Genomic DNA, 1,088,696 nt, shown 5'->3' on the forward strand with positions numbered 1-1,088,696 from the left:
TAGAACACTTACTCGTAGAGTGTAGTTATTATTATAGATTTTATAGACTAGCACATAATATAAACAATAACCTGAAGCAGATACTCAGTTCGCCCAATGTGTATAGTGCTATAATAATTGACTGTTTAAAAGATTGCACTTGCAGATTATAATTATCATCTTATGTAACAAATATTGTAATAGATTATAGTGATTTGTGATGTGAAAGACTGAATTTAAATAATTCTATGTGACTTACTGTTTTGTGTAACTTAAATGTAATACAACAAACGTTTTTGTACCCGTGTGAATGGCCGTAGTTGTCGAGACACATTAATTTTAATAATAAAAAAACTTAATAATATAATGCTAGAGCAATTTTGATGATGGATATTTCATTCAGGCGATAAAAAAATTGAGAATCCTTATTAAAAACGAGTTAGTTCTTTCGATTCTTAAACTTAGATATAGTAGGGCGTGGGAGATGGTTAGTAGGTACACGCTAAATTCAGATTGTTAAGGATTTGGAACCATTAAATAAATATAAACCATAAAACACCAGTAGAGAAATAGTTTATTAGCAGATACGTACAATAGAAATACCATGATATCAAAATGGAAAAATAATACATTCATATTATATACGAAGGTATATTAATTCAAAAATTAAGTACATTTTATTTGTATTGGATTAAATTAGAATTTTTTTAATGTGTAGGCAAACAATACGGCTAATATCTAGGCAGCAAGTAAGATATATGAAGTTTCCATCGAATTGCTTTGTTCTTTTCCTGATGTACAATTTGCTCCACGATGATATTAAACCAGAGAGGTAATAAATGAGTAGACAAAAAGCTGTTGCAAACAAACAAAAGGCGAGCTACAATATTTTCTAATTAATCAACAGTCTACATTAAATGACGCTGTAAGGTGAGTCAATTTAAAAAATAATGTTTAGTTTTTCCTTAATACCAAATTGCAATCACTTGTGTAATTCAACTGAGGTTAGGCTATAGCTGTAAAAACCGGTAACTGTACGTGTTCAATTTGTATATATATATATATATATATATATATATATATATATATATATATATATATATATATATATATATATATATATATATATATATCCAATATATATATATATATATATATATATATATATATATTGGATTCTTCAGCAGGGTAAGCTAAGATTACATTTACGCATTTACAGATTTTAAAGAAATGCTTCAGAATTGGGAGGACTGCAGAACAGAAAAGTAGAATGTTTGTAGTGTCCTCGCAGCCTATAATAATAATACTGTATGTATCGACTATATGGGGACAAGCACAAAAAATAAAGAACACTTCAATATTCACTGAAAGCAGTTTAGTTATCTTTAGAGTAATCCTAATGAAGCTAATGGTTTGGGAAAGAAGAGAAACCAAGGGAAAAATAAAACAGAAAAAGAGCAAATTAGAGACATTACAACTAAACAGATGACAAGAACAATGACAGAAGAGTGAAGTGCGTGCGTGAATTCATAGTTATACATAATATTAAAAACTGGATTAAGAGTGAGTTAAGTGTAATATCCTCCACCATCTAACCCAATTTCTACCTGGCCACGGATGTTTCATGGACTATTATTACAAAATAAAACTAAGAGAAAGCAAGAATTGTGTGTACTGTGAGATGCTTGATATGTTGGAGCACACTGTTTTTTTATTGCAAAGAGTGGGAAAACGCTAGACAATAACTGGAAAGAAAAATATGAAGAATCTTAACAAAAAACAATATATTAGAATGTATGCTAAAACATAAAGACAAACGGATTCAAATTTCAAAAACAATAGGTGAAATATTGCAAAATAAAGAGTTAGAGATGAGGAGACGAAAAGCTCTAGTGGTGTAGACAATTAAGCCAGGACATGGCAAAGTGATGTCATACGACGGTTCCTGCATATCTGGATTACCTTATAGTGGTCCTTATATGTTGCGTCATTTGGTGTCTTATTGAAGAGGCTTTTTTTACTATTCGGAAATACTATAATGCAGATATTTTGATTCTATTTTCAGTTCTTAACAGTTTAAAAAATTAGTTTATTTTGACAACACGAAGCCATTTTGTCAGACAAATCTTTGTGTTGGTGATGATTTACAGTTTTCACACATGAGGTACTACTTATATAATTTATCTAGAGAGAGAGAGAGAGAGAGAGAGAGAGAGTACTTTATCTGAAGAAAATCAGGCTATAGCTTCCAGGCCCATTTTTGGATCCCATCTTTTTGACTCTGAATAATAAAACTTCGCAAAAACCAAAAATTGAATAGTTTGGTAGAGAGAGTACTTTATCCGAAGAAAATCAAGCTATAGCTTGCAGGCCAATTTTGGATCCCAGCTCTTTGACTCTGAACATTAATTTTTCGCAAAAACAAAAAAAATTACATTTTGTTAGTGAGAGTCTTTTATTGTCGAAGAATACCAGGCTATAATTTCCAGGCCCAAATCGTGTTGACTCATTAATAATAATTCTTCGCAAAAAGAAAAAATTCAATAATTTGGTAGAGAGACTACTTTATCCGAAGAAAATTAGGCTATAGTTTTCAGGCCAATTTTTGGATCCCAGCCTTGTAACTCTGAATTCTACATTTTGTTGGAGAGAGTACTTTTCCGAAAAAAAATCAGATATATCTTCCAATTGTTCACTAGCTTTTTAAGGAAAAACAGAATTAAAAAAAGATAAAACAATGAGAACATTATCATGATAATCTGCAACAGGTCTAATTTCTCTATATACGAAAGATATCACTCAAAGCAGGAATATTTTCAAAACAAAAATCTAAAGATGTTGGTTCAAAATGTTATGCCAATTCCAGAATAGGACACCAACTTTGTTAGCACCTGGCGACTATTTTTTTTATAAAAACAACATTTTCAATGACTGTTCAAATATAAAAAAAATAGAGTGAAAGAAATAGTCACGAGAAATAAGTCTTTTTGAACGACCGGATCAAAGGGTCTGGACCAGTTAAAATACCCGGATCTAGGATCAGTTGGATCTTAACAATCTTTACTCGTGGAACCTTCTTAAAAATACAAACTTAATTCCCAATGGCAAAATAGATATTGGGAGGCTACCACTCATATCGTCACTATCTATAACGGATATTTAATTAGATAAAAAGAGTAATAAAAATATATTTTTTAGATATATCGTATACAAAAATGGTTAATTTAAATATATTATTATTCTGCTAAGGCCGATGATAGATGCGGTCCTTGGATCACATTCCCGGTTGTAACAAATTTAAGAACCGATTTTTACCCGTTCGTGTAAGATCCGGATCAGTCGTGTATGACTTACCTCTAGAAAAAAATTGTACGCTTCGCTTTGATGAAAAAAGTACCAAATTGTTCAAAAGGATAAATTTGTCTTCCACTCACTAATAAGAAATAGTTATAGAGCACGGCCTAAAAAGCTCGAAAACAATGTATTATAAAACATGAAAAACTGTTAGGGGCCACTCCTTGAATTAAAGACAGTTTTTACAGTGTGAGTAAATTGTGTATAAGCCATTGCATTGATGGCGAACCTTTTGAGCTTGGTGTGTCAAAAATCGAAACATAATTTTTGTGGCGTTTCACACATCACAAAAGTAAAGACTAAAAAATATCAATATTTATAATTTTTTAAGTTAATTATTTGTTTAATACCATATAAAACACAAAAATCAAAATTTTGAAATCAACGATTTACATTTTGAGACTTGTTTTACATATTAGTTAGTTAGTCTGATTTGTTTCAAAATACCTCTATATTTTGAAAAATATTTGAATTATAAAATTTTTGATCTTTGAAGATGCGTGTCACCAAAAATGAGCTTGCATGCCAGCACTGACACGCGTGTTATAGGTTCGCCATCACTTAACATGATTATTACTTTGACGAGAATTCCGATGGATTAAGAACTGGAATCAACCAGAAAATTTTTACCAATAATACCTTTCGTTATAAATGTATTTTTAGATGGAGAATACCAAATAGGTTTATGGACAATTTGATCAAAGCATATTGAAAAGAGTTTACATGAATGTATTGAAGATAACATGTTTTTCCATTGTACAGTAAGACCTTACATACTTTACAGACTTTAGGAATAAGGTAAAAAATGTGTACATGACCGATTTCACAAAGATCTGTAATTGCACACCTAACACATTTACATTTGTTTGCTATTTACATAATTTTTCTTTCTTTCTTTTAGAAAGTGTCTATTGAAAACTTAAAATTTAAAATTATTTGCTTTCTGACACACTGTTTCACAGTGAACCAGATTATAACTATAAACAAAATTGATTATACATGCCATTCACTAAAAACATCTTGAGATTTTGTGGTCAAGAATATTTTGTAAAACCAATACTCTGTTTACTATAATATAAAATGGGAACAACTCAAATATATTCTGGTCAATATTACAAGGGAAGATATTCCAAAAACACGATTAAGGACACGAAAAGATTAGATGAGATCACACATTTTACATATGATGGATGAAAGAAAATATAAAAATAGGAACACAATCGAATACGAACGTTTGAATAAAGAAATACGATTGAAAGTAAAAGAAAATAGAAGAAAGCAAAGAAATAGAAGAATTAGAAAATGCATGATTCTTTTAATATGTACAAGAAAGTTAAAGCATTTTTATATATCAATAAATACAACGAACAAACCAAATATAAAATACAAGAATAGGAAAAATGTATAGACCAGCTGTTACGGGATGAAAGAATGGACATTACGATAAATAATGCAACTGAAATCCCACCAATTCTAAAAGTCGAGGTCGATCCAAGTGACATGCAACCAATTTGGATTCAGAGCCGTAATGAGGACAAGAGAGGCTTTGTCTTCTTTAAAAGTACTACTTGCAAACTGCCAAAATTAGGATCGACGCCAGATCAAACAGCCAGAAATATTAATACAAGTAAAGGAGTAATGCAGGGTTGTGTATTGTCCCCTAGGCTGTTTAGTCTTTACTCGGAACTGCTATACAAGAAAGCCTTTGAAAACCTCTTTGCAGGAATAAAAATTAATGGAGAAGAAATTTTTAATATACGATAGCAGATGATACTGTCTTACTGATACAGACACGAACTTACAGAAAGTCTTAGATTAACTTAATGATCCTTGTCGATAGTTTGGAATGAAGAGAAAAACCCAAGATAATGGTAATCCAAAAGAGGCAGAACATCCCATTACCTATAATGATAAATAGGAAGATATTAAAACAGATAAACTATTACAAATACGTTGGCTGCTTTAGTAACTACAAACTTGACCCTGAACAAGATAATGAAAGCGAGAATTGCACAAGCTAGAGATAGTTTCTTCAAACTATCTCTGCGGTACATATATCGGTATCAACTAAGATTGAAGCTTGTAAAATGTTTTGATTGGTCTGTTTTTCTCTATGGAACCGGAACTTGAACTCTAAAGATAAAAAATCTGAATACATTGGAGGCATTTGAAATGTGGGTGTACTCATACAAAGTTCTAAATAGGCTAAATATGGAAAAACAACCACTGAGAACGATTAAAATAAGAAAAACCAGTTATTTGAGTCATTTGCTACGTAACGAAAAGTACTACATTCCTCAATTGATCATTAAGGGTAAAATAGAGGGGAAACGTGGTATTGGAATAAAAAATTGTCTGACTACATAATATCAGAAACTCGAACAGACTAGACTTTGAAGAACTTAGGCGTATAGCTAAAGGCAAAGAAATGTTTGTCAATAGAACCGATTCTAGTGATAGAAAGGGCACTTAATGAAGACGATACTTTATTTCTTTTTAAAATCCGTCACACAGAAGTAAATAATTTCAGTTGTAGTTGACATTATTTTTTTAGATTTATTGGATTTTAGTTTAAAGATAATAACGATAATAAAGATAATAATAAAGATAAACTCAAATAAGGTGATAAGGTAAAAATGTGAGCATACCACTGAGTATAAAGATGGAAAAAATGTGTCTATGACTATTATATGTACTGTTGCTGAAAATATATGGAGACAAAAAATTTACAGAGGACATGATTTTACAGAATATTAATATTACACAAAAATCAAAAATTTGGAAGGAAATTCGAAATACCAATCTTCAAAAAAATCAAAGGGAATAATAATTTATTTGATATTCCCGATTATTAATTCGAATAATATGATCAAACCTGCAATATAAAATACTTTTCAATAACTCTCTTCTTCAAAGTTTAACTATTTGTAAACCACTTAATAGTTACATTATTATCTAGTAGATCTTTGTGAAACCTGACATTAAAGACTATACTACTACAATTATATATATATTATACAGACATGTCAATATGATATTCGATTTTTCAGTAAAAAATATTTACACACATTCTATATAGCTAATTGTCAAATAATTCATAACATGTACAGCTTGTCAAACATAGGAACAAGTCTGAATCTCTGAAATTAGAAATGCCTTTAAAGCCAGTGAGAAAAATTGTTTTACTTTTATCAAGCACCTCATACTGTGACTTTCTTTATTTTCAAATTTAAACGAAATTGCTACGAAAATGTTTCATATCAAATGAGTGAGAAATTAGAAAAATGTAAATAATATATATTTCTTATTGAGCGTTTCCACGCTTATTCGATAGGGATCTATGGAAGAGTATCACCGAGCCGCAAGTCCTCAGCTCTTGCTGTAGTGCTTTGTTATAGGTCGATCAGACACAGTGTATTCTAGTCTAAGTAGCAGATTCATTTGGATCTTTAAACTACTACTTAGGCCTTTTTGTTTTTCTGGCCAGAGCCTGAACCATCGTCCGCTAAACCATTTGACAGTGAAGGAAATACGAGTCGGCCGCCTGTCCTGCTTGGATATCGCTAATAAAAAGATAACGAACCAGCAGGTGTGTGTTTCAGCCATATACATGTTCCCATACACTTCGTGACAGGCATACAAAGAATTGTAGAAGAATGTTGTCTGACTGTATCATCCGAATTTTTAAGACAAGAAATGATGAATATGGGTTTTAATTTCCATGTAATATAAAAAATACCGTGATGAAGGACAAAAAATAAAACAAAATGAAAAATTCAGTTAAAAATGTAGATTTGGCCATTGAGGTTAAATTATCTTTCAAATTATAAATAAAACAAAACAAAAATGAAAATATTCGTAAAAACTTACAATTCACGTCTTTATATTTCTTGATCTTAATACAACAGAGTTTTCTTATATACCATCTGCCTAAGACAAATCACCATAAGTTTATGTTCTGTGGAATGATATAATGGTTATATTTTCAATACAATGCGTATTTAACATTATGGATTGAATAAGACATGAAATGAATGTGGAAATATACGCCTGCTTTATAGACGACCGCAAAGATTTTGATTGAATACTAGAAACTAGCAGAAATACGCAGAGCTACGGGTATAGATGAGGGTGACTTTGTGACTTACGTCAGATAATGAATATGGAGAGCAACATGTCGTAGAAGACAGTCATGAGAAAAGGTATACAACAGGGATGTATATTATCCTCACTTCTCTTTAATCTATTCTCGCAGAGGCTCTTAAAGATAACATTGCAGGAATCATAATCAACAAAATTATTAATATAAAATAGGTCAAGGATATAGTCGTCCTTGCCAGCAGCCTGCCGGAACTACAGAAACTTATAGACAACATAGTAGAATATAGTTAGTGTTACGGCCTATATATGAACGTCACCAAAAGGAAACCTATGGTTTTTTACAAATTATGAACACAAGCTGTTCTCCGAACAAATGACAGAATCGCTAAACAGGTATCATCCGTAACGATTCGATGAAAGGATTGAATGGACTAAGAAGACGTTTATCGGAATAAAAAATTTCATCAGGCGGAATCTAAAGATGGACTTCGAATCCGAATGCTGGGCTGTTATGTATTCCCAATTCTTCTTTATGGCTGTGAGAGCTGAAATCGTAACCCTTCACTAGAAAAACGCATCGAAGCTTTTGAAATGTACCTTTATAGGAGAATACTACGTATTTCCTGGCCAAAATACAACAAACATCGAAGTTCTTAACAGAATGCTGAAGAACAAGGAACTGATGCCAACGATCAAAGAGCGTAAATTAACATACATCGGACATATAATAAGGAAAGAAAGATACAAAATAGTTTGGCTGATCACTGAAGGAAACATTCAGGGGAAAAGGTTAATACAAAGAACTGCGACGTGGTCTTGGCAAAAAATCGAGCTGAGTAGCGGTTGCGCGCGTAGCTTTATCCAATTGGATCGCCAACCTTCGAAGGGAGACGGCGCAGTAAGAAGAAGATTAAATAAGGCTTTTTGAAGTCATCAAAAGAAAAAATGAAAATATTAGTACTGACAGCAGTGATACAATACCAATTATGGTGGTCACATCAACCTTTATTAATAATTTACTAGTAACTAAATATTAGAAGCAACTTGTATAAACTTATACAGACATCTTCAAATTGGTCCTCCGTCTATTTTACAATATATGAGTGCTTGATTAAAACTTGTTTCTCTGTTTGACGATCTGTATATCTATATATTAAACACACACATTGACATTAATCACTTTTATTAAACTGATCAGTCTCGAGAATATACAATAGCCGTAAGAATCATATATCAATCCTTGGCCTATATTGTAATATCAGGGGAGGATTCTGAAACCGCCACCTCGTCACATAGACAAACTTCAAAGTGTGATCTTTGCCTAACAGTTCATCGTTACACAGTATATCAATATCCCTATACTTATCTATTCCGTCTAGAACCTTTTTAGCTACAAACTTTTTTAAATGTGAAATCGTCGCTTGAGCAGAACATCGAATGAATCTCCTTTTCAGCGATTTCAAATTTGAACTAATACATTCCAAACATAAATTCACTTGTTCATCTTGCCTGTGGTAATCATTTTCAGCGTGGCTAGCATCAGCATGATTATCATCACCATTAACGTCACCGTTTGTTAGGGGTATATCTTTGGGATAAGGTAAACCTCTTTGCCTGTAGAATTCCTTCTCTCGATTAGTTTCATCTTTTTGCAAATCTGGTACTAATTTATATACAATATCCTGCATAGTCCTATCAAAGCTTATGTATTGGAGGGCATGGGACTGATGTATCACTATAGAACATGTTGGACAAGTATTATTTTCCTCTAAGTGTTTTACTAGACAAGTCTTGCAAAAAGTATGCAGACATTCGGTAACTGTTGTGGCATCTATGAGATATCCCCTACATATTTTGCATGTTATGTGACTATTCAAGGTTTTTAATTTGATTTTCCTTTCCATTATCATACTATATACATAATTCTATAAAAAATAATTCTAACCCTAATTGATACCCAAACAACTCTCGAAGGCAGTAAAAAGACTATGTTATAAAAATGTATAAACGTCCTATTTCAACTGGTATTTATTTCACAACACTCAATTTGTAAATTTAGGAGTTTTGCTCCAAAAATGCTCCACAAGCTCTTAGGCACTGCTGATAACATTTCTCAAATCCTTCAGAACCATCATCCTGAAAAAAAAAATTGATTTACAAAGTCCAAAGGATATTGATCATAAATACTAACATAATATGGATCCCTAATAATTCTTTCGCCTTGTGGGTCGAACTCTCCAAGAAGCAAAAGTTTAGCCTTACTTCCCTTTGGAGCTCGTGTTTCTAGATCTGACATATTGTCTTCATCCATACCAAAAATGTAGTCAAACTCATTGAAGTCATTTTTCTGGATCTAAAAATGTCAATTATTATCTTAAAATCAGAAGTAATACATATTTTATTAGTATACAGGGTGTTCCAAGATGTTTTTAAGAGCCTATAATTCAGGAAATAATGAATATTTTTATTTGAAAATTGGGAAATGTGAATTGGACCTACACTACTATCAATTGATGTATACATGAGATCTGTGATTTAATCACGGGTGCTGTGACGTCATTACAATGGAAAAATTTAAATGGATCATGGGGGTTAAGGTTGCGTCAAGCGAAAGACTTTTTATCCTAAATTCAACGGTGTACCACAAGGAGGGTATTAATGTTAATAAAAGCGCTAAATTTTCAATTTAATGGCGCATTTATCATCTCCAGCTTAACATGAAACTAGCATATTTTTTATAGTTTTTACAAATTCACAAGAAAAGCAAATTGTCCTTGAGATTTTATTTAAATCGTTTTTTCACGACTCCAAATACTAACAGCTAATGTCACTTCTTCTGTTCACTCACTAATACGTTCATTGTATTTTTAAAACAGAATTTTGAAATATTGTGATTTTATACAGTAGTAAAAATGCCTTTCCTATTCACACCTAATGAATACGTAGATATGTTGTTGATTTATGGTGAATGTAGGGAAAATTCTCGAAATGCTCAAGACTTATACACGGAACACTGCCGAAAGAAGGAAAACGTCTTATGTAACTTTGGCTATGGTTGAGGAGAAGATGCGGCAAGGTTCATTTACGAACGGTAAACATAGAGATCATGTCAAACGAATACAAACCAAACAAAACTTGGTGAATGTTTTAGCATAAGTAAAGATTAATCACATGTGTCCATTGCTGCAGCAATGGACCTTATTTTTTGAAGAATGTTTATATGGTCACAGATATGTGAATTTTTTGAAATATGAGCTACCTTTGTTACTGGAGAATATTACTTTACGCGAAAGAGGAGTTATAGTGTAGCAACAAGATGGCGCACCCCTACATGACAGCGGTATTGTAATCAATTACCTTAATGCCACATTTCCAAACAGACGGATTGGAACTAACGGACCCAATCGATGGCCTCCAAGTTCGCCAGTGCTATCACCCTTAGATTTTTTATATATAGCTATTTAAAATAAATCATGTATAACAAAAAACCTACAGATATAGACGATTTTAAAACTAAAATTAGACAAGCGTGTACGCTGATTAGCCAAAACAGATGATGCATGCCGCATGTACACGTAAATTACTTAGATGGTTTAACACTTGTGTTAAAGCAGAAGGAGGTCATTTTGAACACCTCCTATAAAATTATTTCACATTTTGAATGTTATTGAATATTGTTTGCTAAAATATGCTAAAAATATTGTATTGCTAAATACCCTCATTGTAGTACAACGTTTTAGGGATAAAAAAAAACCCTTTCATCTGAACTAACCTACATATTAATACCGGGTGAGATAAAACACATACTTTTTATCTAGCATCGTTGTCTTCCACGCATGAAACTAATGACAAATCAGCTACCGCCTGTTATTAAGTAAAGACATGTTATTTTTATGGCCGCTCTAGACTCAGTACATCGAAAAGAGATAGGTACAAAAAGGACGCTTGGGGACGTTTTCAGATTTTAAGTACAATTTGTGACGTTTCTGGTTTTTCTACATGTGGCTGTCAGTTTGTTCGATTTTTTGCTGTTTTTTTTTCTCCTGTTTTTGCATTTAGAAATTATTTATATTACACAAACAATTGTTTTTATAACTTATTTTGTAGTAGAGTTCGAAATTTTATGGTAAGTGTATTTTGCCATTAATTTACATACAAAGTTAACCTCATTCACACAGTTAAGGAATGGTTTTGTTTAAGTTTCCGCTAAAGTGAAAGAAATGACACAAAAAAATATTTTATTGAATTTTTTTAGTTCATGCCTGGAAAAACTCTTACCTCACAATCACAAGAACTCGTTTTAAATTTAATCGAGTACTTTGAATTAAAAAAAGGAGTGGGAAACCGTTGGAACTGTTGTCATCTGTTCAAAAGGTACAAAAAGTACAATTTTCAAATGTGCCCTAGTATAAAGCTTTAATGATCACGTAAGATGAATGAAATAAAAAGAATGCCGAGACACAAGTTGTAGAATGGCAGCTCCGAGGAAAACATAAACCTGGAAGACCAATGTTAGGCTGTAGAGAAGATATTAAAAAGGGAATAAACGAACGGGAACCGGGATGATAGATGGAATTATATAATACGATGGAGACTGGAATTCAATACTAGATGAGTTTTCCGTTGAACATGTTTAGTACATCAATTATTTTGCAGTACAAGCCACCATGTAACACATCTATGCACCACTATTTATTTGGTAAGATTGCAAAAATGTGCAGTAAATTGCCATACGAACGAGGGGTAACTTTTATGATATCAGTTGAATAAGAAAGAAGTAGTTAAAAGTAAAGACCCTGTGACTATGACAAAATTGACATGACAAACTCTTGATTATCAGAGAAAAATAGAAGAAAAATCAACTTTTTGACTTGCGACATCCAACAGAATTTTACATACTATAAGTGCGTCTATGAAGTAAAGCATTATTCATTATTAACTAAATAAACATTATTAGAAATTACCAAAACAGGTCGATTTTTGATTTTAATTTACTATTTTTTCAAATTATAATCTAATATACAGGGTGAAACACCTTCCTATGATGAAGTTTATTGATTTCCTTGCTGAGCTGATTCCAAAAATGTACAACACGTTGCTTTAAATTGGTACAGGGTGGCAAAAATGCAAAAATTCGCAATGGAACCCAAACTTTTTTTCAGTTTATAGATTTCCCTTGCTGAGCTGATTCCAAAAACACGTTGCGTTCAAATTGGTAAAGGGTGGCAAAAATGCAAAAATTCCAACTTACTTAAAAAATAATAAATGAATAATAAACGAATTAAATACATTAAATCACATTTCATATTGTTATACAACTATTTTAATAAACTATTAAAAACACCTTGCATTATTTGTAACATTGTATTTAACAGCTTTTATTAGTGATACTGTAACCGTTTCAAAAGATTTAAAAGAAAATCATTATAGATTTCGATTATTTTTTTTTTTTAATAAAACTACTAACCCCATCTATCTGTCAAGTACCTGTAGCCGACTTAAGGATTCTTCTGTAATTCCCAAATATATCCGGTAAATGAGCCCATTCATCAACTTGTCACTCACGCCCAATTTCAGAGAGCGCAAGAATAGCGTCCCCCTCTTTTCTGTTAAGAACGTCCAACCGTTAAAACGTGTTTCCGAAGTGGGTCTCATTTAGAGGTGAGCTAAGAAATCCTTTTCTTGTCCATATTTCAGATAGATATTTATTTTTAGACCCTTATTGGAGAGGCTATAATGCTGATATATTTCTAATACATGTCGCAAGATAATATTGGTATGGAGTTATTCCAGATCATGGCCCAGTAGCGGTATCTTTTTATGGAATACCTAACCCCTCTTATCTAGGATGGTGGTGGATTGATATAGGATGTGGCCGAATCAATGGTTTCTTTGGTTGACTGATTAAATAAGGAAAGAAACAGAGCAGATTCAGGTTGTACCAATTTTTATTATACCTACTTTCAAGAAAACGGGAAATGATTATGAACTCAAAGAATGAAAATATAGTGAAGTGTTTTAATTTTATTTAAAGGTTTAATTTCTCTATTATTCCTAGTTGATAAATAACTATATTATTTTCAATGTAAACAAATTTCGAAATTTGGGGTTAATATATATATTCATTTTCTTTATAACTAATTCTTAATTTAATACGATACAAAGCTTTTTTGTTTATGATAATGTAAACATAAAATGGTATTTTGGTATCCCTTTGGGATGACATAACTTTTAATGTTTTCTTTTTGTTCATTACTAAGAAATAATAAAGTATAGTTTTCTTGTAAACCTTCGATAAATCTTATTTTTTTTGCTCGCCCCTTCGAGGATAAACCAGGGGTGGCGTCCAATAATAAATTATAATTTCATATTATCTAATTGTGCTTGGATTTAAGATACGATATAGTTTCTATATGTTTAAAAAACCCCGCCCAACACTCTTCGACAACGAGCGATTCTGTCCTTGCATATATCATTGTAGTACGCAGTGCTACAATACAAGCGCCTGAACCATAAAAATATTTTTAATGTTTTACAGTATTTTTTATTTGACGTTAAAAACTGTCAGAAATATTAAAGTACAAATCTGTATTGTTAAAGCTTTACGTTTAGAAGTTACGTTTACCTTTAGAAGGTACGTTTACGTGAAACCTATTTAAGCAATTTATCGTTTGCAACTTTTTTTTACAAAATGCCTTTAACCAAAAGTGATAGGATTGAAATATTAATGATGATTGGTATTGGCGATAAGATGTGGACTCAACAAGAAGTATGCCAATTTTTTCATGAAAGGTACCCAGATCGTGAACCTATTTCACGATCTACGGTAAGCAGAATAGAGCGAAAATACAAAGTATGGCCACGTGAGGGATGCAGCAAAGCAAGGTAGACCAAAAATTAATGAAAATATTACAAGATATAATTTTGGCCGCAGTAGAAAATCCACACTGTACAGTGCGAAAATTATCTAGGGATTTTGGTGTTGGAAAGTCTTCAGTATCAAACGTTTTTAAAAAGGTAAAATACCATCCTTATAAAGTATGTCTTACCCATAAATTGGCTGAAGACGACTTTGACCGAAGAACTGAATTCTGCGAGTATATAATGAACCAACCTAACAATTTCATTGATAACGTTTTATTTTCAGAGGAGGCAACGTTTCATTTGGATGTGGATCAAAACCCACACTAGATGAATGTGTCCCATACGCCAAGATCACAAAAAAAGAACGTATGGGCTGGTATTGTGAGAAATACAATTATTGGTCCATATTTTTTTGATGAAAATTTATCAGGAGCATTATTTCTGGATTTCCTACAAAATATATTAGTTCCTGATCTGATCGATCTTTTTCCTGCCACCGCCACATTTTGCAGTAAGTAACTGTACGCGATTTTTTAAACAGAACTTTTCCACAACAGTAGATATGAAGAAGAGGACCAGTGGAATGGTCCCCTAGACCACCTGATTTGAACCCATTAGATTTCTTTTTATGACATTATTAACATACCTGATAATATCGGTCAACTACAAGACAGAATTAGACAAGAAATAAAGAACATAACACCAGCTATGCCACAGAATGCTAAAGACGAAAGTTATGGCCGGCTCAGTCATTGTCTCACGATCAATGGAGAACAATTTGAACATTTACTGTAAATTTTCATTTGTTTATTTTTGATAACATATCACAGTAATTGCATAATAGTAAAGTAGTTGCATAACAATATGTAAATCCATTTAATAGATTTATTATGTTTATCCTTCATTTATTATTTTGTAAGTAACTTGCATTTTTTGCATTTTTGCCACTATGTATCATTTGAAGCTACGTGTTATACATTTTTGGAATCAACTCAGCAAGAGAAATTTATAAATTGAAAAAAATTGGGGTTCCATTAAAAAAAATGGTGATGACGTCATCATACGAAGCTATTTCACCCTGTATATTAGATTATAATTTGAAAAAATAGTAAATTAAAATTAAAAATCGACCTGTTTCGGTAATTTCTAATAATGTTGTTTATTTAGCTAATAATGGATTTATGCGTTACTTTATCGACACACTGTATTTAGACAAATAGACAAAATTTCTAATGCGTCGTTGAAACCAGGTGTAAAAATAAAGCTGTTAACAGCAGAGTTAGAAAAAATGAAATCCAAGGAAGATAAACAAAAAAGAAAGCCATGATAAATAACAATAAAAGGAATAAACAAAGATTTAATTAAAAAAAATCACAGCAAATAATATAATTTAATTACCAAACTGCATAAATAGTTCAAATATGTTCTGGGAAACGCTATCAAAATTTAATTATTATTGAACAATACCAAAACATAAACATATAGTTATCAAAATTTAATTATTAATGAACAATACTCAAATCTAAATGTATGACATTTTTAGTTGCTCTAGTTTAAACTGCTTATTGAACAGAATTTGATTCATGGACAATACAAAAGTTGCAAAATTCTTCTTGCGTTTCAACAAGCACCATCAGCAATTATCATATTTTTATTGCTATTAAATGCTTACATAATAAATAAGTTTAATAAAATTTTTACAATAGGATAATATACAGAGTGTTTCACACACAGAGCAAATTAGACTTATCTCTGACAATAATATAAAAAATCTGAAAATTTGCACTTGGAACGACATGAAATTGTTCGGCGACCATGTCTAGGTCTAATGTATGCCTTATCGCCCCTCTTTGACCATGCCTAAACAATATTCCAGGTCTGCTTGATATGCTTCCCAGTTTGTTTTATCAGCATTACGATAAGTTTCTTTGATAGGCTCATTGCATGTCATTTCAAAACAAATGTGTCGATGGTCTGACAAATACCAGTTTTTAACAGTTCTAGCCACGTGAGTCGTTTCCACTGATATATCAACTACTTCCTTTCATTCTAAAATTACGAAAGTTGGCTTGTTTCCTACGTTTAGTATGTCTAAATCATGTTCCATAACAAACTGTAGTAATGACTCTCCTTTTTCATTAGTATTTGTACTGCCTCAGGTCAGACGGTGCGCATTCACATCATAGATCATCAATTGCAGTCCATTTTTTTGCAATCTCTTACTAGCCGTTCCAACTCCCTTGATGGTGATTGTTTGGGATCATCATATGGGAGGTATGCTGATCCGAGAATTAGCTCCTTCATATGCCTTCTCTCTACGATCTTCATTTTTACTGTCATTAAATCTCTGGAACAAAGATTCATCAACGGCAGTGTTTTGATATGGCGTTGACTATTATGCAGGTCCTTCGGCAGATCGGCTATATAACCAATACGATCAAACCGAAGGAATTATTGGCCGTAGCATATAGGAAACTTCCCTAGCGCCCAACGGCAAACAAGCGTAGAAATCCACGATCTGAGCAATCAAGACATGATGCCTATTCTTTCCCAATATCCCAAGTAAATACTTTTTCAGTTAATTGTGGTTTAAAGTTATTGATTAGTTCTATTAAAGTATCCAAGTATTTTCTTAGACATTTGCTGACCAAGAAACATCTGGAATGGAGTACAGTGACAACTTTATTAAAGAACTACATAACTTATAGTTCATTTAAACCAACAATTTCTAAAAGCCAGCCTGTTAGTTATTTATGCCCTATGCAGAGATGATGTACCAATTCCAAAAAGTCTCCAAATGAATAAGCGAAAGCTCTCCACAGTTTATAGCATAGTATGAAAGAAAATGGCTTTACTTCAAACTGAGAGTCTTGCGAGTTGCCTTTTTAACAGTTGTAATTATTTTATTAAAGCCTGATGAAACCAAATTTTCAATAAACAGTGTATAGCCTGCAGCCTGGGTTGTGTATTTCCTCTGCCCCTCCTGTGATCAGATATCCTGGAAAGGTACATTAGTCCTGTACCATTTTTTTTCTCTCTGAGGGTGGAAATTTCTAAAAACTGTACCAGGTTAACCCATCGCTAGGGATGGCTGGCGTGTGTTGGATTCAGGGTAGAGGAATACATCCATTTCCCCTTAGAAGAAGGATGTCTTGTAATCAGATGCCTTCCTGTTATCCTGCCTACCATCTAAAACCACCCTCTCCTACTTGTGAGCAGTTGACTGTCGCATGAACCATACTCCGAAAGTGGGATGGCCCCTGTAAGGCTGACAACACTTTCAGAGCATTACCTTTTCTGTATCTATATCTTATCTCTGTCGTTGGTTCGGCTGGTGTTTCTCTTCTTTCTTTTTAATTACTGTTCGAATGTAATTATGTACAATATTCCATCCCTCCTTACTTTCCGTCATCTTCACAATCATCTCTCTCACAGTAACAGAGTTCATACCTATTTCTCTAAACTGTTTCTCTCCGCTGTCCATCTATTACACTCCAGCATTGTGTGAGTAACAGTGTCAGAGTATTCACAGTATAGGCATTTTTCTGTATCTGTCTTTCTAAATCTATGAATATATGTCCTAAAACACCCATGTCCTGTGAGCACTTGCGTCAGGAAGTAATCCAGTCGCCTGTGACCACAGTCCCTTAAACTCGGTAGTGGCATCTTGGTCCACTGAGCAACATCTTCCGTGTTGTTTCACTCTTGTCATCTTTCTATTGATCTTTCTCTTTCTTCTTTTTTTATGGCTGCTGTCAAATATTCTCTTCTCTCATAGAGATGTCCCCTTTCTACTACTAACACATGCAGAGGAACACAACCTGTGATAGTCCACAAGGTCGCCGTAGATACAGCGCATCCTGTAGACGCATGCTACTCGCAACAGACTTGTTTTGTCTACTCGTATCATGAGCCCTTTGTAGGTCGGTCTATCGCCTCACTCCAAACTGGTGCCGCATAAAGGATGATTGACTGCACAACACTGTGTAAGGCCCTCCTCCTTTATGAATTGGGTCATCGCCTCCCCATCGCAGCCGCACTCTTCTCTGCCTTCTGGGCTACCATCCGTATATGCTCCCCCCATCCGCCAAATTAGTTTAGTGTCACTCCCAGATATTTGAAGCATTTCTTTGATGTTAGTTCCTGCACATAGGAGTTCCATCTCTTGTCTTTTCTGTTTACCCTTTAGCGTCTTCTCTGCTGCGAGTTCTAGTCCATAATCTGTTATCCAGTCCTTCACGACGTTGTCCGTATGGCTTACCCGAAATCGAATATCCGGCTTGTCCCGCGCTACTATCAGCACAGCGAGATCATCAGCAAAAGCGAAGGGGGTTATACATTCCCCATATTCGCAGTTCATGACCCCGTCATATACCAGGTTCCATAGCGTCGGACCCAAGAACGATCCCTGTGGAACTCCAACCGTTACGTCAACGAGCGTGCCCTTCTCAACCATGATCTTTCTCTCAGAAAGATATTCCTATATAGATATTCCGTTAGGATACTCCCTCTCTTTTATTTATTTTTATTTTGCCCGCATCACCTCTTTCCACTGCAGAGTGTTGAATGCATTTCTAACATTGAAGAGCAGCAGAGCCACCCAGTGCTGTTCGTCCGCAATGTTGTGCAAGGCCTCGATTACACTTAAAATTGCGTCAACTGTGCTCTTCCCTTTGTAGAATTCAAATTGTCTCGGGGATAGACCTTCTGATCTCTCAATCGTGTCGTCGATCCGTCCTCGCAGCATCCTCTCCTACAACTTTCTGACGCATGGTAGGAGGCATATGGAGCGATATTTCTCCCCAGTTTTGTGAAGCAGTACCAACATTGATGTCCTCCAAGCTTCAGGAAATGTCAGTGCTTCGAGCAATGCAGTCATATGCTCCAAAAGCCACCCAGGTTCCGCGCGTCCTAGACCCTTTACTGCTTCGGGCAATATCTGGTCTAGTCCAGGGAACTATGTGTCTTGAGTGCATCCCTGCTCTTCCCCTTGCCCTCATTATCCTTCTCCTCATGGCTATGCAATGATCTCTGAGTTCTTTAATGTCTGCACCCCACCAGTATGGCATCCTGCTCACCTCTCGACGACCTGTTATACTGCCTTCTACAGCTTATTTATAACTCATCCCAGGTTTTCTACCGTTAGCGTTTGACCCTGTATCATACCTACTCCCAATTTAATGAGTTCCTCATGTCTTTCAGTCATACCTATTGGGGCATCTGATTCTGGACATTCCGGAGAACCTTGTTATTAGTTCCTGCTCTGGTTATCAAGAATCCGATGTATCGATGTTCCGTTCTGGTATAGTCTGGCAAGACTGACCAATCATTTGTTTTTGCTGCTACTCCCTTTGTAGCCATGGTAACATCGATGTATATACCTAGGTAGGTATGTATCTAGGTACTGTGTATTCAGATGACATCCATACAGTACTGTAATTTCATTTATAATGCTACTGTGGCTGATATTGGCATAAGTCACTTTTTTGCTGCATATTTGGCCAGCATACAACTGATGCATATGTTATTGTCAATTTTACCACCATGTTATAAATACAATGTAACATGTGTGGTTTGAAACTCCACATTTTTCCATTACTGCCTCTGGCTACCGTTAAGGTAGTCAGTGCTCTCTTGATTATTATGTAATATTATCTCACGGTACTTTACATTACTCACCAGATGTAAATTTTAAACCATTCAGTTTCAGAGGACCTAATACTTTCAAATTCCTCCTTCTTGTAAATTTCATGATTTTGCAGATCTGGGATATTATGTTAAGCCCTATATTTGAAATTCATATACCATACATTCATCCTTTCCATATGGTCAGAGCTTGTTACATTACTTATATCTCTGAGTGTGCTATTAAATTTGCTGGCCTAAGATGACCATCAACCCATCCATGACCAGATTCCATAATGAGATAATACTCCACCCTTTGAACACCTCTGGCTACTGTACTACTGGCTACAGTAAAAATGTGTATAGTTTCGTTCATAGTATCAGTACTGAACACATTCAGGATCCATTCAGAATCCTCTTAGTAATCAGGTTGTATGCAAGTGCAGTTCATAATGAGTTCAGGAGTGATTTACATGGTAAACGAATTTTGAACAACCACAACCCTCAGTTCATTTACAACATGAACAAATTTGATTTATTTATTTATATGTCAACGAGCAACTGCCCAATTTAAATACAAATATTACAATATTATAACACTAAAACATAAAATTTTAAGACCCTAATTTATTACATATCATAAAATTTAAAACTGACATTACACTTTAAAGATACTTTGCTTTTCAAAACAACCCAACTTATCTGTATATTGATTTGCAAACCTAGATAAAGATAAGAATTATATCCATAGTTTGTTCGACAGTGGGTAATTAGGAAAGGATTGATAAGCCTGGTTTGCCTAAAAGGGACATGGAGATTAATTTTTTCTAACAGTTGCGGACTCAAACTATGGGAGTGTAATAGATTGTACAGCATAGTTAGATCCTTGTGCATGCATCTGACCTGAAGAATTGTGATGTTGAGAGAACTTTCAATGTTAGAGTAATTGTTTTGGTCAGCTGTATGGCGATCCTTAAATGAAATAAATCTTGAACCCTCTCAATAGCCTGGATATGAACATTATAGTGGGGAGACCAGACACATGAGTAGTAATCCAAGTGAGGTCTCACTAGTCAACAGTCTAATAATTTAATGGAAAGGATATTAATAAAATCCTTAGCAGAGTGTTTAATAAACCCCAGCATTTGAAGTGACTGAAATTGAAATGAAATTTTGAACAACCTTCAATTCAGTTCAGTCTTCAATGTCTGGTTTATTTTATTTTACAGCCTGATTTGTTGAAGCAAAGCTTTTTTGTAGATACTTATTTTTATTTTTGGATATATTTACATCCTATGAAATCGTTAAGTTCCAGCTTGTTGCGTAAAGGTTGTTCTCTATCTGATGTAAAAAAGATTTATGAAATAAATTAAAAACTAATAAACTTCTACACTTAAACAATAAAGTATGCAAATTAAACAGGTATATGTGCCAACACTAACAAATCAGCTGTTTAAAACACAGAGCACAGAATATATATAATTGTTTGGAAGAATTTTGAAACTCCTATTGTGCATGTACAAACTCTAAATTCTCTTCAGTTCCCAAGGATCAGTTGAATTGGTTCTGAACTACAGACTACAGAACTTGTCACTGCAAATGCTCATTTTTACACTGCACATGCACAGTAATCCTGAACACATACAGTACTTGTACTGAGAACAAAACTTATATCACATGACTCATCATAATGCAGTCTACCCACTTGCAGTCTATTTTGTCTATTTTTAAAACTTTTGTCTCTTCACCATTATGAGTATATTCACCTAATAAGTCCTTTTTAAGTGAAAGGAGTTAACACCCAATGCACCCTGAGGGTCCTTAGAGTGACTGGTATGGGTTTAAGATAATATATACATCTCTAAAATTTAGTGAAATCAGCTGAAAATCACAAGTGTTAAAAGAAATCTACCTGTGAAAACGCTAGAAAGAGTATTAGTTGACTAAATTGATGAATGAGAAAACAATAAAAACTAAACAAAACTAATAAACTATTGCACACATATTAATTATTAAAAATATTTACTAAAAATTATTTCAAAAGTACATTAATTGTACACCATAATTTCACACCTAAAAACACTGTTTAAAATATACCATGTTTTAAAACAAAATCAAAAATTATGGTTAATGGTTACAGAAATAACTTTTCATTAATTACTAAGGAAGAATGAAATCTACTGAATAGTAAATATAAATTAAAGCATTAAATAGAATACAAAATATTCTTGTTTGAAATGCTGTAAAACATTTAAATAAATTATGATGAATATTTGAAACATATTTAAACTTCAGTTGCTGTATTTTGACAACAATAATTCTTTATCTAAAAGTCAAAAGATCAAATAAAGAATTTATTTTTTTTTTTCAATTAGTGAGATTATTCCTCAATGATCGGTAAAACTGATATGCAAAGGTTAATAACTTATGAATACTTTTTTGGAAAAAATGTTAAGACAATCTTTTGAACATAAAGCTATGAACTAATCTCCGAAGTATATGATATATTACGCGAGCATAAATGATTTTGATCCCGTTTTATTCAAAATCTGAATTATTGACAATAATCGGTGATGGTGAATTTATGTTAGGAGTTAATGTATTTTAATTACTTGTCTAGCTCTGCCATTGTACTGCACTTTATGATTCTGTAAAATCTGTCTAGCTCTTGAATCAGGTTGTTTTCCAATATGCCAAGAACCTATAGCAGCACTATCTATAATCCAATCTTTTGCAATACCTTTTTCATTAACTAGATGTTGAAATACTGCCTCTGCAATGGGAGACCTACAAATGTTACCTAAAATTATATCAGATAATTATTTAAACACTTCGCAATGCTGATGTACGCCACCTAAACATATAAACAGAACTTTTTGAACCATTTGGATTTGATATAACTTTGTACAAAAATGTTTAAAATTAATAAGGTCTGCATAAGTTAATTTCAGCTACTGATGGAGTAAATACACCGACAGTGACAAGTTGACAAGTACACAATTTGACACATCAGACAATGTCAAACTCTTCTTCAACTTGATATTTCTCTGTACACTAAAAAGTCACGCTTGGATAAATACACATTCATAACAGAGCTCTACACATGGAACTCATAATTAAAGTTGTTCTGTGTTTTAATTTTTTTTGAAATAACAAAATGAATAATTTTATATTCTATGTAATGAATAATTTTAGATTTTCCATGTATATAAATTAAATGTCCCTAATTTCCATTAAAGTCTATAATATACTGCCAAATGTCACTCACACTGATGTGATATATAAAAGAAGTGCGCAATATTTCAAAATTGTGAATAATAGTTAATATAATTGCCAAAATTCCAGTTATACATTTTTTTTGAGCTATAAATAATTCCTAAATTTAGCTAGAGATTTTTAAAAATAAGAAAAATAATTAATTTATTTGTTAAAGTTATAAAACGCAGTGAGCTTTCTTTTATTTTGACATTGTATTGACTAGTGAGCAGTTGAGTCATATCATCGATTATTTTGTTAGACAACAAGAAAAAGGAAAACCAAGAAGACACCACGTAGATTTGTTGCTAATCGAAGTCGTGTTTTGTAAATTTCAGTATTTAAATAAGTGCGATGAAGTTTCAATATAAAGAAGAACATCCTTTTGAAAAGAGGAAGTCTGAGGGAGAGAAAATCAGGAGAAAATATCCAGACAGAGTCCCTGTAAGTATATCAAAAACATTAATTTTGACATTTGTCATGGAAAAAATTAGTTTATTCAATAATATACTGATGGAAACTATAAATAATATTGTCTCTCGTTAAAGTATTTTTAGATTTATTAATTATTAGTTTTCAAGGATTTTTTGTAAGGCATTAGTAATTTTTGGCAAGAGAAAATATGTATTTACGTTCTTTAAAAATATGGCGTTCCAAGGTCATTTGATTTCTTTGTGTATATTTTTATTATTTTTGCGTAATTCGAAAATATTTAAGTATACGTAAACCAGAGAAACGCAATTTCTCGATTAGAGAAACACCAAATTATTATTTTTCAAATCGCAACATCTAACATTAAATGATTTATTTTACTGTTCATGTGCAGATATTATGTTTCTGAAGGATCAGAATTAAAATATTGATGAAATATTTGTCAACTTTAGTAGTTTGATTTAAGTGTTGACAAATGAATTCTTCTGTATGGTGTATGATTTTTTAAATTTTATAATGTATGTTTTTTTTTAAATGGGATGTAATTTTAGTATTTTAATTATTATTTTAGTAATATGGAGACATGTATAACATCATATTATACATCACTTGCATATTTAAAATTGCTTAATGGTTTAAAAAAATCGTTTTTGCTTCGTTATAAGTTATCCAGTTTCTGTATAGTTAAAAGTGTTATTGCATTTTTTATTTGTGTTTAGAAAATGTTACTTTCACTTAAATGTCCCCAATAAATGTGATGTGTTCTGAATAATAATTAGACAAAGATGTTCTATGCTCTTAAGTTGTCCTATCGTTTAGCTGCCCCTATGAGCCTTACCAAGAAGCATGTCAGTAGAGGAGAATTTATTTTTTATTTAGTGTATGGCATATCAAGAACACATAATTAAAAGCAATATTATAAAAAAACGTTAAATGGAGTATTACAAACGAACATCTTATATGTCAATATAATCTAAAACATTTTCAGTCACATTCAAGAATTCCATCTTCTTAGTTTTTCTTGCTGTTCTGTCAATATTTTACCCTCCTTATCTCTCCACTTCTTCTGTTTGAATATGTTTCTTTATTTGTTCAGTTTGTGGTAAAATTTTCTTGTGCTTATTGACTTACTTAGTTCTTGAAGTTCTTTGTTCATATTTTCTCTCTCTTTCTGCAGTGAATTTTCTTTTCGTCTTTATATAGTTATTTATATTCATCCTTTGCTTTATTTATTTATTAACAGATAACCCCAATAACAGTAAAATACAATAATTCAGAAATAATAAACTTATGAAAGTACAAGATACCTCTTAAATTTACTTAAACTGGTGTTAAATACATCTACATACATCCTAGTTATTCAACAATCTCATATATATGTGTAATGAATTGTTACTACCATATGATGTTCAATGAAGGGGATATTAAAAGTAGTTATATGGCGCAAACACAAATATGGAACATTAAATCTGATTTCATTCTGCAGGTAAGGGCAGCATTTATAATTTTAAAAATAACAGCAGCACCTGAAATATCCCACCTAATACTAAGAGGTGGTAACCCTAGTAGTTGCTTGATATTAGTATAATCATGATTAACAGCTGCTTGTCAGCTTCTGTGCCCCTGTTACATCAGTAAATGTGTTCTGTTTTTTCTTTCTGTTATAATCTGCACCATCATTATATTTCTGCACCCTTCCCACTCTTCATTTAGTTGTTTTCATATTTTAGTCTGTTCTAGTTTGATGTTTATATTTTGTTTATGCTCCCTATTTTTGTTCATATTTTTGAGTCCTTCTACATATTATATATATTCTAGTATGTTATTAGAGGTCTGATGAATTTAATTGCAAGCAAATATTCTACAGTGACAATAGAGTCTACAGGAACATGATCTATCATATTTACTGTAAGTCTGTCTGGATGATTTCCAGGTGTCTTTGTGTATATATTTCCTAGCAAAGTTAAAATTATACAATCAATTAAAAAACTGCTATGAAAAAAGATATTTTTGAAATCACATCAAAAATATTTGAAATTCATTATTTCCCAAGCACCTAGTCTCTAAGAGTCCATTTACAAAATTATAAAAATACCTAACACCATTTCAGTATTTACAGATACGCACAAAGTTGTTTAATATCACTTTTAAAGTTTCTGATATATGAAGTCCATTCTTATTTCTTTTTTGTTTGCAAAGTTTTCAATGACTTTATTATTAATATTATCAATGCCATTTACAAAATTGTTTGTAAGATAGCAGATAGCATACCTAAAACGCTAAATCGTTCTTCATTCATGGTATTTCTAAGGAATGTTTTAATTCATTTTAGCATCAAAAACAGTGTTCTGCTTCAGATGTTGACATAGGAATGGTAATTTAAATACTTAAAAGTTTAATAGTTTCTGCAAATGTATATTATGTACAAATGTCCATAACTGCAATGAGGTCTTATCTATTTTCATAAACAGTATGAACATCCCATGACTGAAAATACTGTTTGAGAAGATTTTGGCAACTTGCGATTAACTACCTCATCCAAAAATTTGTTCTTTGAGGAGACATAGAAAATAATGAGCAAAAACCAGATAAATTAGAAAAAACTATTCTAACCTGCTTATTAATACAACATGCACTTGTGATAATTAAATTCATTTGGTGTGCATAGCAATGAACATAATTTGCAAGAGGATATGTTTCCTTAATAATTTTTTGCACACCATTTAATCCACCACTCATAACAGTTGAGCCATCATAACTTTCAGCAATTAATTTGTTTGGAGTATTTTTTAATAAGGGATTTAAAATGCATTTAGGGGTTGATTTGGCATCATGTGCATCCAGCACGTAAATCACCAAAATCTCTCAGCTGGTCGTCCTTTACACAAATATTGGAAAACTATATCTAACTGTAATTCACCAGCAACATCTGTAGTTTCATCGGCCATCACTGTAACACAAAACGGATTTTCAATTTCTTTCCAATTTCCTCGTGGTAAACATCTAATATTCAAATCATGAATGTGTTGCTTGTGTGAGTCCATTTCAAATAGATAAAAGAAATAATTAGACTTACAATCAATTTAATTTTACTACCAGAAAACGACAAAATTTGCAAAGCATCTTCAGGTCAAATGTTACAAAGTAAATTAAATGATGCCAGTACAAGAATTTTTAAATAATGATTCGTGATACATAGTTCCAACTATCCTGTATTGCTGATAATGGGTGATCTTCAGTCAATGTTGTAACTGTCTGACAAGTTTCTTGAGGGGAGAGATGTTAACAAATGAAATAGAAGTAAGGTATATGTGATTGTTTGTTAAATGAAAGAGTGATGTTTTATATTATTTAAATTATTAAAGTTATTTATATTTATTCAAGAGATACATTTTAGAAATGTGTGTTAATTTATTGAAATTTTTACAGAAAGAGGACAGTTATATGAATCTTTTACCTATCTAATATTCACTCAATGAGTTCATTTGGGTTGTTTTTGAGGTGTACCTTTAAAACATTTGGAACTTTCAATATGAATGTTTAAGTTATTGTCTAATTTGGTGTTAAAATTGACCAGCTCCTTAAATATGCCACTATTTTCTGAATCTTCCTTTTCGTCGTGCCTCTTAAAGCTAACTCAAAAGCTCTACAAAACCTTATACAATTTATAGTTTGGTTCAAAACATATCGATTCATATTGATTCTTATCTACTTGTTCATTGTGTTTAGAGTATCACGATACGCTGAATTTAACTGGATTTTTATATTGTTTAAATTACCAAGCATTGAAAAGCTAAAAACATTATTTATGTGCACTTTAGATTTTTCATGTGATTTTATTTTATCCCATATATGAACAAGATCATCAGTGCCTTTGTTTGACCAAGTCCCGTTACCTCCAAACAAAGCACATACAAAACAAAACAGTTTATTACTTTGTTCGCAAACACACAACCACCTATTGTTATCAAAAATAGTTTTATTAAATTTATGACAGCGAAGTTTTTCTCCACTTCCACTTTCTTTTTCAATTTTTAAATCGGGTATAGGCTGACCTAGTTCTTTAAGTTGTAGTTTTTTTTTTCTAACTAAAAACCACGAAACGAGTTTTTTAAGATACTAATTTGACTCATTGTCAATTAATAATTGAAGCCTACGAAATAATCAAAATATTATCTATATACTAGGTATATTCACCCACCACCACGACGCACTAAAAGTTTAACTATAAATACAAAAACTTAGTAATAGATAATAGACATATTAAAAACGACAAGGGAGCGAGTAAAGAAATTCGAAATAAATGGATACTATCTTACGATCTAGTAGTATATCTTCCTTTTTGAGCTCAGCACAAAGATTCTCATTTAATGTATTATTAAAAGTTCAATATAGCTCTGTCTGTGTCGCCTACATATAATACTCGTAAAATCTTTCTCTTTTCCAGTATGATAATGGCTCAAGATTATCCCATCGAATAACCTCCGCTGTGGGTGACGGACACAAAGAAATCACACAAAAAAATTAATAGGCATTTTAAAGATAAAAAATTATGTTTCTGCCTAAAAATAAGGTAGTGCCATGGCTCTATGACACCACCTTACGGGCCGCCAGTGTCACCAAATTATGGTTCCTTTAAATTATGAAGTCATGTATTTTGTAATAATATCCTCAAAAAGTTTTAGAATGCAACTAAAGTTACATATGGGTATTTAATTACATATATCAGCTCTGTTACTAGAGTTATAAATTGGTGGCAAGTCATATATCTTCCAGTCAGGAAAACACCTGATTTAAGAGACTCGTTAAACATTTTGTTTAGTGGTCTGGCAATTTCAAAACTAACATTTTAAAATAATTGGAGGTATAGTATCTGGACCAGGTGCATTAAAAAAATTAAGTTTCAAATTTCTTCAAACATACTGCATATTGAAATATAAAACTCACTAATACAAATATTATTACAAGAAATCCTAGCAGGGTTATTACATTATTTAATAGAATAAACTGTTTGAAAATACTGAGCAAACAAATTTGGAAGATTATTGCCCAAGGAACAGTGTTTATCACCATAAAACGTATTTGGTGATAAGCTGTTATCTTTACATTTAGAATTTATGAAATTAGAGAATTATTGTTTGACATTATTATCAACAAGTTGAGAACGCTGAGAACATTGCACACAATCATTCTAAAAAAATTTTAAATAAGTTTTTGAATACAATCTATTAAAATTAATACAATAACTCCTGCTGCCAGAATTTTTAAATTTCTTATGGAATTTAAGAAACAGATCATTTTCAGTAAATTGTATTTCAGTCGAAATATTTTTCGCTCAAGCAGAGGCCCAAGGCTTCAATGGTGTTCTTCAATTTCTTTCTATCATGTTCTAGGTTTTCCCGTTTTGTACTTCTAACAATCCCAAGTCTTCTTTTACTGATTCCATCCATTTTCTTCATGGTTTTCCTCGATAATTTCCGGTTATTTTACTGCGCATCAAAGTTGTTCCTACATAAGTTTGACAAAATGTAAGAGTGTCTTCGATCTTAATACGTTTTTCTAGAGAAACCAATTTACCTTTAGACTCAGAAGAAATTTTTTGAACTTCAACTTCCAACTTTTTTACATTGTTCTAAGGAAGTAATTTTACTTGTTAACCCGTCGGTCAATAAGTCCCGGGCCCAACTAGTAAAACAACATTTTTTTGTAAAAGTACACACTCCAGTCATTCTGCTTGCTTTTTAACACCACTGGAATAACCAATGACGTATAATATATAGACTAAGCAGTCCCTTATTCTCCCTGTATAATCGGGTGTCCTAAAGATCTCCGCTCAAGGTATGTTTACCAGAACAGCGGCGTGCTCATTTCTATTTTAATGACAATAATTATTTTTTTAATTAAAATTAAATATTTATGATTTTTTTGTGTTCTCGTCTATAAGAGAAAAAATTATTTTTATAATGTTTGTAAAGTACATTACCTGAATTTTAATCATTTTACCAACAGGAAATATTGAAGTTTTGCCTAAAGATTAAAAATTATCATTTTTTAAATTGTATTAAGGACTATTGATTTATTATTTATTTATTTATTTATTTATTTATTTCAACGGTAGAACCATTTACAATAAAATACAACAAATAGTAAAAAGTAAAGATCAAACAATAACAAAGAAACAAGTAAACAGTTAAAATTTGTACATTAAAACAGTATATCAAATCACAAAAGTTAATATATATATATATATATATATATATAAAATATCACATATCTAGATTGATAATTAGATTCTTAAGTTGCCTTTTGAAAGCGTTAATGTTTGTACAGAAAGGATCCAATAGGAGGTCATTGCAAGAGCTCAGCATTCTCGACAAGGGAAAATGACGAGCATAATCAGTCCTATGAAAAGGAATATAAAAGAGTGCAGTGTGTCGAGTTCTATGTATTGTGTTTAAGTGTACATTGGCTAATAACGAAGGACAATTAATAAAGTTGTTTATAATTTTAAACAAAAATATCATATCAGCTCTCAACCTGCGGTTCTTCAATGTAGCAATGTTAAATTGAGACATTATTATAGAATAATATATGAAATAATTATCAGTATTTTTTATATTAATATTTGCTTTAAAAGCTAAAGATCTTAGAAACTTCCTCTGAACGCTCTCCAATCCATCAATGTATACTTGATGAAATGGGGACCAAACAACAGAGCAGTATTCAAGACCTGAGCGTACCAGAGAGCAATACAATAATTTAAATACAATAGGTGAGAGATCATGACCATAAAATATATAAAATAAAATAAAACCAAGATTACGAAATCCTGTTTCCTTAATTTTAAGAAAATGGCTTCTAAATGTCAATGCACAATCCAATAATACACCCAAATCTCTTATCTCAGTAACTGAATCCAACAGTACATCATTAAGAACATATCTATTAGCTATTAGATTATTTATACGACCAAATGAAATACAAGAACATTTAGTTGGATTTAAGCTTAAACCATTTTGTTTTGACCATAAAAATATATTATTTACATCATCTTGCAGGAGATCTCTATCCGATTTATTATGTATACAACGAAATAGCTTAAGATCATCAGCAAATAGCAGAAAGTGTGAGTTTTTGATAGCCTTACCAATATCGTTAATGAACAAGTTAAAAAACAAAGGACCACAGTGAGACCCTTGTGGTACACCAGAATAACAATGGAATTCTTTTGAAATATAATGTGTGTACGTCCCATCAGAAAACTTTTAATCCAATTAACAATGAGGTCACCAAAGCCAGATGCATGAAGTTTGTGGACCAAAAGATTATGATTAACCTGGTCAAAGGCCTTTGAGAAATCAGTGTAAACGCTGTCGACCTGAATTTTATTCTCAAATGCACCCAACAAGTATTGTTGGTAATTGACAAGGTTTGTTACTGTTGACTTCCCGTTAGAAAATCCATGTTGTTCATCAATAATTATGTTTCTGCAAGCCCAGGTGAGATTTATCGATACCAATTTATCAAGAAGTTTCGGGATTGCTGATTGAATACTTATACCTCTATAATTGTTAACACTCTCGCGATTGCCAGATTTATAGATAGGTGTAAGAAAACTATTTTTCCAATATTTTTCCAATATTGTGGAAATACATTGTACAATACAATAATTTAGTGTGAAGGAAATTTTGATAAATAAATCTAATCAGGTTTGCATTTTTATTAAGTGCTGCGAGTCTATTTAGAGAGTCGAAAGATTGCTAGAAGTCTATAAATAGTAAGTGAAAATTTATATCACGTTCATGTCACTTTTCAATCAGCTGTGTTGGCATCTATGGTTGATTTTCTTTTTCTGAAGCCTGGCGGATATTTTGCCCTAGTGTATTTTCGGATATTTATCTAGTTCCCAATGTACTTGACAATATTTTGTATGTGGTGTTCAGTAACATGATTCCTCTGTAGTTACTGATATCCTTAGGTCTCCTTTTTTAATATCGTTATTAGATGACCCTTTCCCCACTACATCAGTATACTTTCTGAGTTCCCTGTATTTTTTATTAGTTTAAGAATCCACTGCATCAAATTGTCTTCTTAATTTTTTATTAATTCATTTTTTATCATTTCCTGGTGGTTTTCACTGTTGCAATAATTTCCTTGTATAAAGCAACTTTTGAAGTTTATATTAAGGAATTAGGAAGAAAATTAATAGGTTACTTGAGTGCAAACAAACAACAAACTTTTGAATTCTAATTTCGTGTTTTGTTGTAATGAATTAAAAACAAACAAAAAAAAACATCAAATCATTTTGCAACATAATTAGTAATTTAATTAACGCATTAATGCACACAACGTAATAAATACAGTTTCAATTATTTTCTAAGACAAACAATATGTTATATATAAAGATACAATATGTTATAATAATAAATAAGTTGTATACCAAAGACTTTTATAATTGTAATGGTGGTGTGAATATACAAAATAGGACAAGATAATGCCCTGCCTAAATCGCACAGGCCAATCAGTCTTACATCATTTTTGTTGAAGGCAACAGAAAAAATTCTTGATAGACATATTAAGGGAAGACCTTTGAGGGATCATTCTCTCAATGGCAACCAGCATGCATATCAAGAAGGAAATCAACAGAAACAACAGTGGACAAAGTAGTTCAGAAAATCAGTCACTCAATTAATAATGGAGAGAATATTTAGAAGGCACATTTAATAATGCCCTATCAAATAGGTCCACTATCAATGTGTGTTACTATGTGTAACTGGATCAAAGCAATGCTGGAAAATATATTGTTGAGTGAATAGAAGATGCACAAAGGTGCAAGGAGAGATTTTGGCCAAAACTGCTAAGGGTGTCCACAGGGGGGAGTGTTTTCTCCCCTCCTCTGGTCACTCCTGGTGGATCACTTGATGTCACTTCTTGACGTACACGGGGGAAGAAGTACATGCCTATAGGGATGATCTAATAATTATGGTAAGAGGAAAATATGGTAATTTTCTTTCCAGCACACTCCAAAGAACATTAAATATCCTTAGTAGGTAGTATGACATGGAAAAATTCTCTATCAATCTTAGTAAAACATGTAGGAGTAATATTAGATAAGCAGCTTACATGTAACACCCAGTTGGAAAGAATAACCTACAAAGCAAAGGTTTCCCTCTCTACATAAAGAGTATGTGGGAAAATTTGGGGTTTGAAACCCAAACCGATGTACTGGCTATATATGACTAGTCAGATCTATGATTACGTATGGCGCACTTATATGGTAGTTTAAATAACAACAAAAGACCACTTAATAGAAGCTGAATAAGCTTCAAAGACAAGCATGCTTAATCATAACACGAGCAATGTTGACTACCCTAACTGCCTCATGGAGGTCATGCTTGATCTCTCTTCATTACATATATGGATGGAGAAGGATGTGAAGATAGGAGCATACAGAAGGTGGATAAGATGTCAGGAAGCAGGGCAAAAGGATACCTGGATCAAATCTGGAGAGATAATTAAAAATTACCTAGATTTGGAAATAGTACCAGATGCAATGCAACCTAAATATAATTTTAAAAAGTCGTTTACCATCCTCTTTATAGGAAGGTACAAATAGGAGTTAAATAAAATCAATGCATTGGCCATTGATAAATTGTTGGCAGCACCATCAAAAGTTAATGAATAGACTTTTATGCCTGAATCATAAATAAAATTTAAGCAAAGATTTACTAAGGATGCTTTTTGTTATCCACAAAAACTCTCAATTAAAAAATATGCAACTGGCACTTTAAAGTTGTCATTTAAGGCTACTAACATAAACACCAGTGCCTCTCATGCTTCTGGTATATTATCAGATTCTATATCTGTACCAAAATCTACAGAACCAATAAATTTTTTCCCATCCCATTTTACTAGCTTACGAATAGACATTTCGTTCAGCACTAAATTACACACAAGTGTTACAAGTGTTTTATTTTGCTTCCCTGCTTCTTCAACTTTGTTTTTCAAAGCATTTAAAGCTTCTTTGGAAAATCCGGGTGCGCCATCAAAAGTTTGGTACCATTTTGTTATGGTTGATGGGTGTGGTAATGAATTATTAAAAGCTCTTTTTAAAAAATCATAGGCTTTTGCTGAATACAATTTAAAGCCAGTGCAAATGACCTTAATTCTGGAGAATATTTGGCACATTTGGCACCCTTTAAAAATCGTTGAAACAATGCTTTGGCTGATTCTGGTAAAGAGGCCTAAAACAATAAAAAATACAAAAATAAAAGAATATAATAATTTAATTTTGTTCTTTATGGAATATGTGAAAGAAAACTTACCAACAACACAGATTCAGCATTTTCTGTAACATACAGTTTTTCTTTTAATGATTGTACCAATGCGTTTAATGTTTTTTCTTTTGTCGTTTTCATCTTTTAGTAGATTTTCTTAGGGTGTCAATTTGTTTCTTTGTTTTTTGCTATATACATGTTTACTGATTCCATGTATCTTTTTCTTTTTCTTGGGCAGTCTAAGTCCGACATGGAAAAATCCCCCACATAATGTTTCCTAAAAATAAAAAGATATAATGAAAGAAAAATTGCTTATTCAAGGATATAATAATGCAAATGAAAAATTAAATGAATATTGCCTCGTGTTATTTTTTTTAGCTATTAATTCTCTATCTGCAACATGCCCTTCAATATTTTCCTTGCCTAAGAATTTCTCAGTTTCTGAGGCAGACAAAGTTAGTTCACTGCTAGCAGTTCGAAATTTCGAGTAGTGCGGTATTGCAGTACAATATTGAGTTTACAGTTTAAATGATAGTTAATTGATACACTTATATATGAATTCTTACATTCAAATTGGCTGGGACAGTGCCATTGATGATCTTCTTTTATGGCACTATAGCCCTGGCGTGCTCAAGAAGTTTCTTCCATTCTCCTCCATTCGGAGACGTCGTCTCCACGTGACAACGCCTGTTTCGCAAGTGTTCTTCGATGTCAAATACATAGTGTTAGGTACACTTGTTGGAACTGTTTCTTCCATCCGCATTACATGGTTAAACCTTCTTCTCCAGTCACAATCATTTAACCCATCCAATATAGTATGCAATACCTTTTTTTTTCAAAGTGTCCTACAATTTTCTCATGTTTTTTTATTGTATTGTCCTTATTGGATATCTGTTGGATACTAATATTCATCTTTTAATTTCAGAAGCATTATCATGTTTTTCTTTTATCTAGACCTAATGTTATATGTTAATATGGTTGCCGCAGTGTGCCTGTCAATCATTTTATTGTATTATTGATGATACCGATGTAAATAAGACACTTAAGTACTTAATATATTTTTATAAATTTTGGATTTCTGTATTAATCTATTTGTTCCCAAACGTAACTGCAAAAACTTAAATTTTTTTAAATGATGTCTAATCGTTTAAAACAATTATTTCAGAATAAGATTGCTCATAGAAGATACAAAATGACAGCATCTCGACATGATTTTGTTTTTTTTTTAAATTGCGTCAAGATTGTAGGGATTATTAGAGATAGTGCAAGCACTCCTGACCAGGGTGCAGTAGACGAAATTTGGTTTAGTCCCCACTTCCATGCGAAACGTATTGTACTATGCACTGTATAATTCCACTTACAATAGAACCTTTCTGCCTTTACGTGAATTTGACTCCGCCTTCGCGCAGCTCAATGGTCAGGAGTGTTTGAACTATCTTTATACAATTTCTTATCGGAGCCATCTAAATAATGTTCAAGCTATTTGTATGCTAATTTTTCTTGGAATTATGTAATTAAAAAACGGAAATGTTTTTATCTTATCAAACACAATGAAATATGAGCATACAACTTCTGGCAATTCCCAAAATGTAAGAAACTTTTGTATTTTCTAGTTTAACCTTTGCTACTAGTAATATATATTACTTGAGTGACATTTTAAGAAACGTCATGACGGGCACCTGGACGAGAAGCGAGTGACGCAGTTTTTTCCTTTCCATTATAAGTCTCGTATTTTACGATATATTTTAGCGACTGGCTAAGTGACCAAGTGTTCAAACAAAAAAAAATTGACAATGGTCTCTGTTGTGATATTACTGTTACAAAAAAGTTGATATTTGTCTCCTGTTCTTTTAATGGACTACCAAGTCTGACCTCACAACAGGCGGGGCTTAGAAAACCTTTCCAAACAATTCTATTTTATGTGTATTTGTCCCATAGGAAGTTGGAAATATTGTTTTTTTTAATTGTTTGAAAAGTAAATAAGGACTTTTAGTTATGAACATTCATTCTGTGCGATTGGTATTATTTTTTGTTCGTGAATATCAAATTATTTATCAAGATATTTACTCTTAATGTTCATGTTTTAAGGTTATGTTATTGATTGATTAAAACTTTAATTATTTTTTTACTGTATTTTTAGGTATTTTTTTGTTTTTTTTTTTATTAGGGGCATTTCAAAATAAATCAATAAATCGTTAAAATTATTTACGAAATTAAAAAATATTTAAATTAATGTTTTATTCTTTTTTTCGTTGCCAGTAATTGTTATCCTGTAAAAGACTAATGATATTCGTTTTCTCGTAGTTTAAGTTGTACTATAACATTCTCTGGAAACCTTCCTGTCAAATTGCCATAATGAGTCTAAAAAAATGTTTTTGAATGTTGTGTTAAAGATATCTAGTATTACTTAATTTTTCAGTAATGACAACAAAACTACTATTAACTGTTTAAACTACGAGAAAATGAATATATTTAGTCTTTGATGTGATAAAAGCATTAGCACATAAAAAAAATAAAACATCAATTGAAATATTTTTTCACTTCGTAAATAAATTCAATAATTTATTCATTCATTTTTAAATAACCCCGATAAAAACAACAACAAAATACCTTGAAATACAGAAAAAAATTATTAAAGTTTTAATCAAACAATAACATAACCTTAAAATATGAACATTCATAGTAAATATCTTACTACTTTGATATGCTTACCTCACAAATTCACGAACAACAAATAATACCAATCGCTCAGAATTAATGTTAATAACCAAAAGTCTTTATTTATTCTTCAAACAATTAAAAAAAAACCAATATTTTCAACTTCTTATGGGACAAATACTCACAAATTAGAAATGTTTGGAAAAGTTTTTAAAATCCCAGCCCATTGTCACGTCAAAGCTTAGGTAGTCAATTGGTTTTGTAAATGATATTAAACGTTGTTTTTATCATTATAACTAATAGCCATATTCTTCTCTATGTTGATGCACACTCAAGCAACATGTGTGTGACGTATCACGTACGGTTTCTTAAAGGAGATTTTTAATCTGGATACACAAATTTTCCGTTTGTAAATAAAAGATGAGTAAATGAGTAAAAGAGATGAGAAGAGAAGAGTAAATAAGAGTTATATGGGAGTGGGTGGGAGATATGTCGTATAAAATTTAAATTCCAACAAAGAAGCTGCATAAAGCAAAGAAGCTGAAGATATTCTGACTAACGATCTAGAAGTAATGGAAAATGGAGACTTTAATCTAACTCCTCCAAAAGCGAAGTATCCTGTTTTTACTTAAATAACAATTTGGCTCAGAGCACACTTTGAAAACACGCAACTCAACCATAATAAATATCCAAAATACTTAGACGGGACTAAATAGAACATTAAACTTTAAGCAGCATTTAATCAGAGTTGCTGAAAAAGTAAGATCCCGAAACATCATCATCCAGAAGTACTGTGGCTCGACATAGGGAGCATCGGCGTCATCAGTCAGCGTCTTCAGCCTTAGCTCTTTTGAGATGCGCATCAGTATGGCTTAGTCATGCGCTAATGTAGAAAAGATTTATGCCCGACTGAATAACCACGTAAATGATAATATTTTTAAGTGATCTAATAGTAATTAAATATATTTCAACATAATGGCTTTCAGCGCTAAGCGACATTCGACAACCACATTTTCTTGGACTAAAAACGTTAACAAACTAAAACGAAAACAAAAATCGACAATGCAAAAAATGTCGTATAAAAATAGTATAAACGTCTACAACTATAGAATTCAACACAACCAACAAATGGATCCATGATTGGTCTGAAGTCCAACCCAACAGTATTATACCTGCATCACAAACAGCCCTGGACTTGACTTACCACTCAAAACTGAATGAGTGATAAGTATATTTAAATTATATAAATAATCTCGGTGTTTGTTTCTAAATTTGATTAGAAGATTGGTTTATAAAGATTAAATTTTAATTTTTCACATTTTTTATACTTTTGAATGTGTAGACATGCGATACGCTAAATAAAATGGATAAAACAATAAATTTTAATATATTTAAAAGTCCTCAATAATATTTACTAAATAACATTTATCTTTACAGGTGATTGTTGAAAAGGCCCCCAAAGCAAGAATTGGTGATGTTGACAAAAAGAAGTATTTAGTACCTTCTGATCTAACAGTAGGTCAATTTTATTTTCTTATTAGGAAAAGGATACATTTGAGACCCGAAGATGCACTTTTCTTCTTTGTGAATAATGTCATTCCACCAACATCTGCTACTATGGGATCCCTTTACCAGGTAAAACAAAAAGTTTTTTTTTAATCTTATCCTTTCCACCCATTGCGGTAACCAATGTATTTCTTTTAAAATACGTCATTAGAAATGAGTAAATTTCGAATTGATTTTCTGATACTTTATAATTTCATTTGATTTTTCATTATATTCTTTAAAAATAAAATTTTAAAGTTTTTATTCTTAGATTGTGGTCATACATAAAGTAGAAGCGAAATACGTTTGTGCTGTACCTTTTGCGTTTTTATAAAATAACAATATTTAAAAAAAAAAACAAAATTCTAAGATCTTTTTTTATAACAACAAATTTTTCCATAACCTTTACATCGAAATTATTTAGCTTATAGAGGATAGTTTCTGTTTATTGACAACATAACTAGACCATTTAGTCATCTCGCGGATTGTTTTGTTCTGATTCTCGTGTGGCTATTGGAGTCCGCACAATGATTTTTAACAATTTTATAGCTTCCACAAATATTTCGCAAATATTTTTTATCAAACAAAAGATAGTAAATTCACAATTTTCTTAAATTTTGCCTGAGTGTAATTTCATTTTCAGTCTGATTTTACACAACAGGATAAGATGTAGCTACACACGGCATTCATCAGAAGGAATATATCCTAATTAAATTCTTTATTAAACAATGCTGCCAGCTGTAAATGATCTCTAAGAGAAAACTTTTCTTTTTGTTGCATTGCCTTGTAATTATGCCGCACACTTATTTGGCAATGGCTCTGTATATTGTCAGCAATTCTTTTATTAAATTATATTAAGATTTCTTCTTTTAGTGCCGACTCCACTATAACCATTGCACATTCGTCTCTTATATCTGCTTTTCTTAAAACCGTCTGTCTGTTTAACCCGGTCCAGTCGCAAATGTTTTTCAGCCAGGATATTTTTCGTCTACTAGGACCTCTTTTTCCTTTAATTTTACTCTTCATAATCAGCTGTAACCACTCGCACTTCTCATTTGTAAGTATGTGCCCCAAATATGCTGTCTTTCTTCTTTTAATGGGGGTCAAAAGCTCTCTGTCTCTTCCCATTCTTTGCAACACTATTTCGTTCGTAATATGATCGGCCCATGGTATTTTCAAAATTCTTCTAAAAAGGCACATCTCCAACTTTCTCATCAAGTCAACATTAACCCATTAATTACCAAGGTATGAAAAAATAAGAAAAATAAGAATTTTTTTTATAACTTTTATTATAATGTAATTAAACCAAACAATCAAGAAAAAAAAACAGGTGTGGCAGTCCAGTGGGACTGCCGGTGGAAGTTACACTTCTATACACGCATTCGCCGTTACAAATTTATTTGGGAGTCAATCTGCACAATCATTACATATGTAATTTTATAGGTAAGACATAGCAGAAAGAGAAACAGAATTAATAACAACTTACTAACAATGAAGGATTGAATCAATATTTTGATGAAAATGTATATTTTTATTTTCATATATGTATGAAAGGAGTTGAATGCAAAATTTTTTTACACATACTCTGCAGTAAAGTTCATTGTTTATTTTGTTATTAATATAATAATACAATACAAATTAAACTGCAATATTCATAAGTATTTAAAAATGACAATAATATACATAAAAAATACACTGCAATACAGTGCAACATAATTCCATATATAATAATACAATACAAATTAAAATGCAATATCCATAAGTATTTAAAAATGACAATAATGTAATAACATTAATAAAAAAGTCCTCCCCGACTGGGAATCGAACCCCTATCTCCCGCGTGACGGGCGGGGATACTGACTACTACACTACCGAGGACATAACACAAATATATTTCAAAATTGACAGTTCTGGATCATACAGTGATTTATTGAGATTATTATTTTGAAATACAAAAGAATAATATAATTATGAACATTTAATAAATAATACAAAACATATCACATAAATAATAATATTAATAAATATTTTATTATATGTATAATATATGTATATATATCTTTATATAATATGTATAATATTAAATTATATATACAAAAGGAACATTTTTATATTCGAGAGAGGAAGAGAGAGAAAATATATCTTCTGTCTCTCTCTTACTCATTATCTTACATATGTAATGGTTTCACAGATTCACTCCCATACAAATTTCCAACGTGGAGCGCGCGTATAGAAGTATAACTTCAAAAATTAAAACATATGTTTTTTTTTTGCAAAAAACTGGGTGTTGCGTCAACGCATCACCGGTCAATGCCGTGTACTATGCGTAAGTTAGTATTTCTGAAAGCAGCCAATATGAAGGTAGACGTTACATTTTTTGCAGGTATAAATTGTCTGACTGTGACAAATTTGACATCTTCTTTGTACTTTTGTCTTCTGTGGCGTGTGAGTACTATTTTGGCATATTTGGATTTCACGCGGTCGATTTGTTGATGGATTTGCTATTTTTTTTTCTTGGTGAAATTTCCATTTTTAGTAGACACATAACAATGTAAGATCTAAAATCCAGCTTCGATATCTTTTTTTTATGTGTAGTGTTATAAATTTTCCATGAATTTACCAGAATATTATCTGGTAACCAGAATAATATAATGGTATTTGTGAACAAGGGCCACCACTATTTTTTTCCTGTGATATTTATTCGATAATTGGCTACTCCATGATCGTAAAGGTCAACACCTCCCGTATATTTGTTGTACTTGAACACAACATAAGGTTGTGGTACTTCAAAAACTTTTTTTGTTGTCTACTATACTTCACACTATAACAACGTCGACATCAAAAAAAGCAGCAGGTCTGACTTTGACTGGCAACTTGACTCATCGTATTTGTGGTGGATACACCACGTGCAACTAGCAAAAACGGACAGTAAGAGTATTTCATTTATGGCGGTAAATACCAACCAGAACATAACAGATTTGCAGATCAGGCCTTAAAACTTTCTTTCTCGCTTATATTACTATTTGACCGGTGATGCGTTTACGCAACACATAAATTTGAAGTAGAAGAAAAGTTATTTCTTGTATATACTTATTTATATGAAACACATCACTTTTAACATCTTGTCGAGTAAATAAAAGCAAAAAAAAATACTTTTTTATTTTACAGAATAAATTACGTTTATTTGAATTTCACATGTTCAAAAGTTCAAATTATTCCCATTTTTATGAAAGTATATTCTATACAAATTTTAAAAAAATTATAAATTTTATTCGTTTTTTAGTAAATGGTAAACCTTAATTTTGTGAAAACTACTTACATTATCCTCATAAGTGGGTTATGCCAAGTAAAAAAAATATTATTTAAGGTGTTGCGTAAACGCATCACCGGCACAAAATGGGTTAACAGTGTAAGCTTCGGCACCATAAAGAAGAATAGAATGGATATAACATTTTACCATACGGTATGGGATTTGCAGATTGTGACTTTGGTTACTTTCCTCATCTTCAAAAAAGCTGCTCTTGATTGCTCTTTTGTTGATCGAATTTCGGATTTAGATCTTCAGTAATCTAGACTCCTAGGTACTTCATTTTGTCCACTTGATCAATACCTTCATTTTTTATCCGGATCCTTTTTATGCCTTTACCCCTTTTACTTATAACCATGGTTTTTGTTTTCTTTTTGTTTATTGTTAAACCAAACTGTTCCCCAGTATCATCAATTGTGTTTAGAGTAGCATTTGCAGGTCTTTATCGCTTTCAGCGATAATGACTATCTTTTGCATAACGAATGTATATTTTACCAATTATTTTGATTCCTTCTGTACAGTTTTTAAGTGCTTGTGTAAATAACTCTTCGGGGTATATATTAAATAGTAATGGTGAAAGTACACAGTCTTGTCTCACACCTCTACTTACCTGTTGCGCATCGCTGCTATCCCCATCTAATGTTACAACAGCCTGTTGGTTCCAATAGTGATTTCTCACTATTTTAATTGTCGAAAGCTTTCTGATAGTCTATAAATGCGACGAAAAGATCTTTTTGTTCGTCTCGACATTTTTGAGCAAAAGTTGTGAAATTATTACCTACATTACATTGTGTTATTAGAATTAGTATTCATCATAAGTGGCTTGACAATTCGTTGTGGATCTTGGCCTGCTCACAAAGAAGTTGCCACTCCTGTCGATTCCTGGCATTTTCCCTCCATCTTCTAACCCTTAGAATCTGTAGGTCTTCTTCCACATCATCAATCCATCTCATTCGTGGTCGTCCTCTGCTTCTTATGCCATCTGGTTTTGAAAATGTTAATCTCTTCGTGTATTCGTGATCTGACATCGTAGCAATGTGTCCAGCCCATCCAAGTCTCTGCATTTTAACGAATTTCACTATTTTCATTTGGATCGGTGTATAACTGATATAGGTCAAAGTTGTATCTTTGACGCCATAGCCCATCTTCATTTACGGCCCCAAAAATCTTTCTAAGAATTTTTCTCTCAAAAATACTAAGAAGTCTTTCATCATTTTGAGATAAGGTCCACGTTTCAGCCCCATATATCAAAACCTGTCTTATTAAGGTCTTGTGTGTATTGAGCCTTACTGCACGTTTTATATTTTTATTTTTTAAATGTTTCTGGAGACCGTGAACAGTTCTGTTTGTTATTGCTATGCGTCTTTTTATTTCGTCGCTTGTCGTATTTGTTGCGAAGATATGTGAATTCTTTGGCTTGCTCAAAAATATGGTTGTTAATTTGAATTCTCTGTTGGATATTTCCATGTTGGATATTGTTTACAAGTCCTAATTCACTTGCCGCGTCCGCAAGCCTTGTAAAACACTGCATCATGTGTCTCATACTTCTGCCCACTATAACTGTATCGTCAGCGAATGCGAGAATTTGCGTCGATATATTAAAAATAGTTGCATTTATTCTAATATTTAATTGTCTGATTGGCTTTTTCAAGACAATATTAAAGAGGAGACACGCCAGCGCGTCCCCCTGTTTTAAACCATTATTAATGTCAAAGAACGTAGAGTTTTCTCCTTCAATTCTAACGCATGAGCTTACGTTTTGCATTGTTAGTTGGGTCAACTTAACTAACTTAGGTGGGATCCCAAAGTCTAACATTGCATTATATAATGCAGTTCTTTTCACACTGCCATAGGCTGCTTTGAAGTCGACGAAGAGATGGTGTTATATTCTAGTGACTTTTCTAGAATCCGCCTATGTGATTGAATTGGATGTGTAGTTGACTTTCCAGCAGTAAATCCGCATTGATATTGACCAACAATATCTTTTGTAAAATGTTGTCTTTCAACCAATACATTGCCGAAGATTTTATACGCAGATGCTAACAGAGTAATGCCTCTATAGTTCTTACTCTCCAGTTGATCACCCTTTTTATGCAACGGATATATTATTCCCTTTATCCACTCTTCTGGTACCAATTCATTCTGTCATATAAGTACTATTAGTTTATGGATTGCTGCAAAAAGTTGATCACCACCTTTTTTTTACATTTCCGAACAGATTTAGTCGATTCTGGGGCTTTATTGTCCTTGAGTTTTAGGATGGCATTTGATACTTCTTCTCTTGTTGGGTCTTCACTGTGTAGTTGACGTTTTATATTTTGTTGATTGTCTATGTTGTAACCTCCTTCAATATCGTTTATATTTAGATGTTCGCTGAAATGTTGTGCCCATCTGTTAAGAACTGAGTTTTTATCATGTAGAATTTCACCGTTAGTGTCTTCACAAATTTTTAATCGTGGTTTAAGTTCTCGACGGCTATTATTTGTACTATTTCCTTGTTTCATTTTTATCGAATAAAGTTTTTATCTCATTGAGAGTGTTCTGTTCGTATTCCTTCGTATTACTTCGATGGATACGTTTTTCCTCTCTTCTAAGACTTCTATACCTTTCTTTTTTTCTCCGTGTACAACCTGCCATTTCGCACTCATGATCAAACCAATGATTTCTTTTTTCTGACCTGGGTTTGCCCAATATTTCAACCGATTTCTTTAACACAATATCTCGTATATTTGCCCATAGTTGGTTTTGTCTTCTTCTTCTGTCCTTATTGGATCTTCTATTTGCTGTCTGTATACATTTGCAATGTCGGGATCTTTTAGTTTATTAATGTCGATTTTTTCTCTCCTTTTCCTTTTGATCTCCTTTTTTAAATTGAATATTCTCTCTTTAAATCATGCTTTAACTAAATAGTGATCACTATCTATGTTTTCTCCTCTAAAAGACCTAACATCTAATAAGTTAGAGCAGTATCTTGCATCGATGATTACATGATCTATTTGGTTAATCGTTTCATTATCAGGGGATTTCCAAGTTCCCTTATGTATATCTTTATGGGGAAATCGTGTCCCAACAATTACCAGAATTTTTATTAGAATTCTTCATTTTCTAATGCTCTTCTCAAATTTGAAACTTCATTTAAAGTAACAGCCCGATCACACGTTTTTTCGTTGTGTCAAACATGTCTATGAGTATTTCATGATGTTCAAAAATAAGACGTGCTAATTTACGTATTTATAATTTCTTACAAAATATTTATCGATGGGTAGAGTAAAAAAATAGTGATACGGCTTATAATCTTAAATGTTTGGAACAAAAAAATAAATATTGGAATATCTGGATAGGCCAAACTGACTTACGTATAATGAAAATAATTAAAGAAATATGCCACATTTTCTTACCAACCTCTCTTACTAATCACTATTTAAACTAAATTTGAATCATTATTTAAATTGTTTATTTAATTTATTTGTAGTCTCCAACATATGCATTTAAGATAACCAAAAGCAAAACATTAAAATAAATGCTAAATCAAAATGTTGCAACTTCCTTAAAACATTTTAATCTGCAATATTTGTCTTCCATAATTTGAGTTCTAGTTTAGATTAAATTATCAGCTATATATAGTTTATACAACCTTGCATAACTTGCAAATACCATGTATATTGCATATGTTTGAACCTTTGAATCAATTAAATTTAAAACTACAAAGGAATATGAATTAAAATGTCACAAGCTTTCCCGAAAATTTCTCCAAAACCCGAATCCATAAAGTAATCAGAAATTCGTTTATAATTCATTTTAATAAGTGCTTAAAACGATGTAAATAGAAAAGTTGGGGATAAAAGAATGATACAACAAGATATATTTTTAGTCACATAGTTTTTTTTTAATGGCATTAGTCATTCAGCCCGTTGCAATAGATTCTCTAATCAGACAAATACACAATCCAATAGTCACATAGTTGGGAATAAAAACAAAACAAAGAAGCATACTGCAGGTTGAAAATGATCTGTGGTTTGTACCTATTGGTATGAAGCTGAGGGTTTCAATGTGAATAAAGTACTATTTGTATCCAATTTTGTATAGTTTACTCTGCAAATAAAATAATAATTAAGTCAGTTGAGAGGGCGTCTCTGGCTAAATGTTGGAAGTCTATGGATTATGATAGCTAAAAGACTTCGAAGATGCCGTAATCTGTGTACAGATTATAATATCGCTAAATTAACTGTGATTACTGATTGCTCTTGAAAAATTCCCAAGTATAGGATCCACTATTTCTGTTTACAACATAATACAAAGGTAGAACGTATAACAGCAATATAATTAATATTAAAAATTGTACCTTACTTTTGCGTTTTGTGTTTTTAAAGTTCAAAACAGGTCAATCATGAGCTTATCTAAAAATATCTCTATTTATTATTTTATCAAAATTTATTCAGATTATAAGTGTGTAAACAATTTTATTTTTATTTATTTTTATCTTGAATTGTTTTGATGAACTTGGTGTATTTTATTTACATTCTTGCAGTTGTTTCCTATTTAGTAATAACTGATAGTAAATCATGAAATAGTAAAAAGTTGATTCATAATTTTTATACAATACAATACCGAAAACCAATTTTAGTTGCCGAAAATGGTCGTCTCTTAATTGTAGGTGTTAGTTCTCTATAGATAGCTACAATGACAAGGTTCCTTTTTCATCCAATTTTATAATATATTTTTTTAATTGTATGTATATTTTGTGGATATTTCAGCTGGCTCATATATGGTTAGTATCTTTTTTAAGCTTATCATCATGATTGGCTCGACAATCCTTTGTGGATATTGGCCCGCTCGCAGACAAGTCGCTCCATCGATTTCTAGCTACTTTCTTCAATTTTCTGATCCTTAGAATCTCAAGGTCTTCTTCAATCCATCTTCTATACGGTATACGGCTTCTTCTGCCCTCTGACATCCTAGGAATATGACCAGCTCATCTTAGCCTTTGAATTTTAATAAATTTTACAATATCTGGATCTGTGTATAGCTAGTATAATTCAAACTTTGACGTCATTATGCAGAACGAATAATTGGAAAATTCCAGGCTGGTTTCAGAGGTAAATCGACAATTCGTCAGATTATAACCCTGAGACAAATTTAAAAAAAAACACTGGAATATGGCATAGATACTTATCACATATTTGTAGACTACAAAGCAGCCTACGACTCTGTAAATAGAAGAGAAATGTTCAAAGCAATAAAAGAGTTGGGAATACCAAATCAGTTGATAAATTTAACAAAACTAACACTTGAAAAAGTTGAAGAATGTGAGTACGAATCTAGGGGGAACTATCTGAATCTTTTAAAACAAATAACGAGCTGCACCAGGGATACCCTCTCTCCTGTATACTGTTCAATCTGGCTCTGGAGAATGTTTCAATATATAATAAATCAGTGCAAATCTTTGCATGCTGATATCAATATTGTTGGAGAACGGAAAACGCTGTACGAGAGGCGTATGTAGCACAAAAATGGGTTTAATAATAAACACCAAAAAACGAAATTAATGAAAACAAGCACGCAACCACAAATCCTACGCTAACTTGTTATAGAAACCGAAGTCATCGAAACAGTGAACGAATTTATATACCAGCAAGCGCTCGTTAACACTGAAAATAATACTATCGCCGAGATAAACCGCATATACATTATATGTACTAAACGTCACACGTCGTTTGATTTGATGTGTCATAAGCTAGCATTAGGCTAGTTGTTTATTTTGTAATCAGTCAGAGGCCTTCTTCAGGTCAATAAAGCAAATTTACCTTATATTTACTTTATGCTTTATATATAAAGCAAATTTTTGTATTATCATCCATAGTGTCATGTGATATGTCGTATGTCGCTATACGTTCATTAATAATGAAGATACTGTGTAGTGCCCTTTTGGTAGTCGCCTTGTTTGTTTTTTCTTACTTAATATATTCGTTATTTCCTCCGCTTTCATTTGCTATGTCGTATGTTAGGATTTGTTCGGTTGTTTATTTTATACTCAGCCAGAGGTCTTCTTTTAGTCAATAAATCAAAATTTGTATTTTAGTTAAACTATTTTTATCTGTAGTGCCCAATGACATCTCGTATGTAACTATACGTTCATTAATAATGAAGAAACTGTGTAGTGCCCTTTTGGTAGTCGCCTTGTGTGTTTTTCTGGATCAACATATTCGCTATCTCTCCTTTCCAATTATGTATCATACGTAACGATCCAACGAACTATTCTACCCCCACCGCAAAACGCAAAAAAATGAGCAGGATGAACGTTAGCATTTTCTTATGGGATTTTACATGAGTAATGAAGCAGAAACGGTATAGCATCCTTTTTCCAGGTATAGCTTTTACTTAATTTTATTAAATTTTATTTAATTGTTATTTAATTTTACATAATTCTGTTTAACTTAATTTAATTTTATTTACCTTTATTTAGTTTTAATTTTATTTTATTTTGGTAAAAAGTTGACGTTTGTTAAACGTTATTTTATTTTTATAGTAAGTGTATGTCTATCTTACTCAATGACGTATAATAAATATATATATTACACGTCATTGATCTTACCTTAAAATAATTACAGTAACCTATATTTTTAGCCATTTTGCGAAAAAATTAATTACTGTGAAGTAGTAAAATTTACGATTAACAATATTTGAATCATCAATTTGTAGAATGAATTAACAATAAATCATCCGTATCATCTCAAGAACAAAATATAATTGAAATGTCAGATGTTGGTAGTTCAGATATATTTCCTAGGTGGCTTATCTTAGTTGGCTTACAGTGTGACATCCTAGCCTTTTATATAGATAGATAATTGTTCTTATCCCATGAATAATTTTAATAATGTAATGGCAATATGTGCTTTATCGCTTTAGTTCCCCATATTTAGAATTGTAGTTTCTCTGTATATTCCATTACTCTAAAAGATGTAAAGTAATACTATCAAACGAATAGTTATATCCACCCTATTCTTCTTTATAGCGCCGAAGCTTACTGTTAGTTTTGACGTAATAAGAAAGTTGGAAGCTTTTTAGGAGACTTTTAAAAATCTATGGACAGATCATATTACGAATGAAATGGTGTTGCACATAATGGGAAGAGGCGGAGAACTTTTGATCACTATTAAAAGGAGAAAGAAATCATATTTGTGGTTCATACTTAGAAATGATAAGTACGAGTTGTTGCAGCTGATTATGAAGGGTAAAATCGAAGGAAAACGAGGTAGACGACAAATATCTTGATTGAAAAACATTCGCGACTGGTGCGTGTTAAACACACACTTTTAAGAAAAGCCTAAAATAGAGATGAATTTGCAATGGTTATAGCCAACCTTCATTAGTGGAGTCGGCCACTATTTATTAAATAACTATTTTTGGAATTATGTTATCATTTTTATAACGCAACTCAAAGCAAATTTTTTAACAAATAATATACGAAAAGAAATAATCACATCCCGTCAAACCTGTCATTCTGTGACACGTATTTCGCTATTTTTAGCTCTTCAGTCAAACCTGTTGGTAAGACGGAATGAAGAACATTTCCCTTCGTATGTGCTTCAAGTTTAACTTAATTATTCAGATTCTTCTTTTTCGGTAAAAGATAATGACTCAAAAATAAATAATTTTAATATACTATTTATTATAATAACAAAAGGAAGTATATTATTGTTTTTAAACTCACGTTATGAAAATAATATTTTCTTTATCATGGCGATATGTGAATTATCTGTGATTCACCTTTAAAGACATGTTAATTAAAATTTCATAAACATAATAACTAGATTAGTCAGGGCTTAAATATAAATATGCATTTTTTAAATCTTGTTTCACTATTGTCATAAAATAAGTTTAATCTGTTTGATAGAGTCTTTTAGAAAATAGAAGTTTTTTCTTTATTTTTCATTAAAATTCTAAGGCGGTGGTCTCCAATAAACGCTGTACGCCGCGTATAGCGTTACGCCATACGTCGCGTCTATATTATGCTTGTGCAGCAGTTGCACGCTGCGGTCAGCGTACAATAAGACACCGCATCCATTATTTTATTATATAAAGCATACATACTCGACATAATATGGTTTAACGCTGCCACCATACACTTTATTGAAGACCACCGCCTTTAAGTATTTTGATGGAGCGAGCAAAAGGTTTTATAACCGCGTTTGACGTGGAATGTTCCTAGTACTTAGACATTTTTTTTTTTTGGTATACCTACCGCATAAAAGTTCCCAGCCGATAAAATAGATATACCTCATTTAGCAAGACTATCAGAAATCTAGTTACCGCAATTTCTTTATGTCCTGGCATCCATAGCAAAAGTTAAAGCAACGATACATTGATTGATTAATAGTTTCACATACCGATATAAAGTTATGTTACATTATTTATATTAAAAATGGAAAAAATGTGTTTATTTTATTTATTTATATATATTTTATTTTTATTATAAGTTTTTAACAATTTTTTTTGTTTCAGGAACATCACGAGGAAGATTTCTTTTTATATATTGCTTATTCCGATGAGAATGTCTACGGAGATGACCTGTAAAAACATCCCTTTGAATGATTAATCAATCTTTTATGGTTCAGCAATCTGATTTTTAATGTATAACTGAAATTTATTAAATAGTTAACAACTTTGTGATTATTAAAATTTTCAAGTTTTTCTTTTGGGTTACTGACATTTATTATTAGTTATGGTGATTATGATTTTTTTATTTAAGGAATAAGTACGTATGTGCACATATTTAATCTTAAGAGAGCTACAGCTAGATATTAGATCTTATCCACCTGATTTGATGGATTTAATGTATTTAGATATTGTGATTAAAATTAGTTAAGTTCCAAAAAAATAATAAAATGTTTATTTAACATTTAGTATTTGTTCTAACATCAAATACCTTTTAGCCCTTACTATATATCCTCCTCCTTTGTACTATCTTATCTGCTCATGTACTATCAGTGGCGGCTGGTGTGGTAAAACTTTGGGTAGGCCAAGCCAGCAAATTACATATAGCTATGTGTAATCAGTGGCGGATCCAGAGGGAGGTGTCGTGGAGTCAGGACCATCCCCCCTCCCCCCGATAAAAATGTTTGAAAACCCACTTATCCTATTGGTGGTAAGACTTAAAGTGACCTTGCATCAGAGAAAAGTAATCACCCTCAAGATCCATGACCTCCCCAAAAAAATTTTTGTAGCGGCCAGTGTGTGTAATACATATTTCCTTTTTGAAGTTATACTTCTATACGCGCGCTCCACGTTGGAAATTTGTATGGGAGTGAAATCATTACATATGTAAGATAATGAGTAAGAGAGAGACAGAAGATATATTTTCTCTCTCTTCCTCTCTCGAATATAAAAATGTTCCTTTTGTATATATATTTAATATATATATATATATATATATATATATATATATATATATATACATATAACATTATATATATAATAAAATATTTATTAATATTATTATTTATATGATATGTTTTGTATTATTTATTAAATGTTCATAATTATATTAGTCTTTTGTATTTCAAAATAATAATCTCAATAAATCATTGTATGACCCAGAACTGTCAATTTTGAAATACGTTTGTGTCATGTCCTCGGTAGTATAGTAGTCAGTATCCCAGCCTGTCACGCGGGAGACCGGGGTTCGATTCCCAGTCGGGGAGGACTTTTTATTAATATTATTACATGGTAAATTAAACATATGCGTAAGTAGAAAAGTTATGTATATTATTGTCATTTTTAAATACTTATGAATATTGCATTTTAATTTGTATTGTATTATTATATTGAATTATGTTGCACTGTATTCAAGTGTATTTTTTTTATGTATATTATTGTCATTTTTAAATACTTATTATTGCATTTTAATTTGTATTGTATTATTATATTGAATTATGTTGCAGTGTATTGTATTGTATTTTTATTTTATTAATAACAAAATAAACAATGAATTTTACTGCAGAGTATGTGTAAAAAAAATTTTGCAGTCAACTTCTTTCATACATATATGAAAATAAAAATATACATTTTCATCAAAATATTGATTCAATCCTTCATTTACTATACTCCTATTACACGTCAAATGTTGTTTATTAATTGTTAGTAAGTTGTTATTAATTCTGTTTCTCTTTCTGCTATTTCTTACCTATAGCATTACATATGTAATGATTGTGCAGATTGACTCCCAAATAAATTTGTAACGGCGAATGCGTGTACAGAAGTGTAACTTCTACCGGCAGTCCCACTGGACTGCCACATCCGCTGTTTTTTGTGTGGGAGTTGCAATTGTGTTGTTTGTTTCTAAGGTTTGTTTAAAAATATGTTACAATTATAGATTATGTTACAAATTTTTTTATCATAATTTAAAAGAAAATTTATATTACAATTCGATAATTACGTTACAAGTGACAACGATGGTCGGCGTATGCCCGATCGTCTGGTGCCTAAACAGCAAGCATAAACACGACAATATAAATCGTTGTCCGGCAAGCTACTTAACTTCAAACGCTTTTTGTACGGGGATCTTATGTGAGCTGGGTCGGCCAGTTCCGATCGGGCCTATTAATGATATTTAAAATGCCTGAATACGATTCGATGCTTTCTGTGGTAATATAATAACATAGTTATTCTAACGGACGCTACTGTATTGAGTGATTTAGAACATTTAAAAGTTATTTACATGCATTAACATAATTTTTGAATTTGTTTTTCAATTTTAAAGCTCTTAAAACAATTGGGTAGGCCCGGCCTATCCTGCCTACCCCCAAAAGCCGCCACTGTGTACTATCATAGACATAATAAGAATAGGCAAGGCATAGTGATAGTGAGCAAAATAGTGTAACGCGGGGCACTCTTTCGTAGAAATTTTATACCCAACAAATTTTATTTGTAGCAGTTAAATAGTGTTCGATAGTAAGCAAAATGGGCATCAGTCGCCGCACCTGCGGCATCATATAAGCATGAGTTAGATGTAACGTCATCTGAAAGACATAAAAAAATTGTATTAACCGCTTGCCTTACGAATTAATTTGAAAAAATCTGTGAAAATGTAACAATTTTTTTATTGGCATATTTTAATATATAAAAGTAATGCAAAATGTAAATTAACAAAAAAATATAAAATAAGACATATTAAAGAAAAAATGAACCCTTTAAAAAAACCAAAATTATTATCACGAGATATCTCGTCACAGGAAAATTAAGTGCTAAAAACGTTGTTTGCCAATAAAAGCATAGGTATATTTTATATATTTGATTTAGTGTGATAGTCTTTGAAGCATGGCACAACACATAATGGCACTTGACAGTTAGGACACATATCTCGTTTCTTTTCGAACTCTTTTTCTGCTACACATTGCACATTGACGTGTCAAATTATTTTTCTTCTGCGTTGGAGGAACAAATTCTGGGAAATGTCTATTAGATAAACGAAGAGGCGCTACATTCGGTCTAGCGCGACCAGTTTTTGGCACGATTATACTGGAGTGATGGGTTTTAAATATCGTTTTCAATCACATTCATGCGAAATTGTAATGGTGTGTATTGTCTTCCATTTTTCTTGTATAACAAATAAGAGTTCCAAAGACATAACTCTATCAGATGGTAGAATATTTTCTTGTAGTATACCTTTCCACGTTTTCTGGTTATAGGGTAATCGCTGATATGCTGGTCAACTCCTCCGATTGTTGAATTATTGTAGTCATTGACTACTATTGGTTTTACCCATTCTTCGTTTCGTTTTTTTTAAACTATAGTATCTGTGTTATGGACAGTGGAAAGCATAATTTTATCTCGCCATCGTAATGCTAATAATTTTCCACGTTGATAACCAATGATATTTCCTTTTGGGACTTTTTTTGTGTGCATGAGTGGTGGCATTTCTTTTATTATTAGCTTTTGCGCTTTTATATAAGTGTCGGTTTTTTTTTTGTAATCAGATAGTTGAGGAGAAGAATAAAAGATGTCAGTTATAAAGGTAATGGTCTAAGTCGAATAGCGGCTCCATAAGAGATAGTACAATTTGCGATGTAAATCCGTACGTTGTATAATTTTGGTTGATAACAGTTCCTTTGCCGGTACCTATATATTAATAAATGATCAAACATAACCGCTTTTAGACTAACACTACATATAACTTTTTATGCCCAATCGAGCTCTCTTGAGCGGAATGTATTGTTTTCATCCAAGTCGTCCTTTGTATAATTTCGTTTATTGTAACGTCACGATCGAGAGAATATCACTTCCTAAATTTTTTTGAAAAGTTTTCATAAATAGGTAAAATTTTATTTAGTTTAGGATTTTGATGCTCGTTTGGTTTATATTCTTCGGTATTAGAAAAATGTAAATATTTTTTTATTTCTTCTCTGAAAAATAGAGTTGATATTGTGGATTGTTTTGACCAATACAGTTGTTGATCCGGCTTTTTTATGATGCTCTGTAGAATTACTAAACCAAGGAAAACACGTATTTCAGCATCTGTAGTTTCCCTCCAATGTAATCCTTTCGACGTAGCTGGAGCATTTCTAGTTATTTGTTCCGCATACCGATTGGTTTCGTTGGTAATGTGAGCAATAATACTATCCTTAACGAATTTATTGAAGAATTGTAAGACGTTGTTTGACTCAGGAATTTCAAATTTTATAGAAGATTTCCCATGAAACGGAAATCTAGTTGGTGGCGGCGGTGGCGATAAAATATTTATTTCACACAATTCACGTGTAAAAAGGTTAAAGAAATGGCAGGATTGCAAAAAAGAAACCACAACACAACTCTTTTAGATAAAAATGGAAATACTATGATAACGACCGACGAAAAACTAAAACGATGGGAAGTGTATATGGAAGAGCTCTTCGACGACGAAAGAGGAAACCCACAAGACTTGACTTTTGAGGACAGAGAAACAAGTGTAGAAATTACAAAGGAAGAAATACTGTATGCACTAAAGAACACCAGAAACGGAAAAAGCCCGGGGGCAGATCAACTGCCTATTGATATCTTTAAAATAATAGAAAATGAGTACATTGATGTCCTCTTAAAGCTTTTTAAGAAAATTTATCAATCGGGTGACATACCCAACGAATGGTTGACCTCAACATTCATCTGTCTCCCAAAAAAGAAAAATGCTAGAGAATGCACCGACCACTGTACCATAAGCCTGATGTCTCACACACTTAAATTGTTTTTAAAGATCATTCATAAACGCATTTACAAAACACTTGATATGGATATTGAAGAAACTCAATTTGGATTCCGTAATGGCGTAGGTTCCCGTGAAGCTCTATTTGCATTCAACGTACTAATCCAGAGATGCTTGGATGTGAACCAAGATATGTACGTCTGTTTCATAGACTACAACAAAGCTTTCGACAAAGTCCGCCACAAAGAGCTAATGGACATCCTCAAAGCAAAACAACTACAACACAATGACCTTCGAATTATAACAAATCTATATTATAAACAGCAGGCACACGTACGCATTAATGAACACACATCAGAAGAGTTCGAAGTTAAAAGAGGAGTGCGACAGGGGTGTGTATTGTCACCACTACTATTCAATGCATACTCTGAAGAAATTATGAAAAGAGCTCTTGAGGGAGAAACAGCAGGAATCAAGGTCAATGGAACACCAACAACATTAGATATGCGGACGATACTATCATAATAACGGACAACCTGCAAGACCTCCAAAAGCTAATGAACAAGATAGTTGAGTATGGAGAAGAATATGGACTATCAATAAACACCAAGAAAACCAAATTTATGAGGATATCAAAAACCCAAAATAATGGTGAAAGCCTGACAATTAACGGTACTGCTTTAGAACAAGTTGAAAACTACCACTATCTTATCACAATAATTAATCACACAAACGATTACTCCAAAGAAATCAAAGTTCGAATAGAGAAAGCACGTACAACCTTCAATAAAATGAGAAAGGTACTTTGTGCAAGAGAACTAAAATTGGACTTGAGAGTTATATGGCTGGCAAGGTGTTATATTTTCTCGACTCTGCTTTATGGGATAGAAGCATGGATACTTAACGCGTCGACTGCTAAAAAGTTGGAAGCATTTGAAATGTGGGTGTATAGAAGAATCCTGAAGATATCATGGACCGAGCATGTAACAAACGACGAAGTCATGAGAAGAATCAACAAAAGAATGGAAGTATTGGAAACCATCAAGGCACGAAAGCTGCAATACCTGGGGCATGTTATGCTAAATGAGAGATACAACCTACTTCAATTGATTATACAAGGGAAAATCCAGGGCAAGAGAAGTGTAGGAAGAAGAATCTCATGGTTGCGTAACTTGAGGGAATAGTACGAATGCACATCAATTGAACTATTCAGAGCAGCAGCATCTAAGATCAGAATAGCCATGATGATTGCCAACCTCCTTCGCGGAGATGGCACGTGAAGAAGAAGATTCACGTGCTGCTGTTCAGTATCACTATCATGAACGGCTTATATTATATTCGGATCCACTACTTTCGTACTGATAATATTCGTCTTCACTATCACCCTCCATGAATGCCTCACAGTATTCGTAAATAAAAGAAACAAACTGCGATACACCCTTTTTCAATGATCAGACATATACTAAATAGTTACCGTTAGCTATCCGTACCACTGCGCTCAGCGTGGTCGGTGGTGGCTTGGCACAGCAAGTTTCCCCACCATCGGGTATAATGCAGCGACAACAAAATAGACGAGTTAGAGTTAACACGTTTTAAAATATTTTTTTGCCACTATTTAAAACGGTTTGCTACTGTTCAGTCAACATTCAGCGCGAGATGTCTCAGGTCAATAAATTTTTGTTAAAAATTGTTTGGTCGAGCATACTCGGGATAAAGTGTTAAGCAGTTAATGGTCCAGTCGTGTTGGCATTTGACCTTGTATGGCAGTCTACCTCAAATTTTATTATTATAACCCTTAGGGAGGATTAATGGTAGTGTAAATTAAACGAAAACAACTATCATTTTCTGTCCTTTTGAGCTGTACGAAATTAGCCGCCATCTTGAGTTTAAACGAGAACCGTTTTTGCTCAATATCTTCGCCATCTTTAACTTTTCGACAAAAATTACAACTTAACAAATTACAAAACACAACCCTACGTCCCGTACTATATTTTCACCGGCTATTTCACGTTTTCTACCGCTAGAGTCAAGTCAGTCGAATATTAGTTGTCGTCTCCGGTGTAATTAATAAACGTATGAAAAACTGATTGCAACTTGGTGCAAGTTCCCATGTTTATTAATTCGTCCAACTATTGCGCAATATGGTGTTATATTGCGTAGTTGGCCGGTACGCTCTTATTGTGGCATTATCTTGAAGAGACAATGCCATTGTGGTTTTATTAGGTGGTGGAAATAAAACACATTCTTTCTAAGAAGAAAAAAACTCAGTTTCAGAGTCTTAGAAAGATTCAGAGCCCTTCGAGCAAAGTGCTCTAGGGAGCTACCCTACACGGGTAAAACACACACTGACTGAGATCCGAAAAATGTCCCATATTTAAAGATAAATTAACTTTTATATGAAACTTTTTCATTTCTCGACCAATTAAATTTAATTATTTGTTCCAGAAGGAAGGGCGATGCACATCGAGATGCGTGATTGGTGGCATCTGATGACATAGTCATATACATAGTAAGATTTTTATAATGTCTATGATTTTGATATAAGTTTTCTAGATCAGGCGCGTATGACAGAAAGACAAAGAGGGCCAGGTCACTCAAACTGATCATCGGCCTTACACCTGTAGTCACGGAGCGACCCATACCTTACCCATAGACGTATATGTTAACATAAACCGAGCATATCGGCCGCGCATATTGACGACAAGATCTCTTGCGGTTGTTCGATCTGTCCCTCTCTAGCGCATTACATCTGCTCACTCTCTCACCCTGCGAAAAAGAGACGCTGATATGCTTACTTAATGTAAGATGGAGAAACAATGAAAACAAGGATTGTTAATATAATATGACCTTACCTAATTTATTCTTATTATATTATATCGTATGATCTCTATTGAGGTTGACGACCAGTATTGCAAGTCTTGTGTCAGTGACCTGTATGAAGATAGTTTTGACCTAGAGCTGAAATTGAATCGGACTTGGTGTATTAGAGCGTTTCTTTTAGTTCTGGTACACGTATCTTGTATTCCTGATATTCCTGAGCCACGATTTCTTCTAGGTTTTCCTAAATTTGATGATCTTCAACAGATGTGGGTTAGTATTCATCCTTAATAAATGTTCTACGTTGGTTGTTTTTGTCGACCAACTTATTCTATTAACCAATAAGATTCAGTCTTATTAATATGGCCAATTTTGGTTTGCAAAGTAGTTTCTCATGGTCATAAATCCAGCTCTGGCGAATTTAATTTTTATCTATATTTTCTTTGAGACTAATATTCCGGGTTGAACTGCGTCGATTACCATGCGCCAAACTTTCGACATCGTCTTTGATGTCTTTTTCAGGGCTTCCGAGTTCTCAGTCTCCCGAGCCCCCCGACACTACTGCACTTATCACTAATCAATGCACTATTGCTACTAAAAACAGCGTACGGTCATTTATACCGTCGATGGTGACGTGGTTTGGGTGGAGGTTGGCGCGAACATTTCTGACAGCAAGATTTTGATTGGAGGGTGGAGCCGCCGATATTTTCTTTATTAGAGGTCTCCATGTCGAAGGTAACCCGATGCCATCATCTCTTTTATTGAAACAATTTCCCTTTTTTGCAATTTCTATGGCTTCTCGGATAATTCTTGGTTTATAGAAGCGGCTGGGGGCTATGGTTCTGGAGTTTTCAAAATCAATTTTGTGACCTGTATGAAGATAGTTTTGACCTAGAGCTGAAATTGAATCGGAATTGTGAACAGAAATGGAATGCTCATAAATCCTATTTTGGACTCTACGATTTGTTTGGTCTATATAAGATCTGGGGCAGTCTGCACAAGGGATTTTATAAACTCCGTATTGTTCATTTGGAATGTTGTCTTTGATTAATCGGACAAGAGATAAAAGTTTTTGTAGGGGAGAAATATTGTCTTTACTTCTCTTGATTTAAGAATTTTGTCAGTGACATCTTTGATGTAAGGAAGAAAAGCTTTCGTATGATGTTATTAGTGGTCTGTGCTGGACTCACTAACAGACCACTGTGATTGTGGAGATCAGTTTAAATCAGGTAAATTTAACAAAACTAACTCTTGAAAAAGTTGAATGTAAAGTACGAATTCAGGGGGAACTGTCTGAACCTTTTAAAACAAATAACGGGATGCGTTAGGGAGACCCTCTCTCCTGTATACTGTTAAATCTGGCTCGGGAAAAAGTAATACTTATGTCACAAAACGCAACCACTCTTTCAATATGTAAAAAATCAGTGCAAATCCTGGCCTATGCTGATGATATCAATATTGTTGGGAGAATGGAAAACGCTGTACGAGAGGCGTATGTACCATTAAAAGAATCATCTACACAAATGGTTTAATAATAAACACCAACAAAACGAAGTATATATAAGCACGCAACCACAAATCCTACGAGAAGTACAAAAATAAAACTCTACAAAACAATAATACGCCCAGTCCTAACATATGGTTCAGAGACCTGGACTCTAACAAAAAATAATGAAAACATGTTAGGATATTTCAAAAAGAAAACTACTAGGGCGAATCTATGGAGCACTGAATGACAATGGAGTGTGGAGAAGAGACGATACAACTTCGAACTTTATAGAATCTACCAGGAACCTGATATCGTAAAACATATTAAGATAAGACGTCTGAGGTGGATAGGGCATGTAATGCGAAAGGAACAGAATGACCCAGCTTGAAAAACGCTCCTTGATAGACCCATTGGCCAGAGAAGAAGAGGAAAACCCAGAACAAGGTTCCTTGATAACATCGAAGACATGAGAAATATGGGAATATGTGCTTGGCGGAGAAAGGCGATGGATAGGGACGACTGGAGAGAAATTCTTGAGGAGGCTAGGACCCGCGCAGGGTTGTAAAGCCAGAATGATGATGATGAACTGTGGGGTGTGGCTCGGAATCTAACATTGCGATCATCCAAATGTGCCAATCCAAGATACTATGACAAATTGTAGATGCTCCCAGGTATGAAACAAACCACACACTGCATACAGACCTCCACGGATGGACAGTACAAGAAGAAATCCACAAAAAACCCTTAAACATCGTGACACCGCAGAAATCCATTCCAACCCGTTATGGGACTAATTGCACAAGTAATTAACAAAATACTCAAAAAGTTGTGACCAATTGAACTAGTTTAAACCATCCACTAACTCTAAGTAATTTAAATGTAAATAGTTAAATTAAGTTGCAACAAATGGTATTGATCTATGTTATTTAATCACTTAGTAATCAACAGATCTTTAGCTTATAGAAATGAATATACCTTTCTTATTGCTGGATACATTTAAAAAAAAAAATACAATCAACTGTGTTTATCTTCTGAGCCGCACAACCTTGATATTTGATGTATAAAAAAGAAGATATATTTTATAATTTGACAACTTGCGATGTGCCCAAATTTTATAACTTTCAAAATTTGAGTTTTGATTTTTACTTCAAAAATATAACTACATATTAGAAAAAAATTGTGTTAAATTTTTTCATGTTTATTTAATTCGCATTAGTTCTTTCTCTGAAAGTTTGATCAATAAGCGAAAACATGGAATCTGATTCGGAAGCTAGATCGCTGAATGCAAGCTTAATGGAATCAAAGTCGAAAACAAATACAATGCCTACATCTGAGATTTCTATTAAAGAATTTTTAAACTTCCTAAGAACTGCTTATCAAGTAAGTTTTTTTAAATAATTTAATTATAAAGTTTGTTAATACACACAGTAAAAAAGCAAATAAGATACGTTATAATATTATACATCGAGGGACAGAATAATATTTATATGTTTTTATTGTGATAAAAGTAATTATAATTAAAGTCTACTCCATGAATATGACTGTTTTGAATTCGGTATGAAAGTATCGATTTAAATTATAGTCGAATGTGCTGAATTGTACAATGGTAAATTCTCCCAATTTTTAAAATACGGTTATGTGATAAAATTGTGTACATTTATTTAGTAGAATATTTAATTAGTACAAAATAAAACAAAATTAGGAATTTGCCTATTCTCCTAAACCTATTTTCCACCATCAGATTCACAGTCATAATCAGCGTCGTCGCTATCCTCATTCTGATAGTAAATTATAACAGAATTAACTGCTTCGATGAGACCTTCACAAATCCACTATTCTTCACTTAAGTTTTCACATTTTTTACACTTTTTTCCCAAATTTCAGGACTAGCAGTATCCAATACTTGTTACCGTGTTTCCAAGACTGCATCGTCACTGAGATGGTCCAAGCGTTTGTTGGTTGCTTTTTTAAAATTTCTGAATGGTACGGAGTACTATCCAATACTATACGAGATGGTTCATGTAAACTTGGCCACAGTTTTTCTTTCAACTAGTTCACTACCTCCATATTTATATTGTCATGATAGTGGACCGATTTTGATTTTGATGAAAAGACAAGATCGGCTCCATCAATAAAACCAGATTTTCCACCTGCATGCACTATAATATGTCTCTTTTCCTCGGTATCGATGTGTTTTATGGATCTTATCCTCTCGTCCTGCCAAATTCCAATTTATTTTTTAAATTTGTTATAATTTCTTAAAAATTCTATTCCTTTGTGAACGACAAAGCTAGCTCTTTCACACAAAGTCTTTCTATTGTCTTCCTTTTTAAACTTAAACACAATCTGTCTCAAAACTCTCCAGAGAGTTAATCTGGAAATTTCAAATACATTTCTTTCTTTTAATTCCTGAAACACTGAATCTAAAGAAACGTGTTCTTTCTTTTCACGCATTTTATATAATATAGTCTCACAGATTTGAAATTTGCAACCTTCGGGAAGATCTATAGTCTTTGGGTGTCGGCGAAGTTTGTATTGTGCGACATTTTGTTCACTTTGTCCACTTTTTGCCTTTTGCAAAACTTACTTGTTTTGCTAGTTAGCTAGTTTTGTTTCACTAGTACACAGTGCATCACACACACGCTTATGAACAAATAGAACTGCTAGCAAAGGGCCCCCATTGGTTTTCTCAGCAGTAGAATAAGCATGTAGATTAAATAAGTATAAAATTATCCACATCTAAAAGACGTCTCTGCATTTTTGTCTTCAATACATAAACACACTCTTTAAAATTACAATTAGTACTAAATTATGTCAAACTGACACTAGATCCTTTTTATTGGAATAATTATTAGAGCAATTTACTTCCGTACTTCTTATGTTGCACACTGCACAATAAAATATTAGTTGTCGCGATAATCCAAAACAGTCGTAAATGCGTGGAATAGACTGTTTATATAATAACCTGTAATTATACCATAATTACCACTAAATTTCACAAAATAGTCACGGAACTAGCGCCACAAGATAGCTTCGTGACGGGTAGCGTCGTAGAATAGTGGTTCTTGACATCGATTCATTACTCTCGATTAATTTGTTTCTAGTTATCATATATTTACTCTAAGCAGGTTAAAATTAAAAACTGCATAAAAAATAACTAACAAAATATTATTAAATATAAAATAAAAAATTAAAAGAATATCTGTCATTAAAAGATTCAATTCTTTTCGGGTTCTCCGGGTCTCCTCCATACACGTTCGCATCCGTCTGGAGATCGTAAGCAAAAACGGGACTCATTAGAAAACATTACCACACTCCATTGCAGTCCAGTCTCTGTGATCATTTATAAATTTCATCCTGTTGTCTCGATAAGCTGCTGTTAATGTAGCCTACATTATGTAGGGCATGCTACTGGCCTACGAGAACGTAAACCACTTTCATGCAGTTCTTCTAACAGTTCGTGAAGAAATATGAGTTTCTTGAGCTTCCAACAAACTACTAGAGAGAACATTTGACGTTAAAGAGCGGTTCCGTAATCCGAAAATTTTTAGAAAAACGTTCATCACGTTGATATCTGCACCTTTTCCTGACTGATCCTGGTTTTCTAGTGTATTTTCCAGTCTGACGATATTTCGTAAGAGCATAATGGCCTTTGGCAATATTGAACTAGCACAATTGAAGCACTAGTGAACAGTGATCTGAATTTATCAGTATAAACGTGCAAACTATCGTAAATGCAATAAAAAACGCAACAAAACTGTTGCAAGTAAACAAAATAAAGTATAATTTTTTGTCAAATGTCAAAATTTTGTTTCTATGGTGACGCGATGATTTAAAAACATTAAAAGAACCGTTTTTATTCTTATGAATGGACATGGATTTAAATCCTAACCTAACCAATGATTTTAGCTATACACAATTCAGTGTACTCTCCAAGATCAAGAAACATGAAAGTTTCTGAATCACTATCTTCACTTGATAAGTCATTATTCTGATATTATTACCGGTGACACTTTATTACCAACATCCCAAATTCCATGTTTTCTTCTTCTTTCTTCTTGGTCATATGTGATAGGGAGCTTTCTAAAACTGCTTGTATATCTTTTAATGTAAATATTGCATTATGTCGAGCTATATTTATCTTTAACAATTAAAATACTTTGGACATGATATGAGAGCAGACACAGAAAACATGGAAAGACTTGGACTTACATCCAAGGAAAGGTAGAAAACCGAAGATCACGAGGAATATTCCCAACAAGATGGAACGATTAAATTACAGACATGTGCAAAAGACCTACGCATGAGTTACAAGAAATGACCATTGACAGAGACGAACAATACACGACATCACGATGACCTCTACACTCCGTCCGGGGAGTCAGGATTGAAGAGTGACATATTTATCTTTTAACTTGTGTCCATATCAGTTCAATAGGATTTAGTTGGTAGTGGTAGGGTGGAAGAAGCACAAAATCAATAGATATCATGTGTTTTTGCAAGTTCATCTACTGCATAATGGAGTCCTCTCTTACTCAAGGCGTCGTCTACTTCGTTCCTTCAGGATTTTCGGGGTCGTCCTCTTTTCCTCCTTCCTATGGGGCTCCATTCGGTTATTCTCTTTATCCATCTGCTGCCGCTAGTTCTTCTTACATGTCCATACCACTTTAGTCTTTTTTGTTCTATATATGTTAGTATATCTGTTTCTATTGATGTTCTTTGCTTTATTTCGTCATTACTTCTCCTATCCATTCTTGTTACTCTGCAGCATCTTCGCAGGCATTCCATCTCTGTTGCTACTATCTTACTGCTGTTTTTCTTGTTTATGATCCAATTTTCAGCCCCATGTGTCATAATACTTTCGCACTAATGTTTTATAAATCTGCGTTTTTGTCTTCATATTTAGGTGTCTATCCCACCATACTGAGTTAAGTTGTCGGATTGCTGTTCTTATTTGTCCTAATCTTTGTGTAATTTCTTCCTCTGTTGTTGCCTTTTTCGTGATTATAAACCCCAGGTATTTGAATTTATCCTTTCCTTTGATTGTTACGTTGTCATCAATCTGTAGATCTTCTATGTCTTCTTCACTTGTAGATAGGTACTCTGTTTTCGCGAGGTTAATATCTAGGCCAGCCTTGATATATTCTTCTTGTAGTTTCTTCATCATGTTGTACCAAAATACTGGGGTGTGTAGGAGGAGAGAGGTATAAGAAGAGTGGTCTATATATATGGGATAAAATAGATAACAATTAAGTAAAGAAGTATGAAAAAAAAATATTGAACGGAATGTGGCTAGGCTAGCAATGTAGGCAAGAGAATGACCACTAGAAACTCAAGGATGGATACGGCCAATTTGCATGCCTTTTAAAGACAGTAAATCAGGAAAATATGTATGATGGATAGAAAAGAAGATATGAAAAATAAATAGATATAATGAAAATTAACAAAGAAAACAAATTGAGGGCGCCAGAAGAGGGATAATACTCTAAAAAGAGTAACAGTCACTCTTCCAGGTATCGTATACTGCTAATATTAATTAAAGTTGATTTAATAAACAAAAATGCTGTAAATGTAAAAAGGTAAGGAAATATTAATAAAAAAAATTATATGCAAAACAAATTCAAGTTTATTAAATATAACTTCTTAGATTCTGACAATCTCTAAGTTACCAAAAAGTATATGAAAATTTCACAATATAATATTTTAAAAAAAAAAGGTTGAAAACAACTATAATAAAAAGTTGAAAAATAGACAGAATAACTCTGATATAGAGTGTACAACCTACATCTAGGTTAAAAACAACCTTAAACAAAATAATGCTAACGTTGGGATAACGTATAGCCAAGTAACTATATCATACTAACCTACAATATGACCAACAATATTGTTAAACAACTCTAAATGCACATACAAACAAAAATAATATATATAAATGGGAACAAGCCAAGTTAAACAATTGAAACGGTATATTATCCTGAAGGGATAATAACCGGAGTTAATAACGCAAGATGAAATATAAAAAATTAGTTAACTAAACAAATAATAAAATAATTAAAGTTAATAATGAAATAAATGGTTAATACAAAAAAACAATGGAAGATAATCTCTGGGCAGAATTTGAGCTCAAACTTACCGATACCTTACACCAAGGGGAGTTATATTAATTAATATATATATATGTTATAAAAAAAACTAGAACTGGTGAAACAAGATATATATATATATATATATATATATAGTTCTGAATTAAAAACCAACTGTCCTCCTACAGCTGTCTGGAAGGATACTCCCGAATGGTTTCGGTGTCCCAGCGAAGTCCTCCTTGAGGTCCGAAATTAGCACGAAGCTGGTGCTAATTGGCTTAGTTCGATGATGGCTGTCCTGCCCTACCTCTAGGTGCAGGCTGGAGAAAAAATGAGGGTGGAGTAGACAATACTCCCTGGCTTGTCCCAATGACCCTGATTCTAATAGAGTTGAAGTGGTACTCTCCCTCGGATGTTCTGAGGGAAATTTATAATTCCATGGTAGGTGGCTGAAAACAATTCCCCGTTACTTCTAATCTCAATATTGATAAAAAGAAATCAAAGAAGAAGTGAGGAAAGTTTCTTTCAGCATAAGAAACCGGAGCAAAAAGATAATTATGGTAGATAAAAAAAACCCATCCAATCGGATGTAGCGTGACCTTGCTTCACATAGAGTAAAAATATAATGGCCTTGGACAAAATACTATATTAAAATATGAAATAATGAATCTGAATAATAGGATATAGATAAAATACTCTAATGTTTATAATATAAAAAATTATTATTTACCAGATAGCTAATCAATTCCGTGCTAGAAATCTCACTTCACCTCCCGAGTTTGCGAAAATACCGTCAATTAAATTGGTTACGGTTATACTTAGAATATTTAACTTCTTGAAGTGAAGGAAATTCTATGCATTAATTGGATTTTCTTTCGCTAACTGCCACCTGTGTATGTACCACTTCAAACTATAGATCAAAAGTGAATTTTAATTCACAGTTAATTAACCAAGAAGAGCCAATTTCCACCTCCCTTAATCTCCTGTCATCTCTTTTGGTTCGCAATGGTACCAAATTAGAACAGAGTGACAACTTAAATTATTAACAATACACACTTAATGGGCAAATGAACACTTAAAGTTAGGCAACCCATACTACATCTCTGAAATTATTTTCATATAAATTGTTTATTATTTAAATACAAATTGTAATAAAAGTAACGACTGTTACATTCCCCTACTAGTCGGGAAAAAAAAATTTTAGTCAAAATTTTTTTCCATAAAATTAAAGTATCAATAACTAAGTGTACTGGCCTAACATTCCACGTTGATCCGTAAGTTTACACAAAAAAAATAACCACGAACTAAAGATCACGGGAAAAAAAAAAGAATGGTCATGGCGCCAGACACCACAAACTCAGACGACTCAAAGTAAAAATCAAAGTCTCAATCGACAATATGCTTAAAAGCCAAATATTAACTAAATATACCAACTAAATTCTTGCTGACAAATAAATGTCGAATTGGGCACTAAATCCAAAATTGAACTATCCATGGACATCAGATTTATAAGACTAAGTATATCCAAGGACGAACAACCAGGCAAATGTATGAGCCAATTCAAACAATATCTCACCCGGAGATATACTAACTAAGATCAAAGAAATCATAAACTAAATAGGTTAAGAACTGAACACTTAATCCAAAATTGAACTAACAATGGACACCAGATTCATAGTAATATATCCAGAGAAGAACAATCAGGAAGATTTATGGAGCAATTCTCACCAAACCAAATAACACAAATAGTAATCTAAATCGTAAACATACCAAAGTATATCAAAGACGTAATAATCAACATAAATGTGAAATAGGACGCTTAATCCAAAGTCAGACTATCAATGGACACCAGATTCATAAAAGCATATCCAAAGAAGAACGACCAGGAAGATTTATGGACCCATTCACACCAATACTAAATCTCAAAACTAAATGAGGTCTACGTACACCCACATCTGGTGATACGAACCTACATAACCAAATAAACCAAATAAGTGAGGAATCAGACACTGAATCCAAAATCGGACTATCGATGGACACCAGATTTATAAATAGAGCATATCCAAAGAAGAACGATCAGGAAAGGGCCAATTCTCACTAATGCTAATAACTAAATTAGCTCTTACCCTCATCCGGTAATATGAGCCAATGCCAACTAAGTAATTACAATAAAGCAAAATTTCCTAAAGTGTGAAGCAGCATCGTCACACTTATTCAGACTAAGTAATGTAATATGTAACTGAACTAAACCAAAGATAAAGATAAATACCTAAAGTCTAAAATCTAAAATGGACTAAAGGAATTCAGAGGCTAAATAAATTTTGAGTGTGCTGGTATTCGCTAACTATAGCATGTGGCTACAACAGATGTATGAGAATAACCAGACACCGATAAAATTCCAATAGAAATCCTAAGAAAATATAAGTGGTGGACTTTTCCTATAATACCATTACTAACGATAGAAAAAAAATATGTCGAGAACAAGCAACCAATTTTGAACAAAACTGTGGATTTATAACAAGTTCTCGCAGCATGGAATTATCCGGGAATAGTCCTACATCTAAACAGCAATTTATGCCTAAGGGAAGAAGTGGGATTACACTAAGAGGACAACTCATTTGTCTAAACTCTTAAATAATGAAAATGACTAACTTGAAATGTGTAGGGATAGTTAAAGAAAAAAAACATAACCTGAAGTAAGATAACTAATATGAACTAATTAAACTTCCCTATCAAGTTGTGAAAAGGTAACTGGAATATTTGGACAATCACACAAGAATGGTTAGGACATGTCGCGAGCATTTCCTGACCAGAAATATTATGAGGCATAAACATCTGCCTACTCTGCAATAAACACATATAGTACGAACCTAATTGAGCAGCAGTGATCAGTTGCTGAGCAACAATCTCGAACCCACGTATTCACTAAAGCTGAGTATTGACAGATTCATTGACAGAAAATTCAGAAGAATAAATAAGAAGAAATAAGAAGGACGCCGGCCATCCTTACCTACTTCAAAATTCCAAACTAATTCCAGAACCATCCTGTATATGGAATCAGGACATAAATTATTGTAGAGTATTTAAGATTTTCGTGACAAGTGAGAATAAAGCAGACCAAAGATAAAAAAAATCACAACATCTTTCCAAATTGGCAAATATTGAACAAATATATCAAAACAAATACTAAGGAATCAAATATCAAAGATATAACACACAATATATGATCCAGTAGTGTAACAACATAGTTCCATAGTTCCTTATCAGTAATAGGATTAACTATAAGTATAAATCTAAATATGTAAATATATACTAAACAACCCTAGTATCATAAGAGGTTAAAAGGAGTATTTCTCCTGGGAAAATTAGTACTTAAGAATATTAATTCATTATAAAGGGCATCATTTATAATACAAAAAAATGGATACGTCATACATACTAATTATCTAATAAGTTATAGAAGTCATTAACCAATGCCAAAAGATACAAAAAATAGCGGTGTACCTACGTTATCTGGTGATTAAGAAAATCTTAGACTAAAATGCAAAATATAATCAAAATAAGCTAAAGACAAACAGAGAAAGAGATTAGCTTAAACGAAAGTGTTAAGTTAGTCTTCTTCTGAGGATGAAGAACTAACCTCGTCGATGGTGTTATCAGGCAGTAAATCCTTTACATGAAATTGACCAATTCGTTTGTTATACGAATTGTCCCTTAATTCATGTACCAAAGGAGATATTACCCTTACAACCGTACACGGAATGTATTTCTGGCAAAATTTTGCCGAAATAGCATCCTCTTTACTTGATTTTACAAAGTTTCTCTTTAAAACTCTATCGCCAACAAAGAATCGCAAATCTAAAGTATTTGATTGGTTATAAATATTATATGGTACAACCATAGACATATCATCATCATCAACAAACCTAAAAGTTGATACTGATAATGGAACTATTTCACTACTGTAATCATTAGAATTGTGTTTAACGCTACTGGGTAAAGAAGAATTGGTAGTTGACCATCTGTGATCACTTAAAACAGGCGGATTAAACGTTTCATGATTAGTAGTTAATTTCGGGACAGATTTGTGAAAAAAAAATGTGGCCAAGTTATTAGCAACACACCACCAAGATCAAAATAGCCAGCAAAAATAATATATATATAATCAAATAAACACCTTAGTTATCTTACTAAAATACTCAAAATAATTTCTAGTTATATGTAAATTATAACTATTCTAAACCAAATATTAATATATATGCAACAATTAATAGTACCTATAAGTATAATACTGTTGGCTGTAGGAATAAAAGTTTATATAATATACGATATAAGTATGTGTAGGTAAGTAAGTAAATATAAGTTCTCAATAAAAATACAAAATTCAACCTAGAATGTAAGTTGTACTACTATAACCTATCACTGAGGTCTCAAAATATTAATAACTAATAAATCTAATAAATAAAACTAATAAATCAATACAGCAGTATAAGTATACCTGTTTAGTATTAATAAAAAATTTAAAGATAGAATAAATCAGCAATAATATGAGTAAAAAAAAAAAAGAAAAAAGCAAAAATACAAAAATTCAAGTAAGGAAAAAAAAATCAGCTAAAAGCTACTGTCTTAAAACCAAAAACTTAGAAAAGGCACCGCGTTGGGACGCCGATGTACCAAAATACTGGGGTGTGTAGGAGGAGAGAGGTATAAGAAGAGTGGTCTATATATATGGGATAAAATAGATAACAATTAAGTAAAGAAGTATGAAAAAAAAATATTGAACGGAATGTGGCTAGGCTAGCAATGTAGGCAAGAGAATGACCACTAGAAACTCAAGGATGGATACGGCCAATTTGCATGCCTTTTAAAGACAGTAAATCAGGAAAATATGTATGATGGATAGAAAAGAAGATATGAAAAATAAATAGATATAATGAAAATTAACAAAGAAAACAAATTGAGGGCGCCAGAAGAGGGATAATACTCTAAAAAGAGTAACAGTCACTCTTCCAGGTATCGTATACTGCTAATATTAATTAAAGTTGATTTAATAAACAAAAACGCTGTAAATGTAAAAAGGTAAGGAAATATTAATAAAAAAAATTATATGCAAAACAAATTCAAGTTTATTAAATATAACTTCTTAGATTCTGACAATCTCTAAGTTACCAAAAAGTATATGAAAATTTCACAATATAATATTTTAAAAAAAAAAGGTTGAAAACAACTATAATAAAAAGTTGAAAACTAGACAGAATAACTCTGATATAGAGTGTACAACCTACATCTAGGTTAAAAACAACCTTAAACAAAATAATGCTAACGTTGGGATAACGTATAGCCAAGTAACTATATCATACTAACCTACAATATGACCAACAATATTGTTAAACAACTCTAAATGCACATACAAACAAAAATAATATATATAAATGGGAACAAGCCAAGTTAAACAATTGAAACGGTATATTATCCTGAAGGGATAATAACCGGAGTTAATAACGCAAGATGAAATATAAAAAATTAGTTAACTAAACAAATAATAAAATAATTAAAGTTAATAATGAAATAAATGGTTAATACAAAAAAACAATGGAAGATAATCTCTGGGCAGAATTTGAGCTCAAACTTACCGATACCTTACACCAAGGGGAGTTATATTAATTAATATATATATATGTTATAAAAAAAAACTAGAACTGGTGAAACAAGATATATATATATATATATATATATATATATATATATATATATATATATATATATATATATATATATATATATATATATAGTTCTGAATTAAAAACCAACTGTCCTCCTACAGCTGTCTGGAAGGATACTCCCGAATGGTTTCGGTGTCCCAGCGAAGTCCTCCTTGAGGTCCGAAATTAGCACGGAGCTGGTGCTAATTGGCTTAGTTCGATGATGGCTGTCCTGCCCTACCTCTAGGTGCAGGCTGGAGAAAAAATGAGGGTGGAGTAGACAATACTCCCTGGCTTGTCCCAATGACCCTGATTCTAATAGAGTTGAAGTGGTACTCTCCCTCGGATGTTCTGAGGGAAATTTATAATTCCATGGTAGGTGGCTGAAAACAATTCCCCGTTACTTCTAATCTCAATATTGATAAAAAGAAATCAAAGAAGAAGTGAGGAAAGTTTCTTTCAGCATAAGAAACCGGAGCAAAAAGATAATTATGGTAGATAAAAAAAACCCATCCAATCGGATGTAGCGTGACCTTGCTTCACATAGAGTAAAAATATAATGGCCTTGGACAAAATACTATATTAAAATATGAAATAATGAATCTGAATAATAGGATATAGATAAAATACTCTAATGTTTATAATATAAAAAATTATTATTTACCAGATAGCTAATCAATTCCGTGCTAGAAATCTCACTTCACCTCCCGAGTTTGCGAAAATACCGTCAATTAAATTGGTTACGGTTATACTTAGAATATTTAACTTCTTGAAGTGAAGGAAATTCTATGCATTAATTGGATTTTCTTTCGCTAACTGCCACCTGTGTATGTACCACTTCAAACTATAGATCAAAAGTGAATTTTAATTCACAGTTAATTAACCAAGAAGAGCCAATTTCCACCTCCCTTAATCTCCTGTCATCTCTTTTGGTTCGCAATGGTACCAAATTAGAACAGAGTGACAACTTAAATTATTAACAATACACACTTAATGGGCAAATGAACACTTAAAGTTAGGCAACCCATACTACATCTCTGAAATTATTTTCATATAAATTGTTTATTATTTAAATACAAATTGTAATAAAAGTAACGACTGTTACAATGTAGCTGATGAATTAATTTTTCAATTTGTAGTAATTCAATTTTTACGTATTTTTATGGAAAACTAATGTTTCTCTCTGTTAGCCAATTAAATATGTCCTCTTTATTCCAAGACAGGTTTGGCAGACGTTCAATTTCACGGGAATAATAACTGGCGTTATCCAATATTTACAACCGAACCTTTTGGTAACAGTTCTATCATCTGCTGAAAATATTTTTCAAAAAAATTACTGTTCATATCTTCATGGTCGTATCCTGTTTTTTAGAGATTACATTGAATCATTAAAATAATAAAGAACCACCTTCTAGAAACCTGTTGTCACTTCCAATATGTGTTATTATTAGGAATCCTTACCGATAGGAACCTTTTTATAGGTATAATTCTGTAGATAATCATTACAAAAAGCCTACCGTGAAGATTAGGTAAACGTTTGTAGCCTATCACATTTAGCCCACTGTGTAATTCTCATTCACATAAGTTTTGTCTTAACAAAATATTGGTGTACCTTCTAACACAAATAACACGTAATTTAAAAATGGTTATGAGATATCTCTGTATCCAACAAACAATTTATTCAGTATCAATAAGAGTTGCTTTTCTATCATGAACTTCACGTTGGTCACTTGAGGGATTACTTAAGAGTGTTTTGGTACAATGTTCTGAATAATGTATGACTTCTAGTTCGGTTTTGAATTTACTAGCATTTGTTCGTCCGTGCCTCAGGGCTATGTGCTTCAGGAATCCATCGACGTTGATTATCCTGGAAAAGTATAGTAAGATAGATTTTCCTTTACTTTCTACATAATTTTCTGTTGAAGTTTTCTTACTTAGCTTTAGCTACATATATTGTCCGCCTTGCATTTCCCAGAGTTCACCAGACAGACTTGGAAGTAGTAGTCTAAGTGTGTGCTCATAACGGGGTGTCGACCCTCGCTCGGACCATTCATAGGATAGTATCATATTATCATCGCCAGGTAAAATAAATGCATTATTTTAAAAATGCCAGCGTTCACTGTCAAAGCGCCAGTCTCGAGCCATGTATCGGATAATAGACTTAGACCATAGTATTCCCGCTTAGTATTTTTTCGACCCTCGACCCTAGTACTCTACGATCGAGACTACGAAGCGCCGACAACCGACCCTCGCCCCGACCATCGTATCGATCGCCAGGTAAAATAAATGCATTTTATTTTAAATGCGAGCGATCACTGTCAGTGCTATGATCTAGGCAAGGATACGATGCGATAGTCTCCGTTATGAACGTGCCCTAAGATGCCACTACAGGATCACTACATTCATAACGTAGTTAATCAAACTCACATTTTTACATACATTTAAAATTAGGAGTCTCTACTGCTCATGCCATATCTGCACGTTTTTTTTTTATATCCAATTAAAGCTAATTTTTTTCTTAATATGATGAAATAAGGTTGCCTAAGAAAAAATAGTCGCAAATAAGGGTTGCCAGCTTAAAACGCGAGGTATCAAGGATAAAATAAAAGATAACTAGCGCACAACGCTACTGGTTTAAAGTGTCAGTTGTGCGAGATTCTAAAGCATGCGTCGATAGATATATAATAATATGTATACATATTATCACCTGTCAAACCAGTCTCGTTGCGCGCGAACTCTATTTTACTTTATCTTTAATAGTTCGAGTTTTTAACAGCTGGCAATCCTAATTTGCGACCATTTTTTCTCAGACAATCTTAAATCATCATATTAAGAAAAATTTAGCTTTAATTTGATATAAAAAACATGCATATACGTCATAAGCAGCGTATTATATTTAAAAAATAAATGAACGAAATAAAATTTTTGTTAAAAAATTAATTAGGTAGAGTATGTTTCAAATGTAGTGGCGGAAATTTCTAGGAACAGTAAAGCCTCACCAAACAAAGCAGTGGCGTTCCAAAAAATACTTATAATTTAAATCAAATTGTTAAAGATAGGTACACACAATTTATTAAACAATGATATTAGATTATATTTTTGACAATATTGTACTACATTTTAATACATATTATTATAATATATCACATACATATATTGTCTGTATGTGAAATCATAGATACATATTACAGATTACAGTATTAATAAATATTAATTAATAGAAAGATTGTTTTAACTTTAAAATCTTTATTATTTATATTATTACTCACTTAAACGTCACAAAGTTAAATAGAAGAATATACGAAATGATTGTAATAGAGTAAAAAAATAATATATACATACAGGACAGTTTGGAAAACTTATATTCACATAGATTACATAGGTACATCGTAATGTTAAATTATATTATTCACTTTCATAATCAGATGCACTGTCGTCGTCACTAGAATCATTTAAATCAACCCTTAATTCTTCAGTAATTATATCTAGGCTACGTTCACTTTCCAAATACTTCAACCTTGACAACATGATCACACACTTTCTTCCAGTTATTTACAGTTACTCTAGCAAATTCCTGTTCCACCAACACTTTTACGTCTTCTAACTTAAAATAAACGTTTTGTTTTGCAACTTCATTTTTTATTTGCGCCCAAACCATTTCTATAGGGTTCAAGTCTAGATGATATGCCGGTAGTTTGAAAGAAACATGTCCACATTCTTGCAGCTCTTTGTCAAATTTATATTGAATATGATCTTGTTTGTGTCGTTTGATGATTTCATACAATTGCGGTTTTAACATTGACGTTACAAATGGTAAATTTTTTTCTGTCAACCAAGATATCATATCCATTTTTTTAGAATTACTGGTGGGTGTTTTATTAATTTGTACATTATGATATGACGCATTATCAGTAACAACAACAGATCCAACAGGAAAATTAGGGATTAACTGTTCTTTCATTCATTTTTCATAATTTTCTGAATTCATATCATCATCATAATCTCCTGTCTTAGCTCCTGACTTGAAAATCAAAAGGGCATTCTGTATGAAATCCATCTCCCCACCACCATGTACGATAACCAACCTACTTCCTTTTGAAATGTTTTTGAACAATCCTTTGCCACTGTCATCTGTCCAGCTATTTGGCGTAGTGTGTCCTGCATGTACATAGGTTTCATCAACTTATATACAATTAACTTACCTTCGCTTCTGTAATATTTAATGTTGTCCAAATATTTAATGCGTAGAGCAAGAATATCATTCCGTTCAATTATTAAACGTCGACTATCTTTCGTTTTCTTTCATTTAAATCCCAAATATTTCACAATTCTATAGAGAGAACTCACACTTCCAGTCCACTCGTACAACTCTTCAAGCCTTTTCTGCAAAAGCTTCAATGATACACGACAACGTTCAGTCTCATTAAAACGATGAATGGTATTTCTAATGAACTGTTTGTTATACTCCCTCAAGTCTGTCACGGTTGCTTTCCTTTTAGCAAGTGTTGTAGCTGGAAATTTTAGTGTATTATTTGATTCTGCGTTTATTAACATACTCGCTTGTTGAATGATCCTTTTTACTGTACGTAAAGATACTCCAGTAGCTTCTGTTTACTCTGTTTGCTCGTACTACACTTAACCATCTCCATTCTACAAAATAGTTCTAATACGCGTGGTAGCACCTTTATTGTTGAGACTCAACAACATTAATGAGACTAAATTACGAACTCGTTTGAAATCCAGTGACTAGAAATTCTCGGAAATAATTCTTATCAGTTCTTTGTATGTCCTTAACGAGTCGTTAAGGAGTCATTAATAATGACTTTATAATTACGGTTTTAAGATTACTGATACTAAATTAGAAATTAACTTTTACCAAATTTTATAGAGTATCAATTATTAAAAATGGTATTATAACAAACAAAAAGTTTGGTATCTATAAAACAATCTGTGTACAATTAAACCCCATTTATTATTTAAGTGAGTAATAATTTTGTAATTAGTGCGATTTCAAATAATTTAATTTGTTTAATATTGCAATGCCACTGCATGGGTCTGATCATAAATATTCTATTGTCTGCGCGATTAACTATTTCGTGGAAAGGCTCGCCACTCGATTTGAAATAAGCTGTACTATTAATTGAATTATATTTTCGACCACTTTTTGACTGGCAACCTATTATCAATATATTCTCCAAATTTTAAATATATGTACAAATGTGAGTTTGATTAACTATGTTATGTACGTAGTGATCCTGCAGTTGGATCTTAGATTTATAACTATATAGCCAATATTAAATACAGAGAAATATTTCAAACGAAACAGTATAAAATATAAAGTGCATCTGCGGCTTTGAAATGTGTGTGAGTTAATCCAGTCAGCCAATGGAGTAATAATATCGTGAGAAATAAGATGTCGTGGTTCGGTGACGCTTAAGTAATCAAATCAAACTTATATTAAAATTTTAGGTTCAAGATAGCATTGAAAATATTTTGACTGCAAATGGCATGTCAGACGCAGTGGAATGGTTAAAAAGAAAAGAGACTCTAATGTTACTTAACCAAAATAGTATTAGCTGCCAAACAGTTGTAGATGCCACTATGCCAGATGACAAAAAAGGTGATTTTTTTTATAATTTTCAAAAGAAATATATTTTATCTTCTCTACTCTGTTTTTTATTTTGAGAAAATTATTTTATTAAGTATTTATTTTTTACCGATAAAAGTGCACATCCTTCTTCATTTAACAATTCATTACTAATATGATAGCCGTTATAAAGGTTGTAACACTTAGTATAATAGTTTTCATCCTAAAATTTGCACACCGAAACATGTGTAATTTACTACACTGGCAATCAAAAAATAGTTCTGTTGTATGAGATTTTGTAACTAATTTGGGTATCGACTGAACGAGATGAAGATCAGTGTCATTGTATATAGGTGTCCCTCGACTGGTGCATGTCCAGTGAGGAAGCCTCTTAGGAGTCTGGGCTGATTCTTACTTATTTTCCGCAGCACTTCAGCCATATTAGCACATGTCCGTCCAACATAAATTTTACCATATGCGTGACCGGATATATATTCAGAATGAAAGTTATGTTGACTTCGGATCCAGCCTTTTTTCCGGTTGCGGACGATGCTTTTTAGCACTCACACTCTGGACCGAAATATTTGTAGCTAATGCTCTTCTGGCAAGTGTATCGGATCTGTCATTGCCGTATATTCCTCGGTAACCTGGAACGCATACCAGTCTGTCGAATTATTCTCCGGAAATCAGTTTCCAAAAAGATTATTTTAAAATAATGCAACTAGTAAATAAAAAAACAATAAGAATTTGATATTATCAGGCACAAACATCACCCTCAGAATTTTCAACTACAAGCATGAATTTCAAGTCACGGAGGCGCCCGTCAATTTCTTCTTCTTTTTTAAGTGCCATCTCCGCGGGGGAAGTCGGCAATCATCATAGCTATTCGGACTTTTGAGACGGCTGCTCTGAAAAGTTCATTTGATGTACATCCGTACCACTCTCTCAGGTTGCGCAACCATGACATTATACCCCTCCCTATGCTTCTCTTTTTAGATGAAAAAATTGTTTACATACTTGAAAAATACTTTTTTTCCATTTTTGAATATTATATAAGCTCAAGTAACAAATGTTATTGGTACTAGCGCACCCAGTGTTCTTTCAAACTTTCTAAGTCGAGATACAAGTATGTACTTGTAAGACACTACGAGAGCTTCTAGTGTCTTCTTCAAACATCATTTATCGACCCTGTTTTGATGTTGTGCTGGCACACCAAGATTTTCTTTAAAATATTCAAGGCTTTCACGAGAGATGAGAAATTTGTCTCATCTACGTCGACCATTTTTCTACTGTTCTCGTTGTCGTTGTTAAAACTTATAAATGAAACAAACCAGTTGAGTATACAGTTAAGACTAACTTTATTTTGTTCCAAAAATAAACTAATATCTAAATTTTGTTTAGTTGACATCAATGTTTTAACAGGTATGTCTTACGTGTGCACCGAGATTTTATTTAAAACTTTCTAATCTTACACGAGAGATAAGAAGCTACAAGAACTTGTATCTTCTACGACAACCATTTTTCGACTATTTCACTGTTGTGTTTTTACGTGACTTAAAAAGCATAGAAACAATCTTTTCAATAGATAAGTATTTAATGACTATTTTTGTGAGAATTTCAAACAGAAAACAAAAATCCTTTGAGACCAATATCAAAAATATTCAAGCATATAATAATTGGATACAAAAATAAAAATAAATGTTAATTGTACTGAAGTAATAATGTAAAGTAGACTTAAGTAATAATTTATTTTTAGAAATATGTAGAAGAAAAAGTACCACTTCTTTAAGTGCCGGAGATTGCGAACCTCTGAAAAGAAAACTGAGCGAAGTTGTTTCCGAAGGACTTCTGGACTCGGTACTTCCATATTTAGTTCAACAAAACAATTCAAAAAAGAGTTTGGTCTCCATAAAGCTTAACGACAAGGGTGATAGACCTGTAACTTCTCACTCTTCCACTACTACCATACCCCCCAATGAAAAAAACATGGCAAGAAGAAGATCTAGTGATACTATTATTAAATCGCTTCCCGTTATTAAACCCGACTCGGAAGTTGAAATCCATGTGTGCGACGAGCTAAAATCAGCCAAAAAGACATTTTACTGCAATCAAAATTTGCTAATTTCCAAAATGGGTTATTTCGCATCAGTAACCCAAGGTCAGCGTTTGGAAGATATGGATATATCTGTCCACTGCGATATTGGTATTTTTGAATGGCTTATGCAGTGGATCAAGAAAGATACTCTGCCGGAATCGGAATGGCCACAGCTGGAATCTAATTATGTTATTCCTATACTAGTATCAGCAGCTTTTCTTGAAATGGAATCTTTATTAGAAGACTGTTTGTTATTTTGTCATGAACACATGAATGATATTTTAAAAACCAATACAAATCTATCGTGTCTAAATGAATCTGTACTTATCAGGTACGTATTAGATTGTAGTAAACGTTGTTAGTTCTAGGCTTGATCTAATTTCCTTTATTTTTGAAATTGCCAAAAAATATTGCTGTTGGCTGTAAATCCCGACTTTCAAATATATCTAGTAGTTAAGGTTTTGTCTGTTTTTCAATGTGCTTCCAGTAAGTTGTCGTTCCATCGTTGATCGTCTTCCTATTGGCGAAACGTCTCTAGCCGTCCTTACTACTCTATTTGTTGTCTTTTGGCTTATATGATCGTTCCATTCTACTCTTCTGTTTTTTACCCAGTCCTTGGTGTTCTCTATCGTGCATTTCCGATGTATATCTGTACTTATAGCTCTGCCCCATAGTGTCTTACCGTCGATTTTTCCAAGGGTTACGAGCTTTCCGTGGCTAGATAATGTGATGCCTAGATATTTAAACTCCACATGTTCTATTGTCTGACCTTCCAGCTCCAATTTACATCTTAGTAAATTTGCTGTCGTAACCATGCATTTTGTCTTTTTTGGGAAAATTAACATGTTAAATTTTCTGGCGGTTATATTAAATTGATGTAGCATACGTTGTAAATCGTTTTCACTTTGAGAGAGTAGTATTGCGTCGTCTGCATAGCAGATTATTTTAAGTTGCTTTTTTTCCATTTGGTGTCCTTTTTTAGTTCTTACTTTTTTTATTATTTCATCCATAATCAGGTTGAACAATAGAGAACTCAGGGAATCTCCCTGTCTTATCCCATTGCCAGCTTCAATAGGGTCGGTTAGTTCTTCTTCTACCTATACTTTTATTGTGTTGTTTTGGTAGATATTTTCGATCGTTTTGATTATTCCTAGAGGTATCTCTCTTGCGTACAGTAAGTGGATAATGTCTTTTAATTTGACCCGATCAAATGCCTTCGTAAGGTCCACGAAACATAGATATGTCGGTTTGTTGTATTCTAATGATTTCACTTGCACTTGACTTATTATAAATATAGCGTCGGTGCATGATCCTCCCGACCTAAAACCTTGTTGTTCTTCTGTTAGTGTTTTAATTTCATTCAGTTTATTTGTTATCACTTTGGTTGTTAATTTTAGTGTTGTGTATAATAAATTAATTTCTCTGTAATTTTCCGGGTCCGATTTGTCTCCATTTTTGAAGAGAGGTATTAGGATACTTGATCTCCATTCTTGAGGAATTCTGTTTTGTTCTATTATTTTTTGGATTAGTTTTAATAGTTGTTTGGGCAGATCTGGGCATCCGTACTTTAGGAGTTCGTTCGGTATCCTGTCCTCTCCTGGTAATTTTCTATTTTTTAATTTCCTTAATGCTTCCTTTACCTCTTCCTCCTCAATATTTATTTTTTCGTTTGTCGTCACCTCTAGTGTTGGTGGTTCATTATCGTCACCTTTAGCAAATAGAAATCGAAAGTAGTCTACCCGTGTTTCCTTCTGAATGTGTTTCGTTTTTATTAGTTCGTTCATTTCTTTTCTTTGTCCTCTGATCATTCTCCATATTTCTTTTTGTGTTCCGTAGAAATCGTGTTCCATCTGTTTTGAGAAACTCTGCCAGTGTTCCTTTTTTATTTGTCTAACTAAAGTATTCGTTTCATTTCTGATTCGTTTATAGTGGTATGCCTGTTGTGCTTGTTGTGTTCTGTATTGTAAAAAGGCTTTCTTCTTTTCTTCGCATTTTGTCTTCACTTCGTCTCTAAACCATGGTGTTTTCTTTTATGATATGTTAGTGTTCGTTACTTTCCTCTCTCCAAGTGATTCTGTTGCTACGTTAATTATGTTATGTGGATTCCGTATTTAGTCCTTCGACTTTGATTTTTGTTTGTGTTGGCGCCGCTTTCTTGGGTGGGAAGTATTTCAGGATGATTCTTATTTTACATAATACTATGCTATGGTCGCTACCTACATCTACTGAGTTGAGGTATCTTACGTCGATTATTTTCGATGGATGTATATATCTTTTGGTTATAACATAATCTATCATAGATCTTTGTCCACGGGTGATATTAAATGTATATTTGTGTTGGTCTTTGTGGTCAAAAAATGTGTTGTTTATTCTTAGTTCGTTATTCGTGCAGAAGTTGATCATCAGTTCTCTATTTTCGTTTTTAACATTCTCGTTGTGTTTTTGTTTAATGCCGAGTATTACTTGATTGCCTATTCGAGCGTTAAAATCCCCCAATATTATCATCTTCCCTCTGACTTGATCTACTAATTTGGTTCCCTTACCGTTAATTACTTCTTCCCCACTATTACATCGTTATTATATGTAAAGGTTTAATTTTATGAATAAATCTCTCACTTATTAGTTCTCATGATGTTATTTATGTGTCTTCTCAACATTTTACGCATAAAAATGGGTACTTTTTTTCGATCTTTTTTTTCTGGAACTCTAGTTTACAAAACTGTAATATAACTTTGCACTTTGTAGCGAAGATTCAATATCGTAATTAATTTTCATATTTTCAGATAAGCAATAGAATATGTGTTTATTTTATTTTTATGTGGTTACCTTTCAGACTAGCTGCAATGTATACCAATGTCGAAGTGGAAGCTATTAAAGACAAGAAAGATAAGATACAGGCTCGACTGTTTACAAAATTAATACAGTCTCTAGCGGAACCAGAACCCGAAAGTGTTAGGGGACACTGGTGTTCTCTGGCAAAAGTGTTTCGTTGTGAAAAATGTCAGCTGCTAATTACACCAGATGTGGCATCCAAAATTCCATGCGTTCCACCTTGCATGCGACTTCAACCAGATGGGAGTATTATTAGTTTACATATAAGGTAAACAAAATTTACTTATCCATAGTTGAGACATTATTCTTTAGACAGACTATTTTTTTTAATCCGTATCTATATTATTTATGCATAATACGAGTATGTTGAAACTTCTGATCTAGTTCTATAATGAATTTACTAGCATATTCCTGAGACTCCGAGTTAGTAAACATTGCTATAATTATATATATATATATATATATATATATATATATATATATATATATATATATATATATATATATATATATATAAGATATATATACACACTCCGCCAAAAAAGTATCGCATCAACTATGAAACTGCAAATTTTGTATTAAAAATAATTTAAAACATGGATTTTTTACTGTTGTTTTTTTTGTCTTTTAATTACGTAACAAGTATTAAAAGAAAAATGCAGAATGTACAAAAAACAAAGGTTTTATTTAATTTTTTTCATAAGTAAGCGCACAAACAGCATTGAATAAAAAAAATATCAAAATCAAAAGTAATGATAATTTAGTAAGACGTATTGCCTCCTCTAGCTCTTATAACATCTAGATGTTATAACAATGTTGTGGCATAAGTACTTCCAATTAAGGGAACGACGGGTAATTACGAACACTTAAGGAAAATAATTGTTTATTTGAAATATAAAAATGTTGAAAACTCGGAAACCACTACAAAGTGGCTAACAGTAATACAGCTGTTAATTTTTGTTATTGGATAGTCAAAAATAAAAATTTTAATAATAAAAAAACTCAATTAAAAATTTTCACGAAATGTTCGCTGTTACCCGGGTAATAATAAACATGAGAAGGGTAATGAATAACAGTATTACCTATTAACAAAAATCACATTTATAGTTGTCCGGTGTGTCCGAGCCGCTGCATAATTTATGCACCCATCCACCACATATAATGCAACGGAACCAAAGTTCGCTTTTCCCAAACTCACCATAAATTAAACAAGATTCTCCTTCATTACAATCGTCGGTATTAATATCGTCATTGTCATCAGATTCATCATCTTTATATGATGTCGAATCTTCCTCTTCGCTTGAAGATTGTAGTACTTTTCTCTTTGCAGTTTTATTTTTCTTTTTTAAAAATTTTTGTTTTTCAATTTCTTTTTCCATTTTTTGTTTCCTTCTAAGCTCCTTTTGTTCGAGTTCTAATTTCAAACGCGTTGAGGTTAATATTTCGGATCATTGTTTTTTTCTTCCACCCTTCTTCGGAACAGATATCTTTTGTTTTTCTTTCGGTAAAGGCAAGATATCGCTGAATGAAACATTTTCGGTATTTTCACATATCTGGTTTTCTTTGGAAGGGCCTGGTTGGGGTTCCAGTAAATCTTCTTGAATAGTTTGTGAAAGACCTTCTTGGCTATTATTTTGTTGAGTTTGATTATCGTTTGAACTGTAAAAGTCTTCTTCATTAAATGTATTTCGGTTGAATGGAAAAATTCCGGTCTTCTCAAAACCGTTTGCAGCTTTGTCTATGCTTGCAACTCTAGTATACGCCTTTGAGAATAAAGTGCTTATGTGGCACATTTCAATTTTCTCATAGGGTTGAGATTTTAAAAACGAATCACATTCAACGTCATATGCTCGCTTCAATGATGAGAAAAAGCTAACGTCTAGTGGTTGCAGACGATACGAGGTATGTGGAGGTATTGACAGCATAATGATACCATTTTCTTTGCAAAAATTATAAATTGCAATAGAGCAATGACTGGAGTGATTGTCTAGCACCAGTAAAATGGGATCATCTCTTGTAGGTTTATTGGTTTTCGCAAAATGTTGAATCCAAAACAGGAACACTTCTTCGTTCATCCAACCGCTTTTTGAACAGGAGTACAAAGAACCTGGAGGCCCATCCTTTTCTAAAGCAGGATTTCTTCTCAGTCTTGGATAAATGAATAGTGGAGGTGTAAAAGATCCGCTGGCACTCATACAACAGCATACCGTCACGTTCTTGCCTCTTTCTCCACTTGTAACGGCTCCAACTTGTTTTTGGCCTCTAGGTCCAATGATCCGATTAGGTCTATTTAAGTTTGTAATGCCAGTCTCATCGACATTAAATATTCGAGTAGGTGGAAACTTGTATTCATCGTACAGCTTACCCAAATTGTCATAAAACCTTGAGACTTGATCCTTATTGAAACCTTAAATGCGATTAAGACTTGTTGCTTCAGGTTTACGGAAACAACTCAGGATGCCTTGACATGAATCCATATAACCAGTTTTTACCTGCTTCTTGTTTTTCTCTGTTGAAACTATGTTTTAAGTTTAATTTCTCTGCATAGGCGAAGGCCTCTTTTCGCAACTGAATTGGGGTTAATCCATAAAATATTTTAGATAACGTTAGTAAATGACGACTCATTTCTTCTTCCTGTTCATTTGAAAAGAGAGTGTTTGCACCCAGCCTGCCTTTGTAAAAGCCTCTAGAGACTCTGTTTTGTAATGTTGTAACAGGTATATTAAATTGGCGTGCAGCTTCCCTTAGGCCATAACGTCTTTCTTCAATTGCCTTTAGAGCAGCTTTCATTTGATCATCAGTCCATGAAAATTTGTTGATACTTCGTTTCCCTTTAAAAGGCATCTGAAAAAGATACAAATTGTTAAATAAGCAAAAGAAAAGCAAAAATGTAAAGAATCTAAGCCAAATTATTAAAGGAGTAAACGCGAACACTTGGCGGGTAATCGCGAACATCTGTTCGTGATTACCCGATTTGGAAATGAATATGAAGAAACGAAACAATCATATATAAATGCATTTAACTTCTCCGTAATAGGACAATTTTATAGGTTAAATAATAGTAAGTTAACTAACTCTAACAATTTAAATGAAACCATGTGTGTTTAGGTACATACCTTATTTTCTGAATTGCTAAAATTGTAGTGCAAGCACCAAAAACAAATCAATCGCTGTAAAAAAAATCACAAATACGGGGCAACTGTGTATCTATGCCACCACGTGCAGACTAGTAGGAAGCACGAAATGAAGTTTACAACGGAATGATACAGATGACGTACGCATGTATTCTGTGATGTTCGCAATCACCCGCTGTTCGCTATTACCCGTCGTTCCCCTAATCTTCTTAGATAATCTTGATCCATATTATCCCATTCTACGGTTAACAACCGTTGCAGGTCCTGAAGATTAACTGGCGTCACATTACCAGATCTCACCCTTCTGTAAAGATGTTTCCAAACATGTTCTATTGGATTTAAGTTGTAGTATTTGCATTTTCCTTGATATATATTTTGAAATCCCCTCGTATGTGTATTAAATTGAAATCCCCTCATATATGTATTAAAATAACGAAGAATGTTTTCCATGTTTCTCTGTTCCTATCGTACGAGATAAAACTCAAATAGTATTTCGTTCTTTTTACGTCGCCGAGTAAAATAAACCATTTTTAGAGTTGTTTATATTTCCTTGGTATTTTCTTTGATTAAAACCGCTCGAAATATGCGTTTCAAATAAACATCCATTTAGATCGCTGAGAAGTTTTTGCCGGAAATATAATTGTTGACTCTCGGTAAGACCGGCCGCTGATTAAGGCGTGTTTAGTTTTATTGGAGTCGGAATTTTCCTTCTAATTCGTAATGGTTTTTCCTTAGTTTTTTTTTGTTATCAGAGATAGGTAAGTTTAGTAGTATTGTGGCAGTTAATAGTGCAGTTCCAGTTTTAAGTGAGGTTGAAAGATTTGGTGAAAGGGAACAGTCGTTATGTAGTTTTGTGAAAAGCCGGCAAATTATTCGAAAAAGTGATTTTTACTCAAAGTAAAGTGTCAACTCTGAACGAGTAATCACTGTTTTTTTTGTTGTGTGTTATATCTCATATGAGAGATTTGAAATGGCGTTTTACAACAGTTTTTGAAGATAACCTCATGTTGCCATTGTGCTGTACCTGTTCAAGTCTTTAAAGGAGACCAGTTTTCAAGGTTTGTGTTCCAGCCAGTGCTAGCTTCCACCCTCATCTTCTTATCCCTGGTCGTCATCCCTGATCTACCTCCAGAAATTTTAATAGATCCAGTTTCCGACCTCAGAAAATATGTTAAGTAAAGAAATTTAGTGCAACCAAGGTAACTTTTTTGTTTTAAACTTTCAAAAAAAATAAATAAACATTAAAATAATAATTGCTTTCATAATTTAAATAATAAATAATATAAATAAAAGGTTTTGATATTTAATATTGTAAATCTTAGGGTGTTGCTATGCTGTCATTTTAATTGTTCTCTGTTATAAAATTCGATGTTGACATGACAGCTAGATTCATATTTTTGTGACATTAGCTTGTTTTGTTTTTAGAAAAGGTTAATCATTATGAATAGTTTTATTTAAAAAGACAATTTTTACTTGTAATAATTTTTTATTAGCCACAGTTTATAGCCCAGTGGCATTTGTTAGTTTTGTAACAACAGAGTTTGTAAACGAATAGGACAATTATGTAACTTTTTTCTTCTTTATTATTTTGGTATGAATCTCTGTAACTATTAATATAGTGTTTTTTGTGCCATCTGTATTTTTGTAACTGTTTGTGGTGACACAACAATAAATGTTTGATTTATTTCTCTAAATCATTTTTGTCTTTTTATTTTAGAAAAGTCTCCTAACCATTTTTGTATTTCTAATAATTATTTCAATAGTTACAACTACTTGTTGTAATCGTTATAATTTGGCACTTCGAAGCGGCGTCCATTTTAAATTGCTAGAGGTCCTTCCTGTTGTTTTGTTTGTCCATTTGTTCCAGGAGATTTATGTAAGTACTTCTTTGTTTCATTTTTGTAGTTGCCCCAATCCGACCCCTTGCCATTCAACTTATCCACGACCCCAGCTCTCCAAACAAATCCTGAGTGCCGTTCGCACAGTATCGTTTATTTTGCTTGCCCTATATCCACCCCAGTAACTTCTGTCCCAATTTTCAAACCTCTATAATTATACCCTATGTGGTAGGCTAAATATCTACGTTACAAAGTCCGGGCTGTGCGCTGGCCAATTCAAAACTTGTAAATTTACCTCTTGAAGGTACTCGGTAACGATTCTTGCGACGTGTGGGCGTGCATTGTCATGCATTAAAACAAAGTCATTACCAATAAATGGGGCGTAAAGAACAACATGCATCTACAAAATTTCTCTAATGTACCTATCAGCAGTTAAGGATCCTCCATCTAGCTGTACCAATTCGGTTTGACCCCTAAGAGATATTCTGCCACAGAGCATAATAGATCCTCCTCCAAAGTTTGTCGCCGGTCTTAGGTTGCATTGAAAATAACGCTCGCCATCTCGTCTACAAACTGGTATTCTTCGATCCGAAGTGTATAAACAAAATCTTGACTCATCCGTAAAGAGTATGTTACCCCAGTCGTCGATATTCCAGTTTACATGCACTCTTGCAAATGTTAGACGTGCTATACGGTGTTCCCTTGTAAGTCTCGGGGCAGTGGCAAGTGGCAGCTACTCTTGCCCTAATTCCAGACTGTCTTAAGATATGCCTAAGAGTATCTGAAGACACACGTACATTTCGAGTCTCGACTAAGTCATGTTGAAGTTGACTTGCAGTCACATGTCTTCGACGCAAAAAGCCTGAAGGACTAAAAATCTATTGTCCACATGCGTAGTTGCTCTTGGCCGACCTGTTACAGCTCGTCTTTCAGACGAGTCTCATAAGTAAGATAAAGACTGATAATATAAAAACCAGACAAAATAGCAATTAACATTTTTTTTCTTAAACAGTAAGCTGTATTTACAAATTTCTTTTTAATATTTATTCTAGCCTTAATATTCTTAAGGACCAGAAAGAAATAATTTAAATTAACCAAATGCTGTCAGAAATATTTGTAATTTTATAAGTTATGCGATACTTTTTTGGCGGAGTATATATATATATATATATATATATATATATATATATATATATATATATATAAATTAAACTTAAAAAACTAAGATTGATATTACAAAAACAATATTAAACTCACCAGGCTTGCGGGTTGAACCGCGTCGATTTTCACAGGGCCGAGCATTCGACATCCTCTCTAATGTCTTCTTTAGGGATTTCAGGGTCTCAGTCTCGTAGCCCTCAGACACTACACTGTTCACTGCACGACACTGTATAGCGACTACAATCGACCTAATTTTCGTTTCCATCCTGATTTGCAGATTGGTAGCTCTTCCCAAGTCCGCTAAGCATTATTCTTGAGAATAATTTTGTTAATTTTTAGGCAGCTCTTGAAGTTTCCCTTTTATTTGGTCTATTCTAATCCCATAAGTATAGGAAAATAATGGTCCATGCCTACAGAGCTTCTAATGTACATATAAGGCCTAACATGAAAGAATGTGTAGTCTGATACATCCAGAAGACTGTTTGTGACAGTTATTTTTAGACACGCAACTACTGTGCAAGTTTGTGTACTCTAAAATATGCCCTTACTTCCGTATTGTTATTTTCTTGAGCCTGCCCGGCTCAAGGTCTATCACCACGTTAAGATGAAACAGCACGATAAGGCAACAATTTATTATTTTTAGATAGTTTAAAATTTTTCTGATAAGAAATAAATTTAATATGCTTTCAGAGATCCAAATTGGGATATCAACACTTACATAATTAGACTATTTAAGACTTTAAAATCATGGCGGAGAGTCTATTGGAGATTATGGGGTGATGCGCATTTTCTTTTCTGCTCTACTTGCCAACGCTATTTCCCGTCAAATCAGATTGGCTGGTGTCGCTATCATCCAGATACTCCACAGTTCTTTACTCTAGATGCACAAAGAGCTCCGCTGCCCATAGGACGATTTCCTTGTTGCGGAGAAAGGGCGTACAGATTTCAGCTGCTCGAAAACTTCAACGGATGTCACTTTAGACAACATACAGTGAGGAATCTTTTCATAAAAAATCAACTGATCCAATGTACTAAAAATTATTTTAAAAACTTTATTTTAGGTTCTTGCAGAAGATGTCAAAGACGCATCAATATTTTCTATGTTAGAAACGTATAGGCACTTAATTGAAGAAGAACCACCCCAGCTGCTATTTCCTGAAAAATTGACTAGACTTGTAGCAAGAGGTAAGTTTTTTTTATTACTATCTATAGTCCAGTCGTCAGAGATTTGACTCCTAAAAATCATACGAACAAGCTGAATTTTGCGGAGAATATAAATTTTGGGACTCTAAAAAAGATGCAAAAAAGTTTAGCACTTTTATCCCTGGGCTTCCCCTTAAAACCCTCCTCATAGAGGAAGAAAATCTCAAAAAAATCGATTTACCAAGAACCTGTAGGCCGTAGAAAAAAATGTTTCAAATAAAAAATGTAGCTGAGATAATTTTAAACAAGAATGTTTATTAGCATTTTTTATGTAGAATGAACCGTTCTCTTAGAAACAACGATTGAAGCGACTGGCGATTTTGAATGTTGGCTGCGAGCGCGAAATCAATGTAGAGTAAAACGTGTATTAAGTGCATTAAAAATTCGATATCTTTTGATCAGAGTGTCCTATCGACAAAAATCAAAATGCGTTTCAAAGGTGAAGTGTGCAGTTTTCTTCTGAAATTTTTGTATTTTGCCGCAACTGAAGTTAGTTGCTATAAATTCGTTCAATATACAAACGTTGCGCGATTTTTGGTATTTTTTACAATTCTCGTGAGATCAATAATATTTATCACTTTAATTGACCGGTCATAGTGAAATTTCGATTATTAAAGAGAAATATTCAAAGCCTATATCATGAAATTTGAATTTTGAGTTGTGGCAACAAATATGAGGCATTTGAAATATGACTAAAAACGCAGAATTTAAACTTTTACATTACAAACGATCGCACGTCACGGGAAATGCCTTCAAGAAGATACTTTTGAGTGTAATTTGTAGCAGAAATTAGTAGTTTTGAAAAACTTACTTCAAATGGCCCACATTTGCTGCCAAAACTCAAAACTAAAATTTTATGTTATAGGTTTTAAAGATTAGGCTCTAGTTATTGGGTACAAAAGCTACACTCTTTACCTTTAAAAATGCATCTTGATTTTTGTCGATGAGACGCTCGGATCAAAAGATATCGAATTTTTACCGTTGAGCTGATACAAATTTTATTGAACATGGATTTCGCGCGTAACTGACATTAAAAATTGACGATCGCTTCAAGCGTTGTTTCTGAGAGAACGGTTCATTCTACCCAAAAAATGCTATAAACATTTTTGTTCAAAATTATCTTAGCTAAAGTTTTTATTAAAAATATTTTTTCCTATGGCGTACAGATTTTTGGTAAATTGATTTATATCCGTTATTCTTCCCCCTCTACTACATTTTCACGTTAAGTTACATCTATATCTATACAGGGTATACAATGTTCTTCAAGAATTAAAATAATATCTACAAATAACTCTTAAGAGAAATAATGAAACAACTTAATGAAATACCATGACTGCAACATCGATTTTATTCAAATATTTTTATCAAAAAACAGTTATCTTATAAGTATATTTTTGTAAATTTATTTAGAGAAATTTATTCAAAAATTACTTGCTTGAAAGAGATATTAGATATATTTATTTACAATTTTTTTTTTAAAGCTAGAGTTAAATTTCATCAAATCATCACTCTATATAAAATAATGTAAATATCCCTTTATTTCCCGCTTTAGTCTTGAGGGAGTGTATTGATCTTCGTGATATTGTGTGTGGTCCATTTCCATAGATCTTTGTCTCTCGTAATTCCTTTTAATTCAGAATCTTATGATTTGATCAATCCTTCTTGTTGGAAAACTTTGTCGTGCTTTTTAGCTTTCTGATTTTCCTTGAATGATGAATCTCTCCATATTATATGTGTCTGATCTCATATGTCCAAAGTATGTTAATTATTGTAGTTGAACGTTGCTGAGGAGTCTTTCACTGATTTTTACTCCTCGTTGTAGGTCGGTCCACAGAATTCGTAACATTTTTCTCCAACAGAACATTTCAGTGCCATCTATCTTTCTTCTTTTCGATTGTCTCAGTGTCCAAGATTCGCATCTGTATGTTTTTATTGGGAATATTAAAGAGTTGACCAATCTCATTTTCAGGGTTATTGAAACTTGTCACTTATGGACACTCCTGTGTCCTTGTGTTTTTTATAAATGGTCCCAGATACAAGTAGGAGTTTACACAGAAAACCGGTCAATGGTGGTTATATGTGGATGGTTGTTAAATTCCCTATCGACATTGACGATGCAGAGCTTAACATAAAAATCATCCTAACCAATACGGCATACTTTGCTATGAGCCCGATATTTAAATAAAGAGACGTACATTAAAGAAGTAAGATACGAATCTACAAGATCATAATCCGACCTATAGTAAGCTATGCTATGTAAAACTTGGGTGTTGACTCAAAAATCCGTAAACCGCATAGACATCTTTGAAAGAAACGCACTGAGACAAATACTAGGCCCTATAAATGAGAACAGCAGGTGGCGAATCAGATACAATTATGAAATATATATATAATATATATATATATATATATATATATATATATATATATATATATATATATATAGAAATGTTTCTTCAACGTCGATATTCCCAAAAAAAAATCTTTATTTCGAAAATAAAAAGTTACAATTTTTGAGAAATTCTACAAACTACTACATTTAATGATTTTAAACTTGACTATTGAAACATAATTACAATAATAATAAAAATATTGATTTCTTCCTATTTATAACGTCGGATATCGGAATCTGCTGATTCTTAATAGTAAGGGAGCTTATGGCTACATTTCTCCTCCCTCCATTGGTTGGGACTTCGTCCTCGAAGTTTTGGTTACTTCGGCTATCAGCTCGTCTAGTATCTGGATCTGGGCAGGATGCAATTTTTCTCCAAATAGGATTTTGGAAATTCGTTTTCTTTTCCTAATTAGGAAGATTATTAGGAAAGCTAAAATAGTTAAAAATATTATAACAGAAGTGGTGCTCAGTCCTATGGATAATCGGGGTAGTACTTCTATGGTATCTATTGGTTGAATTTGGCCATGTGTCTCTGGGATTGTTAATTTTTCGATTTTCATCTCATGGTTTGGTATTAATTTTATTGGAACAATTTTTGGAATGGAAATGTCTTGAGACGTCTTTTTATTAAATTGGATACCTTCAATCATTATTGGTACATCTGTCGTCAAGAGGCTGGTTGAATTAATTTCTATCTGCTGGATTCTCATTGGGTGAACTATTCCTAGCAATATGACTTTGCTGGTTTCTTGGAAAAAGTTCTCTGTGATTAATGTTTTTGTGCAATTATCTACATTGGGTATGTTACATTTGGATTGTACATAGTTGGAACAAACTATGTTATCGCCTTGTCCTATACAAGTGTTGAACCATTTATTATTTGTATAGTAGCTTGCAGGTGGCAGAATCATAACATGATCTTTGTTTGGAATGGGATAGATTTTATAGGTAGTGTAAGGAGTTTCATGGAGTATAGGGATTTTAATTATTATGAGCATTGTATTTGAAGTTACACAAACTAAAGTTTTTGTTGACTCTATAAGTTCGTAAGGGTGTTCATTACTATTGGGAATTGAATTTCTGGGATAAATTTTGAGAAGGTTCTCTTTAAGGTCTATTATTTCCTTTAAAGTGAATAATTCTATATTAGAGATATTAAGTTCAGATAAAGTAATGGTTCTTATAAGTTTCATTAGAAATTCGTTTATATTTTGGAGATTTATTATCTCATTGTGTAGAATGATATAGCTGTCAAAATCAGCTGATAATTTGTTGAGTGCAGATATGAGAATTGAATTATCAGAATTCAGTTTTTCTAAAAGTTTATCGAATCTCGTGTTAAAAGAGTTTCCATAAGATATTTGGTTATTAAATTTTTTTATGATTTCGTTTTGTTTATTTTCTAAAGAGATTATGTGTGATTTTAACAAGTCTAAGTCAGAGTCGTCTGGATTTCCAGTCACGTATTTGATGGCTGTACCTAGAAAATTAAAAAGTCCGCGTTTCTGTTTTCGCGTAATCTTGTGTAGATCGTCTTTTGTTTGTTCTTGTATGTGGGTGTATTGGGAGTACAGTAGCGAGAGAGGTGCATTTTTGAAGTGATCTTTGAAATAGCTTGTCGGACTAGCGTCAATACTGTCGGATAATTTGTCTAGTGGAATGTGAAGAAAATGTCTGTGATAGTGGGAGATTTCTCTTGATTTGCCTATCTCTTCAGCATAGTAACCATTATTCGGAATCTCCTGAATATTGAGTGGATGGACCAGGGCGAGGATTGTCCTGTGAAAAATTTGGGTCTTGAGTAGGTTTATCTACATGTTTTCGTATTCGTTTTACATATTTAAGGTGAGTGCTTGTTAAATTTTGTTTATCTGTTTTACCGATTATTTTTGTTTTGTCTTGCGTTTCTGGATGAATAGTGGAGAAAGGGGCTTGTAATTTGGACTTCTGTTTTTTCTTAGAAACATATAGGGATTTTGTAAGGTCTATTTCCGGAATATCTTCGGCATTTTCGTTTTGTCTATCTAAAAGTTGTTGTCTTTTTTGTTTTTGTTTATTATATAGTTCTGCAATAAAGGGTTGGAGTTCTTCTTTATGTCTTTGATTATATGTTTCGTATATCGGAAGATCAAAGTCGAAATGTATTTCTTCTGCATAGGGTCCGTACAGAATTGAGAACGGGGAATAATCTGTGGAACTGTGGATTGATTGGTTGTAAATAAGAATGGCGTGTGTTAGAATGTCATCTAACGAATCATTTGGATTTTGGGCTTGTAAGGTCCTAAGTTTTTCAATAAGAGTTGAATGAAAGCGCTCTACAGGAGAGTTTGAGGAAGAATTGTTTACTGTTGTAAAATGTATTTCGATTTTGTGGATATTTAGGAATTCTTTAATGACTGCGGAATTAAATTCGGTGCCGCTGTCGCATACAATCTTTTTTGGATAATTGTGGTGCGAAAAGTAGTGTCTTAATTTATTTAGTATGGAAATGGAGGTTTTGTCGGTGAGCTTATAGCATTGACCGTATTTGGAAAAAGAATCTATTATTGTGAGATACAGGTTTTTATTGCAGTGGAATAGATCGATATGTAATATATCAAAAGGTTTTTGACCTAACAACGGTCCTAATTGGGGAAGTTTATAAGGGCGTCGTTCGTATTTATTTTTTAGGCAAATTTCGCATTTATTGATAAAATTAGAAATAGTTGTCTGCATTGAGGGCCAGTAAAATTTTTGTTTTAAATGTTTGTAGGTTTCAATTATTCCGTTGTGATTTTCTACGTGATATTTCTTTATGCATTCTATTTGTTGGTTTTCTTCTTCTATGTCCTGAAGTAGTATATTGCAAAATATTGCTTTGACTGTGGAATTTATTTTTTCTTTAAAATAGTTACAGATAAAAGGTCTAAATTCGTGGGGGATTGTTATTGCAAATTTTTGATTTGGTCTAAGGATATTTTGGAAGGTATTTGCTATTTCTGTTTTCCAATTATTTGTCAAAGTGACAGTGTAACGGTGTTTGTTAAAAATTCTTTTGTATTTAATTTCAAAATTATTTGACTCTGGTTTAAAAATAATTTGGTTTGAGGATAAATTAATTGGTTCAGGTGAAATCTCTATTCCAGTGATAGGGTTCTCAGCTGATGTATGTTGTGTGTTAGTACTGTTTTGTAAGTTGTCAAAATCGGCAAGGAAATCGTCTATGTCGAAATTGTCGGGTGGTTCAGCACATTCTGAATTCGGGGGTTCAGCACATTCTGAACTCGAGCTTAGGGCATTTATTTGGACTCGGCTAAGAGCATCAGCGACTTGATTCTCTTTGCCTTTTTTATATTTAACTTCAAAATCATATTCTTCTAGTTTAAGTCTCCATCGGGCTAATCTAGAAGTGGGGTCTTTAATTTTGTAGATCCATACGAGAGGATTGTGATCTGTTTCTACAGTGAATTTTTGGTTGTATAAATACATACGGAAGTGTTTACAAGAATCTAGTATGGCTAAAAGTTCTTTTTCAATAGTGGAGTAGTTTCGTTCTGCGGAATTTAGAGTTCGAGAATAGTAGGCAATATGGTGATTATTTTGAGATAATACTTATCCTATAGCTATATTAGAGGCGTCTGTAGTCAGTACAAAAGGCTTTTCGAAGTCTGGATATTGTAGGACTGGAGAATTAGTTAACAATTGTTTGCATTTTGCAAAACATTCTAAATAATTTGGATTTGTGGGGTCGATAGTTGCTCCTTTTCGAGTACATCTCGAAAATGGGGATGTTATTTTTGCAAAGTTGGGTATGAATCTTCGGTAGTAACCGATTAAACCAAGAAATGATTTAATTTATTTTACTGTTTTTGGTAGAGGATATTTTTGTATAGCTTCGATTTTTTGCTGGGTTAGGTTTGATTCCTTCGGTTGTCACTACGTGACCGAAGAAAGAAACTTCTTTCGTGAGAAACTCGGATTTGTCTAACTGAATTTTTAAATTATTTTTCCTGAAAGTGTCAAAAATAGTCGCAATATGAACTAAGTGTTCTTGCAGTGACTTGGAAAAAATAATGACATCGTCCATGTAGACGTAGCAAAACTTATGAATAAAGGGCCTAAGAATATTGTCCATTAACCTTTCGAATGTTGCTGGGCTATTCTTTAAACCAAAGGGCATACGTAAAAATTCAAAGTGACCATGCGGAACTGAAAAGGCTGTTTTCCGAATAGAATCCGGATGAACTTCAATCTGATGGTAACCTTGAGCTAAATCTAATGTTGTGAAATAACTGGCTTTTCCTAAGTTATTCAGTATCTCATCTATCTATTATTATTATTATTATTATCTTATCCCAAACATAAGAGATTGGGTGGACTGTGGCCACAGGCGACTGGATTATTTCCTGACGCAGGTGCTCACAGGACACGGGTGTTTTAGGGCCTACCTCTATAGGATCGGAAAGGCTGATACAGATGAATGCCTATACTGTGGATACTCGGACACTGTGACACATACGATGTTAGATTGCAGCAGATGGATAGTGGAAAGGAACAGAATGGAGAGAGAGACAGGTGTGAATTTTGTTACAGTGAGAGAAATGATTGAGAGAATGATTGAAAATAAATTAGTTTGGACTAATATACACAGCTATATCCGTGCAGTAATCAAGAAAAAGGAAGAGGAAGAAAGACTGCTAAACCAACGCTAAAGGTAAGAGTGAATGATGCTGAAAGGTGAAGCTAGAAAAGTGGGTCACACTGTGTGAGTTGGAATGCGTGAGTCAGACTGTGGGGAAGGAGGAAATGCCCATCTGGAAATAATGCCGAACTAGGAGCGATGAGTGTCTTCTACGCGCTACCTGGAACGAGACAGGGAACCTCCTTGCTGATGAATAGAGTGTGGATGTGTATGAATGGAGAATGAATGAATAAAGGTAGTGAATCGGAAGTGATGCCGGCCTTACAGCGGCCATTCCGCTTCCGGATCGCTGGATGACAGAGGAGGGTCTGGTTTAGCAGGTAGGCGTTCGGCGTAGACTCGGCGACGAGAGGGCATTTTAAAGTACCTCGGGAACTATCGCCGGGAGTACGAAGAACGAATCCTGCACTAAAGTTAGTCAGGCGGCGCCCTGGACTAAGATGTCTTTTGAAGATTCCAGACCCCCCCTCTATAAAGACGAAAAAAAAAAAAAAAAAAAAGTATCTCATCTATCTGAGGAAGTGGGTAGCGATCACTTTCAGTATGATCATTAAGCTTCCTGTAATCAATTACTAATCTAAATTTTTTCTGACCTGAGGCATCAGCTTTTTTTGGTACTATCCAAACTGGAGCTGAGTACGGTGAAATTGACGGTCGAATTATCTTATTATCTAATAAATTATTTATTTGTTTTTTTATTTCTTCCTGCATTGCTTTGGGATGCCGAAATCCCTTTACATAAATTGGATTTTCATCCTTCGTTTTAATTTCGTGTCTAACAGCTGACGTGAAAGTTAAATTTTTGTTTTCGTCGTAAAATACGTCTTTAAATTTTTTGCAAAGATTTATAATTTTATATTTTTCTTCGTTATTTAAGTGCGAAGTACGGATTTTATTTTCATTAAAATGCGTCGTTGGAATTTTTACTATATTATAATTACAAAAGTTCTCAACTTCAATTCTCTTATTAAATTTCATAGGCATAGGTAAGTCGATAGTGTCTATAAAGCCGTTTTTTGCAACGTGAATAGAATGGGGAATTTTGATACCTTGAAAGTGTCTTTCGCGCAATAAAACTTCGCCATTATGAACGCTTACTGGAATTTTTTGGTATAAAGTTTCAAATGGAATGCTAACGTGAGGATTCTCAAAGGTTAAAGTATGAGTTGCGTAGCTAATTGTGGCGTGGAATCTTTTCAGATCGTAAGTTCCAAGGAGGATATCAAAGTGCTGACTAAAGTCGGCGACTTTTACGTCGAATGTTTGTGGAATTCCATATTCTAGGAATAGTGGCGTCTTAATATTTAAGTCGTGCTTGGAAGTAATTTTCATTGACGTTAGCGAAAAAGGTTTTCGATAAATATGATTTTTATCAAATAGTTTGAGAGCTCGCGGATTTAAAATTGAATGGGAACCGCCGGTATCGATTAAAACGCGTAGATGTGTTTTGGGTGTAACGAAGCAGGGTAACCCAGGGGAACTTTCGATATTATTTAGGTTTATACAGGGGGTGGATGATCGTTTAACGGGATGGCTTGAAAATCCTGATGATTTTCATCATGCAAATCGGGCTCTTGTTCGGATTCGTAATTTTCGAAATCATTTTCGAAATATTGGGTATCATTTGAGTCTATGTGAAAATTGTGGCTTCTATTAGTTGTAATTGTCATGGGCTGATGGTTTCTGGTTGTGGTAGTTTGAACACCGCTCATTGGAGTAGCAAAATTTGGTTGGGGTCGAGGAGCTTTATATTTATTTAATCTTTGTTGGTTGTTTTTCGGAACATTGTTTCGTTGGAAGGATTGATTTTGTTCGTGAGAACTGAAATTTTGTCTCTGAGGAAAATTATAGTTCTGTTGTGGAGTGAAGTTAAAATTGGGCTCTGTGTTGTGAGTTGAAGGTCTCACATAATTTGAATGCGTGGGTTGGAAGTTTGAGTATGTGGGTTGGAAGTTTGTGGATCTTTGATTATTCGAAGATTGATAGGGTTTATTTTTGAGTGGGGCCTTTTTGTTTTGTTGGCTCTTAAGGAAGTTCATGTATTATTGTTGATTTTTGTGGTTATCGTAGGCAATACACTTTTGAAGGGCTTCTTCTAGGGAATTTAATTCAAAATGCGATAAGTATTCGCAATAAGGCTCGTTGATTCCGGTACAGAAAGTTTTGAGGGCAATGTTTTTGAAGTATGGAGTTTTAAAAGTGACTGTCGCGGGATTATCGTTTAGGGTGATGTGTTGGAGTAAATCGTTCAGATTTGTAGTTATTCTCTGATGATAATTTTCGTAGGATTCACTATGTTTTTGGACGGTAGTGGATAGTTGTGTTACTAATATGTCTTCGGAACGTCTGTCTCCGTATTTAGTTAATAACGCTGGACGAATTTCTGTCCAATTGGTTTTATTAGAATAGTTTAAGAAATTTCTAGGTTCTCCTTTAATTCGAGATACGATATGGGAATTTAAGATAAATTCTTGGGACGGATTTAAATCTTGGGTGCCTAAGAAAACTATTAAATTATCTACTGCTTTGATAAAGGTGGAGAGGTTGTCTCCAGAAGAGAATTCGGGCAGAGTTGAGCAAAGGCTAGCAATATCGCTATTGGTCATCGGCATTTTGGAACGTAATTTAGATGCAGGCTTAGATTTAGAGGTTTGTAGATTTCTTTTTATTTTTAAATTTAAATTGTCGAATAGTAAACTTAAATTTTCGATACTATTTTGGGAAATATCATTCAATGTACTCATAAAATATATGCAAAAATATAAATGCAAGTATATATAAAAATTCGTTGAAGTAAAATGTTATAAATAATATAAATTCAATAAACAATAAATAATAAATTCAATGTAAATGTTTAAGAATTCAATTAAAATAAATGCTCATAAACAATGGTAAAGAAAGGAAAAACTTACGCAAGGATGATCGTGTTTGATTTCCAATACATTTTTCTCTTTTACCAGGTTCTTCAGGATTTCATTAAACTAATGTAGACCAGGAAACGACTATGTTTCTGTATGAAATATCCTGTGGTTCGCAGCGCCAGAAATGTTTCTTCAACGTCGATATTCCCAAAAAAAAATTCTACAAACTACTACATTTAATGATTTTAAACTTGACTATTGAAACATAATTACAATAATAATAAAAATATTGATTTCTTCCTATTTATAACGTCGGATATCGGAATCTGCTGATTCTTAATAGTAAGGGAGCTTATGGCTACATTTCTATATATATATATATATATATATATATATATATATATATATATATATATATATATATATATATATATATATATATATATATATATATATATATATATATATATATAAAGAACCACCTTTATCTCAGTATGTTCACCTACAATATCTTCAATGGGCAGGTCATGTATATAGGATGGAAGAAAATAGGCTTCGAACAAAACTGGTGAATGTAAGAATGCAGGAGAAGAGACCTATTGGAAGACTCAGAAAGCGATGGGAGGATGATATGGATGAGGACGTCAGAAATCTCCTTGGAGGAGAATGGCTACAGGCCGTAACGGATGGACAGGTTTGATGAGGGAGGCCAGGGCTCGAATTGGGCTGTAGAGCCATAGAATGGATGGATGGAACCTAAGAACCTCAGTTGCTGAGTATTTTGTTACTCTCTAAACTCTTTGGTAGTAATCATCTTTTCGGAATTGCTTAGCATACGTGATACGAGCCAGACTAAGTTTGAATGACACCAAAAAGCATTAGAATTTCTCAAACCCACTAAAAATTATAAAAAGGCAGAAAACAAAAAACACTCAATAATGGAAATAATATTCCGCAACTTTTATTACACATACATGGTAAAAACTTCATAGGAAAACATTTCACAAAGCTATTACTTTTTTTAGCCCTCGTCCATCCACTATCGGGGAAAACCTGTATATATATATATATATATATATATATATACAGGGTGTCCCCGAAAATAGTGCGTTCCTTAAAGGTAGACGGCACCATGTAGAACAAAAAAGTCTTATAACATTATTTTCTAAATTACATTTTGGTATGCAAAAAGAAATGTGTTAACTACGTGCAGTACGAAACGTAGACCGTCACAACTTTAGCAAACAGATATCCTGTCCAAATTTATGTCGGGAATTTATGAATATTGGAATGCCAAAAAACGTTGTTCATGGAACATTTATGGAAAAACTTCTACATCCATACCACTATCAAAGAGTACAAGATTTACAACAAGGTGATTTTCCTCTAAAATTAACATTTTGTAGGTGGTTTCAAGATACACTCTTCAGACAACCTTTATCCATCTAAAGTGTTAAGTGTGGATAAAGCATGTTTCACGAGAAACGGTGTGTATAATTTTCATAATTGCCACATATATGGTGCCGAGAATCATTATTTAATACGTAGGACAAATCTTCAACGAAAATTTAGCATATATTTAAGGGCTGGAATAATTAACAATCGTTTGATAGGGCCATATGAATTACCCAAAATACTAAATGGAGAGGCCTACTATAATCTCTTACAATATGTTTGCCAATACTTCTTGTAGACGTGCCTTTGTAAACACGCCGTGAAAAATCTTCTTGATACCACTTATCCTCGTCGTTGAATTGGTAGGAATGGACACATTTCAGAATGCACACTAATAAAGTTATCCACACATTCATAGGGTACTTTGTAAATACAATTCTTTGTTCAATCTTGTTAATTGCTAGATTTAGTTTTAAATAAAATAGATCTCAATGTGTTTAGTGTTTTGAAGCTTGTTGAAATTTGGAATTTATTTCCTATCATTTTAAGTTTTTCCTATAATCGTTTTTTGTATGGTTTTGTTATTTTCCAGAATTATTTCTTGCGAATGTTATAGGATACCGTTCCAAGTTGTTCTGTTCCGTTCGATCTATTCTTGAAAATTCCTTATTTAAATACCATAAAAAATTATAGTTATTCTATTCGTTTACAAGCAAAAAAACGTGACTTTGCTTAATGATTTTAATTTAAATATAATAAAATCTTTGCAAAAATAATTTGTTTTTTTACTTTTCTTTATAGTTTTAATATTTCAGAATCCATGCTCTTTGTGAAATAACTGTAAAGGGATACGGTAAGCAGCAATAAATTTTTAAACTTTTAAATAATATTTAACAAATAACTAAAACTCGTTATAATAACTAACAAACCCATGTATTTGAAATTCTGCACACTTACATAAATGTCTGTATAAAGACACATAATACCCTTGTTATCAAGGTGTTATGTACTTACGTTAAAATATTATTGCAACATGTATTAACATTAACATGAGTTTTTGCAACTATGTCGACAAATTATTAATGATTTGAACTTGTATTTGTAACATAATAGCTTCTAAATATAAAAATTTCTTTTAATAAAATCAAAGAATGCTACAGGTAAAAATCTACATTTTCGGTCTTTGGCCTTTGTTTATAAAAAATAGGGGCCGATCTGACAGTACTTCGATACTTATTTTTCATTAACTATATCCTCCTTATTATTTAATTATTTAAAGCTATCAGATACCTGCAATATTTTTTTTACCTTTTTTCGTTTTCTAGGCTGGGGTAATGGGTACAATTTTTTGTGACGCTATACTATCATTAATAAAATTCTTCGCTTTTAATATTTAATTGTTAACAATATATAAACAAAGTTGGCGCTTAATATAAGAATGATACATTTATCTAAAAATTCAACAAATACTCAACTAAGAGTGATTTACAGAAGATCAAAACTAAACAAAGCAGGAATTATTTGTTTAAATCAATATTAAATACTATCTTTTTATTTCAATAAATACATACATATCATATTTAAAGCTTATACATTAATTTTAAAGGTGAATTTTATTACTTTTTCCTTAAACATAAAATTTGAGTTTTCATCCTCACTTTACATTGTTTCAGAATATCTTCAACTAACAACTTATCAGATTTGTTTAACTCTGGAACATGTGCCAAAGCTTCCTTAAAATAACTTTTCGCATTTTCGGACAAGTAGTTCGTAAATATCCACTGGAGGCATTCGATATCTACAACAGCTTGCTGAGCACCTTCCTTACTAAACTTCTGGGCACATGACATAAGCCTATATAGTTCTTCAGCGATTGTTTCAACAATTTTGACCAAAATACTGTCTAGAAGATTAACTGAAATGTTATTTATTTCAGAATGTACACTAATAAGGTTATTCACACATTCTTTGGCGTAAGGGCGAATGTCTGTAGGAGGCACGTTGATATCCCAATCAAACCGACCCAAATACATAGAAGGTTCTATGGTACCAACAAGAGGATCACTCTTTTGCTCCAAATATTTATCTAAAATTGATTTTTCTAAGGAATCATATTTATTTTTATTCGTCTTGATAGGGCCATCTATGGAGGAGAATCCTGTTTCTCTGAACTTTTTAGAAATTTCATCAAGTATAGTAATTTTTGTAAATATACAATTCGATAAGGTTATCAGCAACCGATTCTCCCAAGTCGGGATATCATGCGGTGCTCCTGTTTTATGAGGACCTACAGGTGTTCCTATTAACTGAGAAACCACTGGTGAATTATCATCACAATAATCATAATCTTCAGTCGATGAAAGATTATTGAGGACATCATAAAAAGAACCTAAAATATTGTCGACTTGCTTTTCGAGTTCCTTTTGTGCAGAAGAACTATCTAAAAGAGATGTTTCTCTTTGTTCGACCGATAAAGCAGATTCTTTAACAATTTGTATAACATCTTCAATTAACCTTAAAAACTTCAAAGGTAGTTCGGTAACACCCGTATATTTTCCGCTAAAACTTATTTTCCAATTTTCTGATAGTTGCTTAATTTGTTCGGCTGTTTGTTGGAATAAGGTGCTCATGCAGTAAATTCGCATATCTATAAGCAAAGCAGATACTATATCTAAAGCTTCATTGGGTAGATCTAGTTGAATTAGTGTGGAGTATGTAGAGCGCACTGAGCGTAGTAATTCTGGAAGGTACAGCGCTACTTCGTCACGGTCCAAAGTGGTTAAAGAACCGTACTGGACACGATCAGATTTATCTAGAGTATTTGGAATGATGCTAACTCGTACGTATTTAGAAAACGATTCAATGGCAGTTAGAACCATATGTTTGTATTCGACCTAAAATTGAAAAAATCAGGTAATAAAAATAATGTAAAAATACATAAATATAAATAGTTATAAAGAAAATAAATTAGATCGTAATATGCAAAGATCTACGAGGCTAAATAACTCATTTCTCTACAATTTAGATGATACAAGAAAGAACCATAAATAAATTAAATAACATTACCTAATATACTAACATCGGAAATAAAACCACTATTTTAAAACATAAAGCTACTGGCACAATTCAAAGACACGGAGGAATGTTAAAATGAATTAAATTAACTTAACCTACAGACCAAAATTTCAAATAATCAGGTATACCTTAAACATCTTAACTCTTAACCCTGGCTAGGGCTATGCTTAATCTTAAGCATAGCCCTAGCCAGTTGGACTAGAACTATGTCTGACAGATGGCTGTATTAAACGCAAACAGCTAATAGACAATTTATCATCATCAACAACTATTCCATCCATCGTCGAATGTCCATCCAATCATTTTTATTTCTTGTTTTTTGCATCCATTCGAGACCAGCCATTCACTTGATGATGAGATCTGCCTATTCTCTTATTTGCTCTTGGTCATTATTCAAAAATTTGCCTCGTTCAATGGTTGTCTTCCATTCTTCCTTATCTATCCTGATCAGTTCCATTTTAACTGGCAATCTTTTGGATTACACCTGTTACTTTTGATCATCTCCTTATATCTTCATTGAATTTGCAATCGCTAATGTTTATGTTGAGCATTCTCCGTTCCTCTGAATCACTTGAGCATTCTCTGAGTCACTTGAAGTTTGTGGACTACGTATTTGTTAAAAGCCTGTGTTTACATACTGATCAAAAGGTTTTGCCTTTTAAAGTATTTGGTAAGTTTAATTTAAATACTGTTTGTAATCTTCCAAATGCTGCTAACCATGTTAAGGAATATCTTCTATTTAGATCAGCCTTTAGGTTAACCTTGGATAGTTCGATTTTTGGTCCTAAGTATATATACGACTCAACCTTTTCTATATTATTATTTTCCAGAGTTTTATTCTCAGTTATATCTAGAGATTCGTTTGTTAGATATTTAGTTTGCGCTAGATTTATTTTTAATCATATTTCTTTTCATTTTGTATATATGTCTAATAACTGCAATTTCCTGTAATTATTCTTCGTCTTTTACTATTAAAGCAACATCATCGGCAAATCTCAGATGGTTCAGGTTTTCGCCGTCTATTGTCACTCCTTTATTTGTTAATTCTAAACTTCTAAACATATCTTCTAGAGCTAAAGTAACTAAATTGGATGATATTTTTTTAAGCCCTTCTCTCTATTTGGATTACCTAATATAGGCCTCTCCTAATTCTCGCCATTCATCTCTCTTGTTTGTGAGACGTTTACACATTGTTCCTGCAGCTCTTTTAATATCGTCGCTCTATCGCATTTGCGGTCTTCCTCGTGGTCTTTTGGCTTTATATGGCCGCCAATTCCCGATTTCTTTATTCCATCGGCCATCCTTAAGACGTTCGTTATGTCCAGCCCATTTCAGTTTAGCTGCCTGTTCGACAGCATCTTTTACTTTTGTTCTATTACGAATGTCTTCATTGGTTTTATGGTCTTTGAGTGAGATACCCAGCATCTGTCGTTCAATAGCTCTCTGAGGTTTTCTGATCTTCTCCATGTTTATTTTAGTGAATGTCCAGGTTTAAGCTCCATATGTAAGTACAGGTAGGATACAGTAATTGAACACTTTGGTTCGCAGTCTTTGAGGTATATTTTTATTTTTAAGTACATATGAGAGTCTTCCGAATGCTGCCCATCCCATTTTTACACGTCTGCTTATTTCGGTAGTCTGATTTTCTTTGCTTACCTTGACATTTTGATCCAAATATGTATATTCATCTACGTGTTCTATCTCGGTCCCTTGGATGTTTATCATAGGTTTGTCATCTTTGTTTGACATTAGTTTAGTTTTGCTGAAATTCATTTTCAGTCCTTTTTTAGGGATTCTGTGTGTAGCTCTTCAATCATCGTATTCAGTGCATTCCACGTGTCGGCTACTAGTACTACATCATCTGCGTATCTAAGATGGTTCAAGTATCTTCCGTTAATAGGGATTCCCTTATTGTCCCAGTCTATTGACTTAAAGATATCTTCTAGGGCAGCTGTAAATAATTTTGGAGATATTGTGTCTCCTTGTCTTACGCCTCGGTTGATTTTTACTGGTCTTGTTTCGATTCCATTACCCAACGTCACTATCATTTCAGCTTGTTCGTAAATATTATGTATTAATATTCTGTACCTGGAGTCGATCCGGTTGTTGACTAATGCTTCTTCTATTGTCCACAGTTCTACACTATCAAAAGCTTTTTCATAATCTATAAAAGCCAGACATAATGGGAGAATAACATAGTATTCGTTAGTCTTTTCTATTAGGATTTTCAAAGTATATAGATGGTCACAGGTGCTGTACCCTTTTCTAAATCCGGCTTGTTCTACTGGTTGATATCCGTCAAATTTAATTGTTAACCTGTTTGTAATAATCTTTATAAAGGTTTTGTAAAGTTGTGAAAGAAGTGAAATTGGTCGATAATTTTTCAGGTCTGTGGTGTCTCCCTTTTTGTGTATTAGTATTGTTTTAGCAGTATTCCATTGTTTCAGGTATGTTGCCTTCGAATAGACATTTATTAAATAGTATTTTTAGATATGTGATGGCTTCTTCTCCGCCTTCCTTCAGCATTTCTGCTAGGATTCCATCGCTTCCAGTAGCTTTATTCCTTTTTATTTCTTTTACTGCCCTTTCTATTTTTGCGTGGCTTATTTCGGGCATCACTTCTGAGTTGACATTTGTTATCTGCCTTTTCAAGTTCTGCTTTGAGGAGTTAGGAGGATTGTTTCTGGAACGATACAGATCGGCGTAGAACTTTTCAATTGAGTTTGCTATATCAGATTTACTTTTTTCTAGTTGTCCTTGTTCATTTTTAATGGTTATTATGTTTTCTTTCCTAATTTCGGTTTGGTGCGTTCGGTTTTTCTCTATGACTTGTTCTATACGGTCTTCTTGATGTCTTTTAATGTCCTCTTTTATCTGTTTTCTTATTACCCGATCAAGTTCCTTAAATTCTGCAGTATCTTTTTTGTTTTGTCTCAGAAGATCTTTTCTTTGTTTCAGCATGTTTTGTGATTCTACACTTATTTTGGATTTTCGTTTACTGTCAGCGGTTGCCACTTCTGAGATTGCATTTTTTTTGTATTTGAAAAAAAAAATAGAAAAACTTGGAATATAGACACAGATACACTAAAATCTAATACAGAACAATATAAAAGCAAGTTAAAACCCGCGAAAGTATTAAATCTAGATGAATTTAGCTTAAATAGTCATAACAAAAGAACTATTAAATGCAAATTGGATAAGATAGAATCTAAAAAAAATTAAAAGGGAAAATCCCTGGCCGTATACCATAGTTTGAAAAAAACTACAAAATGGTGCAATCCATTTAAAAATTATCACATTGTTGACAATAACCCACTTTCTGCTACGCGTTACATTACAAAGGGCACGAAAATATTTTGATATGCGAGTAAAGAAGAATGTCGATCGACTATCCCCGAATTAGAAAGCGATCTTAGAATTTCGAAGACTTGCGTTTCGAGAAATCTAATCGAAACTATTGGAATGGCTCGTATTTGTGCCAAATTTATTACAAAATTACTCACGACATAGCAGGAAGATAATAACTTAGAAGTCGTCGTGGATAATCGAAATATGACAATTCTAAATGATCGTTATGAAAAGAAAATGTGTTTAAAACGATCATTATCGTGAAGAGTCGTGGATTTGTGTTTATGATCTGGAAGTAACATCAGTCTTCACAATGGAAGTTTACATCGTAGAACATCTGTCAGACAGTCAACAAATAATTAACGTTCAAGTTTTTAAAACATTGCGTGATGTAATAAGAAGAAAACGGTCTCATTTTTGGATTTCGTAGAAATAGGTCAACTCTGGATAATTTGATAGATTTAGAGCCAGAAAAGTTTTTCTACTGGACGAGAATATCTTGCTGTATTTTTTTGACATAACAAAAGCATTCGAAATGGCTTGGGAATTTACAGTCCGTATCAATGGTCTCTACCGCAACTTTTCAAAGCGAAATTATTATTTACGGATGATCTGGTACTATATTTAAAATGAAAAAATATCGTCTCAATACAAAACACTATGGGCATACAATTTTGTACAATGAAAACAAAATGTATAATATTCTCAAAACAGCGGCATGCTACATATCCAGATCTGCTGATTTATGGAAACAGTTTAGAATATGTCGACCATATAAAGTTTGTACAAACATTTTTTGATAAATAACTATCTAGGAAGATGCACATTATACACATTAAGATATCCTACCAAACTGGGCTTAATTTAATGAGAACTTTGTATAGCAACAATTGGTGATCAGATTTTAAAAGATTTAAACACATTTACAAACCACTTAAACGATGCAAACCTGATTATGGTCAATAATTTACTCTTCTATCAAGAAGGCAGTACTAGCTTAACTCGAAATTATGTACAATAGAGCATTAAGAATAGCTACAGAGGCTTTTCGCACCAGCCCTATTGAAAGTTTACAATGTTTAACCAGCTTCAAATTTCGACAGCTTATGCAGCAAACATTCAAGTGAAAGTCGCATCCATCTCTCAGTGCTCACTGTAGCTCTCAATGCTCACCGTAGCATTGGTGAGCGTTTAAAGAAATTTATATTTAACAAAATCGAACAGAACTAGACCTTTCAGCTAACAGAGAATTAGAAGGTATTTATCATCTGATAGTATTCAATTCCAAAATCTTTGATGAGTCAACTACACTTATATTTCCATCCTGGACATTACCCTCTGTACAATGTAATCTAACTCTCACCAATCTCTTCACCATAGCATGAGTGAGTTTTAAAGAAATTTATATTAACAAAAACGAACAGACTCCATTTAACAGAGAATTAGAAGGTATTCTAATTCTCTGTTCTAACACTTTCTCGATCTAGTCTCCCATTTTTCATTGTGTGGGAGTAAAGGTATTTAAATTCTCCTACTCGTGCTAATTTTTTCCTAAGCAATTCGATATTTCCAATCCTTCCTGTTCCTCCCAATCACATATTTTCTCCACTCCATTTTCGACCTGCTAACCTTAAGGCTTCAATAGCCTTTCTCCAACTCACCAACTTCTTCTTTAGCCTTACATACTTCTCAGGAACACATTTCTCTCTCAAACTGGGAACTGTATCGTACACCTTCTCTAGATCTATAAATACCAAATGTAGCTCTCTTTTCTTCCAGCCGTGTTTCTCTATCAACTGTCTCAAAGCAAACAAGACATCTGTTATCTTCCTTCCTGGCATAAACCCAAACTGTTCTATCAATGTCTGTCTACTTAACCTTTGCTCTACAATTTTCTCCCAAATTTTCATTGTGTGCGACATTAACTTTATCCCTCTATAGTTCTTACAGTCCTTAATGTCCCCTTTATCTTTATACAGTGGTAACATCACACTCTCCCTCCGTACATTGCGCATACTTTCTTCCTCATAAATATATCCTACTCATCAGTTACCACAACACATCAATGCCCTCCTAATGTCTTCCAAACCTCCACAGGTATTCCATCAGGTCATACTGTCTTCCATTCTATATCTTATATAAAGCCTCGACAATCGCATCTCTCGTTATCCCTGGTATCTCTGGTGTTTTTCATTTAGCAACTTTCTAAAGTACTCAGTACACATAACACCTTTGTTTTATTTCAACATTGAATTAACACTCTTAATCTGCCGCACGTGAGTCAAGTCTTTTGATGACTTGTCTCTTGCTATGCAGACGATCTTTCCTTAGCAGTAGCTAGAACGCGCTTTGCTTCCCTCTTTGCTATCTAATATTTATCCTTATCTTCATCTCTTTTGGGCCTATCATACCTCTTTCTAGACTCTTTCTTCTTCCTAATCTTCTGTTGCACAGGCCCTTTACTAGATTTTTTTCCTAGCACTTCATCTCCTACTAGTTGAATACATAACTTTGTTGTTGGCTTCCCATCAGTCATTTATTGTATCTTTTTCTTCAAATTGTTCCAGCACTCTACTCTTGACGACTTTCGTCAAATTCTTATCCTTTAACTTCCACCACTTTACTTTCTGATGTCCTACTTGTTTTTCTTTCCGTCTCACCTTTATCTCCATATCCACCATCTCGGTCGGTGTTGACTAACTGCACACTCACCCTTATCACTTTACAAATAGTTACCTCTTTTAGTAGTACAAGATTCCACTGCAGGATCACTTCGTTCATACGTAGTTCAAAAATTAAAAGAATACATTGATAATAGGTTGCCAGTCAAAAAGTTGGCGCAAATATTTTTAATTCAATTATATAATTCAAAATAAAAAAAATATATATTGTTACCTGTCTTCCCGCTTCAATTTTCACCTGCAACTCTCCAGAAAAGTATGCTTGACCAATTTTCCACAAATCTGGAAATATTTCTGAGGTAACCACACATATTTCATCTGTAAAATTGACACAAGCTGGTACTATGTTCACTTCGATTTGTGATTTTGAGTATTTTGACGAAGAATTCTGCTTTTTTGAAGCTTCGGATTTGTCCGTAGATTTATGGAAAGTGTATATTTCCTTAAACTTTTGATTTATGTACTCCCATCTACTTTTAATGGCGTCCCAAGCAGCATCGAAGGGACATTCTAAATTAACCAAATAGCGAATAAGACGCTTCTGTTGTTCTACGGTAATAGGCATTGTCTGTAAGTCTTTGTGTAATTTGGTTTGTAGCTCTACAATACGCTTTTCAACTTCATTTAGGGCTTCCCTAAATATAGGCACTTCTGTTTTATCAAATAAATTTTTTACTCGCATATAATCATTTATAACTATGTCATAATCTCCCTTTTTTACGTTTCTTTCTATAACACACGGAAGGCAAAACAAAAATTTGTATCTTTGTAAAACATTCAATGCGTTTCTTGTCTTTTCAGCTCTGTCTTTTCTCGCTAAAACATCATCGAATAGTTTTCTGGCTTCTCGTTCAGACTCCTTGATGGCTCTTTCCAATTTAATTGTTGGTGTACTTCCAAATACTGAAGATTCTTTTTCGTATTTTTCACGTAAGTTCATTAAAGTGTCGATTTGATCCATGACACTATTCAAATTTGCCTTCAAGAAAGAAAGTTGGCCTTCTTTTTGACTTTGCACTTTTCTAGTTAGATGGTTTAGACCAGCTTTTAAATCGTTGAAACTTGTTGTTTGATGATTTTCTAAAAGGAACCACGCAGGTGAAAAATGCTGACTACCAATGTCTCCACATTTACCTGAAAACAGGTAACAGTAAGTATACAGAGATATTTAGAAATATTGAAATCAAAAGCCACGTAAGCAATCAGGTAAGTACAATTTGATTTTAATGTGGGTATAACAATTAATACTAGCAAACAAAAAAAATAGAATTGTATATAAAAACAGCTATAAATTTCTCTTCTCCTTACTATGCTCCACACAACAAAATAACATTTCAAAAATTATATTTTCTTTATACTGATAGCTTATGTTTTGACACTGGTCAAAATCAGTCTATTCTCTGTCAACAATAATGATAATGTGGTGACATCACACTGAGATGCTCTGTTATTTGAAGTCAAATTAAATAAACAATTCAAAATTTCTAAATTGTTTTATTATATTATGTGTGGTCGACAGACTAAAGCAGACAAGTCAATTTTTAAGAAAAAAATTTTATTTATTAAAAACGTCTAAAAAAATATATTTAGGCAAGTCAAATGTTATATTTAGAGATGAAGTCAGCCAGGCAAGACCTTTTATCTGATTTAGATCGGCTTGTAAAGATAGTGCAAACACTCCTGACCATGGAGCTGCGTGAAGGGGGAGTCAAAATTCATGTAAAGGCAGAAATGTTCTATTGTAAACCAAATTTCGTCTACTGCGCCGTGGTCAGTAGTGTTTGCACTATCTCTACCTAACCAACACGTTTGACTTAACTGATTAGGTGAATTTGTCCAGTTATCAGTGGAATGCTCACTAGCAAAAAAGATTGAGGGAGTCATGAGAAAAGGATATTATGTAAACAATGTTTTTATTTAATTGGTAATGGGAGTATTCATTACATTGTGTTTTTCATGTTTCATATTTCTTTCTAATGTTTTAGTTATTAAAAAATTTTCCAATAAAATCCTTTATAAAAAGGTATATAAAAAACCCAGTCGGGCTATGTTAAAAAGACAAAACGTTTTCGGAATAAGTATTCCATCATCAGTGTCAATATATTACATGAATGTAGCCACTAAATATGAGGGTAAAAACCCTTTAAAAATTAATATATGAAGTTTAGTTTACATTATGTCGTGTTTACAAATAGGATGGTAAAGTTACCGTTGGATTGGTAACATGGCGACATATGACTCTACATTAAGTTGCAAGTCCTGAGACGGTATGTCTACGAGGACTTTATTAAAGCAACTGGTGTTTACCATCCTATTTGTAAACACGACATAATGTAAACTAAACTTCATATATTAATTTTTAAAGGGTTTTTACCCTCATATTTAGTGGCTACATTCATGTAATATATTGACACTGATGATGGAATACTTATTCCGAAAACGTTTTGTCTTTTTAACATAGCCCGACTGGGTTTTTTATATACCTTTTTATAAAGGATTTTATTGGAAAAATTTTTATTATATGGTATACAGCCAACTACAGGAACTTAGTTTCCTTGTGGGTTTTAGTTATTGGTATAACCTGTGACATGTATAGTATGTACATTTCATCAAAATCTACACTCAAAGCTAAATACATACATAAAATGACTAGCTATTCTGAGTTTGAAAGTAACTGATTAAAAAAAAAGAAACCAGGTAGTAAACAATGTGTAGACCTCTCAAAAAAATGATTTTAGAGGAAGGTGAGTGATATTTTTTCATACTTAAAGAGCACAACATACATGGCATCTATTATTCAAGTGAAACGAACTACTTCACGTCGCTCAAGAACTTTGGTTTATTCTCTTTTATATACGACAAAAATGAACCTATCTATGGCTGTCTTCTTAACGTTTTTGAAGAAAGCAAAAACTTCATTTTAACTATCGCCAGTAAGATACAATCTACCGTCATAGGTACTAATGTAACAGATAAGAGAGAAAAGACTATGAAAAAAGAAAATTAGTGAAGAGAAACAAATAGAAATAAAAAAAACATATACTTTCACTTCCACTGTATCAAAGTCACTATTTACAAAGGCACACTTCGAAAAAGTACTTGCTGTCTCACATAACTTTACAAAAAATTCAGGTCCTTGCAAATAGGAACTGATCAAATGTATGATGAAAAAAAGAAAACTGTCACAACTGTTCCAAATTTAAGTACATATACTTTCGACCTACAAAAGTGCTTCAACTCCAGATTTAAAATCATTGGTTGCATTTTATAAGAGACAGCTGTGGACATTTTTAATTTGACTGTTCATGATAACAGCACAGGTAAAGCTGGTTGTTACTTGTGGTATTAATCTATTGCAAGTAAAGGAGCAAATCAGACAGCCAGCTAGTCTGTACAAACATCTGCAAATGATCATACCACCTGAGACAGAACATATAATTTATTATTTACACATGTCGTGGATAAAATAATAACTCTCATCCTCTTCGAATATTAAGGTGAGAGATCATAATGTACCGAACATGCTTATTTCGACTTAGCCCATAAAACGGTTGCATCTCCAGACGACATTTATCTGTGTTCGGTAACCTTCCAGATGTATCGACCGGAGAAGACCAACTTAAAACTGTTGATTTCAACAGAAGAGGGGGCGAACTACCTTTGTAAGTTCCTATTATAACAAATCAGCCAGTTCCTGTTTCTAGAGAGAAAAAACAGACCTTATCTCGCTACTGCCTTAAACTCCTACTTTCTTTTATAATTTTTATCAAGGCTTACATATGAATGCTACAGCTCAAAATATGCACCCCAATTTTGTAAGTGATGATGAAGAAATACATTAATTAAAATTTTATGCTTTTGCTGTTTTATCAGTTTGATCCTTAATTTTTATTTCATAAATAATATTTATGTTTTTTTTTAATTTAGAATGATAATATTTGTTTTTTTGTTAAGTTAAAATGTGCATTTGTGCCTTATATGTTAAGTTAATAAAGAAAGATCTAACTGGACAGTCAATCAAAATCCAAAATATTTACAATTTATGTTTTTTTCATTTTGTATTGTATTAAATGTACCTTATATACATAACTGTAATTAATATAAGCTACTTTTACTTAGGCGGTTAATTGTCAAATGGTTTTTTTCACTTACTGAAAAAACTCAAATTTTGATTTATCTGTTTTCTTTAGCAAACCACACATATATTCTTCTACTTTTAAGAGCACACACCTAAAACTTATGAAATATCTAATGACTACCAAAGTAAACATAAGAAAGAAGAATCTGGTGCAGTTTTAATAACTTTTTTTGGTTTTAATCTAATATTTTAAATACTTCTTTATAATTTATACATATGCTATACCGCCATAATTCACAAATTTATGTGTATGCAAGGTTAACCTAAAAGGGGTGGTAGTCCTGAAGGATTAGTTGTTTTAATCCCTGCATGTGTAGATAATTACCACATAATAGACCAAGAGATCAGGGTACGAATAGAAATGGCAAGGGCAGCGTTCTTAAAATTCAAGCAATTGTTCTGTGACAAAAATCTGAATATTGCACTGAGACTTTGGTTTGTGGAATGTTACGTCTGGTCGCAACTATTGTACGGGGTAGAAACATGGACATTAAAAGCGCTAATAGTTAAGAAGCTTGAAGCCTTTGAAATTTGGATATACCGGAGAATGTTGACAATTCCATGGGCTGCCAGGATCACCAATGAGGAACTGCTGAGAAGGATGGGTCGAGACAAAAAATTGTTGAGAACAATGAAAGTATGCAAGACTGCATACCTTGGACACATACTGAGAAATGATAAATATAGTTTTCTGCAGGTCATCATGCAGGGTAGAGTCGATGGCAAAAAGGGAATAGGTAGAAAGAGGAAGTCATGGCTGCGAAATATTCGAGACTGGACAAACATGACTGTAGACGAATTATTCTACGTTTCAAAAGACAGAGAAGCTTTTAAAAATGTGGTCGCCAACCTCTGTTAATGGGGACGTCATAAGAAGAAGAAGAATCCGACATTTATTTACATTTAACTTACATGCATTTGGTAATTCATACTTATCCATTAATGACTCCTACTATCAAACCTACATAGATCTTTCTGGTGCTGCCTCACCTCAATGTTTATATTTATCCATTACTCTTTCATATTCTCAATATGCAATACACATTAATAATTACTGTCAATACTTTATATAGTATTCCTATGTGGATAATACCTTTGATTTTATACTAAACATGTGGAGTAGGTGTCCAGTAGGAGATAATTCCAAAATAATAATAGATAATTAATACTATTACAATGAATATTTGTAAAGTACATATAAAACATACCAGGAAAATATCCTAAGAGTTCCTCTTCACTAATTTTGTTCTCTGCCTCTTCTACAGACAAGCCTAGAGGATCTTCTTGTTGAAAACTACTTGGACTTAAAGAATGTCTACCCCAAGAATATATGGGAGTTTCTTCTACCCAAACTGCACTCTCCTTTAAAGGTCCAATTGTAGCTAAATGGTATCCCCTGAAGGTAACATTACATGTACCTGTTCCACCATATTTTGTGGTTACTATGACATCTCCTTTACCTTTTATTGGACCTAAACATGTCAAAGGAATTAGAGTATACTTAACATTGACTAAAAAATAAAATGAAACACAAAATTATGTAAATAATCACTTCAAAACTGTTCTGAAGCCATAAAGTTTCAGTGTTAATTAGTCTTTTAAAGCTATGTTATACAGTATACTCCCTCTATAATGAACACAGTCATTACGAGGTTTCGCTTATGAGATACATTAGATGTCCTGTGAATTTTTTATTGAAATATAACTCTATATAGGGAGGCAAATTTGGTTATAACCAGAAAATAATAAGATCCAAAAACGTGTTTTTTACGTTTTTGACCCGGCAGTGGCTATAAATAAATACCTTTTGAAATGGCCCCTCAATAAATTTAACTGCCGCCTGCAATAAACTTCTTTACAATGAATAAATACAACTGTTTCACATCTTTAGAAAATATGATAGATAGAATGATACTGGACAATTTAAAGCAATCAAAAATGACAGAGTTCTTAAAATTGCAGAAGCAATAGTTTATGTTATCCTTGAAACTACGCTTTATACATTATGTAGTTGGAAAAAAATGTAAGTACAGATTTTTTGTTCATATCTCATTGACAATAAAAGTAAAGAACTCTTTTTTGTTGTAATGTATTTCATTGACAATAAAAGTAAATAACTTTTCTTCAAAAACGCCATTCAAACAATATTTATTAGCATCTTATATTGCTCCGAATGGCTTCACTATAGGAAGTTAATGGTTTAGAAAACTACATATTCATATGTATGCGCAGTATTATTGTTGTCTGATATAACGAGATCGGCTTATGACCAGTTAATTAGTCTGCTATTTCAGTTCTCGTTATAGAGGGAATCTACTGTATTAACTTTATGCAATAAATACAAACTGAATAAAATTGTATAAAAAATAATTAAACTGAATGCTGAAACAAACATAATGTGAATTCTGAGAGTTAAACATATAATACGAAATATATCTAAGACAGTTACTTAATAACTAGTTCTTGTAGACTGTAACTTGGTAATGCAGATTACCTGAAATAGCTATAATCTTATTAGGAGATTTCCACTCGGCTGTTAAAAGACAATCCATTCCACATATTGTAAGACCTATTAAATCCGATGGTTGACTACCGAAATTTTCACCTCGAATTTTGATTCTCGTGCCTGGTGGTCCTTCATTTGGCGAAAGACCTGTGACTATTGGGGGCGGTGCCATACTTATATGATTCTAGTTGCCTCTAAACAAAAGCATTGGGAAAATTATATCATTGCTTATAATGAAAATTTATAATTTTCAATTTATTTTAAATTAATAACAATAGGGTTATCGAAAATTAAAAAAATAAAAACTAGAATAATAATAATATAACCCTAATTTTTGACGTTGTTGTCACTGTCAGTTGTGTTTCTGTCAATATCAATTGAAGTTATCAGTAGATGAATAACCAAAGAGTAATAAATTTCCGAAATAAAACACAACTTGTCACAACTTCAACACCTAAAATACCTAACCTAACCTAAAAACGTAAGTAAACCATACATCATACATAACACATGTAATTTGATTGAAAAACATTTTTCAGAATGGGTGCAACAAAACCTATCTTTCGTGATCTTAATCCAGATGATCCCGAACCTGAAGCAACGGAAATTGAATCACTTTGCATGAATTGTCATGAAGATGGCATAACAAGATTACTTTTAACAAAAATTCCTTTCTTTAAGGAATTGGTGCTGATGTCCTTTACTTGTGAACACTGTGGTTATCAGAATAATGAAATTCAATCTGGCGCGCCTGTTGCCGAGAAAGGAGTGCGAATAACTTTAATCGTATCAACAAAAAGAGATCTAAACAGACAAGTGGTAAAAAGTGATTATACCAGTGTAAAATTACTAGAGTTAGATTTCGAAATCCCTGCAAAAAGCCAAAAGGGAGAGGTAACTACTGTTGAAGGTGTTATCAATAGGAGTATAGCAGGATTGGAGCAAGATCAACCTGTTAGGAAAATTCAACATCCAGAAGCAGCAAAGCAAATTGAAGAATTTATAAATAAATTACAAGAATTGAAAGAAGTAAAAACTTCATTTACACTAATATTAGAAGATATTTCTGGGAACAGTTTTATAGAGAATCCAAATGCTCCCAGGATTGATAACTCCTGTATAACTACACATTTTATCAGAAACAAAGAGCAAGACCATCAATTGGGCCTTTTTAGTCAAAGTGAAATAACAGGTGAGGAGGAAAGTGCTATACTGCATCCTATTTCTGAAGGTGAATTTACATTAGAAGATTTAGAAGGGGAAGTATTACAATTTCCAACAAATTGCCATTTTTGTAATTCTCCTTGTCAAACCAATATGAAAATGACAAATATTCCGCACTTTAAAGAAGTAGTGATTATGGCAACTACATGTGATGCATGTGGACATAAAACAAATGAAGTTAAATCAGGAAGTGGAATAGAACCAAGAGGTCTTAAAATTGAAGTAGATGTCAAAAGTAAGGAAGATTTTTCTAGAGATTTACTGAAATCTGAAACATGTTCCCTTGGCATACCCCAATTAGATCTTGAGGTGGGTCCTCATGCATTAGGAGGTAGATTTACTACTGTAGAAGGCATTATACTAGCTATTAAAGATCAACTGAGTGATCCAAAACAACATATTTTTGGTGATTCAGTAGATCCTAAATCAAAACAAGAATTTGAAGCATTCTTTAACAAGTTTGAAGATATTCTTTCTGGAAAATTATTTGTTACATTGGTATTGGATGATCCAGCTGGTAATAGTTACATTCAAACAATGAGGGATGATAATCAGCCTGACGAGGGTCTAAGGATTATACATTATGAAAGAACATTTGAACAAAATGAAGAGTTGGGACTTAATGATATAAATACAGAAAATTATTAATTTTATTTACTGATATGTATATAATGTGGACCTGTTGATATTTTTGTATAAGTATTGTAAATAAATTATTTACTACTGCTTTTATATAATTTCTCTTCAGTATTAACTTTCAAAATAGTAGTTTTAATATTAATGGAATACTAATACTAAATTATTAATGCTAAAATAAGTAGTAATTATAAACAAATTTTACAAACTACCACCTAAAAGATTATATACCTGAAAATCATTTCAACACACATGATTCTGTAATTGAAAAATTCTGTGGAAAAAAAAAATCCATAGCAGCATTCAGGCTACCCTTAAATGAATAAAGAAGTCCCAGAAATATTTATATAAAATTAAATGAAAAAAACTAAATCTATAAGTCAAGGAAATAAATGTAATACAGAATAAATAGACCTAACAGTGTAGACAACAGAACATAATAGTAAAGATAGAGGCAAAACTAAAGAATAGGAAGTTTCTGATGCATAGGTCTTTATTGATCTTATACTGGCTTTATATGTTCTTGATTTCATCTCACAGTTAATGTGTCGGTTATACCATATTTATAGTGTTAGCAAATCTATTTGCTCTTTGATCTCTTACTTCTTTTTCAATGTCTCCATAGCTGGACAGCATACTGCTTAGGTATTTTATTTCTATAACTTTTTCAATTCTAACTCCATCGATTACTATTTTACATCTGATTGGTTCTTTACTGATCACTACTGTTCTAGTTTTCTGAGTTAAAATCATCATGTTAAATTCTTTTCTTCTTATATTAAATCTGTGAACTAGCCTTTGAAGGTTATCTTTATTTTAGCTATCAATATTGCATCATCTGACTAACAGAGATTTTTAATTTCATTGTTCCCCATTCTGTATCCTTTTCCTTTATTGCCGCTCTTTATGACTTCATTCTTCTTTTTCAGTGCCTTATCCGGTCTGGATGTTGGCGATCATCAAATCTATCATGGTTTTGTTGCGAAACAGCTCCGCGGAGGTCATCCCAAACCATTGTCGGAGGTTTTTTAACCACGATATACGACGGCGTCCCGGTCCTCTCCTGCCAAATACTTTACCCTACATAATGAGTTAAAGGATTCGATATTTTTCTTCATTCCGCATCACGTGCCTGAGGTACTCAAGCTTATGTTGTTTCACTATATTAAGCACTTCCTTTTCTTTTCTCATGCACTGTAGGACCTCAACATTGGTGACATGGTCCATACATGATATTTTTAGTATCCTCCTGTAGATCCACATCTCGAAGGCTTCAATCTGCTTTTCTGTGGCGTGTGTCCAGGCTTCAACTCCATATAGTAACACTGGAAGAATGTAGCACCTCACTATCCTCACAGTTCATTCTGATTAAAAATTGACTGAATAGCATAGGGCTTAGGGTTTCCCCTGTCGTATTCTAATGCCTGTAGGTTCCATAATTTGTCATCTTATCTGACTATCATATTATTGTTTTGATATATGATTTCAATTGTTTTTATAATATCCAGAGGATTGAGCAAGCCCAATTTAATAAAAAGAGCAAATACATTTTTTACAATAGAGTAGAAATACAAGTAGCTAATTACAATAGCAGTACAAGCAATCAAACATAATATTAAATTAAAATATCAAACAAGACAAAAACATTGCAAAATAGCAAAATGTAATTATTTAAATAACAATATGAGTCCAATTTAATAAAAACCAAAATAATTACATGTTTCATTTAAATATTAAGCCTACCAGTTGCTTTTAAAACGACTGGTGGAGTTGCCCAAACAGATGTAAATCATAAAGGGAGTTAGCTAGCCTCAAAACTCTAGGTTTGAATGAAAAGAGTGCATAATTGAATCTCTGAAACAATACATGAAATAATCACACTTATCTAGTCGAGTGAGATGGTAGAAACAATCTGATCTTATTCAGAAGTTGGGAACAATAATTGCATATACCCTTTATAGTCGAGGCGAGATCTGTTTTGAATTGAACATTTTCCATAGGAGTCTATTTTTTGCTGGAATCACTTCAGGATTTACCTACCTTGTATCAATAATCACGATATGCGCCAGTTGCAAAAATTGTGCTTAATTTTTTATTTAACAAAATCTGAAAAACGAAATTTTTTGCTTTTTGCGCCCATTTCGCCTAAAACTCACTGACATATTACTCCCACAAAAAAATTATAAAAGGTAAATGTTTTGATTTTTAATTTTAGATAATATTTGGCTAGCGAGAAATTGAAAATTTAATGTTTATTGCTTAACAAAAAAAGAAATTATTGGGCAAATAAATGCATATCTCTTTCGACTCCCAAACATCACTTACATTCTTCTACTGAAACATTTGCTAAATTTAGTGAGGGTGGGTCCAACAGTTTTTGCATAATAACCTTGCAATCTAATGCAAAAAATTGCAAATTTGCATGGAAAAAAATATCGACCCGTTTCAACATTTTTACAAAATCTAAGAAATATTGTGAAATATCAGGGTAAAGTATTTTTAGTAGCCTCTACATAAAACATCAGTTACAGTTCATTGTTATTAGTTTTAATTATCATTGCATCCAGTAAAAATTTTTCTTATTTGAAATACACAATAAAAATTTGTGCATAATTTGATTTTGTTGTAATCTAAATTCTATCTACACCTAATGTTATATATTGTTCCCCAGTTAATTTATTACAATTACCATTGGTCATCTCAATGGTAATTAGGAGTTCGCAGTTAATTATATAAATACTTTATTCTACAGTAAGAATTAATAATTAATTAATTAAAACTAAACACTAAACATATTTCATATTTATTTACATTATTGATGAAATAATATTACAAGTGACAGTTGACGATTTGACAACCGGCATCACTACTAAAATTGTGAACCAGTGTTGCCAAGTACAAAATTCCAATAGAAATAGAAACATGTAATGTAATATTTTACATTTTACGATAATATTACATATTATGAAACCTATAAATAAGTAAGTTGCATTTTTCTTTGAATGTTTGCAGATCCAAACATTTCCGATAAAAAATTTGTATGTAAAGAAGTGTTCTGGTGGGATGGATTTGAAATAATGCCTCCACGTCCTAAACTGGGACTTCTTACAAATTTTGCAAACCGTGAAGAAGAACACCAGGAGACCGAAGAAAGCTCTGGAGAGTGTACAGAAGAAGAATCTACAACTTCCGTTTCTTCTGATACTGAAGGGAGTGCGGAGAGTAATCCTAGGCCCTGTATGAAGGTAGGTTGTAAAATGTCACATACCTATTGACTTCACCAATTATATAAATCCAAATACAATACTGTCTCAATATCCTTTTGTCACTGTATTTTTGTAGCCATGCTGTAATTTTTACTAGAGATAATAGCTAAATAGTGATAATTGAAGGAAGAAATGAGTTTGTTTGAATATGTTTTATACATATATTACAATAAATAATTTCAATAGTCGATATTATAAACTTAACTGTAGAAAACGAAATTTTAAACGTAAACTGGAATCCATTCTAGCGACCAAATTTATCAGTGAGGTCTAATCAAGATATTCACAGAGCTTATGAAGAAAAAACGATCAGAGATAACAGAGTTTTTGAATCGTTTAAGTCATGCCGGAATAATATGGTCTCATTCTATTTGTAGCAGATGGATATGTGGCACGTACTGCACCAATAGCAGTTCTCGGTTGAGCTCCATGATAAGATAGCTGTCTTCCTGCCATCGTATAGTCGGCATACATATACATATTGTGCATGTGACTATTAGTGGCCTTTGCTTGTGTTGCTAGCTTTGGAGATGGTAAAGGCTGTATATTAGGAGGCACAGTAGGTTGCAGAGTCCACTGAATAGTGTTATGTGGAAGATTAGATGTTTTACTAATAAGAAATTTTGACTCTAGATTCTTCTTAGGCCAGTAATCCTCAAATATAGTTTCCTGAGGGAAATAGTTCTTAATATCATTTAAGCTAATCACTGAACAAGTTTCATGAGCAAACAACTCATTCCTTATTCCCTGCACTATACAACAGAATTTCAGGTAGGCTAAATCCCATCCTTCCAATGTATCTGCTATTTGGCGAAGGTTGTCAGTTTCGCCTTCGAAATAGAAGAGTGGTATATATTTTAGTTCATTGTGTAAGGTATATGGTACCACTGATTCTTTATTAATGCGAATGAAACCACAACGGCCCAAGTTCTTCACTTTCTCAGTGTAACAATTATTGCTTAACTTTGCATAACAATGTCCTAAAAACTGATAAAGCTCGCTTCCGTCCACTAATCGAACTATAAGGTCCCGGGATGTAAACTGTTCACGACCGAACTGGTAGTCACAATGTTTTAAGTTTATTTCATTTAACAAACGAGCCTCAGCTTCTGTTATATAATAACTTCGAATATTTACACAGTTGTATAAGTCTTGATGTAAAAAATTTAACAGTTTATTTAACACGTTCATTTCTAGCATTCTCACTGCACAATATTTCTCTCCAGATCTTAGAATATATGGAATATGGATTTTACCCATCATAGTCCATCCAAATCTACCCTTTACGGACTCTTCATCAATGTTTTTGGTATCAGCTCTGGTTGTACCAGCATTGTTTTTAGGTATAGATTTCTCACCCCCACTTAAACTATTTAAAACCTTTTTTACCTTGTTGGCCTCCATAAGTTTAGTAGCCAATTCTGTAATCTCAGCTTCATCCTGTCGTTCTTGTTTCACATTCATGATAGATTGAAAAAAGTACAGATATTAAAAACTAAAAGATATGTGTCTAGCAAGTTCTGTCAAAACCTTTCTTTTAATACTTATTCAGGATTTAAATTTACATTTGATAAATAGTGGTTATTTTCATTGTTTACACTTTAAAAACAGTATATTTTTAAATCTGAAGAAGTTTATGAAATTTTGTTTACAAAAGCACAAATGAGGAAGGATTATTTGTCTCCTATTTTAGCGGCCATAATCAAACGAAAAGAAACTGTATTCTTGCTAGTTCTGGTAAACTTTAAAAACTAACCAAACTATCTTCAACTGACACTAAAGTTCACTCGATTTTCGAATTTTTGGGTATATTTCAAATAAATTGTGTTTTACAAGCTTTATTTAGAAAGTTACTGACACCATCATACGACTCCGTGTACGCGAATACTAAAAAAATGTTCGTTGTTACACTAGAAGCAGTGTTGGCTGTATTGGTGACGGCGTGACGGGCTAATGCTAACCTCAGTTCAAGGCGCGAAATATATAATGGCTGCGGAATATCCTTGGCTGTACTACCAATCGCCGCACTTTATGTGGTGATTAGATTCACGTGGCGTCAGAATGTTCATGACGTCACAAGAACTAAATAGAGGCTAAGTACAGTGTTTCCAAGGTTTTCTATAAAACTGTATTTCAAGGATATTGTTTTTAATAAAATTTTCTTTTACAATGTAAGGACTACACAGTATACACAATTATATTTTAAACGATCTTTTTACAATTATGTCCCAAGTACTCATAATATACCTACCAATACAAATACGAAACGTTGTAAAACTGTATTCATGTAATAGTGACTATTTTTTCTGCGTTTAGTCGAAAGTAGACCTTATGTTAAGAATTCATAGAGAAAAATGACATTTCCTATCCCGCTATTATTACGACCAATAGGTTAATTAAAGGTCAAATTTTCTTTGTGTACCTAATATTATTTTCGGCCTTCACAAAAAGAGACTAACTTACTCACAATAACATATTAAAAATTGATATAATCAGGAATAGTGGTAGAAAAAAAAATATCCATATTTTATAAATACCTAATCACTTTATAACATGAGCGCTGCGTTTGCGCGTTTTTTGAGAATGAGAATAATTGCTTGTGAGTTAATAACTTAGGTATTCTAATTTCCGAACCTTTTTTTATTGAGTAATTTATTTCCACTATATTATTTCCATATGCCTTTTGTATTTAAGAAAATCTCAAATGTTAATTTTTAAATATAATTAAAGCCTATCCTTTCCCCATTGTGAAAGTAAGTAGGTACTAGGTATTAGATTAGTATTAGATGTAAATAAGGAGCAAGTAAACTCCTTGACTCAAAGTAGACGGGAAAGAAAACTCTTACTCCGTTAAATTTTTACTATGTGTTAAAATTTCACTCTCTTTACTTTATCCTATGTTAAAAAATTGAAATCTAATGAGTATTTTTGTCTTGTTGGTTGTGATTTTCTTAAATTCACTAAATGTTTTGTTAACTAATTCTGGATACTAAAACTAATAAACAAAATCAAGTTATCGAGCTTTGCATGGATGTTATATATTTAATAGCATAAATGTATATTTATTATAGTAACAATACTTAAATAAGACACACGTGGATTCAACTAACTTGTTTATTGGCAGAACTATGACTGACTGATTGACATAAAACAGAGTATATAAAACATTCTAACTTGATGCATGGTCTCTTTAACTAAATGTACTTGCATAACAAGCTTCCCCGCTTAAAAAAGGTAAAAAAATATTTAAATAAAGAAATCTTAATAAAATTCTAATTTGGTAGGAACTTTAATTAACTCTACCTGAACGAGTAGCAATAACTTTTGGAGTAGTAGAAATTCTGACCTGTTTTATCAAAAATCCTTTCAGTGTTTTTATTAAAATCATTGGATTCATTTTTATTATTACTAATAGGACTATCTACTGCTTCATTTGTTATTGATACTTTTCATTATTAGGGTTTACATAGGTAACTGATTCTTGCCCAGAATCATTTACAACTTTTCAGTAGGTAGGTAGTAGAAACTATCGGTTTTTGTTCGTTATAGGTACCTATCTTTCTCAAATTTACATTTAGGAATATCACTCACATGTAAATGCAAAATTTATGTTTTCCCCTATTTGTACTAAATAATGTTGACGCTCTTACAACTCGTACTACGTTTCCTCTAGACCATAATTGTTTAATTTATTCTTTAAATATACAACTTTGTTATATGTTTGTTTTATAACACTGGACGAATTTGATTCTGCAATACCAGTTTTGATTATTAGGTTTAATTGAATCAAATCGCGTTCTAAGCTTAACTTTAAATAAATTCTCCGATGGACTAATGCCTGTAACCGTTGATGGTGTATTTCTGTAGGGGAAATATCTGGAAATATGCCTATGATGGCATGCTGCCTTTCATGCATCGAGTTATGCTTTTATGGCATACCACGTGTATTTGTAAATTGTTTCCTGTCGAACGATATCGGCTGCATAGGCGTGCACATAAACAGTGTTTATTTGTAACGGTAAAGTTACAAACACTTATTAGTTCCACAGATAAGTCTGTAACGGAAAGTGTGATTTATTGAATGTTGAACTATTATAATGCACGTTAACACAAACAGTTTTTTGCCGCTTCTCGTCTGAAGTTAAAATATCCAAAGTAAGTATGCAATTTTGATTAGTATTAAGCTTCAGTAGGCAATGCATTGTAACTTCTGCCATTGTGGTGCTAGAAGATTACGCTCTGCTTTAAATCTGATGCGTACTTGCCTATGACGGCATAGCAGATGTGTTCCAATGATGGCACAGTATGCCATCATATGCACATATTATATGCCATCAAAGGAAAATGAATAATAAATGCAAACATTTCAAAAACTCAAATTTTTACTTATATTAAGGTAAAAGTAGATAAACAATACCATTTTGTAGGGTTTTTTAAACAAATTTGGAGGTTTCAAATCGCATAAAATCTTCAATAGTAAATTTAAGTGTAGGTATATCTGAAATATCCTTGCCTTGAAAGAAAAGAAGATGGGATGGCTGTTGGCTTCCAAAACTTAATGTTCCGGCTACGACACTCCGTAGACGTTTTGCAAACAACTCCGGTGGAAAAAAAGGAGATTTGGGTGGCCGAAGAATTACACTACCTCCTCATCTTGAGCAAGAGTTAGCTACTAATATGATTGATATGGAAACAAGATTTTTTGGTCTCACAACGCTAAATTTAAGACGATTAGTTTTCGAACTTGCTGAGAGAAATAACATCAAACAAAAATTCAACAAAATGACTCGTCTTGCTGGATGGAAGTGGGTGAGGGTTTTTTTAAAAAGAAATAGTACCATTTCACTCAGAACACCAGAAAATACATCTCTCGCGCGAGTACAAGCATTTAATAAGAACAATATTAAAGCATATTTTATCTCTTTGGCAAAAGTTTTAGATTTTCACAAGAAAATATATTCAACGTTGATGAATCAGGTCTTAGTACTGTTCAAACAAGGCCCCAAAAAGTGTTTGCAACCAAGGGACGGAAACAAGTTGGAGCACTGAGCAGTGCGGAACGAGGTCAGCATTTAACAGTTGTATGTTCAATGAATGCAATTGGTACTTTTGTACCACCTGCATTTATTTTTCCCAGAAAAAGGTTCAAAACTTAATTAATGGACGCTGCCCCAACGGGAACTGTTGCTTTTTGCCAGGAGAAAGGGTGGATGTCTTCATACATTTTTGTTCAATGGCTTAAACATTTTATTCACTATACCAAAGCTTCAAATGAGAACAAAATATTATTATTGTTAGATGGTCACAGTAGTCATAAGGGACTGGAAGTCTTACAAGTTGCAAAAGAGAATGGTATTGTACTTTTCTGCTTTCCACCACACTGTTCCCACCAGGTGCAGCCACTCGACGTGGGCTTTTTTAGTCCTCTATAACCAAGAAATTCAAAATTGGTTAAAACGAAATCCTGGAAGACTCGTTACGCACTTTCAAGTTGCTGGGTTGTTTAAAACAGCTTAAAAGTGTTATTCATGCTAACGCCATAAAGACCTTTGCCAAAACAGGGATTCAACCTTTTAATCCATATATTTTTGAGGAATGGATGTACGCTCCATCATTGGTTACAGATAAACCTATAGAGTGCAATCAAGATCGAACTCAAAACATCCATCTAAACAATCCAGATTATAATCTAAAAGAAAACCTAGAAAGTGGACAAAATCACCCACCTAAAGACTGCCAACGGGTCCTTCTAAAAAATGCTCAACCTGATGCTCTTCACATAACAATCCAAGATTTATCAACCATTCCAAGTGTTTCGCAGTCAAACACAAAAAAACAAAAGAAGCGTGAAAAAAAGTGGTAATAAATTCAACCCCTGAAATTCAAGAATTGAAAGATAAGGTTGTTGAAAAAGAAAATGTAGAACGAAGAAAACTGGCAAACAAAGTTAAACGACAAATAAAACAGAAGATAAAACCTAAAGGAAAAGCAGTGGAAAAGCAAATACAACAATGGATTAGAACGGAAATCTGTGGATGACACTTTTCCTGAAAAACGAACATTATACCGAATGACAAAAGAAGGGATAGAGAGAAATGATGAGAAGGAACAGGAATCCGCGAGCGATAACGAAAATTTTGAAGATGATGATTCCGACGTCGCTTGCTTGTATTGTAATGGCCTGTATTTCCTCTCAAAGTCGAAAGAATGCTGGATTAAATGTCAGGTGTGTCACTCTGAATGCGCTGGGATCGATAAAAAATGATATTTTATTGTGATTTATGTTTGTAACGATGCTATGATCGTTTAACAGTTCGAACCGTGGGAGTGTCAATATTTGCGCATCCACTTCTACAACGTGAAGTCATAGTGGGATTCAGGACGGCTATTTAAGGCGTGTGAATAGCGGAATTAGACAGTCTTGCAGCTAGCGCTCTAGGCTCCCTGACTCGCCGGTGTACTGAACCAGCGAGACATTCTGGACAGAGATAGTTCCGTATTGAGGATCATACTCTGTCCCTAACCAAGCGGAACCCATCGGTATTGCGTATTGAGCATTACCGTGGATCTGCACAGAACCAACCGGGACAGAGATTTCCGTATTGAGGTCATACTCTGTCCTTAGCCAAGCGGAACCCGTCGGCATTGTGTATTGAACATTGCCGTGGGTCTGCACAGCTAAATATTTTGTTTGCGAGCATATACGGAGCTTTCTCTGAATTGAAGCGAAAGCGAGTATATTAGTAGTACTAATTAGTTTCTTTTCTTTTATAGACGTTTGCCGGGGAATATTCATTCATCGCGGGACCCAGACGGAAACGTAGAATTCATTTTATTTTTGTTTTATAAGTATACAACGTAGAATTCCTTTTTTTTTAGTTTTTATTTATTGTATATATATACTTAATAGATTTATTTTTATTTCAAACCTGTGTTTTACTGAGTCTGTCGCCCCGAAAGAGCTACCCATCACAAACTGGCGCCCGAGCAGGGACCATACATAGTAACGTCAGTAATATCACCAGTAATAGTAAAACTGAAATTGGCCGATAGTAGTAGCCGCAAGCAGATGACGGCGCATGTAAAAGATTTAAAACCGTGGGTAGGAAGATTGTAATAAAGATACCGAGAGGGATAGATGGCATCACGAGGCTGTAGACACCATCTACACAAAAAAAAGGTATGTTACTTTTTTTTTTCAAAGAGAAGGGGGTGTAACGATGCTATGATCGTTTAACAGTTCGAACCGTGGGAGTGTCAATATTTGCGCATCCACTTCTACAACGTGAAGTCATAGTGGGATTCAGGACGGCTATTTAAGGCGTGTGAATAGCGGAATTAGACAGTCTTGCAGCTAGCGCTCTAGGCTCCCTGACTCGCCGGTGTACTGAACCAGCGAGACATTCTGGACAGAGATAGTTCCGTATTGAGGATCATACTCTGTCCCTAACCAAGCGGAACCCATCGGTATTGCGTATTGAGCATTACCGTGGATCTGCACAGAACCAACCGGGACAGAGATTTCCGTATTGAGGTCATACTCTGTCCTTAGCCAAGCGGAACCCGTCGGCATTGTGTATTGAACATTGCCGTGGGTCTGCACAGCTAAATATTTTGTTTGCGAGCATATACGGAGCTTTCTCTGAATTGAAGCGAAAGCGAGTATATTAGTAGTACTAATTAGTTTCTTTTCTTTTATAGACGTTTGCCGGGGAATATTCATTCATCGCGGGACCCAGACGGAAACGTAGAATTCATTTTATTTTTGTTTTATAAGTATACAACGTTGAATTCCTTTTTTTTTAGTTTTTATTTATTGTATATATATACTTAATAGATTTATTTTTATTTCAAACCTGTGTTTTACTGAGTCTGTCGCCCCGAAAGAGCTACCCATCACATGTTCTTAATTATTTTAATGTGTGTTACTTTTTTATTTGTTGTATTATTGTTCTCTTTGAATAAAATGCGAAAATTCCACTAAAACATATTTTTTTCTATTATACTGTGCAGCCATGCCATCATATACAAGGAATGTGCCTATGATGGCACACTTGACATTTCTGATATTTCAATTTTTTAATATAAAAATCCACATTCCCTTTGACCTTTATATGTCCAGCTTAATTGGTACATTCAACTGAACTAGAAAAAAATTGTAACAAATATGATCATGTATTTTAATAAAAAAAAAAACCATATCTGTCTAACCAATCATCTGTCTTGTTATTAGAACACTTCTTCCGAAATTTAATGTTTTATCCAATCCCTTTTTAATTGTTTGAACTGCCCTCTCCGCAATGCCATGGCTTTGCGGGTGATAGGGTGGTGCCTTTATTAGTATGATCCTATTGGCATGGCAAAACTGGACAAATTCACTATTTTAGAACTTAAAAGTGGTCCAATATCTGAAACCAATTCAACCGGTAACCCAAACACAGCAAATACTTCTTTTAATTTAATAATTGTTTCAGAAGCATTTGTACCCCTGTCCATCACTTTATCATCTATCCATGTAGATTTATTGTCTACTACTATTAAAAAAGTGTGATTATGCATATGAAAGAAATCTATACTGGCTCTATAAAAATTATTATAAGCGTTTGACCAAGGCAAAAAATAGCATTTTTGTTCGTACTACTCCTAAACGCTGTTCATGAAATAGGGATAAGATATTATCACGCAAAGAACTGGGAATCACTACTTTGTTTCCTCCTAATAAGCAAAGATTTTCAACCGATAATTCATGTTTCCTTTTAAAAAAGGTTTAAATGACAAATCTGGTACCGACTCAGGCAACCCAGATAACGTAAAATATATTATTTTCAATATTAGCAAATCTTTCTTGGTAGCATTCATAATATCTTCAAAATTTAACGGAATACTATTAATTAAACTGAAATAAAGAGAACTTAGATTTCTGTTCCTGACGTCAACGGAAGCCTTGATAGACCATCGGCATTCGCAATTATCTTTCCCTTATTGTACTGTATTTCATAATCGTAAGCAGATAGGATAATAGCCACTTGAGCGATTCTAGGTGCTGCAGCCACTGGAAAACATTTATTCTTTCTGAAAATGAATTGTAAAGGTTGACGGTCAGTAAACAACACAAACTTACTCGTATATATACTTATGGAAACGTTTTAAGGCAGATATAGCTAAAATCTCCCTTTCCAAATTAGAATACTTTTTTTAATCAGCTGCTGATTGTAGGTACTAGATGCAAACATTACCCCAACTCCACACCCACCAACATCACAAGTAATAACGATTGGAAGGCGAGGGTCAATATGGGTTAATACATCATTTGACATTTGTAACTTTTTACTCTGCTGAAAAGTTTGTTCATCTTCCTCAATCCATTCAAATTTCGTGTTTGCTTTGCATAAATCATATTGGTTTACGGTTTGTAGACAACATACTAATAAATTTTCCATAGAAATTTAAAAGACCTAAATATGATTTCGGGGTAGCGGGTGGATACTTCTCTGCGATCCCGGCAGGGGATAGATCTACTTTAGGAATAGCACATCTTCCCACGCGAGCTCATGGATTTCCCCAGACTCCCATCCCCGGGGAAACCATGTCCAAACCCAAAGCATTCCCATCTACACCCTTTCCTTCCCCACTTAAAAACCAACTCGCCAACACGCACAAGCCAAGCGTGGCGTTTTAATGTCTTAAAACCCCAAAAGTTATTTTTCCATGAAAGACGAAACTACTAAACGGCCCTCAGTCTCCAACACCCCAACACCCCCAACCAAGGTAGTGGTTGGAACAGGTTTAGAGCAGAGGGTGCTAACAATCTTCGGAAAAAATCAGGCTACTACAAAGAGCGACAAATTCATATTACTTCATACAATGTTAGAACTCTTATATCAGACCAGAAGATGATGGAACTGGAGGAAGAGCTAAAAAACATAAAATGGGACATCATCGGCCTCAGTGAAATAAGACGAAGAGGAGAAGCCCAAATTACTCTTAAATCAGGACACGTATTTCATTTTAGAGGTGAAGAAGACACTTCAAATGGTGGAGTAGGATTCATTATACATAGAAATCACACACAAAATGTAGTTGAAATTATCAGCATAAGCCCCAGGATTGTATATCTCATCTTCAAACTAAATGCAAGATATAGCCTTAAGGTAATCCAGACATATGCTCCAACGACTACCTACTCGGATGAAGAAATTGAAAAATTTTATGAGGACCTAGAAACAGCGTTACATGCCACACCAGAATATTACACAATAATTATGGGTGACTTTAATGCGAAAATGGGATTTAAACAAGATGATGCAGAAGTAGCAATGGGTAAGTATAGCGATGGCGAAAGAAATGTGCGAGGGCAAAAATTGCTGAACTTCTTACACCAGGAAAATTTATTCATGATAAACTATTTTTTCTATAAAAAGCCTCAGCGTAAATGAACATGGATCAGCCCAGATGGCAGTGTCAAAAATGAAATAGATTGTATCATAACAAACAGAACAGAAATATTCAAAGACATCGAAGTACTCAACAAATTTTCAATAGGAAGCGACCACCGATTAATCCGAGCTAAGATACTATTAAATGTCAAATTGGAAAGAACAAAGATAATCCTAAAAACAAGAAAAAAGAAATGGATTCCCCCAGAAAACAATGACCTGTATGAAGATACACTAACAAGACATATAGAACACTTGCAAGATGAAATAGAAGAAATAGTAGATCAAGCAAATGATGGCATAATGAAGGATCTAAAAGAAACGGAAAGGAAGTGCTGAAAATACCTGGAGCTGAGCTTACCCCATAAGTAAGTCTGTTATATCTAAACGAACCCAAGTGGGTGTTACTAGTAAAATATTCTTTCGATTCTTCCCCTATTTCAAGTTCAACACTGTGCCAAAAGCCTCAGCGTAAATGAACATGGATCAGCCCAGATGGCAGTGTCAAAAATGAAATAGATTGTATCATAACAAACAGAAAAGAAATATTCAAAGACATCGAAGTACTCAACAAATTTTCAATAGGAAGCGACCACCGATTAATCCGAGCTAAGATACTATTAAATGTCAAATTGGAAAGAACAAAGATAATCCTAAAAACAAGAAAAAAGAAATGGATTCCTCCAAAAAACAATGACCTGTATGAAGATACACTAACAAGACATATAGAACACTTGCAAGATGAAATAGAAGAAATAGTAGATCAAGCAAATGATGGCATAATGAAGGATCTAAAAGAAACGGAAAGGAAGTGCTGCCCGACCGTTCTGATCCATAAAGAAAAACTAAGCCAAAATACCAAAGAGCTAATAGGTAAAAGAAGACAGCTGATGGAAAAATACGGCTCTAACTACACAACAATGAAGAAATTAAATAAAGATAACCACCGGTCAATCCGAAAAGACGTAGGAGAAAAGAATACAAGAGAAATAACTAAAATAATTCAAGGAAACAAAAGTTTAAAAGTTTTGAGGTGAAATACGAACAAAATAGGCAACAAAAATATGTACAAAATAAAAAACAAAGATGGAAACATTATAGAACCAAAAACCTTGAGGTTGTCGAATCCTTTTTTGTCTCGAATGTATGAGAGCACCGATGAAAGGTTAGATCAGCCCCCGCCCAAAATCACAAACCAGGGATCAGAATTAATGCCAGAAATAACTCCATACGAAATCAAAAAGGCACTTTTAGAAATGAAAGTAACAAATCCCCTAGCGATGGCTTTTGCAAAGCTTTTCACCGAATGCATCTACCAAGGAAAAACCCCTTCTCAATGGAATAATGCAGTTATTATTTTATTGCACAAGCAAGGAGACATAACAGTTCTAAAAAACTACCTTCCTATCAGTTTGCTTTCACACATATATAAACTTTTCACAAAAAATTATCAAAAAAAGACTGGATGCTACATTAGACTTCTATCAGCCTAGAGAACAAGCTGGATTTAGATCGGGATACTGCACTAACGACCACTTACTAGTGATAAAGAACCTGAAAGAGAAGTCTGCAGAATACAACAAACCATTGGCACTGATATTTGTCGACTACGAGAAAGCATTAGATATCATAAGCCATCAGAAAATGTTAAAAGCATTGACAGAATGCCGAATAGACCATCGCTACACTAACTTAATCAAATATATCTACCAAAATGCCACATCTAGCGTATGACTATTTGAACAAGAAACAAATAAATTCTGTATACAGCGAGGAGTACAGCAAGGAGACACAGTCTCTCCAAAGTTATTCACGACGCTTTTAGAACATAGGTACTTGTAAGAAGGCACATCTGAACGAGCATGGTATCAACATAGATGGAGAGAAGCTCAGTCATTTGAAATTTGCAGATGACATCGTCCTTATAGCCGATCGTATGGATGATGTAATAATAATGTTTGAAAAATTATATCAGACATATGCCTCAAAAGGAAAATCTTTGACCAATGTGTGTTACTTGTACTCACTTATGGAGCGGAAACATTAACACTCACAAAAAAGGTAGTTAATAAGATTCGCGGGACTCAAGATGGCTATGAAGCGCCAGATGTTGGGTGTCTCACTGAGAGACCGAATCCCAAACGAAGAAATATGTCGTAGAACAAAAACAACAGACGCTATCGAAAAAATCGCGTCGTTAAAATGGAATTGGACAGGACACATCAGATTATCAGACAATCGATGGACAAAACGTATTTTAGAGTGGAGACCAAGGCAAGAAGCAATGCGGAACACAGGACGCCCAACAACTAGATGGACTGATGACCTGAAGCGTGTTAGCAATAACTGGATGCAAGCCGCATAGGACAGAGACGGATGAAAAGATCTGAGGGAGACCTATGTCCAGCAGTGGATGCATACAGGTTGATGATGATGAAATATGATTTAAACTACATTACATTTGTAACGTAGTTACATGCCCAAAAAACTATACACTTGCTTTATAAAATTTACGTTTATTATCGTTTATTTTTTTGTTGTACTCCTCTAATTTTTTAAAAATATTAATTACGTTTACATGACATTCATCTAAAGCGTTTCTAAAGTCTTACCACGAATTAAAATATCGTCTAAATAACATTTAGTCTTTGGAAGGTTCGCCAGCACTGTATCCATTATGATTTGGAAAATACCTGGAGCTGAGCTTACGCCATAAGTAAGTCTGTTATATCTAAACGAACCCAAGTGGGTGTTACTAGTAAAATATTCTTTCAGTCATCTCTCAGTTTTATATGCACTTAAAATCTTTAATAAAAGATATGACTTCTTCCTTGAAATTTTTGTTGAATTTTGCTTTAACTTGCTCTACTAAAACCTCTACTTTATTGCTATCATTTTTAATTTGATGTTCACTACTTATTGAATCTAACCTTTCATTATTGCTGTCGTTTATATTTTTATATTAAAACTTTTTTCCCAATTTGGCAAAATAACACTTAACCAGATACGTCCAAGTAGAGGTAAGAATGTATGATTGCAACTTATAACTACTGAACTATTTTTGTAAATTTAATTTATTGACTTTATTTATTATAAAATGTTCTACACGTTACAACACGTTAACGTAACTTACGTGTAACGTAACGTTACACGCAACTTCATGAGTTTATTTACATACATTTATTTATTTAATATACATAGAAAACACTTCAATATTAATTTATTTACACTTATATAATTTATTTAAAACGTTCACACCGGTTACAATTTAAATAGCCGCACGAACAATTTATTAATCGACACTTGTTTTCGACTGTCCTTTTAAATCTCAAATCGTCCGTTTTATACCTGATTGTTTATCTAGAAATATCCTCCGGCTTCTTTAATCTTCGGTCGGGACCTAACGATATTATTCGATCCTCATCTCGAAAATTCCAATAGCAGGTATAAGCGGGGAACCGGTACGACTCAACATTTATCGTAACACTACCAAAGGTAAGCAAAATTTCTACTATTAACCCTAACATTTACTTCAATTTCTCCTACGATTTCTACATTCTGCCCGGAAACAACCTTTTAACTTATACCTTACAGGATACATTTCTAAAAATGACAACTCTTTTTCATAATTTTACATGATCGTTAACATCTTTAACTCTTTTACATACTCTGGAATGTACTTCAAAATTTAAAAGCTTATCTTTTATATCAAACGTGACTTTACGTGGTTTCTCATGCTCTTGTTTTACCTTACCAATAAAATCTAATTCTAAGGAATTTTTCTCACGCTCACTATGATCATATTGCATTGTGTCCACTGTTTTTTTTTCCCGCATGCACGACGGGTGTGACCTTTTTATGGTAATCGTAACACTCCCAATTCTGTGCAGAATAACTTCTCTGGATTATGATTCCTTTTACACCGATAACATGGTTTTACTGCCACTTTTTTGTTTGACGATTGTTTTGCTAAACTTTTGCTGTTTGTTGCACCCAATTTTGATAGCTCTGTATCTGACTCCAAAACTCTAGATTCATCTTCCAGCGCCGCCATACTTCGAGCTTTTTGAATAGCGCTTTCACGTTAAATTACTTTCAGTCAGTAATTTTCTTCTTATTGTATCCGATTTCAATCCACAAACGAACTTATCTTATAAGGCCTCATTTAAGAAGTTACCAAATTGACTGTGTTTGGAAAGATTTTTCAACCTTTGAGCTTAATCACTTAATGGTTCATTTGGCTCCTGTTTGCTTAAATAAAAGCTATACCTCCCTACAATAACTAATCGTTTTGTACTATAGTGCAGAACAAGAACATATTTCAATTGCCGATATGTTTTCATCCGTGGTAACTCTGGTGCTAACAAATCCTTTAATACCCCAAACGCTTCCTCTCCCATCAAAGGAAAGAACATCGAAACTTTTTGATTATCTTCCTCCATATTCCATATTTACACACTCAAAAAGTTCTTCCATGTGCTCAATATATGATGTTATGTTAGAACTTTTAGGGCTAAACTGCTTAATATTACCAATTAAAGCCACAATTTTAACGGCACGTAGATCCGACTGTTGTACTCTTCGCCAAATATGTTATACTTATATTTAATAGTATAAATTACTGTATATTAATTAGTACTAATAAATAAGACACACGTGGATTCAACTAATTTGTTTATTGACAGAACTGTGACTGACTGACATAAGGCAGAGTATCTAAAACATAAGTGGTCTTTTGAACTAAGGGTACTTTCATAACAATGGAATGTATCAATTTTTAAATACCGCATTGCAGGAATATAATGGTTCAAAAAGACAAAAATTATAAAATAGCTCCTTTCTTACAGGTTATTATGAATTAAAATGCCTAACAACGTATTCATTACGTGTTTATGTGTTATAATACAACTCATTATCTGTCACAACATATTTCTTGCACTGGATAAATTTACTTTAAACTGAAATTTTAACGGAGTAAAAATTTAACATTACACCGGGTTGCCAACAGCCATAAAATATGACGTGAAGGTGAGGAGAGGACTGAAATTTATTATATCAAGAATGTTACTAGGCTGTTGTGTTCACCTTTTTTTATACTGAGTACTATAACGACTAACTTCGGCACCTTTCGTTGGTTCCTTCTTTCCCCAGCGTTGAACCGTTTGGATGAAAGTTTGACTTCTCGCCCTGTAGATGGAATATGCATTTTATCGAGTTATTATCCTATAATTTAAATACAAATTTTGCAAACCGTGAAAAAGAACAGCTGGATACCGAACAAAGTTCTGGTGAGTACCTAGAAGGAGAATCCATAACTTCCGTTTCTTTTGATACTGAAGGGAGTACGGAGAGTAATCCCAGGCCCTGTATGAAGGTAGGTTTTTAAAATATTACAAATCGACCGCACCGGTTTACTGCCTCAACGTCCTTTTGTCACTGTATTTTGAAAGCCATACTGTAATTTTTTCTGCAACCGACAATATCTAATATAATTATTGTTACGAACATGCATTCGGCGTGGTCCATTTAACGGTTGCATCTCGAAAGAGACGAGAAGCTTCCAGATGAATCGAGCGCGGGAGAGATCGACCCGTCAAAAAAAACGAATTAGAGGTGGATTACTCCAGAATATTCTAGTACATAATAACTTGTATATATATAAGTAACGATGATTGAAGAGTTTAGTTAATAAGATATTTTTGTGCTGTAAACTTATAAATAAATATATTTATATAAATTAAGAATCGCTCGTTTTATTTAAAAACGGTACATTATAATAATAAAATCTTAAATGAAGAAGTGATAATAGCTAAATGATGATAGTTGAAAGAAAAAATAAGTTCGTTTGAATCTGTTTTATGTATATTTATAACAATTAATTTCAATATTCAATTTTATAAACTTCTGCTCTTTTTGTAGCCTGTTAAAAGAAGAAATTTGAAACGTAAACTGGAATCCACTCTATGGCAACCAAATCTATCAGCGAGAAGTAATCAAGATATTCAAAGAGCTTATGAAGAAAAAACGATCAAAGAGATAACAGAGTTTTTAAATCGTAACGTCATTATAGACAGTCTGACTAAGCGCGGTTCGTCCAAAACTTCAACTCCCGTGGGTATGGACTAACTGTTATGATTTTTTTTTCAGTATCATCGCAAGTATTTAGACTTTGAGTCTCATCACGCGCGACCGGTATGCTCGGTCTATGTTAATATATACGTTTTAAGAGTTTTAGTTCCAAGAGGGGACGTGCACTCAGGTGTATCCTTTTATTCTGAATCCAATACACGTCTTTAGAAGATTTAACATCCTCACAAAAAACTGGCCGTCGTGATATTTTTAATGCAGCAGCTACTATCTTAAATAAAGAATTGTTCAATGATAAGTTTTTTGATAAACGAACATATTTCAATTATTATCTTAGCAAATAAAATTACGCCAAAGGTGCTCCATTCATTTTTTTTTAATTCGAAATACTCATAATACACATTAAATAATTTAATTACACGTTTAATACACATTAAACACAAGTTGTTGTGTTTGAGAATTTAATGGTATACCAAGTATCATACTCTAAAAATATAAACGCTAAAAAAATATTTCATATCACTCCGTTGATATTGTTTTGAAACTAATTTTTTATGGTATCTTAATAAGTACAATTTAAACTTATACGAATGACTCTGGAGGGTTCCGAAGTTATGGTCAGAATAGATGGAGAACACTTTTTAATCTAACTTTAGAGGCTGTTGTTAGAAAACTGGATATAAACGGCTGTATTACTGCAAGATCAATGCAAATATGCGCATATGCGGATGATGTTGCCATAATAAGCCGCAACAAAAGGGTATTAAGCGAAAAAGTTATAGAACTGAAACGAGAAGCTGCTACGTTTGGTCTATATATAAATGAAAGCAAAACAAAATATATGGAGTGCACAAAATCGAATGAACATGAGAATCTGAAGGTAGACAACCATACCTACAAATATGCCTCCACTTTTCCCTACCTAGGCTCAATAATAAATGACGACAACAACAACATCAGTCAAGAAATACAAGCACGGATTCTTAGCGGTAATAAGTACTTTTATGCATACAAAGACTTAATGAAAAGTAAGTTACTGAATCGTGAGTCTAAGCTGAGAATCTACAAAACAGTAATTAGACCAGTGGTCACATATGGATGTGAAACGTGGACCCTCTCAACCACTCATGAAAATCAACTGAGAATATTTGAGCGCAAAATACTAAGGAAGATATTTGGACCAACCCAATGCAGCGATGGTTCGTGGAGAATTAAAATGAACCACGAGCTGGATGAACTAATGCAGAGCGCAGATATTGTCAGATTTGTAAAGTCACAAAGACTAAACTGGCTTGGTCACCTAGAAAGAATGCCAGATAATCGAGCTGTAAAAGTAGTCCAGACATGGAAGCCCCAAGGAAACAGAACAAGAGGAAGGCCCCGTAAAAGATGGATAGGCGACGTAGAGAGGGATCTTAAAACCATGAACATCAGGCAGTGGCGAAGGAAAGTATCCGACAGGGCAGAATGGAAGAACATTGTTAAGCAGGCCAAGACTCACAAAGGGTTGTAGCGCCATTAGAAGAAGAAGAAGATCTTAATACAATTTACTATTTTTACTGGAAATAAGATAATAAGTATTTAAGAATACAACTACAAGTAAATAATGCTCCAATCGATCAAGTGAAAACATTTAAATACTTGGGAATGATGATAAATGACCAATGGGATCCTCAACAAGAAATAAAATGCCGTACCGAAGAAGCAAGATAAGCTTTTATCAAATTTAAACCGCTACTATGTAACCGAAATCTTTCCTTAAATCTCCTGTATGGACCATCTATGTATGGTCCATATTGTTATACGGCATGGAAACATGGACTTTAAGAGTACCTTCCATTAATAAGTTGGAGGCCTTCGAAAGAATGTTCCGCATACCATGGACAGTTAGGGTGAGAAACGAGGAAGTCTTAAGAAAGGCAAATACTGAGAGAAAACTACTCAATTTGATGAAGTTACGAAAAATTGGATACGTCGGCCATATTCTGAGAGGAAACAAATACGCAATCCCTCAACTAATCATCCAGGGAAATATTGAAGGCAAGAGAGGAGTAGGTCGCAAGCAAATGTCGTGGCTACGGAACATAAAGAACTGGACAGGTATAAATAACACCGGCGATCTTTTGCATGCCGCAAAAGACAGACGTCTGGCCTTAAGATAATTCACCAACGCACTATAGGTGCACGGCACTATAAGAAGAAGAACTGGGAATAAGCCACAATTTTACTTAAAAAAACTTTTTTTGACGTTTAGATTTCCACTTCAGAAATCGTTCTCAAAATACAAAACTTTAATATTAAATTAAACACTTCGTTGACGTAGTTTTCGCCCGATTTAAATAACTAAATGTCAATTCAGAGGACAAAATCTCAAACCGTTTTCCTCAAAAAGATAATTTTCTCCTCTGTTCCATTTTTTGTTCCAAATACTTAGGAGTGGCGAACTGCTAACTGAGTTGACTGGTAACTTTGGCTGGATCCAGATATGACCGTCATTTTCGAGAGCTCAGTTTGTTGCCTTTTGGTTAAAAATCCCATAATTATTGTTATTGACCTTATGTCGTAACCTTTTATAAGGTAATGACGCCAAATAAGGCCAGTGTCTTAATAAGGCCAATTGTAAATATTTTCTTAAATATAGATATATATACTAGATATCACTGTAAATCGCTTTCCCAGTCAAAATGGTAGTGACGCCAAATAAGGCCAGTGTCTTAATAAGACCAATTGTAAATATTTTCTTAAATATAGATATTATATACTAGATATCACTGTAAATCGCTTTCCCAGTCAAAATTATTGTCTCCGTCATTCAGTCGGTACGTCGGTAGTATCAAACAGCAGCGCGAAGTAAGACACGTGTTTACTACGGTGCCAAAGTTCAGTTATAAATTTTAGGTAAGTTATAAAATCACTATAAAGTTACTTAAATAATATATACCAAATATTATTTCCTTGTAAAGCAATAGAAAATTAATACTCTATTAGGAAGTGATACTGTTTTTTCGCTATATTGCTTTTTATTATTGTTCTTTTATGTTAAATAGAAAAGTAGACAGTGCCCTAATAAGGCCAATTGATTGGCCTTATTAGGAGCGGGTTGATATTATAAACAATTTGTTTACATAATCATTTAAAATATTTTTTCTTTGCAGATATGTACACTAGGAAAAGGGCACAGTGGACCGAAGAGGCCATTGAAGCTGCAGTGAATGCCGTACGAAATGGCATGGCTGTTCATAAGGCAGCACTTATAATTAATATTCCTCGGCGTACGTTACGTAACCATCTAGCTAGTGGTAATTCACAAAAACGACTTGGGCGGCCTCCAGTACTTACAAAACCTCAGGAAGATGAATTGGTTAGGCGTATAGGAAGATTGTGTGACGTAGGTATGCCATTAACCCCCAAAATATTACGAAAAAACGTGTATGTTTTTGTCAAAGAGACAGGAATAAGGCATCCATTCTCGGTTAAAAAGGAGATAGCTGGAAAACAATTGATTTTTCAATTGTTTTTTCTAGGCATCCTGACATTGCAAAGCGTCGGGCTCAAAACTCAATTTGGCCAGAGCCCAAAAATTTAATCGTACAGTTATTAGTGACTATTTCGAGAAACTTCGACAGATTTTATATGAGAAAGGCTTCGCAGGGAAACCTGCTCAAATTTACAACATGGACGAAAAAGGATGCCAGCTTACACTGCATCACCAACAAACTGTATTGGCTAGTAAAGGTGCTACAAGGGTGCATATTGTGGTTAGATCACTTCTGCCGATTCAAAAATCCTGGACCAGCCCTTTAAATTTTTGATGGATCTCATTTAGACATTAGAATTGTAGAAGCTGCAATAAAAAAAGATGTAACTCTGTCCGTACCGTACCTGTACCGTCCAACACCAGCCATGAGCTTCAACCACTCGATAAAGCAGTCTTCAGGAGTTTTGAATCTTGAGGTGTTCAATTTTGGGGTGAACCATAATAACGAACGTACCACCAACTGAGCAAGATTTGGGCAAATATTTACGCCGGTTTGGAAAAACGCAATGACGCAAAAAAATATTTGTTCTAGATTTGAAGCAACTGGAATATGGCCATTCAATCCAAATGCTATTCCGGATGCTGCCTTTGCACCTACGTAGTTGTCTGACACAACGAGAGATTGAAACAATCGCCGAAGATTTTCAAGAAAATCCTACAACCGAACCAGAAATTGAAACAACTGGCAAAGAGAATACAAATTTCGAAGAACAGCTATCCTGCAGCGGTGTGAACAAAAATAATAAAAGCAAATCATTCTCGAGTAGTGAGAAAAGGAAAATTACCAAAAAAAAAAGAACTGACCAAAGTTTTTTAAACTTACATCTCAGATGAAGACAGTGACTCATCTGGGTCTTACACAAGTGGTACAACTTCCAGCGAGGATTATAGTGATGCAGTTTACACGTCAAATAAATATGATAAAAATAAGGTTGCAAAAATAAGTGAGACAGAGCCATGTGAAGAACTAAATGCAAGTTTTAGTTCCAGTGGTTTGCTGATTACACCGGAGTTAAAAGTATCAACAAAAAAACGTCGACAGGCCATTAATGCGAAAGCACAAGAAGTTACTAGAGATTTATTTAGTGCACAATCTCATAGCTCAGCAAAACCAAAATCAAATTTAAAAAAAGATTTATGGTAATGTTTCTTGTATGATGAGGATAGAGTGGCTGATATGCGCAAGTGTGTTTGTTGTAATAAGTATATCCACGAGGAATGTATAGGATTAACAAAAGACGGCAAGGATATATTTGTATGTCCTCGATGTGTGTAAATGTGCGATATATGTACTTAATGTATTGACAAATTTTTGTTTTTAATATGAATAAAAGTTTCTTTCATTAAACTTTGTGTTTATTCTTTAATTCTTAGGTTTAAAATTTATTATCCACGTAAATTTCTTTAAAAAATGAAACTGACCTTATTAAGTTAAATGTTAAATGTTAAAATTTTATATTTCTTTATTTATTTATTAAGTATTGTATCGAGAAACTCGATAGCTAAAATGTTAGGCCATACGTATAAAAGACTTTTCTCCCCATATTTTTACTGAATAAAATATTACAGACATTTAAACCTTAACGTGGCCTTAATTGGCGTCCTTACCTTAAGTGGTACTGCATTAGAGGTTTCACACTTTGTTGTAAATTTTTTGATTTGTCCACTTTTGTATGTGATAAGTTGACTTTCTCATTTGAAAGAATGCGAATGAAAGAATGCAATTGAACAATTGATATATATATATATATATATATATATATATATATATATATATATATATATATATATATATATATATGTATATATATATATATATACAGTGTGACCCATTTAGATTGGAAACACCTCTATAAAATTTGAAGTTGTTAACCGATTTTAACCAAACTTTTTTTTAATGTCATGTAATAAAAGGTCTATTGCAGGACAAAATATAAAATGTTTAGTTAAATGTTCAGGGTATTCTACGATACTTTTTCTTCGTCGAAAATGGAGAATTTGTATTAGCGATTTTTTTATGAAAAAAATTTCTACGCCACTGGATTTAGAGTGGCTTCAAATAGCTATGACAAAAATTTCATTAAGATTTATTCATTAATAACAAACTTATGACAACTTAAAATTTTAAAACTCACTAAGCAAAAAAACTCTGTATTAACGTTAAAAAAAAACACTCTGTATTTACAGAAATATGGAAACATAATTTTAGTTTAAATCCTAGTTGCCTCTACCAATCCACCATCTAATTGGATACATTTGTCGTAGCGTTTATAAATATTTCTAATTACATTTCTTAGTTGTTGGGCAGTAATTTCTGCACATGCCTGTCGAATTCTTGCACGAAGTTCGTTTACGTCTCTTGCACGGGTTTGGTAACTCCCTAAAGAAAGAAGTCTAAAATTGTGAGATCTGGAGATCTGGGTGGCTAATCTATCAACGGACTACCCCGGCCTATCCAACGGTTCGGAAAATTTTCATTTAGCCATTGCTTCACGGTTCTGGCGTAATGAACAGAACACCCATCTAACTGGATATACAAATTCGTTCATTAATTGGGAGCTCATGAATAGCATCCCACAAGTCGGTGTTTAAAAATTCTAAAAAGTTCTGTGTGTTCAAGTTTTCTTCAAAAAAGAAAGGACCAATAACTCGCTGATTCAGTATACCACACCAGACATTGATTTTTTGAGAATACTGGCTTTTAAAGTTTATTACCCAATGGGGATTATCTACTATCCAATAGCGACAATTCTGTGATGATACTACTCCATTTGTAGTGAAAGTGGCTTCGTCGGTAAACAACACGTTTTTTAGAAAATTTATATTGTTTAAATATTCCCCTTGGGCCCATAAACAATATTCTAAACGTTTTGCTTCGTCGCCTTCTTGTAATGTGTGTAATAATTTTGGTTTGAAAGGTTTAATATTATTTACCTTAAGACATCGCCGAATACTCTCTCGAGGCACATTCAAATATAAACTGGCATTCCTTAAACTGGTATTAGGGTTATTTCTGAATTGATCTAAAATGATTTGATTGTTTCCTCTTCTTCTTTGTAACGGGTTATTTTTTAAAATTAGTTTTGATACTGCACCATATTCATTAAAGATTCTATTTATTTTGTTTACCGTACCTCAGCTAATATTAGGACGATCCACATGTCTGTCATTAAATATTGTACAAACTTCCCTGGCATTTCTATCGTTATCTCCCAAAAGACGTATAATTTCAATTTTTTCTCTCAAACTTAATCTTGCAGCCATGACACAAAATAATATTAAAATAATTTGAAGTAAATATTGCTGCAGATATTATGCATAAATTTATGCTAGCACTGAAATTTGTATGACACAAATAATGTCAAACAGTAATATCGTTATCACGGAAACTGAGATTTAAGTTGTATCATGTAAAGTTAATAATGTAAGTGCGTTACTTGCATATTATTAAACTGTTTATTATTAAAATTATTTGAAAAATAATTAGTTTTATGGTTATCTGTTGATACAGGGTGTTCTTTTTTGACTCGTAGCTTAGTGAGTTTTAAAATTTTAAGTTGTCATAACTTCGTTATTAATAAATATATTTTATTGAAATTTTTGTCATAGCTATTTGAAGCCACTCTAAATCCAGTGGCGCAGAATTTTTTTTAATAAAAAAATCGCTAATAGAAATTTTCCATTTTCGACGAAGAAAAAGTATCGTAGACTGCTCTGAAAATTTAACTAAATATTTCATATTTTGTCCCGCAATCGACCTTTTATTACATGACATTAAAAAAAAATTTGGTTAAAATCGGTTAACAACTTCAAATTTTATAGAGGTGTTTCCAATCTAAATGGGTCACACTGTATATATATATATATAATGCTTTCGCTAATTCCAGTATATCATGTCAGTTCTTTTTTGATATTTGTTTGGTTATGTACTTAAGGTGATCACTTAACACTACATAGACATATATCTAATTGAAAACCAAGGTATTTGATACAGTTGACAAATTCAATTCTGTCACAGTGAATAAAAAGATTTAAAGTTATTCAGATTTAGATTTTTGTATTTGTACCTGATGGTAACTATGATAACTTTATCTTAATTATATTCAATTAAATTTTATTTGATTTAAAATACTAATTAACTGATCTAAGTATTACATTCATTCTAATACAAATAGCAACATTTATATCACAAAAGTCACAATCAATGAATAAATTTAAATCATTTAAATAAAGTATAAAGAGAAGTGGGCTAAGCACACTTCCCCGAGGAACACCAATATTACACTATATTTCATCTGACATAACATCTCTTGTTTTGACCCTTTGTTTACGTTCATATAAATAGTCTGCTATTGATATCCAAGCCTGCACTAGACCACCAAATCCATACCTATCCCATTAATTTAGTAAGTAAGATATTTCCGTCAATGTTTTTAAATGCTCTTTTTAAGTCAAGAAATACTGCTTCTACATATTTATCTCGGTCGACCTCGGGATTAAAACTGCTTATGGTTAATTGCAATGCTGTCTCACATGAATAATTTCTACGAAAACCTGACTGATTGTTATATATAAAATGTGAATTCTGGTAATTACAAAATAAACCGGACAATGATGATAAATGTTTAGTTTTAAGTAGTAATAGGAATAGGATTAGAAATGTAAATGATAAGTATGCCATTAGAAATATGACTTGTGATAGGAGTATGGGTATTAGGCTAACTAACAGTAGTGATAATATTATAGTTAGGGGGAATATCAAAAATGGGCAGAGCATTAGTAATGAAGGTAGGGAAAAATTAAATATTAGCATTAGAAATAAAAACGGTAATAAAATAAATAATGGATATAATGTTAATACAAAAACCAGGGAGCATGAAATCAACGTTAACACCAATAATGGAGAAGAAGAATACAGTAATAAGGAAATACATCTTAACAAGACAAATCATATAGGAATAGCGACATGGAATGTGATATCTCTGACCGGAAAGGAAATAGAAGCTACGGAAGAAATGGAAAAAATGAACGTACAAATAATGGGAATAAGCGAAACAAAAAAGATAGGGAAAGGACACATCAATATCAATGAGAAATATAGTCTATATTATTCCGGAGTACCACAGGGTCACAGAGCAAAAGAAGGAGTCGGTATAATAGTTAATAAAAGAATAGAATCAAGAATAACAAACTACGAAGCAGTATCATCTAGAATAATCACAGCCCAAATAGAACTCAAAGACAAGATAGGAATAATACAAATATACGGACCAACAGAAGGTAATGAAGAAGAGATAATGATAGAATTCTACAACGAACTCCAAAACGCATTAGACAAATTAAGAGAGACAAGAGAAAAAATAGTAATCTTAGGCGATTGGAATTCAAGAGTAGGTAAGGATATTAACAGGGGATTAGGATGCATTGGACAATATGGGGAAGAAACATTAAATAGAAATGGAATTAAAATGCTGGAATTCTGCCAAACCAATGACCTGATAATAGGAAACACATTCAGTGAACAAACCATTAACGACAAATATACATTTGTGGCTGAAGAGAGAAATGCGAAAAGCTTAATCGACTATATAGTCTATACGAGAAACCTAGAACAAAATATAAAAAACATCTTAACGGAAAAGGAACCCGAACTGTCTACACAACACAGGATGGTCACTGCAAAACTGGAGGATGAAAAAATGGAGGAAGTAGAAAGAAAAGAGTACAAGAAAGTAAATGTAAACAAACTAAAGATAAAAAGTGTGCGAGAATTTTACACGGAGGAAACTAACAAAAGACTGAGACAAATAGAGCGCCAAAAAGAAACATGGACAATGGAAGAAAGATGGAATACATACAGTGAAGTATTAAAGACAACAGCAACTGAAGTGTGTGGAATCAAAAAATATAATAAACAGTTAAAAAGGACAAGGTGGTGGAATAAAGAAGTGAAGACAGAAATAAAAAAGAAGAAAATAGCATGGAAAAAATACCTCAAAACGGGATTAGAAGAAGATAAAGAAAAATACTATAGGCAGAGACGATTGGCAAAAAAGACAGTCACACAAGCAAAAACAAAAACATGGAAAGAATTTGGAGAAGAACTTCAGGAAGAATATATAACAAATAATAGCAACTTTTGGACGACAATACGACACATAAGGCAGGGAAAACGAAAGGAAATAAACGCAGTAAGAGATACTTCAAACCAAATACAAATAAGCCCAGAACAAATAGCTAGGGTATGGAAAGAATATTATGAGAAAAAATTTGATACCGAAGTGATAAAGGAAGACAATATAATCAATGAAGGCGAAGAAAACACAGAGCCAGAGCAAATAAGTAGAGAAGAAGTAATAGAAGGATTATCAAATATAAAAATAGGCAAGGCAGGTGGAGATGATGAAATTGAACCGGAAATGGTAAAATACATGGGAGAAGAAGGAATAAACTGGCTATGGAAAATATATAAAGAGGCGCAGAACAATATCATCGTGCCAATATACAAAAAAGGAGAACATGTAAACTGCGACAACTATAGGGCAATATGTCTGTCATCGGTGTGCTTTAAAATATATACGAAAATAATAGAGAAGAAACTGAGTCAAGAAGTAGAAATGGTATTGGGAGAAGAACAAATGGCATTTAGACCGGGAAGACAGACAAATGATAACATATATATCATTAGAAACTTAATAGAAAGAAGCATAGATACGGGGAAAAAACTAGTATTAGCATTCATAGACCTAAGAGCAGCATTTGACACGATAGTAAGACATATTATAGGGAAATGCTTGAGGAAAATTAACGTACCTAATGCATTGATAAAAATTATAGAAAGTACTTACAAAGAGGTAAAAGGAAGGGTACAAATAACAGGGGAAAGATCGGAAGCATTTAATTGGAAGAGAGGTATTAAACAAGGAGATAGTCTCAGCCCTTTGCTATTCATAATAGTAATGAACGAATTGATAAGAAACACTAGAGTCAGAACTAATCAACTACAGACAATAATAGGTTACCGCAGATTACAACCGGTAACAATAGAGTCCTTAATGTTTGCAGACGACATAGTACTAATAGCAGATTCCGAGAATAAAATGCAGAAACTAATGGATATATGGGTAGAACAAATAGAAGAACTTAAAATGGAGATAAACGAGGATAAAAGTAAGATAATGATAATCAGCGGCAAAGGAGATAAGGAAGATAATCAAATAAAGATAAAATGTAAAAACTCAGAATTGGAAATAGTAACAACTTACGAATACCTGGGAAGTATAATAACTAATGATGGAAAAATAGACTGGGAAATAACAAATAGAGCAAAGAAATCAAACAAGTTATATTATGCGTTAGCCCCAATAATGGGAAAAAGAGAACTTGCACGAGAAACAAGAATAAAAATATATAACACAATAGTGATACCGACTGTGCTCTATGCAAGTGAAAACTGGACAATTCTGGAAAAACAGAAGGATAGTTGGAAAGACAAAATGGGATAGATTAAGCAACGAGACTATTAGGAAAATGGCCAATCAGGAACCGATAATGAACAAAATAGCAAAGAGACAAATGAACTGGTATGGGCATCTGATGAGGATGCAATCCAATAGAATAACAAGAAAAATTTATGAAGCAAAAAACATCGGAAAAAGAAAAAGAGGCAGACCAAGAAAAAAATGGATACAGCAAGTAGTAGAGGCGGGAAAACTTAAACAAAAATCACTCGAGGAATTGAAAATAATGGCAGGAAACAGAAAAGAATGGAAGAGGTGGGTAAATGGAAATTAAAATAGCTAGCCCAAATCCGACACCCTGTTGGGGTAAAAGGAAGGGGAGAAAGAAAGAAAGAAAGAATTCTGGTAATATGTTCTAATAATAATTCTTTGATGATGATGAAGAGTACACTCAACTCAATTACCTCCTTTTTCCATTTGGGATAAAGTATTAATAGGTCAAGTTCATTAGCTTTGATAGTATTTGTTACCTTAGGAATGGGAACTACAATCAGGAAATTTACCGGTCTATAGTGAAATTAACAAAGTTTAAAATGACATGACCTATCATTAATTTTTCAAATGCTATTCACAATACAATGTCTATTCATCATCATCGTCATTCTGGCTTTACAACCCTGAATGAGTCCTAGCCTCCTCAAGAATTTCTCTCTAGTAGTCCCTATCCATCGCCTTTCTCCGCCAAGCACATATTCCCATATTTCTCATGTCTTCATCGATGTTATCAAGGAACCTTGTTCTGAGTTTTCGTCTTCTTCTCTGACCAATGGGTCTATCAAGGAGAGTTTTTCTATCTGTCATTTTGTTCCATTCGCATGGTCCTGGTATATTCTATAAAGTTCGAAGTTGTATCGTCTTCTCCACACTCCATTGTCATTCACTGCTCCATAGATTCGCCTTAGTACTTTTCTTTCGAAACATCTTAACATGTTTTCAATTATTTTTTGTTAGAGACCAGGTCTCTGAACCATATGTCAGGACTGGGCGTGTTATTGTTTTGTAGTTTTATTTTTGTATTTCTCAATATAATTGTGGATTTAAGGAGACTGTGTTAAAGTGTTTCCCAAGGTATACAAATTCGTTCACAGCTTCGATGACGTCGTTTTCTATAACGAGTGTTCGTAGGATTTGTGGTTGTGGGCTTATTTTCATATACTTCATTTTGTTGGTGTTTATTATTAAACCCATTTTTGTAGCTGATTCTTTTAAGGCTACATACGCCTCCCGTACAGTGTTTTCCGTTCTCCCATCAATATTGATGTCATCAGCATAGGCCAGGATTTGCACTGAATTATTATATATTGAACCAGTGGTTGTGATTTGTGACATACATATTACTTTTTCCAGAACCAGATTGAACAGTATACAGGAGAGGGTCTCCCTGGCGCAGCCCATTATTTGTTTTAAATGGTTCAGACAATTCCCTCTGAATTCATACTCTACATTCAACTTTTTCAAGAGTTAGTTTTGTTAAATTTACAAACTGATTTGGTATTCCTAGTTCTTTCATTGCTGTGAAAATTTCTCTTCTATTCACAGAGTTGTTGCTTTGTAGTCTATAAATATGTGATGAGTATCAATGCCATATTCCAGTGTTTTTTCCAAAATTTGTTTCAGGGTTGCAATCTGATGAATTGTAGATTTACCACCTCTGAAACCAGCCTGGTATTTTCCTACTATCCGTTCTGCATATGGTGCCACAGTACTGTGGAGAATATGTTATACACTGCATTTAGAAGCGTAATTCCTCTGTGATTAGAGCATTCAAAGATATCTGCTTTTTTGCGTATGGTGCAAAGTATTCCAATCATTGGGGAGGGATTTCTGTGTCCATATTTCTTTTATAAGCTGCACAATGTTTATTAGTAAACACTAATAATCATAAAAACTTGAATAAGCTTTTTCGTGAACTGATGTTTCATGGTCAATGTGAATAAAATTTAAATATGTTCTTACTTTAATTAATTGCAAGTGCACTATTAAAAACAGCACCCAACAAAATTTAATCAAGGAAAACTTGCTCTATCATTTAATATAATTTTCAACTTTAATACACATTTAGTACTGTTAACTTTTGTGGACTAAATAATAGACTAATTTATAATAAAATAATAAATGCGGACTGTACTTGGCAAGTACAATCTTTATACCTTTGTACAATCTTTAACGTCGATATTAATACTGCTATTATTAAGGAAACAATGTCATTTTTAGGAGGTATATGGGTGAGATTGGAACAAGAATGGAGGGAAAACTCACAAAAAAATGGTAGAACAGCTGTGGCTACAATTCAGGGCAAGAATAATAGATTTAGGGGAAAATAAAAAAAAGAAAATGTTCTAAACAAAAAACTAGTATCGTGTAGTAAATAAAAATGTTACACAATTTTTAGATCTATTTTATTTATGTAGTAATTAAAAATACAACAATACCCATGACTGATGAAATTAGGGCTAATAAACAAAAATTTTCAGTATATAAAAAAAATCTGGTGGTGTAATGAAAAGTTCTCATCTTTCTCTCTGCTGATTGATGGAATCAAGTACAAATAAATATACAAAGTTATCCTAACATTTATGTAGATTCAGCTAATTTTTCTGCCTTTTGGACCACCTCTTCAATGGGTCCGACCATGTAGAAGGCTACTTCTGGTAAGTGGTCTAATTCACCAGCAAGAATCTTTTGGAATCCCTATAAAAGAAAAATCATATTATTTAAAAGTTCTACACACTATTAACTCAATAACACAATTTTTTTTAAATATTAGTATGCCATGACTAATCTATCTCTTCGTTACATTTTAATTCTGTAAGCATTATATTTTTGTTTGTTTTAACAAAATTTTATTCCTTTAGTAACACTACTTTTTATTTGAAGCACTTTCAAATTTTGAATGTATTAGTTTAAATCATGATCATAATTTCAAATAAAACTAGTATTTAATTACCTTAATGGTTTCTTCAAGAGGAACAAGTTTTCCAGCATGACCAGTGAAGACCTCAGCAACTTGGAAAGGTTGTGAAAGGAAACGTTGGATCTTTCTAGCACGAGATACAGTAAGTTTGTCATCTTCAGACAATTCATCCATACCCAAGATGGCAATAATATCCTGAAAAGGTAAGCATATATAAAAGTGTTCTCTAGAAAAATGGTGTATTTAAACAACTTTTTTTTGTCATGTTACTAACCTGAAGTGATTTATAATCTTGCAATATCTTCTGTACATCACGAGCAACTTTGTAATGTTCAGCTCCAATAATATTGGGGTCCATGATACGTGAGGTAGAATCCAAAGGATCTACAGCTGGGTAGATACCCAATTCAGCAATAGCACGGGACAATACAGTGGTAGCGTCCAAGTGAGCGAAAGTGGTGGCTGGAGCAGGATCTGTCAAGTCATCAGCAGGTACATAGATAGCCTGTACTGATGTAATGGAACCCTTCTTGGTGGTGGTAATACGTTCCTGCATGCTACCCATGTCAGTGGCCAAAGTAGGCTGGTAACCTACAGCAGAGGGGATACGACCCAACAAGGCAGATACCTCTGAACCAGCTTGAGTAAATCTGAAATCAATAAAAATAGAAGACTAGTACTATATATTGTAAAAGTTAAAATTAATAAGACTAGGAATCGTGACCATTTATTACTACAACTGTAATACTGATAAGAAATTTGTTTATTTACATCATCATCTATTGAATGATTTAACCCTTAGTTGACAGATGGTACTTTAAAGTGCCACTTATTGTCTTTATATTTACCTTGATTTTTTCATCTAGAAGTACAGTTTAGAGAATAATATAATTTCAAACATTAATTTCAAACTGGCAACATTGTTTTAGTGCAAAAACAATTACAATATTAGTGCATAACCTAACTGTGGCAGTGTGATTTGTTGTCTGTAATATGTGTTCCCATTAATTAAAAATTATCATCAAATTTCAGTATAAATTGTTATAATATAATAAACATTTGACTATAAACTTAAGTATTTACTTTTGACAAATAATAAATGGTTTTTGAAAAAAAAAGTTGAACCTTTCATTATGGACTTAACATCAGACATTTGGAAGTAAAAAATTTGTTTTGTGACTATCGCTTCTTGTTATATTCTAACCCCTTTCTTCTTTTAGATGGAAAAAACGATAGACTGGACTAGCAAAAAACCTCTACGAGCTCCATCCCATATCAGTTGGCCCACCTAAGGAATTTGCAGTTCCATAAACAAATTATACTCTGCATGTTTTTGTAAGTTCCCATATTAATTAACATGGCATTTTTATTAATATTTATTAAAAACATTACCTTTATGGTTTTTTATCTATTTTCAACAATAAAAAAAATTTCACTAAACCCTGGCTATGCATTCACTTATGTCAACATATGTTGATTTTTTCATAATTACGTTAAATCCTGAGGTAGCTAGGAAAAATTACATCAAAACAATAAGGTGTCAGGTAATGTCAAATATATTTTGTAGTATTGTAAAGTTATCAATGAAACGGAATATGGAGATCCAGGTATAACCATGAACTCTACCAACTGTTCAATGAGACGCCGATCTCAGAATTTGTTAAACTTCAGAGACTTCGCTGGGCTGGTCATGTAGTGAGAATGGAAAAGAGCCCTAGATAGTAAAATGCAGGGCGCAATACCAAAAGGAAGGCCACGGAAAAGATGGGAGGATGAAGTGGCAGCGGACGCGCCAAATTTGCTAGACGTGAGAACCTGGAGAAGATCGGCGCGGGACCGACAAGGTTGGACGCATAGTTTGGAGGAGGCCAAGGCCCGATTTGGGTTGTAGCTTGTAGCGCCATTGGAGAGAGAGAAAGTTATCAATGAGAAAATTTGTTCAATCATTATTAGATTTTTTAATTCTGGAAAATCCAATTTGGAAATCGCAAATATGTTGCAATTGTCACGCTATAGTGTAAGAAATATAGTTCGAAAATACAAAACTACAGATTCGGTCGTTACAAAACCTAGAAATGTATGAAAAAGTAAAATAACCGAAGCAGCTCGAAAGGCATTAAGAAGCATTATAGTGAAAAATCGACGAGAAAATTATATTTTAGGATTTGGTACTTTTATTTTGTAGCTTAGTAGCGCACCGAACCAACAAGGTCTTACGGGGCTAGTAGTGTATGACGACTGGATCCCGTTCGGAAGATGTGCTGCTCTTTTATACACATCGTGTTTGAGAATTTTCAGCACACTTCCGCCGAGAGGCCAATGACAGCGCAGTTAATAACGAGCGCTGTGGTTGGCCGGTACTTTTGGTACTTTACTATAATTGTTTTTAATAAATTTCATTTTATTTTAGGCTAAGGAAAAGCCACTTTTAACATTACAACAAAAGAAAAATAGACTGAGATGGTCAAAAGAGCATAAAGATTGGACTCAGTCACAATGGAATTCAATACAATGGAGTGATGAGTCCAGATTTGAAGTATGTATTGGAGACAGTAAGAGTCGCGTCATTCGCCGGAAAAATGGAGCTTTCCATCCCGACTGTCTTAAGAGAAAAGTCAAATTTCCTGCATCTGTCATGATCTGGTGCAGCATGTCATCTAAAGGTGTGGGAAAGTTACATTTTATCGATTGGGTTGTAAACACGGACAAATATAAATATTTAAAAAAAATCTCTTTTACCGATTATGAAACACTGTTTAACATCAGCGGAAGATTTTGTCTTCCAACAGGACGGCGCAGGTTGTCATACCTCAAAAAAGAGTTTAACATGGATTGAAGACATACCACTTCTGAAATGGGTTTCTAACAGTCCCGACTTGTCCCCGATAGAGACTTTGTGGCACAAAATGAAAAAATCATTGAGAAAACATCCTGCGAAGTCTTTCAATGAATTGAAGGAAAAATTGCAAGAAATATGAGATTCATTTACAGTAGAATTTTGTTAGAACTTAGTAAAAACTATGCCTCGAAGAATTCTGGATGTCATTAAATATAAAAGGGATGTAAACCACATTTTTTTGTTGTTAATATTATATATTCTATACGTTTTTTTTTATTTATTATTCTGTTTAATCAATAGTTTTCATTACGTTATAAAATATTTTCTATAATTAGGAAATTCAAAAATGTTGTTCAATGCATTAAAACTTCTAAAATTTATACTGCGCTTTTATTTTTGGTCTCTAAAATTTAATTTTCTTATCAATCTAACGTTGGGCCAACTGATATAGGAAGGGGCTCGTAAGTGATGCAGAATTATTAAATATTGTTGATAATTTTCGTATTTGAGGATGTATGGGATGATCCAAGTTTCCAAACTGACGAAGAGTCTGATAATAATGATGAGGTGTTAAATAATTCTAGCAATGCTGTTCCACAAAATTCAAGTGGACTATAAGCAGATGTGGCTCAGTCCATAGAAAATGGTATACAAGATATCGAGATAAATTCAATAAATGAAATTAACTTGAGTCATCAAGTTAATTTCAGAGACAATCTCAATTTCAAGAATGAGACAATTGTAGACAGAAAGTGGCATAAAAGAGAAATAACTACTGTAGCTCCAGAATACATGTACCCAACACATACAATAGGGGATAATTTTGCTGGTTGCGAAACTGGAACTGACATCTTTATTAGCCTTTTAGGTGCCACAACTATGATATAGTTTATCAAAGTAACTTATATGCTGTCCACAGGAATAAGATTCTGAATCTAGAAAAATACGAGTTGATAGCATTTTTGGGAATTAATAGGTTCATGGGGTACCACAAGTTACCAAATTGCAGGCATTATTGGTCTAACAGTGACGACTTAAAACAGTGATTGTTCCAGCTGCAATGAGCAGAGACAGATTTGATGCTATATTGAACAATCTTCATATAAATGACAATACTAACATTGACACTCAAACTAATCATGGTGTTGAATGTTGATGTATGTTTTTACAAATAAATTGATAAAAATTTCCATATTTTTGATTAGGTACATAACTTACTACCTACACTATATTTATTCTACACAGCCTGATGGTGCTTTAAAGTACCACATCTACTTTTTTGTTAAAGTTTTGATAAAAATTATACTTTTTTGAATGTACTTTTAAAGAAATTTCATGAAAAAAATTTTTTGTATTATTTTTATGATCTGGCAACTAATGGTTAAAATCTATTCAAGTTAAAGCATGGAGAAGAGTTGCCAGAGACAGGGACAAATAGAGGATTATTCTACTTTGGGTCATAATGAGCTGTGATGCCACTGATGATAATGACATCATCATTAATTATGCTACAACTCTTTGTGAGATGTCTTGTGAGTCTTCATCACATTTACTATTGCCTTCCATGTTTGTTGATCCTGTGTTGTATTTGCCATTGTCTCACTCTCATTTTCTCCTGATCCTGTCTGACTGAGTGTTTCCACCTTTTTTTAGGCCTTAAATAGGTATTTTGTATTAAGGCAATACAAAGTATTTACAAAGTTACAAGAGCATGTGACAATTAATTGCATGTCATATTAAGTAACAGGTATCACCTATTCTTGATGGATCAAAGACATGGATTACTAATATCTACATACTATGATGATATATTTTGTAATTAATATGGACTGCAGTAAAAGAATTATGAAGATAAAATTATAATTTTTAACATTTCTATTTATTTTATCACTAATTTTACCTGAAAATGTTGTCAATGAAAAGCAGTACATCTTGTCCTTCTTGATCACGGAAATATTCAGCAACAGTTAATCCAGTCAAAGCTACACGAGCACGAGCACCTGGTGGTTCATTCATTTGTCCATAGACCAAGGCTACTTTGGAGGTCTTATCTTTTAAGGAGATTACTCCAGATTCAATCATTTCATGGTATAAATCATTACCTAGAATAAAGTATAAAAATAGTCTTGCAAGAATAAATTTAATGAAAGATCAAATTACCTTCACGGGTACGTTCTCCTACACCAGCAAATACTGAGTAACCACCATGAGCTTTAGCTACGTTGTTAATAAGTTCCATAATCAGTACAGTTTTTCCTACTCCAGCACCTCCAAAGAGACCAATCTTACCACCCTTAGCATAAGGGGCCAAAAGGTCTACTACCTGAAATAATAAGATAAAATTTGTGTCAATAAATGTTAGATAAGTTAAAGGCTATCAAAATACATACCTTAATACCAGTTACCAAAATTTCTTGCTCAACACTCATATCAACGAATTCAGGGGCTTCAGCATGAATGGAAGCTCTCTTGTCTGTTTCAATAGGACCCCTTTCATCAATAGGTTCTCCAATGACATTCATGATACGACCCAAAGTTGCTTCACCAACAGGAATACGGATTGGATATCCTGTGTCATTAACTTGTTGACCACGGACAATACCTTCAGTACCATCCATAGCAATAGTACGTACTGTGTTCTCTCCCAAGTGCTGGGCAACCTAAAATAAAACAATAGTTAGTATCAACTTACTTTTAATATATTGATAAAATAATTATTTTAGTTTATATATTTTGTTCAAATTTATAGTCTATATATAGTAATTTTATTTTTAAATTACATTAGACACTTTTTTTGATGATGATAGAAATAGTTTTCAGCAATATTTTAACTTCTATAAAAATTGTATTAGTACAGGTAATTTATAGCAGTACATACTAATATTTCTCTACACATTAGTTGCATCTCAAATTTATTCAGTTAAAAATTTCCAAGAAAATCTCAATATAAGTTAAAATGGTTATTACTGAGCCCTGAATACATTAATTATTTTACATTAAACCTAAATCTGTAGGCTTACTCTGTAGGTATTCACAACGATACATATTAAAGAATACAAGATAGAAAATTATATTTTTGGCATTATGATTCACTCCTTTAGAACTTTGACATAAAAAATACAAATCCCATAAAGGTAGACTGAGTTCAAAATCTTGTGAACCTCATGCACTCATTTGGTGACATCAATCTACAAACAAAATGATAAAATCACACATTGCTGCAAATATTTAATTCTCAGTACATTCTCATAGCAAGACAGAGTCAAACTAGCTTTTGCATTAGTAAAATAGGTGAGTATTTATTATTTTTCTTTGAATAGTCATTTTTAATAGTTTGTATTGAATCTAGTATGATATTAAAAGAGATAATGTTTTTAAGATTAATTTTTTTTGAGCATATTTCCAAGGTACTTGAGGTTTTGAAATATGTCTACCTACAGTCAACATTTTCAGTTTCTCGTTTAAATTAAACATTGAAAATATTTAGTATGTCTCATTATTTTAGATATTTCCTTAAAATGAAGTCTTATGAAGCTTGGATTTACTTTTGATTTTAAATCTTAAAACAGGGTAGGACATAGGTTTCCATTTTCTAGAAGAAAGTCACTCATCTGATCTCATTCCAGTTTCTAGAAGAAACTTGGTATCTATGTTCTTGGTCTTAAATTCATAATTCTTTAGAGTCCTTCCATACTCTGTTAAATATTTATTAGTTTAGTTGTTATTTGTAGCATTTTCTGTCCTTTATCATTGGCAGAATTAGATCCTCATATAACATCATATGTGTATTTTGTAATATTCTGGACATTATATTTTTATTTGAATACTCTTTCCTGTGACATTAAAGTAAATATTATACTGTTTTGTGGTGTTATGTATTATGTTATTACAAATATGATACTGCTAGTGCTAGGTATATATGATATTGATTATGTAAGAAAAATATCATCTTAGAAATAAATATGGTAGGTCAATAAAAAAAAAGAAAATATGTTCCATTACATAATTCCACAAAGAAAAATCATAATATTTTGAGTACTAATTTACTTATATGAAACTTAGTACTTTAAAAGTAGAATCTACAACATGTGAGACACAACAGAATATTACAAAATACAAAAATTGATTAATTGAATTATGTACTTACTTCAAGGACCAGCCTAGGTTGGCGGTTTTGGACTTCCAATGCATTTAGAATCGGGGGTAGTTCTTCATCAAATTGTACGTCGACGACGGCACCAATGACCGCTACAACTTTTCCTTGTGCCTTACCGGCAGCAGCTTTGGCAGCGAAATCTCTTTCTAAAATAAATCAAATAAAAAGATAACCTCTTAATATCCAATCACTTTACACTTTACGTAAGTTTCAAAATGGCGATCACTTGATATGTATGTAGGTAGTTATGTAATCAAAGAAAAAAATCATTGAAACCCCAATTTATTTAAATTGTACCCTAAAAGAATACTCCCTCCTTTGATGATTGATCTTCTGCTTGATACGTGAAATAGTACATATAAAATGTAGTTTTGAAAAAGAGATTATGGACTTCGACACACAACCCGGTAAACACTTCCCTTGCATGAGAAAAAAAATTATATACTACTTACTTTGAACATTGTACGAAGAGACAATTTTGAGGGATTCAGAACTAACTTTTTCGATGGTTTTTCCAGCCAAAAGGCTGGACGTTGCTCTTGCCACAGCACCCAACATGATCCAACTTCGACAAGAAGGCAGACTGCAGAATGAAGTTTAGATAATTCGTTTCGTCTCCGCTAGTAGGCACTTCCTTTGTGCGCAATCGTGTGATTTTCGACTTTGCGCAATGAAAAAATTGACCTTTGAAGGTTATCAGTGCTCTGCAGTGACTTCTTCTTCTTCTTTACGTGTCACCTCTCGCCAGAGGTTGGCAACCACATGGCTGATCTTACATGCGATGCGATTGACCTGAAAAGTTCGACAGATGAGCATCTATAATGATTATAAAATACCACAATTAATACCATTCCTGCAGTGCAAGTTGCGCGACCATGAGATTCTTCTCCTTTCCTAAGTTTTTCTTTGCATAACTAATTGAAGCACGTAAAATACATATTTCGCCACGCATAACCATCGAGCAAAAAGACAAAAGAGGGAATGTAAAGGTAGTGGGGGCAAAAATATTGTTAGGCAGGAAATGCCATCTTGAGAGGCCACATTAAACAAGGAAAGAGAGACTCTTTCCTTGTTTAAGAAATCAAATTTAGTTGGGTTATGTTATTGCTGATGTTATTGGGCGCGTTCAGCAGACGGAGCTGCTCCACAACCACAGACCGAGGTTAGGTGATCTGTGTCCACAACTACTGTTGAGTAAAAGTCTGCAAAATCAAACCGCTACCGATACGCTACTTCCGGAGCGGCCTGTCAAATTTGGTAGCGTAAAAATGTATCGCTCGCATCGAGTTAGAATCTAGATTCTAAAGCTGGATTTATAGTTTGACGGACTGTAGACGTAGACGCACTGCAGACGTAACAAACGGACTGTAAAGATTATTTCAATTTATAAATCGACGGAGTGGAATTTTTTCGCATGAGTAGAAACAGTGGCTAGAGTGGCTGACCATGATACTATAATATCCTTTTATTATTTATTATTATTTTATAAATTATTAACGTTCATTGTAACAAATAATCAACAAAATCAAAATTCGATTATATTGATAAACAACTTTACAAAATGGTGGGCGTGCCAGACAGTTCACTTTGGTTGACAGCACAAAATTCTTCCTTTTGATTGGCCAGACGCAAGTAACGCACTGTAAAAGATGAAAGTTGGCGAACTCTTCCGTTGCAGTGCGTTTCACTTACGTTCCGTCATGCGTTTGCGTTCATTTATAAATAAGAGTACACAAAATTCTATGTTGATCTTTTTCCAGTGCGTCTACGTTTACAGTCCGTCAAACTATAAATCCAGCTTGACTCGATGATCGCTCGCTACCTCCATGACCTCCATCCAACATGTTGAGAGAAATGTCATTCATGAATGACATTTCTGTACTAAAATTGAGGGTTAGGTGTTTGTTTGTTTTGTTTTTACGTTTTTACTTCCAGCGATATATTACTTTATTATATGGACATATCCATTGAATTTATTTAACTTGTTTAGAGGTATTTCTTGATTGGATTTCTAATTCCTTTCCAGCTGTTTCCTAATAACAAAAAGGTGATCCATTATTTATCTTTACAATTTAATGACTGTTTGGTTCCATTCCTTCATGTTTTGTTCATACTTTCTTTTCACTTCATATATTAGCTATTAAAAATGTTTACGTCGAAATTGATCATTACTTATAGTTAATGTTATCTAAAAAGAAAACTCTGAAAACTTTTGTTTTCTACATCTCTATAACTTTTATTATAATTTCTTTCCACTACAGCTATTTCAGCATTTTGTCTTTCTCAATTGACAAACAAATGTCTGCTTTACACTTTATAGTCTCTGAACAAATAAAGGAGGGGAAAGCTGTATGTCTCAAATTGGTCATTCAGAATTATATCTGTATATTTTAATACATCTCACTGCCATGAGAAGCATAATGTGATACACGGGTAATACGATTTTACAGCCGCGAGAATCAAATATCGAATACACACGCATTTGTAATGCTCACACATCACAAATTATGAAAGCTCTGAGAAGCAATTGTGGTCTCTCATATCAAAGTACATATCATTAATGCAGTTTAAACGTAGTCGGCTGTAAGCAACAGAAACTATATTTGGCCTCTGAAATATGTGAACCAATGTTTGATTCTCACAGCCTGAAAAGTGGGTTACTGATAAAAACTACTTAAGTCAACTATTATATATTTATTTTTTAACGAAAACTATTATTTAAATACATTGTTATTTTAATAAGAAATTAACAAAAACTTTATATATTAAAAAAATATTGTTTTCATTACACTATTTAGTTTCTCTTGTTTTTTTTTAAACTCATTTTCACAGTATAAAGAATTGCACAGAGTACACAGTGAAATCAACAAACACCTACGGGCTAACAGTTGGAAATAAATACTATTCATTTAGAGCAAAATTGTATTTTTCTGTAAAATGGCCTATATTGTGGAAATGGACATATAATTGTAATAAACGATATTACATTGATAAACACGGTCGCATGAATCATATGGACTTGTTTTTGTGTGAATCGGCATGTGATGCACACTGCTGTAATATACGATATCAGTCAACAAGGCTGCGTGAATCATATAGTGATTCTCACCTCTAACTAACACAAATTAAGGTTTTTTTTTAAAGAAATGTGTAGATATATACTTAGATTTTAATTTTGTGTGTATATAGAGTTAAAAAGATATACAGCCAGAAGGGTCCTTTTTTTTCACTATGGTGCAGTGTGAGGGTTCATAAATTTCTTAATTTAAGGATTTGAAATTGTTTACTAAACGAATTATTATGATATAAAAGGTGAAGTGTGCATGTAGACTCTGTTTTTTGTTGTTGAAAGCTCTTTTGTGTTCTGGTATACATTTGTTTAAGGTTCTACCGGTTTAACAGATGTAATATTGTATGTTGGGTTTTTGATTAAGTTTGTTATACCCCACTGTATAAATGTTTTTTTATGTTGGCTCTGGTGCTTATTATATTTGCTTAAGTAATTGTTTGTTCTGAAAGCTGGTGTTATTCCTCTCTGTTTCTGGTTTTTTAGTTCTGTTGTTATCATGCCTATAGATGTAATTATTGTTTCAATTCGTTGATGGTTTTATTACTTACATATCAAAGTCTTTCTTTCAGGCACTATATAGCTTTCCTTATTTAGATGATAATTGTGTGTAATGTTTAATCTAATTGTCAACTATCTAATATGTTGTTTCCAAGTAAGTGAAAATTTACTATATATTTACTGACGATTTAAAATGCTTTAAAATAAACAAATGCCAGGCCGAAGTCTGCAAAAGGATATTGATCGCCTCTAAGTGGAGCACACAAAATGGTATTTGGATGCGTCAAAATGTCATAGTTTTCATTTGCACCTTCCTCGTCCCCCAATAATATTCGAATATAGTAAACACAATTTAACCATATATTCTACTTTTGAAACCAAGGATCTAGGTGTGAACCTTGACTCTAACTATAAATCACACATTTCCACAACAATACAGAAATCTATGAAGCTACTTGGATTTGTGAAGAGAACCATCAAAGATTTTTCTTACATCTCTGCTATTTGATCTCCTTCTCCATGGTTAGATCCCTTTTCATTTACTGTTCTACAGTTTTGTCCCCCTATTACATTGCATCTAAACTGAAACTTAAGACTGTCCAATTTTCTGTCATGCCATTGTATGGATGCATGTATACTGTGAATATGTTGCATTAGAATGTATACTGAACTTCTCTTGAGGTATATAGAAATCAAAGAGACTTAATAGTTCTATTTAAAATTATCAACAGCCTGTGCACCTGCTTCAAACTTCTCTCCAAAATATTTGTTTATTATTCTCCAATATTGCAACTAGGTATGTGCAGACTTTTTATATTCTTTTCATAGATTCAATTACTCTTATAACAGCTTTACTCCCAGAACTCTTCTATTAGCTAACTCTTCAAAGAAGCTCCAAATTTTTAATCTATCAGTTTTCCCCTTCAAAAGTGATAATTCTGATCCAACTTTGTAATACTTTCGACTTCAGCTTTTGTATTGTGTTTAGTGTTACATTATCTGCATGCATTAGATAACTTAATACCATTATACCTTGTGACTTTTTCTGAATTGATTTGTTATCTTATTTTGTGACTGTATATGTTATTTTTTTTTTGTAATCATACTATTCATATATTCTTCTTCCAAATCAGTTTATTGTATTAACTACATTTATAGCACTGTAAATAAAACTTGTAAAATGTTGTAAATAAAATGATATATTTTTAGTAGCTTTTGTTTTATTAAAATTAATTATTTTACAGAGGAAAGTGTGTTTATAAGCCAAATAAGAAAAGTTTGTAAATATAACATAAATATTAATGAACCAAAATATATACAAGTATCATCATTCTATTTGCCTTTTCGCCACATTAATAGATGTTCCACTTTTTATCTAAAGGAATTGTAGGGTATTGAATTGAAATGGGTATAACTCCTAAATTTCCTAGTTGCTGAGTAATTACCTAAAATATTTATATGTAGTTTTCAAAGAACTAATAATCTTTACTAAAACCTACTTCATCACATTCCCTACTCATGCGAAAATGCTTTACAAAAAGATCTCCCATATATTATTGGTGAATGGTTTCCTCATAAAAATTTTGATTGGGAGGCACTTGAGCTCTCTCAACATTATTTAGCTCCAATTCTTCATTTTGTGTCAACTGATCCACAACATTTCCAATTAGCTGGATATTATTTTCCTCGTCCGCAAGTTCTTCCACTAATACTCTAATTATGTCATTCCTTTCTATATTCCTATTATATGAATGTGACGTAAAGTTAAATAATATTTAAAAGTCAAGCTAAATTGGCAATCTACTGACAAAGACAAACGTAAACAAAGAACAAAAATATTTAATTTTTAAAATGACAAATTATTTGACATTGACAGATAAGGTAGCGGTAGCGCATCGAGTTAGCGGAATCCAGCAGGTTTTGACTTATGACATTTGGTCCAGCGCTAACCGATGGATTCGGAAGTAGCGGAGCGGTAGCTGCTCCGTCTGCTGAACGCGCCCATTGTTTGTCCCAACTGTCACACGAAAGATTATTTGTATTTTCTACATCGAGCAAAAAAACAAAAGAGGGAATGTAAAGGTAGTGGGGGCAAAAATATTGTTAGACAGGAAGTGCCATCTTGAGAGGCCAAATTAAACAAGGAAAGAGAGTCTTTCCTTGTTTAAGAAATCAAATTTAGTTGGGTTATGTTATTATTTGTCCCAACTGTCACATGAAATCTTATTTATATTGAAGTTTTTTAACAATTGTTTCACATTTTAGACTGTTATCGTTAATATTTAATTAAAATTTTCTCGTCTAAGACACATTCTGAAAACTATTTTATAGCTACTGTTAATAAGTGTCGGAAAATTTAAATTTGGCGCATTCGCATTTCCGGATATGTCCGCCATCAGAGGCCACTTTTTTGGTCGCCTTTTCATAACGATTAGATTCCCTCTTTTGTCTTTTTACTCGATGATTTTCTATTGAAGTTTTTTAACAATTGTTTCACATTTTAGACTATTATTGTTATTATTTAATTTAAACTTTATTATGTTCTAGTGTTAAAAAAAGTGTATTATGTATTAATATTATGTAATATAACAAATAAATAGATAAATTAAAACCCCTACACCACTGTATGATTATTGTGAAGTGTCATGAAATTTAAATTTGGCGCATTCGCATTTCCGGATATGTCCGCCATCAGAGGCCACTTTTTTGGTCTCCTTTTCATAACGATTAGATTCCTTCTTTTGTCTTTTTGCTCGATGCGCATAACATACCCCAGGCACAGAATACATAACAATCAGAATGCCCACTCTCAGATGCCGCCTTTGAAGTTTGTCAGCACCCGATCGCCATATTTTAAACGGAAACATAGACTCGGATTGAGAAATTTGTGATAAGCTACGACAGAACTGTAATTTAAATTTTTAGAGATTAATAATTTCATACATTTGAAATAATTTAATCTATTCTTTAACTAAAAGTACGAATGAAATAGTCCATATTATGTCTATAGTTGCCGTAAATAAATTAAACCGGGTTCATTTTTCTATGCATCAGATAAAATGTCACTGAACAGCACTGGTTCCGTTTAAAATATGGCTGATTCCGTCTGCGCGAACGAGATGCACGTACTTATTTTTTCAAGCAGAGTGGGCATTCTGATTGTTTATTATTCTGTGCCTGTATACTTTATACTATAAATCTCCCTGTATACCCAGAATTCAAATGCTTTTGCAGCGACTGCATTTGTCAAATTCACAAAATACTAAAAAATTGAGCGTTTGTAGGTTATGGGTCATACGCATATAGATGCATCTATATTATCGAATTAGATTCTTACTCGATGATCTATATTCTTTGCAACGATGCTAGGCTCATAGAGCTAATTTCTGGAAAACCAGAGCTATACAATCCAGCACATAATGGTTATAGGGATGTTGCCAAGTAATTAAGACCAAGAAACGAGTACAATAGGAAACTTGGCGTGTGAGGAATTAACATCATTTCCATTTCTGGAAGATGATAAACTAAAAGAAGAAAATATTTCTGCTATGGATGAAACCACACGACCAGACGTATGTATTAACATAGACTGAGTATGACATGACTTAATACTCTAGAAAAACTGCTCGTAGGCATCTTAGGGATGGTGTATTGGTTGTCCGATACATCAGTGACAATATCGAACAAAACTCTACAGAAACAGCATTGCACCATCTCGTACAGAGGGTGGAGTACGTTCTCGAAAACCAAGAGGTGATGTTAGATGCATTTGTCGATATAGAGGGAGTATTCGACAACACTTCCTAAGAAGCAATCAGAAGGGCGATTAGTCTAAAAGGAATAGATGAAACAAGTTGCAGATAGATAGACTGCATGCTAGGAACCATGTGATATATGCAACATTACCGAGGGAAACATTATCAGCAGAAGTAGCTAGAGGCTGTTCACAGAGGGGAGTTTCATCTCTCCTCTTGTGGAATCTGGCCATGGATTGATTGACTGACATATCAGCATCTGGATGGGCCGATAGTTAGACTAAGCAACGATGGGCATCATGTACTGGGCTATGTGGATGACCTGTCATCTCATGGAAAAATGTGGGGGTTTAAAACCAGACATGTTATATTGGATTTATATCATGGTGGTTAAACCAACAATTACCTATGCATCAGTAGTAATAAATCTAAATGCAGTGTTCTGCACTAGTTGTATATTAGCCTAAGATATCACCGCAGAATCACTACGTTGATAAATCAAACTCACATTTTAACATAGATACATTTAAAATTAATTTTTGACAAAAATTTTATTTTGTTCATTTACTTTTTAAATAAAATACCCTGCTCATGAGGTATATGCAGGTTTTTATATCAAATTAAAGTTATATTTTTTAATATGATGCTATAAGTTTGCCTGAGAAAAAATGGTCGAAAATTAGGGTTGCCAGCTGTTAAAAACGCGAGGTATCAAAGATAAAATAAAAGACAGCTAGCACACAACGCTACTGGTTTGATAGATATATAATAAAATACATGTTTTCACTTGTTCATTCAGTGTCGTTGCGCCCTAATTCTATTTTACTTTATCTTTGATACCTCAAGTTTTTACAGCTGGCAACTCTAATTTTCGATAATTTCGACAACTTTATATTATCATATTAAGAAAAAATTAGTTTTAATTTGATATAAAAACATGCATATATACGTCATGAGCAACGTATTTTATTTAAAAAATAAATGAACGAAATAAAATATTTGTCAAAAACTAGTTACTATTAATTGAATTAAAAATATTTGCGGCCACTTTTTGACTGGCAACCTATTATCAATGTATTCTAATTTGACATATATGTAAAAATTTGAGTTTGATGAACTACGTTATAAACGTAGTGATCCTACAGTGGGATCTTTTACTATATGTATAGCATTTTTCATATAAAAATGCTTGCACGTCATTAAAGATTTACGACGTCAGAACCCCACAGCGTTGCCAAAACATCAGAATAGTTAGTAAGTGAGGAATTTTAAAATGTCAACCTTTTGTCAAAGTATTATATTAACAGTAAATACACTTAGTTTTAAGACTACTGCAACACAGTAAAATACATAAAAAACATTTTAATACTAAATTATATAATCTACATTTTAAACTTACCTCTTTTAGGGCTTTAATAGTAAAAATGTCCCGCCATTATTTCTTGTTCAAAATAATATATCTTATATGAAAGCTTATCAACTTTCTACATACTATTTATTTGGTTTTGCATAGCACAATTACAATACACAACAATAATTAGTGTTTAAAGCTATTAATCTAAATTTAATATGTATTTATAAATACAACTTATTAATATATATTATATTTTGATCAAATTGTGTAAGAAATCAAAACATAAACAAAATTCTTACTCTAAAAAAGTGGCAACACTTTATACACTACTCTTTTGCCACACGCTGAACTGTCAATAAAATTTGAAGTATTCCCATATCAGTTGCGTACAATTGTCTAATATATTTAATTAAAACTATTATTTTGTGGAATATTAGACTTAAAGAGTTATTTCATAAAATTTATATTATTAATAATAACAAATGTTTTTGGTTATTTAATCAATATATTTCTAAAATTTACAATATAATGATGATTACATTTTTCTGATTATTACACCATGTTGACGCCTATGAAAGATCGGGCAGTTCCGTATGGGTTTCGTATTATTGGCTGTCTTAGGAAAATTTGAACTCTAAGGTTGATGTTCTGGAAATTTTAAATACAAGTGACGTTACTTTGTATAAATCGTGACGTGCAAGTGTTTTACTTTGAAAAATGGTATACAGTCTCATTCTGCACACCTTCTTGTTTTAACATTTTAATTTCTTTTAGTATTGAATAATTTCATTATAAGGAAATTTAGTCTTATTCCTGTTCAAGTGTCACATATGTTGCCATTTTGTTTTCCTTCATAAGGGAATATATCACTTCCTGTTCTAATATGTTTACGCTCTAATATCTGTTGTCGTTGTAAAAAATGTTGTCGTGATTCACTTACCAACATACAATGGTCATCTCTTTTTCTCTTTGAATTACGTCCGTGCAAACAGTTTTGGTATAAGATGAGAGTATTTTTTTTATGAGTTTTGTAACGGAAATGACAAGGCTGTCAGTGGAGTTTAAAAACGATTTCCAAAACGACGAAATTTTTACTAAATCAAAATCCGAACGAGCATTAGATCATTTACAAGCAGATTATATCCTTAATGCAGTCGAAGCAGATCATAAAATAACTCTCAGGCAAGTAAGCAATTAAGCGTTACTTAATCAAAAGTTGACAGAGTATTAAGAGAAAATAATTTATACGTTAACAAGTCCAACGATTACACGAATGATGATCGCTTATTGCACATGACCCTATTTACTGACTAAGCCTAATTTACGAGGTATGGAATAAATAGCATCTTACGAAAATACAATAGGTGGATACGATGCGGGGGGCTCATGCATTGCTACTTAGATCATCTCATTTTAACCCTGTGGACTATTCCATATAGGGTTGGTTGAAAGACATGGTTTATCGAGAAAATATAAATACACGAAAAAACTAAATTGACAAAATTAATTATATCTAACATTATTAGAAACGATCCCTTAACTCTCCGGCAACTAATTAGACATTTGATGGTCCGACAAAGATGTTGCATAGAAAGTGAATTTCATTTCAAAAATATGCAATAAATCTCAACAATTTTACCTTCGGTTTTCGTTACATCTTGTTTGTTTTATTTTGCTTCTTGAGTTCTTGTACCCTCTTTAATGACAGAATAGAGGTTACACAAAGAACGGTACTAGGCTCGAGCTTTAGTCTGGTAGATGTCTCTTGGTCGGGGCTCTTATTACAGCTCAAATACAAAAAATCAGTTAGAGAAGTACTGAAGATAAAGAGAAGAGAAGTTAGAAGCTAAAGAGAAAGGAAATTATTGGGCACCACCTTTTTTTTAGAGGAACAGGGAAATCTACGACATATAAAATAAGATAGCGAGAAAGATAAGGTACGGTTAAGATAATCACGCGAGAACAAATTAAACCGTGAGAGAAAAGTTATTATGATTGTGTGGTACACAATTAATATTTCGACACATATACACTGTTTATATGATAAGTCAAATAGTAGAATATAAATCAATAACAATATCTGAAAGAGATACATACAGAGAGGACTTCGTGTCCTCGAATTGGAAGACATCGCCGTTTGATGAAGACAAACCGCTTGCCACAGGAACCCACTCGGAAATGAACTCGAATTCTGATCTTAGACAAACTAAGGATAAAAAAGAGTGGGAGTATTGGCCGAAGAGTGCCATGCGAAAATGATACTTAAATGACAGGTCTAGTGTAGTCGTATTTGTAACCTAACCACTTTCTCTCGACAGGAAAGATTATTTCATCGAAAACCAACATCTCCGTTTTTCTTAGAAGGTAAGCCTGGTACTCGACAATAGAAACTAATTTCTTTGTTAATAGGAGGGGTTTCTATTTAACAAATGAACGATAAAAAAGCAGGGAACATTTGGCGAACTACTTCGTTGTTAAAAAAAGGCATGACAAATCGCTCGTTGCTTTTGGTGGCATAGGTGGCGTGAAAGTAATTTTCTAAGGGGAATAATTTAAAGAAATTTTAAACATGCTTTATTCTTTTATTTAATAGTATACAATTCCTGTCTCTTCTTAAAAATGTAAATAAATTCGTTTATTTTTAATGTTCTTTTTTAGTATTATTCAAAACAACTTTTACCTTTTGAAATTCTAGAAATTCAGATGTGGTTCAATTTGCCAAACTTTTAATTCATATTCAAATTCGATTTTTTTAATTAAAAGTCAAGTCATCGTATGGGGAAAAATAAATATGCCATTTTAATTGCCTATTGAGTTTTAAAAAACCGTATAGGGGAGACAAGGGAGGAATGAGACCCTACATTTATTTCCTAAAATCGGGTAAACAAAGCCATCTGTTGGTTACTGGTTCATAACTTGAGTCAAGTCTCTCACTGAACGTTGTTGTTAGTACACGTGCAGAAGTTACGCCGAAAGTAAATCTTAATCTTGTGATATCGTTGTAGTTTGTAGCAAGGTTAAGTGAAAATTCGAGTGGATTCTTAAGGTACTATGACCTCAGGTATGTTTTGAATTATTTGTTTAATTATCTGATAAATTAGAAGTTTAACAAGAAAGTTACCAAGTTTTTCAATAATTTAGAATAGGTACTAAACCGCGAAAAGTTTGAACCTCATCAGATCTGGAACATTGATGTGACAGGGCTTACAACGGTACATGAACCAACCAAAGTTCAGGCAGCGAGGGGTGTTAAACAAATTGGAAACGTCTCGTCTGCTGAATGAGGGACATTAGTAACTGCCTGTTGTGGTATTAGTGCTGGAGGGAGATTTATTCCACCATTTTTCATTTTTCCAAGAGTAAATTTTAAGGACTGTATGTTAAGTGGTGGTTTTCCAGGAAGTGCTGGTGTTGTTCATCCCAGTGGATGAATGTCTTCCAAAAACTTTGTTATTTTGAATGAATATTGTATTCGGTTTTTCGGCGACCGGCATTTACCCTTTCAATCGTCATGCGTTTACTGAGATTGATTTAATGTCTAGCGCAGTTACCGATCGACCACTGGAAATACCCAAGTACAATTCTAGAAGATCAATACAATCTTTACCGAAAACCGGCATGTAAGAGGAAATTTCGAAGTCTGTGAACATTCTAGAGTGTAAAGCCTCAACGCCAAACGCAAACGTACAAGAGCATAATATCAGCACTAAATAAAATTGTGTTAGTCCAGAAATTTTGCAACCGCTTCCGAAGGCAGGTCCATGAAGCGTATTACAAAGCGAAAATGGGGTTCTTGAAGGATTCTTACTGACACGCCAGAAAAAGACTCTATAGAGGCTGAAGCAAATTGAATGCTTGAAAGTTAAAAAAGCTTGTTCCATTGAAGCATGAAAATATTTTTTTTTAAACAAACAGAATCTTCACAAAAACTTGCAAGTCCACCAGAATCTTCTTCGAGTGATGAAGAGGAACGCAAAGATATAGGCGAAAGCTGCGAAGATATTTCAGATGTTGAAAGCTACGAAAGAGAAATGCTTCAAATTAAAGCTCTCGAGGATGTTAAGACCCTCCAAGTGGGAGACTTCGTTTAGTTAAATTTGACATAAAGACTTCAACTGTGCATTATGCGGGTTTGGTACGAACAAAGGCAGATGATGAATATGAAATTAAATTTTTACGTCGTCACAAAGTAACCTGGAAATTTATTTATTCACCAATGGAAGGTATTTGGATATTTCTTCATTTCGAGAACGAAATAACCGTATCCAAAAAATGTAGGTGGAACAGAAAGTGTTAAATCTATACTGAAATTTGGCTTGGACTTCCGTTATTATTAAAGTGTTCGTTAATTTTTGCATTTTTTTAATAATTAATATACAGTTTCCATTGTTGATTAATAATTAATGAAGATTTTACGTTGTAAAGTTTGTTTATGTTTTTATTTTTTCAATAATTAATAAACATTTCGCAAAAGTTTACAATGTCTCAATACTCACTATAACCTGTCTCAACCTCAACGCTCTCTTACCTAGGGAGCGGTGAGACACTTTACACCATTTCATTTAAATACATCTAAACATTTTAAGTATTATTTTGGAAGCATAAAAAAGTATGGCAAGATTTGCTAAATGACCCACAATTCACTTGCACTATATATTATCTTTATATAAATAATTATCTTATAAAAAATAAAATTCATTTTTTGTCTCAAGTCTCCCCTACAGGGTAAAATTTTTACTCTTTTTTAAAACTTGACCTGATTTTTTCTAGTGTGAATAAATCAGTTGATTAGGTGGTAGTAGCAATAGTAGTGTAACATTTGACCAAAACATGAGATACATCGAATTTACTATTTACCAAAAGTTATCAAGAAATAGAAATTTTAGTATATTATATGCGCATATCATCTGAAAGCATGAGGATATAAGATTAGATTAATGGACTAGATACCAAATAAGAGATCTCTATAAAATACAGGGGAAAATTGTACAATGGAAAAGAAGGGAATGGAACCAGCATGTTACAAAATGGATATGGACAGACTAGCCCGAATAGTAACAGAAATAAGATCAACAGAAAGACCTTTTAAAATAAGGCGAGATAACTGGCAATCAGTGACACAAATACAACTAGTCTTAAAATCGGAGAAGAATAGCGTCAAAAATACACCTTGAGATCAATTGCTCTGAGATACATATTGTATAATGGGGAAGACAGGAATGGATCTAAGCATATCACACGAATGGATACTGAGAGACCAGCTAGATTAGCATGAGATCTAACATACACCAGACCAACAGGAAGTCCCCTTGGCAGATGCTGAATTAGCTGGCAGTCAATTTAACAAATGTGACCTTAAAATTTGACAAGAACTGGTCTAATATATTATATTCACTAAAAGTAGATACCTAAAAACTATAATATATATAGGTACATATGGAAAAATAAACTAATAACACAGTGCAACTGGTTTATATGACTTGAATCTACAGTAGAATATTACAGAAGTATGAAACAGCCCCTAACGTGGATATTTAGAAGTGAAGTGTATTAAAATAACTCACAAAAGATTTACAAATTATATATAAAACATGAAAGAAATGTACACCACTAGCAAAGGTACTAGTTTTACTGGGAAATCAAAACACTATAAAATTCAATACAATATTCTAGAAGTGGAAGAATAAAAGGGTTAAAAGACACTCACAGAAATCAAAATCTCCAAATGTTGGACACAAGATGTTCCAAATTTACAAATATGATAAACATCATGGCAAGGTTTTACAAATTTAAACTAATATTAACTTTTCAATAGGTATTGAAATATTTCTAATAAACAATAATAAGGTATAAGTGATAGGATATTTAAAATAAAAGTACTTCAATAAATTATAATTTATTTATTGAAAATATAAAAATGTGCTTAATTTCAACAATATTATTTTCCTCCTCTTAAACGAAGTACCAAATGAAGGGTAGACTCTTTTTGAATGTTGTAGTCTGAGAGAGTACGGCCATCTTCCAACTGCTTTCCAGCAAAGATTAATCGTTGTTGATCTGGAGGAATGCCTTCTTTGTCTTGAATTTTAGCTTTGACGTTTTCAATAGTGTCTGAAGGTTCTACTTCAAGGGTAATGGTCTTTCCAGTTAAAGTTTTAACAAAAATTTGCATACCTCCTCTAAGACGAAGTACCAAATGGAGGGTAGATTCTTTTTGAATGTTGTAGTCTGAGAGAGTACGCCCATCTTCCAACTGTTTGCCAGCAAAAATTAATCTTTGTTGATCTGGTGGTATACCTTCTTTGTCTTGAATTTTGGCTTTGACATTTTCGATAGTATCTGAAGGTTCTACTTCTAGGGTAATGGTCTTTCCAGTTAAAGTTTTAACAAAAATTTGCATACCTCCTCTAAGACGAAGTACCAAATGGAGGGTAGATTCTTTTTGAATATTGTAGTCTGAGAGAGTACGGCCATCTTCCAACTGCTTTCCAGCAAAAATTAATCTTTGTTGATCTGGTGGTATACCTTCTTTGTCTTGAATTTTGGCTTTGACATTTTCGATAGTATCTGAAGGTTCTACTTCTAGGGTAATGGTCTTTCCAGTTAAAGTTTTAACAAAAATTTGCATACCTCCTCTAAGACGAAGTACCAAATGGAGGGTAGACTCTTTTTGAATATTGTAGTCTGAGAGAGTACGGCCATCTTCCAACTGCTTGCCAGCAAAAATTAATCTTTGTTGATCTGGCGGTATACCTTCTTTGTCTTGAATTTTGGCTTTGACATTTTCGATAGTATCTGAAGGTTCTACTTCTAGGGTAATGGTCTTTCCAGTTAAAGTTTTAACAAAAATTTGCATACCTCCTCTAAGACGAAGTACCAAATGGAGGGTAGATTCTTTTTGAATGTTGTAGTCTGAGAGAGTACGCCCATCTTCCAACTGTTTGCCAGCAAAAATTAATCTTTGTTGATCTGGTGGTATACCTTCTTTGTCTTGAATTTTGGCTTTGACATTTTCGATAGTATCTGAAGGTTCTACTTCTAGGGTAATGGTCTTTCCAGTTAAAGTTTTAACAAAAATTTGCATACCTCCTCTAAGACGAAGTACCAAATGGAGGGTAGATTCTTTTTGAATATTGTAGTCTGAGAGAGTACGCCCATCTTCCAATTGTTTGCCAGCAAAAATTAATCTTTGTTGATCTGGTGGTATACCTTCTTTGTCTTGAATTTTGGCTTTGACATTTTCGATAGTATCTGAAGGTTCTACTTCTAGGGTAATGGTCTTTCCAGTTAAAGTTTTAACAAAAATTTGCATACCTCCTCTAAGACGAAGTACCAAATGGAGGGTAGATTCTTTTTGAATATTGTAGTCTGAGAGAGTCCGCCCATCTTCCAACTGTTTGCCAGCAAAAATTAATCTTTGTTGATCTGGTGGTATACCTTCTTTGTCTTGAATTTTGGCTTTGACATTTTCGATAGTATCTGAAGGTTCTACTTCTAGGGTAATGGTCTTTCCAGTTAAAGTTTTAACAAAAATTTGCATACCTCCTCTAAGACGAAGTACCAAATGGAGGGTAGATTCTTTTTGAATATTGTAGTCTGAGAGAGTACGGCCATCTTCCAACTGCTTTCCAGCAAAAATTAATCTTTGTTGATCTGGTGGTATACCTTCTTTGTCTTGAATTTTGGCTTTGACATTTTCGATAGTATCTGAAGGTTCTACTTCTAGGGTAATGGTCTTTCCAGTTAAAGTTTTAACAAAAATTTGCATACCTCCTCTAAGACGAAGTACCAAATGGAGGGTAGATTCTTTTTGAATATTGTAGTCTGAGAGAGTACGGCCATCTTCCAACTGCTTTCCAGCAAAAATTAATCTTTGTTGATCTGGTGGTATACCTTCTTTGTCTTGAATTTTAGCTTTGACATTTTCGATAGTATCTGAAGGTTCTACTTCTAGGGTAATGGTCTTTCCAGTTAAAGTTTTAACAAAAATTTGCATACCTCCTCTAAGACGTAATACCAGATGGAGAGTAGATTCTTTTTGAATGTTGTAATCTGAGAGAGTACGGCCATCTTCCAACTGCTTTCCAGCAAAAATTAATCTTTGTTGATCTGGTGGAATACCTTCTTTATCTTGAATTTTAGCTTTGACATTCTCGATAGTATCTGATGGTTCAACCTCGAGGGTGATGGTTTTACCAGTGAGTGTTTTTACAAAGATCTGCATTCTGAAACAAAGAAAATTTTAATTAGATATCATTAATTCAATAGTGACCTATATTTTGGTTAATGATTACAAGTTTTGGGAAAGCTTTTAATGAAATCATCTAAAACCTCATCTTAGTAAGTTCTTTAGACTTCCAAATAAACATATATTTTGGTAATTTGCTACATTTATTATAACATAAATCAAATATAATTTTGGAAAGCTTTGTTGACGTACATGCAGATGATTCAGCAAAATGGCAGTTTTAAAATATTACAAGGAAATGTTTTTCTTTAAAACAAAATATTACTTTGGATACACAAAAATTACTCATGATATAAAAATTACTTACATTTTACTTGTAGCAGCTTTCAATAACACAAAGGAAAAAATTTAATCTGTATTTCTAGATCTAGAACACTTTACTTCTTGATATATACTTATTAAACGCTGGGCAAATATGAAATAACAAAATGGCGAAATAAATTACAGCTTTTATACTTCAAATGACGTCATAAAATACTCCGCCAATCAATAATTTCTAGAATATACTAGATTGATGTTTTACTTACGTGGTTTTTCTATTGATTGATATGGGGATTTTTTTAAAGTAAAAACCGAATAAAACCTTTGTTATACTTGTGACGAAAAAACTGATTTAAATATAAAACTGATTATTGATTTTAATTTTTATTATTTTCAGTTATTATGCAACACTCATTTCTTTGTATATTTTATTTTTAGATAGTGATGCATTTTATAGTTTATTTGCTAAATTAATGGAAAAACTTCTTAATCATTTCATTACCACTGCCAAGTGGAGTATGCTGTGATCATTACTAATGTTTTTGATCTATTATTAGATACGTATAAACATTTCGTAAAAATATATAAGCACTTATAATAATTTCCAAAATATACACTTTTCAAGAATTTTATGCATATTTGTAAATACACATTTAAGCATAGCTTTATATATATATATATATATATATATATATATATATATATATATATATATATATATATATATATACCTAATCTTCTAATGTTATAATGTTCAATGTTACTATGGGCTATTAGATTAACAAGAGTTAAATCGAAGGTATTTGCCCCGTTTTTTGGCACTGAATACCTAGACTACCTACCTAAAAATAATATGATTGTTAAATTCGTTAAAATGGTATTAAAAAAGTATGAAAACATAATAGGCAAAAATTAAAGGTAGTACCTATTATCTTGGACAGCGTATTGAATCAAATATTTATCTTAATCCTATGTATATCACCTCAATTTATTATCATTCTTTTAACTTAAAAAAACATCTCGTATCAATATCTTAATTTATTGATAGTAAAAATATTTTACTGAAATTTTATATTCTGCTGGGTTACCAAAATAGTTTTATAAAGTTCTCATTTTTGACTTGCTGTTGCTCCATATACATAGGTAATGAGTGTAACGCCTGTTAACACTTATTTCGTCTCTTAGTCTCTTGCCATGTTTTGTTTATGTGAGGATGGTAGGCATAGATAAATAATATAGTATAGGTATATGGTTGGTAGGTACAACTTTCTTATCGATAATGGCCCAGAAATTTTACCAAAATGTCAACGTATTCCAGATTTATTTAACAACTAAACACATCAAAAATTTCTACGTAACACAAAAGTTTTTTTTTCTCATATATACATCAACTTTAATTGGATTTTAAAAAGTTACATACCGTTATAATGCCTGATTAGTCAGCAATGAACTCATCTTAATTTCAGTGTAATATGATTTCTCGATGAAATAATCAAATAAAAATTAAGGAATGCAATAATTTAATGGACATTTTTAATATAAAAGTCAATATAAAACGTAAAAATCTAACAATAATTGTGTTTAATAGTCTGTGTTTCCTCCAGCAGCATTAATTACAGCTTGACATCGCATTTGTATGCTTAAAATTAAATTATCAATTTCGTTTTGAGGCAGTAATCCACTCCTGTGTAAGAAGATCTTAAAGACCTTGTCTAGTATGACCATTGTGCAGATGAGGAGCAATCCGTTCCTGAAAGAAATCTGATACATGCTCGATGGGATTAAGATCTGGCTATTGTGCTGGCCACGGTAAAAGTGTAATATCCTCATTTTGAAATCAATCTCTTACTGTTGCTGCAGTAGGTATATGGTCTTGCATTATACTGCATGTAACGCAAATCAGAACCTACAGCAGTGGCAAATGAAAGGACTGCAGGTTCTAAGATATGATCAATATATTGATATTGATCCAAAATGCCTTCCACAAAAACGAGAAGAGTTCGATGATAAAAAATTATTCCAGCTTACTTTATAACTTGTAGACCACTATATGGACGACCACCCTGTACATGCATGAGTCCCTCTTGTTGGCCAGGTCGTCTCCAAACACGTAGGGTAGATCGGGGCTAGTTGTGACAGGGGCATGTTGTGACAAATAGTTTTATAGACTAACCATAGGTAGCAGCGTCGCCCGGTTACCCAGAATTCCACGTCCGCATGTCCTCAGTCTGTTTGTGTAGTTTGGTTGTGATGCTATGCGTTTCTGCCGCTTTATAAAATTATATGTCATTTCGTTGTAACGAAGTAAAATTTTGCTGTTGTCTTTGAATTGTTATTTCACTTTCAAACCACAAGGTAAGAAACTTATTCTAGTTGTAGTAGATAGTTTGTTTATTTCTCTCTAGTAAGACACAGTTTGGTTTCTATACGACGTGTCAAGGTCTGTGCAAGTGGCTTTATGTAAAATGGCGTACGGTGGGGCTAGTTGTGACGAAAGGCTTGGGGCAGATTGTGACAGTGTCACAACATGCCCCTACTAATTTTAATGCATGTTTATGGGTTTGTTACAGATAATGGTGAGAAATTATAAAAGGAAAACGGAACGTGGTCGGAGTAATATAAACAGTTACGAGTCGGCTTCGTTAGATGTTAAGTCTGGATCGTGTAGTTTAAGGCAAGCAGCTGAAAAATATGGCGTTAACCGGATGTCCTTACTTAGATATATAAAAAAACAACAAACCAATCCAGATGGAGTGGTAGAAATGGGTTACAAAAGACCTCGAATGATATTTTCACAACAACAAGAAGAAGAGCTCTGTGAATATGCTGTTCAGGCAGCGAAAATATTTTATGGTATTAGCCCAAAAGAAATGAAAAGTTTAGCTTTTGAATTTGCTATAGCGAACAAAGTTCTTGTGCCTGAGAATTGGGTAGCAACAAAACACGCCAGTAATGATTGGTTTACAAAGTTCATGCAAAGTAACAATAATGTGTCTATTCGTGTTCCTGAGGCTACCAGCTTAAGTCGGAGTACAAGTTTCAACAAGCACAATGTCGGACTCTTTTTTGATAACCTCGAATTAGTATTAAGTCAAAACCATTTTACAGCTAATGATATTTGGAATATAGACGAGACAGGGACTGGGACTGTCCAAAAACCGGTAAAAATCATAGCGAAGAAAGGCGAGAAAAGAGTTGGTGGTGTCACTTCAGCTGAGAGGGGGACCAATGTTACTATGGTTCTTGCTATTAACGCAGAGGGTAACTCAGTTTTTCCTATGTTCGTTTTTCCACATAAGTTTTACAAGGAGCATTTTGTACGTGATGGGCCAGTAGGTTGTTGTGCTACTGCTAACCCAAGTGGCTGGATAACAGGCCCGGACTTTTTGTTTTTTATGAAGCATTTTGTAAAAAAAGTAAGGTGCTCAAAGAAATCACCGGTTTTAGTTCTGTTAGACAACCACAGTGCTCACCTATATATCGAAGTCCTTGACTATTGTACAGAGCACGGTATTACTCTCTTATCGTTCCCTCCCCATACAACAAATAGACTTCAACCACTGGATGTTTCCGTTTTTGGTCCATTTAAGAAGTTTTTAAACGACGCCATGTGTGGATGGATGAAATCTCATCCTGGAAACACAGTCTCAATTTATGACATCCCAAGTATAGTGAAAACAGCATTACCTAAAGCTGTAACACCAACAAATGTTCAGGCAGGATTTCGTTCTACAGGAATATGGGAATTCAATAGAAACATTTTTAATGAAGAAGACTTTCTGTGTTCTTCGGTGACCGACCGACCTTTGAATAGGCCTATTGACATCGTAGATGGTAATGAGGAAGCCAGTGCTGGGCAGCTTAAAGAGTTTTAGCATCTCGATGAACCTGAACCGTCGTCATATTATGCTAACCAGCCAGGACCCTCCCATACCTATCAACCAGGACCATATCAACAAGGATCATCGCAGGCCAACCTACCAGGATCATTCCATGCCGAAGTTCTGCCTGTCAGCCCTATGGATATAAGACCTCTGCCAAAAGCTGGTCCTCGAAAAAATAAAAAACGCAAGAGCTTAACATCTGCAATTTTGACTAGCACACCTGTCAAGGAGACAATTCGCAGTGAAGAGTTAAAGAGGAAGGAAACAATAAAGTGCAAAGAGGATAAAATAAAGAAAAAATTATTTGACTCAAAACAACTGTTGCCTAAGAAAAAAGCAGCGCCAAAGAAAGAGACCGCAACAAGAAAAAGAGAAGACAGCTCAGAAGAAGAGGAAGAAGATTACTTTTGCTTAGTTTGTATGGGACCATATAAAAAGTCTAGGTTAGGAGAAGACTGGGTGCAATGTATGGAATGCAAGAGGTGGGCTCATGTAAAGTGCACAAAAGATGATCTTTATTATGTTTGTATAAACTGCCACTCTTCAGAACTACAAGTAGAATCAGCACAAATTGACGATAGCGATTAAGTTTTTTATTTTACTTTAAATTCACTAGATGTTTTTCTACACATTTGTTTCTTACATAAACATTTATCAAACATTTATGTATCTATACTTAACTATAAAATAAATTTATTATGGAAACTTTGTTATTATTCTCCAACTAAAGTTTATTATATTTAAAAATATTTACTGTCACAACCTGCCCCAAGTTCGTCACAACTTACCCCATATTGGGGCAAATTGTGACAATATGTGCATTTTGTAAAACTATTTACATACTGTAAGGTATTGCTTAAAAATTGCTGATGTTCCCAAATAATGATTCCCAATTAAAAATAGTACCTCATTAAAGTAATCTAACAGCCCTAAAAATTACGAAAAAAATGTTAAAAATTATTTTGTCCAAAGTGGCACAACTAGCCCCAGTCTACCCTACTCCCCTTTTATCAGGATAGGGACAAAATCTAGCTTCATCTGTGAATATCACCTTAATCTGAGTCCACGATTTCCATAACGTAACATGGAAACTCTCAATGGACGTCTGGCGTGCAAACCAGCTTCATGTAATCTATTCCTCAAAGTTTGGTCACATCAAGTAATGTTGTTGGTATTTTCTAAGGCCATATAGAGTTCACGTGCAGTTATATGTACATTTCGACGAGCTAATCCTACCATATACCGATCTTGTCGAGGAGTAGTTGCACGTTGAAGACCTCCATGTCTTTCAGCGATATTACCAAATTGGTCATATCGACGACACAATTGCAAAATCACGCTCCGAGACACGTCAAAATGACGTGCGACATCAGTTTGTGAAAGACCAGCATCAATCATATTCACAGCACTTACCAATTAATCATGTGTTAAATGCCGACTCTCCATGAGTGTTGTTTAAAATCTTGTTTTAATAAAATGTTCAAGCTAATACGGGCTATGTTTAAAATTTGAAGCATTTATCTATACAATCTGAAGCATTTAATCGTATGAATTTAAGGCGCTGTCACTTTTGCCTTTATAAATAGTACAACTGACTGATTAATTTTCATAGCATACCTTGATAGACGAGACGTGCTTTGCATATTGTAGAAAGCGAAACCGGTCGTCTGGATAGTTAAATTAAATTGATTGTGAGTAAGTCTAATTTATTATTTCTTTTACCTTTATTCCTCCATTTATTTGCTTGCCATAAGCTCACAAATTTGTAATTTCCTTCAGCTATACCATGCAATACAAATTGAAAAATATTGCTTATAATTATTGTAATATAAAAATCCTGATTGTAGGGCAATTAATTCAAATATAATGATATATGGTTGATTGCTCGAATAAATGAACTTTAATCAAATAAAAAACAGATATCGAGCACAGTTTTTTTATTAAATCTTGCCCAAGTACTTTCGCTCCTAGAGCATCTTCAGGGGCATTTCGTCAAAATTAGGCTATCCAACAATTTGATGAATGTCATAAACATTAAATATAATACATTTACCCAACACGAAACAAAGGACAAACAGTTTAAAATTCTTTATAAATTTGAAGAAGCTACATAGTGGGTGTCAGCAGGAGAGAGAAATGAGCATTTTACGATAACGAGTATATTAATTAAGATAAAAAAGAAACAAGGCGACTACCAAAAGACCTTATTTTCGTTATTAATGAACGTATAGGGACATACGAGATATCACTTGACAGTATAGATGATCATAGACACACTATAAAGTAAATTTGCTTTATTTACCCAAAGAAGGCCTCTGGCTGAGTACAAAATAAACAATTGATCAAATCCTTACATGCGACATAGCAAATGAAAGGTGAGGAAATAACGAAAATATTAAAATAGAAAAAAATCAATCAGTTTTTAGTTTTTACCGCCCGTGGACTCACGATAACGACTATTTGACCGAAGTCTGGTTGTTACTAAGTAGCGAACCGATACTATAGCTTATTTGTAGCGTATCGTTTTCTGCGTCTTAAAACGTTTTATTTTGAATTTTTATGTTTATTTATAATATCAAAACAAATCTGCATAGAATATTTTTGGTGTGACAAAACAAAAGCATTTTAGTAGCTGCATCAAAAACTGCAACCTTGTGGAATTAAAAGGGGGAATGCAGACAATCCCCAAATGATTGGACCCAGGTGTTTCAATCAGGTTAAGATTTCTTGTATCGCTGTAGTGTCTATTTAAAACAAGTACTACAAGATCATCTTCGGTTGGTTTCAAATCCAAAAAAATGTTTAATCCACTGTATGAATATATGTAGTTGAATCAACCCTGATGGATGACATGCTGCTATAGGTCCGGGAGGATCACCATCTAACAACTCAGATTTCATGTCTTTTCGTGGGAACACTAACAAAGATGAGAGAAATCCACAAATTGCGCTCATACAAAACACCACAGTGACTAGTGAACCTCGCTCAGCAACAGTACACTGATCAATATTCACTTCACACTCAGTAGTGAATTTGGGTTAAATTTGGGTGAATAGTTGGCTTGGTGTATTCTGTGGTTTGACTATGACATGACAATGGCAATTGATTTGATATCATCATTTTGCCACACTTGTTCATCTTCGAAAAGATGCTTTCAAGTTTCATCTTGTTGATAAAAATTATATTTTTACTTTTAGCAAACTTATATCATCGTGGTAACTAGAATAATAAAACAATTGTAACGAATTAGCTAGAAATAAAATATTTTTACACTTTACCTTACTGAGATATTTTGGACATATAACTAGAAGAAGAGAAGGCATGGAGCGAATGATAGTTGAAGGTAATGTAGCGGGTAAAAGATCCAGAGAAAGATCTCCATTACGATTGTCGGACCAAACAAAGATGACAGGTTACTCATTCTCCGAAGCAAAACAACACGCATAGAAGAGAGATAATTGGATAGAAATAGTCAAACAAATTACATGACGCTACTATATACTTACGAAGGAGAAAAGATTGAGGAGGACACTTTACCTAAAAACAAAAACATGTTTCGGATATATTAAACTATACAATTTTTATATTAATTATAATAATAATTTTCTATTCTATTGAAATATTTGGTATTTGATCCCATAATTGGTAAATTGACATAAAGAAGACAAAGTGGATGCTGATAAGCAGGAAGCAACAGCCTGCTCGACAGTTACGGATAAGTAACATACTAATTGACCATGTAGAATCTTATGTGTACCTTGGCACCAACGTAAATGCAAAATGGGAACAGGCCACAGAAATTAAAGCGAGAATAGAACGAGCTAGAGCAGCATTTAGCAATGTGAAAAAGCTCCTCATAAGCAGGGATTTGTCTCTTCCCCTAAAACTACGTCTAGTTAAATGCTACATTTTTCCGATCTTACTGTATGGTGTGGAGGCCTGGACGCTGACGGAGACGCTCACGAGAAAACTAGAAGCATTCGAAATGTGGGTGTACCGACGCATTCTTCGTATATCCTGGACCGAACATGTCACCAACACAGAGGTAATCCAAAGAATCGGAAAGGAGAAAGAAATCGTGAATACAATTAAACAAAGAAAGCTTGAATATCTAGGCCACATATTGAGACACGATAAGTACCGTCTACTGCAATTGATTGTCCAGGGAAAAATAGACAGTAAGCGCGGGCCAGGCAGGAGAAGACACTCGTGGCTCCAAAATCTGAGGAAGTGGTTCGGGCTCACATCGGTCGAACTATTCAGAAGCGCCGCAAATAAGATCAGAATTGCCATGTTAATAGCCAACGTTCGCAACGGACAGGGCACTTGAAGAAGAATTGGTAAATGTCGGACGTCCAGAAAACGTCCGAGTACGGACGTCCAGGGAACGTCCGTAAATTAAAAAGAGGAATGCAGACAATCCCCAAATGATTGGACCCAGGTGTTTCAATCAGCTTAAGATTTCTTGTATCGCTGTAGTGTCTATCCAAAACAAGCACTACAGAATCATCTTCGGTTGATTTAAAATGCAAAAAAAATGTTTAATCCACTGTATGAATATAATATGTTGTTGAATCAAACCTGATAGATAACATGCTGCTATAGGTCCGGGAGGATCACAATCTAACAACTCAGCTTTCATGTTTTTTCGTGGGAACACGGACAAAAGTAAGACAAGTCCACCAATTGCGCTCATACAAAACACCACAGTGACTAGTGAACCTCTCTCAGCAGCAGTAACTTACCTTTAGGGAAATAACGCGAGGGTGTTTCGTATGCACTGTTGTTATTCCCATTTCATCAAGGTTGTAGAGTCTCGCTGGATTAAATTTGATTTTCTCCTGAGCTATTTCAAGCAAACTAAAGAAACTTGTTACGTTTTCTTCCGTGAAGCTTTTTTTCTTGCGTTGGAGAGACCCTGAGGCTTGTGTAGACTTAAGTTCGAATCGAAAAAAAGATTTTTTTTTAATTTGAAAGAACTTAAATATGTGGTGTTATTATAAAAATATAAACAATTCAATAATAAGCAAGCATATAATTTCATTAACCCACATAAACATTAATATATAATTTTTTTATTAAATAAGATTTACTTATTTTTATTTTACAACAATTGTTAAAATTGGATTAATAATGAACTTTTTATATTGAATTTCTGTATCAATTTTTTACTTGTTAATGTTTAACATCGCATTTGAAGAAAAAGTAACTGTAAAGCCTCATTTTTTGCCTTTGATTTTCTTCTTTTAGTTACTTTGATTTTTACCTTTTTACACACTGATGAATGACTGATGACTGTTGACATTGACAACATTGCTAAGGTTTCGCTTTATGATAAAGTTCAAATTAAATTTTAATAAAAAAGTGTTTTATTATTTGTTGTTAAGTTTTTTAGTATTTAGTGGATCAAAATGAGTGAAAAAATCGATTGGGCAAAATACGCTGCTGAAAACGAAAAAAAGGTAAATTATATCTTAGTAATACATATTTGTCGGCGAATCAACATGCACTGTTTATAATATTTTTAACTTCTACAGTGATAAAGTATCTTACAATTACTGTAGTTTAGGTTAGCATTATACTGTATCATATTTTTAATACTGATTATCCTTAACAATCCTAGTACAATTGCTTATAAAGTTTTTAAAGCTTTTATAACAGAAGAAACAAATCAATAAAAATTATGAGTATATATTTCAGAAAATATTTGTGTGCACCTAATTTTCATATAACTGATTTAGTATAAAGATAACCATACTTTTTAACGAATCGGCTTTAAAATAAACATATTGACCATATCCAAAACAACCTGTTATCTTTGGATAACAATTATTTCAATGCATAATTTAGAATTAGAATAACAGTAGACTAGATAGGTCAACTCAAAAATCCCGAGATAAAAGTCAAGCTTACAAAAAGCAATAATAATGTAGCCCTAATAGCCACTACCAATTATATCGAAAGGAACTGGATCAACTTAAGAGACACTATATGCAACAGTGGTGAAAGAAGTGATTGGTTACTCTGAACGGAAGAAGAATAATGAGTGGATCACAGATGCAATATTACACATTATGGACAGGAGAGAAAATAAGAATAATCCTGGTGTTATGAAGAACTAGATAGAGCTGTCAGAAGAAGGAAAAAGAGGCTAAAGAGAAGTGGTTACAAGAAAAATGTTAGGAGATAGAAGAGATATAACAAAGACACAATAGCTTTAACATGCATAAAAAAAATCAAAAAGTTTACTTATACTTACAAGGAAAGGCAGTTTGGTAGGTTAATAGACCAGAACAACAAAGGGGCAATTCGCATTTTAGTGCACTCTAACCTAACCAAATATATTTCCTCAAGGCACCGCATCACAGTGTTGCCGTATTTATTTTAGTAAAATATGTATATGAATGTTACAAATATAAAGTTACTTTTACGAAATAATAATTTGTGTTATGAGAAGCTACAAATTTTAAATAAGTATAAAACTTGCCATATTTTTTTGTAAAATGTATACGAAGGTTTAAAATATACGGTAATTTAATTAATACTATTAATTTTTTATATCATTGTAATCAATTTTATTGTATATGCATTTGATTATCTTTAATTTAACTAAAATCTATGAATTTTTATATAATTTCAATGCATTTCTGTTATATACGGTAATTTAATTAATACTATTAATTTTTTATATCATTGTAATCAATTTTATTGTATATTCATTTGATTATCTTTAATTTAACTAAAATCTATGAATTTTTATATAATTTCAATGCATTTCTATTATATACGGTAATTTAATTAATACTATTAATTTTTTATATCATTTTAATAAATTTTATTGTATATGCATTTGATTATCTTTAATTAACTAAAATCTATTAATTTTTATATGCATTTCTATATTATTTTCTATTATATTATGTGAGAGTATGAAAAAACTGGAGACTTGGCAACTCTGACACCATTTAAGAGTATGTTAACTGTCATATAAGAGCTTGGTTAGGTTAGAGTGCACTAAAATGCGAATTGCCCCAACAAAGTTATTGTAGCCAAAGAAGAACAGTTACAGACTTGGAAAATTTATGTCAAAAATGTATGTATGGATTATCATCATGTAACGAACACTCTTGACCTAGTGGACCAAAGAGATTGTAAAGTGAGCTGATAAAAGCTGTAGATCAAACAAAAGATGGGAAAGCAACAGGATGCAATGAAATACCAGTTGAATTTTTAAAATTTTTTAATGAGAACAACCTGAATGTAATGTTGAAACTATTTAATAAGATATATGATACTGGTCAAATTCCATCACATTGGTTGAAGTCTACATTTGTGACTATTCCCAAGATGTCAAATTCTATGTGTTCTTTCTTATTATCCATTCCTTAATACAAACAAAATTAGAACAAAGCATGAGTAAAACACAGTTCAGCTTTAGATGCAGTTTTGGAAGGCAAGAGTCCCTCTTTGCAATGCAAGTCTTAGTTCAAAATGCCTGGATCAACAAAAATATGTTTACATTTGCTTTATCGACTATGAGAAAGTGTTTCACACTCTAGAACATGATAAACTCATAGAACTATTACATCTTTAAGGACTTGACACTAGGGACATCCAGATTATTAAAAATCTGTATTTGAATCAAGCAGCCCACATAAAGTATGGACATATGGTGAGTCAAAACATAACCATTCTTAAAGGGGTTAGACAGGGCTGCATTCTTTGTTAAGGCACTGTTGTGAAGGCATCAAAATTAACCGCATATGAATAAGTAATTTTCGATATCTAGATGATACTGTTATACTGGCCGATAACATCACAGATTTACAGATGATGTTCAATAGAGCAAATACTACAGGCAACCAATTTGGCCTAAATATCATCAGAAAGAAAACTAAATTTATGGTAATTCACTAAAAAGAACATTCAAAATATCGACCTGTATATTGAAACAAAACATATTGAAAGATTCCACTGATCAAATGTCTTGGATATACAGTAAAGATAAGTGGGATACAGATATAGAGATTAAGATCCGAATTGAAATAGCAAGATCTAGATTCATAAAAAAAGGAAGCTCTTAAGCAACCACAACCTAAGTGTTAGCATCTGATGGCACTCCACAAAATGTTATGTACTCTCTACACTACTTTACAGAGTAGAAGAGTGTATGTTAACAGCAGCAACTGTAAAAAAGTTAGAGGCTTTAGAAATGGAGCTATATTGACACATTCTGAGAATAACTTGGACAGACAGAGTGACCAATACAGAAGTATTGAGATAAATGGGTAAAGAGATGGAATTATTAACAACTGTAAAAAGGAAGAAAGTATCATATCTAGGCAATGTGTTCCGTAATGATAATTATAGTCTGCTACAGGATATAGTGGAAGGCAAGCTTGAAAAAAAGAAGAGGTTTGGGCAGAAAGAAAAATCCTGGCTGAGAAACTTATGATAATCATTTTTTAAAACAAAAAGAAAACATACAAGGGCTATATAAACACTATATGAGCTTGCTCAATGGACACTAAGATAAAACTATGGATCTATAAATTTCACAAATACAATACAATAGAAGTTGATCCACCTAAAGCACCTTTACAACTTTTTTGACAAGAGAGCAATCAAGTGCTGCCAAGGACATTTTTATTATATCTTTTAATAAAGGGAATGCTTCTGTTGCATTAAAAACAGGCTTATAACAATAAAATGCAGCAACCACACTACTGTGAAACATAACTCTACTTGAACTCCACTTCTACATCTATTGGACAAAAAATTAACAATATAATGTAAAACAGGCATCACCTCCGAGACTGTATGGCCCTGTTAAAATTAACAATGAAAATGTTTATATAAGACCAATTACCCCTTGTACATAAGATGTCACATATTATCTAACAACTTCATTAGAACCATCTCTTGGCTTTTCTAAAACATACAAATGGCATGCTTCATTCTTTATTGAGAAAATAAAAGATATCACACTAAAACTGAATGATCCCATTTCCACATAAGAGCTATGAGACCTTCTTTTGGTGGAGATGCACATCTTACTAGGCCATGGTCTTTAGTTCTGTGAGATGAGCACAACTGACTTTAAGCTAAGGATGGCTCAAATCAGGGTATTAGGCCACACTCAGATTTCATTAGACTTCTCCCAGCTTGTGGATCTATGCTGTGATCTTTAGCTTCTTAAATTAAATAAAATTAAAAAGAAAGGACAGTTAAGATTTGATTTCATGTATAGTGCCCTTGTATATTCGCTTATATGTATTTCATCCTAGCAGGAATCATCAGAGCCATTGATACGGAAGCCCTAAACATAAAAACAAATCTTTTCCTTCAAAAGAAGCAACAATAAAATAGCTTCGATTTGGACGCTATAGCGACACCTGATAATAAATCTCGAAAGTAGAAATCAGAAGATTTCTAATGACGAAACCAAAATTCAGATTTTTGCTTTAATCTGTGCCTTCGATAAATTTGCAAGGCAAAACAGATGATGTTAAAGATGTAATAGCATACACAACATATCTCCTCATCTAAGCAAAAATCCTTGGCAAATTGATTTCTTGTACTCATAAAGAGTATACCGAAATAAAAAGAAAGGACAGTATAACCTTATAACTTGGGGTTATAAGGTTATTTTTTTTTTAATAAAGATAAAAGACTGGATTGGCGAAAGAAAAGAAAAAAAGAAAGAAAGAGAAATAAAAGCCAGGCTTAACAATTGGATCAAACGAGAGATAAATAAATGGGGAGAAATTAGAGGCAAGTGATATTAATGGAAGGGAATTTAAGTGAGTGGATGGTCAAGCTGGTTAACTAAAATTTGGTGAGTGAGAGAGAGATAGAGAACAATAAGAGGATGAGACGTAAATATTCAGGGAATGGAGATCAGCTGGCTTTTCGTGCCTTGTTAGAAGAAAATAGATGATGATAAAGAAACAACAGATAAAAACCGAAGATCGCAGAAGAGGAAAGGAGTTGATAATCAAAAGAAGGATGGGCGCCAGGAGTAAAGGTCTGTTGGAACTTCTACTCCGTTGATATTACAGTGGGAGTGCTACAAAGTATAGTGATAAACGATAAAAGTATGATTTAATCCTAAAAACTTTAATAAAATACAGACATAAAATTTTGAGTGCTATTATAGTGACTGAGTGCATACATGGTTGTACCATGAAAAATTATAGTTATAACAACACTTAATTAGCTTAATAAAAGTTTTTTATCTAAACACCAATACTTAGATTGATAAGTACTTATACCCTTTTACATGCATTCGGTGATGCAAGAGAATATCGTGTAGTAAAAGTAAAATTCAAAGATAACGTTGATTTAGTTAAATATTTATGATTGAAGCGAACTAAAGAAGAAACATTTAAAACTTCAAATAGATTAGTTACTAACACTGACGTTAAAGTATTTACATTGTTTAACCAAAAGTACAGTACATAAGAATGAATTAGAGACAGTTATCTTAATGCAACTCCAGACGAGGAATACTTGCTACACAGTTTAATAACGACCATAAGCAATTAACTGCTCCAAATCGATGGTAGTTTGTAGAAATCTTATTGATACTTACATCAATAAGATTTCCTTATGAAAATGGGTGATCGGTAAGATTTACCTTCCAATTTCCTTATTTTTTGTTGTTCCTGAGGTTTATTTTATATAGGCTTACTTGTGTTTTTTCTATTTACTAAGTATGGCTAAAAAGAAGATCGTATCTAGAAATTTTTTCCGTGGATACAAGGTAAGACAGATCGGTTTATCAAGACACTGAACGGTATTCTTCCACACATAAATATGGAATAATCACCTCACACAATAAAATCGAAAATAATATGTGAGTAATATATTTCTAGCATTAGCTTCACTAAATTTGAATTATTATCGAATAAAATAAATCATTTATCTACATGTGGTTCCTACATATTTAAACTGTACAAAAATTTACTCACCAGACGACTGTTTTAATAGTTTTAGTTATCTGAATTCTCATTTAAATATTTCCACATCCTTATTTAATTCATTTTATTAATCGTGCCTCTCGTCTGCCGGTTTTATTTTCTATTTAATATTGTTTGTGTTTATTCTCATCTAGTTCTGCTTTAAATCGCTTGCCAACTAGCACTGATTTTCAAACAAGGCGTTCAGTTCAATACTTAGTCTGTATAATTAGAGTTCTTTTTTTTTGCTTGATACATTAATTGATAGGGAAATGGCTAAGGCTACGGTAGCGTAGTGCTACAACAGTTAAGATTTGATTGCATATAGTGCCTCTGTATATTCGCTTATATGTTTTTCAAATAAAATTACATTATTAAGCCAGATCAAATGTATTGGCATTCTTAAGAATCTTTGTAATCAGAGGGAAAAAGCTGTAATTGGTTGAATGAAAGCTATTTTAAAGACTTGACGAAAGGAAAAACTAGACAGAATCATGTAAGAAATGAAGATATCACCTAAAAATGTGAGGTTTAAGATGTAGTGATATAGGGAAGAGAAATAAGAAGACATTTGAATCAACATGTAACGAGAATGGGAGGAGATAGAATACAAAAATGGTAAAAGATGGGAAACCAAATGGAAGAAGACTCCCAGGAGAACCACTAAAGAGATGGCAAGACAGCTGGATTCACAAACCTTCTTCTTATACTACTTATTGTAGATCTGAAGATCTGTTAATTTCATTGTTGAAGTCTTGAGAAGTAGATTGCCAGCTCCCTCCCCATCTGTTTGGTGGTCTCCCTGATTGTCATTTGGAGTCGCTTTTCCTTCTAGTGCAATTCTTGGTAGCCTGTGCTCCTGCATCCTTTTTACATGATTGTACCATTCATTTAGATTCCAAACTAAATTTTTGCGCTCATTTTGATTATGTGAATAACCAGGCATTTAAAATGTTAGGCTTCATTATTAGAACCTCTAGATGTTTGCATAACATTAATTCCATCAGACTGATTTACATTTCCCTAGTTAGATCTGTTCTTGAGTATTGCTCAGTCGTTTGGTCACCCACTTATGAAGTCCATATAGACAAGCTTGAAAAAGTCCAAAATAAATTCATTAGGTACTTAAGTTTTAAATTACACAAACCTTTAAGCGACCATTCCTACTCAGAAATTAGAAATACATTAAACCTTCCTAGGCTATCTTCCAGACGGATGTATGCTGATGTTTTGTTTCTTCATAAACTACTGAATTCAAAAATGAATTGCAATGATCTACTGTCTCTAATTGACTTTAATGTTCCCTCTAGAGTTACTAGAACATCTCATAATTTTGCAATTAAATTTCATCGCTCTAACTTTGGTAGGCATTCTCCACTGAGTAGAATCATTCTAAATGGAAATAGAATAGACTTTGATTTGTTGCTGTGCGCTTCGGAAAATGTCTGTAGAATGTGTTAAAAAAAAATTTGTAATTTTATGTGATTTATATTTGCTATGTGCTTTATATAATTTTAATATTTGTTTTTTTTTTCTATATAGCTGCATCGCCAATTCTTTTCATACATATTTACTATATCTTTATAATTATTGTATCACTAGATAATACTTGTAATACTTTGTGTATATATTAAATTGAGTGGTATCCCGTTAATAAATAAATAAATAAATTCTCTTCGTCTTTGCCTACCCAATCTCACTACATCTTGTATGCATCATTGTTCCCTGATGATGTTTCTTATTCTATCCCTTCTTGTTTTCCCTGATATTGCATTTAGTATCTCCATTTTGGTAGTACTTAGCATACTTTTGGTTTTATTGGCGTCTTTCCATGTTTCTATTATATAGGTCATTAAAGGTCTAATACAGATTTTATAAATTTTAACTATTGTTCTGAAGATATTTTTGTGGCAATGTAATTACTATTTTTATTGGGAATAAGCCACAATTTAAGTTTAAAATAAGTTTTTTTCGACATTTAAATTTCCACTTCATTCTCAAAATATTGAACTATTTTTATAAGTCTAATTTATTAACTTTATTTATTATTATGTTCTAATACTTAGTTTATTAAAGTCTTTATTTAATTTATATATACAATATTACACTTATCACTAAAAACTAGAGTAACTACTTTAATTTATATTATTTATTTACAATATTTATTTTCAGACTATTCACACTAATCTATTTCCGCGTTACAATTCGACGACTCGATACCATTATTCAGACTAACTGTTTTCAATAAAAAGATCCTCTATATATATTAAATAGCCGTTATTCCAGAGTTCCCTCGAACCGGATTGTGACCTGTGTTGACCCTTCTCGAACAGCATGGAAAGATGACAGGTTTTTATCGTAATGGAAACTACTAGAAAAATACTTATTAGAAAAACATATTTACAGTTTAGACATGAGTCATATTTATCGTAACAATATCATTCTTAAAATACAAAACATCAATAAATTACAAAGGACAATTTTCGAATCTTAAACTTACTTTAAATTTAAATTGTGGCTTATTCCCAATAAAAATAGTAATTTAACTTTACTGCCCATTCGCATGCATGGGTTATTCCAGACAAAATCTAAACATCCAGATATGACTGGCCCTATTTATATACTCTCTTTAGTCTCGCAGCTGTTCTAAGAGTTTGTTTTCCAGTACAAGCTTTCATCTGATTCGATCTGTAGCTATAGTAATTTATTTATTTATTTATTTATTTATTTATTTTCAATGCTCAACAGGGTTTGAAGACTTAGGGCTAAAATACAATTAATATAACCAATATAATACTTCTATATTACAAAACATCAACTGGGGTGGCTTCTTGTTGTATATCTCTAAATAGTTTTGTATTTTTGTTAATATTAAAATCAGTCAAAATATTAATTACCACCTGTTTGTTCTCTGCATTACGTTCCGATTGATAATTTTTAACTTCTTCTTTAAGTGCCCTCTCCGCTACGGAGTTTGGCAATCATCATTGCTATTCGTATCTTTGAAGTTGTTGCTCTAAATAATTGGTTAGATGTGCACTGGAACCAGTCTCTTAAATTGCGCAGCCAAGATATACGTCGTCTCCCCACGCTTCGTTTGCCCTGAATCTTTCCTTGGATAATTAACTGGAGCAATCGGTACTTCTTCCCTCTCATCACATGACCAAGATATTCCAACTTTCTTCTCTTGATGGCGATCAGCAGGTCCCGTTCTTTGTTCATTCTTCGAAGAACTACACTATTTGTTATTTTGTCTGTCCAAGGTATTGCTCTTGTTTAAAGTCCAAGTCTCTACTCCGTATAGCAGTATCGAGAAGATGTAGCATCTAACCAATCTCATTTTCAGGTTTAAGTTAATGTCATGACTTCCCAGAATGTCCTTCATATTAAAAAAACCAGCTCGAGCCGTTCCAGTTCTAGTTTTTATTTCTTCTGTGATGTCATTGTTGTTATTCACGCTTGTTCCCAAATATTTATATTTGTGCACCCGTACGATTTCGTTATTGTGAATGTACAGGTTTGCAATCTTTTTTTTTTGAAATAATCATGAATTTCGTCTTCTTGACGTTCAGTGTTAACCCTTTCTCTTCACTAGCTGTGACTACCTTGTTTAAAATGGCTTGCAGTTCTTCTACTGTCTCCGCCATTAAAACCGTATCATCTGCGTATCTAATATTATTAATTGGTTGACCGTTAACTTGTATCCCAATCTCTTCTTCCTCCAATGCTTTCTTCATAATTTCTTCCGAATAGAGATTAAATAGCATTGGTGACAGCACACATCCTTGTCTAACTCCTTTTTTAATTTGAATTTCATTTGTTGTGCTATTTTTGATGCGTGCGACTGCCTTCTGATTATAATACAGAATAGATATTATTCTTATATCGCGAGTGTCTAACTGTTTAGCTTCCAAGATCTCTAAAAGTTGGCCATGCTTGACGTTATCAAACGCCTTGTAATCAATGAAACAAGCAAATACATCTTGATTCACATCCAAACACCTCTGTGTCAAGATGTTAAAGGCAAATAATGCTTCGCGAGTTCCATACCCCTCCCGGAATCCAAACTGAGTTTCTCCGATATCTTCTTCCAATTTTCTGTAAATTCTATTGTGAATAATTATTTTGAGGAATATTTTTAAGGTATGGCTCATCAGACTGATCGTGCGATGATCACTGCACTGCTTAGCATGTGCCTTCTTGGGAAGAGGGACAAAGGTTGATCTTAGCCATTCTTCAGGAATTATACTGTTTTCATAAATCTTGTCAAATAAGTCTACTAACAAATGGATTCGATCTTCGTCTATCAACTTTAGTATATCCGCTGGTAGCTCGTCTGGTCCTGGAGCTTTGCTATTCTTTGATGACTTCACCGCTTGCATTACTTCTTCTTTGCTTATTTCTGGACCTGTCTCCTCTGGAAAATTATCACAAGGAAGCTGCCTTTAATCGTCAAACAGTTCTTCTATGTATGTCTGCCAATGTTTTAGTTTCTCCTCTGTTTCCATTATCATGTTCTCTTGTTGGTCTATAAGTACTGTCTGCTTCCTGTTTCTATTGTTGATCATTTCTTTAACTTTCTTGTGAAGATAGGACGAATCATATTTAGCTTCCAAGTTTTCAATCTCCTTACATTTGTCTTGTAACCATTGTTATTTAGCGTCGCAGATTTTTCTTTTGATCTCTGTGTTAATTTGCTTATACTGTTCTTCATTTTTGCCTTTCTATAGTCTTCGAGAATTCATCAATAACAAAATTTCGTCACTCATCCATTTTTTCTGTTTCTTTGGTTTTTCTCTCTTCAGAATATTTTTAGCGGGCTCCAGCACGTTCTTTTTAATAATGGCCCAGTGTTTATTAATGTCTAGTTCTGGTATCTTCTCTGTCTTTTCAAGTTTTTCAAGATTTGTCTGAATGCTTGTTTCTACCTGATGTTTAATTGTTTCATCACTTAAACGATTGATTTTGTTTGGGCTCTTTTCTTCACTAGCACGTGCATTGGAATACACCCGGTAATAACTCCCAACGCCTCGGCAGAGACTGTTCTGTATGCACATGCCACCCTCAATACACTCTTCCTATCTGCTCGGGTGAGCTGCTTTCTGTACGCCTTTGTTAAAACTGCATTACTCCAGACAGGCGCAGCGTAGAGGACGATCGATTGCACAACAGAATGAAGGGTCCTCCTTCTCTCAGTTTTGGGCCCTCGTATGTTGGGCATGATCCCCCCAATACGGACTCTCCCCCCACTTTTCGTTTTGATTCAGAGCCACCCCTAAATACCTCATGCATTTCTTTGAAACCACTCTCTTTCCTGCACATTCGAATGTTATCCCGTCCCTTTTCCTTGATCCCTTAAGAACTATAGACTCGGACTTACCCGCAGCCAGTTCTAGCTCACGCATTTTCATCCATTCCTCGACTTGGTTGCATGTACGCTGTACATAAAAGAAGGTCCTCCCTATCCCGCGCCACTACCAGCATAGCGAGGTCTTCCTCCCAGTCCTTATAAACACTTCGTCTAAGGACTAGCAACCTCAGTGGAGTCTTACGTTGCCATGTAATCAATTCCTATTGTAACTTAAACATACTAAATTTTAATTATCAGAAATGTAACTCAAAATTAATCATATAACATTTAAAGGGTTTTTACCCATGTATTTAGTGGCTCTAAACATGTACATTCAGATAGCACCGGAATAGTTGTTCCGAAAACGTTCTGTGATGTAGCCCGATAGGGATTTTTTTTATTATTATACCTTTTACAAAAGATTTTTAAATACATTTTTTATGATACATGGTATACAGCCAACTACATGACTTTAGTTTCCTTGTTGATTCATTAACATTAAATATAATTATATTGAATGCCCTATTTTGCCTCTCCAGTATTGTGGAAATAATATCTGTTATAATTTAAGTTAGGTGAAGTCCTCCTTCTAGTTTGAAGACATCAAGAGACAAGGAAATATATACTTTAGGAATAACTCTACTTTAAGAATTTACTCTACGATTCTTCTTTCAGATGGAATCCATATCCTAAAACCATCCCTATCATTCACATAACCAAATAAATAACCATGTATCGCCTTGTCATCAAATTTACTGCGAAGATTCTTGTTAACGTGAACATAACATTCAGTGCCAAATATTCTTAAATGTTTTAAACTTTCAATTGGCTTTCCATACTAGCTAGCTTCATTTAAAAATTGTTCTAAGAAAGTGCATACCTCACTTTTGTGTTTCATAAAGAAAACTTTCCGAAACTTACTAAAGTTATCTTTAAAACATACGTAATAACGTGCTTTTCCTAGTGATTCTATAGACATGGGCCCATTCACATCTGCATGGATCTGCTCACCAGTGACTTGTGGTCGATTGATCCTAGATTTGAATGGCAATCTACGCATTTTTCCAATTGCACATCCATCGCAAAAGCTTTCTTTGCACCCATCAATGCCTATATTCATTTTCTTCCATACCTTCTTTACATGTTGCTTATGCTGATGACCAAATCTTTCATGGTACACTTGCAACATATCTGTTGACTCTGCTAAGTTTACTTGAACCGGATTTGTCGGTTTCATAACACGTATATCAAGTGCATACAGGCCATTACTGAAGTACCCAGTCATTACAGATTCACAAGTGTTTTTATCATATATATTTACACCTTTTTGATCAAGTACTGTAATAAAACCCCTATGTGCAGCAGCTTTCACAGAAAACAAATGAGTTCTTGCTTCAGGAACATGAAAAACATTCTTCAAGTCAGCACCTTTTCATTTATTATTCAGATGCGTTTGAATTTTCACTGTTCCTTGTCCATGGGCTAACATACATACATCCTTCTTACCAAGTGATATACTTTCTGGTTCAGCAAATTCTGTATAAGATGAGAAATATTGCTTATCTGTAGTGATATGATTTGTGGCTCCACTGTCACAATACCATTTTCCAGCTTCAATACAATTGTTAGATGAGGCACTTAAAACAACAGACAAAAAAGCAGTATCATTACTTTTATTCTTACCTAAATTCTCAGCTGATTTTTTCAACGGACACTCTTTCGCCCAATGGCCTAATTTCTTGCATTTATGACATGGAAATTTTTCTTTTGCACGATGTACATTTTTCTTTGACTTCATACTTTGGTTCTGATTGTATTTTTCTGTCGGGCTATTGCGTGCAATAAACGCAAAAGATTCTACAGTACTTTGGTCACGTAATTCAATGGTACACAATTTCTCATCAGTAAATTCAAAGTTTGATTCTTTGATGGTATCGTGTCCCACAAATCTTTGAAATTATCAAAGTCCTTACCCAAAGTTGATAAGATCCGACCATTTAACATTCTTTCGGATAAAACATTTTCATCATGCTTCTGCAGTTCATCATTTAAATGTACAAACAGTTTCTGCAACTTCGCAACATGTGTACTAATATCTTCTTTTTCATCACGTTGGACTCTAAAATAGGCTTCAATTAACATGTTTAACCGTTGCGTACTGCTACGTTCAAATCTCGCACGCAATTTGTCCCATATTTCACTAGCGTGAGTACATGTCAACACGAGCTCGGCAACAGTTTTTCCTAGCGTAGCTGCTAACAAACTTGCCGCTTTCGCATCGTCTTTTAACCATTGCTGATGCTTCTGTATTTCCGCTGAAGTTGAATCTTCACTAACCTCAGGACACTTACACATACCGTTTACAATGTCTTCAAGTGCATACGAACGTAATAACATCGAAACGTGCCATTTCCACTTTGCCCAGTCTTCAGGACCCTCGAGTTTGTCAACTTGAATTTTATAATCGTTATTGCTCGTCGCCATATTTTATTCACCGACAATAACAACAAACAAAACTGAATGAAGTACGAACCTAACCTGTTCACAGTTCACACGTAGATTGGGCCCAAAACCTGTTATAATTTAAGGTAGGTGAAGTCGTCCTTGTAGTTTGAAGACATCAAGATACAAGGAAATATATACTTTAGGAAATATGCACCAATAAACGTCTGGCCATCAACAATTATACTTTATTCGTTCTTACATACAGAACAATACAAAACTTGACTGACAGTAGTTTATGACCTATTTTTGACATTACTCATTGAACTGTCAACTATGTCACTTCATATAGAACAACTATAGGACAACATCCACTTTTTATGTTGGGTATTCTAACAATATCCTCCATATCTGGTGCAACAGATGAGACATTTTCCTTGTTTAGAATTTTATTTATACTCTCCTTAAGCTTACTTACTTCTTTTAACAGAGCGGTACCTTCTGAAATCCCACGTCACACTGTTCACAGAAAAACTTCAGTTTACGTTTTGTTTTCAACTGCATGCATTTAACTTCAGATGCTGTTTGATTACCACATTCAATACAAAGAATTGTATCTATCACAAGAAAAAACTTGGCTTAAGTCAAATTGGTTATCACACTCGGCGCATGTATCCATTTTATCTATTAAAATATAGAACAAATTTAGAAAATTTCCTGGACTATAATCACAATCTCGGAACCACTTAGCCTTATCAGCGCATTAAGTTGTCACTATTTCATTTTATTTATCAACTTTTTGTAGTAAAGAAAGGATTCAACACCAAAGTTATTCAATCAAACAGCTAGTTACACTTAAAATTTTCTAGAATCTTCAGTTTAAATTCTTTTCAAGGATTATGAATAACTGGCCCTCTTAACTCAGTGAGATACATTACGTCATGTAATTACAAGATCTCTATCTCGCCAGTCCTATTACGATAAAAAAGGAAGACCACAAAGTTTCATTGCAAAAGAAGAAAAATTATAAAAATTAATGTCAATAGTCTGTCAAATCCATATTTATATATTCAGTTTTTAATTTTATATGTTTTTACACTATACATATATATTCAATTTTTAATGAATTCCAGTATTGATTTAAGGAAAGTTATCGTTGCAGCTTTAAAAACTGATGTCGAATTATTAAGAAAAGATGTGACATCTTACATAAATGAGTTAAATAATTTACTCTTAAAGACACAAGCAATCTTAAAAACCAAAATAAAGGTACATATTATATATTATTATTTCTAATATATTTTAAATTTATTTGACTAACTAAATGATGTTTTAGCTAATCCAATACCTATCTTTATTTATGCCTTCTCTACAGCCTTTTCTTGACTTGTATGTCTTACTCTATTATGTCGACTATAAAATTCATATATTTACAATTATGTATGCAACCTGCACTAAGGGAAAGGCGGGAAAACGGGGTAGCTGCCTAAAAAACGGGGTACCCCTTTTTTCAATATGACTTGCTACATACTATACGTCTTGACGTTAATGAAATTATGTTATAAACGCCTGTTTACGACTTGTCATAAAGCAAATATCATTAGTTGTTAGTCGATTGTTATGAACATGTATGTGCGTTTTCAGTTAAACATTATTTCCACCTAACATTGAATGTGTTCTAGAGAATATCTTTGTCATTCTGTTAAAAAATAAATACTTGTAATGATTTAAACAGGTCATAATCTCAAAATCTGCTCTTTGGACAAAAAGGGGTACCAATAGGCAAGTTAAAAAGGTTATCTCGATTTACCTTATCTATTGGTACCCCGTTTTACTCCACGGGTATATGTTAACATTATGATGTATTTATTTTATTATAAAACTAATATCTTATTTTATGCAAGTTTACAAAAAAAATGTTAGGTTTTGTTCCAGATCGTGTTTATCTACAAAAGGAAAACTGATCGTCAAAACTGGTCAACAGAAAACATGCAACAGACTGTAAATGCTATAGTAACTGGTGAGATGGGTTACTACCGAGCATCAGTTGCATTTGCTGTTCCTCAGACAACTTTATGAAGAATTTTTAGAATAATTCGAAAAAAAATAACCGAAGCAAAAGAGAAATGGCTGGAAACAAAATGCGTGGAAATAGAAGAACTACAACAAAGGCACGATTTTTTTAATTTACATAAAAAGGTAAAAGAGTTTACATCGACTACCAAGAGAACGACTTTTCACACCATGCTGAACACGGATGGCAAACTGCTAGAATCAACGGAAGACAAACTGAAAGAATGGGAAAACTATATTAAAATTCTTTTTCACGACATACGAGAAGAACCAAGATTGGAAAATAACAACGAAGGGCTAACAATTCTGAAATCTGAAATCATAAATGCAATTAATCATCTTAAAACAAATAAAAGCCCAGGTCCAGACGGAATATACCCAGAAACGTTAAAATTAATCAGCGAAGAAAATATCGAAATATTTGTCCTTTTATTCAATCGCATTTATGATACAGGTAAAATACCCCAAGATTGGCTGGAGTCAATATTCATCCCACTACCAAAAAAGCCAAACCCACAACACTGCAATGAGTTCCGTCTTATAAGCCTTATGAGTCATGCAGTAAAAGTCCTACTAAAAATCGTACATAATCGTATCTATAGAAAGTGCGAAACAATTATCGGAGACGATCAGTTTGGATTCAGAGCCGGCATGGGAACGAGAGAAGCCCTGTTCAGTTTACTAGTTCTCTCCCAAAAATGCTACGACCAACAGAAAGATATATTTATATGCTTTATAGACTTCGAAAAAGCATTTGATAGAGTAAGACACGACCCACTATTAGAACGTTTGCAAGAAGTCGGTTTAGATGGAAAAGACATCAAATTCTTAAAAAACTTGTACTGGAACCAAAACGCCAGAGTTAGGATCGAAGGTTCCAGATCCGCAGAAGTAGAAATTAGGAGGGGAGTTAGACAAGGATGTGTTCTGTCGCCTCTGCTGTTTAATCTTTACTCTGAGTTTCTATTTAAAGAAGCATTGGAGGATTCCAAGGATGGAGTCAAGGTGAATAGCGTAAATATCAACAGTATCAGATACGCCGATGATACAGTGTTAATTGTGGATTCCGACGTAGGTCTACAACGACTCATTGACAAGACCAACTCGACCTGTGAGCAATTTGGTATGAAAATAAACATTAAAAAACCAAAGTGATGTCAATTCGAAAAAACCAAAACGTACCTCAACCTTGCACAATAAATGGGCACATTTTAGAACAGGTCAATAGATTTAAGTACCTGGGATGTTGGATCGATAGCAGCCTAAATCCTGATTTAGAAATAAGATCGAGAATAGAACAGGCCAGAAAATCTTTCGAAAAAATAAAAAAAACTGCGTTGTGATTCTCGAATAAAACTCGAAATTCGACTACGTTTATCAAAATGCTACGTCTGGTCGACTCTTCTATATGCAGTTGAAACGTGGACCCTAAAAACATCAACCGTAAATAAATTGGAGGCCTTTGAAATGTGGATCTACCGGAGAATGCTCAAAATTTCATGGACATCGCATACCTCAAACGAAGAAGTGCTGCATAGAATAGGCAAGGAAAGAGAACTTTTTAACACAGTAAAAGTTAGAAAAACATCATACCTAGGCCACATACTGAGAAATAATAAGTACCAATATGCCCAACTTATAGTGAAAGGAAAAATCGAGGGAAAGAGAGGCCTAGGAAGGAAAAGACTATCGTGGCTCAGAAACATCCGACAATGGACAGGGCTAAATTTTGAACAGCTAATAAGAACAGCTGAAGATAGAGAAGATTTTAAAATTGTAGTAGCCAACCTCCATTGAGGAGAGGGCACTTTAAGAAGAAGAAGACAACTTTAGAATGTCATGTCAAAAAACAATGAAATAATGCAAGTTATTCTGTTAAAACAGTTTTAGGCGCTAAAGACCTGTTTTCACTCCCCAATAAGAAGTAGAACTGGTTGCTTATCTTAGAGATATGGAATCAAGATTGTTCGGCTTGACCATTAAAGAATATTGGTAACTTGCCTTTGACCTTGCTGATACAGATAGGGTTGAGCACCCCTTTAACAAAAATCGTACGTCAGGTGTGATGGGATTTAACAAAGTGGCTATTCAACAATTCTTTAAACTGTTGTAAGAAACTGTCCAAAAATATAAATTAACAGCAGAAAACATTTGCAACGTAAACGAAACAGGAGTTATGGTCAATCCAAAGGGGGTTTTTAAAATCATAGCTTCAAGCGATAAGTTGGCGCGCTTGCATCCGCTGAGATGCGTGAAACTATAACTGCAGAAATTTGTTTCCCTGTCTCAGGAGCCTATATGCCTCCCATGCTAATATTTCCCCGAAAGCTAATGCAACAGGGGTTTTTGGATGGCCTCGTGCCTGGTGGATGGGTTGAGTTTAATGAAAAAGGGTGGAGAGATACAGTATTGTTTTTTCATGGTTTAAGGATGTTATCGAGTATTCTAGAGCTTCAAAGGATTCCCCGGGTCTGATTCTGCTAGATGGTTATTCATCACATACGAAAAATCTAAACATAATTAATTATGCGAGGGAAAATGGGGTGAAAATTCTATGTTTTCCACCTCATTACACGCATCTTCTAAAGGCCTTAGATGTTGCATTTATAAAGCCATTAAGTGCATATTATAATGACGAAGTAAGGAAATTGCTTAGAATACATCCCGGAAGATTAATAACATTTCAGCAAATTTCGTCCTTATTCAGTGCCGCATATTTAAGAGCAATTACAATGGCTACTGCGATAAATGGTTTTAAAGCAACGGGCGTGTGGCCTGTGGATATGGCCGTTTTTTCCAAAGCAGGTTTTTTGTAATCAGCTACAACTGATATAGAAAATCAAGTAGATCGTGTTGTACAGTCCAGTAGAGGGAAAAGCCTTAACTATATCACAATACCAGAATTGTAGAATGTGACTCATATGTTCAATGTAGACCTTTCCGGGTTTGAAGGAAAGGAAATTGACGAGTCACAGGCGTGCGGTTTTTATTAAAAAAATAATAAGGATTTTAGAACGAATTAATTGCCATAAAAATTATTTATATATGCCATAGTGTAGCTTGACAGTTGAAGTTTCTATTTCGAAGTCGATTACTATTTCGGGATTTGTTTCTCCTAGAATGTTGGGACACATAATCTTTGCGAAGAGTATTTCTTTATCCAGTTTCTGCATTCACTTAAAAAGTCATCACAAAATTTTGTTTTTACTTCCACGGTATATTTATCTTTATTTATCACGTTGCCTAACACAATTTAACATACTGGGTCAATACGCTTTAAAACGGATTTTATAGTTTCAGTATATTCCGTCTACAATAATAACTATAATAACATACGACAAAAACACGCGGCCTCGCGATAGTAGGTACGATACAGGTACCGCCAAATTTGCTTACACCTCCTTCATGTATGCATGGGTGCCGAAATCAAGAAGCGTTTGTAGCGTAATAGCGTGTATCAAAGGCTCATTGATTTCAGCACCCTGGTGCCGACGTATAGGAGCATGTGTAAATACGATTTCCGTAATATTGGTGGTCCGGTATCCTCTGTGGTTGCTAATGACAGTTCTTCTCTTTCATAATTAAATAGTGTTATATGTTATAGGTTTAAATTCCAACTATATGCCCTAATTTTCTGGGGGACTCTGCGAAAGAACATGTGTTTTGTTTTTCACGTTTCTTTTTAGAATGACAGATATAATGTCGGTAAATGTGTCGTGTGGTCAGGAGATTCTAAGACTATCTGACTGACAATCTGTGCTAGGCCATTTAATGCTAGTCAGAGTGCACGTGTATTATGTTACTTAGTGTTGCCCAAAATCGGTCTTGGTCTTGCAGTCTTGGTCTTGTTCTTGCGTTTTTGCAAGACCAAGACCAAGACCGCCTAATTTTAGCAAGACCAAGACCAAGACTGACCATGCAAGATTTAAGCAAGAACAAGACTAAGCCTGCGAGACTCTTGCGTCTTGCAGTTAGAACTGAGTGTGGTTTTAGCGAGTATAGTAGTTCGGGTATATGCTTAAAGACTCTATAAGATGCAAAAAAATATGCAATAAAATTTGAAAAACTGGACTTATGCGAATTACAAACAATACCATAAACATACATACCGAATTAAAATATTCATTAAAAAAACACATTTGACACGTGCTCAGAGATCATAATTACAATGTAAAAATAAAATATTTTGTACATTTTCCAGCAGACTTCTTCTCTCTGAAATTAATTGTACATATTTTGAGAATAGCCGCTCTCTAATCATAAAAATAATCTTCTTGCATTGCGACGCCGACACTCGACAGTAATATCGTATCGATATTTTTTAAAATTAGCTAGTCAGGAGTAATTTAAATAAACAAATCTTATCGGCCTAAGGCTATAAATTGTTTCTGCTGAGTGTGCAATGAGATCATTTGGTTAAAGAAAATTTGCTGAAAGAGTCAAAAGTAACGAGACAAATTAATAACAGATAATGTCGCCTACCATGTAAACAAAATACCGAAGTAACGATATATTATAATTCTCGGTTTGTTATTAGATACTTAGGGTATTGGATAGTAACGAACATAAATTATAGTAGTATAGTAGTTACTTTTTCGACATCACTTAACTTTATTCCCAATTGAGCTTTCCTCTGAGTCTAATGTAATAATTGTTTTTCATCTAATCCTTGTTGTTCCCGGAGTGACAAGTTTACAATTTGACATGAGGGACAAAGATTCAAATAGTTCTAGTCGGAGTAATGAGCGTTGGAGTTATAGATCTAAAAGCCCTAAAAGCAAATTTGATGAGTTTTTCGAAATAATTTATGCATCCCAAATTGTTTTGTGTAAATTGTGCCTACATAGGAAGGTTGAAATGAAAATGAACACCAGAATCACGTCAGGTTTAAGGAAGCATCTAATATCTTTTCACAAAAAGGAATTACAAATATTTCTTCCTGAAAAACCAAAATTCGGTGGAGATATTACAAGCTTTTTAATAACCGCTAGAAAAAGTGGAGATGTAAAAAATATACTTATTACCTTATTACCAATTACATATATTATCTACCTACTATTTTAGTTTGGTAAATTAATGTATTTATTAAGTAGGTATCTCCTTAATTTAAAACAACTTCTTTTGATTATCATTGCTCTTTTACCTTTTCTTTATTTTTTCTTTATTCTTTATTTTTATTTAACTATAAGTTAGTTTTTTATATAAAAGTAGAAATAAGATTGGTAAAAACATTTATTTTGCTTTACTAAGTGAATTATAGTTTGTTATCTGATCACCTAAAAAATCTGTGCCCTTGATACATGTATGTGGATTTTTTGCCCATCATGTCCATCAATCCCTTTCTACTTTAAAGTACAGGCATGCTGATGTCATTAATTTGTTTTTTTTTTGTGTTTTAACTGCGTTTTAGCACATGTAAGCGTAGTAAATGCAAACGTTTATTAAGAAACAGATTGACTTCCGTGGGGCATGGTAGATAGATGAGTTAATTAGAGCATAGGCACAGATCGCTTAGATCGTGGCTTCAAACCCCACCCGAAGTCAGTTGTTTAGACATTTATTAATTTGGTTGGTCTTTATTATTATTCTTCTTCTTCTTCTTCATGTGCCGAGCTCGATTGTCGAGCGTTGGCTATCAAATTGCCTATAGTAATTTTGTTGACGGCAGCTCGGAAAAGAGATGCAGAGGATCTGTTAAACCAATCTCTCAGATTTCTAAGCCATGACGTTCTTCTTCGACCTTTATTATAACTTTATTATGGCTATGTTAATTCAAGCTTAAAATGTACTTACTGTGTTACGTTGTTCTAAGATCTAAAGTAACGTTTAATAAATAGTAATAGGCTAATAGGTAACTGCAAGACTTGCAAGACTCTTGCTGCAAGACCAAGACCAAGACCGGAAGTGCAATACCAAGACCAAGACCAAGACCAGGTGCATTGCCGCAAGACCAAGACTGTCTAAGTCTCGTCTTGTTCTTGCATTTGGGCAACACTAATGTTACTATGGAAGCAAATAGTTTTACTTCACTTATTTGGGCAATTTCACGTTTAACATTGGACGTTTTTAACGTTAGATTCTTGGATTTTTAGTGGTTTAACATGTCCAAGTTCTTAAAAAAAATTGACATTTTTCCATCAGACTTATTAATTCGATGAGTTTATCTTAGATTTCAAATTACAAAATATTTCACTACATGTTTTAGACGAGATCAGGCAGGTGTCGTACTACGAACAAGTATAAAAATGCAGATAATTTTGAACATATACGCCAAATAAAACGAAAAGAAGCATAATTTTACAAAATAATCATTTTATTTCATAAAAGTAATATTCACATTATATCATACGTGTTGAACATATTATTAACAACGATATTTTTAGTTAAAGGATATTGAAATAACAAAGCCTGATGAAGATGAACCGAAAAAAGAAGAGAGCAAAGAAGAAGATGATAAAATTGATCCTGCAGAAGCTAGTCTGTTAGCTAAAATAATTAGAAAAGGTTTAGTAGAGAATAAAAACGACATAGAAGTCCAAAGAAAAGACCCTCGATCACCATTGTACTCAGTAAAAACTTTTGAAGCGCTTAATCTAAATCCAAATCTACTTAAAGGAGTATACGAGATGGGATTTAATGCTCCGTCCAAGATTCAAGAGACCGCTTTACCTGCACTTCTGGCAGATCCTCCTCAAAATTTGATTGCTCAGTCCCAGTCAGGAACAGGAAAAACAGCTGCTTTTGTTCTTGCAATGCTGAGCAGAGTTGATCCTTCTAAGAAGTATCCCCAAGTATTGTGTTTGTCACCAACCTATGAATTGGCAATTCAGACTGGAGAGGTAAGCAAGCATATACCTACATAAAAGTATAACCTTTATATAAACTGTAAAGTTACTAAATGAATAGTTATAACGTGTTTTCTGAAAGCTATATGTTAACATCGTTCTGCAGAAGACATGGATACAATATTTTATAGAAAATGATATTAGTAGAAATATTCAAATGCAGAAATCCGAAATGTAAAGACTGAAAGGTTTGTAGAAAATACATCTAAAAAATATTTTACAATATATAAGTTTAATTCAACAAATTTTAGGTAATTAATAAAAAAAGAAAATTTTACGTTTCTAATAAATGAATAAGAGTTCTCGACTGTACCCTTCATTCTGAATTCTTTTATTTAAAAACATGTAACTAGGTAAACGCATGGAAGTTACTGGCATGCCAATGACTCGCAAATGTGTTTTGTGAATACCAGTTACTGGCTTATGCCACTGGTATGCAAGTGGTATGCAAGTTACATTCCTATTTTACAGGCATGTGTATCTCCGGCTTTAACTTCCACCACTTTAATTTTTGGTGTCCTACTCTCCTTCCCTTCGGCCTCAACTTTATCTCCGTATCCACTATCACTTGTCGGTGGTGACTAGCTATACAGTCACCCTTTATTACTTTACAGTTGGTAACCTCTTTTAGCTGACTTCTTTTACACAGTACAAAATCTATCAGACTTTCCTTTCCCCCGCTACTATAGGTAACATACTGGTATTCAGTCATTATAAAAAGCATTAATCACAGACAAATCCCATGCCACTGCAAAGTCAATAACATCATTTCTTATTCCCATCCTCAAACCTTCATGAACTCTTTCTATTCCCGCTCTTTCTCGATCAATATGTATATTCATATCATCTCCAATAAAACACTTTTCGTCTACAGGAAACTCAAGCATTTCTCAATCAAGGGCACTCCAAAATGTTCCCTTTTCCTGTTCTTCACACCTTTTATGTGGAGCGTAGGCACATATGAGGAGGTAATTTTCATAACCCCACATGTCCAAAAATACTTTTTTTAAATAAGTGATGTTTCTAATTCGTCATTTTGAAATGCATTGCCTGTCATGTTTATTGCCGATCAAAAACCCACATTTCCAGTTGTAATATTAATTTAAAAGTAGGTGTTTAAAGCAAAACCCCACATCTGATGTGTGACGGTTATAGCAAAACCCCACATTTTCTATTCAGCCATAGAGGAGTAAGTATTCCAATCACGTGACTTAAATACGTGGTTTTGATTTGATTGTTATTGTTGACAGTACACAATTTTAACAGATTAGTTTCAGAGGAAAATTATAATTTAATGTTGGTTTGTGCTTAATTGAGTGACATTATGAGTTTAAATGAAGGTAATTTAGATAGTGAATTAGTATTAGTTGGAAGAATAAGTTCTGGATCACAAAAAAGACAAAAGACAGTTACAAAGCGTCAACTTCTTAAAAAAAAGAGATACGCTGCTCCTGCTGGTGGTTGTGTGTTCGTAGGTTGCTTACATAAAGGTAAAGCTGTTAAATGTTTAAATTAGTTGGGAGGTTCATAATAACAAAAAACGTTCAACGTCGGATGTCCCGACAATCTTGCTTAGGCCTAGGTTTACAACAAGCAAAATCCAAACCAAAATCGACTTCCATTACCTACCGATTTCCTCTTACTTCTGGGGGTAGCATAATTGTGTGTAAATCTTTCTTTTTGCACCTTACTCAGTTTACATCAGAAATAGTTCGACGACTTGTATCAAAACTAAAAACTAACCAAGGACTAGAAGACAACAAATGAGGTGATAGAATAAGCCAAAGATCACTGGTTAAGAAGGAGGCGGTTCGCCAGTTTATTGGAAATTTAAAAGGTACTGAAAGTTACTACAATCGCAACAAATCAAAAAGAGTATATTTAAGTAGTGATCAGAAAATCCCCAACTCCAAGTAAAGTTATCAATGTTTCGTAAAATATTCTGCGGATAGTTCAATGTTGGTTTCAAATCTCCGGCATCTGCCGTCTGTGGGTACTGTGCCATGATGGACTATAAAATTAAAAATGCTACAGGAACTTAAAAGCAGATACTTTTTACTTAAAAAAGGATACACAAGAAAAGCGCTTTCTATGACCTAATGAAATAAACCAAAGAAAAAGAGAAAACTTTTTGCTTTAACATGCAGCAGGTGCAACCACTTCCTCGAAAGCCTATTTAACAGGCTTTTTATGCCAGACAATTAAGTACTTACAATGTTTGTGTAACAGATATTAAAAATGACAACACCCCATACTTTTATATCTGGACCGAAGAGCAAGCAGGGCGCGGTTCAACCAAAGTAGCTTCTGCTCTTCTTAGTTATCTTCAATCAGATGATTTTACAAATGTGACCCACCTGAGATTGTTTTGTTATGGATGTACAGGTAAGATCAAAAACAATCATGTGCTGTATACTTCAATGTATTTTTTAGCAGCCCACGAAGGCACCTTGACACATATTACTATTAATTTCCCTGTCAAGGGCCATTCTTTTTTACCAGCCGATAGGGTTTTTGGAAGAACAGAGAAATTGTTGCGGAAGAAACCTACTCTTATTGATAAAGAAGAGTATTTTGAAGAATATAAAAAAGTTGGAACTGTGAAGGTACTCGGAACAGATTGGTCTCTGAATGATGTAAAGTCACTTGCTAATAATTATTTAAAACACTTACCTAAAATCAGTGACACAAAAAGAATTTTCATTGAGAAGGTTGTGACAAAGAAAAAATTACAGGTATGGGTTAAAGGCAATGAATTCAATCGGTTTGAACCAGAGCTACACAAATACAGCCTTCTAAAGCAACACACGACTTGGAAAAAAATACTGGAAAATCCTCTTGAAGAAATTCATTTAGTTCATCCCGTAAGCGCAGCAAAAAAGAAAGATGTGAACGAACTGTTAACTATTCTTTTTGATGCAAACTAGCAAGACATTGAAAGCCTTCTTTGGTACAAAAACATTATTGTTGCTCCAAATGTAGATGGACCTGAAGAAGAGGAGGAAGTTGTTTGTGACTGTTTAGAAGAAGACTGTGCCCATCACTTGTAATAACTAGACTATTATCTAAAGGTTTCACTCTATATGTTTCACTATAACATAAGGTTTTACTGTAATATTGTGAAAAACGGTAACTATTTTATTATAATAAATAAAATTTTATTTTTCATATTGTGAAGAACATATTTTTTACTTTGCTTACTAGTTTGTCCAATACTGAGTCCAACCCTACACTAAAGTAAATAATCTTATGCTAAACTATAGTAAATTGATTTGATCAAAACACCACATATCCAAACCTGTTATGTTCATAACCCCACATGTGACATGTGTTTCATGCATAACCCCACATCTAACAACTTTTATATTATTATTATATTTTTAATTTGTTATACCACTTTGTACACAAGTAAGTAGTTTTCTTAGCTCATAAACCAATACTGAACTATAACTATATTATATAAAATATGTTTTGATGAAATAATGTAGATGAATCGGTTTTTTTACTCTCCTGAAAAAATAGCCAATGTGAACATGTGAGGTTATGAAAATTACCTCCTCATATGATTTTCACGTTGGTATTGCCTGTATTCAGTTGGACACGCATTCTATCAGTTCTTCTGGTTACCCTTACAAGATGTTCCTTCCACTCGTTGTTCAAAATAATACCGACTCCATTTCTGCCATATCTGTTAGCACTACTATATATTAACTTGCATCCATCTCCAAGATCTCTAGATTTATTACCTTTCCAACGAGTTTCCTCCACACAAAGTACACCAATCCTTCGCCTCTGCATGCAATCGGCGAGCTCTCTTCCTTTATTTGTCATACACACAACCAAACTTATATGGAATCACCATATATTTCAAACTAATATTTATTTCTTTTGAAAAAACTTATTATTGTTGCGAAGAATAAAGGTTTTTATTGAAAATAAACAGACCAATAAAACAATCAGTAACACTGCCCGGCACGGCATAGATTATTTGTTTTAGTTGTAAATTGAACGAAAATAAATAAACTAACTTTCGCTTTCAAAAAGGAAAATATGCCTTATGTCGGGTTAACGGATGTGTAAAGGAGAAAGCTTATTGGTCTTGTGGAGCAATGAATGTCTCAGAGGGACATAGCTACAGTGGTAGCCGTATCACAGGGCGTTGTGTCGAAAACCTACGCTAGGTATCAGGAGTTATAAATGCTTAGGAATATACCAAGATAAAGTCGCCAAAAAGTAACAACGGCTCCAAAAGCAGCATTTTGAAGGTACAGGTGTGACGGTTTCAGTTGAAATGATAAGAAGAAGATTTCGTGCCCAAGGACTATACAGCAGTAGACAGTTACGGATTCCCGAGTTAACCAGGCAGCACAAGATTGATTGCCTAAATTGGTGTTTTCAATACCAAAACTGGAACAATGAAAATTGGTAAAATTTGCTATTTTCAGACGACACCAGGATTTGTGTAAAATCATATGACTGATGACTTCGTGTACTTAGAGGGCAAGGAAGACAAGCAAGAACGGAAACAGATAGACCTGTTCACATACCTAAAGGAGGAAGTGTTATGTTCTGGAGAAGTACTATGGTTGGTGAAAAAACTTCTTTAATTTCCATTCAATCAACTTTAATACCTCGAAGGTATGTTGATTTGGTTCTGGAACCTCCAGTTATACTATGAAAAAGTGCAGTATGAGAAAATTTCATTTTCATGCATGATAATGCACCTCCAAATACCAGCAGAGTCACTACATTCTTCCTTGAAGCAGAAGATATCGCTATTCTGTAGTGACCTGCTTGCTCACCCGAACTTAACCCTATAGAGCCTTTGTGGGATATGCTTAAAAAAGAATTAAACCTTTCTTCAAGAGCAACTTGTACTAGCTGTATAGTATTTTCAGTAACTGCGCGTCGCTTATTGGGAACGGCTTAGCCCCTAAATTGTTTTTCGTATTCCTTCCTTCCATCGTTTTAGCAAAATTCTTTATCCGGACTTGGGACCAGCACTGAGCTACGCAATCCACCCAGCCACTCTCAGAGGTGGACTTTCATGCTCGACTCCAACAATGCATAAATATTAACTGAAATTATTTGGCGAGTTTGGCGAAATAATTATGTTTGCATTGAAATTCAAATGGCTATTCTCGTACTTCCTATTAATGTATTAAAAGTTTAATACCTTTTCAATCATTCTTTATGTATTATTTCTTAACTTGAACTAAAATTCTGTGAATGACGTCAAGATATATGATACTACATAAGAAGTGTTCCCGGCACCGAATAATAATCCACTTTTTGACTTGGAAATATTTTATCCTATTTATCTCATATATATTCCTTTTTTCATATACATATATTATCTTTACGTTATTAACTGTATCGGTAATATTGACTTCAATTTAAGGTTTCAGCACATTTGGCGAAGTTCTGCCCGGAAATTGAACTGAAATATGCAGTAAGTGGAGAACAAGTAGCAAGAAATACCCAAATCACTGAACATGTACTTATTGGAATGCCAGGAAAAGTTTTAGAATGGGCTATAAAATATAAAGTCTTTGATCTGAAGAAAATTCATGTCTTTGTAATAGATCAAGTCGATGAAATGATAGCTTCGCAAGGACACCTGGATCAGTGTATTAGAATACACAAGGTTTTAGATGCCAGTAAATGTCAAATGATGTTTTTTTCTACCACTTATGATCAAGACGCGATGGAGTTTTTCGAACATATAGTTAAAAACCCAATAATAATAAGACTCAAAAGAGAAGAAGAATGCTTACATAATATTTTACAATACTGTGTTAGGTTAGGATCGAGTATTTTTTTTTACTTTTTTTTTACGTTTCCAAAAAATATTCAGACATTAATTCAGTTTTATTACAATATCTTAACACTAATGAACTAAAAATGGTCACACTATGTAAACTTACATTAGAGGAAGCAGATTTAATAAATTGTTTACAAGAGATTTTAATATTTGAAATAAATAAATATTTGAAATTTATATTTATTATATATCAAAATCGCGGGTCTCGACTCTACAAATAAAAGTCATCAATCGAGCACTTCGCCGCTCGTCAAAAACTTTCTCATAACCATTAACGAAATGTGTATATGAAGCAGGCAAATAATTGATGATCGGCGCCTCTATGGACCGGCTCACAAACTTTGTTTAATTTACATTCCAGCACCGAGCTCCGTCTGAATCGACTTGTTTGTTAATTATTTATATTCTATAAGCGTCAATATTCGTTGGTAATACCCACGTAAGAAGACATGAGTATTATCTGTGTGGTTGTTTGTGAAACGTTTTCTAAACATTGAACTTGTATTTAGGCTGAGTATATTTCGGCAGCGGCTCTTATTCGTGCAGATAGGCCGAAATCTGTAACACAATGTTGTCATGCGATTTCTCTGCAATTGCCCGGATTCTATGAATCTCCATCTGGTGATGGTGACAAAGTTAAATTTTCCCGGCGCTGATGTATGGATATGTATTTTTAATATTCTTAACTTCACTAAAATTCTTTAAATAACGTCAAGATATATGATATTACTCAAAAAGTTTTGCCAGTGCTGGATAATAGTCAACTTTTTGAATATCTCTATTTTATCCTATTTACCTTATATATGTTCCTTTTTTTTTAATTATCTTTACGTTATTAGCTGTATCGGTAATATTGACTTCAATTTAAGGTTGCAGCTCATATGGCAAAATTCTGCCCGGAAATTGAACTGAAATATGCAGTAAGTGGAGAACAAGTAGCAAGAAATACCCAAATCACCGAACACATACTTATTGGAACACCAGGAAAAGTTTTAGATTGGGCTATAAAATATAAAGTCTTTGATCTGAAGAAAATTCATGTATTTGTATTAGATGAAGCCGATGTAATGATAGCTACGCAAGGACACCAGGATCAGTGTATTAGAATACACAAGGTTTTAGATGCCAGTAAATGTCAAATGATGTTTTTTTCTGCCACGTATGAACAAGAAGTTATGGAGTTTGCCGAACATATAGTTAAAAATCCAATAATAATAAGACTTAAAAGAGAAGAAGAGAGTTTAGATAATATTTCTCAATATTATGTTAGGTAAGTGATAAATACATTTTTGTAGAAAATCTCTTTTCACTTAAGAATTTTGTGAAAAAATCTTTTTTGAAAGTAAAAGAAATCATTTGGTTTAAGATATGAACTGTAGAAAGGATAATTGATACTCAAATTCGTGTAAAATCCAATTCGTAAGTGGAAGTAAGGTGCCGCATATTATTAACCTTCGGAGTACGAAGTCTAGGTCAAGACTGACCAGAAATTCACTTATTTCTTAATATTTTATGAAATATTTTTTTTACAAATCCGATTGATCGTAAGTTCTCCTTATTTGTTTCAATCTACTTTTTTTTGTATCATTCGTGAACATGCAAATTACAGTTTTTCCTCTACATAACATCTATGATGCTGGGTCAGCCCTGACCCGGTTTTCGGATTTCGAATAATATTTTCAATATGTTTGAAGGTACACGTAAAACGCAGCCGTCTCTGTTTACCAGTATACACATTCAAGACCAAATGATTATATTTGTAGAAATATTAGTAGCTAGAAGTTAACCATCGGAGTAAATGTAGTGTTTAAGGCATATTCTAGAACGTCCGAGACTTCTACTTCGGTGTAAAGTGGTATTTCACATTTGTTTATTAATTTAATTTATGCATCGATCTTGAAGTATGCAGTATTATATCGAAATGTGGAAAAGTAATAATCCTTTGAGTGAAGCTGAGTTGTATGCCTTACTCCTATCAGATACTGAAGAAGATGACGAAGGTAATTTATCAATTACCGAACTCGAGAATGAGGAAGTTTTAGCGACAACTTCTGAAAATACAGATAGTGAACGATCTAATATGTCTGATGTTATGTGCGAAGGACGAACATGGTGTTATTTAGCTCCAAAAAAGGGTAAGACATTGACATGTAATTTAGTACAGAAAAACATAGGTCTCACTACGAAAAGTCAAAATATTGAGACGTGCATGGATGCCTTCAATTTATGTTTTTTTCTGATGGTATAATGTCAATGATTCTTGAGTATGCCAATAAGAGAGTTATGTCTATTTATAAAGCTTCTCTAAGTCGGGATAGATTTAGAAATATTTTGAAGTATATTCGCTTTGATAATTTGGATACGAGAGAAGAAAGGAAAGAACGAGATAGATTAGATTAAGAGAGGTGGCCTTTCGGCCTATTCCACAGCGACCTTTTTAGATGTATTGTGGTCCTCTAGTCCTAGATAACATTTTCTTGCCTGACCCTTTTTATAAAGTCTAGTAGCTTCGAGACTGTACCTTCCATGTAGCTATTTGCCGGTAGATTTTCTTCTCCTAATGCAAAGAACCGCACATTTGCCAGACAGTCACACTGACATTAAATGTGCTCTGCTGTTTCTTCTTCGAGGTGACAGAATCTGCACAGGTCATCATCTGATAATCCCATCAGCTTCAAGTGCATATTCAGCGTACAGTGCCCTGTTAGAAGACCTACTATGGCCTTGACTGTTTTCCTGTCTTTGCTTATTAGGTTTGCCGTAAATTTTGGCAAATGTTCTCTAATGAACTGTTTCGCCTGTCTTTGTCCTGGTGAATTACTCCACAATTCCAGAGATTTGTGAGCTACCCACTTCCTTGTAGCCGTTCTTGTTACTGATTTTGCAACTCCGCAGAAGGGTTCCGGTCCAATGAATGGCAATGATGAGCCTTGTTTGGCCATTTCATCTGCTTTTTCATTGCCCTTATGACCCTCGTGCCCCGGTACCTAGGCTACCGTAACCTTGCTACGGTCTCCTAGTTTATTTAGGGCACACACGCAATCCCATACTAGCTTAGAATTGACCTCTACAGAATTGAGTGCCTTAAGCGCTGCCTGACTATCTGTGAAGATGGCAACTGAACAGAACGTTCTTTCCTGCCTTTCTATTTCTTCCACGCAGCTATGGATTGCAGTTATTTCCGCCTGGAGAAAACATCACATCCTTAGATAGACTTACCGGGAAATGTATCCCTTGATTTGTCCCTACTATGCCGGCTCCCACACCCTCCGATGTTTTTGAGCCATCCGTGTACCAGGTAACAGTAGCTTGTATGGGTATACCTTTATTCCAGTCTTCCCTGTCTGGTATCTTCATTGTGAATTTATTGTTAAAGCTATATCTCGTAACTGTTGCATCGATAAGTTTCCCCATCACAATATCGGCTTTTAGCTCCTCGATTAGCTTTCTGTTGTCAGTACCATGCAACTGGCTTATATGTCGCCGACTATGGATTAATCTGTGCATCACTGATCTGGCTTCGACCTGTATAAAGATATGAAGTGGTGGTAGATTCAACAGGACTTCCAACGATGCAGTAGGAGTTGGTTTTAAGGCCCCCGTAATACACAAGCATGCTAGCCTTTGTGTATTACCTAGCAGCCTTATTGCTCCCACTTGCTGCGTCTTTGTTCACCACGTCACCGAGCCATAGGTTATCATGGGTCTAATAACCCTTGTGTATAACCATAGAGTCATTTTGGGGTTAAGTCCCCAATTCTTACCGCACATTCTTCTACATCTGCCCAGGAACATAGTAGCTTTCTGTGTGGTTTTTTGAATGTGAGTATTCCATGTAAGCCTATGAACAAAATATACCCCAAGGTATTTTGTTTCTTTGGCAAATGAAATCCCTGTTCTTCCCAGCACCGGTGGTTTTAGGCCTCGTAGTGCTGTTTTTTTGGTGAAGTTGACGATTTGTGTTTTCTGAGCATTGACTCTCAGTCTCTCTTGTTTACACCAGTCGTCAACTATATTTAGGGCTGCTTGCATTCTCTCAGACACTACCTGAGCAAACCTGCCCCTGACAACGATTGCTATATCGTCAGCATATCCTATACAATAAAAGCCTTCTGAGGAGATCATCTACCAAGGTTGCCCAAAGTATAGGGGACAGAACTCGTCCTTGTGGACAGCCTCCACCTACTTTTGCTTTGATGGTTGCCTTACCCAGAGTGGACATTACTGTCCTATTCTCCAGGGATGCCCTTATCCATCTGCATATTACCGCAGGTGCGCCTCCTTTTACTCATAGCCCCTATCAAAGAGCTGGTGGTAACATTATTAAATGCCCCTTCTATATCTCAAAAAGCGGCCATTGCTATCTCTTTGTCTTCCATTGACTTTGAGAACGAGATAAATTTGATCCTATTTAAGAAATCGCTGACGTATTTGCCCAAAATTGGGGGAATCATATGAACTATCTGCTTTTACTACTATCGACGAGCAACTGATAGATTTTAGGGGACGTTGTTCATTTCTGATTTATATGCCTAGTAAATAGAAGAATTACGATATAAAGGCTTGGACCCTATGTGACACTGAAAATTTTTATGGCTGCAACTTTGAGATATATACTGAAAAGATTGGTGATCAATCTGAACGTAACCAAGGCCCAAGAGTTGTCGAAACACTTGCAGAACATTTGTATAGGTCTGGTCGAAATATTACAACTGGAAATTTTTTTACTTACATTGCTTTATCTGAAGAATTCTTATCCAAAAATTTAACTCTTTTGGGTACTATTAGAAAAAATAGGAAAGGTTTGCCCAAATCATTGCTTCAAATAACAGATCGTTCACTGTATTCTTCAAAATTTTTGTTCACTAGAAACATTACTTTAGTTCATATATAACCAAGCCTAACAAATTTGTCGTATTATTATCGACCTTACACAATGAACATGAAATTTCTGGCGAAGACCAAAAGTTTAAACCAAATATTATTTTTGATTACAACAAAACCAAAATTGGAGTTGATATTTTAGATAAATTGATCCGAGAATACACGTGCAAAAGAGAAACAAGAAGATGACCCTTGCGTATTTTTTTTTAAATTTTTGGATATTGCATGCTACAATGCTTTCGTTTTATGGAAATGAAAAATCCTGAAAGGCACACCCAAGTAAACATAAAACATCTCTAGAGGAGCTTGGAAAATAATTAACCTCATCCAATATAAAAAGAAGAGCTGAAGCAATACAAGAAGAACCCACCGGGTACCATAAATCTGTAATCGTTGCAGTAGATATCACGGGTATTAGTTTAAAGAAGCAAACAGAAGTGCCGGAATCTGCAACAATGTTATTCTTGCAGGGGTAGTGACAATAAATGTTCAAAGAGGTGTGACTGTTGTAAAAGATTTGTTTGTAATACTCATTCAACACGCGAAGAAGTCCATATTGTCAAAATTAAATGCAACTATTGCCAAAAAGACGATGATGAGGAACCATCTTAAAAATTAAAACAAATACAATAATTTAGGATTACAATTGTCATGTTTCTTTGTTTTTTGTTAAATTAAAGGTACTCTTTAATAATATAATCTCCGTACTCCGAAGGTTAATGTTATAGAATATCATGCATGTTAAAATTGAGATGTTATAGATTAAGGAAAATACTTGTCAGAATATCAATCTAGAGAAATATGTTTTGATTTTCTCACACCTCTTCCATTTTTACGTAAGTCGAATTACGAATGTTTATTAAACGAGTTTTCCGTGAGCATCTAATACTACTGCTCGTCTAGATATATCTCAATAACCTTTTTACTCTCTTTTTGTTCTCATCTTGCTCTTTTGTCCGCTTAACTGTTTTGTGCAACAGTTTTTTTTTACGTTTTCCCATTATTTTGGTATCTTCGGCTTATTTGTTGGTCCATTAACGTTTTTTTGTTACTAATACATTCTTAGTTCCATTTTTATTATACTGATTGCGTCAGTCGTTAGTTAGTTAAGGATGTGCAATTATTTGACAAAAATAATAAAAATAAAAAAAGTGGTTAATTTTTTGTTATAAACGAAATTATGAGAAACCCAACAGGAAACTGCCCGGGTTAAAAAGAAAATGTAAGAAAGGGTAGTAACGGAAAAAGGTTACAGGATGTTTAAATAATACTGTGGTTCAAAGATGTATCAAGAAAAAGAAAACACCTCCTCTTTAATCTAATCTTTAAAAGTATCGTACTGTATGGATGCGAAGCAAATCAGTAGATCGTCGCTTATTGTGCTTCGAAATGTACTTCTGGTGAATATCTGCAAGAAATTCAAGATTAAAAAAATACTCAACGACCAAATAAAACAAAATATAAGAATCTGAACAACTATTATTGATGAAATTGAACGCACACCACTTATTTGGTATGGCTGTGTCCAAAGAATGGATAATAGACAGCTTATTAAGAAAATTATAAAATAGGTACCAGTTGAAAGAAGGAAAAGAGAAAGACCAAAACAGACATGATTATGATGCAAATTCCACTTCTACTATGTTCTTTTTCATTTTTGTACCAGCAATGATAGAGAAATTAAAGAAAAAAACGGGTGTGGCAGTCCAGTGGGACTGCCGGTGGAAGTTATACTTCTATACACGCGTTCGTTGTTACAAATTTATATGGGAGTCAATCTGCACAATCATTACATATGTAATGCTATAGGTAAGAGAGAGCAGAAAGAGAAAAAGAATTAGGTATACAGGTATATGGTGCATCGTTTGCTGTATATAAACATTTGACCTGTAATAGGAGTATAATAAGTAAATGAAGGATTGGTGTTAAGGATTTTGTTAATAATATAAAAATACAATACAATATACTGCCAGATAATTCAATATTATAATACAATACAAATTAAAATGCAATATTCATAACTATTTAAAAATGAAAATATACATAACTTACGAATATGTGTAATTTACCATGATAATAATATTAATAAAAAAATAATAATATTAATAAATATTAAATATGTTTACAAAAGGAACATTTTTATTCTCGAGAGAGAAAGAGAGAGAAAATATATCTTCTGTCTCTCTCTTACTCATATCTTACATATGTAATGATTTCACCGATTCACTCCCGTGCAAATTTCCAACGTCGACCGCGCGTATAGAAGTATAACTTCAAAAAAATCTGCCAACTCCCCACTCTTATTTGTAAACTTCCAAGATTCCAAGACCCCATCCCCGTTGTTTTTTAACTTGTAATGGTGTTGCTGAAATAGTTCTCGCTCGGAAATCTGAACGAACGATCTGCTTGCTTTTGCAACATTTTAATAAATATAAGTGTATTAAATCTGCTTCGGCTAATATAAGTTTATATATAATATAACTGAATGTATTGAGCAATTTTTTTGCGCCCTTGACAATATTGGCTATGTGATTATTGAAGCGAGTTGTTTGGCTTGGTAAAATTAAATAATTTCACTAAGCCATAAATAGATTAATAAAGCAACGAATATCGATTCCATCATAAACAACTAAATCTTTATTTTAAATGAATTTGTATGAAATCACTAAAAGAAAATATCACTGTCAGTATTTATATTGAGAGTTTATATTGTAAATGCTCGTACACACTTTGTCTCAGGACCAGCAATCTCATGTAGAGTCTTACGTTGCCATGTTATCAATTCCACTGGTAAGTTTAACTTAAATCACATTCTTCTTAACTATTATTTAAAATTTTTGTCTATGCTGCCGTGTGAACTAGGCCCTTTGTACAAGTTATGTGAGTCAAATGTTATTTTTGTATGGTCAACGGATTGTCAGAAGGTTTTTGACAGTAGTAAGGAACTGCTTTTGTCAAATCGACCTTATAAAACCATTTACTTCCAATATATGTCACTTGTGACAGTAATGGTTTTGGAGTAGGAGCTGTACATCATCGGCGGAACTAAAGTATTCAAATATAGAGAGGGAAGCGTTAGCTATAATGTTTTTCTTCATAAGTTTCATAAATATTTTTATGGTCGAAAGTTCACCCCTGTCAGTGATCATCAAGCTTTGCAGTACATTTTCGGAGCTAAGAGAGGTATTCCAGTAATGGTCGCGTCGGGAATAACTAGATGGCCCTTACATGGTCAGCATATGATTATACCACAGAATATAAGAAGGGAAGTTCATGTACAGGGAGATGACTTAAAAAAATATTTTAAACTTAGAAATAACTATTCGGTTGAACGGGATTGTTTGGTTTTAGGCACTAAAGTAGTAATTCTATTCACACTCAGGGTTAGAGTACTTAATTTGTTCCATGAACAACATAGTAAAACTAAAAATATTAATGCGATCCTATTGCTGGTGGCCTGGTGGCTGGTATTATTGGTGGTGGAATGAATGAAAGTATAGGGAAATTTTTTCAGTCGTGTACTATTTATCAGTCTACTCAGAATTTTGCTAATAGGTCAAATGGCATACCATGGCCATTAGCACCCCGTAATTTCTATATGGTAAATGTTGATTTTTTCCAAAATCAAAATTTTACCTTCTTTATTTTAGTAGATAATAAGTCTAAATGGATAGAAGTTAGGTTAATGGAAAATGCTACAGTAGCTAGGGAAGTCATAACAGTACTAAAAGATGTTTTCGCCATTTTTGGATTACCTGTAGAACTAGTTTCTGATAATGGGCCTCCTTTCAGTTCAGCAGAGTTTGTTTCCTTCTGTCAGAGTAATGGTATATAAACCAATTAAATCCCTACCATATCATCCACAATCAAATGGACTAGCAGAGAGAGGGGTCCAAACAGTGAAGAAAGCGTTAGTGCGCAATTTATTTTCATGTTCAGAAAATATAACATTAACCGTTGTGAAAATTAAGTTGACTAATTTCCTCTTCACCTACCGCAATATTTCTTCTACTATAAAAGGCATTTCTCCAGCCCATAAAATAAATAAGATAAAAATAGACCTCGAACCAGGTATGATTTATTGAGACCATCTGAAAATGGTAATTTTGTTAACTCTGAACAACCAATTCGAAATATCAAATTGTATAAATAATCAAGTGCATGTCAAAAATAGTCCTACCCATGTATGGGACATGGGAAATGTAGTTAAAGTTATTGGACATACCTTGTGCATTTTTGTTTGTTTACATTCCGAGATCGTCTGAATCGAGGGATACTTTTTTGTTAAATATTGGCTTTGTACTAGCGTCTATATTCGTTGGTTGTACTATCGTCATCAGAAATAGTATTTGATAATACCAAACTTAAATTGTGTTCAGTGTACTCGGTGTTTTTGATTTTTTAAGTTTTTAATTGAAAATCCATCTTTATTTATCTGAATTCTAGATTTGTTACTCATCTGGGAATCATTTTCGGATATATAAAGCGCTACGGTTGATTCAAGTGACTTACGTTTTCCATCAACCCAGTTAACATAACAATTGGACCTACTTTTGGCGTACTTGCTTCTGGAGCAGTTACTTTTAGTGGAGTTGTTATTCCAATACAGCTGGACGATTTGAATTTATCCTTACTTTAAGCAATTTTAGTTCTTTCACAGCTATTTGAGGTTACAATTACTACAAATCAATAAGATAGTTGAGATATCATCAAAACTTACTGTTATTAAGCGTGGTTTCGATGTCGTCTTGATTATACCATGGCCAACTGATATATTTATCGGGTCTTGGCAGCGAGCTTAGATACATCAGGTTTTCTCGAAATTTCGAGTACTTTTTTTTTAATAGTTAATGGAAGATATACAGTAAGCCAATTGGTTGCAGTACTACAGGCATAGAACTAGAAGCTTAAAAAAATAAATTCCAAATATATGGAACATGTTTGGACATAGGCCTCCCATTCATTTTTCGAGAGTTCCCTATATTGCTCTTTTTGCATCCATCTCAGCCTAGCATGTTTTTTATGTCATCTGGCCATCTAATTTGTGGTTTATGATTCCAAGGTTTCCAATGTATATTTATTTTGTTCCATCGGTCATCCTTGTTTTAGTGTTTTCATTTAAGTTTTACTACTTTTAAGTTTTACCTTAAGTCGAGACGTCTTTTACTTTTGTTCTACTACGAATCCAACTGTTTCTTTTAGTATCCGACAGCCTAATGTTTACAATATATATCGTAATAAGACTAATATATTTGTTGTCCAAATTAGAAAACTTAAAAAAGCTTTTACTAATTATTGTTTTTATTTTTAGATGCAAGAATCAGAACGACAAGTATAACGCTATCACCAATATATATGGTACCGTTGGAATTGGTCAAGCTATAATATTTTGTCACACCAGGAAAACAGCAGCATGGTTGTCAGAACAAATGTCAAAGGATGGTCACGCTGTAGCAGTACTGTCCGGGGATCTAACAGTAGAACAACGTATAAACGTATTAGACAGGTTTAGAGAGGGAAAAGAAAAAGTTCTGATTACTACGAATGTTTTAGCTAGAGGAATAGACGTGGAGCAAGTGACTATTGTCGTTAATTTTGATCTGCCTGTTGATATGCGTGGAAGAGCAGATTGTGAGACTTATTTACATAGGATTGGAAGAACAGGAAGATTTGGTAAACGCGGTATTGCAATCAATCTTGTTGATTCCGAAGAGTCTATGAACGTGTGTAAAGCTATTGAGAGGCATTTTGAACGGAAAATTCAGTACTTAAATATTGAAGATTCTGATGAAGTTGAGAAGATCGGAAGTTAGATTTTTAGGTGAAAACTAAATATGTTTAAATAATACAGTAATTTGCTTTATGCTTTGTACAATCGAGTTCTTTTGTGATTCAGAAATATAACATTTTTTTATTATTTGTATTGAGTATTTATGTTTGATCACACTAATTGGGATGAAGTTCGGTAATCGACGAATTAAGTTGCGAGAAATAGTTGTGGCTAAAGTGATTTCACAATTCCCGTCCTCTATCTTTGTTTTACTTACTAATTTATCACCCACATTGTTCTATATGGGATTAAGGAAAGGATTTCATTAAAATTTAAGGTTAGAAAATGTGTTATTTTGTCCTAAGATTTTTTAATCTTCTTCACGGCTTTTAGTTGTTATTTGCATAGTCACGTATAAAAGAAATCCCAAAAAGTCCACCCTGGGGTGTTGTGGAGTGGTTGGATTGCAGCATATGTAGAGGCCTATATAGTTAGTAAGATAATGTAAACATTACCTGACACTTAACACTTTATAAAATTATCTAAAATATAGCTTTTCTGAATTTTTGTAAGAATTTCATTTGCAGTTGACTAGAATAATGATTTTACTTGACTTCGAGACTTTTCAATCAAAATATTTCCAATCCAGAAGTAATTATTAATACTTTTTTGTTGTTTTTCGTTTGAAAGGAGTATAGTTACGATCATATTTCCAAGAATAGACCAGGGCGGATTTGTTTTGAGGTGGATGTAAGAGGTGGTATTTTTGCAGAAACCGTTTTGTGAAAACTTCAGTAATAATTCGCTTATCGTCCCTCTTAGGTCGAGTATATTAATAAAAAAATTAATATATTTAAAAATTACTAAAAACATCGATTTTTTTCCTTTCTAACTTACTTTTTTTTCTACTACTGAAATAAAATAGCAATAATTGAATTTTCTATAAGATACAACAGTTTTAATTTATTACCATTGCTGCAAAATAGCAATAAATACAAAAAAAAGCGGGAAACAAACCTTTTTTTATTTAATGTTTTTAACCACTTAGATTGGCCTTCATCATTCGCCACAAAATCTTTATAACATAATAAAACAACCAACTAAATTTCATTAAAATCGATTTAATAGATTTTGCATAATAATTTTGCAATCTATTCTTTAAATCAAAAAATCAAAATTCTTTAAAATCATTCACAACAAAAACTATTTTTTAAAATTTATAAATTTTTTAATTAACACGTTCACTGCCGGTGTAAAATCTGAATGGACCCTCAGGTGCCGTTAGCATATTTTTAGTATTTAAGCTTCTTTTGAATAATAGTTTTTTAATTGAGTAGTATCTAGTTGATAATTGAGGTATAACTATCAAATTACGTCATCACGCATACGTGGCGTGGTCGGTACCGAACAAAGAATTGCATGTTAGGTGCCGGCTACGCCACAGTGGTGTTTTAGTTACTTCTGCTGTATTTTAGGGTAGAATAATTCAAGTCAGATAGAAATGTTTAATTAAAAATAAAACAGTTACAAAACAAAATTTGAACATAAAAACTAAATTGTACATAAAATAAAATCAAAAATATAAAATATAAGATTATTTTGAATGCCACATTCTAAAACAAGGGTTTAAACATAATCCTGGTTGACCAACGCATAGATTACAAAAGTAATGAGTCATCTGTCTCTTGTTTTGAGTTTTACACACTCTACAGTCTTTTCTTCGAGCCCGTTTATGGTCATCCGTTCGTTCAAATTTTGACGGCAAATGGTGTGATTCGGTTGCTTTTATAGTTTTTTTGGGACAATTTTTAGTTTGGGCTCCCTCCAAAAGTTCCTCAATAATGGCCAAACGAAAATCATATAAATTTTTTCTTTGACCAGAATACGCATTGAATAAAAAATGAGAATTTATGAGCATTACTTGAAAAAAGTGGATAAATATTTTTTTGTACCACCTTAAGCTTTTACGCTCACATGGGTTGTAAGCCAACATTTGATCTTTACGATCTACACCCGACATATTTTTATTATATTGTGCAATGGCCTCAAGCTTTTCTTTTTCAATGCCTCTTCTGTTCGAAACCGTCACGAAATCACCAGAATAATCTGTAGTAATAAATGAAACATCCCTTTTATCACGCCACTTTCCCATAAGAACACCAGAATTGTTATTACACTTTAGAATTATTTCACCTCTCTTGAGTTTAGAACTTACAACTTCATGAGAATTTCCTTTACGATTCAGTCGTAATGTGCCTGTGCAATAAGTCTTCCGCTCGAGAAGGGCAACCAACAATGTGTAACTATTGTAGAAATTGTCCATGAATAAAGAATGACCTTTTATCCAGGTATGTCTCCATTAGCTGAAAAACAACGTCTGAGGTATGCCCCTTTTCACTAGATTGAACTTTTGCTCCAGTATACACAGCTATTTTTAGAGTAAGTCCGTTAGGTTCAGCCAGAACATAAAGTTTCACCCCGTACTTATGACGTTTGCTTTTTATATACTGCCTGAACTGCAGTCGGCCTCTCCACAAAACCATTGATTCATCAATGCATACATTTTTAGACGGATAATATATTTGAGACATTTTTTGGTTGAAGTAATCGACAATCGGTCTCAATTTATATAATCGATCTTGAGGAAATGTATCTCCAATACCTGGATTTTTTACAAAATGTAGGCAACGTAAGATTAACAGGAAACGATTTCTTCCCATATAGTTACTGAAGCAAGTAAGATTGAACAATTTGTGTTTCTTCCAGTAATCATTTATTCGGTTAATTTTAATTGTTCCCATATGTAAAACCAAACCAAAAAATATACGCAATTCCCCTATAGTAATTGGTTTCCACTCCGTTATTCTAGATTTCTCTTTTCCAGCAGAATTTAAGAAAATTTCTTCAGCATACCTATTTGTTACATCAACGACAAGTTGAAAAAATGTGTCATCTGCTAAAAGATTAAAATAATCTATCGGATTATTGCCTTAAGGTTGAACTAATAATCCACAATTTTCCGTAAAAATGATATTTTGTTTGATCATAGGTGGATCGTCCCATATATAATTATTTTGATTAGTAAATATCGGTACCTGTACCTCAGCAGCGATGCCAGTATCTTCATGGTTAGAATGCTGTGATTCACAATCCGAATCCGTCAAATCTATTAAATCTTCATCGTCGGCGTATTCGCTTCCACTCGACTCATAATCATCAAAACTGTCATCATCGGATTCTTCCAGTATTTGTCGTAATTCTTCATCCGTTAAAGGCTTCTTCAATTCGAATTCTGTTCTTCTTTTTTTAACGCCAGACGAACCAGGGTTATTTCCAGAAGCCATAATCAAACACTTTTAACCCATTGACGGACACCGCACTTTGTTAATGGGTACTGTGAGTGACAGCAACGTCTATGGACATTCGGGATATTGTGCGTGATATGACAACATTATTTTGCGACGTCCTGAGACGTTCTAAAATAAACTCGTTTTCTGTGACCACTACGTTCCCGGACGTCGAACTAACGTGCAACTTTGTTGATGTGTCATATCAAACACACGATAATTATTATTAGATTCCTTACCCTCACTCCCACGCCGTTCTAAGGGGAATCCCAGACTAAGAGGTACATAAATGTATGTACTAATGGTTTTCGTGTTACTTTAGCTAAATTGCTTGAAAAAGTAGTGTGCATTTTGTGTTTGCTTATTTGGCTACGCATAACTTGTTTATAAATTGAGGTAAGTATATTTAATTTTTAAACATAATACGGGGGGTGATAAAATAAATGATAATGAAAAATATTTCAATTATCAATTTAATTTATTTTGTCATTACTAAGATTTGGGAATTATATTATGTGTTATTTTTAATTGCAGATTGTTTAATAATACAAGGTGTAATAAAATAAACGACAATGTGATAAGTTTCAATTTTGTTTATTTTGCAATTACTTTTATACCAACAAAGTTTGTGTCTATGAGTGTTATTTTCACTTGCAGATTTAATAATGGATCCTGCTGAAGAACAAAAGTTATTGCATTGGTTTGACGAAATTGACGATGATGTAAATGAAGATACATCAGAATCTGAACCCTACAGTGATGATGGAGAATGTAGTAATGATGAAAATTATGTGCCCGATTCATCCAATTCATCCTATTCATTAAATGAGAGTGTGTCTGGAAGTGATGAGATCCTAGAAGATGAAGACGAAAACCCTGAAGACAATGGTGAGCAAATCTTAAATTTCACAAAAAATTTTGCGGACGGAGAAACCCCTGGAAGCAGAGGTGAGAAAAACATTAATTTCACAAAAAAACTTGCGACTGAAGACACTTGGGAGGAGGTGCAATCCGAAGTTCCCAATTTTAATTTTGATATCAGTCAAAGCGGCATTAAAATTATTGAAATAGAGAGTATGTCACCCATAGAAGTTTTCCGAAAAATATGGAATGATGATGTTACGAATTTTTTAATTACAAGTACGAACAGTTACGGTGAAAAACCTGTAGCAATAAATCGCCCCAAAACTAGAAGTAGCCGATCGCGGAGCTTTCATCCAGTTACAGAAACTGAAATGAATAAATTTATTGGATTGTGTCTTTTGCAAGGTGTTGTGAAAATACCAGTTATAAGAAAGTTGTTTACCTACTCTTCTTTATATTATCACCCAGTGTTCTTACATACGTTAAGTGGGCGTAGATTTGAACAAATACTTCGATGTTTCAATGCTACGCCTGAGGTATATGATGCAAAAGATCGACTTCATAAAGTAAGAACGCTATTGGATATGGTGATAAAAAATAGTAATTCTGTCTATTCGCCATGTGAAACATTAGCGCTGGATGAGTCAATGTTGCTATTTAAAGGCAGACTCATTTTTAACCAGTATATCAAAAACAAAAAGGCAAAGTACGGGATAAAGTTCTATGAACTTACTACCCATGACGGTTATATTTTAAATACAGAAGTTTATCAGGGTCGTGACCGTAATTCACCGAGGGGAAAGAAAAAATCATGCGAGAATTCCAAAACTGAACAGCTTGTTTTACGATTACTGGAACCCTACCTCAACAAGGGTCATCATGTCTTTATGGATAATTTTTACAATAGTGTAACATTGTCATCTAAATTATTAATACACAAAACCCACTCAACTGGGACACTAAGGTCTAATAGAGTAGGCAACCCTGCAGTTGTTGTAAAGAAAAAACTTAGAAAAGGTGAACATATCTGGCGAAAAAAGAAGAATGTTAGCTTATATGTTAGCAAGTGGCAAGACAAACGAGATGTGTATATGATAACTACAGCGTACAAGCCAAGAATGATTACTGTTAAAAATAGGCATGGTATCGAAAAACAAAAACCATGCGAGATAGATGGATATAATAAGCACATGTCGGGGATCGATAAAAGCGATCAAATGATATCATATTATAGTTGTCCTCGTAAAACAATCCGTTGGTATAAGAAAGTCTTATTCCATCTTTTAGATATAGCGGTGTGGAACTCCTTCGTTCTCTATAAAAAAGCTAAAGATGAAAGGAAGGAGATGAAACTAGCTGATTTTAGAGAAGCTATAATAAGGTCTCTTATACAAATTGAATCGGATGTTGATGGAAGACTTCTTGTAAAACCAGTAAAACAGGCACCAAAAACAGCAATTACAGAACAACATTATTTAGAAGAGATACCTTTACCTGAAAAGTATCACAAAGCTCATTTATTCTTGAAATGTAGATACTGTACAAAAGAGAAGAAACGAAAAGAAACTAGGTATAGGTGTGAAGTATGTGTAGATAAGCCTCCACTATGTCCGGCACCATGTTTTAAACTTTGGCATACTTGATTAATCTGTAAACCATCTATAGTTGTTGCTATAAATAAATGTGTTTTTTAAATAATATGAAGACGTCTATGTCATAAACTGTCTAAAATATGTAAAATAATGTTTCCAATGTGACAGTGACGTCCATAGACGTTGTCTTATTTTCTTTTATTTTTCATCTGGTTACGTCTTCCTGAACCCACAGGTATAACTTTTTTTTATATGTGTGAAGTATTAATGAAAATACACATGGGCCGTATCACATCCACCATTTTCATGAGGGTCACTAAACAATGGTTAATTACTTACAAAACAAAATCCTGACTTTCGAACCGATATGAAATTTGAGACACAATAAACCTTCTCGAAGTGCCGATGAAGTCTGATAGCTATAAAGCAAGTGCCGACTACTTAAAAACTTTGTTATTAGCAGACATGTACACCACGCACCTATGGCGTGGTCGGCACAGGGCGCATATAGCCGAGCACGCCACAGTGGCGTGACCGGCAGTGAATGAGTTAATAAAAAGCATCGAATTGAATCTGATTATTTGGGCGACCTCAGGAATGTTTTAAATGTATAAACAATTTTTTGGCTTATAAACAAATATAATATCTCGATAACTGTTAGTTTAAATTCAGAAGACGGCATTGGAAGATATTTGGTTGGCAAGACGCTTTTTCTTTTAATTTGCGACGAAGTTATAAACAATAGGATGATAATCTTTGAACTATTACCTTTTTCTTTCGGAGCTCTTTGGATAAAAAGTTTCATATTTTTAAGATATTTATAACATATCGTTGCGCGTGTAATATCTGCTATGTGCTGAACCCCAAATTTTACAGGAGAGGGAAAAATGTTCAACTTTTTATTCAAACCCCTTAGTTCGTATTTTATTTCCTGTTCATACTATTTGCATATGTTTATACAATGTGGGTATCGTAAATAATAGTTTTAAAATAATTTTAGCTAAAAATAGTTTAATTTGACACATGGCAGGTGTTAATAGTTCAAATAATGCAACATGACAGATATTAGTCAAACATAAAAGCGTCGATCTATGCAGATTTAAAGAGTTTGGAAACTGTCGATGATAAATTTAGCCCATTTACAAAAGTTATTGTTTGATGCAGAATTAGATAATTATAGTTATTAAACACATCTCGATCGTTCGGAAGAAAAGGGTTACATCTCAAAAATGTTCATTTTTCAATTTATTTCATTAAACTAACTAAAAAGGTGCCTACTATTAGGAACGCATGAAGTTAAGAGAGAATCTTTACTACCAGCCAAAAGATGTCCGCATGTAACACGGGGATTTTTGCATTTTTCGCAGAATATTTTGTACAAGATCGTTGTATCTCAGTTTGTCACCGTTAGTGTTGTGTAGTGTTTCAAATATTTAGGAGAAAGAAGATACATTCGATTTTATTGCAAAAAGTAAGTAGTAAATGCATGTAAATTTTACAACGAAACAGATACATCTCAGAATGTTACATTCTTGGATTAAATTAACTATTTCGCGTTTGTAACAAAGCCGCAACATTTTGTTTTGTAACTGTTTTGAACCAATTTTTTCAGTTAATTTATTCACATACTATGTTTTATGTCAAAATGTAGCGCTTTTCTTGATTGATTTTTAAATAGTTACTGTAAAATTAAGACATGTTACACTTTTGACTCAACTTTTTTGATAAGTTTATTCACAGTCTTTGGGTTATGTTAAAATATATCACTTTTCTTAATACTTTTTGTAATTTTTTACGATAATATTTTAGACCTTCAACTATTTTCGTGCATGAAAAAAATATTAAATACCTAGGCTTTTGTTGAAAATCCAGATATAAAATGATTTAATTTTTTTGTGTATCTTTATTAAAAGTTTGTTTAATTATAAAAAAATATTTTGATAGTTTTTCAACAAAAATAACCAGTTTAGTTAACAAAGGTGTTTTGTTTGCAATTTAAAAATTCCTCTATTATTGAACAGCAAAATATTTTAGAAAAATATCAGAAACATTTGAAAGAAAAGGATTTAAGTCGCAAAGAAAAAGATAATGACAGAAATACTACATAAAATACTAAAGTAATTGTTTTTGATCTGCAGGCAGTTTTGACTTGTCCTGTAGGAGATAGTGCAGCTTTCTATTATGTTTCAAAGCTTAATGTACTAAATTTTACTTTGTATGATATTAAAAACCACCAAGGTACTTGCTTCATGTGGCATGAGGGTGAGGCACAAAGGGGAGCGAATGAAATAGGTTCCTGTCTTTTTAAATTTTTAGAAAATATGAGCAATCAAAATGAAGAAGATTTAAATGTAATACTTTATTCTGACAACTGTACAGGCCAAAACAAAAACAAATTCATAATAGCTCTTTATATTTATGCAATACTAAAATTAAATATAAGTTCAATCACCCATAAATTTCTTGTTTCCAGCCATAGCCAAAATGAAGTTGATAGTGTACACGCGACAATAGAAAAGGCAATAAAACTATACAGAAAATCAAGCCCTATTTACGCTCCTGATCAGTATGCTTGTATTATGAGATCAGCAAAAAAAACTTTTGTTTTAAGGATTTTATGGATTTAAAAAAATTAACTTCTGACTTGTTTGTGAATATCAATAAAAATGTAAAAACTTCGTCATTTAGGGAAATCAAATTAGAAAAAAAAAACAATCCAAATACATTATTTTATAAAAATTCTTTTGAAGATACAGATTTCTGCCAAGCGGAAATTATTAGTTCGAGAAAAACTGTTAGTATAGAACGAATCAAAATAAAAAACGCATATTCCACGAAACCTGGTATATCAGAGGCAAAAAAACAGGTTTGATATCATTAGTAGAAAAGAAAAAATACGTACCGCCATATTATTTTGATTTTTACAATAATTTGTAATGCTTTAATCTAATTCTTTTAACGATTTTAGGTATGTATTGAATAATTATAAATTAAGTTAACATTGTTACAACTTGTAAACATTTACTAATTTTTAATTCAAAACTGTTGCATGTATTTTTTTATAACAATAAATAAACAGTTTGAAAAATCACAATTATGTCATTTAATTAAACCCAACTTAGCCTACTTATTTAAATAAAAATCACAAAGTTTTATTAATTAATGATCAGGTAATAAAAAAAAAACTCCGAAAAAAATCTTAAAACTCTTCTCCTGCAAAAGTAGTTTTTTCGAGTTGTAACCCTTTTCTTCCGAACGATCGATCTAAGGATTTTATTAGCCTGAGTAAATACAAATTGATAAAATTAAAGGTATAAAACAGTATTACAAACAAAGAAAAAAATCTACAGATTATGTTTTAGTTTTTTTTCCCTTTATCCGGTACGTACGGTAACTCGCCGTAAAACGCGTTGTGATCTGTTCTATCACTGACTTCAAGTCCATGAGATGATCGTATTTAGTTTTTGCGATAGGACGTGGGGAGGAATACAATGATTTTGGATTTTCATTGCCACATTTTCGTCTATGAGGTAAGCTATCCCATGGTTCATTATGGCGGAGTTGAAACTGTATCTCTCCATTAGGCAAGTATTTTAGGCCACGAATATCGGTGACAACAGGGTCTCCTACCTTTTTACCGGGTCTGAGTGAAGGTAGTGTACTTGGACGTGCGTCATAATTGAAGAAAAAAGTATAATCCAACAGAATAACATGGTATGGTTTCTTTGGCCTTGCTGCTCTCATGCGATATGTAATCCGCTGGTGAGTTAATGGGAAGCTGAAAGTAGTGTTCAAGAGTGGAATGAGCAGAATCCGCTTGCATCATAGTTTGCCCCTTTTCCAGGTATAATTGTTCAATAATAATATTCCTAGATTTTGCAGTATCACTTAAGACAGAATCTAAAAGTTTATTTCGGTTTTGATAATTACAACTATTTGAAATAAAGGTTACATGTTTATAGCCTTTATCTAAGTTTGAGATTAAATGATTTATGCAAGAAGTGAATTCATTACTGGTTCTTCTTCTTCTTCTTTCAGTACCCTGTCCGATTATCGAACGTTGGCGATCATATTGGCAATAATAACTTTGTTTACGGCGGCTCTAAATAAATTAGCGGTGGTCTCTTAATACCATTCTCGGAGATTTCGGAGCCAGGATGTTCTTCGCCGGCCTGGGCCTCTCCTTCCGGCGATCTCACCCTGTATTATGAGGTGTAGAAGGTTATACCTCTAATGGTATAACCTATGGCGGTGTAACCATTACTGGTTACGCCACCATTAACCTCATATCATACATACAGGGTAACATTACTATCATTTATTTCGTAGATGGTAATATTATGGATTTGTAACTTTTGCTTATAGTACATCTTAGATGCCAGAGTTTTTGGACTGAGAAGTACACTCTGCATATCCATCGCGAGCACCAGTTTCTGATGGTTAGCACTTTCTTCAGCTTCACGCTTGGCAGCTCTAGCTTCACCTTTCATTTTAATATACTTTTGAAATGTATTTTCATCTACAAGACCTAGCTTTGACCGCAGCATAGATCACACTGATCTTTCCTGGGCTTATGATTTGCGATGTTTTCCTCTTTCAAAACACCAGTGAAAAGCTTTCTAGACCCAGGCTTAAATTCGTTCTCTTTGCACCATTCTTCATAAACAGAGTACCTACATATGGCATATATACCTAAAAGTAGATTCCACATAAGTCTTTGTGGAGGAGGACCTGCAGTAATGGCTGGGAACTTTTGGTAAAAAGCTTAGCCATTCTCTAATCTTGTCATGCACAATAGATTTTTTCTTTCGTTTAGCAGATGGTAGATCTATCTGATTAAGTTCATCTTCTGAGTCTTCAACATTGTCATTCGTGTTCATGGGAAGGATACTTGAAATCTGATTCTATCTATTAAACGTATCACGACCCAAATCCAGGGTATTCAACAAAAACTTTGTGCAAACTCTGACTTTTTGGCCATCGTTGCTTGGCAAATAAATGTCATGACCTGCATTCTTCTTTGTTTTATTATCTACCTGTTTCGTTCTTCTTTTAATACCTCTAGTAACTATTAGGCCTTTCACGTAAGCCTGTTTTCCCCCCATGTATTGAAGTTCCAAAATTGTTGAAAAAATTTTCTACGATCATCGTCAGAAATTTCACTACATCGAAAAATTCTCTTAATGTACTTGCTTTTGTGATTTTCCCCGGTAACGTTATGAGTGCAGTGTTCTTTAATTTGTCTTGAAGTTCTAGTAGTATTATGAGACACTTTTCCTTCGCGCGTTCTTTTGTAACCAACATAGCTGAGGCCAGTTCTTCTGCTTAAACAACTACGTTTTCTTGAATTGCGACTTCCAGTTTCATTCAGTCTGTTGACGTTAGCAATTTCACACTGATTGCTATTTTCAATGTAATTTTCTTCTTCATTTTCTTCTCCATTATAATCCTTGTCGTCGCTGTTTTCAATAATCTCATTTTGGATCATTTCATCAATGGTAAGAGTGGCAATGTTTCTGTTTTGTGTATCTTCGGGACGTTCAATTTCAGCAACATCATTATAATTAAAGTTATTACTATTTAAATGGAAATAAGCCACAATTAAAGGTTAAAGTACGTTTATTGACGTTTCAATTTCCACTTCGTAAATCGTTCTCAAAATACAAACATTAGTAATTACAAATATTTTATTAGTAATTATAAATAATTAATGTTTGTATTGAATTGTTCATTTGGTGACTTATCTCGTGCTATTCGTACTATCCTATCCTCTGCCATTCTACTCATGTGTTCGTTCCACTTCTGTTTCCGTTTTGTCACCCATCCATTTATGTCTTCTATATTGTATGCTCTTCTTATATTTTCGCTTCTCTCTATCTTCTCTTCCTATCTAACAGACTTTTCCCTGATATTCGTCTGAGTATTTTCATCTCTGTTGTTTCTAGTAGTCGTCTAGTATTAGATGTGTCAGGTCTTGTCTCCGCCGTGTATGTTAATATAGGTCTAATTGTTACTTTATAGATTCTTGTTTTTGTGTCTTGTCTTAGGTGTTTGTTCTTCCAGATTGTGTCATTAAGAGATCCCGCCGCTTTACTTGCTTTTAAGCTCCAACACCAATGAGAATAAATTCCCGCCGCTTTACTTGCTTTTAAGCTCCAACACCAATCAGAATAAATAAGGACTAAGCACCGAGCTTTGGTGCAATCCTACTTCCACATGAAATTTATCAGTCTCCCACACATGTGCTAATAATAGTTGTTATTCCCTTATACATGTCTCTCACAATCTTTATATATTATCCGGGAACTTCTTTCTTATTGAGTCTCCACCACTAGTTGTTACTCCCTCATACATGTCTCTCACAATCTTTATATATTATCCGGAGACTTCTTTCTTCTTGAGTCTCCACCACAGAATCTCTCGGGGAACTCCTTTCTCAAGATCAATATGAGCGTTTTTCTGTATTCCTATTTTTCCATCAACTGCCTAATAACTAAAATTACATCTACTGTTGGTCTGCCTTGCGTAAGGCCAAACTGATTATCTAATATATCGGTTTCTACACAAATCCATCTACCCATTACTCTATCCCACATTTTTATGGTGTGGCTAAGTAATTTTATATCCCTGTAGTTTGTAAACAGGTACTAATATCCTGTTCTTCATTTTTCTGGCATTTGTCCCACTTCCACAATTCTATTAAATAAACCTGTTAAAAAAATCAATAAACAGCAAATACTACTATTAGTAAGTCAATAACATATCGAGGATACATAATTTATGTTTTAAAATAACATACATATAAAATCAGAGTTTGGTGTTTATTAATAGTAAACTAAATGTAAGACCAAATACTACGTCGGGATAGGTTTTTTTTTCATCATGATCTACTGTGGAATCACTAACAGGAGAATTTTACTGTCATCATTGAATGCGGTTGTCTTTTTAAAGAGGAATCACATGCTATGATTATTTCTGACGGATATTCTTAAGTTAAAGTTGATTTCATGTTATCGAATAAACTATCGTACAATAAAGTCGTCTCAGGAACGCAACTCGACAATATTTTAAAGTGGTCTACTTTAAAATGTGTAATATATGTATGTATGGTCAATATAAATGAGTCAGATAAAATTAAATTGTAATAAGAATTTTTCACCAAGTAACAAAAAACAAAATTTATGAACTTTTGTATTTTGAGAACGATTTCCGAAGTGGAAATCGAAACGTCAAAAATAACTTATTTTAAACTTAAATTGTGGTTTATTCCCAAAAAAATAGACAACGTGGTGGTCCGAAGAAATAAAAAAGCAAGTAAAAGTGAAGAAAAATGCATGGAAAAAATGTATGAAAGACAAAACTAACGGGAATTATAATAAATATAAAATGAAAGAAAAAAGGTAAAAAATTCGTAACAGCAGCAAAGAGAGACAATTGGAAAAAATTCGGAGAGAAAATGGAAGAAGATAGCAAAAGTAACCAACAAAAAAAAAAACATGAAATATACAGCGTTAAAAATAAAAATGAAGAATTAATAACAAACAAAAGAAATAGTTAAAAGATGGAAACAACACTTCGAAGAACTGCTAACGGTTATAAACCAAGACGACATTAATGAAGGACAAAATAATATATTGAAAAATAACACAAAAAACTCAATAAACGAGGAAGAATTAGAAGAAACAATAAAAACGTTGAAGTATGGGAAATATGTATATCGACTCGTCCAACGAAGACTGTACTAACGCAATTTTTGGCGTTTTTGAGTTACACCCCCGAAGAAGTAGATTACCGTGATATCTTTCAACGAATAAAGTTCTAAGTTAATTTGACCATGTTTAGGCAACCAATTTTGCACTTCAATATTGTACTAACTTGTATATCTATACATTTTCCGACGAAAACTATCCTATCTTAAGTTAGTATAGTCTTCCTCGGCATTCCGAACGGAAGCGCCGTTGACTAGTGAGTTAATACAGTTTTCGCGTTTTGAGATTAAGTAAAGTACGCCGGTGGTACGCCTACATGACCAACGGTGTTTACGTATAAAAGTTGTACAGTGTATAAATTGCTATCAAAAATAATACGTTTGAATAGAGTGTACATTTTTATAAATTTAAATAAGTATCCAAGATGTATTCGGGGAGTCAATTCATGGTAAATTTAGTAAGGACAACTAACAAGCGAGAAACAGATTCTCGACAGACGCATTGTTCAAGAGGTCAGTATATTTTTAATATGTATAGAAACATGAATTATTTATACCGTTTTTAGAAACAATTTGTGATAACCCGGACCTAAATACGACCAAAGAAGTTATATCTACTAATATCGAAGCATCTATAGGTTTGTTTTAATTTAAACAAATAAAGATTTATAATGTAACATGCATCGTCTTTTGTTTTCAGAAACAGAACGAACGAATACAGTTAACGAATATTTTGAAGTTGATACTGAAGACCCTTTTCATGCAAGCTCAGATAGTGACCCAGATTATTTACCTTCAGAAAATGATAATAAAAAAATTCCATATGATGATACGAAGGAAAGTGAGGAACAAATAAGTAAGTGTAAAAAGAACAGGAAAACTAATACTAGAATTAAAGTGTGTAGAAAACGAGAAAAGAAAGAAGAAGAATGGATTGATGTAAAATCTAAAACTGGTCTAGATCGTGGGTTGGAACATACAAATCGACAGGGAAAACTGGTTAAGGCAAGAAAAATAGGCGAACCTTGCCAACAAACATGCAGACTTAAGTGTAACACAAAAATGAATCAAGAAATGAGACAGAAGATTTTTAAAGACTTTTGGAACTTTAAGATCTTCAAGAACAAGATCATCAAGGCAATGGGACTTTATTGTACAGCATGTGACACAGATAGAGAAAAAACAAAGTACTATTTCTGCTGGTGTACACTCTCGTAGGAATTTTTCTCGGCAATATAATTTTTAGCTCGGCGGTGAACAAAACCAAATTTGTAAAAATATGTTTTTAAAAACTCTTGGTATTTCACAAACATGGGTAAATACAGCATTTACTAAAAGAAAGGAAACTGGAGTTTTACAAGCAGATCAACGTGGAAAACATAAAGTTCGACCACATAGACTTACTCCAGATATTGCAGAAAGATTACATTGATAAGAATGGCCAAAACTGTGGGAAAAGTATATAATGTAACAGAAATGTCACAAGAAGACTTCCTAGATTTCAAAAGCCTTGTTGGCAACAAAAATTGGAAAACTGACAATGGAAAAGGAATGATCAAAATCAGTCAAATAAAGGAAATCAGTACTTCATATAACACACCAAATGTTATTTTTTTAAGTATGATTTAAGTTCCGAATCTATCAGGTGTGATCTAACAAAAGCAAAAAGGAAACGTCCATCTCGTATTGATCAATTTCCATCTAAAGTATACACAAATCTTTTGCCAATAGATAAGAAGTTAACTGGCTTATTATGGCTTTGTGATACTGGAAAAATTCCTACTATGTATCATGGCTTCTATAGAAGTCTACATTCTGATACATCAGAAAAGTATGAAATCACTGCTAGCAGTGACGACGAAGAACTGCAATAACGTTTGTTTATAATATTTTGTAATTTAACTTCGATGTAGACTTTAATTATAAATACAATTTCACAGAACGATGGTATGCATTATTTATATTCCCGATTTTTTTCCAGCGAATAATGTACTAACTCATTCAAAATCCAGATAAAGAAACAAAATTGACAAGTTTAAAAGAACAAATGGAACAATACGGTAAACACAATGGATAAATATAAAAAGAATTTAATAAATAAGAACCCCTGATTTTTTGCGCTAATCAAGACTTTATCTTGCTTTATTCGAAAACTTCAAAAAATGAGTTAGTACAGTCTTCGCTGGATGAGTCGATATATAGTCCGTTATCGCATTGTTTAGCTCTCGCTATGATTTTTACCAAGAAGCGTGTCAGTATACATTTAGTTTTCTCAGAGTTATGAGTACATTGTGTGTTAGAAGTACACAGGTGCCTTAGTGTTTAACGATATACCTAGTGCTTTTATTAAATATTGTTTAATTCAATAAAAAGTGGAAGAACCTAGTACTAGCAGGGAGAGTATAAATGTGAAAAGTTCCCGCAAACAGTTAAAAAACAGGACTTAAAGCTAAAAAATAGTGTCTAATGTGTATGAGTATGTGAGAAAAATATTGTCTCAGGCGGAGGCAATAAGTCGTTGTGAAAGTATGACAGGAATATCGTCATATACATTATGTAATATTTTGACAAAAGTTTCCGAAGCTAGTGTGTACAGAGTAATTAAAACATACGATGAAACAAACTATAATAATACTTTGAAGGTTGAGACAAGATCCAGTAAAATTGTATGATACAACCAAACAGGCGATTCGTCGTGCAGTAAACAAATAACAGAATTTCGAAGATATAGAAAAAAACATAAACAAAAAAAAACAACGACAAGCTTTCCTTACTGGTTTGTCGACAGGTTTAAAAGCTCCACCCGGAAAGGGAAAACGCCTTATTATTAGCCATATTGGTAGCGACTCAGGATTTGTTGAAGGAAGTTTAAATGCATTTGTTTCTAAAAAGACTGGAGATTACCATGAGCAAATGAATGCAGATCATTATGAAAAATGGGTTTCAGATATTCTGTTAAAAATCGAACCAGGATCTGCTTTTGTTATGGATAACGCTCCATATCACTGCCGGCGTGTAGAACAGTTATCAACCACTAAATGAAAAAAAGCCAAAAGCCGTGTGTTGGCTTACTAAAAAACATATTAAATTCGATGAAAAAATTTTGAAAATCGAGTTACTAAACTTAGCACGGCGTCATTAAGATGAATATATTAAATATGTAGTAGATGAAATGGCGCGAGAACGAGGCGTAATTGTAGTTTGATTTCTGCCAGACCATTGTGAATTAAACCCGATAGAACGTATGTGGGCTCAAATAATAATGAAGTATCAAGGAACAATGTTACTTTGAAATTCAATAATGTAAAAAATCTGTTTAATAGTGTCTTCAGCAATGTGATCTTATAGTCGTGAATAAAATGTATCGAGCATCTGGTGAAAGAAAAGCAGAATATGTGGAACCTTGATAACTTATTGAAATTACCATGGAACCAGTAGTTGTGGATCTAGGCGAAGATATTACTGATGACTCTAACGATGGCATAGATGGCTTAGAAAAGATTATGTACCTAAAATATATTCGTTTACCAAATTCCCATCAGTAAACATGAGCACGTGTTGATATTCGCCGTCTCATTCGTCAAGAGGCAATAAAATATAATTTATTACCGTAAGCGAGACAGATTCTCATGTTACAGATCCCAACTTGTGATTATTTTAAATTCTAATTGTATCGTGTTGATTTTTAAGTTATTATATTGTGTTATATTTATGTTATAGTTATTGTTAAGTTATTTACTGGTCGTGTTATTTTTTAGAGTTTAGTTTAATTGTGATATAATGATTAAATTTCAAGAAATTCTTACACTAACAGTTTCAAAAGTAAATATTTTTAAAAATCATATGATACATAGGTCGTACATCAGTACGACCCTGTTTGGCTTACACGTGGTTCTGTTGACGACTGGGAATTTGTAGAATGAATAGGGTTTATAATGTTAGTTTTTATTTGAACATATTTTTTATATTTTACGGAAATAAATATTCAGTTAAGGTGACCCATTTATTACTATTAGTACGGTTTCGTACCAAGAATTGTTTAAGTACTTAAGTTTCAGTTTTACCTGTGCTAAAAGTTACTAGACGACCCTTTTTTTAATCCCATGTCATTAAATCTCATTTGACAATAGGAATTAAATTTAATCCATGAATCAGTCGTAAGTATATTATTTTAAACGGATAAAAGATTTTCCCAAAAAAATACTGATTATTTTTTTTAATAAAAACCGCACGCACTTGACTCGTCGATTTTCTTTCCCCTCAAACCCGCAAAGGTCTACATTGAAAAGATGAGTCAGTTTCTACAATTTCGGTACTGTGCTGTAACTAGGCTATTTTGACACTCAAGTGAATTAAAATTTTCACAGAAATAAACTTGAGTCTTGATAATTGGCTTTCGATTGGTTTACTACTGAATACGTATAATAGGATTAATTGCTGGGGTGATTGTATTTGTAACAATATGATTTATGTAGGTAATGCATGACTCGATGTATACCTTCTTCCAAATAAACACGTTTTGGCATTATTTTAGAAGTCATTATCAACATATAGGCCAAAGAAGCACCTGCGGTTGCTAGTAGGTACTCTTTGTATTGACAGACTAAATAATTGAATATTCTTCTGAAGTAAAAAAACATACTAATTTGAGTATTTTTTACATCTTTAGGTATATTGTCGACTCCCGCTCATCCGCGAGCCGATTATCCGAGACTCTACAGAAGTCATTTTTGATATGAATAAAAACTTATTCTATAAACTAGATCTATTGTATCTATTATTTTTATTATTATAAGTAGAAATATAATATTTCATTTTTACAATGTAAAGTTACCAGCAAGGAATCAAACAAAATTTCCGAGAATTCATGATTGGCAACGTGATTCCGGCTACTTTTGATCAGTTACGATGCGTGACTTTGGATGACTAATTTCATTTTTTGTTTGCTAGACTTAGTATATTACATCGTTGGCTAGACTATATAAATTATTTTTCACAAATAGAAAGTCTTTAATTTTCTTCTTCTTTTTTTACTGAAAGAAGTCTGTAGCAATAAGTCCATTTGAGCTAATAATAGTAAAGGGTAGAAATTTTTGTGTTGTATTTCGTTAAATATTTGTGAATATTTGTGTTGTATTCCTCAAATCGTTTATAAGGCCATTAAACACAAATTTGGCCAATTTCAGAATAGCAAAAGACCAGTATTCTTCATTTTTCTTAACCTGCAAAATTAAACTGTCAACAAGTTGTTTTGAAAAGTTATTTTTGTTTTTGCAAAAACATTTACAGCAGAGTTAAGAAGTGTAATTATAAGATGTTTGAAAGTGGAACAAGTTTTGGTGATGTAAGTATAAAATAGAGTACTTTTAAGCCTTTTGTGAATACGCTAATGAATATTTACAGGATGATTTAGAACTGGAGACATCATTTACACCAATTTTTAGTAGTACACAAAATAAATTAAATGAAAAGCGTAAAAATGAAATCCTTGCAGAAGAAAATTCTAAGAAAATTAAAACATACCACAACACATCAGCTTTATTTATTAAAAATCCAATATTGGAAAAGGTAACCAAAGAAAATTCATTTTCACCTAATAAAGTTGTAAAAAGAATGTTTCCTGGTCCAGCTGGACTTTTGCCTGATGATATAGGGAAGAAAACCATGATAACTTCTCATAGTTCAAATGATGATTCTGAGGTAAATAATTTATATAATTTATGTCAAAAGAAACTTTTGTTTCTAACAGGTCCATGGACTTTTTATACATTCCATAACAACAGTTTAAACATACATAGTACATCTTGTGTGTAAGCAGTGGGTCATTTTTAAATCACAAATTCTCATATACTAACATTTAACTTAATTACCGTTCCGAAGCTATTTTTATTTATATTTCTAGTCTAATCTCTCTGAAAATGTACACCTTCAACTAGTACTTTTATATCTTTATTTTATGTTTAATTTTTAAAGTACACTTTTATATTCATGAGCAAAATCTATTTAATTTTCTAAAAAGATTTTTCATTATTATAGGTTTCATATATTCAATACAATTCTCTTTCTGGTATTTTCCATTTTTTTGTCCTTTTCACTAGCTTTTTTAACAGTTTTCATGATTTATTACCACAATAGGATAACTGTTTCATTTAGTTTTTCTAAACATTTTCTAGTTACATAAAATAAACTCTAGTTACATAGATAGTAATCTTGCAAACTGTTTTGTATTATTGCCTTATATAAGAAAGAGTGATAATTTAATTTTGGCTACGGATTCTGGAAGTCCTAATTTCACCTGTTAAAATTTATTTGTTTATATAAGTAGTACAGTAAAAACTCTGTTAACAGAAATAATTGGGTGGAGGGGTATTTGGATAACAAGAATTTCGGTTAAAAATAACACTGTTTTTTGTATTCTTCTTGGATAAAATTACAATTACATAGTATTCTTGGTCTAAGTTGGTATTAAAAAATACTATGAGGTGATTTCATATATCTCTTCATCGTTTCATTTGCAGAATGTCACGAGTTTTTGCCTCATTCAATTGTTTGATGAAACGTAAAGCAATCTGAAAAGGACAAAACTTTATGCAATGACAACAAAAATTAAGAACCTAGTCGTGTCCCTAACTAATTAGGCCCACTGTATAAAATAATTACTTCTAAGGCATTGAAAATCTCATTGGCAGTCTCGTTCTGCCTGTTGTCTGTTGGGTCGTCATCTTCGTCGTCTGATACGCTCAGGTTGTCTGGATTAAGAACCATATCAATGATGTCCTGGTCGATGATCCTTCTTGGTTGATTTCGCCACATCCTGGCAAATTTTTTAATAAACGTTCAATTTCTTCTGTAATTTCTTCAACATTTTCTTCTTCAGGATCGTCAATCAAAATCCTATCAAAAAGTTTGTTCCAGCATTTATCCAAAGTTGAAGATTTGATCTTGGCCCATGACTTATCACACCAATAAATAACATGTTTCATTGTTAAAGATTTGAGAATTTCGGGAACACTTTTGGATTCATTCGTCTCCTGTAATACTCCCTGGTCTAACGGCTGAATTAAGCTTGTTACATTCGGTGGCATAAATCTGACAATTATGTCACCATTTTGTAGATTTTGAGGGTGAGTTGGCGCATTGTCAACAAGCAACATTGCTTTGATGGGAAGATTTTTTGATTTTAACAAGGATTTTACACTTGGGATGAATTCATTTTCGAACCATTCTAAAAATAAAGTGGTAGACATCCATGAGCTTTTTCGGCTTCTATAAGAATCTGGAAGTGCTTTTTCAGAAAAATCTTTTAGAGCTCTTGGTTTTTTTGATTTCCCATCACACATAGGCCTCAATCAGTGAGTTCCTGCTGCATTGCTACAAAATAGAACTGTTATTTGTTCTTTATTCATTTTTAGGCCTGATGCACTGTGTTTATGTTTTGATGCAAGTGATTTTTTGGGCAGCATTTTGAAATATAATTCGGTCTCATCTGCATTGTAAATTTAATCTTTAGTGTAGTTAAATAACAATAGTCCAATAACTCATCCATTTCAGTTTTAAAAATGTTTACTCCATCGTGGTCAGCAGATAGCTTTTCTCCACATAAATGAACTTGATGAATAGCATACCTATTTTTCCATTTGTCTAGCCAACCTGAACTTGCCTTAAATCCTTCACCTTCATCGCCCATCATCCCAGTTAACTTTTTTGCCTTCTCTTGAATTATTGGTCCAGATAATGCTATTCATTTGGATCTTTGTTGTGTGAACCACAAATAGACAGCTTCATTTAAATCATCATCATTCGGAAACTGTTAAAACACCAACCCCAAAATCTGCTGCAACTGTCCATAATATCCATTTTGAAGCCTTCAGATAGCCTCTAATTTCTGTTCAATCGCAATCACAACATGTTTCCGTTTGTTTGACATTTTCACACAACAGGTGATTTAATGAAATTAAAATACATATAAAAAAATAAAATAATATGCACAAACAAATACGTCACCCTGCGGCACCAAAGAACAGACTTAAGAATGAGATACAGTCACCTGCACGAAATGTGTCATAACAGGGAGTCATCGATAACGAGAAATAAACAAACAGCAGTGCTCAGGCGATTTGCGCTGTCAAAGCGTTTTTAATATTTTATTTTAACATACTACATAGTACATATTATACAAACATATTAAATAACTACAGTAATAAAAAACATTGTGTTGAGTATTTAATTGCATTCTTTAGTTGTGTGAAAGCAACCTTGACGATGTTGACAAATGAATGGAATTGTTTACGTTTTGCTATCAAAATTTACTTTTTATTGACGAAATTATTGAAACTCTCAGCCTAAACGATGTTTCGGTTAAAAAGGTTTCGATTAAGAGAGGTTTTACTGTACTATGAAGAATAGAATACTATTATGGTCAAAATTATAATATATTTAACATATTCCAAAAACCTTTTAGGAGTTTTTCTTCTGTTCTCAAAGATCAGTATCAACTTTTACAGAGGGCCCATGGAAACTAATGACAGAAGATTTCTCTAGTAGCAATGATGAGCAGCTTTATAATAAGTTTACTATTAGTTGGATAAAAAAAAAGTATTGTCAGAAACGAGTTTTAGACAATTATAAAGCCCCATTTTTAGCTGCTATTATTCAAAATTTAGAAATTGTTGATGGTAAAATTCCATCAGTACACATAACTTTAAAGGATACTACAGGTAAGTAAAAAAAAGTTTCATACATTTACCACAAAATGAATTGCATAATTTTTAAAACAGAAAAGTTTAAATGAAAATATCAATTAAAGTAGTTCATTTTGGTATATTTGTTACAATAGTCAAAGTAAACATTTTTTTGTCTGCAGTGTTCTGTCTACAAGTAAAAAATTAGTAATTTAATATGAGAACAAGAAGTTAAAATCTCAGCCTTACTTATAGATTTAAATAACAACAATGTGCTTCTGAAGTTGTGAGAATTAACCAATTCATCTGTTCTAGAATTTAAGAGTTATTGGTTAAAAAGAAATATAAGAGATGTCACACACATTGATATAATAAATGTACAAATAATAAAAGTACACATGAACGCTTTGGGTTGAAGACTTGCATAATCATATATGCCCTTAAAATTACCAACCTAAATAAAGGAAGAATTTTGATGAAAGAAGAGTTATCAACAAAACAGGAAATGACTGAGAGAAAATACTGCTAGGTGATTTTAATAGCTGGATTGGTAAAAAGATTATATGAAACCTTATTGAAAGCTTGTGCAGTAACTTTTGTGGACATTTGATTAATTTGTTTTGTTCACTACTCCATGTATCTGGTTGATTGTGGTATGCTTCCTTCTGAAGCCTAATTAGTATTCAGAAACTTCTGAACTTCAGAATTTCACTAGAAATTAGGCACTTTTCTTCAGTTATATGATTCAGTTAAGTTATAAGCAGTTTTTCTAACATATTCTTAAGGATTCGTACCAGACTAATAAGTTTGTATGAAATTACTTAATTTCGAGGTTTTCCAAGAAAGTATAAGCTGGGGAACTTTTCACTGGGCAAAGAAGATCTTATTATAGTCTTAGTATTGCATTGAATATTACTATTATTAGTACAATTAATTTTCTTGAACATTACTGAATGAGTTGGCTTTTATCAGGACAAATTTGGGACCTTATTTGAATTTAAATTACTTGTGATTGCTGGATCTCTTGATCTTGAACTGTTTTGGTGTTTGGGACATTTCATATGGAACTTCAAAAATTTCTTTTTCACATCAGTCCCTGCTCAAGATTATTCACTTTTTTTTAGTCTTCTATTATAAACTTGAGACACTGTAGCCAATTAGCTTATTGTATATCTTGATACCTATTCCATAATTTTGGAACCCAGTACCAGGTTGTATAGATGTAGGGGATGAGTACCATAAATTTTTGGAGTCAGGTAGCGTTAGTCTTTGTAGGGTCCAAAAAGTGTTTGCTGCCTAAAATCTAGTACTTTACAGTCTCGTAGGAGTTGGTTAATTGTTTCAAGTTTTTCTAATACAGAGCTTACAGCTTGAGTCTGCATGAAATAGCCCTATTATATGCAGGTGTTCATTGATTGGCCCATATCCAGTAGGGAAGCCGGTTACGATTCTGAACTGATGTTTGCTTGTTTTCTATAGTACATCATCCGCATTAGAACATGTCTGTCCAATATGTGATTGACCAGGTATATTTTCCCAGTAAGAGTTATATTCTCCATAAGGAAATTGAATTCCTGTGGTTGGCTGTATACCATAAATCACAAAAATTTTTATTTAAAAAATTCATTTCTAAAAGGTATATTAGTATAAAACTTATGACGACAGAAATGGATTATCTGAGACGAAGCTGCGGTAGATCGAAACTGGAGAGAGTTATAAACGAACAAATAAGAAACGAAATGAAAATGGAGAGAAATATCAATGATGACATAGAAAGAAAACAATTAATCTGGTTCGGACATGTTAAAAGAATGCCAGAGTACAGATGGCCTAGGAGAGTACTGGAATGGATCCCTCCTGAAAGAAGAAAGAGAGGACGACCACGGAGAAGTTGGCGCAACGATATTGATGAAGCAATGGCGGCAAGAGACTTAGAGGATGCATATGACAGAAAAAGATGGAAATTGGGGGCGGAGAAGCGGCGACAGCCGTAATAAATCCGTTATTATATATATATATATATATATATATATATATATATATATATATATATATATATATATATATATATATTAGTATAAAAAACTGTATCAGGCTACATCACAGAACATTTTCGGAATAACTATTCCATCATCAGTGCTATCTGGATTTACATGTTAAGAGCCACTAAATATAGGGTAAAAACACTTTAAATGTAGTTGGATTAATTTTAGATTACTCAAAGATGTAATCTAAATCCGTATGAAGTTGTCTGTCTCCCATCGGACGCATCCCCAGGACCGGCGGGTAGGTGGGAAATAAAATACAACCCGCGAACTAAAACAGACTCTGGTATGGTAACCCTAACAGAAGAATCCCTGGGCCTACGAGTCTGGGGGTTGGGGGTAGGGCTAACGACCCTATCCTGAAAAAAAAAGCATTGTTACGAGAACTGAAAAAACACGCCGGACGGACCATATGTAGACGATCTGGCAAACAGAAAAAGGATACTTGATTTGGATCATGGAACGTGAGAACATTGTACTCTGCTGGAGCGATGAGATGCCTCTTAGATACTCTTAACAAATATAATAAGGACATAACAGCTATACAGGAGGTACGGTGGAAAATGACCAGTACTATCCAGAAGAATTTGTATACAATATACTATAGCTGCCATCAAATGTTACATATCTTTAATGTAGGCTTTGTAGTTAGCAAAAATGTTAGTAATCTAATAATAGTTTTTAACGCTATAGATTGTAGAATATGTGTTTTACGAATACGTGAAACATTCTTTAACTACAGTCTCATAAATGCACATGTTCCCACCGAGGATAAAAAGACAGAAAAAGAAGAATGCTATGAGAAATTAGAAAAAACAAAGACAATGTCACAATAACGACGTTAAGTTTATTGACCCCACAAACTATTAATACAGGTATGACACGAACGCGCTTTACCAGAAGATTAGAATATTGGAATTATATGCCCTATACACAAAAAAGGAAACGTGCTTACTGTTCCAACTTTAAAGGGATTTCCCTTCTTAATATGGCATACAAAATTTTGTCCCTGGTACTTAACAAACGATTGGCACAGTGTACTGACAATATAATAAGATCATACCAAAGAGGCTTTTTGAAAAACAGATCTACCATTGATAACATATCATCCATTAGACAAATAGAAAAAACGAGGGAGTACGACTTACATCTTCGTAGATTTTAAGGCAGCGTACGATAATGTTGACACATTCCAATTATATTCGGCTGTGCTCGAATTTGGAATACGAAAAGGATTGGTAGAATTAATTAAAATGACAATAAGAAAAGTTGAATGTAAAGTGCGAGTATAAGGGGATCTTTCAGAACCATTTACAACTAACAAAGGACTGCGGAATAAACTTAACGGGAACGATAATATATACCCGTAGTATACAAATAATGGCATATGCTGATTATATCGTGATCCTTGGAAGAACCCAAAATGAAGCAGTTGAAGCTTCCACACGTATTAAAAACGCCGCAGAAAATATCGGACTTTTTAACTTAATATACTTAATTATACTTAAGCGGATATACTTAATTATACTTTCCAGGATATACTTAGTTATACCTCTCTCGTTCAAGATCTAGAGATACAATATGGCCAGCAGTATCTAAAGCAGGTTTTCCAAAGTTAGCTGAAAGTTCGATATCAAAAACATGACGAAAACCTGCAAGAATTGGAGGCGGATATTAAGAGATTATTGCATTTGGCATACCGTCAGGCACCAAAAGATTTTCTGCAACAAATTAGTGTACAGGCATTCATAGATGGACTACAGGATGTTGAAATGCAACAGGCTCTCCGATTACAACATGACAAAACGCTAAATTGAGTGCTAATCTCAGCCCAGAAATATGAAGCGGCGAAAAGTATTTCCAGATATTGCCCCAAATTCAAAGAAATAAGATTTCGAGAAAACGAGGAAGCTACTACTGAAGATACCCCACAACCTATTTTATTCCAAATTTTAAGCATTCTGCAAAATCTTCAACAAAAATGTCAAAATGAAAACCGAAGATATTTTAATTGCGGATGTGGGGTATTAACAAACAAATGTACTATTACAAATTAATAGTACTTAATTAACAGAACTATTCCTTCGATAACTCTGGCGAGAAAAATGGACTTTTCCTCATTGGTGCAAATAATTATTAAAATTTAAATGGTTGCAATAAACAATCAAAGACACTTTATAGGTTTAGGTAAAACTAGGTAAAAACTTACCGCTGGGTCTAATTACCAGGGTTTGCACTACAAAACAACGAAAGTAATCAATTCACTATGCGTGCATGGATTCACGTGCCGGGTTGCGTCTTTTCTTTTCAACGACTGGTGCTCTTCTCTCGATATGTATTTCCGAGCCCTCAGCGGTACTATTAGGATCGGATGAATACAGGGGAGGAAAAATGTAATGATTAATTTATACAACCATATTTGAATTTAAACATTCTCCCCCCTTTAAAGACCATAAGGTCTTTAAAAAACAAAACGAATTCTAAATACTATCATTACTTAAACAACTAAAACGATAATTAATACAAACAATTCCTATACAAATCTTAAACAAATATTCAAAACTTAAACTAACATAAAAAAATTAAAATTAAAATGGTGGTTTCATCGTGATTGTATTGATAAAAGCCGACCAAAACAAAATCAGTAAAAAGGCTGACCATCTAATGTTCATCTATCGGCAAGGGACAGATTCGAACAAGAGGCCGTTTTAAGGTTCCGGTGATCGTACGCACGGTAGCCACTCGCGAAGGCGCATCAGCTGCATTATTTCGAGATTCGATATAATGCCAAGAATAATTTTGACTATGGGACTGGATATACGAAATGCGATTTGCGACGAAAGTTTTGGATCTCGAGTGGGAGCTTTTAATCCAGTGCAATACGATGTGAGAATCTAACCAAGCATACACATTTTGAAATATTATATGCTTCCACGACTCTAACACAAACGACATAAGTTTTACCAAATGAGCTAACAATTCTAATCGAGGTATAGTAATCTGTTTTATAGGAGCTACTTTCGATTTGGCACACAGTAAATTAACTTGAACTAGGTTACGAGTATCAATACTACGAATATAAACGACACAAGCATATCCCTTTTCACTAGCATCGGCAAATCCATGAAGCTCCAAGATGGGACATGAGGAAATATTCAAAAAACGAGGAATTTTGAACTGTGAAATAAATGATAGTTCGCTCTTGTATTGCTCCCATACACGAATTATTTCCGAAGGAGGGCGATCATCCCATTTAAGACCGGTTGCCCAAAGTTGTTGGATTAAATGTTTAATAAAAAAGTTAATAGGTGTTAAGTAACCACAAGGATCATAAATTCGAGCTAATTCGGACAAAAACGATCTTTTGGTACAAGGGACGTCTTGCAATTTGAATGAAAATTGAAAGACGTCGGACTGTGCAATCCACTTCAAACCAAGGATTTTTAATGAAGGACCATTTGCTTCTGGATCAAAATTAATGGAGTGAGGATTAATATGGGATTCAGGAAACTGCGACAACAATTTGGGTTCATTCGAACACCATTTCCGTAACTCAAAGCCTCCTAACTTTAACAAAGCGACTAATTCGTCAACTAAAGTTTGTGCTTCTTCGAGAGTCGAAGCACCAAAAACAAAATCATCAATATACGAAGCATGACGAATAAGCGAGACGGCTTTAGGAAAACGAGAGCCTTCGTCTAATGCTAATTGTTGGAGAGTTCTTAAAGCGAGATACGGCGAAGATACTATTCCAAAAGTAACGGTTAATAAACGATATTCCTGAATTTCCTCAGCGCTAGAAAATCTCCATAACACGCGTTGATAATCCGTGTGTTCAGGAGCGACTAAAATATTACGATACATCTGACGAATGTCCGCACACAGCGCAAAACGATTAAGTCTAAAATTCAACAACAGCGAGACTATGTTCTGTTGCAGCTTAGGACTGACCAGTAAATAGTCGTTTAAAGATTTACCGCGACTGGGACTTTTCTGAGACGCATTATATACAACTCGAATTTTACTTGAAACACTATCTGGTTTCACAACGCAATGATGTGGAATATAATACTTTCCCCTTTTCTTTTCGGCATTAGAGACTAACTGCATATGACCTAAATCAAGATACTCCTGCATATGAAAAGAATATTCTTTTTTCAAACTTGGTTGACGAGATAAGCGTCGTTCTAATGATAGCAATCTATTTAAAGCAATATCATAGCTATCTTGCAAACAAGGCGGCGATTCACGAAAAGGCAAAGATACAACATATTTACCCGAGACGTCCCGATTATGCGTTTCCAGATAAATGTTCTCACACAGAACGTCTTCTGGTTCTGAAACTGGCTTTTCCGGTACGTTTTCCAGTTCCCAAAATTTCGTTAACGAAGAATTTAGTGGGTCTTCAATATTTGAAAGACAAACAAGCGAAGTCGACGAAAGGTTAGGTGTGCTAGTAGGTCCTAACAAAATATAACCAAAAACGGTATTTAGGGCATCTGGTTGTCCCGCTTTACCTTCAATTTTACCTTCTAACAACACCTTCGAAAATATGCTACAACCAATTAACAAATCTATAGATTGACTACAGTTAAATTCGGGATCGGCTAACTTCAAATTTTTAATATAATTCCACGTCGATATGTCAATTTTGGTGCTCGGCAAATCCGAGCAAACCCGATCTGTAATAATAGCCTCCAAGTGAAACACCGGTGACTCCTGATGACGAGGTTGGATAGAAAAACTTATTTGACCTTGATTCAGTTTCGTTTGCATCGAATTGAGTCCGTTAACTTCAAATGAACAAGGAGTTTTAGGCCAACCTAATCTACTGGCATCTTTACGACTAATGAACGAACTCATTGAACCTGAATCTAGCAGACATCTCAAGGGCTGTTTACACCCCTTACTATCAATCGCGTGAACTAAAACGGTACCGAGCAAAATTTCCTTTTTTGTCTCGTTTTTCTTCCCTATAAAACTAGCAGCACAATGTGATATTTCAGGCGAATTTTGTTCGACTCCCGATGCCCCTGGATTATTAGTATTTTCTATGGACGACTGACTATTGGAACGATTTCTATCAAAGTGCAACAAACTATTATGAAGGTGACTATTACATTTACTACATTTAAAGGCCTTTGGACACGACTTGACAGAATGATTAGCCTGATTAAGACACCTAAAACACGAGGAAGATTCTTTACAAAATTGGTATCTTTCTTTTGGAGATTTTTTCAAAAACAACGAGCAATGGTTAAGAAAATGACTTTGTTTACATAAAGCACAACATATTGACGACGAATTTGTAACAAAGGATGAACTACTATTATGCCTTGACTCATTGGAATGTTTATAATTACACTTTGGCTCCGTATAAGTTGGAGCCCTCGACGATTTCTTAGATTCACTTAAGCTACTATTCAAATTATCGTAAGCAATGTACTGAGTTTCAATAAACTCTACCAATTTTTGAAATGACGGGATTTTATTCGATTTATTTTCTAACTCAAATAACTTTACTGAATCCGCGTCTAATTTCGGCAAAAGTAAATTAAACATAATAAAATCCCAATGTTCTGTCGGAAGACCTAATGTTTTCAATGCGGCTAAATTTTCTAAAAACGTATCTACTAATTTAGCCAGATTTTTCGAATTAACTACCGATATTTTCTGTACGCCTAAGATCGCATCCCAATGCGCGGTCGCACAACGACGAACATTTGTGTAGCGTTTAACAATTAGATCGTAAGCAATTTGATAATTATCGCTATTTATTGACAAATTACGAATCAAACTAAGTGGAGTCCCTTCTAAACATCCTTTCAAATACTTAAACTTTTCTACGTCTGCTAGGCCTGCGTTATTATGTACAACCGAATTATATAAGTCTAAAAACGAACTAAACTCCTTAAAATCACCCTTAAATTTAGGCAGCTCTATTTTAGGCAAGCGAATATTAGATTGTGGAACTACTACTGATCTAAACGGTTCTGGAGTTTCAAATTGTGGCTCAAATAATTCCGCACTAAATAGTTTTATTTTATAAAATTGTTCCAAAAATAATTCCCGAACATTTTCTTCAACCCTCGTATCCGCGTCTGGTACAGAAAGAATATTACTAATAATATTAGTGTGATGTTTTAAGAACTCTTCGCGAATCGAATCTAAATCCTCTAGTCTAATTTTAAATAAAGGGCGAATAGAAACGTCTGAAAGGGCCTTAAAACCTAAATCGAAAATTAACTGAATATCATTTAAAGCAGTTTTTCTTAAAAATTTGAGCTTCCTATTCTTTTCTCCAAGTTTTTCCATTTTAAATTTTTAACAAGTTCCAATAATATTACACAAACGAAAGTGTACAAAAATGTGGTCTAAAACCCCGAAATTACCGATTTGTAATTCGATACTTTATTAAAACGACGATAATCCCCTTTTAAAAAGTCCCATATGGTCGACTTTACAAAAAGGTCATAAATTATTCTCGAGCCACGACAAGAGAGGCAAACTTAAGATAAGAACCCTCAAAACGATAAAAAATACGACATTCGACGAAACCAACCATTAAAATTTAAATAAAACAAAATATTTTTTCAACAAATGAGTTCAAATCCGGCTAGATAGGCCAATGTGGGGTATTAACAAACAAATGTACTATTACAAATTAATAGTACTTAATTAACAGAACTATTCCTTCGATAACTCTGGCGAGAAAAATGGACTTTTCCTCATTGGTGCAAATAATTATTAAAATTTAAATGGTTGCAATAAACAATCAAAGACACTTTATAGGTTTAGGTAAAACTAGGTAAAAACTTACCGCTGGGTCTAATTACCAGGGTTTGCACTACAAAACAACGAACGAAATCAATTCACTATGCGTGCATGGATTCACGTGCCGGGTTGCGTCTTTTCTTTTCAACGACTGGTGCTCTTCTCTCGATATGTATTTCCAAGCCCTCAGCGGTACTATTAGGATCGGATGAATACAGGGGAGGAAAAATGTAATGATTAATTTATACAACCATATTTGAATTTAAACAGCGGAAGAATAGGAAATTTAAAAATAAAGTGATAAGGTGGAATGCTCGAATAAATGAATTTTAATCAAATAAAAGGCAGATATCGAGTACAGTTTGTTATTAAATCTTGCCCAAGTACTTTCGCTCCCAGATGATCTTCAGGAGCATCTGAAATAAGCCAAGAAACGTTTTTTCAACTGAAGAAAAATTAATTAATTTCGAAAAAACTCGAAGTTGATGGTTGTTAAAATTGTTTATGTAATATAACGTTTTAGACTTACTTTGTCAAAATTAGGCTATCCAACAATAATATGGTAAATTTCATAAATATTAACTGACACATTTACACAACACGAGACAAAGGACAAACAGTTTAAAAATTATTATAAAATTCGAAGAAGCTACATATTGGGTGACATCAGGAGAGAGAATGGCTCCTGGTCTTAACGGAAAAATTTATTTGAAAAATAATTGCAGAAGCCGATCCTAGGCAGGAAAAGACGAATCAAAGAATGAGGCCAGAAGGTCGCCTACATCGACGTCGAGAAGCCCGCCACAGAGTCACACTAGAAATAATAGTAGATATAGGTGTCTTAGAAATAGATATCTCACCGATGTCACCAATATTACACTTATTTTTAATCACTGTAACAATATGTATTAATATATAATGTGAAGGTATTAGTAGTTTTTTTACATATCAAATTGTTTTAGGTACCATCGATGGTGTAATACTTCACAGATTCTATAAAGACCAATCAAAATATTTTACCACAGGCTCAGTAGTGGTTCTAAAACAGTTTGGTGTTTTAAACTCCAACGAGGGACACTGCATTACCATAACTTCAAAAAATGTGCTTGTTATTTACCATATACGAGATCCAAATAAGAAAGATGCTGATAATACAGAGATAAAAGAGCCTTTTGAAAAAGTCGTACTGCAACATTATAATATTGAAGATATTTGGAAAGAAGCAAATTCAAATATCGCCAAAGTATCAAAACATAATAAAACTCTTTTAAAAAATATAAATAACACACCTTATGGTAAGAATAACAGTATTAGCAATTTTAACAATACTTCGAGAGGTAGGAATATTTCTTCTCAAAACAATGCCTCACTATCAAATCTAAGGCTTAATAATCAGCAGTCCAGCTGTAGCAACTTTTTGTTGCCAAAGATAAATCATATATCTACATATAACCAAAATGTGAATAACATACCAGAACATTTCAATTTAGAGAAAGGCATAGTTCAAAACGAATCTAAGAAAAAGTTTGATTTTAAAAAAGTTGCCATTGATATAAGCACAACTAAACCGACTGATGCCGAAAATGTAGTGATAAGTTGTAGTGAGATGTCCGTTACAGCCGATAAAAAGGATAGTGAAATATGGAAATCCGTATTGGAAGATGTTGATTCTGAGTCACTGTTTGGTGATTTTTAACTTTTTGTTTAATTATTATGTAAATATTTGTATGGAGGCAAATTTATATACATTGTTATCGTTTTATTTTGCTTGTTATTGTTTATACACAATAAGCACACTTACATTTTTGTATGTTAAAATATCAAAGAAAAAACAAACAATTTACAGGATAAATAAAACAAACAATTTATACTATGCAATAAATAAAACTGTTGTAGTCAATAAAAGGAATAGACCTGAAGACTAAAATCAGACTTTACAAAGAGACAGAATAGACAAAAGAAGAAATAGAAGACGAAAAAGCTGGCAAACTAGAAGAAAAAAACTGTGAACAAAAATAAATAACAGTTTGGAAAAATTAAATGTTTGGCGAAGGATTGTAAAGGATGCAGAAAGTAGATTAACCCTTTCAGGACGGTACCCATTTTCCATTGCAGTGCCACACAGACGGCAGATTTTAGCGTGCCTTGTGGACGGATGGCACATATATCAGTCAGAATAAAAAAATTAAGGAATTGTTTAATAAATATTTATTCAGTAGACATACAATTTTTTTTTTGAAAGAATATTTTATACATGTCTTTTTTTGAACAACTTTGAAAAAAACAGTTTTCTCAAAATTTATTGGTTGAAGAACACATTTTTTTTAAAAAAGTTTCTTTAGTATATTTCTCGAAGCATGGAACCATACTGTACTGTACTGTATTACAGTACACTACAGTAAAGGGTTACAGTACAGCGGATCATCTTCTTACAGTTAGAACGCTAATAGAAAAAGCCAATAAATATCACTTGGACTTATTACAATTTATACAATATATAATATACATTGGCTTCGTTGATTATGAAAAGGCATTCGACTTCATAGAACTTTGGGCAATAGAGAGAGCTATGAACAACTGCAGGATAGACTCCCGATATAGAATGCCCATACTTAATATTTACAAGAAAGCTACAATGAAAATACAAATAGATGCGAAAACCAAAGCTATACCAATCAACAGAGGAGTTCGCCAGGGAGATGTTATCTCACAAAAGCTATTCACACTTGGACTGGAAGACGTGTTCAAAGACATTAACTGGGCAGATAAAGGAATAAATGTTAATGGAAGGAAACTGAGTCATTTGAGATACGCCGATGACATTGTAATATTCGCTACAAGTTTCGAAGAACTACAGACCATAATGACGCAACTATTTCAAGCTTCGCAAAAAGTAGGCCTTAAGATGAACTTGGAAAAAACAAAAATAATGACATATACACCGAACATTAGAGAAATAACGTTGAACGAGATACATTTAGAAACAGTAAGCGAATCTACCTGGGACAGATAATGAAAGTGAAAGTTAACAAAGAAAATCAAACTGCCGAAATTACCAGAAGAATAAGGTTAGCATGGGCAGGATTTGGAAAGCTGAGTTGGATCTTGAAAAGTACTAAAATAGAACAATATTTGAAAACCAGAATTTACGATCAGTGTATCCTCCCTATACTCACGTATGGTTCACAGACGTGGACACTCACCAAGTCCAATATGGATAAAATAGTAAAGGCACAAAGAGCGATGGAAAGATTAATGCTTGGGGTGAGACTTATAGACAAAAAAACAAACAAATGGATTAGAAGCAAAACCAATAATAGAGTTATAAAGGTAGGCCAGAAAAACGATCAAACTGCAATAATAAATCAATGCATAATTCCTCATAATTGTAATGTCCGGAAAAATCAGTGCAATAACAGAGCTAAGAGTATTAAACATGTCCGTCATCATCAGTTGACCACTGAAAGCACATCGGAGAATTTACGCTAGAAAGCAAAGTACAACAAATAAGGCTGAAACAGAAAGGGGCCACAATGGTGACAAAAAGAGTGAATGTACTGCAGAGACTGGTAAACAGGATAAAACAAATAAAAATATGAATAAGTGCCACAGAAAGAAGAAAAATAAGAAAAGTGAAACAATTTTAGTTGGAACGTAGAATATAAGAACATTAGAACTACAAAACCTTATTGCTCAAATAAAAATTACAGAAAAAAATATTTTAGCATTGCAAGAAATGAGATGGAAGAACGCAGAATACCGAAAATATCTAATATGTCACGGTAATTCACGAGGTGGACAAGGGGGATGGGTTTCATAATAAGTGAAAGATACAGGTACGCGGTAAAAAGTTTTACTAACATTAACGAAAGGATAGCTATTCTGAAAATGAACGTTCTTTGAAGCAGAAGAAAAGGAAAATTTGTATGCCAGATTAGACCAATAAGTGTCAAAGATAAACAATTATAGAAAATAATTTTAGGATATTTAAACACAAAAATAGGAAGAGAGGAATTATATATGGGAACAAGAGGTATACATATCTCGCATGAAATAAGTAACGACAACGGGCAAAGAATTATAGATTTCGCAGTAGACAAAAAAATGGTGATAAGTAGTACAAAATTTCCACAAAGAAACATGGGTTTCTCCAGACATGAAAACAAGAAATCAGATCGACCACGTCTTAATAGAAGCAAGACATGCTTCAGACATTTCCGATTTGAGAAGACACAGAGTGGCAAATAACAATTCCGATCTGCACCTTGTTGTAATTAAATATAAACAAAAAAGTAAAGCCAAGGAAACGAGAAAGATGAAAACAGATCAAATATGTTTCAGATATATTGGCCTCTAATGATGAAAAACGAGCAAGATATGAAACGAAAATAGAAAACGAAATTGAACAATGTAATAAAGTAAATGAAAATCAGATCAGAAACATCGAAGATAAGTGGAGTGTTTTAAAAGAAGCAGTTATGACAACTGCAAAAGAAGTAGTGGGGGAAACCGAAGAACCTAGCTAAAAAAGATGGTATGACAAAGTCTGAGGGAGGCTAATGTAACAAAAAAATCAAGCTAGGTTTAAAATGCAAATCAACAGTGCAGAAGAAACCAAAGAGGAATATATTGCAAGTAGACGACAATTAATAAAAGATCTAATATTTAGAAAGAGAAAACAAAATAAAAAAAAGATTGAAAGGCTAGAAGACTATGAAGAGAAAAATGATATAAAACAGTTTTATAAGGAAATAAAATTTGGGAAAAAAAAAGGTTTCCAACCAAGAACAAAATTAGGCAAAGACAAAAATGGTGAGCTAATAGCAGACGAAAAAGCAGTGCCAAAAGGGTGGAGAGAATATTTCGAAATATTGTTAAATAAACCAAATCCACGTTACGAAATAGAAGAGCTAACTAAGATTGGTCGGATAGGCTGATGCAGACCAATATGCACCAACAGAAGACAAAATAAAAGATGTAATAAAAAAAAAAATAACAAGGCCCCAGGATGCGATACAATAACCGTAGAAATGTTAAAATATGAAGAACATAATTACAGAGTGAAATATCAAAGTTAATACTAGATATATGGAATACAGAAATAATGCCGGAAAATGGAAAATAGCAGTGGTATGCCCCATACATAAGAAGCAGATAATTTAGACTGCAATAATCAAATAATAATAATTTAGCCTTTAATAATAATCAAATATAATAATTATATTTGAATACCGAGGTGCTATGTTTTTTCGACTTTATTTTATGGAATGGAATCCTGGACCTTGAATGAGACATCAATGAAAAAACTGGAATCATTCGAGCTGTCTGTGTATAGAAGAATTCTGAAAATATCGTGGACAGAACACGTCACAAACAAAGAGGTTCTGAGAAGGATGAATAAAGAAATAGAAATTTTAAATATAATTAAAACAAGAAAATTGGAATATCTCGGACATATTACACGTGGAGAGAAATACACATTGCTCCAACTGATTGTGCAGGGAAAGATCCAAGGAAAGAGAAGCATAGGGAGGCGTAGAATGTCATAGCTGCGCAACCTAAGAGAGTGGTACGGATGTAAATCAAATGAACTTTTCAGAGCAGCCGTCTCAAAAGTCCGAATAGCTATGATGATTGCCGACCTCCGCTGCGGAGATGGCACTTGAAGAAGAAGAAGAATCACCAGGGAATATCACTACTAAACGTTGGATACAAAATATTTAGCAAAATATTAGAAGGAAGGCTAGACAATATAATGGAACAAACAACAAGGATTATCAAGGAGGATTCAGAAAAGTAGATCAACTATAGACCAAATATTTACATAAGGCAACCGCTGGAAAAATTCTACAAACGGAATACCGAACTGTATCATCTTTTTGTAGATTTCAAACAAGCGTATGACTCAATAGTTTGAGAGGAATTATATAACGCAATGCGAGAGTTAAATATGCCAAAAAACAAATCAGATTAGTAAAACTATACCTAACCAACACCAAAGCAAAAGTAAGAATCCAGAAGCAACTGTCCGATAAATTTATTATCAACCAAGGTCTAACACAAAGAGATGTGTTGGACCTTCCAACAAAAGCTGGGCATTAAAACACCTAGAAAAGATGTATACATATTGTAAAGAAGCGGTACATAATATGGATCTAGAAGTTAATGTTTCAACGACAAAGTACATGAAAACAACTCGGGAAAAAGTACAAATGAAAGGCAATCATATATTATTAAGCAGGCAACAATTTGAAAGAGTAGAGAAATATTTAGGGTCAATAGTTACAGAAGTAATGAGGTATCAGCGAGAATTTAACTTGGAAACAAATGCTTCTACAACCTACAGAATATTATAAAGTCAAAATTAGTATCTATTAACTCAAAAATAAAAATATATACAAAAGTTATGAAACCCGTAGTAACGTATGCATCGGAAACATGGATTTTGACTAGTGAACAAGAAGAAAAACTTCTTGGATGGGAAAAATTTAAGGGAAATATATGGACATATAAAGGAGAATGGGGAATTGCGTATAAGAATGAACCACGAAATAAATAAAATATTTAATAGACCAACTATCACAAAAGAAATACGAAGTAAACGATTGAGTTGGTTGGGACACGTAGAAAGGATGGATGATAAGACAAATACAAAAACAGTACTTAAAAAAGAATTAAAGATTATGCCCAGAAAGAAGAAGAGAGAAAGAGATGGATTGATGGTATTAACCAGGATTTAAAAGAATTAGGAATACGAGAATAGGAAAAAACAAGTAAAGGAAAGAAAAACATGGTCTATAGTGACTTATAGGCTATAGTGACTTACTCTATAGGAAAAAGTATAGTGAAGAAAGCAAAATATACGTGATACTGAAATGATCTGCTCAAAGAAGACAAACTAGAAAGTAACGATTTTGGATATTTGGATATATTGGATATATTTGGATAAAACGCTGGACTTTTTGAGAAGCTACGCGCGTGTGTGGCTGGCCTCTACACCATGTAAAACTTTAGAGCCTAGAAACCCCAACGGGCGACCATGGCCCTCCATGAGCTGTCAGTGGTCACAGATGATGATGATAATGATAGTAAAGGTTGTTATTAAAAAAAAAACATATTTTTTTTTCTTTTGAAATAGGGATGCGACATCGGTAAAAAACATCGATGTTGAGCATCGATGGCAACATCGAACCTGAACATCGATAGTAACGATATATCGAAAAGAAAACATCGATGTTATAGAAACATCGATGTTTTTACAAATGTTAAATGCGAAAATAATAAATTCAATATGTATTATATAAACATGATTTAATTGCTGAAAACCATATACGTATATATTAACATAGACCGAGTATACCGTCCGCGCGTACTGACGACAAGATCTCTCGCGGTTGTTCGATCTGTCCCCCTCTAGCATATTGCAACTCTTTACTATCTCTCTTTCTCATCAAAAGAGACGCTGCTGTAATTACTTGATGTAACAACGAACAATAAAAAAAGATGGTGTCGTCATTTAGCTCTACAGACTGCGAGTCTATGTTAATATATATGTATATGTGAAAAACGTGGTGTAACTGTGCAACTTTAACCTAATATTAAAGAATTAAACATTATCTCTCGATAGATATCTTAAACACAAACAAATTATCAGACAAAAAAACAAGTAAGTAATATATTAAAATTATAAGTCCCAATAATGCTTATCAATATTTTGTAAAAATAACAGTTTTGATAGCAGCTTTCTTTATATCCTGTTTCGTTTCTGGGAGTTACCAGCCAGTGAAAGCAGTAATCTATACTTAAATGATGTTCGATGTTTTCATTTGACATCGATGTTACCACTACGTAGGGACATTGGTCAAATCATCGAATATGTTCGAGGAATAACAATTAGAAAAGTAATCAGAAGAGCTGAAGAAATAATGCTAATCACAGCAAAACACAATATGATCCAGAAAACAACACAGCACAACAGTGCCTGGATACATTAAAACAAAAACTTTTACGTTTACTCAGGCCGCCTAAGGATATACAAAATCAGTAACAAACGAAAATCCGACAATATGCTTTTTGGGAATGCCGAGAAGGCGTTCTTTTGGAAACTCAATTCTACTGCAGAAAGTGCCAATAAATCGTAACCAAGCCAAGAAGAAATTTATGAGTTTTGGGGAAATCAGCTTTTTACATCAGCTGCTCGAGATGTGTTCGAAAATTTTTGGGAGATACTTCAGCGTACCAAGTCACCTAGGGCTCGATAACACGGAAAGAGTCCCACCAGAGCTTAATCCTTTTCGATGCAAAACACCTGACATGGTGTAAATCTGTTTTGCATATCGAAAAGATGTTTTACTAAAATTTTATCATCTTCACTAAAAACAGGCTTAAAACTGCCCCGTGAGGGCCCCTGAATGAAACCGTTGCCAACCTTTACTAATTTTAAGCGTCGTATCAAGCAAGTTTTTGGAATCTTAAATTTTTTCTCATGCCATCCTGAACAGCGATGGTAGCCTCATTTGCTGAGCTTTGTTCCATTTGGACAAAGCCTTTTTTTGTAATTCCGCATCTGAAAAGATATCATACACTAAGCAATTTTGTTAAATGTACAGGGTCATATAGGACCAGCTGTCTTATATGTCCTAACGTAGGTGGTCCGCATTGCCCCGTTTCACGCGAAAAACATTATTAAGCAAAACCTCACAAAAAGTTGTGTACGTGCACACATTTAACAGTAGCGGGATTTTGCATACTGTGTTTTCTAATAAAATATCATAAAACTGTAGTAAAAATTAGAAAACTTTCACTGTTTCCTGTTTCCACTTGTGTGGAAAAATTCCAGTCACAAGTGGCTGATGAAGCGACATGCAAATGGGTTTACTCAAAGTATAAACACATCTTTTGAGAAAATGAGAAGGGATCTTATCAGGGACCTAACTGAAGTTATTTTAAACTTTGAATACCTGAGAATTCCTCTGCAAGATTGATTATATTATAGACAGGAATGTTACAGGAAATTAACATGTTCTAATCTCATCCTGTCTCCATACAAGCACACACACACGCACACACATATCTTTGTGATCACATGTAATACAATTTAATAAAAAACACATTTAGTTAAAAAATTATTTATTCACAAAAATGAAAGTTACAATTTTGGTGAGAGCGTTTTTGTCAGTTTAAGATTTGGCGAGAGCGCAAGTATTTATCTTTTTAAACTTTATTAATTAGATGTCGTCACTAAAGTTAGTGTATTACTATTGCATAGCTAACTGGAACTGGGATGTATTGATATGTAATGTTAAACCATTTTCCAAGTGTAAAAAGTTTCAAAAAATAAATATTATTTATAAATAAATACTAAGCCTCGTATTTGAAATTATTTATATTCTAATTTCACAGAATATTTAAGACATAAAAATTTAATAACTTAGTCGTGACATCTATACATCTATGACTAAACTAGTACCTACATTAATTTTTTTAAGTGTTGTAAGTTTAGACATAACTCACTAGATGTCATCCAAATGTAGCATATATAACTGGTTGCCTATTTATTTGTATTCATTGCAACAAAATTTAGAAATCAGTTCATTAAATAAATATAACTAAAACGAAATCATACTTTATTAAACAAAATTTTAAGTTTTTTGAAGTCCATATAATAATTTTCCTGTTTCTTTATACAAAAATGATTTATTAAGTTTTTTAGCGACATATTGACCAAATTGGTAGATATTCGCATTCGCCAAAATTTACACTGTCAAAAAAAGCTAACGCCAAAATTTTAGGTGTCATTTTTGTAAAATGGACAAAATTTACTTTTTATACTCGATTAACTGATACCATCCCAAGTGTATAGTAAATTTAGTAATTTCTTTTTTGTTATATTGGGCAAATTTTGATTTCGAATGCAATTGGCTGGCAGTTACTATATAACCAATCACATGAGCTCAAAGACACCTAATTTTAAATCAAAGAATTATTCACACGTAGTTTTTGCGAACAAAATTAACCTGGATTACTTAAAACAACGATTTAAATGTTTTTTCTTGAATTTTTAGTCACCTATAGATTATTATTTACAAGTAGAAAGAAAGTTTTTAATCAAAATTAATAAATATACAATAATCATTATTCACGACTAGTGATTTTTCCCGTCCCCATGCGGTGTTCCAATCAATTACGATCTATAGTCACTCCATTCAACTTTTTCTGACTTCCTCATATTTAAGGCGTAAACGTAAACAAAATGATAATTTAGTCTTTTGTACAACTTTTGTAACAAATAAGTCATTTTTGGAGAATCGCTAAACTTTTGCGTAAAGTTGTCTTATGAAATCGATCTACGTATAAAACCAGCGTAATGCTAATTTGGCAATTCATTTGTTGGGAAAGCTCGAGTTTAGTATTGGGTATATTTTTTACTGATCACCAAATTCGCAGCTAATCTTTTAGGATCAACTTTCAAAAGAATTGAAAATTAAATTTTTAAAATAATAAACTTCTTGCATGAAGGGGCCGGTCTTTTTCTCCAGATAAATATTGTCCTTTTGAATCTTTTCAACTTTACAGCCAGTTTCATTGGATAAAATAGTACCTAAACCTTTCTCTTTCGTACATAAAAAGTTCTGTTACATATCTAGTGTCAATATGGAAATTATAGAAATTTTCTTCATGGATTGTTTAGTGTACTCTTAAAGATGGCTTCACTGTATAATCAGAATCTCCAAGTAAGAACCCATCTATTATCTCAATTTAAACTTCTTATTAAGAATACAGAATTATTTATAGCTATATATTTTTTATTTTGGAATCCTATACTGCTATTATTTAATCAATAGCACCAATATTTCTTGGAAAACGTTACTTAATCCAACTTTATAATTATCAAGATTATGAAAACATTGAATGCCTAAACCAAGTGAAGAAAAAGAGGTAGAATACCTACTTTTATAATCTTTTATTAGCAACTATTCTTCTTCTAAATGTGCCTATCTTCTAGATATGTTGGCGACTACATTGACCTATCTTATTCTATTCACAGCAGTTCGAAATAGATCAGTTGACGTTAGACCAGTCCATTTCCTAAGATTGGCCAGCCAGGATATACGTCTACGTCCAGGGCCTCTCTTACCCTCAATCTTTCCCTGTAGAATCAACTGTAGAAGTCGGTATTTATCATTACGCATGATGTGGCCGAAGTAGGTAAGCCAATTTTCTGTTTTTTATGGTGTTAATAATTTCTTTTTCTTTTCTTAGCCTCTGGAGAATATTTATGTTATTTGTGTGGTGTATATATGAGACTCTCAACATACGTCGGTAGCACAACATTTCAAATGCCTCCAATCGTTTTATGGCATCTTCTGTAAGGCTCCAGCTTTCTACTTCATAGAGGAGGACACTAAAGACTAAACATCTAAAAATTCTTATGCGTACATTGATACTTTAAGTTACAGAGAATCTTCCTAAGGCTGTTGAAAAAGCTTCTGGCTTTTCAATACGAGTTTTTATTTCGTACCTGTGATCCCAAGTAGCCTTAATATTGCAGCCTAAATATATTTTTTCCACTCTTCCTAACGGTGCATCGCCTATTATAATTTGGGAGTTTATGTTGGTGCTCTTACTAATGATCATTATTTTTGTCTTCTTGCAATTTAGTTTTAGGCCGTATTTGTTACATGCTTCTACAACGTTATCCATCATCCTTTGGAGCCCCTGCGCAGTATCTGCCAGCAACACTGTATCGTCTGCATATCTAATATTGTTTATAAGTTGGCCATTTACAGCAATCCCATCTTCTGATTCGTCCAAGGCCTCTGTAAAGATGTTTTCAGAGTATATGTTAAACAGTGCCAGTGACAATATGCAACCCTGTCTAACTCTTTTTTCGACTGCGAAAATCTCGGACAGTTCATTTTCTAATCGCACTGTTGCTTTTTTTGGAGATATAAGATTGAGATCAGTCTTATATCTTTACCATCGAGTCCTGATGTTTTTAGGATATCGATTAGTTGTCCATGTTGGAGTTTATCAAATGCCTTCTCGAAATCAATGAAACATGCATACACATCACAGTTGACATACCTGGCTCTTTGTATCAGAACTTGCAAACTAAAAATTGCTTCTCTCGTTCCGCGTCCTGCACTGAATCCAAATTGAACTTCACTCAGGTGTTGTTCTAATTTGGTGTATATGCGCGAGTGAATGATAGTAAGGAGTACTTTGAGTACATGGCTCATTAAACTAATTAATCTATGTCCTTCACATTTTCTAGCGTTGGCTTTTTTAGGAAGTGGAATATTGAATGGATATTGATAGTAGCTAGTCTTTTGGTAAGTAACCAGTCTCGTAGATGTTGTTGAATTGTCACAGCTCTTATGAGCTGTGATTTGGTGTGCCTCTAATAGCTTTAAAATTTACATAGGGATTGTTTATTTTAGTCGCACTTCGTGCTGCATCTTAAATAATAATTCTTGCATATATTCTTTCCATCTTCGTAATTTATCTTCAATGGTAGTCAAAATCTGGCCTTCAATGTCTACAACTATGCCTGTATTGCGTTGTTTTCTGTTGTTCTGTACCTATTTAATTTTTTTGTGCATATGGAAATCTTCATGCTTCGTTTGCTTCTTTTATCTTCTTTAGTATAGTCTTATGCAACTTTTTGTATTCGTTGTCATTTCTACATTTTAATTTTCTTCGCTCTTCCCTCATCTGCAATATTTTATCTGTTATCCATTCTTGCTTCTTTTCTCAATTTGATTTTAGATATTCATGCGAAATTGTGGTAATAGATGTGTTTATTTCGTTTCACTGTTCTTCTATGCATCTAGTAGTGTCTTCGACTATTTTCGCAAAATTTTTATTAATCTCTGTTTTAACTTTTTTCTGGATGTCATTTTCTTTTAGTAGTCTTATATCTATCTTGGGCCTCATTTTCTTATGAATTATTTTGAGTCGTATGTTGATATTTGCAACCAATAGACTATGATCTGAGAATACATCTGCGCCTGGATATGTTTTTGTTGAGGTGATAGAATTTCTAAACCTTTTGTTTATGTTGATAAAATTAATTTGGTTTCTTATGATTTTCCCTGGGGTATCATCGGGTGCTTTCCATGTATAAAGCCTTCTTGGGTGTGATTTAAAAAGTGCATTCGTTACAATCATATTCGTCTCTTGACAGAATTGGATCAGTCTTTCTCCTCTTTCGTTTCTTATGCCAAGACCATATGACCCCACGACATTCTCGACTGTACCTTGTCCTATTTTTTCATTGAAATCGACCATGATAATAAAAAATTCTTATTTTTTGGTCAGTTTTAGAGAGTCTTCTAGAGTCTGATAGAAATTTTTTATTTCTTCTTCAGCGGATTATGATGTCGGTGCGTAGACCTGAATAATGTTTATATTAGAGGGACTTGAGTTAATTTTCAATAGCACAATTTTGTCTGATATTGGCGTAAATCCTATTACTGCTTTAGTTATTTCCCTTTTTACTATTATCGCTACACCATTTCTGTAATAATTTAAAACTAACATAAAGCTTTAAATTATTTTATTTATTAAACCTTATCTGGCGTAGGCTTAGGTGGCGTAGTTACTCTACTGGACAAACAGTGTGACTTGTCGTGCTGGCCTTTTATATAGATAGATTATTCTTCTTTTTTAACTTAAGATGTTTATAACAGTGTGCAACCCGTTTATTAGACGTATACGTTCATATTGTAGGAACCTATGGAGTGAGTCACACCGTACCGTAAATCATCATCTCTTGTCGTACTGTTCATCCATAGGTCAATCTGACACATAAATCTATTTAGAACATTACACTATTACGTTAGCCTTTTTGTTTTCTGGCTAGGGTTCGAACCATCGTCCGTAAAAACATTTGACAGTGAAATGAATGCGAGTCGGTCGCCTGGCTCGCTTGGCTATCCGACCGACATTTGCGTTTTTTGATTTTTCTTTAATTTTGTTATTATAGTAGAAAGTGATTACTACCTATTTTGGTCCACACCCGACTTTTGTGTCCAGTATTGTTTTTTTATTGCTTTTTTTCACCAATATATCTTCTTCTTCTTACGGTGCCTATCCGTTCCATATTGGATGTTGGCGATCAGCCTAGCTATCCTAACTTTACTTGCAGCTATTCGGAATAGTTCGGTTGTAGACATATTGAACCACTTCCTTAGGTTTTGAAACCAAGATATTCTTCTTCTCCTTCGTCCTCGCTTTCCAAATACCTTGCCCTGAAGAATGAGTTGAAATAAGCCATATCTGTGTTCATTTCTCATAACATGGCCAAGATATTCTAATTTGCACTCTTTGATTGTGTTAGTGATCTCGCATTCTTTACCCATAATAATGGCTGTTGGTGTACCAAAAGATGTGTATTTAATATTTCGCGCTTACTAACTACCATGTACTTGTGTTTTACTACCATGTGTTTTGTTCGTATTGAGATCCAGCCCATATTCTCGACTTATATGCGCGACATTATTGCTTGTAAACCATCTAGGCTATCTGCAAAAACTACTGCGTCGTCAGCATATCTAATGTTGTTTAGACGCACTTTGTTAACTAAGATGCCTTCCTGTAGTTGTCCCAGTGCTTGCTCGAAGATACGCTCCGAGTACATGTTAAATAGCACTGGAGGCAGAATGCATCCTTGTCACACTCCTCTATCTATGTAGATTGTCTCTGTCAACTGGTCATCCACTTTAATGTTGTCAGTTTGGTTGTAATATAAATTATATATAATTCGCAGGTCTCTATCATCCAAGCTTGCTTCTTTCAAGATGGCTATGAGCTTGTCATGTTTTACTCTATCAAATGCTTTTTTGTAGTCGATAAAACAAATATATACATCACAGTTGACATCCCTGCACCTCTGGATAAGCACTTGTATAGCGAATAGAGCTTCTCGGGTGCCTAAGGTATCGCGGAATCCAAATTGTGTCCATGACACTTGTTCTTCACATTTTTGATATATTCTGTTATGTATCACTTTTAAAAACGTTTTAAGTAAGTGGGTCATTAGGCTAATTATTCGGTAGTTTTCGCATGTTTTTGCATTTAATTTTTTTGTTATAGTTACGAAGGTCGACTTTAATCAGCTTTGGGGAATATTTCCAGTTATATATATTTTCTTAAATATAGTAGTTATCCATTTTATTCCTTGTTCGTCTATTAGTTTCAGGAATTCTGTATAAAATTTGTGAGGCCCTACAGCTTTACCATCTTTAGTTTTTCTAATAGCTGTCGTGACTTCTTTAATTGTAATCGGGGGTCCTGTTTGGCATTCTATGTCTTCAATGGCAATCTAAGATTGCCAGATTAATATATAGTCAAAATTATTGATCTTACATCTTATGAAATATTAATATTTAAATATTAAAAGACTACCAGGTATTTATTCCTGTACTGGGTATCTATAGACTTTTCCGAGAACAGCATTGTGTTCCTTATTTTAATTTCGTCATTCAAAAATCCAGAATTCATCATAAAAATCCATAAATAAGTAGACAAATGAAAAGATAAAAATAAAACTAGTTAGATACCCTTCCACATTTTATTTTAAACAACATTAAATAAATATATTACGTTCCATCAATAAAAAATAACATCTCTTTATTGTCACAATTTGTCTAAATCTAAATGCCCTATAGCAATTACCATCTTTCTTAAAATTAGTATAATATATAATGTACAGTACTGACAAAATCAGAGATCCAAAAGAATGATACAAAGGACACTACTTACATGCTAAATCTATTCTATATACTGGCCCCTAGTACTGGCAAAAAAATTAATTTATAATAAATAAAAAAAGAATCTGACTCAATTTTTACGGTAATAATATTAATAATGTATATAATGTATATAATATTAAATATATAATATTCTTACAGCACCGTTCCTTTGTATTTAACGAGAAAAAGATAAAACTAAACACTTCAATTTTTTGCTTAATTATTGTTAAATGGATATTTTATTATTCAGAAAATTACGGCCAAGTACGTACGAAGTAAGCGAATTTTATAAATAATATGAGAACAAGCGAGTTGTGACTATATTTTTCAAGGATTATTTAATTTAATATAGTTGATAAATAACATATTATGGAACAATTATCTTTTTTATATCAACAAAAGAAAATTGTTACTTTTACGGTTTATGTTCAACAGAGGACTAAATAGACAAGATAACGATGATGATGGTTATGTATAAAGTAGAAGAAAACATAACCAATACAAATTACAAATGTTCTGCTTACCGTATAGTGTTTTAAACATGTTAAGCTTGCCGAAAATGTTATGGACAAATTAAGAGTACGTAGGAAAAACGATCTAAGTCACATTATACCCGAATTTAAGTTATACATCATTTCTTATAGTTTCGTATTTGCTCTTTTACCCTGCGCACTTGAAATTAACAAAAAACCGATCTAATTCACTAAAAACCTCGAATAAAAATAAGTACTGTACAATTTCAATTTAATGTGCGACAGAAATGAACAAAACCATCATTTATGTGGCCTTATGCACCTGAAGCATCAGCAAATTTGCAAGACAACGCTTTTAAGTACAAAGTAAGGCTTTTTGACAAGAAAGAACAGCAGTTTAAGGTAATGCAAGTATGTCAAACAGCTTTTATTAATTTACAAATCGAAAACTGATAACCCTCAAAAAATATCTCAAAGATAAAGGAGATGTATGTCATGATAAAAGGGGAAAGTACACAAACCGTCCTCACAATGATACTGAAGAAATTTTGGGCAAAATCCATAGTCGTATCTCCACCTTTGAAGGGCGAAAGTCACATTACAGTCTAAGAAATACGAGAAGAGTATATCTTCCAGAAACACTTAACATTACAAAAATGTATAAGATGTTTGTACATGAGAATCTTCCACATAAAACAGTGAGCTATGAAACTTACAGAAATATTTTTCTCAAAGATTTTAATATTGGTTTTAGATACCCACGATCTGATACATGTAGCACATGTGATGCAGCAAAAGTAAAAATTGAATCTTTGGAATCTCAATTAATATCATCACGTAGAACAGAACAGAAAGGTAAATTATTATTAGAAATGAAAAAAATAGAAACTGTTGATAAGTTACATAAGCTAAGAGCACAAGCTTTTTACAATATAAAACGGACAGAAAAGAAAACAGCGAGAAAATTACTATAGATTTTACAAAAAACTTACCAACGCCTAACATATCAACTAGTGATGTGTATTATAAGAAACAGCTTACTTTCGTGAGTTTTTACGTACATGTATTATCTACGAATCGAACTGTTTTTTACACATACCCACAAACCATTGCAAGGAAAGGTGCTGATGATGTTATGTCTATGCTATATCATTTTTTTAACAAAAATTCTCAGTCTACAAGACACCTTCGCATATTTTGCGACTCATGCGCTGGTCAAAATAAAAATTATACATTAATTAGATTCTTACACCACTTAATTCATGTAAAGAAACGGTATGACTCTATCCGTGTCGTATTTTCAATATGAGGGCACTCATACTTCGAATGCGACAAAGATTTTGGATTGATTAATCAAAAAGATAGAGTAGAAGTTCCTGAGCAGTCGAATAACGTGTTTAAAGCGGCAAGATCAAAACCAACACCTTTTGATGTAATTGGTGCACCACCAATTACACAAGTAAAAACCAACACCTTCTTGCAATCAAGAAATCTTCTTTGCTTGGAAAAAATTTCTCTCCAAATTCTATAAGAAAACTTGCCCCTTTCCAACTAGACAAGTCCGAGAGCTACAGTAGGTTAGGTTAGGTTAGGTTAGGTACTCTATAAACCATCCTCGTATGGTTGCAGTAAAACATATTGCCTACAATACTGCATCAACACATTTTGTTCTAGTACCTACAAACTCAAACATTTTTCAAATGTTGAGCCTGAACAACTTTACAGTGGATTATTACCAATACCCTATTTTAAAGTATAAGCAGCTCCAGGAACTTAAAGGATTCATTTCAGAGGAATTACAATCATTTTATGATAATTTCATGAATTTAATGTAAGTATAACTTGCAGATGGCGAAGGGTTATAATTCTTCCAAATTTCAAGGGAGTAAATAAAAATCTGTGTACTGCAAAATTACATGTGTGTTTTATAGTACACTAACTCTTCTTTTATTTGCAGACACTTTAACCATAACTAGACTTAGATCGTTTCCCACACATTTGCAGGCACTTTAGCCAGAACTGGACTTAGATAGGTTTTTCCACACATTTTTATTAATTTTTCTTTGGTGTAATTTAGCATTCAGTGTAATCACCACTCCTTTACAACGTTTTTAATTTTTAATTAGGAATATCTCAAAACTATTTAAATGTGACTTAGATCGTTTTTCCCCTGTAGTCATCAAATACTTTTCGGCACTTAAGGACCTTTTTTTATTATGACAAAGATGGTGAGGTAACAAGAGTGTTAGGACGGGTGTATGAGAGAATGAAATTTATAAAATTATGATATGGATGAGCACTCAGTAATAAGCTATTCTTAATAATACTGCATCAGATAATAGATAATTTCAAGGTGATAGACGTCAGACGTCTCATGATGTTTATTGACTGTTGAAGATGTAGTGTTAGTAGGAAAATCTGAAAGATAATTAATGCAAAAGTTGGAACAGAAGAGACAGAGTCTTGAAAAAAAGATCTAACACTTGATCAGACAAAACAGAATATTTTACTGTTTACCTGAAGGTAAAGTTGTTCATAGGTGGTAACTTTGGATAATGTTAATAAATAGAACAGTAGTAAATATTAAATCCAGGAAGCAGAAATTAAAAAAAATTGTAATAGCCAGAGATTAGAAAGGGAGATACATATTCAGCTTTCTTATTTAATCTTGCCTTCAAATACGTAGTCAGAAAAATCAACAAATGGGCATCTACAATGAGAGAAGAACAAGTAATAGCATATGTCAATGATATACTGCTTAAACCAAAGAAACAACAATGAAAATTTGTTCAAATTTTAGGATAAGATAGTTACGTTACGCCGGGATGATATTCAGGTAACGCAAAAAATTGCTTCGTGTTAAGTTCCTGAAAAGAGTTCAAGAGGAATATCAAAGAAGATATGGTGAGATACAAATAAAATGTTCAAAATATGTTCAACACGTTAAAATATAACCTAAACTAGTTATAAGGGTTGTAGAAATTACAGAAATTAGGCTTCCTAGCACTACATATTTTTAACTTTTTTATTTTTCAACTTGTCTCTACTCGTACCAATATGTCTATTACTCTTGTGAATATATTTTAATTTATAAATGTATTAATGATATATATATATATATATATATATATATATATATATATATATATATATATATATATATATATATATATATATTGATTATAATTGATTTCCCAAAACGCTTCTCACGCCCTAGCCGTTTCTTGAATTTTAATGTTCATTTTATATAATCGGGCTCATGCCTGTAAGATTAACGAGGAAAAGAACTTTTGCATGAATACGTGATCACTTTTACTCAGAAAATACTCTTCATACGCTTTTGTCAAAATTGAGATTAATTTGTTCGTAATTTAATTTCCTCGTGCTCGTACAAAAAGGAACATGGCTGCATAACTGAACATTCTTCTCGAAAAACATTTGTAAGCAATTTAGAACTAATGTAGGTATTAGAATCTAAATAATCCTGTAACTAAAAAATATCTGATAATACAAAAAGTGTCTTTCGAGGCAGAATTGGATATTTTATAGTATATAAAGCTATTACAATAATATATCTATATAAACTTAACAAAACATTATACAATGAACTATAAAAATATTAATTACTATCTACCTCTCATAAGAGGTAAGTGTTTTATTACTAAGAAGGGGTTTTTAGCATTAAAAAAATACTAAAATGTGATCCGTACACAGATATGCTATACATTTAATTAGTTTATAACGCTCTTAATGGTTAGTGATGGTAATTTAAATTTTTTTATATTCCTTTAATAATTTTTACCCAGTCTACAATGTTTTACAAACGTATTTATACTATATACGTTTATTTCTTGAAATACAACGTTAAGTAGATATATAAAATCTGTTTTGGAAACCGATGGAAAAATAAGTACACTAGCCCAAGACCAAGACAGTGAGCAGACGCATGTTTTGAGTGTGCAGTGGTAAAATTTTAAAAAGTGGGGAAAGTTTCATTTAATTTTGTCAGTTGCTTTTGTGTAGTGTTGTAACGTTGTGATATAAATATGGAAAATGTAGGAAAACGACAGGTTTTAAATCATCAAACGCAAATAGTAATTTATAATGTTTTAAAATTTACAAAAAGATAATTGCAATGTTAGGTATTTATGTAGGTACCACTGAATAATAATTATTTTTAACCTAATCTAATTTTAAGGTACATATAATGATAAAACGTCCAGAAGGCCTTCCGGCAGGTCAAAATGTCTTATTTTATGCTGCCTTCTGGCAGGACGCCTTATAAAAGTATGTATATCATATATATGATGCTTGTCAACGACAAAATTCGTACCACTGGATTCGTCAAGAAATTTTGTCTATCTAATATGCAAGTCTCGACTTTCTAGTATCTGTATTAACGAAGTTATGGCAGTTGACGTATTTTAGAGCATTTATCATAGGTGTAACCACTTAGAGTAAGCGTAGTAGTTTAGCGGAAACATGAATTTTAAGATCGGTGACCGTGTTTTTGCCAAAGCCACGTTATTTGATAAAAAGAGTAGCAATAACTCATGGAGTATTGCTGTTTTTGGACTGAAATTCAATTCTGCAGTATGCCATGGCACTATATCATGGCAAGTCCATTTTAGATGACACTGCAATTGTTTTATGGGATGTAGATAACAGTGAAATGATAATTAAACTAAATTTGTCAAAGAAAAATAAAGGTAAGTAATATGATTTTCTAAAATTTCATTGGATTAGCTTTATTATTAACTTTTTTCGTACATTCTTGTAGATTAGAAAGGGAAAAGAAAACGAATAGATGTTCCTAAACGTAATACAAAAAAATCAACAAACAACGATGTTTTCATCTTCATCAAGCGATAGTGAAGATACAAGTTCAAGTGGCGTTAATAGAGCACAACATGTGACTCAAGGTTACAATGATTTTGACAACATCAAAGGATCTGCGCACGATAGGTACATCTTCGAATTTGTGGAATGAAATAAAAAACAGATCAGTATAATACTAAATACAAACCAAAACTAAATATTGGCAAACAAGTTCAGAACATGACAGAATTAGTTTTTTCCTATAGAAAATATGTCCGAAATATTGGAAGCGACAAATAAAAATTTAGATCCAACCAAAAAGCAATGTACACTTCCCGTCATATAAAACTGGTACACTTTTTTTTCCCAATGTAAACCTGTGTTCAGACTGGACACAATGGTTCGTGAATCAATTCGTTGTTGCCATCACAGATAACGGAATTGCACTAAATCTGAATAAAAAAAAATAACGTTCAAAAATGTATTATTGTAATTGTATTGTAATGTGGATAAGTATTATTTTATCATTAACAACAAAAAACCGTATCTAATTAATTTAATAACCAGAGATAGGGTTGAGTTAATATCCAAAATGTTTGAAGGATCTGTATTGGCACAGGGAACATTGGAATGCGTCTACTGTAATTTTATACTTCAATTGCCTACCGAACACGAACTGTATTTTGTGTTAATAAGTTTAGTAACAGGCAAGCTACCAAAATTAATTGATTATTTAGTATAAGAACGATAAATGTGAAAAAAAATATTATACTTTATCCTACGTATTATAAACTATAAAATATCCGGGGCGAAAAAACGCTTTTCAAAACGTGACAGTTACAATCTAATATCCGACTGTAATGTTTTATTATAATAATTTAAAGTTATGTCTAGATTAATTATCTATCATTATTTTTGAATCGAAATATTTTCATAAATTATAATAAGACACAAATCAATGTATGGGTACTTAATTGAGATGATGGAAAATTACAAAATTAATATGGGAATTTTTTAGGATGCATGTTTAAACAAATTTAATGTGATTGACTGATCGAGAATGCTGGATGTTTTAGTTTTTAGTACACTCAAAACTGGCGGTCTGTCGCACAGCCCTGCTTTTAGCTGGTTTCATATAATATTTTCGTTGAACTGGCAACGGTGCCCTAGAAATTAGAATGACACATGTGACAAGATCAACGTACACAACTTAAAAAACACGATTTTTGGTTATAAGAGTTGTACCAGTTTTTTATGACGCGAACGGTACAAAAAGTGAATTTTTAAAAATGATCGGAATAAGTTACGCTATGAGTACTAATATACTACATAGCAGAAGAGAATACTGGTCTTTGAAAGATGAGGAACTATTCCGTGCTCCAGCCTTTGGCAAAAGATTTGATATGGGTTACCATAGGTTTGAAGAAATTTTACAAGCCTTAGGATTTTCTGTAGAAAATATTGAAAATGAGGACAAGTGGAATCCTATCAAATATTTTGTGGACATGGTTTATATAAACTGAAATGATATATTTAACCCTGGGTATAAATTATGTGTAGACGAATGAATGTTCTGCTGGTATGGAAGGGTTAATTATGATTCTGATAAAATGCCAGCTTTTATTAAGATAAGAAGAAAGTCTAAAGGTGTAGGTTGTGAATGTTTAACTCTTGCTGATACTCAGTCCCATATTATGCTGCGTCTTGAAATTAACGAAGGTAAAGTGGCAAAGAACATATGGCTAAAAATAAATGGCAAAAAGAATTATGTAGTGGTGTAACTACATAAACGAGGTATGTATTTTTTGGATATTGTAAAAACAGCTACCAAGCAATATCCGTTAAATACTATAAAGGAAAAATGCCCTGAAAATGTCGGGGCATTGTTTATGCAACGCGGGGCAACAGTTAATAATGTGAATTTAGTTAGTATAGGGTGAAGATACTAACGAAGTTAGTAATCTAGAGAGGAAAAAATCCATACTTTTATTGGGATGTGTAGTATCACAATTGAAGGCAAACATGCCAAGAAAAAACGCATTAATAATGAAAATGGAATTCCTTACGTAAAAGAAGTACCCAGGATTAAATTAGTCGAAGAGTATTTTGATGGCGCTCTAGCTATTGATATCCACAACCACATAAGACAGTCAGATTTAGCATTGGAACAAGTTTGAAACACACAGAATTGGAAACACCGAATGTACGCCTCACTGCTTGGTATTCTAATTCTTTCTTAGCCTGTAAATACCTAGGTAAAAAAGACTTGGTCTCGCATGAGTATTTTAAAACGAAATTAGGATTAAACCTAATAAAAAATGCGTGGCCAGACGATCAAGAAATGCAAATGATTTTATACGAAAGACCTACTCCAATACCTAATAACAATGAAAATCGCCTTAACCATGTATTGAAAGCATTGAGGAGCGAAAGTGATAAACAAAGAGTACAAAGAAAATGTGTATTTTGTTCCCAAATTAATTATAAACAACAAAAATCAAGCTTTTTTTTGTGAAAACTGTGCAATGTGCTTCAACGACAGGTCGCAATTGTTTCGCATACCATATTTTACATGGAATTCCATCCAAAAGAAAGAGTTAAGTTTTCATTATAAAAGAAGTTCAGTCCATAGTATTCGCAATATTTTGTCTACTCAATAACTTTTTCGTTTATTTAAATTTTCATTTTATTTCCGAATTTTTTTTTTAACTGAAACATTTTGTCGGACATCAAGTCTACCTTTTATTTTTTAAATATATTTTACATGATTTAGTAAATGTTTATGTTCCTAAAAAACCTCAAAGGTTGCGTTAAAACCGATATGGACGCAACTGATAAACGCCTTTGTACTGCCGGAATCTTTTAAATTTTTCTGGAAGGGCAGATTATATAAAAATCGTTGTTCTTCTGGCAGGACATAACCATGGTCCTTTGCCCAACTGTCCTGCCGGAAGAGGCCTCTGGCAGGAAAAACCACTGGATGTTCTATCATTGCGTCTCTCAACTATAAAAAGAATTTCGAAAAAGAAACGGTACTTAATGCAGAAATTGTATTAATATTGTTAATAAAATAGTTATAACCCCTCGCAGCTCTTCGTTATCTCGGGATAGTATATTTAAAAATAGAAATCAAATATTTAATTTTCTTGTTAATGAAATCAAGTCTTTAATTTTCCTGAGTCTTTCATATTTCACAAATATCTTGTAAGCTTCTCTCCTCCATAAATGTTATTTCTTACCACACTTTATTGCATATTTCCGTTTTAAAATGTACTTAGTGATATATTTTATGACTATGACTGAGTTTTAATCAGTTCTATAAACTATAGCTAAAAACGCGAATACAAGAACAGTTTATTTTATCCAAATTGAATGCAATAAAATATATAGAAACATATTACGAGTATTATAATATAACGTTGGCAAAAGCCTTATATAAAAACCACACAGATCACATTTTGAGTATTTTCTTTTTATTTGGATTTCAAATTCAGCTTTGACCTTTCTACTGGCACCTGTTCCAAAAATGTCCTTAAAATCTACAATAGGAATGCACATATATCTTGTAAAATTTTATATACAACAATTAGTGTAAAAAAGTTTTCCAAAATATCGATATTAAACTTTTTTTATATACAAAGGTGGAAATACTCTTACATAGATTTTTATATAAATTCGGATAATTTCTTAAACATATTTACAAGAAAATAATAAATAAAATTAGAGGTAACGATACATTTTAGTAATTTTAAGTTTTTATTCGCTATAGTATCGACAGCATAAAATTTATTTCTTATTATTGCACTTTTAAAATCCTTAAACAAAATTTAAAAATATAAAGAAACTGAAATTTATTGTATAAAATTATAAATTCTACATTTTCAGCAGTAAATTTTCAATTTTATTAAAAAAGTATATATGCGTAATAATCTATAAATGTCAAAGTTCAAGCAATAATACGCTCAGTCCTATAATTTTTTCATTTATTAAATGTTTAAAACATGTTGGGGTGTTTTGAGAATAAAGTACAGATAGTTTTACGGTGTGTGGTGAATGACAATTAACGAGTAGGCAAAAAGGTCGGATTCGTTCGAAAAAATATTTTTCCATGAGATATTTTTGCATAATCTCTTTCGTAGGACAACCCAGAATAAGGTTCAAGAAGTTGCCCATGCGACAAGTCAAGACATTCTGAACAGAAAAGGTCTCTTGTATTTTTTTTCTAAAAATGATCGTTTTCAAGTTCAATAAACAATTTAAAACTGAAAATGACAGTTTTCGGAATTCTCAAACACACAATGAAAAAAATTTTTGAAATCATCAAGTGCCTAAATTCAAGTTTAAACCTTCTTCTATTAGTTCCAGATGAAAATGTTTGGCTTTTTTTTAAACATTGTTTTTTAATTGTTTAAACATAAATCTTAAATATATCCTTATAAAGGCACCACATAACTTAATGCATTATATTCTACTGTTATCCTGTATATGCATTCATTAATTTTAATTGAGGCCACAACAATACAGAAAATGTTACCCCTCACAAAATATTACTGAACTTAAGATTAGTTCTGTTGTAATGCACGTAAATTTATGTAAAATATCAGAATGCATTTATACGTTTCCTAACATGGTATTTGCTGCTTTTAGATCCAAACCATTCACTTGTTAAAAGCGTCAATCTGCAACACTGATATACACGTCAATGAAAGATACATATCAAAATCTTGCATTATTTTTCCTCTATACATTCTGCCACGGTTTGATATTAACGTGATATCATTGTTTAAATAGGACTAGTTAGCCAACGCAATGTATAAATTTGTTTGATTCTAATTGAGACAGTCACTAGATGTCACCACTCTTTCTGTCTCAATAGATTTTAATATACCATTGTTTGTTTGATATACATTATACTAGATGGTGTTATGTGAAAAAGTTAAGGACTAAACTAAACGTCCATTTTTGATCCACTGAAATAAATTCACCAGCGTTGCAATATTTCACTGACATAGTAGCGACAGGTTTATTTACATATAAAAATGATACAAAAACAGAACATGAATCACAGGTATTCATTTAAAATAGAGTTATTACTATCAACTACATAGTAAATATCGTGTCAACTAAAATTGTACCTACATAAACGTGCTGTGACTTCTAAATTTTCCTATATCTAAATAAGTTTAAAGAATTTAAATATCTTATTTTATTTGGAAGTGTATTACAAAAATTTGGTCCGAGGTAAGTAGAACATTTTAATTCTATGTGTTTAAAACAAAAAACATTTGTATGAGAAATGAACAAATTAGGTATTTAGAAATAAATTTTACCGGATAATACATACATTCGATAATATTTGAAAAAAGTGATTTTAAATTAAAGTAATGTTACTTCCATAATAAATAAATGGTTTTTTACAGATGGCTGGAAATATTTGTTGTTATTACAAATGTGGTTTTTCACCATACAAAATTCATAGATTAAAAATGTTCAGATTTCCGACAAAAAATCCTTCGGCTTGTCAAACATGGATATTACACTCTGGTAAGTAAATAGAAACTTTTTTTATATTCTTTTATTTTACACCGTTTCCGTTACGCAATTAACTTGAAAAAATGTTTATTTTTTTTTCATTCATCATTTTTTATTATCGCCAGGGTGCACGCGTCATATTCGAGATGCATTAATTTGAATTTTACGTTTTCGTTGGTATTATAATTATGATATAATAAACTTCGGAAAAACAAATTAGTGAATAAATATCAAATTAATAAACATAAACAAAGTATTAGATATTAAAATATGTATTTCTGTAGCTATTTTTAGTTATTGTATTGAAAAGTAGAAATAAGTTCATCTTTATCGGAGAACTAATTTATACAAAGGTCCATCTGGAAAAAATTATTGGTTTCACGTAAAAATTTTATACTGATATTTGAAGATTCTAAAAGATATATGAGGGTTAGTTAATAATAAATCTGTAAAGACATACAGGTGATTTTGGCTATAAACGTTTTTTATCCAGTTTAGAGAAAAATAGTTAAAATAAAAATTGTAGATTCAAAAAGTTCTTTCATTTGTGAGTTTCTAAATTAAAATATATAAAGAATTCACCAAAATAGTTGCAAAAAACCCTTGATTTTGCAGAAATTTATAAATTTTAATAACTTTGTTTTTGCATAATGGTATGTAATGTAACTAATAAAAATAGTGACGATTTGTTTATCGTAGAAAGCGATTATGTAAACAACTTTTTGTTGAGCTATCCCAGTTTGAAAAAAAAATTATGTTTTACGTGCCACAGAAGCCAAGATATTGCAAATTTTGCAATCACCCTTCATTTTGAAAAAGTTCAAATCTAAAAAAAACCGAGCTCAAATGGTTCTCCATTCTACTTTCCGAAGCGGTATTTTAAGAATACCATCATTTTAACGGGTTATAAATTTTTACTTCTTTACCGCATATGCCATATTGTAAGTTGGAACGCACAATTCAGATCTTCATTTAGTGTCCCTTCAATTTTCAGCTCTTACTGTTGATAGACAATGGAAGTATGATTTTAAGAATATAAATATAAAATGCTCTCTTGCCTAGTAATGGTCATAGAAGATTCTATTTTTTTTTTAGAAAGTGTGTTTTTCACCAGTTTTTCATAAGCATCTAAATAAGTTTGTGGCATAAACGATATCAACGTTATTTTAAATGTTTATAAACAGAATAAATAACCTATAAACTATTTGCTCTGATTGATATTTAGCGCACTTTAATAACTTATTCATTTCCATAATTTCCAGGAGCTATGTTACATGTCTTTGGGCAAAAAAGGAGTTATTATAATTTATAAATAACTGCAAAAATAAGGTTTTTTTGCAACTATTTTGGTTAATAGTTTCATGTATTTTAATTTGGATACTCTCAAAAATTACATAACTTTTTATGATCTACAACTCTAATAAAAGGTGAAAAAATCTTAAACAGATATTTAAAGTCTCTAAAAGGTATATGAGGGGTAGCTGATGACAATTATGTGAAGACTACAGCTAATTTTGCTTTGATTTTTTATTAAACAATCGTAAAAAGTGAAAAAAGTGTATGCGCATAAAACGTTTCTTATTCATGTTAGAGATATATGATTAAAATAAAAGTTATAGATCATAAAATGTTCTCTAATATTGAGATTTTTATAATTAAAATACATAAAGAATTGACCGAGATAATTTAAAAACCCTTATTTTTGTAAAATTTATAAATGTTAATATAAATATAAATAATATACATATAAATAACTTTCTTTTTTGCATAACGATATGTAATACAACTATTTAAAATTATAGCAGTTAATGAGTTTTTAAAGGGTGCTAAATATCATACAGAACGACCATACAGTTTATGAGTTATTCAACTTGTTTATCCAGGAGTCCGATTATTTAAAAAACTGTACTTATCCAAACAGTCACTCTAGGGTTATTTTGTAAATAGAAATCGATTTTTATGGCTTCGTTTTAAATTATTAAAAACAAACATCAAGATTATATTAAATTTGTGTTTAAATATCAGTTTGAAGAATAACAAATTTTTAGCATATAAAAATTTCTAATAACTTTGACTTTTTTATGTGTTACACTTGTATCTAGGCTCAATATAAAGCTAAACATTTAAAAAAAAACCAAAACCTTCTATTGCCCAGAGGAAATCAAATAGCATTTTTTTTTTCTTGTTTAAGAAATTGCAAATATTTTCATTGTTTATTAACATTAAGGCTGAAAATTGAACACATTGTAAAAGAATATCTAAATTTTATAATTCGATTTATAAATGGCATACACAGTGAAAAAGTAAATTAGTTTTGAAACATTAAAATAATGGTAATCGTAAAATATCGCCACAGAAAAATGCAAGGGAGATCTGTCCGCTGCAATATCTCAGCTTGTTTCTTGTTATTGGTTATGGAAATTTCTGTTTTTTTTAATTGTGCTTTTACACCAGCTTTTCATTGAGCCTACGTACAGCCGTATGACATGAAAAATATTAAAAGTAGTATAAATGTTTAGAAGCTAAAAAGCACTTTTTCAAACTGTTTTTTTAATAAAATGTTGAAGTTTACAAATAAAGCTTCAAATAATCGATTCAAAAAACCTCAAATAACTGTCAAAGGTTAAACACCCTTTTTAAAGTTCCTCACGGATTTTAAAGATTTAAACAGTGTTAAACAGATAAAGTAATTCAACGACGAGTTAACAATACGAAGCGAAGTTCTTTAATCACAATGTGATAAGAAAACAAGTATCAAATTTGGTTTTATATTTCAATAGTCGAATTTAATTGCGGCTATATTGGTGTAATTAAAGAAAACCAGTGAAAATCCCAAGAAATAGGTGAGATCCTTTTTTCTTTCTTTCCAGTTTGGGAGAGGGTCCATTAGGTACTCACATTTAGGTATTGTGTTACGGTCTGGGTAACCAGGACAACACATCATGAACAGCAATTAAATATTTACATTTACACAAAACAGCTTCAATTCCAACCCAAAATCATATGTCGTTGCCGCAGTCTCTAGACCTCCTCCCCGTTCGTTTCCTAAAAGGGAACAAGTTATTGTCATGCACTCCATTTTGAATACTGTTTTATTTAAATATATTATAGAAATTGGTGAAATGGTTTATCCAAAAAATATTACTTTTACATCTCGCATTTCGAATAATCGAATCCGCATTTTCCTCACTTCTACCGACATCGTTGATCAACTAATACACCGAAAGTCATAATTAATTTCACCGTCATCTTTATCTGCAGGCTTCTTTCTGCGACCAAAAGAATCCTTATTTCAAATGTATCTCCTTCCATTCCGCATTCACTAATCGAGACGTCCCTAAAAAATACGGAACATCAGATGATCAATAGGCATATTATCAGGAGTTTTCATTCATTCAGGAGTCATTTGTAATCCCTGACAAGGTGAACTTCGAAGTGCAATCTTCTCTGTTAATTAACCATGAAAATACATCCTTTAAAATATTTTTATTCTCTGACAGACCGTAGTGTTTTCTTTGTAAGCTTACGGGTCGTACCGTGGGGTATGATTGCAAAGTCTCCAGTTGACCAGATCACACACTCATTGCAGCTAATGCTCCTCCCTCTTTTTCATTTTCAGCTGACTCTAAGGAGTCCTTAATCCTAAATCCTTAACTTCATCAAAAGAATTTCTATCTTCGGAAATTGAGTCCATCTCCGTTAACTACATACCCATCCTGGCTGCCATTATGGATTTATCCATCCCTCGTCGTACTAATTCAAAGCCCATGTTGGCAGTAGGACAAAAAAAGGGGACACTTCAATGACAGTCCTCCTGATACTCCTACCATTCTATCTTCATCCGGTATTCTTGCTCTATTAAGTTCTTTTCCTCCTTCGGCATTTTCGATACCACCCAAAGTGGTGGTATCGAAATTATATAATCGGATATTATATTTCCGCTATAAAAATGATTTACAAAGATAATCCGACTAATTTTACACTCAATTCCATGCAACTTATTACATTTCTTGAGAACTCTTTTGTATGTATCACCCCACTACAAGAAGCTTAAAAATCCTCCAACATAGATGGTATTCAAAAGGACTTATTGCAGCTCTACATAGGTACAAGGAAAAGATTAATAAAAACCGTATTACTTGAATCTTAAAAAAGTTAAAAGAACAGCCTACCTCCGACTTACAAGAGTATATATAAGTGCATCCTCTGATAAATCTGATGTCAAATCTAATCACAGCATACATGATGAATAGAATTTCTCTATTTCTCTCGCATTTATTCATTTTTTTCTGCTCTCTGTATATTTTTACTTCATCTTTTGCCAAATTTAGACACGATATTTAATTAAGTAAGAAAACTTTATGTACTTCAAATACTAGCCCAGTGTGGAAAAAAAATTGTTAATAAAAAATAACCTTAAAATCTCCAATCTCTTTTTTAATCGAAAGGTTATCCTTGACAATTAAGAGACAGCCAAGATTCTGGCAGAAAATTTAAAAGAAAAGTTTTGCAACAAATCTGAACCTAACCATATATACTCTTTTCTTCCTTCGCCCTTTCATTATTCATCCTCAGTTTCACAAGATACCAATTATCCGAACTCTCGTATAAACTATTTCGAACTAAAAGCTGCACTCAAATCCTATAAAAACACAAAAATTAGGGTTTTCTAGAATAATCTTGAAAAATTTCTCTAAAATTCCTTAGGCACCAACGACCCTCTAAATGAAGCCAGTAAATTTACCACTGACATACCGCTGACAATCGTTAATGAAAGATCTTGCCCTAATCTATACTAAGATAAAAGAAAGATCATTACAAAGAACAAACGAACACAAACGGGTTATGTCATGAAGACAAATCGTTTTTGTCGTCATGACATGTCATTTTTTCGCTGTATTACTAGCTACCATTCTACCACAATTTTACAATTATTTCCCGTTCTCCAACCCTTCCTACTCACATTTTAACCCCACTCCATTAGAAATACAGACAGTTGTACACTTGACTGCTGACTGTTGCTAGAAACAGTCGTCCTCTCTTTCGTCTGCTGAGTCTTATTAGGCAGACGTATAATCTCTCTATCGCTATCTATCGCTTGGTACAGACTTACCGCGCTTTTTCTCCACTCTAACTCTCTCGCATGTAGTTACGCGAAAAATACCGAAAATACTATTTTAATCGTGTACAGACGAAAAATGTGCTCTATATCGTGATCTAAGTGTTAGTACCGCGAAACACGTCTTCAGAAACCGGTAACCGGACAGTTTCCCCGTATGAAGAACAACCGCGACTGAAAGCCTCTAAATACCGCGAGTGTGTATATGTGCACCAGAAGAATTAGTAAGACTTTATATAAAATTAATTTGATATAGTCTGTATAACCTTTTGCCACATATCCTAATTTATTTGAACCAGCCCTATGTAATACAGTCCTCATACACCGAAATTATATTCATAATTTCACATATGTACACCCTTTTAGTACACACACATTTCTTAAGCAATCTATAATCAACAAGATGTCGTAGCAACTGTACTTAACATTGAAGGGGCATTTTATTTAATCTCCAGAAAAGCAATCATTGACAAAATCTCCAACTATAATTTAAATGGTAATATTTTCTCATTTGTAAAAAAATATCTAATTGAAAGAATCTTTAAAGTCCTTGCCAAGGGTAAACTTTTTCAATCTCTTCCTCAAAATTAAGGTGTCCCTTTAAAATCTGTATTAAGTTTAACTTTATTCATTCTTGCCATCAACGAAATTTGCCTCCCATCAAATATGTTCAATACGCTGATGACCTAATCATTTACTGCCATGTTAAATCTGTCTCAACCTCATATTAACTTATACAAAGTGTAGTAAATCTAACGAACTAAGATTATCACTCTCTGAGAGCAAAACCAAATTAATAAAATTTTCCATAGGGATTTCCACTCCCTTACCCCAAATTTTATTTACCAATTCTCTACTTTCTGTTGTTAATTATTGTAAAATTCTCGGTTTTATGTTTGACTCCAGATTAAATTGAAAACATCAAATCTCTGAACTTAAAATCAATTGTTTTAAAAGGTTGAACATTTTTAAAACCCTCAGTCATCTTCAATGGGGTGCCAATAAAACTACTTCTGAGCGCTTTTCGCTTTAGTCCTATTGAGAGTGTATACCGTGAATCTAATGAACTTTCTCCTACCCAAGACGATAATCACTTCTACTTTCGTATGCTGCATCAACATCCGCAAATCCATTTAATCCCGTTCATTCCCTAATTGCCACAGTGCCGTCTTCTTCCACTAACAATAACCAACACCTTATCATAAAACCTATACCTCAATTAATTTGTCCACTACTTAAAAATATTGACCTTTTTCTGACTAGTTTATTTCCTCTACCTTTACTTCCCCTCTGGGCTAAAGATCTCCCTTCAATATATACCTCACTCACTATTTTTAACAAACTTGAATCTTCTAACCTTTGTTCTAAACTATTTGTTCAGATTAACTTTCATATATCCATTTAGTCAATACAATTTTCACTGAGCACCTATTAGTTCAAAACATTCATGACATAATACCAAAATCTCTCTGCTTACGATGTAACAGTCTCTGTCATATGGCTGCCTTCTCACACCGGAATTACTGGTAATAAAACAGCAGATCATTGTGCCAAAGAAGCTATCAACCATGCCAATTCAACTAGCTAACGAATCTCGAAATTCGTTTTAAAAAAGTCGGTAGAGGATACTTGACAAAACTTAGAACAAAAGAGCAAAACAACTTTTCATAAACTTCAATCTTTTATTGGTCATCTCTCCCTACACTTCATAACTATAAGAGAAGCATCGACTATTACAAGACTACGAATCAACCATACCAAACTTACCAACTGCAAACAATTCACCAGCCTGTATAAAGCACTGGACTTGAAACCTACTCTAAGGAACTAGAGAATTGTCTATCTCTTCCTCAACTGTAAATTATATATGTTGATTATGATACTTGAAAATGTTGACTATTTCAATAATTTTGTGTTTAGGAAGTGCCTGTTTAGGAAGTGCCAAAACTAAATCATCTACATATCTTTAAAAAAAAGGAATGAAAAATGTGCAATTGTTGATACAATCACAATCACTGATAACATCATCCATGACATAGCTACTTAGAATGGGTGAAAGACTAGATCCCATAGGACTAGTTTCTGATAGTCCTATGGGATCTTTTTTTTCCTATCTAAAAAATTTCTTTTTTCTTACTCTTATATATATATATATATATATATATATATATATATATATATATATATATATATATAAACATATATTGGCACAACTGCGAAGTTATTTATATTTTGAATACAGAACTTAAATTGTTTTTTACTTTATTGTGCAGAAAGTTGCTTTTTTTAAGTTGTGTTAATAATAATATTGTTGTAGGTAATGCTGCATTGGAAAGTCTGGAGCTACCCGATTTAAAAAAAAAATTCCTTGCAGTAAGCATTTTGTCCAAAAAACAACCTCAACCAGTGCCAATAGTGTTTCGCAATACATACATTGCTTATTTTAGGTCATGAAAACAATGTTACAATCAATTTCTATATCTATTAATGTAAACAATTTTGTTTTGTTTTTTTTTATCTTGAATTATTATTTCGTTAATATTGTCTATGTGTAGATATTAGAATTTTGATAAGTGGTATATAACTTAAAATAATGCGAATTTAATTTTTGCAATATCTATCACTTTGTAATTTAAAATTATTTCATTAATAAACAGCTCAAATCGGGCGAGTTGATTGAAAAAAACATTCTCATTTATGTAAACAGAAATACAAAAATGGTGTTTATATCATAAAATACATAAATAAATAAAATAAAGGATACTATTTATTAAAGTGTTGTTTTATTATTCCTTTTATCCCAACACATAGATTAATTTTTCCCTAAATATGTGTTGCCTCTTGTTGTGGCATATCGATGTGTTTATTTGTTTCAAAAACATTATCAAAAAACCATACCTATAAATTTACTATATTTTCAAACGTCATTTTAAAGATTAAAAGATTGAAAATTTAATTTTCTCAAAACATACATAAAACCATTGTTTAAAAAGATTTTCTTTTTTAAACAATGATAAAACTTAAGTCTTGACTAAAAAATAAACCTCTGCATTAGTGTTCTAAGACGATAGCAATCGAGTATATTTCAATTAAATATTTAATCCTTTTCTAGCAAATCATATAACCAAATTAAATATCTGGTAAACTAATAAAAATTTAAAAAAGGTAGCATTTACCTACTTCATATAAATAGATTACTAACCGATTTAGATTTAGCAAGTCTCAAAGTATAAAAACAGTTTGAAATATTCGCTCGAAATAGTCAAGTTATCTTTCACTAGACGCATACAACGATAATAACAATAAGCATTTTATTAAAGTTTTATATTTTCTTCACAATCTGGCATCCGTGTACAGGTTTGCCTTAGTTAGGAGACAGGCAAATATATACTCGAATAGAATCCTGCGGAGAATTAAGTTTCTGTTAATAGTTTTTTAAATTTATGACTAGAGGCCGCCATGTGACGGCAGAATAAGAGTCAAACGTTTGTTCCATAAGGATTGTCTAACTAGTCCTATTTAAACAATGGTGATATACATTATGCAAACAACATTTTTTCTTAAGAAACAGATACGTTTTTCTTATGAACTAGATGTGACAGACATGACTTTATACATGATTGAGTTGAGTTAAGCGCTGGATTTTCAAACACCATGAGAAAACTGTTATTTATTTATCGACATACCAAAAGAAACTTTAATACATTGTATTACCTGTATTATTGAGAATTAACAACTGAAAACTTACAAAAAATAAGTATTGTGGAAAATGAATTATTGAAAGTATAAAAAATTTTCACTTTAGATAATAATGATTTGTCACACGAGGATTATAATATAAAAACATCAGAAAGAAGGATAAAGTATGGGATGAAATTGGTCAAGAGATGAAAAAATCCCGTAAGTATTTTTAATTAGTTTTTATTCACTTTAATTATTTTTTTAAATAATTATTTTTATATATTCACTTTAATTATTAATAATTAAAGTTTTTATTTACATTTTAAGTATTAAAATAGTTAAACAAATTTTTCTCTAGTTGAAAATGCTAAATTTTGCACGCCTTGGGTCTCTTTCAATATTAATAAAAGTTCTGTCTAAGTTTTCTTGAGTTTATGTGCGTAAAAAATTATGCACAATGCAACGAATTTCAACAATTGAAATTGTCTTTTCAACTTTTGTCTCAATTAGCCTACAAAAATACTCGCCATTTTTGAGCTTAAATGCCAAACGCATTTTCGACCACACGTCTAGCTAAGCATAAACTAGTACTATAATTTTCTTTTTGTCTGTCGTTTCTAGATTGTTTGTAGGGAAAAGGTCATATTAAAAAAGATATCAAAGCAAAAGCCTCATCTCCAATCAAAACGTGTGAACAAGGTCTACTTGCCCAGGAAGATTCTTATCTTTAGGAAAATTTATTAAACCTGCCTCAAATCTCTGGCCCATATTTGAATTTTCAAATAAGCCTCCGTCGCTAGTTTTCCCTTAACCTCCTACATCAATTCATATAAATTTGTAATTGGCATCAGCAATAGCCATCAGTAGGTACTATTGAGACTTGTGCTAATGTCACCACCCCTATTGTAGAACCAGAACCAAAAAACGAAAAGTGAGAAATGTACAAAATACGAAACCAACAACTTCAGTTGACTCTATTATTAGTTATTTTGAAAGCAGAAAAAAAAACAGAAAAAGACTCAACAGAATTATTCTTTCATATGCAGGCGCGATAAAACAATTTTCTGGAAAACTCTAGGCTGAAACCAGCAAGATCAAATCTTCCTACAATTCTGAAGAATCCATTCCAGACTATGCTGTAGTCGTCAGTTCAATGTGATCAATGAGATAAAATACGTCGTTGTCACAGCGACTTATCACAGCATTGTGTTCATGACATGAAGACATGCTGTCGCTTATATTGCGAGATAAATCATGTCGTAGATGCACCGATTAAATCGCAGTAAACTCTTCATTCCTTAAGAAAAATTCACGTGGCACTTAGTGTGTCACATACTTTTCGCGCGGGCAGTAAATGTGTTAAAGGATGAGGTACACGAAGATAAGAAAAGAAAAGCAATCTGCAATAATACATGCTGATAACAAGTTATTAAATGTTTTGTTCGGTATATACTGCTATATGGTACAGAAACCTTGTTAGTAAAGTTTAAAATATTAAACTGAACTGAAGCTTTAGAGACGTGGATCCTCTGAAGGTTACAAATGTGTTTATGCACTTTAACGATGAAATAACATCTCTATATTGGTAGATGAAGAAGGTTAATGGTTGACACCAATCTATTAGAAGTAGACAGGATTAGAAAAAACCAATACCAGATACGAGCGATTGTTGCAAATAAAAAATAAATAGTAAATATTATAAAAATTACATAAAAATGGTTAGAGATAACTAGTACATCTGATATCAGCTAATAAATAATAAGTAAAATAAAGCTTTCAATATCTAGAAAGGCATTTGGCGTAATTATTGAACAATGATTTTAGTTAATATTGAATGATTTTTTTGCTGCTGTCAAATACTTTTAAACAAAAACTTATGACATAATTATTAAAGCACCACTTCCGAAATCAGTTTTAGCACCAATGATACAAAAGGTAAATTTTATGTAACAATATATCACACAATGATATTGGAACAACTTATGCACATATTTATCCTATATATTACAATAGAAGACAAAGATCAGTAACATGTTCACTAGAGTTATTATGATTTATTTTTTGATATAGTGATACAAGTAGTTTTCAATGTAAATTTGTCAGTTAAAAACTAATCGAGCGAAAATCTTAATGAAATTTTGTACCGATTCTTTTTCAAAAATAAAATTAATACTTTAAACTTTAATTCTGGTATCTTTTTACACCATTAAAATTTTAAAATTTTTTAATTACTCTTCTAAATAGCCTATAGAGTATGCAAGTAAAAATAACAAACTATCATTTCAATAACACTATGTAACAGCAATATTAGGTTGGTATGGAGTACAAGATTCAAAATAAGCATCGAGATATATGTTTTGTTTTTAACTAAATACAGTACATGATCAAATTATTAGGACCACCTGGTAAAATTCAACTTTATTACAAAAGGGTTACCTATATATGTAACATATTCCTGCGTTTCCATTTTATCATGTTGTAATATCCCCTTTACATGCAGCCATTGCTGCTGCTACTCGCGTTGCCCACTGCCCTGCCCGAAATAATTCCTCGGCAGCGTTTAAGGCAAGTGACTGTTTACATACAGCTACGACAGTGCTGCATCAGTGTACCATTAGCAATGGAGGGCATAGAAATTACTGCGGCAACAGCTCTGTGTGTTTTAAGTTTACAAAATTAGCCTAACGTTTTAAAAATAAATAAGGTAGAAAAAAAACGTCGATGTCGAAAAAGTCTTTTATTTGGATAATAATCTGAAAATGACTTCAAAGATTTTTTACAGAGGAAGTATGACAAACTTTTTCAATGAACTGACTTGTGAGGAATCTAAAATTTTTTTTAACTTTTGCAAAATGTCACGCATAGATTTTGAATTTTTTCTTCAGACAATTGAGCCCATGATTTATTTAAAGTATCATTACCAGCAATTCTGCTGATTGTGCAGGAAGTTTGTAAAGCAATTAATATCGTGTTAAAGGACAAACCGCATCGGGTACTTTGTGCTTTTTTGTGGTCGTTATTTGAAGAATCCCACAACAATCTTTCGCTAGCATATAGCTCTAAAAACTTCAGCACTAGGTCAATTGTTCCACTCAACCATAGTTAACGAAAAATTGACGAAACAATAAACAAATAAGTCCGTGCACCGACAAGACAGCGAGCAGCATGTAAACAGTCACTGTCACTCGCACTGCAAGTCCTTTGACTTCCATTAAAAAAACCGCCAACGAAGGGAGCGTACGACAGCAGCTGTGGCTTTTACATACTCAAGCTGCCAACTTCCCTGCTCAATTCTCTGCTCACTGCCGCGGAAGTGAGCTGCATGCAAAGGGGGTATATCACTTTATGGAATTGCAATAAGTCTGGCAAGTGGCAACATACCTGGCGTGACAATACGTGACTCAGACGCCATTTTATGTCAGTGCTGTGAAGCGCCCACATTTTAGTGTTTATTCTTAGTGATAAATTTGTTAAGGTTATTATAAATAGTTTTTCATTGCCCTCTCTTGTTATTGTGCCTATCATATACTATTTTTTTGTGAATTTAGTACACATTGCATGTTCGTTATACCAGTTGTACCAGAACTCTAACTTTCTCATCATAGGTAAAGCCCAAGACATCTCACCAAGTAAAAAAGAAAAAATAAAAACTTTATTTTTGAACACCAATCACTTAAATAGAAATATAGCATAAATGTCTAAAGTTTTAACGGCAACTGTGCAACTGTGCAACTGTGCAACTTGATAAAAATTTGGATTTGGACTCACGGTGGAAACAAAAACTTGCAAACAGGAAAGAAAAATTCGCGATATTGTTATGGCAAACAGAAAAGAACATCGCAGGATTTTAACGACAATAATGCAGTAGTTTGGTTTAACATTTCACCAATGAAGTTCATTAGTGAATACATGATCTGGTATTCTCCACCTGAAAAAAAGGTCTCACATCATCCATGAAGAAAAAAGGCTTCAATGAGCAAAGATCACAAAGATTAGACCATTGATGAGTAGAAGCAGATAATTAACATTACTTAATATTGTTTTTATTTTATGTAGTTTACAATTGATCAATTTGTTAAGGATTCCATATCCGTTTTTCGAAAGAATCTATGGTGCAGATATCTGCACCATATTTGATATCTGAAAGAATCTATGTACGTTATTCCCCATTCTTTTTTAATATTTGTAAACTTTATATGTTTATATATATTATATATATATATTATATATATTTTATATATTATTATATGTTTTATAGCTCACGTACATACCATTATTAAACAAAAAGTTAAATTTTACGGGGAGGCTCTAATAATTTGATGACCCACTATAGCTGTAAAATTGTTCAATTATGAATAAATACTTTTTTTCTCCGTATGTACCTAATTTTAACATAAGAAACAATTTTTGTTGGTGTATCTCTCTTTACCTACAACAAGAAATTTCTTTTAGACCTTCATGCAAAATATTTAAATTCATAAAGTCAGTAAACTCTGCGAAAAAGCACTAAACCTGACCCGACTTAGTTAAATTAAATTTTATTAAATTATTTTTATTATTTTTTATTAAATTTTATTAAAATTAAGTTAAATTTTACGGGGAGGCTCTAATAATTTGATGACCCACTATAGTTGTAAAAATGACCACTTGTACAACAAGAAATTTCTTTTAGACTATTCATGCAAAATATTTAAATTCATAAAGTCAGTAAACTCTGCGAAAAAACACTAAACCTGACCCGACTTTCAATTATCCAGACTGAAAAAGTAATTACGATTTTAAGGAAAAATAACGACCACATGTATTGCAGCAGGCATTTTGTGAACATTAAGATTGTAGTTATGTCAAGGAAGAAACAATCCCAGGTTTGTAATACACATTGCCGTCACATATTAATTTACTATAAATCTCTACAGCACAATAAATCTACTAAGGACTCTGGTATTACCGTACCATTCACAGCGACTGTTGTAATCTTATGTTGCACATTTTAATTCCAATGAATATTGCTTCTCTTGAATATTTATTTAAATTATTTAGGCATTTCTGGTTATTTAATAACAATATTTTAGTTGATTTATTTTTAATATATTCTATTTATTTCATTCTTGATCTATAGAAAAATTCTGTACATTGACTAGTTGCAGTAATAAAAACTATGGAAAATAGATACTTCTAAAATTAATTGCAAACAAAAATAAATGTAAATCTGGTAAGTTATGCCAGTCTAAATTAGTGTAAGACAAGGATGTTGTTATAATAATTACCAAAAAAAAAAAAAAATAATAATACGAAAGGTCAAGCTGGTAGGGTGAGTAATAAAGACAAGCCAAACCAGGCATTTACTAAAGGTAGTAGACGGGGCCCAATACTAGACGGAAAAGCCGTAAATAGTCGGAAAAGAATTCAAAAATTAAAATAAGTGTACTTTCTTCAAAATAAAACGGCTGGCGTCGAAGGTTATATTAAGAGTGGGAGGAATTAATGACTACAGTCCGCTATATCACTGCGACAGGTAATTATATTCAAACTAGTCTTATCTTTTCATGTAAAACGTACAAATCAATTGGAACACGAAGCTATTAGATATTTTAAGAGTATTATCCAATTCAGGTTTCATAAATTAAGAACTGTTTTTTATTTTATTATAATTCGCAAAATATATTCATCCATTTCCAGAAAAAAATTGCTGCTACTTGACAATCATAATTATATTAAGTACATTGTACTTTATCAGATACCAAATACTGCCGAGGTAAAGACATAATTTTTCGCCTTCACCTTCTCATAGTCAGAAAATAAAACGCTTTGATGTGTAATTTCTTGGCTATTGAAAAAAATTCTATTGGAAGAATATTCCCGGTGAACTATAGAAAACCGAAATTGATATATTATAATGTAAAAGGTGAGAGTTTTTTCTGTACCTACTCCAAGACTATTCCTACAGAAAAAGTTGTTAAGCCGTTTCAATACACTATAGGTTTTCCAAAAATACTTCATTTTATACTTGACTCTACTTCGTGCCCACAACAGACATCCAGAGGAGTTTAGTAGTTTCTAGTCTGTCAGTAGTAGTCTGTCAGTGTCCCTTTAAGATCTAGAGAAAAAAACAGGTTCGTCTAGAAAGTCAGTAGCTATCAAATACTTTGTAAAAATAAGAGAAACGAAGGACTTCAAAGTACATGTATGTCAAAATGCATTTAGAGATATTCTTTAAGTTTTCAAGGATCGCATTGAAAGAATTGGTTGCATTTTTTTACAAAACGGCTTACCCCCGAAAGATAATCGCGATGGTTCAAAATAAAAACTTCTTAATGCTCAAAAGAAACAGACAGTCAAAATGTTTCTTGAAAAATTGCAATGTTCTGAAGTTCACCATTGTAGAGAAAAACGTAACCTACAGTATTTGGCTTGTGATTTACCTATTAATAAATTACTCACAATTTATATTTACCAAGTACCTGAAAACAATTTGAAAGTTAAAAAAACTTGTTTTAGAAATATATTTTGCCTAGAATATAACAATGGCTTCGGTTCGCCAGCATCTGATATATGCTTCCGGTGCAGTTCTTTAACTGAGAAAATAAAACAAAAAAAAAAAGGATTCATTAAAGGCAAAGCATTTTTTCTAGGTTGAGAAAATCAAAGCCAAATATCATCGTTTTATCTTTTGACCGTCAAAAATCTTATCAAGTCTTGATTTATCTACTTACAATAAGATAATATTATGTGCGGATGGCTGCGGAGTGCAAAACAGAAACTCACCTATGGTCGATGTGTATTTATTTTCTAGTTCAAAACGCACCACAACACATTGAAGAAATTGAACTGGTATTTCTCATTAGAGGACATTCGTTTCTACCATGCGACCTGGTTTTTGGTATCATAGAAGAGAAATTAAGGAATAGTTAATTAAGTAAAAATTGATATTTTTATGGAAAGGGAAACCATTACTAAATAGACAGATTGTGGAGTAAGTGATAAAAGGAAGTGGCAAAGCAATACTTGAAAGGTATTCAGTCTTGACATTTCAAGTTTTCAACTGCCAAAAGAATTATAATTGAAAAAAATTAAAAATTAGAGTTGAGGAAAACTACAACAGCGATATAGCAGAGGCAAAAACAATTTTTAAACGTGGGAAACGTTGGAAACAGATGGAAGTTTAGATTCAGAAAGGTGTGGCAGTAAATAAAAAGAAAGTTAAGGACTTCAAGAAGTCACTTTAGAGAGCATTGGGCAGAGCAAGAAGATTTTTGCCAAAAACAAGCCAAATTATTCAAAGATTAGATGAAGATACCGAAACGAATGAGTTTTGCGAAAGGGGCCTTGAGGAGGACATTTTGCCAAGAATTTAGAATATCCCAATAAACCATATTTCCTTACTATAAAACCAATGTTTTAAAATTAATAAAAATATAATATATTAAATGATTGTCTTATCCAAGTAGTCATGCCAAAACTTGTCTTGTCCATCTTTAGTGAATTTCGTAGAAATGGATTAAATATGATTTAAATTACGTCTGAATTACTACTGCCAATGTTCTAATATAATCCACTACCGTATTATCAGGTTGTCTAATTTCCGTAGTTCTAGTAAAATGTTTTTCGCGAAGTGTGAAATATTACTTAAAGTGAACAAGGCGAGTTTTGGAATGTAACTCCTCAAATATTGTTTCATTACCTTAGAAACTTACTATGGTAATTTCTGAAAGTTAAATTTGTGTTGAAATTTGAGAAATGTTCATATACATGAAACACGAGTACTCTTAGGCGGTCTTACTCCATCAAGATTTATTTAAGAATTTATTTATTATGATTTATTAGATTAGTATAATACATATATACTACTAATTCAATTAAATTTTAATTAACATATTATGTAAATGCAACTAGTTGTATCACTTCTGGTTAAAACAATCGTAATATAATATTGAAAAAAAACTACTAGTTGAATAATGTTTTTTAACAAGTCGTATAATCAAAAAAATATATGCAGGGACATTTCCTAAAAAATTTTTACCAAATTTGGCAGAATGTGAGCTAAACTGCTATGTGAAAGTAACTTATGAAATAATGTACCAACCACAAATTATTAATATAAAAAGGTGATATCAAACATTAAGTTAAAATAATGAATGACAATGACAAGGTTATTAGCCGAAAGTCATAAATTTATTCGCATCAGTTAGATGCAATATCAACTTTTATACTTTATTTCACTCAAATTTTAGATAGTCTGTCCATTGGATCTTTGCACAAGTATGACATTGACGAAATATTATTCTATTACATCTCTTTTATACCAACAAAACCTAAAACCACGCAGTTAAGTTATTTTCCCTATATAACAGAATAAATTAAAAATACTCCAATATGTAGAAGAACGGTGATTGATTCATTAACTGTGAATGTCAAGGTTTGCATCTGACATATTTGCAAGTGATTTTCGAATTATTTAAATTTTTAATCCGATATAGTGCCTTTAATTTATAATTAAAAAAAGCTATGCTAAATGCTAGGTATTACGTTAGTATTCGATTTTTTGGGGTAACTATAGGGGAGAACGGGGAATTCCGCGCAGTTGGTAAATCCGCGCAAAAAAGTATCTAGTAAACTTTTACATATTACGATAAACTGTGCAAGCCTATATCTACTAAACATCACTTCCCACTGTTTTTGTGTGGCTCTAGAACGCTGCATTCAACATTTAGTTATGAATTTGCAAAGAGTGCGGTGTACTTTTATAGATAAACATGCGACTTCAATTATTTGACGTCAGTTGCAAATTTTATAGTAGTATGTAGTACGTTATTTTCTCTAAAATATACATAGTTTTTACATCATTTACGTATAATTTCGATTGGTGCATCTTTAATAAACATCAAGTACTTAACTAGGAACGACACAAATACGTTTTGGACAATTTCGCGCAATCGGAGTGGGGTAATTTCACGCAGCACGGATTTACACCATATGAAATGTACAGTAGGATTTTATATTTTAGATGCCTAATGGTTACCATAGAAGAAGCAATAAATCCAGCTATGAAGAATGTCAATTAATAGCTGCAATGGAAGCTGTGCGATCTGAACGAAAAATAAAATAAGTTGGTCGAAGTTTTGGTATACCAGAGTCGAAATTACAAGATATAATGGAAGTAGCTAATAGCAGACTCAAAAAAAAGGACAGTTTGGCCTAAACTCTGTATTTTCTGAAAAACATAAAGCACGAATTGACGGAGTACATTTTAAAATTATCCAAAATGTTTTTATTGTTAAAAAATTAACTGTTTTAAAAAATGAAAATATACAAAGTAAAGGAACTTCAAAAAAGAAAAATTATATGTACAAAAAGTAAAATTTGATGAGAGTTCAACTACGGAAGAGGATTGGATAAAGATAAAAATTTGCGACGATGATGAGCTTGATGATGTAGATGTCAATTCTACGAAAAACATTTGTGTAATGGGGGGATTTGGTAAAGACAATGAACTAGAGTACCGATGCACGTGGATGGGCATATGCCGACTGCTCCGATGTAGATGGAATTAAAGATTATATTTGTAACAATTGTAAAAATTAATTTTGGCTTTGTTTAAAGTTTTATAAAAAAATAAACCTTTGTAGCGTTTTTATAAGCTAATGATGACAAAGAATATTTTCTAGACTCTAAATTGACATTTCATTACTTGAAATTTTCTAATTCTAACATTGACTGACTACTTCTAATTCGTTTAAATACGAATGGGAACGTTTGTGCAAAGATCTAGTGGTCCAAACATATGCGTAGTTTTTCAGACAACTTCGCCGCACTATTAGAGCCCCAGAAAATATATTATTTTTATGGAGCTCTAATGGTGTTGAACTAGGTTGACTTCATTCTAATTAATGGAATTATCGGAAGAATATGTATCAAGATGAGAAAATTGGAATATTTCGGCCATGTTATGGAAAACCAAAAACACGAAATATTACAATTATGATCAAAATAAAAATTAAAGACAAACACAGTCGGAACAGAAGAAAAATTTCGTCACTAAGGAAGGTACATCAGTTCGTTTTTCTGAATAAAATTTCTGAGCAGCAGCAGATAAAATGAAGATCATACAATTTACTTTCGACATCTAAGAAAACATAATGCTTCAAGGGGACAAATACTTTCTGCCAAAATTAGTAAAAATATGTTTGGTTTTACAAAACACATCCTTATCAAGTTATTAACGTGGTACCGAACTACCAAAACAAAGAGTACCGATATTTAGTAAGATGTCATTTTTCCGATTTGTTATATCTTTTTGTTATATTTGTGATATTACGGAAGTAATATAAGTATTATGGAAGTCTATACTAGTCTCATATTACCGGCGACAAGAATTAAGACACTATTACTTATCATTGACTGACAAAACGATGTTTTATAATGGTTAGCGGTGAATTTGTAGGTTTTTTAGAAGATATTTGAATCCAAGTAAGCATATTGCGGGCTTAGTGCAATTTTGAGTTAATATTTTCTAATTATAACAAACCACAGTCATAAAATGCAAAAACTCACTAAGTCATATATTTAATTTTGTGTGACAACATGCTGTACAAAAATGATTTTTTCAGATTTTATTATTTATAATGGTTTTTTTAAACATAAAAATTGTCTAGTTTGGCGTTAAAGCACATAGCTTTCATTCTGTATAGACTTTTTCGAGTGACAAGAGAATATAATAAAAACTAGTTGATTATGGCGTATTTTAATCGATGTAATAAAATACTTGAGTTAGCATTTATTGCTAAGGAATCAAGGGTTAACTAAAATATTTACGATTTTCAGAATCTTAATTTAAGAACGTGGATCACTGCAGGGTTACTACGTTGGCAACGTAGGTTATTAAACTTTAATTTTTACATACATTTAAAATTAGGAGAATATTGATAATAGGTTGCCAGTAAAAAAGTAGTCGCAAATATTTTTAATTCAAAAAGGAAAAGACAGTCAAGATTTGATTTCAAGTACAAGGCGCCTGCGCATCCGCTTATATGTATTTCGGCCTAATAGGCCTCTTCAGAACGGCTTTCACAGTGACTCTGAACGTGAAAATAAATCTTTTCTGTCTTAGGAAGCAACTCTAACATGGCTTCGTATAGACGCAAATAGCGACATCTGATATTAAAATGAAATCTGAATTTGGTTTCGAAAATTAGTTTACGGATTTTTAATTCAATTAACAGTAATTAGTTTTTGACAAATAAATATAATAAATAAATAAAATACGGATCAAAAAAATTACACCGGATGATAAAATGGATATTTCAGAAAGCCATAAATGGAGAACAGCTCCCAAAGGAATGGACGGCGGCATATATGACATCTATATTTAAGAAAGAAAATAGAAAACGATGCGAAAACTACAGAGGAATAAGCGTAATATCATCAATAGGAAGATTATATGGGAAGATACTGCGAGAAAAGATAGAGCAAGCGATAAAAGGCAAAATCGGGGAGGATCAGGCAGGCTTCACGGCAGGAAGATCATGCATAGACCACATATACACACTGGAACAACTGTTGGAAAAGAAAAAAGCAAAAAATAGAGATATACACTTGGCATTTGTGGATCTGAGAAAGGCGTATGACTCTGTACCAAGGTCAGAACTATGGGAGGCAATGTACAAATTAGAAATACAGACGGAACTCATAGAAGCTACAAAAGCTCTGTATAAAGAAAATAAAGTGTCCATTAAAATGGGAACAAGAATCATAGGAGACTTCACCACAACAAAAGGGCTCCTGCAGGGTTGTTCCACATCTCCAACCCTATTCAAAATATACTTAGAGAAAGCCTTGACTACATGGAAAAGAAAATGCGAAGGCATGGGAGTACCGGTACGGAACGAATACCTATATACGTTAAGTTTTGCAGACGATCAAGTAGTGATTGCACAAGACCAAGACGACCTCAGCTACATGATGAAGAAACTACAAGAAGAATATACCAAGGCTGGCCTAGATATTAACCTCGCGAAAACAGAGTACCTATCTACAAGTGAAGAAGACATAGAAGATCTACAGATTGATGACAACGTAACAATCAAAGGAAAGGATAAATTCAAATACCTGGGGTTTATAATCACGAAAAAGGCAACAACAGAGGAAGAAATTACACAAAGATTAGGACAAACAAGAACAGCAATCCGACAACTTAACTCAGTATGGTGGGATAGACACCTAAATATGAAGACAAAAACGCAGATTTATAAAACATTAGTACGAAGTATTATGACATATGGGGCCGAAAATTGGATCATAAACAAGAAAAACAGCAGTAAGATAATAGCAACAGAGATGGAATGCCTGCGAAGATGCTGCAGAGTAACAAGAATGGATAGGAGAAGTAATGACGAAATAAAGCAAAGAACATCAATAGAAACATACATACTAACATATATAGAACAAAAAAGACTAAAGTGGTATGGACATGTAAGAAGAGCTAGCGACAGCAGATGGATAAAAAGAATAACCGAATGGAGCCCCATAGGAAGGAGGAAAAGAGGACGACCCCGAAAATCCTGGAGGAACGAAGTAGACGACGCCATGAGTAAGAGAGGACTAAACGATGGAGAATGGAACAACAGAGAGAGATGGAAACGGTTGAGCGAGGGAAGGCAGTGAATACTGTAGAATCCCTAAATATATATATAGTTTTTGATAAACATTTTATTTCGTTCATTTATTTTTTAAATAAAATACGCTGCTCATGGCTTATATGCATGTTTTTTATATAAAATTAAAGACATTTCTTTCTTAATATTATGGTATAAGATAGTTAAATATGATTTGAAAATAAAATGCATTTAATTACATTAAATGTCCACACTACTTTCACGCATGTGCCTATTGTATGATAATTGTCACGATTCTATATTTTTATGATTATTGTTATTGTATGACGTGTGTAATATTGTAACTCAAATGTGTCACCTTTCGCCTCTTTTTTCTAAGACGATTATATTGGCGCCTGTTTTTTTTTTAAATTTTTAAATGAATTACATATACACATTAAAAAAGTAAAATTAATATTATTTTCGTTATCGGTACTATTTATTTTGGAAAATAGGAAAATGAGTGATATATATCTCTATTTAAATACATGCTACGTACTTATTGATACAAGTGTTGATCTTTAAACTCAACTCGAATTTTCTACTTACCGCATATCTATTGAATCACCTTCTTGTTACGAAAAGTCAACCGTGAAAAAGAATTTGAACGAAAAAAATTAGCTAAAAAATTATTCTACATAATGAGTAATGAAAATTTCCGTTAGTGTCTTTTCATGTGCAAAGACAGATGATCGGACCTGCTGAAAGATCTTTGACACAAGTTACAGCTGAACGGTTTCTGACCCGTGTGCTTTCTGTAGTGCCTGGTCAATTCGTCGGATCTGGCGAATTTCCAAGTGCAACCCTCCCATGAACACTGATATGGTTTCTCTCCTGAAAAGATATAATAATTCATTAAAGGAAAAATAATTTGATAGCATTTTTTCATTTGTAGTTTGTAATATTTTTCTATTCACATTTATAATTATTTGTACTTCAGGTGAAGTATATCACTATTAAATATTACTTAAAATTTTAACATTTTTTAAGACAGCTAAAAGATGAGCCCAGGAACAATTTTTATAAAAGGTATTTTTTAAAATATACAGATTTAAAACAGAAAATTTAGATATGAATATACACTAAGTTCATTTAAAAAGGATCCATTCCCAATATTTCAGAAATTTTGTTTTAATTATTTAGGATAATAGCAACTATGATGACGTCCCCATGACGTGATGATGTCATTAATTTGTTTTTTTAAATATAACTATTGCCCTAAAGTTAGTAATTTTAAATATACAGCAGTTTCAACAGTGAACAGTTTCAAAAAACTATGTTTACATTTTAACAGCAGCAAAAGTCCCTATCGGCTATTTAAATAAAAAATAGTTTAACCCTCTAACCGTTATAACCGTCTGTAGACGGTGTTTAATTTTGTCTAGTTAGATTGATTGTAGATTGGTAGATTGTAGAATCTGATGAGCATTTTCATATAACAAAAAAAGTGGTTTCTAATTTCTACATTTAACTGAAAAATTTACAGTAAGTACGTGGGGTAGGGTCGCCTATATTGAACCGGCTCCTAAACTAGACCTTTGCAGGTTTGAGCGAACAGACAACAGAAACCTGTTAAAGTTTCAACACGTGTGCAGCTGTAAACAACGGTTAAGAAAATATTAGTGTTTTCGTGCTTATTTAATTTCCGATACAAAGATACTACTACTTACCGTTCAAGTAAGTAATCACAACATTTATAATATCTTTATTTCTTAAGATTCATTAAAAGAGACCACAGTTTAGGGACTATTTTCGTGACCTAACCTCCAAATTGGTAAAATCCGTTGTGTCAAGTCAAGAGGAGCACAAAAGATTTAAGAAGAGCTATTTACGTTTTTCGTAATGGTTCTTATGGAATTAATGAGTGTGTAAGGTTGTTTAAAGTACCTAAGCTACACTAAAAAGACAAAAGAAGAGAAAAACAAACGGGCAAATAATTCAATTTAAAAAATGGGCAGGTTTATTGTATTTAATGAACAAGTTAAAGCTGAATAGGCTAAGCATATTTTGATTTTCGAAGAGCGAATGTTCGGGATGGGCACACGAGACGTTTGCAATCTGGCATTTGAATTGGCAACAAGAAACAATTTGAAACACTATTTCAACACAGATAAACGTATGACAGACAAGAAGTGGTATTATGGTTTCATGTCAAGACATCAATGGCAAGGGCTGCAGAATTTAGAAAAGCACGAGTTGATAAATTCTACGAACATTTAGAAAGAATTTGTGAAGAGGAAAAATTAACCTCCCCACGCATATTCAACGTCGATGAGACAGGCTGCACAACCGTACAACGGCAATGTCAGAAAATATTAGCCAAGAAGGGAAAACATAAAATGGGGAGCATTTCTAGCGAAGAGAGGGGGTAAATATTACTGTGATTTGTTGTGCTAGTGCAGCAGAGCAGTTTGTATCACCCATGATAATTTTTAAAAGAAAATACTTTCAAGAGGATCTTTCATTAGGTGCTCCGCTTGGCAGCATTGTCACTATTAGCGATACTGGATATATCAGTAGCGATCTTTTTGTGACATGGCAGTCATTTCATTGAAACAGTTAAGTTAAGCCCCGAGGCCACTGTTTTGTTAGTGTTGGGCCACAGTGTGACTTTGGCAAATATCCTTTCCAACTTATGTAATTAATATTATTACAATCAATATGGAATATCAAGTGCGTGAGGTACATATTCCTAAATCCGTCCCTGATGTCGAATAAAATTTTTTTAACGTTTGCCCGCAGCTAGAAAAAAATAAAAGAAAGGATAGGATAACTTAATCACAAACCTTGAAAGTAGCATGTTAGCAACACCTAAGAACATACGAGTCGGTATTAAATTAATGAGCCGACATAAAAACGTAATGAAATAATAGTGAAAAATTTGTAAATTAATTGGTGTGTCTAAAGCATTTATATGTTGTTAGCCGAAAACTGGGCGAATTTGAATAAATTTCAAGTTAACGTTAATTGATAAACGTGTGGGAAAGTACTGTCGGTAGATATCCACTAAATGAACCGATATTTTAAAATACCTACTTAATGGAGTGAAACTAGAAACGGATTGATTTGATAAATGCAACAAATTGCTACTAAATATGATGATCAAATACTTGGTAGTGCTAGATAGAGGCTTTTATATAAATGGTTCTATAACTGTTTCAAAGATGCATACGTAACTGGTACCAAAAGAATGGAGGTTATTACTACCATCGTCATAATGACAGATATCAACTTGTTTAAATCATTTAAATACTAACTATTTTTATTGGGAATAAGCAAGAATTTAAGTTTAAAATAAGTTTATTTTTGACATTTTGATTTCCACTTGAGTATCTTTGCAGCTGAAAATGACTTAATCGTGCTAAACACATTTTACAAACTATCACCTAGACGCCTGTATACGTGGAAATCACCTAAAGACAACGGAGAAGACGTTATTATAAGAAACCAAATAGACTATTATACTTGTTAACAAAAGATATCGAAATAGTTTCAACAATTTTAAAACGTACCCAGGCGCTGATATTCAATCTAACCACAATCCTTTAGTGGGCGTGTATAGAACCAAGTTAAAGAAAACTGTAGTAGTAGGAAAAACTGTAAAAAAACATGACATGAGAAAACTGAAATGTAGTGAGTAAAAGAAATAGTCAGCAAAACAATAAATAGAAAATTCAAAGAAATCGACAATACAACGAAAAGCACAGAAGAGAAGATCTAATCCCTTAATAAAACGAAAGACGACATTAAAGACAGTTTTATGAAGAACGAAGAAAGTAAGAATAAAACATAGATGAAGACAGAGATTCTGCAACGGATGGAAGAAAGAAGGAAAAACAAGAACAATAACTCTATGTATAAAACATTACAACGAGATATACCAAGAAAGATCAGAGAAGCCAAACAGAAAAAAACTGGAGAAAAAATGCCAAGAAATCGAAATTCTACAAAATAAATACGACGATTTCAACGTGCATAAAAAGGTAAGAGAAATTACAGGCAAATGTAAAAACAGAAGAGTAAGTAAATTTGTTAATAACAACGGAGAAGTAATCGTGGACAAAGAAAGTATTGATAATACCTGGAAAAATTACATAAGAAATTTCTTTTTTGATGAGAGGGAGAACCATTCCCCAATACCTACGGAAACAGGACCACCTATACTAGTGGCAGAAATAAGAGCATACATAATATCACTAAAAGAAGGGAGAGCTTCAGGACCAGACGGAGTACAGTCTGAATTTCTTAAACTTCTTGATGATGAATCTTTAAGAATACTATGTAAAATCTTCAATAATATCTATGACACAGGCAATATTCCAAAAGATTGGCTAGTTTCAGAATGTATTACGTTACCAAAGAAAAAGGGAGCGAAATAGTGCGGATAATATAGGCTAATAAGTTTAATGAGCCATACACTAAAACTTTTTCTTAATATTATACATCGCAGAATATACAAGCTATGCGAAGAGAGAACACAAGACACACAGTTTGGGTTCATGAAAGGCGTAGGTACGAGAGATCCACTGTTTAGTCTACAGGAATTATTCCAAAGATGCAGAGATATGACTTGCGATATATACACCTGCTTTGTGGACTACCAAAAAGCATTTGACACAGTTCAACATCGAAAAATGATGGATGTTCTAACAAAAGCCCAAATATATGATAAAGACCGGCGTATAACACAAAACTTCTTGGAGATAAACCGACAGAAGCGAACCAGATTCTGCGAGGCGTTAGACAAGAATGTATACTTTCACCTATATTATTCAACCTATATTCAAAGGAAATATTTAGTGAAGCCTTGGAAAATTACGAACATTGTATCTTTTTAACTGGAGAACGCCTAAACAACATCCGCTATGCAGAAGACACCGTTATTTTTGCAGACAGTTTAAACAGTTTACATCAACTATTAAACAAAGTTAATGAAGTAAGTGAAAGCTTTGGACTACAACTAAACATATCAAAAACTAAATTTATGGTCATCAGCAAAAATAAAATTAGAGACGTCCAACTGCTTATCAAGAATACACCAGTGGACCGAGTAAAACAGTTTAATAATCTTGGAACAATAGTAAACGAACAATGGGATCACTCACAAGAAGTAAAACATAATAGAGAAGGCTAGGAGTGCATTCAAAAACATGGCCAAACTCTTTAAAAGCTACAACCTTAATCTGGAGATAAAAGTAAGGCTACTACGATGTTATATCTTCTCGATATTATACTACGGAGTTGAATCCTGGACACTCAGAAGCCTTCGAGATGTGGCTATACAGAAGAATCCCAGGGATATCATGGATGGACAACCAACGAGACTGTACCACAAAGAATGGGAAAAGAAAGAGGTGATGTATACCAATAAAAGGAGAAAGTTATAATTTCTCGGACATATAATGAGAAACGACACTAAATACAGATTACTGAAAATAATCCTTCAAGGCAAAGTATTCGGAAAGAGAGGAATTGGGGAAGAAGAATATCATGGTTAAAAAACCAGAGAAAATGGTTCTCCACAAGAACAATTAACCTATTTAAAGCATCAGTTAATAAAATAATTATAGCCAGAATGATCGCCAATATTCGAAACGAATAGGCACCAAAAGAAGAAGATTTCCACGTCGGAAATCGTTTTCAAAATACAAAATACGTTTTATATTTTGAGGCATTTAATTAACAACTATAGGTTACAACAACAACTCCTTATTTTAAAACAATCACTTTTTTTTAAAACGATTTCCGGAGTGGAACTCGAAACTTCAAGAACATACGTAAAATGTAATTTTTATTACAATCAATTGTATTTTATTCTCATATAAATACGGTATTTAATTTAAACATGCCACAAGAGAGCAGGTTCAAAACATTTTTCAAATGCTTGAACACTTATTTATAATACGTTTCTTAAAATCATCTTTTTTACACCATTTGTTAGTTAAAGAGTTAAATTATCTAAGCTAACTAATTAACTAAATTTACAGCGTAATAAGAGCGTTGGAGGAAAGTTACATAGATTATCAGTACTCCAAACTGATCGCAAATATATACAATTATGAGACCATGACCGTAGGACTACACAAAGATACAAACTGTATAAAAATCAAAAGAGGAATCAGACACGTTATATTTCAAACTTTTTACGGCAGTTCTGCTTTCTGCTTTCAAAAAATTGGGAAGCCAAAGGAATCAATGTCGACGGTGAAATGGTCTCTCACCTACGATTTACAGATGACATTGTTCTGATAATAGATAACTTAAAAATATATTAAAACTATGTTTACCGAGTTAGATGTCGTCTGTAAGAAAGCTGGTTTAAACATAAACCTTGCAAAGATATAATACATGACAAATCTGCTCCAACTGAAAATCCAAAAGTCGACTACAACGAAATAGGATACATACATAGTACCATAAGTATAGATACTTGGGTCATGAAATCCAAATAGCCAGGGACAACAAAACTACTAAACTTTAAAGAACAGTCACTTTACATGGGCCGCATATGTAGCTCTGTCAGAGATCTTAAAGAGCAACATACCAAATTATTTGAAAAGAAGACGTTCGAATACTGTGTGCTTCCAGTCATAACTTACGGCGTCGAAACACTTTCCCAGACTATAGTAACCAGACTCAGAGTAGTTTAAGAAGAATGGAATGCTCGCTACTTTGACTGACTTTCAGAGACAGGGTTAGAAACGAAGAAATAAGAAGAACGCTGGCGTCACAGATGTCATAGAGCTCATAGCATGATTAAGGTGAAACTGGGAGCAGAGATAGACCACCTACTCGATGGACAGACGACGTTAAAAGGATCGCTGTCTGAATTGGCTGCAGGAAGCTCAAGATAGACAAAACTAAAAGAAATTAGGGGACGTCTATGTTCAACTTTGGAAGCAGAAGACTGGATGATGATGACGTTTTAAGAGGATCGATATGTGGTAGGATTAGCTGGCGGAAATGTGTATATAATTACAAGTGAACTCCGTGGGGCCTTAGTATATATCCACTACATTAATGTGTGACCAGACTGTCATAAATAGGCGACAAAATGCTGTCCTGTAGACGTCTATTAATGGTTTCCTTATTAAGACGTGGAAATCGTGGATTTCCACGATTGCACTCTAATATTAAGATTAGAGTGCGCACAATAAAATGTGCTTTGCACAATAAAACTTTGTGTTATTCATTTATAAAGATAAGCTTTGTCTCTACTATGATTCAAAAAGATGGTGAGGACTCGGTCAAAAATATATTATAGAGTGTTAGTATATATAGTGAGTTTGTGTGGAGAGTATGGTGAGTATATAACCTATGAAGTGGGCTGTAATCATTTTTTATCATTGAACTGCTCTCGTTTTTATGGAAGGGAGTTTGAACAGTATTATGTACATTCATAACGAAAATGCACATACAAGAGTACCGTTTATGATATATCTAATCTATCCGAGGTCTAGCTTGTATTGTTTATTAAAATGTCAATATTGGCCCCTTTTTATAAAATTCATTTTCAGCTGTATGGGTATGTACTTCTTCTTCTTCTTCTCGTAGCACTACAACCGTGGGTTTTGGCTGACTGCACAACTTGCTTCCATCTTAAACGGTCGTCCATAATAGTTGGGTCAGTGGATAGCCCCATTGTTCTTAGATCTGACCATATATTGTCTCTCCATCGCATTCGTGGACGTCCTAAGGGCCTTCTTCCTGGGGGGGCTTCCTCCCATATTAACTTGGCAAGGCGGTTATTAGGGAGTCTATGGACATGACCAGTCCATCTTAGACGTTGGGATTTAATCTCTTGGACTATATCGCTCGCTCTATACATCTGCTTGAACTCAGCATTTGTTCTCATTCGGTATTGATTGATATTAATGTCATGATAAGGCCCAAAGATTCTTTTGAGGATTTTCCTCTCAAAAGATCTAAGTTTTCTTTTAGTTTCTTTGGTGGTTTTTCCTTTAAAATTTAAACACAAAAGTTACCTTGATTTCACTAAATTACTTTTGGGGGTGGAAACTAGACTTCACTGGAATTTCTGGGGGTAGAACTGGGCTTACACTTTCTGCCACACGAACAAATTCATCTCCATACTATGAAAAGTATTTTGGAACGGCTCCTCAGAACATATAAACTTGAGGTTGAAATTGCGCCACTAGATACAAACTTTAAACTGAGCGTCTTAAAAATCAGGAAACTGGAACGTGTGGATATCTTTCAAAACCTCACTTAAAACTGTAACTGAACCATTAACTGCCACAATACACTACATATTTTTCATGAAAAGGGACGGAAAACAAGAAATATTACAAATTTGACGTAAAATTTGGACAAACGCTGAAGCAAAGTGCTCTTGACAACGCCTCAGCGAGAGTCTCGCAATTATATTTCCCACGAAACCTTCTCAGCATTCCATATGGATGTTTGTTTATTTGAAACGAAATATCGAGCGGTTTAAATCAAAGAAAAATACCAAAGAATACGCGTCCGTAATATAAACAAACTTAAAATGTTTTTATATCAACTTGGCGACGCAAAGAGGATTGAAAATACTTTTTGGTATTTTAACACATACGAGGGGATTTCAATATATACCAAGGAATTTTAAAATGCTACAAAACTTTGAAATGTTTTACTAACATTATTACTGTATCGTAGGACAATTTCTTCTTATTATTTATATTTTAGTTTGACACAGCATTTTATAACATTGTCGATTCGAAAAAGAACAACTCTATATCAAAATATCAAATAATTAACAAGAAATGTTCGATTTTTGATTTGGTGTGTCGCTTGTCAATAATAATCGATTCGAATCAATAAGCGTTTCGATAATCATTTTTAATTTTGATAATTTCGGACATTGTACAGTTTGGGGGTTCAATACTAGAAGTGGAGAATAATTTCCGTACAATGCTAGGATCGTCCAATTTCGGACATTACTCGTAACATATATACTACGAAAAAACCTTTTGCTCACGCTAGGTGTATGAGGTGAATAATAGACTGAAAATATATTCTTTAGCAACTATTCCTATTTTGTCTTCATTTTACATACCTGTATGAGTTCTCTTGTGTGCTTTAAGGTGCGAACTCTTCGTGTAAACTTTGTGACAACCTGCAACGTCGCACCGGTGAATCTTTCTTCTTCTTATTGTTATGTCTGGTGTTTTGTTGTCTTCAAAATCCTTGTTGACTGGAATTGTACTAGATTTGCTAGGTAATGATGGTTCCGTAGTTGAAGTTCTTGTAAATGATCTGAAAGGAGAAGATTAAAATACTTATTACCTACATTTTACAGAGTTACAAGCGTAAACAGGATATTTCATTAATATGTGTAAATATTTAAACTGTATAATTTTGGTATCAAAATATGACAATTTAACTCAAATAATTTAGATTACATATTGTTTCTTTGTGAAATTCAGGATAGGGTGTTTTATTTAAAAATAATTTTTGATGAATATTTTGAAGTTAGTTTAAGTAGTTCAAGTAAATAGTCAGAGGTGTATGGCGGGGATACATGAAGTGTTATCTGTTATTATATTCGATGCCATTGACAGAATTGGCATTTTAGTGCAATTTTTTAATTTAATAAGGTTAATACGATAAGTTTTTTAATTTATCTTATTAATGTTATTACTAGCCGAACAATTATTCTCCCCGTGCTCCGACGTACACTTCTGGTGATTGTGAATTGTTGAAACATTTCATATAATATATACTACTTGAACGTCCTGAAAAATATCATAAACTACGTCAGGGGTATTAAGTAATTAACAAAATTAATTTTTAAATTAAATATCCTGTATTCTTCCTCTTCTTCTTCTTTGTATGTACACATGACTGTCTGTTTTTCACTGTGCCTTCAGTAAAATATCGTTCCATCTTTTACGCGGGCTTCCCACTTATCGTCTTCTTATTGAGGAACCGCCTCTTGCCGTTTTTTCTACTCTATTTGTTGTCATTCGGCTTATATGATCGTCCTATTCTACTTTGCTATTTCTTTCCAAGTCCTTAATGTTCTTCACCTTGCATCTACGTCGTATATCTATACTTCTAGCTTTGTATCATAGTGTTTTTCTATCAATTTTTCATCTCTGCTGTTTCTAATATCCTTTTTGCCGTTTCTAACTCTCTGAGTCAGGTCGTGTTTCTGACGCGTATGTTATTATCGGTTTGATAACTGTTTTATAAATTCTGCCTTTCATTTCTTTTCCGATATTTTTATGTATCCATATTGTTTCATTTAGGCAACCTGCGACTCAGTTTGCTCTAGTCACTCGATCTTCCACTTTTGTTTCAAGCTTTCCGTAGCTAGATAATGTGATGTCTAAATATTTAAACTCCATCACTTGGTCTATTATCTCACCTTCCAGCTCCAATTTACATCTTATTAAATTTGCTTGTTTTTCTTTCATTTGGTATCCCTTTTTAGTTTTTACTTTTTTTATTATTTCATCCATAACCAGGATGAAGAATAGAGTACTCGGAGAATCTCCTGTCTTATCCCATTGCCAGCTTCAGTAGGGTCAGTTAGTTCTTCTTCTACTTGTACTTTAATTGTGGAGTTTTGGTATATATTTTTGATCGTTTTGATTATTCCGAGAGGTATTTTTCTTGCGTACAGTAAGTGGATAACATCCTTTAATTTGACCCGATCAAATGCATTCTTAGAGTCCACTAAACATAGATATGCTGGTTTATTGTATTCTTATGATTTCTCTTGCACTTGCCTCGTTATAAATATAGCGGCAGTGCATGATCTTCCCGACCTAAAACCTTGTTGTTCTTTAATTTTAGTGTTACGTTTAATAAATAATTTCCTCTGTAATTTTCCGGGTCCGATTTGTTTCCCTTTTTGAAGAGAAGTATAAGGATGCTTGATTTCCATTCTTGAGAAATTTGGTTTTGTTGTATTATTTTTGGATTAGTTTTAACATTTGTTTGGTCAAATCTGGTCCTCCGTTCTTTAGGAGTCCCTTCGGTATTTTGTCCTCTCCTGGCGATTTTCTATTTTTTAATTTTCTTAATGTTTGGGTAGAAAACCCAAAAAAAACGAATACGCTGATGGTACGTTACTTATCTCTGCAAGTAAAGTACAGTTCAATTTCACACTACGACAATTGATGTTAGTAATCTAAATCTATTTTGACGGTTAGTAATCTAAAAATAATTTGCCTCATGAAATGTGTTTAATTAAATATCTATTTTACTTACAAAGCGGCATCCTTTATCCTCTGGTAAGCTAGAAGAGTTGCTGTTGATGTTAAATATCGACTTGGGTCTGTCAAACTTAGTCTGATGTCTTGTTGATTTATCACATTGCATTTAGGAATATCTGAAACAATAAACTATACTTTAAAATCTATTCTTCAAAAACTAACTGTATATAATTAAGTCCTTGATATAAATAAGACACCTACAGAGACGCCTATAACAAGCATAAGCTTATAGAAGTAATGTCATATTATTAAATTCTTTAAATTCATTTTATTTTCAACAATTACCCATCGTCTGAAATAGACTACTGATTATGTACTTTAGAAAGGAACTACGACGTAAAAGGAGTTTGTTTCATATGTTGAGTGGACCCTAAACATGAAAAATGCGCAGAGTGCTACCATTTAAAGGGGTGAGTTATTTAGAACGGGTGAATTTGTCCCTATGCACTAGGGTGCATTTGGGTGAATTCGATGCAGTTTTCGTAAATATACATCTAAAAAAAAGTTGTTCAAAATTAAATTTCTTATCAAAGTTTCACCTTTTAAGTTAAAAATTTTTATACAACAATCAAAAATATATTCAAAAAATGAAGCAAAAATACAGGAACACACGCGATTTTTCTTTTTTGCTCCATAACTTTTTTCCACGGGGTATAGGTATAGCTATTGCTACCTAGAAAAACAACTTTTATCCTTTCTTTTCAAAATGACATTTAGTATAAGTGTTTAAGACTCACGATATCCGAGATACGATTTTTTAAAGTTCGCCACTCACACCATTTTTGGGCCATTTTTCCTATTTTTTCGCAAAAATTGTACTATAACTCTTTTTTACGCTGTTTTAGATATATCCAATGGTACATTAAATGGAAAGAAAAAATAATTACCTTCCAAATGGTCTCTAAAAAGACTCTAGGACTAAGTTTAAACAAGATACGGTTTTTTAAAGTTTTCAACATTTAAAGATTTTTTGCTAGTTACGAAAAAATGCAAAACTTGTGTACGAAAGCTGCACTCTACATCTTTAGAACTCATTTTTATTTTTGTCGATAGGACACTCTAATCAAAAGTTATCGAATTTTTACCGTCGAGTTGATACAAATTTTATTTAAAAAATTGATTTCGCACGCGTAACACATTCAAAATCGCTGGTCGCTTTAAAGGCTTGTTTACACGGATAGAGTTTTAAGAAGAGTATAGTACCGAATAGAGTAGACTCCACTCGCTACTCGACTAAAAATGGCTTGATACCGTTCACAAGAGAGTATAATACTGATGCTAGTATAGTGTGGAGTGTGGTGTTTAGTGCAAAATTGAATTCAAGAAAAAAAAATTGATTCAAAATTGTTAAGATACAGTTTGCAAATGCATTTGTAACTGAAGTCGCTGAAGCTATCGATGATGAGGTAAACAAACAAAGAAAGAAGTGGATGAGAGAATGGCTTAAAAGAAGGAATACACACGGGGCCTCAGCTCTTCGGCTAAGATAACTAGCCTTAGAGGATGAGTTGGAATATAAGATGTGTCTAATGACGACCCCAGCGAAATTCGAAGAACTTCTGAATATGGTAAATGTCAAGCCCGAACGACAAGATACGTTTATGAGGGATGCAATAAAACCAAGAGTGAAGTTTGAGATTACATAAAATTTTTTAGCTACAGGGAACAGCTATCGAAGCCTTTCTCATTTTGTAGAGTTTCAAGATCTTCAATTTTAAAGTTTGTCTCCAAGGTGTGTGATGCCATCTTCGAAGTACTGGGGGGTCAACAAAGGTAAGTTTCAATAATAGTTTCAATAATCGTTTTAATTGAAAATTCGTAAAATAACACAACAGTAATTCAAAACAATATTGAAAGAGGTATTCCACAACAACTTTCGTAAAAAAAGTCCAGTTCCAAAATTAATCCTGTGTTAGATCATCAGCCATATGCATAGCACATACCAGAATATCTGAATTTTCGGGATTCACAGCTACATCTTGTAGATGGATACTGTTATCATCGCTTTCCAAAATCATTGGATGATTCATATTTTCTGTTAAGTAACTCTCCATGACGAAGACGCTATTTGCAGAGCACTGCTAATCGTGGGACTGCCCAGTGAAGAATTGGTGTAAAAAGAATGGTGGGAGTTGCATCCTAATGAAACAGAGTATGCAGGGGTGCTTTGAGACATGTGCACTGGTAAACTTGGTGGTGTGTTGAGTTGGAATACTGAGCAGTTTGATGAGGAAACTCATTAAACTGCTGTTTGATGCAGTTTGAGCAGTAATACTTAGCAGTTTGATGAGGAAACTGCTCAGTATTACTCCTCAAACTTCACAAACTAAAACACTTAGTTTGTGCTTCATCAGAATCCCCTGCTTGTTCCTTGGTGTACTGTCAAATCTGATATACAATCGTTCACTTTTATCTTGATAAAAATACATTTTTTATTTATTATTGTACTTTTCATTAACAAGTAATAAAAGCGTGTAACTTACCCGTGAGCCTTCAGTTTTATTATTTAATTTTGCAACTTTCATGATTGCGTTCATATAGATCGGCTAAACCTGAACCCGATTTTTTTAATTTTTGTATTTTTAAACATTCTTGATTCTAAGTGCTTGTTAAATTCTTAATTTTCTGCTTGAGCTTGTTTATTCCAAAGCCTCTCTTCATCCAAAGCTTGCCTCATACTTTTATTTCTGTAGTGTACACTATCTAAATTCCATAGACACTAGTGTTCGTCATACAGCTCTACAAATTTTAAAGTTTCAACTTCGTTGAACTCCATTTTCACACATCTCATTTCTGCACATCTCATTTGGGGCCTTCCTCTGCTTCGTTTATATTCCCACGGTCCCCAACTTATAAGAATTTTGTTCCATCTGCCTTCTTTTTATCTTATATTGTGTCCGGTAAATCTCCATTTCAATTTTGCAACTTCTTGTCTAACATCCCTCACTTTTGTTTTCTCTCTTATTCACTTGTTTCTCTTTTTATCCATTAGTCTTATGTGCAACATTTGTCTTTCAATTGCTCTTTGGGTTTTTATGATTTTGTCCATGTTTGCTTTTGTAAATGTCCACGTTTGGGAACCATAAGTGAGAACAGGGAGTACGCATTGATTGTATACTTTGATCTTAAGATGCTGTGGATATCTTTTGTTTTTAAGAATGTAGCTTAGTTTACCAAATGCCGCCCATGCCAGTCTAACTCGTCTTTTTATCTCTGCTGTTTGGTTTTATTTGTTAAGTTTTACAGTTTGACAGATATATATAATCCTGAACTTGTTCTATTTCATCTTATCCGATCCTCATTGTGAAGTCTTCATCTGTATTTGTTATGATTTTGGTCTTGCTGTAATTCATATTAAGGCCTATCTTTCTAGCTTCTACGTCCAGTTCTTTCATCATTTCAAATAATTCTTCTTTCTTATCGGTTATAAATGCGATGTCATCAGCGTACCTCAGATGGTTAAAGCGTTGTCCACAAATTTTTATACCTTTTTCTTCCCATTCTAATCTTTTAAAAATATCTTCCAGAGCCTGATTGAAAAGTTTCGGTGATATTGTGTCACCCTGTCTCACGCCTCTATTTATTTGTATTGATTTTGTTCCTTCATATACTTGAATTGTTGTTTTGGCTTCCTTATATATATTGGCAATTAGTTCCGTATATCTGTGGTCAATTCTGCTGTTAATCAAAGAACTTTTCACTGCCCAATGTTTGACACTGTCGAAAGCCTTTTCGAAATCTATGATCGCTATATATAGAGAAATGTGGTATTCATTTGCTCGTTCTATAAGTATTTTCATACTTAGTAAATGGTCCCTTGTGCTGAATCCCTTTCTAAAACCAGCTTGTTCTTTCGTCTAGTATCCGTCAAATTTTGTCGTCAATCTATTGGTTAAAATTTTTGTGGAGTTTATACATTACATTGAGGAGTGTTATAGGACGGTAGTTTTTTATATCTGTTTTATCCCTTTACTTGTGTAAGATAACGGTTACGGATTCCTTCCAGTTGTTTGGGATTCTTTTTTCTTTGAATATCTTGTTAAAAAGGAAATGTTAAAGGAAAAAATATTAATTACCACTTTTCCACCATATTTTTCTTTCTTCTTCTTCTGGTGGTTCCTTTTTTGTTTTATAAAATTCTGAGTAGAAATGATGGATTATATTTATGATGTCATCTTTAATGTTTGTTTCTACTCCGTTTACATCTTTTATTTTGTTTATTTCACACTTACCTAATTTCGGTCTTAAGCATTTCATATTTTTGTTGTTCTGTATTACTTCTTCTACTTTTATTTCTTGTTATTTTCTCTTAATTTCTTTTATCATTCTGGTTATTGTTTTTTTGATTTCTACATATTCTATAGATTTCCTTTTGCATTCTTCGTTCAGCTTCCTTCTTTTATCCATAAGCTTCTTCGTTTCTGTTGGTATATAGTTTTTCTTTTTTAGATCCTTTTTTGCTATTTCTTTTTCTGATGTAATCATCGTTGCTGTAAGTATGTTGTCTATTTCGTCTATCTTATCATCACTGTCTAATTTTTGGGTAAGTTGTGCTTTTAATAGGTCTTTGTATATCTCTTTATATTACCCTAGTTTGTTTCTATCTACTAGATCCCAGTTTCTAATTATTTTCTTTTTCATTTCACAGTTACTGTCAATACTAATTTTTGCTCTGACCATCCTGTGATCGCTAGCTGTTGTGAATCTGTTAAGAACTGTTACATCTTTAATGATATATCGTTCCGTGGACAGTATGTAGTCGATCTTATTTTTTGTGGATCCACTCTACTCTACCACCTACTATACGCTTTATTTGCTAGTCTACTGTACTAAGCGTGTATACGAGTACAGTTACTCTACTCTACTCTATTAAGTACGTGCATCATTATTCTACCCGTGTAAACAAGTCTTAAGTATTGTTTAAGAGAGAACGGTTTATCCTAAAAAAATGTGTTAATATAAATTTTTGTTCAACGTTATGTGAGCTACATTTCTTGTTAGAAATATTTTTTACAGATTCTTACAGATTCTTGGTAAATCGATGTTTTCCGGCCCCCTCGAAGGGGTGATTTTAGGGAGAAGCCCTGGGGTAGGAGTAACAAACATATTAGCATCTTTTTGGGGTCTCAAAATTGACATTCTCAGCAAAATTTAGCTTGTTCTTAAGATTTTTAGAGGTTAGGTGGCATTTTCGTCTCTGACGACTGCGACTGGAGCATTCTTTCCTTGTACATTTGAATATATACAAATCGTTGTAAGTATCCCAATTTGACGAACCATATTTTGGTTACCGTTAAAGCTAGAATATTTTACAATAGACTATTTTAAAGTACCAAAAATAAAAATTCTTTTTTATTTAGTAATGAATATATCTAAAAGTACAAAAAAAAGCTAAAAATAACCGCAAAACTTTGCAAAACGCGAAAATCGTTAAAAGTAGAAAACTTTGAAGAACCGTATCTTGCTAAAATTAGTCCTAGAACCTTCTACTATAGACCATTGACCATTCTATCAAAGTAATTGATTTTTCTTTTAATTAAATATACCACTGCATCTGCATATACCTAAAAGTGCTTAGAAAAAAATTGTAGAACAATGTTTGCGAAAATGGCAAAAAAAATTGTGTGAGTGGCGTTCCTAGAAAAATGGTGTCTGGAATACTGTAAATCCTAAATACTTTTACCAAATATATACCTCCATGGAAAAAAGTTATGGGACACAAAAAATCGCGCGTGTTCCTGTTTTATTTGCTTCGTTTTTTGAATATATTTTTCTCAAAAAAAAAAGAAAATTTTTGACTTTAAAAGGTGGCATTTCGATACGAAATTTAATTTCGCATTAATTTAATGTACGAAAACTGCATATAATTCACCCAAATATATCCTAGTGCTTAGTAACAAATTCACCCCTTTTTCAAAAACGCACAACTTTAAATGGTACCTACTCCCAAATATGGTTTTTCCATATTTGGGAGTTCATTGACCATATGAAACAATAAAACTCCTTTAACGTTGTAGTTCGTTTTAGCCCTATTTTTTTAACATTATTGATAGCCTAATAAATGCATATTTTAGTAAACATAAATGTTAAACATTTTGCTCCATGATAAATTATGATATTAGCTCATTTTTTCAAACATATATTTTACTCAGCCTTATTCCATATTGGGTAGATAATCAATTCCAAAAATACCGTACTGTAAAGTTCTGAAAGACATATCAATTTATTACACACAGTTTTTCATCATAAACAAAAAGAGAAGACAATAATATTACAAAGAAATGGCTTATCTTCCAAATCAGTCGGCCGGAGCTAGTTATTGAATAACGATCATTCGATCAGGCTGCAGGCCATTTTATGATAACAATCGACAAGATATTAAACATCGAATTCGCTTCTGTAATACAATGAGCCTATTGATTAAATCTTTTAACAGCTAATTAAAATAACTTTGAATTGAACTGACAAGATTTAGTCATTTTAACATTTTTTTGTTGCCGACATCCGAAACTAAGAAGGCGTTCGTTAAAAATATATTAGTTTTTGAAAAACTTTTTAACGTTTCAAATTAATCAGAAATCGAGGTTGCTCAATTGTTTCTATTTTATGACAGTATTTTTTCATTCCACCAGTGAAGTGCATGAGTTTCTATACTTCAAAATAACGTGCAGCTTATTCTTCCTGCTAGTGCGTGTGAGAGAACTTTAATTCTCTAGTAATACTTAAGTATAGTTCATATTCTCAGAAAAGTAACTTTTGAAAGTATTAAAAAACATAAAAATATTTAAAACGTATTAACCTCAGACGTCTTAGAAGAGAGGAAAAATGTATCCATCGACGTAAGAAGAGGGAATACGAACAAAACACTCTCAATGAGATACAAAGTTCATTCGATAAAAATGAAACGAGGAAATACTTCTTCTTCTTCTTCTTTTGGCATCATAACCCTGGATGGGTCTTTGCCTGTCTGGCTATATCCTTTCATTCAGATCTCTCTTGTGCCCTTCTTCTCCATTGTCTTATGTTCATTGTTTTCAGGTTGTCTTCCACGTCATCCAACCATCTCGTTCTGGGCCTTCCTTTTTTTCGCCTTCCTATGGGCTTCCATTGTAACATTTTCTTAGTTGTTTTTGCATCGCTTTGTCTCTGCACATGTCCCAGCCATGACAGTCTTTGACTTTTCACAAATCTTACAATGTCATAACCTTCATTTAACTCATTAACCTCGTCGTTTCTCCTGATTCTCCATGTGCCATCTTCCTCTTGTACCGGGCCATATACTTTCCTCAGTATTTTTCTCTCGAATGTCCTGAGTTGGGCTTCATCTTTTTTCGTCATTACCCAAGTTTCACATCCATAGGTTACTACGGGTCTAATCAGTGTTCTGTAGATAGTCATTTTGGTTCTTTTGTCTAATAATTTCGATGTCATCAATCTTTTATTAGCATAGTATGTACGATTCCCGCTGGAAATACGTGCATTAATTTCGCTACTTACGGAGTTCTTCTGATTGATTTCTGTGCCGAGATATGTAAAGGCATCCACTCGTTCGATAGTATAGTTGTCTATTGTGATATTATTTTCATTGTCAGTTATTCTTTTGACTGTCATATACTTCGTTTTTGCTTCGTTTATTTCGAGACCTCTTTTTCTTGCTTAAGGATCAATTTGTTTGAACACTTCCATTAGTCGTGGCTTATTCCTACTAATGATGGCTACATCATCTGCATATGCAGTAATTTGTACTGATTTGGTATTTATATGGCCGGTTATATTGGTTTTTCTGATGACTGCCTCAAGAACTAGGTTGAATAGCATGGTTGATAGGGCATCTCCCTGTCTTACTCCCATGTTGATGTTAAATAGGGGAGTCAGTTCTCCATCTACTTTGACTGCGGCTTTTGAACCCTGCAACGTCATTTTTATGAGGCTGATGTATTTCTTAGGTATACCTAGATTACAAAGGTCTTCCAGCATTCTGTCTCTATTCACACTATCAAAAGCTTGTTTAAAGTCTATATACATATTATATAGGTCTATGTCGTATTCATAAGCTTTTTCTTGTATCGTTCTTAGTATGAATATGTTATCTGTAGTGGCTCTATTTGGTCTGAATCCATTTTGATAATCACCAATTATATTTTCGGAGTATTCTAATAATCTATTGTAGATTATACCAGAAAGAATTATACGAGGAAATACTACAAATCCTTAAATAATAGCCCTCGAGAATTTAAAACCACGATTAAAATTTGTAAAGACACTAACGGTGAAATTCTACATGATAAAAACTCAATTCTTAACAGACGGGCACAACATTTCAGCGAACATCTAAATATAAACGATATTGAAGGACGTTACAATATAGACAATCAACAAAATCGACAACGTCGACTACACAGTGAAGACCCAACAAGAGAAGAAGTTTCAAATGCCATCCTAAAACTCAAAGACAATAAAACTCCAGGAATCGATGAAATCTGTTCGGAAATGTACAAAAAAGGTGGTGATCAACTTTTTGCAGCAATCCATAAACTAATAGAACTTATATGGCAGAATGAATAGGTACCAGAAGAGTGGCTAAAGGGAATAATATGTCTGTTGCATAAAAAGTGTGATCAACTGGGGTGTAAGAACTATAGAGGCATTACTCTGTTAGCATCTGCGTATAAAATCTTCGACAATGTATTATGTATTTGAAAGACTTTTATAATAACATTTAACATTTTACAAATGATATTGTTGGTCAATATCAATGTGGATTTACTGCTCGAAAGTCAACTTCACATCAAATTCAAGCACATAGGCAGATTCTAGAAAAGTCACTTGAATATAACACAGTTACATACTATCTCTTCGTCGACTTTAAAACAGCCTATGACAGTGTAAAAAGAACTGCATTATATAATGCAATGATAGTCTTTGGGATCAAACCTAGGTTAGTTAAGTTCACAATACAAAACGTAAGCTCATGCGTTAGAATTGAAGGAGAAAACTCTACGTTCTTTGACATTATTAATGGTCTAAGACAGAGGGACGCGCTGGCGTGTCTCCTCCTTAATATTGCCTTGTAAAGAACAATCAGACAATTAAATATTATAATGAATGGAACTATTTTTAATAGATCGACGCAAATTCTCGCATTCGATGACGATATTCTGCCCACTATAACTATATCGTCGCATTCGCTGACGATATAGTTATAGTGGGCAGAAGTAAGAGAACATGGTGCAGTGTTTTACAAGGCTTGCGAACACGGCAAGTGAATTAAGACTTGGGTGAACCAGGAAAAAACCAAATATATGGTGGTTTCTAAAAACTCCCGAAATATCCAACAAAGAATTCAAATTATAAAACCATACCTTTGAGCAAATCAAAGAATTCACATATCTTGGATCGCTAGTAAACGCAACAAACACGACAAGCGACGAAATACAAAGATGCATAGAAATAGCAAACAGAACTATTCACGGTCTCCAGAAACATTTAAAAAATAAAATATAAAACGTGCAGTAAAGCTCAATATATACAAGACCTTAATAAGACCGGTTTTGATATGTGGGGCTAAAACTTGGACCTTATCTCAAAATGATGAAAGACTTCTTGGTATTTTTAAGAGAAAAATTCTTAGAAAGATTTTTGGGGCCGTAAATGAAAACGGGTTATGGCGTCGAAGATACAACTTTGAACTATATCAGTTATACACCGATGCAGATATTGTGAAGTTCGTTAAAGTGAAGATAGGCTGGATACATTGTTGTAATGTCAGATCACGAATAAACGATTAACATTTTAAAAACCAGAGGGCACAAGAAGTAGGGACGATCACGAAGGAGATGGGTTGATGGATGTGGAAGAAGACCTACAGATTCTAAGAGTCAGAAGATAAAGGGAAGTTGTCAGGAATCTACAGGAGTGGCGACGTCTTTGTGAACAAGCCACGATCCACAACGGATTGTCGGGCCACTTATGATGATGAAACTCAGAAAAAACTTTATTAATCCAATAACGATTTACAGATTTGTTTATGGTTTACGAATAGGAGAACAAATTTTTTACATGCTTTTCTGTTATGTACTATCCCATTGTTTTCTGAGCTGTCAATAAATATGTCTTTGTTTTTTTCTTTTTCTTATGACACGTAAGAATTTAATTATCTGATTTCTATTAGTCATTTCTTATCATTAGTCAACTCTTACTTTAGAGTTTTTTTGTTATATATTGATACTTAGGGTTTTTCCTTATACAAATATTAATTCGATTTACTTACAGCATTCATTTGACTTTCGACCTGTAGACATCGATTTGAATTCGGCGATAGTGTAGTGGTGATAAGAAACAGGCCGCCGGCCTTGTTTTTACCGTTTTTCGTGTACATAGCCGAGTCTCAAGTGTATAAATTATTTATAAACTATTTAAAAATAAAATACACAGTTTTAGCAGTTAAAATGAGTGCTCCAAAATGAGTGTTTCATTTTGGGACCTATCCACTGACCATACCTCCATAAATGTCACACTATCCACGCATATTATAAAACTTCCGAATATCTATAAGTTAATAATACCAAAGACCAACTGGAATGTATTTGAGTCTTACATATGAAAATATAAAATAAAATATTAGATTAAAGTAACCAGACAATAGCGAGAATGCCGTGTCTTTTCTAACCCAAAGTATACACGCAGCTGCTGAAATAGCTACATCCCTTCACAACGAAAAAAAAAAAAAAACAAAGTGACACCAACATACGAACATAACCGTATACATAAAACGTCTTGTTACACAAAAAAGAAGAGCCAGGCGCATATGGCAGAGAAGTCACAATCTTGTAGATAAAAATAAATACAATAGATTAGCATGCCTGTCAAAAGAAGACCACAGTATCTGAAAATCAACCAAATCATTCAAGAGGTCTACACAGTACATACCACCTTTAAGAAAAGCCGATGGAAGCTGGGGAAAAACTGAACAAAAAAAGGTATCAATCTCTGCTGAACATCTCTCACACGTTTTTGGTGTCCCCGACCTTAACAACAATAACAATGAAGAACAAGTCAAAAACTTCTTAGATGCTCCCTGCCTAATAACGCTACCAATAAAATGCTTTACCCCCAATAATGTGAAAGTAGAAATTTCTAAATGCAATAACTACAAAGCACCAGGCTTCAACATGATCACGTGACATGATCATAATAGTATCATAAGATTAGCCTGTTACCCGATTATTTGAAAGTTCACATAAATAATTATAATTAGTAAACCAAATATTACCACCTCATATAGACCAATCAGCTTACTTAGAAATATATCAAAAATCTTAGAGAGGTTTTTGCTCCAAAAAATCTCAAAAGGCATTGAAATTTATAAATCCCATGTATAAAGCCCATTTAACTTTACAACAAAAAAAATATGCACCACTGTTATGTTATATTAAATAAGTTATCCTTTCCCATACCTCACTTTCAAGTCTGATTTCCTTAAAAACCTCTCATTATTATCCCATAAAATCCGGTGTCCCTCAAGGAAGTGTACTTCGTCTCCTCCTGTACCTCATATACACGGCTAGCATCCCAACAACAAATACTACTAGTGTAGCCAATATCCATCGATTATGATCCTCAAGTAGCATCGGGAAACCTTCAAACACCTAAATCTACTACAAGACTGGATGGATAAATGGAAAATCAAAGTTATTTACACCAAGTCTAATCAAATTAAATTCACGAACAGAAACACCGTATGCCAGAGAATCAGACTGAACGATATATTTACTACCAGTAGAAACAAAAGTCAAATATCTGTAAATGATACTAGACCAAAAGCTCACTTGGAAAGTACACATCTTGGCAAAAGAACCCATATCAACATGAAAATATGTCAAATAATTTGGCTAATAGGCAGCTAATCGCTAATTGGCAGCTAATAAATCGCAGCTATCTACAGATAATAAAATTCTTGTTTATAAGTGCATAATAACGCCCATATGGACATATGGAGTGCAACAATAGGGCTGTGCAAAGCCTTCTAATATCAAAATCGTGATACTCGAAATAATTTTCAACGCGCCGTGGTACGTTAGTAACAAAACATTGCATGACGACTCTGGTATGTCGTTCGTTGCAGAAGAAATCAGTAGACTAACAAGAAACTATCTGGAACACCTGTCAGCCCACCCCAACAAGGAAACAAGGCAACTACACCTACAACCAGAAGTCAGAAGAAGATTAAAGAGACACTGGCCAACGGACTTCATTCTTTAATTTCAGCTTCAATTTTAATTTCAATATTATTTTCAAATTAAATCTAACATTTAGAAAGTGTTTTCAGTGGATAATTTCTTTTCTCATGTATCTACAATATTCACATTTACTAATAGCTTTGAATAGCAGGTTGTAAATTTAAAAATTTATTAATAAAAAAAAGATTTACAAAAGATTAACTTATAAATAAAAAAATCAAACATGAAATCACACTAAAATATTCTTAATACAAAACTAATGGTTTATATAGAGCTCTTGTTAGAACCAATGTACCGTTTTCCCCACACATGCTTTGTTCATGCTGTTTTGAATAATGATCCCCATTTTGAAGGAACCTGTAAATCTTTGCCTCCGGTAAAATAATATTCGTTTAATACCTACCAATCAATTTTAATAATGTCTATTTTATTCCATATGAATGGCTTTTATCTTAATTTCTATCAACAAATGAAAAGAAAAAAAACTTTGGCTTCGGCCAATAAATCAAAACTCGATAATTTTCATTCTAATGATGATTGCCAAGGATGTTCAGAAATATACTTATTATGTAAGTAATAAAAAATATAACTGTCCCTATTAAATACCAGTAGCGTCGTTAGGCTTCCTAAATAGTTATTATAAACGTTATCTGTATCAAAATCTGATTCCCGGAGGTCATTATGATTTAATCTGAATATTTTTAGAACTAATTAATTCGATTCCATCTTCCTTTATCGTACTGACAATCGGCTTCTTTTGGTACAACATTCAATATTCTTCGATTAAAATTTTGTAATTCTGCAACCTATAACGTTTTAATATATTACTTTGTGAATATTACTATTGCAGACAATATTACTACGAAAGATCGCAATTGCAAGTTTTCCAAATGCAAAACCTTTCCTAAAATACTGTTAGCGCCCAATTAATTCGAATTCAATCATTTTAATATCTAGTGTCATCTTCGTATAGTACTCTGTTGTCAATATTACCTACGACTATTTGACAACTTATACATCAAGAAGAAACAATATAGAACAGGTTTTATACCGACACACGAAGAAGTAAGCAATCAAAGGCTTCTCTCTAGCTTAAAATTTACCAGAATATTAACCTTTTTTAGTTATATCACAATTGCCGACAATATGGAGAGACTATGGTTCAGGGAAGAATGTCAAACTGACATGGAGGAGAAATTATTGAAATCAAACTTTGCGACTGTGGTACAAGCCACTTAAAATAGCAAAAGTTGAAGGGTCAACGTCAAAAGAGCAATAAGAACCTGGAAGAATATTAACAGTTGTAATCACTACACATCTGATAAGATGTATAAAACAGAAGAAAGTGCCGAAGAAATTATTGACCTATATATAAATTGCTCTGGTTAAAGCATAGTTAAACGTCAAAGTATTTTTGTAGTCAGTGAGAATATTATATTTTGTTGACACATTTTCTATGTAGATCAACTCCAAGCAGCAACGTTTGATCATTATCTTCGAGAGTTTTCATTCCTAGCTTCTCTGATGGTTTTATGGCAGTAAATCACATTCTTTTATTTTGACGGATTTTCGTGAGGCTTAGCTCCTTTTGGGCTCTTCATTTTCCACTCTTATTGGTCTCATAATTCTTCGCAAAATGATCGCCTCAAATATTATTTCTTTTATTACACAAATGTTGATATTAAATTAATTAAATGAGATTTTATATTTCATTGTACAGTCCTATTGTTTTAAAGAAATTTATCTCTATAATAGAGAAAAGCTTCATGGATCTATTAGAAACGTAAGAAAAATGGTCATTAAATCTTACTGTAGGCTCAAAAATCACCCCAAGATCCTTAAATTTTGGGATTACCTCTAAAATATTTGATCCCATGCGGCATTCAAATGTAATTGGATGTTTGTTTCTGAAAAATCTCATTACCTTACATTTATTTATGTTCAAATTCAAGGCATTTAAGTTATACCAATCTAATAATCTACTCAAATCATTCTGTAATAAACTACAATCATTGACATTTTTATAACTCTATAAATTTTTAGATCATCAGCATAGAAAAGAATATTAATATGATAAAAACAAGTTCTAATATCATTTACAAAACAATTAAAAAGCACAGAAGATAAATGTGCACCCAGTGGAACGCCAGAGGTTACACTGAGCGTAAATGATAAAAATTGATCAATTTTTATAACTTGAGTTATATCAGTGAGGTAGATTTCCATCCAACCTAATAATCTTTCATGTAAACATGTATTATATAGTTTAGAGGTTAGGACAGTATGATTTACTCTATCGAATGCCTTGAAGAAGTCAGTATAAATTACATGAACCTGATCATACCCTTCAAAAATACGAATTCTTCCAAAACTAAAAGATTGGTAGTAGTAGAACGTCCCAGAATAAACCCATGTTTCGGACATTAAAGTAGGATTCAATAAAGGACCAAGTTTTGCAGTTACAATTCCTTCAAAAGATTTAGCAAAAACTGAAATTTTAGATATGGCTCAGTAGTTTTTAATATTTTCTCTATTAACACTATTATGAACTGGAGTAATATAACTGCAATTCTGTCTCTGGAAAGACAACTAAACTTACTGATAAACTAATTGTTTTTTTTTAAATATAACAGAATAAATTTACAACTAAATATGTTAAAACTTAGTTTTATTAATACAGATTTCAAAACAAAGACTATTATCAGAACACTAGGAATCCTAAGATTTCCTATTTGGCGAAACTAAATTCAGTTTTTTACCACCGTGCTTTCTAAAACTTGCAAAGCAGACAGATTGATGAATTAGTCGGCAAGGAAATCTATAATTTGCATTCCACATGCCGTTCATCACGGTAAAAATTCTTATTGAATTTAATCTCTGGTCCCTGGTTCTAGTCATTAGGTCCCATCAGACCGACATATAGAGCAACTGAATATGTCACTTTGATGAGACCTAATGAGGTTGATATACGTATAAGCGGCTTGCAGATGCCATGCATTGAAATTAAATCTTATACCGTCTTTCTGTTTTACTATTATCAAAATTTACCGCCGGAGAATCTATATCACTAGTATCATAGGTTGAACTAAAAAATTTACCAGAAAAATTCGATATGTTTTGGGAATTTTCAGAAGTTATATTCTTATATTTCATTGTGTTAGGAAAATCAAAACATTTTAGTTTATTATTTACATAATTCCACAAATCTTTTTTATCTTACATAGCAGTTTGTACATTATTTAGGTGAATCTGCTGATATGTTTTGTAATAATCTCTACATTCTTGACGCAAATTAGAAAAAAGATCATAATCCTTCTTATATCCTGTCATTTTGTATTTTGCATGAGCAATCTTCTTTTGAAATATCAAATGTTTTAAATGAGGATTGTAACATTTCGGAAATTTTGAGTTTTTGCACCTAGTTTTTGATACAAATAGATTAATACAGGAATCTAACACTTCATCAAGTTTACCAGTAGTATTATTTACATGTGTATCATTAATAATCCTATCCCAGTTAACTAAACCCAAGTATTCATTAATAAGAATATAATTTGGTAGTTGAAATAGAAGTAGTCATAGCTAAGAGAACCTAAAGTTACATTTCCAATAAGGCTGGATGGTACCTATCATATTTTAATAAAGATCAATCAGCAATTTTTAGATCTATTTTACTTATATTAGAAAAAATAAGATCTAAGAAACCCCAATACAGTTAACCCCATTAAACTCCCACCCAGAAGCCCCATAATAAACTATGATGTGTTGCAAACTTAAACATGATGTGTAAATCTGGATTAATATCTTCTTTGATTTGTGATTTAGGCATTTCTATTGCCATTATTTACTGAAATTCGAAATTTAACCAATGATAGAATACTTTGCTCGATGCCTCTTCTACTAAATCCACGTTTAATTTCCCGGGATACCGGTATTCGATGAAATCGATAAACATTTTACAGTGGCATTCTTTTGTTGCAATTCAATTAAATTGTTCTTGATCAACTGTAACAATGGCTTAGTTCGTCAAATGTGGTTTAACTGTTCACGGAATTAATCTTACTTAGCGTTCAGGACCTATCAGTATTTTGTAGATCGCCAACAATTCTTACGTACACAAAGTGAAATTTTACACGAAACAATATCACATTAAAATAATCTAGGGGACACCTAGAAGAAAAATAAGAGAAGCTAAAGAAAAAGAAGCTGTAGAGAAATGTAAAGAAATAGAAAGACTACAAGCCAAGCATGACAATTTTAATGTACACAAAAAGGTAAAAGAAATAACGGGTACTTTTAAAAGGAGAACACACATGAAACTCATAGACACCAATGGAAAATTAATCATTGACACCCAAGAGATGAAGGACAAATGGAGAATATATTTGGAGACACTTTTTCAAGATCAAAGAACGGATTATAGGCATCCATTTTCAGAGAGGATGACGGGCCCGGACATACTTAAATCCGAGGTAGAAGAAGCAATAAAACGGATGAAAAGCAGAAAAGCTGTAGGGCCTGATAATATCGAAGCTGAATTTTTAAAACTCTTGGAGGATGAAGGAATAAATTGGATCACGGCTGTCTTCAATAAATATACAATACAGGAATCATCCCTGATAAATGGCTAGAATCAGAATTCATAGCGATACCTAAAAAACAGGGGGCTAAAAAGTGCTAAGAATATCGAACAATCAGCCTAATGAGCCACATGTTGAAACTGTTTCTTAGAGTCATCCATGGAAGAATTTATAAGAAGTGCGAGGAACAAATATCAGACAGACAGTTCGGCTTCATTAACGCAGTGGGTACCAGAGAGGCACTTTTCGGAGTACAGGTACTGATTCAAAGATGCAGGGACGTTAACTGCGACGTATACGCGTGCTTGATCGACTATGAAAAGGCATTTGACAGAGTTCAACATCAAAAGATGATAAACATTTTAAAAGAAGCAGACCTGGATGACAAAGACCTCAGAATAATTTCAGAACTATACTGGAATCAGACCGCATACATGAAAATTAACGGAGAAGAAACAGATCACATAAAAATACTACGCGGAGTTAGACAGGGATGTATTCTATCGCCGTTGATATTTAATATGTACTCAGAAAAAATTTTTAACGAGGCTCTTTACGGAATAGACGAAGGCATCCTTCTAAATGGTGAAAGAGTAAACAATGTTAGATATGCCGACGACACGATGGTGATAGCAGATAGTTTAGAGGGACTTCAGAGGCTAATGGACAGAATAAACGAGTACAGTCAACAGTACGGACTAAACATTAATACCCACAAAACCAAACAAATGATTGTCAGCAAGGAGAATATAAATGGGGCTCATCTATACATTAATGGGACGCAGATAGAGCGAGTAAAACAGTATTGCTACCTGGGAACTATTATAAACGAACAGTGGAGCAATGTACAGGAAATAAAATGCCGCATATGAAAGGCAAGAACGGTCTTTAACAAAATGAGCGCCATCTTCAAAAGTCACAACATATCCCTGGATACAAAAATGAGACATTTGAGATGCTATGTTTTCTCTGTGTTGTTGTACGGGGCGGAGGCATGGACGCTTACAGACACCACTATTAAAAAACTTGAAGCATTTGAGATGTGGCTTTATAGAAGAATGCTGAGAATATCATGGACAGCAAGGATCACGAACAACGAAGTTCTAGAAAAAATGAAGAAGGAACCAGAGATTGTGTTTACGATCAAACGCATAAAATTGCAATATCTGGGACACGTTATGAGAAATCAGCACCGTTACTCCCTGCTGCAGTCTATATTGCAAGGTAAAGTCAAAGGTAAGCGAGGACCCGGTAGAAGGAGAATATCATGGCTGCGGAATTTAAGAACATGGTTTAAGAAAACCTCAACGGAGCTGTTTCGAGCCGCAGCGAGCAAGGTCATGATTGCCAATATGATTTCCAACATCCGAAACGGATAGGAACCAGAAGAAGAAGAAGGGGACACCTATAATTAATGGCCTAACCAGCTTTAAATTAAAGTTAGCTGCAAATACAAAAGTAAATTTGTGTTTTTAATCTTTTTTATTGTTTTGTCGATTATTTTACCAACTTAGACGGTTATGCTGATTTAAATGGCTATAAAAAATTTAACAACACTTCAAAATGCGTTTTTTTATCTATAAGATAAAAAGTAATATTTCTTTATTGGTACTTGATTTTCGATGTCCATGTGGATTTTTGATTAGTTTTGCAATTTTCAATAATGAAGAGATATCATTTAAATAGCGAAACGCTGAGGCATGCTATCGGGATACTTCAAGCTGGCAGAAGTCAAAGAGACGTTGCTGAGGTCCTCCATACGAACAGAAGTGTCATTAATAGTTTGTGGTTAAGGTGTCAAGAAACTGGTGATGTGGCTGAACGTCATACAGGCCATACAAGAATAACCAACCAGACTGAAGACCGTTTTATTAGGTTGCAGGATTTCCAAGATCACACTGTAGCTGCATCATAATTAAAATAAGGCTGCACGAGACCCATCGGGTGTTTGTAAGTAGCCAAAACCATTAGAAATACAGAAATAGACTACATGAAGTAGGGTTAAATGCTCGAAATCCTGTGAGAGTGCCTGTGTTATTCAGAGGAAATTGCGCTCATCGACTTCAGTGGGCACAAGAACACGCAAATGGGGTTAGACGTGAGTGGGCCCCTACTTTGTTCACAGCCGAGTTTTGATTTAGATTCGCACCAGATACAAGACGGACAAGAAGTTTGAGACGATCTGGCAATGCTGAACGATTGGCAACCGTGCTGGAGGTTTATAGACAGCAAGGCAGCAGTATAATGGTATGGCTTGATGGAAGAACCAATCTCGTTTTTCTGGATTGGTTTATAAATGCAAAAGACTACCGCGATATTATTCTCGAAGAGTGGAACAGAATACTGCAACAAGACATTAACCATCTGATCATGAGTTTGCCTTACAGATGTAGAAGAGTAAGCAACAACCGTGAAGGTAATACACTATACTAACTTAATCTAAAGACTACATTGTTGGGAGTTGAGGGGCAACAAATTAGTTTTGTTTTTGTTACCATTTTTTGACTTACGCGAGTTCTCTTTTAATTTTCTTAAGAGCGATTGCGATAATTCTAAGGAAAAATGTTTATTTTCTATTGGGGACACTTGTTTATAACTTTTTATTAAAAATATTTGAAATAAATTATTTAAAATCCTTCTGTAATCTCGCATTTTATTTTTGTCCCCTAGATTATTTTGATGTGCGTATTATATAGTCATTGCCCTTTCGCTGCACAAAGCGCTCATGTGCGGCATGTTAAAATTTTACAATATGCAGAAAGTACTCATGTGTATCCTGCGTATACATTATTTTAAGTAGAGAACTGAAATCGCTGCAGTTTCAGTAGATGCAGGAAACTTTTTACGCATGTAGTAAACATATAAAACCGTACATATGGTTTTCGTTTTTTGGAGATTCGCAGAGAACTGAGATAGCTGCAGTTTCAGTAGATGACGGAAACTAGTCAAACTACTCACAGATGGCATTTGTTTTTTAAGGATTCATAGCTTTTTTGTACAGATACTCTGAATAAAAACCATCGTAAATGCAAACTTAAAAGCAGGCAAGACAAAAAGTAAGAACCCCAATAATATTTTGATGGCAAATGGCCAGATAAGAGATAGCTTTTATGGCTGGCGAGATAAGAGTTATAGAAAAAGAAAAAAAGTTTATCTTATAGAATAATACAGATTTATGGGTGGGATAGATATCTGAGATCAGCTGATGTCATACTATCCAGTGACACGAAGGACATTACGATGGTATAAAAATGTACCATCCACATTATTCAGCTATATTTACACAATGTAACCTTTTCAACAAATTTTCTCCAACAATATACAATTGTAGTTTTGGAAGAACTATTGCCATTGGCACCACCTTCAATTACAGCCAACGTAGGAAATAGTGGGCATGTACCTGTACAGATTGGCCTGGTACATATACGTGGCAGGAAAATCAGAAAAAATGCTGTGTATTACCGTGAGAAACAAGATCCGAAAAAGTACTTTATAAAACTGTGCAGCATGTGCAGAGAGACCTGGTCTCTGCCTAGGTAAATGTTTCATCTTCTTCTTCTCATGGTGCCTATCCGTTACGGATGTTGGACACTAACATTGTTCTATTATATAACATTGTGCTATTTTGACTTTGTTGACTACTGCCTTAGAAAGTCCGGTAGCGGTCAAGTTAACCGTTTCAGTCAGCGTCCTTCTACGAGAACACAAACTTAATAAGCAGCATATTGCCTAAAGCCGCGTTTACACGATGACAATTGGCGAGACAATTGTCAGAAGACAACTGACGCATGAAATTATTGTCTTCGTCTAAACACTTCAGGCCAATTGCCTTGCCAACTGCCCTCACAATTGGCCCAAAATTCAGTTGTCTCCGGGAGTAGATTGAGGACAATGAGCTGCGCCCAGTGAGCCCCCCACCACTCGAAATCTTAATTGTAGCGACAATTGGTGCCGTGTGAACAGTGTAGGCCAGTAGTTCTGTCTTGTTTTTTTGCCAGTTCCCTCACCGGACAAAACAGATGACGAGCAGTCGGCCATGTTTTAGCTGTCTACTGCCATGACAATAGTTGGCCCCGTATAAACATCTTCTCGTTCAACTAGACTGGCCTCCGACAATCCACAACCACGTGATGACAATTGTCCAATGACAATTGTCTCGTCAATTGCCATCGTGTAAACGCGGCTTAATAGTGGAATTTAACCTTACGAAATATCATGTTCCCTGTAGAAGGACAGTGTATTTATGAATTAGGGTACTACCTAGGAACTACCGCGGTATCAATGACATAAAGTTGATTACCTCATTTTCGGGCGAACTGTTCAATATCCAGACACGCGTAAATTTGTGATTGATTTACACGTAGAATTAAAAATTAAAATATATATACAATTTGTTTTATTGTAACTAGATGCTTCATAATTTATACATTTTTATTTAAATACACACTTAGCGCTCTTGTAAACTTTGTATATTTTTGTAAACATCGACGTCCTTCAGGAAAGACAAACGTACTTGATAACAAAAATTGTGAAAGTCAAATTTTTCGATTTTAGTTTATTCCAGTTTTGATTGATTTCTTATTTACTTTGGCATCATTATCTGGGCATATTTCATATTAGACTATTTTTAAAAATTTAAGGAGCTGTTAGAGATGTCAAGAACTAAGAAGAATGGTCATCACGAAATGGTTTGATGACAAACTTGCCCTTAATTGATATAGGACATCTGGGTAATTGCCAAAGATAACAATATTGATGTACTCCAACTTGAGGCTGTTAAGTTGTATAACCAATTTCCTTATTATAATTATATAAATCGTACGTTCTGCGAAACAGCTGCTTTCATATATATCATGAAAAATAATATAGTTGTGTATTTCCTTTGGCGATAATTCAATATATTTCACTTTTTAACTTTTTTCTTACGATTTTACTGTGACTATCTAAAATAACTTTGTCATTGCAGAAGGATATTCAATAAATCAAAAACCAAAAAGGCTATAGCCAAATTCTATGTTTAAAAAACCTACAAATAAAAACCTAAACAAAACAAGATAATAGTAAAAGGCTGGCAAGTTTTTTATTTGTATTATTTCTTGCAGCGTAACTTAAAGGGTTAAACCATTCTCGTAGGTTATAAAACCAGGATATTCTGCTTCTTTTTCTTAATTAAGACTCTTTTTCCATGCACCTCACCTTGAAATTGCTCCGTAGTAGGTCGTATCGTTGTTCATTATACATTATATAGCCCAGATATTCCAGTTTTCGACGTTTTATGGTTATGGTTAGACAATGTTTCATAGAGGATCACAAATAAAACTTTGCGCATTTGTTTTATTGTGTTCTATTTTGTATTTTATGAGTAAATTTCGACTTTCTTAAAGATTGCATTATTTTATTAAGACGCCCAAGTGAGCCCTCCGCCTATTTTTTTGAAAATTCTAAAAATATGCGTAGGACGCACATGAGCGCATTCCAAAAAATTTTAATATTTTAATTAAAATGTTATTTTAGATTATAATGGGATATTTGTAGGGCATTACCTTAAACATTTAACGGTTTATCTTAGAAGAGTAATTTTACAATAAGAGTTTTAATCTTACCGTAAAATTGCTGAAATCTTTCGGAGGTTTTAATTTCTTTACTAGTCTCTGTCAAACATAGGTTACGGGAAGATTTCTTGACGATCAATGTTACAATAGTTTTTAATTCCATTCGGTATATATTATTGGCGGTGTATGCCAGTCAAGGTCTTCTTAATTCCACAGATTTTTCGTCTGTTAAAAAGCTGTATATCGAAATTTAGTTTACAATTGCTTTATTAGATATAGGGTATTTTCTAATTTTTAAAATATATACGAGAATCTCATCCAAGGCAATTTTATTTACCTAGTTTTAATTTATTGATTTTTTTTCGATTCCGCCATTGAATTAAATAAAATAATTTTTAACTATTGTGTTACGTTTAATGTTGAATGTTTATGTTGTAAGTAGTTGCTGTATCACTATGTTATATTAAGTGATTAAAAGTTTCATGCCTAAAAAATAAAAGGGAAAAACGAACTACTGCGTTTTTCACTACAGAATGCTCATGCATCAGTGCATTCATAATACTTTTACAATATTCAGCTTTTACATTGTGACTGACCATGATTCACGCCACTGTCTAACTCCGGTGCGATTGCGCAAAATCGTTTGATTTAATTTTATTATTATGATGATGTATTACTGCAATTTGCTACCGGTGAAATATAGTGAGTATCCGAATAAACTGTCAGGTTGTTATTAAGGTGGAGGTTATAAGTACCTATATAGACATAATGTAAACGTTAGCCCAAGGGTCGATGTGTTAATTTCATTTCAGATATGTAGTTATTTAAATAAGACGGTTTCGAGGCTACGTTTCTTATTCAAAGTAAAATTTGATGATAATTATTAATCGAAATGTGCAGAGGTTTTTCTTTCTTTTCAAATCATGGACAGAGGCGATATATACTTGATAAAATTCATAGTAACACTTAACACGAAAAAGTCTTGTTCTTCAAGTTTTCAGAAAACTTATGAACAACGCACAATATTTACAATGAAAAACTCCAAGTAATTAAATAATTAAATAGTAATGATTCAGATAATTCTGTAAACTCTAATATTCCAAACAATAATAATTATTCAGTACGTGATAACACTCAAATGCGTCTCATACTTCTTTTTTTTCATCCTAATCTAAAAAAAATGTCAGAAAATATTATTTATTGTATGAACTGCCGCCCTTTTGCAGATACAGTCATAAAGCAGTTTTGGGAATACTTTTTAATTGAAAGCGGCTGACGGCTTTCGGACTTCAGTTATTTGGGATTTCACACGTAGATACTTTACAAGAAAATTAGGCAAGTGTTTGTAAAGTTTCTGTTATAACATTGTTTCTATGGTTATGTTTATAGATGGGTTATTATGTCTTATGTTCAGTCTTAGTTGAGAATTCGATGAATTTAGACACGCTTTTGATAAACGATTTTGTTTGTAAAATATAGTAGTGTACCCGTTTCTTTTGCACAGTAGGTACTGTATTTCAAAGTAACGTCGAGATTAGAGCAATTTTATTCGTATATGCGTTACGGCTACATATTATTTGGAAAAAAATTATTTGGACAACTTATTTGAAGTGTTTTTGGATTTATTTTGTTAAATTCGCCCGACTTCGTTCTTAAGTGATAATTTCAAAATGTCCGAAAGAAAAAAAAACGACTTTCAGGCTTTCAATATAGAAAAATAAAAGAGGCAAAAACTGAGGAGAAAAAAAAACTTAGCGGTGCACTGAAATCATTTTTGATGAAAAACATACATGAAAATATAGAAGAGTCGGATATAAATTTAGGACCTTCAACTTCAAGCGAAGTCCAAACCATAGAAAAAAGTACCAAACAATTGGATATTCCTGCGGATAGAGACGGAGGATTTGATGACAATAAAAACTTAAGATTATTAAAAACTATTTGCGATCCTTAATGAAGCAAGATAGACTTTCTGTTTTAGCAATGTTATCTATAGAACATGAAGTGTGTGCGACATTGGACATTAAAGATATTGTCAAAAAGTTTTCCGAGACGAAAGCCCGAAAAGTGCGTTTTTAGTTTTTTTATGTGTTTATGTTTCTATTCACGGTTTATTTTAATTAAATGGACGTTTAAATAAGGATATTAGGATATACATATTCTGGATGTTGGATCATGGTTATTAAATTAGGATAAAGGACATTTATATATATATATATATATATATATATATATATATATATATATATATATATATATATATATAATATAATAACGAATTTATTACGGCTGTCGCCGCTTCTCCGCCCCCAATTTCCATGTTTTTCTGTCATATGCAGTTGCCTCCTCTAAGTCTCTTGCCGCCATTGCTTCATCAATATCGTTGCGCCAACTTCTCCGTGGTCGTCCTCTCTTTCTTCTTTCAGGAGGGATCCATTCCAGTACTCTCCTAGGCCATCTGTACTCTGGCATTCTTTTAACATGTCCGAACCAGATTAATTGTTTTCTTTCTATGTCATCATTGATATTTCTCTCCATTTTCATTTCGTTTCTTATTTGTTCGTTTCTAACTCTCTCCAGTTTCGATCTACCGCAGCTTCGTCTCAGATAATCCATTTCTGTCGTCATAAGTTTGTTTTTATTAGCTTTGGTGACGTCCCATACTTCCGAACCGTAAAGTGTAATACTTTGAACTATACTACCGTAAATGTGTTTTTTGGTTTCTCGTCGAATTGTTTTTTGCCACAGAAGAGAGTTTAAGGCACGGGTCGCTGCTCTGCCCTTGTTTATTCTTTCCCTGATTTCATCTGCGCTATTTCCCTTCTTGTTGAAAATGACCCCCAAATATTTGCAGGATTGCACGCCTTTGATTTTGTCGTCTTCCAAGACTAGGTCTCATATTTCATCTGTTCCCACTGAGAGATATTCACATTTTGTCATATTCATGTTTAGACCTGCCACCTCATATTCTTCTTGCAGTTTTCTTACCATATAGCTAAGATCGTAGCTGTCTTCGGCAATTACTACCTGGTCATCCGCAAAGAAAAGTGTATATAGCTTGTTTTCTTCCACCGTTATTCCCATGTTTCTACATTTTTTTACCCATTTCACTAAGGATCTGTCCAAATAGATTTTAAATAAGGTGGGTGACAGACAGCAGCCTTGTCGTAGTCCTTTTGTTGTTTGAAAAGGAGAGGTGATTTCTTGTCCCATTTTAAAGGACATTTAAATTCGAATATTAGGATGGGATATTAGGATATTAGGATATACATTAAGATATACATTAGGATAATATATGGACGTTGGATCATGGAGATTAATCTAAATGTTCAAGTAAGTATTTATCTATTTACAAATTATTATTGTTATATTATGCATCTTTTGCACATTTCTTTAAATAATAGTATGTATGTCTAAAGTATTGGAAGGGGGGCGGCAAATATTAAGTTGCACACGGGCGGCCAATACCTTAGCGGCGGCCCTGTTCAAAAGGAGGTAACAACGATCACTGGAGACTTAAATGCCACAAATTGCAGTGGTGATGTAAACGCCAACATAGGAACATAGGTCTTGCCATAAGAAATCACAGGGTAGATAGGTTCGTACACTTTTGTATATAGAATAACCTTTTAATAGTAAAACCTTTTTTAAACAACATCTCAGAAGGATATACTCGTGTACATGGAAGTAACCTGTAGAGAGAGAGAAGAAGAATAGCCAGGAATCAAATTGACTTCATTCTACAACAGACTTCATTCGACAAGTATATAAAATCCAAAAAGACCAACTCTGGTGCCCAGATTTATAGTGACTACAATCCAATTATGGTAATGGACTTGGAAAAGTCAAAAGTTTTCTGAAAGTCGAAAGAACAAATGTGGCAAGAAAAATAGACATCGGACAACCAGAAAACTCCCAACGAAAAAACAGAAAGTGTCAAGGTCGAGAAAGAAAAAGAAATGATATCGAATCCAGTAAGAAATTAAGGCATGGAAGAAAAGTAGAATCTAGAATCATAGACATATAATACATATAGACTGACTGATCCATGTGTCCAACTGAGAACCCATCATCTACTTCTCGTCACCATACGGTGGGTTTTAATATCCACAAGAAAACTAAATTCCTGTAGTTGGCTGTATACCAAGCTGTATTGGTGGGTTTTAAATTTTGTTTATAAATAATATTTGTTTCGAAATCTTCTATAAAGATATTCGCTAATAATGGAGATAAAGCAGACCCCATTACTAGAGCAAAATTTTTTTTTATAGAATTCATTATTTAGTTAAAAATAGGTATTATCAGTACATAAGTCAATAACTCAATTATAGATGATACATTTAGTCTTGTTCTGGTTTTCAATGTATCATCACACTCTAATTTTGTTTTTAGTATTTTTAAAGACTTATCTAATGACACATTTTTAAATAAACTATTTATGTCAAAACTTAATAAAATATATTTGAATATTCAATATTCTATAATTTATTTAAAAATGTTGTGTATTCTTTATAAATGTGTCAATATTATTTGCAAATGGATTTATAATAATGATGGAGTTTAAATATCTAGGCATCACATTATCTAGCTACTGAAGTGGAAGATCAAGTGAATAGAGCAAACAGAGACACAGGCTGCCTGAATGAAACAATATGGAGAAATAAAAATATCGTAAAACTAACGAAAGGCAGAATTTACAAAACAGTCATCAGACCAATAATGGACCAGATGTTAGAAACAGCAGAGATGAAAACACTTAGAAAAATTGATGGTAAGACTCTGGGACAGAGCTAGAAGTACAGATATACAACGTAGATGCAAGGTGGAGAACATCAAGAACTGAGTAAGAAATAGAAGAGTAGAATGGAACGATCATATAAGCAGAATGACAACAAATAGAGTAGTAAAGACGGCAAGAGTGTCTACGAGGACTTGATGATAGCAACTAAAGTCAAGTCCTCGTAGAAACTTCGTCTCAGGACCAGCAACTTCATGTAGATTCATACGTCGCCATGTTACCATATCCACTGGTAACTCTAACATCATAAAATATAATACCATATAATGTAAACCAAATTATAATAGATAAATTTTAACGGGTTTTTACCCTGATATTTAGTGGCTCAAAACATGTACACCTAGACACTGATGATGGAACATGGTTTCCGAAAACGTTTTGTCTGCATGACATAGCCCGTTTGGGTTTTTAATTTATATATACCTTTTATAAAGGATTTTTACTTAAATTTTTTGTGATACATGGTATACAGCCAGCTACAGGAACTTAGTTTCCTTGTGGCCAGTTATCACAGTTGCATTTTCCTTATATGCTGGTAGGATAATTATGGAGTAATCTTTTTCAAAGTTCTTACAGCTTTGAGTTCCTCCTTGCTTATGTTCTTGTATATTTTATTAGATTTTTCCAATTCAATTTTTACTACGGGATCACTAACAGGAGAATTTTACTGTCATCATTGCATGAGATGATTCTTTTTAAAGACAAATCACATGTTATGATTTTTTTGACATGTATTGACGAGTTATCGGTCTCGGCAAAATCATCGTTAAAATTACTGCTAAAAACGAAAGCAAAATCTATGCAGTGACAAAAAACGTTAAAATTATGAATGGATTTATTTAAGGAACTTCCAGAGATGGCACCAATTGATACCAAAATTAGACAGCGTAGATAAAGATTGTTAGTGCCTGTTCAACATCGAAATGATAATCACTCAATATGAATAATTGCTTAGTTACAAGTTCCTTGACGAGGGGTTTTACGAGGGCTAGGTAAAAGACGTTTAATCTCTTTGAAGGGAATTAATATCGGTATGACCAAAGATAAAAACTTATAAAAAAATATAATTATGGAAGTCGACTAAATCCTTAAAGCTTTGAGAGATCCAATTTGCATCGTATTTAAATTCGATAATAAAATTCTTCTTTTAAAGACAATACTGGTTGGTGCCTCCTTGTACATTGTATGTACTCATCTATACCATTACAAGTCAAATCCGGTACTGTTTCTAAATGAGTAAATTGTGCACAAACCATCAGATCGCATCTCATTACTGACAGAACAGTGTTACGGAGATACAAAATTTCTCAGGGTAATGTTAAAATTATGATTGACAACTTTAAAAGCGAGTTAACCAAAACAACTTCTTTTTTTTTAAGAAATTTTTATGCTAAATACGAATCTTCTTCCCTGCTTTTGTCAAATCAATTATAATATTAGGTATTGTTATTATCCTAATAATATTTAGCTACAGCTAATTTATAGTAAGTTTGTAGTGAAATCAAACCAGCGTGTCCCAAATTTGGCACTAAAATAAATAGTGGTTAACTCTACCTTTACGCATTTACTATAAATGATGCGAAAGAATCAGTAGACTCGAAATGAACATAAGATTAATTTGATGTTAAATTATAAATGAAAGAAATATAATAAAAAATTATAACTTTTCATGGAACAAAAAATTCATACTGAAGTTAATTATTAATATATAATAGATATAACCAATTTTTGCTGCAATTTTTGGCAACATCTGCAAGCCTTTGCAAGCTTTGATGCCATAGTAAAAAGAAAATCCGGTTGAGTGTAACGAAAGTACAAGCTGAATATAGCCGCAAATGTCAACCATGAAATAAAATATTTCGGTTTGGCAGTGTTGGGATGTTTTTATAATGCATATATTGTATGCTTCAAATATAAAGAGTACATTTTAATTATACTATTTTATGAATTTTGCAATTTTTAATTTATATAAAACAATAACGACTAAATATTTGTCTCTTTCTAGATTAATGGCAAACATCTGTTGCAATCTGGCAACTGATGATTTGACAATTGCCAAATCTATCCCCTAATCTATCAAAGGGCAATTGCCAAAAAAATTTTTAATAATTAACTGCAATTAATCTCCAAAGAAACAAATATTTTCTCATTCTTGTTTTATATAAATCAAATGTTGCAGAATTCATAACATAATATAATCAAAATGTACTTTTCTAAAGCTTTATCTCTTTATTTTTGAAGCATACAGCATATACATTATAAAAACATGCCAACACTGCTAAACCGATTTTCCATGTTTGATATTTGCGGCTATAATCAGCTTGTACTTTCGGTAAACCTCAGCCGAAAATCCATATAGAAACGAATAATATATAGTCGAAAAGTAGTTTTTGGTGAAGATGCTGCAAATACACAAATGGTCGCAAAATAGCGGATAACTAATATAGTCCAGGATATGACGGTAAAAATAGTAGAAAACATCTGAATTTTTTTATATGTATCGATTTGCTTGAAATTTCGACAGTGGTTTAAAAATAGCTCAAAGATCCAAATTTACCCAATGGAATTATGTGATTTTCTTCGGAGGGTGGTTATCACCCCCATTCGGGGGTGGAAAAATTTTATCAAAAAAAACATGGTAATCGCTAGAATAGTGAGTTTTGAGACAACAAATGTTCTTTAGAGTTTTTTCGAAAAGTCAAAGTCAGTAGAGTTCTTCATGACTGAAAGTTCATAAATTACAGTTCAAAAAAAAAATATTTTTAAATGGTTTTTCGTAAATAATTCAAAAAATTTAGATTTTATCGGGAAAACTGTTTGGATATAAAATGAAGCTTATAAAACAAAGAGATTCGTTTTTTATTATTACCGTACAGTTAATATTAAAAAAAATATGGCTGTTCGAAAGTCGACTTTTATTCATCGAATACAAAAATTCAAACATATGATGTTGTATAAACGTTCAGCCTATTTTTGTGAGATACTTCAGCATACCAAGTCACCCAGGGCTCGATAACACGGAAAGAGCCCCACCAGAGCTCGATCCTTTTGATATCGTAGGTATCTGGGATGAGTGAATTTTCCCCTTAGAGGGAGTGTGAGTCGTATGGATAAATCGGGATAATCAACAAAAATGGATCCTTAAGTGACAAATAAAAAGGAAGACCAAATAAATTATGGTATAGTGGTATTTGTGTAGCTACGGATAGAAGAGATAGAAAACAACTTATAGTAAAACAAGAAACAATAATGTACGAATTGCAGTGCTGCAAGAAAATTGCTGTACATAAAAATTGGTTAGTAAAGATATTCTAAAAACCTTATCCGTGAGTGTGGATTGTGATTAGGTGTACAATAATTTTTCTTTGTTTTTAAAATGTTTGTTGCTGGCGTTTTCTTTGATCAGAACTTTAATTTTAATTTTAGTTTTAATCCCTTGGAACTTATTAAGGTAACACCCATGATAAAGAAGGTTTCGGCTTTGCATTGTACGATTCAGCTTACTTAGTCCAAGGCCGCCTGCGAAGATGAGTCTCTGACTGCAGCAAGTGTTCAACATCGCTGCCTTTCACGGGACTCGTTAATTAACGTTATAGTGCGGGACAATAAAGTTAATTAGCAGTTCATTAAGAGACAGGTACTTGTGTTTTAGAAATGTTAAGAAAACACCCAATTTGTATATCTAATTAGCTAATTAACTTTATTAATAAAGCTGAATTAAGAGAATCGATATCGATATAAAAATAATGATACAGTTTTAGATTTATTAAATTTACGTTTACGTTACATAAAAACTGATTTCAATACACATATCAATTATGAATAAATTTGGAATCGACATAATCACATATTTATAAATAACGAGTAAAAACGGCACGTGATATTGATTTAAAAGCCTTACTTTGTATGATTGTTTGTACACGGTGTCCCAAATTGCTACGTTTTCCATAGTATACCGAAAACTAGAAGAGATAGAAAAAAAGTAGTTAAGATGTCATCACTCCTTTTTTCGTTAAAGTAACGATTGTCCTATCATATCATCAATAGCTCCTCCCAGTAGCGAGATACAGGGCGATTATTGAAAAATGTCGAAAACGAAAGGAAAAGAGTCGAAAGTTAAATATCTTCTTTATTAAGAAAAATTTTTAAAATTTTTATTAGAACTTTGATAGAAATATTATGGAAGCGTTCAGTGGCTTACGAAAATTTTTTTAGGGTGTCCTTCTAAAGAAATATAATACAACTTATGTTTTTTTTATATGGGACACCCTATATATTTTGACATTTTTTGTTTACATTTTTACTTCTCTTTTACCTAATATGACATGTTATACATCTATTTCCGTTTTTGAAGCTACTATTTATAGGCATTTAAAAATAAAACATTCGCAACAATAATAACGCATTTTAACATTTTATTAGGATGATATTAATCCATTGACAGATTTATTTAGCAAAACCTAAAAATCAGTTCCTACTTAACTTGAAATTAAAGTAAATATTTATTGCTAATTGTTGGTTTAAAGAGAATAATTATTTTTAAAGTGTTGTTTCCATATTTTATAAATAAAATTGTCACGAAATAGAACACATACTGTATTTTATTACATTTTTCGTTTCTATTTATAATTTTTTATCCGATATAATATTATTGTCTTCTATTGTTTTTTTAGTATTGTTTTGAAGCTATTTTCTTGTGACATCTGAATACAATTGACTAGTTTTATTGGGAATAAGCCACAATTTTACTTTAAAATAATTTTATTTTGACGTCTAGATTTCCGTAAATTGCATTATATTTTTTTATCTAAAATAATATATTGTTATATCTTGTAAAAATATTTATTTCGTAGAGTAGGTTATATTAAAAGTGCAGAAATATTTTCCTGACACAAACTATATTGCAATGACTTAAATCCTCACTTAGTTCAGGGGATCAGGAGGTAAGTTTTAACGTTAGTGTTTTGTTAAGCATAATAAATTAGTTTATTTTGTATTTGATGATAAACTAACTGCTGCCGGATATATAGGTATCTTAAAAACGAATTTAAATAACATTTTTATTGAGAAATACATATTTGGCCGAGAGGAATACATTTTTGTTTTAACGAGATGGAGCACCTGCCCATAATGCTGAATTCGTTGGAAATTATTTAAGTAAATGAAAAATTTCATAATCGGTGGATTGGAACTTATGGTTCTTGTTCATGGGAACTAAATCCTCCTAATTTTTTTTTATTTGGCGATCTAAAAAAAAATCAGTATTTATAAAACTGGCTTTAATACTAAGCAAGAATAAGAAAAGCATTCATCAAGCATTTAGAAAAATAAAGCCAATGCATATACTCAACTGTAAGAAAACGGTGTCAATAGTATCACTATTATAACAAAACGAGATCATTTTGAATATTTATTCTAATTCTTAAATTTTTGTAAAATGAATTCTAGTTGTTTCTTTGTGTATTATTGTTGTTTTTATGTTTATTATAATGTTAATATTTTCGTAAAATTAATTCTGATCATAAGTAGTTTTTTGTTTCTAGTAGATGTGTTATTTCCATTTTTTAAGTCGATTGATCTTAATTGATTTTTGGGAAATTAAACTGTGAAGGATCATTATCCCCATAATAAAATGTTGGAATGCGTTACTGAGTTTTTGTTTTTAAGTGTCTATAACGTGATGTCAAATAAAGAATTTATTTGCAGAGTAGCTCCAACGACTGAAAACAGATATATAATATGTCATATCAGGTGAAAGAAAATTAAAAATGTAAACGAAAAATGTTAAGAAGGGTATCCCATATAAAAAAAATATAAGTTGGTATTATATTTCCTTAGTGAGACCTCCTAAAAAAATTTTCGTACGCCACTGAACGCTTCCATAATATTTATATCAAAAGTTCTAATGAAATTTTTAAAAATTTTTCTTAATATAAGATATTTAACCTTGTCGTTTTCGACATTTTTCAATAATCACCCTGTATCAAGTTAATACAGTTACATGGAATCAAAAAGGAAACAAGAAAGTAAAATATATATTATCTATATTATAGAACATGAAGTAGAAAGTTTAAAAAAATTTCGAAAAAAGAAGAACTTTAAAAATTAAGTCAAATAACAGTAGATAACTCCATATGAAAAGAAAGAGACTACAAAATATTTAATTAAACGAATTTTGATTGGCTACGAAATTATTAATCAAAAATTAAACCGATATCACATACCCTTAGACATGATATTCTTGTCTTTGAAAAAGCATTTGATACCGTACAACTTCGAGCAGTTATAAATCCTTTACAGAACGGAACAATAAATTATCGACATATATACATAATGTCGAATATAAATGAACATGTAACAACATCCCCCAAATACATGGAACAAACTAAGCCCATTAAAATAAATCGGGAAGTCAGACGAGGAGATACAATATCACCAAAATTGTTTAACCAAGCATTCGATCATCATACATCTTTAAAAGGCTAGACTGGTACAACTTGGGTATTAACATAACCGGCCAATATCTAAACCAGATGCGATATGTGTAGACTCAAGTTACAGCGTTAATTTCTAATTTATTACAGACCACTCTACAAACGGTCGTCACTAAGCCAAGAACAGGGCAGTAGTTAACTACAGCTCGATATGATCACCATGCTAATTAACACATTTCAGGAAACGGTAAGTGCGATTCCCTTACAAATTAATAACAATTTATGAGTTATACTAATAGTATTTCTTATTTTCATGTATATTTTATTTCATTATTTATTGCTGCAACTATTTAGTCAGCTATTAATACTTCCTAAGAAGGTGGCGAGTAGATACACTTTACGATCCTGGTAAAGTTAGGTCTACTTCAGAGTCGCGACCTTGCCTACGCAAGCGGTGGTTCGCTCTCACTCCCTTTAATTGGGACGCTACCATATCCCAACCTATCATCCTTGTCCAATGACCCCAAATTTCCTAACCCATCCCAGCATCCTTCTACTAACCCGCACAGGCAGGCGTGATAGAGAAACGGCCAAGAATCCCCGTAAAATGAGAAATGAAGAAATTGCAAGGACCGCACTCCCTTAAAACCAGGCTATCATAGCAGTCTCGGACGTACAGGGACAGAGGGCGCTAAGAATCTCCAGAGTTGACCAGGCTACCTTTACAAACGATAACGGCAAAGAATGTGGTTTATGACAACATACAACACCAGAACATTGATGAAAGATGAAAAACTTGTGGAACTTAAAAACGAGCTGAATCATATAAAATGAGATATACTTGGATTATAACAAGTACGGCGAAAAGGTAAAGAATAAATGGTGCTTTGTTCGGGAAACCTACTACATTATAAAAAATATACAAAGAATATACCCACACTTAAAAGTATAAGTGATAGAGTTATATATCTTATTTACAAAGTAAATTAAAAAATTTGATTAAAGATCATCCAGGTATACGCACCTACCAGTGCGCACACAGACGAAGAAGTTGAATGGTTCTACAATGACGTTAACACTGCGATACAAGATGTAACCACCAACTATACTATTCGGATGGGAGACCTAAATCCAAAATAGGCCACAAGCAGGATGATTCGTAGTTTGTACTTGTACCCCAAGGATATGGTGATAGAAACGAAAAAATTCTTATAGAATTTCTTCTGCAACACAGGCTATATGCCATCAACATTCATTTTGAAAAAGTCCCCAAAGGAAATGACCAAATGGCGTATCACCAAATGGCTTGAACACTACCATAGAACAAAACAAAAGAAAGGAAGAAAGGGAGAAGACAGGAGCGAAGAATATTTATAAGTAAAAAAATAAACAAGGACATGCCATATATAAACTACAAGAAATCCTAACAATTATCGAAGAGTACTACAGAACATTACATAGTCGAGATGCTCATATTCCAGAGGTAAAAATTCTAGCAATACAAAATCAAGGATCAGAAAGAGAAAATTAAAAGGTATGAATAACAACAAAACACCTGGAGAAGATGGCATTATAAGTGAAATGATAAAACTAGAAGGCCAATGCGTCATAAAAGCTCTTTATAATGACTGCCTCTTTAAAGAAATTACCCCGGAACAATGGAATAGTGGCATTGACAATATTGCATAAAAAATGAGATGAAACAGAAAGTGCAGACCTATTACCTTGTTATCTCATTTATATAAACTCTTTATACGAATAATTACTAACCGACTGGGACCTAAGCTAGATTTTCACCAACCACTAAAGCAAGCCGGATTTTGGAATGGCTTTTTAACGAATGACCACCTACAAGTAATAAAATCCTTGATAGAGAAAGTTATGGAATACAACAAGCCATTGATATTAATATTTGTAGACTTTGAAAAAGCATTTGACTTAGACTAGCATGACTCCATGTTGAGAGCTCTTACAGAGTGCAGTATTGATCATAGGTACATAACTCTTCTTTGAAATATATATAATAGCGCAACAGCTGCAGTCAGAATGTACTACGGCGACAAAAATTAAGTGTATTAGGTAAAGAGACACCATCTCTCCTAAACTATTCACCGCATTATTACAAAGTGCCATGAGAAACAATAATTGGAAAAATATTGGAGTCAGCATAAATGGGGAGTTTCTGAACAACTTGAGGTTTGCAGACGACATAGTCCTTATTGCAGAACGATTAGATTATGCCTGTCAAAGTCTTTAAGACCTTCAGAGCTCTTGTACACGAGTTGGCCTTAAAATTAAGTTTTCCAAAAAACAATACATGACCAACCTTGCACTGGCCAAAAACATTTCAACTAATGGCACGCAAATTGAACAAGTTTATACCTAAAAGTATCTGAGCCACGAGATTAAATTAGGAAGACACAATCAAATAACAGACTTAAAAAGGAGAATAGGACAAACATGGGCAACTTACGGAAAACTGAGGAAGTCTTTAGATCACATATTCTCAAGTACTCGAAAAGAAAGGTCTTTGATCAATGTGTACTTCCAATTGTAATGTATGGAGCTGAAACATTGACCCTTACCATAAAAGTAATCAATAAGATAAAAAGTGGCACAGAGAGCAATGGAGAGGTCAATGTTAAATATATTCCTTAGAGACAGAGTTTCAAATCGAATAGTTAGGAGAAAAACTGGTGTTAGGGATGCAATTAAAAGAATAACAACGCGGAAATGGAACTGAGCAAGACATGTTGCCAGAATCAGAGATGGAAGATAGAGCAAGAAAATTTTAGAATACAGACTTGGACATGATGCTTATTGTAATCGAGGGCGTCCTCCAACAAGGTGGTCAGACGACATCAAGCACATCCAGCACAACTGGATTCAGGGTGCTCAAGATCGGTTGCAGTGGAATTATTTACGGGAGGCCTATGTTCAGCAGTGGATTCAAAACAGCTGATGATGAATACTTCCTACTTAAACAATTATATAAAATAACATGCTGGATCAAGATCGATATGAAGCGCCAAGGATAGAGAACAGTGGAGGAGGCCTACGTCAAAACATTAACGTTTTTGGCTAAATAAGTAACTAGAATTGCTCTTTAAACCAAACTCCCGAATACTACTAGATATGGCAAAGTGATGTAAACGACCGTCCTTGTAATCCCCAAAGTTAACACAGATCGGTTCAAGTTCGACTTTGTTGTACATAAAATTTGACTTTTAAGTCTCTAGTTTATAAAAGATATTTATTAATAACGCCAAAAACAATAGTGGAAATGAAGCGCACAGTATAATTACAAGTCTGGTGTAGAATCTGCCTCATTTACTAATAGACCTCTTATTTTAAAAAATCTCTTCAATAAATAAAAATAATCTAGATAAAAATTAGGCGAATCCTATAATTAGAATAAGTAATAAATTGATCAATTATATAAGAAGGTGTAACCGTTATTATTACTGTTCCCAAAGAACTATCTTGCGTAATAAATAAGCTGACAAATTATTAAAGAACTTACTAATTAACCAACGAACGGATATATAATAATAATGTTTGTGATGTTACCGAAGTCATTTATTTAAAAATGTATTTAGGCAAATAATGGTTTTTCAATTTATTTTTAGTTTTGAAAATTTTTAAGTAGAACAATTGTTAGAATGGTTTATATGGAATAAACAGAAAGAAAGTTTAAATACGTTTATTTTTAAACGGTCTTTATATCGTGCTACAATGGAATTTATTGGAAAAATACAAAATTTTTTCGCTATTAAAACATATTTCCTCTGACCAATGGTCACTGGCCGTTAATAGACTAATTATTTGTACTACCAATAAGTAAATATATTATATTAATTCCATTACTAATAGTTGATAAATCAGTTAATCGTTATTATTGGTAATACAACCAATATCAGTAAGGAACCATTATATATTCCAGTTTATGATCTATTCTAATTAAGAATCAGGTCCGTATTTTGTCTTTCTAATGCATGCCCATTACACAAATTAAAAATTGAAGACAATATTAGCGGCACCTCTAACACCACCTATATCCCATGTACAAAGTAACTTCAGTAAAACCTATTAATTAGCAAAGTCTACACGATTTTCCTCCAAATAGCAAGTTTTAATCAACAGTGCTTTGGAAAACAGTCATTTACAAGATTATCTAATTCCTTTGGGTAATTTATTTCAGCCCAAAAATATTATATTCTAATTTAGACTATCCCATAATGGGACGTACAAACGTATCTCGCAAACAAACAAATTGTGGACGAATTCATGCAAAGCTATGGAAAAATAATAATAATAAAAATGATATTGCACAACCCAAAAGTCTAACTATACCTGTGGAAAGCACTGTTTTACCAAAAGTATGTTCCACAATACCGCAATGAATTAATAGTTGACTATTAATAAAAGATTGGATTTATTCCAGTCACTTCTCTAAAAATCAGTTCCACGCTGTAAAAATTTGGACGCATCGACACCTATTATCCCTTCTTCTTCTTCTTCCGCGACGGAAGTTGGCAATTATCATGTACATTCGTACCATTCCCTCAAGTTACGCATCCATGAGATTCTTCTCCCTCCTACACCCCCTCTTCTCTTGCTTTGGATTTTTCCTTGTATAATTAATTGAATTATGTTGTATCTTTCATTACACATAACATGCCCCAGGTATTGCAGCTTTCGTGTCTCGATGGTTTCCAATATTTCCATTCTTTTGTTAACTCTTCTCATGACTTCGTTGTTTGTTACATGCTCGGTCCATGATATCTTCAGGATTCTTCTATAGACCCACAGTTCAAATGCTTCCAACTTTTTAGTAGTCGACGCGTTAAGTGTCCATGCTTCTATCCCGTAAAGCAGAGTCGGGAAAATATAACACATTGCCAGCCTAACTCTCAAGTCTAATTTCAGTTCTCTTGCACAAAGTACCTTTCTCATTTTATTGAAGTTTGTACGTGCTTTCTCTATTCGAACTTTGATTTCTTTGGAGTAATCGTTTGTGTGATTAATTATTGTGCCAAGATAATTGTAGTTTTCAACTGGTTCTAAAGTTTTACCGTGAATTGTCAGGTTTTCATCATTATTTTGGGTTTCAGTATTCGGCTCATAAATTTAGTTTTCTTGATGTTTATTGATAATCCATATTCTTCTCCATACTCAACTATCTTGTTCATTAGCTTTTGGAGGTCTTGGAGGTTGTCCGCTATTATGATAGTATTGTCCGCATATCTAATGTTGTTAATTGGTGTTCCATTGACCTCTATTCCTGCTGTTTCTCCCTCAAGAGGTCTTTTCATAATTTCTTCAGAGTAGGTATGCATTGAATAGTAGTAGTGACAATACACACCCCTGTCGCACTCCTCTTTTAATGTCGAGCTCTTCTGATGTGTGTTTATTAATGCGTATGTGTGTCTGATGTTTTTAATATAGATTTATTATAATTCGAAGGTCATTGTATTATAATTGGTTTGCTTTGAGGACGTCCAATAGCTCTTTGTGACGGACTTCATCGAAAGCCTTGTTGTAATCTATGAAACAGACGTACATATCTTGGTTCACACTACTATCAAAAAAAAAAAAAAAATTAAATGCAGCTATAAATCCAGTTGCCTCAAACAACAGTCAACTTCTTCCATTCCATTCAGCTGCATTCTCATTAAAGCAACATATTTCTATCGAAAAAGAATCTACTAGTAATCCTGAAAAATACAAATATAAAAGAAACTAAAGAAACTAACATTATATAGCTTGAAAGTATACATACCCAGAAACAAATTATGCATAATAACCATTTGTACCTACATCTAACCCTAAAGTCAAGAGGTGAAAAACAATGAGGCTCCTGCACAAATGTAATCATGAAATTATTTTCTGAAAGTGAACCACCTAGTTTTGCTAGTCCTTGTTTTGCTAATAATCGTATCGCATGTAATATACCCAACAGCGTAAACAATTTATTAGGCTTCAATTTCTCGATTAATAATTTTGTAGATTTTTTTCAAATTTATAGGAATATTTTATAAACTAACATATTATTATAGCAGACACTCCAAACTGTACTTGTGGTAAATACGGAGATTTAACACATATCCTATTAGAATGTATTAACCAGCAAGGAAATATTACATGTTTATATGAAAACTTACGAAAACTAAATGTCTGTTTCCCATTTCACATAAATGAATTAATTTTCTCTGGAAACGTAGAAATTTTTAATTGTATTTTTCAGTTAATAAGAAATTGTAAATATAAACTTTAAAAAATATAATGTACTAACCATAGAATTAAGATGAAACTTGTAAGCAATTTGCGAACGTACCAATCATGTAATAAACCTTTTAATAAAAAAAAATTAAAAAAAAAATGTAAAACAAAATTATTATAAAAGATGACCAAAACAAAATAAAAAATATATATACATATTACATACAATATCAAAAAGTAATATAAGGAAATAAAAAAAAAAATAAATTTGCCAAATGGGTCAAGAGGCTTATTATATTATGATTGTTTGTACGCAATCCAGCTCGATTTTTTGGACCTTTCTCTCTAGTCTTGATTTCTTTATTATAGTATACAGTATAATATGTATATTTGAGAGTATATGTATAGTTTGTATGTACAGTTTAGCAGGCTAATAGGCCTGTAAATATCTGCAATTAGAATTTCTTCCTAATTTACGATTTGGGTTGTTTAGTATTGCAACTATTTATATAAAATATTCGATACATGGTCTGTCTAAATTCATCTTTATTTACAATGAGTCAATTCCTCTAGTGGTTGCGTAGCCACTTCCAATTGAGTATTTTAAATTAAAAATCATTTGTCTTCTATAAATCGTTTTGATTTCGGTGGACGCCTATCGATGCAGCCGAGTAATGTCTTAAATCATATTATTTATTAGTTATTGGTCGGTGATCGTATCTGAATGGGTGGGTTATCTAAATGACAACTGGACCAACAAAAATATCTGATGAAGTAATTCGTTTCTAAATAGGTATAAGTAGGTATAGTATAATAAATTGAACGGTTTGTTATATAATTGAATATATTTACAACAGTAAAAAAATTAAACTAAATAAATAAATAACCAAAAAGTAACTACTGAGTCTTTGTATTCACGAATATTAAATTAAGTATTAGATGCTTAAATTTATTCCAACAAACATCTTTGTTAATTAAATCAAATAATATTACTCTTATTCCATGGCGCTACAGTCAATCGTACTTCAGGGCTTGTCCAACTATCTGCCGGCAAGTAGATCGATTTTGAGCTACTGTCCGCCATCTTTTGACTCCCAGCATCCACAAATCTGCGAAACCGTCAATCTAGCGAAGAATTGCTGGATGTTTTTGGCCTCCTGGGATTCATCTTCTGCTTATCCTAGACTAGCTAAGGTCTATAAGATCTAGTTCTGTCCAAACTTTGATCTCCGCTACCAGGTATCTTTCTCGATATACGTAGCTGAAAAATACTATAGGAACGCTAGGAAGAACTTCTCATTCATACACCCCGATGTAGGTGCCCCCCAACACTTCCCGGTGGTGCCATTTCGAGAAAATGCTGCTTAAAATGGACTCGTGGGAATGAGAAGAGTGGTGACACAGAATTAACATTTGCATATACAGCTACGGCTAATTTAGTAAGTGTACCTCTCTCCGTAGATGTAAAGCTTCCAATTTGTCTAAAACCTTGCCTGACAACTATGCGATCTGGTCTTTGTACCGTGACAATCCCCGTTTCGTTCATGTTATATAATGTCACAAGATTTAAACTTGTATCTGTCAAACTCCTTTCCCAGATTGTCAAAGAAGAGCGCAACGTTTGTCTTATTAAAACTTGTAGCTCTAGAAAGACTTGTGGATTGGAAATCCGCAATGACAAAGTAGGATCTCTTTCTAGAAAAGCCGAAAACCAATCAGCGCCTGCCACTGAATTATCACTCCATTTTTGTGGTAATGGTTTATTTAGTGTTTTTCCATAATCATATACAAGTTTTCTTACTTCCATAGATGTTAAACCAGTACTAACAAGTACATATTAGAAGCTTTTTTCAAATATCTTTCTAGTTCGATTTCCTCCGTCTCACAGAACGAGTCGAGATTTTTTGTATCCCATTTGGACAGTTCAAAAGGTCTACGACGTTCTTTTAATAAATCTTGCTAAACTCCGATAATTTATACCAAAATCTCGTTCAGCTTTCCTAATATATATTGGATGTTATTCATTTCTTACAGCTTCGGCTGCTCTCAAGAAAACATTCAATGGTGGACTAACTCGATTAATCTTGTATGTTTTAATCATCTAAAAGTAATTAGGTATCAAAAACAATAAAAATTGTGTTAAAACTTTCAAGCAACCCCGTATAATATACTTTTAGTTAAATTTTACCCGACCTTTATCTTACACCCCTCGAGAGGGGCTACAGGTAGTTGCGGACAGAAGACAGTCTCATTACAGTCAGAGAATAACCGAACTTCGTATTCTCTCATTGTATGACCGACGATTAATTAAAGATGCAAATATGCTTTATGGCATGTTTAATTCTACAGTCTTGTGTCCTTAGCTACTTGAGCAGGTTGGTCTGCATGTACCTCTCCGTAAAACACAATTAAACCAAACTTTTTATGTTCCTCTTTACAGAACCAACTACGCATATAATAATTGTTTATCTCGAGCATGGGAAAATATTCACCCAGATCTAGATTTTTTTGCACTGAAGGCCGAATTCATTTCTGGTCTCAGGCACGTGTTTATTTGAGGGGCTGATTTAAAAAACGAAAGTATAAATATCAAATACTAACTGTACGATTTTCAAATATTTTAATAAAACTTTTGAATCATTTGTTAGTAATATTTTATTCATATTTTATTTATTTGAAGTTACAAGGTGTGTAATGCTGTCAGATCATATCAATATTTAAAACTGTTGATGATGCCATGGTAACGTTAAAACACGCGCGTTTTTGAAAGTTGAATTTAAACAAGCTGATGCGAACTTTAAATAAGCAAAATCGGGTACCAATAAAAGAAATACATTTTTCATACCTTGGTTTAACGAATTTACTCACAGCACGAGATGATTGAAGATTAAAAACTTTACATGAGAAGCGTCGAAACAAATTTACACAAATACGAGCAATAATTACTGACCGATCTCTGAAATATTTTGTTGGAATTGGTCATGGGTAAGAACTTTCACATGTAGATGGCGCAGCAACTTCAAAAATAAGGTAAAAATCGGGTTTGTGACAACTTACCCCTGTCTCTGGTCTCCCCTACTATAAGAATCAGTCAATAAAACTTTTGGGACAAAACATTATATTTTTTTGTTGCCTATGTAAGTGAACAACAGGTTTTTGACTGATTCTTGTTCCTTTTGGTTTACGTACAATTTTGTGTGAAATGTTATTTTAAATTGACAAGAATTAATATTTATATTTAACGTTTAATTCTAATATAATTTTACTGTTAAAATATCTCCCACTAAATCAGTTTCAGTTAAATAGTTTATTGTGTTTTATTTAAACTATTGTGGTACTAATAACTTGCTGTTGTTTTTATATAAACCAATAAGCATTAAAATGCATGTCAATTATTTAAGCCGCCAACTTCAAAGTCAGAATTGAGGTTTTCTTCACAGATAATTCGCCATTACCATTCAAAACTACAACTGCAGACATGGGAAATCGTTTGTTATAATATAACAACGCACAATAGAAACCAAATAACCGAATTAGATAAAGTTACACCCAAAATTTAATTACACAATGTAAATGTACGAATAATGCACTTCAACTTTTGAGAACATGACCTTACCTTAATGAAAAAATCCAAAGTCATGTGGCCTAGAGGCTCTCGCTCCCTAGGTGCTGTCAGAAAAATTGTAATTAAATTAATAGTTGCAAATTAAAGAATAATACAGTCTTTAAAATAGGTCTAACATAATGATCTGGCATTTTTAAATTTAAATATTCATGTAGGCTGTCAGTTTTGTATACGAAAGAATTTTTGTTCGTTCTTAATAATTTAAAGAGAGTAAAACATAATTCGAAAAAAAAAATCTTTGTCACTGCTTTTCTAATTGCTTTCTTGTTAAACTATTTATTTGTTTGTTTACTGTGCTATCAGTCAGAAAGAAACCATAAACACATTTGTTGATTTTACATCATTGGCGCGAAGAGAAATATTTCAATAAATATTTACTTTACAACTTTACATGAATATTATATAACTATCGATTCTTAACTCAAGAATGGCAAATCTAATGGTAACTTTTGCTTCAGGCGTCTCGTTTGTTGACTATTTTCTAATAAATTTAACGCTTACATATTTCGGTGGTTCTCTAATCGTTGTAAATATTTATCATTATGTGACTATCACTTCACTCACAGTTGGCACTTGTAGGTCTTGTAGTATGTCTTTTTTGTTGCTTACAAACCGTGGCGCATCAGTTGCTCGTAAGAATTTGTTTTAAAATCGGTCCATGATTGCTAGGTTGGATTTTGAAGCACTGCCCTACACCTATTTCGTACCTATTTCGTACATCCAAAAAGGCTTTAGTAAAGCATTGAACGTTAGTAGTTTGTTGCGAAATGACAACTGGGAATTTCTTCTGAGTAACCAATAATATTTTCTGTATATGTTATCAAGATGTTTTCTTTTTTTTTCGTATATGAATTTTTCAAATGAGTCTCTTGTCCATATGTAAGCCTAAGTACTTTGCAGTATCTACCGTTGGAAAAAGAGCATTTTTGAGTAATATTTGAGGTGAATCGCTATGGCATTTAGTGAATACTATGTGGCTTGATTGAGATTCATTGAGTTTTATTTTCCACTTCTTAGTCCACTCTTAGACTTTATTTTAAGTTTTCTTGGAGTTGTTCTACTGCAACAACGGGATCTGAATATACCGCCATTATTGCGGTATCGTCTGTAAATGTAAATGTGTCGTCTACAAAACGTTACCTTGAGAAATGCTTGCCTTTATGAGATGTAGATAAGTTATTTCGTCTTCATATTTTATCTGGAAATATCTTTCTTTTAGGTACGAGTATAGTATGTCATACATGTTCTTGTTTTTTGGTTTATACCTTAATCCCTGATGCTACCTTGTCAAAAGCTTGGCTGACATCGAAGAATTCAGTTGAGCAATATTGCTTATTTCCAAAAGAATTTTTAATTAATTATACCAGTCGATGGTATAATGAATCGATGGTTCAATTGTTCAATGTTTGGCTCTAAATCCAAATTGGTGTGTCGGTAGAAGTTCTTTTTCTGCAATAATTTTTATTAGTCTCTTATCTTGTAATTTTTCCATGATTTTCGACATGACAGGCAGTAGACTTATTGGGCGGTAAGAAGTTGTCTCGTATTGTGATTTACCAGGTTTTGGGATTAGGATTATTTACGCTACCTTCCATTGTGCTAAAATATATATAAGTCTTATGACGGGGTTTAAAAGGTGGGTTAACATAAATATCCCCTTTCGGTAGTTTCATAATTTTTCCAGTGATTAAGTCGTGTCCTGGAGCATTTTTAAGGTATAGCTCTGTGTAACGATAAGACAACCAAAGAGAATTAAAATACTATTATAAAAATATTATCTCAATCAACCATAGGAGCATATCGTCTATGCTTCGCCTAGCTCAGTATCTCAAGTGTGAGTTCGTCTTGTCTTAAACTAGAAATCAAATCATGAACCCTTAGCTGATAGCAAATAAAACAATTTTTAAAAGGTGAAAGAAATAATAAGTTAGACTTACTCACAATCAATTTAATTTAACTAATCGGACGACCGGTTTCGCTTTCTACAATATGCAAAGCATCTTCAGGTCACGATACAAAGTTAAAATGCTGAAAACAATAATCCCATATTAGGGTGTTGTCTAATAAAGATAAAAACATAGGTAGGTGATACAAATTATATAAATTACAGTAATTATGCCAATATTACATGTCTGTGGTTTTATAAATGAATAAAAATAATAATAATAAAATGTTTAAGCAGACAAGGTAAGACCCACAAATTGGTAACATCGTCTATTAAACTGTAATGAATCAATAAATAAATGAACAACTAAATAAACATTACTTACATGCCGGTACTCTATTAATTGATGGTTGAAAGAACATGGTTCAAACTATCTTGGATTGTTGATTGGAGAACTCAGGTTAACTATTGTAATTGTTTAACAGTAAACTGGGAAGTTCTTGAGGAGACAGATTTTATCCAATGAAGTAGAGATAGGTGGAATGTATTGTTTGTTTTATGAAAGTAATGTTCTATACCATTAATTTCTTTAAAGTTATTTAAGTTTATTCTGGAGATATATTTATGAAATGTGTGTTATTTATTGAGATTTTATGTTTTGTTCTGGAAGGTGACAGTTGTAAGACAATGAATAGGAATGGATGTATAGATTGTGTGGGTGTGCAATTGTATAATCTTGAAGTTATCAAAATTTCTTTGATAAATTTGTTGCAATAACTGGCAAATTATTGTAAAGTCCAAAGATTTTTATGTTAAAATTAAATTAAGACACTTTTACACACACAGAAACACACAGAAAACACTTTAAAAAACGGGGGACGAAACAAACATTTAATTTAAAATAAAAGGAGAGGATTTCCAAAAGGAAATCCTTTTGGAAATCCTCTCCTTTTATTTTAAATTAAATGTTTGTTTCGTCCCCCGTTTTTTAAAGTGTTTTCTGTGTGTTTCTGTGTGTGTAAAAGTGTCTTAATTTAATTTTAACATAAAAATCTTTGGACTTTACAATAATTTGCCAGTTATTGCAACAAATTTATCAAAGAAATTTTGATAACTTCAAGATTATACAATTGCACACCCACACAATCTATACATCCATTCCTATTCATTGTCTTACAACTGTCACCTTCCAGAACAAAACATAAAATCTCAATAAATAACACACATTTCATAAATATATCTCCAGAATAAACTTAAATAACTTTAAAGAAATTAATGGTATAGAACATTACTTTCATAAAACAAACAATACATTCCACCTATCTCTACTTCATTGGATAAAATCTGTCTCCTCAAGAACTTCCCAGTTTACTGTTAAACAATTACAATAGTTAACCTGAGTTCTCCAATCAACAATCCAAGATAGTTTGAACCATGTTCTTTCAACCATCAATTAATAGAGTACCGGCATGTAAGTAATGTTTATTTAGTTGTTCATTTATTTATTGATTCATTACAGTTTAATAGACGATGTTACCAATTTGTGGGTCTTACCTTGTCTGCTTAAACATTTTATTATTATTATTTTTATTCATTTATAAAACCACAGACATGTAATATTGGCATAATTACTGTAATTTATATAATTTGTATCACCTACCTATGTTTTTATCTTTATTAGACAACACCCTAATATGGGATTATTGTTTTCAGCATTTTAACTTTGTATCGTGACCTGAAGATGCTTTGCATATTGTAGAAAGCGAAACCGGTCGTCCGATTAGTTAAATTAAATTGATTGTGAGTAAGTCTAACTTATTATTTCTTTCACCTTTTGAAATGGACTCACACAAGCAACACATTCATGATTTAAAACAATTTTTAACTAATCATATGTATTAAAAATAGGAAACAATCAACCCTGCCAATGCTTTACAATGAATACAATGTGGATGATACTTATGGCATCGATGCCATCAATGGGCTACTTGTGTGGCCTCCCAATTAGACGGTTAGGTCTTCCAGAGTATGTTGTACAATACTACAGTTGTTCCATATTATATTCTGAAATTTCCCATAAAGTCCAATAGTCTTCTATACAGCCAATAAAACTTGAATTCGGCCAATAAATACAGCCAATAAAACTTGAATTCGGCCAATAAATACAGCCAATAAACTAAAATATTAGAAACAGCTTGTATTAGAGACACATCAAAAAGGGTTTAATTTCCTTGCCATTTTACAAAATTACAATGAAACAAATAGCAGATGGCAAGAATAAAATGAAATATAATTATTATTACTTAGTTAAATTCTTTGTTAAGATTCCTATATGCATATAACGGGAAACGTAGTTTTGAAAGGTTACGACTGTTAAATAATGCTGTCAGAATTATGGAATATAGATTACAATGAAAGTACTCACCCCAAGAGAATTCTGCAGATCATAAAATGAAGCTTATAATAATTTTTCCCTTTTTTTTAAATTTTAGAAACAGGCAAATAATTATATTCCCACTACAAGTTGATTGACAGAAAGTAGGGAGACTAAGCTGAAGTTTGCACAGATGACATAGGACGTATGCCTATGATGGAAATACCACTTCTGCCAAAATAGGACAGAATATTCGGTCTACCGGACAGAAAGAGAGAGGGCGAATATTTATTCTACGGGACAGAAAGAGAGAGAAAAGAAAGACAGAGGGTGCCAACTACTTTTTGAAGAAAAAATAGTACAAACAAATCTGGAAGTAAAGGAATTAATAAATTAATAAAGAAATTAAAATAAAATAATTATTTAAATATAAATTTATAAAGATGTGACGTTTATAACGTTACACTGTTTTTATAATGCACTGTACATCATTTGGTGTATTTGTTCGTCTAATGGTGTTTTTGAATCAGGAAAGACTATAATTTCGTCATTTGTATCTTTTCGTATTGAGAGAGGTTTAAAAACTATTTTAAGATGTGAAGCGAAAATTTCTGCTTTCTTTTTATTTGTTTTTGCCCAACTTCCATTAGGTTTCCTTATAGGTGGGATATGTTCTTTGGGTTGCTTTAATTTTATAATTGTTTCTCAAATGTTGCACTTCAACTTTTGAGAACATGACCTTACCTTACTGAAAAAATCCAAAGTCATGTGGCCTAGAGGCTCTCGCTCTCTAGGTACTGTCAGAAAAATTGTAATTAAATTAATAGTTGAATCCTGACCGCAAATGTACTATTGGTAGAACATAACATTTGAATTCTCGGAGCGCCTCCTAAAAATAATGTATTAAGTTTATATCCCTGTGTGGCACTCTATTGGAATATTTTGAAACTACGAAACCGACAGCACATGCATAATTTCATTTGTTTTTCATTTCAGTTCATTTTTGGCACACAGCAGTCGTAGTGAGCGTGTTAGGAAAAAAAAGGGTAAGTACTATCTTCAAATATTTATTTAATCATAAATAATTTGCAGCACATTTTTTATTCACTGTGTTCTTAAAAGGTTGCAAATAATGTAAACAGTATAGTTTTGCAAAAAAATAAACAAATAATGAGTAATAACAGATAAAATGTTTATATCCCTTATGTAGGCATACGATGGCAAACACTCTACGTTAACATTTTTTTATATACTTCGTATAGGACATTTGTTGGTTACAGTTTTTATTTTCAGAATTATCAGAGGAAGAATTATTCGAGTTGCTCAATAATTCAGATGCATCGGATGATGACTTCTTAAGTGATGACTATGATAATGATCCAGATTTCGAAAATAAAAACAACACATCCAGTTCTGATGAAGCAGGAACAAATTCTGAAGATATATCTAGATCTATTTCGCTTATTGCAGAAGAAAGTGATTAAAGCGATGTTTCTAGATGTGTATCTTTGCCAGCTATTTCGGACACGTCTTTTGTAACTTAACCTCATTCTTCTGGACGAGCAAGACATTCCTTAAGACGAGGACGGGTACATGAACGAGAGCGAGGCCGTGGCCGTATTGCAAGAAAAAGGAACGTGGGAAGAGGTAGACAAACGACAAGCATGCAATCTAGAGTTAATAAAAATGACGCTTTAACTGATAAATGGTGTGGCACATTTACTCCGGAGGTATCATCATTGTTACAGCCTGCATATTTACTAAATGATGTAGGCTCCTGGGAGTGGGATGCATTTTTTTATCAATATATTGATGATACTATTCTTTTGGAAATAGTGAATTCCACTAATAGAACCGCTATTTTAAATAAAGGAAACACTTTGGGGTTATCTTTACGCGAAATCAAAGTTTTTATCGGCATTACGATGGTAATGCCAACTTTGCAGTATCCACAAATAGACATGTATTGGGCGGAAAAATGGAGAATCCCTACTGTTGCAGGAGCAATGAGCCGTCAACGCTTTTATGCCATCAGAACTTCATTAGAAGTAGTTTTTGATTCCGATATAAATGTGGAACAAAGACGCGATAAGATTTGGAAAATAAGGCCTATATTTGATAGGATATGTGAAGGTTATCACGCTCAAGAACCCACTGAATCATTAAGTATTGACGAAATAATTATTGCATTCTCCGGTAAATGTCCAATTCGTCAGTATTCTTCCAACAAACCAAATCCTGTAGGGTTAAAAGCTTTTGTTCTGGCCACTCCACAAGGAATTGTATGTGATATAATTATATATCAAGGGGATTCAACATTTCCACAATTATCTAGTGACGGTTTTGGATTAGGAGAGTCAGCTGTATTGTATCTGGTAAGATCACTGGTACCAGCGCATAAAATATACTTTGACCGATATTTTACTACCACAAAGCTTTGTACCGAATTATTGTCCCGTGGACTTTATGGAACTGGAACCATTATGAAGAACCGGATCCCTAAAGATTGTTTCATGCAACCAGAAAAACTTTTTTCAAAATTTTTAAAGGGTACTTATGAAATCAAAAACAGAGATGATGGCAAAATGGCCATCACACGATGGGTGGACAACAAACCAGTAATAATGTTATCTACTATTTTTTCCTCAGGGAATATAGATTATTGTAAGTGGTGGTCAAAAAAAAAAATAAATCCTATGAACAAGTTTGCCTACCAGAAGTAATTAAGGAGTATAATAAAAATCTGGGTGGGGTGGATTTAGTAGATCGTATGCTTGCCGTTTGTCCTTAGCGTAGTCGTACCAAAAAATATACAATATAATACCTTATAGATTTAGCAGTCATCAACGCTTGGCTTCAATTTAGACAGCGTAAAAGAAGTAAAGGCAGTAAAAATATTTGGCAATTGAGACACTATAAAATAAAATTGGGAGGAAAACTAATTGAACGAAATGATATGGACAACGATTGCGATAGCGATGAAGAAGATATATTTCAATTAATGCCTAAACATAAACACAGAAGAACGCCTATTACTCCTCTACCATCAGTTATACGAAGGAAACAAAAAGCAATACACATGCCAGATTATGCCCCTAAACAAAACAGATGCAGGAGAGATGGCTGCTCCATGAAAACAACAATATTTTGCAAAAAATGTTCAATTTTCTTATGTTTTACAACTGCAAGACGTTGTTTTAGTGATTTTCACGAAAATGCATAAATTTTATATTTTTATTAATTCAAACATTTATAGAATGTACATTTTTTGGTTATAAGAATGAATCTTGTTTTTGTAGTCTCAAAAATAAAAGACATATTAACTTCTTAAATTTTTTTTCATTTTTTTACCTTTACTTATCTCGTAATATAGGCAATCAGAGTCATATGAGAAGGACATTATTTTTGATTTAAAAGATCAACAACCTACATCTGTCCTTTATGTAGGACATTAATAAAATCAATATTTTAGGATGAAATTTTTTTTAAACATTTTTTTATATACTTTTTAAACTTCCTTCAGCAAGTCTGAAAGCTAAAAATAATAATAATAATAATAATAAAAAATAATAAAATAAAAAAAATAATAATAAAAAAAAACCTCCTAGCGAACATCAAACAGCTGGGTCTAAATGAACATCTTTATAAGGCCATGCAGAAAGCTGTACTCCTCGCGACGTCCAGATGTGTACGAAAATTTTTGAAAGATACTCCAGTAAACCAAGTCACCTACGGCTCGATAACACGGAAAGAGTCCCACCAGAGCTCAATCCTTTTGATACCCTAGGTATCTGGGATGAGTGAATTTTCCCCTTAGAGGGAGTGTGAGCCGTATGGCTAAATCTGGGATAATAATAATAATAAATTGCATTTATTTAGTCTGTAAAAATTTACAAACACGAGATACATGAGGCGAAGTCTAGCTAGAGCTACTCTACTTAACCTCAAGTTTACAAAATCAGTTTAAAGTAAGTAGAACATGAAAAAAAAATTATTTATAAATTGACATAAATAATAATATAATATTGAAATGATAGAAATAGTCATGTGGCTACTAGAAAAATAAGATAAAGAAAATAATTTGTGATGTTAGTTATGTGATAAATGATATGAATAATAAATAAAAAAAAATCCAAAAATTCTAATGGTAACAATAACGACAACAATATACTATATAATAATAATAACGTTACTGCGATTGTAGTAAAAAATTCTTATAATGCCGCTTCATGAAATCAAGAGATTTACCTCTTAAATTTTTTGTTAAACTATTACACACTAAAACAGCATTGTAAGTAAACGATCGCTGGAAAATAGCTAGTCTATATCTTGACAGCATAAGACTATGAGGATATCTCAGATCCAGATTATGAGGGTCTCCACGAAATACTAATTTGTTCCTTAAATAAATAGGATTTGACGACGAAATAATTCGATATATCAATGAGGCGAGGTGATATTTGTATAAATTATCTATGGTTAACCATTGGAGTTCTTTTATTTTGCATGATACACGATCATATTTTCTTATGCCAAAGACAAATCTGCAACAATCATTTTGAATTTTTTGCAACCCCAATTTCGTAACTTGATCTAAGCAAGGGTAAAATACCAAGAGCCCATAATTAAGAATTGACATTACCATAGTTTCACAAAGTAACTTACGCAATTTAAAGTTTAAAATGCCTTTACTTCTATACAGTTGACGCATAACTAAATAGCACTTTTTTACTAAAAGGGTGACATGCTCTTCAAAACGTAGCGTACAGTCATATATGACTCCTAAGTTTCTGCAACTATTAACATTTTTTAGAGGTTCATTTTTTATAATTAGTTTTAAGTTATCCTGAACAGTGGCTTTATAATTTTGTGAACAATATAACAAAGAATTACATTTTTTTAGCATTTAGTTAAGATTATGTCTAGTGGAATAAGTACAAATAGATTCCAAATCCTGATTTATTTTTTGTGGCGCTTGATTTACAGAGTTAGGTTCAAAAGAGAAATACAGTTGTGTGTCATCTTCAAAAGAGTGCTATTTCAGATTATTTAAAGATTTATACAGGTCGGAAATATATATTGAAAAAAGAAGAGGACCAAGAACCGAACCTTAAGGCACCCCTGAATTGACAGATGCAAATTCTGATGAACTATTATCGATTATGACCTTTTGATAGCGATTTACCAGATAAAATTTGAAAAACTGCAAGGAGGTATCATCAAATCCAAAATATTTCAATTTAGCACACAGAAGAGCGTGATCAATAGTGTCGAAGGCTTTAGAAAAATCAAGCAAGATGGCTGAGATTGCTTTTCCTTCATCAAATGATCGAAGTATATTATCTGTTAAGTCAAGAAGCAGGGTCGTTGTACTAAACTCTTTTCTAAAGCCTGATTGTATATATGTAACTACATTATTTCTAAAAATATAATCGTATATCTGTTTATAGATAACCTTTTCTAAAATTTTTGACAGTCCCGGTAGAATGCTTATTGGGCGAAGATCATTAAGTGATTCAGGTTTATTTGATTTGGGCAATGGTTTTACCAAAGCGTATTTCCAAGTGTCCGGAAAATAACCTACCTCCAAACAACAATTTATAATGTGCGTAATATAAGGAGCAGTAATAGAAAGGGAGAGCTGTAAGTGATAATATAAGTGATTTAATTTCATCAATAGTGGCCATTTTAAAAGAGAAAATAATATCTGGGTTAAAAATATTTGACTGATACCAATCAGGACAACAATTTACAGGACTAAAGACAGATGTAAAATAATTATTTATAGATATAGGATCTTTAAGCTCCTGAGGGATCTCTATAATATATATATATATATATATATATATATATATATATATATATATATATATATATATATATATATACATATATAATATTAAATTTAGAAACAAAAACATTACTATAGGCAGGAGGTTAAATACAGTATTTAAAGTAGGTTTAACATATTGATCTGGCATTTTTAAATTTAAATATTCATGTAAGCTCTCAGTTTTGTACACGAAAGTATTTTTTTTCCTTAGTAATAATTTAAAGGCAGTAAAACAGAATTAGAAAAAAAAAAGACAAATAAAAATCTTTGTCACTGCTTTTCTAATTGCTTTCTTGGTAAACTATTGGTTTGGTACATCATGTAGTAAATTATATTTGTTGCTATTGTTCCATTTTATTGCTCAAAATAAATGTTTTTTTTCAGCATAACGGCGTTACTTAAATATATAGTGTTATTACTTGTACCGTTTTTAACTCTTTCTGTAGTTTTACAGTTCATTGTAATAGCACACAAAATTACTTTCGAGAAGCGAACTTCGCATACGTTTTGGAAATGATACACAAAACAAAATATAATATAATTAAGATCCATTCCAAGCTTTGAAAATTGTTGTTATGTCTCCCATTCCATATATTATTTTTTGTACCGCACTTTTGATTATTAAATATTTTATTTTATTACGTATAAAAGTAATATCCTACAGATAGGCGCATAAAATATGGCCTCTTTAAAATGTGAACAAACTTTGATCTTAAATAAAAAATTTTTATTTATACTCCACTCATCAGAGACAAAAATGCCACTGAACCTATAAAAATCATACGAACAAGCGGAATTTTGCTCATAATCCTACCAGGCCCCTCATAGGGGGGGGGAAGAGGTGTAACGGAAAAAATCGATTTAACAAGAATCTGTACGCCGTAGAAAAAATGTTTTAAATAAAAAATGTAGTTGAGAAATTTTTAGACAAAAATATTTATTAGCACTTTTTGTGTAGAATGAACCGTCCTATCAGAAACAACACTTAAAGCGACCAGCGATTTTGAATGTCAATTCTTTTTCTTTAAGTGCCGTCTCCCGATCGGAGGTTGAATATCATCATCACTATCTTTACTCGATCTACTGCTGCTCTGAAGAGTTCTATAGAACTGAATTTAAACCAGTCCCTTAAATTCTTCAACCATGACACTCTCCTTCTTCCTATACTCCTTCCTCCTCTTATCTTTCCCTGTATTATCAGCCTTAGCAGTTCATATCGCTGTCCCCTCATTAAGTGTCCCAGATATTGTAACTTTCTTATTTTTATTGTGATCATTATTTCGCATTCTTTGCCAATTTCTCGCAATACTTCCGTGTTAGTTTTCTTCTGTGTCCATGCTATTCTAAGCATCCTCCTGTAACACCACATTTTAAAGGACTGTAACTTATTTATGTATTCTTGCTTTATTGTCCAGCTTTCAAGTCCATATTGCAATATCGAAAACACGTAGCATATCAGTGCTCTTACTCTCAGTACTAATCTAAGGTCTTTGTTGCAGAGAATTGTTTTCATTTTTACAAATGCATTTCTTGCTATTTCTATCCTGGCTCTTATTTCGGTTCTTCTTCTTATGGAGCCTATCCGTTACAAATGTTGGACACTAATATTGCTATTCTGACTTTGTTGACTGCTGCCCTGAAAAGTCCGGTAGTGGTTAAGTTAAACCATTTTCGCAGGTTATGCTGCCAGGATATTCTTCTTCGTCCTGGACCTCTTTTCCCATGCACTTTACCTTGAAGTATGGTCCGAAGTAGGTTGTATCGTTGTTCATTACGCATTATATGGCCCAGGTATTCTAGTTTGCGACGTTTTATGGTTATGACTAGTTCGCGCTCTTTACCCATTCTATGTCTTACTTCTTCGTTGATAACTCTGTCTATCCAAGAAATCGTGAACATGCGTCTCTAGCAACATATCTCAAATGCTTCGAGTCTCTTCAGTGATGCTTCAGTTAAGGTCCATGACTCCACGCCATATAAAAGAACGGAGAATACGTAGCATTTTAGTAAACGAACTTTTATTTCCAATTTTATATCGTGGCTGTTAAAAATTTTTTTCATTTTGACGAAAGCTGATCTTGCCTTCTCGATCCTTATCTTAATTTCCGCCGATTGGGCCACTGTTCACTTAAGTTTGCAGCCAGATAACAAAAGTTAGTGATTTGTGTTATAGGTTGTTGGTTAACTAGTAATTGATCAGGTTGTATCCTATTTTTGCTTATAACCATGTATTTGGTTTTTTTGATGTTAAAATCAAGACCAAACCTGCTACTTACTTCTGTCACCATGGAGACAAGTGTCTGCAGACCTTTAAGACTGTCTGCAAAAATGACAGTATCATCAGCGTGTCTTATGTTGTTCAATCGTTCTCCGTTTATAAGTATTCCCTGGTCTATGTCCGTTAACGCTAGGTTCATAATGTGCTCTGAATATGGATTGAACAATAATGGGGACAGTATACATCCCTATCGCACACCTCTTTTTATCTTTATATCGTCTGTTAACTGATCCCCAACTCTAACAGCTGCAGTTTGTTCGTAATAGATGTTGTTTATTATACGGCGATCTCTACTGTCTAGACGAATTGAATTTATTATTTTCATCAGTTCGTCATGTTCTTTATTATTTCGGTTGTTTGATTATTATTGTCTGAAATCCAGGTTCCTAGGCTTTTTTGAATAGTCTCTCAAATTGGGGTACCTGTTTCAAATTTAGATACCCGGCTATCCCAAATTATTCCACCTTTTATTTTTAACATTAAATGTCGCAAAACAATTAAATGTATTTTTTTGCAAAAATATACGTTTTATTAGATTTATATAATTTTTTTTGTATTCTAGAAACATTAAATTTAAGTGTTGATAAGTGTTTTAAAAACTGAATGTTTTATATTTGGTTTTCAAAAAATGTGTCTCAAATTTGGTGCCTTTCCTCTAACTGTATTTTCTTTATCTTCATTTACTCTTTATGAGTATAAGAAACCAGGTCATAAAACTTCTTCTTCTTCTTCTTCTTCGCGCGACTAGGAGTACTCCTGTTTGTCTGCCCCTTATTCTGTTTCAGTCGTTGTTGACTGTACATTATCTTTCCACCTTTTTGGCGGCCTTCCAACGGGTCTTCTGCTATACGGTTTGTTGTTTTTACAGATGTTCGCTAATCTATCCCATTCGGTTTACATGTTCGTTCCAGTGTTTTTTTCTTGTTTTTATCCACCTGTTAATATTTTGAATTTTGCATTGTTCGCGTATACTTCTGTTGGTTTGTCTGTCTCTTAATGATATGCCCGCTATTTATCTTAATACTTTCATTTCGAGATTGTTGATTTGTTGTTTCGTCTTTCTTGTATCGGTCCTTGTCTCCGCTGCATATGTTAGGATTGGTCTTACTGTTGTCTTGTATACTTTCATTTTACTTTCCATGGTCAGATATTTGTTTCTCCATATGGTTTCTCGGAGGCAACCACTTACTCTTGCCGCTTTTGATGTTTGCCTTGTGGTCTCTGTTCTTATATCCCTGTCACTAGTGATCTCTACTCCTAGATAATTAAATTTCATTACTTGTTCTACAATTTTGCCGTCTATTTCTAGTTTGCATCTACGCGGCTCTTTACTGATCACTATACATTTAGTTTTTTTCTACTGATATTCTCATATTAAGTTTGTTTACTGTGATATTGAAGGTGTGGAGCTGCCTTTGTAGATTATCTTCGTTATCAGCAATTAGTACTCTATCATCGGCATAGCATAGTATCGTGATTTTATGCGCTCCCATGTGGTACCCGTGTCGTTTTCTTACTTCGTGAATTATTTGATTCATCACCATATTGAATAACAATGGGCTGAGCGAGTCTTCTTGGCGGATTCCTCCTTTTAGTTCTATGCATTCTGTTTCCCCTGTTGGCATTATAACTCTGGTCTTGTTGTTCTTGTTAATTTCATTAATTGTCCTTATTATCTGATGGTCTATTTGTTCAGCTTGTAATAAATTTAAGATGTCATTTCGCTTCACCCTGTCAAAAGCACTTTTTAAATCTACAAAGCACATGTATGCTGGTTTTCCATATTCAATAGACTTCTCTATTATTTGTCTGATAATAAAAATTGCATCTATTGTGCTGCGGTTCTTTCGGAAGCCTTGTTGTTCATCTGTCATGTTCGCTTTTTCCTCGATTTTATCTTTTATGACTGCCGTTAACAATTTTAATGTACTATTCATCAGACTAATGCCTCTATAATTTTCAGGATTTCTCGAGTCTCCCTTTTTAAGTATCGGTAGCAGGAGACTTTTCTTCCATTCCGCTGGTACTACTCCGGTATTTATTATATCGACGAATAATTTTAGGAGCCATTTGTGTAGTGTTGTTCCTCCATATTTTAGCAGTTTATTGTTTATTTTATCAGGACCAGGTGCTTTTATGTTTTTTAATTTTTTTATTCGTTCTTGTAACTCTTCTTCTGATATTAGTACTCTATCGTGAGTTTCGTTAATGATTATTCCTATCTTCTCTTTTTCTCTTTCTCCATATAATTTCGTGAAATGCTCAGTCTATTGTTTCTCGGTAATGTTATCTATGCGTACAAATTCATTCATTTCTGTTTTTTGTCTTCTTATCATCTTCCACACCTTTTTCTGGGATCCATAGAGGTCGTATTCCATGTCTTTGGTAAATTTCTTCCAGTGTTCTTTTTTGATGTTATCTATTTCTTGGTTTACTCTATTCCTGATTCTCACGTAGTCTTCTCGTGCCTCCGGTGTCTTCACTCCTTTGTATGTTAGGAAAGCTTGTTTCTTTTCATTTGCTAGTGCTTTTACCCTTTCGTCGTACCATGGTGTTTTGTATTCCCGTTTATTTCTGTTAACTTTTCTTTTACCTAAAGTTTCTTCCGCTGCTTTATATAAACTGCTGCTTATAAAACTACGGATTTCTATTTTTTGATTTTAAATTATTCTTTCTTTACATTTAAAAATGAATATAAAATATGAATATGGATAACAAATGAATCACAAATCACTAAGTCATACTTAAATTAATCCAAAACAAACAGTCCCACAATCACATACAGACATCACAGAAAAATCATTGTGATGTGAGTAAGAGATAAATTATCGTATGAAAGAATGGCAATATGCAGCACAAGAAAACATGGTCTAATTTAAAACTGTTAACTATCCGGAAAAAAAATAGATAACAAAATTAAAAACGGAAAACAAAAAAAATTGTTCCCAGTGTGCCTTTTAAGGATGCACACAACATAATTACCGGAACAAAAAGCTACTCTCTCTTTTTCCTCAGCGACAATTACTTTACAACGCAACAGTGAGTGTTACTATCAACAAAAGATGGGCGTTGGACGGAAATCTGCCCTTTGACACCCATGAATAGAATTGAGCAGTCAGCACGCCCATGCTGTATTCTTTACCATGTAATTAGATGTTACAAAGGGACGATTCTGTTGAATGATACCTGAATTGCACTATATTTAAAGAAAAGACAATGAACTCCTAAGTAGATTACTTCTTAAGGCGTTTATATAAGATTTTCAGTTTTGAGACCGAATTTAAAATCAAAAATTGATTAAAACATTAAAAATGGAACATATTTGTCATTAAATTCGTGTTATACAAGCAGTACTTAAAAACTTTTGGTTATAATAAACTTGTATTAGCAAGCATTTAATGCATGTAATATGTATTGTGTTTAACACAAGCCAATTATACAGAGCAAGACTTAATTTTAGCACAAATTTATTATTTTGCAAACAATTTATTTTTTACAAAATGTCTAAAATAATATGTGAACTTGGTGACATCACCAGTTTTGACACAGTGACGTAATTTTGAACTTTTTTTAAATTTTAATACCTCATTTAAAAGGTCTTTTAATACTGTAACCAGTAATGGTATAGTTGATCAATTATTATTTCTACAGATCGAACATCGAACAACAATTTATTTTATTTTTTAGTTTAAGAATTCGCTACCACTGGTAAAAATATTTATTGACAATAAGCTGTTGGTATTCTATATTTTAGGTGACACATCCGGTATTTTAATAAACTTTATATTTTATTAAAAAAGGACAAATTATACAGTTAAAGAAATACACCAAAACACAACAGCATTTAATCGTCAAAAATCAAGTTTCTATTAATCGATAAAAATCGTTCAGCCAGTACCACAGTGTCATCCGTGTATCTTAGGTTAATAATGGCAATTCCGTTAATTTTCTCAGAGACTCAAAATCTCCCAGAGATTCTTTAATGGTATGTTCCACCTTCCATCGTTCCATCCCTAACGTACTCTTCGTTTTATGCAATGCAGACATTGTTGGTATTGCTATTGGCAGTATGAATACACCCATTATGATTCCATTATACAGGTTGAGTTTTTAGTGCGACATTGGTTCGAGTTTATCTCCCCCATTGTTTGTGGTACCGAGACATTTTTACATCAAAGTCACCCATTATCATTATTTTGTCAGTCGCAATATTTTACGTATGTTGATATAAATATTTTTAATTTCTTGCTCCGACTTGTTACTTGTTGAAGCATAGACCTGAATAACGTTTAGGTTTCTATGGGTTGTTCGTAATTTCAACATTGCTACTTAATTATTTAGAGGGATGAAGTTTGTGACTGACTGCGCAATTTTAACCGATACTAATATAGCCATTTCATATTGATGTTGGATGATGATGGATTGGTTTCTCTTGAATTATTGATATATCCAACTTTTGTTTTCTGTTTTCCGGAACTAGGCCATCTTATTTCACATCTCGACTTCAGTGTTTCAGTGTACAAGTTTTCCGAATATAAATAAGCTGCGTACGTTCCGGGTGTCAATGCATACTATCCTGTCACATATTTAAATTCTCTCTTTACTTCTTTGAATCTCAATCGTAGTTGACGATAGGATTCTTCGACCCTTCTTCCCATTTAAGAGATGCCCGGGACTGAGGGCCATTTTCTTATTTTCGTCTGCCATTTAGATTTTTGGGAAATACAATGGTTGTTTTCCCATTGCCTTCTCCATTGCAGTACTATAATCATTCAAACTGCTACAGTCATGCTTCTGGTAGTCCAGTTTCAAGCCGATCCAGGATGACTTCCTCTGCGCCTTGAGCTGGTATTGATGAAGGGTATCGCCCTCCATAAGCACTATTTATTTTTTAACTTTCCCTGTATTGTGGGTCACAAAATTTCATAATTTGGTCCTCTCATCACGTGGCCTTGACATACCAGTTTTCTTGTTTGTAAAGTGGTGATTAGTTCTGTTTCTTTACCAACCCTCTCCAGTACTTCTTTATTTGTAATTCTATCAGCCCATGATATTTTTAATACTCTGCGGTAAAACTAGAGTTCGAAAGCCACAATTCTTTTTAAATTGCATTTTTTAATGTCCTTACTTAGCTCCATATAATAATATTGAAAATATATAACATAGAATGGTACGTAGTCTGATCTACCAATTTAGATTTCCGCACATTAGGAGTGGTTTGATTCGTATAAATACGGATCTGACAATATCTATTCGCATGTTTATTTCTGCAGTATGATCATTGGTTTTATTGATCACAGTTTGCAAGCACGTTACCATTTATTGTTAATATGTGTATGTAGGTCTTCTATGCTCGTTGCAATGCTCATAGTGTCATCTGCATACTGAAAGTTGTTACTTAATTTTCCGTTAACGGTAGCTCCCGCTTTGATATTATTGAGCGTGTCTTTAAAAATTTCTTCAGAACATAAGTTAAACAAAAGTGGCGATAAAACGCATCATTGTCTAACTCCTCTACATATCTTCATTTCTTCTGACTGTGGCTCATTAATTTGAACTACTGTATTTTGGTTCTAATATAATGTTTGGATTATTTTTATGATTTTACTGTCAACGTGTCTATTCATTGTGCAAAGTGTTGATATTAGTTTAAAGCTTTTTCGTAGTCAACAAGCACAAGTGTAGATCAACGTTTACATCACGACATCACTGAATTAGTATGTTAATGGCAAATAGTCCTTCTCAAGTACTCATTCTCAAGTACACTAATCTCGTCGAACTTTTCATTACACAAATTATATTATGTATTACTTTAAGCAATCCTTTTAAAGTGTAACTAGTAAGACTCACTTTTCTCTCTTTTGTTGCTTGTTTTAGGGTTGATTATAAACGCTGACTTTAGCTACTCTTGCGGTACTATTCTCGTATCGTACACCGTGTTGAATAAATCTGCCAATACTTTTAAGTTATCCTCTTCCACTAGTTGTAACAGTTTAACGGAAATTTTGTCTAATCCAGCTGCCTCATTATCTGTAGAGTTTTTAATGGCGTATTTGATTTCATCTATCGTAATCTTCTGTCTCCCTAAAGGATTTAATTCTTAGTCCCTTCTCTGAAGTAGGCCTATTCTCTACCAGCATCGTAGAAAAAGTCTACGCGCATCCTTTTTTACCCGCTACCTATATAGAGTCTGATAAAGTTTACAAAAAAACATCATAAATTACAAAATAAGATGATGTTATAAATTCTCTTTTTATAAATTCTGCACTAGCGGCACTAAATAGTTAAGGGTTACAAACCCTTATAGATTAAAATTTTCTTCTATGCGAATTCTAAAGATCAGTTTTTGTATTTGCCAAAAATGCCTTAATTTCTTAGTAAAATAACCTAAAATATTTGATTTAAATTTGGGAAGAAGCATCTATCATAGGGTATGCTGATGATTTGGCAGTTATGATCAGAGGAAAAAATGTTGCAGCCATGGTAAATAATATCAATATGCTTTAAAGCACATAAATGCACACCTTCGTGAACACAACCTGTCACTTTCCATGGATAAATGTGAGGCAGTATGGTTCACTAGAGGGAGGAAACATACCATCCAACCCCCCGTACATATTAATAATGCAATCATTGCCTTTAAAAAAGAGGTTAAATATTTGGGTATTATACTGCAAGAAAACATGAAATGGTCACCACACATTACTAACATTACAAATAAAGCAAAAAAATCACTAAATGTATTAAGAGCACTGTGTAGGGTATGGTGGGGTGCAGATCCAAACACACTTTTGATCGCCTTTTCTGCTCTAGTCCAATCACATCTTGATTTTGGATCAATGTTTCTTAGACCATGTTCTAAGTCCGCTCTTAGTAAATTGGATGTGGTGTTTTATGAGGGATTACGTATATGTATGGGATGTATGCGTTCCACACCCAGGGCTGCACTTTTAGCCGAAGCATCTATATTAGATCTGGAACATAGAAGAAAACTACTGGCCCTTAAATTAATTTCAAAATTCTTAGTTGTAACAAATCATCCAACTATTCAATTTATCAACAACTTTCTATTAAAAATAATCCATAGACCGGAGTATTGGAATAAAGACAAAATACCATACCTAGTGGAAGCACTTCAACAGTATACGCCTTATTTAAAGTTAATATATAGAGGTTCAAATTTTCCATGTTACGAAATTGATTTTCATATACTCAATAAACCTTTAAAGTCTTTTAACTGTAATTGTAAAAAAGGAGACATTATGTCAAGAATTAATTTTGAGGCCAAAACTAATAGTCTAAAATCTCAGTATACTTTCATTTTTTCTGATGCGTCAAAGAGGGACAACAGAGTTGGTTTTGGTATATTCATTCCATCCCTAAATTATAAATTTTCGTCACGTCTTCCCAACAATTTAAGTATTTACAAAGCAGAAATAATTGCCATACATGATGCCGTAAAAACTGCCATTAATAAAAAAATTAAAAATGTGATAATTTTCTCAGATTCACAGGGGGCTATAACAAAACTCTGTAATCCTTCTTTTGCAACAAATTCTGAATATTGGGTTCTTACGACAAAAAGGCTAATTGCTGCATCTAACATGAATGGTTATAATATCCAATTATCCTGGATACCGGGTCACTCAGGTATACCTGGGAATTCAGAGGTAGATACTTTGGCCAAAATTGGAACAGATCTTAATATTCCCAGAAAAATGGTATATGACATAAAAGACATTTTAAATTTCTTAAAACAGGATATTTTAAACATTTTTAAAGATAAATGGAGAATCTTAGTCTCTTCCAGACATCGTGGGTATGCTAGAGTTCAATCAACATTCACCGATAAGACATGGTATGGCAATTTAAATTATAAAGATAGGAGACACATCACAACTATAATTAGAATGCGTATAGGTCATTGCCTGACTAATGCCCATCTTTTCAAAATTAATATAAAAGATGACCCTGCCTGTGAATGCGGCATGATAGAAAACCTGAATCACATATTTTTCGAGTGTGAAAAAAGAAAATATCACCATTGTCCATGACTGACATTCTATCCTCTCCGGAAGACGAAACTATAGAGATAATCATGCGTTTCATTAACATTAATAAAATCAAACTCTGAAGCTCAACTATCCAATTTCCCCGATGTATCCTATAATCCTGCCTGTGTTAGTGCTTTGGTGTTGGCCTCTTATTCCATTTGTTGTAATATTAATTTGTCCTCCAATATTATTGCCGTAGATCAGAAAGCCGATACAATAATAGCGAAGTTATAAGCTATATAGAAACAAGAAAAGCACTACCACGAGAAAAGCTGTAGTTCAGTGAAGTTTTCAGAGATTCCTGCATGGCCCAGAGCCAGACAAAGTGGGGTCTCACACAAATCGGGCTGGCAATTGCCTTGCAGCAAAGCCATCAATACAACAAGACAAGACATAACCTAAAATGTTTTAATTGTTTTAACATTGTAATCAAAAAAATTATTCAATTCGCAGTTTAAAGTTTTTAGAAAGGTGTCTTACATATTTTATAAATAGATGACACATAATAGTTTACTAAATTTGGTATTGTACACACCTTGTTACTATAGAAATAAAATAGAAGATATGACTAATCTACTATTCACATTTCTGGTATTATAATCATTCATTCAAAAAAGGACAACAAATTTATGATACAATGTGATGTCATTCTTTTTTGATGATCCATTTTATGTGTGTACCTATGTGCGTGTGTGTATAATAGCATCAGACATAAGTCTGTAATTTAACAAAATGCTTTTGGGTGTATGTGTAAAAGATGTTTATGTATACAATAGTAGTGATTATTTGACTTATTAGTAATAATGTGATATATTTTTTCTACTTTTTTATATATATTTAAGATATCAGTAGTTCCTACAATATTCATATCTCCAACAATACGGCAAACTTCTTTAGCAGCCATCTATGTATATAAAAGTCAAGACACACTGTTTGTCCAGTAGGACAAACTAAGCCACCTAGGAAAGAAACCTGAACTACTAACATTTGATATTTCAATCATATTTTGTTCTTGAAACAAATACGGTTGATTTATTGATAAGCATTCTACAAATTGATGATTTAAATATCCTTACTCGGAAATTTTACTACTTCATCAGTAATTATTTTTTTCACAAAATTGCTAAAACTATAGGTTACTGTAATTCTAAGGTAAGATTTACATATATTTACATATACACTTATTATTAAAATAAAATGATGTTTAAAAAACGTCAACGTTGTATCAAAATAAAATAAAATAAAATTAAAATTGAATTAAATTAAATCAAAATTAATTTAAATAAAATAAAATAAATAGAATTAAATATAATTTAATAAAAAACAAAGAAAATAAAATTAAATGTAATGATAATTAAAATGAATTTATTAAACATAAGTATAAGATAATACTAAAAATGTAAATGATGAATACATTCTGTATAATATTTAACAAATTTAAAAAATTTAAATAAATTATTAAAAAAAAAATTAAAAATAAAAATTAAAAAATATTATGCAGTTGCAATATAGTGAAATTTTGCAATGGATTGTATATTTTAATATTGTTCTGAACCTATTTTCTTGTGACATGTTAAAGTAATTACTATTTAAATGGGAATAAGCCACAATTAAAGGTTAAAGTATGTTTATTGACGTTTCAATTTCCACTTCGTTGTATATTCGTTTATTGTATATTTTATTATGTTTTATTCTGTGATATTGACGATTTATGTAATTTTAGTAAATTTTAATTGTTATTGTTATTATTACTTTTTTTAACTTATATAAGCTTTATCCGTAAAATTGTACAATTTTCAGTGACAATAAAGCATATTTCTATTCTATTCTAAAAAGTATTAAAAGCAAAATAAAATTTAAAATTTTAAAGAACTTAAATGTGTTGTCTAATTATAAAAAAATATTACCAATTCAGTAATAAGCAGGCGTAAGATGTGTTTAAATCACATAGTAATAACGCGCTATAAGAAGTATTCGCTTCTGTCGGCACTACCCAAGCGTCACGCGCCGTTTTTACTGTTTTACAGCTAATGAGTGACTGTAGATGGACCAATTGATTGGTCTATCAACAAATGGACAAAATTACTAGTATTATATACATATAATATATATATATATATATATATATATATATATATATATATATATATATATATATATATTATAAAAGGTTTTTTAAATAATTGATGGATTCGACCGTTACTTGATGGAAATTCATTTTATGTAACAATAAAACAGCTGTAGTGATAAGATTTTAAAATAAATTTTGTGGAAGTTTTGAAAACAGAGTTTTCAGTGTTTTATTGTTATATAAAAAGTTTTTTATTTCCTGTGTTTGTCGGTCTGTTGTAAATAAAACTATTTAATTATTGCTTAAACGTTTCGGCAAATTTGCCATTTTTATAAGTACTTTATTAACTTTATTTTATAAACATTACATTATATACCTAATTAAATTTCATGTTTACACTTTTTAAAAGTTTAACATGGATTAACAAATTGGTAGGTATCTGTCATTGACAGATGACACCTGGCAGATATCTTAAAATAGGAGTGGGTTAGGGTCGTATCTTAAATATCTGCCATAGTGCATTTAAAAAACAACTCAATTTATTAAATTATGGTACATATTGGAAATATCTTTGATGTCAGTCTTATTATTGATAGAATTTGAATCTTTTTTAAGTGAATAGAGAATGTTTGGCTAGGGCTGTTGTGTTATTTTAGACAGAGGTTATTTTAGACTTAACTCTTTTATATAAAATAGAAAGAGTTTTTCAATTTTCCAATGCTTCTGGATTGATTTATTTTCGAGAGTTTATGATACATGTCAGAAACTGTGTTTTCTTTTAAATTTATCTACCATATTTGATGGCTCACTCTATACATTTAAATTGCTAAGCTTTTATTTATTTTTGTCTGTTTTGGAGTTATCAAAATTCCACACAGTTTTGAAGACATTCTTAAAATTCTGAAGACTCTGCCTGAAAAGCCATTGTTAGGTGCTATTTAAAAAGTTATTATATCATATTAATTTTTTTTTTTATTGTTTTATAGTGATTCAAAAATTCATGTCTAAGTCTAGAAATCGTATATAATTCATGTAAAGTATTTAAGCGGTATACCCATTAACTGGATATATCCTCTTATATACTGTAACACTATAAACGTTGGATAGTTTGAGTTTGAGGCACGTTGCGTTGCTCAGAAATGGAGAGCTATGGGCGTGGTTCTTTGGATAATTCCTACTAGCTCAGAAACAGAACAAAAATTTAAAAGAAGAGATAATAGCCACTAGAGCTAAACCAGAAATATGAGATAAACAAAAAAAAATCATAAATAATTTGTCAAAAAGGAAGGCGCCACTTCTTTTTTGTGAAGAAAAAAGAATCCCCAAAAACAAAATACCTATAAAAACAAATACAATAAACCATAACCAAAATACATATATAGACAAATAAACTGAACTAAGCACACTTACCTCGTATGTTCGCTTAGCAAGCATATTAACAAATATTTATTCATGGACCAAGAGAAAAGAAGATTGTTAAAGAGAAGTTAAAAACAAAATAAAATTATTGTAACGTACAAGCCATATTTATTATCAATCAAAAACATAAAAAAGAACATATTAATTTAGGTCTTACAAACAACAATGTCCATCACAAATAATGGCTACGTTGTTATAGAAAGTTTATTATAAATTTCTCTCAATAACCTGGTAAACATATAATTTTAAAATTGAATATTATAAAAAAAAAAATTAAAATTAAAAATTTACCAGAGCCAATAGATCATGATATGTGCAGTTTTTTAGCTCTTAATCTACATACAAAAGTTAGTGCTGTATACAAAAAGAAACAATGATAAAAAAAAATAAAAAAGATAACGGGATTTATCCATTTAAAAAGCACGAACACTGGACGATACTGGGCATAAAATGTTAGAGAAAAATATAGATGAACAGGAGTTTTACCCCTGTATAGAACACCATCATTGAAATATTCAGCATAGTTATTTAATCTTCAGTATCCATAGAAAAATAGGTAAAAAAACTTACTGCGAATTCTTTGTTATATGCTTCACTGTAGATTTGCTGGTTCTTTAAATAGAATAAGGACTGTTTCTCCAAATAATTACCAAATCATGGCAAGTCTCTCCGCAATCAAAAACCAAAAAAATGAATGTATGCTCTGCTATACTTCGACAAGCAAACAAGCAAGAAATTTTTTGACAACTTCCAATGGACTAAACTCAAAAAAATGTTGGTTCTAAGGGCTCAAAGCTACCAGAATGGATGGAAGAATACCAGGACGACCAGCCTATTTGGAAGCTTGGTCGGTATTGAATGTCAATTCCCACACAATAACGCAATTTTAGTCTCAAAAATTCTCCTAAGGGCTAAAAGTGCTCCACTTAAATTCCAATCTTTATTCGATCGCAGTCAAATTCACACACATATCTTAATGGAAAACTACGATATGCGCTGTTTGTGATGATTAAAATAAACATTTTTAAATTTTGTTTATTAATTTTAAGAGACACCCAAAGTATAATATTGTTTTTCCAGTTTGAAATTTTAAAATGCAATATGTTTTAAGTACATATTAGGAACTGTATAGATATATAGGATCACATAAAAGTTATTGCGTTCTGAATTAAATCAAATTAAAGGATTTTGAAATACGGAAATTATTAAGTATTGACCCGTATTGAAATACTGGACTTATATAGAATTATTTTTAAATTATTATTTATTTTAGATCTTTCACTTTCTTTCATTAATAAAATGGAAAACTAATATTCGAAACGATAGCAGGGAAAAAAAGCATTACAGTAAAATTGACATTACATATTAAAATCGATATAACGTAATAGCTTATATATCTGGAATTTTGGATGTTCAGGTAACGATCCAATAAGAGGTAAACTTGTAGTTAATAACAAAACTGTAGAACATTGACCGGAGTTCAAATCTGTAGCAACTTACTTCTCCAGTGGTTACGAAGTTGCAAAAGATTTGGAATATTTATTAACAAAGCAGTAACTATGCGATAATGTCTAAGGAAAGTAATTTTGAATAACAGGTATGTGACAGTAACGTTAGAGAATTCAACACTTGTAGTAGACCAATTATGACATATGGAATAGAAACGAGAGAATGTACCAATAAATCCGGAAAGTGTAGTTGGAGTAGTGGATAAATATATTAAGAAGGATAGCTGCACAATTAAGAGAGGTCAGGTAAGAAACGAAGACATAAGAGGACAATGTGGGTGTCAAATTTACTAAAATTAGTAAGATAATAGGTCGCTAATGGAGTAGCCTAAGCGAGGACTGGTTGGAAAGAAGACGTAAAGAAGATCGCCTAATACATGAAGCGATGGTTAGCAGTTTAGATCTCAATAAATATTACAACAATGAATCGTTATTAAAAGTTCTTAAACAAGAGAAAGCAGAAGAAATTTAAATAACGATGCTTTTCCTAATCAAGTACGCCCTCCAACAAGGTGGTCAGACGACATCAAGCGCATCCAGCAGAACTGGATTCAAGGGGATCAATATCAGGCCTATGTTCAGCAGTGGACTCAAAACCGAAAAAGGATGTAAAATTAATCGCTAGTATTAAGATTGTATGAAAATGTCACTACTTCGTATATCTTTTTAATATTTTATACCCCTTTCCCACATACTAGTATTATGGACTCACATTGGCAACCTTTTTATCATTTTCATCACCTTTTAATATTGTTTGCCAAGTTGCTCGGTAAACATTGTAAATAATGTTATATGTTCTTTTTCAGAATAAATTGTCAACCCTACCCAAGTCGACTTATTCTTAGTAACAAAACCATTAGAAAAACATTTTATACGCTATACTTGGCAGCAAAAAACCGAATCTTCACCATCTTGAAAATACAACTGCTTATCGCTCAGATCTACCTATTTTTCCTTCATTAAGAGTTGGCGTGAAGCCCTAATAAGGTAAATGCATCTGCATTATTTGTCACTTCTAATAGATGAACATTTGACTCATTATCCTTTGTAAAAGAACACTAAACAATGTGAAGAATGTGTGGATACAGTCACAAAGAAACCGATATTCAATTGCCAGTTAATAAAAGGATTAGCTGTATTTTTTAATCAATAGTGCAGTAAAATATATCGCGTTTAACATTTAAAAAAGTTATGGATAAATAGTAATAAACATTATTTGTTAGAAATCAGAAAACTGAAATATCCAAATGGAATAAATTCGGTATTTCAATACAAATTACATTCTCTTGTATACAAATGTTATCTTTAACTAGTTAGCTCCATTTTCAACATCTTCCAAGTTAAATTGAATGTATTTTTTTATTTTTACATTATGTACAAGTAAGTTATTCATGTGGTGTAGCAAATTTCGCATATTAGAATATTTTATTTTTTTACTGTAAACTTTTGCATTAAAATTGAAAACAATGATTTTGTGAATAATGTGTCACTAACCCACTTAAAATATAAAACTGACTTTTATTTTTAATATTTCGGGACTTTTTAAATTTGCACTTTTATTTAAATAACCAGTTTATTGCATTTGACTGTTTCACACCGTATACGTATACTTATTTTTATCAATAAAGATTTTATGATGCGTTTTTTAAACAGAACTAACGCCAAATACAATTTTTTTAAGGGGGATAAAACAAAACGAGAAATAAATGAGAAAAAAACATGTTTTTAATGAATCATGAATGATTTTTTTTACATGCATCTTGGAAGAAAAAAATGTTAACGACATTTTCAAATGAAATTTGAATTTTTATTCTGACTTGCAATATGTGTAAGATGATCGTAAAATCAAATGTTCAACTCACGGGTTTTGGGAAAAACGCAACAGAATGTATAATACCACAAGGTCTACCTCACATCCTCTAGACTTCGATTTATAACAATATTTACTTTTTATTAGTTTATTTATTTGTAAATTTGTTTAATTCTTTAAGCATTCTTTTAGTAAGAATAACACAGTGTCAAATTTCAACGAACAACGAAAACAGAAACAGAGGGAGATATAGAGAGAAGGAGAGGGAGGGAGAGAGAGGGAGAAAAATCACGTGTAGCACTTAAAACATCCAAGGAATGCAAACTAAAGACAAACAGGTGATAGAAGAATTTAAGAGGATAAACCTTAATATTTTGGCATCAACTGTAACCAAGAAAAAAGCTCAAACATCTTCTAGAATTGGAGTGAAAAAAAGGAAGAAAGAGTAGGGGCCGGAGTGAAAATTCTAGACAAGAAAAAATGGTTAAAAACAACACAAACATTGGAACCCAAAAATAAACGATTAGTAACTCATCATAAAATATATGGTATTCAAATGGTGATACTAGTAAATCTAAAGAACAAAAAATTAGAGGGACTAGGAGGAATCGTTAATTATCTAACTGCGGAACAAAGAAACTACACAGAATCGTACATGAAGTGTCTAGTAATGCTATAAATCACATTAGTATTATGGTATGTATAAGCAGGTTATATGGGAAAATACTGAAAGAAAGACTGCAAAAATCTATCTAAAATAAAATCGGAGATGATCTGCAGGATTTACGGCAGGAAGGTCCAGCACAGACCAAATATACACCATCCAACAATCAATTGAGAAAATAATTGCAAAAAATAGACTAGTACACATCACATTCATCGATTTAAAAAAAGGCGTATGTCACTGTTCCCAGAAAACAACTACGGAAAAGATCAAGAAAATCGGGATAATTCAGAGGTTAATAGAAGCCGTAAAAAACCTACACAATAACCAGAAAGGGCTTACTGCAGGGATGCTCTACATCTCCAAGGCTGTTCAAGATATTTCGAAGATATGGGATAAAAATCCGAAAAGACTCTTTGTATACACTAAGTTTTGCAGATAACCAAGTAGTAACGGACAAGATGAAGATCTATCTTATATGCTTCGAAAACTAGAAGAAGAATACACAAAAAAGGACTGGAACCAAACCTACAGAGGACACTTGAGAACTCGTTTCTGGCGGGGAGAGCTGGAGGCGCTACCCCTGCTATAGGCAGGCTGCGACTCAATTAAACCAAAGTTTGTCTTTGACAAACCCTACAAAATCGAAACAAGACAGTATAGGGAGACAAACGTGGCAAATGCGTATTGCATATACACCGATGGTTTCACAATGGAAGAAGGCTCTAAGATTAAAAATGGGTATGGGCAAAAATGCCAGCGTAGTTCAGATAGAACTGGCTGATATCTCCATAGCCGAAAAAGAAATAACCCAAAAAGGTATAACCGGGAAAACTATAATAATCTGCACAGATAGCACAAAAGCGCTACTAACCTTGAATAGCCCACGTCTAACATCAGGGCTAGTAATGGAGTCTCACAAGTCACTAATTCAAGCTTCGGATAGTAATAACATCATCCCGAGGTGGTTTAAAAGATACAATAGGAATAAAGGTAACCGCATTGCTGAATAATTAGCTTGGACGGCAGCAGAGCGGAAGACCTAAGACTCTTAGGAGCTGCGAATCTTTTTAGTTGATCAAGTACAAAAATCGCGGAAATTGTCAAATGTCACTTCCATACGCAAACCGCGAAAAAACAGGAAAGAAAGCAAAAATGTAGATTTGCTAGGGTAACACTAAGTAACCTTGAAAAGTCATCATCAAAGAAGTACTTGGGAATGATCAGAAAAAACCTATGCTTGACAGTTGGTTTTTTGTGTACTGGTCATTGTCAACAAAGCAAACATCTCCACACACTGGAGCTAGTAGACACACCTCCATGCAGGAAGTGTAAACGAGTAGAGAAGAAACTGTAGAGCATATACTATGTGAATGCCCCGAGTTATCGTTAATACGAGAGTACGCGTTCGGCTAGTTCTGGCCCATACCTGCCCACATAAGGAAGACGCCCACTGGTGACTTGTCCACCTTTTTAGAAATCGCAGGATTTACAATGAGCTAAGGACAACAGCTCCCTGAAAGGATGCACAATGAGTCAATTGTGGCCAAAGTACTGTTCTGAGTAACTTAAGTTGCCCTCCCTACTCTACAGATATAGAGAACCTACAAAGTACCAAATACTTAACAATAGAGCAAGAATCAGTGGGAAACGAAAAGAAGAACATGTATCAAACAAATGACTGTACTATGGCATATACAGAGTACCAGAAATACAAAAAAGGTACAGAATAATTCAATAATAACAATAAACCAAAATTAGGTTTGTAAAAAATTAGGTTAAGTAAAAACATGAAACAGGTCCAAAATTACAGCAACCAAAATGGAGTTCACGAAAAGAAGCTGTGGAGTAACAAGACTAGATAATATTAGAAATGAGAGGATACAAAGAAGAATGGCAGTAAAATAAGACATACTAAGCTACATTAAAGACAATGTTTAATTTGATCTGAATATGTGAGAAGAGCAGACCATACAAGGTGGATATAAAAAATTTCAAATTGGAGCTCAGTAAGAAAGAGAAAAAGAGAAAGACCTAGAAGTTCATATAGTAAAAAGAACTTAAAGATGGAGAATAGCACAGTAGAAATCCTTGTATATATATATATATATATATATATATATATTTGTACATTAGTGAAACTTTTATAATGGAACTCTGTACACCTGTTAACTAAATTTAAGTTAATACTAACTATAATGAAATAAATCACCAAAACTCTTATTTAATATTTTAATATGCTTTGGGCAGTGTTTTCCGAATTATATGTTGATAAGAGAAGACACTTCTCTTATCAACAAGAAGAGAACAAACTTCTCAAAATAAAAAAGTAACAATCCCGTAATGTAGTACTAAGAAACACACACATGTACTAGATCTTTTTTTCTGACAAGCGTAACCTAGATGATAATAATGCAAACAGACACTTAACTGGACCACTAATATTAGAATCAGAAATGGAATACGCGATTGTAAGTTTAAGGCTATCGGAACAGATAAGATAAATGCCACAATTTTAAGCATTAAATACCTATGCAAACTGGTTAAAAATGTATACAATACTGGGAAAAATCAGCAGATTGGCTGAAATCGACTTTCGTCGTAATTCCAAAGAGGCATAAGTGCTGTGAAGATTACCACTGAATCACTTTAATGAACCATGCTCTCAAGACGTAGCTACAGGCAATTCAAAGACAGATATATCATAAATATGAAGAGAGGACGGAAGTCACTCGGTTTGATTAGCTTGAAGAAGAAAAGTAAAGGCAGAAAAGAAGGCTGCATCCTTTTCCAACTGCTGTTTAATTTATATATATATTTTTTGATAAAATTGTTTAACTTATACAGCAGGATGAAAAGGGTATCGAAGTAAATGTACTATAAATAATCTATGACATGCTTATAAGCGTATTATAGCAGACAGTATGTAGGAGCTGAAGATAAAGTGAGTACTATTAATAGTAGATGATAATTAATAAGAAAAGAAAGACCTCGTATCTAGGCCAAATAATGAGAAATGACAAACATAACCTGCTACGAATAATAATTAATAGAGAACATTTTGATGTAGTGATTGCAAACCTTTAGTAATGGAGTGCACCAGAAGATAACCAATCTTCAAAATTTTGTACCTATTCTTTCTACACATTACTAACTTAAAGTAGGTACACAATTGTTGTGAAGTGTAATATCTTACAGAGTTTACCCTATTTTTTCATGCTTAATAACAAGAGTTTAATTTCTAATAATTATATTTAGAGTGGATTAATGAGAAGGAGTATGCAAAAAGAACTTGCCGTAAAGAAACGTATATACCGGGAAATTTTAACTACCGAGTTCAACGTTCATTGCAAGCCACTAAGCGAAAAGAGACAGATCCTAATGGAGCTGAAGATATTTTAAGGAAAAAGGCAGATCATTTGAATGACGCAGAAAACATAAACAAGTTAAAAAGGCAGGATAAAATTAGATGCAAGCAGAATTTAAAAGAAATCGTAGCAATGATGAATTTGCAAAAATGTCTCCCCACACCTATGTTAACTAATGGAAAATCGTTTTATTTAAAGCAGTTATGCACATTTAATTTTACTGTCTATAATGATAGTACTGCCGAAGGTTCATGATTCATGTGGGACAAGTTTATCGCAAAAAAGGGTGGCAACGAAATAGCTTCCACTGTAATAATTTGGTTAAAAAATGTACCTTCTACAATACAAGAGAACATTTTGGTCAGACAACGGCTCTGGCCAAAATAGTCTCCTACCAAAGATATTGGACCAAATAAATAATGAAAAATCAATTCCTATTGATAGTTCAAAATATAACCACCTAATGGAATTGCTAGAATGGTACCGTCTATTCATCATTCCTTCTATAAAACTCTTTCTAAAAACAACAAATAATAAAGTTGTCGTTAACGAAGACAATTCTTCATGTTCCGAAGATAATTAACTAATTTTTAATTAAGTTTTATATTATTTTTATAATGTTAAGTTCTGATTATCAAATTTTATTAGGCAAAGGTCCTTTGCCTTATAAAATCCTACCGAAAGGGCGGTTATCCTGTTTTTTATTAATATAGTATTACAGAAAAAAAGGTTGTAGTCCTATATCATTTATTATTTCAATACAAAACAACTTAACGCCAGTTATATTATGTAAAATAAAATACAAAACATGCTTTACTACTTTCTTTAAAAACATAAAGCTGCAACATCATTTGATGATTTTAAAGGCATTTTAAATTATGGTGTACAAATTAACAGCACTAATTTTGTTCTACTGCAAAATAGAGTGAAAGTGACTTCCGCCTTTTCAATTCTAACGAACAGAATTGGCAGTTTGAGAAAAATTAAAAGGGAAATTCCTATTTTACCTATATAATTTTTACTCCCAAAAAGAAAAAGAAGTGCATTCTTTGGATTCCAGTAAAACGTCACTTTGGTTTCATTTGTTCCAAAAAAAAGTAAGTTGGTAATACTTTTATCCACTATGCATGACACTGCCACCGTAGACTTTGACACTAAAAAACCAGAAATTATTTCAGATTATATTGCCACAAAATTGTGTGGATGCTATTGAATAAATGTGTGCATCATATTATGTAAAAAAGAATAACAGGAAGATGGTCATTGGTTATAATTTTTTCTCTAATTTGCTCCGATATGGCGGGCATCAACGCGCAGGTATTGATTTGTGCCAATAAAACAAATCCCAAATTATGTTATCGAATTTTTCAAAAAAATTTAAGCTTGAGTTTATTGAAAGTGCATATTTCAGAAAGAGCGACAATGCGACATCTTCCTTGAGATATTCAAGGTTTTCTAATGAAATCTAAATCATTTGAAGAACGTACTAGGACAGAACTGTAAAGTTCTAGAAAACGTGGACGTTGTGCAAGATGTCCAGGCTCAGAATATTCCAGAACAACAGTTATATGTGGGATATGTAAAATATTTGTATGCAAAATGGATTCACAATCCGCAATTACCTGCGTAAAATTACACATGTATGGTATTTTTTGTTCGTAAAATGTCAGAACAATCAGAAGAAATCGAGTGATCATGGTACATCGTAGGCACATGGTTATAGTAGCACGGCTTATACATTAATATGCTTATTATTTTATATAACACTAAACTATTTTTGTAAATCGTGGTTGTCATTTTGTTAAAACGCACAAAATCTGGTAAAATCAACTAAAATGTGTTTTTTGTACAAAATACACAGCGAGCCCGGGTATGAAAGAAGAAAAAGAAGAAAAATATACTTAGACGTCACTTCTTTTGTGGGAGGTATAATTATGTCTAGGAAATTGTAGGGACAAAAACTATTATGGTCTGAATAAGGTCAATTTTCAGAAAAAGTTTAAATTTCAATTATCCATTCTTTGTTTTTTCTAATACAATTACGACCATTTGAAAAGAAAGTACTAATGCATCATCTCGGTAGTACGGAATTGTAGGCGATTATATCGACAGTATTCAAATATAGGTTATTTGAATTCGTCGAGTTCTCACATAAATATAATTATTTCGAAAATCTCTGTATTCGGCTATCGTTGACAAGATACAAGGTGACTACCAATTACACATGTATGGTATTTTTTGTTCGTGTTCCTTTGACTGTACTATTTCGAAATAAATATCTACACAATCAGCACTAGTTGCGTTGCGTTATGTATTGCTATCTAATTGTATCAACAATCACAATTACCGTAGTTAAAGAGTTTGTTTTGCCTTCAATGCCAATCTATTTCTTGTAGTCGTAAACTAACGACCAAGGTAGGTAGAAAGGTATTTCGAAAGTACTTATAAAGGGCTAATTTTTTATTTGTTTTAATAAGTACTTTATGTTGGTATATACAAGGTGTTTAATACTTCTATTCTTACTGAATATTCCCTTTTTAATATATGTTTAAGATTTTAATCTACTTTTTGATCTTATTAGTTATTTAGTGTTAGCAATTATTCGAGAAACAAGTTTTTTATCATTTTCCTAAAAAGCTAAAAAACAAAACAATTTTATTACATTTTTCCTTCAAGAACAAAACAAAAAATAGCAAAAGGAAACAGACAAACTAAATATCGACTAAATATGTGTGAAAAATGGTTATGAAAGAGGATTCCATAACGAAACGAGCAGTTAAAATAATTACTTAACTGAAACATTAGCGAATAATTGCTTAAAAAATTAGTTAGTTAAAACTTTAAATACACATAATAGAGGTACTAAAGATTATGAATTAATAATAGAGACGTTATTTCTTCCTGAAAAACTTTATTTCGTGCTTTTCCGATCTTCTGTTGAGTTTACTATGCTACCCTTCTACAGAATTTTTAGTCCGATGAAATTATCAATAGCAGTTTCATACTCGGCGCGAAATAGCAATCCATAGGTTAAAAATGGCTTTATCGGTAAGACAATTCTTTATATTATCAAGTCAACCATTTGTAACCTTCTAGTTTGCCCAAACAGTAAAGTGGATGTACCTGCGTACATCCACTTTACTATTCCGGTAAAGTCATCTTTACTTCAGGCTCGCGATCCTGCCTGTACGAGCCATGGTTCATTCTCACTCCCTCTAATCGAGAGGGCACCACATCCTAATCACTCTTCCTTATCGAAGACACCAAATTTCCTAACCCATCCTAACAACCAACTGCCACAGGCCGGCGTGGTAGAGAAAACGAAATCCCCGTAAAATAAGAAAATAATAAAATGCAAGGCACTCAGACGTCGGCAGTCCTTTAAAACCAGCTACAGTAGCAGTTTCGAAGTTAAAGGGACAGAGAGTACTAAGAATCCCCGGAGTCGACCAGACTACCAACACAAACGAAAACGTCAAAAAATATAGTTTATGGCAATATATAATACCACAACATTGATGGAGAAACTTGGGGAACTTAAAAACTAGCTGAAACATATAAAATGGAATACATCAGAAGTACGACCAAATGGTGAATAACAAATGATACGGAATTAAAGAACATACAAAGAATATAATTGTAATTAATCTTATCTACAAAGTAAACAAACAAATTCGATTAATATTCATCCAGGTATATGCACCTATAAGTACCCAAAAAGGCAAATTAGTTGAGTGATTTAGTAGACAGTAGAACTGTCTCCTCTGAAATGGCCTCCTAGATTACCTGATTTGAACCCATTCTTCTTCTTCAAGTGCCGTCTCCATCAATGGAGGTTAGCGGTTATGGTGGCAAACGTTTGTCTATCTTCAGCTGTTCTTAAGAGTTCCTCAAATCCAAGTCCTGTCCAGTTTCTGATATTACGTAACCAGGACAATTTTTTTCTTCCAATTCCTCGCTTTCCTTCTATTTTGCCTTTTGTTATCAACTGAGGGATGTAGTATTTCTCGTTGCGCAACAAATGCCCTAAATAACTGGTTTTTCTTCTTTTGACTGTTCTCAATAGTTCTTTTTCTAAATTGAGTCTCGCTAGTACTTCTTCATTTGTTTTTCGTGCTGTCCAAGGAATTTTTAAAATTCTACGGTACACCCACATTTCAAATGCCTCGATTCTATTCAGGCTCTTTATTTTTAAAGTCCATGTTTCGACTCCGTAGAGAAGAACAGACCAGATAAAACATTTTACAAGTTTTAATCTCAATTTAATATTTATATGTGTATCGCAGAATAGAACGCGCATCTTAAAGAAACTATCCCTAGCTTGAGCAATTCTCGCTTTAATTTCTTGTTCTGGGTCCAGCTTGCAATTGATCCAACAGCCAAGGTATTTGTATTGGTTTACCTGTTCTAAAATATTCCCATTTATTTTTATAGGTAAGGGGATATTCTGTTTTCTTTGGATCACCATTACTTTTGTTTTTTTTTCGTTGATCTTCATTCCAAACTCTCGACAAGCATTCTTAAGGTAGTCTATAACCCTCTGTAAGTTTGTGTCTGTATCAGCCAGTAGGACAGTGTCATCTGCATATCTTATGCTAGATATTGGTTCTCCATTAATTTTTATTCCTGTGGAAAGGTTTTCCAAGGCTTGCTTGAATAGTAGTTCCGAGTAAAGATTGAACAGCATAGGGGATAGTATGCATCCCTGCCTTACTCCTTTATTTATACTAATATTTCTAGATGTATGATCGTCGATCCTAATCTTGGCACTCTGCCTCCAATATAAGTTCTTAATTAATCGGAGATCTTTGCTATCCAAGTTGATGCTCTGCAAGGAATTTAACATTTTATTATGGTTCACGCGATCAAATGCCTTTTCAAAGTCTACAAAACATAGAAAGACATCCTTTTGTTGGTCGTAACACTTCTGCAGCAGTACTTGTAATGAAAACAAGGCCTCTCTGGTCCCCATTCCGGCTCTGAATCCAAATTGATCGTATCCAACTTCTTTTTCACACCTTTTGTATACCCTATTGTGAAGTATTTTTAATAGAATTTTAAGCATTTGGCTCATAAGACTTATTAATCTAAAATCTGCGCATCGCCTGGAGTTAGCTTGTTTTGGAATGGGAATAAAAATAGATTCCAACCATTCCTCTGGTATTTCCCCAGTATCGTAGATTGTATTAAACAAAATTACTAACAAATCAATGTTATTACTTTCGATCAATTTAAGTATTTCAGGATAAACTTCATCAGGTCCAGGGCTTTTATTGGTCTTTAATTGTTTAATGGCATATTCCACTTCGACTTTTAGAATTGGTGGGCTTTCAGTGACATTATTTATTGTAATGTCTATTCTTTCATCTCGGAACAGCTGTTGTATAAATTTTTCCCATTCTTCTATTTTATCTTTGGTGTTATGAATTAACTCTCCGTTGTTATTTACCAGTGGGCAATGTTGTTTTTTGTGGATGAATGAAAATTCTTTCACCTTCTTGTACATATTAAAGTAATCATGTCTATGTTCTAATTCTTCTATTTCTTTACATTTTTCTTCGAGCCATTTCTCTTTTGATTCTTTTATTTTCCTTCTTATTTCTGTATTTAATCGTTTGTAATCGCTTGTGTTCTTATTTTTGTATTTCCTCCTTTCGTCTATCATCTTTAGAATAGCTGGTGTCATCCAGTCTTTTTTTGCCATTAATCGTGTATTTGGAATTTCTTCCCTTGCAGAATTGACGAGGATGGATTTTATTTGTTGCCAAGTTGTATTTATATTTTGGATATTTATTTGGGTTCGGTCTATTTCTGAGAGTTTTTCATTTAGTTTTACAGTGGTTTTATCTTTAATCTGTACATCTTTTAGTAGTTCCATATTAGGTTTGTTCTTCGGCTTTGCATTTTTTATTACTTTAATTCTTGTGCGAATATTTGCTACTACAGGGTTGTGGTCGGAATTTGCATCAGCACTAGGATATGTTTTTGTACTTGTAATGGAGTTACGAAATCGTTGGTTGAACCCATTAGATTTCTTTTATAAGGTTATTTAAAATCTAAAGTCTACACAAACAGACCTGATAATATTCGTCAACTATAAGACCGAATTAGACAAGAAATAAAGAACATATCAACCGCTATGCTACAGAATGTTGAGGACGAAAGTAATGACCGGTTCAGTCATTGCCTCACGATCAATGGAAAACAATTTGTACATTTACTGTAAATTTTCGTTTGTTTATTTTTGTTAAAGTATCATAGTAATTGCATAATATTAAAGTAGTGGTATAACAATATGTAATTTAATTTAATGTGTTTATTACGTTTATCCTTAATTTATTATCTTGTAGGCAACTTGGAATTTTTGCATTTTTGCCATCCTGTACCAATTTGAAGCAACGTTTTATACATTTTTGGAATCAGCTCAGCAAAGGAAATAATATAAATTGAAAAAAAGGGGGTTCTTTAAAAACATGGTGATGACGTCATCATACGAAGGTGGTTCACCCTATATATTAAATTATAAACGACCTGTTTCGGGAATTTCTTATAATTTTGTTTATTTAGCTAATAATTAATTTATGCGTTACTTTATGGACGCACGTGCGAATTTTTGCATTTTTGCCAGCCTGTACCAATTTGAAGCAACATGTTATACATTTCTGGAATCAGCTTAGTAAGAGAAATCTATAAATTGACAAAAAATGTGGTTCCATTAAAAAAATTGTGATGATGTCATCATTATAAGGTGGTATTCCCTGTATATTAAATTATAATTTGAAAAAATATTAAATTAAAATCAATATATATTTGCTAGTTAAATATTAAGACCCCTTCTTCTTCTTCTTCAGTGCCTCATCCGGTCCCGATATTAGCGATCATCAAGGCTATCCTGGTTTTGTTGACTGCTATGCGAAACAGCTTCGCGGAGTCATCCCAAACCATTATCGGAGGTTTTTCAACCCCGTGATACGACGGCCTCCCGGTCCTCTCCTGCCAAATACTTTACCCTGCATAACGAGTTAAAGAATTCGATATTTTTCTTTGATTTGCATCACGTGGCCGAGGTACTCAAGCTTACATTGTTTCACTAAATAAATTAAGCACTTCTTTTTCTTTTGTCATGTGCTGTAGGACCTCATCGTTGGTGACATGGTCCACATACGATATTTTTAGTATCCTCCTGGAGATACACATCTCGAAGGTTTAAATCCGCTTTTCAGTAGCTTGCGTCAGTGTCCAGGCTTTAACTCCATATAGTAATACTGGAAGAATGTAACACCTCACTATCCGCATCTTGGTTCCCAAACTGAGAGCACTGCAGCACAGCAAGGATTTCAACTTGATAAATGTAGACCGTGCCATTTTAATTCTGGATCTACTCTTTTCGTAGTCCTATTGTGACTTAAGGGTAGTTCCGAGGCAATTGAATCTGTAGACTTTCTGGATCTCTTCGCTACCTGCCATTAGTGCCCCGGGATCTAAATTTGCACGGCTATCAACCATGAATTAAGACCCTTAAGTTCAATATGTTTTTAGAATTATAAATAATTTACTTACTGGTTGTTAACTTTTTACACTATTTTCTATATTTAATTTATTATATCGATTTTTATTACTTCATTTATCTATCTTTCAATATATTTTTATTTATTAATTTAAATTACCCTGTATAAATTGCATCCTGTATCAGATCCGTTTATTTAATTTATCGAAGATACCGAAGTTGATCTTTAAGATATAGCCAAACCTTTAAAGAAGTTATTACCACAATTTGAGGTTTGTGTGATTATAAAAACTAGGAGTATCAATTATAAGTGACGTTTATAGTTCTATATTTCAAATACCTGTTAAGTGAATGTTATTGCTGGCATAATTACACTTACGATTGTGAAAGATTATTAAATATATTGTTTAGAAAAATCCTGTTAGATATGGTAATGCACCTAGAAGGATAAAAGAATAGAAGAAGTCCCAGAAGATAAAATTTTTGCAGAGGTTGCTACAATATGATTTGTTGGAAAACTAAAAAGAAAAGTTTTAAAAGCTTGATTTAACGTCAAAAGTTACTAGAAATCTTACATTATTCTTATTTTTATATAAATATTTAGTTCCTAATCATCGTAGCTACTAAAAACTTAACCTAACAACAATTTTCGCTTGAACTCAGTACTGAACTTATATTTAAAATTAAATAATATAAATTAACAGATCTGATTTTTATACAGTGTGTTATATGTGAAAACATACAATGCATATATACATACATATATATATATATATATATATATATATATATATATATATATATATATACAATGGTTCTGGGAAATATATAATCTGGAATAATGTTTCTGGAAAGACATTTGTTTTCTATTCGATCGTAACTCTTTTTATTGTTAATCAGCGATCAAACTGTATCGCTGTGGCGCACCCAGGGGGGGGTTTGGGGGTTAAACCCCCCCCCCACCCAAACCAGGGCATTTAAAGTAAACAATATATAAAGAATAGTAGGAAAATGTACCTTATGTCTTTCACACATAATACAAAAAATCCAAAACGCTGATTGAATAATTAAATTACCACTTTAAATAAGTAGAACACAATAATTATTGTATTATTGTATTAATACACAATCATTCATAATATTTTTTCATTATATTTAGATATCGATACCTAATATTAGGCTTATGAAAAAGTAGACAGAACGAGTTTGTTGCGAGTAGCATGCGCCTACAGGACTGTATCTGCGGCGGCCTTGTGGACTATCACGGGTTGTATTCCTCTGCATGTGTTAGCAGTAGAAAGGAGACATCTTTATGGGAGAAGAAAGCATACAGCTATAACAGCTATAAAAAAAAGAAGAAAGGGAAAGATCAACGGAAAGATGGCAAGAAGAGTGGAACAACAAGGAAGATGTTGCTCAGTGGACAAAGATGCTGATCCCGAGCCTAAGGGACTGGGTAGATTGTCTGTTTTAGGGCGTATCTTGATGGGTTCAGAAAGACAGATACAGATAAATACCTATACTGCGAATATTCCGACATTGTTACTCACACAATGCTGGAGTGTAATAGATGTACAGTGGAAAGAAACAGAATGTATAAAGAAATAGGTATGAACCCTGTGACTGTAAGAGAGATGATCGTGAAAATAGTGTTCACAATTACATCCAAGCAGTCATAAAAAAGAAAGAAGAAGAAGAGAAACACCAACCGAGCTAACGACAGAGATAAGATCTAATTACTATTTTAATGGAAATAAGTCGTAATTGAAGGTTAAAATAAGTTTATTGACGTTTGAATTTTTGATCTTTGATCTTGCACTGATAACTTCATCGACCTAGAAAAGGCGTATGATACAGTTCCAAGACTTAAATTGTGGCAAGCTTAACAACAACTCGACACTAGTTTATACCTTTTAGGAATAATCACAGAAGTATACTGGGATAACACTACTTACCTAAAAATCGGATATAGACTATCAGAGCCAATAAAAGTAACTAAAGGACTAAACTAAGGATGCAATATGTCACCCTTACTGTTTAATTTATATATTGAGACAGCCCTCCAAAATTGGAAAAACCCCTGCCAGGGAATGGGGATCCCCATAGGAAATGACGTACTGTTCTCCCTGAACTTTGCGGATGACCAAGTCATCCTAGCTCAAGATTCTTATGATCTAGAATTTATAATAAAGCGTTATAGAGAGAATATTTAAAATGATGGTTACAAGTCAGCATGAAGAAAAGAGAATATTTATTTAGTTATCAATTCAGATGCAAGGTTTGAAGTGTTGATAGACGAGGACGTGGAAATCAAACAAGTGGCAAAATTTAAATATTTAGGTCTACTCATTGATAAGAACACCGAAATTAAACACAAATTAATCAGGGACGTAAAATTATAGGATGTCTGAACTCCTTATGGTGGGATCACAACATTTCCAAAAGGAACAATAAAAGAATAGGGCAAAAAATGGTTGAATCAGTTCTTTGTTATGGCTCTGAAGTATGGACAATTAATGCAGACCTGAAGAGAAGATTGTTGGCAGTTGAAATGGATTATTTGAGAAGAAGTGCTAGAACATCACAGCAGGAAAGGAAGACCAACGAATCTATAAGAAATAACATGAATGCTACAGAAATGGTCATTGACAGAATAGAAAGAAGAGGTTTAAAATGGTTTGGACATCTATTGAGAATGCCTGACGAACGTTGGCCCCAAAAACTTCACAAATGGAAGCCCCCTGGAAGAAGAAAAAGAGGTAGACCTCGACGCTCATGGAATGAAGGAATTAGAAGAGCGATGGAATCGAGAGGTTTGGAGGAGGAGCATACCTTGGACTGGGAGGATTGGCGGAGGAGAACGGGAATACGGCTATAGCCGTCTTTAAAATGTATTGTATTTACAAGTTGGATTTATTTCAAACGTCAATAACCTTATTAAAACCTTCAATTGTGGCTTATTCCCATTAAAATAGTAATTACTTTAAAATGCCACAAGAAAATAGCTTCAGAACAATAGATAAGATCTAGATAAGAGAAGGGAGTGTTCCAAAAATGTCGTCAGCCTTACAGTGGCCACCCCACTTTCGGAGTACGGTACGTGCGACAGTCAACTGCGCACAAGTAAGAGAGGGTGGTTTTAGTTGGTAGGCAGGATAATAGATACCTGAATGCATAGCGGTTTGGCACCGCTATCTTCAGTACTTTAAATTAAACCAAAACCTAAATTTTAGGAACTCAAAATAGAGGTAGGTAGCATAAAAAATTTCAAAACCCCCCCCTAAGACAAATTCTGGGTGCGCCACTGCTGTATCGTATGCCATTATTCACATAATAATTTGTCAAAAATATCATTATTATATCTTTAATTTCCCTTCAAGTTAATTACAGAATATACTCTTTACTAGTCAATATAACGGTATTATCTGCAATGATAAATAAAAATAAGCTATTTTTAACTATGTATATTTAACGTCTTTCTCGAGCTCGATCATGTTGAACATACATTTTTATACCTCATAGAAATTATTAGATTTTGCAACAACTAGTAAAATTATTTATGACCACTTTGTTCACTGCGTTAACTACAATATAATTGAAAGTACTAGATTACTCAAAACATAATTACTACACCTGAATGACTCCATTCATTGGAAGCTATTAAAACGTTTATTTCCAATGAATATACTTAAAAAACATATAGGTAATTGTTTGGAAATAAACAGTTACACAGGATTTGCATCTTATGTTACCGTCAAAGTTAATATTGAATTTTTACTTGGGTTATGATTACGAACCTGTAGGCTCCAGCGGTCATTTGCCAATTCAACTGATTTGACTTATTTTTCATTTACTTTTTTAAATTACTAAAGATTGTTTTTTAACCAGGAGGAGTAATTCAAATTTACCGCGCCGTAATGCTTGTTTGTAATTGGTCCTACCTCAGGCAACTTTACTCCCATCGAGTTAAAATCTTTGGAGAGGTCATCACGTGGTTAAAAACGACCTCGCTTCGGCCATATTGTTAAGATCGTTTTGACACTTTTGACAGATCGTATATGTTTCTTTACGTTTGTTGTTTTTCGAATATTTTTAGTTTTATAATACTTTTATAGAAACTGTAATAATATATTGTGATAGTGCATAATAATGGTTTCTTGTTCTCAACGTAGTTGCAGTAACAGAAGCATGTTAATAAAAATCTTCAGGAATAACGTTCTACAGGTTAGTATACAAATATGTAAACAAAGTAATGGCCCGTACTTCAGAGAATAAATTAATAGTATTTGACTGTATTAATTTATCTTTATGTATAATATATCGTGTTTTTAGTTTTTACCGCGGGATAAATAAATCATAGTTTATTAAAAATGTATTGCACTTTTTTAGATTATGATTAAATCTTCTGAATAACTAGTCATATTTTTATAGTAGTTTTAATATTATTGAGTCTGGCCATGATCCCACCGCCATATTGGTATCATCGTTAGCCACGCCTACCTACGCCGTTTTTAATACACAGGTTAATATGCTCATAGCTTCTCCATAGATTCTAACTCGATGTTTACTCCACTAAATTATGACACTAATGAGATTTATGAAATTTTAAAATTCAAAATTTATATCGATTTTTTGTATTTTCTGCGTTATTCCTTTAATTTTTTGATTTTTCGTTTGCATTTATATAAAAAACAGTTCTTTTCAGAACTATTTAGCGACGTATTAGTGTTATTAAGATAAAAATATGGATTCAATGCCAAGTACTAGTGGTAATCCACCTAAAAAACGCCGAGTAGATTTGGTCATTTATCATCAAATGAAAAACAATGCATTATAAACATGTACAAACAAATAAAAATTGATAATTCTGGAATGAAAATAACAGCCAAAGGTAGCATGGTAGCAAAAATAAAATAGGCAACAGGTGCTAATTTTAGGTGTTGCGAATTCGACTATTTACAGAACAATTAAGGAATATAAGCAGACTGGAACAGTAAGATATCCTAAAAATATTGGCGGTCGACCTTATATCCTTGTAACATAAGAGTTAAAACATCTGTACGACAGATAGTAGCTACACAGTTTTTTTTTCAAGAATGAAATGCCCACTTTAAATAAAATTTTAAGTGAAATTAACAACTGCCCAGATCTTCCAAATATGTGTTGTTCATTATTATATAAATTCTTGAAGGAAATCAATTATAAGTAAGTATATGTGGGTTAGCCACAAATATATAGTAAATAAAAAGTGCAACACAAAAATCTTAATATTGTGTCTTAATATTGAGTTAGGCAATCAATTAGAAGATAAAGAGCTTTATTGAAATGTGTATTTTATTATTTTGTAGGTACTTGAAGAGAAGTCGAAAAAATATTCTCATTGAACGTGATGATATTATAAGATGGAGACGTAATTATCTAACTTCTATAAAACAGTACAGAAGTTTATTAACATTTTATTAAATTATATTTAATTTTTATTGTAATTAGAAAAACGAAAAATATATATTGGAAGTGAATTGGAAAAAATTATGATTCAAACTCCTCCTCCTCTATCTTTTCTCCTTTGTAATAATGTAGTGGCGTCATGTAATTTGTTTGACTATTTCTGTCCAATTATCTCTCATGTGCGCGTTGTTTTTTTCGGAGAATAAGTAACCAGTCATCTCCTTTATTTGGTCCGACCATCGTACTGGAGATCTTACTCTGGATCTGGATTACTCAAACATAGACAAACAAACTTAGGTTAGAATCGACGTGTGAGGTTGTCCGATACTGATTACTGGATTACCACAAGGCCGAGATAATCAATCAAAAAAGAAGATGTATTTTTTGACTTTTCTAGTAAGTTGCTTGGGTGTGAATCTGTCTTTTTAGTTTACTCCTCCTGGTTAAAAAACAAACCATAGTACACAGAGTCATCGAGAAAAATCATTATTCGAGTAGGTTGTTGAATTTACATCTAAATGATGCTGATTACAAATAAGCTATTTCACAAATCATAAATGTCAGTACATGACATTAAATTTATGATTTGTCATTATCAATATAAACACATTACAATCTCGAATTTGGTATTTTTTTGATGCTTTCATATTAATATATACAATTATTATAAAATACATTTACTTCGAAGTGTAATGTAATATTGCTACAGCGGGTTCATTTTAATGTTAAAAAGTTAAGAGGAAACAAAACAAACCTTTACTGGACAGAGTATGCAGTTACTCAGGATAATCGTAAGACATAGCATTTAGGTATAGTATTTATCATATAAAATTGCGTGCACGTCATTCAAGATTTACGACATCGGAACCCTACAGCGTTGCCAAAACATCAGAATAGTTAGTTTTTGGTTATTTAATCAATAATTCTAAAATTCCCAATATAATGATGATTACATTTTTCTAATTATTATACCATGTTGACGCCTATGAAAGATATTTATAGGACCAGTTCCGTATGGGTTTCGTATTATTAGCTGTGTTAGGAAAATTTAAACTCTAAGGTTGACGTTCTGGAAATTTTAAATATAAGTGACGTCACTTTATATAAATTGTGACGTGCACGCATTTTTATATGAAAAATACTATATTAAAACAATAAAAATAATAAGGTAATATTTGTGTAATACACCATTTTGGCCCAATTTAAGCATTAAATAATATTTTATATTATTTAATACTAATATACAGTTGGCACAGTATAAATCCCGACATATTTGACAGTTGCGGTGTTGGCACTTACGATTTGTGAAATAGTCGTTGTAAAGAGATGGTACCTTTTTTGATTTATTATTTTGAACAGAAACTTGATAATAACGGCCACATTCTAACGTTGACTGATGTTAGGGAAGTACGTAATGTATTTTTTATAAGTTTGTGTAAATGCTTAAAATATACAGTCTTGTTTTAGCACGTAGCTACAGCTTTAACCTTTATATAGTCTCTGGGTACGCCTGGACCCAGTAGTAAATTCAAATGTTTATATATTTATTATATCGTAAATTTGAGACGTGATGTTTCATGATGTCCTTAAGATAAGGTTACAATTGAACGTATTTGCGTTTTGAAATATCAGTTTAGTGTTCTTTGAAATGAAAGAAATACATCTGTTGTTTATGTGTCCACCTGTACCCAGAAGTGTTTCCAAATGTACGTGATGTTTGTTTTGTTTATTTTTCTGACAAGAGTGATTAGATTTTATGGGTTCTATTTTCGGAAGCGTTTGTCGAGTATCTTTAGTGTTGTACCAGACTTGATCGCTTGAAGTTTAGAGTTAAGAGTGTGGTGTACAATCATTTGTGAAAAACAGAATAATAAGCTCTTACTGAAAAATGAGCTCCAGGGGAGGATTCACGGAAAATGAATTACGAAAAATCCTTGAAGAAGACTCAGAAAATGAAGATGAATCTACCAATTTAGAAACCGTCACTAATGATGAAGAGTTAGTAGATGAAGAATTTTCTGAAGAGGATCATATATCTACGGTTGATGATGACAAAGATGAAAGCCAAAATTCGGAAAATGAAATAGAAGTTCCTGAACAAGAAGATTTACAATATACTGCTCGCGATGGGACAGTTTGGAACAAATATCCACCACCTCAGTCACGTGTAAGGTAAGTGGTGGCTCAAGTGCTACACATATTTTCTTACTAAATTAGTGGGTTTTACTAATTGCGTTGTATATTGTTTAGATCCATCAATATACTAAATCCTGTGCCAGGTCCCACCAGATATGCCACTCAACGAATTACCGATGAACCTATATCTTTAATGAGATTGTTTTTCACTGATGAAATGCTCAATTTACTCTTAGTGGAAACTAACAGAGAACGTGGTCGCATATGTAATGAAAAAATGTTAACTGTAAAAGAAATATCACTGGAAGAGTTAGAAGCTTTTATTGGTAAATACTTTCATTACAGTTATAAAATAAATTAACTTGAAATTTTGCATTTTTATTCAAGGTTTACTTATTCTGGCTGGTGTTCATAAAGGTGCCGGAGAATCTCTGCAGGAACTTTGGAGCAATTCTGAAGGTAAGCCCATTTTTAGAGCTACTATGTTTGAAACGATTTTGTAATATCAGCCGCTTTTTGCGATTTCATAATAAAGAGGATAGACCTATTCGACGGAGGCACGACAAGTTAGCTCCAATTAGAAGTTTTTTTGATTTATTAGTAGCACAACTTCCTAAAATGTTTGTTCCATATGAAAGCCTCACTGTCGACGAACAACTTGTACCATTTAGAGGTAAGTGTCCCTTCAGACAGTATATTCCAACAAAAACACGTGGGAAATATGGAATTAAATTATGGCTTTTATCTGATGTTAAAACTGCGTATGTGTATTGTGCAGAAGTGTATACAGGAAAAGCAGAAAATCAGACCCTTGACGTACATCAGGGCAGAAATGTGGTTTTACGACTTATAAAAGATATTCAGAATTCTGGGCGAAACATAACCACGGATAATTTTTTTACCGACTACCATTTAGCAACTGAATTATTAAAATGTAAACTAACACTAATTGGAACATTACGAAAGAACAAAACTTTTATTCCAGTTGAATTTCTACCAAATAAAAGTAAAGAAGCCCTATCATCAATTTTTGGAGAATATTACTTTAGTTTCATATAGTCCTAAAAAGGGTAAATCTGTTATTCTTTTGTCCTCGATGCATTTAGATGACCAGGTGTCATTGCAAGAACATAAGAAACCACACATTATTTTAGAATACAATACAACCAAAGGAGGTGAAGATACAACAGATAAATTAGCGTCAGTTTATACCTGCAAAAGAGGAACTAGAAGGTGGCCACTTTGCTTATTTTATAATATTTTAGATTTGTAAATCCTCAATATAATAAGAACAAACTACATAAAAGATGGCTTTTTATACAAGAATTGTCATATAATTTAACAGAAAAATGCCGAACAACCCGAATGACAACAAACGTTCCACAAAAAATCCAAATACATTTACATGCAGTAGCTGGAACAAGTGGAAATGTAAATGAAAGTCGAAATCGTGGAAGGTGTAAAGACTACGGATGGGAAAAAGACAGAAAATATCGTACAAGATGTCAAGCACGTAAAAGGTTTATTTGTCCTGATCATTTAAATATATTTAGTAAAAGTTGCATTGAATAAATATATAATTTTAATTGAATATAAAGTTTTATTATATTTTCTATTACAAAAAAAATGTTTTTAGTTTTGATACATCGATTACATGAAACTACAAAAGCTTCTACGAATTAATAAAAAAAAAAATTGGAATTTAATTCAAAACAGGTATGAGTTTTATCCACTGGGTCCACCCATACCCATAGACAAAGAATGTAACATTTATTTCGGGGGAGTATCTTTGGGATGAACTTAATCGTAGGGTTAGAAGTCAATCAGGCCAGCCAGAAAGTTTTGTAGAACTTCAAAACATGCTTCGTGAAGAATATGAAAGTATTTCTTAAGTTTTTATTCAAAATTTGTTCCTTTTTCTTCCAAATCGTATGCAAACGGTTATTGGTGTTTTAGGACATATTACCCGATATTAGACAATTTTGTTCAAGCTCACTCGTAACTTTTATTGTTTGTAATTCGTTTCGATATTACTTTATTTTGTTTGTGAGTAATCAATCAGTAATGGCCATTTTTTGTTTTAAAAATGAAAGATGTTGAGTATACAATATGAAACAGTGTATTAAACTTCCAATGACTTTTTATCTTCGGAAATTTATAGGGTGGCCACTTTTTTTGTCGGTCAGTATAGTTAAAACATTTATTACGCAGTGAAGGTTTAAAACAGTCTCCTACAATTATCCATTTACGAAAAAAACAGCACAGGATATAAATAGAATTGCTGTATTCGACAGAATGCGATACGTTATAAAAAATGTTAAGTTAAATAAATAGAATCGCCGAAGGTTTATTTTTATTTTAAATTGCTTTTTTGGTGGCTTAGGTGTTTTTGCTTATGGTCGTAGCCATAATAAATAACTGTAAAGAGATTAGCCCGAAGTATGACTCAATAACACGAACGCATTTTTTAACACTTCGCCCAAAAGAACTACCTACTTTTAACACTTACTGTCAAAGTAGATAGATATAATCTCGGAATAATATCGAGAATTTCCTACAACGAAACGTGAGCTGTCGAAAAAAATGCAATCCGTGCACGCGTTACTCGAAATCTTTAATAGATGAGTGTGTGAGTGTATGGTCGGTTCCTTCATGACACGGGTACCTCCTGGTGAGCCCTGGGTGGAGTACACACGCCAGCGAGAGAGCCAACCGGCAAAGATGCGCTTAGGCCGGAGCGTGTGATAGTTCAGATCGTGACCTGCTAGTCGGAGGCCACGAAGATGACGACGACGTCGAGAAGGTACTCCACAAAAACCACTAGACTGTGTATAGTAAGTCGGTCCCGTCCGCGACGTAACCTCTTCTGGATCCGTTACCACTCGCCATGAGCGGAGAATACTTTCTTTACTTAGTATTGCGTTATCAGTTTTTATATCATTTTCGTTTTTATGTACATTACGTAAGTTACAAACATGTTAAAGACACTAAGTACATATGTATTTCGTTGTAGGAAGAACTCACACTACGATATATAAGCACGTTATGACAATATTTTTGCCATATAGATATATCGTGCCGATAAGTGTTATCTACGTTCTATTTGATAGCCTTCTTGTTTAATAACGACATTTTTGTCCAATTTTCTAATACAACTTAACTTTATGGCGATCGTTGAAAGATTTGTAAAGCGCTAACATTAATAGCAGCTATCAAAAATGGATCAACACTTCAGGTGATACTTTTAGATGCTCATTCCATACGTAACCTATGTGATCATAGTTTCTAATAGAATTGTGTCTGTCTCATAAGTTATTATTTGTTTTGGTATTGCTGTGTATAGTCACCGCAAGATTTTTAAGTTACAACTTTGGGATTCTCTGTAAATATTATCTATAATTAGAGATCTCGGTGCAAGAAACGGTTAACTCCACTTTTCTGAACTGTTGCAAAATCGAAAAAATTTTTTTTTTTAAGAAAATGTGAAAAAATTACGCTCAATTAATTATTCTATAGGAACATTAGACCAGCCTTATTTATTCAATCACCACTTTACATTTACATTGTAAATTTTATTTTGAAAAAAAAATGGAGTTGCCTCTTTTTTGTTTCAAAAATCCCACATGTTAAAAATAAAAATGGAATAACGTACTGTCTTTGGAATTTTTATTGCAAATAAAATACGTATATGAAAATATAATAATCAAATTATTATTTTTCACACAAGAACAATCACTAACATCACCTTTACCGCGAGCTTCGTTTACAGTTCCAGAATTTGGGTCTTGGGCATTATCACTAATGTTTTCAAACATGCGGTTGTAACAACCTTGGTCATTTAAAGGTACATATATTCGTAACAAGTCTCTTAAATCCTTAATTTTTTTATGGTTTATATCCAAGAGCTTTTAGTATGCTTTATTATTAGGCATTTTTGGTTCATAAAAAACTTTGTAGAAATAACAAATCCCGAACTTACAGAGCATTCAATAAACTGATAATTTTTTGTATACCTCATTAATCTATAAACAGTTGTTTAAAATGGTTCGAAAAGTTTAGGATCATGTCTTGTTCTACAGAAACTACCTTAATTTTTTTTTAAATTCAATTTACTTTATCCCTTTTGAAGGTAGATATATTCTTTTCTTCTTCCTTTTATTTGTCTATCACATAGTAGAAAACTGTGTCCTTGTTCGGGCTACTGGTGATGTATTTGACAAATTTTTTCGTTTATATTTACCAAAATAAATAGATTTCACTAATGTTTGATTTTTGTTCTGTGTAAATGCATTGTCCGAAACAATATTTAGCTTACTAACTGAACCATGCAAATATGTCTGTATATAATGATCAAGACAGGATATGACTTCGTTACTTCCTTTCTTAGCGGCCTGTTCATCCTGTGTGTAAAAAGTTGACGTGCCCAATTTTCCGGAATAAATATAAAAATTATATTCCCAAAGTTGCCTTTTGTAAAACATATCTCCTGCTGAAACAAGGGATAAAGGCAAATTCTGCTGAAAGTCAAAACTTAATACTTCGATGGACTCATCCTCTTTGCTGTGAATGGTAACTTCTTTTATTTTTATATATACTAAACACGAAATTACAACGTGTTCTTAACAAAATCTGAAAACTAAAAACAAAACACCTAACGAGCAGAACCACTCTACCACTGGACAAGTGAGCGTTATCCCTACTCCGACATCTCCCACTACATGCGACCATTTCGATGCTAAAACCAGATAACTCCTGGACTTGCCAGATTTTTGCACCGTAATGGTTAATCAGATAAATCCTTTGCTATACTAACTTAATGAAGGTTCGTTGGATTTGCCCGATTCCTGCACCAGAAAATACGCAACTTCAAATTTTATATGCTGAATGCAATAACTCTATTCTGGTTAAAAATGGAGATGCCCGGTTCTTGCACCGAGCTTCAAAGTATAATGTTTTCAGGATGCATCATGCTGAATAACAAACGAAGCTTTCACGACCGAAAAACAAACTTTTACAACAAATAATTTCCGAAGTGAAAATCGAAACATCAAAATAAACGAATTTTTAATTAAAATTGTAGCCAGTTCTTATTAAAAATAGTAAATAATTTTATAATGCCACAAGAACATACATAGCCTCCGAACAAAATAATTTAAATCTATATTTTCAGAAATAATAAACAAAGTTAGAGCGTCACTTGTCCTACCAAATTCAAGCTTTTGTACATTTATTGCTGGTTATATACCGAAATACTCAAAATTACCAATGAAAAAATTCAATATACACTAAAACCTCCCTTAACCGAAACCTTTTTAACCGAAATATCGGTTAACCGAAACGGCTGACAGTTTCAATAATTTCGTCAATAAAAAGTAAATTTTTATCGCAAAACGTAACAATTCCATTAATTCCACTCACCGATTGTGCCTATGTATGTTGGGAGATCAAAAAAACCAAGAACTCTAAAAGATATTTCCGAAAAAGCACTTATAGAAGCCAAAAAAGCTCATGGATGTCGACCACTTTATTTTATTTAGGGTAGATCGGGGCTAGTTGTGACAGGGGCATGTTGTGACAAATAGTTTTATAGACTAACCATAGGTAGCAGCGTCGCCCGGTTACCCAGAATTCCACGTCCGCATGTCCTCAGTCTGTTTGTGTAGTTTGGTTGTGATGCTATGCGTTTCTGCCGCTTTATAAAATTATATGTCATTTCGTTGTAACGAAGTAAAATTTTGCTGTTGTCTTTGAATTTTTATTTCACTTTCAAACCACAAGGTAAGAAACTTATTCTAGTTGTAGTAGATAGTTTGTTTATTTCTCTCTAGTAAGACACAGTTTGGTTTCTATACGACGTGTCAAGGTCTGTGCAAGTGGCTTTATGTAAAATGGCGTACGGTGGGGCTAGTTGTGACGAAAGGCTTGGGGCAGATTGTGACAGTGTCACAACATGCCCCTACTAATTTTAATGCATGTTTATGGGTTTGTTACAGATAATGGTGAGAAATTATAAAAGGAAAACGGAACGTGGTCGGAGTAATATAAACAGTTACGAGTCGGCTTCGTTAGATGTTAAGTCTGGATCGTGTAGTTTAAGGCAAGCAGCTGAAAAATATGGCGTTAACCGGATGTCCTTACTTAGATATATAAAAAAACAACAAACCAATCCAGATGGAGTGGTAGAAATGGGTTACAAAAGACCTCGAATGATATTTTCACAACAACAAGAAGAAGAGCTCTGTGAATATGCTGTTCAGGCAGCGAAAATATTTTATGGTATTAGCCCAAAAGAAATGAAAAGTTTAGCTTTTGAATTTGCTATAGCGAACAAAGTTCTTGTGCCTGAGAATTGGGTAGCAACAAAACACGCCAGTAATGATTGGTTTACAAAGTTCATGCAACGTAACAATAATGTGTCTATTCGTGTTCCTGAGGCTACCAGCTTAAGTCGGAGTACAAGTTTCAACAAGCACAATGTCGGACTCTTTTTTGATAACCTCGAATTAGTATTAAGTCAAAACCATTTTACAGCTAATGATATTTGGAATATAGACGAGACAGGGACTGGGACTGTCCAAAAACCGGTAAAAATCATAGCGAAGAAAGGCGAGAAAAGAGTTGGTGGTGTCACTTCAGCTGAGAGGGGGACCAATGTTACTATGGTTCTTGCTATTAACGCAGAGGGTAACTCAGTTCCTCCTATGTTCGTTTTTCCACGTAAGTTTTACAAGGAGCATTTTGTACGTGATGGGCCAGTAGGTTGTTGTGGTACTGCTAACCCAAGTGGCTGGATAACAGGCCCGGACTTTTTGTTTTTTATGAAGCATTTTGTAAAAAAAGTAAGGTGCTCAAAGAAATCACCGGTTTTAGTTCTGTTAGACAACCACAGTGCTCACCTATATATCGAAGTCCTTGACTATTGTACAGAGCACGGTATTACTCTCTTATCGTTCCCTCCCCATACAACAAATAGACTTCAACCACTGGATGTTTCCGTTTTTGGTCCATTTAAGAAGTTTTTAAACGACGCCATGTGTGGATGGATGAAATCTCATCCTGGAAACACAGTCTCAATTTATGACATCCCAAGTATAGTGAAAACAGCATTACCTAAAGCTGTAACACCAACAAATGTTCAGGCAGGATTTCGTTCTACAGGAATATGGGAATTCAATAGAAACATTTTTAATGAAGAAGACTTTCTGTGTTCTTCGGTGACCGACCGACCTTTGAATAGGCCTATTGACATCGTAGATGGTAATGAGGAAGCCAGTGCTGGGCAGCTTAAAGAGTTTCAGCATCTCGATGAACCTGAACCGTCGTCATATTATGCTTACCAGCCAGGACCCTCCCATACCTATCAACCAGGACCATATCAACAAGGATCATCGCAGGCCAACCTACCAGGATCATTCCATGCCGAAGTTCTGCCTGTCAGCCCTATGGATATAAGACCTCTGCCAAAAGCTGGTCCTCGAAAAAATAAAAAACGCAAGAGCTTAACATCTGCAATTTTGACTAGCACACCTGTCAAGGAGACAATTCGCAGTGAAGAGTTAAAGAGGAAGGAAACAATAAAGTGCAAAGAGGATAAAATAAAGAAAAAATTATTTGACTCAAAACAACTGTTGCCTAAGAAAAAAGCAGCGCCAAAGAAAGAGACCGCAACAAGAAAAAGAGAAGACAGCTCAGAAGAAGAGGAAGAAGATTACTTTTGCTTAGTTTGTATGGGACCATATAAAAAGTCTAGGTTAGGAGAAGACTGGGTGCAATGTATGGAATGCAAGAGGTGGGCTCATGTAAAGTGCACAAAAGATGATCTTTATTATGTTTGTATAAACTGCCACTCTTCAGAACTACAAGTAGAATCAGCACAAATTGACGATAGCGATTAAGTTTTTTATTTTACTTTAAATTCACTAGATGTTTTTCTACACATTTGTTTCTTACATAAACATTTATCAAACATTTATGTATCTATACTTAACTATAAAATAAATTTATTATGGAAACTTTGTTATTATTCTCCAACTAAAGTTTATTATATTTAAAAATATTTACTGTCACAACCTGCCCCAAGTTCGTCACAACTTACCCCATATTGGGGCAAATTGTGACAATATGTGCATTTTGTAAAACTATTTACATACTGTAAGGTATTGCTTAAAAATTGCTGATGTTCCCAAATAATGATTCCCAATTAAAAATAGTACCTCATTAAAGTAATCTAACAGCCCTAAAAATTACGAAAAAAATGTTAAAAATTATTTTGTCCAAAGTGGCACAACTAGCCCCAGTCTACCCTATTAGTTAATTTTATTCCCAAGTGCAAAATCCTTTTTAAATAAAAAAAAGAATCTTCCCGTCAAAGAATTGTTGCTTGTTGACAACTCACTCACCGCCAAAATATACAAAATAGTGACAATTGTCATATTTTTGCCTCCGAATGTCACGAGCTTAATTCAGCCGTTAGACCAGGGAGTAATAGAAACATTCAAGAGACATTATAGAGGAGCATTCTTAAGACATCTGTTATTACAGGAGACGAATGAATCCAAAAGTGTTTCCGAAATTCTCAAATCTTTAACAGTGAAACATGTTGTTTATTGGTGTGCTGAGCCGTGGGCCAAGATTAAATCTTCAACTTTGGAAAAATGCTGAAACAAACTTTTTGATGGGATTTTTATTGACGATCCTGAAGAAGAAAATGGTAAGAAACGACAGAAGAAATTAAACCTTTAATAAAAAATGTGTCGGGATGTGTCGAAATTAACCAAGAAGAGATACGTGAGTGGTTAGCAGCCGATGACTCAGAAAGTGAATTCATCGTCCAGGACATCATTGATATGGCTCTTTTGGTAAGAATTTTATACAGTAGGCCTAATTAGTTAGGGACACGACTAGGTTTTTAATTTTTGTTGTCATTACATAAAGTTTTGTCCTTTTCAGATTGCTTTACGTTTCGTCGAACAATCAAATGAGGCAAACTCATGACGTTCTGCAAATGAACGATGGAAGATATAGCTGCAAAATATCGTTGTCAAACGGAAACGCAAAAGAAAATAGAAGATTTCTTTAAAGAAGCATGTTAAACTTGTTCATTTTCCTTAATTTTATGACTTTATTCTGTATTTAGTTATTAGAAAACGTTACGAAATCACCTCATAGTATTTTTTAATACCAATACTTTGAACAAGAATACTATAAAAGACAATGTTGTGACAATTGTGACAATGACACAGGAATCATCTCAATCGAATGATTTAAATCAGTATTCATTACACTACCACAAAAGAATAATCCTAGAAACTGTTCCGAATATAGAACAATGTCTCTTGAGCTATCCCTTCAAAGTGTTTCTAAGAATAATCCACCAAGAATAATCCACCAGCAGATACCCCAAAAACTAGATGCTGACATTGTTGGAACCCAATTTAGTCTAAGAAATAACTTGCAACGTTATAAACGTCACATGTTTGTTATTTTTCTTCAAATAATTAATTGATTCCAATTTCTTTTGATTTTATTCATTTATTTTATTTTACTTCTTTTTATTCTAAAAATAGTTGGCACTCAATCTTCTGTTTATTAAACATTCTGTATAAATTCTAATTTTAATTTGCAGTTTGTTTAAATTCTATACTCCATTCTATTCTATGCCATAGACATATAAAATGTCTATGATCTTAAATCGTTACAAACTTTTTTGTCAGTTGGCAGCTCTTGACCATAGATAAATTACACCTAGATTGGTAACAGGGATAGCCAAGGTCAAATCATGTTCGGATTAGGCGCCCATTCGCTTGGTGGCGCTGCTAGTCTCGTTCCTGCACGGAGTGAGTGTGCTGTGATCAAGTCAAAGTTGAGTTTAGACAAATATGGCGCCATATTTGTATTTGTTTTATTTTTTATAATTTATTTTATAATTTAAAATTTTTTGTATAAATAGTGCAAAATCGTACAATTTTCGACGATTTTTTATTATGGAATCGAACACATTACATGGAATAACAATGTAGAGACGAAGAACTGAACAAAAAAGATGTGTTCCAGATTGCATGGATACTACCAAAGAATATAGACGCTTAAGCGTCTATATTCTTTGATACTACTTTTTTAAGTCCAGGACATTATATGGATATGTTTGATAAATGGGTGAATGCTGTTAAGAGCCCTAATTAGAGAATGCTGCAAAAGAAACTATTTATAACAATTTTCGTGTATGCGCTAGTCATTTTAAAGAGGAAGATATAGTCAATGTTGGAAATAGCGGTATTACGAGAACAGCCGTTCCGAGTTTGTTTTTACCAGGACCAGGTAAGAACTATTATACCACTGACCTATATTCTTATTCACATTATATCTGACCTTTTACTATAAAATTAGTTTATAAATTTAACCTAAAATTATATATTATAAAACCAGTCTTACTTAGCTTAGTATTTGAATTATTTGTAGGTGGTGGTTCAACAACTATCTTAAAAAGCATCACCTTAGAGAGGGTTCGGCATAAATTTCTACAGGTGTGCGCCTTTCAAAGTTGGATTAGATTAGCAGACCATGACTACACTATCATGGAGAGGTCTATGAGCTTGCCTGCTTTAAGTATGAGGAGGGATCTGTCCCTCTCTTGTGAGTGAGATTGGTCTTAGAGTACCATATTATAATACCATGGTTTGCCTTATCTATGTACTTTTAATGTTCCATTTTGTAAAACAACCTATGGTGCTAATAGCCCACTGAATAGATACTTATCTTTGTTAAACAACCTAAATGTAAATGTATTTAATATGTCCCTCAATAAATATATAAATATTAGTAGAAGAGTTACTGGTACCATAGAGTTTGGAAACTTAACTGTGTAAAATACTTCATGTTTTTATTGTAACTAGGTAATACTTTACATATTTTTTTTATTTTTGTTATGTTATTTTTCCATCTTTATTGTTTGTGCTGGATTTTAGAATCATAGAACTAACTGTTGGGTTTATAGGTTTTAAAATGTCATTACATCTTTAATTATATATATATATATATATATATATATATATATATATATATATATATATATATATATATATATATATGTGTACATGCATGTGTTTGTGTACATAATATATTTTTATTTCACATTATTTAATTTTATTATCTTAAAATACTGTGTACTTAACCACTAAGTTGTAACACTTAATCGGCTTGTCCCGTATATTAGCCTGCATCCACATAGACAGCGGTAAGGCGTTCAGAGTTATGAATAAATAAATTTGAATGTGTTGACAGGGATCTTTCCTATTCTGTTGATGACAGGGATGGGATGTCTGATCTTAAGATGACATACTGGTGAAAAAATCTGTTGATTGTAATTGTGTTTGTCATTTCAGGCATAAAAACATTATTATCCTCTGTTGTTTGGAGTTTATACTGAGCAAATAAAGTTACTATATCAGGTTTTAGCAAAGCTTACATTCTGGGTGAAAACTTTAAGCATACCTTAGAAATAAATTATTTACCTTATCCATTGTTCTTTTTTTTTGTTCGTTTTTTCTATTTGCTATCATTCGGTTATTCCTCATTCTTGGGTTTTCTTTTTGCAAGAAGCAATATTTTGCTAATCTAATCAAAATCATAATTTTGTTGATAACCAGAATATTTTTCTGGAACTCATATTATGATTCTGATTATAAGAATAAAAGTATTATCATATAAATATATAACATATAGTATGAGTATAAAAGTATATAAACTTCTTTCTAGAACTAAATCATTTAATTGTTCTGTTTCCAACTTAGCAGGGTCCTTGAGTTCTCTCTTTCTGTGAGTAGAACGCCAGACTGTAAGAGTTTTCACTGACCACTGATAGTGTGTGTTATTGCATTAGGATGAAAGTACTACAAAAAACTCAGAATGTCTGATGGCTGTCTGTTGCTTATTAGGCTTTAATTTGACATTAGAATTACAAAAAAAATATTTAAATACTGACAAGTTCCTGTCACAACATTTAGAACACTAAATTATACTACATTCACCCGTCCCTATTTTTGAACAAAATATTGCAACTATTTTGGTTTATTTTTAGCTCCAGCTGATTTACAGCTAGAATGAAAATCTGAATTTTCCAATCTTGGTTCATCATTATCATCAGGTTTTTGAACAGGTAAATTTTCTGTCTCATCTGGTATTTATTTAGTAGTGGAATTCTCTAGTGTGTTATTTGGACCTTCATCATTATCTTGATTCAATAATATAACAATTCAACAGTAAACTTCTTATATAGTGCAGAGCACATGGTAAAGCAGTTTTCCATTAAGTGAATTCTAAATTTTTGGTTTTCTATGCTAGATTCACCAATTTCCATATAACTCATTGTATTTTTCGACTTAACCATTTTCTTCATGATTATATGGTGTTCTACTTGAATATATTCCTTTAGAGTGTAGATAATTAATAAATTCTTGTGAAGTAAAGCTAGTTCTCCTTGTTAGATTTGATATATACCGTCATTCTATATAAACCAAATAGTGATTTAATCTGTAATTGGTTAGAATTGCTTTTCTACCAGATAATGTCTGCATTTTTTTAAATAGTTCAACTCATTTGCTTTTTTTTCAATTGCATAATGTTTTTATTCAGAATCTGTGAGGGTATGTGTGAAAAAAGCAATTGGTTTTCCAGATTGATTGCTTCGCTTATGTAATCGTAGATTAATTTTTTAAAAGCATCTTTACCTTCTAGGGATTTATCTTTAGATTCATTGCTTTCTAAAAAAATCTTGAATGTTATATACTTACTAATGTTTAAATTCTTTGGTGGAAGTTTGACAGTTTGGACCAGCCTCTAGTTTATCTGGTCTAAAGTACTTCCCCATTGTAAATTTATGCGAATAAAATTGTAGTAAAATGTCTTTTGCAGAATTAGGCTTTTATTCACATAAAACTTGATAAGAATGACAAAACAATTATTTAAATACTGACCCGTTCTTGTCACAACATTAAGAAAACTAAATTATACTACACATGGCTTGTATTATTAATATTTCTTGTAACACATATAACATTTCTTGTAACATTTTTATAAATAAAGATTTTATTCTATATTTTATTCTGTAATTTTTTTAACCACTTTGGCATTTTAATGTAATGGAAAATAAATATAGTCCCAACATAACAAGAAAACCCAAAAAGTATACGAAAAATATTTATTTTCGTATAGGATAAGGATTTTTCTTGTTATTTTAGGATTATATCGATTTTCCTTTACTTTAAAATGAGTTCACAATCCTAGGTAATATTACTAAACTTTTGAATTTAGCGCCATGTATATATAGTTATGCGCCCGATCACTAGGTGATGCGCCAATCATTGTTTTATTCCTTAACACGGAAGTTTCAATGCTAGGTGGTAGTGTGCTATGGCTCTTGACTTCTGTCACGTCAGTTTTAGTTCAATACAGGAGTGGGAATCGATTTTTATATATCTTTTATCTACAAACGACATGTTTTTGTTAGTAAATTCATTTACATAGTTAAATCTCTATCGGGTTTTTTGGCTTTATTAATTTTTTCTTGTACACCTTTTGGTGGGACAAACCCTAACCACATAAGTGGAACTTCTTAAGCCTTGTGGCACTACACAGAGACCTCCCAAAATACATGATCGACCATTGAATAAAAACTGCCATACAAAACTCAAAGGCTACCTGAAAATATATACATGCATTCAACAAGCACTTAGATTCAGTTCCATGCAAGCCATCATCTGAAGCCAACAACTACGCCAACTACGCTCAACAAGTGATACAACTTCATAAAGCCATAAATATCATTTTAAAATTTTTGTACGGCTCTAGAGGCCAGATCTACTTTGTTTTTTATTTAATAAATAAATTTAAACGCATTGGCTGTATAATAAATATAATTATTTAATAAGACGTTCTCACATCTAAGAGACTGAGCTAGACGAAGCCTAACAATTGGCTCTCAAAGAAAGTTGGAGTTTTATTGTTACACATTGGCTCCCAAATTTCTGAGGGTAGTTTAATTGTTACAAACTTGAGAAGCTCTATTTGCCGTCAATGTCATATTGCAAAGGTGTTGGGACATGAACGTTGATATTTATTTGTATTTTGTTGACTATTAAAAGGTGTTTGTTAAAGTAAAGTAATGAATCATGATCAAGTCATCAAAATATTAGAAAATGAAAACATCGACAGCAACTATAGAAGAATAATAAAGAAGCATTACTCGAACCAAAGAACAGTTATTAAGGTAGACGGTAAATTTTCTGAAGAAATAGAAATCCAAAGATGAGTTAGACAAGGTTGCATATTATGCCCACTACTATTGAATATGTACTCCAAGTATATTTTCAACGAACCTTTAACCACAAGTGATGCTGTAATTTTTGTAAATAGAAAATTAATTAATAATATACGATACGCTGATAATATAGTTCTAATCACTAGTAAACTGGAAGACCTGCAAGACCTGTCAGAAAGAATAAATATTGTGAGCACCAAAAACCATGAGCAGACTGAGTTTGAGCATGAAAAAAACTAAATATATGATTGTTATAGAATTAATATATGTATTATAGAATAAATAAATAATTATCAATATCTGGAACAACGCTAGATTTCTAATCATAATCAAACCACAGATATTCACATCGAAGCGTATCGAAATCACAAGAGCAGCATTCACAAACGATCATTTCTTTCTAATATGAATCTTAATTTATAACTAAGGATGCTAATGTCACACTTCTACGTCTACTCTATATTATTAAATGGAAGTAAAGCTTGGACTTTTAAAAGATCTAAGATCGTTTTGAAATATGATCGTATACTCGTAGATGTTTATTAAAGATTTCTTGGACTAAACGTCAAACGAATGAGCAATTATTGAACCTCGTGCAGACATCACGTGAACTAATATTTACTCGAAAGACAAAATTAGAATAATTTGGTCATGTTATGAGAGTAGAAAGATATACCCTACTCCAGCTGATCATGCAAGATAAAATAGAGGGAAAAAAATCGAGAGGAAGACGAAGGATCTCATGGTGAAGGAACCTTTGTGAATGGTTTGGCTGTTGCTCCATTAAGCTATTCAGGGCGACAACCTAAAAGATAAGAATAGTTGTTATGATTGCCAACTTTTGGCGGAAGAACAAGAAATGCAGTATATGTAGACATCGTATGGTGACCAAACTGGAGAAAAGTTTAATTAGATATAATTTTAACACAGTTTACAGAGATATCTATAGAGTTTCTTAAGAAAAAACCTACAGTCTTGACGAGCCTTGAACAATGGGCTTGATTAATGCGTAATCTAATATATTTTCCTATATTAAATTTATTAATGTTATTATTGCTAATTAAACATAAAACCTTTGTGTTGGTCTTCTGCTAATGTAATACGTTTACTGTAAAGTTAAGTAACATACCGTTGGTGTTTGATCAAAGAGTTAGTGAATATCCTTATATAAATTATCAGAATTTTCAGAAAAATATATGTATAGTCAAATCATCCGAAATCAACAATAGAAACTTGTTAAATTTTAAGTTAACTCCAATATCGTTATCACAGAGTATAGAATAGCTAAAGTTCTACATGTGAACTATTGAGGTATATGTGAAGGAAGATATAATAGAGACTATACAAATCCTTCAATTATCACTTATTAAATAAGTAGCTTAGATCCAATTTAAATGTATGAAATAGTAACTGATACTTTACAAAGAAAAATATTTACTGATATAAGCGGAAACTAAGTTCACTTGGTTAATATTGTTAAGGTTAAAAAGAATGAAATTCTGATAGATCGTTATATTTGTAAGGGTAGAGCGTTATATTTATAACTTAAGAAATCGTGTGCCTAAACTAAGTTATTATTCTTTATTACCATTTTATAAATAGGTACTACATAAATACATCACTGTGTTTTCAATTTTAAATAAAATATTAAATGCATATGATAAAATAAAAAACACTTGCAAAGGTCAAATTAAAGCAAAAATATCAACAGAAAGTATTTAGTGATAACTACAAAGCTCGTCAATTATATTATTACTATAATATAACTAATTTTGGTTTGAATATGTTTTGCTAAATCTTCAAATGAGTTTTTCAAGTTTATTTAGTATTTTTCTTTAAAATGAACCACCAGCAGCGAGAAAATCGAAATTTGTCAGAATCTGACTGCTTTAGAATTATTATTCTTCGCGAAGAAGGATACATTCAAGTTGAACTCGCAACTGGTGGGGCTTCATACAATGAGATAAAGGTTTGTTACCAGTTAGTACTTCTCGACAAAAACATTTTTGGACCGTTACAATTTTAGAATAAGCCAAAATATGACAAGAAGACTTGCCGAAAATAACCTGTGCGCCCTGGAAGGGCACCGACTGGTACAATCTTTACCAGAGAGCATAGAAGACAAATATTTCATATTGCTCGTAAACGTGTTGTTTGGAACAATGAAGATTTTTTTTTTATTAACACCTGTGCGGTGTTTGTATACTGCTATCTGGTCACAAATGACCAATTATCAGTTATTTTCTGACCTAAAATAATAACAGCAAATGCTTAAATCTAAGGCTTACCCTATGGCTTACTCTTATTTTATCTTTTAACTAATGCAATACAACTAACATGCAATAATTTCACAGCACTATACTCTGCTTTTTACACTAAACTGTTACACATTTACACTAGCTCAAATGGTTTTGTCCTTATGAGTCTTCTCTTTAGTTCAGTGTTGTCAAGAAGCTGGATTGCCTCGACATTCACATGACTATGCAGCCTCTGCTCGTGACTTGCTGCTGTTCTCTTGATTATTTCGATCACAGTTTCCATATCCAGGTCCTGGTGGAGGTTGCTGTTACGGATATACCAAGGAGCAACGACAATGTTTCTCAGTACTTTGTTTTGAAATCTCTGGATAATATGTATATTACTAGCTTTGGTACAGCTCCAGAGTTGGCACCCATATACCCATACTGGCCTCAGTACTTGCTTGTAGATGGATAATTTATTATGAATTGATAATGTTGATTTTTTTCCAATCAGCCAATACAATTTCTTATATCTAATATCAAGCTCTCCTCTTTTCTTTTTGACATGGATTTTCCAGCGCAGCTTCGCGTCTAGGGTGATGCCCAAGTATTTTGCTGATGTTGCATAAGGAATTCGGGTATCATTTATTCTAACTGGTAAATTTTCTATTTTTTTATTTGTAAAGTTAACGTGTGCAGATTTAGTCTCATTTAATTTTATTCGCCATTTTCTGGTCCAGTTATGTATTTTATTTACTGATACTTGCAGCTTATCAGTCGCTTCTTCACTAGTGTCTCCTATCGCCAGAATGGCTGTATCATCCGCGAAGGTGGCAATAGTATTTTGTTCTAGCTCTGGAATGTCACACGTATACAATAGGTACAGGACCGGACCTAAGACACTTCCTTGTGGCACGCCAGCTTTGATCTCCCTTAAGTCGGTGTAAACTTCTTCTTGTTTTACTCTCAAATATCTATTCGCAATGTATGATTTCAAGATTTCTGAATACTGTTTAGGCATGAACGTTCTTAGTCTATAGTTTAAACCGTCATGCCAGACTTTATCAAACGCCTGTGCTACATCCAACAATGAAGATTGAGAAAAAATTTTCTCCAACGGTGCATCCAGATATTGTCTTTTTTCTGATCACAAGCAAAATAGAGTATATACACGACCTGGGGAACGCTACGCACAGTGTAAAATTGTAGGGAATGTACAGTATGGTGGCGGCTCAGTAATGGCAAGCAGTGGGATTAATGTGTTAGGTCGCACAGATAGAATGCGGCTTGCAGCACAAGGGTACATTCTATCTATGTATACAGCCCTTGCTGTCCAATTTTGGACAGAGGCCTCCTCTTCCTTCTTCCATCTTCCGTCTCTCTATTGTAGGCAGTTTGTATCCACTTCGGGCCTGCGTGTTTCTTCAAGTCATCTGACCATCTCATTTGTGGCCTTCCTCTTTTTCGTTTGTATTTATATGGTCTCCAGTGTATAATCATCTTATACAAGGGTACATTACAGAAATTTTATAAAGAACATGTCTTAAAATTTGCACCAATTATTTATAGAGAATTTGATGCTTACACATGATAATGTGAGACCATAAATGGGAAGAATTGTATAGCTATGTCAACTAGAGATAAGAATTCCTGCCACGGTTTGGTCTGCGAGAAGTCCCGACCTCAACCCAATAGAATATGTTTGGAATATGCTAGAAAGATGACCACGGCAATTAGCTAACCCACAAAACACATTAAATTGACTGTTATAAGAGTAGTAATGTCTGAGAGATCGTTGTCAAACAGTATTAAACGCCAGAGGATGCAAACCTCGCGTTTAATTTAATATTTTTATCTTTAAAAATCGTCCATATTGTCTTTTTTAGATGTCAATACATTTAATATAAAAAACAACATACTTTATTTAAGTTGTCCTAAAATCAAGCAAAAATAAATATTTATTAAGTCTGAAATTAAACTTTCAAAATTATGCGTTAATTTTGGGGAGCAGTGTAGTTAAAAATATGATGTTACATAAAAATTTGGCAGACTACTCGTTATTCTACATGGATACAATAAGAACTCACCGAGATAGTGTAAAAGGATTCCTTTAAATTTGACAAATTTATTTTGTATAAAAGTCAATAAAACTTTAACTTTTAATCTCATATGATTAAACAAAAGAAGTAAAGGTTTTTATTTTTAATGTAAGAACTCTCTCCTTCTTGCAATATACTGTTGTACATCAATGGTTTACACAACATTACACTAGATTAACTTAGTTCCCTCCATCCTTTTTCCTCCGTGATAAATTGATTAGATTTCTGAAAAGTTTTTCCCATTACACGACAACATGCAAAAACTGCATCTAAAGGTCACTGAATAGATTAGCTACGTATACCTACTATCCCATCATCTCTACGTGATTACCTCAAATTTAGTTCCTACATTTTATATATAGCCTTTCAACTTATCTTTACAAATGATAGTTACGGTTGTTGGATAAATTAATGTTTCTCTAATTGAGAAATCGCTACGTTGTCGTGCGTCTTATATAAAACTTCTTTTGATGATACAATCAAATTGATGTCAACGTATTTTTATTTGTAATAGAGATAAATTTAATCGTCAGAACAGACTTTAAGTAAATTCTAACCTCCACAATAATTTCAATATATTATAAATACGAGTACGTTTGTATAGGCCAGAGTACAAGAACAAATAAGCTGATCGAATAAGGACTGATCACATATCTATCATGGTAATTCAGTTCTAATTCAGAAAATCAATTATAAACATTTCCAGGTTAAGATCGTTCATAATTTGATTTTAGAATTTTGAAGACGATTTCCGGATTGGTAATCGGAACGTCAAAACAATGGTAAAGTGTATTCTCATTACAATTAATTGTGGTTTAATCCCATATAAAATAATATTTAACTTGCCACAAAAAAATAGTTTAAGAATCTTTTAATATTAATTCAGGAAATAGAAAAAATTAATTTGTCAAAAGACTTATCAAAAGAATTGAATACTCTATCTGAATAACATCTAACTTGTTCAGTGATATTGTACATCCTAAACATCAGCAGTAAATAAAAAGGAATCAAAAGAAAGAAGGTTCAAAACCAAAATAACAGTGAACTTTATAGTCAAAGCTCAGTCGTCAAAGATTTGATCTCTAAAAATGGAACTAAGAAGCTGTATTTTGCTGAAAATGTCAACTTTGTGACCCCAAAAAAGATGCAAAAATTTTGCCGGGGGGACGGAAAACATCGATTTATCAAGAATCTGAACGCGGTAGAAAAAATGTTTAAAACAGAACATGAAGCTTAGAGAATTTTAAACAAACACATTCATTAGCACTTTTTGTGTAGAATAAACCGTTCTCTCAGAAACAACCCTTAAAGCAACCTGCGATTTTGAAGTTACGTTCGCGATATCAATTTTTTAAATAAAATTTGTATCAACTCCAGGGTAAAAATTCAATATCTTTTGATCAGAGTGAGCTATCGACAAAAATCGAAATGCGTTGTAAAGGTGAAAAGTACAATTTTTGCATTTTACTGAAAATAAAGCCAGTTTCTATAAAGGTGTTAAATAAATAGACGTTGTGCGATTTTTATCATTTTTTACGATTCTCATGAGATCAAAAAGATTTGTGACATACATTTTTAAAGCATATCCGATGGAAGAAAAAATTAAAAAGAAAATTAGACACATACAAATTCTTCTCGTTCTGGAGCAACGACGGGAGCTTTTAACAAAAGAATGATCAACCAGAAGAATGTGGAGAATTTCAAAGATGAATAGTCCAGTCGGGACCCGTATAAAAATGTCTCCGGAAGTTTATTTATAACTACTATTTTAAATATGCCCCAGCTGAAAAATTTTAGAACCAAAAATAGACGTTACAGACATTTTTCAATCTTCTCTCCTGAATATCTCGAAAAGTATCCCTATCTACAACAAAAATGGATAAAAATAAAATGGTTAAAAATTAAATTGTCTATCAAATTTGCTTGCCCAATAAGTAATTCTTTTTCAGTACGTAAAAATAATAATTCGTGAAAAGAAAATTAAAATAATTTAGAATAAAGTAAAAACTTCGTATGTGTGATAAATATCTATAAATTTATGATAAAAATTTAAAAATTATCCAAAAGGATTAAAAATTTTTTCAAAACCTTTTTCGTCCTGTCCATGATTAACATATTAAATTTTAAAAATTTGGTGACATGAGGTCGGTGTTATAGGATTTCACTGAACCCTTTCAGGACTGAATACCTACTGAAACTTTTTAGACAAAAAATATAAAAATATCAATATTTTTATAATAGTGCCCAAAGTGATATATTTTTAAATACGCTTAAATCCTTTGGCAGGACATGGCAACTGTGTCCCAGAAGTGATTTATATTGGGATTAATGTGTCCCATTAGTAATACACGAATAATTTTGAAGATAATTTTATTAAAAAATATATAAAAACACATAAAAAAATTAACAATTGTGTGAAAAAAACACGTCTTATATAGTGGCAAATCACAGGCAATACAAATTGTTTTGGTTCTTGTCTCTTTCTTACTGAGAAAGCATCTATGGCATCTCGTTCTGGTAGAAATTGGCTTTTGCAAAAGGTCACCGATATTCACCATGCTCTTTTGTCGTTTGCAAATTCTTCCAGAGAGACCACTTACGCGTCACTTCACTTTGGCTTTGGATCTGCCATGTTCTATAATCTGCTCTGCCAAAGGAACTAGAAAACTCGATTTGGAATATCGTGTTTTGGTTTGAACTTTGTATGTGGTTGTTTTCACATTACGAGACCACTAGTCATTATCTGGATCTGACTTCTCTTTTTCTTCAAATTCTATCCTTTCGAGATCTCTTTTAAAAGCTTTCTCTTGCGAAGAATGTTCTTGTTGATCTGAACCTTCATGAGACTCTTCATCACTGGGTAGATATTCGTCAGAATCTGAGATAGCAAAAGGTTCCACTGGTTCATTGCTCTTCAGCAATGTCTTCCAATTATTTTTGTGTTAAAAGCCGTCTGGCCATTTATTCGAGTAAAAAGACTACTGGGAAATGTACTACTAGTAAATACTACTCCCATGTCTCATTACATGAATTGTGCGAAAACTGACAGAAAAATGGATTTTATTAGAAATTTTACTTACTTTCAACAAAAAACGTTTTCATGTTTATTTTGTAGTAGTATTTTGCAAGCAAAACCACTAAATATGTATCACAGCAACAAAACACAGAACCACGTTGTTCAAGAACATCTATTTCTAGAAAATTTGAAGTTATATAATCAAATTGTTGGTTGCATAACATAACAAAATGTTTAGTAATACGGTAATATTTGATTAAAGTGAATTTAGCGGACAAATAGGCACCACTAGAACTTTTTTAAATTACGTGGGACATGTAGGTCCCCACAGTACCAAAAGGGTTAAGGGGACATACGTCGACAATGGACATTAGAGTCCAACGGTTGATACCAGCCAACTGACAAGAAGTAAAATTCATTACAAATTTACTTTTTGAAAATTTACTTACTGAACTAGTAAGTTGGCTAGTATCAACCGTTAGACACTAATGCCTTGTTTCGAGCGGGATTTGTACGTTTCCTTAAAGTGAAATCCTAAAACATCGACCTCGTGTCACCACGATTTTAAAGTTTAATATGTTTATTATGTAATTTAAAAGTTATTATACCTATATATGTGGCTATATATCCGACAGGCCCGAAAACGTGAACAAATTTTTAATCCTTTTGGGTAATTTTAAAATTTTTATAATAAATATCATCATACATCAGAATTTTTATAAAATAATGTTTTGAAAAGGACCCGTCAGAAACCTTATGCCGTCCAAACTTTGCCATATTATAGTATTCGATGTGTCGAAGAAAAGACTCAATGGGCACATGACCCAAAAACCAAAACTTGAGGGCGCTAAAGGTCATCAAAGGTATTATTTACTGCAAGAATTTAATGGCGTTCAAGAAAAAGATCACCCTCACGAATTTATTTGGACTTTGGGAATGTAATCAGCGATGGTATTTACTTTGTTCTTGAGATTAATTCTAAAGGTCATTTGACGGTAAAAATAGCTTCTTCATGAAACTCAGCATCTTTTCTTCGTAACAGAAGTCTACTTTTTTTGAAAGATATATTACAAGACTTGGTAATGACATAAATGGATTTTTGGGGTCACTGTTTCATTAACAATGTTAAAAACTCAATGACTTTTTCTTCTTCTTCCTTTTTTATGTAGACTGTAAAGCCTGTTTCTTCATCAATATTAGCCTAATAAATTGTTTAAATTATCGCATCATCTTTTTCTTGGTCGGCCAATACTTCTTCGTCTATTTGGTACTTATCTCGTGCTATTCGTACTATCCTATAATCTGGCATTCTACTGTGTTCGTTCCACTCCTATTTTCGTTTTGTCACCCATCCATTTATGTCTTCTATATTGCATGCTCTTCTTATGTTTTCGCTTCTCTCCCTATCCAACAGACTTTTTCCTGATATTCGTCGAAGTATTTTCATCTCTGTTTTTTCTAGTAGTCGTTTCGTTTTGGATGTGTCAGGTTTTGTCTCCGCCGTGTATGTTAATATAGGTCTAATTGCTGCTTTATAGATTCTTGTTTTTGTGTCTTGTCTTAGGTGTTTGTTCCTCCAGATTGTGACATTAAGAGATCCCGCCGCTCTACTTGCTTTTAAGCTTTGTTGTCGTACCTCTTCTTCAACATCTCCGTAACTAGTTATATCTCTTCCCAAATATCTAAACCTTGCTTCGTGCTTTATTATTTTCCCATCAATTTCGATTTTACATCGTAGTGGGTATTCAGATGTTGTCATACATTTGGTTTTTTCTGCTGATATTATCATATTGTATTTCTGGGCTGTTGTATTGAAGATATGTGTTAATCTTTGGAGCTCGTCTTCTGTCTCGGCGATTAATGCGGCGTCGTCTGCGTAACATAATATTTGAATTTCTTTGTTCCCCTATATTTCTGTAACCATGATCTTTACGTACTGCTTGTATGATTTCGTCCATTATTATATTAAAGAAAAGTGGGCTTAACGAGTCACCCTGTCTGACTCTGCTTTGTACTGGTATACACTATGTTAGTTTTCCATTTATCTTTGCCTGTATTTGATTATGTAAGTAGATGTTTCTTTTATACAGTAGGTGTAAGACGTCTTCGACTTGGATGCAATCGAAAGCCTTTTTCAGGTCTATAAAACATAGATATGCTGGTTTATTGTACTCGATGACCTTTTCTGTGATTTGTCTTAGTACAAATACGGCGTCTACGCAGGATTTTCCAGATCTGAATCCTTGTCGTTTATCTGATAAAGTTGTTCGTTTATTGATTTTGTTGGTTAGGACTTTTTGGTAAGCTTAAGTGCGGTGTTCAGTAGATTTATACCTCTATAATTGTTGGGATCTTCTTTATTTCCTTTCTTGAACATTAGTATCATTATACTGTTTCTACATGCGTCTGGTATCTTGCAGTGCAATATTAGTTTTGCGTTGACATAGTTTTCGTTAAATCTTTGTTAGAAGATCAAGTGAATAGAGCAAACAGAGCCGCAGGTTGCCTAAATGAAACAATATGGAGAAATAAAAATATCGGGACAAAAATGAAAGATAGAATTTACAAAACAGTCATCAGACCAATAATGACATACGCGGCAGAAACACGACCTCATACAGAGAGAATGTTAAAAACAGCAGAAATAAAAGCTCTTAGAAAAATTAATGGTAAGACACTATGGGACAGAGCTAGAAGTACAGATATACGATGTAGATGCAAGGTGGAGAACATCAAGAACTGAATAAGAACGAGAACAGTAGATTGGAACGATCATACAAGCAGAATGACAATAAATAGAGTACTAAAGACGGCGAGAGACGGTTCCTGGACTTACTGTAAATAACAACTTTGACAAGCTTCAGCAGTCCCAAATTTTGGTTTTCTGTGCCCATAAAGACTTTTGTTCGACACCTCAAATACTACAACATGCCAAAGTTTGGACAGATTTAACCGAGGGCATTTTTCCATAAGGTTTGTGCGGAGTCCTTTGTTTATGGGAAATCGAAAACTCTTGCAATCCTACTCTGTGGCCAAGAAAAACTTCCCTGCGTGAATTTTTTGTTATATAAACCGTTGATTCTTTAAGTATAGGAGAGCAAACAATCTAATGCTTCAATCCCATTTTGAAAAGTTAAAATTGGTTAAGTTGAAGAATTGTTTAAACGGACTAGCAAAGTTATATTTTTACCTCGACATAATATTTTCCGGTATATTCAGGATAATAGGTAGAAAAATGTGGATCTTTAACGTTAATTTTTTGGTTCTAAAATTTTTCCTTAATTTTTCACAAGTATTGTGACATATTAACAATTGAACCAAATTCAAATTCTAGTTCTAAATAAACTTCTAAGGTTCTAAGGTTCTACTCACTACAGCCAATTCTAGATATATCCCTTCTAGGTTATAGACCAGGGGACCAACAAGTTTCCCATGACACTCGTTGATACAGGTATCTAACAACTGCTGTGAAATTTCTTAAAATTTTCAAAGCTAAATATTTGTACAAAAAGTAATTACTAATTTTCAAAAAATCGACTTTTAAAGCTATTTTTGCAATAATTAAGCAACAAATTAATAAAAATTTCATTACAAACTCTTATTTTAAAGGATTTTCTATGCTTCTTCAGCAAAATTGTGTCACTTTTTCATATAATTTACCGGCCGTCACCTTTATTATTTAAAATCAAATAGCAAACAATCAACTTTGTTGGCAAATGCACTCCTGTTTAGGTTAAAAAGCAAATTAACACAAAATTTAAACGTTAAAAAACGTTTGAGATTGATGTGCGCACTGCTTGCCCAACTAACAAACAATTCTAACAGTAACAAATGCGTTTAATATTTTCTTTAGCTTTTAAATTAACAATTTTATAAATTACTGTTTTTATAGGAAAAATAACCTTTTTACAGCTGAAAAATTATAAAGTATCTATCCTAAAGGTTCAGACACACCCTGTAACTAATACATAAACAGCGACTAGGTAGGTAAGTCTGCAAATTGTCAAGTTCTTGTAATTTCCCATCATGCATCATGCTAAATGCAAATAATTCCAACAAATAATGACCCATTTGAAATAGACAACAGCCACAGAGTGGGTGGGAGTGGCGCAATTTTATCATTTTTTTGTGTTGGTTCAACGATGGGAGTGCCGGCTATTGTCTTCCGTCCGAAGATGGGCAGATTTTATCGAAGAATAGTCGGGTGACGATTTTGGCCGCGGGACAAACGTTTTCGCCTCTACCAAATACCGGATAATAATATAAATGAAAAGAATGAAAAAAGTCACGCCCCGCATTTCAACAATTATATCTGGCATTAAAAATGTGATTTGTCATTTTAGTTAGTTGGCTTAAATAAATCAGTAACGTATCAAGATAAAGCCACGAAAAGAAAATATTGTGCTATACCAATTTCTTTGAATTGAGATGATCAACTGTGACGGCAATCACCTAGATACGGCACCCATTTGTTTTACATAATATGTAAAACAAATGCAGGAAAGGAATTTGCTAAGAAAAATGAACTTTTTGTTGATTTTGAAATATTAGTATATTAGTATTATTATTACAAAATACAAAATCATTCTTCTCTCCTTGGTTAATATCTTTTCCTCATATAAATTCGGATCTATTATCAGAAAAAGAAAGAAACCAATCGTCATGAAATTAATTCTAAATATTAAACCTTAATTTCCCGGTTTTCCTCCTTAAAACAGTTATTCACCGATGGCAGATTGTGTAGCCTCCATCTTTGTAACAAAGGGTGAAATAAAGCAATATAAACTAGCAGAGACTAATACTATTTTAACGGGAGAACTCTTTTCAATGCATAAAGCTATATGTCACATTACAAAAAGTCCTGAAATTAACTTCCTAATAATCAGAGACTCACTAAATTCTCTAGAAATCATCTCTAAAATCTATTCTTCCCATCCTGTGGCCAAACTTATTAGACAAGAATTGCACAATTTAAATCACAGAAACATTGCTCTCCTGTGAAAGCCATCTCATATTGGAATTACGGAAAACGATCTGGCAGATAAATATGCACGAGAAGCCTTAGAGGAGGCAACTATCGAGTTCTATCCAAAAACTCCAGCGGCAGATCTCAAATCATATTTCCAAGCAAAATTTTTGGCATATCGAAGAGCATATGGCAGAAAAACAGGCGCAATTACTTGAGATAAAACCAACATTTCTACCATGGTCTAATATAGTTTCACCAATATAATAATTTCACCAATCGTATTTCTCGGGTGATCATCAAGAAGAAAAGAAGAAGTTTATTTATTCAAAAATAGGGAAAGCCCTAATACATACAAAAGTAACCAATTTATAACATTAATACGTAATGAGATAAAAATAACAATTACACTTACAACTACCTAACTACTGGTGCTTTTAATATGGTCCATTAATTTGCTTTTAAACATTTGTACAGATGAACAACTTTTAACTGTTTGAGGAAACTTATTAAAAAGATCAAAACCCTTAAACAACAAAGAGTTTCTTGAAGCCGTCCTTTTTGTTTTCACCATGTGTAAATTGAACTTACCTCGAGTAGGGTAATTGTGAATATCACAATTCCGTGTAATAAACTCACAAAAGTAAGCACGGGCCAAATTATTTAGAATTTTATAAATGAACACCATTGTAAGGTAAAAGACCCTTTGTTGAACTAAAACCCACTGCAGCATGCTAAGCATTGCTATAGGTGTATATCTGCTAGGAAGAGAAAAATAACTGACAAGCAAAAATCGAAGTGAGGTTAAATAATTGCATTAAAAACTGTAATTTTAGTTGAAGTTGACAAATTTTTAGATATTCTTGAAAAAAAGTATAATTTTTTAGAAATCTTTTTTAATATGTAATATATAATAAATAATTTAATATAATGTATTAAAAGACAACTAACGAGGGCTTAGTGTAACTAACTCAATCTGTAGAGTCTACGGGAAGATAATTAAAAGCCGAATTGAAGATTGCTGGGAAGACGCTGAAGATCAGAGTGGCTTTCGTACTGGTCGTTCTTGTATAGACAATGTGTTCTGCCTAAAACAAACAATAGAAAAGCGTTTGGAACATAATATGGAGACACACATGGTATTTATTGATCTCCAAAAAGCGTATGACAGTGTCCCATTAGCCAAGCTATGGCAGGTGCTAGAAGACAAGAATATTCCACCGATTTACATTAATGCTGTAAGGGAGTTGTACGATGATATGACGAGTGTAATAAAGATTGGACAAAAAGTGACCAAAGGACTTCGCCAAGGCTGCTGCATTGCACCTACACTCTTTAAGATTTATTTGGAGGGGGTTTTGGATATTTGGAAAAGAAAATGTGAACCTATGGGTGTTAAAATTGGAGACCATACACTTTACAGCTTGCATTTTGCTGATGACCAAGTAATACTTGCAGAAGATCAAGATGATATCCACTACATGTTACGAAAAATAGATGAAGAATATACTAAGTGGGGCTTATCAATTAATCCATCAAAAACAGAGTACGTAGTAGTGGGAGGTGAAGGAAAGCACTTAGAACTAGGAAGCAAACAAATTCAAAATACTGATAGCTATAAATATCTCGGTGTTAACATTACAAACAATGGTCGGAATACAAAACAAATAGCTACTAGAATTGGTCAAGGAAATTCAGCAATACGTCAACTGAATAGTATACTTTGGAATAACCACATCACCCAAAACACAAAAATTAGGATATACAAAAGTATCATAGAAATCATTGCTACATATGGTTCAGAGCTTTGAGTAATAAATAAATATGACGCATCCAAAATAAAAGCAATGGAAATGACTTATTGGAGAAGATGTTGCCAACTCACTAGAAGAGATAGAGTAAGGAATACTGAAGTCAGAGAGCGTATGGGCATAGACATTGACATCCTGGAAACTATAGAATGCAAAAGGCTGAAATGGTATGGCCATGTAGAAAGGATGAATGATCAACGATGGCCAAAGAGAATGTTACAGTGGATCCCCACCAACCGCAGGAAAAAGGGAAGACCAAGAAGATCGTGGAGACAAGAAGTAAAATATGCAATGGAAGATAGGGGTCTACAAGTAGATGACTGGAACGATCGCAAGCGTTGGAAGCTAGGTTGCGAGAAACGGCGGCAGCTGTAATAAACTCGTTATATATATATTAAAAGACAATAAATTATCCCATTGAAAACCAAGACACTTAATTGTTGTGATGATTTCTATTTTGTCATTGTCAATTTGAAGATTTATAGTATTTATATCAATAGGTATTTGAGTATTTGTATTTAGTTGTTATTATCATAGCCTTCGTCTTTAACATTTAACTTTAGTTTGTTGATCTTTAAATATTTATTAACAGACTGCAATGCTAAATTCATTTTAGATACAGCATTTTCTAAGTTTGAATCAAAACATGCAAGTAGGGTGTCATCTGCATACACATTAAAGAAATCGCATTCAACAAACAAGTTTATATCATTTAAATACAATATGAACAAAACGGGTCCTAAGACACTACCTTGAGGTACCTCAATATTAACACTAATTGCACAAGGAGTAGTCATGTCAATGCGGCTGATGACACGAGATCCCCAACCGGAGTGTTATGCTTGCGAGACCTCGCTAAGAATAAAACACCTTCTAGTGCAGTTCCTGGAAAGAGGTGAATTTAGAATCCCGGAAAATTTTAAAGGACTATTTTTAAAGTGCGATGCCATAGTAATTATTCAATATTTAAATGCAATAAACTATTTATACAAAATTTAATTGTTGTACTATTCTATGGATGTTATTATTTTTTCGTTTTTCGCTAATAGCCACACAGGCTGATGTGAGTTTGTAAATAAAAAAAATCATTCTTTTCGAGGTATATGTCGTTGATTCTTACAGCGCTATTGAATGTTTTTCTTCTTTTTCTATTAATAATTTCGATAAATACACAACTCTGTATTAGTATAACGTCAAAATAATATAGAATAATCTAATGTATCTAACAAAGGATTCTAAATGTATATATAATTAACATATAGCAACAATAAGCTTTGATTTATATCACATATAATTAATTTTAGATTTTACACTATAATTTTCTGGTTTCGAGTCCCAAACTCATAATCGATGACTTAAGATATGGTTTCCTGGAAAAATAGTGCCGTAGGGAACTACTGAATAAGAATACCAGCGGATGAAATTAAAAACACACTATCCGTAAAAAGCAATGTTAATAATTTGCAATGTATTTTTTCTTCGTACTGACAAACATTTTTATCTGAATCTATATAAGCGAATTTTATGTCATGATTAATTACTTAGTTTTTATTACAGTGTTTTTGGGTTGCACAAAATCTAAATTATGAAAGAGCTGATGTACTTGCCAGAAGGGCATCAGCTACAAAATACTACGGTTCAAAAAGAGTCGTTGGCAAATGGAAAAATCTTGGATCCGAAGGAAGCATAACTCTCACTGGCAAAAAATGCCCGGTCAGTTTTTATAAGTGTTTTTAGGTTGCAAAAAATCTAAATTATGAAAGAGCTGATGAACTTGCCAGAAGAGCATCAGCTACAAAATACTTCGGTTCAAAAAGCGTCGTTGGCAAATGGAAAAATCCTGGATCCGAAGGAAGCATAACTCTCACTGGCAAAAAATGCCCGGTCAAACAAATGGCAAAATTAATAAAAGCAATGAAAGAATTTAATATACCAACACAACTAATAGAACTGATAAAAGAATCTCTAAAAGTAGAAAGTAGAATCCGGATACAAAATGAATTAACGGAAACAATAGACGTGAAAAAGGGACTACGCCAGGGAGACGCTCTATCATGCATCTTGTTCAACATCGTACTCGAGAAAATACTGAGGCACACAACAGTCAATACACGAGGAACAATCATTAATAAAAGCGTGCAAATAATAGCATTTGCAGATGATGTTGACATAATCGCATGATCAAGAAGAGAAATGATAGAGGCATACAACCAAATAGAACGAGCTGCACAAAATAGTGGTCTTAAAATCAATCAGACCAAAACAAAATATACGCAGGTAAGTAAAAACGCAGAAATAAGGCAGCCACAAAATATAACAATAGGAGAATACAACACAGAGGGGGTAAAAAACTTTATATACTTGGGATCCCTAGTCACGTCTGATAATAACGTTACGGAGGAAGTGAAGAGGCAAATATTTATTACAAACAAATGTTACCATGGCTTAATTAGGCAACTATCAGATAACGTTGCAAGAAAAACAAAATGCCAAATATATAAAACCCTAATAAGACCGGTACTCACATACGGCTCAGAAACCTGGACACTCACTAAAAGTGAAGAAACGTTGTTAGCCACCTTCGAAAGAAAAATCTTGTGACACATATATAAGGGCACAAAAGAAAACGGAATATGGCGAAGAAGATATAACTCTGAACTATACAAAATATACCAGGATCCGGATACTATAACATTCATTAAAATAGGACGGCTGCGTTGGATAGGACATGTAGAAAGAATGGAAGAAGGGGAAATACCAAACAAAATATTCAAACAGATGCCAGTAGGAAAAAAAAACAAGAGGAAGACCGAAACTGAGATACTTAGAACAAATAGAAAATTATATAACAACCTTAAAAATAAAAAAAACTGGAGAAGAATTCTGGAACAGGCCAAGACCCAAAAAGGGTTGTCGAGCCAGTGATGATGATGAAACACATGGCAAAATGTATAATGGATGTATATGTGCTAACAGAGCAAAATAGGGCTTAGCCCTATTTAGCCCAAAAAATTAGCAGAAATCAGCTCAGAGTCATAAAAGGTTTCCTTACTGGACATTCAAGGGATACCTAAATATAATGAACAAACAAAGCCAGACTGTGTACTGGAGACTCAAGTTGTAGACTCTGCAGCATAGAACTTACAGCAGTCACTATTTGCGAGGAATTAGATCGCAGGCGTCAAATACTTTTTGGAGACTACCAAGTGATTCAAAAACATATGGTACTTATCCACTGGACCTGTACAAGCTAATTCAGGGTTGCAGAATCCTTAAATGAGTATAATGAACAAATAGAAGATGTACAATAAACCAACTGGTTGCAGTATTACCAGTTTAAAACATACGGCTTCCAGAAAAAAATATTGTGTATGTCCAATACACTTGAGATCAAATTGTATAAATTTCCGTTTCACAAATTGATTATGCAAATGGTTATGCAATTGTTATGATAGGTCTTATACTTAAAAACATTTTGTTTTGCATTATATTTAAATATTTTGTACGTTATATTTGAATACGCAAATTTTATAATATGTAGACTTAAAAAATTAACATTGTTTCCGATTTTTGTTTTTTTATGTGGCATATCGTGTATAAATTTAGTAACCAACAGTTCAATAATTTGAATACCCTAGTTATATAACATGTTTTGAATATTATCTCAACTTACTAATTTATTTTTTCTTGTTAACAGCAGAACTCACCTAAAAAAGAAAGAAAATATATTAAAGTTATTAATAATAACTTCTAAGCTGTAAAATATGTAAAATACAAGAAAATGAAAAATTCTAAAAATTAACATTTACCAACAGGTATTTAAAAGTCAGACAGTAAGAAATATTGTTTCACGATAGAAAAAAATAGACACAATACAATTAAAAATTGGAAAAACGCCATAAGAAACAATATGAGGTACAGGATATAGTTAGCTTGAAAGGGCAAGAGCCTTACGTAAAAATTAACAAAAAGTTAAAATTAAATAATCTTATTTTGTTATGTGCGAACCAAAATAAAAAATAAGTTAATTTTAATTGCCTGAAGCTATTTTCTTATGGCATCTTAATGCAATTTACTATTTTTATTAGGAATAATCCACAATTTTACTTTAAAATAATATTTATTTGACGTTACGATTTCCACTTCTGAAATCGTTCTCAAAATATTCAATTTTGTTTTTGTTACTTGTTAAGAAATTCTTCTAATAATTTAATTTTATCTGACGCATTCATATTTGAGTATACTTTAGAAATACTTAGAGACGACTTTAACATGATATTGTCATCATATGAAAATTTTACGACAGGCAGATATGACCCTAATGACGGGTATTCTTGAGTTGAAGTTGATAGGATATGTGCGTTTGTTAGATGGAATAAAATACACCATAGGGTAAGCTGTTAGTTTTAGTAAAACTTTACTCAATAAAGTTGTAAATATTACAAAATACTATTATATTATATTATTATATAAGAATATTGCTAGTAATCGATCATCATACATATTGTATTGATAAAAAAAACAAAAAAACATTGAATAGGTGTTTTTTGATTAATAATTAAGTCTAATGAAATGCTAAATAATAAATTATTTACAGGACGCCAAGAGGCAGAAATATGCATATCAGCGAATGGTAGTACGCTGTAACGAAATCAAACCTTAATAAGACCCGTTTACACGGGTAGAGTAATGATGCAAGTACTTGGTAGAGTAGAGTAACTCTACCCGTAAAAACGCTCAGTGTAGTAGAGTAGCAAGTAGAGTGCGTAGTAGGTGGTAGAGTAGAGTGACTAGCAACATGTGGCAAAGTAACTCTACTCTACTACCACCACCACCGCCAAAATGTCCACTCGCCTGCGCACTCTACCCATTGAACGCGGTCAATTCTGATACAGAGTAGGTAGAAGAGTGCATAGGGACGATGTCATTCCGGCTGGAGTTGTGTTTTGTGTAAATAGTGAAAATGAAGTTCACCGAAGATGAAACTGTAAAACTGGTAGAGATGTATGGCGAATACAAGTGTTTATGGAATTTGGGTAGTGTAATTTATGGGTGTGAAAATTGGACAATAAATAAGAAAACCAAAAACAAAATAAGAGCAACAGAGATGGAATTCCTAAGGAGAAGCTGCAGAGTAACAAGAAGAGACAGAATAAATAACATGGAGATTAAGAGGAGAATGGGAATGAACTCCGACATAGTAGACTACATCGAACAGAAGAGATTAACATGGTACGGACATGTCAGAAGAGCAGACCAAAATCGGTGGATAAATAGAATAACAGAGTGGAGCCCGATAGGAAGAAGAAAGAGAGGCAGACCCCGAAGATCTTTCAGAGATGAGGTGGACGAAGCAATGAGTAGAAGAAACCTACATGAAGGGGACTGGCTAAACAGGAAAAATTGGAGAAAACGGTTGAGTGAAGGAATACAGTGAAAACTGTGGAAATCCTTGTATATATATAGGTAGTGTACACTACAGAAATAAAAGTATGAGGCAAGCTGCGGAGGATGAAATCGTCGAAAGAATAGCAAAAGGGGACTTTGAAGTAAACGAGCTCAAGCAAAAAATTAAGAATATAAGGTGCACTTATAATCAAAAATGTTTAAAAATACAAAAATCAAAAAAATCAAGATTTCTTAGTTCACTGATTTCGTTTCGCCATTGCCCTGGAATGACATGTCCGTTGTCAGCAATTTCCTTATCGACACAGCCATTGACAACATATGATTCTGGAGATGTTTCTCTTAGCCAGTTGTGAAGGCTACAGGCAGCGTTAATTACTTTATTTACTGTTGTTAGCTGTACGGCTAAGTGTCTTTCGAAAATCCGGAAGCGACTAACTAATATTCCAAATGCATTCTCTGAAATTCTTCTTGCCCTGGTCAAGCGGTAATTGAAGACTTGTTCATTTACGGTAAGACGTCTTCGGTACCCACTGTATATCTTCATCAGGTACATTTTAAGTGGAAATGCATCGTCCCCAACAAGGAATAGTCCATCGGACAGAAGACTGTTCTCTAATTCTTCATATATAGCGCAATTTTGAAATACTCCTCCATCTGAATTAGATCCTTTGAAACCAACATTGATATAACTGAAGCAGTATTTATGATCAACAACAGCCATAAGTACCACGCTGTGCTGCCCTTTAAAATTATAATATTCACTGCCAGAATTGGGAGGTGCCTTAATTAAAACGTGTTTGCCGTCTATATCCCCACAGCAATTTGGAAAGTTCCAACGCTCCTTAAAACCCTCAGCCACAGTGTTCCATTCGTCTCTGGAAGGAATCTGAAACCAAAATTTAAAATTCCCTCTTAACATTTAATAATTTAGTTTTTGTTTTATTTTTTGTTTGTTTTAAAAAACAACCATTTCACACAATATAGAATCGCATGATCCACTTAACACAGAATCACAGAAAGAGGAAGGGACTATCGATGATCCAGATCAATCAGTGGAAAATATAACTCTACCACAAATATCGAGCAGCCAACAAACACCATCTCGTAAGCAATCGGCATCGGAAACATTTAAACGACAGCCTGCAGGCAAAAAGAAGAGACTTGACAATCTAACACAAGCAGTGAAGGATCTTTAACAGGTTAGTCAAAATATACATGACGACCGGATGGACAGCAATGAGAACGAAGCATTTGGAAATTTTGTTTCAGTGAGTTTGAATAATTTACCACCGAAACAAGCTGTAGTGGCCCAACATGAGATTCAGGGAATTCTGATGAAGCACAAACTAAGCATTTTATCCTCAGCAAACTGCTCAGTACTCCAACTCAACACACCACTAAGTTTACCAGTACACATGTCTCACAGCACCCCTGCATACTCCGTTTCATCAGGATGCAACTCCCACCATTCATTTTACACCAATTCTCCACTTGGCAGTTCTACGAGAAGCAATGCTTAGTCTTCATCATGGAGAGTTACTTAACAGCAACAGTATCGAGATGGTAACAGTATCCATCTACAAGATGCAGCTGTGAATCCTGAAGATTCAGATATTCCGACACGTGCTATGCAAATGACTGATGGTTTAACACAGGTTTAATATTTGAACGGGACTTGTTTCTGTGGTGTACCTCTTTCAACATTTATCTGAAGTACTGTTTTGTTATTTTACGAATTACGAATTAAAAATATTTTTTGTAATGCGTGTACCTGTTTATTCACCCTGTTATTGAAACTTACCCTTATTGACTCCCCCAATACTTCGGAGATGGCATCACACACCTCGGGGATCAACTTTGAAATTGCAGGTCTTGAAACCCTAAAAAAATGAGAAAGGCATAGCTGTTCCCCGTAGCTAAAAAATTCAATGTAATCTTAAGCTTCACTCTTGGTTTTATTGCATCCCTCATAAACAAAGCCTGGCAGAAGTTAAGAGAGCAATCAAGACATTGAAGAACAAAAAAGCCAAAGGACCCGGAGGAATACCAAACGAACTAATTAAAAACGGAACGGAAAAGTTATTCCGCATGCTACATAGAATGTTCGAAAGAGGACTAAATGCAGAAGAAATACCTGCGGAATGGACACAAGCATATATCACATCCATACATAAGAAAGGAAACAGGAAAAAATGTGAAAACTACAGAGGAATTAGTATAATATCGTCGGTAGGTAGACTTTACGGGAAAATTATTAAAGAAAAACTAGAAACTGAAATAATAGGAAAAATTGGAGAAGACCAAGCAGGGTTCACAGTAGGAAAATCATGCCTAGATCATACGTACACATTAGAACAACTGATAGAGAAGAAAATGGCAAAAGGTAGACCGGTCCATCTGGCCTTTGTTGATCTAAAGAAAGCATATGACTCAATACCTAGAGTCAAATTATGGGAAGCAATGAATGATCTCGGAATCCGACAAACACTAATAAAAGCAGTGAAAGCACTATACAAAGAAAACAAAGTAGCTATTAAATGTGGAAATAAAGCCTACAATCCATTTAAGACGACAAAAGGACTTCTACAAGGCTGTGCTACGTCCCCTACTCTGTTTAAAATATTCTTGGAAAAGACACTCAAACCATGGAGGAGAAAGTGCGAAGGAATGGGCATACCAGTAAGAGACGAATACCTATACACCTTAAGTTTTGCCGACGATCAAGTAGTCATCGCACAAGATGAAGAAGATCTCAGCTTTATGCTCAGAAAACTAGAAGAAGAATATAAAAACAACGGAATGGAAATAAACTTAGAGAAAACCGAATACCTAACAACAGAAAACAAGGATATGAGAAACCTAGAGATAGACGAGGGAAGACAAATAAATGGAACAGATAAATTCAAGTATTTAGGAACCATAATATCGAACCAGGGAACAACAGAAGAAGATATAAACAACAGACTGAGACAAACAAGAAACTGTATAAGACAACTAAACTCAGTGTTGTGGGATAAGAACATTACGATAAAGACAAAAAAGAGAATATATAACACCCTGACAAGAAGTATCCTGACATATGGGTCCGAAAACTGGACAATAAACAAGAGAAATAGAGGTAGAATAAGAGCAGTAGAAATGGAGTTCCTGAGGAGAAGCTGTAGACTTACAAAAAGAGACAGAATTGAAAACGCAGAGATTAAGCGGAGAATGGGAGTGCAATCAGACATAATCGACTATACAGAGGAGAAGAGACTATCCTGGTACGGCCACGTCAGAAGAGCGGACAGAGGACGCTGGATAAACAAAATCACAGAATGGAGCCCGATTGGAAGAAGAAAGAGAGGAAGACCCCGAAGGTCATTCAGAGATGAAATCGACGAGGCTATGGAGAAAAGAACCCTGCGAGATGGAGACTGGAATGACAGGGAAAATTGGAGAAAACGGTTGAGTGAAGGAAGACAGTGAAAACTGTGGAAATCCTTAGTAGTAGTATAAACTTGTCTTGTCGTTCGATTTTGTCATGCACCATATTCAGAAATTCTTCGAATTTCCCTGGGGTCATCCTTAGATACATCTTATATTTCAATTCACCCTCTAAGGCTAGTTCTCTTAGCAGAAGAGCTGAAGCTCCGTGTGTATTCTTTTTTTTAAGCTACTCTCTCATCCACTCCTTTCTTTGTTTGTTTACCTCATCATCGATAGCTTCAGCGACTTCAGTTACAAATGCATTTGCAACTGTACCTAAACAATTTTGAATCAATTTTCTTTTTCTTGAATTCATTTTGCTCTAAACAAACACCCACTCCACACTATACTAGCATTAGTACTATACTTGTAACTCTCCTCGTGTGAACGGTATCAAGCCATTTTTGGTAAAGTAGCGAGTAGAGTCGACTTTATTCGCTACTTTACTCTCTTCACAACTCTACCCGTGTAAACAAGGCATAACTGTCTATATACTAACTTTATATTTTATTTTACATTTTACTGTATGGAGTATTAGGAAATCGTTTTCACGAAGGGATTTCGGCATCGATGAATTGGTATGACGTGGATACAAATTATAAATCTCCATGCCAATGCATTTCGTTGTATTCGTCGTCTGTTTTGTTTTGCAACGTTTGGAAAACATAGATTTTAGTGATCGTTAGTGTATGTGGTTCTAGCATTTGTCGGTAAATATTTTAAATATCTACTTTTATGGATGGAAAAGGTTTTATTTCGTTAGGGCTTACCATGAATTCGCACTGAGGATGCCAAGAGACAAATATGCATACCAGCGAAGGGTGGTACGCTGTAACGAAATCAAACCTCAACTGTCTATTTTATTTTTAAGAAATTATTTATTTCGGAATTTTTAGTTTATTTGAAAAAAATAGAATAAAAACCAAATAGATTTAAAAAATGCATCTGTTTTTGCACCCCTCATTATCTATTACTATCTATTACTAATATATGTTAACGAGTTAAATTAACTGAAGAGGGTAACTCATTGCTAAAATCCAAATCCTGCACCGACGACTGTTAACAAATTCCACAATTCCAGCGGCGTCGTTATTTCATTATTTTTTTGGATTGAATTTTTATTAGAAAATAATTCCGCTGTGCTGTCTCTGTAGGTGCCGTTGTAGGTCGTTCTGTAAATTTCTTACTTCCTCATGTTTGACTTAATTTTTTTAAAGATTTATGAATTACTGTAAGATTATTATTAAATTCAGTAAAGTATATGTTAATACCGTTAAAAAACTTTATGTAGGATGTAGTAGCGTGATTAAAAAGGACTAAGAGAAGGGTGCTATATTGTTTTTTGAAATACCTAGAAGAAGCCTGGAAAAGAAAATGTAAGGGCAAGGCCATACAAATTGGACACGACAGTCTTCATACATTACTCTTTGAGGATTATAGGTTCTAAGTGATAAAGACGACGCACGTTATGAGCTTCAAAAACTATAGAAAGGTTCGAAAAATCCGATATAATTATAAATATCAAAAATACATACAGTGGGTCCTATGCTACGATTAGTAGGTTCTAGAGCGATTTAGACTACGAATATTATCTGTGCATAACGATATCATCTAATGAGAAGAGTAGTAAAGGTATGAAAACAATATTGGACAAACAAAGGGATAAGGCGGATTGGACAATTAAATGCATTACTCTGGAACAATAAAATAATCTGAATAATTAAGACCACGATATATGATACAATTTTAGGGAGAATTTCCACCTATGGCTTTCAAATCTGTTAGTTTAATATAATTTTAAAAGATTTTACCAGTGCAATCTTTTGAATTGTGTTCGATGATCTGAGACTGACCCAGTGGAAGATAAGGAAGGATGCCTTAACTTCAGGTACAATGCGACACCCAGATTTCATTAGTCTCTCGTCTCTCTTCTTTATAAAGGACTCAATGGTAGTGACTACAGGGGCGGATACACGGGGGAATACTTAGGGAAATTTCCCCCCAAGAAGTCCAAAATTAAAGAAAACCTATTATTTATGTAGCTTGGCTTGTAGTTGGCTATCTCCCAGGAAATTAACCAGAGGCAGCTTAGGAATTAAAGAGATCGAAAGATCTCCAAGAAGTAGAAGAAGAAGAAGAGTATAGCTTGGGTTTATCTTTTTTATGTGTTTTGGTTGGTGTTTCATTTTATAAGTTCCCCCCCCCCCCCCTTAAGTTCCTCTCCCAAGGCAAATCTGTAGATCCGCCACTGAGTGACCATCCATTACTTAGCTTCTCCTGTAACAAGAATGCATCAATAACAAACAAACGAAGCCGCACCATTCCTCCAGAAACTACAGAAATTGATCTCGTTGTGCAGAGGAACTACTAAAATATAGTCAGAAACTGTAATAAATAAAGTTGAGCCAGAGCCGAAAAAGTTCAGTGAGCGAGCGTTAGCGGCTTTTCAGATAAGTTTTAGCAAAGCTAAGAATATTTGTACCGGAAAGTACAAATATTGATGTTGGGTTATACGAGTATGCAAAACATCTTTCTGGTCTCAGTGTGGAAAGGAATAAGAGGACAAACAGTTTTTTTTAAATTAATTTTATTTTAATTCTTGTGACTAATAATATTAATCCTAATAATAAAATGTAATAATAATGTAGTAATAATAATAAAAACCCCTGTTCTATTTATTTTCTGAAAATCAGATATTCAGTTTTCAGTAATTTTCTAAAGCAAAGAACAAATTTCCTTATTAATGTTTATACAATTCGGTTTATAACAAAACGAAATTACCGCCTTTATAGTAATTGACTAATTGCAACTGTGTAATATACGTAACGTACGCATACGACCTTGCCTAAGGCTACACTTACCTTACATTTTTTTTTAATGACTGGCGAGCGGTACGGCAACCTCGACTCCATGTTGTTCACTTCCCTCATGGGACCGATAACAAAAGACAGGGCTACAACGCTAACGAAGTAGGTAGCTGTCATTTTTTGTACATAAGCGGCTCGATTTCGAATTTGAAAACGCTATTATTGTGGGTTTCTGATAAATTAGGATATTAAGTACAAGGTTTTTGTGCGTTGCTTTCGCATTTGCATGTTAGTATTGTTTGTGGAGAACTGCTTGCTATAAATATACAATGGAGAGCTTATTTGTACAGAATGTTGTGTTTAAGGAACTATGTGTGTGCACTATATTTTTTAAACTTTGGTTTGAAGTTCTCAATATAAAGTTTGGTTAAGGATATATTTTTAATAGATAAATATTTTTGGAAAATTTATTTAAAAATGGTATTCAATGTATACGATATTCGTATAATATATGATATTCATGTTATACACAGCTAAACAGAACAGTCGCAAAATAGGGCGAATGAGTTTTACAGTAGATAGTGTGCCAATTAAAACTAGATAGACAAATTACCTTCAGGTTTTCAGAGATAGACTAAAACATTTTTGATAAAAAATGAGAAGAAATTACAAAGTGCATATTATTATGTATGTTTTAACACCTAAGCAGAGAAACAATTCAATATCTTTGAGTTTTTTGGTGACACAATAAAAAGCATTAGCACTTAGTCTCATCTCCACTTAGAGATTTAAAAATATGTAATGCTTTTGAATGGACATTTATAAAAAGTTTCATTTATTCAAATTATTGATGAATGGAAAATGTTTCAAAACAATGAACAAAATCACGTACCATAGTCAACAATATGAACTATATGGCAATATGATGGCATGATATCCATGAGAAACTGAGCTCCGAAATTCAAACACTTCGTCTTTGTCGTATTGAAGCTTTAGGCTGAAATCACAGGACAGTTCTATTAGTTGTTCTTCTTCCTCTGTTGAAAGTGTCAATGGTGTGGGCAATTGGAAAGGATTTCGAACTCAGTCGTATTACTCAAGATCATCAGGAAAGTAGTTTTTAAAGTGTTCGCTTAATGATAACAAGTGCTATGTAAAAATTATTTTTAAAGAGCTATTGATGATTTCTATTGATTTTTCTTGTAGAATACTTAAAGCAGGATAATATTCAATTACTTGCTATGTGATTCTGTTTGTAGATACGTCTAAAATTACTGGTCTGTACAACCAACGAGAGTTGCAATAATAAATTAAAGAGGTATGCTCGGCACCTTATTCCTTACAAAAGCCGATGGAAAAGTCTTGATTTCACGGGTTGTGCTTTAATGTAATTCACCACTTTCGCCCAATCGTATTGTTTGAAAAAGGAACATTTTTGATTTCTATGCCGATTCTAAAATTAACACTGATATCATATCAACTGCTGCAGGTAATATCAGTTCTTAAGCAGACGTGTGTAGTTTCTTACATTTGGTAACAGGCGAGCAAAGTTTTGGCAGGAATTGATGCTCTTTAAACCAAAATCGTGGATTGGTGTTTTAGTTTCGCAAATTTCTTAGCAAAAATTTCTCAGCTTACCTTGTAAATGACTGTGAGTAAATTCCAAATGCTGTTTTAAATTATTAGGAAACATACTTTCGGCTGCCAACACTTTGAGACCAACAACACATTGGGTAAGTACTATACCCCCTTTGGTAAAGCAAGTAAATCCGAAATTCAAAATTTCCTGTATTTTTTCCGTTTATTCAAAGTTTAATTCCTCCTTTCGCCTGAATCCTCACTTTTATTTTTTTAAATAATATTAATCATCATCTTCTTCATGTACCATGTCCTTTCAGAACATTGGTTACCATCATTGCTATCTTAATTTTAATCACTCCCAGCCTAAATTATCCATAGATAATATCAAAACTTTGCCTGTGTGATTAAACAAAACAAAAGCTTGACTGAACGGCATAAACACGCATGTCACTAGTGCTTGCGGATGGGGGAAATCAAATGCGTCGGCTGGCAGCAACAGTGGCATGTCTGTCAGACTCTTTGTCAGTTTGAGAAGCCCTGGTATAAGATGCAATTTCATATCTATGTTATACTCAAACCTCGAATAAAGTGTGTTTATTCTTCCGTGTTTCATCACTACTCTATATAAACCGTCGTACGGTCGGACCATCCTCCGAGGTATTTGGAGATTCTTGATGACTTCCCACCGCCACTTTGGAAGAGAAGCCAAGGTTTTTCGTCTCCATCCTCTTTCTCATGGAGTTTATGTGCACTTGACTCCCCACTCGGCGAGAAGCTCACTGGAGGCTCTTTGGTCAGCAGGGGGCCACCGGCAATGCAGAATATTTTAAACAGTTTTAGTTTTCTTACGTAAGTAATATATATTTGTCTTACATGGACAATTTGTCTAGTATTCTAAGCACAATGGATGCCTTTAATAATTAATATCATACTCCAAGTGTTTTACCTTGTATGATAACCAAAACATTTCGAACATCTGCTTTGGCTCTATCGAAGCTGGGAATAGCATAGTTACTGTTTTTCCATTCACAATTGGTGAAACTTTTTGTTCAGTTAATTGTTTCATAACATTAGCTTGACCATGAAGACCTTCAATCGAATTTTCTTTATTTATTTTTATATTTTTTGTCTGTGCACAACGCATACATCTAACTTTACTTTCGAAACCTTCATCGTCTGCACTAAATATACTGTCAGCGTACACATCATGTACAACCTGATTACAAATTAGGCACGTATGCATTATGCTCAATACTCTCCCTCCCCTTCGTCGTACAAAATAAAAAACGAAGAGGTCAGGAAAAGAACCAAGGTGACTGACGACATTGAAAGGATCTTCTTCTTTGTGTGCCGTGCTTGTATTTAAGCGTTGGCTATAGTCATATTGACAAGCTGATGAAATGATTCTCGGTCGGCAGCTAGATGAAACAGTTCCTCGACCGTTCGACCTGTCCATTGTCTAATGTTACGCAGCCAGGACAGTTGTTTTCTTCCGACCCAACGTTTTCCTTCGATTTTGCCCTGAATGATTAACCGGAGTAAGCGATACTTAGGTCCTCTCATTATATGACCGAAGTATTGGACCTTTCTCATTTTGATGATGTTGATCAATTCTCGCTCTTTGTGCACGGTCTCTAGCACGCGTTCGTTAGATATGTGTGCTGTCCACGGGATTCTGAGCATGCGACGGTAACACCATAACTCAAACGCTTCTAATTTGTTAAGATTTTTTATTTTTGTTGTCCAGGTTTCACATCCATAGAACAAAGTGGACCAGACGTAGCACTTCAATACTCTTAGACGTGTGGTCAACGACAGACTTCTACTGCATAATACAGAACGCCAGTTAATAAAGTTTTTCCGTGCGAGTTCTATTCTGGTCGAAATTTCCTCGTCACTTTCAACCCTACAGTCAATCCAGCTACCCAGATATCTAAAGTGTTCCACCCTTTCCAGGATTTTGTTATCTAATCTTAGTACTGAGTCTTCGATATTAATTTTTCCGACCACCATTAATTTTGTTTTTTTTTGCGTTGATTGTTAAACCCTTTTCAGTGCATTCGTTGTTTACAGCATTCAACAGGGTTTGAAGATCTTCTAGACTCTCTGCCATTATTGCAGTGTCATCGGCGTATCTGATGTTAATAATTTCACCACCGATCTTAACACCTTCACTATTTCAAAAACTGGTTCAGTGTAGGCATTAAACAACATCGGTGACATAACACATCCCTGTGTGACACCACGCTTAATAGAGACTTTAGCTGAAACCTTTTGGTCCACCTTAACACAAGCGGTCTGATTGTAGTAAAGATTTTTAAGCAATCTAATGTCATACGTGTCCAGACCAACTGAGTCTGAGCATTGAAATAATAATGTATGTGGTACTCTATCAAAGGCTTTTTCGAAATCTATAAAACATACGTAAATATTTTTCCTAAACTCAATGCTCTTTTGTAAGAGTTGAAAGGATAGACAGACTAAAATGGAAAAGGGTAGAACACATAGCTAGAGTGGCGGATGGGCGATGGACAAAGAGGTTATTGAAATAGAGACCAAGGAAAGACAAGAGAAGCGTCGGTCGACCACCTACACGATGGGCTGACGCTTTAAGCACAAAAAATAAAAACTGGATGAGAATTGCACAAGATAGACTAGGTTGGAAACACTAGAAAGAGGCTTATGTTCAGCAGTGGACTTTTCAGACAGGATGATGATGCAGTGTGGTACTCATCCATTACTAAACTTTCCAGGCACAAAGTATGGAAATTGTTTTGAATCTTTGACTATTTTATATATTATTAAAATTATTATATCATTATAAAAATGATTAAAAGTTCTTTTATTTACCAAAAATATTTTAATTTTTAAATAGTGTAAGGGGATTTCATTTTCACTTAATACGGTATATGTAAAATGAGTTATTAGATTTTTTATGGATTCCAGTAAACAATAAAAATAGTTTAACTGTGCAAAAAACGTTACAATTTTTATTATTTCCTAGTACCTATTGATATAGTTAATTGCCTTTAATTACTATTGTTACTATTGTGTACTAATACTTTAAATACATATCATAACTAAAAACTTGTTTGTGTGTTATTATTAATTTACGCGTGATTAATATAATATATGCTTTGGTCCCTAATTTTTTGCAGTTTTAATTTATTGTGCATGACCATTCTCGCTGCTTTTACCTGAACATGTACTTCTAATTTTTCTGCAAGAAAATTGGTCATAGTACTTTTCAATATTTTGGGATCTGCTGTCTGCATTTAGCACTAGAGGAGGCTGGTTACTCTCACATTGTTTTCTTTCTATTCTCTTTCTATCCTTTTCACATTGCTTCAAGCTGCTTACTTCTTGTTTAATCATCTCCTTCTCTTTCTTTACTCTTTCATATGTGTCATTCATAAATTGGTATTCCTGTCTTATTTGATTAATTTTATGTCGCATTTCTTTCTGCTCCCTTCTCATTTCTTTTGTATCACTCTTCATCTCTTGCAATAAATTTCTCATTTCATTCATCAACTCCAATAATTTGTCGATATTTTCATCTTTGTTTTGTTTTACTGTTGTTTTAGTTGTCTTCTTGCATATTTCGAAATACTCTCTTTCTTTTCCATCTTCATTTCTCCTTCTTTTATTAAAACCTTAAGCTTTTGAGTCACTATTCACGTTAAATTTAATTTAATATTTTAATATTTTATCCAATATATTTTTATCTAATTAATCCTCCTATTTAAGGCTAGGACGACAACAAAATGATCTTTTAATCTGTTGTATAATTTTCATAATAAATAAGTCACTTTTGAAGAATTGCTGAACTTAAGCGTAATTCTAGTTTGGTAATTCATTTGTTGGGAAAGCTCGAGTTTTGTATTATTTTTTTACAGATCATAGAATTCGCAGTCAATTTTTTTAGGATTAACAAACTTTCAAAAGAATTAAAAATTAAATTGTTAAAATAATAAACTTATCGCATGAAACGGCCAGTCTTTTCACTTCCAAATAAATATCCAAGGATAGACATTTATTCATAAAATAAAATGTACCTGTCTTTTCACTGTCATTTTCTGTAAGATAAATGTAAAATTTGTTTCAGAACACACCAATATTTAATTAATTGTCAAAGAAATCATACTAATGCTTTAATATATCTTTTGATTATACAATCTGTGGTGACAGGAATAAATTAAATTATCTAAGAAAAATTTAATAACGAATAAAAAAAATAAATGTATAATAATGATGCTTCTGAGGTTTCTCCATAACACTAAAATATTATATAAGGTTAGCTCAAACATCTTTAACTTCAGAAAGTTCAATAATGTCTTCATTTTGCAATTCATCTTTAAAATTGTCTTCATTTTGATCTCTCGCTAGGTTATACTGTAGAATGTTACTGTAGATTAGAACGGTTGAATCTTTTTAATTTTAGAGCCATTTCCATTGGATTAAATAGTACCTAAACCTTCTCTTCCATACATAAAAAGTTCTGTTACATATTTTCAGAATTTAAAATCAATATTCCCTATATTATGTAGAAGATTTATTGAAAATTTCGTACTGCACTCTGCATATTTTGTATACTTACTCTGTGTCTTTTTTTATATACAATTTAATGTATTTTATAATTATTAAAAGAATCTGAGAACCTAGGTATTGTGTGCATATTTTTCATTTTGGAATCCTATACTGGTTTTATTTAATCAATAGCACCAATATCTCTGGAGAAACATTAATTAATTCATTTTTTTAATTACCAACATTACGAAAACATTAAATGCCTTTGCTAAGTGAAGAAAAAGAGGTAAACACCTACTTTTATAATCTTTTATTAACAACTGTTTACAATATTGTCTTAGAATATAGATTACTGTCGGTTTATTTAATATAAACCTCTTAAAAGTCTTTATTATTACAAAAATTAAAATGTTCGATTCTGCTTTAAATATTATATTTTCTCACTAAGATTATAAATATTAAACATTATACTGATCATACTCTCCGATTTTAATACATCTTCTAATACAGGATCCATGTCTCTCACCCACAATAAACAACAACATTTAGGTTATATTTTTGATTTCATGATAACCTACAACATAATAATAACAAACCACAATAAACACAATTTATTTTCCACATAACTTTTTATTACCTACGTACTTTATTTGGCAAATGAAGATTTTACATTTTATCTGTCCGGTAAGTTTAATTTATTTTATCTGTCAGTTAGTAGTTCGCATTTCTGGCGCTAGGTGTGTATCTAAACTAACATAAAACTTTAAATTATTTTGTTTATTAAATCTTATTTTAAAATTACTGCAACCAATATTTTTGGCAATTTTGCGAAAAAATTATTGCAATTATGCATATTATGCAATTTCTTTTCTAGGTGGCCTAGTTACCTTACTGAACAAACGACGTGACTTATCGTTCTAGCCTTTTATATAAATAGATGGGATTAAATCAAAAATTAAATGAATGTCCTCTGGGTTACTGAAATAAATTTTTTCTATGTAAGAGTTTTATTTGAAAATCCTTTATAAATTAAATAAATTAGGTATATAATTAAAAAACCCTTTGGATCTACATCACAAGGTTTTCAGACTTACTAGTCCATCCATTTTTAATTGTATACTTTTATAAAGGATTTTTGAATAAAACTTTTGTGATTTATGGTATACAGCCAACTAAAGGAATTTAATTTTCGTTACTTTATTATTATTAACAGCTGAAATAAACTTACTGTTAAGTTACTATTTAATTGAAGCAAATACTAATTTCATGAATAATAAAAGTGTATATTCATTAATTTTTATTAAAATCTTTCCATTTGTAAATATTCATTTATAAATGACTATAAAATTTCAAAATAAATAACTATTTTTCCATAAAGTGTTGCTATAACAACTGTTTTGAGTAGATAACGCATCACTTTAACCGCAAGGGTAGATAAAGTGACACTTTAACAGCAAGAGTAGATAAAATGTTTTAACTTTTTTTATTCAATAAAATTTACAAATTCAAACACATTAAGGATTAAAAACAACTGAAATTTTACAATTAACATTATTAGAAATATCTATTTTTGGAGCATCACAACTTGTACTCGTTTGCTTAAACACTTGATTCGAGGTACTGGATTGATTTTCTGGTCCGCCAAGTATACACTTCGATACAGCAATCTTATTGCTTATCGAATCTTCAATGTAAGATTCTGCCACAGATGACGAACGTCTAACTTTTACTAGATACGCTCCAGAATTTGCGAACATAGTAGCTGAAGAACGACGGAAACCATGCCCCGTGTACATTTCTGAATTTGCAAGTTTTAAAAAATCTGCAATCTTCTTGGGGATATTATATATATAGTGTTAATCCCCACCGGTTGAGTAGTGCACTTTTGCTGTCGGTAATTTACAAAAAAACTTACTGTGAGGTACGTTTTTGGGGCACAAGGCAATATACTTTCTCACAATTTCCAAGAAACTCAGTACACTTTTCTTGTCAGCAATACAAAACGACCTTTCCTGCTTGGTTTTAGTATCAGATAATGAAACCATTATCACTGATTTTCTGTCGTCCACGTTAAACACTTATAACTTGTACATTTCATCGGACCTAGTCGCTCCATGCACACCAAAAATAGCAATAACCTTCATCAACAAATAGACGTCATCAGGAGCTTCTGTCAGAAATTTAATAATGTCATCTGACTCCAGGATTTTGGACTTTTTAGCTTTGTATCCTCCACTCAGCTTTTTTAGTAAGGTGGTTAACTTGCTGAATTTATAAATGTCACAATTTTCATTCACCAACAACGTATGCTTCAGCATCGAATAATACGACCATAATGATGATGGCATCGCTTTCTTCGACTTTTCAGAAAAATACGCAAGAAGTATTTTTTCACTCACGCCATTGATATTCTTAATGCTTTTCCACTTTTTAAAAGACTGGTATTCTTTCTCATACATCATCCTAGATTCTTGTGGCAACAATAAACTTTCTGCTTCCAACGCTGCATTTTCTACATCTGATGGCAGGTTTTCCTTTTCTTGTGTCAATTCTTTTCCGTCCATTTGGTATTTATTCACTTTGTACACAAAACGCAACAATATTCTCCGCAAAAACCAAAACGTAACATTTGTTTTACATTTGTTGACAGAGTAATTCATATCCCTAGCAACGGAGCAACACAATTGCGATTTTTGTGCTAAAAATTACAATTTTCTTTGAAATTCTATTTTTCACCTGAACTTGAAGTATTGCTATAGAAAAAAATGTATTGCACACAACGATAAAATCGCATTATCTTTTCGAGCATAATTAGCGTCTCGACTGACGTCTCGACGCTAAAAAATGCTCTCGAAGATAAAGTACAATTTTATCGTCTTGTACAATAAATAACTATTTTCTTCAAACGTCAAATAATGATGACATTACTTATCTAACTTGATCCTGTCAAAGTTTGATGTCTCCGCCGGCAGCAGTTTTATTTCCCATTTCTTTACGGCGGAGGGAACAATGTTGTCATGGCAACAATATGAAACATGTCACAAAGCAACAATACAAATGTCATTAACAACAATTAAACATCATTTTTATTTATAGTAATATTAAAAGTACAATTAGTTAATGAGGCATTTTCAAAATTGAAACCATGCAAAAATGTTCCCGACTCTTGATACGCATTGGTAATTGTTGATGATACTGATGGTCGAGAACAACTGTCAGCAATCATTCCCGATGTTGGCGGCTTGCGAATAACAATAAGCTGTCTTTAATAATTGCAAACAACTGTAACCAGGGAGACGACCAAATCCCACCGACGACTTAATTACTTTAATTTCTAACATCTAGACGACTTTGATAGTTGTCACAGTTAATTTCGAGTAAAAATAGCGTATGAATTGTACTATTTATGGTTGAAAATTGCTACGTTTGAATAAAAAATAGTATACTTTATTCGGCAAAGAAGCGACTTTTCTTGACTTGCCCTCTATTATCGGGCGCGTCAAGAAAAGTCATGCTTCTCCGCCTCATAAAGTAATATACTACTATATTGTTTTAATTGATGCAGTTTTATTTTGTTAATAATAATATTTCACTTTTTACAACTAGATACTTCGGACTGAGTTGCGGGAATAGAGTATATCTGTCAAAATAGTGTAATCATTTAAGACAAATTTAATGACGTATAGTCAAATTTCTATCAAAAGTTATAAGTAAAATTCATTATTTTCTTTACATAACCCCATGATGCATGGATAATATAGTAATTTGGGCATAAAGAGTGTGTTTTTGAAACAAAAAATCGAAATAGATCAGTATTTTTAAATCGCCATAAAATACCCGTAAGTACTATACGAGTTTCGTAAGTGAATTGTGGCAAATGTCTTCCGCGTATAAATTATAGTGTTTCAGTATCAAAAGCATTGTTTCGAATGTTAAACAAGTGGTTTACGATCTCGGAAAACGTGGGGGCGATTTGATAGATTATCGATTGATCTGTGGGCGTCAGAAAGAAAAAATACCCTGTATTCTATTAAAACTATCTAGTTTTATGTTCGGTTCATTATCGTCGAAGGTTGACGTGTTACTTCTGTAATGGCCTGTTGTGTAATTATTGATTAATTAAATAATTTAATCATGAAAGATATATGACAGCAACTAATACAAAGTTTAATCATAAATACAAACCAGCAACACAACATAATCAAAGTTAAAATTAATATTAGTTTACCTTCTCGTTAACACAATATTTATTTCTAAAAGTACGATATTTTTATATCACGACTAAAATGACCTCATACGTTTTAATAAATATTAGCCACTATACAGAAACCTTTTTATAATTGTATATTTCAAAAAGATCTATTTTATATGTGATTAAATCACAATTAATTGTAATGAATTTTTATTTTACATTTTTTCTAGGTTTCGGTTTCCGAAAATTGTTTTCAAAAAAATCTTTAAAATAAAAATGATCAAAAATTTTAATCAATTGTTGTTTAATCCAACATTTACATGCCCGAATTGAATTTTTGCAAACACTATCAGAAATAACAAAAATAAATCCAGCTATTTTATGCTTACAAGAAACCAATTTTAAGAAAAGAAAACAATTCAAACTTTAACTGCACCTTAGTCTAGGTGCCAGGCGACATACTGTATCACATACATAACAGGCTACAATTTTCAGGATAGCTTCCTAAGACCTCAACCCCCAAATATCTCTTGGGATACTTTCTGTACCGGGTGCTTTTTTTCTCCAGCTTATCCAAAAGTGGTCATTTTGAAGTGATGTATCAAATTTATTAATAACGTATTGATGTTTAATGAATACAAAAGTCGACTTCGTGAAATATTCGAAAAAAATCTTGTCCGACAAAAATGTTGGTTCCATAAGGGAGTCCACCAAACTAAACATGCCAAAAAACAACTTAAAAAAATTTAGTAATAACAAGCTTATTTTCTTTGTATCGTTCAAAAATAATGTGAAAAATACTATTTTTACATTGTCCGACAAAATGTACTCGCCAATTTTTCCGTCCGACAGTGTAAATCGGCTTTTCCACGAGTCTGGAAATTTATTAATAACGTTTTTTTTATGATTTTTAGTTTTTAAATGAAGAGTACAACTTAATGAATGAATTGTCAGACAAAAAATAGGGCATTCTATCTAAAAATTAAAAAAATATACAGTCGAGATTACTTTTTTGTAGAATGTGTGAGCATTAAAATTGTAGATATATCCTATTTATAAATAACATGCTGATTTTTTCAAAGCTGTTTTATAAAATCTCGTAGTATACAAATGTAGAATTGACGGACAAGAATCTTTTTCCGATTTTTCAGTCGGACAAGTTTCGTCGTACCCTTCGCTGAAATTATGTATATAATATTTTTTTAATTGTAAAACTTGCGTTTTTATTTATTAATATCTGTGACATTACTATTTATGATGGATTTTACTTGCTACATACTTTAACAAGATTACCTCAAAAGTATGTACCAATTTCAAAATACATTTTTAAATTTCTACTCTTTGAAAGAAAAGAAGTTCATATCATATTTGACAAATACAACTCATCAACTATTAAAGACCACGAACATCAGTTGAGAGGAGAAGAGAGTAATATTAAGTATGATTTCAGAAGAGAAAATATGCGCGCAACAGATTTTGGCAAATTATTAAGAAATAGAAATTTTAAAGAAAAGTTTGTGGAATTTCTCATTGAAGACTGGTGCAACGACGAATTTGCTGAGATATGTGAAGAAAAAATATTAAAATTAAATTATGATAATTGTTACGTGTATGAAGTTTTCAACAATCAAATAAAGAGATCTGTAGATTACAATTCATCTTGTACACATGAAGAAGCAGATACAAAGATTGTACACCATATTTGCCAGATGAACACTAACTACCGAGTGACAGTTCGTTGTACCGATTCTGACATTCCTATAATTATGTTATCCAATATGGAATTTTTAAAATCTAATATGGAAGTAATTATAGCTATGTCAACCAACAAAAAAAAAGGAATATTTTAATATCAATGACATTTATCAAAATTATGGAGAGCAAATGACATGAGCTTTAAGAGTATGTCATGTATTTACTGGAAATGATTATAACCCTGCATTTTATAGAAAAGGAAAGAAGAGACCATTTGATATTTTGAAAAAAAAACGAGAGATACCAGGTAGCCGTCCTGGATCTTTTAAGAATCCTTCCATCTGAAATAAATACAAATAAATTCTTCAATGAGTTTAAATGTTGGGTTTGAAGTAAAGTTTATTCCTTAAAAAGCAAAGACGTCAACATGGGGTGAGTTGAGCTCTTCGAGAAGGCTTTTGGAAACAAAAATCACGATGAAATAGTAATAAAAGCTCAGTTAAGAGGTTAATAGCTATTGCAATAAATCAAAAGAACAATTTATATATGAAGTGTGTGGTGCAATGTACATTTAAGATCACAGATAAATTTACAACCTGAAAATTGTGGATGGACACTGATAGTAAGAAAAATATTACCACCATTGGTTTGATGAGCCTCAGTGTCCTACATTGGGTGATATATCTTCAAATATATCAGGTAATAATATTTTATGCTTGTTATTTATATTTGAAATATAGTACTTGTGAAAAATCATAATCTATTATTAATTCAGATACGAAAAATCGAAATCAAGAGAACGATGAGGACATCATTAGTTCAAGTGATAAAGAGTTAAATAACAGTTCTGATAAAGAATGACAAAAAAAAGTTTAATTATTTAATTATTTTTTATTGTATAGGTTACATCATCATCATAAGTGGCTCGACAATTCGTTGTGGATCTTGGCCTGCTCACAAAGAAGTCGCCACTCCTGTCGATTCCTGGCAACTTCCCTCCATCTTCTAACCCCTAGAATCTGTAGGTCTTCTTCCACATCATCAATCCATCTCATTCGTGGTCGTCCTCTGCTTCTTGTGCCCTCTGGTTGTGAAAATGTTAATCTCTTCGTGTATTCGTGATCTGACATCCTAGCAATGTGTCCAGCCCATCTAAGTCTCTGTACTTTAACGAATTTCACAATATCTGGATCGGTGTATAACTGATACAGTTCAAAGTTGTATCTTCGACGCCATAGCCCATTTTCATTTACGGCCCCAAAAATCTTTCTAAGAATTTTTCTCTCAAAAATACCAAGAAGTCTTTTATCATTTTGAGATAAGATCCACGTTTCAGCCCCATATATCAAAACTGGTCTTATTAAGGTCCTGTATATATTAAGCTTTAGTGCACGTTTTATAATTTTATTTTTTAAATGTCTCTGGAGGCCGTGAACAGTTCTGTTTGCTATTGCTATGCGTCTTTTTATTTCGTCGCTTGTCGTGTTTGTTGCGTTTACTAGCGATCCAAGATATGTAAATTCTTTGACTTGCTCAAAAGTATGGTTGTTAATTTGAATTCTTTGTTGGATATTTCGAGGGTTTTTAGAAACCAACATATATTTGGTTTTTTCCTCGTTTACCACAAGTCCTAATTCACTTGCTGCGTCCGCAAGCCTTGTAAAACACTGCACCATGTCTCTCATACTTCTGCCCACTATAACTATATCGTCAGCGAATGCGAGAATTTGCGTCGATCTATTAAAAATAGTTGTATTCATTCTAATATTTAATTGTCTGATTGCCTTTTCCAAGGCAATATTAAAGAGCAGACACGCCAACGCGTCTCCCTGTCTTAGACCATTATTAATGTCAAAGAACGTAGAGTTTTCTCCTTCAATTCTAACGCATGAGCTTACGTTTTGCATTGTTAGGTGGGTCAACTTAACTAACTTAGGTGGGATCCCAAAGTCTATCATTGCATTATATAATGCAGTTCTTTTCACACTGTCATAAGCTGCTTTGAAGTCAATGAAGAGATGGTGTGTTTCTATGTTATATTCTAGGGACTTTTCTAGAATCTGCCTATGTGCTTGAATTTGATGTGTAGTTGACTTTCCAGCAGTAAATCCGCATTGATATTGACCAACAATATCCTTTGTAAAATGTTTAAGTCTTTCAGATAATACATTGCCGAAGATCTTATACGCAGATGCTAACAGAGTAATGCCTCTATAGTTCTTACACTCCAGTTGATCCCCCTTTTTATGCAATGGACATATTATTCCCTTCAGCCACTCTTCTGGTACCCATTCATTCTGCCATATAAGTACTATTAGTTTATGGATTGCTGCAAAAAGTTGATCACCACCTTTTTTATACATTTCCGAACAGATGTCATCGATTCCTGGGGCTTTATTGTCTTTGAGTTTTAGGATCGCATCTGACACTTCTCTTCTTGTTGGGTCTTCACTGTGTATCTGACTGTGTAGTTGACGTTGTATATTTTGTTCATTTTCTATATTGTACTCTCCTTCAATATCGTTTATATTTAGATGTTCGCTGAAATGTTCTGCCCATCTGTTAAGAACTGAGTTTTTATCATGTAGAATTTCACCGTTAGTGTCTTTACAAATTTTTAATCGTGGTTTAAATTCTCGACGGCTAATATTTAAGGATTTGTAGTATTTCCTCGTTTCATTTTTATCGAATAAACTTTGTATCTCACTGAGAGTGTTCTGTTCGTATTCCCTCTTCTTACGTCGATGGATACGTTTTTCCTCTCTTCTAAGACGTCTATACTCTTCTTTTTTTCTCAGTGTACAACCTGCGTCAATGGTTTTTTGATATGCTGCGTTCTTTCTATTTGTGGCCATTTCGCACTCATGATCAAACCAATGATTTCTTTTTTCTGACTTGGTTTTGCCCAATATTTCAACGGATTTCTGTAACACAATATCTCGTATATTTGCCCATAGTTGGTTAATATCTTCTTCTTCTTCTAAGTTTTTTGTCCTTATTTGGTCTTCTATTTGCTGTCTGTATACATTTGCAATGTCGGGATCTTTTAGTTTATTAATGTCGATTTTTTCTCTCCTTCTTCCCATCTCCTTTTTTAAATTGGATATTCTCTCTTTAAATTGTGTTTTAACTAGATAATGATCACTATCTATGTTTGCTCCTCTAAAAGACCTAACATCTAATAAGTTAGAGCAATGTCTTGCATCGATGATTATATGATCTATTTGGTTAATCGTTTCATTATCCAGAGATTTCCAAGTTCCCTTATGTATATCTTTATGGGGAAATCTTGTCCCAGCTATAATAATGTTCTTAGACATCGCAAAGTTTATGATTCTGAGACCGTTATCATTAGATTCTACGTGTAGGCTCTCTTTTCCGATGGTGGGCGAAAATATATTCTCTCTTCCGACTTTGGCATTAAAGTCTCCTGCTATTATTTTGATGTCATTTTTTGGGCACTGATCGTACTCTCGGTCTAGTGCCTCATAGAACATGTCTTTTTCATTATCCTCTTTTTCTTCCGTTGGAGCATGGATGCTAATAATGCTTATATTAGCGAACTTCCCTTTAAGTCTTATTCGACATATCCTATGATCAATAGCTTTGAAATCGATTACACTATGTTTGACCTTGCTGCTTACAATAAATCCGGTACCAAATTCGTGTCGGGTAGGATGTCCACTGTAGTAAATATTGCAGTTATTTTTTTCCAGGATGCCTGAACTAATCCACCTCATTTCCTGTAAAGCAATGATATCTGCTTTGGCATTATTCATTTCTTGTATGAGCAGAGTAGTGGCTCCAGGCTGATACAGGCTTCTTACGTTCCAGGTGCAAATCTTTAAATCATTATCCTTATTTCGTTTGCGAGTTCGTCGTAGGTTAAACAGTCCGGTTTCCTTCTTTGTAGCTCTCATAACAAAAGGTTTTTTACAGGGTTGGGTAGTTAACCCAACGCCAAACCCCCTTTTCGGAGGGCCATTTCACCCGCTCTCGTCAGTTCCCGACCCAACTTTCCACCCGGGTTGGATACCGGATCTCCAGTTGGGTTGCTCGGTTTACAGGGGATACCAGCATGAAGGTGAGAGTCGGATTTGAGTAGAAGAGGCTAATTGGAGTAAACTGGATTCAACTCCATGTTTTCGCATTCTACTCCTTTATCCCCCGTATAGGTTACATATTATATGTTATACCAGTAATCCTTGTTATACGCATAATTCTCAATAACGCGATTTAATAAATGCGAATTTTTGTATTTCACGCGAAAAATAACTGATTTTTTCATCATTAAATAATTATGTAAAAAATAAACTTTGTACTTAGTCCGACGGTTATTAATAAAATTTAAGCTGTGCGTAACATCTGAAATTTATATCGATTAAATAAATAAAAAATTGCCATTTTTTGTCGGACTGCAATTTGGGTACATTATATTTGTCGGACACATATTCCATTTAGTATGTAAATTTTTCACAAATCAAATTTTTTTCGGTCCGACAGTTATTAATAAATTTCCTCAGACTCGTGGAAAAGCCGATTTTCACTGTCGGACGAAAAAATCGGCGAGTACATTTTGTCGGACAATGTAAAAATAGTATTTTTCACGTTATTTTTGAAGAATACAGAGAAAATCAGCTTGTTATTACTAAATTTTTTGAATTAGAATTTGTTTTTTTGGCATGTTTAGTTTGGTGGATTCCTTATGGAACCAAAATTTTTGTCGGACAAGATTTTTTTGGATATTTCAGAAGTAGACTTTTGTATTCATTAAACAGCAATACGTTATTAATAAATTTGACAAATCTCTTCAAAATGACCACTTTTGGATAAGCTGGAGAGAAAAAGCAACCGGTACAGAAAGTATCCCAAGAGATATTTGGGGGTCGAGGTCTTAGGAAGCTATCCTGAAAATTGTAGCCTGTTATGTATGAGTGATACAGTACGTCGCCTGGCACCTAGACTACCTGTTTTATAAAAGAATGAAAGAAATCCTAATATAGCAAGTGGAAGTGTAGTGATATGTACACAAGAGTTATGTTAGCAAAGAATTAAATATACCAGCAAACAATTTAAAAATAATAACGATAGAAATAAATTTACCTCAATATATATATATATATATATATATATATATATATATATATATATATATTATCTGTATATATTCCTCCAAATCAAGTTGGGGTTTCAATTATACGGCGGCTAAAGGTCGAATAATAGAAAAGATAATCAATTCACAAAGTCTACTAAATGACCCACTAGGTTTGACATTCACACAGGAAATTATTAGGAAGCTATTTGTGAACTAACCATGACACCAAAAGTTAACCTGGGATGTTATTAGTTATGTGTATGGCAGTGATCACTATCCAATCAGAATGTCCTTTCAGTCACCGAATGCCAAAATAAATAGCTTCATTACTCAGAAATGGAATTTAAAAATCACCAATTGGGAGAAATATAGTGAAATGATAGAAGTAAATATCATCGACCTACAACAAATAGCATTTTCAAACATAGATAATGATTTTACGCATTCATATTCTTAAATACAAAAACTGTAATACAAAATATATGTATGACCAAACCTCTATTACAATTTGTTCCTTTACCGTAATAGTATGAAGAATGTAAAAAGCTATTAAGTCTTACAAAAATTGTTTTAACAAATTTAAACAAAATAGAATAGCAGAAACCTTAATTGGGTATAAATAATACAGTCTTGTAACAAATTCGTATCAAGTATAAACATTTCAACATCGCCATCTCTTGTCTGGAAAAGGACCAGAAAAATTTCAGAAAAAAAAATATACTCAATCCATCCTATTTTTAGCACATGACAGTAAAGTTATTACTGATAACTAAAAAAAAAAAAAGAAATAGTCGAGGTATTAGCAACACAGTTCGCTACCTTTAGATTTTGACAAATAAAAAATCCATCCAATCAACTATAACTTTACTATATTTGAATTAAATGATGCCCAACCTTCAAAAAATACAGCTCCAGGGCCTGGCAATATACCGGCTATATTTTTACAAAAAATTTCTGAAAAAGCAAAGAGAAAAAGCAAAATAAATTTGTATAACTACATATGACCAATAATGTATTTCCCAGTAGTTGGCATGAATGTATAATAATTCCATTACTAAAACTAGACAAAGCTAAAACAAAATCAGACTCATATAGACCAATATCACTAACAAATGCCATATGTAAAATTAAGATTATCTGGTTCCTTGAACAAAATTAACTACTGGCGCCTGAACAAAGTGGTTTCCGTCAACAAAGATGCGCTACCGATAATTTCATTGACTTTAATTATGAAATTAATCAAGGATTTGCGAATCAAAAACGTGTATTGCAGTTTATCGACATTACTAAAGCATATGATACGGTATGGAGACACAAAATTCTTGAAAATCTACAACACTGGAGTTTAAAAGGTAACATATTATATTTCATAAAACATTTCATTAGCAAAAAAATAAACAGTGTACGTCTAGATAATGATATATTAACTACAAGGTTACAAAAAAATGGAATTCCCCAAGGGTCAACAATAATTGCAACTGTATTTTTAATAGCTATTAACGACATACTAAAAACATTTCTCAAATAATTAAAGGGAGATTGTAGGTAGACGACTTGATACTTTATACAAAGGAAAAAATATCTATCAGTATAGAATATACTGTACGTTGTACGTTGTATATGACGTATAAACATATACAACGTAGCTTACATAATTTAGAGAATTGGTCCAAGTCTAACGAATTAAAATTGTTTGAATCTAAAACGAAATTCATGTTGTTTTTAAAAAAATATAGGTAACCTGCTGACAATTAGAATATACCAATACCAATAACATTATATATATATATATATATATATATATATATATATATTTATATATATATATTATATATATATATATATATATATATATATATATATATAGATATATATATTGTTATGCTATTTAAATTGTATTATATTGCTTATTTAGAAAAATTCCCGTCTATATTTATTAAATGATCTAATCTCCAATTAATCACAATAAATCAGCATTAATTAATTATAATCTCAGGCTATTTAACTTGTACTATTTACCTTTGATCGTGGATTCAAAATATTTTCCAATTGGCATCCTAATTGGGATAGGTAATATGACCTGAATAAAATACATAGAATTTCAACTAAACTATATGTGAGATGTCCTTTATTTTAATGAAATTTTATATAACAATCAATCCTGTAATATTTGCAATATACTAACTTTAAATATATGAGAAGTTGTTTTCTATCATTGGACCCAAATGTTATTTTACATTGATTTTTAATATGTGTTATAACTAAGCTCTTTTTATAATTCTTTTTTTTTTAAATGATCGCAAAATTAACTGTCTCTATTATTTATTCAATTTATTTAATTAATAAATGAAAACCACACTCCTGCTCTAATGAAAATTGACTGACCTTTCTTTCTCTGCCGTTGCAATTCTATGGCCACGCCACAAAAAAAATCCTTTCTCTGCTTCTGCTCCTATTGTGGTCCAGATGACGTACACCTTTCTCCTATCTGTCCTTGTAACTGCAACCCAACAACTCGTGTTAGTCTATGCAGCCTCCTTTTGAGCCAATCTCCGCGCCTGTTTATAACTCCAAATGTTTCCGGCTTCGTCTGATATTAATATTCTTATACCCTTTGGTTTTTCTATCTCTCTGTACCCCGTTCCTCACACTGGTCAGCTTTTACACAGCAAATAAACACACCCGGTAAATTACGTCTTCGGGACTTCAAACAAACACAAATCACAAAGCTCCTTCCTTCTTGGACGACGAAAACTGACTCCCTCTTTTTTTCCTCTCTCCTATCTCATAGCCAAAACCACCACCTCCTTGCATTCAAAAATTGACCAATAAAAATCATCCACCTCTGTGACGTATATCGTTACCAACCAACTCTCTCTATAAAACGTCATTCGGGTAATTCCAGAAAACAACATTCTTTAATTATTCTAACTAAATCTATCTGTTTTACAAATATTTCTTACTAATAGCTACAAACGATACCTGTTTCTCAATTCAATGTCTTTTGTTAATAAACTTTTACCGATATAATCTTTCAGGGAGAAAAACCACCGCAAATCCCGGTCTATTGTTTAAACACTTTCTATATACACTTTTATTCCGGGTAAATCCATTCCACAATAACCGACTTATTTAAATTTCTTATCGATAATATTTGAAAGTCTTGTCTCTGAGGCCTAATGAACAATTCTTCGAACAACTTAAAATACATATTTTGTCTTATACAGGATGTTTGAAAATTTATATGCCCGTGTCTTTATGAAATATCAATAATTTTAATTTTTATTTAAGTAATAAAATTTGTATATCGGTTTTTTATTGCTTATGGACATTCAAAAGTACAACAATATATATATATATATATATATATATATATATATATATATATATATATATATATATATATATATATATATATACCAGCGGTCCATATGTATGGAATAAATTCATTTTTGACGTTATTATGTACTATCTGAAAAAAACCCTAAAACAGTTCGATTTTTATTCTTAAATTGACAATTTACAGTATGAAAATATTATTCCGTTCTAGCACCCCCTTTGAATTATAAGCACCCCCAATTTTAAATAACAAAGGGGGTCGTGTGGCACCTTTGGGTGGGAGGGGAAGGGATTTTAGTCCTCTGTTCAGAAATATAAAGTTTTTTAAGTTGGGTACATCGTTACTAAGAAAATTGATTTTTAAGATGTAAAATTTTGATAATGTCTCTATCACAAAACTTTAGGTTGAATGAAGATAATAATGTCACATAATATTTAGAATGTATTTTTCAATGCAATTTTCAATTAAATTAAATGTTCAAAATGGCCACCATTCACTTCTTGACAATAGCCGTGGCGATTTTGGAATTCTCGCACAACATTTTGTACGACCTCGGGGGTTATTTTGTTAATTTCTTCAGTTATCCTAACTTTTAAATCAGCAATACTGTTTGGTCTATTAAAATATACTTTAGATTTTAAATAACCCATAAGAAGTAATCGAGAGGAGGCAAATCTGAGATCTAGCCGGCCATTCGATCGTTCCACGTCTTCCAATCCACCTATTGGGAAAAACCTCGTTTAAATAATTTCTAACTATACGTGCAAAATGCGGAAGAGCTCTGTCTTGTTGGTAGTAAATAGATCGATCTATCTTATTTGTATGATTGACATCAGGAAAAAATCTTCGTAATGTAGGCATTAAAAAGTTAATCAAAAAATCTAGATAAACCTCACCATCAACTGTGCCCTCAAAAAAATAAAGACCAGTAATTTTATTGTTAATGATACCAGCCCAAATGTTAATTTTTTTTAATATTGCATGAGTCTCACACACCAAGTGAGGATTTTCTCTGAGTTTGTTAACCGTTCCGTTTAAATGAAACGTCGCTTCATCAGAAAAAACTATTTTGTTTATGAACTGCAAATCTGCGTTCATTCCGTCCATCATTATTTCACAGAATTCTTGCCTTCTATCGGGATCATCTTCATTTAACGCCTGAACAAACTGAACTTTGTAAGGGTGGTATTTTTCTTTATGCAAAACTCTCAAAATAGATGATTTACTTACATCATTGACAGCGGCCAGTTTTCGAGTTGTCGTATGCGGATTTTCCTCAATCTCTAGAAGTACATCTAACTTTTTTCATCAGTAAATTTAATATTTCTACCTGGTTTTTCAATATTTTTTACATGTCCAGTATAACGAAACTTCTGTTCAATTTTTCTAACTGTAGACTGCGAAACTTGTTGACCAGGGTATTTATTATTAAACATTTCACAAACCTCCTTTTGAGTTCTTGTTTTATTACCAAAACCAATCATAACTAAAATGTCTATTCTTTGAGTCTCGGACAAATGAGCCATAATTAAATTTAATACGCGCACAAATATTATACTGACGTCTTTTAGTAACTTTAAATACCTAAATAACAGCAGCCTAGTAGATTCATATCAATTGTTTATTTGGCTTTTTGACTAATATTTTATTATCTTCAAAGTTTTTTCCCTAATGTTTAGCAGAACAGATTCGAAAATACCTGATTATTTCTAAAGTATATTTTAATAGACCCGGCAATATTGCTGATTTAAAAGTTAAGATAACGATAGAAACTAACAAAATAACCCCCGAGGTCATACAAAAAGTTGTACGAGAATTCCAAAATCGCCTCGGTTATTGTCAAGAAGTGAATAATGGTGGTCAAGTTGAACATTTAATTTAATTGTAAAAATCAATTTTCTCAGTTATGATTGCACAAACTCAAAAAACTTTATATTGCAGAACAGATGACTAAAATCCCTTTCTAACAAGGTGCCACACGACCCCCTTTGTTATTTAAAATTTTCGAGAGGGTGCTTATAATTTAATGGGGCTGCTGGAAGGAGATAATATTTTTATACTGTAAATTGTCAATTTAAGAATAAAAATCGACCTGTTTCAGGTTTTTTTCAGATAGTACATAATAACGCTAAAAATGAATTTATTCCATACATATGGACCGCATTGTGTATATATATATATATATATATATATATATATATATATATATATATATATATATATATATATATATATATATATATATATATATAATGTTATTGGAAATTCCTGGAAAGATTTCTTCGGCGATATAAAGGTTTTAGAAATGATATTCGACAAACGACTTTTGTGGAGAATTTATGTTCAATATGTAAAAAAAAATGTCATAATGGTTTGTTGAATTTATTAACAATAGCCAGCTACAATTGGGGAGCGTATTTTACATCATTATTAAACACATATACAAATTACTAATCAGAACAAAAATCGTTTATGACTCTATGCATCAGATACCCACACAATATTAAAACAAATCGAGATAATTCAGAATACCGCATTGAGAATTGTTACAGGAGCTTTCCGAACATCGCCTGTAGAAGGTTTCCAATGTCTAACAGAAGATTTACCGCTCCAATTAAGAAGAACGTATCTTAGTCTATCTTATTCTAAAACAGTTCTCACAAATTCAAATAATCCTCTCAGACATATAATAATATTGAAACTTATCGTTTCACCGAACTCCTTGTTAATAAAACGAAAAATATTCTATAACCTTCTATGACAGGATTCTTCTACCTAAATACGTTATCAATTGAACTATTATCAATTTTTTCTCGGTTAATATTAATAGACCTCCACCTTGGACAATACATTTCCATACATTAATCTCAGGCTATCTGTTTTCAATAAAGATGAAATAAACCAGACCAATATACTTCAGTCCTTCCTCTCAAGAATATCACATTATAAAGATTGTTACTTCTTACATACTGATGCATCCAAAACCTCAGACAGCTTAGGAGCTGCCGTTATGGTTTCTGATTAACGTCAAAAATTTAAATGATCACCATTTAATACTGTTCACACGGCCGAGATTTATACCATCCTACAAGCATTGATAATTATACAGAAGAACAACTATAGTAAGGCAGTAGTTATCACGGACTCTTTAAGCTCTATGCTGACAATTCAGCAGCTATATTCAAAACTTATAATTTGTTCCCTGGTGAAAACTTAATTAAATATTTTACACCAAAGAAACACTGACGTCGTAATATTTTGAGATTCAACAAGCAACGAAACGTCAACAATAGTGAGCGAAGTGGTTGCTAGTGACATTAAATCAGTGATTCAATCCAAAATCCAGTGTAAGTGGCAAAGTGAATGGGATAATTCCCAATCAAAATTTAAAGAATCCCAATCCATCTATCAAAATGTGTATGAACCAAAACACAAATCGAGCCAACCAGGTTAGAAGTGATTGATTACATTTAGGTCATACACGAATAGCACACGTATGATGGAAGGAATCAACCGTGCTAAATGTAAGATAACTTTAAATGTAAAACACTTATTAATCTGTGCAAAATGTAGCCAAACAAGGTATCCAAGAACACTGTAACGTAAAGGAAAAACTGAAAAAGGAAATCCATCTTTTTTCAGACACCACTGATATTAAATAAAAATTAAAAAAAAATCTATTGTTACTAAATAGATACTAAAATTATATTTATTTATAATTTTTTCTTATGCTTTTTCTAAGAATTTGTCTGAAAATGCATTAGTATTTTCTTTCATATTTTTCTTGGGCTACTTTAAGGATGAAAAATGAATCCCATCTTTACTCTATTCGAATAATTTTAAAAATAAACCAGAATTGCAAAATTTGAAGTTATTGTTTGACGTAACGGTTTCCAAAGTAAGCCGTTTTTAAAATACATTTTTGAATGAGTTCATTTTGAATGTTGTTATTGTTGTCTTCGACGAGTATATGTATTTTAATTAAAATCAAATTAAGGAGCGGGAATGAAGAAATAATATAACATACCAGCAAGCAAATAAAAAAGATACGATTTGCACAAAATCTTCAATATTGCTCTGCTCATCAACGAAAGTCTCAAGATAATTTTATCAGCAACTTTCCACAGTTGTCCCACACATGAGAGTTATCTCAACAAAGAATGAGTGTTTTTATGGAACTTAAAACTTCGTTTAATATATAAGCTGAAAATAAATTTTTGTTTTGATAGTTTATTCTACAATCCTTTACACATTTAACATTAGAATATGCTGGACCACTAACTATAACTACATGTTAGCATATTTATAATTCTACAGACTCGTTCTTCACAACCTCCAATATATATTTCGTTTTTGGCCTTTGATACTTTCGATTGACCTGATGATATGCAGAAAATTGTAAATCCCGAAACCAGTCACCTCCTTTTCGATGACTGTGAGTATAGACGTTAAAAATTCGATATCTGTTGATCAGAGTGTCCAAGAAGATGGTTTTGAGTGTAACTGATAGCAGAAATTGGTAGTTTTGAAAATCGTACAGGTGGAAAGAGCAGTTTTAAATGTTTTAGATTGGATATAATGTAAAAGTTTAAATTTAGCGTTTTTTAAGCGTATTTCAAATGCCCCACATTTGCTGTCAAAACTCAAAACTAAAATTTCATGCCATAGGTTTTAAAGATTAGGCTCTAGTTATCGAAACTCCACAGTGGACGGTTAATAAAAGGGATACATTGTATTGACCTGATGAGAATTATAAAAATTGTGTTTTTACGAGTGGGTTTTAGGAGAAAACCTGATCCTCCCCGATTTTGCTTGCTCTATCTTTTCTCGCAGTATCTTCCCATATAATCTTCCTATTGATGATATTAGGCTTATTCCTCTGTAGTTTTTGCATGTTTTTCTATCTCCTTTCTTAAATATAGACGTCATATATGCTTCCGTCCATTCCTTTGGGAGCTATTCTCCATTTAGGGCTTTCTGAAATATCCATTGTATTATCCGGTGTAATTTTTTTGATCCGTATTTTATAAGCTTAGGTGAGATCCTCCAGGTCCCGGTGTTTCTTATTTTTGATTGCTTTTATGGCCGTTCTCATTTTCCTATCTGTTATTTCTATTTCTTGTTTCTATTTCTGTTTTCTTTTCTAATGAATTGTGGTCTTTGTTATGTTAACAGTTCCTTGTAATAGTCCTTCCATTCTTTGTCCTGTATATTTCCCAATTTAATTTTTTCTTTTGAGTTTTGTTTCAATCCTCTCAGTACTTTCCATAACTCCGAAGTTCTTGTACCTCCTATTTATGTTTCAATATTTGAGGAGGTTCTTTCCCATTCTTGTTTTTTCACTTCTCTATCTTTTTCTCTATATTCTTTATAAACTTCATCGTTATTTGTAGTCAGTTATTTTCTGTATAGTTGCTTTTTTTCTTCAATTATTCTTTTTGTTGGTTCATTTATTTTATAATAATGCTGTTTATTTGTTATATGTTCTTTTTCTCCAAGGGCTTCGAATGCTGCTTGTTTTATACTCGCCTTTATATGCTCGTATATTTCTTCGATGTTGCAGTATCTAAATTCTATTAATTTTTGGTCTAGACATTGTTGGTGTAGTTCTCTTATTGATTGTTCTTGGTGAGAGAAGAGAGAAGACAAGTGAGAGAATATATTATTCTATATATTTAATAAATAAATATTAGAAATTGAGTACAAATTATTACACTATAAATATAGTGTACAGAATTTCATCGAAGTTCTTTATCGTCACAACCAACGTAATTAGAACATGTTGCCTTATTTTAAAAGTACCCGACATAACAATCTTATACTTTTTACTAATTAGTTAGTTAGAAATGGTAAACAAATAATTGAGTTCGAGCAATGTAGAACAATTAATTCCCTGGAGATTTGCAATCGTAACACACGCAGAAAATTAATTACGATTGAGATTTGTTCTTTTCCAGGGGGAAAATATTTATATGTAGTTACAAATAAGCAATTTGTGTTTCGTCACTAAGTCGGTGCGTTAAATAGACATTATGCGGGCTGCTTGATTTTGTTTTCTTTGAGTTGCCCATAGAATACATTAAATACATGTTAGTTATTTACGAAATAATTTAGAGACATAACGACTACTACTTGTTAAACGAAAATAATAGATGAAAAAGAATTCGACTAATCAGCCGCGTATTACACGAATTAATAAGTCCTCTTTTAAATATCGTTAATTTAAGTGTCAAAGCGCTGGTTAAGCATAACTTTTTATTTTTATGATAAATTGTAGAAATAAGAAAATGACAAATATTTTTAGACTCACTAAATAATAAATAATTTATTTCACATGCCATATTCTTGTAAAGCATGGATATAGTGTAAATCGTTGCAATAACTCAACATAAATTCAGTAGCAGGCGCTGGTGAATAACGGTAATTTTTGTTGTGCTTTTTTATCACAATTAAAGTAATAGCAGATGGCATTAAAGGAAGAGATAAAGTACATTAGTGCGTGAACTACAGACTACCGTAATTGTAACAAGTGCGTAATAGATTTACTACACGTGTTGTGTACCATAATTTGTTTGCGAATTATAGTTAACAAAACGTTTTAACAAAAACTGTTGTTAAGTTGGAGATCAAACTAATGAACTTTAGATATGACAACGAAGCACTAATATTACATTAATACTGATAGCTACCTGTTAACTCCATTCTGTAACAGCTCTTGTAGACAAATGTCTTTTCCAATGAAGAACGGACCATCAATAAACGAATATTTACGAATACCTATTCCTAAAATGTTCTATTCGATTGACTTTCTCGACGATTGTTATATATACATCAATAAATTTCTAGAAAACCGATTAGCGTCTGGCAATGTATACATATTGAACATCTAGTACATCGTGGACTGCTATCTAGGTGCATCTCTTGATATGAAGTGTTCTACAAGTATAATCCACGAAGCAATAAGAAAGACAATTTGGCTAAAAGGAATAGACTAAACAAGCTTTAGGTGGATAGACTACATGCTGAAGAGCAGTGTGATACACGCAACGTTACAGTGGTATACTGGTATACACACAGCCAGTGTCTATCCACAGGGGAAATCTTATCTCCTCTCTTGTGAAATCTGGTCATGGATGGGCTAATAGCTAGACTGAGCAATGACAGACATCATGCCCTGGGCTATGCGGATGACCTGGCCATATTAGCCCATGACAAATTTAGTGGCACATTCAGAGATATAATGCAACAGGCTCTGACTGCAGTTATAGAATGGGCTTCAAATGTAAGACTTAACATAAGCTTCCCAAAGCCTAACCATGAAATTTACCAGAATGAGGTAGGTATCTCAGTCTTTGTGATTTTATGTTCCCTACGATATTCGGTTCTCCATACTTCTCTACTCTTTTCTAGTTCTATCATTGATCTTTTTATGCACATTCCAATGCACAGCTTTTTTCCAAATATTTTCCTGATGACTTTTCTCTCCCACATTTTGTGCATGACTTGTTCTGATTTGTTCATCGTCCATGTTTTACTGGCATATAATACTATAGGTCTTATCACTGTTTTATATATTCTTATCTTATCCCTTCTAGATATGTTTTTAATTCTTAATAAGTTGTTTAGAGCAAAGATACAACGATTACGAGCCATAATTCTCATTTCGATTTCTTCTTTTATATTTGGTCTTCTGATAAATGTCGCTCCTAGGTATCGGAATCTTTCTACTTCTTCGAATTTATATACTTTTCCTTCTCTAAGTATTGTCAGGTATTGTCATTGTATGTATTCTCGTTTTATTCATTCCATATATGGTGGTTTTCTTTATTTATGTATATCACTGTCTTTCTCGCTTTCACTTCTAGTTTTGTTAGTATTTCTTTTGATTCTTGTTTACTTCTGGCTATCAGTACTATGTTATCAGCCAATGCTAGGCATTGGTATTTCTATTGATATACAAGTCCTGTCCTGTTAATTCCGGCTTCTTTGACTACAATTTTAAGAAGGATAATGAACAATAATAATGACAATGGGTCCCCCTCGCTGACTTTCAATTTATCTGTTTTTTTACCATTTATATTAACCCTATTCTCTGATTTTCTGAGTCACTTATCATTCTTACTAATTTTTCACTAATTCGCATTTCACGTAGTGTCTTGTATATTTCTTTCCGTTTTACTCTGTCAAAAACTTGTTTAAAGTCGATAAGTAGGCGCACTGTAGATTTTCCCTATTCTTAACTTTTCGCTTGTATTTCACGAAGCAAGAAAATTTGATCTACTGTGCTGCGCCCTCTTCTGAATCCACATTGATACTCTCCTATGTCATTGTCTATTTTTGTGATACCTTTTCTTTTATATGTATTGCAAGTAATTTTAATGCTACATTTAGTAGCGCTATTCCCCTGTAATTATGGCATTCATTTATTCATTCCATTCTTTCGGTATGCGATCTTGTTCCCATATTTCTTTTAGTAACTTTTTCAAATAATTAATTAGTCTCCATAGTTCAGTTGTTACTTCATCTTTTACTGGGCTCTTATTTTTTTTAGTTTCTCTATTATTTATTCTATTTCTTCTTTATTAAGCGGTATTTTCTCTGTTCAGTCTTGACCAGCATTTTGCTTTAGCTCTTCTTCTTCTTCATATTCTGTTGCGGATTTTTCATTTAGAAGCTCTTCTAAGTATTCTTTCTATCTGTTAAGTATTTCCTTGTCACTTATTAAACTCCTTTCATTTTTGCTTTTATAGTGTACAGGTTTTCTTCGGTAACCCTTTTCTTCAATTTCACCCCTTAATATAAGTTTCTAATTTCTGTATTTTTAAAAGCTTTTTTAAGTTAGTTGCTTTATACTTTTTTTCTGATTGTTTCCAAGAGCTTCATTTGTATTCCGACTATAAAATGATCTGTGTCTGCATCTGGTCCTCTGTATGTTCTTATGTTATTTATACATTTTCCACGTTGCTTGGTATATTCTTTTTTTTTTTTTTAAGTACGTGCTTATAGGCTTCTTTAAGACGGACGATATTTTGTCACTGTCGTGCAGTGATCGTGTCGTGAAAAAAAGTTTGGATGTATTCACACATTATTCCATTTCTGCCGCAGTCGTGCTGTGAAGTGAAAGCTGTGAAGTGAAGATGTGTGCAGTCGTATTTGGGAATATTTTCAAATACTGTATCTATTTGATCATAGAAGTCTCCCTTTTTGTTTCTATGTTTTTCTTTTCAGTCGGTGCGTTTATGTTTATAAATGTTATTTTTTAGTATTGTCCCCTTATTTTTAGTACGCATATTCTCTCTCAAATTATTTGGAATGGAAAATATTATTTGGAATTATCAGATATAACGAATAACCAAAAGAGCGGTAACTATCGTAAGGGTAGCAGCAACAATAACGTTTATGGTGGTCAAAGGTGAAGCAAAATACTGCCATCCTCAAATTATGCCAAATCAAGAGCAATGTGCAGAGACGTGGAGTGAAGTACACCTAAGGACGCCTTAATCCTTTTTCCAGCGCGGTATATCCTTATAAGAGAGGAAACAATTGAGCAGATTAATAAGTCCCTGAGGTGCAAAAGCATCAGCTATAAAATACTTTGGTCTAGTGCCGGCAGCAGGAGTGCCAAAAAGCACCGTCCGTGACTGATCCGAACACCATAACTCACTGGGAAAGTATACCCGGTTAACTACATGGAAACAAGTATATTGGATGGACATAAGTGGGCACAAGTACGACGAGGAACAAGCAGAATAAGTTTCGAATCATAACGGGATTTCTTACTGGGCATGCACCAGTCAAGGGACACCTGCATACAATGAGGATATTTTATGTAGACTTAAGCTAGAGTCCTTGTATCAGAGAGCCTGAAATAGTCAACTATATCTTGTAGAATTTTTACTAGAGTATAGGTGCAAACCGTTTTTGATATTGAAATAGAAGAAAAGACATAAGTGTCTTAAATTAAATCCTACATGATGAGGCTCTAGAAGCTCATCTCTAATATAGATGGGAATAACTGAATTTAAAGTTTCTCATTGAATTGCGGTAGTCTTAATCACTAAGTGTACCATAATATTTACAAAGTTTAAACAGTTTTACAAAAATTTTACAAATTTTACAAATATTTGATTTATACAGTAATAGACTATAAGCCCGTGGGACATTTTTAAAAGGTCATTTGACCCAGGTTCAATCATATATAAATTAATACTTCAATATGTAATAATAACTCTAGAAACCATGTCGACAATTAAGGTAAACAGGGTAAGGTAAATTTAGTACTCAACGGGGGGTATTTTCGTCAAATATTTATGTAAGGGATTTATAACTTAGGTAGGTAATTCAAAAATAATAATGACCTGCGACCTAATGCCGTAAAAAAGTATTGCTAGTAGGGACAATCTTTGATTTTCGGAAAATTTTAACCCCATTTTCGTTAATTTGATATAGTATGGCATTCATACACATAATTATTTAGATTTTTTTTTGCAGTGCCGTACATATAGGCTGGTACAGGGGTGAGAAATCTAAGGAGATAATAGAAATCTGAGATAATATGAGACTCACGGATTTAAATTTAGTTGCATAAAATATTAACATTTTTGGACATGCCGTACAGTTTTCCCGCTACATGTGCTTATGAGAAGCAAACTAATTTCCCTTTGATAAGTAGGATATTACGATCACTGTACGGTATTGATATATTTTGTTAATATTGACATCAAATATCAACAAAAACCAAATCCCGTTAAAAAATGATTCTAAATTTCGGTAAGATAGTTTCGAAACAAATTCAGATTTCTGCTTTAATCTGGAGCCTTCTAAAAATTGCAAGACATGACCAGACGATGATAAAGATGTTAAAGAAGACATGGGGAATCTAAAATTTGCATTCCACGACATGTCTATTCATCTAGGCAGAAATCCTAACGAATTTGTTTCTCGTACTCATACAGAGTAGATCCGAATAAAATGAAAAAGACAGAAAAGATTTTATTTCACGTTCAAAGCGTCTATGTATCTATTGATACGTATTTCGACTTAAAAAGTCTCATCAGAATAGTTATTCATAGCCGTTCTTAACGTGAAAAATAAAATTCTCTGTCTTATTAGAAGTAACAATAACATGACTTCGTTATGGACGCAATAGCGACATCTGATAGAAAAATCGGTAAGATAGTTTCGAAACAAATTCAGATTTCTGCTTTAATCTGGAGCCTTCTAAAAATTGCAAGACATGACCAGACGATGATAAAGATGTTAAAGAAGACATGGGGAATCTAAAATTTGCATTCCACGACATGTCTATTCATCTAGGCAGAAATCCTAACGAATTTGTTTCTCGTACTCATACAGAGTAGATGAATAGACATGTCGTGGAATGCAAATTTTAGATTCCCCATGTCTTCTTTAACATCTTTATCATCGTCTGGTCATGTCTTGCAATTTTTAGAAGGCTCCAGATTAAAGCAGAAATCTGAATTTGTTTCGAAACTATCTTACCGATTTTTCTATCAGATGTCGCTATTGCGTCCATAACGAAGTCATGTTATTGTTACTTCTAATAAGACAGAGAATTTTATTTTTCACGTTAAGAACGGCTATGAATAACTATTCTGATGAGACTTTTTAAGTCGAAATACGTATCAATAGATACATAGACGCTTTGAACGTGAAATAAAATCTTTTCTGTCTTTTTCATTTTATTCGGATCTACTCTGTATGAGTACGAGAAACAAATTCGTTAGGATTTCTGCCTAGATGAATAGACATGTCGTGGAATGTAAATTTTAGATTCCCCATGTCTTCTTTAACATCTTTATCATCGTCTGGTCATGTCTTGCAATTTTTAGAAGGCTCCAGATTAAAGCAGAAATCTGAATTTGTTTCGAAACTATCTTACCGATTTTTCTATCAGATGTCGCTATTGCGTCCATAACGAAGTCATGTTATTGTTACTTCTAATAAGACAGAGAATTTTATTTTTCACGTTAAGAACGGCTATGAATAACTATTCTGATGAGACTTTTTAAGTCGAAATACGTATCAATAGATACATAGACGCTTTGAACGTGAAATAAAATCTTTTCTGTCTTTTTCATTTTATTCGGATCTACTCTGTATGAGTACGAGAAACAAATTCGTTAGGATTTCTGCCTAGATGAATAGACATGTCGTGGAATGCAAATTTTAGATTCCCCATGTCTTCTTTAACATCTTTATCATCGTCTGGTCATGTCTTGCAATTTTTAGAAGGCTCCAGATTAAAGCAGAAATCTGAATTTGTTTCGAAACTATCTTACCGATTTTTCTATCAGATGTCGCTATTGCGTCCATAACGAAGTCATGTTATTGTTACTTCTAATAAGACAGAGAATTTTATTTTTCACGTTAAGAACGGCTATGAATAACTATTCTGATGAGACTTTTTAAGTCGAAATACGTATCAATAGATACATAGACGCTTTGAACGTGAAATAAAATCTTTTCTGTCTTTTTCATTTTATTCGGATCTACTCTGTATGAGTACGAGAAACAAATTCGTTAGGATTTTTGCCTAGATGAATAGACATGTCGTGGAATGCAAATTTTAGATTCCCCATGTCTTCTTTAACATCTTTATCATCGTCTGGTCATGTCTTGCAATTTTTAGAAGGCTCCAGATTAAAGCAGAAATCTGAATTTGTTTCGAAACTATCTTACCGATTTTTCTATCAGATGTCGCTATTGCGTCCATAACGAAGTCATGTTATTGTTACTTCTAATAAGACAGAGAATTTTATTTTTCACGTTAAGAACGGCTATGAATAACTATTCTGATGAGACTTTTTAAGTCGAAATACGTATCAATAGATACATAGACGCTTTGAACGTGAAATAAAATCTTTTCTGTCTTTTTCATTTTCATTTCAGATTCTAAATTTCTTTAAAGATATCATAGTTCAGGTTGTGAGGCGGCTTTTGTAGGAAAACTGATTCTGAGTCGGTTTCTTTACGGATTATGGAAAAGTCTTTTGTCATTTTTCCACTTTCAAGGCTGGAGAACTCATATGAAAATTATTATTTTTCAGGTTGCCAAGTGCATAAATTGAAGAGCAGTTTTAAAAAGGTCTATTAAATTTGTTTTGTTCTTTTCATTACCAAGAAAATTATCTTAATATAATTAATAATAATAAGTTTTGTGGTGGTGGAAAGGAATAATGTTAAGAAAATAATAAATTGATATAAAATCGTATGAATAAAAAAATATATAATAGAAAAGTCTAATGGTTGGTTTTTATCGTATTCTTACGAGTAATGAAAAACCCGTTCAACTTTGGAACGCTGTAAAACTCAGAAAAATTATTGTTTGGAAAGCCCTCTTGTTGGATTATTAAAAAATAAAAAAAATGTTAATAACTTTCCAAGATGGCGAGTATTCAAGAACCCGGTCAATTTCCGAGCACTGTGAAATCCAGAAAAAATTAAATTAAACAAATTTGTAGTCAATAGGATTATTTATAAAACCCTGGGTAAATATTGCTTTGATGTCATTTTTTTGTAAAATTACCACAAAAAAAGTTATAAGGAGCAAAAGAAAATTTGTTCCAAAATTTTTAGTTATTTTTGTTTATAACTTATTTATTTTCCATTTTATGATAAAAAGTAATAAATAAAGTTGTAAAAACAAACAAAATTGTGTTGTTGGGCAATTTAATTTGCTACAAATAATATTCAATATAATTAATTTTCTGTAGGATTTCTACGAGTAGTTTACGATATACGGCGCCAAAACCCTTTGCACCTCTTTTTCCAAGATGGCGGCCGCGTGACAAGGGTGGTAACCACACAAACTTCAACTTATATTTACTTTTTCAATACCTCAAAAGAATAAGATTGCTCCTCAAAGAAATGCACGCTAAGCCCTAAAAAATGTAACATTTCAATATACTATCAGATAAAATGTACCGCATTGTTTTTTTTTTCATTTATATACTTTTAAATAACTAATAAGAGCTACAGTATTTAAAATATAACATAACATACACTACATGCTACGTTAAAAATATGTTGTTATTAGATATTGTAGTATTGATTTATATGTGATTCATGCTAGGACATAAATAACCCCTTAAAATTTACCATGGGCTTGTAGTCTATAAGTATTGAAGACTCAAAAACGCACTTTTGCTTAAATGGCACTGGATGTGCTTTTTAGCTTCGTTCGAGAACCATAGCAAAATTATTTAAGTTACTTCACTACTAACTATTTTTAATACTGTAACCTAACCGTTTATGAAGTTTTAATACATTTCAAACGAACATATGATATCTCAGCAGTGTAAAATTTATAAAACCAATAAAAATATTCATTTTCTATGGGTAGAAGATCATTTATGCATAGGTATCAAGGATAACTTAAACGTAAATAGTTTTGTCAAAACGGCGATATACATTTAAATATAGCACTTTCAGCATATGATTTGTAAATCAAATGTATACATAACAGTTAAAGAGGATTCAAAACATTGATGGAGTCAAACATGACAAGAATACAGTAATTCTTCATCTACTCAATATGGCCGAATTTAACCTTTTATCCAAAATTTGGGTAAAAAAATTCTCGGAAATATTTCAACACAATAATTAGGTTGAAACTTGGACACGCATAGGAAAATATTTGATTATGTTTTCTTTGAGTGTGCAAAATATCAGGTATACAGACAAAATTTATTATTAAATTTGATTAAATACGACATTTCTATATTCTATCTTCTTAGTTATGATGACTTTGTTGGTTGCTATACGAAATAGCTGTGTTGAGGTCTTTCGATACCATGCTCTCAGGTTAGCAAGCCAGCCTTTCTATACTATTCTTCTTCTTCCTATGCCGTTTCCATTAACGGAGGTTGGCGACCACATTTTTAAAAGTTTCTATTTCTTTTGCAACGTGGAATAATTCGTCTACAGTCATGTTTGTCCAGTCATGATATTTCGCAGCCATGACTTCCTCTTTCTACCTATTCCTTTTTTGCCATCGACTCTACCCTGCATGATGAACTGCAGAAGACTATATTTATCATTCCTCAGTATGTGCCAAGGTATGCAGTCTTGCGTACTTTTATTGTTCTCAACAATTTTTTTGTCTCGACCCATCCTTCTCAGCAATTCCTCATTGGTGACCCTGGCAGTCCATGGAATTCTCAACATTCTCCGGTATATCCATTATAATATATACCATTATAACTGAATAAAAGAATAGTGTGTATTATTCTTTGATTAAGTTTGGCTGTGAGGGTGGAGTGAACTTCTGATTAAAATTGTTTGTGGTAACTTATGTTTTTATCTACTTATTGCCTTACCTTCCTAACTAGCGTAGTTCTGTTTGACACAAATAAATATCTTGATCAGGCCCTGGTCGAGAAAGCAAGTGCCCGTTGTGCTTTAATTAGTTGTGCGTTTTCGCCTCCCTTTGAATTTATGGCGAAAAGATTTATACATACACTTATATTTTACTTTTGATATGGTGACTGACAATAACAAGTTATTTATTCACGCAACGACTGTTTTGGGAAATTTGTTACAATATAAATAATATATTTGCTTCTGTTTTCATGTTCTGACCAACATCAAACATCTCATAAAAACTCAGTTTTTCATATCATTGATCAATAAATAATATAATCTGCATAAGAGAAAATAATGGAACTTGATGCTAACGATAAGTTCGAATGTAATGTAACCAGTTTTCGTAAAAGCGGCATCTTTGTGAGGATATAATCGGTAAATCGAAATTTTATTTAATACTTGTAAACGCATTCAAACATGCAAGCAAGTTATGCTCACTCGAAGTTTAAATGTCATTTTCAACAAATTATTATTAACTTTGCTTGCAATTTTTTAAAATTTACTCTGGGATGGGTAAACAGAACCATACCTCCATACATTCATATGCAAATTTTTGCCCATTTCAAACAGTACATCTTTCTTAACCGGTCAATTACAATATTGTTCTTTGTTTCTTCATTTCAATTACGTATCGGTCTTGAATTAAACAAATGAAATGCGAGAGTTCTCTTGGAATTACTAATAGGATCAAGTCACACGAGGTAATAAACAAATGCAATCGCGAGGAACACATATCTCTTATTTTAATTAAGTTTTCTCAGCAGTTGTCATAACTGCTATGATAGATCAGTCAATTCCGCACGAGTTACGATCAACGTCGACGAAGAACTGTGTTTTCTTGTAGGTAACACCGACCGGAAAGGAAATTTTAAGAAATTATCGTTTAATATAAAGCGACAATGTAGGCATGATGAATTTTTAGCTCGAATTACTTTTGATTGGACAATCGCATTTTAAAATCCAATTTTTAGGAAGAGTGGGTGGTCCATTTAAATAACTAGAAATATAGATTCTGAAAACTTGTACAATCAATTATTTATAGAAACGTGAATCCTACCAAATAAACACATATGTTTACGCCACAACTCATTTAACATAATACGTGTGAACGTGTGTGCTGTTTATTTGTAGAGCTGACAACTCCAATGGGACGAGGACCACAGAGTGACATTTTTCGGTTCCAGCCTGTGCGCAACGACAGACATTCGAGAGGGACTTGTCATATATACACAAAAGCATGTGCACATAATATATCATTTGTAAGGTTATTTTTACTTTTTATAATTAAATCCTCTAAAGTTTAAGTTTAAAGATTAGTTTGTTATCCTTCAATAAACACACATAGCTGTTACTCCACTTACTTTTTTGGTTTCGAACCAACATTCCTGGTAAGGAAGAAAAACTTTGCGCTTTCCTACTTCTTTAATCCAAAACCAAGGAAATTATTCTTTTCTTATTCCTTATCGTGCACATTTTAATATTAAAAGGCTTATTTCAATTATCAACATCCTATCTTTTTAGATAACGTAATGTAGAACTTTTAGGATCAATTCATTGTACACTTCATACCAATATTTATTTTATTTATTGCTTGGGAGGAATTTCTATCTATCGTGTATTAATCTATTGCATTTTGCTCATAAGACTCTTCCATTGTCTCTTTCGCTGTTCTCTATCCAGTGCTTTTTTTATCCACCCTCTTCCAGCGTGCTTTACAAGATCGTGGTTCATATTAAGCACTCTTCTATCTCTCTTCCTCTCTTCACGTCTTAATTTAACTGGTTTCCTTACTTCGTAAACTGTTATTCTAGTTAAGAAGTTTGTATATTTGTTTTCCAAAAGATCTTCATCTCAACAGTCAAGTCAAATATTTTGTAATGTATTTATTATGAGCCAGTTTTTTGTACAATCGCACGCTTTTTCAAAATCAACAAGCAATATAAGTTGTGGGATATCACATTCATTAGCATTTCCTTTTTGAAACCAGCTTGTTCTAGATCTTTTGTGTCTAATTTTCTCAGTGGTTTCTTCTTTTTTTTCTTCTAATAACGCTACAACCCTTTGTAGGTCTTGGCCTGCTTAACAACGTTCTTCCATTTTGCCATCCGCCCTTTACGGTACCTTCCCCTTGTCCTATTTCCTTAAGTTTTCCATCTCCGGATTACTTTTAAGTTTAAGTATCTGGTATTCGTTCTAAGTGGTGCAGCCAGTTTAGTCTTTGTGACTTGACAAATCTAACGATATCTGCGCTCTGCATTAATTCATCCAGCTCATAGTTCATTTTTATTCTTCACGAACCATCGCTACAATTGGTTGGTCCAAATATGTTTCTTAATATTTTGCACTTAAATATTCTCAATTGATTTTCATTGGTGGTTAAAATGGTCCACGTTTCACATTCATATGTGACCACTGGTCTAATTACTGTTTTGTAGATTCCAAGCGTAGACCCACGATTCAGTAACGTACTTTTCATTAAGTCTTTGTGTGATTAAAAGCAGTTATTACTACTAAGAATCCGTGCTTGTATTTCTTGACTGACGTTTTTGCTGTTATTTAATATTGAGCCTAGGTAGGGAGAAGTAGGGAGAAGTAGAGGCATATTCGTAGGTATGGTTGTCTGCCTGCAGATTCTCATATCGATTCGACTTTGTGCACTCCTATTTCGATTTTCTTTCATTTATATTAGGTCAAATGCAGCGGCTTCCCGTTTTAAATCTATAGCTTTTTTACTTATTACCCTTCTATTATGGCTTACTATGGCAACATCATCAGCATATGTGCATATTTGAGTGGATCTTGTATTAATTATCCGTTTATGTCTAGTTTTCTGATAATAGCTTCCAAAGTTAGATTTAAAAGTGTTGTTGATAAGGCATTACCTTGCCTAACTCCATTTTCAATTTCAAATGTCTCTGTCCTATCTCCATCTATTCTCACCATGACTTTGGAATCATCCAAAATTATTTGTATGTTTGTTTAACTAACTTTTTTGGTATTCCTAACATGGATAGTTGTTTTAACAATTTTTATCTATCTACTCCATCAAATGCTTGTTTGAAATCAATATACAAGTTGTAAATTGGTATGTTATATTCTGCACATTTTTTATGTATACCTCTTAAGATATGTATTTGGTCCATAGTTGATCTGTTTAAAACTATAGTGGTTTTCACGAAATATTTCTTTCGAAAATTATTCAAGGCGGCTGTATATTCTCAGAGGCTTAGGATGACAATATTAACTTTATTAAATAGTAATACCGACATTTACGGATTGAAATATAAGATTTCATCATAAAAAATCAACATTTTGGACAAACAATTTCATTACCGAAAATAGAATACAATGTTACAATATTACAATTCAATTACAATTTTCTCTAGGAGTGTTTTCTTACATGATTGTGAATCAGATTCAGAAACAGAAGACAATGTAGAAATTCAAAGTAAGAGGACTCAGACCAGGAAAAAAAGGAATTGATGAATATAACATAGATGAGGTAATAGTAGTAAGACATTTATAGAAACATTTAATTTATTTATAACAACAGAAATAAAAGACATAATTTGTTGTTACACAAATAAAGAAGCATATAGATATTTTGACGACTGGAATAAAAATAGCCTACTAATCCAAAGCAATGGACTAGAATTGGACTGATTATCGGTGTCCTTATCAAAGCAGATGTTCAAGGACAGATTTGAGCAAATTTCGGTATTTTTGAGATTAGATGACAAGAGTAAAAAAGGAAGAAACCGATAAACTAACTATGTTTAGAGAAATTTGGGATATATTTGTCAGCAACTGTCAAAAAGCCTTTTAGCCTTACGAATGTATTACAATTGATGAATAATTTGTATCCTTTCGAGAAAAATGTCCTTTTCGACATTTCATCAAATCGAAACCAGGGCGGTATGACATTAAAGTTTGCGCAGCTGCTAATACCAAGACTTCTTATTTGTGTAACTTTCAAGTAGACACTAGCAAGAATCCTGGAGATCAACCAGAGAAAAATCAAGGCTATCGAATAGTAATCGATTTACAAAACCATACCATAATAGCGGGCGAGTAATTACCACTGATAACTTTTTTACTTCTAATCCACTAGACAACTATCTACTGACAAAGCGGCTAACTTTACTAGATACCATTTACAAAAACACATTAGATACACCATTATTACTAAACATTAATCTAGACTTCCACAATCGTTAATATTTGCATTTACAAAGGATACTTCCACGGTGTCATATGTTCCAAAGAAAAATAAAATGGTTTAAATTTTATCAAGTCAACACAATGACGATAGTGTGGAAAAAGATAAAGATAACAAGCCTCGTATGATATTAGATTAAAACAGGACTAAATGTGGGATCGACAACGCTGAACAACTCGTACGAGAATATTTGTGTAGTTGAAAAACTTCTAAATGGCCCTACAGACTCTTCACAAATACGATAGATATTTGTACTTTGAATTCATTTGTCTTATGGAATGAAAAAAATTCTTTCTGGAAAAACAAATTATTTCTCGTCGACAAACGTTTCTGTTACAGAAGACGAACTTGTTGGAAACAATTGAACAAGCGTGCCACATGCAGGAATCTTTATTCATATCTAAAAACAGCTCTGAGTAACTGCGGAATACTTGTAAATATTACGGAGGAGACAGGAGGTAAAACACGCTAGATTTTACCAGTGTCCGAGAAATATTGACATAAAAGTAAAAACAATTTGTGATCAGTGTTAAAGATTTGTGTGTGGTGAGCACCGAAAACAACAAAAAAATCATAATTTGTAGAAACTGTGACAATAACTTTTATAAGTAAATTGGTCTGTTATTTAGGTTTTTTCATGGGTACATTATTTCTACTTTAACAAGATACAATTTAACACCTCCATCATACAAACAACGCCCGTATTGCTCCTACAACTATTTTTTTGAAATTCTGGGCTAGTCTGGGAATATCCGGAACAAAAGAGACACTAATTACATCTTCAAATTAATGATATATAATAAATATCCAGTATGGAAGTGACCAAGGAGCATTCGACAAATGATTTCTATTGTTTTCCAAACAATGTCGAGCCAAGTGATTTAGTAATTCTCATCTGGGCATACACTTACGGTTTACAGCAATACTTCTTGTCTGTGTTGGGATTTATTAAGCGTTGTTTCAACATGAGCTGTCATAATTTCTTTTATTATTATTATTGATGGATTTATTCTTGCGACACCGAAGCGCTTAACTGACTCCTACATTATAAAGTAAAGGTGAGTAAATACTTCGTGTTTACTGCATTTGAAAGGATGTTTTACAAACTTACTTTTTTTTCTACCTAGTCAACTTTGAATACACGAAGGCGACAAGAGCGAACGTATAAATTATAAGAATCGATCTAATAAGAGCGATTAGTAACCTATAATTACCTATAGATACATTTGTATTGAGGTGGTGGAAATAAAAGTCAAATGTTTATGACATACTGGTATATATATATATATATATATATATATATATATATATATATATACATATATATATATATATATATATATATATATAAATATATACGTATTTATATATATATATATATATATATATATAAATATATATATATATATATATATATATATATATATATATGTATATATATATGTATATAATTGGTATGTATATATTCGTCAATAATATATATATATATATATATATATATATATATATATATATATATATATATATATATATTATTGACGAATGCAGTCAATTTATTTGGGGCTAAAAGTAAAACTCTTTGAGTTTACATTTAGATAAAACTAATATAAACAAAAAAACTTACTGCTCGTGGTAAATAATTGATATGATTAATGTTTTGATGTAAAGACTGTTTAAAAATAAAGACTCCACTGCAAAGTATGAAAAGCTCTAATGTTGTTTACTTCGTACCGTGTAGAACGTGTGGTATCTGTTACGTCGGTCAGACCTCATGTAACATATCTCTTAGATTAACTCCTCATAAAAGTGATATCAGGAGAAATTTTAAATCATGTGCCTTGGCAGAGTATGTGATCAATGAGGATCATGTTTTTATTTTTCAAGAAGTAAAAAAAATTTGGAAAGAGAAATTAATTTACGTAAAAGAGAATTTGAAGAAATGGTTTGTATAAAAAATCAAATTGTATTAATAAGAGATCTGACATTGATAAGTTAAACATCATTTATAAAAACATTTTGTCTTTTAATCATAAAATTTAAAAGTAACAAAGGAGAAATATAATAATAAAATTTTTAATAATGGTTTGATGGTTTGTTTTATTATCTATCCATATATTTTTAAATTCATTATTCTACTAATTTTACCTAGAGATTTTTGAGTCTTTTTATCATTTTGCTATAGATTGTTATTTTTTTGTTAATTTCTTTCTTAACCTAGCAAATTATTTCTTCAAAATTATATTTATTAGTGTAGTTTGAAATTGTAATTTGTACTTCGAAACGAGCGAATAAAGAAAAAGTAACAGGAATTTAACGAATACCTGAAAAAAAAATCATAACAGGAGATAGAGAAATAGAATATATATATATATATATATATATATATATATATATATATATATATATATATATATATATATATATATAGATATATCTTCTTCTTCTTCAAGTGCCATCTCTGCGGCGGAGGTCGGCAATCATCATAGCTATTCGGACTTTTGAGACGGCTGCTCTGAAAAGTTCATTTGATGTACATCCGTACCAATCTCTCAGGTTGCGTAGCCATGACATTCTACGCCTCCCTATGCTTCTCTTTCCTTGGATCTTTCCCTGCATAATCAGTTGGAGCAAGGTGTATTTCTCTCCACGTGTAATATGTCCGAGATATTCTAATTTTCTTGTTTTTATTGAATTTAAAATTTCCATTTCTTTGTTCATCCTTCCCAGAACCTCTTTGTTTGTGACATGTTCTGTCCATGATATTTTCAGAATTCTTCTATACACCCACAGCTCAAATGATTCCAGTTTTTTCATTGATGTTGCATTCAAGGTCCAAGATTCCATTCCATATATATATATATATATATATATATATATATATATATATATATATATATATATATATATATATATATGGCAAACCATAAACCATAACAATACTATAGTTGAAGTACAAAGAGAAGAACTTAAGAAAAGAAAGGTAAGAATAGGAAAAAATTGACGACGGAAGACTTTTTAAATTTTATGGAAGATAGAAGAAAATACAAAACAATTCATATATATCTGAAGAAATTCAAATAACCATAAATTCAGAAGTCAAAGAAGCAAAGGAAAAGAGGATAGATGAAATATGTGACGAAATGAAAACCTAGAAAATAAACACGATGCATTCAACCTCTACAAAAAATTAAAAAAAAACCTCCTACAACAACAAAAATCATAATTTACCAACTATTGCTGATAATAGAGGAATAATAATTATAATAAAAACAAAAAACGCAAGTCTTCTTCTCCTCCTCTTCCTTCTTCTTCTCCTTCTTCCTGTTTATAAACAATTCTGTTTGTTCATTGGTGGATTGATACCTCTATGGAAAGATGTCACACCATCTCTTGCGCTCTCGTCTTATACTTCTTCAACCGATTGGTGGTTTATATCTTGCTATTTTGACCATGCTTATTCTATTTTCCCAATTTAGATATCTGAGCACAGATATATCAAGCACACACGACCCAGTAAAGGACCTAAGGAGTCAGATCAATAAAGCATCCGCATTGTCGGGATGTCTGTGTCGGGATGTCTGCGGGAGATAGTGTGGTCAAATCCGTATATGCGCACAGATAGTAATTTAGAATCTACAAGACTTGCATACGACCGATCATGACATATGGCATAGAAGTGCACGAAGATACCAACAAAACGAAACAGATGCTAAGGGTTATCGAAATGAAAACCCTAAGAACACTAGTGGACAAAACAACAAGAGACAAGGTGAAAAATACAAACGTTAGAGAGCAGTGCAAAATTCAAGATATTGTAAGATGGAGAAGGCAGCGTAAAAGGATGTGGTACAGTCATGTAAGACGAATGGATAAGAATAGACTCCCAAAAATTGCCCTGGAAAACAACCCGCCCGGTTCAAGACCTCCCGGAAGAGCACCTAAAAGATAGAGGGATAGTTGGCTATCTACGTCCCAGGAAATTAACCAGAGGCATCTTCAGAATTAAACAGATCGAAACAAATTCAAGAAGTAGAAGAAGAAGAAGAAGGTAGTACTAAATGATAAGTGGGATCCAGAGATAGAAATAAAAACACGAATAGAAAAGGTCAGAAATAAAACACGAATAAAGCGGACCAGGAACAAATTATTTATACCGAAAACAAATCTTAGACATCTGAGTTAGAGTTATTACATGCTACGTTTGGTCACTCCATCCATGGATGGAGTTGAAGCTTGGACATTAAAACTAAATACCATGAGACGGCTAGAAGCTTTTGAAATGTGGGTTTATTGCAGAATGCTTAGATTATCGTGGACACGACACGTAACGGATCGAACAGTATTAAGTACCATATCCAGAGAGTTAATAACATTGGTTAAGAAAAAAAGGACTTAGGCTATGAGAAATAACAAATATAACCTGCGAAGAATAATAATTAAGAAGAAAATAGAGAGCCGAACAGAATTAGGCAAAAGAACAATGTGATGGCTGCGTCATATCAGGGCTTGGATACTGAATATTGGGTTTAACTCTAGTAATAAACTGAACCAGAAGAAGAAGAAGGTGCCCATGTGCATATAGATCACTGGCCTAACAACGTAGTCAGCCATGTATAAACTATATACGCGTTCTAATTCCGATGAGAGGTGCCATTTCTTTAAGAGCTTCCACAGATCACTTACAGCTAGCATATTCTTTTTTATTAGTTTTGAATATCACTACAACCAAAGTATAAAGTTTTTAGGTGAAAGCTCATAGATATCAAGAGGTAACAATTAAAAAAAAAATAAACAAAATTGGCAAAGTCAAGCAAGGTAAGGATTGTGAATCCTTGATATACTTAATACGTGCTATTTAAGCTTTCATTATATCATCATCATCATTCACAGCATATTCTACAGATTATGGTGTAGCCTCCCTTACATATTCATTCTTCATATCTTCTCACGATTGTCTGAAATTCTCTGTTCTGTGCCATGTTGTACAGGCTTGTTTCCTTATGTTATAGTCCCATCTTAAATTTGAACGTCTGCTTGGACTCTTGACGCCTCTTAGATACCACAGTGTAATTCTAGTGGACCACTTATTGTCAGTTCTTCTCGCTAAATGTCCCGCCCAGTGCCATTTTAAAGATTTAATTCTATGGATTACATCAATAAACTTGGTTTTCTGTATGATCTATTCTATTCTTTTTCGATCTCACTTTGTTATACCTAGTATGCATCGCTCCATTGACCTTTGAGTGACTTTAAATATTATCTCTTTCTTTAGTGTCCAAGTTTCACAGCTGTATGTCATGATTGGTAGTATACACTGAACGAATGCTTTTTTCTTCAGGTGGATTGGCATCTTCGATTCGAATATAGCTGCATTTCTACTAAAATATGTCCAAACTAGTTTCATTCTTCTGTTGATTTCTTGAAGTAAGGAGCCAGATTTATTTATTACTTGTCCTAGGTACACATACTTGTCTACTGTCTCTAGTGCAGTGTTATTTATTATTATATCTTACACATCCACTACCGTTGTTTTCTTTGGCCACCGATTTCTTTGGTACTACCAAGGATGATCTCCATTAATTGAGAATTGTCGATTTGGTCATGTATTCTTTCATCAATTATTGACCTTTAGTAGTGATCTGAGTTTTCTTTTAGATATTTATATATATATATATATATATATATATATATATATATATAAGTAAAATGTACTGGCATGTCTCGCAAAACAGAAAAGCAAAAAAGGTATATCGATGGAAGGCAACCGTATATACGTATTTCTGACTCTTGGTCGTCTTCAGTACGGTGCAGCCAAGTTAGAAAAGGAGCATGTTAACTTGAGAAAGGGAATTTGTGGCATTAAAGTTAGAATAAAGTTAGAAGACCCTGATGGTTTCCAGGGAAACAACTAACAATAACCACGGAGGAAGCTACAGCTACCTGGGGAAAGGAATGCCAAACGTTAAAACGTTTAAAACAAATGAAAAAGGATAATGCGAGTGAATAATAAAAGTAAAATGTCTTGGCATGTCTCGCAAAACTTTATATATGTACCTATCTTTGTATGTATATATCTTTATATTTTCGGAAAGATTTCCGCGGTTAGTACAATTAAACCTAGAGCTAAGATTAATACTATTATAAAAATTAATATTAAACTCACCAGTCTCACTAGCTAGTGCAGTGACTAGTGAGTGTAGTAGAGTCTGGGGGCTCGGGAGACTGAGACCTCGGAAGCCCTGAAGAAGACATCAGAGAGGATGTCGAAAGCTTGGCCCAATGGATATCGACGCGGTTCAACCCGGAAGACTGGGAGTTTAATATTAATTTTTATAATATCTTTATATATATATATATATATATATATATATATATATATATATATACATAGTAAAACTGGTGGTATTATCGACCGAAACATCAACAAATAATTTTGTAGTGAATTAGCAGGTATGCAGGCTGTTGTATATTTGTAAATAGAACTTTTTCTTTACGTCTCTATCATCAGGAGAAACTACGATATAATTTTAACTACAATTAATAAAAAGAACGATGTTATAAATTATTAAACTTACGGAATTAAAAGTATTTTTAAACATTTCTATGTTCAAAACAGTACTGACAGACAATATCACTTAAGTGTATAATTATAATCAGTGATTAAAAAAACACAAAAAGCAAAAATAAAAAAAATCCCAAGTACATATTTAACAAACAACAGAAACAGTCAGTTTTAGACATGTTAAAAATATACAGAATGGTTCAAATGTTTTATTGTTTATACAGTAAAATAATTTAAATTATTTAAAACATTACAATAGATATTGCTCAACTGTCCCGTGTCTGCCTTGTAATTTATTGGCTCTTCTTCTTTATTGGTGGGAAACATTTCCAAAAACAATATTTTTTGTAACTATTTATTTGCCTTAAATCCCTGAAATTTGGGTAGTCAAAATGGTACCCAGTTTTAAAATGATCGTGAACTGCCGCACACGTATTTTTTCTTTTTTGTACAGTCACTTTTGTGTTGTAAATACAAAGCAGAAAGAGTTTATCTCTCTCCCTCTCTCCCTCTTGAAAATGGCTCCAAAATGGGTGCCGAAACGTCGAGTTTCAAATTCTCAACGCGGTTCTTTCCGAGAACTTAATTAATTTTCATTTACCTGACCGCGAAAATTTATCTGAACAATCAGATATTCAGATTTGGAGACGCCTGTTTAACTTAGTTGTGTAAAATTAAAATCCCTAATCGACACATGTGAAGACTGTTAAAACAATGAAGATCTTAATCGAGTGTACGAAATACCAGCAGAGTCAAAATTTATATTAAATATGATGAAATACAGCATTTTTGGCATTCAGTATGGTTTATCTTTTATTATTAAATGAAAAAATACTCTTTGATTCCGTGATCAAGTTTGTCTGTAAAAGTGGGTCTCGGATTCAAATTGGTTGTAGTATTATTTGTTTTAAATTTTTTATGCTATAGTCCCAATTTTTTAAAGTAACTTATTAACCTGCTGTTAACTGGCTAAATTGATACAGCCCAAACCACAAGTAAATAGTAAAATTTTTAACAATTTGATATCCAGTTGACCTTGTATCATCAATTTCAAAGTTGCTATTCTTTATTTTGCAAGTTATTTGTTCGATAGATAATTGACAGATATACACACAAACCCATTCAGCGTGCATGGTGCTGAGTGTCAAAAGATTACAAATCTTTTAATTGTTCCTTAACAATTAAAATGAAAGCTCGTAAAGTTGCAAGTAATTTAAGTAAATTAATTAATTGCCATTGGAGACGTTTGATTGATTTCGATCATAATTAACAATCCTATCTTTGCTATGCAACTTTGTACAGGTGTTATTGTGTGATATGTAATTTAAACTCTTTCTTACGGTAGATTTGTCTTTGAAATTCATTTTATTTATGAAGATAGAGAAAGTAATTATTTGCTTTTTTAGTACCAATAGAGACTTCAGGTGCATTCATTTTGAAACGTTTGAACACACTTATTTCTTTTGTACTCTTTAAGATATTTAAATTAATTGATGAGAGGAATTCAGAAACAAAATATGCTACACAATTATTGTAGTTATATGAATCAGTGAACTTAAAGGAAAATTCTATAATTGACAAAAGAAGATACACTGGAGAGATCAAGGACATTTTAAAATAAAAAACCACACTATCTACATAGCCGATTGTCGACACATGATCTGAAAACACAGGATACAATGGATTAGACATATTTATAAACAATATATATCGAAATATATTAGGCAATATGAAACAATAAACGATAGACTTATAAAACTAACATTAGAAAATTTCCATGTCATTCAGGTATACGTGCCCACAATAGATGCCCCAGATGAGGACACTGACGACATTTACAACAACATAGAAAACATATTGAAGAAATATCCCTCAAAAAGAGGCAGTATAGATTATTGGAGACTTTAACGCCAAGGTGGGAACAACTAAAAATGAGCACTTTTGGGAAATATTATCGGGTCATTTAGCTTCGGCATTAGAAACAAAAGAGGAGAACGTCTTCTGCAGTTTGCCAGTGAAAACAATCTAGTGATAACAAATAGATTTCATAAACACCACCCAAGAAGGCTCTCATCATGGACTAGTCCAAATAAAGAACATAAAAATTAAATCGACTACATACTTGTGCACAAAAGATGGAAAACCTCATTATTAAATGTAAAAGCTATGCCTAGAGCATACTGTGGATCAGAACATAAACTGCTAAAAATTAACTGCAGGCTCAAACGACACACAACTAGAAAAATACATCAGACAAAACAGCTAACGGTAAATAATACAGAAGAATCCCAGATGAAACTGATAAACAATGAAAAAACACAAATATTAGAAGACATAAATAAAACGTTGAATGGAATTAAATAAAAAGCTGGATATATTCAGCCGAAAAAGAGTGCACACCGCGTAAAACCCAGACGAACAAACATTGCATTTCAGGGGAAACCTTAGAAGTAGTGAAAACAGAAGAGTTATGCTACAGCATACCACAAAAACAATAAGTCACACTTAAGAAATAGCGGAACTGAAAAGGAGATTAAAATGTATGTGTACCAGAGATAAAAACAACCATATAAATAACGTGTGTCAAGAACTGGAGCAACATGGAAACTGCGATGAAAGTCATGAATTATTTAAAAAAAAATTTAATTATTTGGCCAGAGAGTTGTATCGGGTTTCTCGTGGTGTGCTTAGGTTTTGATACGAAGTCGTTAAAGAGGATTCGATTCCATACCGTCATCTGCTAGGATGTGTAGTGAGACGTACAACAAAACAAATATCAAAAGTTTTCTAGATTCTACTGTCATGAGTAGAACCGGGCCGTTGTACGTACATATTCACTTGTAAATTTTTCATGTGCACGCACGTTGCTTGAAAACTAATGCTAGCAAAATCTTTGGGGTTTATAAATTCATATCCAAATTGGGAAGGCTTTCGAATATGGACATGTGACTACGAACTCTAACTGCGGCTGGAAACGACTAACGATCCAAATATTTATATTCTGTCAGATTTTCCCCAATAATTCTGCAATTGTTTTTGACACAATACTTTGGTGGATTCCAATTATTTCTTCTACACTGTTGTGGTAACCCAAATCAGCTTCATAACCAAACAAATGGGTTGGCTAACCAATGAAATCATTTGTTAATGTTTATACGCGTCTTTTGTATCATTTTGCGTCTCTTAAATTATTGAGAAACGCCATAATTTCCACACAGGTGTGATTTCTCCGGATGCCGCGAAGTCTGCACTGTCCAGAAAATTAAGCTTTTGCTATAGGTTTCTAGCAAATGCATGGCTTTCTTCATATAATTTGAAGTCATTAATTTCAATGATTTAATTATTGATATACTTCATCATTATCATCGGCTCTACAACCCATAGTGGGTCTTGGCCTTTTCTAGGATCATCTTTCATTCCTTCCTATCCTTCGCCTTGGTTTTCCAATTTCGTACTCTTAACACTCGTAAGTCGTCTTTCACCTGGTCCTTAAATCCTGCTGCCTGCCTCTTCTCCTCACTACATCTGGTCTTTGGGTATAAATGTGTTTCGACGGTTCCATCTCGTTTATTCTCTCTAAGTAGCCTAGCCACCGCAGCCTCTTTGTTTTGGTGAACCTACCAATACTAGGTTCACTATAAAGGGGTAAAGCGCCTACGCCAATATCCGTTTTTCTATACAACTTTATAAAGAGTCTGAGGATTTTACGTACAAAAAACCTAAAGGTTGTTCATCGCTTTTTGTCATCGGCCTCGTTTCTGAGGCGTAAGTGAGGACAGGCTTGATACGAGTTCTGTATATCAATATTTTCATTCTTTTCAGAGACCCACTCAGAGACATTGTCTTAGGGTCAGCAGCAACCTCCATTTGAAGTATTACGTCGCCATGTATCTGTTAAAAAATTTAACATCACACCATCTTCGTAACATACATGAAACACATAATAAATTTTGTACCATTTTAAGGGTTTTTACAATTATATACCTAAAGGATTTTTAAATAAAACTTCTGTAGTTTAGTATTGTTTCAGTAAAACACATGTTAAATAATCGAACCGTCTATTTTCTTTGTTTTTAAAGGTATCAGGGCTATTAAAAAAAGAAAATGGTGTACAAAATTATGTTATGAACAAAATTAATATATAACGGTAATATTATTACAAAATCATTAGTTAAATCCAAGTTAATTGAATTTTAAAGCCGTACCTTTCTCAACATTAGTCATTTTCTACATTCTTTTTAAAAAAGCTAATTTGTGTCAGCAGAAATCAACAAAAAATACACCGCTTGATACATTACTTACCTACCTGTCACTTGTCGTTATAAATGATTCCGAACATACGTTAAGATTTATTTGAAATTGTGACATCGACTGTTACTTCTTACTGTGATTAATTGGAGACAATTTACTCAGTAAAAAGTAAACGCCGCAATTTTTCGAATAATCCAGCGATCGTTTGTAAGGAAAGAATTTGTTGAAACGTCTACATTGCTGTGTTACGTCGTTTTGAAATCCATTATATACTAGAAAACCTGCCAATTGTGTACACCTTAAAAAAATCATTTTGTTTATCGGTAATTAGTAATTCAATACAATAATATATATGTATTATTAAATATAATTAGGGGATGTAGTATTTTTCAAACTTATCAATGAAGAAAATCTTCAGTCCTTAACACTACTATTTAACAAAAAATATACCACTGGAATGTTCCCAGAAGACTGGCTTAGATCGACATTTATACCTATACCCAAAAAAAAATAAAGCAAATATATGCTCATAGTTCAGATTAATTAGCCTGATGAGCCATTTTCTGAAAATTTTACTCAAAATTTTACATCAACGTATTTACAGAGAATGCGAAAGAAATCTGAGCGACTATCAATTTGGATTTCGTATGGGGCTTGGTACAAGGTATGCATTATTTGGCCTCCAGATATTACTAAAAAAATGCCGAGATCAACTAAAAGACGTGTTTCTCTGTTTTATCGACTACGAAAATCGTTTGGTCGAGTAAAACTCACACAACTCATAGAAACCCCAACACAACATGGTATAGACCATAACACGGTGGCCCTTATTAAAAACCTATATTGTGATCAAATGGCGTCGATTAAAATAGACAATCGTATGACAGCAGAATTGTCAATAAAAAGAGGAGTTCGCCAGGGCTGTGTACTTTCTCCACTATAATATATATTCCAAAAAGATCTTCCAAAATGCCCTCAAAAATATTGAAGAAGGAATAAAAATCAACGGAGAATATGTAAACAACTTAAGATATGAAGACGACACCGTCATTATTGCCGGCAGTGCTGAGGGTTTGCAACGACTTTTGAATGCCATAACCAGAAAGGGAGATAGCTTGGGGCTGAATATAAACACAAATAAAACAAAAGTAATGACTGTTATACGTGCACCAAATGCCGATATTAATATTCGTATCTATAACAAACAGATAAAACCCGTACAACAATTCCAGTATATTGGTTGCTGGATAACAAACGATCTTGACTACGAAGTGGAAATAAGTGCTCGTATAGAGTATGCTAGGTCCGCTTTTCAAAAAAAAATTCTAATAAACTTTAACTTATCGTTGGTTATCCGATACCAATTTGTAAAAACATTCATTTATTGTATATTGCTATACGGAGTGGAAACATGGGCTCTCGGAATCACAAGTATGAGACGTGTAAAAGCCTTTGAGATGTGGGTTTTTCGAAGAATGCTAAAGATCTCTTGGAGAGAGCACGTGACCAACAATGAGGTGCTGAGAAGGATGGAGACTAAGAGAAAACTCTTAAATATTGTAAAAACCAGAAAAACGAGTTATCTACGACATATTTACAGTGGAGAATAATATACCTTCCTACGACTGATAATGAAAAGGAAAGTGGAAGGAAGAAGAGGTCCTGGAAGAAGAAAATGCTCCTGGCTGAAAAATGTAAGAGACTTGACAGGCATGGGCACACATTCGATACTAAGAACAGCTCAAGATAGAGAGCGATTTGCTGTAGTTATAGCCAACCTTCAGTAATGGAGAGAGCACCTTAAGAGGAAGTATTTTTCATGTCCCAACACATGTTCCAGTTAACTCGTTTTTATCACGAATACGATTTCTCCCTATTTATGTATTTGTTGTAGACCTTCATAATTTAACATTCTTACTGTCCCAAAGAATTTTCAAGATTCGACTTTAAACTACCATCATGAAGGCTTGACTATGTATAACAACTTACACGTTTTATTTTTTATGTAAATCGGAAAGAAGTCAAAAGACACTTTTTCTGGTTTCAGTAATTCTGGCTTTTATTGTTTGCGCAGGATTGAGTTTGTTGTTAATTCAACAACCCGAGTGCTTGTATCACTTGCCTATCCTCGCAGGTATGTCTCAATTTATTATTAATGGTAACGGAATATTCGGTTTATTGTTGCTTACCAGAAATTTGGTCTTTTAATCGTATATCTTTATTTAGATTTCGTGGCATACCTCACCATTTAATTGTTTTAAGATTTTGTGTAATCCACCGTCTGAATCTCTGATAAGTATTATGTCATCTGCATATCTGATGCTTGATAATGTTCCCCTTCGCTAATGTTAATGCTGTTAAAGACTTTCTTGTTAATTTAAATCTAAAAGTACAATTTTTTGCACATAAAAATACAGACTGGAAGTACCTTAAAGAAAAATTAAGTGAAAGTGTTGACTTACAAATTCCGCCAAAAACAGGGAAAGTCTTAGACACATCAGTGGTCAACTATACAAAAAGTATACAGCAATCTACATGGTTGCATTCCTGAAAAATTCACTTTATCCATAAAACAGCCCTTGTTTTTTTAAAAGCCGAAATATTTGCAGATAATCTCACTGAAGTATTTAAACCCCACGAATCGAACAAACCTATGAAACATCAACAAACAGTGTCTGATTACATTCAAGTACCTTATCAAATGGACCAAATGGAGTGTTAATATTCCAAAAATTTATGCTCTAATAAAAGAAATAAATATCAAGAAGGGCCTTCATTGTTACCTAATAACCGATAAAATTTTACAAGAACTACATGTTATAGCCATAAAAGCACTACAGCAAATAATCAAGACATTGTTACTTCTTTGCTACTTCACCTATCCCTGGAAAATTGGTCATATAGTAATGATACTGAAACCTAGGAAAACACCAGAAGAAGTAAACTCTTATGGGTCAATAAATATGTTGCCAATTCTGTCAAAACCACTAGAGAAAGTTACACTTAAGCAACCTATGGAGAAAATTAATGAAAAAAAAAACTTAGAAAAAATACTTGACCATCAACTTGGTGTCTGAAACAAACATGGCAGCGTGAAACACATTCATCGTGTAGCTAAAAAAATCAGCAATGACCTAGAAGGTAAAAGATACAGCTTTTCTAGACGCACGTTTTCTTGTAGTGTATGGCATTCGATAAAGTATGACATGAAGCCTTACTTTACAAAATAAAACAAAACTTACCGTACCTCTTCTATGAAATGATCAATTCTTATTTGGGTATGCGAAACTTCCAAGTTAAAATAAACGCAACCCACAATTTTTTTCTATCTCTGCAGGAGTACCACAAGGAAGTATACTGGGGACAACCTGTACTTGCTATTTACTGCCGATCTATCTGCAACCAAATCAAAGATAGTTGCAATCTATGCTGATGACACTGATATTATTGCATCACATACCAGGCCTGAAACTGCCTCTAGAGGCTTACAAATCGCTCTCGACAAAATACAAAACGGATTACATATTTCGAGTATGAAACCAAATGCCAGTAAATCTGTTCACGTAAAGTTTACTATTAAACAAAATAAATCTCCACCAGTAACACGCCATGGTATGTACCCAACAGCATAATTCGTAGAGATCTTAATGTTCCGAGTGTTAAAGAAAAGTTTAATATATCCTATCGTGAATGAGTGATAGTAACAGCAAAGATAAGAATGGAGAAGGAAGACCTGAACATCATCGGAGTATACGGCCAAGAAAATAACAAGCCTCAAACAACAAGGGAAGCGTTTTATGATCAATTACAACAATTAGTAGATCAAGTCAGAGGAAAGATGATACTATTGGGGGATTTTAACGCTTGAATAGGCAATCAAGTAATACGCGGCATTAAACAAAAACATAACGAGAATGTTAAAAACGAAAATGGTGATCAACTTCTGCACGAATAACGAACTAAGAATAAACAACACATTTTTTGACCACAAAGACCAACACAAATATACATTTAATAGCACCCGTGGACAAAGATCTATGATAGATTATGTTATAATCAACAGAGATATACATCCATCGAAAATAATCGACGTAAGATGTCTCAACTCTGCAGGTGTAGGTAGTGACCACAGCCTAGTATTATGTAAAATAAGAATCATCCTGAAATACTTCCAACCCAAGAGAGCGGCGCCAACACAAACAAAAATCAAAGTCGAAGGACTAAATACGGAATCCACGAAATACTTATACAGGAAAAGAATATAAAAAAAAGCTGGTATGTCGACTAATTAATAAAAACCGAGGTTATTTTCTGGAAATAACAATGTATGTACTGTGCATTAGGATACGTTTGATGTAAATTTGATCTTCACTGAGAGAACCAATCGTAACAATCGCACCATCTTAGGTATGTGCTATAAAATTTGCAGCAGAAATGCAGAGTAATTTGATCATTAAATTATAATTTAATATTGAACTAATATAATTTAATAATTAAAAAATTAAAAACTTACATTGGTCAAACTGGTATAATCTTATAACAAACATATAGCAGAACACAAAAGGGCTTTCAATAATAGAAGAACATATTCTCCATATAGAATAGAAATAAATTCTCCATATTCAAAATAAATGTCTTACGCTATTTTTACTAGAATCTATGAAAAATAACAGACCTCGACTTTTTCAGTTAAAGACCATAAAGTGTAGATGCATTGTGAAAATACATCACTTGAGAAAAGCACTCTGTCGAAACAGCTCTAGTGATAATAAATTATAACAAATTTTGTGAAACTGTTGAAAACAAAAGCTTTTAAAACGTAGGTATTATAGTGATACTTCTTTTCTTTGCTTTTCATTTACTCACTTAAGTAAAATTTAATCCCAGCGAAAGCCTAACCAATTGTTTAATTTCTATCTCCTACTCAAGAGACAAAATTACCGACACTAAAAACGCTCAAAATGTGTCGTAATCCTCCAAACTCTTTTACCTCATTTTTGTAGGGCCACCAAAATGTTGAGGTCCCAGCATAATGATTTTCTTTGATTATAGACAAACACGAAAAATCGACTGATTTGCATTGACAGATTTGTCAGAAAACATTTAGGGAGAAGTTTAGTTATGTAATATAATTTATAAAATGTTGCAAGGCATTTTCACAGACCAGCGGCAAAGCTGCCTAATGGCAGAGTCACCCTTGCTGGCTATATTTTGGCAATGTGAAAAAGAGACTTATAGAATTAGAGCTGAATAGTAGTCGCTCATAAAGGATTTGTACAATGCGCCAGAGTCTAATATATATAAAAACAATTACATGCTATAATTAATAAGCACAATAGAATCACCTTTTTAAATAGAGATCTAAAATGAAAGACACACAAGGAAAGTTTTATCCTAAAAGTAGCAATGTCTGAGAAAAGCCGTAATAAATATTACCAATTCCGCATTGTACTAACATTATGTTACTCATACTAATAATTACAAAACTGCCAGTGATTAATTGGGTCTAATTTACGGGGTATGAAGTAATTGCGGCAATTTTTCTAAGAGTACAGCGTAACTGCTTAGTAAAAGTAAAGTGACAGGCCGCGTGTTTTTTGTTTAATCCCTGCCGTGTTGCCCCGTTTGCCGTAAGAGATGAAAGAAAGAAAAATGCGAGTATAAAAATAATTTGAATGCATGTATGGACATACGAACACTCTAGAGACCTTGATACATATTATCCATTCTGCTTAGACAGTCACTAGTGGGATAGTAAGAGGCAACCGATATTTTATTACCGCACTTTATATTTTTCAGTGTCATTTTTGCAATTCCCGTAAATCCCTTTGTTTATACAGGGTAAGCAATTGTTGCTATAATATTTGTTTTGTTATTTTTCTATTTATTAATAGATAGTATAGTTGGATAGTACTGGGCTTCTTTTAAGTTTAACTGTAGAAACAATTTTTCATACCCCTTGTTTAATTTATCTAACATACATATGTTGTTCAATACAACACTCAAATGTTTGAAAAGATTAATAATTAGTATAAAATAGTTACCAATTGTGATATTGTTGGGTAAACTTAATCTATGCTTTGGGAAACACAAAACAGCCGACTCTTCTGAAGCTATTTTAAAACCTAAGTCTCATCCAAAAAGTTATTTTTATTTTAAATTTAATTGGCATTGTCTTATCACATCACACACTGCTCGCTTTTATCCAATCCAACCGTACCGCTGTAAATAAGAGGCTATTGTATAATAGACCATATATATGAACAAGATTTTCTCAAAGATGACATTTTTATTTGTTCTTGCAACCTATATAAACGCGCAAAATTTATTTTTTCACGTATATTTTTCACACATCTGAAACTGAAAATTTCTATCAGCAACTACAAAAAAAACACCATAGATAACATAAATGCTAAACACAAAATTATCGTATTGGGGGATCTTAATGCACGTATCGGAAACGATGTCATACAAGGTATAAAACAAAAGTACAACGAAGAAATAATTAATGAAAACGGCGAAGCACTAATAGACTTTCAAACAACACATACTTTCCTCATAAAGACCAACATAAATACACTTTTAACAATAATCAGCAAATGCATCAACCAAGCAGCAAAAGAAACAATTGGAAAGCGAAAAATTAACACGACGGCGATAAACCACACCAAACCGTGGTTTTGTCAAGAGGTAAAAGAACTCTCTGAATTAAAACGCAAATGTTATCTGAGATATAAAAGCACACAATCGGAAGAAGCTCTCGCAGAATATGTCCAAGTAAGAAACGAAGTAAACGCAAGAATTAAATCAATCAAAAAAGAGAACATTGGACTAAATTCACCAGCGACATGGACTGCGACCTACATGGTGCAAATAAAAGTATGGAAAATGCTTCGGAACAAGAATCAATGACAAAGAGGTAGAAGCAAAGATCAAGAAGCTAAAAAACAGAAAATCACCTGGAACAGATGGAGTACCCAATGAACTCTTAAAATATGGAGGCCCTGAACTTGCAAGTAAACTGTCACAACTATTTAACAAAATCTTAAACGACACACCAGAAGAATGGCATAAGAGCATCACAATCCCCATATTTAAAAAAGGACAAAAAACTTGCCCACAAAACAACAGAGGAATAACCCTCTTAAATACAACGATGAAACTTTTCACGAGTATTCTTAAGGACAAATTGGAAAGGCAAATCACTAATGCTGAAGAACAACAAGGTTTTACAAGAGGGCGGTCTATAATAGATGCAGTATTCATAATAAAACAAATAAAAGAAAAAGCTATGGAGTTCAGCATGCCAGCGTATATTTGATTCATTGATCTGACGAAGGCGTTTGACAGGGTTCGCCTGGGAGACATTATAAATATATTAATAGAAAATAAAACACCGACCAACATAACAAAGATAGTCCATAATCTAAATAACAACAATGCAACCAAAGTTAGAGCAGGAGACCAATTCACTGAAAATATTCCAACACCGGGAGGAATTAGACAAGGCGACAGTTTAAGCCTCTTCTTGTTTGACCTACTCATTGGCAAAATTATAAGCAAAGTAATATATCTTAATCTCGGATACAGAATGGGCAACAAAAGAATTGGTATGGTGTGTTACGCAGATGATGCAGCAATTATTGCCGAATCAGAAGATGATCTTCAGAGACAGCTCTTTCAGTTCTTTCAAATAAGCCGCTAACTAAATACGACCATTTTTACCAACAAAACTAAATGTATGACAATAGCAAAAGATCCAGTCAGATGTAAGTTAGTGGTTGAGAACAACCCCATAGAACAGGTGATGCAATTCAGATATCTGGGAATAGATATATCAAGCACACACGACCCAGTAAAGGACCTAAGGAGTCAGATCAACAAAGCATCCGCATTGTCGGGATGTCTGCGGGAGATAGTCTGATCAAATCCGTATATGCTCACAGATAGTAAAATTAGAATCTATAAGACTTGCATACGACCGATCATGACATGGCATGGAAGTGCGCGAAGATACTAACAAAACGAAACAGATGCTAAGGGTTGCCGAAATGAAAACCCTAAGAACAATAGTGGGCAAAACAAGAAGAGACAGGGTGAGAAATACAAACATCAGAGAGCAGTGCCAAATTCAAGATATTGTAAGATGGGGACGGCAGCGTAAGAAGATGTAGTACAATCATGTAAGACGAATGTATAAGAATAGACTCCCAAAAATTGCCCTAGAAAACAACCCGCCCGGTTCAAGACCTCCCAGAAGACCACCTAAAAGATGGAGGGATAGTTGGCAATCTACCTCCTAGGAAATTAACCAGAGGCAGCTTAAGAATTAAACAAATGGAAAGATCTCCAAGAAGTAGAGGAAAAAGAAGAAGAAGCAGATTTTTCACACACTTATTTTTCTGTTATTTGTATGTTCTAGTGCCTTTAGTAAGTTTTTGTTGCAATAGCATTAAGTTGATTGTAATAACAAATTAAACATATACTCAGTCTATAATAGTTTTAAAAGTCTAATTTACTTAAGAAATTATAAAAAACAGCAATTATCAAAATAATGACGGATAAATAACTTACGAAAACCTGAGTTGTTAAAAAAGAAAAAGAAAAGAAAGAAAATCAAACCAAAGTAAATGAAAAATTTTGTGAGAATTCCTCAAATGGGATTTATCTAACTAGACCAGAAACAACAGGAACTACGTGGTAAGTAAATTTAAGTTAAATTTACCTATAAACTACAAACTGAACGGTTTTATAATAAAGAAATGTAATATGCGAAAAGTAGTTTAAGTATTTTTATCGTTTTTAATTTGTTATTTTTAAAAAGAACTGCATATACATGCTGTTATAAATTCTAAGTTTAGTTGTGAGTTGAAAGTCCTTTTAGTTGGATTATTAATAGATTTTATAATTTCTAGGTGTTTTAGATTTTTCAATTTAAGACTTGTGTTACATAAATGCAAAATTTAAAACATTATTCTGCAATGTTGAGTTTATTCAAATTTACGTTTTTCGTAATAAGTGGTATGTACAAAGCAGTAGAGTTAATTCCACAGTAGCGTACCAATATTCTAATGCAAATTCTTAAACTGGTGATGTCTGCTGCTTAAATATCGCAGGATCTAACTCTCTAGTTAACACAACGATAGCTTGACGCCCCTTTTGATCCACAGGTACTCCGTGTACCAGCTCATGGCCGCTATGGATCAACAAATATTAGATAATTACTGCCAAATAGGCAACCCCAATTCACTAGAACCTAAGAAAATTTCTAGGCGTGAGACAACGTCCACCGAGCGTCACTCTCTATTTAACGAATACAGTCCACGCATTAGTTAAACACTTCTACTTTCCATCCCATTGGAAGTCAGCCAAAAAAAAATTTGCTCCCTAAAAAGGGAAAACTCCAGATAAATCCTTATCCTTTAGGCCGATTTCTCTTCTAAACGTTATGACTAAAATCTTGACTTGAGCACACAAAATAACAAAAAACTGTGTGTCAGTATTTTTCTCAATATACAGAAAGCCTTCGACCAAGTGTAACATGCCGGATTCGTGAAAAAACTATTGAAGATCGGTTTTTCCATCCCCTTTATCAGACTGATCCGATCATATATCTCTAAGCGCAAAATCTCTATAAAAGTCAGAAGTCAATTATTAACACCTTTCACTCCTACAGCAGAAGTGCCACAAGGTTCCGTATTAGCACCCATACTATACACGATCTACAACAGTGACTTTTTTAACCCACGTAACACAAACACACTGACATTACTTAACGCAGATAACACTGCTCTCGTAACAACATATCTCTAGATGCAAATGTCCTCAAAAAGCAAGTTCAAAATCACCTAAACCATGTCGATAAGTGGTTTCGGAGATGAAGAATAACGCCTCATCCCAATAAAACACAACTCATACTCTTTAGACACCCCATCATTAGCTGCCACGTCACACAAAATACTGAAGAAACAATTGACCTGAGGCTACGGGGAGACCGACTTTAATTCAGAGATCAGATAGAATATCTAGGGGTGCTGTCTACTAAAACACTACACTGGAGACAGGATCTTATCGGTACCCGTAACAGGGTCAGGTAAAGGGTCGATCTTATACTTATACTTAAAACATTTATACACACTTACAAAAACATAAATCCGACCCCTAATTGAATACAATACTAACATATATACCTTGCTTAATCGGAACCTGTCACAACAGCTGCTATCGTTGGTAATAAGTATTATGCGTAAAGTGAATTACAAAACTACAACTGGCTACCTATCCATCTTAATATATCAACTATTAAGATTCCAACCATACTTGAGGGACCCACCTTTCTGTACAAGAATTATACACTACAAACCATCAAAAACCAAAACTTCAGAGCCCAAAACATATTCAAAGCTAGTCATTTAATCATTCATTCAATCATTCAACTCAGTCACAATTCTTATACAAAAAATAGTTTTGAAAAGAACCGATTTAGCATTCAAGCCCTTTCTCCTCTGACCATCCTCTGAAGACGACCACCTCTACAGGACACCAATAATTACCACCGAATAAAAACAGGAACCAACAAAAAAACCAGTGCCGCAATCCATAACATACAACACGTCCTGAAGAGGTGACAAAATCACCTAAACAGGACTTTCAGAAATTACACCCACTAAAAACACCCAACCACCACAACGCAAGCGACAAGGCGCAGTAACGATGTTTTTGTGTTTTGGATACGCTTGACATACGTGGCAGAAACACGACCTGACACAGAGAGTACAAAAAGAATGTTAGAAACAGCAGAGATGAAAACACTTAAAATTGATAGTAAAATGCTATGGGACAGAGCTAGAAATACAGATATAGGACGTAAATGCAAGGTGAAGAACATTAGGGACTGGGTAAGAAGTAGAAGAGTAGAATAGAACATAAGCCGAATGACAACAAATAGAGCAGTAAAGACGGCAAGAGACGAGTCCTCAATAGGAAGACAATCAGTAGAAAGACCACGAAAACGATGGAACGACAACTTACTGGAGGCACATTGAAAAACAGATAGTCATGTCTACATAAAAAAAAAGAAAAAGAAAAGAGGATAGGCTTTATAGAAACTAAAACAATATAAAATGTAAGACCCAGAAGAACGGTACTTAGAAACCTCATCTAACAGGCAATTACAAACAATTCTATGACTATGATGTTCAAAAAATCACTTTAATTGCCAACTTTAGCATTGGTGTCTCGTGAATGAGGCTTGATTTTATATAAAGTGTTCTGATGATTGTCTTTAATATATAAACGAAATGCCTGTTGCAATTAGAGAAGTTAACCCATCGCAAAATTCGTGAATATGTGTTGTTTTGTGTCAGAATTATCTTTGTCTAAAATTAATTTAAAGATGCCTTGTAGATGTCCTAGGCTACCTTGACGCTTAAATGTGATTCTTGCTATCTACGGTAATGTCCTAATTTTCTCTTAATACATGATAACATAAGATCTATCGCTTGCGTGAAATCCCGAAAGTTTCTAAAGCAACGTGAAATCGAAGTTATTGAATGGTTAGGACTAATAACTAAACTAAATCCCATTCAGAGCTATTCATTTTAATTCCCACGCATTCGTAATCGTCCAACAGCATCATAGACCATAAGCAAGTCATAAATACGTGTTTTTTGGAAGAACAACTAAGGTTAGAGAAAAATAAGTAAAATGTTAATTAATTTCAAATAAACCCCCATATATTTTTATTCTAGGGTTTATCTGGATATACATTGTTCATGCCATTAAAGACAATATCATGTTTTAACACTAGATATTATTATAGTTTTATTTAGCGAAAATATGTGCCGATTAAAATTTATTTGCATAGTATATTAAAAAAAAAGCTACTCCTCAAAATGTGTTCCGCCAATTTTGTGGAGCACTGTATATTTCTGCAAGCACCAAAGTAAATCATTAACACATCTATTGCCCCACAAAGCATAAAATGCAGAACCCCACGGCATTTGCTAATAACAATAATAATACATTGTTTATGTTTTGTAAACTTTAATGCCATGTTCGTCTTCAAGTTATTCCACAGACACAAACCTTTCAAAACACTGTACCACATAGAGATAATGAATAACGCGTGTAGCACCTCCGGTGTTAAAAATGCAAAAGTATACAGTAAAGGAGACAAATGATTCGGACTTCCTATTGTCTATTTTGCGGCGCGAAATTGTTTGGTTAGGCATTCAGCCACAACAACACCTATTAATATCTGTCAATGTTCCGCGAACAACAGCGACACGGCTAGTTCCAACTGCCATTAGTTATAAAACGTTCACCTAGTATGGCGCGACCAACATGGATTTTACTATATGCGGGTTTATTGTTTATTTATTGCTACAATTGTTTGCAGTACGAGCTCACGTTGATAATCACTAAAATAGGAATATAACCTAGAATAAAAAATGCTGTTTTACACAAATGTAACGGGCACGAGGTGATGCTTCTTAGAGATTTATACTGAACAATCTTGGGAAAATGTTCCAACGTACATAATTTACGTATTTCAATTTGTTCAGTGTTACAAACTCTTTCTTGATTTTGGTAAAGTCACGCTCTTGCGACAATGCAAAATCCTCAGGTTAAACTTCAAATTCGTTCAAATTATTTTTAAACCACAATAAAATTATTGGTTTCTAATTTTAAAATAATATATAATGAGGTAATATTAAATCAAAATTAAGAACATATATCGATATAACATAAGAAATAAAGACAGAAAATTAGTCACATGCAATAAGTAGGTATCGTATACAGTAGGCGGTACCATAGACTAGCAGGAAGCTTCATACTATGTTTTTTGAATTTTTTAAATATAAATAATATTTTTAAAATTTAATAAAATAACTTTACTATTTATTTATTATTTTTTTATAGATTTTTTTATAGATTTTAATAAAATTACATGTTGTATAACGGACTCTCCTAGTAGCAAAAATGGTCTCTTTCAACTGTTGACGTATCGTGACGCTACTCTCGTGACGTTTCGCAGCATTTTACTATAGAGCATTTTGCTATAGAGAAAAGTAATACAAAGCTAGTATAGAAGCTTCGCTTCAAAAAATTATATCAGTTTTTAGTAAATGAAGAAGGAACTCTTAAGTCTTGATGGTTTGTGTATAATCTACAATTTAAGGATAACAGATAACTAGTGACAAAAAAGATCTAGAATGTATGAGCTAAAGAAGTTGGAAATAGAATCTTCCCCACGACCATAAAACTTTAGAAAACTATCTAAAAGTGTATTTCACTCATCCAATATGGGTGGCACAAGGCAAATGCATGCTTTTTTGTTCCAGGCAAAAATAAACATTCCTATGCCGATTTGGAACATATGTCTCAAGAGGAAATCTTTACTCTTATTGAAGACATTCCATCTAATGTAGATTCAAATATTGATGACATCTCCTATGACGATGAAAAAACAGATTTAGCAACAAATATGAATCAAAGTATTTTTAATATAGAGTCTTTGCCGATTATCTTTGATTATCTTGAGGACGTCTTAGAGATAAATCAAATTGAAGCAGATGAGAGTGACGATGATGATACTCCGTTGCATATACGTAGAAGAAAATATATTCTTTCAAATACAATTTGGACTAAAGACACTTAAAATTGCATTCCCTATAAAAAAAAATTTAATGAACCAGTCGGCCCCAATATACCAGACAATATTGATTCTCCTACGGATGTATTTTTTCAACTCTTTACAAAAGACCTTACTGATAATATTGTCTTTCAAACCAATCTATATATGCGGTCCAAAATAGCGACGGTGACGAGAATAGATTTACACAAACCAATGCAGAACAAATGCGGGTATTGTTAGCAATGAATTTACTAATGGGAATAGAGGGACTTCCTAGTCTGAGAGACTACTGGTCTTCCAGAGCGGATCTTCGAGATGTGTATATTAGTTCTTGAATGCCAAGAGATCGGTTTGTGTGGTTGCTCAAAAACTTGCATTTAAACGATAAATTCTCTTCAACCTAAAAGACATGAGGCCAACTATGACAAACTATATAAACTTAGGCCTTTACCGAATCATCTATCAGAATCGTTTTTGCTTGTTATAATCCTTCAGAAAATCAAGCAATAGACGAGTAAATGATAAAATTTAAAGGACGTAGTTCCTTACGTCAATATTTACCAATGAAGCCCCTAAAAAGAAGCTACAAGGTCTGGGTCAGAGCCGACGAATCCGGGTTTGTATGCCAGTTCGATGTTTATACAGGAAAAGTTGCTGATACGACAGAAAAAAAATTAGGAGCTAGAGTCGTAAAAGATCTTACTCGTAAATTGGTAGGAAAGGGCCATAAAGTTTATTTCGACAATTTCTTCAATTCTGTGGAACTAATGAAAAACTTAGGCGAAGACATAATTTACGCGTGTGGAACAGCAAGAAAGGAAAGACAGAACACACACCAACGGATATAATAGCAGACAATCAATTAGCGAGAGGGGAGTCGGATTGGCAGGTTAGCAAAGATGGTACAGTTTTTATGAAATGGAAAGACCGAAAGGATGTTTTGTTTATAAGTAATTATCATAATGCCAAACATATTGGAACTGTGTCTAGGAAGACAAAAGATGGTACTATGGAGGACATTGTTTGTCCAATACTAGTCAAGGACTATAATGCTAACATCGGATTTGTTGACAAAATGGATATGCTAAAGTCAATTTATGAAGAAAATTTATTGACAGAAAATCGAATAAATGGTGACACCGTATCTTTTGGTATTTTTTGGACGTGTCGCTAGTAAACGCCTTTATTATTTTCAAAAGTAGATCCGATAGACAATCGCTTACATTGAAGATGTTTAGGTTAGCAGTCATAAACGGACTTATTGGCGCCCAACCTGGCGTACCAAGAAGAGGACGCAAAAGAGCTAATGACACTGAAGTAAACCACTTCAAGCGCACGGTACGCTTAGAAGTCCGATTTGATAAATGTGCACATATGCCAATTCACATGAAACCAAGGAGATGTGCCCTTTGCAACACTCGAAAAGAACCACACAAGTCTTCCTGGAGGTGTTTAACATGTAATGTAGGACTGTGCCTTAGCGATAAAAAAATTGTTTGTATTTATACCATTCAAAATAAAGTTCTACTTTTAAAAATAGTTTATTAATCGACGCCTAGTGTCCTAATACTTATGACACGGTCTATAGCCTTTGATAGCTGATAAAAAAATAAAAAATACAATACACTGTTATTAAAAATAATAATTTTATATAAAAAAACCAAAAAAACTTGTTAAAAGTTAAAAAAAAAATAATTCCGGCGTGAAAGGGTTAAAACTTTATCATCTCCGCCTCTATTCATACTGCAAGATGCATAATTGGTTATCTATTTTCAAAACCTATTTACGTTTCGCAAATATTTAAGCTCAATTTAAAGAAAATATACGAAATATTTTGGTAATTTGTTAAACAAATAATATGAGGTCCTGAAACCATTTTTTTGTGGCATGTATATATATATATATATATATATATATATATATATATATATATAAATACGTTCAAATTCTAATATATATATATATATATATATATATATATATATATATATATATATATATATGTTTGTAAAAGTTAAATCTTTTAGCAAAATCGGCTTTGTTGAATTAAATGGCCAAATGTATGGCCTAGGAGGACAAATTCGTTAAACGTCCCGTGCTCGAATCGGTATCAATAGAGTGTTATGACTCATTTCAGGATATCCCTGCCTCATCAGACACTCGGGCTGATATAAATTTAAACTCGGAAAGTCCAACGAATGTCTCCTAAAACTTGACCACTGCAGTGGTCAGCGTACAGAGGTGCCACCTGCTTTGTAGAGTAGTTTTTTGTAGAGGATTTTTAAGCTTTCGTTGTTAAAGGTTTCCAAGATGTACTTAATTTTCATAGTTCTTTTAATTTAGTCATGCGCATCTTCTTTTTTCGTGGCTAGTCGAAGGAGAATTATTTTAGCTTTGATCAAGTGGTGATCACTTCCACATGTGCTTCCTCTATATAATCGAACATCTTGTACCTTGAGCTTTGTATTTTGTCGAGTTATCACATAATCGATGATTGATTTAAAGTTTCTTTGTTGTACCCACTGTTCTGGTCACATATGTTAGTTAAGCTGTCTCCTTTGCCATTTAGAATGTCTTCTCCAAATTGACCAACTATATTATCCCTATACTTTTTTCCTTCCTGAGCATTTAAGTCTCCTACCAAAATGATTTCCCTCGAGCTTCCTATTTGTGAGATTTCCCATTAGATTTTCTCAAAAAACTCATCTTTGCGTAAACTCCTATTATGGTGACTTTACTTCCTAGAAAGTCTAGTTTTAGTTTAATGATGCGCTAAGTCACTGCTCCCCAGGATATTATGTATCTTCGTATAAAATATCTTACTACCTGAGTTAAAATATTTCTCCCTTTAGTTTATTGCGGCTTAAATTTCTTTTGCGATCTGCAATTTTAATATTTAGCAGATAATTTTTCAGAAAAGTAACAAGAAGATAAAGAATCTTTGGAATCTTGGAAAATATTGAAAGGACTTAGACAAAACTCAAAAGAAAAAAGTAAAATAGGAAATGTTCATGATAAAGAGATTCGAAACTCCTACAGGAAAAAAAGACCACCGTTTATAGAAAATGGCGACATACAAAGAAAAAAAAGTAGTCTCAAGGAACAAGAGCTACAAATAATAAAAAATTTAATCGGAAAAATTATAAAAGGGATCAAGAACAACAAAGCGGCCAAGTGCCGTATTTCAGTATGTCACCGAAAGCCATAAGAAAAAAAATAATTCGACGGATGTTTCAAAGGATCATAAACAAAAAACAACTTAAAAGAAATAAATGCAAGTAAATAGATTCTCTAAAATAAACAGCATTAAGATTGCTGCCTTCGAATAAAGACATGAGTGAATGAATGAGATTAAATGCCTTCGGAGACGCTGCCAAGTGAAAATAAATATTATTTAAAAAAGAATATTGAAGTGGTACGGACATATAAAAGACAAAGTGACAGCAGATGGATAAAAAAATAACAGAATTGAGCTCAACAGTTAGAAGGAAGAGAGTTTGATCTATAAGATCCTGCAGAAGCAATGTAAACGACACTATATCAAAACAAGTTATGACAGGTAGGAAATAAAACTAAATGGTTAATTTGAAAGTTGGGCTTTCAAATCAAACTGCAATATCCTCAAAATTATATATTTCGTCTTAAAGGTCTTAGAATTTTAACATTCAATTATATTTTTCTTTTGTATACTTCAAATAAAGTTAAAATTGAAAATACATTGCAACGTGCAGATAATACCGTTGTTCATGTTAAAAATTTAGATAATTTTTAGAAACAGCTGGCAGTTAGGCTTTGTAGCTAATAGTTAACTGTAAAATTCCTTTCTTTTAACCTAAAAAATTAAGTGAGTGTAAGTACCTACATTAAATTATGAAATAAAAAGTAATTTTTCTTTGTAACACTAAAGATAATGAAATATAAACTTCCTGCCAGCACACATAAATTATATCGATTTTTCTGACAGGTGCCCAACAGATTTTAGAAGATTGTATAACCAGATGCGTAACCAATTTTTTTGACGTTCTTATAACGCAAGAACAGTGTAACTTTTCAAACATATTAATAAAAATGTTGTATGTAAGGCGTTTTTTAAAAAGTAAAAGTTGATTTTTACTTGATACAAAATTATTTTGACGCAGTTTCCATGTTCAAGTGACAGCAACCAGACAATAATTAATTAGTCCATAAATTATTTTTTCATTATTAATTGAATTTAGAAATTGATGGTAAGTACATATACTCCATTATATTATCCAAGATTTTAGAATAAAAGTTTTAAATATTTATTGATAAATTTGTGTGTTTTGTTAAATCGTAAATAAGATTTTATCGTAAATGTTGGTTTTTCAAAATACCTTCATCATAAATTTTTGGTTAACCTCATCATCATTAATTTTTTTTATGCATCGATTTGCTTGAAATTTGGACAATCTACACTACTCCAATATGCGCTTTTTCTTTGAGGGTGGTTACCACACCAACTAGAGAGTGCACAAACTTTATTAAAAAACTACGGTAATCGCTAGAATAGTGAATTTTAAGACAAAAATGGTTGTTAGAGTTTTTCTTAAAGTCAATATTTTTGGAGTTATTCGTGACTGAAAGTTCACAAATGGCACTTCAAAAAGCATGTTTTTAAACTAATTTTCGCAAATACCTAACTCCAAAAGTTTTTGAGAAAACTGTTTGAATATAAAATAAAGCTTATAAAACAAAGATATTCGTTTTGTATTATTACTGCTAACTTCTATTGCTGTTCGAAAGTAGACTTTTAAGCCTAACCGTAGAACCTAGGACTAACCGTAGAAAGTTCCGTAAATTGACAAAAGCTTATCTATCTGAAAGACCATATCACAGTTTAACCACAAATTACAGTTTCTTTTATACAAATATCACAGTTTTTACAAATATCACAGTTTCTTTTTTATACTATGACCATATATTCAGTGGAAGAGTTTCTTAACGAATAACTAAGAAATTACAGTACGTTTAGGTACAAGTATTTTTATATATATTTCTGAATATAGATCTGTATCAGGAAAAATAAAAAAATGACAAAGATTTAAGATATGAACAAATATCAGATTATGGCTACTACTCTTGTGTATGAGGGAATGGACCGAAGAGAGAGTAAAGTAATTTAATATTGAAGTAAATATTTGTGTATTATTATTAAAAGTATCTCGTATATTTTTTCGTTCGCCTATAATTTGAAACATTCTAATGGTTTTGACTCTAAATAAACTTCGTTATCATCAATAATACTTTCCTCTTAAGAAATTAGTTTTAAATAGCACAAATAATTTAAACAAGTAATTGTTTTTCTATGCGATTGAAGAAAATCGAAGACGATGTTGAGTAACTGTTTAAAATAATTAACAACGAAGTACAAGACAGCCATTAGGTATAACCAAAGAAATTAATCACTAGGCTCCAATTACTAAAGACATGGACAAGTAGCTTTAACATTCCTCTTGTTTGCATTAGATTATTTTTTGTAGTACGAGTTTTTGTAGGCTGATTAAATTAATAAATGGGTGGTATCCGTGTGACTAGGGAGCTTAAGACTTCATTTACAAAGGCGGGGAACTTATTTATATGGTAATTCGCGGTTAAAGTATGTGGTAAGTTCAAAGAAAAAGTATTAGATATCTTAATTAGTTTCAAGAACGTTGTTTTAAATACGGACAAAAATAAAAGTGCTAAAAGTAGATTTTAAGTGATTATGATTAATTCAAAACGCAAAACTGATAGTCTAAGAATATGTCACACTTAAATATAAAAGTAATATTTATGTTAAAAATCAAAACCATAAGTAATGATCTAAACAATTGAAGCGTTTATTTGAAAATTAACACACGTCCATTTTTTGCAAATTTGACTTTGTTGTTGAATATGTTGTTCGCATAGAATAGTAGTTTTTTTAACGATCACACATTCAGTTCTGTAAAAATCCCAGATGTCCGGAGTAAGCTACAGGAAAATTCGGATAGTTTTAGAAAAACTACAGATGTCCATGCGGTTTGCTGTAAAAACAATACTTATCTTATCTGAGTCAACGCTCATCGTTAAGCGTGAATGATCTTGTCTATAAATTTATCAGTTGTGTGCGTTCTTTATTAATAACAGGTGATGTTTGTTTCTTTTGTATTAGAAAAATAGTTCAGTATGGCGGAAACTGTTTAACTCAATACCTGTAATATTATAGATGATAGCATTTGTGAAATTCGAACTACAGATCAACCACGAAAACGGAAAAGAAAGTTTACTGAATGGAAACCATAAAACAAGCTAAAATACATGGAGTTGCTCACAAAACGCAAAATGGTGATGAAGATATTTTAGCCCGAACAAAAGAAAATTACTGTAGGTAAGTTTTTTGATAATAACAAGTTGTTTTCTCAATGCTTATGACTTCAATCTTGGTGGTACATATAAACGTTACCTACGCTTCTATGTAATAATACAGGAACAACGTTCGGACTTACTGAATATGTTTAATACTATGAAGACCAAAGATGAGCATAATTCATATTTAACAAGCCTCATTAGCGTAACTCCTGTCCAGAGACGACGCAGTCGTATTCCACAAGCTGCTTTACATAAAAACAGTACTACTAGTGACAGTGGAAATGAAGATACAAAGCTCGACATCAACACGGTCGAACACGTAGCATTTTTTATGTATAAAATTCGACTACCTGGAAAAGACGTAAGTATTTGTGTCAAAGCTCTTCGTAGTATTTTCGGTGTTACTTAAATGCAGATCCGTCGAATTAGAAATAGCTTAGCAATGAACGGATGTTAACCAAAAGATGCCCGGGGCAAGTATACAAACAGATCTAAGAAGACACACCCTGCTGATATAGAAAACATAACAGCTCACATTTCTTCATTCAAAGGCCGCCAAAGTCATTATACATGGAGACTGAACAAAAGAAAATTTATCAGAGTTAAATGTAAAAAATATGTACAGAGGCTTTATAGAACTTCGCCCACAGGCCAAGGTTTCTTACTTTGTTTATTATATTATATTTCAAACTCGATTTAACATATCTTTTTCTTACCCCAGATGTGACACTTGTACATTATGTGATGAAAATGAAACCCAACTGAAACTACCGAATATCGATAAATCAACAAAAAAGCAACCACTTCAAGTGAGAAACCTTCATCACGCTAAAGCAAAGGCATTTTGTGATATAAAACGAAAAGTTAAACATAAATGTCAGCATAGTAATAATGTATTTGCAATAACCTTTGACTTTATGCAAAATCTTCCGCTACCCAATTTGACTACAAATAAAGTTTTCTACAGCAGGAAACTTTAGTACTATGTATTTGGTGTACACGACATCGGAGACAATGATGATCATATGTATACCTATCACGAAGAAATGGCTAAACGTGGTCAAAATGAAGTAACTTTCATGATATTTTATTATCTAAAAGATCATAATATACTCGGTAAAATTGATGAAATATGGTTTTTTTCTGATGGTTGCCCGGGTCAGAACAAAAACTACATCTTGCGATAGTGACTTTAGTCTCATTTCTCGTGCAAAAAGGTAGTTGTTGATGTTGCAGAAGAATGGGATGTTCTATTCAGCAGTCAATTTCTAAACCTTCTTCATTTAAAGTGGTTAATGCTGGGAAAGAAACTGACTCGTTTCTTATGGACGAAAGTTTTAAAGATATTTTTCTAAAGAATCCAAAACCAAAAATGTCATTAGAACTATTAATCTAGAACCAGAATCCGAGGAAACCAAGGACCATAAACCAGTCGTTGAACTATTTAGCGACGTAAATGAAATTAAATTGTTGAGAAGAAAGGACACTATGAGTATGAAGTGAACAATGTCAAAGACTGAAGACTATTACAGAGTACCTTAAAAATTGGTGAAGAAATATTTTAAATTGTAGAAAATTGTAGAATAAAAGAACACGAAAGATTAGGTGTGAAAAAAAGAGGCTAAATGGAGTGACAAACGATAGAAAAAGATGAAATTTGAATTGCTTATATGAATGAGACGTGGGAATTGATTGTGAGAAAATGTACTGAATTAAATTAATTACTGTGCGTGGATAAAGTTGGAAGGTGTAATGGAAAAGGGCGATTTAATGAAACAAGTTTTATGTTAATGGGTCCTTAGTTTGGAAGAAGAAAGTTAAACGCTAATTAAGAAGAGGAGGAGCAAGGACCACAGTAATAAAATAGTAAATTGTAACTGAAATGACTGAACAGAATTGAACTGGGATGACTGAAAATTAGGAGAAGAGTTAATGGTGTATTGGGGTGAATTTATGACTAAAGGAGGAGTGACGATTGACGCAATTGGCACTAGTCCTCATGCCTTTAACAATCTCCAAGTCTTCTACAGGTCCATAAGTAAAATGTTTTTATCTTGTATGTTGTGAATTAATGAGACACCATCTGGGATGTTCAGATGGTGTTTGTTAACTCTCAAGTGTTGGAAAAATGCTGATGTGTTTTCTCGTTTAGAGTATTCTGCAGATCTAGTTGATCTGCAGAATCAACTAGATCTATATGTTCTGCCAATATAGGAAGCATCACAATTGGACAAGGGTGGATACATGGGGGTGAAAATTCCCCCTCCCTAAAAGTCCAAAATTAGAAAACATATTATTTATGTATTTTGGTTGGTAAGCATTGTCAGAACAACTCAGTAAGATTTTTTCGGAAATAACTAAGTTAAGAATACTGCTTTCCATTTCAGTGGTTCGCGCACAGAGGTGCCATCTACTTTGACGGCGAGGTACGAGAACGATTTAGTAAAATAGTTCTCTGTTCCTCTGGGCTCTGGGTTCCTCATCAAAATGTGCAAACGATTGGAACTTTCAGCAAAAGCTTGCTGAGTTTCACTTAAGTACGTATTTATTTTTGAGCAGTTTCATTCCCTTGTTTTGTTTCACCTTTTTCATATTTTTTTCGTCCTGTTTTCGGCATGATTGGAATTTTTTTAATATACCCTTTTTATCGATATATTTCCTGGTCTGACCAGTGTTGTTTATGTTTTTTATTTATTATAAATAATCCCAGCACTAGCAAGGCGGCTTGATGTACACATTATTTATTTTCCTTGACTAGGTTTCTCGACAGTACTATTAAACATTGCAAACTACAATATTGATTAGAGGATATATTTCCAACTCTTAATACAAAAATCTGTACTTTAGACAAAGAAAAACTTTGTCATTAAGAAATATCGTTACGTATTCTTAAAACAAATATTTGGTTAAATCAATATCTTCTTATTCCTAGATTCCCATTACTGTACTCTATATATCCAAACGTATATGCTTTAAAAGAAAAGGTCAAGCAAAAAGACGCAGACAGATTCAACGAAAATTTACGAATGTATAACTGATACACTTTAAACACACATTAGGTAACTTTCATGCCAAGTAGAGAGAAGAAGCCATAGTGGATATAGTTTAAAAACATCGTTTTCATAGCGAAGCACTAAGTTCCAAAACAGAGACATCCATAAAATATCGCAAAGAATACCAGAAACTGATGAAGCCAACTAAATTAACCATGTGGTGATCTCAAAAAGATGAGCAACAGATATATTTAAGGTAAGAACGTGTGTCGCGAGGTAAATTCTGACTCAGGTAACTCATTTGTGGCATCAAAACTAAGATAAAAAATTCCGACATTGATAAAGGATCAAATAAGAGGACATAAAAAATGAAACATAAAAGTATTTGAGACCCGGACAATGAAACAAGAATACCGACAGAACCTCTTCAAATAAGTTAGAATCAAATAGGATTAGCGAAGAATATAATGTAGAAGATGAATGGAGACATCTGAAATTGATCATAACAAAAATTTAAAAGGCAAATGTTGAAGAAATCAGGATAAAAATAAACGTAGATGACTAGATTGTAATTTTAATAAAAAATTTATAGAAGTTTGTTGTGTGCGTGTAGTAGTTTTCTGTGTGTAGTATTCTTTCTTATCAGACTTCCGAATTATTTATTAACTTTTTACTTTTCCTTAAATATATTGTATATCAACACGTTCTTTTTCCGTGTTTGTCATTACTTGACTTTTCTTCTCAGTTTGTATTGTAGTAAAGTTAATTTATAGTTTTATCTGATATACAATTTTAATAGGTAAATATTTCAATATCTTGATGACATATCTATGAAAACACTAAGATGCCACAGACAAACGAAATTCAAAGTAGAATTTATGAGAATATAACCAAATTTTATCGCCGTGACAGACGCGTTAGCACGAGATCAAAAAATAGTAAATTTTATGCACTGTAGATGTTATCTGGGCTACGTGACGAGCAAAGATCATGCCCGTTTCAAAGGTATTGACAAACATGCCAACTCTACACGTCTACGTAGCATACTCGTAGCAGAGGGAATCAAGTTAGCTGCTTCTTGTCTTCAGGAGATAAAAGAAGCACGATTCTACGTGTTTTCGAAACGTCAACGAGACATGGATCGTCATTTATAGAGGTACAGGTTGCACGGTGACAGTGTGGGAGATTTTACAAGCCAACTCGATTTTAGTAGAAGATATTTTTACGGTTTTAATGGCAGAAAATAATATATCATTAAAAAGAAATATACAAAAAAATATCGATATACGTACACCGATATAATGGCGTAACATTTAAAGTCTGTAAGCAAATGAAAGCTTTAAAAATATAAAAAAAGGAAAAATCTGTGGATTGCGTAATTAAACGAGATTACAAAAATGGCTATTACCAAAAATTTCACATATACACAGAACGGATTTATTAAATTCTCGTATCGGAAACTGTTGTAAATTTGGCGGAAACCTATAAAAGTCTATGCTTCGAAAACACATTTTTTCTGTATACAAAATGCTCTCTATTTGAAATTTGTAAAATACTAGTAGTAGAATTTGATCTCTAAAAATCATATGAACAAGCTAAATATTGAAGAGAATGTCAATTTTGGGACTACGGAAAAGATGCAAAAAAGTTTGCCATTCCTACTCACGGTCTTCCCCGTAAAAAACGGGGTAAAACGGAAAAAATCGTTGATTGAATGAACCATTCTCAAAAACAACGCTTAAAGCAACCGGCGATTTTAAATGGCAGCTACGCGCGCGAAATCAATTTTTTAAATAAAATTTGTATCAACTCGACGGTAACATTTCGATATCTTTTGATCAGAGTTATCTATCGACAAAAATTAAAATGGAGTTTAAAGGTCAAAAAGTACAGCTTTCATAATATAATGTTTGTATTTTGCCGCAAATAAAGTCAGTTTCTATAAAGCTGTTAAATAAATAAACTTTGCGCAATTTTTGCCATTTTTACGGTTCTCATGACATAAACTTTGTTACTCCCGTTGATCGGTCGCTATGGGATTTTCATTGTTAAAGCCTAGTCTTCAAAACTTATAATACAAAATTTCGATTTGGAGTTTTGACAACAAATATGTGGCATTTGAATTATGCTTAAAAAACGATGAATTTAAACTTTCACATTATAAACAATCTCACGTCATCAAAAATGCTTCGAGGAAAACGGCATTAGGTGGAATTTGTAGCTAAAGGTATGTAGTGTTCATAAACGTACTTGCATAATCGAAAAGAAGGAGTTTTAAATCCAAAATAAAAGAGAAAAATCCCAGTGGTTGACTGTATTACCTGTATACCATAGTTTAAAAAAAAACTTACAAAGAAGTGTAGACTTCTGATGTATAATGGTATATTTTATTATTAAAATATATAAAATTTATCCAAAAGGTTTACAGATATCTTCAAAACGTTTCCGTCTAGTCGGACCACCATCAATGAAACATCTTGAGAGTAGTTGAAACTAGCTGCCACTCTAGGTGTAAAAACCTTTAGATTTACATGAACATAATATTATATTATAAAATTTTATGAGGCAAGGTCGATGTTATAGGATATTACTTTTTCCTACTCGAAAGAAGGACAACTTCGTTCAACGGTTAGAACCAGCGAACCAGAGTTTTAAATGTTTTAGATCGTTTGTGAAAGTTTAAATTCAAAGTTTTCTATGCATATTTTAAATACCTCATTCTTCTTTTTTAGGTACCGTCTCCTCTAAGGAGGTTGGTAATCATCACAGTTTCACTTTTGAGATTGCAGCTCTGAGCAACAATTATACCACTTTCTCAGATTGTTGAGCCAGGAGATGCGTCTTCTTCCAATACTTCCAAGATATCTGTATTTTTTTACTTTTTCTATTGAAACTCCTCTTATGTTTAAAAAGTCTTCTTGTTGTGTTTTGGAAATTGTCATAAATTTTGTTTTATTAGCAGTAAGCGTTAGTCCGCTTTCCTCACTAGCATTTACTACATTATCTAAAAGTGTCTGTAGATCTTGTATATTTTCTGCAATTACATAGTATAATATCATCGGCATATCTGATATTGTTGATGGGTCTGCCGTTGACTTTTATTCCAATTGTTACATTTTCGAGTGATTTTTTAATTATTTCTTCCGAATATAGATTGAATAATAAGGGGGAGAGTATGCAACCTTGCCTTACGCCTCTTTTTATCTCTACTTCCTCCGAAAGTTCTTTGCCTACCCTGACTTTTGCTGTTTGGTTAAAGTAGAGATGAGTTATTATTCTTAAGTCTTTTTTGTCAATGTGTTTATCTTTAAGTAACTGTATAAGACGGTTGTGTCGGACCTTATCGAACGCCTTATTGTAATCAATAAAACAAACATAGATTGGTTGGTTTACATCCATACATCTTTGCATGAGGACGTTAAATCCAAATAATGCCTCTCATGTACCTATGGCATTCCTAAATCCAAATTGGGTTTCAGTGATGTCTTGTTCCACTTTTCTGAAATTGCTTTATTTTTTATTTGTTTCTTTATTTTTTATTTTCCAACACAGTTAATCCCTTAAAGAGAGGACTTGGTGGTAGATAGTTAGTCAAAGAGTTCAATAACACAGTTCTCATATTGTTAAAATGATAACTTTATCAAATCTGATACGTTTGATACAATATTTATTTACCTTATTTAAATATTTTACCTAGATATTGTATGTGCCTATTTTGTGATATTTATGATTTTATTATTTTTGAATATAGTTTGATATAGTGAATTTTACATTTTTTATTTTTAAGATATTTGAAATCTTTCTCTTTGATTTGTGAATATCCCATTTTTTGTCAAACATTTAAAAACAGTGGCTCCCTTTTTTTGAAGAGTTGTTCTCTCCCCGATTTACTTTTTTGTTGTTTAGTATGTTTTCTTTCTTATAAAAAGAGGTTTAATCTTTGTATGTAAGTATATATAAAAACCCTTAAAAGGGCTACATCAAAAAACACAAACGTTTTCGGAATAATAATTCCATCATCAGGTTAAAAAGCCTAAAATAAGTATAAACCATTTAATTAAAACAAACGTGATTAAAATGTTGACTTAACATGCTTGAGCCACCAAAATATTAGGGTACAACCCTTTACAAAAAAAAAATGGAGTTAGTGAAAAATGTACATGTTGCTGTTTAAAAGTGAGTGATGTTTGATACTTTATTATATTTAACTTCAGGCAACACATAACCATGCCTCACGTGAGTTCCAGAGTCCGGAGAGTAAACCTCTTCAAACGGACATCAGCTGGTAACTGATTGACAAAGTACCTATGAACGGTGTCGAAAACAGAATGTCAATGCACCATGGAACAGCGTTGGTTATATATAATATGTCTGCAGCCAAACGATTCAAAAGCTTTAGTGATGTTAAAATGATAACAGTAATCCAAATGTTGGAATTTAAAAATGTTGATTTTTGAATTTTGGGTATGAAGGATGTAAAATTACCGATGGAGGTAAAGGTTATGTTTAAGAGAATGACGTATGCATTAGGCAGCCCATGTTGCTCTTTGTCGTATGGATTGTGGTCTAAAAGGTGTATTTATGATTGATTGGCTTAGATATGATATTGCCTTTTTATGTAGATCACATCTAGGACAAGGTAAATAGTATTGAACAAAATTGTAGCTAATATAAGACCTCATTTTTAAATGAAATTGTTTTTTGACTGCTCATAGGGTAAAAAGTTTATATAAGGTGGCCCAATAAATTGACTGAAGATTAAAAATCTTCCGGCTAAAGAAATTAAAATAATAACCTATGGGATTAAATTTAGCTTGAGCAGGCTGAGCTCCTCAGAGACTTAAAAAGAGTAAAGGTACAGGACATGAATAAAGAGGGGAGGTGGGTTTAAGAAAAAATAAATGAATTAATCAAAAAATTAGAGATAATAGAGGTCCTTAATGCTAAAAAGCATCTAGCACCCTAAGAAATAATCTATTTTGGTGATGTAAATTCGGTAAAATGTGATTCGGTTTATATAAAACGTGAACTTGATGGATGAGTGTGCTGTACTAAGTTGTTCATTAAGAAGGGGGAGCGGTGGTTGAATAAGGATTTTTTAATAATTATTAATTGGGAAGGTGAGACCAGATGGACCTGTGTCTGAGAAAGGAATTAGTGAATTTTGATAAATTGTTGGACTGTGAATTTTGTTTGAGTGATTACTGAGTTTAAAACAAATGAGTAGGTGGTTGATATATGAAATGACTGAAAATAATAAAAGAAAGTGAGATGGACAGGAATATGATGTAGACATGAATAGTAGATAATAATGAAGTAGTGAAGTATAATGGACATGGTTAGTTATGAAGTTAACAATAGAGTCGGACAAAGGGGGGAGGGGGTGTGACAATAGTGTAAAGGAAGATGTAGTTTAAAGAGACACAATCCTTCTTCTTTCTTTCTTATGTTTCTCACCTCTAAAAAGGACACCGCCCAAAATGTAGCTGGACTGAGCAACGGCTCCTTCATTTACCTATTGTTTACCACTGTTCTAAAATTATTTCTTCGTAATCTAAATCACTAGGTATGGTACAAGGGAGGTCAGTATGCAAAATGCAGAAAAGAGTAGTACGAGTAATATTTTCCAGAGTTTTCCTGTAAACATTTTACAGATAGCTGTGTTTCGATCACACAGAGTAAAGTCTTATACTTGAAAATCTATGACTGTGACTAGAAGATAGTTTACTGCAATAGTAAAAAGGTAATTACTATTTAAATGGGAATCAACCACAATTAAAGGTTAAAATACGTTTATTGACGTTTCAATTTCCACTTTAGTAAAACATTAGTAAATTAAACAATTTTTTTTTGAAAATAGCTTCAGAACAATAGTAAAAAGGTAATGTTTTTTATCCTTTTCTTGTCCCGAGTTTTCGATTAATAGAAAACTTGTTTCTGGTTGGTACTATATTATCAAAAATGCCACCTAAGATTTTTAACCGTAACCACATTAAGCATTTATGAAATAATCTTAAAAAAACGACTGATTGTACATTATCAGATGTCAACTCCAATCAAATGGTGGATGTAGTAATTGAACAAGGAGAGAATATTCTGTAGATTTTAATTGAGAAATTAATCGCTAGAACGAATATAAATGTTGTAGAAATATTAGTGAATAAAGTACACACAAAGTTAAGTGGATTATTTCGACCAATATGAATTTTTTAATGCTTTTCTTTAATTGTTGTTATTAGATCGAAATAAAAACTTTTAATCTTTAGTTTTACGTGTTGAGTATGAAGGTACGTCAGAAGATTTGACAACGTACAACGAAAACTTCAACAAATTGAAAAATATAAAACCAGATTTTTAATTCCTGCTCTAAAATAAAGGTTTTTACCCCGCTCTCTTATCTTTAACTGAAGTTTTTTTCTTTTATTTTCGCAAAAACAACAAAGATAAGAAAATTTATTTCTCTGTATTTAACTTTAGTATATTTTTGTAATTTTTAGTAATTTTGGATTGTTATTAATTTAAAGTGCCAAGAATTCGCATTGTAGGTATGACAGAGACCGGTTTTGGTTTAAGGGAAATTTCCCGAAGAGTTGAAGCTAATCCATCAATGGTGTTAACAGTTTGGAAGAGATCCTAGGATGAAACTTATCAATGTCATGAAGAGTTTGAACATCCTACAATATTGCAAGGCCTTGATTTGCGCCATCCTAGAGTTCTTGCTCTCAGAAATAGACGGGGCAATGTACATCAAGTAAGAGATGATTTAGTTGCAGCTACAGGAAAGGTAGTTTAAAGAAGAACAGTTAATCAAAGATTATTTGGAATGGAACTGAGAGCTTACCGTCCGCTTTTGGTGTTACCTTTGACATAAGAGCATAAGGCTCAACGCTAAGTATGTTGCATGTTTGGCAAAAGTGGAATGGCCAATGGAACTTTTTTCTGCTTCAGTGATGAATCTACGTTTTATTTGGGTGGCTCTGATGGCCGCATGAAAGTAAGACGCTTTCGGGGCAAGAGAGGAAATATAGACTTGGCTGTTGAACGTCATACAGCAAGACAACAAAGCACTATGGTATGAGGTGCTATATGTTTGGCAAGTAGATCACCTCTAGTTCTTATTAACGGCACTCTGACAGCTCGACGATACATTGGTGAAATACTGCAACCGGTTTTAAAACCCAACCTACAAACCATTCCAAATGCGATCCTTCAACAGGATAACGCAAGACCTCATATTATTGCCCATAAAACCATGGAGTTCAATACAAGAATCTGGTATCTAGACCTTGGAGTGGCCATCAAGATTAGCTGATTTGTCACCCATCGAACTTGTGAGGTATATGGTAGGTCTAAACCTAAATCGATTGCCACGTATTCTAGCAAACCTAGAAGACCTGTGGTATGCCATAAGAAGAATCTGGATGAGTATTCCGCAATATGATATAGACCACTTAATTAGATCAATGGCCCATAGAATAAATGAGTGTATAGAAAATCAAGGAGAAGCCACTCATTATTCATTTTTTCACAAAAATAACGTTGCAAATTTGTTTATAATGTTATCAAATAATAAGAATATTATAACGTATATTTCCATAAATAAATATTTAAAAGAATATCTGTCCTTCTTGATGTTTTATTTTTTTTTTTTTGGCCATCAGTATATTTTCAAGTGAGTATTTATTATAGTTAAATAAAACCATACGTTGTTTTTGCTTGAGTTTATATTAGTTTATAATTATATGTAATACACTAACTACATAATGACTCGCTATATACCAATAGTTAGAAACTGGCACCGCCCTGATTATTCTGGAAGATTCTTCTCCCTGATCACGTTCAATTACTCTTTATGGTTTTATTAATACTGAAAAGGAAGTTTCAATTTATTCGAGAGCGCAATGATACACCAACTTATACTTTGTCGTTTACCGCAACTTGTTGCCGTACGTTTAGGCCAGTAGAAGGAAATTGTGACGCGACTTTTATGATTTATTTATTTAAGAAACGTTTATTCAACGATTGGAAGATGGTAAAAACAAATTAAAAACATCTCTTCAAAATTAACCCTTTTTCTTCCCGTAGTAGTCGAACATATCCTTGTTTATTTGACCTTCTCTGTTCCTGCGATACTGATGTTATTCTCGTTTCATCTGTTGGGTGGTCTCTCTGAAAGTATTTTAATATAGGTTTGATCAGGTTCTCTTGGTGTCTCATCGTTTCTTATTTTGTCTCGAAGTCAGTATCCTCTAATAGTTAGGTAATTATTTTGTTATAACATTTTATAGCCAATCACATTTCTCGTTATAATCAGTTGAAACTATTTGCTTGTGGAATTACGGTTTTGTTATACTCTACTTATAGTAAAGTGAACATAATGTTACTCAAGGTTAAGAGTTATAGGATTTTATAGGATGGGATCAATTTGGGCGCATTCTCCAATTATGTTAGTCAGCTGTTTTGTAGATAATAAAAAAAACACTTACGTCACTAACGCAAAAAATTAAGAAAACTTTGATTTAAACGTTCATGTTTTACTGAGAGCTTCCCAGTGAGCAAGAGAGAGAGAGAGAGAGATATATGGGAAAGAAGGATAGTGAGAGACAATAATATTATTATACTTAAAATATTATTATATAAACCATGAAAGCTCTGGACTGAGTAGGTGCTCTCCGGTACTCCGCACATGACCGACGAGGTGGAAGTTTTCGTTTCGACATGACGCATCCGCATCCCAAAGCCTAATGGGGAGCGTTTTATGAATATTAGGGCAAAAGCAAAAGTATGAATATGTTATAACCAAACAAATTTCCTTGATATATTCTATCCAGGGGTTTTAGAGAAACCCAGCCTTGAGAGATCCAAAAATGGTTCAAGGTATTTAGCCATTAAGTTTTATAATATAGTGCCAGCTAGAATAAAAGCTATCTATCTATTTTATGCAATTATCTGATTTACGAGGACCTTGCGAGAAGGCGACACACAGTTTCCATGTCCTAAAATCGCGTTGGGGAAAAAATCCAAACGAAAGACGATGTCTGATCTTGAGCTTGTTCTTTTTGTCTTAAGTATTATTGATTGTTATAGTGAAATCTGTTTTAAGAGGAAATTAACGACGCTGCTTGATGACAAATCTTACTGTATTCCCCGTTTCTGATTTACCGGACACAAATTTATTCTAGGAATAAATCAACTTGACAAATAATCTTACTAGTTAAAACCTTATTTTGAATTACATGAGTTCCCAAAGCCATTACAGTTAATTCATGGTATTACACAGTCCTTTTTCCGTATTTTCTGCTCTTCTGAATATTTAAATGGGGAAAAACAGAGGAAAAATTCTAAGGCCTCCAGGGCCTGTTGAGGTATATATATATATATATATATATATATATATATATATATATATATATATATATATATATATATATATATATAGATAGTAAGAAATATAATTAATTTTAATTTTATTTGTAAGTAAACAATTAAAAATTATTATAGTTTTATAAAAAACATGAAAACCTTAAGACCTTATAAAGAGAATCAGATCAAAAAAAATATTCTATAAATAAGTATTGACAAAGTACCTGTACAGTTAACCTTTGTTCTCGCAAATGGGATAAACAACTATGATTGCTTAAAAACTACTTGACAGATTGTATACTTCATTCACAATTATAAGAACTGACTTATGCAGAATTTAAAAGTATCCCGCTGATAAAGTCGAAGCCATAAAGGGATTTGCCTCGTCAGGTAAATAGTAAAAAGGGCCGGCTTAACGAATTTTATATTTTATTTGTCATTTACATTACATATTTAATTTAAATAAATATCTAGATAATTAAGGGAAAAAATACATAAACTGATGGAGTATTAGAATTAATTAATTATTATATTTTCTGTCTCGATTCTTTATTAAATATATCCAAATTTTGAAAGTCATAAACAATTTTTGTTTTGTTAAAAAAATTGCAAGTGAAATAATAAAATGGTGAAGTGAAAATTAAAATGAATTAATGTAGATATATACATATAGCTAAATATGATTATATTTTATACTTCATGTAAGGAAAGAAGTGTTTTAATTGTTAGTAAGGTATAAAGTATGTCTGAAAAAGTTGGCAACAAATGGGAAATTTCTTTATTATTAATTTCATGAAAAAAACTATTCTTCATAAACATTTCTGCATTTCATAGAAATCAATAATCAATAATCAAATTTATAAAAGTTTAAGTGGTATACACCGAAAATCAAAAATATTGATTTATGCTTAAAAGTGAAGTGCTTTTAAATTTAGGTGCAGCATAAAATGTTATTTTAATTTGGTTGTAGGATTTAAAAATTATTTTTAAATTTAGATTCATGGCCTTTTAATGATGTATCAGTAGGTGCATTTATTTTTAATTTTATTTCTAATTTACCTTATTCAATATACAAAATCAACAAATGCAAAAGTATTTTTTTATTTACTTTTTACTTTAAATGTATTATTTAATTATTAGAAGGCCATGAATCTAAACTTGGACATAATTTTTAATAGCTACAAACATTTTAAAATTACATTTTCTTGCATATCTAAATTTAAAATCACTTTCCCCTTCAGTATTAATTAATAATTTTGATTTTTCCTATCTACCACTTAATATGTTATAAGATTATCTGTTAATGATTTCTATGTGATGCATAACCTTTAATGAAGAATCATTTTTTTTGTGAAATTAATAAAGAATATTTCCCATTTTTTGCCAACTTTTTCAGACATGAAACGGAAAACTTAAACATAACAAGTCAACATGAATAAATATGAACCTTTTAAAACGAGTAAATCGGTACTCACCGAAGAGACCTCAGACGTTCAGATACAATTAGCGTCTCTTTGTAAAGACAATGAAGTCGACTTTACTAAAGTAACAAGACATTTACTTAACACAGACACTACACAGTACTTCCCTGAGTTAGTAATAAGTTATAGTCTAAAAAAATCATTATGAAATTGACTGGCCAGTGTGAAAACTAGTGCCAATAAAACACAAAACACACACAAAACATTTTCTTCGTTGAGACTTAAAATAATGATTAATAACAATAATTATGGGAAATTTGTATGTTTATAAAAAGAGTCTTATTTTAAAAATGTCTATAGGCCCCAGGTCGACTCAGCCTGAATAAAAATGAGTACCTTGGGTAAAACCAGGGGTAATAATAGACGGTTGAAGCGTAGCACTGGCCATGTTACCTTCCTTGTATACCGTAGGCCCTAGATATAGCAGACTACCCTGCTATACTCCCAAAGCCGCGACAGCGGTATAAAACGGGAGACTATTATTATTATTATAAAAAGAGTTTTTTGACATTATGCTTGAATGATAATATTTGATCTGATTATATATACCTATATACAGTCGTGCTATGCTTGGCTATTATGCCGGTCCTGGCAGCTTTGGTAGCTATGATAATTATACAACAATAGAGTATTTACAAGGGATTATTCAGTTTTACAGCTGTTATTAAAATAACTTTTATAATGAGACACTAAACTTCTGGATACAGTATACCATCCTTCGCAAATGTAGTAATCACATAAAAACTTACATTATGAAATGTGTTTTAAATGTTTTTATTCTTTATTTCAATAATTATAAACAATTAAAAACATGCTTATTTTTGGGTTAAACTTGCAATAACTTTTTTGTGTATAAACATTTTTAATTTAGAAAATATCATTTTTAAGAGTAAGTACTTTCAAGCAAGTCGTTTATTAAACGTTTTTATCTAAAATGTGTCGTTTTTTAACAATATTGAAAAAATGGAAAAAGTCGCTTTTTTTTTAATGTCATGACGTAGTAAAAGCTTCGATAATCACGAGATAATACGACTTATATACCTACAACTAACTTATACCTAGCACCTATATATATATATATATATATATATATATATATATATATATATATATATATATATGTATATATATATATGTATATATATATATATAAACAGTAAGAAACATAATTAACTTTTAATTTAATCTACTTAAGCGTCGACATATCCCTTTTTTCTCTAAATATTTATTTGTTCTTTTCTCAAACTCTTTTAATGTTTTCAGTATCATGCTCTCAGTATCATTATGGAATAATTTTTTAGCATTCTTTAGAAATATTCGTTTGTAAATGGTCTACATCCTCAAATGTTCCTCGCTGATAAACCTGCTGTTCCAGGGGAGTCAAATCAGGGGACATATTTTCAAGGAATATTCTAATGTTTACGGTACTATGTAAGTAACGGAAATTTATGCAAATCATCTCTTATTTTATTTTCTAATAATTGTAAGTAATATGCGGCGTTTAAATAATGTCGAAAACAAAAGGTCCAATTAATTTATTTTTGTAAACACCACTGAATGTATATAAAATCAAATACATGGTTTTATCTATATTCTTCTCTTGACAACATAAATCTGACATTGGAGGGTGAACCGTTAGAGAGAGTTGACAAGTATAAATACCTGGGAGAAATTATAAACTCACAGTTAGATCAAGATGAGGAGGTAAAGGTCAGGATTACAATAGCTCGAAAAGGATTTATAAAATACAAAACAATGTTTACAAACAAGAAATTAAGTATCGTTATCAGATTGGAAGAAAATTGGATCATAAACAAGAAAAACAGCAGTAAGATAGTAGCAACAGAGATGGAATGGCTGCGAAGATGCTGCAGAGTAACAAGAATAGATATGAGAAGTAATGACGAAATAAAGCAAAGAACATTAATAGAAACAGACATACTAACATGTAGAACAAAAAAGACTTAAGTGGTATGGACATGTAAGAAGAACTAGCGACAGCAGGTGGATAAAGAGAATAACCGAATGGAGCCCCATAGGAAGGAGGAAAAGAGGACGACCCCGAAAATCCTGGAGGAACGAAGTAGATGACGCCATGAGTAAGAGAGGCCTAAACGATGGAGAATGGAACAACAGAGAGAGATAGAAACGGTTGAGCGAGGGAAGGCAGTGAATACTGTAGAATCCCTAAATATATATATATATATATATATATATATATATATATATATATATATATATATATATATATATATATATATATATCAGATTGAGGTTTGTCGATTGTTAAGTATGGTCGCAACTGCTATATGGGGTAGAAGCTTGGACTCTGAAAGTCCAATCCGTAAAAAAATTGGCTGGCATTCGAAATGTGGCTATATAGGCGTATTCTTACAATTAGACATGACAGAAAGCGAACACAATTAAAATAAGAAAAACATACTATCTGAGCCACATACTTCGAAACGATAAAAACTCTCTTCTACATGTCATCATGCAAGGAAGAGTAGAGGGAAGAAAAGGCTTGGGAAAAAAGAAGAAATTTTGGCTGAGAAATATCAGAGATTGGACTAACCTCAAGGTTGAACAGATATTTTAAGTTGCAAAAGATAGTGAAGCGTTTAAAGAAGTTCTAGCCAACCTTCGTTAGAAGACGGCACAATAGGAAAAAGAAACACCACACCATAAGGACGTTAGGACTCTTTATTACAAAGTTGGAATACTGATGAACAACAGACACAATTTTGAGATGAGACGGTAAAAAATTATACTTTTTGTAAAAAACCGGTCTTCCTTCAACTCTGCTTGGATCAAAGCGCAGAATTCAAATCGATAATCGATGTAATATTGAGTAATGAATATACGAATTGCGGTTTGTATGTATGATATTTATGACGTTTTGAAATATTTGTCACTGTATCTTTATTTACCGAAGTACTTACAGAATTATTACATTACAGTACTTACAGATTACAGAATTGTTCCTTTTGCGTAGACATTACCAGTCATAGTTTTGCGTCAAACAACTCATAGATATTACATCGCATATGACAAAAGCTTTAAAAAAATGTTTCAGAAGTAAATAAAACAAATCTAACAGCAGCCCGAGACTCTACACTCACTGAACATAACAGTTAAAACACTTTTTGGTGGAGTACGTGTCAGTACGACTATTTCACTCATCTTAAAATTTTCACATAATCTGACCAATCACAAACCAAAGACAGCTTGTGTTATCGCGAAAACACCACTGTCTTTCAATTCTGATTGGTCTATCAGCTTCGTGTTTTCAACGACGTAACCATGGATACCGATCGCAAAGCAAAGTTTGAGGTTTGCCAAAAAAATTATTGTACCTGTATACGTCAAAATGAGTCGTTTAGGTGGTACTTCAAACGAAGTTATAAACCAAAACATTGAAGAAACTATACCGAGTAACACAAGAAAATCTAAATCTTATATATGGAGACAATTTATGATGTTCTGTGTGGATCGCAACTACAAATTAGATGCAGAAAATAACAACGAAAGACTAACTAAATTCCTTCCTCTCATTCTACTGAATTTTTAACCTATCACTTTGTTCATGAAATAGTCTAATAAAATACCACTCGTTATTTAATTTAGCTTATAAGTCTGTCTTTTATTTCTAAACTCGAGTTTCTTAAAGAAAACACTACTCGTCCTACGGACTCGTGGTGTTTTCAAGCAACTCAGTTTCGTTTAGAAGTAAATCGACAGACTTATCGCGAAAATTGAATCACTAGTGGTATTACTATTGATAATATTAATTATAAGGATAAATATCAAAACATTTAACAGGGTGAGTTTAAATTTAGAACTATTTAAAAGAAAACAAGTCGTTCGCACAGCTCTATCAAAAATTCATAAGAAACACATATCAAACACATACCAAACACATATAGAATACATACGTAACACATAAGATGAGAATATTTTATGATTATTTTTAGATATTTTTTTAATTTAGGTATTAACTATATATTTTTTATTTATTCTAACATTAACTGCGAAGTTTTACTGGAGTTATTATATAGATACTGGCCTATGAGCCGACTACGATACGTTCGCGGGTTGTGGTTTTGCCTTCAATTGAAGAAACCAAAGAAAGGTAAATGACATGCTGAATGTTTGTTATTGTCAACTGTTACATGTACGAAGCTTGTTTTGTGTTTATCGGGCCTCCTCCGATTAGATATGATGCACTTTTATTATGACAATACATGCTTGTTGAATTTCCTGGTTATAACACTACTGTTCGATTCACCTGCAGTAGGTTTCACTTCAATTTTTTTGCTAAATGTTTGTGGAAACTTATCGTTACACGTGAATGTGGTAACTGAGGTCACGCAATTTATAATAATTTATGGTAAAATGTTTTTTGCACAGTTTGTAAATCATGATTTTGGTATTTACGTAACTATCCAGAAATATATCTAGTAAACAATTACCAATAAAACTAATTTTGAAACGAATTATACCAGTAGGTAGGTACATTTACTACTAATATTTTTCGTCCCTAAAATTATTTTTCTGCACTGAACTGGTTTGATACTGTCACTTTTGTGACAATGAATGAAACTCACGTTGTCACTTTTTTGTTTAGATCATATAAATTACAAATAATTTTACGATTATTATCCTATAGATCTCTTCATCGTGGAATGAGCGCAAGCGCAACCGCCGTGTTGAAACAGTGGCGATTCAATAATTTCAAAGTGTTTTGATCAACAATTGAATCTCCACACACATAGCAGTGGTATCTCCACAATTAAATCAACCATTGGAAAAAATCGTTGATGGTGCATCACTTATTTTTAATTCCCATGAAGTCCATAATTGTATGCAATTACAGGATTGCGTCAAATATCATGTAGTTCAAAAAAAAATAAAAAAGAAATAAGCTGGTTGAGGTTAGGCATCATTACCTACTTGTTTACTCATAGACATATAATACAAGATAGACTGATCGTTGTAGTACCAGCCCGTCCCATTAGTGTGACAGTGAAAACTGACGCAAAGCAGTCCCTGCATATCTTTTTTGCTATAAGTAAAGTTTGCTATAGATTTATAGATCGTAGAGGCTAAAAATTACAAACGCATGTACTGAATAGTATTTAATACAAATAAATATTGTATTTATAGCACAAGATTGTTTATAAGAAATTCATTTTCACGGTCAAAAACGCAATCAGTAATAATATACCTGTCGACCCAACTGTAGACAAAGGAAAGTATTTATAACGTGTATCAATCTAAACGCTATAATGACATGGCTTCGTTATTCCTTTATATATATATATATATATATATATATATATATATATATATATATATATATATATATATATATATATATATATAATAAATAATCGATTCTTCTTCTTAAAGTGCCTATCCGTTCCGGATGTTGGCGATCATCACGGCTATCTTTACTTTGTTTATTGAAGCGCGGAACAGTTCAGTGGTAGTCGTGTTATACCACTTTCGTAAATTTTGAAGCCAGGAAATGCGTCTTCTTCCCGGTCCTCTCTTACCATTTACTTTCCCTTTGAGAATCAGCTGGAGAAGGCCGTAACGTTCTTGATTTCTCATTACATGTCCTAGATATTCCAACTTTTTAGTTTTGACGGTCATGAGAATTTCACATTCTTTCCCCATTCTACGCAGGACCTCCACATTAGTAACTTTGTCAACCCAGGATATACGTAAGATGCGCCTATAACACCACATTTCGAAAGCTTCGGGCCGCTTCATAGATGCAACAGTCAGTGTCCATGCTTCCATTCCGTAGAGCAGAACTGTGAATATGTAGCAGTTCAATAGACGGCATTTTATTTTTAATGATATGTCTCGACTGTTGAAAATGGTTCTCATTCTAACGAATGCTGCTTTTGCTTTTATTATTCGCTGTTTAATTTTAGTTGAGTGGTCCCATTGGCTATTTAAATTGGTGCCTAGATATGTATATTGCTCGACTCTTTCGATATTCTGTTGGTTGATTGTAAGTTGAACGTTTAGTATTGTTTTTTTACTAATTGTCATAAATTTGGTTTTCTTTATGTTAAGAGCTAGTCCGTATTTGTTGCTGACTTCTGTTATGCGATTTGTTAATATCTGTAAGTTATTTAGATTATCGGCAAAAACTATAGTGTCATCTGCATATCTAATGTTATTCAACCATTCACCGTTTATTAGTATTCCTTTCGCACAACCGTCTAAAGCTTCCTTAAATACCCATTCAGAATAAATATTGAACAATAATGGAGACAAAATACAGCCCTGTCGTACTCCACGTTCTATTGCAATTTTATCAGTTAACTGGTCTTCTATTTTGATTTTGGCCGTTTGATTGTAGTAAATGTTTCTGATAATTCTAAGATCTTTGTTGTCAATTCCAATTTCTTGCATTAGAGTCATTAATTTGTCATGTTTTACTCTGTCAAATGCCTTCTGGTAATCTATAAAGCATACGTATATGTCACAATTCACATCCCTGCATCTCTGAAATAGCACCTGTACAGCAAAAAGGGCCTCCCGTGTTCCCAGAGCATCACGAAATCCGAATTGTGTTCTTGTTAGTTGTTCCTCACATTTTGTATATATTCTTTTGTGGATGACCTTTAGAAATGTTTTAAGTAAATGGCTCATAAGGCTTTTAATTCTATAGTCTTCGCACTTTCTCGCATTGGGTTTTTTTGGAAGATTTATAAAAGTTGACACTAACCACTCTTGGGGAACCACGCCCGTATCATATATACTGTTAAATATATTTGTCAACCATTTTATGCCATCATAGTCCATAAGTTTTAAGAATTTTGAGTGAAAATTATCAGGGCCTACTGCTTTACCATCTTTGGTGCTTTTGATGGCATATTTTACTTCTTCGACTGTAAATGGTGGTCCAGATTCGCAATTGGTGTTTGTTGTAATTACAGTGTTACTTCGTATATCTTCAAAAGTTTTTTCCACGTATTTAATCCAAATATCTCTTTTATGCTCTATTTCCAGTACTATGTTTCCCTGATTATCTGTCAGGAATCCAGTGTTCTTGTGTTTATATAAGCCTGCCGCTTCTTTAATCTTTTTATGGAGGTTAAATGAATCATGTTTTTGTTGTAATGACTCCATCTGTGTACACTTCGATCTAAACCAATTTTCTTTTGCTATTTTAATAGCCCTTTTTATTTCGTTATTTATGTTGTTGTAGTAATTCTTATTATCTTTAGCGTTTCTTCTGTCTTCCATCATACATAGAATCTCCTCCGTCATCCATTCCTTTTTATTTGTTCTTTCATTTCCTGAAAGAACAAATAATCGATTAAAAAATTTAAATCTAATTGAGGTACTTTTTTGTTTATTTTCGTATTTCCTTTTTTTAAACTATACTTCTACAGTATTTTTTTATATTAATTATGTGTTTACAGGTACTTTAACATGATCTTTCATAAAAAACAGTACGAAAAATGGTTCATACTGACGCATGCACACAAAAAATTAATCAAAAAGCCAATAATCAAAGCTAAGACTCCAAATTACAAGATGTTGGTAACGTCTGAGTTGGTCTCTTTCCTTTCCCTCTTAACTCCTTTCCAGGTCTGGTTTAATCATAGAAGACCTATTCATACAGTATTTTTATGTATCATTAAAAAAGGATACTTTGTTAGGAACGTTTGTGTTTATCTAATATAATTTAAATTTCCAAATTTACAAACGAATTTAAAAAGAAGAAGAATAAATGAGTTTTCTATTTATTTTACAAGAAAACAAACCGTTTATAAAAAATATTCAAATAACAGACAATCGAAACATAGAAGACAATTAGTGACAGGTAAATATTATCCAGGATTCACTATACGTGGTTATTCAAGATATCGCAGTTGTGTGACAAGTTACATCAGTGAAACATAAAGTAAATAGGAAGAAACCTTTATCTCAAACGAAGAAGCAAGTGTTGCAGAAACTAAAAAGACTCATCGGTCATTAAGGAACCTTCAAAACAATATAAACAACAAATCTCTCCCTTTATATATTGAAATACAATAGATCCTACTTCTTTACTTTGTTTATTGCAGCGCGGAACAGTTCAGTGGTAGTCGTGTTATATCACTTTCGTAAATTTTGAAGCCAGGAAATGCGTCTTCTTCCCGGTCGTCTCTTACCATTTACCTTCCCTTGGAGAATCAGCTGGAGAAGGCCGTAATGTTCTTGATTTCTCATTACATGTCCTAGATATTCCAACTTTTTAGTTTTGACGGTCATGAGAATTTCACATTCTTTCCCCATTCTACGCAGGACCTCCACATTAGTAACTCTGTCAACCCAGGATATACGTAAGATGCGCCTATAACACCACATTTCGAAAGCTTCGAGCCGATTCATAGATGCAACAGTCAGTGTCCACGCTTCCATTCCGTAGAGCAGAACTGTGAATATGTAGCAGTTCAATAGACGGTATTTTGGTTTTGTTTTAACAAAACAAAACAAAAAACAAAACAAAATAGATCCGACAAGTGACGTTATATTCAATATTTAATAGGAAAATAATGTCAATGTCTATATTTGATAATGCAAGGTCTGCTTACATAAGGCTAGAATTTATTAGCCCAAAACCAAATTTAAAATTTAGTGTTAATTATGCCAAGATGCTGTAATTAATGGTGCTGTAAGAAGTAGGTATGATTAGAAGCATTTGTGGTATTCTATCGAATAATTAGGTATTACATCATTTAACGGTTTACCACTTCAATATCTATTTAAAATTTATGTATATGCAAGGAAAAACGCTTTCCTTAGACTTTTTGATGTGTTTAGTTGTAAATCAAAAATTATTACATAGTATTATCAAGAAGCCTGTCTTAAATTATATTTTATTGAATAAAATATTAAAAAATATATTATTTTAAGATAGTAATAAACAAAATAGAAATAAACTAAAACGTAACAATAAAGATCGTTTAGTATCAATAAGCAATAATGGAAACACTACTCAATGCATCTAAATTTAATTTCCTACAAAAGTTGCGCCTACGAACGTAAGGAATGTAAGTAGAAACATTTTAATGAGTATTAGTATAGCTTTTTGTGTACAAAGATGTATGATAGCTGGCGTTCGCAATCGCACCCCATCAATCTCTGCACCAATAACGTTTCGCAGCGTGAAATCTCCCGCAAGATTCGCGATAGATTCTCGCAATGCGAAATATATTACTCCCTATTTCTCTTACAGCTATTATTCATAGATTAATGACTGGGCAGTGAACATTGTTCGTTTTGATCATTACTCACGAATCCTCCGGTTCTCTGTGATCTCCTCTTTCTCGTTGCTGCACGTTGGCGAGATGGTAGATGGCACGGTGCGTAAGACCAGAAGCCCGCGTGCAAACAACATAGTAGGCGATAGTGATGGTTCCCACGATATTGAACTAGCTTTCTGTACTCCTTTGCTCTTTCTTCTCGATGCATGGGATCTAGTCGTCGATTCGGGTCGAATACCGGGGCCAAAATCAATGGTTCTAATTTATACATTTATCGAAACACTATTAAATGTAGGTCACTTACAACATTTACTTAAGATCTGATTTTAATGTTGAAATATTTTAATGCTGTTTATAGAATTTATAGTAATACAGTTTTTTTTATAGAAAATTGATGAAAGTGAAGTATATCAATTGAAAAAGAGTTTAATTTTTTTTTAAGTTTCAATCTTTAGAGTCTATTATCAGATATTACCACTAGATAAATTATTTACTACATAAAAATAGATTTTTATTTAAAATATCAAATGTTTTGAAGGAGAAAGTAAAACAAAAAATAAAAAAGCAACTCATTTCAAACGCATATAACTATACTAACTACCTTTTAACTTTTGCAAACTACCATTTGAACGGAAAATACACAAGACTTTTTTATAAAGCAATACATACCTATACCTAAGTATGTCAACAACAAATTTATAGTCAGAAACATGGTTTTTGGTTTCTTTGGTAAAAAATTTTGGACTTGGTTTTCAATGGGAAATTTTCGAAAACAGACTTCGAAACAATGCGAATGTGGAGGTTATTCAGCTCCTGGATCAGTATGGAATAGTGAAAAGACTTAGGAGAACTAAACCTGTTGAGTTCAGGCAAAACCTTTGAGTCATTGAAAATATTTTTTATTAACAGAGTAATCTGCATCTCAAGTAATAAGTTATGCCGGTTAAAAACATCGAGAAATACCATTGGGAAAAACTCAACAAACATTAGTATTAATATTGTTTTTTGGGACTAGTCGTAAACACCTCTCAGGTGTTTTATTAAAAAAAAATCGGAAGGTGCTCCGATAGGAGACATCAGGAGAAATGATTGAGTAACACTAATTATCCTTCTTTAGTGAACACAGTAGCATTCAACCCATGATAAACAGGTTTACAATTAGAACGCGGCAATTTTCTAAGAGGAAGACTACCCAAGAAGAAAAACCACAAGCAGAAGACCCACATACAAGATTCTATCAAATACAGCCTACACAAAAAAAAACAAGACAGCGAGAGAAAGGCCACCAAGACCACCTCGCTCTAAAACAGAAGACGCAAATCGCAATACCCATATTTCGCAAGAGACTCCTGAAATCCTTGTGCAGAGCGTAAGGGAGCGGAGGAGTACCTAAAAAGATCGGACTCTCTCGAGTGTGTGTCCATGTGTGAACTTCACTAGTGAGTTATAAGATAGTACGCCCTCTTTCACAATGGGCGTAACCACTACTAGATGAAAACAAGTGATATTGAAAACAGATGCTAAAAAAATTTCAAAGATATTAAGATATTGTCAAATATACACTAAATTTAAAATAAAAAGGCTCCAGGTATGTGCCTCAACTATGAGTAACTACCATAAATAAAAAAAGCAACCAGTTGCTATTAAAAATATTAACATTTGGAATATATGCTAAAAACTGACAATGCGCCAGGTATGTGACTAGAATAAATGATAGCGATTAGAATAAAACAACGTAGTGTCAATTGAAAGATTTTTTTACCATCAACACTACTAACTATCAACTAATGTATGCAATTTATTATATATTTCCCGCAAACAAAGAAAAATAGAGAAGTTTTTAAAACCGCCCGCCCAAGTAGGTCTTCTTGTGCACGTATTATTTACCTTACTTGAAAGAACCTGCTCTAACAACAAAAAACCCTAGACAATCTCGTACGTTTCAAAATCATTAAATGTTCTGCATCGATAATTCTACCATATAATTTCCCAGTTTGGCAGTAATTCTATTTATAGCAAGTTTAATTAATAAAAAGATACAATCAGACATGCCTATCTTTCTAAGCTTTCAGCAGATTTAAGAGATATGAGAGTCGTTGCATTTGAATATATGCTCTCAAGCCCATTATAATCCTCAGCCGTTTTTCACTTTATATTTATTGGATTTTAACAGTATCTTTTGTGGAAATCGGCGTCTCGTACAGCATACTAAGCCGTTTTTGGTACCTAAGAAACGACGTATGATGGATATGTCGCACACAAGTACACACTCCTACTAAGCTTTCTCCTTTTAACTATATTGCATATGCATACGTGTATGTACTTATCATTTTAAAAATGTATATTGTTACGAAAGCCTTTCTTGATTTAAATAACACCTTGTTCTATAAGGTTTACCTTATACAGTAATTAATATTTTTAGTTCAAGTTACATTCGCTTTGAAGTAAAATGTACATATATGAGATAGTTGGGCGAGTTTAAGTATTAAAATTTTTAGTTAAATAGTCCAGTCTAGTTTTATTCTGAATATTAATATAGTAGGTACACTTCCCGTCATATAAAACTGATACACTTTTTTTTCCCCAATGTAAACCTGTGTTCAGACTGGACACAATGGTCCGTGAATCAATTCGTTGTTGCCATTACAGATAACGAAATTGCACAAAATCTAAATATATAAAAAATAACGTTCAAAAATGTACAAAGTTTTTAGATAGGTATAGATATCGGGCCTGCGTAGCGCAAGTGGTGGGATGCTTGCCTCGCAAGCCGATGGTCCGGAGTTCGAATCTTACTGCCGGCAAGAACATCTAGACATTTTAAAAATGTCTATAGGCCCCAGGTCGACTCAGCCTGAATAAAAATGAGTACCTTGGGTAAAACCAGGGGTAATAATAGACGGTTGAAGCGTAGCACTGGCCATGTTACCTTCCTTGTATACCGTAGGCCCTAGATATAGCAGACTACCTTGCTATACTCCCAAAGCCGCGACAGCGGTATAAAACGGGAGACTACTATATTATTATTTTTATCATTAACAACAAAAAACCGTATCTAATAAATTTAATAACCAGAGATAGGGTTGAGCTAATATCCAAAATGTTTGAAGGATCTTTAAACCTAGGGTATTGGCACAGGGAACATTGGAATGCATATACCGTAATTTTATACTTCAATTACCTACCGAATACGAGTTGTATTTTGTGTCAATAAGTTTAGTAACAAGCAAACTACCAAAACTAAATTATTATTTATTACAAGAACAATAAATGTGAAAAACTAACATTATACTTTATCTTACGTATTATAAGCTATAAAATATCCGGGACGAAAAAACGCTTTTCAAAACGTGACAGTTACAATCCAATATCTCACTGATCACTGAAGTGTTTTTATTAAAATAATTTTAAGTTATGTCTAGATTGATTATCTATCATTATTTTTGAATTGAAATATTTTCATAAATTATAATAAAACACAAATCAATGTGTGGGTACTTAATTGAGATTATGGAAAATTACAATAGTAATAGGAGAATTTTTTAGGATACATGTTTAAATAAATGTGACTGACTGATAGAGAATGTTCGATAATGTTTTAGTTTTTAGTATACTCAAAACTGGCGGTCTGTCGCACAGTCCTGCTTTTAGCTGGTTTCATATAATATTTTCGTTGAACTGGCAACAGTGCCCTAGAAATTAGAATGACACATGTGACAAGACCAACGTACACAACTTAAAAAACACGGTTTTTGGTTATAAGAGTTGTACCAGTTCTTTATGACGCGAGCGGTACCATGATTCTCATATGTTTATTATCCAAGATACCGAAGTTTTCGATTTTTGCAACATGGCTATTAATTTATAATACTGAAACGATAGACATACTTTAGCTTAAAGCTCTAAAAATTTATAGTGTTATTTGACAGTGTTATAGTTTTTTAGTTGGACAATATTTATGCTTAGAAGGTTTAGGTACAAAAAGTATTAAATTCAATCATTAAATTCGTCCGCAAACAATTTTTGGGTCCTACCAATAAGCAGGCACCAAGTAATGTCATTGTACCGAAACGCTATATACATTATCACAAAATACTCAGATTCATATAGACCCATCTCTCTAACATGTGCTATGGCTAATAAAATGGAGTAAATAGTCAACGCACGGTTTATGTGGACACTTGAAAACTATTTTTTTTTAACAGAGCAAGACGGGTTCAGACGTAAGCTGTCAACAATTGATAATAGTGTAAACTTACAAAGCGATGTCCAAGAAGCATTAGCAATGAATCAAATGCTCATAGCTATTTTCTTCGATCTAAAAAAAGCCTTCTCTTTATGTGTTGGATATGTGTTGGAAGTACATCATTAAAAAATTGCACACATCCAATATTCGAGGACACTACTTAGCCTATATAATTTCTTAAAAGGCTTTTCTTTTCAAGTACGAGTTAACAACGTTTATTTAGATTTTTATACTGCAGTAACGGTACCCTACAAGGCTCAGTCCTACCTTATTCCTAGTTGCCATAAACAATATATTAAATAAACAAAATATTATCTAAACCCGTTAAAACTCGCCTCTCTGCAGATGATTTAGTGGTGTACATTAAAGGAGAACACAAAGACTTTATATGGAGAATAATATATACATTTTAATCCAGCTAGATAAGTAGACAGCTAGTACAGGATTCGAATTCTTCGTTAAAAAGACAACAGATATGCTGTTTTCGAAAAAATCACCTACTACACCAGTCCTTTATCTTCATAACAGCGTCATTATCTTCGAAAACTCCGTGAAATTCCTCGGTATGTGGTTGGATCAAAAGCTTTTCTGGAAAACACTTGGCGATAACATGCTACAAAAGACTCCTTGTTTAAAACCCTAAACCAAGACTACCCTAAAACCGCTAGATATAATACACAATGCCACACTTTGAATCGTTATCGGAGCTTTTGACACTTTACCCACAGAAAGCTCATATTTCGAAACAGAAGAATCATCATTACAGTATAGGCGGTCACTTCTAACACTTTCACATGCTTCTTCTGTAGTTGCCAATATGGATCATCCGCTATTCAAAAATACATTATCCAAAGATAATCTCGACCTTTTCTCTAAAAGACCTCGTACTGGAAAACCTTCACAATCCCCTACGTGTTTCATTATCACATTTAACATGCGACTCCGTTGTTAGTAGATATCTTTAACTGCAACACCTCTTTAGTAGAGTTCCCCAAAAAATACACCAACACCTTACCAATAAAAAACAAACTAAACGAGATTCTTTAACGAGACTAGAATACCTTAACTGCACAAACATCTTCACCGATGCCTCTGAATATAATGATGGTTGTGCATTTATAACTGGAACGTCTACTTTCTGTTTTAGTTTAAGTGTTTTCATCGTTGAACTGTTTGCTCTCTACGGCGCCCTAAATATGCAAACCTCTCCAATATTTCCAAACTTCTGTTTTTTACTGACTCACTCAGTATAATGTATGTATAAAATTAATATTTCTTGGGTTTGTTGTAAAATTTATTTAGTCTGGATTTGAAAATAGGTTCGATAATATTTTCGGGATATGCATTACTTAGGAGGTCATTTTTTGCTTTTTTTATTGCAGTTGGTTTGTATTCTGGATCTGTTAATTTTATAGATCTATCTGCAAGACTTATAATTACAGACTTCTTATGGGAGAATGGATGATGAGATTTCGTAAGTTAAGATATCGTGAAGACCATGTTTCTTTTGTAAACCACATAGTTTTAACTGTGTTATTATTGCGATGTAAGGTGAAAAATTTTATTATTTTGTTCAATTTCTATAGTAAACTTTAGTTTTGGATGGCAACTGTTAAAATTATCTAAAATTTCGTTCATTTTATTTGTTGGGATAGCACAGATACAGTCATCGATACAGCGGTATAAGTTTTATATTTATAACTGACACTGTTATCTCATTAAAAAAGCTAAACTCATTAAAAATAAATCAAATTTAATTAATTAACTACCGCCAGATATTTTTAATACATTTAAGAATATGTGTTTAAAACAAAGGGAATATATTTTTGACAAAACTAAAAATAGGAACACCAAAAAGATTTATAAATTACTTTTGAAATCAAATGATACTGAAAATAAATTGGAGGGGTCTTGGGTCGAAAATTTAACTAACGTTCAAATACCTAACGACGTACAGAAGATTTTAAGTTTAGGAGACATCTTTGCAGTTCCTATTCATAATAAAAACGAAATTCCTGTATCTGATATTATTATGTTCTATTGAAAGTTCAATTTCTAATTTAAATGCAAATTCACAACACCAAATAAGAACAAAATGTTATAATATTTTAACCAATTTTTAAAACAAAAATAAATATTCATTTGAAAATAAAGCATTACATAAAAAAATTCAAAAGCCGAAAGCCTTCTTGAGGGAAAATTCTAATGTAGTTGTACTGAAACCTGATAAAACCAACAAAACCGTTATTATGGAATCTAATGATTACGACAATAAAATGAATGAAGTTTTAAAAGACGAAACCATATATCATAAACTTAGAAATGATCCAACCAATATCGTCCAAAAAAGAAATATTGATCTTATTGACAGATGGGACAAAAATGGTTATATACCTCCAAATATAGCAAAATCACTTAAGCTACAAAACGGTATTCCACCAAAAATTTATGGTTTACCTAAAACACACAATGAGAATCTATCTCTACGTCATATCGTTTCCTGCATTCAATCACCCTTCGAGAATCTTTCAAAGTTCTTAAAAACATTATTTCTAATGTCACAAATAAAAATCCCTATTATATTAAAGATTCCAAAGACCTTATTTCTAAAATTAAAAACATTCCCGTACCAAATAACTATAAATTAATATCTTTGGATGTCATTTCACTATACACCAACATCTCATTGCAAGAATTCCAATCCTCTGTAGAGTTAACATTAAACTCAACATACTTTTTACATAAGGACGAAATATACCAACAAATAGATGGATGTGCAATGGGTGCAAGTATTTCTAGTGTCATTGTTCAACTGATTCTGGAAGATTTAAAAGAATCTGTCATGAATCATTTAGATTTTAATGTACCATTCTTCTACCGCTATATTGACGACTGTATTTTTTAGATAATTTTAACAATTACCATCCAAAACTAAAGTTTACTATAGAAATTGAACAAAATAATAAAATAAATTTTCTGGATATCACCTTGCATCGCATTAATAACACAGTTAAAACTATGTGGTTTACAAAAGAAACATGGTCTTCACAATATCTTAACTCACGAAATCTCATCATTCATTCTCCCATGTCTGTAAGTCTGTAAAATCTTGCTGAATGATCTATAAAACTAACATATCCAGAATACAGACCAACTGCAATAAAAAAAGCAAAAAATGCCCTCCTAAGCAATGCATATCCTCGAAACTATTTTCAAATCCCTTTAGCCAAACATAACATAACAGTGGCTTACAAAAGCAACACCAAACTAAAAACACAAACTCCAAAACTCAAAAAATTACATGTTGTTTACGAGATACCATGCATTAACTGTGAAGGTGTCTATATTGGGCAAATCAGTCAACTGCTTCAATCCAGAATTTGTTCTCACAAATATGACAAGAACACACATCACTGCGCTCACAAAACATGAAAATGAGAAGAAGCATAAATTTCAAAAACATCAAAATTTTAAAAACCGAGTAAAACAAAAAGAAAGGGGAGATATACGAATAAATAGAAATAAAAAGAAATACCAACGCAATCAATAGCAAAAAAGATACACAGAACCTAAATAAAATATATTTCAATCTAATTTAAATAATAATAAATATAACACCACAAAAGACTCTTAAAGTTATAACATATATCCACTTTACCTTTTTTGAAAAGACCAACGATACACCCATCTAAAAATAATTATATATTAATGACAGTAAACCATGAGATATCAGATATCAATTTTTACTTCTGTCAATTCATTAATGGCAGTATCCCGTTTTACGTTTTGGTAAGTTTTCTTTATGTATTTTACAATAACTTTTTGTTCCTAATCTTTTACATTTTAGAATCTTGACAAAGGCAAGGGTTTCCTGCCGAAACGTTGATTTCAATGGTACAATCAAATTTAGTTCCAAATTTAATATTAGTTATTGAACCTAAACCCAAGAAATATTAATTTTGTATTAATTAAATATATTATGGGACTTAAATATACTTATTACTTATACTTCTTATATATTAAAATTAAATATATATTATATCTATATATATATATATATATATATATATATATATATACATATATATATATATATATATATATATATATATATATATATATATATATATATATATATATATACTCGTATAATAAGACTGTGTACAGAAAAGACTTTCTGTGGCTATTTTATTTTTAAGGTTTAGTCAATTGAGTTGATTTTGGAAACTGGTATCAAATAAAAATAAATAAATGCATGGACAGCAAGGACAATCTCAGCTCTAAATAACTTGACATGATATATGACAGAAAACGGTCGTTTTAAAAACGTATAACGAAATACTTCCAATAAAGAATAGTTGTCATAACGTCTACCATTTATTTTAATACCATACGACCTTAATAATATCTCCTGTAGCCCACGTTGATAATGTATCCCATTATAACATTCTTTGTGTCGCTGCCGGTTTTATTGTTTTGTGATTATAGCGGACCTTATTGCTCATTAACATTTATTTACTGTAAGTATATTGATTATATGAATGTTTACATTGCTTATAAATGATTGCTTTGTTAACTGTATAATTGATAACGAGCAATCAATAACTACCTTATGTTTCATTACTTATTGAAATGTAGCTAATTAATGTCGTGGGTACAATGAAAGGTGGGTAACTGCAGTTTGCATTTTTTGTCTTGCATTTTTTTCTGTTTATCTGGTTCGGCGTATAATAAGTGAGTTAATATATCAGTACTAACACAAATCGGTAAATTGTCAAAGAAAACAGGAGCAAAAACTAAAAGTTGCATGACGATTAAATGCAAAAAGAATCAGTTTTTATTTAATATAAAAAATTACGTTTATTATTCTTTGTCTTCTTACTGTTCTTTATAAGCATATATGCTTGTTCATGTTTCAGATATTGTCTGTATATCGATTTCTCGGTCTTCCTGTTAATCTTCTTTTGAGCTAGTTGACTTTAGTCATAATATTACAAGTATGACGTCGAACATTAACATTTTTTAAATTTCGCATAAAGTAAAAACTGATTGAAGGCAATAAAGCAAAGCTTAAGTAAACAGTTTAATTAGTAGTAATTTGATAATTAATTTTGTGTTGGCGAATACAGAATAACAAGCTATGATAATTCTCTATTGAGAAGAGTGTATGTGACGTCTCAAATCACAGTTTATTATTGATCAATACTTTAATTTTGGATAAAAACATACTCATACTTAAACTGTTTTTACTCACATTACGTGATACGTATTACTATGACTGAAGTCAACCAGCTCATAAGCTAACGTCTAAAGGTAGGAAACTTTCGATAGATCTAATGTAATGTAAAGTAAATTATAGGTTTATATCGACAATTTCTCACCTCTACTACTTGCATCTCTTTTTATTTCACAACGTATTAAGTTTTCTATCTTTTGCGTTATTTTGCCGGTTCTTAAGGCACTCATCCCTGTATATCTTTAATGCTTTTTTACTGTCTTTATAATCTCACGGATCTCTCATCAACGGATGTAATGAGAGCATATTTTAAATTCACAAAAATATGTGGTTGTTAATTTATCTCTTTGCAAAAATTACCAACAAGAATGTCAGCTACCTCAGTAACTTTCTGAAAACCTTTAAAATTTTTGAAAAATCTCTTTTTCAGTGTCACCTTTAACATTTTGATAAGCTGATCTAATTTCTTTTATTAAGGCTATACTTTCTACCAAGGACAATTTTGATGATTCTCTGTTCATTCCATGTGCCAAACAAGTAACGTGCATTAAGTTGGTATAAACTATTTTTAAATGTTGTCCTGCCTTGACCATATATGGTGCAGCATCAGATAAAAAAGCAATAATTTATGACTAGGAACAGCTGCAGGAAGAATAAAATTTGATATTTCTTTTTATACAAAACGTGAGATTGACAGACATTGTAGGAATCAACAGTATATGATAATATTAGTGCTTAATAAGTTGTTTTTGATTACAATAATAGAGGAACGAGAAAAAGAAAAATAAATACTACGACAAAAGAACGTAAGATAGAAATAAAGTAAATTGCAGGTTGTGTTGTGTTTTTGTGATTTAAGTTGTTCTATTTGTTTTAGATATTCAGATTTAGATCCAAAGTTACTGAATTTTGAAAATAATTGTGTTCATAAATCAAAAAAATTTGAATGTACCGAACTTTTGTTGCCCGACATAAAAATCATTAGACATAATTTTTACGATAATGAAGAAAAGAATAAAAATGCTCATGATAACAAATTAGCACAGATGATGAATGTAAAGGAAATAAAAAGGCAAAGGAAGAGGAAAGGTGACAAATCACATGATTTTCACACATAATTTTACGTAAGTTTATATATAAATAAACCGAGTTTCAGCATCAGTACATATTGATCTCTCGATTACAGAATACTTTGTAATATCTCTGATTGAGTATTTTTTTAGGTTTGGCATAATAGCAAGAAAGTCTTTGTTTGCCAAGAAGAATTCATACGATAGTGACAAAAAAGATGCTTGGTACTGATATAAAAGACAATCGTGGTGGAGATAGAAAGTCCAAGAAAAAGCGCTTAAATTAGAAAGTGTCATGAAATTTATTTTGTCTTTGAAGGGCCATAAAAGCCACTATGGTAGAGGCAAGTCTAAAAGAATCTATTTGTCATTTGAGTAAAACATAAATTGATCAGATTCAGGATGATTCACTCTAAACATACTATAAGTACATTAGTCGAATTTTCAGCAATAAGTTTAATATAGGTAGATAGTACTCAAACAATTTTTGACTTTATTTTTTTACTAACTTGCTCGTTTGTTTTAGCATTTGGAAGTCCAGCAACTGATGTTTGTGGTTTTTGCATAAGAACAAAGGTTGAGATAAATGTCGTCAAGGATGAAGAGAAAAGATTAAAATTAAAAATGGATTTAACTACTCACAAGACGCGAGCAAAGCAGTTTTTAAATCAATGAAAGAGCAATCTGCTGATAGTGTGGCATATTGCTTTGATCTGCAACAGGTCCAAAATCTCCCAAAAGCGCTTATTACCAAAGCATTCTATGCTCAGCAGCTGTCTTTTTATGCATTTTGTGTGACAGATATTTTAACAAAAACTCCCGTTTTTTATACATGGCTTGAGCACGAAGCAGGAAGAAGTATGGTAAAAATAATTTCCGCGTTGGCTGACTTTCTAAAAAAGACTTATTTTGACCCAGATATTAAAAATCTAAGATTATTTTCGGATGGATGTGGGGATCAGAATAAAAATTCGCCTTGTGGCTTTTCAATAATGCCTCAAAACTATTAAAACAATTACGATGAATTTTTCCGTTCGTGGCCATTCGTTTATGAAAGTTGATCAAGTTTTTGGTCAAGTTGAGCAAGATTTACGTGCCCATGCTTTTATAAAGTCACCAGACAAATATTATAAAATCTATTCGAAGAAAGGACAAGTACGAAAGCTGGGCTCTGATTGCTCTGATTGGACTTTGTATGACATAAAACGTGCAGCACTTTCACTCAAAAAAGTTATAGGTATCAGGGGAGCTAAAAGATTAATCATAACTCGAGGCAAACAAACTGCTGAAGAAAGTAAAATCTTGTATAAAACAGAGGTATTGTATAGAAATGATGACTCTCATAAAAAGTTTTCAAGTTTAATTCAACCATAAAAAAACTAAGTAATATAGTACTACCGGAATTGCTAATGAAGCATACTGTTAACAAAAAAAAAAAACTGCATGGCTTATTAAAATTTTTAGTTAGTTTATCACGCAAAGAATGGGCATTAGCTCCAGAGTTAACTTGGTTAGATTCAATTTTGATAGAGCAGTATTGTGAAAATACAATTGAAAATACCAGACCTGCGATCAATGTGAAGATGGAGCATTATGTTGCTGTCTTATGGAGGACGACATATATGTCATATAATTTTTTACTATATTCCAAACATACAGAAATGCATTTTCAGTTCATATTTTTATTTTAATCATTTAGGGAGAATCAAATTACATTTTGTCATTTAAAGACAACCAAATGGCGTTTTATCCATCAATATTTTTTTTTGAAAAAAACTAATAAAGCATGACGAAACTTATATATAGGATAAATTGATAATATGAAAGTACATTTATTCATATTTTGTTTTTTATTTTAACTTTATTAATAATTTAGTAGCAGATTTTCTCACTTATAGGTTTATTTTCAAACTCTTAATTACAGACAAATTATTTTAAATATTAACTTACCAGGTGGTTGTTGGAGTTTTGGAGCAGGTGCGGGATTTTTTAATCTCTGAGGAAATTTAGGAACTTGTAGAACTACTGGTGTTTTAATACTAAGATCTACAGGCTCCATTTGAACAGGTGGCCCTTCCGCCTGTAACAAAAATTAAAAATTAAAATTACAAAAACAAAAATTAATAACGCTATAAATAAGTTCGTTTATTTTATTTTCCATATTAATAACGTATATTTACATAGATAAATGGAATATTTAAAAAAAATAGGCTATTAAAATAACTTAAAAAAGAAGATTAAAAAAGAGGAATCATATTTAAGGTCATTAAAAATAGAATAATATTAAAAAATTTTAAACAATTTCAGGAATATGTTTGATACAATTATCTTTGAAAGAAAATCGTGAAAAAAAAAGCGGGTGTGGCAGTCCAGTGGGACTGCCGGTAGAAGTTATACTTTTATACACGCGTTCGCCGTTAAAAATTTATATAGGAGTCAATCTGCACAATCATTACATATGTAATGCTATAGGTAAGAGAGAGCAGGAAGAGAAAAAGAATTAGTTATATACGTATATGGTGCATCGTTTGCTGTATATAAACATTTGACCTGTAATAGGAGTATAGTAAATGAAGGATTGTATCAATATTTTAATGAAAATATACATTTTTATTTTTATATAATATGTATAAAAGAAGTTGAATGCAAAAAAAATTTACACATACTCTGCAGTAAAATTCATTGTTTATTTTGTTATTAATATAAAAATTACAATACAATAAGTACACTGCAACATAATTCAATATAATAATACAATATAAATTAAAATGTAATATTCATAAGTATTTAAAACTGCCAATATACATAACTTACTTTACGAAGATAAAAATAAAAAACCAACAACTCGGATTATGTTGTAAATTTTCATTTTATTTTAAAATTTATGTTTTTTGCGTATATTACATATATTGATTAAGATTAACGTGAGGTTTTTAAATATTTCAAAAATAAAAAAGGAAATTCATAATTGGGATTCGAACTCACAACCACCAGCGTATGAACTAAACACGTAAAGGATTTGCCAATTAGACATGACACTAACGGATTTCAAAATTTACAGTTCTCGGTAAGACAGTGATTATTTTGAAATATAAAAGCCTAAAATAATTATAAACGGTTAATTTTAAATAATACAAAAGATATCACATAAATAATAATGTTAATACATAATATATAATATATATATATATATATATATATATATATATATATATATATATATATATATATATATATATATGTATATATATACAATATTATATATAATATTAAATACAAAAGGAACATTTTTATTCTCGAGAGAAGAAGAGAGAGAAAATATATCTTCTGTCTCTCTCTTACTCATTATCTTACATATGTAATGGTTTCACAGATTCACTCTCATGCAAATTTCCAACGCCGAGCGTGCGTATAGAAGTATAACTTCAAAAATTGGGATGAGCGACAATATTAACTTTTGTAAAAGTTTATGAACCGAAATAAGTTTTACCGGAAATAATATTTTACATAAACATAATTTTCAAGTGCTTTTTCACATAGATGATTTCAAAAAACGAAACGAACAAGCTGCATTTTGCTGAGAACGTCAATTTTGGGAACAAAAAAGGTGCAAAAAAGTTTGTCACTCCTACCCTCGAGTTTCCGCGTAAAACAATTCCATTTTTTACGATTTTTATGAGATCAATATTATGATATCAAATGACAATCTTTATAACCTTTAATATAAAATTTCAATTTTGGGTTTTGTCAACAAATAAGAAGCATTTTGAGATATGCCTAAAAACGCTGAATTTAACTTTCACATTACCAACTATCTCACGTCACAGGATATGCTTAAAAAAAGGCATTGGGTGTAATTTCTAGTTGAAGATGTAGCTGTGTAGTTTCGAAAAACGTACTTGTGCAATCGAAAAAAAAAAAAGATCATTTTAGATCGTTTATAATGTGAAAGTTTAAATTTGGCTTTTATTAGTTAAATATGCCTCATATTTGTTGCCAAAACTCAAAATCAAAATTTCATGCTTTAGGTTTTGAAGATTAGGCTCTAAAAATGGAAGTTTTATAGTGAACGGTCAATGGAAGTGATCAGTTTTATTAATTTCATTTTATTTTTTAATGGTTTTATAGAAACTGACTTAATTTGCGGCAAAATGCAAAAACACAATACGAAAGCTGCACTCTTCATCTTTAACGGGCTTTTCAATTTTTGTCGATGATACCCTGATCAAAAGATATCGAATGTTTACCGTCGAGTTGATACAAATTTTATTTAAAAAATTGATTTCGCGAGTAACTGACATTCAAAATCATTGGTCGCTTCAAGCGTTCTTTCTGAAAGAACGGATAATTCTAAAGAAAAAGTGTTAATATAAAATATTTGTTCTAAATTGTCTTCAAACATTCCTTGTTTGAAATATTTTTTTCTGTGGAGTCCAGATTCTTGATAAATCGATGCTTTTTGTTCCGGAAATAGGAGTGCTAAACTTTTTTGCATCTTTTTTGGGGTACTCAAATTAACATTCTCAGTAAAATTCAGCGTGCTCGTATATTTTAAGAGATTCAGTAGTGACATTTTTGTCCCTGACGACTGGAGTATAAGGTATCATAGTATAGTTTTTTTATTATTCCACTATATGCTCTTAAGGTGTAAGTTAATATAAAACTAATTATAAAAAAAGCACCAGGAACGGACGCAATTTCGGCAGAATTATTAAAGCATGGAGGATCCGAACTCTCGGAAAGAATCCATTACCTAATAATATTAATATGGACGAAGGAGCAAATGCCAGAGGAATGGACAGTTGGCCTCATACAGCCAATATATAAAAAAGGAGATAAGAGGGAATGCCAGAATTATAGGCCAATTACATTACTAAATGTAATATACAAAATTCTTTCTAGTATAATCTACAATAGATTATTAGAATACTCCGAAAATATAATTGGTGATTATTAAAATGGATTCAGACCAAATAGAGCCACTACACATAACATATTCATACTAAGAACGATACAAGAAAAAGCTTATGAATACGACATAGACCTATATAATATGTATATAGACTTTAAACAAGCTTTTGATAGTGTGAAAAGAGACAGAATGCTGGAAGACCTTTGTAATCTAGGTATACCTAAGAAATACATCAGCCTCATAAAAATGACGTTGCAGGGTTCAAAACCCGCAGTCAGAGTAGATGGAGAACTGACTCCCCTGTTTAACATCAACATGGGAGTAAGACAGGGATGTGCCCTATCAACCATGCTATTCAACCTAGTTCTTGAGTCTGTCATCAGAAAAACCAATATAACCGGCCATATGTACACCAAATCAGTACAAATTACTGCATATGCAGACGATGTAGCCATCATTAGTAGGAATTAGCCACGACTAATGGAAGTGTTCAAACAAATTGATCCTAAAGCAAGAAAAAGAGGTCTCCAAAATAAACGAAGCAAAAACGAAGTATATGACAGTCAAAAGAATAACTGACAATGAAAATAATATCACAATAGACAACTATACTATCGAATGAGTGGATCTCTTTACATATCTCGGCACAGAAATCAATCAGAAGAACTCCGTAAGTAGCGAAATTAATGCACGTATTTCCAGCGGGAATCGTACATACTATGCTAATAAAAGATTGATGACATCGAAATTATTAGACAAAAGAACCAAAATGACTATCTACAGAACACTGATTAGATCCGTAGTAACCTATGGATGTGAAACTTGGGTAATGACGAAAAAAGATGAAGCCCAACTCAGGACATTCGAGAGAAAAATACTGAGGAAAGTATATGGCCCGGTACAAGAGGAAGATGGCACATGGAGAATCAGGAGAAACGACGAGGTTTTCGACGAGGACGAAAAGTCAAAGACTGTCATGGCTGGGACATGTGCAGAGACAAAACGATGCAAAAACAACAAAGAAAATGTTACAATGGAAGCCCATAGGAAGGCGAAAAAAAGAAAGGCCCAGAACGAGATGGTTGGATGACGTGGAAGACGACCTGGAAACAATGAACATAAGAAAATGGAGAAGAAGGGCACAAGAGAGATCTGAATGGAAGGACATAGCCAGACAGGCAAAGACCCATCCAGGGTTATGATGCCAAAAGAAGAAGAATAAAAAAAGGTTACACTGCGGACATGATTCTGATCTAGGCAGTCACAGCCAAGGCTTTTAAGTCAATCTCCTTAGCCACTTTACCACTTCAGATTGACGTAAGATGGTTTATAGTACACAACATGTACCTATATAACAAAGCTCCCAGTAAATGTGTTTTTCTAGTTTACATAGAATCAGAAATAGAAACTTCTAGGTTTGTAATTTTTTTGTAAATTTTTCTGTATCTGTGGCATTTTTGACTGCACCAGGATCGAAAGACAGATCATACAAAACTAAAAGGTTTGATATTTTTTTTAAAACTTTGTAGGCCTTCTTCATGCTGGCATACGACAAACTGACGTTTCTTAGTAAATGGGAGTACCCCAAATTGTTCTACAAGTCAAATATAGCGAAGTTTTCGAGTTACTGGGAGTCTAGCTGAGCAACTCCAGGACGAGGACGTATTACAACTGCAGTGTAAGATCGATTTTAAGTCTTAATCGCTAGAAGACAATCTACAATTACAGCATCTAAGTTATGTTAAGTATAAAGTCAATCTTTATACTTAAATAATGTATTTATATGATATAAAGCCACAATTTATTGTAATAAAAATTACATTTTGAAAGTGATGGAGTCGAAGAAAACTGGGCAAAAATTAAGTCTAATATCTTAGCTTCGGCCAAGGAAGTTCTTGGTGAAAGAAATATAAATAAAAATAAGTCTTTTTCAAGGCAAACAACTCCGTGGTTTTGTACAGAAGTGAAGGAAAAATGTAAAGAAAAGAAAAAAGCATAACTGAAATACGTGTGCCAAAACACAAGAGGCATACCATAATTACAAGACAGTTAAAAAGCAAACACATGCACTTGTAAGAAAAATAAAAAATGATTACTGGGAACGCTTTTCGAGGGGAATGAAACATGATAATTACAGTCTGCAAAAGGAAATATGGTGCTTTATAAGAGGTCACTGAACGGACGAAAGGGAACTAATAGAACCAAAACACGTAGAAAAGGATACGTGGATTGACTACCTAAAAAAGCTCTATGCAGAGGAAGAACAAAGGCCGCTAGAACCGGAAATACCAGAAATTACCACAAATGAAAAATTTATTATAAATGTATACGAAGTTCGTAAAATACTTTAAAAGCTAAAGAACAAAAAAGCAGCAGGTAAAGACGGGATACCAAACGAATTACTGAAATATTGTCCAGCAGCAATGACAGAACAATAAACAACATTAATTAATAAAATTATAAAACACAATAAAATAGAGAAAAACGAACTAATTCTACTATTCAACAATGAAGATAAAACTACAGAGGTGAAAACTTGTTATACTACTACTACCTTTAAACTTACTAAACTTACTAAAATTTTACAAGTACTAATAAATCAGATGATAAGTTTAGCAGATAAACAACAGGGTATTCGTAGTGGAAGATAGTGTACAGATACTCAAAGATCTAATCCATCTTTTGTATAATAAAGAAGTTCTCCCAAAAATTGTAAAAACTATCGAAAACATCTACCAAAACAACAAAATGAAAGTCAGAATAGATGGACAACTTACAGAACCTATAGAAATAGGCAGCAAAATAAGACAAGGGAACTCATTGAGTCCTATGCTCTTCAATTTAGTCATGAATGAAACCATCAAAAGCGTTAACAAAGGAATAGGATACAGAATGGGAAACAAAGAAATAAAATACTCTGTTGCGCAGACGATGCAATATTGATAGCCCAAGATGAAGATAGTCTGTAAAGACTGGTCCATAGAATTAACATAAGAGCAAAAGAATTTAATATGACAATCTCATCTCAGAAAACTAAAACAATAGTAATCAACACAGAATCAACCACATGTAAATTGAAATTGATGGCATCAGTATTGAACAAGCAATAGAAATAAAATACCTTGGCATTTACACTGTCCAGCTTTGGAAACCTGGACAAAGAAGTAAGAGATCAAGTACAAAAAGCAAATAGACTGGCAGGATGCATTAATAACACTATATGACGAAACATTAACATTAACACTGAGATGAAGTCAAGAATTTATAAAGCCAGTGTAAGACTAATAATGACATATGTCTTAGAAACAAGAACCGACACAGCCACAACACAAAGGCTACTGGAAACGGCAGAGATGAGAGTACTGAGAAGAATGACAGGAAATACGCTGAGAGGTCGGAAGAGAAGTGAAGACATTAGAAGAAAATGTAACGTACAGTGTATAAATGGATGGTAACAAAATAGGAAAAACAAAATTCAACAACCACATAAGTAGAATGGGGGAGACCCGTGTCGTTAAAATAGCAAGAGATAAGTCACCAATCGGCAGAAGTATCGGACGACCGCGCAAAAGATGGAGTGACAACCTTCCATAGAGATATTAGTTCGCCAATGAACAAGCAAAATTGCTTATAAAGAGGAGCAAGAAGAAGAAGAAAAATTACATTTTACATTTGTTTTTGAAGTTTCGATTTCCACTTTAAAAATAGCTTTCAAAACAAAATCTGTCGATCTTAATATGCAAAAGCATTTTAAGATCTGCTGATCCATATACACTTATATACTGATATTGATATATACACTTATATACTTGGATGGCAGGAAATAGAAACAATTGTGTATCCTTTTTTCGTGTTTTTTTCCAAGTAGGTGGTAAGTTAAAGAGGAAAAAGAACAAAAACAATTGCGGAAATAAGACTCCATACGAAGAGGATACATTAGAGAAAGTTTTGATGTACCTCATGTTGCAAAAATATTAAAGCTTAAGTTTATATGATTAGATCACTTTCAACGTCGATTTATTCCGTATTTTCACAATGTTTATTCGGTATAATTTTGTTTTGTTCCTTTGTATTATATAATTTTCTACTTTGCAACTTTAAGTACAAATAGTGTGACATTAATGTATTCCTAATTGTTACTAATAGCAGTATATGTATCAAAACATGTCCAATTTGAAATCAATGTTAAGTATGTTGAAAGCTGCAATTAAATCTATTTTAATAGTATTTCGAGGTATCTGGAAGATACATATATTTCAAGAAAATTTACTGCTACTCACTTCTAGACTTTTATTGCTTTACATAAGGAAACATAACTTTTTGACATATTTCTGCTGGAGGTGTCACTACAATGTTGCGATCGCCCCGAGAAATAATTTAATCACATAGAATTATTTAGATTATTACAATATTTTAATTGCCGTGTATCAACGTCCTCAATGTACTTAAATCATTACATTTTAGCATACTTGACATTCCTAATGTACCTTAGCTACAATTTACATTTTTATATTTACCGACGTTTTATATAGAAAAAGTTTTATTGCTGTTACGTGTGTATTATTGATAATGTGTTCAGATGCGCAGTCTGGCTGCAATCCTCTCAGGGATTTTAGGTATGTTCAAAAATAAACTAGAAACTAAATTTACATTTCTTTTTAGCATATATTTATATAATAATTGTTCTTTTTTTTCTAGGCTCGTATATTTCAGTGTGTGTTGGGACTGAGAGTTGGGAAGAACCGTCGTTTTTGTAATCTTTACATTAAGAATATAAGGGTGTGAGGTATTGGCGAAATGTGTCAAATGTATTATAGAATTTATGTTCTTTATAGTCTCCTCTTACGCTTCATTTTACCTACAATAGTGACCAAAATTCTAGAAACTTTACAAAAATTATCGTTTTGCCAGCATCACTCGTCTCCTGATTATTATTTATATAGTTTATCAGTACAATTACATTTTTATTTTATTGTTTTATATTTCCGCTTAACATTTTATGTATGTCTCTCTCTTATATATATATATATATATATATATATATATATATATATATATACATATATGTAAAAGATTAAATCTTTTAGCGAAAGCTGCTATCGCTTTATTGAATTAAATGGCCAAATATATAGCCTAGGAGGACAAATTCGATAAACTTCCCGTGCTCAAATCGGTATCAATAAAGTGTTATGATCATTTTGGCCTATCCCAGCCTCATCAGACACTTGGGCTGATACAAATTCAAACTCGGAAAGTCCAACGAATGTCTCCCAAAACTTTACTACAACAGTAGTTAGCTTACGCTAGAGGAAAATCAGAACACCGAAAGTGTCAATACGATGAGCGTAGAATATGCCGACTTTCTTTAGAAGATCGTCGCAGATCCGCCAAAGGAATTAATGCTATTGTTAAATCAACTGACTTAGAAATATCGGACCGCACTATCAGAAGAAAGTTGTGTGAAAATGGATTGTGAACACGAACTTCCTAAAAAAAGCCATTCCTGAACAAAAAACAGAGGCAAAAACGCATTGATTGGGCTTAGCACATAGAGGGTGGACAGAAGAACAGTGGAGTAAGGTTTTTGGAGTGATGAAGTTAGAATCTTCATTTTTGGGAGTGACGGAGTGAAGTTTGTTCGCCGTCGACCGAGGGAAGATCTTTTGCCCCAGTATACTATGGTCACTATGAAGTATCCTGTAAGTGTCATGGTATGGGCTTGTATGACCACTAATGGAGTTGGACGTTAAGCAGTAATGGGGGCAATATTAATGCAAAAAAATATCAGGAAGAGATACTGCAAGCCAAACTGTTGCCGACTATCAGTTTTTTGGGGTCCAACAATGCGTCTTCCAGCGGGATGAAGCGCCTTGTCATACGGCTAAGAATTCCATGAAATGGTTGAGAAACCATAACGTTACTGTCTTGTCTTGGCCTAGAAATAGTCCCGATCTAAATCCAATAGAAAATTTATAGTCAAGGCTGAAAGTGTTAGTATCACGCCGAAACCCAAGTAACAAGAGAGAACCGATAGAAGCCATTATTCAAAACTGGTTTAGAGTTATTACACCAGAAGATTTGGCTCGTCTCGTGAACTCCATGCCTCTCAGAATCGAGGCTGTTCTAAAAACAAAGGTTATCTAACCAAATACTAATTTTCTTGATAATGACCATAGTTTTTAAAAAATATATTTACTAATAGTTAGCGGCTGTTATGTTTTATTTATTTTTAAATTTTTAAAGGGTTTTTTCTCTTAAAATATTAAGTAGAAGCATAAAACGATGCAATAAAATTATAATAGATAACTTATAATTAACATAAGTCTTGTAAAAAATACGAACGAATGTTGATATAAAAACTAAAATTTTTGTAAAGTTTCCAGAATTTTGGCTACTAGTATTAGCATTGTTACGAAATATTTTAAAAATCCCAAAAAATGGCCAAAATATGAGACGTTCCTTTCTTTTACAGTATTCAAAAGTTGTCTTTATTTAAAAGCCTGCATTTATCAATAACCCATAGTTAAAATGCATGTAATTTTTAGTCATCTTCATACGATCCACATCTCGTAAGTTTCAATTCGGTTCAATGTAATAACTAGAAAAAAGCATTTATGTAAGCAGAATAATTCGCATATTTGGCTTATTTTATGCAAAAATAACGCTTTTGCATATTTTCGGAAAAACTGTCATATAGATAGATGTCATATTTTATACATAAATTCCCATTAAGATCAAGGTTTAAGCAAAATTTCCGAACCATGATTGTCCCATAATTTCGTAAAATGTTATTTTTATTTTATTTTATTTTACTTGGGAATTTGGGTCAACTAGTTAGCCAGCACGTCCCACCTGGCCCATCTTTAATTTGTTGTTTTTACCTAATACATTTTGTTTATTGTTTTGTGGTACCCCAAGATAGTGGAGCGCCGAGAAAGTTTTATAATTATTATTTAATTTATTATTTTTTGCCTGACCCTGATCAAGAAGTAATTAGCGCAGCATGTCAAATGTCCCTCCCAATTTAAAGTTTTACTCCTATAGAAGTCAAGAAAGAAATAAACAAACTCAAATCACGAAAGGCCCCAGGTTATGATTTAATCTCGGCACAAGTACTAAAAAAACTGAGTCGAAAGACCATTACTCTGCTAACAGTTATATTTAACCGCATGTTAAGCTTATCATACTTACTAAAAATATGGAAATTTGCTGAAATCAATAATGATCCTCAAGCCAGGAAAAGAGCCCAATGATTTTACATCTTATCGACCCATCAGCCTACTCTCAACCATAAGTAAAGTTTTTGAAAGATTTCTGCTACAAAGGATATGCGCAGATCATAAATTCCTAACATTACTAATAAAAATCAGTTTGGTTTTCGGGAAAATCACTCCACTACCCAACAAGTCCATTGAATGATAAATGAAATATCAAAAAGTCTTGAACGAAAGAAAATCCTACATACCAAACAGATATTTCTCTTTAAAATTCAAAGACCAATAATCCCACCTCTTTCCTATTAACTCCGAAGTCCTGCAGGGTAGTGTTCTAGGGCCGCTGATTTTCTCACTCTACACAGCCGATATACCAGAGACTAATAATACTACAATCGCTTCCTTTGCTGACGACGTAGCAATACTAGCTATAAATGAAGATCCTATACAAGCCTCATAAAACCTGTAACATTATCTAAACATACTCAATGGATTGGTATACGAAATGGAGAACAAATGTAAATAAAACAAAATCAACCCAAATAACATTTACCAACCGTCACAACATATGCCCACCTGTAAGAATGGAAAATGTAAGAATACCAACAGTAACAGACGCTAGATACCTTGGCCTTCATCTTGACCAACGTCTCACTTTGAAGAAACATTTAGACCAAAAGAAGACAGCTCGACTTGAAATTCCGGCAAATGTATTGGCTCCTTGGACGTAAATCAAAACTTAACATCCAAAACAAATTCTTCTATACAAATCCGTACTCAAACCTATCTGGTTCTACGGACTCGACCTATGGGGCTGTGCAAAGCCAACGTCGCTGAATATCATCCAAAGATTTCAGTCTAAAGTGCTAAGATCGATATGTGTATCCACCATAGTACGTAAGTGTAATCAAACACTTCACTACGACTTATAGATTTCTTTCATCAGAGAAGAAATCCATCGAGTCACGGAGTCTTAAATTAAACGTACCATTCACCATGAAAATAAGCTAGTAAGGAAATTATTCAACAATGGTCCAGCCACAAGAAAACTAAATAGAACCTGGCCCCAAGACCTACTTCAAAACTAAACCAAAATAAAATAAGGTGAGACATCATTGGATGTCTCTCCTTCACGCCCAAAACCTGTAACACATTTACTTAATACTCTGTAATGATGTAGATTGTAAACAAACATAATTATAAAAGGAATTATTTTCCTTCTAACTGAGATTTTTGTCATGCCGAAAGTAAACAGTATTTCTGTTTGGATTAAACCTTACAAGAGTATTTGGACAATAATACAATTTACTACACAGCTTGCGGAAAAATTTTAACTAGATTTTTTACATTTCTAGTCAGAAATACGTATAATATATATACGGTTACCTTTCATCTTATACACATACTCTTATATATTTTTTAATTTGTTGCGAGCTATGCCGATACCTACCAACTTTAAATTTATATATATATATATATATATATATATATATTTATGTATATATAAATACATATATATATATATATATATATATATATATATATATATATATATATATATATATATATATATATATATATATATATATATAGAAACCGAATATGGACACTTTGATCCATATAGGAAATTAATGAAATTGATGATAAGAAACATGGAGATTGTTGTAATAATATATATATATATATATATATATATATATATATATATATATATATATATATATATATATATATATTATTACAACAATCTCCATGTTTCTTATCATCAATTTCATTAATTTCCTATATGGATCAAAGTGTCCATATTCGGTTTCTAGCACTCTAAAGATCAAGCGGCATTCTTTTATTATATCGTTTGTATGTGTTGAACAGTAAGAACATTAAACAAACCTAAATAGATTTACCATAATAGTCACTACCAAATGAATGCAACTTATTAACTATAAATTGCGTAAAATTAAATACTTGTGTAATAACATTTCTTTAGTTAACATATTTGAATAATACTGTATACAGGATCGGTGTAATTTAAATTTTAGGGCTGTGTAAAACCATCAAATATATTAAAAAATCATTTGATCTGTAGATTTAGATTTAAAGCAGTTTTATTTGAAATTTTCTACTATACGCGGTAAACATAAAAGTATGGATGAATATTTCATGAATAAAAAAAATTTAACTCGAAATAATTGCGTTTTCCTTGCGTTAAAAAATATTATTGATATTATACATGTATTCATTAACAGTTTGTATCCTTTTGTAATCTAAGAAAAGAAGATAGATGGAAAGTCGTATTCTCTTATCTCTTCGATTAGTTGTAGATTTATAATTTTTCTTTTCCATTTCTCTTTACAATTCGGATTCTTCGAGGGCTACTTATCGGCTATTTGTTCTAATAAATTATAAAAGTATCTTACTTGCATGAGTTATCAATGTCAACCATTTGTCACTTTATGGCAAAGTTTTTTAATTTTGTTTATTAAAGGAATAATTATGGCAAGTGCCTAGTGAACAGACAATTTGTGGGTTATATGGAAAATCTTGACTTTAACTGAATGAAACTGCACAATGACGTATAGTACATTGCATGAATTTGTTACTATTTTGGATTAGGGAGCAAAGCTTTGACTTAAACGGTCCGCTGTGCAGAGAAAGTTCTCCCAAAATCTGAAACACTGTCGAAGACAAAAATACGGTGTTAACTGATAATATATTTTACATCCATTAAGAAAATTATACACTTACACAGGCTGACATGATTTTTGGTGTTTTGAGTTTCCTTAGATGTCTCCTTAGCTAATATGGGTAACACTGCACATCACGTCATAATTTTTCACAAAATTGAAAAAACCTTGTGAGAATATTTTTTTTTTGTTTTAATGGCATAGGCAAGTGCCATACAGCCAGTCACAACATGAACATTTTCTACCCAGAAAGAATAAAAAGATAATATAAATTTCAAAGTTAAGTAGCATTACAAATTTTAAGCATTAAAATTATTATTAAGGATAGGTTAGAGATAAAACATGGACACTCGTTTCTCGTCTAGGGACCCATCAAGACATTGCTTTTAAGACAAACTAGATTGGGTCACGGATAAAAGGTATATATAAATAATAATGATTATAAAATAACAAATGGGGTAAAACAGAGGTTAGGATTCTAATTACAGTTAAATATTAAGCTTACTTTTGCAAATAAATTCCATCAAACATTCATTTACAACTCTTATATTTCGAGATAGCAGATAGCACATATTGTACGGAGGAAAAATTTTGATGTTGACTAAATTTTTTATTAGATCTTTAGTTTGTTTTGTGTATTTTTTAGATTCGAAGAAAATGTGATCTAGATAACCTTCTTTTTGACAGTCTGGACATAAATTTGAATTAACGATTTTTAGTTTGGACACATGACTAGGATAGCGGGCGTGTCCAAATTTTATTCTAATTATGGATGTTATATACCTTCGTGGAACAGAATAATTTTTAAACCAATAATCACTTGGGATTAAAGGCTGTATAGAAGCATATTGCGAGGAAGACTGCGTACTATATATATGCCAAGATTGTTTCCATTTACTATTGATATTATTTTTAATTATTGTTAATGCGTCTTGTCTACAGATTTGGTGATCAGCTTGCGTTCCGGTATCAATGGCTTCTTTAGCTAATAGGTCAACATGTTCGTTGTATTTAAGACCTATATGTGCTTTAACCCACAAAAAATGAACAACTCTTCGGTTTTTATAAAGGTCATAAACAAGTTTTTTAATTTGAAAGACATATATATTTGAGTTATTACTAGGAAAATTTAAAGTTTAAATGGCTAACATAACAGACAATGAGTCAGATACTATTGTAACAGATGTATTCTGAGTGTTTTCAAAGTATTTTAATGCTTCATATATTGCTACAGCTTCAGCACTAAAGATTGAAAAACTAGGATTTAGTCGACAAAGTTTTTCTGTATTAGTTGATGGAATATAGAAAGCACACCCAGTACCAACAATAGACTTTGAGGCATCCGTATAAATAGCTAATGAGTCTGACAGACTAGATAAACAAGACCTCAAAATATTCGAGCTAACAGAAGAATTTACATGGTAATTCGGTTGTATCACAGTAATGGGTTGCAAGCACGAATAAAAATGTTCGATGTTAAGATTATCCTCTGATTTAAAGTCAATAATCAAAATTTGTCAGGCTTCTGAAAGCCTCACAAAGTGGAGGTGAGTTCTTAAGTCTCCAATATCGATTAGTTAAATCTTCTTTGTTCAGTTTTCTGATATTTGAGTAGAGAGTAGTGTTACGATTTTGTATATTAATAACAAACTTTTGACTGAGGTATTCTCTTCTATAGCCCAAGGGATTTTCTAGAGCTTCCACATGTAGAGCATTAATAGGCGTCAATTTCATGGCACCCAAACAAATACGCAATGCTGCGTTTTGAAACACATCTATTGTTTTCAGAATATATTTACTTGCTGAACCATATAATATGCATCCATAATCAATAATTGATCTAATATAAGATCGGAAGAAAAGCAAAGAAGTTTCCACATTTGCAACCCACCATGTTTTTGTAATTGATTTGAGGAAATTTAGACCCTTCTTACATCTATCCAACATAAACTCAACGTGAAGTTTCCAAGTTAACTTGCGATCGAGAATCATTCCCAAATATTTAATTGAAGAACTGAAATTAAAATCATACCCATTCAATTTTATCTGATTTAGTTTTGGGATATTGTGTCGAGTGAAAATAGTAATACTTGATTTACTTTAGAAGAATACATAAGAAAGTGATCAGCATACTGTATTATTTTAAAGCTGAGATTTTTAATGGAAATGTTATGTAAATCTGCAGTATAGATATTAAACAATAGAGGGCTTAAAACTGATCCCTGCGGTAGTCCCTGTTTATTATAACGAGGACCTATAAGTTTATTATTGTTTGTTCTCAGGTAAATTTTTCTGCACGAATAAAAGTTAAGAAGAGTGTTTACCAATTGTGGTGGTATATGAAAATTTTTTATTAATTTTTCCATTAAAGCCTATCGAAGGATGCTGCACAAATCTTAGGATCACGACTGAAAGATAAAAATCTATTGGCTCCAGCTACCACATTTTCGTGGTATAGGCATCGTGAAAAAGAGTTCGCGGAATATTTTTCTCAAGAGAGCTCACTGGTGTATTGTAATAATATTCCTGAAGTAGTCATGAAAGTGGGGGCTGACAATTACGATTCCACATCATGGCGGTCAGAGAAATCTGAAGGGTGTCTTGTTGCACAATGGTAATATTTATGCCTCAGTACACAAAGTATCCATCTATTTTTGCAACTGGGACAGTCGAGCATAAAATTTACATTACGTTAAGAAAGAGTGGCCACTCAGAGAAAGACTTGTACCGGGACAAAAAAATGAGCATCGTGATACACTAGTTGACCCAAAATTAGTTCTTTTGCCTCCACTTCACATAAAGTTGGGATTAATGAAGCAGTTTGTCAAAGCTTTAGACAAATAAGGTGACTGCTTTAAATATCTGAGCAAATTTCCTGCACTTTCTGAAGCTAAACTTAAAGAAGGAATTTTTGTAAGCCCTCAAATCTGAATCTTAAAATCGGACAGATTGTTACAGAATGCAATGACCCAGGATAAATCTGAAGCATTAAGTTCTTTCGTAAAAGTCATAGACAGTTTCCGTGGAAACAACAAGTCTCCAAACGATAAAGAAATTGTAGAAAACATGGTCGAAAATTATAAAAAACTGGGATGCGATATGAGCGTCAAACTTCCTTTTCTGAAATCCCACGTTGACTATTTTCTCGAAAATCTTTTTTCGGGAAAACTCAAAACTCAATTTTGCAGTGTAATTTTGTATTAAATAAAGTTTCAATAAATATTTTCTTAGTATTTTTGGCAGTTTCTATAAAAAATTTCAAATACATTTTTCTTGAAAACACTTTTTCATGAAAAAAAAAAAAAAATGTAGGCCTGTGTTATTAGTGCAAAAATACAAAAACATTACAAAAGTTTAAATTAAAAACTACTTACATAAAAAATAACTAACAAAATACAGACATTAAATAAAAAGTAAAAGACTCATAACGACTGTTAAACGTCCAAATTCATCATAAATATCAAAAGTCAGTACAGCCGGAGTGTGACGTCACGGCGGCCATATTGTTATTATAATTTTCCAAAAAAAAGGTTAAAAGCCAGGGTTTGCCCAATCTCAAGACTTTTTAATACCCATAAAATTGAAATCTTGCTTCCTCTGTTGCTTTTTCTGCTAAGTATTATATTTTTTACGAAGATACCATCATAATGAGGTCTTATATTTCTATAAAATATAGATTTTTAGTGATATTCGCCAAGCAAAGGCTAGCAACTTTTGTGAACCATTGTATTTCGTATAATAAAAATGATAATGTGCTTTGCCCCTGATTGTAAACACTATAGTGAAAGAGGGATATGTAGATTTTTTGTTAGAAAAGAAGACGAGGATTTCATTACTAAGGTAAGAAAATATAGTGAAGGAAAAAAACTGAATTTATCACCTTATTATTGATTCACAGACGGAAAGACAGGGAGCCATCTGTGCATTCTTTGGTTTGCTCTTGCCAGTTTGTGAATTCTAACCGAATAAAATGGCCCAACAATTTTCGAGCATAACAAAATCAAACGGTTTCTTGACGGATAATCAACCCTTACATCTAAAACAAGAAGAGCAAAATAAGTAGTTTTACTTGTATTAAGATATCTATTTAAATCTAAATTTTGCAGAAATTAAATTCAAAATGTGGAAATTGAAACGTTAGTCAATACTTTTCAAGAGCCTTTACCAGGACCCAGTACCTCACGTTTAAGTCCACCTACTTCCCCAGTAAGAAGTGAAGAAAAAAGTAAACCCAGCACTGCCAATGAAGTTACTCAGTTTCTTTTGGTTGCAACAATGAAAGCTGAAAATTACTTTTTCAGAAAGCAGTGGAGAAGTTGAGTTCTTGAAAGAAGTGATGAAAAATTGTGCTTTATACTGGTGTACCATGCAAAGATGTATTTATGCGTTTAGATGAGTTAATGGACTCATTAACTCATCTGGTAATTAAATTATTGAGCTGTTGTCAATGTACCCAAAATTAATCAGTTACTAATTACATTGATGAAATTAAAATAAAATCTTGTGAATGAAGATTTAGGCATTATATTTAAAATTTCAATTAAAACAGTAATTAGTATTTTCTACACCTGGTTATATGCCCTTCATGAAATATTAATTAAAAATATTATGAAGGAAATGTCCAACAGGAATAGAAATAAATTATGTATGCCAAAATGTTTCAACAATTTTACAAATTGTAGAATAATTTTAGACTGCACAGAAATATATTGTAACCAACCAAAAATTAGGGAAAAACAGAGAGCAACATATAGCTCACGTAAACATAGAATTAATTTAAAAGGTCTAATTGGAGTGACTCCCAATGGAGTAGCTACTTATGCAAGCAAATTATATCTGGTTCAGTATCTGACAAGAAAATAGTAAAAAATTTTGGTATATTAGAGAAAATGGTATCGGGTGACTTAATAATTGCTGATAAAAGATTTTTAATTTCCGATTTGCTTCCTCCAGGTGTAAGTTTAAATATAACACCTTTTTTAACAACTGCTCAATTTACATCACAACAGGTAATTCAAAGCGAAAAAATTGCTAAAGCAAAAGTCCTAGTCCCGTACCACATGCTTCATTTGTATAGCAAGTCTATGCAGCATTAACAAATTTTTAATTTCCTCTCATTCGGAAAGTTAAAGATTTATACAGTAAAGAAGATAAATTATATATTCTAATAATCAATCATATTGTTGCACACAATCATGGAAGACGTGTAGTCACAAATATCCTTTTAAGGGCCTCATTATAGCCAGAGTAATATAAATCAAAAATATGTAAATTATCTTACTTATTATAATTTAATATCTAAACATATAAGAGATCTAAAAAATATATTTAAATTTAAAAAATTTCAAATTTTCTTAAATGAAAATCCTAAATATTTTACAAAAAAATACAATTATGTTGTAATGCACCTCCCCTGCTTCTGCATAGCTCTAACATTTTGATTTATTGTTCCTTAGTTGAATAATTCACTTCATTTTAAAACTGCATAAGTTATTGTCATAATACCATACTTGGTTTTGTACTTTGTTATACTTTTACTTTGTAAAATTAGATAAGCACCTATTAAACACATACAGATATTAGCAATAACTAAGTAAGTTCGTGTAACCTTCTGGCTAAGGTCTAGTGTTTTCAGGTCGCGCAAGCTCCCCTAACATGACTTAATAACTACTTTCGTAGCCGGGACCGACGGCTTTACGTGCCCTCCGAAGCACGGTGGCAGCTCAGTTAAATTAGAAATTGAAAATTTTGTCGGTGCCAGGATTCGAACCCAGCTTGTTAAGCCAGTAACCCAGCCACTGAGCTACGGCACATTTTGCAGAACTAGATTCACAATTTCTAAAAAAATATTTTCTATTAAACCAATTGTTTTGTTTCTGAGGTAAATGTATAAAGTTTACACTTACTTTCACCTTTGTCAAGATAAATTTTATAGGATATGATGATGCTTTCAGTAATTTGCATTTTTATAATTGTACATATATTAATCATAAATACATTAGTTCAGCAATTTATGTACTGTGTCCTTAAAATTTGTCTATAGTATTTAATATAAATGACATTAAAACACAACACTTTTTGTACAGTATATTTATAATAAATTTTCTTGAGCATGTTTTTATGTTAAATATAATTCAATTTTTAATATTTTGCTTTTTTATTTTTGTTCCTTACTATATTTCATGACTGGCCTTTCTCTCTCTTCTTTACCCTCTTATCGATCATTCTATTCATTTAAACCTTCCAGCTTTCGTTAATATTTTATTTGGGTTTTATACTTAATTGATTTCTATTTGGATACTTCCTCAGAAGTAAAAGTTTCCCTTTTAGTGAAATTTAAAGAACTACTTCTTTTTGATACAGACATAATTAATAACAATTAACAATTTTACACACAAATTAACATACAACAAGAAAACTAAGGCTATTTCGACCAAAATAAAGCAAAATTGATGGAAACACAATTACTAACTTAATTCAAGCACCTAAGTTTACTTTTAAGAATAAAAAGAGCAGTAGGTATTATGAAACTGGGTGCTACTAAAGTGTACTTTAGTCTAAAGTGAACATTAGTTTAGGTTGTCATTATGAAATCGGGCTTTAATTTTTATTCTATACACTTCTTATTTTAAAATAATTTTATATAAATATGTTGGATTTTACAATTATTAGCTTAAAAATTGTATTAAAGTGTGACAAAAAGAGTTATTAGTAAAACATTGTAAGTTGAACTTTCATATTTATACTTTGGAAGAGATTTCTAAACTAGCACATACGCACATAGCAAATACGGCTTTTTACGAAATGGTAGTCACAGTAAACAATTTGAAGAGTCCATTTACGTGACGAGCGGTGACCGTTATACAACATGTAAACTTTTTCATTATTTAAAAAAAAATTTTTATTAAAATCTATAAAAATAATAAATAAATGATAAAGTTACTTTGTTCAATTTTAAATATTTTTTAATTTTAAAAATACAAAAAACATAGTATGAAGCTTAGCGCTAGTCTACAGTATCACTGTACCACTTTTTTTTGTTTTTTTTTCCTTTTGGGTAACTGCAGTAATTCCGGCTTGGAAGAATTCTGAGGAAATGATGGATGACCAGTGGACCCTTGGCTATCGAGTGTCTAGCGATAATCCAAAACAGTCGCAATTCCTGAAATATACTTTATACCATACGCTGGCTTGTCTTAAAAAACTACAGAGACTAAGATGATCTTCAGATTTTTATTAAATTTCATGTCTGATCATCGAAAATTGTTGTCTTATGGAGATTTCCAAGCCAGGATCTTCTTCAGCCTGAGCATCTGCTTTTGGCAATATTGTTGTCTTATGGTACCACTTTTGGAAATTTCCAAGCCAGGATCTTCTTCAGCCTGAGCATCTGCTTTTGGCAATCTTTCCCTTTATTATTATGTATAGGTCACACTTAGAATGTCTCATCAGATGTCCGAAATATTCTAATTTATTATCATAATATTATTATTATTATAATTTATTCGCGTCGCTGTAAAAATCTTGCTCACTCTCTTCTTCATACAACAATGTCAAGAATATGTAGCAGCACAATGCTATATTGTTTACCGTTTGTTTAGTTTGACACCATTACAAATGTTGATATAGAAGCCATTCTGTGGGAATGTCTCTTGTAACGTATATTTTGTTGAAGAGGTTTGGAAGCTAATATTAATCATTATTAATTATTTGTATGTATTTGTTTTGGTGCTGTTGCTTTCTAATTATTTGCTAGTTTTATAGTTTTTTTCCTTTTGGTCTAAGGTTATCTTTCGTCCAATCGATATATATATATATATATATATATATATATATATATATATATATATATATATATATATATATATATATATATATATATATAATATGTTGTGTTTGATTTTCTGTTCTGTTTTCTTCAAACAGTTCTCTAATATATTCTCTCCATCTCTCTTGTAATTATTAATTCAACACATTGTTTATACTATTAATTGGAAATTAGACCTGAGCCTTTACTGTACATACTACAATATTTTAAAGCCGTGTTTTGTGCATTATATAACACAAAAAATTGGCAAATTTATCTGCTGATAAAAAAGAAATTTAACTGTCTGTATATCGGTTCGTTTATTTGTGTAATTACGGTTTAATCGTAAAGTAATTCAGTTTACAATTATTAGTAATATGAAAGTCAACATTCAATTAATATAAATAGATTTTAATACACAGTTTCTATTCTCTTTTAATAGAATTCAGATTATTGGTATCAAGCGATATCTAGTTTTAGAATAATTGATATTTTACAAGGTTCGAGAGTGAAAGAGCTATGTTATAGCAATAATTCGCTGTGTAGTAATGTTTTTCATTGTATATATACTTAGATACTAATACCAGAGGGCATAATTTGGTTTATGTAGTAAAAATAAAATGGTAGTAGGTACCTTAATCGAAATACAAGTTATCCGATAATAAAAGATGCACTAATAAAACTTTTGCTAAATGATATGGAAAAAATCGGCTCCTTGAAGAAGACTTTGATTTATTATATATGCTGAAGAAAAGCTCCTTTACAGACTGAAGAACTCCTTAAATACAAACGTGAGCCAAAAGTGAACGTGTACCTTCCAAAGATTATAAGTTGGGATCTGACGGTGATATTAGCATATACATGACTATAAGTCTTGGTATGTATCTTAATCAACACATCTCCATCAATCGTGCTGGAACTTGAAGAATAAGGGTTTAGCAAGAGTCTTTAAGAGTAGAGTGCTGGAATAGCTGGACGAAAATATACTTTAAATGAAAGCCAACAGTAAAGTCATGGTGCGAGTGGAAGAGAAAGTGCTAGGAAAAACATTCGGTAAAGGGCATCCTAGAGCTAAAGAAACTTAGTAGTGGAACGACGAAGTACAGCAGAAGGTTAGAAAGAAGAAAGAGGGTAGAAAAAGGGTAGAAAGAGGTATAACAACTCTAAAAGAGAGAAAGATAAAGATATATACTATACAGCAAAGACTAAAGCAAAGCAAGCTGTAGCTACTGCTAAGGAAAGATTGTCTGCATAGCTGTATGAAGAGTTGAAAACACCGGAGAGGACGAAAAAGTTATACAGCATTGCTAAAGTAAGGGAAAAGTCATCAAAGGACTTGACCAATGTGCGGCAGATTAAGAGTCGTTGTTGAAATAAAGCAAACATGGTATAAGTACTTTAGAAACTTGCTAAATGAAGAACACCAAAGGAGAAACAGGGGACGCGGATCTCAAATGAGGATATAATACCGTGGATAGTGAGTGATGAGGTTGTCGAGGCGTTAAATAATAAGCAGAATGGTAAGGCAGTAAGACCTGATGGAATACGTGGAAGTTTGAAAGGGTCTAGGAGAAAAATGGATTGATATTTTGTGGCAAATAATAAGTAGGATATATGAGGAAGAAAGGATATCCAGCGCATGGAGAGTGGGTATGATGGTATCATTGTATAAAGATAAAGGGAACATTTAGGACTGTAAAAATTATAGAGGGATATAACTAATATCGTACACAATGAAAATTTGGGAGATAACTGTAGAGCGAAGGTTAAGGAGAGAGACATCGATAGGAGAACAACAGTTTGGGTTTATGCCAGGAGAAGAGACAACGGCTGTCTTGTTTGCTTTGAGATCGTTGATAGAGAAAATCAACAAAAAGAAAATAGAGCTACATTTGGTATTTATAGATCATGAGAAGGCGTACGACAGAGTTCCTAGATAACAGCTGTGGAGACGTATGAGAGAAAAATGGGTTCCTTAGAACTACGTAAGGATTGTGAATTAGTTACAGGATACAGGCTGTTTGGTTTAATTGGAAGTGAATGAGCGGGATACTCTCACATCGAAAAGTCCGGGAAGGGCTGAAAGAAGTATTCAAGAGTTTGGTGAGACCTGCATTTGTGTACGATGGTGAAGTGTTGCCTGTACAAAAAATTTAGGAAACGAATGAAAATGTTGAACAGTGGATGTTGTGTAAGACTAGAAAGGATATAATGAGGAACGATTGATTAAGGAAAGAGCCTTCAGTCTTAAAAAAGATTAAAGAACAAAGACTGCAATGGTTTGGTCATGTCAGAGGTAGAGATGACAAATATGTGGGGCTAGGGATACATCTGTTAGAAGTTGATGGAAGGAGAGGTAGAAGAAAACCGAGGAAAAGATATGACTGTATGGCAGTGGACTTGAGGGAGAAAGGTTTATGTTTAGAAATGTGTGACTCCGATGAGTAAGGAACAGCTACCCCAGAAAAGGAAAAATCTGAGGAAGAAAAAGAAAAAGAAGAAGTGTCTTGATCCACACCAAAAAAAGACTCAAGGTACAGCACTGGACAACCTTAAACTCCAAGCTCCGACCGCCAATCGAAAACTACATGTGAATCTATAAGTAGAGTCAAAGGTAGAATTGGTATAAAACCGTATTAGTAACTACACCGTGCTAGCTTTATATAGAACAAATTCTGAAGGACATTTACGCAGACTGGGAACACCGCATAGTTAAGAAATATGTTTCGAAAACAGAAATATAAGCCCCCAACATTGATCATAAAAGCAAGAATAGAGTTCCATAGAGGACCTGGCTATAGACAGTGTTCCTGGCTCTATAATATCTGTGATTATACAGGACTCAATTCACAAAACCCATTGAAAACGGAACAAAATCGCACATAGTGTGGCTATGTGCGATAATAATAATAATCTCCCAGCCTGGCTTGGGAGATTATTATTTGTCTATCGTCTATTAAAATTGTTAGTTATACGAGTATTTCTAAATATTTCGTATTTTTTAAATCTTATGAACCTTTCTACGGTATATCTCAAATCATTACAAACAGTTGTTAAAAGAGATTATCTGGTATAACTTAGTATACCCATCATAATTAGTAGAATGGTAATAATTAAATATTTTTCACGTATTTTGGAACAATATTTTCGGCCCCGTTTAGCAAATATGTATAATGAATGGCATACACTGGATTATAAAACCATTTTATCACTTTTCTGTTAATACCTGTATCGAGATATTTAAGAAAATTACACCATTAAAACCAAATGGAGTAGTTTAAAATACCGACTTATTTTTCTGGTCTATAAACCAAATTAAAGCAACAAACACTAAACAACTTTTTACTTATATAGCAGAGGATCTACGGTCCATTACAATTACCACACCCGTCGTACTCGCTAAATGGAAAAGTTACAAAAGACGCCGAAGCTTGTCATAACGTCCTCGACCCACCTCAACTCAAGAAGCGCAATTGCAAAAATCCATCAACATTCCAAACTCCCGTAAACTGACCATTGGATGCCATCCGCGTGTATGTGTCAACGCTTGGAGCTCCTCATCTACCGATAAGTGGTACCACTGGTACTTACCAGCTGATGGACCGACATCGGCACGTGACAGACATCCATTGTTGCCGGTATTGTACAACTACAAATTAATTTTCAGATTCCTTTGCGATCTGAGGATTGAGTCAGAATTATTATAGATGCAATTGAAATTTGTTTTCCTGTTATTCTAAATTGAAAACAGTACACTCTTGTAAAATAAATAAACAAAAATGGCAACTTATAGTTTACTTTGATGACTTTTAATTAAATTAATATTATTCGCTTAGAGTTAGGAATATTGTTAGAAAGTATTTAATAAAATTATTTTTTAAATTGACAGTGACTGTTTCACGCCACAAATTAACCAACTTAAGTTTCGTAAAAATGAAAAAATTAAAAGTTGCGAAGTTCCTTGTCTAATATTTTAATGGATAGTGTGTCCCTCCGTGAGCTTCAATAACTATCGAACTTTCTTACATATGTTTAACTAAATTGTTTATCATATGTTGCACATCTTTACGGATTTGTATTTAAAATTGAGTACTTTGGTACTTTAACTATTCTATTTCTTACTATTTTCTAACATGCTCAACGCAGTTGAAATTGTAAAACCACTGGAGTACTAACAAATGGGGCGTAACTTGATTTTATTGAGTTTCAACTACAGTAACAGATCGTTGCAGAGTGTCATTACCGTCAAGGAAAAGAAAATTTTGAAGAATAACATCCTGGAATAGCATTGTTGATGAGTTGCTCTCTGTAAATTTATTTTTTAAAACAAATCTGTGTTTCAATTTAAACTACATATTACCATTCCAATCTGTAACAGAACTGTAGTATGAATAAATTTCCCAAAAATATATACATGACAACTAGGCATTAATGAATTTATATTAGTACATATTTTTATTTTTCCTAATACAAGAGCCCAAGGCACTTTTAGCATTTACGCTCTGCGTTAAGTGGTATCTTTTCTAAAAGACGTTTAACGCTTACATCCGTCAAACATAAAAATTCTCCTTCCACTCTCTATTTTCAACCAATGATCTTTTAGTATTTCAAACAAACAAATAGAATTCCCAGTTCCTACGAAATCGATCAAATTTATATTTATCCGGTTTTCGATGCACACCCAACAATAGAATCTGCATAAATTAACTTTTTAAACTTTCCAAGATTTTCCCAAACTATTTTTGTCCTTTCCTCTGTTAGGGAGAGATAAAGGTGGAAAGCATTAAGATGCAAACCTAGAATATGCACATATGCACAAAAATGCTGCACACGCTCTATAAAGTGTCAAAAACAATTGGTCTTAAAATTAACACCTCAAAGACAAAATTTATGACCAACTGGTAGTCAGCGGTAAAATTCTGATTGAGAGCCATAACATCGATCAAGTAATAGCTTACAAATATCTAGGACATGAGATTCGCTTAGGCCGAGATAATCAGACAACTGAAATACAAAGAAGGATAAGTCTCACATGGGCTGCCATGGTCTCACATGGTAGATTGAATAACATTTTCAAGTCTGTTATCCCAGTTTGTTTAAAAAGAAAGGTTTTTAACTAGTGCGTTTTACCGGTTCTTACATATGGTGCAGAAACACTGACTCTGACAAAAAGAACAATAGAAAAAATAAGAGTTACACAACGCGATAGGGAAAGATCAATATTAGGTATTACCTTCAGAGATAAAGTACCAAACCTAGAAATAAGAAGAAGAACAGGAGTCACAGATGCAGTTGAAAAAATAGCCATGGCTAAATGGGCTTGGGCCGGACATGTTGCCAGATTAACGGATGATAGATGGACCAGAAAGATTCTGGAATGGCGATCAAGGCAAGAGGCATATCGAAGCAGAGGTCGACCACCGACTAGATGGACGGATGATATCAAGCGCATCACCACAAACTGGATGCAAGAAGCACAAGATAGAAATAGGTGGACAATTTTACGGGAGGCCTACGTTCAGTGGACAAATATAGGCTAATTGATGATGAAGAAAAATGACTGGATTACCAAAGAAGAAGACTCGTAGAACAAATACAAAATCTAAGGTGAAATTCATAGGAAAACTGTCGGAACTGAAACTCTCAGAACCATTCGACTTAAATACGAGAAATACCTTGTGGAATTTATTGAATCTACTGGCAAAGAAGGAACTTCACAAAATTACCGCCTTTAACAGACCAAAAAACCACTAGTGATGACACAAAAAATATAAAAAGAAATCTATATAAAAAAAACACTAAAATCCGCTACCACCGCACCGTTATCAAACCCTCCTTCTTTTATACAAGCGAGACACTAACGCCTCAACAAAAAATACGAACTGAAAGACATAAAAAAAAAGAAAAACCGGAAACCTTAAATAAATATATTTATTACTTTGTGTATATAATTTTGACACTTATACTATGAAATTTACTTTTTCTTATTTTCTTCCAATAAACAATAAGACATTCTCTTGTGTTAATTTAAGTAGTAAAATATTAGTATGACACTGTTAGTCCAGGATATGACGGTTTTCTGCTCAGAATTCTTTTTATATCCCTACATGGATTTAGTTGAAATTTTGACAGCATGTAAAAAATTGCTCAAAGATCAAAATCCACCCTATGCCAATTTATGCTTTTCCTCTGAGTGCGGTTACCAGCTCAACTGGGGGTGGAAAAAGTTTATCAAAAAAAACATGGTGTTTCTAGAATAGTCAATTTAAGACAAAAATGTTCTTTAGATCTTCTATGCTAGAGGTAAATGTTCTTAAGTCAATATTTTTTGCGTCATTCGTGACTAAAATTTGAATGTGGTTTGTTTTAAAAGCTACAAAGTGGTGTATATTAAATTTTTTCAAGCCCTTGTTTTAAAAAGGGTTACGCTGAAAGGGCGTAAAGATGGTACTAAACGCACGCGAATACAACCTTTAAACAATCATATCTCATTTAATTTTTAATTTATAGTAACGAGTTAAACTTCCAGAATTCAATGTTGGTATATAAATGAAGTAAATTGTAAATGAACAACGGATAGTTTCAACTAGTGTGGTTTTGGCGGTGGTGAGTTTGTTACAAAAAATATAAGCGGACCTTATTTTAGTTATAACTAACTTTAATTTTCATGCATATTGCTTTTACCAAGTAGTCATTTTAAAGGTTTTTTAAAGTAGTTTTCATGAAAAACTTACCATTTTCGGCTTATTCAACATCTTATGTTTGAATTTTTGTATTCAATAAATAAAGGTCTACTTTCGAACAGCCATACCTTTGTTAATATTAAGTTTGCGGTAATAATAAAAACAAATATCTTTGTTTTGTAAGCTTCATTTTATATCCAAACAATTTTCCCGATTAAATCTAAATTTTTCGGTTATTCGCGAAAAACCATTTAAAAACCTGCTTTTTTGACGTGTCTCTAATTTGTGAGCTTTCAGTCACGTATAACTCTAAAAATATTGAATTTTTGAAAGAACTCTAAAAAACATTTTTATCTTAAAATTGAGTATTTTAGCGAGTATACTGTTTTTTTTTCATAAAATTTTTTCACTCCCTAGTTGGGGTGGTAACCACCCCCAGAGGAAAAGCACATATTACCATGAGGCAGATTTTGATCTTTGAGCTATTTTCAAATACTGTCAAAAGATTTTTTACTATTTTACCGTCATATCCTGGACTATGTGTCGTATTTTTAATTTAATCATAATAAAATGGTTTTAGGACTGACTAAAGCTATAAGGGTAGTTGCTTTAGGTCAATATTGTCGAAGTCAATATTATTTGGCTGTGGTGCTTAGTAGTACAATTAAAAAGGCCACTTAAGGGTTTAATAAAACGGGTAACTAAACTAGAAGGCCAGGGTCAGGCAGCAGAAGGCAACATTTGCAAGCGATGATGGATTTTTAGTTTCAAAGTAATGTATTATCAAAAATATCAGCTTATGTTCACTGTTATTGTGTTATCAATAGAATATCGCATACTCGACTTGCTTTTGTAAGAAAATACAAACATTGGACTGACGGAGATTGGATTAATGTATTGTCCATGTTTTATTAAAGAAAAGTCGTAAAAAAGTCATTAAATGACGAGAACAGTGATCTACTCAATGCCATACTGTGGTAAGAATGCCAATTGCCTTCGATAATGCTCAGTTTTGTTTTAGTCTAGTAAGAGCTCCAACGTCCATGCTGACTCGATTCTTATAGATGGTCGAGGTTCTGTGACGGAAGCAATTTACATAACAACTATTTTAGAACAGCATGTAGTACTTTTTTGCGTCTATAATAAGATCCAATTTTTTTTATATTAAAAAACTGTGTTAGGATCGTGATTAAATATTTAGGAAAGGTCAGCATTGTGCTTATGAATTGACCAGCTCCCAATTCCGATCTAAATCCAATCAAACATCTATATATCATACTGAGAAGATGGATTCGCACATGAATTCACGTGATAACAACTAGCTGGGCTTAGTGCAGCACTTCAGGAAATATAATTCTAATTGAACCTACGTGATTTCTAACATTTAATTATCTTAAGACTGCGGCGTAGTCAAGGTTATAAGGTCCTTAGGAGGAAATTCTAGATATTAATCACAGCTTGCATTTATACTCAATCTGAAACTTACATCTCTAATTTTTTTCCTCTTTACTAAAAAATAGGTTTGAATAGATTTTGGTTCCTGACTGTATAATTTCTACAATTATTTGAAAACGGCTAAAATATTAGTTTCATATGCCGAGTAGGAAGCGAAACATTAAAACAAAAAAATTCTCCTATATTGCTGAAGGCAAGGAAAAACCACCCCAATTAATTGTCCCTAGTTATTATATCGTTATGACTATAATGGCGATGAATAATAAGCAACAAGTTACTGATCATGGTCCTCTTAGACCAAGATTCGGTAAGGGAGAAGACAAGGAAAGCAGGTTCCCAGGTCGTAAGTTAGCGAAATCTCTGCCCATTTAATATACACAAAACCTCAAAATTGCGACATGGAGTTTAATAAGCATATACGAAGTCAGAAAATTAAGAAATATTGAACAGAATATTGTAAAAGATCAATATACTGTGAATAAGTGATATAAGGTGGATAAACTCTGGATAATTCAATATAACAAAAGAAAAAAATCTATTATTCGAGAAACATATATACGCGACACACACAGGTAGGCGCCATTATACTCAGCGAAAAGATAATAATAAAATCAGTTACGGGCTTCATTCCGATATCAAGAATAATTTTGCTGCAATTAATAACAACCCAAAGAAAACTAAATTTATTAATATTTATACACCAACTGCTGACAAGAAGAAATAAGAAATAGAAAAATTTTACACTGACCTGGGACAGACACTACAACTCACAAAAGAACGCCAAATTCAGCAAAAGTAAATGTGAATCTATAGTAGAAGCATACGAACCTGAGGTCATATTTTCAAATTCATTCGAGCATATTTCGCATACGAAATTAAAAAAAATTCGATGAAAAAGACAGAAAAGATTTGATTTCACGTTCAAAGCGTCTATGTATCTATTGATACGTATTTCGACTTAATAAGTCTCATCAGAATAGTTATTCATAGCCGTTCTTAACGTGAAAAATAATCTTCTCTGTCTTATTAGGAAGCAACAATAACATGGCTTCGTTATGGACGCAATAGCGACATCTGATAGAAAAATCGGTAAGATAGTTTCGAAACAAATTCAGATTTCTGCTTTAATCTGGAGCCTTCTAAAAATTGCAAGGCATGGCCAGACGATGATAAAGATGTTAATAGAGACATGGGAAATCTAAAATTTGCATTCCACGACATGTCTATTCATCTAGGCAGAAATCCTTAACGAATTTGTTTCTCGTACTCATACAGAGTAGATCCGAATAAAATGAAAAAGACAGAAAAGATTTGATTTTACGTTCAAAGCGTCTATGTATCTATTGATACGTATTTCGACTTAATAAGTCTCATCAGAATAGTTATTCATAGCCGTTCTTAACGTGAAAAATAATCTTCTCTGTCTTATTAGGAAGCAACAATAACATGGCTTCGTTATGGACGCAATAACAAAACTTGTTTCGAAACTATCTTACCGATTTTTCTATCAGATGTCGCTATTGCGTCCATAACGAAGCCATGTTATTGTTGCTTCCTAATAAGACAGAGAAGATTATTTTTCACGTTAAGAACGGCTATGAGAATTTACAAAGCACGTGGAAATTTAACAATAGGACCAAAAATACGATTGACTGAATGTTACGCATACACTTTCCTATAGGGGCGGATAAACGGGGTAATAGGGAAATTCCCCTCCCCCAAGAATATCCAAAATTAAAGAAAACCTATTATTTACGTCTTGTGTAGTTTGGTTTTATCTTTTTTACATTTTTTGGTTGGTGTTTCATTGCAAGTTTCCTCCCCCCAAGGTTGGAAGTTTCCCTTCCAAGGCAAATGTCTAGATCCGCCACTGCTTTCCTATACTATGGAGCTGAATCGTGGCCGCTTAACCAAGAGGTGGGTGAAACACGTTACGAACGTTATAGAAAGAAATATAAGTTAAAAAGACAGTAAAAGAAAAAAAACTGCAATATCCAAGACGTATATTGCATGGACTCAAATACGGTATCTTTTGGTTCATAATCCAAGCAAAATAGAGGGCAGAAGAAGTGTAGAAGAAGACGAATGTTTGTATCTTAACGCAACTCATTAGAGCAGTTTCGAAATTCAGAATGGCTATGATGATTACCAACCTCCGTACCGGAGTAAATTTCTTTTACTTAAAGTGTGTTGTTAAATATCTTCAGTGTTAAATTGTTCACAAGTCTGATTTTTTGCTAATTGAAACTTTAAATTCTTCCTTCTCCAATTTATTTCTTTTATGACAGTAGTGGAGAAATAAGGGCATAATAGATAATATTAATAAGAAAGGGATGGATTTGCTGCATTGCCTAAAACTTCCAGTTGAATAAGCTACGTTACAATTTGGAGCTGAAATAACACCCAAAAGAAAACTCTTTTAAATTTTATACACTGTCTTAAGTACTATCAGTACCTACGGATTTTAGGAGTTTATAAGTTTTACTGAATATTTCTTAAACAAAAGAATTTTACAATATAGCATAAAATGGCAACAGCGCTGCAAGTCATCTTCTTTTGCTACGCACACGAATGATGTTTCCTTCTTTTTTGCAAACACCAAGACAGGTTTCCTTTTATTTCGGTATGAACTGATGATTACGGAAAATTCTCGTTTTGTAATGGGATTTATTAATACAAGAAGCTGGTGGTCCATTCAACATGTTCCTTTTAGAGAATGTGCCGTACGTTTTTATTAGATTGATTGAATCTTCATAAAACATTCTTGCATTAAACTTGTTTATAATCATATTTTATCACATAAATACTTATATAATTAAACTTAAAAACAATCAACGTGTTATTACAAATATTTTCTTATTGATCTAAGTAATAATTGACAGTAAACATACAATTTTGAATTTTAAAGTTGCTGTTTGAAATAGAAATGTGGATGATTTCATATGTATCTCAGTTTCTTACTATAAGCTCTTTACCCACGTTTTTTAAAGTAAATTTCGGCCATTCAGTTATACGAGGTTAATATTTTAGTTGCACATTTCAAAAAGTATTCACTGTCGTCTGTCATCACTGTTCAGTCGATCTGTCTGCCGTTTTAATTGTTATCAATTAGAGATAAGAAATATTTTTAATTGATTATTGTGTGAACATTAACCTTTAACAATAAAGTGTTATGAATCGTTATGATTGACACTCGATTGATACCGATTCGAGCACGGGAAGTTTAACGAATTTGTCCTCCTAGGCCATATATTTGGCCATTCATTTGTCTACAGTAGTCATCTTTTAACATTACTACGGTAACATTATCTTTGTCAGACTTAGTCACTACTAACTCAAGGTGGGATTTGAGAAAACGTTTAGTTTCTTCAAAAAGACTTTGGAGGAGTAAAGGGGAACTCCTATGTTTAAACGAGTTATTAGTGATTATGTTAATCAATCTGGCAATTGCAATATTTCTACATGACTCCCACATTCAATTTACTCTTGAAAAAGAGGATCAAAACCATTCTGGTCCTTTTCTGGACACAATGTTCACCAGAGAACTGGATAACCTCATTACAATAGATTGGTATAGAAAAAAGTGTAACTGAAAGATATCACAACTACCATTCTTACCACAAGTCAAGCATGAAAAGGTTGACATTAAAAATTTAATCTAACAACATATTACAATATGCAACATAGGCAATATGCAAATAATCTAATTGTGTTCCAAAAAATTGAAAATCTTTAGATTATCAGTATGATTAGCGCAAGCGGCTACTAATGCATAATTTTATTATTTTTCTCTCTACATAATTTCTGTACACCAGTAAAATTTACTAACAATGCTGAAGCTTTGTCAAAGCATACAGCTTCAACATTCTCGCACAAAACATTCATATTATGCAAAGTAGAATTTATTGTTTCAAAAATGGTTTTTATATTACTTAAATTTAAATGTTTCAAACTCATAATGAAGTAAAAACTTATTTTTGTAAAATGGTACAAATTTTTTTTTTAAATTATCCAAAATGGATTCATAAATTTTCAGAACGTTTTCGATCTTATCAGATCATCGTCAGTGAAAAACGTTTATAAAATAGTTGGAACTAGCCACACAATGAGATCAGATTAAATTAAATATTGTGAGTAATGAACATTATAATTATTAAAGACTTAATTATTAAAGATTATAACATTATAACTAAGAATTAAAGAATACATGTAGATGTATATATATATATATATATATATATATATATATATATATATATATTATACTCTATATGTATTCTTTAATTCTTAAGAAGTATTTTTCCGAAAATATTTTCAATTTTTAAATTTTGTTTAATATTTCCTAAGAAACAAATAAGAGCATTAGAAAATAATTTCAGGAAATATTGGAAATATTTTATGAGGTAATTAATGATACATTCTTACTATTTCTTAGTTACTTAGAGGAAAATGTTTTACACCAATTGAGATGTCGATAAATCATTTAACACTATATCTCTGATATGTACAAAGCGGTTATCGAACCGACATTTATCTTATAACCAAACTATGCAGTGCATTGTTCGCCAGCTGTATCTTCACTTTGATATTATTAATCTAAATAAACTTCAATTTGTTATGCAACTCCCTTGACAAATATAATAATTGAAAACAAATGAATCGCATTTGCAATGCTGCTCGTGAGTAATTTAACAGGTCTAATTATATGCTTTGTGCTGGGAAACCTGATTCTAGAAGCAATGTTCAGTCGTTTCAGTTAATGTTTATGGCCTTCTGCGTCTCGATAAATAATTTGTTTCGGATTTCCTCCTTCAGGGTATGTAAAATCGAATGAAATAGATGTGTAGAATTAGAATAGAGCTGAACGTTTATGTTTATATTACATATACCTAATATGTACTAAGAAGAACAACAGAGGTTTCGAATCAGGAGATCTTGCATGCAGTTTTTGTTAAGACAGAAGAAAAATCTCTGGTTCATAAATATATGTATATATATATATATATATACATATATATATATATATATATATATATATATATATATATATATATATATATATATATATATATATATATATATATATATATAACAATGGAAAGAGAAACAGAAATAAAAGAAAGAGTAATTAGAGCAAATAAGGCAAATAAAAAACTACTAAAAAATAAATTACTGAGCAAGAAATCGAAAATGAAGATCTACAAACCAATAATCAGACCGACGAGATGTACGCAGCCGAAACCCTTAGCATGACAAAAAAACAAGAGGAAATCTTATCAGTAAAAATAAATAAAAATGAATTTTGAAGACAAGGAGCAAACCATGAGCTGGCAAAAGAAATTAAAGACGACATAGTTTGTAAAATAAAACAGCAAAGAGCAAAATAACTAGAACATCTATGAAGATCAGGGTTATCTACGTCAATCTTCCTCCTCTATCCTTCCTCCTTCGTAAGGATGTAGTGGCGTCATGTAATTTGTTTGACTATTTCTGTCCAATTAGCTGTCTCCTGTGCGTGCTGTTTTGCTTTGGAGAATAAGTAACCAGTCATGTCCTTTATTTAGTCCGACCATCGTACTAAAGATCTTCTTCTGAATCTTTTACCCGCTACGTTACCTTCAACTATCATTCGCTCCATGCCTTCTTTTTTAGTTATATGTCCAAAATATCTCAGTATATTGGACATATAACTAGAAAATTATTTTCTATGGTTGATAGTTGTGATGAGTCTAGTTTTTATGTTAAGTTCTGCTAGAATTAAGTTATTTACGCGATGGGCGGTCCATGGTATGCGCAACATTCTACGGTAGACCCACATTTCAAATGCCATTATACGCTTCGAATCTGCTTTTTTTATTGTCCAAGTTTCTGAACATATTTGGCGATAGGAAATATCAATGACCGAACTAGGCGTAATTTTGAGTTTTTTGTGTTTCTTTTCTCTGCTTGGTTGTTTCTGATTCTATCGACGATCATCACTCTGGTTTTCTGCATATTTATTTTCAAACCATATTCCGTACTCATCGTGTCTAGCCTATTCATAATTTGTTCTAGTTCTTCTGGTGATGATGCCAATATAACAGTGTCATCAACATAACGTAGATTTTTTATTTTTCTTCCTTCTATCGTTGCTCTACCTTGCCATGCGTCACAAACTTGACGCATAATATGTTTACCATATATATTGAATAGAATAGGGGATATTATGCATCCCAGTCGAACTCCAGATTTGAATCTGAAGTTTTTCGAAACGACATTATTAACCCTTACATTAGCAGTATTAGTTACATATAATTTTTGTAATAAATAGATTAGATATTCTGGCGTACCCATTTCTCTAAGTATATGCCACATGATATCACATTTTGCGGTATCGAAGGGCTTGGAATAATCAAGAGATTTTTCGATAATTTAACGAATATTAAGAATATGTTCTACGTCATATTCTCTACCAAAAATTTTTATTGAAAAAAATGCGCAACTTAAAATAGCAATCGACGTGTTTCATCGTTTTTTGAACACGCCCCATTAAGTTATATAATATTGAATTTATTCCATTCGGCTGTTTCACTCTGTACAGCAAAAGCATGCTTGGACAAGAAAATGGCATGGTATGAAAATAGAATTAAATATCTGTCTATATACACTACCATTTGCAGATTATCAAACAATCATAGCAAACAATAAGGAAAATATTGAATACTAAAAAAGAAATTTGGCTGAAGAATATCAGAAACGGAGACCAGTACTTAATACCAAAAAAACAAATATCTTAGTATTGGAAAAGATTCTGCAAATCTTGTAGTAGATAACAATAAAAAGATAGGGTCTGTTGGTGAATACAAAAAATTTATAGAAATAATATTTAATCGAGAAAGAACATATGACCAAGAAATAGAATAATATAAACCAGAAAACCTGGGTTTAAAGGAATTCTTTGAAACAAGAATATAACAAACAAAAAGAAACTTTAATATCTATGAAACTCTGGTAAAAAGTATGCTATTATACAGATGTAAGACGTGATGAGAGAAACTGAAGGAAGAAAAAAGTCACGGAAATAGATGCAATAAGGCAAACGCTAAGAATTTTGAGAAGAGAGATCATGAGAAATAAAGGAGTCAGAGATCGCATGAGAATAGAAGATATAACAACAAAAGCAGCTCATTTGGTACGGGCATGTACAGCTAATGGAAATTAATAAACTCCTGAAACAAGCACTCCATGGACACCTACAGCAAGACAAAAAAGACGACAAAAGGGGATACTGGAAAAAACGTGTTTACAAGGAGTAATAAAATCAATTATCTGCAAAGAACTTACATAAGGACTTACATAATGAATAATTAAAAGTTAGACCAAGGAATAACCCAAAACTTTAAATTCCAGTATAGAAAGTATTTGATAAGAAGAATGCTACCATATATAGAATGTTCTTTATCAACGGCTGAATGGAGAAGTCCATAATGATTTCTAACGCCTTAATTTTGATTGTGGCGGCATGAAGAGACGTTTCAACCAAAACAATTAAAAAGTGTTTCATCAGCTGCGGTTTTTAAAAAAACGATAGTAATGGAAAATAAATTGTGAAAAATATGGAGCTACAAGACCTGAAAGATGATTTGCCATTGTCAACCTTTTGCGAAAGTCATGAAGTAAACTTAGCTAGTTGTGTTAGTGATTTTAAAGAAAACGGGTGTCCAATGTTTCCGACAATCAGAGTGACGATGAACTATAATTTACTACAACTGTAAGTAATTTAAATGATGCTTACCTAAAATTAAGAGACTTAAGAAAATTATTTTTTATATATAAAGGTGATGCCAAAGTAAGTCAAAAACTATCTGATGTTAATCTAAATGTTCAAGTAGAAATTGTAAAAAATATTGTTCAAAACAAAAAACAAACGAAAATTGATAATTTTTTTAAAAAAACTTGCTTATACAAATATGTACGAAAATGTATAATTAAAGATCGAGCAAATCAAAACCTTTTTTTTATTATTATTATTTTAATTGATTAAGCGATAACTCTACACAACGGATAACGCTACACAACGGAAAATTATTTTTCCCCATTGGTGTCCATTATGGAGAAGTTTAACTTACCTACGAACGGTACGGTTTACTATACATTTTAAGATGATTTCCAGGCATAATACGTTTATTTCTCTGTTCCAAACCATATTCGTCAGCAATTCTTTGTTCTTCCTCTTTAATGACATTAATGTGGTCATAAAAATGTTAATAATATGTTTGTTACTAAGAGACTACAAGCATATGGTACCAAAAATTGTCCCTGCTCCTGGTACCAATATTTTTGTACGGCATTAGGTCGCAAGTCATTACCATTGTATTACCTACTCAGTTATAAATGCCATAATTGACGGCATAATTCTAAAGTTGTTATTACATATTGTAGTAATATTTTATATGTGATTCATGCTGAGTCAAATGACCCATTAAAAATCTCCCATAGGCTTGTACTCTATTACCTTCAGGAGAACCTTTATTTTTTCATATCCTTACACTAACCGCTGTTGGTGAGTGTCAGATTGATAACGACAGATTTATATTGTATTTGAATAAATTTTAAGATGTTTATATTAAATCTATTCATTTCTTGAATAGTACTACTTAATTTTCCTGTCTGAAAGAGCGTGTCCAGGTTTTAAGTCGCACACATTAGATTATGTTTCCTCCCGATGACACTACTCACTTGTTGGTTATTTAAAACGTCCGGTGGATTTTAAGTAATTTCTTTTCGTAAATTTTATTTATTTCATTAAATTTTGCCCCAAAATCTCATGGATGCTTTCGTTCCGCATTTCCCAGTGTGTGTCCATAATATTATATCAAACAGTTAATATTATTTTTTCGTGAAAATTTGAGTTAGTTTAATATTTTCTTCTTCATAGACGAACGAAAACATTTTGGTCCCACAATGTTTTATTACTTGATATTTTTGTATGTTTCAAATATTTCAGCAAAATTCACTTATAATATTCATCGAAAAATTATTTCGTTCATTATAGATTATGTTTCCCAATTTGTGAATAAAGAAAATTAAATTAAAAGTCGAAGAATAGTAAAAACTGACAAAGTAACTGTTTGAGTCATAAAACTGGTTATAATTTTAACATCAGATATTATAATAAAAAAAATTGTTTGGACTGAACAGCAAAAAGTAAAAAAAGTCAAAGGTGTGAAGTGCAAAATAAATGACCATCTGTTTATTTTGAGGTTTAAATCTTTCATTACATACTTATTATCGTTTATGCGAAGTTACTAGTTAAAAATGACATCCCTATAATCACACGTCATAAAATGGAAGTTTTACTACCAAGCAGGAGACTGTAATGTAATTAAGCAAGTAGTTGTTATGGTAGATTAAAACAAAAATAACAACATTAGTAACACATTCTAAGAGTTAATGTCTTAATTACCTTCAGAGTAAAATCATAATTTCAAATAATAATGATAATTACTTTTCTCACGTGCTGTAAACGTACGTTATCTGTCAAAAAGTTCATTTTTAACAAGTAAGCTTCTGAAACTAATCTAAATTTAACGTCTAAATGAAACTAGGGTATGTGAATCAAGAGAACACTCGTGGAGTAGTAGTTTTGATAAAGAATAAATGTTAAGACTAGTTTAATTGTTGTTTTATAGTTCCTCTCTCTTGCAAATTATTTTTTTATTACTATTTATATTCACGTGTTCGACAACTTTGGTTACTCGCACGGGGGGCGATCACAGAGACATTGCATGTATTATAATAATATTAACAAGTTAATTAGGATAACAATAATTTTGATTTATGATATTTGGAGGCCTGGACGCTGACGGAGACGCTTACGAGAAAACTAGAAGCATTCGAAATGTGGGTGTACCGACGCATTCTTCGTATATCCTGGACCGAACATGTCACCAATATAGAGGTAATCCAAAGAATCGGAAAGGAGAAAGAAATCGTGAATACAATTAAACAAAGAAAGCTTGAATATCTAGGCCACATATTGAGACACGATAAGTCTACTGCAATTGATTGTCCAGGGAAAAATAGACAGTAAGCGAGAGCCAGGCAGGAGAAGACACTCGTGGCTCCAAAATCTGAGAAAGTGGTTCGGGCTCACATCGGTCGAACTATTCAGAAGCGCCGCAAACAAGATCAGAATTGCCATGTTAATAGGCAACGTTCGCAACGGGCAGGGCACTTGAAGAAGAAGAAGATATTTTGATATTTTCTTTAAAAATTAAAGAATTTTATCTATTTGGTTAGATACTTGAAAAATATCACTGTATTAATGATATTCAGTAAGAATGTGTTTCACTGTGAGCTGGTACTGGCAGGTTTGATAGGTAGGACAAGGATCTGAAGTCAGAAAACTGTGTTAGCTTGATGTGGCCTATTTGGATTCTTAGTATGGCTGTAATGTCTGGTCTAGAGAGTGCCATAGGGCCATTATAAGAAGGCGTTTACAATGAGGGCTGAATTACACGTAGGGTTTGCTATAGGCACCTGGTAATTGTATTCGCTTCTGCTTTAACATCTTTGTAAATTGGGATATGAGCAGTTGACGTGGACTCTATTGAAGCCATTTTGGTTCTGATCTGTGAGTATATTGCCTGGCGTGATCGTTAAATAATTCCTGAATGAATAAAATAAAAACTAAAGAGTCTGTATAAATTTTAACTTTTTATTAGGATATTTAGTATGCTTAATAGCCTGTAGAATACTATACAATTTTAATTACTGTTTATGGAGACTGGACAGCCAACACCACACCAGGATCACTTTTTGAAGCATCGGAGAATATACTTTATTAAAGTGATCATTGTGTATAGTTTCAAGAAATGCTTTATTAATCACGAGATTTTTAGATGTTTCGCGTTTATGGAACTTTTTTTGAAATATATGTTAGTTAAAAGGGGTGCATAATCCAAGGAGGAATAAGAGAGAGCGCGAGGGGATAAGTGGGTATGAAGAAGTAAATGTCCCTTAACATTGGAGAATTGACAGAACATAATATACAGGGTGTTTCAAACAGGTATGTCATAAATTAAATCACGCATTTCGGGGACAAAAATAAATTGATTGAATCCAACTTACCCCAGTACAAAAGTGTACACAAAAAAAGTTACAGTCTTTTGAAGTTACAAAATAAAAATTGTTTTTTTGCATTATCTCCTAAACTACTTGACATTTTGTAATAAAAATAGACACGTTACTGTTTTGTTCTCAAAGCATTTTTCATAAAAAGGAAACAACAAAATCTAATCGCACAGAAAAATTTTAAGGGGGGTGTGCAGCCCTAAATCCCCCCAAACTTTTGAGTACGTTCAAATCAAATGAATTTTGTGGCATCATTAGTTTAACACATTATTTTTGAAAACTTTTTTGCCTCCTATCACTTTTTCGAAAAACTAGTTTTTTCCTAGTTGGCCATAAAATTACAATTAGTTTATACGGATACAATAATTACAAACAGTACCATCAATAATAATCAATAATTTGAAGCTACTATTTTTTGTGTGAATAAGATTAATATTAAAAATTTTGATATTACAATGGCCTACACATTTCAGGAAATGGCAGATATGCATTTAACTTTGGGTAAGTTGGATCAGATTAAATTATGATTTTAATAAACTATCGGGAATATCGTAGGTGAACGTCACGAAAATAGTGCAGCAGCCTCAAGGCGTTATGCAGTAAAATACCCCAATCGAAATACACCCGATAGACGATTATTTCTGAACATTGATCGTCGTTTACGGGAAACGCATACAAAGGACTTTCAAAGTTAATGTTTGAGCAGAAATTGTGGATAACAATCTAATAGGCCCAGTATTTCTTTCCAACAATTTAAATGATGATAATTATTTGCAGTTCTTGGCAAACGATTTAAAAGAGTATTTGGAAGAAGTGAATATTGCAATAAGGCAAAATATGTGGTTTCTACAAGATGGCGCTCCACAGCATTACAGTAATGAAGTCCGGGAATACCTTTGCAGGCAGTATCCTGATCGGTGGATTGAAAGGGATCGTGACGCACGTATTTTTTGGCTGCCTAGAAGTCCAGGTCTTAACCCCATGGACTTTTGCTTTTGGGGATTTATGAAAGAGAAAGTGTATTCTATAACAATAGAGGAAACAACAATTGAGGCTTAGAATAATTGAAGCTGCAAATCAGTTTCGTCAGAAAAATATGATTTTTCTGACGAAACTGATAAATGTTTACAATTTCCTGAAACCTTTCACTATCGATAGCTGCGCGAATTAATCCTTCTACTGTGGTACCACACCATTCTCTAATATTACGCAGCCATGAAAGTTTCTTTCAACCAATCCATCTCTTTTTCTCCACTTTTCTTTGTATTGTAAGGTGAAGTAGATAAACTTTGGGTCCTTAATTTTATGGCCGAAGTATTTTGCTTTTCTCTTCTTATGATGTTTATGATCAGACGTTCTAAATCCATCATGATATTTTTATAATCCGTCGATACCACTATAATTCAAATGATTCTAATTTGTTAGCATTGTGGCTTTTAATGTCCATGTTTTACAACCATATAAAAGGATAGACCACACAACATTTCAGAACCTTTAGCGAATATGCATTGACAGGTTTCTGTTACATAAAACTGATTTCGAGGTCATAAAAGAGTTACCGTAAAACCGGGTTATTTTGCAATAAGCAGGGTAACTTTGCACCGACCATGTAAAAATATATTTTCTGTAAACCTACGCTCAACTTTGGCAAGAGTCTTGCTTGAGCCGTTGCTCAATCAACGGCTCGAATATTATCTAACTTCGAAATTCTATTATTTTCTGGATTTACAAAATCATACCGTGCAGACAGTCCCAGGGGAGAAAAATTGCTAAGTAATACGTCTAATGGTATATATCATAACCGATTGCGATTTTAGTTGTTAAAATAACGGTTTTCAATCATGACAGCAATAACAAAAAAAAAAACATTATTTACATCTGCACTTAACACGTGAAATTGGGTATACTTTGTACCGCTAACTTGCAGGTGGTGCCAAGTATTCCTAAGAGTAAAAGTTAAATAGGAAAATGGCTTTTAGGAAATGCCTAGACGTTATAAAAGTAAACTGGGATCTAGCAAATATGCAGACTAGTGAAAAGAATATTTAAAGGCATGTTTGTCAGCAATAAAGGATGGTATGAGTACAACAATTGCCGCTGAATCCTTTAACATTACAAGGATAACTATGTTTTACAAATTAAACGGAGTACACGCTAGAAAACCTGGATATCCATCAATATTCTCTTATGAAGAGGAAAGATGCTTCGTACAATGCACTCAGCCTTAGTGATACTGGTTTTCCTTTTACCGGAATGGAATTGCGACAAATAATCAAGACTTACTTAAATTAAAGCGAAGGAAAAAAATAACTCACTTTAAGGCTAATACTCCAGGTATGGATTGGGTTAACTCATTTTTAAGTACTAACTCTAATAAGTTTTAACTCATTTCGTCATAAAGACCTTACTGCAAGGAGAGCCTCAAACATAAAAAAGTAGAGCAGCACTCAATGCACAGACCAAAGGAGTGAATACATAGAAAATTTAAAACAAACATTAACTGGTGTTAAGCCACATGCTATTTTTAATTATGACGAGACTAGCTTAACAGATGATCCCGGACAAAAAAGTATTAACTAAACTAAACTAAAGTATTAATTAAACGAATTTGTAACTCTACAAAGAGTAGCATTTCTCTTATGATACGTGGAAATGCTGCTGGTGAGCTACTACCTCCTTATATGGTGTACAAATCCAAGCATGTGTGTGACACCTGGACTGAAAATGGCCCCACGGTACACGTTATGCAAATACTGCATCTGGTTGGTTCGAATCACAAACATTTGTAAATTGCTTTAACACTATTCTATTGCCCAGACTTAAAAAACTTTTATGGAAAGAAGGTCGTTTTAGGAGACAATTTGTCTTCTCATATTAATGTTGAAGTCCTGGATTTGTGTTGAAAACACGACATTCATTTTATATGTTTGCATCTGAACAGCACCCATGTTACACAATCGTTAGATCTTGCATTATTTGCCATATTGAAAAGGCCTGGAGGGAAATTTTATCTAAATATAAGGAAACTTATGTACTTGAGAAACAGCATTTTCCAACGCTTTACGGCCATTAATCGAAAAAATACAAAAAAAAATGATGAGATATTAAAGTAAGGATTTAGAAAATGTGGTATAGTTCCTTGCGATGTAACACCTACTTGGAGAGGTTAAACATAACTAAGAAATCTAATGTGATAACTGAGAGTGATGCAATAAATAATAAATAAAATATCGAAAACACTTTCAATCGGTATTTAGAAGATAAAAGATAGGAAGCCATACAGCTCAAGACACGTGGGAAGTAAAAATAAAGTAACTATTCCAGGACAAAGTATTGCCTATTTTAAAATTAGTTTAAAAGATCTAACTGAAGCATCTACTTCCACACCTCACCAAGCTGTTGAGCCAGAAATTGTAGGTGATTCAGAGGACATTGTTTTGGTCGACTACTTTCCATTAGGCAGGGATTCATCAGATGATGAATTAACTGAGCTGCAAGAGATAGAAAAAGAAAGCGAATTTAATGAAAAACTCGCCTCAGGTTGTCTAGGAACAAATATTGCTGATAACGTGAAAAACTCTAAAGTAGATGATGTTAAAAAAATATTGGTGAGTAAGTTTTATTTTTCCTTGGAGATCATGTTTACCCTGAAGTGATAACAACAATAGAAAATGATGTACCGATGATCAATTCCACGGCAAAATCGTTCAAATTTTGGAAATGGCCAGAAAGACGCGACGAAATATGGTATTCGTGGGACAATATATTTGGCACCATAAACCTTTTCAAGAAAATTTCCAGACAAGGATTGTACCTTGTTACAGAGTGCGACAAATTGTAGTGGGATTAGTTTTAAACTTTGTATTTTTACTATTGTCGTTATTTAAAATGTAGCAATGTTCTTTACTTTTATGCTTCTTTCATAAATGTAGGTAGGCTCAAAAAACTGAGCCGACGAATTGGTGCAAAGTTTAAAATCGTATAGGATTACTATGCATCAGCAAGCATTTTGTAGCCAAATATTATTAAAATATCGAGTGGTGCAAAGTACCACTTTTCTAGGGTATACTGTGCACTACTAATAAAACTAGGTAGATATTTATAATAAAAAGTTCAGATCTTTTTTCGAGTGACGTTACATCTACTGTAAGAAAATAAAACTAAAAAACAATTATGCAAAGTAACCCCGTTTTACGGTACGTGATATTTCGATCCTAATTACCTCTTCATCAGAGTCAGAATTCACATTTAACCAGCTACCAAGGTATTTAAAATGGTTTATGCTTTCTATTTCTTCTCCATTAAGCGAAGACAGACCTTGATCTATATTAATCTTCCCAATCGCCACGCACTTTGTCTTTGAAATGTTAAATCTAAAACTTCATCGTACTGTGATTACAGACCAACCAGTGGCACATAAGAGTACGAGCCCGACAAATATCGTTTATTAACGTGACAATCTGCGTGTTAAATACAACGTGTTACTACGTGTTATTTCGGAGAGTCTTTTACAAGAAGAGCAAATAGTTGGTCTTATCAAATATCTTTATAAGACCATACAAAAAACCGCTACTGCTATAAAAATCTGTTAAAGATACTCCAGCATGCCAAGTTAGCTAGGGCTCGATACTACAGAAAGTGTAACCCCAGAGCTCAATACTTTTAATGACTTTGTTCCATTTTTTTTTTACAAGAAGTGAGAGCTGCATGGTTTAAATCTGAATATGTTTCCATAATAATAACAATATAAATATGTTTTTAATAGTACTAAGAACAATATTAGTCTTTTCCAAAGTTATGTAAAGATTAAAGGATAGTAAGAAAAGATGAGAAATGAGAAGAAGGAAGAAATAAAAATTGCTTCGATCTACTATAGCCTAGATTTGGTTACAATATATTAAAAGTTTACTTTATTTATTAATATATTCGCCAATATGGTCTTATGATGTGATTCTATTGCTAACTATAAAAAGCTACCGTTTAAAAAATATTTAAAAAAAGAAATGCATCCAATCTTTATTGGCGGTTTCAATCAATGCGAACTAATTCTATATAAAGAGCGTTATAAACATCAAAGCGTATTATTAAACAAACCGTTCCAATACGAGATCGTTAGCAGAATAGTCTTTTCCTTAGTAGTACTAAGTACTATTGCAGTTCATTTATACCATCATTTCGACATAAGCTTGTAATCAGTATAGTAAGTAATTTTTTTTATAAAGTCGTTAGGGAATTATTTTTAACTTATCTAGATTACTAAATTAAAGCCGAATAGAGAGTGTTACAGTTTTCTTATATTATTTCGTTAATGGCTTATATAAGAACGAATTGATCGTTATCGTCTTTTTTGGAAAATTAGGAGCACTTAGGAAAATAATGTTATATCATTTGTATTTGCAAAGGTAAATGAATAAAATGTAATATGAACGAACGCAATATTCAACAATAATAGAGAAAGAGCTATTAATGTAATTAATGACTAAATTATGTCTAAATCCTTTCGATATTCCCATGTTAACTTACTGGCATAAAAAAATTAAGGTACGCAAACGATGAACTTATTCCCTTTCAGCTCCGGTGACGCGTACGCGCGTCCAAATATGACTATAGATTAGTGCCATCGACGCGTAAGCGCGCTTTGTGTGTATTATATATTCAAACGAAATTATTTCTGTCGGCAATGGACCTAAAGTGTCTTAATTTTGTGGGCACCTCAGTAAAGGTTAAAATTATATAATTTCGTGCTTGGTTTTAGTTCATGAAGTTTGGCATCTAATCTTTACATAGCTATAAAATACTGCTTTTTCAACTTTATCTAACTATTTTTGCGAATGTTAATTTATATTTAAGATGTAAAAACGAAATAAACTAATGATTTCGGGGATTACCCTAATGAACAAAAGAAGTAGGTAATGTGTTTTTCGGGGAATAACCTAATTTTTAGGTAAAGAGGAAATGGGAATGGAAAAAAAACCATTGACAGAAGAGGAACTACTTCGTATTTTAGACGAAAATACTGATAATGATAATGATTTTGATGCGTCCAGTGATGATAATTATGTAGTAGATGAAAGTGATGACGATGTGGTACCAGATATTGTGTCAAGGGTAAGTATGTTTTAAAAGTTTTATTCAACACTTCTCACTAGAGGTATTGATTTTAGGATATAAATACCTCTGTTGCAAATAATGATGGAACAGATATTTGGGAGGAAATTCCTAATTCGATGAAGCAGTTTAATTTTACAAAAATACAACAATTGCCAGTTCCTCTTCCTGGTGAAAGACCTATTGATTTATTGTAGAATGTTATTGACGAATGAATTTTTGCAACATATATGCGACCAAACTAATACGAATGCTAAAAATATATTTTTGAAAACCGGATTTCAGGATAATTCTCGAATAATCCAATGGAAACCTATTACACCCAACGAATTATGTATATTTGTGTTAATATTATGTCACATGGGTGTAGTTAAAATGCCCAGATTTCAAGATTATTGGAAAAAGAACGACCCCTTGTTTACCACACCAATTATCTCCTCCCACATGAGCAGAAACAGATTTCTGCTTATATTGCGATGTCTACATTTCGTACAAGAACCATCAGATAATGAACCAATACCTGATGACAGGATTTATAAGGTCAGTACTTTAATTAATTTTTTTAATGAAAGAATGAACAAACTGTATTATCCAGGACGGGACTTGAGCTTGGACGAATCAATGATTCTACATCATAGGCGTTTGAATTTCAGACAATACATTAAGAATAAAAAACATAAATACGGAATTAAACTTTATATGATGACAGAATCTACTGTATATACAGGAATGTACGACGATGCTGGCGGCAAAGGTCACACCGAAAAAGTTGTTTTTAAAATATTAGAGGGAAATTTAGGTGTTGGTCATTGTGTTTACATGGATAATTATTACAACAGTTTTACTCTGGCCAAAAAGTTGCTCGATGAAAGAACTCATTGTACCGGAACATTGAGAATGAATAGAAAAGATAATCCAACAGATGTAAAAAATGCTGCACTTCAGAAATCGGAAAGTATTGCAAGATATCGAAGCGGAATTTTAGTAGGTAAATGAAAAGATAAACGAGATATTTACTATATATCAACAGAAGTGCAACATGATATGCAAGAAGTTGTGACCAGAAGAGGTAAAAAGGTTTTTAAGCTGAACGCAATTGTCAGATACAATGACAATATGGGGGGTATAGATCGACAAGATCAAATGCTTGCCTATTACCCCTTTCAAAAAAAGACAGTTAAAAGGCCAAACAAAATTTTTTTCCAGATCATACAAATGATGATGGTGAATTCCCATATTTGGTATAAAAAATATACGGGAAGAAGAGTTGAGCTGTATGAATTTCGTTTGTCTGTTATTAGAGATATGTTGTTTCCAAATGGAGTTTCTAGCGTTGCATCATCTCTTCCAGAAAATCAAAATCATATTGTGGAGAAACGTGAAGTCAACCATCAAAGTGGTATCATGAGAAAAAAGTGTAGAAAGTGTTACACGTGGCGTGGTGTACGCAAGGATGCAATTTATGAATGTAATTCTTGTCCAGACAAAGCAGGCTTTTGTTTAGACTGTTGTACAATAACTCATATTTAAAAATGTTGAAAGATTTTGTAGTTTCCAATATTTTGCCTGAATTTTTATTTTGTTTTTTCTCTAAGTAATAAACACTTTTTGCATTAAAGTTTTTTATTAATTTCTTTATTCCAAAACTATCACTTTTACTCTTACTACATTTACAGACGCTCTATTGCGTCATGAAGCATGTATGAGTGTATACTATACTGCAGTGCACACGACGCGCTAGTGCGTTTGATTTTTTCTTAATTTCAACAGTGGAAAATTTTATGTCTCGACGTATAATTATCTATTTTTTTTATGTAATTCAACTGATATAATTGGATGGAAATATTAAAGAGGCGCTGAAAGTGTTTTAATAAAAGGATTGATCTCTTGAAACAATTATTGAACGCTATAATTATTAGCAAGCCGACTAAATTGTATTAAAATTAAATAAAGAGAAACAAGCAAAGAGATAACAAAAGTAATATATGTCGCATGCAATTTAATGTACACACCATTATACAGATTGAACGAATTTAAAACGGAACATACGAAATCAATGTATTTCGGCACAACTCCGCTCTAGGTGGTTGGCCAACAAAAGGTTGTCAAATAATTATATTATAAAAATCCAATACTTCAGCGGGCTGCTGAATTCTGAATTCATTCAAGAACAAGTCAAAACTCCACCCAAATAGGTTGCCTAGAATCACTGAAAAAACTAGACTACACAAGCAGGTATTCAGACAAGCTGACAAACCACTTATCGCTTCCTTATAGTCCAAGAGATAGAGCCGAAATTTTGAACTGATCAGTAATATGACATTTCTCTATTGGAATATATTCATTGTAACTGAGTTAAAACTTTGCCTTACAGGCGGACGCCCCTCGTGGTACAGGGGGTGGCTATACAGGGATGAAGTTGTCATTTTTTTCGGAAAAATTAACGATCCATAATATGGCTGGAAATTTTCCCAGAGTAAGATCTTGGTATAACTAGACGAAATCCCAAAGGGCGGACGCGAGAGTGGATACATAAGGGGTGGCGGACAGGGGTGAAATTGCAATTTTTTGGGGAAAAATTAACGATAAGTAATATGTCCGCCATTTTCAGGGCTCATTATTTAGCCCCTTAAAACTCTAAATCCAAAAGAGCGGACAGCTGGGTTGGTACAGAGAGCCATAAAACGGGGTCAAATGTACCACTTGCCTGCGCATTTTAGGTCTCGGTAACAATTTTCATACTGATTTTATTATGATATTTTTATACCGATTGATTTGAAAATTTGTATGCTCACTTCTGTTACTATTCTGAGAAGCGTCAAGTAGAGTTTTCCTCAAAATTTTCCAAAAACATTTCCGTAAATGAAAATTTTCGTAATTTTTTGAGGTAAAATCTAATTTGTAGAATCCTTTCGATTTTCTGTAAGTTATACCATATTTTTTTTCCAAAAATTTTCAAACGATTTTTCCGATAAGAAAAAAAAATTTAGTAAAACTTTTCTAAAACATTTGATAAAACTCTACGTCATCATCTGAATCTTTTATAGAATATTTTGTAGTTTTAAAATGATATTATGATAATGTTTTTTTTTCAAACTAAAGTCATATTTACTTTTATAATCACATTTTTTTCTTAAATATAAATATTTTACGAATTAATTTTTAATTGAATAAATGTTTGATATTTGATATTTTATTAAATTAAAGTAATTTTATAATGATAACTATTAAATATTTTTGGTATAACAAATAGTAATTTTACTTATTTTTTATTACAATAAAAAGGTTTTTAAATTTATATTGCATAAATAATGGTTGTTCAGATTTAAGAAAAATTTGATTTATTATTACATTAATAATCAAATACAAAATATATTATTTCTATTTATCAATAGGTAAAATTCAATTTGTAGAATTCCTTTAACATTTTACAAATAATTATTAATAAAAATCAATTTAATAGTAGAATTATCAATTTTTTAAGTTTTGAAATTTACTTTGTAGATATTTTCAATATTTTTTTTAACTTTTAAATTGATTGAATTTTTTTTTTCATTAGTAAATTATAATTTTACAAATTCTGTTTGGACATTAATTTTGCATCATTATTATTTTAAAATATTAAAATAATAATGATGCGCGTTCCATTTAGATCAGTAATTCTACACGCATGCGCTAAATGTAATAAGTATCAAGATGCTTTTATCCAACTTGGTGAAAGTGACTTTGATTGTAATGAAGTTTTTGAAACCTTAAAAACTTTCATATGTCACTTATATGGAACAGGACTGACGAGAACAATTCCAAAAAGAAAAGTAAACGATGTCAGATTTTCACTATTTAACCGGTAGTATAAGTTGCATGATGTGAACGAGCCTTTAAAAAAAAAACTAAAAAATTTCGATGCTTCAAGCTTACGACCATGTCAAGATGAATTACACCAACATCTACTGCGAGCCCATTATATTTCAAATATTTGGACAAATGCTCATAAAAAAGTACCAACAGAGTTGATTGTTGAAGAGCATGGTTGGGAGTTTGAAGATGAAACATATAAATTCAAATGGTTTAGTGGACCTCAGATGCCAGAATCAGTTCGAGAAGTAGTGATTGAAAATAAAGCAGATAATGAATGTGATATTATTGAAAGTGAAAGTGACAAAGATGATGAATGTGATGACATCAATGAGAGTAAGAAAAATGACGAAATTTTTAAAGTTTTTCTATTTTTTTTTTCTTATCGGAAAAATCGTTTGAAAATTTTTGGAAAAAACTCATGGTATAACTGACAGAAAATCGAAAGGATTCTACAAATTAGATTTTACCTCCAAAAAGTACGAAAATTTTCATTTACGGAAATTTTTTTGGAAAATTTTGAGGAAAACTCTACTTGACGCTTTTCAGAATAGTAACAGAAGTAAGCATACAAATTTTCAAATCAATCGGTATAAAAATATCATAATAAAATCAGTTTGAAAATTGTTACCGAGACCTAAAATGCGCAGGCAAGTGGTACATTTGACCCCGTTTTATGGCTCTCTGTATCAACCCAGCTGTCCGCTCTTTTGGATTTAGAGTTTTTAGGGGCTAAATAATGACATATTACTTATCGTTAATTTTCTCCCAAAAAATTGCAATTTCACCCCTGTCCGCCACCCCTTATGTATCCATTCTCGCGTCCGCCCTTTGGGATTTCGTCTAGTTATACCAAGATCTTACTCTGGGCAAATTTTCAGCCATATTATCGATCGTTAATTTTTCCGAAAAAAATTACAATTTCATCCCTGTATAGCCACCCCCTGTACCATGAGGGGAGTCCGCCTGTAAGGCAAAGTCTTAACCCAGTTACAATGAATATATTCCAATAGAGAAATGTCATATTACTGATCAGTTCAAAATTTCGGCTCTATCTCTCCGACTATTAGGCAAGCTCCTCTTTCCTTTAAAGGAGACAGATAGTTGAACGATATTTTATACAATGTCTATCACCGGGTATGGATTTATTTTTGTCCAAGTTTTATATTGGTCCACTATTTCAAATGCAGTTCAAACAGACATATATTAAATTGTATGTTCCGTTTTAAATTCGTTCAATCTGTATAGAGTTCTGCGATAATACAAGTACAAGATAATAACTGACCTTTATCGTGATTACAAGGGTTGTAATAATAATAGTCTCCCGTTTTATACCGCTTCGCGGCTTTGGGAGTATAGCAGGGTAGTCTGCTATATCTAGGGCCTACGGTATACAAGGAAGGTAACATGGCCAGTGCTACGCTTCAACCGCCTATTATTACCCCTGGTTTTACCCAAGGTACTCATTTTTATTCAGGCTGAGTCGACCTGGGGCGTATAGATATTTTTAAAAATGTCTAGTTGTTCTTGCCGGCGGTAGGATTCGAACTCCGGACCACCGGCATGCGAGGCAAGAATCCTACCGCTTGCGCTACGCAGGCCATACGCATGTAACGTATCGAAAAGCCGATACGTTGAATTTTGTGTAATTTTGGTTTATTTTATTAAATTTTATAAAACACTTAATATTTTTGTTTAATTTTTCTCTAAGTATTTCTGAAGAAATCATTTTATGCTGTTTTATATTATATTTTTACCACTTGATATAATAATTGTTAAAACGTTTTACCGAAATGCCGCCAGAGATCCTGTGGCAGTATTTGTTTGAAAATATTCTAAATAATCTAGGAGACCGTTAAGAGCCACCTAACCTATATTTTGGTCAAATTCGGAAACGGCATTTTGCCCAGGCAATTTTTTGTGTATATAAAAAGACCAACCTTTTGAATTCTTTTTATTTTCCGTTTCGCAATCAATACGTAGTTATCAAGTTTATTTGTATAAGAGACCCCTCTAGAAGGGTAAGTGACTATTACAATTCTCTTTTTACCTTTGTACTCATTGTTTCTTTCGTATATTTTGTTTTTGAATTTTCTTATCTAATTAGGGTCCTAAATCATCCTAGTTAGAGACAGTTGTGCTAATACGGGACGAGGTACTAATCTCAATGTATGGACCGAAGAGACTCTCAATTCTAATTTAGATTGAAATTATCAATTTTTTATTCTTGCGTACGACAATAGTATTTTTCACCTCTACCTCCCATCCGCCCCAGATAATTCGATGGTGTCCGAGTACGGACGAAATTGTAATTCGATTGACGGATTGCTCAATCTATTGTGAGTACTTTTTGTATATTCTAAGAAAGCCAGGTCAAGTGGTATGCTTCTTTCATTAAAAAAAATCAATATAATGAGACTGGATTTATTTAATAGATTTTTACTCCAGTCGTCAGAGACGAAAATGCCACTGAACCTCTAAAAATCATACGAAAAAGCTGAATTTTGGCGAAAATGTCAATTTTGGGACGCTAAAAGAGATGCAAAAAAGTTTACCACTTTTACCCCCGGGTTTTCTCCTAAAACCCCCCAGACAGAGGGGGGAAACGGAAAAAATCGATTTATTGAGAATCTGTACGCCAGATAGATCAGAGGCTAAAAAACATTGGGTGACAGAAGAAATACTATTACAGATGAAAGAAAGAAGGAATATAAAGGAAAAGATCTACAAAAGTATAAAAAAAATACAACCAATAATTAAGGAAAAAATCAAAACATCTAAGGAAATCTATTTGATGAAACACTGTAAAGAGATAGAAGAACTAGAAACAAAATATAATATGAGAAATATGCATACAAAAATAAGAGAAGTGACTGGAATGGGTCGAAATAGACAGCAAGGACAATAGTGCAAACATTATATTGGAACAAAAGTGCCATAGTTCAAATTGATGGGCAACACTCAGAAGAAATGAAGATCTGTAGAGGAGTTAGACGGGGATGTGTTTTATCGCCACTTTTGTTTAACTTATATTCTGAAGAAATTTTCCAAAACTTTAACAACTAACGAAAATTTAACAACTAACGATATGCAGACGACACTGTGATTATAGCAACGAGTATAGAAGATCTACAACATCTTATCGAAAGCTTAAGTATGAATATTGCTGAGATGGGAATTACTATAAACGCTAAAAAAACGAATTACATGCTAATTACAAAAAGACGACAAAATATACATCATCTACTGACAATCAATGGTAACGTGATAGAACAAGTAAAAAAATATCAGTACTTGGGAACTTTGATCAATGAAACCAATGACCATACTGCAGAAATAAATAGGCGAATAGAGATTGACAGATCAGCATTTATACGAATGAAGCCACTCCTAACGTGCAAAAATCTAAATTTGGAGATCAGACTACGTACCATTCGATGTTACATATTTTTAATATTATTATATGGAGCTGAGACTTGGACATTAAAAAATGCAATTTAAAAAGAATCAAGGCTTTCGAACTCTAATTATACCGCAGAGGATTAAAAATATCATGGACTGATATAATTACAAATTAAGAAGTACTGGAGAGGGTTGGTAAAGAAACAGAACTAATCACCACTATACAAATCAGAAAACTGGAATACCTAGGCCACGTGATGAGGGGACCAAAATATAAAATTTTGAAACTTATAATACAGGGAAAGATTCAAGGAAGAAGATCTGTTGGCCGAAGGCAGAACTCATGGTTAAAGAATCTACGTGATTGGTATCAATGCAGATCGATTGATTTGTTTAGAGCAGCAAGTTCAAAAATAAAAATAGCCATTATGATTGCCAAATGGAATGAAATCAATAGATTTGGCAAATATTTACACTTCTGATCTCAAAATGGAAGAATCTAAATTTGCAATTGAAAGTGTCAAGTACCACGCTTTATGAGTTAATTAAAATTTAAAGGAAGCCACATTAAGAGTGACTCTCTAGTGTAAATATAATACTAATTAAACACAAAGCATCCCTTATCAACTATGACGATACCATCACTACATTTGCAGCTAAGATATGGAGCCAATACATAAAAAAATTTTGCGGAAATGCAATTAAGTTACAATAAAAACAAACTATTTCTATTACGTATATATTGTATTGTTATATTGTTATATTGTATTATTATAAGTGTAATGTATATAATAATATGTATAAGTGTAATAATATAAGTACCTATTTTTCAGAAATAAAACTTCTTAATAGCATACATATCATGCGTAATTTCTATTACCGCATTTGAAAAATAGCTGACGTAGATATTATGTACCTTAGTGGTGTGGTGTGGGGAACGGCACTTCGCGTTTGCCGAAATTACAGAGGGAGCAAAGATCAGTTTGCCTCCCCCCTTCTTAATCCCGTCCCTCTCCGAGAAATCTCCTAGTTCCGGCCCTGGCGACATCAATATTTACGATATTTATATTAATTTTTTTCTCCATTGCTTCTCGTCTTATGGGTAGTTACTTATATCTACTTTACCATTTGATCATAACAAAATATGGTCGTATTGGTTAAACTCATCTTTCATATTGTTTATTGTTTCAACATTCTTCTACAATGTCTTTTTCAGAGTGGAATTTATCTTAATAATTGTATAATATTTTTAAACTCGATTTTATTGTATATACTCCGATCACATGTTCCCTTAATTATTATTACACGCAATATTTTAAACGGTTTGACATTTAATAGCGTTTAAACACGAATATCTTTTTACCACTTTGCCCATAAAAAGATCATTAGCAACTGAAAGTAGGTACCTAATCAATTACAGTACGACAAAAATTCTATGGGCGTTAAATTAGAGTCACGTTTTATACGATAATGTATTTAAATGATTTGAAACCGTCGTTAAAATTGAAGTTCCTAGTTTATAAATAGACTGAGAGCTGTTTTTTACTTGACTAAAGTTATTAATAGAAAGTAAACATAATCGATAAGCAAGATCCGTATAGAACAAACAGCCTAATTAGAATCTAGAAGGTTTTTAGAATTAGATAGAAGGTTTTTTACAGATGTCTATTTGTAACATAATAAAATCTGTAAATGAAAAGAATACAGTTAGCAAATGGTCTAATAAACTTTAGTAGAAGATTCTGTCCAGTACCGGTTGTCACTTATGTCACATACTAGCATGCAATTAATTGGACTTTATCATTAGAACAATGTCTTTTTTACGAATCTATTTTTTTCCCATTGATGATTCGTTCTTGGATTTATGTTTCGTCTTAATCACTACTCTGATCAAAAGCTATCTCTAAACAGAAAAAAATACATAAATTGTACTTTCTGTACTACACTTCGGAAATCATTCTTAAAATAAGAAATTGATGTTAAATAAACTTAATTTTAAAGTAAAATTGTAGCTTATTCCCAACAAAAATAGTAAATTGCATTTAGATGCCACAAGAAAATAGGTTCAGAACACAATATATTAACGTATATATTAACATGTTAAATATACGTCTATGGTCTCCCCACGAAAAATCTTTGGTTTGACGATGAATGCAAGAATGCAACAAAAGAAAAAAAAGCCTACAGAAAGATGCTTACCCGGAGAACTAAAACAACTGTAGATAATTACCAGACAAAGAGAAGAGAAGAAAAGAGAATACACAGAAGAAAAAAACGAAACCACTTAAATAGCAATATATAGAAAACCTCAACAGAGAGAGAGAGAGAGAGAGAGAGAGAGAGGGAGAGAATTCAGAGCATTCTATAAGATAGTTAACATCAACAGAAAAGAATTCAAGGCAACCACAAGTCAATGCAGAAGTCAAAATGGCGACCTATTAACAACAAGGAAAGATGTATTGAATAGATGGGTGAAATACTTTCACCAGGCACTTAATATAGAGGAGGAAAAAGACAACCTGGAAGACCAAAGAGATGAGGTAAGGGGAATAGACTAGAACAAAGAGGAACCACCAACGATTCTTGAAGTTCAAGATGAAGTTACAAACCTAACCAGAAACAAATCACCCGGAATAGATAATTTCCCAGCTGAACTATATGAAGAAGGTGGTCACTATACCATAATGGCATTACAGCAGCTTATAAAAGAAATATGGACACAGAAATCTCTCCCCAATGATTTGAATATTGAAATAATTTTCACCATACACAAAAAAGGAGATATCTTTGAATGCTCTAACCACAGAGGAATTACGCTTCTAAATGCAGCGTACAAAATATTTTCTACAGTACTATGTCACCGTATGGCACCATATGCAGAACGTATAGTAGGAAAATACCAGACTGGTTTTAGGGGTAGTAAATCGACAATTCAGATTGCAACCCCGAGACAAATTTTAAATAAAACACCGAAATATGGCATAGATACTCATTACATATTTATAGACTAAGCAGCCCACGACTCTGTGAATAGAATGGAAATGTACAAAGCAATGACAGAGCTAGGAATACCCAATCAGTTGGTAAATTCACCAAAACTAACTCTTGAAAAAGTTGAATATAGAGTACGAATTCAGGGGGAACTGGCTGAACCTTTTAAAACAAATAATGAGCTGCACCTTCTCAAAACAAATAAATATTGTTTTGAGAACGGAAAACGATGTACGAGAGGCGTATGTCTAAAAAGAATCAGGTACAAAAATGGGTTTAATAATAAACACCAACAAAACGAAGTATATGAAAATAAGCACGCAACCACAAATCCTGAAACCAATTGTTATAGAAAATGACGTCATCGAAGCAGTGAACGAATTTGTATACCTGGGAGCGCTCCCTAAACCGCAGAATTTGCACGGCCAACAGATGCTATTTTCGGCTCAATCTCCTCCTTAAATCCACAACTATATCGAGAAATACAAAAATAAAACTCTACAAAACAATAATACGCCCAGTCCTAACATATGGATCAGAGATCTGGACTCAAAAAAAGGAATTAAAATTAAAACATGTTGGGATGTTTCAAAAGAAAAGTACTAAGGAGAATCTATGTAGCAGTGAATGACAATGGAGTGTGGAGAAATCGATATAACTTCAAACTTTATAAAATATACCAGGAACCAGATATCGTAAAACATATTAAGATAGGACGTCTGAGGTGGATGGGCATGTAATGCGGATGGAACAAACTGACCCACCTAGAAAAATGATTTTTGATAGGCCCATTGGTCAGAGAAGAAAGGGAGTACCAGAATAAGGCTCCTTGATAACATCGATGAAGACATGAGAAATATGGGAATACGTGCTTGGCAGAGGAAGGCGATGGATATGGACGACTGGAGAGAAATTCGTGAGAATTCTAGGACCCACGCAGGGTTGTAAAGCCAGAATGATGATGATGGTCTCCCCATGTGTACCATCAACTTGTTCTTCCATTTAAATGTCTGTAGTGAGTCTTGAATGTAGTGGTGTAAAAACGTCGTTGTCTCCAACGTATTAAATTTGGTGTGTGCACAAAGTTGAGCTTTATCTGGCAAGTATTTATGTTATGATAAAATTTTCTTTTTCTAACCTAATTTTACAAAATATCAGATGACTTTGCGCCAACAAGTGGCGCAAAGTACCCCCAAATATATACTAGCATCACGGCGCTACACTGATTATACTCAAGAAACAAAAAGAACCATCTTAAATAAATACGGAAAGCAGCCTGATTTATATGGGAGAGTATGGGTTCCTATTAATGCAAGGGAACCGAGAAACATTATCAAACATTATTCAAACCATTGTGGAAGAGTTGTCAAAATTTTCAAGAATAATCTTACTGGAAAGAATTGGATCAAACTCATGGAATTGATGGTCAGATATCCTGAAATTTGCCCACATTTTGTAGAACATATTAAACGTATACGAGCAGGAGTTTGAAAATCTGGCAGTCGAGTTAGACGGCATTTCTATAACAAAAATCTGGTATTACGATGAAACTGATCTGACTGATGATCTCTGCAGAAAGTCATGGTCAGGAGAAGATGCAAATATCCAGAACTAATTAGAAACACTTCAAAGACATCTGTGTCATTGTGCTCTATGGAAACGGTGAAGGTGAACCTTTACTGCCCTATTTTTTTTTTACCAGGCTGCTAAAATGTGGACTACTCGCGGTGAAAATGGACCAAAAGGGTGCCGTTGCAATAAAGCGTTTGCATGACTAGCGGCTCAGAATGGCTCGATGCAAATATTTTTGCAGATTGGCTTTGAATTCCAGTTGGTACCTAGGCTTAGGAATCTGAATAGGAAAAAGGTACTACTATGTGACAACCTCTTTTTCCATATTACAGTACCTGCATTTCCAACTCTGTCGCGAAAACGACATTTATTTAATTTCAAACAGTATCCATTTGATGCAAACCGTAGACGTGGCTTTCTTTCGGCCTCTAAAAATAGCCTGGCAAAAAATTTTGTCAGATTGGAAAAGTACTGAAGATGACATGCGCAACACTAATATACAAAAGCAACACTTTTCTCCTACTTAGTCCACAAGTCAAATCTAATTTAGAGGCGGGGTTTCAAAAATGCGGAATATTTCCCCTGAATATTGAGGAAGTGGTCAGCGGAATACTATGAAAATGCGACCCAGCTGATGTGCAATCAGCGTTTTGAAAAGTCCTTGAAGCAAAAAAATCAGATTTGAAAAAAAGTGTTAACCATCACAGAAAAAATTAATGTTCCAACCGGAAAAAGTGTTTGCTCCGTTAACGATATAGATATTATGGAAGAACCTACAACCTCTCGCAATGAATACCAAGGAAACTTGTGAGCAACTAATAACTACCGACGAATATTCTGATGAGGCAGCAAAGATTGTTCCCTTTAGAGCTAGGTAATATCTTTATTATGGTATGACGCTATGATGGTATTTGATGACAATTCCTCGGACGATATAAACTTTAAAGAGCTTGCCAGGGAGAAATAAGTTGAAAATTAATTTGAATATTCTGCAGAAGAGAAAGAAAACAAACATAATTTTGAAAATGTAGTTCGAGTAGTGGGACATTTTTTTTAGTGTTTTCATATGAAAGCAACCTATACTCCAGACGTATTATGGCTTTTGATGATAAAACGGTATTTTGAAGTGGCCTTCAAAAAGGTATGAACTGACTGATCTACGGACTGATGTACTAGCCGTATTAATACTCCAAGACAAGTTTATAAAAGGGAAATTTTAGCGATTCCTGAATTAGTATCGCCTTTAAAATAAATAACGCTTTATTCTATTTGGTTTTTTTGCACAAATAATATCTTTAGGGCAAGGCAATAAGCAGCCCCATTAACTTCTCCAACTATATGTTACTATTTTAAATTTCATGCTTTTATAAGGGGAGCAGTTACCCCACTCTATATGTAACTTTGCTCCGCTTTTTAATAAAAAAAGTAAGTCATTAATAATTTCTAGAATAAAAATTACTTTAAAATTACATTACATTGCTTATAAAAAACATAATACTATAACTCTTAAAAATGAAGCAAAATTACCCCAGTTTACAGTATGTATACATTATTTCGAGGAATTAACTAAGATCCCCTCATTTTTATTGAAGAGTCTAATCTAATTAGGATTTTTTTATAATTAATATAATAATATTTTATGTAATTTTTACAAATTGATAGTTTTTAAAAGAAATGATAAATTAAATGAATTATAATACTAAAAATTATGTATTATTATCTATATTTATTTTAATGATATAGAGAAAGTCATATTGCCACTGTAATGCTAAAGTATTATTATGTTGTATGTTGTTGCACTTGTAATACAATATCTTTTAATATCATTTAAAACAAGGTTTGTACATTTGTTTTCTACTTATGTCTTGCTGAGATGTGCTTACAATTGTTAGGCTTTTTTCGATGTAATTAAAATGCTACAGGAGTTGTACACATATCACTAATTTTCTCATGGTAACTGAAGTCACAGAGACATTCGCTGTAATAATTACGAACTTTGATTAATTAAAGAAGTTGTTACGAGATAATTACTTCCCAATCCAACATTGAGCTTTTTATTTGAGTTTTTTTGCTTTCGAAGACTCTTAAGCACTAAACTGTGAGAACGTGACTTTATGTTTACGCCCAGTGTATTAAATTTGTCTCTCGTTGATTGATTACTTACAAATTGCTAATGACTTTTTATAACCGCAAATTATGGATGTTTGCAAATCACGTCTAAACGGTACTAAATGTCAAATCAACTTAAATGTTAAATTGGAAAATATGAAGTAACTTAAACGCTTTGTAATAGGAAGTTAGAATTTTATAGTTATCTTTGTATGAAATGAAAATATTACCATGCCTAGTTAAAATATTGGTTGTGTTACGATTATAATTTATCATTCATTTCTACTCCCTCAAATACTGATATTAGAACTTGTTTGGTTGAAGTCATTAGATAAATCTTCCACCAGAAGCTTCTCCTAAACCATCGTTTCTTTGCTTTGTATTGCTATATCTTAAGTATATAACTCAGACTTTCATCAATTCTTTCTTTTTCTGAACTCACTTTCTTTTATAAATCCTAGAATTATTGTATAGTCTAGGGGCAAAGGGAGGTTTCGTAGCCGATTGTGGCCAATGAGATGTTACAACTGATTTTTATGAAAGTTGACCCGCTCAATTCGAATCTTCAACATGATAATCCGAATTTTTGGGCAGAAATGTGTTATAAACAATTTAGTTATTTAAATGCTTATACAACTAATACACTAATAAAGGTATACCCTTTTTACATCGTGCCTTGTTTCTTAAAAAAACAAACAAACCAACACACAAACCAACACACAAACCAACACACAAACCAAAGAAAATTTGAAAAATTAAAATCGGTGCATTAGAAGCCGAGATATTGGAAATTTATTATTAAAAAACTATTAAAAAATAACAAATTATCGTATATAATATTATAAGAGAAAATTTTGCCGGTAATATTTTTGACTTGTATGAAAGTTTGTTGCCTGGCAATTTTCGCGAATTAAATTGACAGTTAAATTACGAGACGTCAGTCGAATGACAAACTTGAATAAAACCAGAAGAAAATTTTGCCAGTAAATAATTTTCTCTCGAATAATATTCGACAAGACTATTTCAAGTGGACAGTTTTTGAACCAAGATCCATCCTTCCCGTTGGAGTAAACCGTAAGAAAGAGTCTGTCTGATAAAATCTTGGTCCCCTTTTTTCCATTAATTTCAAAAATAATCTAACTGGGCATAAATTTTCGTTTGATGAATTTCTTACCAGCCATTTGCTGCTTGCCAAACTTTTAGAGCCGCCTTAATTTGTTTTGAAAAAAATGCTATTGTATTCAATTCGGCCGGTAAATTTTCCTATAACATCAAATTAGTTCTCTAAAAAGTGAATCTTGCAGTTAAGGCCTCATTGCCTCTCCAAGTAAGTTCAAATGAGCAAAAGTAAAAAAACTTTTTTGTGCTCCATCAGGGGTTTCCTCGTCGTAGCTTTGGATGAAATTTAATAGTTCTTCAGTGGATAATGCTTTTAAACTGAGTTTTCTTGAACACTTTGAAGCTGCCTCCGCTTGGTATCTCTGGCCAATCTTGCACCTTTGACATTTTTATGCTGTACTCCGTAAAATATTTTTCTTGTACCATTTTTGCTGTAGTATTCCACATTGACTTTAAAGACGACTCTTTATAGTCTTCTAATGAGTAAGAGAGAGACAGAAGATATATTTTCTCTCTCTTCCTCTCTCGAGAATAAAAATGTTCCTTTTGTATATATATATTTAATATATTAATATATATAATATTGTGTATATATAATATAATATGTATTAATATTATTATTTATGTGACATGTTTTGTATTATTTAAAATTAAACGTTTATAATTATTTTAGGCTTTTGTATTTCAAAATAATCACTGTTTTACCGAGAACTGTCAATTTTGAAATCCGTTAGTGTCATGTCTAATTGGCAAATCCTTTACGTGTTTGGTTCATACGCTGGTGGTTGTGAGTTCGAATCCCAATTATGAATTTTCTTTTTTATTTTTGAAATATTTAAAAACCTCACGTTAATCTTATTAAATATATTATGTAATATACGCAAAAAACATAAATATATTGAATTATGTTGCAGTGTATTTATTGTATTGTAATTTTTATATTAATAACAAAATAAACAATGAATTTGACTGTAGAGTATGTGTAAATTTTTTTTTTTGCATTCAACTCCTTTTATGCATCTATAAAAATAAAAATATATATTTTCATTAAAATATTGATACAATCCTTCATTTACTATACTCCTATTACAGGTCAAATGTTTATATACAGCAAACGATGCACCTTATAGCTATATAGCTAATTATTTTTCTCTTTCTGCTCTCTCTTACCTATAGCATTACATATGTAATGATTGTGCAGATTGACTCCTATATAAATTTTTAACGGCGAACGCGTGTATAGAAATATAACTTCTATGCCACACCCGTTTTTTTTTTCATATTAAATGCATAATCCTCGAGAATTTTGGCTAGGCCCGTTATTGTAGTACATCTTTTAAACGTAAAATTTATCACCCGTAGGAACTCCGAAAATTGGGTCCAAATAGAGCTTTTTGACCTCTGCGTATTCAATGGGACATTTTCCGAAACTAATTTTTTTATTTCTTAACCTGACTGGCATCCCCATCTTGATTTCTCGTCTGGATTCATTATATCTGTCCAAAATTGATTACGCCTCAATGACGTTTGTCAAACTGACAACAATAGAATTACCAGATACCTTCGTGACGGATCTGTCATAATTTTGTCGCTGAGAAAAAATGACATGCAGGAAGGAGTTTTGTCAGTAGGAAATGTGGCGTTGCTATGACGTTTTATCAGTTTAAAATAGTCTAGTGAAATAGTCGACTATATAACTTTTACTTATAACTTTGCTTTTGCTTAACGTAAAAAAATTTAAAGCATGATTATAAGCTTTAGAATGAATTTAAAAAAATTTAATTTTGTTAATTTTTGACAAAGTTATTATTAACTTTAAAGTATATGATTTAGGTGTAAAAAACAACCGAATTTGTTTATAACGTTTTTTCAATGGTATGAGATCAAAAAATTTAGTATCATGTTAATGAGGACTGTAATACAATGTAAAACGAATATTTTGAGCTTTACTAAACTCATCTTGATGCAGTTTCTGCTAAAATACAGTAGGTACTTAGAAATTTACCCAGCTGATGCGCTTACTAGAAATGCCAATTGTCAATTCACATATTTAATAATTTCAATTGTTGTTTATAAATGAATTAGCACTTCTTTCAAAATATTACAGCAAATAAAATATATTAAATACACGATTTATTTTTTATTTCGGCTAATCTGAATTATTGGTCAGTGGAAAATTCGAACTGGTTAAGGGAAACTCGCTTTTAAACTAGATGGGGAATTAATGTTTTTTGTGGGTTACTTAATGGGCGTTTAATAGATTCGTATTTTTTTGAAGAATATTTAAATGGTCAGAGATATCTGAATTTTCTGAAAAATAAGATATCATTGTTACCGGAAAATATTCCTTTACTCCTTTACGCAAAGGAGCAGTTGTGGTATGACAACAATATGGTACACCCTCACATAATAGCGAATTTGGTATCAATTGCATTAATACCACACTTGAAAACAGACGGATTGGAACTAACAGACCCGGCCGATGGCCTCCTCCGATGATCGCCTGCGCTATCACTCGTAGATTTTTTTATATGGGGCTATTTAAAAATTTTAATAATGGTTTGACGCTGGAAAATGCCTGTGAATCCTTTCATTCGAGGTTTAATTCTTCTTTTTATTCAACGCATCCCTCTATTTTTATTTTTATTCAACAGTTAAAAGAATTTCAAGTGGGCATTTAAATCAAAATAAATAGTTTTCAGCAAAAATGAAAGGTACTACCGTTAAGGCTAAATTGGTATTTTTTGAGAAAATAGCGAAAAACTGCAATCCCAACAACTACGTAGGTTAGATTTTATAAAAGCTATATCGTATCATTCCTATAATAGCAAAATAAGTCATTGTATACATGTTCATTATATTTATTTGATGTCGAATATACCTTGTAAGATTAAAACGGGCTTTTGGGGCTGTTGCCAGTGGCGTAGCTAGGGGGCGGGGGCTGGGGCGGTCCGCCCCTTGCCTCTGATATGTGGAGCCTCCAAATTGGCATAAAAATTATAAAATAAAAATAGAAAAATACCGAAAAAAAAATTTAAACATACAAAACTACACTCTGATACATTACAAAATAGTTTTGTTTACTTTATGTTTTCTTTTATAAAAAATTAGTACGCATTGTAACACACGTTGCAGTCAAATAAAAAGCTTATTCAAATATTGAATAAGCAACGATATTATAAATGCACTGAAAAATGATGGATTTAATCTACAATTGTGTAGGAGTCAAGGCTAGGATAATAAAATTCATTATGTCAGGCATCCATACGGGTGTCCAAGCAAGGATCAAGGAAAAAAATAGCAAAATCATGTTTGTGCCTTGTGCAAACCATTCTCTCAATTCGTTTGTAGTTCATGCATATGCAATCAACCATAGCTGTGTAATGTTTTTTGCAACTTTAGAAAGTATATAATTTCCTCTCGTCCTCTCCATATAGGTGGGGGATTTTAATGACAGTTATAGATGTACCTGTAAAACAGATATCTGACACTAGATAAAGTGCCAATCACGAAGCTGTGAAACCTATTTTGAAACATTTTGACAAATTAGTTCAAGTTACAGAAAAATTGTGTGACGCCAAGGAAAATATTACAACACGGGGCTCTGCTGAAATTTTACTCTCGAATATTTGTGATTTTAAAATTCTTGGATTCCTTCATTATGGGGGTACATTTTGCAAGAAATAAACAGTCCAGAGAGTTATTTACAGACGGAGTGTGTATCCTTAAAAACTTCGTAATAAAACTCCGAAGTTTAAAAGCCTTTTTGGAAGACAGTCGATATGAGTTGGTCACGAAGGCTCTTCAGTTTGCTTTGGAGAAATGTGATGAAACCGCTTGATCTCGCTTGAAAAAAAAGTAGGAGACGTTTAAAAAAGATAATGCCTGGAGAAATAGCCGAAAATGCCAGACTATCTTTCGAAGATGAAACTAACAAATGTATACTTGAAGTTTAGACAAACTAGACCAAGAGCTTCAAACTAAAATGTAAAAAATGTAGACTATTCAAAAAATTCAAAATCGTTCAGGTCGAGTATTTACTTAATGATTGTGACACGGAATTTGATAAGCAAGAAATTGTTAATGAAATCAAAAGACTTCGCCACCATATAAAAGCTGCAAGAATAAATAAAGAGGCCAGAAATCGGATTACATTAAAGATGGCACAGATTTTTCTTGATATGGACCTGATGGAATCTGTTCCAAACGTCTTTGGAACAGTATGTGTCTTTATTGCTTCTAATAAAACGAAAATTGAAATTGATATTTCAAAATTGAAACTCATAAAAAGCTATTTACGATCCAGTTTGAGCCAGACCCGGCTAAATAGTTTGGCAATGCTTTCGATTAAAAGTGAAGTAGCTAACAACATTAACTTCGACAACGTAATCAAACAATTTTCAGAAATAAAAATAAGAATGTTTGTAAGTAAAAACTCTGAAATAAATTAAAATATGAATATTAAAAAAATATCTTGTGTTATCAATGTTAACCCTAGCTTTAATGTTTGAATAATGAATAAAATCAAACCAGATTAATTCAATTAAAAGTAATATTTAATATAGCATAGGTATACATTTTATTATATTTTATCTTTAAATTTCAAACATGTTGTATTTAGGTAGTTTCTATATGGAGGTAAGTCTTAGCTTTTCCTTATATTGGGGAGAGGGGCTTCTTCGGTTACTTCCGCCCTGGGCCTCCTGAATTGTAGTTAAACCACTGGTTGTTGCCGAAAATTGCCATTAAATTTTAATGTTGCTTAATGTCGAAATTTCCTACGCCCCAATACAAGAGAAGAGAAACAATACCTATCTTATATTCACCACATCACCGCCAGATAATAAACAAAGTACATATAAAAAATTAACAAATTTAAAATACCGCACATAAAACATTTAAAATCAATAATTACTTGAAATTAGAAAGCGCAAGGAACACTTATTGGCTAATAACTCTTTGCAATTTTTAAAAAGAATATACAGTTAACTACCTACAATCTAAGGAAATTTAACTAGTAAAGCTTTTATTTATGTATAGACCTCTAATTATATTTACCTCCCTAAATATTTAAATTCACACCTATTAAATAAACGTTAACAAAAAGAATAAAAATGTTAAGTTTCTCCGCGGCACGATGATGATTTGCAAGTTGTTTTTTAATCTACTCGGCCAACCATTAGGCTTTAATGGTAACAGAAAATAGCAAAGAATAAAAGAAAAAGAAAAAAATTTCCTCGTCGGCCAGCTGTTAGTTACTTCTGTTCTATTTAAGCTGCCTCTTGAATCATTAGGCGTACCTACCAAGCAATGTAATTCGCCGTCATCAATGCAACTCAATAGGTTTTGTGTTTATTATTAAATACCAATGGGATTAACACGAATAAAAAAGTTAAATGTTGCGTGAAGAAAAACACATTTTTGATAGGAGGCATTGACCTTAATCATCTAAAGGATTCTTTATAAAGGAATAAATAAGGATGTCAATTATATTCAGTACAGGAACGTCAAAATTTGTTATTTGTCTTGTTGCTTTTACAAGGTTAGTGAAGGGTAGTTTACAAATTCTGTTCATTTCAAGGACACGGATTTCTGTTATATTCGATTTTCTGCCATAAAAAGCGGAATAGCGAAGGATCGAACAAAATTTTTAAGAAAGAAAGCATATACACAGAAATTCATTTAAATTTAAAGAATACACTGCGCTCCAAAATTAACTCATAATTTAAAAAACCCTGGTAAATCAAATAATTTTAATGTTGCGATTTTTGTGCTAATATATTATTGTTACCCCCGGTATATTGTAAAATTTATCGAAAGAACGGTTTAAAACGCTGATGTTTTTACCATTTTTTGCAAAAAAATTAAAAACATGCTAATTGTGCTTCATTTTATTTCGAATTTAGTTGGGTTGGATTACGTTGTGCTGAAGGTTTAAAGGGGTTTTTCAAGTTTATTAAGTGTTTTTTCTTTAAAATGAACCACCGGCAGAAAGAAAATCGAAATTTGTCAGAAAGTGACTGTTTTAGAATCGTTACTCTTCGCGAAGAAGAACACACCCAAGTAGAACTCGCTGAACGTTTTACCGTCACCCAGTCAACCATTTCAAGAGTGTTAACACGTTTTTCTGTTACTGGAAGTAACTCGAGAAGACCCGGTTAAGGCCGTAGAAGGGTTACAACTCCTAATCAAGACCGGTTTTTGACACTTCGTACACTGAGACAAAAGTTTGTTACCAGTACTTCTCTACAAAATGAATTTTTGGATCGTTATAACTTTAGAATCAGCCAAAATACGATTAGAAGAAGACTTGCCGAAAACGACCTACACCCTGGACGGACACCAATTGGCCCATTATTGACCAAAGACCATAGAAGGCAAAGATTGCATTTTGCTCGTGACCATGTTGATTGGAATAATGACGATTGGGGAAGAATATTGTTTACCGATGAATCCAGGTACTGTCTTTTTTCTGATGACAGGATTAACCGAGTGTATAGAAGGCCTGGTGAACGCTACGCACAGTGTAATACAGTGTCCCAGTGTAGGGACTGTACAGTATGGCGGCGGCTCGGTAATGGTGTGGGGTGGAATTAATTTAGAGGCTCATACGGAATTAGTTTGAATAGATCGCGGTCGGCTTACATCGCAGAGGTATATAACAGACATTTTAGAAGAGCATGTCGTGCCATTTGCACCATTTATTGGGAATAATTTCATGCTTATGCAAGATAATGCCATGCCACACACGGCAAGAATTGTGCAGCAGTACCGTCAGGAGGTTGGAATTCCTGCCATTGATTGGCCTGCGAGAAGTCCTGACCTCAACCCAATAGAACATGTTTGGGATATCATAGGCAGACGACTACGACAACTACCTAATGCACCGAACACATTAGATGAACTATTTTTGCGGTTGGTTGAAATTTGGGATCATATTGATCAAGAAGAAATCAGAACGATAATTCTCAGTATGAGAGATCGTTGTCAAGCAGTAATAAATGCCAGAAGAGGCAATACTCGATACTAGTACACAGTACTAGTATTTTCTTTAGCTTTAAAAATTTCAATTTCGTCATTAATTTATAATGTTAGTTTGTTTAGATCAGTTGTTTGTTTAGATGTTTAGATTTATGATGTTATATTGTTAATTTCAATACATTTTTTGTAAAAAACAAGAAAAGTTTTTTATTTAAGATGTTCTAAAACAACCATAAAGCAGAAAAGAACAAACAAAAATTTTTTCAATACAACTCAAAATAAAAATTTTAAAATTATGCGTTAATTTTGGAGCGCAGTGTATTAAACAGATTGCCAAAAAAATACTCACACCTTGTACACCTTAGCTTAGGGAGTATCTAACATACATAAAGCAAATAAACCACATATTTTTAGTACTACAATTTCTGCTCGTAGTAAAAAGTCAAAAATAACAAAGAATAATATAACGATTAATAGAACAAATAATAGAACGAATAACAGAACAAAATGACCATATTTATAAAATATCTTATGAATGCCAAAACATATATTATAGATCAGGTACCTAACGATTTTTCCATGACACTCATTGACACAGGTATCTATCAACTGCTTTTGATAAATTTCGTGAAAACAATATGTGAAGAGGGGCCGAGCTAAGTGATCTAAGTACCAAAACATAAATTTTGTTTTTTTTAATCAATATGATCTATGTTTCGATGCCAATATCCCCTTATGAGATCTAAGTGTCAACTTTAGTCTAGTGGTTGCAAACGAAGCCCAAAGATGAAACAGCCTGTAATTCCTGCTTCATGTACTTTGCTAAATGATCTCAGTGCCAGTATATAAGTTGACGTGTTGTCAATAGTATCGATTATTATTGTGTATGTAGTTGCGTTTTAACGTAAATTCAATGGATTCTAGTGCATCTGGCGATAAAAAGAATACGAAATAAATAAGGAAAAAACAGAGTGAAGCTAGATTGAGTGGAAAACCCTAGGTTAATCAAAAATGTAAGCAGCAAAAACCTGGAAAAGCCGTTCCAAAACATGAGGATGTATGAGATTTTTAACAGATATTTCGCTTGAAATTTTAGGCCGTATAGTATAACTTGTAAATAGCTACCAATGGTATTCGGTATTACACCTAAAACTCTTTTTATTGTTACTTTGGCTTTGTTGATATGATATTATTATGAAAATTTTTGTATTTTAGATCACATGCAAATGTAAATTTAGCTGTAGGGACGTGTTTGATATGAAGATTAAGCTTTTCGACTTGTATCAAAGACTTAACCTCAACAAGGCAGCTATCCCATGGGACTATTGCAAGTTTTACCAGTTCAACGTCGCCGCCATGGTAGTTATGATGATTCATTAGAAAGTAGACGACAGTGTACCGTAGCTTTTGCAGTTCCAGATGGGTAAGATAACGTGAAGAGAGTTTGTAAAAAAACGGTTTTGGAAATATTTGCTATAAGTCCACAAAAGATTACTACGCTTGTTACGCGTAAAAAGGAGGGACACACAACCTTCAAGGATAAACGAGGAGGTGTTAAAAAATTTAAGTATTTTACACTCTTCGTGATAGACAGATGGTAAAAGATCACATCAATAGCTTCCCTAGGGACGAGAGTGACTACGGTCGATCAAAAAGTTAAAAAGAATATCTCAGTCCGGACCTCAATGTTAATAAGCTACTAAACGCTTTTAAAATAAAACATCCTGACTGTACCACAATATACAAATTTTATATGAGAGTTTTTATGAAGGATTTTCCGAATCTTTCTTTTAGAAAACCTAGAGTTGACACCTGCAAGACTTGATTTCATTTTTTTAAGAAGCAAGGACAAAGACCTTAGTGTATACAGAAAAAGAGGTAAAGCTCTTAGTGTTTACGAAGATAGTACGAGCAGTATTCTTGCGGAAAGCGATACCTGTACCCTTACCATTGATCTACAAAAAGTATTTTCACTTCCTAAATTGACGCATAGTAGTATGTACTACAGCCGCCAATTGCCATGCCACAATTTTGGAATACACGTACAAGATACGTCAGATGGGATAATGTGTATCTCGCATGAAGGACAGTCGGGTCGTAGTCGAAACCAAATGGCATCATGTATTTTACAAGCCTTGAATACAGGACAGCTTTCAACTTATAAACGAAAAGTATGTATATGGAGAGACAACTGTGCAGGGCAATTGAAAAACCGAATGTTTATTTTCTTATACATTTTCTTAGTATAGCATAGCTTTTCATCTTCAGATAGAGATTTTGCTCTTATCGAGAAACATGCAAAACGTTCCAAGCTTCAAACAGTAAACGATGTAAAAGCCGTAATTGCTGATGCCAAGGCTTTCTGGCATTACAAAGTATTAGATATGGAAGAATGTACTTTTTTTAAGTGTGAATGTCCAAAAGGTAAAGTCAACGGAGCTCTTAGCCTTTCCTGGTGTTCAGCAAATAAACTAAAGTGAGAAAAAAGACCTTCACGAAATGCTAGAATTCATTAACTAGAAAAATAGAGCATTTTCACCTCTATTTTAGATTTTTAATCATATATTGTTTCTGTGGACTTGGATCATTTCCATTCTTTCTTTATTTTTTGTGAATTACTAAGTTTCTTCAGTGTATTAACACCAAACATTTGATAATGTTATTTCAGTACTTGTTAATAAAGTGGAATTTCGATAAACAATTATATATTTGTTTAATTTTTTTGAATGTTCAAGTTTTTTTTTTTGGTTTACTGGCAAATTTTAATTTTGGCACTTAGCTCGATCACTCTTTGTGTAAAAAGTAAAATATGCAAAAGATTAAAATTACTTATAAACAATATATAAACAATTAGTCCAGTCGACAGAGATTCGACCTCTAAATATCATACGAATAAGCCGAATTTTGCTGAAAATATCAGTTTAGGGACCCCAAAAAACATGCAAAAAAGTTTATATACCTACGCATTGGCTTCCCCTTAAAACGCCCCACTCCCCTTCGAAGGGGGAAAGGAAAAAATCGATTTACCAAGAATCTGTACACCGTAGAAAAAAATGTTTCAAATAAAAAATGTAGCTGAGATAATTTTGAACCAAAATATTTATCAGCACATTTTGTACAGGATGAACCGTTCTCCCAGAAACAACGCTTGAAGCTGACTGGAGATTTTGAATATCGTTACGCGTGCGAAATCAATTTTAAATAAAATTTGTATCGACTCAACGATAAAAATTCGATATCATTTGATCAGTGTCCTAATGACAAAAATCAAAATGCCTCTTAAAGGTGAAGAGCGCAGCTTCCGTACACAATGTTTGTGTTTTGCCGCAAATAAAGTAAGTTTTTATAAAGGTATTAAATTAATGAACGTTGAGCGATTTTTGCAATTTTTACCGATTTTCATGAGATCAATAAACTTGACCATACCTCTGAAGATGGCTTTCGGTAAGCCGAAAGCGTTTAGCTAGAAAATAAATGTTTACACACTTCAAAAATACTTTTCTTTACCATTCTTTGATTTGCCATAAGTGTGTACAAAAACGTATCAGTCTTTTCATTTTATTTAATAAAATTTATTACTGTCATTGACCGGTCGTAGTAGAATTTCCATTGTTCTTCTAAACTTCATCTTCTAAACCTATAATACGAAATTTCGATTTAGAGTTTGGCAGCAAATATAAAGCATTTGAAATATGCCTAAAAACACATAATTTAAACTTTTACATTACAAAAGATAGCTCGTCAAGGGAAATGTCTCCACGAAGATGGTATTATGAGGAATTTATAGCTGAAAATGTGTTTCTCAAAAAATGTATTTGTTAATTAAAAAAAAGTATTAAACATTTTAGACTATTTGTAATATGAAAGTTTAAATTCAGCGTTTTTTAGGCATAATTCAAATGGTTCATATTTGATTCCAAAACACAAAACCGAAATTTCATACTCTAGGTTTTAAAGATTGAGCACTAACAATGGAAATCTATAGTGACTGGTCAATGAAAGTGATACATTTTATTTATCTCGTGAGAATAATAAAGAATGACAAAAATCGCGCAACGTTTATTTATTTAGCACCTCAAAAAGCTGACTTGATTTACGGCAAAATGTAAAAATTTCGTACAAAAGCTGCAATTATCTCCTTTACCACGCATTATAATTTTTGTCAATAGGACATTCTAAGAAATAGAATTTTTACTGTGGATTTAATACAAATCTTATTTCACATTTATTTCGCCCGCGTAACTGACATTTTAAAGTCGCCGGTCGCTTCAAGCATTTTTTCTGATAGAACCTACAAAGAAATTGCTTATAAACATTTTTTTGTTCAGAATTATCTCAGCTTCATTTTTTATTTAAAACATTTTTTTCTACAGCGTTCAGATTCATGGTATATAAATTTTTTCCGTTTTCCCCTCTTATGAGACGGTTTAAGGGGAAAGCCTGGGGGTAGAAGTGGTAAACTTTTTTGAATATTTTTTGGGATCTCAAAATTGATATTTTTAGCAAAATTCAGCTAATTCGAATGATTTTTAGAGGTTCAGTGGCATTTTCGTATTTGACTTCTGGAGTAAATGTAAGAGCCCGGTCTCACTATGACGGACCGTCCGTTTTCTCGGCCCGTCTGAAGAGACGGATATGCCAGTGACAATACAATTTATATGACACTGTTCACATTAAGACGGTTCCGAGAAAAAGGACGAAACCGAGTTTTTAGGCGGGCGTTTTGCCACTGCGAAGAGCCCTCTAAACGCCCGGATCGGAAGTGATGTGAACGGGTCTGCTGATCAGACGACACCGATGTACTTCCCTTCTTAACCCGCGGTCCTCACGAATTACCTTACATACATCATTTCGGCTTCTAGGCTCGTGAAAAATTGAGTTAGATACGTCTGCATTGATATCGCTTATCGAAAATAAAACTGTCTTGTGGGACAAAACGTCAGAAGGATATAAAGATAAAAACTTAAGATTAGCATGGCGCGAAATATGAACAATATTAAATCCTGAGTTTGAACAACTTGAAGAAAAAGAAAGAAAAGAATTTGGTGAGTTTGTTCAAATTTTTTATTTACTATTTTTTATTTACTAAGTATACCCCTTCGAAGAGGATGAAAAAGCACATTCTTCTTGGCATGAATATAGGTACTTATTCTATTTTTAGAAATTTGTGAGCTATAAGTTAATCAATGTATAGAAATATTTTTGTTTGAAGTGACATAAATATTATTTTTTCTTTTACTCGATATAAAAAACTACCTGTATTTGGATTTCTGTCAAAACTTTTATTTTGCCAAGTTCTAGGGATGTACAAATTTTCGTTAGAACACCGTGTAAGTATATAAATAATATCTAGGTAAAAACATATTCATACATCTGCTTCCTGCCAAGGTATTGAACCAATATCAGACACGAAGTAATCGGCAAATTCTGTTCGAATCACATTCGCATTAGGATCACCTCTAATTTGAATATTGGGATGTGTTATTTCATCTTTTTCCGTAGAAATTGGGTTTTGGCTATGCTCTAAATTAATGCCGTCTTTATCTCTAACAAAGTTATGTAAAAGTGTACAAGCTTTTATGACGTCGATCGCCGTTTCTATTTGAAGATCTATCGGCCGATGCAGAATTCTCCATTTGTTGGCTAGAATACCAAAGGCACATTCAACATATCTTCTAGCGCTGCTTAATCGATAGTTAAAAATTTTTTTCTTATGATCTAAATGTGTACCTCCATAAGGTCTTAAAAAATTTGATGTCAAACCAAAGCCTTCGTCGCCAATAAGTACAAACGGTAATTCATCATATGTATTTTTATGTACAGGTCTAGGCTTTGGTATATTTAATGAACCATCATTGAACTTTTGTCAAAACGTACTATTCTTTAGTATCGTAGAATCACATTCCTTCCCATATGAACCCACACTATATAGTTGAATCGGTATTCTGAATCGACAAGTAATACAAAAGAGAAATACTCTTTGTAATTAAAGAACATAGAACCACTATTGCTTGGTTTTATAATTCTAATGTGTTTTCCGTCGACGGCTCCAAGGCAATGAGGAAAGTTAGCTTTTGTTTCAAATCCATTTGCAATGGCTTCCCATTCTCTCTCCGAATCAGGCAACTTTATAAAATCTGTGTGTAATCTGTTCCAAATAATGGCGCTCATTTCTTTTATTATTTTACTAATAGTGGAAACTCCTACCCTATACGAGTAGTGAACACCCAGATGCAAAATATCTAAAAAAAAATAATCTAAATAAGAATTACTTATTATTATGTATTAATTTGTTTGCAGGAAAAGTTGTCTCGGATAAATGAAGCAACATTCATGACACATGGCAAAAATCTATGAAAAAAAAAGAAAGATGAAAAAAGATCTGGATCTGCCGCTAAAAGGTCCCAAAATTATGTGCACGAAGAGCAACTGATGTTTTTAGAAAAGGTTTAGGAGCCGAGATCCACCAAAGAGTCAATTCAAACGTCAAGCACCGTACCGAGCACCGAAGAAAATGTAGAAAATTGTCCGAGTAGTAATAAAAATTTTTGTACACCGACTCGTAGGAGTACGAAAGACAAAGAGATCGATGACAAGATGGCTAAATATCTGGACTCTAGGATGAAACGGGAAAAAGAAAATTTTAATTTATTATTTTTCAAAGGAATGCTACCTGCCGTGGATTCGTTCACGATGGATGAAACTTTAGAGTTTCAAGCAGGAGTCTTAGCTCTGATACAGAAAATTAAAGGCCGAATGTCGTGGATACTATACACAAAATCCACTTAACCAGCAGCCGACAGCTTTCATACCATCACCGTCGCCCACCTCTCAAACATCTTATCAAGCCAACCAGCAGTCGACAAATTTCATACAATCTCCATCACCAACCACTCAATCATCTTATCATTCTCAACGGATTCCACCTTCACCAACAACATCCACTGAGCAATTACCAAACTCACAGGACTTGGATATAGATTTTGAAGGACTTAAGTTATTTATTAATGTACGTAGTTTCGACGGGGAAAGGCTCATAACTTTTTCAATAAAAAGTTAATTTCAAAAATTTAATTTGTGTTTCATTTAACCACTGCTTAGTAAAATTTATTTTGTTAATTTAAAACAATGTAAACAAAGAAAAAAAAATAAACAATTCGTCCAAACATTCGGGAGTAGTCGGGAGTAGAGGGAGTACTCTCAAAAAACTTTGTTTCATCATTTACTTGCGACAAAGGGTTTAAAAGCGAAGCGATTTTGCTATTTTAAAAACTGGATTTTTAAATGTTAATTTATAAAAGTTGCAATATGTCCGGTTCTAATCAACGAAAATAGATGTTTTTTTTTTGTAATTTAGGGTATCTCGTGGCATAGTATAGATAGATCATAAAAATGGATTTAGTTAATTTGTGAATTGTTTATTTAACCGAGTAATTTGTTTAAACAATTTAAAATAAATATTTATTGTGCAAAATTTTACTTTTCTCTTATTATAATCAGTAAAAAAGGTTATGAAATAATAAGCAACTTAAATATTTATGTATTATAACTTTATGTAAAAAAACCTGTGTACTGTATCAAGCATAACCTTTACTTTAAGAATGTCCATCAATATGTTAAAAACATTTAAAACAATACCATATCTTGTAAAATAAAATATTGGGTACACCAATCTCAATTATTTTTAGGTAGACTTTTTAAATGTTGAAAAAACAAAATGCGATTTTAAGTTTTTTACCGTTTTAAATATATTAATGTCTTCTTTTTATTCTCCTATTTTTACGGTGTGATTAAATTTATAGTAAATTAATATACCATCACTTCAATACTTTCATTTGACAGAACGTCTCTGGCGTGCAATTAGCCGTATACAGTTTTCAAACAACTTTAATTTACTGTACCGTAAAGCACCAGCAGACACACCAGAATGTACGGCTGATAGAAAAACCACAATTTTTAAAAGCACTCTGGACGTTTCATTTGCTTCTTGGTTACAGCTGTTACGAAACATTAATAAAAACTATTAAAATTAAATGAAAAGATAAAAGCATTTTAGTGCGTGAGCTGATTTATAAGACGACCAGAGACTAGGAATCCTGTATTATTAATGATAAATATTATAAAAGTTAACCAAAATGTTTCTTTCTATTTCTAAAGATACTGTTTGGGAAAGTCTTTAGTATTTTTATTTACATATTTTGCTTTTAATATTTTAGTTACTGTATTATAATATGATCTTATCTAATTATATATTTTAATTACTTACTTACTTTATAAGGTTACAGTACATTATTTTAAATTCTTATTTTTAAACTGGCTAACACATAGGTCATCTGTTTTTAAGTTCAAAGAAATACACCTCGATGTTAATTGCTTCAAAAGCACAGAAAAAGCTTTAAAATTTCAAATTTCTTAAACTATGTATTCAAATGATAGCATTTCAAAGGGGCGATGTACACGCAATACAATTGCCTTGATTTATGATGATGCATCTGTCCAACCATACCGACCTTTATATCGGCAACATCCTTAAGTTAAGAACATTAAGGTCCCACCAAATTGACATGTTGGGCAGAAGTTTTTTTCATTTGCCTGTTCACCTGAATTTTGTTGTTCAATTCAGAACAAAATATATTCTTGATTACCAATAATATTATCTGTTGAGAAACTAGTATTTATCGTTAAAAATTGTTATTCAGGTTTGCCAATAGCAGTTGGAAACAACTTGAAAAATTCGGTTCTGTTAATCCTTATGGAATAAATGAACCTTATTAGTAGTCAAATAGCGGAGAAAATGAACCTTACGTCAAAAACGGTGCGAGAGATGTTAAGAAACAGAAAATACGAGAAGAACATGCTGTTTTTTGGAAATACATAAAAAAAGAATTAATCACCATCATCCGAATTATTGGTAATTTTTTAATACTTATAACATCACTATACCTGCATAACGAAAGGGGTATCTGTAGTATGTGTCATTACTTACATGTATGTTTTTTACTTATAAAGCATTTCTTAGGCTTCCAAGCTAGATACGTCTTCTTTGGCAGTTTTTGATAAATTTTTTTACTTAATATTTATTTTTTTTATTATATTAATAATTTTATAGAACAGATATATATATATATATATATATATATATATATATATATATATATATATATATATATATCCTCTGATTTTGTTAATGAGCAGTTCCTATATATACCTAGTCCTGTCATAAATATTGACAGGGTCAATACAAGGTATTTAACTAAAAAAGTTTAAATTACTGGTTTAATTTTTAAAATTTTTACACACTTTATTACTGATATAATAAACTACAACCTACAAAAAAATTAATCAAAATGGAATTGTTATTTGCCTGAATACAACACTGAAGTATGTTAGGCCATTCATCGATCGCAATGTGGCTGACATTCTTAGGAAAATTGTTCACAGCTTCTACCAGCGTCTGCTTTAATTTAGCAGGCAATTTTCGACAATTTGCAGTCGTCTGGGTTTGCTGACGGACAATGTTCACTACTAATAAATTCGGGTACATGTTATTTAACCACTGTTGAGTAGTTTTGGCCTTACGTGCAGGTGGAGTCCTGGAACTAACACATCCACGGAGGATCTACAGCTATAGCTACCTGAGGAAAGCAATGCCAAACGTTTAAAACAAAAAAAAAGATTGACATTCCTTGCGGTGATTGTATTATTTATTGCTCTAAAAAATCAGAGTCTTCCAACATTATTGTCACAAAATGGTCGCATTGCTCCTGGATTGATCCTTTCCCACGTTAATATGCTCGTATTCTAACTTGGCTGCACCGTACTTTTGAAGACCAAATAGCCAGTACGCCAATACGTATTTACGGTTGCCTTCCATATTTTATATCTATTGTATTTTTTACTTGTTGCGAGATATGTTAATACTTTTTACCTAGTTATACTATTTACTCGCATTAACCTTTATTTTCTTTATATAGATATATATATATATATATATATATATATATATATATATATAAATATAATATATATATATATATACATATATCCTCTGATTTTGTTAATGAGCAGTTCCTATATATATACCTAGTCCTGTCATAAATATTGACAGGGTCAATACAAGGTATTTAACTAAAAAAATTAAACTACTGGTTTAATTTTTAAAATTTTTACACACTTTATTACTGATATAATAAACTACAACCTACAAAAAAATTAATCAAAATGGAATTTTCATTTGCCTGAATACAACACTAAAGTATGTTGGGCCATTCATCGATCGCAATGTAGGAAAATTGTTCACAGCTTCTACCGGCGTCTGCTTTAATTTAGCAGGCAATTTTCGACAATTTGTAGTCGTCTGGGTTTGCTGACGGACAATCTTCACTACTAATAAATTCGGGTACATGTTATTCAACCACTGTTAAGTAGTTTTGGCCTTACGTGCAGGTGGAGTCCTGGCATCCACGAAGGATCTACAACTATAGCTACCTAAGGAAAGCAAGGCCAAACGTCCAAAACAAAAAAAAACGTTTGACATTCCTTGCGGTGATTGTATTATTTATTGCTCTAAAAAATCAGAGTCTTCCAACATTATTGTCACAAAATGGTCGCATTGCTCCTGTATTGATCCTTTCTCACGTTAATATGCTCGTATTCTAACTTGGCTGTACCGTACTTTTGAAGACCAAATAGCCAGAAATACGTATTTACGGTTGCCTTCCATATTTTATATCTATTGTATTTTTTACTTTTTGCGAGATATGTTAATACTTTTTACCTAGTTATACTATTTACTCGCATTAACCTTTATTAATATATATATATATATATATATATATATATATATATATATATATATATATATATATATATATATATATATATATATATATATTTGTGTGATTTGTGTGTGTATTACTTAGAATAGTTTGTAAAAAAGAAGTGTAACAACGGAACACTGGAAAATATCACATATGGGGAAAATGTTGGTAATCTAATCGACAAAAAAATATCCATTGTAGTTGAAAACAATAAGATTAAAAAGGAATAAGAAAACAAAGCATTTATATTATAGTATTCAAACAATCACATTACATAATTACAAGTTACATGTTGGATTTGCACCTTTTGTAGCTGAGCTTCTTAACTAATAAGGAAAGCAAAGCAATTTACGCGAATTAAATAATCATAAAATACCTAAGAATTTATTTCTAACGGGATTTTTGATGTAGATATGTATATGCCTGTATGCTATGATGCGATATCATTGTTAGTGTCGATGTAAAAAAACTTGTTAATTTAAACAATATTAAATCGTTAAGATTAATTTCTTCTAGATTAAGATTTTACGCCTGGTCAGAATTATACGTTTAAGTGATTGACATAGAAACATTTTTGCGTTTTACTATTATAGTAGAGTGTTTCTAATCTTAAGAACGCATCTTTTACTATTTAATACTTTTAAAAAAATATTTTATGCAATCCACACAATATGCCGAATACACACCTTTTTTTCCAACCAAAACCAATTTTATTCGTCTGAATTTAAATTTATTTAATTATTATAAATCAAACAGATACCATTAAGCTTATTTGATACTCTGTGGTTTTGGCAATTAATCAACAATACCTAATACTTTTATCAACTACAATAATTATGAAATAAACAAAAAAAAAATAACGTCTGGCGTAAATTAATTGGACCAAATATTTAGTCAGCGTTACCACGGTGTGAAGTCAATTTACGTTTTAAAAAGACATGAATTCTCTTTGGCATAGTGCCTACTAATGTTGACAGTATAATTAACTTAAAAATTATTCCAAATTTATTGTACTTTACAGTAAATTTTAAGATGCTTTTTTCATCTCATACAAAAGATTATCGACGCGGGATAGATGGATACTGCCTAACGACCATTTTAAAACAGAAATATTCATTTTCTGCAACCACGATATTAAGGATTTTGCTGTATGGCAGACTGCGCTATCTTGTTAAAACGTAAATCTCTCATCTGGCAGTTTATTACCATTAATGAAAGGAAATAATTCTTCTTGTAAAAGAATTTGTAATTCGCAGCATTCATAGTACCATAAATAAAAAGGTGATGTCCAACTCCTTCAGAAAACATACCGCCTCGGAGCCCAAACCATCACAGATACAGAGAACTTAACTTTTCTTATGAGGCAATTTGTGAACCCTATTTCGTGTAATCGCGTAATAAATGTATTACTGATTAGTGATCAGTGTAGTAGTGTCTGGGGCTCGGGAGACTAAGACCTCGGAAGCCCTAAGAAGACATCGAAGAGGTTGTCGAAAGCTCGGCGCAATAATAATCGACGCGGTTTAACCCGAAAGATTTAATATTAATTCCTGTAATACATCAACAATCATTACAAGTACGCAAAATAGGTATAACAGGTAAGTTTATGGATTGAAATAATGTTTTGCCGGAAGATGATTATACAGGATGGTCCTTAAGTAATTGTACAAAAAGAAACAGTAGATTCTACACTTTACAATATTACGATTTAAGCCAAATTGCTTTTATAAAATGTTGATATTAAGAAAGATACAGGGTGTTAAAGTGCAAAATTAAAATTTTATTTTTCGCTATAACTTTTATGTTTGGAAACATTTATGTATAAAAATTTACAACTGGATACTTTTAAATATGAGAAATTATAATTTGATGCACACTTTGATGTAACTAATAGAGGGCGCCACTTATGCCACATATGTGGTATACATTTGCACTTAACTTTTTTGCTCTTTAAATTACCGGTATTTTGGATAAAAAATATTAAAGATACATTATTTTAACAAAAAAAAGGTATACTTGTTAATAACTTCAAAACTCAACAGTTTTGGAGATAATCGCATTTTAAAAATCAGCTGCATAATTCTAATCTAAGTCAAATACTCCAGGCAACGAAGAAAAAATAGACAAAAATATTAATACTTCTGAATTAGGGTATAAAATAACTTTAACTAAAGTTAATAGTTAACGAAATATTAAATAAAATAAATATATCAGCAGGATAATTAATAATAGGATTTGACAAAATAACAGAATAATAGGATTTTACATCAAACATTTTACGTTTTATGTTAAATAAAAGTGATAATCAAACCATTTTGTTTACAAACCAAATTAAGAAATAGTTAAACTAAATAACATAACTTTCTTTCAAAGTAAGTGTTCGATATGTCCACCATTTTCTTTAATTCATTTGTCAATATATTCCATAAAAGATCGTCTCATATTAAATAGCATCATTGGTTCTAAAGAAACTGCTGCAGTATTTATTTCTTCCCATAGTTGGTTGCGAATGTTTATGAGACACGTTGTTTTAATGCGCCCCATACACCAAAATCAAGCGGATTAAATTATTGGCTACGTGGTGGCTATAATGTATAATGGATGAATATATCGATGACATTACTTATATTTATATGATTACGTTACAGCCTACGAGTAACTATAATTACATCTCGAACAAATGGACTATTATGATTTACTAATGAACTTATATTATGCTGAACTAAATTGCCTGTGTGTTTACTATATTTATAACAATATCGTTTATTAGGACAACGATGATGTTTTTGTAAAAATGCTGAGTCTTTCAGGTTAGATTTGTAACAAAAGTATTATGAAACAAGACACATATGTGTTATTCAATACCTGTGCTCTAGTTTCTATTTGTTTTAATAAAAATGGGTAAACAATTTACGTAATGAACAATAAGTATTCTTTTCGGATTTTTTATGAAATAAATAATTATATTAATATCTCCCCACATTGACAAGGAATATGACTACCACGACCAATTCAACGTTCAGAAAAGTTGTATTTAAGTATGTTTTAACTGCCTTCTCTCTAGAATGTGGTTGTGTACCATCGTGCATAAACCACATATTTTGGGTTTTTAGCATTTTACAATAGATAAAAAGTAATACAACGCCATTATAGAAACTTAAGAAGCGATAGCAAAGGGAAATTGTAAACATGATGACGGCCAACGTCTGAATACGGACACGGCACCTAAAGAAGAAGATAAAATATATTTTCTCCAATAAGACATTTAGCACATATAACAAAGCATTTTGTGATGTTACATTATCATCTTTGAGTTGTTTTAATAAGAATAAACTATAAATTATACTTATCTACAGGTATTCAGTGCTTTACCGCACAAATATCAAACTAAGAATTATTGTGCAGCTGACTTATAAAATGCATTTATCTCGAAAACGGTTGAATTTTCAGGTTACTAACAAGTATACCTTTTCTTTGTAAAAATATTGTATCTTTAATATTTTTTAACACAAATACAGCTAACTTAAAGAGCAAAAAAGTTAAGCGCAAATTTATGCCACATATGTGCCATATGTGGCGCCCTCTATTAGTTACATTAAAGTAAGTATAAAATTACAATTTATCCTACTCAAAAGTATCCAACCGTAAATTTTGTCCAAAAATATTTACAAACGTAAAAGTTATAACGAAAAATAAAATTTTAAATTTCCACTTTAACGCCCTGTATCTTTCTTAATATCAACATTTAATTAAAGCAAGTTGGCTTAAATCGTAATATTTTTAAAGTGCAGAATCTACGGTTTCTGTTTGTACAATTACTTAATTACCACCCTGTATATAATATTTTACCGTAATTAAAATACTACATTGCATTTAGACGAATTTTTTTTACGTAAATGATAAATCTGGATACATATTACTTAGGACCCTGTTATACGAGCGCTAATGCCAACCGGCACTACCAAAAACTAAAAAATTATACGAACGACATTACCGTCGGAGATTTCCCGTTATCCTGACGGCAAGCGTTGCTAGCGTGACGATAACGCATACTCGTTGACGGCAATGTCGTTCGTCTAATTTACTCAATGGAACCGCACAAATATCAAACTAAGAATTATTGTGCAGCTGACTTATAAAATGCATTTATCTCGAAAACGGTTGAATTTTCAGGTTACTAACAAGTATACCTTTTCTTTGTAAAAATATTGTATCTTTAATATTTTTTAACACAAATACAGCTAACTTAAAGAGCAAAAAAGTTAAGCGCAAATTTATGCCACATATGTGCCATATGTGGCGCCCTCTATTAGTTACATTAAAGTAAGTATAAAATTACAATTTATCCTACTCAAAAGTATCCAACCGTAAATTTTGTCCAAAAATATTTACAAACGTAAAAGTTATAACGAAAAATAAAATTTTAAATTTCCACTTTAACGCCCTGTATCTTTCTTAATATCAACATTTAATTAAAGCAAGTTGGCTTAAATCGTAATATTTTTAAAGTGCAGAATCTACGGTTTCTGTTTGTACAATTACTTAATTACCACCCTGTATATAATATTTTACCGTAATTAAAATACTACATTGCATTTAGACGAATTTTTTTTACGTAAATGATAAATCTGGATACATATTACTTAGGACCCTGTTATACGAGCGCTAATGCCAACCGGCACTACCAAAAACTAAAAAATTATACGAACGACATTACCGTCGGAGATTTCCCGTTATCCTGACGGCAAGCGTTGCTAGCGTGACGATAACGCATACTCGTTGACGGCAATGTCGTTCGTCTAATTTACTCAATGGAAGGTCGACGCTAACGCGGCGTTGCTAACGCGACGACATTAGCGCTCATATAACATGGTCCTTAGATACATACCATGCTATTATTTTACCTTAAAATATACACAATACAACAAATTACGCAGCGGACTGCTTTTTTGTGTTTGTTATAGTTGTAGCTACACTAATTCTCGGAGGGACAGACGGAGCGCAAAAAACTAAATCATCGAAAATGTCTATTTTACACTAAAATTATGTAAATAATACTCATACTAAGGGCTGTGTCGTAGTGCGAGATGGCCCGGCCTTATTTCAAATTACGGAAAATTAATAATACATTTTTTTGGTAAGTGATAAAAAATACATTAATTTTACATAAATATGTATAAGTAAATACAGGAAATATGTTTATATGGTTTTGTATTTAAATTTGCGTGTAAGATCTTTCTATATTAGGTAATAAACAACTGTAATAAAAATCCAAAGTTTATCTCGACTACTAAATCAAAATAACATTGGGACAACTGTTTGCTTTCACCCAGATTGTAATATGATTAGATAGTGACATGTTGTTAGCAACGATATTTTTTTAAACATTTACATTTTTTTTATATTCTTTATTACATGATTTTTAGGTATTTGTTGCGTTTCTTTGTATTAAACTTCGATCTTTCTCTTCGTTTTTTGCGGTGATGCAGTAATTTTTTTTTTATTTCGGTTTGTATTGTAGTTTAATCAGTTGATTTTTATCCATTTTGTTTACAGTTGTTCTATATTTAGTTAGAGCAGGTATTCACTTCGTGTCGTATGTCTTTATATCTCTGTCTTCAAGTTTTCTAAAGCCTTTGCTTCTTCTGTCTTTTTTTGTGATTACTTTGCTCTCACATCCATATAACCGAGTATATGTGGCCATTATTTATAGAGCTTTATTATCAAATCGTTTCTTGTCGTGTTCCTCAATGTTTTGAGAATTGTTTCGCATGTGGATAGAGACCTATCAATTTTTGATCAATGTTTCTATCTATCTTTTCTGGAATCTTCTGTAATTTGAAATGACTCCCTTTTTATTCAAGTTTTTTCATTTTTTTGCATTTTCAGAAAAAATTCTTCATAGTAATGTATATTTTTTGACACCATCAGAATAAAGAGATTTCAACGAACAAAAATCACAACGACTTTTTAAAAAAGCAGTTATTTTGACGTAAAAATTTCCGACTGAAAACTAGAGTGCATTTTTTTATTTTAAATCAAAATAAGCAACAATAAGAAATATTTTAAATCCAAAAAATTACAGTGTGTTTGGGATATAAAAAAGTAAGTTTTCACCATAGATAAAGATAGGTTTTTATTTCGCGAAATTTTTTTTTTTTTTTAAAGATGAAAAAATAACCAAAATCGCGGTTATTTGCAATTTTTTTTTGCATATGGGGTTATGTAAAAAGTGTAAATACAAAACTTGTACATACAACTTTGCTGTTTAACTTTTTTTCATTGGACTTGTAGTTTTGCCGGAAACAGTGATAAATCTTTTCTACCCTCTACTTCCTTCCACTTCCTGATCTCAGATTGCCCGTCAAATATTTTTCCTTTTGTTTTTGTTACATTTTTGTCCTTTTCCAATGGGTTCCATCCTGTTACTATGTTTTTACAAACCCTCTGTAAATATAAAGAGTAGGTACATAGACTCCGCCAATGGTCAAACTGTAGCTGCAGGCACCAGAGATCTACAATATTTATTTTAACGTGAATCAAACTATTTAAACAATTTTAATATCGTGAAAAAGTTTAAACTTTTTCGTGAGGAAAATTACCATAATCTAGATAATGTTGTGAACACGTATTTACAGTAATACTACGAGAAAGCCAAAAAACTGTTCGGATGTTTCAGTTGATGTGTTTTTAAACATTAGAAAAAAAAAGAAACATCTTAATGACACCATAATGTAACCGTTATTACTAAAAATTGCTTTTAAAAAGATTATTACCACGGTACATTAGAGGAAATTGCTTAAAAAGTAGAGGCTCATATTTATATAGTGTGTTAAAAAAGATATTTTACTATTGCGTTAGATTTAGAGAAGTAACTTAATCAAATAACTATATTATCGATTTATATTTTGTTTGATTAATTTATTTATCATTAACGTTATTAACACTACATTATTATTTAATAAGAAAAATCTCCTTTCTTTTTACATTTTTAACGTTCAGCAAACCAATTGACATATCAAAAGGACTAAAGCAAGAATCCTGTCTATGACTTCTTCAAAATATACCTGGAATAAGCACTAGTAATTTGGACAAAAAGTGGTACAGTAGACGCTACTGTAGACTAACAAATGATTCAAATAAACAAAAAAATAATATTTAAGCATTACATAAACCCGCTGTTAGTTAATATCCTTGTTATAGATTTTAATAAAATTAAAAAAGTTTACATGTTATATAACGGACTCCCTAGTCGCCCAAATGGACTCTTCTAACTATTTGCAGCGCCTTATAAAGCCGTTTCTTTACGCTATTTCGTATCGCGACTCTCCTGACGGCGTGTCGTGGCGCTACTTTCGTGACTCTCGCCTCAGCATTTTACAACAGAGAAAAAAAAATTTCCACCGGCAGTATAGAAGCTTTGGTTCAAAAAATGTTAACACATGGGTACACTTTTGGATGATAACGTTATATACACTGTCATTTGCAAACGACCAAATCAATGTAGTAAACGATAAAAACCATACAGATTCAGATAAAGAGTAATATAAGTTTTAAGTGAAGGTAATTCAAATTAAGAAAATTACACAATAATACGAGAGATTGGATATATACGTAAATTTTTCTAAATTGTTTCTCATATATGAAATTTGATAATTTTTTTTATTTGTTTTGTTTTATTTGCACAGTTAATGCATTGCAAACAGCACTTAGGCTAGTTCACATATTTCCTTATGATATTTGATACAAAGGTATTAAATAAAAAGAACTGATATGTTTTTGTACACACTTATGACAAATCAAAGAATGCAAAGGAAAATATTTTTAAAGTGGTCCACTCTGGGCACGAGAGATACTTGGAGACCATCTCAGTCGTAATATTCGTATTCGAATGAAAATAACATAAGACTACAGGAGACAAGGTACACTATGGGCACCAGGTAGCTCGAGGACCATCATCATTATCATATTCGTGTTCAGAGACCTCGAAAATCTTTCAGGAATGACTGATTTAGAATAAAATTAACCCATTAGCGCCGTGCGTTACTTTAAAGCAACGGCAGACATGCCTGTATTTTGGGAGGAGCTTGAAGTCATAAGACAGTCATAAAAGAGGTGTGACCTTGCAAATTCCATCAACCATAATCGCCCACACTCAGTTACGCGTATCTATTTGCGGTGATAAGAAGTGTTTGTTAGTTTGGTGCATTTGAAGTTGAGTATAATATTAGAATTTGAAAATATTGGACATTCGATTTGATTAAGTACCATAATTTCGATATAAATGAAACTTATTATTTATACATGTTAAATTTGTGTTGATTATACTTCTAACAAAACATATTTTAACTCATTTATATGGATTGATCAATAACTACTTGTCAGTGCCTGTTGTAACCCAGCCGTTGCCTTAAAACAACGCTAGGAGCTTGTACTACCTGTATTTTAAATTTTATCATTTTTGTTCTAGACGAGGTTTTTCGCTTGCTCAAGCCCTTAATATAATTTATAATGATGAATTAGATGGCGATATTTTTGTAGAACCTCCAGATACAAATGTAGACACTGACGAGGATTCAGGAGATGAAGTTGGAGGAGGGTATGTAGTGATATAGTAATCAAATCTTTTATAATAAAAACGTATGGCCTTAGTAGTGTAATTTAATGGTAATACCTACCATTTTTAGGCTGGTAGATAACCTTTCCTCCCGTCAATTACGTGCCGGAGCAAAAATACGACTACCAAACAATGAAAGAAGTGGCCATAATTTTGATTCTGAAGTGGTAAAAAATTGGATTTCAGATAGACTTCTTGAGCCACGAAATCCACCTCAATGGCTGAAGGGAGCAGACTTTGACAAAGAACGTGCATCGGTATTTCCAAAATCCGACTATTCTAAATATGAACAAATGTCTCCAACAAAAATATTTGAACAGTTTGTAAATGATGTATTTATCCAACATTAAGTAAACGAAAGTCGTCGCTATGCATTATTTTTAAATTGTCCCGATCCGAAGATAACAGGTGAGGAGATCCGTTTGTTTATTACTATTTTATATATATATATATATATATATATATATATATATATATATATATATATATATATATATATATATATATATATATATAAGTGGGTATAATCAGTTACCATCCAAGCGGCATTATTGAGATTATAATGATGACATGAAAAATTATGCAGCATCCAAGGCCATGCGAAGAGATCGATTTTTACAGATTTGCCGGTTTTTGCACTGTTCGGATAATACCAAAATCAATCAAAATGACAAGGCGTGGAAAATACGACAACTTATGAACATGCTTAAAAAAAGTTTTGTTGAAAATTTTGTACCGGAAGAACATTTATCTTACGATGAAAGTATGATAAAATACTTTGGCAGACATAGCTGCAAGCAGTTTATTAGAGGAAAGCAAATTAGATTTGAATACAAAATGTGGTGTGACAACACAAAAAATGGGTATTTGGTTAACTTTGACTTATACCAAGGAAAAAATCCAAAATCAAATAATGACTATGAAAAACTATTTGGAAAAGCTGCCAGTTTTTTGTTATTACTATGAGACGACCTGCCAGCCGAGAAAAGCAATCTAAGATACAATATTTATATAGATAATTTGTTTTCTGGAACGGCTTTATTTTAATTTTTAAAATTTCGTGGTTATAACGCCATAGCGATTCGCGAAAACCGAGTTCCCAGAGGATGTCGTTAACTACTAAAAATGAGTTTCTGAAAAAAGATCGAGGTTATTTTGAAACAGCTATTGAACGAAATGATGGACAATTATATGTCCGGTGGATGGATAATGCAGCAGTAACAATGATTTCGTCATCCTGCGGCACTCAAGAAGTAGGTCAAGTAAGAAGATTTTCTCGGAAACTAAAACGAAACATAATTGTTTCTAGAAATTGATCGCCAAGTATAATACATTTATGGGAGGAACTGAGCAAATGGATCAGAATGTAAGTTGCTACCGGATCAGTATTCGTGGCAAAAAATGGTATTGGCCAATTTTCACGTGGATGCTCGATGTTGCACTACAAAATAGTTGGATATTGTATAATAAAACTGGCAGAGAAAAGGTATCGCAACTAGATTTTACTAGAGAGCTTGTAAGCACATATTTAGCGAAGTATAGTGTACTTAGAAAAGGAAGTGGAAGACCGTCGGCTTCCTTGACAGCATCTGTCGACAGCCGAGTATCGGATGACATTCGTTTCGACACCATCAATCATTTAATACAGTACATTCGAGATGGGAAAAAGAGAAGATGTGCGTCTAAAACATGTAAATCTATCGTTAGAAAAATGTGTTTAAAATGTGATATTGGACTATGTACTTCTTGTTTTATACCGTTTCACTCTCGATAGTGTAAATTTTTATAATTAATCACACCGAAATACATTTTTTATGAATAAATATCTATTTTTGTTTTATTGCCTACTTCACTGTATCCCAAATGCTTTAATTTTTTGGTTTATTATTTCCAACAAAAACTAGGTAGTGTAAGCGCCTAGCGTTGCTTTAAGGCAACACTTAATACCTCAGAAATGAAATATCTCAGAAAAAACATTTTATGAAGTTTTTTATTATTTAAACACAGTTCATTAATAATATTGCAAAAAACAATACAAAATCAATAATTTATTAATCTCGGCGCTAATGTTTTAACATGAAACTCGAAGAGACGATGTCCAGGCTGTTTTTTAATTTTTCTAACTTTATGCGACCACTGTCTTATTAATCTTAAGCACTTGGTGAGTACAGAATGGTAGGTATTTTATACCAGGAAATTAAAGTAGAGGTCCAACTTTATTGCTCAATTATACCCATTTTTCTAACAGATGGTAATATATAACAGCAAATTATAGTAACATTAAATTGGTATAAGAGGATTAACTAAAGTGAACAGATGCAAAATTGTAATCATCAATTTTATTCTTGACAGCAGGATGCAAGTGTGAGATGTGTAAGTAACTAATTTCGTCGTATTGTTTGTACCTACTTTTTAAAGTGCCGCAACAAAATCAAAAATTCGTTCGTCCATTCATTCCGCGGAATTTTCCATTTTCAATAAGCTATTTATATGTAATGTGCGTTCGATTTTAAGTATTTTTAATAGATACAATATTGTAAATTCATACTCATAGTTCAATTAAATATTAATTCAGTTGTCTTCAGTCACCTACTGTGCTAAAAAGTATATCAAAATATAGGACACTTATTACTAACATTCCATCAAAGATTTTCGTATTTATGTAAACGATATATAGGGATGCAAATTATATTTTTTTCAGATCGAGCTTATTAGGAAAAGAAACTTTGGTAAGCATTAGGTTCAATAGTACTTTCAAAGTCTTCTTCTTCTACTTCTTGGAGATCTTTCGATCTGTTTAATTCTGAAGCTGCCTCTGGTTAATTTCCTGGGAGGTAGATTGCCAACTATCCCTCCATCTTTTAGGTGGTCTTCCGGGAGGTCTTGAACCGGGCTGGTTATTTTCTATAGCAATTTTTGAGAGTCTATTCTCATCCATTCGTTTTGCATGATTGTACCACATCCTCATACGCTGCCTTCCATATCTTACAATATCTTGAATTTTGCACTGCTCTCTGACGTATGTATTTCTCACCCTGTCTCTTCTTGTTTTGCCTACTATTGTTCTTAGGATTTTTATTTCGGCAAACCTTAGCATCTGTTTCGTTTTGTTGGTATTTTGCGCACTTCTATGCCATATGTCATGATCGGTCGTATGCAAGTCTTGTAGATTCTAATTTTACTATCTGTGCGCATATACGGATTTGACCAGCCTATCTCTCGCAGACATCCCGACAATGCGGATGCTTTGTTGATCTGACTCCTTAGGTCCTTTACTGGGTCGTGTGTGCTTGATATATCTATATCCAGATATCTGAATTGCATCACCTGTTCTATGGGGTTGTTCTATTTAGTTTTATTGGTAGAAATGGTCATATTTAGTTGGCGGCTTATTTGAAAGAACTGAAAGAGCTGTCTCTGAAGATCATCTTCTGATTCGGCAATAATTGCTGCATCATCTGCGTAACACACCATGCCAATTCTTTTGTTGCCCATTTTGTATCCGAGATTAAGAGATGTTACTTTGTTTATAATTTTGCCCATGACTAGGTTAAACAAGAAGGGACTTAAACTGTCGCCTTGTCTAATTCCTCCCGGTGTTGGAATATTTTCAGTGAATTGTTGTTATTTAGGTTATGGACTATCTGTGTTATGTTGGTCGGTGTTTTATTATAGCAAATATACGCTGGCATGCCAAAATCTATAGCTTTTTCTTTTATTTGTTTTATTATGAATACTGTATCTGTTATAAACCGCCATCTTGTAAAACCTTGTTGTTTTTCAGCACTAGTGATTTCAATTTCCAATTTGTCCTTAAGAATACTCGTGAAAAGTTTCATCGTTGTATTTAAGAGAGTTATTCCTCTGTAGTTTTATGGGCAAGTTTTTTGTCCTTTTTTAAATATGGGGATTGTGATGCTCTTATGTCATTCCTCTGGTGTTTCTGTGTCGTTTAAGATTTTGTTAAATAGTTGTGACAGTTTACTTGCAAGTTCAGGGCCCCTAATATTTTAAGAGTTCATTGGGTATACCATCTGTTCCATATTTTAAGAGTTCATTGGGTATACCATCTGTTCTAGGTGATTTTCTGCTTTTTAGCTTCTTGATTTTTGCTTCTTCCTCTTCGTCATTGATTGTAGCACTTATATCTGCTTCGTATTCGTTTATATTCAGTGTTTCTTCAGCATCATAGCTCCTTAAAATGCTGTTGCCATGTCTCTATAATTACTCCCTTGGTCTGCACGAACTCGTTGACTGGTTTTTTCCTGTTCCGAAGCATTTTCCATACTTTCTTTTGGGCACCATGTAGGTCGTAGTCCATGTCGGTGGTGAATTTAGCCCAATGTTCTCTTTTGATTAATTTTATTCTTGCGTTTACTTCGTTTCTTACTTGGACATATTCTGCGAGAGCTTCTTCCGATTGTGTGCTTTTATATCTCAGGTAGCATTTGCGTTTTAATTCAGAGAGCTCTTTTACCTCTTGACAAAACCACGGTTTGGTGTGGTTTATCGCCCTTGTGTTAATTTTCCGCCTTCCAATTGCTTCTTCTGCTGCTTGGTTGATGCATTTCCTGATTTTTTGCCAAGTATCTTGTACTCCCCATTCTGGTTGTAACTCGATCTCTTTTAGTTTGCTGCTAATCCTGTTCTCATAAAGGAGTTTTGTACTCTCTGTTGCTAGCAACTCTATTGTGTTTTTCGATGAGCATTGGGGGTTTTCTGTTTCGTTGCGGACGTTCTAGTAGCATCTTGAATAAAACAAGGTTGTGATCGGTCCCTAGGTTAGCAGATGTTAGGGCTCTGACATCAAGTACTTGTGACGGTGGTATCACTCGATTTGTGATTATAAAATCTATCATTGATCGCTGGCCTCGATTATTGTTAAAAGTGTATTTATGTTGGTCTTTATAAGGAAAGTATGTGTTGTTGATTCTCATTTCATTTCTAGCGCAAAAGTCTATTAGTGCTTCGCCGTTTTCATTAATTATTTCTTCGTTGTACTTTTGTTTTATATCTGGTATAACATCGTTTCCGATCCGTGCATTAATATCTCTGAACACGATAATTTTGTGTTTAGCATTTATGTTATCTACGGTGTTCTGTAGTTGCTGATAGAAATTTTCAGTTTCTGCTGTGGGCTTAGATATGTCTGGGGCATATATGCTTATCAGGTGTGTTGTGCTGTTACGCATTTTTATAGAGATTCTTAATAACCTATCGTTGATGTATTCGATATCTTCGATGCTTTGCGTGTATTTATCGTGCAGAAAAATTCCGACTTCTGAATATGCTGTTTCTTGTTTAGCTTTTCCGCTGTATATGAGTGTAAACTCTCCGCATTTTGATGTTCCTTGGCCTTTTTTCTTTGTTTCTGAGATTGCGCAGATATCAATATTGTGTTTCTTCATTTCTATTATGATCTCCTGGTCTCTTCCGTTCCACGACGTTATGTTCCAGCCTGCGATTCTTGTGATGGGGTGTTTAGGTTTTCGTTTACCAATTCGTTTTTCCGTTGTCATAGAGCGTGTCGTCATTCTGTGAGCCAGTATTGATTATTTACCCCAGGTAGGTGGCTAACCTCACCTTAAGGCGCCTCCTCCTTTATTCGGGCTTGGGACCGGCAGTGTCATCCGATGAGCTACTCCATCCACCCATCAGACAACTCAGGCGGAGTTGTACCTTTAAAGTAAAATTAAAAATAGCAAACTTATTTAGTAATGAGTGCGGCCGCCGGAGTATCCTGGAGGATTTAATTCCAGGCTTCTTTAATTTGGTAATAGTAATGAGTGGCCGCTGGGGGTTACTGACATTCATTACTTTTTGAGCCATACTTGAAATTAAACTTTGTATGGAGTCCTGGAGAATTTAATTTCAGGCATATTTAATTTGGTGATGTAGGGCAACTAGGTTATTTTGAGTTGTGTTAATTTTATCCCACACGTATATGATTGATATCGAGACTGGAGAACATGGAAGTTAAGAGGGAGCAAAGCAAAATCGCATTACTAGATTGTTCAATAAGATTTGCGGTTCGATTAGAGAGAACATTGCTGCTAGCCTAATTATTTTTTGTCACGTTGGTACAATCTTCATAGCGAAGTTTTATTTTAATCTGTCAATTCATTCTTTGTTTACCAGCTATTTAGTATCAGCGTCTCACAGTATTTTTTTTAAATGGAAACCATCAAGTTGTGCAGTGATTGAATTTTTATTTTTGATAGGTTTAAAAGCAAAGGAAATTTATGAAATCGGAGAATATGATTAATATAATGATTAATGTTTATAAACTTAGTGCGAGAATAGATATAATACTAAAAGCAGGATCGAACATTTTAATTTTTGTAATGATAAAGACTTTTTTAAAAGGTTTAGATTTAGTACACCGATAGTGATCTATATTCTGAACAAATATTGTAAATAGTTGTTATTAAAAGATTATAAAAGTAGGTATATACTTCTTTTTCTTTACTTAGTTTAGGTATTCAACGTTTTCATAATCTTAATCATTAAAAACTATGGACTAATTACGTTTTTCAAGAGATATTGGTGCTATTGGTTAAATTCCAAAATGAAAAATATGCACATATTACCTAGGTTGACAGATTCTTTTAATAATTATAAAATACATTAAATTATATATAAAAAAATACTTAGAGTAAGTATAGAAAATATCCAGAGTGTAGAATAAAATTTTCAAAACTCAAGTATATGGAATATTGATTTTAAATTCTGACAATTTCATGATACTTCTTGGATATGTTTTTCTATGTACCTACCAGGTAGGTTTATATAATCCTGTATTCTTGATAAGAAGTTTAAATGGAGATAATAGAAATCGGTTGTTACTTGGAGATTCTGATGACATGAACAATCCATGAAGAAAATTTCTATAATAAATTCCATATTAAAACCATATATGTAACAGAACTTTTTATGTAAGGAAGAGAAGGTTTAGGTATTATTTCATCCAATGGAAGTGGCTGTAAAGTTAAAAAGATTCAACCGTTCTAATCTACAGCAACATTCTACGAGTATAACCTAGCGAGAGATCAAAATGAAGACAATTTTGAAGATGAATTGCTAAATGAAGACATTATTGAACTTTTTGAAGTTGAAGATGTTTAAGCTAACATTATATAATTTTTTAGTGTCATGGAGAAACCACAGAAGGATCATTAATATAAGTACATGTATTATTTTTTTAGTCGTTATTAAATTTTTCTTAAATAATTTAATTTATTCCTGCCACCACAAATTGTATAATCAAAAGAGATATTAAAACATTAGTATGATTTCTTTGACGATTAATTAAATATTGGTGTGTTCCGAAAAAAATTTACATTGGTTCCACAGAAAATGACAGTGAAAAGACCGGTACATTTTATTTTATGAATAAATGTCTATCTTTCAGATAACTATCCGTCGGATAAGGCAATATTTATCTGAAAGTGGAAAGACCGGCCTTTTCATGCAAGAAGTTCATTATTTTAAAAATGTAATTTTTAATTCTGCTGAAAGTTTGTTAATTCTAAAAAATTGGCTGCGAATTTGGTGATCGGTAAAAATATAATACAGAACTCGAGCTCTCCGTACAAATGAATTGCCAAACTAGAATTACGCTGGTTTTTATAGGTAGATCGATTTCATAAGACGACTTTACACAAAAGTTCAGCAAATCTCCAAAAGTAACTTATTTGTTACTAAAGTTGTACAACAGATTAAAATATCAGTTTAATGTCGTCCTAGCCGTGAATAGGAGGAAGACCGAAAAAATTGAGTGGAGTGACTGTAAATGGCAATTAATTGGATCCCCCGTTGCATGGTGATGAACAATATTCGGAAAGTAGGTACACCATACGATAAAATTTTATTAATGTTAAGGGACAATTCAAGTTATATGGTATAAGCAACAAAGAATTTAAAGATTTTCTACGTCTACAATAATTCATGTAATATGTCTATCTTATGTCGCGGAAGAAACAAGACGAAATTTTCCACAAGTTAATGATTTGATAAGTAATGTAATGTTAAAAAAGTTTTCATAAAATCGCCATTACGACCTTAATTTTACAAAGAACGTCTGGTTAATATTCCATTACTCCTTTACCTGTTACCACGAGATGGTGCACTTGGTTACAAGTAGCATTTTTTATGCGAAGTATTTTCAAGGAATAGAAAGTTTTATTACACAACTAACAGATTCCATTTCAGCAGCTCTGGAGAAATGTTAACACCTTGTTCAATTACGTAATTTACCTCAGAATCTAACATACATAAGTTTAAATTTAAAATTTCTTGTTAAGGACATAAAAAACTTGAAAAACAAAATTTGACTCTATGTGAACCGGTCGATTTGATTAATCATGCTAAGGAATCTTTTCTTATATAAGTTAAAGGAAAAGTACGCATATCTGTAGGAAATAAATTGCAATATGTATTAAACAAAAACTCTTTTGGAAAAAGTTGCAAAAGTTTCAAAATGCACCAATAACTTCTGTTTATGTTGAAAGAAGTTTTTCGATTTATAAACATTTATGCACAGATAGAAAGCATAATATTTTAATTGGACATTTTGAAAAAAAAATTATTGTCTATTGTTTTGATAACGATAACACTAGTTTGTGAAATTGCCTATCTACTTTAAGTATGCATGTTTACTGTATTTCTTAAAATACCTATTGTTATTATGTATATATTAAAATAAATAAATATCAAAACTGTATTCCAATATTACTGCAGTTTTAACCTATATAAAAATACTACTTTTTAAATACATACTAGCGGGAAGTCATTTTAGATTATTAATATTATATGAATTGGTTTTAAATGCAAAATTTATAAACAAGACGATAATAAACGTCTTCACATATTATGCGTCTTCATTTATTTTTTAAAAATTTTTGCATATTTGCGCCAATTTTAAGCATATTGGCTTTGTTTTCTGTTACATATATTCCGGTCTCTACTGATAAGGACATTGCGCCATTATGATATCAAGTGAATTGCCTACGAGTAGGTAGTTCTTGAGTTTAATCTCAAGACAACAATCTTGACACTCTTTTCTCACTCAGATTTGAGGAATGTACTTGGTTAAACCATTCACCGGTATGTTTCCATAATACCTTCATAGGGGTTTTACTGTTATGCTTCGATGTCTCCGGGTAAAATTAGCCATATATTGATCTTCACTCGCTGATGAACATTTAGATATTGTATATGTAAGCACATTGTAAATAATCTTCTTCTTCTTGTAGTTCCTTCTCCTATCGGAGATTGGCTATCATCACAGCTATCCATACCTTATTGGCGGCTGCTCTGAAAAGATCTACTGAGCTGCAACTATACCACCCTCTTAGGTTACTTAGCCAGGAAATTCTTCGTCTTCCTATGGATCATTTATCCTTGATTTAACCTTGCATTATGAGCCCTAATATCTCATACTTCGCACCTCTGGTAATGTGGCCTAAATATTCCAGCTTTCTTGTTTTGATGTGCTTTATGACCTCGCAATACTTTTGTAGCCTTCTTAACACTTCTGCATTTGTAAATGATTGGGTCCATGGTATTTTTAAAATCTTTCTATAGCACCACATCTCAAATGAATCCAACTTCTTTATATTATCCACTTTTAGTGTCCAGCTTTCCATTCCATACAACAAAGTCGAGAACACGTGGCATCTTAAGGCTCTTATCCTCAGCTCCAGAGGAACGTCTCGATTAACAAACATTGTTTTCATTTTTATAAATGCTTGTCTCAATGCGTGTCCTTATTTGTCTACCTTGGTCATTGTTTTCATTTACCCAGGTTCCCAGATATTTGTAGTTATTCACTCTTTCTACTTGTTTTCCCTAGATATCTAGTCTTCCTACTGTATGTTGCTTAGAAATAACCATGCAGTTGGTTTTCTTAACGTTTAATTTTATTCCATATTTTATACTGACTTCTTCTTCTTCAAGTGCCATCTTCGTTCCGAAGGTTGGCGATCATCAGGGCTATACGTATTTTCGAAACTGCTGACCGAAACAATTCGTTGCTGCTACAGCTATACCATTCCCGTAGATTCTTTAGCCGGGAGTTTCGTCTTCTTTCTATGGACCTTTTTCCTGCTATTTTCCCTTGCATAATTAATACTGACTTAATGTAGTCTATTTACTAAGCGTAGCAGTGCTTCTAGACTGTGTGCAAAAACAGCAGTGCCGTCTGCGAATCTTATGTTGTTCAAGATTTTTGCGTTTATTGATATACCCTGTTGTTCCTCTGATATTGCTTCGCTGTACAGATTGAATAACAATGGGGACAGTACGCAACCCTGTCTAATACCTCTTTTGATTTCTATAGTTTCTGTATCGACATTTTAGATTCTAACCTTTGCTTTTTGAGTCCAGTACAGATTGACAATAACCCGTACATCTCGACTATCCACATTATTTTCGTTTAACAGTTTTACGAGTTTCTGATGTCGTACTCTATCAAAAGCCTTTTGATAATTTATAAAGCAGACATGTTGCTATAAAAGACAGAAACATACAGGGTAGAAAAGCCATATCCATGATGAACGGCATTCTGTGGGACCAAACAATATCTAAAGCGAACAAACAACTCATATACAACACCATACTTAAAAGTGTAATCACATATGGCAGTGAAGTTTGGCCAATGAAACAAAGAACAGAGAAACTGTTACTAGCAACAGAAATGGACTTCTGGAGAAGAGCAGCAGGCAAATCAAGAAGAGATCGGATACCAAATGAGAGAATACGAGAAATGATGGGAGTCAAGCATACAATAGTTGATGACATAAAAAAAAACAGTTATTATGGTACGACCATGTACAGAGAATGCCAGATGACAGGATTCCGAAACAGATTTTGACGTGGACACCGCAAGGAAGAAGAAAAAGAGGAAGACCGAAAAGAAGCTGGAGAGAGGGAATTGAAAAAGAACTAGAGGAAAGAGAAATCCCTCCAGGCCTATGGTTAAATAGAGAAGAATGGCGGTTAGGAGTCGGAAGGAGATCCTTTTTCATATCTAGTCGTCTTTGCGCGAAAATGCTAAAAGCGAACAGAGCCTCTCTCGTTCCTAATAATACTTAGAATGTCTATTTAGTTTTACACATGCTTTTATTTTACACATATCTTCACTATATAACTTTTCTAAGATACTGCTGATACCAGTCAATCAAGCATATTGATCACTTAATCTTTAGAATTTAGTTTTTTGTGCTAAATATTAAAAATAACTGATAACTGTGTCTTCAATAAATTGATAATTCTACGTTTAATTCACATCATAATTACTAACTCTACCAATATTCCTCCGCTTAGTAATTGTTAATGTATTTCTGAACCCTTTTTTTTATTTGGTCTATATCAAAACTATTGAATTAAAAATCTAGCTCATAATAAATATTTGATTTTATTGTTATAAAATTCTTAAAACAATTTTCCCACGGTAATCAAGCATTAATTGAAAAATTCAAATTGCAAGAAATAAAATCAACTAATAAATGCCAAAGTTCGACTTATATGCACCATAAAAAAGTAATTAGGCAAATCATCAATCACTAATTTTTCCTCTATTCATCTCACGTTCATTTCTCACTCAGCTGATCATCCATCAAGTATTGTCGCTATTAGCGAGGTTACACATGCAATCGAGTTAACCATGCCAAATGGTCGCATGTAATTCGATATGACATATCTTTTGGATCGACCATGTCGGAATCATTAAGAAAACATGCACTTTTTGTACACGGTGTCACTGTTTAAGAAAACTCTTCTTGAAAATATTTCTTTGTGCTCTAGGTATGCTTGATTAAATAAAGCTATAATTAGAAATATTAATGTTTATGTTAACAAAACTATATGTTTTCGAAAATTGCGTATAAGATTTAAAGTAAAACATGACACAAGAGTTTGATAAAAGATAATGGGGTATTGCTCCGAAGCTATTTTCTAGTGGCATTTTAATTTAAAGAATGATTTCCGAAGTGGAAATCGAAACGTCAAAATAAACGTATTTTCAACTAAAAGTGTGTTTAATTCCATTTAAAAATGGTAAATAGTCTAGTAAGAGATAATACTATAAGGGTAATTAAGAAAAGGTTATACCTACAGTATAACTTGTAATTTGATGTGTTTTGTTATGACTTATGGTTGTCAGCAAAACGGAGTTACAACCAACGAATATCAGAGCTTATGGAATAGAGTTAGAAAGAGTCCACAATATTACCTACTTGCGTGCAAACGTTAACGATAACTGGGATATAAATAAAAAAATAAGAATACGCATTGAAAAAGCCAGAGCCGCCTTCTATAAATTAAAGAAAATTCTAATTAATAGAGATATACCGTTAAACTTTAAAGTCAGATTAATACGCTGCTACATATTCTCCACATTGCCCCATGGTTTAAATATGGCTAAAATAGTTTTACATCGAATGAAAAAGAGCACAGAAATAACAAAAACGATAAAAATTCGAAAGTTACAATATTTCGGTCATGTAATGAGACATCCAGAGAGGTATAGCCTTCTACACCTCATAATACAGGGTAAGATCGACGGAAGGAGAGGCCCAGGCCGACGAAGAACATCCTGGCTCCGAAATCTCCGAGAATGGGTATGGGTATCCGACAGGGTACTGAAAGAAGAAACATGCAGTTTTAAAATTCTGTGTGCCCAATTTTTTTAAAGTTTGTCAAATTCAGTCTGTAACCGTTTCAGAAGTTTTAAAAAGTTTATTATTATAATTCTGAGTAAATATTCAAAATAATGTTGCTCACGCCATCTATCCACCGAGAGCGGAAGCATCTAACCTATCCCAAGAATCAAACTGTAGTTCTAATGGTTCCGACCTTGGCGGCTTCAAAATTGGAGCGTTCGTAAACTCTTTGCCATTCATCTTTCTTTCTCTCTTTGTACGTCCAACAAACAGGACGAAAATTTTGTTTGAGTGTTCTCTTGACGAGTTAAGCCTTCCTTTTCTTATTTTAGACTCTTACCGGGGGCCCTGGTAGTTGCTAGAACTATGTTTATTGGCTCGAGTATATGTACGCTATACTAGCTATACTATACTGGAGTATACTAGCTATGGATTTATATCAAGTTCTGAAACCAACAATTCGAAGAATATCCCGTTTGCTTAGCCGCCCAATCCTATATATTTTTATGGTGGATATTATGTTTCTGCTTCGATAGATTTAACGTTTCTGTTAGCCCGAGTACCTAGAGGGTAAAAAAATTATATAATTTCTACACGCCACACAAGGATTTGGATAATTCAGGTTGTACCCATTTTATATTTTTTTATTGAACAATGAAGATTATCTATGAACTAAATAACAGTGAAATGATTTATTATTGATCTTTTAATTACAATAAAAATCTACTTTTTGCATAATATACAAATGTATCTTTTTATGTGAACGAATTTCGAAATTTGGGATAAAGTATAATTTTATTTTCATATATTTCTCACTCATAATCTAATGCCAAGATATAAAATGTTTGTTTTCTTACGATGTAACTTAAATTTAAGTTTCGTACAAGCACTTCTCATTTGTATTTTATTACCGTAAACACAGACTTGTTTAGTTCTTTTCTGGGATGACGTAACTTTTTAACGTAGAATTTTTTAATAACCTTTTATTCCTGACAAAATATTAATTTTCGCCCATTTAATTTTAATTTTAAAGATAATATAATTAGCTTCTATATGATTTTTGGAAGAACCGCACCCAAATTCTCCGACACGAGCAGAAAGGCCTAGATTGTTTGTATACTTAAGTAAATAGCTTGCTCAAGTTACAAGTCAAGCACAAAACGTACACCATATTTAATGTGAAAATTATCAGACAGCCCTACCACAATATCGTACTGTGAGGTTCGTGCTGCAACCGATGTACAGCATAAGACTTCCAAAGAAGAAGAAGAAAAAATAATAGTCAATCACCAAAAAATGTCTACGATGAACTACGAATAAAATGAACACCAGTGTAACCTCCACACATCGATTGTTAAAACATATTGATACGAATAAATGTTGCAGAACAAGGTACAAGAAAAATTTATTGTGGAAGAACGTTTTGTTTAAATACATCTACTTCTTAAAAATATATGGTTTCCTAGTCACAATCACATTGACTTCAATAGTCCCATCAATTGACAAATAATTAGATTTATTGTATTTGAACGCGCATGCTTATGTCATTGTAGAGTCCATTTCACAGTAAACGAGTTACTATTTGATGTGCTGCTCTGTCTGAATATGCTATTACATTACATTAATTTACTGTCAATAAACCGTGTTTTAAGAGATTTAAAAAACTTTTATCGCACACTTGTGCATAGCATTTCGTAACGACCTACACAGCCATACGCTCCATAGTTTTAGGCCTCTCTCAGGCTAGGCTACTGGTAGGGAACCTAGTTCGTTCACCAATGGTTTATCACGTCTTGGGACATTTATTAAATGAAAAATGAAAGTCTGTGTGCAACTGGTGGCGCCATCAAAACTGTTGCTCAGCTGGTGGGTGATCTTGACTACTAACTGAGTAAAATGTTCCGAGTAGCGGTTTTAGCAAAAGCGTTCTTTTATATGTACCGTAGCAGGCTATGCTATCAATACCTGCTTTCTATGAATTCTTTCATAGAAAAGAATACTACAAGAAGTTCGGTGAAACGATTAGTTTTAGTGTTATGTATTATAGGATTATTTGAATTTGAGAGAACTGTTGTAGCATAACACAAAGACTTATTCTTCTTAAATGGAGCGGCAACTCTCCTGTTAGACATCGTAGACTCTGTACAGCAATGTTCAGAACGGCGGGCGTAATTTCGGCCGGTAATCCCTTGGCCTACCTGCATAAATCAAGGGGTACCATTTATGACAGGGGTAATTTCGGCCGAGGGGTTGATGTTTACGATGAGATTAAAATATTGGTAATTACGCTTCATAGTTTCTGTAAAATATTAATTGTGTATTTATTTGGAAATACCTAATCCTGTGTACCTGTCGGAAATACCTTTAATTTACTTATCTCTTTATTCTAATAACTATGTTGTACCTACTTAAGATTATTCCTTTAAATGTATAAAATTCACAAATAACAGGTATAAAATTATTATAGCTAGTCAGTATTATAACTTATCTTGAAGCTACTAGTCGATAGAAAGCATAAAATATATTATTTGTATACGATGGCATCTGTTTCAGTAATTAAGAGTTCACGCGGTTGTGACTTACTAGTTGTAGAAAAGTTTCAGTTTTGTAAACAGGACGTATTAAAAAGTGGTGAAGTACGTTGGAGGTGTATAAAGAAAAATTTAAGATGTTTAGCCAAACTGTACACTGTTGGTGCGGAATACACAGTTACTAGAAGTGAATTAATCCACAACCACGAGTCCGATGAAACTACGTTGGAGAGAAAAATAGTGACGACTTCATGCAAGCGCAAAGCTGAGGAAGACATATCGGAGAAACCTTCAAAAATTATTAAAAGCGTTCTTTCAAATCATTTGCCAGAGAATTTGTCATCGATAGATGTCAGTCTAATAAGAAGAAATTTGTACAACAGCCGCCGTAAGCTCTTACCAGCCCTGCCTAAGGATATTCACGATGTACATTCTGTACTCGATAGTTATGGACCGAAAACCACAACAGGTGAAAATTTTTTGTTTATTAACAGCACAGCTGATAATATCATTGTTTTTTCTTGCCATACAAATATAATAAGTTTATGTAAAATGAAAGATTTTTACATGGATGGCACATTTTCTTATTGTACAAAATATTTTTATCAGTTATTTACCATCCATGGACTGGAAAATGGGCATTATGTTCCTCTTTTGTATTGTCTGTTGCCCAATAAGACCAGTGACACATATATGAGACTTTTTCTGTTGGTAAAATCTAAAATTTTTGAACTTTATAATATTGTTTTTGAACCGAAGGAGGTATTTGTGGATTTTGAAATCGCAATTCATAACGCATTAAAAGTTGTCTTTCCCAAAACCAAACTAAATGGTTGTAGATTCCACTTGCACCAGGCGTGGTATAGGAAAATACAATCATTAGGGTTAACCCAAATGTATAAAGATAAAAACTGCGAGGAAAGCAAATGGCTTACTCATACTTTTGGGCTAACTTATTTAGACCCCTCTGAAGTTGAAGATTGTTTCATATTTGATCTCATGTCATACAAACCGGACCATAAACTTATAGATAAATACGCAGACTATTTATTAGAAAACTACATAGCGCCAGAATCTCATTTTCCACCAAATATATGGGCATATGAAAACCCATCAATTAAAAGAACCACAAATGCCTGCGAATCATTCCATTCGCACTTTAATTCTAGTTTTTATTCAAGTCACCCTTCTATATTTATTTTTATAGAAAAATTAAAAGATTGTCAGATCGATGCATATTTAAAAATAAAAAATTTAAATATTCCAGCAAAAATTAAAGACAAACAAGTAAAAAACAAACTAAAATTTATCGAAAACATGGTAAATATGCTTCGATCTGACAATATTTCTAGAATTAATTTCCTTAAATCTGTATCACATCAAAACGTTTTTTAAAAATTTATAGTTTACTTAATTTATAGAAATAAGTTGATGTAATAATTTTATTGAAATAAAGAAATATTTTAATATAATGCATTCTGTTATTTTATTTGATTTGCGGCCGAAAATACCTATGAGATAAGGAAGCAACTTAAAACCTCCGGCCGAATTTACCTACCGGCTTTTAGTACCTGCTCTTTTTCCGGCCGAAATTACGTCCGCCCGTTCAGAAAGCTCCTGTACCAATTCAAAATGCGGTATTTTGAATTATCTCGATTTGTTTTAATATTATGTGGCTAGCTGTTGTGTACACAATGAAGCCATAATCGATTTTTGTTCTGATTAGTGATTTGTGTATGTTTAATAATAATGTAGAATCTGCTCACCAATTGAAGCTGACTATGATTTCTAATAAATTCAAATCACTTTGACAATTTCTTTGTACACATTGGACACGATTTCTCCTTGTAACTCTTTTGTCGAATATCATTCCTAAAAACTTTATATCGCCAATGAAATCTAAGTAATTTTTCCATTCAAGTCTCGGTGTCGGTAGGTTATAATTTCTTGAAAACAACATGCATAATTAGGTCACTATAAAACCTGGTTTTTATTTATTGTCTTATTTAACTTATACTATACTTATTTTTACTAATATTGCTGTACTCGCAAACTATACAAGTAATACAAGTAATAATCTTTTATTAATATTTTACTGGTGATAATTTGACTTTGTGTTTCGGTTTAAAACACCCTGTATGTTGCCACACGCTCTGTTTAAGTAGGCGTAACGCTAGAGGACAAAAGAATGCATTTCAGACGCGAAAGATCAAAATCAAGTTGTTGATTGTTGAAAGTGACAGATGAGAATGACGGGGCTGAAATTTCTGATTATCTGATCAAAGTTAGTGGTAATACAGTGATGGACGACCTAAACATGTGTTTTACAAGTTATTTAGGAAGTTGTTAAACGTAATTTGCATTATAATATTGAAATTCCATTTGCACTTAGTTTGACAACACCTATATTATTTTAACAGGTTGAATACAATACAATGAGATAAAAGATTTCGTGCTAGGTCTTTTTAAGATAATAAACTTATTTTGTAGACGAAAATTGAGAAAAATTGAATACCTATAAAATTGGAAAACGCTTGCAATTGATTTAACCTTAGACATCTTAGACTAAATGGTAAGAAAATGGAATATAGTTACATCATAAGTTAAAAAGTAATGGCGTATTTTGCAATACGCATTAAAAAAACAGCTATAAAAATTTATATATTATACATAAATATTATATATATTTATATATAAATTTATATATATATATATATATTTATATATAAATTTATATATATATATATATATATATATAACTAAGGTACACTCGAAGAGTGGTGGGTTTTTCGGTCAAAGTGGAGAAATAAAAGACAAAGAAGGTGGCTACTTCATCTATTTATTGAAGACGTTTCGCTTTCTGCTCAGAAAGCATCATCAGTTCATCTAAAAAGAACAATATGAAACCAAACATCCATAGAGAAGTTACAATAAAAGTGTGTTACCTTACAAAGACATGTAGCAGTCAGTGATGTTAAAAATATGAAAAAGCTTACGAAACTGGACATTTAGAGTCTCTATAACATATATATTCATAAATTTTATACAAAAATGTTTTTGCATAAATAACAAATGAGAAACTTAAAATAAAACTGTGGTACTGGATATAAAAAAAAAATACTGAAAAGTATAAAAAAAATATTGACGATAGTTTTTTGACAAAATGCAACAACTGAGCAAATTTTTTTATATGTAATGACACATAAAAAACCAAAGAATACACTTTTATGAACAAAAAGTAATATACTTGCAGTCACTACAAATGCACAGGCAACCCATTGAACCTTGGGGCTTTTGTTCTATTATTTCTTCATCTTTACAATTTAAAATGTCTTTGATACTGCTGCGGATTTGTCTTGGCAAGTGATTATTATACATTAGTTCTTTTGAACAATCTTTAACCAAAATAAGCGACAGATCCTTTAGAAAGTTTGACAGTAGTTTATTAACATTTAATTTATGTATGACGTAACTGTTGACTCCTGCAATATCCAACATGCCATAGAAAATTCGCAATGGCCATCTGCAAGTTTTTCTGGCGGCTGTTGTTAAATGTCAGAGTTGATCAAACGTATCTACTTCTTTATGTGCCGTCTTCTACCGAAGGTTGGCGACCATCAAACGATAGGTTTCTCTGTTTTGTGCCGCATGTATTATGTTCGCAGCTTCTGGTATTTGAAACCATTCTCTCAAGTTTCTCAGCCAGGATTTCTTCTTTCTGACCAAATCTCTTCTACCTTCAATCTTGCCTTCCACGATAAGCTGTAGCAGACTGTACTTATCATTACGGAACACATGACCCAGGTATGACGCTTTCCTCCTTTTAACAGTTGTTAACAATTCCACCTCTTTACCCATTCGTCTTAATACCTCTGTGTTGGTCACTGTGTCTGTCCAAGGTATTCTCAGTATGCGTCGATACAGCCACATTTCTAGAGCCGCTAACTTCTTTATAGTTGCTGCTGTTAACGTCCACCCTTCAACTCCGTAAAGTAGCGTAGAGATTACGTAGCATTTCGTGTATGCATAGACGATAAAATAATGACGTTTTTATTTTTTTTTTTTTGAAACGAATGACACTAAAGTGTTTTTCCCATCAAAAGCAAATCGTCGTCAGTGACACGAGTTGACACAAAACTGTATCTCTCCGACACCTAAAACCCCAGTAAGGAGTTTTCGTAACTACATTTCTTAGCAATCTTTTAGTGTTACAGAAATGTAAGTGCTGTTACATTTCTGTGATACTATGTTTTCGTACTATAAATAAGCTGATATTGAGTTACATTTTTGTGGCATTAATTTTATTGCACTGAATGGTGATTGCAGGTAGCAACTGTGGATTTGATAATTTGTTTATTATGTTTAGCAGGGTGGTCCGTTGTATTTGCAGTTCTGTTACAGTTGTGAAACACGTGAATAAGTTGATAATTTGTTTATTAAATTTAGCAGGGTGATCCGTTGCATTTCCAGTTCTGTTACAACTGTGAAGACATAAATACGTGAATCAGTTTTAAGTTAATTGATGTAGAGATTGTTATAATAATCGTAATAATACTGTTTTATATTACACAATAATGGATTCAAGAGGGAAGAAGTTAGTCTTGTTAGCTCTTAACAAATTGGTACGAGATGATAAAACAGATAGTCATAATTTACCGCTCTCATCACAACAAGTGACATATTCAGATCGTGCCTCCGATGTTTCTACCAGTGAACCTAATGTATTAGGATATGAACAATGTGAGGATATCGTTGAATCGTTGGTGACGAATAAGAATAAGTGACACGTGTGGTGGCCAAAACCGCAACGTAAATGTATCTGCTATGTTGCTTTACACTGTTCAGACATTAGAGATTCCAAAAATTGACCATTGCTTTTTTTTACCTAGCCATTCGATGATGGAGTGTTACTTGGTCCATGGTCATATTGAGAAAGCATAAAAAAATGTGGACATATTTGACCCCACTGTGTGGTACTCCACTGTAAGAATGGCGTCAAAGAAATCAAAATACACTGTACACAAGATTGGACAGGAAGACATTTATGACTTCAAAGCTTTTGCCACAATTCTATTAAAAAACAAAAAAGTGGACATCGATGGTAGTAGTATAAATTGGCTAAAATTAACATGGATGCAGTACAGAAAAGACGATAATAAACATATATTTTTTAAATAAAACAAGGAAAATGAAAATTTTCCATGCCAAACTTAACAATGGCATATGAAGGACAAGGGCCAATAAAAGAGGAAAAATGTAAGGATTTAGAAGAGTTGTGCAATAAAGGCATTATTCCTTCCCAGTGTCATGTGCAAAGTGATTGACATAATTAAATTTATTGTTTGAAAATGTTTTCAAAGTTAATGTTTAATTTAAAAAAATATATTTTATGATTTTAAATAAAGTTATAAACGTCTCGATGGGAATAACCACAATATATTTATTAAAAAAATAAACTTTATTGGCGTTTCGACTTCTAATTCAGAAATCGTTGTCTAAACATTTTATAAAGTTTCTTTTTTTAATAAATACATTGTGGTTATTCCCATCGAGACGTTTAAATAGTTTTTAAACACAATTTAAATCCACAAGAAAATAGCTTTAGAACAATATTAAGATTTATTATGCCTTAGTTAATATTTAGTCAAATAATCCTTCTTTTTTTTTCAAATTTGTTTATCTTAATAAACAACTCCGGGATGTATAATAATTATTAGTCAATCAATAATTATCAATCAAATAAAACACTGATGTAACTTATATCAGACTCGTCTTTTTTCATACTGAAGCATGAGACAAATATTTAGGAACAGAATATTAGAGCAACATTATATATTTTTCAATAAATACTCTCTATGTACTCACATTGCTGAGTTTGTACAAAATCTTCTATATTTTGATCTTCCGTATAAGTTCCTTATTATCCTGTATTATCCACGGCGCCAGACCATTTCCCTTTAACGGTATCGCCGTTGTCATGGTAACTGATTGACTAATATTATTATTAGTGAAATAGTTCAGATGGTTTCTCTAGCTCATTAAAACGTTGTTGGAAAAAACAACAACTATTAGAAGAATCCGTAGACCGAAGAAGTATTTGTTTAACACTTCAAATTTCAACATTAACTGATACGTAACGTCAAACGGTCAATAATAGATAAGCCACAAAACCACTCACTCAACCACCTGTTCGCAACAGAAAAAATTCAGAGATGTGTACGCTACAACGGGTGTAAATTATTTTCTTCGTTTTATACGCTGCTGTTAATGCAGTACAGTATTAAGAAGACAATTTCTAATAAAAAAAATTATTTAAAAAATTCCTTTAAAAAGGTATAATATTAAAAACCCTATCGGGCTACATCACAGAACGTTATCGGATTAATATTCAATCATCAGTGCTATCCTAAAAGTATAACCACTTTAATTAAATCAAACATGAAAGGTAAAATTTTGACCAAGGTTATTACAAAATGTGTGGTTAATACTTACTGGATTTACATGTTTTGAGACACTAAATATATGGGTAAAAACCTTTAAATATTGTTAGATTAACTTTGAGTTACATTTTTTTAAATTATAAACTATGATGTTTAAGTTACAACAGGAATTGATTACATGGCAACGTAAGACTCCACTGGCGGTTGCTAGTCCTTAGGCGAAGTATCTGTGAGGACTTGATAGCAACTGATTAAAATGACATGTTAGGACGGAAGTCGGAACAAAGCAGTCAATGTAACCGGAGGTATGTGTCTCAATGTGACAGTAGCCAGCAATATGTAAAACTAAATATGTTAAAATTTAATTAATAATAACAGTAGTAACCATCCATTTGTGGTAATTTGAAGTATGATTTATTATAAAATTACGTTGGGAAATTTGCAAATTGGCTATTAAATAGGTGGACTAAAGATTGGTAAAAGTTATGAGTACAGGTAGGCAACCAACTATACAAATATCTGAATTCAGTGGTGTTAACTAAAGAATTTTATAAAAGGCCCTATATGTTTTTTCAACATTTGGTACCTGGAATATGGAAAGCTGAAATTTGTAGGAAGTTGGGTTTTTTAAAATTTTATTATTGCAGAGTGAAATGTTAATTGATGTATTTGAGAGTGCTATTGATATGGAATGTGAATAGAATACATATTGTAATGCTCTATTGGTATATTACTTAACTTATAACTTAAGTAGAAAAGGCCCTACATGTTAAAAAGCAACATTTGGTACCTGAGAAATTAAAGAAGTGTAAGTTATAAATGCAGGAGAAACAATGACGATGGTTAAAAAAGATGAAGAAGACTTAAGAATAGCAGAGAGAAAGATTATGAGAACCATACTAGGACCAATCAGAACAGAGCAAAATGAATATAGAAGCAGAACAAATGCAGAAATTAAGGAAGAACTTAAGGAAGACATCGTAACTAAAATAAAGCAATGCAGAGTTAGATGGTTAGGTCACATTTGGCGAGCAGGCGATGAGGCAGTGACATACGCAATGATGGAATGGAATCCAGGAGGAAAAAAGAGAAGGGGAAGACCGAGATCAAAGTGGCTGCAAGAAGTTGAAGAAGACCTCCAAAGGGCAGGAGTCAGAGAATGGAGAGGAAGAACTAGAGACAGGAAAAAATGGAAAGATATTGTCAAGAAGATAAGATAAACAAAAAAGACTGATCCACTTAAGAAATCGGATCTAGAAAGCATTTGCGGTTTAACCCCACACTGGGGTGTATAGCCATTATATATATATATATATATATATATATATATATATATATATATATATATATATAAGTTATAAGTTCATGAACGTAAGGTGGATGGATAAAGTTAATTAAATGTTATTGTGTGTTGACATACTATGTAAAACCAACAAAAATTCAACAAGAGTTGGAGATCTCCAGAGGTCCCAAACCATAACCTGAAGGAAGTATATGTGGATAAGGGAAATAAAGTATGTTATAAATAAAAATGGAAGGATGATGATCTTAGTTAGGCAGATGTGTTAAAAGTGGCGTGGGCATTACTGTAATATTGTGAATTATATGTATTCTTACAGAGTGAAATATTAATTGATGTACCGAATTATGTATTTGATATAGGAGGAAGATAATTTATAAACAATAAAAGAATAATATATGTATATTAATGATCCTTTTGAGGTTTATCAATAACAAGAATATATTGTGTAGGCTAGAACAATTAAATCATTTTAACTGTACCGCCACTTTCATTGGCTAAAATAGAAAAGCTTTTCTTCCATAAACAAAAAGTTCTGTTACATATCTTGTGGATTGTTTTAGTGGACTCATTAAAGTGGCTTCAGTGGATAACCAAAACCTACAAGTAATACCCAATTAGCTCCTATATCCATACTTATCATAAGAGCGTAGGCGCAAAATTTCGGGCCAATGCTTTTTAAATGCATTAATTTTTTTCGAATCCTGAGAAAATTAATAAGTATTTTTTAAAAATTTAAACGCAGAATGAAAGATTACATTATTGTCGAGGGCCGAAAGTCCCTGAAAACTTCTAAAATGTTTATTTTAGTAAGTTACAGGGGTGAAAATGAAGAGAAAATTAAGCGTGATTTTTAATTATAAATATCTCATTCAAAAGAACCTTTTTGTTTATTCTAAGGGACTTTCAGCCCTCGGTAATAATGTAATCTTTCATTCTGCGTTTAAATTTTTTAAAAATATTTATTAGTTTTCTCAGGATTCGAAAAAAAAAATGATTGCATTTAAAAAATATTGGCCCGAAATTTTGTGCCTACACTCCCTAAATCTAATGACTAAACCAAGTAAAGATAGAAGTAAAGGAAAAGAGATAGAATATTTGTTATAATCTTTTATTAACAATTATTTATAATTTATTCTCAAAACATGAAATAATTAATATTTAAAGTAAAAAGAGAAAAGCAAACAATTTTTTAATAAAACTAAAGTTTCGAAATTGTATGTTTTTCCTAAAAAAATACATATTTTATATCTTATATATCTTATCTTATCTTATCTTATGATAGATGGACCAGAAAGGTTCTGGAATGGCGACCAAGGCAAGAGGCATATCGAAGCAGAGGACGACCACCGACTAGATGGACGGATTATATCAAGCGCATCACCACAAACTGGATGCAAAAAGCTCAAGATAGAAATAGGTGGAAAATTTTACAGGGGGCCTACGTTCAGCAGTGGACAAATATAGGCTAATTGATGATGATGATGATATCTTATCTTGTCTTTTATTATACGATTAAAAGTTTACTTTTTTTCACAACTAATTTTTTTATTCTCAAATAAAAAAAAATAGTTAAAAACTCTTGCTTGACACACACTTAAAGATGCCAAGATCAATAAACAAAGTAAAGATTAGCCCTACTTCGGACCAAATCGACAAAGGTTGGTGACACTGAATTCACGTCAAATAGATGAGAAAATAGAAGTTCTATTCCATTAATTTCTTCATGAATTAATTCGTGAACTCATTAACGGCAAAATTGGATGTCAAATTGTGCTTTGAATACGTCCAATTTGACTATGAAGCTACTTCATGAATTTCTTGGTGAATTTATTGTTGGTGCAATTAGAGAGGTTATTTGAGCAATAATTATTTCCACGATTATAGCAATAAGGTAAGCTGTACAAAACTCGACAAAAAATCAAATAAAATATTAATTAAAATACGGAGCAATATTATAACATAGGGACACAGTGATAATTAGATGTGTAAAATCACGAAGACTACAATGAAGAGGAGTATGTCAATAAAATTGATTAAAAGAGAGAGAGAGATTAAGAGAGACAAGTCACAATTAAAGAAGGGCTTTCAATAAAAATACGCAATATTTTTGTCCATAAATACATATGTACGACAAGGACGGCTAAACGATTATTATTTTAATATACATAAAATTGCACTATATTTTCGATCCAATGATATTTTTGACATTTGAAAGTACTTAGACACGTAGAAAGTTAAATTTGTTAGATGTTAAACAACAGATGAGTATATCTTCGTGACTGATCTCTTTAAATATTATTTTCAGACCTAAGGTGATTATCTTGTAAGGCTAATTGGAATGATAAGTGGGTATGGGCGCTTAATTTCTTAGAATAAATTATGTGGTTATTATACGCTTATATATATAGAAGTTTTGTTGTAGTAAATCTAATAAAAAAAAATGATCATAAACCATTTTTACGGTATGTCTATCTGTACATATAGGAACATACAGAGGTAGATTTATGCACAGAACCACAAATAAAATAATAATAACGATGTAAACGAAATGGCTACTTTCGATAATAACGTGTTACAGCACTTTTCAGTTCAAGTTCTCTTTAAATTAAAGTAGCCTTTAAAATTCGTGAGTGATTTTACGAAAGAATCTTCAAAATAAAACTATTTTATTAGTTATATTGAAAAAACCATGCAGTAAAAAATACAGCTAACAGTAGACGAACGTATTTTACTACGTGGTATTTTTGTATCCTTAAGAATATGGTGCTACTGTAAAGGCCTAACAAAACAGCATCATATACCTATTACACAACACGAAAATCAAGGAAGTCTTAATAGTTACATTTATATAACTTTCTAGTAACGAAGCCCCCATGAAGCCAAAAAATAAAATTCAAATGCAGTAAAATTTTAAATTGTAGTTTGTTTGTATGTAAAAAATATCTTGCACTGATGTTATTTGCTATATTAAAAACCAATGCTAATAATACTTCTCCATTTGAATTAGGGAATATTCGCCTTTCAATTATCTAAAGTAAGTAGTGAACAAATTCTTCACAATTAACGAATCACAACCAAGGATAGTCCGGCTCGGGATTGTCGTGTAGTGATGAAAAAATCTCGTTCCCGTTACAGATGACTATATAAAATTTGCATTTTGCACAAAGTAAAAGAAAGAAAGACCCTTCTTCTTCTTCTTCTTTTTATGTAGACATGACTATGTCTGTTTTTTAATGTGCTTCCAGTAAATTGTCGTTTCATTGTTTTCGTGGTCTTCCTACTGATCGTCTTCCTATTGGGAAACCGTCTCTTGCCATCTTTACTACTCTATTTGTTGTCATTCGGCTTATATGATCGTTTCATTCTATTCTTCTATTTCTTAGCCAGTTCTTTATGTTCTTCAACATATTTTTTGTCCTCTCTGTATCAGGTCGTGTTGCTGCCGCGTATGTTATTATTGGTCTGATGACTGTTTTGTAAATTCTGCCTTCCATTTCTTTCCCGATATTTTTATTTCTCCATATTGTTTCATTCAGGCAGTCTGCGGCTCTGTTTGCTCTATTTACTTGATCTTCCACTTCAGTTTCGAGCTTTTCGTAGCTAGATAATGTAATGCCTAGATATTTAAACTCCATCACTTGTTCTATTATCTGAGCTTCCAGCTCCAATTTACATCTTAGTAAATTTGCTGTTGTAATCATGCATTTTGTCTTTTTTGGGGAAATTAACATGTTACATTTTCTTTTAGTTATATTAAATTGGTGCAGCATACGTTGTAAATCGTCTTCACTTTGTGAGAGTAGTATTGCGTCGTCTGCATAGCAGATTATTTTAAGTTGTTTTTCCCCCATTTAGTATCCTTTTTTAGTTCTTACTTTTTTTATTATTTCATCCATAATTAGGTTTAAAAATAGAGGACCCCGGCAATCTCCCTGTCTTATCCCATTGCCAGCGTCAATAGGGTCTTCTATATAGTTCTTTTTCCTTTTTTACAATAAGTGGATAACGTCCTTTAATTTTACACGGTCAAATGCTTTCTTAAGGTCCACGAAACATTGATATGCTGGTTTGTTGTATTCTAATGATTTTTCTTGCATTTGCCTCATTATAAATATAGCGTCGGTGCATAATATTCTAGACCTAAAACCTTGTTGTTCTTCTGCTAGTGTTATAATTTCATTCAGTTTATCTGTTATCACTTTGGTTGTTAATTTTAGTGTTTACTTAATTCCTCTCTAATTTTCCGGGTCCGATTTGTCTTCCTTTTTGAAGAGGAGTATTAGGATGCTTGATCTCCATTTTTGAGGAATTCTGTATTGTTCTATTATTTGGATTAGTTTTAATAGTTGTTTGGTCAGATCTGGTCCTCCGTACTTTAGGAGTTCGTTCGGTACTCTGTCCTCTCCTGGTGATTTTCTATTTTTTAATTTCCTTAGTGCTTCCTTTACCTCTTCCTCCTCAATAGTTATTTCTTCGTTTGTCGTCATCCCTGGTGTTGGTGGTTCATTATCGTCACCTTTAGCACATAGGCATCGAAAGTGGTCTACACATGTTTCCTTCTGAAAGTGTTTCGTTTTTATTAGTTCGTTCATCTCTTTTCTTTGTCGTTTGACCATTCTCCATATTTCTTTTTGTGTTCCGTAGAAGTCGTGTTCCATCTGTTATGAGAAACTCTGCCAGTGTTCCCTTTTTATTTGTCCAATTCGTATTCGTTTCATTCCTGATTCGTTTATAGTGGTTATATGCCTGTTGTGTTTGTTGTGTTCTGTGTTGTAAAAAGGCTTTCTTCTTTTTTTCATATTTTGTCTTCACTTCCTCTCTAAACCATGGTGTTTTGTTTTTTGATATATTATGTTATTTATTAGTGATATATTATGTTAGTTATTTTCCTCTCTCCAAGTGATTCGGTTGCTGCATTAATTATGTTATTTTTGACTTTTCCCAGCTATCCTCAATGTTATCATTTTCTAATAATTTATTCTGAGCGATCGTCTCTGATATTCTTTTTCTGCGTAAGTATTCCGAGGATTCCGTATTTAGTCCATCAACTTTAATTTTTGTTTGTGTTTTCGCCGCTCTCTTGGGTGTGAAATATCTTAGGATAATTCTTATTTTACATAATACTAGGCTATTGTCGCTACCTACATCTGCATGTATATTTGTGCCGGTCTCTGGTCTAAGAAAGACTCATAAAAGTTAAAATACACGTTAATGTCGAGAAACCAGAAACATTACTTAATACTCACATATACACAAACTTATATGGAATCACCATGTATTTCAAACTAATATTTATTTCTTTTGAAAAAAACTGATTATTGTTACAAAGAATAAAGGTTTTTATTAAAAATAAACAAGCCGATAAAACAATCAGATAAACAGCTCGGTACTTTATATATTATTTGCTTTAGTTGTAAATTGAACGAAAATAAAAAACTAACTTTTGCGATCAAAAACGAAAATATGCTTTATGTCGGGTTAACGGATGTGCAACGGGGAAAGATTATTGGTCTTGTCATCAAGATATGCAGTAGAGGGACATAGCTGCAGTGGTAGGGCGTTGTATCAACAATCTATGCTAGGTATCAGGAAGTAGAAGCGCTTAGAATAAACCAGGGCGAAGTTGCCATAAAGTAACAACTGCTCACCACAATCGTTTCATTGTCCGTTGTCAAGGCAACTTTTGGAAGCTACAGGTGTAAATATTTCAGTTGAAACGATAAGAAAAAATTTTGTTCTCAAGGACTGATTATACAGTAGTAAAAAGTTATGGGTTGCTGAGTTATTTAACCAGCACCAAACTGAAACAGGAGAAATTGGCAAAATGTGCTTATTTTCAGACGAAACCAGGATTTGTGTAAAATTAGATGACTGACGAATTCGTATAGTTAGAGGGCAAGGAAAACAACGGAAACTGCTAGATCTGTTAACAAGTATAATCATGTTCTGGAAAGGCATTATGATCGGTAAAAAAGCTTCTATAATTTTTATCCAACCAATTTTAACAGATCGCAGGCATGTTGTTTTGGTTCTAAAACCTGTAGTCAGGTTATGGAGATGCATGAAAATACACCTCCACGTACCAGCAGAGTGACTAAAGCCCTTAAAGCAAAGCAGAAGATATCACTGTTCTGGAGTAGCCTACTTGCTCACCCGACCTTAACATAAATGTTGTTTGACTTCGCATGATGGTTTTTCAATAATAAAAACTATCAGATAATTCCATATAAGTTTGCTTACGTGTACATATATGGTGACATAAAATTTTGTCAAATGTTTTAATCGATTGAAAGGAAATTGAATATTATACTGACGTATATATTAATAGTATACATAAAATACATAAAATAACATACATTATTCTTTAATCAATTTATATTAATATTTAATACGTATCACAACAAAAAACTGTAGACGGTGTAAATAACTTTAATAGCACTTATGCATTACCATAATGGTCTAATTATGTCAGTTTGTTCTGTATTTATATTATTTAAACAATTAATGTTGACGTAAATTTGTCTCATGAACCTTTTTTTCATATTCTTAAGATAAACGATTACATAAAGTTAATTTTAGTCCAGTCGGGATCTGGACATAAATAATTTGTTTAAGTTGGTTGTAGTGGGTATGACCTGAAAGGTTGTTTATTACTATAATTTGAGAAAAAGCTCCAGCTAAAAACGTTATGAAAAATTGAGGAAAAATTTTGTTTAAATTTTGAAAAAAATCTTAAAACCAATGAAAGATTGTTTTAATGTAAACCAAAATTATTAAAAATTTTTAACAACTTTTCTCAAATCTGAAAAATGTATATCAAGGTCTTTGTCTATACAGAAAAATTATATTAGGTAATTGATGAATATTTTGATGGTATAACCAAATTTGAATAAAGAAAGAAAACCGTTTAAAAAAAATTAAAAAAAAACGGTTCTTTAAATGTTTTTAAATGATCGCGTCACCATTTCGCGACGACATTTAGCAAAAAATGATATTTTATCTTGGTTACTTGTAACAGATTTTTTGCATTTTTTATTGCAATTACCATAAGTTTCACGTTTATTCTGATATATTTAGATTACTGTTCATTAGTTTTCTCAAATTATGTTAGTATAACTCCTGAAAATAATGCAAAAGTTGTGGCATTACATAGAAATGGTCATGGTGTACGTTATACTACAATACGCTAGAACTCCAGGATGAGGTAGATAAGGTGCAGAGATCAGCGTGATGAACGTTTTTTTAAAGATTTCTGCATTACTGAACAGTTCTATAATGTCAATTGTTAGAAGCTCGAAGCACTCATATTTCTGCACGAACTGTAACAAGAGTCCTGCATAAACAAGATTTACGTTTTCATCAGCAGTAGCTTGCCCTAAATTAACAGCAGCTCATTGAGCCAACAGGATGAGATTTACGAATGCTCACAGAGACTGTTCAGTAATGGAGTGTTTTAATGTTTTATGACGAGTCCCGTTTTTGCTTACGACCTCCAGACGGACACGAACGTGTGTGGAGGAGACTCCAGAACGCCTTTTGGTGACGGAGGTGTTATGGTATGAGCGGGTAGTTCTTTCAACGGACCCAGCAAACTAATTTTCTAACATGGAACTCTAACAGCAGATAGGTACACACGACAGTGTCTGGAGGACAATGTTGTCCCCTACAATCCTTTTGTTGGGGATAATTTCTTATTTATAATTCGCGTCCACATACTGCGCGATCGTCTTGGACTACCTAAATACTATCGGAATTCTCGTTTTGGATTGGCCCGCCTGTAGTCCTGACATGAATCCATTATAACATTTGTGGGGCATTTTAGAAAAAAAAACTTAAAAAAAGGCAACCATTGCTAGAAACGATTCAAGAGCTGCAAATAGCGTTCAATAAAGAACGAGAACATATACCGCAAGAACAGATTCAGCAACTTATTGCAAGTATGCCTAGGCATATTGAAATCCTCCGTAGATGTAGGGGAGGCAATCTCGATAGTAAACCTCAAGAACAACAAACTGTGGACAATTAAAACTTTATTTTTTCTTTTGTTTAATTTTTCGAACAATGTTAATTTTTTTGCGTTGCCTATTACTTTCTTTTGGGTTACTTATTTTTCCTATTATTACCTTTTTAATATTTTAAATAAACAATTTATACTATTAATATTTACTTCCTTCCCATTTAAATCACTCACTACCTGATGTTCTAATATTTTTGGTTGAGACGATACCCGATATTACTTTTAACTGCGTGGAATGGAATAGAACTGACAAATACTCCACATATAAGGTATCTTTCCCTTTTTATAAAATTGACGAAGTCTACAGTCCTAATATTTGGCCCAAAGGAGCTGCCGTTAGGAGATTTAACTTCAAAAGAAATTTTCAGAAGATAAAGAAGACGGACGAAGAAACCTAGAAGATTCTACAAACTTTTATTAAAATAAACTAATTCGACAGGGTACGGTAAGCATGCTTCATGTTAATTTGCAGTGTATTTCAAATAAAGTCGATATGATCAATGCTTTTCTTGTGTATCAAAATTTATATGACGTCGTATGTTTTCGGAGCACTGGCAAAGTGAAGAAAATTTAAATTAATTAGCATATCCAGTGTTTCATTAGCTAATTTCTTTTGTAGGGTAAAAAAGTAACAAGGCGGAGTTGCAATTTATGTAAAAGAAAATCTTATGTATTCTTCTCTTAATCTAAATGAATAAAATGTAGAGCAAAGTTTTGAGTTTTGTGCAAGTTATGCACCTTTAATAAAAACCAATATTTTATCGTATACAGATCAGTTCAAGGTGACTTTGACTTGTTCTTGTTGAACTTTAAGAACGTCATAACGTCCTTTTCGGCCCGTTGTGGAAAAAGAGGTCTCTCAAATAATAAGGTCTCTTATTATAGTAATTCTAATTGTAGGGACGTTCACGAAATTAGTAGCAAGATTTTAAAAGAAATTTACTAAATAGTTTAAACACCTTTTACTCATCTTATTAATTTAATTCTATCAACTGGAGTTTTTTCGAAAGTATTAAAATACTCAAAACTACTACCAATCTACAAAAAAGGTGATTTTTCAAAAACTGACAATTACAAACCCATAAGCATTGTTTCTACTTTTGCGAAAGTGATTAAAAAGGTTATCAAACAACAATTTTATTCCTATTTTGTGTCAAATAATTACTTTAGCAACTCACAATATGAATTCAGAAGTACACGTTCTACTACTGTGAGCGAGATGATTGATGGGCTTGAACGCGGGGCTTTTGATTGTGACATTTTGCTCCACAAATTAAATTACTATGGAATCAGAGGTATCCCTCTTAAGCTTATAACTTCTTATCTATGTGGCAGACACCAGGCGGTAGTGTCAAAAGGTCATCTCTCCGATTTTCTATCTGTAAAACATGGAGTCTCACAAGGTTCGGTCTTAGGTCCTCTTTTGTTTATTATTTATGTCAACGATTTGCAAAATTCATATCTTCGTACAAAACCATATAATTCGCAGATGATACACGGTATATCAGGAAGAATAATGATGATTTAAAAATTTCTCATGAGGAAGTTTCTACTAAATCTAGCTCATAGTTGGCAGCAAACAAACTAAAACTTAACTCTGATAAAATGCAAAATTTGGTTATATCTGCAAGTAATTTACACAATGATCCAGATAACAAGGAGACTGTTAAACTATTGGGAATAACCATAGATAATCGACTCAACTGGTCGGCTCATATCTCACAACGAAAAAGCTATCAAGTTCATTATTTGTTATTCGCCAACTAGCAAGGGTTGTCAACTTTGAAACATTAAAAATGACATATTTTTCTTTATTGAACTCTCACCTAAACTATGGTATAATCATATGGGGAAATTCAACAACTGCACTTCAAATTTTTATAATGTAAAAGAAGTCAGAATTTTAGCAGGGGTTAGTTATCTAGAACACTGCCGACATTTCTTTATCAAATTCAAAATTATGTCGCTACCTACTCTGTTGATATTTCAAGTTCTAACTGAAATTCACAGAAAACGTGCCCATTTAATAAAGCAGTCTGATGTCCATGTTCACAATACACGAAACTGTCACTACCTACGAACAAATTGCTGTAGATTAAGTCTTTCAGAAAAAAAATTGTCTTAATTATAACTATTACAATATTTTACCAAAAAGTATTAAACAGCTAAGCTGCAATAGTTTCGATAAAGTTATAAAAAATATTTTCTAAAACATTGTTTTTACTGCTCAGAAGAATATATGACTCATTGCAGAACATCCATTGAACTGCTTACCGTAACTTTGCCATAAATCTTTTTCTGTTTTATATGTGTTTTTGTTTGTATATATTTAAGTTACGTGTTAGATTCCTTTTTTACTATGTATTTTTTTTTTACTTGCTACAAACAATATTTGTATCTGTTGTGTAGTTAAATAAATACTCTACTCTATAGAATAAAAAAAAACATACAAAATGCAAGTGTGAAACAGTCATGAGTATTGTAAAACAGTTTTTGTTTTAAGACTATTCATTTGTGTGCTTTTATTAAAAATTTTTAAAATCGATAACTTTCTCACTTAAACCATAAGGATTGTATATTTTACAAACTAACTGAATCACTTTGCACATATAAATGTTGATTTACGTTTCAAAAGTATGTTTTGGAACAAAAAGTGACTTGTGTATGCATTTTTTTAAAGATTTCAAAGAAACGGTAACAATAATTTTATTTCATATGTGGTTTTCACAGGGTATAATATATATATTCTTAATACGTCCAACATAATATGCTTTTAAGGCTTACCTCTGGGGCTGTTGGTGATAAAGGCACTCCCGGTCTCGGAGCCCATATGCACCTGTTGAGGTCCGACCGACATTCGTCCTGAAACATAATAAATACATTTAGAATTACATGGTCATCAATCAGAAAGCAAAAGGATACTGTAATAACAAATCCAGTCTTATATTTCAAACATAAATCTACAATGGATTGCTTAATATTTTAAAGTAAGTCTTTAGAGAGCAATATCTTTAAAGTTCAGACTAATTTAACCACTTGTCCTCTATACATACTAAATTTCACATTATTCTTCTGTGGGAATCCGTGCATAAGGAAGTATTCAAAAATTACGTTTGCTATTATCACTCTCGAGGCCACTGGATAAAACGGTAGGTAACTAAGGTTAAGGTAGATATAAATCTCATACAGGTACGGCGTTAACTAGAATTTACTTCTTAACGAATTAAAAACTAATTAAAATATTTGAATAATAAATAATACAATCAGTAGCGCAAAATTCACACAAAACTTATTAAAAACATCATTGAAGAAGAACAATTTATTAAACTTAAATAAGGATGTCGTGTTTAACGATATCTGTAAATTATTAGACACAAATCATTTACATTAAATTAAAAATATTTCAGATTCTGCCGAAAGAAGGAATTAATTTATACGATTTAAAGCTTCCGTTCTTTCTAAAAGTACAATAAACGCCAAGGATGATGTTCTGGTTTATTACATGTTCATAAGAAATGGGAGCCCATACAGTCATACAATGATAATAGCAGGTTTATCAATGTAACCTTGAATAAAAACGTAGACGTTTCAGTTTTGCGCAAGAACTCTTAACTGCTAGATCGTTGTTATTAAAATCATATTTAACAGAGTATTATTTTTAATACAAAGAAATAGAGTAGTGATAAACTAGTTAGACCATACCAACTACGCATACTAGCTACACATTACATGCAATTTAGAAGACCATTTTCAACAACCAACGATACAATAATTGAAACATATACTCGCCATATTTAAAGAGAAATATATTTTATATATATTTGAACATCGAGATGAATTTTCTGATAAAGGAATCTGAAAAAGTAACGATTGCAATTAACTTATAATTACGTTTATACTGCATCTTGGCAGTAATTGACCGATGACAACAATCTTATTAAACATTTTGGATCATTTCTTAAATTAAGTTACGAAATTCCAATCTTAAACACAATGGAACAAAATCACGAACACGAAGTGCAAAGTGCGAAGGTGCACCGTGTTGCTGAAACTATAAGTTTTTTATTTGGCAAATTACGTTCATTTTGGTTTGGAAAAATGTTTGTAAGGATGGGTATAAGTTTATTTTGTAAAAAATCAAAATATTTCTGATTCGTAAGAGGCTCATCGAAAAAAAAAAAAGAACTTTTAATTATATCCTCGAATATCCCTGCCGATTCGTATACTGTTTGAGGGTGCCAGGTGTGTGTCTCGGACATTCAATGGGATTCTCTTTACTCCAATATCTGCAGTTTATCCGATTCACTGTGCCATGTGGACAAAACAGTGCTTCCTCAGAAAAAAGAATTTGAGGGATGACGACTATATTTTGATTACACAAATTTTACATTACTTCGCAAAACTGCATTCGATGATTTGGATCACCCTTATTGGTTTTCTGGACATTTTAAATTTTATAAGGACGACATTTCTTTTTTTAAGTAATGTCGGAGCAGCAATTACTGCAGATAACGATATTGCGAAAGAGATTAAAGGAAGAATTCAGGCAACAAACAGATATATGTACAGCCTCCACAATACTATTAAATCTAAAAGCCTAACACGAACATCAAAGATTAGAATATATAAAACGGTGATTAGACTGGTGCTCATGTATGGGTGTGAGACGTGGACCCTGACGAAAGAAACTGAAAGAAAACTTAGATGTTTTGAGAGGAAAATCCTCAGAAGAATCTTTGGGCCTTATCACGACATTATTAGCAACCAATATCAAATGCGAACAAATGCTGAGGTCAAGCAGATGTACAGAGCGAGCAATATAGTCCAAGAGATTAAATCTCAACGTCTAAGATGGGCTGGTCATGTCTATAGACTCCCTAGTAACCGCCTTGCCAAGTTAATATGGGAGGAAGTCCCCACAGGAAGAAGGCCCTTAGGACGTCCACGAATACGATGGAGAGACAATATATGGCCAGATCTAAGAACAATGGGGCTACCCACTGTCCCAACTATTATGGACGACCGTTTAAGATGGAAGCAAGTTGTGTAGTCAGCCAAAACCCACCACGGTTTGTAGTGCTACGAGAAGAAGAAGTTTATATGTATTATCATTTATTGGTGGACGACCAGCATTTGCAACATGTCACAACGAAATTTCTTCTCAATTTTATTAACAGTGTGATAGACGTATTAGGATATTTCATAATCAATAAATTGTTGTGTTCTGGGTTTATCTCCATATCCAATCATAATTAATAGTTTAATTCTTTGTGTTTCCGCTAATGGACGCATGAATTATTTATTTATGGATGCAATAAACTAGTTCATATAAGAAAATACAAAGAACTGACTTGAATTTGAACAAAACCAACTCGATTTTTAAAAACTATACTTTTTGCTAGTTATTTTTAGTTCTCATTATTTATGTGCCTAATATAAGAATATATTTTGGTGTATTTCACAGTAGCAGGAAAAAGAGCATTCCTAAACATTTAATTATAAACTTGTGTTGGGGGCGGGGGGCAACTTTGACATCTTAAATGAAAAACAACATTTATTTTTGCAGAATATTATTCTACGTCAGTTTTATCTGAATGTTTTCCCATTCTAGATAGATCGCGCTGTAATCACAGAAAAACATATAGAGATTAGAAGTCTGCAAACTAATTTTTATGGTACCGAATACCTTAATGGTACAGTTTTTTAAGAATATTTTGTAGAATCAGAAACGTGTTTTTTGGTTTTCAATTTGCAAGTGTATTTCTCGATGTATTGAACCGCTTCCATAATTTTCCTAGGGTATCACAATAAATCATTTTTTTTTTCTACTATAACGCCATCTACCAAAAATTCGAACAAAATGTTTCCTACTTTACTAAGCTTAATTCTTTTTTATGAGGAATTCAAGTCTGCAATCTGCAATAAAAAATTGCGTTCCCGTACAAGATTTTAAAGTTGACCCTCTCCCCACTTTAGGGGGTGTGGCTGGGAGGTTGTGTTTGGTGTCACTCCATAGATTTTTGAAAAAATATTTAACACGATTTTTCAGTTTTTTAGGCTCATACAAATTTCAGATACATCACTACAATAAAAAACCTTAGAATCCTATAACAACTGTTCCTATACAATAATTATTCACCAGCTCGTTTAAAGAAAATTTTGTTTAACACACCATCTGAAACATATAACACTATACAAAATAATTCCTCTATTAACACTGGTGCTGTGAAAAAAATTACACACTACCATATGTACAAAATGTCACACCGAAACTGACACGAACGTTCGATTCTGTTGGTGACTTTAAGTTAGATAATAAAACAGTTTTAACGATAAATTCAGTATTCTCTAAACTCTAAGATAAAACAATAAAAGATAATATGTCTAACATCTTCTTCCTTAAGTGCCGTATCTCGATCGGAGGTTGGATATCATCATCACTATCTTTACTCTATCTACTGCTGCTCTGAAGAGTTCTATAAAACTGCATTTAAACCAGTCCCTTAAATTCTTCAACCATAACACTCTTCTTCTTCCTATACTCCTTCGTCCTCTTATCTTTCCTGTTTTATCAGCTTTAGCAGTTCATATCGCTGTCCCCTCATTACGTGTCCCAGATGTTGTAACTTTCTTATTTTTATTGTGTTTAATATTTCGCATTCTTTGCACATTTCTCGTAATACTTGCGTGTTAGTTTACTTCTATGTCCATGCTATTCTAAGCATCCTCCTGTAACACCACATTTCAAAGGACTGTAACTTATTTATGTGTTCTTGCTTTAATGTCCAACTTTCAAGTCCACATTGCAGTATCGAAATCACGTAGCATCTCAGTGCTCTTACTCTCAGTTCTAATCTAAGGTCTTTGTTGCAGAGAATTGTTTTCATTTTTACAAACGCATTTCTTGTTATTTCTATCCTGGCTCATATTTCGATTGTTTGATCATTGTTGTCTGAAATCCAGCTTCCTAGGTATTTGTATTTATCAACCCTTTCTATCGGTACATTTCCCAAATGTATGTTTGTTGGTATATTTGTTATTATCATGTATTTGGTCTTTTTTATATTAATTTTTAGTCTATATTTTTCACAGAAACTTGTTTTGTTTAGCAGTAATTGGAGTCGTTCAGCAGAGCTTGCCATAATCACGGTGTCATCTGCATATCTTATGTTGTTAATATATCTTCCGTTAATTATTATTCCTTCACTTTGAGATAGTAATGCTTCTTCAAAAATTCACTATATACATTAAATAGAAATGGAGACATAATACATCCCTGCCTAACTCCTCTCCTGATTTCAATTTCTTGACTGGGTTCGTTATCTATTACGATTTGTGCTCTTTGATTCCAGTAGACGTTTGTTATTATTTGTAAGTCCCTATGGTCTATGTTTTTTGTCTTCAGAATTTGGACTAATTTTTCATATCTTACTTTGTCAAATGCTTTTTTAAAATCAACGTAACAAACATGCACATCAACATTCATATCCATGCATCTTTGAGCTAACACATTAAAAGCAAATAACGCTTCTCTGGTTCCTAGTCCATTTCTGAACCCAAACTGACTATGATCTATTCCTTCTTCCAGTTTTTTATTTATACGACCATGTATTATTTTCAGGAATAATTTGAGAATGTGACTTATTAGTGATATTGTTCGGTATTCACTGCAATATTTAGCCTTTGTATTTTTAGGGATAGCACAAAAGGTGGAGAGTAACCATTGTTTCGGTATGTGTCCTGTTTTGTATATTGAGTTAAATAAGTCCACTATAATGTCCACTATAATTTAAGGTTTCATCATTTATGCATTTTAAGGTTTCTATAGAGATTTGGTTTGGACCTACTGCTTTACCATTTTTGTTGTTTTTTAATGCCATTTTAAGTTCCTCTTTTAATATCTTTAAAACCATATCCTCTTCTACTTCTATCTCCATCTGTTCTGTTCTATTGTCTTTGAACAGTTCATTGATGTATTCTGTCCATCTCTTTAATTTGTCGTTAGTATTCAACACAAGTTTCCCATTTGCATTTTTCAGTATTCCCAGTTTTCTTGTTCTATTGTTGTCAGTTAATTCTTTAATTTTTTTATGTGTGTTAAAACTATCATGTCTTTGCTGGCATTCTTTTATTTCTGCGCATTGTTCTTTTAACCATTGTTCTGTCGCTTTCTTAATTCTGTATTTTATTTGTTTATCCACTTTTTTGTACATCTGATTATCTTTGTTTTTATATTGACGTCTTTCTTCCATTAAATTCAAAATTTCTTCCGTCATCCATTGCTTCTTTTTATATCTGGTTGGTGTTTTTATCTGTCTTTATTAATAACCATTTTTTATCCGTCTCAGTATTTTGTAGAATTTGTTCTTTAACATTCATTAATCCGTTGTTGATTTCATCTGCCAGACGTTGCTTTATGTGTGGGTTCCTTAATTTACTTGTATCGATTTTTGCATTTGTCGTTCTTCGTTTTATTATTTTCATTTTGAGCTTAATTTTGGTCACTACTGGGATGTCTAACATAGTCTATAGTATTTCTTGTACAAATTGCAATTTACAATACATTAACCATTCTACAATGCGATTAAAGGACCGTATCACCTCCCACAAGAGTGATTCGAAGAAATATCCAGATAGATGTAGTTTACCTATTCACGTTTACCAAAACGATCACACAATGAATTACATAGAAGCCAAGGTATTAGTAATTAAAAACAATTATTTTAAAAGATTGTTTCTTGAAATAGCTTTTATCTCTGAAACGAAGAAAACCATAAACAAGAAATCTGACATCAGCCACTTAAGTGAGATTTACTCACATTTCCTATTTTTAGATAAAGAGTTCAATAAAAAAAACAACATCGAAATAATGTAGATTCTAATGTAGAAATCCAAAAGTTATGATTTTCTATTGTTACTGATATAGAAATTCATCTAATTAACAATAAAGGTAGAGTCCAGCTATAAATTACCACAAAACAAACTGTCATCATTTTGACATTAAGTCATTGTCAACTTTCACTTGTATTATGGAACACATTATCTTAATGCCGCCAATTCAGTGTACTGTTAATTTTTCTTTTACCGAAAAAATCTTTCTGTAAAAAAAGTTTCACATTGTACCTACCAATGAAGCTTTCAAAGTTTTTAATATAATAATATAAAGTTTTTTTAAGTGTGATTTTATTGTTATTCATTCCTTGACAGAGAAAATGACGAATGACAATTTTATTTCTATTATATTAAAGAATGGAACTACATATATTCAACTAAAGTTTTATTTGCCTTGGAAGTGACATGGACTTATTTTCGATGTATGGTAAATTGTAAAATTTAAAATATTAGGTAGAATTAAATGTTGTATGAATGGAAAACGTTTCGGTTCAAAATTCAGCAAAAACCGTTTGGGATTCTTTTTTAACGATGGGATTATAAGACAGCGATTAACCGTATAGCAATTGTCTTGTCAAAAATAGGAAATTTTAGTAATTTACGTATAATTTACGGTATGTATCCAAAAAAAGAAAATATTAATTCAGATCTTTGGTTTAAAATAATAAAGGGAAGGAGAAGTTGTACGTTTGATGGGATTTTGAAAGTGGGGAAAAGACAGTCTATTCCTGTTCGTAAAAAGAATGACATCTGAAGAAAAAATGCAGTAAATGCAGTTGAATTTGAACGGTAGAAGGAAATTAAGTTATGTGGATTAAAAGGTAATTTTGTTTTCAAGTGTTTGAAAAAGTGGTAGCTGTAGCGGTTCCATGTACGCTGGTCGGTAGCTAGCAGTGCAAAATTTAATGTTAACTGTATTTCTAAGTACAAATAAATTGGCATTGCATCAGGAGAAGCTTAAGCTAGGAGCATTTAGTATCCAAAAAGAGATAGAAGCTTTGGTGAGGATGTGAGATCGAGATTCAATTTGGGAGCATATACAAGAATGGAGTTTAGATAGTGAATTGACAAGAAATTATCCGGGTCAATTTTAGAATTGGAAGTTGGAAGTTAATCGGTTTATTAAAATTTGAGAACAATATTAGAGAGATATAAAGTTTTGAAACGAAACGGTAAATTTAGTTATATAAAAGTTTATAAAGTTGTTTGTTTTTATAAGTTATGTAAAGTAGTATAGATCGTTTAGTAAGGTGAATTACTTTTTGGCTGCGCAGTTTTCAATTGTCAGGATAGGGACGAAGTGATATTTATATTTGGTTTGTTTTATATGTGAAATAAAATTTTTTAGTGTATTTTATCAATATATTTTAATTGTATCGAATATTTTGGCATTTATTTTAAATCATTATATTTCTCTTGTATGTACACACATGTAACACTATTAAAAGCAATGGTATTTCAGAACTCACAAAAGGACCTTGAATTAAATTTGAGCATCTGATTTACAATTTGGCATCTATAATTAAGATCATTAGGGAATATTGAAGAAATTAGGTAATTAAATTTGATTGTTTGCTTTTTCAATTTTATTGAAATTCATAAAATCTCTAAAAGCTCTCCAAAATCGAGAGTATACCCCGATTGCTACCAACCTTCAGTAAAAAAAGGAAGGCAAGAAAAGAATTACAGTATACTGTTTATGAAAATATTACGTGAAGTCTCAATTTAATATTTCTTTTATTGGGAAGAACGGATCTGGATTAAAAATAAATTACAAAAGCGTTTTATGAATTGTTGATTATTGAATTACTTGAGTTATCTGATTCTGGGATAATTCAATGTTATATTTTTATTATGACTCAATCAATCTTATTGTATAATAAGGTGAGGCAGAAATGTTAGTTTATTACATAGTTAATGTAGTATGTTTGTAAAAGGTGTCATACACAGGTGCTAACGCAATACATATTCGCTACTGGTTTAGATATTTATGCTTATTATGGATAAGTAAAAAACTAGAATCATTAAAAAGAAACCTACGTAAAATTATTAAAAGCATTTAAGAATCTGAATCAGAGAAGTCTGAAAATATTTTTATAGTTATAGCGCTGTTGATCTTTTTATTAAACCTTTTTTATTTAATAAGGGTTATACGGGGGAAGGAAGTCCAGGAATTCCAGAAAGTAGACAGAGAAGAACAACTTAACGCTACAGAAAAATGGAGACAGTTAGAGAAGATCCTGAGGAATATCGTACAACAACTGAAGGGCTATACATCCAGTAAAAGCAAACATTGGATAGCACAAGAAGTAAAGAAATTAATACCAGAACGAGCAAAATAGAAATAATAAAAACGAACAACAATACAAAAACGTAAATAAAACAATCAAACAAAAAATCAAAGAAGAAAAGGAATTGTGGCTATCAGAAAAATGCGCAGAAAGAGAAATATTACAAAAACAACATGACAGCTTTAACATCTACAGGAAAATTAAAAAAAAAACAGCTGGCATATACTAATAAAGAGGCATTGAAGAGAAGAAAAAATGAAGGCAATAGAACCGAGGGGTAGAAATGGACCTGCAAAGGTGAAATTCTTAGGACTACTAACAGAGAACCACATTGATATACAACAATATTTAAAATAAAGATGCACTGGAGATAAACAGAATCGCACTAAGACACGTAAGAAGCCATAGGAGTACGGTTTTGGTTCTCTATTTATTAAAACCTAGTAGAGTTGCTACTTGTTTTAGCAAGATTGGTTTTCAGTTTGTTGCAAGTGTAGTTAGTGAATATTGCTTGTTTATCGTTGTATTAATTTATTTCCTACATTGCTATTAATTCGTTTTTAATATTTGTATTTTATTCTTGTTTTGTTCTGTCAGGTAAGTATGGTGTTTATATAGATAATTAATCATATAATTATTCAATTAATTCAGGTTCAATTAATAATAAGTATGCCAAAAAAACCAATATGTCCAGCACAGATACTGCTGACGAAGTTGCCAAAATAACTCTCAGTCCTTCAAGAAAACGAACAAAAAAATGAAATAAGAAATAAGGGGCATGAATTTTATTTTAGAAACGAGATTCCTACTGTAGACAAAGCTTTAAGAGAAGTTATTTGGGGATAATGATCTGCCTAATTTTAAAAGAACTTCTTTTTCTTCTTCTTCTTCATCTTCTTCTTCTTTTTATGTAGACATGACTCGTTATGACATATCGTTTTCGTGGTCTTCCTACTGATCGTCTTCCTATTGGCGAACCGTCTCTTGCCGTCTTTACTACTGTAGCTGTAAGTACTGTAAGTTGAAGCCTGGATAGAATAGACATAATACGTAACAAACAGGGAAATCTTGAGAAGGGAAGAAAAATTAGCTACTTCGGTCACATACTAAAAAATGAAAGAGGACTCAAGAGACGACTCGTAGTCCTGGTTGAAAATTTTAAAGTAGCGGGTGTGAAAAAACAACAATAGAACTCTTGATAACTTCTGCAGATAGAGTAAAATGGGCCGTGATGAGAAGGATTATATAAGATATTTTATTTGGGTCCAAACCTCTTGTTGACTAATGCTTTTAAGTTTTTCGGAATGAAGCGCTAATAAAATATCAAAGGGAATCAAAAAGATCAAATGATAGATTGTAGAATGTGAGAAATCACATTTCGAAAATCTTCTGGGTCTTGGGAGTGTACTTCGTAAAATGTTCTTGTTGTCTGACCAATACCAACAACTATGTCGATTAACAGCTCGGTTGACATAAAAACTAGATTCACCAAAACAAAGAGAAATCTTGAAATTAAAATAAATATTTTAAATAAAATATTCCTAGGGAAAACTCTGAAACTATAGACCAAAATGTGTGTTAAAATGAGCATAGCAGGTGAATACCTATATACCTTAAGTTACACTGACGATCAAGTAGTTATAAATAAGATTAACGGAAGTAGTATAAGAAAATTGGAGACAGACGAAGGAAGTCAAATGAAATAATCATAAAATGTAAGTACTTAGTATTCAAAATATCAAAAAGAGGAACAAGTGAAAAACAAAAAATAATAGACTACGACAAGCGCGAGACTGTGTAAGAAATCGTGGTCTGTTTAAGGATCAGTCCCCATCCTTCCTATTCTTCATCTTGGTTTTCGACTTCTGTACTCCTGAAGCTTATATTATACTTCGTACTTCAATCTTACGCTAAGTTTATCTGTTTTCCTCCTTCTATTCGGCCTTAGATTATACATATATTTCTTGGGGATGTTAATATGAATAGATAGGTTAATATCATAGAGGCAATAAACTCAAAATTCCTGAGTAATATTCCTAATGGCAATAGACCCAGAGTCGTCGTCTCTTCTTCCTGTATACCTTTTTAATTTTTAAGAACAAAAGCATTATGAGAAAAACGAAAATGGGAATATATACCACCATGACAAGACCTATACTGACCTACGAGTCTGAAAACTTCACAATAAATAAGAAAAACCAAAGTTTCGTATTGTCGTATTTTATTTTCATGTTTATCTAATATATATTTTACAAAAATCTCCTTTAACTAGATTATTCAGTGTTAATTTATTCGAAGCAACTACAGACATGTTAACTTTGGCCTAGAAAAATCACACAAATTCATTTCCTAATATTACAAACAAAAGAACTTTATTATTTATCTCAACGCCTTTTCATCGTTAAGTTTTAAATAACCTTGTCCAATGATATACACATTTATTTAACAGTACCGCCCAAAGTAATATATCTTTATAGCAATCTTTGACATTTTAACATCATCTACTGCTACTGGCCTTTCCAAATGTATTTTTAATAACTAACAGCTTGCAACCTATAATTTAAAATATTAAAACAATAAATAAAATATAATTTAAACATGTTTATCCTGTCCGGAACTTTGTATTACAGTTTGTAGGTTTGATGATATCAATTAGTAGCGAGTCTTAAAATGGAATTTTTCAATCATTACCGAACTTTGTTAAATAGTGTTTCTTCTTTTATTTTGTCTTTAGTAACTGGTATATACTACACCTATACCTGGTAAACCTTTTAGAAGTATCATGGCGTCAAAAATTGAGGTTTTCGTTGTCCCTCTAGGAGGGAAATCTTCGGCTTCAGAACTACCGGACGGTTCGTTTCCAGAGAAGAAAAAAAAATCATTTCACTAGTTAACTACTAACTAACTAACTACATCTATCTGTTAAGTATTTTTATTAGCTGGCTTATTCAATGTCCTGATACATAACGAAAAATTAGGCTTTTGATCTTTGTTGTTCAGTTGATGTATGGTATATTTTTTTTCGATTAGCCTTACATATAGAAAAATGTCAGTACATATAGATGACAGAAATAAAAAAAAAATACCATTTACCAGACCAAAAAGATGCAAAGGTCGGAAGAGAAGATATATATAATAACAGGTGGTGAAAGTAAACATATGAATACAAATGATAATGGCCAAATATTGATTAGGTACATTCGCAATTGAAAACACTAAAATAATGAGTACGCATTTCAGGAGAAAAAAATATATAAAGGAACATGGAAAATTTAGGGATCAAATAAAACTAATCAAATAGACTCAGATCATTTTTTGGTTAGAATTAATATGAGAGAAGCAATAATTAAAAAGCATAAACGGAAAAGGAAAGTGCAACGTAAATTTAATTTTGAAAAACTGCAAAAATTTGAGGTAGTGCAGAATTATCAAAATGGTATACAAGAAACCCACTCCAAACAAGATAGTACTACTGTGAGTAACATACAACAAAAGTTCTTGAAAATGACAAACACTACAAAGAAAGCAACGTCGAAGAACATAACAAGAACAAAAAGATTAGAAAAAACCACTGGTTCGATGACGAATTTAGAACAGAATTAAACAAAAGATCAGATTTGAGATTAAAAAGTTTACGACCGGAAAAACAAGACGACCTAGAAAGGTATGCCGAACAACGAAAAAAAGTAAAGAAAATCCTAAGGAAACGAAAATATATGGATGATAAAGTAAAGTGTATTGAAGAAAATTACAAGAAAAATTAAATCACAAATTTTTACAAAAAGGTAAAATACATTAAAACTGATTATCAGGGAAGAACGATGAATCTGAAAGATAAGCAAGGAAGCCTGATAGTGGACGAAGACCAAATATGTGAAAGGTGGAAAGAATATTTCGAAGAGATGCTAAATGACGGAGTGACTATTGAAGAAAATATGTTTCTAGACCTCAAATAGTAATAGAGAAGAAATACCAAAGCCCACAAGAGAACGAATTGAAGAAATAATAAAAGATATGAAAAATCAAAAAAGCCCCGGGGAGAGCGGCATTGTGACAAAGAACTTAAAATATGGAGGAGAGGCTTAATAAACCAACTTAATGAGCTAATACTAGAAGTGTGGGATGCCGAAGAAATGCCTCAAGAATGGAATAAGTCGATTTTAATTCCTATACACAAAAAGGGAGATAGAACTGAATGCGCAAACTATAGAGGAAAATCCTTATTAGAGGTATTATATAAAGTGCTCGCCATACTAATTAAAAAACGATTAGAAATATATGTAGAGAAGAATCAAGAAAAATACCAGGGAGGATTTAGGAAAAGAAGATCAACAACCGATCAAATTTTTATGCTAAAACAAATCCTGATCAATTGCTATGAATACAACATTTCATCACAAGTACTTTTCATTGATTACAAAGCCGCCTACGATACAATAGACAGAAACAAATCAATAGAAACGCCAAAAAAATTTCAAGTGCCAGAAAAAATAGTAACATTGGTAAAAGTGACAATTAGACAAACCATTTGCGCTCTGAAATGCAACGGTACAGTCTCAGAAGAATTCGAAGTGAAAAAAGGTGTTCGCCAAGGAGACCCGTTGTCTACATGTCTACATTCAATATAGTTCTAGAAAAAATTGTAAGGTTTAGTCGGATAAATAGGTTCGGCACTATTTTATACAAGGAGCACCAATGCTTAGCATACGCTGATGATATGGTTCTCATTGCAAGAAATGGAAAAGAACTGGCTAATCTAGCAAAAATACTGATTCGGGAAAGCTCTAAAATGGGACTGAAAGTTAATATTAATAAATCGAAGTACATATAAATCACAAGAAAAAAACACCAGGGGATCCTTAAAATTGGAGGTGGAGGATGGATCAGTTGTAGAATTCGAGAAGGTGGATGAATATATGTACTTGGTACTCTTATTGATCAGACATGTAAGGAAGAAACTGAAATCAACCTGATACTGACCAAGAACAACAGGTGTGCTGGAGCCATATGCAAAATAATTAAGGCCAAAGATATATCTTGTAATACAAAAATAAGAGTATACAAAACTATAATTAGACTCACAATGTACCATTTGTATGCTAATCCCACAATAACAAAAGTGGTGAAAAAACGTAGACTAGAATGGCTTGGACATTCAGAAAGAATGCAAGGTAATAGACTAGTCAAGAATATTGCTTGGAGAGTACCTGAGGACAAAAAAAGTGAAAAAGACCAAGAAAGAAATGGAGAGATACATACATACGAGACAAAAAAATTTAAGAGCCTATACCAAAGTTTCCCCTATCGATCTCAACAACTCATCATCTTTTGAAGAAGTTGAGGTCAAAAGCATCCATTATGATAATAGTTCGGACACTTCTTCTGAGCATGAGTCAGACATGGATAGGGAAGAATATCTGAATAAAAATATCGAACCAGACACTGAGATTACACTGAAAACTGACAGATATTCTACCTAACAAATCTTCTTGGAAAGAGGACCGTACGTTTTCACGTTGCCAAAATAGTATTAACTCCAGCGATAATTTTTAATTACCTGAAGAGAATCGGCTTGGGATTGAAAGGCTTGTGAAAGTTCCCAAAAAAGATAGATACTCAAAACGTCAACAGGATATTTATACTTGAATTTTCAAAAGTATTTGGTTAAATAAGATTGACCTTATTTTAGTTGTTCTTTTTTTTTTAAGTAGTAAAACTTGCTTTATATTATTGGTAACTGATTTTGTTTAGAATGGTTCTCTTGCTTAACAAAAATTAATAAAGTGATATATGGTAGAATGCTCGAATAAATGAACTTTAATCAAATAAAAGGCAGATATCGAGCACAGTTTTTTATTAAATCTTTAATTAGATTTAATATTGCATTTTATATTAAATATTCGCTCTCAGAGCATCTTCAGGGGTATCTGAAATAAGCCAAGAAACGTTTTTTCAACTGAACAAAAATTAATTAACTTCAAAAAAACTCCAAGTTGATGGTTAATAAAAAAAATTTAATATAATGTTTTAAACTTACCTCGTCAAAATTATAAGCTATCCAACAATTTTGTGAATGTCATAAACAAGGTCATAGACAAAGGACAAAAATAGTTTAAAAAAATTTTTTGAATCTTTGACATCTGACATATAACAACTTGGATGGGCAGTCATAATCATGGTGATGTGATCTGCACATTTCAAAATTCTATGGTAAACTGAACATTGACCAAAGGTCCAACTGACACTACTATAGGAATTCAACTGATGAAATACTCGTATGAAATTATACAGATTACTTTATGTAGATTGCATAATCCAGATCCAGAATTTTTTAAAATAGGTTTAAATTTAGTACAATTTAAATTAATTTGAGTATTAAGAAGTGATAGTTTTCATTTGTTTCCCTTTTAATTTCCAAATCTTCCAATAAATTCAACTCCAAGTAGTTTTTCTTTCTACTAATGTCATGTAAAATGGATGAACCAGTATTGATATTAAAATTATTTTTACTGGATAATAAATGGTGACCAAAACTTGAAGAGTTTGGTCTTTTCAAATGTTCTGTGATTCTAGTAGATAACTTTTTAATGGTTCTACCTACATAAGAGGCATCACAATCATCCCATTTTAATTTATAAATGCCACTTTTATCATTCTATCTTTGGTGTTGATTAGAAAGGAACCTTAAGTGTGGTGTCACTTGAAGGAAATTTTGATGTTTTCAATTATTGTAGAAGCAAAAAGTATAGATATTTTATTGGAAATGTTACTGATATAAGTACAGGAGAAATATCTGATGTTTTTTTGTGGCATTGGGTTGAAGCGTTGAAGCAAGCATTGTGATGAATAAGCAAGCTTTTCTGCAATTTTAAGTTTAGCTCTATTTAGAAGCTTATGGATGATGTTGGTATCATAACCATTATTGAAAGTAATTTGCTTGAAAGTATTAAGTTCTAAATTGAAGTTCTCATTCGAAAGGGGAAGAAGCCGATAAATGTAGCTGTTAAAAGCAGCCATTTTATGTTGGCTTGGATGATTAGATGTTTCATGTAAAACATGATCTGTTTGAGTAGGTTTTCTGTAAATATTGTACTCTAGAGAATATTTTTTACGAGATATAGTCACATCCAAGAAGTTTAACTTATTGTCAGATTCTGGTTCGAGTGTAAAAGAGATGTTATGTATGAGAGCTATACAATCGTCAACATATCTTGACCAAAAAACTATTTTGTTGTTGGTGTTAACAAATTTTTATTCTGAGCTGTCTAAGAAAATATTAGCTAAAAAAGGTGATAATGGAGAACCCATCGCTAAACCTGTTGGTTGTTTATATATTTTTTTGATTAAATTGAAAGAAGTCAATTGATCAAGACAAAATTTAAGCATAGTTAAGAGGGAATCTATGTCTTTTGCTGATATGTTGCAATTGTTTGAAAGGTTGTGTACTAAAGGTAAAGTTTCATCTCTTGATACAGAAGTAAACAAATTGGAAACATCCAAAGAAACTAAATAAAAACTCTCTTCTATTTTGATGGTATTTAAACGTTCTACTGGATCTAAACAATTTGTAATGGAGAACTTAAAGGTTGTATATTGTAGCATTTGAAAATTCTTTGGATATGTATTGAAATCCCCTGTATCCCCATGTATCTCTGTTCTTATCGTACGTATTAAAACACCGAATTCTTTCAATTCATCTTAGCGTCACCGAGTAATATAAACACTTTTTAGAGTTTGTTTATGTTTTACAGATGTGCACGTCCTCGGCATTCTTTTGTGTTTCATATTCTGCGTTTTAAATAAATATTTCCGTCAAGTGTTTTGTTATTCCAAATTATGTGAATGAATTTTAAAGATAATTTAGTCATTCTCGCTAGGATCGCTACCAGAGGTAGTCGATTTTAGCTTGGATCCAAATTTATTCGTCGAATTTGTAAAGTTTTCTGTTTTTGCCCCTTTTCATGGAAATGTGTAGCAGTGTAAAGTACATTGTGAAGTATGTGTAGTTACAGAGGAGGTTAAAAAGTATTTAAGAGATTTGTGTCGCCTGCAGCAATTCTGATGTTCGGATGCCCATTTCAATCCTCCATGTCCTAAGCAGCCGTTTCGAGAAATTTTTTCCACAGTTTGGAGATGCAGTTTATGCGTGGCAGAGAGGGTAATCCCAGAACTTTTTCAGTGTATTTTAGTGAAGTGTGTTTAATTCCAAAGTAAAGTAAACATTTTTTTTTATAACAATAATTGCTTTCATAACAATTTAAATTTTTAATAATTAAAAAATTGTAAATTTTAGAGTTTGACTTTAGCTGTCAATTTATTTGTTTTCAGTTTTTAAAATTTAATGTTAACATATGACAGCTAGCTTTATTATTTTTGATGTTCATTTGTTTTGTTTTTGAAAAAGGTTAACCTTGATTGCAGTAACAATTTCTTTGTAAGTTTTTGTAGTCTCTCCAACTCCTAGAGTTTGCAAACGGCTAGGACACATGTAAGTTTTTTTTGTTATTCTTGTACTCTGTTACTATTAATCTGTATAGTAATTTGTGCCTTTATTCTTGTAACTGTTTGTGGTGAGACACAATAAATGTTTAATTTTTTTCTAACCATTTTGTTTATTTCCCTCTCTAACCCCTTTTTGAGTTTAATTTGAAAAGATATATTTTTTATGTTTAATAATTATTTCAATAGTTACAGCCAGCTGTTGTAATGGTTATAATTTGGCACCTCGAAGCGGCGTTCTTTTTAAATTGCTAGAGGCTTTTGTTTTGTTTGTCCCAAGAGATTCATGTAAGTACCCCTTTGTTTCATTTTTTTGCAGTAGCCCCAATCCAAACCCCTGCCATTTACTTATCCACGACCCCAGTTCTCCTAACAAACCCTGAGTGCCGTTCGCTCAGGTATCGATTTATTTTGCTTGCCCTATCTCCACCCCCATAATTTCTGTCCCCAATTTTCAACCCCATAATCTTACTCTCTCTACCTATGGTAGGCAAAATATTTTCGTTACAAAATTAGTGGTAAACTGAATTGTGTTGTAAATAAACTCTGATAATATAGAAACTGGAGTGTTACAGAAACTTACAACAGGCCTCACGGGGCAATTAATATATATATATATATATATATATATATATATATATATATATATATATATATATATATATATATATATATATATATGGATTTTAGGAAGTCCATATAACCTAGGTGTTATAGGATTGGATACAGTTAATTTTCTAAAGTTAACTTTTTAAAAATTAATAAACCAAATTTAAACGGAACTTTTTACCCATATAATTTTAAATATGACTAGCTAATTATTAAAATTAAGTTTAGGTAATTATTTTTACCAATGACTCAAGGTACACAACTTACTGGATCAATACACATTGTACCTTAGACAAATTTTAGGCTCTCAAGAATGTATTTTTTTTTAATAAAATCAAATTATGCAATCGGTTGTTCATTTTAAGTAATACAATAGTTCATAATTCAATAGTGCAAGACTCTCCCCAAATATTTGAAAAAACTAAAATATTTCATTCAATAAAACCGGTTTGATCTTAAAACTTTAGAATACAGCACTTTTGAATATATTTTCATGAATTATCGCATTCCTCAACCATTCAAAAATGTTATAGTTCCTGAAGAGAAAAATTTAACTCAAAGTCCGATGCTCTACAAAAACACAAACCATGTCTGTAAATATATAAAAATATGAAATGAGTTATTGGCATTGACGAAAACTGTAAGTACTCTGCGAAAGCAAAGATTTCTCTTACAATTTTTACGCTAAGTTTAGTGTTATTACCATTTCATTTTCATTTATTTGAACAAGGCACTTGAACTCATTTTAAGAAATTAAGAATTGTGCATAAACATGCAGCTGACTGTATTTTTTAATATGAGAACAAATAAAAATCGACAGCTTCAATAAAACCTCGAGATCATTGCAAATAGAAAGTACATTTTGTATGTATTTAGCATAAAAATCGAATAATTTTGGAGTTTTACAGGCCGTTTTTTAATTTTTAAACAATTTTTAAACATTTAATTGGTATTTTTATATTTATGAGGGGTCAGAAATGACAGATTAATAAAATTATTATATTAAAAATGTACATTTGAATAAACATTTTGTAACTGTTAAATTTATGGCTTTATTTATCGCTTTATCACTTTACTACAGTTTGAAAAATATTGAATTATGTGATTTCATTTTCTCATAAGAAGAACTGAACAACAACCAAAAACGTTACAACATTTAAAATATTTACACTCTCGCGATTTCAAACCGACGCCTTAAATTATTCCTGTGATGGACTGAACTAAAACTTTTCTAACTCCTTATGGGATTTCTTTTTTGTATTTTAATTTGAAATATACATTATATGATTTTTTAGTTTTAATGGATTAATTAGACGATTATTTTAATAGAGTTTACTATTGTTTATCTTATTGTCGTTTATCTAGGTTTAGTATTTTTTTTTTACTATTGCCTCATACATACTTTTCAATTAGGTATTTACGTTTTTATCTACTTATATTCGTTCTTATTTATTAGACAAGGTGAATTAACTTAATACTAATTTAACACAAATATATTTATTTACACAACTAATTTAATATTAGTAACATAATCAATTAATAACTAAATAAATTAAACATTGTAACCAAATAAAATTGTATCATTAATAGCTACAACTAAATGCTTTCCAATATTTTCAACTTAAAACTATGTCTTCGATCATTATTTGTACAGCTGGTTCTTAAAAAAAACTGATACGACTCTTAAAGCGTATTTTGTAGAGAGAACAAGAAACTCTCGAAAGAAAGCAAGGTTCTGAAAGACCAAAAATATCTACCGCTCATGAAGATCGTACGCTTTTGGAGAGATTAGAAGAGAATCCTTTTGAAGACGCGAAAACTGCAAACAACAACTTGGCGCAGAATTAAAGCATCGCATCTCTTACACCACAACAGAAGCAATAAGACTTATATTTGCTTTAAACCATCAGCTACAAAATCAAGATTTTTGGGAAAGGGTAATATTTATAGATGAGAAATTTTTTCAATCTATTAAAAACGGCAAAATAAGGGTGTATAGACCAGATAATAATAAATTTATTCCTCTATATGTTGATAGATATCGGACAGCTGGTCATTTTGGCTCCGATGTAAGGGGATGGATTTCATCTAGAGGAATGGGAATGGTATGGTGTATTGATAGCAGGTTTGTTGGGCAAACTTATCTGAATATTCTAGAAAACATCATGTTTCCCATTGTAGAACAGTTGTATCCAGAAAATAATTTTATCCTCCAAGATAACTGTCCTGTTCACAGTGCAAATATAATAAACACGAAGCTCCAGAATATCAACATCGAAACCCTACCATGGCCCAGCTACAGTCCAGATTTAAACCCAATCGAGAATGTGTGAGGGGTTATTATAAAATGGTTGTATCGGAGTAATTTTATACATCAAAATACTGAAGGGCTGTGGCACGGTATATAACAGGTTTGGGAAGAGCTCTCTGAAGAAGACAATTTTATAGTTCCTTTCATACAGATGGACCGAAGACTACAAGCTGTTATCAATGCTGATGGAGATATTACATTTACATAACTAAGTTTAGTATAGTTTTGGTATTCCAGGCCCTCGCTTTCTTTTGAGAGTTTTTTGTTTCCTCCATTTTTTATTAATAGAAAAACTGTGGCTCTGATTATGTTAAAATGTTTTGCTGCCTTTGATAGCAGTTCCCAGTAAACTTTTAATTTGGTTACAATTCTTGCTTTAATAAATCTTACTAAGAGTCGTATCAGTTTTTTTTATGAACCGGCTGTACATACATAATTAATTTGTACATTGAAAATGAACGTGTTACATCGGCAGATGTAATTGGAGCATATTTTAGTGCGGATAATAAATCTGGCTCAATTTTTAATTCCTCAGAAAATATCCCATGCAAAACTATAGCAACATTCGTTCAAGGAGGGCGCTGTAAGTGTAGGTTGTGCTAGGTTGCCTGGTATATATAATTGTGAAAAATAGTGAAAATTGTTTGTTAATGGTTGAAATTCATTGTATTTATTCTTGATTAAGTCATGATGAATGAAAATTTACGAAACATCCGTCAACAACAGAAACCGAATACGTCGGAACAGGATTATCTTGAAAGTCAGGTTAACAACTCGTCGGCTAAAGTCGACGCAAAAGGCATTGACAAGCTCAAATCGCGTATTGAAATCAAAATACGGATGCAGATTCTGCATTTATTTCCAAAAGTAGTAACCTCGAAGTTATTGCTCGAAGTGCTCGAAGAGACTTTTCAAAAATCCGTTTGATTAAAAGCGAAATAGAAAAACTAAGACATAAATGTAATTCCTCAGAGAAAAGGACGGAACACCATTATCAAAATTACTTGCTAAACTGCCTCGTGTTTAACAATATTCGTGAGAGGGAGAGACAAAACAACTACATCAACAGGTATTAAAAATCGTTAATTAAACATACAAATATCCGAAAACGACATTAATTATTGTTATTGGATTGGCAAAAAACAGGATCGAATTGTCGGTGGAAGTAAAGTACGATCAACGATCAAAGGAAAGTTACTCCAGTCGTCAGAGACCACTGAACTTCTAAAAAGGAAAAAAACAAGCTGAATTTTGCTGAGAATCTTAATTTTGGGACTACAAAAAAGATGCAAAAAATTGTACCACTTTTACTTTTAATAATGAAAATTTCATAGTCACCGGTCATTGGAAGTGATAAATATTATTGATCTCATGAGAACTCTAATATTGCAACGATAACTTTTGATCTACTTAAAATAAAAACCTGGTCCTACTCTAATTTACTCTCTTTTAACGTAGATAAAACAGTAGCATTATCATATAAAGGAACTCTTGCTTCTTAATGACGGTTAGATTAGTATCGTTGATTCTGTAAAACTTCTTGACATTTTTATAGACAGCAACCTTAAATGGTCCCTTCATATCGATTTGTTAAGTAAGAATCTAGCCTCAGTCTGCTATACAATAAGGTCTGTTTCGAAGAAAATCAATTTAGCATCTTCCAAAATAACATATTTTTCTTTGTTCAAGTCTTATCTTAGATATGGTCCTCCTTTTTAGGGTTCCAGTACAGCTGCCCAATCTGATATTATTTTTAAATTACAAAAAAGTGCAATACGGTATCTTTTTGGCCTTAGTAGAATAACACATTGCAGAAGCTACTTTAAAAATCACGGGTTTTAACTCTTCCCTCATTATATATTTTAGAAACTATTTGCTTAATTTGTAAACACCTACATGTTTTTCCAGTAAGACCTAATCATGACTACACCACCAGAAATTCAACCTTTGATGTGTATTTATCTATTACACTGAGTTAGTAACGAAATCTATATTATATTCGGCAAAAAAATTATACAACCATCTCCCTTTGCAACTTCAATCTGCAACTTCTTTCCTTAAGCTCCGTAAAATGACAAAAGCCTATGTATCTGAAACACTATATTATTCAGTGGAAGAGTTTCCTAACGAATAACTGAGAAATTACAGTATGTTTATGTACAAGTAACATAAAGTATTTTTATATATATTTGGGTATCACATGCAACAACTTAAACTTATTAGTTTGTAAGGTTTTATTACGCAATTTGCAATTTATTTAAATTTACCAATGAATTGTGTATTTTATTATCTTTTATTTTGTGATATTGACGATTTATGTAATTTCAGTAAATTCTAAATTGTTATTGTTAGTTTTCATTTTGTAAACTTTGTCCATAAAATTGTACAATTTTCAGTGACAATAAAGCTTATTTCTATTCTATTCTATTCTATAAGGGATAAAAATGGTGTTTTTATGTCTAATGTTAATATAATGTACACCATTATCGCCCGGAATAAAGGGGCCCCGGTAACAAGTAAAAAGAAAAAAAAGGGTTACGGTAAATAAATCGGGAAACATTATTCTCGGCGGGTCTGACTGTAATGAAGGTAATTATAAATATTAAATTATAGCAGAATTTCTAGTCTATTCTATAAAAATATAGATACATGATTGAATTAAATATATGTCCCCAATTCATTTCACATTATCTAGGCAACGATCGGCTGCCACTAATCACCTAAACCATTATTTTGATTTATATGTGAAATTACTGTTTACTTTCGTAATTACGTTAATATCTAAGTTTATATTCAATAGCCCAACGTAATTCAGGTCCGTATTTAAACTAATATTAATTTTGTAGGTTTTAACCCATTCATGGCCAAGACAATAAAAATGGAAAATTTGAAAATTTATTATATTAAAATTTATTTTTTTTACATAAACTCCAATAAACAAATAACTGCATTTTTTTTCTGCACTATTGATATCTCTTTTTATGACGCGACCAATATTATCTACTTGCTCTGTAGCTCTACAACCCATCATTGATCTTGGCTGACTGTACTATTTGCCTTCATTCTTTCTTCTGGGTTAGACTGCCATGCTAGTTTCGATCATCGGTCATCTGATTCTTGTTGGATATGACCTGCCTATCTTAACCTTTGACCCTAGGCCTCCCTTACAATGTCTGGGTGCCTGTATAGTTCTTTAAGTTCTATATTTGCTCTAATCCAGTGCATCCAGGTTTCATATCCGTACAATACTATCGTTCTTATGACAATTTTATAAATGTGTATCTTAGTTGCCGTTATCGCCTGTTATTATTGCTCCCAAATTTTTAAATTTTCAAAACTTTTACAAGATTGTCTCTTATTGACACGTTTTGTCCTATTCTATCTCGTTTCATATTGACTTGTTTTGTGACACACCTATATTTTGTCTTATTATTAATGCTCAATCCTATTTTACTGATCTCTTGTTATAAGTTTAGGAATTAAAAAAAGGCTTCGGTCACCAAAATTTAAAATACTAATAATAAGGCAAAATCCACCCAAAAAAATTAACAAAACCCCAAAATCTGGGCAAGAAGGGCCCACATCCTCAGGCACCGAGTCACCGATCTGGGCGTAGCGAAGCGGAAGCTCGAGGCCCGAGCAAGCAATTTCAGTTTGATGATGCGTCACTAGAGAAAGCAAGAAAAGATAGTTAGGATATCGTGTTGGAGTTCTTGTACCCAGGACTTCCACACGCAAATGTATTGCATATAATAAACCACTAGCTTAAATAGTAGTGGATTAGAAAAGGCCTTTGACACTATAAATCAACAAAAAATTTTGTAAGCCTTGACATGATGCCGAATTAACTATCGATATGTAAGTATAATTATACACATATACCAGCAACAGCTAGTTCCTAGTGGATGATCGTCAAAATTCCCGATACAATGTGGAGTACGTCAGGGGGACACCGTATTACCGAAACTGTTTACTACGCTTTTGAAATATACCTATATGTAAAAGTGCAAAACTAAAGGACCGACAAGGGCATAAACATAAATGCAGAAAAGCTTAGCCACCTAAGGTTTCCAGATGATATTGTGCCAATAGCTGATAGGATAGATGAGGCCAAAGAACTTTTAAATCAGTTTTACCTTTCCTGGTTAGAAGGAGGAGTGAAAATAAATATATCTAAATCTCAAATGGTGACAAATCTTGTAGTCAGCGAAGATATATGTGTAGGAACAAAATCCATAGACCAGGTAATGGTCTATGAATACCTAGGTCACGAGCTTCGCATAGAAAATGATAACCAAACCGTTAAGCTTTAAACCACATTTTCAATTCGTCCGACATACCAATATGTCTTAAAAGAAAAACCTTCAATCAGTGTGTTTTGCCAGTGTTGACTTACGGAACGGAAACGTTGACTATGACAAGAAGCACAGTAAAAAGATCCGTGTGGCTCAAAGGGCAATGGAGCGTGCTATGTTGGGCTCTTGTATGTGTACTCGTAATCTACGACGAAAATTAGGAGTAGCTGATACTGTATAGAGAATAGCAATACTGAAGAGACCAAGAGATAATACCTACCGAAGACGAGATCATGAACCGACACGTTGGACTGACGATCTAAAACATTGCCAACGTTGGAAAATTTTGGAGATCTATGTCCAGCACTGGACAAGCGAAGATTAAATGTATGAGCCCCTATCTTGCATCAGAGTGCTATAGTAGGGAAAGGGAAGGTCTGGAGCATTGGAGCGTGGTGGAGTGGTTCCTAATTACACGAATCAATACACCTTGCTCCAATAAATTGTAACAGCCGAATGTCATTCTAAGAAGCGAGCAAGTCTCTCTAATTGGGTTTAATCAAATTGTTTGCTTGCTTACTCGAACACAACTCTTGGGTTTATCGATATATATCTTGTTCAATCTAATTAATTTTTTTGGAATAGATATTTTGACAATCGCGCTCCTGAGTTCGATTGGCAGCACTTACATTTTCCAATTTATTTTTACTACCAAGCAGATATTCTTGTTACAGATACATATGTATCTGTAAGAACTTTCACATTAAAAATGATCTAACACATTTAAAATTTTTGGGTATTCGAATCACAATCCTTAACATCACTAAATGTATATAATTAAAATGACATTAACAATCAATAACGGACAATTATAAAGCTCATAAAACATTACAAACGAATTGCTACGTTAGGGCTACTCCCATCCTGTAGTTACCTATGAAAAACCAATCGATTCTTGTCTCTCTTACATTCGAATTATACTACCTCTACAATCCTTCACCTACAAGCTTTATATACAGCTTATTAACAGTAGTTTTAAGTACCTGTTCTAAGAAAAATTAATCAAATCCGACACGGCCAATTTAGACTGTCAGTGAATGCGGGTTTCTAAACAAATTCTTTGTGAATAGCTCCTTCGTCGATTATTTGTTGTTATGAAACTTTCCATTTTATTGATTTATATTTATTTACCGTCTAGATTAAACAAGAACATATTATGTTGGCAAATCGTATTTGTTGCAGCAAAAAATCTTTCCTAACTGTGACAAACGTGCCCTAACGTCTGTTCAAATTATGTAAAAAAATAAATATCGGTCAGAATTTGTTATGTGCAGTATGCAGTAACTACGTTTGTTTTTTTTTATTTCCTCCTACTAAAAAATATGAAGTTTAAAGCTGCAACAAGCAACCTAAAATGTGCCATTAACCCATTTGATCCCACGACATTTTTTTTGATAATACATTTTTTGAATGTGATTGTTGAACATGGGTTAAATAGAAAAAAAATCATTGATATTTGACATAAAAAATTGTAGTACAAGTATGAAATTGTACAAAACAATCACGTTCCAAACACAGAGTAACTTGACACTTTGTGTGAACGTACCAACTTACTCTTTGGTGGCATAACATCGAAGTTGTTTGTCTATTTCTTTTTTGGAAAATAACCGCTTTCATTCAATTTTAGACTAATTGGTACAGATCTTGCTAGTCGTTTCCTAGAATAAATAGATTTTCCGAAATAATGACTTACCACATCTCGTTGAAAAGCCAAAATATCAATTTTCTTATTTCCATCTAATATTTGTAACCTCCACGAGTTAACAAGAGCCAAGTTGAGCATACGGGTAAAAATGGGCCACCACCATTTCTTACCTTGTATACTGCCTCAGTATTTATTAACCGATTGCTCAAAGAGATCAAAACCGACCATTGAGGCATTGTATGCTGAGAAAACTTTTGGTTGGGACACATCAATTTTCCCTTTGGCAAAACACAACAATGTTTCACTTTTGAAAGCGGTTCAATACTATCGTCATCTGATGCCATTGTGACCACATTGTCCTTCCATTAAAAAAAATAGTAGACTTGTTTTGTCAAAGCGATATTCGAAATATCCACGATTCTTCTTTTTCATTACACTGGAAGGTGGCAAAGAACATTTTTTTATATAATTTTCTTTTACTGTGCCTGTCGCTCTAAAGCCCTTCTCTTTCAAAGTTTTCATCAAATTGTAACTAGTAAAATAATTGTCAAATAATAATTTTTAAAACAACTTATGATCTTAAAGGCAACGCCGAGACTTTCGGTTTATCCACTGATGCTCCACAATTTGTGTCAAACTTGCAGCAATAACCAGTTGAAATACAAAGCATCCAGTCCTTGTACCCAAATCTTACTGGTTTCTTCTTATGAATTGTATAGAGGAGTCATCAATTGAGTCATTGTGGAATATAATTGTTAAAATTGTTTATTTAGTTTGTTCATGAGAGGCCCCACTTTATACATTTTTCCCTTGTATCAATTTACGAATTATCTGTCAAATGTAGGCATTTTTTAATTTCTTGGAACCGGTTTCTTAAGATTGCATTAGTCGCGAAGGGAACCTAAAGATCCTCGTCTAAACACCAATCTCTCGTGGCAATATATAAAAAGTAAAATAGTCCTAAATATCTGCGTTACATAAAATTGATAATTGTTATTTTGAGCGGCATATAAATTTGTTTCTCTGTAATATATTCAATAATTTCATTGTCGAAAAATTTCTCAAATAGTTCGATAGGAGAATTACCTCGGATTTCCTCTTTCAGATCGTCCAGACAGCCCCTGTAACCTGTTGTAGATGTCATACTAATATCAGTAATTTCTTCCGTCAAGTCAGATTCTTTGGTTTTATTTTGACCCTTTAGTAAATTTTCTCTTGTAATGGCAAGAAGAAAATTGTCTTTTTCGTCGTTGTCAGAGTCATCACTCATGTAATGAACCTCTATTGATCAAATAATCAAATAAATATATTTGATCTCATACAAACTCACTGTACTTAAATGAGTAGATACATATCTATTTTGTAACATAAAAATAACAATAATAAAAATATCTTATACTGTATGTATGCATAAACATTACCAGTACTTATCCTTCCAACACTTCAATGATCCAACAAAAATATGGAGGTTGGCTTCTAACTACTGCGGCAAAGGTTAGAAAGAGGAGCGCCACCTAAGGTATAATTTGTGAAACTCTAGTAGAATGTGGAATGCCCTATATGGAGTACCACTCTTTTTGCAAGATGTGCCACTATTAGGCCATTTTTGACGCTGTATTCGAATATAGTGGGACCAAATGGGTTAATTGGAGACGGCCTGAGTAAAAATTTATAGAAACAATTTAACGATGAAGTTATGGGGACAAACCAGTCAACTAATCAAGAAAAATTAAAGGTTACAACAGAAGGCAAGTTTCAGGACGTCCTAGGTGCACCAACACTTCACATGACCGTTATTTATGTCTCCAGATTGTGCGTCCAACCAAGCAACTGTCTGTATGTCTTTACATCAGTAATAATGCCAAAATACCATGAAACGGCATCTGTTTTGAAGATCACACAGAGTTAACAGTATTTCGTAAGTGATTCCTGACAGCTGATCTGAATATTAAAGAGGTTCTTGAGAAACGTGCTATTTACACGAATTATACTACATTTACAAATTACTGATACCCTAGATTTTACGTCACAGCTTATATACACAACGTAATATTATAATTATTTGAAATTTTTTATTTTAAATTTTGCAGTAATTTTAAGAAATACTTTGGTTTCTTAGAAATGATTAAAATTTCCAATCATATTAAAATTGTCTATTATTTCAGTTTGTACCTTTAAATATAACGTGCAAAATTGTTCGTTTTGTATGGTCAATCATAAATTCTTTAATATGAAATCTTTTTTCACTGATAGGATAATGGCGTAGAAGATCGGCCTGTATTTATTGATAAATTTTAAACATATTTTTGTAGCCAGCACTTTCATTAAATTTTATTTAAGTAAAAAAATTCCAATTTTTTTTTGCTTACGTTTATTTGTCATATCAATTAAAGAGATTAGGTTGATTCATTGTAATAAATTCCTGACTTCATGCTAATATAGAGAATCATAAACATATAATACAGTTCATTTGCATTGTTTTGGCATTAAACATAAATTAAATAACCAGAAACAAGATTAGACTAGCACAATATAATCTAAGCTCTTAAAATCAACCTATAAAAATTCCGAACCTATGACAGAAGATTCATATTTTTGTACCTAGTTATCTAGATTTATTTACAATTTATATTCTTTGATTTTTTTACTTATTATAAGCTTTACTGTTCTTAAACGATCTTGTACCAATTTTATTTTCTCTTTTGTATACTATAGTTAGGTAATATATATTTTAGCAAGGAATTTCATCCACAACAAGGTGTCAGGCAAGAATGTATACTTTCTCCACAATTATTTAATATATACGAGCATATTATTAGAAGAGCGTCTGAAGGTTAGAAAAAGAGCATCTCAATAAATGGCCGAAAAATAAACAATCTGCGTTTTGTGGATGACAAAGCCCCTCTTGCGAACAAGCAAGAAGAGTTAATTGATCTTATACGACTGGTTGAAAATGAATGTCAAATATTTGGTCTGCAGTTAAACATATCAAAGACAAAGATCATAATCCTAAATAGACTACATAACAATCCCCCACATATAACCACGATTTACCGGTTTGATTTTGTGAATCCATTTTTGTATCTGGGATTCCTGATCACAAATATAAGGTCACCACAGAAGGGAATAAAAAGTAGATGTGATCTAACAAAGATCGCCGTAGGAAAGATGGCCAAAATATAGAAGGTCTTTCAAATCTCAATATTCTCAATAAATGTGAAGTTGGTCAACTGCTTAATATTCCCAATACTGACATACGGATGCAAATCTTGGACCCTGGAACCTGGATGAATCTTGGAACAATCAGAAAGAAGAAAGATATACGCCACTGATATGTTCTGTTGAAGAAAAATGTTACAAATTTCGTGAGGCCACTATAGGACTAATAATTCAAATTTAATAGATTTAAAGATCAATAAACGACTCTCCAGCAAAGTCGATCCCCAAAAATTAAAATACTTCTCCAGCAAAGTCGATCCCCAACAATTAAAATACTTTAGACTTGTTATGAGAGCAGACACTGTATGAGTTAAAAGAAATGATTAGAGACAGAGATCTCTGGAGACAGAGATCTCTGTCTCCAGAGGACAGAGGTCAGAACTGCAGAGGAGAGAAGAAGAGAAAGATATATTACAATCTGTTTTGTCATGCATCTATATTATAATCATTTGATTAAAATTATTCTTTAATGTAGGTACAGTTCAAATATCAAAACTAGTGTACACATTACCTGTTTCTTGTGTATGTTACGGTTGATTAGTGTTGATATAGGAGTACGTATGCTAGCCATGACTTTCGTATTTTTATACTTTACGATAATTTCCCACATTAATGAGTGCAATTATTTATATTTATTGCTGTGATAATAACGTTATTTTATTTCAAGTAGTTAAAATAAGTACAATCCATTACTTTAAATATTTTCTCTCTGTGTAAAAAGCTTTTAAATTAAGTAATATATACACAAAACAAATTCTTTAGATAGAAATAAAGTATTAAGCAACTAAACTAACTAGAGCAGATCGCAGGTTTGAGAAGTAACGTATCTTCTTAAAGTGCCGTCTATATCTCATAATGACTATTTTTATTTTTGAATTTGCTGCTGTAAACAAATCAATTGATCTGCATTGATAACCAATCATGTAGATTCTTCAACCAAGAATTCTACTTTTGGCCAACAGATCATTTTCCTTCTTCCCCTGTATTATGAACCTCAAACTTTCATATTTTGGTCCCCCCACCACTTGGCCTAGGTATTTCAGTTTTCTTGTTAGTATAGTGGCGAATCGTGTTTCTTTACCAACCCTCTCCAGTACTTTTTATTTGTAATTATATCAGTCCATGATATTTTTAATACTCTGCGGTAGAACCAGAGTTAGAAGGCATTGATTCTTTTTAAACTGCATTTTTTAATGTCCAAGTCTCAGCTTGATATAATAATATTAAAAATATATAACATCGAATGTATTCTGATTTTCAAATTAAGATTTCTGCGCATTGACTCCATCCGTATAAACGCTGATCTAGAAATCTCTATTAGCCTGTTTATTTCTGCAGTATGATCATTGGTTTCATTCATCAAATTCCCAAGTACTGATATTTCTCTATGTGTTATCACGTTACCATTTATTGTCAATATGTGATGTATATTTTGTGGTCTTTTGGTAATTAGCATATATTTCGTTTTTTTAGCGTTTATATTAATTCCCATCTCAGCACTATTCATACTTAAGCTTTCTATTAGATGTTTTAGGTCTTCTATAATCATTGCAATGTAACCGTGTTACCAATAATCAGAGCATTTACCGTCTTCTATTTAGGCACACTCATCCACAACCCAATCAATGTATAAACGAGAAGGGAAACAAAAAAAAACAGAATATTTGAAGATTTTAAGAACAGTGAGAGAAAGGAATAGGAAGAAGAAGAAGCAAAGTAGTATAAACAGAGAAAAAAGGTCTTATAATTATTATTTTCACTGCATTTTTTATTTAATTTACTATAGAGCCATCAGGTATGAATATATAACAAGGTAGGTGCGCTAAATATTGCCATTATTCCTAATACTGTCAGTCTCTATATCACAGATCTCTGTATCGACGTTGCAAGTAAGGTGGCAACAGTGACAAGTCTCTTTGTCTATCAGCAACTTGTTTTCTGTTCGGTGTTTTTAGTCTATGGTATCCATCAGACGTAGGAGCTCGCTATTGGTTTTTCGTGTTCTTGTTATAAATAGACCTGTTTTTCCCGTTGACACTACGCAAAATATATTAAATTTTTTTGGATTTTTGTAATTAAGTTTAGGTAAGTATACTCCAGTGGTTAATGTTTTCTGAATTGCATAAATTATTTCAAATGCAATTATAAGTTACGGATTTTTTTCTGTACGTCATTTGTTCCTAATATTGCCATTGCTAGTAAATCTTAATATTGCCAGTGGCAATATTAGGGACTAAATATTAAACTTTTTTGCAGAATGCCAAGAAAACGAGCTGAGTGGTCGCTTGGTGCTGCAAGCCATAGCGAACGGAATGTCCATCAAAGGTGATGCCAAGCAATATATCATTCCTCGCTCAACGCTAGATCTTCATCACAGAACACAAAATCCCGTAAGAAAACTTGGAAGATCACCGGTGTTATCTGCAGCACAAGAAAATGATCTTGTCGAAAGAATTCACAGATTAGCTGAGATGGGTATGCCTATTACAAGCAAGATTCTATTGAAAAGTGTGTTTTCTTACGCTACAACAAATCATATACCAAATCCATTTTCTAAAGAGTCAAATAAAGCTGGTAAAACATGGCTTAAGTTATTCTTGTGCAGGCATCCAGACTTAGGCGAAAATCTCAACAAATGAATATGGCTCGAGCCCAAAAAATTAATAAAACAATCGTCGATGACTTTTTTAATAAGTTGAGAGATACCATAGAAAAACTAAACCTATTTAACAAACCTGGTGGCATATATAATATGGACGAAAAAGGATGCAATCTATAAGCAAAAAATTGTATTTGCTAAAACGGGAGCACTTAACTCCACCCGAGCACGGAGAAAACATGTCAATTGTAGGTTGTGGAAATGCGCTTGGTTAACCTGTACCAACTTTCGAGGTTTTTAAAGACCAAAGGTTTAAACCTGAATGGTCTGATCACTTGCCCCCTGGCTCAAAAGATATTGTCACAAATAAAGGTAGTATGACATGCGAAGCATTTGTTTTGTGGCTTGACCATTTCTCTTCATTCAGAAACCCTGGTCCTACCCTATTAATATTTGATGGAGCTAAAAGTCACCTAGATATTTCCATAGTTGAGGCAGCTAGCCGTAAAAACATAACTTTATTTTGTCTTTCTAGCAACACGTCACACGAGTTGCAACCTATGGACAAATCAGTGTTTAAAAGCTTTGAGACATTTTGGGACCAAGAAGTACTACAGTTTTAACAACAAAATCGCTGTGGCAAGGCGATTACCAAAATGAGGTTTGGAGAAATTTTTACTCCAGTTTGGCTAAAAGCAATGACACCATCAAACATTATCTCCGGTTTTGCAGCCACCGGCATTTATCTCTTTAAACCAGGCGCTATACCTAAAGCTGCCATTGCACCAAGTTTGATCACTCACAGAGAAGAAGACGGACTAAACCACAGTAGTTCCCAAGATTTATCAGATGTCATTAAAAGTTCTAGCAAGTCGATTGAACCCGCATATAAAAACGAGGCTAGTACAAGCGGATATCAAGTGCCAGAGAAAACTAATAACAAAAAAAGAAGCGTTTAATTACTGTTTTAAGTAGCGAATCATTATCAGAGTTTAGTCTTCACAATGACTCACTTGACGATATTTCTAGTGAAGATGAACCTATGAAAAGATCTAAGAGGAGCAGCAGCTCTGAAGATGACAGTCGAGTAACTCCTGACTCCAAATGCTGAAACAGTTCTTTTAAAGATACAGGACTGCTGATTACACCGGAAATTAAATTACCCACCGTGAAGAGAAAGCCAGCTTTAAACAGTAAAGCCCAGGAAGTTACCAAAGATTTGTTCGCACCAATATCAAAATTGAATAAACCAACCAAAGTTGTCAAAAAAGCAACGAGCAGTACGACAGAGAAATCAAGTAATGAAGAATCGTGGTATTGTTTTATTTGTAACATCTGCAGTAAAGAAGATATGCGCTTGTGCATAGTGTGCCATCGTTATGTTCACGAGGCCTGTATAGGACTGACTAAAGATGACAGAAACATTTTTACTGAACAGTTTACTTGCTCTCAATGTTATTTTTCAGAAATATTTGTTACGTTTATACTACTTAATTGCCTATATTTTTCAGAAAAATGTGTTACTTTTAACCGTAGTTCTGCAGTGCCTAATATTGACATGGGTGGCAATAATAGGAAATCTGTAATCCTAATATTGCCATTCGCAACATTAATAAAAAAGTATTCTTCATTTAGTTTGTGTTTAGTTTTTTAACACAATTAAAATATATTGTTAAAGAAAATACATTTATTTACTACTACCCAAATTTGTTTTCATTTATTAATAAAAGTGTAGGATTTATTTAGAACTAAACGTTAAGGTGGCAATATTTGGCTCACTTACCTCATATATTATTTGACCAACACCAAATATCCCAATTCAAATACCTTACCAAAGAAATTTAAATTAATTTAATTTAAATACTCAAATTATGATTTTTCTAGATTCCCCGGTAGTAAAACTATATGTAATCATCAACACATGTGATTAAAAAATTAATCAAATTCATAGAAATTTCTATTATTAATCAAACCGGCAGTCAGAAGTTTACATTGTTAAACAAATATTTTAAATTTGATACCTACAACAAAATGTGAGATACGACCTGTTGATAACTTCTTTTCGTTAAATTAATAATCATGAATGCATATAAAATAAAGTTCAATGGCATCATAAATAAAAAAAAAATACAAATGTAGCGATTTCGGTTTTTCTTCCGACCTTGGTAAAAATGTTGCCAGTTAACAACAATTGTGGAGGTTATGACGTCAAGTTTGTGTGTGCGTTCGAGCAACTCGACCACGCCTTGTAGTTGAGCGGATTATTATCTACAACAGAAAAAACCGGAAACGTACACATTATGTTATTAACACTGACACATCATTCCGCTAAGGCGACAAAAATACTATTATTACGGCACAACTCATTTATGTCCATTTGCTCCATATTGCGGTGAAGAACTTCGTTATCTAACTTCTAAATCATACCATCTAAAAAAGGATAAGTTTCTGACTGATCAAAAAACAAATTACTATTCTTAGGAAACAGTTAAAGTTATAATTTTTCTGATAAAATGTGTGTGTTCATCAAATTTAATGTTCAACAAGAAGCGAGGCCTGCATTATTATTTTTTATGTACTGCTTCCTAAATGTAATAATTGCAATCCCAACGAATGTTCGAAACAGGTATGCTCTTTGTTTTTGTGTAAGTTTTTGTCTCTTTTTTTTTCTTTACTTTTTGTAGTTCATATTTGCATTCTTTATTTTCTTCTATAATTAAATATATTTATGTACATTGGATTATTTTCAAATTCGCTGTGTTCAAACTTCCTAATAGCAAAGTTGAAGTACAAAGTGTCACAAAGAATGGCTTTCATTCTGAAGAGCATATCGATAAAGCAAGATCATACATTTAGTAAATTATAACATTTTCTCAAAATAAACACACAAAACAAAACAAAATATATATGTATCATATACAAAAAGTATTTGTTCAAAACAAACACCGATCTCATTTTTTCAAAACCTAACAGGTTCACCAAGCCATTGGCGAAAGCACATTTCTTCACTGTCAGCTGTTTCATTGTGCTTATTGTTTACATACTCTTGTAATTAGTGGATGTTTTGTCGAGGTTTATTATTGTTTTATTTTAAGAATGGAATAAAGTGAGCATGCTATTAACATAATATTGAAGCATTCCATATTAAAATTCTACATACAGACATTTTGGAGTTTCGTAACAAAGTATGTAACACATGTTGCAAACAACTTCAGGACCAGATAGTAAGTAAATACATTCAGTTCCCTCAAGTGACACGTCGAAGCCTTCGCCAATCTGCTTGATTGGACTAGGCCTACCAGCTGCTGAGGCCAAAAAGTATTCGTAGTCGTGTTAAAAAAAATGATGTAAGTGAATTCATTGGAAATCGTCATGGTGTTAAGAGCCAATATATACAAGATAATAGAATAAGTGTTTGCTTTGATAGGCAACAAGTGCAATCTCTGCCGCGGACCCCGTTGCAACAAGCATTTTATTTGTACAGTGTTTGTGTAAGTAATGTTCATACCTAGGTTTTGGTATATTTTACTTGGACTGAAGAACAGGCTCTTTACAGAAATTGCTTTCCTTCAGCACTGTTAAGCTAATTAATATCAATGCTCTGTGATTTCACTAGAAAAAGGTTCTTCTGGGCAAAATAACAACAACCATGATTTTCATGCTCTTATTAGCCATAAATTATAGTAGTTTGCTAGAACTTATTACTTTAACATTTCCTATTCGAGTACATTACTTCCTTTCTGCTGATTAAGTATATCGAGAAACTACTGAGGAAGAAGACCACAATAATTAATAAGAACAGGTACTACATAACTACAGAGAATATGGGGAACGTTCAACTGTGTTGAACGTTCAACTGGTAAATGTTGCGTGTTGAGTTATGTGGACTGTCTAGAAAATATTTTACAAAGTATACATTTGATTAGTGAAACGAAAATAATTATAATTGAAATAAAGATGATGAGCCATGAACCATGATAAGTGAAATTTTACGCTGTCTTTGCTACTAAGAGATTACTTTTCTTAAAGCAGACAGTTCCTTCTATTATAGAAACAATGTATTGTTATGATGTATTTGTTTGTGAATGATTAGCAATGAGTATTTTTAATAATATAGGGTTTTTATCGCGGTTCTCAAAGAATTAGTTTGTAAGTACTTTTTTAAATTATCTTTATTATAACTATTATGAAACACACATATATATCTAACCTAGCCAATGTAAATTTAAAATAAACTATCTTTAAATTGATATTCTTATAAAACTAATTAAATTCTATAGACAATGTAAAATTTAAACAAACTATCTTCAAAATTGAAATTGTTATGACACTAACTAAATTATATTAACAAAATTTTGTACCTTTCTGTCACTGAATGCCTAAACGAACTGTTTTCCACTATATAGATTCTAATCACCACTGAATGTCTTCGTACTTCGGTTATCCTTGTTTTTGTGAAATTACTTTTTCCAATTATCAGCTTCTACCAATTTAAGATATATTTTTCTTCACCAGCATTTATAAACCACCAAGCAAACCAGCAAACAGCATTTATATTTATTCTTCTTTTCAATATACCAATATCCAATTATTATAAGTTGATTTATACTAATCTCCAATCATAATATAATTTTAATTCCTTCCAATATCCATCCAGTATTCTTCTAATATACTTTTATAATCTTCAATAATTATTTGTGTATAATTATAAATGTGCATTAAAATATATGCATAATTTTTAATCTTCATTTAACTCACTATATTAAACAATTGGACTATTTGTAACTGATTGACTGACTCCAACTAACTTTCATATTTCTTACTAAACTTTCTGACTGCTTGACTTAAACTTTCTGACTGCTTGACTTAAACTTTCTGATCCTTTGAATCCAAATCACCGGGTATTTATATCTTTTTGGATGTTCCAGAACCATCTGGTAAGAAATCATGTTCCATTTGTTCTATTAAATACATGTCTGAATTTTCTGGAACAAACCATTTCGCAAACAAAGCCATCTCCGGTGATCTAGAGAATTCCTTACTTAAATAAATCAATATAAGGTTGAATGCTCGAATAAATGAACTTTGATCAGATAAAAGGCATATATCGAGCACAGTTTAATTAAATCTTGCCCAAGTACTTTCGATCCCTAGATCATCTTCAGGGGCATCTGAAATAAGCCAAGAAACGTTTTTTTATAACCAAAGAAATTGATTAACTTCGATAAAAACTTGAAGTTTATGGTTGAAAAAAGGTTTTTATGTGATTAACGTTTATATACTTACTTCGTCAATTGTGGCCTATCCGGCAAGAACAAGATGTCATAAACATATAAATGTACATTACACTACAATACAAATGGACAAACAAACACTTTAAAATAATTTAAGGAAGGCTACATTACTTGAAGAAGCCGGAGACAGAATGGCTCCTGATCTAACGGAAATGTTGGGGTGACATGTGACAAATGACAACTTGGATGAGCAGTCACAATCATAGATATGTGATCTGCACCTTTTACAATTCTATGAAACTAAGTATTGACCAAAAGTCCAACTGACACTACTATAGGAGGTCACTGATGAAATATAAAATTATATAGAATATTTTTTAAGTAGATTGAATAATCCAGATCTCACACTCAAACATGTCTGTAATAATTAAGGTGTTAGTTTGAGACCAACTGAAATAGACGAAAAGTAAGAATGCAAGAAGCGGACTAAACAATATGTTAGACAGTGGGTGGTTGACTACAATAAAATGGTCTACCAAGCACTATCTGTAATGTAGAAAGGAAGAGATCTGACTATGTAATTAAAATACTAATAATTGAAAATCAAAATGGAAAGCAAAGTATATAAATGGGGTGTAATCCAAGTAGTTCAGTTGAACCCACAGTCAATGGTATAACTATAAAATTACTATGGATGTGCTCAGTGCAGGAAGTCTAAACAGTCCAGCTGGGTCCCCTACGACCCAGCTCGTACTAAGAGATTACTTTTCTTAAAGCAGACAGTTGTCCGATCAATCAAAGTCAACATTCCAAATTAACAACAAGGAGTTTATGTAATTCTTTATGCAGACTGCCCCCGATCTTATATAGGCCAAACAAATCGTACAATCCAAAATAGGATTTATGAATATTCCATTTTTGTTCTCAATTCCGATTTAATTTCAGCTCTAGGTCAACACCATCTTCACACAGGTCACAAAATTCATTTTGAAAACTCCAGAACCATAGCCATCCGCTTCTATAAACAAAGAACTATCCGAGAAGCCATATAAATTTAAAAAAGGCCAAATTATCTCAATAAAAGAGATGACGGCATACGGTTACCTTCGACATGGAGACCTTTCATAAGGAAAATATCTTTCGCTCCACCCTCCAATCAAAATCCTGCTGTCAGAAATGTTCACTCCAAACCCAGAGCCAATCCCCACGCCAACCTCCACGCCAACTTTCACCCAAACCAAGTCACCGTCGACGGTATAAATGAACCGTCCGCTGTTTGTAGTAGCAGTAATGCATTGATTAGTGATCAGTGTAGTAGTGTCTGGGGGCTCGGGAAACTGAGACCTCGGAAGCCCTAAAGAAGGAAATATAAGACTGCTTAATGCTTCAGTTATATCCTTATTTTAAATGGTTCATAAGCTAACATGTTCTAATGTCCAGACATAACTTTAAATGTGCAATTTTAAATATTTATTTTAATATACCATTTAGTTGAAATTTATAGGTGTTACGTGCATTGATTTCTAAGAACATTAAGCTAATTATTATAACTTATTTATCATCAATACCTGTAAAATTGCTATTATTTATGTTTTCACACTCAACATTTCATTTTTGTGGGCGTGTGAGTTTCTGCACGTCATCTTCTCAGATATCTGAAAGAAGTAATTCCAGACTATAGCCCACGAACCGCGAATACAATATATACCATCACAAAATTATCGGCCGCGAAAGCCTACACCATTTTGTTTGTTTTTTTTTATAAGCTACATTTTTGCTATATTTTGTTGATTAAATACTTACTTTTTGAGTTAATTGTGAAAAACCGTTTGAAAACGTGGTTTTTATTTTGAAAAATTAACATTTTCACTCGCAAATAACTCAAAAAGTATTGACGTAGTGAAAAACTCTATAAAATAAAAGTTACTTAGAATTACTCAATTTATTATAGATTTCCAGACTTATTTTGAACGTATGGTATTTCACCCCCGAGTAGGGGAGGCTTTCAAACCCCCCTCCCCACCACTAAACGCAACCCTGGACTTAATTCCAAAAGTAAAGTAGAGGTTAAGAGGAACCTAAATCCAAATTTTTAAGCAAATCCGTCTTGGCGAAGAAAATTACACTGCAAATCGGTAATTTACTGGAGTATCAGTATTAAATTCCATAACCAATGTTATTTAATAAAACAATGCAAACTAATTGTTGCGATATTATTTTTGATAAATGTAACATTCTAAGATTTATGTTTGTATTATAATATTTAATTACATAACTGATTTTATCTAGTTAGTTATCTAGCTTCTAGAATAATATCTAGATGTTATTAAGCGACAATACTAACGCGTTGGTATCAAGGAAAAGTCAAACAATAAATAGGATGACACTGGATTACCTTGGAAATAAAACGAGCTAAGTTTATTACAACGATTGTGGTATATGCGCTGAGGACGACCATATACACAATTTAAACATTTTTATTGCCCGATAAGGCGATGACAAATCTAGGTGGTTTATGGAAGAAGCTACGACAGGTGGGTTACCTACACAGTAAATATGACTGTTATCTGCTCGCCCTGACATTTTACTACCGGTTGAATGAAAAGTATGTAATGGTAATGGAAAATTGCACAATTTAACTTTCATTGTGTTTTTCTGTGGGTATGTAATGAGTATTGAATAAGCCTCTAACTATCACTGAGGAAGAATTTCCTCATTATTAAGAATTAGATCGTGATTTACTATATTTACTGTAAATTTTGAAAATATGATTTACTTATTATTACACATATTACACATATTATTATTTATACATTTTTTCAAATATTTTGAATTAATATTAATATTAGTAATATTAACTACGTTTTAGTCTAATAAATCCTAAATAGATACTTCAGTAAACACTAAACCGGGAGAGATACCTCGAGGAGTAATCAAAACGATCGAAAATATCTACCAAAACAACACAATAAAAGTAAAAGTAGAAGAAGATCTAACCGACCCTATTGAAGCTGGCAATGGGATAAGACAGGGAGATTCCCTGAGTCATCTATTGTTAAACCTAATTATGGATGAAATAATAAAAAAAGTAAGAACTAAAAGAGGATACCAAATGGGAGAAAAACAACTTAAAATAATATTTCTATCTATGCAGACGATGCAATACTACTTTTTCAAAGTGAAGACGATTTACAACGTATGCTGCAACAATTTATTATAACCGCCAGAAAATTTAACATGTTAATTTCCCCAAAAAAGACAAAAATGCATGGTAAAAATAGCAAATTTACTAAGATTTAAATTGAAACTGGAAGGTCAGATAATAGAACAGCAAGTGATGGAGTTTAAATATCTAGGCATCACATTATCTTACTACGGAAAGTTAGATACTGAAGTGGAAGATCAAGTCAATAGAGCAAACAGAGCCACAGGCTGCCTAAATGAAACAATATGGAGAAATAAAAATATCGGGAAAGAAATGAAAGGCAGAATTTACAAAACAGTCATCAGACCAATAATGACATACGCGGCAAAAACACGACCTGAGAGGAAAAAATGGATGTTATAAACAGCAGAGATGAAAACACTTGAAAAATTGATACTAAGACACTACGGGACAGAGCTAGAAGTACAGATAAACGAAGTAGATGCAAGGTGGAGAACATCAAAAACTGGGTAAGAAATAGAAGGGTAGAATGAAACGATCATATAAGCCGAATGACAACAAATAGAGTAGTAAAGACGGCAAGAGACGGTTCCCCAATAGGAAGACGATCAGTAGGATGACCACAAAAACGATAGGACAACTACTTACTGGAGGGACATTGAAAAACAGACACAGTCACAAAAACAGTAAAAACTACTATACAAAAATGTATTAATGACATGACCTTTATAAGAACTGTCTTATTAAGATGATGATGATGATGATGATAGTGTGTTTGGCATGGAAACTACTCCTTTTGTCACAGATTTTTAAATGATTTATGTTATGTTTATGAATTAAACATAACATAAATCATTTTGGTACTTGATTGTACCAAATTTATATTATATGTCCGGATGCATATAAGTGATTACATATGAGTTCGTATATTGATTTCTGATTCAGTGACAGTAGGTGGGTTATTTTTACTGGAAGTTGCACATTACTTGTAACCAGGTTTTCATAAAATGTAGATGAGAGTGCTTTATTTTTAAAACATCCAAACAGGATGTGATTAACATCACACTTCTTCTTCTTCTTCATGTGCCTTGTCCGTTCCGAACGTTGGCAATCAACATGGCTATTCTGACTTTGTTTACGGCAGATCTGAATAGTTCAGCAGATGACAATCCGAACCATTGCCGCAAGTTTTGGAGCCACGAGTGTCTTCTCCTCCCTGGACGCCTTCTGCTGGTAACATCACACTGGGAAATATTATCACATAAACCCTTTCCTGATTCTATAATGTTTAATCTAGCCAGCTGAGCAGGAACAGCACCGTGACCAGTTTTTAATTTTGTGATAGTTGCTGCACCGTCTTATTACGAAAATTAATACGAATATAAAATAGCTTATGCGGTGGCAACACGGTAATAGTATATCATTATCGCGATTCTCTCTGCCTTAATTTATAGGTGTTGTCGGTCTTCCTAGTTACATTTTTCCATAAATTTCCATCTTGGGTGATGCCAATATCAATCCCTTTCACAGATATATCCTGCCTACGGGTCTTCATTAAGTCTTTCTTTTCGGTTACCTGCAACTCAACAATTCGTCGTATTTGGTAATTAGCTTCTTAACGTTAAATATACCCTTACCATCCTAACCTATGCTCCCTCATTTTGGCATAAATTGGTGGCACAAATAGACTCTCTCTAATATATTCATTCCCTGTTAGGACAAAGGTTCCAAAATATGGCTGATCAATTGGAAGCACTTTCCACTGAAGCCAATAAAATAGGTTTGAAAATCAATATTAGTAAAACCAAATCCATAAGAGTAAATGCAAGAAACAACACGCTATTGACTATCAACAACATGCAGATTGAAAATGTGAAAAACTTTACGTATCTTGGAAGTATCATAATAGAAAGCGAAGGTACAGAGGACGATATTCGTGTGAGGATACGAAAAGCTCAACAAGCATTGAGCATGCTCAAGCCTGTTTGGAGATCTGGGAAGTATACTACAAGGACAAAGATCCGCATATTCCAGTCAACTGTCATGTCTGTTCTACTATACGGATGTGAAATCTGGAAAGTGACAAAAACCCTCACAGATAAACTGCAGGTCTTTATTAATAAATGTGTACGACAAATTGTTCGCATTTTCTAGCCAAACATCATCAGAAACGAAGATCTACTACACCTGACCGAAATAAAAAGGGTAAAACATCAAATAACGTGCAGAAAGTGGGGTTGAATTGGCGAAAAGAAAAAGAGTTCGCCCAGTACAAACTTGGAGAAGATCCATCATGGACGAGATAAGAAGTCAAGGAAAGTCTTGGAATGAGGTGAAGGACTTAGCGCAAAATAGAACCCGATGGCGCGTTTTCACTGAAGCTCTATGCTCCACTTAGGAGTTCAAGCATTCTTATTTCCATCACATGTATTCGATATTTTTCTTTCTTTTTCTTTCTTCTTTATCTCTCTTTTCAACTGCCCACCATTCCGTTTCGTACATTATAACTGGTTATTGCAGTTTTATAGAATTTTCCTACCTTATGGTCACTTAATACTTCACTTGCCTCCTGTCACTACATCCATCCCGCTCTTTTTCCCATTACTCTATCAAACTAATCCTAGATACTTAGACCAATTACTTTTATTACTTTTCACAATAGTTTCGCCTTCCAAAGTATTTGTAGTAATAATAACTCCATCTTTTAATCAATATTCTAGATACTCTGTTTTAACCTAATAAGTTTTAAACCTTTTTTAAGTGCTGGTCCCCTCTTTCCAGTTTTTGTTCTAAATCTCTTACAGTATTTCCTACTAAAACTTCTATTCTTCTTGTGTGGCATGTCAATTTCTCTTAAATTTAAAATTTTGATGAGTCTGTACGAAAATATTATGTAGACAGTTAGTATCGCCCTGACTTCGTCTTTGAATATATTATTTTCCCTCCTTCCCTATATTAAATTATGTTTGGTTTAGAATATGCATAGTTCCCATGAACGAGCACGGTTTGTTATTAAATTACTTCATTCAAGTGTTTAACTAATATAATCACTTTCAAAATTTAATTAGTTTTGGCTATGATTAAAGTAAAGTGGTAAGATATTCTTATGGAAACAGAACTACCCTTTCTTTCAATTAGCCTGGCCTAAAGTTAGAAAAAGAAATAATGCAACTTTTCTTCGCTCAGTCAGTTTTTAAGTCTCCTATCGAAGATGCATTCAAACGTTAATATATATTTTAGTTGTGATCGAGAACTCACATATTATGATGTGGTAAGTTGATCATCCTCTGTTTTTTAATTAATTCCAGTATTAAGAGATTCTTTTTTTATGCATAGAGTTTTACAGGAGACCCCAAGTTCCACGGGGATTTCTTTCTCAATGTCGAGGCCAGTCTTCTTTGTCAATATTTTTGCAGAAGAATGTAAAAATTCCTTTGCTATCGCCTACATCTGGAGAGTCCACCTGTTACCAGTGCTACGACCGGTTTCTTTCTCTTGTTTTTAGCATATATTCCCTTCAGAGGCTGATGATTTTGGTGTAATGCAAGTGCCATAGATAACATTTTGTTGTTTTTGCGTGCGGTTGATTTATTTTATTTAACCCTCCTTCCCACGGGTGGGGTCTATCAGTACAACCATAAATGAAATTGCTTAATTTTTTAAAATTTTTTTTGTATTTTTTTCCTAGACTTGGTGTACCTTTTAATAGCACTGAATAGTACATTTTAGCATAATTTGGTGAAATTGTATGAATCCCTTCAATCGCTACTTGCAAACGTATCCTGACAGACCCCACCCGTGGGTGGGCGTTTCTTGTTTTGTACTATGGCTTGGTTAATATTGCAGCTATAAATGCATTTATTATATACTGAGATCCAATAATACGAATGCAGAATTTCGGTTTTCTCGTCGATTGTTTCTTTAGGAAGTCTTTAGGAATTGCGTTAGTCCAGAAAAATATGAAAATACGAGCCCTAAATATGCGTATATAGAGAACATCACAGTTACTTGCTGCACAATTTTCTGAAATTGAGCAAATGACGAGGGATGACCCAGCCCCACGAAAACAGGGATGTATAAGTATTATATAAAAAGAAAAACTAGGTATTTTTGCCAATTGTACAAAAACTGGTTATGTATGGAACATATAAAAGCATTTTATGCTGATCATGTAGAAAGAAAATTTACATAATTTAACCCCCTCTATTTTCTAATTCTAATTTTAATTTTGGATGTATCCTTTTTACTTGTATTACTGTAAGTATATAGAATAATAATATTGTCTTCTTTTATATTTTTCTTTTGTATTTTGCCCATCGAGCAAAAAGACAAAAGAGGGAATGTAAAGGTAGTGGGGGCAAAAATATTGTTAGACAGGAAGTGCCATCTTGAGAGGCCAAATTAAACAAGGAAAGAGAGTCTTTCCTTGTTTAAGAAATCAAATTTAGTTGGGTTATGTTATTATGTGTCCCAACTGTCACATGAAATCTTATTTATATTGAAGTTTTTTAACAATTGTTTCACATTTTAGACTGTTATCGTTAATATTTAATTAAAATTTTTTCGTCTAAGACACATTCTGAAAACTATTTTATAGCTACTGTTAATAAGTGTCGGAAAATTTAAATTTGGCGCATTCGCATTTCCGGATATGTCCGCCATCAGAGGCCACTTTTTTGGTCGCCTTTTCATAACGATTAGATTCCCTCTTTTGTCTTTTTGCTCGATGATTTTGCCGTTCATGATTTTTTTAATAAACTCTTGTATAAAAATAATGGTGTTAGTTATTTCTCAGTAAACTATAAAAATATATATTGATAGACATATTATATGTACAGTTAGGTAGTACAACGTTACATCAGTAAGTTTCCTTAAAAATATTTAAAAAAAAATTTTTTTTTAATAAGAAGAATATTGTTTTAAATTTGGTCCTGATAGACCCCACCCGTGTATTTGTGTCACAAGAAAGTCACCCGTGGAATGGAGGGTTAATCCAACTTATTTTAAAGAATATAATTTTTATGAACTATTTTCGTTAATAATTGATTAAGTATAGAAATTATGAGCGTTTGTGTTTATTGTAACGTTAATTTTAGGATCTAGCCAATTATTCATTATAATTGTAATTTTTACGTCTTATATTTTTTATTTGTTTACAATTATTTAAAGGCTGCAACCGGTTTAAATTATAAGATTATTGACGACAATATATATATATATATATATATATAATGGCTATACACCCCAGTGTGAGGTTAAACCGCGAATGTTTTCTAGATCCTATTTCTTAAGTGGATCAGTCTTTTTTGTTTATCTTATCTTCTTGACAATGTCTCTCCATTTTTTCCTGTCTCTATTTCTTCCTCTCCATTCTCTGACTCCTGCCCTTTGGAGGTCTTCTTCAACTTCTTGCAGCCACTTTGATCTCAGTCTTCTCCTTCTCTTTCTTCCTCCTGGATTCCATTCTATCATTGCGTATGTCACTGCCTCATCGCCTGCTCGCCAAATGTGACCTAACCATCTAACTCTGCATTGCTTTATTTAAGTTACGATGTCTTCCTTAAGTTCTTCCTTAATTTATGCATTTTCCTTATTTTCTGATTGGTCCTAGTATGGTTCTCATAATCTTTTTCTCTGCTATTCTTAAGTCTTCTTTATCTTTTTTACCCACCGTCATTGTTTCTCCTGCATATAATAATATTGGCCTAATTATGGTGTTATAAATAATGATCATCTTACTTTTTTTAGTCAGTGTTTTGCTTTTAAGTAATCTTTTGCTTGCAAAATAAGCTTTATTCGTTGCTAATATTTTTTCTTTTATTTCGGATTTCCTTTCTCCGGATTTACTTATTGTAACTCCTAGGTATTTGAAGTATTCTACTTCTTCAAACTCAGAACTTCCTATTTTGATTTTTTCTTTTATTGGTTTTTTCCCTAATCTTAATATTTTTGTCTTTTCTTAATTTAATCTTAGCCCCATTACCTCCCCTTTTTCTCTTATTTCTTCTAGCATTTCTTTCATTATTTTTCTGTTCTTTGCAATAATAGCAATATCGTCTGCATATGCAATTATTGGACCACCTCTTGTTCTGAGATTTCCTTTATTTATATTTCGTAGTACATATTCTAATGCTAGATTAAATAGCGTTGTTGATAAGGCATCTCCTTGTTTCATCCCTTTGTTTATACTGAATTCCTCTATCTCTCCTCTTTGTGTCTTTATGCTTATTTTTGTAGTTTTCATTGCCATTTCTATTAATTTTCTGAGTTTATGTCGAATTTTTAATTTTTTAAGTGCTATCATTAATCCGTTCCTTTTAGTTGAATCAAATGCCTGTTTGAAGTCTATGAATAACATTTCCAATTCTAATTTATACTCGTTTGCTTTTTCCATGATTTGTTTTATTGTGTGTATTGCATCTATTGTAGATCTTCCTTCTGTAAATCCACATTGGTAACGTTATTCCTCTATAATTTTCACAGATTTGTTGGTCTCCCTTTTTATGTATTGTTATGATCTGCCCTACCTCCCAGTCCCCTCGCATTTTCTCTTCTCTCCATATATTTTTCAATAGTGCCAGTATTTTTCCTCTTAGTTCCCTTCCTCCGTATTTTATTAGTTCCATATTAATTCCATCTTTACCAGGGGCTTTTCCATTTTTGCTTCTCTGTATTACTTCATCCAATTCCTCTAATGTTAGTTCTTTTGAAATTTCGATGTCTACTTCATCTACTTCATCTGCTTCTTCTTCGTGCACCGTTTCCTCCTCGTTATGCATTTCTTCTTCTGTTGTTTCCTCCGTCAAGAGCTCTCTGTAGTAATCTCTCCATACTTGCTTGTATTCTTGGTTCTCTATTATCACTATTCCCTCTCTATTTTTTATTCCGTTTGTTTTGCCCTTGTATTTTTTGTTTTGTTCTTTAATCTTTTTGTAAAAACTTTTCGTATTTCTGTTTGTTCTTTCGACAATTGACGACAATAATGGTTGTAAAATATTTATTTTATTTGATCTATCTATTTTTTTTTAAGTTAATATGTATTTGTTAATAAATTTACTTTTGAGCATTTAATAAAAAGATTTTCGAGAGCTATTATTTTATTTAAATAATAACATTGTAGAAACGATATAACTTCTTTAAAGATTTTATTGAATGTATAACCTTTTTTAAAGATTATGGGTAAATATGTCAATTTTTATGATTTTCTTTGATAAATCTTTGATATATTTTTGGACGAGTTTTTTTCATGCCTTTGAGAAAATGATAATCTAATGTTTAGTTTATTTAATCTTGAGTTTCTTTATGAGTTTTAGGTTAAAACCAATTGGCGCCTATTTTGTTTTGCAGTTTAGCTGTATTCAGTGTTTCTTGTCTTTCTTTTGTCAAGCTAGTATCAAATTATGATCTATCGTTTATCTATCTGTCTTTGATCTGTTATTTCTCTATTATTTATATCCTTACCCACCCCCAATGAAGTCCTGACTTAAGTAACGTGGTCTTGATCTGGGCGACCATCATCGGAATTTGTATTTTGCACACTTCTGCTCTGAAAAGATTTATGGTTGTTGTGTTGAACCACGTACGTAGATTTTTAGCCAGGAAAATCCTTCGCCTTCCTGGTTCACGCATTTTTTTTACTTTTCTCTGTAAAATTAGTTACAGCAATCCATATCTTCCGCTGCACCTCAGTATGTAACCGAGGTATTTGATGTTGGCTGTTTTTATTGTGGTTAACTGCTTTCTTTCTTTTTGTATTCTTAATAAAACGTCCTGATTAGAAACATGGTTGGTATAAGATATTTTTAAGATTCGATGATAAAACCACATTTTAAAAGCCTCAATTTTCTTGCAGGTAGCGTCTGTGAGAGTCCACGACTTAACTCCGTACACATAGTAATTTGATTTTTAGGGGTATTAATAAATTGAATAGCTTAGCCATTTTTTGAAATGCACTGCTTTTTTTATCCTGCATTTGCTTTTTAGGAAACGGCCCCAATTTTCATTGACGTTCGTACTAAGGTAGGTGTATGTTTTCACTCTTTCTATCCTGTGATCGTTCACACTAACTCGTCCAGAAAAGCTTCATAACTACCAGCGATAGAGATCATCATATATTTTGTTTTCTTACTGTTTAGTGAAGCCCAAATCTTTGACTTATTTATATGTGATCCTATTTAACTCCTGGAGGGCTTCATACCTGTCAGCGAATATAACCATGTCTTCCGCGTGTCTGATGTTATTGATACATTGTCCGTTTATTTGAATTCCGGCTACAACATCCTCTACTGTTCCTTGAAAGATTTCCTCAGAGTATATATTAAATAGCAGGGGTGATAGTATACATCCCTGTCGGACCCCTTTTATTGTGATATCTTCGGATTGTCTTACCTCTGTTCGGATAGATGATGTTTGATTCCAGTAAAGATTGCTAACAATTCTTAAATCACAGGTGTTTATTGCAATATTTGTTAATATCTCCATCAGCTTGTCGTGCTTTACTGTGTCGAACGCTTTATGGTAATCAATGAACTATGTATAAATATTGCTCAGTCTATATGGGCAGCCTTTAGCCAATCTATATGTGAGCCTTTGATGTATGATTTTTAGAAATTACTTTAACAATAAATGTCGCCATTAGCCACGTTATTGGTATTACTTAAATATATGTCATTAAATACTTTTGTTGGTGTTAAGTACCGTCAGTGTTAAATAGTTTTATAAGTTAGTATATGTATTGTCAGGTCCAAAAGCGTTGCTATCTTTTAGTTAATTTTTCAATGCGAATTTTTTTTTAAAGTTATTAATTTTTAAAATGATGCAGAGAAAAAACAAAGTTTTTCCTTGTGGTTCGCTTTTTGGCCGATACCTCGGTTTTCCTTGGATGTGTTTTGAGCTAGGAGATGATGCGGTAGTTTTTGGGGATTGATTAATATACCAATCAACAGCAATTAGTTAGCAATAAAATATGCCGCCAAGATGGGCCCTGTATCCATTTTCCTTGCCGAGATATAGCTATGCTAGCTTTACCGTACAGTTAGCATAATTATTTTTTCTCGAAAATGGTAGCAATAAATTGTTTCTTGCCGTTATACTTCCGCAATCAATTAGCAATAATTTCCTTGCGGTTCGCTCTTTCGCCGATATCTGGGTTTTCCGGAGGTGTGTTTTGAGTTAGAAGATGATAGGATAGTTTTTGGGGGTTGGTGAATATACCAATCGACAGCAATTAATTAGCAATAAGATTTGCCGCCAGGATGGCTATGACTGCTTTACCGTAAAGTTAGCATAACCACTATTTCTCGGAAACGACAGCAGCAATAATATTTTTCTTTCCGTAAAAAAATAGCAATCTATTATAGTGTCGGTCTGAATTCGGCCTTTAAATAATAAAATAAAAACTTTACAGACATTAATGTTTTAGGTCTCGTTTCATTATTGTACTCGTTTGGTTTACTATCCTGACAAAATTCTGTTAATCTAATGCTAATCTACTTGTCAGACATTATTTTTATAGTTTTCCAGTTTTTTGTTTCTATTGGAATAACTTTAGGTTTCAGCAAAAACTTGTTAAGTGATATTAAATGATTCCTGCTGCTTTTAAATGAATTTATGAAATATTTTACAGCAAAGAAATATTCCAAATTACATCTTGTTTTATTAGAACGATAATTTAAATTGATCTTGTTCCCATCACTCCTAATTTCCATATAAGTTGGCATAAATTTCAAATAAATTACTTAACTTTTTTAAAATTTATGCAGATTGTCCGCTGTTCTCTCATTTGAACCTCATTAAACCGAAAATAAAAACGTCATTAAAGTAAAATTATTATGGGAGGTGACTATTTATTGGACACGTTTATAAAACCTTTTACTTGATAATTTTTTGTTCATGCTGTTGGCAATAAATTTTAGTATTTGTCAAATCAACATAGAATGGCACTTTCCGAAAATAATTACTGGCCCACACTGATCTCGCTATCGAATATAGATTAGATACAATTAAGTATTATAAATATCAGATGTTATAAAAATTTTCGATAATTGAAGCATTCGGCCGGACAACGGTGTATGTTACAAATTTATTTTAGTATCAAACATAGTACAAAGTACACAAAGTATCCAACATAGACCTTTATTCCACAATGATTAAAAATATTTTGTTAAATATAAATTAAAAATATAAATCGAATAATCGAAAAGTATAGGTCGATTGAGAATATAAATAAGTCGTTTATAGAAATATACATTTTGTGCAAAAAAAAATATTACCTACATGTCAATCTAAATAAATTTACATAAACAAGAACTGTAATAAAAGAAACAAGCATAGAATGCATTCTCAATTTGAATTTACTAATGTTTGTATTTTGAGAACGATTTCCGAAGTTGAAATTGAAACGTCAATAAACTTACTTTAACCTTTAATTGTGGCTTATTCCCATTTAAATAGTAAAATTTTTAACGATTTTACGAATAATTACTTTTACGATTTGTTTCTCTTTACATTTCCTCCAGCTTTAATCTAATACTAATTCCACAAAAGGGTTCAAGTTTCGCAACAGATATTTCTGCACCTCCTTAGCTAACTCGTCGGCAATTTTGTTTCCCTCCACTTCATTATGTCCAGAAATTTATAGAAAATGGAATGTAACTAAATTGTTCTTGCTTGATTTGTTTAATTTTTCTAATTGTTTCCATACCAATTTGGAGCTGATGACATTTGATTTCAGTGCTTGATGGCTGCTTAACTATCGGACATTATAACAATCCGTTATCCTAAGATGTTTGGCATTTTGTCAAGGTTTTCTGAATGTTTAGTTCTAGATCCTTACACTTACAATCCTTCTGGGCTGTTTTAGAACTCTCCGTGAACCACTTGATGGCATTCTTGTTTAGCTTAAAAAACATTGGCGTATTAATAATGTTACACACGTTTTTGAACACACTCTGAAGATGCTCTTTACTGTCTATACTGAAATAAGTAAGGAATAAAATACAGGACTTTATTGTTACTTAACGTAGATTTAGACAAGTTTCTAGGTTGCATCTCCATTTATACCATCACAGCGTGAAATGAGTTCAATTTACTAAATGAATCAACTATATTATGGTAAATAATATATATGATAACTGAAGAAATAATTAAATAAAACGTTTAAATATACTATATCCCTCATAGTATAAATCCTTGACACAACGTTGACGCTTCTTATCTGTTGAAAACGAGATTTTTTGAACGTGTGCATTAGGCGGCGCAATTCTCGCTCAACGAAACGCAGTAGACCTTATCTTTATGACCTACTAGATGTTGATAAGTATGGCACTCGTTTGTTTCCTGATTGCCATTTCATTTCGGAGGATAATGATGATGACCTCTTGCGTGTGGTTTATTTATCGTTTATGCCAGGTGTCCGCAATATTTTTTTCTAGGCCCAGTGCGTGTTACTGTACATTTTTAGTGCTTTGTAATTTATTTTAATTAAATGTGGTTATAATCTTGACGTGAATTAAACATTGACATGATAGATAACATTAAATCTTTTGTTTTAGATTTAGAAATAGTCAAATTTATTGTGACTGAATATTTTCATTTCATTAATAGATAAATAAGATGTTTGGAGCAGCTGTTAGTAGAGAATAGATTGTTGCAACCATGATTAAACTTTGGAAGAGAGTAAAAAGAAAAAGTGTTTTTGTCGTTAATATTCTGATTGTACGGTGATCCATTAAAACATGAAGCACTAAATTGTAAATGATCATAATTATTATACAAATTCATACACGTCTATTAAGAAGGTATAAAATTATTTGAATTTGACGGAAGGTTATGAAATAAATACTACGCCTCTTGTTCTGGTAATATAAAGTTATTGTTTCACTTCCTTAACGTAGTTTCAAAAAACTGATTTGTCTAAGTGTTACTGTAATACTGACAGTTAATGATGAATAACAGATCGGTCGTAAATTATTGAGCTGAAAGTCATAACAATAATACATTTCCTGTTAATTTTGTGATTATACATATAAAACATTTTATTGCCACTTCTTGTTTAATTGAGGTAGTCGTAAATCAAGACAGTTTTGTAAAATAATACAAGTAACACGAATTAGCTACCATAAAATGTAACTGGAGGGGACAATGTACAAAAATGAAGGTTTAAACCAGAACTTAAAAAGTTAGATTTAAATTGCAAAATCATTATCGTTCTTTTTTCTACTGTGTTACTTCTTATACTATGCTTAATAAAAATAAATGTTCTATTAATTTGCTTTCATGTTTAAATGAACTATACTTTAAGTCATTTGTTCATATTTTTTTTTATTATACTGTTTGTTATAAGGATAAATGCTTCAAGGCAGTGGTTCACAACATGAGTCCGCATAGTAATCCGGGAGAATATAGGAAAAAAAGGATCTGGAAGTCGATAGCAGCAAATTACTGCCATGCGGCCATTCATGTAATTATAAGGGACGTGAATCACAAATTCACTAATTGTCCGAGACAAAAGTCTCGGACTTTTGTTACTAAAATAAACAAATAAAGCAACTTTTGACTCATGAAACTGTTTCTTATACAGTAGCTCAAGATTGCACTAACAAACACCTAGTAAAGCCTTCTTAGCAGGTTTTTTAGTAGACAAATGTGGCAAATTTAGCACATAAAAAAGTCAATCTGTCAGTACATATGCCGGGTGCACCATTATTCAAAAATAACATAGACATATATGCACTGCGCGTCTTTTAAAATGGATATTTTGATGATCACTATATATGTGTATATATATATATATATATATATATATATATATATATATATAGTGTTGGGGAAAAGGGCATAAGTCGAAATCTGTTGTTTTTCAGGAGGATTTATTAAAGGTTTCATTTTTGTCATATAAATCCATTTTTAAATTAAACTAACATTTATACTAATATTATAATACAATATATTAACCAAACCTATAGACAATAATAAAGTAGATTATATCTTTTCAAATTGATGATTTTTGATTGACTTACTTTTCAAATTGATGATTTTTGATTGACTTAAGTCTTCTGGATCTGACTCTGATTGCCATTGCTGACTTAAGTCTATATGAACTAAAATCCTAGCCATTAAGTATAGTAATATTGACAAGACTGTTATTATGGTTATTATAATGATAAGTGTAATAATATTCGAATAACATCTAGAAACACAGGTAAATGCAGAAACGTAAAATAATGGATGACGTTTTATTCGCTGAAAAATAAAATATATCACTGAAAATGTTTATTACGTATGTACCTCTTCTAAGTCTAGATTTTGGGCGTCTGGATCTAGGTCTTCTAAATCTGGGTCAACGTCAGCTGTTGCATTTGATTTTACAAGTTGCCCATAAAAGCTTTTGTACACATCTGGAATCAGGGGTAGTAATTTCAAGAGATCATCTTTCTTGGCCTTGTAGATTGCAAGTTGGTCTGTATATTTTTTGATAAAGAGAGTGCAACCGAACGGCCACGGCGATTTAAATTCAGAATGGAGAACTCTTGTTCCTTGAAGTGATTTTTTACAATAAATCAGTCCCTACGCCTTTTTGTATCTGAGCCATTTGCAGTCGTGCCATAGAAATTTTCGTTTTTCACTATTTTGTTTTTTTTTTTACAAAGACACTTTTCAACAAGGCGGCAAAGTCATAAAAATCATCTTATGACATTTCAAGCACTTGGAAAGGTTTATTTTTATTTGCGCATTGTATTAATGTCGCCCAATGATGTGGGTAATTCTTCATAATTCTTTTACATCTTTCTGCTTTCTGACATTTTACGTTCGCAAAAACACAAGCAAATACAAATTTTTATCACTGAAAAGCAAGACATGTTTGTTATTGTAACGGGTCATAAGGAATTAAGTCAGCCTATCCTTGGCAGTTGTAAATATACGGTTGTAAGGTTGCCGCGGTAAAAAAGACTTTAGTCAACATAAGTCCGTTTGTCCAAACAGAACCGGTTTTACACGACTTGCGTCTATTATATCAATAGATATTAAAGCTTTTAGAAATACAATAGACTTATGTCCTTTGGATCTCAACTAAATTGATTTCATGTCGCCAGTGTACTTAAGTAATAAAAATTTGACTTATGCCCTTTTTCCCCAACACTAGATATATATATATATATATATATATATATATATATATATATATATATATATATATATATATATATATATATGTCTGGTATTGAAATCAACGCGCGAAGTCAAACCCGGTTGTAATGTTCAAATTATGAAGCTATCAAACAATGCTCACCCAAATTGTAAATTTAAATCTAGAAGAATTTGCCCCGCTCTTTCACAGGAAAATAATCCGATTGAACAATATAATCGTCTCCAACAATAGCTTAAGTTTCGTGATTCTTATCTATTTTTATCTTTATAGTACAGTGTTGATTTTTAAAATTTCATCTGGGAGATGATGTTTTCTCCATTTAGCCTCACGAACCATAAGCACTGAATAAATTTCTGATGGACGTCAACAACAAAAAAGAATCAATAAAATTCAGCATGGAAAAACAAATCAAGAATTCACTTCCTTTTCTGGATGTACTAATCAATCACAAAAGGAGACACAGGATATGTAACCAAAGTTTACAGAAAACCGACATTCTCGTACCCATCCTTCTGCAGACTTAGACACATATGTGTACCAGCTATAGCCTGCAGCCTGGATTGTGTTTTCTTTTTTCTTTACCTTATCTCTCTTGTTGGTAGATGTCCATTAGAAAAGATATTTAAGGCCTATATCTGGGTAGCATATAGGCAGAAGTCATCATCCATATGGTATCCCTAATTTTGTTTATGATGTTGCTATGTCCTAATTTATCCATTACATTACTTAGGTTTCCTCACATTCTGTTATGTTCAATTCTCATCTATCTCGTTATAATGATGTGCAGAGAAGGGCGGTCCAGTAGGGCTACAATTTGTCCCCCTCAGTTTGGCCCAAATGTTGTCATGGATGATGACATTTAACCTCACCCGCAGTAATTGTACATTTAGATCTAGAAGAGTTTGCCCCGCTCGTTCACTAGACTAATCCGATTGAGCCAATAGCTTAAACTTCGTGATTCTTATCTATTTTTATCTTTATAATACACTGTTGATCTTATTTTTAAAATTTCATCTAGGAGAAGATGTGTTCTCCATTTAGTCTCACGGACCATAAGCACTGAATAAATTTCTGATGGACATCAACAACAAAAAAGAATCAATAAAATTCACCATACGAAAAGAAATCAATAATTCACTTCTTTTTCTGGATGTACTAATCAATCACAAAAGAAGACACAGGATATGCAACCAAAGTTTACAGAAAACCAACCCACGCCAACAGATATTTAAATTACCACTCCAACCACAATGTAAACATTAAAAAAAGGAATAATCAAATCATTATATGATAGAGCCTGAAGCACCTGTTCTAATAAAAATGCATTTCAAGAAGAAGAAAAAAAGGAAACAACAAACACAATAAGCAATCCATAAACACTCACAAGAAGGGATTCAAACATGACAACAATACGATATGTAAGGGTCTTACATATCATATTGTTGTCATAAGTAAATCACAACATTCAAAGCAACCAAAACACTGGATCTATCCTGCCAAAACCAAACCCAACAATACACAAGAAAGATCAAAAAAACTGCATCTATAAAATACACTGTAAATGCAACAATTTCTATGTGGAAAAAACAGCAAGACCACCAAGTGTCAGGATAAACGAGCATGAAATATACATCAAGAACAAAGATTTCGACAAATCTCAGAAATGCAACATGCCTTGGACAACAAGCACAGAATACAATAGAAAGATGCATCAATAATCATGAAAGAAACAGACATGAAAAAGAGAAAAGCCAAATAATGAGCTCTCATCCTACTTTATGAAGGATACTGTGCAACAAACCCATCAGCAGAATATAGAAGACTTTGGTTGCCAATACTAAAAGAAGAAATCGCTTGCGTTGTATTTTATTGTATACCTGATGGTCGATCTATTATATCGTTTGTCGCGTCCTACTTAATCTTTTTAGTATAACGTTGTATATGATAAAATTATTCTATTTCTTTACATCCTTAGTTTTTAGCGATGAACAGTGAGTCATTACTCAGTTATTATTTTGGTGCCTTATGATAATATAATGCCGTTGTAATTAACCCGTAGACAAGCGGTTTTCTTTGTTACAAAATATCTATTCTTTGTGTTGTATTGGTTACGGTTAATTTATTCACAAGGTGTAAAAGTGACCCTGCTAATAATTTTGATCTTATTGTTCAAAGACTTTGTCGCTTCGTATAATCTATAATTATTTTCATCCTTAGATAATTGTTTGTTTTGTATCGTTGTCACGCATATTTTAATTTGGTATGTCTTAAACATGGTTTACTTATAGTCTTCTTGCTATTTCTAAATTCGAAGGGGAGAAACCAGCCGGTTCCTGATTGAATGTATTTATCCATACCTTCTTCCTGATGGCCTCATTATGTTATATAGAGAGCATCGTATGTGCACAAAGCAACAATTTTCAAATAAATTTTTTTCTGTTGTTCTGAAAAAAATCATATTATTCTTCAATATGCAACAATTATTTCTTTCATTTGTCGACCAAAATCTAATAATTACATTATCCTGATATTTAATTTTCCGTGCAATAAGCGTTGTATTATCTGTAAAACCAGGCAATGCTTTATAAATGTCATTTAAAAAATCTAAATAGTTTATTAGTAACGGCAATGAATTTTGTACAAATATAATACAGCACTATATCCATCCGCCATCAACTCTTCCATGTTATTAGAAAATTTTACAAGAGAGGTCATTCGAAACCGGAAAAGACCTGTTGACCATTTATCTCTTCCCATTACAATTACTCGTTAGGCTTTGCGTGCAGAACAACTTTAATTTTATTTTGATTTCTTCATAGAAAAGTAAAGGCCGAAATAAAACCGGTGACTAAGAAAATAAAGCCGGCATAATTGGACAATTACAAATGATTTACCGTCGAGCTGAAATACTGCAATTACATCGGGCTTGTATATCTTCATCTGGACAAAAGCCTTCATCAATATCTTCTAATGAAGGATGATAGTGCCCCCTATATAGTAAATTGCGCTATATTTGGCTTAAAACTATGGCTTTGGTTTTCCAAATATGGGGTACATTAGAATATATGTAGAATAGTGAGGATAGATTGCAAATACAGGGTGATGAACTTGAATTGCTTTAAATAGGTACCTTTACAGTGAAATATACCTCCTGTGAATCTACATAAAAGTAAATGAGTAAGGGACATCTGGATTCTGTTACAGATAAGGTAAGAGACATGTAATTTATAAGGAGCATTCAAATAGTTATTACCAGATAATATATATATATATATATATATATATATATATATATATATATATATATATATATATATATATATATATATATATATATATATATATATATATATATATATCAAATTTGTTATTTCCTGAATGTAAATTTTTAAATATAATTTTTTTTTAAAAAGGTAAAAGAAATAATAAATAATTAGACTTACTCACAATCAATTTAATTTAACTAATCAGATGACCGGTTTCGCTTTCTACAATATGCAAAGCATCTTCAGGTCACGATACAAAGCTAAATAAATGCTGAAAATAATAAACCCATATTAGGGTGTTGTCTACTAAAGATAAAATAAAGATAGATGATATAAATTATATAAATTACAGTAATTATGCCAATATTACATGTCTGTGGTTTTTCAAAATGAATAAGATGTTTAAGCAGACAAGGTAAGACCCACAAATTGGTAAAATAGTCTATTAAACTGTAATGAATTAATAAGTAAACAAATAAATAAAACATTACTTACATGCCGGTACTCTATTAATTGATGGTTGAAAGAACATGGTTCAAACGATCTTGTATTGTTGATTGGAGAACTCAAGTCAACTATTGTAATTGTTTAACAGTAAACAGGGAAGTTCTTGAGGAGACAGATTTTATCCAATGAAGTAGAGATAGGTGAAATGTAATTTTTTGTTTGATGAAAGTAATGTTCTATACCATTAAGTTCTTTAAAAGTTATTTATATTTATTCTGGAGATATATTTATGAAATGTGTGTTATTTATTGAGATTTTTATTTTTGTTTTGGAAGGTGAGAGTTGTAAGACAATGAATAAGAATAGATGTACAAATTGTGTGGGTGTGTAATTAGATTAGCTTGTAATTATCAAATTTCTTTGATAGAGTTATCTTGTAATATGTGGCAAATGGATGTAAAGTTCACTATATAAAGTTAAAAATTAAAATTGAGACACTTTAAGACACAACACAGAAAACACTTAAAAAACGGGGGGACGAAACAGACATTAAATTTAAAAAGGGGGAGGATTTGGAAGAATCCTCCAGAAGAATCCAGAAGAATCTTAAAAATCCTCCCCCCCCCCTTTTTAAATTTGATGTCTGTTTCGTCCCCCCGTTTTTTAAGTGTTTTTAAGTGTTTTCTGTGTGTTTTCTGTGTGTCTTAAAGTGTCTCAATTTTAATTTTTAACTTTATATAGTGAACTTTACATCCATTTGCCACATATTACAAGATAACTCTATCAAAGAAATTTGATAATTACAAGCTAATCTAATTGCACACCCACACAATTTGTACATCTATTCTTATTCATTGTCTTACAACTGTCACCTTCCAAAACAAAAATAAAAATCTCAATAAATAACACACATTTCATAAATATATCTCCAGAATAAATATAAATAACTTTTAAAGAACTTAATGGTATAGAACATTACTTTCATCAAACAAACAATTATATTTCACCTATCTCTACTTCATTGGATAAAATCTGTCTCCTCAAGAACTTCCCTGTTTACTGTTAAACAATTACAATAGTTGACTTGAGTTCTCCAATCAACAATACAAGATAGTTTGAACCATGTTCTTTCAACCATCAATTAATAGAGTACCGGCATGTAAGTAATGGTTTATTTATTTGTTTACTTATTAATTCATTACAGTTTATTAGACTATTTTACCAATTTGTGGGTCTTACCTTGCCTGCTTAAACATCTTATTCATTTTGAAAAACCACAGACATGTAATATTGGCATAATTACTGTAATTTATATTATCTATCTTTATTTTATCTTTATTAGACAACACCCTAATATGGGTTTATTATTTTCAGCATTTATTTAGCTTTGTATCGTGACCTGAAGATGCTTTGCATATTGTAGAAAGCGAAACCGGTCGTCTGATTAGTTTAATTAAATTGATTGGGAGTAAGTCTAATTTATTATTTCTTTTGCCTTTTGAAATGGACTCACACAAGCAACACATTCATGATTTTTATATTTTTTTTATTTCATGGGTTTGTCGATCTGTTGTAAATAAAAATACTTAACTATTGCTTAAACGTTTCGGCTATATGCCATTTTCAACAAGCACTTTATTTTATAAACATTACATTATAAAACTATATTTCATGCTTACACTCCTTAAAAGTTTAACATGGATCGAAAAATTGGTATCTGACATTGACAAATGACATCTGGCAGCTATCTGTTTTAAGATACGACACTGAACCACTCGTGTTTTAAGCTACCTGCCAGATGTCATCTGTCAATGTCAGATACCAATTTTTTAATCCCCATGTTAAACTGCTGAGGGGTGTAAGCATGAAATATACTTGTATAATGTAATGTTTATAAAATAAAGTGCTTATTAAAAATGGCAAATAGCAGAACCGTTTAAGCAATAGGTAAGTATTTTTATTTACAAGAGACCGAGAAAGCCAGGAAATAAAATTTACATTTCTGGAGAACAAGATACTGGTACGTCACGAGTGTGGGGAGTGACAGATTGAGACCCCAAACTCGAACGGAACCATATGTCTCTTGATAATGCCTCCATAATGGATGCCGAAACGTCGAATTTTAAATTCTCAACGCGGTTCTTCCCGAGAACTTAATAATTTTCATTTAACCATTTCATCTAACCGCGGAAATTTTTCCGAACATATATTATATATATATATATATATATATATATATATATATATATTTTAAACCTTGAGCTAAGATTAATACTATTACCAGAGTTAATATTACCCAATAGTCTTCCGCGTTGAACCGCGTCGATTATCATTGCGCAGAGCTTTCGACATCCTCTTTGATTTTTTCTACAGGGCTTTCGAGGTTTCCGTCTCCCGAGTCCCCAGACGCTATTAGACTCATCAATGCATTACTAATAACGCATTGATTAGCATGTAGGGAGTCATTTTTGTTGTATTCGTTATTTTGGCATTTTTACACGAATTCTAAAAAAACAATATCCTACGACCCTTAAAACCCGAGTTAGCACTTTTCTAAATTCACAGGGGCTTTGTTTATAAACAATAAGCAATTGAAATAGAACCATTGACGAACTCAAATGAAAAAAAAACATCAATTTTTGTTTATTAGAACCAGACATATTTCGACTATTTAGAATTTATGAATTTAGTTTTTGAAATAGTAAAATCAAGAAATAAAAAAATTCTGCTAATTCGTGTTCTAAGGATCGTAAGACTCTTATTTTAAAATTCGTGTAAAAATGCCGATATTTTCAATAAAAAAAATTAACTTCCTATATGTTGATGCGTCTGAGTTATTGTAAATGTTTATAAGCTTAAAATCACATTTTTTAAACCCATTTATTTTTAAACCTATATCTAAAGAGTATAGGTTGAGTTTTATTAGGATTTAGCATCTCCATCTCCCGCACTACCTATCAACATGGTTTAGGTGATTTTGAGCATATCTTGTGAGGACACCTGCATCTCGAGTTAAAAGAGCAGTATTATCTGCGTAAAGTAGTGTTAATATATTCGTGCTTCGTGGGTAGGGTGAGTCGCTATTGAATATTCTGTAGAGTATGGGTGCCAAGACGGAACCTTGTGGCACTCTTGCTGTAGGAGTGAAGGGTGTTCCAAATTGACCGTTGTCCTTTACCATGATTTTGAGCTCAAAGATATATGAGTGTATTAATCTGACAAAGGAAATGGGCAGGCCGATGTTCAGTAGTTTATTCGCTAGTTTGAGATGTCAGACTTGGTCAAAGGCTTTATGAACATCGAGGAAAATACCGAGAGAAAGTTTTTTATTTAATTTTTTAGTGATATGGGTGATGATTTCAGTCATCAACGCAATTTTGTGCAGTGACCTTTTATAAGCCCGAATTGAAATGAGGAACTCTTTAATTTGTCGATTTAAATATTTATATAGTAATCGCCAGGGGCAGCTATTGAAGACGGTCGCTGGCGTTTTTTATATTTTAAAGCCCTATACCTATAAAATGATGGTCCTCGATAAACATCAGCTTTTCGTTGTTATTGTCAAAAGGCGAAAAGACCTTTATTAAGTGATTGTAGAAAAATATTTTGTATTGTAATGTAAAATTGTAAAACATACGTTTAGAAGATATTGAGAAGGACCTACTACTTGATATCACCTGATGAAACGCCCATTTCATAAAACAATTGCAAAAAATGTACTAAAATAAGAGAAAAAGCAATAGAATTATTGAACAATCATTCTTATAAGGGTCAGAAGATAGAGAGAATTTGCAGGAATTGACAGGAGTCGTGACTTTCTTGCGTGCAGGCCAACAAAGGATTGTCTAGCCAATAATGACGATTTCGATGATTATTAATCAATAGGTATATTTTGGGGCTTAATTATTTCAAATGAAAAATAACACAGAATAATATACAAAGAGTGTAATAAAAGTCAATAAAAGAAAAATTCGCGAAGAAATCCATTAAGATGGGTAAAATGTCCCCACTCACAGAATTCAATTTTTTATATTTTTTTACATTCTATGTGATTAAAAAATAGGACTCAGGTTTAGTCTAGTTTTTTCTATTTTACATATTTAATAAAAAAAAAATATTTTTTTAGAATTTTTCGTCAGATGTGCCGATCCAAAAAAATGATTTTTAGGTTTTTTTGGGAATTTTCCCTATTTTCTATTTTTGGCAATTTTTTGCGGGGTCAATCATATTTTCTAAAATTCAAATCGTATATTTTTTATTTTTTTACTTTTTTATGTGATTAAAAAATAAGACTAAGCACAATTTTAGCCCCCCACTCAACACTCGTCAACACCCAAAAAAGCGTCATTTTTTAATTTTTTTTTTGATGGGCTGCAATTAATTTTAAAAATTTCAAAAACTTCAGACGCATAGTTGAGGCGTTTACAAAACGTATATATTTTTGATATACCGGTATTTTGATTGTACATAACCTAAAAATGCATTTTTTTTTAAACGTATATAAGTTTGCATGGCTCCAGGTCCTTTTTTTTTAATTTGTGTATGTGATCAAAAATTATATTTAAAATTTTTTCCAAATTTTTCCGTAGAGTGTGCCACATTCAAAAAACCCAAAAAAACGAAAAAATGATGTTTTTGGGAGTGAGGGGTGGGAATGGCTTATTTGGTGAGAAAGTCTTATTTTTTAATCACATAAAATATAAAAAAATAAAAAATTTATTTAGGTTGTATCTCTTAATTTTTGACAGAGTTACTTCAAATTATATATATCCTACAAAAACCCTGATTTAATCTATTTTGAAGTCTACCAACTGGAGAAAATCCCCCAAAAACACCCTAAAAAACAGTTTTTTGGGTTTTTTTAAAATGATGCAGCTGACGGAAAAATCTGAAAAAAATCCAACAAAAGTTATACGCTTTTTTCGAAAAAAAAAATGCATTTTTATGTTGTGTACATTTAACCTATGGGTCTATAAATCTATAAAATACACAAGTTTTGTAAAAGCATCAACTATGTGTGTGAATTTTAAAAAAATTTCAAATTGATTGCAGCTTACCGAAAAAAAGGGGTTTTTTGGGGTTAGGGGTGGGGATGGTGGTGGAGTCTCAAAATTCCGCTTAGTCTGATTTTTTAATCACATAGAACGTAAAAAAAGAATAAAATTTAATTCTGGGAGTGAGGGCATTTTGCCTATCTTTACGGGGGTACCCTTTAAGACTGAAAATGACCTAAGAAATATAAGGATGCATTAATTCGTGGCAATCAAATACACAATGATAGACGACATTAAAACCAAATGAAAAGAGGCGTCACAAAAGTGAAATGTCGTATCTAAAACAGAAAGAATATGGCGTAAAAAAATTTTCCGCTAAATTACCGTTGAACCGAATCAACGGGCAACATCAACAATTAAAAATGAAGAAATATTTATTCGATTTTTACTGTAGATTATAAACAGTTGAAAAGAGTAACTTTTAGAACTATTTATAAAATTTAAAATCTTTATGATAATCAGTAGATGTCCCTATATCTTCCCTTCTAAATTAAAATTTAATAAATACGGTTAACTTGTGAAAAATGTTGACAAAGATCAACAAAACTACTTCCATGTTAGTTAAAAAAAAGTGAAAATTTCTAAAACACCGGTTTTCAGATTTTTTTTGAGAAGTTTTAAAAATCAAAACCAAAATAAGTTGGGATAAATGTTAGGCAGGAAACCCTTACTCGGCAAAATAAAAACACCCTGTACGAGTGGCAAATAAAGATCGCGCAATTACCTTCATTGCCACAGCAAATAGTAAAACTCTTAACTAAGTTTATTACTTTCTAACTAACCCATCGCCATCGTTAAATTCGGTCGGTTCGATCCTAAAAAGAAAACGAACGTTGGTACCGTGAGAAAATGCCAACGAGAACAGTTGACTATCGTATCAATTTAGTAAGTACCACTCGTATTTTTTTCTGTGGCTCGCAACGGGCCTGGAGCTATTTTGCAATGCGCGTAGTCAGATTCAGCGTTTCTGAATAAATACTTGGATACTTTGAGTGGTTAGTGGTTGCATAATGGTAAAAATGTGGTTTGGTCAAATAGTATTAGAATCTAGACAAAGATCTTTTATCAAATTGATAAAATTTTGATATAGTTGGTACAACGAAAGATTGGGCGCCAACAATGTTTCAAAAGTTCATGTTGAGTTATTCATTTTTATATTCTGAGAGGTAGCTTTTATTAATCAATCTTAAAGAAACTACTATCGCAATTTTTTAACTGCTCTCCCCTATATAACATAAAATTCTAGTCAGAACATCATAGGTTCTGTGTCTTCTTCGTTCGTTCGATATCTGTATCTCTTTTGGCAATTTTTCGAAAAATGCTTCCTTTACCAGTTATTTGCAATTTTTTGCTGAAAAATGCCTTTATTAGTGATATTTGCGATTATTTTTTGTAAAAAACTACCACATGAATTTCAGTTCTAAAAGAAGTTTTATGATTTTCTCCTTCAAACCTTCAAGTACAAGTAAAACTATTTTGACAAGGATAAATGATTTCTACCTTGCTGAAAACATGGACACAAATATTTCGAATATGACTTGTATTTCCAGCAATCTTTCGCTAAGAATGTACAGTGCGACGATACAGGCGCTCTAATTGTTTCGACTTTTTCCAGACTTGTTTTAACTTGAAAAGGAATAATTTCCGGGAGTTGGCAGTATATAGTATATTTAATTAAAATTCAGTGAACTTATAAATTATATGGCAGTATGGCGATGAAATTAGATTCACAACAGTTAACATAAGTCCCTACTCAAAAAAAAACGTGTGTGGCAGTCCAGTGGGACTGCCGGTGGAAGTTGCACTTCTACACACGCATTCGCCGTTACAAATTTATTTGGGAGTCAATCTGCACAATCATTACATATGTAATGCTATAGGTAAGACATAGCAGAAAGAGAAACAGAATTAATAACAACTTACTAACAATTAATAAACAACTTTTGACCTGTAATAGGAGTATAGTAAATAAAGGATTGAATCAATATTTTGATGAAAATGTATATTTTTATTTTCATATATGTATGAAAGGAGTTGAATACAACCATTTTTTTACACATACTCTGCAGTAAAATTCATTGTTTATTTTGTTATTAATATAATAATACACTACAAATTAAAATGCAATATTCATAAGTATTTAAAAATGACAATAATATACATAACTTTTCTACTTACGCATATATGTTTAATTTACCATGTAATAATGTAATAATATAAATAAAAAAGATAAAAAAGTCCTCCTTGTCTGGGAATCGAACCCCGGTCTCCCGCGTGACAGGCGGGGATACTGACTACTATACTACCGAGGACATGACACATACGTATTTCAAAATTGACAGTTCTGGGTCATACAGTGATTTATTGAGATTATTATTTTGAAATACAAAAGACTAATATAATTATGAACATTTAATAAATAATACAAAACATATCACATAAATAATAATATTAATAAATATTTTATTATATATATATATATAATATTATATGTATATATATCTTAATATAATATATATATATATATATATATATATATATATATATATATATATATATATATAATATTAAATTATATATACAAAAGGAACATTTTTATATTCGAGAGAGGAAAAGAGAGAAAATATATCTTCTGTCTCTCTCTTACTCATTATCTTACATATGTAATGATTTCACAGATTAACTCCCATACAAATTTCCAACGTGGAGCGCGCGTATAGAAGTATAACTTCAAAAATTTTCTACATCCGAACTGTAGGTTTAATGCCAACTAATCTAAGATGCCGGAAGTGATAAATGACTGTTTACAGTGTTTATGATAAATGACTGTTTACAGTTATTTTAACTTATTATTACATGATGCAACAGCATCCATATAATGCATTCTATAACAGGCTGTGATATCACAAGTTCGTTTTATGATATTGGAAAAAAGAAGGCTTATAAAGCTTTGAAGAAATGTACTGATAGTCAATTGGAAAAATGAAACAATTTGCCTACTTTACCTTTAGACCAAGAACCTACAAATAGTATGGCCCTGAAAATAAGTTTAAAAAATATCATGAATTGATAAATAAACTAAGTCCATGTTTTAAGCAAGGTAGAAACCATTTATCTTTGTCAAAATATTCGGACTTGTAATTGCAGATTTAAAGATTATAAAGCTTTTAATAGAATTGCAATTAATTTAATAGAAAAAAATCCCAAAATTTCATATTTTTAATATGTTATGTTATTATGTTTTTATTATGTGGGTATTTTTTTTAAGCGGTATAATCCGTTTCTATATCCCGTCTTTTTAGGGGTAAACCGCTCACCTGTTAGTACTACATACATTTCTCATACACCGCTTTCCGTTGTATGAGAAATATTCATATCGTCATCATAACCAAGAATTTGCAAAAATCAGCGTAACCAAGGTTTTGAACCAGATTGAACAGTATGCAGGACTGAGGGTGTTTCTCTGGCGCAGCCCTTTGTTTATTTTAAAAGACTAGGAAATTCCCCTGAATCTGTACTCAGCACTTTACTTTTAGTGTTACGTATGTTAAAATTATTGACTGATTTGGTATTTCTAGGCTCTCGTTCCCTAAACATATCTCTTATGTTTACAAAGCCGTAGGCTTGTGGTGTATAAATAGGTGGTGAGTCTATATGACGTGCTTAAGTGTTTTATCTAAAATTTATTTAGGTTTTAGTTTATTTAAATTATCAGGGTAGAAATCTAAATTATTTGTCATACAGTGTCATAAGGTAGCATAGTATAGTGGAGAATACTCATCCGTGGTTAGAGCATCCGAAGATATCTCCTTTGTAGTATACGGTGCAGTGCATTTTAAATCTGTTGTTCTGCTGGGAGATTATCTATTGCAGGAACTAGCCAAAAACTATTATTTTTGGCTATCTACATATACGTATATGTAGATTTGTTCAGCTTTTGCTATAAGAGCAATCATAAGTTTGTGTAAACCACTAAGTTTGCGTAATAAGTTTTTCGCATAGTTTCTTGGTACCCTTAGAGTCCCAGGGTTACTACATCCCCATATCTCTAGATTCAGGATCTGCATGATAGTCACTTAAACAGACAATAGTGTAGATAGATATTCCAAAGACTTGTATTTACTAGTAAGTAGTAGTAGTATTTTAAATCTTTATTTATGTTTATATTTTAGGACATTCATATTTGTCCTATTGTGTAGATACTAATTTGATTTACAACTCTTTTTGGCTACAAGCAAATCAGGATCAATAGTTCGCACATAACAGTTTTCCAAAGAATTTTACTTGAAGGTCGTACAATCTCTCCTTTATGTACTATTAACAAATATGCAAATAAATTATTTAGAAAAAAAGGCATTGCAGAAGTCAACAGACGATACCGTTGTCCTAGCTGATAGTGCAAAGGTCTACAAACCATAATACATAAATCATGTTTTAAATGTATATCATAAAGGAATAGCTGAAACCAAAGAGAAAATTAATTCAATAAAAAGTATACACCTGCATTGGGAAGAATATCTAGCTGCATGAAATCGAAATCAAGAAAAGCAAAGTCATATTTGATTCGAGAAATTCGACATAATGTAGAGGTCGCCAGGGTTAAGATAAAGAGGTTATATAGATAAAGATGCCAGGAATATCGATGTGGCCAAATGACAATAAGCTACAAGGAATCATCATCATCTTTAGCTCTATAACCCTGTGTGCGTTTGTTCAAGAATTAGTCTCCATTCCCCCCTATCTTTCGCTCTGGCTTTCCAATTTCTGACCCCTATATTCCTCAAGTCATCTTCAACTTGAGTTTTAAATCTGGATCTTGGCCTGCCTCTCTTTCTGGTTCCTACTGGCTCTTGATATAATATCTGTCTTTGGGGGTCTCCAGTGTCCATTCTTTCAAGGTGTCCTAGCTACTTTAGTCTATTAATTTTAATAAAATTATAAAAATAATGTTGCATTTTTCATAGCATTGATACAATTTAAAATTGTAGCGCCTGGGCCATATCCCGCTTTCTTGTACTTCTCTGTATATGTGCCTAAGTATTCTTCTTTCAGTTCTTCGTCTCTTTTTACCATAGTCCATGTCTCTGACGCGTATGTGTGATGTTAACAGCTGCTTTAGTCCAAAGTAAGCTCTGTTCGCCAGGTATATTCTTCTCTTAATTTCTACGCTTACTAGGTTGCTGTTACTTAGTTACTTTCCAAGATATAATAACTTCGAGACCCCTTCGAATGTGTGTGCTTCTGTCACCAGATCTTGTGGTGCTGCTATTTGTGTGCTGTTCGTGACCTTCATGTATTTTGTTTTGGATACGTTGGCCTGCAGTCAACACTATACAAGGAATACAAACAATAATAAACTGGAAAGGAAAGTCAAGACTTAACTAAGATCACGACTAAGTTCGTAGCATCAATGAAGATGATGTAATTAATTTCTATGAGTTCTATGGCTTTTTTATTTACTGGCCTGTTAGATTAAAATTTGGGATCTGTCTCAAGACATTGGTTTGTTGTTTTTGTAGGCTTGTAAAAAAATGTCTATTTTTACCCGATATTGTTTTAATTTCTTTTTGATTTAGTTATTTTTTATAAACAATTTTTAATTTACATTTTGTTACTATAAAGTAAATGTTTATGTTACTTATAAAGTAAATGAAATAAATACATAAAGTAAATAAATAAATTATTTATATAACTTGAAAATAAGCGAACAAAACTTTGCCAGAATTAAAATGGGACAAGAAATCACCTCTCCTTTTCAAACAACAAAGGGACTAAGACAAGGCTGCTGTCTGTCACCCACCTTATTTAAAATCTATTTGGACAGATCCTTAGTGAAATGGGTATAAAAATGTAGAAACATGGGAATAACGGTGGAAGAAAACAAGCTACTATATATACTTTTCTTTGCGGATGACCAGGTAGTAGTTGCCGAAGACAGCTACGATCTTAGCTATATGGTCAGAAAACTGCAAGAAGAATATGAGGTGCCAGGTCTAAACATGAATATGACAAAATGTGAATATCTCTCAGTGGGAACAGATGAAATATGTGACCTAGTCTTGGAAGACGACAAAATCAAAGGCGTGCAATCCTGCAAATATTTGGGGGTCATTTTCAACAAGAAGGGAAATAGCGCAGATGAAATCAGGGAAAGAATAAACAAGGGCAGAGCAGCGACCCGTGCCTTAAACTCCCTTCTCTGGTAAAAAACAATTCGACGAGAAACCAAAAAAACACATTTACGGTAGTATAGTCCAAAGTATTACACTTTACGGTTCGGAAGTATTGGGACGTCACCAAAGCTAATAGAAACAAACTTATGACGACAGAAATGGATTATCTGAGACGAAGCTGCGGTAGATCGAAACTAGAGAGAGTTAGAATCGAACAAATAAGAAACGAAATGAAAATGGAGCGAAATATCAATGATGACATAGAAAGAAAACAATTAATCTGGTTCGGACATGTTAAAAGAATGCCAGAGTACAGATGGCCTAGAAGAGTACTGGAATGGATCTCTCGTGAAAGAAGAAAGAGAGGACGACCACGGAGAAGTTGGCGCAACGATATTGATGAAGCAATGGCGGCAAGAGACTTAGAAGAGGCAACTGCATATGACAGAAAAAGATGGAAATTGGGGGCGGAGAGGCGGAGAAGCGGCGACAACCGTAATAAATCCGTTATTATATTATATATAAAAAGTAAATGACTGAATTTCCAAGAAGACTTCCAGAATCAACAATGTAAAAGTATCATCCACACATAGGTATCCGCAGACCTATCTCATAATGCTTACCTAGACGATCAAACGAACATGTAACATAGTGGAACTATTCTTAAGCCTAGAAAAGCTTATCGAACCCTTTTAAAAGGATCTGCTAATAAATAATTTAAATGTAAATTTACAAAGAAATCAGCTAAAAGTATGTATTTCGTTAAACAGTTAAAACAAAAAGAAATGACTTATTTGACTACGTCCAATCAAATGTTTACAACAGCAGTATACAAGTATAACGTATGTATCATTAAGATATATGTCAATCTTCAAAAAAATAATGCCTGAGAAGTACGAAAAGAAGCAAACAACAATAAAGATATGTAAATGTGTTTCTGTCTTTTTTACACGCCTCCTTTTACATTCGATTAATATTGTTATATACCAAATTGCTTCTAAATGAAAGTCTTCTAGAAATTATTTAAAAAATAGATAAATCTTCTTTTTGCAATTGATCGAGTTATTTATTGAATTATAGTTCCATGATAATCGTCAAGGTAATCATGACGGTTTTGTGGGAATCACCATTTATTAGGTATATAATTATCTCATTAAAGAAAGGTGATAGATGTGGGAACTTGGAATTACAATCGCCGAAAATCAATTGTTTTTTATTATAAGATCGTAGTATAAGTATAACAAATAAAAATAATATTGATAATTTTTATATTAACTGTTGTTTATAATTTTATTTATACTATTTCGTTTTCATAATATTTTTATCATGTTTGTATACTGGTTTTATAGGTGATTCTTGTGTGGAGGGGTGATCACTGGTTTATCTTCGATAATATCTCTAGATGTAACCATTCGCTTTAAAAGAATAACAGCGTTTCTTAACCTGTAGTCCGCGGACAACTGGGGGTTCGCGAGCGTGTATTAGGGGGTTCATGGTAAGTAAAACAAGTGTGCGCCGCAAACCTTCCCCTTCCACACCGCCTGCAACTTAGGCTAATTTATTATCCGTGTGTTAAGATTTAATTACGAAAATTCACATTATTTTGTTCTGTGTTACGTTACAGTTTAGATAACTTTATAGATATTACGTTTATAATGTGATTGTGACAATGCAACTCTGGTTAAAGCCAAATAATTCCGCTTTAGACGAAGCAAATAAAAGACCATCCAACGTTAATAAAATAAACGTCGTAAGTGTTGTGACAAATATTTAGCTTTTGATTTTACATCTATTCATTTAAACGATGAAGAAAGACCTCAGTGCTTCTATCGATTAGGTGATTTAAAACCTACAAACTGCAATAAAAAAATCAACTCTCAGAGAACACTAATACACAATAATAATAAAAATATGCTCGGAGATCAACAATACACTTATTACAGTGCTTAAGAAGATGTATTACACATACCTGATGTATTCTTTCAGGGTGGCTTCAGGAATCATTCCAGTCTACATGTGGAATGGTGACGTGGAAATATGTCCCGTAAAATAGGATATAAATTTGGCAATTACTAAAAATATATCTACAGCAATACTCCAATATGACCAATTTCTATGACATAAGTTTTATTCGATATCTCCAACGAGGGTGATCTATATAAAACCAATTACCTGATACCTTATGTTTCACTTCCCACTAAACACCAAAAATGACTGTAAAGATGATGTAACGGAAGAGAACTCTTGCCAGATTCAAAGGCTACTACCCAAATATCACTAATATAGAAGAAATTGTGGCCACAATATGTTTTCTAGAACAAGGTTATTAACTTTTGAATATTATAAGAGAGTAGAGCAATCTTATTAACACAAATAATATTTTAATATTAAAAGTGAAACTGGAACAAAACCATAAAGTGGAGATATCCAGGAGTGGCTAGTATACCTGTTGAATACAAAGCATGTGTTGTTCGTGTGTATCAAGGTATAAAAAAATGCTTATTAAAAGCTTAAAACTTTTATTTTAAAAAAGATCTTTTCGGAATTGAATCATTCCATCATCAGTTTAATAAAAAGTTAAAAAACATTGTTTGGCCACAGAAAAATACTGGAAGGAAATCAGTAACAAAAACAATCCTCATGGAATTTACAAAGGTAAATGCAATAGACCGTTAACTTCGGTAATTAATAAAAACTAAAAATGGAGGCATCTTACATGACCCCCCGGAGCTGGTGAGATTTTGTCGACTTACTTTGCCTCTGATCTGTGCTGGAGTCTAGAGTTAACTGATAGAAAGATGGTATGAAAAATCAGTCAGTACCCGTCAACGTCAAGTGGAAACTTCCAACTTCATTCCACTATTCCACATTCAATCTATTATTTTAATCTTACTTAAAGGATTAGATAAACTTTTTACCACCTCTTTATAGGATGTGATATTGAACAAAAGCTTTGGTAAATAATTACAGTCCACAAAGGTCAATGGGACCAATCTATTTATCAACAAATTGGGCATTTAATCCCAATTTGTCCAATTGGAATATCGGTAAATAGAGAATGAATGAGTGATATTACTATGTATTTTAAGATCGATGGAGAATAATCAATTAAAGCAGTTTAAAGTAAATACAGCGTTACTAAAATTGATTAAAGCCGAATTCAAAAAGTATTTTCGATTATTATTTTCTAGCTACAGAAAGTGCTATCCTTAGGTCAATAATATTCTAGAAAACATGATACAGGAACTTATGGCTTCTCTCAAATAAACATATATATGTTGTTAATATTGTAATTTATTTACTTTTAAATGAGTTACTAGCTGATTACCAACCGTTTAGGTGTTAAATTCTTTGACTGTATATATTTTAATACTAATAAATTTAGAGTGAATTCGCACTATGTCAATGAAAACAAGTTTTTTTTTGGATTTAAGTATAAATATCAGAATAATTAAGTAATAATTAAACAAAATTAACAGTAGAATTTGTTTTATGTCAGAAATTTTGAGATTGTGACCTGTTATTTGAGCTAATTGTTTCGTAAACGTTTAGATACATACATATATATATTATTGTGATATTTAAAGTCTTGGTGCGCCAAGCAATAATTAGCTAATTAATTTGTTTTAATAATTAATATTATTTAAATGATATGATTATGACTCTATCACAATTTTTAATTCTTTTATCTCAGGGTTCAATTCGTGCTTCTATATCTATGCTATTACATGTGAAAGGTAAGGTCCAGAGAATACCGGAACAATAAAAAACACATATGATCTAACACTATATATTGAAATAAAAATAATGAAATAATTCACACTCAAAAGTTTTCAATAAACAAATCTCATATAAGGATTCTCAAAATTTTGTTCTCCGTACGTGAACAATCAAAAATTAATGGTACAAACAATATTAATTGAAATCTCAAAATCCCAAACTATTCTAACTCTCCTAATCCAAATATTTATATCCTTTCTAAATTACGTGTAAAAATTGTGTTATCAATAAAAGAAAAAACTGCAGAAAACAAAATTATCTCTCTCTGATGATGAGTGGTCCAAATCCTTGTTCCTTGTAGATTATATTATCTCCTCTCAACCGCTCCCTATGTAATTTGCAATCTTACATCAGATTGTTGCAAGTATATCGTCCTTAATGATCTCCTTCAAAAGCACAAATCATTCAAATTATGATAGCCTTTCTCCTCTCGATAAACTGAATCTCTCGTTGGCCCGAGTGAAAAATTGACTCTTGGAATATCTTCTCTTTACGATAAACTGAATCTCTCGTTGGCCTGAACAGTGACTCTTGGAATATAAGTAGAGAAATATGACTTACAATATTTTGTTGTTTCAGCTTCTGTCAGATACACTAACTCCACAAAAACTCACTAACATTCAACACTACTGCTTGCTACATTTCGGGAACCGACAGAGAACAAACACTGTTCTTTCTTGAAGACTTGGAAACCAACTGCCTATATTTTCTCTCTCCTCAATCTAGCTAAACTTTCCTTATCCCACCTTTTTCAATCTCCGCCAATCAAAACTCGTCACAATTCCCCATTTTTTCATTTCGATAACAAACAAATTTTTACCTATAATTATAAAATTTCCTAAAACTTATTTACAAATATTATTTTCTATAATTCTTAAAACTAACAAAAACCTCTTTATAAAATATCTTCTATTGTCTTTAATCACTGCACTAATGTATTTGTAAAAACCCGTTTCAATTTGTCTTTTGTTTCACTTAAACTTATGCGGGTCAACTGAAGTATTACAAAGAAATAATTTATGTAAAGCTTACTTTTTGTTTAGTACAGATAATCCAAGAATTTAATAACTTTCCTTCTTAGAAATGTTTGTTGGTTATACTTTCTGAATTATTTTAATTTTTTTGTTGAACTTTGAAATATTTTAAACAAACCAATATTTTCTTGATTTTACATATCATAACAATATATATATATATATATATATATATATATATATATATATATATATATATATATATATATAGCTTTGAGGTTTATTGGGATTTGCAGCGGTGAAATAAGTGTACTCTTTTAACTAAGTTTCAAGCTTTCGAAAATGTTTATTTTCATCATCAGGAAAAAACTGAAATAAAGTGCTAATGTTAGTAAAGCATCCTCGAAACCTATCGAATGTAAAAGGTTATAAAAACTTACGTTAATGAGATTTGTCTTTCGTGGATGTTCTACTCACATGTGACTATATAACGCACCACTCATTGATTGAGTCAATAATAAAATAATATATAAATTGCATGGTGTAAAAGACCAAACTTGACAATTATATTTACTTTTAACACATAAGATAAAGATGATTACAAAGATTAAAACGGCCACGTGTGCCGGCCAACAGTGGAGTGATAGGTTAAGAGTAGCTGTCATTCCTGGACATGGCAAATGACAGAACTTCTTCTTGTTTTCTTTGTCTTATGTAGTACTACTAAATTACACATCAAAATTTACCAAAGATTATATTTAGGTTGAAAGAACAATTTTTATTTATTAAAGATGAACAAAAATACTAAATAAAGAAACCTGGAAACTTTACAACGACTCAGATGTTGAAACATCATTGACATGTGAATGTGTATCCAAATATAATAGGTAGGAGTAAATGGAGCTTAACTGATTAATGTCACTCCTTTTGTTCATTGCGTTAGAATTCTGAGCAATGAATGCCATTTCTAAGAAGATTCTTTTTTTGTAATTGGTTTCAGTAGCTAAAACTTTAACTGATTCATAATTCATTATGTGATGTTCTTTATTTACATGTTCTGCAAGAGCATATCTTTCAGGATATAGTCTGCTGTCGCTTCGATGACTGATTAAGCGACTACCTAGGCTACGTGTGGTTTGTCCCACATATACCAAATTACAATTGTTGCAAGGAATCTGGTACACAACGTTGGAACAATCTTTGATGTCACTTTTATCTTTGACTTTGGAATATATTGATCTCGCCGTTAATGAAGTTTTAAAGGCTATTTTTAAATTAGTGAAATCTTTAAAAAGTCTTGTCAGTCTGGGTGTTATACCTTTTATGTATTTTAATGAAGTATATGAGCAATTGGCATTTTGTTCTCCACTTGTGACAATAATTTGCACCTCATCATTATGGCGTGCTATGTTAGGGGTCAAACTAAATAAGATTTTGGTGACTAGGTGTTGTGGGTATGAATTGTCGATGAAAAGGTTAAAAAGGATTAGGACCTTCTTTCCATCAGAAGAATCTGAAAATCCTTTTTTGAACATTTTGAACATCTACTTCATTAACATTCATAGTTCTTTTTCGTGTTCTACATTTTATTACGTTTTGCATTACATTTTAGTTTTTGATTGTATTGTAGCGAATTTCGGTAACCACATGATTTTAATTTATTTTATCTTAATTAATCTTGAAAGCGACAACATTTTTGAATGGAGAATGAAAATACCTTTCAAACGATATATCACAAGCCTATACTTCCTATTTTAAAAATTGGCGGTTGTACCTGTCATTCTAAGGGGGTTGAAGGTAGGGGTTGTATTTTCACGTTAAAGAATGTCAAGTTATAATTTAAATTTTACGTGTTTCGGGATTTTTTATAAATATGTACAGTAACCTAAATAATGAATTTATTCCATTTGGCTTTTACACACTGTATATATATATATATATATATATATATATATATATATATATATATATATATATATATATATATATATATATATTTAATACTGCGAAGATACTCCACTAAAATATTTTTAGTTTGGGAGCACTACCTTCGTCGCAAGAAGATGAATGGTACGGGCCGCGCTTGAATAAAAGATTTTCCCTATTATTACCGATACTTACAGACAATAGTATTAAATCACTATTAGTTCAAAAACATTCATTATTTTTACGCGAAGAATCTGTAAACCGTTAGCCGTACATAAAGGTGTATAATATAGGGATATAAAACGTATTTTCAAAATGTTTGTGAATGTTTCAGTTTTACAATCATTATAAGACACAAATTGGAATGTTTTAGACTTGATAATAGAGATATCAATTAGTTCCAACTAGTGATGTTACTCTACACAAAAAATTAAATAAATATAATAAAGACATTGAAAATAGAGCAAAAGCAGATATAAAACAGAAAGAAAATCATAAAACATTATCAAAGCGAAGTTTACAATACTGTTTATACAAGTAGAAATTTACAGAGGGCAAACAAGGACAGTTCAGTAGTTAAGAGAACGATATGAGGTCACGTTTACGTTGACTTCCGCACCATCTTTGAGAGTCTATATTGTAGTTGCAGGTGAAATATCAAGAACAAACAATTCCGGAACTGGGATATAAACCCCGATAACAATGTAGTTATTCCTATTGACTTTAGTGGTGTAAATGCAGTAATTGTTTGTCTGTGGTTTCCCTGAGGTGTGATAGAAAAGATTATAACTTAATTTCTGTAGGCTGTTTTTATTGTCGCTGTTATTCTGCTTGCTATATGTAGTTTTGCTCATAGCCGTTTTGCCTGATAGGAGGCTTTATTCTTGATGTCTGTTAGAGTTATCACTTAGCCGTAAAGATCTTGTGTTAAGAATATTGGCAACTCCTTGTATTTGCGCTGTGTGATGATGAAAGAAGTCAATGATATACCTGTCAGTGTGGGTTGATTTGAGGCAAACAGTTGTAACGATGTATATCGTCAGCTATTGCCACCGTCTCGCTAACGCTCCGTACACACGCTCTCCTGCCACTGAGTTCCACTTTCATCGGTGTACGTTAGAGGAGATGGAAAGCCGACAACGGTATAAAACATGAGCCGCCGCATGAGAGAATCGAATTCTAGCAGAGTGTTGATCTGGCTAGTATCTGTTGATACTAGCTCTAGAGTGTTGACCGAAGGGCCACCGCTTCTTTTAGAGTGAAGATCTAGTGGCAGATCCTTACCGGTCTTAAAGCGTTGATCTGAGATAGACCTGTTCCGTGACTAAGTCTTGATTAGTCATTTCTTGCTCCTTGTTGGATCTAGTGTTGCTCAATCCGTCCACATCTAATCTAGTATTCCTTCTCTTCTATGTGCTAACATACCGTATTTTCGTTTCGACTTTTACGACATTAATTATACTTTATTTTTCGTAGGTATTAAACAGTGGGTTATCTAGCTGTGCGTCCATACCGTCGTCGCTAGGTTTGACAATTAAATTTTGTACATATTATCTAGGATCTAATTTTATTTTGTTATTTATTTGATTTGAAGAGATTTTTATTTAAATTAAACCAGAGTTTTACTTAGTCTCTGTCCTGTTTAAAAGAGCTACCCGTCACACAGTGTATCCCAAAGAGGCGTCCTTACGTTTGATGATAATGGCATAAAAAGCAAATTGGTTGTTTGAGTCAAGTTCAAGAGTGAATTAAATTCTCTTGTGGATCGATTTTACATATTGTTAGCCAGATGTATAAACTCGGATTTCCCGTATGGCCAGATTGTCTGTATATCGTCCACGTACCTAATCCATGTTTCTGGCTTTAACACTAATAGGTAGTACTTGTGTATATTTAATAATATACAAAATAATAACTGAATCATTATATTGTAGGAGGTAATTACAGTTCGTACAGTAAGTACATTCACAAAATTTTAAAAATCAAACAAATATCAATAATCTAGTAGTCAGAAATATAATGAAAACTGGCTGTATGATAAAGGGGCAGATCTGGGAAGAACCGAAGTAAAAGTTAAAAAAGGAAGTCAGTGAACAATTAAATAAAGTCTTCGCGATATTCCTTCTTCTCTTTCTTTATTCCAGGATTTAGTCATTTTTGGCTGTTCCAGAATCAAACTTGGCTTCATATTCTTATAGTGTGTTCAAAACTCCTTTTGCTTTATTTTATTATTTTATTTTATATTAGTTTATTATATGTTTAGTTAGTCAATTCTAATCCGTTCTGTTTGTACGTTATTTCCGTTTTGCTTTTGTCTTAAGTCTTCATTCCTCGGTTTATTAAGTCTTGTAATGCATTTCGCTCTTCTGAGAAACGCAAATGTTTTTCCACAGCTGATAGTTACTGCAAGCGATTTCTATGATAACACAGAAGATGAAATAATATCAGAAAACGAGGATGTATTGTTAGAGGAAGATTTAAATAGACACCGGTGTGACGACAATTCAAACTAAGAAGGAAATAATTTGGTAAAAGATGGCATATTGTGGAATAGAGAGAAACCTAAAAGCTCTAAACATTTAGCAAGAAACATCCTAGCTACAAGACCTGGTAGAACTGAGTACAGCTCAAATTTTACATCAGCTTCAATCTTTTTTTTTTTTCATGAAATTACAATATTGGCGCACAATAAATGTTAGGCGATAACTAGAACCCCGTCAGTAAAGAAGAACTGTATGCCTCTATCGGGTTATTGCTTATTGCCAGATGCTTCAAGGCAAATTACGAACTAAATTTGGAGCTGTGGGGTACAAAAACCCAGCGTTTCAAAGGCCCGTTTTTCGTGCAACAATGTCCCGTAACGGAATAAAGTTGTTGCTTCTATTTCTGAGGTTTGATAATCTCGAAATACGCCCAAAAAGACGCGCTTCGGATAAGTTAGCTCCAATGCGAGAGAATCATAATATTTTTGTCTCAAACTATAAAAAAGCCCATACTCCCAAAACCTGATGTTTTTATCAACGAACAACTTGGGCTTGCTCGTGGAAGATGTCCGTTCAGGGTCTACATGAAATCTAAGCCATATAATTTTTCGTTATTAACATCTATGATTTTTTACAATCTGTTTCACACTAAAAACAATAAGTAAAATTTTTTGTCTTTACAATTAATATCAGAGAGATGTAAGGTACAGTGACGAAAGCAGCCGAACACCTATTGCTGGAATCTACAAGTCTACATAGGAATGAGAAATAACATACCAGAAAAAGAGCAAGGTAATAATATTACAGATAGCGACATCATAAATAGTGCTAAATGATTTTTTCTTTTAAGGTAACTGTGTCGTTATGTATTTAGTAAATGGATTAGGATCTGACTATGGTATAACCACGGACAACTTTTTCAGGTCGATACTATTATCAAAGGAACTACAACAATCTAAAACAATTACAGGGACAATTAGAAAAAATCGTAAGAAGATATCCAAACAATTTATCCCCGACAAAAATCGGGAGGAACATTCAAGCAAAATTTTGTATACAAAAGATGCCCTTTTAGTTTCATATGTACCGAAAACAAATAGAAGCGTTCTGCTGCTCAGCACGCAACATTCTGACTTAAATGTGTTTGGTGAAGAAACAGCCTATGAGCCCCAAATTATTTAGAAGTTGTGGCCTTTAGTTGAATTTTTAAATTTTATTGACATAGGTGGTATAATTGCAGTTGCTCTATATACAGATAAATATGAAGACTACGAAAAAAGAAAATCTGTTCGAAGGAGGCACTTTCTTCAAGATTTGGCCCTTGAGCTAGATACACCCTTTATACAATCCCCACCGCGTCAAGCACATTCAAACAGCCATAAATATGATACTAACAAAATTTTCAGAAGATTCTGAAGATGCAGAGCCAACTGAAAATCCCAGGAAACGTGGCTGATGTCAAATTCAATCAATCAATCAATATTCTTTATTTCATCTGACTTTTACAAGTATTGAAATGCGTCAAATACAATCTATGATCAGTAAAAACTATAAGAACATAAAAACAGTTAACATAAAAACATATAAATTATACACAAAAACATACAAATTGTTAAAAAGATGCCTGCAAGTATTCCTCTAACGAATAGAAAGAGTTTTCCAGAAGTAAGTCCTTAACTGTTCTCTTAAATACATAAATATTTGACTCTTTAACATAATTAGGTAATTTATTATACAAACGAAAGCATGTTGGGTAAGGACCCTTGCCCACAACGGTCAAGTGACGAACAGGGGTCGCCAAATCATTTATGTAACGAAAATTGTAGCCACTCATTAAGGAAACATAATTTCTGCAAATAAAATTGCATCTATGTGACTTTACATAAGCAACACAACTGAAAATATACAGCGAAATTACAGTTAAAATATTTAATTGTTTAAAAACTAGTCTACAGGAATGCAAGCGCCTTCTAAACGTCATGGTACGAATAATTTTTTTTTGAAGAACAAGCACCTCATTAATTCGCGAGCGATTTCCCCAACAAAATAAGTAATATTGCAAAATTGACTGTACATGAGCAAAATAGTAAAGTTTTAAGATATCTAGGGAGACAAAATTCCTAAGTTGCCATAGAACATAAGAGTGCACAGACAATCTTCCCACTACATAATCAACGTGAGAGCTCCAAGACAAATTAGAATCCAGGTAAACACCTAACAACTTAGTGGAGTGACTATTTGCCACCGACCCATTGTCAAGTTTTACCAATGGACTCATCTGCATAGTAGAAGGTGAAAAGGTTACCATATTGGTCTTTGATCCATTTAAGATTAGGGCATTATTTAAACAGTAATGAGTCATACTTTTTACAAGACAGTTTGCTTTTTGTGCTACATGAAAAAAATTATTGGAATTTAGCGCAACTGTTGTATCGTCAGCAAATTGAGTGACATAACAGCCTGATTGCTGTTCCACGTTTTCTACTCGAACATTTATTGCATCAGAAAAATTATCTAATGGATTCCGAACCAAACATGTTGAGCTATCGTTTATCAGTTGACTTAAATCATTGACGAAAATGAAAAATAAAGGAGGGCCAATGATACTTCCCTGTGGAACTCCGGAGAGGTCACTTTCTTCTGAAGAAAATATTATATTCCCATTCACATTGACCTTAATTTTTTGAAACCTTTTCGATAAAAAGGTGTGGATCCACTTTAACGCAGTTCCTCTAACACCACTATGATAAAGTTTTTCCAGCAGTATTGGATGATTTACAGTTTCAAAAGCTCGTGTTAAGTCAAAAAACAAACAGATGACTTTATTACCCTTATCAAAGTTCGATAAACTATGATTGCACAGCGCTAGTAGTGCATCTTGCACACTTATACCTTCACGGAAACCAAATTGATACTCTTCTATAATGTTGTGCCTGTTAATATACGAGAGGAAACGTGTATGAAATGCCTTCTCATATATTTTTGAAAACACAGATAAAAGTGATAGGCCCCGATAGTTATCAAATTTTGATTTGTCACCTTTTTTATGTATAGGCACAACTAAAGCAGTATTTAAAATTTGAGGAAAAATCCCTTCCTGAAATGAAAGGTTTACTAGAAATGTTAATTGTTTATATATGTAATGAGATACATGTGTTAACATAGAATACGGAATCTCATCCAGTCCAGCCGAGGATTTTTTTGAGATATCTTTAATTATACATTTTATTTCTTCATCACTAACAGGATAAAGGAAAAGGGAGTTTATAGGCGATGAAAGATTCTTAGGATTATAGTCAGGTGAAGTTTGACTAATTAAATTTTTTACGGAATTCGAAAAATGTTGTCTGAAAGATTCTGCTATTTCATGAGGGCCATCCACAGAAATTCCCTAATTATTTTTAAATTTACTTGGGTATTTAGCAGAATTTCGATTTTTACCTCCGACAGTATTTCGATTTATAATGCGCCAAGGCTCAGCCGTACTATTCTGCGTATTTATCATTTTAATATTAAAATAAGTTTGCTTGGCTAACTTAACTTTGTATTCATGATTTTTTTTTTAGAATGTAATACCGTATTCTGAGCTCATGACTTTCTGAATATTTTATAGATCTGAAAATGTCTCTAATAAAATCTCCGTCATTTATGAAATTAGAAGCAATTATCAATTTTTAATAAAAGTTGACTTACACGTTTTATTTTTAAGCCCCTCAAATACATAATTACTTAAAAAAAACTAAAACTGAGAGTACTGAATTTGAAACAAGAAATAAGTAAAAATATAATGTTTATTTTCTATAACACCTCTTTTCTGTGTAACACCACTGTTTCGTATCGACTATAAACATCATGAAAATCCTCTTAATTTCTGTGTATGAGTAATAAACAGTCTATCCCTCTCGTACGAATTCAAAATTATAGGTTAATATCGACAGCACGTTACCTGAGTATCGATTTGCTTTGGAGAAATATTTCCTCTAATTATATCGGCCTGAAAATTATCTCAATTATAATTAATAGATAATTCCGACTTAATTATGCTTTAAAATTATGTAAATATAGAGGTTGAGGCGATAGCATGATTTTAATTATACATTGGTATACTTAATATCAATACGGGCATCTATTAGAAGGTGTCGGACAAAACGATTTTGACTCACGTCCTAGATTTATATATTTAATCGGGTAACATATTTGCAGTATGTACAGTGATTTATGGCCGTATCATGCCTCCAACGAAAACTATACATTTTAATATCAATAAAAGTATTTTAACACCAAACTTGCACGTGAAATACCACCTATAAATTAGATTTATAACGGCAAAAAAAACTATAAAATGTTTCGACACATTTATATTTAATATTTTAAATTTCTACATCGGATATTAGTTATTTGGTTTAAGTATTCCTGTTTTATTCTCAGACAGTTAATTTCTTGCCTTTTAATATTTTTAAATTCATAATAATTTTTCTCTCTGAGAGTGCTTTGAGGATGACAGATACTGAACCAACACTAGCAGTAGATTTGGAAATTGAGTGTTAAAACCAAACTATTGTCTAACCTAATACTCCAGTCGTCAGAGATTAAAATGCTACTGAACCTCTAAAAATTCTACGAACGAGCTAAATTTTGCTGAGAATGTCAATTTTGGGACCCCAAAAAGTTTGCCACTACCACCCCGGCCCTCCCCCAAAAACTCCCCTCGTATGAGGGAAAACTGAAAACAAGGAAACAAGAAAAATTATTAGGGTGGTAATAAATTAGTGAAAAATGGGTAAAAAAATATGCCATCAACAAAAAGTTTTTTTTTTGAATTCTGCTAGTTTGAACCTTAAGCCAGCAGAATCGCTCCCCTTAAGGTTGGTTTTTGATGGTGAAAAATTATTAGGTTGGTAATAAATTAGTAAAAAATGGGTGAAAAAATATTACGTAGGTTAAATTGGATTCCGCTCATGTGTCCCCGCTAGCTTAAGGGTCCTAGCTAAAGGTGCGTTTTTACTGGAGCATCTGTTGCAATCATCGTTAAGCGATCGTCGCTGAGCAATGATCGCTATGCGATGATCGCAAGTGGAGTGTTTTTACTGAAGCGATGATTTGTTTAGTGAGTTGTCCGTTGTCTAGGTGGTTTTGGTCTAGGTCTCGGTCTCAACAAGTGGTTTTGTTGCAGCGATGAGCGTATGAAAAAGAAAACAATTATTGTTAAAATACCTGCAAAAAAAAATAGGACGAAGGAATGTTAAGTGTTACAAGATAAGAAAAACATGCAATATTTAAATGAAGACAAGAAGAAGGATACTTTTGAAAATTTTGATAAACAACTATTTATTAGGAGATGATGTTAAATTTCCACAGTTCTTCCATTTGAATAAACTTCAATTGGATTTTGTGTTAAGTTTAGTAAAAAAGGATATGAAAAAGTCGCCTTCAAACTCTATTTCGTATTCCGTGTCTTCAGAAAAAATCTCTGAAATAAAAAACTTTCAGAATCACATACACAAGCCACTATAGTCGCTCAGCGTTTGCGACTGTGTCTGCTCTCGGACCAGTCAATAACGATTGACGCTGCTAGCGGCTTCATCCACAGACGCTTCAGTAAAAACGTACTGTCTTTTCAATAATATTTAATTTTCAATTTTTATAAAATGTCAGACAACGAGGAATATGCTGGAAATGTTGGGGGCATTTTGAGTGCTATTGATTTTTAGTACTATTGTTCAAATATTGTGTAAAACTGTCCTTTAAAAAATCTTTGATTTGTTAAGAGATGAATCCAATAACGATGCGTTCATCGTTTCAATGTCATCTATTGGAAAACTGATGTAAATCACCGATTTATAAATCACAGTAGAGGGACCCTCTAGATTTTCTACGACAAGGATTTTTTTGTCCCCCGACTACAAGTCGCAAGTGGTGGGCTAGTCTTAATAATTTGATAAATATTGTCAGAAAAGTTTTTATAAAATCGCCATTACAAGTTCAATTTTACAAATAACGTCTGGCTAATATTCAATTTTTACCTGATATTACGAGATGGGGCACTTGGTTACAAGCAGCATTTTTTATGCGGAGTATTTTCAAGGAATAAAAAGTTTTATTACAGAACTCCAGATTCCATTTCAGCAGCTAAAGGAATGTAAACTCCTTGTTCAATTACTTAATTTACCTCAGAATCTACTATCTCATACATAAGCTTAAATTTTTAATTTCTTGTTTAAGTAAATTCATTTAGCAAATTCCTATCTGTAAATATGAGTACGTGTTGATATTCGCCGTCTCATTCATCAAGAGGCTATTAAATATAATTTATTACCTTAAGCCAGACAGATTCTCATGTTACAGAGCCAAACTTGCCAGCATTTTAAATTCAAACTGTATCGTGTTGATTTTTAAGTTAATATATTGTGTTATATTTATGTTATAGTCATTGTTAAGTTATTTATTGGTCGTGTTATTTTTTAGAGTTTAGTTTAATTGTGATATAATGATTAAATTTCAAGAAATTCTTACACTAACAGTTTCAAAAGTAAATATTTTTAAAAATCATATGATACACATCAGTACGACCCTGTTTGGCTTTCACGTGGTTCTATTGACAATTGGGAATTTGTAAAATGAATACGGTTTAAGGACATAACAAATTAAAATTTGAAAAACAAAATTTGACTCTTTGTGAATCAGTCGATTTGATTAATCTTTCGTATGGTTAAAGGAAACGTAGGCATATCTGTAGGAAATAAATTGCAATATGTTTTAAACAAAAACTAAGGAAGAAGTTGTGAAAGTTCATCAGGTGATCCTGTACCAGATCTTAAACTTGATTTCCAATATAAACAAGTTTTTTAATCCAACAATAACTTCTGTTGATGTCATAAGAAGTTTTTAGATTTATAAACATATACACAGATAGAAGCATATTTTAATTGCAAATTGTTGTAAATTGTTTTAAAATCGATAATACTAGTTTGTGAAATTCCATATCTAGTGTAAGTATGTATGGTCACTGTATTTCTTAAAATACTGTTATTTTGTATATATTAAAATAAATAAATGTCAAAATTGTATTTCAATCTTACTTTAGTTTTAATCTATATAAAGAATACGACTTTTCAAATACTAGCAGGAAGGCATTTTAGATTATTATATGCGCATATTTGCTTTGTTTTCTGTTGCATACATTCCGGTATCAAATTATAATTAATAACGTTGCATATTTTAATTTAACTACTGGACTAAACTTAAGTATGCCGGGAAGACTTATGTAAGTAACACTATTAAAAACCAAAAACATGTTCAACATACTTTATGAACCAATATAAACATCAAAATGTAAATTCTGAGGAAAACAAACCATCTTTCACAACTAATAGTCGTTATTATTATCACCCTGTAGCAGTTACAATGTGTGAACAGTTAGCATAAATGAATTCTTATGCTTTTCATGAATATTAAATCTGTAATAAGCATCAATTAGAGTCTAAAACGTAGGCTTTTGCATTCATAATAAGCCGATATGTAGTCATTTTCTTCGATTAGACTATAAAATCGTTTTTTTGTGAAAACTTCGAGATTGACCTTCGCAATCGTACTTTCATCGCAGTAATGATACTATAAATATAAATTTTAATGGTTCTTTACGGTGGTATTATGGTTATTGTTATACAGGGAGTTTACATTGTAAAGAGAATAATAAAACAACAAAACTGGCGCCGCTATTAGAGTACAATAAGCAATAAAATAATATATTGGGTGTGCCACCAGATAAGATTTTCTTTTTTCAAATTACCTTCTGGCGTTACAGCGACAAGTTCCTACATAGCATAATCACACGTTCTTATATGTACTTAGTTATGTACAGTGGCTTGCACAAAAGTATTTATCAATGTGAAATAATTGAATATTGTTCTATAGTTAAAGATTTTAAATTATTATTTTGTAACACATTTGATTTACGAAATTGACGGATATGACTAATTTTTTTGGATCTAACGCACTTTAATGATGTCCTCAATTTTTTAATAATCCCATAAAAGATTGCAGTATTTGACAATAGTACAAATATCAGCTATAACAGCTAAAGATTTGGGGGTTTTGTTTGATAAAAGATTCAAGTTTTTAGTGCATGTTTTTAGAGTATGTTTTGCTAAAAGCTATTACGGTAATTTCTTAATAAACAAATCAAAAATTCTATAAATTTACTTTGCCAAGTCCCTTCGTGAGGGATCAGTCTTCATATTCCCTTAAACAAAATAAATTAAGCATCCCTGTTAAGCAAATTAGACATCACGAATTGTTTTCCATCCCTTTTCACTCGACAAATATTGGATTCTGAAACTGTTTTCTTGTGGCATGTCTATTTTTAGATAAAAATTTGACGTTTCGATTTCCGAAATGGAAGAAAAAATTATTTAAGAATTTTGTAAAACGAGTGTATAACCGCCAAAGTTTTTGGTGAGGTTGTTTTTTGAAAAATTTAAGTGGATTTACTTGTAGGCAACAGCCGTGTTTTGGCTGAACAGATATGCATATATAAAGTGTGTTGTATGTTGCACATGTTTTGTATATTATGATTGAAGACCATGTGTCGCAGAGTTTCTTAATCCGCTATTGTTGGTACATTCTAGTTGTTGACTTCTTCTTTTAGTATTTGCAACCAAAACCTGCTACATCCTGCTAATGCGTTTATTCCACACTTTTCTTCATTAAATAGGATGAGGACTGCTTCTTTGATTTTTTTCTTTTTCGTATGCATCTTTCCATTGCACTGTGTTATCCCAGGCATGTTTGAATATCGGTGATTTGACGAAGCCCTGTTTTTGATGTATGTTTCAAACTCGTTTATCCGGACACATAGTGCTCTTGCGGTTTCTCCCACATAGAACTTGTTGCATACACATGGTAATTGCAGTTCTTTGATTTGTGCTGTTGGATTTGGTTGTATTGTTTGTATTGTATTTACAGAATAAATCTGAGTGTATTGATTGTTTTAAATGTTGTACTTATTTCCTATCCTTTTTAATTTTGCTAATAATCGTGACTTTACATAAGGTACTACTGTCATCTTTGAGTCCATTTTGTGAGTGTTTCTGGATTGATTGTGGTGTTTTGTTGTTTTCTTTCTTCTATCTTGTAAAATTCTTTGTTTATAAATGACAATAGGTAGTCATTTGTTAAAAGCTTTAATAACAGATTGAAGTTGATTATAGAAATTATTATTTGTAGATGAAATGACTAAACACGTAATTTAAGAAACAATAAATAAACACTTTTTTACCATTTATTCAAAATTTTAAATAAAAGTATATTGTCCTCAATCGAGAACGCTGGGCATTCTAACATATTTTAATATGGTGATTAGATAATTATGTAAGTTTATTTTTCTGTTTTGCGCAAAATACTTCGATATAATTCGATAAAATTCTAACACTTGAGGAAATCGTCGAATATCCATTTTTATTACACATAAAAATTGAAACAGGATTTGGCTGCTTAGATGAGTAGATAAACAATAGAACTAAATCTCGCGTGTGTGGATGATGAAGATGATAATGGTCCATTGGTTCATTTACAATCAACCTTAAAAAAATAGCCCTGCCGAATTGATGAAAAATTCAAACGTAATACCAATCATGGACTACAACGAACACCTAGAGAACAACTAGAGAACCTGTGTATTGGTCCGAACAGGTTGATTTACGTGAACAGATTGTCAAAGATGTCTTCAGCAGAAACACACGTACTTGGAATTAAAATCTGTTTTTCATTTAAATGACAATTCTCTAGTAATAGCCGAGAAACATGATCAAGCATTTCAGATTAGACACTTAGTCGACATAATCAATTAGAATCTTCCACAAATAAGGGTCTTTGAACAAACACTGGTCATCGATGAAAAAATGGTAAAATGTTATGGTAGTCATAGCATGAAGCGGTTTATAAAATGTAAGTCAATTAGGTTTATATACAAATTATGGGCTCTATGTGTAGAAAGTGGATACTGCTACCACTTTTGATAATATTACGTTAAAAAATATATAGAAATATATAGCAAGAAAAGCTACCACTAGAAACAATGGTAATAACCAACTTATCAATAATTAAATACGCTCGAAGCTATACAATTTACTTCAATAACTAGTCCCTTAACTATTAGTTACTAAAATTTTTGAAGGGCAAATACGTGACAATAGGACACAATAGTGTGCAAAAAAAAAGTTTAAAAGCCGAAAGGAGTATTATGATTATTGTTTCGAGGATAAAAAAAGAATTTTGATCCTGCGATGGAACGACAATAGAGCAGTCACTTTGGACACACATTTTGATAAAATCAGCCAGTAGTTGTTGCTAATTATAATAAAAACATAGAGAACAATAAGAAGAAGCAGATGTGTACTAAAAGGAAGACCAACAAATCTTCCATCTACATCAAGGACATCTGTACCGGAAAACGAGCATCGTGATGAAGAAAACACACGTCCTGTAGAAACGTCAAAATCAGTGGAGATGTCAATTTAGTGAATGTAAAGGAAAATCAAGAACTTTTGGTAAAAAATGTAATGTCTAGAATTTAGAGAGAATTTTTCATAAAGGACCAAAAAAATTTGCAGTAATGAGTTAATTTTCCTTTGTTATTCATTTAGTTGTATTCGTCGTATTTGTATTCTTTATACACTGAGAGAAAAAAGTACAGTGTATCAACGAAATACACAAAAAGCAGAATGGAGGAGATCCGTGTCGTCAAAATAGCAAGAGATAAGTCACCAATCGGCAGAAGAAGTATTGGACGAGCGCGCAAAAGATGGAGTGACAACCTTCCATAGAGGCATTAAACCGCCAATGAACAAGCTGAATTGCTTATAAAGAGGAAGAAGAAGAAGTATTTGTATTCTTCACTAGAGATATATAACTTTTCATCAGTTGTTCTATTTATAACAAAGAGTTGATTTCTAATAAATACTCACATAACCGAGTAATTGTTAATTTGCTTATATACCTTTTATGCTTCTAGCATGTTGGCGAATTGTTTTAATCATTTTAACCCATCATCTGAAGCATTTGCTATGTCTCTAACCTACAAAATGACATCTTAAAACTTAAAACACAGAACATAAAACTACACATCTTAAAATATTTTTATTGCAGAATCATAATTAATCATATCAGATTCGCCTGGCTCTCTACCGCCCGACAGAAACCAGCTTATGAGCCTTATATACCACTAGAAAAGGACACCGAGAATAATTTGAAGAGTCACGCGGCGGAAATGTGGGTGGCAATTGAAGCGACGCAGGTTCATTGTTGCTTCACACTTCCGGTTTACGCCCTCTCTCTGTTCTATTACAAGACTGCAGACATGGTAAAGGAGGTGATCGAAAATCTTCCTCTTGGGAGTACCGAAAGAATACGAGTACTTTGTTAAAACACGCAATGTTGTGGGTTTTATAGATTTAATTTATTGTAGACAATGGCTAGGTAAAACAATTATTCGTGAAAGTAAAAATAGAAATGAATACCGTATTTTTTTAGCTGTATTTAAGGAAATAATAAGCAGGTCAGCAGAATTTTCTTTTCGGGTTCTTCCCAGTTACATTAAGTTATGTTTTATTTTTGTTTTATATGTTCAAACTGTTATGTGTCAGTGTTAACTATATTTTTTATTTACAAACATTGTCGCATCAACCTCTGAGGTTATTAGCGACATATATACATATACATGAGATAATTTACTTATAAACTCTTTAATAAGAGAAATTGTTTGTCCTTCAAGGGTGTTATTAACATAAATAACTACTCCACCACTTGCTTGTTCATTTTTTTTATTTCTATACCAATTTTGGTCTTTCAGGTTTGTGTCTTGAAGACAAATAATAGCAGGTGAAAGATCATTAACTAAAAGCATAACATAATTGGTATAAAACCCGTTTATATTCTATTGTAATAAATTGAATGTTTATTTTGTTTTTAATTAAATGTAAACCTTCTGGGATAACTCACTCAACGTATCCGCGTCGACTTCTTCATCCTCGTATTTGAATTTTCTGAGTTGGTTCGTCAGTTTCTTTTTTAACTTTGTACATTTTAATTTTAGTGGATGATCCGATGTACATGAATGGATTTTGGATAAGAGTTGTATAAATGCTTGAGTATCTGAGGTATATTTGAGGTATATTTATTTATAACATCAGTGTGTCAGCTCCTTGAATGTTTTAAAATAAATCAACTGTTTCTTCGAAGGTTAAAATTTGTTTTTCGGAATCGAATAATTCTTTAATTGGTTGCATTAGTATTTCCAAAGGCATTGTTGATGTTTTTGTTTTTAGTCTTTTTTGTTTCTGGGTTGGGTTTGAAAATACATTGTCACTAGCTGATGTCTAAATGGGGGGTGTTATTGCGTTAGATATAGTTCGCTTGGAAGATGATTTTGATGTATTTTTCTCGTTGGATATGTTAAAGTCTTTATTTTCATTAATGGAGCTAGAATTATTGTGTAGCCTGGAAGATGAAGACTGTTTAGTAATGCTTGTGTTTGATGATGTGGTTGGTGAAGTGGATATATTTGTTTTGGATAGTACTGATATTACATTAACTGTGGTCGATGTATCGTGCGTTGTTAAATGGGTAGTGGATGATGTTTTTGAAGGTGACGTTGAGGTATTTGATATATTTTTAGAGGTACTCGTTGTTGAAGGTGTCACAGCAGTCGTTGCTGCTGAAGATACTGTAGTGGATTCATTTCTGCTTAAAAATGTAGTAGTTGAGATAGTTGTATCTGAGTTTTTTACAGTTACTGAGCAACTACTGAAAATGTGGCTATATTGTTTGCAATGGAAACATACATTGTCTAGTGTTAAAAAAAATCGATTGGTAATGTCATCATACGTTATAACAATGGAATCGCGAATTGGGATTGTAAGTGGGCATATGTAAATAGGTCGACGAAAACTAAGTACGTGTTTTTATTCCAGATTGATGGTTCCTATTCGCAAAAATGGCATTGATGAATTTAGTTTTAGGCCTAAAGATAAGAGTTCTTTCTCTATTATCTCTATTATATTAAATTCTATTTATCTATTATGCGGGATAGTGAGAGATACATTGGATATTAGGAGTCTTTCACTTGGAGTAATTAGTAAACTGACTTGAATTTGTATATTGTTTACAGTGATGAAACCTCCATTGTTTGAAAAAAATTTATCTACGACTCGTTTGCTTGAGAAATAAGTACAGATACGATTGTTGGTAATTCTTGATGTAAAAAGAATATCCACAAGGAATCTACGTTCCTGTATTTGGCTGTATACCATATATTAAAAAATTTATTAATGGAAGCAACTGAGTTGCTTCCATTAAGTCCTCGTAGACACACCGTCTCAGGACTTGCAACTTCAACGTGGAGTCATATGTCGCCATGTTACCTAATCCAACGGTAACTTTAGCATCCTAGCAATTTATATAATATAATGTAAAACAAATGTAACTAAATTTTTGTTAACGGGTTTTTACCCATGTATTTAGTGGCTACACTCATGTGCACCTAGACACTGATGATGGAATAATGGATTCCGAAAACGTTTTGTCTATAACAACCCATTTGGGTTTTTAAAAATTATATACCTTTTACAAAGGATTTTTAATAAATTTTTTAAAAAGAATATGTTTTGGACTAACTAAAGTGCCTATTGCTAACAAGTATTCTTCTAATTTGACATTATTGAGAGAATTAAAAACTATTACTTGTAGTTTGGATGTATAGATGGGTTCTTATTGTTTACTGGCTGCAGCTAAGATAAAGGTGGTTGTGAAGTAGATTGACATAATGCATTGTTATTTTCAGTAACATCAAATTCCATTTTTAATCACTATTTGGTTATCCTAAATACGGACCTGCTCCTCGTCAAGTTTTGGTAATTACCTTTGATGATAAAAACTGGTGTCGATAAATGGCTGGTATAATTTATGTACTGTGTTTTTAAGATACTGGGATTGAAGATTACTCTATTAATAATAAAATATGTACTCACAGATCTTATTTCTTCAGTATAAGAATTTTACGATTGTTATTACTCTGTTAATTTCACAATTTGTCAGGATCGATCAAAATAGCGTCTATGCTTATTAGATATCCGCGCCGGACTCCAGTGTTACCTAAATGTTTTATATATTATAACTGTTCAAAAATATGTAATGTTAAAATTAGGGCCAGATCTAGGAGATTTGGACTTACTCTTCGTAAGCTATTTTTAAGATGCGGTAGTTGAAATTACACACCATATGTATGCTATAATGAAGTTTTGTTTATGAAAAACACATACATAATACATGCTTATGTTGAAAAACACTTATTAATAGCGTTTTACATAAGTTATACACATCAGGAAACACAGGTTTTTTTAAAATCAATACTTCTATTCTGGTAGTGATCTTTTAACCATGTGATAACTTTTTTTTTTTCAGAAAACATTGCACTAACGGTTCCAGCCTGAAAGCACTGCTAGGAATGGTGTTAGATTAATTAGGTGGTACAGTAATAGATTATGTGCTCAGATCAAACACATTTGTATCGAGAATGTTAGGCTTATCAATTTCTTAGTGTTCGATTTATCACCACCCCTTGGAATAAGTTTTTATTAATAATATCAATTCGACAAAACAAACATGCCATCTAATAGATTATCTAACCCATTCAGTGGAGGGAAACAGAATGTATAGAGAAATAGGTATGAACCCTGTTACTATGAGAGAGATGATCGTGAAGATGGCGGGAAGTAAGGAGGGATTGAATAGTGTTCACAATTGTATCCGAACAGTAATTAAAACGAAAGAAAAATAAGACAAACACCAACCAGACCAACAATAAGATCTAGATAAGAGAAGGGAGTGTTCCAAAAATGTCGTAAGTCCTACAGCGGCCATCCCACTTTCGGAGTACGGTAAGTGGGACAGTCAACTGTGCACAAGTAGGAGAGGGTGGTTTTAGTTGGTAGGCAGGATAACAGATACCTGAAGCTTTAGTGCTATCTTTAGATACAGTGCTATCTTTAGTACTTTAAACTAAATAAAAGCCAAATTTTAAGGACTGAAAATGGAGGAAGCATAAAAAAAATTTCGGTTTCTAACCAGCCCCCCACCAGGAAAATTTTAGGTCGGCCACTGGAGACAAAGTGAAATTTGCCAATTAGTAGTCAAATTTGTACGATCCAAAATTTATCATTTAATATAATTCTTCTGTAGCATATAACAAAGACAAAACAAACAATTATTATATTTCCTGTTCTCAATTATAAACTAAGTCGATTTTTTTGTCCTAAAATATTTCTCCGATTGTCAAATTCTAGTTATACATAACCTTCCATAGACATTTCTACAAAACTCTAAATTCCGACTCACTACATCCAACTTACGCTATTTTGATAAAGATCACGACTGAATTATTGTCATTTATATTGTTTGTAGTAGTAATATTCGGATGTATCTATTTATTTGTTTATTTATGATAATATTCAACATATTTCCATTGCAATTATTATCAATGATTAGATAAGTTCACAAACCAAAGCTATGTAATCATAACCACCATAAAATATGCTAACCTCTATCAATTAGTTGTCGTTTTATTTCCTCTTTTAATCTTTTAAGGAATTAAAAAAAAATGATTGTAATGTTACAGAGTAATGACTTTAAGCAAATAAAAAATTGCAAACTAATGTGAAAAGTAGAAACATATATGTTAGTTTTATGCCACTGTTGCATCAAGACTAAATGAAAATGATAATTGAAAACCACATAAGCGCTGGCTACTATGTAGCCTTGATATTCTGTTTAATAGAAATAGTTTTTAATTAATTATTGCGTTTTCAATCTTTTTTTTTTTCTAGTAGGTGTATTCTTAAACTTAGTGGAACCTCCGATAATGCCTCCGTTTACTAGCGACCGCCCCTACATTACGATGCAAGATATTACCAACTTCATCTAACAAAGTACTTAAATAAAGCTGTATATTTTACTGCAATATCTGCTAAATAAAACATTATTTTAATGGACTAATACTTAATTTTCTGTTCTTCGTGTGCCTCATCCTTTGAGTACATTGGCGTTTATTACGGCCCATTTTACTTTGTCTGCAGCAGTTTTGAAGAGTTCTACTGTTGTTTTTCCACTCCACTGCTTTAAATTTTTCAACCAGGATGTGTGTTGTCTTCCCGGTCCTCTTTTCCTTCCACTTTCCCTTGTATAACCAATCGCATCAACTCATATTTTTGATTTCTTAATACGTGACCAAAGTAGCTCACTTTCCCTTTATAGTGTTGAGTATTTCTATTTCTTTTTTTATCTTTTTGTTTTTATCTCATTGTTTTAGGCAAGCTGGCAAGTATTTTTCAGTTGCGTCCGTAATTGTCCAGGCTTCAACTCTGTGTAAAAGAGTAGAGAATACGTAGCATCTTAATACTCTAGTTCTAATTTCTATTCCCAGTTTTCTATTGCATAATACTGCTTTCATCTTATTGAAAGCGCTTCTGGATATCTCAATGCGTCATTTGATTTCAAGTCTGTTGTCCCATTGTTCATTTAGCTCAGATCATAGCTAAGAAAAGACAATTTTCCAAAAAGAGTTCCATACGAAAACACGCAGATAAAAGTAATTGGAAATTTTGCTATGGATTCAACAACATCCACAAGAAAAGTAGCAGTCTCAACACTTCTTCCCGTAGGTTCTAAACATAACGCTCTTCATATGCACATTTATTTATTTAGCGTATAATAGGTTGCATCACAATTAAGTTTTGTGTAAAAGAAGACAGTGCATTATAAAGAGTAAATATCAATAATTAATTTTTAAAAACAAATATTTAGTTGACAAATATATTCAATTGACTCTTTGGTCGCAACTAAAAAATCGGACGGATTGCCATTGTAGAATCTGATCAAGCATTCTTCCACTAGATTGGTAACCGTCTTGTATTACCGCAATCACAGTTTGGAAAGGGTAATTTGCCCCACCTAAAAAATGAGTTAGAGCACCTGCCACAGTTTGTTTTGATTCTGTTCAGTCTGGCCCAGATTTGTCTGGGTTGGTCGAAACTCTCTGGTTTGATTGTTATACATGGCATATTCCAGGTGTCAAGCGGTGCATTCTTTTCCCAATCTTCTCACTAATGGTCGGTTATCTTGAAGTTGCTTTGAATTAGACTTCTTGCAGAATTTAGAGGGTTGTTTCTTTAAAGAAGTTTCTGCAGGTGATACGAATGTGGGAGTGGAGCACAGGATTTGTCTAAGATTTATCTTAGAATTATCAGTAAATCTTAGAATTATCAGTGAATTTTAGAATTATCAGAAACATTTACTACGATCGAACGGCCAAAATCAAAATAGAAGACCAGTTAACTGATAAAATTGCAATATAACGTGGAGTACGACAGGGCTGTATTTTGTCTCCATTATTGTTCAATATTTATTCTGAATGGGTATTTAAGGAAGCTTTAGACGGTTGTGCGAAAGGAATACTAATAAACTGTGAATGGTTGAATAACATTAGATATGCAGATGACACTATAGTTTTTGCAGATAATCTGAATGACTTACAGATATTAACAAATCGCATAACAGAAGTCAGCAACAGATACGGACTAGCTCTTAACATAAAGAAAACCAAATTTATGACAATTAGTAAAAAACCAATACTAAACGCTCAACTTACAATCAACCAACAGAATATCGAAAGAGTCGAGCAATATACATATCTAGGCACCAATTTAAATAGCCAATGGGACCACTCAACAGAAATTAAACAGCGAATAATAAAAGCAAAAGCAGCATTCGTTAGAATGAGAACCATTTTCAACAGTCGAGACATCATTAAAAACAAAATGCCGTCTATTGAACTGCTACATATTCACAGTTCTGCTCTACGGAATGGAAGCGTGGACACTGACTGTTGCATCTATGAATCGGCTCGAAGCTTTCGAAATGTGGTGTTATAGGTGCATCTTACGTATATCCTAGGTTGACAGAGTTACTAATGTGGAGGTCCTGTGTAGAATGGGGAAAGAATGTGAAATTCTCATGACCGTCAAAACTAAAAAGTTGGAATATCTAGGATATGTAATGAGAAATCAAAAACGTTACGGCCTTCTCCAGCTGATTCTCCAAGGGAAGGTAAATGGTAAGAGAGGACCGGGAAAAAGACGCATTTCCTGGCTTCAAAATTTACGAAAGTGGTATAACACGACTTCCACTGTTTGACATATGATATAACATGACTAACACATTTTCCGTTTTCATTTCATTAAGAGCTTTCGTGTTCTCTTCACAGGTGAAAAGGTTGGAATACTCTGTTTCAAGTGGACAAGTAGATTTGAAATTCTTGAGGTCTTTTTTAATTTTAATTGTATGTAAACGGTTTTGGGGTGTTCTTAAGGTCTTAAAGTAGATATTATGTTGGCGCGTCACGTATTACTAGATTGGTTGGGAGATCGAGCGGGTTACTGCTTCCTAGTTTTCGAAGCAATGACCGGGCTTATATACTGGAGCTTTTGAAATCTAGATTTTGAATTAGTCCATTTTTGGCACCTAGCGGTATTAATGCTGTTGAGTAATTTGTCTGCAGTTTCCTGCTTTCCGTCTTTACATAATTTTTCATAAAGATTTTCGCTCTCCTTAGATCATCCAGGAATATACTATTTGCGATACCCTCTAGGCATTGTGGCTTCGATTGATGTTATTATTGCTCTCATAAATCCCTTGTGGTTTATACTTTTATCAAGCAATCTGAAAATTTATCAAGATTCCTAAAGAAATCAGACCAGTTAGCTTTTCTGAAGTTCCATTTGGGGCGTGGAGTCGATGTTATGTTGGAATCCTAATGCCGATTTTGATCAAAATGGGGCGCTGCTGGCTATGGGTGAAATCGGACATGACCTTTCTTAATGCTAGTAGCGGTTGGCGCTTGTCGTCAGTGGTAAGAAAACAAAGATCGGGGTTATACTTGCTCTTTTAAGCTGCAGATCTAAAAGTGCCTCTATTCTTGGCGTCGAAAAGGAGGTGAATACCGTGTTCTTCTGACCACTGCACAAGGAACGAGCCATTTTTGTCATGGACAGAGTACTTCCACATCTCATGGTGACTGTTAAAATCCCCTACGTATATCGCTGGCTGTTTTTTGGCCTTAAGAACATGTGTAGGCCAGGTAAGAGCAAGGTGCTTATAAATATTGGCTATTGTGATATCGTCGATTTTCACAGTTTCCTCGTGGATGTTTTTGTTGGTAGAAGTGGCAATTATAGCTGCATTTTCTATGTTTGTGCGTACATAGGATACTGCTATTGAACGAATTAAATAAAGACGATCCCGATCGTAAAGATCGTAGATTTTGCGAAATAATAACAAATAAGCTTATCTACAAATAAATTTCATTTTATAATATGTATTTGTTTTAGCGACGAGTAGACCCTCTTTTTAAATGGATTATTCAATCCGTATAACTATCGCTATTGGGATTATATTCATCCACATATTTTTCGCCAAAGTCAGTCCCAAACACCCCAAAAAATAAATGTTTGGGATGGAATTGTAGGAGACGCTGTTATAGGGCCACTATTCATTGAAGAAAATTTGACAGTTTAAAAATATTTGGAACTTTTACATAACGTTATCGAACCTTTAATTATTGATAGTGTGAAAAACGAAATAGATGACCAAAAAAATTTTGAATAATGAAAATATCTTATATTTTCAGCAAGTCAGGGTCAACTCCGCCACATTCTAACCTCCGTGTGAAATATTGGTTAAACCAAAATTATCCTGATAAATGAATTGGTCGAAAGGTTCCTACAGAGTGGTCACCTACATCTTTAACATTAACGCCACTCGACATTTTTTTTGGGGATATTTACAATCTGGAATTTGATAATAGTCTTTTTTATTGCCTGATTGTTAATGGTGGTCCCTTTGAACACATGATTAAATATGTTATATTCTTTAAAGAGTCTTTCTGTTATAACAGAATATTGGGCATATGAAAAGTTTAATGAGAGGCAATTTTAAACAAGAATTAATTAACAATGGAGGTTGGTATCAAAGGCAAAACAATATAATTAAATACAGATTTACCATACTTTTTAAATGAGATATGACCTGCTATTTATAATAATTTAAGAGGTAACTCCAGTAGGAAGGGGGTGAATTTGACGTTTATGACCTTAGTACCAAAAAGTATTCCCCTCGAGTTTAAAATCGACTGGTCTCGGTATTTCTTTCTAATATGTCGCATTTCTGAAATGTTACTGGTGGGTCCTGCACAAATGAATATTAATATATTTAACAAAACTATTTTTTTTTGTATTTTTGTACTTATTTATTTATGGTGGAGGAGGTTGAAATTTATTTGCGATAATAAAAGTTTGGCTTCTAATGTCTTTTAATGAAATTGACGCTCTTAATGGTAATCGAGGATATTCCTTATTTCACAAACCATTAATTACGGCTAGTGCCACATGCTCACTTACTAATTGTATGCCCTAGTGAATTACAGACAGTTTACTTGCAGCTCACATGCATACAGAACATCGCACTTCCAGACATGTACATGCGTTTGTAAAATACGTAGACGATCGGCAACCAATTAAATTTCAAGTCAGCAATTGGAAATAAGGAGGCTGTTACCTTAATAATTTAGTTTAGAAAACAAAAAAAAATATTTAATTTGTTGACTTTTATCTCCTACAAATATTTACTTCTCAGTACAATCCACACAAAAATTTTTAGCTTCCCTTTTATGCTGAAGAGATTAAAAATACGAATCGTGGATACTAAACGACGTAAAATAGTTAACAATTTTATAAGAATCCACTTATTAATGAATATTCGTGGAACAATAATTATAGAAGAGTGATTTCATTCACTAAGGCTGCTGTCCATTGAAGAGTCCACAAACTTACAATTTTACTAAATATAATTAAAGAGCTTATTTCCAAAGTGTCTTAAATCCAAAATTTCGATTTTTCGATGTTATATGTTATTAGAAACGTTATATATTTGTTCTAGAATAAATATTTTTATGCACCTAAACGTCTAATTTATCATTTGAAAGTGAATTTGAAAATTGTATTTATTTTTAAAACGTTGCATTTCCCTACTGGTTTCATTTGCAAAGCGCCTTAAATCCAACTGTTTCTTCGTTTGTTTCTAGTTGATGCGTACAATAAGCGGCAAGAATCTGGTTTACAAACGTGCATTGTTTTTGTATTTATTTGTGTATATATGGCTACTTTTGAAAAGAAGATGTAGTGTCGCATTCGGCTCGTACCATGAGAAAAAGATCACGAACAATAAGTTATTTTTAAAAGAATAGAAAAAACCTTACGGGAAACTGAAGAAGATTGGTTATCAATTGATTACCACATTATATTTGAAAAGTTTGGATATGTTTGATTCTCAACGAGGAATGATTACTAGAAACTATTGGTTAGGAGCACATAAAATCCAAAATGTACTTCAATATAACAGAAATTAAATCCAAAGAGATAACAGGTAGCAGAGTGGGTTGCAATTCTAGCTACTCGGATCTTTTCATATATTTTCATACAATGTTAAAAAAAGAGACATCGTCATCTCTTAATCCAAACAGAGAGGCCTTAGGTAGTTTAATTAAGAAAGAGAAGTTGCAAGATGTTATATATTACTGTTAAGTCTTCTCTTCTTCTTTTTATGTAGACATGACTCTGTCTGTTTTTCAGTGTGCCTCCAGTAAGTTGTCGTTCCATCGTTTTCGTGGTCTTCTTACTGATTGTCTTCCTATTAGAGAACCGTCTCTTGCCGTCTTTACCTACTACTCTATTAATTTTTCCAAGTGTTTTAATCTCTGCTGTTTTTAACATCTTTTTTGTCCTCTTTGTATCAGGTCGTGTTTCTGCCGCGTATGTCGTTATTGGTCTGATGATTGTTTTGTAAATTCTGCTTTTCATTTCTTTCTCAATACTTTTGTTTCAACATATTGTTTCATTCAGGCAACATGTGGCTCTGTTTGCTCTATTCACTTGATCTTTCACTTCAGTTTCGAGCTTTCCATAGCTAGATAATGGGATGCCTAGATACTTACTTTCCATCACTTGTTTTGTTATCTGACCTTTTAGTTCCAATTTACATCTTAGTAAATTTGCTGTTATAACCATGTATTTTATCTTTTTGGGGAAATTAATACGATAAATTTTCTGGCGGTTATATTAAATTGGGGCAGCATACGTTATAAATCATCTTCACTTTGAGAGAGTTGTATTGCGTCATCTGCATAGCATATAATTTTAAGTTGTTTTTCTTCATTTGTTATTCTTTTTTAGTTCTTACTTACTGTTAAGTAAGGTAGATATTTTCGAACAGCATCGTGCCATGTGATTTTGGCAGAAACTTTTATCCGCTGATACAAGTAATGCCGTTGAAAACTCTATTTTTAATGACGATCATGATGATTGAATAACCTTTAAAAGGAATTTTGTCTACATTATTGTAAACAAAAAAGAAATACAGAAGTTTAAGTAATTAACCAATATTTGAGTTTATTAATTAAAATTTTCCCAATATTATTTATACACTCTGGGCCAAAATTAACCGGCCACCTTAAAAATGGGTAATTTTTTATGTCTTATATCTCCCAAACCTGATGTCCGATTTAAGTGATTTTTTAATATGTTATAGGCTTATTCCTTGACAGTATCTTTATAATAATATGGTTGCTAAACAGGTAAATTTTCATTGTATACCGGGTGTACGAATTAAACTGTGTTTTTTTCTTAAAGTTTGCATCACCCTGTGTTTTTTTCTCAACATTTTGTTTTTGGATTCATTCGCTTATGTTGGATAATACGCAAGTTAGGTAGTTTAACAACTAGCCATGTTTTTCATCAATACAGACGACCACCCACCACCAGCAAAATTAACCCCACCACCTTTATTATTGTTTTGTTTACATTACCTGTGACAGTTTGTTTCCTAAATTTGTGTCATCGAAGGATTTTTGACATATAGTCGTTGTACGACATTGTTTCCCTGTTAATAACATTTCTTGAACAATTTGTAATTAAAATTAAATTTGTAATTAAAATTAACAATTAAAATTGTAATTTTATATCATTGTGAGCGAATATTGTTTAAGTTGTTTAAGTTTAAGTTGTGATTTTAAAAATGCCACTCGTTCCATTTGATGCTGCTAGGGCAGTGGCTTTAGTTGATGCTGGTTACAGTCAACGTCATATCGCTGGTATACTCGGATGTACCCAGAACTACAGTACAAGATGCCATCAGACGATTTCGGGAGACAGGATCGTACAACCGCAGGCCAGGTCAAGGCCAAAAACTATGCACTTCAGTTCGAGATGACCGGTTCATTGTCACTAAAGTATTGAGAAAACGCTTTTGCGCCGCTCCTGAAGCTCGTAGGTCTCTTTTTGAGGTGAGAAACGTTAGTGTGAGTAGACAAACGATTAGAAAAATATTGTCAGATAAATACTTGAGGGTTTTTCGTCCAGCTCGCGTACCACAACTGCTCCCACAACACCGTAGGGCTAGACTTCATTTTGCGCGATAATATGCTAACTGGACTATGACAGAATGTAAAAATATACTGTTCTCAGATGAGAGCAGAATAGTCCTAAAAGGTCCAGATGGACGCCAACGTGTCTATAGGCGTCAAAATAAAAGGTTTGCTGCATGCGCTATAACTGAAACAGTGGCTTATCGAGGAGGGTCAATAATGATTTGGGGAGGTATTTCTTACGAAGCGCGTACTGATCTTGTTGTGTTCGGTAGAGGCAGTGTGAATGTCCTAGTATACGTGCAAGAAGTTCTATAAGACCATGTCATACTTTTTGCACCATTCATTAGTGATAACTTCAGACTAATGCATGACAATACACGTTACCATACAGCAAGATCTACCCCTGAGTACCTTAACGAGGTCGGGATTCAAGTTCTACCATGGCCAGCACACAGTTCCGATCTTAACCCAATTGAGCATATCTGGGACAATCTAAAAAGATGGGTAAGCACAAGAGTACCAGGCTCTGCATCCTTTGAAGACCTGAAGACAGCTGCGGTAGAGGAGTGGCACAATATCTCCCAATCTGATATCCAGGATATCATACATGGATTGCCAAACCGGCTCCAAGAAGTCCTAAGGGCTAGAGGCGGCAACACCCATTATTAATACCCAATTTTTTTTCAATTAAACTTTGATTTCCAAAATATTGTTAATTTGAATTGTCTTCGACGATTTTATTAATTGCATTTTTACTGTAACAAATGACTTTTTTTAAAAGATTATTTTTTCTCTTCCGCGGAGATAAAAATTGATAAAAAACAATCAAAAAACAAAATGTTGGGAAAGTATGAGACTATAGTTACGATTTAATTTCAGTATTCTATAAATGCTAGAATATTCCACAGGGTGATGCAAACTTTAAGAAAGAAACACAGATTGATTCGTACACCCGGTATATAACGAAAATTTACCTGTTTAGCAACAATATTATTATAAAGATATTATCAATAACATATTAAAAAAAATCACTTCAATCGAACAGGTTAAGGAGATATAAGAAATCAAAAATTACCCATTTTTAAGGTGGCCGTTTAATTTTGGCCCATAGTGTATAATATTCTTTTTTCTTTCCAAATTGTCCTAAGTTCAATTCAAGTGATTTTAATTTTAACACTTCCAAAGGTTTAAAATTTTTGTACGACTATATTAACATTGACAATACAATTTATAAGACATAAAACCTCTTTCTACAGTTTGGCTTAATTACTATTTTTTTAAATAGAAATTTATGATTTCTGGATCATTTCATAGATCTAAGATATTTTGGAAATAAGTTATTCAATTGTGATACCACATTTCAAAACTCGAATATACCCGTAAAAGTAAAACTAAGATTACTGCATCTGAGCGGTGCGTCGTGGTTAAAAATTAATTACAGACTACGAGTGTATTAAGTCATATTATAGTTTTGTTTCATTTTAAGAGCATGTTAAAGTTTTCTTTAATGATCTGTAATTATCAAGTTTAAATAACATTAATTTAAAGAATCATGTTTTTGCTTTTGTTGTGGCTTATGTAACTTTTTTCAAGAACTGAAGATAGGGTTGTACCCTGAAAAGCTTATTTATAAAATAGTATGCTTTTTTTTAGTCTTTAAATTATAACTTTGACAAAAATTTTACCAAAAAAATCTAAACTAAAAAAAGGAAAAATGGCAAAAAGCTCGCAACATTGATTTATTTAACACTTTTATAGAAACTGACTTTAATTGCAGCAAAATGCAAAAATTGCTTAAGAAAAATACACTCTTCGAAACAAATGGGCCGAGTTTCCTACGGCCATTTCAATGTAGAGAAACGCAAAGCAGGAAGGGGATGGCTTAACGCATTTCTCAAACGGAAGCCATTATTGCTTCCGTTTGAGAAATGCGGTATTATGTGTGTCTATGGCCCGCGCGGATGGCATGGTAAAGGAAGAAGTGAATGTTTATTTCAATTTGTTAAAAAAGACGTTAGAATCGTAAAACCTCTTGAACAAACCCGGAAATATTTACAATGTAGACGAGTCAGGTTTTCAATGCAACAACCCTCCCCAAGAAGTTAAAGCGGCCAAAGGCAGCAGAGCAGTTCAAGTGCGGCAATCAAAAGAACAAGGAGAGACAGTGACAGTTGTTGCCTGTTGTAATGCAGAGGGAAGTTTTTTACCTCCCTACGTAGTGTTCAAAGGTGTATACAAACAACAAGTGTGGCTCGATAATATGCCTAACGGTTCTGAAGTGGTGATGGGTGGAAAATCAGCCTACATAAATAAAGGCCTCTTTAAAAATTGGCTGGAAAACTACTTTATTCCAAGGAAGGCAGCTGGTAGATGCCTATTACTGCTCGACGACGGACACGGATTTCACACTAGCTCGCCGGACATATTAGAGATAGCGCTGGAAAATGATGTCCACTTTCTTTGCCTTCCCGCCACACGACTCATTACTTACAGCCGCTCGACCGATCGTTTTTCAAACCGTTGAAGGCCTATTACCGAAGTGGAGCTATTGAATGGGGAAATGCAAATCCTGGATAGAAGATAGAACGCAGGCACTTCGGCCAACTTCGACAGAAAGCCTGGTCACAAGCTGCAACAATGTCTACGAGTTCAGCAGGTTTCCGGGCCTGCGGGGTGTTTCCATTCGTGCCCTCCTCTATTCCTGATTACGTTTACCTACAAGAAACCTTGGAGTCCAACTCTATGGACAAGGACAACGAAAGTGTTAGCTCAGCCTTGGATCCTCAACACAGAACATCTGGTTTACTCTCACTTAATACTCCAAAGAAGAAGCCTACTGACCCACATACTCATAAAACTACAAAAGCAACTCCTACGAAACTTCTACAAATTGTGTCACCAGTACCAAAATGTGATGCTCTTGCCGTAGCGAAAAGGAAACAGCATACTCAACTTTTGACAACGCTTGAAAATATAGAAGCTAAGAAGGCCAAACCAGCAACCAAAATTGCAAAGCAGGAGAAGACATTCAAGCTTCGAAAGCCAGCCGCAAAATAGAAGATCTTACTAGAAGAAGAATTGCCATCATCATCTGGAGGCGAGTGGGACGAAAAATCCTCCGATGATGAAATTGTAGATGAGGAAGATTTCCTCCAATGTGTAGAAAGTGTTAACGTCGACGACTACGTATTGGTTGAGTTTCCAGGAAAGAGCAAGCCATTATATTATGTGGACGTAGTCATTAGCACCAATAATGATGGCGTGGAAGTTAACTTTATGAAGAAAGGGAAGGTTCAGTTCGTCTTTCCATTAGCTGAAGACATCGGCGTTGTCAAAATGGAACAAATTAAGAAAATCCTGCCAAAACCTAATTTTCGTCGTGGACACTTCAATTTTGTTGTTAAATTCCCTAACACCATGTTAGTTATGTAGACAGTTTTGTTTCACCTCATTTGGTTAAAAGTTGCAAAGTTAATCACTCTGAGGTTTTGTTTTTGGTATACATGTAATTTCCCATAAGTCATATCCCCAAAACCTAGGCGTCACATTACCCCCCCCCCCCCAGTCGGGAATATGACGCAAAACTTGACTTTGTTGTTTTTTAAATTATAGTAATTCTTATTGTAGGATTTATTGTTATTATCGGTATTGCCGTTTGAGATCTGCCAAAAACCCGAATTGTGCGTCATATCCCCTAGGCCTACGTTTACCTGCCAAAAAATTGTTAAAAATTTTAAAACATTCCTGAGGCAGCCTAAATAATCCGATTATAATTCCATAAAATACGTTAGATAGGTAAAGTGCTTTTTTAAAGTAAAAAATTAGTAAACTTCTATATTTTTGAATATAAAAATGTTAATTATTACCAAATTTGGGAAAATGAAAATAAAAAACAAAAACTCCGTTATTTGAATTTTGAATTTAAATTTTGAGGTTAAATGAAAAGTGACAGCAGCTGTCAAAGGAATCAAACTAATAGAAGCCGTTCTTGTCAAAGTCTTATTTATTATTTGTTTTCGGATAGAAGGTTTATTTATTTATTTATTTGTTTGTTTGTTTGTTTGTCTTCACTTGTTTCTTTTACAAAAATTAAATGTATTCTTTTTTCTACTTTGTTAATTTTTTGATTAATATAATATAAGTAAAACAATAATTTGTACAATAAAATACAATAATTTTAACATCGGCTCACGATTTTCTGACTGCGATAACCTGGCAACGCTGACTTCTTTCCTCAGCGCAAATGGCACTCGGTTTCACTTAATCTGTATCTTTTAGATAAGAGTCAATTGTCTATTGGTTTAATATCTCTGGAAACTGTAGATCATTTTATTACCTACAACTTTACTTTTTTCCATGAGACTTCTAATTTTACCGGAAATACGCTGCCACGTTTAAGCAGCATACAGGATAGTTGTTCTCAACGCTGTTTTGCAATGCTCTGGAATGGAAAAGGAATATATATATATATATATATATATATATATATATATATATATATATATATATATATATATATATAGTGCACATTCTTTTGTTATAAATAATTTAATATGTCTGAATTTTTATACGTACAAAATAACAAAATCAAGTAAATGTCTGTAATGTTGTTTCAATAGCAATCTTTATAGGTTTTTTTATAAAGACTTTAACAACTTATATAAAAGAAACTTATTAACATAGGTAGTCAACAAAGAACGGTTGTCCTTTCAATTCATTAAAATGCCTGCAATAAAAATTGTGAACTGCGTCAGTTAGTGCGGAAAAGATGAGATGAGTACTCACATCACATCTGATTTGCATAAAGACCATGTCCCACATCGGATTGACTACAATCTTTTCAAGCTATCTTTACGGTTTGCACAATGCTGCAACCGCTTTTTATTAGAGAACGTCTTCGTTTCGTTAAAAAAAATCAAGGGCAGTTATCTTAAGATTTATCACTCTTAAAAAGGGAAAGGTTTGTCGGTTGAGATAAATAAAGTGCAGGATATATTTTTTATTATGGAGTTTAATGCATTGTACATACAGGGTGATTTATATTCATGTATGCGTCTACCGATGTCTAATGTTTCATTAAGTAAAAATCTTGTAAATAAAAGTTGTTTTGACATGTATAGTGGTAAGGCAGCTGGTATAATTTATTTTCAAATTTTGTCTGGTAGTTTACTATTTCTCCCTTCATCAATCATACTTCTTCTGTCGTTTTTTGGCATATCTATTTGTACTATCTTTGTTTTTGCCTTGGTCGCACTATGTTTTGATCTTCCTGGATCTCATCAAGAAATGGTAGACTGAAAGGCAAATCAAACACCATTACTTACGTTTACCACTACAGTGTAGACACGATTAAGTAGAAGCCTGTAATCAGCCCAAATATATCAATTATTGAACATCCCTACCATACATGAGAAACTTTCCCTTCTGAGAAGCACTTACAATCTAAAAACTATTCGTGGCCAAAACATCCGGGCCCAAAACATTATTAAACATCGTTATTTATTTGGAAGCTCCAAAAAGAAACTTTCCTGTCTTCCCACCAAATTGATAATCTTTGCTAGTAACAAACACCCTAACAATATACTGACATCTTGGAGAAAACGCCACTTTTCTACCGTTATTAGATAAATAGCTCTCATCGCGCTATGCAGTTTTTTTACATAATATCTTCTTCTTAAGGTGCCTTCCCCATTACTGACGGTTGGCTATAACTACAGCAAATTGCTCTCTAGCTTGAGCTGTTCTTAGTATCGAATGTGTGTCCGTGCCTGTCCAGTCTCTTACATTCTTCAACCAGGAGCATTTTCTTCTTCCTGGACCTCTTCTTCCTTAAACTTTACCTTCCATTATAAGTCGTAGGAAGTTGTATTTTTCTCCTCTGTAAATATGTCCTAGATAACTCGTTTTTTTGTTTTTTACAATATTTAGGAGTTCTCTTTCAGTACCCATTCTTCTTAGCACCTCGTTGTTGGTCACGTGCTCTGTCCAAGAGATCTTCAGCATCCTTCGAAAAACCCACATCTCAAAGGCCGCTCGTACGCCTCATACTTGTAATTCCGAGAGTCCATTTTTCGACTCAGTATAGCAATATGGAATAAATAAACGGTTTTACATTACATAATATACATCTACAAAAAAGTTGTTTCAAATTAAATTTTCTATGGAAATTTCACTTTTTGAAGGTACAAATAGTTTTTTTTTAATAAAAATATATTTAAAAAACCAAGCAAAAAAACAGGAACTCATGCGATTTTTACCTATACAGAAAAATAACATTTATCCCTCCTATTCAAAATGACATTTAGTAAAAGTCTTTAGGATTTACAGTGTCAGAGATACAATTTTTCAGCCATTTTCGCTCACAATATTTGCCACTTTTCGCCACTCACACCATTTTTGGGTCAATTTTCCCATTTTTTCGCAACAATTGTTCTATAACTCTTTTCAGCGCAATTTTAGATATATAATTGTACATTAAGTAGAAAGGAAAAACAATTACCTTTAAAACGATCTACAGGAGAAATTCTATAACTAATTTTAAGTAAGATACGGTTTTTTAAAGTTTTCTACTCTTACGATGTTTGCTAAGTTTTACGGCTATTTTTTAAATTTCTAATTATAACTTTTTTTGTTGTACTTTTATGTATACGCATTACCAAAAGCTTATTTTCTGTAATTTAAAATGGTTCATTGAAAAATATTCTAGGACTAACGGTAACCCAGATATGTTTTCTTAAATACTTGCAACGATTTGTACATACCTAAATGGACAAGGAAAGAATACTGCAGTCGCAGTCGTCAGAGACGAAAATGCCACCTAACCTTTAAAAATCTTAAAAACAAGCTGAATTTTGCTGAGAATCTCAATTTTAAGACCCCAAAAAAGATGCACAAAAGTTTGCCACTCCTTCCCCCGGGCTTCTCCCTAAAACCGACACTCTTATGGGAGAGGGAAACAGAAAACATCATTTTAAACAAAAAGCTGAGATAACGTTGAACAAAAATGTATATTATCACTTTTTCTGTAGAATGAACGGTTCTCACAGAAACAACGCTTGAAGCGACCGGCGATTTTAAATGTGTTACGCGTGCGAAATCAATTTTTCTAAGTAAAATTAGTATCAACTCGACGGTAAAAATTCGATATGTTTTGATCAGAGTGACCTATCGACAAAAATTAAAATGGGTTTTAAAGACGAAGAGTGCAGCTTTCGTTCGCAATTTTTGCATTTTACCTTGTATCTTGTCTAAGAACCGTATCTTGCTTAAAATTAGTACTAGAGTCTTCTGCAGTAGACTATTTTAAAGGTAATTATGTTTGTTTTCTTAATAATGTACTATCGCATATACCTAAAACTGCGTAGAAAAGAGTTATAGAACAATTTTTGCAAAAATAGGAAAAATGGCCCACAAATGTGGCGAACTTCAAAAAATTGTATCTCGGATACTGTGAATCCTTAAGACTTTTTCTAAATTTTATTTTTTAAAGGGAAAGGTTAAATGTTTTTTTTTTCTGTAAAGCAATGCCTATACCTTTATCATCTTGGAACAAAGTTATGGGCCAAAAAATCTCATGGGTTCCTGTTGTTCTGCTTCGTAGTGCATAGGGACAAATCACCCCTTTCTCAAAAACGCACCACTTTAAATGGTAGCACTCCGCGGTTTTATCATAATTGGGGATTCATTAACCGTATGAAACAATTCCTTTCTGAAGTACATAATCAATAGTCTAACAGTGAGCGATCTAATAATACAACTGAGTAAATGTTACGTATACAGTTTGATATAGCATGTAATAAAATCGTGGACGCTAAATCGAAAGGCGATGAGAACATTTAACTCTTTTGAAATATGCCACAGAATAATTTTACCAAACAAGTGCTATTTTGAGCTAAGTACACACATCAAAGGCAAAAACTTAAACCAAAAAACAAAAATAACCGTATACAAACTCCTCATACTACCAGTGCTGACATATGAATCGGAAACATGGACCATCTTCAAGGCAGGTCAAAACCACCTGCTAATATTTGAAAGTAGGATACTCTCTTATGTTACAGTCTGGGTGAAGGGGACGGATATTATTAATATATGTATAGATAGGATAGAAAGAAGGATGATGTAGACGGGATGTGTAGATGGTGGAAGATGCTAGAAAAATGGATGTAAACTGGCAACGGTTGGCAATGGATAGGGCTGTAGAGCATTGAAATGTTACACACTTATACAGTGTGCTATAATCGTGGACGGTAAATCAAGGACGCTGAATCGAGAGGCGATGAAAAGAATTAACTCCTCTGGAATGCGCATATATAGGAGGATTTTGAAGATCTCATTGATGGATCGCGTTACAAACGTTGAAGAAGAAAGGAAAATAAGTTAAACGGGTAATAAGAGAAATAAAACTGCAATATCTCGGACATATAATGCGTGGAGAAAAATAAAGCCACTTGTGGCTCATAATCTAAGTTAAGATAGAGTGAAGAAGTAAGCAAAACAACTTATTAAGAACAGTTGCTTCGAAAGTTAGAGTGATCATGATGACTTCTTAATTCTGTGACGTAGATGGTACTTGAAAAAGAAGACATTATGAATGTTTTTTCATGTCAGTTTACGATATTTGAGATTTTACAAATTTTATAGGTCAGTATGTAGTGCAGCGACCCGAAATATTTTCCTATTTTCTGCCATACTAAAAAGTCGTCGGCGCCTAACTACGCGTGTCCACGGAAAATATGGGTAAAGGACAGACCTTACTGTTTTCAATTTTTTTAACTTTCACTATCTGATGATATCTAAAAAAAACATTTTTTTTTTACAGAAAGGACAGGACATTATTGTCGGTATAAAAAATTACGGAAATTTCAAGAAAATTGTTGAAAACTACTTTATCTACCACCATCGCCGAAGCACATTGTCTAAAACGTAGACGTATAAGTACTTACTCTTAAGGAATCTTAGTTTATTAGAAGGTGGATGTTATTAGTTACCTTATAACTTCTTTATTTTCACAGTTTATTACGCACTAATGTTTTCGTATAAAATTTAAAATTTAATAAAACAATATTTCTATTTTTTACGATACTACGCTAACTTTTAATTATAAAATCATGAAAGATGCCATAAACTTTTTGATGTCATATTTTCCTCGATGAACATGATGGGATTGGCGTTTTATTGTCTTCTCGAAAATATTTCTTGGGTGTATACGGGGTGGAGGATGAGATTGGCATTCCTATAAAGGAGTGTCTTAATTTGAATTAAGATGAATTAAGCAGATTATTATATAATAAACCAAAAATATGAACAATGGTCGATGTTTTTCCTAAATAAAAAGAAAACAGCGAAACCTATACAACAATAACAAAATATTTCTAAAATAGATCTTTTAAATATTTTCTAATATTTTAAAAAATCAGTTAACAAAACTTTTTTAACTACCTAGTATAGTATCAAAAGATTACTGATGGAATCAAAAGAGTACTTGAAGAAATAAAGGTCTTCTGGACAATATTTTTGGATATGGCCCAAGCCTTCGGCAAGCTTTTTTAGGAAGAATTGGGCCATACAATTAAAAAAAGGTGGTTCTTATGTACAGTTCGAAATCATAGATGTCTAAAAGATATATCAGGATCAAAAAAGAGGATATTTATTCTGACCTGAGAAAAATCCGTCTGTGCAGGTGCATCACAGGGAAGTGTATTGCGACCACTCCCATATCTCTTATATACACTGATGACTGCCTACCCTTAAGCAGTATGCTGATGGCTCATTTGCTAAAGATACAGTGATTATGCTATTTGTGACAACAACACCGAATCAACGGAAAAATTGCAAACTACTATCGAATTCGACATTTTCTAACAACAACTTCTCAACATAGAACTAACTATATGTTATATATGTTACGAGCAAAGCCCGAAATTGCACATTCCTATCATTGTACGGAAATTATTGTCCACTTTAGCATACTAGCATTGTACCCCAAACTCTAAAATGTCCGAAATGATCAAAATTAAAAATGATTATCGAAACGATCATGGATTCGAACCGATTACTATTGACAAGCGACACTCCAAATCAAAAATCAAACATTTCTTTTTAATTATTTGATATTTTTATATTTTCTATTTATATGTAGAGTTATTCTTTTTCTTCAATGTGATAAAATGCCGTGTCAAACTAAAATATAAATAATAAGAAGAAATTGTTCTGTAATAAAGTGATAATGTTAGTGAAACATTTCAAAGCTTTAAGAGATAGGTACACCACTATAATACAGGGAAGATGTTTGTGAGACATTTCAGATTTTCAAGTGATAATCCAAAAGTGAGAAGCCCTAATTAATTATGGATTGATAACCTCATTGATGTTTATTTGTCTTTATTAACAAATGAGGAATAATCGTAAAAATCGATATGAATCGATATCTGTCAATTCTTTTATACAAAGTCCGACAATTATGTCTATTTTGAAGATTGTACAATAAAGGGATACAATGCTAGAAGTGGACAAGATTTTCCGTACAATGATATGATTGTCCAATTTCGTACATTGCCCGTAACATATTCACGGAGTTACTACCGTGCTGAAAACACACATAATGCTCACACCAAAGAGTACTAATACAGAAATAGAATAATAGAAAATGGTACAAATAAATCGGAGACCTGTCCAAATTAACAAAACCCCTGGACATCAATATCATCGTTGGTAAATCTAATACGAAGATTAGGTTAACGTAGTGAAGGAAAAAAATATATCAAAAATAAATTAAAAGAATAATTGTGGTAGACAAATGTTATCCTAAAGGGACTGAAAGTGAATGCAGATAAACCGGAAGAATTAGAATAATCAATGATAAGGTTTATGAAGGTGCATCTAGGAGTTGACATTGAAGTAAAAAAAAACATAAAAATTGGGAGAAATATCGTTTCTAATTAAATTATATGATGTAGAAGACAAGGAAAGATAATCAGAAACAAACAAAACCTAAAAAATATGAAAAATGAAAGAATATGTATAAATCATCAACAAGGAAGACATTCACATGCATAGGGAGATAAGAAGAAATGACTGAAAGAAAAAATAAAAAAAAAGGAAAGTAAAACTTTGGCTTCAGTAAACAAACTACAGAAGAGAAAGTACAAATTAAATGTAACAAAAACTGATAGAAGCACAAAAAAGTAAAAAGTTTCAGAATAATATATACGTTCTGTTTTTTCTAATTTTCTATAGTTTGTCACATTTCTTTATAATTCTTTAATTTATATAAGAGTCTTTATATTAAATACCAATTTGCGATAAGAATCTATTTCCTAGCAGGGACTCCAGACCGCTTATCGCTTACCCGCAATTTCTCAGTCGTGAAAGTTCTTGGTATATCCCTCGAGATGTCGGCAGTTTTGAAAATGTAGGTTCGGCTACTTTTTAAGGTCATTCTGCTCATCCTTACGCCATTGTTATACTAAGCAAGAATTCAAAGACATTCCCATGACTCAAATGTCATCGCATCGCTCAGATAACATTTCTAGTCTACAAAATATTCATAAAGGTAACGCGTTCTTTGTTGTTAAACTGTTAATAATTTTCAACGGTTACACGGTGAAAAAAACAATAATTCTCAAAAGGCATATACATTATATCGTCGTTATAAGTCGTTATTTGTTTGTTTGCACAATATGTTTACACGATTATTGTATACCAAATATCATATTCAATGGAAAGAAAATGTAATATAAATGTATATAATTAAAGAAGAACAAGTGAAGTAAACGGGCACTAATAAGAAAGCAATCAAATAAAAAATTACGTATTCACCTTTTAATTTCTGTACTAAAGTAAGTAAAGTATATATATATATATATATATATATATATATATATATATATATATATATATATATATATATATATATATATATATATATACACTTCAAGTACTTAATGGGTGTCTTTAATGCCAAAGTGGGAAAGAGAAACTACAAAGGAACAAGTCATGGGAACATATAGAGTCGGTAAGAAAAATGAAAGGAGAGGAAGACTTATTCGATTTCCACACTACCAAAACATGCCTATTGTAAATTTATCATTAAGGACCGCAACAACAGTCTGTAAACTGTCTGGTAAAACCAAAATAATGCTAAAATAAAGAAGGAAATTGACAGTAAGTAGCAACATACAGAGATTAGTAGAAAATTCAATTAAAAACAGAAAAAAATTATAAGTAAACAAGAAAAGCATTAATCATTGATATGAAGCGAATAGTTGATCTTACAAATGAAAACACCACAATTACAGACAGAAATAAAATAATACAACTCGTAATTAAATTCTCTAGTGAACTATACAAAGCCCCTGAAACACTTAAAGCACAGAAAGCACAAGAATCAATCAGTAACCAAGAAAATGTACCAGAAGTCCTTCCGGAAAAAGTAGAATCGACATTTAAGAAAATGAAAAGCAGTAAAGCAGCTGTAATAGATGGCATAACAGTGGAACTACTTAAATACACTAGTAAAACAAACCTGCAAAATCTGAGCAAGCATAATTTTGCAAGCAGCAAACATAATTCTCATGCATAAGAAAGGTAACAAAGAGGATATAAAAAACTACAGCCCTATAAGTCTTCTACCAATCATATACAAGATATTCACAGAGATCATCAACAATAGATTAACAAATGCATTAGATGGTTCACAGCCAAGAGAGCAAGCTGGCTTCACAAGTGTATTCAGTACCCTGGATCATATTCATACGCTTAGAGAACTAATGAGTAGAGCTAAAGAATATGAAATCATATATTTCAAAAAGGCTTTCAATTCTATATATCCCAAGGCAGTAATAGAAGTTTTGACCAACCAAGGCATTGATAAACCTTACATAGATACTTAAGCAAATATATATATATATATATATATATATGCAAGGTAATAACTTGGGAACAAGGTAATAATTTATAAAAACACTACAGAATTTCCCACTACCAGAGGCGTCTGACAAGGAGTCGCCATATCATCAAAGCTCGTCACTGCAACTCTAGAAAATATATTCAGCAAAATGTACTGCCAGAACAAAAGCCTATCCATCGATGGAGAATACCTCAGCCATCTAAGTTTTGTAGACGACATGCAGCTAGCAATGAAATTGGACTAAAAATAAAATTGATAAAATAACATGTACAACGAGCTATAGTGGATGTCCAAGATGTAATAATAAACAACACTAAACTTGAGACAGTAGACAAGTATGTATACCTGGGACAAATAATACATAAATCTGGCTCCATACTCCCAGAAATCAACAGAAGAACGAAACTGGCTTGGCATCTTTTTATAGGAATGAAGTTATATTCAAATCGAAGATGCCAATCCACCTGAAGAAAAAAGCATTCGATCATAGAGTACACTGAGAATGATGATGATGATGCTGATATTATACAGAAACTTTTTTTAATTCCTGGTTTGGTCGATCTATTATAAATAAAACACTTAATTATTGCTTGATCTTTTCGGCTATTTGCCATTTATTAACAAGCACTTTAATTATATAAACATTACTTAATACAATTGATATTTATGTCTCCACTAGTTTGCTAGTTTGCGATGGAATGCAAAAGTGATATTTTACCCTAATACCACATGATTGACACTTGAAATACGATGATTCAGGGTTCAGTGTTTAAACTATCTGCGAATGGTACATTTACGAACAAATCAATTTATTAAGTTGTGATATATAGTAGAGAGATGTTTTTTTTACATGATCTTTTAATCTCATTAGGAGCAGTAAAAAGTTTTTGAATTATATAAATTTAAAGTTGGGAAATCAGTACAACAATTAATAAAAAGAAGAGAAAAAAAAAAAAATATATATATATATATATACACATATATATCCACAAACACATACAATTAACATGGGTCACGCGCGTGACGTCCAGGGGCCCATCAGGAGATTTTAATATATAACATACACAGGAGAACTAGGCCATGGTAAATAGGATTAAACATATAACGGAGAGAAAAACAAAGGTAAAAAGTAAAAACAATTTTTTTTAACTAAACAAAAATATTACATTTGGTCAAAAAATCGATTATGCAATCGTAAATTAATCTATTTTGAGTCGCTAGGGCAGATAAAACGTTAAACGGAGATTTACTGGTAATATAAACTATATTATTATAGAATAAGGTGGATTCCAAATTATATTTGGCACAACCAAAAATTACATGATCTAGGTCACCTTCTACACCACATTCCACACAAGTTTTACTCTCGATCACATGAATTCTTGCAAGATGAGCAGGAAAACAAGCATGTCCAAATTTTAGCCTAGATACGGTTGTTATATAACGCTTAGGGACATTATAAGTTCTATGCCAATGTGCAACAGGGACAGTTGTGTGTAAAGAAGTGTATCTATTTGGGTTGGTAAAACAAAACTCAGACCACAGATCACCCCATTTATATTTCAAGACTGTCTTGCGTGTAGCAACCAAATCAGAAATACTAGGTAGATATTCTGTGGTATCCACTGAATAAATACTTAATTTGGCTAGTTGGTCCACATGTTCATTATGTTTAATTCCACTGTGTGCTTTGGCCCATATAAATATCACATTTTTTTATTTTATTTAAATTGTTTCACTAATTTTTTAATTAATATTATGTAGGGATTGGAGTATGTGGTTGGAAAAAAAGGTTGGTTAATGGCTGTGAGAACTGACATGGAATCTGAAACAATAATATCGGAGGATTCCCTGTTAGAAACAAAAAGTAGGGCTTGATATATGGCAATTGCTTCCGCACTAAATATGGAAATATTTGCTTTTAATTTGAACATTTTTTCTACTTTCTCCATGGGGATGTAAAAGGCACATCATGTACCGTCTTCTGATTTGGAGGCATCCGTGTAGATAGTACTGTAGTAATCCCAATTGGATAAGATGCTTGGTATAATGTTGTTTTTTGTTCTTCCAGTGTTTACATAATTTGGTTTAATAAATTTAACGCTATAAAAAAAAGTTTCAAAATCATTTATATCTGTGTGTGATTTTAAATTAATAGCTTCATCAGCAGAAACTGTGTTTTCTCTAAGAGCTTCACATAGTGTTGGAGAGTTTTTCTTTATCCAATATTTATTCGTTAAATCATAATTGTTTAAATTTATTAATTCGGTATAAAGGAAAGTGGTCTGGTATTTAATTTTCAGTAAGAGAGATGTTTTATATCTGTCTGAATATTGATCGGTTAATTTTGGTCTTTTTTTATATGGATGTTGTAATTCTGTTCTTTTTCTAAAATCTCATATATTCAAAATCAAAAAATGGCTATTTTCTAGAGAATTCTGTGCTAATGCTGTAGTGTTTAATTTGGTTGTACATTATGTTTATGTGTAAACATCCTTCCATGTAAATATTGTTGTGTTTTCCCAATATATGTTGAATTATGTTCTTTACACATGTTTTTTACTTCAAAGGAGGTTATTTATCAGACCACCTAGTATTATGTCTTTTAAGAGATATTTTTGGTCAGTATATTTGTGAGATCTGCTATGATTTGTGACATATTTTTTCTTTGAAGTTAAGTTCAAGCAAACAGGATGTTTTACTCTCAGTAGAAGTGAGCAATTATTGCATATTGACGGTGGCTCTTTTTAATACAGAAATTGTATCGGTACTGTGTGACTAATTCTCAAGCAGTTAATAATGACATGGATTTTTCAGCCTGAAGAGTCATCCTAAAAGTTATATTTAAAATATACCATAGGATGTCTCTAAACTGTTTGATATCAGTTTGGAGACCACGAGCTAACAGAGGAAGCAGATGTGGACCATCTACATGATGAACAGACGACGTCAAAAGAATCGCCGGAAATTGGCTGCAAGAGGCTCAAGACCGACAGAACTGGAGAAGAAATTAGGGGAGACCTATGTCCAACTTTGGACACAAAAGGCTGTAGGATGATGATGATAGAGGATTTCATTTAAAATACTACTCTGGTTAAAAATAAAAAATAGGGCCTACCATTTGTTATTTACAAATTGGATTCCACTGTTAATTCCTAAAAAATTACTTATTATCTGTGTGTACAAATTTTCAGATTATGTTTGTACATACATGGGTGATCAATGTTTAAAATTCTGTCACGGTCTGTTTATTTTTTTAAAAATAGGTAAATAAAAAGGAAAAGGTATAAATATTTTACATATATACAAAATATTCAATAAAATTTCGATAAAATCAGCTCGACGGTAAAAATTCAATATCTTTTTATTCAAGTGACCCATCGACAAAAATAGTAGATAGAATCCAGGCGGTATTGTTTATGATACTATTTTTTTAAGATTATAGTATTTAGAATAGTAGAAAACTTTCATATCTAAAATCAATCAAAGCTCAAATTGTTTCTAAAATCCTAGATTAAAAATATGTTTTCTTTATGGGCTTGTGACTATTCAAAAAGGCTACAATATATGTTAAATTTACTACTTATTGTTTGAATATAATTCCGAACATGTAATCGCCCTCCCATGCAGAAAGATAAAAAAGACATATAAAAGAAAGTAAAAGGCTCTTTCTATATTAAACGACGCGGATTTTGATGAGGTAACCACGAACTCTATAAAATATCCAACAAATACAATCCGGATTCTTGTGTTTTACGGACTAAGAATACGCCTGGCAGGTACATTCGCACGTTTATCAAAGAGACACACCTCGATACACGATCTAAAGCTAATGGGCCTGCCTCTAGGCGATTTGATAGCAAAATCATCATAATTAGATTTAGCTAATTTGTTTCGAGTTGGAGCGGGTAAAACCCATTTTTTAAAATTTATTTTCGGTTATATTAAAGAGATTGGAGTAACACGTTTGGTAGTTTTCCGTAACAAATAATTATAATTTAAGAATTTGTTGCCATCGATTACAATATAAACGGCGACCAAAAATACCGGAGACAGCGTCCCATTGTGTTTAAAATTTATAATAGTTTAAATAAGGTATTACTAGACTATTTGTAAACATAGTGATGATGGTGATAGATTCTGCCAAAATTTAAGATTTCATCAAAAATATTCGTAACCATCATTAGGATTTTGCAGTGTTCGTGAAGATAATATTGAGTTTTTATTTTAAATTATTGAATGGGATATTATTATGGGAATCTACATTTATGTCTTATCCTACATCAGCTCAGATCTTTCCTGCATATACACTGGCTTTATAATAAGTTTTTTTATCAATTCGATACAATTTCTGTGTAGTTCCCCGCACACGGCGATTTCTTTCTTTTGTCCCTTATATCAAGCATGTCAAACATACATACCGTATTCAGTCCACTAAGCATTTTCCTGCGGCTTAAATGAATTTTAAAAACAGCTAGAAACAGTATTCGAAAAAGCCCGCGCTGCACCAAGTCGAGCGCACGCACGCACGTATCACTACGATTGATTCGGTCTATCTCGGCTGTGATCGGCCGCACGCACCTTCCACTCATGATTGGGCAGCAGAACACGCCGTTTTCTTCTGGCTTGTTCCAGAAAGTTTTATCGCGCGAAAATACAAGTGACGCTATCTGAATATTGTTGAAAACAACTGTCGGTAAACCACATTTTCAAATATAAGCCAAGATCGCTCGATTGAGTGTAGTTATTTGCTATATAATTGAGGGTTCAGTTGCTAAGGAAAGGCTGGCCTAAAACGGCATACTTAGGTAAAATCCGCATAGACGTAAATATTAACATTTATCGAGCATACCGGCCCCGCGTACTGACGACAAGATCTCTTGTGCATTCTAGCGCATTCCAACTCCTGATTCTCTCTCTCTCTCTCTCTCTCTCTTTCTCTCCCTCCCAAAAGAGACGCTGCTATACTTACTTAATGTAAGACAGAGGCATAACGAACAACAGAAACAAAGCTGGTGTTGTCACTTAGCTTTACAGACTGCTCAGTCTATGTTTAATACGTCTATAGGTAAAACGAACATTACCGGTTTTGACTGAACCACGCAAATCTGTAGTTGCATTCCACCTCAAAACGCTGAATGGTTTCGACAGCCTTTATAAAATTGCGTGTTTCAATTGTTATAGATTATGCTATAGCAGTGTGTTTATAATTAGTTGAGTCAATAGTTTTCCTTCACTTCTTGATAACGACAAAGGTATGTATCACAACAACATTATGTTCTAGTATAAGTTGTGTTTTAACAGAGATCTGTATCGTTTGTCGATAAGTCAAAAAATGGGGTTATGTGAAAACGATATATTCCGGATAAAATGGCATATGTCATATGGGCAAAATAGCATATATACAAACAAATGTATGCCATTTTAGGCTGATTTATGGATTGAAATATATTATTATGTATATTATGTAATCAGAAACTATTATTAAATTTCTAAATCAAGGAATGTTATTACAGTGATCATGGTCGGCAAATAGGTTAGAAAAACAAATAGGCAAACCTGGGATGAAAACTCAATGCAAAATGTAATCGAAGCTGTTCGTAGTCAACAAATGGGAAGGCTGAAAGTATCAAAGACGTTCAACGTTCCATTCACAATATTGAGAAGACGAGCTAGCAACTCTAATAAAAGACTTAAAAATATCGAGAAAGAATTTGGTAGATTTTATAACACATTTACCATTGCCCAAGAGAACGAACTAGTGAAACATTTAAAATTTCCTTGACTTGCTTATAACAGCAGAAACGAATAATTTAGACCACAGGTTCAACAAGGAATCGAAACGAGCTGGATGGGACTGACTTTCGAAATAGACATCCTGATATTTCATTAAGGAGACCTGAAAATACCTCGATATCTAGAGCAATGTCATTCAACAAACCAAGTATAGAAACAGTTTTCAAAACATATTAAGAAGTTATCGACGAATATAATTTTCACCTCGAACGAATCTACAGTGTGGATAAGTTGGAGTGTCCACCGTGCTGAATCCACCAAAAATATGTGCTGTTTCTGGTAAAAAACAAGTTGGTTTTATCGCGGGGGCTGAACGCAGAATACATGTCACAGGTGTTTGTTGTACAAACCCAATTGGAAATTATATTCCTCCAACATTTATATTCCCGAGAAAAAATTAGAAAAGCATTTTTATTAAAAGGAGCGCCTACAGCTTCAGTGGGATTTCCTTAAGAATCAGGGTGAATTACAGGTGAAATTTTTCTCAAATGGTTCCATTTGAGAAATTATTTCCAGATGTTTAATAATGCTGCTTTACTGATTCTTGGCTGCACATTGCAGTCATCGGATCCACCCATTGTACGTTTCATTATTTACACCTTTGAAAGCATATTTGAATTAGGAGACGAGAAAAAAAATCAGGAACAATGAAGGAAGATTCATTTTTCAGATGCAAGTCACCGGTGTCTTCCTCGTAGCATATGAAAATTCAGCTACTGCTGAAAATGTAGTGAGTGGCTTTAGAAATAACAAGTCTCTAACCTGTTCATTCTAATATTTTCCCTGATCGTCTGTTTTCTTCATATTATATAAATTGTATATTATATAAACTACAGGATGAATACCAAATAAATATTCTATCTAAAGCAGTTTCTACATTTTCCTTAAGTTCACTTGTGTTAAAAGTACGGTACTTTCAAAAAATAATATGCCATTTTAGGCCATCCTTTCCTACATAATATTATATCACGTAACAGTACTGATTGTTATAAATAATAAAGTTTTCGACATGTCTCTTTCAAAATCAAATGGAAGTAGAGGAAACTCGTGTAGTAAAAGACAAAATTAGTTGGTTGAAAAGTTTGACCAGTATACAGGCATGATTAGAAACGAAAAGGTAATTTAGTTAAATTAACGTTTAAAAAAATCAACAGCTTATGTTTACACATCCAAAACAAGCGAGTGAATCTACTGACGAGTTACGTACAGTCAGAGTTAATCGCAAAGCACTCAAAAACATTTGTTGAAGGTGAATTTATCAAAAAGGAAAAAAAAAAGAAATAGGAAAAGAAAGAAATAACACGAAGAAAAACCAGTTGTTTGACCAGGAGTGCGAACAAAGCTTGCATCAGAAAGCAATCAAGAGGCTAGAGTTACTAACACGCCCTACATATGAGAACAGGAAAGACTACAACAGTGTTAGGACTCAAACGAGAAGACTTTTGAAAAGAAAAAAGAAACAGTACCTAGAAACGCGAATACAGCAACTGGAGGAGAAACATAGAACCAGTCAGTCTAGACAGTTTTATCAGGACCTAAAAACAATGAAGGGTAACACGACCAACAGCCCAAGATTGATAAAAGACGATGCAGGACAATTGCTCACAGACGACGAGGAGATAAGCCGCCAATGGAGAAAGTATTTTGAGCAACTCCTAAGTACAGAAAAACCCACAACGACAGGGCAACAAAGATAGTACCAGTTAGCCGAACCTGAAATACCAGGGCCCACACTAGCTGAAGTAAAGTCCGCAAATTCGTCCCTAAAAAAACATAAAGCCCCAGGCCCAGACGGCATATGGGTGGAACTACTAAAAAAAGAGGGAAAAAAGCTCCACCTTGAAATATATCTTCTTATAAGAGAAGTCTGGGAAAGAGAAGAAATACCGAAACACTGGCATGAAAGCCATGTAGTACCTATCCACAAGAAGGGAGACAAACAAATATGTCGGAACTATAGAGGAATATCGTTAATCAATACAACGTACAAAATTATATCCATAATACTGTCTAAAAGACTAACTCCATACGCAGATAAAATAATAGGCGACTACCAAAGCGGATTCAGACCGGGAAGGTTGACCATAGACCAGATATTCGTCCTACGCTAGGTAATATGCCATAAAATCTCCGTGGACTTTAAACAAGCTTACGATTATGTTAGCAGAGAAGCATTGTGGGAGACCAAGGTAGAAATGGAAGTACCTGGAAAGCTGGTACGATTAGCACAGGTGAGCACAGAGAACGCTTCCGCACGGATTAGAATTGGCAGCACCACGTCTGAGGAATTCCTCATTGACACTGGGCTTAGACAAGGAGATCTTCTCGCCCCCCTGCTATTTAATTTTGCACTGGAACATGCGGTAAGGAACGCTCAGCCACAACTGACAAACGGATTTGCCGACCAAGGATCAAAAATACTATTGGCGTTTGCGGAGGACGTGGACACAATTGCACAATCCACCAGAGATGCAAAAGAAGTTTTCACCCTATTCGAAAACGGAGCCAAGGAAGTGGGTCTGAAGGTTAACGAGGACAAGACCAAGTACATGGTGATTACGAAGAAACCAAGACCAAGGGTTAGACAAAACGTAACAATCAATGAATACAACTTTGAAGTCGTCAAAGAATTCAAGTACCTAGGAGCGATCACAATATCTGAAAATAAATATGAAAAGGACGTGGCAGCCAGGATCATTGCAGAATACAAAAATAAGAGTGTACAAGACAATAATTCGTCCCACAATAACGTATGGAAGCGAGACATGGACTCGGAACCAGCGGGAAACGACAAAATTACTGGTACTGGAAAGAAAGGACTATCTATGGGCCTTGCAGAGAAGAGACAACAGGAGAATGGAGAAGAAAACACAATGATGAACTCCAGACAGTATATGGAGATGAAAACATAGTACGCTACATTAAAGCAAACCGAATAAGATGGGCGGGCCACGTACTAAGATCGAGTGACGAAAGACTCCTGAACGCCACATTCTGGGAAAGGCCCGATGACAGAAGGTCAGTTGGTCGCCCAAGAAAGAGATGGAAGGACGCAGTAGCCAGTGATCTACGCAAAATGGGAATACAGCAATGGGAAATAGCTGCTCAGGACCGATAACAATGGAGAGAAATAGTAAACGCGGCCAAGACTCACATAGAGTTCTAGAGCCAAATGATGATGATGATGATCAATTTATCAAAACATACCTTGTAAAACACGCAAAAATATGAAGTGCCGATAGCGTGAAGACTTTTTTAAAAAACTCATATATACAAATATGTCATCCTGTCTGTCATAACGTACACTGTGTTTTATGGCCTGTTTTAAAATTTTGCCAGGAAAACTCTATAAAGTGTTTTAAATACCGATAGATATGTACTAGTGGTTAAAGTTTTACACGCTAGTATTATAATCTAATGTTTGCCTTAACGCTTTTACTAAAAATCTAGATTTATCTTCTTCCCTGTAAATTTTGATTGATCTAAATTTATAATAAAATAAAAATTAGATAAACCTAACGATAACATTATATCACAACAAACATTTTTAAGTTTCCGTTTAGAGAAATCTCAGCTTTATCGAGTTATATATGTACCTGTTTTACCAAAGAATTTCTAGTTGAAAGCTCGCGAGATATGCGCCAATAAACTATAACCGGCACATTTGTCATTTCTCAATAAGTATAAACCTAAATTATAATTATAATAGAAACGCACATTATATGTCTATATTTAGCATATCTTCAATGATTGCTTTACATATATAAAATCAACAAGATTTATCGTCGAGTTCAAACAGCAGTTGAGATGAAAAAGAATAATATTACGAGGGAGTGCCTTTTTGTCTTTCACCTTAGAAGTACATATACAAAAAAGAGCCCATAAATCTTCCGAACACCTGAAAAGCCACTATCAAAGTATATTTTGTTTCTATGTATGTAAAACAGTGACGGAGAATAGACAAAGTAAAAATTAAATGCAGCCTGCATTTAATTTTTACGTCGTTTCTAACTGACGTTTATGTTGACAATGATAGTGATATAAACGTCAGGCACATTTATGATTTACAATTTTTTTTATTTAGTTAATTTGTGGTTCGAATGGTTGCCAGACGCAATAATGGAAAAATGTGGCGCTTAAAACCAGATATGTTATCTTCAATGACATTTTTTTGGTGAAAAAACCAACAATTATATATGTATCAATGGTATGATGGCCACCGGTGCAGCAAAAATTTGCCATCCTGAAATTAAATAAGGTATAAGAACTTGCTTGCCTTGAAAGGTCCTATTGGCAGTCGCAATATCACTATTATGCCCATGAAGTGCATTATGCAGGAGGAAAAGTGTTACCTAAGCTACACCCCTAAGAGTTCGCAAACTCTGAGGGACTATAGACTTAGCAAGGAATAGACGCACATCTGTGCATGACAGCATTTCGTTCCAATATGTGGGAATAAAATGGACTCCATTGCAAAAGGAAAAAGGATGGTCCAGAAGAGGACTCAGAGGCACTGAGTCCCTAAATTTTAATATAGGTAGAAGGAACGAGTAGGGAGGCAACTCTGGTCAATGACTCTGTAGCACAATGAGGCAGCTTCAGCAGAACTTGTTGCTATGAACAGTAACGATGTTGCCCTAATACTTACGCGCTGGGTATACTAGGACCAAATAAATGCTCTATCGGATGTTGCCGGAAAGTTTATAGTTATGTTGTAGTTCTAAAATAGGTCAAAAATAAAATAAATATTTGTATGCAAAATACCACGAGAACATAAATTTTCAAGACCCTGTAGAGGTTAAAAATTTGTAAATATAATGAGTTAGAAGTAAGAAGTGGTTTCGCAGAAGAGTGAACTTTTATAGTGATTTAGTTTCTAAGAACAATTTATGTAGAAAAACATTCCGGGTTATATTTTAGAAAGTTACTAAATACTCTTTAAAATCTTAAAAATAATCATACACAGGCTTTTAAGTAAAATTTCTTAGAAATTTATGATTAATAAACAAAACCAAATAGTGTTGTCAATGTATCCTTATCAAGTGCCTATGTTAAAAAGTTTAAATTAAAATTATTATATTACTATCATAATTATTCATATATATATATATATATATATATATATATATATACTGGCATAAAAAACGGAGAACTTGCATTTTTAAAATAAGAACTTAAAACTTTAATTATCTTTAAACTTTTATTATTATAATAACGTAAACAAACTGTTTTAAGTAATTTCTAATAAAACTTAAGTGCTTATCCGAAAAAAATGCATAAAACATCAGAAATAAATAAAGAATACACTATTCTTATAGTGAAGGTAGAAAAAATGAACTTTTTCTACTGAAAAGTAGCTGTTGGTATTCTATTGTTATTCTTTTGTTTTTGTGGATGTAAGTAAACTGTTAAGTTAAAGTGTCAAACACAATTTGAAGTTGGATTTCGTTGATTTCATTTCAAGAATTATGGTTGTAAATCCTGAAACAGCGGCTGCTATTATAGACGGAAGAATGCTCAAAAGTATCAAGTATCCAATAGTACTGCACTAGTAGTGCACCGTATTTTACACGTTTTTTGGCAACCGAAGCTTACACTAGATGACCTGGAACCGGTCCCCAACGAAGAACTACTGCCCATGGTGATCGCTTCATCCTCTTACAAAGTCTACGAGATCGTCGTGCCACGGCTGTACAAATCCGAAATCAACTTCAATACGCCTGTAATACTAACGTAAGTGAACAAGCAATTAGACGAAGGCTTGGAGAAGCAAATTAAAGCAGTCGCAGACCTGCAACAGGCCTACAACTTCTCGAGCGCCATTGAGTTGCGCGGCTTCAGTTTGTCAGAAAACATGCTCATTTTCCTGTATATAATTGGAGGCACTTTTTATTTACCGATGGGTCCAGGTTTACCTTGCGGTCCCCAGATGACTGTAAGAGAGTATGGCGAAGACCACATGAGCGTTTTGCAGAATGTACCTTCAGTCCTAGGGTAGGCTACCAAGGGGACTCAATTATGATGTGGGTTGGAATTTCTCTAGAGGCAGAATTCTACATCTTTCTGAGAGGCTCCATAACAGCTGCCAGGTACATTGATGAAATTCTCCAAAATCTTGTTGTTCCTAATGCTGGTTTTGTTGGAAATGACTTTGTTCTGATGTATGATAATGCCAAACCTCACAGTGCGAGAACCATTCAACTATTTTTAAATGAAATAAACATTCCTGTAATGGATTGGCCAGCATTGAGTCCAGACGCAAAGACAATCAAACATGTTTGGGACATGCTTAGGCAAAGGATACGAAGTCATGTTCCTGTCTTTTTAACCTTAAATCAGTTACAAGAAGCCCTTTTAGAGGAATGGGAACTTATTCCTCAACAGGGCATTTCTCATTTGATTTTATGCATGTCAAGGAAAATTCAGGCAATAATTCGAGCAAGTGGAAGAAGCATTCATTATTAAAATTAGTCAGTCTGGACACATGATTTAAGTTTTCATTAATTGAACATCATTTTGTTACAACATTTACTTACGTTTTTTTTTTCTTAATTTTTAATTTGTTATCTGTTTAGGAAAGTATTTAGTATTTATTTCCATATTTTACATTCAATATTTGTATTACTGTATTATAATACGATCTTGTTTAATTATATATTCTAACAACTTATTTACTTTAAAAGATTACAGTACATTTTTTTCTTCTATTCAGTAAAATCTCATTGTCAAACTGTCTAATACATGTAATCTGTTTTTAAGTTCAAAGAAATTGACTTGTCTTTGTTATTTTAGAACCTGCCTCGCAAACAGAAAACGTTACACAATATTATATTTCTGTAACCATTTAGTTAAATTATCCTCTTTCGAAAGCGCATTACAATAGCGCTGATTTATGGGGGTACACTTATCCCACCAACCTACCGACCACCTAAGAAGGCCATCTCAAGATACTTTATCAATCGAGACAGCGTACTGTAATCATCTCGAGTTTATAGGTGATGTCTTTTTTCGTGCCTGGGCGTCCCTTGCGTCGCGACGCGCAGATACTACTATTCTACTGCTTGCTACAATTATTACACCATATTTCAAAGGTAAGTGTTTTTTTCTTTGTACAGATAACAGCAATGAGTTAAGCCAGCTATTTTTCGGAATTTTTAAATTAATTGCTAATTTATTGACAATCAAAATATTTCATTTTTTCTACGTTATTATTCTAATTCATTTAACCAGCGGCCTCTAAGTTTTAAAAACATTTTATCTACTGAAACAGGTCTTGGATCAAAAGTTAAATTTTTATTAGAAATTACTTAAAACTGTTTCGTTTGTGTTTACGTTATTATAATAATAAACGTTTAAAGAGAATTAAAATTTTAAGTTTTTATTTTAATAATGCATATTTAATAGTGCCCTTATTTATATATATATATATATATATATATATATATATATATATATATATATATATATATATATATATATATATATATATATATATATATATATATATATATATATATATATATATATACATATGAATAGTTATATATTTATATATAATACGTTTATACGGCGAGAGGCATTTAGAATACAATCCGAACATCTACGCTACTGTCTTGGACCAGGATCCACCCACCGCCTAGTACCCACGCGTCAAAAACACAAAAATAATTGTTTTAAACATTTTGTTTTCCACCCACTTTTGTGTTCTAATCTATATAAAAAATAGTTACTGCTTTTAGCACTGACACTTATGAACATCGGTCGGTTGTTAACGGTTTTGAAACAAAAATCTGATTTTTAGAAATTATGTTACAAGCAGAAATTGAGATCTTGATATGTATGTATAAGGTGTTACAGTGTGCTCGAAGTTTATACTTTAACCATTAAGTATAAAAGTTGATTAAGTTTAACTTACTTGATCACAGTTCTTTTTATACAAATAAAGTTAAGCATCATCAGATAGCATTTATTCCCATTCGTAGGCCTGCCCCAAAATATCCTTCAATCTCGTATTCAAATTTTCCACTACATCTTTTAGATATATGCTCCGATATGATCCAAACAGCTTGTTTATCATAATTATTTAAGCAGTGTAACTTTCATTTCATGATATTTTTAAGGTGTACATGTCGTCAAAAAAGTTTAAAATTATATCGCTTTCTCCATATGCCATTATCGTTAACTCCTCTATATATCATCCTTATATTTTTGTTTCTAATAATCGCAGTCGTTGTCCATGTTTCTGATTTGTAAGGAACGCAATTTTCGGCATTTGAAATAAAAGAATATGGCAACGAAGTTTGGCAAATGAAACAAAGAACAGAGAAACTGTTACTACCAACAGAAATGGACTTCTGGAGAAGAGCAGCAGGAAAATCAAGAAGAGATCGGATACCAAATGAGAGAATACGTGAAAGGATGGGAGTCAAGCATACAATAGTTGATGACATAAAAACAAAACAGTTAATATGGTACGGCCATGTACAGAGAATGCCAGATGACAGGATTCCAAAACAGATTTTGACGTGGACACAACAAGGGAGAAGGAAAAGAGGAAGGCCGAGAAAAAGCTGGAGAGAGGGAATTGAAAAAGAACTAGAGGAAAGAGAAATCCCTCCAGGCCTATGGCTGAATAGAGAAGAATGGCGGTTAGGAGTCGGAAGGCGTCGGAGAACGCTGTAAACCGATAGTAGTAGTAGTGAAATAAAAGAATTCGTAGTTTTTGTTCAAAAAGTTGTACTAACATTGCACTATAACAGGATTCTCTATGAATTGTCAAAAATATGGTTCAAATTAACATTAATAGTGGCAAGTGGAGGAGGAACCCACAAATTTACGACTCTACAAAAATTAAAACGCATCTTCAAACTACTACAATTGTTTATATCTTAGGATCTACTCAAGGGATTTTAATTTTTTAATTTTAATTTGTATGTGCTCTTTGTGTACATTATAAATATGTAATTTATTTATAAATTAATTAACTAATAAACAGTGTAATTTGTTTAAACAAATTATGAAAAAATATATAAATACTTATATATTAAAATAAATTTTCTTTAATTAATTATCTTATATAAATAATTTAATATTACTTAATTTTAAGTAAAAATAAGCTATTACATATATATTACATATTTAATGAGCCTTTGACTTGATATATTTGACACTTAGAATATAATTCAATATTATGAAAAAAATATTTACTAAGTATTTTTTGTATAATTGTAATATTTATAAATATTGTAAATAAAATAAATGCTTATTTTAAAATACTAAAATTGAAGTAAACTAAAGCGTGTAATATAATAATTAAAATTTAAATGGGAATAAGCCACTATTAAAGGTTAAAGTACGTTTATTGACGTTTCAATTTCCACTTCGGAAATCGTTCTCAAAATACAAACATTAGTGTATTATAATACTAATGTTTGGTATTAATATTGAGAGTAAACTAAATGTAAGACCAAATACTTACCAAGCCGGGGTAGTATTATGAGGTTTTTTTCCTGATTTTTTCCACATGAATCACTAATTCCCTATGGAATCACTAAGAGGAGAATTTTACTGTCATCATGGCATTTGCTTGTCTTTTTAAAAACGAATCAAATGCTATGATTTTTTCTGGCGGATTTGAATGAACTATCTTACAATAAAGTCGTCCCAGGAACGTAACTTATCGTCAAATCAATAATATATATGTCTGAATTGTCAATATAAATGAGTCAGATAAAATTAAATTATTAGAAGAATTTTTCACCAAGTAACAAAAAACAAAATTTGTTTAATTTATTATTGTTTGTATTTTAAAAACGATTTCCGAAGTGGAAATTGGAACGTCAATAAACTTATTTTAAACTTCAATTGTGGCTTATTCCCATTACAATAGGAATTAAATATTTTAAATAAAAAAAATGCAATGTGATTGAGACATTAAAAAGTAAGTTTTCACCAAATTTCTTGACAAAAAAATTTGTGGAAGATAAAAATACAAACCAAAAACTCGAATATTTTAAGTTTTCTTTTAAATTTGAAGGTTATGTAAAAAAGTGTAAATACAAAAGTTGTAGATCTTTTTATTACCTACAACTTCGCATTTAACTTTTTTCCATAGGACTTATAGTTTTGCCGGAGATTTTCATACACCGTGTAAGATCTCCTGTAAGTTATTTTTCTTTAATTTTTGTTATATTTTTTTCATTTTCCAATGGTTTCCATCCTGTTACTTTTTTTGGTCACTTTTTAACATTTTTGAAGGCTTCAGCCCTGGTCTATTACACAAAAATTTTTTGATTTTTCGTTCAAGAAATAAACACTTCGAGACGGGGAACTTTAGACCAGCACTGTGTACGAAGTAATTTTCGTTAATTTTCTCGAGTGTTTCAAGCTGCATTATATACAGTATATTATGTCGTATATTAAAGTCGGATAGACATTTAATTTTATAATCTTTCTCCCCCTTTAATTCCTAGGATCTGGGACGACCCGTATCAACTCGACCGATCAGAAGTAATAATAATGCACGCGCATCCCATATATAGAATATCTTATTGACCTATGTTAACCTTAAGGCCAGGGTTCCCTAGTAGGATTTATATTTTAGAATTATGTCAATGAAATTATCATTTTCAATTATTGATAAATCGTTAAACGGCAATCGAACGGTATTTTGCAATTTTATTGAGATTATAAAGACTACACCACGATTGATTTACAGATTTAGTGATGTAAAGTATTTATTCAATCAATCAATGGTTTATTCATGAATTTATTTATATATGTAGTATTGCTAAAGATATCATAAATCTGATAGTTACTCAACAGATACAATTAAGATGTTTTTAGGTATGTCGTTCCCACATACAAATGTTTAAATTAATATTTTCATACACTTTGGAGATTTTCGGCTATTTGCTCAAATGAGGAAGGTTATAATATTTATTGAAAACATTATATTCAAAGTACTTACAGTAGGCAATTAATTATCTTTCCAGTCATTTTGAAGTGAAGCTTTTATACTAGGGTTGTATTTTTTTTTTCAAGCGAAGCTTCTATACTGGGGTTTTATTACTTTTCTCTCTATAGTAAAATGCTGACGCGAGCGTGACGGAACTAACACCACAAGAAGTGGTCGCCACCTAACTAGCGCCACAAGATACGTCAACTAGCGTCATAAAATAGCGGTTCTTCATATCGATTCACTATTCTCGTTACTGTGTAACGGGCACTCCACTAGAAGGTGTTTTATTGTTAGCGGGGTCTCGCAAGCATAACACTCCGGTTGTGGATCCCTTGTCATCAGATGTCCATGCATAAGCCGACTATAACCAAGCCGCAGTCGTGTGATGATAACCTGCGAAAAACGATTGGTGGAACTATCAGACCATGGTTGAAATATTGGTTTTATCTCAAGTAATTTTGCCTGTTTTTTACACTATCTGCTATTCCATATGTTGACTATTTTGCTGTGGAAATATGATTTGAGATCTGTCGCTGGAGTTTTTGGATAGAATTCAATAGTTGTGTCCTCTAAGGCTTCTCGTGCATATTTATCCGCCAAATCGTTTCCCGTGATTTCAACATGAGATGGTACCCACAGGAAAGCAATGTTTCTGTGGTTTAGATTATGCAATTTTTATCTAATGAGTTTGGCCACAGGATGGGAAGAATAGATTTTTGAGATGATTTCTAGAGAACTTAGTGAGTCAGTAATTATGAAGAAATTAGTTTTAGGACATTTTGTAACATGACATATGGCTTTATATATTGCAAAGAGTTCTCCTGTTAAAATAGTATTAGTCTCCGCTAGTTTATATTTCTTTATTTCATCATTTATGACAAAGGCAGATGCTACACAACGCTCTGTTTTAGATCCATCTGTGAATAACTGTTTAAAGGAAGAAAATTGAGAAATTAACGTTTGATATTTAAGTAGAATTAATTAGATGACAATTGCTTTCTTTTTTATTTTCTGATAATAGATCCAAATTTATGTGAGGAGAAGACATTAGCCAAGGAGGGGAAGTTGGCATCTTGCTAGGATAGATATCGGGGACTTTAATGTTTAATTCATTTATGATTCGTCTGCATCTTTCGTAAAAGAGAATGTGGGTTTTTGCGCGCTGGATATTCGAGCAGCGAATGGTTTGGTGATATTGTAAAGAGTATCGCTTCGATGCATAAGAGAGCATTAATTCCTGTCTTCGTAAATCTAATGGTAGTTCACCCAGTTCGGCCTGAAGACTTAAGATAGGAGTTGTTCTAAATGCGCCGCTTATTATTCTAAGAGCGTTATTTTGAATTGTGTCTAAAACTTTTAGAGTTGTTGTTGAAGCACACGAGTAAGCGTAGCATCCATAATCAATCTTAGAGCGGATCAAATTTTTATATAGTATGAGTAGAGTTCTACCGTCTGCTCCCCAGTTCGTACCAGAAAGACATTTCAAGAGGTTTAGTCTTTTTTGACATATAGCTGATATATATTTGATGTGGTCCTTCCAGGTTAGAGCTTGATCAAATATTAGACCTAGATATTTAATTGTGTTTACATATTCAAGTGTTTGACCACCAAGTTTTAAAGTAGGCATTTCTTTTATCTGTTTTGGTCTCTTTGAGAATATGATGCAGAGAGTTTTAGATGAAGCAAATTGAAAACCACTCCTTTTAGACCATGCTATAAATTTATCGAGTTGATCTTGTAATAATTTGGCCATACTCTGTATATTGTTTCCATTTAAGAATATTATAAGATCATCCGCGTATAATCTCGCTTGAATGGGTTTGTTCATTGATTTGATTATATCATTGATAGCTATAAGGAAAAGCGTCGGGCTGATTGCCGAGCCTTGGGGTGTACCATTTGTTTGATATTTCACATTAGATAGAAGTCCGTTTACTTTTACCTTGAAATTTCTATTTAGGAGAAAATTTTTAATAAAAGCAAGTATATTTCCTTGATAGCCCCATGATTCCAGTGTTGAAATTATTTTGTGATGCCAACCCATATCAAATGCTTTGTGCAAATCAAAATAAATTGCAATACATTTTTGGTTGTTGTAGAATGCGTTATTAATATGTGATTCTATATCTACTAAATTGTCGGTAGTCGATCTTAAAGGACGAAATCCAGATTGTTCATTAATCAGTTGGTTATTTTCTTCCAGACACCACAATAAACGTTTATTTATAATTTTTTCTAAAAGCTTACACATTACACAAGTTAGAGATACTGGACGATAAGAATCTGCTTTGTTTTGTGGCTTATAAGATTTTAAGATGGGAATAGTTATGGCCGTTTTCCATAAATTGGGAAATTCATGATTGGTCCATATACGATTATATATTTTTAATAATATTTCTACTGCTTCATCAGGAAGGTGTTTCAAAAAAGAAGCTGGGATGTCATCGGGGCCAGGGGATGTGTCCTTTAAAGAATTTACCATCTCTCTTAGTTCTCTGATTGTGATAAGTGCATTTATAGGTTCATTGTTGTTTACTACGTTAATAGGGATGGTTTCTTTTTGTTCTTTGTATGTTATGAAATCTTTATCATAGTTAGAATTTGTGGATGTTAACTTGAATGTTTCCGCTACTTCTAATGAATCGATTCCTTGATATGAGCTAGTGCCTGTTATATTTTTTATTTTCCTCTATATGTTTGTTAAGGATGTGTAATTATTGATCGTTTCTACATATTTAATCCAGGATTGTCTTTTAGATCTCGTGGTAATCAGTTTGGCTCTAGCCCTACATTCTTTAAGATTAATTAAGTTTTCTAGGCTTTTGTATCTATTTTAACCATTATTATTTAGTTTATATAGTAATTAAATTTACTAGTAAATAATGTTTATTTGTATTTTATTATAATTTCATATTTCGTTTGAATTTGACAGGTTTGGCAGAAGTAAACAACGTATGCTTTGTTAATGCGTCAAGAGATGGTGTTAGGAGCAAACATAATAATTCATTGAATTATTTGAATATAATATAACTAATGATTTTGACAAAAAAAAATGATATTTTAGTCTTTTGTACAACTTTCATAACAAATAAGTCACTTTTGGAGAATCGCGGAACTTTTTGCGTAAAGTCGTCTTATGAAATCGATCTACCTACGAACAAAAACCAGCGTAATTCTAGTTTGGCAATTCATCTGTTGGGAAAGCCCGGCTCTTATATTATATTTTTTTACCGATAAACTTTCAAAAGAATTAAAAATTAAATTATGTGTACGAGCCAGATGAGTTGTATATATATATATATATATATATATATATATATATATATATATATATATATATATATATATATATATATATATATATTGAGATAATTGGTGTTTAAAGAAAATAATTTATAAGTTACACACTAGATAATGTTAGATATAAAAAATATTTGGTTATTTTAATAAGTTATATACTAGAGAATTTTATAAAAATTATTTATATAAGGGGTATTCTTAAGAAATTAGCATATAATAAGTGTACAAAGTTTTATTTTAATAATTATAATATTGTAAATATATTTAAGTGAGCCATGTGATTAGGCAACCAAATATACCTACTCGAAATAAATGACAGTTAGAGAAATTAATAATTTGCGAATGTGAAATAGGGTTAAGTGTTAGTTTAAAATGTTTAGTTTACTGATTTAAGTTTATATTCTGATCTGAAAAGCCTAAATGTCGATAAAATTCTCGATAGAAAAGTAAAGAATTCTCTAGATCACGTCAGATGGCCTGTTTGCGAAATGGACCATTCCAGAAAATTCAGATATGTAGGAAATGGAACAATTCGAATAGGATTTCTTGCCAGATGGTTCTGGAACATTGAAAAGGTATAAATACTTGGTGATTTGGATTCAAAAAGGCCAGTCAGTTAGTAAGAAAGTTAGTTACAGTTATGAAATCAGTATAAAGTCAGTCGGTCCTATTTTCAAGATAGTTCAAGATAGAATACAGTCAATCAGTTGGTGAAATGTTCAATATAGTGAGTTAAATGAAGATTAAGAAACAGTATAAAGAAAATATTATTGAAGATTAAAAATTATGTTATGTATAAATGGTGATTGGATAATGGAAGGAAGTATTAATTGAAAATTAAAATTATATAATATATTTGGTAATTGGATATTGGGATATTGAAAAGAAGAATAAATATAAATGCTGTTAAGAAGAAAAATATTTTAAATTGGTGGAAGCTGATAATTGGAAAAAGTAATTTCACAAAAACAAGGATAACCGAGGCTGAGAACGAAGACATTGAGTGGTGATTAAAATCTTTATTTTGAAGAACATTTTCATTTAGGCATTCAGTGACAGAAAGGTACAAAATTTTGTTAATATAATTTAGTTAGTGTCATAACAATTTCAATTTTAAAAACAGTTTGTTTAAATTTTACATTGTCTATAGAATTTAATTAGTTTCATAAGAATTTCAATTTAAAGATAGTTTATTTTAAATTTACATTGGCTATGTTAGATATATATGTGTGTTTCATAATAGATATAATAAAGATAATTTAAAAAAGTGCTTACAAACTAATTCTTTGAGAACCGCGATAAAAACCCTATATATATTATTAAAAACACTCATTGCTCATCATTCAAAAATAATACATCATAACAATATATATATATATATATATATATATATATATATATATATATATATATATATATATATATATATATATATATAGCGTACAATTCTATAGAAAAGGCAAAAGTTAACCATAACATAGTAATAAACAAAACGATAAAGATATTTCCGAAGGACCTCAAAAATATATAAATGCTGTTTTATCTACATTATATTTTATTATGCATCTCATTTCAATAAGTGAATGCTAACTAGTAAGAAAAAAAGAAAAATATCGGATGTCGTTTACAAACGAATTCTTTTTACCATAAGGTGAAAAGTCTATATACAGAACATTTTAGCCTACTGTTTTTTAGCTTACATCTTTCTTCCAGTATATATGAATTTCTTTTTTCATGATATGGATTCATTGTTTTCTTTTATTATACTTAATTAAAATTTGTACTACTATTATTATTATTTTTGCTATACTTCGTGTTTTTTTATTCTTTATAACCTTTGAGTAGATCAAAAATGTAAAAAGCACAGTATTATTTTAAGTAAGCAAGTTATTAATATTTTTAGCTCATAAACTACTCCTTATATGGCAATCATTAAGTCTAATGTTTTCTCTCTAATATCCAATATTTACTAACAATCAACTGAGTGTAAAGACACCAAAAAGCTGAGTTAAACTCATCGGGTGATAATTAAACACAACGAAAAAATTCAATTTCTATAGTGATTACGCCTGCCGTATTATTCGACTAAAAATAAACTTTTAGTATAGCCGAGTGTTTACCGAAATAACGATCTATTCAGCTAGTCAGGGCAATTTCCTCTTTGCCTCCACCATGTTGTTGGTAATACATTATGTTTTTATTGGTGCCCTATATATATATATATATATATATATATATATATATATATATATATATATATAGGGCTATATATATATATATATATATATATATATATATATATATATATATATATATAAATATATATATATATATATATATATGTATATATATATATATAAAAGTAAACGTTAAATATTGGGTTTGCAGCAATAAAAAATGAAACGTATACTCTTTTAAATCTTTATTCCAAGCTTTCGGACATTGGTTATGTCCTTCATCAGGGAGCTACAAATGTGATGAATAAATTGTTGGCGTTGGTATAATTAATTAAAAAATTCACTACTTACAAACTTAATGAGGTTGTATCAACGAAGATGTATTACAATTTTGATAAAATTTAACACAGTCTCTCATCTTTTTTGAATATACAAAACCTATTTTTATGTTTAAAAATTTTAAAAATTACTGTACATCCAAAAACACTTAATTATTCTAAATACATAAATGACATTATTCTGACAAAATTCTTTTAAATGTCAATTGATAAATTATTGTTTGTGTTATTATTGCATTTATCTAGTAGTAACAAGTAGGAGGATATTTCATTTAGATGACCAATATCCGCTCTATGATTCATTGCATTGTTATTTTGGCAAATGTAGGCCATTTCAAGAAAAAGTCTTTTGGTGATGTTACTTTCCTGTTCTACTACTTTGATATTATTATAATCTATTTGATGCCCATTTTTAAATGTATGTTCACCCAATGCACTTTTTTCAGGATGTAGTCTATTATCTGACTTGTGGGATGTAATACGGTCTTTAAGGCATCTTGATGTTTGACCATACTATACTTGTTCACATGATCCGCACGGTATACAGTAAACAACATCCGTTAAAGACAAGAGTGCGGATTGGTCTTTAAGTTTAGAAAAAACTTTGTTAACTGTTAGTACCGTTTTATGTGCAATTTTGATATTATTAATTGATGAAAAAATTCTACTTAGTTTCTGTCCAATGTCCTTAATGTATGGAAGAGATGCATATCTAATTGTAGTTTGTTTTGGTAAGGGATCTACAGGTCCAATTCTATCTTGTGATACAGACAGATTTTCTTCGTTTCTTAAATGACTAGTTAAATTTTGTGGAGTGTTAAACAAAATTTTCTTTAGTAGTATAATTGGGTATGAGTTTTCAATGAATAGGTTATAAAGGATTTTTAGATTTTTTATATGGAAAGCGGTATCGCTGATTTAAAAGGACACGATTTTTCATGAATGTAGGGGTCGTAACTATTGAAATACCAAAGTATATCATTTATCCCTGTGCTTGGTAATGCTAATATTATGTATTTTTTTATAAAATGTAATTTATAAGGTAGGACAAGGATGATGGTGTCTAGTATGTGATCCATTACATAACAGGAAGTTATTGGTGATATAGGGTTCCCCATAGGTGTACCAAAAGTTTGTTTGTAAAATTTGTTGTTAAATGAAAAATAATTGTTTTCGAACAGAGAAGTTAACAGTTTGAAAAATGTGTCCTTATCAATGTTACAATGTTGAGCAATAATCTCCCATTTATTACTAATGGCAAGTGTACATATATCTAGATAAACATTGCTAAATAAGGATACTTAAAATCCGCGGACACGCCCGCTTTCACATGCGGTCGAAACAAAACTACGAATCCAATTCAACTGAAGTTTTGACATTAGCCCTCTCCGATAACGCTAAGTAATTATCGGATCGCCTACGTATATATATATATATATATATATATATATATATATATATATATATATATATATATATATATATATATATTCCTCGATATAACCAGAAAATTTCCGATTTAGCTATCGGAGTTAAGAGATCTCATTGGTTTGGAGGATTGGCTTCCTTAATTAAATTTGTAAGTTAAGAGATTTTTATCAAATTTCCTAGATTCAACTTTTATTCATTATTCAATAGTCTAAAAAGAAATCACAGCTTTATAAAATTTATTTTTTTTCGATCCTTGTTTTAGAAATTAAAACATATTTGTTGCTTTTTTGTTACCAACTTTTACATACATATAAAAATTAATTTAGGAGACTATAATTCAACATTTAAGGTACCAATTAAAAGATAATTTTAGATTATCCTTTGAAAATTTGCGGGGTTACTTAAACCATTATACAAAAGTCTCTTTTTTTAATGTATCATTCTACCTATACCCAATACCATCAACTTTAAATATTTATTTCTGTACCGTCTTTATATTACATAATCTATATCTATTATTAAAATTGTTCTTGAAACATCTTTCTTATAACAGTTGTTTTCAGATTTTTAAATGCGATTACCTATCCATCTAACAGTATAGCAAATTTTGCGTATTTTATTTTGAAGTATCCTCAGGATACAAGTGATATCCACACGAAGCCCTCTCACTAACTGTATCTGGTAAAACGATTTTGCCGTCAAATTAAGCGTTTTAGTGAAAGGTGATCGGTCTCATCTTCTTTGCAGGCAGAGTCATAAAACTACAAAAAAATTGAATATGGTTACTCCCACTTTGCCCACTTTTGGTCACGTTTGCAATTTGGTTACGGTTAGAAATTTTGCATCCTCTCGCCTTATTTAAGAATGAAAGAAAAGTTTTTGAGAACTTTATAGATTATTTTAATAAAACCGATGTGGTATTCACTGTTTTCTGTTATAATTTCATTAGATATTACTACAGATTTTTTTGTTTTGCCGAAAATAATTAATATGATATAACTGGCTGTAAACTTTGAACTGAATATTAAAAAAATCATTTTAACATTCATTCTATTAAAGTTAAAGGAAAGCAAATGTATCATATACTGGCTACAAAAAAACATGTACAAATGCATACAAAGTATGCCACCATTGCGAGGTATTATCGTCCAAGTTCAGATATAGATTATCTAACATTATAGATCACTTAACTCTTCCAAGAAACTATTTTTTCAGAACTTGCTAAATTTGTGAGATGACCTGCCCAATTAAAGCAGAAAAATTCTATACGGTGAATTTAATATTAATTATGCTGCTTCTTGTGCTACCCAACTTTCCTTGGTCAATGTATTCGAATCGTATGGTGTCACAATAAACGTTAATTCTCCTAAAAGAATTACTAACACAACATCTACCATAATTGATTATATTGTCTTAGATTTCTCACCCCTTAACGTACGCTCTACAATTATTAATGCCGAACTATCTGATTAAAAAGTAAAGTACATTCATTTAGCAAATTCCTATCTGTAAATATGAGCACGTGTTGATATTCGCCGTCTAATTCGTCAAGAGGCAATTAAATATAATTTATTACCTTAATCCAGACAGATTCTCATGTTACAGATCCAAACTTGCCAGCATTTTAAATTCAAATTGTATCGTGTTGATTTTTAAGTAAATATATTGTGTTATATTTATGTTATAGTTATTGTTAAGTTATTTACTGGTCGTGTTATTTTTTAGAGTTTAGTTTAATTGTGATATAATGATTAAATTTCAAGAAATTCTTACACTAACTGTTTCAAAAGTAAATATTTTTAAAAATCATATGATACACGTCAGTACGACCCTGTTTGGCTTTCACGTGCTTCTATTGGCAATTGGGAATTTGTAAAATGAATACGGTTTACTATATACCAAGTTTAACACTCTCAACAAACCCTACTCGAAAACCAGTGGGTTAAGTAGGAATTAACAGAACTAACAGAACTTTCGGAAATTTCAAAATGTATGCTTCACTTCTGGGTGGCACTTTTCCTTTCACGTCCACCTTGGACGTGGACTATAATTTCAGTGATTTTTTAGATAAGCTTGTCTGTATTTTTAATAAGACATTTCCTTAAACTACAATTAAGCCAAAATACTGCAAATCCTGGACTACCAAAGGTATTCGCATATTAGCCAAGAATATGCGTTCACTACTGTACATCAAGAAATTTACTAGCGAAGTCACTATCAAAATCGTCTGGGAAGCTCTAAAAGTGTTGCGAGAGAAACTTGGTCTATAATAAAGGATCTTCGAATTAAAACAAACACAGCTCATACATTTTCCCTTCCAAATTCTTCCTTCGTTAATGTGAGTAAAAATATAACATTAACTATTTTACCACAACAAGATCCCATTTCCTATCTCCCCAATTCAAAAAATGTCTCGAATTTATTCTTCATAAGACCAGTTGATAAATCAGAACTGATCCAAACCAAATTTTCTCAAATCTCGCAAAAAATGTGTTGGAAGTCCTGGTTTCACTAATTAATGATTTCTTTAAAAAGGTATATTTCCAGAGTGCCTAAAGACAGCCATTATTATTACTCTTCATAAGGGTGGTGAAAAATCTAATGCCTGCAACTATAGAGCTATTGTCTTACTGCAGGTACTATCCAAAATTATTGAGAGACTTATAACAGCCCAACTTATGTCCTTTCCATGCTATGTTTTCTGTACTCTAGAACTGATATTAACTCTAGTTGCAAAATCATTGTATGTGGAGTACCACAAGGTTCAGTATTGAATTTCTTCTATTTTAACGTGAATAAGATAGTAGGATTATTATATAAAGCTCTTCAATCTTTGCTTATTACTAACATCCAGATCACTATAGTGGATTCTCTAAAATTTCTTGGTATTTTTATAGACAGAAACCTTAAATGGTCCCTTCATATCGATTTGTTAAGTAAGAAACTAGCTTCAGCCTGCTATACAATAAGATCTGTTTCGGAGGAAATCAAATCAGCATCTTTTAAAATAACATATTTTTGTTTGCTTGTGTCTCATCTTAGAAGAACAACCCATTGCAGACGCTACTTCAAAAATCACAGGATTTTAACGCTTCCTTTTTAATATATTTTAGAAACTGTTTGCTTAATTCGTAAACACCTACATGTGTTTCCAGAAAGACCTAATTATGACTACTCCACCAGAAATTCAACCTGTGATGTTTATTTACCTATCCGGTCACTAAGTTAGTAAAGAAATCTATATTATATTCGGCAAAAAAACTATACAACCATTTCCCTTTACAACTTAAATCTGCAACATCTTTCCCCAAGTTCCGTAGAATCACAAAAGCCTATCTATCTGAAAGACCATATTATTCTAAGAGTTTTTTAACAAATAACTAAGAAATTACAGTACAGTATCCTTATGCACACATAACTAAAGTATTTTTATCAACTTTAACTTAGTTCGTAAGGTTTTTTATACAATTTGCAATTGATTTAATTTCTCAATGGATTGTTTAATTTATTATGTTTTATTTTACCCCAAATTACAAAAAAACATTGAAATTGGTCCATTATTAACGGAGATATTGTCCTACCACTTTTAAGGTAAAAAGTTTTCATTTAAGCTCGCTACAACAGGCTTTTAGTAGTGAAAGATCGTGTAGAGTCAATATTCATCATAAAGCAAGTTACTGAGAAATCACTAGAGTATAATAGACCAGCATTTCTGTGTATAATTGACTTAAAGAAAGTATTTGACAGAATCAGATTGAAAGATGTAATCTATCTTCTGTATAATAGAGCAGTTTTTCCAATATAAAATCAAAAACTGAGTTATCAAGGATTTCAAAATCGAGAGTAATATTAATGCGCAAGTGTCGAATGGTACATAATCCCTTTACATTAGTCATGTGACGTTTATATATTCACGTTTCAAATTAAACAGGTTTGGTGGATGCTGTTATAAGAATAGTCCAATTAAAAAAATTAATTTCTTTGATTAAATTTTGTAAATGTAATAAGAATATATATCATGTTTCTCTCGATTCTATGCTTAAAACTGATTTATCTAAAGACCTTTTAATTTTAATAATTTATAATCAGAGTTGTTTGTATAAATTAATCCTGTATTAACTTTAGTCATTATTTAAATGTTTACGTCTGATAAAGCTCATTTATATTAATCGCGTGATACCTCAGCACAGAAGCCAAGCACCAAGATTTACGGCTTACAAGAAATCATGATACACCAGACCGGCATTGCTTACATGTAGGCGTAATACAATAATAGGTATCCAAATCCTGTTAGATTTCTTTTAAATTACTTGAGCTGATAATACTGAATTTTGTATTGTGATAAATTATAGGCTGTAGATAAGCATGCCTAATATAACATAAGATGATGATATGAAGTTCCATGCTGTACACAAATTTGGATACTACAGAAAATATTTTTTGAAATTCAATTTCCAAAATTCATCTCTTTTACACTGATTTTCGTTATCAAAAATAGTCATTTTAGCACTGAGTATTAAAATGGTTTCTGTTTAGCAGCCCTCCTAAGAGTTTCTCTATGTAGATACTCATTGAACGAACGATTCACTTGTAATTCAGTAAATTTGTACCGTAAAGTGATACTAGTAGGAAAGTTTTGGGGAAGTTCTGATTCTTTCATTCCATATGTGTTTTGGGGTGCTAAATCTGAATCTGAGGTTTGCGGACAAAATTTCGTGACGCAACATTTAAAAAACCAGAAGAAATCGGTTTTTTTTGCCTTTTTCCGGTTTTTTGCTTAAAACTCGAAAACTGTTAACTTTTAGTAAATGGTCTGTTTACAGAAATTAAAGTACTTAAAGTTCTGTACAAATGTCACTATTTTGGTTATTGTACAGACGAACCGTTCGGTCTCAAGTGCAAGTTGACAATTGGCAATTTGTACCGGTGTGACTGCAACACCCACTTTTTAGATTTGTATTGAAAGGTTTTCAGTTAATTTCCCCTAGTATTTAAGTTAATTAAAATAAAGTGTGAGTGGTTGTGATACTACTTCTGCATTGTTTAATCAAGGGAAACTGAAATTTCTTAAAGTCCTGCAGAAGAACAAAGATTTGCAATCGGTAATTGAAGCTTTCAAAGACCCTAATTCAAGTCAAGATGAGATTGCCACAGCAGGAAACATGTTTCTCACGGCTCTATATGGAAAAAAAAGACAAAACTAAACGATTTAAGATATAAACAATGCGTATCTTCATCATTCAAAAATAAGACCAACATTTCCTCATTGCCCCCAACTGAAGCTGCTGCACGAGAACATTCACTGAGAGTTTAATATCAGGTGCAGCAGTGGTTATCCGGTCAAGCCACACCTAACGAGCAACAAAAAGACCCAAGTGAGTGGGGATGGCAAAAAACTAGTAGTGGTCTTGTGCCAGTACCAACTACTTTGGACCCTGCACCAAACTCAATACTCCGGTACATTTCATGTAAATGTAAAAAGGGCTGTCAACGCAATTGTGGATGCAGGAAGGCGGGACTCCATTGTTCCCCAATATGCGCATCATGCGAAGGACTGTGTAACAATGTTGAGCCCCCAGAAGACAGCTCTGACATAGGCGTAGAAGAAACTGAAGAAAGAGAGAGAGGTATGTTGGATCTGACAAGTTATTTTGTAGTCATTCATCTCTCCTTGATATATGATATGTGTCTCTCCTGTTTTTATTTTCCAGGAGAACGACTCCCGACGCTGACGGTGGAGCAATCAGACCCTGAGCCAGGACCCGATGCCATCGAAGAACCTCAGTACGATGCACAAGGTATGTTTAATCTCACAATCTATTTTGCATCTTCATCTCTTCTTGATAAATGACTTAACTTTAAACTTTTATTTTCCAGAACAAGCAGAACCAGGACTCATCGTTATCGAAGAACCTCAGCCAGGGCCTTCCAAAAGACAACGGCTCATATACATTTTGCATATTATAATTTATAATCATAATAATATATGATCATAAGTAACGAGATTTTAAGTTTTATTTTGTTACGAGTTCTACCTACCTACTGAATTTGCATAATTTTTGCCTTTTTTCTTTTAATTACTTGTGTGGAAAACCAGGTGACATTTATCAAATGACAGCATCCATAAAAATTAAATATTGAAATGTAAAAAGTGGGTTTTGCATAAACTGCTAAAAATTTACAATTTTCAACTCACACTAGAAACCGAACGATTTGTCTGAAAAAAAACTAAATACTGGTGTTTGTAGAAAATTGCAAGTACTTTAATTTCTGTAAACAGACCATTTACCAAAAGTTGATAGTTTTCGAGTTTTAAGCAAAAAACCCGAAAAAAGAAAAAAAACGGTTTATTCTGTTTTTTTTTTAATGTTGCGTCACGAAATTTTGTCCGCAAAACCCAGATTCGGATTAAGCACCCCAAAAAACATATGGAATGAAAAAATCAGAACTACCCCAAAACTCTCCTAGCAAAAATACAATTTAACTGAACTATTGATCGAATTAATAATACAGCGAAGAATTCACGTCTTCCATTAGGTGTACGTCTTTAGAATCTGTTCAGTAAGTGTACGTCTTCAGTATGTGTGTCTGATATTTTAGGTGAGGCAATGAAGCAATAAACCAATTCTTTGCAATTAAATGGATGTCAATGAAACTTGTTACATTCGATTCGTAAGAGTGTTAGGAAATTTTGTGAACTAAAGGGATGATGTCGAAATGAAAATTGCATTATTGAACAAGAAAAATACATTTTCCAAAGTGATGAAAAGTAATAAATTCGTAATTCGGAAATAATTGACGGAAATGAGTTCAATATTACTACTCGGGGATATATATATATATATATATATATATATATATATATATATACACATATATATAAATATATATATATATATATATATATATATATATATATATATATATATATAAAATCTATACCCACTAATAGGCAACACTTTCAGTAGCTCCTCTTTTAAATTACCAACTGCATTAAAAGCGCCAAATTTTAAAAAGAATGTTTAGAGTCATTTTTTTCAATAGTCGATTAGGTTTAGGTATGAAAATAATGCCCTCGAGGACGATTAACAACGAAATATTATTACGATCACCAATAAATTAATATGTACAAGTTACCCAAGTAACGATTTTTGACTGATTTTGTATCTAATTCCCATAAACCTGCAGAAGATGAGGTTCCTCGCGAGATTGACCTTGGGCACCAAGTACCACTCAGATCATCGCCGTCATAATATTCGTGTTCAGCGACCCCAAAAACCTCTGAACAACAAGTTTGATACTGGTTTTGTATCAAATTTCCATAAAACTCCTGTAAACGAAGCTCATACTTCTCGGAGACCATCGCCACCGATATTCGTGTTCAGCGACCCAAAAAACCATCGAATGGTAATTTTAAACTCATTTCCGTCAATTATTTCCGAATTACAAATTTACTATTTTTCATCACTTAGACATACACTTGGAAAATGCATTTTCCTTGTTCAATAATGCAATTTCCATTTCGACATCATCACTTTAGTTCACAAACTTTCTCTTACGAATCGAATGCAACAAGTTTCATTGATTTCCATGCAAGGGCAAAACATTTGGTAGATTTAGGGCTTTTTATTGCATTATTGCCTCGCCTATTTGGTAAATCTGCAGGCGTATCTTTCAGTATGTTCCATTCCGGTACGTATTGTAGCCTTTCTGTCCAAACGAGACAAATGCGGACTCTTCCTTCATTTGTGCATTTAGTTCTTTTGTAGTGTCGGTTGATCAGGGACGGTGGGGTCGGCCCACACATTTATATTGTTTGAAATAAAAAAATATCTGTGAGATAATAAAGACTAAATTTTATTCATGGTTTTTAAAAGAATTCGATCAATTCAAGCGTTAAGTAATCCTTGCGCATCAAGGCACTTTCCAAATTATTGATCCGAGATCCAAGTCATGCATCCGACTGTGTAAATTCTTATACAGACCCGTTTCGGCAAGCCGATCCCAAGCTTGACGATTTACATGTAAATTCAAAGGAATATTAGTCGATAAGCAACCAAATATACATTTCTCTTCGTACGCATTTAAATGGTAGGTACGGCAAAATTGAATCTGCCGATGCTTCATTTGGATTGACCGCAAATGAAATATTATTTTGGGATAAGTACTTAAGTAGTGAAGTAATAGTGCACTGAGTGGCTTTGCTGTGAGCGTATCGATCGATTTGTATTGATTTGTTTTGATTTTTTAAGGTAATACTGTAATAAGTTAGATTAGATTTATTTGGAAAACAAAATATCTATGTTTTATTAGATAGTGTCCAACGTGAAAATGCTATTAAACATAACGAAATTATAAAAAATAATCACGCAGTTTTACGTCGTTTAATTGATATTGTAATTTTTTTTTAAGTTATCAGGAATTATTATTTAGGAGACACAATGAATCGGAGCATTCGCTATATCAAGGTAATTATAGATAACTAATAAAAATGTTTAAGAAATACGATTTGGAATTTTTTAATTTACTTTCTGATTCGAAGACATTCAGCGGTGTATCTAGGAATCCAGAATCAATTAGTTACATTTTGAATAACGTTGAATCTAAGATTCAGGAAACCATTTGCTTTTAGCTAGAAGCAGATTAAACTACTGATATATATCATGTCATTCACAATTATTAATTATTGTTCGATACGCGTTACTTGGTAATATTTATGAGAGGTTTTTAGGTTTTATAGTCGTGAGTAACAGCCATAAGGTAGAGTATATTTTTGATGTTTTAAAGGACAGATTAAAATTTTTTGATATAAAAAATAAATTGGTAGGGCAAAATAAATTGGTATGGCTGTCGTGATGTCCGGTGAATTGAATGGTCTCCAGGCAAAACTTAAAACTATTGCACCGCAAGCTTTATTTATTCATTGTCATGTGGATATAATAATTTTGTTTTGCAGGATAGGTGTAAAAAAATTAATTTTCGTAATGTTAGTAATTTTCAATATATACGCAGTGACGTTTTGGATTTGATTGATATTTCCGAATCTCACGAAAAAGAAAAAAACAAAGGCATGACACACACACACACACACAGATCTCGAAAAACGAATACATTTTGAAATTTTGGATACTATTATTATGTAAATAGATACTCTTTTTTTGAATTTTGAAGATTTGTAAATTTTTGACCTCTTTGACGATTCAAAATTTAAAAGTTACGCCAAATTTTTTAAAGATATTTATTAGAGAGGTTAATTAAAAATTATCCATCATCATTTAATAAATTAAAATTAGAAAATAAATTAAATGTTTTATATGCTGATCCAAAATTTTCGGAAGGTGGAATAAGATACAAGATATGTATAATTTTATATACTGCAATTCATCACAACCTTATCACAACAAACTGTTATCGAAATCAATAAATTATTATTATTAATCCTCTCATTACCATCAATTTCTGCCTCAAATGAACGGGATTTTTCTTGCCTCAAAAGAATCAAAACGTAGTGTCGAAACACCATGAAACAAGAGAGAATTGTCTAGTCTCAAATGTCAATAGAAAAAAAAAACTTTTAAATCTCTCCAAAACTCTAATAAATTTTACTATGACATTATAACCCATTTCGCTAATTCCCAACAACGTAGACTAGAGTTAATTTATAAATATGTTTAGGTTCTAAATTTATAAAAAAAAAAACAAAAAAACAAAAAATCTCCTATGATGATTGAAGCCTTTTTATTAGACCTATCTGAAAAAAATGATAAAAAAGATGATAAAAAACCTTGCCGACCCTGTCTCTAAAGCCACGAGTTGCCACTGTTCTTTTATCATCTAGTGTACCTTGCTTCTTCTCAGACATTGGATCTCAGATGAGATAAATAATCTCGTAGGCCAAATTTCATACTGTCCCTTAGAATCGACGTAAATGGTTTGTTCAGAATGAGTATTTAAAAATCATATTCAGATGTGCAATTTATAGGAAGTGTTGCCACAGTTGCCAGCTCTGGTGGCTTATAACAAAATCGTTTTTTTTTTCTTTTCTCTGATGACTACGGGAACTGAACCCATTTGCCAACTTAAAAAATCGTTGTTGAGGTTATTGTTATATAGAATAATTAAACCATTTGAGTAAAAATAAAAATCTTTAAAGGGATTTATCTTATGTATGTAGTAGGTACGTTTGGTAAGGCGATTTTATGAACACTCCCTATATGCATTGCGTAATAACGCATTCATTATTTTTACCTACTGTTACCACACACCTTTATTAACGTTTACTCTCTCATTCCTTTATTTTTCTAAATAAATCAAGTGTATCACCATAATATCCTCGTAAATTTTAAGTGAACATGAAGGGCAAGCTGTGTTTTAAATTTTAAATGGATGTTAACTGGGCTTTCATGAATTATTAAAAGATTTAAATTTTCGAGTATAATGTAACGCTACCGGTAAATACTTTTCGACTTCCTTTCCTTTCAATAGATAGTTAAAGAAAATTTATACGGGCGTTATTGAATTTAATGACATTTCACTGCATAAAATTGCAACGAAAACATAGTCGGCAGGACGTGGTAAAATATTCGAGAACAATAACTGTGTGAATTCAGGCGTGGAAGTAATTTGCTTAAAACGTGTATAACAAGGTGAGATACTAAAGAAAAGCGTTAGAGATCCTCTCATAAAATAATGTATTGTATGCTTTAATAGTGGTATTTACTAAACAGAAAATATTGATATTTGTACTCGTAGTGATTATCGAAGAGATTACAGAAGTTGCCAGAAAACGTTTATAAGTAGAAATAGGTTCCAGATATATCATACAGGTTGTCCAGAAACTCTCCTGACAAACGAAAAAGAAAGATTTCTTAGATAATTTTAAGACAATTTTACCCAATTCACCTAGTCCGAAATTGCTTCCTAAGGGAGCTAGAGCTCTTTGAAAATGGCGCTTTGTAAGTAGTTTTTTGAATAGCTCCAGAACGCTTTTATTTTGAAAAATGAAAACTGGTACGATTATTTATCCTCCAGAGTTGAATCGATTCCATTAATTCCGAATGTTTAGTACAATTCATAGGTGTCCGTTTTGAGTAGGTTAACGGTTATTTGAACGCATAACTTTTCTGTCTTAAAAATTTTTCGTTTCTTCGTCATAAAAGTTAAATTAATAGGTACCTTAATTAAGTTTCGGGACAGAAGCAAAAAATCAATTTGAAACAAAACTTGAAACTTGAAAAAAATCAATTTGAAACAAAAACGATTGAACGAAACTACAAGTAACACCAAAAGAACAACAAAAAAAAGGTAGATAGTAATAAAAGATGCTCAATGTGATGATCATTAGTCTCTATGCACAAATTTTACATTTTGCTTGGAAAACGCCGAATTCTAGCAAAAATTCCAAAGTTATTTCTAAATTCGTTGCAAGCATCTTGTATCCTTAGCCAGAGTTGTGCACGATTTTGTATTGGAATGAAATAAACAAATGCTTTTATGTATCTCCAAATGCAATAATCGCAAGGATTCAAATCCGGCCACCTTGGTGGCGAAGCAACTCGAATCAAGAAAGTGTTGTACATTCCTACTAAAGTTGGCCGGACAGCCGTCATGTAGAAACCATAAGTTTTGCCGAATATTTAAAGACACATCATTTAACAAATCAGGTAAAACATTTTGCAGGAAATGTAAATAATCAGCACTATTTAAACGAGCAGGCAATTCCAAGGGACCAAGTTGATAATTGTCAACTACTCCTATCCAGACGTTTATGCTAAACCTATGCTGATGCCTTAATTCTTGAACAACGTGGGAATTCTCACCAACATTTGAATAATAATGTGCATTATGTACATTAAAAGTTACATTTTTTGTGAATGTAGCTTCGTCGCAAAACAAAATGTGTTTGAAAAAATCTTCACTTTGATTTTTCTGATTTTTTAGCCATAACCGAGCAGAAAAATGTCCTTGTAGCAGTACTTACACCATTGTAAAATAAAAAAGATATCAATTTTCATTGAGTAAGATATTTCCTCAGAAGTAGCAACCGCTAACAGTAAACGAAAATCCAAAATAAGTGTAGAATCACAAAACATGTTAAAACAAAGAAAAGATCTTCTGCGACAAAACAAAAGAGATACAGTAAAATGTAAGGAACTTAATCGAGTAATAAGAAAACAAATATAAAAAGACATTAAAAACATCAAGAAGACCGTATAGAACAAGTCATAGAGAAAAACCGAAGCACCAAACCGAAACTAGGAAAGAAACACATAATAACCATTAAAAATGAACAAGGACAACTAGAAAAAAGTAAATCTGATATAGCAAACCCAATTGAAAAGTTCTATTGAAAGGTTCTACGATATGTATCGTTCCAGAAACGATCCCCTTAACTCATCAAAGCAGAACTTAAAAAGGCAGATAACAAATGTCAACTCAGAAGTGATGCCCGAAATAAGCCACGAAGAAATAAAAAGTGTAGTAAAAGAAATAAAAAGGAATAAAGCTCCTGGAAGCGATGGAATCCTAGCAGAAATGATAAAGAAAGCTGAGAAGAAGCCATCCATTCGAAGGCAACATATCCGAACAATGGAATACTGCTAAAACAATACTAATACGCAAAAAGGGAGACACCACAGTCCTGAAAAATTATCGACCAATTTCACTTCTTTCACAACGTTATAAAACCTTTACAAAGATTATTACAAACAGGTTAACAATTAAATTTGACGGATATCAACCAGTAGAACAAGCTAGATTTAGAAAAGGGTACAGCACCTGTGACCATCTATATACTTTGAAAATCCTAATAGAAAAGACTAACAAATACAATCTCCCATTATGTCTGGCTTTTATAGATTATGAAAAAGCTTTTGATAGTGTAGAACTGTGTGCAATAGAAGAAGCATTAGCCAACAACCGGATCGACTCCAGGTACAGAATATTAATATATAATATTTACGAACAAGCTGAAATGATAGTGACGTTGGGTAATGGAATCGAAACAAGACCAATAAAAATCAACCGAGACAAGGAGACACAATATCTCCAAAATTATTTACAGCTGCCCTAGAAGATATCTTTAAGTCAATAGACTGGGGAAATAAGGGAATCCCTATTAACGGAAGATACTTGAACCATCTTAGATACGCAGATGATGTAGTACTAATAGCCGACACGTGGAATGCACTGAATACGATGATTGAAGAGCTACTCACAGAATCCCTAAAAAAGGACTGAAAATGAATTTTAGCAAAACTAAACTAATGTCAAACAATGATGACAAATCTATGATAAACATCCAAGGGACAGAGATAGAACACGTAGATGAATATACATATCTGAGTCAAAATGTCCAGGTAAGCAAAGAAAATCAGACTACCGAAATAAGCAGACGTGTAAAAATGGGATGGGCAACATTCGGAAGACTATTATATGTACTTAAAAATAAAAATATACCTTAAAGACTGCGAATCAAAGTGTTTAATTCCTGTACTTACATATGGAGCTTAAACCTGGACATTTACTAAAATAAACATGGAGAAGATTAGAAAAACTCACTTTCTATGGAACAACAGATGCTGGGTATCTCACTCAAAGACTATAAAACCAATGAAGACATTCATAATAGAACAAAAGTAAAAGATGCTGTCGAACAGGCAGCTAAACTTAAATGGAAATGGGCTGGACATAACAAACGTCTTAAGGATGACCGATGGAATAAAGCAATCGGGAATTGGCGGCACATTGGCACGACTAAGACCACAGATGCGCTGAAACGACGATATTAAAAGAACTGCTGGACCAATGAGGAAACGTCTCACAAACAACAGAGATGGATGGCGAGAATTATTAAAATAACATTCATGTGCTGCTGTTACATTATTATGTCGCCCTGTTTCATTATTTTTGGGAACACTATACTTGTTTCTCTTAATCGGAAAATTTTTCAGCGTATCTACGTTACTGCTTAAGAGCTACACCTTATTTCGCACTAAACTAAATGTATATCAGCGTATTCGTCATTAGTAAAAACCATTTTTGTTGAATTGAAATTGTTGTGTTTGAATGCCGCAAAGTGAAAACTAGAAGAAAAACTTCACGAACTGACAACAGTTTGGCAATAAAAAACGTAGGTTATACTTCTGTTGACAGTTCAAAGCCAACTAGTGCAAAAAATATTAATTTAACTTTCATGACGAAAAAACAAAAAATTTTCAAATCGATTTATCTCGAAAACGGTGTATCATACCGACATAAAATAAAAGTACCTTTTAGTACTAGAATACCTGAAAATCTAATAATCTAGTATGACGAATGCATGCGAATAAAAACAAAAAAGTTATGCGTTAAAATAACCATTGACCTACTCTAAACGGATGCCTATGACCGGTTCTAAAAATTAGCAATTTATGGAATCAATTCAACTCTCGAGGATAAATAATCGTACTAGTTAATAGCGTTCTGGGGGTATTTAAAAAAACTAATTTCAAGGAGCCATCTTCAAAGAGCTCCGTCAGGAAGAATTTTGGGACTATTCGTATATTCTGTTTGTGTGTCCGATCCCGGAGCTACCCCATCAGTGTACGATGACTGAGCGAAAAAGTTTCGTTTCATTAGGTCAGAACCAGCTTTTTAGATTTCATATTGTATTTAGTTTATTTTAATCATTATAGTAGGACTTTAAAAATACTTTAAACAAAAAACTTTAGATATAAATATCATTAAAAACTCAAACATCGAAATATAATCTTCTGTTGTAAGTGATATAATATTTCATTAAAAAATTAAATTAAAAATCCAAAGGTATAATAATAACGTTCAGGACGTTTTGGACTTATTAGTCTATCTTCAGTGAACTTTTGGAGTACTTCCGCTACTAACCGCAAAACCAAACAATGGTTGGGTTTAAGTTGTACATAACATACTTACAACTATTAAATAATATGGCATATTGCTAATGTAATGAGATAACTATCAGGAACCATATGTCCCTACTCGAAGAAAAATTTTCACATCCGCACGAAAATGCGAGAGTTTGGAACTCGGAGGTCGAAATGAACTGCATCTAACGGAACCTTAGATCTGTTTAATGGACAATAAAAGATTTAAATGTACCTTTCGTCTTTGAAAAATCATTTTTTATATTTGCAAACAAAAGTCAACGACAACAGCGAGGTGAGTAAACAACCCCCAAAGGGCATTTCAGCTTTATTACAATATTACAGTAAGTGCTGCCCGATCTAACGGTTAAATCTCAAAATAGATGAGTCTTAAACTATTTTCATGAAAAAATATTTATATGAATAAAATTGTATGTACAGGGTTAAATTAAATTTCGATATTTTATAATAAAATAACAAATATTAGTCTGGAAAATAGTGTGGTGTATGTAAAAATGGCATTTGGAGACGATATAACTTCGAATTATTTAAGCTTACGGAGAACCTGGTGTGGTAAAACTGATTAAGCTTGAAAGGCTGAGATGGAAGGGTGATGTGAAGCGCATGAAAGCCTCTAATCCAGCGAAATCATGAGCCTAAAACATATGGAGAGGAAAATACAATATATGGACCCATTAAGAAAGATTTTAGAGAACTCGAAACTGGAGAACGAAAGTTAGAAATAGGAACGAATCAAAAGAATTAATTAAATAGGCCAAGACCCAACTCAGGCCGTGGAGGCAATGGTGATGTTGATAATGATAATGAGTAATGTTGATAATAATGATGAATGTCAGTAATGAACGTATGGATCTACGTGAGAGAAAGGATTTACTATACCTAGAAACAGCTCAGGCTGTGAAGCCAATGCTGACGTTGATACTGATGAAGTAATACTAAGGGATCTACGTGACAGAGAAGAATTGCAAGTACTATCAGGATTTAATTTTAGGTGGTTAATTTTTGGAAACAAATTCCAAAACTCTAATAATATCCAGTTAAAAAGATATAATGTAGGATAAGTGAGTATTTTTAAATTTCGATCACACATTTTTGCGAATGTCCAGAGAGCCTATCGAAATTCAACAACCCCAGATTACATTTAATCGTAAAAAAGAAGAATTCCAACACCGACTCGCATCAATGTCAGATTAAAAAAAAAACGAACTACGAACTTTCCCACATCGCCCTTGATCATGTTTGCCACAGTTGCAGAAGAAATGCCATAAAGACTATTTCAAACCACGGCCTATAAACCACGAATATAAAGTACCATTATACCGAAGTTATCATATGGCTAGAAAAGAAAAAGAAAAGTAATATTTTGTTAGCAAAACTTTGATTATTCGTATTTTTTCATTTCAATCAAATTACGTAAGAGGCAACAAAAAAACTATTTTTTACATAACGTGATTAAAAAACACGAAGAAAAAAATTTAAATTATAATAAGGAATTAAATAACCAAAACCTACACATACACACCTAAATAGTAAATACACATTATTTATAAATGTATCAAAAACGAAATCTTTACAGTCAAATATATTTTTATATCCATTCTTTGGTCGAGCATAAACCAACTTGATCATTTGTCATCTTTGCTGACATTTATTTAAAGAAAATAACGTGCTTCAACATTTCTTTGTTCCGAGATAGTACTCTACATAGAATAACTACATTAATAAAAAGATTCTTTATGGGTTTTGTCACTGCCTGTGGTGTTATAAGCTACCAGGTATTTCAAAACTGGTTTCGTACAGGGTGGCTTTTAAAAAAGTTGCAATCGTTACTGGCCAGGTGATTTATCTTTCCAAGATTTTTATTATATAACTATTATTATTATTAGATTCTTAGTTCATGTAAATTTTCCGAAGATTTCGTCAGTTCATTCATTCATTATCTTTCTTCATTCTTTATCTTTAATAATTTTATCCATGATGCATATAAAATATGTATAATAGACATGAGTAAAATTATATTTGTGAAACCAAAACAATTATTATTGATCATGATACTAATAGTTATTCTGAAGTTAGTAATAATGACCAAGGTGATACTGAGAGGAATAATCAAATACTGGCCAGTGATTTGCGTAGTGAGGACGAAAATGTTGATAATGAAGAGAGAACTGAGAGAAATTACTTTTATGAAAGGGATAGAAAAAAATGGTCGAAAATCGCTCCTGCTTCAAGCCGTATCCGTGCATTAGATAGAACCGTAGATGAAATGTTGGTGAGTTTCCGCGGTAAGTGCAAATTTAAGATGTTTATGAAAAGTAAGAACCAGAAAAATATGAACTCAAAATAATGTGCCTTTGTAATGCCCGCACCAATTATTTATTGAGTGCTTTTGTCTACTGGAAAAGAAAACAGAATACCGAATCCCAAGAAGTTATCCATACCAACTCTGAATGTTTTTTCGTTAGTTGCTCCAATAGTGAATTCTAATCGCAATGTGACTGGGGATAACTGGTTTTCCAAACAGAAAAAAAACTGCCAGATATGATATATTTTTACAATTTTACTGAAGTGGGAGTGGATGTACTGGATCAAACTTGTCCTAATTATAAAGTAGAAAGGCGTACTAGAAGATGGCCACAGGCTAGTTGGTTTCGGATTATGGATATTGCCAGCGTAAATGGGAGTATTTTATATAACAGTGCCCACCCAGAATCCGAATTGACATGGCGAAAATTCATCATCGCTTTAGGAAAAGAACTATTACAGGACCACTTAACTCGGCGTGTTGAAATGGTGAATACTCCCAGAGAATTAAGAAAAATTATTCGTCGAGTTGGACATATCCCACACAATAACCAAGACCAAGATAGGCCCGTTGAAAGAGCATCTAAACTTGCAAGATGTTATATTTGTCCACGTAATGATAAAAAACAATCACTTGTATGTAACAAATGTCATAAACATGTTTGTAAAAATCATTGTATCAAAACAAATACTTGTAATAGATGTAAGGATCAGAAACTTGTTTGTTAATTTGCTTATATTGCAAATTAACTCCTGATTTGAATTGTTTAAGATATTTGAGTATGAAAATTCTTTATTTTCGAGAAGATAATGTATTTATTTAATTTTTTGTTTGTTTCAAGATTTTCAACAATAACCTAGTTTTGTTATTGACCCTGAATATATTGTTACTGAAAAATCCGTAGTACTATATATTGGTTTTTATAGCTTTATTATTAGCAATATACTGCTTTTTCATTTTTCGAAAATTCGAACTCGGCATACCTTAAACATTTTCTTTTTTCGCCATGGTTTTTCAATGTTGTCATTATTTTTGGATCAACGTATTCTTATTTTTGTTCTTGTTAGTTCGGATTGATTGCCTGAATTTAAACTGCATTTATAGATTTATCACTATCACACAAGTTCAAAAGGTTTGGTGTGTTTGATCCTGCGGACTAGGTCTTGATTATCTAACAGTTCTAACACTTTCCTGTTTGTATGGTTGTGGAGTCGGTTTTTGTGACGCTTGACAATATTCTTTATTTCATCTTTAATTGTTGCTACAAGAAGGTCTTTGTTGCAGATATACCACAAGTGTTGACTATCTTTCTTAGTCTTCGGTTTTGGACCCTTTGAAGGCAAGCATAGTTAGAACTAGAGTTATACTCTCAGTAGTGCAGCCCCATAACTGTAAACCATAAGATCATACTGGTTTTAGCATTTGTTTGTAAACTAAAACCTTGTTCTCGATTGTAAGTTGTAAGCTTCTACTTAATAACCAATATAATTTCTTTTATTTCAGTTTTAGTTCTTCAGTTTTCTTTCTGATATGTTCATGCCACTTTAGTTTGCTATTCAAATGTAGCACTAGGTATTTAACTGTTTTTTTTTTGTACGGGACGATTTTATTGTTAGAGATTATGTGATTCTGATTTTTGCGTAAAGAAGGCGCGAGTTTTTTAGTAATTTTCAGGCCAGGAGAGATTTTACAATTCATTTTATGGCTTTGTAATGTGTAAATTCAACAGCAATAAAATATGTTTATGATTGATTATTCAAAAACCTTGTAGTAAGAATATAACGATAAAAAATACAGGTGTGTGGTTCGAATTGTTTTTTATAATGACAGTTTATAATGAGTAACAAGTTGTTTGTTTTGTACAGATAATATTTTATCAATCACGCTGGGTTGGTATCAAATATATGTAAATAATCTTTTCTTATATAAGAAACGGTCTGAGGTAATAAAAAATGTTTAAAAAGACATTTAACGAAAACTTGACCTTTTTGTGGTAAACATATTACAAAAAAAATATGTAAGGGCCATATTAAGATATGTTATACGCTGTAACAATCTTCACTTGATATTTATTCTATACTTCTATTCTTTCCATTTTACAATATCTGCTTCAGTGTTTGATTTCTGCATATGTTTTTGTTTTTCACTTCTACCTTATTAGAACATAAAATTTATATTTTATATTTCAATAATATTTGAATTTTTGTAGTACTTTCCTCCTTCTTTCATTTTTATATTAGACCAATTATCTTTTTTGCTACTCTGCCACCTGCTCTGTTGTCCTTTGTGCAATGTATTTTGTAGTATACTTTACTGTATTTAATGTACTTATTCTGATTTTTTTTCTGTTTATACTTCTGCTATTTACACTTCATTCATGTGGTCTTCTGATGTTTGAATTTTTTCATCGCATGAGGTATGATTTTATATTTATGACATCGACCATTTTAGCTTTGACATGATAGACAAATTCAAGTTGGCATTTAACTTTCCTATAATTCAGATGTAAAAGAACTCTTTGGAGTAGGGACCCTGTAGGCAATCTAAGTTCATCGGAATATAGCTAGATAATTTAATAATTTTAAATATGGTTTAATCCATTAAAACCCAACCACTGTTTGGTTCTGGGGTTATTTTGCAAGTACTACAAAGTAAGTAATTAACCACATGTTTGCATATAATGTTAAAAATTTTACCCTACGTTTTTATTAATTTAGTGGGATTATATATAGTGCCAAATAAGCTGCAAATATAAATACAAATCAGGTAGAAAAGAAAGACTGAGATGGGCCGGACATCTAACACGATCACAATGGAATAATCCTCCAGACAAATTCTGATGATAATGATGTGGGTGATGATGGTAGGAAAATTGGTACAATGAACTGGCAAGAAATATATATTATAGTACGCTTTTTTCCAGTTGAAATATTTTTTAATCTTCAATTAGTTTGGACAGTTATTTTGATTAGACATAAGAACCTCATCATTTGATAACAACATTAGATTTCCTTACCAAGCATTTTATATCCCTTTCGTTTTCGCACTATTTTTATTAATTTCATTAACGATGATCTTAATAACACATGACTTCGTGTCAGATTTTAATGATAATGGTATGTTACTTTACGCTCCTATGATTAAAATGTGGTAACTGATGTTTGGATTTTATTAAAAACTTTTTTCAAATTATAAAACACAAATTCTAGCTTATTACAATGTTTATATTGTTCTTGATAACTTTCTTGGACATTTTTAGGGTATGGATATTTTTATGTATTTCCAGCTAGTAACAGTATACATATTCTACTATTTTATTCGAATTTACTAGGTGCAACTCTCTTATGGCCGTTCTAGTCATATGATTTTCGTTTTTGCACTGGCTAATTAATTTTAAATTAGTTAATTTAAAATAACCCAGAGTTATAAAATTGGAAATAAGTTATTCGACCTTTCAGCCTCTAGGTTTGACGCCGTTTTTCAAATAAAACTTTTATAACATATTTTAAAATATAGTTTTTAAAATCCCATTATTGGAAAACAGCTTTGACATTACTTAAAACATACTCTTAGTACAAAACTAATTTTTCAATTATAATTAATTCTCATTTTATATTAATTACAAAAGAAATACATGTTGATTTTCAATACCCTATTGATTGGCCACCCTGTATATGCATATCTGACGTGTTGTGTATTACAGTAGTGATTTTAACGGGATTTGTGTTGAACAATAATCCTTTTAGTTGAATCTAAACATCAATGCAGAGTGGGCGAAACAAAAAAGATTTTGAAAGGAAAAATATTGGCGGATAATCAGATACGTCGTGAGTAATTAAAACTAAGAAAAAAGATTATAACGGAATGGATTTAGTAGTTAAATATTGTATTTATATGGGATTATATCACAAATAATTGTAATGAGAATTACATTATACATGCATTTTTGATGTTTCAATTTCGAATCCAGAAATCGTTTTCAAAATTCTTTTATAAATTAACAAATTATTAACTTTTAGATGCTTATCAATATCTACATGTTAAATTAATTTCTAAATTTATAAAACATTTTTGATTTCAACGATTTGTTGAAAGCGTTAACATGCCACAAGAAAACAGTTTCAGAATTGAATAGCATGAAAACTATCTAATGATTTATCAAAAATTTACCATAAAATATATATATATGGATTTATGTTTTTATAAAAATGTATCTTTAATGTTTTTTTTAAATCACATATCCCTCAATATTTACATATTTATTGAAAATCCCATTCTTGTTTATTTGCAATCACTAAGGTACTACATAGATATATAGGGTGTAAAAAAAGGTAAGTCATAAATTAAATCACATATTTTGGGACCAAAAATAGTTCGATTAAACCTAAATTTTCTTTATACAAATGTACACATAAAAAAAGTTTGAAGACGTTTGAAGTTATAAAATGAAGATCGATTTTTTCCAATATATCGAAAACTGTTAGAAATGTTATATTAAAAATGAATATGTGGCTTTCTCATGGCAGCAACAGTTTTAAAATAATAACAATGAAATTTGTGCACCCCATAAAAATTTTATGGGGGTTTTTTATCTACTTCCTTTTCAGATAGTATGATTTACCTTTTTTACTTTCTTTCTTTCTGACTTTGTTTTAAATAAACCGTTTCAGTGCATATCCCAGTCTAGATCTCTTGACCCACTTCCACACGCTCGCAGTTGTGTCCTTGGGAACACCTGATAGCCGGTTGAACTGTGAACGTCTTTAGACCTGAGTTTAATCGTTTAATCTTAATTGAATGTTCCCAAAGGGATGTTCTGTCATTTTTAACGTTACCAAAAATACCATTCAACTTTGGGCCTCCTTTTTATCCATCCAGGTTTATTGTATGTTAGACAATATACTAGTTTGTTTGGAATCTTATATGGAATAGTACAGTAAAAACTTTCTAGCACACGAATGTCATATTTCAATAATTGTGAGAAAACAACACGTTTTTTCTGCAGCCGTCCCGAAAATAAAACTTTCGGTATGATTTATTAAATCGAAAGTACCATTTTAAACAACCCGTCCTCATACTTTTGGTATGATATATATATACAGGGTGGCCAATCAATAGGGTATTGAAAATTAACATGTATTTCTTTTGTAATTAATATAAAATGGGAATTAATTATAATTGAAAAATTTTAAATAAGTTTTGTACTAATAGTATGTTTTAAGTAATTTCAAAGCCGTTTTCCAATAATGGGATTTTAAAAACTATATTTTAAAATAATGTTTTAAAGGTTTTATTTTAAAAACGCCATCCAACCTAGAGACTGAAAGGTCAAATAGCTTATTTCCAATTTTATACCGCTGAGTTATTTTAAATTAACTAATTTAAAATTAATTAGCCAGTGCAAAAACGAAAATCATATGACTAGAACGGCTATAAGAGAGTTGCACCCAGTAAATTCGAATAAAATAGTAGAATATGGCACTGTTACTAGCTGGAAATACATAAAAATATCCATACCCTAAAAATAATAAGCATTGAAGCATTGAAAAAAGTACAAGAAGAGGAATTAAAAAAAAAGAAACAAAAAGAGAGCAAAAAGCAAACAAGTGCAAGGGTACACACTATAATTTGTATTTTAACATTCACATTTAATTTTAAGAATGTATTCAAAGTATAAGATCTGGCCCTAAATGGAAGAGAAAATTGTCTCAAAATTGGAAATAATTTTAAAAGTTCAACAAAAACGTCAAAAAGAAACCACAGAAAAAATTGGAACATTATAATAATAAGAGCACAAAGAAAACTTAAAAAAAAAGAATAAAGCATAGGAACAGATATAAAAATTAACAAATGATATTAAAAATAAAACATTTGTTGAAAAAAAAAATATATTAAGATTCTATATTTGTCAATTGCTTTGACCATATGCTCAAAATAAGTCTACGATCATTGTTAAGTACATATAAGATCATTATTATCCAATATAAAGTACGTGCTTCCTAGTGGCGGAATACTGGCAAAAATACATTGGCTTATAGGACATGATATAGACATTTATGAATAAAATGTCCAAAAATCTATTCAGTCCGTAATAATGAAAAGACCAATATAACAAAAATTATATTGAAATGATGGTTCCTCCTGCGGTAAAATAAAAGTTTTTGAATCTTACAGGTAAACATATGGAGTTGGTTGTTAGACTTCAAAGAAGGAAAATGCTTGCATTCAAGAGATTAGGTGGAAAAAACAAAGGGCGAAATACAAGGTTAAGGATACAAATTGTGATATGTAGGGGAAAATAACACTAGGAATGGAATTGGTGTAATTGCTGATAGAGGAATGAAACATACCTTAGTAAAAGTTGTGAGAACGACTGATATAAAACCAATAAAATTTGTACTTGATAAAGAAGTGTTGAATGTTGTGTATGTATGCTCCTTACGTTGGTCTGGACGAAATGAACGAAGAACTTTCTATTGTCAATAACTAGATATACTTAGATACATTCCATCAGAGGAAAGAGCTATAATACGAGGTGCTTCTATAGGAGCAATACATGGAGGACTAGGATTTGAAACTTGAAATATGTTGAAATTAGCAACAGCATTAGATATGGCGATTGTTATTACATTAGGGCAAAAATAATGATGACTGTTATGTATCATTAACTGTACATCGATTTTGAAGGATTAAATGCAAAAAAGCTGTGTTAGGCATATCACTACTGATTGATTTTCCATTACCTTCAATGGGAATGGAATCCACATAATTTGGCATCTCAGGCGGATACGCCTACCGATGAGCTAGTGAGGAACCCACAAAGTCGTAAACCTTTTAATTTAAGAGCATGTTCGACTTCTCCTTTCTCTCTTCTAATTTTTTTATTACAAGGACTAGTCTAACAATAGGAATGAATGCAACATGTCAAAACCTATCAAATTTCATCAGCAAGATGAGTCGCTATGCATTTAATTGCATTCGATTCGAGACAGTGTTAAGAAAGTTCGTGAACAAAATTCATGATGGTAAAATGAAAATTGCATTTTGTGCAATAAAATTTATTTTGTTTGCAATAAAAAAATTTGCAACTCCGAAAACATCGACAGGAATACCTTTAATATTTTTATTCGGGGGTTTCCGAGGTCGCTAAATACGAATATGAGAACTACGATAGTCCTCGAGCTACGTGGTGTCCAGGGTGTAACTCGTCTCTTAGAGTTTATGTTATTTTCATTCAAAATCAAAAGAAAGTCATTATTCAGGGGGTTTTGAGACCGCTGGACACGAATATTATGACGGCGATAGTGATCGAGTTACATGGTGTCCATGATCTCCTCGGATTTTATGTTATTTTCATTTAAAATCAGTCAAAAGTCGTTACTCTGCGGATGTTGGGGTCGTTGAACACGAATATTATGATGGTGTTCGAGCTACCTTTTTCCAGGCTGAACCTCTTCTGCTGTAGTTTTATTTTATTTTTTAAGTCATTACTGCTGGGTTTTTGGGGTTGCTGAACACCAATAGTTCGTTAATAAATAACCTCAGAATACCATATGCAACCATCTTCAAAACATTATTTAAAACATTTGTTAAATTTGGCACTATTAAGCAGTTGGTACCACTGACGAAGTGCCAGGTGATACATGTTATACTATTCAATTTAGCAGCTCACGCTTTTTACTTTCACAGAAGCTCTTATACTTATTATCTTACACGTACTAGTACACAGATATCCTTCAAGTTACATAGTTAACGTGCGTTTTTTTCTTCTCGCTCTATTTCAAATTATTATGAAAATCATCATTTTTAATGTAAAAAAATGGATGCAAAAATATTGGTTTCGTTTGCAATTTGGCATATAAAAATTATGCTAGACGAATATGGATAACTATGAAGAAATTAAATTATCTGATACAGCAGAAGATGAGGAAAAAATACATTTGATTCATACGATTATTTGCTAATTATATTTATGACACATTTTCATAAAAATCTTAAATAACAAATTAACAAAAAACTTCAGGAGTCGGGGTTTACCGTGGGCATCAGATATTTTGAAGACCATTGCAGACGTAATATTCGAATTTAGCAACCCCAAAAACCCCTGAGTAGTGACTTTTGACTGATTCTGAATGAAAATAACATAAAATTCCAGGAGGTGGGCTCTAGGTAGCTCGAGGACCATCGCCGTCATAATATTCGTGTTCACAAACCTCGAAAACTTCCTGACTTTTGATTGATTTCAAATGAAAATAACATAAAACTCTAGAAGACGAGGTCCATCTTGGACAGCAGGTACCTCGGGGACCATCTTCGTTATCATATTTATGTTCCGCGACCTCGAAAACTCCCAAGTCAGAAAATTGAACTCATTTGAAATGTATTTTCCTTATGGAATTTTCATTCTACCATCATGAATTTTGTTCATGAACTTTCCTAGCAGTTTTCCAAATCCAATGCAGAAACTTGCATAGCGATTCATCTTGCTGTGGAAAATTAGTAGGCTTAGTGCTTTTTTGCCTCGCCTAATACCAAAAAAAACTAAAGATGATCAAAAACATTGTTACAAAGAAGAGCAATAACTACTTATCATCTAATAACAATGTTCACGGGGTTTGAAAATTCTAATGTGAAGACAAACAGTAGTTAATGAGGAAATGAATAAAAAAAACTATATTAATAGTTTTTCTACACTTTTCTATTTTTATATTTGCAATAAACGAGTAGAAAATTAGTTTTTTTGTTAAACTTAAGAATATAATCCAAATTTGGTGATTAAAACGTAACTTTTGAACTTTATATTTACATGTTTATTTTATCATGCTCCTAGCAACTATCATATGCTGCCACTCCTTCCACCAATCAGAGCCATTCTAAACTATTGCAATTGGCGAGATAATTGAGATAAAGTTTTATGGAATATTTTATATTCGTTATGTATTATGATGTCGTCATAAAAATACTCGTGTAATGTGTATTTATAATGTTAAAACTATAAAAAAGTAATTGGTAGTTAAATAGTCTAGTACAATGCAGTTTCGTAATGTGAATGATTAATGCATTAAAAGACAAAACCTAAAATATCCACAAATTTTCATTTCATTATTAAATATACGAATCATTAAGGTCGTGTAACTTTTTCTAACGCTCTAACGTTTTCCTCATCCAATGTGTTTCACCTGCTTTGATTTTTCATATCTCTATCTTGCCCTTGATCATCCTCTTTTTATTTTGCTTCTTTTCTAAGAGATCATATTTTAAAAGAGTAGTGATAGTGTGCAGAATACATTTTGGGAATACTTTTGATTTTTATTGTGTAAAAGTACCTCTAAAGATTGATTTGCTGACCGTCCATGCATTTGGTGGACTTTATGGTTTTTCTTTCTTTCATTTTCTCCGATTTTGTTGAGCACTATAGGGGTCAATTTGAATATTTATATATTGTCATCCCCTGCTTGTATTAGCCTTACATCTCGGCCGTTTACCACCCCAAGCATCTTGGACCAACACCAACAAAAACAACGACATGTAACAGAAAGCCTAAAATGAACTGTACTGAATGAAAAATATTGTTTCTTCAGAAATGTGGATATAAAGGCTTTCAATATATCATTACGAATTCAATGAAATTAAAACAATTTGTGCGGACACAAACACTCATAAATCTATATCTAATATCTAAAGTTTATAAGCCTATCCGAGAGGAAGACTTTGACAGTTGAGAGTACGTTAGAAATTAGGAAGAAATCTTTCAAACAGTGTATACTGGATGTTTGGCAAAATTAGAATATATGCAATACTTCATGTGAAACTGAAGAGTGTAATTCATATACAAGTCTTCTGCTTGTGATAGTTTTTTAAATGTTTTATCTATGGCAATGATATCAGTAGTAGCGATTATGATATTCTGTTCTGTATGGTTACAGATTAAATCTGGGATCTAAACCCCCCAGACTTTTGAGTACGTTCAAATCAAATGAATTTTGTAGCATCATTAGTTTAACACATTATTTTTAAAACTTTTTTGCCTCATCACTTTTTCGAAAAACTAGTTTATTTTTTTCTAGTTGGCCATAAAATTACAATTAGTTTCTACGGATACAATAATTACAAACAGTTCCATCAATAATAGTCAATTATTTGAAGCTATCATTCATTGTGTGAATAAGATTAATATTAAAAATTTTGATATTACAATAACCTACATATTTCAGGAAATGGCACATATATGCATTTAACTTTGGGTAAGTTGGATCAGATTAAATTATGATTTCAATAAACTATCGGGAATATCGTAGGTGAATGTCAAGGAAATAGTGCAGCAGCCGCAAGGAGTTATGCAGTAGAATACCCCAATCGAAATACAACCGATAGACGATTATTTCTGACCATTGATCATCGTTTACTGGAAACGGGTACATTCCAACCGCAAGTTGCTGGCAATAGTGGTCGTCCAATAATGGATGCAACTGATGAAGACATTTTAGAAATCATTGAAGAAGTCCCTGAAACAAGTACAATGGCAATAGCTGCTCAAGTAAATGTTCCTCACGTAAGGGTTTGGAGACATTAAAGGATCAGCTGCTTAAACCCTATCACTTAACAACGGTTCAAGAGTTATTGGTTAAAGATTATCCTAAAAGGATTGGATTTTGCGATTGGTTGTTAATGGAAATGTTAATTTTATTAGAAATATTTTGTTTACCGACGAGGCTACCTTCAGTAGCAATGGAATAACAAACCATCATAACGAGCACATTTGGACCGACGAAAATCCTCACGACAAAAAAACGACTCATCACCAAAGGACTTTCAAAGTTAATGCTTGTGTAGGAATTGTGGATAAAAATCTAATAGGTGATAATTATTTGCAGTTCTTGGCAAACAATTTACAAGAATATTTGGAAGAAGTGAATATTGCAATAAGGCAAAATATGTGGTTTCTACAAGATGGCGCTCCACCGCATTACAGTAATGAAGTCCGGGAATACCTTTGCAGGCAGTATTCTGGTCAGTGGATTGGAAGGGGTTGTGACGCATCTATTTCTTGGCGACCCAGAAGTTCAGGTCTTAACCTCATGGACTTGCTTTTGGGGGTTAATGAGAGAGAAAGTGTATTCTGTAACAATAGAGGACGAACAACAATTGGGGGTTAGAATAATTGAAGCTGCAAATCAATTTTGTCAGAAAAATATGATTTTTCAGCGCATTTGGTTTTCCTTATTAAAACGATACCGAATGTGTATTGAAGAAAATGGGGGTCATTTTAAACATCATATTTATAGAGGTTATAGACATTTTTGTACTTGTTAATTCATTTAAGCCATTTATTTAGTTGCACGTAATTTTTTAAAGGGTAATGAAAAGGGCCGTAACTCAATAAAAACTATTTTTTAAAAAAAGTGATAAGAGACAAAAAAATTTTAAAAATAATGTGTTAAACTAATGATACCATAAAATTCATTTGATTTGAACGTACTCAAAAGTTTGCGGGGATTTAGGGCTGCACACCCCCCTTAAAATTTTTCTATGCGCTTAGATTTTGTTGTTTCTTTTTTATTAAAAATGCTTTCAGAACAAGAAAGTAACATGTCCATTTTTATTACAAAATGTCAAGTAGTTTAGGAGATAATGCAAGAAAACAATTTTTATTTTGTAGCTTCAAAGGGCTGTAACTTTTTTGTGTATACTTTTGTACTAAGGTAAGTTGGATTCGATCAATTTATTTTTGTCCCCGGAATGCGTGATTTAATTTATGATATACCATGTATATACACATATTAGTATATTATATATTAGTAATATACATATATTAGTACATATATATATATATATATTAGTATATATATATATATATATATATATATATATATATATATATATATATATATATATATATATATATATATATTGTTATGATATGTAAAATCAAGAAAATATTGGTTTGTTTAAAATATTTCAAAGTTCAACAAAAAATTAAAATAATTCAGAAAGTATAACCAACAAACATTTCTAAGAAGGAAAGTTATTAAATTCTTGGATTATCTGTACTAAACAAAAAGTAAGCTTTACATAAATTATTTCTTTGTAATACTTCAGTTGACCCGCATAAGTTTAAGTGAAACAAAAGACAAATTGAAACGGGTTTTTACAAATACATTAGTGCAGTGATTAAAGACAATAGAAGATATTTTATAAAGAGGTTTTTGTTAGTTTTAAGAATTATAGAAAATAATATTTGTAAATAAGTTTTAGGAAATTTTATAATTATAGGTAAAAATTTGTTTGTTATCGAAATGAAAAAATGGGGAATTGTGACGAGTTTTGATTGGCGGAGATTGAAAAAGGTGGGATAAGGAAAGTTTAGCTAGATTGAGGAGAGAGAAAATATAGGCAGTTGGTTTCCAGGTCTTCAAGAAAGAACAGTGTTTGTTCTCTGTCGGTTCCCGAAATGTAGCAAGCAGTAGTGTTGAATGTTAGTGAGTTTTTGTGGAGTTAGTGTATCTGACAGAAGCTGAAACAACAAAATATTGTAAGTCATATTTCTCTACTTATATTCCAAGAGTCACTGTTCAGGCCAACGAGAGATTCAGTTTATCGTAAAGAGAAGATATTCCAAGAGTCAATTTTTCACTCGGGCCAACGAGAGATTCAGTTTATCGAGAGGAGAAAGGCTATCATAATTTGAATGATTTGTGCTTTTGAAGGAGATCATTAAGGACGATATACTTGCAACAATCTGATGTAAGATTGCTGATTACATAGGGAGCGGTTGAGAGGAGATAATATAATCTACAAGGAACAAGGATTAGGACCACTCATCATCAGAGAGAGATAATTTTGTTTTCTGCAGTTTTTTCTTTTATTGATAACACAATTTTTACACGTAATTTAGAAAGGATATAAATATTTGGATTAGGAGAGTTAGAATAGTTTGGGATTTTGAGATTTCAATTAATATTGTTTGTACCATTAATTTTTGATTGTTCACGTACGGAGAACAAAATTTTGAGAATCCTTATATGAGATTTGTTTATTGAAAACTTTTGAGTGTGAATTATTTCATTATTTTTATTTCAATATATAGTGTTAGATCATATGTGTTTTTTATTGTTCCGGTATTCTCTGGACCTTACCTTTCACATGTAATAGCATAGATATAGAAGCACGAATTGAACCCTGAGATAAAAGAATTAAAAATTGTGATAGAGTCATAATCATATCATTTAAATAATATTAATTATTAAAACAAATTAATTAGCTAATTATTGCTTGGCGCACCAAGACTTTAAATATCAGAATAATATATATATATCCAACTTCTGAACAACTGAAGGGAACAACTCTGGGGCAGTTTATGGACTACACGGCGTTTTTACAGCAAATAAACCCTGATTCACAAAAACATTCACACGTTAGCTAGCACAACGTAGAATTGAGAGGTTATTGTTGAGTATTGCTTTGAAAGAAAAAATTTTTCCTAACAAAAAACGAAGAAATTCGTACAGTGATGTAGAGAACATTATAGAACACATAGCTGAAGTCTAATAGAAGTGGGCAGGATATATCGCCAGAATGAAAGACAATAAATAGACCAGAATAATTAAAGAATGTAGACCAAGAGCGGATAAACGAAATCCGGAAAGGTCCCAACAAGTTAGACTGATGATATTAAGAGGATCCATACGAATTGAATTGTAACAGCGAAGACTAGATAGGAATAATAGGTAATTGAGGAGAAATATGTTCAGCATTGAACAGGTTTGGACTGATAATGATGATTAGAGAAAAAGTTTAATTATGTAATTATATTGATCAAACAAAAGGAGTTATATTAGGGCTCGGGTTTTTGTGATTTCCCGATTCTACTGCATAATTATAACAGTCAATAGGGAGGTTAAATCCACAGTAAATAAAAAAACATCTAGAGATATTCGTTACTTTCTCCAATCAATCTCTTCTCTAGTCTTCAGTATCCTCCGCAAGACACCAGACCAACCGCTACCAGCGATAAACAATTTTTAACAGCAGTGGTTACATCCACCAACCGTAAACACTCCCTGAAGATGCAAAAAAGTTTGACCTATATGCATACACACAAGACGACAAAATATATTGCATCGTATACACTTTTTATTATGGAGGGAGATGGTACCCTGCAGATATATTAATTAGTAATAGAATAGTGCTTGGACGGGACTACAACTATTTTAAAGAAGAATGGCGATGTAATACCATATTAAAATAGGTATTTCTTAAATTACCCGAACATTTAGTTGTTACGACATTGCATTATTTTATAATGTCTTTCAATGTGATATAAACCAAACCATTTCAATCGTAATTATAAATGGTAGACTTTTATTATGCTTAATGTTAATATTGCTCTTTCATTTGATAATTAATGTCTTCAATAATTTGTCCGTTTCACTTGAACAATAAATTTTATTGCAGCCTGTACAATGCGATGAAATAGTAGATTAAACAGTAACATAGAATTTTTGTTATTACAAATCATTAAAGCACTTACCATGAAAACCATGAAAATATCTCTATCTTCTTCTTATCAAAAAGAAAACAACAGTCCACGTGTGACTATTTCTTAAAATTTTCGACCGTTCTTATCAGACGCACCGCACAAATAGATGATACTTTTATCGAAATTTTAAATCTCTGGTAGAATTCTACTATTTACAGAGCAATCTCAAATTAAGTTGTCGATGGTTCCATGTAATTTCTATCTGAATGTAGAATCTCGTCGAAGCGGTTGTGAGAGATAATCTGAAACAAAAAATGCAAGGTAATTTGAAATTTTTATCGTGTATTTTTAAGATTTTTAAACAGATGCATTTATTTTAAAAGAGTAGCAATATTTTGTGAAATATCTTGTTAAATTATCTAGCGCTCTATAAAATTAGACGAACCCATTTTCGATGAGCTATAACTTTTTTGAGTAGAATTTAGTTTAAAGTACTTTTGATAGGCATATATTTTAGCTAAAAAAATGCATCACAATTATCTTTCTAAACCTTATTTGGTATTGAAGAAAAGTCATAAATTGATATGAGGTAGCCATATCTTGGGAGTATCTGTTTATAGACATACCGTTATTATAAATTTTTACGCCTAATATGCGCTATAACCGCAAAACTAAATAATAAATATTCCATATAAAAATGGTCACATAGTCTCCAAAATCGCACGCAAGTAATACTGTATACATATTTAAAGAATTTTATTTATTCATTTCGTGATCGAACTACAGTGCTCACAACTATTACAGTTAAAACAACTTCAAATAAAAATAAAATACAGCATAGTAAAATTTTATAAATAAAATACATTCAAATAGATGTAAGTCGATATAAAATTGCATTAAAATAATAAAACTTTCATATTTCGTTTAACCAGTGGCTGACATAAGCTAGTGCTACGACATTACATTCCATTAAGTCTGCATCACAGCACTCTTAGTCACAGTTTACGAAACAACACTGGATAGGTGTCTCAGCAGGAGCTGCCATCTCCCTCAATGTATCCCCAGGATACCCTATTGTTTTGAATGTACCGACTCCTGTACGCAGTCTATTCAGTATTGTCCATCTTTGCCAGTAAAGTTGTGCACCCGGGGGATATCTTTTAAAGTATTTGTGATGGTTCCTGTTTACTGCTCTTTCCATATTATGTTTTTCTTGTCTTTTACGTTGTTTTAAGTCATTTATATATAGGAATGTGACTTGTTTAGTTCGTTCTACCATGCTGTGCGTTTTCATTCTTATAACTGGGGGATCGATTCCTGACAACAAAGGTGTTCAACTTCTGTTGATTTTAAGCAGCCGGTAAACAACTGGCACGTCTCCATCCGCCTGCCAAATAGGGCAGGCATATTCTGCTGTTTTGGGCAGAGTGTTAGCGCTGTTTTTCGTAGCAACCTTGGGTTAGCATAGTCTTTGAAGTAGATTAGCTTTAATATTTTTAATGTGCTGCTTGAAGTTCAATGTTTTATCTATCGTCACTCCGAGGTACTTGGAGAATGGACAATGTGACTCCATTCCATTGAACGTTAAGGTTTTTTGTAGCTTCGATGTTGTTAAAGTGAAAAACGGTAATTTGTGTTTTTTGCATCTAGGGTGCAGTTGATTTTACTGTAGTATATTGACAACGATTCAAGCTCGTCTGTAAGATATTCTTCTTTGTCCAGAAGTCCCAAAATAAATGTTTTTGATAGGTTGGTGATTAGAGTATATGTTGAAGAGTACTGGAGTCCTTGTGGTACTCAGTTTTTTGGCCATGGCATCCACCAATTTTCCCCTGGAACTTAACATAGAAACGTCGGTTAGTCAGAATCGATCAAAAGACCTCAACAATTTTGTAGCTTTTTGTTATTTTGTACATTTTGTTCAGGAATATTCGGTGGTTAACAGTATTATATGCGGCCGTTAGATCAATTAATACGACTCCAGTGTTTAATCCCTTTTTATATCCGTTCTCGATTTAGTCGTAAGATTAAGTAGGTGGCTAGTACCTGATTTTCCTGCTCTAAAACCTGCCTGTTCTTCTATAAGATTTACTTCTACGTGTGGAATGATTCTATTTAATATCAATCTTTCGTACAGCTTGAATATTGGATACACAAGAAAGATGGAACGGTAGCTTTTTGGATCCTCTTCACCCTTTCCTGGTTTTAATACAGCTACCAGTTTAGATTGTCGACATACGGGATCGTAGCCTGTGCTAAACATTGATTTAGGAACATTCGAAAAACTACTCATACTTTTAAAAATTTCATTTCTAATGGCATCCAGACCTGCTGCTTTACCTATTTTTAGTTCTGCAATAGCCAGTTTGTCCAATGTAAATTCCTGGTCGAATTTATCAGGTTCCAGGTATTGACGTATCTTAATAAATTGCTTGGGGTGTTATTGTCCTTTATGTGGGTTACCGTTCTGAAGAAGTTATGTAGCTATATGATTTGGAGTTACATTAACGTAGGAGGCCTGTCTTGTCTCCGGTCAAACTCTTTAATTTCCTGTGTTTAAGTGGTTTCAACTGTCTGTATCCATCGCTGGCGTCTGGCGCTGGTTTCTGATATTGTCGCTACTAAGTCTTCACTAGCTTCATGGATAATAGCTATTCATTATTATATATATATATATATATATATATATATATATATACATATATATATATATATATATTACATATATATATATATACATATATATATATATATACATATATATATATACATATATATACATATATATATATATATATATATATATATATATATATATATATATACATATATATACATATATATATATATATATATATATATATATATATATATATATATATATATATATATATATACATATATATACATATATATATATATATATATATATATATATATATATATATATATATATATATATATATATAGTGATATATTAATAGTGTATAGTTTCTATTAGATTCCATTAAGAGAATGACATATTGTATTTCCATAGGTTGCTACTGTTAAGGATCAGCATATTAGAATAAAAAATACGCACTTAAGAGTTTTTAGTCTTTTTATTTAAAAGATGAACAATAAACGAATTTATCTAGTATTTTGACACAGTTTGAAATAGGATTAAATATTTTAATTTATATGAGAACGATAATAATAGATTTCAATTACAGGTAAATTCAAGGTAAAAATTTCAATACAATATTCGGACGGAGTGGATTCATAATTGGTAATATTTTAACCATTTCTATGGTTTGGGTTCTATTACAAAGAAATACTTTGTTGGGACTTTTCACAACACAAGTTTGTTGTAATGTTATTACATATTGTTCTTCCTCTTTTTCTTACGGTGGATATGCGTTCCTGATATTGAAAACTAACATGGCTATCCTCACTTTGCTGGTAGCCATTGCATATAATCCTGGTAAATATCTTAAAGAAGTGGGACCACAAATTTTGGGACGATAAATCGAAAGATTTATTTTTTTGTGTTTTATTATTTTTCAGTTAAAGCCTAGCTTACTTCAGCTATAGTTATCTTAGGGGTTTTTCAGACCCCACATTCAAATTAAGTTTTGGTGTTCGAGCTTTAGTTCGTTTCTCTATCTTTTTTCCGTAGAAAGTTGTGTATTCTGATTTTTTAGGGTAAAAATTTGGTGGTGTGCGTTTAATTTTCTCATTATCTAATGTATTCTTCGATTTTTTTTTATATTTTTTCCACCAGATGTCCATGGTGAGTTTGTAGATCCCTTCTTGTAAATTTTTTACTGTGTTCTTAACGTGTTTGTATTCTTGTAATTGCTGTCGTTGTTTACACATTACTCTTCTTTTTTCTATCCATTGTCTTATCTTTGGATTTTAAGTTTTAACAGACGGTGATGCTATTTTGTTTAATGTTTCTACTAACACGTCTAACGTTGTTACAAGTGTAACAATAGAAATCGAATTATTTGCCTTTAACAGGTTGATCATAAACTAACGCATCCCGTAAATTTAAAATTTCCGGTTAAAACTCATAGCTGCCTCGCCAAAACAAAGCACGGTATTAGCAGAACATGCTTTAGGAAATTTTCGTTGATCGCCGCAAGTTAGATCAACATGATTGATACAGAGCATCGCCCAAACCCTCGAAATACGACGATACAAGATCGTTTGATTACTTCCCAAAAATTTCTTTCATTCGTTTTGTAGAAGTGAAAGCAACAGTACGTTTGTCGTGCATTTTAAGAAAACACATTGTGATCAGTACGAGACACCGGCATCCACATCACGAGTCGTAGGCCCCCTTAGTAGGCTAAGGGCATACAATTGGTAATAATTATATCAAATATCTATAATCTCTGAAAAAGCTAAGCCGTATCGCCACGTGTTTCGATAATTATTTATTTGCATAATAAATGGACGTATACAATAATAAACGATTCTATTTATAAGTTTTCGTTCCGTGTTTGGATTTATCCAGCGTGCTACACTTTTATTTTTGCGGTTGGCCCCAAAATTTCTTATCATGCTAAAGCGGTAAATGTATTGCCATATATATTTGTATTTGTAAATATCATATACGTTATAAAAAAATAAGGTGAGCTCATTTTGCTTTACCTTTAACTAGTTTAGATTTAAGTAATAAGGATATTTTAATTAAGGGTGAATTTTTTATTGACTGAAGACATTCTCCAGAATGTGTAATAATAAGATATAATAATTAGTTAATTTTGTTACTATATATATAAAAAGCGAGTCTTCTACAGCTGGCGCCGCTTCTCGCATCCTAATTTCCAACGTTTTCTGTAGAAACAATCTTCAGTTGTTAGATCTCTGGCGGTCATTGCATCGTCGACATCGTCTCTCCAGGATCGTCTTGGTCTACCTCGTTTTCTTCTAGTTGGCGGAGTCCATTCTTCTATTTTTTTGGCCATCTATTTTCAGGAATTCTCTGAAGGTGTCCATACCATTTAAGTCTTTTGGCTTCGATTGTGTCTATTATGTCTAGATCTATTTCCATTTCTCTCCGAATATCTTCGTTTCTCACTCATCAAGTCTAGTGAGCTGGCAACATCGTCTCCAGTAGTTCATTTCCATGGCCTTAATTTTTGATTTGTTTCTTTGGTTTATTTCCCAGAGTTCGGCGCCGTACAGCCCAATACTTTCTATTATTGTTTTATAAATTCTTCTTTTATTTTCTTTTGTTATTTTTTTATTCCATAATAGTCCGTGTAGCTGTCTGGTGGCTGATCTTGCTTGGCCAATCCTGGAGTGTATTTCTTCGCTACTTCTTGCTATTGATGTTATTTGGACTCCCAAGTATTTAAAATTGTCTTTTGGTTTTATAGTTCCCGTTTCGATTTGTAGGTGGTACACTATTGTGTGCCTTTGTCAGATCTATAAAGACTATATGAGTTGAAAGGTTGTGGGTTAATCTTTTCTCGATAACTTGCTTTAGAGAGAATATATTGTTCATACAGGATCTGCCTGCACGAAAGCCATTGTGTTCTTCAACATCTGTCATCTCTTTTTCAATTTTGTTTTTTATTATTTTTTCATACAGTCTTGAGAGTGAATTTATGACACTCAGCCCCCTGTAGTTTGAACAATTCTTTCTATCTCCTTTTTTGTAGATGTTGTTAATATGTGCTTTTGTCCACTCCGGTGGTAAGTCGTGTCCATTATAGAATAAGGTAAAGACATACGCCAGTAATTCCCGTAATATTTGTGGGCTATGTTTTAATAATTAATTTGGTATACTTTGTGGTCCACATGATTTCCGATTTTTTAGAGTTTGTATTGCATTCTCGACTTCCTGTACTGTTATTTCATCGTCTTCACTGAATTCCAGTTCATATGTTGTTGTACTGATGTTTGTGAATTGAGGTCTTGTTTCAGTCAAAAGTTGTGAGTAGTGTTCAATTCAACATCTTTCTTCTATTAAATCTATTCTACTCGTTTCTTTTCTGTTTGTTCTCACATTTTTTACCGTTTTCCATGCTTCTCTTGATCTTGTTACCCTATATATTTGTTGAGTTCTTCGCATTTACTTTACCAGGAAATATTTTTTGCTTTAGTTACTAAATTTTTGACTTCTCTGTTTGATCTTGTATATGTTCGTCTATCATCTGGATCATTTGTTTGTAGCCACTTTTGATATGCTTGCTTCTTGTTGTGTACTGCATTGGCGATGTCATTTGTCCACCACAGTGGAGTATTCTTTTTGTTCTTTTGGATTGTGCCGAGCGCTTCGTAAGCTGCTTCATTGATTTTATTGATTATCTCTTTATAGGTATTCTGGGCTGAGGAGTAGATCAGGTTTGCCAATTTTTGGCTGAGTTGCAGCTTATATAAGAATGATGTCGAGTCGTTTTGCAGTGCATCAATATTGTATTTAGGTAGATTCGATTCCAGGGGTTTTGATTGAGCTAGTTGGTTGTCATTTTGATTTAGTAGCCGAGGTCGATATTGTAGGTGACATTTGGATCTTACCATATAGTGATCAGTTCCGCACTCCGGTCCTCTTAATACTCTTATGTCTTCAACTTGTATGTGTGTTTCTTATTTTGTGATGACATAAATCTATAATTGACTTTGTGTTTCTCGTTGGTTGAACCCAGGTGTACTTATGTATGTTTTTATGTTGGTAGAATCCGTTTAGGATTTTCAGAGAGTGCTGTTTACAGAATTCGATCGTTTTCATTTGTATTAGCGTCACCATACTTTCCTACGACTTTGTCATTTGTTTTTGTTCCTGTCCAAGCGTTAAAATCTCCCAACAATACAATTTCTTTGCGGCTATTTATATTTTCAATGAGTTCCGATAAAGTTTCGTAGAATATTTGTTTAGCTGCTTTTGATGCATTTTCTGACAGAGCATATATTCCAATGATCTCGAGGTCGTGCCTTTTCCACGTAATAGATACTCTAATAATTCTCTCATTGATCTGCTCCCAGCTTTTCAGGTTTCCTTTTAAATCTTTTTTTATCAATATTGATACCCCTGCTTGTGCTCTTTTGTCTTTCTCTACTCCACTATAAATATGTATAAAACCTCCTATGTCTTCACTACCTTGGCCTTTTTTCTTTGTTTCGGTAAGAACCGTAATATTTGATTTTATTTTCTTTACTTCTGCTATGACTTCGTCTGACTTGGTTCTCCACCCTTGGATATTCCATGTATTTATATTCAAAGTCCTTGTTCGTTTGCTACGTCGTCTTCGTTTTTTCCCGTCTGTATTCCGAGGCTGGATTTTAGAATTTTTTGCAGTAAGTTTTTCACGGGTGTAGAGGAGCAGGCCCTACGTCCCAACCCCCTACCAGGAGGACCAGCATTTTCTGTTAGGGTTTACTCCCTTAGTCGAGAGAAGAGTAGTAGACTGTAGTAGACAGAATTATAGTGACAGAATTTTGTTACTAAAAATATAATAAATTTCCTTCTCTGTGTGGTAGTACATATATTTTTGATATTATTGATAAGGTTTTCCAATAAATCCTTTAAAAATTCGGGTGGCATACTTATCTCTTTTATCTCGAAATTCCGTAGTTTTAAAAATATCTTTCATATCTTTTCTAAATAATCCCCCCCTATTTCTTCCGAACTGAGCAACTGGGGATACGTTTCTTATTTGTGTACATCTACAGGGTGATCTTGACTTCCGCCCCTTTTAGTTTTCCTTTTAGTGTTACACACTGTTGCTATGGTTTTCTTTCATTGTCCTCTGATAATTTTTTTTAATGCTTAATTTTATGTTATCGATTGTTTATTATGATGTAGCTTGTTCGCAGATATATATTAATGAAATGTTTTCTAACAGATACATTCGTAGACGTGGTCACATTGAATTATTGTTATCGCTATTGCCCGACCTAAATCCTGTGAATTATTTTATACGGGGACGTCTAAATGTTGTTTACAAAAAAAAATCAGTAATGAAATATTTAATAGAAGAGAGGAGAGAACTAAACCGGAAAGAAAATCTTTTTTCTTAAAAAAACCATAAACAAGGTTCAACAAGAATTTATTTAAGATCCTGTTAAATGCAGAGGCTTTAATTTAAAATTAAATTAACACATAGTGGCTTATTAGTAGTTATTTTTGAAGCATGTCCCTTTCAAATTAAGTCCACTAGACGCTAGGTTTTGTTTTTTTTATGGAAATCAGATCATTTTGAATAATCTAGAAATTCCACCACAGCGTATTGTATTTAAAAAATTTAAGGATGATATTATTACATTTAAGTGTACACATTTTACAATATTTTTTTAAAATGTAGAAAATTATAACTATTTTATAAACTGGCTTCAGATTCTTTTGCAGATGTTTTTGGAAAATAATTTTTTTTTTTTTAATTTTACTGACGCAATGTATTTATGTTTTTGCTTTTAATGATACTAGGATAACTGTGACAGGTGTGAGGAATATCTAAAAAGATTTAGCTCCTAGTGAATGGTATCAAGATGGCTTTTAAACCTAGCTTTAAGAACCAGATTAATAAATATTCATTCAATTTAACTATTATAATTAGTCGTCTAGATCGAATGACACTTAAACGATAGTTCACCTCCCAATGAAAATTAGTAGTTTACATTAAGAATTATGATTGTCCTAATCATCAACAACTACATAATTTGCGCAAGAATGGCCACGTGTGTTATTATAAACCATAATGATAAGATGACATGCAAGAAATATACAGAGTGGCATAAAATATGGTGTCTGAGAATTGTGTGAATACGAATATAATTTTAATATTTATTATATCTACTCTATTTAATTTCATAATAAAAATAATGTTTTTCGTAATGAAAATAAATTGATCTGTCGTAGTATATGTGTCGTAGTATGTATAACACATTTTAGCACTTAGAATCAACTCATTTAAATATACTAATTGAGAAATGAATTGATTACCAAATATAGACTAATTTTTGTGTCAACTTGAGATTTAAACCTTTATCATTTTTGAATGGTTCACACAGCGGTGATCAATTTTTGTCTCATTCTTCTTCTTGGTATGCCTATCCTTGACGAATGTTGCCGATAATCATCGTCATTTATTATTAACAAAAAACAAAAAGCAAAATAAAAAAGTTTTAGCAAAATGTTCCGTTAAATTTTTTTTAGATTTATTTGGGCATAAATAACTAATTTTCTGTTCCTTAACATTTTTTGAAAATCGTTTCCCTGGCACGTTATAAGTGATACAGGGACGATTTAATGACCAAATATGGCCATTTTTAAAAATTTAAAAGGCACTATTTCACACCTTGTAAACCCCACTAAATTCATCATCATTGGTGCTACAGCCCTATAAAAGAGCCTCGACCTTCTCAAGTCTATTACGCCAGTCAGTTCTATCCATTGCCAACTGTTGCCAGTTTGCTGCGCCTATTTGTCTACCATCCTCATCTATACCATCCCTCCTTCTAAGTTTTGGTCTACCCCTACTTCTACTTCCCACAGGTTGTGACATAAGGATTCTTCTAGGAGCGTTGTTCTGCTGTGATCTTGCCAGATGTCCTGCCCATCTTAGTCTTCCTATTTTTATAAAGCATGCTACGTCTTTACCAACAAATATATGTTTATATCTGTGATATATCTCGTAGTTGTACCTCCTTCTCCAAACACCATTTTTACAGATGCCACCAAATATTCTTTTCAGGATCCTTCGTTCAAATATAAGCAGGAGATTTTCATCTGCCTTGGAAATGGTCCATGTCTGCGACCCATATGTCAACACTGGTTGTATAAGGGTTTTTATATGGTTATTTTTATTTTTTGGCTTAAGTTTCTGCTTCTCATATGTCTACTCAGTCCAAAATAGCATTTGTTTGCTAGGATTATTCTTCGCTTGATTTCTTCCGTCATGACGTTCTCCTTGGTGATCAGGGAGCCTAAGTATGTGAATTTGTCCACCACTTCAAAGGTAGAATTATCAACCGTGAATTGGTGGCCGATGTTTCTGGCTCTATTGTTGGGTGTTGATGCCATTATCTTAGTTTTATTTTCATTTACTTGCAGGCCCATATTTTTTGAGGCGTTTGACAAGGTGGTATACATTTCTTCTAGCTTGCGCGTTGTGCGGGCAACTAGATCAACATCATCTGCATATGCCAAAATTTGGGATGATTTATTAAAAATGTTTCCTCTGCTGTCTATTTGGGCATCCCTGACCGCCTTTTCCAAAGCTATGTTGAAAAGGAGACACGCCAGCGCATCTCCCTGTCGCAGCCCAACATGCGTTTTAAATGCCTGTGATTGTTCGCCCTGTATTTCGACTTTGCAAATAACTTTACGCATTGTAGTCTTAACCAATCTTATCAGTTTATCGGGGATGTGGAATTTATCCATGGCTTCATACAATCTATTTCTTAGGACACTATCATAGGCCGATTTAAAATCTACGAAAAGATGATATGTGTCGATATTGAATTCATTGGTTTTTTCCAGTATTTGCCTTAGCACAAAGATCTGGTCTGTTGTTGATCGACCAGGCCTAAAACCACTTTGATATTCGCCAAGAAGCTCCTCTGAATATTCACTCAGGCGACCATATAAAATCCTCGAAAATATTTTGTATGCTGTATTAAGGAGGATTATTCCAATAGAGTTTCTACATTCTAATTCATTGCCCTTTTTGTGTAGCGGGCAAACGATCCCAATACACCACTCATCTGGGATTTGTTCCTCATTCCAGGCTCTCAGTATTATTTTATATATATATATATATATATATATATATATATATATATATATATATATATATATATATATATATATATATATATATATATATATATATTATATATATATATATATATATATATATATATATATATTATATATATATATATATATATATATATATATATATATATATATATATATATATATGTATATGATTAGTCAGAGTAGCACCTCCACATTTAATAAGTTCCGCGGGTATACCATCACTTCCTGGAGATTTATTATTTTTTAGGTGTTTTATTGCATCCTGTACTTTCTTGATGGAATTGAGGCTCCAATGGTGTATTGTTGTTTGCTCCTGGGGGTGGTTGATTTGGATCTTCTACTTCGATAGTAAGCAGTTCTTTATAGTGTTCCACCCACCTTTTCAATACTTCTTCTTTTGTATTGAGTATATGCCCCTCCTTATCCTTACATAGTCCGATCCTTGGTTTAAATTCTTTTCTTGCTTTATTTAGATTTTTATAGAATTTCCTTGTTTGATTTTCCTTTTTTAATGCTTCAAGTTCTTCCAATATTCTATTTTCATAAGTTCGCTTTTTTCTCCGATGGATGTACTTCTCTTCTCTTCTGAGATCTTTATATTTTTGTTCTTTTTCTTGGGTTCTTCTTTGCTGCATCAGTTTATATGCATTGTTCTTTCTTCTTGTAATGTCCTCGCACTCAACATCGAACCACTCATTGCGTGGGGGTGGTCTTTGCGGCCCTTTAATGTTATTTGCTGCGTCTTTAATGTAATTTTTACACATTTCCCATTGTTCACTAATTGTTAGATTCTCTTTAGTTATGTATTTAGTTTCGATATAGTTTTGAAACCTTTCTACCGTTTGCGGGTTTTTGAGAAGTTCAATATTAAGGTGCCTTGTTTTGGTACTTCTTTCCTTCTTTGCATTTGAGATTCTAGCCCGAATTCTTGTGCCAACTAGAAAATGATCTGAATCAGTACTGGCGCCTCGATAGGTGCGGACATCCATAAGGTTGGAGAAGTGTCTAGCATCTATGATCACATGATCAATTTGGTTGTTCGTTAATCCATCAGGCAAGGTCCAAGTCCCCATATGTATTTTTTTGTGTAGAAAACATGTGCTTCCTACGATCATGTTCTTTGAGGCTGCGAAGGTGACTGCTCGGTGTCCATTCGAATTCGTATTATTATGGAGACTATATTTACCAATGTGCGGTAGATATATTTCTTCCCTTCCGATTTTTGCGTTCAGATCACCGATTACTTCCAGTTTACTCCACTAAATTATCATCTATAATTTAGCCATCAAATTTTTATAATATATTTAAATTTCTCATAAGGTGTGAAAATATAGAGGTCACAAATATTTGCTTTTCAAACTCTTTTATGAAACTTTTAAACAAAATATTGATTTTAAGTTACATTTTTAATCAAACTAACTGAATATTGATTTAATATTGGCAATTTTGATAAAACTACGTTCAAATTTGGCGTACGTATTCCTCGCTGATTTCTTAGTTTGACCAACTTTAAACAAATGCAGGCAATAAATTATTTTTAATATAATCATTAATATACATTAAGTTGAGGTATAAATAAACTTCTTCTTCTTTGTCAACCATTTTCCATCCACTCCTGAATGTAGGTCTCTCCCAATTGCTTCCATCTTTCTCTATCTTGCGCCAATCTAATCCACTGTTTGCTTGCCACTGTTCTTATGTCATCTACCCATCTTTTTTGAGGTCTTCCCGTGCTTCTTGTTGTCGTCCTTGGTCTCCATTCTAGAATTCTCCGTGTCCACCTGTTGTCATTATATCGGGCTACGTGACCTGCCCAGCGCCATTTCATTTTTGCAATTTCTTCCACAATATCCCTAATCTTCGTTCTACGTCTTATCTCGGTGTTTCTAATCTTGTCTCTTAGTGATATTCCAAGCATGATTCGTTCCATTGCTCTTTGCGTTGTTTCTAATTTTTTAGCAGATTTTTTGGTAAGGGCTACTGTCTCCAAGCCGTAAGTACAAACTGGTAGTATGCAATAAATAAATAAACAAGTGTACACAATATCGTAATAGACAACCTACCTCTGCCGGATCTTGACTTATTGCAACAATAGCAAGTACATAAGTGGTCGTAAGCAAGATTCTAATATCCACCGATATTTTCAAAAATGAGTGGTTTATGGGAAGAGAAAATAATGTAATAAATATAAATTTCTAAGAGGGGTAAAAAGCGATGCGCATCTTTAAAAAAATTTATTTGCCATGGCAGTGGAAAATCACTTTACAATGATGAAGTACTTCTTGTTCTTGTTTATCTCAAAATTTTGAATGTTAACTTTGTAATTGTATCTGATCACAAACGATCACCAAAATAACAAACGGGGAAGTTACTCAAGTACTTCAAAAATAAAGAAATTATAAAGCAGCTGGACCTCGAAAAGTATGGGCAGCGTTGGGAGAGGAGTTGGCTAAGTTGGCTAACAGACTGTTCTAATAGAATTATAGAAGTGTACTTAATCCCAGACAAATAGAGAAGCAGTGTATTAGTTAGTGCCTCTTTACTAAAACAATTGAGATGTTTAACAATGCACAAACTGCAGCTGCTGGAAAAATATAGGAATAAAGAAACAAATGCTCAAATCATATTATTAATCTTAAGAAAGCATATGATAGAATTAGAAAGGAATCCCCAGTGTATATATGAAGACTGTGGGAGATATGTGTGAGGCAGTAACAACTATTGTGAAGACAGGTGTTTAAAAAGATTGGTAAACTTCATGTGAAACTAGGATTGGATCAGGGCTCAATACTTAGTTCTTATTTATTCTCATTAGTTTTGGATCAGAAAACACTGTAAGATAATATTGCCTGGTGATTAAGTATGCTGATGATAGTAGAAAATACTGAACGGATTTAGAGCAAAGATTGGAACAATATGACAAGATCTTAAAGAAACAAGTTGAAAACTTGGTAGATCAAAAACTAAGTGTCTAGATTGTCCATTTAGAGATAGAGTTTTTCAAAACGTCAAAATAAACTTATTTTAAAGTAAAATTTTGGTGTATTCCCAGTAAAAATATGAAGGTACATTTAGAAGAGTTGTAACTGTCCAAAAAAAATTCCAATAAAACCAAAAGGGAAAGGAAAATTCCATAAGGAACAATCTGGTATTTTCGGCAGTTTTAAATATATAGTGCATATTTTATTGTTGTAAAAAGGCTGTAAGTACTTTTAGCATGTCGTATTATGAGGTTATAAATAACTCATGGAATAGTTATTGTAAACACAAAACACAATTAAAAATATTAAAATGCCAATGCCTCTGTTATAGGGGTAAAACCCCTTTAAAAGGTTGTAAAAATTACATACAGCGCTTGGTATACCAATGGCTGCCTCGTTGAAACGAGGGAGCATACACAACTGTTTTCCTCGTTTCAAAGTGGCCGCCATTGGTATACGAAGTACCTTTTAAATGAAATTTTTTAACTCTTCAAAGAGGTTTCACCTCTATAACAGAAGTGTTGGCATTTTAATGTATTTTTATCGTGTTTTGTGTTTTGTGTATTAATTATAACTTCCTATAAGACGAAGCTCTGAAGATGGCATGTGACATGCTAGAAGTACTTAGCTGAGTTTACTAATAATTTGAATGAGAAACCAAGAACGTTACGGCCTTCTCCAGCTGATTCTCCAAGGGAAGGTAAATGGTAAGAGAGGACCGGGAAGAAGACGCATTTCCTGGCTTCAAAATTTACGAAAGTGGTATACAACATCCGGAACGGATAGGCACTTTAAGAAGAAGAAGTGACCGGTTTGACCTATATTTCACATTTTCTGTTCTTGAATATATTTTTTAAATGTTACAATACCAAAACAAATAATAAAATTTTAGATTATTAAACTTCACTTTTTTAATTGGCGCAGTATGGCCAAAATAACACCTCAGTGAGATATATTCATGGGTAGATTCGTCAATAAAAAAAAGTAAAAAGGAATTTTATTTTACAAAACCAGATGGGCCCAAGAAGTGTCACCAAAGGCTATAATAGACTTTGTTAAAAAAGTTAGGCTGAAGGGACAACTATAAGCTAGGGATGAGCCACAATAGACCTCCTAGGTCGAGTGGAAGGGTGGTTAAGCGCCCACTCATATTCATGGACATATAATACAAATAGACTGAGCGCTGCTCTAAAGGTCACACCAGAGAGAAAACAGAACACGAGAGAGAAAATACTTTAAAAAATAACAACAATGCACAACGAAGATAGTTCGTAGCTCAAAATACCCATGGACTATCGCCAAATACAAACTGGGCCCGGTTGCCTTAAAGAGGACAAGCTCCATATTATTATATTTTTTTATATTTTATATATTTTTCAATGTCATAGTATAGATTTTGCACTAATTTTGATTTTTGTTTCAGGGCTACCTACAAAAAAAACCAAAAAACATACAAAATACCGGCCTCGGCCACCAAAAAAATTAAAAAATACTAACAAAAACCGGCAAAAACCGGTAAAAACCGCAAGCCAACAAAAAAATTAACAAAAATCCCAAAACCCGGGCACGTAAGGCCCAACCCCTTGAGCACCTAGTCCCAGAACTAAGCCTGGCTCAGAGCGGAGACTTGAGGCTCAAGTAAGCAATTTTAGTTCGCGGATAAGCCACATTAAGGTAACAGGAGTATAGCGACAATGCGCTGTCCTGAGTTTTTGCATTCGGTTAGGAAACCATGTTGGGGTTCTATTACCCAGAACCTCCACATGAAAAGCATTTGGCTGATAGTTGGGCCTCTATGGCGCATCAGAGTGCTATAGGGGCGAAAAGGGATGGTCTGGAGCATTGGAGCGCGGTGGGGTGACTCCTGTTTTTACTCGAGTTAACACGAGTCGAGTTAGGGGTGAACATTTCTCACAGGCTGGGTTTAATTAAATTGCTTGCTTGCTCTAAAGGTGCCCACTTACTAAGATGGAAGCGCGAAGGTTTGAATGTGTACCGTACGGGGTACAGTTAAAAGTGTGCGTGTATGGCAAAAAATGTGGAATGCTTAACCAAGCCTTTCAAAATCAGGATCGTCTTGATTTTTAGCGCGTGCAATTATCATCGCACGGGGAAGAATGACAGTGTATGGGTAACAAGTATCTGCATGTTTCATTTCCAATCAGTGCTGTACGACTGATTGTTGGATGTTGCATATTATTTAGCATTTTATAATTTTAAATGCAAGCAAATGAGAAAACAGACAGTGTAATAAAAACCACGACTGATCTAAGGACTATGTCAAGAGATTTTATCACGGAATTGCTAGAGCTTTACAGAAAATATCCCTGTTTATTGCAAATTAAAAATAAGGCATACAGCGATCGTCAGAAAAAAAATAAAGCATACGAAGAACTAATTAAAAAAATTAAAAATTAAAAAATCATGTGCCGTTATAGCCTGTCGCATTTTCGTGTCCTGTTTTTGTATCAAAGGAATTACTAAAGATAATAGTTCAGAATACGTATCTTGATCCATACACAAGAAATTATGCCAATCTGACGGATCAAGTCGCAATTCTTCCAGTAAACTGACATGAGAGTACGTAGCTCCTTTTTGTAACTAAGCATTTGTCTATTGCGACCTTGGTTTTCTTTTAATACGACACCTTTCTTTAACACAAACACACGCCACTGGCATTAATAACAGATCGTTTTTTGGCATCATGTTCACTTTAACCGTACTTCTAAATTGAAAGCAAAAGTGCTGGTGTATGTCGGCCTGGGATGTATGGGTTTACCTTACTGCAAACATGCAGAGACTTAATTGTGCATTCTTCCTTCTTGGTGGGTGGGGACCTCTAAGCCGCGTTTCCCCAGTCTGACTGACGCAAAGCAGTCCCTGCATCTCTTTCTAATTTATCGACCATGTGACCTAAATAGCCAATGCAAAGGTCATGTGGTCTATAAACCCGGTCCATTAGAAAGAGATGCAGGAACTGCTTTGCGTCAGTTTTCTCTATTGCACTAGAAGAATGCGTCTGTATTGCAGCGCTTAGTCTATTTGTATTATATGTCTATGCTCATATTGATACTAATCCTAACGTAACAGTATGTTGCTCAGTTAGAATGGAAATTATGTTTTCTTGTAGTTACTCACGCTCGCAAATGTTCGCTTCCGGAATTTTCCACTCGTAACTACTTTTCATTATAACTTTGTTGCAGAATATAGATACTGTTCCATTATTATATTATTTTATACACAATAAAATCGTTACATATTGTACAATGGCATAATATTGAAATAAATAAATCTGAATAATTTTGGTAAACCCTGACATTTACAATAAACTGTCAAAACATAAAATGTAGTAATTATTTTATATTTGTATAATTGAGATTAGCATATTTCTTACCAGTATAAACATATTTTTTATTAAATATTTATAGCTTTCATTTATTCAAATGTCTTTAGATTTGTCGATTTTACTTAATTTATTTAATTAAATTATGGTTGTTTAGCAAATTAGATCATTAAATATGCATAAAATGTAAATGGAATTATTTATAAATACGATATTTATGCAATCATAACTGGTTGAAATCAGCGTGAGTCTATTAAACTTTTAATTTTAATCAATCTACTTATCCCTTGTTTTCCTTTTAGATATTTATACGCCTAAAATGTAAATTTTTAAATTTAATAAAACTAAATAGTGATATTTAAATACCAACTACTTGAATTATTATTCTTACACGTCTGTAAAGATTCACGGGAAGAATATTATATAGATTTGATCTCTAAAAAAGCGAGACGAACAATCTGAATTTAGCTAAGAATGTCAATTTTGGGACCCCAAAGCCAAAAAGTTTGCCACTCCTACCCCGGCCTTCCCCCTAAAACTGTATGCCGTAGAAAAAAATGTTTTAAACAAGAGATGTAGCTGAGATACTTTTAAACAAAAAATAATTTTATTAGTGTTTTTTGTGTAGAATAGACCTTTCTTTCAGAAACAACGCTTGAGGCAACCGGCGATTTTCAATGTCAGTTACGACGATATCGAGCTGATGAAGCTTATAGATGAAGACAAGTTAAGCACAATAACAACTATCCTTAATATTGTTCTGAAGCTATTTTCTTGTGGCATTAACAATAACAACTATCCTCTTTTACAACATTTAAATCTGGTGAGATGCCTACAGAATGGCAACTATCGACCTTTGTTCCGCTACCAAAAGAGAAGAATTCCAAACACTGTAATGACTATAGATTGACCAGCTTAATTTCACAATTATTGAAAACATTTTTAAAAGTTGTACATGCAAGAATATTCAGAAAGTGCTAAGCAGATATGAGTTATAGACATTTTAGCTTTCGTAACGGCTTCGGAACAGTAGAAGCTCTGTATAGTTTCACAACTCTTGCTCAAAAATATCGAGACCAACAAAAAGATCTTTTTGTCGCATTTATAGACTATGAGAAAGCTTTCAACAAAGTTAAACATAACATTCTCATGGAATGTCTAAAGCGAGAAGAACTCGACAAAAATTATATTAACTTAGTGAGAAATCTCTATTGGAACCAACAGGCTGTGGTAACATTAGATGGAAATTGCACGTACGCGCAACAGATAAGTAGACGTGTGAGACAAGGCTGTATACTTTCACCACTACTATTTAATATATACTCCGAAGAGTTATTTACAAAAGCACTTGAAAACTGTACAGAATGGATCAAGATAAATAGTGAAAATATAAATAACATTCGTTATGCCGAAGATATAGTCATTATCTCTGAAAGTGAAAAAGACCTGGAGACGCTAATAAACACAATTTGTGATACTGAGGACCAGTTTAGTTTAGCAATAAACATAAAGAAAACAAAAACCATGGTTATCAGTAACAAGGGTAAAATCATAACAAGGATTAAGATAAAAATAAAGATATTGAATTCTTCTTTTTCTTCTTCTTTTTGTATATAGGCTTTAAATACTGTTTCTTTTTTAATATTAGCCTCCTAAGTTGCTTAAGTTATCGCACCATCTTTTTCTTGGTCTGCCAATACTTCTTCGTCCATTTGGTGACTTATTTCGTGCTATTCGTACTATCCTATCCTCTGCCATTCTACTAATGTGTTCGTTCCACTCCTGTTTCCGTTTTGTCACCCATCCATTTATGTCTTCTATATTGCATGCTCTTTATGTTTTCGCTTTTTTCCCTATCCAACAGACTTTTTCCTGATATTCGTCGGAGTATCTTCATCTCTGTTGTTTCTAGTAGTCGTCTCGTTTTAGATGTGTCAGGTCTTGTCTCCACCGTGTATGTTAATATAGGTATAATTGCTGCTTTATAGATTCTTGTTCTTGTGTCTTGTCTTAAGTTTTTGTTCTTCCAGATTGTGTCATTAAGAGATCCCGTCGCTTTACTTGCTTTTAAGCTTTGTTGTCGTACTTTTTCTTCAACATCTCCGTAACTAGTTATATATATTCCCAGATATCTAAACCTTGATTCCTGCTTTATTATTTTCCCATCGTTTTCGAGTTTACATTGTATTGGGTAATTAGATGTTGTCATACATTTGCTTTTTTCTGCTGATATTATCAATTATACTGAATATATTAATCTGATATATTTAATATTAAGATATTGAACAAGTAAACAAAATGAAGTACTTAGGAGTCTGGATTACTGAAGATCTAAATCCAAAATCAAAAATTCGATTAAGAATAGAGCAATCAAGACCAGCCTTTTTGACGATGAGGAAATTTCTGGGTAACCAAAGACTCAATCTACAACTCCGATATCGGATGGTAAAATGTTATATCCACTCTATTCTTCTTAATTGTGACCAAGCTTGGACTGTTAATGTTGACTTAATGAGAAAGCTGGAAGCTTTTGAGATTTTTAGAAGAATTTTGGAAATACTATAGACCGATCATATTACGAACGAAATGGTTTTGCACAGGAGGCAGAGAACTTTTGACCACCATTAAAAGGAGAAAGACGGCATATTTGAGGCACATACTTGGAAATGAGAAGTATGAATTGTTGCAGCTGATTATGAAGGGTAAAATCGAACGAAAAAGAGGTCCTGGTAGACGACAAATATCCTGGCTAAAAAACATTCTCGACTCGACTGTACCGGGTTGAACACACAGACGCGTTTAAGAAAAGCAACAGATAGAGACGAATTTGCAATGTTTATTGCCAACTTTCATTAGTGGGGTCAGAACTAGAAGAAGAAGTGGCAGTTCCGCCACTATGTTGTCCTCTTCTGCTGCTTCACCATTTTTTGACCTAAATATTTCCTTTGTTATTTCAGCTTCGTTAGGGCATTCTATTATTACCTCGTTATATTTTAATAATTGTACTTTTACTAACTGTACTTTTAATAAATAAATGTTTCGTAATGTTGAGTTATGATTTTTTTTTCGAAAAATTATCCGCCGAATATCCCTCGGACATTGATGAATGCCTCATAATTTCATGACAAATTTCTCAAGCTCGTTGCTTGGTAACAGCACTCAGCCTTCGGCTTCGTGCTGTTACCAAGGAACGAGCTTTCGATTGTCATGAAATTATCTCGTCTGTTATCAATGTCCTAGGGATATTACTACTGATAATTTCACTTCATAATTTCACAAAACTCCATGAGACTATCGAGGCTGTCTTCGTTAATTTCACCATGACGTAAACCACGGAGTTTTATTCGGAGAAACACAGGTGCTTAATAGAACCTTACACTACTATCCGTGGATGTTTAGAGACACTATTCAAATTTCAAAACACCTAATTAATCGTAAAGAACGGAATCTAAAACTAAACAAGATGTGGCACTTAATGTTGCGAAATACAAAAACGCTTCTCAAAAGCACCGAAAATTTCAATAACGATTAATTCAGAGATCCCGAAAGACACACGAATACTAGATGTAGTACCTAGATGATAAAAACCTCGATAACCCCAGTTTTTTTATTGATTCTTGATAAGAATATTTTTTATAAAAGATGGATACTTGTGTTATATTTATTAGATGATTTGCATAACATAAGATCATTAAAATTTATATTCACTATTTTTATGATGGCAACCAAAAACTTGTTTGATCTAAGGGCTTATAAATGTTTTCATAGTTTACTTGAAATTTGCAATATATATTCCTACTAACTACTGAGTGATTCTGAGTTTTTTAATACTTTACTTAAAACTAGGTAAGCGACAACGGACAGATAATATATAGCTATAGAAGAAGAAAAATGGCAGAAGTACTAAGTACTTCGAAGAAATATATCAAGAAACGGATAGAGAAGAAATAAAAACAATAACGAAAACAAAACAAGATGAAGAAGAAGAAGAATTGACCTATACAGAAGTGAAAGAGAAAATATGCAAACTTAAAAACGAGAAATCAGTGGGAGAAGAAGAAATATGTGCAGAACTTATAAAATACGGTAGGGAGGCACTATACAGACACATTTATGAACTAATACAGAATATATGGAGCAAAAAAATAATGCCCGAAGAATGGAAGAAGGCAATTATAGTGACAATCCCAAAACAAGGAGACCATAGACTACCGAGCAATTAATTTACTGAATGTAACATATAAACTAATGACTGGTATAATTAAAGACATACCAACAATATATACAGAACACATGATAGGAGATTACCAGTACGGTTTTAGAAAAGGAAGATCCACGATAAACGCTATACATACGCTAAAACAACTGATAGAGAAAACATACGAGTACGACGTAGAAACACATATACTTTTCCTGGACTTTAAACAGGCGTTTGATATACTAAACAGAAGAAAAATGATCCAAGACTTCTTCTTCTTAGAGTGCCTTCTCCCTACGGAGGTTGGCAATCATAATGGCTATTTTTATTTTTGAGCTTGCTGCTCTAAACAAATCAATCGGTCTGCATTGATACCAATCACGTAGATTCTTCAACAATGAGTTCTGCCTTCGGCCAACAGATATTCTTCCTTGAATCTTTCCCTGTATAATGAGTCTGAAAATTTCATATTTTGGTACCCTCATCACGTGGCCTAGGTATTCCAGTTTTCTGGTTTGTATAGTAGTGATTAGTTCTGTTTCTTTACCAACCCTCTCTAGTTCTTCTTTATTTGTAAGAGACTCCAAGGCTTACAAGAGAGTAATTTACCAAATAAAATTATAATAATGATAGAAATGACAATGCGAGATTTACAAGCAATAATAGACACTGGAAGAAAAAGAACAGAAATAATAAAAATAAAAAATGGAGTACGAGAAAGAGATGTGCTCTCAATGCTACTATTTATTTTATCGCTAGACAAAATAATAAAAAATCTGTCAAACGCAGGAACTATAAACAAGAATGCAGTACAAATAATAGGATATGCACACGATATAACCACACAAGTAACAGATAAAAAGGCATTAAAGAAAATCTTCCAAAAAATAGAAAACGAAGCCAAACTGAGAGGACTGAAAATAAATGAAAATAAAACGAAATACATCTCCGCAAGCAAGAAAAAAAAAGACACAAATGACAGAACTGACAATAGATGCACACAGTTTCGCAGAGGTTAAACCATTCAACTATTTGGGAGTGCTAGTCAAAATAAGAAATGAAAGTGTAAATATGAAAAGAAGAGTTCAAGCGGGAAAGAAAAAAAGAGTTTTATAGAAATAAAAAAAATAGAGATAAGAAGATAAGCCGAAACACAAAAATGAAAATCTAAAAAACGACCAACATATACCACCAGGTAAAAGAATCAGAGGCAGACCTAAACTGAGATGAAGACAACAAGTGGAAGAAGACTTAATAGGTATGAAAATTAGAAATATAGAAAAGACAATCAAAGAGAGAAGAATGGAGAAAAGTAGTGGAAACAGCGAAGTCACACCAGAAACTGTAAAACCGAACCCAGATAGGCATCAACCCCCCAAAAGGATCTTGAAAACAGATGCAGCTTCTTTGGAAGCGTATAGCTTGCATATATATACAGTGTGTAAAAGCCAAATGGAATAAATTCATTATTTAGGTTACTGTACATATTTATAAAAAATCCCGAAGCACGTCAAATTTAAATTATAACTTGACATTCTTTAACATGAAAATGCAACCCCTACCTTAAACCCCCTTAGAATGACAGGTACAACCCCCAATTTTTAAAATAGGAAGTATAGGCTTGTGATATATCGTTTGAAAGGTCTTTTCATTCTCCATTCAAAAATGTTGTCGCTTTCGAAATTCGCTAAAATATACTCAAAACTTATTTCCCGTTTAGGTCTTGATAATGAGAAAGTGAACAAAAACCATAGCAATGTGGTTTTTAGATGGTAACCATTAAAAAACTTTAAAGAATTTCCGTGGCAACGTTATTTTAACACGCATTAGTAAATTGTTTTATTTAAGTTGTCAGTATTTTAATTTAAGTAAAAAGTTCGTTCAACTCAATTCTGAAAAATGGTTAGATTAACGGAAATGCATAAAATAACAGTTTTACAACTGATTGGTTACGGAGATAACACCCGAACACAACAGGAAGTAACTCGCCTATTTCATGAGAAATTTCCTAATTTACCGCCTATATCCCAAGGAACAATAAGTAAAATAGAGAAGCAGTTTCGCGAGTTTGGTCATGTAAGGCAGATAAAAAAAGCAGCTGCCAATGCACTGAGTGATGAACTCAAATTAGATGTATTGCTTGAGTTTCAGGAACATCCACATACATCGAGTAGACAGGCATCCACTACCTTCAATCTAGCCATACATCGATAGTAAACATATTAAAAGAAAATAAATTGCATCCCTATAAGATGATACCTACTCAGGAGCTCATGGAAGACGATTTTGGTAGGAGAACTTTTTTTTGTAAGCAAATGATGGACATGTTGGATAACAATATTATCCAATTAGAAGACGTTATGTTTTCTGATGAGTGTACTTTTTCACTTAACGGTCATGCTAATCGGCAAAATTGCCGCTACTGGGCCACGAAAAATCCTCACTGGATGAGAGAAGAACACACTCAATACCCTCAAAAGGTTAATGTTTGGGCAGGGATTGTAGGAAACAATATCATTGGTCCCTTTTTCATTGAGGGCAACTTGAATGGCAACAATTATTTGGCACTACTTCAAAATGATGCCATTCCAACGTTGGCAAATTTATATCCTGATCCAGGAAACCCTAAGACAAAGAAAATAAGAAGAAGTACTGTCATTTGCCATGTCCAGGAATGACAACTACTCTTAACCTAACATTCCACAGTTGGCCGGCACACGTGGCCTTTTTAAATTGTTGTAATTGTCTTTTTCTTATGTGTTAGAGTAGAATAATTTGTCAAGTTTGGTCTTTTACACCATGCAATTTTTATATTTTTTAATAATTGACTCAATCAATGAGTGGTGCGTGAATTTGTCACCTGTGAGTAGAACATCCACGAAAGACAAATCTCAATAACGTAAGTTTTTTACAACCTTTACACTCTTAATAGATTTCGAGGATGCTTTACTAACAGCAGCACTTTATTTCACTTTTTCCTGATGATAAAAATAAACATTTTCGAAAGCTTGAAACTTAGTTAAAAGAGTACACTTATTTCAACGCTGCAAATCCGAATAAACCTCAAAGCACTATATACATATATATATATATATATATATATATATATATATATATATATATATATATATATATATATATATATATATATATATATAGATATGATTTTAAAAGTGAATTTAGAAAAATAATGGCTTTTAATTTTGTTAAAAACTGAAAAACATAGTCGACCTGTACGAACTTTACCTTAGTGGAAAATACTCAAATCGTAAAATAGTAATAAAGTGTTTCCACATTTTATAAATCCACTGTAGTGGATATTACGTGAATTATTAAATGAAACATTCTGGTAGTTACTAACTATTCATATTAATAAAGGTGGGTAATAAAGTCAGCCAAACACTTAAGTTCATTTTAGATAAAATCTGAAGGTTAGTAGCTAATTAACATCAGTTACAATACATAATCAGCATAATTAAAAAGATAAGTAGTTATATTATAGAGAAAACAATGGGTATTTTAAAAAAAAATAACAAACCTCTCCCTTTTCGTTGCCACTCGTGTATTCTAATTTGGGAATCATATCAAAAGTATTTAGACAATAAATGACATCGTTTTATCAGATTGACACAGTTTTTAATATACATGGTGTTTCCAAAATAACATAAAATTTTGTTGTATAAATGCGTAATTCAATTTTAAAACAAAAAGATCTAATACGTATTTATATGAAAAATGTTCCGTACCTGTTCTTGTGGCATGTTCAACTTAAATATTATTAGTCTAAAGTGAGTAGAACATGTAACACCGATGTCGTAAATGACCTAGTGAGGAGAACATTCCTTGATAAACCCAATAGACAGAGGAGTGGAAGATCCAAAACAAAATTTCGTAATAACATCGACAAAAACATGAGAAATATGAGAATACGCACTTAGCAAAGGTAAGAGATGGATAGATACAACTGGAGGGAAATTCTTGGGCATGCTACGACCCACGTAGGTTTCTAAAGAAAGTATGCTGATAATTATGATAGCTTGATATGCCAAACGTAAAATATAAATACAACTGACTCTCAGGCTTTTTGCATAACTGATGAGGTCCAGAGAGATGAAGAGAAATAAATATGCAAAATAAAACCAAACGTACAAACTGTGCAATTTTTTCAACTCTCCGGTCAGATTAGCGTCCCCTTTTGAATCCTTTTGTTTCATATAAACAGGATTATCTAGCAGAGAGTTCACCCTAACCTTAAGTTAGTTTGTAATCCTAATAATTTTGAGAGCTTACGGCCCTTCTTGATCTTATCAGTTAAACGAAGAAACCTAAGAGCTGTTTCTATTTATAGCACATATCTTTTTGACACATTAAGAAATATCAATTTTATTGTCATAATTCCAAATCTATTGAAAATACACATCTTCGTTTTAATTATTTTTATACCAGTAGCAGTAAAAATTAGTTTGTCTTATAAAAAGAAAATTTCCAGCTTTTAGCTGTATACCATAGTCAAAGCTTACATTGAAGTGTAAAACTTCGTGTAATAAGTATATTAAAGTAATATATTAATAATTACACTAGAAGTTTACACTTTACTGTAAGTTTTTTTTTTAATTTAGTTCGCTTACAAAACTTATCACACATGTTTAGTTGAACTTTTAGTCTTAAAATGGATAAAGAATTTCAGATAACTTTGGTAGCACTCTGTACTAGTGATATAACGAATATTGCATTCGCGTATATTCGCATATTTTTGCATATTTACATTCGCATTCGCGAAATTTGTGCGAATGTTTTGCGAATATGAATATGTATAAGAAAAAAAATAATTTGAAGATTAGCTTAATAAAATAAACATCCATTCACTTCCCAGTTTTTTTATTAAGAAAACTCACTTTATTTTACAAGCTTAGAAAACTATAAAATTGGAAAACAAAAAATAAATGATGCAATGCAAACAAACAAAAACAAATTATTCTCTGAAACTGTTATTATCCTGAAGTTTTTAATTTTAGGCAATCATCTTGAAAAAGCTAAGAATTAATAAACTACAAACTAAAAATATAGTCTATGTGTTTTTATGTTAAGAGTTTAAACAAACAAACATAAACAGTTCGACTTCAGTTAGATAAGTTCAGATAAATTTATTATAATTCAACAATTTTCGGAACAAAATATAATACAGTACATGATTTGTATAATTGTTCTGGAAATTGCTGAATTAATAAATTTATCCGAACTTATCTAACTACACACCTAACGCAAATGAGACTGCCGGCAGTGCCGGAGACAATTATAATTGCCAAATTAAAAAAAAACTGAATATTCGCATTCGCAAATGTCGGTGGCATATATTCGCATTTACATTCGCATTCGCGAATGTCGGTGGCATATATTCGCATTCGCATTCGCGAATGTTCAAAAACTGACATTCGTTACATCACTACTCTGTACTTGAATACTGTTTCATATATTAACGACACTACTCTCAAAAATACCTATATTAAGAAATACAGACACTTATAAATAATAGCAGTTTAAAAGACGATTAGTAAATAGAATCTAAGAAGGCAATCAAAATATAATGACAAACTTAACACTATTTTTTAAATTTTCAGAAAATTGATCAACATTGACCACTCTACAGTTGTTCGGGCGTCATCACACCTACTCAAATGAAACTTTTTAATCTGTGTACGACGTACTACTGTTAGTTTATATGTGTAGAACCGTTTGAATATTTTGTTGTTATGTTTTTTATTTTCGTTTTAAGTTTTAATTTCACAAATGTAATAAATTTATTTTAAGTAACCCCTTAAATTTATTTTATTTTGGTTTTATTGTTTTATTTGATAATCTTCTTTTACAAGTGTCTCTTTTTAGCTCAAACTGTTCATATTTCTATACGTTATTACCATGGACGTATAAACACAGATGTGTTTATACGTCCATGGTTATTACCTTATCCCTCAAAAATGTATGGTAATATATTAAATCAATCTGAGTAATCATGTTCTTTCATATTTTAAATATTTCATTATATATTTTAAATACACTGCTCTACAAAATTGGCGATCTAATTTTTTAATGAGGTATAACTGTTTAGAGCTATAGAGAGATGAATAGAATATATCTAGAAACTTTTGGAGGAGAAAGGACCACCATCCGCAGTTGATTTCAAGATCAAATTGAGGTCAAATTGATAAAAAAAGGTAAATGCAGTAAAACTCTGAATGTATTCCAGGCGGAATACATCCAGAGTTGATTAGGTATGGATCATCAAAACTGTTTGAAATGATCCGAAAATTATTCGAAAGATGCTTAAACGGAGAAGAAGTTCCAGAAGAATGGAGACAATCGTATATCTCTCCAATACACAAGAAAGGCACAAAGACGGATCCTAAAAACTATAGAGGGATCGCAGTGATTACTATTATTATATATTATATATTAAAGACAAACAACCCGAAGAACAAGCGGGATTTAGAGCCGGACGCTCCACTATGGATAATATTTTCACATTAAAAATTACAATGGAAAAACGAGTGCAGAGAAATAGAGAAACCCATATAGCTTTAATAGATTTGGAAAAAGCATATGACATTGTACTGATCTCCCAACTATGGATAGAAATGCGTAACTCGAAAATAAACCCAATTCTTAATAACGCCACTCAAAAATACTACGAACAAGACTTTACAAGAATTAAAATGGGACAAGACAACACCTCTCCTTTTCAAACAATAAAGGGACTAAGACAAGGCTGCTGTTTTGTCACCCACCTTATTTAAAATCTATTTGGACAGATCCTTAGTGAAATGGGTAAAAAAATGTAGAAACATGGGAATAACGGTGGAAGAAAACAAGCGATATACACTTTTCTTTGCAGATGACCAGGTAGTAATTGCCGAAGCCAGCTACGATGTTAGCTATATGGTAAGAAAACTACAAGAAGTGGTGGCAGGACATGACATGAGGTGGCAGGTCTTAACATGAACATGACAAAATGTGAATATCTCTCAGTGGGAACAGATGAAATATGTGATCTAGTCTTGGAAGACGACCAAATCAAAGGTCCAACTTATGACGACAGAAATGGATTATGTGAGACGAAGCTGCGGTAGATCGAAACTGGAGAGAGTTAGAAACGGACATATAAAGAAAATAATTAATCTGGTTCGGAAATGTTAAAAGAATGCCAGAGTACAGATGGCCTAGAAGAGTACTGGAATGGATCCCACCTGAAACAAGAAAGAGGGGACGACCACGGAGAAGTTGGCGCAACGATATTGATGAAGCAATGGCGGCAAGAGACTTAGAAGAGGCAACTGCATATGACAGAAAAAGATGGAAATTGGGGGCGGAGAAGCGGCGACAGCCGTAATCAATCCGGAATCCAGAAAAACGGTAAAGCCAACGGTCCGGAAAATATCAATATCGAAGTGTGTACTTAAATTAATTGCAGACAAAGAAGGTAAATGCATACACTTAATAACGGTACTATTCAATAATATATACGACACGGGTAAAATACCATCAGACTGGTTAAAATCAACATTCGTAACATTAACAAAAAACCCAATTCCTCACAATACGATGACTATCAAATATTGATTGATACGATATGATATGATATGATATGACATTCAATTCGGATTTCGAAACGGACTGCGGACAAAAGAAGCTCTTTTTGCCTTAAAGGTGTTAACACAATGATGCAGATACATAAATGTAGATGTATATGTATGTTTTATAGATTATCGAAAAGGAATTGTTTGCGTTAACCACCACAAGATGATCTAAATTCTGTGAACAATTGGATTACCGAACAAGACTTATCTCTAATTATCTAAGAACTATAATGGCACCAAACGACAACAATCGAAATAGAGCACAACATTTGAAGAGAAATTTCAAACATGTCAGAACTGCCTCAGATTCTGCCAAAAAAGACAATCTAAGTCTTTTTGGTCACTTTCGAAAGAAGGAAACAAACAAGATACTTTAAATGAAGACTTGTGCCGTGAATCATTTTTTTCAAATATAACGTTTTCAATATTATCCAATGAAAACTTAACTCTATTTTAAAAAAAATATTGTAAATTGAATATTCCAAGAGAAAGGACTTTAAAGAGAAACCATGTCAACTCCTTATACTCGTCAGTAATAGATAATATAAAAACTAATATTGGTGACAATTACTTTTACATATGTGTTGACGAAACCACTAATTCGTCACTAAGATATATCGCTCATTTAATGGTTGGTCTTCTAAGCGATCAGATCTTACCAAAATCCTATTTAATCTAATGTAAGCAATTAGAAAAAACCAACTCTGCAACAATATCACGTTTTATACAAGAAGAAATATCAAAATTTTTTCTTCCCGCAGCTGTTCCCAGCCATAAATTATTGCTTTTTATCCGATGCTGCACCATATATGGTTAAGGCAGAACAAAATTTAAAAATATTTTATACCAACTTAATACACGTTACTTGTTTAGCACATGGAATGAGCAGAGTTGCGGAAGAAATTAGAAAAAAGTTTCCTTGTAAACTCCCTGATATCAAGCATAAAAATGTATTCCTTAAATCTCCTAAGAGAATTTAATTTTATAAAGAAATGCTACCAAATATTGAAGTTCCTCCAGAACCCGTTCTAACACGATGGGGAACATGGTTGGAAGCCGCCTTTTGCTATTCAGACTATTTCGTAGATTTAAAAAATATAATTGACGCTTTAACGGATATAAGTTCCCAATCTCTGCAATATGCTAAACAAATTTCTAAAAATAACGTTCTTTAGCAGCAACGTTTATTCATTAAATCAAATTTTAGTTTGCTTCAAAAAACTATCACTCAATTAGAATCGTCAAGGTTGTCCTTGGTAGAAGGCATAGCCTTAATAAAAAAAATTAGATCAGCGTGTCAAAATGTTAAAGGTGACACTGAAAAATATATTGTTCAAAAATTTGAAACAATAATTCAAAAAACAATGGTTTTCAGAAACTTAGTGCTGTAGCTGATGTTCTTGTCGGTAGTTTTTGCGAAGAAATAGATTTAGAACCAAATATTTTTGTGAATTTAAAATATTATGCTCTTATTACATCCGTTGATGTGGAAAAAAGTTTCTCAATTTACACATATATGTAAGTTTAATAATTTATAAGAAACCATAAGTTTTTATTGGAAAATTTTGAAAAAATTTGGTCATTTATTGATTCCATAATTCTAAGGAATATTTTGTACTACTTTCATTACAATTAATTGGTACATTATAATTACCTACTTAGTTTTTAAATTTATTTATATTGTTTTCTAATTATTAAAATAAATACACTATATACATATACTTATGTTTAAATACACATAAATATACATATACATATGTTTCCATTGACATTATGCATATTTTCTAAAAAAAAATGTATATTTAATGCATATTTTCTAAAAAAAAGTATATTTAATGCTCTCTCTCTCTCTCTTTGTCAACCATTTTCCATCCACTCCTGAATGTAGGTCTCTTCCAATTGCTTCCATCTTTCTCTATGTTGCGCCAATCTAATCCACTGTTTGCCTGCCACTGCTCTTATGTCATCTACCCATCTTTTTTGAGGCTTTTCCATGCTTCTTGTTGTCGTCCTTGGTCTCCAGTCTAGAATTCTCCGTGTCCAGCTGTTGACATTATATCGGGCTACCTGACCTGCCCAGCGTCATTTCATTTTTGTAATTTCTTCCACAATATCCCTCATCTTCGTTCTACGTCTTATTTCGGTGTTTCTAATCTTGTCTCTCAGTGATATTCCAAGCATGATTCGTTCCATTGCTCTTTGCATATTTAATGCATATTTTTTAAAAGAAATGCACATTTAATGCATATTTTTAGGTAAATTAGTTAGTGCATATTTATGCGCATATTTTTCACTTTGCCGAAGTCTAGTTATAATGCATTATAATGTTATAAATTATAATTTGATATAAAAATAAGTTTTAAAATTAAATTACAAATATTTAGATGTAATATTAAACAAAATGTATTATAAGTATGTAAGTATCTGTCAACTATAGAACTTTAAAATAAATATAGATATATCATTCAGTAATAGATAATTAACTGGGGAACAATTTGAAAATCAATTTCTGTCAAGTTGGATTTTTTAGCTGTTTTCTATAGAATTAGGCATACTGGTTTCAAAACTGTTTTTAGTTTTCTTGTATCACCTCACGTTCGTTTTCTATGTGGGTGGGGCGCATGTAGGTGGGGGCATGATGCGCTGATAACTGCAACTGATCTAGACTTGCCTGTTGCCTGTTCACTCAGTTGCGTCTGTTATACTGTGATGAAACGTTATGTGTCGGCTAGCAGTAGTTTTGTTATATATGTGGCAGTTTTACCATTCCCACTCAAAGGACAAACATCAGTACATTTGTCAGGCAAGCATATTTTGCTTATTTTAAAGTGAAACTTGGTGATCAAGATAAAGCACGTGCACCTCATAAAGTGTGTAAACAGTGTGTTGACAGTCTACGGATGTGGACCAAGGGAACACGTGCTAAACTTCCATTTGTTACACCTATGATTAGGCGCAAGCCCACAGATCATTCAAGTGATTGTTACTTTTGTAAAGTAAAAACATTGGGATATAACAAGAAAAACAAATGTAAGATAAAGTATCCTAGTTTACTGTCAGCTATACGCCCAGTTACGCATTCAGCCGAAATCCCTGTGCCAGTTTTCAATGAATTTCCCTCTTTGGAAGAAGGGGAGTACGGATATGGTGCAGATGAAAGCGACTGCAACGATGAACATTTCGAAATTGAAGATAACTCCGTACGTAAGTGATTCGAGCAGCAAGAGCTAAATGGTTTGGTACCAGATTTGGGACTATACAAAAAAGCTTCAGAGCTCTTAGGATCACGACTCAATGAGAAAAACTTGCTTGAAAAGGGAGCCAAGGTTTCCTATTTTCGAACACGAGAAAGGGCATTTCTGCAATACTTTCAAAGTGATGGCGGATTTGTGTTTTGCCATAGTGTAAGTGATTTAATGGAAGAATTGAGAATTTCAAACTATAACGCAACTGACTGGCGGCTGTTTATAGATGCTCAAAGCTTATAGGAGCTTAAAGTGTGTTCTCCTCCACAATGTAAATTTATTTGGTTCAGTTCCAATTGGCCATTCAGTCTGTTTGCGTGAAGAATATGACGACATAAAGAAAGTCATTGATCTGTTGCAATATCACATGCACCAATGGATCATTTGTCATCAACAATGTCAATGGATCATCACCTTAAAATTTTCTGCTTCCTACTTGGTCAACAATGTGGATACACAAAGTATCCCTGCTTTTTGTGTATGTCCGGTCCCAAGACCGGACCTGACACCTGGTGATCTAAACATTGTACATCGGCCACTTGTCGACAGAAAGAATATTATATTTACACCAGTATTGAATTACACTGACATTGTCCAGCAACTCTTGCAGACCTTCCAAAAGCTACGTTGCAACATGAGCATTAAAGTGCATTTTTTACATAGCCACCTTGCTAATTTCCCGGACAATCTTGTTGCGGTGAGAGATGAGCAGTGTGAGCGTTTCCATCAAGATTTGAAGGTTATGGAAGCACGGTATCAAGATAGATGGGACGTACATATGAGGTTGACTATTTTTGGAGCATCAAGCGCGAATGTACATAAACTGAACACTCCAGAAAAAGCTATACATGAAAATTTTTGTCTCAATTTGTAAGTACTGTTCATTAATTAAACAATTTTATTTGTAAGAACTTGATTTAACTTACATTAAATGTTTTGTAATCTGTAGATTTGGTACGTTTTTATTTTATGTTTCTTTATATGCATATTTTTTGAGGATAACCTGTAGTTTAAAAATTTGAGCTGATAGACAAAATCTGAGGTTATTCTCAGATTCAGACAACAAAAATTAGTGGAAAACAAGTTGTCAGATCTAACTCAACAAAAAATGTGTTCCCCTAATTCATGAAATAAAATATGTTTAGTTTCTTAACTGTAATTAGGTCCGCTAAAATGCTATGGACCGTTAAAAGTACACTAAACGGTTTTTTATACTTTAAAATGTCTATGCTTAAACACTAATTGTAATAATACTTTCCCCTCGCGTATAGAAAAACTCTAAACTCTTTTTAAGTATTTTAAAAGAGAAAATAGAAATTAAACACCACTAAAATAATATTATTACACTGATCATCACTGGTCATCAGATGCCCGGGTTAACGATATCTACCTCTTCTTCTCATTGCGCCGTCTCCTTTCGAAGGTTGGCGATCCAAATGGCAATTGTAGTTTTGGAAACTGCTGCGCGAAAGATCTCTGCGGATGAGCGGTCGAACCATCTCCTCAGGTCTTTCAGCCACGAGTTCTGGCGTCTTCCTACTGATCTTTTGCCCTGTACTTTTCCTTCCAGTATAACTTGAAGTAATTCATATCTTTCGCCTCTCAGCACATGACCCAAGTATTGCATTTTCCTCTCTTTGGTTATTCTTAGTAATTCTTTTTGTTTATACATGCGACGAAGTACCTCAACATTAGTAACTCTTTGTACCCATGGAATCCTCAACATTCGTCTGTATATATACATCTCGATATCTACCTATTGTCATTTTATTATATAAGAAAACAATAGTCAACATAAAATCAGGACAAAAATAATCAAAGCCACTGCAGTTACGCCAACCTTAAACTATCTTCTCTGGCCAACGAAAATAAAATAAGGAACAAAGAAACGTGTCTATAGAACAACTTGTTAAAACGTTACACTGAAGTTTGTATGTTTGAGACGTTAATAAAGCTAATACAAACAAATTTTACAAACAGTAGATCAAAACATGAAAGGACCAGAAAAGAAACAAAAAGGGAAGACATGAAAATGGCTGAATTATAATGAGGAGATAAATGAGGCAAAAGGCACAGAAAAATATTAAAGAGGATTCCTCCGAGAAATTTAAGAGTCGAGGCCCTCGGAGAAGTTGCTTGACGATATCGATGGCAGCAAGAAAGAATAGGCAATAAAATATTATCTAAATCCATGGACAATGATGATGATGGGGACACAGATAATATGTGATCAATTATTTATTGTAATAATGTATTTATTACGTTTTTACCTAACTTTCTCTTCCCATAAAAAAATTCTGAACGTGTAATAAGGACAGTAAACTTGGCCTGTATTAATCAATGCCCTATCACGATAATAAAGCTCTATATTAAGATTTATTGCTAAGGATATTCTCGTATCCTTAATCCTATATTACTTTAATCAAGCAAGTATTATTATTTAATAATTATTTTTCTTTAAAAATCACCACAGTTACAAAATGGTACAACATGGGCGTAGTAGAAGGGTGCTGGGAATCTCTTTGTCTCACCATTCCCACAATATTTGGGCCAAATCTGTAAGACTTTGAGTGAGGCGGGTGCGTTAGTGAAAAAACCGACTCAAAGTCAATCGACTTTACTAGCGATATAATGAGCCTAACAAACACTATCGTTTGGTGCAAAATCAAAAACATATGGCGATAAGAAATAAATAATTGAACATTCAAAGCCCAACCCGATGGATTTGTCCTTAGCAAGACACTTTACGCATTACAATTAATGTTGTTGTCATCATTACTGCATTGGAGGACAAAATTCGTGATTCTAAAACAGAGATGCTCTCGAAGATATTTCTGTAGTTATTGCTTTAAAACAAAGGACATTTTTTATAAAATGGATATGCTGAGCCAATGTTTCCATAAAAAAATCTACCCTTAAAGAATACTCGTAATAGTAAAAGATTAGAGGAATTTAAAACGTGTATCTTTGAGCTTCATTGATATTATCAAAATGACAGAAAAATAAAAACAGTATGTTAGTAGATTTCATAGTAAACTTATTAGATTAGGAGACTAACACAGCGTAATTATATTAGAATGCGTGCCAAATATGTTTTTGTTGTACTTGTTAAAAATATTCAATGTTCGAGTGTAAATACAGATCCCTGTTTTAGTGCAATGAGTCAGTTAAGACGTGATCATACAGTATAATGCATCATAATCGATTTTCAGATCTGACTAAGTAATCGTAGGAATATAAAGACTGACGTTCATGGCAGGCAAGAAAGAGCCTAAATAAACTTATAATATTTAAAAATGGGATATGACACTCCGGGAGTGACCGAGGAGGGAAACATAGCTTTGTTAACTTAATTTATTTATTTTAATTTATTCTATTTTATTTTATTCCTATTCGATTCGATAATAAATTTGATTCGATTCGTAATATGATTCGATTCGATTCGAAATTTGGAACGATTCGATTCCAATTCAATAATCGATTTGATTCGATAATCGACTCGATAATCGATTCTATTGGATAATTGATTCGATTCGATTCTATTTTATTGTATTTTATTGTATTTTATTGTATTTTATTGTATTTTTTTGTATTTTATTGTATTTTATTGTATTTTATTGTATTTTATTGTATTTTATTGTATTTTATTGTATTTTATTGTATTGTATTTTATTGTATTTTATTTTATTTTATTGTATTTTATTGTATTTTATTGTATCTTACTGTATTTTATTATATTTTATTGTATTTTATTGTATTTTATAGTGTTTTATTATATTTTATTGTATTTTATTGTACTTGTATTGTATTTGATTCGATTCGATAATCCATTTGATAATCGATTGAATAAACGATCAGATAATCGATTCGATAATCAATTCGTTTAAATTCAATATTTGATTCGATTCGATATTTGATTCGATTCGATATTTGATTCAATTCGATTCGATTCGATAACCTATTTGATTCGATACGATAATCTTTTAGATTCGATAAATTATTCGAGTAAATAAATTATATCTACCTCTCAATTTGGATTTAGAAAAAAATACTCAAAAACTAAAGCTTTATTAAAAGTAATAGAACGTATTGTTCACGGTTTTGATGCAGGTGAACATGCTACTGTGAATCGAGATATTCTTAGGTCGGTTTATTTTGGAATGGTTCATAGCATCCTGACATTGCATAATTCTTTGGGGAAACTCGTCCTATACATATTAAATTTTCAATTTTTCATATCATTATACAATATTCCAGATTGTGTGTTACACAACTTAATACAATAGATTATAATCTGTATAATTGTTTTTTAAAGCTGAACAAAAATAGCGTCCGTAGCCCGCGATAAGAAAGATATGCTTCCAACAAGAAAGAAAAAGACAGCAAAAATAAACATCATTTATATAAAAGACTGGATTCAATATTATACAGACATATTATACGACAGAATAACAATGGAAGAGTTAGAAGACGCTCTGACACGAATGAAAATCTGTAATGCTACTGGAACGGATAACATTAATATGAAGCTGCTGAAATAGGAAGGAAATATTTTAAGACTTCTTCATTTCAAAAATATGTGTTAAAACAAGACAAATTCCGAGCGAATGGCAAATTGCTAAAGTTAAATCACTTTATAAAAAAGTTAAAAGAAGAGACACAAACAATTACACATGTGTTTACTTACTTAATACAAGCTATAAACTATATGCAGGAATAATAGCATCATGCACACAATCAAATACTGAATCCCTTCTTAAGGAAGAACAAAATGGGTTTCGAAAGGGTCACTCATGCATAGACGCACAGAGGGCTTCCCAAAACATCTAATTATTGTTGGTAAAAGTTTATATAGGCCCATCGCTATAGTAAATAAAAATTAATAGTTCTGGCGAAGTAATAGAATTAATTCTAATTAATCAAGGAGTGCGACAAGCCTTCTGCCTATCACCAATACTTTTTAATATATATATTTAGATGATTTGATCAGATCATGGAAAACAAAAGCGCCCAAGGGAATTATTCTTCATCCAAGAACCTCAATTAACACCCTGCTTTTCGCTGACCATCAAGCAGTTCTTGGAACATCCGAAAATGACCTACAAAAAGCAATACAGCTTTTATACCTTGAAGCCAAAAAATGTGAAATTTCCAAAACCAAAAGACTAAGATCTAAAATCTGTATTAATAATACCTGCTTGGAACAAATCAATCATTTTAAATATTTAGGATGTGACACATATGGATTTGAACGTTACATAGAAAATAAGCTAGTAACTTTCAATGGAATGTGCAACACAATAAGAACGTTAAGTAATAAATGAAGATACCCAATTAAAGTTAAGACAATGGCGTAGCAACACTGCCCTGTCTGACTGCGAGACGTGGGCAATAAAACAGAAATATATGCCACAAATCTAGCAGGCAGAAATGATATTTCTCAGAAAGCGTTAAGTGATTTACAAAAGTATAGATATTCTAAGAAACACTAAAATCAAGAAATAACTCGGTGTATTCATAATAGAAAAAAAAAATCCACCATTACCGTAACAACTGCTACTCCCATGTAGAGAGTATGAGTGAAGACCAAAAATAGCAATAAAATACCACCCACGAGAAAGGCGCTGCGTAGTACTCCTTCGGAAAGACGGGCAGTTGCACTATTAGGTCCATATTAGGTCACAAGGCCTAATGCGTGAAGAAGACGACGATGACGATAAAGTAATTTTCAAATCTCTATTAAGTGATTTTTGCACTTTAAATTTTTATCATGTCATCTCAATTTGCATTTGGACTTAGCATAGGATAGTAGCAATCACAACGAATTTATTGACTGCGATTTTGGAGAGTATTCTAAGTCTCCCAGATATTTAAAACAAGTGTCTTAAATGAAGTGGTTGGTGTCTTCAATACGCAACATATTTGGGAATGTAACATTTGTAATAAAAATTGTTATATTTCAATGGAATAAAATTTAATTTATATCAGAAATGTTAGCTTTGATAATTCTTTTTTTATATAACAGCTTTCTATATGAAATCAAAGTCAGTAAGTGCATATACCGGTAAAAATCTACATATTATTTTATTTAGCCGTTTTATACAATAATTTTATTGTCCTTGGAAAGTATGGTCTAATTTAAAGCGCAACTGATGGAATTCTTATTATGTCCGTTTTTTCGAAAATATACGGATGGACAATTTTATTCGACATAATCAAACTAAAATAGAGTAATTAAATCTGAGATTAACCACAGTTGTGCATTAAGACCCGTTTGATTTAACAGAATTTTACTATTTTTTCTCAGTTACGTAGACTACTTTCTATAACGTTATCTGTTATGAATACATGGTACGTTGGATGTTCAATAATACGTTTTATGGTAGCTATTAGATATCATATCTGTGCCTTCAATCTGAACAATATCTGCGCACCCGTAACTATCACCGTTATTATTGATTACATAAAATACGTTGCTCATTTTATTTATGTCTGTATTAAACAATACGATGAATTGTGCTTGGGGTTATTTACCTTTTAGAAAAAAATGCAATCATAAAAAAACTAAAATGACAATAACAGATGAGGCAGGCAAGAATAGCTGACAGGATAAATGTATAAAAAATTTGATCAGACCTATTTAAAAAATTAACATCAAGCCTACATTTCTGTGCAAATATTGTATCTTAACCCAAATCCGAGGCCTTAAGGGCGAGATCTGCCCTTGCAATGTAAAATAATAACTGCCAAACAAAAGAGAACTAGATGGAGCAGCAATATAAATAAATTAAAAAGCTCAATAAAAACATTATGACGCAAACTTGAAAAGTAACCGCAAGCAGTCATATTACACAAAGATTTACCTTATAACTTATCAGTGATTTAGGCGAAAAGTGACGGATTAAGAAGAGTCCATTACAGAGACATCCTATGAGGACAGGCAAATTCCTCACGTAGTCGAGAAGATAGACCAAAAATACTGTTAATGTAATATGCAATAATGGAACTAAAGAACAATCAAACTCAGGGTCCATATTTAAGGCATGTTGGAATAATTAATATATTACATAAAAAATACTAGATTATTGCTTTATATTAAGAATGAAATCTACAATGGACTAAACCTTTCCAAACATTTCTAATTTGTGTGTATTTGTTTCATAAGAAGTTGGAAATATTGGTTTTTTTAATTGTTTGAAGAATAAATAACGATTTTTGGTTATGAACATTCATTCTGTGCGATTGGTATTATTTGTTGTTCGTGAATTTGTGAGGTAACAATATCAAAGGATTAAGGATTAAGGATTAAGTTTGATTAAAATTTCATTATTTTTTACTGTATTTCAAAGTATTTTGTTGTTGTTTTTATCGGGGTTATTTCAAAACTAATCAATAAATCATTAAATTTATTTAAGAAGTTAAAAAATATTTAAATTAATGTTTTAATCTTTTTTAAGTGCTAGGGGAGAGTGGGATACATTCGGCCCCATAATTGTTTTTAGGTAAAAAAATACAAAAAATGTTTCATTATATTTAATTTGCAAACAAAAAAGTATACTAAAGTTATACTTTTGTCCATTTAAAAAGTAAAACAATTTTGTTGAATATATTTTAGTATTTTGTTATTAAATAAATAAAATATATATTACACTCTGGTTGATTGTGCCCCCAGTGGGGATACAATCAGCCAGGCCATAGGGCACTTTGGGCCGCAATATTTTAAGATATATAGAAACGGCATTGTTATAAGTTAAACAGTTTATTAAAAGAAACGTTATCAAACATTGTTTTGAACGTACAAAACATGGAAAAGTAAGAAAATTAGCACATCAAAAAAGAACTAATAAACTAAAAAACATTATTAATTAATAACTAACAAAGATTTACTTTACCGTAATTCCTTCAAAGTTGTAGTGAAATGTCAGCGTCGAATCTCTTCGAGATTTAGAGAATTTGGTAAGTCTGGCATGAATACTTGATTTTTCGCAGGTTTCTGTATCCTCTATTTGAGGAAAATAAAATTTATTAGAATTTCCCCTGCGCCGCAAATATTTGACAAAATATTCAGAATCAGATATTTTTTCAAAATAAACCACTGTTGTTTTCAGTTCAAATTTTACTAATATGAAAGTGTCTTTTATAAGTTCCTCGCCGATTTCAAAAGATGAAAGACTTTCATTGTCATCCGAGTCGTCACAAAATATACTCACTTCTGATTCACTGCTAGAGCTGTCATCAAAAACTTTTTTTTTATTTTTTGAATTTTTGCTTTCTTTGCTTGTTCATCCTTATTGGTTAAGAATTTTTGCTTCTTTCTAAGATTACTGTCCTCTTTTTCTGATTTCACTTTTTCCTTTATTTTTTTTTTCATTTTCTATTTCTTCCACTCGCTGTTTTTCAGGGGTTTCTATATAAATTCTAGATTTTCCTTGGTTTCCTTTAATTTTTTTTTATCTTGACGTTTTTCAACTATTGGGAAAGGTCTTACATATTTAGGACTTAGAATTTTGCTCGTAACTGTTTCGTCGCCCTCGATCCCCGACTTTTCATTATTATCTTGTACAGAGTCATCAAGGACTACGCCGACACTTTTTGAAGTAGATGGCTGATTATTTATTTCAAAATCTGTATATTGATTTGAGATATTTTCACGTCTTGATTCATTCTTATAGACCTTAGTGGCATCAAAATCTGCGACACTAAATGCTTGTGAATTAAGGGGCCATATTCCTGGTTTTTCATAATAGCTTGTAATATTTTTAAGGGAAAATGCCTCTAAAAATGGTTGTTTTGTAATTTTTGGGATATTTTCAACAGCAACAGTTTTTCCCAGATTATTTATCATCCACTCATTTAAAGAAACAGAGCATTTACTCTTAAAAGGCCCATAAACTCCCACATCAAGTGGTTGGAGTTTGTGGGAAGTATGTGGTGGAAACGAAAGCATTACTATTCCATGATCTCGCGCATAAAGTATTGCGTCTAGACTAGTGTGCGACTCATGGTTGTCCAGCAGCAATAATATTTTATTTTTCTTATCGCATTTTATGTGGTTGACAACGTGCCCCAGAATTTTAATAAAAAGGTATTTAGTCATACTTATTTCCAAATGCTACACTTGAAGACGGTGCCTCATATAAATAGTTTTCGATATTTCTTACCCTGGGAAATATGTAAATCGGTGGTAATGCGTTTCGTATGGCGCTTATAACCCCGACAACCTCTTTTGGTTGACGATACTAGACTTATTTGCTTCTTACTCTTTGGTGCTACAATTTTGGGAGGAGGTAGGACTGCTGTTACACCTGTTTCGTCCAAGTTAAAGATTCGATCAGGGCTAAAATTATATTTTTGTAACACTGTCTTGTAATTTTGGAAAAATTCCTCCACTCTTGTTTTATTAAATCCGAGACCTCTTGCCAGACTCGTGCTTTCCGGTTTTCTTAATGATAAATTAGAGGGCCTTTTCATAAAGCCAAGTAGCCAATATCTTCCTGCCTTTTTAGTTATATCCCAGCTCTCTGGATATTTGCAATTTGGTAAAATCTTCGCGTAGTCAAAAACCATTGATCTTATTTGTTCGTAGGTTAAGCCATAATTCATATTAGAACGTTGCTTTATGTAATCCACTAGCATGTCTTCTTGTGAGGAAGAAAATACACTTTTTGAAGCGTACTTGCCTAAAAAACATATATTTATTCATCTATGACAAACAAGTACATCAAAAAAATATTTAAAACACAAGAACAATCAACTAAACTACTATTGCATTTTTGCTCTCGTATCTATCATCGTCACACTTTTGTAAAAACTCTTCAACCGACATTGTTCTTAATATTTTTTTTCATGCGAGATTGCAAGTTTGTCTTTTTAAATTAAACGTTCTTGCTGCCTCTCTTTGGGACATATTTCTTGAAAAGATATTTTGTAGAGCATCTTTTATGCGCTGCTCACTTATATTTGCTCGATCTGTTTTATTTTGGTACTTTCTTACCATCTGCAACACAAAAAAATATCAAAATAATCACTAAAACTACTACTAAATTAGTGTGGGGTACAATCGGCCACTGCACGAGAGCGTTGAACGCTACATTACCCAAATTCTAGACGAGCATGTAATGCCTTTTGCTAGGTTTCTGGGAGAAAACTTTATTTTCATGCAATACAACGCGCAGACCCACGTAGGCAGGGTGGTAATGCAATATCTAGAAAGCGTCGGTGTGCCAAAAATGAATTGGCCGGCTCAAAGCTAGATTGGAACCCGATTATTTGGGACCAACTCAAACGAAGAGTAAGAAACAGAATAGCTGCTCCAATAAATAGTGAGCAGCTTCGGTTGGCGCTCATGGAAGAACGGGAAACTTTTCCTCAAGATAACATCCATAATTTGTTCTGAAGCTATTTCCTTGTGGCATTTTAAATTAATTACTATTTAAATGGGGATTCCCATTTAAATAGTAATTAATCCATAATTTGATTAATTCAATGCCAAGTCGAATGAAGAGTGCAATTCAGAATAGAGGTGGTAATAGAGAATAATAAAAATCACGAGTTTATTGTAATTTTTATAATGAAAACAGAACAAATTTACAATGTTATTTTTTTATTATTTTCCATTAAAATCAGCATTTTGGGAGATTTTTTTTACATTTGTTATTTAAGAAATGCTTGCATACTGCTTTAGAACATATTCTTAAACATTACACAAACATCTAATGACAATCAATTACTTGTAAGGTGCGTAAAAATTAAAAAATGACAAAAATTTTAGGTGGCTTCTGTTAATGACGCGTAACATTTCATAATGATGTTCTAGAATGTACTATTTTATCACCGAATATGTTTCTCACAACTGATATAAATTTTTTGAATTTTCGAATCCTAAAACATTAAAAATAAGATACACGTGTATTTTTGTAAACAAACCTTTCAAGGTTGATACTAAATTCGAGCTTTATCTTATCTAGGCGTGCTCATCTGCTTTATAAGTAATAATATTTTCTTGTAAATGCATTTTGCCTTATCATTTTATGCTAAAAAATGGATAGTTTAATCCAATAGTGTATGTTATCACTTAACAGTGATGATTTATTTGTGTAATCGTAAAAATAACTAAGATTCGAGACACTTATGCAATTACTTCTAATAGATATTGTAGGAAATTAAAATTACAAGAATTACTATGAGAAGACAACAATAAAAATGTTTTTAATTAAGTTTAAATTTTATCTGTAGATAAATATCCATATCAGACGAAAAACTATTTAATAGAAAATTAAAACAAAATTATCTTTATTGTTTTTTTATCAAGAATTATCTCTTACTGAACAACCCAATAGATACATACTCGCAAAGCAAAGATAGCGTGAAATATTTATTGTAATAGGTAACAAGCCTAATTAAAATGTTTTATACAATGTACAACTAATTCAGTTTATTGTTCATCATGGCACCAATCGCAATCGAAAAAGGTAATAGTGGTTGTGTAGTATTCGCGTTATTTTCGAATGATATCAATATCTAGATGAAAAAGAAAAAACTGTGGTGTAGGAAATTGTTACTGAAAAGACATATTTATTCACATATGAATTTACTTAACGATCTAGCATCACAGAACCAATATATTTCAAGAATTACATACGATTGGACCAGAATTCAGTCACAAATTTATTAGAATTAGTACGACCAACAATTACAAAACAAAATACAATCAAGAAAGATGCAAATATTTTGTCAAATTCAAATATAATATTTTGTCAAATCAAACCTTGTAATTTTTTGCTAAAAATCATATTTATCTAAAACGAAATAATGAGGCAAATTAAATAAATTGTCAATGTATAAAAACATTGGGTTTGTAATTATTAATATAATTTCTGATATTATCTGTCACTTTATTGGAACTACACTACTCCCTGCGCTAAAATCATGCAATTTTTAAACATGCCATACTTCCGTACGATTCAACTGCATCATCGTACGACAGGTTGAACTACAACAACAAAAACATTGCGATTATCGTTTAAACGGTCGAATCACCTGAGGTTGTAAGACATGTACGATAAATCGTATCGTCTGTGGGCCCTTTAACGGGTATTAAAGGTACAATAAAACGTATTCAGAAATTTGTTTTTCTATACAGGCAGACGGAACGAGAGCCAAGATTTTCATTGGTCGGTTTAAATATCAACAGACACCAGTAGTAAGAAAGCATACTTTGTAGTGTATATATTGGTCAAAATAAATAGAATGGGTGCTTGAACACACATGAAGTTAGTAAATATGGAATTGAACAATGTAAACAATATAATAATATGTTTTATTCAGATTAAAAAATGTATTTGAGAAAGTTATAACTAGGTATACTATACATAACACTTATCTAATTTTTGTATGTTTGGATAAATCGGCAATATGAATATAAGGATAATGGCATGTGAAAAATTTATGCATTTTTTGAAATGTTGTTCTGGCCCTTTATATTCTACATCTAATTTATATAGAATTATTGCATTCTTAATTGACAGTTGTTATGAGGTATGTGTACCTGTTCGCTTCTTCTATTTGATTTTCTCTTAGGATTAGTTACCTACATTGGGTTTTATTTTTGGAGATTATCATGGAGAGCTCATATATCTGGCTTGCCTCTGTAATTTTAGTCATTATATCCTGAAGTCCAAGACTGTCTGCAAAAACCTCCGTATAGTCTGTATATCTTATATTATTGATTCCGGCTTTGGTATCCTCCATGGTATTTTGAAAGATTTTCTCTGAATACTTAAATGTTAAAGAGTAGTGGCGAAAATACATATCCCTGTCTAACTTTGCGTTATTTTTGCGTTACCTATATACGATATTTTTTTCTACTACAGATTACTATTTTTTCAAATTTTTAGAAGTTTGGTGTGTTTAACGGTATCGAATGCCTTATGGTAACCAATGAAGCATGTATATATATATATATATATATATATATATATATATATATGGCAATTCACATCTCTACTTATTTGAAAGAGTACTTAAACACTGAATCTTCTATTTAGTAGAGGAGAAAGTACATATGCCTACCTAACTTCACGTTTAAGTTTAATATGATCTAACTCTCCTGTTTGAGAACGTCCAAACGATATTTGCTTCCGGTACGAATATTTTTAGATCATAGGTATTTAGTCCTATGCTTCTAATATTTGCATAAGTTTGATGTGTTTAACGGTATCGAATTGCCTATCAAGCAATCAATTAAGGTCGACGAGGTCAAACTGTAGGTCCTTATGGTCTTGGACTTCATGGTCCTTATGCTCGAGGACATATATTGTATGAATTTCGTAAAGATAACTACATGATCATTGCAAACACCTGGTATAAACTACCCAAGCGACGACTATATACTTGTAAAGTCCGATTTGATGATGGAGGCCACCCTGGGTCTTCAAGAAACCAAATAGATTATATATACTTGTAAGTGAGCGCTTCCGAAATACCAGAAACTCCTTGTGGCAGATATTGAACTAAGTTTAAAACGAATCCAACGACAAAAACCAAAAACCAATATACTTAACTTTGACGATATAAGCATAAAAGACGACATTAAAAAAGAACTTAACAGAGTAAAGAACATCGGGGAACAACTAGAAGATCCAGAGGAACTGTGGAATGAATTTAAAAACCAAGTTAACGAGATCTCCACAAACAACGATTAAAGAAGTAACTTAATCAAGAAAAATAAATGAATGACAGAAGACATCTTGAAATTGATGGAACAACGTTGACTTATAAAATCGAATGAAACAGAATATAGACATTTATATATATTCAGGAATTCTACAGTATTCACTACCTTCCCTCGCTCAACCGTTTCCCTCTTTCTCTGTTGTCCCATTCTCCATCTTTTAGGCCTCTCTTACTCATGGCGTCGTCTACTTCGTTCCTCCAGGATTTCGGGGTCGTCCTCTTTTCCTCCTTCCTATGGGGCTCCATTAGGTTATTCTCTTTATCCATCTGGTGTCGCTAGTTCTTCTTACATGTCTATACCACATATATGGACATCTACAGAGGAGAATTAAAAGAAAGATAACATTACTCAAAGAAAAATGTATGAGAGAAACGTGCGACGAAATGGAGGTAGAACACCCTTTTAAAAATCCTAAAATTAGTAAAGCCTGTAGTCCAGATGATACACCAACTGCGTTGCTGAAGCTAATACATAAAGAAAACATAAAAGTAGTAGTAAAACATTTAAATGCAATATATAACACTGGAGTGATTCTCTCAGGCCCGTATTCGGTACTCAAGCTCGTGCTTGAGCACGTGCTCCAAGTCGAACTTACGTCAAAGTCGTGCTCAAGTATTTGTTGTGTTCTATAAACGATACTTCGGATATTCTCGTACAAGATTGATCTCAAGCACGAAAATTAGGGATTTTAAGTAAATTTGATTGATGACATCCAATAAAAAGAAGATTCTGTCAATTATTACCATTGTCACAAAACTTTTATTTAAATATGTTTAGCGCCAAATTTAGCTTTATTGAAGAAGAGGCATATTGTATATTAAACAAAAATTTATTTTTAATAAATTATTTTAAGGTATGTAATATATTATAAAAAATATGCATTCGAGAGAATAAATTTCAATTATGTGGATTTTTAGATGAGCGGAAATTGTACTAAATATGCAATGTATTAAACAAAAGGAAAGGTGTTTTTAATCCAGCTGGTAAAGGAAAATAATACTGTAGAGAATAAAAGGACATACGGTGCTTCCTTAATGAAAAAACAAGGGTTGGGAGTACAATACAGCATAAATTATATAACTGCCAGCCTGAGGTAGATATATTAAGGACTTCAGAACAGCTCCGAAAATTGTAAAACAAATTAAAACAGAGGTAAAATACTTTTATTTATTTAAGCAAAGTTTTTATCGTAGAAAATGTAGAGAAACAACAGCATGCTGGTTACAGGTGATGGCCCTTTGAAAAAGCCAAAGCCTGATGTAGTGCTGGAGTTTGTGAAAGTTGCTGTTCCCAACAAATATATAAGCATCGACTGTCCTTTAGACAGCACAGAAGTATTTGGAAGAGGTAAATTTACTATATATTCATACTTAGTATAATTGTAGGGCAAAAGGAGGCCCACCAGCTAGGAGGACATGTAAGTTTAATTACTGTAACATCAGAAGTATCTGACTCCCTCCGTTGCTTTTCCAGTTCTAAATAAAGAGTTGTTATGTATGATAATTTTGAGAAATCTTACCTGTACATTTAATAATAATTTCAAGTAATACTTGTAATATGACACCTGTTGTTCCTATAGAATATGTCAATGTGCTTCAAATGGTAAGTAATCTTAAATCTACTTATGGCAATATGTAAAAATAATAACAAACATTACTACTAATGGAGTAGTGGCTATAATTGCAAATAAAAAACATTCGCCAAAAAAAAGGTTTGAATTATTCCAAAGGTTAATAGTAATCTATAGTTACGGATTTTTAAAACAATCATTTATATATAACTATTCTTATTTTGTACTTAATGTATGTATTATATTCAAAACTGTTAAAAATTCTAAATGTAAATACTAGTTGTGGATATTTAGTTTGATTTTGTTTTTAATGTATACTATGGTGGTTGTAAAGCGATTATTATAATATTTTATATTTAACAAGCCTCATATTATTTAATTTTTTAGTTATATACATTGTTACTTTCAAATTTATTTATCGAGAAGGTTTATAAATATATTTTTAAATAAAGAATATTAATATTTTAAATGTGTAATTAATTTTATATTTGATAAGGAAAGCTTTTATAAAAGGAATAAACACTTATTTAAAAGGAGGGAGACAACTTTAAATCAATAAAGATATACTTGCTTAAGTTATCTGAGTATAGTATAACTCTCATTTATTTTAAATTAAAATATAAAAAATACATTTTGACAAATAAAATAAAAAAGAATTACATTTAACATAATATAAGTATTCAATAATATATTCACATTCTCATGCATAACATTGTTGAATAAAATGTCTCCTACAATTTAAACCTTGGTCCACATCATTAACATTTCTATTTACTGGCACATCAGTATTTTCTAGAAAATCATCATCACTATTATTATTTTCCTGTAAACATAGAGTACTGCTGTAGCACTTATTATTGCAAGATATGTATTTAATTTGATTTATAGGCCTCATTGCAGACAGGGAAGCCATATTTTCCAGGTTCTAAATAGCCTTTTGGCAACATTTCTTACATGTGCACTGTTATATCTATTTTGTTGATCATTACCTAAAAATATATATCTATCAAATAACCTATTTTTTTTTGTTTAGCCCATTATCAATAAATACCTTGCTTTAATACAGGAGTAAGTAGATAGTGCCTGCGCTGCATGCATATTCACTACTCATAATAATTCACCTATTAATAATTCTGGAATTTATCCTCTTTCCATTCTAAATCAATTCTGATCAAATATTAAGCTGCCATTACTTAATCCTGAATGTTGAACAACAATATCCATAAATAATCTCAAAAACAAAAAAAAATATTGTATTGGAAGCAAATTGGAAAAAAATATAAATATAAACAAACAAGTTAGGTTAGGATCCCGTTCTCAAGGTAGGTCGATCCGATGCTTGAGCACGAGCTGTCATTTTTGTGTACTCAAGCTCGATTTCGTGCTTGAGATCCGTTTATAAAACACAAAAACGACTCAAGGTCGACCTCAAGCATCGACCGATACTTGAGTACCGACTATAAATATGGGCATCAGACTGGCTCAAGTCCATCTTTGTGACAATACTTAAAAAACACAATGCTCAGAATATAGAAATGACCTAATAAGCCACACATTTAAGATTTTCCTAAGAATACAAAGAAATGGTTTTACAAGTGCTACGGGAACTATGGAGGCATTTTTTGCGCTAAATATTTTATTACAAAAATGCCGTGATCACAGAAAATATGTATTTACATGCTTCATGGACTTTGAAAAGGAATTCGATAAAGTACAGCATGTAAAATTTATGAAGATGCTAAAAACTATAGGAATATATGACAAAGTTATTCGTGTCATTAAAAATATGTACTGGAATCAAACTGCTATAGTAAAAATTGGAAACAATTACACCGACGAAATCTCAATACAACAAGGAGTCAGACAAGGTTGCATTTTGTCCCCAATATTGTTCAATGATTACTCGGACCAGTTATTTAAAAAGGCACTTGAGAGAGCCACATGGAATAAAAATCAACAGGTAACTACTTGTTATAATTAGATACGTGGACGATACAATTATGTCAGAAAATATCGAAGGTTTCTAAATTATACTTAATTGTATTCAGGAAGTAGGAGAGGAAATTGGTATTATAATAAACTCAACCAAAATTATATATTTAAGAACTGTTATAACGGACCAATTAGATCCAGACATAGAAATAAAATACAGAATAGCAATGACTAAAACTACTTATGAAAATGAAGACATTTCTTTGTAATAATCATTTCAGTTTACAACTAATACAAATAATGGTTAAGTGCTATATTTGGTCTGGACTTTTGTATGGTGCAGATGTGTGGACACTCAAAGTATCAAGCATAAACAGAATCGAAGCATTAGAAATGTGTATTCATAGACGGATGCCGAAGATACCTTTTACAGCAAGAAAAACTAATGAGGAAGTACTAAGGAGGATCAACAAAGATAGAGAATTGTTAAAGACTATTAAACACCGGTAAATGTCTTATCTGGGACATTATAGTGAGAAGAAATCGATATAAAATACTACAACTGATCCTTAAAGGCAACATATAAGGCCGTAGAGGTGTAGTAAGAAAACAAGTTTCTTGGTTAAAAAACATTCATGCTTATCTTGATGTAGTTGATTAAATAATTTGGCTGTTCTCCTTGCACATTTTCCATTTTCAAAAAATATGGAAATAATTTGAACGTATTCTGCGATATAATAGATAGAACATATCGAATTTTTAAAAAAAATACCCATTTAATATCGTTGTTAAACACTACCAAAACATAGGCGTTATCTTTAGGTTGAAAGAGATGTAACACTTTTAATAAATTGGTACTTTTTCACAAGAACACAGTAAATATAAAAAGGAAAATCATGCATGCCTGAATTATCCAGCAAAATACCTGTCCAATGATATCTAATTGAACTACACATGAACTATTCCCTATTTAAAATTAAAGGTTTTTTCTACTGGAAGGGAAGGGACAAATTACAGATCTCTATATCGTTTAAAGATAACTCTTTTGGAACAAAAATCGATTTTTTTCAGATTTTTTATAAAATCCAATGAATATTGCCAAATATCAGAGTGGACTCTTTTTAGTGACCAACCCTTATGTAGCTTTTTTTTATTCCCTCCTGTTTCTTGTTTTTTCATGAATATGTAAGTATTTCTTTTTTCTGGAACCTTACAAAACAGCCTATCTCTAAAAATAGTTGTTGTTGTTTTTTCTAAATTTTGACCAATATATCGCCATTTAGGTTTGTTAACTGTAACTTCTTTATTTCTTAATTAGTTAATCTCCGTAGTTCTTCATTTGTGATTATATTTCGAGAAAATATTGTGCATATAAAGCATAAATTTATTTGTAAAAGATTTTGAGGAACAATCTCTTGTGATGTTTTCATGTTTCTGCATCATGCAGTAAACTTATTTTAAGCTGGCGCTGGTTTGAAATAACTGTGCCGCTAGCTATTTACCAAGCTTCTTTGGTAGCAGAACTCTTCTACTTCTATTTGTTGTTTGTTAGTTTATTTGTTTTTATGGTTTATTTTTATACCTTTTGTTTTTCTATGTCCTTTAATCTAGTAGTGTTGTTCTGAGGATGTTGCCATTATAAAGTGATAAGGTATAGGGTAAGTCCGGAATAGAGGGCCATACTAGGTGAGATGGCCATGCTTAATATTTCTTACATTTGGCGACACATGTCTGCGTGAGTAAAGAATAAAATCAGTTTATATATCTAAACTGCAAAGTGACAACATATATTGCTTTACATTGTTTTATTATTATAATAAAGTGATTAAACCAAATCAAGGTAAGTGAAGTAGTTTGGATATGTTTCATGATTAACCCGTATTTTGGTTTTTGACATATGATATTTGGCTAAAATTAAATATAGAAGTAATACACATTTTGTTTTTTCTAACCTTAAAATGGGTTCGTTTCGTTTCATCTTCCCCTGTTACGTCGGGTGAGATGGCCATCCTAATTTTGGGTAAGATATGTAACTTGTGATTATGCCATAGTAACCAAGTTAACCAAGTAATTTAGAGAAAACCATTAGAAAGCCGTGTCAAAACTGGAAATCTTGTCAAAGGTAACATGGCCCCCATTGCAGGTTTGGAAATAATATCGAACGTAGGTTTGTTTCTTCTTTTAAAAGATATGCAAAATCACTGTTTTCTATTAATACGTGACGACGTTTGCTCTATAGTTTCCCACTTCGCAAATTAATTTGGAATCAATCATTATTTCAACCAAAGAGAGAAAAGGGCTGATTGGCTAAAATTATTTTTATTCAAAAATCCTGATTTTTTACTAAGAAAAACGGAACACGTTTCACTTTCACTTTACCCCATCGCCTTCACTCAATGAATCGCCATGAGGTAAAAAAATATTTTTGAAATATTATGAACTTTATAACAAGCCCAGGCACATTTTCAGCATGGACGAGTCAGGGCTACAAGTAAATACTTATCCAAGAGTTGTGTTAGCTGCGAAAGGTTCAAAAAATGTATCCAATATTACATCAACGGAAAGAGGTGAAACTATTACACTCATAGCTTGTTTTAATGCGAAAGGATTTTTTTTGCCATCAGCCTGCGTGATGAGGAGCAAATTTAAGAAAGATAAATATACCGACAACATGCCTCCTGAGTCAGTGCTCTATGTGAATAAAATCAGTATACGTGAATACTATTTTTCTGGGGTGGCTAAAAGATCATTTTCTTTCAAGGAAACCTGATTGAAAAGTTCTTTTATTATTAGCCACGCTTCTTAATCAAGTTTGGTTGACATGCTTGAATTTGCTAATCAACATTAAATTATGTTGCTGTGTCTTTCGAGTCACACAACTCACTGCCTATAGCCGCTTGACAGGGCTGTATTTAAGTCTGTGAAAAGCCACTTCTATGCTGCCTGCTAACTTTGGATGAAAGCGCATCCTGGACGAAGTATTACTTGCACCAGGTTAGTAAACTTCTACAATCATCCTGAGAAAAATCTGCTACACCTAAAAGCTCTATCGACGGATTTAAAGCTACAGAGATTTATCATTTTAATCCCAATGCTATCCCTGACTATGCCTTCTTTGTAGCAGATAATAATGTAAGTCCCCTGGAAGATAAGACAAACACGTTCGAATGATGAAAATGAAGAACCACAACCAAGCACGTCAAAACAACCTAATGGGTTCGTATCTTTATTTACAAAAGTCATTTCAGATATTTCTCCTGCGCCAAAACTGACTGAAATGATGCGTAAACGTGCAAGAAAGTAGCCATTTTAACGTTACCAGAACATGTTAGCGAAATCAAAATGAAAAAATATAAGAAACTTTTAAAAGGTATAATGTCTATGAAAAATATTAAAAAAAAGAAAAATGAATCGTCGCCAAGTAGTGAAAGTGAAAAAGAACAACCAACGTTTTCTAGTACTGCATCTGGAAACGAAGCTTTTAGGACTATTATTCTACAACAGTTTTGAGTTTTGGTTACGCGAATCCAAATATGTAAATCTGTGTCACATATGTGGAAGGATTTGTTTAAAAATGTGTGAAATGAATATTTAGAGATCTTAATATTGATTTTTGGTCTAGATTTAGTTTTATGCTTAGTTATGTTTTGTTTATTTTGTGGACAAAATATGATTTAACGATATACCTGAACATTTTTTTCATTGTGTTTTTTAAAACCAAACTATCGTCAAAAATGTTGAGTTGAGTTATTTATTTAACTACATAAAAAATACAAATATTGTTTGTAGCAAGTCAAAAAAAAATACATAGTATATAAAAAGGAAATATAAAACGTAACTTAAATAAAATATATACACACGCAATATTAAACAGAAAAATATTTATGGCAAAGTTACGGTAAGCAGTTCAGTAAGTTTTCTATAAATCTCATTTAGAACTTGACATATCAACAGAGTAGTCTTTTGCATTCTAAAAATTTGAAGTGCATTTTTTTGAATTGTCTCATATGATTACACCATAGTTTAGGTGAGAGTGGAATAAAGAAAAATATGCCATTTTTAATGTTTTAAAGTTAACAACCCTCGCTTGTTGGCGAATAACAAATAATGAACTGATAGCTTTTTCTTAAGTTGTGAGCCGACCAGTTCAGTCGATTATCTATGGTTATTCCCAATAGTATAACAATCTCTTTGTTATCTGGATTATTGTGTCAATTTCGAGCAGATATAACCTAATTTTGAGTTTTCTCATAGTTAAGTTTTAGTTTGTTTGCAGCTAACCATGCGCTAGATTTAGTAGAAACTTCCTCATGAGATATTTTTAAATCATCATTATTTTTTCCTGATATAACGTATGTCGTATCATCTGCGAATTGTATGGATTTGTACTGAGATATGAATTTAGGCAAATCGTTGACATAAATAATAAACAAAAGAGGTCCCTAAACCGAACCTTGCGGGACTCCATGTTTTACGGATAGAAAATTGGAGAGATGACCTTTAGTCACTACCGCCTGGTGTCTGTCACATAGATAAGAAGTTATAAGCTTAAGAGAGATACCTCTGATTCCATAGTAGACAGTCAAAAGCCTTAGACAAGTCACAAAGAGAAATTGCTATGCGATTGCCGCGTTCAAGCCCCTCAATCACCTCGCTCACAACATTAAATACCGCGTTCCTAGTAGAAGGAACACTTCTGAATCCATATTGTGAGTTGCTAAAGTAATTATTTGACTCAAAATAGGAATAAAATTGTTGTTTGATAACATTTTCAATCACTTTCCCAAAATAGAAACAATGCTTATGGGTTCAATTTTTGAGGATTCACCTTTTTTATAGATAGGTAGTACTTTTGAGTATTTTAGTACTTCTGGAAATACTCCAGTTAATAGAATTAACTTAATAAGATGAGTGAAAGGTGTTAAAACTATTTGGTAAGTTTCTTTTAAAATTTTGCTATTAATTTCGTGAACGTCCCTACAATTAGAATTACTAAGAGACTTTATTATTTGAGAGACCTCTTCTTCCATAACGGGACGAAAAAAAGGACTTGCTCGGAGAAAGATAATTTCTATAATTGAAGAGGACATCGACATTAATAGTGGGAAAAGATGTAATTATATTCTCTACAATTGTAGTAAAAGATTGATTTCGTCTGGAGGTATCTTGTGTTGTTTCTTTCGAAATTTATTATTTAAAATTATAGTAAGCTCACTTTTAAGTAATTTATAATTGCCGATTATATTCAAATTTTTGTTGTTTATATACTTTGAACAAATCGGGATCCTTAGTGGGATCTGCAATGTGTTCAATAAGAGAAAGATCTTGAAAGTGATCTTGTCTGTAAGACCTTAATTATTCATTATTCATATCAGACCACTGCACGGGTGTTTTTTCAGCAGTTTGTCGTACTTTTTTAGTGGAAAATGCTTTAATAATAAGTTGTTGTAAGTTTCGGTAAGAAAGACTGTCAAAAAATCAGAATCAATATTAATATCATAGAAAAAGTTCATATTTGTAATAGCTAGTGCACGTTTAAGCTTCTGTAGTAGAAGTAGAAGTAATAAACTGTTGAAATGTTTGATTAGTGTCAACAACTTTATGCTCATAGTCAATAAATAAACATTGAGCTCGATGGTCAGAAAAAACAAGGTTCAAATACGCCCACTTTGTAGATATTTTTAGAAAAAAATTGTCATAATGTCGATGCAACTACTGAACTGGGATGTGATTCTAGTATAATCGTTTATAGCTATTTTTAGACCAAAAGATGTTAATAGATTTCTTCGTTATACTTCATCTTCATTCTACTTACTGTATACCACCGGCAAAGTCTTAAATCCTCTAACTTTTAAAAATAATTCCACTATAAATATATCTTTTTTCGTCTGTGCGTTTTATTATCCAGTTCATGACTAGTACAAACAATTTTGTTGATAATACAACTTTGTCTTACTTCTTTTTTAAGATTTATTGGTTGTGATAATTCATTATCATGCTCCCTTCTTACTGTGAACTTGTTGTAGAATAATCGTATTATTCTTATACATTTATCCGATAACCCGTATTGTTCGAATATAACTTGAAAGATCTTTTAGTTAATTGGTCAAAGACTTTTCTAAAGTTAATAGAGTTTGAATAAATCTTTTTCATCCTCGCTCGCCTTTATAAAATAGTTGGTAGGGTGTTAATATGATGAATATAAGCAATGTTGAGCCTGAATCCTCTTTCATTAGTTCTTAGTTGTTTTTAAGGGGCTTTTTAATTCCCTCTAATATAATAACTTTACTAGCCATTGTAAATAAATGTAATTGGGCTTTAGTTTTTGCAAACAGTAAGGTTTCCTTTATTTCTAAATTAATTATATGTGTAACCAATATCGAAGTACGATGATCATAAAGTTCTAGGCTGAAATGAAATTGATTGGGATATATCACTGATGGATAGTCAATATGTAGGCAAACCTAATAATCGTTGAGCTTCTATCAGATTCACTCATTTAATTGTTCGACATAACTTAAATAAAATAAAGAAGAACAGAAAAATCTCTGAAATCTGTTGAAAAAAAGAAAACTGATGATGAAACTTTTAAAATATATTTTACCAATGGAAAAATTTATATTGAATATATAATTAATTAAAAACTACCTGTACCTACCACTCCTTAACAAGATAATGTCAAATAAATTGTTAAAAGAGAATACGATATTTAAATAATACCATTAGCTAAAGTATGCGAAGTAATTGTAATATCATAACTTAATGCTAATGTAAAGCTACTAATTATTTTTATTTCTATAAAGTAACTATTTATTACTTCTCTTTTCTAAGCATATCAACATATTTATAGTAGTAAATATTAAGAAATGCGAATTTACTACTTTTATTGGGAATAAGTCACAATTTTACTTTAAAACAAAGTTATTTGATGTCTCGATTTCCACTTCGGACATCGTTCTCAAAATGTAAAACATTATTATACATTTTAAAGTAGATGACTTTAAAATGATATTGTCCATATTTTTGAGTTGCGTTCCTGGAAGATAGTTCATTCGATTATATAAAATCAACTTTAACTTAAGAGGGTATGCGCAAAATGTCGGGCAAATGCTTTTTAAATGCATTCATTTTTTCGAATCCTGAGAAAAATAATAAATATTTTTGAACAATTTAAAGGCAGAATGAAAAATTACATTATTACCGAGAGCCGAGAGTCCCTTAGAATAAACAAAAAGTTTCTTTTGAATGAGATATTTGAAATTAAAAATCACACTTAATTTTCTCTTTTTTTCGCCCCTGTAACTTACTAAAATAAACAGAAGTTTTCAGGGACATTCGGACCTCGGTAATAACGTAATCTTTCATTCTGCATTTAAATTTTTCAAAAATACTTATTAATTTTCTAAGGATTCGAAAAAAATGAATTCATTTAAAAAGCATTGGCCCGAAATTTTGCGCCTACTCTCTTAAGAATAATCTTCAGAAAAATCATAGCATGTGATTTTTTTTAGACAACCACATGCAATGATGACAGTTAAATTCTCATGTTAGATATTTGTTCTTACATTTAGTTGACTCTCAATATTAACACCACACTCTGATTTTTTATGTATGATATTTTAAAACATAAATGATGTATCCTCAATATGTTATTGACTTACTAATAGTGGTATTTTTTTTCTACTGATTTTATATTTAATATGTGCAACCAGATCCTGCTGCATTCTGTCGAGGAATTTGCGGCGGAATTGGTTTCATTTAATATAATTAGAGCCGCTTCTTTGATTTATCTCTTTTTACCATTTGTTTCTTTAAGCACTATACCTAGTCTTTCAATTGAACTATATGTTCAGTTTCCTATGCATATTTACATAATTTATCTCTATCAAATTGTCTATTTTTTATATAAGATTGATGTTCACTTATTTTAACATTTAATGGTCTTGATGTTTGAGCTAAATAAAAATGTTCGCATTCACAAGGTATTTTATAAATACAAATCTTTGTTCTTTCTTGTCCATTATTACGTTTTGTCTTAGATAAAATAAATAAATCTGTATGTTATTTTGAATTTATTATTATACGTTGTTTTTGAATTTATTTTATATCGTTTTATGTTTTTTCTATAACTCTTTTATGTATGGTATTTTTATATACTTTCTAGTATTATTTCTTGTGAATGTTGCTCTCTTCCCTTCAATCTATTATTGAAAATTCCTTTTTTATAAACAACAACGGATAATTATTTTTTTAATAAAACAGATATTTATAAATATTTCTCCTCTAAGAACGAATTTTCGTTGGAACAAGTAATTTTATTATTCTTTTTTTAACATTGATTTGATTTCTAATTTAGATATCTGTTGGTGTGTGTTGATTTTCTATCTGAGTCTCATTTCCAATATCCTTCTTTGAAATGAAAACATCCAGGAAAGGTAGTGTGTTATTATATTTCTTTTCTACGGTAAATGTAATTGTCTCTTCTTTATCGTTTATATTATTCAGGAATGAGTCCAACAACTCTGATCCATTAAGCCATATTGGTAATACATCATCTCAAAGGTTTTAAATTTTGTTTAGAAATAATATGGAATATTATTCCACCTTCTTAGGGCTTTTTATTATTTAGGGGCGAATTATAAATATCGTTCCACAAAAATATCGTGGACAGAACACGCAACAAAGAAAAAGGTTTTGAGAAGGATAAATGCAGAAATGGAAATTTTAAAAACAATCAAAACAAAGCAATGGGAATACCTCAGATACATTACACTTAGAAAGAGATATACCTTGCTCGAATTGATTATACAGGGAAAGATTCAAGGAAAGAAAGGCGTAGAGAGACGTAAAATGTATCACGGCTGCGCAAGCTGAAGAAGTGGTATGGATGCACAGCAAATGAACTTTTCAGAGAAAAAGTCTCAAAGTCCAAATAGCTTTGATAATAAAATTGCTTTTAATAATTGTAAATTTAATCTACATACACTAATGTGACATATTTTAAAAGATCTAGTTCTAATATCATCATCAACTTATATGCGTCCATTGCTGGACATAGGTCTTATGCAGCTCTTTCCAAGACAGAGACCCGCTGGTCTCTGCCTTGTGCGCCTTGCATCCAGTTACCGCTAACACGCTTTAGGTCGTCAGTTTATCTGGTTGGGGGCGTCCTCTGCTCCGTAGTGCTTCTTGTCTTTGTCTCCACTCGATAATACGTTTTGTCCATCGGTTGTCTGATAATCTGGCGACATGTTCTGTCCAATTAAAACTTATTTTTTCGATATTTCGAATTTTTTCGATAGCGTATGTTGTTTTTGTTTTACGACGTATTTCTTCATTTGGGATTCGGTTTCTCGGAGAGACAGCCAACATCTGGCGCTCCATAGGCCTTTGAGTCACGCCAATCTTATCCACTATGTTTTTATGAGTGTTAATGTTTCCGGTCCATAAGTGAATACAGGTAACACACATTAGTCAAAGTTTTCCTTTTGAGACATATAGGTAGGTGCGATTTAACTTTAATATTTATATAGTTTAATTTAATAAACGCTGCCCGGGCTAATGCTATGCGATGTGGGAGCTCACATGTTTAATACAGCTCTGCTAAAAAGCATTTTTTGATATATTTATTATGTTCTTCTTCTTCTGGTTCCTATCCGTTTCGGATGTTGGAAATCATATTGGCAATCATGACCTTGCTCGCTGCGGCTCGAAACAGCTCCGTTGAGGTTTTCTTAAACCATGTTCTTAAATTCCGCAGCCATGATATTCTCCTTCTACCGGGTCCTCGCTTACCTTTGACTTTACCTTGCAATATAGACTGCAGCAGGGAGTAACGGTGCTGATTTCTCATAACGTGTCCCAGATATTGCAATTTTATGCGTTTGATCGTAAACACAATCTCTGGTTCCTTCTTCATTCCTTCTTCATTATTATGTTAAATCGGCAAAAATAACAAATTTTAGAATTTGTAGTTTCCTTTGTGAAGATTAGCTGCACTGTAGAATAATATTAGTAAAATTAGATATTTGGTAGCTACATATATTTGATAAGATTATTTGTTTCGTCAAATTTTTAATCTGAAAAAATTGTTTATAAGTTATTTGGACTGAAATGTGAAAAAATCAATGATATCAATTGGTAAATATATTATGTGGTAAATAACAGATACTTGTATAAATAACAAAAATTTCCAAGCCGGATCCACTTTGAAAATAAATATACCAAATATTGAACTAGCAAAAACAGACGACACCAAACACACACACATACACACATGCATGATATAAGGATACAAGATATGATATTGATACGCACTAAACTCGTACATCTCGCGCATGACGTCACCTTGTGCTAAATTTTCAAAATGTTTCCATGCTTGCGGATGAAACGAACTGTTGAAATTCTAATATAATTTAGTAGATGTTTTATTTACTACGTGAATTTAAGCTTAAGTATTTAAACTAGTATATTGCAGAAAATAACACTTTTTCCATTAGAGTGAAATTTGATGGAGCGAGCCATGGCCGAATGCCACAAATTGCAAACCGTGGAATGTGATTTTCACACACAATATATATAATATATATATATATATATATATATATATATATATATATATATATATATATATGTATTTATATATAGGTAAACTGACGTTTAACTTTCAGGTGTCAGTCATTAATAGGGCAGGATAAGTAAAACTCTTTGTTCTTTTATTTAGCTTTCCCAAAATTTATTCGCTTCTTCAGGATATGCTAAAATATGGTTATAATTATTTTATCTAATTCTACCTTTATATATATATATATATATATATATATATATATATATATATATATATATATATATATATATATATATACATATATATATATATATATATATATATATATATATGTGTATATATATATATATATATATGTATATATATATATATGTATATATATATATATATATATATATATATATATATATTATAAAGATAGATATCGGCGTAGCTCGCAACAAAGGAAAATGTGCATAAGACGGAAGACGGATGGTAACCCTATATCCGATTATTCGTCGTCTTCAGTATGGTGCAGTTTTAGGCCAAGTATTATTTTGTCCCGATTATCTTCTTCAGTATTAACCCTTAAAACAAGTCATTAGAATTAAAGTATACAGGACCATAATATATTCTAGATATAAAAAAACACAGACTAGTTAAAATAGTATCTGTGCTAGTTAGGTATTTTTAACTACAAACTAACCCAATACTTTGACAAGTATGTAATTCTTCCAAAACAGCATTCTCGGGGATAAAACAAGAAGCAACAGCCTTCGCACCATCATCAAAACTGTTTCCACTATTGTTACAAAGTTCCGCTCTACAAAAACAAATATTTAGCAATGAAATCATTAGACATGATTATTTAGCACTTCAATATAATAAATATCACGTATTTCTATTTAATAAATCATCCACAAGTCTTTTTTGTTTTCTTTTATGTTGCCGTTTATTTGTTTTAGATAAATTTATTGACGGAACAGCGTCTTTTTGTAAAGAACGATGTTTTTCTGGTGTATACCCCAGCAATTCATGTTTTAAATTACGTTCATAATCACTTTCAATAAAGTGCTTAGAGCGAACACGAGCAAATTTAACATTAAAACTATCCTGGCGTTTACACAAATGTTTCCAAACAGCTTGGATTTCCTTGTCTTTTGGAAAGCTATAAAATGCTGTACCGGGTACAAAACTCGTGCACATATTGTCAACTTCACAACCATACACTGTACACCTCATATTGCAAAAAATTTAAAGCCTTTAATTCTCTCAAAATATTATTTTACTAAATATTGGCTATGAACCGTAAATGTACATAAATATCAAAACACAATATGCCGAAACTTAGCACAAGCTGACGTCACATAAGCCACGCCTACATGCGCGGTATCTTATCTGTTTGTATTTGTATCATGACACACATGTATGTATATATATATATATATATATATATATATATATATATATATATATATATGTATATATATATATATGTATATATATATATATATATATATATATATATATATATATATAAATCAGTTCGTTCGGCTAAGTGTGTGTTCGAATATTGTTAAGCATATTTTTTAAAAGCACGTGAGATAACTAGTAGTTCACCAATGTGGATAGTAGGTATACCAAGGAGAAATTTTATATAGTTCGATAGGCTGTTATACAGTGGTTAGACAATATCCAACTCCACTTTCAGTCTTTGGCGCGTCGGTATAAAGAACTTGGTTATATTTGTTTTTGTTTATCAGCTCTAGAAAGAGAATTGTTAATGTATCACTGGTATCTTTTTTGTTAAATTTTGATGAAGGACATGTCATGATATGGGAGTGTGTGTCATATTTTTAGAGATGGTAACAAATGCGCCTTCTATATGGAAGATAGCTGCTATTAGATCTTGTTTGCTACTAATTGCGTTAGAGATATAGGTTTGAAGCACTACAAAATTATTTCTTAAGTAGCGCTGTCTCTGGTAGCCAGATTGTGCCTTTGGAATAATCTTGTGTTTTTAAAAATGTCATATAAGACGTTTGTTGATCATTTTTTCCATTAGCTCACACATAGTGCATGTGAAGGAGATGGGTCTGTAAGATTGGGGAAAGATAGACTTGCTCCATTGAGATGGAAATTTCTGGAATCTCCAGATTGGATTGTATAAAGATATTAGTTTATTGAGACCACAGTTAGACAAATGCTTTAGAAATTCATAAGGAATATCATCAGGACCAGCTGCGGCGTTTCTGGTATTAGCTAAGGCAGATATTAGCTTGTCAATAGGGGAAATTAAGGGATCCACTATATCCAGATGATATTAGATTTTTTTAGTGTGGATACATTTAAGGTTTGAGAAAATAATGTGATTAGTTTATTTCTGCTCTTCGAAGTGTTTGGCAAATGTGTTATCTTTGCAAGCAGATGGTAAGCTTATTAGGACAATATGTAGTTATGAGAAAATAATATGATTAGTTTTATTTCTAAACTTCTCTTCGAAATGGTTGGCAAAGGTGTTAGGAAATAAGTTCACGTGAAGTAATCTCTATAGCATTTGAAATTAAACGAGTAATTTTATTATTAATTTTGTGACCTTGAATTTGTCGTATTTTTTTACAAAGTTGGCAAGGATTGGAATTTTCGTTAATGGATGATACGTAATCCTGCCAGGATGATTTTTTACTTTTTTTACTACGTGTTTGGCTTTGGGTTTAAATTTTTTGTAATTTATTAGGTTTTCTAGGCTTCTGTTTTCCTGGTACTTTTAGATAAACAGAGCAGATAGAGCACTTTTAGATAAAACGAATCGCCTCTTCACAAGAAGAGTTCCACCAAGAAACCGCTTTATGATTTGGAAAGAATGTTGTTTTTAAAATGTGAGTATTAGTAGCTGCGACGGCTTTTGAATACTTTGGTCAGTTAGCTTTATTTAGGCGTCAATAGCTTTTGTCAGAGACAGTTCCACTAAAATTGATGGCAATTATTATATGATAATGCTTATTGTCAAACAGATCATCAGCTGTTTGTCAGGTTAAAAAATGTGCAGAATTAAGGTCACTAATACTAAGATCTATAGCATAGAAAGGTCCAGAGAAAATGTTAAAGTGAGTATTAGATCCTGTGTTAAGAAGGCAGTTAAGGCAGTTATTCAAGCCTTGGATAATATCGTCGCAGTTCCATTGTAAAATAATGAATTTAGAAACTAATTTAGTTAGTAGAAAGAATATACCTTGCATTAATTACGTAGATTTTTAAAAAAGATCAATATCGTTGCAGAGCCTTATGAATTATTGAACATAAGGCTGGCAAGTTCGTCATCATATAAGGGATTTAATGTGAAATCAGATTTTGGTATATTTATGGAAGGTCTTTAAGGAAAGAATTCATGTTGGTGGTGAAGTTATGGCTTCTTTAAGAGGATCACTACCACCGAAAGAATTTTATAGGAACACAATTAGTTGAAATGCTATTAAAGAAATTTTTTCTGACTTAGTAAAAATTAATTTGTCAATTATTGATTGAGCAGAGGGATTAATATTATCAATTTCTATGTCATCAGTTTTTGATTTCTATTTAAGAAATGATTTAGGAGTTACAAAGGCTGTGAAAGGGAGTGTATTTTTGATGTTTAATTTTAGTGGGCTTGCAGAAAAATACTGATGTTTGACTCTGTTTAATTGGGACTGTTAATTCAGTAGGTGTGCTATTTGCATAGATTTAGTTAGTTAGATAGTACTAGCCTCTTTGTAGGTGTAATTAGTTTTCGAAACGATATTATTTGATTTCTAATGGAAATAGTCAAAAAATTTTGCATAAGATTATCTACTACGGATACGGAAGGAAGATAGATGAATATACGGTGGTTAGAAATAGGTAAAGCAAAGGATATTTCTTTTGGAGTAACAATTTCGCCAATTGCCTTGATGTACTTAAATAGCACTACGTCTGGGATAGCGTTCATAGCAAAGGCTTAACTTCTACTGGGATATGATGTTGCTGTTATAGATTTTTTCTGTGTGATTTTGCTTACTGCGGCGAAAATAGGTTGAGTTATGTGTGGTGATGATGCCATAATTTGATTTTAATATTTTGGATGACAAAATATTCAATAAGTACCAATATTATTATCAATTGATAAACTAAACACATTAACTGACGAGTTTTTATTAACTAATAGTAAGGAGGAGAAGCAAGGTTTTCACTCGTTGACTTTTCAAATGGGAATAAACTGTGTTTTGGACTTCTTAATTCACAAAAGTTTGCAGAGAACTTTGAAATATGTATTTAAACATTGACAGTTATTTTGACACATTTGTTTTTATTCTTTTGTCACTGTGTATTTCGTATTCTCAATTTTAGGACAGTGGATTTTTAATATCATAGAATATTAACTTAAAGTTGTAGAATAGAAATGAAAAATATAAAGATCTCGAAAGAGGAAAAATTTTATTTAGAGAGTTTTTGCACCAAGCGCACTACATAAGATAAATGATGAGAAAGAATTAGTTTGTTTGGTTTCCGACGCAACAAAATAAGAGAATCTGTTTAATTTTAAAAATTGTTTTTGTAAACGGTCAAATAAAAAATTTATTTTCCAATCCTGGGCGGCTAGAAAGTCTAATCTGAAAAGTTGTGTAGTCAAGAATAACAAACGCGTTGCCTTAAAAAGGGAGAAACAATCAGGATAGAAAACAAACAGATAAACAAATATCCCAGAAATGAAAAACACATACTGATTGTTACTTATACTAAGTGTAAATAACGTAAATATTCGTACAGAAAAACAAAGAATGAAATTTACAAGTACCCATACATAAAGACAAATTAAAGCAAAAAGTGGTTGAAGATAATGAGTTCTCCTATTAGATTTTAAAAAAATTATTCACAAATTAATTAAGCAGAAAGAAACTGATAGAGACTTAAAAAATAATACAATATCGACTAAACTCGTAAGAATAAGAGATATGTCATAAAACTCCTCAAACAATAATCTGTAAAGAAGGGGAAAAAATGGTAAAAATAAAAAAGGATACGGCCTAAACAAGACAATTTCTTAATAACGGAGTTAAACTACATGTTACACGGTACGAAAATAACTATATAATGATAATATAAATTGGAGACAACTGAAAATCAGTGAAGGAATAATAAGATCAAAGAATTGATACAAAGATTGATTAATTGAGAGGATTGATTTGAAAATAAAGTTTCAAACAGAAATAGTCCAGTCGTCAGAAATTTGATGTGTAAAAATGAAACGAACAAGCTGAATTTTGATGTCAATAAAATGTTAATTTTGCGACCTTAAAAGAGATGTATAAGAGTTTACCACTCTTACCCCCGGCTTCCCTCTAAAACTCCCCTTGTAGTGGGAACGGAAAAAATCGATTTACAAAGGATCTGTACGCCGTAGAAAAAATGTTTCAAATAAAAAATGTAGCTGAGATAATTTTGAACAAAAATGTTGATTAGCACTTATTGTGTAGAATGAAGCGTTCTCTCACAAAAACTCTTAAAGCCGGCGGTGATTTTGAATGTCAGTTAAGCGAGAGAAATTAATTAAATAAAATTTGTATCAACTCGACAGTAAAAATTCGATATCTTTTGATCAGAGTGCATAGGCGTAGCAACAGCGGGTTTCGCAGGTGCCGTGGCACACACAATAACTTTGGAGGGGCGCAAACATTGGGATCTTTTACTTCTAGAAACAACTAATCTGTGCACATTTAAAGTAATTATTAGTAAGTAATAATTAAATAAACCAGATAATAAACTAAAAAGTAAAACTTTTGTTTTAGAATAAATAATAATAATAAATAAGTTAAAAATTATAAATAAGGTAGATAAGTATATCTAATACGGGCCACCGTTGGTATTTTAAAATTGAATAAGGGGATACAAAATTTTGCTCAAAAAAAATATTGAGGGCGATAGATTAAGGATTTTGATAAACGCCTAACAGTTAAAAAAGCTCTATGCATTTACCAGAGAACTTTTAATATCTTTTTTTGTTTTTTAAGATGAATAATATTTATTTATAATAAAAACAAACTAATCAAAAGTAATTGTACTATATATGAGGTTCCATCCGTTTTTTTTTTTTCAGTTTTTTAATTTTTTTCATAATTAATTATTTAATAGATTTTATCCTCTGATTACTGAAATTAACTTCCTATACCCAATACGGGACCATCTCGAATAATTTTAAATGTTTTCATTGTGGAATTATTTATGATTTAGTGTTTTATAATCAGATATCACTATTAGATATTACTAACTATTAGACTATTAGATATAAGTTAAAAAAGGATAGGGAATATCCTTCAAACATAATAGGAAGTAAGAGGTCCTAACCAATCACAAATAGAACAGTTTCCAGCCAAAATAACAGGCAAATTAAAAAACATTAGAAGTCAGTCGTTTTTACCCACTTGGAATTCCAACTTCAAATGGTTGGAATATAGTCCAACAAAAGATTCAGCTTTCTGTTGTTTGTGCAGATGTTTTAACATGAACGACAGTACTAATCCTGGAATTTTCATCACAGAATAAAGTCACAGAACGATTTAAAATGTATCAAAATACAAGTTGTCATGAATTTAGAACAGAAACTTCGAGTTATAACGTGAATAAGTCCGTAGATATTTAAATCCAAAAGAACAAAGAGGCTGAACTGAAAGCCAGCGAGAAGCAGAGACAAAAAAATTTAGATTATATGAAGAAACTAATTGATATAAGTATAGTTCTAGTAAAAGGTGGAAAACCTCCTCTTGGTCATGGTGAAACGGAAGAAAGCAATGAAACGGCATTGTTTCTTTCTTCTTCTTTAAGTGCCATCTCCGCGAAGAAGGCTGGCAATCATCATAGCTATTCTGACCCTCGAGGCAGCTGCTCTGAACAATTGCCTTGAGCTGCAACCAAACCACTCTGTCAGGTTCTTCAACCAGGAAACGCGTCTTCTTCCTACGCTTCTTCTACCCTCTAATTTTCCTTGAATTATGTCTCAAGATGTTGTATCTTTCGCCTCTCATCACATGTCCGAGATATTGCAATTTCCTTTCTTTTATTGTATTTTCCATTTCCCTCTCTCAGCCTATTCTCCTTAACACTTCTATATCCGTGACTCTATCTACCCATGGAATCCTTAACAATCTTCTAAATGTCCACATTTCAAACACGTTAAGTCGATCTTGAAATTGTAAAATTTCTTAAGAAATATTACTTTAAATTTAATGCATAAGGCATCATGAAAATTGGATTTTGAGTTTTGGAAACAAATATGAGGCATTTGAAATATACCTAAAAATCGCTGAATTTAAACTTTCAGATTACAAACGATCGCACGGCACGGTAAATACTTCCAGGACGACGATATTGGGTAGAATTTGTAGCTGAAGTTGTGTAGTTTCAAAAAACAAACTTATGCAATCGAAAAGAAGCAGTTTTAACTGTTTTAGATCATTTGTAATGTGAAAGTTTAAATTCAGCAATTTTTTAGGGATATTCCAAATGCCTCACATTCATTGCCAAAACTCAAAACCAAAATTTCATGCAACAGGTTTTAAAGATTAGGCGCTACCAATGGGAATTCCATAATGACTGGTCAAATAAGCGATACATTGTATTGATCTTATAAAAATTGTAAAAAATCGCAAAAATCGCGCAACTTCTATTTATTTGAGAGCTTTATAGAAACTGAGTTTATTTAGGGCAAAATGCAATAAATGCATACAAAAGCTCTACCCTTTACCTTTAAAACGCATTTTGATTTTAGTCGATAGGCCACTCTGATCAAAATATATGAGGGGTTTTTAAGAGGAAGACAGTGGGTGGAAGTGGTACACTTTTTGCATATTTTTTTGAGTCTCAAAATTAATATTCTGAGCAAAATTCAGCTAGTTCATATGATTTTTAGAGGTTCAGTGGCATTTTTGTCCCTGACGACCGGAGTAGAAATATTTTTACAGAAATTAATAAATATTAAGTTCGACTAAAATATATGAAAGAAATTTTCAATACATGAATAAGTCCTATTTGATCTTCAGACATCAGAACACCTTATTCCAGGAATCTCAGGTCTTCTGGAGTTGGGATTTACTTTTGGTGTGTGTGTGTGTGTGTGTGTGTGTGTGTGTGTGTGTGTGTGTGTGTGTGTGTGTGTGTGTGTGTGTGTGTGTGTGTGTGTGTGTATGTGTGAAGACTAGGGATGAAACCAGAAAAACGGATACGACCATATGGACTGATATTAAGAAGATAGAAGAAACTGTTGAAGATGGTAGAGGACTGGATACAAATATCTAAAAGAGGCAGAGGCTGATATAAGGTACGATGTAGGTAACAGGTAGAAGAAGATATAAACAAACTGGGGATAAATATGGAAACCATAGGAACGTCTTTGGATGAAAGAAACATGCGAACGAAGGTCACGTATAGGAGATAGTGGGACTCAGAATTGAGTTTGAAACCTGAGATGTATTTGAAGAGAAAATGGATATAGTTTCGACAAAAGTATATAACCTGTAAGTATATATATATATATATATATATATATATATATATATATATATATATATATATATATATATATATATACTGTACTTATCGGTAAAATAAACATAATCGTCACTTAAGGTATGTGTCAATTGAAAGTCCTTAATTAGTAAATCAATTTAGGCGCATTCTCCAATTTTACTAGTGATCGGTTCTCGGGATAACCGAAAAATAAAAATAATAAAATATACCTACATAAAGAGTAATTTTTCATTACGAAAAAAACAAAGTATGACGGTTCAATGTTCTGGAGTATGATTCTCTTTTAAGTGTGAAAGATCCCGGATACGTATTCTGGTTAAGCTAAATTTTTTATTTTATGAATGCATTATTTAAAATTATTAAATGGAATAGAATAAAAATATGCTTTATTGTCACTGAAAATTGTACAATTTTATGGACAAAGCTTTAACAAAAAGTCAGAAAAATAACAATAACAAATTTAAAATTTACCCTCAAGTAAGATAGTAACCAATTCAAAGAAATACCTCGAATTCCATAGAAATTTAGTTTTTTTATTTTTTTTTATCAAAATGTCGTGATTTATACAATCAAAAGCTATGGCATAGTCATAAAAAACAGTAGCAATGTAGAGATTATTGTTTAGTGCTTGATGGACCTCCTGTCGTACAGAAAACATAGCATCACTGGTACACTGATCCTAACTGACTTTGTGATAAAATGTTTTCAACGAGAAAGAAGTCGGGCTTTTATAATTCTCTCAATAATTTTCGATAGGACCGGTAGTAAGGCAATAGGTCTCTAGTTGCAGACATTAGATTTTTCACCACCCTTATGAAGAGGAATAATAATGGCTGTCTTTAGGTACTCTGGAAATAGACATTTTTCAAAGGAATCATTAATTAGTGAGAACAGGACTTCTAATACATTTTTTGGGAGATTTAAAAAAAAAATTATGGATAGTATATCAGTACTACACGAAGATTTGCTTTTGATACTACTGATTGTTTGGATCAGTTCAGATTTATCAACTGGTCTTATAAAGAATGAATTCGAGACCTTTTTTGAATTGGGGAAATAGGATCTTGTTGTGACAAAATAGTTGATGTTATATTTTTACTCACATTAACAAAGTATTCATTTAGATTTTCAGCTAAAGTGCTAGTTTTATTTCGAGATCAGAGTTATTTCTAAAAAGATCGTTTATTATGGACCAAGTTTCTCTTGCAACATTTTTAAACCTTCCCAGACGATTTTGATAGTACATTTTTTAGCTGTTTTTAGATAGTTTCCTCTGAATTTTGGAGATATTTTCAGTGACAAAGACGTTGGTAGTAAATTTCTTGATGTACAATAGTGACTTTGATAGTGACGTTGCTAATAAATTTCTTGATGTGCAGTAGTGAACGCATATTCTTGGCTGATATGCGGATACCTTTGGTAGTCAACCCATAGTATTGAAAATACAGGCTAAAAAATCATTGAAAGTATAGTCCACGTCCACAGAGGGAAAGTGCCACCCAGAACTCAAGCACAAATTTTGGAATTTACGAAAGTTCTGAGCGGAAAAAATCCTAACTAAACGTTGGGTTTTCAACAATTTTTGAATTTTTTCAACAATAGTTTAATTAGTTATCATAATTATCATATATCATTAGTTATCATATAATGAGTTTCAAAAACGGTTTAATTTTTTCAAGAATTCTATAAAGTTGTACTTTTTTACGAATCGAGAAGTTTACAGCATGAGTTTGTAAATTGCAGCAATTCCATAAGCGAAAAGGAGACTTTATGCATATGTTGCAAATAATATTTTTCCACAGAAGTGTAAATAATAATGATGAAAATACATATTTTTAATATCTATATAAAAACTCGAAAAAATTACACGTAATAAACATTTCTCTTAATGATCAAATTAGAACAAATAAAGAGTCTTTGGAAATTATAGAAAATCGTTGAGCAGAATCAACAAGCAAATTGTGTATTTCTTTTTACTTTGAGATTGTCTGTGATTGTCTTAGTTGCCTAATATAAAATTGGAATCCAATTATGTTCCTGATTAGTTTATGGTTAACGATTTTTTAAATTATTAATTTTTGGAATATCCAAACTTTTTTTTATTTTTATATGATGGTTAGTTCAAAAACTTGCTGATAATAGGTCCTTGTATACAACATAGGAGTTAACTAGTTGAGATCGTACCCTGATGTGAAGATTAACACAAAAGCGGTTAACAAAAAAAATATCCAATGAGCAATAAGATACAAACAAAATTTAAAAAGCCTTAAAATCAGTGGAAAAAATACTGCAGATAGGTATCATGAAAGAATAGTGGGGCATTTAAGATTGAAACACGCCAAACATTTTATTATTTAACGCAGTAGTAATGAGATAATAAAACATGTTACGTATGTTTACATCGGAATTAGAATTTCAACTGGGTAGGAATAAAAATTTCTGAAGTAATTATAGCAGTACAAAGTTAAAATTGTTTAATTTGACATATGCAAAGTACAACATGCGTCAAATTATACGAATATAATTTAGTTCTAGATAGGATCTATGTAATAAAAGGTATACGCACTAATGATACCTGACCTAATGATACAGGAAATGTTCAAAAAATGCTTTGGAATAAAATTCATGTACTTAATCGCTCGATATCTTTAGGCTTAGTTAAATCAAATGAAGGTTTAATTTTTTTTATCTTTAGAGCTAATAAACTTCTTTTGAAATTCAGAGTTTTGTTTCTTAAAAAGTTCCGCTTATGTCACTTTAAAATAAAGGGTTAGATATGCCGATTCGTCATATTGTTTATTTTGAAAATAAATACATACATACATATTCGAATTATAAGTAGTAATTGTTTACAAGCCGTAATTTGTGAACAATTCAAACATTATTCATGGTTAATAATATTGTTTATTTGAAATAACATAAAAATAGAATAAACTTCATTTAAACTATTCTAACCATAACCCCCAAGGTTCATTAGATTTACCAACCTTCAAACGTGCGGTAATTATCCAAAAACGAAAAATAAAACTAATTCTAAAACTGGCTCAATAACTGGCATAAAAAACAACTAAAAAGAAAAAATGTCTCAAAATGCTTCCTAATCCATAGTCTAAAAATTGCAGACTATCGCCGTGGCATGGCCAGATGCCACATGACCGGTCGCAGAGACACGCCGCGCGACGATAACAAAACAACTGACAGTCTTGATTTGTTTTGGATGTGGTTGGGGCATAGTGCACAACTCGTAGCCCCACTTGTTTGCTAGCTTAGCTTGATATGCGTCCCCACCCAGCTCACACAACAAACACACACATATACTACACACAGAGCGGTAAAAGGCCGTGTACCAACATTCTAATAGTTTAGAATAGCAAAAAGATTAGGAACTTCGGTGTACGAGGATTTATCAATAATTTTTTGTTTACTTACTTGAAAAAATAACAACAAGATAGAGCAACCAAAAGGTATTCAGAATATTCTCATGCCAAAGTCAACGCTACCACTTAACTTAACTCTTCTAAAAATAGTTTAAATAAATATTATTAGTGAAATTTCAAACAAGATTATTTATATAGATCATAATATAATATATATATATATATATATATATATATATATATATATATATATATATATATATATATATATATATATATATATATGTATATATATATATATATATATATAAGAAAAAAGAAGTACTTGTGACTCGTTTGGAACAAATATATAACTGTTTTGGATGGGTTGGAGTCAATAAAAGGGCTATTGGTTAACTATTTTTTTAATCTCGAGCTTTCAACTGTGTTTACAATTATTATCAAGAGCTAAAAAAGACAAAATATCTTACAAGGTTGAACTAAAAAGAAAAAACAATTTTTGTTAACTTACCAAATAAAAATTAGTTTAGTAAGTAAAAATTACTGCTAATACATCTTCAAAATAATTAATATAAAAATGTTTTAATCTAATAAATGTTTCTCTGAAAATTTTTATAATTTTGAAAACATTTTTTTAATACAAAAATAATTTAATTTATAAATAAGTTAAAATAGCAACCAATTACAAATAAGCCTCAATGTCATAAATGCCATAAATGGCAGAGCATGTAATCGATAAAGACCATATTATGCATTTTGATAACATTAAAATTTTATGTAGTGAAAGTAATAAATTTAAAAGGACTTTTTTGGAAATGGTTTGTATTAGCAAAAGTGATAATAATTTAAACAAAAGATCAGAAATTCAAAATCTAAGCAAAATTTATAATTATTTTCTTTCTTTATGATTTATATATAAAACTTGTAAAATGTCATATTTAATTCTCCATATATCTGTTACATTTTTTCAGACATCTGTCAACGGTAAATAAATCTTCTTCTTTTTTGTTACTAAACAAAAAAGAATGTTTAAACGAAATTTTACATTTGGCAATATAATTGTCAAAAATAAAAATTTTATGTTGGCATTTATGGCATATAGTACATATATGGAAATGGCGAAGATTCCTAAATTGTATCGTTATTAGTCGCTCAAAATGAACCCCTTCCTCCTTTGGGGGGCAACCTAATTTGACGTGTTTTTTCGCGATTACCCTAGCAGTCTATTTACTTTTTTTGCGCATTTCGAATTTTTTTAATTAACCTCTTAAGAAACTAATTAATACTTTTCTTTACAGAAATAAGATAAACCGACCTAATAACGGCCCAGTTAAGGAATATTTGACTTTATACGTAAATATTAAGGAAACGAAATAATAGAGAAAATGGATTTAAAGTATATTTGATATCTTGATGTTTACTTTATCATAATAATTAATAAAAATATGAAAAGTATGTTTTTTATTCGCCAAAAAAATTGTTTTCACTAAAATGTAAAAAAACTTTATTTCCGGCCTGTACATCAAAGAATTATTTTTTTTGTGTTAAACTGTACACACAATTTTTTGTAAATATGTATTTTAATGTTTTCAAAGTAGGTATAAAAAATACAGAGGCATAAAAACATACTTTTTAAACATAGGAGGCATTACATACGTAATACATTTTGAACATAAGAGAAATAACAAAAAATACTTTTATAAGTTACTTAGCAACGAAAGAGCAAAGAGCCATGAAAGACCTACAAATTATTATTTATCTCAGATACAGAAAAAAGACCCCTTTTCTAAATGTACTGAGGAGGTGCAATTAAACAAAAAAAATTTGGATAACTATTATCCAATTTTTTCCATAGCTTTGATTTTGAATTTATCTTGTGTTATTTCTTCTACTACTTCTGGAAAATGTTTCTCCTCGTAAACTACAATGACGTAGTAAGCTAGTTCGTAGTCGCCCACTTTTAAATCCATAGAATTGTAGGCTTTTGGCTTCCTCGTTCTTTTACCTAGTTTTCTCTCAGAACCAACATTTTTATTTAAAATTTCATTTTCTTTTTTATTTGCTCCATCTATTTCTCGTCTTTGTTTTTCTTCATTCTCAATATTTAGGTTTAATTATAGCTTTCGAAATTTTAATTTTTTCTGTTCTTTGCCATCAGATTCTGCATTTTTCTTCGTGATGTTAGGTGCGTTTTTTCTTTTTCTTCAAGCTTTTGTTTTTCCTTGCTTTCTTTTCATTTTTTTCAGCTTTTACTCTTCTCTGGTACTCCATGAAATCATCAGCAATCGTTACTACAGGTGTTAATTTTTTTTGTAGCCTTTCTTTTGGATGTTTAAGATATTTTTCTGGAGAAATAAAATGCATTTTTAATTGGCGTTGGAAATTTTGGAGGAGTGACAAAATAAGATTCAGCAGAATTTATGGGAGATTGATTATCAAAATAGATTCAGAAATCAATTGCGGCATGTAGCTTTGACAGGTCGGAATACAGCAACATTAAGCAGCTGCGTGATATGTATGGAATTTGGAACCAGTGCTACCAAAACAATTCCATTTTCACGACAAAACTCGCTCAATGCCAGAGATATATGGCTAACATGTTCATCCAAAAATAACACGACAGGTCGTTTAATGTTTTTTCCGTTCAACCACTTATTAAACTAGTTTGCAACATGCTCATAAAACGTTTCTGTATTCATCCATCCACTTTAATTGTATCCGATATTGTAACCTATTGGCATAGTTGGAACTAAATGTTTTGGTAGCCTTGTATAGGGAAACAAAACCATTGGTGGTTTTGCTTATCTATACAAAGGTTTTCTTTTTCGTCGTTAGCAGTTCTATTATAGGGTAAAGTAAGGAATATTCGTGATATAGGTAAGTTCGTGATAAATTTCTAATAATTCGTCACGATCTAGCCTATTGCATTATAACAGCAGTTTTGTTGCAGTCTCTAGCGGAAACACTTGACAACCTTCCCCACCACTGCAAGTCAAATTGCGAAGCTCTGTTAAATCGGGATAAAACTTATTTTTCAGTGTTATTCCTTGTGCTGACGAGAGAGCTTGAAATCTGAACTGCATTCGTTGTTTTATTATTTATAGTGAATATTGCAAAGGTAAGTTTGTAACAATTACGTATGCTGTTGCTTATAAGCTGCTTAGTATCCCTGTTAAGTGATACAGACAATTTTCGCCAACAGTTTTCTGAAATAGCTTAAATTGTGAGGCGGTTTTCTTACGAATTTTAATGTTTGTTTTCGCGGTAAAATGTAGCTAATTATTCGCGGTGTATTTACTCTAGTTTTATTTGGATTTTTATCATAGATATAATAAATACGTGAACTATAAATATTCAATAATAAATATTATGAAGATTTTCTAACATCCAGAATATCACGAACTTACCTGTGTCTTTTTTTTTTCAGAATTCAAAATGCCTAAAATATCCAAAGGAAAATATCGCCAATATGAAATCTCGCGATTTATTAGAAGCCTCAAGACTTGTAAGAGTAGAGAAACTATCCATTTACAGGGCAAGTAAACAAAGTGGAATAGCCTGGAATACACTGAAAGATTTTTTAAGTAGAAATGAAGATGACAATCACCAAGTTGTCAAGCTAGGAAGACCGTTTGCTCTTACTGCAGAAGTTGAGACTCAGTTGTTTAATTACATTATAAAAATGCAAGAATCGGGTTTTGGTTTAACGGTGCAGATGACAAGAAAGATAGCCTTTCAACTTGCACAACGTACGGAGAGAGATTACTTTTTCAATAAAGAAAACGAGTCTGCTAGTAACTGGTGGTTGGCTCAGTACAAAAAGCGATTCGATCTAACACTGCGTGTTCCTGAAAATTTGGCTGCATACAGGGCTTCAATGTCAAATATTGAAATACTGGGGGATTTTTATATAAAATTAGAAACATTATTGGTTAGACTTGGAGTTCAGAATAATCTTGATCGTCTCTGGAATTGCGATGAAACCGGACTAACTTATGTGGTCAAACCAAGTAAAGTCGTTACCTAGGTTGGAAAACGTTATGTCTACAAAAGAGCATATGGAGATAGAGGCGAATATCAAACCATGATGGGATGTATTTGTGCCAATAGAACATGGATTGCACCGTTGATAATTTTCAAAGGGGTTCGATGGAACGATAATTTAAAGAAAGATTGCCTACGAAATACACAAGTAAAACTTTTTCAAAAGGATGGATCAATAGTGAGATCTTTTTGGAGTAGTTTCAATTCTTTATTGCCTCAATTCCCTCTGCCCGACCAGTAATTTTATTAATGGATTCCCATGCATCACACATCAATCCGGCAGTTATATCTCTTGCGTCTCAAAATGGTGTTTATTTATTTACATTTCCGGCCCACACTAGCCATCTGTTACAGGCATCTGATGTAGGTGTTTATAAGTCATTAAAGGTTCATTGGGCCAAAAGCTTAAATGCTTATATGAAAGACAATGCAGAGAAGCCCAATAGAACCAATTTTCACACCATATTGAATCCGGCATACATTTCAAGTTTTTCCGCATCAAACATTACAAATGCGTTCAGAAAATCTGGGATATGCCCATTTGATAGAAATGCCAGTCCTAAGGAAGCTCTTGCACCTTCTCTACTCACTTCTAATGAGATACCTAATCAATGTGAAGGAGCTCCTACTCAACAAAATCCATTTGGCAACATATTGTCTCTTCCAACAAAGCCAGTTGCTGCAAATCCGAATATGCTTAATTGCCTTAATTCTGTAAGTGTTGTGCCTTCTTCAATAATCGATACAGCATCTACGTCATCACCATGTGTATTAGGCCTTAATCCTGAAAGTGTTGTTCCTTCTTCACCAATTCATGCACCATCTACGTCATCATCCTGTGCTCTAGCCCCAACCAATCAAAAACCTAAGAAAATGGTTTCTGAAGATAATGACTGGAACTGCGGAATGTGTGGTAATAGTTATTCACTAGATGTCAAAAGAAAAAATGGTGCCAAATGGGTCCAGTGTTCCTACTGTATGATTCCATACCATGTTATGTGCCAATCGTCTGATGCCGAAGAGGACGTTTTTATGTGCGACAGGTGTGGAAACAATGAAGACACCATTAATGATTCTGAAGAAGATTAAGTTATTTGTCTACCACCTGTTTTTGTTTTTAATTAATTTAGTTTTGTTTTATTTTTTCAAAATATGGATTTACTTTTCTTGTGTTAAAGAATTCTAATTTTGTTTTGATTTGTTAAGAAATTACCTAATAAATGAATTTTTATTATTAAACAAATTTTATGTGCACAAATTGGATTGTCACGAATTTACCTTACCTCTATCACGAGATTGAATATCCATATCACGAAATTATCTTACCTGAACAAAATTTTAAAAAATATATAAATTATTAAACTTTATATTTTACACAAAATAGTAACTTGAAGTTGTTACTGAGTGATAAGTCTCCCTTTTGGTAATATTTTTACGGTATAAAATTAAAACCTTTAACCTGTATAATGTATACCTAAAGTAGGTTCCTACCTATATAAAATTATTCTTAAGTTTATAAAAATGTGTAACTTAAAACTTTAGTGTAGATATTAAGCTCTTTACAGTTGAGTCCATGGTTCTTTACCTGTGCGCCATTAATTCCTGGCGAGATAAAATACATACTTTTTATCTAGCATCATTGTTTTTCACGCATGAAACTAAACACAAATTAGCTATCGCCTGTTATTAAGCAAAGTAAAGACACATGTTATTTTTATGAACACTATAGACTCAATACATCGAAAAGAGATAGGTACAAAAAAGACGCTTGGGGATGTTTTCAGATTTTAAGTACAATTTGTGACGTTTCTGATTTGTTTACTTGTGGCTGTCAGTTTGTTAGATTTTTTGCTATTTTTTTGTCCTGTTTTTACATTTAGAAGTTACTTATATTAGACAGTTGATTTCACAACTATAGTATTTTTTCATAAAAAATGCGTGCACGTCATAATTTATATAAAGTGACGTCACTTATATTTAAAATTTCTAGAAGGTCAACCTTAGAGTTCAAATTTTCCTAACACAGCTAATAATACGAAACCCATACGAAACTGCTTGATCTTTCATAGGCGTCAACATGGTATAATAATCAGAAAAATGTAATCATCATTATATTGGGAATTTTAGAATTATATTGATTAAAAAACCAAAAACACTTGTTATTATTAATAATATAAATTTTATGAAATAATTCTTTAAGTCTAATATTCCACAAAATAATAATTTTAATTAAATATATTAGACAATTGTACGCAACTGGTACGAAAATACTTCAAATTTTTTGACCGTTCAGCGTGTGGTAAAATTGTTTAAAGTGTTGCCGCTTTTTTAGAGTACGAATTTTGTTTATGTTTTGATTTCTTACACAATTTGATCATAATATATTATATATTAATAAATTGTTTTTATAAATACATATTAAATTTAGATTAATAGCGTTAAAAACTAATTATTGTTATGTATTGTGATTGTGCTATGCCAAAACAACTAAATAGTCTGTAGAAAGCTGATAGGCTTTCATATAAGATAGATTATTTTGAACAAGAAATAATGGCGGCACGTTTTTATTATTAATGCTCTAAAAATGGTAAGTTTAAAATTTAGAATATATAATTTTGTATTAAAATGTTTTCTTGTGTATGTGTGTTGCAGTAATCTTAAAACTAAATGTATTTACTGTTAATATAATAGTTTGACAAATAGTTGAAATTTTAAAAATTCCTCACTTACTAACTATTCTGATGTTTTGGCAACGCTGTGGGGTTCTGATGTCGTAAATCTTGAATGACGTGCACGCATTTTTATATGAAAAATACTATAGTTTTATATTGGAGTTTGAAATTTTATAGTAAGTGTATTTTAGTTTGCCATTAATTTACATATAAAGTTAACCTCATTCGCACAGTTAAGGAATGGTATTGTTTAAGTTTTCGCAAAAGTGTAAAAAATGACAAAAAGAAAATATATTAAATTTTTTAGATTATGACTGAAAAAACTTTTACTTCACAAGCACAAGAACGCATTTTAAATTTAATCGAGTACTTTGAATTAGAATAAAGAAATAGGGGACCGTTGGAACAGTTGTCATCTGTTCAAGAGGTACAAAAATTATAATTTTCAAATGTGCACTATTACAAAGCTTTAATGATGACAAGCATAATATATATTTTTATTCTTTATTTGCCAACTTTATAACATAACAAAATATTTATAATTAGGGACTTTTTATTTTTGGTTTTTTCAATTTTAATTAAAAATAATGTAGAGGGTAGCAGCTACACTTTAATTGGCGACAAAAACAGTACCGTAAAACGAGAAATAGAAACAGTTTTGAGGTTTTCAGGCTTTGTAGTTAGGTTGCTATTTATCTAATCGGCCCCGAAAAATATGCAAAATGTGTGTCACGGCTAATAGGTTTAAGGACCTAGTGAGCACATTTGAAAAAAATTAGTGTTAAAAAGTAGTGTTAAAAAAAATGAAAGGAAACAATGCTTTGTTTTGCATTATTTTGTTTCATATACCATTCCGAAGGTCAATAGCCATTTAAAAATATATTAGTAATATGTGCAATTAATTCTTTTAGTAAAAAAATATAATAAACATACAAATTTGAAAAATATACAACTTTCTCACTTTACGGAACAGAAAAGACCCTGTTGCGTTGCATTAATTCTCACAGTATAACTTTTGTACTGTTATAACTATAGGAACAAAAAATTGCATGTTTAAGAACAGATAAAAAAAAGTTTTAACTTAAATCTAGATCTGCTGCGTTAATTCTCGCAACAGAATCTTCGTAAAAATAACAGATTGCATTAATTAAGATCATTTTGGTTGATGGGAAATTTAAGAGTCTCCCTATTTAAACTGCTTGGTAGCTCAGAGTTATCAGATGGATGAATTTGACCAACAACTTGGTCAAAAGAGAAATAGCAAACGTCTGGTTTCGTGGGAAATCCATAAATAAACCCTGAGGATTGCTTGGTTTGGCGATGCCTCAAAAAAGTTCCGTGAATGTCATCGTTTTTTCTACACTTTTCCAATATAATACTTTATTCTTTTGTTTTTCCTAAAACTGGTTAAAAAGGTTACCAGCAGCCAATCTGATAGTTGAATAGATTCTTTCGAAACGGGATAAACCTGTTTAAAAATTCTACCTTTGTAGGAAATACTAGGAACATGAACACTTGTCTGTCCACGTTTTTTATTTTCAGCAATTTGGCTTAAAGGATCACTCAAGATCTGATTCGACCTCCAATTCACTTCTGTTAACGACCTCTTCATATTCACTCGATTCATTCTCTTCTATATTTTTGTCGTTATGCGCATCTGAATCAACCTGTTCGGCTTCACTTTCTTCTTCTCTATAGTCTGCTCCAGTTACACTTTTGCCTACGACGACCTTCTTTCTGTCGTTGTTGTGTAGGAGTATCAGAATATCCCATGGATTTCAGCATATAAACCACTACATTGCAACATGTTCTACTACTTCTTGAACATTTGCAGTGTTGGCACTAGGGAGTCGGTTTAGGACTTGATCACGGTCTAAAGGGTCTAACGGTCTAACATTTTTTTTCTTGGTTGGGTCTGATGCTGTTCATCAGCTTTCTAACTAAATGAAGAAAGCGATCTTTGGGTATGGTAGCTGCCCTTTTTCATTCACCTATTTTCCACTTTTCAAGAATTTTTCGCCATGCTTCGTTTAAAGGACGAAAAAAGCCACATCAAGGGGCTGGGTCATATGTGTAGAATTTAACGGCAAATAAATGAATGAGATATCATGTTCTAAACACTCGGTTACAGTTTTGGAACTAAAATAGCTTGAGAGGTTGTCGCCGATTAAAATTTTTGGCAAGCCTGGCAAGTCCTTAAGTGCTGGAATTGCTAGTTTGGTGACCCCGTCACCGAAGTTTATAGCATCAAACCAACCGCTAGGGCTACGATTGAATCTCGCAACTTTTACCTCGCCAACTGTCTATGATTCGTACATGTTTTGAGCCTTATAGACGATGTACGGAGATAGCACCTTGCCATCAGCAGTTGCCGCAAACATGACGGACGTGCAGCTTTTGGAAGAGTTGCACTCTGGTTCGGGGTAAGGGCATCCTCGTTTTGTAATTATTCGTTTCATCCCGGGATCGTTAGATAAATTCGTCTCATCGAAGTTTACAATATTAGACGGCGTTATACCTAGTTCTACACCCAGGTGATCAACATACACATTTAAAGTCTCGGGTGAAACCACTGCTCCAGGTCGTTTAATGTTTTAACAAAGCCGTGTTCGAAGTCGTGTCTTATGTCCCATGTTCAAAAACCCATATACAAAATCTTTTCGCGGTAAGTTGTTAAACTTAGGTACATTTTTACCCCGACTATCTAGGTATGTTTTTATCATTACACTAAGATCGTATTTATCTAAGGAATAGCCCCAATCAGCGCAGGTTATCAATTGTTTCAGTATAACTTCCTCTTCCAACTTTGTTAGTGTAGTTTGTCCTCCAGGTGTTTTTAAGTTAGGGTTTTTGTGGTGCTTGTGACTGAATAGTTAATTTTATGTACTTTGCTTGCCTCCCTATAGGACATTCCGTTTCTTATGTCGTTTAAGGCCCTTTCAAGAGCCTCACGATTGGGTTTTTTGTAAAACTTGGACCTTGGATTATGTACATAGTCTCGTGACATGGTTAATCTGAAAGCAAAATAAAATATACTGGAGAAAAAAAGAAAGCGGGTGAGTGGAAACACAACAGTGAGTGAAAAGAAACGGCGGGTGATTAGAAACTGCGGGTCAATATAAACAGAATTTGGGTTATGTTTTTACAAAACAACATTCAAATCAACTTACTGGTATGTTATGATAAATTTGGCAAGAATTTATGTTAAGTATACACCCTAAGCTATATTATGACTAATTATTTATTTATTTAATTGATTTTTTCTTACCTTGTTACAAAAAGTTAGTCAGCTCTTTGAAACGTGGCAAAATCAGCTGTTCAGTTGAAATTGCTGTTGTCCAGTGTTGCCATCTGTTAAAATGCAAAATCCACTAAATTGGCATTTTTTATCACTTGGTAAGTTTTTGTACCTCAAAAGTTATTTCTTGGATCAAATTTAAACAACTTTTTTAGTAAAATAGTATCATTTAGTTTCTATTCACCCTCCAGCTTCTTTCCACCCCGTTTTACGGTATACTATATACGAAAAAGAAAAGAAAAAATCCCTGTTTTATCTTCTTCGGTAAAAAGCAGACCTCGTTTAAAAACGAAAACTACTGATTTATCTAAAGACAGTAAAATGAGAATTCGAAATAAAATATATAATGGATAGTAAGATGAGAATTACGAGTAGGACTTACTTATGTTATAGTACCTAATATATTAAAATAAATAACTTTAAAAAAATAACATGTAACCCGTGAAGCGTTGATCAATGAGCTGCAGGCTAAAGAAGTTATCTCTACAAGTAAAACATCCTTGAGTAGAATATTAAAAAATTTGGGCTTTAAATTAAAAAAAAAACAGAGAAGAGCTTTAATTGAAATAACTCATATCGCAGCACAACGAACGTGTTTCTTATGTAAATACATGGAAAACAGAAATAGTACATATCCACGAGAAGTTGTATTTTTAGACAAAATGTGGATTTTTCAAAGGGAAATAAAATGATGTCGTGGCAGGATGACAACAGCAGAAGTATACATGTCGGTTAAGCAAAAGGTTTTATTTCAGACGCCATTTTGTTATTTTGTTCCAAATCCTTGACTACAGGATTATCACGGTGAAATGAATAGTACAATATTTACCAAATGGATAAGTACACAATAACTTCCTATTTTAAAACACCCATCTTTGATTGTAGTATACAACGATGTAATAATTAACATTGGAGATAACAGTTCAGATTCTGAAGGTGTTGAATATGAAATATGAGAAACGGAAAACAGACGTTCAAAATCTTGCAACGTATGTTGCATGTTTCATTCTTTAAATAATTTTACTGTTAGCTATAACACATTGTAAATATTACTGTATATTTAATTATATATTTTTTTATAGATTGTTTATTTATTTGTAAACCACTAATGATATTAAAAAAATTTATTAAGGTACTTCAAATGTAGCTGTGCACCAAAATTTTAAAGCAAAACATTTTACATTCTATTTATTTGATAACGTCAAATTTCATAATATAATCCCTAATCGGAGCACTAGTCAATTGCTTGTTGCGTGAAGTAAATTTCCAACTTATTTCGTATGCTTTATATGATGACGCCCGGGTAAAGAACCACGGACTCAACTGTACCTCTACCTCTCTTGAATCTCCAACTATTTTACCTGCACCACAGTTTAACCACAAAACTTTTTATACTATGCCTGCACATTCCGCGGTCTGCCCTCTCTCTCTGTGAGTCACCTTGAACGATCCCTATAGTAGAAACCCTCAATTCAGAAGAGTGATTTCCTAGTTTAAACGGCGAATATCCTCAAATTTAAATGTACACAGCGGCCCTCGAAAACTGCCTGTTTTCTCGATTGCAATTTGCGTTTCCTCATAAGAAATTACAGAATATATAAAGTAGTATATTTATTTGTGCTTCTCTATAGAACAACTGACCAGGAGTTGTCGTACAGTGTAGCCAATTCTTGTTCACAAGTAGTAATTATGGTCATACAAAACCTGTATTCTTCCACGCAGCGATTATTACCGTCATAAAAATACCAAAAAATATTATTTTTTTAATAGTAAAAATTAAGTACAAAATTGTAATTAAATAAATTTTATTTATATGTTTGGTTTCGTTACATATTTAAAATTATAAAATAAAAATCGATATTTTAAAACAATATTTTTCAATTGTTTGGTAACTTTGGAATTAGCGACGGAATTCCGACTCACAGAAATCCGTAAAACTAGTTTTTGTCGAGCAAGTGCCCAGCAACAATAGTTCATTTACAGTGGCGTTTCTAAGGGTAGGGCATGTGTTGCATTTTGTGAATATATTTTATGCGATAAGTTTGTGTTATTGATAAAACGTGTTATCGATAATACGAGTGTTATAGTTTGTCGTTTTATAGTAAATTTTTAGTTATATTCTGTGATTATTTGGTTTGAGTTTTATTGGAGTTGGACAAAAAACCGAGTTGTTCCAAGAGAAGACAGCAAAATTCTGATGTTGATTCCAAAAATAAAAAGCCGCAAAAGAGACGGAAAATGTTAACGTCCGAAGAGAAGGTAATGATACGAAACGTTTATGAAGGAATTGTCGGCAGAAAAATGGCATTAAATGTTAGCCAAGCGGTCGACATTTGTAGCAGTTTAACAAAAGTATCCGTTAGCTGTATTTATCGTGTACTTAAAAATACATCGGAAAATAAAAAGCAAGAAAAAGGTAAAACTAGAGGTAGGAAAAGCATTGTTTTCGATGACGAGACAAGGAATATTATACGTCGAAAAATTCATTCATTTTATTTTCGGAGTGAAATTCCAACACTGAAAATATTTCTCAAGAGCTCGAAAACAATGACTCCCAACCCAAGATATCTCGTAGAGTCTTAACCAGGACCATGCGTGAATTGAACTTTCGATATGTAAAACTCAACAGAAAAAGTATGCTATTAGAAAAAAATAAAATTATTGTGCGGAGAAGAAAATGTTTAGTAGAAAAACGCAAAATTCGCAGCACTGGACGCAAAATATGTTATTTGGATGAAACCTGGATTAACCAAGGTTGGAAAAGGTCATACAGTTGGAAAAGTTTGGCAAGATTTAAATGTCAAAAGTAAACGCGAAGCATTTATAGAAGGCTGATATACAGGATTAAAAGCTCCATCAGGAAAGGGACGGCGTTTAATCGTCACCCATATAGGAAGTGATACAGGGTTTCTTAATGATGGTTTTCTTCAATTTGAGTCGAAAAAAACAGGTGATTATTAAAGAAATTGGAAGGGAGGATTCAAGAATGGCTTACAGAAAAGGGGATTGCATACGAAGAATCAATGCTCATAATTTAGCTACTTGACATTGCACGGTTAAGGAAAATTGAATATCTTAAATATGCTGTAGATGAAACTGCAAAAGATTATGGTGTCAAAGTTCTGCATCTACCACCTTATCATTGCGAACTTAATCTCATTGAACTTATCTGGGAGCAAGTGAAAGGAGAAGTAGCACGCAATAACAAAACGTTCAAATTAAACGAAATTAAGAAACTTTTGATTCAAGCAATTCTCCATGTAACTCCAGAGAAATGGGCTAAATGTATAGGCCACATAATTAAAGAAGAACATCGTATGTGGGTACTTGACACTCATATCAAAGTTTTACTAGAGCCAATTATAATTACACCAGGTGGTGAAGATAATGACAGCGATAGCAGCACTGCATCTTCAGGTTTAGACAGCGAATAATATTTTCTAATAGTTTAATAAGAACATCAGCATAAAAAAACCAAAAACAAAAAAAAAAAACGAGAAGAACATAGTAAGTGTGTATAGTGTTTGTGTTTAAACACATCAAACATTATTTTTATTTTGTTTTTATAGAATTTTATTTCGTTTTATAGGATTTTATTTTGTTTTGTTTTATACTGTTTAAGTGTTTTGTTCATTTTATTTAATAAAACAAATGGCTCTTAGCGAACACCCATTTAAAAAAAGTATCGCGCCACAAGACATGCCTCTGGGATGGTGTGGAAACTGTCTTAAAATTTGTTTTAAAAAAATTTCATTGTGTAACTCTTTAAGGACGGGTCACGTCAAAAGACGTTTTAGCGTAACTTCCGCGACAGCCGGTTGGTATCAGTAAACTTTCTGCAAAATTACTTCTTTTTTATAGCTTTTTGTTTGTGGCATTCTGTATTTTTAGGGGAATGTAGGGAATGAGCCACAAAATATTTATTCATATGTTTATTTATTGACGTTTCGATCTCTATATCCAGAGACCGTTTTCAATTATACAAATGATAGTACTATTTATTTTCTATGGCTTTTCGCTTGTCGTTCTGTATTTTTAGAAATAATGTTGGGAATAAGCCACACTATATTTATTCAAATGTTTAATTTACGGACGTTTCGATCTCTATATCCAGAGACTGTTTTCAATTATACTAATGATAGTACTATTTATTTTCTATGGCTTTTCGCTTGTCGTTCTGTATTTTTAGAAATAATGTTGGGAATAAGCCACAATATATTTATTTAAATGTTTAATTTACGGACGTTTCGATCTCTATAAAAAGACCGTTTTCAAACATACAAATGACAGATATATTTATTTTTCTATAGCTGCTTGTTTGTGGCATTCTGTATTTTTAGGGAGAAGGTTGAACATAAGCCACAATATATCTATTTACATGTTTAATACATTGACGTTTCGATCTCTATTCCGTTTTTAAAGATAGAAAAAAAAAGAAAATAAATAATATAAGATTATAAAAATATATAATAATAAACAAATAAAATCAATATAACTATCATTTATATCTTTGAAAGCGGTCTTTGGATATAGAGATCGAAACGTCAGTAAAAACTTGTAAATAAATATATTGTGGCCTATTTCGAACATTAATATTTGAAAAATAAAGTATAATTAACGTTAAAATAAAAGTAAGTGTACGTCACTGGATTTCCAAACGGCTTTCCGCATTTCTGGGCCTTTAAACGATGACTCACTCTCTCAAATTGTTAAATTATACTTTAGGTGCGAAAAGTAATCCTAGTTTCCCTCCCATCGTAATTTGTCTTTTAATTTTTAAAATATAATATATTATAGTTAGATGAAAGTTACCTCACACACATTTGCTGCTGGCTAGATGACCACTTAGCTGAGTGATAAAAAAAATATCAAAATAAAAAATGACAATATATTTACATGCGTTTATAAAACCATTAATTTTTAAAACGAGATGAATATCAAAGATGTAAATATCTTGAGGAAAGTATATATATTCAAACTATAAAATCAACACCTAATCATAAAAGTATAATCAAACCATCTGACAAATTTAAATATTTAATTATAAACTTTATCTTTATCTATATCTACCTATATAGCTCCAAAATTTTATTGTTTAATCAAATTGTACAAAGATAATAATCTTATTATACTAGTAGTTTTTGTCAAAGATACCTCAGTAAAATTTTGAAGGTTAATTTAATTCAATTAATCTCATAAAAAGATTCTAATTTTAACCGGAAGTATTGCTAGGTGAATTTCTCTTGATGTGTCAAATTTGTTTCATATTACTTATACCATCTTCTAAAACTAGTGCTTGTTGAAAAGTGGTTAATCATTAATAATGTTGATTTACGTACTAGAAAAGTAATTGTAAACTCTCTAATTATATGTTTATAGCAAAATTAAGGGAAAATTACATATTAACGGCCTATACAAATTCGTGATGTAAATCCGGTATATTTAAAAAAATTAAAATTCTATTGTAAATACGTTTAAGTTTGTAAACTTAATACTACAGTGCGTGTATATCCTAGCAAGAAATTTATTAGGCCATTTTTTATGTATAAATGGTGGGATGACATGTTCTAGCTTTTATTTAACTCAGTTCGATTTAATCGAAAGAAATTCATTGGCTACAATATTTGCTTGCAAATTATTACCTTTCTATAAAAGTTTATAGAAAATATATAAAAGTCAAAACAATAAGTTTACAACTATTATGAAAGTCAGGTGGTTATTTCTAATGGTAGAAAATTGAGAAAAATCTCGAATTTGTTCCTAAAAAAAATTTTTTTTTGTAACTAACTCAAGTTAAAATATACAGTGAACGGCTAAATTATGGAATATTATCATTATTTTGAGAACCGTCGAGTTTTGAGGGAAATCCCAAAACCGGTCTATTTTTGTTATAAAATACCCATCTTATAACGTACATGGAGTAGGGATGACGTCACCGGTGTGGGTGTAGTGACATAACTGTTAATTTTTTTAAATAGAAATTGGTATAATGCGACACCTCATTTGAAGGAGAATTTAATTCTCTATTTAACGACACACATTTTTAACTAAAATATTTTTTAAGGGTACAAATATATTTTTTTTTTTTAATTTAAATTCAACTAAATTACAACTAATGATTTAATTCATAATGTACTTTAAAGTAACCAAATTATACATAACAATTATTTTAAATTAAATGTTCGAAATGCCATCCATCGGTTCCTGCCATGACTTTCTGAAGTAAATACTTAAAAAAGCAATAATAAGTAAAAATAATAATGGACACAAAAAGTTATCTCATAAACACTTCAACTTTTTGTCAAATGTTAATTCAAGCAAGTGATAGTGGCATAGTTACTGTAATATTTATTGACGTAAATGTTTTGATTTTGTGAATTGTCATCAGTTGTTAATTGTAATTTTTTACTTTTGAATACTAAATTATGGCTCACCTAAATGAAACACAACGCATAGAAATTGTAATTCTTAGCGGATGCGGAGATAAAAAAAGAACACACAACGAGGTATGCAATTTATTCAACGCAAAATATCCAGACAGACCCATCAGCCAATCAACAGTAAGTAAAATAGTCCGAAAATTTGGAGAAACTGGGCACGTTAAACATATTCCAAACGCTGGGCGTCCTGAAATTGAAGACAATGTGACACTTGATATTTTATTAAATGTACATGACAATCCTCACAGTAGTTCAACACAAATGGGTGAATATGCTGGAGTTTCCCAACGATCGGTATTACGTATTTTAAAAAAAGAAAAATACCATCCCTACAAATTTCAACTACATCAGGAATTAAACGACGACGATCCCGATCGCCGGCTTCAATTTTCTAAAATTATGCAGGATTTATGTATCCGCAATCCACATTTCATCAAACAAATCCTTTTTTTTTTATGAAGCCACATTTTTTATACATGGTACCGTGAATCGTCAAAATTGCAGATATTGGACTCAAGAAAACCCACATTGGATCACTGAGTCACACACGCAATATGCTCAAAAAGTAAATGTATGGACAGAAATCATTAATGACAGAATCATTGGTCCTTTTTTCTTTGAAGAAAATCTAACAGGAGAACGTTATTTAACTTTTTTGAGAAATCAACTTATACCTATTCTTGGTAACATGTATCCAAATGCCAATAATCCAAATTTACCTAGTGAAAATATCTCGTTACAACAAGATGGAGTCCCTTCGCATTACGCACATGAAGTACGTCAATTTTTAAATCATTGCTTTCCCAGGAGGTGGATCGGAGACGAGGTTTTATAGAGTGGCCAGCAAGGTCGCCAGATCTAACACCTATAGACTTTTTCTTGTAGGGTTACATAAAATCAAAAGTTTATGTCAATAGACCCCAAAACTTACAGGACTTGAAAGATAGAATTAGGCATGAAATGAGTCTAATTACTCCAGAAGTCATCCGCAATGTACTTGATGAATGTGTCCGTAGATTCGCATATTGTCAAGAAACCGATGGATGGCATTTCGAACATTTAATTTAAAATAATTACTATGCATAATTTGGTTACTTTAAAGTACATTATTAATTAAATCATTAGTTTTAATTTAGTTGAATTTAAATAAAAAAAAATTGTTTTTGTACCCTTAAAAAAATATTTTAATTAAAAATGAAATGTCGTTAAATAGAGAATTAAATTCTCGTTTAAATGAGGTGTCGCATTATACCTATTTCTATTTAAAAAAATTAACGATTACGTTATTATACTACACCTACACCGGTGACATTATCCCTACTCCATGTACGTTATAACATGGGTATTTTATAACAAAAATCGACCTGTTTCGGGATTTACCTCAAAACGCGACGGTTCTCGAAATAATGATAATATTCCATAATTTATCCGTTCACTGTATAGTTTGACAATGAATTAATTACAAAAAACAATAGAATAATTTATTGGCTAAAAAGCCTTAGCCTGATGGAGGAGCAATTTGATCAAAAATTTCATCGACTAATCTATCGCTAAGACATGTTGTAAGATAGGTTTTTTATTGATCTTTCTGACTTGATTCCATAATTCTGGAAAAAGAGTCTTCTTGTTTAAGTCGAAGACAAAATTTTTCCAACTTTCTTTAGATATTGTGTTTTAAGTTTTTTACTTTTTGCCATGATATCTTCACATTTCAAGTAATTTTCTAAGTTAAAGTTTTTTTTTATAATTTGAAAGTGTTTCTTTTCTCTTTTTGATAATGTCATCACAATTTGTATTACACCAAGGCATAGAAATTCGAATTTTGATTTTAAAAGCTTTATATGTGGAATTGCCAGCTGAATAATTTATACAATCTATCAAAAAATTATATCTTTCTGACGTATCTTCCATTTCGTGATTTGATCACAGAGTATCTGGATATATAGACCACTTAATTTTATTGGCTAGATCTGCCGTAATAAATTTAGCATCGATATTTGACTTACTTTGATCTGGTTGGGGTAAAATATTAAGTTCTCCATTATTAATTACTATAAAATTGATCATCTGCTTCACTAGCTTCTTCCTCGGAATAGTCATCAAGTGTATAATCCTGCAAGTAAATATCACGAGTAAATGTTGTAACATTTCCACACGTATTTACAGAAGGTAGTATTATTAAATTTTAGATTTCAGAAGGGAGATTACCTGTCTTTTTTTTTGGAATCTTTCGAGTATTGTGCTCTTGGGATCTTCTGAAATTTTTATTGAGAGCTTGTTGGACTTCTTCAGAAAGCTGATCAACTTGCAGAAGAACCGATTGAATAACATCTGCACTGTACACCAGAAGGTTGTGCACAATAACAAGCATATATGAGGCTGTTGATTAGAGGGCCAAATGTGATCAATAACATATTAAGTAAATCTCTATTGGCGGCAATACGTAAGCGCTTTACAGTATTGTGCTCTCGGAATGAAATCTTTATCGCGAGCTTCTTGGGCTTCTTCAGAAAGCTGCTCAATTTGCAGAAATGTCGATTGAATAACATCTGCACCGTGCAACAGAACAGGCATGTAATACCATGAGTAGAGACTAAAATACAGCTTTCTAGTATCCGAGACCAAAGTTAAAAATTTTTCTATATTAATATCATATAGATGTCAACTGCGACGTATACGCATGTCTGGTTGATTACGAGAAAGCGTTTGATCGAGTACAGCACGTCAAGATGATGCAAATACTAAAAGAAACAGGAATTAACAACCAATATCTGAAAATAATTAGAAGTCTCTACTGGAATCAGACAGCAAATTTCAGAGTTGATGGTAAACACACTGACTATGTGAAAATTATGCGTGGAGTGAGGCAAGGCTGTATTTTATCTCCTCTAATCTTCAATCTGTACTCTGAAAGAATATTTATTGAAGCTTTGCACGAAACTGAAAAAGGTATTCTACTAAATGGTTGCCGGCTAAACAACATCAGATATGCAGATTACACCATAGTATTTACGGACAACTTAGAAGACCTACAAGTTCTTATGAACAAAATCACGTATTATAGTCAACAATATGGACTCAATATAAACGTTAAGAAGACAAAGCTTATGATAATTAGCAAGAAAAGAATAACAGAAGGTCAACTCTACGTCAACCAATCCCCTGTAGAAAGAGTGACGCACTACAACTACCTCGGCACCATAATAAATGAAGAATGGACCAACAACCAGGAGATTAGAGCACGCATCGGAAAAGCTAGATTTACCTTCAATCGGATGGGGGCCTTCTTCAAGAGTCACAACCTCTCTCTTGATACAAAAGTAAGAATGCTGCGATGCTACGTCTTCTCTGTCCTTTTTTATGGTGTTGAATCGTGGACCTTGAACGAAGATATGTGCAGAAAACTGGAAGCATTTGAGATGTGGCTATATCGGAGAATGCTTAAGATCCCGTGGACTGACCGAGTCACAAATCAGGAGGTCCTCAGAAGAATGAATAAGAATCGAGAAGTACTGACCACCATCAAATCTCGAAAGTTACAGTTCTTCGGACATATTATGCGAAATGAATCCAGATATACTCTCCTTCAAGCCATCCTGCAAGGAAAAATATTTGGAAAACGAGGTCCAGGAAGAAGAAGAACATCTTGGTTGAAAAACCTCAGAATCTGGTTCAATATAACATCTGTGCAGCTTTTCCGCGCTGCTGCAGATAAGATAAAGATTGACATGATGATCGCCACCATTCGTAACGGATAGGCACATCAAGAAGAAGAAGAATATCATATACCATAGCGTCACCACGCCCTGACAAGGGCTCAGGGAATGAGGGGAGGAGAGAATATCATAACCAGAAGATAATGCTCTTAGTAAAGTGCCAACATTTTTTATAAGGATCACATCGAAATTTGTAATCTTAGCACTAAACTCGGCATTCCCAAAAAATCTGTGGATAGCGAAGGCCTAAGATAACGGAAATACCTGATGTACCAACCTCATGCTCTAATTCGAAGCATGTGACCAGATACTTCCGCAGCAACCACTAACTCGGTTGTACCCCGCGCTTTAACTAAATCTCCTTTTGCTTTTTTTCTGCACTTGTCAAACTGTTTCCATGGCCGTCCGGGAGTAGTACGCATACCAGATGTAGATGACTCATAATGGCAAAGGAAGATACTAAAGTATAAATCTACTGCCATCCAATCTGAATTATTTGACAGGAAGCGTTTTCGGCTTTTTCCCGAATTTCTCCATTTTTGAACAATTTTGATAAAAATCTGCAAGTAGAATTCTTTGTTTCTCTCAGTGATGCCTCAGTGATACGCGAAAAATGATGTTTCGATAACAAAAACTTGTATACCTTGCGGTTTCGCTCTTCTTTTCCATGTTTAAGTCATTCCTCAAAAAGCTCAACTTTTGAAATTAAAGTAGGGTAAATGCGTATAAGAGTACGCACTTAATATTAAAAGTGCGACAGTTTTTTATTTTTACGAAAATGGACTATTTATCATTCCTCACATTGTTAATCAACCATTTAAAAAGATGTTTTAGAATAGTTTTAAACCATGTTTGTATTCAAATAAGAAATATTTAATTTTGTTTGCGAAGCTGCTAATGCGTACTCTTATACACAAATTTGCATAAAAGTACACATCTATATGTTTAAAAGTACGCACATTACTGAAGTGTACAAAAATATTAAGACATGCCAAAAATCAAACTTTATTTCTAAAATAAACGCAACACAAATACATAAAAAAAAAAATATGAAAAGTATGTTTTAGAACTCATTTTTATTTCATCTTTAAATTCATATCCATTGCTACTCCTCACAGTTAAAACACACTTAAGTCGTCCTGTTACTTAAGTCGTACAAGATTCGTGCCACCAACTCTTGCATTGAAAGCACATGATCCAGTCTTCAACAGAATTTGAATATAATTCATTACATCCTGGGCACTTTACATCAGGATCATTTTCTTTATTCCCTTTTTGAACTTTGCTCAATGATTTACTACAACTAGGCACTAATTTTCTTTTTATTCGTTCCATCTTCTTTTTTTGTTCTACTTCTTTGGTTTTTTCCAAATTCTCAAGTTCTTTTGTATATGGGTTACTAGAAAGTATTTCGGACTTTTGAGATTTTGTTTTGCGTCGATTAGGCTTTTCTTTAATTTTAGGTAATGGTAAAATCTCTGCAGCTGACACTGGCATATTTAAGGTATTAGTGCTAGCTTGTGATGGTATTAGTACACCATCTTCGCATTCGATATCAAGATTAGTCACATCGAGAGGCGGTGTAACGTGAAAAGAGATTAGACCATCTTCATTCTCAGGCTGCTTTGAAGGAGGTACCTATTACTTCAGATGGTATTGGAACCTGAAGTCAATTATTTTCTTCTTCTACACGGACTCCATTTAAAGTATTGTCTACTACCGCGGTACATACAGCCGTTACAAGTTGTCTACGACCTGCACTATCTACCTTCCCTACAAAACACCCCACTCAAAAACCCGACGATTAAGTAGGATTTTTGACGTGACAACGTCTTAAATTAGGTTGTGGCTCGGAGTCACTCATGAAAAAGTGTAACGCCCGCTCACCTCTGTTACGATGAGTCACCGAACGAGAGAGAGGCCCGCCGGACCGGCGAATGCCTTGCGTCTCTCTCCCACTCAAACATGATCGGTCCGCTGCGCGCGCAGCACTAGAGAATTAGGCGCGTTGAATCGGTGCGTGCTTGTGTCTCTGTCTTTCTCGAGCGTTCTTGGCGTTGGATTACACATTACAGCAGAAACACTTCCTTTCATTTCATATTTCTCCTATCATCGTCCTATCCTCAACAAAATCACTCAAATAGAAATTAGTTAAGTTTAAGTTTACATGTACAATGTTTTAGTAAACAAAATATATTTCTATAGTTAAAATTTGTGCAATTCTTATTTTCATTCAATTCCTTGTTCCTATTGTGCAATTTAATAATATTCATATCAATAAATATTCTACCGAGACAAAGACGTTGTCACGTAAAATCTTCGCCCGTAAAACCGACTTTACAGGCAACCGATTTTTTCCATTCAAAACTTTCGTAAATTCTATAATTCATGCTTGACTTCTGACTGGAGTTTTTCTTCCGGGGACATTGACTGTAATGTTATTGATTTTCTAAATAGAGTTGTATCTATTTTTAATAAAGCATTTCCTCTAGTAAACATCAGGCCAAAACATTACAAACCTTGGATTACCAAAGACATTCGCATATCTGCGAAGAATATGCGTTCTCTGTTATATATTAAAAAATTTAATGACAGTATCCCCATCTCTGATTATATCAATACGTACAGAAAATGCTATCTAAAACTACTCAAAGTAGCCAAAAAATCCTACTTTCATAATCGCCTAACAAGCTCCAAAAATATTTCAAAAGAAACTTGGTCAATAATAAACGATTTTCGAAATAAAACCAGTGCAGCGAATCAAACCTTTTCTTTTCCTAACCCCGAAAATCTAAATGATTACTTTGTTAATATGAGTAAAAATGACTGTATAAATTCGTAGTATAAAAAGCAAATCGTCTTGTAGTACAGATGGATAATCTATTAAAATTTTCTCAAATCTTCCGCATAATGTATTGGAGATCATGGTCTCGCTAGTAAATGATTTCCTTGAAAAAGGTACATTCCCTAACTACCTAAAGACTGCCATCGTTATTCCTCTTCATAAAGGTGGAGACAAATCTGATGCCTGCAACTATAGACCTATTGCCTTGTTACCAGCACTATCAAAAATTATTGAAAGGCTTATAAAAGTTCGACTTATGCCCTTTCTCCTTAAACATAATATTTTATCGCAAAATCAGTTCGGCTTTTTGTCTAATAAATGTACTAGTGATGCCATGTTTTCTGTGTTACATGAGGTATATCTATCACTAAATAGTAACCTCTCCTCCGTCACCGTTTTCTGCAACTATTTCAAAGCCTTTGACTGCGTAAATCACGACATTCTATAAAAAAAATTAACTTTCTATGGAATTCGGGGTGTGTTGAATTGGTTCAAAACTTACTTGGTAGGTAGGAAACAATTGGTTAGAATAAAAGACACCGACTCTAGTTGTAAAGACATTGAGCGTGGAGTACCGCAAGGTTCAGTATTAGGTCCCATTCTTTTTTTACTTTTCATTAATGACATCACTTACTTGAAAATTAAAGGGAAAATTTTTCTATTTGCTAATGATACCAGTATTACTTGGAGCAGCTCTAATATTTCAACGCTTCATGCAATTATAACCGCTGATTTGCTTATAATCAAGGCTTGGTCAGACTCCAACTTACTTAGCTTTAACGTGGATAAGACAGTAGCATTATCTTATAAAGGAGTGATTCAACCCTTGCTTTTGAATGAGAGCCAAATCAGTATCGTTAATTCCGTGAAATTTCTAGGTATTCTTATCGACAGCGATCTTAAATGGTCCTTGCATACTGACTCCTTAAGGAAGAAACTAACCTCAGCTTGCTTTCCAATAAGATCTGTTTCGAAGGAACTAAATTTATCTTCTGTCAAAATGGCATATTTCTCATTGTTCGAGTCCCATCTTCGATATGGGCTTCCATTTTGGGGTTCTAGTACAGCGGCCCAATTTGATACTATTTTTAAGTTGCAAAAAAGAGCAATTCGTTATCTATTTGGTCTCAAACAAACAACTCATTGCAAGACCTACTTCAAAAATCACGAAATTTTGACGCTTCCCTCTTTATTTATTTTGGAAACGGTTTGTTTCGTTCGCAAGCATCTAAACATTTTTCTTGATAGACCTGATCATGGCTACTCCATTAGAAATTCGGATTGTAACGTTTATTTACCGATCCCGTCCACTCAGCTAGTAAAGAATTCTATTCTATATAGAGCAAAAAAACTTTATAATCACCTTCCAAGAGAAATTAAATCCGCAACATCTTTCATTAAGTTTCGTAAGATGACAAAAATCTATCTCTCTGAAAGACCATATTATTCAGTTGACTAGTTTCTTAATGTATAACAAAGAAACAAAATTAGTATTGTTTATAATTACATTTGGGTGTCTCAAGCAGTGGCTACAATTTGTCTCATTTGTTGTTGTCTGTAAAAATTATGTAAGTGATACAATAAATTTACTAATTTAAAATTGTATTGTTCTGTTTTTTTATTATATTTGTTTTTGTTTTATACTTTTTGTACTTTTTGACTGTTTTTTTTTAGCTTTGTCCATAAAATTGGTCAATAATTTTCAGTGACAATAAAGCATATTTCTATTCTATTCTATTCTATTCTAAGTTTCTTTTCCTTGCTCGCTAATGTCTTGGGTAACATATTAGGCACGGTTAATAAATCCGATTCATCCATGTTATATATTGAACTTGAAGAGTATTGCCTTAGTTCATAAAGATTTTTAAGGCTATCGTAAAATCTTGTTACTTCATTTTTAATAAAAACCCATAATTCGGGCCATCGAACATTTTTCTGGCTGTCGAACGCAATTTTGTTCCGTTGACAAAATCCTCTTACCCATGACTCACCAGCCATTTGTAGATTTCTATTAAAACGGTGAGAAAGATTATTAGATTCAGCAAATTTATACGCTGCTATTTGCAATTTTTTTTTGTAATTCCATAAAACATCTGATCTAATTCTCGTATCTGTTGTGCTAATTCGGCTTCTAGGTCGCTTGGAATATCGCTTTGAAATCGCCCCAATGATTTTAGTACATTTCCACACTTTAATCTTTTTCTTAATGTGGCCTCATTTATTCCCATATCATTCACTACACTTCTTTTACTACATCCTGCTTCTAATTTTTGCTGTATTTCTCGTAATTTTCTTCAGTAAAAATTAACTTTCTATCGGTTTTTCGCTTGTACCAACTCATTATCAATTTAAAATCTGAAAATAAAAAGAAAACTTAAAACAAATAAAAAATTGTTTAAGAGTACCCAACTGCGTATAAAAGTTCGCATTGCGTAATCTTATACATCGGTAACTGCGTACTCTTATACATATATGCATTTTGTGATTTTAAAGCGTTTATTATGAAAACAAATAGACTTTGATGTGCCTATCCGTGACGAATATTGGCGATCATCATGTCAATCTTTATCTTATCTGCAACGTCGCACAAAAGCTGCAAAGATGTTATTGTTCTCTTCTTAATGGACCTCGCTTTCCAAATATTTTTCCTTGCAAGATGGTTTGTGGGAGGGCATATCTGGCTTCATTTCGTATATTGTGTCCGAAGTATTGTAACTTTCGAGATTTGATGATGGTCAGTACTTCTCGGTTCTTCTTCATTCTTCTGATTACCTCTTCATTTGTAATTCGGTCAGTCCACGGGATCCTAAGTATTCTTCGATTTATTCATCACAGCATTCTTACTTTAAAACCTAGAGAAAGGTTGTGGCTCTTGAAAAAGATCCCCATCCGGTTAAAGGTGAATCTAGCTTTTCCGATGCGCGCTCTTATTTTCTGGTTATTGGACCATTCCCCATTTATTATGGTGCCGAGGTAGTTTTACTATTTTTACTGGGCTTTAGTTGACAAAGAGGTGACCTTCTGATTTCTTTTCCTTGCTAATTATCATAAACTTCAAGTTTTCTTTACGTTTATATTGAGTACATATTGTTGACTGTAATACGTGATTTTATTCATAAGGTCTTATAGGTCGTCTAGGTTGTCCGCAAATACTATGGTGTCATCTGCGTATCTGATGTTGTTTAGCCGATACTCGTTTAGAAGAATGACTTTTTTAGTTGAGTACAAAGCTTCGATAAATATTTTTTCAGAGTAAGGATTGAAGATAAGAGGAGACAAAATACAGCCTTGCCTCACTCCATGCATGATTATCACATATTCGGTGTGTTCACCTTCAATTCTGGGATTTGCGGTCTGATTCCATTAAAGATTTTTAATTATTTTTAGATCTTGGTTGTTAATTCCTGCTTCTTCTAGTATTTGTATCATCTTGGCGTGCTGTACTCTATTTCGCTTTCTCGTAATCAACCAGACTAGCGTATATGTCGCAGTTGACGTCTCTGCATCTTTGGAATAAGACTTGTATTGAAAACAAAGCCTCTGTCGTGCCAACAGCATTTACGAATTCCAACTGGTTGGTGGAAATTTGACTTTCACACAGCTTGTAAATTCTCTGTTTGATTATCTTTAGAAATAATTTTAGGAAGTGACAATAAACTCAGACTTCAGCCATTCTGTTAGTATTTCTCCAGAGTTGTATATGTTGCTGAATTTCTTTGTTATTATTGCGATTGATTCGTTGTCCATTAGTTTGAGTAGTTCTGCTTGTATATTATCGGGGTCTGCTGCTTTGCCATCCTTTAGCTGTGTAGAATATATTTACTTAGGACAAGCTATCAGAGCAGACAAAAGTAACCAGACTAAAGAAATAACCAGAAGAATAAGAATAAGAATGGGCATTCGGAAAACTCTCATATACTATCAAAAACCAAAAAATACCTTTAAAATTAAAAACGAAGGTATTTAATACATGCGTCCTACCTGTTCTGACATATGGTGCTAAGACTTGGACGTGTACCAAGAGCAACTTAGATAGAATAAAGAAAACTCAAAGAGCTATGGAAAGACAAATGTTGGGAATATCGTTGAGAGATAAAAAGAGGAACGAGTGGATAAGATGCAAAACCGAAACAACAGACGCTGTCGAACATGCATTGAAATTAAAATGGAAATGGGCTGGATATAACGAAAGATATCAATATGGAAGATGAAATAAAGAAATTGGCCGCTGGAGACCATATACTGCAAAAAGGTCAAGAGGTCGACCGCAAATGAGATGGAAAGATGACATTGAGCAAAGCGCAGGTCCAATGTGGAAAAGACAAATAGAAGATAGAGACAAATGGGAGAGGCCTATATTCAACACATGAATAGATTTTGGGCTATAGATAGATAGATAGATAGATAGCTGTGTTATTGCAAAATAAACTTCCTGTTCTTGGTGCATCATTAATGTCTTCTTCTAACTCAAAGGTGTTATCTCTTTAGGTATTCTTTCCACGTTCTTATTTTACTCTGTTTGTTTAAGATGATGTAGATTTCCTTTCTGCCCCCGTCTTGGTCCACGTGTGAATTCTTTAACTTTCCTATATACATTGTGACTATCGCACTTTGACCGTAGAGTCTCATTTCTTCGCATTTTTCCATTGCTTCTTTTTTTTTCGCTTCACTGATTTTTCTTCTTATTGTTATATTTATCGTTTTATATATGTCTGGGTCATTTTCGGCTTTTCTTCTTTCGTCCGTTAGTTTCAGGATTTCATCTGTCATCCACGATTTTTTCTTGATTAATTTATCTGCCTTTAAGTGTTTATTCTTTACATTTTAAACTATTTCTGTAATCTGTTTAATCATTTGTTCTTCGTTTGACTCGAAATAATCCCACAAGTGGAACGTGATCTGCCTCCAAGTCTGCTCCAGGATAAGTCTTGATAGATGTAAAGCTGTTTCGGAATCTTTTATTTACTAAAATGTAATCTATTTGATTTCCCAGGGTGTGTCTTGAGTATACAGCTTTCGAGGGGGTAATTGGGAATATGTGTTGGTGACAACTAGTCTTCTGGCGAATTTTTCTAGGAGGTCACCTCTCTAGTTTCTGACTCCAAGTCCATGGGCTCCGATGTACTGTGTCTTATCTTCAGCTCGAAACTTGGCATTAAAATTACCCATAATAATGAGAACTTCCTGTCGTGGAATTTTCTGCATGATTCTGTTGATTTCTTGATAAAACTCAATTGATTCTTCTTTCTATTTGTCTGCAGTGAGAGCATAGACTTGGATGATGGGATTGGCTTGTACTTGTAGTAATATAATTCTCTCTGATATTAGTGTAAAGTTAGTAACGCATTTGGCAACTTTGGGTGATACGATTACTTCAACTCCACATTCATGTGATCCGACACTTTTTTCCGAGTAATAGATATACCTTCTGATCTTCCCGTTGTAGTTCTCCGGAATCTGGCCATCTCATTTCTGCTATTCCCATACTGTCCTCCCCGTAAACCCGATTGGAGGACTTACTCCGGTATTTATTTTATTATTAAGCATTGCCGTGATTGTTTAATTAGGGCGCATCGCTATGGATATTTAATGGGGTGTTTACCCTACTTGTGCTTCCCCATCCATATGCCGTTGACCAAATCTTTGGTTCATCCGCCTTCATTGCCGATTTCACAACCTCAGGACCAAAGGGGCCCTACCGCTTACAAACTCATCCACCCGAAACCGTAGATCAGTAAATTACTTATACCGGCAGTCATTCGGTGAATGATTCTCCACGCTGGTAAAACAGATTGGCGAGTAGAGGGAAAAATGTAGGAGTATGTGAGTGGGTAGATGCGCAAAAATTACGCAGTTTGTGTGCAAGATGTGCGGCATATATACCTACACACCCCTCGCGTAAAATATACCCTATCGACTCAAATACGGTCAAAAGGACTCCTCAGACACTCGGAGTGTGGGTAAAATGGGTTCTAGAACAGTTAATTGGATAAGGTTAAGATTGAATGTCGGGTAAGGACAGCAGTCAGCTGTTCCGGTTAGTAGCATTTTACAAGTAGGATATCCTGTAAGTGTATCCTTCTTAAATGGCCGGCATCCCACACGGGGACTTAAGCTGATAGTGATATTTAATTATCTGTAACAGTTGGTAACTTCCAATTTCTGTTAGTTAGGTATGTAATGTTTGCATTTTTCCAATGATTTATAATTTGAATAGAGTTTAGCATTCATTCATTAATTTTATAAAGTTGTAAATAATTATTTCGCCTGATATATTTTATTAGCTCTAAAGAAATACAGCTAGGGCCGGGAGATCAGCCATTCTTAATTTTACGATTGGTTGGTCTTCAGCTTGTGTTAAGTTTTTATATTTCTCATCTCAATTTTTTACTTTCAGATTATTTTTTCTTCTTCATGTGCCATCCCTAAGAGCTCTAAGATCTTAGATCAGCTAAACCAAGCTTTCAAATTATTTAACCAGAAGATGCGTCTTCTTCCACGACTCTTTCTACCCTGTATTGTTCATTGTACTATTAATTGTAGTCAATTATAAGCTCGCCTCTCATGACATGTCGCAGATATTGCAATTTGCCTGTTTTAATCCTGTAGGTCCATAATTCGAAGGCTTCAAATCTGTCTGAAACGTCTTTCTTTAATGTCCAAGCCTTCAACCCATAAAATAATACGAAGAATAAGTAGCATCGCAGAAGTCTTGTCGTTTAAGTAATTGTAATGTCCCTGCTACAGAATACTTTTTTCAGCTTCTTGAAAACATTTCTTACCTGTCCTGTGTATTCTTCCTTTAATATCTTCGGTGTACTTTTTATTTTCATTACTTGTTATTCCCAGACATTCATATTTTTGAATTTTTTAAATATGTTTCCTATGTATTGTTAGACTTTCTTGAAGCTGTTGTGCTTTTTTATCATCATAAATTGTCTTTTTTGTGTGTTTAGGGACAATTCACCAATGATACGTGACAATGAATTTTTATTTTTCTATAAACGATGAGTGAATGAAACTATCAATCAATTTAAATAAATTTTTATTACAAAATAAATACCTACATACACGTATAACTCTTAAGACTAGAAATGAATAATAACTACGTTTTTGGTATATTCGAATTATCAGAATTATCAGACAGTTTTTTCTTAACGCAAAAAGCTCAAAACAAATATGGCAACGAAATAAATAAATAAATAATAATAAACAACTAATCTAAGAACGCTGACTCAAAATTTTCAACAAAGCTCAATGAAAAATATTGTATCGAAGGTGTATCAAAACGAGTATAATATTATGTATTTGTACGCAAATGGCTGATCAACTTAGGTGAAAACCATCCTAAATAATTTGTTCCATTCCAATAATTTCTGAGTAAAGGAATTTCCAAAGTAAAATGCTTCTAGCTTTAAGGCGTTAGTGTTAATGACAACTGGACTATGATTGGCAAACACTTTTTGGAGACTACAAGTGATTTCAAAAATATATGATACCCATCCGATAGATCTGTGCCTGTCATACAGGGTTCCAGAATTATGGAATGGGTATCACAAATAAATTAATGGAAGAAGCCGCGAATTCCGCGGTCAGGTAAATGAAAATTATCAAGTTCTCGGGAAGAACCGCGTTGAGAAAGTATCGAGTAACTCAGGAGTAGACAGATTGAGACCTCTGCCGTTTGACGGTTTTTGTATTTATACAGACCAAGATACTGGTACGTCACGAGTGAGGGGAGTAGGCAGATGAAGACCGAGACCACGAAATCGAACGGAACCGTATCCCTCTTGATAATGGCTCCAAAGAATGTGCCGCGAAACAATACTCTGCTAAAAACAAAACGGTGTCCGGTGGCCGGCCTGGCAGCGAAGGTGAGACACACATCGGCGACTATTGAGCCAGCAGCCAGCACTAAAAGTTGCTCGCCTGTAATCGCTCATTTAAAACAATGCTTTACTGCAACTGAACACCGGTGGCGAACACCGGTGTACGACACCAGTCGCTTCGTCTGAAAGGGTACTTAGAGAGACCTCCGCTTTAGGCTAAAGTGCCTCTTCAGGGAATGGGTTTTTGTATTGATTTGTATGTCGAAACTTGATTTTCCGTTAACGACGAGGGAAGAGTGATGACAAGGTCAGCGCTATTTCTCGAATGAATTGGTATTTTGTGTTGACTCGGTGATGACCACAACTGTGTTTTCTAATTACTATTGTTCCTTCGGTCATTTATACGTCTTCAGTCAACTCTAGAACTAGTGTATTGCACTAAAATTCTTTTTTCGACCGAGTGCGTTAACGGCAAGGCCTCGTCAGTTTTCGAAAGACAATTCTTCTACCCTTAAGTCAAGCGTGGACGGCGTCTTGCGGGGTTTTCGATCTAGAAAGGTGATTTGGATCTGAGATTGTGTTGTTTGTTATTGTATACGACTTTTAGCGCTGTATGCTGTTCTTAAATATCTTGCAGCACTTCTTGTGATCGGTTTTGTGCGCATGTCAGTTATTCGCTAATTTAGTTTCCACGTTTTTCTGCATAATTGGTTTCCATGCAGTTGGGAAACTTTGGGTATCATCTCTTGTATTTAAATTTTTTGGATGTTTCTCAATTTCTATTGCTTCCCAGATTGCACGTACAGCCGGAAAAATGAAAGATTACCCATGAAGGATCATATCAATCACTTATTTTGTATTTGCTGTCTTTTTCTATAAATAACAAATGTTTGTTATAGAAAAAGACAGCAAATACAAAATAAGTGATTGATATGATCGTTTATGGGTAATCTTTCATTTTTCCGACTGTAGCTTAAGTTTATTTTATGTCCTGTGTTTACGACATGTGCTAGGAATGACGATTTTCTATTTCGACATATATATATATATATATATATATATATATATATATATATATATATATATAGTTTTAAGAACAAGATAGACTTTATGTCATTTCATCGTTCATCAGTGATATGTTTAATAAATATTCAATATTATTATTTTAAATTCACCATATTGATTATAGGATTTTTGAAAAATTACAGAATTTCCTTGAATGAATGTAGAATGTAGATTTTATGTCCGAGCTTATAGTTAATTGGTAGTTACAAACATAAAATTATTGAATTAAAAGCTATTGTAGCTGCCTAGTAGGAATTCTCGCATCCTTCTGAATACCTCTTATACTATATTATATATGGAGTAGGAGCCTGTGAAATAATTCTTTCAGTCTTAACTAGCTGCATCAGATATTGCTTCTTAGTAAATGAACTCTATCATGGTATATTAATACGAAACTAGTGTATAAGTGTTTAACTGAGCATATAAATTGTTAAAATGCTCAAAAATAAAGTATTATTCGACAATATTTACTTGATCTGATACACCGTATTTGTTGACTTTTGAGCCGATTGTACGGTGTAAATAATATTTAAAAGATTATGATTAGTTAAAATAGTTTGCAAATAATTTTTTTAACTAAAGTTCGATTGACGATATCTTCCATATTAAAATCTCGATTATGAATGATACAAGGAATGTTATATAGTCTATTCTTCTGAAATCCGATCTGAGTATCTTCCAGATAATAGTGAACAAGTTTTCTTAATGACCTTAGTCAGTTGAGTGCTTTAAATGTGTATAAAAGAAGAAAGGCTACCAAGAAATATACGGATAGACGCAGTCAAGAGGGATTCCGATAAATGAGACCTGGCTGAAAACAAGACCGAAAAAGGTGGAAAAAGCTAATCAATAATTTACAAGCAAGAGCCTGCGGATGTGTGGCACATCATTAGAGACTTTGATCTCTAATGATGTGCCATTAGAGGTGCAGTCAACATCAGAATGTCTTCTTCTTCGCGTGCCATATCAGAATTATCCGATGTTGGCGATCACCATTGCGAAGGCTTCTCGATCTTCTGCAATATAGAATAATTGTCCTGCATTTGATATGTGTCCATTCACGAATGTTTTCAGAATGTAGCTGGTCTAAAGTAAAAACACTTATTTCTATATTATTTTATCTATTTGTTGTCATTATATGACCGACTACTTAAGTCCTCTGTACTACTCTTATATTTGTTTGTGTTGTCAAAATTGTAATTGTAATTGCCATTTGAGTCACCAACCTTTGTAAGAAGATGTCGTAATAAGAAAGCCTGTTTTCAATAGACTCTGTTAAACAGCCTGAAAAGTAATCGTTCGAAAGACTGTTGGAAAAGGTTAGTTTATTTAATCAAAGTAAATTGATCGTAACAACATATCTCTTCTAGATCCAACAACTGCTAACTAAACCAATCAAAGGATCGTATTGTACTTTGAAAACAATGTACAAACTGTTGTACAGTAGAAAACTTGGTCACTAATATGGTAATACATTTTATAGACATATGAGTATTCATGATGCATGCATTATTAGTTCGATATAAAAAAGACAGTATCTAGTTGGATAAATTACACTTCTCACTTACAGTCTTAATAGATTACAATTTACCAAAGTCAAATTATTGTAATTATCAATATCATTAATATCATTTCAGTTCTTTATACTAGTCCCTTCAATTTAAAAAAAGCAAAAACATTATCTTACAATAAAGATATCACGTCAAGTCAGTTATTTTAATAACTTTACTTTTTGGAGCACTTTCGCGACGCAATGAAGCAATAAATCTACAAATTTTTTGCAGTTGGTTGTATCCAAATGAAACTTGTTGCATTAGATTCGTAAGAAAATTTTGTGAACTGAATTGATGATGTCGAAGTAAAAATTGCATTATTGAACAAGGAAAATGCATTTTCCAAAGTGTATTTCCAAGTGATGAAAAAGGATAAATTTGTAATTCGGAAATAATTGACGCAAACGAGTTCAATATTACTCCTTAGGAATTTTTGGGGTCGCTGAACACGAATATCATAACAGCGATGGTCTCCGAGGCACTTGGTGCCCAGGAAGACCTTCGTCTTCTGGAGTTTTGTGGAAATTCGACACAAAATCAGTGCACACTCGTTACTGGAGTTTTTTTAATTTTTATTTTTCAGTCAAATAAGTTTCACTGAGATCCATCCAACTACAAAAAGTTTTTAGGTTTTGGGATTTTTATTGCTTCATTGTCTCGCCCAAGTCTAACATTTCACTAAAATGTTTTAACAGGCAACACATATAATGAATACTCCACATATTTAAAAATCCTGGAACGGCATATGACGATTATGTTAATTTTTTAAAGTATACTATTAATTATATATAAACATATTAATTTTAAAGTCATTATTCTCTCTCCAAATATTAATTTTGTACTCGTTGTCAGCTGAATTGTATGTTAGTTTAAAATAAAAAATACTTCTTTATAATACCTTGGTCATATCAGCAAATGTTATGGCTTTATCGTATTAAAATTATTTGCAAACTTGATATAAACTATTACAAAGATAATCATCACAAAAAATCTCTCTGTTGTACAGATTTGAGGTTTAGTGGGATTTGACTTACATAAAAATATGCAAATAAAATAATCAATTCTTCGTATGCATTTACCCAAGTGACATAGTTATTAATATATAATATAAAGGAAAGTACAGTTTGAAAGTACACGTAACCTTTAATAAACCCATTCGTCTATGTAAAACTTTATATCTAATGCATACAATCCCTGGTACCGAGTCAACTGAGAATGGCTAAATAATATTACATATAATACGATGATGAAAATCGCTAAATGGTATGGTATATGCTATCAACATTTGTTCTTATAACCTGACCTCAACTTCAATATATGGTCATTAGAACTAACGGTTATACAGATGGATAATTTTGATGGAAATATAGTTACAAATATACATACCTTAAAATGATTTTATCTTGAAAATTCAAAATGGTAAATATTTAGAAAGAAGTATATATTTGTATTAATAATAGTATACTAAAATCTGCAGAGCAGGTAATAGGAGAACAAGAGAACCATCGAAACACAAGGTGGTTTGATGCTGAATGTAGATTTATTAGAAGGGAAAAGCACGATGCGAGGATCAAATATTTACAACTAGGAATAAGAAGTAACAATTAAAAAAACAATACAGAAAATTTAGAGTTGATATACAACTAATAAAAGAGTTTATTTAAACCTAGGAAAAGTTTTTATAAGGATAAAAAAAGAAAACTGACTGATGAAAGCATTTTAAGCAGGTGGAAACAATAATTCCTTGAGGTAATAAATTACCAGAATGAAGAAGAGACGGAAAATACATCAGAAAATGTAGTCCTATCAGCTGAGAGAGAAATTCATGGTCCTTCCAAAGATGAAATTATAATAAGTTCTTTAAAAAATAATAGGGCACCTGGTAGTGATACAATAATAGCTGCAATATTAAAAAATCGAGGACCAGCACTATGGAAACAAATACATGGTTTAATCACCCAAATATGAAGCCGAAATATTCATTGAAGAATAGAAATGTGGCCTTATACACCTCATTAACAAGAAGGCGGATAAACAAGAATGCTCTAACTATAGAGGATTTATGTTATTAAACAAATCATACAAAATATTTTCTTTTCTCCTGTATAACAAACTGACTCTATTTGCGGAAGAGCCAAAGCTGAAGCAAGTGTGAGAAAAGAGCCACGAATATAAAATAGACATAAACAGCCTATTTATTATTTCAAATAAGCCTCTGACTCAAAACAGGAAAAAACTATATGAAAACCTGGCGCTTATGAGTATACAAAAAAACTAATCGGATTGGTACAGCTTATTCTTACTGATACCAAAGCAGCTTTAGTAATACAAAATATGATGGCTGACAACTTTGAGATCAAACACGGTGTAAGACAAGGAGACGCCCTCTCAACGCTCTTGTTACATACAGCAATATCCAAAGCTGACATGATACTTAGTCGTAATTAAAGACAGCATTAAAGGAGACTTTTGAAGATCTTTCTTATAACAACTTTCTTTTTTACAACTTCATTTTCCTCTTGTTTGTTTAATGTTTTTTCTTTTTGTAAACAAATTTAAAAAATAAAATAAATGTAAACTTAATGTACCTATATCAATATGAGACATTATTCACAAAAAAAGTACGCTATTGGTATAAGCATATGAGAAAAATATATCAAACGGTGCAGTATGTTTTCCTGCTATAGCTATAGCTTCCATTTTTATGTAAGGCAAATACCCAATTAAAAGTACGTTTTGTCTTTATATTTATAAAAGAATACAATCTAAAGAGATCAAGCTGTAAACTTCAAAAAAAAAAAACTAATACCAGTTGGTTACTGCATGAAAATTATTACTTTACAAAAAAGATCAATCGTCTTATAACTGATGAGATTTTCGCTTCTATTTGTATAGTCAGTCATCTGATACTATGACAGGAAAAAAAAGTGTACAACTCTCAAATAGAATTATGATTTGTAGGATTTTGAAAAACTACAATAACAGAATTTCATAAAAATAACATTTATTCCGATTAATATTACTAGAAGATTGAACAAAATGTGTTGAAGATGTTTCTAGAGAAGCCTGCCTCAATAGAAATCCTATTTATCAAGTTTATTTTTTAAGTTATCCCGCACAGTTTACTATATTATTTGTAAGATCAATTCAAAAATTTGAAAAATAATAAAAGAATATTGACAGATTTTCCCGAACAACTTGGAAACAGAATGTATTCGGAGTAAAGTATGGAAAATGTTCAAACATAAAAAGAATCATGTCAACGAATTTTTCCAAAAAAAATCTATCAAATAAAACAAATCGCTATTTGTTGCTCGCTAATGTCTAGAAATAGATTGATGTGAATAGTACTTGAAGACCAACCCACTAGCCGTCCTCCATTAGAAAGATCTCGCAAAAGGTGTAGAGATAGCTGGCAATCTACATCATAGGAAAGCATGCTTCGAAGCTTCAACCAATGATGGATATGTATAAATGAAGAAGAGAGATATATGATTTTTAATTATTTGGGAAGCAAATTTATTACTTCCTGCAAGTGAATCACAAAAAAAATTATGAATAAGCATCATCATCATCATTCTGGCTTTACAATCCTGCGTGGGTCCTAGCCTCCTCAAGAATTTCTCTCCAGTCGTCCCTATCCATCGCCTTCCTTCGCCAAGCACGTATTCCCATATTTCTCATGGTTTCATCGATGTTATCAAGGAACCTTGTTCTGGGTCTTCCTCTTCTTTTCTGACCAATGGGTCTATCAAGGAACGTTTTTCAAGCTGGGTCATTTTGTTCCATCCGCATTACATGTCCTATCGACCTCAGACGTCCTATATTAATATGTTTTACGATATCAGGTTCCTGGTATATTTTATAAAATTTGAAGTCTTCTCCACAATCCATTGTCATTCACTGCTCCATAGATTCGCCTAGTACTTTTCTTTCGAATCACCCTAACATGTTTTCATTATTTTTGTTAGAATCCAGGTCTCTGAACCATATGTTAGGACTGGGCGTATTATTGTTTTGTATAGTTTTGTTTTTGTATTTCTCGATATAATTGTGGATTTAAAGAGAAGATTGAGCCCAAAATAGCATCTGTTGTCCGTCAAATTCTGCGGTTTATCTCTGCGGTAGTATTATTTTCAGTGTTAAGAAGCGCTCCCTGGTATACAAATTCGTTCACTCCTTCGATGACGTCGTTTTCTATAACGAGTGGTCGTCGGATTTGTGGTTGTGTGCTTATTTTCATATACTTCGTTTTGTTGATGTTTATTATTAAACCCATTTTTGTAGCTGATTCTTTTAATGCTACATACGCCTCTCGTACGGCGTTTTCCGTTCTCCCAACAATATTGATATCATCAGCATAGGCCAGGATTTGCACTGATTTATTATATATTAAACCAGTGGTTGTGATTTGTAACATACGTATTACTTTTTCCAGGGCCAGATTGAACAGTATACAGGAGAGGGTCTCCCTGGCGCAGCCCGTTATTTGTTTTAAAAGGTTCAGAAAGTTCCCCCTAAATTCGTACTATACATTCAACTTTTTTAAGAGTTAGTTTTGTTAAAGTTACCAACTGATTTGTTAAATTTACCAACTGATTTGGTATTCCTAGCTCTTTCATTGCTTTGAACGTTTCTCTTCTATTCACAGAGTCGTAGGCTGCTTTATAGTCTATAAATATGTGATGAGTATCAATGCCATATTCCAGTGTTTTTTCCAAAATTTGTTTCAGGGTTGCAATCTGATGAATTGTAGATTTACCACCTCTGAAACCAGCCTGGTATTTTCCTACTATCCGTTCTGCATATGATGCCATACGGTGACATAGTAGTGTGGAAAATATTTTATACGCTGCATTTAGAAGCGTAATTCCTCTGTGGTTAGAGCATTCAAAGATATCTCCTTTTTTGTGTATGGTACAAAGTATTCCAATCATTGGGGAGGGATTTCTGTGTCCATATTTCTTTTATAAGCTGCTGTAATGCCATAATGATAATAAAGCTGGAAATCTACATCGTAGGAAAGCACGCTCCGCAGCTTCAACCATTGATGGACAAGTATAAATGAATGAAAAGAGAGATATATGATTTTGAGTTATTTGGGAAGCAAATTTATTACTTCTTGCAAGTGAATCACAAAAAAAATTATGAATAAGCCGTAACGAATTATTCACTTAAGCAGAGCTTAATAAATCTCAAATTTTTATATTGTGTGAAATATACACGGGTCTCTTATTTATCGGAAACAAGGAATTTTAAATAATTCTCTTGTTAGAAATAATTGTTAACATATTTACTACAAACAATTAATTCTTACAAGAGAATTCGCCATATTATGTCAGCAGAAGAAAAAGATTAAGAAAAATATTATAAAAGAACAGTAAAACGGGATAAGGAAGGAAGATTTGATATATATTATGGAAAGCCATAAAAGAATATCAGTTCTCAACAGTAACATATGGTACGACGCCAGCGCCGTACCTTCCAATAAGGATAATACAGGTATTATGTAAAAAGGAGAAATTACTACATCCACTAGCCGCAGAAATGGTTAAACAAAAAGTGTATGTAGACCGAATATCATCAAGCTCAACGGGAATTAACAGAAATATTCAAGAAAAATAGTTTCTTATTAAGAAAATGGCTTAGAATCAGTGAAGTTTCAATGAAAAACATACCGGAGGAACTAAAAAACGTCGATCTCAAAGCGTTAGACAAGGAAGACACACATAAAACGCTAGGAACCATGGCAGGGTCGCCATGAGATGTTGGAATCTCGCTTCTTTGGACATTCGGACCAGCGTGAGGGTAGAAATACCTTTTTACAGTTCCCTCCAAAGACAAACTTAACACATTTTTAATTTTACACACACACACACACACATATATATATATATATATATATATATATATATATATATATATATATATATCGCTTCTCCGGAGCAACATCGGCGCAAGTACAGATTACTAAAACGCTGGAAAATTAACTTTTAAAAATATTTTTACACGAATGTAAACAAGTGAAAGTTTAAATGAATTATATTTATTTCTTCACTGAAATACAAATCTATTATATTAACTGTTTTTACACACACTATTTCACACAAATTTTTAATGTCATTTGAGTTAACAATGACATAAATACTGGTTAAGTGACTATAAAAACTACTATTCAAAAACCATAACGACGTAAATGTGTACTTACGGCTTTAATCATCTAGCAAGTCGCCAGAGATATCAACTTTTCTAGGCGAACAATGACACAACTGTCCGTTACGCCGAAGTTCCTCTGAGATTACACCAAAACTTTATTTTATTTGGTCACAATCTACACTTATGTCGTTATAGAAATACAAACGAAGTGTTCCGTTCGACAGTCTATGAACAACTGACATTTGCGGCGATTTCGTTCCAACAATATGGCCGAAAGTACATAATTTTGAAAACGATGCAGCTGCTTCCCAGCGGCCAATAAATGTACTACCTTTATGGTATTGTTCCATCCGATAAAATGGGACGTTCTGACTTTTTGGACACATTTAACTCAAAACTACAAAAAATTGCACTTACGACATTGTTGCTCCGGAGAAGCGATATATAGATTATTGAATGTTAAATATTAATGTTATAAGGCATTGAATGTATTGTTTTGCAGCCGTTTGATTATGTAAGTTGTGTGTTTTTGTAGCAAGTCGATAAGCAAACAACTTACACGAAATATTAGTTCTAACAAGAGAATTATTTAAAATTCCTTGTTCCCGATAAGGGAGAGGCGCGTGCATACTTCAAAATTGGACTTAGTATAGAATTCGTTTCACATCGATGGTAAGAAGCAGCGATATCAGTTGTACATTGAAATATTTGTCTAGATCTAGTTTCCGCGAAGCTATCAGTAAAATGAAGGTATAATAAGTATTACTTAATGTCTTTTCGTAATCTCTGTTATCGGTTACCATCATCAATTTAAAATAAATAATATTGATAGTACCATACGCCCATATAACTGGACTAAAAAGTTTGATTTATCACTCAATAAATATAATATAAGAATAAATTATACGTCATAATACAGAAAAAGTAAAATAATAAAAATCATGACAGTAGCCCCTTGTATTTTTGCTTACGCTCTACTTGTAAACTCATACTACGTTTTTAAAAGCCCCCAAACTGTAGATACGAAGTATTTGTCATGTGTCAGCTTATGAGCATTGAAATAGTGCTTCATTACGAATTGTTTTTGACATACTTCACATGTATAACTAGCCTGTTTATCGTGAGTTTTCTTATGCTTTAATAGATTATCGTTTCTAGAAAAACTCTTATCACAAATAGTACAAACAAAATTTTTCTGACCAGAATGCAAAGAACTATGTCTGAGTAAATGTTCCTTTCTCATAAAGGCCTTGTTGCAATGTTCGCATATATAAGGTCTAAACCCTGTGTGCAATTTGACATGTTGATATAGGTGTTCCTTTCTTTTAAATGCCCTCTGACATATTTCACAGACATGAGTTTTTACAGGAACTGTCGAACTATTCAATTGTGAAGTATTTACTGTTTCACTAATATGATCATTTTGGTCCATATCTGTCTTACTGTTTTCAACTTCGGGCGATACATGTGTTGAAATGACGTTCGTATAAGGAGGTGGGTTCATTTCTTGCAAATTTTGATTGATTAAATTTAAAGAAGGGTTATCTAGGGCAGAGGAAGTATTCGATATTACATTCGTGGAACTAGTGGTTATTAAACTTAGATTAGGTTGAGAGTATACTACATTAGTGGAATTAAAATTGTTAAAAGATTGACTATATTCTGAAATAGGAAAGATAACAGTCTCGTTTGGAGGTTTTTCTTCTATTTTATTGGGATATGAATACTTATCATGATTATGCGTGCTTTTTATGTGAGGCAACTTATCAAATTTGGAAGCTTCTGTATCAAACTCAGAGTTATCAGACTCAGTTAAATCTATTTGAACAACAGTGTTTTGAACACTATTAGTGTCTTTACGTTTTATTTGCTTACTTTTTATTTTCATGGAATTTTCTTGATTTAAAATTGCTTCAAATTCGCCCAAATGTGATATATTCAAAACTTCGCCATGGGAATTCACTACTACATTACTGAGAATTTCTGTCTTTGGTAGATTAGCTTTGATACTAGTTGCATTTAGAAGATTGAGGTTATAAGCGAATTGGTTCTGGGTTGTTTTCTGGGTTTCTATACACTTTTGTGCCTTATTAACTATATTTGGATTCGAAACAATAGCTGGAAGTTGTAATGTATAAAAAGGTACTTGTTCTATATTTTGCTGAGTCTTATTAACAGCGATACTTTGGGGTGCAGCCTGAATATGTGTAGTTGGTACAGGTGGAATGGGCGCAAGGACTGATTGTATAACTGGCGATGATTTTATGTCTTTAATGTACACTTTACCTGACTTCTTAAAATCGTCCGTATACCTAAAATTAAAAAATAATTAAGTTTCACATAATTTTATGTTATAAAATTTCAAATTGTGTTGTTATGTGTAATTGTATTGTTAAAGTTTTGTGAAATATGAGTGCGTTAGTATGTTTTTCTTATGTTTCTTTATGTTGATACTCGAAGATGAAAAATTATTAGAAGAATTGAAAAAATATGTCAAAAACCTTCTAAATATAGTACCAACAATATCGCACAAAGAAGAAATTTACATGACAGCGGACATGCCAGTAAAGAAACCCTCTATTGAAGAAACACAGGAGATCTTAAACAAATTTAAAATCCTCAATATGCCAGGAAGTGATGAAATAGCAGCGGAATTCCAAAAATATAAGGGAGAAGCACAACATTTCCAAATACACCAGCGAATAAGGCTAATATGACAAGAACTAAAAATTCCAACACTGACGATTAGGGCAGTGCATACGATGCAGGGAAGCGATTAGGGCAAGTAAAAAAGCTTTTAATAGATATAAAAAACATAAAAATCTAGAGAATAAGATTGCATAAATAAAAGACTTAAGTCTAAAACTCAACTATTAATTAAACAAGCAAAAAAATCCAGTTGGATGAAATATGTTTCTAATATAAACAGCTCCACGTCAATAAGTGAAGTTTGGAAAAACATTCGCAAAATTTCCGGTTTTCAACAGCCACCCACAGTATCGAGCCTAAAAGTAAATAACCAAATAATTACATCACCAAAAGAAATTGCCAACATATTGGCACAAAATTATACAAAAATATCTTAGAATGAAAACTATGACCCTGTTTTTCTTGAAAACAAAATACAATCCGAAAATTATAGCACACTTTCATATGAAATTAACAATAATCGGATGCGCAAGCTCCCTGTACGTGAAATCAAATCTTAACTGTCTTTTCCTTTTTATTCCGATATACTCTGTACGAGTACTAGAAACCAATTCGCTAAGAATTTTGCTCTTTTTATTCCGATATACTCTGTACGACTACTAGAAACCAATTCGCTAAGAATTTTACTTAGTTGAGGAGATATGTTGTGGAATGCAATTTTTAGATTCCCCATGTCTCTCTTAATATCTTTATCAACGTCTGTTTTGCCTTGCAATTCTTAGAAGGCACAGATTAAAGCGGAATTCTTGAATTTGGTTTCGAAAATTAGTCTACGATTTTATTATCAGATGTCGCTACATTGCGTCTATACTAAGCCATGTTAGAGTTGCTTCCTAAGACAGAAAAGATTTATTTCACGTTCAGAGCGTTTGCGAAAGCCGTTCTGATGAGGCCTATTGGGCCGAAATACGTATAAACGGATGCGCAAGCTCCCTGTACGTGAAATCAAATCTTAACTGTCTTTTCCTTTTTATTCCGATATACTCTGTACGAGTACTAGAAACCAATTCGCTAAGAATTTTGCTTAGTTGAGATATGTTGTGGAATGCAATTTTTAGATTCCCCATGTCTCTCTTAACATCTTTATCAACGTCTGTTTTGCCTTGCAATTCTTAGAAGGCACAGATTAAAGCGGAATTCTTGAATTTGGTTTCGAAAATTAGTCTACGATTTTATTATCAGATGTCGCTACATTGCGTCTATACGAAGCCATGTTAGAGTTGCTTCCTAAGACAGAAAAGATTTATTTCACGTTCAGAGCGTTTGCGAAAGCCGTTCTGATGAGGCCTGTTGGGCCGAAATAGGTATAAACGGATGCGCAAGCTCCCTGTAAGTGAAATCAAATCTTAACTGTCTTTTCCTTTTTAACAATAATCCTCTAAATCTTCCTCTAACGCTTCATGAATTGAATGATTCACTTAGAGATTTGAAGGATACTAGTCCTGGACCAGATGATATACCATCTATTTTTTTTAAACAACTTCCTAATTCAGCCATAAAAGTTATGATACGGATATTTAATTTCATATGGCATATGTCATATGGCATATGGCAGCAACACCAGTACCCCACAATTTGGACTAAGGCTATTGTTCTCCCATTTCTTAAACCTCAATGTCCCCGTCTAGACCCTGAATCTTACAGACCCATAAGTTTGAAGTGCTCCATGGGAAAATTACTAGAAAAAATTATCAATACAAGGCTCACCTTGACACTTGAAAGTTCAAATCTACTAACGAATGAGCAAAATGGTTTTAGACAAAATCGATCAGGCATAGATAATATACTAGATTTAGAAAGCGATATCCAGGAAGCACTAGCGATGCGACAACACTGTATAGCAATATTTTTCGATATAAAGAAAGCATTCAACACGTGCTGGAGATATAATATTTTAAAAAAGCTGCACTCGTGGAATATCCGGGGAAACTCTCTAGAATTTATTAAGAACTTTTTACGACAAAGAGCATTTCAAGTCAGAGTTCAAAGTTCATATTCCAAAGAACATATTGAGGAAAACGGAACCCCTCAAGGTTCTATAATTAGCCCGACATTATTCCTAATCGCCATAAATGATATAATTAAAAATTTACAAAAACCTTTGAAAGCTCGTCTTTACGCAGACGATTTGGTGGTTTATATCAATGGCAAATACTCTTCACTTATGTCGAAACACTTACAAAATTTTCTAAAACAACTGGAAGAATGGTCCTGCGACACGGGATTTAAATTTTCCGTATCTAAAACAGTGGGAATGGTATTCACTAATAAACACGCTTTCAGTAAACCAATATTAAAGTTTTTTAATTCAGAGCTCATGTTTAAAACAGACATAAACTTCATGGGAATGTGGTTGGACAAAAAACTATCCTGGAAAAAACACATAGATCAACTTGTCGCATCGTGCAATAAAAGATTAAATATATTAAGAACTTTATCTAACAGGGATTGGGGCTCTGATTACGATACACTAATTAGTCTATATATAAAGCATTAATTAGATTTAAAATAGATTTTGGCTCCATTGCGTATATTTCTGAATCCGACACAACACTAAAACCATTAGATAGTATACACAATACCGCATTAAGAATTGCTCTGGGAGCATTTAGCACAACACCGGTAGAAAGTTTATATAGTGAAACTGGAGAACCATCTTTACTACACCGTCGCATTTATTTAACATTAACACATGCAACTTCTATAGCATCTAATCGAAATAGACCTACTTTTGATAATACATTCAATAACAAACATACTCTTCAAAATAGATCTAATTCACACAAACCTTTCTATGAGGGAATTCGATTCTATCTAAGATATTTAACCTAGATTTTTCAGATATATTTCAAATAAATTTGTACCATCCTCCACCTTGGTGTACCAATATCCCCGAAATAAATTATAGTCTTACTGTATTTAATAAGCATTCTACAAATCCGGCTGTTATTAAAAATAACCTCAATTCAATCATAAACAAACATGGAGAAAATTGCTGCAGGATATTTACAGATGCATCCAAATGCAACACAGGAGTTGGTGCTGCATATGTAACGTCTAACAATCAATTTCCATTCAGACTGCCCAAATATTTCAGCATCTTCTCCGCTGAACTTTATGCAATACTCAAAGCTCTTGAACATACCACCAATAATAAAATACCAAAATGCTTGATTCTAAGTGATTCCTTTGGTGTTTTACAAACCTTAAATCATATGTATCCTAAAAGCCCCCTAGAAAAAATGGTAAAATCTGAACTAAAGCAAGCTGAAGAAAATTCCAGACGCATTACCTTCATATGGATCCCATCTCATATTGGTATTGATGGAAACTAAGCTGCACACCAGTGCGCGAGTAAAGTGTCGGAAAGTGTCGAAACAGATGTAACGGAGTGTCGAAATCGAAAACTGCAAACCATCATTACTCGTCTGCGTTTAGGCCATACAAGATATATGCATTCGTACCTTTTTACCAGAGATAATCCCCCTAAATGTGACATTTGTGACGAAACAGTGTTAAACATTTTTTAATTGACTGTCCACTTTTTGTAAATGAATGCAACAGGTTCAATATTCCAAACAATATCAATAAACTCTTAGGTATAGACTTAAATTATTCTGATTTGGAAAAATATTTAAAATGTATAGGATTATATTATAAAATTTAAACTATTAGAATTATACACCTACACTGTATTTCCGCTAATCACCTCATGGTGGATGCGGTAAACTTTTTCAATAAAAAAAAAATTCCGAAGTGATTTTGGAAGAGACGAGATGGAAGAACATCATAGTGACTGTTCCGTCCCTCCACATATATTTTTTCTTATTATTTCTTTAAGAATTTTATTAATAATTTCTTTTCATATTTAGTTTTAATTAACATGTGTGTGTCTTTAAGTAACCGATGTCGTGTAGAAGCCGCATTAATATTTTTAAGGGATACTAAGAGACCATTCGGCTTGCACAGCCACACTCAGTCTTTGTACAGCCAACGCCAGATAAACACTTCAGTTTTGTGATATAATCCATGCAAGTGTAAGAACGAGATTCCACAGTTCAACCCAGCGCGCTGGACAAGAAAAGGGAATTCATCATCAAAACGTAGCGTACACTATAATTTATATACACACACAATATTCAAATTAATTGATAAATTCGAATTTAACTTATTTCTTCATAAAAAATAACACCAGTAACTTTTAAATAAACATTAGATAGATGTTAACTCTTATAGTTAATTTTAACTTCATGGTCCTTCGAACCGGATTTGAAATTAGTTAAAGTAATTTTAGTCAATTAAAACAATCAAAATATAAAATTTTAAAATATTTGGGCATTCTTCATTACGAAGTCGTCTAAAACCACTCAAAGTCGCATATCCGTTTCAATACATGCCAAATAATCGATTTTCCCCTTTTTATCTCAAGTGGGTAGACCTGTTTTTAAATAGTATCAGGTTGCAAGCGTCTAACAGTGGTCATCTATAAAAAAGGGGGCAAAACGAAATTTGTTATTAATTAACAGCGCTTGCAAAATCCTCTCAAATATCGTTCTTAGCAGATTATCCCCTTGTGCTGAAAATATTTTGGGAGAATACCAGGCTGTTTTTAGAGCAAACAGCTTTGTAGACTTCTGGCAAACATATGATAGCGTGGGAAAATCTCAAGTATTAAATGCAAGAAATATCCAAGAAATTCATTCAGATAACCAAAGTTTGTATGGAGGGTGGTGTATCTAAAGCACGGGTGAACAATAACTTATTCATCAGTTTTGAAATAAACAACGGACTGAAGAAAGGTGATGCTCTAGCACCGCTACCTTTTAATCCCGTATTAGCTTTACTCTCAACTCCTCACTGAGAGAAAACGGGTCACATCCCTTTATTCTTCCAAAATCTAGTGACCTTTTTTTTATCCCTCCTTGATAAAGGGCAGCAGCGATCATCAGTAGAAGCTCAAAGCGCAGAGAAAATGATCCTGGATCGGCCTGCAATTGGACTACCACAAGCATGACTGGAGCAGTTTAAATGGTCGTGGTAATGCGATGGGGAAGGCAACGGGAAACCACCCCATTACTATTCCCTAGTTCATTCATAATGGCACTGACATATGATAAGAAAAGGTATACTGATCATGGTCCTCGGACACCAAGATCCCACAGGAGAAGACAAGCATACAGAGCTTCCTAGGCCATTATCCAGCGAAATCCCTGTGGCAATAGAAAAGAAATAAGAATAAAATCAGGTATGAGAATGGGCACATGGAACGTGAGAAGTCTCTACCGGTCCAGTAAGACACAAAACACCATACGTGAAATGATAAGGCTCAATATACCAGTTCTTGGGATAAGCTAGATGCGCTGGCCGGGAACTGGTAAATGTAGCATAGACGACCACGACGTATTCTACTCCAGAGAAGAAGGCAATAACCACCGGAATGGCGTGACATTCATTGTACATAAAGAAGTCTCTAGTTATATTAAATATGTAAGTTACATTTCAGACAGAGTCATCATGATGCAATTAAACTCAAAGCCAGTATGCGTTTATTTTCACAGCGAGCAGTAGTGAAGATGATATAGAGAAATTTTATAATAATATAAAGATGGTAATAAGTCATCTGAAAAATAAAGACATTATTATAATAATGATGGATTTCAATGCCAAAGTAGGAAAATATACACAAGAAAACATTGTAGGTAGGACAATGTAATGATAGAGGAGATCGTTTTGTAGAATTCTGTATAGAAATCAATTTATGTGAGACAAATACATTCTTTAAACTACCCAAGCATTGTTTATATACTTGGAAGTCACCAGCAGATCCTAAAGAGAAGATCTTAAGAAATCTGAACGATTATATAACAATAATTACTGAAAGATACCAAAATTTAATCAAGATAACTAAAACACTACCTGGAACAGATGTTCCCTCAGATCATAACTTATTAATCAGCGACATCAAACTCAAACTAAAAACCTACTTTTACTAAAAAAGTAAAACGCCAAAAACCGACTAACCGAATAAACACTGACTGTATTCGAGATAATAGCCAAGCAATCAATCATACACGAGATAGAAAAGAAGTTCGACAAATCGGAAGAAACACATAACATCGAAGACCACTGGAATCAGATCATAGCTATCATGCAAGAAACAACCAAAAAGTATAAAACTATTAATAAACGGAAATAACAATGAATGATTGATGAAATATTGAGACTAATCGAAAACAGAAGAGAACAGAAAAATAAAAACACTGAATAATACAACAAAATCGATAAAGAAATCAGAGCGAAAATTTGAGATGCAAAAGAAAAATGGTACAACAGCAAATGTATTGAAATAAAAGAACTGCAGAAAAAGAATGACACATTTAATATGTACAAAAAGGTGCAAGAAAGAACTGAACCAGTCAACTTCAAGTAGTTTAATTAAACAAGAACTGTTTGATGACGAAAGAACAGAAATACAAATCTAAAATATATTGACTGGTCCAGACATAACCTTCGATGAAATGGAAAGAGTTATACAACTATCAAAGAATAGGAAAGTAGCCGGTCCAGATGAAATTCCCAGCGAAATAATCAAACTACTCGAGGATAAAAGCAAACTCTTTTAAACATATTCAATAAAATATATGAAACAGGGCATATACCAACAGACTGACTAGTGTCAACATTTGTAATGATATCGAAAAAAATAGACGCTAAACAATGTAGCGATCATCGCACTATCAGTCTAATGTGCCATGTACTGAAAATGTTTTTAAGAATACTGCACTCTAGAATTTACAACAAAATAGAAGTACAACTAAACGAAACACAGTTTGGTTTCAGAAACAATCTTGGAACCAGAATAGCATTATTCAGTTTGCAGTTCCTGATTCAAAGATATGTGTTTTATCGACTTCAAAAAGGCATTTGACCGGGTCACCCACGACAAACTGACAGGTATCTTGAAGTAGGTGGGAATTGATGACCAAGACCTCTGTATTATCAAACATTTGTATTGGCATCAAAGTGCGAACATTCGAATTGTTCAGAATACGATGGAAGCAATGGAAATACGACGTGGAGTGAGGCAGGGGTGTATTTTATCGCCTTTATTTTTTAATATCTACTCCAAATTTATTTTCAAAGAAGCCTTAGATGAAGATGCAGGCATTAAAATCGACGGGATTAATGTCAACAATCTCAGATACACGGTGCTGATTGCATCCAATGAAAAAGAGTTGCAACTACTTATAAACATAAACAGAATGGCCGAAACATGTGTTGAATATGATGAGGATAAATGAAAAAAAAATGATTCTTCAAAAAATTCATCTTTCACACTGTGCAAGTGGTACAGTGACTTTGTATTACTTTGTATCACATTTAACATCTATGAGTGGTTCAAAAGCCAACAAACTCCATTAACTTGAAGTTTAGAATGCTGATTATTGATAAAAAGTCAGACTCAACCTAGTGGTGGACCTGACACTCTAGAACATTTCCTGGTCTAATTAATTTAGTTAAACAGTTTTTATCACGTCCAGCAACTAGTGTTTATTCAGAGAGAATATTTTCAGAAATTGGTAACATATATGTTGGCAATAGGTATAGGTTACCTTCTGAAAATGCAGAAAAGCTCCTATTTATTCACCAAAATATAAATATAATAAATTATGAATATTCAGTTTTGGTATACATATGGTATAAATTTTTTGTATATACCTTGGCTTATAAAACATAAAACATTGATCATAAATGAATAGTTGGACAGGAAGTTTTATATAGAATAATTGCAGAGAATTGGTATATTTTAAAGCAGTTGGTTGGCCTTGAAGACCTTTCCACTGTAACTTCTATGTACTGTAACAGATCTAGGCCACTAAGAAAGCCTGTTCTGTTTAGAAGAGATATTTGTTACCTTGTCATGCTTTAAAACGAGCTATTCCAGGTACTTATGGCGTTTGTGAACAACTGTCCTACAGAACAGACAATGTTCAGCCATTTCCTTGCATTTTCTCTCTCTCTTCCCCTCCATTATTTATACAGAGATGATATCTGAGTCAGCAATGTCCAGTGAGAACACCCTTTTTAAGTCACTTAAAATTTCTACTTCATTTATTGATGTGCCTGTTCACAAACATGAAATCAGTAATATGGGAAGGTAAATCTGATTGGTTGAAATATAATGTAGTTGTGAGGTAGGGGTGCCTGTTAAGTCCTTTACTTTTTGTACTGTTACTGAATAACCACTATAATTTATTAGGTGGTTGCTTAAAAATAAATTCTATGACTATAATGATTGTTGTTATATGTAGATGACTTAGTTTTACTAGCAATTACTCAAAAAAGTTGGGCTATTTTGTTGTAATTATTGCATAGCTAGAAATTATATCTACAATGTCAAGTTCCAGTACCATTTATTGGGCCTAATAGTTTTATCTCAAATAGTAATACATATTCTGTTTTTATCTGTATCAGAAAGCATCTATGTCTCACATCCATACATTAGACCAGGGAATATAAGGTGTTGATAATGATAAGTCCATGATAACATCTGTTTACAAGTGTTATTCTTTGGTTTATCTCTTCTGATATTATGTTGAGAACTGTTGCACCACTTCAAAAGTGTGTAGTTACCAATGTTAAAGTGTTGTCCCATGTGTCTGATTCTGTAGTCTCTCCCTGGTGCCAAGAGCTTTGTTTTGCTTTAGATGACCATTAGACAATAATCAGGAAACATCTCCTTGGTGTTAGGGCCAAAATGTTAAAAAAGGGACAAGCCAGCACTTTCGTATTTTAATTCTCTGTTGGTCTTGTATTCTTCACAATATGTTTTAATTTTTATTATCATTGATATTGTCATCTTTATCCATTCTTTGTGTAATCCATCTGTAATTGTCACATTCAAGCTGATTAGATTTTTTTAGAATTGACACAGGGAACCAATATTTCATTTTTCATGAATTTGCTCTTCTTATTCAACTCTTGGAATATTTTTTTTGGATTTTGTTTGTTAAGTATTCTCATCCCATTCCATACAAAAGTATTCCACACAACAAACCCAAAAATCAGAGAATGAGGCTCCTAGCAGAAGTCAGATTCCACTACAGTTCAATTAACCAATATTTAGCATAGAGGCTCTGTGAGTGAACTGTGCCAAGGAGTACACCAAAAAGGGATTGTAGATATTTTGGGGGCTATGGAGGACCTGTGAGACAACAAACTTATCTGTATTTAAGCCCAAAGATATGCATAGTCCTCACCCATGTCTCTAAGAAGGAAACTGAAGAAGCAATAATTAGCACCGACTTAGAGAAGCCAAATCTAAGAATAAGGATGGAAGACTGCTTATAGAAAAGTTAAAAGGCAGGGAAGACTGGAAAAGCCATTGTATTTCCTAGAAAGTATTGCTGACTTTCCATTTCAAGGTGTGCTACAGAATTGGAAAAGTGTCTTTCACGACCATCAGAGGTCTCACTAATACTAATCAGAGTTCTATAGGCAAATCTCCAGTATAGTACTTAAAATAATTTTAGCAGCACTGGCTATTGACAAGAGAAGGTTTCATGTAGTTTTGATACAAGAGCCCTGGGTTTACAAGAGCAAAATACAATGTCTATTGGGCATTTTTGGAGAGCTTATATATAGCTGATCGGCTGAAATCCAATGGGCCTGTATAATTGTCAGATATCAAAACACTGCTGTCGATGAATAGTTGTTCCAAAGATGTAACAATAGTAAAGATTACATTCAGATAGGGAGGAAGTAAAACCTAGGGTAGTAGAATTAAAGGAAAGCAATTAAAAAGGGAATATTATAAGAAATAAGACAAAGATCTAATACCATAAGAGAATGAAAGAGAAGAGAAAAATATGCTATAGCTTTTAGCCTTATAAATATGACAGAACAGTCAGTATACTCAGTAATGACTAATAGAGAGCTCAGCATAAAGGCAGGTTTACATGTATCTAGTAACTGGCACCAGTCGCACAAGTACAACAATTGTATCATATAAATACTTTTTTTGTACCAGTGCAGCGCTTTCTCAAATAGAGAGCTGGTCTATTTTCCATGCCAGTGGCCCTTATCCCCATCCCTTCTAACCTGAAACCAGAGGTTGCAGACATGTGTAAACACATCTTTCCAGTCACTAGCATACATTTTTACAAAATTAATGACAGTGAGACTAGTGCCAGCTACTGGATACACGTAAACATGCTCCAGCACTGTCCTAAACAAGCACTGTTATGTCAGTGAGACTGGAGCCAGTTACTGGATATGTGTAAATCTGGCTTAATATCTTAATGATTAAGAAATCACCAAAGAAAAAATGACAATTGGACAAAAAAGATACCAAAAAAAAAGAAAAGAAATAATAACAAATACTCTTAGACAAACTCATCAAGCAAATGTACTTAAAGTAGAGACCAGGAAGAAAAACACAAAAGAGAAAAAAATGCAGTATGAAAATGACTACTTAATTTAAATTAAAATCAGGCTATAATTAAAGATTCTATAGTCTTATATAATATTAATAAAATATATTTCACTCTTGACTACAAAGCAATATAAATCTAAAACTAGATTTATAATGACAACATAATAATTAGTTCTTCAACAATGGAGAATCAAAATTAAGATACAAGTTAATACAGATCACATTCACCCAATTTGTCAGTGATATTCAATTACAATTTATCTCAGTAGTAATTCATATCAGTGGTAAAATCTCAAATATATTTACCTTTTCAAGAAATTAGTTAAATATGCAAACTAAAGCTAAGGAAGAAAACGAACTAGCTAAGGAAGATATTCATAATTCCACTTAGGTGGCAATCATTCATGCTTCATAGTGTTGCCTGTTTTGGGGTGTACAACTTTTTGCCACAAAATTAAGCAGCTTTATTCTTGTAGCCTCATGTTTCTACAATAGGAGGCGTTGCAGTAGTGTAAACTAATAAATCATGCTGCCTAAATGGCACTCCAGTGGAATTGCCCCTTTGTAACACTGTAGTTTTGAAAATGCAATGTTTTTTTGAGGGATTGTTTTGTTACAGAAAATGGTTGTAAAAAATTAATCTTTATATGTCATTGAGTATTATTGTATAACGATAGATTTACCTGAAATTTTTAAAATATGTAGATAGCATAGACTCAGAGCGGACACATTCTTGTCTAAATCCAAAGCAGGTTTCAAGAGTTCGCAAACATTTTGAACAAACAACTTTTGGCAAAGAATCATCTTCATTAACCTACAAAGATACAAATTAAATAGAGAGTATTTTATTAAACAAAAAGCACTTGCTGTTAAGGCCAAGCAAGCTTGAATTTTATCTTGAAGTTGGATTTTTCTTCCTTCTTCGTTGAAAATATGTGTCTTTTCTTTTTGTGTATTTGATGCGCATAACCTACACAGTTCATAAAAGCTAACTCGTTTGTAGCCAGACATTAGTGTTAACTAATCACTAATATTTTGAAAAAATATCATTTGATATTATTGATATATTTGTTGTCAATAATTTCTTAAGTTCTGTCAAGTAGATATCATAAGTGTCAACTATCATCTTGTCATGACTCTATGCAGTTTGAATCACAGACACAGAACACCTAGGAAAATATTTCATTAAGATGTGTTCAGATTTTATGTTGTAAATAGTTAATATTCACAGATATATTGCAGTAAATTTTATATAATTCGAGGTGTATTTACATGTAGCTCATAAAATTATACATAATTAAGATGTTATTTATTAAAAGTTAATTATTGTTGTAAAGTTTATAAATTTTTTGGTTAATAAGAACTATTAATTATATATAATTACAAAATAATGGTTTGCAGATAATAGATTTTGTTTTTATTAGTATTTTTTTCGAATATAACCATTACACAGAATAATAAACATAATATTTATTCTGTGACCATTATAATATACTGTGAATACAAGGAATACAAAATACAACTAGAATATGGAATATGAAATATGACTTATGATTTAAGAAAATGAATTATTTATGGAAGGAGTGGAGGGGATGGACAATCAAATGTCAGCTGGCATGGGATTATTAAATGTTTAGTTGTTTAAGAATGTGGATTTAAAACATAAATTGAAAACATGGGAAACAACCACGGTCATGGGTCTAAATCAGGTACAGCTACTCCAAATTCAGTGGCCAGTTCTTATAACGGCTCCAGGAAGAGTATCACCAGGACAAGTTCTGGTGGAGATATTCAAGAAACTCCTAGCCCAATGCAACCTGTAGAAAAATTAGCAAAGGTGACGTTATGCTTATCTTATGTACATAATAAATTAATACTTAGCTCGCAATTTAAAGGAAGCAATATGATAAAACATGAAGTTATGTAAATGTTTACCATATTTACTATTTAACTTAGCTTTCAAGGACATGACATCTATGGAATATGTTTCAGATTCTGGCAGAAAAATCTCAAAAACTAGAGGGTGTCAATGGCATTACCAAAGATGTTTTCACTGTAAGACTAATTAGCATTAATGTTATATTGTTGTTAAACAGTAACAATAATTTTTTCAGAGATTTTTGTTCCCAAGATACCAGGTCTTGGGAGGGAAACTCTATGATCACTTTCTTAGACATAGCAAATCCAAGAATAGTTATATGTCACAAAATGCCTTCAAACAACAGTGTGAAGTGTATCTAGGTGTAAGTATATGTAACTAATAGATAAATAATATTTTTACCTTTGATATCTCAGTTTTGCAATCCTTTTTACAGTTCCGGTCCATTTATTAGCCACATGCTTTCGTTACATTAAAACAAAAGAAAAATAATAGCTTCAGTATTACGAAAAAATATCTTTGTTTTTTAACATTAGTTTTATAATAAGCTAGCTAATATAGCAAAAATATATCTTACTTATGGAGTAAGCATACCCTACATTCAGTAAAAATCTTGTGTTTCAATACCTGTGAAAATTTTAATTTCAAAATATCACTGAATGTACAAAATAAACAGATCATACTGAATGGTTTAATGGCTCATAAGGACTCTAATTCAGTAACGGGTATCTTCTAGGCATCATGTACAGCAATAAAATTTGTAATATATCCAAACAGTTTACAATAATTTATATGTAACAGCTTAAATATTTATATATCTGACATCTATATACCATTATCACAACTTAATGAAAGCTCAGGTGCCTTTCCAGCCTACTGGAAGACAACTTCTATGGACCAATTAACATTTATTTTAAGTATCATCATTTATTGCTGGTCTCTCCACAGAGTTAAATGCCCTCTTGTTTAGTAATTGATTTAATACATTTTTAATATACTCATCCCACAAGAGGTATTAAGTCCACCCACTTTACACTAATTTCTCCAAAGCATTTGATGGAATTAACCATCTTTTACTGATTTATTAGCTGCATAGGGTAAGTGGATCCATGTTTCAAATGGTGTAATTCCTACTTAACTCACAGCATACAGATTGTTGTAGTACCTGCCTTAAAATCTAGAGAAGGACCAATGGTGTTTGGTGTGCCACATGGATCTTACTTAGGGTCACTATTGTTCAACATTTATATTTTTGATATTTTGTATTGTTTTTTTTTTGTTATAGTTTATAGTGGCATACATTGGTTCGCTGATTCTTGAAAGTTTTTGTAAAAGTTAAATCTATTAATGATTGTTTTAATATTTAATCTGTAAATCTAAACAGTATAGATTTGAATATTAAGAAATGTTGCTCTGAAGCTATTTTCTTGTGGCATTTTAAAGTAATTACTATTTAAATAGGAGTAAGTCACAATTAAAGGTTAAAGTAAGTTTATTGAAGTTTCAATTTTCACTTCGGAAATTGTTCTCAAAATACAAACATTAGTAAATTAAACAAAATTTCTTTAAATAGTAATTTAAATTTAAATAGTAATTAATTAAGAAATGTTATTTAAGAAGTAGCCTGTTTTACTAAAAATATGTTTCAATTACGCTTAAAACATGAATAATATAATAACATTGGAATCAGTATCACCTATCAGGAATCAGTATGACTGTTGACAGTTTCTTAACTTTCTTGCCTCAAATTGCTAGTGTAGTATAAGTATTTTATCAAATTTTAAAATGACAAACATTTTGTTAGAGGTCTCTTTTTGTAACCTTTTTAAATGGTAACCAGTCTTGGCTGTATTTACCTCATTTTTCCTTATGCACTGGATTGTTAGTCCACTGTTTTAATACTTACATAATAAATAAACTTTAACATCAATTTATTTTAGATTATGGATGATGATAAAGTAAGAGAAACTCTAGTTAAAATGTGGGCAGTTTCAAATCAAGATACAGGAGGTGATATAATGACTCCAGATGAAATGACATGCCTGTTAATGTGTACCTACCACATAAGTATGGACCATTATTCAGAAGGTCCACAAATGTGCCTTGCTTCCAATAAAACACTGAAAGCAGTAGTTGATAGTTGTTTCCACAGTAAGAAACAATTGTCAGTACAGTTTGTTACTCATTGGATCGAACTTAATATTCCCAGATTACTATTTCCTCTTCATAGATATGCTGTTCATTGTTTGGCAACATCATGGAGAACTTTGGAAGAATGTGAGCATAGTCTTGCCAGTGGTAAGTTCACCCATGTTGTAAAATATAATTGTTATTAGTGTAAGTATTATATAAATTATCTTTATTCGTTAGGTAAAAACTTTGGATTTAGTACATAAACATAAGCAGAATTGAACTGAAACACCAAATATGAAATATAAATCATTGATACAATGATACATCCAAAAATTACAAGAAAGTCAAGCTAATTCTGGTAGAGAGGTGACATGAGTTACAAATATTATCTAGAATTTAGACTACCAACAAGTTATGGTCTGTGGAAGAAATGCCAAAAATGTTATTTAAAAAAAAAAACAATAGACTTCCTGAAATAAGCAATACTTAATAGAATCATTATTCTACATTTTAGATTTTAACAGATATAGGAAAATGCCAAGAAATATTTTCATATTTTTCAACACAAATTATTAGAATTTTGTATTCATCATTTCTCATGTAAGAGTTGAAAATGAACCTGATAATAATTAAATCTTTAAAACTATTAAAGAATTTGTCATCCTTGGTTCACCATCAATAGTCTCAAGTGTTGATTGCATGTTGAAATGTATTCAAAGATCACCTTTAAATTGGCAATCTACAGGCTTAAATGTGAAGAAAAAGGTGAAACCATGAAACAACCAAAATCATCCCCAGGAAGGCTTAGAAAACCTACCAGCAAAGACAAAAACGGAATCATAAGAAGAAAAGTACATTCCCTCTAACCAAATTCTGACTTAGATAAAATTTTAGTACAATTAAAAAAGATATTCCCGAAATAAGAGAAGATATGTTTTGGAAAACTATATGCGAATGAAACTTTTAGCTGGAAAAGTGTGTGCTTTAGTTTTTTTTTTTTTTGACTGTAGACTTAATTCATTAACTGACTGAAGATTAAACATGTGAGAAGATATTTTAGCTTTTAGGTGGACTATCTACCAGAATAAAAGGTCATGTGTTAAAGGAAAAAGAATATTATTATCCATATAGATAGATCAGAATGGTGGTTTTTTGAAGCTATTGACAATTTTCAAGGTCAGAAATATCAGTTTGTAAAATATGTTATAGGCGAAGTAACAAAGAATACAATATTCTAGTACTTCTACTTACTGAACTTGAAAGATTCTGTGGCAAGAAGAAATATCATATGTAAAATGGGAGAAGTTCAGAATAGTTTTGGAAAAGCATTTAAAGAAATTAAAGTGCCAGAAATGTGTAAAACATATTATTAAGGAAGAGCAGAAAATGTTCCAATTAGACATTTTTGTAGAAAAACACCATTCATCAAGTTATTATTAAATTAGGGGCAGTTCATCATATTTTTCCATTTAAGATGGAAATGATTAGTAAAACTTCTTCACGAAAATAGTTATAATATAAATATATGAAATATACGCACTGAGTATAGAATATTTTTTAAATATGCTTCAAATAAAAATTGTGCAGATGATCTGTGATGATTTTTTTATTTCTTGCAAATTTTAAAGACATTTCACTAATTAGTCATCTGGTACTTAATCTTCTTCTTAAAGTGCCTATCCGTTCCTGATGTTGGCGATCATCACGGCTATCTTTACTTTGTTTATTGCAGCGCGGAACAGTTCAGTGGTAGTCGTGTTATACCACTTTCATAAATTTTGAAGCCAGGAAATGCGTCTTCTTCCCGGTCCTCTCTTACCATTTACTTTCCCTTGGAGAATCAGCTGGAGAAGGCCGTAACGTTCTTGATTTCTCATTACATGTCCTAGATATTCCAACTTTTTAGTTTTGACGGTCATGAGAATTTCACATTCTTTCCCCATTCTACGCAGGACCTCCACATTAGTAACTCTGCCAACCCAGGATATACGTAAGATGCACCTATAACACCACATTTCGAAAGCTTCGAGCCGATTCATAGATGCAACAGTCAGTGTCCATGCTTCCATTCCGTAGAGCAGAACTGTGAATATGTAGCAGTTCAATAGACGGCATTTTGTTTTTAATGATATTTCTCGACTGTTGAAAATGGTTCTCATTCTAACGAATGCTGCTTTTGCTTTTATTATTCACTGTTTAATTTCTGTTGAGTGGTCCCATTGGCTATTTAAATTGGTGCCTAGATATGTATATTGCTTGACTCTTTCGATATTCTGTTGGTTGATTGTAAGTTGAGCGTTTAGTATTGGTTTTTTACTAATTGTCATAAATTTGGTTTTCTTTATGTTAAGAGCTAGTCCGTATCTGTTGCTGACTTCTGTTATGCGATTTGTTAATATCTGTAAGTCCGGCCCATTGCAATGGGCCGGACATGTGATACGAATGGGAGAGGATAGGCTACCAAAACGAGCACTGAACGCCAGAATGCAGGGAAAGAGACCAGTTGGAAAGCCAAGAAAGCGCTGGGAAGACACAGTAAGCAGCGACGCACAAGCACTTTTAGGAGTCCGAGTATGGAGAAGAGCAGCCACAGACAGACAAGGGTGGAGGCAAAAAATAAAGGAGGCCAAGGCTCATTTTGGGCTGTAGTGCCGTAGAAGAAGAAGAATATCTGTAAGTCATTCAGATTATCGGCAAAAACTATAGTGTCATCTGCATATCTAATGTTATTCAACCATTCACCGTTTATTAGTATTCCTTTCACACAACCGTCTAAAGCTTCCTTAAATACCCATTCAGAATAAATATTGAACAACAATGGAGACAAAATACAGCCCTGTCTTACTCCACGTTCTATTGCAATTTTATCAGTTAACTGGTCTTCTATTTTGATTTTGGCTGTTTGATTGTAGTAAATGTTTCTGATAATTCTAAGATCTTTGTTGTCAATTCCAATTTCTTGCATTAGAGTCATTAATTTGTCATGTTTTACTCTGTCAAATGCCTTCTGGTAATCTATAAAGCATACGTATATGTCACAATTCACATCCCTGCATCTCTGAAATAACACCCTTACAGCAAAAAGGGCCTCCCGTGTTCCCAGAGCATCACGAAATCCAAATTGTGTTCTTGTTAGTTGTTCCTCACATTTTGTACATATTCTTTTGTGGATGACCTTTAGAAATGTTTTAAGTAAATGGCTCATAAGGCTTATAATTCTATAGTCTTCGCACTTTCTCGCATTGGGTTTTTTTGGAAGATTTATAAAAGTTGACACTAACCACTCTTGGGTAACCACGCCCGTATCATATATACTGTTAAATATATTTGTCAACCATTTTATGCCATCATAGTCCATAAGTTTTAAGAATTCTGAGTGAAAATTATCAGGGCCTACTGCTTTACTATCTTTGGTGCTTTTGATGGCATATTTTACTTCTTCGACTAAATGGTGGTCCAGATTCGCAATTGGTGTTTGTTGTAATACCAGTGTTACTTCGTATATCTTCAAAAGTTTTTTCCACGTATTTAATCCAAATATCTCTTTTATGCTCTATTTCCAGTACTATGTTTCCCTGATTATCTGTCAGGAATCCAGTGTTCTTGTGTTTATATAAACCTGCCGCTTCTTTAATCTTTTTATGGAGGTTAAATGAATCATGTTTTTGTTGTAATGACTCTATCTCTGTACACTTCGAGCTAAACCAATTTTCTTTTGCTATTTTAATAGCCGTGGTACTTAATAATGCATGCATATATCTGTCAAAAAAAATAAATGTAGAAACCCATTTCTATTGTGTTAAATCCTTTTATATGACATAGTTAGACTTAGCTCTGTCTCAATACCAAATAAAGGTTAATTTTTGATCATAGTTATTCTTCATCATCCACTATTATATATTGCTTTATGAAATATAGGTAAAGCTGACAACTCACCTTCCAACAGATTGGGGATTGAATATTAAACAATTTAATTTTGTTTCCCAAGATTAAAAAATCCTGTATTAAATAATGTCTTCATTTATTTTGAGAATTTTTGACAAACATAATTTTTCGAATAATTTAGTGAATGATTACTTAAATGTATATTAATTTATAATTAATGAATAATGAATACATGTGTTGAAACTAAGTGTATAGTTTCAAAATGTTATTTTGATAAATTATTTTATAAATTTATTGACAATGTACAGAACACATAATGTATGTTTTCATATTTTTTATGAATTAAAATGTGGTATTGAAATGTGTTATTAATTTTCTCAGGTGATTCTCGTGAAAAGCCACAGATGACAGGTAAACAGTAGTTGATGTTGTGTTCACTAATCATTCATCCCTTTCTTTAGCCACTGCCTTTTTTGTTCTTCAATGTTTTTTTTAATAAACTTGATATTTAATTTTTATTTTCCCTGTCATTATCTTTTCTTTCATTTTGCTTATTAGTTTTTATTTTTAACTTGATGTCATACACTTTTTACTAATGACAATGACTAAATATTTAAATTTTTCTTAGGTGATCACTGTGAAATTCCTCCATACTCAGGTAACTAAAAATAACAGGTGTTGTCGTGACGTTAGATGCAAATGCTTCTTTTATATATAGCATTTTAGTTGCTTACAGTGTTTAAGTCATTCTAAGTTTAAAAATTGTTAACCAAAAAATCTTTGGAAACTGTTTTTTGAAGTAATCACTCACCATTTAATTAAACAGTAAAATACAATAGATTAAATATTTGTATAGATACCAAAGGTCGTTTTGCTCCATTAATCATTAGATTTCTTTTTAGTTTTCTACAGGCGCATCGTTGTAAGTGTTATAGCTTTACCAAATTGTTGCATAGCTTTTTTTCGTTAACTATTCAATTGCTTAAAATAAATAGTTTCAAAAAAAACATCTATTTCTAGGTATAGAATTGGCCACACCCGTATTAGAAGAAGCAAATCCGTTTCCTCAAGCCAAACCACATCCTCATTTGCTGACCATGAGCATGTCGTGGCTACTTGCTGGTGCGTTACCTCCTCTGTATTCAAGACCACAGAAGGCTCATTCTCCCAGCAACAGTGGAGTTGGTAAGTTTAATTTGTTACAATGCATGTTTACAATCTACTCTATACATATAGTAATAAGTAAATAGTCTATAAGTAAATTAACGTGAGTTAGATACCGTCAGTTAGGTTTTCTAAGTATTATTGCGGTAGGTCTTCTGGCCATACTCTCTTCAGTTTTCTTTCGGCAAGTGGTTGGGTACTAGGAGAACTAACTGGGAAAAATACCGCAGTAAATTAGAAGAAGATATTAGTCTACAAGTAAACCTCAAAACAACAAGAGAGATAGACGAAACATTAACGGCTTTAAACAACACTCTTATAGAGGCCGTACAAAATGCTACACCTGCGAACAATACAGGTAGCAAAGCCCAATACATCCCCGCTGAAATTAAAAAAAAACGGGTGTGGCAGTCCAGTGGGACTGCCGGTAGAAGTTACACTTCTATACACGTATTCGCCGTTACAAATTTATTTGGGAGTCAATCTGCACAATCATTACATATGTAATGCTATAGGTAAGACATAGCAGAAAGAGAAACAGAATTAATAACAACTTACTAACAACTAATAAACAACATGTGACCTGTAATAGGAGTATAGTAAATGAAGGATTGAATCAATATTTTGATGAAAATGTATATTTTTATTTTCATATATGTATGAAAGGAGTTGAATGCAAAAATTTTTTTACACATACACACATAGTAAAATTCATTGTTTATTTTGTTAATAATATAAAAATACAATACACTGCAACATAATTCAATATATACTACAATGTATATAATACAATACAAATTAAAATGCAATATTCATAAGTATTTCAAAATGACAATAATATACATAAAAAAATACACTACAATACAGTGCAACATAATTCAATATAATAATACAATACAAATTAAAATGCAATATTCATAAGTATTTAAAAATGAAAATAATATACATAACTTTTCTACTTACGCATAACCATATAATAATATTAATAAAAAAGTCCTCCCCGACTGGGAATCGAACCCCGGTCTCTCGCGTGACAGGCGGGGATACTGGCTACTATACTACCGAGGACATGACACAAACGCATTTCAAAATTGACAGTTCTGGGTCATACAGTGATTTATTGAGATTATTATTTTGAAATACAAAAGACTAATATAATTATGAACATTTAATAAATAATACAAAACATATCACATAAATAATAATATTAATAAATATTTTATTATATATATAATATTATATGTATATAAAATATATAATATATATAATATTAAATATATATACAAAAGGAACATTTTTATATTCGAGAGAGGAAGAGAGAGAAAATATATCTTCTGTCTCTCTCTTACTCATTATCTTACATATGTAATGATTTCACAGATTCACTCCCATACAAATTTCCAACGTGGAACGCGCGTATAGAAGTATAACTTCAAAAAGTTGGTAGCTCAAAAAAGGAAAGCTAGGACAATGGCACCAAACCCATGCCCCAGCAGACAAGACTACATTAAACAGGCTAAGCAATCAACTAAAATCCACACTTAAACAGGCACAAGAACTGTCATTTACAAACTACATAACAAATCTAATCCGGTACGATAACTCAATATGGAAACCGATCAAAAACTCCAAAAAACCCAAGACTCCGGTACCTCCAATTAGAAACGTACAGGGACTAACACTACAGTGGGCCAGAAGTGATAAAGAAAAAACAACGCTATTTACCCAGCACCTAGCTCAAGTATTTACTCCCAACAACGACGCTCCAGATATTGAAATTGAAAGGGACATAAATAACATTCCAGAGAACATACCAGTAATCAGACTACTAACCAAAAATGAAGTTCAACAAGAAATCCAATATTTAAACATTAGAAAAGCTACTGGGCTGGACAAAATAACACCCAAGATGAAGAAGGAACTACCAGATAAAGAAATCATACTGATTACTCTCATCTTCAATGCTATTCTACGAAACTACTGGCTAAAGCTCTTTAAAACCGCTGAAATAATACTAATCCCAAAAGCAGGAAAAAATCCAAACGAAGTTTCATCATACAGGCCAATAAGCCTACTACCAGTCGTATCCAAAGTACTTGAAAGGTTACTGTTACAAAAAATTAACTCGGACCCCAATACGGAGGAATGGATACCCAACCACCAATTTAGCTGTCGAAAAAAACACTTGACAATACAGCAGGTTCATAGAATAGTACACACCATAAATTCTGCAATGGAAAGCAAACACTACTGCACAGCTGCTTTTCTAGATGTTAGTCAAGCCTTTGATAAGGTTTGGCACACAGGCCTGATTTTCAAAATCAAGAAATATTTACCCATCACGTACCTGAAACTGTTAAAATCCTATTGGAGTGGAAGAGAATTCCGAACAAGAATAAATGAAAATAATTCCAATAATTTTCTTATAAAATCTGGTGTTCCACAGGGCAGCGTTCTTGGACCAATATGATATGTGCTATACTCAGCAGATCTACCCTCCACTGATGAAACCATCACTGGCACGTTTGCAGATGATGCTGTCATCCTTGCAGCCGACGAAAATCCAATTATAGCATCTAACATTCTACAGGTACAACTGAATGAAATCGAGACATGGTATTACAAGTGGAGAATTAAAATGAATGAAACAATATCAGTCCAAGTGACTTTTACCTTGAGACGAGACCCGTGTTCCACAGTTTCACTTAACAATATCCAACTTCCCCAATCCTCTAGCACTAAATACCTAGGAATACATCTTGACTCAAAACTCACCTGGAAAGAACGTATTCTTAAGAAGCGGAAACAAATTGACCTAAGAATGAAAGATCTAAACTGGTTAGTAGGCAGGAAGTCGAAACTGAGCCTTGAAAACAAAATCATTGTATGCAAAACCGTCATAAAACCTATCTGGACGTATGGAATCCAACTCTGGGGATGTGCGAGAAGGCCATAATTCAAAGATGCCATTCAAAAATACTCCGAACGATAGCTGATGCACCTTGGTACGTGTCAAACCTAACACTTCATGAAGACCTAAGAATCCCGTTCGTACAGGATGTAATCACTAAATACAGCACGAAGCACCATGAAGCACTGGAATCACATAGTAACCCCTTACTCCAACCTCTGCTAGAACACCAAGCCAATGGGAGACTCAAAAGGAACTGGCCAGCTGACCTGAAAAACGGTTAAAGTGGTCTTGTCATTGGAGAAGACCTCACCACGCCAATAGGAGCCCCTTGCTCCGCAGCCAGCAAATTAGCTTAAAAGAACTTTATTTGTGTTTGGATTGCTAAAGATTGTGTCATAATAAAAAAAAGTGGTTGGGTGAATTATTTATCAGTTCGTTGTTGTGATCAGTGGTACGATTTTTAGATTTTATTGAAACATTCAATTCGTAAAAGCGTTAGGAAATTTTGTGAACTAAAGTGATGATGTCGCAAACAAAGTTGCATTTTTCAAAGTGATATAGTGAATATTAGTAATCTGGGATTTGGGGTCACTGAACATGAATATCATAACGACGATGGTCTCCGATGCCCTTGGTGTTCATGTTGAGCCTCGCCTACTGGCGTTTTATGGCAATTCGATACAAAATCAGTGCAAACTTTTTACTCGGGGGTTTTATGGTCGTTTAACACGAATATCATGACGTCGATGGTCTGCGACGCGGCACCTGGTGTCCAGGACGGGTGTCGTCTTCTGGAGTTTTATGATAAATCGATAGAAAATCAGTGCAAACTCGTTCGTCGAGAGTTTTTGTCGTCACTGAACATGAATATCATGACGGTGATGGTATCTATGGTACCTGATGCTTAGGGTTGATCTCGTGAAGAACCTCATCTCCTGGAGGTTCATGGGAATTAGAAACAAAATCATTCCAAACTCGTTACTTGGGTATCTTGAACACTAATTAGGGTAGGAGGTACCCACCTTCTTTTCATAAGCTTTATCGAATATTGAAAAAATATATATTCTAAACATTTTAAAAATGTGTCTCTTTTAATGCAGTTAGTAGCATTGTCAAAGTGCTACCATCGGTCCAACAGTCGTGCTGCTCCCGACTTTTAACTTACAGTTGCTAACTTGTTACCTTCACGTTGTAAAACCAAAGGTTTTTTTTTCGAATTGTTCGCTAAATATTCTTAATAAATAGTAGTATTATTACTCAATATAATTATATATTTACTCAATAAAAGAACATTTGATATATTTTATATTTATAAATGTCAGCTTCCATCAGCTCGGATCGTTTGATTAATAATATTTCTCCATTGGTCGCGGTCATCTGCTACATGTACTGCCTCAGTATTCTGTTTGTTGAGAAGCTTTTTCGTAATGACTGTCACGAGATGTGTCGCGTTGGCGTTGACTCTGAGGCCTACCTTGAAACACCAACCGCTCCATTTTATGATCACTTCGATGGATATGACCAAAGAACTTTAAAACTCTAGAGTAAACAGTACTAGAGAGACGCTGATAGTTGTAAATATACAGCTATCGAAAAAAAAATCGTAGTTGCGATAAGCATGGAGTACCATAAATATACGGCACCACAATGCTGAATGACGTGACGATAATGGTTTGACTTTAAATGACCTTATTTATGAATTTTTTTACATTACTGACAAATAACTCTCAATATATATATACCAGTATCTGAATATCTGATTTCTTTAAAATACAATTTTAAAGAAAATAAAATAGCCTAAAATAGTTTAAATCCTGTTATGTTGTATATATATATATATATATATATATATATATATATATATATATATATATATATATATATATATATAGATAGATAACGACATTGTTTTGTTGACCATAGGAATTAAGATTTATTGCAATCCCATCTCTAGAGTATATATATTATAATTCTCTAAAACTAATTTTTTGGTTATTTTTTAGCCTTAATAGCAATACAAATAAATAAGTAAGTAAATAAGTAATATGCTTTATTGTCACTGAAAATTGTACAAATTTTATGTACAAAGCTTATAACAATAAGACAAGAAAGAAGAAAAAAAAAACAGAATAATTGTACTTTTAAATAAACAAAAAACAATAAAATTCTTCCAAACTTAAACATAAAAAATACTACCTAAGAACCCACAAACTTCGTAAAATGTACCTAATAAAAAATAAAAATTAGGAAAGCAGATTAACGAATTAAGGGCTCAAATATTCCACCTCCTTGTGCTAAACAGTAACCAAATCTGTCATACAGATTTCTCCTCATATTTTGGAGTAGGGCTGGTGTAATGCTTGCAGAGAAATGAAGTAAGCAGAGTATGGGACGGTTGGGCCAGACAGTGTGACGTCACTGGCGCCAATGTCGGTAAGCATTGGATCTACACTACCGACCAACGCGTAACTTAGCATGGTTCCGAACCTTTAGTCGTGACCGAAACCATATAGGGGAGGGGGTAACGAATACGTTAACACAAAAAACATAGATGGCGGGGTATTGCCAAAAGGACACTAAGCTTGTAACGTCTAAACGGCTCAGCGTACAACAACGTGCAAGGTATCGTCGGAAAGGGAAGGGCCAACAAATACGTAGACATAGAAAAAAACATGGTGTCGTATTGTCAAAAAGACACTAAGCTTGTAACGTCTAAACGGCTCAACGTACAACAACGTGCAAGGTATCGTTGAAAAGGGGATGGGGTAACGAATACGTTAACACAAAAGAACAAACGCAAAAGACAATGCCAAAACGGCACTATATCGTATCTCTGTCGTTATTAGTGTCATATTACTACGTGTAACACGTTAAATGAAAGAGGAGGGGATAACGAATACGTTAACAAAAAAAAAAACAAAGACATTACCGAAACGACACTTTACCGTATCTCCGTTGCTATTGGTCCGATCTTTGCGAATGAGGGCTCGTTGACAAAACGGCACTATATCGGAGCTTCGTTGCTATTGATCGGATTTTAGCATAATAGACGTTGAAGGAAAGGAGAGTAGTCACTGAGGCTAACAGAGAAACAAACAAACATGACAACATCGCCAAAAATTGCGCACTGAGGCTAACAGAGAAACAAACAAACATGACAAAATTTCCAAAACGTCGCACTGGGGCTAACAGAGAAACAAACAAACATGACAACATCGCCAAAATGGAAAGGTGACATGAAGCTTGTAGTGTCTTAACGGAGCAATTTTGCCCTTAATTCGACTAGGTTTGTGGCCCTTTCAAACTGATAAATGTTTTCAGTAAAGGTGATAAAGGTTTCAATCTGGAGATCTAGCTGGACATTCCATTGCATCTCTATAAATAAATAATCATCTAACAGATTTTCTAAAATTTCCGGGATCAGAGGATAAAATGAGTTGACACATTGAGTTTTTGAGGGTGTTGAGTATAAGTTTCCCTAAACCAATGTGGATTGGGTATTCGGTCAAATAAAGACAATGTTTACTTTGCCATTCAGGTTTCAATCTGGAGATACAGGAGAAAATACAAACGAACCGCGACAAATAATTATCGCCGAATACGAAGAATAATTTCTCAGGTCATGAGAAATGTAAGATATGGGTTTTAATCAAGCTTTTGGACTTCTGGGGCAGACCGAGAGTGGCATCTACTAGAGAAATAATGGGCAGGACTTAGAGATTAGTCGATCGAGATGGTTTTTGAAAATCAAAAGACATCGGAAAGCGTTGTAAACCGTTATAATATAGTAGTATTTGTTTTAAATCTACATTGAAATGTTATAAATGTTTAAGTTTCAAATATGATGCGTCTTAATAATTTTAATATATAATTTATAGTATAAGTAACAATTTATGATTTTAAGTTTATAGTAGAATTTTTTCTTTTAAGGATTGGCAAACATGTCATTTCTTGCGAAACTTGTTTGTTCCATTCCATCCCATTGGTCGATCTTATACGATTCAGACGAAATGGGTCTTGGTTCGAACCGTTTTCTTCATCACGTGATGAATTACAAAGGACCAACTTTAATTCTTATTAGAGTCCAAGATGGTCAAAAGTTTTGCATCGCGTCACCTAACGAATGGCGAGAATCACATCACTATTGGGGTGGAGAAGAATGTGCCGTATTTCAGCTATTACCAAAGTAAGTGCAAATGTTTTTTAATAGAGACCTATCGGTAAATTGTTTAAGTACAATTTTGAAACTTCAATTTTTATTTGGTGGCAGAAAAGCTGAGAAGGTTAGAAATACGTCTTCCCCCAACATATTTTCTGAAATATAATACTAAAAAGTAATGTTTTTGGTAATTGAACTAAGTCACCTATTAGTTGTTTTATTAGATTTCATTAAAAATGGCGGACGGGCGCCATTTTAATAAATTATTTTAAATGGAATCATATGGTAAGTAGTACCTCATGTGAAAGCTAGTTTCAAGTTATTTTCAACGAGATCTACACAGTTTCAACCCAAAACGTCATAATATTCATTTCAATTATAAACAATTACGGCATCTTATTTTTGGAAATAAAAATTAAATCAATAATTTATCAGCTAAATTAGATATGTACGCATAAATCAACTTAGTATATTGCTTTAAATTATTTTATATAAACATTATTTTACTCCATTCTTATAGACGAAATTATTCAATTAAGATTATTGCTTTAACCCTTTCAGACACGAGACAAGAAATAATACAAATAAAAATCTGAAACTTGCCAGCCTTTTTCATTATTTTTTCGAAAATGTAAGAAGACATAGAATTTGGCTATCCCTTTTGGTTTTTGATTTATTGAATTTCTTCTACAAGAACAAAGTTACTTTACGTAGTTACAGTAAAATTGCAAGAAAAAAATTAAAAACTGAAATATATTGAATTATCACAAAAGCAAGTACAGAATTATATTACTCTTCATATATATGAAAGCAGTTGTTTAGCAGAATGTGCGATCTATATATACTAAGCAAAAAATCAGGCTTTCTTCCTTTTTCAATGAAAGCTCTGCGACAGTAAGTTTATTTAAGCTATTAATAATAAAATGTAGGGATTTTATGCTTTATGTTTCCGACAATGAACCTGTCAAAATATTCCCAAGTTGAGCCAACGGCCATATTTAAACTATAACTTTACTGTTATACAATAATTACCGAAATATTCTAGTTACAAAACGTTCTACAGATACCCACTTATCTTTTCCTACAATAAATACGTAATTGGAAAAATTATTTCTGTTATTAAGAAGTTCTTAAAATTTTTGCACAGAGTGTACCAACGAGGCGAGGAGAGATTTTTCTTACGAATACGTTCCCACTTAGTCTTCTACGCAGATGGCAAAATATTCAAGTCTCGAGCTATATTTGACGAGTAGTATTTGCCATGATCCCATTTAAAAATTTTGATGATTACGTAGCTGTATCTCATCAAAAACTATGAGCAGGCATTCTAATTCTCGGTAAGATAGTTTCGAGACTTATTAAGTCGAAATACGTATCAACAGATACATAGACGCTTTGTACGTGAAATCAAATCTTTGCTGTCTTTTTCATTTCATTCTAATTCTGTTTACTCAAGAAAATTGTTAATTTAAGTTTATTATTCAGAATATTATAATGGCCATTTTTAATGTTCATGTCATTAAGACGTAATAAAGTCAATAAACGGGTACTTTAGTTTAGTTAATTTATTATTATATAATAATAAGCTAGGTGGGGGAAACTTTAGACGCACACTCTATAGTGGACACCTCAGCTTTATCTTAATCAGTTAAAAATGCAGTTTATTTTATTTTGGCTTTTACAAATTTAATTAACCGTGTGAGATATTTTAATTGTCTTTGTGTTTTTAGGTTTCAACTATTAGAAAGGGGTCCCAAAATGTTATATTTGAATTTTAGCGTAAGAGGATATCCACATGGGCTTCGAGTAGGTAGTGATCCTAGAGCTCCATTTATTAGCATCGACGGCGGCTTTGAAAAGGTATTTATTTTTAATTGCTCCATTGTTCGTAATATATCCAGTTAAAAGTCAAAGTTTAATCCAGTTTAAAAGTTAAAGTTAAAGTTGAGTCCTCACGGTGCGTGAATATCTCCCCCAAATGTAGGTATGTGCCTCTGGGTACGTTGAGTACAGTTGCCGTGGTCAACATGCTTACTTTTCTTTTGAATAAGTTACCTACAATACGTAATAAAATAAAACAAAAAAATTTTGAAGTTATACTTCTATACGCGCGCTCCACGTTGGAAATTTGTATGGGAATGAATCTGTGAAATCATTACATATGTAAGATAATGAGTAAGAGAGAGACAGAAGATATATTTTCTCTCTCTTCCTCTCTCGAATATAAAAATGTTTCTTTTGTATATATAATTTAATATTATACAGTGTGGTCCTTAAGTAATTGTACAAAAAGAAACCGTAGATTCTACATTTTAAAATATTACGATTTAATCCAAATTGTTTTAATAAAATGTTGATATTAAGAAAGATACAGGGTGTTAAAGTGGAAATTTAAAATTTTAATTTTCGCTCTAACTTTTATGTTTGTAAACATTTATGTACCAAAATTCATAACTGGGTCTTATTGAACATCATAAATTATAATTTGATGCATGGTTTAATGTAGCTGATAGAGGGCGCCACATATGCCACATATGTGGCATACATTTGCACTTAACTTTTTTGCTCTTTAAGTTACCGGTGTTTGTGATATAAAATATTAAAGATACATTATTTTAACAAAAAAAAAGGTATACTTGTTAATAATTTCAAAACTCAACAGTTTTCGAGATAATCGCATTTTACAAATCCACTACATAATTCAGATTTAACGCAATTACTCCAAGCAACGAAAGAAAATTAGACAAAAACATCAATACTTCTGAATTTTTGTATAAAATGCCTTTATTAAAGTTAATAGTTAACGAACTATTAAATGAAATAAATATATTAGCAGGATAGAATAGTAGGATTTGACAAAATAACAGAATGATTTGATTTTACATCAAACATTTTACGTTTTGTATTAAATTAAAGTCATAATCAAAATATTTTATTTATAAACCAAATTAAGCAATAGTTAAACTAAATAACATTAAACTTTTTGTCAAAGTAAGTGTTCGATATGTCCACCATTTTCTTTAATTAATTTGTCAATACATTCCATAAATGATCGTCTCATATCAAATAGCATCGTTGGTTCTAAAGAAACTGCTGCAGTATTTATAATAAGTATTATAAGTATAATAATAAGTATTCTTTTGGGATTTTTATTCATTAAGTAATTATATTAATATCTCACCACATGGCCAAGGAATATGATTACCAGGAACAATCCAACGTTCAGGAAAGTTGTATTTAAGTACGTTCTCACTGCCCTCTCTCTATAATGTGGTGGTGTACCATCTTGCATAAACCACATATTTCGCCTTAAGTTTGATGACAATTCTTCCAATAAATCAAATAAAATCATTTTATAAAAAATGTAAATAAATATCACCATTCAAATTACAAGGTAATTCGCATGTCCGTAAAAAATAATTACCAATTGTTTCAAACCATACGTTTATTTAAAATTCATGTTTAAAATGCATATCGTATGGTTTGGTACCATTTGTAATTATTTTTTATGGACATGCGAATTACCTTGTAATTTGAATGGTGAGATTTATTTACATTTTTTATAAAATGATTTTATTGATTGGTACACCACCACATTATGGAGAAAAGTGCAGTGAGAACATAATTAAATACAACTTTCCTGAACATTGGATTGTTCGTGGTAGTCATATTCCTTGGTAATGTGGTGAGATATTAATATACTTATTTAATTCATAAAATTCTCAAACGAATACTTTATTATTATATTATGTTTATTGTTATACTTATAATACTTATTATAAATACTGCAGCAGTTTCTTTAGAACCAATGATGCTACTTAATATGAGACAATCTTTTGTGGAATGTATTGACAAATGAATTGAAGAAAATGGTGGACATATCGAACACTTACTTTGACAAAAAATTTAATGTTATTAAGTTTAACTATTTCTTAATTTGGTTTATTAATAAAATATTTTGATTATGACTTTAATTTAATGGAAAACGTAAAATGTTTGATGTAAAATCCAATTATTCTGTTATTTTGTCAAATCCTACTATTCTATCTTGCTAATATATTCATTTTATTTAATATTTCGTTAACTATTAACTTTATTGAAAACATTTTATACCAAAATTCAGAAGTATTAATGTTTATGTCTAATTTTCTTTTGTTGTCTGGAGTAATTACGTTAAATCTGAATTATGTAGTTGATTTGTAAAATGCGATTATCTCGAAAACTGTTGAGTTTTGAAGTTATTAACAAGTATATCTTTTTTTTGGTAAAATAATGTATCTTTAATATTTTTTATCACAAACACCGATAACTTAAAAAGCAAAAAAGTTAAGTGCAAATGTATGCCACATATATGGCATATGTGGCGCCCTCTATCAGCTACATTAAAGTATGTATCAGATTATAATTTCTAATGATCAATAGTATACAGTTATGAATTTTTATACATAAATGTTCACAAACATGAAAGTTATAGTGAAAATTAAAATTTTTAACTTCCACTTTAACACCCTGTATCTTTCTTAATATCAACATTTTATTAAAGCAATTTGACTTCAATCGCAATATTGTAAAGTGTAGAATCTATGGTTTCTTTTTGTACAATTACTTAAGGACCACCCTGTATATATTATATATAGATATATACACATATATTATATATATAATAAAATATTTATTAATATTATTATTTATGTGATATGTTTTGTATTATTTATTAAATGTTCATAATTATATTAGTCTTTTGTATTTCAAAATAATAATCTCAATAAATCACTGTATGATCCAGAACTGTCAATTTTGAAATATCTTTGTGTCATGTCCTCGGTAGTATAGTAGTTAGTATCCCCGCCTGTCACGCGGGAGACCGGGGTTCGATTTCCAGTCGGGGAGGACTTTTTTATTAATATTATTACATTATTGTCATTTTTAAATACTTATGAATATTGCAGTTTAATTTGTATTGTATTATTATATTAATAACAAAATAAACAATGAATTTTACTGCAGAGTATGTGTAAAAAAATTTTTGCATTCAACTTCTTTCATACATATATGAAAATAAAAATATACATTTTCATCAAAATATTGATTCAATCCTTCATTGTTAGTAAGTTGTTATTAATTCTGTTTCTCTTTCTGCTATGTTCTACCTATAGAATTACATATGTAATGATTGTGCAGATTGACTCCCAAATAAATTTGTAACGGCGAATGCGTGTATAGAAGTGTAACTTGCACCGGCAGTCCCACTGGACTGCCACACCCGTTTTTTTTACATTTTTAAATAAATTGTTCGGTTAAATAAATAATTTAGTAACAAACAAATTACATATTCACAAAGTTCGCGAAAAGTAGGTATAAATTAAAAAAGAAACACTAAAATCCATCGAGCTTTTTCGGAAATATACGTGACTGAATATTTTATATTATTTTTGGAGCGCACGAGTAAAATACTTCCATCCCTTGCCCCTCCAAGAGGTCAGAGATTGTACTTCATTTTTGAAGCTTTACCGACGACTCTCCTGAAGTGCAAATTGAACCAAAATTTTTTTTACATAAACTTTGAATATTCAAAGTTAAAATGGTGCAAATTACATTCTTTAATTGTTATAAACAAATAAACTGTGAATTTAGGTCAAATTTTTTTGTTTTTAAATTCCTGAAAAAATATACGCTTTCTGAATATGTAAAAATAATTATTTTGCGAACAATATCAAAAAATTTATTCTATTTATTTATAAGCATAAAATTAGCATATTTTTGAAAAAATGTTTTTCAAGATTAAATGTTTTTCTTCAATTTTTTTTACTATTTTCAAATAAGAAGTCTAATTCTTTCATTTGATAACCGAAAAATTGTTCTGCATAACTGCATTTTTTTCTGACCTATGTTATTGCAAAAAACAGCTGTCTGGGATAAACAAATAGACTAAAATTTAAACAATTCAATGAATCGCTTGGGGACTTTTATCACATATTAAGCATGATGAAACCCAACTTTGGGGAAAATTTCAAAGCCGTAGAACAATTTTTGCAATAGTTATACGAGCCCTAACACCTATATAAAGGGACAAACTTAAATACATGCAAAATTCAGATAGTTTTCAGTTTATTTTAGTCTAATCATGTTTTTTACTATACTACTATGTAAATAGTTAATCATCAATAATATAGGTACAATCAGCAACCCAAAACAAAATATATTTACTATAACAGAACTAATTAATAATAAAGAGTGTTTATTTTATAGACAACTAAATATTGGGACATAGAACGAAATTTATTTTTAAAATTGAGTAGCATCGCCCTTAGAGCTCGAATTCGGTTCAGCATTTATTCGACTAAGGATCTGCAATGTTCAGAGGTAGGTTTATTGCAAATCTGATTTATTTTGGCTATTAGGTTTGTGTAATGGTCGTTGAGGATTATTCGTTAGTGTCTCTTTCATTATATATAATATTTAACTTGGAAATAATTATAACTTGGAGTTCAAGAGCCGGACGGGCTTTTAATAGTCAAAGTCGAGAAATAATTGCTAATGTTTTAGCCTTAGATTGTATTACCATCAAATTCATACTTGTCATCATATATTACATTCTGTTCATAGTTAAAAATTAAATGATCTGGTATTATTGAACATATTAGTGGGAATTACATTTTTTAGGTAAGTGGTCAATCGGCAAAAATGTTTGGCCGAAACATGCGAACAGTTTTGCAATCTCAGTGCTTAACTTATCGTTGTTATACGATATATTCTTTTTATCTGCTGTTTGTGTTTGATTGCTTTATCTGTGTGTCTTTGAATGTGTTACTGTTAAATTAAAAAGAATTTAAAATATTAAAATGATAGTAAGAATCATATAATTATTGCCTTATTTAAATATTTATTTTAAAACTTTAAACATTTACCATTGAAACAATGAAGATTTCCAAGTAGGATCTTTGAAAATGAAAGTCTCTTAATCGTATTGTAATGACATCATAATTATCTATTGTTTAGTAAATATTATATTTTAATCAAATCATAATTTTTGTTTTTCTTCTGTGGTGAACTTTTTATTAAGAATAGTTTTTATGTAAAATGCGAGATAGACTGTTTGTTCATTTGTATAAAAATTTTTGGGACACTGTATATCATACCTGACTAAAAATTACTCCCTTATCCTTTTAGTCATTAAATTGTTGTTTACATTATTTGAAACTCGTTTTTTTTAGATATCATACTAAAAATAGCCAATATTACTGTGACCATCCACATATTGACAACATTGTAAAAATTTTAATATCTGGCGAGTGTCTATAAAGCGGTACAATGTTTGTAAAGTGTGTAAATTCCATCCTTTTCTGTCCGAATTCTTTCTCTTTCTGCGCACTGGAAGCTCCGCCTTGTCACGATATTCCAGTAACTTACCTTCAGTATTTATTCGATTCACTCAATTTGACAAGAAATTATTTATAGAATATAGTTTGACGTATGTTAAAATGTCCGGCTGTATTGTTTTCGCAGCCTAATTGTCCTATATTGTTTGATTTTTAGCAGTTAATTCTAACTGTCCCATTATATAGTTGTCACTAATTTTTACATATTTTGATTTTGATCATCGTTATAGAATTATTAGGTTATGTGGGTTGTATTACACAATATTGATTACGTTTTGTGATTATATATCATTTAAAATATTGCTTATTCAACATTATTATCATAACTATTAAAAAATAATAATAAATTAAAAGTCAAACGCCTGAATTTGTTATATATTTTAATTTGTCCCATTATTATAGTTGTTACGGCTCGTAAATAAATTACTTTTTTCAAAATTTTGCTCATTTTTTGCATTTATCTAAACAACAAATAGGTATATAAGTTTTTGCAAGTCGTCATTTTGAAGCTTTTTGCATGATGTAAAAAATGGTTACGCCAATAAACCTTCATAACCTTATGTCTTTCAATGATAAATCAAAAACGCCAAAAAGTACATTAATTTTTTCACACTAATTTATTTATAAATAAAAATTGTCAATGAATCTCAAGCCCGAAATGGTTAGAATATTTTTGTATAAATATTATCCATTAAAAAAAACCTTTCAGTGTCCTGGCTTTTTGAGTGTCACAAACAGGGTATATTTATGCCTTATTACCCTGTTCTAGTAGGAGAATTTCTCTCTTGTTGCTATCTATTCTACATACAAATTTGGTATTGTATATACCTACAAATAAACAATGTTGATTAAAACTTACGTCGAATTTGTGCTTTCACCACCATTAAAGGTAAACTAATCTGCACTAACTTGAAACTTAATTTCTTTCTAATTTGCTACATACTTCACTTTACTTGATAATATATTATTGAAGGCCATTACTATTAACAACTACTGCCAAAGATGTATTTTATCTCCAAAGATGCTTTCAAATATCACCTGTATCGGCGAAAAAGCCGGTACTGCCTCACTAGCGGACCTCCACCTGATCCCCTCAAGATATCATCTGGGAATAATTTTATTTCCCACGCATGTATGATTTTTCGCCGGTAAAATTCACTCTTCGCCTCTTCACTCCGCTGCGCTGCCCCAGCCAGCGCAGCGGAGTGAAGAGTCTCACCTCCTGACCTTGAATAACCCAATCGGCGCTCTATATTTTGATATTACATCTATCTTGATTGAAAACTCTTTTTCTGAAAAGTAATTCTTTTTAAAATTTCTATGGGCGTAACAGAGAAGCAACGATTTAAAGAGAAAGGCAGTAAATAACTATCTTGGTAGAGGCATCTTGACAAATGTAAATAACAGTTGTTGTGCTTATTTGAGAGAGGCAATTGTAAAAGCGTGTTACCCAAAATAATTTGAAAATAAACATTTAAATTTTGTTTATTCTCGTTTGAGGAGAAACTAAATAAAGTGTTTTTCTTCAAAGATTATAAGATGTTTATAAAAAGCTTTCATTCGAATATATAAATGTAAGACGCCAATTTAAAACCTTATACAGGATAAAAGAAAAATGCTGAAAAAAAGAAAAATTCATTGCATTAAATCTGCTTTTATTTGATTCATGTATTTTTTTGTTTGACTTTGCTTTTTTATGTCCTCAATAATTAGTAAATTTTTGTCTAGATTGAGTGGCAAAAGATTCCTTATTATCTAGAATGTATAGAAGTATGGGGTTGTGGAGATCAGGTGAGTAGGGAACGACAACTGGAAGTTAAAAAATGGGAAATGAAGGAAGCCGAAAAACAACGCGTTGTGAAATTAAGCGCCTCTGACTGGTTGGACCACCCAGATAGATATTTACTTCAGCTAGCAGGTAGACCAGAATACCACCAAAATCAATCATAGCTTAGGGCTTTTTTGATTAGACCAATTTTTTTACTTCACGTGCTCCAAGGGAGCTGCAAATGTATAGAATATATATGGCGGCTTTCTAAAATACTAAAATGTCCATCTGATTATTGCATTTTCTTATACAGTTAATTGTGTATTACGAAATATATTTCATTATTGATATTAATATTGCTTTACATCTTAAGACTATATTGCATATATGGTGCTGTAAAATTTTAAAAATGAAAAAAGTGTAAAATTGTGTTGTAAATTATATATTTAAACACTTTCAGAGCAGTAGCTAGTGATTATCCACAGCGTGTATGTGACACTAAAACACAGCACAGTGGCACAGCTACTAATACTTCTTGTTTAATTGCGTTGACCTTGTATGTGTATTTTGATCTAATTAATTGTTATATCGGGCGATAAAAACGAGAAAGGTAGCAGATTGTAAAACCAGCCATTCTTGAATATTACTGTTATATAATATCAAATAAGGGGAGTATGATTATCAGTATCAGCGGTAATATAGTCCCAGCTGAGGTTTGACCTATCGTCAATGTTTGACAATTCTACATCATTCTAACTTTACAACCCTGCGTGGATACTAGCCTGCCAAAAAGTCCAGTCCTATCTATCGTCTTCCTCCGCCAAGCACGTATTCCCATAGTTCTCATGTCTTCACTGATGTTATCAAGAAACCTTCTTCTGGGTGTTCCTCTTCTTCTCTAAAAAATATTCTTCTCTACCTTCTCTTCTTATTCTACTAAAAAATAATATTTCTTTATTCATTTCGCATTTGGCGAATGATGTGGCCTGCTCTGAGTATTTATTTCATGTTGGTTACTTCTCCCATCCATTATTTTCTTTTTCGATTTTTAAGTTTCATATGGAACTTGCAACATTGAATTTTCCTGGATCTTTGCCATTTTATCAATATTTATCTTTTTGTGTCCAGTGAACCATAAGGAAAAATTGAGAGTATACACTGATTTAATGATTTATTACAGACGTTGAATTCTATCTGGTTTTTGCATTTGAGTAAGATTTATCTATATTTGTATTACAAAGGTTATTATCTATCGCGTCTAGTATCACTAACGAAATGGTTTGATTCTCTCGGTCAAAAAAAAACAATATTATTTTTAATAGGTTTTTTCGAACAATTCACTTTATTGATTACGGTTTAAAACGTGATAAAACTAAGCTTAATTATGTGTTACCCTAACCAAAGTTTAAATTAAGTCATTTTGATTAACATTTTTCGTAACGTCATTTGTGTAACCGCTAGGAAAAGTGCTGACGGTATCATTACACTTGCTAACTTTGGTGGTTTGAGAGAAACATGTTGGAAAATTGGGAAAACCTATATAATAAAATGTATTGGAAACGTTGTTGTATAAGAATTACTTTCTGCGTATCTTTGAATGCTTTAAAGATGTTAGTCTTAATTGATATTTTATTTACACCAAATGCCAATTATAGTGAAGTTTCATCGCGCAGAACGTGCCATTTAAGCGGCATTGGTTAAGAATGTCGTGAAACTGAAATAGTGGCGGCCGCCGAGCTATGTCTATCCGAATGGCTGATAACATTTAGTAGTAACTTATACTTCGCAGATACGCTACAGAATGAATGCCGAGCTTCCAATCGTTTCTCCGGTGGGAGTAGTCCAACGCCACGAGGAGAAAGTGCGTCATCAGCGCAACCGGCTGCAACCTCATCATAATTGCCGTTTGCTTTAGTATGATTTATTACTGCATTTTATAACTATGCAGTAGTGTATGTATCATCCCACTCAAAATTTAAATTTTTCGGAACAATAAAAAGAGTATTCGATAAAAAGTTCACAAATTTGTAAAAACAAATTGATGCAGAACAATGCTTCCTTGATAAAATTGATTATGACTTATATATTAATAATAGTATATTAAGGTATATATTATAAATAACGATTATTGTCCGAAACAGATGATTATTCTAGTATTTTAGAAAGAAGTCTATAAATTAGTACTTAGACTGTGGATACTTAAAATTTTAAACTACTTAAAAATTCAAGAAAAAAATGACTGTTTAAATGCCATATAAGATGCTTTAAACTTATATACGCAGAGATTGTAACATTTATAAAAATACAATTGTTAATAAAATAAACAAAAAAGGAAATATATTTTTATAATATGATTATATAATTCTAAAAATTCTAATACATTATTTATTAGTTATCGTTTTCTCCAGATGAGTACTTAATTTGTACTAAACATTAATTCTGCATAACGTACAAAAAGCTAGTAATCCAAAATTATTATTAAAAGTAAATTTCCAAGTTCTATTGCCCGAATTTCATATTATGATTTTGCTGTTTAGATTTGTAGGAATAAAGTTGCAGTGAAAACTGTTTTTTCACTTATCTACCAAAACGTTTTTATTAAATGCTTTCGTAATTAACCTGACTCCTTGGTAGTTATACAGTAGACTCCCTCTATAACGAGAACTAAAATGACAGACTAATTACCTCGTTATAAGCCGATCTCGTTATATCAGACAATCATAATACTGTGCATACATTTTCTAAACCATTAACTTCCTATAGTGAAGCCATTCGGAGCAATATAAGATGCTAATAAATATTGTTTGAATGGCGTTTTTGAAAAAAAGTTATTAATATATTAATTATATAAAAGTTATAATGATATACGTTAGAACAAAAAAGCTGTACTTAAATTTTTTTCCAACTACATAATGTATAAATCGTATTTTCAAGGATAACATAAACTATTGCTTCTGCAATTTTAAGAACTCTGTCATTTTTAACTGCTTTAAATGGTCCAGTATCATTCTATCATATATTTTCTAAAGATGTGAAACAGTTGTATTTATTCATTGTAAAGAATTTTATTGCGGGCTGCAGTTAAGTTTATTGAGGGGCTGTTTGAAAAGGTATTTATTTATAGCCACGACCGGACTAACAACGTAAAAAACACGTTTTTGGATCTTATTTATAATATATCTCTCGTTATAACCAAATTTGCCTCGCTATAGACGGTTATAGTTCAATAGAAATTTCACGGGACATCTAATGTATCTCGTTATAAGCGAAACCTCGTAATAACCGTGTTCGTTATAGAGGGAGTATACTGTATAAACAAAACCTATATACGGGCATAGTATAATTAAACTGTGATACGAGTTTAGATTATATTTATAGAAGATTGATATTTTCAAGTGAAAGATCAATTGGCAAAAACGACAAGAATAGACAAGTTACGGAGGCAAAAAAGTCCAAAATAGTTAAAATATTTTACTTATAAAGTTCAGCGATGTATTTTCAAATAAGAAATAACTTAAACTTAAAGATGTCTTAATTTTAAAGTACTTATAACAATTGGTTCCTGTATATTTTTTTAAAGAAATAGGTACTTAATAAACTTAACCGGCATTTATTTTTAGAATTATATCATCAGTTGAATAGTTATACAACGTGATTTTGTACTTTTAAAGATCAAACAATACTATTTATATAATTTATATGTGTGCACATTTATTTATATTTTAGGTAGTAGTTTTTTTACAGGATGGAGAAATTAATTCATTGTTTTTATTTTTTTTTAGTCAACAGTTAACCATTAAGTACAGCCCTCATTGCTAAGTATTCTGCTGTTCTTCTGAAACAGAATCAGTATCAGATGTAGCTTATTATAATTTATTTGTTTGCAATTGGCAGCACACAAATCTCATTATAAATTTCATGTTTTCAAAAGCACATAAGAGTGGTCAAAATAATGTGAATATTGATCATATCTGTTGAAATGCTTGTATTGTTCTTATTTTTCAAATAGTTCTACCCAGTACATAACCAAATAACAATGCAAACTCTAGATTTCACAGTAGATTAGGTGCGAATATAATAGATTAGTGTGGGAACATCAGAAAAATACACAAGGTATGTAGGGCAATGAATTATAAAAAATATAGTTGTATTCTTTTACTTTCAAAATTGTATTTTGTTTTGTCTCTTCATCTTTTACTTAGTCCATAGTAACCCAATTGGATTTAACTGGCAATGATAAGGTTCAAAAGGTAAAATGCTTAATTCTTTGTAATATTTCGTCAATTACGTATTTTTTTAAATTTCAGACTCTTAAATTTATTCATATTTCCCGAATGTTCTGCTTTTTACTAAATAATGGCGTTGATCTTTAATATGTTTTTTACTTTGAATTTTCATAGCGATTTCTTTAAGTAATTTCCATAACCAATCAGAAATCTTAGTATTCAAGTGATATGCAGCCGATAATAATTCTTCTTTTTCTTCTAGTTACATGACCGGTATCAATCCTTAGATATCATGTTAGCTATATATTCCTTATCGTGACGGTATTGGCAGCAGCTGTAAATAATGGCGTAGTCGATTTTCCGTACTATTGTCTTATATTTTTCAGTCATGATGTTCTACCAGGACCACGTTTACATTGGATCTTTTCCTGAATGATCAGATGAAAAAGTTCTTATTTTTCAGGGTGTCTCATAATGTGACGGAGTATTCCAGCTTGCGTCTCTTTATTATATTGACCATTTGTATTGTTTGGTTCAGCCGTCTAAGGACTTCCTCATTTCTAACTCGGTCAATCCAGCTTATTCTCAGTAGTCGTTTGTATGCCTACATCTCAAAGGCTTCTAAGCGTTTAAGCCACCCTTCCACTCCATACAGTAGCATTGGAAAGATATATGCAATTATATATTATTCTAATGCAAAGATCACCACTAAGATCTGTAAAGTACGTACCTCATCTTTTCAAAAGCAGCTCGGGCTTTGTTCTGTTCGGTTTTTAATTTCTACGGTTGGATTCCAGCTCTCATTGATACTATTGCCGAGATACATGAGTTTCTCTATTGTATGTAGTACAGCATGTCCGACTTTTATATCGTCATCCTGTATATAATTTTGGTTATTAACTGTTATATATTTAGTTTTATTAACGTTTATTTTTAATCCATACTGATCACAGATTTTTCTTTTATTTTGTTCATTAGATTTTGAAATTCTCCGTAATTAGCCAGCACTATGGTATCGTCGGCATGTCTAATATTGTTCACGGTTACACCATTCACAATACTTACAGTACTACAGTTATGTTGTCTTGTGACGGGTATCTTAGGGTTAAACACAGGTTTAATTTAAATAAAAATATATTCGAAATAAATAAATAACAAAATAAAATTAGATTCTAGGTAATATGTACAATAAAAAATAAAATGCCCATCCTGGCGAAGGTATTGACGGCGCTATGGCCCACTACTGATACCTGCGAAAAATAAATACGGTTAATGTTATAAAAATCAAACCGAAAATACGATAGCGTCAATACATAGACGCTAAAGAGAAGGAATAATCTGGGTTAGAGGTGGACGGATCGATCAACACTCGATGGGGCAAGGAGCGGGAAGTGACTAATCAACTCTTAGCCATGGAACGGTTCCGTCTCAGATCAGCACTCTAAGTTTGGGTTCGGGAACTACTACTAGATCAACACTAGCAGATGCGGTTGGCCATCGGTCAGTGGAGTTATTCTCAGATCAACACTCTGATAGAACTCGATTCTCTCTCTTTCGGCGGCTCTTGTTTTACATCGTTGCTGGTTTTCCATCTCCAGCGCTTATGGGTATATGTGGAAAGTCGTGGGAGTGCGTGTGTAAAATGCGGTGGTACGCTGACGGCGATGATATCGTTACAATCTCGATTAAGGCGTCCTTAAATATTGAATACGTGTAAAAGAGCAAAGGAGTCGGACAAGTATACAGCCTTGTCCGACTCCTTTTTATATATTTATTTCATCCGACATTATTATTTAACTTTTATTCTTGACACTTGTTGACAGTACAGATTTGTAATTATTCGTGAATCTTTATCGCCCAATCCAGCTGTTTTCAATATTTCTAGCATTTCGTTATGTCGGTCATTTTCACAGTTTGTCGGGCCCAAAAGCCTTTTTAAAATCGATCGCAAAGATGTATAACATTTTGATTTATATGTTACATCTCTGTATCAGTACTTGTATTCTGAACAAGGCTTGTCTCGTACCCAAGCCACTCCTAACTCTGAATTGAGTATTGCTAATTCTCTCCTCTAATATCATGTATATTTTGCTATGTATTAGTCGCAGGAAGATCTTCTCAAAACGTGAATTATCAGACTTATTGTCCGATAATCATTGCATGTCTTTGCACGATGTTTCTTTGGTATTGTGACAAGTATCTACTTAAACCACTCGATACTCGTCAAAAATGGTAAAGGTTAAAAACTCCAAAATCCAGCCTCGGAACCGGACTGATATACGACGACGAAAAATGCTACGGAACAGGAAAATGATTTTTGCGACATGGAACGTCCAAGGGATCTCAAAGAAAACTCCAGAAATCTTAGAAGAACTAAACAAAATGAAGATAGACATAGCTATTATTACGGAAACGAAACGGAAAGGACAAGGATCAGAAAACCTAGGTAAATACGATCATTTCTACACCGGAGTCACAAAAGAACGTAGAGCTCAACAAGGAGTCTCCATTATGATACACCGTCGCTTTAGAAAATACATCACATCATGGGAAGGTATCAACGAAAGAATGATAAAAATGAATATATGTATAAAAGGATACAGACTGACCATTCTGGGCATATATGCAATCAATGACGATGCGATTGTAAATGTGAAAGATAACTTTTTTGAACAACTGAATGAAGAAATCACAAAGGTGGGTAACACAAGAGAAATAATAATCTTGGGAGACCTCAACAGCAGAGTCGGAAAAAAGAACAACGATAAAGTAGTAGGTAGATATGGAGAAGATAATACAAACAATAACGGAGAAAGGTTAATAGATATATGTGATCAGAATGGACTCAGAATCATGAATGGATATTTCCAACATAGAAACATTCATAAATATACGTGGACTCAGGAAACCCGAAACTTAAAATCAGTTATAGACTATGTCATCCTTAAACAAAAAAGTCGACTGAAAACAAAAGACGTAAGAGCATGTAGAGGACCCACTTGCGGCAGTGACCACTACCTCCTACGTTCAGATATTTCATTCCCACATAAAAGAGAACAGAAAACGCCGCAAGATAACCATACAAAGGAGCAAGTACAAGAAGTACGATACAATTTGAATAGTTTACACCAAGAAAGTGTTAGAAAACTATATAAACGTAGACTGGAACAAAAACTAATTGAAACGGAAGATAATACCAGGGATGTTAATCAGTTATACAAAACCATCAAAGAATGTATACACGCCGCTGCCCTAGAAGCACTAGGGCGATATGAAAAGATCGGACAACAAAAACCATATTGGTGGGATCAAGATATTTCGCAGGAAATAACACAGAAAAGAAAATTGTATCAAAAATATCTGAACACAAAAAATGTGGAAGACAGAATCGAATACAAAAGAATGCAAGCGATGGTCAGAAGAAAAATTTGCCAAAAGAAAAATGAATCCTGGGAAAAAAAGTGCACCATGATAAATACATACATTGGTGGAAGCCAAAGTTCAGAAAGCTGGAAACTGTTAAAAAATCTAAGAAACAACAAAAAAAGAGATATTATCCAGTCCATATCACCGCAAACTTGGGAAGAATACTTTAAAGATCTACTAACAGAGACAAGAGAGCCCTTCAAACAGATAGAGAACTATGGTTTACAAGGCGTCAGGCTGATAGGGTCACCAATCAGAATAAATGAGAGAGAAGTCGAAACCGTATGCAGACATCTAAAGAATGGCAAATCACCTGGCCCCGGAAATGTAGCTCCGGAACTCATTAAACATGGACCCAAAATACTAATTCAACGACTACGACAACTTTTCCAGGAATGCATAAATAAACATGAAATACCTGAGGAATGGAAAGAATCGCATATGAGCACCATCCATAAAAAGGGAGATAAATCGAAACCTGAAAACTATAGAGGAATTGCAGTTACTAGTAGTATTAGCAGAATATATGGGAAAATAATAAAAAATCGAATAGAAGAAGAATACCAAGATATGGAAGCCGAAGAACAGGCTGGTTTTCGTGCAGGTCGATCTACAATAGACCATGTCTTCTCTATTACTCAGATAATTGAAAAGAAAGTTGCTCGTGGCCAAGAAGTCCATCTGACGTTCGTAGACCTTAGGAAAGCATATGATAGTATCCCGCTTGATAAATTATGGGAGGCACTGGGGAAAACAAATATAAATATAGAATTGATTGAAGCAGTAAAAACGTTGTACTACCAACAAACAACAAGAATTAAAACAGGAAATCTGATAACACCGGGATTCAAAGTGACTAAAGGACTAAGACAAGGATGCTGTATATCCCCAACATTATTCAAAATATACCTCGAAGCAGCACTCAACAAATGGAAGAAAAAATGTACGAATATGGGCATACCACTAATAGACTTAACTTTGTACACTCTGTGCTTTGCAGATGACCAGGTCATCATCGCACAGGACTCTGAAGACCTTAGTTACATGATGCGAAAACTATTAGAAGAGTTTACAGAGTGGGGTTTGGAAGTGAATATGGAAAAAACTGAGTACATGAGTATCGGAGGAGATCAACATAACCTTCTCGTAGAGGAAAATCAAGAGATCAAACTATGTGATAACTACAAATACCTAGGAGTAAAAATCACTCAAGACGGAAAATTAGATGCAGCCATTAAGGAACGAAATACACAGGGAAGGAAAGGCATAGCCTTACTAAACAGCGTACTGTGGGATAAAAACATCTCTAAAGACAACAAAAGAAGAATATACAACACCATAATAAAAAGTATCACAACATATGGATGCGAAGTGTGGCCCCTAAAAGACAGATCAGAGAAAATGCTTAGAGCAACAGAAATGGACTTCTGGCGCCGCTCGGCGGGAATCTCCAGACGCGACAGAATAACAAACGAGAGAGTCCGAGAAATCATGGGGGTTACACATAATATTGTTGATGACATCAAAACGACACAACTCAGATGGTACGGACACGTAAGGAGAATGCCGGAGAATAGAATACCAAGACAAATTCTTGAATGGCAACCAAGAGGTAGGCAAAGACCAGGAAGGCCTAGAAGAAGTTGGAGAGAAGGAGTTGATAAAGAAATCAGAGAAAGAGAACTGGAAGACGATCTATGGAACGATAGAATGAGATGGAGATTGGAAATCGGAAGACGTCGAAGAACGTTGTAAACCGAAATTATATATATCTACTTAAACCAATCAGTTGGTAATATCCCAGTGTCATAAATTCTATTAAAGAAACCACATAGTGCTTTAATTCCATTTTCTCCCAAAAGCTTTTCAGCACTTACTTCATCATTTTTCGAAGTGGGGCCAAGTGCTTTTCCATTTCGTTGCCTTTGTATTACCCATGTAACCTCACTTTCTGTTATAGATGGACCTGTTATAGCAATCGGTATAGTGTTCTACTCTTTCATTTTCAAATAATTCAAAAATATAGTTTTTCTGTTATTTTAACTGTTCATTGATTTCTAATATTTTGTGTCCTTTTTTGTCTTCTAAACTTCGGGATAGTTGTTTCCGGCGATTTCTGTTAATTTCTTGTACAGATGAAGTATATCGTATTTCTTTTCATAGTGTTCAATTTCATTACATTCTGCCTGATTATTGTGTGGATCCTCTTGTATTCGTTTTTATCTTTATTTCTGACTTCTTTTCTTTGCTCCATGAGTCTCAGTATTTTTTCTGTCATCCTTGTTTTCTTCTTGTTTGTACTGCACTTAATTTTGTTTTTTGAAGGGTCTTTAATACATCTTTAATTCTCGTCCAGTTTTCCTCAGTATTTTCCTCTTTGCCTGATGTCAACTTTGTTTCTTGTTCTAGTACACTGGTTATTTCTTGTTTTGCGGTATCATTTGACATCTTTTCTCTACCAGTAGTAACTGTTTGCTTATTAATCCTTGTAATCCTTTTCAATATGTCTTATTTTTCCTACAAAAATCTGTTAGTGCATATGCACTTGGATATGTTTTGACTGCTTTATTTGGTTTTTATTTATGCATATGAAGTCTATTTGGTTATTAACTACTCATGCTGGTGTATCTGTTGGTGATCTCCAGGTATAAATACGACACTTTGGAAGTTTGAAAATTTTGTTTGTTATTACTGTCTAGTTGCTTTTCTGCACAAAAAGATGCCAACATATCTCCTCTTTAATTTGGTATTACCGGGCCATATTTTCTTTTGATATCTTCCTGTTCTCGTTCGCCAATATTAGCAATAAAATCTCCCATGACATTATTGAGCTCGTGATTCTTTGTAGATGCTAATACTTTTTCAAAATCATGATAGAATTTTTCAATTTCTTCATCTTCATATTCTTGTGTGGGTGCATATACTTGTAATATATTTACATGTACTGTTGTTGTTTGTATTTGTAACATTAGTATCCTGTATGAGAATAGGGCGTTTTTTACAGCTTTATCTGTTTACTTCGTCACAGTTATTGCTATACCATTTTTGTGTTTTAAACTGTCTTCTCCTAAATAGTATACAATGTGATCGTCTATAGTTACTTTGCCAGATCCTGGCCATCTCATTTCTGCCGTTGTTAAAACCATGAAGAATGTAGGGTGGACTACTCTATTGATTGCAGGAAAATATTTTATGTAACATTTCCTTCCATATTTATAAACAAAGAGATGAAAAGTTTACTCTTTCATTTCTAGGTCTCTCTTTCGTCCGGTCTATGATATGCTTCTTTACTGTGTTAGATGCCTGATATTCTAATATTCAAAATTATTCGGTAAAATATGGTATATGAAAATAAAAAATTTAAAAAAAAAACGGTACAGTCTTTAAAAAAAAACGATTCTTTTATCTATCGTGGGACACACTCAGATAAAGGGGTAGATACACGTATTTCAGTGTACCAACACTAAACCTCGGCCAGGAGGTTAGTGGAAGATGTATAGCCAGCCAATTGACTGCTGTACGACCGGTGTAGAATAGACAACTACCAGGGAAGAAAAACGGGAAAAAACAATACATCTGTTAGTTCTTTTCTTTTTCTTCTTGCATGCAAATTCAGAAATTTATAAAACCTTAGGTTAAATAAAATATATACAATAAAATGATATAAATACAGTGCAACTAAATTTTCAATACTCGCTACAATACTTACGCTATCTATGCTGCCAATTGCGTGTAAATATAATATAATATTCTTATATAGACCATTTTTTGTGATCTAGTTTTTCCCCATTTTCAAGCTCTTTAATCAGTTAATAGCCTATATTCAGTTGAGAGTATTGGGGCTATCTTAACTTTTATTTTTTTTTAATGCTCCGTTTATTTTTTCATTTGCTATTATAGTCTCCCACATTTCTCCAAGGAATTTCAGTTTGATAGGTTTCGATTTTTCGATTTTAACTATGATTAAAAAAGAAACAGTTTCTAACACTTATTTCAATTAGTTTAAATATGTCAATAAACAAAAAATCATGTTGCTCCTTGAATGTTGTACAGGTTAACTGTATAACATAAAAACTAGTTCAACCAATTTATTTTTTGAAAAAAGTTTTATATAAATAAGTTAATGGATTCCGCAAATATTTTATGGACATTTATTTTCTAATAAAAACACTGAACACCATTGTATCCTGAAATGAACAAACTACAGATCTTTCGGCAGCAAGGCCCCTTTTAACAGATTTATCCTAATTTATAATACGATGTACACTTTTAGGAGATATTATGAACGTTTTCTTGATTATCAGGAGTATATCATTGTGTCTATTTTTTAAATTTATTGATATTGGCCTGCCTCATAACGTTATTTCATCCTTCCCTGTCGAGTGTCTATCTTCTCTATCCCTTTACTTCAATCTTCCTGCATATTATCCATATATATATATATATATATATATATATATATATATATATATATATATATATATATATATATATATATATATATATATATATATATATATATACAGGGTGGTCCTTAAGTAATTGTACAAACGAAAACCGTAAATTCTACACTTTAAAATATTACGATTTAAGCCAACTTGCTTTAATAAAATGTTGATATTAAGAAAGATACAGGGTGTTAAAGTCGAAATTTAAAATTCAATTTTTTTCTATAACTTTTACGTTTGTAAATATTTTTGGACAAAAATTTATAATTGGATGCTTTAAAGTAGGATAAATTATAATTTTATACAAACTTTAATGTAACTAATAGAGGGCGCCACAGATGCCACATGTGTGGCATAGATTTGCGCTTAACTTTTTTGTTCTTAAAGTTAGCTCTATTTGTGTTAAAAAATATTAAAGATAAATTATTTTTACAAGGAAAAGGTATACTTGTTGATAACCTCAAAATTTAACCGTTTTCGAGATATTCGCATTTTATAAGTCAGCTGCGTAATCATTCTTAGTTGTAATATTTGTGCGGTGAAGCACTGAATACCTGTAGATAAGCATAATTCACAGTTTATTCTTATTACAACAACTCAAAGATGATAATGTAACATTACAAAATTTTTGTTATGGCTGCTAAATGTCTTATGAAAATATTCTTGATCTTCTTCTTTAGGTGACGTGTCCGTATTCAGACGTTGGCCGTCATCATATTTACATTTTCCCTTTTATATCTCTTCTTAAGTTTCTATACCTACTGGAGTTGTATTACTTTTTCCCTATTGTAAAATGCTAAAAACCCAAAATATGTGGTTTATGTAAGATGGTACACCACCACATTCTAGAGAGAAGGCAGTGAGAACATACTTAAATATAACTGTTCTGAACGTTGGATTTATCGTGGCAGTCATATTCCTTTGCAATGTGGTGAGATATTGATATAATTATTTATAATTATAACATAAAATTATTTAATTTATAAAAAATCCCAAAAAAATACTTATCATTCATTACGTAAATTATTTAACCATTTTTATTATGACAATTAGAAACTTAAGCCCAGGTATTGAATAACACATATGTGTCTTGTTTCATAATACTTTTGCTACCAATCTAACCTTAACGACTCAGCATTTTTACAAAAACATCATCGTTGGCCTAATAACCGATATTGTTATAAATATAATAAACACACAGGTAATTTAGTTCAGCATAATATTAGTTCGTTAGTTAATCATAATAGACCATTTGTTCGAGATGTAATTATAGTTACTCGTAAGCTGTAACGTAATCATATAAATAAGGAATGACATCTATAGGTTATTGTGTTTATATAAGTAACCAATGAATTAAATACATCACAGTTTAACCTCTGCCACAAATAAGATGTAGTTAAATAATATACCATAAGGTTTGGATATGTATTAAAAAGAATATATTCATCCATTATACATTATAGCCACCACGTAGCCCAGAATTTAATCCGCTTGATTTTGGTGTATGGGGCGTATTAAAACAACCTGTCTATAAGAATCCCATAAACATTCACAACCAACTATGGGAAGAAATAAATACTGCAGCAGTTTCTTTAGAACCAATGATGCTATTTAACATGAGACGATCTTTAATGTAATATATTGACAAATGAATTAAAGAAAATGGTGGACATATCGAACACTTACGTTGACAAAAAGTTATGTTATTTAGTTTAACTATTTCTTAATTTGATTTGTAAACAAAATGTTTTGATTATGACTTTAATTTAACATAAAACGTAAAATGTTTGATGTAAAATCGCTATTATTCTGTTTTTGTCAAATCCTATTATTAATTATCCTGCTGATATATTTATTTGATTTAATATTTCGTTAACTATTGACTTTAGGCAAAGGTATTTTATACCAAAATTTAGATTTATTAATGTTTTTGTCTATTTTTCCTTCGTTGCTTGGAGTAATTGCCTTAAATCAGAATTATGCAGCTGATTTGTAAAATGCGATTAATACGAAAACTGTTAAGTTTTGAAGTTATTAAGAAGTATACCTTTTTTTTGTTAAAATAATGTATCTTTAATATTTTTTATCAAAAATACAGGTAACTCAAACAGCAAAAAAGTTAAGTGCAAATTTATGCCACATATGTGGCATAAGTGGCGCCCTCTATCAGCTACATCAAAGTGTGCATCAAATTATAATTTCTCATATTTAAAAGTATCCAGTTGTAAATTTTTATGCATAAATCTTTACAAACATGAAAGTTATAGCGAAAAATAGAATTTTAAATTTGCACTTTAACACCCTGTATCTTTCTTAATATCAACATTTTATTAAAGCAATTTGGCTTAAATCGTAATATTTTAAAGTGTAGAATTTACGGTTTTCGTTTGTACAATTACTTAAGGACCACCCTGTATATATATATATATATATATATATATATATATATATATATATATATATATATATATTGCGTTTGGGTCGCCCCTTTCTTCTTCCGACCGGTTTATTTAGCATAGTTATTTAGCGGGATCACTTTCATCCATCCGCCTAACGTGGCTAATTCATCTTAAGTGGTTTATTTGATGGTTTTCACGATATCTGCATTACCAAAAAGTCTATAAAGTTCGAAATTATATCCTCTTTTCCACAGACCCTGTTCGTTAACTCCGCCATACATGGTCCTCAATACTTTTCTTTCAAACGTTCGTAGTAACTCTTCATATCAAGTGGTCATTGCCCATGTTTCCGATCCGTAAGTGAGCACTTGGCGTATTATTGTTTTATAAAGTTTGCATTTTGTTGCTCTTGACATATTTCCTGCTCTTAGTTGAGGGCCTAGGCCAAAATAACAGCGGATAGCCATGCCTATTCTTTTTCTTATTTCTTTGAATGTGTTGTTTTTGCAGTCAACCAGTGACCGTAAGTAACAGAAGTCTTCCACTATTTCTGTAGTTTCATGTTGCAAGTTATTTTATTGCATTCTTGATATAGCCAACATATATTTAGTTTTCTGTCTAAGGGAAATCTCTCTTTTGGAACAGTCAAGCACGTTTTCTTTTTTGTGAATAGGGCGTATAATTCCAGTATTCCAATCTTCTGGTAAAGCTCGTTCTTGCCATACCTGTATTAATAATTTATTAAAGAAGGTTACAAATGTTTGACCGCCACATTTAAATATACCTGCAAGTAGGTTGTCTGCTCCAGGTGTCTTACTTTACTGAATTGCTTTATTTATTTCTTCCAAAGTTGGTAGCTCAGTTTCCTCCTGTTCAAAGTTAGCTTCTAATTATTTATATATATATATATATATATATATATATATATATATTAGATAGTTGAGACAGAACGGCAAACTTGTTATCCAAATTTTCCACCACGGAGTGAATACGAGTACGTAGGCGCTCGGACGTACCTTGGCAGACGGTTTGGGAGGGAAGGCACGGTGGAGTAGCTGGGACAAGCCACACCATCCTTGGGTAGATGATCGGTCTGGCGCTCATCTCCGGTCTTTAACTCGTTAGATCGACTCGCCCCATAGCAACGTTTCAGCTGGATTATTGAGTTCGCTCCCCTTTTCACTGATTTTTAGCTCGCTCGATCGTGATCACCTCACATTAGTAGCAACCAAGGCCGATCGAGAGCCAGGAATATTCAGTGAGCGCTATACGAGGGTGTACCACGAGGAGGCAAACTGATTACATCCCGAGACCACTGTGTGTCTCGGGACTATGTACTATGACTGTGTACTAAGCAGTAAAATTTGAAGTGCTTCTATCTTCCAGCAGAGAATGTCTATAATTTGCTTTCGACACCGGCATATTTCTTACTACAAATCATGTACAATTGTAAACGTGTTAAAATGCTTTACTCAAGAAAGATGCGTTTAAACGACGATATTGATTTTGTAAAAATTAAAAAATAGTAGTTTTCAGTGTTTTATTTATAAAATTTTTAGGACAAATAGATTTTAACATTATATAAATTGCTTTTGTGCCTTGTAATGATAATGCTCAATATCTAGGTTTTTAGATCTATATAATACAGTATTAAAGTTTATACTTATAATATATTGAGGAAAAATATTTTGTAAGAAACATTCCGTTTAAAAGATTGTATTATAACCGTATATTATTTGTAAATTCAACTGTAAGAATTTTTGCCCATTTAAAAAATGTTAACCATATATGTTTGAAATTATATAAGTGTACATAGTATTCTATTCATCTTCTTCCTCTAGCTCTACCCTCTGGGGTTTTTGTCCTATTCAACAATTATACTCCATTATACTTTACTCAAACTCTAATTGACGCTTTTTAAGATGTCCTCGTGTTCTATTTTCGGCGGGCTTGCATTCTGATATATTTCTTGTGTTGTACATTTAGTGCAAGTGACCTAGCCGACGAATTCTATGAGATATAATATAAGCGTGTTTGGCTAATTCGTGTTGTTGAAAGTTCATACGGATTCTGTATTAATCATTCTGCTCTTGAATAGACTCAAAAATTTTCCTCGGAACCTTTCTTTCCGCCTTGCACAGTTACATCTTCCAATGGTGACTACTGGCTAGAAGTTAGCAGTTTGTTGTTTGTACAATATACTCTGTTTCTAATACGCGTAATATGTTTATATTTAGTTTTATTCCAATTTATCCGCAAAACATGCTTCTCATGTCGCTTACTCAACGCGTTAGAAAATATCTATTAATGTCTCGTTACGTCCTAGTACGATCACGTCATTTGGATACACAGATTAAACAGTAGAGCTGAGATGGTCTTCTTGTTTTATACCCTTATTTATAGTAAACTTTACGGTCTTCATATTTTGTATTGCTAGGGCTATTAAAACATCAAAATTTATGTTGTTGTCCTTAGTGTTATGTTTTTACACTATTATTATCATGTCTCAAGATGTATGACCTCGTGTTAATATCCATTATTCCCAATCCTGGTAGCAAATCTATTCTGATGATAATTTCATTATAAATCATGAAAAAAACAACAAATACTTGATTAATGTTTTTTGTTTGTTTAATTTGTTTAATTTTTGTATTACTCCAAGTATTTGAATACTTTTCCTACTTTTAGTTGTAGTTTAGAACACATACTTTTGGTGTCTTGCTTCCAATACAGATTGGCAATGATTTTTACACCTTCAGCCTCCAGTTCCAACTCTCGCAGATATTTTATCATGTTCGTGTTTTTTCAATATCGAATGCCTGCTCATAATCTACTAAATAGAAAGACTCCGTTTGTTGATGCAAAGAAATAGTTTTGTTAAAGATGACTTCTCGCGTACCAATCCCATTATTCATCAAACTGACTACAGTCACTGACTTGCTAATATTTCCTAAATAGTCATATTTATAATATGATTAAGAAAAGTTTTTAAAAAGTTCCTCATTAGACATTGTGATTTGATGGTCTATGTATCATTTTACTTATGGATATTTTGAACAAACAATAAAATGGATGAGAATGAGCTATATTTTTGAATATGCCTTTTAGGCACCGTTGAACATTAATTTCTAGATGTTTTTAATTATGTAGCTTGGTTGTTTACTCATGCATATCTTCTCCTGGTGCTTTATTACTTTTGATCTTTTTGATGTGTGTATAACTTGTTTTCAAATTTCTTGACCAGGTAGCTAGTCCCGCAAGTGTTGTTAATTTTGTTTATTGTTATTTTTTAATATGTTAACCATATGAGTCAAGTATCACGACGATCTTATATTTGTCGTTTTCGAGAAGTCTTACCTCCTTTTATTTAGGATCCCAGCAACCTAAATTTTCTTGTAGAGATAAATGTGAACAATTAAGTGCGATATTTTTTAACATATATGATGATAACGTAAAAATGGGAGAATATTAATGACATCCTTATCCTGTAATTAACTTTAATAAGCGCATATTAACGCGGAATTCGATATTGTATTTAATTTTAACTGAAAACTGTATTGTAGTTTTGGCATCATTTGTGATAAGTGTTGTACTAGTTTAAACGCCGTTTGGGCAAGTACAGCAACAAATATAATATAAAAAATTGTCTCTCGTTGTATTACTTCCTTGTTCTCGTTTCCTTAGAAAAAATTTTTAGTTTTAGTAATTAATTTAACTAATAAAGAAAGAAATAATGTGTTTGTAGAAGTACAAACAGTTGCCGCTCACGTAGAAATATGACCGGTATTACAACCCAAAGGTCCAAGACCATTTGTGACAGCTTCAATTATTATTGGATGAATTACATCGAAAAAAAAATAGTTATTACTGGCAGAATTGTGCAAGCAACGTCCCTGTGATGTTTTAGCGTTACAGGAGACACACGGAGGGCCCAACAAAAAGCGACCCAGAGTAATCGAAATAAAACTGGTGATCGGGAGGCCACACAATTAATATGGGAGTGCAGTTTTTGTAAAGCTAGATTTAGAAGTGAAATCCTCAGAGATGGCATGGCAATATTAAGATTACAAGATTAACAATATTAAGATTGTAACTCTCGAACTCCGTTCGGACACAGTGACTTCAGTGTATAAATCTCCTAACGAGAGATTTGTGTTTGAAAAACAAGCCAGTTTTAAATTTAATATAGGTGATTTTAACTGCCATAGTATAACCTGGTGGTACAGTGCCACAGACAAAGCGAAGAAGAACTAGAGTGTTGGATAGAACAAGAATAGGCCAATTAAGTTGGTTTTTTACTCGACACAACTGTATAGACAGGTTTGATAGTTTAAATTTGTAGTATGCGATATTACAAAAGACTCATCTAGAGATTCATGAATTTTTTATTGGAACTAATTTTAAATTAAAAACAATCATCAAATCAAAAATCTTGTATATTTAGAGATTTGACGTGAACAGACAACACAAGATAAATACAGAAACAGATATGCTAAACTAGAATCGGTTAATAAACAAAAAAGTTATTGCAAAATGGACAGCAAGAGTTGACAATCGCTGTTTTTGAATATTGTTAATATAACTTTTGTATTGGTTATTAGAACTTTATTGAATGTACCTGAACTTGAGGTCTCATCGTTCTTGAATTCTGTGCAAAAAATGGGCAAGATCGGTTGAATAGTTTTTGAAAAATTAACTAATTTCTATATTTCCACGTAATTTGTTTGAATGGATCTCAATAATCTCGACTTAAGAAGATTTTCATTAGCTACTTTGTTTTGGATAATTTTAAAATGAAGCGAAGTGAATTTAAACAATTAAATTGTTAATAACAAATTATCTGATAGGTTTTCAGTCTTGTACCGTCGAAAAATCGAATCTACGCACCAAAAACAAAAGGACGGCATGCTCTCAATTAGAGGACATAAAAGCGAATACATACTTAACTCCCCCTCTTGGCTCCTAGACTATAATACAAAGGGCCAGAAATTAGTTATCGTATATGTCACCACAAACAGAAAATAATGTTATAAACGCTACGTGTTTGTTATTTTTCTTCAAATAAAAATTTTATTCCAATTTCTTTTGATTTTATTCATTTGTTAACTTTCTGTTAAAAATAGTTGGCACTCAACTTTCTATCAGCTGTTCGATAGAATTCAAACCGTACGGACGTATTTATAATTATCAGTGTTAATAGTATCGTAATTTTTCCTACTAGTTTTGTTGTTTGCGTTAAACAAACAATTTGCTGAATCAAAATATTGACCCGCTGTCAATAGGCGTTTTTTATAAAGATGAGTTATTTGGATGGGGCAAACCCTACGATCCACCCCCTCTAATATAGATAAAAATGAGGTTGGTATTATGGAATTCACAAATATGGATTTAATTTCACAAAAACAAGAGAACCAAAATGTAAGTACAAGTTTAACCCGAAACAGTACTTTTATTGCTAATGCGCAACATATGGTCTATTGGAAGGATAGGTAAAAATTGAAATAAATCAAAAACAAATGTGGCATTTGAAGAGAAAAGCAAAATATTAAAGGGTTTATTAGGTATAAACGAGCAAAAAAAAACTTATTCATAAATAATACGTACATAAAACAAAATGTGTAATATAGAAAACAACATTATTAGGTGTAATTAACTAAACAGACATATATATTTCTAGATAAAACAAAAAATATACTACAGCTACCTACTAATTTTAAAGACAGGTAACGCAAACCTTTCTACTACACTCCAAACAAATAACATTTGAGCAACGCACACGTCTTCCTCATTTTTGATGATGGACAAATGCTACACAATTTTCTTTTGGGAAGCTTATCATCTGGAACATTGTCGCCTATATTCTCGACAGGTACTTCGGGATTTATTCCCAAAAAAAATCTCTATCTGCTTTCTAAGGTCTCGGGGAAGATTTGTTTCAAGCCTTTGCCATACATGAGGCTGAATTAGTTCAAAGGCCAAATCTTTTACAAATTTAAAACGTGAAAATAATTTATTATCTTTGTAACAAAGATAAAGGATGTAACTGTTGACTGAACTTATATTTATGAGTGTATATAATACGGCTAAGAGCCAACGCCTTGTCCGGCGGTTTGCACTATAATTGGCACACTTCATGTCTAAAACATCAACTCCCGATTTTGTCTGTTATAGTATCGAATTATTTCTGGTTTTCCTAATTCATTGTCTTTGCTGTGATGCACAGAGGATAATAAAAGAACAGCTCTATTTTTTTTCGGTCAATATAATATCAAGATTATGTCATTGGAGAAACCATAGAGTGTTGTACCACTTTCCCTACTTTTATTAGCCTGGAATTCCAAAGGAACTACTCGCTTATTTTTTTTCTGTACCCACATACATGAGGTGCCGTTTTTGCAACTCTGTGACTAACTCTATTAATGAAAAATAGTTGTCAGCAGTTATATTTCGGTTAGAGCCCTCTATTGGTTTGGATAGTCGAATGACACATTGAGCAGGCTTGGAAAGCTGCAGTTCTTCTTCTGAAAGTCCAACACCATCCGAATCTTTCCCTGAGTATATATATCCATTATAGAAATACGAGCTCTTAGCATCTGTCATGCACATTACTTTTATGCCATATTTCGCAGGTTTACTGGGCATGTAAATTCGAAAACCACAGTGACCTCTAAATGGAAGTAGTATCTCATCCACCATTACACAATCTGACAACGTGTATAGCCTCTGGCAATTAGTCACAAAATTATTAAAAATATTTGAAATAGCCGCTGTTTAATCAGTTTTCTTCCGCTCTTCGCGATCCATGCTATTGTCAAATTTAAGACACGACAAAAGTATTTCAAATCTTTTCAAAGACATCGTCATTCTGAATATTGACCAACCCAAAACATCTTTAGAAAACAGTTGAAGCATATCTTCATGAGAAGATTTTATAATTGAAGATAGCATAAAAAGCCCAAGCAAAGCCTTCAACTCAACTATATTTGTGCTTCTGTAGTTTGATGTATTAGTCGAATTAGATACCTTTTCTCTCATTATAATAATTTTTTGGTTTGTCCATGTTACAATTTGTTCCAACATTTCATCAGTAATCAACAACTTTCAAATATCTGATTTAGAATGACAATGTTATGTGTTCGTGTCCTTGTATTTCTCGGAGGCTCCGTTCCCTGCCACTGAAAACCATTTTTTCCTTTGAATATGTTCACATCCCCTTCTACTTGCAAAAAGTCGGTTCTGGATTGTAAATCATTCGACGGTTCATCTAATTCCAAAAGTTCGTGATCTGAATTCGATTCTTCGCTGCTAGAGGGTTCACTTTTCCGAATTACATAGTCGGGATCTTCATCTGAATCATCTATTACATCTCTCATGTCCTCGTCACTCCCTTGCTCTGATAAATATAAATCTTGATCCTCGGCAAGTAGTAATCTTTGTATATTCTTTTCAAAATCTGAGTCAGCCAGATTTACTTTTTTATTACGGCCAGTCCCGCTAGGTCCTGCTCGGTCCATTATTACTACAAAATTAAATTTTTTTAGAGTAATTATGTTTATTATGCAAAAAATATGAAATACCTTATTGTTTATCAGTACACAATCCGTAACAAGTGGCCTCCTAGACCTATCATAAAAACACTGCAATTTGAAACACCTGGCTTACTAGACCTACACGTTTTGAAAACTACTGTTACTACGACGTAAACACTAAAGCGATCGCTACGATACTGCAGAACTATGCTTGTTGAACTATTAAGAAGGTATTTAAAAGGACAGTGCATGCGGCCTACACTGTTGCCGCCATTAGCAGACTATCCTTTCGCTGTGGTCCGTTAGACCAATGTTTCGGGTTAAGGGTTAATGTCTAATTATTTGGGAAAAAACGAAAATGTTACTAATAATGCTAGGAATGTCACTAGGCAGGTATGTTTTTACACAAATAACTATACTGACCATAATATCATGTTTCTGTAGAAAATTGCTCGGAATCTTTCAGAGGCAAGTTAAATGCTTTCAGATTCGTTGATATTTGGCATTTCCTGAATTGGACTCAAAAAATATTCATATTGATTCTATAGGTCGTAATAGGATTAGAATTAAATTAATTGATTACAAAAATGCAAATTATTTAATAAACCAAAAAAATTCGTTAGACATTTTGTTCAGACAAGGGGTAATTAAAGATATAGATAAAGAATTTTCTGAAGATTATATAATATCAAAAATTAAACAATATGATGGACATTGTAACTTTGAAGTTGTAAATGTTGAAATGTTGAAATGTTGAAATTTAAATCTCAAGTGTTGCTGCGTTATATATCAATATATATGGTTATTAAGGAGGTGGGACACTATACGCAAAAGGTTTTAATTACCTCAGATATGGTCATTTGGGCAGTCAGTGTAAGAGTCGACCAAGATGTGGTAAATGCGAAGAGTCCCATAGTACAAAAGGTTGTCAAAAAATTTACTTTATCCCAAAATGTTACAGTTGTCAAGGAAATTATTTTACAACAAATTTATTAGCTTGTCCAGAGTTTAAGAGCCCAAATCTAATTAAGAAATCTATGAGTTTTTTCAACATAATTTTTTTTTTTTTTTTGATATAAACAAACAGGTTCCCAAAACTTCCTATGCAGACATTTTAAATAAAAGCAATACAAGTCATTCACTAGACTGAAAATTTTCAACTTTCTTCTATTCTATCCAGATCCTTTCACAAGTCAACTCTTCTAGAGTGTGCTACTCATTTGCAATATAGCAGTAGCAATAATGAAGTAAAAGGTAATACTAATAAAAGACAAAGACCACATACGTATGATTCATCCGAACAGATCAGGAAAGAGATTATTTCTCAGGTAAATGCCCCCAGTACTTCTGGAGGAAAATTAAATAGCCCTCATTGTAAAAAAACAAACGTCACAGATCGACAGTCAGAGGATATAAATCCTAAATAGTATAATTAATGTAATTTTGGAATTGTTTATGAAAATTGATTTTAAATTCTATAAAACAAACAAATAATTTAAATTTTTCTAAATCAAAAATTCTCAAACTAATTAGTAAACATGTAAATCCAGTCGTGTCATTTAAATTCGCAGACTTAAAATTAAATGTTTGCAATTGAGTTTGGCAGTTTGAAAGTCAATTTAGAATTTTTACTCCATCAAAATCAAATCCATATTACTTTATTATCGGAGACATGATTTAAGCCTGGGGTGTAAGCTTTAAAAACTTAAATTGCTTTAGAACAGATCGTACAGAAGAGATGGATATGGTGGGTCAGCTATATTATTGATATCAAATATTAGATGTCAAGAAATTAGATTTAACTAGCGGACCAACTCGACATCGAGTTTTTTAAATGAAATTTTTATTTTGCGAGAAAAATATACAATATATACAATGACCAGAAGTAAAAATATTTTTATCAATAACTCAAAAACTATAAATGATAATTTCGTGAACTTACATTTTTGAACTCTACGTTGAATTCTCTATTGATTTGACTAATAAAAACGAAACCGGAAGTCGACCTCAAAACCGGAATGCAATTTTTAGTTCATCAAATGTCGACATGGATATCATTTAGCAGTTAATTTTGCATGCTGATCACGAATCCGGTGTCAGATTTGCTCTATCTTGACGTTTTATGCGCGTTTCGGGTCACTTCCGGTGTTGGATCGCAACCGGAAGTACATATTTAGATTCGTCTCGACGAGACCTTTCGATCCATATATACATCGTGGGGTCTAAAACTTAAAGTAAATTTTAACTTCCGGTCATCTCAAAACCGGAAGTGAATTTTTGTACCAAAAGTATATCTTGACAATCTCATACGTAATACTAATAATATTCCGAAAAAATATTTTAATTATCTAATATGGTTTTTGAGTAAAGTGGTGGACAAGAAAAGGGCTTAGCGTTTTAGTATATAAGATATAAATATTCCAATTACATAGTGTATTTCCTTTAAATTATCGTCAACAAATAAAACTATTCATCTTGTATCTCTATAAAATAAACTGAAAAACAAAACTTCAACACAGCAGTGGCTATCTTTTTTTTAAATTATTCCAAAACCCTTTGTTTTGGGAGGTGACTTTAATGCGCACAAAGTCGCATGGGTTTGTGAAGTTGATGACACATCTGGTAATTCATTGTTGGGTGCTATTGAGCAGTATAACTTACCTAGTATTTTTAAATGACGGTTCACCCACTGTTGTTCCATTAACACCTCATTCACGATCATTTGCATAGACCTCGGAATATACACGGAAGATATTATAGCACTAATGAATTGGAATGTTCTACAAAATTCCTACGGATCAAACCATCTACCAATTATATTTTTAATTCGTCATCAAAGAGAAAAGGAAACCAAGAAATCACATAAAATCTGGAATTTCAACAAAGCAGATTGGAATTTGTACTCGTCACTCCTTAGTTCTCTAAATAAATACCACAATACACAAATACCACAAAGAAACACCACATTCCAAAACCATGGTGGGATAAAACGTGTCAGGAAATAGCCCGACACAGAAAATTAATTTATATTAAATATAAGCAAAATCTTACATTAAGTAACTAAAGTGGAATATAAAAAGATGGACGCATTAGCGAAGAAAACTTTAAAAGGAAAAAAAGAAAAACTGGAGGGAGTATTGTGAAAATAATCAAAATGTTCCTATTAAGGAGGTGCCTATGGAGAAAAGCAAATTGCTTCAAAAATCGAATCATCATCATCAATCAGCCAATCCCGTCCACTGCTGGACATAGGCCTCCCTCAGTTCTTTCCAGTGTTCTCTACACTGGGCCGCTTGTAGCCAGTTTCCCGCTACTCTTTTTATGTCGTCGGTCCATCTAGTCGGTGGTCGTCCTCGGCTTCTTTTATAATTTCTGGGCCTCCATTCCATAATTCGTCTTGTCCATCGTCCATCTTGTGTTCTGGCAGTGTCCTGCCCAGTTCCACTTAAGTCTCGTGGTTCTTTCGATGACGTCTTGAACTCCTGATCTTTGCCTGATTTGTCGGTTTGTTATGTGGTCTCGGAGGCTCACATTCAGCATTGCACGTTCCATGGCTCGTTGTGTAACTCTTAGTTTATTCGCAGATTTCTGCGTGAGTGTTAAAGTCTCTGCTCCATAAGTTTGTACAGGCAAAACACATTGGTTATAAACTTTTCGCTTGAGACACATGGGAATTGAACTTTTTAGAATATGGCTTAGTTTGCCAAATGCTGCCCATGTCAGGCCTATTCGCCTCTGTATTTCATTTGTTTGATTGTCTCTGTTTATTTTGATCTCGTGTCCCAGATATTTGTAAGTGTCTGTTTGTTGTATGGTATTATTGTCGATAGTTATATTTCCACTCATTACGAGATTTGTCATAAGTTTAGTTTTATCAAAGTTTATCTTTAATCCTGCTCTTTCAGACAGACTTTTAAGCGAATGTAGCATAGAAACCGTATCCTGTAAGTTATCTGCGATTAATACGACATCATCTGCAAACCTCAGATGATTTAATCTTTCTCCATCTATATTGATGCCCATATCTTGCCATTGGGTGTTCTTAAATATTGACTCTAGAGCTGCCGTGAACAATTTTGGTGAAATATTGTCTCCTTGTCTTACTCCTCGACCTAAGCTGAATTTTTCTGTGTCTTCGTGTAGTCGTATACTTGATGTAGCGTTCTCGTAGATGTTTTTGATTAGTGAAAATCAAAATCAAATTAGTCAAAAATCGAATACAATCCAATAATTTACCTATTGATCCTGACGAACCATGGATAACAAAGTTTCAGAAAGACAGTCGATGTTTGACCAGCAAGCGAGAAAGACGTGTTTTAGGCACTCAGTTATCGTGCTAGTTAAATAGTAATTATTGAAGTAAATTTAAAAGTAATTAAGTAAAAAACTAGGTGAATGTGATTTGTATACTGAATATTGGAATCGTGAGTAGATAAAAATATACTTTTTTCATCTATTTGGATTTGGATATTTAAGTAAATCACTGCAATTAGTTATGAGTATTATCCAATTGCCATGAACTGGTATCACAGCGAAAGCTGTAAAACAGCACCGGTTTTAGTCGGATTTTAAATCCATTTAAAAGATGTCATCTTCCAGTTAGCTACCATAAAATGCATCACACTCAAAAGCAGTTAGTCAACCACGTAGTATATTAATCCCAAACAGAGATCAAGCTAGTCTATTTAACATTCTAGAGAATTGTACAATTAATGACTTGATCTTGAAGGATTGAATCAGCATATAGAACCAAAAAATATAATTTTCGCAACCCGTATATCAAACGGTAGAATATGCATGTATCTATCATCTAAAAACCTAGTAGATAAATTCATAGCAGAAACAAAGAAGATAATAGTAAATGGAAATATACTAGAAGCGAGAAGATTAATAACTCCATCAGTCCGCTTAATTATGTAGAATGCATCTCCAAGCATACCTTCCAACTTAATAATGGAGTTAATAAAACTAGGTTTAAATCCTCTCTCAGACATACCTACGGATAGGAGCAACCAATCCTGCTTTCAGTCATATTCTAAGCTTCCGAAGACAAATTTTCTTTTCACCTTTTCCAAACAACTTTGTACTACCTGAATCTTTTATCATCGAATTAGAACAAAACGAAACATGTTTCAAATGCAAATTAACTGGACACCAGGCAACTAATTGTCCAAATATTTCACCTTCTAACCATGCTCACAATGTTAGTGCAATGCAAACAGAAATGAGACAAAATTCATCAATAAATCATACTCAACAAGATAATCTACAAAATACTCCCACAATCTCAAATACCACTCCCTCCACACTTACTACGTCTTCCCAAACCACATTACAAACAGTAGCAAACCCAAATTTATCAATAAACCAAACCCAACAATGCTCACTACAAAATCATCTATACATTTGACCACATCTTCAGTTAACACTACAATCGCAACACCTACATCGTCTGAGTTATCCTCTTATACCCAAAAACATAAATCAACCTCACCCGAAACAAGTCAACACTTACCTCCAAATAAAAATACACATATGAATTCTCACGAACTCCAGATAACTTCGAACAAAGCAACCGGAAAAAGAACCCTAGAAGATGCAATCACGCCACCCGCCGAAGAAAACTTTGAAAACCCTAAGCTTCAATAAAAGAAAAAAACCAAAACTGATGACAAAAACTTAAGAGATGAGATACCAAATCTCCAAACATTACTAGAACCAGTTAGAGAATATGTAGAAAGGGAAAAGCAATTGTTAAGCTTGGATCTAGTAGTGGATCTATTCGAAAATATACAAGGATCAAAAGACATAATCAGCGTATCAAAATGTACTCAGAAGACTCATCTCAGAAGAATTGATGCACTTATAAAGTTTCTAACGGAATTACATCCATACTACATCGACAAAAGAATGAAAACCAAAAACACCAAATTAATACGAAAACTTGGCAAACACATTGGTTTACTCTTTGATGCAGTGAAAACTTCATTGTCGGAAAAAGATTCCGACTCATCGGTAAATAATTCCTCTTCTAAAGAATAATAAGATCACCGTTGACTTCATGTTTATTCCATCACATTCAGGTATACAAGGAAATAAAGAAGCAGATGAACTAGCCCGCTTAGCATCCTTTAGCCAGGACTCCATTCTTATTAATGAGGTTTCTTCTGGTGACTTCAAGTCGGAAATAAAATATAAAGTGTTGAGTGCGTGGCGGAATAAGTGGAGTGCACCGCAAGGTAAACTCAAGGAAATCGAACAATTAGTGAAACCGTGGCTCCAACCCACAGCGAATAGACACGACCAAGTGAGAATAGCGCGTTTGCGGCTGGGACACAGTGATTTAACACATAAACGCCTCTTTAAAGTTATTTTAAAGACTCAGGACTGTATCAATTATTGTAATTTTTTCTATCTTTACCTGTATTATATTTTGTAGGTCGCTAATAACCCTTGTGGTTGCAGCGTAAATAAATAAAAAAAAAAGTTTCAGAAAAACATTTCACCAGATTTGGTTCCAAATGATATTACCAATTCTATTGTGACTATTTCTAAAGATAATCTTTACTTAGAACGTCCGTTTTACCTATGGGAACTAAGAAGGGTCCTCAAACAAAATAATAATACTGCTCTTGGTAAAGACAATATATCCTTTTCTATGATTTCTAATCTAACAAACACAAAATCTATCTTCCTAATATTCTAAATAATGTTTGGCAGAAACAAGAACCAATTCCAGAGAGCTAAAAAGAATATATTATAATTCAAATATTGAATTGGTTGCTCGTGTGAGTCCATTTCAATCTAGGTAGTAGAACTAAATGGCAGACATAATCTATTTATTTAGTAAGCGACGACTATGGGTGGTCCATCCCAAACATTTTTTTATTTTTTGGACAAAAATTAATTTTTTTATGACGTGGCATTAAACAATACATATAACCCTTAATTTTCACCCTTTGATTACCAACCCCTATTTTTTTAATACCGAAATTATTGTGACAGTGTCACAGAGCTAGTTGCCACACTCCTTCGAAACGCCTTTACCGATTTTTATGAAATTTTTGATGTATATTCGATTGAATATACTACTCTGAAGTTTTTTCCAGGAAATTTTTTTTCATTCAAATCAGATGACAGTGATAAATCAGCAGAACGTAATCAACTATTCTACAGAGTTTCTGAATTCATTGGAATTGCCTGGACACCCATTCAAAAATGTACAATTAAAAGTAGGATCAGTTGTCATTGTGTTGCGAAATATTACTCGACTGCGATATGAAGACTGACTGTGAAAAGTCTAATGAAAAATGTCATTGGGACAACGATCAGCAAGGAAACATACAAAGAAGAGAATGTTTTGATCCCGTGTATACTGATGATTTCAACGAACGTACCATTTGATTTTAAACGTTTACAATTTCCCGTGCTTTTGGCTTCTGCAATGAGAATAAACAAATCACAAAGCCAATCGTTGGAAGTTTACGGAATTAACTTAGTGTAATAATGTGTGTAAATAAAATATAGAATAAAAAAAAGTCAATAACAATTTTTCAGTTTATTCGCCACTTATTAATTTGAATACTGACTGTAGATCTGTGAATACAAAAAACAAAATAGTCTAGTCAATTAGCCATGCCAAGGCCATAAAAAAACTTTCTATCAACTAAATACTTATTCTCTTTAATTCTTATTCTTCATTTTAAATTTTCACTCATTTCGATTCTATTCCCATTTACTCTTTGCATATTCCCCGTATTCATACCCTGTTACATTCCGTAGACATACAGTGTGTCCGTAAAGTATGGAATAAATTCGATATTTCCTAAATGAAAAGCCTTTTTAAAAAAATATAAAACGCGTCGATTTTTAAATTTAATGTTCTACATTTTACAATAAAATTTCATTATACAAGGTGATACACATTACAGTGATGACGTCATCGGCTCTTTTTTTAAATGTAACACCCTGTATATTAGGACACTTTTAGATCGATAAAAATGAGCTGATTTCAAAAAAGTATAATACTCGGGTCTAATGGATATAATTTGAAGGATATGCGCTTAGAAAATAAATTATTTATTATCAATTGCAAAAAAGTAGCCTACTTCTAGTTTTTGGTAAACTGTAATTATTTTTAGTAACGTTCAATAACAATTAAGTAGTACAATAATTGTATTAATTTGTGAATGTTCTGTATTATTGCTTAGAATTAATTTTAAGTAGAAATAAATTTGAGTGTAAAGCAAAGAATTGAAATACTCATGATGATTGGGTATGGAGACAAATCGCGAATTCAGATGGAAGTGTGTAATTTATTTAATGATAAATATCCAGAAATACCCATCATCATTTCATTAGATTGAAAAGGAATTTTGAGAAACTGGTACAGTTGAAAATCCACGCAAATCAGGTCGTCCCTCTAAATTATGTTACATTAGATGTTCTACTTGCTTTTGAAGAAGATGCGCACACTTCTGTTCGTAATGTTAGTAGTGATCTCAATGTTTGCAAAACAACGGTACACAAAGTACGTAAAAGTAAGTAAAATGCACAGTTGTACAGGAATTAAACGAGGATGATCCAGATAAAAGAATAAAATTTTGCGAAATAATGACGGATAACAGCCACCGAAACCCTCTCTTGGTTCAAAATATAATTTTTTCTGATGAGGCTACATTCAAATTAAATGGCGAGGTCAACCGTCAGAATTGTAGATACTGGGCAAAAGAAAACTCCAACTGGATGCGGGAGCATCATACACAATACCCGCAAAAGGTAAACGTATGGGCTGGCATTGTAAGAAATAAAATCATTGGACCCCATTATTTCGAAGGTAATTTAATCGGGCCAGCATACCTTCAGTTTTTAAGTGGGTATCTCGTACCTACTTTAGTTAATTTATTCCCCAGTACAATTGATCTTGGAGGTTTTCCTCCTCCCGCCAGACCTCAATCCTTTGTTGTTTGTAAAACGAAACCTGCAAATATTGGAGACTTAAAAACAAGAATTCGTAAAGAAATAAACAATATTTCTCAAGAAAGCATAAACAAAGTTCTACAAGAGTTTGTACAACGTGTGGGTTACTGTCAAATACAGTAAGGGCTACAATTCGAACATTTAAGATGAAGTCATGTATTAATTACTGGATTACTTTTAAGTTATTTATTATAATTTATTAATATTATAAATCAATAAAATTTAATTTTCTAAGCGCATATCTTTCAAATTATATCCGTTAGACCCCCAGTATTATACTTTTTTAGAATCAGCTCATTTTTATCGATCTGTCGAAAAATGTCCTAAAATACAGGATGTTACATTTAAAAAAGGAGCCGCTGACGTCATCACTGTAATGTGTATCACCTTGTATAATGAAATTTTATTGTAAAATGTAGAACATTAAATTTAAAAATCGACGTGTTTTAGATTTTTTTAAAAAGGCTTTTCATTTAGGAAATATAGAATTTATTCCATACTTTACGGACACACTGTATATAAAATGTCTATGATCTAATCCAAGTAGCGAAAAACTTTATTTGTGTGTTGGCGATTGTGATTTCTGCGATGGAAAGATCAATGCTCGGGGTGAGACTTATAGACAAAAAAACAAACAAATGGATTAGAAGCAAAACCAAAGTAAAAGACGCAGGAGAACATGCTGTCAAATTAAAATGGAGCTTCGCAGGACACAATGCCCGACTAAAGGATAAAAGATGGAACCACGAAATACAACAATGGAGACCGTGGTTAGGAAAGAGAAGCAGATTAAGATCACAAATGAGATGGGCTGATGATATTAAGAAGATCGGAGGACACAACTGGAAGCAAGTGTCGCAAAATAGAAAACACTGAATTGATTTGGGGGATGCCTATGTCCAAAGTTGGATTACTTAAGGCTGAAGAAGAAGAAAATGATTGTGATTTCCAAGTTCTATCATGTCAGTTTCACTTCAAGATATAGAAGTGAGAGATGTCGATGTCGAGAAGTGGTGTTTTGTTCCGTAATTCATTTATAACATTCAATCTCTTTTGGATTTTTTAGCCTTGCATACATTTTTATTTTCCCCACATTTCGATGGGATTTCCCGAAGCACATGGGACATAACATGACCTGAAACTACCTTATCTATGTTCAGCTACAACCACACTACAAGTACAGCTTTAGGTAGGATTTGTTTGTTTTTATTAATATTAAAATTTCATTTCATTTCATTTTTAATGTATAATAAATATGTTTAGTTAATATCATCTTTTATTTGTCCCTGACATTTCTTTTTGTTCAGATTTGCATTTAAGATAAGACGTACCCACAGTTGAGAGACTAGACGCTGCCTGAGTATTACAAGGGTGTATATAACAAAATTAAAAAATCAGCAATTTTAAGATAACAAGGTTCTATGTATCGTAAAGCACCCATAGAAATTTGTAAATCTAAAATATGTGCATGTAATCCTCTAAAATTAATCGAAAACCATTGGTGTATGTTATGAAAATATGAAAAGAGCGCAACATAGTCCTATGTTAAACATACGACTTTGTTTTTCGCAAAATTTTAGTGAACTTTCCAAACTCAGAATAATACGGTCCTATGTAGAATATAGAAACTGATCAATTTTATTACTCGATTTATGGGTTATGTTACATGTAAACAACGTGTGTGTTGATTTCATTCTCTGTTAATGTATGTAATAAATGAGTGATATAATGACCGAATCTAGTGACAATAGTGAATTTTGGAATGGTGATGATTCTGATAAAGATAAGGATTATGTCCCAGAAGAGAAAACTAGAAAAATAAAAAGGTAAACGCAAATTAGATATTATATGGCTTTTGCATCTTTTTGTTTACACATTTCTAGGTGAAGTGAAGTTTTGTTTTAAATTTTACAGATAAGATCATATCATTGTTTATATTAAGCAAATAAACGTGCAGACAAGATTTCATAATTCAGTAAACCATTCCTCATTATGTATGCTCTCATGTGACTGTGTTCTAATAGTTTTACTTCTTTTCATAATCAAAATTCGAGGAAAGTTCATTGATATGTCTTTGTTGGTTTACTCGGATGAGTCTGACGAGGACCAAAGTTACATTAACGCAGAACAATGAAACTAATACTAGTAGCACAATTAGCAAAGAGAATTCAACTGATACTGCTGCTCTAGAGCAATGTGGAATCTATTTATAAATGCAAAGATAATTCAATTCTGAACTGGAAAATAAAGATGCTGCAATCTGTACAGAACAAACAATTTCAGTAAAAGGCGTCTTTTTCAAGGAAAATAAAGAAATATGCACACAGTAATATGCGAAAAATTCCGAAAATCAACTGCAGGAAAATAATAACAGTTAACAATAGAAAAAACGTACTAGAAAGAGATCTAGAAATCCCGAGCGTTGGGCCTGCAATATTAGAAAACAAAATTTTGATAGAGGGCTAGAATACATTTCTTTGCGAAAGAAGTTAACACCAGCAAGAGAGATAAAAACAAATAAAGACTGCTTCGAGAAATACATTTATAAATGTATCAAAAATATAAGAGAAGAAGACAGAAAAATTTACTTTCTGATTATTACAAGCTTAGTAGCAGTGAAAAAAGGATGTTTATTTTAAGCACAACTGAAATTAGTATTCCACAGCGAAGTAGAAAAGGAAAAAATGCCCAAAACCTAAAAAAAAAACTAAAACCTTTAAATTCTTCTTTATTTTAAGTAATAACAAAATGCAAGTTTGCAAACAGTTTAACTGCGGAACAGTAGGTATAAATCAAAAACCTATATACACCGTTTACAAAAATTCTACAAAAACGAACACAATTCGTCAAAGTGTTCAGGGAAAGCATAGAAAAAAAGTTACATCAGATGCAACTGCCAATCTTGTTAGAGAGCATATTAATATATTCCCTGTAATAGAAAGTCATTATTGTAGGGCTGATAGAAAAGAAAATATGTAGAGGGTGAACTATCACTGCAAAAAAGTACAATATGTACGAGGATTTCATTAAGGAGAAAGACTTGACTCCAGTAAAACTTAATGTTTATCGCAAAATATTTTGCACTGAATGTGACCTATGTGCTGAAATAGACTGCCTGAAGAACGAAAACACCCTTAATGAAGAAAAGAAAAAGGAATATGAAAAACGCTTGCAAGAAAAAATTTTAATGAGAGAAGAGAACAAGACGGATATTGAAAATGGTAACGCAGTACTGTGTTTTGACTTGAATGTATTGACATGTCCAAAAGAAGACGTCAAAAGTTTCTTTTATAAAAGTGAGCTAAATGTGTATAACATGACAGCGCATCTTTCCATAAACCGGACTGTTTATTGCGCGAGTTGGTTAGAGGCAATGCATAGTCGGGCTGGGAATGATATTGCCAGTGCTGTATACAGAATCCTGAAATGGGTTGTAAAAGACTATTGGAGGATTTGACTTTGTGGAGCGATAGTTGCTGTACAAAAAGGGTGTACATATGTGAAATTATGAATATAATTTCAGTTAATGAGGACTGTATTACATAGGGCTGGTTGAAATAAATTAGGATATGTGGTAAAAGGTTATACAGATTATAGCAAATTAAGTTTATACAAAGTCTTACCAATTTTTCTGCTGCACACACTCGCGGTATTGATAGGCTTACACTCGCGATTGTTTTTCATACGCGGAATCTGTCCGGGTACCGGTCTCTGAACACGTGTTTCGCGGTACTAACACTGAGATCACGAGATAGAGCACATTTTGCGTCTGTGCACGATTTAAAACAGTATGTGCGGTATTTTTCGCGTTACTAAAAGCAGGAGAAAGATAATTAGTTAGCGGCAGTCAACAGTAGAGAAAACACCCCTGTCACCAAACGACAGTCAACAGGGAAGAGAGAGCGTCCGTTCTCATCGATAGACAAGAGGCAAGAGAGGTACGTCTGTACCAAGCTATAGGTAACAGGCAACAGATAGTATATGTCTGCCTAGCGAGACTCAGCAGACGAAAGAGCGAACGACTATCCCTAGCGATAGTCAACAATCAAGAGAGAGTCTTTCTACTTGCTATTTTAAAACTGTCTGTATTTCTAAAGGAGGGGAGGTTGAACTGGAATAGGAAGGGTTATCAAGGGTTGAATTAGGTAATGATTGTAAAATTGTGGTAGAAGGATAGTTAATAATACAGCGAAAAAATGACATGATTTTTCGCATGTGAAAAAATTGAACAGTTGCGTTCCGCACAATCGCAATAGATTTATGAGTTTTGCTATTGCACATATTTTAAAAACTAATACGAACTTCAAATTGAAAAGAAAATTCAAAAGAAGTTTTCAGTACCTGGACATTCCTGCATACACGAGGTTGATTCAGTTCACAGTGCAATTGAACGCAGTTTGAGAAAATCTGAATACTTTCCTCCACTTTCGTTATTAAGAGTCCTTTTGAAAGTAAACATAAGAAAGCCTTACACCATACTTCAAATGAAAAAGCAAGATTTTCTGGATTTTTCAACCTATGCATCAAAACTGAATTATACTCCAGTTCCATTTTCAAAGGTGGTTTCTTTACAATTTACTACAGATTTTTATGCCATCGGTTTTCGAACCACTTTTAACGAACGTGAATACAAAATCATCAGTTTAAGACAATGGAATGCGAGGAGACATACTGCTGAAAATGACGAAATACCCATATCAATAAACAAAAATGATATTAAAGTCACTTTGGCACAAAACAAGGTGGAAGCTCTGAAATCTATGCACAAGTGGATGCCAGATGTAGACAGAAACTTTTATGTTCACATGGTTTCCAACATGTCTCAACATAAACAGTAAAACTGAGATTGCTGATCAGAAGATAATGTTACAAAGACGTATGTTTCATGTTTTTGCATTTTTTGTTTTTTATTAGAGTCACGAAGTTCTATGTTATTTTATTTTTTCAATAAAAATATGGAAATAATGGAAAAAATTAAATATTTTCTATTCCTTTTTTTAAATGTGCTTTTGTAGTATACCAAATCTAATGGTCAAAATATTCAAAGTCATTTTTCTCACTTTCTACATTTTGAATCATACAACCTTGTAATTCCTAGGCAGCGTAGAGCTAATCGAAGTCCAAAATAATTGGCTCCCAACGTTAGTTAGAATTATATTATTACAATTATGCACTTGATGAGGTATTTTTGCTTATACTTTGGTTTATGGTTATGTGTAGTTTGACCATTCATTGTGAATATTTTTCTTGGCAAGATGAAATAATAAAAGACACATTGGAGGTTTAAACACATATATTTGAAATAAACATTGACATGCTAATATGACACCAATATATAATTGTCTAATAATGTAATACTTCTTATTTTCTATTTTGGCACCTTAATTCACAGTTCTAACCGCCTTGACGATTGACAGGTATTTTTCTTAAATATGCAGAAAGCGGATATTCAACTACTTTTCCATTTTCAAAGGGCAAAGTATCGTCGTCTTATTCTTTTTAATAATGAGCATGTAGGTACGTTTCAAATGACTGCCAATAATAAAAAGAGTAAGGTAAGTTTATTTTGGCCTTTAAAATATCGACCTATCGTTAAAATTGAGATTAAGTTTGTTCAACGTGTGTACTTCAGATATAAGGATATCAATCACACAACCCCAAATTATGTATGTTCTTTGGACAATTCTGTGTACACAATATTCTATTGAACTTGTTCAATTTTTTCGATATGACTCCCATCCGATCCTGGTGGAAGAGTTATTCTTTAACAGCAATATTAGCAAGAATTCCGTTAATTAAGAACATATTTACTAAGACTTAAATAAAATGCCTTAAATCCTCATAAAGCGGAGAAGTCGTGCTAAATAGTATAAAATTACAATTCTTCCACGTAACAGTTGTTGGAATGCCTTGCATATCCGAATGATAAAATAGAACTATTCGCTTTAATATGTTTATCTATATCAGACTAATCGTTTTGCACCTCTAATATTTGAATATTATTAGTTGCTCGTAAGAAAAGTCTGCTTAATTGTCATGGAAGGCAATAAGAACATATTTGACGATTTTATATTAATTTTAGACTTTTGGATCAAAGTCATTACCAAATTAATTGTTCATGAAATAGGGCTACATAGTTATATTTAAACTTAAATCATTACACTAATCCTCATTCTAATGACAACTTCTACATTTATAGTGTGAGTTTGGTTATATTAGTAAGTTTGGTGAATTTTGGACAATTGCATTTTTAGTTCGTTGAATGAAATACTTTCACATACATATTTCCACAGGAAGTACATACAATTTCGCGCATATTACACACTCGCTTCATCAAGCACTTCCTTCAATACGAGTACACTGATTGGATGCGTATTGGAATAGAAAATGTGTTGTTTGGTTGCATTATTATTTTCATCATAAACATTGTAAACACATTGACATTGTAAACAACAGGTACCTTCTTGACTGATCAGCATTATTTAACGAATCTAGTTATCCTAAAGAAGAGTTAGCTTGTAATTTTTCTGTAGCATTAACCAATTGTGTAGGTGTGACTGTGATAAACACCATTACTGTTTGGAGCAGCATTGGTTTGCTACTTTTGTAATGTTTCTGCTCGTAGTTCCCACATCAAATATAAATAGTAATGCGACTTTAACGTTAGTTGTAAGTTGTAATAATTATTGCAGGTTTTATTTATATTAGGTAATCTTATCTATAGGTTTTACTTTCTAAGTACTCAATATTATTGCTTAGAATATTTGATATAGTCGCACTCTTACGGCAAACCACTTATTCTCATGCCCCTGCGGCGTTTCGAGTGAATCTACTACTCCTGGTTGCGTGATGTGATAAGTTATCCGAATTGGTTGGTCCCTTCTGAAAGTCAGAATACCAATTTTACTTTGTTTCAGAAAATACGATTAAAGCTGTGTTCTTCTGGGATAGTATTGTGAATTGTGCAATATCTGAGTTAAATTTTACACAACAGCCGATACTTAGACTAACTGAAATTGCTTTTACGTTAAAATTACTATTTTTAACGTAATGTTAAATGCAGTTAAAAAACGTTACTTTTTTTAAATTGTAGCAATATGCGATTATGACGGAGGCGAAATAACAGTCTGCAGTATTGAAGCATATCTCTAATTTACGGACAAAATCCAAAATGCACCATTATTGTTCCCGTAATATATATATATATGATGTCTTAGTTTGTGCAAGATGGAAACATGTCAGACGGAAAACTTGAATAACTATACTACCAACACATGTATTATTAATGTTTAAATGTCATTAGAAATTGCTTAATACACTGAAATAACATTTGACTTTATTTTTATATTATTTTTCGTTGTTAAAGTTGAATCGCCAAACATTTCCTTTAGAATTCACCGGCAATTAAAGCACGCCGCAGACAACAAACTACAAAGCAAATGACAAATTTAGTTGTATTTTATTAATATTTCCGCATATTTTTTTATACCTGTTTAATTCAATAAATATGATTAATAATTTAAGAAAATTGAAAGTTTTGGATATTTTCCACTTCAAAAAACCTTAACTTAGGTGCGCAGATGTCGAGACAAATTTTAGAACATCTTAAGAGAAACATTTATATAATATACTTTGATAAATATCGATAAACGCACAAAAATATGTTGGAAACTGCAAGTTTCCTTAATTATTCTAAAACACCTAGAAAAAGATTCCTATATAGTATCAATACCTTCGTGCTTTCTCAACTCTGTTTAACAAACAGGTAAAAGAGAGAAAAAGCTATGTCAATGCGTATACATGAACAGTTTCCAAAAACTTTAAGTTTATTTTCTCTTTCTCTTATATACCTTTTAAGATATATTTATTGAGCAACGCTTATAACTAAACTTTTCCAAAAAATGATTAAAATATTACCTTAATATATAATTGAAAACTGTCCTATGCATTCTTCCAAGTAATATTTTAAAATACATTAGGATTAATTGTTTAATGTCTGACAATTAACATCAATACAATAAAGACAAATAATTTGCAAGAATAATAAGTATTAAGAAAGTCAATTGTCGAAATATACTGAAAAAATTTTCATGAACATACTGTCTAAGTACTTATTATTTTTACAATGTGACATCAATGAAACATCTATGAATCTAATACCATTAAGAATCCTGAAGGCTAAATTTTCCAAGATGTATGTTCATTTTTCCAATTATTAAGGAGGTTCTATGATTAACCAGATCCTTTGACTTCTTTCCTACAACTTCTCAATCTAATATATTTAAGTAGTATATAAATATTACTTAATAAACGAATTGATTATGTTTTTACTGTTCCCGTCCAGAACTTCGTAATTGAATCTATAATTTCCATTAGTAGGTATTCTACTAATTATAATGTCCTCACATTATTTAATTATGCTAACTTAATATAAGATAGCAAATCAACATCAATCTCCAAAATATCAATATTCTTTTATGATTCAATCAAAGCTGTTGGTAATTGTACATTTTTAGTCATATTTAACCTTTAGAACTCTTCTTGGTCCAGTGTCAACCAATCTACGAATAAACTTAGTATTTGACTATATTTGTGAATAATGGCTTTATAACCATGAACAAGATTTTTAAGAATCTTCTCACGAAAATATCAATCAGGAACTTGTGCTGTTGATAATATTAACGTCTTTTGTTTTGATAAGTTTACTTTCGTACCCTAGTCAGCAGGTACTCGTTTAGTCTTTTTTGTTGAGTTGAAAAATGTTTAAAACTCACTTTGTACACAATTAAGTTCTTGTAAAAGTTTCTGGAATATTTTAAAAAGTTTACATTTTGATACAAATCAGATATTGGATTTATTCAGGTACATCCATTGGCCATCGCATAATTAATAAATCTTATATTATAACATGAAACAATATTACGGATATAATCTTTTGTTGGTTAAGGACGTAAATGTGCCAGTTCCGTCTATTACTACTCCAGCTTTCATTATACTTATTTGCTATTTTTCGCAAAAACCACTACACCACCATAAACCCTACGTAAGTATAGTCTTTGACTATATGTGTGCGGTTATAAAATTCATCTTACGCAAATCGTTAAGATTATTCTATGATACTCGTAACTTGCAAGTGATTAGGACATCTTTATATTATTGCTAGATATATTAGATAGTCGTATGATCTTTACTTTGTCCGCAGCGGACTTAAATAGTATCGTGGTGCTGATTACATACCACTGGTAAAGATTCTTGATGTTCTTCTTCTTGTCATCCAGGATCAAGTTTTTCTTTTATTTTTCCCTGAATAATTACATGAGGTAATTTATATTTAGGACTTCTCATCACGTGAGCAAAGTACTCCAATTTCCGTTATGTGTTATTTTAGTATCAGCTATCTTTCAGTCATGTATTATTCATAGTTCCAATTGTACTCTTTTAAATTCTAGTCTTTCTAGTGATCAGAAGGGCAAAGTACATAGGTAGAAGAATGGTGAAGTATACAGGGCGCTGTGATTATGTAATCTTCGTTATGGCGATGGTTTCTTCAATGCTATTATTTTAGAAACTCACTAGATTTGATTTACGCAACTTGATTTCTAATGTTGTCTGTGTTTCTCCTATATGCATTGCATTAAAATTAGTCACATACAAGTCATCATTAAAAATATTGGTACTGTCTTTGAGATGTTTACCAAACGAACAACGAACATACAAATCATACAAATTCACTTCCAAATAATGCTCTTCAAATTACATTAGGTATGCTGTCATCACTCCTCGATTTGTTTTTTGTAACATATTTTTCATGTGAGTATTAAAGATTCGGTATTCTTTAATAATATATAACCAAATCTACTGGATTTATTATACAGTAGACTCCCTCTATAACGAGAACTGAAAGGGCAGACTAATTATCTGTAATGTATAAAGCATATTTCCAAGGATAACATAAACGATTGCTTCTGCAATTGGAAGAAGTCTGTCATTTTTGACTGCTTTAAATTGTCCAGTATCATTCTATCATATTTTCTAAAGAAGTGAAACAGTTGTATGCTTCTTTATTTGCGTTTTGTCTTTGGATAAAGTTTCTTTCAACTCTTAAAGCACTTTCCACATCTTGTCTATTAGGACCTTCTTGCGTAGATTCACCGCGATCGTATTCTCCATCTTCATCACTTTCGTCACTGACAATAACGCGCTCCGCCGGCGGATTTATTACTTCCGCGATAATTTCACTATCCGTCGGAAGATAACAAACAATGACGTTTGTCTCTGCTACAGGATATTCATCTTCTTCGTTTTCTACCTCAGTCTATCTCTGTCCACCCCGCATGACCGAAACATTTTCTGATGGTTTTTTATCTACGAGTGTCCATGCTTTGTGGATGAAATTTATGGCATCTAACAAAGTAACAGGTGATTCACTACGGTTTTCCACATTATTCAGGATCCGCTTAACTAAAAGTTTTCTGTAGTAAACTTTAAGGGACCTTATAATCCCCTGATCCATCGGTTGCAGAACAGATGTGCAATTTAGGGATAAAAAAAGAAGTTGAATGTTTTTTAAACCGTTAACTTTCGGATGGGCTGTACCATTGTCAACAATTAAAAGAATCTTTCGATGTCCCAACTCTCTGTCCCAACTCTCTGTCCCACTACAAGAGTTCTCCATTAAAAATCTCTGCTGTCATCCACGATTTTTTATTAAATTTATATGTGACAGGAAGCTGATTCACACCTCTGAAATATGGTGGTTTTTGAGATTTCCCAATGACGACTAACTTCCTTTTTTCGGAATCGGACATGTTGGCACACGCGAGTACAGTTACCCTTTCTTTTGATAACTTGCCACCAATACAACGTTCATTTTTGAATTTAAGTGGTCCATTTATTGGAACATTTGCAACCCAGTTTACGGTAAACCATTTGACCATTGCAGTATCGAGTTCTTTGTTAGTTGCGGCACGTAGTTTTTTCGATTTACCGGAAAATCTTATGTTTATTTCGAAAATCTTATGTTTATTTTTGAGCATGGTAGATAGAGTGGAACTTGAAATTCCTCTTTCACGACAAACTTTTGCTTTCTTCTTATCGTTCTCAACATGTTTAAGGATGTTAATTTCTTCTTCTAAAGTAATTTTTTCTTTTAAGAGTCATAGTGTGTAATCTATGTGACTATGTAATCTACAATATAACTTTCAAGACACGAAAGCACAATCAGGAAACAAACGATAAACATCCACGACAAAAACAACTGTGAAATGAAATTCTGCTGAAATTTGTTTCATTTGTCATGTTTTTAAGCCTCTTTACGTAGTTTATTAGGTGCGAATGGTCAAACCCCTACACTGACACTTGTGAATCATAAATTGTAAATTTCCGACAACACAATATTGGTCGGTAGATTAAACGGAAGAAGTTTATTGCGGGCGGCAACAGTGTTCGTTATAGAGGGAGTATACTGTATTATAACATTGAGCTACTGCCATTTCATCCAGTCATCGAGTGAGCAAATGAACTCAGTCGACTTGATAAAAATACATGCATTACTAATTTAAGCAAAGAATAGGACATCTTGAGCAGATTTTTAGTTAAAAAAAGACCCATCTAGCAGCCATCCCAGCATCGATAGCTTTCAGCATATTTTGTATATAATCGTTATTACTGGAAATGATCCAGCAAATGCAATATCATACCTAATCTATTAAAAATGCTAGACTTTTCTAATTAAGATGTTGATATCGCTAGTTGTGATTATACATGCAAACAGTATTGATGTTAAAGTACAAAATTTTATCACAGACCTGCTTGTAGGTATTGTTGGTTTAGTTGGTTCATAAGTTGGTAATTGTCGCAATATTATCAAAGATCGTTGATAAATGGAGATGTAAAATAAAATCAATAATGTTTTTAAATGATTTTGACAACTTAAGCGTAACCTTTTAATGTTTACCTTTAAAATTATTTTACATAGGGAGGTATTTTGCTAGCCTGGTATGATTGGGTCTTTCATTTATATTTCTAACAAGTACATTCTTTTTTGTTAAAAATGCCATGAAATGCATTTCATGTACTACTTCAATTTATTTGATTCATAGGCATATCATTTTATATATCGTATTATCAAAATTCAAATACCCGTCATAAATCATCATACACGAATTATAACAAAGAGTTATTGTGTTTGTTTTCTCAGAGTTTGCCATTCTTTCTAATTGAATTTGGCATTCTCATGTTTTAGTAGGGCAAATATGCAATATTTTTAATTTATATCAAGTTTTTTAAGCGTTTGTTATGCTTAAATCTTCTTAAATTCAAGAAAGTGTGGTGTCTATATTCCTCAACACATTTTGTACATAATTCATTTATTCAATAGCATTTCTTATAGCAACCCTTTGCCTGTACTAAGGAAAAACCCAAGCTTTTCCACCCAAGAACAAGAAATCATTGTAAAACTGCTATACTTATGTTTATTCATGACATGAAGATTTTAGATACCTATGCCTATACGTTTTGGATGACTTGACTTCTAATAAAGACGTTTCGAGATAACCAAATTATTGATCTGCACTAACACAGACTAGTCGATATTTTAATAATGCAAGGTTTGGTTTACTTATTGATCCAATTTGAATCATTCCAGTAATTAGATTTTAGGAACCGAAGACACTAGTTTTTAATAAAACGGACGATTTGTTTAAATAACATCAGTTATCTACTTCAGGATCCAACTTTGCGTATACAGGAGCTAAAAAGAGACACCAGCGTGAATAGCAAATCGCCGTAGATAGTTAAACCGATTGGGCTTGAGATCTGACGTGATCGGTTAAAATGTACATAGAGTTTTGTAAACGAGTGTAGTGAACTTTTTTAAAACAATTGTATTCCAGAAAACAAAACAGTATTATGTTTTATATGTGATACAACAAATATGACTGAAAGTCACTCAACCACGCATGCATACTTTGAATTCTTGTAACCGCTTTAAATTTTCTCTTTATACATAAAACATTAAAAATTTAATACATGTATAATGTGAATGTATTTTCTGATAAGCTTCTGACCCATTTTGTATCTATTCACTGGGTGTTTGGTGCCTATAAAAAATTTCGTTATTTTTAAAGCACCTTCGTAAGACGCTGTAAACGGTGCCTATAAAATTTTCAATACTTTTGTAAATTTTAAAATTACAAATCTTTGATCCCAGTTTTCTTTAGATCTGTATATTGATCTAATGCAATTTGCTGTACCTACTAAATTTTATAAGGCTTCAAATTTCATATTCGTATTTTTTTAACCCGTTATACATACGTACATCAAAATCTTTTATTGTAGTAAAATATTTTATTTGCCAATGCCAACTACAATTTGTAATTGTATTAATTTTTTTAAATTAACCTCGCTTCGTTAACAGAATTCTGCGCAGTAGCTGGTAAAATTAAGTAGTCATGAGATCATTTATAATCCCTTAAAACTTTGAAATGATGCATATAATTTATAATTTTCGTCCAGACACTATTCCACAGAATTTCTTTAGTAAAGTACACCGTATAGGATCGAATATTTTGCCTAAGGCGATGACCCTAAGCGAACATTTTTATGCTTTCTCCATAAATGTAAAAACACCTCAAAATTCAAAAATTCTTTCAAGCAAAAATTAGTACATAGCATAAAACATGTGTTTAACACAACCATTATCATATATTTGATCTCAGTTATAAAAAGATAAGCGCTAACGTATGGAAGAGTTGTCCAAAAAAGGAAAGCTACATACAGTTCCCATCTTTTGTTGCATCTGAGGATTGGACCGTGGAGAAATTTGCCTGTAGCTTTGAATTCTTTTATAATCGTTTCTTTATCTCTCCAGCGTTTTTCTAGAAATTGTTTTAACCCGTCCTCCGATGTGGGCAATACTGACTTTGGATATCTAAAAAATATAGTGAACCAAATAAAATGAGTACAGCTAAAAAACATATACATTTTTCAAAATTCATATTTTACATGACAGGCAACGGAGTGAACAGAGATGCTCCAAGTACCTACCTCTACTAGAGGACCATAGAATTTAAAATAATATAAATAACATCCTAGAGTCTACGTAACCACTGGATTAACAGGAAATTCTAAGCGATGTTAAAAAAGTTGAGGTCATGACCCCATATACTTTCTTAATACTGCTCTGTATATGTACAAACATGTTTCTTTATTAAATATATATATAAAAAAAATTAAATTTAAAAATTAAATGCCTCTGTACTGTATTTACCTTCCCTTAAAAAAATTGAGATTTGTTAAATATCTAAATGTCAATTTTGATTACTTCATAAAGCAAAACCTTTCATATTATTACGACAGTTTCGTGAGATTTATTTTATATAAAAAAATCCCTTGACGAAAAAGAAGTAATGAAGAAGTCTAGAATTTTCGAGACGTCATTTAAAGTTCCTGAAATGAAAGATTATTTACATAATCTTTGAAGAGACAAATTCTAGGCGCCAGTAAATCAAGGTCAAACTTTATTTTATCGATACAAAACAAAAAATTTTATTTGATCCTTTTATAACACTTGCAGACTCTTTTCTTCTTCTTTTTCTTCTCTGTTTTATATAGACTTGACTCTTTGTCTGTTTTTCAGTGTGCCTTCAGTAAGTTGTCGTTCCATCGTTTTCGTAGTGTTCCTTCTGATCTTCTTTTACTACTCTATTTGTTGTAATTCGACTTATATGATCGTTCCATTCTAGTCTTCTATTTCTTACCCACTCCTTGATGTTCGCCACCTTGCATCTATGTCATATAGCTGTACTTTTAGCTCTGTCCCATAGTGTTTTAATATCAAGTGTTTTCATCTCTGCCGTTTCTAACATCGTTTTTGTCCTCTCTGTGTCAGGTCGTGTTTCTGCCGCGTATATCATCATTGGTCTGATGGCTGTTTTGTAAATTCTGCCTTTCATTTCTTTCCCGATATTTTTATTTCTCCATATTGTTTCATTCAGGCAACCTGCGGCTCTGTTTGCTCTATTCACTTGATCTTACACCTCTGTTTCGAGCTTTCCGTAGCTATAATGTGATACCTAGATATTTAAACTCCATCACTTGTTCTATTATCTGACCTTCCAACTCCAATTTACATCTTAGTAAAGTTGCTGTTATAACAATGCATTTTGTCTTTTTTTTTGGGAAATTAACATTTTAAATTATAATAAATAAGCGGTTGTATACTCATACGTTGTAAATCATCTTCACTTTAAGAGAGCAGTATTGCGTCTTCTGGATAGCAGATTATTTTAAGTTGTTTTTCTCCCATTTAGTACCCTTTTTTAGTTCTTACTTTTTTTAATATTTCATACATAATCAGATTGAACAATAGAGGACTCAGGGAATATCCCTGTCTTATCTCATTGCCAGCTTTAATAGGGTCAGTTAGTTCTTCTTCTACTTTTACTTTTATTGTGTTGTTTTGGTAGATATTTTCGATCGTTTTGATTATTCCTAAAGGTATCTCTCTTATGTATAATAAGTGGATAACGTCCTTTAATTTGACCCGGTCAAATGCCTTCTTAAGATCCACGAAACATAGATATGCCTGTTTGTTGTATTCTAGTGATTTCTCTTACACTTGCCTCATTATAAATATAGCGTCGGTGTATGATCTTCCCGACCTAAAACCTTGTTGTTTTAGGTCGTGTAATAAATTAATTCCTCTGTCCAATTCCTCTGTCTTTTTAAAGAGAAGTATTAGGATGCTTGATCTCCATAATTGACGAATTCGGTTTTGTTCCATTATTTTTTGAGATCTCTCATTCTTTTTATATATTATTTACATAATATCTGAACCGTCAACTCTAGGCGCTAGGGAAACTAGGTTATCGTTATAAAAAAAACAATATGAATTGATCCTTTATAAACACATCTGTAGGTTTTATTCTTCTATCCGCACTAAATGGTTTTTAACAGTTGATCATAGAAATATTTTATTGCTTTTGAATTTACAAACTAGACAGCCATAAAAAGATCGTAAAATCTCCCCTTGCTTAAAATTCCTATAAATTGATAGTTTTTTGCCATAAAAAAATAGTCTCTCGTCCTTAGCTGGGTCAATATCAAGCGCTTTCTATGTAAACATCTCTTGTCATTAGTGGAACCATCACATCTCGCGTACAAGAAGTTATCTCACACTCTCAGAAGAATTATATCACGTCCTCAGTCGGACAATTCATCTCGCGCTCTACGTACAATTACGTTGTATCTCGCAGTTTTCAGTTAATAGAACTATATCTCGCCTTAGTGTCTATTTCGCTCTCTTTACATATACTCGACACAGCAAAGTAGGCATTTAAACTTACTTATTTACCAGACAAATTGTAAAAATAAAAGTGTTTGTAAAATTAAGTGTGCTCGAATAAAATAAAACTACTTAAACTCGCAGTCTACGATATTTCTTTATCATCGAATTTACCTTGCTTTGACAAAGATTAAATAATCAAAGTCTTTCATAATCAACCAGTTGAAGTTTGGTTCTCGTCTTGTATTGAGGAAAAGGGGCATTCACAACACCAGATATACAAACTTCTTCTCTACTCAATTTTCTTTCATATTTTGCGCTTTTCTTATTAACTTTTGGAGGTATAATCCTATTTATGTTTTGATGTTACGTAGCCAGATCATTGGTCTCCTGCTAGGATCACGTCTGCCTTCTATCATCGATTCCATTATCAGCTGCAGGAAGCTATATCTGTTTTGTCTAAATATTTCTTCAAAGTAAGCTGTTTTGCGTTTTTGATCATTTCTATAATTTTACGATCTCTATTCATGTTTCTTAAAATTTCTTCATCCCAAAACTTACTAAATGTCGTAATGTGCTGATCTTTAAAGTTCAAACTTCTCCTTTTTCTTCTAGTGTCGACTCTAATAATGAAGGTTGGGTATAACCATTGCAAATTCGTCTCCTCCATAAGGCAATGCATATATAATTTTATAACGTATCGTAGAGTCAGATCAAGATTTCGGGTAGTAAGAAATTGTCTCATAGATGGTAAGAGATGTGGAATAAAGCCTGCGATAATTCAATAATTTAATACTTTATTCTTAAGGTGCAGTAATTCCCTTGTATTTTTGTAGTTATCGTTCTTCTATCTACTAGGTTTCACTGTTCCTTTCATACATAGGGTGGTGACCAAAAGTTTATTTTCTTTTCTTTTCTTATGTTTATCTCACTCGTGAACTACTTGTCTAGCTCTGACGAACCCCGACCAAGACACCTCTACCAGACTAAAGTATCTTGTTTTATGTAACCGTATTGCTGTACTCTATTGCATGCATCTCCTATTTTTTATTGATCTATAATACAGATCGTAAATACCTTATACTATTACTTTTGGCACCGATTTCACCAAGAGTTACGACCTTATTTGTAGTAGGATCTCCATCTTCCGATTCATTGCTATTTTTCTGACACGTAACATTAAAAACAGTATTTATCTATTATAGTAAAATAAACGGAAGAAGCAGTACTCATTCACTGAATTATTGAAGCAAAATATAAAAAAATTATTAAAAAATAATGTGCGCAAAAAGAGCTAATGGAATTTGGAATTTAAAAGACTTTATAAAAACTGAAAAATAAGTTTTTAAACAGTTAATGTAACTGTATACAATTATTATGAAGCTTACCTCACCAAATGAACTTTAACAACTCTAGGAAATTTTCCTGCTAATATCCATTTTTCATTTTGGGGGATCACATCTGGGTATACTAAAATAATATCGTATACAGCATCCAGACTTTGTTTTTGTAATAATTGCTGCGTCAAATACACAAATCCTGTTGTTTTAGGATGCAAAACAGTTTCGTAAAGCTGAAAAAAAGATTTTCATTTTACGAAGTGTCATATATCAAAATGTCAAATATCGCAAACATTTACAACTTATTTGCAGAAGATTAGGATTTAGACCTTTAAACTAATTACAGATAAAACAAGAGCCTAAATCTTAACATAAAATACTCAAAAGCAAATGTTAGTTCTAAATAAAATATGAATAGCAGCATAATTAATTGTTAACTAAGAAGAATAATGGATAAATATACAATCGTATTATTAACAGAGAAATAAATTACTGATATTAAAATAATATCCAACGATTCTACTACATGGAACAGAAAACAATAATATTTCTTACGCTTGATAAAAACAGAGACCAAATATACTGAAGTAATTATAAAAGCATAGCTCTATTTAGCATTCCAGATGTAATATTGGCAGCAAAAATAAAAAAAAACAGCCAGAAAACTTGTGTAAAAGAGGAAAAATTTTACTGAGCAAAGTTTTAGTGAACAAAGTCAAAAATATAAAATACATTAATTAACCGAGTCGATAAGGTTATGGGATGTATCTCTTCTAATTGTCTCCTATCAGGTCTTTCTCGGTTTTCTACTCATATTCTTTCAAGTAACTAGAAACTTAACAACTTAGTATATCTTGTTTTATTTTGACTTCAGTATGTTTACCTAACTTAATGAAATCGTTATAATGTTATCGTTTTCCACCTCAGTCTTGTCCTGTCCCTATTTATATTTTCCATAGGCATTGATAATATCACCAATAACGGCCCAAACTGGAAAAGACTACTTTGCAAACATGCTAATGGAAAACAGAATAATTTACAACCAGTTAAAACATGAATGACCAGATTTTAACTCAAGGCTCCCCTTCATACTAAAGAAGTAAATAACGTTTGTAAATCGAATGGCCGAAATATAATCAAAGATTTGATTTTACGTTTAGAGCTTCTACATAGTCGCTCTGAGAAGTCCTGATATGTCGAAATACATACTTCTTTTTCTTCTTCTTTTTATGTAGACATGACTCTGTCTGTTTTACAATATGCCTCCAATAAGTTGTCGTTCCATCGTTATAGTGCTCCTTCTACTGATCGTCTTCCTATTGGGGATCCGTCTCTTCTCGTCTTTACTACTTTATCTGTTGCCATTCGGCTTATATAGCCGTTCCATTCTACGCTTCTATTCTTACCCAGTTCTTGATGTTCTCCACCTTGTCGTATATCTGTACTTCTAGCTCTGTCCCCTAGTGTCTTACCATCAATTTTTCTAATTGTTTTCATCTCTGCTGTTTCTAACATCCTTTTTGTCCTCTCTATGTCAGGGTCGTGTTTCTGCCGCGTATATCATTATTTATCTGATGACTGTTTTGTAAATTCTGCCTCTCATTTTTTTCCCAATATTTTTATTTCTCCATTGGTGCAACATACGTTGTAAACCATCTTCACTTTGAGAGAGTAGTATCGCGTCGTCTGCATAGCAGATTATTTTAAGTTATTTTTCTTCCATTTAGTATTATTTTTTAGTTCTTATTTTTTTTTTATTATTTCATCCATTATCAGGTTGAACAATAGAGGACTCGGGGAAAATCCCTATCTTATCCCATCGCCAACTTCAATAGGGCCGGTTAGTTCTTCTTTCACTTTTACTTTTATTGTGTTGTTTTGGTAGATATTTTCGATCGTTTTGATTATTCCTAGAGGTATTTCCCTTACGTACAATAAGTGGATGACGTCCTTTAATTTGACCCGGTCAAATGACTTCTTAAGGTCCACGAAACATAGATATGCCAGTTTGTTGTACTCTTATGATTTCTATTGCACTTGCCTCATTATAAGTATAGCGTCGGTGACCTAAAACCTTGTTGTCTTCTGCTAGTGATATCATTTCATTCAGTTTATTTGTTATCACTTTGGTTGTTAATTTTAGTGTTGTGTTTAATAAATTAATTCCTCTGTAATTTTACGGGCCTGATTTATCTCCCTTTTTGAAGAGAGGTGTTAGGATGATTGATCTCTATTCTTAAGGAATTCTGTTTTGTTTTATTATTTTTTTGGATTAGTTTTAATAATTGTTTGGTCAGATCTGTTCCTCCGTACTTTAGGAGTTCGTTCGGTATTCTGTCCTCTCCTGCTGATTTTCTATTTTTTAACTTTCTTATTGCTCTCTTTACGTCTTCCTCCTCAATATTTATTTCTTCGTTTGTCGTCACATCTGGTGTTGGTGGTTCATTATCGTCACTTTTAGCAAATATGGGTCGAAAGTAGTCTACCCATGTTTCTTTCTGAATGTTTTTCGTTTTTATTAGTTCGTTCATCTCTTTTCTTATTTCCTGATCATTCTCCATGTTTCTTTTTGTGTTCCATAGAAGTCGTGTTCCATCTGTTTTGAGAAGCTCTACCAGTGTTCCCTTTTTATTTGTCTAACTAAAGTATTCGTTTAATTTCTAATTCATTTGTAGTGGTAATATGCCTGTTGTGTTTGTTGTGTTCTGTATTGTAAAAAGGCTTTCTTCTTTTCTTCACATTTTGTCTTTACTTCCTCTCTAGACCATGGTGTTTTCTTTTTTGATATCTTAGTGTTCGTTACATTCCTCTCACCAAGCGATTCTGTTGCTGCGTTAATTATGTTATTTTTGAGAGTTTTCCAGCTTTCCTCGATGTTATCGTTTTCTAATATTTTATTTGGACAAAATCTCAAGAGTCGTATATCTAATTTTCAACCTGAATAAAAGATATTCCCTAAAATGTCTCCAGGCTTACGCACCTACCAGCGATTACTATCACAAAAAAGAATCTACAAAAAATACGTATAATGCAGAGGAAGATGGAAAGATCCATGCTGGAAATAAGTCAAAAAGAGCGAGTTCCAAATCAAGTGATCAGAAAGAAGACAGGGAAAGGGGGGCCAACTAGCAGATGGACCGATGACATAAACAGAATTGCTGAAAACTAAATAAAAAGGACACAAGATACAAGAAGAGGCAAGAACTTAGGGAGACCTATGTTCATCATCTGGAAATTTAGACTTTTTAGATAGATAGATCGTTTTTGGTCTTGTTCTTCAATACTCCGTGAATTTTATTCTGCAAATATGCCTAAATTTGTCAATATTGTTATCAACGTCTTTATTTATCTCAAAAGTTGTACGATACAATATTTCTATTTCTTATAGAACTCATGGTCTTATTGTAGTTATATAAAATTTACTTCTGTTTCCTTTAAATTTTTAGACAATGCATTACTCTCTAGAATATATTTCATCCATCCTGCTTTTACTCTACTAGACGTATCTCGCTATATTTGTCTATTGCTCTGTAATGCCGAGTTTTTACCATACTATTTGGATCATTAACGCCGTACTCAAATCACTTCTATATATTCTCTCTAGTCCTTTCTTTAAGATGACGTCATTTTAAGATAAAGACTCCATTACCATTCTTTGGTCTAAATGCCTTCAAATACCTTAAGATATTCCTCCTTTTGTATGAAAGTCTTATGTTGATCATAATGTGTCTTTCATGGCGCTTTATATCTTTGCTATTCTATTAATATAAGCTCTTGTATTAAGTCGATATATGTAGTTATTTTTTTTTAAAGAAGTACTATTTTCTACTTTTTTTTGTTTTTGAAATTTTATTGCCCTCTATGCCAAAATAGCTATGGTTCTATGGAAATCTTTCTTATTTCTGATATATCTACCGAGTGTTCAGTTTCAAGTGCTGATAATTCTGTTTTAACTTTATATCATCATCATCGTCATTCTAGCTTTACAATCCTCTTTGGGTCCTAGTCTCCTCAGTCCTCAAGAATTTCTATCGTCGTGCATATCCATCGCCTTCTACCTCCAAATACTCATTTGTATATTTCTCATACTTTCGATGTTATCAAGGAACTTTGATCTGGGTCTTCCTCTTTTTCTTTGCCAAAGGTCTATTAAGGAATGATTTTCTAGTTGGGTCAATTTGTTCCATCTGCGTTATATGCTCTGCCCACATCAGACGTCTATATTAATGAATGTTACGATATCTGACTCCTGGTATATTTTATAAAGTTCGAAGTTGTATCGTCTTCTCCACACTCCATGGTCATTTATCGCTCTATACATTCGTCTTAGTACGTTTCTTTCGAGATATCCTAACATTTTTTCATTTCTTTTTGTTAGAGTCCAGGTCTCTGAACCATATGTTATGACTGGACGTATTATTGTTTTGTAGAGTTTTACATTTGTATTTCTCAATATAATTGTTGATTAAAAAAGAAGATTAAGCCCAAAATAGTACCTGTTGGCCGTGAAAATTCTGCGGTAATTTTATTATCAGTATTGACGAGCGTTTCCAGGTATACAAATTCGTTAACTCCTTCGATGGCGTCGTTTTCTATATCAAGTGGGCGTAGGATATGAGGTTGCGTGCTTATTATTAAGCCCATTTTTGTAGCCGCTTGTTTTAGTGCTACATACGCCCCTCGTACAACGTTTTCCGTTCTCCCAACAATATTGATATCATCAGCATACGCAAGGATTTTCACTGATTTGTTGTATATTGAACTGGTGATTGTGATTTGTGACATACGAATTACTTTTTATAAAGCCACATTGAACAGTATACAGAAGAGAGGGTCTCCATGGTGCAGCCCGTTATTTGCTTTAAGATGTTCAGACAGTTCCCCCTGAATTCGTACCCTACATTTAACTTTTTCAAGGGTTGTTTTTACTAACTGATTTGGTACCATTAGGTCTTTCATTGCTCTGAACATTTCTCTGATATTTACAGAGTCGTAGGCTGCCTTGTAGTCTATAAATATGTAGCGAGTATATATACAGTATTCCAGTGGTTTTCTTTATAAAATTTTTCTGACGGTTGCAATCTGATGAATTCTCGATTTATGACGTCTGAAATAAACCTCTTACATATGGTGCCATACGGTGGCATAATATAGTGCAGGATATTGTAATACGCTGCCTTTAGGAGCGTAATTCCTCTGTGGTTAGAGCATTCAGATTTTTTTATCAAAATGTTTGTTATGCATGCAAAGTATTCCAATGATGAGCTTCTTAGTTTAGCTGAGAGATTATCTAATCCGGGTTATTTGTTTCTGGACATTGTTTTAACTGCGTCTTTAAATTCAAGAATCGTCGGTGGTTCCTCTTCCCTCTCGTTTGTTCCGCTTAGCTAATCTCTTTCGTCTTCCATATTAAATACCCGGTTAAAGTGTTTCACCGATCGATTCAATATATCTTTCCTTGTTGTTAATGTCCATTTCTCTTGATGTACTTTCTTATTATGGAATGTTTTGAATTATTTCCCTCTGTTAAAGTTTTCTATATTTAATTTCCTGATTTAAGTGATTTCGATTCTTTCTTTTGTGTATCCTCTTTACATTTCTCTTTTCTTAACTTAACTTTTCCTATCTTTATTTAAAACGATATCTTTTCCATTTGATAACCATTTTGTTCACTTTGGGAATCTTATACTTTGTTGCAACTTTGTGGCAAATTCTATGGTATAAGGGAGGACTCTATTATATCCATGAAATTACCAATAATCATTGTTGCGGATATTTCTATATAATCAAAGCATATACCGACTAATAGTACACCTTCCTTGTATCCTATATGATCGCAATGTGATAATGAGGAGTTCCATGTAAAAAATCATTCAAAATAACAATATAATAATTAAAACGTAAGCTAAGACTTTTGCAATATTAGTATGTGCATGTTTTTGCCCAAAATTACATACATATATTATAAAATTACATATTACATATACAGGGTGTCCAGAAACACTCCTGACAAATGAAGACCGGAGATTCCTCAGATAATTTTAAGACAATGTTTCCTGAACGAGCTAGGGCTCTTTCAAGATGACGCCTTGTAATTAGTTTTTTTTTAATACCTGCGGACACATCTATTTAGAAAAACGAAAACTGGTACGATTATTTATTATCTAGAGATAAATCGATTCCATTAATTGCAAATTTCTAGTACCGATTATAGGCGTCCGTTTTGGGGAGGTCAACGGTTATTTTAACGCATAACTTTTTTGTCTTTAACTTTTAAACATACGTGATAATAGATTATTAAATTTTCAGATACTCTAGTATTAGAGTTTAGAGTTTAGTCGGTAGAATACACCATTTTCTAAAAAAATCGATTTGAAAATGTTTCGCTTTTTCATCATTAAAGTTTAATATTTTTTGCACTATATAGTTGGCTTGGAACTGTCAACAGAAGTAACCTATGTTTTTCATTGTCAAATTCTTATCAGTTCGCAAAGCTTATCTTTTAGCTTTTTTCTTTGTGGCATTTAAACATAATTTCAATTCAACAAAAATGGTTTTAACTAATGAGGAATACGCTGATATGCATTTATTTTATGGCGAAATGAGGTGTAACGCTCGAACAGCACAACGTAGATATGCTGATAAATTTTCCAATCGTGAGCATACCACTCACTCAACATTTATAGCTCTTTATCAACGATTAAGAGAATCAGGTTGACTGGTATTAAAAAATAATGAAACAGGCCGACATAATGATGTAACAGCAGCACATGAAGATGTTATTTAAATGGAAGTTAAGGAAAATTCAAAAATTAGCGTTCGAAGACCATCTGCCATGTATCCCACAATTTCAAAATCTTCCGTAGGAAATATCTTACATAACGAAAATTTATATCATTTTTATTTAACAAAGGTAGAAGCACTGCTACAAGATTTTCCTGTTCGTGAAGAATTCGCTAGATGGTTACAAAATAGAAAAAACCAAAATGAAAAATTTTTTCAGATATATTTTGTTTTGAGACGCTTTGAGAAGCTACATTTATAAAAAATGGAATTTTTAATGTACATAATGCACATTATTATTCGTACGTTGGTGGCAATCCCCATATTGTTCAAGAATATAAACATCAGCATAAGATTAGCGTAATCGTCTGGATATGAGTGACGATTATCTGCAAAATGTTTTATCTGATTTGTTAGATGAGGTGCTTTTAAATATTTGGCAAAACTATTGGTTTATACATGACGGCTGTCCTTATACATGACGGCTGTCCGCTCGACTTTAGCAGGAATGCACGAGACTTCCTTAATAATAACTACGAAGACCACTGGATTGGAAGAGGCGGTCAGTCAGCAAGGTCGCCGGATTTAAATCTTTGCGATTATTTTGTTTGGGGATACATAAAAGCATTTGTTTATTCCGTTTCGATACAAAATCGTGCACAACTCTGGCTAAAGCTACAAAATACTTGCAATGAATTTAGAAACAACTTTGGAATTTTTCGGCATTATCTAAGCAAATTTACGCATAGAGACTAATGGTCATAACATTGAGCACCTTTTTTAACTATCTACGTTTGATACTACTTGTTCTTTTTTGTTAGTTTCGTTTCATCATAATAAATGCGTTGTTTTTAAAAACATTTAAATACAATTTTGTTTTCATTTGATTTTTTGCTTTTCAAACTTATTTACGAATTATGTGCTGCATTTATTGAAATTAAAAGATAATTTATAAAATTAATTAAGGTAAGTACCTATTAATTTAACTTTCATGAAGAAAAAACGAAAAATTTTCAAATCAATTTTTTTTTAAAACGGTGTATTCTACCGACTTAAAGTTAGAGTACCTTTTAATACTAGAATATCTGAAAACAAAAACAAAAAACAAAATATCTCCCAATAGGCGCAGAACTATCCAACATTCAGATGGACACAAACGAAATTGCATTCTGCACTGAATATACCTACCTAGGAATTGATTTCGACACCACAGGCACAGACAATAGGGAAATTAGAAAACGAATAACCCAGGCCCGTAGAACAATTGGATGCCTTAACGGAGTTCTTTGGAGCTCAGAAATTGGTAAAAGACGAAAATACAATATATATGAATCTCTCATAAAAACCAGCTTAACCTATGGTACAGAGACATGGAGACTAACAGAAAGCAATAAAAGAAAACTCGAAGCAACAGAAATGGATGTATTTAGACGATCACTTCGAATATCTAGAGCAGACAGAATTAGAAACGATGAAATAAGAAATCGGATGGGGGTAGATGGATCACTGGCAACAGACATAGAAAGGAAACAACTTATATGGTATGGCCATGTTCAAAGAATGCCAGAAACAAGACTACCAAAAATCGCCATGAAATGGATACCACCAAATCGTAAGAAACGAGGAAGACCAAAAAGAACATGGAAGGAGGGAATAACAAAGGTAATGAGCTCCCGAGACTTGACCGAAGAACAATGGAATGATAGAAATTCGTGGAAATTAGGCATCGGACAACGACGCAAGACGTTTTGAAACCGATATATATATATATATATATATATATATATATATATATATATATATATATATATATATATATATATATATATATATTGAATTTGAAATTTCCGCGGGAGCTATATGTGGTTTCAGTTGTTTTCCGGGTTTGACTCCGCGTTAAATATTTTTGGTTTTTAGAAAAACCATTGTTTTGACGACGTTTCGGCAAGGTCACACTTGCCATTGTCAAGTCAGATTCTGCTTCGTCTTGATGTTACAGGCGAACTGATTTCTCGGTCGCTGCACGCTGAGTTTAAATATCTTGTTGCGCTTCTTGTCATTGGTCCTGTGCGCAGAGTGGGCGTGGTCTTCTTCGCTATTTTAATTTTTACGTTTTTCTGCAGAATTGTTTTCCACGTATTTGGGAGTCTTTGGGCATCATCTCTGGTGTTTAAATTTTTCGGATGTTTTTCGATCTCTATGGCTTCTCTGATTACACGTTTGGCCTTATTTTCGATGTTGGCTAGCATTGTTGTTCCATTTAAGTCTATTTTATGTCCTGTGTTTATGACATGTTGTGCTAGGGATGAAGTTTTTTCTTTTCTTTCGATGGCGTTTCGATGTTCTTCGCGTCTAACCTGTATCCTTCGATTTGTTTGTCCGATGTACGATTTATCGCAGTCTTCACACGGGATCCTGTATACGCCTTGATTTTCTAATGCAACTTTTGTTTTTGCTGATGGTAATATGGTTGCTATTTTTCTGTCGGTGTTAAAAATAGTTTCTATTTTGTTTTTTCTTAGAACTCTGCTGATTTTGTCTGTCGTACCCTTTATATAGGGCAGGATAGTTTTACCGACTGGTTTTTCTTCTTTTTCTGGATCTTTGCTGTTGTTTCGGGATTTATGTGCTTTTTCAATCATGAACATGGAGAAACCATTTTTTCTTAGACTTGTTTTGACTTTGTGCATTTCTTCATTCTTATGGTCCTCATCTGCCAGTTTCTCAGATCTTGTTATTAAGGTTTTTATTACCGAATTTAATTGTGCAGGATGATGGTGTGAGTCTGCGTGTAAGTATCTGTCAGTATGGGTTGGTTTTCGGTATACTGTATGTCCTATGCTTCCATCTTCTTTCTTAATAACTAACACATCTAGGAATGGAAGTTGTTGGTTATTCTCCCGTTCCATGGTAAACTGTATTTTTGGATGGATATTGTTAATGTGTTGTAGAAATTTATTAAGTTTCTCTTCTCCGTGCGTCCAGATAATAAATGTGTCGTCAACATACCTAAGCCACAGTTTGGGTTTATGCTCTGCTGTTTCTATTGCTTTTGATTCCATATCTTGCATAAAAAGGTTGGCTATTACGGGGGACAGTGGTGAACCCATCGGTGCTCCTTCGACTTGTTTGTACCTCTGGTCCTTGTAGATGAAGTAGGTGTTGTTTAAGCAATGCCTCGTTAAGTTTAGTGTATCCTGTGGTATTGGATATTTTCTATGTATAATTTCTAATGTTTCTTCTACTGGGACATTGGTGAATAATGAGATTACATCAAAGCTCACTAATAAGTGTTCAGGTTCCAGAATAACGTCCTTGATACGGTCGATAAAGTGGCTTGCGTTCTTGACGTAAGAATCCGCTTCCTCCGCATATGGTTGTAGCTGGTCAGCCAGAAATTTTGCCAGTGATTGTAACGGTGATCCAATAGAGCTGACTATTGAGTCAGTATATATAGTCGTCAAGATGTCCAAAACTGTACGGTTTACCTAAAGTACATAAGGCAGAGCTACCATTACGACCAATAGTCAGCTCTATTGGATCACCGTTACAATCACTGGCAAAATTTCTGGCTGACCAGCTACAACCATATGCGGAGGAAGCGGATTCTTACGTCAAGAACGCAAGCCACTTTATCGACCGTATCAAGGACGTTATTCTGGAACCTGAACACTTATTAGTGAGCTTTGATGTAATCTCATTATTCACCAATGTCCCAGTAGAAGAAACATTAGAAATTATACATAGAAAATATCCAATACCACAGGATACACTAAACTTAACGAGGCATTGCTTAAACAACACCTACTTCATCTACAAGGACCAGAGGTACAAACAAGTCGAAGGAGCACCGATGGGTTCACCACTGTCCCCCGTAATAGCCAACCTTTTTATGCAAGATATGGAATCAAAAGCAATAGAAACAGCAGAGCATAAACCCAAACTGTGGCTTAGGTATGTTGACGACACATTTATTATCTGGACGCACGGAGAAGAGAAACTTAATAAATTTCTACAACACATTAACAATATCCATCCAAAAATACAGTTTACCATGGAACGGGAGAATAACCAACAACTTCCATTCCTAGATGTGTTAGTTATTAAGAAAGAAGATGGAAGCATAGGACATACAGTATACCGAAAACCAACCCATACTGACAGATACTTACACGCAGACTCACACCATCATCCTGCACAATTAAATTCGGTAATAAAAACCTTAATAACAAGATCTGAGAAACTGGCAGATGAGGACCATAAGAATGAAGAAATGCACAAAGTCAAAACAAGTCTAAGAAAAAATGGTTTCTCCATGTTCATGATTGAAAAAGCACATAAATCCCGAAACAACAGCAAAGATCCAGAAAAAGAAGAAAAACCAGTCGGTAAAACTATCCTGCCCTATATAAAGGGTACGACAGACAAAATCAGCAGAGTTCTAAGAAAAAACAAAATAGAAACTATTTTTAACACCGACAGAAAAATAGCAACCATATTACCATCAGCAAAAACAAAAGTTGCATTAGAAAATCAAGGCGTATACAGGATCCCGTGTGAAGACTGCGATAAATCGTACATCGGACAAACAAATCGAAGGATACAGGTTAGACGCGAAGAACATCGAAACGCCATCGAAAGAAAAGAAAAAACTTCATCCCTAGCACAACATGTCATAAACACAGGACATAAAATAGACTTAAATGGAACAACAATGCTAGCCAACATCGAAAATAAGGCCAAACGTGTAATCAGAGAAGCCATAGAGATCGAAAAACATCCGAAAAATTTAAACACCAGAGATGATGCCCAAAGACTCCCAAATACGTGGAAAACAATTCTGCAGAAAAACGTAAAAATTAAAATAGCGAAGAAGACCACGCCCACTCTGCGCACAGGACCAATGACAAGAAGCGCAACAAGATATTTAAACTCAGCGTGCAGCGACCGAGAAATCAGTTCGCCTGTAACATCAAGACGAAGCAGAATCTGACTTGACAATGGCAAGTGTGACCTTGCCGAAACGTCGTCAAAACAATGGTTTTTCTAAAAACCAAAAATATTTAACGCGGAGTCAAACCCGGAAAACAACTGAAACCACATATATATATATATATATATATATATATATATATATATATATATATATAATCTGAAAACGCCGATGACCGGTACTAGAAATTCCCAACTGATGGAATCGATTTATCGATAGAGGATCTCTAGAGAAATAATCGTACCAGTTTTCGATTTTCTAAATAAAAGCGTTCTGGAGGCATTTAAAAAATTATAAGGCGCCATCTTCAAAGAGCTCTAGCTCCCTTAGGAAACATTTTCGGACTATACTAAAATCACAATCATTATACACTAGAAATAAACAAACCAAGACACTTAAATGTTACGGGGAACACTCCCGAATCATGATTTACAATGTATAAACTTTGTAAATCATGATTTGGGATTTATACAATGTAAATACATTGTAAATCATTATTTGAGAGTGCTCCTTGTAACAATTAAAGTGTCTTGGTTTGTTTATTTCTAGTGCACCTTGATTGTGATTTTAGTATAGGTGAATTGAGTTAAATTGTCTTAAAATTATCGGAGTAATCTCCGGTCTTCGTTTTGTCAGGTGAGTTCCTGGACACCCTGTATATAGAGTTTTACTATAAACCTACTATGTATACAGTAACTAACAGCAATCTAATTGTTTACCGGCAAATTGTTCTTAAGAGCATAATTGTCGCTACTTTTTTTGGTTTCTTCAGTAAAATCAGTTCCTTCTGGGAAGAGTAATAGGCTATGTTTGTATTTGATATCGGTAATATATTCTATGTACTGGTTAAAAATTTTCTTGTCCTCTTTCCAAGATCTGTTAATGTAAACAAAACATGCAAGCTGCATTACCCAACCTGAAACCAATAAAATATATGAATATTTGAAAAAATGGAAGCCAGTAAAATTCGAATAATAATATAAATATACCGAATAGTAAGTCATTTAAATGTTTTAATTTAAATTAATAATTTTTTGGTCAACTGAATTAACCTACTTACTTAATATCTTAAATATTAATCATTAAAAGTGGCGAAATGTAGCTATTTTATAGGATAATAATTTTAAATAGAATCGTATGGTAAGACATACAATAAAATATGAATAATTAGGTACCTCGCGTTTTGCGTTGACCTGAGTGAAAATACTTATCCAGACAATTTTAATTATGTTAACCAAGTAACATTTTATTGTCCACATATTCAGTCTAATTACAATTAATATATACACAGGATGTCCCGAATACTAGTGCATTCCTTAAAGGTGTAGGCTGAGTGCACCATTTAAACAAAAAAGGTCAATCGTTTTCAAAAAAAATTATTAATTTTAATCCATTTCTTTGTCCACAGAAAAGCAAATACAGCCGGCAACGTTGCGCTTGTTGTTATACTACTATTACGATAAATAATGACGTGTCATATGACTCAAAACTGTAAACATATTTATTGCTAATATCTTTTCTGTTCTAGTTATTTCGGCGCTCAGTTGAAAGACCTGTTCACCTGAATTATGATGAGTCACCCACGATTCGAAATTTCCAGGCAGGCCGAATAAAAACCAGTATGAGCGACTTTCTCGGGTCTTCGATGGGGGATCGCCGCATTCTCGAATAACAAGATTTTATATTTAAAGAGGAATTCTGTTGTAAAAAAAAAACAGTTAGTTTTTGAAGATCGCGCCGCGTTTTAAAATGTAACGCACGTATTATAATAAATTATATAATTATTAGTGTAAGATAAATTAGTAATAAAGACTTTAATAAATTTGTAAGTGTTATAAATAGAACCTTTAATAATAAATAAAAACAATAAACTAGAATTAATAAAAACATAACACTACTTTAATTACTGTGAATCAGCTATCATGAATCATCGATCGTTAGGTCTAATATTATGTATTGATACTGATAACAATGATGGAGAAAAAGCATATTTGTTTTTATTAAATATCTAATAATTAAGGTTTGTATGCTGTTTTAGTATGTAAAGCATAATTCCGATCAACAGTCCTTTTGAAAAGTCAAATGATCTTCATCGTATTGTTGATCATTTTCAATATCAGTCAAGACAGGATTAATCACGTCTTTCAATAGGTGTAGATTTCGCCAGTCAAATTGACAGGTAAAGAAAATGGTCCCACCAGTCGATCACTGAAAATACCAGACTATACATTTAATGTTTGCGGTTACTGTGTATGAATCTTAATGAAAAAAGTGAATTAATCGGAGAAACAGATATTAAAGAAAAACCGTGAATCGGTCACTGATCGCTTAATTATTATTTCACAAAGGTGTAAACGACGATCATAATAATTCTTATTAAGTTTCTGTACTAAGTGTATTTTATATGGATGGAATTCGTTCTTCTTCAAAATGGCTTGGACGCTAGTTTGGTTGATTCTATAAAAAAAAAAACATAGCTGCTACTTGCCTCGTACTTAACATGGCATTTACGTGAATATGTCCTAACACTGCAACTTCACTAGCTTCAAGTAAATTCCCAGTTTCTAGAAGTTTTTTTTTACTAACTCTAGAACATACTTCCTACTGATTTTTTTATTTTGATATCGTTCATTAAATTGCTTAGCTGTTATATTTTCACATTTATTGTTCATAAAATACAACTAAATGTCTAAATATCTACTCTTTCTGGAATGAAATAAACTATGATAATCAATTTTCAGACTATATACAAATTAATGCGTACAACTAATATTCACAAGAGAATCCTCATTTCACATTCTTATGTTTTCGTATTATATAATTTACTTAGTGTGACCAATAGGACAAAAAAATTAAAAGATATTAAATACATTAACATCTAAACCATTGGCGCACTTAATCCACGAATTAAGAGTTAATTAACTAATTTAAATTTTAAATTACAATTTAAGATTATAAATGTATTTATTTTTAAACAAATCCAATAAAGGATTGCACCGAATTTACAAATTCAAAGACTATAATGTGTAAGGAATTACTAGTGATTTAAAACGATATCTTATTTGACGCCTTTTGCCGTTAAAAAATGTTACAAAAATTGGTTTAAAGAATGAATAACAATAACATTTTCACAGGACACTTTAAAAAAACTTTGAAAGCTTCATTGCTAGATACAACGTGAACTTTTTTACAGAAAGTTTTTTCGGTACTTTAGCGAATACCGGTAGTTTCACTGATATCGGAGCAGTACAGCCAATTCAATATAAAAAACTGCCATTGAAAAAGCATTTAACCCCCATTCTGTGACTAGATTTACTAATATAAAAATCGTTAAATATAATGTATTAGAAAACGGACAACTGTTTTTAAAAGTAAATGACAAGACTCTTTTTAAAACTAATATTATCTACAAGTTGCCTTGTTCGGATTGTCAGAGTTTTTATGTCCGTCAAACTTCACAATGGCTCAAACAGAGAATAACCTAACACAAAAGTGACTGTACAAAAAAGAATAAATACTTGTGCGGCAGTTGACCACCATTTAAAAACTGGGCACCATTGACTTGCCAAATGTCAGGGTTTTGAGGCAATGAAATTGTTACAAAAAAAGATTGTTTTTGGAAATGTGCCACATCAATAAAGAAAAAGAGTCAATAAATTACAAGGCAGCCTCGAGACAGTTAAACAATATCTATTTTAATATTATAAATAATTTAAATTAATTTTACTGTATAAACAATAAAAAATTTTAACTATCCTATATATTTTTAACATAAATATAAAACTAACTATTTCTATTGTTTGTTAAATATGTACTTGTGTTTTTTATGTTTGCTTTTTGTGTTGTTTAATCACTAATTATGATTATAGACTTAGTGATATTGTCTGTCAGTACTGTTTTGAATATGGAACTGTTTAAAAATACTCTTAATTCTGGAAGTTTAATAATTTATAATATTGTTCTTTTTATTGATTTTATTTAAAATTGTTTTGTCAAGAATTGTAGAAAATGCACGGATAGTGATGAAGATGAAAATCAACCAGCTCGTGTAATTAATGAAGAATGGGAACAGCGTGAAACTGCCGTATGTAGTTTAGCTGAAATGAATTTTCCTTGTAACAGCACCCTAATTTCAAGAGGTATTAGTGCTATAAATAGAACTGTACGAAATATTTTAAAAAGAAACAAGTACCATTGCTACAAATTGCAAAAAACTCAGGAAATTTTCCCTGCTGATTATGAACGACGGATGATGTTTTGTGAGGAAATGATGGAACGCACTACAAAGAACGCTTCCATCTGTTACCGTAGGGTACAGTTCGGGCATTACCTATTAATATGGATGAAATTTGGTTGCATCAAGACGGCTGTTCAGCTCACAATGCACGGGAGGTGTTAGATTTTTTTAAACATTACGTTTCCAGATAGAGTTATTAGTACAAAACATACCATAAAAATTCCACATCGCTCTCCTGATCTTGTACCTTTAGACTTTTTCGTATGAGGTTATGTGAAGCAACAAATTTACCAACATGAGCATGAACGTGCCAGAAATTTAGACGAATTACGTCAAAAAATCATTCAGGCCTTTCAAAGCATAACACCCGAAATGTTGTCGAACATCCGAAGGCAATAATTATATAATAGATTGGGCTATCTTGGCTGAATGTAGTGAACTTTTTAAAAATTTAATTTAAAATATTTTTTAATAAAATTATAAAATTATTCCTTAATATATAGGAATAACTTATATAAGTTATTCCTCTTTTCTTTTTGAAGTATTTTAGGTTATTAGAATCAAGTCATGGGCTTGCTAGACTGGGAACGTTAATTATATATAGAACATGTGATAATTTCTTCTCGCATATTATATAAAATGATTATTTAGCTGCTTCTTTTACAATTTACACTTCAACCATGTTAATATACAAAAAGCCGTTATTAATTTATTAATTAAAATTACTTTTTTATGTCGTTATATTTCCCTTCCTCTCTGTTTTCATAGATATACCTATCATATTATGTCTTGTTTGATCATAAATACCGAAGAACCATCATAAAAAAACAGGAAACAAGAAAAAAAGACTTTCAGATGAAATTTATGGACAATTGAAAGAAGAAAAAAAAACTTGACAGAGGTCTCTGTCATCTTGCCATCAAGTAGGTGTAGCGTCATGTCATTGGACGTAGTCACAGGGTCCGCCTGGACACTGATGAAGATCAAAGGATGCCGCGTTAACAAGTACTATAAAATTACCCGACGTTCATGTGGTCCAATCGTTGACATTATAATGTAAAAATAGAAAGTTTAAAATGACACCAAAAGCTAGAAACTTATAACCATGAGCTTGTATGACAGAAAACGAAAACATTTGTACATATACTGTAGTAAAAGAGGGAAACAGAAATATTTAGTATATACTATATAGTTTAGTATATACTATATTCAGAAAAATAAACAATAGGTACTGATGTTTGATGGCTCAGTGTGCTAGCAGACACACTTCGAAAAGTGAAATTTAATACTTCAAAGGAAGCAATACAAAATTCAAAGAATTTCCTGATTGTGCTGAAAAGAAAACTAAATACAGTGGAACCCCGATTTACCGAACTTGGGTCAACCAAAACCCGGGTTAACCGTAAGACATCACGAAGACTTTTGACAAAGCTGTTGACTGACAAGGTGAAAGTGTTATTGCGAAACAAAGTGTTGTTTTTAATTTAGTGCTCTGAATTGGTATGTTGTGTGATGGCATCAAAGCAGAAGCGTGTTGTGATTTCTATTGTTGCCAAATTAGCTGCTACCAAAGATGTTGAAAAGGGGAGTTAACTAAAAACTGTTGCGGCAAATTATAGAGTTGGAATTTCTACTGTTTCATACTGGGTAAATTCCAAGTCTAGATTTCAAGAGCAAGCCGTAAGAAATTCTGACAGAAAAACTTTAAAGACATCAGATTTTGAAAAATTCTACAAAGCTTTGTATTGTTGTGGTTCACACAACAGAGAAAAATAGGCATGTCGCTGACAGGTCCAATACTGCAAGGGAAAGCTAAAATGTTAGCGGAGTTGTTAGGTGAGGAAGGAAAAGATTTTTGTTCCAGCTTTGGCTAATTTGGTTACAGCATTCGACAACTGAAGTTGTACGGATAAAAGTTAGCTGCTGATTCAGATGCGGTTGATATCTTTAAGACAAAGTTTGAATATTTCACCCAAGACTATAGTAAAGACCAGATTTATAATGCAGACGAAACAGGACGAAAAAAAGGAGAAAAAAATCACTTGCACTTAGAGACCGTGTCAGCAACTCAAAAAACTACGTGCATTAAATGATATTGCACCCAGTGCCTACCAGTTTTTTACGGGGCACAAAAAGTGCTACATTACTTGAAGAATGGTTTTTTAATCAGTTTGTGTCGAAATTTGATAAATTTTTAGCTGGAAAAAGTTAGCCCAAAAAAGCTGCATTATTAATTGATAAAGCGCTCTCACATCACAGTGAATTAAAAAGTGGTGATATCGCTATTCGTTTCCTTCCTCCAAATTTCCCTTGCCTAATTCGGTCTCTCGATCAAGTCGTTATAGAAATATTTAAACGACACTCTCGAAGGTTGCTATTGCGAACCATTATGTAGGATTGTATAATACGTAACGAATGAACCGCTTAAGTCAGTGAAGATGAAGTATTTAGTATACTGGTGTGCGCAAGCTTGGGAAAAAGTTAAAAATGAAACCCTGCAAAGGTGCCGAAGAAAACTGTACGACGGACTGAAAGAAGAAGGAAAAGAAGGTTTTGAAAATTTGACAGAAATGGTTCATACAACTCCTGGATGCGAAAACTTGGATGAAATGGATCGAATGGATCGTTGCGGATGATTTCGAAGAACTAACAGATCAAAACATTCTAGAGGCAGTTTTGCAGCCAGCTAAAAACGCAACAGAAAACTCCAAAGCAGACGACGTGAACGATAGAATCGGCAAAGTGACTGCTGACGATGGATTTATTGCATTAGAGGTAGGCCTAAATTAAGTACTAACTTTACTCAATCTTTATTTTTAGGGATTTATATTTTTTAATAACAGTAAGAAACTACAGACATTAAATTTTGTAATTTTAGGTTGCCCTCAAGGAAGTATAAAGTTTAAACTTAATTTAGGATTTAAATAAAATATGAACGCTTTAGCTTATTGCAACCCTATATACCGGATCTCCAAATCAGGGGTTGAGGATTGCTTATGTTTTGATGAAGCGTATCTTGGAAGCGAACACGGTATTTAATGGCAACAACCTACTAAATATTAAAGCATATTAAAATATCTAATATTATACTAATGAAAGGTACTACTTATCGATAATAAGTCTTCATATATATATATAAATAATAAATACATTTACCTGGTCCTGGTATATGTCTTATCTCATTTTTTAGGAGAAATTTTGTAGAATGGGCCAATTTTCGTTTACCTTCAACGCAGTGGTATAAGGTAGGCCAAAAAAAATTCCAATCTGTTCTTGTCCTGTGGTTCATCAACAGGATAGAAATTTCGTCCGTTCTTATAGCATCGCCTGTGACTTGAATATTACATCCGCAGAATAACTCTAACAAAGCCTAAAAATTAGAGTGGTTAATAAACATGTAATAAATAAACATATACTCATATAAAATGTAATTACATGTTATGTACTTGTAAAGGACGATAAATTACAGTAAACTATCAAATAAATATGGCAAAGGTTTCTCAAGTGTCTTTCTTACGAATTGCTAAATTTATAATTTATATACAGAGTGGACCAAAAGTCTGGAAACGCCTAATTATCTCTCAAATGGATATCCCGGTTTAAATTTGATGCTTGCAATGTTGCCAGATTTACCATTTTTCTGGAATCATTAGTCACTTTTTTTTGGTTTTTTAAATACACACTCTATATTGTATTATTGGAATACTCACTTCAATATGGGTTCAATTATATATAACACTTGGTATTTTATCTAATCATGAAGCTCTTAAATAAATAAAACTTCTCAGTGCCAAATAGTTTTGAAGTAACTGAACATTACAACTAACAACTCCAGATTAAGTTGATTTGATTAGAAACTTTTGTTCTAGTAAAAAACCTTTTAGGCCATTATATTACAAATTACAATCATTACATCTGAAATTTTACATCTCCTTGAAATTTGCATAAACCAGAAATACTTTGAATTTAATAATCAAATATGTACAAATAGCAGTGTAGGACTTATAATGGGTAATCAAAAAATACATAAAAAAGCCCTGAAATTAGTATTTCCGCCATGAGAGAAAAAACCCAGTGTCTTCTGCGTGATTACATATACAGGCAAGATATCAACAAAAATAGCCAAACACATAAAAAAGAAAAGAATAATACCAGCCTTTGATCTTTCAGAACAAACAACAACTTAGGCAGATATATTAAGAACTAATATAACGGGAGTCCAAAGAAAAACTATTATATCATAAACGTAAGGCGATGAATGATTTCCTAGACAATGGATTGGACGAAAGGGTTTTATTGACTCGCCAGCAAGATCCCCCACTTTATCTCCCCTGGACCCTGTACTTCTTCTTTTGGGGTTATTTAAAAAGTAAGATTTATAATACCATTCCAGCTTCATTGGAAGAACTAAGAAAACGAATAGTGCATGAATGTAGTATAGTCTTCTTCTTCTTCTTCTAATGGCGCTACAACCCTTTGTGAGTCTTGGCCTGCTTAACAATGTTCTTTCATTCTACCCTGTCGGATACTTTCCTTCGCCACTGCCTGATGTTCATGGTTTTAAGATCCCTCTCTACGTCGTCTATCCATCTTTTACGGGGCCTTCCTCTTGTTATGTTTCCTTGGGGCTTCCATCTCTGGACTACTTTTACAGCTCGATTATCTGGCATTCTTTCTAGGTGACCAAGCCAGTTTAGTCTTTGTGACTTTACAAATCTGACAATATCTGCGCTTTGCATTAGTTCATCCAGCTCGTGGTTCATTTTAATTCTCCACGAACCGTCGCTGCATTGGGTTGGTCCAAATATCTTCTTTAGTATTTTGCTCTCAAATATTCTCAGTTGATTTTCATCAGTGGTTGAGAGGGTCCACGTTTCACATCCATATGTGACCGCTGGTCTAATTACTGTTTTGTAGATTCTCAGCTTAGACTCACGATTCAGTAACCTACTTTTCATTAAATCTTTGTATGCATAAAAGCACTTGTTACCGCTAAGAATCCGTGATTGTATTGCTTGACTTATGTTGTTGTCATTTATTATTGAGCCTAGGTAGGGAAAAGTGGAGGCATATTTGTAGGTATGGTTGTCTACCTTCAGATTCTCATGTTCATTCGATTTTGTGCACTCAATATATTTTGTTTTGCTTTGTAGCAGCTTCTCGTTTCAGTTCTATAACTTTTTCGCTTAATACCCTTTTGTTGCGGCTTATTATGGCAACAACATCCACATATGCGTATATTATTTTATCTTGTATTAATACAGCCGTTTATATCCAGTTTTCTAACAACAGCTTCTAAAGTTAGATTAAAAAGTGTTGTTGATAATGCATCACCTTGTCTAACTATATTTTCAATATCAAAGGCCTGCGTCATATCTCCATCTATTCTCACCATAGCTTTGGAACCCTCCAGAGTCATTCGTATAAGTTTAACCAACTTATTGGGTATCCCTAACGTAGATAGTTACTTTAACATCTTTTGTCGATCTACTCCACCAAATGCCTGTTTGAAATCGATATACAAGTTGTAAATAGGTATGTTATATTCAACACATTTTTCATGTATACCTCTTAACATATGTATTTGGTCTATAGTTGACCTCTTTGGTCTGAAGCCACATTGGTATTCACCAATAATCTCCTCCGAAAACGATTCCAGGCGGCTGTATATAATTACTGATAATAACTTGTAGACGACATTTAAAACTGTTATGCCCCTATATGGTGGATAATTATTATCCCCCTATGGTGGATAATATTATCCCCTTATGGTGGATAATTATGCAAGGGAAAATAGCAGGAAAAAGGTCCATAGGAAGAAGACGAAACTCCTGGCTAAAGAATCTACGGGAATGGTATAGCTGTAGCAGCAACGAATTGTTTCGGTCAGCAGTTTCGAAAATACGTATAGCCCTGATGATCGCCAACCTTCGGAACGAAGATGGCACTTGAAGAAGAAGATGCCCCTATAATTTTTGCGTTTGTCTCCCCCTTTGTACATAGGAAGTATGATTCCTACTTTCCAATCTTCTGGGATGACTTCTAGTGTCCATGTAGTGAATGTAGTATAGTAATGCCTGAAATTCTTTAAAATGTTCGTCGTGATTTCGAATGTCTACTTTATAATTGTAAGGACGATGGTGGATATCATTTTGAACATTTAATTAAACAATTATAGCTGATAAGTAAATTGATTTGAATGATAAATTTATTTATTTAAAATTTAGTTCATTTTATTTTTATTTCATTTAATAAAGTTTGCTATTAATGTTGCAAATTTCCATTAAATGTAGTTTTTGACGTGACGGAAAAAAAATTGATATTGAAACTACCAAAACTAGGCGTTATGTTTACTTTTAAAGAGGTATACCACTTTGAATAAGCTGATACTTTTTCACAAGAGTAGGGTCAATATGTAAAAAAATCATGGATGCTTGAATTCTCCAAGAAATACCTGTCTAACGATGTGCCGAACATGGTAGGTATATTCCTTATTTAAAATTAAAGGTTTGAGGTACTGAAAGGGTGGAAGGTTGACAAATGAAAGATATCTATATCGTTAAAAGATGTCCGCTTTGGAATAAAAATCAACTTGTTTTAGAATTTTCACAAAATCCAATGAATATTGCCAAATATCAGGGTGGACTCTTTTAATTGGCCAAACCTGTATAATAAATCATTGTACCGTTTTGATCATTAAAGAACATTGGGAGAAAAGTACAACCGCCAGCAATAAAAATGAGAGGATACTAATATATTTACGGGGCTAAGTCAAATAACTCTTAAAAATGCTGTAAATAAAGTGTATTTAATTAATTAAACTTTATTTAATCATAAACAAGAATTTTAAAAAAATTGAAATAAGTAATTTGGTTTATCCTATCAAAAGAGCTGTTGGTTTAAATTATAACTATATTTAAGCACCTTTTTAAGTGTTTATTTGACTTAATCTCGCATTATAGCTTTCGTTACTTACCGTGGGATAATACTGCCAGAAGGTGAAAATAATATCGGTAATGTAACGATAAAGTCGATTAGAAATGAATAATAACGGGAACAAAGGACAAAAAAGCGTTGTATAACCTAAAATATATGAAATTATTAAATTGTACAATTTTTGCATCTAAAAAAGCATTGTGTTTCTAATGTTTTTCTACAAATAATCGTTCTACAAAGGATCCCACAGTATTTTAAGCAAATAAAGTAGAAGCGAATAAAAAGCCCGAAATTAGTTTTATAAGTCCAAATAGTCAGAAATACGTATTTGCAGTTGCCTTCCAACGATATACCTATTTTGTTTTATTATTTTCAACCGTCGTGTGTAAATATTGCTTTATAGTATCAGCAATCGGTCTGTAGGATTGATACATATATGCGACTATTTTAGGTATGTGCACAAAATGGCATTAAATGGGCTGCTGAGATTTTAAGCAATCCTACGATACAATATGTATCAATATGTATCAGCACCTCAGAGGTAAACTGTACCAAGTCACTATTTTATCAAAAATGAGATTTCAGTACCAGATGACTTGATATTCATGCTATTTTCTGTGGTAAACAGATCTACGTTCAATACCATTCGATTACAAAGATAGGTGACGTTAAACAGTGCTAACCCACAGACTGTATTAGAAGTAAACTGTATTATGTCAGTTAATTCTCTTTACCTCGAATGCCTGTAGTCACGTGTCTGACTTTGTATTAAATTGTCATAGCGTTTACCGCGTTTATGAGTACTAAATGATTCACAAAAAATATTCTGAAGATAAGTTTGAACTTAGTGATTGTGTTTGTGATACTATACTTAAAGAAAATATTGACAAAATGAGCCGTGAGCAACGTTTGTGTCCTTTAGTACAGAAAATAAATGATATTGAAACGACTACAAAAGAAGAACGTGACCACATAACCTCACTTGGAAATAATATATCAGGTAATTATTTTGTATTTTATTTTTCGTTAATATTTAAGTAGTGGTTGTCATCATATTAAAGTGCACAAGTCAAATTGCTTCAATGCATATATTTAAAGCACTTAAAAGTTTGGTATATGAAACAGTTTGAGTGAAAGTACACTACACTTCTCAAATTATTGATGGATGTATGTGACATGATACTTTTATTCTAGTTAGCAATTTTGAAAGTAATAATTACTATTTTTATAGGTTGAAAAGTTAAAAACTATATAATTACGAGAAAACCATTCAAACAATAGTAAGGACAGTCAGTTCCTTTAACTAAGTTGTGTCCACTTTTTGAATAATACTTTAGTTGCTATACATTTTTTTAATGTTGCCGTAATACTCCTACTTATATGAGACTTTAGTTTCAGGTGACCTACAACAGGGACATGTTCGAAATGTTGCAGCGGAAGTATGTGTTTCCAATAAATTATCAGATACTTGCTCATGTATTTCAACAAATAACACGATACCGCCAGAAAAACCATTACATGATAACTCTAATCAATTTGATACCGAAGCAGGCCATATTGGTGGTATAACACTTAATAGCATACCGGAGAGTACAACAAATGAGCAAATATATGACATAGTATCAACAGATCCAAACCCAAGTGATGGGCCAGATGGTTGCTCCGAAGCTGAATTAGACGAAATCTTTGACGAATCAGATGAAGATCCAAATTACCAATTGTCTGATAGTTCGAGTATTTCGGGTGAAAATGAAGCAAATGATAATGAAAACAGCAATACTCTTAATGACGAAGTCCAAGGAGATAATAAAATAAAAACGCGTAAGAGAAATTACAAAGCATGGAAGCCAACAGTTAGAAAAGAAAAAGGAGCAGGTGGTGAACAGTATACATTGAAAAAGAATAAGCCAGTAAAACCACGGGTACTAAGTCCAACGAGCAAAGAAACTTGCAAATTGAAATGTAGTGAGAAGTTTTCACAAGAAAAGTCACGATATTTTAAAACAGTTTTGGTCTGCTCAAATTGATATTAATCAGAAACGTCAATTTGTCGCATCAACTGTTAAAGTTAAGCCCATCCATACACGACGCTAAAGAACGGGAGGAAGAAAAAGATTTTAGATCTCTATTTTGGAATACGTCTAACATGCCCACATTCTCTAAATTTCTTTTCATTTATTTTGGTCATCATACCTTTATTAATAGGTGGTAACTGTGATCACTCTAATTATTCAAATTTCTATTTTCTACGACTCCGTTAAATAAGGCATCAATTCGAAAAGTTTAAACCAAAAAGATTATCGGTTAATTAACGAACACCGCTTAAAAACCTGTCCACAGTGTCCACCCATAACTTTGTATACGAATTAGATATTTTCTTTAAAAAACTATTAAGTTTCTTCACGTTTTACAAAATTTCAACTTGTCAAAATGTTAGTGGTGTCAGAATTTCGAGTTTTTTATTTGTTTTAATTTCGAGTTTTTTATTTGTTTTACATTTTCCACTTAAAATCATCATCATTGTATGTAACTTCGTTAAATAGCTTCGTTAGAATTAGGCTATTAAATGCTAACAAATTTTATAACAAAAGGTTTATGCAGAGAATATTTTAGGAGAATATCCACTAAGATTCAGATAGAATACGTCAATAGCAGATCAAATATTTGCGTAAAGGAAATCCAAACTACATGGAATGTGCACAAAATGGTATTATGCTTATGGGGTGCTTAGATTTTAAACAATCCTACGATACAGTAATAGGAAGGAAGCACATGAATTACTACGAGAATTGGGAATACTAAATAAAGTTTTTACATTAAGGTAGATGGCAGGAGATAACGACAAACGAAATAGCTTGGAAGAAGTATAGATGGAAAGGTTTCTAAACCAAGCAAGTTGTATTGTATTGTGTTAGAATTAGACCAGGGAAATAAGGTTTTTTCGTGATACTGAACCGGCTAGGCAAACGGCAGTTGCTTTGAGTATTATGGACCTCTGTAACAAAAAGCTATTGTTTCCTGCAGAGGATTTTTTGGACTTGAAGCATTTGAAACAAATTTAAGAGTAATAAACTCCGTCAAATTGTTTTAAAGTTATTTATTAATCCCAAATTTAATTTTTTTTTGCAACAATATAAGTCAGAAAATAATGAAGTTGCAGTAAATCTACGTATAGCTTATGAAGGAAGAAGGATCATTCTATCAACAAAAAAAAAATAAAGAAAAACGATTTTAAATATTGCAAAATCAGTTTGCAAAACGATATAAATTTTTGCTTATAAAAATTACAATAACTTTTCAACTGTTACCTGCAGAAAAATTATTTTTTCGTATTTGGAAAGCATTCATTTTTCTACAAATTTAACAGTTGTCTTTGAAAATTTAGGACGAAGTTAGTTCCTTTTTTTAAGTTGACAGCAGCTTTGTTTATAAAAATTAAGAGATCTAATTAGCGTCTTTGAAACAACATACGTTAAAGTTTTAATGTGAAAAATTTGAAAAAGATTGCCTTTTAATGTAATCGTCGAGTTGTTCACTGTATCTCTGGTTCTGTTTATGGGTTCCGACGTTTCTTTATTTAATTTGTATGTACTTTTTGCATACATTACGAATATGTAATATTTAAATAAATAAATTGTTAAAAAAATCATCTAATTTGTTTAAACAATTTTTTCAATTTTTTAGTATTATTTGAGGTAATTTTTATTGAAAAACATAAACATTTATGATTAATATATACTTCCTCAAAAAACGTCGTAAATAATTTATTTAAAGTAGATTTTATGAAAAAATCAAATTATCCTATTCACTTATTTCTAAAAATAGTATACGGTTATATATTGCTTTGGAAATAAATGATTTCTCAATGGAAAAATTTCTCCATTGCAACCTAATTATTTATTCATTTACCAATTGTTATAACAAATATATGAAATAATTGATGGATTCAATCGTTACCTGATGGATATTCATTTTATGTAACAATAAAACAGTGAAAACTTTGTTTTCAAAACTTCCACAAAATATGCTTTATAGTCTCTAATGAAATAGGTTGAGGAGGGGAGAACTGTTTGTCTCAAGTTGGTCATTCAGAATTATATCTGTGTTTTTTAATTTGTTGATTTCCATAGATTCTAACAAAGATAACTTAAGGCCTTTATTTTGAATGTGAAGAATTTTTAATTCGTCATTAAAAGAATGATTATGATCTAGAAGGTGAAGTGCGTATGTAGAATCTGTTTTTCTGTTATTGAAAACCCTTTTATGTTCTGCTATTCGTTTATTAAAATTTCTACCAGTTTGACCGATGTAAGTTTTTGAGCAGTCGCGACATTTAAGTTTGTACACACCACTGTGTAAGTGTTTTTTATTTTGGCTCTTGTTGTTTTTAATATATTTGTTCTGAAAGCTGGTATTATTCCTTTCTTTTTTATGTGTATTACATATACAACCAAAATATCAACAAAAATAGCCAAACACATAAAAAAGAAAGGAATAACACCAGCTTTCAGAACAAATAACAACCTAGGCAAATATATTAAAAACAACAAGAGCCAAAATAAAAAACTTACACAGTGGTGAGTACAAACTTAAATGTGGCGACTGCCCAAAAACCTACATCGGTCAAACTTGTAGAAATTTTAATAAACGAATAGCAGAACATAAAAGGGCTTCCAATAATAGAAAAACAGATTCTACATACGCACTTCACCTTCTAGATCATAATCATTCTTTTAATGGCGAATTTAAAATTCTACACATTCAAAATAAAGGCCTTAAGCTATCTTTGTTGGAATCTATGGAAATTAACAAATTAAAAAACACAGATATAATTCTGAATGACCAACTTGAGACAAACAGTTCTCCCCTCCTCAACCTATTTCATTAGAGACTATAAAGTGTAAACGCATGCCAAAAATAGATCACTTGAGAAAGGCAATCAGCCGAAACAGCTGTAGTGATAAGAATTTAAAATAAATTTTGTGGAAGTTTTGAAAACAAAGTTTACATTATATTATTAATTAGTATTACATTAAATAAAATTGAATAACTTGATGTCTTCTAAATAGCTTAACGAAAGTTATTCTTGTTTTTTTTTTTTCGTAAAATACTTAATATAAACGTAAAATAAACAATTAGGAATGTCAAAAAAACGTAAATTTTAACGTTTTCAAGGCCATTTTTCAATAGGTTGGACATCGAATTTAGAAAACAAAAGATAAGAAGTAAAAGCATAAAAAAATTTTTTTATTAAAATCCTTTATAAAAGGTATATAATTAATTTTTTTTACAATGTATGTAGTTAAGCTTGCTATAATATTTACAAATCTCCTTTTTTAAAATTTTAAGTTGGAAGGTCTTCTTTAAGGTGACTGGAACATTTCCTTGAGTTTTGATCTTACAAAAAGTGGGGAGAACCTGGTTATTTATACATTGGAAGATGAACCAAATATCCAGCTTCAAAGTGCATCTTTTAGTGGCAAAGCGCATTTTTATAAAGGATTTTAATAAATTTTTTGTTATACATGGTATACAGCCAGCTACAGGAACTTAGTTTCCTTGTGGATTGTAAAAGTTTAAGTGCATTAGTTTCAAAATGCGCAAATTTTATATGGCATAAGTCAGTTTATAATATCTACAAACAAATTGATATTGAATGATATTGTTTATTTATAACAATTTTCCAACAAATTTTTCGTTTATAATAAGCAGATTCCGGTATTAAACTTTAAAAAAACTTTTTACTGTAATCTTGAAGCATCATATTTTTTTTTTGATTAAAATTAACTTCAGCTTGTGGGGAAGAAATGAACAATGCATTTCGAACGTTGAAGTTGAGACGGTCGTCAAGTCTATATATTCCGAAACGCAACGGTATATCAACTTGTTTATGGATATTTTAAACTAACTTTTGCAATATAAAATCAAAATTAACTTTCGTATTTTTAAAGTACTTGACTGAAGCTTTCATCTCATAATTTTTGTTTTTTTTTAATTTGATGTCTAATCTATTGAAAAATTGCCTCTAAAAACGCTAAAATTGACTTTTTTCGACTATTTTAGTAGTTTATTTGCAATTTACGTTTAATGTATTACCCAAATAATTTAAATAAAAAAGTGGTTTCGAAGGGAAAAAACAATAAATAATTCGGCATGAAAATTTTTGGTTTAACTTTTCAACATAGCATATTGGCAACATAATAGATTAAAACCTAGGCTAGCATTCTTAGCAAGAAATAAAACCTAGTTTATTTGAGATTATCTACTTCAAAAGCAATACATAAACCAATAGGTACTATTTTTAGAAATAATTGAATATGCTAATTTGTTTTGTTTTTTTCAAAAAATCTATTATAAATAAATTATTTACGACGTTTATTGAAGAAGGAAATAATAATCATAAATATTTATGTTTTACAATAAAAATTACCTTAAATAACTCGTTAAAATTACCTTAAATAACAAATTAGATGGTTCACTTATCAATTTATGTATTTCAATATTACATATTTGTAATGTGCGCAAAAAGTACATACAAAATAAAAACCACGTTGAAATTCATAAACAGTAATCAGAGACACAGTTAACACCCCCCCTTCCAATGTTCCCTCGAGTTTCAAAGCCGGCCGATTTTTAGAACCACATTTTAAAGCTTTTTGAAGGAGTTCATTAAAAGGAAATCTTTTTTTAATTTTGCACATTAAAACTTTAAAGTATATTGTTTCAAATTTTGCTAACTTGATCTTTCTTTTTATTGTTATAAACAAAGCTGCTGTCAATTTAAAAAAAAAGGGGCAGACAACACAGTGCAGCGTCAGAGAGTTGACCCCAAAAAATCATACTAACAAGCTGAATTTTGCCGAGAATATTAATTTTAAGACCCCAAAAAATATACAAAAAAGTTTACTACTTTTACACCCGGACTTCCCCCTAAAACCTCCCTAGAAGGGGGGTAAAAACGCAAAAAAAATCAATTTACCAAGAATCTGTACGCCGTAAAAAAAATATTTTAAATAAATTTTGCATCGTTTTTGGGGTCCTAAAATTAATATTCTCGGCAAAATTCAGCTTATTCGTATGATTTTTAGAGGTTCAGTGACATTTTCGTCTCTGGCGACTGGAGTACAGTTAACAAGTTATTGTAATTGTTTATAAGCAAAAAATTAATATGTTTTTGCACAATGATTTTGCAATATTTAAAATATTTTTCTTTGTTCTTTTTTAATGAAGTTGATAGAATGGTCCTTCTTTATTCATGAGCTATCCGTAGAATTACTATACCTTCTTCATTTTCTGACTTATATTGTTACAAAAATATTTAATTTGGGATAAACAAATAAAATAACTTTTAAACCAATCGCTTTAAAATTTTGATCAGATTTTTGATCAGCACTACTAGACCCAACATTCTGTGTAATATGAAGGTTCTAAGATAATTTTTAAAAAAGGTATTAATATTTATAAAAAAAAAACCGAAATTTCTTACTTATTTTGCAACTTTCTCAGCAAAAACTAAGGATAAACACATTTAAAAACCGCCATTTTGAAGGTTTTTATGTCTTATAGGTTTATTACTCTTAAATTTGTTTCAAATGCTTTATTTTTTGTTGATACACGAAGAAAGTGAAAATTTGTCGTTTTTTGACCTTACTTTGTTAATAACTAATTAAGTCCAAAAAATCGAGCGCAGAAAACATAAGTTTTTGTTGCAGAGGTCTAGATTACTGTTACGATAAATAATGACGTGTCATATGACTCAAAACTGTAAATATATTATGACTAATTCTTTTCTATTTCTAGTAGTAATTTCGGCGCTCAGTTGAAAGGCCTGTTTACCGGAATTCTAATGAGTCACCCACGATTCGAAATTTCCAGAGGCAGGCCGAATAAAACCAGCATGGGTGACTTTCTCGGCACTTCGAGAATAACGGCATTTTACATTTAAAGAGGAATTTTGTTGTAAACAGAACAGTTAGTTTTTGAACATCGCGTCGGGTTTTAAAATGTAACGCACGTATTATAAGAAATGTAGATAAATTATATAATTATTAATGTAAATAAATTAGTTATATTGTGCAAATAAAGACTTAAAATAAACTTATAAGTGTTATAAGTGTAGGACCTTTAATAATAAATAAAAACAATAAATTAGATTAATAAAAACACAACTTTACTCAAAACAACTGTCGTTTGCCTGGCTGGTTAAGAGTCACAAACAGGGTACTTTTTTTGCTTATTTCCCTGGCCTGTATAGCTTAGTCTGGATTTGCAAGTAAAAGTAAAAAAACTATAATAAAAATGCACGAAACAATATCTAAAAGTTATACCAAATTGTTACTCTTGCATATGTTTTAAAATTAATAAAATCCAATGAAAAGATCTAAGAAACTAACGAAAAAGTCTTTTGTTAAAGCAATACAAAACCGAACGAAACATACATGGAAAAGAAAGAAAATGTTAAACTACCCATAGATGAATATGACGCAGTTTTATAGGATTCAAAGAAGTTAGTTACTTCAGAGTGAAAATAAAACGAAATGGAAGAATATGAAATAAAAGAAAAAATAGCGAAAAAAAAAACAGAAAATGTAGAGCATTACGAATACTAATGAGATCTAAGTTTGAGTTAAATAATTTAAAAACAAGAATCTATAAAGCAGTTATGTCTTATTGTACGTATGAAAAATGGGTACTGAAAAATCGGATGTAGAACTTTTGGAAAGGCGGCAAAAAAAATAAGGCATATGAGCAATTACGGCAGATATCGCAAGATGAAAAAGCAACAATGAATTAGAAGATTTTAGAAGAAGCAAAAAAAAAAATACAGTAACTTAAAATCAATGAGTAGAATATTTATTTCGTAAACCAAAAAAGATGAGAAGTAAGGTTACAGATAATAAAATATTGTTAGGGAATTTATAACAAGATCTAAACAGAATTAACATCGATGATTGGAAAGCAAAAACATTCTACAGAAGAAAGTGGAAGGAAGTGCATAGAAAAATAATTTTAAAATATAAATAAATGTAATAATTAAAAGTGCAATGTTAATAAAGGACGTTTCAGCGCTATTTACATATATAAATAAAAAATTAAACAAATAAAATGTTTTTAAAAAATTAAATTACTTTTTCTTGAGAGATTGGTAATTTGTGTAATTATAATAAACAAATACTTAGAACTAATATGAAGATGTATTTAAAATATTTTAAACAATATATAAAAAATATGTTTTAACGTTATGTAAGTAATAATTTAAAGTTACATAATAAACGAAAAACGTGTAATTAAAAATGTATAAATTGCAGCATTCTATCAAAAGGGCGTCTGCCCTAAACTACAAAAGAATAATTGTTTCAAGACTCACCTGCCAAAATACTCGAGTACCATAATATACAGTACAACAATCCTTTAAAAAATGTCATGTTTTAGAAACGAAGGCAACCAAAATAGGGAAAAACTAAAAAAGGGAAGTTGCGGACGCTACTCTCGCGTGTATGTCCGACGAACTACATCTTTCCAATGGGGTAGGACTAGCCGAATGGAGCATTCGTGGAGAGAATCAAGATTTATTGATTTTCATCCCCGGCGGCGACACAGCATCCCCGTTCAACGTGTATGTGGGTGGCTGCAACCAGGATTTTCCTGTTCTAGTACCTAGAATGCCGGGAAAACAGGTGGATGCTTGTATCTATTTAAAGAAATTTCCCGGAAATGCAAAATTTAGTTTTCAATAGCAAATTAGCCGGAATGGTAGTTTGGTATTGATTTTATGCTGAAAAGAACACTATAAAATTTATATAAATAATAATAAATAATGATCTGTCAGGTTTTATACATTAGAACAGTATGTCAGTGGAATAATAATAAAAATATTTGTTTTCCATTTTAATTGATAGTGCTTCACTTTTTGCTGATAGAAAAAAAAACGAAAATTTACCGTTTTTTTTGGTCTTATTTTGTTAATAATTAATTAAGTTCAAAAAATCGACTGCATGAAACATAAAAGTTTTTGTTACAGAGGTCCATACTACTCAAAACAACTCTGTAGAAATTACTAGAGTCTAGATTTTATGTCTGAAATACATTTTATTTTGTACAATATAACTGTCAAACAAATTAGGATCAGACTAGTTCCTAAAACTTCCCAAAGAAAGGAACGACCATTTAGCAAGAAATGGTTCTTTCCACTAGCTAACCATGAACGAATTCCAGTGTGCCAAAAATTTTTTACAAAAACGCCGTGTATAGCCATAGATGTTATAATGAATGCTGTAGCTAACAGTGATTCTACTGGTTGCTATTCTAAAGAAGATAATCGCGGAAAACGGGAACCAGTTAACAAAACAAAGGCTGAAGATGTTCAATTCGTTAAAGGTCATATTGAATCCTTTCCGGTTATAGAATTCCACTATACCCGAAAGGATACCATTAGAAAATAATGAGATCCCACTCTAAATATAAAGAAAATATACCAGCTTTACTTAGATAACTGCATCGAAAATTATCGAGACCATGTTACTTTACATAAATATCGATCTATTTTTGTGAAGACTATAATCTAAGTTTTCTCACACCACAAAAGGACCTATATAGAATCTTGTATTACTATTTAAGTGATTGCTTAAGACTTGAGGTTAAGTACGTAACAATTTTTTCAGATACTTGTGACGGTCAAAACCGTAATCAATTTATAGCTGTACTGCTGTCGTGGATTGTACAAAATATCGACCAATTAGAAGTTACAGAACACAAGTTCTTAGAAGCAGAACATACTTATATGAAAGTGGATTATATGCACTCGGCAATAGAATCTGGAAGTAAACATATAAATGTAACTTGCATGAATGACTGGAAAAAGATATTTCAAACGGCAAGAAAACAGAAAATGAAGACAGTAGACAATGTAAAACATAATATAGGTCCATGCAAGGTAAAAGAAATAAAATACAATAAATTTTTAGAACTTAAGTCACTTGCAGCATTGATTATAAACCACACATGTGGTGTGGTTTATAATCAATGCTTGCAGCAAACATATTGCAAAATAGAACAGTAGATTCTGACAGTAACACTGTGCAGTGGTTAAAAATCAAGAGACTAAAATATATTAAAAGTGATAAAAGGCATATTTTTTTTCAACTACGGTCTCTCAGAAGAATTGTTGAAAAAAGTGTTTAAAAATATCAGAAGGTATTGGTTTGAGTTCAATAAAACTCCTACTCTACGCTCTAAAAGGCAAAAACAAATTTCATCCCAAAAAGCAACACGAGACTTAACCAACTCCGGGCAATTTACCAAAGTTATATAAAAATACCCTTCTAATAAGTGAAGCAGAAAAAAAGGATTTGATGAAGATGTGTTAAGAAAATATTTTTCCAGAAGAGATACATGCTTGGATAACAAATTTAAAAACCGGTAATAATGTAGCAGTTCGAATTCCAGACGTAATGATCGGAAGAAGACATTACCTTTTAATTTTCTAACAAGAATGAAGTTTTTTTGTTTGAATAACAAACAGTTAATTTTTATTTTGTAATTAAAAAAATTAAAAATTAAAACCAATAAAATCAAATGTTATATTCATTCAGCGAAGGACTCGATAAATATCACATTTTAGTTTTTTTTTTGTAAATTCGTTTTTACAAATTAAACTGAAAATAAATTATTTTAACTAAATATTAAATTTTATACCGTTTGACTATAACAAATGTTTGATAAAATTTCCTATGACAATGTTAAATCTTCTTCTAAGTTACTAAAATCTTTAATCGCAATTATCTCTAAACAATGGTTTTGTTAGTTATCGGGTTTTCGCTCGAACCCTTCGATATAAAGTTTTCAAACAGTTTAAACTAATATTTTAATATAATAAATAATATATAATAATTGTAGTAGCTGAAGTGTGTTTAAAATAAACTAGCAATTTAATAACTCCACGTTTATCTGAGGTTGTGTCCAGTAGCAACCTTCTTCTTCTTCTTCTTCTTTTGGCATCATAACCCTGGATGGGTCTTTGCCTGTCTGGCAAAGTCTTTGCATGTCCTTCCATTCAGATCTCTCTTTTGCCCTTCTTCTCCATTGTCTTATGTTCATTGTTTTCAGGTCGTCTTCCACGTCATCCAACCATCTCGTTCTGGGCCTTCCTTTTTTTCGCCTTCCTATGGACTTCCATTGTAGCATTTTCTTTGTTGTTTTTGCATCGTTTTGTCTCTGCACATGTCCCAGCCATGACAGTCTTTGACTTTTCACAAATCTTACAATGTCATAACCTTCATTTAACTCATTAACCTCGTCGTTTCTCCTGATTCTCCATCTGCCATCTTCCTCTTGTACCGGGCCATATACTTTCCTCAGTATTTTTCTCTCGAATGTCCTGAGTTGGGCTTCATCTTTTTTCGTCATTACCCAAGTTTCACATCCATAGGTTACTACGGGTCTAATCAGTGTTCTGTAGATAGTCATTTTGGTTCTTTTGTCTAATAATTTCGATGTCATCAATCTTTTATTAGCATAGTATGTACGATTCCCGCTGGAAATACGTGCATTAATTTCGCTACTTACGGAGTTCTTCTGATTGATTTCTGTGCCGAGATATGTAAAGGCATTCACTCGTTCGATAGTATAGTTGTCTATTGTGATATTATTTTCATTGTCAGTTATTCTTTTGACTGTCATATACTTCGTTTTTGCTTCGTTTATTTTGAGACCCCTTTTTCTTGCTTCAGGATCAATTTGTTTGAATACTTCCATTAGTCGTGGCTTATTCCTACTAATGATGGCTACATCGTCTGCATATGCAGTAATTTGTAATGATTTGGTGTTTATATGGCCGGTTATATTGGTTTTTCTGATGACTGCCTCAAGAACTAGGTTGAATAGCATGGTTGATAGGGCATCTCCCTGTCTTACTCCCATGTTGATGTTAAACAGGGGAGTCAGTTCTCCATCTACTCTGACTGCGGCTTTTGAACCCTGCAACGTCATTTTTATGAGGCTGATGTATTTCTTAGGTATACCTAGATTACAAAGGTCTTCCAGCATTCTGTCTCTTTTCACACTATCAAAAGCTTGTTTAAAGTCTATTCTTCTTCATGTGCCTTGTCCGTTCCGAACGTTGGCAATCAACATGGCTATTCTGACTTTGTTTACGGCAGATCTGAATAGTTCAGCAGATGACAATCCGAACCATTGCCGCAAGTTTTGGAGCCACGAGTGTCTTCTCCTCCCTGGGCCCCTTCTGCTGTCTATTTTCCCTTGAACGATCAGTTGTAGTACTCTATATTTATTATGTCTCATAACGTGACCCAAGTATTCCAACTTTCTGTTCTTTATCCTTATTCCTACCTCTCTCTCTTTACCTATCCGGCGTAGTACCTCTTCGTTGGTCACGTGCTCAGTCCAGGATATACGTAATATACGTCGGTAAGCCCACATTTCGAAGGCCTCTACTTTTTTCATCAATGTTGCGGTCATTGTCCACGCCTCCATTCCATATAACAAAACCGGGAATACATAACATTTTAGAAGTCGAATTTTGAGAGGTAAGGTGAGGCTTTTAGAGGTGAAAATTTGCTTCATGCTAGTGAACGATGCTCTTGCCTTTTCTACTCTTATACGTATTTCCTTCGCTTGATCCCAATTTGAGTTAACTGTTGTTCCCAAGTAGATGTACGAATCCACGTGTTCAATTCTTTCATTGTCTAATATCAGTTGCTGTGGTGGTTGTTGGGTTTTGCTTACTAACATCCATTTGGTTTTTGTGATATTTAGTCTGAGTCCGTATTGTGCACTTGTTTTTTGTATCTTACTCATTAGGCAACTCAGTTCCTCCATGCTACTTGCTAGAATCACAGTGTCATCAGCATACCTTATGTTATTAATTATTTCTCCATTTATCTTTATGTCTTCTGTGCTTTCCTCCAGCGCTGTCTTAAATACTTCTTCTGAGTATATATTAAAGAGAATAGGAGACAAGATACAGCCCTGTCGTACCCCTTTCTTGATCTCAATTTTATTGGTCAATGTAGATCCTACTTTCACTTTAGCTGTTTGACCCCAATAGAGACTCGCTATTGTTCGAATGTCTCTGTAGTCGACTCCGATCTTATGGAGAACTTCAATTATCTTTTCGTGCATTACGTTATCGAATGCTTTTGCGTAGTCTATAAAGCATATGTACACGTCTTTGTTCATATCTCTGCAGCGCTGGATGAGTACCTGTAGACTAAAAAGTGCTTCTCTTGTCCCAAGAGAATTCCGAAACCCAAACTGCGAATCTCCAATGTTATCCTCGCATTTTTTGCTTATTCTGTTGTTCTTATTTCTGTTAAAGTCTATATACATATTATATAGGTCTATGTCGTATTCATAAGCTTTTTCTTGTATCGTTCTCAGTATGAATATGTTATCTGTAGTGGCTCTATTTGGTCTGAATCCATTTTGATAATCACCAATTATATTTTCGGAGTATTCTAATAATCTATTGTAGATTATACCAGAAAGAATTTTGTATATTACATTTAGCAATGTAATTGGCCTATAATTCTGGCATTCCCTCTTATCTCCTTTTTTATATATTTGCTGTATGAGGCCAACTGTCCATTCCTCTGGCATTTGCTCCTTCGTCCATATTAATATTATTAGGTAATGGATTCTTTCCCAGAGTTCGGATCCTCCATGCTTTAATAATTCTGCCGAAATTCCGTCCGTTCCTGGTGCTTTATTGTTTTTTAGTTTATTTATTATCTGAACTACTTTTTCATAACTCGGATTTTCGATGTGCAGCTCCGCCGTATAATATATTGTCTCGTTCTGATCATTTTCGTTGTCTGCATTTAGATTTTCTTCGAAATATTGTTTCCATCTCATTATAATTTTTTGCTTCTCTGTTAGTAGTTCTCCGTCCATGTCTTTGCATATCGTTTTCGCTCGAACCCCTCGATATAAAGTTTTCAAACAGTTAAAACTAATATTTTAATATAATAAATAATATATAATAATTGTAGTAGCTGAAGGGTGTTTAAAATAAACTAGCAATTTAATAACTCCACGTATATCTGAGGTTGTTTCCAGTAGCAACCAAGTGCCTAGATATCCGGGAAAATTGCATATCTGCATTTACGTTTGAATTATTGCAGAGAACGTAAAACTTAATATAAGTTTATTAGGCACTGATTTCCTATATTCAAAATGTGTATGTTATCAAAGTAGTTTCATTAGATTATTAATTCAATAAATTTAAGAGAAGCCTAAAGAAAAAGTTCGTACATTGGTGTACATACAGAGTAGTTAAACAAAACGACACAGAACCGTTACCATAACCTGCGTCAACATTAAGGAAGAACACAGACACCTATCTATTTTTGTTTAGAATGGGATACTTTTTCCCGGTATTTTCGACTGCGATACTTTCACGCACAAGCAGGGATAAGGATCTCCTCAAAATTTTTATATGAAGTCAAGAAAGATGTCGTTCTTTACAATAATATTTAAATTTTAAAATTGAAGCCTTTATTTAGAAAAAAAAAATTAATTCAAATTACGTGAAACTGCTTACTATTTTATTAAATGAACTAAAAATTTTCCAAGCAATGAAGGAAAAGCATTGAATGTTTTGAGTTTTCCTAAAATGTGCACAAAAAGCTAAAACACTGTTGTTGCTATGATGAACAGAAGAAATCCTTTGCCTTCCTATTCATGCCTGTTGATCTTGCAGTTTGTTAGCTGTGTTGGATTTTTGAAGACCAGCTACTTGTTTTACCTTTTTATGCGTATTAAATGTATCGTGTTTTTGTTCCAACAACTCTATCTCTTCACACTGTGTTTTTAACCAATTTTCTCTGGCCTTTGGTTTTTTGTCTCTGAATATTTTTGTACATTCTTTTGTTATGCTTTGATTTTCTTTGTTCTTCTATGAGTTGCAGTATATTTTCAGTCATCCAACTTTTCCTCTTGTCTTTATTTTCTATTAGATGTTCTTCCCTGATCTTGTTAAAGGTTTCACATATATTCTGGAGTAATTCTTCTGGATCATATGTTTGCTCCACGTTACTTAGCTTGTCTGAAAGAATCCGTGCCACTGTCTCCTTTGTTTCCTTATCTTTTAGTCTTCCCATATCACATTTTTTGTTACTATTCTTTTTTGTGACCTTTTTAAATCCAAACCTAAATTTGCCAATAACAGGAATATGATCTGACGTTACGTCAGCTCCGTGGCAACTTTTAACTGATAGGCATCCATTACGGAATCTCTTGTTCACCATTATGTAATCAATTTGATTCCTTATTATGTTTCCTGGTTGATCTTGCGGAGAGACCCATGTATACAAACGTCTTGGTGGTAGTTAGAAGAACGTATTTAGTACTGCAAATTCTTCTTCCTCTACAAATCGTTTTAATCTTTATCCCCTTTTGTAGCGGGATTTAATTAAGAATCAGATCTAAGTAACCCAATTCAGTTTAAAAATTTAAAATCCTTTTAATAATATTAATAATTGCTTAATTGCTAAATGCGATTGTTTCTGTATGACATTGAAAATATCGGTGTAACTAGAACACACGCTGACCCAGTGAAATTTGCAATGTAATCAAAATCTTGTTTGATATTGTGTACAAATTATATTAGTAAAACATTATTATATAAACAAACGCGCGTGAGTTAAATAGCTGGAAAATGACGGGAGTAGATCGTTATTATTGAGAATTAAGAATTAAGAGTGAACAGTCGAAGCTAATGTTGTCATCCATCAACTGGGTACTCTCTCTATTATTGTACTTAGAGAACCAATAAAGTAATTATGAGTATTTAGTGAGTTCGAGTTAATCAACCCCACGCAGGGGGTAAACTACCCCTAGACTTCTACTATATGGAACTCTTGATGGAAGCAATCCCATAAACATTATAAGAATATACAACATTATTATACCTTCATTTCTCTTCCCTAGACCAAAATCACGAATTAATTCACCGCTTTTCCCTTTACCAATTTTCGCATTAAGTGACCCATAATAATAGTTATATCTTCTTTTTTAATTTGTTTAAGTGAATTTGCTCTACCTCTTCTTCTGGTTTATCGCTGGTTGGGGCGTACACTTGTAAAACATTTAATTTTACCGGAGTAGTATTCAGTTGGATTATTATTAATCTTTCAAAACATTAGTAATGATATTTTCTTACAAAAGAATTTAAAAATATTATACAACATACTTTTGAACCACGGCTATCCTAGTAAAATCTTCAAGCAGATATACCAGACCAACTCCTCTTCTTCATGTGCCGGGCTCGATTATCGAGCGTTGGCTATCAAATTGGCTATAGTAATTTTATTGACGGCAGCTCGGAAAAGAGATGCAGAGGATCTGTTAAACCAATCTCTCAGGTTTCTAAACCATGACGTTCTTCTTCGACCTGGCCCTCTTCTTCCGTCTACCTTGCCTTGTATTATTAAATGGAGGTTATTATATCTCTCTGGGTGGCGCATAACATGGCTAAAATATTCAAGTTTGCGATTTTTAACTGTTTTGACGACTTCCGTAACTTTTCCCATCCGATGCAAAACAGCTTCGTTACGAACTCTATCCACCCAACTTATTCGTAGGATTCTCCGATACATCCAGATTTCAAAGGCTTCCAGTTTCTTGAGAAGCGTATCCGTCAAAGTCCAACCTTCGACACCATACAAAAGAGTAGAGAATACATAACATCTCACTAATCTAATTTTCAGACTAAATTGTGGAAACAATATTCAGTAATATTGTTTCCACGTAACAGTTTCTTCATCTTAAAGAATGCAGCTCTAGCCTTCTCTATCCGTATTCTAATTTCTTTGCTCATGTCCCAGTTCTCAGTTAGATTACAACCAAGGTAAGTGATACTGTTAGTTCTCTCCAGTTGTTCACCATAAGCTGTTACCACATCCGGTTGTATTGGCGTTTTACTGACGACCATCACCTTTGTCTTTGCGGTGTTTAGCTTAAGGCCATATTCATCACACATTGTGGTAATCCTATTAATTAGATGTTGAAGTTCTTCGTAATTGCTTGCAATTAACACTGTGCCATCCGCATATCTCAAATTATTAATATTTTCGCCATTCATTTTTATACCACATTGAACATTATCCACTGCTTTATTGAAAACGAACTCAGAATAGATGTTAAATAGTAGCGGGGACAAAATGCAGCCCTGCTTTACTCCTCTTCGTATTTGAAGCTCTTCAGAGGTGTTCCGGCCAATCCTGATGTTTGCACGTTGATGCCAGTAAAGATTTTTAATAATGCATAGGTCTTTATCATCAATACCTACCTGCTGAAGAATGGCTATCATTCCAGTATGTTTTACTCGATCAAAGGCCTTCTCAAAGTCAATAAAACACATATAAACTGGATGTCCGACATCTCTGCATCTCTGTACCATAACCTGAATACTAAATAGTGCTTCTCTTCTTCCAAGGCTATTGCGGAATCCAAACTGTGTGTCACCAAGTTGTTGTTCTATTTTTAGGTACATCCTAGAGTGCAAAATTCGTAGAAATATCTTTAAAACATGACTCATCAAGCTGATGGTTCGGTAGTCACTACATCTTTTTGCATTTGCTTTTTTTAGGTATCGTCACAAAAGTCGACAGCCGCCAATCCGCTGGTATATAGCCAGTTTCATAAATTTTATTAAACAGATGAAGGAGAGATATTTTACCTGAACTTTCGAAGAGCTTTATTATTTCACTCGATATTTCATTTGGTCCCGTCGCTTTTCGGGTCTTTGCTAATCGTATTGCTTGTTCAATTTCGTCCATAGTTATATCAGGTCCTGTAACTACTTCTCTATTAACGATGTTATTTGTCTGTTTTTGTTCTGACCTGACAGTTCTTTTATTTTTTTTATACATATTAAATGAATCATGTTTTGCCTGTAATAACCAGACCAACAGATATCATTATTTAGGAAAAGTTACCCTACGCAAATGGCTTACTAACAATATAATTGAGCTGCTGAGTGGAATTCCCAAAATAAAAATAGCTAGTCCTAAATATAACAGTATATCTAATTACAGCTTATTCTTGAAGCTTAAAGACCAGACACCACTTCTAAATCAGAGCCATCTCATTTACCAACTTTCTTGTTATGTAATGTTTTTTTTTCGTAATTTCTTTGTAATGTATTATGTATACAAAACCAAGTTTTTTATACGAAGAGTGAATAATAATAATTAATTTTTATAAACAAACATTTGATTGACAAATATATTGAATTGACTCTGGTCACAACTAAGAAATCGGCATTTCATTAAAGTCGAAAGATCTCGCCAACTCGACTAAGATCATACTATGCCTCGAATAGGCTTCCCTCTCTTTCCAACTCTTCCAACAAACTGTTACTTGAAAGTCTAAGAGTTTTAATTGAACGAAATAAAATAAAAGGATTTTTCTGAAGCAACAAATTAACAATTCTGAATGAATGGAGCTAAGATGACAACTATAATCATTAATAATTTACCAACAACATCACAGACAGAAAGATGGACGCAATAAATATTTAAAACATGGATATATGTTGTATACAAAAACCAGAAGAAAGTAGGGAGATATTTGTTGCAAATGTATAGATTTATAACCAACTTAGATAAGAAACCATAAATGTTAGTCTAACTAATACCCTTAAAATAATGTTAATCTAATATGTATAGTTTACATTTTTGATTGTTCCTTGACTTTACAATATATTAGTGATTTTTGGCTGTTCCATTCAAATGCAAATATATATACAAATTACAAAAAAGGAGCTTGTTAAGGTCCATTATTAGTTTTTATTTTTCCTTTTCAGTGCTTTGTATTATGAAAATGTTTCTGATTTAAATAGTTTTTAACTAAATAACATAACCGCGGTATGACATAATATGTAATGGAAGTTAGATCTTACCTTAATATTTCTTGGAAATATTTTTAAAAAACCAACGTTATGAATGACTTAAAACTGCTTATAAAAATTGACTCTCATGCTCAATATAAAAACACTAAAATAAGAATTAGAAAAAAATATTTGAAGTACATAATATCGGTAATTGCCATCATATGCATGTTGAGAAACATTTGAAAACACTGACCACGTGAAAAATATAAAACTTTAACGGCTGATAGCCACAACAATGAACAGAAAAAACTAGAACGTTGTAAATTGGATCGTAAATGTATTTTAAACGAAACCCTTCAAGTTTAATCCATTTATCGGAGCTCAATACCTTATTGAAAGCGACATAAAAAGTATTGAGAATACAGAGCTCTCATGTTAAGATTATATTATTTTTATATAAATAAGTAGGCACATGATAATGGTATACAATAGGAGTGTTCTTCTCTTCAAACGTAATACGAGAATAAAAACTTTTATGTTGGTTAATTATAAAAGACGCCGATTAAATAATATTTGTCGAAACAAGGTAGAGTTCGATGTTGAAGAAATAATGTAGACTGCAAGTTAAGAATTTTATTTGAGCACTGTTGATTTTGCAAACACTATTATATGCTATTATTTTAACTATGTGTCTTGAAAATAACTGAGTTTAAATAACTACTTTGCTACGCAGCGAGTACAGCGTGTATATTTAATACTACGGAGATAAATTCTCTTAACTAGTGAGGATAATATTTACCGACGATACCGAGCGATAGCCTTTATAATAGATTTCAAATGATGGGAGATTTTTTACGATTTTTTTATAGCTTTATAGTTTTTAAATTTGTAAAACAATCAAATGTTTTAGAACCGGCTACTAAAACTCTTTTAGTGAGAATATAACAATAAAAATTGCAAGTGTATAAATAAAGATTTGGTTTCAATTGTTTTTTATACCGATAAAATAATTTTTGACATAGAATTACTGTCGCCTCGGGTTTTTTCGCTACTGGCATAAAGTCATTAAGCTCCCAGTTTTTGTGACAATTAGAATATTTAAATTTCGTGGTGTTTAAAAATATTTACATATTATTGTAAAATAGTGATAAAAAGTGAAAATATTCTCCCCTGATGGGGGAGAATACCAATAAGACGCCAATGCGCGAACTAAATACTGCTGAAGTTGTTAGTGTTAGTGAACAAAATATGGATACAGGAATTAATACCACCGTTTCTCCTGCTACAAGGGAAGTAAAACCTTTTAATATTAATTCTAATAATTACGACTTTCAAAATTGTTGTGTATATGTTGAAAAGACCAATGATCAGAATATAGGCCGATTGCACCCTATGGTTGTGGGTGATACTTTACATCAAAAATTAAAGATCGACAATATTAAGGAAATTAAAAGTATAGGAAGAAACCGTGTTAAAGTAATCCTCAAATCTATTTTGGATGCAAATAAATTAGTCAATAATAGTCATTTAAAAGACGATAATTTAAAGGCGTACATTCCCAATCACCTCTTAGAAATCAAAGGGCTGATACGTGATGTCGATACCAAATACAACATTGAATATTTGAAAAGATATATGACCTCTAGTTCACAAATTATTGATATTAAAAGAATGCACAGGAAAATAGAAAAAGATAGAAATACAGAATATGTACCTAGACGTAATGTTATAATTACATTTGAAGGCAATTGTTTACCAAACTATGTTGTAATTAATTATGTATATTTTCAAGTCGAAAAATTGTTAGGTAAAGTTACTCAATGTTATAAATGTCTCAAATTTGGACACATTTCTAGACAATGTAAAGGTACACAGGAATACTGCATACGATGTGGAGAAATAAAAACTGACACACATACATGTGATGAAAAAAAAATGTATTGCATACACTGTAAAAGTGATAAGCATATATCGATCTCTAAAAACTGTCCTTTTTTCGAACATCAAAAAAAAATAAAAAATATCATGATTGAACATAAAATTTCATATTTGGAGGCCAAAAATTTAAACGATTCTTCTTTTTCTGGTCTTATTTGTAATAACAGATTTGAAATATTGTCAAATTCAGATAGAGAGTTTCCAAAATTAACTAACACATCTGAAGTTAATAAACCTGCTTATTCCAACCTATTGAGGCCTCATTTACAGAAAACCAAAAATATTAGTCAACCAAGTTGTAGTAAATCAAGCACTGATTATAGAGAAAATAAAAAAAGAAAAGTATCATCTCCAACTTCCGAATATCCTACATCTCCTCACATCCCTTTCAGATTTGGACCATCTCAACCTTTACCACCCTTAAACAAGGAAAGTTTTTCAACCGTAGACAATGAGAAAAATAAATTAGTAGATTCTTTAGTAATTCTTTTCTCAGATTTTATTCAAAATATTAATTGTTTAGAACAGGCAAAATCACTTGATATCAATATGTTAGCCAAAGGTATTAATAATGTTTTAGATAATATTTTTAAAAAATAACTAATCTAATTACTTTCAAAGCTAAACTCAAAATAATACAATGGAATGCTCGATCAGCTGTTGCTAACAAAAACAGCCTTCTCAACTTTTTAATAACCGAAGATATTGATATAGCTTTAATAAGTGAAACTTGGTTTAAACGGGATGTTGTTTATAGTTATAGAGGTTATAATGTAATACGCGAAGATCGGGATGACGGCTATTCCGGAGTTGCTATTTTAATTAAAACTGGTATTCCCTTTGAAAACATAAAAATTAAAAAAAATTATAATAAAGAATTGCTTGCTTGTGGTATTAAAATCAACTATAACAAAAGTCATTTAACTTTACTCTCTGTATATAGGTGTCCGAAAGCTAAAACTAACACCGAAGATTGGGATAAGTTATTTTCTCAATTAAAACATCCTTGTATCATTGGAGGAGATATGAACGCACATAATTATCTGTGGGGCTCATCTAAAAATGATAAAACAGGCCATCAAATTGTGGAGACAATTCAGAATCTAGATTATGTGGTAATGAATAATGGACAACCAACTTGCCAAACGAGACTAGGAAACACAGATTCCATGATTGATGTCACATTTTGCTCACCTTCTCTCTTTGATAAAATTTCGTGGTCTGTAGATACTGATACTTTGGGATCAAATCACTTCGTTATAAGGGTTGTAATCGATATCTTGGGAACTGATGCGAATATCATTTATCCCAGCAGTAAGTGGAACATTAAAAAAGCCAATTGGTCATTATACTCTCAGTTAATTGAAACCTTATTAACTAACAACCCTCACGCCTACTCAGACACGCAAGAAAAATATAATTTCCTTATTGACTGTATTAATGAAGCTTCTAAACAATCAATTTGTCAATATAAATCATTTAAATGTAAACGTACTCCCGCTCCGTGGTGGGATTCGGAATGTGATGAATCCGTTGCGGAAAGAAAGAAAGCATTAGTAAACTACAAAAAAAATCCTTCTCTTGAAAATTTTTGTAAATGCAAAGAAGTGAATGCTCGTGTCAAAAAATTCCTAAAATTAAAGGCCAAAGAAAGTTGGGTTGAATGGTGTTCAAAATTAAATAAACAAACTCCATCTAGTCTTATTTGGAACCAAGCAAGAAAAATGAACAGGAAAAAAGTTAACTTTCCACTGCCTCTAAGTAACACATGGGTAGACGACTTTTTTGATAAAATAGCTCCACCTTACGTAAATAACCAGATAGATGTAATACCATCTGAAACTCTCTCATCTGATCAGAAAAGAATTACTTTTAAATATATTTAACCAGATAATTTTTGAGGGTAAAGGCATAATCGATTTTAAGCGTATTATAGTTGTCCCTATTCCCAAACCGGGAAAAAACCCTAAATTAGCTGAAGCTTACCGACCTATATCATTATTATCATGTATATTGAAGACTCTTGAACGGATGATTAAAATTAGGTTAGATTGGTGGCTAAGGGATCAAAGTCTCTTACCCGCTAACCAACATGGCTTTAAGAAAGGTTATGGAACCTTAGATTCCTTAACAACACTTGTTGTAGACATTCAGAATAGTTTTTCCAGGAACAGTTATGTACCTGCTTTATTTTTAGACATCGAAGGTGCTTACGACTCGGTATCTCTTACAATTCTCCAAGAAAAAATGATTAAATTTTTTCATATTCCAGCGCAGTTTGCTTCTAACGTTGTGGACTTGTACACAAATAGGATAATTTATTTAAAAGACAATCATACTCTTATAGGACCTAGACTTAATAACAAAGGATTACCTCAGGGCTCCGTTTTGAGTCCTATTTTGTTTAACATTTACACAGCAGATCTACACAACATCACTGTTACTAATATTGCATTCAATATTGTACAATACGCTGACGATTTCTGTTTGTATACAGAACACAAAAAATATCAGCAATCCATTGAAAACCTGAATGAAGTGTACGGATTCCATAAAAAATGGTTTATAGAAAATGGTTTCGAATTATCCTGCAGTAAATCACAAGTTTGTTTATTTACCAGACATAACTTTCCTAATGCTAGTACAATCAATTTAGGTGGGCACCAATTTTCCCTTAAAAACACAATTAAATATCTGGGAATGATACTCGACCAGAAATTGACCTGGAAGTTACATATTGATGACATGTTGAACAGATGCAATAAGGGATTAAACTTTCTTAAATCAATTAATAAAACTTGGTGGGGATCGGATGTTGAAGTAAGTTTATTATTTTACAAAGCTTACATACGATCTATTTTGGATTACGGAAGTGTTTTGTATGGATCAGCAAGTAATGTACTACTAAATAAAATCAACGTTTTACAGAACTCAGCCTTACGAATATGTTTAGGAGCCATGAGATCCACTCCAGTACAAGCTTTATATTTGGAAGCCTTAGAACCTCCTTTAAATATAAGACGAAGGTTTTTGTCCAAAAAATATTTAATGAAAGTATACTTACTGAACTCATCTCTATACGAAAAGATAGTCACTTTGAATTGCCATGACCTGACAAATAAATATTGGCAAAAAAAGAAATCTCCCTTACTTTGCGAAGCGTATAATCAAAATATAGCACTTTTAAAAAATATAGATAGAACGAACCACATATTCAAAAATTACTCTTCTTTCTTTTTACATACAGATATTATTGTACCAAATTATAGTGAAAATATATATTTAAATAAAAATATTGTTCTATCTATAACAAGCAAATACAAAGAGGCAATAGCTCTATATACAGATGCGTCTAAATCTCCAGATGGAACCGGATGCGCTTTTTTTATACCATCGGAACATATAGAAAAGAAATTCAAACTGAACCCGGAAACTTCGATTTATACAGCAGAGGCTATTGCAATATATGAAGCTTTATTATATGTAGCTGAAGTTGAGTTTGCCCATATTCTAATTTTGTCGGACTCCTTAGCAGTGTTAAAATCCATTGGTAAATATGGACCACCTAACTTACAAGACTGCCCATACATTTATAGAATTAAACATATTATTCAAACTCTTTTAACTAAAGGAATCAATGTACATTTTCTCTGGATTAAAGCACATGCAGGATTTGAACATAATGAATATGTCGACTTATTAG

The 1,088,696-nt window shown here is 32.5% G+C and overlaps 15 protein-coding genes and 2 long non-coding RNA genes across 23 annotated transcripts; 7 read left to right on the top strand and 10 right to left on the bottom strand.

The window, feature by feature from the left end:
* Positions 1-1,121: 1,121 nt before the first annotated feature.
* l(3)73Ah (polycomb group ring finger 3-like lethal (3) 73Ah) lies at positions 1,122-9,354 on the bottom strand. Its single transcript, XM_072522898.1, has one exon. The coding sequence runs from the start codon at positions 9,342-9,344 to the stop codon at positions 8,661-8,663; it is 684 nt and encodes a 227-aa protein (XP_072378999.1). The 5' UTR covers positions 9,345-9,354; the 3' UTR covers positions 1,122-8,660.
* Positions 9,355-9,444: 90 nt separating this feature from the next.
* On the bottom strand, positions 9,445-22,935 carry LOC140434550 (low molecular weight phosphotyrosine protein phosphatase 1-like). Its single transcript, XM_072522899.1, has 4 exons — positions 22,778-22,935; positions 22,536-22,723; positions 9,626-9,787; positions 9,445-9,570 (listed from the first exon to the last, which is right to left on the bottom strand). Exons 1-4 carry the CDS (start codon positions 22,806-22,808, stop codon positions 9,490-9,492), a joined length of 462 nt encoding a protein of 153 aa, XP_072379000.1. The 5' UTR covers positions 22,809-22,935; the 3' UTR covers positions 9,445-9,489.
* A 291-nt stretch (positions 22,936-23,226) lies between these two features.
* Atg8a (GABA type A receptor-associated protein autophagy-related 8a) lies at positions 23,227-50,294 on the top strand. Its single transcript, XM_072522900.1, has 3 exons — positions 23,227-23,622; positions 37,983-38,180; positions 49,900-50,294. The coding sequence occupies exons 1-3, from the start codon at positions 23,533-23,535 to the stop codon at positions 49,969-49,971; spliced, it is 360 nt and encodes a 119-aa protein (XP_072379001.1). The 5' UTR covers positions 23,227-23,532; the 3' UTR covers positions 49,972-50,294.
* Positions 50,295-59,976: 9,682 nt separating this feature from the next.
* LOC140434554 (SANT and BTB domain regulator of class switch recombination) lies at positions 59,977-150,686 on the top strand. Its single transcript, XM_072522903.1, has 9 exons — positions 59,977-60,257; positions 76,132-76,282; positions 78,006-78,675; positions 81,178-81,444; positions 88,000-88,300; positions 88,371-88,494; positions 120,465-120,697; positions 137,074-137,269; positions 150,514-150,686. Exons 1-9 carry the CDS (start codon positions 60,129-60,131, stop codon positions 150,621-150,623), a joined length of 2,181 nt encoding a protein of 726 aa, XP_072379004.1. The 5' UTR covers positions 59,977-60,128; the 3' UTR covers positions 150,624-150,686.
* On the bottom strand, positions 101,212-115,960 carry Sec5 (exocyst complex component secretory 5). Its single transcript, XM_072522901.1, has 4 exons — positions 115,581-115,960; positions 114,295-114,558; positions 109,163-110,082; positions 101,212-102,738 (listed from the first exon to the last, which is right to left on the bottom strand). Exons 1-4 carry the CDS (start codon positions 115,762-115,764, stop codon positions 101,461-101,463), a joined length of 2,646 nt encoding a protein of 881 aa, XP_072379002.1. The 5' UTR covers positions 115,765-115,960; the 3' UTR covers positions 101,212-101,460.
* On the top strand, positions 116,067-117,542 carry Zpr1 (zinc finger protein Zpr1). Its single transcript, XM_072522902.1, has one exon. It carries the CDS (start codon positions 116,133-116,135, stop codon positions 117,462-117,464), a length of 1,332 nt encoding a protein of 443 aa, XP_072379003.1. The 5' UTR covers positions 116,067-116,132; the 3' UTR covers positions 117,465-117,542.
* LOC140434556 (uncharacterized) lies at positions 120,708-122,653 on the bottom strand. Its single transcript, XM_072522905.1, has one exon. It carries the CDS (start codon positions 122,180-122,182, stop codon positions 121,055-121,057), a length of 1,128 nt encoding a protein of 375 aa, XP_072379006.1. The 5' UTR covers positions 122,183-122,653; the 3' UTR covers positions 120,708-121,054.
* ATPsynbeta (ATP synthase, beta subunit) lies at positions 150,682-158,819 on the bottom strand. Its single transcript, XM_072522904.1, has 8 exons — positions 158,661-158,819; positions 158,200-158,354; positions 156,443-156,712; positions 156,213-156,375; positions 155,953-156,154; positions 151,488-151,863; positions 151,247-151,408; positions 150,682-150,990 (listed from the first exon to the last, which is right to left on the bottom strand). Exons 1-8 carry the CDS (start codon positions 158,764-158,766, stop codon positions 150,874-150,876), a joined length of 1,551 nt encoding a protein of 516 aa, XP_072379005.1. The 5' UTR covers positions 158,767-158,819; the 3' UTR covers positions 150,682-150,873.
* Positions 158,820-162,724: 3,905 nt separating this feature from the next.
* Positions 162,725-163,574, bottom strand: LOC140434558 (uncharacterized). Its single transcript, XR_011950060.1, has 2 exons — positions 163,276-163,574; positions 162,725-163,221 (listed from the first exon to the last, which is right to left on the bottom strand). It is a non-coding gene; the product is annotated as an uncharacterized lncRNA (long non-coding RNA).
* Positions 163,575-172,770: 9,196 nt separating this feature from the next.
* LOC140434559 (polyubiquitin-C) lies at positions 172,771-175,599 on the bottom strand. The gene is made up of 2 exons (XM_072522906.1): positions 175,441-175,599; positions 172,771-175,110 (listed from the first exon to the last, which is right to left on the bottom strand). Exon 2 carries the CDS (start codon positions 175,107-175,109, stop codon positions 172,824-172,826), a length of 2,286 nt encoding a protein of 761 aa, XP_072379007.1. The 5' UTR covers position 175,110; positions 175,441-175,599; the 3' UTR covers positions 172,771-172,823.
* An 8,978-nt stretch (positions 175,600-184,577) lies between these two features.
* Positions 184,578-223,574, top strand: Dbp80 (putative ATP-dependent RNA helicase Dbp80). 2 transcript variants are annotated; one of them, XM_072522908.1, is made up of 4 exons: positions 184,578-184,740; positions 206,488-206,943; positions 213,643-214,043; positions 222,969-223,574. In XM_072522908.1, the coding sequence occupies exons 1-4, from the start codon at positions 184,690-184,692 to the stop codon at positions 223,468-223,470; spliced, it is 1,410 nt and encodes a 469-aa protein (XP_072379009.1). In that variant the 5' UTR covers positions 184,578-184,689; the 3' UTR covers positions 223,471-223,574. The 2 variants fall into 2 exon arrangements, with proteins under 2 accessions (XP_072379009.1, XP_072379008.1); XM_072522907.1 differs by lacking the exon at positions 184,578-184,740 and adding an exon at positions 199,132-199,300.
* Positions 223,575-242,130: 18,556 nt separating this feature from the next.
* On the top strand, positions 242,131-256,665 carry LOC140433311 (uncharacterized). The gene is made up of 4 exons (XM_072521340.1): positions 242,131-242,282; positions 242,342-242,638; positions 245,400-245,655; positions 255,401-256,665. The coding sequence occupies exons 1-4, from the start codon at positions 242,253-242,255 to the stop codon at positions 256,132-256,134; spliced, it is 1,317 nt and encodes a 438-aa protein (XP_072377441.1). The 5' UTR covers positions 242,131-242,252; the 3' UTR covers positions 256,135-256,665.
* A 13,336-nt stretch (positions 256,666-270,001) lies between these two features.
* LOC140434561 (uncharacterized) lies at positions 270,002-913,473 on the bottom strand. 2 transcript variants are annotated; one of them, XR_011950061.1, is made up of 8 exons: positions 913,190-913,473; positions 841,782-842,032; positions 671,317-671,394; positions 550,086-550,215; positions 313,690-313,810; positions 311,528-311,727; positions 303,019-303,303; positions 270,002-294,248 (listed from the first exon to the last, which is right to left on the bottom strand). XR_011950061.1 is itself a non-coding variant. In XM_072522911.1 (7 exons), the coding sequence occupies exons 2-7, from the start codon at positions 841,791-841,793 to the stop codon at positions 303,131-303,133; spliced, it is 714 nt and encodes a 237-aa protein (XP_072379012.1). In that variant the 5' UTR covers positions 841,794-842,032; positions 913,190-913,473; the 3' UTR covers positions 270,002-303,130. The 2 variants fall into 2 exon arrangements, 1 of the variants encoding a protein (XP_072379012.1); XM_072522911.1 differs by having other exon boundaries at positions 270,002-303,303.
* On the top strand, positions 841,936-868,698 carry LOC140434562 (uncharacterized). Of its 2 annotated transcripts, none has more exons than XR_011950062.1 (3): positions 841,936-842,051; positions 856,891-857,105; positions 868,627-868,698. It is a non-coding gene; the product is annotated as an uncharacterized lncRNA (long non-coding RNA). The 2 variants fall into 2 exon arrangements; XR_011950063.1 differs by lacking the exon at positions 868,627-868,698 and adding an exon at positions 859,457-859,936.
* A 30,149-nt stretch (positions 913,474-943,622) lies between the features above and the next one.
* Positions 943,623-967,431, bottom strand: LOC140434563 (uncharacterized). The gene is made up of 3 exons (XM_072522912.1): positions 967,209-967,431; positions 967,025-967,155; positions 943,623-955,509 (listed from the first exon to the last, which is right to left on the bottom strand). The coding sequence occupies exons 1-3, from the start codon at positions 967,350-967,352 to the stop codon at positions 954,189-954,191; spliced, it is 1,596 nt and encodes a 531-aa protein (XP_072379013.1). The 5' UTR covers positions 967,353-967,431; the 3' UTR covers positions 943,623-954,188.
* Positions 967,432-967,924: 493 nt separating this feature from the next.
* Positions 967,925-994,278, top strand: LOC140434564 (uncharacterized). Of its 4 annotated transcripts, XM_072522913.1 has the most exons (10): positions 967,925-968,178; positions 968,334-968,396; positions 968,456-968,584; positions 970,161-970,518; positions 974,620-974,649; positions 974,867-974,896; positions 975,259-975,423; positions 982,247-982,502; positions 984,206-984,335; positions 991,583-994,278. In XM_072522913.1, exons 1-10 carry the CDS (start codon positions 968,017-968,019, stop codon positions 991,802-991,804), a joined length of 1,545 nt encoding a protein of 514 aa, XP_072379014.1. In that variant the 5' UTR covers positions 967,925-968,016; the 3' UTR covers positions 991,805-994,278. The 4 variants fall into 4 exon arrangements, with proteins under 4 accessions (XP_072379014.1, XP_072379016.1, XP_072379015.1 ...); XM_072522915.1 differs by lacking the exon at positions 974,867-974,896 and having other exon boundaries at positions 991,583-994,277; XM_072522914.1 differs by lacking the exon at positions 974,620-974,649 and having other exon boundaries at positions 991,583-994,277.
* A 33,626-nt stretch (positions 994,279-1,027,904) lies between these two features.
* LOC140434565 (lysocardiolipin acyltransferase 1-like) lies at positions 1,027,905-1,083,337 on the bottom strand. Its single transcript, XM_072522917.1, has 7 exons — positions 1,083,125-1,083,337; positions 1,072,571-1,072,860; positions 1,063,244-1,063,350; positions 1,059,424-1,059,637; positions 1,052,750-1,052,946; positions 1,040,303-1,040,487; positions 1,027,905-1,036,559 (listed from the first exon to the last, which is right to left on the bottom strand). The coding sequence occupies exons 2-7, from the start codon at positions 1,072,626-1,072,628 to the stop codon at positions 1,036,202-1,036,204; spliced, it is 1,119 nt and encodes a 372-aa protein (XP_072379018.1). The 5' UTR covers positions 1,072,629-1,072,860; positions 1,083,125-1,083,337; the 3' UTR covers positions 1,027,905-1,036,201.
* Positions 1,083,338-1,088,696: the final 5,359 nt, after the last annotated feature.

Source organism: Diabrotica undecimpunctata, chromosome 2 (assembly GCF_040954645.1).
Source record: "Diabrotica undecimpunctata isolate CICGRU chromosome 2, icDiaUnde3, whole genome shotgun sequence".
NCBI lineage: Eukaryota > Metazoa > Arthropoda > Insecta > Coleoptera > Chrysomelidae > Diabrotica > Diabrotica undecimpunctata.

Bases quoted from the DNA above. Each gene is read 5' to 3' on its own strand.
- Dbp80 (XM_072522907.1), top strand. From the start codon at position 199,154: ATGAATTCCAGTATTGATTTAAGGAAAGTTATCGTTGCAGCTTTAAAA. The intron at 199,301-206,487 runs GTACATATTATA...CGATATTTTTAG, and splicing joins TCTTAAAAACCAAAATAAAG to TTAAAGGATATTGAAATAAC. The intron at 214,044-222,968 runs GTAAGTGATAAA...TTTTATTTTTAG, and splicing joins ATTTCTCAATATTATGTTAG to ATGCAAGAATCAGAACGACA.
- LOC140434564 (XM_072522913.1), top strand. From the start codon at position 968,017: ATGGGAAACAACCACGGTCATGGGTCTAAATCAGGTACAGCTACTCCA. The intron at 974,650-974,866 runs GTAAACAGTAGT...AATTTTTCTTAG, and splicing joins TGAAAAGCCACAGATGACAG to GTGATCACTGTGAAATTCCT. The intron at 975,424-982,246 runs GTAAGTTTAATT...TTTTCTTTTAAG, and splicing joins TCCCAGCAACAGTGGAGTTG to GATTGGCAAACATGTCATTT.
- LOC140433311 (XM_072521340.1), top strand. From the start codon at position 242,253: ATGTTTGAAAGTGGAACAAGTTTTGGTGAT. The intron at 242,639-245,399 runs GTAAATAATTTA...AAAACCTTTTAG, and splicing joins GTTCAAATGATGATTCTGAG to GAGTTTTTCTTCTGTTCTCA. The intron at 245,656-255,400 runs GTAAGTAAAAAA...AAATTGTTTTAG, and splicing joins AACTTTAAAGGATACTACAG to GTACCATCGATGGTGTAATA.
- LOC140434556 (XM_072522905.1), bottom strand. From the start codon at position 122,182: ATGAATGTGAAACAAGAACGACAGGATGAAGCTGAGATTACAGAATTG.
- LOC140434559 (XM_072522906.1), bottom strand. From the start codon at position 175,109: ATGCAGATCTTTGTAAAAACACTCACTGGTAAAACCATCACCCTCGAG.
- LOC140434561 (XM_072522911.1), bottom strand. The intron at 311,728-313,689 runs GTAAGTAAAATA...TTCTCCTTTCAG, and splicing joins AGGATAAAGGATGCCGCTTT to ATCATTTACAAGAACTTCAA. The intron at 303,304-311,527 runs GTATGTAAAATG...ATATCTTTTCAG, and splicing joins ACACAAGAGAACTCATACAG to GAGAGAAACCATATCAGTGT.
- Atg8a (XM_072522900.1), top strand. From the start codon at position 23,533: ATGAAGTTTCAATATAAAGAAGAACATCCTTTTGAAAAGAGGAAGTCT. The intron at 23,623-37,982 runs GTAAGTATATCA...TTATCTTTACAG, and splicing joins AATATCCAGACAGAGTCCCT to GTGATTGTTGAAAAGGCCCC. The intron at 38,181-49,899 runs GTAAAACAAAAA...TTTTTGTTTCAG, and splicing joins CTATGGGATCCCTTTACCAG to GAACATCACGAGGAAGATTT.
- LOC140434550 (XM_072522899.1), bottom strand. From the start codon at position 22,808: ATGGTTCAAAAAGTTCTGTTTATATGTTTAG. The intron at 9,788-22,535 runs GTAATTAAAATA...TGACATTTTTAG, and splicing joins ACAATGGCAGAGCTAGACAA to ATCCAGAAAAATGACTTCAA. The intron at 9,571-9,625 runs GTTAGTATTTAT...TTTTTTTTTCAG, and splicing joins TTATTAGGGATCCATATTAT to GATGATGGTTCTGAAGGATT.
- ATPsynbeta (XM_072522904.1), bottom strand. From the start codon at position 158,766: ATGTTGGGTGCTGTGGCAAGAGCAACGTCCAGCCTTTTGGCTGGAAAA. The intron at 156,713-158,199 runs GTAAGTACATAA...GTTTTATTTTAG, and splicing joins AACCTAGGCTGGTCCTTGAA to GTTGCCCAGCACTTGGGAGA. The intron at 150,991-151,246 runs GTAATTAAATAC...TTTCTTTTATAG, and splicing joins CTCTTGAAGAAACCATTAAG to GGATTCCAAAAGATTCTTGC.
- LOC140434554 (XM_072522903.1), top strand. From the start codon at position 60,129: ATGGAATCTGATTCGGAAGCTAGATCGCTGAATGCAAGCTTAATGGAA. The intron at 76,283-78,005 runs GTGATTTTTTTT...ATTTATTTTTAG, and splicing joins TATGCCAGATGACAAAAAAG to AAATATGTAGAAGAAAAAGT. The intron at 88,495-120,464 runs GTAAGTTTTTTT...GAATGTTTGCAG, and splicing joins GACTAGACTTGTAGCAAGAG to ATCCAAACATTTCCGATAAA.
- Sec5 (XM_072522901.1), bottom strand. From the start codon at position 115,764: ATGGCACCGCCCCCAATAGTCACAGGTCTTTCGCCAAATGAAGGACCA. The intron at 110,083-114,294 runs GTATGTTTTATA...ACCTGTTTTCAG, and splicing joins ACTCTTAGGATATTTTCCTG to GTAAATGTGGAGACATTGGT. The intron at 102,739-109,162 runs GTAACAATATAT...TTTCAATTTTAG, and splicing joins AAATTGAAGCGGGAAGACAG to GTCGAATACAAACATATGGT.
- LOC140434563 (XM_072522912.1), bottom strand. From the start codon at position 967,352: ATGTCTGGCTACAAACGAGTTAGCTTTTATGAACTGTGTAGGTTATGC. The intron at 967,156-967,208 runs GCAAGTGCTTTT...GTATCTTTGTAG, and splicing joins AAGCTTGCTTGGCCTTAACA to GTTAATGAAGATGATTCTTT. The intron at 955,510-967,024 runs GTAAATCTATCG...TTTTAATTTTAG, and splicing joins ACATATTTTAAAAATTTCAG to GTATACGGACGATTTTAAGA.
- LOC140434565 (XM_072522917.1), bottom strand. From the start codon at position 1,072,628: ATGACATTTTTTAAAGGATTGTTGTACTGTATATTATGGTACTCGAGT. The intron at 1,059,638-1,063,243 runs GTAAGTAACGAA...TCTAATTTTTAG, and splicing joins TCTGGCAGTATTATCCCACG to GCTTTGTTAGAGTTATTCTG. The intron at 1,036,560-1,040,302 runs GTAAGCTTCATA...TATATTTTTTAG, and splicing joins GTTAAAGTTCATTTGGTGAG to ATATCCAAAGTCAGTATTGC.
- Zpr1 (XM_072522902.1), top strand. From the start codon at position 116,133: ATGGGTGCAACAAAACCTATCTTTCGTGATCTTAATCCAGATGATCCC.